General features: G+C 22.7%; 323 protein-coding genes across 323 annotated transcripts; 156 read left to right on the forward strand and 167 right to left on the reverse strand.

The window, feature by feature from the left end:
• Positions 1-422: 422 nt before the first annotated feature.
• Positions 423-8850, forward strand: SRAE_1000254800 (E3 ubiquitin-protein ligase UBR5; the record flags this gene model as incomplete). The annotated part of the gene is made up of 4 exons (XM_024649637.1): positions 423-496; positions 546-2044; positions 2250-2404; positions 2455-8850. 4 exons carry the CDS (start codon positions 423-425, stop codon positions 8848-8850), a joined length of 8124 nt encoding a protein of 2707 aa, XP_024503494.1.
• Positions 8851-10220: 1370 nt separating this feature from the next.
• Positions 10221-10660, forward strand: SRAE_1000254900 (Hypothetical protein; the record flags this gene model as incomplete). The annotated part of the gene is made up of 2 exons (XM_024649638.1): positions 10221-10348; positions 10402-10660. 2 exons carry the CDS (start codon positions 10221-10223, stop codon positions 10658-10660), a joined length of 387 nt encoding a protein of 128 aa, XP_024503495.1.
• An 869-nt stretch (positions 10661-11529) lies between these two features.
• On the forward strand, positions 11530-12626 carry SRAE_1000255000 (EB domain and Cysteine-rich repeat-containing protein; the record flags this gene model as incomplete). Its single annotated transcript, XM_024649639.1, has 2 exons — positions 11530-11713; positions 11767-12626. 2 exons carry the CDS (start codon positions 11530-11532, stop codon positions 12624-12626), a joined length of 1044 nt encoding a protein of 347 aa, XP_024503496.1.
• Positions 12627-14064: 1438 nt separating this feature from the next.
• Positions 14065-14697, forward strand: SRAE_1000255100 (Hypothetical protein; the record flags this gene model as incomplete). Its single annotated transcript, XM_024649640.1, has 2 exons — positions 14065-14249; positions 14292-14697. The coding sequence occupies 2 exons, from the start codon at positions 14065-14067 to the stop codon at positions 14695-14697; spliced, it is 591 nt and encodes a 196-aa protein (XP_024503497.1).
• A 770-nt stretch (positions 14698-15467) lies between these two features.
• On the forward strand, positions 15468-16220 carry SRAE_1000255200 (tRNA-splicing endonuclease subunit Sen2; the record flags this gene model as incomplete). Its single annotated transcript, XM_024649642.1, has 3 exons — positions 15468-15698; positions 15738-15930; positions 15970-16220. 3 exons carry the CDS (start codon positions 15468-15470, stop codon positions 16218-16220), a joined length of 675 nt encoding a protein of 224 aa, XP_024503498.1.
• A 1226-nt stretch (positions 16221-17446) lies between these two features.
• Positions 17447-19577, reverse strand: SRAE_1000255300 (Hypothetical protein; the record flags this gene model as incomplete). Its single annotated transcript, XM_024649643.1, has 2 exons — positions 17447-19444; positions 19485-19577. 2 exons carry the CDS (start codon positions 19575-19577, stop codon positions 17447-17449), a joined length of 2091 nt encoding a protein of 696 aa, XP_024503499.1.
• Positions 19578-23923: 4346 nt separating this feature from the next.
• On the forward strand, positions 23924-25744 carry SRAE_1000255400 (FMRFamide receptor; the record flags this gene model as incomplete). Its single annotated transcript, XM_024649644.1, has 5 exons — positions 23924-24110; positions 24159-24215; positions 24271-24373; positions 24434-24874; positions 24970-25744. 5 exons carry the CDS (start codon positions 23924-23926, stop codon positions 25742-25744), a joined length of 1563 nt encoding a protein of 520 aa, XP_024503500.1.
• Positions 25745-25938: 194 nt separating this feature from the next.
• On the forward strand, positions 25939-27045 carry SRAE_1000255500 (Collagen triple helix repeat-containing protein; the record flags this gene model as incomplete). Its single annotated transcript, XM_024649645.1, has 4 exons — positions 25939-26466; positions 26510-26554; positions 26631-26964; positions 27014-27045. 4 exons carry the CDS (start codon positions 25939-25941, stop codon positions 27043-27045), a joined length of 939 nt encoding a protein of 312 aa, XP_024503501.1.
• A 149-nt stretch (positions 27046-27194) lies between these two features.
• On the reverse strand, positions 27195-28528 carry SRAE_1000255600 (Proteasome component (PCI) domain and Winged helix-turn-helix DNA-binding domain and 26S proteasome, regulatory subunit Rpn7 family-containing protein; the record flags this gene model as incomplete). The annotated part of the gene is made up of 2 exons (XM_024649646.1): positions 27195-28370; positions 28418-28528. 2 exons carry the CDS (start codon positions 28526-28528, stop codon positions 27195-27197), a joined length of 1287 nt encoding a protein of 428 aa, XP_024503502.1.
• Positions 28529-29326: 798 nt separating this feature from the next.
• SRAE_1000255700 (ATP synthase subunit gamma, mitochondrial) lies at positions 29327-30268 on the forward strand (the record flags this gene model as incomplete). Its single annotated transcript, XM_024649647.1, has 2 exons — positions 29327-29671; positions 29714-30268. The coding sequence occupies 2 exons, from the start codon at positions 29327-29329 to the stop codon at positions 30266-30268; spliced, it is 900 nt and encodes a 299-aa protein (XP_024503503.1).
• A 999-nt stretch (positions 30269-31267) lies between these two features.
• On the reverse strand, positions 31268-32200 carry SRAE_1000255800 (Hypothetical protein; the record flags this gene model as incomplete). Its single annotated transcript, XM_024649648.1, has 1 exon — positions 31268-32200. The coding sequence occupies one exon, from the start codon at positions 32198-32200 to the stop codon at positions 31268-31270; it is 933 nt and encodes a 310-aa protein (XP_024503504.1).
• Positions 32201-32533: 333 nt separating this feature from the next.
• On the reverse strand, positions 32534-33332 carry SRAE_1000255900 (UBX domain containing protein TUG/UBX4 family-containing protein; the record flags this gene model as incomplete). Its single annotated transcript, XM_024649649.1, has 2 exons — positions 32534-33211; positions 33255-33332. The coding sequence occupies 2 exons, from the start codon at positions 33330-33332 to the stop codon at positions 32534-32536; spliced, it is 756 nt and encodes a 251-aa protein (XP_024503505.1).
• A 900-nt stretch (positions 33333-34232) lies between these two features.
• Positions 34233-34599, forward strand: SRAE_1000256000 (Hypothetical protein; the record flags this gene model as incomplete). The annotated part of the gene is made up of 2 exons (XM_024649650.1): positions 34233-34364; positions 34405-34599. The coding sequence occupies 2 exons, from the start codon at positions 34233-34235 to the stop codon at positions 34597-34599; spliced, it is 327 nt and encodes a 108-aa protein (XP_024503506.1).
• A 1172-nt stretch (positions 34600-35771) lies between these two features.
• Positions 35772-36011, forward strand: SRAE_1000256100 (Hypothetical protein; the record flags this gene model as incomplete). The annotated part of the gene is made up of 1 exon (XM_024649651.1): positions 35772-36011. One exon carries the CDS (start codon positions 35772-35774, stop codon positions 36009-36011), a length of 240 nt encoding a protein of 79 aa, XP_024503507.1.
• A 251-nt stretch (positions 36012-36262) lies between these two features.
• Positions 36263-37087, forward strand: SRAE_1000256200 (Protein-cysteine N-palmitoyltransferase porcupine; the record flags this gene model as incomplete). The annotated part of the gene is made up of 3 exons (XM_024649653.1): positions 36263-36707; positions 36746-36993; positions 37046-37087. The coding sequence occupies 3 exons, from the start codon at positions 36263-36265 to the stop codon at positions 37085-37087; spliced, it is 735 nt and encodes a 244-aa protein (XP_024503508.1).
• A 1004-nt stretch (positions 37088-38091) lies between these two features.
• On the reverse strand, positions 38092-41636 carry SRAE_1000256300 (Protein-tyrosine phosphatase, receptor/non-receptor type domain and Protein-tyrosine/Dual specificity phosphatase domain and Protein-tyrosine phosphatase, catalytic domain-containing protein; the record flags this gene model as incomplete). The annotated part of the gene is made up of 3 exons (XM_024649654.1): positions 38092-38453; positions 38501-38789; positions 38838-41636. 3 exons carry the CDS (start codon positions 41634-41636, stop codon positions 38092-38094), a joined length of 3450 nt encoding a protein of 1149 aa, XP_024503509.1.
• Positions 41637-44889: 3253 nt separating this feature from the next.
• Positions 44890-46551, reverse strand: SRAE_1000256400 (Hypothetical protein; the record flags this gene model as incomplete). Its single annotated transcript, XM_024649655.1, has 1 exon — positions 44890-46551. One exon carries the CDS (start codon positions 46549-46551, stop codon positions 44890-44892), a length of 1662 nt encoding a protein of 553 aa, XP_024503510.1.
• Positions 46552-47175: 624 nt separating this feature from the next.
• SRAE_1000256500 (Peroxisomal acyl-coenzyme A oxidase 2) lies at positions 47176-49209 on the reverse strand (the record flags this gene model as incomplete). Its single annotated transcript, XM_024649656.1, has 2 exons — positions 47176-48942; positions 48982-49209. The coding sequence occupies 2 exons, from the start codon at positions 49207-49209 to the stop codon at positions 47176-47178; spliced, it is 1995 nt and encodes a 664-aa protein (XP_024503511.1).
• Positions 49210-50239: 1030 nt separating this feature from the next.
• Positions 50240-50931, reverse strand: SRAE_1000256600 (ER lumen protein-retaining receptor; the record flags this gene model as incomplete). The annotated part of the gene is made up of 2 exons (XM_024649657.1): positions 50240-50689; positions 50740-50931. The coding sequence occupies 2 exons, from the start codon at positions 50929-50931 to the stop codon at positions 50240-50242; spliced, it is 642 nt and encodes a 213-aa protein (XP_024503512.1).
• A 1549-nt stretch (positions 50932-52480) lies between these two features.
• SRAE_1000256700 (Amidinotransferase family-containing protein) lies at positions 52481-53431 on the forward strand (the record flags this gene model as incomplete). The annotated part of the gene is made up of 4 exons (XM_024649658.1): positions 52481-52591; positions 52634-52771; positions 52830-53246; positions 53297-53431. The coding sequence occupies 4 exons, from the start codon at positions 52481-52483 to the stop codon at positions 53429-53431; spliced, it is 801 nt and encodes a 266-aa protein (XP_024503513.1).
• A 106-nt stretch (positions 53432-53537) lies between these two features.
• Positions 53538-54524, reverse strand: SRAE_1000256800 (GPCR, rhodopsin-like, 7TM domain and 7TM GPCR, serpentine receptor class x (Srx) family-containing protein; the record flags this gene model as incomplete). Its single annotated transcript, XM_024649659.1, has 1 exon — positions 53538-54524. One exon carries the CDS (start codon positions 54522-54524, stop codon positions 53538-53540), a length of 987 nt encoding a protein of 328 aa, XP_024503514.1.
• A 3106-nt stretch (positions 54525-57630) lies between these two features.
• On the reverse strand, positions 57631-60846 carry SRAE_1000256900 (von Willebrand factor, type A domain and Zinc finger, Sec23/Sec24-type domain and Sec23/Sec24, trunk domain and Sec23/Sec24, helical domain and Sec23/Sec24 beta-sandwich domain-containing protein; the record flags this gene model as incomplete). Its single annotated transcript, XM_024649660.1, has 5 exons — positions 57631-57745; positions 57800-57944; positions 57999-60506; positions 60548-60618; positions 60761-60846. The coding sequence occupies 5 exons, from the start codon at positions 60844-60846 to the stop codon at positions 57631-57633; spliced, it is 2925 nt and encodes a 974-aa protein (XP_024503515.1).
• Positions 60847-60919: 73 nt separating this feature from the next.
• On the reverse strand, positions 60920-61678 carry SRAE_1000257000 (AT07979p1; the record flags this gene model as incomplete). Its single annotated transcript, XM_024649661.1, has 2 exons — positions 60920-61149; positions 61189-61678. 2 exons carry the CDS (start codon positions 61676-61678, stop codon positions 60920-60922), a joined length of 720 nt encoding a protein of 239 aa, XP_024503516.1.
• A 735-nt stretch (positions 61679-62413) lies between these two features.
• Positions 62414-63794, reverse strand: SRAE_1000257100 (Tyrosine-protein kinase Fps85D; the record flags this gene model as incomplete). Its single annotated transcript, XM_024649662.1, has 2 exons — positions 62414-63292; positions 63342-63794. 2 exons carry the CDS (start codon positions 63792-63794, stop codon positions 62414-62416), a joined length of 1332 nt encoding a protein of 443 aa, XP_024503517.1.
• Positions 63795-63975: 181 nt separating this feature from the next.
• On the reverse strand, positions 63976-67037 carry SRAE_1000257200 (Malate synthase family and Malate synthase A family and Isocitrate lyase family and Malate synthase-like domain and Pyruvate/Phosphoenolpyruvate kinase-like domain-containing protein; the record flags this gene model as incomplete). The annotated part of the gene is made up of 3 exons (XM_024649664.1): positions 63976-65547; positions 65668-66966; positions 67005-67037. 3 exons carry the CDS (start codon positions 67035-67037, stop codon positions 63976-63978), a joined length of 2904 nt encoding a protein of 967 aa, XP_024503518.1.
• Positions 67038-69486: 2449 nt separating this feature from the next.
• Positions 69487-70647, reverse strand: SRAE_1000257300 (LD29830p; the record flags this gene model as incomplete). The annotated part of the gene is made up of 3 exons (XM_024649665.1): positions 69487-69541; positions 69594-70477; positions 70531-70647. 3 exons carry the CDS (start codon positions 70645-70647, stop codon positions 69487-69489), a joined length of 1056 nt encoding a protein of 351 aa, XP_024503519.1.
• Positions 70648-71695: 1048 nt separating this feature from the next.
• Positions 71696-72365, forward strand: SRAE_1000257400 (Calycin-like domain and Domain of unknown function DUF1794 domain-containing protein; the record flags this gene model as incomplete). The annotated part of the gene is made up of 2 exons (XM_024649666.1): positions 71696-71771; positions 71842-72365. The coding sequence occupies 2 exons, from the start codon at positions 71696-71698 to the stop codon at positions 72363-72365; spliced, it is 600 nt and encodes a 199-aa protein (XP_024503520.1).
• Positions 72366-72884: 519 nt separating this feature from the next.
• Positions 72885-84857, reverse strand: SRAE_1000257500 (Transformation/transcription domain-associated protein; the record flags this gene model as incomplete). Its single annotated transcript, XM_024649667.1, has 3 exons — positions 72885-83729; positions 83773-84636; positions 84684-84857. 3 exons carry the CDS (start codon positions 84855-84857, stop codon positions 72885-72887), a joined length of 11883 nt encoding a protein of 3960 aa, XP_024503521.1.
• A 560-nt stretch (positions 84858-85417) lies between these two features.
• SRAE_1000257600 (Inner nuclear membrane protein Man1) lies at positions 85418-86974 on the reverse strand (the record flags this gene model as incomplete). The annotated part of the gene is made up of 1 exon (XM_024649668.1): positions 85418-86974. One exon carries the CDS (start codon positions 86972-86974, stop codon positions 85418-85420), a length of 1557 nt encoding a protein of 518 aa, XP_024503522.1.
• Positions 86975-88228: 1254 nt separating this feature from the next.
• On the forward strand, positions 88229-89295 carry SRAE_1000257700 (TRAF-like domain and SIAH-type domain-containing protein; the record flags this gene model as incomplete). Its single annotated transcript, XM_024649669.1, has 3 exons — positions 88229-88373; positions 88424-89034; positions 89281-89295. 3 exons carry the CDS (start codon positions 88229-88231, stop codon positions 89293-89295), a joined length of 771 nt encoding a protein of 256 aa, XP_024503523.1.
• Positions 89296-90006: 711 nt separating this feature from the next.
• Positions 90007-91074, reverse strand: SRAE_1000257800 (Histone RNA hairpin-binding protein; the record flags this gene model as incomplete). The annotated part of the gene is made up of 1 exon (XM_024649670.1): positions 90007-91074. The coding sequence occupies one exon, from the start codon at positions 91072-91074 to the stop codon at positions 90007-90009; it is 1068 nt and encodes a 355-aa protein (XP_024503524.1).
• A 167-nt stretch (positions 91075-91241) lies between these two features.
• SRAE_1000257900 (Hypothetical protein) lies at positions 91242-92862 on the forward strand (the record flags this gene model as incomplete). The annotated part of the gene is made up of 3 exons (XM_024649671.1): positions 91242-91250; positions 92112-92645; positions 92692-92862. The coding sequence occupies 3 exons, from the start codon at positions 91242-91244 to the stop codon at positions 92860-92862; spliced, it is 714 nt and encodes a 237-aa protein (XP_024503525.1).
• A 1452-nt stretch (positions 92863-94314) lies between these two features.
• SRAE_1000258000 (Hypothetical protein) lies at positions 94315-95562 on the forward strand (the record flags this gene model as incomplete). The annotated part of the gene is made up of 2 exons (XM_024649672.1): positions 94315-94629; positions 94672-95562. The coding sequence occupies 2 exons, from the start codon at positions 94315-94317 to the stop codon at positions 95560-95562; spliced, it is 1206 nt and encodes a 401-aa protein (XP_024503526.1).
• A 7344-nt stretch (positions 95563-102906) lies between these two features.
• On the forward strand, positions 102907-103663 carry SRAE_1000258100 (Transmembrane protein 41A; the record flags this gene model as incomplete). Its single annotated transcript, XM_024649673.1, has 2 exons — positions 102907-103092; positions 103142-103663. The coding sequence occupies 2 exons, from the start codon at positions 102907-102909 to the stop codon at positions 103661-103663; spliced, it is 708 nt and encodes a 235-aa protein (XP_024503527.1).
• Positions 103664-106085: 2422 nt separating this feature from the next.
• On the forward strand, positions 106086-106685 carry SRAE_1000258200 (Hypothetical protein; the record flags this gene model as incomplete). Its single annotated transcript, XM_024649675.1, has 1 exon — positions 106086-106685. The coding sequence occupies one exon, from the start codon at positions 106086-106088 to the stop codon at positions 106683-106685; it is 600 nt and encodes a 199-aa protein (XP_024503528.1).
• Positions 106686-108997: 2312 nt separating this feature from the next.
• SRAE_1000258300 (Hypothetical protein) lies at positions 108998-110354 on the forward strand (the record flags this gene model as incomplete). The annotated part of the gene is made up of 3 exons (XM_024649676.1): positions 108998-109036; positions 109080-110072; positions 110124-110354. 3 exons carry the CDS (start codon positions 108998-109000, stop codon positions 110352-110354), a joined length of 1263 nt encoding a protein of 420 aa, XP_024503529.1.
• An 807-nt stretch (positions 110355-111161) lies between these two features.
• On the reverse strand, positions 111162-113298 carry SRAE_1000258400 (Acyl-CoA synthetase family member 2, mitochondrial; the record flags this gene model as incomplete). Its single annotated transcript, XM_024649677.1, has 5 exons — positions 111162-112011; positions 112087-112449; positions 112548-112909; positions 112967-113038; positions 113116-113298. 5 exons carry the CDS (start codon positions 113296-113298, stop codon positions 111162-111164), a joined length of 1830 nt encoding a protein of 609 aa, XP_024503530.1.
• Positions 113299-115906: 2608 nt separating this feature from the next.
• SRAE_1000258500 (SLC41 divalent cation transporters, integral membrane domain-containing protein) lies at positions 115907-117689 on the reverse strand (the record flags this gene model as incomplete). Its single annotated transcript, XM_024649678.1, has 8 exons — positions 115907-116128; positions 116185-116333; positions 116439-116462; positions 116508-116545; positions 116604-117042; positions 117094-117204; positions 117250-117322; positions 117381-117689. 8 exons carry the CDS (start codon positions 117687-117689, stop codon positions 115907-115909), a joined length of 1365 nt encoding a protein of 454 aa, XP_024503531.1.
• A 474-nt stretch (positions 117690-118163) lies between these two features.
• SRAE_1000258600 (Splicing factor 3B subunit 3) lies at positions 118164-121828 on the forward strand (the record flags this gene model as incomplete). The annotated part of the gene is made up of 2 exons (XM_024649679.1): positions 118164-118250; positions 118298-121828. 2 exons carry the CDS (start codon positions 118164-118166, stop codon positions 121826-121828), a joined length of 3618 nt encoding a protein of 1205 aa, XP_024503532.1.
• Positions 121829-122093: 265 nt separating this feature from the next.
• SRAE_1000258700 (Hypothetical protein) lies at positions 122094-123016 on the reverse strand (the record flags this gene model as incomplete). The annotated part of the gene is made up of 2 exons (XM_024649680.1): positions 122094-122894; positions 122942-123016. The coding sequence occupies 2 exons, from the start codon at positions 123014-123016 to the stop codon at positions 122094-122096; spliced, it is 876 nt and encodes a 291-aa protein (XP_024503533.1).
• A 188-nt stretch (positions 123017-123204) lies between these two features.
• SRAE_1000258800 (Hypothetical protein) lies at positions 123205-124621 on the forward strand (the record flags this gene model as incomplete). The annotated part of the gene is made up of 4 exons (XM_024649681.1): positions 123205-123390; positions 123434-124138; positions 124182-124540; positions 124588-124621. The coding sequence occupies 4 exons, from the start codon at positions 123205-123207 to the stop codon at positions 124619-124621; spliced, it is 1284 nt and encodes a 427-aa protein (XP_024503534.1).
• A 9-nt stretch (positions 124622-124630) lies between these two features.
• Positions 124631-125689, reverse strand: SRAE_1000258900 (3-hydroxymethyl-3-methylglutaryl-CoA lyase, cytoplasmic; the record flags this gene model as incomplete). The annotated part of the gene is made up of 3 exons (XM_024649682.1): positions 124631-125210; positions 125253-125584; positions 125630-125689. The coding sequence occupies 3 exons, from the start codon at positions 125687-125689 to the stop codon at positions 124631-124633; spliced, it is 972 nt and encodes a 323-aa protein (XP_024503535.1).
• A 1087-nt stretch (positions 125690-126776) lies between these two features.
• Positions 126777-127786, forward strand: SRAE_1000259000 (60S ribosomal protein L11; the record flags this gene model as incomplete). The annotated part of the gene is made up of 4 exons (XM_024649683.1): positions 126777-126797; positions 127092-127235; positions 127279-127674; positions 127724-127786. The coding sequence occupies 4 exons, from the start codon at positions 126777-126779 to the stop codon at positions 127784-127786; spliced, it is 624 nt and encodes a 207-aa protein (XP_024503536.1).
• A 503-nt stretch (positions 127787-128289) lies between these two features.
• On the forward strand, positions 128290-129801 carry SRAE_1000259100 (V-type proton ATPase subunit H; the record flags this gene model as incomplete). The annotated part of the gene is made up of 3 exons (XM_024649684.1): positions 128290-128701; positions 128741-129575; positions 129630-129801. 3 exons carry the CDS (start codon positions 128290-128292, stop codon positions 129799-129801), a joined length of 1419 nt encoding a protein of 472 aa, XP_024503537.1.
• A 965-nt stretch (positions 129802-130766) lies between these two features.
• Positions 130767-131655, reverse strand: SRAE_1000259200 (Ras-like GTP-binding protein Rho1; the record flags this gene model as incomplete). Its single annotated transcript, XM_024649686.1, has 5 exons — positions 130767-130850; positions 130914-131249; positions 131306-131470; positions 131514-131558; positions 131605-131655. 5 exons carry the CDS (start codon positions 131653-131655, stop codon positions 130767-130769), a joined length of 681 nt encoding a protein of 226 aa, XP_024503538.1.
• A 916-nt stretch (positions 131656-132571) lies between these two features.
• Positions 132572-136459, reverse strand: SRAE_1000259300 (Insulin-degrading enzyme; the record flags this gene model as incomplete). Its single annotated transcript, XM_024649687.1, has 7 exons — positions 132572-133167; positions 133210-134418; positions 134467-135430; positions 135479-135602; positions 135773-135874; positions 135918-135928; positions 136424-136459. The coding sequence occupies 7 exons, from the start codon at positions 136457-136459 to the stop codon at positions 132572-132574; spliced, it is 3042 nt and encodes a 1013-aa protein (XP_024503539.1).
• Positions 136460-137674: 1215 nt separating this feature from the next.
• Positions 137675-139555, reverse strand: SRAE_1000259350 (Hypothetical protein; the record flags this gene model as incomplete). Its single annotated transcript, XM_024649688.1, has 3 exons — positions 137675-137816; positions 139256-139359; positions 139412-139555. The coding sequence occupies 3 exons, from the start codon at positions 139553-139555 to the stop codon at positions 137675-137677; spliced, it is 390 nt and encodes a 129-aa protein (XP_024503540.1).
• A 459-nt stretch (positions 139556-140014) lies between these two features.
• On the forward strand, positions 140015-141667 carry SRAE_1000259400 (Zinc finger, C2H2 domain and Zinc finger C2H2-type/integrase DNA-binding domain and Zinc finger, C2H2-like domain-containing protein; the record flags this gene model as incomplete). The annotated part of the gene is made up of 1 exon (XM_024649689.1): positions 140015-141667. One exon carries the CDS (start codon positions 140015-140017, stop codon positions 141665-141667), a length of 1653 nt encoding a protein of 550 aa, XP_024503541.1.
• Positions 141668-141861: 194 nt separating this feature from the next.
• SRAE_1000259500 (Zinc finger, C2H2 domain and Zinc finger C2H2-type/integrase DNA-binding domain and Zinc finger, C2H2-like domain-containing protein) lies at positions 141862-144210 on the reverse strand (the record flags this gene model as incomplete). Its single annotated transcript, XM_024649690.1, has 1 exon — positions 141862-144210. One exon carries the CDS (start codon positions 144208-144210, stop codon positions 141862-141864), a length of 2349 nt encoding a protein of 782 aa, XP_024503542.1.
• Positions 144211-146562: 2352 nt separating this feature from the next.
• On the reverse strand, positions 146563-147231 carry SRAE_1000259600 (Ground-like domain-containing protein; the record flags this gene model as incomplete). The annotated part of the gene is made up of 2 exons (XM_024649691.1): positions 146563-146991; positions 147037-147231. 2 exons carry the CDS (start codon positions 147229-147231, stop codon positions 146563-146565), a joined length of 624 nt encoding a protein of 207 aa, XP_024503543.1.
• Positions 147232-150291: 3060 nt separating this feature from the next.
• SRAE_1000259700 (GPCR, rhodopsin-like, 7TM domain-containing protein) lies at positions 150292-152122 on the forward strand (the record flags this gene model as incomplete). Its single annotated transcript, XM_024649692.1, has 3 exons — positions 150292-150588; positions 150629-151021; positions 151610-152122. 3 exons carry the CDS (start codon positions 150292-150294, stop codon positions 152120-152122), a joined length of 1203 nt encoding a protein of 400 aa, XP_024503544.1.
• Positions 152123-152862: 740 nt separating this feature from the next.
• SRAE_1000259800 (BTB/POZ-like domain and Coagulation factor 5/8 C-terminal type domain and Galactose-binding domain-like and BTB/POZ fold domain and BTB/Kelch-associated domain and BTB/POZ domain-containing protein) lies at positions 152863-154802 on the reverse strand (the record flags this gene model as incomplete). The annotated part of the gene is made up of 3 exons (XM_024649693.1): positions 152863-153475; positions 153538-154660; positions 154709-154802. The coding sequence occupies 3 exons, from the start codon at positions 154800-154802 to the stop codon at positions 152863-152865; spliced, it is 1830 nt and encodes a 609-aa protein (XP_024503545.1).
• An 836-nt stretch (positions 154803-155638) lies between these two features.
• On the forward strand, positions 155639-156946 carry SRAE_1000259900 (Annexin family and Annexin repeat-containing protein; the record flags this gene model as incomplete). Its single annotated transcript, XM_024649694.1, has 2 exons — positions 155639-155873; positions 155985-156946. The coding sequence occupies 2 exons, from the start codon at positions 155639-155641 to the stop codon at positions 156944-156946; spliced, it is 1197 nt and encodes a 398-aa protein (XP_024503546.1).
• An 825-nt stretch (positions 156947-157771) lies between these two features.
• On the forward strand, positions 157772-158160 carry SRAE_1000260000 (Hypothetical protein; the record flags this gene model as incomplete). The annotated part of the gene is made up of 2 exons (XM_024649695.1): positions 157772-157860; positions 157902-158160. 2 exons carry the CDS (start codon positions 157772-157774, stop codon positions 158158-158160), a joined length of 348 nt encoding a protein of 115 aa, XP_024503547.1.
• A 970-nt stretch (positions 158161-159130) lies between these two features.
• Positions 159131-159750, forward strand: SRAE_1000260100 (Hypothetical protein; the record flags this gene model as incomplete). Its single annotated transcript, XM_024649698.1, has 2 exons — positions 159131-159269; positions 159311-159750. 2 exons carry the CDS (start codon positions 159131-159133, stop codon positions 159748-159750), a joined length of 579 nt encoding a protein of 192 aa, XP_024503548.1.
• A 1963-nt stretch (positions 159751-161713) lies between these two features.
• SRAE_1000260200 (Trypsin Inhibitor-like, cysteine rich domain-containing protein) lies at positions 161714-162660 on the reverse strand (the record flags this gene model as incomplete). Its single annotated transcript, XM_024649699.1, has 2 exons — positions 161714-162604; positions 162646-162660. 2 exons carry the CDS (start codon positions 162658-162660, stop codon positions 161714-161716), a joined length of 906 nt encoding a protein of 301 aa, XP_024503549.1.
• Positions 162661-164519: 1859 nt separating this feature from the next.
• On the forward strand, positions 164520-165365 carry SRAE_1000260300 (Trypsin Inhibitor-like, cysteine rich domain-containing protein; the record flags this gene model as incomplete). The annotated part of the gene is made up of 1 exon (XM_024649700.1): positions 164520-165365. The coding sequence occupies one exon, from the start codon at positions 164520-164522 to the stop codon at positions 165363-165365; it is 846 nt and encodes a 281-aa protein (XP_024503550.1).
• A 5717-nt stretch (positions 165366-171082) lies between these two features.
• On the reverse strand, positions 171083-172475 carry SRAE_1000260400 (26S proteasome non-ATPase regulatory subunit 11; the record flags this gene model as incomplete). Its single annotated transcript, XM_024649701.1, has 2 exons — positions 171083-172320; positions 172376-172475. The coding sequence occupies 2 exons, from the start codon at positions 172473-172475 to the stop codon at positions 171083-171085; spliced, it is 1338 nt and encodes a 445-aa protein (XP_024503551.1).
• Positions 172476-172888: 413 nt separating this feature from the next.
• SRAE_1000260500 (U3 small nucleolar RNA-associated protein 6 homolog) lies at positions 172889-174743 on the forward strand (the record flags this gene model as incomplete). The annotated part of the gene is made up of 3 exons (XM_024649702.1): positions 172889-173029; positions 173078-173341; positions 173391-174743. 3 exons carry the CDS (start codon positions 172889-172891, stop codon positions 174741-174743), a joined length of 1758 nt encoding a protein of 585 aa, XP_024503552.1.
• A 1298-nt stretch (positions 174744-176041) lies between these two features.
• SRAE_1000260600 (Heat shock cognate 71 kDa protein) lies at positions 176042-178095 on the forward strand (the record flags this gene model as incomplete). Its single annotated transcript, XM_024649703.1, has 2 exons — positions 176042-176054; positions 176099-178095. The coding sequence occupies 2 exons, from the start codon at positions 176042-176044 to the stop codon at positions 178093-178095; spliced, it is 2010 nt and encodes a 669-aa protein (XP_024503553.1).
• Positions 178096-178672: 577 nt separating this feature from the next.
• SRAE_1000260700 (Hypothetical protein) lies at positions 178673-181963 on the forward strand (the record flags this gene model as incomplete). The annotated part of the gene is made up of 6 exons (XM_024649704.1): positions 178673-178806; positions 179322-179745; positions 179788-179909; positions 180520-180536; positions 181049-181171; positions 181215-181963. The coding sequence occupies 6 exons, from the start codon at positions 178673-178675 to the stop codon at positions 181961-181963; spliced, it is 1569 nt and encodes a 522-aa protein (XP_024503554.1).
• Positions 181964-182150: 187 nt separating this feature from the next.
• On the forward strand, positions 182151-184067 carry SRAE_1000260800 (Dynamin, GTPase domain and P-loop containing nucleoside triphosphate hydrolase domain-containing protein; the record flags this gene model as incomplete). The annotated part of the gene is made up of 1 exon (XM_024649705.1): positions 182151-184067. The coding sequence occupies one exon, from the start codon at positions 182151-182153 to the stop codon at positions 184065-184067; it is 1917 nt and encodes a 638-aa protein (XP_024503555.1).
• A 676-nt stretch (positions 184068-184743) lies between these two features.
• SRAE_1000260900 (MFS-type transporter SLC18B1) lies at positions 184744-186230 on the forward strand (the record flags this gene model as incomplete). The annotated part of the gene is made up of 3 exons (XM_024649706.1): positions 184744-184989; positions 185052-186035; positions 186096-186230. 3 exons carry the CDS (start codon positions 184744-184746, stop codon positions 186228-186230), a joined length of 1365 nt encoding a protein of 454 aa, XP_024503556.1.
• A 498-nt stretch (positions 186231-186728) lies between these two features.
• On the forward strand, positions 186729-187481 carry SRAE_1000261000 (7TM GPCR, serpentine receptor class g (Srg) family-containing protein; the record flags this gene model as incomplete). Its single annotated transcript, XM_024649707.1, has 1 exon — positions 186729-187481. The coding sequence occupies one exon, from the start codon at positions 186729-186731 to the stop codon at positions 187479-187481; it is 753 nt and encodes a 250-aa protein (XP_024503557.1).
• Positions 187482-188935: 1454 nt separating this feature from the next.
• On the reverse strand, positions 188936-194058 carry SRAE_1000261100 (Clathrin heavy chain; the record flags this gene model as incomplete). The annotated part of the gene is made up of 2 exons (XM_024649709.1): positions 188936-193978; positions 194023-194058. The coding sequence occupies 2 exons, from the start codon at positions 194056-194058 to the stop codon at positions 188936-188938; spliced, it is 5079 nt and encodes a 1692-aa protein (XP_024503558.1).
• A 3796-nt stretch (positions 194059-197854) lies between these two features.
• SRAE_1000261200 (Astacin-like metalloendopeptidase) lies at positions 197855-200134 on the reverse strand (the record flags this gene model as incomplete). Its single annotated transcript, XM_024649710.1, has 5 exons — positions 197855-197958; positions 198388-198559; positions 199094-199700; positions 199761-199993; positions 200048-200134. The coding sequence occupies 5 exons, from the start codon at positions 200132-200134 to the stop codon at positions 197855-197857; spliced, it is 1203 nt and encodes a 400-aa protein (XP_024503559.1).
• A 2763-nt stretch (positions 200135-202897) lies between these two features.
• On the forward strand, positions 202898-203735 carry SRAE_1000261300 (OB-fold nucleic acid binding domain, AA-tRNA synthetase-type and Nucleic acid-binding, OB-fold domain-containing protein; the record flags this gene model as incomplete). Its single annotated transcript, XM_024649711.1, has 2 exons — positions 202898-203200; positions 203247-203735. 2 exons carry the CDS (start codon positions 202898-202900, stop codon positions 203733-203735), a joined length of 792 nt encoding a protein of 263 aa, XP_024503560.1.
• Positions 203736-204808: 1073 nt separating this feature from the next.
• On the reverse strand, positions 204809-205558 carry SRAE_1000261400 (BTB/POZ fold domain and BTB/POZ domain-containing protein; the record flags this gene model as incomplete). Its single annotated transcript, XM_024649712.1, has 2 exons — positions 204809-205212; positions 205261-205558. 2 exons carry the CDS (start codon positions 205556-205558, stop codon positions 204809-204811), a joined length of 702 nt encoding a protein of 233 aa, XP_024503561.1.
• Positions 205559-208495: 2937 nt separating this feature from the next.
• SRAE_1000261500 (Neuropeptide F receptor) lies at positions 208496-210154 on the forward strand (the record flags this gene model as incomplete). Its single annotated transcript, XM_024649713.1, has 5 exons — positions 208496-208648; positions 208700-208954; positions 209015-209112; positions 209195-209728; positions 209812-210154. 5 exons carry the CDS (start codon positions 208496-208498, stop codon positions 210152-210154), a joined length of 1383 nt encoding a protein of 460 aa, XP_024503562.1.
• Positions 210155-212343: 2189 nt separating this feature from the next.
• SRAE_1000261600 (Hypothetical protein) lies at positions 212344-213946 on the forward strand (the record flags this gene model as incomplete). Its single annotated transcript, XM_024649714.1, has 2 exons — positions 212344-212817; positions 212885-213946. The coding sequence occupies 2 exons, from the start codon at positions 212344-212346 to the stop codon at positions 213944-213946; spliced, it is 1536 nt and encodes a 511-aa protein (XP_024503563.1).
• A 1453-nt stretch (positions 213947-215399) lies between these two features.
• Positions 215400-218567, forward strand: SRAE_1000261700 (Claret; the record flags this gene model as incomplete). The annotated part of the gene is made up of 3 exons (XM_024649715.1): positions 215400-215655; positions 215707-217156; positions 217205-218567. 3 exons carry the CDS (start codon positions 215400-215402, stop codon positions 218565-218567), a joined length of 3069 nt encoding a protein of 1022 aa, XP_024503564.1.
• Positions 218568-218942: 375 nt separating this feature from the next.
• SRAE_1000261800 (Nucleoside diphosphate kinase 6) lies at positions 218943-221535 on the forward strand (the record flags this gene model as incomplete). The annotated part of the gene is made up of 4 exons (XM_024649716.1): positions 218943-219050; positions 219460-219562; positions 219668-219707; positions 221178-221535. 4 exons carry the CDS (start codon positions 218943-218945, stop codon positions 221533-221535), a joined length of 609 nt encoding a protein of 202 aa, XP_024503565.1.
• A 1075-nt stretch (positions 221536-222610) lies between these two features.
• SRAE_1000261900 (Protein grainyhead) lies at positions 222611-226186 on the reverse strand (the record flags this gene model as incomplete). Its single annotated transcript, XM_024649717.1, has 7 exons — positions 222611-222915; positions 223238-223438; positions 223654-223707; positions 224416-224473; positions 224690-224848; positions 224908-225114; positions 225272-226186. The coding sequence occupies 7 exons, from the start codon at positions 226184-226186 to the stop codon at positions 222611-222613; spliced, it is 1899 nt and encodes a 632-aa protein (XP_024503566.1).
• A 6438-nt stretch (positions 226187-232624) lies between these two features.
• On the reverse strand, positions 232625-234277 carry SRAE_1000262000 (Regulator of G protein signalling domain and Regulator of G protein signalling superfamily domain and Regulator of G-protein signalling, domain 1-containing protein; the record flags this gene model as incomplete). The annotated part of the gene is made up of 4 exons (XM_024649718.1): positions 232625-232977; positions 233032-233093; positions 233713-233778; positions 234225-234277. The coding sequence occupies 4 exons, from the start codon at positions 234275-234277 to the stop codon at positions 232625-232627; spliced, it is 534 nt and encodes a 177-aa protein (XP_024503567.1).
• A 7138-nt stretch (positions 234278-241415) lies between these two features.
• Positions 241416-242211, reverse strand: SRAE_1000262100 (Phospholipase/carboxylesterase/thioesterase domain-containing protein; the record flags this gene model as incomplete). The annotated part of the gene is made up of 2 exons (XM_024649720.1): positions 241416-242021; positions 242062-242211. 2 exons carry the CDS (start codon positions 242209-242211, stop codon positions 241416-241418), a joined length of 756 nt encoding a protein of 251 aa, XP_024503568.1.
• A 1011-nt stretch (positions 242212-243222) lies between these two features.
• On the forward strand, positions 243223-244460 carry SRAE_1000262200 (Histone H3 family and Histone-fold domain-containing protein; the record flags this gene model as incomplete). The annotated part of the gene is made up of 3 exons (XM_024649721.1): positions 243223-243322; positions 243367-244277; positions 244344-244460. 3 exons carry the CDS (start codon positions 243223-243225, stop codon positions 244458-244460), a joined length of 1128 nt encoding a protein of 375 aa, XP_024503569.1.
• Positions 244461-245041: 581 nt separating this feature from the next.
• On the forward strand, positions 245042-245413 carry SRAE_1000262300 (Hypothetical protein; the record flags this gene model as incomplete). Its single annotated transcript, XM_024649722.1, has 1 exon — positions 245042-245413. One exon carries the CDS (start codon positions 245042-245044, stop codon positions 245411-245413), a length of 372 nt encoding a protein of 123 aa, XP_024503570.1.
• Positions 245414-245830: 417 nt separating this feature from the next.
• Positions 245831-247102, forward strand: SRAE_1000262400 (Ancient ubiquitous protein 1; the record flags this gene model as incomplete). The annotated part of the gene is made up of 2 exons (XM_024649723.1): positions 245831-246046; positions 246095-247102. 2 exons carry the CDS (start codon positions 245831-245833, stop codon positions 247100-247102), a joined length of 1224 nt encoding a protein of 407 aa, XP_024503571.1.
• Positions 247103-247293: 191 nt separating this feature from the next.
• Positions 247294-247951, forward strand: SRAE_1000262500 (K homology domain-like, alpha/beta and Ribosome-binding factor A domain-containing protein; the record flags this gene model as incomplete). Its single annotated transcript, XM_024649724.1, has 2 exons — positions 247294-247488; positions 247529-247951. The coding sequence occupies 2 exons, from the start codon at positions 247294-247296 to the stop codon at positions 247949-247951; spliced, it is 618 nt and encodes a 205-aa protein (XP_024503572.1).
• Positions 247952-249333: 1382 nt separating this feature from the next.
• On the reverse strand, positions 249334-249763 carry SRAE_1000262600 (Transthyretin-like family-containing protein; the record flags this gene model as incomplete). The annotated part of the gene is made up of 2 exons (XM_024649725.1): positions 249334-249578; positions 249619-249763. The coding sequence occupies 2 exons, from the start codon at positions 249761-249763 to the stop codon at positions 249334-249336; spliced, it is 390 nt and encodes a 129-aa protein (XP_024503573.1).
• Positions 249764-249938: 175 nt separating this feature from the next.
• On the reverse strand, positions 249939-250274 carry SRAE_1000262700 (Sterile alpha motif domain and Sterile alpha motif, type 2 domain and Sterile alpha motif/pointed domain-containing protein; the record flags this gene model as incomplete). Its single annotated transcript, XM_024649726.1, has 2 exons — positions 249939-250084; positions 250136-250274. 2 exons carry the CDS (start codon positions 250272-250274, stop codon positions 249939-249941), a joined length of 285 nt encoding a protein of 94 aa, XP_024503574.1.
• A 2586-nt stretch (positions 250275-252860) lies between these two features.
• SRAE_1000262800 (Probable ATP-dependent RNA helicase DDX6) lies at positions 252861-254209 on the reverse strand (the record flags this gene model as incomplete). The annotated part of the gene is made up of 2 exons (XM_024649727.1): positions 252861-254075; positions 254123-254209. The coding sequence occupies 2 exons, from the start codon at positions 254207-254209 to the stop codon at positions 252861-252863; spliced, it is 1302 nt and encodes a 433-aa protein (XP_024503575.1).
• A 759-nt stretch (positions 254210-254968) lies between these two features.
• SRAE_1000262900 (Nucleolar protein 14) lies at positions 254969-257456 on the reverse strand (the record flags this gene model as incomplete). Its single annotated transcript, XM_024649728.1, has 2 exons — positions 254969-257317; positions 257355-257456. The coding sequence occupies 2 exons, from the start codon at positions 257454-257456 to the stop codon at positions 254969-254971; spliced, it is 2451 nt and encodes an 816-aa protein (XP_024503576.1).
• Positions 257457-258319: 863 nt separating this feature from the next.
• On the forward strand, positions 258320-258679 carry SRAE_1000263000 (Cytochrome c oxidase subunit 6B1; the record flags this gene model as incomplete). The annotated part of the gene is made up of 1 exon (XM_024649729.1): positions 258320-258679. The coding sequence occupies one exon, from the start codon at positions 258320-258322 to the stop codon at positions 258677-258679; it is 360 nt and encodes a 119-aa protein (XP_024503577.1).
• A 254-nt stretch (positions 258680-258933) lies between these two features.
• SRAE_1000263100 (NADH:ubiquinone oxidoreductase, subunit b14.5b family-containing protein) lies at positions 258934-259395 on the forward strand (the record flags this gene model as incomplete). The annotated part of the gene is made up of 2 exons (XM_024649731.1): positions 258934-259279; positions 259322-259395. The coding sequence occupies 2 exons, from the start codon at positions 258934-258936 to the stop codon at positions 259393-259395; spliced, it is 420 nt and encodes a 139-aa protein (XP_024503578.1).
• A 275-nt stretch (positions 259396-259670) lies between these two features.
• Positions 259671-265399, forward strand: SRAE_1000263200 (Tubulin-specific chaperone C; the record flags this gene model as incomplete). The annotated part of the gene is made up of 5 exons (XM_024649732.1): positions 259671-260231; positions 260284-260662; positions 264717-264971; positions 265020-265177; positions 265235-265399. The coding sequence occupies 5 exons, from the start codon at positions 259671-259673 to the stop codon at positions 265397-265399; spliced, it is 1518 nt and encodes a 505-aa protein (XP_024503579.1).
• Positions 265400-265744: 345 nt separating this feature from the next.
• On the reverse strand, positions 265745-266409 carry SRAE_1000263300 (60S ribosomal protein L6; the record flags this gene model as incomplete). Its single annotated transcript, XM_024649733.1, has 2 exons — positions 265745-266085; positions 266136-266409. The coding sequence occupies 2 exons, from the start codon at positions 266407-266409 to the stop codon at positions 265745-265747; spliced, it is 615 nt and encodes a 204-aa protein (XP_024503580.1).
• A 420-nt stretch (positions 266410-266829) lies between these two features.
• On the forward strand, positions 266830-272431 carry SRAE_1000263400 (Endoribonuclease Dicer; the record flags this gene model as incomplete). Its single annotated transcript, XM_024649734.1, has 4 exons — positions 266830-266886; positions 266930-267092; positions 267145-271958; positions 272006-272431. 4 exons carry the CDS (start codon positions 266830-266832, stop codon positions 272429-272431), a joined length of 5460 nt encoding a protein of 1819 aa, XP_024503581.1.
• A 328-nt stretch (positions 272432-272759) lies between these two features.
• On the forward strand, positions 272760-277016 carry SRAE_1000263500 (Condensin-2 complex subunit D3; the record flags this gene model as incomplete). The annotated part of the gene is made up of 2 exons (XM_024649735.1): positions 272760-272931; positions 272971-277016. 2 exons carry the CDS (start codon positions 272760-272762, stop codon positions 277014-277016), a joined length of 4218 nt encoding a protein of 1405 aa, XP_024503582.1.
• Positions 277017-280843: 3827 nt separating this feature from the next.
• SRAE_1000263600 (Protein-tyrosine phosphatase, receptor/non-receptor type domain and Protein-tyrosine/Dual specificity phosphatase domain and Protein-tyrosine phosphatase, catalytic domain-containing protein) lies at positions 280844-284340 on the reverse strand (the record flags this gene model as incomplete). Its single annotated transcript, XM_024649736.1, has 3 exons — positions 280844-281205; positions 281253-281541; positions 281590-284340. 3 exons carry the CDS (start codon positions 284338-284340, stop codon positions 280844-280846), a joined length of 3402 nt encoding a protein of 1133 aa, XP_024503583.1.
• Positions 284341-286154: 1814 nt separating this feature from the next.
• Positions 286155-289051, reverse strand: SRAE_1000263700 (C901; the record flags this gene model as incomplete). The annotated part of the gene is made up of 5 exons (XM_024649737.1): positions 286155-286972; positions 287031-287295; positions 288380-288404; positions 288462-288831; positions 288895-289051. 5 exons carry the CDS (start codon positions 289049-289051, stop codon positions 286155-286157), a joined length of 1635 nt encoding a protein of 544 aa, XP_024503584.1.
• Positions 289052-289758: 707 nt separating this feature from the next.
• SRAE_1000263800 (Ero1-like protein) lies at positions 289759-291810 on the reverse strand (the record flags this gene model as incomplete). Its single annotated transcript, XM_024649738.1, has 3 exons — positions 289759-291082; positions 291236-291256; positions 291791-291810. 3 exons carry the CDS (start codon positions 291808-291810, stop codon positions 289759-289761), a joined length of 1365 nt encoding a protein of 454 aa, XP_024503585.1.
• A 522-nt stretch (positions 291811-292332) lies between these two features.
• On the forward strand, positions 292333-294296 carry SRAE_1000263900 (RNA recognition motif domain and Nucleotide-binding, alpha-beta plait domain-containing protein; the record flags this gene model as incomplete). The annotated part of the gene is made up of 2 exons (XM_024649739.1): positions 292333-292645; positions 292705-294296. 2 exons carry the CDS (start codon positions 292333-292335, stop codon positions 294294-294296), a joined length of 1905 nt encoding a protein of 634 aa, XP_024503586.1.
• A 1054-nt stretch (positions 294297-295350) lies between these two features.
• Positions 295351-296031, reverse strand: SRAE_1000264000 (Hypothetical protein; the record flags this gene model as incomplete). The annotated part of the gene is made up of 2 exons (XM_024649740.1): positions 295351-295534; positions 295886-296031. 2 exons carry the CDS (start codon positions 296029-296031, stop codon positions 295351-295353), a joined length of 330 nt encoding a protein of 109 aa, XP_024503587.1.
• A 99-nt stretch (positions 296032-296130) lies between these two features.
• Positions 296131-297504, reverse strand: SRAE_1000264100 (Hypothetical protein; the record flags this gene model as incomplete). The annotated part of the gene is made up of 2 exons (XM_024649742.1): positions 296131-296819; positions 296862-297504. 2 exons carry the CDS (start codon positions 297502-297504, stop codon positions 296131-296133), a joined length of 1332 nt encoding a protein of 443 aa, XP_024503588.1.
• Positions 297505-298746: 1242 nt separating this feature from the next.
• Positions 298747-299927, forward strand: SRAE_1000264200 (Hypothetical protein; the record flags this gene model as incomplete). The annotated part of the gene is made up of 2 exons (XM_024649743.1): positions 298747-298908; positions 298971-299927. The coding sequence occupies 2 exons, from the start codon at positions 298747-298749 to the stop codon at positions 299925-299927; spliced, it is 1119 nt and encodes a 372-aa protein (XP_024503589.1).
• A 367-nt stretch (positions 299928-300294) lies between these two features.
• On the forward strand, positions 300295-300906 carry SRAE_1000264300 (Hypothetical protein; the record flags this gene model as incomplete). The annotated part of the gene is made up of 2 exons (XM_024649744.1): positions 300295-300436; positions 300485-300906. The coding sequence occupies 2 exons, from the start codon at positions 300295-300297 to the stop codon at positions 300904-300906; spliced, it is 564 nt and encodes a 187-aa protein (XP_024503590.1).
• Positions 300907-300972: 66 nt separating this feature from the next.
• SRAE_1000264400 (TLDc domain-containing protein) lies at positions 300973-302154 on the reverse strand (the record flags this gene model as incomplete). Its single annotated transcript, XM_024649745.1, has 2 exons — positions 300973-301968; positions 302014-302154. 2 exons carry the CDS (start codon positions 302152-302154, stop codon positions 300973-300975), a joined length of 1137 nt encoding a protein of 378 aa, XP_024503591.1.
• A 689-nt stretch (positions 302155-302843) lies between these two features.
• On the reverse strand, positions 302844-303753 carry SRAE_1000264500 (Rad9/Ddc1 family-containing protein; the record flags this gene model as incomplete). The annotated part of the gene is made up of 2 exons (XM_024649746.1): positions 302844-303607; positions 303654-303753. The coding sequence occupies 2 exons, from the start codon at positions 303751-303753 to the stop codon at positions 302844-302846; spliced, it is 864 nt and encodes a 287-aa protein (XP_024503592.1).
• A 996-nt stretch (positions 303754-304749) lies between these two features.
• On the forward strand, positions 304750-305240 carry SRAE_1000264600 (NADH dehydrogenase [ubiquinone] 1 alpha subcomplex subunit 5; the record flags this gene model as incomplete). The annotated part of the gene is made up of 3 exons (XM_024649747.1): positions 304750-304818; positions 304865-305026; positions 305070-305240. The coding sequence occupies 3 exons, from the start codon at positions 304750-304752 to the stop codon at positions 305238-305240; spliced, it is 402 nt and encodes a 133-aa protein (XP_024503593.1).
• Positions 305241-305482: 242 nt separating this feature from the next.
• On the forward strand, positions 305483-307802 carry SRAE_1000264700 (Anaphase-promoting complex subunit 2; the record flags this gene model as incomplete). Its single annotated transcript, XM_024649748.1, has 3 exons — positions 305483-307420; positions 307467-307571; positions 307617-307802. 3 exons carry the CDS (start codon positions 305483-305485, stop codon positions 307800-307802), a joined length of 2229 nt encoding a protein of 742 aa, XP_024503594.1.
• A 1356-nt stretch (positions 307803-309158) lies between these two features.
• On the forward strand, positions 309159-311251 carry SRAE_1000264800 (Protein phosphatase 2C (PP2C)-like domain and Sedlin family and Longin-like domain-containing protein; the record flags this gene model as incomplete). The annotated part of the gene is made up of 3 exons (XM_024649749.1): positions 309159-309340; positions 309407-310418; positions 310877-311251. The coding sequence occupies 3 exons, from the start codon at positions 309159-309161 to the stop codon at positions 311249-311251; spliced, it is 1569 nt and encodes a 522-aa protein (XP_024503595.1).
• Positions 311252-311322: 71 nt separating this feature from the next.
• Positions 311323-313209, reverse strand: SRAE_1000264900 (Transmembrane protein 209; the record flags this gene model as incomplete). The annotated part of the gene is made up of 3 exons (XM_024649750.1): positions 311323-312887; positions 312933-313081; positions 313124-313209. The coding sequence occupies 3 exons, from the start codon at positions 313207-313209 to the stop codon at positions 311323-311325; spliced, it is 1800 nt and encodes a 599-aa protein (XP_024503596.1).
• Positions 313210-313879: 670 nt separating this feature from the next.
• On the reverse strand, positions 313880-315106 carry SRAE_1000265000 (Glutamine synthetase/guanido kinase, catalytic domain and ATP:guanido phosphotransferase, N-terminal domain and ATP:guanido phosphotransferase, catalytic domain-containing protein; the record flags this gene model as incomplete). Its single annotated transcript, XM_024649751.1, has 1 exon — positions 313880-315106. One exon carries the CDS (start codon positions 315104-315106, stop codon positions 313880-313882), a length of 1227 nt encoding a protein of 408 aa, XP_024503597.1.
• Positions 315107-319140: 4034 nt separating this feature from the next.
• SRAE_1000265100 (Hypothetical protein) lies at positions 319141-319533 on the forward strand (the record flags this gene model as incomplete). The annotated part of the gene is made up of 2 exons (XM_024649753.1): positions 319141-319157; positions 319221-319533. The coding sequence occupies 2 exons, from the start codon at positions 319141-319143 to the stop codon at positions 319531-319533; spliced, it is 330 nt and encodes a 109-aa protein (XP_024503598.1).
• A 1197-nt stretch (positions 319534-320730) lies between these two features.
• Positions 320731-321933, reverse strand: SRAE_1000265200 (Hypothetical protein; the record flags this gene model as incomplete). The annotated part of the gene is made up of 3 exons (XM_024649754.1): positions 320731-320769; positions 320853-320916; positions 321770-321933. 3 exons carry the CDS (start codon positions 321931-321933, stop codon positions 320731-320733), a joined length of 267 nt encoding a protein of 88 aa, XP_024503599.1.
• A 1595-nt stretch (positions 321934-323528) lies between these two features.
• Positions 323529-327679, forward strand: SRAE_1000265300 (Xanthine dehydrogenase; the record flags this gene model as incomplete). The annotated part of the gene is made up of 3 exons (XM_024649755.1): positions 323529-323637; positions 323687-327408; positions 327455-327679. The coding sequence occupies 3 exons, from the start codon at positions 323529-323531 to the stop codon at positions 327677-327679; spliced, it is 4056 nt and encodes a 1351-aa protein (XP_024503600.1).
• Positions 327680-327980: 301 nt separating this feature from the next.
• On the forward strand, positions 327981-333375 carry SRAE_1000265400 (Ran-binding proteins 9/10 homolog; the record flags this gene model as incomplete). Its single annotated transcript, XM_024649756.1, has 3 exons — positions 327981-327994; positions 329298-329363; positions 330702-333375. The coding sequence occupies 3 exons, from the start codon at positions 327981-327983 to the stop codon at positions 333373-333375; spliced, it is 2754 nt and encodes a 917-aa protein (XP_024503601.1).
• Positions 333376-334037: 662 nt separating this feature from the next.
• On the forward strand, positions 334038-335372 carry SRAE_1000265500 (tRNA-dihydrouridine(20) synthase [NAD(P)+]-like; the record flags this gene model as incomplete). Its single annotated transcript, XM_024649757.1, has 2 exons — positions 334038-334929; positions 334975-335372. The coding sequence occupies 2 exons, from the start codon at positions 334038-334040 to the stop codon at positions 335370-335372; spliced, it is 1290 nt and encodes a 429-aa protein (XP_024503602.1).
• Positions 335373-335631: 259 nt separating this feature from the next.
• On the forward strand, positions 335632-336121 carry SRAE_1000265600 (Hypothetical protein; the record flags this gene model as incomplete). The annotated part of the gene is made up of 2 exons (XM_024649758.1): positions 335632-335992; positions 336033-336121. The coding sequence occupies 2 exons, from the start codon at positions 335632-335634 to the stop codon at positions 336119-336121; spliced, it is 450 nt and encodes a 149-aa protein (XP_024503603.1).
• Positions 336122-337434: 1313 nt separating this feature from the next.
• On the reverse strand, positions 337435-338886 carry SRAE_1000265700 (Asator; the record flags this gene model as incomplete). Its single annotated transcript, XM_024649759.1, has 1 exon — positions 337435-338886. The coding sequence occupies one exon, from the start codon at positions 338884-338886 to the stop codon at positions 337435-337437; it is 1452 nt and encodes a 483-aa protein (XP_024503604.1).
• Positions 338887-340961: 2075 nt separating this feature from the next.
• On the forward strand, positions 340962-342341 carry SRAE_1000265800 (SMAD domain, Dwarfin-type and MAD homology 1, Dwarfin-type domain and SMAD/FHA domain and MAD homology, MH1 domain and SMAD domain-like-containing protein; the record flags this gene model as incomplete). Its single annotated transcript, XM_024649760.1, has 2 exons — positions 340962-341508; positions 341557-342341. The coding sequence occupies 2 exons, from the start codon at positions 340962-340964 to the stop codon at positions 342339-342341; spliced, it is 1332 nt and encodes a 443-aa protein (XP_024503605.1).
• A 193-nt stretch (positions 342342-342534) lies between these two features.
• On the reverse strand, positions 342535-342887 carry SRAE_1000265900 (Hypothetical protein; the record flags this gene model as incomplete). Its single annotated transcript, XM_024649761.1, has 2 exons — positions 342535-342609; positions 342663-342887. 2 exons carry the CDS (start codon positions 342885-342887, stop codon positions 342535-342537), a joined length of 300 nt encoding a protein of 99 aa, XP_024503606.1.
• Positions 342888-342999: 112 nt separating this feature from the next.
• On the forward strand, positions 343000-345264 carry SRAE_1000266000 (ZMYND11 protein; the record flags this gene model as incomplete). The annotated part of the gene is made up of 5 exons (XM_024649762.1): positions 343000-343016; positions 344193-344427; positions 344472-344525; positions 344596-344787; positions 344929-345264. 5 exons carry the CDS (start codon positions 343000-343002, stop codon positions 345262-345264), a joined length of 834 nt encoding a protein of 277 aa, XP_024503607.1.
• Positions 345265-345446: 182 nt separating this feature from the next.
• SRAE_1000266100 (Hypothetical protein) lies at positions 345447-346049 on the forward strand (the record flags this gene model as incomplete). The annotated part of the gene is made up of 2 exons (XM_024649764.1): positions 345447-345597; positions 345640-346049. 2 exons carry the CDS (start codon positions 345447-345449, stop codon positions 346047-346049), a joined length of 561 nt encoding a protein of 186 aa, XP_024503608.1.
• A 123-nt stretch (positions 346050-346172) lies between these two features.
• Positions 346173-347556, forward strand: SRAE_1000266200 (Calponin homology domain-containing protein; the record flags this gene model as incomplete). The annotated part of the gene is made up of 2 exons (XM_024649765.1): positions 346173-346340; positions 346390-347556. The coding sequence occupies 2 exons, from the start codon at positions 346173-346175 to the stop codon at positions 347554-347556; spliced, it is 1335 nt and encodes a 444-aa protein (XP_024503609.1).
• A 469-nt stretch (positions 347557-348025) lies between these two features.
• Positions 348026-349673, forward strand: SRAE_1000266300 (NB-ARC domain and Death-like domain and P-loop containing nucleoside triphosphate hydrolase domain-containing protein; the record flags this gene model as incomplete). The annotated part of the gene is made up of 2 exons (XM_024649766.1): positions 348026-348166; positions 348210-349673. The coding sequence occupies 2 exons, from the start codon at positions 348026-348028 to the stop codon at positions 349671-349673; spliced, it is 1605 nt and encodes a 534-aa protein (XP_024503610.1).
• Positions 349674-349915: 242 nt separating this feature from the next.
• Positions 349916-351338, reverse strand: SRAE_1000266400 (Ubiquitin-conjugating enzyme E2-binding protein family-containing protein; the record flags this gene model as incomplete). The annotated part of the gene is made up of 2 exons (XM_024649767.1): positions 349916-350548; positions 350604-351338. The coding sequence occupies 2 exons, from the start codon at positions 351336-351338 to the stop codon at positions 349916-349918; spliced, it is 1368 nt and encodes a 455-aa protein (XP_024503611.1).
• Positions 351339-354416: 3078 nt separating this feature from the next.
• Positions 354417-357337, forward strand: SRAE_1000266500 (Sorting nexin-14; the record flags this gene model as incomplete). Its single annotated transcript, XM_024649768.1, has 2 exons — positions 354417-354499; positions 354559-357337. The coding sequence occupies 2 exons, from the start codon at positions 354417-354419 to the stop codon at positions 357335-357337; spliced, it is 2862 nt and encodes a 953-aa protein (XP_024503612.1).
• Positions 357338-357498: 161 nt separating this feature from the next.
• On the reverse strand, positions 357499-360349 carry SRAE_1000266600 (EF-hand domain and EF-hand domain pair-containing protein; the record flags this gene model as incomplete). Its single annotated transcript, XM_024649769.1, has 4 exons — positions 357499-357536; positions 357625-359286; positions 359471-360133; positions 360259-360349. The coding sequence occupies 4 exons, from the start codon at positions 360347-360349 to the stop codon at positions 357499-357501; spliced, it is 2454 nt and encodes an 817-aa protein (XP_024503613.1).
• Positions 360350-361108: 759 nt separating this feature from the next.
• SRAE_1000266700 (Peroxisomal biogenesis factor 11 family-containing protein) lies at positions 361109-361741 on the reverse strand (the record flags this gene model as incomplete). Its single annotated transcript, XM_024649770.1, has 1 exon — positions 361109-361741. The coding sequence occupies one exon, from the start codon at positions 361739-361741 to the stop codon at positions 361109-361111; it is 633 nt and encodes a 210-aa protein (XP_024503614.1).
• Positions 361742-361988: 247 nt separating this feature from the next.
• On the reverse strand, positions 361989-362772 carry SRAE_1000266800 (Eukaryotic translation initiation factor 6; the record flags this gene model as incomplete). The annotated part of the gene is made up of 3 exons (XM_024649771.1): positions 361989-362619; positions 362666-362693; positions 362733-362772. The coding sequence occupies 3 exons, from the start codon at positions 362770-362772 to the stop codon at positions 361989-361991; spliced, it is 699 nt and encodes a 232-aa protein (XP_024503615.1).
• A 1310-nt stretch (positions 362773-364082) lies between these two features.
• On the forward strand, positions 364083-365233 carry SRAE_1000266900 (Solute carrier family 35 member C2; the record flags this gene model as incomplete). The annotated part of the gene is made up of 3 exons (XM_024649772.1): positions 364083-364163; positions 364225-364932; positions 365021-365233. 3 exons carry the CDS (start codon positions 364083-364085, stop codon positions 365231-365233), a joined length of 1002 nt encoding a protein of 333 aa, XP_024503616.1.
• A 265-nt stretch (positions 365234-365498) lies between these two features.
• On the reverse strand, positions 365499-367006 carry SRAE_1000267000 (RNA recognition motif domain and CID domain and RNA polymerase II-binding domain and ENTH/VHS domain and Nucleotide-binding, alpha-beta plait domain-containing protein; the record flags this gene model as incomplete). Its single annotated transcript, XM_024649773.1, has 3 exons — positions 365499-365990; positions 366045-366896; positions 366956-367006. 3 exons carry the CDS (start codon positions 367004-367006, stop codon positions 365499-365501), a joined length of 1395 nt encoding a protein of 464 aa, XP_024503617.1.
• Positions 367007-367519: 513 nt separating this feature from the next.
• On the forward strand, positions 367520-368293 carry SRAE_1000267100 (Syntaxin-17; the record flags this gene model as incomplete). Its single annotated transcript, XM_024649775.1, has 1 exon — positions 367520-368293. The coding sequence occupies one exon, from the start codon at positions 367520-367522 to the stop codon at positions 368291-368293; it is 774 nt and encodes a 257-aa protein (XP_024503618.1).
• A 685-nt stretch (positions 368294-368978) lies between these two features.
• SRAE_1000267200 (Zinc finger, DHHC-type, palmitoyltransferase domain-containing protein) lies at positions 368979-370223 on the reverse strand (the record flags this gene model as incomplete). The annotated part of the gene is made up of 5 exons (XM_024649776.1): positions 368979-369347; positions 369391-369572; positions 369612-369730; positions 369768-369869; positions 369913-370223. The coding sequence occupies 5 exons, from the start codon at positions 370221-370223 to the stop codon at positions 368979-368981; spliced, it is 1083 nt and encodes a 360-aa protein (XP_024503619.1).
• A 379-nt stretch (positions 370224-370602) lies between these two features.
• SRAE_1000267300 (Hypothetical protein) lies at positions 370603-370888 on the reverse strand (the record flags this gene model as incomplete). The annotated part of the gene is made up of 2 exons (XM_024649777.1): positions 370603-370811; positions 370858-370888. The coding sequence occupies 2 exons, from the start codon at positions 370886-370888 to the stop codon at positions 370603-370605; spliced, it is 240 nt and encodes a 79-aa protein (XP_024503620.1).
• A 5717-nt stretch (positions 370889-376605) lies between these two features.
• Positions 376606-379991, reverse strand: SRAE_1000267400 (Protein-tyrosine phosphatase, receptor/non-receptor type domain and Protein-tyrosine/Dual specificity phosphatase domain and Protein-tyrosine phosphatase, catalytic domain-containing protein; the record flags this gene model as incomplete). Its single annotated transcript, XM_024649778.1, has 3 exons — positions 376606-376967; positions 377015-377303; positions 377352-379991. The coding sequence occupies 3 exons, from the start codon at positions 379989-379991 to the stop codon at positions 376606-376608; spliced, it is 3291 nt and encodes a 1096-aa protein (XP_024503621.1).
• A 1867-nt stretch (positions 379992-381858) lies between these two features.
• On the forward strand, positions 381859-383476 carry SRAE_1000267500 (26S proteasome non-ATPase regulatory subunit 3; the record flags this gene model as incomplete). The annotated part of the gene is made up of 3 exons (XM_024649779.1): positions 381859-381943; positions 381988-383378; positions 383426-383476. The coding sequence occupies 3 exons, from the start codon at positions 381859-381861 to the stop codon at positions 383474-383476; spliced, it is 1527 nt and encodes a 508-aa protein (XP_024503622.1).
• Positions 383477-383647: 171 nt separating this feature from the next.
• Positions 383648-384265, forward strand: SRAE_1000267600 (39S ribosomal protein L32, mitochondrial; the record flags this gene model as incomplete). Its single annotated transcript, XM_024649780.1, has 2 exons — positions 383648-383879; positions 383922-384265. 2 exons carry the CDS (start codon positions 383648-383650, stop codon positions 384263-384265), a joined length of 576 nt encoding a protein of 191 aa, XP_024503623.1.
• Positions 384266-384637: 372 nt separating this feature from the next.
• Positions 384638-385377, reverse strand: SRAE_1000267700 (Tetraspanin/Peripherin family-containing protein; the record flags this gene model as incomplete). The annotated part of the gene is made up of 2 exons (XM_024649781.1): positions 384638-384859; positions 384898-385377. 2 exons carry the CDS (start codon positions 385375-385377, stop codon positions 384638-384640), a joined length of 702 nt encoding a protein of 233 aa, XP_024503624.1.
• A 2792-nt stretch (positions 385378-388169) lies between these two features.
• On the reverse strand, positions 388170-390059 carry SRAE_1000267800 (A-kinase anchor protein 1, mitochondrial; the record flags this gene model as incomplete). The annotated part of the gene is made up of 4 exons (XM_024649782.1): positions 388170-388292; positions 388341-389114; positions 389161-389526; positions 389808-390059. 4 exons carry the CDS (start codon positions 390057-390059, stop codon positions 388170-388172), a joined length of 1515 nt encoding a protein of 504 aa, XP_024503625.1.
• Positions 390060-393716: 3657 nt separating this feature from the next.
• On the reverse strand, positions 393717-394455 carry SRAE_1000267900 (Hypothetical protein; the record flags this gene model as incomplete). The annotated part of the gene is made up of 2 exons (XM_024649783.1): positions 393717-394119; positions 394157-394455. 2 exons carry the CDS (start codon positions 394453-394455, stop codon positions 393717-393719), a joined length of 702 nt encoding a protein of 233 aa, XP_024503626.1.
• A 1534-nt stretch (positions 394456-395989) lies between these two features.
• SRAE_1000268000 (Golgi SNAP receptor complex member 1) lies at positions 395990-397792 on the forward strand (the record flags this gene model as incomplete). Its single annotated transcript, XM_024649784.1, has 7 exons — positions 395990-396017; positions 396181-396199; positions 396238-396245; positions 396305-396495; positions 396608-396750; positions 396837-396980; positions 397582-397792. 7 exons carry the CDS (start codon positions 395990-395992, stop codon positions 397790-397792), a joined length of 744 nt encoding a protein of 247 aa, XP_024503627.1.
• Positions 397793-398288: 496 nt separating this feature from the next.
• On the forward strand, positions 398289-399249 carry SRAE_1000268100 (Nematode cuticle collagen, N-terminal domain and Collagen triple helix repeat-containing protein; the record flags this gene model as incomplete). The annotated part of the gene is made up of 2 exons (XM_024649786.1): positions 398289-399177; positions 399224-399249. The coding sequence occupies 2 exons, from the start codon at positions 398289-398291 to the stop codon at positions 399247-399249; spliced, it is 915 nt and encodes a 304-aa protein (XP_024503628.1).
• A 3125-nt stretch (positions 399250-402374) lies between these two features.
• SRAE_1000268200 (Hypothetical protein) lies at positions 402375-402943 on the forward strand (the record flags this gene model as incomplete). The annotated part of the gene is made up of 2 exons (XM_024649787.1): positions 402375-402598; positions 402649-402943. The coding sequence occupies 2 exons, from the start codon at positions 402375-402377 to the stop codon at positions 402941-402943; spliced, it is 519 nt and encodes a 172-aa protein (XP_024503629.1).
• Positions 402944-403036: 93 nt separating this feature from the next.
• SRAE_1000268300 (Hypothetical protein) lies at positions 403037-404334 on the reverse strand (the record flags this gene model as incomplete). Its single annotated transcript, XM_024649788.1, has 3 exons — positions 403037-403633; positions 403772-404205; positions 404268-404334. 3 exons carry the CDS (start codon positions 404332-404334, stop codon positions 403037-403039), a joined length of 1098 nt encoding a protein of 365 aa, XP_024503630.1.
• A 323-nt stretch (positions 404335-404657) lies between these two features.
• On the forward strand, positions 404658-404915 carry SRAE_1000268400 (Cytochrome c oxidase assembly protein COX19; the record flags this gene model as incomplete). Its single annotated transcript, XM_024649789.1, has 1 exon — positions 404658-404915. One exon carries the CDS (start codon positions 404658-404660, stop codon positions 404913-404915), a length of 258 nt encoding a protein of 85 aa, XP_024503631.1.
• Positions 404916-404961: 46 nt separating this feature from the next.
• Positions 404962-405930, reverse strand: SRAE_1000268500 (Protein prenyltransferase, alpha subunit repeat-containing protein; the record flags this gene model as incomplete). The annotated part of the gene is made up of 2 exons (XM_024649790.1): positions 404962-405788; positions 405828-405930. 2 exons carry the CDS (start codon positions 405928-405930, stop codon positions 404962-404964), a joined length of 930 nt encoding a protein of 309 aa, XP_024503632.1.
• A 180-nt stretch (positions 405931-406110) lies between these two features.
• SRAE_1000268600 (Armadillo-type fold domain-containing protein) lies at positions 406111-409632 on the reverse strand (the record flags this gene model as incomplete). The annotated part of the gene is made up of 2 exons (XM_024649791.1): positions 406111-409465; positions 409508-409632. 2 exons carry the CDS (start codon positions 409630-409632, stop codon positions 406111-406113), a joined length of 3480 nt encoding a protein of 1159 aa, XP_024503633.1.
• A 1666-nt stretch (positions 409633-411298) lies between these two features.
• On the forward strand, positions 411299-412302 carry SRAE_1000268700 (Hypothetical protein; the record flags this gene model as incomplete). Its single annotated transcript, XM_024649792.1, has 2 exons — positions 411299-411398; positions 411449-412302. 2 exons carry the CDS (start codon positions 411299-411301, stop codon positions 412300-412302), a joined length of 954 nt encoding a protein of 317 aa, XP_024503634.1.
• Positions 412303-413071: 769 nt separating this feature from the next.
• SRAE_1000268800 (F-box domain-containing protein) lies at positions 413072-414119 on the forward strand (the record flags this gene model as incomplete). Its single annotated transcript, XM_024649793.1, has 2 exons — positions 413072-413356; positions 413394-414119. 2 exons carry the CDS (start codon positions 413072-413074, stop codon positions 414117-414119), a joined length of 1011 nt encoding a protein of 336 aa, XP_024503635.1.
• A 1075-nt stretch (positions 414120-415194) lies between these two features.
• Positions 415195-416302, forward strand: SRAE_1000268900 (F-box domain-containing protein; the record flags this gene model as incomplete). The annotated part of the gene is made up of 2 exons (XM_024649794.1): positions 415195-415494; positions 415544-416302. The coding sequence occupies 2 exons, from the start codon at positions 415195-415197 to the stop codon at positions 416300-416302; spliced, it is 1059 nt and encodes a 352-aa protein (XP_024503636.1).
• A 939-nt stretch (positions 416303-417241) lies between these two features.
• SRAE_1000269000 (F-box domain-containing protein) lies at positions 417242-418303 on the forward strand (the record flags this gene model as incomplete). The annotated part of the gene is made up of 2 exons (XM_024649795.1): positions 417242-417532; positions 417584-418303. The coding sequence occupies 2 exons, from the start codon at positions 417242-417244 to the stop codon at positions 418301-418303; spliced, it is 1011 nt and encodes a 336-aa protein (XP_024503637.1).
• A 1527-nt stretch (positions 418304-419830) lies between these two features.
• On the forward strand, positions 419831-421705 carry SRAE_1000269100 (Zona pellucida domain-containing protein; the record flags this gene model as incomplete). The annotated part of the gene is made up of 2 exons (XM_024649797.1): positions 419831-419948; positions 420006-421705. The coding sequence occupies 2 exons, from the start codon at positions 419831-419833 to the stop codon at positions 421703-421705; spliced, it is 1818 nt and encodes a 605-aa protein (XP_024503638.1).
• Positions 421706-421899: 194 nt separating this feature from the next.
• Positions 421900-424023, reverse strand: SRAE_1000269200 (Heat shock protein Hsp90 family and Histidine kinase-like ATPase, ATP-binding domain and Ribosomal protein S5 domain 2-type fold and Heat shock protein Hsp90, N-terminal domain-containing protein; the record flags this gene model as incomplete). The annotated part of the gene is made up of 2 exons (XM_024649798.1): positions 421900-423735; positions 423787-424023. The coding sequence occupies 2 exons, from the start codon at positions 424021-424023 to the stop codon at positions 421900-421902; spliced, it is 2073 nt and encodes a 690-aa protein (XP_024503639.1).
• A 2249-nt stretch (positions 424024-426272) lies between these two features.
• Positions 426273-428188, forward strand: SRAE_1000269300 (Hypothetical protein; the record flags this gene model as incomplete). The annotated part of the gene is made up of 4 exons (XM_024649799.1): positions 426273-426522; positions 426578-427321; positions 427377-427534; positions 427580-428188. 4 exons carry the CDS (start codon positions 426273-426275, stop codon positions 428186-428188), a joined length of 1761 nt encoding a protein of 586 aa, XP_024503640.1.
• A 4926-nt stretch (positions 428189-433114) lies between these two features.
• Positions 433115-434569, reverse strand: SRAE_1000269400 (Hypothetical protein; the record flags this gene model as incomplete). The annotated part of the gene is made up of 1 exon (XM_024649800.1): positions 433115-434569. One exon carries the CDS (start codon positions 434567-434569, stop codon positions 433115-433117), a length of 1455 nt encoding a protein of 484 aa, XP_024503641.1.
• A 257-nt stretch (positions 434570-434826) lies between these two features.
• SRAE_1000269500 (Glycerol kinase family and Carbohydrate kinase, FGGY, N-terminal domain and Carbohydrate kinase, FGGY, C-terminal domain-containing protein) lies at positions 434827-436332 on the reverse strand (the record flags this gene model as incomplete). The annotated part of the gene is made up of 1 exon (XM_024649801.1): positions 434827-436332. One exon carries the CDS (start codon positions 436330-436332, stop codon positions 434827-434829), a length of 1506 nt encoding a protein of 501 aa, XP_024503642.1.
• A 3801-nt stretch (positions 436333-440133) lies between these two features.
• Positions 440134-441396, reverse strand: SRAE_1000269600 (Cation efflux protein family and Cation efflux protein transmembrane domain and Cation efflux protein cytoplasmic domain-containing protein; the record flags this gene model as incomplete). Its single annotated transcript, XM_024649802.1, has 3 exons — positions 440134-440417; positions 440472-441180; positions 441241-441396. The coding sequence occupies 3 exons, from the start codon at positions 441394-441396 to the stop codon at positions 440134-440136; spliced, it is 1149 nt and encodes a 382-aa protein (XP_024503643.1).
• Positions 441397-442511: 1115 nt separating this feature from the next.
• On the forward strand, positions 442512-445606 carry SRAE_1000269700 (PHF5-like family and Gamma-tubulin complex component protein family-containing protein; the record flags this gene model as incomplete). The annotated part of the gene is made up of 5 exons (XM_024649803.1): positions 442512-442587; positions 442632-442889; positions 443067-443228; positions 443271-443690; positions 443727-445606. 5 exons carry the CDS (start codon positions 442512-442514, stop codon positions 445604-445606), a joined length of 2796 nt encoding a protein of 931 aa, XP_024503644.1.
• A 90-nt stretch (positions 445607-445696) lies between these two features.
• Positions 445697-450956, reverse strand: SRAE_1000269800 (Hypothetical protein; the record flags this gene model as incomplete). Its single annotated transcript, XM_024649804.1, has 3 exons — positions 445697-448429; positions 448478-450760; positions 450822-450956. 3 exons carry the CDS (start codon positions 450954-450956, stop codon positions 445697-445699), a joined length of 5151 nt encoding a protein of 1716 aa, XP_024503645.1.
• Positions 450957-452470: 1514 nt separating this feature from the next.
• SRAE_1000269900 (Hypothetical protein) lies at positions 452471-452799 on the reverse strand (the record flags this gene model as incomplete). Its single annotated transcript, XM_024649805.1, has 2 exons — positions 452471-452653; positions 452716-452799. The coding sequence occupies 2 exons, from the start codon at positions 452797-452799 to the stop codon at positions 452471-452473; spliced, it is 267 nt and encodes an 88-aa protein (XP_024503646.1).
• A 713-nt stretch (positions 452800-453512) lies between these two features.
• On the reverse strand, positions 453513-455664 carry SRAE_1000270000 (RNA-binding S4 domain-containing protein; the record flags this gene model as incomplete). Its single annotated transcript, XM_024649806.1, has 3 exons — positions 453513-453686; positions 455254-455303; positions 455349-455664. 3 exons carry the CDS (start codon positions 455662-455664, stop codon positions 453513-453515), a joined length of 540 nt encoding a protein of 179 aa, XP_024503647.1.
• A 125-nt stretch (positions 455665-455789) lies between these two features.
• On the reverse strand, positions 455790-457328 carry SRAE_1000270100 (Selenocysteine-specific elongation factor; the record flags this gene model as incomplete). Its single annotated transcript, XM_024649809.1, has 4 exons — positions 455790-456571; positions 456620-456910; positions 456983-457116; positions 457183-457328. The coding sequence occupies 4 exons, from the start codon at positions 457326-457328 to the stop codon at positions 455790-455792; spliced, it is 1353 nt and encodes a 450-aa protein (XP_024503648.1).
• Positions 457329-457469: 141 nt separating this feature from the next.
• On the forward strand, positions 457470-457673 carry SRAE_1000270200 (Hypothetical protein; the record flags this gene model as incomplete). Its single annotated transcript, XM_024649810.1, has 1 exon — positions 457470-457673. The coding sequence occupies one exon, from the start codon at positions 457470-457472 to the stop codon at positions 457671-457673; it is 204 nt and encodes a 67-aa protein (XP_024503649.1).
• Positions 457674-461234: 3561 nt separating this feature from the next.
• On the forward strand, positions 461235-461645 carry SRAE_1000270300 (Histone H3.3; the record flags this gene model as incomplete). The annotated part of the gene is made up of 1 exon (XM_024649811.1): positions 461235-461645. The coding sequence occupies one exon, from the start codon at positions 461235-461237 to the stop codon at positions 461643-461645; it is 411 nt and encodes a 136-aa protein (XP_024503650.1).
• A 1564-nt stretch (positions 461646-463209) lies between these two features.
• On the reverse strand, positions 463210-464037 carry SRAE_1000270400 (Hypothetical protein; the record flags this gene model as incomplete). The annotated part of the gene is made up of 3 exons (XM_024649812.1): positions 463210-463462; positions 463544-463755; positions 463807-464037. 3 exons carry the CDS (start codon positions 464035-464037, stop codon positions 463210-463212), a joined length of 696 nt encoding a protein of 231 aa, XP_024503651.1.
• A 337-nt stretch (positions 464038-464374) lies between these two features.
• SRAE_1000270500 (Hypothetical protein) lies at positions 464375-464775 on the reverse strand (the record flags this gene model as incomplete). Its single annotated transcript, XM_024649813.1, has 2 exons — positions 464375-464483; positions 464612-464775. The coding sequence occupies 2 exons, from the start codon at positions 464773-464775 to the stop codon at positions 464375-464377; spliced, it is 273 nt and encodes a 90-aa protein (XP_024503652.1).
• Positions 464776-465315: 540 nt separating this feature from the next.
• SRAE_1000270600 (Hypothetical protein) lies at positions 465316-467206 on the forward strand (the record flags this gene model as incomplete). The annotated part of the gene is made up of 6 exons (XM_024649814.1): positions 465316-465353; positions 465442-465563; positions 465621-465694; positions 466855-466867; positions 466905-467020; positions 467090-467206. The coding sequence occupies 6 exons, from the start codon at positions 465316-465318 to the stop codon at positions 467204-467206; spliced, it is 480 nt and encodes a 159-aa protein (XP_024503653.1).
• A 2317-nt stretch (positions 467207-469523) lies between these two features.
• SRAE_1000270700 (LD36265p) lies at positions 469524-472621 on the forward strand (the record flags this gene model as incomplete). Its single annotated transcript, XM_024649815.1, has 3 exons — positions 469524-469577; positions 470811-472245; positions 472470-472621. 3 exons carry the CDS (start codon positions 469524-469526, stop codon positions 472619-472621), a joined length of 1641 nt encoding a protein of 546 aa, XP_024503654.1.
• A 258-nt stretch (positions 472622-472879) lies between these two features.
• SRAE_1000270800 (Hypothetical protein) lies at positions 472880-474513 on the reverse strand (the record flags this gene model as incomplete). Its single annotated transcript, XM_024649816.1, has 4 exons — positions 472880-473272; positions 473315-473705; positions 473758-474225; positions 474278-474513. 4 exons carry the CDS (start codon positions 474511-474513, stop codon positions 472880-472882), a joined length of 1488 nt encoding a protein of 495 aa, XP_024503655.1.
• Positions 474514-476215: 1702 nt separating this feature from the next.
• Positions 476216-476758, forward strand: SRAE_1000270900 (Hypothetical protein; the record flags this gene model as incomplete). The annotated part of the gene is made up of 2 exons (XM_024649817.1): positions 476216-476516; positions 476646-476758. The coding sequence occupies 2 exons, from the start codon at positions 476216-476218 to the stop codon at positions 476756-476758; spliced, it is 414 nt and encodes a 137-aa protein (XP_024503656.1).
• Positions 476759-477159: 401 nt separating this feature from the next.
• On the reverse strand, positions 477160-477762 carry SRAE_1000271000 (Hypothetical protein; the record flags this gene model as incomplete). The annotated part of the gene is made up of 2 exons (XM_024649818.1): positions 477160-477601; positions 477641-477762. The coding sequence occupies 2 exons, from the start codon at positions 477760-477762 to the stop codon at positions 477160-477162; spliced, it is 564 nt and encodes a 187-aa protein (XP_024503657.1).
• A 3450-nt stretch (positions 477763-481212) lies between these two features.
• Positions 481213-485719, forward strand: SRAE_1000271100 (Bruno-3; the record flags this gene model as incomplete). Its single annotated transcript, XM_024649820.1, has 5 exons — positions 481213-481536; positions 481596-481784; positions 482033-482458; positions 483232-484040; positions 485467-485719. 5 exons carry the CDS (start codon positions 481213-481215, stop codon positions 485717-485719), a joined length of 2001 nt encoding a protein of 666 aa, XP_024503658.1.
• Positions 485720-486585: 866 nt separating this feature from the next.
• On the reverse strand, positions 486586-486969 carry SRAE_1000271200 (MSP domain and PapD-like domain-containing protein; the record flags this gene model as incomplete). Its single annotated transcript, XM_024649821.1, has 1 exon — positions 486586-486969. The coding sequence occupies one exon, from the start codon at positions 486967-486969 to the stop codon at positions 486586-486588; it is 384 nt and encodes a 127-aa protein (XP_024503659.1).
• Positions 486970-487549: 580 nt separating this feature from the next.
• On the forward strand, positions 487550-488773 carry SRAE_1000271300 (Protein-tyrosine phosphatase, receptor/non-receptor type domain and Protein-tyrosine/Dual specificity phosphatase domain and Protein-tyrosine phosphatase, catalytic domain-containing protein; the record flags this gene model as incomplete). The annotated part of the gene is made up of 1 exon (XM_024649822.1): positions 487550-488773. The coding sequence occupies one exon, from the start codon at positions 487550-487552 to the stop codon at positions 488771-488773; it is 1224 nt and encodes a 407-aa protein (XP_024503660.1).
• A 734-nt stretch (positions 488774-489507) lies between these two features.
• Positions 489508-490263, forward strand: SRAE_1000271400 (Hypothetical protein; the record flags this gene model as incomplete). Its single annotated transcript, XM_024649823.1, has 2 exons — positions 489508-490173; positions 490222-490263. 2 exons carry the CDS (start codon positions 489508-489510, stop codon positions 490261-490263), a joined length of 708 nt encoding a protein of 235 aa, XP_024503661.1.
• Positions 490264-490714: 451 nt separating this feature from the next.
• Positions 490715-492098, reverse strand: SRAE_1000271500 (Protein-tyrosine phosphatase, receptor/non-receptor type domain and Protein-tyrosine/Dual specificity phosphatase domain and Protein-tyrosine phosphatase, catalytic domain-containing protein; the record flags this gene model as incomplete). Its single annotated transcript, XM_024649824.1, has 2 exons — positions 490715-491134; positions 491184-492098. The coding sequence occupies 2 exons, from the start codon at positions 492096-492098 to the stop codon at positions 490715-490717; spliced, it is 1335 nt and encodes a 444-aa protein (XP_024503662.1).
• A 5682-nt stretch (positions 492099-497780) lies between these two features.
• Positions 497781-498657, forward strand: SRAE_1000271600 (GH01721p; the record flags this gene model as incomplete). Its single annotated transcript, XM_024649825.1, has 2 exons — positions 497781-498056; positions 498112-498657. The coding sequence occupies 2 exons, from the start codon at positions 497781-497783 to the stop codon at positions 498655-498657; spliced, it is 822 nt and encodes a 273-aa protein (XP_024503663.1).
• Positions 498658-498867: 210 nt separating this feature from the next.
• On the reverse strand, positions 498868-506052 carry SRAE_1000271700 (DNA polymerase epsilon catalytic subunit A; the record flags this gene model as incomplete). The annotated part of the gene is made up of 4 exons (XM_024649826.1): positions 498868-501648; positions 502273-505423; positions 505480-505977; positions 506018-506052. 4 exons carry the CDS (start codon positions 506050-506052, stop codon positions 498868-498870), a joined length of 6465 nt encoding a protein of 2154 aa, XP_024503664.1.
• On the forward strand, positions 501797-502180 carry SRAE_1000271800 (MSP domain and PapD-like domain-containing protein; the record flags this gene model as incomplete). The annotated part of the gene is made up of 1 exon (XM_024649827.1): positions 501797-502180. The coding sequence occupies one exon, from the start codon at positions 501797-501799 to the stop codon at positions 502178-502180; it is 384 nt and encodes a 127-aa protein (XP_024503665.1).
• Positions 506053-506475: 423 nt separating the features above from the next.
• SRAE_1000271900 (Adrenodoxin, mitochondrial) lies at positions 506476-506934 on the forward strand (the record flags this gene model as incomplete). Its single annotated transcript, XM_024649828.1, has 2 exons — positions 506476-506549; positions 506592-506934. The coding sequence occupies 2 exons, from the start codon at positions 506476-506478 to the stop codon at positions 506932-506934; spliced, it is 417 nt and encodes a 138-aa protein (XP_024503666.1).
• A 563-nt stretch (positions 506935-507497) lies between these two features.
• Positions 507498-508166, reverse strand: SRAE_1000272000 (Potassium channel tetramerisation-type BTB domain and BTB/POZ fold domain-containing protein; the record flags this gene model as incomplete). The annotated part of the gene is made up of 1 exon (XM_024649829.1): positions 507498-508166. One exon carries the CDS (start codon positions 508164-508166, stop codon positions 507498-507500), a length of 669 nt encoding a protein of 222 aa, XP_024503667.1.
• Positions 508167-512633: 4467 nt separating this feature from the next.
• Positions 512634-515255, reverse strand: SRAE_1000272100 (RUN domain-containing protein; the record flags this gene model as incomplete). Its single annotated transcript, XM_024649831.1, has 4 exons — positions 512634-513336; positions 513388-513487; positions 513635-514373; positions 514422-515255. 4 exons carry the CDS (start codon positions 515253-515255, stop codon positions 512634-512636), a joined length of 2376 nt encoding a protein of 791 aa, XP_024503668.1.
• Positions 515256-519716: 4461 nt separating this feature from the next.
• Positions 519717-520103, forward strand: SRAE_1000272200 (DNA-directed RNA polymerases I, II, and III subunit RPABC2; the record flags this gene model as incomplete). Its single annotated transcript, XM_024649832.1, has 1 exon — positions 519717-520103. One exon carries the CDS (start codon positions 519717-519719, stop codon positions 520101-520103), a length of 387 nt encoding a protein of 128 aa, XP_024503669.1.
• Positions 520104-520432: 329 nt separating this feature from the next.
• SRAE_1000272300 (Transcription factor AP-2) lies at positions 520433-521659 on the forward strand (the record flags this gene model as incomplete). The annotated part of the gene is made up of 3 exons (XM_024649833.1): positions 520433-520483; positions 520541-520862; positions 520914-521659. The coding sequence occupies 3 exons, from the start codon at positions 520433-520435 to the stop codon at positions 521657-521659; spliced, it is 1119 nt and encodes a 372-aa protein (XP_024503670.1).
• Positions 521660-521773: 114 nt separating this feature from the next.
• Positions 521774-523380, reverse strand: SRAE_1000272400 (P-loop containing nucleoside triphosphate hydrolase domain-containing protein; the record flags this gene model as incomplete). The annotated part of the gene is made up of 2 exons (XM_024649834.1): positions 521774-522640; positions 522682-523380. 2 exons carry the CDS (start codon positions 523378-523380, stop codon positions 521774-521776), a joined length of 1566 nt encoding a protein of 521 aa, XP_024503671.1.
• Positions 523381-524170: 790 nt separating this feature from the next.
• Positions 524171-525526, reverse strand: SRAE_1000272500 (Serine/arginine repetitive matrix protein 1; the record flags this gene model as incomplete). The annotated part of the gene is made up of 3 exons (XM_024649835.1): positions 524171-525133; positions 525183-525305; positions 525446-525526. The coding sequence occupies 3 exons, from the start codon at positions 525524-525526 to the stop codon at positions 524171-524173; spliced, it is 1167 nt and encodes a 388-aa protein (XP_024503672.1).
• A 2032-nt stretch (positions 525527-527558) lies between these two features.
• On the forward strand, positions 527559-529135 carry SRAE_1000272600 (Transcription initiation factor TFIID subunit 4; the record flags this gene model as incomplete). The annotated part of the gene is made up of 4 exons (XM_024649836.1): positions 527559-527732; positions 527771-528130; positions 528188-528946; positions 529004-529135. The coding sequence occupies 4 exons, from the start codon at positions 527559-527561 to the stop codon at positions 529133-529135; spliced, it is 1425 nt and encodes a 474-aa protein (XP_024503673.1).
• A 1935-nt stretch (positions 529136-531070) lies between these two features.
• Positions 531071-533419, forward strand: SRAE_1000272700 (FAD-dependent glycerol-3-phosphate dehydrogenase family and EF-hand domain and FAD dependent oxidoreductase domain and EF-hand domain pair-containing protein; the record flags this gene model as incomplete). The annotated part of the gene is made up of 3 exons (XM_024649837.1): positions 531071-531208; positions 531314-531878; positions 531924-533419. The coding sequence occupies 3 exons, from the start codon at positions 531071-531073 to the stop codon at positions 533417-533419; spliced, it is 2199 nt and encodes a 732-aa protein (XP_024503674.1).
• A 1691-nt stretch (positions 533420-535110) lies between these two features.
• Positions 535111-536526, forward strand: SRAE_1000272800 (Hypothetical protein; the record flags this gene model as incomplete). The annotated part of the gene is made up of 4 exons (XM_024649838.1): positions 535111-535182; positions 535297-536015; positions 536066-536411; positions 536458-536526. 4 exons carry the CDS (start codon positions 535111-535113, stop codon positions 536524-536526), a joined length of 1206 nt encoding a protein of 401 aa, XP_024503675.1.
• A 102-nt stretch (positions 536527-536628) lies between these two features.
• On the reverse strand, positions 536629-537792 carry SRAE_1000272900 (Diphthamide biosynthesis protein 1; the record flags this gene model as incomplete). Its single annotated transcript, XM_024649839.1, has 1 exon — positions 536629-537792. One exon carries the CDS (start codon positions 537790-537792, stop codon positions 536629-536631), a length of 1164 nt encoding a protein of 387 aa, XP_024503676.1.
• A 221-nt stretch (positions 537793-538013) lies between these two features.
• On the reverse strand, positions 538014-539574 carry SRAE_1000273000 (PRP19/PSO4 homolog; the record flags this gene model as incomplete). Its single annotated transcript, XM_024649840.1, has 3 exons — positions 538014-539369; positions 539422-539468; positions 539511-539574. 3 exons carry the CDS (start codon positions 539572-539574, stop codon positions 538014-538016), a joined length of 1467 nt encoding a protein of 488 aa, XP_024503677.1.
• A 580-nt stretch (positions 539575-540154) lies between these two features.
• SRAE_1000273100 (RNA polymerase-associated protein Ctr9 homolog) lies at positions 540155-543383 on the forward strand (the record flags this gene model as incomplete). The annotated part of the gene is made up of 3 exons (XM_024649842.1): positions 540155-540211; positions 540303-542355; positions 542398-543383. The coding sequence occupies 3 exons, from the start codon at positions 540155-540157 to the stop codon at positions 543381-543383; spliced, it is 3096 nt and encodes a 1031-aa protein (XP_024503678.1).
• A 2044-nt stretch (positions 543384-545427) lies between these two features.
• On the forward strand, positions 545428-548970 carry SRAE_1000273200 (Protein-tyrosine phosphatase, receptor/non-receptor type domain and Protein-tyrosine/Dual specificity phosphatase domain and Protein-tyrosine phosphatase, catalytic domain-containing protein; the record flags this gene model as incomplete). Its single annotated transcript, XM_024649843.1, has 3 exons — positions 545428-548223; positions 548271-548559; positions 548609-548970. The coding sequence occupies 3 exons, from the start codon at positions 545428-545430 to the stop codon at positions 548968-548970; spliced, it is 3447 nt and encodes a 1148-aa protein (XP_024503679.1).
• A 5197-nt stretch (positions 548971-554167) lies between these two features.
• Positions 554168-555561, reverse strand: SRAE_1000273300 (Leucine-rich repeat-containing protein; the record flags this gene model as incomplete). The annotated part of the gene is made up of 2 exons (XM_024649844.1): positions 554168-555349; positions 555394-555561. 2 exons carry the CDS (start codon positions 555559-555561, stop codon positions 554168-554170), a joined length of 1350 nt encoding a protein of 449 aa, XP_024503680.1.
• Positions 555562-556713: 1152 nt separating this feature from the next.
• On the forward strand, positions 556714-557009 carry SRAE_1000273400 (Hypothetical protein; the record flags this gene model as incomplete). The annotated part of the gene is made up of 2 exons (XM_024649845.1): positions 556714-556857; positions 556908-557009. The coding sequence occupies 2 exons, from the start codon at positions 556714-556716 to the stop codon at positions 557007-557009; spliced, it is 246 nt and encodes an 81-aa protein (XP_024503681.1).
• Positions 557010-557374: 365 nt separating this feature from the next.
• Positions 557375-557739, forward strand: SRAE_1000273500 (Hypothetical protein; the record flags this gene model as incomplete). The annotated part of the gene is made up of 2 exons (XM_024649846.1): positions 557375-557480; positions 557525-557739. 2 exons carry the CDS (start codon positions 557375-557377, stop codon positions 557737-557739), a joined length of 321 nt encoding a protein of 106 aa, XP_024503682.1.
• Positions 557740-559481: 1742 nt separating this feature from the next.
• SRAE_1000273600 (Transcription factor, fork head domain and Winged helix-turn-helix DNA-binding domain-containing protein) lies at positions 559482-561417 on the reverse strand (the record flags this gene model as incomplete). The annotated part of the gene is made up of 3 exons (XM_024649847.1): positions 559482-560256; positions 560309-560658; positions 560842-561417. 3 exons carry the CDS (start codon positions 561415-561417, stop codon positions 559482-559484), a joined length of 1701 nt encoding a protein of 566 aa, XP_024503683.1.
• Positions 561418-570455: 9038 nt separating this feature from the next.
• Positions 570456-571698, reverse strand: SRAE_1000273700 (Transcription factor, fork head domain and Winged helix-turn-helix DNA-binding domain-containing protein; the record flags this gene model as incomplete). Its single annotated transcript, XM_024649848.1, has 4 exons — positions 570456-570541; positions 570600-570845; positions 570894-570955; positions 571022-571698. 4 exons carry the CDS (start codon positions 571696-571698, stop codon positions 570456-570458), a joined length of 1071 nt encoding a protein of 356 aa, XP_024503684.1.
• Positions 571699-582663: 10965 nt separating this feature from the next.
• On the reverse strand, positions 582664-583218 carry SRAE_1000273800 (Hypothetical protein; the record flags this gene model as incomplete). Its single annotated transcript, XM_024649849.1, has 3 exons — positions 582664-582670; positions 582844-583060; positions 583107-583218. The coding sequence occupies 3 exons, from the start codon at positions 583216-583218 to the stop codon at positions 582664-582666; spliced, it is 336 nt and encodes a 111-aa protein (XP_024503685.1).
• A 1374-nt stretch (positions 583219-584592) lies between these two features.
• Positions 584593-585918, reverse strand: SRAE_1000273900 (Methylthioribose-1-phosphate isomerase; the record flags this gene model as incomplete). The annotated part of the gene is made up of 1 exon (XM_024649850.1): positions 584593-585918. The coding sequence occupies one exon, from the start codon at positions 585916-585918 to the stop codon at positions 584593-584595; it is 1326 nt and encodes a 441-aa protein (XP_024503686.1).
• Positions 585919-586169: 251 nt separating this feature from the next.
• Positions 586170-586769, reverse strand: SRAE_1000274000 (U3 small nucleolar ribonucleoprotein protein IMP3; the record flags this gene model as incomplete). Its single annotated transcript, XM_024649851.1, has 3 exons — positions 586170-586559; positions 586611-586699; positions 586742-586769. The coding sequence occupies 3 exons, from the start codon at positions 586767-586769 to the stop codon at positions 586170-586172; spliced, it is 507 nt and encodes a 168-aa protein (XP_024503687.1).
• Positions 586770-588632: 1863 nt separating this feature from the next.
• SRAE_1000274100 (Thrombospondin, type 1 repeat and Immunoglobulin subtype 2 domain and Immunoglobulin subtype domain and Immunoglobulin-like domain and PLAC domain and Immunoglobulin I-set domain and Peptidase M12B, ADAM-TS family and Immunoglobulin-like fold domain-containing protein) lies at positions 588633-595630 on the reverse strand (the record flags this gene model as incomplete). The annotated part of the gene is made up of 8 exons (XM_024649853.1): positions 588633-588690; positions 588776-588899; positions 589665-589821; positions 589882-589955; positions 590187-592048; positions 593515-593985; positions 594786-595420; positions 595493-595630. The coding sequence occupies 8 exons, from the start codon at positions 595628-595630 to the stop codon at positions 588633-588635; spliced, it is 3519 nt and encodes a 1172-aa protein (XP_024503688.1).
• A 1987-nt stretch (positions 595631-597617) lies between these two features.
• On the reverse strand, positions 597618-600590 carry SRAE_1000274200 (Epidermal growth factor-like domain and EGF-like calcium-binding domain and Nidogen, extracellular domain and Insulin-like growth factor binding protein, N-terminal domain and Green fluorescent protein-like domain and EGF domain, merozoite surface protein 1-like-containing protein; the record flags this gene model as incomplete). The annotated part of the gene is made up of 3 exons (XM_024649854.1): positions 597618-597826; positions 598012-600103; positions 600549-600590. The coding sequence occupies 3 exons, from the start codon at positions 600588-600590 to the stop codon at positions 597618-597620; spliced, it is 2343 nt and encodes a 780-aa protein (XP_024503689.1).
• An 8-nt stretch (positions 600591-600598) lies between these two features.
• On the forward strand, positions 600599-601442 carry SRAE_1000274300 (7TM GPCR, serpentine receptor class e (Sre) family-containing protein; the record flags this gene model as incomplete). Its single annotated transcript, XM_024649855.1, has 2 exons — positions 600599-600883; positions 600942-601442. 2 exons carry the CDS (start codon positions 600599-600601, stop codon positions 601440-601442), a joined length of 786 nt encoding a protein of 261 aa, XP_024503690.1.
• A 297-nt stretch (positions 601443-601739) lies between these two features.
• On the forward strand, positions 601740-602767 carry SRAE_1000274400 (7TM GPCR, serpentine receptor class e (Sre) family-containing protein; the record flags this gene model as incomplete). Its single annotated transcript, XM_024649856.1, has 2 exons — positions 601740-602219; positions 602267-602767. 2 exons carry the CDS (start codon positions 601740-601742, stop codon positions 602765-602767), a joined length of 981 nt encoding a protein of 326 aa, XP_024503691.1.
• A 52-nt stretch (positions 602768-602819) lies between these two features.
• Positions 602820-604439, reverse strand: SRAE_1000274500 (EGF-like calcium-binding domain and Nidogen, extracellular domain-containing protein; the record flags this gene model as incomplete). Its single annotated transcript, XM_024649857.1, has 3 exons — positions 602820-602822; positions 602941-604076; positions 604343-604439. 3 exons carry the CDS (start codon positions 604437-604439, stop codon positions 602820-602822), a joined length of 1236 nt encoding a protein of 411 aa, XP_024503692.1.
• A 5462-nt stretch (positions 604440-609901) lies between these two features.
• On the reverse strand, positions 609902-610924 carry SRAE_1000274600 (AT24389p; the record flags this gene model as incomplete). The annotated part of the gene is made up of 1 exon (XM_024649858.1): positions 609902-610924. One exon carries the CDS (start codon positions 610922-610924, stop codon positions 609902-609904), a length of 1023 nt encoding a protein of 340 aa, XP_024503693.1.
• Positions 610925-611608: 684 nt separating this feature from the next.
• Positions 611609-612126, reverse strand: SRAE_1000274700 (NEDD8; the record flags this gene model as incomplete). Its single annotated transcript, XM_024649859.1, has 4 exons — positions 611609-611660; positions 611715-611799; positions 611861-611900; positions 611947-612126. 4 exons carry the CDS (start codon positions 612124-612126, stop codon positions 611609-611611), a joined length of 357 nt encoding a protein of 118 aa, XP_024503694.1.
• A 5800-nt stretch (positions 612127-617926) lies between these two features.
• Positions 617927-625148, forward strand: SRAE_1000274800 (Kalirin; the record flags this gene model as incomplete). Its single annotated transcript, XM_024649860.1, has 6 exons — positions 617927-619318; positions 620345-621122; positions 621312-622447; positions 623343-623483; positions 623532-623729; positions 623778-625148. 6 exons carry the CDS (start codon positions 617927-617929, stop codon positions 625146-625148), a joined length of 5016 nt encoding a protein of 1671 aa, XP_024503695.1.
• Positions 625149-625298: 150 nt separating this feature from the next.
• Positions 625299-627014, reverse strand: SRAE_1000274900 (snRNA-activating protein complex subunit 3; the record flags this gene model as incomplete). The annotated part of the gene is made up of 1 exon (XM_024649861.1): positions 625299-627014. One exon carries the CDS (start codon positions 627012-627014, stop codon positions 625299-625301), a length of 1716 nt encoding a protein of 571 aa, XP_024503696.1.
• A 437-nt stretch (positions 627015-627451) lies between these two features.
• On the forward strand, positions 627452-627904 carry SRAE_1000275000 (Mitochondrial import inner membrane translocase subunit TIM16; the record flags this gene model as incomplete). Its single annotated transcript, XM_024649862.1, has 2 exons — positions 627452-627542; positions 627594-627904. 2 exons carry the CDS (start codon positions 627452-627454, stop codon positions 627902-627904), a joined length of 402 nt encoding a protein of 133 aa, XP_024503697.1.
• A 431-nt stretch (positions 627905-628335) lies between these two features.
• On the forward strand, positions 628336-630094 carry SRAE_1000275100 (Protein RFT1 homolog; the record flags this gene model as incomplete). Its single annotated transcript, XM_024649864.1, has 7 exons — positions 628336-628374; positions 628429-628625; positions 628667-628974; positions 629152-629309; positions 629370-629707; positions 629751-629871; positions 629909-630094. 7 exons carry the CDS (start codon positions 628336-628338, stop codon positions 630092-630094), a joined length of 1347 nt encoding a protein of 448 aa, XP_024503698.1.
• A 190-nt stretch (positions 630095-630284) lies between these two features.
• Positions 630285-632517, reverse strand: SRAE_1000275200 (Exocyst complex component 8; the record flags this gene model as incomplete). Its single annotated transcript, XM_024649865.1, has 3 exons — positions 630285-632203; positions 632254-632418; positions 632469-632517. 3 exons carry the CDS (start codon positions 632515-632517, stop codon positions 630285-630287), a joined length of 2133 nt encoding a protein of 710 aa, XP_024503699.1.
• Positions 632518-632836: 319 nt separating this feature from the next.
• SRAE_1000275300 (Domain of unknown function DUF23 domain-containing protein) lies at positions 632837-634363 on the forward strand (the record flags this gene model as incomplete). The annotated part of the gene is made up of 1 exon (XM_024649866.1): positions 632837-634363. The coding sequence occupies one exon, from the start codon at positions 632837-632839 to the stop codon at positions 634361-634363; it is 1527 nt and encodes a 508-aa protein (XP_024503700.1).
• A 22-nt stretch (positions 634364-634385) lies between these two features.
• Positions 634386-635466, reverse strand: SRAE_1000275400 (Casein kinase I; the record flags this gene model as incomplete). Its single annotated transcript, XM_024649867.1, has 3 exons — positions 634386-634928; positions 634976-635033; positions 635075-635466. 3 exons carry the CDS (start codon positions 635464-635466, stop codon positions 634386-634388), a joined length of 993 nt encoding a protein of 330 aa, XP_024503701.1.
• A 144-nt stretch (positions 635467-635610) lies between these two features.
• Positions 635611-637522, reverse strand: SRAE_1000275500 (Gastrulation defective protein 1 homolog; the record flags this gene model as incomplete). Its single annotated transcript, XM_024649868.1, has 3 exons — positions 635611-637157; positions 637232-637426; positions 637471-637522. 3 exons carry the CDS (start codon positions 637520-637522, stop codon positions 635611-635613), a joined length of 1794 nt encoding a protein of 597 aa, XP_024503702.1.
• Positions 637523-638000: 478 nt separating this feature from the next.
• On the reverse strand, positions 638001-640223 carry SRAE_1000275600 (Nicastrin family-containing protein; the record flags this gene model as incomplete). The annotated part of the gene is made up of 3 exons (XM_024649869.1): positions 638001-638257; positions 638302-640146; positions 640199-640223. The coding sequence occupies 3 exons, from the start codon at positions 640221-640223 to the stop codon at positions 638001-638003; spliced, it is 2127 nt and encodes a 708-aa protein (XP_024503703.1).
• Positions 640224-642476: 2253 nt separating this feature from the next.
• On the forward strand, positions 642477-643994 carry SRAE_1000275700 (Peptidase S28 family-containing protein; the record flags this gene model as incomplete). Its single annotated transcript, XM_024649870.1, has 1 exon — positions 642477-643994. One exon carries the CDS (start codon positions 642477-642479, stop codon positions 643992-643994), a length of 1518 nt encoding a protein of 505 aa, XP_024503704.1.
• A 373-nt stretch (positions 643995-644367) lies between these two features.
• SRAE_1000275800 (Peptidase S28 family-containing protein) lies at positions 644368-645897 on the forward strand (the record flags this gene model as incomplete). Its single annotated transcript, XM_024649871.1, has 1 exon — positions 644368-645897. The coding sequence occupies one exon, from the start codon at positions 644368-644370 to the stop codon at positions 645895-645897; it is 1530 nt and encodes a 509-aa protein (XP_024503705.1).
• An 838-nt stretch (positions 645898-646735) lies between these two features.
• Positions 646736-653245, reverse strand: SRAE_1000275900 (E3 ubiquitin-protein ligase UBR2; the record flags this gene model as incomplete). Its single annotated transcript, XM_024649872.1, has 3 exons — positions 646736-647886; positions 647929-652902; positions 653095-653245. 3 exons carry the CDS (start codon positions 653243-653245, stop codon positions 646736-646738), a joined length of 6276 nt encoding a protein of 2091 aa, XP_024503706.1.
• Positions 653246-656826: 3581 nt separating this feature from the next.
• SRAE_1000276000 (Tetraspanin, EC2 domain-containing protein) lies at positions 656827-657549 on the reverse strand (the record flags this gene model as incomplete). The annotated part of the gene is made up of 2 exons (XM_024649873.1): positions 656827-657444; positions 657496-657549. The coding sequence occupies 2 exons, from the start codon at positions 657547-657549 to the stop codon at positions 656827-656829; spliced, it is 672 nt and encodes a 223-aa protein (XP_024503707.1).
• A 962-nt stretch (positions 657550-658511) lies between these two features.
• On the reverse strand, positions 658512-659195 carry SRAE_1000276100 (Domain of unknown function DUF148 domain-containing protein; the record flags this gene model as incomplete). The annotated part of the gene is made up of 1 exon (XM_024649875.1): positions 658512-659195. One exon carries the CDS (start codon positions 659193-659195, stop codon positions 658512-658514), a length of 684 nt encoding a protein of 227 aa, XP_024503708.1.
• Positions 659196-660853: 1658 nt separating this feature from the next.
• On the reverse strand, positions 660854-661549 carry SRAE_1000276200 (Hypothetical protein; the record flags this gene model as incomplete). Its single annotated transcript, XM_024649876.1, has 1 exon — positions 660854-661549. The coding sequence occupies one exon, from the start codon at positions 661547-661549 to the stop codon at positions 660854-660856; it is 696 nt and encodes a 231-aa protein (XP_024503709.1).
• Positions 661550-665433: 3884 nt separating this feature from the next.
• On the reverse strand, positions 665434-667451 carry SRAE_1000276300 (Nucleoporin Nup88 family-containing protein; the record flags this gene model as incomplete). Its single annotated transcript, XM_024649877.1, has 2 exons — positions 665434-667236; positions 667284-667451. 2 exons carry the CDS (start codon positions 667449-667451, stop codon positions 665434-665436), a joined length of 1971 nt encoding a protein of 656 aa, XP_024503710.1.
• Positions 667452-667821: 370 nt separating this feature from the next.
• SRAE_1000276400 (Hypothetical protein) lies at positions 667822-668121 on the forward strand (the record flags this gene model as incomplete). Its single annotated transcript, XM_024649878.1, has 1 exon — positions 667822-668121. One exon carries the CDS (start codon positions 667822-667824, stop codon positions 668119-668121), a length of 300 nt encoding a protein of 99 aa, XP_024503711.1.
• A 702-nt stretch (positions 668122-668823) lies between these two features.
• SRAE_1000276500 (Hypothetical protein) lies at positions 668824-670676 on the reverse strand (the record flags this gene model as incomplete). The annotated part of the gene is made up of 2 exons (XM_024649879.1): positions 668824-669766; positions 669808-670676. 2 exons carry the CDS (start codon positions 670674-670676, stop codon positions 668824-668826), a joined length of 1812 nt encoding a protein of 603 aa, XP_024503712.1.
• A 1946-nt stretch (positions 670677-672622) lies between these two features.
• SRAE_1000276600 (Hypothetical protein) lies at positions 672623-673642 on the forward strand (the record flags this gene model as incomplete). The annotated part of the gene is made up of 1 exon (XM_024649880.1): positions 672623-673642. One exon carries the CDS (start codon positions 672623-672625, stop codon positions 673640-673642), a length of 1020 nt encoding a protein of 339 aa, XP_024503713.1.
• Positions 673643-674019: 377 nt separating this feature from the next.
• SRAE_1000276700 (Ubiquitin-conjugating enzyme, E2 domain and Ubiquitin-conjugating enzyme/RWD-like domain-containing protein) lies at positions 674020-675258 on the reverse strand (the record flags this gene model as incomplete). Its single annotated transcript, XM_024649881.1, has 2 exons — positions 674020-675117; positions 675181-675258. The coding sequence occupies 2 exons, from the start codon at positions 675256-675258 to the stop codon at positions 674020-674022; spliced, it is 1176 nt and encodes a 391-aa protein (XP_024503714.1).
• A 1985-nt stretch (positions 675259-677243) lies between these two features.
• Positions 677244-679770, reverse strand: SRAE_1000276800 (Short transient receptor potential channel 5; the record flags this gene model as incomplete). The annotated part of the gene is made up of 4 exons (XM_024649882.1): positions 677244-677366; positions 677414-677916; positions 677962-679519; positions 679579-679770. The coding sequence occupies 4 exons, from the start codon at positions 679768-679770 to the stop codon at positions 677244-677246; spliced, it is 2376 nt and encodes a 791-aa protein (XP_024503715.1).
• A 4633-nt stretch (positions 679771-684403) lies between these two features.
• Positions 684404-690845, forward strand: SRAE_1000276900 (Hypothetical protein; the record flags this gene model as incomplete). Its single annotated transcript, XM_024649883.1, has 4 exons — positions 684404-684408; positions 685575-686038; positions 686106-686192; positions 690169-690845. The coding sequence occupies 4 exons, from the start codon at positions 684404-684406 to the stop codon at positions 690843-690845; spliced, it is 1233 nt and encodes a 410-aa protein (XP_024503716.1).
• Positions 690846-691400: 555 nt separating this feature from the next.
• Positions 691401-692402, forward strand: SRAE_1000277000 (Hypothetical protein; the record flags this gene model as incomplete). The annotated part of the gene is made up of 1 exon (XM_024649884.1): positions 691401-692402. One exon carries the CDS (start codon positions 691401-691403, stop codon positions 692400-692402), a length of 1002 nt encoding a protein of 333 aa, XP_024503717.1.
• Positions 692403-692778: 376 nt separating this feature from the next.
• Positions 692779-694113, forward strand: SRAE_1000277100 (Aminotransferase class-III family and Pyridoxal phosphate-dependent transferase, major region, subdomain 1 and Pyridoxal phosphate-dependent transferase, major region, subdomain 2 and Pyridoxal phosphate-dependent transferase domain-containing protein; the record flags this gene model as incomplete). Its single annotated transcript, XM_024649886.1, has 1 exon — positions 692779-694113. One exon carries the CDS (start codon positions 692779-692781, stop codon positions 694111-694113), a length of 1335 nt encoding a protein of 444 aa, XP_024503718.1.
• A 148-nt stretch (positions 694114-694261) lies between these two features.
• Positions 694262-695426, reverse strand: SRAE_1000277200 (3-hydroxyisobutyryl-CoA hydrolase, mitochondrial; the record flags this gene model as incomplete). The annotated part of the gene is made up of 2 exons (XM_024649887.1): positions 694262-695347; positions 695388-695426. The coding sequence occupies 2 exons, from the start codon at positions 695424-695426 to the stop codon at positions 694262-694264; spliced, it is 1125 nt and encodes a 374-aa protein (XP_024503719.1).
• A 994-nt stretch (positions 695427-696420) lies between these two features.
• Positions 696421-697761, forward strand: SRAE_1000277300 (RNA polymerase I associated factor, A49-like family-containing protein; the record flags this gene model as incomplete). Its single annotated transcript, XM_024649888.1, has 3 exons — positions 696421-696488; positions 696534-696621; positions 696661-697761. 3 exons carry the CDS (start codon positions 696421-696423, stop codon positions 697759-697761), a joined length of 1257 nt encoding a protein of 418 aa, XP_024503720.1.
• A 762-nt stretch (positions 697762-698523) lies between these two features.
• Positions 698524-699555, reverse strand: SRAE_1000277400 (Hsp90 co-chaperone Cdc37; the record flags this gene model as incomplete). The annotated part of the gene is made up of 1 exon (XM_024649889.1): positions 698524-699555. The coding sequence occupies one exon, from the start codon at positions 699553-699555 to the stop codon at positions 698524-698526; it is 1032 nt and encodes a 343-aa protein (XP_024503721.1).
• Positions 699556-699795: 240 nt separating this feature from the next.
• On the forward strand, positions 699796-701226 carry SRAE_1000277500 (Tyrosine-protein kinase Fps85D; the record flags this gene model as incomplete). Its single annotated transcript, XM_024649890.1, has 1 exon — positions 699796-701226. The coding sequence occupies one exon, from the start codon at positions 699796-699798 to the stop codon at positions 701224-701226; it is 1431 nt and encodes a 476-aa protein (XP_024503722.1).
• A 302-nt stretch (positions 701227-701528) lies between these two features.
• On the reverse strand, positions 701529-707747 carry SRAE_1000277600 (Low-density lipoprotein receptor-related protein 6; the record flags this gene model as incomplete). The annotated part of the gene is made up of 1 exon (XM_024649891.1): positions 701529-707747. The coding sequence occupies one exon, from the start codon at positions 707745-707747 to the stop codon at positions 701529-701531; it is 6219 nt and encodes a 2072-aa protein (XP_024503723.1).
• A 1651-nt stretch (positions 707748-709398) lies between these two features.
• On the forward strand, positions 709399-710159 carry SRAE_1000277700 (Hexaprenyldihydroxybenzoate methyltransferase, mitochondrial; the record flags this gene model as incomplete). The annotated part of the gene is made up of 4 exons (XM_024649892.1): positions 709399-709476; positions 709519-709732; positions 709769-709905; positions 709956-710159. 4 exons carry the CDS (start codon positions 709399-709401, stop codon positions 710157-710159), a joined length of 633 nt encoding a protein of 210 aa, XP_024503724.1.
• Positions 710160-710238: 79 nt separating this feature from the next.
• Positions 710239-711381, reverse strand: SRAE_1000277800 (Kelch repeat type 1 and Kelch-type beta propeller domain-containing protein; the record flags this gene model as incomplete). Its single annotated transcript, XM_024649893.1, has 2 exons — positions 710239-710543; positions 710586-711381. 2 exons carry the CDS (start codon positions 711379-711381, stop codon positions 710239-710241), a joined length of 1101 nt encoding a protein of 366 aa, XP_024503725.1.
• A 639-nt stretch (positions 711382-712020) lies between these two features.
• On the forward strand, positions 712021-712911 carry SRAE_1000277900 (Nematode cuticle collagen, N-terminal domain-containing protein; the record flags this gene model as incomplete). Its single annotated transcript, XM_024649894.1, has 1 exon — positions 712021-712911. The coding sequence occupies one exon, from the start codon at positions 712021-712023 to the stop codon at positions 712909-712911; it is 891 nt and encodes a 296-aa protein (XP_024503726.1).
• Positions 712912-713393: 482 nt separating this feature from the next.
• SRAE_1000278000 (Hypothetical protein) lies at positions 713394-714141 on the reverse strand (the record flags this gene model as incomplete). The annotated part of the gene is made up of 2 exons (XM_024649895.1): positions 713394-713903; positions 713941-714141. 2 exons carry the CDS (start codon positions 714139-714141, stop codon positions 713394-713396), a joined length of 711 nt encoding a protein of 236 aa, XP_024503727.1.
• A 74-nt stretch (positions 714142-714215) lies between these two features.
• Positions 714216-716279, reverse strand: SRAE_1000278100 (Sorting and assembly machinery component 50 homolog; the record flags this gene model as incomplete). Its single annotated transcript, XM_024649897.1, has 3 exons — positions 714216-714799; positions 714974-715160; positions 715203-716279. 3 exons carry the CDS (start codon positions 716277-716279, stop codon positions 714216-714218), a joined length of 1848 nt encoding a protein of 615 aa, XP_024503728.1.
• Positions 716280-716966: 687 nt separating this feature from the next.
• On the forward strand, positions 716967-717521 carry SRAE_1000278200 (Hypothetical protein; the record flags this gene model as incomplete). Its single annotated transcript, XM_024649898.1, has 1 exon — positions 716967-717521. The coding sequence occupies one exon, from the start codon at positions 716967-716969 to the stop codon at positions 717519-717521; it is 555 nt and encodes a 184-aa protein (XP_024503729.1).
• A 144-nt stretch (positions 717522-717665) lies between these two features.
• SRAE_1000278300 (Glycolipid transfer protein) lies at positions 717666-718298 on the reverse strand (the record flags this gene model as incomplete). Its single annotated transcript, XM_024649899.1, has 1 exon — positions 717666-718298. The coding sequence occupies one exon, from the start codon at positions 718296-718298 to the stop codon at positions 717666-717668; it is 633 nt and encodes a 210-aa protein (XP_024503730.1).
• Positions 718299-719062: 764 nt separating this feature from the next.
• SRAE_1000278400 (ATPase, F0 complex, subunit C family and V-ATPase proteolipid subunit C-like domain-containing protein) lies at positions 719063-719456 on the forward strand (the record flags this gene model as incomplete). The annotated part of the gene is made up of 2 exons (XM_024649900.1): positions 719063-719104; positions 719157-719456. 2 exons carry the CDS (start codon positions 719063-719065, stop codon positions 719454-719456), a joined length of 342 nt encoding a protein of 113 aa, XP_024503731.1.
• A 486-nt stretch (positions 719457-719942) lies between these two features.
• Positions 719943-724583, reverse strand: SRAE_1000278500 (CAP Gly-rich domain-containing protein; the record flags this gene model as incomplete). The annotated part of the gene is made up of 8 exons (XM_024649901.1): positions 719943-720728; positions 720892-720947; positions 721510-722007; positions 722370-723236; positions 723290-723527; positions 723810-723887; positions 723942-724145; positions 724227-724583. 8 exons carry the CDS (start codon positions 724581-724583, stop codon positions 719943-719945), a joined length of 3084 nt encoding a protein of 1027 aa, XP_024503732.1.
• An 846-nt stretch (positions 724584-725429) lies between these two features.
• On the reverse strand, positions 725430-730188 carry SRAE_1000278600 (Hypothetical protein; the record flags this gene model as incomplete). The annotated part of the gene is made up of 2 exons (XM_024649902.1): positions 725430-725568; positions 725618-730188. The coding sequence occupies 2 exons, from the start codon at positions 730186-730188 to the stop codon at positions 725430-725432; spliced, it is 4710 nt and encodes a 1569-aa protein (XP_024503733.1).
• Positions 730189-733133: 2945 nt separating this feature from the next.
• SRAE_1000278700 (Nucleoporin FG repeat-containing protein) lies at positions 733134-734570 on the reverse strand (the record flags this gene model as incomplete). Its single annotated transcript, XM_024649903.1, has 1 exon — positions 733134-734570. One exon carries the CDS (start codon positions 734568-734570, stop codon positions 733134-733136), a length of 1437 nt encoding a protein of 478 aa, XP_024503734.1.
• Positions 734571-735562: 992 nt separating this feature from the next.
• Positions 735563-736092, reverse strand: SRAE_1000278800 (Protein PBDC1; the record flags this gene model as incomplete). The annotated part of the gene is made up of 2 exons (XM_024649904.1): positions 735563-735832; positions 735877-736092. The coding sequence occupies 2 exons, from the start codon at positions 736090-736092 to the stop codon at positions 735563-735565; spliced, it is 486 nt and encodes a 161-aa protein (XP_024503735.1).
• A 319-nt stretch (positions 736093-736411) lies between these two features.
• SRAE_1000278900 (Hypothetical protein) lies at positions 736412-736759 on the forward strand (the record flags this gene model as incomplete). Its single annotated transcript, XM_024649905.1, has 2 exons — positions 736412-736505; positions 736545-736759. The coding sequence occupies 2 exons, from the start codon at positions 736412-736414 to the stop codon at positions 736757-736759; spliced, it is 309 nt and encodes a 102-aa protein (XP_024503736.1).
• A 2225-nt stretch (positions 736760-738984) lies between these two features.
• Positions 738985-740832, forward strand: SRAE_1000279000 (Transketolase; the record flags this gene model as incomplete). The annotated part of the gene is made up of 1 exon (XM_024649906.1): positions 738985-740832. The coding sequence occupies one exon, from the start codon at positions 738985-738987 to the stop codon at positions 740830-740832; it is 1848 nt and encodes a 615-aa protein (XP_024503737.1).
• Positions 740833-741550: 718 nt separating this feature from the next.
• SRAE_1000279100 (Uracil-DNA glycosylase) lies at positions 741551-742535 on the reverse strand (the record flags this gene model as incomplete). Its single annotated transcript, XM_024649908.1, has 2 exons — positions 741551-742132; positions 742182-742535. 2 exons carry the CDS (start codon positions 742533-742535, stop codon positions 741551-741553), a joined length of 936 nt encoding a protein of 311 aa, XP_024503738.1.
• Positions 742536-743021: 486 nt separating this feature from the next.
• On the forward strand, positions 743022-744307 carry SRAE_1000279200 (Actin-related protein 6; the record flags this gene model as incomplete). The annotated part of the gene is made up of 3 exons (XM_024649909.1): positions 743022-743127; positions 743188-744022; positions 744103-744307. 3 exons carry the CDS (start codon positions 743022-743024, stop codon positions 744305-744307), a joined length of 1146 nt encoding a protein of 381 aa, XP_024503739.1.
• Positions 744308-753042: 8735 nt separating this feature from the next.
• On the forward strand, positions 753043-754159 carry SRAE_1000279300 (HEXIM family-containing protein; the record flags this gene model as incomplete). Its single annotated transcript, XM_024649910.1, has 2 exons — positions 753043-753341; positions 753592-754159. The coding sequence occupies 2 exons, from the start codon at positions 753043-753045 to the stop codon at positions 754157-754159; spliced, it is 867 nt and encodes a 288-aa protein (XP_024503740.1).
• Positions 754160-756783: 2624 nt separating this feature from the next.
• On the reverse strand, positions 756784-758926 carry SRAE_1000279400 (Hypothetical protein; the record flags this gene model as incomplete). The annotated part of the gene is made up of 7 exons (XM_024649911.1): positions 756784-757749; positions 757794-757804; positions 757857-758511; positions 758561-758596; positions 758640-758726; positions 758777-758814; positions 758851-758926. The coding sequence occupies 7 exons, from the start codon at positions 758924-758926 to the stop codon at positions 756784-756786; spliced, it is 1869 nt and encodes a 622-aa protein (XP_024503741.1).
• Positions 758927-760584: 1658 nt separating this feature from the next.
• Positions 760585-762412, reverse strand: SRAE_1000279500 (Probable phenylalanine--tRNA ligase beta subunit; the record flags this gene model as incomplete). Its single annotated transcript, XM_024649912.1, has 2 exons — positions 760585-762302; positions 762355-762412. 2 exons carry the CDS (start codon positions 762410-762412, stop codon positions 760585-760587), a joined length of 1776 nt encoding a protein of 591 aa, XP_024503742.1.
• A 3056-nt stretch (positions 762413-765468) lies between these two features.
• SRAE_1000279600 (Hypothetical protein) lies at positions 765469-765738 on the reverse strand (the record flags this gene model as incomplete). The annotated part of the gene is made up of 1 exon (XM_024649913.1): positions 765469-765738. The coding sequence occupies one exon, from the start codon at positions 765736-765738 to the stop codon at positions 765469-765471; it is 270 nt and encodes an 89-aa protein (XP_024503743.1).
• A 205-nt stretch (positions 765739-765943) lies between these two features.
• Positions 765944-767446, forward strand: SRAE_1000279700 (Hypothetical protein; the record flags this gene model as incomplete). The annotated part of the gene is made up of 1 exon (XM_024649914.1): positions 765944-767446. One exon carries the CDS (start codon positions 765944-765946, stop codon positions 767444-767446), a length of 1503 nt encoding a protein of 500 aa, XP_024503744.1.
• Positions 767447-767927: 481 nt separating this feature from the next.
• On the reverse strand, positions 767928-770636 carry SRAE_1000279800 (Neurotransmitter-gated ion-channel transmembrane domain and Neurotransmitter-gated ion-channel family and Neurotransmitter-gated ion-channel ligand-binding domain and Nicotinic acetylcholine-gated receptor, transmembrane domain-containing protein; the record flags this gene model as incomplete). The annotated part of the gene is made up of 9 exons (XM_024649915.1): positions 767928-768112; positions 768159-768344; positions 768741-769243; positions 769287-769440; positions 769483-769778; positions 769840-769949; positions 770003-770047; positions 770106-770320; positions 770549-770636. The coding sequence occupies 9 exons, from the start codon at positions 770634-770636 to the stop codon at positions 767928-767930; spliced, it is 1782 nt and encodes a 593-aa protein (XP_024503745.1).
• A 4007-nt stretch (positions 770637-774643) lies between these two features.
• Positions 774644-775585, forward strand: SRAE_1000279900 (7TM GPCR, serpentine receptor class x (Srx) family-containing protein; the record flags this gene model as incomplete). The annotated part of the gene is made up of 3 exons (XM_024649916.1): positions 774644-774698; positions 774769-775447; positions 775501-775585. The coding sequence occupies 3 exons, from the start codon at positions 774644-774646 to the stop codon at positions 775583-775585; spliced, it is 819 nt and encodes a 272-aa protein (XP_024503746.1).
• A 275-nt stretch (positions 775586-775860) lies between these two features.
• Positions 775861-776937, forward strand: SRAE_1000280000 (Hypothetical protein; the record flags this gene model as incomplete). Its single annotated transcript, XM_024649917.1, has 3 exons — positions 775861-776013; positions 776057-776775; positions 776814-776937. 3 exons carry the CDS (start codon positions 775861-775863, stop codon positions 776935-776937), a joined length of 996 nt encoding a protein of 331 aa, XP_024503747.1.
• A 513-nt stretch (positions 776938-777450) lies between these two features.
• On the reverse strand, positions 777451-778519 carry SRAE_1000280100 (Hypothetical protein; the record flags this gene model as incomplete). The annotated part of the gene is made up of 3 exons (XM_024649920.1): positions 777451-777583; positions 777624-778336; positions 778385-778519. The coding sequence occupies 3 exons, from the start codon at positions 778517-778519 to the stop codon at positions 777451-777453; spliced, it is 981 nt and encodes a 326-aa protein (XP_024503748.1).
• Positions 778520-779336: 817 nt separating this feature from the next.
• SRAE_1000280200 (K Homology domain, type 1-containing protein) lies at positions 779337-780006 on the reverse strand (the record flags this gene model as incomplete). The annotated part of the gene is made up of 2 exons (XM_024649921.1): positions 779337-779690; positions 779749-780006. The coding sequence occupies 2 exons, from the start codon at positions 780004-780006 to the stop codon at positions 779337-779339; spliced, it is 612 nt and encodes a 203-aa protein (XP_024503749.1).
• A 759-nt stretch (positions 780007-780765) lies between these two features.
• On the reverse strand, positions 780766-782793 carry SRAE_1000280300 (Acetylcholinesterase; the record flags this gene model as incomplete). The annotated part of the gene is made up of 4 exons (XM_024649922.1): positions 780766-780871; positions 780914-781117; positions 781177-782660; positions 782713-782793. 4 exons carry the CDS (start codon positions 782791-782793, stop codon positions 780766-780768), a joined length of 1875 nt encoding a protein of 624 aa, XP_024503750.1.
• Positions 782794-787942: 5149 nt separating this feature from the next.
• SRAE_1000280400 (LD40707p) lies at positions 787943-789459 on the reverse strand (the record flags this gene model as incomplete). The annotated part of the gene is made up of 2 exons (XM_024649923.1): positions 787943-788733; positions 788790-789459. The coding sequence occupies 2 exons, from the start codon at positions 789457-789459 to the stop codon at positions 787943-787945; spliced, it is 1461 nt and encodes a 486-aa protein (XP_024503751.1).
• Positions 789460-794228: 4769 nt separating this feature from the next.
• Positions 794229-794914, forward strand: SRAE_1000280500 (Protein RER1; the record flags this gene model as incomplete). Its single annotated transcript, XM_024649924.1, has 3 exons — positions 794229-794297; positions 794367-794574; positions 794619-794914. 3 exons carry the CDS (start codon positions 794229-794231, stop codon positions 794912-794914), a joined length of 573 nt encoding a protein of 190 aa, XP_024503752.1.
• A 1418-nt stretch (positions 794915-796332) lies between these two features.
• On the reverse strand, positions 796333-797373 carry SRAE_1000280600 (Hypothetical protein; the record flags this gene model as incomplete). The annotated part of the gene is made up of 2 exons (XM_024649925.1): positions 796333-796947; positions 797353-797373. The coding sequence occupies 2 exons, from the start codon at positions 797371-797373 to the stop codon at positions 796333-796335; spliced, it is 636 nt and encodes a 211-aa protein (XP_024503753.1).
• A 1515-nt stretch (positions 797374-798888) lies between these two features.
• SRAE_1000280700 (Hypothetical protein) lies at positions 798889-801924 on the forward strand (the record flags this gene model as incomplete). The annotated part of the gene is made up of 1 exon (XM_024649926.1): positions 798889-801924. One exon carries the CDS (start codon positions 798889-798891, stop codon positions 801922-801924), a length of 3036 nt encoding a protein of 1011 aa, XP_024503754.1.
• Positions 801925-801969: 45 nt separating this feature from the next.
• SRAE_1000280800 (Tetratricopeptide-like helical domain-containing protein) lies at positions 801970-802450 on the reverse strand (the record flags this gene model as incomplete). The annotated part of the gene is made up of 3 exons (XM_024649927.1): positions 801970-801984; positions 802035-802177; positions 802222-802450. 3 exons carry the CDS (start codon positions 802448-802450, stop codon positions 801970-801972), a joined length of 387 nt encoding a protein of 128 aa, XP_024503755.1.
• Positions 802451-804889: 2439 nt separating this feature from the next.
• Positions 804890-805710, reverse strand: SRAE_1000280900 (Hypothetical protein; the record flags this gene model as incomplete). Its single annotated transcript, XM_024649928.1, has 2 exons — positions 804890-805519; positions 805588-805710. 2 exons carry the CDS (start codon positions 805708-805710, stop codon positions 804890-804892), a joined length of 753 nt encoding a protein of 250 aa, XP_024503756.1.
• A 1140-nt stretch (positions 805711-806850) lies between these two features.
• SRAE_1000281000 (GrpE protein homolog 2, mitochondrial) lies at positions 806851-808117 on the forward strand (the record flags this gene model as incomplete). Its single annotated transcript, XM_024649929.1, has 5 exons — positions 806851-806876; positions 807279-807322; positions 807382-807477; positions 807550-807635; positions 807686-808117. The coding sequence occupies 5 exons, from the start codon at positions 806851-806853 to the stop codon at positions 808115-808117; spliced, it is 684 nt and encodes a 227-aa protein (XP_024503757.1).
• Positions 808118-808359: 242 nt separating this feature from the next.
• On the forward strand, positions 808360-809397 carry SRAE_1000281100 (Serine/threonine-protein phosphatase 6 catalytic subunit; the record flags this gene model as incomplete). The annotated part of the gene is made up of 1 exon (XM_024649931.1): positions 808360-809397. The coding sequence occupies one exon, from the start codon at positions 808360-808362 to the stop codon at positions 809395-809397; it is 1038 nt and encodes a 345-aa protein (XP_024503758.1).
• A 5046-nt stretch (positions 809398-814443) lies between these two features.
• SRAE_1000281200 (DOMON domain and Cellobiose dehydrogenase, cytochrome domain-containing protein) lies at positions 814444-815407 on the forward strand (the record flags this gene model as incomplete). Its single annotated transcript, XM_024649932.1, has 2 exons — positions 814444-815337; positions 815399-815407. The coding sequence occupies 2 exons, from the start codon at positions 814444-814446 to the stop codon at positions 815405-815407; spliced, it is 903 nt and encodes a 300-aa protein (XP_024503759.1).
• Positions 815408-815448: 41 nt separating this feature from the next.
• Positions 815449-815973, reverse strand: SRAE_1000281300 (Proteasome assembly chaperone 3 family-containing protein; the record flags this gene model as incomplete). Its single annotated transcript, XM_024649933.1, has 2 exons — positions 815449-815688; positions 815740-815973. 2 exons carry the CDS (start codon positions 815971-815973, stop codon positions 815449-815451), a joined length of 474 nt encoding a protein of 157 aa, XP_024503760.1.
• Positions 815974-816074: 101 nt separating this feature from the next.
• On the forward strand, positions 816075-817585 carry SRAE_1000281400 (Hypothetical protein; the record flags this gene model as incomplete). Its single annotated transcript, XM_024649934.1, has 2 exons — positions 816075-817299; positions 817341-817585. The coding sequence occupies 2 exons, from the start codon at positions 816075-816077 to the stop codon at positions 817583-817585; spliced, it is 1470 nt and encodes a 489-aa protein (XP_024503761.1).
• Positions 817586-817800: 215 nt separating this feature from the next.
• On the reverse strand, positions 817801-821283 carry SRAE_1000281500 (HEAT repeat and Armadillo-like helical domain and Armadillo-type fold domain and HEAT, type 2 repeat and Tubulin-specific chaperone D, C-terminal domain-containing protein; the record flags this gene model as incomplete). Its single annotated transcript, XM_024649935.1, has 1 exon — positions 817801-821283. One exon carries the CDS (start codon positions 821281-821283, stop codon positions 817801-817803), a length of 3483 nt encoding a protein of 1160 aa, XP_024503762.1.
• Positions 821284-821703: 420 nt separating this feature from the next.
• SRAE_1000281600 (SUMO-activating enzyme subunit 2) lies at positions 821704-823517 on the reverse strand (the record flags this gene model as incomplete). Its single annotated transcript, XM_024649936.1, has 3 exons — positions 821704-822856; positions 822896-823344; positions 823392-823517. 3 exons carry the CDS (start codon positions 823515-823517, stop codon positions 821704-821706), a joined length of 1728 nt encoding a protein of 575 aa, XP_024503763.1.
• A 2315-nt stretch (positions 823518-825832) lies between these two features.
• On the forward strand, positions 825833-829378 carry SRAE_1000281700 (Protein-tyrosine phosphatase, receptor/non-receptor type domain and Protein-tyrosine/Dual specificity phosphatase domain and Protein-tyrosine phosphatase, catalytic domain-containing protein; the record flags this gene model as incomplete). The annotated part of the gene is made up of 3 exons (XM_024649937.1): positions 825833-828631; positions 828681-828969; positions 829017-829378. The coding sequence occupies 3 exons, from the start codon at positions 825833-825835 to the stop codon at positions 829376-829378; spliced, it is 3450 nt and encodes a 1149-aa protein (XP_024503764.1).
• A 559-nt stretch (positions 829379-829937) lies between these two features.
• SRAE_1000281800 (Hypothetical protein) lies at positions 829938-830835 on the reverse strand (the record flags this gene model as incomplete). Its single annotated transcript, XM_024649938.1, has 2 exons — positions 829938-830746; positions 830793-830835. The coding sequence occupies 2 exons, from the start codon at positions 830833-830835 to the stop codon at positions 829938-829940; spliced, it is 852 nt and encodes a 283-aa protein (XP_024503765.1).
• Positions 830836-835389: 4554 nt separating this feature from the next.
• Positions 835390-837663, forward strand: SRAE_1000281900 (Kinesin-like protein KIF23; the record flags this gene model as incomplete). Its single annotated transcript, XM_024649939.1, has 2 exons — positions 835390-835394; positions 835431-837663. 2 exons carry the CDS (start codon positions 835390-835392, stop codon positions 837661-837663), a joined length of 2238 nt encoding a protein of 745 aa, XP_024503766.1.
• A 947-nt stretch (positions 837664-838610) lies between these two features.
• Positions 838611-840038, forward strand: SRAE_1000282000 (Protein kinase domain and Serine-threonine/tyrosine-protein kinase catalytic domain and Protein kinase-like domain-containing protein; the record flags this gene model as incomplete). The annotated part of the gene is made up of 1 exon (XM_024649940.1): positions 838611-840038. The coding sequence occupies one exon, from the start codon at positions 838611-838613 to the stop codon at positions 840036-840038; it is 1428 nt and encodes a 475-aa protein (XP_024503767.1).
• A 33-nt stretch (positions 840039-840071) lies between these two features.
• On the reverse strand, positions 840072-840553 carry SRAE_1000282050 (Hypothetical protein; the record flags this gene model as incomplete). The annotated part of the gene is made up of 3 exons (XM_024649942.1): positions 840072-840098; positions 840303-840368; positions 840404-840553. 3 exons carry the CDS (start codon positions 840551-840553, stop codon positions 840072-840074), a joined length of 243 nt encoding a protein of 80 aa, XP_024503768.1.
• A 1488-nt stretch (positions 840554-842041) lies between these two features.
• SRAE_1000282100 (Aspartyl-tRNA synthetase) lies at positions 842042-843643 on the reverse strand (the record flags this gene model as incomplete). Its single annotated transcript, XM_024649943.1, has 1 exon — positions 842042-843643. One exon carries the CDS (start codon positions 843641-843643, stop codon positions 842042-842044), a length of 1602 nt encoding a protein of 533 aa, XP_024503769.1.
• Positions 843644-843896: 253 nt separating this feature from the next.
• SRAE_1000282200 (Hypothetical protein) lies at positions 843897-844694 on the forward strand (the record flags this gene model as incomplete). The annotated part of the gene is made up of 2 exons (XM_024649944.1): positions 843897-844391; positions 844443-844694. The coding sequence occupies 2 exons, from the start codon at positions 843897-843899 to the stop codon at positions 844692-844694; spliced, it is 747 nt and encodes a 248-aa protein (XP_024503770.1).
• Positions 844695-844859: 165 nt separating this feature from the next.
• SRAE_1000282300 (Hypothetical protein) lies at positions 844860-845646 on the forward strand (the record flags this gene model as incomplete). Its single annotated transcript, XM_024649945.1, has 3 exons — positions 844860-844998; positions 845049-845462; positions 845507-845646. The coding sequence occupies 3 exons, from the start codon at positions 844860-844862 to the stop codon at positions 845644-845646; spliced, it is 693 nt and encodes a 230-aa protein (XP_024503771.1).
• Positions 845647-845791: 145 nt separating this feature from the next.
• Positions 845792-846598, reverse strand: SRAE_1000282400 (Extracellular superoxide dismutase [Cu-Zn]; the record flags this gene model as incomplete). Its single annotated transcript, XM_024649946.1, has 3 exons — positions 845792-845986; positions 846038-846324; positions 846499-846598. 3 exons carry the CDS (start codon positions 846596-846598, stop codon positions 845792-845794), a joined length of 582 nt encoding a protein of 193 aa, XP_024503772.1.
• A 5013-nt stretch (positions 846599-851611) lies between these two features.
• Positions 851612-852712, forward strand: SRAE_1000282500 (Protein-tyrosine phosphatase, receptor/non-receptor type domain and Protein-tyrosine/Dual specificity phosphatase domain and Protein-tyrosine phosphatase, catalytic domain-containing protein; the record flags this gene model as incomplete). Its single annotated transcript, XM_024649947.1, has 2 exons — positions 851612-851677; positions 851726-852712. The coding sequence occupies 2 exons, from the start codon at positions 851612-851614 to the stop codon at positions 852710-852712; spliced, it is 1053 nt and encodes a 350-aa protein (XP_024503773.1).
• Positions 852713-859089: 6377 nt separating this feature from the next.
• Positions 859090-860452, forward strand: SRAE_1000282600 (Protein-tyrosine phosphatase, receptor/non-receptor type domain and Protein-tyrosine/Dual specificity phosphatase domain and Protein-tyrosine phosphatase, catalytic domain-containing protein; the record flags this gene model as incomplete). Its single annotated transcript, XM_024649948.1, has 2 exons — positions 859090-859686; positions 859739-860452. 2 exons carry the CDS (start codon positions 859090-859092, stop codon positions 860450-860452), a joined length of 1311 nt encoding a protein of 436 aa, XP_024503774.1.
• A 536-nt stretch (positions 860453-860988) lies between these two features.
• SRAE_1000282700 (Zinc transporter ZIP2) lies at positions 860989-862681 on the reverse strand (the record flags this gene model as incomplete). Its single annotated transcript, XM_024649949.1, has 3 exons — positions 860989-861652; positions 861810-861915; positions 861991-862681. 3 exons carry the CDS (start codon positions 862679-862681, stop codon positions 860989-860991), a joined length of 1461 nt encoding a protein of 486 aa, XP_024503775.1.
• A 2657-nt stretch (positions 862682-865338) lies between these two features.
• SRAE_1000282800 (Leukocyte receptor cluster member 1) lies at positions 865339-866103 on the reverse strand (the record flags this gene model as incomplete). The annotated part of the gene is made up of 1 exon (XM_024649950.1): positions 865339-866103. One exon carries the CDS (start codon positions 866101-866103, stop codon positions 865339-865341), a length of 765 nt encoding a protein of 254 aa, XP_024503776.1.
• Positions 866104-866516: 413 nt separating this feature from the next.
• SRAE_1000282900 (Probable Rho GTPase-activating protein CG5521) lies at positions 866517-868973 on the reverse strand (the record flags this gene model as incomplete). Its single annotated transcript, XM_024649951.1, has 1 exon — positions 866517-868973. One exon carries the CDS (start codon positions 868971-868973, stop codon positions 866517-866519), a length of 2457 nt encoding a protein of 818 aa, XP_024503777.1.
• Positions 868974-871110: 2137 nt separating this feature from the next.
• On the reverse strand, positions 871111-873029 carry SRAE_1000283000 (Target of rapamycin complex subunit LST8; the record flags this gene model as incomplete). The annotated part of the gene is made up of 3 exons (XM_024649953.1): positions 871111-871329; positions 872100-872405; positions 872445-873029. The coding sequence occupies 3 exons, from the start codon at positions 873027-873029 to the stop codon at positions 871111-871113; spliced, it is 1110 nt and encodes a 369-aa protein (XP_024503778.1).
• Positions 873030-873945: 916 nt separating this feature from the next.
• On the reverse strand, positions 873946-877802 carry SRAE_1000283100 (Rho-associated protein kinase; the record flags this gene model as incomplete). Its single annotated transcript, XM_024649954.1, has 3 exons — positions 873946-874286; positions 874333-877684; positions 877731-877802. 3 exons carry the CDS (start codon positions 877800-877802, stop codon positions 873946-873948), a joined length of 3765 nt encoding a protein of 1254 aa, XP_024503779.1.
• A 400-nt stretch (positions 877803-878202) lies between these two features.
• SRAE_1000283200 (Hypothetical protein) lies at positions 878203-879865 on the reverse strand (the record flags this gene model as incomplete). Its single annotated transcript, XM_024649955.1, has 4 exons — positions 878203-878538; positions 878710-878782; positions 878851-879050; positions 879836-879865. The coding sequence occupies 4 exons, from the start codon at positions 879863-879865 to the stop codon at positions 878203-878205; spliced, it is 639 nt and encodes a 212-aa protein (XP_024503780.1).
• An 8542-nt stretch (positions 879866-888407) lies between these two features.
• On the forward strand, positions 888408-889559 carry SRAE_1000283300 (Villin headpiece domain-containing protein; the record flags this gene model as incomplete). Its single annotated transcript, XM_024649956.1, has 1 exon — positions 888408-889559. The coding sequence occupies one exon, from the start codon at positions 888408-888410 to the stop codon at positions 889557-889559; it is 1152 nt and encodes a 383-aa protein (XP_024503781.1).
• Positions 889560-891110: 1551 nt separating this feature from the next.
• On the reverse strand, positions 891111-894243 carry SRAE_1000283400 (Putative polypeptide N-acetylgalactosaminyltransferase 9; the record flags this gene model as incomplete). Its single annotated transcript, XM_024649957.1, has 6 exons — positions 891111-891335; positions 891378-891446; positions 891909-892025; positions 892084-892179; positions 892528-893973; positions 894121-894243. The coding sequence occupies 6 exons, from the start codon at positions 894241-894243 to the stop codon at positions 891111-891113; spliced, it is 2076 nt and encodes a 691-aa protein (XP_024503782.1).
• Positions 894244-897986: 3743 nt separating this feature from the next.
• SRAE_1000283500 (Pixie) lies at positions 897987-899867 on the reverse strand (the record flags this gene model as incomplete). Its single annotated transcript, XM_024649958.1, has 2 exons — positions 897987-899609; positions 899655-899867. The coding sequence occupies 2 exons, from the start codon at positions 899865-899867 to the stop codon at positions 897987-897989; spliced, it is 1836 nt and encodes a 611-aa protein (XP_024503783.1).
• Positions 899868-901291: 1424 nt separating this feature from the next.
• SRAE_1000283600 (Serine/threonine-protein kinase DCLK3) lies at positions 901292-903946 on the forward strand (the record flags this gene model as incomplete). Its single annotated transcript, XM_024649959.1, has 3 exons — positions 901292-901872; positions 901931-902384; positions 902429-903946. The coding sequence occupies 3 exons, from the start codon at positions 901292-901294 to the stop codon at positions 903944-903946; spliced, it is 2553 nt and encodes an 850-aa protein (XP_024503784.1).
• Positions 903947-904246: 300 nt separating this feature from the next.
• SRAE_1000283700 (RNA recognition motif domain and Nucleotide-binding, alpha-beta plait domain-containing protein) lies at positions 904247-904870 on the reverse strand (the record flags this gene model as incomplete). The annotated part of the gene is made up of 1 exon (XM_024649960.1): positions 904247-904870. The coding sequence occupies one exon, from the start codon at positions 904868-904870 to the stop codon at positions 904247-904249; it is 624 nt and encodes a 207-aa protein (XP_024503785.1).
• Positions 904871-907656: 2786 nt separating this feature from the next.
• On the reverse strand, positions 907657-908277 carry SRAE_1000283800 (RNA recognition motif domain and Nucleotide-binding, alpha-beta plait domain-containing protein; the record flags this gene model as incomplete). The annotated part of the gene is made up of 1 exon (XM_024649961.1): positions 907657-908277. The coding sequence occupies one exon, from the start codon at positions 908275-908277 to the stop codon at positions 907657-907659; it is 621 nt and encodes a 206-aa protein (XP_024503786.1).
• A 2603-nt stretch (positions 908278-910880) lies between these two features.
• Positions 910881-916438, reverse strand: SRAE_1000283900 (ATP-binding cassette sub-family A member 13; the record flags this gene model as incomplete). The annotated part of the gene is made up of 2 exons (XM_024649962.1): positions 910881-916226; positions 916304-916438. 2 exons carry the CDS (start codon positions 916436-916438, stop codon positions 910881-910883), a joined length of 5481 nt encoding a protein of 1826 aa, XP_024503787.1.
• Positions 916439-920231: 3793 nt separating this feature from the next.
• On the forward strand, positions 920232-920688 carry SRAE_1000284000 (Hypothetical protein; the record flags this gene model as incomplete). Its single annotated transcript, XM_024649964.1, has 3 exons — positions 920232-920312; positions 920359-920456; positions 920514-920688. 3 exons carry the CDS (start codon positions 920232-920234, stop codon positions 920686-920688), a joined length of 354 nt encoding a protein of 117 aa, XP_024503788.1.
• Positions 920689-920799: 111 nt separating this feature from the next.
• Positions 920800-921504, reverse strand: SRAE_1000284100 (Programmed cell death protein 10; the record flags this gene model as incomplete). Its single annotated transcript, XM_024649965.1, has 2 exons — positions 920800-921345; positions 921388-921504. 2 exons carry the CDS (start codon positions 921502-921504, stop codon positions 920800-920802), a joined length of 663 nt encoding a protein of 220 aa, XP_024503789.1.
• A 794-nt stretch (positions 921505-922298) lies between these two features.
• On the forward strand, positions 922299-922652 carry SRAE_1000284200 (Hypothetical protein; the record flags this gene model as incomplete). Its single annotated transcript, XM_024649966.1, has 1 exon — positions 922299-922652. One exon carries the CDS (start codon positions 922299-922301, stop codon positions 922650-922652), a length of 354 nt encoding a protein of 117 aa, XP_024503790.1.
• Positions 922653-922914: 262 nt separating this feature from the next.
• On the reverse strand, positions 922915-924255 carry SRAE_1000284300 (Hypothetical protein; the record flags this gene model as incomplete). The annotated part of the gene is made up of 1 exon (XM_024649967.1): positions 922915-924255. One exon carries the CDS (start codon positions 924253-924255, stop codon positions 922915-922917), a length of 1341 nt encoding a protein of 446 aa, XP_024503791.1.
• Positions 924256-927005: 2750 nt separating this feature from the next.
• SRAE_1000284400 (Protein MCM10 homolog) lies at positions 927006-929340 on the reverse strand (the record flags this gene model as incomplete). Its single annotated transcript, XM_024649968.1, has 5 exons — positions 927006-927577; positions 927752-928878; positions 928917-929027; positions 929078-929278; positions 929333-929340. The coding sequence occupies 5 exons, from the start codon at positions 929338-929340 to the stop codon at positions 927006-927008; spliced, it is 2019 nt and encodes a 672-aa protein (XP_024503792.1).
• Positions 929341-929347: 7 nt separating this feature from the next.
• Positions 929348-933016, reverse strand: SRAE_1000284500 (Leishmanolysin-like peptidase; the record flags this gene model as incomplete). Its single annotated transcript, XM_024649969.1, has 5 exons — positions 929348-929356; positions 929415-929426; positions 929466-929495; positions 930948-932271; positions 932325-933016. 5 exons carry the CDS (start codon positions 933014-933016, stop codon positions 929348-929350), a joined length of 2067 nt encoding a protein of 688 aa, XP_024503793.1.
• Positions 933017-935109: 2093 nt separating this feature from the next.
• Positions 935110-936469, forward strand: SRAE_1000284600 (Probable imidazolonepropionase; the record flags this gene model as incomplete). Its single annotated transcript, XM_024649970.1, has 2 exons — positions 935110-935454; positions 935525-936469. 2 exons carry the CDS (start codon positions 935110-935112, stop codon positions 936467-936469), a joined length of 1290 nt encoding a protein of 429 aa, XP_024503794.1.
• Positions 936470-937367: 898 nt separating this feature from the next.
• Positions 937368-937688, forward strand: SRAE_1000284700 (Hypothetical protein; the record flags this gene model as incomplete). Its single annotated transcript, XM_024649971.1, has 1 exon — positions 937368-937688. One exon carries the CDS (start codon positions 937368-937370, stop codon positions 937686-937688), a length of 321 nt encoding a protein of 106 aa, XP_024503795.1.
• Positions 937689-942114: 4426 nt separating this feature from the next.
• Positions 942115-945119, forward strand: SRAE_1000284800 (Autophagy-specific gene 1; the record flags this gene model as incomplete). Its single annotated transcript, XM_024649972.1, has 3 exons — positions 942115-942213; positions 942271-944955; positions 945009-945119. 3 exons carry the CDS (start codon positions 942115-942117, stop codon positions 945117-945119), a joined length of 2895 nt encoding a protein of 964 aa, XP_024503796.1.
• A 455-nt stretch (positions 945120-945574) lies between these two features.
• SRAE_1000284900 (Hypothetical protein) lies at positions 945575-947179 on the reverse strand (the record flags this gene model as incomplete). The annotated part of the gene is made up of 1 exon (XM_024649973.1): positions 945575-947179. The coding sequence occupies one exon, from the start codon at positions 947177-947179 to the stop codon at positions 945575-945577; it is 1605 nt and encodes a 534-aa protein (XP_024503797.1).
• A 5789-nt stretch (positions 947180-952968) lies between these two features.
• Positions 952969-954195, forward strand: SRAE_1000285000 (Polycomb group protein Pc; the record flags this gene model as incomplete). Its single annotated transcript, XM_024649975.1, has 3 exons — positions 952969-953019; positions 953074-954027; positions 954070-954195. 3 exons carry the CDS (start codon positions 952969-952971, stop codon positions 954193-954195), a joined length of 1131 nt encoding a protein of 376 aa, XP_024503798.1.
• A 2336-nt stretch (positions 954196-956531) lies between these two features.
• Positions 956532-959429, forward strand: SRAE_1000285100 (Armadillo-like helical domain and Armadillo-type fold domain and CLASP N-terminal domain-containing protein; the record flags this gene model as incomplete). The annotated part of the gene is made up of 3 exons (XM_024649976.1): positions 956532-956663; positions 956709-958383; positions 958429-959429. The coding sequence occupies 3 exons, from the start codon at positions 956532-956534 to the stop codon at positions 959427-959429; spliced, it is 2808 nt and encodes a 935-aa protein (XP_024503799.1).
• A 3900-nt stretch (positions 959430-963329) lies between these two features.
• Positions 963330-964272, reverse strand: SRAE_1000285200 (SAGA-associated factor 29 homolog; the record flags this gene model as incomplete). The annotated part of the gene is made up of 2 exons (XM_024649977.1): positions 963330-964148; positions 964195-964272. The coding sequence occupies 2 exons, from the start codon at positions 964270-964272 to the stop codon at positions 963330-963332; spliced, it is 897 nt and encodes a 298-aa protein (XP_024503800.1).
• Positions 964273-966124: 1852 nt separating this feature from the next.
• On the reverse strand, positions 966125-968000 carry SRAE_1000285300 (Annexin family and Annexin, type III family and Annexin repeat-containing protein; the record flags this gene model as incomplete). Its single annotated transcript, XM_024649978.1, has 2 exons — positions 966125-967086; positions 967271-968000. 2 exons carry the CDS (start codon positions 967998-968000, stop codon positions 966125-966127), a joined length of 1692 nt encoding a protein of 563 aa, XP_024503801.1.
• A 4720-nt stretch (positions 968001-972720) lies between these two features.
• On the forward strand, positions 972721-974030 carry SRAE_1000285400 (Ground-like domain-containing protein; the record flags this gene model as incomplete). Its single annotated transcript, XM_024649979.1, has 2 exons — positions 972721-972869; positions 972923-974030. 2 exons carry the CDS (start codon positions 972721-972723, stop codon positions 974028-974030), a joined length of 1257 nt encoding a protein of 418 aa, XP_024503802.1.
• Positions 974031-974674: 644 nt separating this feature from the next.
• Positions 974675-976618, reverse strand: SRAE_1000285500 (Forkhead box protein biniou; the record flags this gene model as incomplete). The annotated part of the gene is made up of 3 exons (XM_024649980.1): positions 974675-975313; positions 975719-976385; positions 976605-976618. The coding sequence occupies 3 exons, from the start codon at positions 976616-976618 to the stop codon at positions 974675-974677; spliced, it is 1320 nt and encodes a 439-aa protein (XP_024503803.1).
• A 714-nt stretch (positions 976619-977332) lies between these two features.
• Positions 977333-978381, reverse strand: SRAE_1000285600 (CTD small phosphatase-like protein 2; the record flags this gene model as incomplete). Its single annotated transcript, XM_024649981.1, has 2 exons — positions 977333-977960; positions 978002-978381. The coding sequence occupies 2 exons, from the start codon at positions 978379-978381 to the stop codon at positions 977333-977335; spliced, it is 1008 nt and encodes a 335-aa protein (XP_024503804.1).
• Positions 978382-979274: 893 nt separating this feature from the next.
• On the forward strand, positions 979275-979750 carry SRAE_1000285700 (SOSS complex subunit B homolog; the record flags this gene model as incomplete). The annotated part of the gene is made up of 2 exons (XM_024649982.1): positions 979275-979389; positions 979452-979750. The coding sequence occupies 2 exons, from the start codon at positions 979275-979277 to the stop codon at positions 979748-979750; spliced, it is 414 nt and encodes a 137-aa protein (XP_024503805.1).
• Positions 979751-979815: 65 nt separating this feature from the next.
• On the reverse strand, positions 979816-982512 carry SRAE_1000285800 (Lethal (2) k14710; the record flags this gene model as incomplete). Its single annotated transcript, XM_024649983.1, has 1 exon — positions 979816-982512. One exon carries the CDS (start codon positions 982510-982512, stop codon positions 979816-979818), a length of 2697 nt encoding a protein of 898 aa, XP_024503806.1.
• Positions 982513-983485: 973 nt separating this feature from the next.
• Positions 983486-984180, reverse strand: SRAE_1000285900 (Hypothetical protein; the record flags this gene model as incomplete). The annotated part of the gene is made up of 3 exons (XM_024649984.1): positions 983486-983532; positions 983580-983704; positions 984143-984180. The coding sequence occupies 3 exons, from the start codon at positions 984178-984180 to the stop codon at positions 983486-983488; spliced, it is 210 nt and encodes a 69-aa protein (XP_024503807.1).
• Positions 984181-984634: 454 nt separating this feature from the next.
• SRAE_1000286000 (Protein phosphatase 1 regulatory subunit 11) lies at positions 984635-985025 on the reverse strand (the record flags this gene model as incomplete). The annotated part of the gene is made up of 3 exons (XM_024649986.1): positions 984635-984688; positions 984733-984850; positions 984889-985025. The coding sequence occupies 3 exons, from the start codon at positions 985023-985025 to the stop codon at positions 984635-984637; spliced, it is 309 nt and encodes a 102-aa protein (XP_024503808.1).
• Positions 985026-988019: 2994 nt separating this feature from the next.
• On the forward strand, positions 988020-990433 carry SRAE_1000286100 (FERM domain and Pleckstrin homology-like domain and FERM/acyl-CoA-binding protein, 3-helical bundle domain and FERM, N-terminal domain and FERM, C-terminal PH-like domain and FERM central domain and Band 4.1 domain and Band 4.1 family-containing protein; the record flags this gene model as incomplete). The annotated part of the gene is made up of 3 exons (XM_024649987.1): positions 988020-989765; positions 989809-989928; positions 990422-990433. The coding sequence occupies 3 exons, from the start codon at positions 988020-988022 to the stop codon at positions 990431-990433; spliced, it is 1878 nt and encodes a 625-aa protein (XP_024503809.1).
• Positions 990434-990438: 5 nt separating this feature from the next.
• Positions 990439-991109, forward strand: SRAE_1000286200 (Hypothetical protein; the record flags this gene model as incomplete). The annotated part of the gene is made up of 3 exons (XM_024649988.1): positions 990439-990459; positions 990518-990733; positions 990798-991109. The coding sequence occupies 3 exons, from the start codon at positions 990439-990441 to the stop codon at positions 991107-991109; spliced, it is 549 nt and encodes a 182-aa protein (XP_024503810.1).
• A 240-nt stretch (positions 991110-991349) lies between these two features.
• SRAE_1000286300 (Methyltransferase, NNMT/PNMT/TEMT family and Putative NNMT/PNMT/TEMT methyltransferase, nematoda family-containing protein) lies at positions 991350-992280 on the reverse strand (the record flags this gene model as incomplete). The annotated part of the gene is made up of 2 exons (XM_024649989.1): positions 991350-992088; positions 992135-992280. The coding sequence occupies 2 exons, from the start codon at positions 992278-992280 to the stop codon at positions 991350-991352; spliced, it is 885 nt and encodes a 294-aa protein (XP_024503811.1).
• Positions 992281-994599: 2319 nt separating this feature from the next.
• SRAE_1000286400 (Protein flightless-1 homolog) lies at positions 994600-998460 on the forward strand (the record flags this gene model as incomplete). Its single annotated transcript, XM_024649990.1, has 3 exons — positions 994600-994659; positions 994714-995071; positions 995120-998460. 3 exons carry the CDS (start codon positions 994600-994602, stop codon positions 998458-998460), a joined length of 3759 nt encoding a protein of 1252 aa, XP_024503812.1.
• A 118-nt stretch (positions 998461-998578) lies between these two features.
• SRAE_1000286500 (Proteasomal ubiquitin receptor ADRM1) lies at positions 998579-999732 on the reverse strand (the record flags this gene model as incomplete). The annotated part of the gene is made up of 2 exons (XM_024649991.1): positions 998579-999475; positions 999514-999732. The coding sequence occupies 2 exons, from the start codon at positions 999730-999732 to the stop codon at positions 998579-998581; spliced, it is 1116 nt and encodes a 371-aa protein (XP_024503813.1).
• A 910-nt stretch (positions 999733-1000642) lies between these two features.
• SRAE_1000286600 (Eukaryotic translation initiation factor 5B) lies at positions 1000643-1003899 on the forward strand (the record flags this gene model as incomplete). The annotated part of the gene is made up of 3 exons (XM_024649992.1): positions 1000643-1000686; positions 1000725-1002730; positions 1002776-1003899. 3 exons carry the CDS (start codon positions 1000643-1000645, stop codon positions 1003897-1003899), a joined length of 3174 nt encoding a protein of 1057 aa, XP_024503814.1.
• Positions 1003900-1004113: 214 nt separating this feature from the next.
• On the forward strand, positions 1004114-1005706 carry SRAE_1000286700 (Kinesin-like protein KIF23; the record flags this gene model as incomplete). Its single annotated transcript, XM_024649993.1, has 1 exon — positions 1004114-1005706. The coding sequence occupies one exon, from the start codon at positions 1004114-1004116 to the stop codon at positions 1005704-1005706; it is 1593 nt and encodes a 530-aa protein (XP_024503815.1).
• Positions 1005707-1005837: 131 nt separating this feature from the next.
• On the reverse strand, positions 1005838-1008860 carry SRAE_1000286800 (Isobutyryl-CoA dehydrogenase, mitochondrial; the record flags this gene model as incomplete). Its single annotated transcript, XM_024649994.1, has 6 exons — positions 1005838-1006997; positions 1007048-1007152; positions 1007847-1007963; positions 1008022-1008321; positions 1008427-1008648; positions 1008698-1008860. 6 exons carry the CDS (start codon positions 1008858-1008860, stop codon positions 1005838-1005840), a joined length of 2067 nt encoding a protein of 688 aa, XP_024503816.1.
• Positions 1008861-1010007: the final 1147 nt, after the last annotated feature.

Below are 1010007 nucleotides of genomic sequence, written 5' to 3' on the forward strand. Positions count from 1 at the left end.
CATTTATTTTTCTATATTTTCATCGATAATGAATTTTTATTTATTTTAAAATATATAAAATTCATTTAGTTTTGAGTCTCTATTTATTAGAAAAAAAAAATTTGTATTTTAATAGGAGAAATTTTGATAACATAAGAGTAAATTTTAACAGTTTTTTTATCTTACTGTTTGGGTGGGATTTCTAATGTTTTTAAAAAAAAAGGCCAGGTTGATAGGAAGTTATGACCTTAATAAAAAGTGAAAACGGGTTTATTTTTCTGATGTTGCTACATTATCTTCGACGTTCTACCAATTCCCTTAGCTTTTAGTGTACAACTATTAGATGCTTTTTGCGTTTGCCAATCAATAACGTTCTTTGCGTTTACTGTGTATTAATATTTTAATTTTGAAATTAAATTAAATTAATTTTTTTTTAGTATCAAATGGGGGAGAATCCACAAATATTACTTTTTGGATATCCTTTAAATGGTCCCAATGATCATATTTTAATTGACAGGTTGGTTTTTCTTATATAATTATACATGTATAACTGTTAATTTGTTTAGAATTAAAGAAGTTTTACAGCATAAGAATACAAAAGGTATTGATGCAGCAAAATTTTTAAATGAATATACGATTAATAGTATCAAACAATTTATTGTTGGTCCTAATTATTTAGGATTTCTTTTTAAGGATGGAAATGTTGGTAGAATACCTTATGGTATTGAAAAAGTAAAGATAGAAAATAAAAATAAAAAAGATAATGATGCGGATGGTGGGAATTTGCAGATTTCTTCAGGAAATGGATCATCTAGTAATACAGGTGGGAGTAACAACCCTATGTCATTCAATTCAGATACTGCTAATTCGAGAAATGCTAGACTGCGGCGTGTAATGATGTCAGCAAGAAGAGGAGGTGGTCGTGGTATTTTTATTGAACGAACAAGACCTATGCTTCCAGCTTCTGCTATTCCTGAAGAAATGATTGCTCAAGCTCAAGTTGTTTTACAAGGAAAATCTAGAGAAGTTATTATTAGAGAATTACAACGAACAAATCTTAATGTAAATGAAGCAGTAAATAATTTATTATCTAGAGATGAAGACGAAGATTTTGATGAAATGGCTGATGCGTATCTTCCTGAAGAATTGTTATCTCTTATTGACGCTGGATTTCCTGAAGTACATGCAGCTTTAGAGGGTGATGGTTTGAGCGAAAATGCTTTGGATTATTTTATGGGTGCTACTTTTAATAGGCGTCGTATTGAAAGAGTTGAAAGGAAAGATAATAGAGATTCAGCAACCCCGGAAGTTACACAAGATACATTTACTATTAAATCAAATCTCTCTTTTTGGTGTGGTGAAGTAGGTAAATTTCCTAAGGGAGTTAAAAAATTTTTAAAAATTGTTAGCCTTCAAACACATATGATTGCCTTAGGTGACAACGGGATGATGTACAATTGGAACTGGAAAGAAAATACAATCGGTGATTTAGAACCTTCTTTAATTGGAGAAAAAATTAGAAAAGATGCTAAAGAAAATGCTATAATTGTTGATATTGAATCATGTGCATGGACATGTGTTGTTTGTCTTAGTAATAACAAAGTGGCATCTTATATTGATGAAGAATATAGTGGTAAACGTTTATCTGATAAATTGTATATTCCTCCTTTATCTTTACCTGATGGAGAAACAGTTATAAGTATGCGATGTTCACCTTTATTTTCTGTTATTCAAACAACTAATGGATTATATTGGTTTGGACTTGTACCATTTCAAGATCGTCGAAAGTTATATGAAAAGAACAAAAGTAGAACAAGTAAATGTTCAGATGATTCTAACAAAGATGAAATTAATGTTGGAAGTGAAATTGTTCTTAAGACATCTCCCTTATATGCAGCAGGTTCAATAGGAATAAACTTTTCTTCTGGTTCACCTCAAGTTGGTATTTTACAGGAAGCTGCATGGACTTTAACAGAACATTGTCGTTTTAAGATTGTACCATTTCAAGATTATGATAAGTATAGTGATGAAGAGTTATCTAAAGAGATCACCGGATCTATTGACCGTAAGTTTTAAAACTATGTTAGTTAGGTGCTAGTGCTATCTTAATGATAGATCACTTTCCCAGAAACAAAGTGATAGTAAAATAGGATTTATTTTCGAAATTTTTGTACTTTTTTTTTTTTAAAAAATACCTCTATAACTTGTCGCTTTGTTTTTGACTTAGCACTTTTTTGTTTTCTCTCACAAAAAAGTGTACCCTTTTTAAGTTTCGATTCGAAAACGTGCTGCTCCTTCAGATGAAACAGTTTCTTCCGGAAATCAACCTTCTATAGGATCTACATATAAAGAAATGGCCTGGTCAATTGATGAAACTGTATTTTTAAAAGAAGAAGCTACTAAAATTACAGCTGTTGTTCATATCGTAAGATATACATATTTTAATATATTTTTTTTAATTATTATTTTTTTAAGGTTGATGAAGGACTTATTGGTGTAGTTTTTAATCATTCAGATAATGGTGGAAATAAAAATCCTAAAATGCGTTTGTTAAAGAAAGATGATGTTGTTCTTTACAATCCTGAATCTAATACAAGATCACCACAAGCTTTTCAAAGGCAATTAACAAAAATTCCATTGTCATCATCATATCAAAAAAAGCTTCAAACATTTATGTGTGATTCTCAGAACATAAGAATGCTTATAGAAAAACGAGGAAAAGTTAATTTAATAAGACTTTCTGTTTTTGGAAAGGTACTTTCTGAACATATTTTACCTATTTGTAGTGAAGCATTATCGGCAGGATCTAATAAACAAACATCATTGTTGAATTATGGTGAAGAAGGATGGGTTACATTAACAGATAGTCAGGGTCAACTTGTTCCACTTGTAAGAAATTATGCAAATGGTTTTAAGGAACCTGTATTTTTACCATTTTCTACAGGAACGATAACATCTGTTGGTTGCAAATATGATGTTGATAAAACTTACTCAACAAGAGTCATTCATTCAATTCCAGAAGTTATGAAAGATTCAAAATGGACAGAAAAAAGTTCTGGTGGTACGCGTATGGGAGTTATTGCAATTATTATGTCTAGTTCACCAGACCAGACGCAACCTTCTGTTGAACCTCTTATGGATTCAATTCTTTGTTGTAATCTTGAAAGTGTTAAAAAATCTCTTGATGACTTAAATAATTGTAATGATGATAATATTATTAGAAATGAAATTCTTAAGTCTAGAACTGGTGGAAATAAAAATATCTTTCATGCTGCTGTAATGGGAGCTTTTGCTTTATCAAACAAAGATCAAATGGATAAAGATGTTACTGATCTTCCATCAGCTATGGCTTCCATTGTTGATAAATCTAAAAAACAAGATGATGATTCTATGGATGTAGACGATGGTCCTATTAAAGGATTAAATAAAACTGTATCATGTGTTAGACAAAGACAGTCAAATTCAATTGAGATTGTTAAATTACTTTGTAATGATTCTAATGTTGAAAAATATTTATCTGAGTTATTTTCAATGAAAGATATTAGCGGTATGACTCCATTTATGTCGGCAATTCATCATAAGGCTTATTCAGCAGCTTTAACAATTTGGGAAACTATTGAAAAAAGTTTTCATAAAAATAGTAAAAATTCTTTTATGCCTTATATATTTCCAGCTGGTTCTAAACCAGATGATAACCCTATGTTTATACTTGCCTACAATGACGTTTGTTCTTTTACATGGACGGGTGAGAATCATATCCATCAAGATATATATGAATGTAAAACATGTGGACTTACTAATTCATTGTGTTGTTGTACAGAGTGTGCATATACGTGTCATAGAAATCATGACTGTAAAATTAAACGAACATCTCCAACTGCTTATTGTGATTGTTGGCAAAAAATAAAATGTACATCACTTGTAGGTGGAAATCAAGCCAAACGAAAAACACTTTTTAAAGATCTTCTTAAAAAAACAAATCTTGTTAATTATGTAAATGGAAAAAATGAACATATACTTGTGTTTTTGGCAAAGACAATTGGAAGACAACAAGAGGAACAAGATTTTAATAGTCCAATGACTAATAGAAGACAGAATAATGCTGGTGGTGGTGATAAATCTTCAACACCTGATAGCAATTCTGAACCACCAAAATTTGCTAAACAAGCTATGGCAATGTGTCTTCGTGATTTTAATGCCATAAAATCTCTTTTAACACTAGAAATTATTAAATGTCCAGCTGATTTACCTATTTCTGATGAAACATTTTTCCTTACTTCACAATCAGGTTGTAACCAATTGGATCGTTTTATGTTTGCTTTGTTAGCTAAATGTCCAGAATCTCATCTTGATGATTTAATTACAACATTAATATACCAACATAATAATACAAAAACAAAAGATAATGATATTGAAGATCTTGTTCATAGATTAATAAGATCAGCAGTAAGAATTTTAACATTATTATGTGTTTTATCACCACAAGCTGTTACTTTATGTGTTACTGCAAATTCTACAAATAATTTGACAACCATGACAAGCAGCATTGCTGCCATAACAACAGACAAAAGTGATAGACGTGGAGGACCTTTTCAGGCTATTGCAATTTCAGGAATGCTTTCTTTTGTTCATTCACAGTCATTAAGAACTAATAGTCAAACCAAAAAAGATAGACCTCGTCTTATGATGTCGAATGTAATATTAAAATGTAGAAGAATGTTCCAAGCTTTGTTACCGCAATCAATTTATGAAATAATTAAAGCTGCAGAAGCACTTGTTTTACCACTTAAAAATGGATTAGTAAAAAAGAATCTTATTTTTTCTTCATCATCAAATGATGCAATTGAAAATATTGAAAAATACTTAGATAATGAAATAACTTTTGCACAAACTTTTTTAAATGAAGAATCACAATTTTCTATTGGTCACAGAAAACGCCTTATCAGTAGAAGAGATGGTGGAGAAGAAGCTCCAACCCCATTAAATGAAAATGGTTCACAGGATAATATTAGTTCTGATGATGAAGAAAGTTGGTCTGATGAAGAAATTGATAATGGTGATAGAAATGTTAATGAAGGTGTGATGTCAGATGATGGTGATGCTAATAACGATGAAGGAAGATCTTTTGATAGTACAGGAGAATTAAGTTCACATGGTTCAGATGACGATGATGATGACGACGAGGAAGAAGATGATGATGGAGACAATGAAGTTGGTGATGTCATCGAATTTAATATGAATGATCCTCTAAATGAAACTGTTGATGTAGAGTTAGATGAAGAGGAAGAGTCAGAAAATAATGCTGAAGATGAAAGTGAGGAAGAAGCTGAGGATGATGAAGAAACGATGGTTGATTCAGAACAAGTTAATTTCGATGAACATATGGAAAGAGACAATTATGGTGATGACGAAACTAATGAAGCTCCTGATTCTGTTAATGACAATAATGAACAATCTGCTATGGAAATAGATAGTAATCCACCAGCAATCAGCAATTTAATTGTACATAGTTCATCAACTAATGATACTAATGCAAGAAATAGTAGTAGTAATATACAAACCAATGGAGATTCTAATACTGCCTCTTCTTCAAATAGAGATCCAAGACGAAGAACTGGTCAAACTGCTGCCACTTCTGATACCCCTGCTGAAGGAGGAAATGGAAACAATGAAGCAAATTCTAATAATAGTACACTTTCTAGAACTTTACGTTTTACTGATAATAATCTAACATCTGGAGAGTCTCATAAAGTTTCATACAAAGCAGAGAATCAACTTTCTGTTGCTTTTGCTGCACTTATAAAAATTGTTAATAATCTTATGGTCTTACTAAAAAACTATAATACTTTTAGTTCTGTAGAACATAAAGGTATTCCTGTAATGCAAATTTTAAGTAAGGATCAATTACTTGAATCATATAATTTTATTGAAACTCGTCTTAATCCAATATGGATATGGTTAGATTCTATTATGGATTACTTTGAGGCAAAAATTCGTTATTCAAATGCTGTGTTAAATCATCCAATTGGTAGTAGTGCTTATGGAAGTCACTTTATTGATAATGACAGAACTGGATCTGTTAAGACATTAAAACTTGAAAGACGAAATGCTATTAGAAATAAAAATAGAAAAGTGATTTCACCAAAAGATGATTCAGAAGTTGTTTCACCAAGAAAAGAATTTATGCAATATCTTTTATCAATTTTACGCTCATCTTCAAATGAGAATGGTGATAATTTTAATCCAACAGATGAACAATCAATGTTACCTTACGCTTTTATTGCTGAAGGATACCTTTCATTTGGGCAAGCTGTTGAAAATCTTCTTAGTGAAAAAGTAAAGAAAGATCAAATTGATTTAGATACATCAGAAAGTGATAATAAGATAAAGGAATTTTTCCAAAGAAGTTCAGAATTTCTTTATCCAGGTGCATGTCTTACTGCTCCATTTCATTCAATGAAATATGATGCAAAAGATGCAATGCCTCTTGCAGTTAACCCCGCTTTACTTACTCCAGAATCTGATAAATCTTCTTTATACGGTTTACCCACTTCTGAGAGAACATGTATTGATTATATAAATCTTTATACTGATATTGGCATACAGAAACCTACTCATCAGTCAATTGTTGGATTCATTAATAGATCACCAAAGAAAAATAAACAATCATCTTCATTAGATCAAATGTTAGATACAACTAAGTATATTAAGACTAACAATCGGTCTACATCAGGGCCAACAACAAGACAATCATTAAAGAAACAAAAAACTAAGAATATAGGAGTATCTAAATCAACCTTTAGTTATGTTGATTTATTAACAGAAAATAATTTATCTCAAGAAAATATGCTTCAAGTTAAACTTACAAGATGGGCATCATCTTTACAATTAATGGCTAGGAAATTTAATGATGATTTTTCTCCATTCTTTGGAAGTGAACATTCATACTCTGTATTAATAAATGAACTTTCAACATTTTATGTACGTGAAAGGGAATTTAAGAAAAAAATGGAAAAAACTACTAATATTCAAACAAAAGACTTAACATTTAATGTTCATAGAGATCCTCATGTTCTTATTTATCAAACATTTAATCAACTTAACCAACAATATGCCAAAAGGACCGGGTTTGCAGCTCTTCAAAAATATAACCCAAGTTACAATACTACTGCTAGTGTTGCTTTAACAACACAACAAGTAGCAATATCACTTGATACAAATGCTATTTGTAAAGTTAGAGATGAAAGTGGTGGTGCTTCATCTGTTGGAACATCACATAAAAATGGATCATTAGCTTGTAAATCTGTTAAAGTTACTTTCCATAATGAACCTGGTGAAGGAAGTGGTGTAGCTAGGAGTTTTTATACAGCTCTTGGTGAAGCTTTTACAACTATGAAATTTTTACCAATGAAAGGTATGACTGGTATGATAGATGCACAAGATAAAAAAGATAAATCATCAGGATCAAATAATGAATCTAATAGCCGTAGACGTTCTGCAAATAGAAGTGGAAATCTTGGATTAAATAGAAGAAATAGAATTCCATTTAATCTTCCAATTGTATGTCATCCATTTTATCCTCTTGAAGAAAGAAATAGAAATGATAATGATAGTCAACCATTAAATGATTTTATTTTTGATGATACAATAAATGGAAATGGTATAAGATTACTACCTAAAGTTCGTGAAATATCGTCTGAATTGGCTAACAAAATTACTGGAATGATATTAACTTTACCAACTAGTTCTGTTATGGTTTTATTAGATAATGAAGATTTGTTAAGACAACAAGTAATTGATTGTGTTAATCTTCTTACATCATCTGGAGTTGGTAATAATGATTATGGTCCACCAGAAAGTGCACCAGCGCAAAATATATCTCAACCTGAACCAGAAACAAAAGCACCAACATCACCTGTAAAGAAAAATTCTACTACTGAAGTGTTTGATTATGAAAGTTCAGATATTAAACCACTATTTTATAAAGCATCTAAGAATGGTAATTATACTGTTAACCCTGGTTTGAATAGTCCTGGAAGACTAAATGCTTTCCGTAATGTTGGGCGTCTTATAGGAATTTGTTTACAACAAGGAGAAATTCTTCCTATATTATTTTCTCGTCACATCTTCAAGTACATATTAGATAAACCAATTAATTGGTATGATTTCGCTTTTTATGATCCAGCAATGTTTAATTCTTTGAGATCTCTTGCTTATGATAATAACGAACACTGTGGATTTAGTGATAGTTACTTTAACGATTTAGACATGTCTTTTGTCATTGATTTACCACCAGAAGAAGGAGGATCAACAATTCAACTTAAAGAAGGTGGAATGGATGCTGTTGTTACTAGAGAAAACGTTGCTGAATATATTTACCTTTATGTAAATGCAAGATTACTGGGAAAACATATATTCGCTCTTGAAGCAATAAAACAAGGTGTTTACGATGTGTTGCCAAGAAATGCTCTTAACAATTTTAATCCAGAAGATCTCCGATTAATGCTTTGTGGAACTTACGAAATAAATATGACATTAATGCAATCTTCAACATCATTCTTGAATGAAAGTACTGCTGCTCAAGACGATTTAGATTCATTTAAGGAAATGTTTTGGTCTGTCGTTATGAAATTGTCTCGAGAAGAAATGCAGGATCTTCTTTTCTTCTGGACAGGTACACCTACACTCCCATCAAAAAAAGAAGGCTTTCAACCAGCACCTACAGTTATGATTAGACCACCAGAAAATAGTCGTCTTCCTACGGCTAATACGTGCATTTCTCGTTTATACATGCCATTATATTCTAATAAGAAAATATTAAAGCAACGTCTTTGTCTTGCAATCAAAGCGAAGAATTTTGGTTTTGTTTAATTGTGATAAAACATAAAAAATGTTACAAATCTCTTAAGTAATGTATTAATCACAATCTTTTTAAAAGATTTTTATGGTGCGTGATAAAAGATGTGTACACAAGTTTATTACGACGAGTATTTGATTAAAATTTTTTGTAATTTATTTAAACTGTCAAAAAAAAAGTTAAATCTATTTTAAAATAAAGTTACTGAATTATTAACTAACATTTTTTTTTAAATTTCTTTTAGAAATGATAACATAAATATCCTTATTTAAAAAAAAATTTTTTTTTCTATTAATAAAAAAAATTTTTCTTTTCTTTTTAATACATTAAAGGTCCATTATTGAGAGTAATATACAATAATAGTATAAATTAATGTTTTTTAAATAATCAGAAATTTATTTTTCATCATGTATTTTTTTTTATCTTCATTATATTATGTTTTATTATTATATTATAATATATATAAGAAAAAATAATAGTTTTTTGAAACAAGTAAATATGTAATAACTTTTGAAGCAAAAAATTTTCATCACTAAGATTATATATATTTTTTAAATGAAATTTATTCCAACTTCATTAATTTTTATTTTGTTATAAAAAAAATACTTTTATTAAATAAAAAATTCCTTATAACATACAAAATGTTTCTATATATTTATCATTTTACAGTATATTTTACAATAATTTGGTTATTATAAAGAAAGTATATATGATTAAAAGTTGAAATTAAAAAAAAAAACAATTTTTTTATTAATACGTCACAGCAAATAATACCTATCATTATCTGTTTTCATAGTTAATAAGCATTATACTAATGAGTATCTGTTATCTATGTTATAATGCATCTTTTATAATGTTTTTACCTTATATTATCTTCCCATTTTATTATAGATTTTAAAGTATTTAATAAAAGTGCCATTAGTATTCTTCGAACATAAAATTATATTTTATCCAATTATCCAACATCTATTATAACAATATTTTATGGTAAATATTTTTATTTTAAAATGTTTTTTTATCAAAAAAAATTCATATAAAGTGTCTAATTTTTTTTTGTTTTATAATATTATAAGTATAAATTAAAAGATATAATTTATTTAGTTTTAATTGAACATTACTTAGATAAATACTACTTTAATAATAATGATTGAAGTGATAAAATTTGTTAAAATTAATAATATCCTTTATTTATTTTTTTTTAAAATTATATTCAATAGAAAAAATTTTATCTAATGATGTCATTAGAACTAAGTTGTAATAATTTATCGTAAGAAAGTATAAAATTAAATATTTTAACTTTTTTTTTTTAATTATTTTTATTTTTAACACATTTGTATATGTATATATATATATATATTTAGAAATTGCTTATTATTTTTGTATAATGTCAAAAAATACAATGCAATTTGATACTATCTCAAATGAAACAAATCCTTCATGTCAAAGAAGTTCTTCCGGAAGTGGAAAAATGTTATCATTACCAACATTTTTTGGTATAAATAGAACAAAGAGGTAAAAAATAATTGTAAATTAATTATTTTTAATTATATATTATTTTTTTTTAGTTCAAATGATGTTAGCATAAAAGATTTTAATGATTTATCAAATTTAAATAATAACGATTCAATGAATTTTGTCTTTTCAAGTAATCGTTTATCACCACAATGTTCAATGAGAAAAAAAGATAATAAATATTCTTCTAGTGTAGATGTCTCCAGAGTTGGAAATGATGTCATTCAAAATTGTAATAGAAGTAGTGCAGGAAGTCATGGAAAAAATTCTCCAATTAATAAATCAAATAACAGCATAAATTCAGAAAAATAATTATAAAATAAATGTTAAATTTTATATATATAATATTTAACTTTTTTTTTTATAATATAAAACATTTCATTTAATTATAAGAATTAAAGTTTTTAAAGAAATTATAAAATTTGAATAAATAAAATTGTAATTTATAAATTAAATAATTAAATTTAATGTATAATAAATATTAGAAACATAAATATAATGAATAAATTTATTTAAAATTATATAAACAAAGTTAATTACAAAAACTTAAATACTTATAAATTATAAAACATTAGATATACTAAAAATTAAATTAACTTTTCCTAATTGTTTATTTATTACAACAAGAAACATTGTGACTCATAGCCTATAACTTTTTATTTGTTTAAATTTTATAGTAAAAAAAAAAAAGAGATTTTATCTTATCTCTCTTTAAGATATTAAAATGTCAATATTTTATCATTTTGTTTTATTTACAATTAATAATCCAACATATGTTTTAATAATTTTTAATTTTTATATTATAAAGCATACAATAATGTTAGAACATACTTTTTCCTTTTGAACTTTTATTATCTTATATAAACTTCTTTTATAAAATTATTTTTTTATAAAAATTCCTTTGTATTATATACGTTAAAGAAACAGATAATCTGTTTGCATAATGAACAAGTCTATTTATATCAATATACTTACTTTTGTTATGTGAATACTATGTATATGAAGATTTTTTAAGACGCTTTCTATGGGCTGAGTTTTGCTTGTAACTGGTTCTTAATTCAATATAGATAACGTCAATAAGAACTTTTAAAAATTTATTTAAACGAAATATAATGAGGAAGTTCATCATATTATCAATCTCATAAATTGAGAAAATCTCTAATTAACTAAATTTATCTATAATGATTAATATTTATAAATATTTTTGCTTTATTTTACCTTTAATTCAATATGGTTATGGGCAAAGTTGTGCTAATAATATGATAAAACTTGGTGCAGGTGTTTCATGTCAAAATGATTTAACCTGTAGAAATATGGCTATTGGATTTTTCTGTTACCAAGGAACATGTTGCCAACTTTTAAATGGTAATTAATTTAATTTTTTTTTTATCTTAATTATACAACTTTTTTTTTTCTAGCACCTTCTGGATCATATGGATCATCATGTTCATATAACTCACAATGTACTATTGCTAATTCTGAATGTGTTAATAATATTTGTTATTGTACCTCAGGATATAATTTTAATGGAGTATCATGTCAATATGGATCATCTATAAGTACTCCTATCTATGATGGTAATCAATGTGGATTTAATCAAGTTTCTATTAATAATCAATGTTTCCAAACTGTTCTTTATGGACAATTTTGTACTTACAATCAACAATGTAACTATTATGGTGGTATTTGTACTAGTAGATACTGTAAATGTACTACTGGATTAATTTTTAATGGACAGGCATGTGTTACAGATCCAGATTATCCATTTGATCAGCCATCTGTAATTTGTGGATCAAATCAAGTACAAATTAATGGAAAATGCTATATGAAAGTTAGCCAAGGTGGTGCTTGTCTTTATAATGAACAATGTTATACTTCATCAAATATTGCCATGTTATGTCAATCAGGAAAATGTCAACAATCAAATTTAAATCCAGGAATTGGAGGTGGAGTTTTACCAACTAGTGTATGTCAAGTACCTGGAGCAACTCCAGAAATTGTTAATGGTGCTTACAAAAATTGTCTCTACACAACATGTAGTTCAGGATATAGATGTGAATATAATACAGTTGTCAATGGTGGTCAATATATATGTTGCGGAACTTCATCAACAACACCAGGAAATGGTGCTTACGGAAATGTAAAAATGTACCTTAACTATAATATTCCATTGGATTGTAGAAATTTAAACAGTTGTACATTTGTTGATTACCCATATTGTGTTATGTCAGCACGTTATGGACACAAAGTGTGTTGTAGCACAATGTACTGTCAATAACATTTGTATCTTAGCTGATCTTTATTGCTCAAAAAAATACATACACTATGTTAAATCATGGTCTCATTAAGCATAAACGATTTTTTTTTTATCACTTATATATATATATAATCGTTTAATATAAATAAAAATGTTTCATAAACTTTTTGTAGTTACATAATAATAATAATAATAGTATTTTTTTTTTGCTTGTTTACTTTTTATAAAAAAAATCTATTCTTTGTCAAAAATATTTACAAAATATCTTTTTATAAGTGTTTGATCATAAAATACGATTGAAAATAGTTGTAAAAAAATGTTTATAAATTGTATTTAAAAAATATTCCTTACCGACTTTTGTTTTTTAGTTTGCCTAAAAATATTTGCTAACTTATAATATATTTGCTTGTTTGAATTCGAACTAATATTTAGATATAAGATAGGATTTACAATAAAAAAATAAATAATTTTTTTTATATTGTATTTAATTTATTTTAACTGTTTTTATCTCTTATATATGTTTTTTTTATTAAAAAAAATATAGATATTTATAATAAAATATGAATATGAATAAAATATTTAAAATGAAAAATAAATTTTAAAGTAATTAGAATATAATAAATAATTTTATCCATTAATTTATTAAAAATGATAAAATTTATTACAAATCTTATAATAACAATATATTATTGTCTATTTATTATTGTTTTTACAATTCCAACAAATCAACAAAATGTAGGAAGAGGAAGAAATATATATAAACATAATGGAATATTATCAAATAGTACAGAGGATAATTCAGATGTTGTTTTAAATGATAAAAAAACATGGAAAATATTTTTTTTAGTTCTTTTAATTGGTACAGCATTTTTTTGTATATGTAAAATAATTGTTTGTTGTTTTTTGTGTTATTTTATTTCAAAACATGAGAAGTTAGTTGAAAATAAAAGTCAAAGTTATGATCAAAAAGATTCAAGAAAAAAAGATATAAAGGAAATTTCAACAAATACAAAGACAGCATCTTTTATTGATACTGTTTCATTGTTAAAAACAACTACATTAAATAGTATAAGAACAAAAGTTGAAGATGATGATTAATTGCTTAATAAATTTAAACATCAATGAATAAATAATCTTTTAATTTCATTTTTTTTTCTTATATCAATAATTTAGATATTAAAAATAATAATATAATACAATATTTTAATTATTAAAAATTTTATAATTTGATCATTAAAAAATTTTATTTTATATATTTATTATGAGAAATTTTTTAAATATTTTATTACTAATATTAGAAGTTAGTTTTATTTTTTGTACAGAATATGAAGTATATATCAAAGGATACATTACCATTAATAATAATGATACTAAGTATTGTTCACATAATTCAATTTTAATAACATTAATTTGTACAAATAGTAAAAGTGATGAATTATTTAAAAAATCATCAGAATTTATGGATGTTCAAAAAGATAATGTTAACAATAGTAGATGTTCTTTTGAATTTTTTACACATCTAAAAGATATAAATCATAATTCTTATATTGCTCCTTCTATATTCAAATTTATTGATATAAAACAATTTTTTACAAGTTTAAAAAGTTTTATATCATTTTTACATATTTCAATAAATACAAAATTGTAAGTAAAAGTATTTTTTTAAAACATTTTATATATTTATAGTACAAATGGAAAAAAACGTTTCCAGTCAATTGTTTATCCAAATGGAGAAAAAACTCCAAATTCAAAATTTATACAAGGTAGATCTATGATTAAAGGTTATAAATCAGTTGTCTTTACTGTAAATAAAATTCAAACTATAAAAATGGTATTTCAAGATAAAAAATACAAATCAAAAAAAACTTTTATGGAGGAAAATGAGTTATATAATTTTGTACATTCATTAATTGCAAAGGATAAAGTAACAAAAAATTTTACTACTTTAAAAAAACAAGCTTCAAAATATAGTAAAGATATTAAAAATAGTTTTGTTATTTCTAGAAGATTTAATATTTGGGTGTCATTCATTAATTATATTAGATCAAAAAATGAAGCACTTACAAAACTTTCATTGTCACCATTTTATTGATATGATTATTTTTAATTCTATAAACATTTAACAAAATTAAAAAAAATAATGTTTAAAATGTATTTTAATATACTATCATATTTTTTCATTACTTTTTAATTTTAAGAAAACCATTCTTTAATTTGAATTTTAAAAAACTAACAGTTGGTACACTCAATAATATTTGTATAAATAAATCTTTATCTTTACTTTTCTTTTTTTAAAATTATTATTTTTTAATAATCTTTTTTAGACCTTATTCATAGATTATATCTTAACAACCAAAATTTTTTACATGTAGTTTTTTATTTTAAAAATGATACTTTAAAGTTCTTAAGAATTTGAAAACGAAAAAGTTTTATATCTTGTAACATTTTGTTTAAAAGTTAATTAATTTATTTTTCAAATAGGTAGTTTAAATAATTCCACATCATATACCTTTTTAGTTATTATGTTTCTTTTTTTATCACTTTATATATTTTTTAAATTTCACAGTTAAGATTCTTTGGTATTTTTTTTTAATTATCTTTTTATTCAAAACTTTTACTAGCCTTTTTTCACCATATATTTCATTTTTATTTGAAAAAAACAATTTTTCTTTAAAAAATAATATATTAAAAATAAACGAAAATATATTTACTTATTTTTATCAAAAAAAAAAGCCTTTATTAAAATTTAATAGTAACAAATAAATAATCCTACAACATTTGTATTAACACTTTGGAAATATATGTATTTAAAAACTATAGTATATATAAAAATATTACTATAAAATTTTATTTTAAATTTGAATGTCTAATAAAAAACAAACTTTTAACCCAAAATTTAAACAATGGAAATTTAGACCTACAATGTTATGTTATGGGTATCTTTCAGAAAATGGTATAATAATAACAGATAATTCAATAATTGATCATTTAACATTTAATGGTTCATATGGAAAAGTTATTGGTCAACGTATGAATTTTCAAACATTATCCTGTTTCTCGGATGGAGAATCATTAATAGGATATAACAGAATTGTAAATAATTGTAAAAATTTATATCTTTCATTTGTGGAGGCTTTCTATTTGGCAGAGTGTTTAGAATTATTAACAATTTATTCTTTACAAAATGAAAAATTGACAACTGATGAATTTTGGAGTTTATGTATTAATTGGGATAAAAATTTTTTAATTGACTATGCTGTATATAAATTTTTTAAAGAAAAATATTGGGTTATACGGACTGGACTTAATTTTGGATGTAAATATAGTAAGTTTGATAATAAATTAATTAATAAATAAAAATTAGTTTTATATAAAAATTCACCTGAGATATGTCATGGTAATGCAGCTGTCTATATTATGCCTAAATCTACATTTGAAAAATCTGATTTTGAAACAAATGCAAGTAGGGCACAACAACGTCTACTAAGTAATGTTAAAAAAGATTTAATTTATTGTTATATTACTTTTCTTAAAAATGACTTTAATATAAATGATAAAGAATGTCTTAAATTTATTAAAGTTACTATGAAAGGTATAAAAGCACGAAATTCATGATACATATTTGTACATAGCATTTTTATATATTTATTTTTTTATCATTAATTTTTCTTTTTTTAATAAAAAAAGTTTAATATATTGTAATAATAATTATTTTAAAATTTTAAAACATAATAATTTAAAAATAGTATTATAAATAATAAAAATTTGTAATTCTTTTAAAGATATTTGATTGATTAACAATTGTTTTCATTATAAAGAAAAACAATATATTGTTATTTAGTATATTTATTAATGTTTAGAAATAATAATATAAAAAATGTATTCATAAATAAAATTGGAAATAATTATACGCTGTGAAAATTGTGCTTACATATGTTGTTAAAGAAAAAATTTTACATTGTATTACATTTAATAGAGTTTCCATTATGAATTTTCAGAGTTAAACAATAAATTATATATTTTGGTATGTTCTTTTTAGAAAAGTGTTATAACTATTACATCAAATTGTTAATGGTGATAATTTAAAAGTCATTTTTATAAATTGTTAGTTATTATGGAGTTTGGTAAAATCATGAATAAAATGTTTGGTTTGTATTATGAAAGTTATAATACACAATTAAATCTTTTAAAATGGCTTTTTTTAAATATTCTGTAAAAAATTATTGCCAAGAAAATAGTTAAAAAATTAGAGATTATTTTAAAATATTAGTTAACCAATCAAACTTCATATTTTAAATGTCTTATCTTTTTCTCATTTTAAATAATTTAATAAATTTTATTTAAAATTATTTTATATGTTGATTAATATATATATGTTTGATGAGATGTCATTTGAAAGTAAAAAATTTTGTCAACCAAATTTAATAATATAAATTACTAATTAGTTAAGTTAAAAATGTTATATGTAAATAGGATATAATTTAAAAGAATGAATATATAATGAAATATAGGCTTAGATGATTATTTTTTTACGGTCAATTAATTTATAATATTTGGCTATACTTTCTATTTAAATTTTTGAAGTAAGATGTAATTATCCTTAAAACAAATTTTAAAATAAAAATAGCGCAGAAAAATAAAACAGATACATTGAATATAGCTATTTTGCTAATGATATAATTTCAATAATTCATACTAATTTTTTTTATTTGAAAAATAAAACATAATATTCGGATAAATTTAAGAGTTTATTATATATAAACTTTTTGATATTTATATATATTAACTTGATTAGTTTATTTAAATATAAATTTTAAATGTACAAAAATTATTTTAACTATTTATAAATCATCCAAAGAACTATCAGTAGAACCGTCATCATCTAAGTTAAACATTAACACATTTGATTTTTGACTAAAATTCCATTGGTTAATTTGTTTTGCTTTAGAATCATTAAGCTTAACCATTGGTGTAGATATCTCTGTAGTTAATTTTTCATTCATATTAGAACTAAAATTTTCAAGTTTAGAAGAAGATGATATTTGTGGTTTTTTATTAATATTGTTAACAAACACATTATATTCTTCAGGACCTGTATCAATTGATTTAGTTGAAGAATTGTTTTCTTTAAATCGATTATTCCCCAGAGAAATTTTATTTCTTTTACTTCTGTTTTCTAAGGTTCTTAATTTTGCTGGTGTACCAAATACATGACTTTCATTATTAGGCCGTTTTGGCCTTAATCTTTGTCTATTAGTATTTTTAGAAATTTTTTCATTTATTGAATTTACATTTATTAGGGATTCTTCAATAAGAGTAGGTTCATTGGCTTCTAAACAATACGTTTCACCTTTATCTTCTCTGCCTACTTCTAGTTGACTAGTCTGATTGCATAATTCATTTTCTAAAAAATTTTTTCCATTATTTAATTTCTTCTTTTTATAATCTACATTCTTAAGTACTTTGGAAGGTTTCAATTCTTTAAACTGAGATTCAATGGTTTCTGAACATAATTCAGATGACAGAGGTCCCCTACAGAAAAACCGACTTTTTGTTTTACGATTTCGAGATGTTTTTTTATTATTATTTCTAGTCCTTGTAGTACTTTCTTTGTCAGAACTAAAAGATGATTCAGATTCATTGTCAATATCCAATTGCCTGAGACAGGGTTTGTCAATAGAAGAATTTCGTTTAGACTTTTCATAAATTATTTTTTTCTGTGCTTCTTTAAGTTTTTCATATTCTTCTTCCACACCAGAATGTATGTTTAATTTATCCTTTAAAACTTTATTTGCCTTTACAACATTTTCTATTTCTAATAAAGTCTCGTTCAATCTTTTTAATTTTTTTTCCTCACTATCTATTTTATTCTTTATTCTCTTGGATTTTTCAAACTGAAAATTTTTTAACCTTTCTTCTAGCAAACTTATATCTTTAGTTTGTTTATCTATTTGTTTTGTTAAAACCGATGTATCAAACTTAATTTCATCCTTCTCTTTTAAAATTAGATCTAGTTCCAAGAGTTTCGAACTGATACTTTCTGGAATAGTAGTCATCTCCGAAAAAGAACAAATCTCCGATCCAGACTTTAGCTTATCTAACATATTTTGAAGTGTTATTTTCAGATCGTCCTTCTTATCACTTTTTAAATTTGTATGTTCTTTAGTTTTATAAAACTGCCCTAACTTTATAATTTTATGTGTTTGGTTATTATTAAAACTCAAGGCTTCTTTAATTTTACTTTCTAGCATTACCATCTCTTTTTTAATATTTTCTCTTTCTAATTTTCTTTTCTCTTTTAATTCTATTATATCTTTAGTTCTTTTATTAATGTATTCTTCATCATACATTAATAAATTATCTAATCTAGATAATTGTTCATTCAAACATTTCTCCCTGATTTCTAAAGAGGATAACATCTCTTCATAGTTACCTCCAGAATTTTCAGAAATGATTTTAATATCATTCTCTAAACATTCACTTTTTTTTAAATATTCTTTTATTTTTTCTGATGGATTATTAAAAATAATATTTGAGTAATTATCTCTTCCCCGAAATGATTCATGTGCCTCACGAATGATTTGATAGTTAGAACTTGAAACATCATTCAAATTATCTAGTTTTAATTTTACTTCAGTTAACTGTTCATGTTCTTTACAAACTATTCGACTAACCGCCTCACTTAATGAATTAACCTTCTCCTCAGTAATATCATTCCTTTTTTTTATTGCTTTTTTTGAAGTCATACTAGATAAAAGATCTCTTACTTCATTTTTTAGCAAACCTGTTTTATTAGCTAGTACTTTTGTCTTTGTTTTATAGATAGATTCTCTAATTTTCTAAAAATTAAATAATTTTTTCCCACCTATTAAAACATACATTTTCTAAAAAAATTATTCTTTCTTGAACATGATTTGAAATACCCTTACAATCCATACTAGCAATTCTCCCTTGAATATTACTTTCCATCATTTTTCAAGTATCTTTTTGGTTATTTAAAGAAAAAAATATGAATATATATCAAACCAAAAAGGTATGACAAATTAAGATATATACAAAATTTGATTTCATTTCAAGAGTAAATTTAAGAATTATTGAACATACCAAAAAAAAAACAAAAAAAAAACGCCATCAGCATAATATTAGCGTGATCATATAATATTATATATAATTGTATTGTTAGGATACACTTAAAAAAATATATTACCAAAAAAAAAGTACAAAAAAAAATAATTATCTTTGAACTGGGGAAGGCATTTTGTGTTTTAAACATAATTTGCATATGATAATAAAGTAACTCTAATATTTTTGAATGGAGGGGGGGAATTTAATCTGTTTTTGTTTTTAATGTTTAGAAATAAATTTATTTTTTTAAATGTAAATTAATTAAAAAAAAATATCTGATAGTACTGGAGTTTTTAAATACTTGTAAATCTCAGTAAACTGCTTAAAATAAAATTTAATACAAAGATGTGGTTTATGGCTATAGAAAACATTATTATTTTATGTTAGTCTGTCTTTTTTTTTATGATTCTGTTCCAAATAAAATGTAACTTTTTTATTTTTAATAGTTATTTAGATTAATTGAATTTTTAAATACAACAATTTTATAAATTGTAAACATAGCTAAGACAGTTTATATATCTATATTAAAACTTCTTATATAACTTATCATAATAAAAATAATTTTTAACAACATATAAATTGTACTTCTTAAAAGAACCAAAGGAATATAACATTTATTAAATTTATTCTTTAACCATAATATGATTCTTTTTTTTAAGTTGGAATTTGAGAAATAATCAAAATACATTTAATGTCAAATGTTTCTTTCTTTTTTAATTTTTTTTTTAATAAAATATATTCTATATATTTTTACAATATCTTTTTTCTAGAAAATATTTATATTTAGATATGTAATATTCTGTCTTTAGACATGAAATATAATCATATGTAATATTTTAATAACAATAAAATATATCAGCCTATTGAAAAATATTATTTTTATTTATCATTTATTTCTTTTTTTGATTTTTTTTTACCTAAATTAAAAAAATATATAATTTTTTATATTTTGTTTCACAAGTTTTTTTTTATTTTGTTTCACAAATTTTTTTACACTAGTTTTGTGAATTTACTAAAAAAAATATCAATATGGTTGTTTACTCTTAAAAGTACTAAAAAAAATATTCACCATTATAATCTTACAAAAATTTTGTTTTTAATTAACATTTTTAAATCTTCAGTATTATTATCAAATAAAAAGTCTATTATATTTATATGGAAGATTATTTTATATGTTGGAATCTGTTGCAAAATATTTTTGTTTTAAATGTATAAAGTATGAAGTATGATTATTTAGTTATACATGCTATTAGAAATAATCACAAAATAAATCATTGATAAATATTATTTGGGAAATTTTTTTTTTAATTTGCCATACTATGCTATTCCATGAATACTGTGAATTTTTTTTTTAATAGAAAGGTCAAATAAATAGAAGTTTTTAATTATTTTATTACATTTTTAAATATTTCTATTTAGCTTGGTAATTTGTACAATTTAAAGTAGTTTTAAGGGATTATTTTTAACATGTTACATTTAAATTGTCATATTTGATAATAATTTTTGTGAAATGTCATTAAATGTGAATAAAATTAATGATTTGACAACAGTTAAAATATATTATTATGTTTTATATACTTTTGTTATTTATAAAAATTATTTATTTCAACTATTAAAATATTTTTTTTAAATGTATATAAATTAATTTTTTAAGAAATGTAGATTTATTTTTTAATAATCCAATCTATTTAAATATCATTTTTTTTTAGATAATATCATTCATTAATTACATGTTAATTCTACATCTATTTCTAATTCTAATTTGTAATTGTTTTTAAATTACGTGGTTTTATAATCATAATATTATTTTTCTGTCTACATTTTTTGAAAATTTAATTCTAAGGTGTTTTTTTATGTTTAATACATCAAACAATTTTTATCTTATCTATCTTTAAAAAATATTTAATATTTAAAAACAAATATAACTGTCCTTATTTTGCTAATGTAAAAAAATATTAACTCCAGAAATTTGGTAGCTCCTATTAAACAATGTTACTTAAATTCAAAATATTTTGTTTTAAAAAGTTATTACATTTTTAATTTTGAATTAGTTAACTTAATAAGTCAATTTTTGTTTTTCTAAAGTTAAATTGTTTTATAGTTCAAAGTTATTTTTTTGAGTGTTAGAACTTTTTTTAAGTGACTCTTTTATTTATTTAAAAGAGTATTTCACTTAAACATTTTAAATATTTAAAATTGTCATTTGACTGCCACATGTTTTAAAAAATTCATGGACAAAAATAAAGTGCTTTTAAAATCAAAATTATCTTTTTTTACTCCTCTGATTTGAATAATTTGTTATTTTCTTTTAGTGGGATTTAAATACCATTTAAATATTTTATTTATTAGACCGTTTATTCTTAAATGAAGCGATTTAACTTTTTTTGATAATGATATGCTTGATAATAATAACTTTACTTTAGCATGCTTGCCATTGCTTATCTTTCTTTTTTAAATTGCCCATATTCTTAATAGTCTTTAATTTTCATAAGCAGAAAGAATATATATATATATATAACTTCAATTTTATTAAAAAAAAATTTGTTAATACTTTTGATAATTTTTATTTCAAAATTTCAATCACCAATGTCTTTTAAATTATTTACTCTAGATTTCAAAAACTTATATATGTAAATTTTAAAAACATTTTACAAATATTTTTTATTCATACTTTTTATGTCCTTTTTACTTTTACTTTAATTTTAATTTATTTGATGCTTTGATAAAAAAAAAAAGAAAAATTTTTATTTAAAATTTCATATGGCTTTTATAAAATTTATAGATTATCATTATTTTTTATTTTAAATGTGAATATACTATAAAATTAGTAGTACTAAATTTGGATGAATGAATATTTACGTTGATAATTATTATTAAAAATAACTAATTTTTGTAAAAAGAGAGGTTTTTTTTTTCTACTAAAAATTTTTATAAATAAAAATAAATCTTATAATAAATTATTATTACATCGTAATTTAAAGGAAAATAAAAATGAATAATGAAGACATAAAAATTTTTTTTTGATTGCGTTATTTAAAATTATTTTATACGTGTCTTAATTAATAAGAAATTTGTTATTATTTTTTCTAATAAAGATTATTTTCTTTATGTCTTCATTATTTATAGTAACAAATTATTTTCTTACAATTTTTTAAAAAAAAAAAAATAAAAAAATTTTTATATCCATATTTACAAGTACATTAATGTGTTATTTGTTATTACCATTAAAGAATAAATAATAATGTTTTATAAATAGTTCTTTTAATTTAATGTAATATCATTAACATGGTTATAATTAATCAATTGAAAAAATATTAAAATTATAAACTTTATATTCAATATTTTCAAAGCTTAAAATAATTATTCCTTCCTTTTATTATTTTCAATTGATAATAAAATCTCGTCATCTTTTAAATGAATTCAAACTGTCGACTAAATGTTAAATATGCTATTTTTATAATTATCTTAGGATTTTCTATATTCTACCATATCTTTATATCATTTGCATTTTTTTTTATATAAATATAATTTAAAAAGACTTTAACAAGTAAAATTGTTATATTAAAGACTTAAGATATTCTTTCATTATAACAAGATGTTTGTTCTATTAGAAAAAAAAAAAAAAATTTTTTTTTATTTAAAAATTTATATATTTTTTTAACTTTTTTATAAAATTGTTCTCTCTTTTTTATTAAAAAAAATTATCGTATTTAATAAATGGGTTTTTTTATACTATTCAATTAACTATAATAATCATATTGTTAAATGTGCCTCAAAAGTTAAATTTATTTTTAATCTGTTTTTTTATTTAACATAAAAAAAAACATTCTATAAAATTATTTAATATATATTTAGTTCCTAGAAATAGTTTATTCTCATTGTCGTTAACTAACCATTTTTAAAAGGTTTCAGAAATCATACATTTTTGTACAATTTTAGAAGAAATAACTTCAGGAACTAAAAAAAAAAAAATTTTTAGCATTCATAATCTAGTGTAACTTTATAAATATTTTTTTATTTGAGACGTAATTTGTTTGATTCTATTTGATTCTTATCTATAATTATCTTACTATTATAGATTTAACTACCTAAGCTTTTTTGATTAAAAATTTATATATTTAAAATAATTTCAATTACATATTATTATTATTAGTTTTTTATAAAAACAATATTATTATTTAAAACATTCTACAATGTCATTTAATTCAAATACTTCCATAAAATTTTCTACAATTCCAAATACATTACCAGTCAATGGAATTATAATGAATGAAACTAGTTGCTTTGGCACAGGGATTTATAATGGATTTGAATGTTGCAAAAAACAAGAATTTAATGAATACCATATATCATATAGGCTTCTAGCCAATATGCCTATAAGTGTGCTTGGTGTTATTACAAATATAATAAATATAATTGTTTTTGCAGACTATCAAATGAGAATACAATTAGTTAATCATTTTCTATTAGTATTAAGTATATCAGGTAATATAACTATTAATTAAATAAATATTATAAAAAAAAAAAAAAAATTCTTTAGATTTATTTTTATTAATTTGCAATTTTTTCTTTTTAATATTTCCTGTATGTGCTACAATGATTAATGATCCACTTTTGAATTATACTTATCCATCAATTTTAAGGTAATATAATATTTTAATACTAAAATAAAAAAAAAATAAAATTTTTTTTTTAAATTATAGATATGGATATCCATTAGCATTGACTGCTCAGACTTGTGGAGTGTACATGACTGTACTTGTATCAGTTCATAGATTTATGGGAGTATGTTATCCATTTAGAGCTAAAAGATATGTTAATATAACTCCTGTAAGAATTGCCATTATCTCAGCTATAGCATTTTCATTTGGTGTTAATATACCAACATGGGGTGAACTTTATGTTGATTTTTGTATAGAACCCTTCCAAGAAACTGTATTATTTTCAAGGCAAATAAAATTATCAACATACATGGAAAATCCATATTATAAATTATTTTATAAAGTAATTTGTTATACTCTTACAATGTTTATCTTACCATTTGGTACATTAATATTTGTTAATAGTAAAATAATTATGGCATTAAAAAAAAGTAATAATTTACGTTCAAAACATGGTTTAAAAAATGAAAGTGTTAAAAGCGAGTAAGTTTTAATAAATATATATATATATATACTTTTTAATACTTTATTATTATAATTTATTTCAATATTTATAATATACTTTTTTTTTATTATAGTCCCGCTAAATATCAATCACAATTCAAATTATTAAAAAATATGAAATATAGTGATGTTTTAAATAGTCTTAATATACGATCAAATACCAATGGATTCAAATTACCTAGGTCATTTTTAAAAACACAATTTACAAATTCAGTTAGAGATAGATCAGTTACATTAATGCTTCTTGCAATAGTAGCAATGTTTTTGGGATGTAATGGATTGGCTTTTTGTAATAATTTTGTTGAGATTCTCGTTGACATGTCTGGTGATATGGGAAAAATGAGAGAGGAAACATTTGCAAAAAGTGTTGAAATTTCTAACATTTTAATAAGTCTTAATTCAGCCTCCTCAATTGTAATATACATAATATTTTCAAGCAAATTTCGGCATACCCTTAAAATATATTTTGGATTAGCTAAAAGACCAGAAAGTGTTGCAAAAAGACCAAATGTTGTTGCGATTACAACAGCTCTTGCATGTCAAAGAGCATTGGAACTATCAATTATTCCAAATGAAATTGACAGTAATCATGATGCAAATAAAAATACACAAACTAATAACCCAAAAAATAATAATGAAATTAAACAACAAAAAAAAGAAATAATTAATAAAAAAAATGAATTAAAAAATTGTGAAATAGAGGATGATGAAAAAAAAGCGTTATTAGATGTGGTTAGTGATGAAAATAATTTGTCATATTTAAAAAATTTAAATGATAAAAATAATAAGAGGATGCCTGTAAATTCAATATCCCAATATACAGAAGTTACCAATGCAGAAGCTGATTAATGTATTTATTTTTTTTTTTTAACCATTATCCAATTTTTTTTTTAATTTGACCCTAATTATTATATGAAAATTTAGTTTAATATGTTTTCGTTAAAAATATTTTTATCTCATCCTTTTAAGTAGGTAAATAGGTATACTTAAATGATATAAAATAAAAAATATGACCAATTCCTATATTTTGTTTTTATAAAATAATGAAAAATATTGCATTAGTATCTATTGCATTTAGTTCTATTGTAACTTTGTCCTGTTTAATATCTGTAGTATATATTCATTGTGAAATTCAAAATGCTTCCCAAAAAATATTTAATGATATTAATATTTTTAATGATGTAATTAACAAATCTTTGATAATAATGAATCATTTTAAAATTAAAAAAAGAGAAATAAATTATGAATCAAAAACAAATAATTATATTTTCATTCCAAAGGAACAGACATTAATTAAACCAGAAGATGAGGAGACGAATACTATTAATTTTCCTCCATCATCATCAATGGGTTTACCACCAGGTGGAAATAAACCTCAAGATGAATGTAACTGTAAAACTGGTAGAGATAATAAATGCCCAGCTGGACCACCAGGGTCTAAAGGAGTTCCTGGACCACCTGGTCTTCCAGGATTACCTGGAATTGATGGTAAAAATGGAGTTGATGCTGAAGATATTAATAAAGATAATATTGAAGTAACCTTTTGTATTACATGTCCAACTGGACCACAGGTAAAAAAAAAGTATATTATTTATTAATTTTCTTATTTTTAAGGGACCACCAGGATCAATTGGAAAACCTGGTATTAGAGGAAAAAAAGTATGTTTAATTAATAATTTATTTTTTATAGATATAAAATGTATTATACATATATTGTAACAAAAAAACTTTTTAGGGAAGAGATGGAAATCCTGGTGTTCAGGGACGTGATGGTCATCCTGGAAGACCAGGTGAAATTGGATTACCAGGAATGATGGGAAAAGAAGGACCACCTGGTAGTCCTGGAGAAAAAGGTAATGACAGTCGTCTACTTATAGGTCGTCCAGGTTTACGTGGAAGAAAGGGACCTCAGGGTGCACCAGGACCACAAGGTAAACCAGGAAAAACACCACCACAAGGACCTCCTGGACCTGTTGGTATACGAGGAAAAAAAGGTCCTACTGGTCCACCAGGACCACCTGGAATACCTGGTTTACCGGGAAAAGTAGGAAGACCTGGCAGAGACTTGGGTAAGTTAAAACTTTATTTCTCCACATAATAATAATACAACATTTTTAGAATATTGTCCATGTCCACTAATCAAAACATAAAAGGAAAAAAAAAACATTAGTATAAAAATTTTGATATCTCATTTGTATTCTCATATCTTCTTTATTTCTAATAAAATTTAACTTGAGAATAAAAATATATTTTAAAATACCGTATTTAAATATCAATTAGAGGATATTTTAGTAATAAATTAATTATAGATAGCACTGGATAGTTTTTGTATTCTATTAATAACGGCATCTCCTTCTTTAAGTAAAATTTTAAAAGATGATGTCTTTTTATTAGCAACATGCATAACGACATTTCCTTCAACACTGTCAATACGACAATTTAATAATCCACTAGCAGCCATTTCATGGAGCTCTTTATCAAGAATCTCCTTTGGTATTCCAAAACTATCAGCCATCATCTGAATTTTGATGCTTGCATATGGGCGAAGAAATTGTTCATAAGCAACTAGTCTTATGTGACGAGAATAATAATGAATATGCTCATAAAAATATGGATCAATAATTAAAAACTTATCCTCGAGATCACAAAGAATCTTTAAAAATTTGTCATAATTACAATCATAAAGAGCTCTTAAAAATTTTCCAGCTGTAATAGTATGAGCATTCTTTTCAGTATCTACATAACTAATTTGTTCCTGTATATCATTACAATTTATAACTTTTTCAGCTAATTCTCTCCTTGGCATTGTAGCCATAGTTGTAAGAATTGTATAAAAAACTAAATCTTCATATGACATCAATTCATAAGCTGAAAAAGTAGGTACAGCAGCAACAAACAATTCACCAGCTCTTTCATAATCACGATTTGCTAATTTATAAATAGCTTCGTAAGATCTGAGTCTATTTTTTCTTTCCCAATCCCCACCTTCTTCAATTAATTTTTGAGCTCTTGTTATGTTTTCTTCAATCATAACTGAATCATTGAAAAATAATCCCATACGAACAAGGCAGAAGACAATGTCGATTTTTAAACCAATACCAACTGTCTTAGCAAATGTTGCTTCAAAAGCTTCAACAGCTTTTTCTTTACATCCAATTTGACATAAATATTCAGCCCTTTTTTGTAAAGCTTGTCTAACTTCAGTCTCACCTAAATTAATTTCAGCATCTTCTAATTCTTTTGATATATCAGATAGGCGTTTTTCATTTTTCTCTTTCATCTGTTTAAGAACTTGTTCATCTTTCTTTAAACCATATTCCAGGCAAAGATCTTCATAAAATGGTGCCATGTCATACTTACAGATAAATTCAAATAACTCTTTTAAATAGGCATTCTTTTTCTCTTGAGATATATTTGGATGTGTTGCATAAAATTTTAAACGTGAAATTTCGATTTTTGGAAATTTTGGAGTTTCCTGAAATATTTATAATGAACATATAACTAACAAACAAACAAACATACATCTGGTAAATTATCAGCAGTAGTTTTTTCAAGAGCTGTTCCTTCTTCCATGGGTTCATTATTAGCTTCAGCAAATAACTTAGCAATATTAAGTTGGTTATTCAACGACATCCTTCGAAATATCCCGCACTTTAGTTATGAAAAGTGATGATGATAGAAGCCATGTTCAAACTAGTCCAACAGAAAATCTGTGTGGGACCAGTGATAAGAAAAAATATGTACAAATAAAATGTCTTGTTGAGCATTAAATATATTAAAAATAATTCAAAGTTTTGTATTTATTTATTTAACATTTGATAAATAATTAAAACTATGTTATATCTTAAAAAAATTTTAAAAAATAAAATCGTTGACTTTAAATGTTTATACCAACTTATTGTAAATTTTGTCTGCATTCATTTTACAAAGTGTGATAATAATAATAACATTTTTAAATATTTATGTAAGATTTAATATTTTAATTAATTTGAAATTCAATGTAAAACAAAAAAAATTACTAAGTTTATCATTATTTTATTTTATTCAAAAAATAATGTGTGTTAAAAGTTTTTATTAATATTTAAAAAAGCATGAGAATAAATTATGCTAAATAAAATTTCTTGGTAAGAAGAAACCATTAATTTAGATAAATGATATTTTTTCTTAAAATACTAATTTTTTAAATCATAAATGTTACATAAATAATCAATTATTAAAAAGTCAGTTAAAAGTTTTACCATACAGATTTTTCGGTGTTAGAAGAATTGGGCCGCAATTTAATCATTTATTCATAAAATTAAGTCGCGGCCCACACTTTGAGTTATTACATCGATGATAGGTGTATATTTTTCGTAAAGTTTTTATTTATTTTTTTCAAACAAACACTAAATCTTTGATTTTGTTATTTTATAGGTTCCTAAACAACTTAATATGCTTCAAAACGGAGGACATCTTTTTAAAATTGGTGCTTTGGCTGCTCAAAATGTTGAACAACGCATGGGAATGGCTACATTAAAGGATATTTCAATTCGTTTGAAATCAGTCAAAAATATTCAAAAAATCACTAAATCTATGAAGATGGTAGCAGCTGCTAAATATGCTAAAGCTGAACGTGAATTAAAAGGTGCTCGTTCTTTTGGACAAGGAGCCAAAGCTTTCTATGACAATATCCTATCAGAAAGTACTGGTGATAATGCTGAAGCCAACAAGAGATTACTTGTACTCATGACATCAGACAGAGGTCTATGTGGTGGTGTTCATTCTTCTATTGCTAAGGTAATTATCATATTTTTTTTTATGTTTTACAATTTTTTTTAGGAAGCAAAGAGTATTCTCAACAACAAAAAAGATGGAGTTGATTATAAAATAGTCGCTATTGGAGATAAAGCTAAACTTAGTCTTCAACGTTATTTCTCAGAATATTTCCTTCTTTCAGGTAACGAGATTGGTCGTGCCCCACCAACATTTGAAGATGCTTCTATTGCCGCTGAAGCTATTATGAACTCAGGATATGATTTTGACACTCTTGATATCATTTTCAATCGTTTTAAAACTGTTGTTTCTTACGATACATCAAAGATTCAAGTTCTTCCTTTAGAGTCAATTAAGAAAAATGAAAAATTGAATGCCTATGATTCATTGGATGATGATGTTCTTCAGTGTTATACTGAATACTCTCTTGCTCAAATGATTTATTATGCCATGAAAGAATCTGCTACATCCGAACAATCATCTCGTATGACTGCTATGGATGGTGCTTCTAAGAATGCCGGAGAAATGATTGATAAACTTACACTTCAATTCAACAGAACCCGTCAAGCTGTCATTACAAGAGAACTTATTGAAATTATTTCTGGAGCTGCCTGTGTTTAAATTTGAAAATTTTCCAATTCACATAGTTCTTAGAGATGATTGTCTTGTATTCACCCCATTATATTATCGTTAGGAATTGATAAATGTTTCAGATAAGTAACTGTTACTAGAATAAAAATAATTTTAAGAATATCATATAAAAATTAATATAAACTCTTAAAGAGTTTAATTTAATTATGGTTTTTTATAGAAAAAATTTTTAAATTTTTTAAAGTAGATAATATAAATATAAATTATATCAGTGGAAAGTTTACAGATTAAATTTATTAAATGTTTTTGTAATGGGTACAAAAATTTATTATTTAATGCTGTTTTGATGTAGGTCAATTACATCTTGTACTTTCATATTTTTATTTACAAGTTTCAACAAAGATTCTTGATTGAGTTTTCATAAAGGGTGTTAAATAATTAAAACAAAACATTCAATATATATTTTTTTGAAAACAAGTTGAATTTTCTATATGCTTCATTCATATTTTGTAATCATTTTGTTTCCCATTTTCCTAATATGTTGTTGTTGATTCTTTTACTTTATCTTTTCAATTCATCATATGCTAGTGAGTCTTCGTTTTATTGATACCTAAAAAATCTACTAATATTTAGAAAATTTTCTATCAAAAAAATGATAAAATACCCTGTGACAAAAGTCGACTGTTATTTGCAATAACTTTATGTAAAAGAGTTAATTTTTATTTTTCCAATAAAAAATAAAAAAAAAACTTTTGTATTCAGCACTTCTAAAAAAAATCTCCCCTAGATCAAATTTTACTTTAAAAGATTATTTGCAGCAAATGTTAAATTTCCTTTTTTTCCAACATCTAAATAAATATAATTATTTGTAAAAATAACTGCTCTTTCCGTTACCAGTGCAGTTTGTATTTTATAAAAATTTACTAAAAATTTAAAAATCAAAAAAAAATTGTTTATAATTTATTTTTTATATATATATAAGATAAAGATATTTGCTGTCATTGCTTATATAATATTATCAAGTTATGTTTATTTCTTTCCCAAGAACTTTAAGAATCGACCGGTTACTGATTTATTGTTTGATTGTGTACTTGGTCTAGAACTACCAGAAGAAGCTTGTTCTCTGTTTCCTATATTTATTGGTCCACTTGGTCTTGGGTTAATAGTTGGAGCAAATGGTGTAAATATTGTATTTCCTTTAAGCCAATCATTACAAATATTAGTAGCTTCTTCATCGGATACTAGAGAAACCAAATCTTCTTTAAAATGTGTCATAATATTATTGGTGAAAGTAAAATTTTTATGTTTTAAACGTAAAGTACTTGCTGGGGCAATATCAACATCAATTAAATCTTTTGTCGCACTTCTTTCAATAACACTGGTGATTACTAGTGAAAGATCAAATTTTGATTGTGGATCTTTTAATAGTGATTTAAATTCATCATAAACAACATTAGATTTTTCTTTGGATAAAAAACAGAGCTGAAGTACATAATCCGAATTTAATTCAAAACGCACTACGGTATGTGCATAAGCATTCAGTTTAAGTGTTTTATTTTTACCAGAAACATAAGACTTGAAGACAAATGCTCTATTTGCATCTTTATTTGCAGCTTCTGTTAATTCCATTTGAAATCTTTTAGCATCTTGTGAAGTCATTTCAAAATCAACTTCAGATGCATCAATATCTACTGGTGGGATATGTTTTTTTTTGAATATAACTGGTCTTCGTTCACAAGTTCCTTTGTTATTCAATTCCTCATCTCTTAGTTTTTGTAACCTGGAAGAATCATCATTAGTTTTTTTTTCTAAATCTGTATCTAAACGAATTTTTCCAGTACTATCCATAATATTTTCAACTAATAGATCATTTTGACCAGAAGCCAATGAAGCATCAACACTGTTGAGTAGTGAATTCAATTTATCCAAACGGGAAGAACCAGAATTTGAAATATTCGACATAGAGGAATTACTGTCAGTAGAATTGGACAGTCTCAAATTGGTTATGTAATGGTAGTGTCAACATCCCAACATTTTTTGTCTTACAACATTAAAAGTTTTACATTTTCAATGATAAATAAAAGTAATTTTTTTTCTAACATAAAATTTTGTAAATATAAATATGTTTATTTTAAAACCAAATACTTCATATTAGAAATCTAATGGAAAAAAAAATTGTTTTTAAAACGTTTATTTTGACAATTTTACATTAGTAATACTATATCACGTGGAAATTATTATTACCAAATAAAATAATTCAATTTATAATTTACATATTTTTTTTACTCATTACAACTATTCTTCATTTTTTAATTCTTCACTTTTCAATTCTTCTTTTTTTAGTTCTTCAAGATATTCTTTTTTCAATTTTTCTAGTTCAATTTCTCTTTGTCTATTTTTTGCTTCATAGAATTCATTTCTCAATTTACTTTCTTGTTCCATTTTAACTTTCAATAGTTCTCGCTCCTCATTTTCCTTTTTTTTCAAAAGAAAAATTTCTTCCATTTTTTTTCTTTGTTTAGTCTCTTCATTCAATCTTTTCTTAAGTTCAAGTTTTTCTTCTTCACTCAATACTCGAAAGTCATATTTAATTAATACGCGATCATTTTTTATACCAATTGATTTTAATGTTTTTGATTTTAATTCCTCAACACCAATAAAGTTTTTATTCATAAACATAACAACAGGATGTTTTTCTTCTGATGTTAATTCAACTGAAAAATTTTCTAATACCTCCAATAGTGTTAAAGTATTTGATAAAACTTTTTGTTCTCGTGAACCAGAAGGACCTTGTAGAGCAATCGTGCATTGAAAATTATCAGAGGATGACACAAAGTATTGTAAATTTAATGTTGTACCATTGCTTAATCCAGATAAACGAAAGGGCAAAGATAAATCAATGACTTTTTTTTGATATACCAATTTATAATTTTCCGGAACTAAACCTTGCTTTAGACACGCTTCTTCTAAAATCTATTTTAAAATAATTTTTGTAAATTATGTTATAGGAACAAACCTCTTGTAAAATTTTATTGGGAGTAACTTTAACAGTAGTTCTATGTGCAGTTGGTGATAAAATAATCAACGATGACATTATTTTAATATCTTATTAAAAATAAATCTTTTCCTTATCAGTTGTAAAGGATATTTAAAAAAAGTTGATAGTTGTATAGATGTTTATTTTTTCGTTGTAGGATTTTTAATTTATTTGTTTTGCCTTTAATTAAAAAACATCATATTTTTTTCGTAAGTTATTTATATTGTTGATCCTCAAAATAATTAACATATCAAACTTTAAAAATAAAATTTTTTTTGTACACATATTAATTTAATTTTTGTGTCTTTTGTAGTTTAAATATAATATGAACCAAATATTTTATCTATTTCTACACTTTAATTTTACTGTTACTTAACATAATTCTTAAAAATGATCATGGTATTACAAATTTTGAAATAAGTTTTAATAATTATTTGATCAAATACATAAAAACAACAATGGTTTCTAATCAAATATTACTTTAACAAAAAAATAGTGAATACATTTAAAGAGAATATTCTTAATAATAAAAAAAATTTTAGATTCATTAAAATATAGTATATTAATTTAATTATTTTTAACCCAAAAGAAATTTTTTAAATGAATATTTTTACAAAAACAAACTTTTGTTACGTTAAATAATATAAATTGTTACATCACCAATTAAACATTTACTTTGTACTTTTACAGCTGATAGTATTAAAGAAGAAGTTGTGTTTTAAATTCAAATGGACTATGTATTTCAATATTTTTGTACGTTAAAGTTTGTTCTCGATAAGTTAAATTAAATTGACATGATATAAAGTCAAAATTACATTTGTGCAAATTACTTTTTAACTTTCTTTTTAAATTATGACTTTGCGAAAAGGTAATTTAGGGTTAATTTACTATGAGGATGCAATAATTTTATCAAAAATAAAAAAGTTGAAGAAATTATTAATACGAAAACAATTGATTATGACATCATATTTAATGCAATTTGAAATATCATTAGAGGAAGTTAAAGAATTTCATAATAACTTGATAAAAATGAATAATGAAGACAATAACAATTCTTTGATTTATATGAAAGTGGAATCAGCCTACGAAGTAAGTTTTTCAAAATTTGAATAGATAATAATATGTCTAGGAAAGTATTGAATATCATAGATCACTTTATGAACGGATTATACAATTGAAAAAATACTTACATTGTGAGATTCGGAAATACAAAGAATATTGTAGAATGGTTGATATATATGTTTGTCCAAATTCTCAAATAGTTATAGATTCTATTAAAGAAGTTTTGATAAAATTCAATAACATTAATGTTGATTTTTTGTAATTTCTAGTGAAACTTTTTATTTACAAAATTTATTTTTTTTTAAATATTTAATATTAAATTTTAAAAATTATTATAATATTAATATTATTAGATTGTTGTTTCACGTATTTTGTTTTAATAAAAAAATTAAAATTATAAAAAAAAACATTTATATTTTCTTATAACAATTAATTATTAAAATTGACAAGATCACAAAGTTTAACCTTTGATGTTTAATAATGATATAGTATAAGCTATTTTAATTAATTTCAGAATTTTTACAAAAATATATATTTTAATTTACACTTGAATATCATTTTTAGATGATGACTTCTAAAAAATTTTTGTCAATTTTAAATAACACTAACGTTTTTCCAAAAAAAATGTTTTTTTAAATATGTACTTTTTATATTTATTATGAATAAATTTATTTTTTTTATTTGCAGTGATATTTACTTTTTCTTCATATTTGTAATGATGTTAGTTGAAATCAAAAGGTTTTGTTGTTGTCTTTTTATAAAATTATGTAGATAATTATTTTGGGGTTATTTATTTTTGTTGATATTTTGTAAAAATTTTTTTAATGTAATTTATGATAAAGTTTACCTTTATTATTAAGTGTTAAATATTATCAAAAATATAAAAAATTAAACATCATATGTTGTGTAGAAATATTTATTTTTTAAAAATTAAAAAGACCTAGAAAATTTGAATATGTTGATGTTTAAGTTGAAGTTTTTTTTAATAATTTTAGTATGTGTACCAAAAATTCAAATGATATTTTTTTGAAAATTTTTTAGAATTAGTTTAAAAAAATTTTTTTAATAAAAGTGCAAATAATTTGTTTCATTTAAAATGATATATTTCTTCAATATATTATTAAACATTACTTTTATTTAATTATAACTCATAAATTGCTTTTATTGATTTTTATGACATTATTCTTTAGACATTAAAATTGTAAATTTAAAATATAAAAGATGTTTCAATTGAACGATTGATTTTAACAAGTGTTTTTAATTTTTTTTTAATTTTTAAATTAATATTGTACACATTAATAATGTAAAAATATATTTCTCATTTATACATTTTACTTCTTCAGGTGTATGTAAATAATATATTATTGTTTGAAAGATAAATGTTTTTTTTTCTAGAAATAATATAAATTAAAAAATTTTGTGAATTATAAGATTATGTCTTTTGTTAGGTTACCAGGTGAAGATATGCATAACTTCATTAATATGCTAACTGGAGAGGAGCGCCTTGAATTAGAAAATATATATTCAGAAATGAATAAAAGTTATCCTGAAAGGATATATGAACTGATTTTTAGTATTTATCCTCAATTTAGGCTTCTCTTTTTAGTATGCTTATTTCAAAGAATCTTAATTTCATATGGTAAGAAAGTACTTTTAGATATAATTTATTTTTAGGTTCATTAATAAGTAGGAATTTTTTTCATCTTATATTTGGGATTATTGGACTTTACATTCTTTCTGATAGAAATAATTCTGTTCCAACGGTAACAATTCACTTATCCTATTTCTTTTGTTTATTTTTAACTATTAAAAATTTAAAATCATTTCCACTCTTACCATTTATTATTACTCTAATATGCAATTTTTCTTTACAACATTATCTACAAGACAAAACTTATTCTTCTATTCATGGATCATTAATGATAATGTCAATGAAAATGATTTCATTAACATTTGAAAAGAACATCAAATTAACAGAAGTTTTTGGCTACATATTTTCACCAGGAACTTTGATATTTGGTCCATTTATAACATTAAGAATGTACAGATTATCATTTCAAACAAAATTTTTTTCAAACTTATACATTCCCATTTTATCATTAATTTTATCTTCATTGTTTTTATTTTTGTCACACTATATCGTTACTGATGTTGATATTTTAAATCATAATTCACTATTTATTAACTACAAAACAGCAGCCTCTTTTCGTTACTCTCATTATTTTGTTTCTTATATTTCATTAGCATTGGCATCTTTATCTGGAATTCCAATAGATCAAGTTACCTCGTGGTTTAGTGTAGAAGTTCCGCGTTCTATGATGAATGTTGCTTGTTACTGGAATATTCCAATGCATATATTTTTTCACAAATGTAAGTTTCATTCTTCATCAACAAAGATTACTTTTTAGATGTTTTTCAAAAGTTAAAAGAAAATGGTAGATTTACAGCTATCCTCCTTACTTTTGTTTTCTCGGCAATGTTACATGGTTTCAATTTTCAGTTAACAGCCGTCTTAATAAGTATTGGAATTAATGCTTCTGTTGAATCAAAACTAAGAAACAGACTTTCTGTTATGTTAAATAGTTGCTGCAAATCTCGTGAATGTTTAGAAGGTTGTAATCATTATTATAGAAGATATCACCTTCGAACACTTATTGTAAATTTTATATTTTTAATCATCAATATTTATCATTTAATATATCTTGGAGCTCCATTTGATGATAATACCGATGATGGTAGATACTCGATGAAACATACTCTCAAAATATGGTCTCAGGAATTTTATTTTATCTCACCAATTATAACATTTTTTACCTGTATATTATCTTCCATAATTTAAACTAGTGTAGACTTAGCATGTGCTAGTTGAAAGTATATAAACTTCAATTAGCTATAAACTTATTTTATGTAGTTTTTTTTGTAATTTAAAAAATAAAATGTATATTTATAAATATTAAATACTTTATTTAGTTCAATGTTGATAGAAATAATAAAAATTAATAATCATTTATCAAAAAAGATTCTATCGACTTTCAAAAGATGTATGATATTTTAATCAAGAAGAAAGTATATCCAGAAAAACTTATTGAAGTTTTAAAAAAAAAACAAAAAGTAATAAATATAACAGTTTACACACAAATATTAAAAAAAAGATTTCTTTTGCTCAATGATAGCTATATAAATATAATTTTTGGTGCTTTATAATTAGAACCCCGTCATTTTCAAAGAGCCATAACTTTCCTCAAATTTTTTTTTTATAAAATTTTGAGGCATGAGATTCCTTTACAATCTCTCTTTGTAATTAAAGAAAAAATTAAAAAAAAAAAATTATTCAGTACAAATCAAAGGTCAATTACCTTTTTTTCTTTATTTTTCACCAAAAAATTCCAATTTTGTTGTTTATAAAATTATTTATTAAAATTAAATATCAATTACATCTTTTCAGACATTTTTATACATTTTTCATTTTAAAAATTGACATCAAACTTTTTTTTTCATTTTAAATAAATTTTAAATGGAGGGTAACTAACAGAAAAGAACCAGAAAAAAATTAAATAAAAAAAATTTTATAATGTTATAATTGTTTTTGGTTTCATAGATTTTTTTCAAATGTATGTTTATATTTTAAATGAAAACAAATTATATTTAAAAATTTATTAATCATAAATGGTTATAAAATGATATTATGATTAAATATTGGTGACAAAACAGAATGTCATCATAATATTTTTAATTATTAAACATTTATAAATTATTATTTTCTATAGTTTCCATCTTGGCGGTAGATATCTTCTGCTAACTTCGTGAAGTTTTTATAAGCATCTTCATCCATATCATTTATCTCATCTTTAAAATGCTCATAAAGAATGGACAAAGAGAAGATAAATTGACTCTTTGTTTGCACTGCCTTATAACGATGCATTCGTAGAGTCTCCAAAAATTTGACTGGATCAAAAGCTTTGCCATAATTGATCATATCGATCATATAAATGACTAATGCTAATGTTCCAGTTCTTCCTATTCCTGCACTACAATGAATCGCTATATAACGATCATTGTAAAGATTTATAATCTTTTTGTACAGTTCATGAATAGGTTTACTTTCATTAGGTATGCCTAAAAAAAACAATCAACATAAATTTTTTTAATCAAAATAAACTTACTTTTATCAGGCCAATTAATGTAATGAAGTAATTTAAAATTACTTGCTACATTTTTATTATTATAAATTGTGTAATCATATTCAATAATATGATTTACTTCATCAACTTTCTTATCAATATACAAGACAGTATATCTGCTTGTTTTCATATCTTTAACATCAGCAGGAAAATAAGGATAGCACTTATTTTGCACCTTAATTTCATTAACATTGACAAGTACGACAATGATTCCGATCTTGTATCTAAAAATCATGTCATACATATCATCAACTGTTGTTTGTATTGGTGCCTAAAAAAATATACATTAAATAAAGTTTAATTATTATTAATATCTTACCTGACACATAATAATTTTTCTTTCCTTTTCATCACCATACTTATAGACCATTTGATTAGCATGTATATAACCACGAATATCTTTAGAATCATATCCATTAATGTTGATTGAATATTTGTCAAGACATACTATGTCATTGTAACGATTCTTCTTTAGAAGCTTGCTTTTAATCATATTAAAACGTTGACATTTTTTCAAAAGATCACCATTACTCATCATTCCAACGCTATCAAATTGGACACAAAGATCATTTAATTTTCCAGAATCAATTACATTAACATATTTTAAGAAATTTTTAAATTTTTCTTTCATCTTATTTTCACGTTTTTCCAAATTATAAAGATAGTGTTCGTACTCCTTGGCAAAATTTATTCTTCCATTATTTCCACCAATTAACATATTGTTGTCAAAGAAGTATGTGACAAGAGCTTTCAATAAATAAGCATATTCCATAGAAGAGATGTTTCCACCATAACGTTTTTCACGAACTTCTTTTATAATCTCCATTGGATTATAAACTGAGGTATCAGTTTCCATTGCTTCCAAAATACAGCAGAAATATGTGAACATGAATACACGTGATCCAGCACTACGTGAAGCATGAACAAGAACATTCCTATTTCCAGCACATTCAGAAACCTCTGAGTACAAATTGGTGAAGTGTAGATCCGTACTTGGTATTGCATGTTCTTTCCAATAACTAACATGAAATAGTGACAGTTCCTTTGATTCTCCTCCTTTCATAGTCATGCTAAATTTTAAAACTTTAACATATGAAAGATTTGTTGGGACCTCGTTCAGAAATTTAACAGCAACATTTCCATAAGTCTGGTTTTTCTTTGACCAATATAATTGTTTCTCATCTTTTACTGGTCCATCGCTCTTTTCTTGATGAATTATTGAAATAACAACTGCGACATCCTCTTTATAGAGTAACTCCCAAAAATATTTTACTCTTTCAGGTGTTGGTCCATCAGAGATGATATACTTTCTTTCTGGTGAGACATCATTAATGTAATGAGCTCTTATTTCCCCAAAGATTGATTTAAAACATTTGACCAAAGAAGAATTAAAAAGAGTCGTTGTATCGAAGTCGACCTCTTCATCACCTTCTATTTTCTTTATAAAAGTTTTTTTCTTCAATATATCCGGAATATATTTTTTATGTTGAACTATTTCACAATATTTTTCCAAATTGGCATTTGATAATTCCTTCCACAATTTAAATATATTGGGATATTTAGATGCTAGTTTTTTTCTTCTAATATGTAATTTTATTTGTTTAAGAAATATTAGTGCACAGAAACCAGTTAAAATTAAAATACCACCAAAAACACTTCCAACAATAATAGAAATTGCACCAATAAGTCCAACTTTTTCCTTAAGCTTTGCAAACGCTGATTTTTCTGAATCTCTTACATTTATACCATCACTATCTACTTTTAAATATTTATTTCCATTTTTATCTGTTTCGAATCTTGCTTTGTCATTGTGTAAAAAGGAGTTAATAAAAATAATTTCTCCGTTTGGTGTTTTGTAGTGACAGTCTAGAGTTGTGTTGAATTTTGTAGTATCTGATGTAAAAACAAAAGAACCAGAGCGATATAGACCATATTTTGCTACTCCATTAGCATTCAGCTCAGTTAGATTAACTATCTTTTCATTGTAACCAACTGCATGAAGATATCCAAAATTGAATCCATTGATAGAACAGTTTGGCTTGACCACCGTTTCATTTGATGCATATAGAAAGTATTCCAATGGATATATATATTTATCATTTGGTGGTGCGAAGTAAAATATCTTCGTTATCATTTCATTATCTTCAAGTGTAGGACAGTTATAAGTAAAATTTAAAAGTTCATATCCATTTATCGAAAAGGCTCCCTTAGTGATTTTGTTGGAGTTCGGCACTTCTTTAATACCATCCTTTGTATATACAACCTTGTTTATTAAAATTTCTTCGTTTTTGTAAAAATCTTGTAATAATGGTAGATTTTTTAGAAGAAGTTGAATTGCAAGAAATTCTACCAAATAGTCAAATTTAATCACATCAATTTTTGTATTTTTCAGAGATATTTCAGTTGAATTATATCCCTTTATAACCATTAGTGGTTTATTGTTGATAGCTCTAAAGATCATACAAGGTTCTGCAAACTCCTTTTCATAACTATCTTGAGGTATTGTGAAGAAATAATAAAGCTTGTTTGCATGTGGCAAATCATCCGACGTTATCAACTCCTCATTAACTAAGTTGAGTTTAAATAATTTTCCATTCTTATCCTTTGTAAATTTTAAAATTTTTTCTTGATTATTACCACATTTGCTTGGAGAAGGGAGTTGATTAGATATTGTAACTTTTTTTGCCATCAAAAAAGGTTTTGGAGGGAGCTGCCAGTTTAAATTAAACTTCCAATCGTAGCTACTGCGTCTTCCGTCACTGTGCATTATTCCAATTTCTCCACAATGAATATGATGAGGTCCAGAGAGACTATATGCCAGAGGTATCCAAAAAAATGTTGCATTTTCATTTCGAAATTTTGATGGATTTTCAATAAAACTCCTGGTTGCAATAAATTTATCTCCAGTATGTCCATGTTTGTAATCGTAACCAGGAAGTTTCAATAAGATTACATCCGATGAAGTGTTTGCCTTGATGGCAACTGGAAATGTGGTTGCATTTATTACCTCAGGAACCGATCGAAAGAAGGTTCCATGAGTACTTCCTTCACAATGTGTGAAGGTTTTCAGAAGTAGCAGCAGGCAGATTGTTTGAAACTGGTAAATATCCAGAAACATAGTAAATTGTTTTTTGTTAAAAAACACGAGAATTTAATAACTTTTCGAATGATAGAAAATTGAATATTTTTCTCTCTTTATTCAGATTTTTAACAAAATTATTATTTTCTTTAAATAATATTCATATTTTATCAAATTATTGGAAAAAAAAGCTCTAATGTAAATGACTCTCTTTAAAATTAACTGATGTTACTATGCTATATATCTAATGAATGTACTTTGTACTAACAAAGAAACTTAGATAAATTCAAAAAGAAATAAAATTTTAATTAGTATGATTATGATTGAATATATCTATTTTATTTTTTTATTATACATATTTTTCTATGACTTCAATTGATCAACTAAATGATATGTTTTAAATGTTAAATAAATGAAGGTTTTTTTTTAGTAAAATTGAAATAGAATTTCACTAAATTTTATAACGTTCTAGAAACTTCTAATTATAAAAAAATTTTTAAATAATCTTTTTATTCAAAAAAATAAGCAATAATTGAATAAATGTGATAACACTTAATTATTTAAATTTTATATTAAATATTTTTGAAACCAATTTTTTGTGAACATTATACAATTTCATAATATTATGATTTTTAATAGATAAAGAATAAATTTACAAAAGTTTAAAACTGTTTTTTGAATTAACTAACAATTTAAAAATTTTTTTATCAAAAAAAACCACGTATCAAATTTTGCTTTACATAGATGCATTTATTTAACAGTTTTTATACTCTATATTAAATTAATAAGACATGTAATTTTTTATTGTAGGGTATTGTAACATATATATTAATATTTATAATTATAACTGTAAAATTTTCAGTCTCAGTTTTTTATATTGATATAATATATTCTTTGCATATTTTAGTACAAATTATCTTTTAATACCAGCTAATGATATTCTTAAATTTATAGTAGCAGTGCAAAAAACTGTTTGATTATTAAAAATTTGGAGAACAACAGTTAATGTTGAAACTTTTGTTGTGATATTTTAAATTGTAGTAACTTCAATAATTAATTAAAAAAATGTAACAAAATTATAAAGCCTACATTATTCTAATTAATTAAAAATAAATATAACAAGAAAATTACCGAATTTTTAAAATTTTGAAAAATTTAAAATGATAAAAATGTTTCTTTTAAAAAAATTATGTTTTAACAAATTGGTGGTATTGATAAAAAGTAGCATTAAATTTTTTCAGTACAATGATTAAAAATGTTTATTTTAAATTTTCTTAAGTTCGTTTGGTACAAAAAAAAATTATTATAAATTCTTATTTTTTTATAAGTAATCATATTTTTGAATATAAAATTTTATATTTAAAAAAAATGTTGCTCTTATATTAAAATGTATGATATTTTCGTAAATGTTAATATAAAAAAGGTATCATTCAAAAATAGTATTTTATATTTTTTAATAATAAAATAAACAGTTATTTTTCATAAAATTACAGAATTCATTTTTTAGTATTTTGTTAATAATTTAAAATTGTGAAAAAAATTTCTTGGTTTTTTTTTGTTTACACTAAAATTATTAAAAAGATTCAAAATGAGTTTTTTTCGCACTGGATAAAAAATTCTTTTTTTAAATTTAAGAATTTAGTTGATATCTTCAGAATCATTTAAAAAAAGTCTATATTTTTTGATTTTGAATATTTAGTTGATTTAAGATGTAATGTAAAAATTGTTATATAAATATCAAAGAATATTAGATTTAGAAAATTTGATTTATAAGAGTTTTTTAGTAAAATCAAAGTTATCAAATTCATTTATAATAAAAAATCTATTGAATTTGTCTGTAGAAAGTCAAACATCAACATGGAATAAATTGTAAAATGTTTTCAATAATCTTAAGTTTATACATTTACATTTTTTTTACAAAATATTAAATATTAGATCAAATATTGTTTAATTTTAAGGAAAGAATACATAACAGTTTCAAGTGATGTATTAATTTAAAAGCAAAAAGCATTTCAAGTACAATTACAAACTGTTCAAAAACAATTTTTATCTTGTCTAATTAAAGTGATTTCAATTTCATTAACAACATCTCCAGTATGCTTTTTCTTTTTAAATTTTTTACTCTATTAATTTCAAAAAAAAACATTTCCTCATTAAATTTTTTAAACTATTGAAGTCAAAATTGTTAGATGAAATAATTTTTAACTTAATACTATATCATTATAATAATAAAAAATTTTTTGTTAACACAGTTTAACATATATAATATTAGTCTAAAATAATTTTAAAAGAAAAATACATATTTTATAATATAAATAATGTTAATATTTCTTGTTTGTTGTAATAAAAATTTATTAAAAAAAGATTAAAATATTATTTATTAAAAAAAGGGACTTACGCCACTAACGGTTCCCAGGAGGTCTCCCATCCAAGTACTAAGATAGCTCGCAGCTGATTCACTTCGGAGATCGGACGGGATCCGGTGCATTCAGCAGGATATGAGCGTAAGACACTACCACAACTTTCTATCTTTCTCTTTCAAATTATTTTTATCACTTTACACTGCAATGTATGGGATGATAATTTTATTGCAAATTTAAACACACATATTTTGATAATAATATTTACATAATGTAATATTAATATAAATTATCATTTCCAAAATCTTTTAAATTAAAATTAGTTTTATAATTTTATTAAACTATTATTCATATTATAAAAAACAAAATATATTATTAATTAAAAATTTAATGATATTTAATTTGTTAATTAATTTTTAACATTTTTTTTTTATCATTTGATGAAAGAAATGTTATACCACTAGAAAAAACAAAAAAAGTTTAAAAAGGTTTAATAATTTTTTTTGTTACATAACACAAAATCCAACAATTAACATAATTAATTAATTATTATATTTGGTAAGTTTTCTTTTTTTTTGAAACATCGATAATATACTGTGATTTTATTCTAAATAGATAATTTTTAAAATTTTATTAATGTATTTTTTTCATAGTAATCTTGTAAAAATTTTACTTTATCAATTTCTATTTTTTTTATATTTATGCTTCTCTAAAAAAAAATTGTAACATAAATCTTTTGATATAAATTTTTTAGTAATACTTTTATAAATATTTTTCTGATAACTTTTTCAAAAACAACAATATATTAGAATATTTCGAGATAAATAGAAAACTTTACAACCATTTGTCACTCATAAAAAAATTCAATTCTTTTAACAGACTTTAATAAAATTTTTACTCATGGTTAAAAATTCATTGTATACAATTATATATTACTTGCTATCTTTTTGTGTTTCTAATATATTTTCACTACGAGAAAAATTACTTTTCTTTTTTATCCTTTTTGCTAATTCTTTTTCCTTCGATAACTTTAAAAAGCATTGTACAGTAGCAATAATTATAGTTGCAAGTACAACAAAAATAATTCCTCCTAAAATTGTATATATCCAAGTATTTTCAATTATTTTTTTAAGTTTTTCATACCATGTTTTATCTGATTTTTTTGATTCTTCATTAAAATATTCATCAGAATCATTTCTATAAATCATTTTTTTTCTATTTTTATTAATATCATTTCTATCAAAAATTTTTTTCCAACTTTGATCTAAGTTATTAATTATTTTGCGTATAGCGATAAAGGATTTAACGATAATAACTTGTCCATTTAATGTTTTATAAGTACATCTTAATGTTGTATTGAATTGCTCAATTTTTGATGTGAAGATGTACTCTCCGGAACGAATTAAACCATGTTTTTCTACTCCATTAATATTCAACTCATCTATTAGAACCGTTTTTCCATTCAAATTAACTGAATAAAAATATCCATAGTCAATTTGATTGATGGAACAATTTGGTTTGAAGGCCGGCTTATTTATTGGGAAAAATGATTGTTCTAATGGGAATTCATAATTTTCTTTTGGTGGTGCAAAATAGTATGTTTTTATTATTTTATTTGTATTATTAGGTGTCGGACAATTATAGGTGAAATTGACTAGCTGATATCCTTGTAATGAGGAGAAACTTTTAAAAGTTTTACTGGAGCTTAGGATTTCTTCAACTTTTTCCTTTGTAAATTTAACTTTATTAATAAAAATTTCATCGTTTTTGTAAAAGTCTTTTAATTCTGGTTTGTTTCTTATAACAAGCTGAATATTAAAAAATTTTTTCATATGATCCAGTTTAATAATACCAATTTCTAAATTGTTAAACTTTACTATATTAGGGTTGTATCCTTCAATTATTATTTCTGGTATATCATTGTAAGCTCTAAAAATCATACAGGGTTCTTTAGTTTCGTTTCTATCATTATCATCAGGTCTGATGAAGAAATAATATAGTTTATTCACATATGGAATGGCATCTGGAGTTTTTAATCTATTATCAATTAAATTGAGTTGAATCATTCTATCTTCTTTGTTTTTTGTAAATATTAAAATTTTTTGTTGATTATTACTACAATTATGGGGATACGGAAGGTGAGTTGATATATTCTTCCATTTTGCGACCATGAATGGGTTTGGTTGGGATTGCCATTTGAGTTTGTATTTCCAGAAATAACGATCGTGCATTTCAATATTAGATTTTGTAGTAATAATTCCACAATCAATCCAGCCAGGTTCATACTTTTTATATACCCATATTATCCAATTGAATAGAAATCTGTCGCCATGAGTTACCAAGTCTGATTCTTTCAGTACGTTATTCACAAGGAAAACATCCATAACATGGTTATGTTTGTATCCTATAGTTGGGCATCTTACAATAACGACGTCTGATATGGATGCAGACGTTAGCTTGACTGGAAAGGTGTTTTGATTGATGTTCTTAGGAACCAAAGGAAATAAATTTTCATAAGTACTTTCTTTACAGTATGTGAAAATTTGAAATAGCAAAAACCAAAAAGTTGTGAACTGTTTTGAATCCAGAAACATAGTTAGTTGTTTTTTTTTGTTAAAAAACAAGAGATTTAAATAATTTTCTCAATGAAAAAAAAATTGAACATTTTATTTTCTTTATTCAAAAATTTTTTTATCACAATTCATGTTTTTTTTTTAAATAATATTCATATTTTACTAAATTTTAGACAAGAAACGTTATAAAGTAAAAAGTTCTTACTAAAGTTAACTTATATTGCAATGCTATTGTACCTAAAGGGTGTATTTGGTACTCGTATAGAAAGTGTAATAACATAGAAAAAGAATCGAATTTGAAAAACCTCCGTTATGAATGAATATATCTATTTTATTTTATATTTTATATATTTTTTTTACTACAATTTATCAAAAAATTGATATGTTTTTAATTTTAAATAAATAAATTGTTTTAATGAAATTTAAATAGAAATTTATAATTTTTTTAAAGAATATCAGATAAGTATACTTTTATCGTAATAATTAAAAGAAAATTATTTTTATATGGTAAAATTTAAAAAAACATTAAATTTAACTATTCAAAATAAAATATACTTTCTCATATATTATTATATTATATGATTTTACTTTTTAATCAAATTATCATCGTTTAATATAAAAATCTTTTTTAAGAACAGAAACTTTCTAAAGTTTGCTCTTTTTATTATCATTGGTCATAGGTAACAAGTATTTTGTGTGAGATGGTAAAACTTCATATTGGTTTAACTCACTTTCTTGAGCCCATTTTAATAAATTTTCATAGACATTTCCATCGCGTCTTCCCAAAACAGAAATTAAATCACGATCAGAAAAGTCAAATGAATCGACAATAGAAACAGCATGAGGTCTAATCTTCTTCAAAATGTTATACATTTCAATTTTGATTTCATCAAGTTTTTCACCTGAAATTAAATTGTATTTCAAAGCAGCAGCAGAAATTTGATTTAATTCATATGTCTCCCATAATTCTTTCAATAAATTTAATGTATTTTTTATATGAAGATCATCAATTTTTTTGATAAATTCATTATAAACAAAACATAAAAAAACTCTAATATGAGCTTTAGCTGCTTGACAAAGATCAACAGCACATTCATTCCATGCTATTTCATGTTTAATACCAGATTCCTTTAATTTATTTAATCTATTTTTTACTTCTATTGCTGTGTAGTAAGATATTTTTTCAAAAATATTTTGAATATTATTATGTTTTTGATTATTATAATTTTTAAAAAAATATCCAAATAATTTATTATTTTTTAATGTACTTTCATTATTCTCAGTGGTGTCAATAATTTTCATAATATATCTTGCACATTGTTGAAGCATAACCATATTTTCACCTTCATATGTACATCCACCAATTTGTGTAGCATAAATATTTGGAAGACCACTTGCATGAGAATATCCATGACCTCCACAACTCATTCGACATTGTTCAATTCCTAAACCAACCTGATAAGAAATAACAGCTTTAAGACCTGATGTAAGACAATGAAGTTGAGGTAAAAGATCAGTATTTCCAGATGACATTTCTTGGTTTACTTTATTATATAAATCAAGAATATATTTTCCACCACATATAAATGCCCAAGTTTTGGCTAACTGAGGAAATAGTCTATATTGTTGTGTCTGATAGTCTAAAACTTTAACTTCTTTAGTTTTATCATCTAATTCTCCTTGTCTTCTAATACAACTATATCTTATAGCTATGGTACATGCCATAGCTAAGTATTGTGCCTGTTGATGTATCATTACTGATCTCACAAATACCATTGATCCATATGCTGCTTTTTCATGAATTGGTTTAATGTATTTACCACCTTTTTCAACTTGAGCATACTTCATAAACATAAATTTTCGGGGAATTTTAACATTATTAAATCTTATAAATCCATTATCAATACTTGAAAAAGCAAATTTGGGTCCAATATCACCAACTGTTATCCCTGGTAAAGGCATATGAGTATTAAAATCTCTTATTTGTACCATAAAAGAGTGTGGTCCATAACATTTACCATCAATATACAATTGTGCAACAACAATCGTAACATTACAAGTTTTTCCCAAATTTCCTGGCCACCATTTAGTTGATGTTGTCGTTGGACTATTAATTATAAATGTATCACTCTCTTTATCATAAGTGGCTGTTGTTTCTAGTTTTCTTAGATTAGTCCCATGCCCCATTTCAGTTTGAGCATATGTTCCAATAATTTTTTTTTGCATAACAAGATTTAACCAATACTCTTGTTGTTTTCCTTCCATTGAATTAAGAATATTTGGTAAAAAAACAAAAAAATGTAGTGACAATGGTGATCCTTCATATGAAAAAAATTTTTCATAAAACATTGCAGCTTCATTAGGATTGGAGGTTTCGACTTCATTAAAAAAATGTTCAAGAAATGCAACACACTATAAAAATAAAATAATTTGTAAAAAAAAATGACATACTTTTTTAGAGTTAACTTCAAATCTTTCCAGTCTACTCATAAAAATAATAGGTTTTTCATTTTGAAACTCAGGTAAATTTTCAATAAACTTTTCAAAATCTCTTTTTTTTTTTAATTTATCAACACCACCATAGTATAGGGTAGCCAAAGTTTGAGTATCAAAAGAACATTTTTTTCTTTCCTCTATCAATTCAAAATTATCATTTGATTGAATATAATAATTGGCCATTTTAGTAAATGTATATATTATTTTAAAAACAAATGATTATCTACAATGTCAACAGACAATTTTCATTCTTTATATATTTTTATTTATACTCTCTTATACTATCATTTTCTTCTTGATTAGAAAATTGTGGTTAATTTATACATGTGATTCAATTGATGTGACCTTTATTATTTCTAATTATTGATAAGAAACTATTTAATTGGTTCATACTACAATATACAATAATATAAATAAATAAGAGAGATAACTTGAATATATCATTTTTTTTTATATTTTATATAAATTACAATTTTTATTTTAATGTATTAATTATTAAAAAAATATATTTTTTTTTATCTAAAGTAAATTATTCTAAATGTAAAAATGTTACATATACTTTATAAATTGTACTTTATGTATCCCATATAATTTATTATTATTTTTATATTTATATATTTTTTAAATGTGTTATTTTATACTTTATAATAAAAATTTCCTACATTTTATTCATATATAAAAATAAAAATTTATAAATATCAATTTAATTATTGTTTTATAAAATATCATTAAACAAAAATCAATTTTGTTAAATAAAAATTTTTATATAAGAATAAAATGACATGCATAAGATATTAAGAAATAATAATATCTTTTTTTTTTACCTTTTTAACAATTCTATTAGCTATTATTTCTATTAATAATTATTAAATAATATACAACATTTATTTCAATAAAATTATGTCGTGGCCTAAATGTTAAATTCAAAATGAAAAACAAAACAATCCCAAATGTTTATTAAATTGTTTACAAAGGCAGAAATACAACTATTAAACTTAATATGGATACAATTATTATATAAAGAAAAAAAATTTTTTTTATCAATATTAATTTATAGTAAAAAAAAAATTGTTTTAAAAGCGCTATATAAAGAGCACAAACAAAAATATAAGACACCAAAATCAGCCAAGTACTGATTGAAATTTTTTTTTGAAAAGCTATTTTTAAATAATTTAATTCTATAAAAATATAATATTTCTATTATAAAAATAAGTTAAATTGGTAAAGCCATTTTAGCTTTTTCCTTTATAACTTTGTTAAAGTAAATATAAAAGAAATCAGCATACAAGACCGTTTGAACAACACCAGCAACAATAGCTATTGGATCATAAAATTGTTCTGTTTGATATCTGTAGACCCAATTTAAAATATAAAGACCTCTGTATAAACCAAGGCAAAATAGATAATGAGCTGTGATAGTTTCAGCTTCTCCTCTCTGTTGTAACATAAACATTTGTGGTAAAATAGCTACAGCTTCAAGATAAATGGAGAATGTCCAGAGAACCTCTAATGGTGTAAATTGAGCATTAATAACACATGCTAAAATTGCAGCTGGAATAATTAAAATTTCAACACGGAAATTGTCTTGTTCCGAGTTTGCTGTATGTTTAAACATATGATAAAAGAACACAACAGTGGCATAAGAACTAATTATAAAGAAAATCTAAAAATAATTGTTAAAATCAATATAAAAAATTTTAAAAAAAATTTTACCTTCATTATTGTATTATACAATGAAATGTATGTTGTGAAAAGATCCAAGTATCTTGTTGTGAAAACCAATGCAAAAAGTACTAACGATTTACCTGAAAGTCCAGAAACTGATTTTGTTTTCCATATTTTGAATAGTAAAATTATAATAGCAAATAAATGACATAAATCACCAGCTAATCTAAAAACATTCATTTTTTTCTGAAAAAATAAATAATTAACTATATAATACAAATTAATTTTTAAATATTCCAGGACAATATAATATAAAAAAAAAAAAAAATACTTTCTAGGTCAAAGACACGACCTTCATATTATGAGAGGCAAAATATCTGTATTGCGGCCATCACTAAAGATTCTGGCCACGTCACTTAATAATAAAACATATAATATCTAATCAATTAATTAACAAATATAAACTTATTTGCAAAATAAAATATTTTTACATAAGTGTTAACTAAAATTTTTTTTTTTCAATTAAATAAATTTAAATTTTTCTATATTTAAAAAATCAATTATAATAATAATTTATACTAAAATTATTTGATTGATTTAACAGAGTTAAATTTTTTCATTTACACAATCAATTAATCAAACAATAAAAATTTTTAATTATTAATCATAAAATTCCCGAAATACTATTATTAATAATTGAAAAATAAAAATTATTATTTAAAAAAATATATGATTTGATTAAAGTAAATATGGGTAAATTAAAAAGAAAATTATATTTGAATAATATGAGTTGGAGAATAAAAAATTATAAACACAGATAAATAAATAAATAGATATCAGATAGTTCATTGAAAGTTTAATTTTACCTGTGAAAAAAAAATAAATAAGAAAAAAAAATATGAGAGAATATAATATTTGTTGGAAGTAAATTTGAAAACTCCTGCCAAGAAGATTTGGAAATTTGTTGTTATGTGGTATAATAATTTTTAAAAATAATATGTTTAGTAATAAATTAAAAAGATTTTCATTTATTATTATTATATAAATAAATATATTTGTATTAGAGTGAATTATGTATTTTACAATTTGAATTACCATAAAAACTTGATAATTTTAATAACATATAAAGTATCTTTTAATAAAACTTGATAAATTGTATCAATAATAAAATTTCGTTGAATAAAAAGAAAATAAATGTACACAATCATGGTTAACACATGGTATATTTTTAAATAATTATTCTATATTTATTATATATTTTTAATAAAATAATTTTCATATACTTAAAATTTTTTTAATTATATTTATTGTAAAAAAAAATATTGTTTTTTTTTTTAATTTTTTTTTTAAAATAAAATACTTTGTTAAAATGTGAAGTTACATAAAATTTTTGTTATCATCTGACTTTACAATTTGTTTGCCATACGACCTATATGTATAAATAAATATATGTATATATATATGGTATTTTATTATTCCACATTTTGACTAGCTTATATTTAACTGGATTGTTGTAAAATGGTACATTTATATAAGCTCTGAAAGGGGGATGATGAGGTCAATCCTCTTTGTTAATGATTCTGGCTAGTTTATAGGGGTAGGAAGAAATACTGAGTGATGGTTAATGTTAGTTTAAAATTTGTTCAAAATATGAACGTATATTATTTATATTTATATTGTATTAATAATATTTATTTTTAGGTGTTGGTTAAAAACAACATATCACATATTTATATAAATAATTTTTTTTTAAACATTTTTCACAAAAATGAAATTTAGTCATGCAATAATGATTAGGCTCCCAGAAAAAATTAAATATGATGATAAAAAAGTGGGATCAAAAGTAGATTTAGCCTTAGCTAAACAGCAGCTGGAAACATTAACAGAAATACTGAAAGAGGTACACTTTATAATGGATTTTTTTTTTTTGATATTGTTTTAGGCTGGGATAAATGTTATTGAATTAGCACCAGAAAAAAAAGGACATTATTTAAGTTTGTTTCCAGATGATGCTGCTATAGTTATACATGGGACAGCTTTATTAACAAGACCCAAAAAACAGGAAGGACGTTTTGATGAAGTAATAAATTATAAAAAAATATTTCTTTTTTTTTTAAGATAATTAATTATATTTTTAGATAGCACAAATTCTTAAAGAATTAACATGGAATGTTGTTAGGTGTGAAGAAAAAGAAAATGGACATTCAATTATACTTGAAGGTTCTGATGTATTATTTACAGGAAAAGAAATTTTTGTTGGAATTAGGAAAGATGGAACAAATATGGAGGGTGCTTCAATTGTAGCAAAAACATTTCCAGATATTCCAGTAATGCCTATATATTTACCAAATAAATTACCACTTAAGCATTATTTTTGTATGGTTAAAGAAGGAGTATTAAGTTATTTTAAATGTAAAGATTCTGATATAATCTTAGAAAGATTAAATAGAGAAGCAACTTATAAATATCAAATATTATCATTAGATCAGGATACATCATCAAATTGTTTAAATGTAAATGACCATTTAATATATCGAGGTGATATAAATGAAACTGTAAGTGGATTAAATAATAATACATTTTTAATAGGATTATTTATTTTTAGAAATTTAATGCTTTAAAATTACCCATTGAATTGTGGGGTATTAATGTTAGTGAATTGATAAAAATTGGAGGTTCATTGACAAGATTTTGTTTACTAATAAACAAAATAAATAGTAAAAAAGGAATTTTATTATAAATATATTACAAATAAATATCTTACTTAATTATTTACATTTTTAATTATTAAAAATGTTATAGATATCTTTATTTTTTTTGAGAACTTTTCATACAAAACAAAATAATTATTTATAACAAAATTTACATCTAATTACAGTTTTTCTTATTTCTTTATTAAATATCATTAAGCATAAACCATCTAACATATGACATAATTCCCATGCGCAACTTGTAAAGGCCATTACACTTAATTTTGTTGTAAAATATGTTGAAAAAACATAGAAAGACAATATTTCTATTAAAAAAATAAAATTTTGACAAAATGCTTGAATGAAAAATTTGGTTTTCATTGTTGGTTTATATTTTGTACCTCCTGTAGTTACAGTATCCCTTCCCTGTGATTTATGAATCACTTTTCTAGGATTTCCGTATTTACAAATACTTTTATTAAAATTAAAACGAAATAATGTTGTTTTTTTATTTATTGTTTTTATTTCAGTACTATTTAAAATTTTTTTGAATCTATATACTAATTTGATACAAATTAAAAAATCTATAAATATAGTTATTATAACATATATAGTTGTAAGTCTGAAATCAATTATATTTCCCAATATATGACTACAATTAGAATCTGAGAAAGAAAATAAATATAATTCAGCATCAAAATAATAATCACATGTTGGAAAAAAATATGGAATAATATGAATAAAAGCAATAATCCAAAGTGCACATATAAATATTTTAGTTCTTAGATCATTAAAAAATGTATTATATTTTAGAGGTAAATAAATAGCAATAAATCTATTTATACAAACAAGAACATGACAATAAATTGATAAATACCACCAAAACATTCCCAATTGGCCAATTTTAGTATTAAAATAATAAATAAAATCATTTTTAGGTAATATTAATATTATTAATGGTACCCATAAAACATATATTATTGAAACAGAAAAATTAGCTATACAATGTGTAAGGCAGATGTATCCAAATATATTTTGCATTTCCATCATTTTAAAAAGTTTAACAATACAAATAACATTTATTATTACAGCAATTATACCTATTGAGGCAAACATTATACATACAAAAATATCTTCTAACATCTTTTTTTAATTAAATTAATAATTATAATAATATAATTTAAAAAAAAAATTTGCAATTATTAATATTTGTGTTATTATTTTTATAATAATATCTATAAAAAAAATTAAAATTATTTATTTTATAAATATATTTGTGATAAAAAAAATTTTTATTAATATTTTATTAAATAAATTTTATGAATCTCAAAAATTTATACTTTCAATATAGTATAAATTTTTCAAATATATATTATTATAAAAAAAATACAATTTCTGTATTATTAATAAGAAAAAAAATTAATCAGCTTTATGTTACAAAAAATTAAATACTTTTTAAGTAAAAAAAGATAAACAAGAAAACTTTTTAAAATTTAATATTAAATATATTAGCTTATTAACAAAAAAATATTTACAAAAAGTATATTGTTTAGTGGTGGTAATATAAATTATAAAAAGATTTAATTATGCTAATAATTTTTTTTTAATTAAAAGACATTGCAATAAAAATCCTTTGACATAATGACGTTGTGAAGAAATACTGTTTACCAGGAGGTTTATTAAATACATGTATTAAAAATAAATAAATTATTCAATTATATTTATCAATATTTAAAATCAGTTGTATATATTAATTTTATGGTTAGGTAATGGTAAATTTTAATGTTTCATCATTTAAGATTCTATAAAAAAAATGTTTAAATACTTATAATGGGTAAATTAAGAATTTACAAGATATATAATTATTATAAGATATTTATGATTAATATATATATTAATGGTTATTAAAATTAAATTATTATATATATTACATAATTATTAATATAAAAATGTTATAATTAAATTTAAAAAAAAAATGACTTATTGCCAAAGAATTTTTAGAATTATATTTATAACTTGAAATATAATGTTGCAATGTAACTTTTACCACACTTATTTTTAAACTTTATTAACGTAAAAATGTAAATTTATGAAAAAAAAGATAAACTTTTTAATTAATTTTTATAACATCAACCTCAAAAAATAATAAATATATAAAATAATTTATCAAAAAAAAAATTAACTTAATCTATCATCAAATTTAAGGCATTCCAATTTACAAACATTATTCTAATTCTAAAAAATCTTAAAAAATATAATACTTGAAACCAAATATTAGTCTGCATTTATACCTAAATCTCATGTAAATTTTTATCAATATTCATGAGATTTTCCTACTTTACGTGTTTTTAATTTTAAATTATTACTTCTTAATATGTGAAAAACAAATTGTTTTCCCTAACTTTATAATTAAAAATTAAAAAAAAAAGCATTGATATAATTACAGAATAAAAAATTATGAAAGAAAAAAAGTTTGAATGATAAAATAAATATAAATTTACAAGTAACTTTCCAAGTAAAAAGTTTTTAATTAACAAGAATTATATTGGACATTGGCTAGTGTTTTTATAGTTAGTTGGTTAAGTAATGTAATTAAAATATAAAGTTAATTAGGTAAATTTGCAGGTTGATAAAAGTTTAAAAATATGTTTCTTAAAACTTTAGGTAAAGAATATGTTTTGAAAAAAATAATCTAATCAAATTGTCTATAATTATGAAACAAAAAATTTCCTGTAAAAAAAAAAATGTTTTGCATTTTCACACATATAATTTAAAAACATTTCCTTGTTTAAAGTTTCTCAATGAATTTATGGTATTTTTGAAGTTGAAAAGTTATTTACAATATTTAAATTTAATATATTAAAACATTATATTGACTAATCCAGATTATTCAATTATTCTGTATGTCATAATAATTTAATTTTGTTTATTTGTAAATAAAATAATTTTTTTTAATAATTCTAAGAAAAAAATATATTTATAATTAATAAACTTAATAAGTTTTGATTTAATTATAATTTAATGTATTCATATCAAAGTACTTGATAGGGAAACAATTGTTAAAACTTTTTTCTATCATTAATAAAAATAATTTTCTAAACTTAGTAATTATATTTAAAGTAATCTAATGAAAATACATGAGTAAATCTTTTTTTCTTCATCATTTTTATGGTATAGGTTGTTTTTCTATATTTTGTTTGATTAAGTTTTGTTTTTTAAATTATAAAGTTGTAAAAAATAAATTTATTTATTTTTATGTTGTTGATAATTTCTTTTTATCAATTGCTTCTAATTTATGTTAATAAAAGTTATTTACTATTTCAATAAAAAAACTTTTTTAAAAATAAATACAAAGAAATTGTTGAAAATATTTTATTGTTACTACTTTCAGAATTCTAATTTTTCACTTAATCAGAAAATTTTTTACTACAATAAACTTTGGTTGTAGAATTAGTAAGTCCAATTTTTTTTTGGTTCTACCTTTTTTTTATTTTTACTTAAAAATCTTCAAACCTAAAAAATTTTATTTTTTAAAATTTTTTATGAAAATGATTCATTGATTATATTTAAACATAAATCTTAAAGCAGAATCTTAATATCACTATTTAAAAAAATATTATTCAGATTTTTTAACATAAGTGTGACTTTGTTAGTGTAGATATTTAAATATTTTATAAACTTCTTACTTTTTTTGAATTTTTTATAACTATCTTCAGATATTGAATTATATTCTTGAATCCTTTAATATCATTTGCTACAAATTTTTCTTCATCTTCCTAAAAAATCAAATTGCCTACATCTTTATTAAAACAAAAATATTAATTTTTAAAATTTTCCTTTCAGTATCAAAATTTTTTTTAATTAACCTTAATAAAGTTTCTAAAACTTTGGTTACAAAATAACTTCTTACAGGATAACTTTAAGAGTTTAAAATTTAATTTTTTTTTTATTTTTATCATTTTAAATTGTGTACCATTTTAGTGATTGTAAATATCATATATTATGTTACTTATGTTATTTTACATTTTTTTTAAAATGATATTTATTATCATATTATTAATTATTTTAATATTTAAAATATTACATAAAAATTGTTTTCTTTTAAAAACTTAAAATCAACACATTTAAAATAGATAGAAATTTATTTACTCATTTTCTTTTAAAAAAAACGGCTCTACCAAAATTGAACAGTACCGTAAAATTATATCAGTGGTTAATCACTATAAGTAAAAAGGAGTTTTTCAAGTTATTATTTTTTTATTGTTTGAACAATATGTCTGAGAAATTCCATATAAGAATGTGAACTTTCATTTTTGTCTTCTATTAAACGGCTAACAAATACATGTCTGTTGGGACTATCTTCTCTGAAAAAAATAAATATTAAAAGTATTATTTACTATTAGAGTAATAAAACTTACTTTACAATAATTGGTAGAGAATAACGACCTCGTTTAGACATTAATTTGTTTATAAATTTAAAGAGTTTTTTAGAAGTTTGATTATCTTGTTCTTCTAAAATAAACCCATCATTAACGTCATAATAAGTATCAGCGTCAAATAATTCTTTAAGAATAACATTATTAGAACATGAACCAACGATTATATATATATATGTACCAGCATCAAGTAAATAAACCTCATTTCTATGAATTCTACCGTAACTTAATGGTAAAATTTCAGGAAGTATCGGTCTTTCACCAATATCAGGAATATCGTGATCTAAATTAAGAATACTATTTATATTATACAATACAGGGTGTACTTCTGCGTTAATAATTTCAATAGGAGCTGTTGAAAAAAGTTGCATAGCTGCAATACGTTTATCATATTTAATAGAACGGCCAGCACCAAAGAAAGCATCATGTTTTAAACAACCAAGAATAAATAAAGGTAAAAACTTTAATTCTGTTGTTGGTGATAAAAGTGCATTAGGATGCATTCCATTTGCTCTATTAAAAGCACCTAATCCATCAATAGCAGAATATAAAAGGGCTTCCCTACAATCAGAAATAGGAACACCATGTGTTGCACGCTCTGAACCCATTTTAGTTAAAAGTGATATTGAAGCACTTATATCAAAATTTCTATAAACATCTAACATATCACTTGTTAAAGGAAGGCACATTGTATGAACACGTATTCTACGATCTCCTTTTGATGAAGTATATAATAAAGCTGCTTGAATAGTAATTTTATCAAGACCTTTAAGATCATCTTCTAATTCTAACTGAGCTGCCATACCAATATCAGGTGAAACAATTGGCATATTTATTAAATCAGTTGATCGAACAAAATGATTACCATAAAATGAATGTAATGTTACATTTTCAGTACATCTTATTCTTAAAACAGCCTCCCATCCTATTTTACGTGTTAAGTATCTATCTAATATTTTACGGAATCTTGGATCATCCATATAAATATTACTATTTTCTAACAATGGAATGTAATATGTCTCTCCACTTGAATATTTAGGTAAATCTGTCAATGTTGCTAAATCAACATATTCATTTCCCATTACAAATAAATCAATTCCTATTTGAACAGCACTAGAATTTAATGAAAATTGCTTATAATAATCAATTGCTGGAGCTAATAAATCATTTTCTTTGGGTGTTTTATTTGTGGCATCATTCCTATTTTCTAGAGAACCTAATCCAACATTTGGTAAAGAACATTGAAAAACTGTAATTCTACCACCAACATCTTTTATTAATTGATGTGCAACATTTAAAGCACTTCCTAAACAATTTGATGTTGTTGTATTATCCTTAAACATATTTGGAAGATCTTCTAAAAATTTCTTGATTTTATTCAAATAGTAATGTAATGAAACAACAAAACCATCTGCAGCGGGAACAAATGGATCATCAATATCTGATTCAACAAATACTTTTGGCTCATCAACAGATTTATCAAATCTAAATGTATGAATAAAAGCATCAACAGCGACAAAACCAATCAAAACATTTTTTTCTTTATATCCAGGTAAAAATTCTAATTTTTCTTTAAGTTTTTCACAAAATTCATTTAAGTATCCTTGCTTTTGTGCAGTGACACTAACGTCAATTACAAAAATATAACAACATGGTTGGGGTGATCTTGCCATATACTCAGATGGAGCAATAAATTCAACAGTAGAACATTTAATTTCTGGTCTTTCGGTAGGCTCTCCTCTTGTTTTAGTTGTTGGATTCCAAAGAAATTCTTCTGGAACTTCATTGTTTCTAAAACAAATATTACATCTCCAATGCCTTAAATCAGTAAACATAACATATGGATTTATATAAGCTCTACAATAACGACATCTTACAATATGTGTTTGAAGAATATTTAAATTTGTCATATCCCTAAATGGTTGTAATGTAACACCAAATGGTAATCTAGACTTTTTTAAAAGTTCACGTGTTTGAGGAACAACTCTTAATGTTGATCTCATAATACGACTATCTACATTAATATTTTGATTTGCTACAGTTAATGGAAGCTGTGGTGGATCAGATTGAAAACCAAGTTGCCATAAATTGTTAGTTGTAAGTAGATCAATTCTTCTATCTGTAGTTGATGGTGCATTGCTACTAAAATTTCCAATATTATTGAAATTTGTATTATTTTGCTGATATTGTTGATTGTAATTTTGAAAATGATAATTTTCATGTTGAGTAAGTGGTGGTTGTCCTCCAATTCCAGGAGGAAGTTGTTCAAGGTTTGGTGGTTGTTGAGGAAAACCAAATTGCATATTTCCTGGTTGCGGAACAGTTGGATTTGGTAAAGATGGTTGACTTGAGTGTGGTTGAATCAAAGGTGGACCATCAGAAAATGGTGCTGGTGCACCAAATGATGGAGGTTGATATGCTTGAACTGGAGGGTTTGCATTAAAATTTGTTGGTGGAACAGGTGGAAATGATTGGCCAATAGGATTATATTGAGGAGCACTATTTTGCCGATCTGCTGTTACTGGAGGAACAATAGCTTGAGGAATGGATTTTTGAGGACAAAAGTTATTAACCATTGTTGTTCTAGGTGCTTGTTGAAATGGAAAATTATTTGGCAAAGGTTGATTTGTACTTTGAGCAGGATATTGTCCCATTGTCCCATTTGAAAAAGGTGGATTTATAGAACCGTCTACAATAATACGATACGTGTCAAAATAAAAATGAACCTACTATTTCTAATTTGTTGTGATTCTGGTCTTAAAGAACCAGGAAATGATGGAGAACCATACATTGTATATACCCTAAAACAACAATCTGGTTAATATAAATCCAATAAATATTAAATTAATAAAATTAACATATTATGTTTATATATTTGCATCATGCTTGCTTAACAACAAAAAATTTAAAAGAAGAAACACTATCCCAAAATGATATACATACAGTCGTCGCGTTGGAGCATAAGCTTCCTTGTTGCGGACCTGCAGATCTAGTATACATGGAATTAACATAATATAATAATCACGCATAAATTTTTATTCTTTACAATAAATTAAACTGTGTATAAATTTAAAAAAAAAAAAACTATTAAAATTAAAATTTTTATTTACTAGCAAATTTCCATTCTTGTCTACATAATGGACAATGAGGTTTTGCAGATTGAGCTCGATCCTCTGTCCATTTTACAATACAATGCATATGAAATGGATGTTTACAGGCACCTAAAACAATAGGGCACTCATCTCCAGGAGTTTTACAATCCACGCAACATGCTTCAAAAGGCATTCGACAAATTCCACATGAATCATCTCCTCCTTCAATCCATTTCCATTCTGCAAAAGTGACAAATTTTTTTATTATTACCTGCAAACCTGTATTTGACGGAATTTTATATTCTAACGACAATTTAGGATTATCTGTGTCCATCGGTTGAATTTCACGTTTATCTTTCAAAGATTTCAAACTATCATCGTCTTCATCATCATCATCATCACTACTAGTAAAACTTAATGATTTACTATGTCGACTATTCTTTAACCTGTTTAATTTTTTCAATATACTTGACCGTTTTGTTCCTACAGACCTTCCTTTTGCTCCAGCTTCTCTGGGAAAAGTTTCAAAAAGATTTTGTCTACGACCACCACTTAAACTTTTACACCAATTTGTAGATCGTCCTTGATGATAACTTAGTTTAAATAAATCTTCAAACCAAGGTGAATTCTTTGTATCTTCATCGTCGTCACTTTCTGATAAATTTAAATTTTCAACTGAAGGATGAATAATTTCTAGTTTTTTTATAAGATCTTGGTGTTTTGCATGAAATTTAATAGAAGACTTCTCATTAAAATTTAAATTGCTCATTTTTTTAGATAATATAAAGCAATTATATAAAAATCTAATACATTTGCCAGAAAAGTTTGTTTTACCCTTCTTCTGGTTGGGACTCTATAAATTGGACAACTGTGACTCTGAAACTATATAATAATACATTAGAAAGTTAATAGTTGATAAATTTTGTGTTAAGTTCATAGATGATTATATTTGACAAATTTTATGGTGTTAATTTTTTCGTTAATGATGATCAGAGGAACCTGATTAAAAATAATCTAAATTATTTTTATATTAATTTCCCCTAGTTTAGTTGTAGTATGTATTTCAAATCTAAAACTAGTTTATAATTATTATAAAATAATAAAAATGGATCATTTTTGAAAATACATGATGCCTTCTCAATTTAAAGGATATATTTTAAACATAAAAATATTAAATTTTTTTTGCAAATATTATAGTGAAAAAATTTTTAAAAATATCATAGATTAAAAAAAAGCAGAAAAGTTATTCTTAACATTGTTCTTTGATTTTAAATAAAATTAAAAAATATCATTGTGAAAGTTTATGGAAAAAAATTTGATTCATATTTTAAAGTTAGAAATGTAACAACTTTACTGAGATATATCTATTATATTTTCTAAATACACTATAAAAATACATTTAATTATGTTAATTTGTCTTTTTTTTTGATATATTATCATTGTAAGTATAAATGAAAGTATTATTTTGTCAAAATATTAGCTTATTAAAAACAATATATTATTTTTAATTTTTTTCTTGAACAGTTTTTGCAACTTCATTTAATGATTTGGGTTCGATTTCATCGTTTTGTTGCTCTCTTTGTGCTTCATAACGGCAAATTCCAGTTTCTCGTTGCAAACATTCAACTACCTCAGTCATCGTTGCACGTAGTTTATGATTTCTTTCCCAACATTTTTTCAAAATGCATTCTTTAAAATTTTTAGGTATTTCATCAGGTAAAGTCATTCTATAATCTTCTTTTATAAATTTTATAACAAATTCATGATTAGATAATGAAGGATATGGTTCTTTACCATTATTAAATATCTCCCAAACCATTATACCATATGCAAATACATTACTTTTTGTGTAATAAGTTTTTGAAGTAATTGTTTCAGGACTACACCATTTAATTGGTACTCTACCTTTTGTATCTATTTTGTAAGAAGTACCTATAACACTCATACCAAAATCTGATATTTTTACTTGTCCATCTCCTCCATATAAACAATTTCTTGCAGCAATATCACGATGAATAATTTTTAGTGAATGAAGATATTCAATTCCAAATGCAGCTCCACAACACATATTCATTTTTCTATCAGTATCTAAATTATTTTTTTGTAAATAACTGTCAAGAGCACCTTTAGCACAAAGTTCCATAACTAACATTAATGGTTCTTGGCCTGCTGCAACACCAAGTAATCTAACGACATTTGGATGGAAAAAAGTTCTCATTAATCTGGCTTCTTTCATTATTTCTTTTACCTGTTCTTTTGTTAATTTTTCTAATTTAGCTAGTTTAATTGCAACGTCTGTAATTTTTCCAGTTTCATTGTTCTCATATGTTCCAAGATGAACTTCAGCAAATGCACCTTCTCCTAATTTTTTAGTTGTTTTAATCTAAAATTATATGATTCTTTAATTTGAAAACATTAAAATTATTTTTTACCTGAGAATGACAGAATTCCCATGATTGTTTTCCTACAGCATTTTTTAAAATAATATCATTACCACATGAGACTGATGCTTTTGTTTCAGTATGATGACTTATCAATTCCACAACTGAATTAAAAGCTGCTTTTGAAATTTTATATTTATTGTTTGGAGTTTTTTTGATAACAAAATGATTCAAACATTTGTTTATTGTTACACTTCCTTTTTGTGGTTTTATTCGTACAGATAAAATGTAGGCACGTTCTTTACCAGCTACAGGTTCAGAGAGGCGTACCAGAAAATCACCATCTTTTTTGAGCATTTTATTGATATCTTCTCTTGGTAAAAATCCATGATAATATGGTTGTTTTAAAAGTTCTTTTATTGGTGTATCCTCAATTGATGTTACATTTAAAAAATTAATAACTTTGCTATCAGTTGACACACTTGTCTTATTTGCTTTATCCATCAAATATTATAACATTTTTATTATTTTGGTAATTTATATTCAAATTATTTGAATATTTAGAAAAATTATATTCTAATAATGAAGAATAAAGTTGTTTATTGTATTTATTAAAAAATTCACCTATTATTAAAAAAAATTTTTTTTTTATATTTTATTTACATTGTAAAAAGATTTTTTTTTTTTATCTTCCTTCAGATACGAGTTTATCGTAAGCGTCATTTGTAAGAAATTCACTTAATTCAGGCTCAAGAACAAATTTTTCTAACATTTCTGCAGCTTCAGAAATTCTATTTGATGTACTTCCTGATCTAATTAAGAGAGGTTCCATTTCTGTAGCAATAACATTTTGAATCATTTCAGGTGTTATATGTTTTCCATTTTCAATTTTAGCTCCATGTTTTACCCATTGCCAAAGTTGCGCTCTAGAAATTTCTGCTGTAGCTGCATCTTCCATCATATTATATAATGGTACACAACCAATTCCTCTTAACCATGCTTCTAAATATTGTAATACTACACTTATATTTCTTTTAAGACCTGCTGAAGTAATTGTTCCTTTAGGTATAGCAATTAAATCATTTGGAGATGCATATCTTGGTAATAATCTATCTATTTGATTATCTCCAACAATAATTTGATCAAAAACATCTCTTGCAATATCAACAAGACCAGGATGAGCTACCCATGTACCATCATGTCCATTTGTTGCTTCTCTATGTTTATCATTAAATACTGCTGTAATTGCAGTATTATTAGCATCAGGATTATTTTTAATTGGTATGTAAGCAGCCATTCCTCCCATTGCATGAATTTTTCTTTTATGGCATGTTCTAATAACTTGTTCACTATAAGCTGCCAAAAATGGTGTTGTCATAGTTATTTGAAATCTATCTGGAAGTAAATATTTTGAATGATTTCTAAAAACTTTAATGTATGAAAATATATAATCCCATCTTCCACAGTTAAGTCCAATTATATAATCTTTTAAATTATACATAATTTCTTCCATTTCAAATGATGCTAAAAGATGTTCAATTAAAACTGTACATTTGATTGTTCCTTTTGGTAAATTCAATTTATCTTCTGTATATGAAAAAACATCTGCCCACCATTTTGCTTCATCAGCATTTTGTAATTTTGGAAGATAAAAATATGGACCACTATTCTTATCAATTAATTCTTTAGCATTATTAAATATAAACAGACCAAAATCAAATAAACTTCCACTTATTGGTTTATTGTGAATCAAAACATGTTTTTCATGTAAATGTAAACCTCTTGGTCTCACATTTAATACTGCATGTTTTTCATCTAGTTTGTAAGATTTTCCTGTTAATGGATGACTTAATGCTATTGTTCCTCGAACAGCTTCATACAAATTAAATTGCCCATCCATCTGATTTCTCCATGTTGGTGTATTTGAATCTTCAAAATCAGCCATAAAGACTTTTGCCCCACTATTTAAAGCATTTATTACCATTTTTCTATCTGTAGGTCCTGTAATTTCAACTTTTCTATTTAACATATCATGAGGAATCGTTGCCCCTGACCATGATTCATCTCGACGAATGTCTTCTGTTTCTTTTGGAAAACATAAAATTAATTCATCATTATTAATTTTATCTTGAATAATTTTACGATTCTCAAGTAAAGAAAGACGTCTCCTATCAAAATTATTATGAAGATCTCTCAAGAACCTTAATGCATCAGGTGTTAAAATTTTTTCATCATTCGATAACATTTCAGAAGTCAACTAAATACACAATAATTATACTTTATTTTTTTATATATTTTAAAATTTTTGTTAAATTATTTAATAAATAAAGACGAAAATAGTCATTAACTAACGTTAGACAGCAGCATTTTTACTTACCGTCATAACTTCGTCATCTTCAACAGTGGATGTTTTAAATTGAGCTTCTTCTGTACTTCCGGTAAGAGCAGTTGTAGAGCTGGATCCACCAGCACAGGCATTTGCTAAAACATCAAAATATCCAGTTCCAACTTCACGTTGATGTTTTACAGCAGTATATCCAGATTTTTCTGCATCAAATTCAGCTTTTTGAAGTTCAGCATATGCAGCCATACCACGTTCACGATAATTTTTAGCTAAATCAAATATTGAAAAACTATTTGTATGAAAACCAGCAAGTGTAATAAATTGATATTTGAATCCCATAGCTCCAAGTTCTCTTTGATATTTTTCCATATCACTTTTTTTTAAATGTTTACTCCAATTAAATGATGGTGAACAATTATAGGCAAATAATTTATCTGGAAATTCTTTTTTAACACCTTCAGCAAATTCTTTAGCTTGTGATAATGAAGGATATGATGTTTCCATCCATATCATATCACAATATGGTGCATATGCTATACCTCTTTGAATACATGCTTCCATTGATGTAGAATCTTTAAGTCTATAAAAACCTTCAGATGTTCTACCAGCTTTTCTATCAATAAATGGATGATCTCTTTCATCAACATCACTTGTTAAAAGTCTAGCACTTTCAGCATCAGTTCTTGCTACAATAATTGTTGGTGTATCACAAACATCAGCAGCTAAACGAGCAGCATTTAGATGACGAATATGTTCAGATATTGGAATTAAAACTTTTCCACCCATATGACCACATTTTTTTTCAGATCCTAATTGATCTTCAAAATGAACACCAGCAACTCCAGATTCAATGTATGCTTTTGTAATTTCAAAACAATTTAAACTACCTCCAAAACCGGCTTCACAATCAGCAACAATAGGTGCATAATAATCTCTATATGGTTTCATATCATCAGCCTCTGCACATTCAATTTGATCAGCCCTCCTTAATGATTTATTAATACGTTTAGCTAATTCAGGACCAGAATTTGATGGATATAATGATTGATCAGGATACATTTCACCAGCACTATTACCATCAGCAGCAACTTGCCATCCAGAAAGATATATTGCTTTTAATCCAGCTTTAATCATTTGAACAGCTTGATTACCTGTCTGAGCACCTAATGCAGCAACATATGGTTCTGTATGTATAAGATGCCAAAGTTTATTTGATGTTTTATTAGCAATTGTATATTCAATATTTACAGAACCACGTAATTTTAAAACATCTTTAACATCATAATTACGTTTAATTCCTTGCCATCTTCCTTTTGGAGAATTTTTTACAATCTTAATAAAATAATATTATAAAATTAAATGCTACTTACATGATAGAAGTTACTAGCTTTTAACTGTGACATTATTAAAATATAATTTGTAATTTTGTATATGTTACTAGTAATTTAATATCTTTATATACTTACCATATAACCCTCTTTTATTTACCATATCAAAAGAGGGATGGACTTTATATAATCATAAAAATAATTATTATTAATGTACATGATCTTCTACTAAATGATTTTTGTTTACATCTTTGTCATGCCCTTTTTAAATTACATTGATAATAATGCTGTTATTTTTAATTTTGTATTTTGTAGTTAAAGGCAAACATTATTTTCACTGATATAAATAATATTAGAAGATCATAATATCAAAAGACAAATATATTTTATAAAAACGGAATATGACTTTATTGGCGATATGAAGATAACATTCAATGATCACAAATCTTAGGATGACCATTCACGTTTTAAGTTTCCTTATATTTGATAAGATAAGAAAATTCGTAAACAAAAAAATATTAAATTTATCATGTACATTTTAATAGTAAAATTTTTTTTATTTGTATTTTTAATTGTAAGTTCAAATCTTTATTTAACAAATATAATGATTAAGGTATTTTCTGGAAATTGAAAATAAACTTTATTTATTAACATAATCACTACTATTTTTATTTTTTTAAATTGATTTATAGTTAAATAAATGATAATAAACCAATTTATTTTTATATTTATAAATTTTTTTTTGTTGATATAATAATAAATTTTACAAAAATAACAACTAAAAATTTATAATATAAATATTTTTTTTTAGTTACTTTACATATTAAATTTAATTTATTGGCACATAAAATTGTATCGTTCATCTTTTTTTTTTCTAAAATGATTAAGAAACAGAAAAACAATAATGATTTGTTTATTTTAAATCAATAATACAATTATAATAACAAAAATTTACCAAAACAAAATGGCTGTATATCAAAAACCAAGTTATTTTAATTTTTAATTTACTAAATTACCATGATTTAGATAAATAAAATGTATAAAAATAACTTTTTTATTAAAAATAGTTTTAACTATTTTTCAAAAAAAAAGGTAAATTCAATCTTTTTACATCTAAATATTTTATCAATTCATAATTTTATTTTTATCAATTATATTTAAAAATAGTTGAGATATACATGAAAACTTTTTTATTAATCACATAAAGTCATTAAACTTATTTACATAATAATTTTTATAATGTTAAGATAGTAAATTAACTAAAAATGAAAAATAATCTATAAAGATTATTAATAGCTATTTTTATTTTGTCTATAAAATGTCTTATCTCTATAAATAAAACACTTTAATTGTAAATCATTAATTACAATTAAATTTGGAGGCAAACTAAATATTTTAATTGACTTTCAATTATGTGTAAAATTAAAAGTATATTATGATAAATTAAATTGTAATTAGAAATTTTTTCAAATAAACAATGCATTTCGATAATCAGAAAGAATTACTTACAACATAATAGTATTATTTATAATATTTTAAATTACAAATACAAAAAATCCTGTCCAAATAAAGATATAAAAGTTTTTAAAAAAAAAAATTATTAATATTAAATTAAGTATTTCAAAAATTGCCACAATAATTCTTCTATTATTCTATTTCTTGAAATTACAAATAACTATTTTATTTTGGTACCTCTATCTTTAAATTATATATTTTTATACAGCTATAAAGTTTAGTGTTTCATTAATTTTATTACAACTAAATACTATAAACAAAAATTATTTCCTAGAATATAAAAGTATAATTTGTCATTATTTATTATTATTAATAAAATTGTAGTAAAACTGATTTAATCTTTTTTATATTATCATTTATTAGTATATCTATCACTCTTATCATATAAAAAATTTGAAATTTTACTGATAAAGTGTGAACGAAATGTTATCTATATAATATAAATTAGTTAATTTACTAAAATCAACAAAGTTTTCGTTAAATATTAAAAAATATTATTAACAATATCAAATATAATGATAAACAAAACCATCTTAACATAATAAAATCAACAGAATTAATATTTTCAACTAAATATAATTATTTACTTTTTAATTGCATTGAAAATCTCCATTTTTTTTTTAATTGATGAAAAAAAATTATTTTTAAGAAAAGCGCGATCAAATGTTTTGATGATAAACAAAGTAACCAATATTATAATATAATGTGTAACATAAATTATATCTTTTTATTTTTAATTAATTACTTTAATAACATTTTTTAAAAAAAAATTAAATTATTATATTTATAAATCTTATTTAGGAAGAAAATTACAGACACATCAAAAAACTAATTAAGCAAACAAAAAATATAAATATTTCCATTCAAAAAATTATACTTTGAGCTATAAAATTTAATCAAAATTGATGACACAAAATAAATATTAAAAAAAAAAATAATCACATAAAAAGTTATCTGTTATTAAATCGTTCTTTAGAGTGTCAAAATACAGACTACGAAAGTATCATATTTAGCGATGACGATCACGAGAACGACTACGTTTTCTAACTTTCTTATCACGAGATCTGTAATAATATTATTTTTAAAATTTAAAAATTTAGCTATTTGAAAACTTACCGACTTCTTCTTCTTCTCTCCCTCGACTTTGACCTCTCCCGTCTTTTTCTTTCTTTATAATCTTTTGATGTTGATCTTGATCTCCTTCGTTTTTCTCTTGATCTTGATCGTCTTCTTTTCTCCTTAACAGGACTTCTTTTAGATTCTTTACGTTCTATTGATCTTGATCGTGGTCTTTTAACAAGTACACTTATTGTAGCTGTTTCATCTTTATCATTCTGATTTTTAGAAGCTTCTTTTATCTCTTCTAAAACTTGTTCATTTGTCTTCTTTTGAGGTTTAACAATACGAACTCTTGAATGAGTTATTCTTAAAGCATTTCCTTTAAATTCAATTCCAGAATTTTGTAATGCTATTGGTACACTTATTTGATTAGAAAATTCTAAATATCCATAATTACATTTATCTGTTCCATTAATTTGACACATCCTAAAATACATAACTTCTCCAAATGCATCATTAAAAAATTCAACAACCTCCTGTCCATCAATATCTAAAGGTATATTTGATATATATATTGTTCGACGAATTTCTTCAACAATATCTAATTCTGTATTTGCTGGTAATGGTGGATATGATGGTAAACCTAATGCCTCCATATCAGGATCAATTGTATATAACATTTCTGTACCATCATCAAGAGTTTTTATTGTATTTGTTACATGTGATGGTAAACAACGTTTACCTATAACTGCAGGTCCACTATTATTCATTGCATCTTCCTCTTTTGGTATATCAGGAAATGGAAAAGGTACACAACATAAAGCTTTATCCAAAAATACGGTATTTGTTAAATGTTGAGCAGTCTCTAAACTTTTTCTTTTTTCATATTTTATAAATGCCATTTTTGGATTTTCTTCTGATGTTGATAATCTTGGATATACCTAAAAAAAAATATTTATAATAAAAATAAATATACAATATTATATATACTTACCACAAAATCATCTATTCTTCCGGCAATTTTAAAAAAACTTCTTATTTGATCAGCTGTAGCATAGCCAGAAATATTCATAACATGAAGAATTCTAAGATTCTCAACATCTGAAACCATTATACATGGAAAAAATTTTTAAAAAGTAGTAAACTTTAAGAATGTTTTTTATAATGAAAAAATAATACAAACAAGCAATTGGAAAAATGTTTCTCTTTTATAGAGTCTTAAAATTTTTTCTTTTTAATATTATTATTAATTTAATAAATTATTTAAATTAAAAATAAATGAAAAAGAAAAAGAAAAAAAACTTTTTAATAAAAATATTTATAATATAATTAATAAATAAATATTTGGTGTTCTTAAATAAAAACTTGATTTTAATTTATATACTTTTATTATTATATTCTTTTATTCCTGACTGGGATATGTATCTTTGTTACAATATAATAATTATTTTTAAGTTACTATTTAAAAGTTGTCATTTCATTATTCAATGATTTAATATACAATATAATTAACTATTTTCATAAAATGTGTAATGAAATAAATGTATTACTATAAAAATAAAATTAAGGCAGAAAAGTTTCAACTAAATATGTATATTTTAATATAAACAACTATACTATACATTAAATAAAAAAAAATATATATATGTACTAACTTTAGGTTATAATTGATCAAATTTAAAGGTTAAAATTTAAAGGTATTATCTTGGTTAGCATATTTTAAAAAAAAAAACCTTATATAACATTATTTCTAGTTTTATTTTTATATAATTACAAAATTTATTCTTGTATAATTTTGTTATTCATTATAAATCTAGCTATTTCTTAATTTGGTAATATCATTTTCTTCATTCTAAAACAAGATGATAGCAATTTAATTTAATATTAAAGTATTTTTTAAAATAAATAGTTGCCTTTAGGCAAATAAATACTATAAAAGAAACATGTTTTCACGATAAGTTCAGATGTTACAAATTATAGATTGTTGTAAGATATGGTAAAAAGTTGATAAGTATTAATTTAATAAATATAATATAAAAGAGAAAGGTATCAATGTTAGCGATTTTACAAATAATATACGACCTATTTTGATTATAATTATCTTATTTGTTACAGAAAATATTATTAATCTATTATTATTATTATTATTAATATAAATTATGTTTAAAAGAAATATTTATGGTATTATTTTAAGCATTATATTTGTGACAATTGTCATTTGTACATATAGAGATAGTATGTTTATTTATTTATTTTTTTAATTAAATTAATTATAATAAAAAAAAAATTTATAAATTTATTTTAGGATATGATTATAGTAGAATGCCTATTGATCTTACACCAGTCCAATCATTTATTGGACTTTGGGAAAAAGAACGTTCTGAAGGAATATATAAACAATTACCTCCACCAGATATGATTGATTATGCCATTCATCCATTACCAAAATTTGGTGCAAGATGTTTAAATATTACACATACATATTATGATAAATTAGGACATGTTTTAAGATCAGATTATGGTTTTATGCCGGTAAAAAATGCCACAAGAAGAGATCCAAGAGTACATGTTGCTTATCTAACAACTAGTTCTGAGGGATTTTCTATGATGGAACAAGGTTTTGTAAAAGGAAATACAATTTTGTTTCACTTTAAATCATTCCTACCCAGATCATTTGATGTTGAAAATAATGGTTTATTACTTGATATCAGAGAGTATGAAAGAAAACTTGAATTGGTTGATGGAAGGCATATGAAAATGTATGTTAGAGCAGAAACAGCATATAGTACGGAGGAGTACACTTCTTGGTATGTAAAAATAATGCCATAAATGACTTATATTATATTTTTATTATATGTAAGTAGTTAAAGTAATTATTGTATAACAAATTTATTAAATAATAAAAAAAATTATTTATTTTTTTTTATCAGTTATCTTTTTGAAATTGATTCTATAAAGTTTTTGCCTAAAAAATGCCTTGTTATCTTGTGACTTCATGAGTTTAAATTTTGTTTTTTTTTAAAGCTTTTCAGAGTTAAGAATCATTTAAAAAATCTTAATATTATGCTTTGTGGTACTTGATTTCAGATATCCTTTTTTTTCAAAAATGTAACTAACGTTTTTTCAATACACATCTCATTGTTATAATCTTTTCTTGTTATATAAAACTTATTAAGAATTATTTTATATTTCCAAAAATAATTTTTTCTCATCATTATACTATTTACATTGATATTTAAAAAAGTATTTATCTTCAAAAATTAAGAAAAATTTATTTACATATTTTCATAGACAAAAATTGAAATTAAGAAACAGAATAATACCAAAAAGTAAGATAAACAAAATTTTTTAATACCAAGGATGATCAGAGATCGAAATAGTAGCAACTCGCTCCATAGAAATGGCCTTAGTAATTACTTCCCACAAAATAGGTTTTTCTGTATCTATTTGAGAGTATTCTTTAAAGAAATTATCTAAATCTTGCATTGTTTCATTGACATTTTCAAATAAAGATAATTCTCTAAGACTGTGTGTTAATAAATGATCAAGAAATATAAGTTTTAAATATTTAGTCATACTTCGATTACTAAAGCATTTGGTAAATGCAATAAATGTACCATAAAAATGCCCTTCCAGAGAATGATGGAAGTATGATTCAATGTTAGGTGTTAATCTTATGTGATTTAAAAATGTTTGTTCATATTTAGGACATTTGTTATGATAGTCAATTTCATAATTATTTGAAAATAATTGCATACTTGTTCCATCTATACAAATATCTTTTAATGTTGAAGTTCTCATATGAAGAATGTGTTCTGCAATTGAAGTTAAAGCATACTGCCTAACAATTCTTTTTCTTCCTAAATAATAGAAATTTGCATCAATTTGTTTAATTTCAATAAATTTTGTAAACATATTAAGGCTTATCATAGCTTGCTTATTTGAAGATCCACTTATTATTTCACTTATAATTTTTGAAGCTTTATCAATAGAATAAGGTAATTTTTTAAACATTTTTTCAATAAATGTAAAAATAGGTTGGAGAATTTTTCTTCGATTGTCAAAAGACATTTCAAGTGTATCATAAAATGAGAAAACGCGTATGGCAGAAAATTCATCAGGTATTTGGCGGAGAATTGTAGAATCAAATAAACAAACACCAATAGCAATTGGAATAAATCTGTTCTCAGAAAATTGAAGATTTCTAGAACGAGTACCATGATCTTTAGACATTACATAATTTAAATGTTTATAAAAAATAGAAATTCTATTTTTGATATCAACATTATCTTGTTTTTCAATAGTATAACTGAATCGCTTTCCACTATTACCAATGACATAAAATTCTTTAGTTATTTTTCCATTTCTAAAAGCAACTTTATAAAATGGTATAAATTCAGATATTGTATATCTGAAAACTTCCTCTTGATTATTAACACTTTGAATCAAATGTCCATATAATGCAAATGAAAATATTTCAATATTACAAACTTTTGGATTGTAATGTCCAACATAATCATACATAAAAGGTTTCTGTGTTGATCTTCCACCTTCCAGTATAAAAGAAACAACAATAGAGACCCAATCAATTATTTGAGTTAGATAACTTTTAAAATTATCTAATGGTGTTCCATTATCATTAAACATATTATTTGTAATTGATATTAATTTATTAATTCTTTTCTCAGATTGTGTCTCATCTGTCTCCAATTTTTTTAAAACATAACATTTCCATTCATTGACTTCATTTGTTATTGAAGTTATCCATCCCTCTTTGTTATTAATTTTTAAAGAATTTTCAACTAATTTAATACATTTATCAATAGTTTTATAACTATATTTGATAAGTTCTTCCAATGGTGATTCACTTAATTCAGATAATTCTTTACAAATATGATAAAGACTTAATAATTCAGTTGGTTTTGATTGAAGAGCACAAAATATTAATTCATTGATATCAGCACGTGCACGATTCTCACCTAAGTTACATTGAATTTCATTAGTATATAAATGTACAGTTTTAGCATTTGAAATAAAATCACTATAAACAGTATTATCTTTAAAATGATTAAAAAGATGCCTAATATCGTCTTCAGATATATGAGATCTTAAAGCATAATATATTCTTTGAGGAAATTTTCTAGCATAATTGAGTAAAATTAATTTTATAGCATTTGAAGGTCTTTCCTTGAGTTCAAATACAAGATCATTAATTACAAAACCAAAAGTACAAATAGTTACTGTTGGAAGCATCTTTGCAATAATTTCTTCAGCCTTTATATTATACTCTCCTCCTAATACACTCATCATTTTTAATAACCATAAAAGATCAATTAAATTTTTTCGATTTTTCCATAGATTTTTACTTGATAAAGATCTCATGAATGCAACAATTGCTGATTCACATAACTCTAAACTTGGTTTAGTAGTAATTTCTAGTTGTGTTTGGAAAAATCTTGTCATTTTTAACCATACATTTGCCAAATGACTATTATTATTGGCTGATTGTAATGCAAGAATAAATGACTCTTCAGCATGGTGGTATTTACCTTGTAATGAAAAAGCTTTAGCCCGTTCAACTAGTAGTCTTGACAAAATATCTAAATTATTAAATGATACTGTATTTTCAACACAATCATATGTATGAATAATAACACTATTAAGAGTTTTTTCACGTTCTTCAGGAGAAGTTTTATAATATTTTGCTTTTTTATTTAACATACATGCTAAATAAACAGATGTTTGTAATCCAATATTACCATCAGTTTCAGGTGTTGAAAATAATGTCAACAATTCATCTATTGCTCTATCAAATTGTTGGTGATCTCTTAACAAGTTTGCAAATGATCTAGTTGTATGATTAAAAATTGTGACAACATATTTTGTTATATCCTTATGGAATGATGCATCATAATAATGTTGTTCTACTTTATCTTTTATTGTATTATTAATTTGAGCTAACATAAGTCTTCTCCAACATGCAAATAAATCATAATTTTTAATTTTACATACTTTTGGGACAGACATAACTTTATTACACCATCTATTCATTCTTATTCTAAAATCATTAATAACATGTTGATTATTACGAGTAGTCTGAGCAACAAATCCTAACCATTCCACAATTTCTGAAATATCTGTATATATTGTTGTTTTTTCAAGCATATCTAAATGAATATCAGTTAACTCTTGAGGAAGACGTCTATATGCACTTATGAATGTTGTATGACTAAATGCAACTTTAGATTTGGTTGTTCTTATAATCTCTGAATTTGATTTAAAATCTTCTTCAACAGGACTAATAGATTTGAAAGCTTCCAGGACACTTATAATACTATCAAATAATGCAGTTGAAGCAATTTTATTAAATGGTACATTGATTGCCATTTGACCTAACAAATCTTTGACTGCCTCAATATTTTTTAAATGGAAACAAGATTCACAAAGAGTAAATACATCTTGGACAGCTTCATTAGATGCATAATCCTGAATTTTTTCCCATTGTCCTAGTTCTTTTAATGATTCAAGCCAAACAGTTTTTTGTTGATTAACTTCAATCGACATTTCTGGTGTTAGGTGAGTAACAAACGGAAAGTTTTTGCCTTGAGAATAATTTTCTAAAATTTTTTCTGTAAATTTAATACAATTTTCATAATCTCCATGTGCATATGATAAAAGTGCCCTTGATGTTTCATTATGATATCCTCTTTTACTCCAAATAGCAAATACTTGATCTTTATCACCTAATACATTGTAAACATCACTTAAAGCATCAAGTAACTCTAAATTGTATAATTGATTTGACTCTAATTGAAACAAAATTGGTTGTTTATTAAAGGTCACTGGCATATCAGTTGCGCAACCATGTAATCTTTCAAGATATGTTAAAACAACATGATGATTATTAGCATATTCCATTACATATCTTAATGTATCAGGACTAATCTTTGGTAGTGGATCACATTCAAGTAATACTTGTAAAACAAATTTAATTTGAGTATGAATTTGTGAAAGTGATGAAGCCATTTGATTAAAATTTTTTAAATATCTATCTATATAAGCTTCAAGAAGGATATGTTCAACATTTGATAATGATTTCCAGGCAGAAACAAAGATATCTCTAAACATTGATGTTGTACATTCAATATTCATACCAGATAATACAATAATTGATAATGTTTCTTTTTGTATGTTATTACCTTTTAAACATGAATAAAAGTTATAAAGATTTGTAAGATAATCATCAATTGTCATATTATTACCTTGTGTTTCAGATGATGGTGTACTTGTATCTTCCTGTAAATCAAAAATATTACAATTACTAAATGAATCAGTAACTTCCATTTTCATAGATTCATCATCCTGAATAGCAAAACATGTTTTTGTCAATAAATTATAATATGATGGTATGTTAGAAAAACTTCCATTAGGTAAAACAGTATGATTATAAACACTTTCTTCATAATTATTTTTAATTTTTTCAATTACTTCTTCCAAATTAATTGATCCCTGATACATAAATAATTGTATAAAGGATTTAAGAACTTTTTGAAAATTTTGTGTAAAATGATAACATGAATGATCAAAGAAATGAATAAATTTTGATATTAAGTCTGGTTGCATTCGTGCATATATATATTGAGAACTATTATTTTTTGAAACAACAATATCTTCATATTGTGCAGCTAGAAATATTAATTCTCTAATTTGCCTTGATCCTTCACTATTAATTATTGCTTCATTATTAAAAATTAAATTTATACATTCCATATAATTTCTTAATGCTTCAGATTTTAATATTTTATATTCTATTTTTATTCTTATATTAGATATCATCTTAACACCAAGTGTTTCATTACCTTGTGTTTGTAAAAATGATTTAGCAATTTTTGTATACAATACAAGTAATTTGGGATATTTTAATAAATATTCAGATAAAGGATGAAAAACTTGACTAAGAACATCATTCTTTTCAGCTTGACCCCAGTAAGGAAATCTATTAGAACATATTTCTAGAAAAACTTCTAACATCTCCATATATGATTTCTCTATATTTATAACTTTTGATGGTTCATGAGTTTGTTTTAAAATTCGAAGCTGTTTAAGAAAACTTGAAAAAATGTCTATAATTGGTTTTTGACAAACTGTTTCTATATATTTATCATTAATTTCCATTAAAATTTTTAAAAATCCAATTGTAACTTTAATATCAGCTCTTTGTGAACCTTTATTACTAGTGTCTGAAATTCTTAACATTCTATCTTTTAAGTAATTATTTAATTCTGGTAACTCAACTATCCCATCTGTCTGAAATTTTGTCAAAGTACAAATAGCATGAAGTAAGGAATAGGAGGTTGTAGCACAATGAGGATGTGATATCTTAAAACTTTCAATTATATATGGTTGTAATTGTTTCAATAAGTCTAAAACTTTATTTCTTGGAATAGTTTTAATAACTTGTATTATAACTTCAAAACATGTTGATAATAATGTCATACCACTATTTTTACTTTCTGTAGTAGAGGCAGGATTTCTAATTGTTGCAAGTGATTTTTTTATTGGATCAAAAATTTCATTAGTCAATTTAAACAATTTTCCAAAATATTGTGGTTGAAAAAGTACTTTAAATAATGCATAACATTTTTTGGTAATAATTTCATGTATTGGTGTTGATGAGTTAACAGTAGCTGCATGTATAGGAAATCTAACAATTTGATTAAGAGCAATATTTAATAAAAAGTGATTAATATTTTCATCTACTTTTGGTCCACGTGGTATATCATAATCAAATCTATCTGGTAAAATACCATCTGAGGTGGCAATTGTATGTCTCATATCTTCCCATTTCCCAACAACTTCCATAAAATCACAAAATTCTTTCTTAACTTCAGGTGATTTAGCAAATAAATTACCCTTTAAGATAGATAACATTATATGTTTAAATATTGTACTTCTATAAAGATAAAAATTTTCATAATTTTCAGATATAACTCTTAATCCAAAAGTAAAATGTTTTGTTTGAATAATGTCTGATGGAAGGCTGGCTAAGAGCATTTCTAGTGTTGAAGCCACAATCTCAATATTAGGATTTTTTTTTGGCATTAAATTAGCTATTATTAATTTCATTGATTCTAGTGCAACAGGATTTGCCTCATCATGAGCAGTCTGAAGCATCTGCCTAAATAGTGGTTTTATTAATACCGAATGAAGTGAATAATGTTTAACCATATGTGCAAGAAAATACAAAGATTGTCCTTTAACAGTTTCATCAAATCTGGTGTTATTTTTAATAATTTTATAACAAGCATTTGTACATGCATACATAAATTGACTAACTTCTTTTTTGGTTGTACAATTTGCTGGATGAATCAATTCATGATTAGCTTTTAAAGCTACTCTAAGAATAATAAATATTCCAATAAATGATAACTCAGTATATGGTCTTATTATATGTTGATCAACTTTATCTGTAAAACATCTTTGAATAACATTTGCAATAACATTTTCATTAGAATTAGGAACACCAAGAATTAATTCTTTAGGATCAAATCTAGAGATATGCCATATAACAGATGGTGCAACAACATATAACATAAAAATTCCAACTGCATTCCAATCTGTTGGATTAATAATTAAATTTTCATACTGTTCAACAAAATAATTAATTGCTGCTCTCCTCCATTCAACAGTCATTTTAGGATAAATTTCTTCCCTAAAAAATAAAATAACAAATGTCCAATTTGTAAGATATCCACAATCAAGAGCTCCACATAATTTAATAAGTAGTTTAAAATCATACAAATTATGTGTATAGTAAAGAAGCATAATTTTTGCAGCATACTCAGGAACTCTATATACAGGTAATTCAATAGACTTAAATTGATGAGACTTCTGACTAACAGATGATATATTTCTTCTCATACTATATTCTGCCGAAAATTGAGAACTACCAAAATAATTACAAATTTTATGCATTAATTCTTTTTGTGTAGCAAACCATGATTTTAATTTAATAAAAGCATTTAAAAGTATCCCAAAAACAAATAAATCATATTCAGCTCTTGTATATTGATTGTCAAATGTTATTGGTTCCCATGTTATACCATCTTGACCAAGTAATTGACAATCTAATAATTTTTCAAATATATAAGGATTCATTTGTAAATAATCTTTCAATGGTCTTGTTTGATCAGAATAAATAAATTTTTTACATAATTGATAATATGTTCTATCAAATACCTTTTCTTTTACAAAAAAGAAAGAAAAAAATTGTTCAGGATGATCATTAATTAAAGGAAAAATATCTTTTTCAAATAGATGTTTATCATCTAAATAAAAAGTTGCAGATAATTTTGCTATTAAACTTAGTATTACAGGAACAAAACATGGTGATTTAATATCCCTATCACATATAATGAATAAAACTTTTTTTATTGACTGTAGATTATTCATAGTAAGATTTCCAGGAATAGATGTTATTTTTTGTAAAATATCAAAGAATATTGGTTTTACATCTTTAATAATTGTTTCTGATCTGTATAGAGAAGTTAAAGCAATATAAAGATCCAAATGTGGTTCAAATAACAAATTCATTTTAGAAAATTTATCCTGTACACTATTTATTATTTGTTTTCGATCAACAATCTCATCAATATAAATATTTTTATCCTGGAAAACTTTTTTAACTTTTCTTAATTCTTTTTTTAATATTTCACGAGAAATAGGATCAAATTTAAATATAGAATCATGTATGAATGATATTAATTCTCTGGTTTGAGAATTTATTGTATCCTTATTTTTTGGTCCTTTTTTAAATTCATCAATAATAACTAATTCAAGAATTACTGTAAGAAACTGTATTTGCGCTGTCCTTAAAACTATAGCATACGACAAATGACATTCATCAATTTCAGGAAATTCAGCTGTTGTAGCATGTCTTTGAAAAGCTAATTGTAAATCTTCTAATTCAATTGCAAAAGAAAGTCGAATATTATTGAAAGCCATAGATACATCAGTACAATTAAATCCACCAATTTTTTCCCAAATATTATTGAAACGTAACATACCACATAATGCTCTATAACGAGTTACCTGAGTTTGTACAGAACTACAAGCAGAACTTATATTCATTTCCTGTAAAATATTGGTAAATTTTTTTGAACATATTTTTAATAGTTGTTCTGTGTCAAATAACTTATTATCATATACATTTCTAAATATACTAAAACCTAATTGTTGAACTTTTTCAATAGGAGAATAACACCAATCTAAAGAAATATCTATTAGATTTCTACAAACAAATTGACTAGTTGGATCATTGAGATTTTTAGTAAAAATTCTATCATAAATTTCAAAAATTCCAGATTCACAACCAATTTTAATTTCTTTAATTTTATCATAATCAATATGATGAAGTACATATGAATAAAAATTAAGTAATTCTTTATGTTTATCCATCAAATACCATGTTGGACCAGTTTTTACAACATTATTATATAATTCTAAACATCCTCTACTTGTCTTTGTACTGCCATCTCTTATACATTCAAATGCATATGACAAAGTGTAAGTAAATAATGGTAATTTATATCCAAAACCTTTTGGAGCATCTAGTAAAGTATCAACAAATGATACAGCTTTATCAAAGATACCACAAGTTATTGTATTCAGTGAATGTGTATTATCCAGGGTTAATAAAGCTATACCTTCAGCTAGTAACGATGAATCTAGATAATTAGTTTCTTCACATTCATCATCTAACTGTTCCATTAATGCCATATAAACTAAATGTTTTAAAATTACAAACATTAATTTATAATCTTCTTTTCTTCTATCTCTATCTATAGATGCACTGAGAATGACAAAAATTGCATTTCTAAAAGTAAATCTAACTTTAGCATCCATTGTCTTTTTTATCTCTCTTATATCATTTTTATCAAGTTTTTCTTTAATTCTTTCAAAAGCATTACGAGACAATTTTGAAAATGTTTTGATATCAGGTAAACTATTTTCTTTTAATTGAATTGCTACTGTAACAAGTTTTCTACATAAAACTAGTGCATACGGAAGACTTTTTTCAAATAAAATGTGAGGGGCTTTTGATTGCTTATCATCAGATTTATTATATGCTAAATAAGATTTTATCAGTTTACTACAAACATTTACAATTGATTGAAAAGAAATTTGGCATACCACCGGTTCATTGTTTCGAATACTGTTTATAAGTTTATCAGAATTTGAAAGAAGACCCATACTCTCCGCCGCTTCAAGAGTTTTTTTCAATGTTTCTGTATTACGTTGGCATTCAATGTTAAGATAAACATCCTCACAAGTACCATTGAGGCTAGTTGAAAATGAATAATCATCCCAATAACTATTTAATAGCATAATCCCGAGTTTTGTGACTTCTCTAATAGCAAACAAAGCATGTTTTATATTATCATTAGGAGCAAGTGTTGGAGACATTAAATCGTGCATAACCTCAATAAAACTAATTCCATCTTGGAAATCAAAGTTAAACAGGTATGACGTCTTAAAAGCACTGAAATCAACAGTTGGACTATGAGATGGATTTGAGATAATAGAAGTATTTCTTTGTTTCCAACCAGCTTTCATAGCAATAAGCCAAAGATTGTAACATTTAGCATTATTTGTATAATTACAACTAAATGTTGATAAAGTTTCAGCGACTGCTTCCCTTCCTGCTGGTAACTTTTCTGCATTATAAAGTTTTAGAAGAACTAAATAAACAGTATGGAAATAATCTTTTAAAAGTGGACCAACAACATCTGATAAAATAGAGTCAGATGTTTGTCTAGAAACACTTTTCAAGATTGAAAGATAAAAATTATTATCTCCAACAGAAAAAATATTTTCAATAGCAAACTTAACAATTGGCAAGAGGTGGGCAGATAATATCTCTTCATACTTTGCACGTCTTGTTTCAGGATTAATACTTTGATAAACTTTTGATGATGGTCGGAACAACTTTTCAAAACCTTGTAGTATAACAAGGCTTACCAGATCTCTACTTCTTGTTGCGAGATTCAAAATATTTTGATGTAAATATTTAACAATATGACCAGTAACAATAAAAAAAGTTTTTTCATGATCAATAAATTTTAGAATTAAATGTCCAATGTTTCTTTCATGCATCATATTAGAAAGAATTGAATTAAAATTTCTTTGTAAAAGATACTCAATAAAACCACTTCCAATGTTCATTGTAAAAATAGAAACAAACTTCTCGACAGTTGCAGTATCCTCATCTTGCATCTGTTCAGTATAAATTTTTTGAATAGCCAAAATGTATTGTTTTGCTAGTCTAATATACTCCAAACAATTTAATACACGAATAAACAGTTCTTCTATTATTTCATGTTCATTTGTAATACCTTCAGATTCCGTTATTTGCGCTGTTTCAAAAAGTGCTTTCATTAAAGTATAACTACTATCAACAATACTTCTAACAAAAATTCTTATATCAATTATTTGATAATTAAAATATTTTTGATGAAGACAATCTATAGAAATCTCTTCTATTTTAGCATGATTTTCAGGATCTGTTGTTGGTTTCAGTTCTTCTTCATCTAACTTAAGATAACTGTTACTACTATGTTGAAGGTTAACTGGTTGGTACTCGCCATTCCCTTGATGTTTAAGTTTTGTAAGTTCAGTTTTGGCAAATGGAATAATGAAATCTTGTATGTATCCTAACTTATGAACTAAACATTCCAGTAATTCAAAGAAATGTTTTCTAACGGGTTTTTTTTCTTTTTCTTCAATTGATAATCCAGTTTGAACTAGTTTTTCAATGAATGTAATATATCCATTTGAATTTGTGTTGAAGCATCTAACATCATGAATTTGTTTGATTACATGACAACATGCCATATTAAATAATTCATAATTAAAAAGATGCCTAATATTTGTAAGGATATCTAATTGCATACGAATTCCATTATTATATAAACTTTCACGTTCTGTATAACGACATCCAACTATATGACTTTCATAAAATAATTCTGGAAGTAACTTCATCATTGTTTCTACAAAAGTTTTACTAGCAAAAAATACTTTCATATTCTGTATTATATCAATTCTATCTGGTAAAACTTCAAAGAGTGAATTATCAAAAAGATTTCTAAAAGAATATAAAAACCTTCTACCAAGATCAGGTTTATTTGTATAATTCTAAAAAAAATTTAATTGTAAAAAAAGATACCATTTAATTTACCTTAAAAGTTTGTTCAGCAACTCTGCCCAAAAAACAAAGACACCTAATTTGTGCAGAAAAAATTGCATTTATAGTTACATCATCAAATTTATCTTTAATTTCTTTTGATAAATAAACAGTACAAAATGATAATATTGAATCACAAAGATTTATAAAACTTGTAGATGGTTCTCTGTTTTGAGATGATTCTGTTGTAAAATAAATAAGTAATAATGATGGAAGTTCTGCCAATACTTTAATGCTTTTCTCAGCAAGTGGATATAATTTCATAACAACTTTTTTATTATTACCTCCTCCACCTCCTCGTTGATCATTATTTCTATAACGCACTTTATCTTTGTCAAAAGCAACATCTTTTTCAAGATATAAATTACTAATAAGTTCTTTAAGTACTTGTTCATCACTATCATTAAAAAATATTTCTTTTCGCGATAACCTTAAATGAGCATTTTCAAAATCAGTTTTAATTTGTTTAGTCAACAAATCATTTGTGATATTTTGATAGATTAGTGTAAAATCACATACAAGACTATGCATATAATTAGTTGGTTTAACTTTTGGACTTTTTAGGATATCTTTAACAATTGAAATAGCTTGAACTGCCATATGTTCGTTATTTTTTAAAATTATAAATACCAATGCACATTCAATTCCTTGCCAATTAGCAATAAGTCTATCAGAAATTTGAAGTCTTGCAAGAGCTTTCAAACAAATATCATACAATTTGTTTACTGGATTATCAAATTTATGCCGAACATCAGTACATTCTAATTTTTTTAGTATAAATCTAATATATTCACCAATAATTGGATCATTTTGTAAATTTCCCTGATATTGTAAATGATCTATTATGCTAATAACTTCCTAAATAATTATATATAATAAAAAAATATAGATAATACTAAACTTACTTCAAATTTTTTAATAAATGTATGATCATAATCTAAAGAAACATTACAGTAACCATCTATAAATTCCTTAATTACAGTTATTTGCTTATTTTGATTTTGTATAGCATTAGCGGGAACGTGTGAAATAGATTCATCACGCATTGGATGCAATCCCATCATATTTTGACGATGCATCCTGTCAAATTTGTTTATACTAAAAAAAACTATTGAAATAACAATAAGATTGAAATTCTAGTAAAGTATACAGATAAAACTAAATACCGTAAACAAAATTTAATAACATTACAAAGATTAACCTCTTACTTTAGCTTCAAAAATGCGCGAAGTCTCAAAACGATCTGTCTAAGACCACATTTGGGAAGGTGTCCTGAAATAATTTAAATAAATTTTTTTTTTTTTAAATCTAAAATAAATTAAGATTTGATATGACAGCTTTTTTAGGCATACTTTATGTTTCAATATATTTCTTCTAGCATCATGTCAAAAACTTGTTGTGTAAACTATAATTCAACGGTAAATTTGAATACTCAAACAAAAGTAGAAAATACAGTTGTGGTTTGTTTGATATAATTTCTTAAAATAATGGCATAAAAAAATATGTACATATTTAAAATTGTAGAAAAAAATAATCTTTGACGATTAAGTATTTAAAATATAAACAAAATTTAATACAATTATTTATTAATTAAATTTAATGAAAAAAAAGAGTTACAGAGATCTAAAAGGCGCAGAAATTAAATTTTGAATCTTTGATTATATTTTGTTTCTTCAAGAAACTTGCAATTAAGCAAATCACCGTTAAACCAATGTGAGTGAAGCAAGTGAAATATCTTATTGGCTTCATCATTATTTCTTAATTTCATGTATAGTACAACTTCCTTCGTATCTGTCATAATTTGCATGTCTACAATTTTATAAGGTATACATCTTAAACGAATATCCTCCATAATTTCTCGATTCTTTCCATTGACATTTTCTATACTTATACCACGAATTTTAAGACAATTAGCAAGTCCATGACGAGGAAGATTAACCCCATTTGAAGTTCCTACAGCACTTCCTTGCCATTTTTCACGTAAAGGCGTTGTCCAGAAATAAACTTTTGTCTCAACACCATCATAATCATGAATTTCATAACGGATATTAATTTCAGTTTCAAATATGTATTGTAAAGCACCTTCAAAAATCCTCCTATCTTTTTTCGTTCTTATCATTTTAGGAAATATTTCATCAAATAATTCATACTCAGGTACACCAATAGATTTCAAGGAATTTATTGAGGTTAAATAACCAACGATTTTTTCAGCTGTTTCTTTTATTTGTTTAGTTTCTTTTAATTTTTTATTTCTATAAAACTTGACGCTCAAAAACGTCGTAGTCACCAGTACGACAACTAAACCAATCATGAAAACAGGAAATACAGCATAGTTAAAAACAAAAGAAAATGTGTTATAAAATGAAGTAAGTAAAATATCTTTTTGACGATTAACGTTAATATCCAAATTTAAAATAATGATTAAAGCTACTGTAGAAATTAAAAGCCATGGAAGATATTTAAAAAATCTACTAGTACTTTTTATCTTATTACCAACATAGTTAACATTATTTCCATACAAACTGTCAACATATCGCTTTCTTTCAGTTCCAGGATATTCATTATTTAACCTAGATATCCGTGGTGTACTTTTTATATCTGGTTTATACAATGATCTATTGTCAGAAGGATATCTGGAATGTACTTCTGGTTTAAAAGAATTAGTTGAAATGTCATTTTTTTCTCCCCTATATGAATACGAACTTGGTGATTTAAATGATGAATCAGTATATTGTCTATGCGAAGAGTAGGAAATTTCTTTCGGGATAGAAATAGGATCATTTCTTGAAAATTCTTTTAATATTTCAAGCTGTTTCAAAATATCATTTTTTGGTGATGTTCGTGATGGCGACTTTGATTTGTTTCTTAATGTATTTGTTGTATATTTTCCACCAATTTCTCTAGCAATAAGAGGACTAATTGAATTAGTTTTAGTATTATTAAGACTACTTCTAGTTGTATTTGTTATAGATGTGGAAGTTTTCGTACTTGTAGAAATATTTCTTACCGGACTTTTGGATGTATTTGAATTTCTACTATTCCTTTCATTTCCTGGGAAAGTTCGTGATTCTTTTCTAAGTTTAACAAGTTTCTTTTCCAGCACCAATCTGGTTGATGGAGTAATAGGTGTATTAATACCAAAACTAGATAATTCTTTCTTTAAATCTTCTTTGCTTAACGTGGAAGGATCCGCCATGTCTTGATTAACAGTTTGTGAACGGAGACCTAGAAATAAATAATAGGTTACAATAAGGAATAATTCAGGAACAACGATAGAAAAAACAAAATCAATGTTTGATGACGAAAGACAACAAATGTGGTGCTTTCGTTTCGCGCCAGTAATCGTTGTAGGAAATACAAATTGGAAATAAGATTATACTACACTACATAAAATTTACTAACTCCGCCTTGTTTATAATATAACTCACAATTTAATTTTTTTAATCTTTTCAATAAATTAAATTAATGAAATTTTTAATAGGAAGAATTTTTTTTTTTCATTTATATAATTATATAGTTTATGTAAAAGAAATTTTTTAGCAAAAAGAATAAAATTTTAAATACAATATTTTGTTATAATTCTTTTAATTCATAAAAACATTTTAATTAAAAAAAACTAATGGTAATTATAGAATAAATCTTATGAAAATTGTTAATAATATTTAAAAGAATTATTTAACATTTTAAATATTTTGAAATTAAATTTTTTTTTTTTTAAATTCTTTTGCAATAAGATTTAAAATAACAAAAAGTTGTTTTTTTGTTGATACTAATCAAGATGATTATCAATTGATACCAACTCTTGACAGACCTATATAATGCAAGTTGAGCTTTTGAGAGATTGGTGGTCTCTTTTCAATTTGTTCACAAAATTTTACTTTCAATATTTAATCTTCAATATGAATAGTGATATTTTTCACTTTTTAATTGTTTTATTAAGAGTTGTTTTCAATATATAAAATGATTACAGTTAACATTTAATTGATAGTTACTTTTTAAAATAAGTTAAAACATTTCAATTATTTTAAAAAATTTTTTACTTTATTTTTTTAGCATATTTTAGTGAAAATTTTTTGTCAATAGTTTTTGAAATATAAAACAATAAGTTCTTTTAATAGAAAAAAATTTTATTTTTGAATTGATTATTTGTTATTTATTTTTTAAAATAACGCAAAGCTAGTAAATCGTGTGTAAATGGGATAAAAAAAAAGTAACAAACGTGTTGAGAAATAATGATAAATATTATCATATGTCTTTGCAATTAAAGTATTGGTTAACAACAAATAAAATTTGTTCTATCATAATTTATATATGTATGAATCTAAGTATTATTTGCACAATTTTTTGATAAGAGTATTCCAATATTTGAGTTAAAAAAAGTGATTTTCTTTGTCTTTAAATATTGATTTTTTTAATAAATAACAAATTATATATATTTAAGAAAAATAATATGGAGAATTTTATTGATGATAAAGAATATTTTTCTCTTAATTCATGTCTTATTTGTCCTAGTCCTATAAGTAAATGTAAATATTGTAGTATTTCATTAAATGAATGTAAACTTGAAGATCACTACTTAATTTGTCAAAATGTAAGTTATATTTTAATTTAATTGTATAAACTGTTTTATTTTGGTATCCAATAGACTGTATTAATAAAACATCTGGATGTATAAAAAAATTTCCAAGGAGCAAGTTACATAGTCATCTTTCACATTGTCCAGCATTTATTGTTGTTTGTCAGGCACAATGGAATCGGCAAATTTTATCTACTGATGCCAAGAAAGCATTAAAAAGATATGCAAGATATGAGAAAGAGACAAAAAATTGTTTGTCAAATGTTATTGATGTTATCGCAGCCCAGCTGGATCAACAATTAATTGAGGAATACTTTTTAGTACCTAGAAAAGATCGTGTCAATCTGAGAGACTTCTTCAATCCTGTCAACCCCCCTTTACCTTTGAGAGCCAAATTTCAAAACGCAATCATTGATTATAAGGACAAAAACAGCGCCAACAAATTATTAGTTCACGATAGTAGTGATGATGAAAAAGATGAAAAAATAAAATTAAGAAAAAAAAAAAAGACACCTTATGAAAATTGTTATTTATGTAAACTAGATCCAACTGCTCAACACCTTCATGTTCTTGGAAATCAAAATATAACTAACAACGATGGAGAAAATAATGACAACATGAAAGTGGGTAAAATTAGAAAAAAATTACTAGAACCTTTTTATGAATCAAATAATTTATATGTAAGTTTAATATTTCAAAAAACACAGAAAATTTTTTAAAATAATTAAAATACACCAAAAAAAAAGATCTTTCCAATTACGATAATCGTAAATAATCAAGAAAAATAAAATTAATTACAAAATGTCTAAGAATAAACGCATCGTAGACAATTGAAAATTTTGATACTTCCTGTGTGAAGTGATTCACAAAAGTTATTTAATTTGACGAGTTATCAACATTTCCCTAGCATTTTCCAAAATTTTTAGTCAGCTAGTTTTTGAGATTCTCAATTCAGAAGGTAGTTTTTTTGTTGAAAGATTTAGATTATTTTCAATTTTTACTACTGCCTTTATATTGTTGATTAAATTAGTATAACAACTGAAGATTATTAAATATTGAAGTTTGAAACATTTTTTTAAATATTTACTTCAACTGAACCTTTAAAAGCATGTGCCTCAATTTCTTTTCTATTTCTCAGTAAAATCAGATTGTTAGTATTTTCACCATATAATAGATTATTAACTTTTTTCTCTTATCGGTTACTTTTAAAACTTCTCTATAAATAACAACATTTCCAAAGATAACTTTTCTTTCTACAAAAACACTTTTTTTTATCAATGTGTTTATTATTTTTGTTGTTCAATTTTTTTTTTCTATTGTGTAAATTAATATTTAATTTTTCAATCGGATTACTTATATTGTTCCATATCACATACCACTTTAGTGATTGTACTTTATCATTATTTTTAAATACTACTTTTTTTTAAAAATTAATACAGTAGAAAAGATTTATTTATAAAAATTAAAAAACATTACAAGTACAATTAGCCAAAACTTAGATTAAACAATTAAAAAATTGTGAGAATAGTAGTAAAAAAAAAAACGGTTCCTCCAAAAATCAATAGGATCAAAATTGTTTACCTTATTTGTACTATATATATACCATTATAATTCAATTGGAGAATACTCGTAAATCTCCCTTTAAACATTTTCTACAATGCCTTACTAAAATCAGTAGGTCCTTTTGTGTTAGCGTTAGAAGCTTTAAGAGTTGACTCCTCTTCCATTTCACGGAAGCGTTGTCTTGAGTCGATGTCAAATTTAGATAAAAGTGAAGACATCCTATCAGGATCAATTAAATTTACAGGTATCTCAATACTATCTAATTTAGGCACTGTCTCACCAATAAGATTAATACCCTCCTGCATTGATGAAGAAGGTGATGCTTCACGGGAACATTGTGGTGTGGTACGGCAAGATGTGTCTGGTGTCCTTCCAAAGAATTCATATAATGATCTTTTCCATAACTTTACCTGTGCATCCCATGATCTACGTGAAAAATTAATAAATTTATTAGGAGTTTTTGGATGAATTCCCTTAACACGTTCATTTTTTGATATGGCTTGCAAATATTCAGCATAAACTGGTTTCTCTTTAGCTTTTTCTATTTCTTTTGTCCTTCTAATTAATATTTCTGGATCTTTACACCAACCAAGTTTGGGTTCAACCCACCCGTCTTTTTTTTTAATTTCAATTGTTGAAGATATTCCATCAGATTCACTAAATTTGTTACTCCTACTAGGTGTATTAGCTGTAGAGTAAGCCTTTTTTTTAGGTGAAAGGCGTTTTCTGGGAAAATCTGAACAACTTCCATTATCAGAAAAAACTGATGATGAACGAGAGTGATCCATTCGTCTTTTTCTACTATTTTCAGGACCTTTATCTTTTTGAGCACGAGATCTCATATATCTTGGTGTAGTGACGGTAGCTTTTTGTGGTGCAACTTGTTTTCTAGATCTTGAAGAACTTACAGGTACAGGTTCATCTAAAGGTTTCTCATCCTTTATTGAATTATAGTTTTCAGCAGCCTGTTCCTCCTCACAAATCTCGACCCATGATTTCTTTAAAAATAATTCAGATTCTATTTTCATCAATTCAAAAGGATCTTGTGGATCAACTTTTACATTTTCAGATAATGTTTTTGTTGCAGCTTTTCTTGGAGATTTTCTGATAGGTTCATTTAATTCCATAGCTGGAGCGGTTCTCTTTCTGGGACTCATAGCATTTAAAATTATTAAACTTAAAAAAAATTCTAAAAAAAAATTTTTAACACACTTAAATAAAATTATTTATTATCAAAATGATGCGACGTTTTTGTAAATACCGGGAAAAGTTAAATAATAGCGTGACCTTAAAAACTCTTTTTTAGTGTAGTTAATATATATAAATGCCAACTGTTAGCGAATGAACAGATGCTGTTGATTCTAATGTATACACTAAGCACTATGAAAGTATTATCCACCATATAATAAAATGCTAATGAACTTTTCATGTAGAGTGGGACCATTTAACAAATATTTTTACTATTACCAAAAAAGTCATATAAATAGTAATGTAAAAAAAAAAGATAATAACTTATAGAATACCAAAATAAACTAAATAAGTAATAGTAAGTTGTCACATTTCTTCCAAAATACATAAAATTTTTTTCCAAATAAATTAATAAAAATAATTTATTTTTTAAATCGTTATGGCAATTAACACCAATGCCAGGAAATATTTTTGTAACACAACATAAATAAACGCATGTGTGTGATAGGCGTAACCAAATTATTTTATAAATCAGGCGCTACAAATAAACTCATCACCTTCTATTTTTTTTTATTTAAAGGTGAAGATAGACATGGCATTTGATATATGAAATACATTTATTTACAACATAAGAAAGTTTTCTAAGAAACATGTGGTCTTTTTTAGTATCTAGAAAAGTATATGCAAACGGAAGGTAAAAAAAAAGTGTGTATAAACAAAATATGCGACTATTTTTTTTTAACAAATTACGCTATAGTATAGATATAACAGCAAAAAAATATATATAAACTATTTGCTAAAAGACAATAATTTTTAGTGATTTTTAAATTAAATCCTGAAGGTAATGATGGTTGAAATAAACTTTTGTAATCTTGTATTTTTTGTAAAAATAAAAATTAACAATATTTATTTATATATACATTTTAATATTTGAAAATATAATAATCTTTATTATATATTAATAACATTGAGAACGGGCTAAGCCTGTGCTCGTATTTTTTTTTAGATTGATTTGTTTATCAAACCATATCCAACACTTTTTATAAAAGGTGATAACTTAGAATGTGTAAGAGATGGACTTTCAATTTATCCAATTCGTTGTGGTCATGTTTATCATAGACTTGAACATGAAGATCATTGTTTTTATCATAATGAGGTACAAATTCCATTAATGGAGGGAATGATAATAAAAAGATGCATAAATTTTGAAAAAGGATGTAATTTTTATGTCCCATTAAAATATCCACATAAAGGAATTTTTACTTTCAATGATCATCTACAATCTATTGTTTACAAGCCTTTTTCAAATTATAATAATATTAAAGAAGATAGTACAGATAACGATTTGACTAACTATCTTTTAAATACAGTTCCATTATTTATAAAATACCTAGATTCCGCTGATTTAAATTGTTTGTCAGCAACAAATAGAAGCTTACACTATCATTTATCAAGTTATTTTAAAAGTCAGCAAATTATTTACTTAGTCGATAGAAAATGGATTAAAAAAGATAATGGAAAGTGGGAACCTGGTTTATTTGTAAGTTTATAATACCATTTTTGAATATTTTACTTTGATATTTAAGGAAAGAAAATTTTCAAAAGTACAAAAAAAAATTAACTTTTGTTCAGATCCAAAGATAATTGGTTCGTTGACTGATCATTTACAAAAATGTATTTTTAATACTCCAATTAATTATGAGAATCAAAAAGTTTCAACATTAATATCAAAACTTCAAAATAATTTAAACATTTAATTTGTAGGGATAAAATTTTTAAGATATATTTTAATATCTAATTGAATGAAACTTTTAAAATCAAACTTTATTTGATAAATTTCTTTTATAGTAGTTTTATTTTTAAAAGTAATAATTTGTACACTCTAAAAAATATATTTTTTAAAAAATTAATGTTGCAAAATGATATTATATATTATTTTTATAACAATTTTACAATATAATCAACATCTATTGTATATGTTAAATGAGATAAAAATTATTTTGTTACTATGATAACTGTTTTAGTGGTTTACTTTTATTTATTTTCTGATAACATTATGTTAGTCATCAATCGTAAATGTAATAAACAGACCATAAAGTTATAATGAAACCAATAAATTTAAGGTAATTTTTCTTTATATGTTAAAAGCTTACTCTCTCTATATATAACATGCCCATTTCAACAATAATTCGTCATTTCATAAATAAAAAAAAAATATAACTATCTTAATCATTAAAAATTTCAAAAAATTTTTTCTATGTTAATTTATATAATGATAACAAAATAAATATATATGATATTGCAATTTTTTGATAATATTTTTAAAATGCACTTTAACACATTAACATTAAAAATAAGTATATATTTTTTTTAAAATAAATTTGACAAAACATTTCCCATTTCCAAATAATTCTTTATCATTTTTTCTTTTAAAAATAAAGTAATTTGATAATTGTTAATTTTTCAAATTATGAATTTTTTAAATCTATAAGATGATTATATAAAAGTACATTGATAATGAGCGATTTTAAAAAATTTATTTTAAAAATAAAATTTTAGTTAAATTTATTTCTCTATAAAATGGTATTATCATAAAATATGTTTAAATGTATAACTAATAATTATATATAAAAAAAAGATTTTATTTAAAGCAGAAATATAATCTGTCTTTTTATTATTTGTAAATCATTTTTTGAATAAAAATATTTTTAAAATTTTGAGCATATCATACTAAAACCATGCTTTATTTTGATCTTTTAATTTGAATTTAACAAAGTCATAATATTTATTGAAGTATGAAAAAAAAAATTAATCTTCAAGTTTTGAATGAATATTTTATTTAATTGAAAATAGTCAAGAAATTAAATTGATTTAACATTTAATAAAAAAAAATATAAAATAATTTTTTTGTTATTAGTTATAATGAAATAAGAAATTATAACAGTGACAAGAAAGTTTTGTGTAATATACATTTTATTACCTGCTTATGATTCATTTTGATAAACTATTTTTCCTATCAAAAAATATGTTATACAAATAGAATGAAATATTAATCCCAAAGTTTGATTATAAGAGTTTATGATTATACAATTAGTTAGGGGAGTGATAAAACTCAGAAAGATAAATAACAGACTTTTAGAGTGTGTCATTCTGATATAATTTTTTACTATAAAATCACTATGATCTTTATTTAAATGTCATTTTGAAAAATGGAATTTTTATGGTCTTTGTTGTTATTGTATTCATTTATTACATTACTTTTTGCTAACTGTAATGTTCAAAAATATTATACATTACAGGGAGAAGAAACTATATATCCATCCACAAGTAGTAAATGTGGTAATGCCTCAGATAATTGTGCAACATTTATTTCAAATATTCCTGAAGTATTTTCTGGACAATATCAAGACTGTTCATCAAATATTTTTGATTTTATAACAAAATCTTTATACAGTATAAGACCTGATTTAAAGATGAAATTAGAAGAATCTAAATTTATTATTAATGCAATGAATAATTGTAAAGTAAGTTGAAATTTAAATTTTATTTATAATAAAATAATTTAGAACAATTCAATTTCAACAACCTCTGGTTTTCTTTTCCCAGGAAATTATACTATTTATCTATCATGTTCTGCTGATGGGACAAATCCATCTATTGATGGTGCTCCAAATATTCCTCCTCTTTCAGGAACAAAACAATTACAAAGCTGCAGTTTAGGAAATGGAAATAATATTTTATGTAAAGAAGGTTACTGTAGTTTCTTTGAATATTCAATTAATGATACATCGACTGCTTCAACTATAACTGGAAAATATTATGGTTGTCCAAATGGACTTTATAATTCAATGAGTGATTTATTAGAACCAAATTCTAATTCTGGAGTTACTAGTGGTGATCTTAAAAATCTTTCAAACAGTTGTTCAACTAAAAAAAGTCAACTATTATGTGGAAGTAATAATAAGTATCAATATTTCTATTTTATAAATTGTAATGTTGATGGTAAAGAGGTTGTCAAAGATATACCAGATTTACCACCACCAATAGTTTCTAAAGGTGGTAAAACTTGTCCATATGAAGTTTCAGGATACTTTGCCAATAAAACAAGTCAAAATGAAAATAAAACAATTAATTGCTCAGAAAATTACTGTGCCTATGTTGAGGCTAAATTTATTAATTTAAATGGAACCTACTATGGATGTCCAAGTGAAATGAATAATGTTCTTAATGAAATTAATACTGAAACAAAAGGAGCCTTAAATGGAACAATAAATGATTTTCTTCAAAAATGTGAAAAGAAACAATATAAAATGATTAATATTATTAATGTTGTTACAGTATATATGGATTGTTATGTTGGTAAGAAACCAGATATGAGTGGAAACAGTTCTTCAGCTACTAGAATTACTATTTTATCTTTCACAATTTTGATTACATATTTTTTAAGTTTTTTTTAAAAAATATTGTATAGTTAATTTTTTTTTTAAATTACCTAAATAATATTGGTAAATGTTATTTAATGTTAACGAGTAGTAATTAAAATTTGGGATTTTAGTAAATTAAATATATTATCTTATCAAATTAATATTTTTTATAATATTCTTTCACAAATACATTAAAATGACTAATAAAATTTAAAATGTAAATAAATAAAATTCTTTATGATTATTCATGAAAAAGTTTTAAAATTTTAAATACTAAATTAGACTTTTTTATTTATCTTTATTATAAATTTTTATATTTATTATATTATCAATATTTATTACTTATCTTCTTGTATATATAATACTTTAAACCAAAGTATATTTTATATTTAGATAAATTTTGTATAATCAAAAGAAAAAAAATATATTTTATTGCAGTAATAAATACAAAATTACAATAAATTAAAAAGTTATTTTCAATTTATATTTAGAGAGAGACATACCAATTTTGTAGTTATGAAATATTTGTTTATTTAAATAAAAAAAAAAAGTTTATTAAATTTATTTTATATTTTACATTAAATATAATAAATTTTGCATGAAAAAAGAAACCTATTTTATAAATAGAATATGATAAATATAAACACCTGTTTTTTTTCTTTGAGAAAATAAAGCAAATATACTTTGTCAAAAGAAATTGTTTATGACAAAAATAGATTTTCATAAATTATATTTTTAAATAATTAATATCAGATATCACTTTTAATATTTCCTAAATATGATGTTTTCTATCATTGGATATAGTACAAGTGATGATTTTTAAATAATGATCAGTATATTTGATGTTTTCCATAAATATTGAAACATTTTTATTTGTATAAAGATTATAAAGATAAATATATTAAACAATTTTTTTTTTAATTTTTATTATATAATTTATAAAAATCTTGATTTTATACAATAAAAAATAAAATTAACCATTATTTGTCCAAAAAAAAAATAATAAAAACATCAAATTTTATAGAATTTTTTCTTCTCATACCAATTAATTTTTTTTTCACCAAAAACTATAAAAATAATGTTAAACATTTCCAAAAAAAAAAGTTTTATTTATAAAGTATCAAAATACTTTTGTTAAAATTTTCTTAAAATAAGATATTAATATTTACCTTATGTTTTAGAGTATCATATTACAATGGTAATTTTTATGTAAAAGAAAAAAGAATTTATTAGAATTTGGTAATATTTTTATATCTTTATTTGATGATAATATAATAAAATTTTTTTTTTCATAAATTTAATTATTAATTATATTATTAAGATATAAAAGATTTTTTATTATATTACTTTTTATATAAATAGTATGAAAGAAAAAATAATTATATGTTATTAATATCAATATTGAGAAAAAAAATTTCATTGAATTGTGTGTTATCTTCCTTATTAATTATTATAAATACTATTGTTGTTCTTATAAATTTAACAATTTACCAAATTATAAACAAGAATTTTAGGAAAAAATGTAAATAAATGAGATAGATTGTTAAGTTAGGAAATTGTAATAAATATGTAAAAAAAAAAAAAGATATCCCTTATTATAATATAAGGTTAAATAAATATATGTAAAGATTATTTTCTAGAATAAAGTTGGTGTATTGTAGTTTATTTCTATTATTATCAAATTGTATTTAAACAAATTTTATAATTATTTAAACATATGATAATATTTTATAAAATGATAAATATTTATTATAATTTTTATAATTGAATATTTTTAGAGACTGTGTACTTTGATATACTTAGACATATTTTTTTTTTAATAATTTTTAAATTAAAAAATAAATTAATATACATTTATTATTACTAAAATTTAGAAGAATTCTCACAAATATATTTTTACAAAATATTTTAAAAAATAAATTTTAAATATAAAGTTTGTTAAGTTGGAAAGTGATAATGTCATATATTATTTCCCTCATTTTTATTACTCTTTGTACTATAATATATGCCTTATTTCATATGATTTATCATTATATGGAATTCATAATTATCCAAGAATGATGTCATATACTTCAAAAAATAAAAAAGATACAATTAACTTTATCTCTTAAAGTTAACTTATTTTAAATTACATTTTTCAAAACTTGAAGTACCTATTGATTATCATAATAAAGGTAAATGTTTTTACTTAAAATTCATTGATAGTACCTTCTCAACAATTTTATAAACTTTTATCAAATTTTTGTTAAGTAAAAAAAAAATGAATATAATAAAGTGATTTAAAAGAAATAATATTTAAATAATTTCTTTATCTTAAAAATGGTTTTAAAACTTGTCAAATTTCAAAGATCAACCCAAAATACATTACTCCCTCTTTTATGCCTTCTTTTTGTAATAAAAATTCTAGACAACATTATTAAATAACATAGTTTATTAATATAAACAAAAAAACTATGTACAATTTTAAAGTGATAATTTACAAATAAAAGTTGGTCTGATTATTAAATATCAATATTTTTTTTTTTTTACAAATTTTATCTATTTGTGGTATTTTGAAACACTATTGTCCAATGACATTTTAAATATATCTTTCTTTTATGATAACAAATTGAGTTACCTCTAAAAATTTTTCAGTGTATTGAACTTTTTTTTTAAGTTTTTAACTTCTAAAAATAAAAATAATTAAAATTAATCATTTTAAGAATTTTAAAAATTTTGTATGACTCAAAATAATAACAAAAAAGAGTGGTATTAAAAATTTTAATTTGATAGAATATTTAGTCATAACAAATTTTTTTAAAGAAACAATATTATAAAAATTTTTGCACATTTTTTGTGCCTGAAAAATATTCTTAAATTCATCTAATAATCTAACTTATAATATTTAAATGAAAGATTATCTTATATATGTAACATTAAAGTGATTTTCTTTTTGACGTAATTATATAACATCAAAGTAAAAGTAAAAATTGAAAATGTCGATTTGTGATTAAAGTATTTTGTTTAACATTAAGATAATATTAAAGTTAAAAATTATTTTTATTTCTAATAAAAAAAAAAGTGCAACGAAATAATTACAATTTTTTTTATAGTAATTTTACAATATAATTATTAAGATTTATATATATATAACACCTATCTTATCTTTGCATGAATTTATCAAATTTTAAAAAACAAAGTTCTATACTTTTTTTTCACAATTTTTACATGAAAGTTTCGTTAAAAAAAATTTATTAAACAAACGGATGTCAAACAAAAAAAAAATAGATTAATTTTACGTATGTTACTATACAAATATATAATTTATCTTTTTTTTTTATAAAAATTATTTATTTCAAACTTAAATGATCTTTTCTTTAATCTTTCCGGTTTGTTTGTTTAACAATAGACAAGTTATGAGCATCAAATTTTTCATTTCAAAAAAAAAAAAGAAAGTATATTTTAGATGAAAGAAAATAATTATCAAATTATTCAACATTAAAATATTTTAATTTAAATTCTATTATATGAAATATTTTTGTTTCATAAATTTTTCATTTTTAATCTTAAAGTAACTACCAACCAGTACGTGTAAACATTTCTTTAAATAAAGTTTTATAGGAGAAAGACAATTAAATGTAAGATTAACTGTAAAATTGTGTGTTTTTATAGTGCTAATAAGAGTATATTTATATAAAAACTTTATTCTTGCTTTTTAAATTTTAAACATTTAAATGAGGTAAGTTCTTTTTTAAGATTTCTTTTAATATATATTATTTCTTACTAAAAATTATAAACTACTCATGTTATACGTCTTCTTAAATATCAAAGTTTTAAAAAGATTAGATTTGTTCTTGTTTATATATATATATAAAAATTTAAAATAATATAATACTCTATATTTTTAAGTATGCCAAATATCACTGTTATGTTCAAAAATATCTAATAAGTATATTGATATCATTGTGTAACTATAATTAATATTGCAAGAAAATTTCAAAGTAAATTTAAATTTATATAATATACATTAATTTAAAATTATCCCTTCATTCAATTTAATATATATTTTTAATTACTTTTCTATTATATTTATAAATATATATATATATATTTTTTTTAACCATTTAAAATTTAAATCTATTTTCTTATCATTTTTATAATTATAATATCATATAATTTTCTTCCTTAAATTGATAGTATTTTAAAGTAATAAAAATTTTTTTTTAAATATATTTTTAAATAATAAAAAGTTAAAGTTTATCATTATTATTTATAATATATCAATAAATATTTCCTTTAAAAGATAATAATATATACATTTGTCTCTTACTTAATTTTTAAAAATTATTTCTTATATTTTAGTACAATATATTTTAATTAATTTTTTTTTAATATTAATAATATATTTAACATTATAAATGAAATAAATTAAAAGGAGAAAAGTTATATATTATAAAAATTTACTTATTGTAACTTTTTTTTTTGCTGTTGTAAGCAATCATAATTGATTTTTATATATAATTTAAAAAAGTAAGCTGTTATTAAAGGCAATTTTTTTTTGTTGTATCATTTACAAATAAAGTTTATGTTAATTTAAAAAAAAATTAGTTTACACTAAATATAAAAGTAAATATATTATTTTATGTTTAGATATTTACTTTTAACGGAAGTTAAAATACTCCAAAAGGTGGATTTTTTTTTTTTTGGTTAGATAAAATTTTTAGTAAATATAAATGTTTCTAACATATAAAAAATGTGTGAAAATGATACAATAATATCTTTAACATGATTCATTTTTATTAATCTCTTTTTTTTTGAGACAATTTAATATGTAACTAGATGAAAGATTAAGCTTAATAAAAAATATATGAATATAAAAATTTTTTTTTTTTTTTTTTGAAAATGAAAAATTGTTACCCCTGGTATATTGTATAAAAAAGCTTCCATAACAACAAAGATAAAATACATTATATAGAATGATCATATATGTGTGAAGTTTTCTATATTCATACAAATTTTTAACTATAATTTTACAATTAAATTTATACATTTTTTTGATGTCAAAAAATTTTTATTATTATACATATACTAAGTTAGTATTATTTTTTTTTTTCATTGGTAAAAAAAAAAGAATTTAAAAGTTGTAGTGTTTTTAAATCAACATATTCTTAAGAATTATTTTTTTATAATAACTAATTATTTATAGTCTTCTAAAGTACTTTTTAAATGTAAATATTTATAAAATTGTTTTTAATTTGTAATTACCAATTTTTTTCCATAAAGATTTAAAAAAATTTATACTATTTTTATCTTTTTTACAAAAAAAAAAATATAAAACTTTTATTTGAAATATAAAACTATATTATTAAAATCAAATTAAGGTTACAAAATGTTAAAAGTTATAATTTTTTTTTATATTTTAATTATATACATTTTATGTATTATTTTTTTTTTAAAGATATACATTAATAAGAACGATAAATTTTCTGAATATTTAATTATTACTAGATATGTATCTCTCTAATTAATTTTCCTTTATTATATTAATATAAAATTAAAGAAACAAATTAATATATTTTTATTATATCAAAAAAAAAGAAAGAAAGAAAACTATATAATTCTTATGACATTTAAAAATTTATTTTTCTTTATTAATAACATTTACATTTATCAGGTACTCAACTTTATATTGCTACATTTAATTGGCATATAAGTTAATTTTTGAAAGATTTATCATTCTAATATTGTTAGTCGATTAAAGTTATTCTACATACAATATCCTATAGGGTATTTAAAAGTATAACATTTTTATTTGAAGTATTACCACATTTTTACTTGCATAATAATTTTTAAAATAAAATTTTTATTTCGTACTTTATTAATTTGATATATTTTATCTAATCTAATTTTAAGTTAAAAATTTTTAAACAATAATATTTTTTTTTAATTTATAAAAAAAAAGTTATTTTTGTCAATGTTTCTTTTTATTTTTTTTTTAAAATCTATAAAATTTAATAGTAACTTTTTTTAATGTTTCTAATTTCTTAAAATAGTTATCCTAATTATAAATATAACTTTTAATATTTTTACCTTAGATTAACTAGTTTTAGATATAAAATTATGAGAATATCTCAATAAATAATAGATATATATTATTATTATTTTAATAAATATTACTAAATTTGGTTATTATATATTTATATATCTCCATAAAGTTATATTGTTTTCATTTGCTGTTTTCATTTTGAATATTTTGATAATAGAATATGAATAAATATTTTTGTTTCATATCGATATATATATATATATATATGTGTATTGAAATTTCCAAGGATATTTTTTTGATGACTCACATATCAGTTTAGTTAACTATATACTTTATTTTTTTCTTTCCAAATAAACGATTTATTGTATTGATAAAAATTTTCCTTAAAATTACCAGTCATCATAAATATCTTCTATCAAAATATTTTATCTACTTTCTATAAATTGTGGTTTCTTTTATCTAATCCAAAATTAGATTGCCTTGATCTTTTCTATAATATTTTAAAAGAAATTCAATCTCGTTTTAATATCCTTTAGGGATATTTCAAAGAAATCATTTCCTTTTGTTACATACTATAACAATTTTCTTTTTACCACAATTTTAGACATATCTTTTAATTAATTTTAATGCCATATTACTGTTAAAAATTTATTCAATCATTTTAATATATTTTAAAATTTATCTTTTATTATTGTTTATATTTATTATATATGGAATATAACTATATTTACTTCTTAATTTTACTCTATTTTATATGATAGATAATTACATTAGTATATAGGAGTACTTTGACAGATGGTTTTTGAATGGTGTAACACTTTTTTTTTTCTACAATACTACTCTTGAATGTTACTCTTATTATATTATTTCTATATATGCCAATCTCAATATGCAATTAACTTTTTTATACCAATAATATTCTTTTAATCATACTTTAACATCTTTTCATTGTCATTAAGTATATATCACTAGTACTATATATATATATATATATTATATATATAATCATTCCTGTTCATTTGAATGGAAAAAAAAATTAATATTATCATTTTTACGCTTTATAAATTTAAAACTATTATTTAATATATCTAATATATTATTGGGTTAAATTTTTAATTACATTTAAAAATGTCAATTTTTTTTTATATATATAAAAATTAAATAATATATTAATAATTTTTTATTATTATTATTATTTAATGTAATTTATATTAATAATATATACAATATATATTTATTTTTCTTGATTTTTACAGATGTCGCGAATTCTCATTTTACCGGCTATCTTTGGTATAGCAACACTAATATTATATTTAATTATTAAAAATGCTCCAGAATGGGAGTATGATGATATGGATATAAAAAATAATGGTACATCAACAAATACATGGGAATTACCTAAAGAATTTGAAAATTTTACAGCAATAGCAAAAAAATTTAGAATGTATAAAGAGAGACATTTTTTTTATATTAATATATTGTTTTGTTTTACATATTTATATAAACAAACATTTGCCATACCAGGTTCATTTTTTTTGGTAATAACTTTTTATTATAATATTAATAATTTTTCTTTTTTATTTTTAGAATGTTATTGCTGGTGTATTATTTGGATTATGGGATGGATTTATATTAGTATGTATTCTTACAACATTAGGATCTACATTATGTTATTTATTTAGTGATTTATGTGGTAAACAATATGTATATTATCTTTTTGGAAAACCAATAAATTACCTCCAACAACAGGTTGAACATAATTCACATCGAATTTTGCCATTTTTATTATTTGCTAGAATGTTTCCTATTTCACCTAGTTGGCTTCTTAATATAGCAGCACCATTCCTTAATATTCCTCTCCCAATTTTTTCATTCTCTGCATTTGTTGGTTTGGCACCATATAATTTTGTTTGTGTTCAAGCTGGTTATATTATTAAAGATTTACATTCATGGAATGATGTTTTGTCGACAACGACAATGATGAAATTATGTAGTTTTGCATTACTTCCATTGGCTTATGCAATGTTTACAGGTAGAAAAAAAAGACAACGTGTTCATACAGTTATTCCACAAGAAAAATTATTCTTAAAAACTGTAAATATTGTTTAAAAAAAAAAGAAATTCTATATATTTTTTTTTATTAAAAAATTAGAACTTTGAAAATATTTGACTATATGTATATTAATAGGAAAATAGTTAAACAAAAAATTTTTTAATTAAAGAAAAAAAAGAACTACATTCAAAGAAATCCAGTGCAATTTTACAAAAGATATTAATATAAAAATCCCGTACTTTTTTATATCAATTTTAATTTATTCCATATCAACGGGTTTTTGTCAATAAAAAATATACATTATTTTAACTATTAACAAAAATAAAAACGATATTTGTATTTTAACAAATATATAAAATTAAAATAAACTTTTATATTATTATTTTTCTCCTACAAATTTTAATGAATATTTTTTTTTATTATTATTTTAATGGTTAAAAAAAAAAAGTAAACTAATTGTAAAATGATAGCAGAAACTTCTTTATAATAATTATTTTTATTAAATTGAAAATTATTTCAACATTTCAAAATGAGAGTTTACCTAAATTCAAAGGATAATCTAATATTCTTAAAGAGTTTTAAAAATATTTTTATTATATAACTATCTTATTTTTGTAAGCTAGTTAAACTAGTTCAAAGTTTATTCAATATTCAAGATACAAAGTATTCTAGTAATTAGTAATATCATTTGGTATTTGCAAGTTATTTTTATATGAAACAAGGACTTGAAGATCTTACCTATAGTAATATATTTTCTTTTTCAAAATTTTATAAGTTGACTTTATAAAGAGGATTTAAAGAATTTTTAAGAATTTTTAAGCATTATACTTTTCATACCTAGTTTTAAACATCTTGTAAGGATATACATATATATCAAGTTTAAAATTATATCATAATTAATTTTTTCACTTAAAAATTATATAACTAGATACAATTAAAACTTAAGATTAAAAATAAAAAAAAAAAAGATAACAAGATTAAATTAATTTATATTAACTTAAAACTACTTACCTTTACGTTCGAATTTCACGAAGTTTCATTTACCTCATCTAATGAATATATACATTTTAATAAAAGTAAATTTAAAAAAAAAAAGAAAAAGTAAATTTGTTGATATGAACGTGATATGGGTAAATTTTTTCTCAATTTGTTTTGAAGAAAATACACTTGTAAATTTATTATTGAAATATCATTACAAAATATGATTTTTTTTTGTTGTTATTAAAAATAATAGCTATTTATAAATGTCTTATTTGATTGAAATGAAAATACAAATTATTTTTACACAATGATTTGAGTTGATAAAAAAGAAAAAAAAAATTTTATATATTTAAAAGAAGAAAAATATTTGAAATATATGAATAATTAAAAGGAAAAAAAATTTTATTATTATTATATACTCGTGTTCCATTTTTTTCTTAAAGTTATGAAGATAAATGACAAAAATTTTATAAAATATATTTTTAATTACTATTATTTTAAGAATTACCGATTATCTGTTAAGTAATGTAACTTCATCTAAAATGATACGTGACAAGTCAATCATAGTTTAATACTATATCATTAAATTTTGAGGTAATCAAGAATACACATTTTTGTATTATAAGTAGTATATTAGTTAATTAGACAATAATCACCAGACAAACTTCTTTGAGGATACTTTTTTTACCCTGAACCAATAGGTGGAGTCATACGATAAGAGATATTTAAATGATGATAATCTTTTGTCTTTTCATAATAAAAATTGAATATATATATTTGAAAATATTAAAAATTACAATAAATTCTAATAATAAATATATATATATTCTTTAACATTTTATTATTTAATGAAAATAATTTTAATTATACTTTTTGCTACAATACTATCTTAAATTTAATATATTACTAACAACAATTCATTTATCTTTACAATAATCTTTTCTTCATATATATTTATTATTCAAATAAAAATCGCCTTTCAAAAGTTTAATGAAGTAGCCGGTCCTCTTCCATTTTCTTTTATTTCATTCAAATCAAACCCACTTAAAAAGAATATATAACTAAGCTAAATACCACCGAACTATACTAATGAATTGAGAATAGTTTAAATTGTACTTATTATCCTTACCTCATCATACCGTTACAGTTGATTACAGAGTCAACCTTCTTTTGACCAACACTTTATAGACAATTACAACATTTTAATGCTTTATCAGAATGACTTTTTGGTACGACCCATTATAATATAATGATGAAGGTTTTCTATATAACTTATGAAGATAGTCATTTTCTTTGATAACTCACATTTGTAATTTGAGCAAGATTTCAAAAATTCTTTTAATATTATTAAAATATTTATATTTATATATATATATGTATAAATAATATATAACTATATAACTTGATTTTATTATTTACTATATAAATATATATTTAATATTATCATAATTTTTATATATTTTTAGTTTAAACAAAACATATTTTTTGCAAGAAAAAATGTATTCAATTTCCAAAAATCAATTTAGATTTGCCCTCATTTTGGGTACAGTTGCCTGTGCTATCCTTATTCTTCGAGTAAATGCTGATATTGAATCATCTATTGACTTGAATACTGAAACATTTATGGATGATGGTGATATTCAGGTAGATTCAGTTAATGGTACACGCGTTAAACGTCAATTTGGATGTCCAGCTAACTGTTATTCATCATGCCAATCAACATATCAATGTAAGGTTTACTCTCCAACAACACAATGTGTTCGTGGATGTTGTTGTCCAAGTACAGTTGATCTTGATACTGCTTGTGATGGTGGTGTTGCTGTTGCTGCTTGTATTAATAAACTTTGTGGACAAGGATATTTCTGTTCATCTAAAAATTATTGCTGTAGATGTTCTGCTGGAAAAGAAGCTGGTCCATGTCTTTTCAATTCTACTGAAAAATATTGTCCAGCTGGTTATGCTTGTAATACTAACAATTATTGTTGTCCACTTGGTTCAGGATCAGCTCTTACAGCTTGTTCAGGAAATGGTGTATGCCCATCAGGATACATATGTGGAGCTGGTAACCTTTGCTATCCAGTTAGTGGTGGTAAATAAATACATTGTTAAATTATATAATTTATAATTATTATAAATATTATTAAATTATATATTAACTTGATTTTATTAAATCAAGAATTTTTAAATAAGTTATAACTCCCAGTCTTTCCTTTTAAATTACAGAATATATATAATTATTTATACATTTTTTTTCACTTTTTATTAACTTAAAGACGTCATTTGCGGTATAACTGTAGTTGATTTTAATATAATAAAATAAGTGTTATATAATTTACTCCGTTATTGTAAATGAATTTTGTGATTTTTTTTTTTTTAAAATACCGGTTAATTTTAAATAGATATATTCATTTCATTTGTTTTGTTATAATAATGAATATTTAAATTCAATTTAAAAAATTTAAATTTAAAATATGATATCACAAAAAAAAAAATACTTACTACATTATATAATAAAAAAAAATCATATGAATTTCTTAAAGGTTAACTAATATTTTCTCATTGAAATATATATTTTTTTACAAATATTTTTATGTAATAGTTTAACATTGCATTTCTTAATCATTTCATCTAAATTATAAATATCTATCAATAGTTTAACTTATATTTCTTACAAGTAACGTGTTCAAAAACTTTTAAACATTCTTAATATATAGATAACTTAAATAAACAATTTTTAAATAAGAAGATTGTGATCATATAATATTATTCTTTGACTGGTCACTCTTTCTTATTTTCAAGAATGTTTGTGGAAAATGAATATTAAAGTACCTTATTTACATACACATATATATATATATATATTTGAAATTTGCTAATATTTTAGTTGAGGGAACAATCTTGATCATATTCTTAAGATTAAAAAAATTTATTTATTATTTATATATTAAAATATAAATTACTTATCAAATTTTTTTTCAATTGTATACAAAAAAAAAATGAACTAACTTTTTGAAGTATAAGATTAAAAAAAAAAAACAATTTTGTGAATAATTTATCTATTTGTTTTTATCATTATAGTATTAAAATTTTATTTAATGAAATTTAAAAATTTGTCATATTATTTCAGTTGGTCATAATATTCTCAAGATTCAATTTGAAAATGTTGATTGTTTTATTATTTTTTCACTATCATACAACCCATTTTTCTTACATTAAAAATAATCATTGTAAATAATTTTATTCTTATCAAAAATTTGTAAATATAAAATAATAGAGAAGATTCAATTAAAGTTTGGACATCAAAAAATTCATCATTTCTTGTTTTAATATCCTAGACATCAAAATTTTAGTTGTGTTTTAATGACAAAAAATGGAGGGCAAATTTACCCTGAAGAACCATCCATTTTAACCATCTTTTTTTTCAGCATTTAATGTAAACAAATGCCAATTGTTTTTTAATATCAATATGTTTTACTTTTGAAAAGCAAGTTTTTTTTATGTTTAATATAACAATTGGAGTTAGCAGCAATACTTTGTAACAATTTAAAACTAATTTAAATGATATTTAATAAGATTAAAATGTTGAATTACTGTTAGTAATTAAATAGTTTTTTTTTTATTCATGTTATTGTTAATTAATACCTGTAACTTTTAACGCTTTTTTTTGTTATTATGAGATATTACTTTTAGTGTGCTTTAAAACCTTTTAGTACTTTATTTTGATTTCTTTTTTATAATTTACATCATATTAAAAATCATAATGTAATTTTTTTGTATAATTTTATTTACTTTGATCCGTTAAGATTACTTTTTTGCAAATGAGTTTTTGTAAGTCTGATTTTTATTAATATAAAACTGTATTTTTTAAGTTTAATCTCAAAGCCACATCTGATAACCTGTATTCAAAAAGTAAGTATATTATAAATTAAAAATTAGGAATTCAATTAACATAAATTACATTTCTTCTTAAAATCATCTACTAAAAACCAATTAAATCAATTTTAGAAATTTTGTTTTAATATGAAAGGCATCCGTATATTCAAAATTTATAATTTATTGAATCTAACAAAATTTACATTTTTATTGTTAAGAAAAAAAAAAAAGTATCGCAATCATAGCGCGTCTTTTATAATTAGGTGGAAGTTGTTGTATATTTATTCTGTTTTCAATGGTCTAGATGCAAAAATTAGTGACCTTTACATCAGATGTGGTCATATTTTAGTTGAATAGGCTTATTAAGACATATACTTGCATTCAATTCTTTTTGTGCTTTTGAGCCGTTAATTTTATAAGTTTGTATGAATTATTTATTACACAATATCTTGTTTTTTAACTTTTTTTTTATATTTAATCATTTTGTTGACTATTTGTGATTTTACTAATAAAGTCATATTTTAGTAATTTTAAATATGAATAAAAAACATAACCTAAAAAGATTAAATGAAAATGTGAGTTTTTTTATTTTTTAAATTTATTTAAATTTATTTGTAGCATTGTAAAAGTATTCTTGATATTCTTAATATTACAACTAAATCAAGTACTCATAGAAAGTGTAAATCATGTAAAAAGGAATATTTACTTTGTTTTGGACCTGATACTATTTACAAACATTGTATAGTACATGAAGAATTAAGAAGAATAATAAAGTCAAATGTTCCTGGTTCATGTTATGAAAGGTATGTCAGACTTGCAGGCCTTAAGCTTAAAGATACAAATGATGTCCTTCAAAATACTTCAAGTAATATGGGTAACAGTATCGTTAATGAATTTAGTTCTCCAAAGAAAATAAGTACCATTTTTGAGAAATCATATGATTTTAAAAATAATGATACATTAGAAAAAGAAAATATTGTTAGACCTAAGGATACTCCAAATGTAGGAACTGTTTTACAAAATTTCTGTAACACTACTAAACAAAGTGATGTTATATTAGAAAATTCAATCGTAGACGGTTCCCATCTAATAAAAATCAAAACTGAACTTCAAAGTGATAATGAAGATGAATCTGATATGGAGGAAACTAGTAAAACAACAAAACCTTCATTGTCTTCTGATTCAGTTTTGAGAAATTTGAATAACATCCGTTCAGATTTTTCAGAACTATCAAATAAATTTTTTAAACAAACATGTGAATATGGCCTCACAGTACCTACTTTTAATGGACTTCACAAGTGTTCCTGTTGTAAATTTAGATATCCTCCAAGAGTTTTTCTTCTAGATGTTTATTTACACTCTGCACGTCACGACAGATTAATGTGTATTTTGGAGAAAAAACTTGAACCATCAGTGATGGAAATTATTAAAAAAAACATGGAAAAGTCAGATAATACAAGTTTAAAGAAAGAAAATTCTAAGGAAAATAAACCAAAATATATGCTTAGAAATAAGTCAAGAGATATCTCATTGACAAGTCATATTGATAATGAGAAAAAAAAAGTCAGTATGCAACCATGTTTAGCTGTTATTGAAAAGTTACGTCGTAGGGTAAATTTTTGTTTTATATCATAATTAGTATAACTTTTTTTCCCATTATAGCCTTTTGAAACTGATGTAATTAATTTAACACACGTTGAAAATGGTTTTAGAATTTGTAATGAGTGTAAGAAAATGTTTACTCTTAATGATAGACCTTATAATATATACAAACATTGTTTTCATCATAAGAATTTACATAAAATTCTAATTGATAATTTGGAACACAATTTTTTATTAGATATGTTAAGGAAAGCAAAAAGAGAACAAAAGCAACAAACAACAAGAAAATAATTTATATCTGATTTTAAAATTATTACATTGTTTGTTACTAACATATGGTTGTACTATTATTTTAATTTTTTTTTATATGTGTAGATATTAATTTTCTTTAACTAGTAGTTTGAAGCCATTAGTTAGTAAGAAACATTGTTTTCTTAAAATCACAGATATGAAATTTTATTTAAATTAATTTTTATCTTTTATATTTTCTATGAATGTACTTGGTAAAAGTTTATTCTATTATGCTATTATTACTATTATGCTGGTATTAAATAATGTACATATCGTATTTTTAATGTAAACAATATTAATATATATAAAAAATAATAAAAGATAAAATTCTTAAAATTTTATTGTACTTTTAATTTAAAGTAAAAAAAAATTTTGATAAACTTTTTACAGGAAAAAGAATACTTTGGTAAAGAATTAATACATTGTTATATATAAAACAATACAAATATAAATCTATCAAATGATTATTGTAAATGTTTATATGAAAAATCTGGAAGCTTACATTTTAAAAATAAAATCTATAATAATTAATCACTTGGAATAATCTAAATATAATTATAAATATAAGAAAAAATTAATCTAAGTAAGGAAATAGTTAATTGAATTAATATACCTTAGTACTACATAAAATATATAAAAAAAAATTTAATATTTTTAATTACAATTTCTTCGAAATTTATAATATAAAAAATATGGACGAATCTACCTTGTTACCAGAGTTATTAGTTATAATTATTGTAAAATGTTAAGCATATTTTTTGAAATTGAAATATTTTTTTTTTTTAGTTAATAAAATATATGTTAACTTCAGTAATATTCAGTGTAATGATAAGATACATTTTGTAATCCTAATTCAAAAATTGATCTTTCTTTAATTTCAAATTTCTTAACTTTTCCAGTAACTGTTTTTGGAAATTCTTTTTCTTTCTTAAATAATATATATTTAGGAATTTTAAAATGTGCAATTTTTCCACGGCAATACTGTTTAACATCTTCATCTGTTAACTTTTTATCATCTGGTACATTGTCTTTTTGCCTTATCCAAGCACATATAGCTTCTCCCATTCTTTCATCTGGTACACCGACAACTGCAACATTCTCAATTTGTGGATGTCTAAAAAGAAATTGTTCAATTTCTGTTGGATAGATATTTTCTCCACCACGAACAATCATGTCTTTGGAACGACCAACTATTGTTACAGTTCCATTGGCATGCATCACACCAATATCACCCGTATGATACCACCTATCTGGTGTTATTTCTTTTTTAGTTTGTTCCTCAGATCCCCAATATCCAAGCATAACAGAATATCCACGAACTAAAATTTCACCTTTCTCTCCACGTTTAGTTATTTTACCATTATTGTCAACTAACATTGACTCTAAATGATCCATTATATAACCAACCGATTGAATTCTATCTTCTGGTGGATCTCGTAATAATGACATGTATGAAACAGGACTTGTTTCTGTTGTACCATAACAAACTGCTAAATCCTCCATTCCCAATTCAATTACTAATTTTTGACATAAAGCAATTGGACATGGTGCACCTGCTACAATACCAGATTTTATAGTACTGTAATCATAATCTTTAAAATTTGGATGATTTATCATATCTATGTACATTGTTGGTGTTCCATAAACTGCAGTACACCTAAAAATTATAATATTTTATATATATATATATTTTTTTTTTAATTTAATTAAATAATTATTTTTTTAAACTAACCTTTCTTCGTGTATTGCTTGAAGTGCAGCTAATGACTCAAATGAAGGTGAAGGAAATACACATGTTTGTTGGTGAATTAATGCTGCCATAACTCCCATAACACAACCAAAACAATGATAAAGTGGATTTGGTATACATATGATTGATTCTGAATTTTGATATCCAGCTCTTATCCCAACAAAAAGTGCATTATTAATAATATTATGATGACTTAATGTAGCACCTTTAGGTGAACCAGTTGTACCACTTGTATATTGAATATTTGCTGCATCATCTGGACATATATCCATTTCTATAATTGATAGTTTTTTTTTATCCTCAATTGTCCACATCTTGCAAACATCATCATAATTCCATGCACCACTATAATAAAATATTTTATTTATTAAAAAGAATTTATATATATATATATTTGAATAAATAAAAATTTTAATATTTTTTATTTATAAAATAAAACTTACTTTAAACTAATATCTTCATTAGAATAAATAATAAGATGTTCAAACTTTGGGAAATCATGTGTAACAATCTTACCACATCCTTTTGGTAATTCTCTAATTTCTGGAATAATTTCAGAAATAATAAAATAATAATTTGATTTTTTAAAACAAGGTGGAGCAATAATTGCTTTAATCCCTACTTTATCAATCGCATATTTTAATTCTTCAGTTTGATAAAATGGATTGACATTAACAAGTATAAGACCTGATAAAGCAGAAGCAAATTGTGTTACAATCCAAACATAATGATTTGGAGCCCATATACCAATACGATCTCCTTTTTGTAATCCTAAGTGAATCAAGCCTAAAGCTAATTTTTCACTCTAAAAATAATATTGTAAAATAAATAATTTCATTTTTTTTCCTTGATATACACTTACATCATCCAAAACTTCTTTGTATGTCTTTCTGAGGCCTTCTCTTTTAAAGATGACAAATTCTTTGTCAGGGTTCTACAAAAAAAAAAAGATAAATAAAATATAAAAAATTATTTTTTTTTTCCTTAAAACATTAATAACATTTTCCTTACCATTTTAGCAGTTTGTCTTAATAAATTTCCAGTTGTATTAAACATCAATGGTATATTAGAAGCACCATGTGTATAGCTCCAAAATTCAGACATATTATTATTGTTATTAGTATCGTTAGATCTTGTATTAGATATCTTCGATGTACATGAAGAATTTGACAAAACTTGGCAAGATTCACCCATTTTTAACTGGAATAGAAAAGTTTAATAAAATTATAATTAAGTTTAGAGATAAATAAAATTTATAATAAATGAATACTCAATGGACTGATTGTAAAAATAAAATTTTATTTATAAACATTTTAATAGATGATAAAATTTAAAGATTTAGTAAATAATTTTTTTTTTTAATTATCTTACAATATGTCAAAATAGTTAGATAATATTTTGTTTTATTTTAGGATTATATAAAAAAAAATTTAAAAAAATACATAAATTCATTGAAAAGAATTATTTATTTTTAAAACACTATATTATTTTTATTTTTATACAATTTTTATTTAAAAAAGATTTTATGAGATATTCTAAATTTTTACCAATAATTATAAATATATAAAGATATTTAGTGAGGTGTAAGTAATTTTTTTAAGAAAACAAATAATTTTGATAAGTAATACAAAAGAATAAAGTAGTCTTTTTTAAATTAAATTATTAATACTGTACTCTATCTATACATTTATATATATATATAAATAAATATATATTTGATGCATAGATATGAAATGCCTCGGCTTAATATTTATTAAACAAGAAAAAGTCATGTTATATATTAAAACATGATATATATATATATATATTTTAGTACAATACTAAGAAGAATATATGTATATATATGTAATAATATTATATAAACAAATATACATTAAATATTGTTTAATTATAAACATTTATATAACATATGATTATAAAAGTTAAGAATTAAATTTCTAAAAATATTTTCATTAATTTTGAAATCTTATATATACTATAGTCATGATTTATCAAAGTGTAAAAATGATCAAAGCTATCTTTATCATTTTGGTTTCGGGCAATCAAACATTTTGTCTATTAAAAATATGTATATTTAATATATTAGCTAAAAAGATGATGTATAAATGATTTTAAGCTAAGAAAAGAAAAGATATAATGAAAAGAATGAATAATGATTACTGAAGATGTTTTCTTTATATAGATCGTAAAAGATATTTTATTATTTTTACATTTTAAAAAAAAATGTAATTATATAATTTTTTAAATTGATCATATATTTTTAAAGATAAGATTATTTTTAAAAGTACAATTTTAAAAAAGGCTAAATAAATAATGATAATAAAATTAAATTGATAATAAAATAAAAATTCAATGTATTGAAAAAAATAAATGTACATCACGAAAGGGCAATTATTACTGTATAACATTTATTATTTATTTTTTAAATATAAAATTATACTAAAGAGATAAATATACCTTGTTACAATGAAAAATAAAAATATACAAACTATTTTTAAAATGTTCAAATAATAAAATATAAAAAAAAAAGTTAATAGCTGTAATTTACAATGATATATAAATATATACATATTAATTTTTTTATATAATCCTTATATATATATATATCTTCTTAATTAAAAAAAAAAAAAAGATAACAGTAAATGATAAAAATATTCTATTATAAAATTAAAATTTTTTTATTCTATAAAATATTAATAAGGACATTTAATTTTCTTATTGAAAATAAATTTAATAAAATGAAGGAGTATAAAAATATCTTTTGTGGATGGGTGTAGAAAAATAATATGATTGATAAATATCAAAAAGAAATAGTCAAGATATTATTTATATTTTCATCAAAAGCTACATTATATCAATGAAACATATTTGTGGTCTTACAAATATCTTTTATTACAAAAACCTGTTGTCATATAAGCAAATGATTGTTAATAAAACAACGATGTATATTATTTATTTAATTAGGAAGTAAAAAAAAATAAACGATATAATAATAATAGTTATAGTTATATCATAAATCCTTATATAATAAAACAACAATCTCATTCCATAACAAGATCGCTTTGACGAATTTATACTATTAAACTTTTTATCAGATAAGATACAAATCAGTAAAACTTCATTTTAAAAGTAATAATGAATGATTGAAGATTCATTTTACACAATAATAGTTCATACATAATTTTTACGCTAAATTTTTTTTAACGAAATAGAAAAGATCAATTGATATATCAAAATTATATATAGTCTCGACAACGTTATTATAAATAAAAAGTTATTAATGGAAAAGTTTTATTCAATAATTTTTAATTTAATTTAGGATGATAATTTTTGTACAACACTAAAATTGTAGTGACTTTTTATCAATGTCAAAAATAGCTACCATGTAATTTTAAGGAATTTCATTGCCACACAAAAAAGATCATATTAATTTTAGTCATACCTTATATTGAACTTGTAAAATTTTATTTTATATATATATATATAAATAATTATCTATTAAATATATATATATATATATATATAATATATTTATTGGAAAAAAAAACGACTTAAATAAGAGACGTACTTTACATAATAAATCTGACCTAAAAACTTTATTAAGATCATTATATAATTGATATAATGATTCAGTTCAAGGAAATACATAATAAAATGTTATGTTTATTTGATAAACGTATAATTATTCAAGATATAATATGTTTTTGTAAATAAACATTAATATTATTAGTGAATATTATTTTAATATTTTTAATTAAATATAAATTTCTACCTATTTGGTAAATATTAACTTTTACTTAAATTAAGTAGAAATACTGTTTGTTTCATAATGTATATTTTTATTTTTGTCAAAATTTAAATATTCTATTCCTTTACCAATATTTGAAAGAAGTATACATAAACCAGATGTAGCAAGTAAATCTGTTAATGAAGTTAATATTGGTATTGATACTGTGTCTGGATCATATTTAATTTTCCAAATAAAATGTACAAAAACATTACACAAATGCATCAAAATAATCATCTTAAAATTAAAAAAAAAAAAAAAAAAAAACATTAAAATTAATGAAAAAATCTTACCAGAAGAAATGATAACAAACCATAATATAAATAGAAATATTTTGTTACAAAATATGCTTCAGAAATTATAAAACTCAATGAGACAAATAAATATTGTGCTGGTACTGAAGTTATAATTTGACTAATAGCAATTTTTGAATTAAAATCTCCTGTAAAATATGTATTTAATGGATTAAAAAATGAATATAATGATGCATTATTTGGAAAAGCACCATATTCAACTTTTGATTTATGTAGTGATGAACTTAACCTACTACATTGAACAGTAACTCGATTTCCTAAAAGACCACATATTAATGGTTGTAACAACAAAATTCCTTTACTATCAAGTTTACTATCAGTTAAAATTAACCCTGCAATACTAAAATTTAATTATAAAAAAAAAGTATATATATATATATAGTAAATTTATAACATACTTAGAAACAGCTGATGCTATAACAATTGGAAACCATCCATTTTTAAGAACTTTTTTTGATGTTGGTTCATTATAAGCAACATATCCACAATATATACTAAATACTATAAACAATGATACAATAAAAATAGGAATAACTATTCTTATAATAGAATTCACACTATTTCCAATGACAACAAGTAAATATCCAGAAAAAAGAAAAATTATCATTGTTATAAAATCTCCAAGAGATGCTGATAATGGAGTTAAAAAATTATCTGGATTGAGATCCCATTGTTTTGAATATTTCATAATAATATATAAAAAAAATCCAAGTAATAATGAACATAAACATGTTGATGAGATAGCTGCTGCCATAAGAACAAAAATTTGTTCCACAAAATGGATATTAAAAGTTGTCTCTTTTTTTAAAAATAATTTTAATGTGGAAGCACAAATGACTATAAATATAGATACGACAACTGATTGTATCTGAACTAAAGCCATATTACCAAAAAAATATGATTTTTTAGCTTTTCCTTTTGATAATTTTCCACAATGAAATGCTGTTGTTAATCTTGAAGCAAATGTTGTTTCAATATTTCCTTTTAATCCAAGTAAAGCTGGTGATAACATGATTCCAAAAGAATATTTTGATAAAAATATACCTTCTTTATAATTTTCAAATAGTAATCCAGATAATACAAAAGCTAATCCTGTTATAAGATATGTAACACAAGACTTGAAATGAATAAAAATATTATATATATGTATATTTTTTTTTTTAATTTAAACTTACCTGTGTTACAAATTGTGCTGCAGTCTCAACAATCTCCTCACCTACATCTTTTGTATTTTCAATAAAAATATTATTTTCAGGAATATTTTCTGCATAAAATGTTTCTGGTAAAAAATTAATTATTTCACTATGATTAGTTGATTCACATAATTTATCATTTTCATCAGAAGAAATTATTTTTGTTTTCTTATCATTATTATCGTCTTTTTGGTGTTCTCTAAAAGTATCAATATATGGCATAGATGAATCATCATTTTCAATTGAAGATTTTAGTACTAATGGAGAATGCTGGTTACTTTCTTTCTTCATAAAGTCATATATGAAACAAATTAAAAAATTTTAAATGAATAAAATGAACAAAATATTGTATTATATATAAGAATACTTTGAATATAACACCTTTTAACATAATTTCAAATTTTTTTTTATTCTTCATATAAAAATCTTAATAACAATATTCCTTTTTACATAAATATATTATAAACTACTATATGAATCTTCTTAGCTTTTGATAAAATAAGATTTCTTTTTTAATATTAACTTATAATACACATATAATCACATATTTAATTTTAAAAATTTAATATTTTCAAATATTATGTTAACTCCTTTAACTTTATAAAGAATGTATTTATTATAAATACAATTTCATTTATTTATAGAAAGCTTAAATTTATTTTCTTACAAAGAATATATTTTGGAATATAGAACTCGTTTTTGTTAAAAAATTTTTTGAATTACCAATAGGAGGTGTATATATAAAAATATTAAAATAACTTTCTAATGTTTCTATATAATTTAACATTACAACCAAAAACTGTTATAACACATGCTATATCTGGACATTTTTTTGGTAATTCAAAACAACAGGTAATTTTATTATTTTTAATTAATTTTATAAATTAATTTTATTTTAGGAAATATGTATAGCAAGAGGTTCTACTCTTCAATTACTTTTACCAGATCCAAATACTGGAAAATTAGTGACAATATATAGTCAAGAATGTTTTGGTAATATTCGTAATTTAATGGCATTTCGATTAACTGGTGGTAAAAAAGACTATATAATAATAACATCTGATAGTGGAAGAATTGGATTTCTTGAATATATACCAGTAAAAAATATTTTTCAAATTGTTCAAATGGAAACATATGGAAAAACAGGAATTAGAAGGGCTGTTGCCGGAGAATTTATTGCAGTTGATCCAAAAGGTCGTTGTGTTATGATAGCATCGATTGAAAAACAAAAGTTAGTATATATAATGAATCGTGATTCAGAAGCAAAACTAACAATATCTTCACCTTTAGACGCAAGTAGGACACAAACATTATGTTTTGGAGTTGTTGGAATTGATGTTGGTTATGATAACCCAACATTTGCTGCCCTTGAAATTGATATTGAAGAAATTGACAATGATCCTACTGGGGAAAAATTAAAAGAATGTAAGCAAAATTTAGTTTATTATGAACTTGATTTGGGATTAAATCATGTTGTTAAAAAATGTTCTGAACCTCTTGATCAAATTGTTAATTTAGTAGTTTCTGTACCAAGAGGTGTTGATGGTCCTGGTGGAGTTTTATTATGTTGTGAAGGGAAAATAATTTATAAAAATATTATTGAAGGTTTAGAATCATCTATACAAATTCCAAAAAGAAAATTTGCTCTTGATGATGAGTATTCTTCTTCAATGATTGTAAACTGTGTATCTCAATTAAAAACAAAAGGAGCAATGTTTTTCCTTATTCAATTTGAAAATGGTGATCTTTTTAAACTTACAATATCAATGACAAAGAAAAATCCTGTACTGGAATTAACATACTTTGCCACAATGCCACCAGCTTCTGCAATAACTATTCTAAAAACTGGTTATTTTTTTGTTGCTTGTGAAAGTTCAACATCAAGATACTTTCAAATTACTAAACTTGATGATACTGAAGGTGAAAAATTTCTTAGTACAGATGATGATAATGAAAATTTTTATACTCCAAAACAATTATCACACATATACGAAGTTGATCGATTAAATTCATTAAATCCACTAATGAGACTTAAAGTTGCTGATATGATAAATGAAGGATCTCCACAATTTTATGCTTTATGTGGTGCTGGTCCATCATCAAATTTAAAAATTTTAAGAAATGGATTACCAATTAGAGAGGTTGCAGTTTGTCAAATGCCTGGAACACCAACAGGTGTATTTTCAGTAAAAAAATCATTAGATGATATTCATGATGCCTATATTATTGTTTCTTTTGTTAATGCAACATTAGTCCTTAAGATAGGTGAATCTGTAGAAGAGGCTGTTGATACTGGTTTTTTTAATAGTGCTACAACAATTAATGCCTGTCAATTTGGTGAAGATAGTTTTATACAAGTTATACCAACTGGCATTCGACATATAACTGTTAATCAACGTATTAATGAATGGGTTTGTCCAAGCAGGAAAAGTATAACACATGCAGCATTGAGAAATAGACAAGTTGTTATATGTTTGAACACTAATGAATTAATTTATTTTGAACTGGATATGTATAATCAATTAAATGAGTATAATGAAAAAGTACAAGTTGATCATACTGTATTATCAATGGTTCTTTCACCAATTCCATATGGTGAATTTAGATCTAGATTTTTAGCAATTGGTTGTGGTGATTGTACAGTTAGAATTTTTAATTTAGATCCATATGATTGTTTAAAACAAATAACAATGAAATTATTAGATTCACGACCTAGATCATTAATGTTTGTAGAGTATGAAACAGATGAAAGTGACTACAGATCAACTTACTTAAATATTGGTATGGATGATGGTTTTCTTATGAGATGTTCAATTGATTCTGTTACTGGTGATATATCTGATAGTAGAAAACGACACTTAGGAACAAGACCTGTAAAATTATCAAAAATGTACACATCTGGTAAAGATGCATTATTAGCAATCTCAAATAGAATGTATCTTAATTATATGCATCAAAATAGGTTATATATGAATCCTGTTAGTTATGAAGTTTTAGAATTTGCAGATGGTTTTAGTGCTGAAGGTATAAAAGAAGGAATTGTTGGTATTGGAGGTGATAAACTTTACATTTTATGTCCTGAAAAGTTAGGTGAAACATTTAATCAAATTAGTTTTAAATTACAATTTACACCTAGAGATATGGTTTATCATTATGCTGGTACAATGTTTATTGTTGAATCTGACAGTTCAATATTATCACAAAATAAATCTAAAGAACATAAAATAGAAGTTATTAAAAGTATTTTGTCATTAACTGAAATTGATGAAGAAACTTTACCACTTCAATATATTGAATTTTTAAAAGGAAATGATATGCCAACAGAAGAATATGGTTATGAACGTACTTCTGATGGTGAATGGGCTTCATGTTTAAGATTATTAAATGTACGTACAGGTGAAACAATAAAAAGACTTGAATTGGATTCACGGGATGCTGCTTTTTGTTGTACATTTGTAGAATTTCTTCAACATCCTGGAGCTCATTTTGTACTTGTTGGTTGTGCAACTGGCCTAAAATTTAATCCTCATACAAATTCTGGTGGCGCAATTTATACTTTCCATATAACAGATGGAGGTCACAATTTTGAGTTAATTCATGTAACATCAACAGAAGCTCCTGTATATGCAATAACAGAATTTAAAGGTCATGCACTTGTTGGTTGTGGTAAATCTATAAGAATGTATGCTTTTGGTAAAAGAAAATTATTAAAAAAATGTGAAAGTAGAAATATGCCTGTTAATGTTGTTAAAATAGCTACAATTGGACAAAGAATTATTGCATGTGATAGTCAGGAATCAGTTCATTTTATGAGATATATTCAAAAAGATAATAGTATTGTTACATTTTGTGATGAAAATTCACCTAGATACGTTACTGCCATTGCTGTTTTAGATTATGATACAGTTGTTGTTGGAGATCGTTTTGGATCAATTGCTGTTTTAAGACTACCTGAAGGAGTTTTAGATGAAGCTGATGAAGATCCAACTGGAGTTAGAACAATATGGCAACGTGGTGCCATGAATGGAGCATCTCAAAAAGCAAATGTTATTGCACATTTTTATGTTGGAGATGCTGTTACATCTCTTGAACTTGTTCATATTTTAGCAGGAGCAGAAAAATGTATTGTATATGGTACAATTAGTGGTTCCATTGGTATACTAGTACCATTTTTATCAAAAAATGAATTTGATTTCTTCCAAGCATTAGAAATGTATATGAGAAGAGATTTTGTATCTATTTGTGGAAGAGAACATGTATCATATAGATCTTACTATGCTCCAGTAAAGAATATAATTGATGGAGATATGTGTGAACAATTTAATTTATTGGAAAGACTAAAACAATGTGATATTGCAGAAAATCTTCAAAAAACAATTAATGACATATCTAAGAAACTCGACGATATTCGTACACGCTATGCATTTTAAATTATTTTGACATTACCTTTGTTTCTACTGTTTTAAATTTTTAATCAATTAAATTCATTAAATAAAAAAGTGTATATTATCCAATTCCTTTATTTTAAATAAAAAAAATAAACATATCAAATATATTAAAATGAGATAAAAAAATTAGGTAGACTATTTATAATTGTACATTAAAACCAGAAATATTGCACATGGTGTAACAATAGGTACAATTTAATATTGTATATATTAAAAATTATTTAATTAATTATTAAAAATAACAGTACTATGGAAGAAAAAAAGAAGTAGTATTTTTCTTGAGAAGACGTCTATGACGAAGATTACTAGCAACACGAGCAGCATATTCTTCTTGTATTTTTGTATGACTTAAAGGATCAATACGTCCATTATTTACCGGCGTTTTCATTAATTCTTCGTTAACTTTGTTGCTACTAGAATTAATACGAAGTCTCTTCTTAACTTCATCAGGACTTTTAATATTATCCAAGATAGATGATTTTAATGAGATTTGTGATTTTAAATCAGATAAAGTTTCAAAGATGTTGTCTTTTATCTTTCTATCAACTTCAGCTGTCCATTTATTTTCAGGAATACAATTATTATGATCAAATAAAATTTGTTCTTCTGTCGCTCCAGTCTCTTCACATATTTTTTTTGTAACACTTCTTGTTGCAATTTTCTCAGTTAACAAGCATTTGGCACCAACCAAAACGGCATCAGACAAATCTAAATTTATAGCATGGGATGACTCTAAAGCATCCGCATTTTTACATTTACTAAGACATTCCTTCTTTTTATTTTCAAATTCTTCAACAGAAAAAGAAAGATCTTGTTCTGATATACCAACTGCATCAGGAATATCTTTAACATCACCATTTTTTAAATATTCCTTACCAAATTCTTGTAATTTCTGAGTTAATGAATGTGGAGAAATTGATATATTTTGAAGAGATAACTTGCTTTCATTTAATGATTTATCTGCAGATGTCGAAAAACTATTATTCCCAATTGTTTTTAATACTGCACCACAAGACTGTCTCTTTTTTAAACTTTTTTTAAGATGTGTCTAAAATATATATTTATCTATAAAAAGATTTAAATAAATAAAATTACCTTTGTAACACCCCTTAATGGAGTTTCAATAATATATCCAGGAGCAGATAATCTTTTCTTACCAATTTTTGCCATTTAAATTTTAATTAAAAAATAGATAAAAAATAATTAATTGGAGAAACAAGATTTGATTACAACGTATTGACACTATTCCAACATAAATTGGCGGTAAACATGGTTATATTTCAATTAAGTTCAGATAGCCGGCATATACGAACATGTGCATAAACTGAGTATCAAAAAAATCATACTTTTATATATTTATGCCTAATTCACCGGCAACTCCGTCTTTTTCTACACCGTCGACATCAAAGTCATCTTCTGATTCAAATCGAAGGAAATACTCTAAAAATGTAGATTATTTCCAGTCATCAAAATCCTCTTCAAGTACACTATCTAAAAATGAAATCTTGGAACTTAAGTGCCGCTTGGTAAATGTTAAAAAACAGGTAGATATTGATTATGCCGACTATAATATTATTTTTTTAATAGTTAAAAGAAAGAGAGCGCGTTATTGAAGAATTAAATAATAAAACAACAATATCGGATATTATAAAAGATGAAGAAGAAAATAGACCTTATTTGAAACAACAAGTTAAGATTTTAACTGAAATATGTGAGCAATTACTTAAAGCAGTACAGGAGGGAGGTGAAGCTGACAATCAAAGATTGGAATGCATGGAAAATTTGTACTCTGAACATGTAGAAGAGTTAACAAATACAATTATGGAATTAAGAGTAGAAAATAATGAATTGAAAAAGTTAAATACGGAAAATGGAGGGAAAGTAATTAAAATAATACGGGAAAATGAATATTTACGGGAACATACTAAATATCTTGAAGAGAAATTAACAAAATTGACAGAAGATGTTGAAAAAGAAGCTGCTGAAAACAAACGATTAAGATTAGAATTTAAAAAACAGGAGGTTAACCAAAGACAGCTAAATAGTTCTCATGCAAATCGATTAAAGGAGGAGGTTATTGCAGCAAAACATGAATGTAGCATTAAAATGGAAAATGTACGAATATCGGCAGAAGATAAGATTAAAGAGCAAGAACTAGAAATAAAAAAATTAAAATTAAACAGTGAAATGCTCATAAATGAAATATATCGTAAAGAAGATACAATAGAAAAAATGTCTAATTTTATAGAAAATCTTCTAGAGCAAAAGAAAAAATGCTCCCGAGAATTATCTGTACGTTTTATTTTTCATTATAACTTTCTTATCTTTTTCTTAGGAAACAACTGAAATTATAAAAAAAGAGGCGACGCATTTAAAAAATGAAAATTCCCGTTTAAAAAGAAAGCTGCGTGATATAGAACAACAATATAGAGATTTAGAAAATGCATTTATGATAAAGAATAAAGACGATGATGACGAAGGATGTTATAGTCACACTACAATTAAATCACAATTATTACTTTCAGCTAGAGAACAACAACTTGAAAGAGATAAACATACAATTGAAAAACTACAGAATCAAATTGAAGATTTGAAGAAAATTCCTCATGCAACTAAAATTCAAAAATTGTTAGTAGAAAAAAGTATGAAAGTACGTGAACTTGAAGAAAGAATAAAATTGCTAACAGATGAATTGTTACTTGAAAGGGAACAGAGGGAAACAGCTACATGTTTATTGGCAGAAATGACAAAAGATATGAAGGTGTTATGCGGTGAAAAAACTAGTTAGTTTGATATTTTTCCTTTCAAAGCGTTTGAAGCTTTGGATACATTTTCTCTTTTCATTTCATTGCAAATCCAATTACCCGTTTCAACTAATTTATCAATATTTATACCAGTTTTGAAACCAAGATCATGAAGCATGTAAACCAAATCTTCTGTAGCTAAATTTCCTGTTGCTCCTTTAGCATAAGGACAACCTCCAAGTCCAGCTACAGAGCTATCTGCTGTTCTAATTCCTTTTTCAATTGCAACAAGGACATTTGTTAATGCCTGACCGTAAGTGTCATGACAGTGTACAGCTAATTTGGATGCAGGAACTGCTTTCAATACTTCATTCAAAAGATTATCCATTGAACCAGCACTCCCAACACCAATAGTATCACCAAGTGAAACTTCATAACATCCAGCATCAATTAATTGTTCAGTTATATTTGCAACAATCTTTGGATTTATCTTTCCTTCATATGGACATCCAATGATACATGAGACGTATCCTCTAACAGTTAATCCAGAGTCTAAGGCATGTTTAGTTACTTCCTTAAGTCTAACGAGAGACTCATCAATTGTACAATTTGTATTTTTTCTAAACACAATAATTTAATTTAACAATGTATTAACAACTTACTTTGAAAAAGTATTTGAAGCAGCTCCAAAAACTGCAATTTCTTTGACATCCTTATTTTTTAAAGCATTATTTAGTCCAGCCATGTTTGGCACAAGAACAGGATATGAAACACCTTTAGTGTGTTCAATTAATGAAATTACTTCATTATGATCAGCCATTTGTGGTACCCATTTTGGTGAAACATAGCTTGTTGCTTCGACTGTTTTAAGTCCAGTAGTAGTAAGTTTATTAATTAATTCTACCTTTGTTTTCGTAGGAATTATTTGCTTTTCATTTTGCAATCCATCTCTTGGTCCAACTTCAACAACTTTAAAAGATTCTTTTGAGAAATTCTAAACAATGATTATTGTAATTTATCTACATTTATTACGACTCACATGAAATTTAGCTACGTGCAATTTTGCTTTTGATTTATTTAAGATATTTCTTAACATCATTTAATTGAGTATTATGTATGCAGAATATTTTTTTATCAATAAACAAATTAATTTGTTGTATATAAAAAGTAATAACTAGTTTCACTAAAAATATTGTAATTATATTTTTAAACAAGAAAAAAAAAAATATTATATTAATAACTTCTTTACGTATATACTATTTTAGTTGATCTGAACAATGATTACAAATGTATATGAATACTGACGTGTTATCTAATTGCTTATTTTTACATAACATAAAAAAAAAATAAAATGGCCAGATTTTAATAATATACTACTAAACATTTTTTCTGTATGATAAAAGAAAGTAATTTTTAGTATTAAATGTAAATAATCAATCATTTTCTTTTTAAGTAATTTAATAATAAAGTAAACCTCAAAAATTATTTAATGAGAGATAACAAAAAAGTAAATTTTAATTTTTGTGTATTGATTAATATAAAACATTTATGTAAAAAAAATTCTATGAAAATGACAATACTGCAAGCTGATTTAATACAAATATAGTACATTATTTTATAATTGATATATAAAAAAAAACTTTTGTTACATTATATAAAAGTAATTAGAAGTTAATAAAAATTTATCATAGGAACATATTTCCACCGTCTAATATTCTATATAAGAATGATTTTTTAAATTAAGATTATTCAAATTTATTAGCAAATAAATTTAAATATATATTTTTTATTCATTTTTGTTTTGATTTGTTATAAAATAAGTATATCTTTAATTAATTATAGTGATACTATTATGTATTTTAAAAAATGTTACATTTTCTTTGCTAAAAAAATTTAGTGCATATAGAATAAAATTAATTTTTTAAAAATAACAATAAAAGAAAATTATCTTTATAAATCTTTTATTTTTTTTATTTATGTATTTGTTATTCTATCTTAAAATAATATACAATATTTTAAGAAAATACATTTTATCTTATTTAATCATATGTCAAAAGTTATACTATAAATCTTTTCAACGTTCTGGATTTTTTTATTTGTTACCATTGTTTATAAAATCCTACATTTTTGATATTATTTGTAGAAATATCATATGGCTACAAATATTTTTTTATGTAACTAAACTTATGATAGGAAAAATTTTTAAGGTAGACATTTCCCCACACATTTGTTTTAAAACGAAACCTGTTTTCCCAATTGTACTGTGCTGGAAAAGAGACCCTTTTTTTAAATTTATATTTTCTATATGTTGAATCTCCAAAATTGGTACTAAAAAGTGTTATATTACGTTGAACACGAATTTAAAAATTATTCTTTATTTTATGGATTAATTTTTCCTTTCATAAATCATGTTATTTAAATTATTTTTTAATTTAATTTTTAACTTGCCGTTTTGTTACTTAAATTAATTGAAAATAAATTATACTTTTTTTGTGCTATAGGTTGAAACAATGGGTAAGGCTGAACAACTTGCTGAAATCAGAGAAAAGAAGGCTAAGAATCCAATGAGGGATATCAAAATTGCCAAACTCTGCATTGATATTTGTGTTGGAGAATCTGGTGATAGACTTACTCGTGCCGCTAAGGTAAATTTTTTATATTTATAATGAATATAAATAATTTTTTTAGGTCGTTGAACAACTTACTGGTCAAATTCCAGTTCTCTCAAAAGCTCGTTACACAATTCGTTCCTTTGGAATTCGTCGTAATGAAAAAATTGCTGTTCATGCTACAATTCGTGGGTCAAAAGCCGAGGAAATCATTGAACGTGGATTAAAAGTTAAAGAATACGAACTTTACCGTGAGAATTTCTCTGACACTGGTAACTTCGGATTCGGAATTGCTGAGCACATCGATCTTGGACTTAAGTATGATCCATCTATTGGTATCTACGGAATGAACTTCTACGTAGTTCTTGATCGTGCCGGTGGAAAACGTGTAGCCAAGAAGAAACGTTGCACAGCTCGTGTTGGTAAATCACACAGACTTAGTAAAGAGGAAGCTGTTAAATGGTTCCAACAAAAGGTAGTGTTTTTTTTATTATTTATAAATAATAATATTATTTTTTTTTTAGTTTGATGGAGTTATCCTTCCACCAAGACCAAAAGTTGCTCGTTCTAATTACCGCAGACGTTAAATTAAACGAATTAAATTGTTTTTTTGTTATTTTGTTGTCATCAGCAGTTCATAAAGTGTTATATCATATAATTTATTTTATGTTTTTATTATTATAAAGTTACTATAGTGTTCTTTACACGAAAGTCCATTTTATTTTGGATACTCGTGATGTTATCAATTATTAGTGTTAGTCGATATATACATACCAACCATGAATGGTTTTATCATTAAACTTAACTATGTATTATCAACTGACTCCTGAAACGACTTTCGTTCGCGAATTTTGATTATTGGTCTAGGCTGAAACTTTGTCATTTATACATTCGAGTTGTCTTCCTCTAATATAATGGGAAAAATAATATATAATGAGGTTGAAAAAATATTAATCAAGAGAAAACATTTATTTATTTTTTTTATTTCTACTCTTGATATTTATTACCATTTATAATTTTTGTTTATTGTAATTTTATATTTTTCATAATGTTTCTTTTTATTATTTTTTCGTTATATTTATGTTAAAAAATGGGGTGTAGTAGTTCAAAAGATGAGAAATTAAATGTTTTCATTTCAGAGAAAAATATGACTACTTCTGAGGATGTTGTTTCTCAATTTACCCCTGATATGATTAGTGCTACATCACATCTTCAAATTCAAGCTAATGAAGTTCGTAATCGTGATAAACCAAATTGGAGTTCTTATTTAAGAAGTGACATGATTAAACAAGAAGACTATGATTTTGTTATTAATTATGAAAAGTGTACTTCACGAGAAGCTCGTCAACAATTTATTTTGCAAAATCAAATGGCTACTGCCAATACTTTTATTTCACTTATTACAAATATTTCAAAAGTTCCACTTGTAAAATATTCACTTGTTATGCTTGATGATTTATTAAGTGAAGATAAAACACGTGCTGAAGTTTTTAAAGGTGATGGTATTCATGATAAAACTATTTTTTCTTACTTTTTGCCAGTTCTTAATAATCCAGATTTGTTTATTAAAAATCAAATGGCTATTATTATTGCTAAAATAGCATGTAATGGTGGTGTTTTAATGACTGGAACTGATCTTAATGTTTATTTTAGTCTTCTTAAAGAAGAATTAAAAAATAAAGATAATAAATACATTAATACAGCTACCAGATGCCTTCAAATGATGCTTCGTGTTGACAAATATAGATTTGAATTTGTTAAAGGAAATGGTATTATGGATTTAGCTCATGTTTTAAATAACAAAATTAATTTCCAATTACAATATCAAATTATCTTCTGTTTTTGGTGTTTAACTTTCAATGAGAAATTAGCTAAAGCTGTCCAACATGCTGGTGTTATTCCACTTCTTGTTGAAATTTTATCTGAAACAACAAAAGAAAAAGTTATGAGAATCATTCTTGCAACATTTAGAAATATCATTGAAAAAATTGAAGATAGAGAAATCGTCCGTGAATCAGCTCTTCAAATGGTTCAATGTAAAACCATGAAAACTTTAGAATTATTAGAAAATAAAAAACTTGAAGACACAGATATCGTTGAAGATATTGAATTTCTTAACCAAAAACTCCAAGCAAGTGTTCAAGATTTAAGCTCTTTTGATGAATATGTAACAGAACTTCGTAGCGGAAGACTCCAATGGAGTCCAGTACATAAATCTGACAAATTTTGGAAAGAAAATGCTCAAAGATTAAACGAGAAAAACTTTGAATTAGTTAAACTTCTTATTTCAAAATTAGAAGAAGGCGATCCACTTACACAATGTGTTGCTGCCCACGATATTGGTGAATATGTTAGACATTATCCAAGAGGAAAAACGTATGTTTATTTTAAAATTTATACAAATATTTAAAAAAAAAAATTTAATTTTAGAGTTATTGAAAATCAAGATGGAAAAGGAAAAGTTATGAAACTTTTATCTGCTGAAGATCCTAATGTTCGTTATCATGCTTTACTTGCTATTCAAAAACTTATGGTACATAATTGGGAGTACCTTGGAAAACAATTAGATGCTGATAAAGGAAAAGAATCAGTACCTAACTAAAACACAATAAACTTTTATATATATGTACTAAAATTTTTATTTTAACATCCTTCAATTTTTTTTAAAAACAAAATATATTCCAATATTCATTTCTTTCTTTAAATTTTTATATAGCTATTTTTTATATTTAAATTAGAGAAAATTGTTATATTTAGTTAAACTATTTTTATATATTTTTATATTATATGATATAGCAAATAGTTGAGTAGGACACGAACTTTTTTTTAAAACATATATATAAAAACTATTTTACCATAATAAATTATAAAAAAAATTAAATAAATATTGTTACTATTTTTATTTAGTATATAAAAGACATATATATATATATAATTCATAGGAATATTATTATTTTTTTATTTACATAATATAAAATAGAAAAAGAAAATTTATGTAGAATGATATATATATAAATGTATATATATATATATCTATTAGAAAATGTCTTTAGATAAAATTCCTTTAGCAAAATGCTAAAGTCTATTGTTTAAATATCTAAACACCTGGGTGTTTCTAGCTTTTCAATAAATTTTTTGGGACATACACATTTTGTTATTTATATAAATTGAAAAAAAAAACACCACTGAAAAAAAAAAGGAAATGTCATGATAACAAAAAATGGAATATTCATCCTTTCTTTTAAATATATTGAAAATGAAAGGAATCAAAATGAGTTTACAATCTAACATGACAAGATTTTATTCACAGATTGTTCTAACTAAATTGTCTCTGACAAAAATTAGTGTTCAATAGATATGTGAAACTACAATTAGCATTCATCAAATTGTATACAAATAACACTTAAAAATAAATAATTTTTTTTTAAATTTTAATCGTATAATAAAATACCAAATTGCCGTCGATTATTTTAAAACAAATACAGATTATGTTAGAAGAGATGCAAAATATAATTAAATAAAATCTGTCCTTTTTAGTGAAACACACTGTATATGGAATTAAAACGTTTAAAGCAAATCACACTTTCCTTTATTTTTTGGTTTTGTTGCAAGAGCAGCTCTAGTGGCAGTTTCAAAAACGTCACGGACACCCTGGAAAGTAAACAAAATTTTTATTATAAAATGAAAAAAAATATATATATTTTGTAAACATACTTCTTTTGTCTTAGCTGAACATTCAAGGTAAGCATAAGCACCAATTTGCTCTGCCATCGTTTTTCCCATATCTGATTTAACAGTTTCAATTCTATTACGGCTATCAGTACAAGCCTCAGCCTCAGCGCGAATATCCTTTTTATTTCCAACAAGGATAATTGGTACATTAGGACAGAAATGACGAACTTCTGGAGTCCATTTTTCTTGAATATTTGTTAGTGAATCCGGAGAATCTATGCTAAAACACATCAATACAACATCTGTATCTGGATATGAAAGTGGACGAAGACGATCATAATCTTCTTGCCCAGCAGTATCCCATAATGCTAATTCAACCTATAAAAATATATTCACTGTATAAAAAGGCGCCTTTATAAATAAAAAAGACAAACCTGCTTTCCATCAACCTCAATATCGGCGACGTAATTTTCAAAAACAGTTGGAACATAGACGTCCGGGAATTGATCCTTACTAAATACAATCAAAAGGCAAGTTTTACCACAAGCACCATCTCCAACAATAACAAGTTTCTTTCTGATTGTAGTCATTTTTTTTCTCTAAATAAATTTATATAGAAAATTAAACAAAAATTGGAACTACTTCTGATGATGTTCTCGCTTTTCCGCTTAAGATTTTGTTGTCTGCCTTTGGTAAAAGGAGTCCGAAAGGCGTAGCTCTATCAATAAGTTACCTCCTCAATACAACGCAGACATGCAAGAGAATTATTTAGTTGTAAATACATATGAGAATTTCATAAGCTTAGATAACTGGTGTTGGTTTTAAAATTCTTCTCTATGACATGACAGATTTAATTTTTCAGATTTATGTCATGTAGAAAAAAATTCTTTACTAGTTGTAGAAGTTGATTGTTGAAATTGGAAAGTTGAGTGTTTTAGTAATGGATAATGAATGAATTAAAGTCTTTGGTAGAAAAACATCATCAATCTAATTTAACAGTTTTATTTCATTTTTGGTATGTATTGTTTAATGAATGAAAAAATTAAGATATATATTTATAAACTGTTTATATTTAAAATTATTTTATTTTAATAAAATTTCTTTTTAAAAAATAAAATTTGACAAATTGTTTAGAGTATGGGCATAACTTCATTAATTTCTCATTTCAATTACAAAAAAAAAGAAGAATGTTAACAGATACTGTGGTTAAGTTAATATAAATATATACTTAAAAACAATTGAAATATTTAAACTTTATTATATTCATGTACATGTATTTAATGCTTTTTCTATTTCTCATAACATCATTTAAAAATTTTATTGTTATCTTTCAATATACCCTAGAAAATACAAATAACGAGAGAGAAAAATTATATCTTTTTTTGTTAATTTTAAATAAGCTGAATTTTGTACTACTATAAAAGTGTTCTTATTTACAATGAGGGATGTCTTACTAAAAGTATTTTATCGAAAATACATTTAAAGAAAAAAAAATATATATATATAAATAAATATATTTGCGAAATTGCCTAATGATAAAATGATACAAATTTTATTTAAAAAAATGCATAGTAAACAATTATAAAAATCCCATCTTATGGATATCTATAAATAAAAATTATCCTAATATAGAAAAAAAAACTCCTAATAGGTAACTAATAAATTTATATATATATACAAATAAGGATTGAAATTTTTTTTTAATAAGGTAATCCTAATGGTTGAATATCAATAACTGGTTGAGGACTTCCATATAAATCACTTGATGATTTAAATGATTCAGCTGACTTTATCTCTACAATATTCTCATCTGTTGAATGAGTATCAATTGAATCTTTTGTTGCACCTTTTTTATAAACAATTGTCGTTAACTTTTTTCTTCTTGGTGCATTTTTGGCAATAGTCTCATCCCAATATTTAATAATATCTTCTTTTGTTATATTGCGCAATTCAGATATCATATCTTCACGACGATCAAAATGATATGTTCCATCACAAATAACTTCATAATATCTTAATCCTTTCTCATACATAGTTTTAGCTTTTTCAGATATTTTGACAATTTGTGCTGTAATATATTTATCAAATTCTTCTTCAGTCATTGTTTCAAGTTTTGTTCTAAAATTAGCCAAAAATTCTTCAACAGAATCTCTCATAACATCAAAATCTTTATCTCCTTGAATAATAATATGCATACCATAAGAGCCATTAGCAGTTCTTTTACCCAAATGAACAATATAACCCAACTGCTTTTGTGTTCTTAATTCATTATAACAAGGTTCTTCAAGCATTTGTGCTATAACACTTGATTTGACAGAAGAGGAGATATCTAAATTACCGCATTGAAAGACGATGTGCATCCCATTGTTATCGTGAGTATCCTGAAAATGACGATAAATTGCTTCTTTATTTTCAAATAATTTATATTCTTTTGTAGTAACAATTTCATTTGCAAATAATGGTCGACTTCTAGGATATTTAACAGCAATAGTTTTAGATATTGACTCACAAATATCAAGACTTTCTTTCTCTGTTATATTTCCATGATAAAAAAATTCGAGGCAATAATTTTTCCAAAATTGTGGTATAAATTCTATAACATCATTAAATGTGACATCTTCTGAGACAGACAGTAATTGTTTTTTTGACCAATTACTGGTATTTAGTAAATGTGATGTATAATGCATTGCCAAAGCATATGGTTGGTTTTGATAAAAATTTTTAAGAGAACGAATAGTCGATTCATGAACTACTTTAAAATTTTTCTCACTAGGAGTATAATTAATTAATTTTTCAATGGTATCTTTAGCTACTATACCAATTTTCTCATTATATCCTTTAAATTGTGTAAAAAAACCAAAATTTTGTACACTGTGTTTTGTAGTATAACCAGCTAATCCTGAAGCATATAAATCAGCTGCTATATCTATTCCAAAAGATGCCATATAAATGTTAGACAAAATGACATTTGTTGGAGATGCAATTCCAATTGGAGAATGGATACTAAGAACAAGATTACATTTAGGTAGATTAAATTCATTATCCTGTTTAAACCAAATACGTTTAAATTTATCTTCACCAATAATTCTGGGATGTTTAATTTCGGGGGTTTCTCTTTCAACTAAATCAAATTTAGTTGAAATATATCTATTAGGTTCTGGTAAATGTAAAAAGTTAGGTGGATTATTTTCTGCCTTCTTTAATTCTTCAATAAATTCAGATGACAATTTTTCTTTAACATATTCTGTTCCATAAATAATCTCTTTCTCTGCATTTGGTTTACCAGCAAATTTTTGAGCAATAACAGAATATATCATATTTTCTGGTGTTAATCCTAAAAGTACTTGTTTTATTTTAAGTGGATTGAAACTTTCTGACAACCATTTTGCTGTCAATATATCTTCCATTGGTACAGTTTGAAGTTTCAGAGAAAGATTTGTTGCATAAGACATTGGAGATTCACGATCTTTAAAACGAAATCTTGTCCTAGATATTTTTTCATTTTCATCATAAATCCATTCTTGTGGGCCTTCTTTTTTTAAAACACCTATATAATTGAAAAATATTTTTAAAACTTCTTCAGTGTGATTTAAACCTTCATTTGTTAAAGTTATATCAACACAAAACATTTCAGTTCCTTTTGAAATACTTCTAGAACCAGCTGATAAACCAGTGGCCCATCCTCTTTGACGAAGTTCTTGTAAAATTGAACCTTTACCTTCATGTCCAAGTAAATGAGAAATATAATCATTTGGTAAATGTTTGTAATCTGAGGAGAAATCATCTTGTGGGAATTTTAATGAAATTTTTTGAATATCTTTTACAGGAACAATTTCAAACTTAATTCCAGTTTCTGATTTTCCAAAAAATTCTTTTATATTCCATGTTTTACTAGGAACATTTTTATTGACAATCTTTCCAAAATCTTTTTGAAGAACCATTTCTTCCAATTCATCTAAAGTATTTTTACCAACAACACAGAATGTCATCAAATTAGAACTATAGTATTTTTCATGAAATTTCAATAACTCATCACGTAAAGATATGCCATTTTCAAGAGATTTGTCTAGAAGAGTAATTTTATTACCAGTACCAAATCTTGTATAATCTCCACCGGGTTTAGATAATGATCGTTCAATTTGTACAAACCTCCAACTATCAGCCTTAAGATTATTTCTATGTTCAGAATCAACGGCATTAACTTCGCGTTCAGTAGCACTAGGCGTAAATAAAGGAGATAAAAAAAATTGTGAAAATCTATCTAAGGCACCATCTAAATCAGAAGGGCCAACTTCAAAATGATAATTTGTGTGATCAGTATCTGTGTAGGCATTACAATGACCTCCATGTGAACTAATAAATTTTGAGTAATCATTTTCAACAGGATATTTTTCTGTTCCCAAAAATAACATATGTTCACAAAAGTGAGCTATCCCAGGATATTCTCTTGGATCCATGAGATAACCAACATTAACATCTAATGCTGCAGCAGCTTTGTCACATTCCGGATCGTGAACAAGAAGAACTTTTATCTTGTTTTGAAATTCTAAACCACGATACTAAAATTTTTTTTAATTAAAAAATAAAATCAAATAGACAAACTTTACCTCACGTTTATCACCTCCACTTTTTGTAATATTTTCATATCTTTTAACAATTGAATGTTTTTCTGTATTATTTGGAATAGAAGATAGCATCATTCGTTGTGTCACAAAAATAGAAGTCACCCTCCTTAAAATAAAAAATTTTATAAATAAATAATAATAAAAAAAAACTATTATTAAAGTTTTCTTTATTCATATAAATGAATTATAGGTAATTTTAATTATAAATGTTAGTCATAACTAATATACATCTGGAGGGATATATTAAAAATTTAAAAGGCATATAAAAAATATTACCTTTTAGAAAATAAAAGATTCTCTCTTATGATTTCCCCAAAAGATAATCGTTTAACAGTTGATAACAATCCAAATTTTTGCAGCATGAAACCTAAATTAACCCTATTATGATTTTTATCTTTTTTTAAAAAAAAAATTTATTTACAAGAATATATACTTTAAAATAATTATATTTTGGAATAATTTATTTAACTACTTATTTTTTCTAAAACATTTTACAATTTTCTTCAAATATAAAAGAGTTATTTGGAAAAGGGTATCTCGAAAAGTCTAGTCAAATCGCTTTGAGAAAATGTGCTCAAATATATTAAAAAGTTAAAAATGATACATTTTATATATATAGTTAATTATACTAAAATTTTTTGAGAACGGCACAATAACTCTTTCAAATGGAAAATTTTTATCATTTTTCAAATATTTTATCAAGTAAAAAGTACAGTATATATATATACATAATGTTTGGCTTTAACAATATATAAACTATCATCGTTCAAGAATAACATGTGAAAGAAATGACATTATATTTGTCACAACGAATTACTGTATAGAATTAGTCGAATCATAAAATTTCCTATAATTATTCTTTTACTAAATCAGAGAGAAAATAAATTATTTAATGTTGAAAGTAGTCGTATGTTTTAGGTACCTCACTATATAACAATGACACAACCATTGAATTGTAATCATAACATGATGTTAAAAAGGAAAACAACGAAATAGATGTCTGAATAATGAACTTGCATGTTACAGTCATTTTTTTTTTATTGTATTTTTATCATTCATCCAAATAATATTTAGAAGTGTTTTATATTATATTTTTATTGTTACACCAATAATTTGCATGTTCATTTTTTATTATAAATAGAAGTTTCTGACATTTTTATTTCTACTTTTTTTTTATAATTCATAACGATAAAAAAAAAACTTTTTCATCATCGGATAATACGCACAATCTCTGAATGTATTGTGGTATATCAGAAAATATTTTAGTAATGTTATGTACACAATACATATATATATATATATCTAAAATTAATAGAAATATATATAACCTTTTTTTTTTCAAATCATTGTTTAACTCCTAATATGTATGTATTCTCATAATTAATTCAGTTACTCTGAAATGTCTGAAATGATCATATTACATATTCATCACCAGACAACGCATTTTATACACTATTATATTCGTATCCAACGGTAAAATATATATATATATATGTGTATTTATATATTTTCAGCACATCTATCTACATCAATTGAACCATTTTAATTTGATGATACATAAAGAAGCTCCCTATAAAAACATATAGAAATATGCATTTAAATAAAAATGAGTGTTATATTTAGTCATGCACAAGGAACAATTGGATTCTATTTTATTTGTCTCTTGTTGATGGAGAAATATGCGTAATACTTTTACAGTTGAGGATGTTTGGTTTTTTTTTTGTTGAGATTATTCTCATAATATTTTAGTTGTTTAGAATAGTGATAAATGATAAATATAAAAATAACGGCTGTGAGAAATTGAAATTCAGAAGTATGTTTTGTTAACTTTATAATTAATTAGCATGAAAATAATTTATATACATATTATTTATAATTAATATTTTAAGCCAATTTTCTGTCAAAATATTTGTATAAATTTTTTTTTTATTTAATATAGTTAATTATTTAGTTTTCAAAAAAGTTTTTTAAGACATAAATTATTATATTTCCCTGATCTGATATATAAATATAGTATTATATGTGTGTATATATATATAAATATATATATATATTTATTATTAAAATGATTGTATATACTCCTTCGAATAATATATCTTCCAAGATAAATGTCCTTTTAAGTTCCTCCACAAGAATGCCATTAATCTAAAAGTCTCCTTCAAACCAACCAACTTTTCTTTAAAATTTTAGGCAATAACTAACCAAAAGAAGTTGCGCAGTAAGTCTTCTTAAAAGTTGCCTTGTATTCATTTCTTTCTTTCTTCCTTCATATTTCTTCTCTTTGTAGTCTCTTTTATTATTGACAAATTTTTCACATATTCTCAATATATTTCGAAAAGGCAGCCGGCCAGTTAAAATAGTGGATTCTATAGCCTATACACAAAAATTTAGAAATCCGATTTTCAAGATGCTGGAGAGCAACGTTATCTATGACTAGGGTTGTCATAAAGAAATAGGAGCATTGATAAGAATTTAGTAATTCACATTCAATGAGAAAATTTTTACTTCGTCGCATGTCTTTTGAATTGCCTTTCTGGTAATATTTGCAATTTCATGTTGCAGTTAATAGTTTGTGTATTAATATCTTCAATTTTTTTTAAATATTTTTAGAAGGTAATTTACGGGAAAAATTAAATTCTTTGTCATAAGAAAATTTTTTTTTGTATATTATTTTTTAATAATATATATATATACATATATTTATATATATATACTCATTATAATATTTATCTATTTGGCTTCAAAACTTGTGTAATTTATATTATTGATATTTTATTTATGTATTTTAGCGATCTCTCGAATTTTTTCATATACATATATATATGTATATATATATATTTAAATGCTAGTGAAAACCATGTTTATAGCTTCATCTTTGAAGCACTTTATTTCCCCTGACTAACAATATCATCTCAACTCTCACATGGTTGTACTTGAATATTATTAGTGAAACAACATATAAATAAATTGTTGAAAGTAGAAGCTTAAAATGATTGATATTGAGAGTCTTATGAATTCACTCCCCCCTAGTCTCTTTCTGATGATTGTTGAAGACAAATTTCAGTAAAACTTTTATTTAATAATGAATGCTGGTATAGTGTTGATGCCTAGTATCGTGTAATTTTTCTCCTGTTCATTTTATAATGTCTTCTCTTTTATGTATGTCTTCTTCACTATTTTCTGCATAATCTTTTTGTCGGTAACATAGTGATGCAGTCATCCCGCTCCCACTAAGCGATTGGTCCGCTGCGATGAATATTATCGTTTACTTCATTACTTTATGGTGTAGTATAGAAGTAGTTAATGGTAAAACACCTGAATTTCTATTTAACTCATCATATTTTAAATTTATTTTAAAAAATATTATTTAATTTAAATATATGTTTTTTAAAATAAAATTATTATTATTTTTTTTAATTATTTTTTTGATCTTAAAATATTAAAAAAAATTTTTTTTTTTTGAATAAAAAAAAAAAAACTATTACAAATGAAATTAACAGTCCCTCCTTAAACATTATAAGATATTCCATAGAGGCTTACGCATATATACATAGATGTATACTCATATACATCTTAAATTATATACCAGAATCTTGCCGTCTGTTAATGGCTTGTTTCCGCCCTTCTTAAACATAATAATTACGAAGCCTAAAGAATCTATCATTATTTGGTTACGGCTTTTAGTTTCAAACCAACTAGCTTTCTAATTTCACTACTATTTATTTGAAAATATAAAATCTGTTTCTATAAAGACTATACTGCTGCCTCACACCACCAACACTTCTATAGTCTTCTACATTTTGATCTGTTATAGTTGCTTTTAACTCGCACATTGAATTTATAAAGGTCATTGCAGTATCCATCTTCACAAAATGGAGTTATTTAAATCCAACCAGCTTTCTCGGGACAATAAACAGGTCCTCTCTCATAAAATAAGTTATATGTTTCTGTGACCGAGATTGTAAGAGTATAGCCGCGAACTATTAACCCATCAATTGGCATCATTATTTTTACCTGTGAATCCTTACTCCAACCATTTTCTTTTTCTTCCAATACCATTTTTCTAATTAACTGACATCTTTGTGCTGTTGTTAAAAAGTATAGTTGTCTAAGAGGGATGTATTATTATATTACATCTTTTTGTGGAGCCAACCGCTTTTCGTTACACTTACATTTATTTTACCCATTATTATAAGAGAATCTCTCTTTAAATTCTTTTTCTCACTGATAAAACTATTATTATGATTACATTTTTTTTTTCTTTTTCAGATATTTATACCTTTTTAAAAATATATATATATATATTTACATAATATATATATATATATACAATATATAATATACATATATCTTCTATTCATTTTCTAATTCCTATATCAACCATCATCATTTATAGTAAAAAAGGAGAAGAAAAAAAAAAAAAAAAAAGAAAAGATATAATAACGTTTGTAAATATATATAATATTATAATCATTCTGAAAAAGCAAAAGTTTATGTTTTGGGAAAACGAATTCTTTAATGATGACAAATACAAACGATTTTGCCAGTGTTCTTCAAGTATTATCAGCCAATACTACTCCCAAAAATGACCTCAATTCAACATTTCTTGAAAAATTTTTATCATCAAATGATTTATCAGCAGTTTTTTCTCCTTCAATTACAAAATCTGGTACTGGTTCACCAGAAATAAAATTTCCTTCTCCATCAAATGAATTATCTTTAACAAACAAATATTTTGAAATGTGGCAAAAAGCATCTTATGATGTGGATAAAAATAACATGAATGGTTTTACTTTTAATTTATCATATCTTGATAGTGGTGTTAATGGTATACTTGTATCAAATCTTAAATGCTCACAATGTGATGTAGTTAAAACAACAACAGAAAATTTAGAAATTCATATGAAAGTAGAACATTTAAATTGGCTACCATTTGAATGTCCTATGTGTAATGCGATACGTGCTTCTGATAACCAAATGAGAGAACATTTTTATTCCTCACATAAACAGACCGGAGATCGCCTTCGTTTTCATTATAATGACAACCCAGAAGCTAAACGATTATTGCAATTTTTGATGGATCGTTCTTTGTTTGCAGCCTCAAAAATGCACCATTACTCAATGAAAAGCCCTACCTCTAGTATGTTGAAAGAGTCTTTAGTTTCTTATGGCGCTGCTATTGAGGGAACCACCACCAGCATTGCCAATAATTTAACTAGTACTACTCCATCTACCAATATACTATCATCCAATGGAAAAAAGGAGAAGAAGAGGAAGTGCGCGGTGAATAATTTATTAATGAACAAAATGAGTAAAATGGCAGGAGGAGGAACTACAGATTCTGTTGATGGTTGTAGTAATAATGAATTGCCTTCCAGAAAAAAACCAGCTGCAAGTGATATTGGTATTCTTTCTCAAGAATTTATATTGGCACAAATTGCTAATGGCCCAGTTTTATCTAGTGGTGATAGTAACAGTGTGAAGTTAGAAGAAGAAGGGGATAAAGAGAAAAGTGGAGATAAAGGAGAGGATGATTATGTTGTGTTAAATGACCAAACTAATGGGTTTGCTGAAGAAATTGCACAATACAACATAAGTAACTTTTTGAATGGAAGTAGTAAAAAAATAAAGACTGAAAATGAATCAGATATCTTCTCTAGTGACATCTTTTCCTCTATGACCTCTATTTTTAAGAAAAACCATACTAATGTAGATGATGAGAAAGATGAGTCATCAAAAAGTGCATCTAGTAAATTTATGGCTAAGAAAAGAGTTATCGGATTATGCAGTAGGTGTAAAAAACCCGTAACAGCTGGATCTCGTCAAACACATATATTTTATCATCTAAGTAAAGATTTTGGTCAAAATCGTTTCCAATGCCGGTATGAAGGATGTGATGCTGCTAATTATAGAAAAGATCAATTGGAAGCACATTTACAAAAAAAACATAATACAAGTAATCCAGATATGATACTTGATAGAAGTCAAGAATTAAATAGTGCTTTAATTGATTTATCTATAGAATTACTTGGTACATCAAATAATACACCAGGTCCAACTGCAAGTGAAGGACAAAAGTTATATGATTTACAAAGATTAGAAGTTGGAAATGTAGGTAAAGGAAAAAAATCTAAGAAGAATGGGGATATACTTCAACTTTTTAGTAGTTAACATTTTAAGATCTTCTATCGGTGTGGAAATCTCAAAATAATTTTTTTTTGTTTGTTTCTTGTATTTATTTTTACAATTTATGATTGTGTAAAAAAAAAAATTTCTTTTTAATTTTTGGTAAATATTTTTTATTTACTTTTATACCCGAAATTATTCGAATAGTTATATATATATTATTAAAGCTTTACTGATATTTACTCTTCTACCTCATCACTATTTCCACCATTGTCAAAATCTTCTTCCTCCTTAGTATCCTCATCCTGCTGTTCATCTTCTGTCACTTCATCATCTTTTACTTCCAAATCATCAATACCAGATATGAATGGTTCTGTGATATTTAAAGTAGTTTTAAGGCGTTCTATATCAACAACTGTTGGAATTGGTACATCAACAAAATGTTGTGGATAACATTCTTTTATAATGTTTTTAATTTCTTTTCCAAATTTCAATCGATTATCAATTGGATTCTCACCTGAATTATGTTCTGTTTTCATATGATTTACCATTCCTTTTCTACATTGGTGACCAAAATCACACATTGGGCATGAAAATAAATCTACATCTAAATGTGTATAAGCATGATCAGAAACTCTTGCAGGTATTATTTTGTCACATTTTTGACATATTAAAGTATCATTATTTTTCTTTTTAAAATATAATGCACCACCAAGTTTCATTGATATTTCTCTTAATTTTGTCATTGCAATTTTTTTTTCTTTTGATGGAGTTTTACGATAACCAAATTTTCGATTAGAAAATGATCGCCTTGGTGGTTTGGTTGGTGAACCAATAGTACTATCAGCATTACTTTTATCATCGATATGATCATCTTCCTCTGACTCAGCACTACCTGATGGAGATGAAACTTTTGTTAAATTTAATGTTGAAATTTCTCTTGTTATAATTTCAGACATTTTACTGTCAACAACTTCATTAAAACAAGTATCTAAAATTTCTTTTAATTTATTTTTATGTTTATCACCAACATCCATACAACAATTTGCATCAGAATGTTTTGATGCACCATGTGCACTCATTTCAATTCTACCATCACACGTAAATGAACAAAATTTACAACAAAATTTAGATAATTCAAAATCATTTTTTAAATGTTCTAGTATATGTAATGTTTTTTGTGTTATTAAAAGATTCTTGTTACAAGAATTACATTTTATAGATTCAATTTTTGTTTTTTCATCATCATTTGTTGTAGGAATATTTTTAAATTTATCCAAATTAATTAGTGTCGGTAAATCATCATCGATTTTTCTTTTTTTACCTCTTTTGCCATTCATTTCTTGTTCTTTATTGTATGCCTCAACTAATGCAGCCTGAGCAGCACTAGGACCAGGTGTATTATTAATTGTACCTAGTAATTCATAAGATAATGCCTGACATTGGTCAAATAATTCTTGTGTTCTATCTTCCATCATTTCTGGTTGAAATGAACCATGAATTTTTGTTTGATGAGCCTCCATTTGATCTTTTCTATAATATTCTACCGTACATCCTTCATATTTACATCTAAAACGAAATTCACCTTCATCTTTACCTAAATGAAAATACATATGCATTTGCCTTGCACCTGCAGTTACTGGTTTTTGACATCTAGAACAAAGACCTAGTACTCTTTTTTTTGATAACATTTTTTGACTTTTTGAACTGTTATCTTTATCATCACTCTTTGTCTCATTTGGAAGATTAAAAAATGAAGAAATGTCATTTAAAAATGATGATGCATCAGTTGAATCTGTATTAAATAATTTTGAAAATGATGTTTCCTCATTATTTTGAGGGATTGTCTTTTTTGACATTGTTGTTAAAAGTAGACTATTGATTAGCTCTTCATGATTATCTTGTGTAATAGTAGTAGTAGTTGTTGTTAAATTTTCATTGTCAACACGATCGTCATCAATTTGTTCATCATCATCACTACCACCATCAGTTTTACCATTAACTGTGCGTTGTAAACTTTTAAGAAAATTTATTGTTTCGTCATCTTTTGTTGTACCAATTGTATTATTTGTTGTTCCCTCATCTTCATCACAATTATTTGAAACATTAAGATTTCTAAAAAATATATCAGTAATTGAAGTTTTTTTATCCTCTTTACTTCCATTATTATTATTATTTTTTCCAATAGCTGTCATCCAAGCTTTATCTAACATTATCTGTAACGCTCTTTTTGCTCCACCGTTGTCTTGGTATTGAAAAATAGAAATATTTTTCCTATGACATGAATGTATATGTTCTCTCATCTGATTGTCGCTGGCTCTTGTTGTCCCACATAACGGACATTTATATGGAAGCCAATTTAGATGTTCTACTTTAATATGAATTTCTAGATCTTCACTTGTTGTCTTGACAATACCACACTCTGTACATTTTAAATTTATAGAAATACCATTTACCCCACTAGATAAGTAGGCAGCTTTTAATGGTTCATTGGCTGGAGAATCAGAATAACCATTTAAAGCACGTTCTAAAAAACCTTGAAAATTTGGTAATAATGTATTTTCTACTGTTATTGAACTTCCACTCATATTCTAAAAATAAAAAAAAAAACAATAATAATAATAATAATAATAATATATAGTAATAATTAATATATAGTAAAAAATTAAATTATATTAAAATGTATAAAAATTATAAAGAAAAATATATAAATAGAGAAGAGCGCGAATTATATAATGTGTCTTTATATTTTAAAATAAAAAAAAAAGGGAATATAGGTAAAATAAAATGGAAGAAAAGAAGGATCGTTCTGAAAAGTACATATAATTCTATGTATAACTAGGGACAAATAATTTATGGACAAGTAAATATTAGAGTATAAAGTGTTCATGTTGGTGAGCTGTATAAGGTAGTGGTTGTAGTAATAATACATATATCATAGCCAAAGCTCCTAATAATGCGCGTTGATAGGTAGATTTCCCTACTCTACAACATCATCATCATCATCATCATCATCAGACATACAACAAAACCACGACCACATTGACGAGCTCCAAATAACTACTTTGAGCATCTCATTCAATTGCGAATAAAAAGTGTATTTCATTTTAACAGTTCTTCTATCTTCGACACACTCTTCACAACCTCCCAACTAGTCAGTGGTAACAATAATCTCATAACTTGAGCAATGTTGAATCTTATCATCATATAGTTACACTGTCTCCGCGTTATAGTCAATGAAGACCTTCTCATTCAATAAACATCGTTTGTTGGTAGGCATCAGATTTGTATATGTTGTTGAGTCAACTCTACTAACTGCAAATGCAGCCGCAGCTGTATGTTATGTATATTCTAGGAGATGAAAAATATGATGAGAGAAATAATATTGAAGGCTAAAATGCAAAGAGAAAAATTTTCTAAGGATGAATGAGGAAAATAATATGGAGAAAATTCATAGAAAATAGGAATTTGAATGGTTAGAAATAGAAAGACAAAAAAAAAAAATCTCTTTATCACGATCAATGGTTCTTGTGATGTGTGTGACTATCATTACCTCATCTGATATATATATATATATAATATAATATTGAAGAAATATATTTATATAGATATATGCATAAAATATAATTAAGTTTCTAAAGTAATATAACTATATTTAAGGTATGAATCGGAATATGATAAAAGAAGAAAAAAAAAAAAATAAAAATATTATTAATTATATAATTATAGTGAATTATAAATAAAATAAATAAAAGTGTAACATTCATATATTAATATAATTATATTACCCAACTCCCATGTTACTCTTTAATATTCCATTATTTTACAAACTCTTTGGAAGTATCAACAACCCACTTGTAAGGAGTATTTTTCAAACATAGAAATTTTTGTTACCATGCAAAAGATAAGACTTCTATATGAGCCATCCAAAAGATGGGTGCATTAAAAATGTGAAATAGACGTCAATACATGCATCTAAATTTTAATATTCACTTGGGGCGCTGGGGTAGTTTGATAATAGTGGTTGTCTACACAGGCAGTTGCTTGTTGAAGTTCTTTACGAAGAACATATATATATATATATGTGTGTTTATATATATATATATATATATATATATATATAAAAGAAAGTATTGTTTGTGAGGGATGGGTAGAATGACAGTGGATTCATGCTTATTTTAATATAAGAGATTAAAAAGAAAATTATAATGAAATATAAAATGAATTTAATTATAGTTACCTTAAAATAAAAAAAAAATATATGCATAGATATTTATATATTAAATTTTATAGGTAGTATATTGAGTAATACATTCCAACATATATATTTACATATGTATAAATATTTTTTATCATTATAAATTGGCTTCAAAGTGTAGGTAACAAGGCTAATTTCTATATTAAAATATACCTTAAATTATTTTAAATAATACTTTTTTTATAGTTTAAATATATTATATTGATGATTCGGAAAATATTTAAAAAAAAAAAATATATATATATATATATATATATTTATTTATGTATATAAAATAATACAAGAAAAATTAACAGATTTCAGTGTGCTTTTAGTAAAATAGTTATGTGTGCATATGAAGCTTGATAACATGATACTGAAATGACATGCATTCATATGTTGTCTTTCTTTACATTTTATTGTCTCACATATATGTATACACTTTTGTGGGGATGCTGATGACAAAAGTGATAGTTTGCATTCAGAATGGTTTCAGATTAATATCGACAAAAATTTAGATTTTAATAGTTTTGTGTATTGAAATAGATTGAATATAATGTTTATTTAAAATGTATCATAAATATATATATATATATATAAAAATTAAGATAATAAAATAGTTATTTTATATTATTAAAATTTATAAAAAAAAATAATTTTTTTAAAAAAAATGTACAAAAATTAGAGAAAAAATAATTATTAATTATGAGTGATCATTTAAAAGTGGAAATTGTTGAAAGGCAATACATGTCATAGGTCCTTTAGAAACTTCACAAAATACATCAGAAGAAAAGATATATGAGTAGTGGCCACGTCTTGAACATATAACAGCCACGTTTTGTTTAAAAAAACTTTCTGCCTCTTTATTAATGGATCTTTTTGATTCTTTGGCATCATCAGACATATTTTGTAACATTATTCTTTTTAAATCATCACTATTACATTTACTATCATCATCCTGAAGTTCAATTACCTTTTCCTCATCCTTTGAAGGTATTTTTGGGGAACGGCGAACATTTTGTTGATCAACTAAATCAATGTCTGGTATAAGATCTTTATTAAAATCATATGTTGATGGAGTATTTGATGATGTCAATGGATTATTAAGATCTAATCCTAATAATTGTGCTCTCTAAAATATATAAATATAAAAAGTATATTGTTAAAATTTTTATACCATTTCTAGTTCATTAGGTACTTGATAATTTCCAACACCAAATGATTTAGAATGTGATGGGGTATTATATGTTGGTAGAGTGGGACATGGATTTGAACAGGATGGTGTTGAACATCCACAACCATTATTTCCAAGGAAAAATGTTGAAGCTATTGATGTCAATAAAATTAATATTATAGTAATAATATTGAACATAATTTTTAAAAATTTTAGATAGATTTTAACAAATAATTTTCTTCTTTAATAAAGAGGTAAACGGACCAATCATTATTAAATTTTTGTTTTTTCAAACCATCCTTTTTACATAAATGACCTAAATTTCTGTCAATTCCCTTTTATCGGTATCTATATCAGTATTACAATATATCCCAAAAACCTGTTAATTGTATTTGATGTTGCAAAACAATAAATAGAAGATTTATAAATAATTAAAATTTAAGTAACCGGAATTCTTAAGAAAACAGAATGTTTCATGAGTAGGAAACAGATAGAATAAAGTTCATTCATATAAATTAAAAATAACTTCTTATGCAAGATTGTATAATACATTTTTAATTAGGTTTTCAAACATAAATACAATTCAAGTTTATTTTGTATAATAAATGTAATTTTAAATTTAACAAAGTGAAAATATTATATATAAAATATATTAAAAATTTTAAATTGACATAAATAATTTAATTTTTATGATAGAAATTATATTTTTAATTTATATAGAAAAGAAAGTTAAAGTTTTTATTCATAATTAGTAAAAAAATATTAATAAAATATTATTATATTTAAAGTAATTCAAATAGAAAATAAAATTGTATAGTTGTTAAAATATTTCAACAATTACATTATCTACTTTTTAAAAAACATTAAAAATTAACAAAAGTTGTTAGTACTTAAAACTTTTTTTGATTTTAAAAAAATATCTTCATTTTCCTGTATCATTAAATAAAGCACCAAAACTGTAACTTATATTCTTAAGAATATAAACCATAACAAATATTTTATGAACATATTATTTAAAGTAACAAAATATACTCTTTTATTATTAAAGAAAGCTTTTCATTACTTATTTTTAAAGAAAAAATTTTCAACTTTCTATTTTATCTTTTAAAATAAAAGAAGTTGTTTGACATTTAATTAAAGACAATAATAGTAAAAATAATATAGTTTTTAGTGTATTCATAGAATAACATTTATTATGAAATAAATTTTTGTGTTGAAAAAAAAAAAAAATTATAGATTATTAAATAATAGTTGAAAAAAATTTATTATGTTGATTTTGAGACATAAAATATTATTCACATTTTTTTTTATTTCATCATATTTAAATAAATTTATGTTACTAATAGTTAGGATTTGTAATAATATAAAATTATCCTATGTTTTGTGTTTTTAATCTTCTTTAGTATTTAATTATTCAATATTAAATCAAAATATATAGTGTTTTTTAAATTTCAATTTATTAACAATGAAACTTGTACAATAAAAAAAGATACTAATATCATATTAGCAATTTTTTTTCCATTTATTATTTTTTTTTAAATATTTGCATTTAAAAACATTTTCTCGTACAAAAAAATAACTTCATCAGATAGTGTGAATTTTTTTAAAGTGTAATTAAAAAACAAATTATATACATTTTTAATAATTTTTTTTTCCAGATATTTATGTAAATTTAAGATGTTCAGAAATACTAAATAGCTAATGCCAATTTTTATTTTTTTTTGTTTGAGTAATTTATGATCTTTAGAAAGGAATTTTTTTTATCTACTAAAAATATCATTATTCTTATGAAAAGTTGATATATTTATATATAAATATAATTAAATCTTTTCTTAAATAAACGTCATAATTATATAGTTTTAAAAATATTTAAATTGTTTTTACCTCTATATTTAAAACCTTACATTTTTTTATGCTAGTTTTTTTTAAGCTACTTTTTAATATATATATATATTTTTTTAATTTTCATTTATTCAAAATATTTTTTTATTAACACATTATATGTAAATGTTTTTTAAAAAAAAAAAACCTTTTTTTTTACGTATACTTTACAAAATTTTTACAAAATTAGATTAGAAAACAAAAACAATCACATAAAAATTTAATCTTTTTTTATCTTTAGTATAGGCATTTTATTGCCTTAAAAAATTTTAATTTAATGCTTAAAATTTCTTTTTTCGCCATAATATCAATCATAAAATTGTTAAAGTTGATTACTTCTAAAAAAAAAAATAAATACACAAGTTTTATTCACTTTTGTTCACATAAATTTTATGCATTGACAATGAAATAAATATCTTTAATATTAAATAAAATTATCATTTTAAAAATATTTTGGTTTTATTAAAAAAAAAAATTTATAATATATCTATATAAATATAATCTTATAATAAATACTAAATTAAAATATTTCTATAAACGATTTATTTCATATATTATGATAATGTCACAGTTAGAAGGTAATTATTTTTAAATATCCATTATTATATGACTTTTTATTAATCTTTTCATGCTAATAATAAATTTTAATATATCTCTTTCATAAAGAGTTAAATGACATCCATTCAGTTTGATTTTTAATTAGAATAGTTAGTAATTAATCCTCCAACTAACTTTAATTTTATTTTTATAAAAACTCTTTAAACTTCAATAAATATCTCTCTTTGAAAATAACTCAGAAGCACATATAATATTGTAATAAAAATAAAAAGTATTTTTCTTATTAAACATTTCAAATAAATATTTTAATTATTTTAAAATATAAAGTTTTGTAATTTAGAGATTGAAAATAAAAATAATTTCTCTTATAAAAAAATTTATTTTCAAAGAATCACTTAACTTAACGATAAAAAGGTAATAGAAATCTTGGATGATACTACTCAACCAAAACATATATACTAATTTTTTAAAAATTTCCAAATAGTAACATTGTCCTTAAAATTTTTAATTTAATATATTTTTCTGTATTATTTATACCACGCCTATTAATTTTATTATGGTAACTTGTAAAAGTTTTTATAAACTAACAATTACTTTAAAATACTTATTCTAACCATTGCTAGATTTAATTAAGATTTCATTTATTGAAACATTACCAAATAAATAAAATTAGATATTTGTTTTATTTTTTCTTATTGTATCATATATTTTTACTACTTATTCTACAAAATTTTTTATAAAATATTTCTTAGATTTTTATGAAAAAGTTATACTTTTTATTTAAAAAGTTGTAGTATACTTTTTTTTAATATCTTAAATATGAATATTACTAAAGATTATAATTTAAATTCTGGTAATGAGAGTGATGATTATGTTTGTGGTGCTGCAGAGTATTATAGTGATACAAGATTTACTTTTTTACTTATATCATCATTTATTGCTACATGTGGAACAATAGGAAATATTATTCTTTTTTATGTTTTAACAAAAAAAAAAGATAACACACAAAAACCAACTTTGTATCCCTCAGTATTGGCAATTCTTGATTGCCTTTTATGCATTGTTTATATTTTAATATTTGGAATTGATGCAATAATACATTATCTACATATTTATGTAAGCATTTATAAATAATTTTTATTTAATTCACGTTTAGCCATTATTTATCATATATTTTCAATATGTAATTCCAATATTTGCAATCTCAAAAATTGTCCAAATTTCAATGCCTTATATGTTAATATTTGCCACCATCGAAAGGTTAATATGGACATTTGGACAATTAGAAAATTGGTTATTAAGAAAAACACAAACAGAAAAGGGAAGGATATGGACAATTTTTTTGACAATGTTTATTTGTATTGTTTCAAGAAGTGTCTACTTTTTTAATGGAAAATTAGAATTATTTCCAAATTGTCCTGATATTTTTAGAACAAAAGCAGTTGGTGGGGTTGAATGGTGGAGTGAAGATTTGATTCATCTTGATTTGATTACATTTACAATTCTTCAAGTTTTTATTCCATTCTTTATTTTGATTATATTGAATTGTGTAAGTTTTAAAAAAAAAATTATATATATCTACATACTAAATTATGTCTTTAAAATAAAAAAAAAATAATATTATGATTATTATTAATAAAAATTCTGGAATTATAAAAAATATTTTATGATTTCATAGATATTTTTAAATGATTTTAATCTTTATCTTCTCATTAAACATTTTAAATACTTTTAAAATAACTTAATATTTAAATTTTATATTATAAAAAAAAATTATTTTTTATATTTATTAACTAATTGTTACTATTTTTATCTTTCAATTTGATATGTCTTTTTTTTGATAATATTAAAAAAAAAAAATTAATTAGAATAACCAAGTCAGTGAATGATATATTTATTATTTGTTTAATATAAGTACTATTTTTACTTTGTTTAAATAAAATGTTTTATAATTTATTAACGCATACATAAGTTATTCTGTTTAATGTTATATTATTATTATATATTCAAAAATTAAATAGAATTATATAACAAAATAAATATTTAAAAGCATTTAATTTAAAAAAAAATTAAGTTTATTAAAAAATAATAAAATTATTTTCTTTTTATTTATCAATTTAATTTTTCAATTTTAAAGATTATCATAAAACGGATGGCGGATAATGTTAGGAAATTAACTAATGAACCGAATATGGTATCATGTAAAAAATTATTATTTGAACAAGAAGCTACAAAAATGCCAAAGAAAATTTCACTAATATCTAATCATTCAAAAATAAAATTGGCAATAAGTAGAAATAACTCGTTAACATCCTCCATTAGAGTTGATAAAAAAATGAGGAGTGCTGTGTTAACGATGACAGCCATTGTGGCTTCATATCTTATAAGTAACACTTTAAGTCTCATTTTGACAATTTTAGAAAGAACAGATTCAGACTTGTTAAAAGATAGTAATGATGAAACATTAGCATCAACTTTTCATTCAACATTTTCAGATATTGTGTCATTTACTTATATGTTTACAAGTGCTGTCAGAATAATAATTTATTACATATGTAATCCTTCAATACGTACTGACCTAAATGAATACTTTAATATATTTTTTAAAAAAAATTATAAAAGTGAAAAGAATTTACCAATTGCATTATAAAAAAATTGACTTTTATTTATGAAAATAATTATGTATTAACTAATAAATTATTTATTTTTAAATATGTTTATTAAAAACAAATAATATTCTTACAATTCGTTTCTCCACATCATTGAAAGTTCATACACCACCTCGGAATAATTATATGTTTTTAAAATTTAAGTATGATGTGTTCCAAATTCTTTTCTATCTCTCATCAAAAATAATATGTTAACAAGTTCATGTAAAAGAAAATTATTAAAAATTTCGTGAAATTATTTCATGTTTCAAAATTCATGTCCGAATCCAATTTTTAAAGATAAAATTTTTTTTTTAAATATTTACTAATATGGTTTACCATCTTTCGTGTTACACTACTATGTTGTAACTTTAAATAACTGACTAAATCACATATTTAAATTTTTCATGCGCTAATGATAATATAATCAAAAGATTAAAATTTTTTTCACTATGAATCTGATATTAAACAATATTAATGACTAGCCATAGTAATATATTCTTTGGTCTGTATTTCAAAACAGGATATATAACATATCAAAATTATATATAAATATGAACTCATAATATTAAAATTATTATTAATACATTAATCAGTTATCTTTATATAAATATATGTATATATATATATTAAAAGATTCAATAGATTTTTTTTAATACAAATAATTTTGTAACTATTAACAATTTATAATACATGTTTGTCTAATTAATTGAAAAATTGTAACAAAAATTAAATAATGAATTTATAAATTACTGATATCATTTTTTTCTTCCAAAAGAGATACAGAATCTTCCATAGTTTCTGTTTCAATACTTTTAACTTTTAAATTTGATGGACATTCAAAATGAACACAATGAAAAACTTCATTGGCAGAGTTGTGTGTTCCAACAATTCTAACATAACTAATAATTTCAGACTCAAATTCTAAATTTTGCCAACTACGACATTCCTCATTTGTTTTATCAACAATCCGTTTCCATGTCTTTCCATTAACAGAACTTTCAATATAATAAGAATAATATCTATCATCACGATCCCATAATAATAATCTCATTGTACTAACTAAATATGGTTGAGGAAAAGATATTGTAATAGAACCTGATCCTAATTGATGACATGTATATCCGTTATCCCAGTCATAATCATCATAATTACCATTTAATAATGCATTTCTAGTTCTAGAAACTCCTTCAATAACTAAAGCATTTTCTTTAGTTGTTGCAATACTCCTTTCCGGTATAACAATATTTGTAATTGAGTCAACTTTTCTTGGATTACAAGTATATAAAGCATGAAAAGTAAGTATTTGAAATAAGTTTAATATTGATGAACTAGTACCACGAACACGAACTAATCTATAAAATAAAAAAAAAAAAAACAATGTATATAAATTATAAATATAAAAAATTAAACTTACTTTACAGGCCTTTCTTTAAAAAATAAATTTTGTACTCCTCTACAATTATATTTGTCATAGTCAATTAATCTTACCCAATCTTTACCATCAATACTTATTTCAATATGATAAGAAAAATAACGTTGATCAAAATCTAACAAACGAAAAGTTATATTATTAATAAGATATTTATTTGAAAATTCAATTACTACCCCTTCTGAATCATTTCCTATTACATGTCCAGTTGCCTTATTTTCACATTCCATTTTATGAGAATATGAGGGTAGTAAAGTTAACTTAGAAGGATTATCACCAGATATAATTTGATATCTATTTAACATAACATCATACTCTTTCTTTACAAAACACCTATGATTTAAATTTGTATAACTTTTTTCATACTTTTCTTTTATTGCATCAAGTATATCATTTGCATCAAATAATTTAGAATCTCTTATAGGACCAAAAAGACATTCTATTGAAAGTAATGGTAAACGAATATGTTTAGTTAAACATTCTTTAAATGATTCTCTTTCTTTACTTACAGATAACCATTTTTGAATTGTAATAAAAATATTTTCTTCATCAGCTAGAAAAGAATTTCTTGATATTATATTTTCAACACAATGTCCAGGGATATCTAAAAATTCTGGTAAATTTAATATATCATTTCCATGTTTATCAATATAACGTAAAACTAAATTTTCAACTTCTTTTAAATCATACGCCAAACAAACCATCAACAATGAACAAATATTTTTTTCCTCAATATTCAATTTAAAATATTTTGTACATAATTCTTCTAAATCTTCAAATGCATACTTATTTGATATAATAAAAATATCTATAGCCATATCAATGGACATTGAATGAAAGTCAATTTTTCCTGTATACAAATATTTTAAACATATTTTCAAAGCCTGTATATTATTTTCATGTAATACTACCTCACTAGATACGGTTTCTTTCATACCAGAATTAAATAAACTTTTAAAATAATCTGATCTAGATGCAAGAACCATTTTATGAGCTGGTAATTTAGTTCCACTAATAGATAAAGTTACATCACTTAAACTTTCAGAGAAACATAAATGTGATAATTTTTCAATTACTTTATCGCTATGATCTATTTCTGTTTCAAAGGCTTAAAAAAAATAAAATCGATTATATTTTATTATATTAGAATGCTTACAAAATGTAGAGTCAACTGAATTAGAACAACAGCTTCCACCACGTTCTACATAAAATTCTTTATCAATTGGTCGAAGTATATGATTGTCACTCATTTTGGCATTATTTATTAATATTCAAAAGTAATGTACTCTGGATAAAAAAAAAAAAAAACTAGAAAAAAAAAATAAAAATAAATATGTTTTTTGTTTATGGTTATATATTTTATATCAATAAAATGTTATTAATATTGTTAAATTCATCAATCCTAATATTTTATCATTAAAATAATACATACTAAAACAGTATAAGCATTATTCCAACTATAAAAAAATAGCATCTTTAAAAATCATAAATACTTTTATATTTTCACTTTCAATTAATTAACATATAATATTATGCGAGTGTATAAACATTTGTAAGAAAATTAAAATTAATTGATATAAATATATATATTAATATTTAGAAAATAAAAATGTTTTTGATTGCAATTTTAAAAGTTGTCAAAATTAGGGAATGTTAATTATAAAATTTAATTAAAATTTTTTTTTAATTTCATATGTAAATAATACATGATTTTATGGTAACAGGTCAAAACATAAATTACAATAAGAAGTTCCTTAAATTAATTTATGGTACATCTATCAATTTAAATTATTATAATTTGAAATTATTAATGAACCGTTAATAATTATTTAAATTATCTTATTTTTTTTATCAAAATAAATTTGAAAAATGACAACAAAAAATGTTATACTTTATTATCAAATTAGTAAAATAAAATAATGTCAATTAATTAATATGGAAATTTTTAAAAATTAACAATATTTAAATTTATTAAAAGTTGATATTCATTTAATATAATACATGATTTTGTGTATTAAGATATTTTTTTTTAAACTTCTTTTTACAATTATAACCAAAGAACAAATTTTTTTAAGTAATTTAAAAAATGTGTTTTAATTATAATGGTTATTCGCCTCAATGGATTGGAACTTATTCATTTGATGGATTTTCGTCGGGTATGAATGGAATGGGTAATGTAGGAAATCAGGGAATAAATATGGGAATATGTAATCCAACAGCACCACCTATGTATCAGACGCCTCCAAGTCAATATTGTAATCAAGCAATACCTCAATCAACTCTTGGAACTTCTCAATATGTTGAAAATTCTACAGTAGCAGGTAATATTTAAATTTTAACAAAAAAAAAGATAATATTTACTAAAACAAAAGTTTTATAAAAGTATAATTATTAATATTTTTTTATTTTATATAATCACACATGTATTTTAGTGAAATATTTATTTGGAACACCATCAATTAAAACAAATCCAAATTTTAATCCAATGGCGGATGCAAATACTTTAAGAAACGCGATGAAAGGATTTGGTTGTGATAAAAACAGAATATTAAAAGTTTTATGTACATGTGCTAATTGGCAAAGACAACAAATATATAATTCATTTTTACAAATGTTTGGGAAAGATTTAATACGCGAATTAAAATCAGAATTAAGTGGAGATTTTGAAGATTTGATTGTTGCTTTAATGACAAGACCAGCTGAGTACGACGCTAAAGAGCTCCATCGTTCAATGAAAGGATTAGGAACAAGAGAAAATATTTTAATTGAAATTATGTGTTCTAGATCAAATTCTGAAATTCATCAAATAAAAAGTGTTTACCAACAATTATATGGAAGAAATTTAGAAAATGACATATGTGGAGATACTTCTGGATATTTCAAAAATTTTCTTTTATGTTTATGTGCAGGAAATAGAAATGAAAGTGGATTAGTTGATCAGATGAGCGCACAACAAACTGCAAATACTCTTTATCAAGCTGGTGAAGGTAGACTTGGAACAGATGAGTCCACATTTTTGAATATTCTTTGTTCACAAAATTTTGCTCAGCTTAAATTTATTTTTTCTGAATATCATAGATTGACCGGACATACGATGGGATATGCCATTGAAGCAGAATTTTCAGGAGACATAAAAAATGGTCTTTTGGGATTATATGAAATTACTATGAATAGACCTGCATTTTTTGCAACACAATTTGAAAATAGTATGAAAGGTTTGGGTACCAAGGACAAAGATTTAATTAGATTAACTGTTACAAGAAGTGAAATAGATATGATTGATATAAGAAATGAATATTTTAGAATGTATGGAAGAACATTGCAAGAAAGAATTATTGGTGATACAAGTGGAAAATACAGACAATCACTTTTAACTTTAGTTGAAGGAAATTAAGTAATAAAGTTAAATTATAAAAAAAGTAAAATATTTATACTATATCAAAGTATACAATTATTATTTAAGAACAAACATTTCCTCCATACTATATCAAATATAATAACAATATGTTTAATTTAAAAAAATCTATAAAAAAAATTAAAATTGCTATCAAGCATAAATAATAATAAATTTTTTAATTTACATAAATCTTTTTTACTAGAAACTTAATTTTTTTTGCTTTACAAGTTATTTATTCTAAAAATAATTACATTTATAAAATTAAAAAAAAGTAATTTTTAAATTTTTGATACATCAACCTTACGATAGATTCTTTTTGTGAACTTTCTAAGTTTAAAAAACATATAAATTGTTTAGACACATTTTTCAATTTTTATTATATGTATTATTATTCAATAATTCACTACTCCAAAATTTTAATCAAAACACAATTTGTATATAAAATAAAAATTTTTAATTCTCCCCATTTTCTTTATCAATAATTATATAAACTGATGCCATATAACAAAATTTGTTTAAATATTTGCTTTTATATGTTAAAAAAAATTTTTAGTAGAACCATTTAAAATTAATTTCTATTGTTAGATAGAAATATTTTTTTTATAGTTTAATATTTAAGGTAAAATGCGCGGTTTTTCTTGTTGTACTAAAAGTGCATGTATCATATATGTTTTAAATTTCTCATATACCTATCTTTTAAAATATTTCTTAGAAAATTTTGCATTTTTTTTTACATAATTTAATTCATACAATAAAAGATATTTTTAAAACTTTTTCTTATATTTATAGACTAACTATTATATTTAAAAAAAACTAATTAATATGGATGCATGGGAAATAAAAACTATTCTTGAAAAAGTTCCATTAACTAAGAAAGGAAAAAAACAATATTTGTATAGAGTTCGTTGGGCGTGAGTTTATAAAATATTAAATTAATCTTTTTTTTTTTAAGTGATTCTTTGGTTAATGCTGATGATTTCCCCAATAAATCAGTATTACAAGCATTTGAAAACGGTTCTTTTGACTGTGAAATAATTGGACCAGTTAAGCAAAGTAGAGGAAAATCATTAATTGATATAACAAATGTAAATTGGTTAGTACGATGTAAACGAACTGGTCAAGAAAAAGAAATGAGTTATAAAGATATTAGGGAAAGTTTTCCTGAGCAACTAATAAAGTTTTATGAAATTAACTTGGCTCAGCTTATTTAAATTGATAATTTTTTAATTATTCATATTTTGGTTAATTGTATCTGTTATGAATTTTCATTTTTGTAAATAAATTTACTTCGTTTTTAATTGTAATATTTCTTTAATTTTTTTTCAAAAGGAGAATTATCATAAATAAATTTTGTGTTGTGGATTTGTTTTCATATGAAGAATTTTAAAATACTACTTTTAATATCATTTTTTAAAATAATTATTTCTCCAAATTTTTCTTTATAACGGAAAAAAGTAAGATGCATACTAAATAAAGGTTAATGATATTATCATAATAAATGTAAAACTGATAAAATAAAACGGAATTATAACAAAAAAAAAGTCTACAGGAACAACATATTAAAATTTCACAAGAAAATTTTAACACTGAAATTTTCTATCAGAAAAATAAAAGCATTAAAATGTAAGAAGAAAATATAATAAATGATAAAATAGTTCTTTTTTTAATGATAACTATAATCACTAAAATATTATGCAATATAGTGTAATATAAATAACCTATCTAAAAAAATAAAAAAAAAAAACTGTATTTGAAGCACATGATAAATTTTATTTTTGTAGCCAGAATCTTAAAACATGTATAATATGTTTATTAAAAAAATGATTTTTTAAACTTTTAGCTATAGTAATAATAAATTAAACTATTGAGGAAAACAACTTTATAAAAAAATTTGATCATTGAAGTTTTTCTCTAACAAATAAAATTGAAGAATGGTAAGGTCAATGCAGAAAATTCCCTTTCAAAATTGAGAAATACTTTTATTTTTTACTTAACTTATATGTTATGTGATAACAGTAATATGTTATCTAACATATAGTTAGTATTATCATATTTTAATTAATTTACTTATGATAATAAAATGTAATGATAAAGGCCTTATCTTTCTAAAACTATATGATATAGTTAAGAGAAAAACACTATATAAACAGCTGGTAAAAAATTATAGTTATCGAATTAAATATGAAAGTTTTTATTATTATTTTTATCACTATATCAATTGTATATTCAGCAGTATTGCCAAAATTGCCAGCATCAAGAAAAATTTGCCCATTTCCTAATGGAACAGATACAAATATTCATTTATTTAACTGTGATTCAAGTAAGTTTTACACTATGAGATTAAATAATAAAACCACTTAGAAATGGCTTTAAAGATAATTAGTGGAAAAATTTTAACAAAATCTGGTAAAGAAATGTATCCAGTTAATCCTAGGCAACCAATTAAAATTCAACTGACTGCTCAAAACGATGGTATTCAGATAGATGATAATCATGTAAAAGTTTATATTTATGAATATACAACAAATTGGCTTACTGGAAACTGTTCATGGGTTGAAATTCCAACATTTGGTTTATTAAGTAATATTGATGGCTGTGATTATGCTCATAATTGTCCATTAAAAAAAGGACCTTTAACGCTGGATCTTCCACTAGATTTATCATCGTTTAGTTCTATTATTGAATTGATAGCAGGAAAAAACCCATATCAATTGGTAATTAAAATGTACAATTACAATAAAGGAGATAAACAGCATGAAGAATTTTCCTGTGTATCATGCCAACTTCGTTTTTCACAGTAAATTTATTACAATATTGCAAATTAATATATAATAAATTATGCACTTTTACTTTTGATTTGTTTAATTTAAATTTATATTAAATGATAAAAATATTTCCTAACCTATGATTATCTTTAAAAAGAATTATATTGTTTTTTATCTCTTTTCTATATAACAGTTTTGGACAAGATATTGAAAAGTCTGGAAATTTGAATATTTCAGTAAATTTTTCACCATTAGTTGAATCTTTGTTTTACAATAAAGATAAATGCAAGAAATTTCTAGGACAGACTTTTTAATAATTTTCCATCTAAATTTTACCTTTAGAATGTTTTCTAAATGTTAAATACACTATAGATATAAAAAAACGATGACAAAAGAAAAGGCGCGCAAAAAGGTGTCATGTCATATTTTCAATACCGTTGGAAATCAAAAAAACTTTTCAACGTGAGCTATATCTAAAAAGTTAAAAGAAGCTCAGCGCATCTAGTTTCAAGCTTATATGACGTTATTGGACCAAGTTATGAGTTCATGCTTGAAAATTTTTCTAACAGCATTTTTTCATTATATCTCAAGAATGAAAGATTCCACGGTAATGAGACTAACTTTAATGAATTTGTCATGAAAAACTGATCTAGAATCGATGGATTAATTTCAAAATTTTCAGTTACAACACAAAAAGCTTGTTTTTAAAAAAAATATTCCCCACTTTCGCCTTCAAACTTCAGATGGCTGTAACTTTTTAACCATTAATTCTACCATATCCATGATTGTATGCAAAATTCATGATTTTGAAAGGGCTATCGAATGAGTATACTTTCATGTTCCAGTTACAAAAAAAAATTTTTTTTGGCACTTCCTTTTATTAAAAAACCAACAGTAAAATTTATTTTCAAGTTTTAGGCAAAAAAAGTTTATAATATATAATTTTTGTACAAGAAATCAATTATGAAAATATTTAGCTACAAGATGAAAAAAAAATTAACATTTTTCGTTGTTACTAAAAATAGTATTCATAAAATTATATTAAATTGTAAAAAGTATAATCATAAATCGTACCATAATGAGTAAGAACAATTTTTTTCTATCCAACTACTATAAATATTTAGTTTTTAATATTTATAATATTAAAAAAAATAAATGAAAAAAAAAGTATAATTTAATGTGCCAATTTTTTTTATATGTGACATTTTTTAGTGTAGTCTAATTTTGTTAATTTACAGCTGATGAAACTTTAATAATCTGTTATATTGTTAAACATATGACTATATTATTATGATTATCTCATTTTATTAATTTTATATAGATAAAGAAACAATATACTAGAATGATATAAATTTTTATATAGATGTCAATTTCAAAAAAAAAAAATGAAATTATATCAATAAGATGAAACTATAAATTCTTTTAAAAATATATAATTTATTTATTATCAGTAAAAAAAAAAAATCTTTTTTAATGATAATTTTTTTATAAAACAAACAATTTACAAAATTATTTTACAAAATCTTTTAATTTTAACATAATTTATTAACATCGGAATAACACATTAAAATATTTTTAAGTACAATTTTTAAGAAATTTATAGGTGTTTGTTAATTTATAATTCGGTATTAGTTTTAATAACAAAAAAACAACACTTAATACTATTAAAATTGTATGAAAAATATGGGGAAATTAATTAAATCAATGAAACTAATTCTTAATTGTAGCTTTAGATACATAATAGATGTATTAATAGAAATATACTCTTTATACTTTGTTATAAAATTGAATGCTTTAAAATTTAGTATCTTAAATATTGAATGTTTAATTTTCATAATGATATAATACTTATCTTCAATTTTAATTTCATCATAATAATTATAGTTAAAATATATATTACCAATTTTTGAAAGAATACCAAATTTTTTTTTGGAAATTATTTTTAAATACAGTAGGATAAGTTATGCTCATATAAGAATTGATTGATTATATATAATATTTAGCATTGACTTTCATGAACACATTGATTATTTTTATTAAGTGCAAATGGATACCTACATTCACAAGTTGATCCTCTACTCACTTTCATACATGTTGAATAATTTGCTGGTACACCACATTTTCTTTCACAACTATCTTTTCCTGACACATATTCCATATTTTCTGGACATTCTGCATTTTTAACGATATCTTTTTCTTTACTTATATTATTACTTTCTCTTGGACATTCACTTCTTCGGACACATTCTCCTTTACTAGTTAAAGCATATGGATCAACACATGCACATCCTTTAGGAAGACAAAATCTTAAACAATCACTTTGTCTACTTTCAGAACATGTTGGTGGACAGGCTGATCTACATTCAACCAACAACCAAGGTGCTTTACATGGATTTGGTGGTGTAGGAGTAGTTGTTGGATAACTTCTAAGTGGACAATCAGTTCTTAATATACAATTACCTTCAGCATTTGTAGCATATGGGGGTATACATGCACAACCTGGAGGTAGAATATCTGTTGTACATAAATCTTTTGGAAGTCCAGGACATTTTGGTGTACATGTAGGCATATTAGCAACTAAAGTTTTATTACCAAAACATTCTTTAGGAATAGGTATAGTAGTAGTAGTTATAATATTTAATTTTGTTGTTCTTACTACATTAGGGCAATCATCTTTTAAAACACAATTAGTCTTATCTTTAACAACATACGAATTTTTGCACACACATCCAGGTTTATTACAATCCTTTTGGCATACTCTATTTGGTTTTTCACAAGTTTTGTAACATTTTGGTGTACAATCTGACCAAGTTGCATTCTGTGGACATACTTTATTCATCATTCTTGCCTGATAAGATAAATTAACAAATAATATAATCAAATAAATTATCTAAGAAAAAAAATAAAAAAATAAACTTTTTTCTAACTTACATGATTAAGTTTCATTTTATTAGAAAAATAAAATTTATTCTTTGTCATTTTGCTAAATTGCTTAAAATATATAAAATATATATGAGCTTTGTTTTATATTATAAAAACTATCTTTAATTTAATTTACTTCAATATTTATAATCAAATTTCAATAAAATTGTTTAAAAAATGTACTTTGTATTTGAAATTAAATATAACTTTTGCAAAATCTATATATTATATAATTAGTAATATATTTTTAAAATTTTTTAAATATTAACTATAATGTTTAAGCTTTATTAGTTAATTAGATTTTTATTATTTTATTTTTATGTCAAACAAAACAAAAAAAAATATAGAAAATAAATGGAAATACTATAAAAATTCATTTTAAATTAATTTTATTTGGTAAAATAAATTTACATTCATTAAGTGATAAAGTTCAGGATAATCGACATCTTAGTACTACAAATCACGATTTATTTATTTGTACTTTTATGAATCATTATATATTAATTAAAAAGTTATATTAATTTTTTAAAATTAATTATTATTAATGATAAAAAAATTTATATTTAAGTAGAAGATGTTAATAAAATGATTTAAAAAAAAGTGTTAAATGCTTTTATATATTTTTTATTTACTTTATAAATAACAATAAATGAGTTACTTTTTTTTGTTCATTTATAATACAATAGTATTTGTATTAAACACATTTTTGTAAAAAAAATACAAATATTTGTCATGAAAACTACTTTACCATATTTAAAGTTTGGTTATAAAGGTATAATATATTAAAAAAAATTATTTAGAATCATTATTATAAATTATCATTTAAAACTATAGAATCTAAAACTTAAAATATTTTCAAAATTATTTTTTCTACCATTATTAAAATGATTAATTAAAAAAATGAAAAACTACATTATACATAAAGTTTTTTTATTATTATTTTAATATAAATAATAAGTTTTTAAAAGTTTATTTCTACATAATTTTTGAATTTTAAATTTAATTATATCAATATTATATATATATTAATTTTTCCTATCTATACGTTACATAAAAAAGTAACAAAATTGATAACCTTTGTTAAACCAATAATTATCAGCAAAAAAAAAATAAATAAAGAAATAATATTAATATATCTTTATAAAAAAAATTTAATTAATATAATAAAATTTTCACATTTTATATTACTTTTTTTTACTATTTATATCTGTACTTAAATATTTTTAAAGTTCAATAATATTTTTACATGGATAACACTTTTGTTTGCCAATCTTTTTTTTTTACCTTCATTTTGATTTAAATTATATTTAACAATATGGTAATAAAAAAAAAAAACAAATAAATTTATTTAATTTATATATATTATTTATTTTTTTAAAAAATATTCCCAATAGTTGTATTTAATGGTACTAAATTTATATGGCATTTAAAAAATTAGAAAAAAATAATTTAATTCTAATTTTTTTAAAAATATTTTATCAACTAAATATATAATATATATTATAGTAAAATAATAAAATTGTTAATTGAAAATTTTAGATTTATTATTATCATTATCAAAGTATGTAAATATTATAGATATAAATTATTTGACACTATTTTTAACAAATTTTTATCTTTATTAAGGATGTTTGATCATATTTAACTGTCCTTTAAATATTTAAAAAATTTTTTAATTTTATTAATATAAAATAAATATAAATGATTTTTATATTTTAATGGATAATAAAAATTATTAAAACCAGTGTATATTATTAATGTTTTATTTTAAATACACTAAGATGTATTTATTTCTTACATCTTTATTATTTTTTAATTTAAATTTTATCAATGGTCATTTTAAAAAAATTTGTACAGAATGTGGAAGAAATTTATCATTTTCTATGAATTGTGTATCACCATGTCCACCTAGATGTTCAGAAAGTATAGGTACCACTTGTTTTACAAAATGTACACATGGAGGTTGTGAATGTAGACATCCATTTGCTTTAGATGATAACAATAATTGTATATTAAGAAGAGATTGCCCTACAAAAACTATTACTACTATTATTCCTAGACCAACACCTACAAAAAAACCAACGTGTAGTGGTAATTTGGTGTACTCTAAATGTAGGCAACGATGTGAAACTAAATGTAGTGATAAATCTCAAAGAAAATGTGGTGTTAATTGTAAATCACCTGGATGTGAATGTAAATATCCATTTGTCCGTGATAGTAAAAACAATTGTATTCATAAATCAAAATGTCCATCAAAACCAAAGCCAAAACCAACTACAACAACATCAACAACAACAACAACGGTAACTACTACTACTACTACTACTGAAATGACAACCCCAAAACCAACTACAAAGCCAACTAAAAAACCAACTACAAAAAGAACAACTACAAAAAAACCAACAACTAAAAAACCTACAACTAAAAAACCAACAACTACAAAAAAAACAACAACTAAAAAACCAACAACTACAACAAAAACAACAACAAAAAAACCATCAGGTAAACAATGTCCCACAAATATGGAATACTCAGAATGCCCCTCAAAATGTGTAAGAAAATGTTTATGTGAAGAAGATAGATGTAATTGTAAAAAATCAGGTTGTGGTAAAGCTGGATGTATATGTAAAAAAGGTTATATTTTATATCTTGGTAAATGTATAACTGAAGAAAAATGCAAAACATTGGAAGAAAATTTTGACATTTATTCAAATGATCTTTTTTATTAATGATGAAAAATAAATTAATTTATATTTGATAGATGAATGAAAAAAACCTTTTTTATAAAAATTAATGAATGTTTTTTTTTTTTAAATAATGATTCAATATTAAAATACATGATGTTATAACTATTAAAAATGATTAAATATAGAATTAAAATAATGTTTATTTTTTATTATGTACAAATATATTATTGAGTTAGAAAAAATAATTATTTTTTAATTTATCTAATTATTAATTTGTAAGCATATTAAATAGTTTTGAAAATTTTTACTTAAAAAAAAGTTCATTTTTGATGATTTTAATTTATATAAATATCATAAATTAAAAAGTAATTTAGTAATTATTATTAAAATTTTTAATCAGAAGTTTTTAGCATGATGAAAAATTTAAATATTAATGTATACAAATAGAAAATGATAGAGTATAGAAAAAACTAAAATAGAATATGTTATTAGAAAATATTCTTTATTTTTCTGACGATATTAAATTTTAAAATTATATATTCATAAGGATAACATACATTTTTGATTCTAAAAGTTATTAAAATTAATTAACAAATGACAGGATAACTAATGAGAAAATTTGTATTTTTGTTGATTTCTTAAAGTTTAAAATTTTTTGTTTGACAGCTGTTATAATAATAAAAATTTTTCATTTATTTCTTCATACATGCCTCTGTTATCATTTTATAAACTTTAAATAAGTTTGTTTTGTCTAATTATATTGACAAATATCTTTTTCCACAGTTATTTTTTTTTCCCTGGTTAATAAAATGAATACTTAGATAAATAAAATTGCACAAATAAATGGTATTTTGATGAGAAGATTTTTTTTTATCCAAAATAAACAAAAATCTAATTTAAAGAAATCCACTTTTGATAATAATAATATTATTATATTACTTTTGAAAAATGTTGGTAAAGTAATTAAAAAAATATCATAATATTAAAAATATATTTAGAAGACATTAAAATATAATATGAAAATATTTTTACTTCTATAATATAATACTTTACAAAGTACAGATGAAGGATAATTTTTTTAAACTTTTTCAGATTCGATTTTGTTGCTATTTAAAAGTTACCTCTATTAACATTAATAAAAAAAAATATAACCTTATATCAATTGTAATTAAAACTGTTATTTAAAAAAAATATAATTTTAGAAAATACTTATATTTTTGATATCTATTTATTTGTAATATTATGGTAATAACTTATAGTAACAATACATGACATCACGATTAATTTGTAGAAAGAAAAATAAGTAATTCTAAACTTTGTTATTTGACTTTTTAGATTTTTAACGTTTGTTCTTTTTTCTTGATTACCAATTCTTTGCTCATTAAACATTTTAAATGTATTTTATGTTTTATAAATAGAAGTGTTTTTATAATTTACATTATGAGGTAATAAAAGATTTTCTTCTATGTTTTTAAAACCATTTATAAAATGCTTTAATTTTTGAAACATCTATCTTGTACGTAATTTATTTTTTAAAAAACATTTAATTACATTAAAATGACAAAAAAAAAAGTACATTTAGTAATAATTTAGTATTCATTTAAATTAAAAGATATCATTTGTTTTATAAAGTTTTCTAATTATAATATATTTTTATGATAAGTTCTGGTAATCAGGTTAACTAAGAAAAGATTAACATTATAATTTTTAATGTAACATTAAATAAATTATTTATCTTTAAGTTTAATAATAACTCAAATAAAGTTGTGACATATTTTATTTTAAAAAGAAAGCTTTTTTTTTAAGAATTGATGGTTTGATTATTCTTATCAATATGTACCTTCTTAATATTTTGTTATTTAAAATCATCCTCTTTAAAAAAAAAAGTTGTACATAATTAAAAATGTAAAATTTAGAAATACTACATATTTAATTTTTGGTCAAATTTAACGTCACAATAAAATTTTTATTAAAAATAAACTGAGCACAATTCTTTAAAATGGGCAATTAAACAGATAGATACAATACTACTTTAATTAATTTAAAATTAAAGGTATTTGAAAAATGATTATTTTATTTATATATATATATATATATATATAATTTAGTTGTATTTATATTCCTGAACTTTACTTTCATTAAAACATCGTTTTGAACCACCAAATAACTTATTTCATTTTTAAATATTTAGATTTGAATAACTTTTTTAATAAAACTACTACATAACATTCTAAGTTAAAGATCAATGTTTGATTTTTTAAAAATTATTTAGTTTTAAGTAAATGACATTATCCAAAACATTTTATTGTTTGAATCTTCATTTTTTTCAATAAAAATTAATTCAAATATAAATTTGATATTCTGAGAAGAAGAAGATAATCTAGAAACAAGAAGATACTTGGAAAAAGTTTTATATATACTTTTTCAATAAAAATGAAAAATTTTTTTATAAATCATACTAAAGAAAGAAAATATTATTATTAAATATGTTTATAGAAATTTTTAAGTATTCTTTATTGGTATATATATGTTCATGGTTACATATTGTTTTCTGGATAATAAAAGATTTGTTCATGCACATTAAAAAGAAAAAAAATTAATTTTTTTTTGAAATTTTAACACTAAAAATGAAATATAGTTATGTGACTATTTCGTGTTGTTGAATTTTTTTTTTTTTTTCTGTTTTATATGGAATATGATAATTTTTTTATAAAAAACTTTTTATATACATATATGTATCAATTAACATAATATGTAACTGTTACTAAAAAAAAATTTTTTAAACTTTCCATAAAGTTTATTTATTACACCGTAATAATAGTTTATTTTCCAACATTTATATAAAATATATTTATTACATTGTTATGTAAACTTGAACTATTTTGTTTCAAATTTATTATTTTAATGTTAATTATTACCTTTAAACTTAAAAGATAATATAATTATAACTAAAAAATACATAAATATATTTAATTAAAACAAGATATATCTAATTAAAAGTTTCATAATAAAAATTCTTTATATAATTTTATTTCTTGATAAAAATTCTTTTATATAATAAACCTAATAAAAAAAAATTTAATCTTCAATAAAAATTTAATTTGTATCATAATAAAATAAAAGTACAATAATTAAATTATCACGTATTACATTTTTACATGACAAAAAAAAATATATATATCATTAAATTATACTAAACGGCATAAATATTTTATTATTTATTAAAAATGTTAAAAATAAAAAATGACTTCTATAATATTTTTTTTATATATATAAAATAATTATATTTGTAAAGAAACAAGATGTTTTTAACTTCTATTTTTAACAAAAAAAATTTTTTTATATATTTAAAATGTATGCTATTATTATTTTATACTAAATTATTCAAAGAAAATTAATTTTTAAAAATCTGTAGATATATTTTATTTAAATATCATACTTTTGTTTTATATTTCCATTTTTTTTTTTTTTCAATACTGCAATCTGAAATGGCAAACTAAGTAAATGTTTGCTGATGTATTCATGATAACTAATAAAGTGTTTCAACTTTTAAAATAAAAATAAATAGCAGATATGTAAAACTAAGTTATTGAAAAAAAAAATTATATTAATTCTATAACGATTAAAAATTACTTTTAATATATTTTTAAAAATAAAATGCATATAATTTAACTTAATAATATAATAAAATATATAATCCTTTTTCCTTATAAAGTATATTATTTCTAAAAAATAAATTATTTCTTTTATTTTATCTTTCTTGGAAGAAATATATATATAATAAATTAAACAAATAAATATCAGGGGAAATTAAAAGATTAAAAAGATATACATATCTTTATACATGTACTTTCATTTCTACAAATATTATGAATAATATATAATTTTTAACAATATTTGTCAAATTGTTAAAAAAATATATATAATATTATGAAAGTTATTTTAATATGAAATCATATTTAAATATATTTCTTTTAATAATTAAAAAAAAATGAAATAATAATAAATTGTATAACAAATTATCAAATTAACTGTGTTTAAAAAAAATTTTTTTACTCATCAAAACAAACTTAAATAATGAGATAATTATTTTAGAAATTCATTTAAATAATTTAAAGTTTTATTTTATGTTTTAAAAATTGAATTTTAGATAATGTTTGCTGTTGTAAATATTTTTACAACTGATTATTTATACAAATTGCAATTAATATTTTCTCATACATCATCATATGGTAGATGTTTCAAGATAAATGTAACTGAAAATAATACAATAATTAATATTTTAGATAGTAAATAACTATACATATGAAAATTAATGACAATACAGAATACAAATATACTATCATTATAAATATAAAAAAAAATAGTAATAATAACAAAAATTAGACAATTAATATTAAATAGTATAAATTTAATAAAATATCAAAAAAAAAATTTCTTACCATCAAAGATTATTTTTGTCATAAAATTAGCTATATATTTCTTTTTGTTTAATATTAAATATTATAAGACCCTCTTAATACTATCCATTCTTTCTTAAGTTTCAAATAAATAAAAGATTTTTTATATTGAATTTCAAATATTAAATGTTATAAAAAACAAATTTTTTTTTTCTCACAAAATAGAATTAGATTTCATAGTTTTCTAAAATAAAAATATTTAATTTATAAAAAAAAAAATATACATTATTCTACCTTTTTATTTATATACATATATATATATAAAAGAAAAAATATAATTTTCAAACTTACGTTTATAAAACAACTATTATTATGAAAAACAAGAATAAATACAAAATTTTTTTTAATAAAACTAGGAATTATAACATTTTATTTAAAGAAATAAATAATTGTTTTATGTGAAACATGAGATATCTCTAGATGTATTTAATATAAAAAAAAACATCTAGAATTATTTTAAGAAATATAAAGGAGTACATAGAAAGTTTAAAAGAAAAATAAAACAAGATTATGATCGTTGAACCTCAAAATTTAAATTAAATAAAAACATATGGAAATATATTTTTAAAATTAGAATTTTAAAAATTTACTATAAAGTTACTTATTAAGTTATTTCAAGAAATATTAATTTTACTCTTTTTTTTTATAAATTGTTCTTTGTTACTTCATAATATTTTTATCATACTCTTTTTTAAACTTTATTTTTAATATTCTTTAATGTAGGTTATTATAATCTAAAATGTATACATCGTATTATCTATTTTGCAGACATATAAATTATTTTATTTTTGTAAAACACACGATAATAGTTTAATAAGAAATAAAAAATAATTTAAGCTCATGAATAATATCTTATTGTATAAAAAATATAATTTCAATTTTTTTTTTCTATAGTAATAGAATATTTTCTATATATTACATTTGTAAATATTTATAAATTTAAAAAAAAAAAAAATAGACAAACTGTAGTATAGAATTATTTTAACTTTTGATGTAAAATAAAACAATATTTTAGGACAAAATTTGTTAGTTTTTAAAAATATTTAGTAAATTTAATGTGCAATATTTATTATTTAAAAAAAAAATAATTTAATTTTACTTGACTATATTAAATATAACTAATAATTAATTAAATGTGAAAAATTAACTTTTTTTTTCTAATAAATATATTTGTAGTAAGATTACGTATATCATTTGAACATCTCTAATAATTATAATATGTTTTTTTTTTCTTTTCTTATTTTAAAAGGTTAATTAAACTTTATTTTTACTTTATTTTTAATACATACCTCAAGTACATTATCTTATTTTTTTCTTTATTACTTTTGGTAATGTCTTTTTTTTAATTTTAAATCTATCCATTGAAGATATATGTACCTGAGAAATAGTAGTTATTAAATCAACTTTTTTTATAAGTGTATGAGATAAATCTAGTATTTCTGTATCTTTTTCATATTTTGTTGTAGGAATTATTTCTAAAGAACGGTTGTCATGATTTATTTTACCCTCAATTTGTCCATCAATTATCATTGTACATAATCTTTGCTCAATTTTATTTGAAGCCAAACCAATTTTTGTGGCAATGAAGTCAATCTCTACAAATGAGTATGGTTTAATAATTCTTAAAATATCTTGATCGAACATAAAATTGTATAAATGTTTTAATGAACTTTTCATAACAACATCATCTTGAAAGGAGGGATAATTTTTAGCAGCTGTATCAAATAATTTAACACATTTTTTTGCTACTGCGTTTGCCATTTGTTCCATACAATAAAGCTCCTCCCCATAATATTTAATTCCAAATTTAGATGATATAAAATTTTTTACCTCATCAGGTTTATTTATCATTAATTTTGTCAAACATAAATATTGAATAGCTTGTATTGCTTCTTTTTTTTTATTGTTACCATCATAACTTTCTAGAGCTTCATAAAAATATGAAAATGCTGTATGATACTCTTTTTCAATAAGAAATATAGCTCCACTATGCATATCTAATTTTGACTGTATAACAGGTTCTAAGTTACTAGCGTTTGATAAAGTTTTAGCATTCATTAAAGCAGCTTTAGCTTTCATATAATTTTTTAAGCAATAATATGCAATACTTTCTTCAAGGTAAATTTCAATTAAAATATCATTTACTGACATAATTTTAAGCGTATGAATAATTCTTTTAGCACTCCTAACAACATTTCTATACATTTTATTATTGTTACAATGTTTTAAATATTTTAATAATAAATTGTAACCAAGATAGTGACGATTAATGTCAAATACAACAATTATTAATGTCTGAAGAACATTTGCTCTTTTTAAATAATTACTTTTTGAGGAAGATACAACATCAGCTATTTTTGTTAAAAATTTTTCCAATCTTCTTGATGATAAAATTCTTAAAACTGGTTTTAGTTCTTGTAATATTTCTCCTAATTTACTAAAATCATTAGGAGTAACAACATTCGTACATAAATTTAATAATTGTAATTCTAGCTCATTAAATAATTGCTCATTAGTTTCTTTTTTTAAATTATGTACTAAAAAAATATTTTATTTTATATAAAATATTATTATGTAATTTAAAAAACTTACTTAAACATAATAATGTAGCTTTTCTTATACTAGAGGAATCTGATATTTGAGATTTCTTTTTTATAATTTCTGATTCGTTTTCTTTAACTATACTAGACATATTGTGTTATTTTTTTAAATGTAGAATTAAATTCTTATGTTATTTTTCTATATTTAAAAAACAACTCATTATGAATAATATTAACATATTATTAAAATTTGTTTATAATAAAAAAAATTTTTTTTTTTAAAATCATCATCGTTGAACTTTGGTGCTTTCGTTTAATTTTTGAATTACTATGATAATATATACATACTGAAAACATACATATACATATTTTGAGTTTTCTTACTTACACTTTTATTATATATCCTACTCAACAAATGTCAAAGATTATGCATTTTATAAGACTAAGTCTCATGTTTTATCTAAATTGGAGTGTAGTTTCTTTATTTATCGTTACAAGAGTCACAACATATTTCCATTAACCGGAATATTATTTTTAAAATTATCATATTTTATTATTTTTAAGAATGGCAGAAGTCGTTCAAACTCGACTTGAAGAATTGCTTCCTGTTTTTGAATTATTAAAATATTGTAAATTAGTTGAACCTGAAGAATTGGCTATACTAATTAATAGATGTAAACGTTATGAATATAGACTTCAAAAAACCGTTAGTTTTTTAATGAAATTTTATTTTTTTAATATTAAAATGATTTAGAAAAAAGAAGCTGATGATTATATTTCATACATAGAATTTCTTAATGAATTTATAACATTAATTGGACTTCGTAGAAAAGCAGCGGCTTATGAATTTAAAAAGAATGAAATTGAAGGTCAATTAATAAAGAAAATAAATTTTGTTTATAATAATTTGACTGAAAGATTTAAAGGAGATACAGAATATTTTTATAAACAAATAAGATTTTTAAAGGAGAACAAATTATTTGGAGAATTAAGCAAGACATATTCAAAATTATTAAGAGTAACTTTTTTATTTTTTTTATTTTATATAAAATTATGATTTTTTTAAGTTTCATGGTGACAATGCTAAACATCACATTGAGGCTGGTGAATGGGAATTTTATGAAAATGGGAGTGTAGTAAATGGAAGAAATATTTTTCAAATTGCAGCAAGAAAGTTTCCAAAAAATATTGATATGTGGGAAGCATTTTTTAAATTAGAAGTTGAATACGTCAAAAACATTATAAAAAGGAAGGAATTTTTATTAAAGAAGGATAAGAATGATGAAAGTATTTCCACAGAACAGATTATGGAAGCTGAAAGAGCAACTGATGAGGTACTTCAATTTAAACTAGCAGAGATTGTTGTTGAAGAAGGGATAAACAATTTAGAGGAGGAATTACCCATTTCTGAATTTGTTTTCAAATGCTGGATATATTTATTTAATAAACCTGATGAAATAACAAAGCCAATACAACAATTTGTTTATAATAATTTAAAAGGAGAATACCGTGTTATTGCTGATGAAAAAATAAATAAATCTACTTCATCATTATTAGAGTTATTTGATGATGTTATTGTAAAAAATGACTCTGAAGCAATGTGTCGAATTTTTATTAAAATTGCAGACAAAGATTTTGAAAAAGGTGATGTATATGCTTTATTAAAAATTGGAGATATATTGAAATTTATGTACACTAAAGGGTATTGTAAAGCACAAGACTTTGTCAGTATTGTTGAGGTTGCTGAACACCCTCAATTACCTTTAGAGTTTGAATGGACAAATACTTTAGTTAAAGATACAATAAGACATGTTCAAAATTCAAAATTAGTTTGGAAGAAATTTTTAGAAGTTATAGTCAATGAAATGGGTGATAAAGACATTGCCCAGCTGAATGACGAAATTATACAATATTTTCAAAAAATGGATCTATTTGATTTTGAAGATATATGTCGTGTCTACTATGATTTTCTTATGAAAATCTGCAAAGAAAACTTTGATCAACAACTTATTAATTTTTCAAAAAAACTTAACTCAAAATTAAGCGGCTATTTTAAATACTTTTATATTGAATCTTTAGTTGAAGTCAAACCACTCTCTGAACTTGAATGTATCATTATTGAAATGATCAACGCAAAACCAAATTCACCAGAATTTTATGTTAAAATTGCTGATTCAATTTTTACATCTTATGGAAAAGAATCAATTTCTTTACTGGAAAAAATTTATACCAATGGTATATTAGAACATGGAAAAATATCAGATGATTTGTGGATTGGTTACTTACGTTATTGTTATGAATACAAACCACAAGATGTTGCTACAATATATAATCGTGCTGTTGCGTCTCTTGAATCATGTTTCATGCCTGTGTTTACAAGCAAATGGACAAAGTTACAACAGGTTTATATGTCTGCTTAAGTATCTGTTATTTTAATACATTTTATACTTTAATTATGTTTTTTTTACTTTTTGTAATAAGTGAGAAATTATTATTTGATCCTATGAAATAAAATTTTTTAATTTAAAATATATTTACAAATTTTGTACTGTTTAAAATATATAACTTTTTTATAAAATGTCAAAAATTTTATTGTAATAACATAATACTAGATTTTTAGTAATATTAATTTTCTTTTTATTGAGATATGTTATGATAATAATAAGTGATTAAATATTTTAAATATTTATAATCTTGAATAATGTATTACATAGATGATTACGTAAGCACTTTAACCATAAAAATGTTATTGAAAGTTAAGAATTTGTTAAGTATCTTAATTTATTTCAAAAAAATATATTACTATACTAAAAATATCTACATATTTTATCATTTATTTTCCAGCTATTAAAGATAAATTTATGAAAGTTTACTATCCATAAATGAAATTTAAAAAAATGTACTTTTATTTACTTTTTTCATATTTAAATTTTTTTAATATCATTTATCATATTAAGAATAATTAATCTAATAATATAATAAAATTTCAAATTTCAAAAATTGTTTATTTAAATTTTATAGTTGAATTGTAATAAATAAACTTTTATATATGAAATATCATAATAAATATTTATTTTTTTTTCAAATAATTAAAACATATTTAATAATAGTGTAAAATTTTCTAAAAACTTCATAAACTCTTACATGTCATTTGGTATCATTTTAAGAAATATAAATTATATTAAATTTGCACTTTTTTAATACTTTAAATCTATTATTCTTACTAAAATAATTATTTGCTGTAAAATGAATTGCCTTAGGTAATATTTTGAAAAATACCATGCATCAAAATATGTTTTGTATTAATTTAAAAAATTATTTTATCAATGTACTTTTATTTTTAATAATAAGAATATAATTCTACGAAGTTTTTTATAAACTATTTTTCTATTGATAAATTGATTATTTAATACATATTAGGAAAGTAATTTATTACTTCAAAATGTATTGTCTTTTAATTTTATAATTTATGCATAAAATAAATAAAAAATTTCCTACCGAAACCCTTTAGATAATGACACGTTATCATAATGGCCAGAGTGCTTTATGTGCTGACACGTATATGTTGGAACCACGCCTCTGTCTATACATTAGGTCGAATTTACATATTTAATCATGACGTGGCATTATTGAGCTTTACAACGACACATGTATAATTATACATCTTGGGTTGTATATAAGATTGGACTGTTGTTTTGGTAGTCATATTCTAATAAAAATGTTTTTTCGAAGTATTAATCCTAAGAATTTATTTATTAATTTTTTTGTTTTTTAGTAACGACAATGAAGCTCAAGTCTTCTATTACTACTGGATTACTTTGTCTTTTAGCTATAGGATCTGTCATTGCTGAAGAAGAGGCAAATGATAAGAAATATGGAACTATTATTGGTATTGATTTAGGTACTACTTACTCTTGTGTTGGTGTTTATAAAAATGGACGTGTTGAAATTATTGCCAATGACCAAGGTAATCGTATCACACCATCATATGTTGCTTTTGCTCAAGATAGTGGTGAACGTCTTATTGGAGATGCTGCTAAAAATCAACTTACTTCAAATCCATCTAATACAGTTTTTGATGCTAAACGTTTGATTGGAAGAGATTTTACTGATAAATCTGTTCAAGCTGACATGAAATTATGGCCATTCAAATTAGAAAATAAGAATAATAAACCACATGTTGCTGTTACAGTTAAGGATGAAAAGAAAACATTTACTCCTGAAGAAATTTCTGCTATGGTATTGACTAAGATGAAAGATATTGCTGAAACATATCTTGGAAAAGAAGTTAAGAATGCTGTCATTACTGTACCAGCCTATTTCAATGATGCTCAAAGACAAGCTACTAAAGATGCTGGAACTATTGCTGGATTAAATGTTGTTAGAATTATTAATGAACCAACTGCTGCAGCAATTGCATATGGAATGGACAAAAAAGAAGGTGAAAAAAATATTCTTGTTTTCGATCTTGGTGGTGGTACTTTTGATGTATCACTTCTTACTATTGACAACGGAGTTTTTGAAGTATTAGCAACTAATGGAGATACCCATTTAGGTGGAGAAGACTTTGATCAAAGAGTTATGGAATATTTTATTAAATTATACAAAAAGAAAACTGGAAAAGATATTAGATCTGACAACAGAGCTGTTCAAAAGCTTCGTAGAGAAGTTGAGAAAGCTAAAAGAACTCTTTCTAATACTCACCAAGTTACTGTCGAAGTTGAATCTCTCTTTGATGGAGCTGATTTCTCCGAAACTCTTACTCGTTCCAAATTTGAAGAACTTAATATGGATCTCTTCCGTGCTACTATGAAGCCAGTTCAAAAGGTTCTCGATGATGCTGGTTTAAAGAAAGATGATGTTCATGAAATTGTTCTTGTTGGTGGTTCAACACGTATACCAAAAGTTCAACAACTTATCAAAGAATTCTTTAATGGAAAAGAACCATCAAGAGGTATCAATCCAGATGAGGCTGTTGCTTATGGAGCTGCTGTTCAAGGTGGTGTCATTTCTGGTGAAGATAAAAATTCTGGAATTGTTCTTCTTGATGTTAATCCACTTACTCTTGGAATTGAAACCGTTGGAGGAGTTATGAGCAAAATTATCCCAAGAAATACTGTTATCCCAACCAAAAAATCTCAAGTTTTCTCTACTGCTGCTGATAATCAACCAGCTGTTACTATTAATGTTTATGAAGGTGAACGTCCAATGACTAAAGATAACCATAATCTTGGAAAGTTTGATTTAACCGGTATTGCCCCAGCTCCACGTGGAGTTCCCCAAATTGAAGTCACATTTGAAATTGATGTTAATGGTATTCTTCATGTATCTGCAGAGGATAAGGGAACAGGATCTAAGAATAAAATTACTATTACTAATGACCAAAATAGACTTTCCCCAGAAGATATTGAACGTATGATTAATGATGCTGAGAAATTCGCCGATGATGATAAGAAGTTGAAGGAAGCTGTTGAGGCTCGTAATGAATTAGAAGGATACGCTTATTCACTTAAAAACCAAGTAGGAGATAAAGAAAAACTTGGTGGAAAACTTTCAGATGAAGAAAAAACATCTATTGAAGAGGCTGTCAACAGAGCTATTGAATTCTTAGACAATAACAAGGAAGCTACTGTTGATGAGTTGAAACAAGCTAAGAAAGATTTAGAGGAAGTTGCCCAACCAATTGTTACTAAGATATATCAACAAGCTGGTGGTGCTGGACCAGAAGGTGCCGCTCCAGAAGGTGATGAATCTGAGAAGGATGAACTTTAAACTAGATCAATCGACGGGTTTTGATGCAATTATTTGTCTTTGTTATTTTAAATTAATAAATTTTTTTTAAATCAATTGTTACTAAAATTAATCTTTTTTTTTTTTTTTTGCTTATTATTGGAATAGTAAGATAACGCGATCGAAATAGAATTGTAAATTTACGTCACTTGTCTAATAATTATTCTCTTGTATTCATATACTGTTTCTCATCTAGAACTAAAAGGAAGATTAAATATACACTAATGACTGAACGTCCAATCATGAATATAAAATATATTAACGTTGACCTGTGTAAAATAATATCCCAACGAATTGTTTTCTCTTTAAGCGCCATTGATAGTTCAAGGAACACATGCTATGTATCATATTAGTATTTGTAACGTTTACCACTATGTGTCTAGACGGCATTGGTAGATATATATATTATTAGAAATAAATGGGATTTTTATATCACTATTTTGTCTAAACATTTTCTTTGATTTGCTTTATCATTTTATTTTTTTTTTTATGATCATGAAATTTAATTAAAAAAAGTTTATTTTTTTTAGGAAACTCATATATATTTTATTGTAATAAAATGAATTACAACCAGCAATATTTTACCAATTTTGAGGGTGATTGGAACTTTATCTCTGTTAGCAATACACAAGAAATCAACGATGATTATTACTGTGATTTTCCAAATGAATACTTTTCAAGTGATTTTCAAAGGTATTAGAAAAATATTATATTAATATATTTTTATTCAAATATTTAAACTATATAGAATATTATTCTACTACTGATATGTTTGAAACTGTTTTCTATCAAATTACCAAGGAAACTATTTTCTTCTACCAATATATATTTTAGCAGTTTAACAAATGGAAAAATTTTTTAATCATGGTAGAGTTAGATGCATGATTTTTCTTAGCTTCTAAAAAAAAATTATCTATTTCTAGTTATTTGTTTTAATTAATATTTTTAGTTTTTTACAAGCTTAATTTAATTGCTTATGCTACATTTTAATTTTCACCTTAATTTAGTAATTTTGATAATGCATAGCTTGTGATTTGCTGTGATTTTTGTTTTAGTAGATTTTTTTTTGCTTTGAAGTTTTTTTTTAAAAAAACACTTGTGCTTTAGTATATAATAATAATTTGTATATGGAGGATAACATTTTTGATGGAAGTCTTTGTTTTTTTTTGTTTTGAAATTTTGATTAATAATAATTTTTATATTTGTAGCTGTTTAAAAGAAAAGGAAGAAATTAATCTTGAGGAACTTGATGATTTCAATAGAGTACTTTATAATACATTTTTTGGATACGAAGATGTTAACAACAATAATGGTAGTACAGAGGAAGATTGTAAAGAATATGTTTTTCCTTATAATGGAGCACTTTATTCTCAGGATGGATTGCTTGTTGAACCAGTATTTGATTCTTTCTCTAGTCTTGGTGAATTTTGTGGGTATTCTCCTCTTCCAGAAGAACCAAATGAGTCTTTTTCAGAACAAATAGAATGTTTAAGTTCACATAGAGATAAAATTTTATATTATAGAAGAGATGAAAATATACCATTTTTTTTAAATTATGATAGTAAAATTGAAAGTTTGAATTTAGATTGCGTGGATTGTCCAACTTTTTCTAATGGAAATAATAATAGAGATGTATGATTATTTATTATTAATTAATTTTTATATAAATTTTAGGTTGTTGGTTATGATAGTTGTTACATAAGAAGTATATCTCCACGTAGTATGGAAATGGATTTACCAGCTTTTTTAGATGAACAAAGGAGAATCAGAAAAAGAAAAATGAGAATGAGGAGAAGGTTTGAGGGCAGGCGTAATGGTTCTAATAATTTTTAATACATTTTTTTTAAAATATCATATTCAATATCGTATTTTTAGCCATATTATAAGTATTTTAATATAATTAATCTCTTGTTTTTATTTAAAATCATTAAAGAAGATATAAAATTTATTAATCATAAGTTGTATTTTTTTTACTAATATTTATGTTAACGTCAATTTTATTCTATAAAACTTTAAAAAAATAATGTAAGAATTATCTTTTTTTATTTTTTTTAACATACTAAAATAGTTTAGTAGGAAAAAAAAAAGTGTATGAATGTACTTATGTTTAAAGTAAAATTGATGAATAATGCACTTAAATTGTGACATTTTTACAAAACATTAAGTATACATATTTTTTTTTTATTTTCTCATCATTATTGCTGATAGGAAAAAAGATATGCATCCAACTGTTATTTTGATTAAAAATATGACATTTTTACAAAATTCAGAAGTAATATTATAATGTTTCTAGAATAGTTATCTTAATATATGTCACATGAATCAAGTTTTACGGTGTTAAATATCAATCAAATTTTAAAATATTAATATTCTTGTTGTTTGTTTGAATAATAATATCACTCCAAGATTTATTAAACACTTCCGTAAGTATAAAGCTGCATTTGATAGACATCTATAATTCTTATCTTCACTACTACATTATGTAGCTTGAAGCTTTTAACTAAACTTCCAAAAAGTGACTAGAGAACCACCTCTTTTGACAAGTAGTCTATATAAATATAAGTAAGAATACATTGGCAAATTTAAAACCTTTCGATCATCTTGTTAAGAAGACAAAGCATCTTCTTCTGACAACTTAAACCATTTATCAAAATAGATAGTGTGTTAAATAGAACTATTCTTTTGACATTCAAATTTATAGCTTCACATAAAGACATTTATTTAAAATATTTACTTCTAAAATTGCAATTATTATTGATAATATTATTTATTGAACCATTAAAAAAATTTTTTATTATAATTTTAAATATGGTCAAGGAGATTATTATTGATATTGAATCCTTGAAAAGTTATAAAAAAATAAATTATCAAAAAAAAGATAATTTTTTAGATAAAATAAAAATTATTATTTTGATATTTTTTTTTACATTTATAGTATTTAGTTGTCTGATTTATGGGCATTATAATTTTTTTATAAAACATGAAGATATTTTTCATAGTATACTTAATAAAAATATACATCTTGTTGATGATGAATGGAGATTTTCATATTTAAATGGTAAGTTTTTTTTTTTTTTAATTTAAAAATTTTTATATTTAAGATAATATTATTGGAAATTGTGATTATCTTGATAATTTATCCATTGAAAATAAAATTATTGGTTCAGGATGGAATAAAAAAGTTGTTGCAATTGACTCTAACAGAGTTTTAAAGAAAATAAATTTAGAGGGGAAAACATTTTCAGAATGTTTTTCAAATTATCCCGGAAATACCATACGTCAAAAGAATTGTATCAAAAATTTAGCTAAAAGTTTTATAAATGAAATAGGAAATGTAATGAATTATCAAAATATTGATAACGTACCGAGGGTGTATGCTTATTGCATTCCAAAAGATTATGCAGACTCTATTGACAAGCTATTTATTGTTGAAGAACGAGGGGATAAACTTGACATGATAAAATTAGGACAAAGTACTATTAAAGAAAGACTACAAATTTTTGAAAATTTATTTAATTTTTTATTGACAATATTTCCATTAAGGATAAATGATTTTAGAAGGCAGCAATTTATCATTGTTAAAAATACACCTAAACTAATTGACTGGGATGATGTTAATATTGCTGGTAAAGAAGAATGGAATAAGTACACAGGATGTAAATTTTTTGATACATTTATCAAACTTCATTTAGTATATGAGAATGAAGATAAAATTATCGGAAAAGACAATTATTTAAATATTTTAAATAAAATGAAATTACTTTCAAATATATGTTCTCAAAAAGATATCAATGGAACTGTTATAAATAATATTTTTGAAATATTAAGTATAACAAAAATGTCATTATAGTTTGTCTTTTTTTTTTCAAAATTTTTTTTCAATAGTATGGTCAGATTTTTAAGTTATTTTTTAATTAACCGGTTAATATTTTTTTTTAATAAAAATAAAATTTTATATTTAGAAGAGATTAAAATTTACATAATATAAATATTATTTAACAATTGTTAATAACAAAATAATCACTATTTTGTTTTTTATGTGTGGTAATAATAATAAAATTAGTGAATCTGCCGCCTCTAAACGTGGCAAATCAGTAAGCAAATGTTTAAACAAGAAAGTTAGTATATCAAAACCGGAAAGTGTATCAATAAAGAGAAAAATATCATCAATTAAACAAGAAGTAGTAGATATTAATATTAACCCAAAAGTGATTGGAGCATTAAAATCAGTTCCAATTTTTTATCAAAAATGTATTCATCCATTGGAGAAATTTTATCCAATAAATTCTGTAACAGGTACATTACCATGGACTGATACAGAAATTACCGGTAAACCAACAATTATTGTTGTTGGATCAAGTGGAACTGGTAAAACTTCATTAGTAAATTTTCTTCTTGATTCAGATTATAAAGGTTCAAGTAATAAAGATGGTACAAATAAAATAACAATAATTCAATTTGGTAGTGAAAATGCTGAAGTTTTAAATAAAAGTATATATAAAACTAATTCAAATTTTCAATTTAAACAACTTGATTTATTTGAAAGTGATATAAAAGAAAATGTAGAAGAAAAAGTTACAACAGTAAATTCAACATCAAATTGTTTAAAATATATAAATTTAATTGATACACCTGGTTATAGGGCAAATGAATTAAATTTACATACTAATGAAAAGTTCGATGAAATTTATAAATATCTATTTCAGCGGGTAGAAGGAATAATTGTTACATTTGATCATGAAAGATTAAATGATTCAATAAAAAAACTTTTAAAACTTTTATCTATTCATTTACATAAAACAATTTTTATATTAAATAAGTCAGAAGAAGTTAAAAAAACAGATGAACTTATTAAAGCACGAGAAAAACTTTTATGGTTTATATCAAATGAATGTAAAAATAAAAAACCACCTCAATTATTTTTTGGTAGTTATAAAAATACACCAATTAAATTAAATTCTTTTAATGAACTTTTTTTAAAAGATATGGATGAAATTAATGAAAATATTAAAAAAATATATAGTCAATATATAGTGACACGCCTTCATTGTATTGAAGATCATTGTATAACTGTTTATGCATATTCAATATTCTTTACAACATTTTATAAAGTTATTAAAAAGCATTACTCAACAGATACATGTACAGCTGTCTATCAAATAGAAAATGGTATAAAATTGGCATTACAATCATTGCCAAAATGTAATATTGTTGAAAAAAAAATTACTGAATTTGATATATATTTAGAAAACAAATCAAAAATATTAAATCGACAATTAAAAAGTTGTGATAATTATATATTAGATGAGTTACGAGAATTTTTAAATACTAGTTTTAAAAATATTTTAAAGGCAGGAAAAGATGAAAGTAAAAAGTTAAAGAAAACATCAGATTTTGTTCTTCCAAGACGAAAGATAATTGATAATAAATCTCAAGAAAAAAATTCAACAAAGACAAAAACAAAAATAATAACAATACACTGTTCAAAGGATAATAAAAAAGATAATGAAATTATTAAAAAATTGGAGGCTGAAAAGAATGCACTTGAAATGGAGAAGAAGAAACGTGAAGAAGAGATAAAAATAAGAAATGAGCTGGAGGCTAAACAGAAGAATGAAAAAAATTTAAAGGATAAAATTGAAGCAGAATTAAGATTGAAACTTGAATTAGAAATGCAACAAAAAAATGAAATTGAAAAAATTAAAAAAGCTGAGGAAGAAAAAAGGTTGGCTGATCAGGAAAAGATTAGAAAGTTGGAGGAAGAAAAACATCTACGTAATTTGAAGGACCAAAAAGAAGAAAGTAAAGAAAAACATAGTAAACCTGTTATTGTTGTAGTTAAAGGAAATGATAATAAGAATAATACTTCAAAATCACGATCACAAAAATCAAATACTTCTAGATCAGAAAAATCTGGAAAGTCAGATAAAGGATTTAACATAACATTAGTCTAATGATAAATATATAATTCAAGACTTATAACTTAGAATGTTGATAATAAAAATTACTTAATTTTTTTATAATTTAAACAAAAAATAATATTTATTTTTCACATTAATATATTTGATAATTAAAATTAGCATAAATTAACTTTAAATTTTCCATATTTTTTATTCAATTTCGAAATATTGTTTACCATTGTAGTACTTAAATAAGAATTATAAATAAATTATGTTATATTGTTAAAAAGCTTATCAATAAAAAGAATCTTTTAAAAGTATGATTTTATAAGATAATCTTTATAATATATAATTATAAGATAACAATAAAAAACTTTATTAAGTGTTTTATACTTTTAAAAATTTCAAATAATCATAATTTTTAATTGACCTTTAATATTTTTTTAAACTATTTATATTTAGGTGAATTTTAATTTTAAATATATTGTATATATTTATTTTTATATACTTAACATTTTAAACAATCATATTATTATAAATATTATGTTGGAATTATGTTAAAATCTCTTCATAAGATTATTAATTCAACTAATTTATGGAAGTTTATTTAAATTAAAAGCTTCTTTTTAACAATATAATATATGATTTTTCATAAAAGAATTTAAAATTTTTATTTTTACAGTAATAGTAGTACTATAATTTTTCTAAATTATTTATTTTTCTAATAAAAATGTCAATAAAAGATTGTAATACAGATAAAAAAAATGCTTCATTTCGTTCATTACATGTTAGTGATTGGATATTACTTACTGTATTAATGTTGAGTAATGCCTCAGCTCCAATGGCTTTTAGTTGTATTGCACCATTTTATAATCATGTAGCTTTTGATAAAGGAATGTCATTAAATGAAAGTGGTATTGTTTTTGGAGTATTTAATTTATTAAGTTGTATTGCATCACCTTTTATTGGTAAATTTGTAAGTTTTTTTTTTATTTATATATATTTATTATAAATCTATACATTTATATATATATTTAGATTCCTATATTTGGAACAAAAAAATTATTTTCATTTGGTTTATTATTCTCTACAATAGGAACATTTGCATTTGCTTTTACAATTGAAATCAATGATTCTGATATATTTTTTTATACATCTGTTCTTTTACGTCTACTTCAATCACTTGGAAATGCAATGTATTTTACATGTACTTTTGCTATAGTAACAAAAAAATTTCCTGAATTATCATCATCAATGCTTGGATTAACAGAAACATGTGCAGGAATTGGTTTTACATTAGGTCCATTATTTGGTGGAATATTATATGATGTTGGTGGATATAAATTACCATTTTTTATTATTGGATTATTATTAGCATGTAATGTTATTGTATCATATTTTTATATAATAGATGAAGATACAGGTGAATGTGAAGAAAATACTTCATTTGGATTTAAAGAATTATTTAGTATTAGAGATATATGGTTTATGTTTATATCAGTATTTTTAGTTGGTGTATTATTAGCTGTTCATGATCCAACACTTCCTGTTGCAGTTGAAAGTTTTAATTATACACATTCACAAATAGGTTTAATATTTCTTATTATTGGTGGATCATATTCATGTTTTGCACCACTACTTGGAACACTTATTGATAAATATATGTTAACAAATTATTTATTAATTATTGGAAATATAGGATTAATTATATCATGTATTATACTTGCACCAGCACCATTTTTACCATTTGAATTAAATATATATTCCATATCAATATCATTATTTTTACAAGGTGTTTCAGCTGCAGCATTATTTGTACCATGTTTTAAACAATGTATATATATTGTTGTTAAAGAACATAACTATCCAGATGATATGAATACAAGTGGTGTTGTATCAGGAACATTTGCCGGTTCATTTTATCTTGGAGCATTTCTAGGACCAACAATTGGAGCATTCTTAGTTGAAACATTTGGTTACTCAACAGCAATAATGATATTTGGAACATTTAGTACTATATATGTAAGTTTAAAAAAAAATAATAATATTTTTTTATATAAATATTAATAATAAATTTTATAGTATATACTATTTATTATTTTATATCTAATTCCACGATATATAAAAAGCAAACAAACTGGGCAGGTTAATATTTCTGAATATGAGAAAAAAAATGATGTCTCAATAAATATAAATGATATAAAAAATATTAAATAATTATATTTACGTATAAAAGTTTTTATGCATAAGTTATCCATTTATATGACTTTTTAATATTTTATTTATATCAAATTATTTAATTTTAGTTTCATTTATTACCATATTTTATTTTTATATATTAAATAAAAATAAAAAAGTTAAAATATAATAAAATTATAATTTTAAGATTTAAACTATTTAATTTATTAAAAGTTTATTATTTTGTTATTATTTTGTTATTTAATTGTAGAAATAATATTTTATTTTAAAAAATATATATAAAAAGAATTTCTAAAATAAATAAATTTTTCCTGGAAAATATTTTATAATATGGCATTTCCAGTTGAAGAGATACTTTTACTTTCTTTTGAAATATTTAGTTTTCTTTTATATTTCATCATTATTATTTATTTAAATTTACATTATAAGAAAAATAATGATTTTTTTTCTCCATCCTTCATAATTCAATTTACTTTTAATGGAATATGTGACTTTATTTCCGCATTATCAGTAATTATGTATAGAAAAATTGCTATATGGGGATGGTTAAGAGATTATTATAATGAAAATAAATGGGTTACCTGGGCTTATTCAATAATGTTTTATCAATTTACATCACTTACAATAACTGGTAATTTTATAATAACATTAAATAGATATTTAACAATGGCAAATCCTGTTTTTTATAAAAATAAATGGACATGTAAAGTGGCAATATTTGTTATAATAATTCAAATTATTGTATGTTTTGGTACATATACTCATTTATATTTTGTTGGAGCAGTTTTTATTTATGATCCAAAAACACCAATATGGTATTTTACAAAATCAAGTTGGACTTATTCACTTTATGATAGTATTGGTCTTGTAACAATTTGTTGGTTTTCTGCAATTGCCACAGGAATACTTAATTTTCAAATATGTTTAAGATATAATAGAATTTTTAAATCAGCAACTGGTGTCAAAAAAAAAAATAGAACATCATTGTTTATTTTTATGTTATTAACAAGTACATTTCTTTTTATAACATCAATCCAACAAACAGTCCGCCTAAAATCAGCAATTAAGCATGAAAGATTTTTAAGAAATCTTATGAATTATTATTTCTTTTACATATTACCATTATTAAGTTGTATTCATGCATATTTAATGATATTTTTAAGTAAACAAATCAGAAATGATTTTTATTTTTACTTTTCAAAATATGTATTACGGCGTAAAGTACAAAAAGTGACTTCAATTGTCCAGACAACAAGATGGAAAGTATAAAGCATTTATATAATAATTATTTTATATATAAAAATAAATTTTTATATCATAATTATTTACTAGGTAATTTTATTTACCTCATAAACTTAATTAATTTTGTAATTTATTTATATATTTAAAAAAAAGTAAATAAATTCTAAAATTGTAATTTTTTGATAATAAAATTTTTATGCTGATTAACATATTACTATAGTAAATATGTTAAATTACCTTATATATAATAACTAACTTTTTTAACTTTACATTCTAAATTACATTTTTTTTTATTAAAATTATATCTAGTTCATTAATATTTAAAAATATAAGAATATCAAAAATTTTCTTTACTCCTCTTCACAATCATTTTAGCAGAATATTTTTTATAAAAATAATAAAATACAATTCCATATTAAGTTTCATAAACATGTATTGTAGCAAAAAGTACATTGCGGGGACTATTTATATTTGTACGATTATTAACTAAATAATATTAAATTGAACATACTTTGATACAGATTAGTACCTCAACATAAATTAACATAACTTTTTTAAAAAAATAATTTATAAAATACAATCTCTTCAATTATTTTTCACAAACAAAAAAGAAAATATTGTTAAAAAAAAAGTTTATAACATATATGAAAATAAAAGTATTGAAAGAAAAAACAGTGAAATTGAATAAAAAAAATACTTTAAAACAACATTTTTAGATTTTCATAAAGTAATCTTAGATCTTAAATATTTTATAAGAAAAACAAAAACATAAAAGTACAGAAATAAAACTATAAAAATAATACAAAAAATGTTTTAATTAGTGATAACTACAATTATTAAAGTTGTACATAACATAGAATTAATAAATAACCTTTGTGAAAAATAAAGAAACTACATTTTAAAACTTGAAATTACAAGGTAACAGACCCCAATATAGATAGAATATTAAAAAATGTAAAGGATTTTTTTAAAAAAAAAATATTATCAATATAATTTTTAATTTTAATAATGATAAACATATTGATAAAAAAAAATTAATCATTGAAAATTATCTTATACTATTAAATAATCTTTAAACTTTACTACTTTAGTTTTGTGATATAGAACAAGTATTCATTTATTTATCTTTCAACTATATATATATTAATTTTTTTATCTTTTATTGATAAAAAAAAAACTTTATGATACAACAAAATTAATATTGTTATATTAAAATAATAGTATTTATATGAAAATAGATTACTATAATATTTTGTATTATTTTAAAATAATTTGTTAAATATAAATTAAAACTTTTTAAAATTAATAAATAAATATATCCTATAGAATTTATTTTACACAAAAAAGAAACAGTTACGATAAATATTTTAAAGAGTTCCAAAAAATGATGATTAAAAATTAATAAATATATTTCTTATTTTTTTTTATCTTCTTGTTAAAAAAATTATTTATAAAGGTCACAGATAATTTTATTCCTTATTTTACATTCCTCCATTAAAAAAATTAGGAGTTGAATTACCAAAAGGCATACCTTGTGTTGTTGCTCCAGGGAATGTATTCATACCAAATGGTGTACCACCCATTTGAACACCACCTCCAAGTCCTGCCATATTTGGTGTTGAGTTATTATATGTTAACATTAATTGTGGTTCCATTGATCCAGTTCTTTGATTTTCATTAACTTCTTCTTTACGTTCCTTTTCTGATAATTCTAACTTAGCAATCCTATTTTGCATATCTCTCATTGTTTGTATCATATATGGCATAGCATAATCATTTAATTTATGTTTCCATGCTAATTCCATTACAATATCAGGTTTTAAAAGATCATAACATTGATGAAGTGCTGCAGCAAAAGAGTCATATAATTTTTCCTCAACAAAGAATCTTATCAATGCTTCAGCTGTTTCTGGATTTTTACTTTCAGCAGCATACTCCATTGCATCTTTATACAAATTATCTTTCTTACATAATTCAATTGATTGAGCCCATCTATTATTTCTTTTAAATAGGTATGCTGAAATACGCCTAAATTCAACTAATTCATGATTTTCAAGTTTTTGTGCTAAAGCAATATTATCAAAGTTGTCATATGCATCAATACTAGACTTTAAACTTTCAAAATCTTCCTCCTCAATATAAAGATTGTTGAGACTTTCGTTGATAGATTTATTATTTAATGTTTGAACTTGTTTAAGATATGGTTTGACAAGTGGTAATTGATTAAGTTTTGTAAAGAAAGAAACTGCACGTGAATGATCAAGTCTTGGTGTAAGTACATTAAGAAGATCATTCAAAAGATTTGGCTTATAATCTAAGTAGAAACTCATAGCTTTGTAAAATAATTCAACATTAGCAACTTTTTGTATCATTTCTTTAAAGTGTTGTTCTCTCCATGCTTCTGTTGGATGATTAATAACAGTTATTACAGCATTATCATACTCCTCATATTTATCATATAAAAATACCAAATCTGACCATAAATGAGCTGCTTCACAAGCTTTAAGAACTTTAGGAATATTAACACGAGACCAGAATAATTCTAAGTGTTCTCTAAGTTTTTCAGGTTTAAATTTACTATATAAAATAGCTAATTCTGTAAACATTCCCATATGAGCACGTTCCAAACCAAGTGCAGCCTCTAAAAGTGAAATTAATTCTTCAAAATATCCATAATTTGTATAATAATTAATCAAATCACTTAATTCATCAGCATGTACAACGATATTAAGCCCACAAATTTGAGCTAATCTAAATTCTTTATTATCTACACATGCAAAACAAACTTGTTTCCATGTCTTTGTACTATTAGCTTTTCTTGCAGCATCAACAGCAGCTTGGAAATCATTTAATTTAACTAAAGTACAAGCAAGTTTAGCATTATTGCTAATATTATTATATAAAAGTTTAGCTGCTTCATATAATTCTTGATCAAAACATCTATCACCAACTTGTTGAATACTAGCATGATTTGGACTATTAATAAATGCATCCAAATCAGATAATCTGTTTGTTTTAGCATAAGCAAAACATAATTCTGTTTCAATAAAAGCTTCACGTGATTTCTTATGAGCCATTTGAAGATATTTAACCATATCATCCCAATGATCTGTTTCAGTACAAACTTTAACTACTTCTATGAAAGAAGATGGATCATCAGCTTTAATAAATGAATCAACTGCTTCTTTGACCATATTTTGTTTCAATTGTGCTTTAGCAAGAGCGCCCCAAACACCTGGTTCATTACAACGTTCGGCATATTCATAAGCACGATCTAAATTTCCAACGTTTTCAATTAAAACATTAATAGCCGATGTATTAACATCAAATTTCTTAAAAATAGCAAAGGCTTCCTCATAAAGGTTACTATTAATAGCAACATTAGCAATTTCTGGTGCATCATAAGAATCGAGTTTTTGAATATACTCCATGACACGAGAAGCATCTGCTCTGATAGCAGTTAAAATTAAAAGATTTTGAAGATTTCTGTGATCTGCAAATGCAGCATTATCAAGAACAATTTTTTCAAGTAATTCAATAAGTTCATTTGGCAAATCAGCTGCCATAAAAGCTTTAACAGTTTGTGAGATATCCTCAGAATCTTGGGTTTCTGATAAAGCAGTCTGAACAACTTGATCAATCAATTGTCTACGATATGGATTTTCCTCAATTAATACGGTAGCCCAAAGATCCATGTCACGTCTTCTAACTAAATAACGAGCAAGATTTTTGAATAAAGAATTTTCATTACATACAGCAATTAATTCTTCATCACATTTACCACGTTCATAAGCAACAAAAGCATAATGAGGATCTCTTTTTTCACAATATTTTCCAACAACTTTTGAATCATAGTATGGGTTTTCTTTAAGGAATCTATCAGGATTATTATTTGAATCAATATAAATTTTAGCAAGTGCATTATGAGTAGCTGAATCAGTAGCACCTTCATGAACACGAGACTCAAGCCATGGAACAAGAAGTTTAAGACGATTTCTTTTTTCTACTTCTCCAACTAATTCATCAATATCAAATTTACCACGAGTATTAATTATAAGTTGCTTAATAGCATCTTCAGAACAATCAACATCAAGAAGAGCTCCAACAACAATTGGAAGACGTGTTGGGTTAACTTTAGCAACAAATATTTCAATATACTTTTGAAGACTATTCTTGTAAAGATAAAGAATCAAATCATGTACCATATCATGACGATCACAAACAATAATTAATGGAAGTTGATCTTGTAATTTAGATTCCTTTAAAAATGTTTTAACTCTTTCTGGATCGTAACAATTCGATTCACGACAAATTCTTTCAACCTCTTTAATTTGCCCAGTACGTGTGGCAGCTTCAATATACTTGAAATGAACATCTGGATCCTGTGAAAAATTAACAATTGAACCAAGGAAATAGAAAAGTCCTTCGTAACTTTTAAAAGATTCAAATATACTAATAATCTTATCAACTCCCAATTGTTCATGATATTTTGATGCAATTTGTACAACAATTTGAAGATTTTGTCTTATATTAGTTTGAAGCATTGCCTTTAAACATTCAAGAGAATCATCAACAGAAAGTGTTCCAAAATAATTAATTAACCAATCAGGTTTAAGAAGATGAGTATTGACAACAGATCTTTTTATGTCATAAATATCATTATAATGTTCAAGTGCTCTTTGGTATAAACCATATTTTTCACATAATGTTCCAATGTAATTTCTATCATAATGAGAAAACATTTCATTAGCAAAAATTGCATCTGCTACTTGAGGAGCATATTGAAGATTCATCTCTAATAATTTCGTTTGAAGATGTCCCTCCTCAGGTTTGTTATCCTTTAAAACTTCTAAAAGAAAAGAGGTACAAGGTTGAACAGCATTAACTTCAGAGAAACAATCAACAATTTGGTTAACATCAACTAATGGTTCTCCATTTTCTCCCTCAGATACAAGCATCTTAGCAAATTTCCCAGCCATTTCTTGATTTGTTCTTAATACTTGACGAAGCTGAAAAAGATAATCTGGTGTAAATCCAATTTTTTTGGCATACAAAATAATCTTATCAAATTGTCCGGTTTCAGCAAAACATTGAACAACCTTATGAGGTACACCACCTCTTAAATAAATTGAAAGAGCCAAATTTGTATCTAAAGGTCTAATTAAATCACCAAGTTCTTCACAACATTCAAGTTTATTTTCTCCTAACCATTTTTCAACTAATGGTTTTCTGTTTTGCTTTACAACTGGTTTTACCAACTCTAATGTTTCATATTTATTAAGACTTCCTTTCTCAAGTAAGATACTGAAATATGTTAAGAATGGATTTTGATTACCCTGTCCAGCTGGAACAGAAGCTAATTTTTGAATTGTTTGTGGTGTTCTTAAAATTTCTTTTGGTGCTGTTGCAGCAACCTTAGCAGCTTCCATGTAATTTCCATTAGAGAAAAGAAGATTAAATTTCTTTACAAACAACTCCTCTGCATGAGGATAATCACAACGTGTAGATAAACGTAACGCCAAATCAGGATTTTGAAGAGTGTTACTAACATATGGTACCATAACATCTTTGTCCAAATAAATTGACATTACCTGACCGCGACGATTAATACCAATAATTCCATTTGTCGTTTCATTTAGTGTCGAGATAAAGAAAGTTTCTGTTGAAGCACGTGTAGCTGAAATCAACAATCCACTTTCAGCTTCATGAACATAAACGTAACCATGTTTGGTTATTGTATAAACAAAACCTTCTTTTGATGAACATTGCATAGAGATTGGAAAATCTCCAGCTATGCCAGCATCTGTTGGGAATTGTATTTCAACAGTTTTCTTTTGAAATGGTTGATTACCAGATGCAGGATTTCCAAGTTCAAGAATATGTAGTCTTCCACCACTGGCATTTCGACAAGAGAAAGCAACCAAATTAGAAAAATCAGGATTTCCTTCCATCTTATATTTCATAAAAGCACCAGCATGACCTTCAATTGCCTGTGAAACTTTTCTTTCAATACTATATAATTGCATCTGCCCTGTTACTCTATTTTCTTTAGCAGCAATACCAACTAACAACAAAAATTTTTCATCAGGGTTTTGAGCATAATTAATAATTTGATGTCCATTTAATGTTGTATGTCTATCAAACATCTTAACAGGATTAGCTGTGCCTTCTAAACTCCAATGATAGACTGTTGTCTCTGTTACCATACCAATAGTATTAGGACTTATCCATTTCCAATAAATAACCTCATCAGGAGCTTGGTATGTTTTAAGTTTTGCCTTATTTTCCATATCAAAAATCTGAAGAGTCTTTCCACACTTTAATGCCAAAACTTTTTTTTCTGGGTTCATAATAGCAGATTCAGCTTTAATTGGTCTTCTAAAATTTTTACTTGGATCTCCTGTTTCAAAAATTATAACTTGATGTTCATTGTTAATTGAATCTCTACATACAATAAATTTGTCCGATTCCATAGTAACATTTGTAAATGATATGGTACCAGGAGAAACTCCATAGTTAGTAAGCTAAAATAAAATTAATAAATAATATATATAAACAAAAAACTTACTGAAAAAAGTTCTGAGCACTTAAGTGGTTGTGCCATTTTTTTTTTTGTAAATTAGATTAAAATACACAAAATAAATAGATATGCGTAAGTATATTTAATTTTTAGACAAGACTGGCAACCTATCCCTGTCTCTAAAATACATATAATAAATGAAAAAATTTTAGTATAAATTACAAAATTTGATACAATTTTATAATATATATAAAAAGTTAATAAACAAAACGATTAAAATATAATAAACAATAACGAAATGGTACTAATTAATAAAAGTATATATATATATTTGTTTACTGAAACGGAAACAAAAAGACCATTTGATTAATTTAATATTCTATATCTAAATAATTTGAATCTATACCTTAACATGTAAATTTTATATATAAATTTAAAAATTGATGATTTTTTTTTAAAAAAGTAATGTGTTTCAATTATTTGGTGTTTCTTAAAAGAATATATTAGTTAAAAAAATATTTGATGATCAAGAAAAGTTTTTATTTAGGAAAAAAAAATATTGATAGAAAAAATTTAAACATAAAATGTTAAATAAAAGTAGATTTTAAAAAAATATGTATATTAAAATTATGTCAATTTTAAATGTAGTATTTTATGTAGTAAATAAATTTATCAACACAGTATTCTAATTTAGTTTTATGCAATGAAGTAAAAGTAAAATAATAAAAATAATTTAAGAAAAGTGAAACTTCATGTATATATATATATATACAATTCAATAGAAGTTCAAATCTATATTAAAAAAAAATTAATAACTATTAAAACAAAGTGTTAATTACATTTAACAAACATTGTCATTGAATTCCTCAAATTTCAATAAACTTTCATAGTTAAAAAAATATTTTCAAGTATAACAAAGACATTTTAAAAATTAAACTATTCTAGGTTATTGGAAAATAATCGATTTGAAGAAGGAAAAGAGAATATACATATAGCCACGTGGGCATAATGGACATGAGAGAGATATTCAAATAAACAAGAGCAAACTCTTTGTCTTTTTATTCATGATACTTCATTAATTTAGATTGCGAAAAAAAGTGAAGACATAAACAATAAATCAACTGAAAAAAGAATAATTAGATAGGCAAATTAAATTTTAAAAAGTTTTTCAATGATTGTTATTATCTAATTATAATAAGTACTTAAAATTATTATTATAAAAAATTTTTTTTGTATAATTAAAGATGAAAATAAAATAAAATAAAATATATACAACATAAAAAGAATAATTGTTAAAATTGATTAAGAACAACTTTTATCACTTATACTTTTTATAGGTACATAAAAAGAAAATGAAACATATAGTACGCCTATCTTTTTACGACATATGTATAAGAAAATAAGATGTATACTGACCAACAGTTCAGGGATAAAATTTACCTGAACAACTAATTAATACAATATACTAAAAAAAGTCATATATATATATGTATATATATAAACACACATATATACACTGTACACACCGAACTACAAATATAATATCTCTCTCTTTCCTTTTTCTAAGATATTTTCTTTTATATACACATAAGTATATAAACAAATTTTTAAAAAAAAAAAGATCTTAAAAGTAATAACTTCCTTTTTAACTATCTTTAAAAAGTAAAGCTTTTGGTTATAAACTTTATATAAACTAAATAAATTATTTTAATAATTATTTTTAAAATGTGTAATATAATAATTTTACAATCAAAATAAAATACATAAATTTTATTAAAAAAAAAGTTATTTCTTTTACTAAAGATAGTACACAGAAGAGGAAAGAAAAATTATAATAATAAATATAAAAATTTTTACAAATATATATCAATATAATGACATTGTCCCCACTTTAATTTAAAACATTTATCAAAAAAAAATAAAATAAAATAAAATAAAAGAAATAAGTATTGTGAACGCTAAATATTCTACATACTTTCAACAATACTTATAAACTTTGTAATTATTTCATGTTAAAAATAAAATAAATTATATAAGAAGAGTCTATACAATTCTTTTTTTTTTTGTTTACAAAAAAAATAATTTTTATTATTAAAACTAAAACTTCAAAATATATACTATTTCATAGAGTTAATGGTTAATTGAAATGTCTATTTAAAATTTGTAAGAAGAAAAATTACACTTTTTCTTACTATAATCGATATCTTTATATAATTGAAAAGGTTTAGATACCTTTTAATTTTAAACTGTAGAAATTTTATACTCTAATTTTATATATATAAATATATATCCATTTTAACAACTTTTTTATGAATTCATTTAGACAGATACATTATCTAAGTACAACTAAACATTTGTTACATATTTGTGATGTCATCATTAACTGGTAAAAAAAAAATAAATATACTGTACTTAAAAATAATATAATTCATAATTCGATGACTAATTGTATACATTTAAACAATATGATTTAATACAAGAACACTTTATATAATATACGTAAAAAATGAAATTTAAAAACATAATAAATTCTAGTATAAAAGATCAAATGAATAATTTTGAGAAAAAAAAACATTTTGATGGTAAAAGTCAATAATGCATCATTTTTCAACAATACTATTAGAATAAAAATATAAATTATAGAGACAAAAATTTCTACTGCAATAAAATATAGTTTCTTTCTCTCTTAACTTTAATATTGTTAAATATAGAATCTCTAATAACACATATATGAAAATATACAAGAGTCTTTTAGTCTAAAAATTTTTAACTTTTACAAATATATTTTAAATAGTTAAAGAAGTACATATCTTACTATCTATTATTATCATTCAAAGAAACTAAGAATTTATAGACTTATTTGTGATTGAATATAAAAATAACAAGTAAATTCTATACATATCCATTCTCCCAAATCCGTCAATATACATACATGGGGATATAAGTTGTCTCGACCAGAATATTATATGTTTTATGTGACGTGGAGCTAAGTGGAAAATGTGGAAAATTAATATTTTAAAATAAATATAAAAAAAATATTTTTTTTTTATTACAATATTAATTAGAAAAAAAATAATACTAATATTTAACTTATAAATATAAAGAATATATATTTTTTTTATCAATATATAAAATAAAATAATTATTAAATATAATATTTTTGTATATGATATAATAAAAAATTACATAAATTATTAAAAGGAATATAATAACCTAACACATAATATAAAATATATAAAAAAAAAATATTAAATAATACCAATAAATGAAAGAACACAGGACAATTGTGTATTGATATTATGTCATATATTTTCAGTGTACATATAGAAATATACACTACCAGAAAATGAAATATTATGACATACCAGGACGACCCAACAACAACAAATGAAGATGACTGGTCATTGAAAACTTCTCTTTTGTACATAATATTATATTAATTAAAAATTATTCTTTCTCTATTGATGACTCATTCAATTTTGAAAATGCTCTTTTAAGTTTATTATATACCTTTAAGGTGAAAATAATAAAAGAAATATATCAAAGTAATAATATTATTACCAGTTTAGAGATAAAAGGTAGAATTAGAGAATAACTATCAATCTTTTCTATCGATATATCATATCATTGAGCAAATATCTTTTATTAAAAAGAAATTTTAAAGATTATAAAAAGATTATTTTTAAAAAAAATATATATATATATGTGTTTGTTGAATCAATAGAAAGATTTAATTTTTAAATTTATTACATGTAAAATATTAACAATATTACTTCAAATGAGATCTATTTTTTTTTTCGGTAAACCAAAGTACTCTTTTTGGTAGTAAAAATTATTGGAACGTATTAATTGTAATTATTTAAACAAAGACAATTTCCTTTTAACATAGCCGACATCTTACAGGACATTTGGTTGCTAATTTTGGTATTCTACAATGAAATGATGGAGTAATATTTCTACAAAAGGAAACTCTATCAAAGCATCCTGAAAATGATGTTAATTAAGCAATAAAATTTACTAGTGACGTCATTAATCTGAATTATTATTTTTTTAGGTTTACTTTATAACTTATAAAAAAGTATAAATAAATGAAAAGTTCATTTATACTTTGTGTTTTTTTTAAAAAGTATATTTAACTTAATTTAAAATTGAATATTTTGTTAGTAAATGTTAATTGAAAGGTAGAAGAAAAAAAATTTCTATCTTTTTTTTGTATTAAATAATTATTAAACAATAATTAATACAATTTCATTTACAAAAAAAATATTTTACTATTATAACAATTTTTTTGCTAGTTAAAAAAAATACTTTTCTTAATTCAAAAATAAAGATAAAATATAAAAAATTATTATATTATCTTTTTTTATACACATTAATTAGTCACCAGTAATAATTAAATTATTAAAAGCAAACCTTCATTGATATCTTCATTTAATATATTTCTTCCACCAAATGTTTCAAAATTTATTTTACAAGTACCACAAGAAAATCGACATATTACATTTCTCACTTCTTCATATCTATCACAGTAATTAAATAAACCAATTGACCAAAAGTTACATCTCCAATTAAGGTCTTCACAAGCCTATAAATATTATTTATATTTTATAAAATGAAATGAAGCCATTTAGAAAAAAACAAAAAAATAGTTTAAAAAATTAATTAAAACCACAAAAACTGTTTTTTATTATAATTTTTCTTTTTAACCTGTATTATGTAACGTTAAAATGATAATAAAAAAAAAGACAAAAAAAAGCATAACATAATTTGAACATAAATAAATAAATAATCAAATAAATTAAAACATCTTTTTTGGTAAATAAATAAAGAATAATCCATTTTGTAGTTCATATTTGACCATTACTGAAAAAAAAAGACAAGAAAATAGATGCAAAAATAAAATTATTAAAATTAAAGCAATATGTAAAAAAAAAATAAAGCGATAAAAAGTTTAGTTATTAAAATTATACTAGTATTAGTATAAACTTTAAAATAACTACTAAACTCCGATAGACAAAAATTTTTTTATTTTTGATTTGCTTTTCTTAATCAAAACTCCTATTCGTGAGAAAGGGGTTTGGGTGCTTTGTGCATTTGTAATATGTGTAGATGATCTCACCTGATTTATTGAATTATCAATATTTCCATTACTACCATAATTATTACATTCATATAATTTTTTGATCTTTCTTAAATCAGTTGGACTAAATTCAATTCTTTGTCCCATTTTATCTGAATTAGCCTGATAAGGACTTATTGTTCTTTTTCCATTAGCACTAAAAGCATATGGTCCATAATGCATAATACTATTATAATCATATGGTTCATTTAAATTATCAATTACATTAATCCCATATTTTTCAAATTGATCATCAGCACCATTCATAACATTTTCCCAAATAATTTTAATATAATTATCACGATCATTACGTGATTGTTCATGGAAAAATCCAACAGTGTGCATTAATTCATGAACTATTGTTCCTGTTTGAATACAACCAGAATCTAATGATAATGGTTGTCTTCCACCAACTTTACCAACTAAACTATAACATCCATCATCAGGATGAATATAAATATAATCTACATGCCTCATTGGATCTCTTGGAACAAATCTTATACATGTTTTTTTATGATACTCATCCATTGCTTTAGCTATAATTGATTTTGCGTAACTTCCATATTTTGATGATAATGCATATGGAATTTCTCCATTTGGCCATCTTCTATAAAAGAAAAAAAATATTTTGAAAATATTTTTTTATAATTTAATAAATTTTTCTTACCTATATTTTTGTCTAATTGCATTTCTCGCTAAACCATTTGAATTTTGAACAAATAATTTCATATTTTTTATTGCAATATCACCTTCAGTTTTTTTACCCATTGTTGGATCATTTGGTACATTAATTCCAATAGATTTTAAATCAATTTCTTTAATTTTACTTGCTCCTTCAAAATCACTTTCAGATAAAGTTACTTCAATTTCATTTTTTGAACTTATACTATCATCAATAATCTAAAAAAATAATTAATTTTTAATTAAATATTGAAAAAAATAAATGAAACTTACATCTCTTTTAGTAATAATTTTAACTTGATAAGATAATTGATGATAGATAAAAAAAATTATTATACTAATAAAATACTTCCCAAACATAATTAAAACTAATAATGAATATTAAATGAGTTTTTAAATAAGTTTTCCTCGTATTTCAATACCAAAAATAATTTTTTTTTACCTTTAAAAATAAATCTGAAAATTAAACAAAAATAATATCCGTAGTCTATACTTTTTATAATTTATAATAAACCATCTTTTTGACAAAAAAAAAAGACCAAGAAAGAAGACAATAGAGATCATTAAAAGTATTAAAAGAAAATGAAGTTATAAGTCTAAACTAAGAATCACGTTTATCTATTACACATCATAATATTCAAATCATTTCCTATATATTTATATCCTTTATTGTTTAGAAAGAATATTATTACACAATAAACCAACAATAAAAATTTTAAAATTAACTAAACTTTTGAGGAAAAAAAAAAACAAAACTGGTAAAGCTTAAAATGAAAATTGTACTACTATAATATTTTACTATAATCATACTTAAAACATCGAATCAAATAATTAACTGATACATCTACTTTTTCAGAATTTATTGTTAAAATCAAAACAAAATACATTTAAAAAAAATAATAACAAATAGATAAAGCTAATAATAATAACTTTTACATATAAATATATATGTAGAAACATAAAAATAAACCATATTTTTCATAAAATTCTATGAAGGTGAAGTGTCAATGATATGAAGAGATATGTGTAACAACTAGTTATATGTACCTCTTTTTTCTTCTTTTATGGAGCAATTTTATTTATGATTCACAAAAAAAAAAAATTACATATGTTACTGTGACTATACATTGTGATATAAAATATTTCCAGCTCGTCCTTGAAGTTTAAACTAAAAGGTTAAAAGAATTCTCCTCCATTGAAGATACCTTTATAAGTGTACTCTTTTCAAGTAGATTTTTATAAATAAATTGTAATAACATAATACATGTCTATTTTTTTTTTTGAGGTTATATGGTTAATATCATTTATTCTCCTGCTTATCATTGTTGTAAAATTTCATAAAGATAAATAACTTTTTAAGGTCAATTGTAATGTCCTAAAAAAAGCATAATTTTTAAGTTCTTCATTGTTCGTTATATTATCATTAATACATAGTTGATAATGATTTGGATATCAAAAAGTAAATGATAACTTTTTTTGTTTTTTATTACAATAAATACATGTAACAATTTAAAAGTATTTGTATCATTTTGTTATTGTTGCTACTTTATATTGTTGTAATCAACATATCCTACATAAATTATTATATTTTAATATTTAGAAAGAAAAAAAATAGAAAAAACACAAGTATTTATTTTTTTAAAAACTAGAGATTTTTGTTTTCACGAATATTTTAATAACCAATGGACATAATTTAATGGAAATATATAGTTATTCTAAAGAAATTTTTAATACTCACGAATGTTTTTAATTTTAGTCAAAAAGTTAATATCTCCAACTTTTTTTTTTAAAAAAAACAAATTTTTTGCCTTCACATAATTAGCATTGGATCTAAAATTAATTTCTGAACATTTAGCATCATGTGGTCCAAATCCTTTCTTTATTCCTCTGTAAATTAAATCATAGTATCTTCATTGTAAAAAAGTTATTAATTTTCCTTTTTATAAAATACCTTTTTAAAATTTTCTTTTAAAAAATCATTTTTTCCATTAATATGCTTGTTACTAGTGTAAATTTAAATTCTATAAATAGCTTCTTTCAAAAATAGCCTTTTAAATTATTTAATATTCTGGCCACAAAAAAAATTGTTATCACACGATTTTAAATAACTTATAAAAAGATTCACATCACAAGCCATTTTAGTGATTATTTTTTATGTTTTTTAAAAATTATTTCTCTGCAAAAGTAAAAAAATATCACGATCAGAAATTAACATATTAAAATAAACAAAAACTTATTTTCAGATATTAAAAAAGTAATATTGAAATCGTGGGACTAATGAGGAAAATTGTCTTCAAAAAAATTTGTTGCATCAAAATGTCTTATTATGTTTGAACTACACCATATCCACCATTTTGGTCCAATAAGAAAAAATTTACAAATTATACTGTATATCTACTTGAGGATGAATTTATTTTCGTAACATCGCAATATTCTTTTCCGGAAAAGTTTTTTTTTAAGAAATTAAAAGTTGAAGAAAACATTTTACTCCTTCAAATTTTGCTTATGTCATATAAATGTGTTCAAATTAACAGCATATGTAAATTCAATTTGTCACTAAATAGATAAAACACTTCAGCTAACATTTTCAACAGGATATAGAACATAAACTTATGTAACTTAAGAGGATAATTTTGGAAAAGTGTTTTCTTAAGTTAAGTTACCGCTAAAATTGAAGACAGTTTTTGTGTTGAGTATACAATTTCAACTATATTATTCCAGAGTATTCTAGAAAATAATGCTCAATGTAAAAGGCATTATTTTTTTTTATTATTGCTTAATAACACAGTTATGAAAAGTGGTGACAATAAAAATTGGTAAAATAATTGAGCAAATGTATAATTGCTTTTATATAATCAAATTTTGATTTTTTAGGAAAAAATTTTTTTTGTAGTTTTTTATATGTCATTCTGCTTTTTTTTTGACGGAAATATCATAATGTATTGAATTTAATTAAGTAAAAGGTCACTTTATCCTAGGATTCAATATAATTTGTGTTCAAATGCCATCGCGATTCCAATGTCTTTGTCTTATTATGCGTTTTTTTATTATTATTGTATTTTCATTTTGTTTAACACTTGTATATTTTCAGGCTACTTTTTTTTTTACTAATTTTTTTACAAGATGAATGCTACATTTGGTGGAGATGATTGGAATACTACTATGGATACTTCTACATTAGGAGATACTCAAGATACAAGAATTAAAAATTTTGATCCATCTCAACAGCCTCTCTCTGTAGAAATAAAAGATCTTTGTGCAATTCCCGATGGTAGGGATAAAATTACCTATGGGACATACAATTTCTCTAAAATATCTTTTTGTGGTAAAGTAATTAACGTGGAGAATGAAGATGGATCTCTTATTTATGTTGTTGCTGATATGGATGATAGTTCTCAAACTATAAAGTGCTACTCTTACAACACAGTAAGTTTTACTTTTAAAATATTATAACCATAATTTTTATTTCTAGAATAACTCATATAATCAAAAGTATGTTGAGGGATCAATTATTGGTTTATGTGGAAAATTGCACTATAGAAATAGTCAATTGGATGTTATCACTCTTTCAGTGTATGAAATTAGTGATTTAACTGAAATTGATGTTTTTAAATTGTGGGCGCGTTTAGCAAAATTTGAATTTGAACGTGGTTTTCTCAATATGATGTACAGTGGACTTTTTGAATTTGATAATGTCAAAGGATATGGTTTGCCTATTAGAGGAGATAAAAAGAAGATGGCCGTTGGTGCTGCCGCTTCTGTTTCTGGAGAAAGTGTTCAAGCTCTTGGTCAACTTATTATAAGACATCTCAAAGAAAGTGGTCGAGATAAATTTAATGTTGTTGATATGGCACTAGCTCTCAATGTATCAGCTGAGCGGGTTTACCGTGCTGTTGAGGCACTTGAAGCCGAAGGAAATGTTTTTATGGATGGTGAAGGGTCTTATGGATTAGGTTGTTAGATTTGACAACTGATTTTGCTTTTATTTTTTTTTTATTTGTGGTAAATTTTGTATATGATTTATTTGTTAATAAAGAACAACTAACATTTTTGTTTATCCTTATATTTCAAAGGTAAGATTTAAAGTGACGGAGGTTTTTGAAGTGTTAAAGAAAGTCGAAATGATTGGGGTTGGTGGAATCTAGAAGAAAAGAATCATTTTCATTTAGGTGAAAAGTGCATTCAGTAAAATTAATTATGTTTGAGTTGAAATTTATAAATGATTGAAAATGGCCAAACAATTTGTTTTTAAAGCAAAAATGTTTATAGACCTTAAATTTTAATAATAGGTATATTAGTACAGAAAATGATTTTCTAAAGAAAGTTTAAAAAATTTATTTATGAGAAGATAAGCTTAATAATTTTTTTTTCAATGTAAATATTTACAACCTAATTTTAAAAGATGGTAAAGGAGGATTTAGACCATATAATAATAAAAATTAATCAAAATTTTAAAATGTTTATACTTCCGTAATGCTGCCTTTGTCAGAAACGAAAAAGTTTGGAATTAACTATAATTATGTATATGACTTTAATTCTCTAGTTAATTATTTATACAATTTATTCTTAGAAAGTATTATTTTCAAGTATTTATTTAAAAATTTAGACTGACCGGATGTAATTATTTTCTATAGTTTAAAAAAAAAACTATAATACAACACTTGATTATTTCCTATGAGTATAATTTGTAAAATTAAAATAAAACATTTTATTGACAAATTAGAATTTTATTTGTTGTTTTATATAAATTACAAACAATTAATAAATAATTTATTCCAATAATATTTTAGTTTACTTTATTTTTTATCATTACAGACATAATCATTTTTTGTTAGTAGTTTTAAATTAATGATTTTCAGGAAAAAACGTTCTACTCTTTCAAAAAAATGTTGTTTTTCAACAGATAATTCAACTATCCAAATGAAATATTACTTGATCAAAATATTTCATAACAATAAGATGGTAATTCACACCATATATACAGAAACTTTATATATGTACAAACAATTAGGTTTACAGATAAAGGAAATAAAGTTATTTCAAATTAAAACTATTTTTCTTAAACATGTTAATAATCGGCTTTGCAAATTTAATTGAATTCCTCCTAAAACTTTCTTTTCTTGAACTACATTTGATAAGTTTTAAATTTGCCTGACTACCCCTAATTTCTATAAGATCACTATAACCACCATCACCAAGAGATGTTGATGATGAAATCTTGTCATATTCAGGTGTTGGAAGTTGAGCAAGATAATTCAACAAAACTCCATAAGAATCATATGCTTGCAACTCAAGAATAGACATTGTTTTAATAATATCTCCAACCAATAACAATGGCATTGTAGTATGATTTTTTGTTATAAAATATTCAATCTCATGAATAAGTTGATCAATTTCTAAGGATGATGCTAATTTAATTAACAATGTAACATTATCATCTAAAAAAAAATTAAGAACAAATATATTATGAGATAAAAAAAACATACTGGTTATAGGTTTTTGAACAGGACATGGTGTAACAACTCTAAGAAGTTCCAAAATTTCAGATGGAGTATATTTGTGAATTTCTAAAATATCTTTACCAGCCTTATTCATCTCTTCATAGGCATTCTGGAAAACAGAAGATAATTCACCAAAATATCCTGGATTGATATAAAAAACTGTATCTTCAACAACTAATTTAAAAGTTCTTAAACCTTTGGATGTAGAAAAATTTGAATAAAATGATTCAACACCACCCACCCATATACAATCATAATCAGATTTACCTCTGTATGATGACATGACTTTTCTTTTCTATGAAGAAAATGAAAATGTATGTATTTTTAAAAAATTAAGTAATTAGTTATGAATAAGAAATATATATAAATCTCTAAAAAATTAGTTAAAAAAGTAAAAAATAATTATTTGAGTAAAATAAAAATATTTATAGGTAGAAAATATATATAAAAAAAAGAAAAATTTTCTTAAAAACAATAGCTGATGAAAATATATATTGAAAAAACAATATAAAAATTACATTAACAAGGTTAAGGTGTCAATATACCAAATCCCATCTATATCAAAAAATAGGTAGGAGAGAGTAAAGTAAATTTTAAAACTTTTTTTAATATAAAAACAATGCATATTTAATTAAAAGAGAATATATTAACAATTTATTTTTTTTTTCATAGTTGTAATGAGCTTTGGGATATAATTTAATCAAAGTTTCAATAAAGTACAAAAGAAACCTCATAATATAAAAGATAATTGCATTTTCAAATTTTTATAAAAAAAATAAAACATTTATTTAAAGAGTTTAATGTATATATTTTTGTAAAACATAGAATATTATTTATTCATTTTGCTACAAAAAAATTTTATGTCTTGAACTTTATGTTATTGTTATTTAAAATTAATCTATTTTTTAACATTTTCATTATTGTTAACCTTTATCATTATTATTATTTTCTATTATTTCTGAAACTTTAATTATTAAATGAGTGTTATACTTTTAATTAATTAAAAAAGGATTTGTGGATATTAAATTCATGAATCATTAATTAAAATAAAAAGTAAATATCTTGATGTTTTTTAGGGGGATGTCTTTAATCAATTATTTACATTAATTTTAAAAATAACGTTATATTTTAAAATGATGTGATAATAATGACATGTTTTATATTATATAATAGAATTAGTTCTTTTTTAAAAATTAAACATAAAAAATTAATGTTTTTATTTAAATATATTAAAATATATTTCAAAATTAATTTATTAAAATTATTTATGTATCCTTTTATATTATGTAAGTGAAATGTTGTTATTTTTTTATACATAAATTAAACTTTGAAAGAAATAATTTTGAGTGATAAAATTAAATGACAATTGGTTTGTATTTTCAATAGATTAAAAAATAAATAAATATAAATTGTAACAAAATAGAGAAGGGTGGACTGTTTATTAAATTATTATTTAAAACTTTATATTAAATAATATTAAAAAGACTTTTATCAATTAACACATGAAAGAATTTTTTTTTTTTTTAATAAATCTTTTGTTAGTTTTCTATTTAATAGTTTAATTTTCCATAAGTGTAAAGAAATTTATAACTATTATTGGAGGGAAGAAAAAGAATTATTATCCATGAAATTCAAATGATAAAGAGGGAACATTAAAAGAAAAATTGAACAGCTGATGAAAGTAAAAAAAAGGATTTTTTTTTTGATAGTAAGAGATTGCATTTTATTGGAATAGAATTAGAATTTTTAATATAAATTTTATGTTAGCTATTTGTAATATTATTACAATGTTTTTTTTTTTGAGTAATTGTATTGTTTAAAATAAGCTGTAATTATTTATTATGTGTTTTGTCTTAATTTTTTTTTTCTATTTGTTATTTTTAATTAAAAAAAAAATACTTTTGCAAAAAAAAAACAAAACTTCTAATAATTTTTAAATTCAAAAAAAAAAGTAAAAATTATGTATATATACATTAAATAATTGGCATTGTTTATTAATATATAAAAAAAATTCATTAAATTTATTATTACTTAGTGTTTAGTTTATATTACAAAATTAAGAAAATATTAAGAATAGAAAAAAAAAAAAAGTGGGATGTCTATAAAGACATATGCTACAAGTAGAATGTTATTACTATTAAATAACAGTGTTATGTTTATATTTGTTGAATTTTAAAATCATATATTAATAAGCAAAAAGTGCCCTTTATTTTATATTCAATTACTATTAAGTAAGAAAAAGAGAAGGAGGAAAGGGGATAGTTGGGTGTTTTAGCATTAAATTGCCTTACTCTATTGGTATTTACTACACAATCATGGGCGATGATATTATAAGTACTTCATTTAAAGTTTATTATACCAATTAAGGTTGCCATATACTATTTTATTAAAGTCATTCTCAAAAGAACATGGTCATTAGTTTTTGTATTATATTTTTCAATTGCTAATTTTGATAAATGACATTTTGTTTATTTTAAATTATAATATTATTTATAAAAAATTTTTGTCTATCATTATAACAATACTGTTAATGAGTAAATATCTATATATTTTTTTTATATTTTTTAATTTATTAAATAATATATAAAACTTTATATTTTTATATAATATTAGCTATTATTATATTTTATAAAAATTAAAGTTAAAGACTTTAACTTTGTATCTAATGATATATAATATGACTAAGAAGTTATTATTTTCATGAAATCACACGTTAACATAAGGTTTTTTTGTATAAAGATTAAAGGAAGCAAAGAAAAAAAAAATTAAAAAAAAAACTATGGGTATATATAATTAGCTAAATTATTAAATTAATATGGTCGTGGAAAAAGTAGCTATTTTAATAAAAGAACAGAAATGAAGTTAATAGTGTATTATTTTTAAGTCGTTTCATAACTTTTGAAATAATTTATGTATTTGACATATATACATGGTGGCAGTGTTGTTTAAATGATTAACGAATTCTGTTACGTTTCCCAAGATTTTTTTCTTTAATGTAAAAAGGCACAGTTGTTGTCTTTTATATATAAAGGGGCATTTATTAATTTTTTAATATATATATAAGTTATGTTATTTACTGTCTTAATGTTTTATTATAATTATTATATTTTATTAATTCTTTTTTCATTACAAAAATCACAAACAATCTTTATTTATTTTTTACTAAAATATATTTGTTTTATTTTTTTTTATAGAAATATTTATTTTTACTTTAACTAAAATGGAATATACTACTAATGTAGTTGAATCTTTTGATATAGTTAATGATAATTTTTCAAAACATAATACAATAACCAATGATAAAATATACAATAATAGAACAGATTTATCAGTTGAAATATGTAATGAATATCAAAATATCTACAATATTTTTGTAAATTTTTTATTTTATTTATATAAAAAAAAATAACTTTTAATTTTTTAGAATACAATGATGTGGGAGACTCGTGGAATCAAATTTTTACCTTACTTATATACAGTTACATGTATTATAGGATTCCTGGCAAATTCAATTATAATAATTGTATTTTTAAAAACAAAAAAATTAAGAAATTTAAGAAATTTTTATATAATAAATTTGGCTATATCAGATTTAACTATATGTACAGTTTCGGCACCTTTTACAATCTACCAATCAATGAATTTTTATTTTCCTTTTAATGAAAGTGCTTGTAAATTTGTATGTTTTAAAATAATTAAACTATTATATAAAAATAAAACATTTTTTTTTTCTTTTTAGATTGCCTCATTTCAAGCTATAAATATGTTTGTTTCATGTTTTACACTTGTCTTAATTGCAATTGATAGATTTTTTTTAACTCATTCTCCTATTTCTTGGTATGTTTTTTTTTAAAGAAAAAAAAGATTTAAATTAATAATATATAATAATTAAAATAAAAAAAAAATTTTTTTTTTGTAGGCCACAAAAAACATCATGTCATATTTTATCATATGTAAGTATATGGATATTTGCTTTTATTATTACAACACCATATATATCAATGATAAAATTATATACAGACGAGGCATTTTTTCCATCAAGTAGAGCATTTACTAATTTATCTCTTGAACTTTGCCCTAATGCTTTACCACCAAATGTCTGTGGTGAAGATCCAGATGTCTCAATAATATTACCATCAAAAGAAAATAACGATGGAAGATGGTTTTATATGTATAAACAACAAATATATACATTAACAATTTTAGCAATTCAAGTATTACTTCCATTGATAATATTAATTTATTCATATACACAAATAGGTTTTGTAATTAAGCATCGAGCCTCCATACCAATGACAATGGATGCTAATAGAAGACATGAAAGACAAAAAAAATTAACAAGGAGTATATTATTGTTGACAGCTTTGGTTTTAGTATATGCATTAATATGGTTTCCAATGAATTTATATCATATATTAACAGTTTTAGGGCTAATTAAATATTCCCAGAATCAGTAAGTTATTAAAAAAAAGAAATAAAAAAAAAGTTTAAAGATTATTTAAATATGAGAATTATTTTTATTTATTTTTATTTTAGATATATAACATTACATTTTATTGGAGTAACATCAGTTATAATAAATCCACTTTTATATGGTATTATAAATGATCAATTTAAGAATGCAATAAAAGAAACAACAAGTCAAATTTTAAACTCATTATGTGGTATATTTACTTGTAATTTAAAAAAAAAAATATTTAAACCAATTGAGTATGATAAAAGTAGTATGTTATGTGATTACAAAAGTAGTAAATATAAAAGAGATGATGAAAAAAAATTTAAAGAAGTTATTTCTACTAATGAAAGACCATTCTTGTCACCATCATATAATAATAATATTGTTGATGATATAAATGTTCATTCTTCAATATCAATTTAAATTATCATTTGAAAAAAAAAAAACTTTAAATTATTTTAATATATGATCTCATATAAGGATAGTTAAAATGTTTTACTGTTATTTATAATATATTTCATTAACAAATAAAGAATTTTGTTTACATTTTTATTGTTAAAATTTATTTTAAAACGTTTTTGGTATCATTTATTAATAAAGATATTTATTTATTGACAGTATATTATATACATATATATAAATATAAAAGTTTTTGTATTATATGAAAAATTTTATTTAAATTCAATCACCTTCGATAGAATAGAGGGATATTTATATTATTTTGTAAAATAGAAAGAGGAAAATGATTAAAATAGTGAGTATAACTGTGTAGAATAGTGAAAAATAATTTTATAACATTTGATACATAAATGTTAATTGAATAGAGGGAGAAAAATGTTGGATATTATTACAATGTAATGTTATTATAAAGAACCCAAGATACATGTTTTAAAATAAAAACTTTTATAATCATTAATGTTAAATAAAAATAAATTACCTTTAGTTCTTCTAAATTTTTTTTTTTTTATCTAAATTATTATTTTTTTTTATTCTATTTTACAAATTTAATAATAAGTTTTATTTAAAAAAATAAGGATAAAAGTATGTTCTTTAGTTTTATTTTTATAATATTCAGAGAGAGAATACACTTTATAGTTATATATTTTGACAATAGTTTTTATTATCTATTTATTGTCAAAAAAATATTTCATGATAATTAGAGGTAATTATCATATATAATTAGATGGATGCATTTATACAGTTATTAGAAATAATAAGCTTAAGCGTTTTCAAGCATGATATATTATTAAATATAAAGTAAATAAGATTGAAGACCATCTTTTTTATTATTAAAAATTGTCCATTATTGATTTTTATAAAATATAATAATTATAAATAAACTTTTAGTATCAAAGCATTAATAAATATCTCTAGTAATATTGATTTTGCCATCCCAATCTTAATATATTCTTAAGTATTTTATGATCGATCCACAATAGTAACCTATTATATTTCTTCATTTAAAATTATTTTTTAATAAAACTATACATAACTTTTTTTTTATATTTAAAATTGAAGCATTATTTTATATTATTAAATATCATAAAACATAATCAATGTGTAAACAATGCATTTACAATGTATAATAAATGATAATCTTTATTATTATTTAACAATAAAATTACAAATATTTTTTTTTTGTTAAAAAAGTATCTTAAAATATTAATATACTTTTTATTTAACATCTTAAAAATATATATTTATTATACTTAAACTTTTAATCAGGTTTAAATTTTATAAAAATATTTTATATTTATTTCTGATATATTTTAGTGGATAAGAAATTTTTTGTTTTATCTTTTAGGCTTTATGACATTCAATAAAAGTATTGGAGGATGATAGTAAAAATGGTGTTTCTTAATCCTTTTATGTTTTCATTTATTTTATCTATTTTAATTTATCATTCTCTCTATATATATATATTTTACACTTAACAATTTTCAATATATAGATTTTTAAATTTTTAATAACTTTTATAAAGACCATAAACTTATATAAAATTTTGAAAATAAATTTATAAATGTCAAAATATATATATATTTTAATTTTGATAACCACTATCAAATGATAATATTTCTATATATCTTTTATTCAATATAAGATAAGATTGTAACTTTATTGAAAATAATTATAAAACATGCTTACTTATAGAAAATATATTGTACTTTTAAATTTTAAAAATATATATATTAGATAATTTTTATTTTATAATGAATCATCTATAGGTTATCATTATCAAATAAATATAATTACTTTTGTCTATTTATGTGTGCCTTCTTTTTGTTATTAATATATATTTAAATGTATACCATTTAGTTTGGTATTTAATTTAATACGGAAATGGCTTGTTCTTTTTACATCTTTATGGTTTCGAATTACATGATGAATGCTAAACAATATTACTTTTTAAATCATTAGGAGAAATATATATATATATATATGTATAACCTCTGTTAATTTTATATTTTATATATAACAATATTTTTGTTTTTAAAAAATTTCGATTTAATACAAAATTATTTAACTATTGTTTTATTATTATTTATTTCTAATAATAATAATATTATTATTATTTTTAGTATAAACATTTTTTTCTTTTAATAAAAAAAAAAATGGATAATTTACGTTATAAAGAAGAACAACCATTTCTTGGGGAATATATAAAAAATCCAGATATTCCACCTCATGGTACCTCTATAACACCACCACCAACTCCTGAAAGAGTTATTGATGGTATATCAATAGAATTTTTAAATTCAAGAACAAGAGTTCAAAGACGTGGTGAAGATGTTGTATATTTTTTTGATTATCGTGAAGATATTAATAATCCAAGATGTACTAAAGAAATTTTAGATAGACATAAGTTAAAAAATCTTGTTAAATCAAAAGAATGGGGTTTAATAAAACATCCCATGGTTTTAAATTTTATTAATGAAAAATTGATTAATAGTGCAATGGTTTATGCTTTCCATTGTTTAATCTATTTTTTTTTTCTATTTCTTCTTTATTCATTTGTTATGACGCAAACAAATTATTATAGAAGTATTTTAGTATCATTTTTTCTTATATTTTTCCTATTTTTTATGGTAAGATTTTTTTTTAAAAAAAAAAAAGAAAAATATATATAATTATTATAATTAATATTTTTTTTAGTTTTTAAAATTTATGTTAAAACAAACAGAGAAAGAAAAATTTACAATATGGTTTATTTTATCATATAGTTTTAATATATTAACATACCTTACAACAGCAATGTATGTATGGCATGAATATATATTTTCATTTGATGATTATTATGAAGATACAAAAATGGTAATATCATGGATTTTACCAATTATTTCAGTTATCTCAGCATGGATAAATTGTCTGTATATTTTAAGAAAATCACCATTTGGAGTATATATATTAATGATAAAAAAAATATTAACAACATTTTTTAAAATTTCCATTATCTTTGTAACAACTCACCTTGCCTTTTCTTTTGCCTTTCAATTGATAATGAAGGATACTGGAACAGAACCATGGGATGATAAAGATTCTTTTAATGGTACAGTACCATTGATGGCTGTATTAACATCATTAGCTAAGACATCCTCAATGATGATTGGTGAGTTAGATGCTAATGATTTTTTGGGAAGAAAACAATGGTTGGTACATATACTTTTGATGCTTTTTAATGTTTTTACGGTAGTATTACTAATGAATCTTCTTATTGCTTTGACTATTGGTGATGTTCAGGAGTTAAGATATAATGCTGAAGATACATTACTTAAAATTAAATTAAATTATTGTCTTGAGTCATTACAAATGTCTGAATTATGTACATGTTTAAGTAGTATTAGTAATATGTTAAATAATACCAAAACAAATAATATTTTAATTATAAATTCTGAAGATGGTTCTTCATATACTTTATATAATTCATCAATAAAAATAGATCCTAATGAAAAAAATCAAATAAGTAATACAAAACATTTTAATTGGTATATGTGTATGGAGGAGAAAGGTTTACATATTTTACAAAAATCATTTAATAATCAAAATAGACTTTATAAATTAAACAGAGGATCAATAATAATGAATGAAACTTTTGGTTCAGGAATATTAGAATATAGGAATGAAGTTACTGATTCTATGTTAAATGATGAAGAAACATATCTTAGAAAATTTAAAAGATGGTTAATTGGTATTAATTGGAGTGCATTTCAAATGTAAAGAGAAAAATTTAAATTAAAAAATTTATGAGCTTTAAATTTGTGTACTTCAATAAGTGAAATATAATAATTTCCAATTATTTATAGACGAAAAGTATAAGTATTAATGATTAAAAATATTCTTGTTAAAAATTTTATATAATGAAATTTTAATTGTATATTAAATAATATAATTTTTTCCTGCCAGTTTGTTTAACTTTTTTTTAAAATAAATATTAAATTTAGTTAATGATTTTTAGGCAATATGTTAATACTTATTTATTATTATCTCGTTTTAATATAAAAAAAAATTTATTTCATACTTAATTCTTACCTTTAGAAATTAATTTATGTTTTTGGAAAAATTTTAATTAACAAAAACTTTTTTATGAAAAGTGCCAAAAAAGTTATAATAAATTACATAAATTTCTTATCATAAAACTTTACAAAGAAATTATATACATTATCATTATCAGTTTTTTTTTATCCTGTAACGAAAAATGCTAATCCTACTCTTATCAGTGATAGAAAATTAAACATTTCTACTATGTTTTTTTTATTTCTTTCTATTGATTATTAAATACTTCTTATTAATCATCAACATATCAAAGAAAATAAAAACTTAAGAAAATAGTGCTACACTTTAAATATATTTTTTTTTTCATAAAATAAATGCCTAAGATTTTTCAACAAGTAATATGAAGAAAAAAGTAATGATAACTAGAAAAATTTACTAATATACACATTCAAAATTAAATTTTTTTACAAACTAATGATACTTTTAAAAATAACTGTTTAAAATATTTTCTATATCAAATATAAATTTATAAAATTAAATGTTTAACATTTCAAATAACAGGCGTTTTTTTGTCCTATCATATAAATATTTACGTTAATCATTTTCTTGTACCAAATTTTTGACAAATTTTATTTATAATAGATTTTTAATTTTTAAATATCTATATAAATAAATTTAAAAAACAAAAAATATAAAAAATTTTTTTATTTCATAAATCCTTTTTTGCCCTTTATTTGAATTAAAGGAGGGGGGGGGAAAAATTGGGTAGATAAAAGTACCGTGAAAAAATCTTTTTAAAATGTACCAAAAACATTAGAAAGTAAAGGACACATGTAAACATTTTTATTTTAATATATCACTTTATTTTTATTTGAAAATGTTAAGTAAAAAGCAGAAATAAAAAAACCCATAACTTATCAATATTTTGTTATTGTTATTTATTACACAATATTGATGAACATATATTTAATGTTATTTTGTATGATTATTTGTTATCAAAACTCACCATAAGACGACATTTTTTCGTTTAAAGATACACATATGTATACCTCGTGTTCTAATTTATATTTTCTATATTAAATATTTAATCATTAATTGCTACAGGAAAATAGTTGGAATTCATCAAAATTTTAAAATATTTTTAGAGAATATCATTGAAGATATAACTAACTATATAATGTCATATAGAAGGAAAAGTTTGTATGCTTTTGGTAATGGAAATTGTGGACAATTTGGTGTAAAAATACGTGATGATTCAGAATGTTTTGTTGAACCTACTCGGGTTATTGGGATTCCTGTTGATGAACATGGTGTTAAGGTAGTTTCAATTGCCTGTGGTTTAAGTCATACACTTTTTCTCTGTCATGATGGAACAGTTTGGAGTGTTGGTTCTAATGGTTTTGGTCAATTGGGAAGAGAATGTTGTGAGGAAGGTTGTGAAATTTTATAGAAAATAGTATAAATTGTGATGACTTTTTTTTTAGGTTCATATTCAATATATCCTGTAAATTTGGGAGTTGGAGCTAAAATAATACAAATATCAGTTGGATGTAATCATAATTTAGCTGTTGTTGAGGATGGTAGACTTTTAGGATGGGGTGATAATTCAAAAGGACAAATTTTGTCTAATTTTCCAAGTGAAAAGATAATCTTACCTAGAAAATTGTGTACTTTTACAGAAGTTGTTCAAGTTTCATGTGGTGCAGCTTCCTCTATGGCATTATCTGAAGCTGGAACTATATGGATATGGGGAGAATATATGTCAAAAGTTTTAAGAGAACCTATTATAGTTGACTTGATTGGGTTTTTACCTATTGTTCAAATTGCTGCAGGTGATTATTATTATGTTGCTTTAACAGCTAGTGGTGGTGTTTATACATGGGGTACAAATGATTGTGGACAATTAGGACATAAAGATTACGTGTGTCGAAATTTACCTAAAAGAGTTAAACATTTAGATTCAATGAATATTGTTTATGTAGCCTGTGGTTCTAATCATACATTGGCACTATCTAAAGATGGTAAAGTTTTTGCATTTGGTAGTGACTCTTCAGGACAATGTGGTTTAGGAAGAAAAAAAGATCGCGAAGATGTACCAGTATCAATACCTGAATTTTTAGGATCACATGTTTCAGCTATTGCCTGTGGAAGAAGGCACTCATTGGCATTGGTAAATGGGCAAGCTTGGTCATTTGGAACTAATAACAATGGGCAACTGGGTTTAAATAGTTTTAATACACAAATAACTCCAAGAAAATTAAAAAATTACCATAATATAGCATCAATATTTGCTGGATCTGATCAAAGTTTTATGATTGAAGATCCATTATATCAAAGTACAATTGTTGATTCAGCGACAAATTGTCTTAAAGTTCCGAGATTTTTAAATATTGTTACTGTTAGAGAGTTAATTAAAAAAAATGATAACATAGAATTAATTGGTGTTCTTGAAAATATCTTTACATCAATATCAGCAATGAATGGTAGTTTTCTTTTTAGTGATGATAGAAGATTCAACTGTTCAGCTAAAAATCATGGAATAAATTTAGATGAAGCTATGGAAAGTTTTGATTTAATAACAAAACTTCGAGATGCCAACCATAGTGTTGTCGATGCCATTGTCAGTAGTTTATGTCAAATAGAATTTTGGGAATCAGAAAGAATTTATAGTTTTAATGGTCATATTCCAGCTGAAAGTTTACGATTATTCTTATATCTTCCCTGGTTTCATGTGATGGTTGATAAAGATCATGAACTTTTTGCTACAGTTACATTACCATTTTTAAGGGCTCTATTTCAGTATACTGAAGAACAGGAATCAAAAGAAATTTTAATGTCTTGGTGGTCTCAAATTCAGGCACGACATTTCAGAAGAATAATTCATGTTATTCTTAGTGCAATAGGATTTTGCTTAGTTTGCAAAGATGATAAAAAGTACGTTCACTCAATTCCACAAATGTTAGGTGTTTTAAATATTTTGAGGCAAGTTAATGAAAAAACTTCTAAGGTTCCTATAGAGAAATTTTATATTGACAACTTGGCTGAACATGTTGATATAAAGAGAGACTTTTTTAATTTTATTTCTGGTACTGGTCAACCAGTTAATGGACATTTTTATTGGACACAATTTCCATTTGTCATGAATGCTTTAGCCAAGTCAGAATTATTACAATTAGAATCTGAATTTTTAAGAATCCAGGCTGCCAGTGCAGCTGGACCAACAATTCATTATATTTTTAATCCTTTAGTTGGAACATTACCAGTTCTCATTGAAGATGATCGTTTTCTGGAAATGAAAATAAGGAGAACACATATATTGGAGGATGCTTTAAATTTTATTGCTGGGAAAACGAGGGCACAATTAGTTAAAGGTCTTCGTGTAACATTTGAAGGTGAACCAGGAGAGGATGCTGGTGGTCTTAAGAAAGAATTTTTTATTTTAGTTTTCAAAGAACTTTTTCAACAACATTTTGGAATGTTTAAAGAAGATAGTGAAAGTCATTTAGTATGGTTTTCAGGATATCCAACAGATCTTGTTAATTTTAAACTTTGTGGAATTCTTTGTGCATTAGCAATTTATAATCAAGTATTGGTTGATTTTCCATTTCCATTAGCTTTATATAAATTAATTCTTGGTAAAGAAGTTAATTTAGAAGACTTATTACAATTATATCCATCAGAGGGAAGAGCAATGCAATCAATGTTAGAATATGAAGGAGATGATTTTGAAGAAACATTTGGAGTATATTTTGTAGTAAACTTTGAGATTTTTGATGAGATAATTGAAGTTGAATTAAAACCTGACGGAGCCAAGACACCTGTAACACAATTAAATAAAAATGAATTTGTTAATCTTTATGTTAAAAGAAAGCTAACTATTGGTGGTAAAGATGAAATGATAAGAAAACAATTTGAAGAATTTTTATCTGGATTTAAAACAGTTATGTCATCAAGTTTACTACCATTTTTCCAACCAAAAGAGTTACATGAATTGGTTGTTGGTAATGAAAGTTATGATTGGCAAGTTTTCAAAGATACAACTATTTATAAAGATGTTTTTCATCCTAATCACCCTACAATCAAAGCATTTTGGGAGGCATTTTTTGAATTTAATTTAGAACAACGAAAAAAATTCCTCCAATTTCTTATGGGATCAACAAGAATTCCTATTCAAGGTATAGGATCAATTAAAATGACAATTCAACCAATTCCTGAAAATTTATTACCTGTAGCACATACGTGTTTTAATATATTAGATTTACCAAAAATTGAGGATACTCAAGAAATGTATAAAAGATTACTCATTAGTATGGAACATGGACAAGAAGGTTTTAATTTAGTATAATAATTTAAAAATAAAAAAAAGTATTATTTTTTTTTCAATTATTTTTTTTGATAAAATCCTTATAATATTATTATTAATTTTTTCTATATAATTATTACTCCTGATAAACACTGTACCAATATTAAAAAAAAAAGAGACTATTATCATTTTCCATTTGATAAAATTATATTTTAATTTTTATCAGAAAAAAAAAAGAAATATTAATAATATATATATTTATCTTAAAGAAAAAGTCCCTCTACTGTTATTATTTATGTTGAATAAGAAATTTCTTACATAAGAAGTTTATGTCTTTCTTCATAAAAAGTTATATTATAAAAATATTTCTAAAATCATTTTCTTTTTTCTTGAATAGAGAAAGACATACAACAAATAATGCATTTTGGAGTAATATTATTAATGGTGTCTCGACAGCTGCCTAATCGTGGTCACACGTTTGCACTTTTAAAACCCGACATCACATCAAATCCTATTATTTTAAAGGTAAGTATTATTACTTTTGATTTTATAATAAAAATAGTAGTTAATGGGTATATTGAATAGCCATATAATGGTATTTTCTTTGTTAAGTTTTAAAAAGTTTTTGATTGAAAAGAGAGATAATATTTTTAATTGAGTTTATAGAGAGAGAGAAGAAGTTAAGAATTTGAGTGAGATAGATAAAAGAATAAGTATTTTAATGGACAAAAGAAGATAAATGATTATTTATATATTTTATAAGAGATTAAATAAAAGAACTTTTTAAGATTTTAAAAGTTGTTAAGTTTTTGTGCATTTGAAAGAAGATATTGTATGACTTTTTTTTTTTTTTTTGATCACTTTTACAGTTATATATATATAAATACTTTTTTATTTTACAAAAAAAAATAATTTTCATTTTTTTTTTTGTTAGAAAGTTATTGAAAGGATTGTAGATGAAGGACTTTTAATTGTTGGTGGAAAAAGATTAACATTAACAAAAGAGATAGCTGGAGAGTTATACAAAGAACATGAGGGTAAGAAAATAAAAGAATATAAAAGTTTTTTTTCATTATTAATATAATAAAAGAAAAAAAAAAATAACAACAATAATAATAAGAATTATTTTATTTATCTTTTAGGTAAATTTTTTTACAACCGTCTAATTACTCATGTATGCAGGTAAGTGTATAATAATAAATATTTAAAAAAAAATTCATTGAAAATTTTTGTTGTTGTTGATGATGATGATGATCCCTATCTAATGAAGGAAAAGAAGAAAAAAGAATAAAAGAGAGAGGAAAAGAAGAAGAAAATATTTATTACCTTTTAACAAAAATAAAAAGTATATGTATTATTTTCTTTTAACAACAAGTAGAACATTAAAAATCCTTTGATTGTTATCAAAGTGACGTCAAGGAAAATGTATATGATGAATAGATGGTATAATTTTGTGAAAGAGTAATTAAACATTTTAATTTTTCTTTCTTACTTCAATATTTCTCTCTCTCTCTTTTGTTTTTGAAGTTTTCCTTTTTAAAAGTTAATTTTGATAGTCAAGATATAAAAAATTACTAAGTAAAAGTGATAGTTTTAGTTATTTTTATACTTTTGTTTGTGTAGAAATATATATATTTGAATGGAAGTATTTCTTTTTCTAACTGTAAATACCTTTTAAGTAATTACTTCCTGAATGGTAAATGATAAATAAAATAAAAATTTTCTTTTTTGTTAAATTTATATATATGATTAAAAGATATGGTATTACTTTTTTTTTTGTTAGAATATGTAATTGAATTTAAAATTTATTTCTTATGAATAATAATTATTTCTGTTTGATGTAGTAAAAAAAAGAAGTATGTAACTAATAAATTAAACACATAAAAAAGAAATATAAGAAAAAGTAATTATTTTAAATGTACTAATATATTCAATTTTTTTTTATTATAATTTACCAAATAACAAAAAAAAAACATTAAGGCATGTGGAAAATTTTGATATCTATTTGATGAGTCATTAATTTTTATTTAAAAATTATCAAATGATTAGTCATATGAAATAATTTCACGAAATATTTTTATTTATGTTAAGTAATTTTAATATTACAAAAAGAGATAGACAAAAGTTTTTAATTGATAAATACATTCTTTAGGATATGCCTCAATAGATATATTAGTATAGTTTATGGAGTGAAATTAATGTAAAAAGTTTCATCATTGTAATCCTCTTTGCCTTTTGTCATTTATTTAGAAATTAAAAATAGTTCAGAGGAGATAAATTGTTATCTGAGATTAAAATTGTATGTACAATAATTATTATTTGAATTTATAATAGGTCTTTTAATACTAAAAATTAATTTTATTTATTTTAAAATATGAAGTATTAGGATATGTATCCATCAAATATACCACTCAATTCTTTGATGGAGAAAAGATTTAGGACATTACAGTATCTTATAAAAGATAACATAAAGATTTTTAAAGATTTTATAAATTAAGGAATGCTAAAAATTTCTTTTGATATTTAATCATTTAATTATTTTATATTAATATTATTATAAAATTAATTTTATAATATTATAAATAAAATGATTAATTTATTTATATATAAATTATTTAAAAGAAAAAATAATTATATATTTATATATTTTAGTGGACCAGTAATTGCTTTAAAATTGACAACAGTTCCTGAATCAAAAAATGATCCTGTTAAATTATGGAGAAATTTATTAGGTCCCTCAAAATTATTTAAAAATTGGATGGAAAACGATAATAGTGAAAGTTTACGAAATTCTTTTTCATTATCGGATACGAGAAATGTAGGTCATGGCAGTGATACTATTCTTTCAACTGAAAGGGAGCTCAAAATATTTGAGCCATTTGATTTGATAAATGGTGAGTTGATTGAAAAAGAAAGCTTGATAAATAGGTTAATTCCTGATTTAAAAAAAATGGAAAGTGATATAATAAATGATGGTGATAATAATAATAACGATGAATTAGTGGATTGAATTTATGGAAGAGAAAATATATTGTTCATTTTTTTTTTTCAATGTATTAAAATGATATTTTGTCAATCCCTTATTATTGTGGATAAAATTACGTAAAGATATTTATGTGTTTTTGTTTTGAAATGACCATTAATAGAGACTAATTTTATTATTAAATTTTTATATAAACCAGTTTATTAAAGCTTAAAAATTCATCATGATCATCTAAATCCTGTTTGTGATGGATTATAGGAGACAACAAAAAAAAAATAAATTATATAAATACATCTTATATTTATCTGTAATATATAACAACTTCAATTTTTATTCGCCAAAGCTGAGGATAAATACATTTCAAAAATCATATGATATGATTATATATACATAATAAAAAAATTTACAAAAATAGAAATTTACTTTTAAAATAAATCTAGTTAAAACATATGATAAAGATAATAATAAAAAATAATAATAAGAGAGAGACTATAATTTATAATTAATTGATTAATTTTTTTTTTTCAAAGCACAACTATTTACAACAATAATAATAAAACATTTAATGCAAAGACATAATAAAACTATAAAATTTTTCGTTTTAATTATTTTTTATCAATTAATAATTAGAAAAATAAATAAAATGATAATTTCTTTATATATAGAGTTAAATTTGTTATTATTCACAGGGTGGCGATTCTTCACCAAGTTTGTATTTATATATAATGTGTATTCCAAATATGTATATGTAAAATATTAATTTTGTTTTTGATTAAAGAAATAGGTAATTTAATATATATATAAGAATAATTGTAATTTGAAATTTTAAAAAAAATACAAAGCTTCTTGGTTTCACTAAAAAATTTTATAAAAAAAAATCCTGAAGGGCCATTTTGCGACCCGTCTTCTAATAGTAATGAAGTACTTTCTTATATATATATTTTTTTTTAATATTTTGATACAACTTCTATTATAATTAAAAACTTTTTTCTGAAGCCAGGAGAAAGACACTGAGAGATTATTTTTTTCACAAAAAAAAAAAAAAAACGATTAGTAACATTAAAAATTATTAAAATAAAAATATAAACATATGTATATACTTCTACGATTGATTAACAAACTGATTATTTGTTTGAATTTCTGTTAACGTTACAGCATAATAATTATGATCTTCTTGGGTATTTTCAATATCAATAACAAAAGTGTCTTCATTACAATAATGTTTTAACATATCATCATCCATTTTAACAGTAACACCTTTGAGGCATTGTTTATAAAGAGCAGTCACTTTATCTCCATCAACACCGAATTTTTCACCTATTGCTCTAACTAAACCAACTAATGATGGTGGGACAATATGTAAGGGTGTATATATTGCTTCATCACGTTTCCGAACATATATCATAACTAAAAATAAAATAATAAAAAAATGAGGATAATTTGTTAATGATAATGTTAACTTTTTTTTTTTTTTGTTATTATAAATAATGTTTTTTTTTTTTAAATATAATTGAAGTAACATTAACTGTTTTATTTATTTCTATTTAAAATGTGAAATTTTATACAATTATATTTGACGAAGAAGAGACAAACAGATATATATATTATGTATGTTTGTTAAATGAAGTATTTACAAAAAAAAAAAAAAAATGATATTGGGATACGGTAATTGTGAGAAGAGAAAGAAAATAAAAATATTATAGTAGTAGTGATAGATGTATAAACATACCTCGTTCAGCTGTCCGCGGCCTTTTTGCCATTGGTTCCATGTCTGAGAGGCCATCATAATTAAGAGAGCTAGTATCCAAGTATGAGGCATCAAAATCATCTGACGCCACAAAAAGTGCTGCAGGTTTTTCTAAATCACTCATATGATAAAATTCACTTCGATCACATGGTTCATGATATTCACCGTCAGATTTTTTTCTTCCTAGAAAATCAAAAAATAAGGCGATAAGATTTTTATTTAAAGGAATTTATTTTTTTAATAGTATATATACAAATATTATGTATATATACTTTATATATTTTTTTTTTACAATAATAATTATTTTAACGGTTTAAATAATAGTATAACATGAAATGTTAATTAGTTGTGTAAATATACATAAAGTATTAGTAGTATAAGACGTTTAATAAACAAACCTTGCATTCTCCGTTTTTCATCTCTTCTAGTTTCATGTAACATTTTTCTATTAGCTCCCTAAATAAAACATATAATGTTAGTAATTAATATCATAAAAATATCATATAAATAATTAAAATGATATGGTGAATAAAAAAAAAAAAGTAAAATTAATAAGACAAGACAAGGTTTTTTTTTTATATTTAACCTTTAAAAATATTGTGGACAGGATGTGATGATGGAGGTCAAACAAGCATTCTTCTTCTTCTTCTTTATTATGTAATAACATAATATTGAAGATACAGGTTGCAAAAAAGATAGGTTATATGTGTTTTACCTAAACATGTTCCAATGCTATTGATGGAGAATCTAGTTACGGAATTGAAAACTTGATAAAAGCAAATATTAGACTAGTTTAGTTGACATGAAGGTGTAAAAAGGGACAGGAAATGGGAAAAAATTAACCAGTTCAAAGGTTGGATTGTACAAAAAGCTGGGTTAATTGAATTAATATACTCTTTTTATTTGATTCTTATCACATTTATTATTATATTAAATTCTTCATGTTATTTATTTATTTTCTATATTATTGATTTAATTTTTCCCTTCCTCTATATATACAAATTGTAACATTTTGTGTTTTAAAAAGTTATTATATTATTAATTATATTATATAATATATTGGACATAAATTAGTAATATATATATATATATAGACAAGACATATCTTAACCGTTTTATAATAAAAGGTATTTAATAAAAATTTTTAAACTCTTAACTACCTGTAATTTTGCGCTTTTGCGCTCTTTTATCTTCATCACGAAGTTTTCTTTCAGCTCCCTAAATATATATATTATATTTATATCAATTTAAATAGTATATATAGATTGTCAAAATACATTATATATATATTTACTCCCTTTTTAAAATTTGATAGAAAATAAAAGAAATAGATGAAGAAATTTTTGTTTTGATATAACAAATTAAAAAAAAAAAATGGTGTGCAAAATGGTAAAGAAAAAAAAAAAGAGAGATTACAGTAAAATTTAAACTAACCTTATCACAAAAAACTTTAATTTGACAAAATCCCCTATGAAAAGGTATTTTACCATCATCACCTTCATCATATGTATCAACTTGTATATGTAAAGGTAATCCTTTGACTCCTTTTTGATTAGAAAAGTCAGTTGAAAGGCATTGTACAGCAATACTTATCTATAAAAAAAAAATAATAATAATTAATTTTTTTTTTTAATTATATATAAATATCATACTTTTACGGATGTCTCTGATGGATTCCAATAAAATTGAACAGCATTATGAGCAACTTCCTCTATCTGTCCAATGATACCAGATGAATTTTTTGAATCAACTTCCATTATTCTTTGTTTTGAGGAATGTTGACGTCCATGCCAAAATTGCCATGTTTTAATTTCTTCTTCATATGTCTTATCTTCTCTAAAGACAACCATCAATATACTCTATAAAAGATAAAATTTTATATAATTTATAATAAAATTAGAACAACAATAAAAAAAAAAAAAGAGATGAATAGTTTTTGACAATTAAAATATATAGGATAATAGATATATAATAAAATAGAAAAAAAAAAAAAGAAGAAGATATAAATTGACTTACTTTGACTGTTGAACTTTTTAATGGTTTAGATGGATCATGAAGATAGTCTAAAGAGATAGTATAAAATTGTCCCTTATTAACATAAGTCATTCTATCGTCCTCTTTTCTTATTGAAGTACTAATGGGTGCCTCTAAAACATATTGAAATCCTAATGTATTATGTAATTTAGGAATATTAACAGGACTTTCACGATGTGACATTAAACGATCTGAGGTTCTATCAACACCATTTTGTTGATGGCAATCTGATGTTTGTACATTTGTTTGTTGTATTACATGTTGAATTTGTGGTTGTGATGTTATATAAAAATCATCTTTTGGACATAATAATGATAAATCTGTACCAATACCAGAATCAACAGGTGATGGTAATTCTTGTTTAAAAATACGATCTTGTTGATTGAGATCCTGAGTTTGATGGTGATATTGTATTGTTGATGTTCTTGGATAGACAACATTTGTTGTATATTGATCAACCATAGTTGGACCTGTAACTCTTTGCCAGTCCTGTTGACCACCACCAAGTCCTCCACTAACAACTGCTGCAGCATTTGATGGAAAGACTGCTGCTGGATAATAAATAGTATTATGGCCTTGATTTGGATTTGACCCTTGGAGAACAGTATTTTGTTGTTGACCAGTGGCAAGACCAGCAATAGCATAATCAGTATATACACGAGAATAATTTGGCATTTGATAATAATGTTCAATAGGTTGCATTTTTGATAGATCAGAAAGATTTTGATTAGATAATTGTGTTAATTCAAATCCATCACCCTTACCAGACATCAAATCAAGGTGCCTTGAACCTGGTGGTGCTGTTTTAATAACAGAAGATGGTTCTAATTGAAATTGTGAAGACATTGTTGATGTTGGTGCAAGTACCGTAGATGATTCGTAAGCACCAAACTTCATTATTTTATATGTTGGCTTAATGATTGCCAACAGATTTCTTTGGTTAAGAGAATCAGTAGACAAATAATTTTAGTATATTATAATAGATTAATAAATATATTTGATTGAATATTGTATAGAAGATACAAAAAAATAATATTAAAAAATTATGTTTATAGATTTGTATATATATTTTTTTTATTGAATGCTGCAATTAATAGGAAAATAATAAATAAATAATAATTGTATTTGATAAAAAAAATTTAATTTCATTCAACATTTTTGTTTAACAATAAAATATTAGTTTGATTTTTAGTTTATATATATATAATATTGGCAAAAAAAAAGATAAATAAATAATATTGTAGCACCATAATATATTAATTAATAATAGAGTAAATTTGATTGGAATGATAAGAATATTTTAATAGAATATGAAGTAATAAAAAAAATTATTGTGTTATGATGTGAAGTAGTAGAATATTCAGTAGAATGAAAAGGGCATTAGTATTATTAAAATATAGAAATAATAAATAGATAGATAGATCAATCTAAGTATGGCAAGGACAGGTAATGATAATAAAAAAAAAAAAAAAAGAAAAAAGAATAGTTAAAGGTCAGATGGAAAGGTTCATGTATCATGAAGAGTGGGGAGGCAAAACAGGCTTATAGAAACTACTATTACTAGATGATCCGGTCCTTTTGGTGCCGAAGGAGAGAACCGTGTAGACAGTTGATGGTGGTAGAAAAGAGACTAAACTCGAAAAACCAGTAGAGTAAGTGTATGTTCTTCTTCTCCTTCTGTTGTCATACTATATTATTTGTGCGAAGTTTTATATATATTAGAAGAGAGAGTGGTTTGATCATTCCTCTATTTTTATATTTTATATTTTTAAAGGTGTGTATTTTGTGCGCAGAGATATTATATATATATATATATAATAATATTTAGATGTGGTATGTATAGGTATATATTTATTTCTGCGCACACATACATATAAATATATTGGGATGTTTGAAGAAAGAAGAAAAAGAGGAGAGTAAATTTTCTTCAAAAATCCTTCACAACACTCTATATTATATGAAAATTATTGGTATGTATATATGTGTGTACGTATGAATATATATATATATATATATATAATATATATGTATGTATGTATGTGATAATATTATTGTAAAAAGTTGTACAGAGAAAAGACTTATAAAAGTTTGCGAAAATATATTATATAATTTTATTATATTTTTATTATCAAGGAGCGATGGTTTGGCAGGTGGACAATAGATAGAAGAAAAAGAAGGAGAAATAAAAACTACGACGCAGGAGCAAATCAACGCATCAGAAGACCGGTTTTCATTGGGCAGAACAGATGAAGGGTGGGTACACACGAAAAAGCGATAAAAAAGTGATCACGATTTTGAAAGAAGAAGACAATCAGACAAACGTGTCTATAAGTAAAAGGGCTTCTATTAAATAAAAATTTTATTTTATTATTACTTATGGTCTTTGGGAGATCGGGAGAGATGGATGGGTAGGCGGAGCTAATAACTGTATAAAAAAACACTCTTACTATTTTCAGGAGGACATATTACATACTGATGACAGTTCATATCTGACTTCATTTATGATAATATATGATATATAATAACTAAATAGTATTATACAACATAAATTGTTTTGTAGTAATGGAAAAAGAAAAAAAAAAAAGAACTTTTTATTTAAAAAGTTAATAAGATATTGGTATGGTATTATTTTTTTTTGTTTGTGTTTTATAAATATTATATTGTATTTTGAGGGAAGAATAATTAAAAATAAAAATATTTAAGATTATTTTTTTTAGATGTTTTTAAAAAAAAACTTTCATTTATTAAAAGATTAGTATATGGTAAGAATTATATAAAAAAAAAAGGTATTTTTTTTAAAAAAAAAAAGTAATTCAAAAATTCGACCAATGAATGTTATTTTTGTAATGAGAAAATAAAATATATAGAATATATTTTTAGTATATTTAATGATCATTGACAAAATTTTAAAGTTGAAATTAATTTTGCTTTATGTTTTTATTTTTCATGATAATTGAAGCGTTTGGTAATAAAGTTTATAAAGGGGGAATAAAATAATTGTTATAGAAGGGCCTAAGGGTATAATTTGTATATAAAAGAAAATATCTTAAAATTAAAGATATTTTATAATATTTTAATAGAAAATATTTTAACAAAATAAAGGTATGTGTAGATAGAAAGTTTACCATCACAAATAAATAAGATGTTTGTAATGTTATGAAAAATTTACATCTGATTATACATAGAAAAATTACAGTCACATGTAAGAAAAGTATATATTTTAACTTATTATTAATATTGTTACTATTTAATATACAATAAGTTTTTTAAATTATCATTTATTGTAATTCTTTTTTACAAAAAAGCAATTTAAAGGTGATCAAATAAATTACACTTATTTTATAATGATATAAAAAAATGAAATATATACTTTAAAATGGTTAATTAAAATACTTTTAGACAATAAATATTTAATAACTATTTTAATGAGAAAATATGTCCCTTTTTTAACAATATTATCATTATTTAACTAAATTAAATATCTTGTCATAATAAAAGATTAATATATATTATAATTATTATCAAATGTATATTTTTAAATGTTAATAAAGTTAATAAAAATAGTGACTGAATAGAATGTATAAAATTTGTCTTAACAATTCAAAACATGGTAATAATCAATGAAAGATAGTTATCATAAATAATAATATACAATATGATGAAAAATCATATAATATATTTTTTTAAGATTTATATCAAAAAAAAACATATAACAATATTTTCCAATAAACAAATTGAATTGGTATCTTTTTTTTAAAAAAAAAAGACATTTATTGGAATTATAATAAATAATTTGATGAAAAATAAAAACAACCAGAAATGATGGGTTATGAATGAGATAGAAATATCAAAAAAAAAAAAATTGTGATTGTAAAATATTTGTATTTTTTGGTATATATATATATATATTAATAATGAATTAGAAATAATGTTTCATTTAAATATAAAATAAATTATAATAAAAAAAAATGTATTAAACAATGATTTAATAAATATTATATCTAATAATATAGATAAATATATATAAAATAAAATAATAACTAATAAATAAAAAAAAAAGAGGAAATAAAAAAGAATTATATTACTTAATTTAAGGTATATATATAATTATAGAAAGTGTAAACAATTATTATCTATGTTTATGGCAAAGAAGAGTAATATAATGTAAATGAATAATATAAAAGTATTAATATATATAGATCAATTGAAAAATATAGGTAAGAATATGTAATTTTGAAAGAAACACTTTCAAAATAGTTAATAAGAGTATTATAATTGTGGGATTGGATATGAGAATGGTAAAAAGAAATAAAAAGGAGATAGTAATATTTTTATATGTATGAATAGGAGATGAATATATAAATATATATAGCCAGGATACCATGAAAATATTGTTATATTAAAGATTGCTCCACTTCCTATTTGATGAAGAGAATATCATCATCTATATTTGGTGATTGCAATTATTATTAAAAAGTTTATGAAAAAGTTAATGTGAGGATGACAAAATTTTTGTAAAAATACAATAAATTTCAAAATATATATGATTATAATTACTTTCAATTTTTGTTAAAATTACACTTTAATATAATAAATGTTTATAAAGAAAATTTTAGGAAGAATTTAATTTAAAATATATAATAAACAAATCACCTGCCATCATTTCCTTTTTTGATCGTAATATATATATATTTTTTTCTTATTATAATTAGCATATTACGGTAAAGAAATGAAATGAAAAGTTTTTAAAATAAAATTATTTTTATAATATAATAATAGTTATGATAAAAAAAAAGTTTCAAATTAAAAAAAAAAAATGTAATGTGAAATAATTAATGTTATAATATTTAATTCATCTTTATTTTGTAAAAATAAAATTAATATCAAAAAAAAAAAAATCAATTACTTTTGCAAAAAGAAGTAATAATAATAATAGGATCATGGTGGTAATAAATCGTGCATAACGAGTCACTTGACCAAAAGAATTTTTGATATAAATAGAACTTAAAATGTATGTATAAAAGTTTAAAAATAATAATAAAGAAAAGAGACATAAATATTTAAAGATAAAAATACTTTAAAAGAATATATATACAGTTGAGGACAAAATTTTTGAATATAATAAGTCAAAAGAAAAATAGATCCGATTAACACAAAGACACAGAACCATATAATTGATTTTGAAGGAGATTTGGTATATAAAATTTGAAGAAAAGGTATTTACTTAAAATATGTTTATATATACATATATAAATATAATTATATGAATAAAAGATTACGCAACAATCAACTTTAATCAGTTATCTTTAGAAAAAGATTTTCAAGTATATATATATATATAAAATATTATATATTATTGAAAGATATATACTCATACTTATCATATATATTTTTCATCTACCATCATCATCATTCTTCTCTCTCTCTCCATTTTCTTTTTTATAATATTATCATTTTCTCCAATGGTCAGAAAATGTAATATTATTATTGTATTGACATTATAGAAAATGGTTAATAAAAAAGAACATTTTTATATTATTGTGATTCCTCAAACTAGTTTATTATTTTTTTTTTTTTGTTACCTACTCGTCATCTTTTCTTTTTCTTCTACCTTCTTATTTTTCTTGTACAAAGGTGAATGAAAAATATAGAGAAAGTTCAGACACTTCTATGAAAATCTACAGTTTATGTCATAACATTTAAAATAAGTATTTTTATTTTAAAAAGTTATTATATATATATATAATGACTGATGGGGGGATTTAATATAAAATTGTACATAATTTTTGAACACAAAACTTTTTAGTTTAAAAAGGGGGGAGGGGGTAATTAATGTTTATTGGAGAAAAATAGAGGATAAATGTAAGTTCAAATTGAAACGGTATATATTTTTGATTTGGAGGGATTTTCTTTTTAGATTACATATAATAAATTAAAAGTAAATGGTTAGAGATTTTGTAATAATGAAATTGTTTTGATCATATATAATATTATATATATAAATATATTTATGTTCAATATCTTTTCCTGGACTTAAAGATATTGTTTTTGATTTTTCACATTAAAATAGAGAATTTGAATGTGTCGTGATTGCCTTATTAAATGTTTAATTATAACAACAATAAAAATTTCCCATTCAAAATGATTATAGTAATAGTAGCGATTTTGTGTCTTTTGGGTTGTCCTATATATTTAAAAATATATTATCAAATTTTGCAATAATCATGTCAATAAAAAGTTTTGTGGAAATACATAAAACCAAAATATTCATTCATCTTTGACAAATTGTTTGATATATCATATCACCTTTTGATGTAAAATTTTGTTTATCTCCAAATAAAAATTCATAGGCAAAAGAAGGGAAATCATTTTGATGATAGGGGATATATATTTTTAATATATATTTATATATTATATTGATATCTAAGATTTCTTCAGGTCAAATTATTTATATTTATTAGATTTTGAGAGGAATTGACTAATGAAATTGATATATATTATATCATTAATAATAAAAAGAATATCTTAAATCACAAAATTGTAAGGATATGTAAAATGTGAAATTTAATAAATAAATATTATAGTATTCATTTGGAGATACATATAATTTGAACATATATTTATAAGAAAACTAGTTCATGTATGTGATATTAGACAAATCAAGAGAAAATTAAATAAGAATTGAAAAAGTTTTTGATAGATAATTTGGCCAGGGAACTATTATAGGAATAAATATATATATATAATATAATATAATAGAAATAATAAAAAAAGTGAAAAATTAATTTATGTATTTATAAATTTTTTTTTAAAAGATTTATTTATTTAGAGAAAACTTTAATAGTTTAAATAAAACTAGTATTTATAAAAATAAAAAATTGTTAAAAAATTAAAAAAAGTTTAAATTAATTAGTAATACTTGAAATTGTATTTGAAAATTATTTTTCAATATTTGAAATTTTTTCTTTTAATTATTATATATTATTGATATATATATAAACATTTTTTCTTGTAAAATAGATTTAATTTGACAACAGTGGTAAAAAAAAAACAAGAGATCCAAGTGATATAATTTTTTTTTTGAATGATGAAGCATCATAAATTAAGAAGATAAGACGTTACACTTAAATGATATAGATTTTTTTAAATGGATAAAAAGTGTTGTGTTATTTTTTGAGATACTTCATTTTTTTGTAAATAAAAAAAAAACAAAAAAAAATGTTTGGTTAATATATGATATCATACCAAATATAAATATTGATAAATTTTCTTTACAATTATTATAATTTTAAAAATGCCAATATATTTACCAAAGTTAAATTCTTATATATACATTTAAAGCTCTTCCATATGTCCGTAACTACTAATAAGACTTTTATAAACAGGTCCAGCAATAAATCTTGGGTATGAATCTCTTTGCATTAATGTAAAAATCTGTGCCTGTGCTTCATCAAAAGTACGCGCTGTTGGATGAACCATATTGTTATTAATGATCTCTCTAACCCGTGAATCTAGTGAAACTTCTTTTGGTGATAAAATTGAAATAAAATCTTCATAAATAATACGAGCTTTTTCTTCAATTTTTTCATGATTTTTTTCACGTTTTAATTCTTCACATGCCTGATAAAAGAGAATATTTTCATCAGAAAATTCAGATTTTAAAAATTCAGCAAAATATTTCTGTCCAACTAAAGCAAAAAAAAAAGAAATTCAAATATTTTTATTTTAAAAAAAAAACTTACTTTTGTTATTCATCAATCTTTCAAAAGATTGTCCCCATGCTTGTACTTCATCATAAGACATCCTAAAAAATTTTAATAATGACTGTTGACTTAGTATTAGTTTAATATTTTTCAATAAGCAGTTTATGAATTTGTTTGTAAAATATTTAATTAACCTCATTAGACTTTACAAAATAATATTTCTTATATTAAAACTTTTAAATTTAAAAGACATTGAAATCTACTTTTTATAATTTTTATAATAGAACATTTTCCGTTTCGGTACATAAATTGTTTTTGTAGTAAAAATGTTAATTATATAAATTTAACCTTTTAAAAATGTTTATGGTATAAAGAAAGTTTTAAAAACTTATATCAAAACTTTCTTTTTATAACATAAAAATTTTTAATATACAAAATGTATTATTTAAAAGTTATTTGAGATAATAAAATATTTAATTATTAAAATTTTTTGTAAAATATAAAGATACTTTATTACAGTCAGGTGTATGAAAAATGTTTAAAAAAATTTTTTTTTTAATTAAAAATAATTTACTTTGATAAGTAATAAATTTTTAAAAATTTAAAAAAAAAAAAAATTAATAATATAAAGTGATTTGAATATTATTAATAATTAAAGAAATTAAAATAAAATTATTTAGAATTTTTTTTTTTATAATTATATATTAAAATTAAACAAACCTGTCAGTAGATTTATCTATAGTTGTAGGACCTTGATTCATACCTTCATTTTTATGAGAAGCCAATCTGAAACGAGCGAGACACATTATGTAAAAATAAATAATACAAATGTTTGTTTTTAAAGTTTTATATATAAATTGATAAAATATTTTTAATCTTATAAAGTGCATTCATTAACTTAAAAAAAAATAAGCTAAAGAAACGCATTTCCATGAGGATAGAGGAAAGTTAATGAACTCTAATGCTCTAACTATGAAAGGTTCTGCCATTAGTATTAGCTTAAGAAGCCTCATTAAAGCACAACATAGTGTGCTTCTAATCTTTTTTTTGATTTTATCTATTGGTATATTTTATTTATATATACCAAATAACTACCAAATGTGTGTTATTTTATTAATATATATATATATTAATGTACTAATCATATCTATTTTTTTTTCATATGATTTTTCATTATTTTTTTTTTTTATTAATAAAATATTATATCTATTAAAATGATTAATTTAACATACGTTTGGCTTTCACTAATTGAGGAACAGTTACATGGAAGAAGCTTTAATAACATCTGTATAAATTTAGATTTGGTCAGCTTGAATAATATGATTTAGCTCCTTTCTAAAAAAGGAGCAGGCACATTGGCTTTTTTTCAAAAAAATAAAGAAATAATATAATATGTATTATATATAAATAAATATATATATAAAATCTAAAAAAAAAAATATTTAATATTAAAAATAATAAAATCAAAATCTTCTTTTTTTTAATATATAAAAGATAAAAATAATTGAAATAACAAAATTAAATATAATATAAAAGAAATAAAAAAAAATAACATATTAATAGTTAATCTTTTAAAAATATAAGATTTTGAAAAATATATTAATATTACCTTTAATCTATTTTTAAAATATATGCATATCAAAGTGGGAAAAAAATGTGAGATATAAAGCAATTCCAATAAAAATGTATTAACTAAATTGAGGATAAATGTATAAAGAGAGTCTTAGACGTGATATATAGAATTATTCTTTTTTTTTAAAAAAAACTAGATAAAAAAATCTTTCTTTTTTTTAAAATTATTCATGGTAAAATAAAAGAAAATAAATAATTATAATTAGTTAAGTATTTTGGATTATATGAGAATATTTTGTTAAAAAAAAATATATAAAAATATTATAAATTATTTGTACTTAAAACATTATTTCAAAACAACTGGTGTTTTTTTTTTGACAACATGTAAAAAAAAAAATAAAAAAGAATTGTTGGTAATGATAATGTAAGAAAGAAAAAAAGAAAGAAAATTAATTTTTGATAATAAATTAATTTAAAAAAATTTTTTTTTTTCATTTCTAGTAAAAAAAATATAAATGTATTAAAAATGTAAAAATATATTTTTTTTTATAAGAAAATATAGTTTCATATAAAAAAAAAATAACAAAAAAAAACAAGAACTTAAATATTTATTTTTGTTTATTATTACTAAACATATATATTTAATAGATAATATTGTTAATGGTAAAGAAAAAAAGCTACTGATTTTTTGGATACAAATTAAATACATATATATTATAAATATATTTATATAAATATAATGGAGTGTTCTTGTCTAAAGATTTGTATTTATTTCAAAAAATATGATTAAAAATAATATATTTTTTTATTATTTAAAGTCAAGAAGATGGAATGTTTTTTTTACATAAAATTTAAGTTAATTTTTATCTTTAGAATTATTATATAAAAAAAAAGTACATAAATGAATGTTTATTGATATAAAAAAATTAAAGGTAAAAATATACGTAATTATTAAAAGTAAAATTATTAATAATGTTTTATATAAATAAGGTATGTAGATAAAACAATTCCAAGAAACATTATAAGAATCACAAAAAGGTAAAAAAAATTAAGAAAATAAATAAAATAATAATAATAATAAATAGATAAAGGTATAATTATATTTTAAAGTTTTATCACATGATAAAGATTTTTTTGTATAAATTTTTCCTAACAACAATAAAAAAAAAAGGGGAGTCGTAGGAGAGAAGAGAGAAAGATATATGCTAATATATAAAGAGAAGAAAAAAAAAATTTTTTTTTTTTAACTGTTACATAAGGGTAAATATATATAAATATATATTTTAACGAACTAAATAGATATATGATGGTTTTGTTGGTACTCTCTATCAATTATTTGTATTAAAAAAATAAGTTTACAATAAATTATGCCATAATAAAAAGAAGAGATAAAAATTAATAAAAGAGAAAAGAAGATTAAATAAAATAATTATTATAATTCTTATAAAATAAGGTAAAATTAAAAAATTATTAATAAATAATAACTAGAATAGTAAATGTTTTTTGATATTTTAATGGAAATAATTAGGATAAAAATGGTTTTGAAAAGTTTATAGGAAAAAAGAATGATAAGTTAATTAGACAGAACTTGAATAGAGAAAAATTATATAATTATTATAATATTTATAAGAAAAAAAAGATTTTTATTTGTTGTTTAGTATTGAAGAAAAATAAAAGTTATTAAGTTAAATATTAATAATATAAAGATATATATATATATGTAAAAGTTTGTTTGGTAGCTGCATGATGTTTGAAGTTATTAATAAAATTTTGTGACGTTATTAATAGAAATAAATTATTAGTTAATATAAAAATATTTCATCTTTATTAGTAAGGAAGAAAAATTTATATTATATTATGCTGTTCTAGAAAAATGAAATACATTAGATTGTGTGTATATATTTGATATTTAATATAAAGTTAAAAATTTTATAGAGACATAAATAACTATGATACCAAAAATATACATTTATAATAAATGACATCTTTTTAAATTTTTATTTTAATAAAATAAAATATTTTTTTTTAATAACATAAAAAAATAGCTTTTTTTTAAATAAAATATATGTTGTATTAATAGAATAAAAAAAAAACCATATCAAATTTTGATAAAAAAAAAAGATTTAGTAATTAAGAATATTTTTTAAATTATTATATAAAGATTATTTAGAAAATTAAATGAATATTTAACTATAATATATAATAATAGTCTGTTTTTATTTGAGAATAAAGAATTTTTTTTTAATGTCCTTTAAATGTTCATTAATTAGATATTTTTAAAGTTTAATATTATTATTAAATTTCACTAATAATTTCAATAAAAATTATATACCTTCAATAGAAATAAATAAAAATAAGAAGGAAAATATATTTTTTTGAAGGAGTAAAAGATTATATGTGAAGAAAAATAAAATAAAAAAAAAAAAGGCAATCTGTTATGAGACACATTTAAAATATGTTCTTGAGCGAAGATTATCGTTTTCATGATGCTATAGTTTCAGAAGGAGTAATTTAAAATTATATAGATGTATATTACATTTTTACAAATTTATATATATATAACATTTTCATTTAAATAAAACTATGGTTTATTTTATTTTAATAATTTATAATTAATAAAATATAATTTTTGTACAAAAAAAATAATTATCATTATACAAGTCAAGATACTTCTTTTAAAGAGCAAAACATTTATATTTTTAGTTTGCAAAATTTTATCATTAATTAAAGGAGTCTTTTAGATATCATTATAATGATAATTAAAAATTATCATTATTTTATAATAATTTTTTTTTTTTGCAATAATTTTGTATATTTAATTTTTAAAACTGTTCTTTTAAAAATATAGCACCTTTTAATGTAGATTAAAATAAAAATAATAAGTGATAACCTTTTTTTTGTATAAATTAATGATTCATTATGCTGATAGTGAAAAAAATTTTGTTTTCCTTTTATTTTTTCTTTTTGTAAAGAAAATAAAATTTTTGTTTTAAATGAAATAGTGTTAGTAATATAGAACAAAAAAAAAAAAAAATTTTTGACATAAAATTGAGAATATCTATGTAGAAAATAAAGTATAGAAAATAATGATGAAAATTTAAAGAAGTGTCAAGAAGAATTTTTGGTAAAAATATTGTAAAGATATAGTTATAAAATTTAATTTAACCAATAAAGTATAATAAAAAAGAAAAATGAATATTTTGTAATGAATATTTGTATAATAAATTAGAATTTAAAGAAAGTGTATAAAAATGATTAGAAAGTATGCTTTTTCTCAAAAATATATAAAAAGATAAATTTAAGAAAAAGAGGATGCTTTTAATAAGAAATTTAGGTGAAAGAATAAAAATGGTAATTATACATATAATAAATTTTAACTAGATATTCAAAGAAGAGATTATTTACTGAATGGCATTTGAAAAATAATTATACATTGAAGTAGTTAATGTGGTTAAGCTTCTATGAAATATAATTTGACTTTATTAAAATAGATCATTTTTCATGCATATTGTATTAATTTTATAAAAAAAAATATTAATTGAGATATATATTTGAAAAAAAAAAATTATAACTAAAAAATGTTAATAATTGTTTTTTGTGTTGTATATCAAAAAGAAAAAAAAAATATTTAGTAAATATATTTAATAAAATAAAACAATACAAAGTTTTAAAACAATGTTTTCAAATGTTTTGAGATAAAAAAGAGGAGTAATTAAATATTTGACTTCTTGAAAATTTCATATAATTTGTTTTTTTTTTTTTAAAATAAATATAAATTTTATCATCTTGAGGATAAAAAAATAAAACTATAATATGAAAGAGAAAAATTTAGTTTTTGAAAAAGTATAACTTTATAATAATATGAGTTAGAGAAGGCTTTTAAATGTAACAGTTATATAAATTACCATTGATAAACTTCATTAGAAAATGGTTTGACGTAGAGAATGTCTATTAAGAGTAAAGAAGGGTGAAATTAAAAAAAATAAGGCTGTCTTAAAACAATAAGAAAGAATTAGAAATAGGTAGATAGTAAGTAGAAATATTAATGAAGAAAATATAAACGTATTAAAAAAAATTTTTTTTTTAATTGTACTTCTTCCAATAGAACCTTAATATTTATTTAATTTAAAATTAATAATGAAATATATAGCTGCTTAAGATAGAAGAAGTTAAATATAAAGAAGAAGATATAGGTTTTTGATGCTTAAAAACATTTAATTATTACTTCTTTAAGAGATGTAAACATGTTATTAAAGATGGTAGATTAATATAGACAGTTAAATGCTTAAATATTATATTTTAATAATTCTTAAATTAACAAAAAAATTTTATTTTTATATCGATAAAGATAACTTTTTATCTTCAATATCTTTCAAATTAAAAAAAATTTTTTTATATATTAAATTAAAGTAATTTTTTTTGTATAAATTATCAATAAAAATATGTCTAGAAAATTAGATACATTTTTTTATTGTTATAATAATAATTTACAATTACTTTTTATATTATTTTATTTCATTATAAATTAATATACTAAATTTGTACTTTAAAATATGATAAAAAAATTAATTAATTATCGAGTACGATATTTTATAATTTATATTATTAACATATTTGATAGAATAACTTATTTATTATTCTTAAGTATAAGTTATAAATAAATAATTTATTCAATATAATAGTTATAAAAGAATATCAACAAAAAAAAAATATGTGTAAATCTTAATAAAAAAAAGGTATAAATTTTCAAATTTCAACAAACTATTTTTGACTCGATATAAAACGTACATTGAAATGTTTAATTATATACATACATTTATCATTGAAAATCAAATAATATATGTTATGGGAATAATTAATTAAAATGTAAAATAATATTTTCTCTAAAGATATATATGAAAAATATTTATCAAAAATTTATAATTATATAAGAATAAATTTAAGAATTTGTTAAAAGAATTGTTAAAAGAAATGGTTGAATAAAAAAATAGTGCAATTGATAAAAAAAAATAGTAGTTCTTTAAAAAAACTTTATTATCAATTCATCACCTTTGTGTTGTCAACAATTTTGAGTACATCAAAATATCAAATATTTGGTAGCTAGTTTTTGAATATGAGAAGAATTTTATGAAAAATATGCTTTACTTGTCAGAAATATGTGAATTAATCGCACTCTTGTTTTTAAATTAGAATAAATTCTAATACCACAAATTATTGATAAAAGAGCTATGTTTTAAATAAATTTTAAAAGATTGCCTGAAAATAAATAATAAAAAAAAAATGATAACAAAGAATGGTAAATTCATTGTCATTTATTGTAGTTAAATTAAATAAAAAAAAAACATGAAATATTAAATAAACTTTTATGAAGCCATCAAAATTTTAATAGAATGCTATTGAAAACAAAACACATGTTTATTGACTTTTATTACAATATCTTATTTTAAATTAAAATTGCCTTATGATAAAAAGATCATTTTATAGATAAAGAAAAACTAGATGCCATTCTTCAATTCTATTTCTTTTACCATATACGCTAGTTATGGTTTCATCATCTCTCTTGCCCCAAATAAAGTTTCATTTGGTGGCTTTGTGTACATACTCTCTTTTTAAAAAAAAAAAATGTCATGGTCCAACAGACCAACAACACCATCTTTTTCAATTTAAAAAAGACTTCTGAAATGAATAAAAAATAAGTTGATTAAATATATTTTTAATCCTTCTACTTTGTCTAAAAATGACTAGTAATACAAAATGCAAAATGAATGATAAGAATAATTTATTAACTTAAAATTTACAATATTATAATAAACAGTTTTTATAATATATAAATAATTTCATATTGCATATCATTAATTTTTGCTATATAATCATTTCTTTTTTTTTTAAATTTTAAATAAAATAATATTTCTTTATCATTAGGTAAAGATATCATGTATTCACAAGTAATGTTTATACTAATTAAATTTTAAGTTTACCTTACCATCATTAACAGAAAAATTTTGAAATGTCACTGAGGATTTTATATATATATGTATAATTAACTTTTTAATTTTTGGTTTTCAGTTTAGAAATTTTAAAATTATTCTTTTTGGAGAACATTTTTAAAAGTTATATAAAGATTATATCTTAATATGAATCTTTAATCATAATAATAATATTTTAAACAAACTTTTTAGTTGGATTATTAACGAATTATTTTCAATTTATTTTGTTTCTTCAAATCCCCACATCACTATTAGTATTTTGATTAATTTTTAATCTTTAGTATATATTGCATTCAAAAAGTTTTTTCTTTTTATTTTCTGCAAAATATTCCTGTTAATAACTTTATTATTAAGTAAAATATTAACTTGTTTTTGAAAAAAAAATAAACTACCTTTTTAAAAACTTCAAAAATAAGTTATTTTTTAAATTTATTTTTCTTATTACTTTATGTAATTTTATTTTTTTTATAAATTTTCTAAACAGTGTTTTGAAAGTTCTCAAATGGTAATTTTTGATATTCTGTAGATTTAACAATTTCAAAGTTAAATTTATTCATTTTTATTTTTCTAATTTCTTCATTAGATTATCTTACATGACATAGTTTTTGTACCTGTCAATTTTTAAAATCATTTTCTTACTTTTTTATTTGAAAAGTTTATTTCAAAATTCAAATTTTTATTCATTTTTAATAGTATCACAACGACCTTCAGATATAAGATTATTTTATAAAAATTTTAAATTAAAAAAAAAACCACATCAATTCAAATTTTGCCTACACTATTATTATACTTAAAAAGATTAATGATAAAAAAAAGTTTATTTTACAATAAATCATTTTATAACTATGAGAAAATAAAAAAAAATTATGGTAAAACTTTTTTAATAAAGGCTTGAACATCTACCATTTCTTGTTGACATGAAGAATGCTGCATTCCTTCATATGACTTGAATTCAACATTAGGATTAGAAGATTTCAATTTTTCAGCAGTCATTTTACCTATAGCAAAAGGTAGTAAAAAATCTGCAGTTCCATGCCCTAAGAATATTGGAACATTATTGTTGGCTGTTACTTTACTTTGATATTGGTTTCTTTGACATAAAAATGTTGATAAACCGATTATACCTCCAAGAGGTTTGTCATATGTCAAACCGGCATAAATAGCTAGAGCACCACCCATAGAGAAACCTCCAACAATAATTTGTTTTGATGGAATTCCACTATTAATTTCTTGTTCTATAAGATTATGAACATACTTTGTTGCAGTACTAATTCCAGCCTCATCTTCTGGATCAGTTGGAGAAAGACCTTTTAAGTCAAACCAAGCCGGCATTACCATTCCCATATTTAGTGTTACTGGTCTTTCAGCAGCATGAGGACAAATCACTTTAGTTCCTTTAGGTTTCATAGGTGGTTGAAAAGAATCAGCCCATCCATAACCTTGGTCACCAAGTCCATGTAAAAATATTAACTTAAAAAAAAAATAAAAATAAATATTAATATAAACTTACTGTAGATGTATGTTCACCTTCTGGGGGAATAATAACGGGATTTGGTTTAGCAGTCATATTATTACTTTTATCTGATAAAGAACGACAGTTATTATTTAATTGTGTGGCAGTCTGACGTCGAAAAATTTTTGACAAGACACTGAAACACATGGAAAAGAACCACAAGTTTGGATATAACTAAAATATGGACAAAAAAAATATATAAAAAATAATGCTCTCAATCTAATCTAAGACAAATATTTTTCGAAAAATAAAGTTAAAAAAATATATGCATATATATATGCATAATGAGAATAATAAAGCAAGAAAGATAAATGATGTATAAAAAAACTTTGTATATATTTTATAAATTTATGTAAAGATAGAAAAAATTATAACATCATATACGTTATAATAAAAAATAATCTGATAAGCTATTTTCATGGTGAAAGGAAGTAGAAAAAAAATATTTTACGTCTTCATGTTAAAAGTAACGCGTCCATATTATTTATAATTGTAATTTTTATTGTTATAATAAAAGCATGATTAAAAGTTGTGTGATAAATAAAATATTTCAAAACGAAAAGACTTGAACATATATTTAATAAAAGCTCTTACCATATATAATTTTTCCAAAAAATGATAAAAAACATACAAATAAAATTATATTTCCTATGTTAATATAGTTTCTAGTAAAATATATAATAAATTTTAACATTTACTTAGTAAAAAGAAAAAAAATTTACTATAAAATATAATTTAGAAAAAAAAATTATTCCAAGAAATAAGGTAAAATTTTATAAAATATTTTAAATCATAATTTTATTGTGATAAAAAAATATATTTAATAATGTTGATATTTTAAATATACATTTGAAAATTTAATAATAAAAATTTTTTTTAAAAATAATATTAAGGAAATTAAAAAGTATAACAAATAAAAATTTGATTAATTTAGTTATAAAAAATTATTATTATAAAAAAAAGTAGGTTGGACTAATAAATAAAGAAAAATATGGTTGACTCATATAAAACCCCCCCCGTTATTAACATTTTAAATGATTACCGTTATACTCATTGGTTTAAGTAAACATGATTGGAATAGTATGTACTTAGATGTCTTCGCATTATTCTCGTGTAAACACACTTCATTACCCTTCCAATTAATTTTGTATTTTTATCATGAGAAAAGGTAGATTTACAGCTCGGCCGAAAGAACAATATCAGATTTATGGAGAAACTTATGCTTCCGCTAATACTATTGGAAATTGGTTTAATTTTGGTATGCCTTTTTTTATAATTATACTTTGTAAATATATTTTATAGGAAACAATAAAGAAAATGATAGAAATATTAATAATAGGTTGTCTCCTTCATCACAATTTGCCATCCAAGCCCCCCCAAATTCAGGACCAATTATTGAGGAAGTAAATAGTGGTGATGAAGTGGATGATGTAGAAAAATTATCCTCAACTATGCATGATACAACTCTTGATGATCATCAAAGTGAATTATTGGAAGGAGAAACATATGATGTATTTGATTATGACAATGGTCCACTTACTTCAACTGTTCAAAGAGGGAGAAATGATCGGAATATTGTACATGATTTTTTTGATGGTGAACCTGATATTTCTATAATTTTACAAGAAAGTTCCACTGGATCACAATTATCTTCAGCTCCAAATAGGGGAGTAATTCATTTTGATGAGGTACTTTCAACAAAAAATAGTCGTGGATCAAAAAGGAGTTCTCAAAATTCTAAAGGAGTGTCATTTATTGTTCCTGATGTTACCTCGAAACGAAGATATACACCACCATTGGAAATTAACGATCAAACACCACGATTTTTTAGGAAAAGTAGAAGTAATAGTCTTGGAGATATTTCTAATCACAAACTCTTGCATGGGAAAGCAAGTAATTTAAATCTAGAGAACTCACCAGAATCAGAAGATTTAGATTATTCTTCTGATGAGGAGGATAATTTTTCAGAAGCAGAGGATGTTGAAGTTGTTTATAGTGAAAACGACTTGTCAGATATTGACGATGATGAATTGGAGAGTGTTCGAGAAGATGTTAGAAAACACCATAAAGATGTCATTGCAAAAAATATAAAGTTTATTGATAAATTACACAGACAAAAAAATTCACAAATTTCAGAAAAGTTTTCGTCTAAAATGGCATTTAATATTCCACGCGCACCGTTTAACCGTTTAGTAAGGGAAATTTATCAGGACGTCACAGGAAATGAATGTAGGCTTGGAAAAGATGTTATTGAAATTTTACAGACCGTTTCAGAACAGTATTTGGTTGATTGTTTTAAAATGGCTAATGTTGTAACGGGTGCAAGGGAAAAGGCAACCTTATATCCCAGAGATATGAGAGCTGCGAGAAAAATAATGTCAATTGGTGGATCATAATCAGAAGTTTATTTGTTATTTTTTTAATAATTGCTATTAGCATTCTATTCCTAAACGTTTTTTTTACCTGTATTGTAGTTGTATATAATTTTGTAAAGAATAGATATTGTATATCTTTATGATTTATTTATTAGATTTTTGTTTTTCTTTTAATAATTTTTGGTGGTGATAAATTTATTTCTTGAGTGTTGTATTTAAAATAATGGACGCTTTTTTATTTCATTACAAGAATATTTATTCCACCAATAAATTTATCTTTCTGTAAATATTTATGATAATCTTTATTTCTTATCATGTGGTTGCCGGATCTATATTATCAGTAAAACATCATGTATTAACATATAATTTTGATACTAAGTAAAGTAAATAAATACTTTTTTTATTATTTTTCCCGCTTAAAATGTCAACTTTTTATTTTTATGATAATTTAATTAAAGTTTGACTAATTTTATTTGTAATAAACTTTTAATTTTCTATGAAAAATATTATACAAATTTTTATCCATTTTTTTATATATAATATGTTAAATTTAATAAAATATCAGCACACTGTTTGACAACACCTAGTTACAATATATTAAAATGGCAAGAAAAAAATCAAATAAGTTAACAGAACATCACAAGAATAATATTAATAATAACAACTCTAAAAAAAAGATACTAGGATATAAAATACAAAAAGATGAGAAAAACAAATTTGATATTCCGGAAGATATTTTCAAGCAGAATGTTAAAGAAACTTTACAAAATGTAACAAAAGGACAAATTAAAGAAATTGAAGATTTAGCTGTTGATATTCTTCATTCAGCTACCAAAAAGTATATGATAAAAAAATTAGAAATTTTTAAAAAAGCTAGTGATTTTAGAGGTAGTGAAGTTTTAAAAGAAAAAGACATTAAATTGATTGATGAAATTTTAAAAATAAATAAAAAGGATATCTTTGAATCTATTTGAAAAGATTTTTTATAAACAATTAACTGAAATGTTTAACTAACGGTTAAAATATTACTAATTAAATTAGTTAAATAAATTTAAACATTAATAATTGCGAGTAAAATTTATTTAATATATATATTATCATTGATTAATATTTTAATTTTTACTTTTTAAAAGTGTAAATAATTAAATTGATTCCTAAGACGAAATATTTTATCATGAGTCACATTTTTCCAACTAGACAGAAATATAGTAGTTTCAGATGATTGTTTATCATTTATACTAAGACCATATGACATCTGGTGAAGATAAATTTTTTTACTAATGTAATAAGGTTAATTTTTTTTTGACTATTAATAAAATAGTCATAATATTTTATTATCCATAAATTTTTGTAATATTTATTCATCAGTTTTAAGTATCATTTTAGAAGGAATGAGTCTTCGGATAAATGATTTATTTGATAAAGAACGTATACCATCAGCACATTATCAAAAGTGGTTATTTTATATTTATTTACCCATTGGATTTATAATATTTTTTCTGAGATTGGGTCTTGGAATTCAAATGTTTCTTATTGCTTGTATATTAAGAAAAAATTATGTTATTCGTTCAGCCATTCTTAGAATATATGCTATGCTAATGGGGATTGTAAGTTAATAATATAATAAAGGAAATTTTTTATAAATTTATGTATAGGTTATTGTAAATAAGGGGCCTGTAGAACATTGGGACAATAAAACAAGATTGATGGTTGCTAATCATATAACAGCAATAGATCATTTTGCAATTGAATTATCTCAATCATGTACTTTACCTTCAATATGGGATATTCCAAACTTTTTAAGGTGGACATTAGGATATGTTGATCTTGGAGCAAAAAAAGGAAGAGAAGAATTTGTAAAACAAGTTAAAGCATATTTGGCACATAAACATGAAGAATGTAATGCTTCAGATACATCATTACCATTGTTATCCTTTCCAGAAGGATGTATTACAAATGGAAATAAGGGATTATTAAAATTTAGTTCATGGCCATTTGAAGTAGCAGAAACAATTCAACCTATTGCTTTAACTATGCATCGACCAATTTTTTCTGAATTAAAGTCAACTGTTATTGGATCTCCATGGTGGGAGGATGTATTATTTTTTATGTTATTACCAGTTTCTATAATTCATATAAATTGGTTGTCACCCATGCATAAGAAACCTGACGAAACTAGTGAGGAGTTTGCAGATAGGTGCTCTTCTGTTTTATCAGCTTATCTTGAGATAGAAAAAACATCATTTACATCATCTGATGTTAATGAAGCTTTACGTAGAATATTTAGAGAATCAAGAAACAACAAAGCAATGGCATCAGGAAAAATAGCAAAAAATAATGTTACAGAGGCTAATTTAAATAGTTGGGCACTTAAGATCAAACAAGCTCATCCTAAAATTCATTTATCAGTTTTGAAAGATAATTTGCGTGTGACTAAAGATCCAGGTGAAACAATTAATATTATTATGAAGGGTGGCTTAATTTCTGAATCAAAGGAGGCATATGCTAACAGTAAAACATTGTCAGAGAAACTATTGAAAATGCCAAAAGATGTTAGGAGATTATTAGAAGATCGTAAATGGGATTTAATTGAAAGAAATAGAAAAAGTTATCTTGATAAGTCAAGGAAATTGATTAATAATCTTAAGCAACAACTTGAATAGTCTTTTTTTTTTAATTAAATTTTTATTGGGAAGAAAAGGAGTATTAATAATGTACAATTAATTTTATTTAAAATATTGTATAGATAAATATATATACTAATTTATTAAAATACTTTTTTTTGGGTTTTTTCCTATTTACTTACTCAAAAATTATTAAAAAAATGTTTATTTTGTTTATTTAGAGGGGTATAATGTTAGGAGGTATAGGAGTACAATGGTTACGAAATTTTTCAAAAATGGCAAGAAAATCATTTCCAAAAACAGGAAGAGGAAAATTTAACGTAGTCTCATTTAAGGATGCTCCTAGATTAGATGTTACTATGCAGCGAGTATTTACAAGACAACACATGTTAAGATTTGGAGCTGGTGCTGCATTAGATAATACGGTATATATATGTTATTTTACATATCAATAGTATATTTTAGATCTTGATGTTGGAAGCTCTAAAATATTCTAAAACAAGGAGATTAGATTCAAAAAAGAAAAAGCAACTTGAGGCTTTAATAAAGGAACATTTTGAAATGGTTTTAAGTGAGGATTCTACACTTGCTTCATTCGATATTGTATTTTTAAAAGCTGAAATTCCACTTGTTTTTAACAACATTAAAATTTATTGGCAATGTAAGGGAGATAAGACGGATGAGTTAACACAAGAAGTGTTAGACTCATCTGCTTATAATATATGGAAGAAATTATCAGAAAGTTTACATAATCCAGCACTACCAAGGATAACTTTTGTTCCAAATAGAGACCATTTGTGGGTACAAGAATTTGAAAGTATTCTTAAAAAAGCAGATTATGGTATTAATTATGTTAACAAGGATAAATTATCAAAAGATAAATCATAAAACTTTTTTTTAATAATAAAAATTGAAAGAAAATCAATATATTTTCTAAACATTAAAAAAAACATCAAATATTTCGAGTATGGAAATGTTTTTCATATAGTTTATGAACAATAAAATTATAATTAAAAAATAATCAAGGATTTATAAAAAGTATCATACCAATATTTTTATCTTTTAGTGGTATAACAAACTTTTTCAAGATTTATGATTCATTATATGGAACTAAAGTTTTATGGTGAATTAAAGTATTAAATAAATACATATTATCCACCAAGTTCTGTTATTTTTTTTAATAATTATCAAATATTCCGTAATAATTAAATGTGCTGAATATAGATTATCATATTTGATTTTAAAAATATACAATTATACATAAATTGAATGCAATCATGATTTTTATTAATTTTATTTATTGCTCTAAAAAATTAACTATTTTTACAGTATCTTAAATTCAATTTCTGCTTATTAAAGTATTTTTTTTATAGATAAATTTTTTTAAACTAAAATTGTGATAAAATTTACACATTTTTAAAATTGTGTCTTAATCAAAAAAAAGTCTTTTTTTTATATTTTAATATCTTTAAAAATAACAATTTTAAATTCAACATATGATAGAAATAAATAATAAAAAGAATATTTTATTTTTCTTCAATTTAAAATTACGATAAAAAAATAATTTAAAAAGGCATATTTTTTTAAATTAAAAATATAGTTATCTTTTGTGGTAAGATTCATACACATAATTCAGGAATAAAAAAAGAGGAAGATATTGTGATTAATATTGATATATTTAAATTTGATTTTTTAACTGTGATTGTATGAAAAAATTCCTTTCTTGGTCCAAAAGATTAAAGCATAAAAGTAGACAGAATAAATTGAAATGACAAAAATAGCTAAAGCAATACCAAATTTTTGTTTAAGAGTTAATTTTAGATGACATCTAAGACAATTTCTTATAATATTTTTTGTTATTGTTATAGTTGATGATGAGTCCATTTTAGAAGAAAAAAAATATATAATTTATTTATCTTTTTTAATGTATAAAGAAATAAATACTTGCCGGAACAAATATTAAAAAGACCATTAAATGTAAAGGTTAATATTAATGTTTCTTAACACTGCTAGAAAATGGGCATATGTATGTGTGTTTGTCAGACATCGATTTTTATGATAAAAGATATATGCTATATGGCTGTAGTTTAGCTTTACATAAAAACAGATTAAATTTATATCAAATGTTTGAGAAAGTATCAATTTAAACAGATATAATAATAAGTTATAAAAAAAAATATGTTTATTAAACTTAAATTTACAAGAATATATATGATAAGATGAAGTGAAAAATATTTTTTATGTAAAAATAAAATAGAAAAAGAAAATTATTATTCATAATCTTCATTATCTAAAATAATTTTACCAATATTTTGTCTTCTAGGTTTGAAGATAGGTAAAAGACCAATATATGTTTTTCCCATTTTTCCATTATCAGTACAATAATGTTTTATGAGTAAATAAGGATCAGGTTGATTATTTTCACCAGAATCTTCACCACATCCAGATATATTAAAATATCCAGTACCATTGGTCAATGTTTTTCCCATCTTATCATCAAAATCAAAAATAAAAGCTAAAATATAATTTTTATATATTTAAATAATAAAACATACGATCATAATCATATAAATATACTTGAATTTCATTAACAATTTGAGGTTTTTTATTACATAATAATTTTCCCTCAACAATTACACAATTATATTTAGATTGTAATGAATGAAAAAGTAAAATAAAAAAATTAAATAAAAAAAACATAATATATATATTTTTATATATAAGCATTATAGATAAATATAAAAAGAAAGTTTTTAGTATCTAATCATATTTTATCAAGAATGCGCCATTATTAATCTATTATTCGTTAATATAAAATTGATAAAAAAAAATATACAAAAGAAAAAGAAAATAAATAAAAATCTTCACAAACAAGTTAGATATCTTTTAACTTCATCATTTCATCAAGATCACTTGTTAGTCGTCCTTTTTTAATTTCTACAAGAAGTTCTTGTCTTTCCTCATGATTATTAATACCAATCTCAGCTAAATCAGCTTCTGTCATATCAACTAAAACACGTCCTATATAAAAAAAAAATTTGAATTTTAGATAATAAAAAAAAAAAGTATTACCTGTAACATAATTATTTATAAATATCCCTGAATATCGTAAAGCTAATTTTGGTTTTTTAATTTTCAACCATGCTTCAACGTCATTAGCATACCAAAAACACATAGGACGAGGAAAATTTATTTTATATTGTCTTGACATAACGATGATGACGAGTGAGAAGGAGTAATAGTAAAATGTAATGGAAAAAGAAACAACCTCCCTGATGATAAATGTATACTACATTCATATGTATATATATATATATCTTGTCTCTATGTTTGCGTTTAATATATTATATTGGTATCATTGATAAAGAAAAAAAAGAAAAAAACTTTGACAAAAGAATAGAAAACTTTTGTATGTATATATATTCTTTTTCTTTTTTCATTAAAATGCATTTTAATTATTAATAATTTTTTAAAAATAAAAAAAAATACACATTTTTGTTGTTTACATTATATTATTTTATTATTTTTAAATATTTAATAATAAAAAAAATAATATTTATAGCAATATTTCTTTTAATGGACAATATCATAAAGTTATAATAATATAATAAAAATTAGTTTATTTTATCTTATATTTCCTCTACATATTAGAAATGATAAGTGTTTATGGAGCTGCTCCTTCTCTTTAACACTTTTATAAATGTTTTAAAACTTCTGCCTGGAATCGGTTTCACAAATCATTCTTTAATTTTTCTACAAATTCCGCCGAAGTATCATTGTTGCCTCAAAATCTTTCTTTAGTGAATCTTTCTCCCAACAAAGTAACTTTCATTCATTCATAATAAAAAATCATTTTCATTATATCTTTTTTAAAAAATATCTGTTTTAATAATATTCAATGATCAATTACCTTATAACTTTTATAATCTTTTAATATACTTTTTTTTATATGTAAAAAATCTACTTATTTATTGTAAAATAAACATTAACGAATCAATCTTACCATTATATCACTTGTTTAAAAATATTTAAAAAGTAAATAAAAAAGTAACAATAACAATAGCTGTTTTTTAAATCATTTATCACAAACTTGTTTATATCAAAATATGTAAATTTAAACAAAAAAATCAAAGTATTTTTTTTACTATGAAATTAAAATAAAAATTTTAAAGTTAACAAAGAAGTTGTAAATATTTATTTATTTTAAAAATTATTAATAATATAAATGTTTAAAACAATATTATTTTAAAAATTAATTTAATTATGAATCGTAACAATTGTTTCTTTTTTGTCAAAAATTGGTCCTTGAAATTGGTGATTTAGTAAGGAAATAAAATTTTCATTCTCTGAATAACAGCAATTTTTGAAAAAGAATCTATTATTGACAACTGTTATGAAGTTTCACGTTGGATTACAAACAGTTTGAATACAAAAAAAAATTATAAAAAAAACCTTATTCAAAAGTTCTAGACATTAATTCAAAATCTAACTTAATCTATACTTGTCCAGTGTTACATTCTTTGGAAAATAATTAAATTGATTATTTTAAAAAAAACTTCAACTTTTTTTTATGTATTAAATATTTATTTAATATATTTTTATTAAAAAAAATTGTTAGCAGTATTTTAACAGTATAGTTTATATAATAAATATATTGGTTAAACCCTGTACGTTAACTTTTACTGGGTAACCGGGTATTGAAGAAAAAAATTTTTTGTTTTAAAATTCTTTTATATCATTTTTTCAATTAACAATTTATTATCAATCCCCTTTGATTGCTCAAAAATGTGGGGGATAAAAACAATAAGTACCGAATGATTACATAAAAAGTGAATTGTTTTAAGCATATATGAAGATCACAATTCTATCATTTTTAATGTAAATGTTGTAAAACATTTAACTAAAATTACTAGAATTTTAGTTTGACTTATGATATTACAATAAAAAAAATAGAGAAAGATATTGGAAATCTCTATGATAAATTGATTTATAGTGCACAATTTTGTTACATAATAAAATCATCCAATATGTTAATTACAAGATATAACACGTACATCAAAAAAAGTTATTAATGGGATGATATAAATTACATAAAATAATGACACATCAGGCACACACTTAAAGTTAAAGTATGTATAATCTGGAAAAGAGATAACAAAACAGTTTTTAATACAATATAATAGAGGTGTTAAGAAGTAATATAAATCACGATTGCAATTAATTAAAACCGGATGTTTTCCAATGATAAAATACAAAGAAATTTGTGGTTAATGATTAAAGAACATGATTAATATTATCTATCGTTCTTTAACATTAAATTATATATTGACTCATGACTTAGACGATATTACAAAAAAAAAGAAGAGAATCTCAATAGTTAAAAACTATTAACAAGTATAGCAAAATATTTATATTCTAATAACAAGTGATATTACAGGATGATATGTATAAAAACATCTTGTAATACACACTAAATATTGAAATTCTCTTAAGACAAGTAGAGAGGAAAGGGTTAAAAAATATATATATAAAGTTAATTAGAGAATATTATATAATATAACTAAAGTAGAAAATCTTCAGTATACAAGTAAAGAAATAACATAATGTATAACGACAAAATTAATACGTAATAATGCCAGAAAATATATAGTAGTAAATATTAAACATGTGAAGCACGGAAATACACACCAGAGATCAAAATAAACACACCAGTAAATGCGCACTATGCAAATGAGAGTTGTAGTTGTATTGAGAGAAACCTGGAGAGAGAACCGTGCTGAGCTACCATAAAAGAATCTTAGTTATTATCTTGATCATCATCCTTATTGACATCTATATTAGATAGATCGTTGACAAGTTGATACTCAGCGACATAGAGTTTTGGATCAATGCTCTTAGGAACAGGGTCAATAGTTGTTTGCAATTCGCGTTCAATCCGACGTAAGTTATAACGATCCTCATAAGTAATAAGATTAATAGCAACTCCTAAATGACCATAACGTCCAGAACGTCCGATTCTATGAAGGTATGTCTCAGCATTCCTTGGGAAGTCGAAATTAATAACAACATTGACAGCTTGGATATCAATACCACGAGTAAAGAGATCCGAACAAACAAGATTACGACAATTTCCTTGACGGAAATCATGGAAGATTCTGTTACGGTGTTGTTGGGCCATCTTAGAATGAATATAGTAACATGAATAACCAAGTTCAGTAATCTTTTTAGCCAAAAGTTCAACACGTTGAGTAGAGTTACAGAAGATAATTGATTGGTTGATACGGAGTTTTCTAAAAAGTGTGTTCAAACAATGAACCTTTTGTTTCTCCTGAACATAAGCGTAGTATTGAGTAACTCCAAGAAGTGTTAACTCATCCATGAGATTAATTTCATATGGTCTCTTCATATGTTGTTTCATAAATTGTTCAACAGTCAATGGGAAGGTGGCTGAATACAACATAATTTGACGACCTTTTGGAAGGGATTCAATAAGTCTATCAAGAATTCCTTGAAAGTCCTGGGAAAGAAGTTTGTCGGCTTCATCAAGAACAATAGTATTGCATTTATCAACTTTAGCAATTTTCTTCTCAATTAAATCAAGGACCCTTCCAGGAGTTGCAACAACAAGATGAACAGTACCATTAAGTCTCATAATATCGTCAGATAAGACAGTCCCACCAGTAGTAACCATAACCTTGATTGGTAAATGTTTGCACAATTCAACACAAATTTGGGATGTTTGGAGGGCCAATTCTCTTGTTGGTACGACAATGATAGCCTGGATTGAGTCAACAGTTGGATCGATCTTTTCAACACATGGTATACAATAAGCACCAGTTTTTCCAGTTCCATTTTTAGCACGAGCAAGGATATCTTGTCCAGATAAAGCAACAGCAATAGAAGCTTCCTGAATTGGTGAAGGTTTTTCCCATCCTTTTTCAAAAATTCCTTTAAGTAATTCTCTCTTCAAACAAAAATCTTCAAACTCGATACCCTTAGTTTCGGTTACATCCTTAAAAATAATCAATATAATGTCATCAAAAAAAAAATACCACCTACTTTAGTTCTATAACGGAGATCCTTTGCTGGTAATTTGAGGTCCTTTTTCCACTCATCATTTTGGTTATCGCTTTTGACTACAGACATGTTTCTTTCTTCTTTACCAACAATAGTTGTGTTTTTTTGACAGTAGACTTTTTTCTTTTTTTTTATTAAATATTATAATTTTATTACCACTTTATATAGTAGCACTTCTTCTTTTGCAATAAAAGAGGGGCAAATGCTTTCCTGGAAAAAAAAAGACATTTATTTAAAATATTATATTTATACTTATATTTAAAAAAAAAATGGCGATATGTATTAAATTAAAGTAGTAATGATATATTAATTGTTAAAATGATGATAAAAAAAAAAGGTTGAGATATTGAAAAGAATAAAGTGCACGAAGGATGACGTTGTAAAAACATACTAACGGTAGTTATAATAAAAAAATTGCTTGAATGACAACGTAGAGAACTATGGGATATTATATATGGGTGTTAAAAGAAAATCACTGACAGAATGCTATACCTAAGGGATATTTTATCAAGCCCTTTATCAGATATTTCTATACCAATATTTTTTAAACAATTAAATTACAAAAAAGGTCATGAAAAAGTTTACACTAAACATATAGAGTACATCGATGATAAATGCGTGTAGAATTAAAAATTGGCAAGATAGATAGATTGGGATAGTGAACCCTTGGCAAAGCAAAGAAAATGACATAACTTTTCCAGATAGGAATCATAAAATATATTGGGAGTTTTTTTAAAATATTGTCAACAAAAGGTATTTTTAGATAAAGTAAAAAAAAAAATAACATAAAAAAATGATACAAATAAAAAAATAACAAAACAACAATTATTATTTATTGTAGAAACGCTGCCTGCCTTCTGACTCCTGTCCTTGAAGTTGGCGAATGATTGTAGCAGTCTTTTGAATTCTTTCTTGATTGATAGCATCAAGATCGGCACGTCTTTTTTGTGCAATAAATTGAGCATCCTTCCTAAGTTCCTTTATAGCACCCTTAGTCTCTTTACGGAGCTTTTGCTTAAGTTGTTTATTTTGACTAGCGGCATCCTTCTTAATCTTCTTACGCTCAGGGTTGAAATCTTCATCAAAATCAGGCTCTAACATCTTAAGCATTTTTATTTCTGTTTGTGGTTTGCTTAATCTCTTAACAGAAGAATTTTTTATAATTTCATTTTCTATTAATTGTATAGTATCTCTACAAAGTTTTTCTAAAGATTCAGGATAATTTTCAAGAGGCATTTTTTTCAATAATTTTAAGAAAGGTTCAAATGTAGCAACAAATGAACAGGAATATTTTGTGTAAGCAGTAGTAAAAAATTGAAGATTTTTAATGATAGCTGTTATTGTAGATAAAGTTACTCCAACATCATCTTCATTATAAATGTTTCCAAATAACTTACTTATACTTAAAGGTTTAATATTAGCATCTTTATATGACTTAGATATATATAATGCTGTTCTGTATGGATAAATTAAAGGGAATTGAAGTGTTGGAAATGTTTCATTTTCCTTGTTTTGAACACACATCATAAGGAGACCTTTTAAATGAGCAATAATTTCGGGACAGAAAAAGTCGTTCCTTTCAAATGACGTTACATAAAGAGTGATAAAGAATGATGTTTTAGCAGCATCAATTGAATTCTTTATATGACATGTATTTAAAATATCCATAAATACCAAAGTTGCTGGTGTTGAAATTAGATGTAAATATGAATCTGTCCTAAATATACATGGAATTAATTTGTAGAAAGCAATTATATCAAAAGTAATTGGACCAGTCAAATCTTTTTGATGACGTGTTTTGAATTTCTGTTTTAGAAGAGATCTAACACAATGTAAAGCAAAGTCAGGATCAAATTTAACCAATTTATATAAGGCACGAATGTGAATAGAAAGAGAGTTAATAGTAGATTCATCTTCTATTTCTTTGAATGTTTTGTCAAAATGTCTAAGAAGAAAAACAAATAATTTTCCAAGTTTTTCTTTGTTCCCTTGTTTTTTGGATGGATGATATGTTTCACAAAGTTCTTCAATATATTCTAATACTGTTTTGGTAGAAGAAACTTTTTCAAGTTCATTCACTAATTCTTCGTAAGAACTGACAATATCTTTATCATTAATGGTTTCTTCTTCATCTGATTCATCTACTTCACTTGATGTATTTTCTTCATCTTCGATTTCTTCTTCATCTGTAATATTTTCCTCTTCATCAAGTTGATCATCGTTAATCTCAGTATCGTCGTTATCTTCATTCTCTGAATTTAAAATATCATCAATGTCATCGTCATCGCAGTCGTCACTATCTTCACTTTCGGTATCTGAACCAGTACGTATTTTTGTAATTGAATATTTTTCATCTTTTGGAAGATTTACAACTTTTCCATGCTCATCAAATCTCAATTCAAATTCATCGTCCTTTTTCTTCTTCAAATCCTCATCATCTTCAACCACAACACTTACTTTCCTCTTTCTTTCGGGATTTAACTTTATTCCTTTCTCTGCAACAGCCATCTTACCACAATCAAGTTTAAGAGATTTAAACAAATAATCGTATTCTGAATCTTCAATACTTTGTTTTGGTTGTTCTTCATCTGTTGACTTTCTCATAACAAGACCCTTCAGTTGACCCGCATTTCGTAAATCATTCAACATACTATCTAATTTTTTTGTCTCATCAGCCCATGCTTCTTTTTCCTTTTGTTTTTCATATTTCAACTGTTTACTTTTTGCAATAACTTCATTTAAAATTTCTCGTCTAGTTTTGACTCTCTCTCCTAATGGAATTTCATTGACATTCTCAAAAGCACTTCCACCAAAATTGGAATCAGCAAGAAGAGTAGGATCAAGATCTCCTTCTTCATCACTCATATCCATTTTTTCAAATTTCTGAATATTCGTTAACTTGGCCCCTTTGTGAGTCAAATCTTCATGTATGCCTTCTTCAAGATTATATTTTGAAGCTTTTTTTTTGAAAAATTTTTCTTTTTGTACTTTAAATCTTAATTCTGCCTTTTGTTCTTCTGTGAGTGTTAAGTCTCTCTCACCAAGACGTTTGTCCCTAATTACATTTGATTTTCCAAAACGATTAAGTTCTGCACCAAGATTTTGCTTTCTTATATCCATTGCACGTTTCTTAGAAAGTCCTGGAGTCCCTGCAATAGATTTTTTAGCTCCAAGTACCTGAGAAATAATAAGTTAATATTTATAATGAACTTACATTTTGTTTATTTCTATTGTACTTCAAATCAAATGGATTGATTTTTTTTGGTTTGGACGATGCTTGAGGTGCAGGAGTTTTTACTTTTGATTTTTTTCCCATTTTTTTGATGGTAAATAATCTTGGGGAAAATATTAAAAAATAAATTTAAATGAACATTATTCCAATGACTATATTCTTGAGAGGATTTCGGGGCAACAGGATTGTCGTTTGAAAAGGACGAATTAAGAAGAAAAATTGAGTTTTCTCTGTCTGTAAGAAGGTTAGAGAAATAATCGTTTTTAAATTTTTCCTTTTGTCAATACAACCGGCTTCAAGCTAATTTTAATTCATTTATATAGCTACATTTTTTTGTCTTTTAAATTCTGAAATACTTGAGCTTAATAATTTTTAATTGATACGAAGCAGGTAATATAAAGTTGTTTTATTATTTAAAAAGTTAGCTTTAAAAGGATGTAAAAAGTAGTAGGTACGAGTTACAGAAAAATTAATTAAAGTTTAACATTTAAAAATAATTTACAATACAGAAAAATTCTTGATTTTTTTCAAAAAACCGTTCATTACAATATTATTAATATATCTGGTATTAGTAAATGTTTTTTAAATTTGACGGAAGATATTACCAAACCATATTAAAGCCTAAGTTTGTCTTAACTTTGAACACGTTTCCTCTTGTTAGAATTAGTAACTACTTCTACAATCAATTTCCATTATCTCATATTCCATACATATATTTATCAATTAAAAAATATTTAAAACCAAGATAAACAGTAGTCCAGGAGAAATCTTGACTAGATTTGTTTGACAAAGAAAATATTAATTGGAATATAGTAACCGTTGACTATAGGGAAGCATGTTCTTATATCCTATATTGAATCAACTATTGTGATTGTTATTTTTAATCGTAGTTTTATTTATTTTTTAAAGAAAAACTTTTTAAAATGTTTTATTTATAGAAAAGAACGATGGCTTCAAAATTTCCCATACCTAAAACAATTGGAGAGAAGTGTAATGAAATTAAGGATGATCATGTTCTTCCAGATCTAGAATCTAATGTATGGTACAACAAGGAACACGATGAAAAATTGAAGAAAGACTTCTTTTGGTCTACTCCATATGACGCACGTTTTCCACAAATTCGTAAACAACGTCAATGTTTTACCTACTACGTTGATTTTTTCCGTTGTCAAAATTTGATGGGTGAAGATTACGAGCCATGCAAATTTTTCCAAAATGTTTATAAAGATTTTTGTCCTAATTTCTGGGTCGAAAAGTGGGATGAACTCCGTGAGGAAGGTCGTTTTCCAGCTAAATTTGATCGTTAAAGGAAGAATTATAGATATTTTCTTAATGTATTTCGTTTAGGAGTAAACATTTTAGTCAACTTTGGTTTAATTTGAAAATTTGACAAGAATGTTATTTGTAACCCTTTGTAATTGAATTTGGGCTTTTATGTTTTTCATAAAATAAAGTAATGACGAAAGTGTTATTCTCGTTTTATTTTTTTTTTATTGGTTATTTTCCATTTACTTTTTTTTAATTTTCACGTGGTGGTTTTTAGTAAAATAATTATTTTAGGATGGCAGAGGTCACCAAGGTGGATGAAGCAGAGATTGATCGCCGAGAATCTTATGTTCGAGAAAACAATAGACCTAGAGTTCCTATTGATCCATTTACACATACTTATCCTTTTAAAGCTGCCTATGCAGCTATTGGATTAGCTGCTTATGGAGCTTACCAACATAATAGATTTTTTAGAAAGCCATGGAATCATCAGTTGATTCCCCGATTATTTATTTTTGCTGCAATCGGATTTTGTGGTTACGGTTTAGGGGCTATTAGGGAACATCATTATAAAACTAGGGATGCTATTTTGGAACATTACCAGCAATTGCATTCTGACGAGTTCTTAAATGTTAATGATAGTGAGTTAATATTTTATTAATGATAAAACTTTTTTGTTATAGGATATGGACGGCCTTATGCTGATATTATTCTTCCATGGTATCCAAGACGTGCTCAATACAGAAGTGTGGATTAATTTTTAATTTGACTATTTGTTTTTACTTTATCAATATTTAGTAGTCTATTGTTGGTTGAACTAAAAACTCCAAACTTTACAAGAACGTTAGGAAATAAAATTTTGTAAATTACTTCTAATGGTTTTAAATTTAAACAAATTAATATGTATACGTTTTTTGATGTTTTTTTTTTAAGTTAAAATTATCGGTTATTTCCAATTATATATTTCTTCTTGTCATTTATTTTTTTTTAAATATTTATTTTTTTTTTGTATAGTATTAAATTTATATAAAAATGGGAAATGAAAATGAAGAAGTAGTACCACCAACATCTGAAGAAGGAACAGATGATTTGGTGAATGGTGATGGTTCATCAATTAATAGTAATGGAACTGAGAAGATATCAGGAGAAAGTCTATCATCATCTCCAGAGGAACAAGTTGAAGAAAGAAAAGATGAACCTACTACGTCAAAAAGTACATCAAAAGGAGCTACCTCAACATCTGTTAAAGGTGAAGAAGATCCAGTAGCAGTATTGGAAAAAATGCTTAAGCAAGCTAATGATGCATCTCTTCATGGAACACCAAATGATCGTCTTCTTAGTTCTCTTCAATTACAAATGTTTAAATCAAATGTTGAGTTACCGTCATATTGGATAAAAAAAATAGATACAGTGGTTCAAAAACTTTGTCCAATGCCACCAAAAACTAGTAAAGGATTTTCCTTCACAAAAAAAAATATAGTTCCTCAGACAAAGAACGTTGGTTCAGCTGAAGGCAGAAAAAGTAATAAAGATTTTTTAAATAGTCAAGGAGATTTATCTAGTAAAAATAAAGTTATTACTATTAGTAATGAGGTAATAAATAAGTTTTTAATAATATTTGTTATAAACTTTCTTTTTTTTTTAGAAAGATGGTGATCGCCAAGTTTCTGGTGATGATGGTTCTGATGTTCGTATATCAAATATAAAAGATTGCTCGTTTGGATTTACATTTCATCCATCATCAGTTATTATTAAAGATATTGATAATTGTACATTACTATTTCCATCATGTAAATCATCTATTCTTATTCAAAATTGTAGTAGAAGTAATATTGGTATTATAGCACAACAGATACGTATTCATAATACTCAAAATACATCAATTTTATCAAATAATAGTAGTATAATTATTGAAGATTGTCATGGTATTAAAATTGGTGATTACCCAAAAACAGGACTAGAAAAAGAAAAAATTTATGATATTGAGCAGGCTAAAGTTCAAGATTTTAATTGGCTTGTTAATGGTGAGGAATCACCTAATTGGAATTATATTTAAAAACAAAAATAAATTATAATATTTATTATTTGGTAATTATGTATAATAGTGTATTATATTAATTTTATTAGAACATTTCATTTAACTTTATATATATAAAATATATTGTTATAACTTTCCATTTTATTACCCAATAAACAAGGAATATATATTAATAAGTTTTTAAATACAATGTAATATAACATTAAAAACATCAAGTTTATTGGTTTTCAGATCACATATTTTTCCACTACTTATATATTTTTTTCACACTTTCTTTATTTATCTTGAGGATATAACATTGCTTTTGAAAGTTACTCTTTTTTTTTATCAATCAAATTTTCTGCCCTATAGGAGATATAAAAATTGAAGATATTTAAATTGTTATCGTAAAAAAAAGGTACCAACTAATAAATCTATATATTTATATAAATTAGTCAAAAAATAATTTTTTGTTAAAATTTTTTCACGCATCATCATATTTGCGTGTCTAATGTTCTTATTATTTTTTTTTTTATTTTATTTTTTTTCATTATTTTACATATTATATTTCATAGAAAATATACATTACATTAAAAATTTATTTTTGAACAGATATAATATATAAATAAGTATAAAAAAGTAATTATGGACATTGAAAATTATATGTATTTTTTATTAAAAATAAAATATATATTTTATTTATATATATATATATATTTTTGGTTATCTTTTAATTTTATTAATGTTGTAAGCACATATATTTATAGTTAATATTAATGTCACTTTAATAATATAGATATAGTTTTAAATATTAAATTAAGTAGTTCGTGTTTTATTTGAATTTAGTTACCATAATAAATATGTTATTTAATATTTGACTTTCAATCTCAGGAAATATATTGGCAATTTCTTAAAATTAAAGTGAGAGGAACTTAAAAATATAGAGGTAATATTATGTTGAGCTCACGAAGATTAAAATGGTATAAGAAATAAAATTTAAGCTCTTAACATATGAGAATATTTATTATAATTTGTTAAAGAAATAAAAAAGGGCGAGAATAATTTTTACAATTAATTAATTTTTTTTTTCTTTTTTATTTAATTTTAATTCATTGGGTTTATTATATAGTGATTTTGTAGAATTAATTGAAAAATGCCATATATATAATATTAATGATAAGAAATTATTTTTGGGAGATAAAAATGTAGTAATATATATGGTAGAAATATTTTAAGATTTATATTTTGATTATTATTAACTATAAATATTCATTATAATAAATTTTTATTAAATATGTATTAGAAAAAATTTATAATTACATTACTTGGTTCTTCTTTAATGTTATTATTTCATTGATGTTTTTAAAAATTGGATTTTATTAATGTTGTTATTGGATATATAATTTAAAATTTTAACGCTCTTCGCTTTTTCCGATTTTATATCTATTTCTATATATATATATTTTATCATAGAAAGTGTAATTTTAAAAGAGTGAAAATAAAAAAATAGTTTAGGAATTTTAAAAGTAAAAGATTTTTATAGTTTTTGCGCACCAAAAACTTTAGGTGGTTTTGATAATAAAAGATGAAATGAATTTTTGAATAAATATGTGCTATGAGGCAAGATAAATTAGAGAGATTCTCTCATTTGTAATAAATTAGCACTAACAATAAAAAAAATTTATTATCATTAATAGAATTAATAGAAAATATATCATTACATTATTTATATTAAAAAAGTTATAATATCTAATTAAAAGATAATATTATGTATATTATTATTAAGTTTTAATGCTTATTTAACAATCATTGTCTTTATTATTTTTTTTTTTTTTTTTGATTTTAATCTTATCATGCGTAAATAAATATTTTAAAAAATTTTAGTATTCTTTTGCCTTTTTTTTTACGGTTTTTAAAGAGAGGGATTTTAATTACGCATACACCAAAACAAATTATACCATCTTTGAATGATTCAATTTTAGTAGTCTTGTCAAGTTTAAAGTGAATGTATAAAATACAAAATTATTTTTGAGAATGTAAGTTATTTCACTTGAAAGTAAACTTATATTATTTAAAATTCAAAGTGCATTTATATTATACATGAATAATTTTACTTTTTTTTTAATAATATAAAAATATTTTAAACACACCTAATAGTAAATCTTATCTTGGTATTATATTTACCAAAGAAACAATTCAAAAATATTTTACATATAAATTTTTTTTTTAACTTCATATTTAAGAAAAGAAATGAAATAAAGAATTTATATATTTAATTATAAAAAGTATAAAATGTACTTGAATAATTAAAGTAGGAGGGTTAACATATAATATAATGCCAAAATATTATCTTACACTTTATGGTAGTCAAGATACTTTAACAATATTTGCTTAATCATTATTTTTAAATAATTTTAAACTTTTATTAATTAGTTATAAATATTTATAGGGTCTGCAGATGTTTTAAAATTTTATAAATTTAATAAAAAAAAAAATATATACATTCTTGTAGTAACATTAAAAATTTCTAACATTTAATAGTTAATTTAATAAAAATTATTATTAAAAATAGCATTTATCGTTTTGGTAAAAATTTATTTACACATATTTTTATTACAAAAAGTAACATTTTTCTTATATACATGAACTGAAAAATATATAAGGAAGTATCATATATATTAATCTTATCATATATCAACAGTTCTACCAAATAATTATTTTTGTTTGTTAATATGTTCTATGTAGATATATTAAATATACCTTGTTAATATTTATTTAATTTAATTTATAGCAACAACTTATCATTTATATGAAAAAAAAAAATAATAACATAAGCAGTATATCATTTTCTAAAAATATTTTTCCCCTATTTTTTTTTAAAATTTGTATTTTTTATTTATTTTTTGTTTAACTTTATAATTCAGTAGAAATAGTCTTTTATCTAAAACAAAAAAAAAAAGTCCCAATAGCAAGTGTATGTCATTTTTATGAATATTTAATGTTTTTGGCATAGTATAGTACCAGCTAATAATCGTTTCTTAAAATTATTCTTATCGTTTTCCTAAAGGCATATGTAAAAATTCACAACAATTTTTATTTGATTCTTAACTTTTCACAATTTTATATGTCAAATAATATATAATATATATATATATATATTTCAGTAATTATCTCGACTAAGGAAATATAAAAATGATAAAGGTGTTTAAGATAGACAAAATAGTATAAAATTGTTTGAAAGCATTTAATCATTATAAAAAAAAAAAAATACTATTTTTAAACATTTTTTTTTCACACAAAAAGTTCAGAATATGTCATTAGATTTGTTTATAAAAATATTTAACTACCTTAAAATAAAGTTTTATCAATAAGTTTATGGTAAAAGTATAAGGTGTACTTAATAATCAGTATTAAAAGAGTAACTTTTAATTTTTCTTTAATATATTTGAATAGTTGAGTAAAAGCAACTTGTTAAAGCAATCTAACCTTTTCTTAATTTAATGTTACTTGATATATTTAATATTATACTTTAGCATGGTATAAAAATATACCAATAGGTACCTTCTTTATTACAAGGTTCTCTACATAATAATATTCTTTAAGAACTATTTGATGTGGTATGAAAAATTTGTTAAAATATGACTTTTAAGAGATTTTTGATATATTAAATTCAACTTTGTTTTATAAATATATATATATATTTTTGAAAAATAATATGTAAAAAGTATATGTGTCGTAATTGAAGATAGCATCTTTTTTAACTTTTTATATATCTATATCTTTAAGTTATATATTGCAATAAATCTTTATTTTAACAAATTCATTTCCTTTTTTAGAGTTTCACTCAATGTTAAGGAAATGGTGGATGGGAAGTATTATGATGGATCAAGTATATTGTTCTCTAAAGAATTTTAATTTTATTTCATTGCTTATGGATTTTTTCAATATTATAAAAAGGATAAATAAAATATCTTTTTTAAAGATATTATTTTTATTTATATGTTTTCAAAATAATGTTCATTCTTTAAAACATAAAAAAAGGCATTCAAATAATTTAATAGAAGGGAAAAATACATCAGAATCATTTTATTTATCTAAAACTTCTACATTTAAACAACATAATGAAGAAGAGTATTCTATTTCACATTGTTATTCATGTGCTTCAGATATCTATCGACTATACTGGTCACAATTAATGCATCATTATTTTCCACCAAAAAATTTTACTGATAATTGTTGGATTCCAGATAATTCTGTTGGACAAATTCCATGTAGAACTGCTTGTTTTACACTTGTTGAAGATACAGAAGATGAATGTATGTTTATTTAATATTTTTAATTATTATATTTTATTTTTTTTTTAGTTTCACCAAAAGCAATATTACGTGGATGTGTAGATAGATTATTACTATTTGGAATGGATGATGATGTTAAAAATGCCATAATAATACATCATAAAAATTGTAGATCTACTGATCGTCATCTTTTACAATTAATAAGTCTATCTAAAGATTCTCAATATGTAAGTTTTTTTTTTCTTTATTATTTTTTTTTAATTATTCTTATATCTTTATGTAAGGTTTTAATGTGTACGTGTGAAGGAAAAATATGTAATGATGAAGATATGCGCCCAACATTAGAAACATCCTCAACATCAAAAGTTATGGTATTGTCAATAATTAAATATATTTTCCTATATGCTTCAACAATGAAAATTATTAAATTAATATTTCCTTTACTTTAAAAAGACTGGTAAAAGTACATATATTAATTATCTACAATAATATAATTTTTATAAATAGTTATTTCCTTCATAATTTTTATTCCCATCTGTCATATTCCTTTAATTATCTTTATGTAAAATTTTAATAATTTTTTAAAACTAATAAATAGTTCTTTATACTCATTTATCATTATATTTTTATGGTATACCTTAAAGTTAAACGTATCAATTATACAGGAAATAGGGAGAAAAAAAAAATGTCATTCGAATATAAGAAAAAAAAAATTCAATAATAGTACAACAAAATTTATAGGATTTTCTTTGTAAATGATAACTTCAACAAAAAACAAGAAATTTGACAAATACTTAGAAGACCATATTATGTGGATATTGTCTTTTACTAAGTCCAAAGTTGGTTCTCAAATATCCAGCAAGGAATTTACCTTCTGGATTTTTCTTGATACTTCCAAGGACTGCAGTGTCAATAGTTTTTTGGTCAGCCTTGCGGGCCTCTGTAAGAGTGTATTCTTGTTTACCTTGTTCAAAGATATCCTTCTTTTCTTTTCCAAAATATTTGGTTCTTTTAAAGTAATCATCAGTCATATTATCTGGAACTTTAACTCCGGAGACATCAATTTTAGTTGATGTTGGGAGGACAAATTTTTGAGCAATACGACGTACTGGAACACCATTGATGGAGAATGGACCTACAAGAGAAGAAAAAATAAAAATATGTCATAATAATATAAAAACATACCAGTAACAAGAAGAAGTCCAGATTTTTCCATTTGTTTCAAGAAAACAACACGTTTTCCGGCATATCTTCCAGCAAGGATAACAACAACAGTTCCTGGTGTAATTTTAGAGCTAAGTTTAGGAACCTTAAGAGATCTCTTTGTTTTTGGAGTTCTCTTTTTTGGGTTTTTTCCCTTCTTGACAATAGCATTACACTTAGCCAAATGAGCTAAACTAAAACGCATGAGTCCAGTAGCATAATTAGCGCTCTTTGGCATTGAAATTTTTTTTGCCATCTTAATAAATATCTACCCTTAAAAATTGTTATAAAATAGTAATGTAAAAAAAGTTATAATAAAGTAAAAAAGAAATAAATTACAAAAAAATAATGAAACAATATAACAAAAACAACAGAAAAATTTAGCAAATAAATTTATATATCAAAAGATAAAAAAAAACAAAAGTAAATTGCCAATTTTACCACTATTTTTGTAAAAAATGTACTAAAATTAAAATTGCAAGTGGGAAATCGTACCTTAATGTTAATATCATAATATCTTTTCAGGAAACATTTCTCGATTCTTAAATAGAAAACTCATTGGAGCAGAGTATATTGAAATCAATCTACAGTTGTTGGAGTAAGGAAAATTATCTTTTTTGTTGAAATTATCATTCATTATTTGAAGTTTATACTTCTAATGTGAAGCAATTGAATAATGACAAACAGAAGCTTTGAAGTTTCTGACGAAGTATTTACACCGCGTCCATATCAGGTAAGTAAATAAAAAACATTGGATTTACAAAGCTTTTTTAAAGCTGGAAATTCTTGAAAAAGCAAAAAAAAGAAATGTAATTGTTCAACTTCCAACAGGTTCTGGTAAAACATACATTGGAATTTTAATGATAAAAGAAGTTCAATACACAGTTAGAAAGAGTATATCAGAAGGCGGGAAAAGAATTTTTTTTGTTGTTAATAATGGTATCGATAGTTATAATTTGATATATATTAATTAACATTTATTTTTTTTTAGTTTGTTTAGTTGAACAACAAGCTAGACATATAAAGAATGAATGTGAATTAGTAGTTGGAGAATTACATGGTGAATCATCAATCACAGTTCATGACACTGACAAAATAAAAACATTTCTAGAACAACATCAAGTTATTGTTCTTACAGCTCAAATATTACTTGATTTAATTTGTTTTTCGAGAATAAGTATGGAAGATATATCATTACTTATTTTTGACGAATGTCATCATTCAATGGGCAAAGCTCACCCATATTCAAATATTTTATCTAGATATGATAAGGTGCCAAATGAGAAAAAACCAGTAATTCTTGGATTAACAGCAAGTTTGTTTAATCAACGTTTAAAAAAAAATCAAATTGAAAACTTACTTTTGAAGTTAGAATATAAAATGCATGCTGAGGTTGTTACAGCTGATGATTTTTCTCAAGTATTAAAATATTCTGCTATACCAAATATAAAATTAATTGAATGTTCTGATTTTAATGCAGAAAAATTTGATATTGCACAAAAGACATTAAGTTTTGTAGATAAACTTAATGAACTTGTTAGAGAAATGGAAAAATTGTTGAAAGATTCAAGAGATTTTGATCCTAGTCAATTTATAAAAACTGATATAAATTCTACGATTGCGAATTCAATTTATGAAAAATTTATTGACACTTCATCTAAAGATATTAGGAAGAAAATAAGCGAATTTGTATACATTACTAATAATTTGGGTCCTTTTACTGTTTACAAAATCTGTGATTTTTGGACTGGAGATTTAAAAAATTATAAAAATGATCAAACAATTTCTGTTAAAGCTAATTATGTAGTGGAAGCAGCATTTGATGTATTTGATAGTATTAAAAAAGAGTATACAAAGAAATTTTCTACAATGGTGACGTTTGAAGAAATTGAACCATATCTTTCTAATAAACTTAAAAAAGTTATAGAAATTTTAGAAACATTTAACAAAAAATGTATTGAAGATCCAAGTGTTTTTCAAAGTATGTCTTGTATAATTTTTGTTGAACGAAGATCTGCAGCTTATGCTATTTTTGAAGTATTAAAAGAATTAAAGAAATTAGATAAAGCGAGATTTGGATTTATTAAAGCTGATTATATAGTTGGATATAATAACAATAAATCAGTAGAAGAAACAACTATAAGTAGTAAAATACAAGATAAGAAACTCCAAAGTTTTCGTCAAGGTTCTTTGAATGTTCTTGTATCAACAGACGTTTTGGAAGAAGGATTTGATGTAAGACAATGTAATTTGGTTATAAGATATAAATTTCCTAAAAATTTCCGGTCTTATGTTCAAGGAAGAGGTCGTGTAAGACATAAACAGGGTTTATATATATTGTTATCAGATTCTAAATCACTTGAAGATGATAAAGCTGAATTAAAAAATTTTGAGGAATGTGAAACATTATTAATTCAAAGATTTAGAACACCAAATAATTTTGTTGATAATAAGAAGAGTATAAATTGTCCAGATTTTTATGTTGATTCTCTTTATGATTCATATGTAGTTGAAAGTACTGGTGCCACAGCAGTTCTATCCAATGCTATAACTATTATAAATAGATATTGTCAAAAGTTACCATGTGATAATTTTACAGTTCTATCACCATCTCCGGATATAATTGAAAATGAGGATGGTACATATGAATGTTCTTTACTACTTCCTGCAAATTGCCCATATCGTAATATAATTCGTTCAAAAAAACCGCTTCCTTCTGCTAAACTTTCTAAAATGGCAGCTGCAGTTGAAGCATGTAAAATTTTACATCAAATTAAAGAATTAAATGATAACTTATTACCAAATGGTAGAGAAAAATTAAAACTTATTGAAACGAAATTCGATGATTATGAGGATGAAGTTGATATAAAAGAAGTAATAGTTGGTAGTGCTCAAAGAAAACAATTATATGACAAAAAGTCATCTATTTATTTGTATGATATATTGCCTTTAGAAAATGAAGAATCATATTTATATATTTTTGATATTGATCTTAAACAACCAATTCATAGTTATATGAATTTAAAAAATAGAAAAATTGATAATCCTCAAGATTATGAATGTGCATTTGGATTTCTATCAAAAAAAGTTATTCCAGACATGCCTTCATTTCCAATATTTTTAAGATATGGATGTGCTGAGGTTACTGTAAAAAAACATCCTAAAAAATACTTAATATCTCTGGAGAATTGGGATAAAGCAATTAAATTTCATGAATATATTTTTTCTGATATTCTTAGAGTTACTGATGTAGCTACTTTTTCAGCTGCTCAGGCTATTGTTAAAATTGTAACTTTACCGTTAAAAAAGATCAAATTAGAAAGTGACAATGAATTTGATTATGAGATTGACTTTAATTACATGGATTATATATTAGAAACACTGGAGGGTATGTTTAAACCTCCACTTGAAGAAGATAGGAAAAAATATGTATTCAACGAAAGTCTATATGAAAATGCAATTGTCTATCCATGGTATCGTTCTGAAGAAAATAGAAATTATTATATAATTGGTGAAATAATGCATGATGTCAAGCCAAGTAGTGATTTTCCTGATAATAATTTTAAAACATTTGAAGAGTATTTTTTAGAAAAATATAAAATTACTATTTATAATAAGGACCAACCACTTTTAGATGTTGATTATACAAGTAATAGGTTAAATTTACTTGTTCCAAAGTATCCTTCTAAATCGTCAAGACCACTTAAAAATTCAAGGAGTTCTCAACGTCAAATATTAGTTCCAGAATTAGTTTCAATACATCCTATTAAGTCAACTCATTGGTCTATTATTGGGGCACTTCCTTCAATATTTTATCGATATAATTGTCTTTTAATGGCAAATGAATTGAGAGAAACTATTGTTAAGAATGCTTTAGGAAAAACCAATGTATATAGAGGACCATTTGAACCATTATCATATAAAACATGTTTAGAAAAAGATTTAAAAGATGAAAAAAATTTAAATGAAATTATTGAAGAGGAAACTGATCAAGTTGAAGAAGATATAACAGATTTTGAAATTGGTGTTTGGGATCCTCAATATATTGATACATTTGATATTTTAAAACCGGTTAAAGAGATACCAGATCAATTAAATAATGATGTACAGTGTCTTAAAGCATCATATCCTGATGATGAAAAAATGGAATCAGATATTGATGATATAGATGAAGAAAAAATGGGAACATTTAAATTTTTATCAGTAGATGAACGTCCTGAAATCAAACCAGTAACTGAATCATCTTTTACTTTACAAAAATTGGAAAGTTTAAGTGGATGGGATGATCCATGTATAGATAATCAAGAAATTAAAAGTGTTCTACATATTTCAGATGTAGATGCAAGTATTGATAAGAAGGCTCTTGTAAGAGATATGAATGATGTAAATGAATTAGAAGAAACAGAATATCTTGATGAAAAATTTTCAACATATCCTATAAAAAAGAAGCATCTTGTTGATATTGAAAAAAAATTTGTTGACTTAAGAGAATATGAACAATCTGAATCTCCACCACCAATTACCAAAGATGACTTTAATATTCATATGAAATTAGATGAATTTGAAGATTTAGGACAAAATTGGAAAACAATAGTTAGAGATAATTATGAACTTTTAATTGAACAACCAGTTATGCCATATAAATTAGACGATGAGGGTATTGATACTGATGATCTTTATTCTAAAGGAGTTAATCCAGCGATCCTACTTTGCGCTTTGACATCACGTGGAGCAAATGATGGTATAGATTTGGAACGATTAGAAACAATTGGTGATTCTTTCCTTAAATTTGCCACAACCGATTATTTATATCATAAGCATGTAAATGCACATGAAGGGTGTTTGAGTCTTTTAAGAAGTAAAGAAGTATCAAATATGAAACTTTATTTTCTTGGAAAAAAAAGAAATATTCATAATATAATAATTAATGATAAGTTTGAACCACATACAAATTGGATTCCTCCAGGTTATGTTGTATCTAGTGAATTTAAACCTAATTATGTCCAACAAAATGCTGATAAAGAAGATAAAGATGCTGAAGCTATTCTAAATTGTGATTTCGAATCTGATGATAAATTATCTGAACTTTGTAGTGAAATGGAAGAAGGAAAAAATTTAAAAAAAAGTAATTCTGAATTTAAATTTAAAAAAGTTCGTCAGTTTAATGAGCTATCAAATATTGTTTACAATCCTTATCTCCAACAACAAATATGTGATAAGACAATAGCAGATGTTGTTGAAGCTTTAATTGGTTGTCATCTAATTCATATTGGTTTTGATGGAACTCTTAAATTTATGCAGTGGATGGGAATTAGTGTCTTTTCACATCATTATGAGGCTGTAGAGATTGATCCGATGATAAAAATATTAGATTTTCCACAAAATCCCAACAAATCGATGCAATGTTTGTACGGTTTTTACAAAAAAAATTTATTTGATATTTTTGAACAAAAAATTGGGTACATTTTTAAGAATAAAGCATATCTTATTCAAGCTTTTTCACATGCTAGTTATTATATCAATAGAGTAACAAGTTGTTATCAAAGGCTTGAATTTTTAGGTGATGCTGTTTTAGATTTCGTCATCACAAGATATTTATTTTCTCATGAAGCCAGTTTTAATCCAGGAACATTGACAGATTTAAGAAGTGCCTTAGTTAATAATACAATGTTAGCTTCTGTTGCAGTTGATCATGATTTTCATAAATACCTTATGGAATTTAGTCCTAAATTACATGAAGTTGTTAGAAAATTTGTTACATTTATTAAAAGTCACGAAAATGAATTGATAAATCTTGATTCAGATGTAAGCTATTTGATGTTAATAATTTTATTTTTTCTTTTCTTTTCTAGCTTTTTATGGTTAATGAAGATGAAGAAGATTGTGATGGTACTGAGGATGTAGAGGTTCCAAAGGCTCTTGGAGATATATTCGAGTCATTTGTTGGAGCTGTCTATTTAGATTCAGGAAGAAATCTTAATGTAGTTTGGGCTTTGATTTACAAAATGATGAAACCACACTTAGAAAGATATACTAAAGAACCTCCAATTAGTCCAATTCGTGAGTTAACTGAAAGTTATCCAGACAAAGTGCAATTCTCTAAGGTGGAAAGAGATCCCAATACTCAAAGAGTTAAAGTTTATGTTGAAGTTTCAGGAACTAAGATAACAGGAGGTGGTAGAAATTTTAAAATTGCTAAGTGCAATGCTGCTAAACGTGCTCTTAAGTACATTAAACAGTTAGAAAAAGAACGTGCTAAAAATCAAAATATTTTATAAATATTATTATAATTTTAAAAAAATGATTTCTACTAATTCAATTGTTTCTATTTTTATTTATGCTAACTTTAACAAATTACTTAAAAAAACTTATTATATTGTAAGCCTTTTCATTATTATTTAAAAAAATCTAGACATGATAGTGCAAATTAATTTTTATACTTTTGAATGTCTTCAAATCTAGTCATTACTTTTACTGATTATATTCCAAAAATCCTATTCTTTTGTCTTTAAACGAAAAATAAAAATTATCTTATAAATATTAGTTTTTTTTATGTGTCTTAATAAGCTATAAAAACTACTATTAACATATTAAACTATAAAAAATATGGATTTATTATTAGAATTTTTAAATAATGAACTTTCATTTATTCATGAAATTCCACATGAAATTGCATCAAATTTTTTTGATGAACTATGTTTTGCCTTTAATTTTGCCGGAATTACTGATGATTTACATTTTTTTTACAAAGATCAAAGTATAATAAAACTTTCTGAACGTATGTTTTTTTCTTTTTTTACATAACTTTTTCATTCAGTTAGTAGTATAATATCTGATAAAGTTTTACACTTATGTAGAAAAGATGAAGTAATTTTGAATGCTGATGAAATTTTACTAGAAAAAAAATTATGTATATTACTTTGTTATGGAATAAATTATGCTTTAAAAAATAAAAATACTTTTAAAGCATTGAAGAATGGACTTCTTTCTACTAGATGTTATTTATTATTGGCATCTATCAATGGAAATGTTAAATACAATATTTATCAAGAAAATATTGTTAGAGAATGTTTGAATATATATATTAAAGTATTAAATATTATTATAACAAAGTTTTCTGAAATAAAAAATAAATCAAATAAATCTAGAAAAAATATGAATATAACAAATGATTATTCAAATAATAATATTGATTTTTCTAAAGAAGAATTTGTGGAACTTGAAAAGGAATTAAGAATATCTTTAGATGGATTATTTTTTTTAATTGAAAAAGAGTCATTAGTTAATTCAGAAGACAATTTGCAACTTGTTTGTAACATAATAAATAATCTTTTTAAAATAGATATATCACGAGATACTAATATTTATATGTGTGGAAATATCAATGAATTCAGGAGCATTACAAATTTTTCTCATATTGGATTTTCTTTGCTTCATTACCTTTGTCATCTACATCATAATGCTTTAGAAGTATTATATCCAGCAATTATAATGCCTCGTATAATGTATGCTTCAATTGTCAATAACCAATTCCTTCCAAGTAATTGTCATATTAATATGGAAATGACAAATATTTGTGAAACTTTTATAAAATTTTTAAAAGAACGTATTAAAATAAATGAAGCTGAACAGGAGGTAATATACTGTATGTTAATATCTTCTTGTTTAAAATGTCCAGAAAGAGCTGAATATCGAACAAAAATTATAAAAAGTGTAATTGATGTTGTTAGTTATATGTCATTAGATTATAAAAAACGTTTTGTTGATGATATATTAATTATTGGACAAAATATTCGTGGTGGTTTACGTTCTTTTGCCATTGAAGCAATTCCTTTAATTTACACAAATTTTGATTTCATTGAACTTGGTAGTCAAACTACCATTAATAATAATATTAACTTTAGTCAAGATATTATAATTAAAAAGGAAGTTAATAGTTCATTTACAGAAATTACTTCTCAAGAATCTTTAATAGAATACGAAAATCTTGAATTAAAATTTTTAAAACTTGTTGTTTATGGTATTGAGGATAAATTAAGTTGTGTTAGGCAACGTGCTTTGTCTGTCATTCCAATATTTTTGAAAAATAAGATTTTAATAAATCAATGTAATAATTTATTTGTCGATTTATTCAAGGAACTACATAAAATTGAATTAAAGAAATATAATAATAGAAGGAAAGATTATCAATCTTCAGTTGTAGACAAAAAAAGAAAAAAGTTTCAAAAACCTACCGAGAATAATAATAATAATGATACTAATGGTGAAAATAATAATTCTTCAAACGAAATAATTGAATTATCAAATTTTCAAAGTAATAATGAAGAAGTAAACAATATAAATGATACAAGTGATAATTTACAAAATGATACTAATGAATATAATATGGTTATGTCACCTAATATCAATTCAATGGGAATAGATATGAATAGTACTCAGATAAATGTACAAATTATTAGTGATGTAGATGGTATTTTTGAGAGAAAACGTGTTTTTAAAGTTCATGATTATCCTCTTTTAAATAGACTTTTAGTAAGATGTGACGATTATTTTGCTGCTTGTAGAAAAAGTGCTATTATAGCTTTGGAACAACTTTTTCATTTTTTAACTAAACCAAATCATATTGATGCAGTAATTTCCCAATTTTGTCGGCTAGCTCGTAGTAAAAGTGTATCAATAAGAAAACAAATTGCTGAAACAATCTACAATATTCTTTTTTGTCTCGATGAAAATGATATATCATTTAAAAAATTAATTTTTGCTTCTATGGAGTGTATATTTCTTCAAGTAACTGATCGTGAAATATCAGTACAATTAAATGCAGCTAAATTGGTTAAACATATGATATTCTTACCTTTGATTAATATGAATATCAAGGATAAACTTGCTTGGAATATTTTGTCTATTAGTGAGGAAAATTTAACATATCAAAAAATTTTAAAACAAACTATACCATTTCTAGTAAAAGAGAAACTTATTGATGGGGATTTAATTAAGTCATTAGATGGACTTATTGAAGATCTTCAAGATGAAAATCATAGACAAAACATTTGGATGTTATATTCAATTTTAAGTATTTTTTTTAATGTTGATCCTAATAATGCTTCAAAAGAATTTTTAAAAATTGAAAATTATCATATTGAAAATGATACTAGATTATGCAACTATCTTACAAATATTATTTCAAATGGTGCTAAAAAGTTACTTGATGTGACAAGAAAAAAATTAATTGACAAAATTGAAAATTATATTTCATTATTTAGCATAAATAATAGTAATGTTTCATCACTTTATTACTGTTATGGTGTTCTACTTTATGGTGTAGGTGATTGTAGTGAGGAGGGAAAAACTTTGTTTGCTCAAAAAAATAAAGATATATTTGCTGAAGCTCAAAAAAATATGAAATTATTGATGTTTGAAAAATATCATGATGATGCAAATGCTTCTAATTTTTCTACATCTTTGTATTTACCTAATGATATTGAAAAAGAGAGAGAGGATATCAAATTAGCTATGATTATTGGTATTATAGGAGAAATAATAGATTATGAACAGTCACTTATAAATAAAGATCTTTTTGAAATGATTCAAATTATAATGTCTTCTAAAACCTGTATAAAAGCATTACGAATATTTCAAGAACAAACTTTAAATGGTACAATTTTATCGTCAACTTGTCGCCAAAATACACAAATGTCACAATTTTCACAACGTAATCATATAAAACCACTATCAATAATGGAAACTTTTAAAACTCATCACATTAAATATGCTAATATAACGTCAATTGTTCGGGCACATTGTATCATATTAATGGGTAAAATATGTCTTGTTAATGAAATATTTGCTAAAGATGTAATTCCTGTTTTTATGAAAGAACTTGTCATTTGTAAAGATTATATTATTAGAAATAATATTATAATTGTAACACATGATCTCTGCAAAAGACACACTTCTCTCGTTGGATCTTATTTAAATATTTTTGGAGCATGTCTTAGTGATGATTCTGTAGCTGTTAGAATTCATACATTACATTGCCTTACAAAACTTTTAAAAGAAAAATATTTATTATGGAAAGGTGGTATTATGTTTAGATTTGTTTGTACACTTCTTGATAAAGTAGAAAAAGTTAGAGATTATGCTGAATTTTGTCTTATTGAAACATTATTACCTGTAACACCTGATATGTTTTTTTCAAATTTTATAGATTGTATTTATTATTTTAATGGAGTTGAGCATCCATCTTGGATTGTACATAATCAAGTTAAAGATGAAACTTCTTTAGGAATATTTTATAAACATCGATCATTACAGGGTAATTATTATCAAGATGATCGTCTTAAACTTTACCGTTTTATGCTTAAAAATATGACAACTATTCAAAAGGCTGCTATAACTCAAAAAATTTGTATTGAAATTTTTGAAAAAATAAGTCATAACTTATTAGACTTATTTGATATCAATGTACAAAATCTTCTTATGGATTCATTTAAACTTTTATCCTCTGAAGAAGGTAAAATACGATTTAATGTTCGAAAAGATGGAGAGGAAGAAGACTATAATGAGGAAAGTGAATTAAGAAGAGAATTTATTACTATGGCTGCAGAAAAAGTTTCTAAAAAAGCTTTAGAAGAAATTTTTATTAGAGAAATTATGAAATATTTATTAGAATTAAAAGATACTTTATATAATTCAAGGAATTCAGTTTGTTCACTTGGATTTCTTAAATATTTACTTCATCTAAGTAATGAGTATAACTATGAATTTAATAAAATAATTGATGAAAACAAACATTTAGCTGCAAATGTTCGCCATGATATTTTACGATTTAAAAATAAATTAAGTCAAGAAAATAATATCTAATTACTAAATTTTTTTTATTACCTAAATTTAAAGTTATATATTATAAATATATATAAAAGTTTAGTTATTTTTTTATACTACGTAATAAACACTTTTAAATTAAATATTTCATTTTTTTAATTTTTGTTAAATAGTTATATTATAAAATACTACCAAAGTTAAACAATGACAAAAAAGTTATTACCAATATATGTATAATTTTTTTAAAGTTACAATATTGATTTAATAAAAATTTTTTATATTAAAACAGAAAATAAATAAAGAAAAATAAGTAATTTAAAAAAAAACAACTTTTTTGGAATTTGATAATGCTACTATAGTCATTCGATAGCCCTTGAAATGGGATGAATTTTGAATATAATCAACACTATCTTAAAATTGAAACTTCAGAAGTTATAAGGATTCAAAGTTGAAGGGCGAAAATGTGGAATATTTTTTTTAAATCTTGATTTCTATGATAATATTGTAAATTTTAAAAATAAATATTTTTTTCTAGATCATTTTTTTACGAGAAATTCATTAAGTCTATTCACATTTTTATAGGACTTCTAAAAATGAAGATATGATAAGAAATGTGTTTAAAAAAAAGTTTTAAGAATTTAGTGATAACTCAAGTTAATGAAGTCACAGGTCCATGAAATTTGATGCGCTGGGCTTCTTTTATAATTTAAGATGTACCGTACGTTGAAAACATTTTTTTATTTTCAATGATTCTTGAGATATGAAACATGGTACTTTTTCGCGCGTAATCCATTGTCATCATTTTTTTATATCTCGCAAGTACTTAAAGATATAAAAAAATTTTGAAGGTAGACCATATTTAAAAACTCATTAGAAAACGATTGCAGAAATCTGATTTCATTTATTTTGATTTTAAAGCGAGATATGAACAAAGGCGGAAATTTTTCTAAAATATTCATTGTTCCCGACTTTTCAGTATCTCAAGAAATACTTATCCTATGAAGATGGGACTACTTTCATTCGATTTCTATTCAAAAGTAGGTCTAGATAAATGATTTTCATAGCCATAACTTTATTATTTTCAAAAATATAAAAATTGGCTGAAAATTTTCTAGATTTCCGATTTTTCCTCTAAAAATATAACAAAAAAAAGACAACTTTTTTTGGAAATTGAAAATGACACTATAGTCATTCGATAGCCCTTGAAACGGGATGAATTTTGAATATAATCAACAATATTTGAAAATTAAAATTTCAGGAGTTATAAGGATTCAAAGTTGAAGGGCGAAATTGTGGAATATTTTTTTTAAATCTCGACTTCCATGATAATAATGTAAATTTTAAAAATAAATATTTTTTTCTAGATCATTTTTTTACGAGAAATTCATTGAGCTTATTCACATCTTCATAGGACTTCTAAAAATAAAGATATGATAAGAAATATGTTGAAAAAAAAGTGTTAAGAAACTAGCGTTAACTCAGGTTTATAAAGTCACAGAAGCATGAAATCAGATGCGCTGAGCTTCTTTCGTAATTTAAGACTTACCCTACGTTGAAAAGATTTTTAAATTTTCAACCGTTCTTGAGATATTGTGCTTGGTACTTTTTCGCGCGTAATCCATTGTCACCATTTTTTTATATCTCGAAAGTGGTTCAAGGTATAAAAAAATTTTGAAGGTAGACCCTATTTAAAAACTCATTAGAAAACGATTGCAGAAATCTGATTTCATTTATCTTGATTTTAAAGTGAGATATGAATAAAGGCGAAAATTTTTCTAAAATATTCATTGTTCCAGACTTTTCAGTATCTCATGAAATACTTATCCTATGAAGATGGGACTACTTTCATTCGATTTCTATTCAAAAGTAAGTCTAGAATATTTATTTTCACAGCTATAACATAATTATTTTCATAGATATAAAAATTGGCTGAAAATTTTCTAGATTTCTGATTTTACCTCTAAAACAGTGACCAAAAATGAACAACTTTTTTTTGAATTTGAAAATGCCACTATAGTCATTCGATAGCCCTTGAAATGAGATAAATTTTGAATATAATCAACAATATTCTAAAATTTAAATTTCATGAGTTATAAGCTATCAAAGTTGAGAGCGAAATTGGGGAATATTTTTTTGCAAATTTCGACTTCTATGATACAATGAGATATTTTACAAATAAACATTTGTTTCTAGATCAATTTTTTACGAGAAATTCATTAAGCCTATTCACATCTTTATAGGACTTCTAAAAATGAAGATATGATAAGAATTATATTTAAAAATAGAGTTTTGAGAATGTAGTGATAACTCAAGTTATTGAAGTCACAGGTCTATGAAATTGGATGCGCTGTGCTTCATTCGTGATTTTAAATATACCCTACATTGAAAAATTTTTTAAATTTTCAACCGTTCTTGAGATATGAAACTTGGTATTTTTTCGCGCGTAATCTATTGTCACCATTTTTTATATCTCAAAAATGGTTAAAGGTATAAAAATATTTTGAAGGTAGACCCTATATGAAAACTTATTAGAAGTCGATTGCAGAAATCTGCTTGAATTTGTCATGATTTTAAAGCGAGATATGAACAAAGGCGGAAATTTTTCTAAAATATTCATTGTTCCAGACTTTTCAGTATCTCAGCAAATAATGACCCTATGAAGATGTGAGTAGTTTTATTCGATTTCTATTCAAATGTTACTCTAGAATATTAATTTTCATAGCTGTAACACTATTATTTTCATAGATATAAAAATTGGCTGAAAATTTTCTAGATTTCTGATTCTACCTCTAAAAAAATGAACAAAGAAAAACATCTTTTTTGGAATTTGAATATGCTATTGTATTCATTCAATAGTTTCTAAGATGAGATGAATTTTTAAAATAATTAACAATGGCTTAATTTTAGAGTCACGTATATATTAAAAATTTTTTTTGAAAATTCGAATAATAAGTATATGTATAATTTTGTTTTAAAAATACAATAATGATTTTATATAAATTTTAATCTAACATATTAAATAAACGAATAAAAATAAATAGTTTTAAAATTTATTTTTTAACAAAAATTTTATTGAAAAATCCACTACTAATTTTCGTCAATTTATTTTAAAATTTTATTTTAATTTATATGATAATTTTCGTTATTTATGAAAAAAAATTTCTAAGATTTTTTTTACTGTTTATCAACTTTCAAATACTCAAATTGTTATATATTTAATTAAATTTTTAAAACATTTTTTAATACTTTTTTTATTTTATTTTTTATCGATCCAGCACGTCAGTGAATCTAAAAAAGATTTTAATTTTAATGCTTCAAAAAATAACATTCCAACACTAAATTTCTATTAATATACTTTCTATCAAATACATATTTATCTTTCAAAAACTTCTTGATAGTTTTTAAATGATTTCTTTGTAATTAAACAACAAGCTCTCCAGAACATATTGTTTTTCTTTCTGTATTCTAGAAGAAGATGTATAAAAATGTTTGAAATATGAAACAAAAAGTATCATTAAACAAATCATTTAAAAATTCTTTTGAATGAAAAAAACCATAAATATTTTTTAAAATTTTAAAAAATGATCTATTAGTCTTGTATTTAAAATTATTATGAATTTATAGTAAAAAAAAGAAAACATATAAAATAGAAAACTATAAAATTAAATAAATTTTATAATGTTAAAACTGTTTTTAACTTCATAAATTTTTTTAAATGTATGTTATTATTTTAAATGAAAACAAATTATATTTTTAAAGTTTATTAATTATAAATGGTTATAAAATGATGTTTTGATTATACATCTGTGACAAAACATAATGTCAATAAGACATTTTTTAATATTTAAAATTAATTTTTTTAATTATTATCCTTTATATTCTTTATTTTGACGCAAGATTTTTTTTGACATTGTTGTAAAATTTTTGTAAGCATCAGGATCCATTTCATCTATCTTATTTTTAAAATGTTCATAAACAATTGAAAGAGAAAAGATAAATTGCATCTTAGTCTGAACTGCTTTATAACGATATGACCTAAGAGTTTCCAAAAATTTTATTGGATCAAAAGCTATATATGAATTGATCATATCAATCATATAAATAGCTAATGCTAATGATCCAGTTCTTCCTATTCCTGTACTACAATGAATTGCTATTTGACAATTATTGTCAAGATTTATAATCTTTTTGTACAGTTCATGAATAGTTTTACTTTCTGTAGGTATGCCTAAAAAAAACAAATAACATAAATTTTTTTTATTAAAATAAACTTACTTTTATCAGGCCAATTGATGTATTGAAGAATTTTAAAATTATTTGATACATTTTGATCATTAAAAATTGTGTAGTCATATTCAATAATATGATTTTCATTATCAAATTTTTTATTAATATACAAGATAGTAAATCTACTTGTTTTTATTTCTTTAGCATCTGTTGGGAAATAAGGAAAACATTTATTTTGTTCCTTTATTTCTTTTTCATTGAGAAGTATGACAATGATTCCGATCTTGTATCTAAAAATCATGTCATACATATCATCAACTGTTGTTAATAATGGTGCCTAAAAAAATATACATTAAATAAAGTTAAATTATTTTTAATATCTTACCTGACACATAATAATTTTTCTTTCCTTTTCATCACCATACTTATAGATCATTTGATTAGCATGTATATAACCAAGTACATTTTTAGAATCATATCCATTAATATTTACTGATGTTTTATCAAGACATGATATATCATTGTAACGATTTTTTTGTTTAGCATCATAGAAACGTTTACATTTTATTTTAAGACCATTATCACTTATAATTCCTACTTTATCAAATTGTACACAAAGTTCATCCAATTTTACATCATCAAGAATACTAATAAATTGTAAAAAACGCTTGATTCTTTTATCCATATTGTCTTTAGGAGCATTCAACTTGTAAAGATAATTGTCATATTGGTTGGTAAAATTTATTCTTTTATTATTTGTGTCCAATAACATCATATTATCAAAAAAATATGTAATAAGAGTTTTTAATAAGTAAGCATATTCTATAGAAGAAATGTTACCACCATAACGTTTTTCACGAATTTCTTTTATAATCTCCATTGGATTAAAAATTGAGACATCAGCTTTAATTATTTCCAAAATACAACAAAAATATGTAAAAATAAATACACTTGATCCAGCACTACGTGAAGCATGGACAAGAATATTCTTATTTCCAGCACATTCAGAAACCTCTGAGTGTAATTTGGTGAAATCCAGATCCGTATTTGGTATTGTATATTCCTTCCAATCCTTGACATGAAAAATTGTCAGTTCCTTTGACTTTTCTCCCTTCATAGTCATGTTAAACTTTAAAATTTTAACAGATATAAGATTCGTTGGCAGTTCTTCCAAAAATTTAACAGTAACATTTCCATAAGTTTGGTTTTTTTCAGGCCAATATAACAATTTATTATTTGTTTCTGGGTTATCTTCATTATCGTGATAAATCATTGCAACAACAACTGTAGCATCTTCTTTGTAAAGTAACTCCCAAAAATATTGTATTTTTTCAGGTGTTGGTCCATCAGAAATGATATAATTTCTTTCTGGTGAGACATCATTAATGTAATGAGCTCTTATTTCTTCAGAGATTGATTTAAAACATTTGACCAAAGATGAATCAAAACGAGTACTTGTATCGTAATCAACCTCTTCATCACCTTCTATTTTCTTTAAAAACGATTGCCTCATTAATATATCCGGAATATAGTTTTCATCTTGAACTATCTTACAGTACTTTTCCAAATTTGCATTTGATACTTCTTTCCACAATGCAAATATATTAGGATATTTAGATGCTAATTTCCTTCTTCTAATATATAACTTTATTTGTTTAAGAAATATTAGTGCACAGAAACCAATAAAAATTAAAATACCAATAATGACACTTCCAACAATAATAGAAATTGCACCAAAAAATCCAAATTTTTCCTTAAATTTTTCAAATCCTGATTTTTGTGTATTCTTATTAGTTGATTCAGCTTTTTCAGAACTTGGTTTGTCATTACGTAAAAACGAGTGAATTAAAGTGACTTTTCCATTAGGTGTTTTGTAAAGGCATTTTAATGTTGTATTGAAATTTTTTACTTCTGATGTAAAGACAAAATCACCAGAGCGATACAAACCATCTTTTGCTACTCCATTAGCATTCAACTCAGTTAGATTAACTATATTTTTGTTAATGTAATCAACTGAATAAAGGTATCCAAAACTGAATCTATTGATGGAACAATTTGGTCTGACCACCGTCTCATTTGATGAGTAAAAAATGTACTCCAATGGATATGTAAAGTTTTCTTGTGGTGGTGCGAAATAGAAGATCTTTGTTATCATACGGTTTCTTCCAATCGACGGGCAATCATAGGAGAATTTTAAAAGTTCATATCCATTCAATGAGAAGGTACCATTAGTAGTTTTGTTGGAGTTTGGCACTTCTTTAACTCCATTCTTTGTAAAAATAACTTTGGTTATTAAAATTTCTTCGTTCTTATAAAAATCTTTTAAATTTGGTTGATTTTTTAAAAGGAGTTGAATTTCAAGAAACTTTTCCAAATAGTCAAATTTTATAACTTCAACTTGTGTACCATTCAGCATTACTTGAGTTGAATTGTATCCTTTAACTAAAATTTCTGGTCTGTCATTGATAGCTCTAAAGATCATACAAGGCTCTGCAATCTCCTTTTTAGAATTATCTTCAGGCATTGTAAACAAATAATAAATCTTATTTACATGTGGCAGTTCATCCGATGTTTTCAATTCATCATTAACTAATCTGAGTTGAAATATCTTCCCTGTTTTGTCCTTTGTGAATTTTAAAACTTTTTTTTCATCATTGCCGCATTCGTCAGGATGAAGTAGTTGGTTATTTATTGTAATTCGTTTTGCCACCATATAAGGATTTGGTGCGAGTTCCCAGTTAAAATTAAACTTCCATTTATAGAGCTTGTGGTTTTCGTCACTTAATGCTTTTCCAAAAACTCCACAATGAACTAGGTGAGGTCCAAACAGGTTATATCCCAACAGTGTCCATGCAAAAGTTTTACTTTCAGTGCGTATCGTTAGTTTTCTAAAGTCTGACGAATCGTTCAAGTTAAAAGTGTCATTAACAGTTAAATGCCTGTATTTCTTGTCTGGACATTTCAATAAAATTACATCCGATGAAGAGTTTGAATTGATGTTGACTGGAAATGTTGTTTTGTTGATTTCCTTAGGAACCGAAGGAAAAAATGTCCAATGAATACTTCCTTCACATTGTGTGAAGGTTATCAGAAGTAGCAGCCAGAGAGTTTTGAATTGGTTAAAAACCAGAAACATAGTAAATTGTTTTTTGTTAAAAAACACGAGGATTTAATAACTTTTTGAATGATAAAAAATTGAATATTTTTCTCTCTTTATTCAGATTTTTTAACAAAATTAACATTTTCTTTAAATAATATTCATATTTTATCAAATTATAGGCAAAAAACGTTCTAATGTAAATTACTCTTTTAAAAGTTAATTAATGTTACTATGCTATTATATCTAATAGATGTACTTTGTACTAACAAAGAAATTTAGATAAATTCAAAAAGAAATATAATTTTAATTAGTATGATTATGATTGAATATATCTATTTTAATTTTTTTATACATATTTTTCTATGATTTCAATTGATCAACTAAATGATATATTTTAAATGTTAAATAAATGAAGGTTTTTTTTTAGTAAAATTGAAATAGAATTTCACTAAACTTTATAACGTTCTAGAAACTTCTAATCATAAAGAATTTTTTAAATAATCTTCTTATTCAAAAAATATACAATAATTGAATAAATATGGCAACACTTAATTATTTAAATTTTATATTAAATATTTTTGAAACCAATTTTTTGTGATTATTATACAATTTCATAATATTATGATTTTTAATAGATAAAGAATAAATTTACAAGAGTTTGAAACAGTTTTTTGAATTAACTAAAAATAAACTATTCAAAATTCTTTTTTATCAAATAAAATTACGCATCAAATTTTGCTTAACATAAATGTATTTATTTAACAGTTTTCTATACTCTACGTTTAATTAATTAAACATGTTTTTTTTATAGTAGTATATTGTAAAAAATTTATTGAATTAATTTTAGAGTAAAAAACGTACTAGAAATTTTTTTTTTGAATATTTGAATATTATCATATGTATAATTTTTTAAAAGTTACAATGTTGATATAATAAAAAATTTTTATACTAAAACAACAAATAAATAAAGAAAAATAAGTAATTTAAAAAAGAAAAAACTTTTTTTTGGGATTTGAATATGCTATTGTAGTCATTCGATAGCTTCTGAAATGAGATGAATTTTTAAAATAATTAACAATGGCTTAATTTTAGAGTCATGTATGTATTAGAAACTTTTTTTGAAAATTCGAATAATAAGTATATGTATAATTTTGTTTTAAAAATACAATAATAATTTTATACAAATTTTAATCTAACATATTAAATAAATAGATAAAAGTAACTGATTTAAAAATTTTATTGAAAAATCTACTACCAATTTTCTTAATTTTATTTTAATTTGAATATGATAAAAAATTTTTTTCTATGATTTTTTTTTACTGTTTGTTAACTATCAAATACTCAAATTACTTGTTATTAAACTAAAATTTTAAAAACTTTTTAAATACTTTATTTATTTATTTTTTATTAATTCACTACCTCAGTGATTCTAAAATAATTCCACAACTATAAAATAATAATTTTAAAAAATGAATATAAATTTTATCTTAATTTTTTAATGACACCTATTAAAAAAAAAGCATATAAAATATTTTCTTTTATCTTTAATTTATATATATAACATTCAAATGATAATTTCAAATGACTGATCGTTTATTTTTTTCTTTTTGTATATATAAATTTTCTTTTTTAATACTAATTGTCAAATAAATATTTTTTTTATATTATTTATATAAAGAAATATATTACATAGTATATATTATTTGTATCATTAAACATATTTTTATTAACAAATATTTATTATTAAAAAATTAAATACTAACAATATACAAGAAAAAAAAACTATAAAACTATAGAAATCTACTACTACTTAGGACCCAGTAATGATATTTGTAGAAATGAAATTATAATTATTCATAAGAAATTGTATAATAAATACTATTGAAAGGTTTCAAATATGTTAAAGATGTATTTTTGGATAACATTTCTTTTGCAACAGCCTCCAATTGAGGTGTCGTTGTTGAAAAGTCGATATTTTCTTTAAATTTTAAATTGTAAGGTTCTGATGTGTATATATTTTCAGTTTTTGAAATATTTATATTTTCTTTTTTATAATCACCATCTTCAATAGGAATAATTTTAGATCTTCTTTTAAAAATTAATATTGATACCAGTAGAATCATTATTAATAGTAACATTATTAAAGCAATAATAAAAAGAATCATATTGATATTTGCAAAATTGATATTCTGATGATGGTTACTTTTAATTTCAACATTCATTTTATTTTTTTTTATTATTTTTGTTTGACAATAAGTACCAATAAAATTATTAACGCATTTACATTTTGGAGTTCCATCACTATGTATATAACATGAACCATTATTTAAGCAAATGTGTTCATTACATGTTCTTTTTTTCTTTTGACAATATTTACCATAATATCCATTCTGACATTCACAATTAATTGCCCCATCTTTTTCTGATTTACAGATCCCTCCATTTTTACAAATGTTTTCTATTTGACATGGATCTAATTTAATATTACAAAATTCTCCACCCCATCCATCTTTACATGTACATCTATTTGTTATAGAACAATAACCATTTTGACATCCTGGTAACAGAATACATTCTTCACAACTTTCTTGAACCATTAAATTAGAACATTGACATTTATTTGGTCCTATACATTTTCCATTTTTACCACAACCTTTTGTACAAATTGCTAAAAAGAAAAAAATAAATTTCCTTCTTATTAATTATAAATTTAATAATTAACTTACGTTTATCACATTTTTTACCACTCCAACCATCAATACATTGTATTGTACCTTCATCTGTACATATAAAGTGTTCATTTTCATGGATGGGGGGATTACAAAATCTTGAACATTCATTACCATAATAATTTAAAGAACAAGCAATACGATATTGAATTTCAAAAAATTTATTTGTTGTTACCTGAAGCCAACTTGTTTTTCCTGAAAGTAACTGACTGTCTTTGAATATGTTGTTTACACCAAAATTAATAATTAATGAATGAGAACCCTAAAAAAAATAAATAATTTTATCAATAAACTTACAGGCCATATCTGAGAAAATGGAAATGAAATAATAAAAGTTTCATTTATTGAAGGGGATATTGAAATTTTTTTGACCCCATACCTACAGTTACCATCATCCTGTACAATAGTTTGATATTCTTTTATACAAACTGTAATATTAAATATTTCTCCTTTAACTTCTAATAATGATTTGAATTTAACTTCAAAAATACCATTTGGTGATACAACAGAAAGAGAAAACAATATATACAATACTATCGTTAAAAACATTTTTTTTATTATAAGTAATCTTTCTAACTAATTTTTATTTATATATATATACATGTAAAAAAAAATTCACAATAAACATAACAAATTGTTTGTGTACTATCAAAAGATATCAAAACAAAAGCCCGATATCTTTTAAGTTATTTCATTTCAACGCTACCATTTCGGCTTTCTTTTTTTAATTATTAAACTTTTATTTTGTTTTTTAACAAATTGTTTTCCGATAACTAATTTAATTAAACATAACAAAAATCAAAAAGCATATTAAATTTCCTTTTATTAATCTCCGAAATAACTTTAAACTACAATATGTTGTTTGTATGAAAAGTGCATGAAATAAAATGACCATACAAGAAAATCATTATACTTAACATTAAACATAATATTTCTTTCAATTTTATAAAAATATTTCTATTAAAATTTATTTAAGTGGAAAAAAAATGTTTTAAAGTTATAGTAGATCTTTCTTACTTTTTTTTTTACCAAATCAATCACAAACAATGTTGTTTAACATGTCATTTGTACTTTTTTTTATGATTTTAAAATAATAAAAAGAAATACAAAGATTACTTTGGTGAATGTTTTAATTGAGTATGACTAAATTATTATGCAATATTGTAATTTCAATCAACTTTTTTTTATTTATTTATTTTTAATGATTAGGTGATAAAAAAAACTTTATATTTATAAATATAAACAAAAAAGAGTACTTTTTTTTTATTAATGTAGAATTTATTTTATATATAATTTATACAATTTTTATTGCATTAATGAAGAGAAATGATTGACATGTACAATACCGTAAGTAATACCGGAGAATGTGTGCTACAGAAATTATAAAATAATTAATCATCTTTAAGTTTAAATTGTTTTTTTCCTAACCGATTTCCTTGTCTATCAAACATTGCCATTCTTCTTGGAACGACTTTACATTGTCTTATACCATATTTTTCTCTTAAAAATTTAACGACACCATTCTCAGCTTTTAATTTTTTTAGTGCATTAGAAATTGGAAATTGAAAACACATAAGAAGTACACGAATTGCTTCCATATCATCATCTGGGCAAGGGGGATTACATTTACAGCAGTCATCTGCCATATGTTTATCTAACTGTACATCTAATCTAATTAATATTTTTTTTATTTTTTTTATCCAATCATTAACTTCATCTTCAAATTTGGGATATTTCCCTATTGTTAAAACAATTTTTAAATTTACATGATTATTACGTCTTAGTATAAATGTCATCTCTTTATAGTACAGTTTGTTGTCATATGGACCAATCAACTTACATTTGAATAGTCTTAGATCACGTAAAAATTTTTTTACAAGGGAATCAAATTTTTTTCTACCATTTATATCATCATCATTCTCTTCTGAAATGTCATATGTTTTACGTTTTGCAACTTCAATGTATCTGGCTTTTAAAATATTTTTTGTTTCTTCCGGTACTGGTGTTAAATTTCCCATTATTAAATTTACAAAATAAGTAATAAATAAATAAAATATACTCTATAATATTAAATAATATATAATAGATAATTTTAAAATATAAAAATATATTTAAAAAAAAAAATAAATAAAGTGTTATATCTATTACTTGTATATTATTTAAATTATTAACCTATTGATTATCTATTGAAAAAAATTTCTTTCTTGTACACAGGATAATACTATAAATACTATTAAGAAGAGGCAAAGCTTAACCTTTATAATGTCCACTATTATATATTAAAAAAAAATATGATCAATAATAATATATTATTATAAATTATACATTTATATATAATAAATAATTGAAAAAGTCTACTTAAATATATTAAATTTCAATATACGTGTCATTGAAACAAATAAAGATTCTAAATATGACATATTCTTTTATATATTGATTCATAAAAATAATAAGAATCCTCAATTTATATATTATATCCAAAGACAGAAAAAAAAAAACCATTTTTTTTTAATAAAAAATATATTAAATAATTGTTATACATATATATATTAATATATAAAATTATAAATAAATATATATAACAACATATCATAAAATGGTACTTTAAATAAAGATTAGGAAAGATAATGACTAATGACTTAACGTACATATTTTAAAATTTAACATCTCTTTAAACGAAAATTTTATTATTTATTTTTTTTTAATAATTTTAAATAAATTATATTTATTTATACAAATATAGCTTTCTAAATTCTTCTACTTCTCTGATACTTGATGCATATCTACCAAAGCTTTGGAAAAGTGCTACAATATCATTCCTCGTCAACCAGTATGGTATTTTATTTGCCATACTCGTTAAATCCATAAATAGTATTTTTAAAGCTGTACCCATCCCATGTGTCTGGAGTTTTCCCCATAGTCTGCACTTGTCGCACGCAACACAATCCATTATACGTGAGATATTATGAAAATGTATACGAAATTCCTCTCGCAAACTAGGGGCATATGGTCCCGTAAACATACCTTGCTCATCAAAGCTATTTGGACTTTGTTCTATTTCTGACATTAATTTTTCTAACACTAATTTTGTTTCATCATCCTCTTTCTTATTTCCAGTATAAAATAATTCATTATTTAGATATGGAACCAATTTTGATAAAGCTTTCATTTCTAATAGATAAACAAAATAAACATTTTTTAATCTTTCTGGTCCTTCCCAACTCCATTTTGTTCCAAATCTTCCTTTAAACATTTCATCATTTCTAAACCATGTTCCTTGTCCAAATGGACCTGGTTTATAGTTATGTGAGGCTATTGAAATAGTTATAGCTGAATGTAAACCACTAATTAATCTATAAAATACCCGTTTTTCTAGGCATAATCCTTTATTACTTGGGTTAAGTAAAAAATTTTTATCAAATTTTGGATCGGGTTTAAAACAATTTTCTTGATATATTGTCATCCATACTTTTTGTGCACTATTTCCTTTATATCCAGTATATCTTTCAGGATTTTTATATAAATTTACATAATGCATTCCATCTTCAGATTCATCCTCCATAGCACAAAAAGAAAATGTTGATTCTTCAAAAGATTCTATATATGCTTTGTCAATTTCTGTTAATGATCTATCAAGTGGATCAAATGAATTACTATTTTCTCCACAACTAGAACCAATATGTAATGTTAATGGTGTTTTTAATATTTCAGGAACTTCATCATCACAATTTTCAATACCACATTCCTTACTTCCACATTCTCTGTCATCAGCCCAAAAGGGGCATGTCTTTTCCATGTTAACTTTATAAAACTTAAATGAATCTTTTTCCAAAAGATTTTGTATTAAAGGAAATATCTTACGATTATTATAATCATCTATAGAATCATAGTTACATGGACAAACCTCAACTGAATCATCATGTCCAGCACAAAAACATTCATTGTCTTTTACAAACTGTAATTTACTTATCTTTGAAAATAATATAACATTTAATAATATTGATATAATTAAATTTTTCTTTTTCATCCTATAAATAGCATGGATCTTTCTAAAATATACATTTGTTTATTAAATAATAATAACATTAACGATAAAATTAAAAGATGAATATTTTATAAGTAAAAACATTAAAATATTATTAACGGGGGAGGTTAATTACATAATAATTTTAGAATATATTAAATTATAGATTAATATTTACCTCACGATGACCTTTTCAATACTATTTACATAAAATTATGGTAAATAGTTATCAGTAAAGATTATAATTGTTAATACTGACGTATTATATTAAAACACAAGCTGGTTGGACACGTTTTTAACCCTCCCAACGTCGATGAAACTCCAAAGCTTTCTTCTTAAGATGTTTGGCTTGTGTTTTTTTTATTAATTTTATTTGAAAAAATTAAGTTTATCGCATTTGACATATATATATAAATGATTCAGATACATATATGTATATTAATTTTTTATGCATATAATATCCCCGTTTCCATTTGAATTTGATAATTAATACAATGACTTGTTTTTAAATATATTTTAATAATTTATGTTGGTTTTTTTTTATTTTTATTAAAATACAATATCTTGTAAAAAAAAAAAATTGAATTATTTAGTTATTATAATTAAAAAAAAAAAGTAATAATAAAAAAACTACTGCCATTGATCGTAATTCTACCCTCCGTCTCTGTATGTCTGTCTTTTAAATGTTATGTATGTATGTATGTATATTTATATCTTTTTCTTAAAAGTTTACTCATCAAGATAAATTGTCATCTTGTATATATTTTCTTTTTTATAATACATACAACCACTACGGGATAGAGAAAAATTACATTCTTTGTCAGCATTTTTATACTAGGTTAACTAATAGGACAATTGTCATCGATTTAACTGCGTGTTATACTCATTTTTGCATTTTATCCTATCTCAATATTATAAATATTATTATTTTATATATATTTTTGTTTCCTGTCTTCATTCAATTCATATAATATATATGTATATATATATATATATAAAGCAATCAGATCATAATTGATTTCAGAGAATATCTATATTTTATATATAATATCTACTACTTGGAAAGGGTCAAAACTTTTTTTTTTTAATTTCAAGGGAATTTGAGGAAAATACATCTTTTTTTTTTTGATATACCTTTTTTTTTGTATAAGAGAGTGATAGAATAAGACAAATCAATACATATAAAAAAAGAGAGATCGATTTTTTTATATAAAAATAAGTATTTGAAATAAGAGAGAGATTATTATATTTTACTTTATTTGTGTATAATTTATAATGCCATCAAATATTGTATTGAGATTATCAAATGTACCATTTACGGCAAAGGCAAGTGATATTAGAGGATTGTTTGAAGGAATAACGATACCAATCGGTTTTATTATCATTGTCGGAGGTCCGAGTAACGATGCCTTTGTTAAATTTTCCTCTGATGAGGATGCTGAAAGAGCAAAAAATATGAATTTTACTATTCATGGTGTTCCTGTTACTAAAGAAGTAACTGATACCAAAACTATGGCATCGATTGTCAATTTTGTTAAAGATATGGCTATTAAAGTAGAACAAGCAAAGGGTAATGTGATTCCAAATGGTATGTGATCAAAAAAATTGATATATATATATTTATTATACATCTATTTTAATTATTAGGTATTGTTGATTGTCCTGAAAAAAGAAATGGATTACCTGTAAAGAGAAAAACTCTTTTTGGTGATGGTGAAGGTGCTCCACCACCTAAAAAAGCTACACCACCTAGAGAACCTTGTAAATATATTGAAATGACTCGTCTTCCAAATGAAATAATTAAAAGAGAGGAATTAATATCATTTTTAAATACTAGTGATTCATTAAAAATGAATGATATTAAAATTGTATTTGATTCAATGACAGGAATACATTTGAATACACTTATAAGATGTAGCACATCTGCTGATTTTGACAAAATTCTTAGTAAAGATGGTGAAAATGGTATACGTATTAAAGAAAGTACCGATGAAGTTTTTATTAAAGCTGAAGATGATACATTACAACAATATCTTCCACAACCATCTAAAGAAATAATTATTGGTGCAAAAAAAGTTTTACAAGAACTTCCACCTGTCAATAATAGTATTAGTAGTGGAATGAATCAATTACAACAACAAAATACTGATGAAGGAGATGTTAATAGAGTTTTTGTTGAAATTACTAATGTTCCATTTAGAGTTACTGTTAAAGAGTTGCAAGGTTTGTGTAAACGTGTTCGAATATTTTACCGTGAACTTTATCGGTGTTATAATGCCGATGATAGACCATCTGATCGTTGGTTAATGGAATTTGTTGATGAAAAAGATGCTGATAAATTGACTACTCTTCGAGAAGTTATTGGTGGAAGAGAGGTTATTATTAGAAAAATTAGTAATGTTGAAGCTGAAGAGTACCTTTCAATACCACCACCACCAGATGCTTATCCAAGAAAAAATCCTTTTCCACCAAGGCCAAATAAGGTGGAAGAACCTTTACCACCGGTGAAAAAAGAACATGATATGATGTATGATGAAAGAAATAGAAGTGAAAATGGAAGATATAGTCCAAGAAGAGAAGAGATGCGTTATGAAAGTGGTGGTAGATCAAGAGAACCAAAACCAAAAAGGCAACCATTATTAGGTGATAGAAAAGAACCACCAAAAAGGTATGATAAAGAAGATTATAGTAAGGATAGCACTAATTATCGTGAACGTGATAGAAATTATGGTAGAGATGAGTATAGACGTGTTGAATCAAGACCTTCTCGTGATTATTCAAATGATCGTTCTTATTCTTCTACATCATCTTCTAGACGTCTACCTGATGATAGAGCTTCTTCTTCTTCTAATTATAGTTCGAATCATTCTTCAGGTCATAGTTCTTCTTCAAATCATAAACCTTCAGGTAAAGAATGTTACCATCAAAAACTTAATACTACAACTCCAGAAGAATTAGATATAGATATTTCAATATTAAATGCCATTGGTAACAGTGGTTGTGTTGTGATAACAAAAGGAATGCCAACAACGATAACATTGGATAGTGTGGTAGATTTTTTTAAAGGATATCCCGTTAAACGTGAAACAGCCCTAATGAAGTTAGATGATAGTGGTAGACCAACTGGTGAATGTCTTTTGGCATTTACGGATTCTAATTACGCCAAAGAAGCAGTAACACATTTAAATGGAAAAAGAATGGATAGACAACCTATATCGGTAGCATTAATTAAATATTGAATCTCGCATCATTATCATCCCGTTTACACAACATCCCGTCACTTTCCTTAATTTATATTGAAAAGAAAATAAAATGTGAACAATTTTTTTTTGATTTTTTTAATTTTTAATAAACTTTTTTAAAATGAAATAATGTTTTTTTTTAACGAAATGTACAGTAATTTTTTTAAAAAGTTATCTCTTTATAAATGGTGCAGAAAAATGTATGACATAATATCTTGTTGTAAAATTATTATTTTAAATGGAATTTGATCAGAGGATTTAAAGATGTTGAAAAAAAAAAATTGTGATATTAAATTTTTATAATCGAATTATTACAAATGAACAAACTTCAGATAAACATTAACAACTTTCTTAAAAATAAAACTATTAGTATGCAGTTTTTGATGAAAGATAGAGAAGACTGTGGAGCACATAATATTAACGATTCAGAAATAAATTAAAATTCTAAAGATATTTATAAATGTTTAAATAAAATTAAAAATTCAAATATTCTTTATAATAAAAAATTTCATTTGATTTTAATAAATTTAAATAATCATTTTTTTTAAAATTACAATATTCAAATTTTAATTAAGATTCATATTGAGGCAAACACTAAAAAATAACTTTTAAAATAAATATTCAAAAATAATATGTTTGGATTTTTTAAACTTACAAAAATCAATCAAAAAATTAATTTTTAAGTAAGCTGCAAATCACTGTCAACATGTATAATTTCATGAATAAAGTATTTGTGACTTTACTAGAGAAAAACAAAATTCTAGGCAAATTAAAGTACCTGGAAAAATAATGATAATCGTACAAATCCAGTATTTTTGAAATTGAAATATTCACATATTCCATGTTGAATCAAAAGTACTATTTTTTGCATCCTGAATTTTAAATTTAAATTCAACCAATAAAAAAAATATAGAATTACTTGTTTATTTTTAATTATAAAGTATAATTATTTTTTTTGTTAATTATTATTTATTATTATTGTTAAGTATACTTTTAAAAAATGACACCTGAGCACAATTTTTATTAAAGCATGAATAGTAATAAATTAAACTTATGTTAAATTAATTTCATTTTTATATTTCTTAACATTCCATCCCATATTCCATGTTTGGATAGCTGTTGTAATGTAAATTATTGATATACATAAATATTCACCAATACTTTCTTCAAATTTAATCCACTCCTCACAACCACTATTTTTTTTATATCTTTTAATAGCTTCATAATATAAACCACTAGAAATGATAAATAATAGTACTAAAATAATATTAATAAAAGTAATAATAATTGTTTTTTTGTTATTTAAATATTCACAGGAAAATGTAAATAAAATAATTGCTTCATTGATTAAACATTCTTGTATAATAGATATAAAAAATATTTCAAATGTATCATTAAAAATATTTAAATTATATATTTGTAAAAATATTGATACCAGTTGAATTGTTATTATACTAAATAATATAGGAAAAACTATATAAATAACTATTTTTTGGCAATCATTATCATGAACTAAAATTGTATATTGGTGATGTAATGTATGATATTTAGATATGAATAATAAAATTATTGCAACTATTGCATACATCTTTAATTTATCAGAATTTTTAATTTTAATTATGACACTTTGATAATTGTATTCTTCAAAATTTGTATTATTATCATTTTGAAGATTTTCCAAAAATTTTGTACAATTTCCTAAATCTTTTTGATATATTTTTTCTTTTAACATTATTTTTTTTTCATTTTGTGAGACAATTAATATTAAAATAAATGTTATAATAGAAAATAAAAGAAATAGGTAGGAAAATTTTAACATTATTTTAAATATCTAATTTTGATTGTCTATCTTTCTATTATTAAAACCTAATTCAAATTGTTCAGAAACACTACGAGCCATCTTAAAACCTGTTGTAGGGGGATTAATAAAATTACTATTAGTATATGATTCCATTGTTGCAATTGAATCAATTGTTTTACTTCCGGTAGTAAGACTTTCAGAAACTTCATCTATTCTAGGAAGTTGATAGGTACCATCAATATGATTATTTTCACATACCTCTTCATTTTCAATAAAACTTTCTTCACTTACACTACTACATGTATCATCAACTATTGAATTTGAACCTCCAACACTACTAGTAGGTGTTGATAAATTTGAAATACCTGATTTTTTAGTTGGTGATTCTGGTTTAATAAATTTTTCTAAATCTAACTTCCTTCTATCTGGAGGTGTTGGTGGTGGATAACTTGGTGGTGGTGGTGATTGTGTATTACATGGTCTTGGAATACTACCATATATACTTAAATTATATTTATTAGTATATTTAATATAATTATTTTGATTATTAGCATTTGAAATAACTGTTCTATCAATACTAACTAAATCATCACCATAAATTGATTCTCCTTCTTCATCATCTTCTGGTATTGTAGCACATGATTTTGATGTAGTGTAGTCAAATGTAGTTACACGACTTTCTGGTGTTAATAATATACTAGTTGATGGTTGTATTCTTACTATAAATAAAAATTAATTAAATACAATCATAAATTACTTACGCATAACATTTTTATTAAAATTTGTTAATGGAGCAATTAATGTTTCACCATAAGTTGTTCTTTTAATAGGTGGTGGACTATTACTTGATGTATGTGTTGTTAAAAATTCTGCCACCATTGCCTGTTTAATTTCTTCTGGTGCCATATTAATTTTACCATCTTCACTTGACTGTGTTGAAGATGAATTTTTATGTGTCACTGAACTTCCACTACATGAACGGCTTAAAATATTTCTTAAAGCAGCTGGTGAAGATACAATCTTTTGAAATAAATTATTCTTTAATGAATTGTCATCCATCATCAAAATCCCTTGTTCTGTTATAGCTGTAGCTAAAGAATTATTATTATTACTACCTTCTGGGGATAGTATTAATGGTGTCAAACTATCAAATTCATCTAATTTAGCAAACATTAATGATAATAATCCTCTTTTACTATTTCCAGATATATGTAAACTATCTTTATCACATCTACCATACCTTCGATCATTATCTTTTAATAAGATTGATGGGCAAAAGATACAGAAACATGCCAAAAAAAATGTTCCAACAACAATTAATATTGTTATAATAGTTAAACTACCAATGTTAAGTGTTTCCTCAGAATATGATAAAAAATTATTTAAAACTGTTGATGAATTCATTTTAATATAATATAATACCAAACCATAATATATATATATATAATATAATATATATATATAGATAACTAAAAGTATTTCTCGTTAAATTAGATATCCAAAAACTTTATAGTATAACTCAAAACAATAGTATTATAAAGAAAACGAAAATAAATTAGTAATAAACTATCTTTTCACTATATAAAATTAGAAAGAAAATTTTTATATTAAATTACATTTATCTTAAATTTTTAAAAATATTTAGATAAAGTAGTGATATATAATTCAACCAACAAATAAAAAAAATAGTTCTAAAAATTATATACAATAAAAATATAAATAAATATTAAAGAAAAAGACTTTTAAAAAAAAATGTTGAAGAAAGACAATATATTTCATACACATATAATCTTAGTTAAAAAAAAAAAAGTTTAAAACAAAAATTGTTAATCTCCAGAGTATATTGAAAATATTAAATATAAAGTATAAATATAGTTATTGTCAAAAATTTAAACATTATCCTTTGGATACTTAAGAAGTAACAAGGAAAATATTTAAGGAAATGTTAAATAAAAGATGGTAATCTACAAAATTAGGCAGACTTAAACATTAAGCGCCTCATTAAAGTGTATCTCGAAGAAGTTTATGGTACATCTGTTCTTTTAAAATTCTTCATCATCCTCCTTTTTTATAAAATATTTTGATAAACATTCCTTTTCTCATGAAAACTTTTTACTCTATCTTCTTTTTACTTTATATTGTTTTCTAAATGTGATAATGAAAAATTGAATCATTAAAATATACTTTTCATATAATTTTATCCATTAGTAATGTATATATTTAGAAAGTATCAAAATTTCATTAAATGCATTATTAGATGACGAGGAATGAAAATAGTTGGTATGGGTAAACAAGAAAATAAAGGTAATTTGAAATAAGTAATTAATCATGATTAAAATTTTTTTTTTTATTATTTATCAATATATATATATATAAACATTACATCATATAATATAACATTTTTATACATAAAACAAAATAATATATTTTGATATATCTTCAATTTTTTATTATTTTTTTCTAAATAAAGTATTTAAAAATATGTTCTTGCCTTTTTTATCACCATTTACTACTATCACCAACATTTTTTATTTTTTTATTTTTCTATTATTTATTGGATATGGGAAAACAACAACATTAGATACATACGTTTATGCAACATTCACCGACAATGCCATTCTTTCTGGATTTATTAGTTTTTATGATATGATTAGAGAAGTGGCAGATTCCAGTGCCACAATAAATGCTGATTTTCAGGAAGATAAAGGTCCATTAACATTTATTGCCAAAAAAATAGAGATAATTGATGTTGATTTGTCATCTAATCCAACTATTAATTTTAATGATAAAAATTCTATACATATAAATGTAAGAAATAAAAAAAAATATTTTTTTATATTTTTTTTAAATTTCTAATATATATTCTTTAGATTAAAAATTTAAAACTTAAAGTACGTGTACACATGCTTTTGTCATTACATTTTGGTATAGTAAATACTGATAATAGTGATGTGACAATAACTGCAACAATAAATAAAGGGTCAATAAATCTTATCACTAACATTATAAAACCCGATATTATGCCTTTTGTAAAGTTAACAAAGACCATTGTAAAGGCAGATGAATTTGATTTTGATGTTGAGGGAAATATTTTAATCTCAGCATTGGGTAAAGTTTTAAAATTATTTAAGAGTAAATTTCAAAAATTAATTGAAAATAGAGCTAAGGAAGAATTTAAAATATATTTTGAAAAACAAATTAATAATAAGTTTAAAACAGTTAATACAAATAGAATATTTGGTGATGATTATATGATAAAATATAATATAACTGGAAATGGATTTATAAATAAAAAACAAAAAATGAATCTTTATACAATACCATTACATGGTGGTATGTGGATAAAAAATTCAATTATACCATTAACAGGTACTGTTAATGATAAAACTTTAACATATAATGAATTAAAAAATATTGTTAATAAAACAATGTATGAAAAAATTAATGAAAATCCACTAAACTTTCATCTTCAACATCCATCATCTGTATGTTACTATTTTAACAATAATCTTTTATGGAGATATATAACATTTTATACAAAAGTATCTATAAATGAAAAATTGACTTTCAATAAATCATCAACTTTTGATAATACTGGTATTATTCATACAACAATCAATCATCAACAATCCAAACTTCTACTCACTCACCCAACACTATTAATTGATAATGACAAAAACCTCAATTTATCATTACCATTTACACAACTTCTTTTGCCGTCAACAAAAATTCTTAAACATTCTAATGTTAAAATTTTTTTTACCCCAAATATTACAACTTTATGTAGTGATGTATCCATTCAACTTGACTGTCTAGGTCTTGATTAATTATTTCTATGGTATATATATATATAGATGAAACATCAAATATTTAATCAGTTAAAATTGTTAAATTAAAAAAAAAAATTTATTTTTTTAAGTTTTTTTTTTTACCATGATATATATTTATTTTAAAGAGATGTTATAAAAAAAATTCAATAATCTTTAAAAGATGAAAAATATTTTACGAAAATTATTTTAAAAACTATTAATAAATAAAATTTAACAATGTATGTAATTTAATAATTTTGTTACATAAAAGTTTTCAAAATTAGGTCAAGCCCTATATATCTTAGATAAATTTTTATATTCATAAAAATCAATTTTGGATAATGTATATTTATTGTATATAAATAATATATACACTATTATTAATATGATTCAAAAGAAATTTGATAAAAATGATTCTTTTTACTATGCCCCAGCAGCTTTTGGATTATTTCATTATAAAGATGCTGCTATTATTGGAGCTATTCTTGGAATAAGTACTCTTGCAATTACTGGTTTAACATTTTATTGTATGTTTAATTTTTTTTTTTACATTAAAAAGTTTTTTTTTAATATAGTTTTACAAAATACTTATCATATAACTGGAATTTTAACAACTATCACAGCTTTTGTGGTAATTGTATCATTTATTATAACAACTATACTTATGGTTATTGGTATTGTAAAAGAAAAGCCTAGCTTAATGTGGCCACAAATGACAATATTACAATTTGAAAATATTTCACTCTTTATACTTGGAACTTTTTCAATCATTTCTATGGCATGTGGAACCACAGCAACAAAATTTCTTTTTGGATTTCTTGTTAATGTACCTGAAATAGAAAATCATTTAGGACCAATATGGCCTTTTAACATAGCAGCAGCATCTTTTGTAGGATGTTTACTTTGTATTTGGTTTCAGGTTCTCCTACGTGGAGCATATGATTATCTTTTGGATAAAGAATTTTTTGAAGGTATTGAAAAGATAGAATTAAAATAATTTTAATATATAATTGTATTATATTAATTTAATATTAAATAAAAAAAAAATTATTAACTTTTTTTTTTAAAATTTTCTTGCTATAGTATCATCAGGGCGATCAAAATCACGGCGTTCATTGTTTAATTTTATTCCACCCATTTCAAGAATTGTTTTATCTGGATTTTCATCCCATGCTCCTGGTAAAGGAACTTTACTTCTTTTTTCAGCTTCTTTTTTGTACCAAACTTTTTGTTTCATTTGTGCTGTCAAGTCATCCTCAGCACCACATCCCCAAACTTCAATATCATTAACATTACTAAAATCTTTTTCTATTTTAAGATATCTTCCAAATTGTATACCCATTGGTGCACTTTTTAATTTTAAATTACATCTAAATGATCCACTTTTATCTTCTCTTTCAAATTTTGGTTTTATTTGTATTACTGAAGTATTATTACCACCATAACAATTTACACTATTTTTCCATTCTTCATCTAAAGCAATAACAATTAATTGACCATTAGTTAATTTAAATATTGTGACTGTTGGTTTTTTATAGTCATATACATTATTTTCAAAACGATTCAAACTAACACCATGAACTGAAGAATCATATAACTTTGTCCACCTATTACTATTATTTTTTCCCTCTTTATTAAAATATATTACAGGATTAAGTGATGCTTTAATAAATAACATTTGAAAAGGAGTTAAAATACTTGAAGAGTAATCTTGTAAATTTTTTTTCTTATCTGTTAATAAAGAAATTACATGTTCCCGAATTCCATCACATAATCTTGGACATTCATTTTGTATAAACTTAGAAATTCCATCTTTCTTCATATTACATATAATACTTTCTTTAAAATCTTTATCATCATTTGCCTCTTCAATATCACTTGTTAAAAGGCAAGCTTTTATAATGTCTTCTGGTTCATTAAAAATTTCTTCCCAAATTTTGTGATCAGTTTCAAATAAAGGTTCACTTTTACTTATAAATTTATTTAATGATATTGAATCATCTGAATTTGAGGAATAATAATTCCATAAAGGATGATATAACTCTTCACCAAACAATTTCTATATATACAAATTTATTAATCATTAACAAGAAATTTAACTTACAATAAAACTTTCCTTATCTAATTTACTATATTTTCGTATTAATTCATTATAATAACAAGTAAACTGAGTTTCAATAAATTGTCTTTTGGGATCTACTGATGATTTCTTATTATGTTTATGTTCACTTGTAGTATTTCCCATTTTATATGTTAATTATTGATAAAATAAAAATATAAAATAATAGTAACTATAAAAATACTCAATAAATTTTTATTATTTGTATGATAGAAATTAAAAATTTTTATGTTCTGATAAGATTACTATTAAATAGGGAATTAAACGTTTATAAATAAAATTAATCTTTTTGTACAAATTAAATCAATACTTTTTTACTACTATATATTAATAATTATAAAAATATTATTTGATTTATAAAAAAAAAATGGTTTAAAAATAAATATTTTTAATTTTTACTTAACAAAAAAATAATGAGACGTAATTAAATATTTATATTATATAGTAATATTAGATAAACGTCATACCAAATATGTAAAAAAAAAAAATAGAATTTAGAAGTTTTGTATTTTGTTAATGCATTATTACAAAAAAAGAAAGTAGCGAAGAAATTAAATATTTACAAAAAAAATTTTTTTTTTATTAATATGTTATTTTCTTCTAATTTATTCAAATTTCACTTTGACTGTAGAGATTCATTAGTAAAAGTTTAAACAAAAATAAAAAGTACATTATTTAAAATTAAAAAAATATAATATTAGTAATTTTATACATGATAATAAATGAAAGATGTACATTATAGACAACAATAAATAATAAAACAATAATAAATAATATAAAAAAATATGTATCATTATATATAATGATTAGTGTTTTTATTCAATATTGCATGGAAAAAATATTTCAAAATCAACAAGCTCAGATTGATATCCTGTCATTTTTAAGGGAGCCTCTCCACTAACATATTCTAAGGCAAATACTCTACTTAATTTTGATATAATTTTACATGCTTTAGCAAATTCACCATAACTAAAAGATATAGTAGATTCTTTTTCTTTATTATACTGAATAAAATTATTGGTATTAATTTCCATACAAAAGTTTGATATTTTACCAGTATTTTGTTCTCTTAATTTAATAACAATAACTTCATTCTTCAAACTAAGTATTACTTGAGAAAAAGCATGATGTTGTCTTTTAAATAAATTTTCCCAAATATCTAAACTACTAACAATAAAAAATTCTCCCCTATCATGACAAGATAAATAATTATCTATTGGATTAATGAAAGTAATTTGATCAATTTTAATAGCTTCAATAACTTGACTAGGTCCAAAAAACATAATATCTATAAAATCTTTAGATGAATCAATATCAATTCTAAGATAATTGATATCATCAAGAGTCTCTCGAGGAATTTTAAATACTAAATTTGCTGATTCACTACTAATACAACATTGAGAATCTTCATCAGGTAAAAATGTAGTATCTATTAAAGTAAAAAATTTTCTTTGTAAAGTTGTTTTACTAAACAATGATGATGAAGGATTATATGTACATAATAAAAATTGATCTCCCTTAGCAATAAATATAATACTTGAACTGAAATATGACAAATCTTGAATAATTCTACATAAATCTATAAAATATATCAATTTTTTTTTAAGTTATTAAAATTAACTTACATTCAAGATTTTGTGACACAATATATTTTCCATTTTTATCAGTTGAAATTTTTTTTTCTTCTGATGAATTGCTTATCATAGGAGTAGATGATGTATCCATTTTTTTTGATAATACATCACTTGACAATTCCTCTGTGGATTTTATTTTATTTCCTACATAAGAATTATTTGAATTTATTTCATTGATAAAGTTTGAAAACATTTTCATATATAAATAATCTGTCGAACTGAAAATTAGATGTCATTTTGTACAAAAATTTAATAATTCATAAAATTTAGCGTAAAATTTTAAGAAAAATAACTAGTTAATTGTATGATGACATTTTAAACATCTACCATAACATAACAAATTAATACTTTCTAAACAAACATCATCTATAATATTTATTGGAAGAAAATACCTTTTTTTTAAAAAAGAATCATAACTAACAAAATCAAAGTTCTTTGACTTTATAAATACTAAAAAAAAATTGTTAATAGAGTAGAAATTTAGAAAAAAAAAAAGTTGTTTGTTATTCCAATAGAGTTTTTTAAACATTGGTCAAATGATAAAATATTTCATAATCAACAACACTACCTAATTAATTTGTGTTTTTGAAAGGGAATATAACTTTGTAATTATTTGAAACAAAAATTTTTAACCATGGTTTGTACAAAAAAAAAAATAAATATTCATACATATTTTAGGTTAACTTAATTATATTTTACTATGCTTAATAACGCTTTTGATTGACTTCATTCAAATAATATGGTTCCTCTCCTGTTCACTATTTCAAGAAAAATATTCTTTTTAATTAATTTTTGAAAATCTACTTAAAAATATTTTATTAAATTTATTTTTAATTATTACTGTTAAAGTATTTGTCAGATGAAGAAGGAAAAATTCTCATATCGATACTTTTTGGTATGTCGTCTACCAAGAGATAACAGTGTAGTATAGAAAAAAAATAACAATCTCCCTTTTAAAAAGGGAAGTAGTAATATAACTTTTTTAAAATTATCATTTAAAAATATTTTTTTCTATTATAGGATGAGATCTTTGACTAAACTGTACCAACTTTCTCGTCCATTTGAAAGAATAATTCAACAACGTTCTATGTACGAGAATCCATACCTAAATAGATTTAAACAAAAAAGTAAAGTTTCTCCAAATCATTTTAAACAAGTAAGTAATTTTTAGATATTTGTTATAATATTCATATTTTTTATAGACTACCGGACTAACAGGTCTTTTTGTTGTTGAATATCCACATAGAAATTTGAAAATCATTTATGACCGTATTCTTCGTACAATTGAAAAAATTCCAATGGAAAGTGTTTATAGAAAGTCTACAGAACATATTGTTAAAAGTAGATTGGCACTCGTTAATGAAGTATGTATTATTTTAATATATTAAATTAAATTAATTTTTTAAGGTATCAGATATTCAAGAATTGGAAAAAAAAATAGGAATGGGTCAAATTGAAGAAGTCATCGAACAAGCTGAATATGAACTTCAAACTGCAAGAGCTATTTTAGAATCAAAAGCCTGGGAGCCATTGGTAGAAAAACCAGCTGAAGAACAATGGAGATGGCCTGTTGTTTAGAATAGGAATCATATATATAATTATTGAAATAAAATTTGTAGTTCAATAAAGTATAAGATAAATTTTTTATGCCTTTTTTTTATATGCTAGAAATAGAAATTCTTCATTTATATATTAATTGTTTCCTTCTACCACCTTACTTTCTTATTTGGAGTAAAGTTTATGTACTATCTTAGCGCGAACAGAAAAAAGTATTTGTTTTTTTCTACTGGTATTCCATTTCTCGCTTAATTTTTTGTATAATGGAGATGGATTGTAGTTCTGGAGATGACAATAACGTCAATTGTCAAAATAAGCTAAATTATGATTTACAGGATTTATTCAATTATTACATTTCATGTTTATTATGTTTTCCACCAACAATTACATCAGATGAGGCAAAAAATTTGTTATCAGGTGCCAATACTGAATTAATTTCTGAAAGATTGGCAAATTATTTACATTCCTTGATTGATAAGGAACCATTGATAATATTGGAAAGATTTATGATTTTATTAGATGCAATGGAATATTGTGTAAAAGAAGTTTGTCATTTGGTAACAGAAAATAAAACAGCTGAAAAAGATATGTGGAGTGTTATAAGAGGAGCATTGAAATCATTTCCATGTTGTAGTGCTTTATCAACTCTTTTAGAAAAAATATTAACTTTAAGTTTTTATGCCAGAAGTCAAATGAAAGATAAAAAATCAATTTCAAGTGAAATTTATCATGATATTTACAAATTAACACTTAATTTTTTAAACTTATTTTCAAATAAAGATACCTTAAAAATGGAAGACACTATTTCTAAAATCATTATTAATTGTGCTGATGATTTTATTAGAATGTCAAATAGTCACAAAAAAATGAATCTTTTAAAAAAACATATTATAAGGCAATTAGCTAGAAAGACGGGACCTGTATTTTCATGGTTAGGTGAATTAGAATTAAGTAATGAAAAGGAAGTTAAATTATTTTATCAAGTTAGGGCTGAATATTTTTTATTGACAAATATTTCTGATTCTATCTTTGATGCTATTATTGCTTATCCTGAAACAGGAAACAATATAAAAATTATTGGAAAATTTATGAGTAAATTTGGTGTTCAAGGAAGAGAAATGATTTCAAAATGTATAATAGAATCTATCAATAAGCAATTGTTACATGTTGGTGTTAGTACAGATGTGATATTAAGAGTATATGCTTCATGTGTTGAGTCAATAAAAATTCTTGATAATACATGTGTTATGATGCACAAAATATGTAAAATTATAAAAGATTATATTAAAAAAAGACCGGATACAGTTAGAAGTATAGTTAATTATTTAATTAATGATTCTGGAAGTGATTGGCATACAAAAACTCAACAAAATTCTGCAATGATTGTTGATGAAGAAGATATGGCTCAAGTTAATGATGAATTTTTACCTTCTATTGAAGAGAATACAATTAAACATTGGCAAGAATGGAATCCTGATCCACCAGATGCTCCACCTGGTGATAGTAGATTTTATAGACAAAGTGCAGACTTGTTTAATATGCTTGTGTCAATTTATGGAAGTAAAGAACTTTTTGTCAAAGAGTATAGGCAATTATTGGCAGAGAGGTTGATTGAAGAAGAATTTGCAGATATTGATGCAGAAAAAGGATATCTTGAACTTATGAAAAGAAGATTTACTGATGGTGAATTACAGAATTGCGAAGTTATGTTAAAGGATATCAAAGATTCCAGGCATACAGATTCAAAACTTATTGAGAAAGATAATGTTAAGTTTGCAACTCAAGTTCGTGTAATTTCAAAACATTTTTGGCCAAAAATTGAGTATACAAACTTTGAAATGCCAGAAATTTTTAAAGATGCTATTGATAAATATAAAAATTCATTTGAAGAGTTTCGTGCTTCCAGAACACTTACCTATTACAATACTTCTGGTATGGTTGTTATGAATGTTGAGTTGAATGGTGTAAATATTGACATGTCAGTAACAATTATTCAGGCTTGTGTTTTGTTAGTTTTTCTTGAAAAAGAAAATTACAAGGTATCAGAGATAGTTGATTTATTAAAGTTACCTAGAAATATGGTAAAAAAAGCTTGTGATTATTGGACATGTCTAGGATATTTAGTACCATCAGAAGTAAATGATGATGATGATTATAACATCGTTAAAACACCTATTAATTCAGAAAAAGTTAAGAAAATTGTATGTTTTATCTTAATTTTTTAATTAAAAACAAATTTTTTTTTAGTTATCAAATCAAGATCAAGAAAGTGATGAGGAGGAAACTAATACAGATGACTGTACAATAATTGATAGTTTAGAACAATACTGGAATTATACAAGAAATCTAATTGTATGTTATTTTTATAGTTAATTTTTTATTCTTTATTTTTTTTAGGCTAATAGTAGTGAAGGCATTAAACCGGAACGTCTTCTTCAATTATATAAAATGTTTAATTCTCCAAGTAAACGTGGACCTTCCCTGGATCATGTTGTAATGCTCCTTCAAAGAAAAGTTAAACAAAATATTCTTTCTGTAGAAAATGGTGTTTATTTTGTAGTTAAAGATAATAATCAAACATAACTATTTTTGTTACTTATTATTTTTATCCCTACATTTTTTAAACAGACAAAAAGAATTGATAATAAATTTTTTTGCCTTTGAAAAAATAAATTATTAATTAAAAATAATATAAAAGAATTTTAAATAAAGGATTTTTTTTTCAATACCTGGGTATTAGTTAAAGTTAGCATAAAGGGTATAATCCATATATTTATTATATAAACTATACGGTTAAAATACTGATAACAATTTTTTTATAAATATATATATATATAAATATTTAATAAATAAAAAAAAGTTTAAATATTTTTTTAAAATAATTAATTTAATTGTGTTTCAAAGAATGTAACATTAAATAAATATAGGTTAAACTATATTTTGATTTAATAAACAAAACTTTTTAATATGTTTTTTTTTTTAAAAAAGTTGTTGTTATTCAGAGAATGAAACTGTTCTTTCTATATCAAATTACCTATTTTAAGGACCATGTTTTTGATAGTAAAAAAATTATGCTAGCAAAAGAAAACAGTTATTATGATTTATAATTTAATTAATTTTTATATAATGTTTAAAATGAAAAAAAATTCTTACAACTTCTTTATTTATTTTCTATTTTAATAATGAAAACAAAGAATTTGAATGTGAATCTTTTGATAGTTTTTCAAGAATAATCACAAGAAATCTTTAATTACCAAAAGATATAATGAAAATAATTTTATATCATCAATGAATGAAATTGATGATACTCACTTTGCTGAAAGAAAGAATCACTATAGAAGGATGTTGGAGCAACAATAGTACTTCGGCGGAATCTGTAAGAAAGACAAAAAATACTTTGTATAACCGGTTCCAGACAGGAATTCTGAGACATTAGTGAAAGTGTTGAAGAGAAGAAAAGTTAAAAGGATATATTATAAAGTTGATCAATGATAATTATTATAAGATATTTATAGAATGACTGTATTATAATTATAAATAACATCTTGTTAAATGATTATAATACAACTGTATTTAGTTTACACACAGATACATTTCTCCACATACTCAGATGATAATGACTATAGGATTAGAGGAAAATTATTTTTAAATTCAATTTTTTTATAAGAAGATTGTTTTTTTATCATTAAAGAGATGGTTGATGATAAAATTATTTTCCAACTAGAAGTAGATTATCTCCTTTACCAATATAATGTATAGTCATTTTATTATGTCACGTAAATCAATTTTACTTCATGATATGAAAAATTGTAGACATATATTGTGAATGTTTAACTACATAATTTCATGACCATTTTGGCATATACTCTCTAATGTCTTATCAAACGTTTGTTCTTTAAAAATTTTATTTACTAATAATATTAATTTATTAATCTTTAGATGGATACTGATAAAAAAGAAAAATCATTAAAAGAACAGATAAATGAAATAATTGGTAATGAAACAAATGATAATTCTCCTCAAAGACTAACTATTCGTTATCGTCCCCCATCCTATCAAACACCAAAACATGATGCTAAAGATGATGCCATTTTTCTTGCAATTGAACAATTTCAACAAAGGTATAAATATATATATTCTTTTTTTTAATATTATTTAATAAAATAATGTTTTTTTTTTTATTATAGAGGCATATCATATGAAGGAGCAACTTGGTTAGGTTATGATTTTATTAAAAAATATGAAGAAGAATTAAATTTAAAAGACAATGTGATTTTTAATAAAGATATTTATGAACCTTTAGATAACTCAATCTGGTATCCTAGTGCCATTAAATGTACAAAAGAATACTTATCAAAAGTAAATTGTGGAGAATATGAGTGTCCAGAAGAACCCTCAAACTGGAGTGGATGGAAATTTTCATATTGTGCTCAAAAAAATAAAAGACAAAAAATGGAAGATAAATTTGTTGCCTTACCAACTCTTAGCTTACTTGATGATAATACTAAAACTTCTTTTTTTGGTGTTTTTGATGGTCACAATGGTTCTGAGATATCATCATATTGTGCTGCTCATTTTCCAAGAATTGTTGTTAATGAAAAAAATGACAATAATGTTGAAAGATTAAAAAAAGCATTTGAAGTTATAGATGAAAGAATTAATATTCGTTGTACAAAAGAATCTATTCGTAGTGGAAGTACAGCTATATGTACCCTAGTTACTGAAAATGATATTTCTATAGCTTGGGTAGGTGATTCAGAAGGTGCTGTTATAAGTAGTAAAGGAATTAAAAGAATAACTCGACTTCATATTCCTTCTGATCCAGATGAGTATGCTAGAATTGAAAAATGTGGAGGAATTATTATACCTATTGCTGGAGAGCTTCGTGTCTGTGGAATTTTAAATTTAACGAGAGCTTTAGGTGATATTCAGGGAAAACCAATGATTTCATCAGAACCAGATACTATTTCTTTAAATATAAATGATGACAAAACAAATTATATGCTTATGCTAGCTTCTGATGGAGTATGGGGAAGCTTATCTGATAAAATGTTAAATCAAATAATTCTTGAATTTATTTCAATGAAACCAATTTCTGAATATAAAAAATTGTCAACTACTATTGTAGAAGCTGCCAGAGATGCAGGAACTACTGATAATCTCACATGTATCATTGTTTTTCTTAAACCTCTTGACGAAGTATGGAAAATGTTTGATTAATAATATAAATAATCTACATTGAAGAAATATTTAATCATTTTGTTTGTTTATTTGCAATGCTAACAAAATTTATTATCTTTCTACAGATATTTTATCTGTAATCAGACAATTTATTTCACATTAACCTTTTAAAAAAGTTTTTTTTTTTTTAGTTTCATAATTGATTTACATCATCTTACTTAGTATATGTATTTAATTTAACAATTTTTTTTTCTTTGTTTTAATTTTAATGTATAATTGATATTACTGTTAAAAAGAAAATTAATTATGGTGTATAATTTATTTTTTTTAATTATACGTATGTAATATCGTATGTTATTATTTCATTGGTTAATATAAATAGATTTTAAAAGTACATATTCTATATTTTATACTCTTTAGAAATGGTTATATGTATAGCTATATTTGACTCAAAAAATATGCCACTTTTTTTTCAGTGTACTGAAAAAGAAAATGCAAATTTTGATGAGATTTCACTTGCTGTATATTGTTCATTAGATGTTATTTGTGAAGACAAAGATAGAACACCAAGTTCATCAAGAACACAAGAATTGTATGTAGGATTATTATTAGAAGATAATAAAAGAAAATTTTATGGATTTTTAACAAATACCAATCATAAAATTATATTTGTTTTTGATCAACCACAAGAACCATCTTTAATTTATAAAGATCATGATATACGTGTTTTATTTAGTAGAGTTCATGCTGCATTATGTTCTGCTTTTATGAATCCTTTCTATCAAATTGGTGAACCTTTAAATAGTAAAATATTAAATAAAGTCACTAATGAAATTTTATTAGCACAATAAACTAAGTAAATTATATGTACAACGTTAAATACAAAATAAAAAAAAAGTAAAAAAAATCGCATATAAAATAGTTACATAATGATATTTTTCCAATTAAGAGATTTATCACTTAATGAGATCCTATCTACCATTCTGTTGTTATATAGATAACAATGTTGTACGAATAAGACAATAGTCCGGAAGAAGTTATTTTGATCTGCACCTAAATCCATTATTTCTTCTCCACCATTTATAACTAATCTCATATGAATTGGATTTTGTTTATCAAGATGAAGATAGAAAGAAGAATGTGCTCTGTGAATTATAGAAGGCTCGTTAGGAGCTCTTAAAAAATAAATTGCAGTAAATGGCATTTCAACATCTTTGTAGGCAGCAAAAGGATTTGACGTCAAAACACTATCCATATATGTTAAAAACATATGAAGAAGAATCTCTGTATCATTAGTTATCTTTGGTGGAGAAAATGTATTTGATTTATTTTTATTTTCTTCTTGTGTTGCAGTTGATTTATTGTTAACTAAAAGCCTAAGAACTTCTCCAGGTGAAGTTTTTTCAATAGCTTTCCAAAGATAACTCTTTAATGAATGATCAGCAGTTAATTCTTTTAATCTTTGAAAAAGATATTCTTGATCTTGACAAACTTTAAGAAATGGAAGTACATAACTAAGTGTAGAATTTTTAAAAATTTCAGGTTTAGTTGCAGCAAAACATTGTAATGTATCAAGATTACTTTCTCCAACCTTTAAATGAAGTCCAGGATAATCTTTTAACAATTGTTTGTTAGCTGATTCAATTTTTTCTAGCAAAGGTTTCAAAATAGTTTGTTTAATCCATACACGTAATTTTCCCTCACATCTACACAAGGTTCCATAGGACATTTTATACATTTGAAGAGTCTCCTCCAATCCATAAATGTTTGGACTTGATCGAGTTCCTCTATTTCTAAGAAGCTTCATTGTTGTCACTACTGAACGACCTGAAGAGGGAGATTTTTTCTTTTGTTTTCCTAGAGCTGATGTAGAAGAATCTTCATGTGTGGAAGAATATCCATCTTCCTTGTTTTCTCTTTGATATTGAAATAACATTTTACTTGCAGCATTAGTATCATTAGTTATAGCAACAAAATTATTTATACCATTAAGCCCATTCTTCTGAATCCCTAAATTTCTTGTTGGATATCCGGCAGAAAATTTGTCATTAAAATCCAACTCACTAATTTTTGGTTTCGGTACTCCGTTTATAAATTCCCCTAACTGATCCATTGTGTAAATTGTTTCAATTGGACGTGTTAACAATGAATGTCTTGGAGCCAAAAAACCTTTATCATCAATACGACGATTAGTTTTTGAAAATCCAATATTATTAAAAGATGTATCATAATCTTGACTTCTATCAAGAAAATTATCTCTCCTTGATATATCATTTTTTCTATATTCACTATCATATCCTGAATTCATTTCAATATTGTATAGATGATTTTGTTCATGATCATCTTCCTCTACAAGTCCAATAGCTGATAACTCTGACAATTTATTTCCTCTTTTCTTTTCATCATTTGTGACATTTTCACCTTCAGAAGATCCATAAAAATTACTATAAATAGTTGTTGATGGAATGACATAAGTAACAATAAGATCTATTAAAATAGATATACTAATAATAAAGGAAACTGTACTGATACTTCCACGAATATAGTATAAAAACCTAGGACAATTTAAAATAAATCTAGGAAGCCATTCATTTGTAAACCAGCCATAATAGTAAAATTCAATAAAAAAGAACATTGACATTACAGACCAAGTAAAAAATCCCAAACATTTTTCTTTAAAACTTAAAATTTTTTAATAAAAAAATTATAAATAAAAAACCTACATTTTTTCATTGAAATTATTTTTATTGAAAGAAATTTTACTTTTTGTTAATGGGGAATAAGAACCTTCCATGGCATAATCTTGCATCATAATTTAAAAAAAAAAGAAACAATGATATTTTAATTGCCACTTTATATTTATTTCCCTACAAGATTATGCACTATATCAATTGGTAAAATCTATATTCAGTAATTTAATACATTATAATTTTTAATAATTATTTGGTATTTTTGGCATTATTAGATATTAGTAAAAAATTTTTTTTTGTTATTTTTATAGTTTAAATAATTTTTTGTTTAATTTTAATTTGGTTAAGTTTAAACAACTTGTACAAACATTTTTACCATTAATTTTTATTGTGTTAAATGTTTATGAATCTAAAGAAAATGTGAAGATTGTAAAAAAGGTAGTTGATTTTTTACAATAATAGTAAAGATTTCATCTCTGCCTTCAGTGAAACATGAATTGTATTATAATATTTCAATATTTATTATTTATGATTAGTAATAGAAAACATTTTAATCTATGAAAACACAAAAAAAAAAGTTTTTAGAATTTGCTTAAACTACATAAACTATAAAGTTTTATGGTAGAACTTTGAAAATTATTAAACTTATGTTTTGATGATTAAAACTTTTAGTTATAAAACTAAATACAAAAGTTACAAAAAAATGAAAAATTAAACTACATGTTTACAAAAACTTTATTACCTAATAATTTCGATCAGTGTAAATAATATTTAATAAGAATAAAATACTTATTTTTCAGCTTCTTCCATCTCAATTAATTTTTTGACTCCATCATACATTTGTTTGACAGCTTCATACTCAGAAATTCCAAGGCGAGCTTTGTTTGAAATGTCATAAACACCACCTTTGCTTTCTGAATGTTCTCCATCAATTCCTCTAATTTGGAGATTAAGTTTTTCACAAATTTGTTTAAAGTCTTTTCTAGCTGAAACTTTTGGTAATTTGATATGAACAGAAGCTCTAACAGAACATCCAATGTTTGTTGGACAGAAAAGAAGTTGTCCAAGTCTTTCATCTCGTTTAAATGGAACAACTTTTTCAATTGCCTGAACACCTCTAATTAAACGACTAAAGACAGCTCCAACATCTGAACCTTTTTCCATAGAAATTAAACGAAGATGATCTTCTTCATTAACCCAAACGAGGAATGTTTTTCCAGAATTATGGAATATACCACGTCCTGTTGGCCAGAAACGACAGGCATTGGCATGTTGAAGGAAACGATCACCTTCTTTAAATAAGAAATGATCTTTAATCAATTGAGTTTGTACTTTTTTAGTCATTCCAGTGAGTGGGTAGTATGTACCTTTAAGTTCAGGATCTTGGACAGATTCCAATGAACTACGTACTTTTTCTTCCATTTCCTTGTAGTTAGCTTCAGTTAAAAGTGGATTAAATGGGAAATTGTTAAGAGTTCTACCACATCGGATTCTTGTTGAAATTACATATTTTCCTTGGGGATCTAATGGCTTAAAATGTTTGCACTTTTCTAAATTCATATCAACTGGAGGTTGTTTTTTCTTGTTTGGATCAACACCATGATAATCTTTAATAATTTTATCAAAAAGTTCAGCAAAAGTATTGTAAGCTTCAGGATCTGGAGCATAAACACCTACACTGGAATCAAGATTTGCAACACCAGATTGGATAACATCAAGAAGTGTACCACCAAGAGGTGTTATTTTATTCTTAAGATTGTCAAAAGTATCTCTTGTTAAATGTTTTTTTAAAAGTGATTTACATTCCTTTCCTTCGGGTCCATTTAATTTAGAATAAGCTTCTTCTAATTTTTTTAAAACTGATGGATCAACACTTCCACCACTTAATGACTTAGAACTTCCCTTATTGATTTTTCCATCTTGATTTAAATACCATACAGCACCAACACCAGCAGAACCTGCAGCAAATGCCTTTACAAAATTATTACGCAAAAAATTTGAGTAAACAGAAGTCATTGAATATTCTAAAGATAATAAACCATTAAAAAAGAAAATAAAAATGTATTTAATATGAATTATAGTAGATAAAATTTGAAAAAAAAAATAGTGTGAGGATATTTAAATTTTAACATAAAATTTTAGAGATATAATTTACATTAATAAATGTTGAAATAAATATATTCTATTGAAATGAGTTTCATCTAGAAATACGTGACTTTTGAAAGCATATATTATATATATACACATGGAAATATTTTATTTATCATTCTCTAAAAATTTGTTGTTTTTTTTTTATCAATTTTGAAAAGTGAACAAAAGATGGTTAAAGAAAAGAGATAGATAGATAGATGGATGATTGGTAATTTAATGATTCATGTGAAGCATACTCGCATGTGATTTTTTTAAAGAAATTATATGACTTACTTGTTTAATAATAAATTCATTGTTAATAAAATAAAAATTATATAAATATATACTTTTATATATATATATATAAATAATTAAAAGAGATGTAAAAAAAAGTGTGTTAATTTGATAATAATAAAGAAGGAAGGTGATAAGGTAAGGGAAAGTAATTTTCAAAGACATACAACATCCTTACATATCCGTTGACATACAAAAATTTTCTGGATAAAGAAGTAGATCAAGTAAATATTATTTTATTTTAAATATGTTGAAAGCAGGAAATAAGAGGTAATACTAATAATAGTGGTTGAACCATGATTCAAGATATTAATTTTTTTTTTTTTGCTTCTCTCCTAATGAAGAAAAATAGTAATTATTCTTGAAGTAGTAATGTTAAGGCAGTTTGTACCAGGTAGGATAACCCTTACCTTTTTTTTTTTGCTTCAAACAAGTTATTTGGAATAAGATATAGATGTTATTTTATCTTGAAATAAACAGCTGACCACAGGGATTATAAGGAAATTTATTATTTGTCAAAATTTTTGTTTCTTTTAATTTATTATTTGTATATGATAAGGAAGTGTTAAATAACTTCATTTGTAGGGTCATCCTTATACATCTAGATTTTTAAAATAAAATATATGAATAAATATGAATTATTACAATGAAACATTTTTTCTTATATAATAAAAAAAATGATAATAATTTATAATTGTTTATGAATTAAATTAATAATGTATTTAATTTATATATATTTTTAAAAAAGTATATTTTTAAATTAATTAATTTGTTATTAAAAATTATATTAAAATCTTCTTCTATTTTTATTTATAATATATATATTTTTTCTGTTGTATTAAATATTTATTTATTTTTCATTTAATTTTTGTTTAAATAAAACATTGTTTATCATAAGGTTACCTTAAAAGCAAGTTCATAAAAAAAAGGCTACCTAAATAATGTAGATTAAAAATAATTTTGGTATATATTTTTAAGAAACTTAAAATTAATGGTAACAAGCTTTAAAATACTAAAAATTAAATTATTCATCTAGTTTGATATAGTAATATAGAAAGAACTCATCTTTTTTCATCTTCAATCTATAATAACAAAAACACACAAAATATATCCTACACTTAAAAATTAAGTGTATTTTTATATGACTTCAATAGCTTTTTATCTTTTTCTTTATTACCGGTTAGTTTTTGTTATATTATATTAGGTTGTGCTTGATTAAAAAGAGGTAGTTATGAAAAATCAAGAAATATTTTAAAAATAATTTTTATCTTAATATTTAAGTTATTAAAATATCTAGTCATTTGTTACAACACTATTTATATGTTTATTATTATGTATAGTTTGGTCTTAATGGTAATAACAACATTTATTTATATATAGTTGTTTATATCTTTAGATATATCAAAAATTTCTTTACCATAATTTATGCTAATAATTGTCTAATTAGTAAATTATTCACCTTGAATTAAAAGAAACAGATTATGTTAATTTATCTCTAATATTTAATGTTTAATAGATAATGTTATTTAAGATTTATTTCTGTAAATGTTAAAAAAAAATTATATGGTATATTTTTTTTTTAAATTTAAAATATATCTAAAAGAATTTATACAAAAATTAATAAATAAAAGAAGATAATAAATCTTTTTTTTTATCTATATTTATATTGATAAAAAAAAAGTGTTACTATGATTTTGAAAGTGAATATTTCTTTACATTGATAGTTGAATTATATTTATGAATTTATTGAAATAAAATTAATTATAATAATATATATGTGAACATAATTATATTTGTAAACATCCATTGTTTCAAGATTTAATAATTTATCATATTATTTCATAAAAATAATTGACCATGAATATTTATTACCTAGTTATAATTATTATTTACATATTTATGATATCTGGATATGATTAAAAATTTTCTTATCATAAAAACATTTCTTTTATATATATTATTACAAAATTAAATTTTTGTAATATCATCCTTTGAGAGATCAAATGATCTCTTTAACTGTATCATTTCAAACTATTTATCAAATTATTCACCTGACCCTATAAATGCCCCAGGGTCGATCTTTTTTGACATTTGCTCCAGATATGATGATTTGTCCTAATGAATATGATAAAACAATTTATTTGAGTACTACACTTATAAATAAATTATAATTTGTAACATTTTAAAGAAATATTATTAATTACCTTTTTTTCACCTACTTACTTATTTAATATATCATATAAACTTTCATCATCAAACAACAATATTTTACCTACTTTCGATGAATACTAAATAATAATAACAAAAAAAAAATTTTTATTTAAAAAGAATTACTACATTTATTCTTTAAAATTTTTTTTTTTTATTTTTATATTATTCTATATCATGATTACCTATTAATTAGATATTTAAATTATCATATATTATTTAAAAAAATAAATTAAATAAATAGTAAAATTGAAAAAATTTTTATATCAATTGAAATTTTTATATTATTTCTCGCTCCATTTCTAATAAATAATAAGATATCTAGAATTATTTTTAAACTATCTTTTTGAACCTACTTTTATTTTTGAAATAGTATCATTTTTTTTTAAAATCTATATATAATTTAGTTTTTGAAATTAATTAATTAAAAATCCTTGATCAAAATAAAGCTCATATATTATGTCTTAATATTTTATATCTTTAATTTACTTGTATTTATCTTTATTAAATAAAATGATCTTATAAAATAAATAATTTCTTGTGTGAATATTATTAGCATTCCTAAAATGGAATTGAGTAGCATAAAATAACATTTTTTACTTTTTATTAGATATACCAGTTACATATTGAAGCTAGGTTAGATAAGCTTAAGCCTTCAGGGTATTTCAATTTCATCCTGTCTGGGAAAATCTAATTATTACCAGCTTTTTGAAGGTTGCTCATATCATCCCTCTTCTCTTACGTAATCATATAATTTTACCTATTATTTTTAACATGTGTCCTTTTAATGTTTCATATATCACACACCCTCAATAAGATTTTTCTAAAAAAAAAAAAAATAATATTAAAATACACCTAAAATATAATATACTTTCTAAGTTAAAATAAATATTAATGAAAATTTTGTTAATAGATAAATAAAACAAATTATTTTATTAAATATTTATTTATAACTACTTTTACTATTAATAGTATATTTCTATAATAAAAAAAAAGAAATTTTTTTTTGTTTTAAAATAATGATACCCATAATTAAAAAATTTTTAGTATATATAGAAAAAAATATATATTTTTATAATTGAATTTTTAAAGGGGGATACTATATATGATTCAAAAAAATTGTCTATTTCTCTTCCATTATATTTAAAGCAAAAAAGGTAAAATATTATGTATTAATTTTAGTTAAAAAAAGTTCATTGTTAGAACAGAGACCGATAACCTTATTTTATATATTATCAACGTTCTAATTTGAAATTTCATCTTTTTTAGATAAAATATAGATATATATATATAATTATTTATAAATATATCACTGATATTTATATAAAGGCTAATTAAATAAATATCCACACATATTATAATTTTTTATTTCTATAATATACTACATTTTTTTTTTATCGATATTATTATTTTAACTAATGAATATCAAATTTTTGTGAGTTAAAAATATTAACAAAAAAAAAATAATTTTTTTTTATTAATTATTATTATATTATAGATTATTATTTTTATTAATATGTTATCAAAAAGTATCCACTACAGTACAAAAAAAAGTATATGGTATAGATAAATTAAAGGCATTGGCAGAGGTTTTGGAGGATAGTGATGATTTAATAGAAATTAAACAAATTGTTTTAAAAAAATTACGATATCAAAGGCATTTGGAGAAGAAGTATAATGGTAAATTACCTCATGAAGGAAAAATTGTAAAAAAACATAAAAGAAGATCATTAAATGATACATATAAAAATGAAAAAGGAAATGGAAAAAATCAAGTTATGTTAACAAAACCATATTGGCCTTGGCCTTAAGAAATAACAAAAAAAAAATTTATATAATAAGTTTTATCTCATAATTTTTTTTTTACATCATTTTCAAGATCTTCAAAAATTGGTTCATCTTTTTTTATATAATTCATATAATTATGGTCTTTCCCAAGAAAAAGTTTTTATATTTACATATTTTTTTTTTTCTACTTTTTATAATATTAATATTTTATGCGGGTTTTTATTATATTTCTATACATATACTTTTTTTTTTTGTATTTAAAAAATTTTTTTTAATATAAAATTTATAATTAAATATATATATATTTAAATAATTAATTAATTAATTATATAATTGTTGCAAATATTGTAACATTTTTCAAGGTTTAACATACACCTTTTTAATATAAAAAAGTAATTTCTCCTTTTTAAGTAATATATATATAATATTGCAGTTAAACGTGATCATCTAATAAGTTTGATTTATTTTACGTATAAGATAGATAAATTATGTAATGATAAAAAAAAAAATTGACAATTGTTAAATATTTGCAAATACAAAGAAAGAAAGAAAGAAAGATATATAAAATGATACAATTTTTTTTATTAATTTCTAAAATATATAATTATTTAAAAATATAATTTGTAGTAATTATATATATTAAGCTATTTCTGTTGATATTAGATAATATTATTAAAGTAATTAGATAATTTATCAATGTTATACGGTCCTTCTAAGACGTGTTCTTAATTCATTTGAATGTAATTATAAAAAAAAAAGAAAGATATTGTTAACATAATAATATTGTTTATTTATAATGTATCTTTGTAATCAAATGATTAAGTATTATATCTAAAAGGGTTTTTCTTATTGATGCTTTTCTTTGATAAAATTTCTACATCACAAAAATTTGAGCATTCCTTTTTTTTTGCCAAATAACAAAATATTTAGTTGTATTAAAAATTATATATCAAATCAAATTTTCGTCAAACAAATATATATATATATATAAAATATTATATAATTAGAGTAATTATATAAACTAAAAAAACCGTCAAACCTTTAAAATATTATTACTTTAAAATGTTATATAGGACATTTAAAATTTTCTTAGAAAGTTTTCATTTATATATAATATATAATAGAATTTTTGTACCATTCTCCAAAATGATATCTTTTACTTATTATCAATAGGTAAAGTTTATTGCGCATTTCATTCAAGAACATACATCATTTTTCACCTATTTATCCATCTTTCCTCTACTGATTAAGTAGATGAACTAAAAATGAATTTTTAAAAATGACGAATTATAATTTTAATTAATTTTTTTATTATTATTATTATTATTTTAACTTTTATTACCTGTTTATTATAATATGGTAAAATAAATATCATTGATATACCTTCTATTGATGGCACTAGCATACTTAAAATATTGTCTAATTTTTTAATCTCCAAAGCAAATTTTATAATTGTTGGTATAAAACTTTCAAAAACATAAAGATAATTATTAATTAAAAAATAAAATCCATTAATAAAAAAGAATGGAAATAAAAATAAAAAAACAATTAAATTATGAATAAGAAGGGTAAATAAAAAGTTAATTTTTTCAAATTTTTTAATAATTCCTTTAAAAAGTGTATTTTTATTACTTGAGGAATCTTGAATACTTGCTGATGAGATAAGACAATTCAAAAAACAATTTTTAATTGACAAAAATAATGTAATTATAAATAGTATTAATAAAGTTGTAAGATAAAAAATTAAAACCAGTAAAATGTAAATATCAAGAGGATCCTTTTGATAGTAATAATTTTTTTCTTCATTTAATATATTTAAAATACAAAGGTTAATTGGTAGTATAATAGAAAATATTAATAATACTATTATCCATATAATATACTTTTTTTTTAAACTTTTTATATTACCATATAATTTAGAGATTAATTGTGATATGTTTAATAATGCCATTGTACTACAGTAATTTATATTAATAACTAAACCTATTTGTCTTTTATATTTAATAATTATATGTATTTTAAAAAAATTGTAAATAAAACTTTTGTTTGATATGTCTGCACAAAATATCTTAAAAATAAGTAAATTAAAAAATTGTAAACATTAAATTTACCGTATAACATATATTAAATAAACATCTACAAGAAAAGACACATTTAAAAGAGGTACTATTAATTTTTTTTCCAAAAATAGTACAAAAAAATAAAAAAATCATTAAAAAAATGTTGGTACAAAAGATTGTGGTATAAAAAATTTTATACCAAAATCCAGTTTTTTCATTACCACCAAGAAAATCATCTAATGTTGAGTACAAAATTCCAGAAATAACATTATCATGATACATAGAACCACCTTTGGAGAGACCTTCAATAGCATAACTTAAAATTATTATAAAATCATTTTTACTTGTACCAATTATTCCCATTACTTGTTTAGCAAATTGAGGTTAAAAATAATTTTTTTTAAATAAATATTTAAAAACAAGCTTATTTAATTTATCATTTATGCCAAAAGCAGTCTTTTTTTATAGTCAATTTTAATTAACAGCTGTTGCGTGTGATATGATAAGAATTAATGTTAACATATATAGTTGACAGGTTGTATTACAAATTATTTGTTCCTTGTTTTTTTTTTCTATATTTAGAATTATTATTTTATATGGGGTAAAAAAAAAGTTTCAAGTAAAATTTTTATTTGTTTTTTTAAACTTCTAAATGATAATATAATAAAAATTTTATTTCAATTAAAAATAATATAAAAATATCATTAGTTTTAAATAAATATATATATATAAATGTAAAAAAAATATTGAAAATTATTAACCCAAAAGATTTAACTAATAAATAATCATGTTTTATCAAAAAAAAACAAACTTTTTTTTTATCAAATATTATTATCATTACTTAATCATTAATATAAAAGTTATTTTTATAAATCCATTAAAAATATGAAGAAATTTTAATAAACAACATTTGTAGTATTGCAATAATAACAAAACTTAATATTATTTTTAATGATAATATTCAAAAATTTTGTTAGTCTCATAAATTAATTAACAATTTTTTTTATATATTATTTAATTTTGATTCATATATAAATAATTAATATATATTTTTAAAAAATAAAAATTATCATTAAAATTAACTTTCTTTAATCTAATTAAACTTTTTTTTTTCTAAAATTTCAAAATGGTAAAGTGCAAATTAAATAATTTTATTGTCTTTTTAAATTAAATTAAGTCATGTCAATTTAAATACATTGATACATAATAAAAGTATTGCATTAAGAAACATGAATTTTAATGAGCAGGTATTTGTAATTTTTTCTTGTTATATATTTGACGAAACATCATTATTATAGTTCATGATTATCTAAACTTTCTTCATTTCCTTATAGTATTACTTTTAAAAAGCAATAAAATATTGAAGTGTGAAATACTTTAATGGTTTCAAAGAATAAAAAAAAAAAAAGTAGTTTGAAAATTTTTAAACAAACATAACTATTAATAATCTCGTGATATTGTCAAAAATTATAAATCAAGGCTAATTTTTTAATAATATTTTATAAATTTAAAAATTATTAATAGTAAAAATATAGTTATTTTGATATCAACCAAATGATACCAGATAATTTATATCATAACCCATCCAGAGATTACAAAGTGTATCTTTAATTTACTATCTTATCATTTATTTTCCTAATCATTTTTTTTTCAATGATGCTTGTTACTTTAAAACTATTAAATAATTCCAATAATATCAAATCATAAGTAAATAAAGACATGTGCATATTTATTAAACTATAAAAAGGAATTCTTAAAGAGTAATTCCATTTAATTAATCATAAAATGTCACATCTTTTTTTTTTAAATTAAAAGTAGTTAATTACATATAATATTTTCAATGTTGTATTATTATTATTAAACTCTAAACATATAAATTATTATCAAAAATTTCAATACTATATTTTGTTATATGTAAAATTTATATTTTTTTTAGTTTTTATCAAAACAAAAAAAAAATGACAAATACAATTTGTAGAAGATTAATTTTTTTTGTAAATGGAAAAAAAATTGAGGTAGATGATGTTGATCCTAAAATGACATTAGCTATTTTTTTAAGAGATAAATGTAGGTTTATTTTATTATAATAATGTATTAAAAAAAACTATTTTTAAAGTATCCCTGACAGGAACTAAAATAGGTTGTAATGAAGGTGGATGTGGCGCTTGTACTGTTATGATATCTGATATGGATCCATTAAATGATATGATAAGACATTATTCTGTTAATTCATGCCTCACACCTATTTGTTCTGTATTTGGAAAAAATGTTACAACAATTGAGGGAATATCAAATCTTGGAAAAGGTAAAATTCATGAAATTCAAGAAAGATTATCAAAATGCCATGGAAGTCAATGTGGATTTTGTACACCTGGTTTTGTTATGGCAATGTATTCATTGTTAAGAAATAATCCTCAACCATCAACAAATGAAATTGATGAAGCTTTACAGGGAAATTTATGTCGTTGTACCGGATATAGACCTATTTTAGAAGCATTTTATTCATTTTCTAAAGATACTAATAATAATCTTCTAATAGAAGAAAATAATTCCTGCCCAATGGGAGATAATTGTTGTAAGAAGGGTGATCAAACAAAAAATTTAAAAAATGATAAAAATGATATTTTTTCATTAGTATCATTTGATTCTTCATTATCATATACTAATGAACAAGAACCAATATTTCCATGTGAATTAAAATTAAAAGAATTTCATAAAAAAGATTTTAAATTTAAGACAAATGATTGTATTTGGTATGCACCAACAAAATTAGAAAAACTTATTGAATTAAAAACAAAATATCCATATAGTAGAATAATATCAGGAAACTCTGAAATTGCCGTAGAAGTAAAATTTCGTTTTATTGAATTACCAATAATAATAAATCCTAAACAAATTCCTGATATGAGAAAATCATATATAGATAATGATAAAGAGGCAGGATATATTGGTACAAATTTATCATTAAATGAAATGAAATCAATTCTTGAGAGATGGATTAAAGAATTACCAGGTGAAAAAACAAAAATATTTAAAGCAATTGTATCAATTCTTCATTATTTTGCCGGTAATCATGTTAGAAATACAGCATCTGTTGCTGGAAATATAGTAACAGCATCACCTATCTCTGATTTAAATCCAATATGGATGGTATCTAATTCAGAGATTGAATTAGTTTCAACAAAATATGGTAAAAGAACATTAAAAATTGATGAGAAGTTTTTTACTGGATATAGGAAAACAATAATTGATAATGATGAAATTGTTACTGGAATATGGATTCCATTTTCAAAAACTAATCAATATTTTCAAGCATTTAAACAGGCCCAAAGAAGAGAAGATGATATTTCAATTGTAACATCAGCCTTCTCTGTTATTATAGATAATTCTTCTAAAGGCAATGATTATACTATTAAAGATATAAAAATTTCTTTTGGTGGTATGGCACCAACAACAAAATTAGCCATGAAAACAATGGAACTTCTTAATGGAAAAATTTGGAATAATTCAATTAAAGAGATAGCTTCTGAATCTTTAATTAAAGAATTTATGTTACCATGTAATGTTCCTGGTGGAATGGCTAGATATAGAATGACACTAGCAATATCATTTTTCTTTAAATTTTATGTTTATGTTTCAACAAAACTAAATAATCATATGTTTAAGGAATATGGAATTGATTCAGCACTTCAAGAACCAAAATTACCATCATTTAAAACTTCGCAAATATTTTATGATGTACCAAAAGATCAGGAGGGTTATGATGGTGTTGGTAGACCATTACAACATATGAGTGGTGAACGTCATACGACTGGTGAGGCAATTTATGTTGGTGATATGAATGCACATGGATGTCTTCATATGGCTTTGTTACTTTCACCAGTTGCTAAAGGTACCATTCAAAGTATTGATCCAACTGAGGCATTTCAAATACCAGGTGTTGTTGGATATTTTGATAAAAATAATGTTAAAGAAGGTACAAGAATTGGACATGGTGATACATTAATTTTTGCCGAAAACGAGGTAACATATCATGGGCAAATTATTTGTGGTATTGTTGCTGAAGATCATGAAACAGCTAGGAGAGCTGTAAATAAAATAAAACTTGATATTCTTCCTTCAAAACCGATATTAACAATAGAAGATGCTTTAAAAGAAGAATCATTCCATCAAAAAAATAAACTTTCACTTCATAGTAGTTTAACATTAAAAAATAAAAAAGAACAATTTGATTATTCTACATGTGAACATGTAATTGAAGGTGAAATTAAAATAGGTGGTCAGGAACATTTTTACCTTGAAACAACACAAGTTTTAGTTATTCCTGGTGAGAGAGATGAAATGGAAATAATTGCTTCAACACAATGTGTTGGTGATACTCAACGTGATGTTTGTGCAGCACTTGGTGTACCAAGACATAAAATAAATGTTAAAGTTAAAAGAATTGGTGGTGGTTTTGGTGGTAAAGAATCAACAACGGGTTTAGTAGCAGCTCCAGCAGCAATTGCTGCAAAAGAATTAAAAAGGCCAATAAAATTAGTTTTAGAAAGATTTGATGATATGGCATTAACTGGTACAAGACATCCATATAGATTTAACTATAAAGTTGGAATTGATAAAAATTTAAAATTAAAAAGTTTTGAAGTAACATGTTATTCAAATTCAGGAGCAACATTAGATTTATCAGGTGGAGTATTAACAAGAGCAATGACACATATTGATAATGTTTACAAATGGGAGAATGCTGACATTTATGGGTATCTTTGTAAAACAAATATTTCTTCAAATACAGCTTTCCGTGGATTTGGTGGACCACAGGGAATGTTTTGTACAGAAACTATAATAGATCATATCTCTGAAACATTAAATGTTGATTGTAATATATTACGTCAAAATAATTTTTACCAAGAGGGTGATAAAACACATTTTGGTATGACATTGAAACAATGTAATATTACACGTTGTTGGGATGAGTGTAAAAATTTATCAAATTATGAAAAAAGAAAAGGGGAAATTAAAAAGTTTAATGAACATAGTAAATATAAAAAACGTGGAATTTATATGATACCAACAAAATTTGGTATTGGATTTGGTTTTAAACAATTAAATCAAGCAGGATGCCTTATTAATATTTATACTGATGGTTCAGTTTTAATATCACATGGTGGTATGGAAATGGGACAAGGTCTTCATACAAAAATAATTCAAATTGCTTCAAGATGCCTTCAAATACCTGTTGAAAAAATAATTATTAATGATACATCAACTGACAAAATTCCAAATGCTTCACCAACAGCTGCTAGTGTTGGTAGTGATATGAATGGATTGGCAGTTAAAAATGGTTGTGATATTTTAATGGAACGTCTAAAACCATTTAAAGAAGCTAATCCAAATGGAAAATGGGAAGATTGGGTTATGGCTGCTTATGTTAATAGAGTTTCATTAAGTACCACAGGATTTGGTATTATTCATAGTGAAACAATTGATTTTATTGATGGAAAAGGTGCTGAAGCATTTGGATATGCTGTATATGGTGTTGCATGTACAGAGGTAGAAATTGACTGTTTAACTGGAGATCATCATATGATAAAAAGTGATATTGTTATGGATATTGGTGATTCATTAAATCCAGCAATAGATATTGGACAAATAGAGGGAGCATTTATTCAAGGATATGGTTTATTTACTATGGAAGAAATTAAAATAAGAAGTGATGGTGTTAGGCATACTAGAGGACCAGGAACATATAAAATTCCATCTGCTGATGATGTTCCAAGACATTTTAATGTTAAATTACTTAAAGGTTCATCAAACAAAATGGCTATATTTTCATCAAAAGTAGGTTAAATAAATTACTTGTTTTAATAAATAATTAATAATTTAGGCTGTTGGAGAACCACCCTTATTTTTAGGTTGTAGTGCATTTTTTGCTATAAAAGAAGCAATAAAAGCATATCGTTTGGAACATAATTTATCAGGATACTTTAGAATGGATTCCCCGGCAACGGCAGAAAATATACGTCTTCATTGTAGTGATAAAATTACATCTCTCATTAATAATGCTACTCCAAATTATGAAAATGAAATTCCTTGGAATGTAACATTATAAAAAAAAAAGAAAATAAATGTATACATTAAACTTATTTTCTACTAACACTTTTTTTTTCTAATTGAAAACAAGCTAACATATCCAACTAACCAATAATTCATTTATCTTTTTTTGATAAATTTCATTCAAAATTTATTTACAAAATTAATTGACATTTTTCTTTTGTTATCAAATGAAAATTTTAACATGATAAGAAATAATTAGATAATATTTTTTATGATATATATATATTTTTTAACTATATTATTAATATAACTTTTTTTTACTATATATTTTTTTAAAATTTTTTAAATAAAAAAAAATGAAGTTGTTAAAGTAAATAAAAGTACATAGTTGTACAATTTAACAAAATATATGCATTTAAAAAAAATTAAAAATTGAAATGCAAATAATGATTGAATATTTATAAATCCTAAATATAACAACCCACAATAATATACCTTTTTTATTTTTTGAAGATTGAAATTGATATGTACACGTAAGACTATAAAGGGTGGTCTATAAAACTATTTTCTCGTGAACTACTTTGTAAGAAGTGTTCCATAAAGTTCTTTCCATTAAATTAATGGTTATAAAATCCATATTTTTTTTTGTCATGCTACTAAAAGAATTTTAACTCTGAAAATATTTTTTTTAAAGTAGTCTTATTGCAAGAAATTAGTTTATTTGGAAATATTTCTTTAAAATAGTTCTTGGATATTTCGTAATCCTTATAATTATAATACTCCAGTATCAAGAATCTTTTTTTTTTTCATGGTAAAGTTGCTTTATTGACAATTTTCTAGATATTCTTTTTAAGAAAAATGTCATATCTTATCAGGTTGTCTATGGCATTATTTTGGTTTGATAGAAGATTTCTGAAGCAAACAAAAAAATTAATTGATTAAAATTTTTTTTTTATCAATATTCTCTGATATTTTAGAATTATGACGTACAGACGTATTATAGGTTTTCAATAAATGAATAATAAAATACGATTTTGTATCTAGAGTATAATGTCATAATTTTGTTTAGATGCTATTATGAATCTTTAAGTTTTTTTAGTAATTTTATTTTATTTTAATATGACTAGTAATAAAAATGCTAAGTTTATGATAAGAATAATTTACCGGGTTACAATTTACAATAATACAACAAATAATTTTTATATTAAAATTATGAATTTACCATATTAATTTTGTTTGTAAATTTAAAGATTTCAAAATGATTATTTTTGAAAAAAGTTTATAGATTATATCTTGACATGAATCTTAATTTTGTTATTCTCATAAAAGTTATTCAAATGTTTATATGAGATTCAATTTTTTATTATTAATATATGAAATATTTTTTTAACTATATTCAGAATTTAGATTAATTTTTAAATATTTAGTAACCTGTGCTATAAACTTGTTTATATTTTCCTGTAAAATCAAGTTGTTAATATCCTCATTGTAAAAGAAATTACTAATTTTTTTTCCTATCAATTAATTTTTTTTTAAATTTTCCTGTCAGGAGGAATATCACGAGAATCAAATTATTTTTTAAAAAATCTTTTTTTTTTTATCAATCTGCTTATTATAGTAGTTTTAAATTTTATAAATAGTTTTTTTTTAAATGGTTTTAAAAAATTTTCTAGATTCCGGCTACAAAAAGATTTCTTATCTTGTGATTTCAAGGATTTTAATTTTTTTTTATTTTTCAGGTGAGTTTTTATATTATTCTACGTCATATAATATTTTAGTTATTGTACTTATTATTATTTAAAATTATTCCTATCATTTTTTGTTTGTTTAAATTTTATTTCTAAACTTTAATGTTTTTATTTTTTTTAATATTAAATTTCAGAGTTAAGATTCTTTTATGAAATCTTAATATGCTGTTCTTGAAGGTCTTTTTTCTATAATTCCATGTTGTGTTTTTTTTAATTATTTCAATCATTTATTTTCGGAAAAGTTATAAATTTTTTTAAACATTTGTTTCATTTTTTCAATATTTCTTTGTTACATTGAAACTTTTAAGAAAGATATTTCTTATCATTGTATTTATTATTTTCATATTAGAAGGTATTATTTAATGATATCTTTTTAAAAACATATTTTTTTGAGATTTTCCAAAAGAACATTTTTTTAATGTAAAGATTTATTAATGTTGATTTTTTTTTTGTTTTTAGAAAATATCTTTCTTCACAAATTGAAATAAAATATCAAATTTTAAAATTAATATATATTCAAAATAAATAAAAATCTATTTATAGAAATTAAAAATCTATTGCAAGTGCAACTAGCCAAAATTTGAATAAATAATTAAAAAATTGACATTGAAATTGTAGAAAAAATATTAAAAAAAAATGGGACTATCAAAAGTGAATAATACTAAAAAATTTTTTTTCTTTATTTGTACTATATATACCACTTTGATTCTATGGAAAGAACTTATTGAATCACTTTTTACTTTATGAAGATAAGTTTTTAAAGTTAGAAGAGAAATAGAGAAATATATAAAGATTGTTTCCTAAAATTGGTTAATCAAAAATCAGATTTTTTAGATTGACTATTAAAAGAATAAAGTTAGTCAATCATTTTTCTAATCGTTTTCTATCTTTCACCTAATCGTTAATAATATTATGTTTATATATTGTTATCAAAGCACTTTTTAACATTAGAAAAGAATAAAAATAGAAGACGTCATACGCTATTAATATATTATATATTCTTTTTCTCCAAAACATAATACTCGTTTTTCCACTTTTCTTCTTACATTGTCATATGGTCATTTTGTTTACCAATACCCCTGTAAACAAAACTCTTCTATACAATTAAAATATATTTTTATATTATATGAAAAATGTTTTTTTAGATAGTCAATGACAGTCTATTCCTTTCTAGTGTTTTTTTTATATTATATGAAATATATTTACTATAAATTATTGACGTAATCTCTACTATATCTGTTTGCGATTGTTAATTTTTCTACCCCCTTTCCTTTGAATCAATAGGAAGGATAGAAGAACATTTATTTTAACAAATTTTTATTTTTTTAGGGATATGCCTAGTATAGAACCAGAAGATAATCTTGTAACCACATCTGGGGAGGCATCAATTAATCACGAAACTCCAGATATGGAAGTTTCACCAAATTTTAAATCAGACTATTCTACTGATGATAAAGAATATGAAGAAAGATTATGTAAGTTATATCCATATGCAGATAGTCCATTAGATTCAATACCTACAAAATGGAATTTTAATGATAAAAGTAATAATTTACAATTATCCATTGATGGATTGAAAGTTGCATATAAAGGACCTGGTAGAAATCATCGTGATGCTGCTTCAATACGAGCCAACAAACCAATAAAATTTAAATGTATTATGTTTTATTTTGAAGTTCATATCATTGATAAGGGAAAAGATGGATATATGGGAGTAGGTGTATGTCATAAAGGTGTCGATTTAAATCGACTTCCTGGTTGGGATGCTAATTCTTTTGGTTATCACGGTGATGATGGTAATTTTTTTGCATCCTCTGGTAACGGCAATCCATACGGGCCAACTTTTACTACTGGTGATGTTATTGGGTGTGGTGTTGATTTTGCAAGAAAGCATTTATTTTATACAAAAAATGGTGAATTTTTAGGTTTTGCTACAGATAAACTTAACATTTCAAAAGATCTTTATCCAGTTATTGGTCTTCAAACGCAAGGAGAAACAATAGATACAAATTTTGGACAAAAACCATTTCGATTTGATTTTGAAGCACATTTAGAAAGAATACGAAAATCTGTTATACATAGTTTTAATACAATAACAGTTCATAGTGATGCACATATTTGGTTAGATAATATGGTTGCTTCTTATCTTGATCATAATAAATTTGAAGAAACATTACCACTATTTATTTGTAATAATGGGGGTGATTATGAGTTGGATGTTGAAGATATTCAATTAAGAAAATGGATTGGACAACTTGTTAGTCAAAATAAAACATTAGAAGCCGTTTTTCGACTTAATCAATTTTATCCTGATATATTAAAATATAATAAGGAATTTGAATTACTTATAAAAATTCAATTATTTGTTGATTTTACAAAAGAACTTAGAAGTAGACAAAATAGTTTATTAAATGAAGCTAGAAAAGATTATAATCGTTTTGAAAGGAATCATGAAAAATTATATGCAGTTTTTAGTAAAGATAGTAAAATTCATAATCATATTAAAAAAAAATTTGAAAAGGATCCATTAAAACGAATTGATTTTCTTAATAATTCAGAGACATTTAAAGCAATTTCATCATCTTCCACAAATGGTGGTTCACTACAGCATTCAAATGGATCTTCATTTACGACAAATGGTAATGGAATTTTAAATGGTAACAGGCAACAATGTCCTTCAACATCCAATGGTTCTTTCACGACAAATCATACAAATCTTTCAAATGGTGCTACATTATCATCTGACGTTTTAGATATTTATACTGAACCATCACGTGCTTTATTTACTCTGTCACAACAACAATCAACAAGTGGTACCTCAAATTTTAGAGTTCCATGCAATCATACAAATACTTCAAATTCTGTATCCTCAAAAGATGGTATTGAAAAGGTAAGAGAACCTTCAAATAAAGATTATCCAGAAAAAGGAAATAATAGTACACTTGAAAAAAATGAGACAAAATTAAATAATATTAATCTCGATGGAGCATTAAATGTTAGACAATCAATATATACTTTAGCAATTGCTCAATCACATGTAGAGGAAAGTGAAAGTGATTCAGAGATTTCTGAAGTTAAAGAAAAAAAAGAAAGGAAAAATGAACCAAATTGGATACATGTGAAGGAAGATATTCCACGTGGTAAAACTTCACTTGCTAATTATGTTAAAATATGTAATGAACAATTAAGTTATTTTGATAAGTTTAATCCACCTGTTCCTGGAGGAAGTACTTTATATAACCCATCAACTAGTATTCATTCTCCTTTATGTCCTTCTTTTCAAGGAAATGATAATAAGGTTGGTATTGATGAAAAAAGAAAAGAAATCCTTCTTAATTCATTTCCTGGTCCCTCTAGTCAAAAAGTAGGTAATAATGACAAAGATTCAATGGAAATTGATTTCTGTTGGAATAATAGTAGTATTAGTAATGGTAAAAATAATAAAGATACAAATACATCATTTAAAAATTATCGAAAACCAGCCGATTGTTGTGAAAAAGAATATGAATATTGGCAAGTGTATGATAAAGTATTAAAACTTGGACGTGAACTTCATTCATTAGCTTCAAAGATACAAAATATTTCACCAGAATTATATGAAAGAATGGATGAGGCATTTGCACTAACAATAGCATCTGATGAAGAATATGAAAATTGTTCTAGATTTAATACACCCAAGGATAATGATTTTTTAGAACATTGTGTATCAGTAGCAATTATGGAATATCATGGTAAAAGAGATTGTCAATTAATACAAAGATATTTTAATTTAACAAAAACAGTTGCTACACAATGTTTAACAAGAAAAATTGCTTCACCATACATAGTCAATCCATTTTCGGCACTCTTTGGTAGTAGGGAAGAATTTTTAAAAAAAAAATATTCTGACATTTTTAGATTAGTTGAAAATAATGATACGGATTCAAATAGTTCACATTCAATATCAAAAGAAGAATTTTCTGATGGTTCATGTACTGATAATGATTATCAACAAAATTTGTAATGCACAGGCATTAAGGGAAGTAGAAAAAAAAGTAGAAGAATAGCAGTTATTCCTCGGAAAGATGAATTATATAACCATTATATGTATTTTTACTTAATTTATCTTATACCTATTTTTGCCGTTAATATTATTTTAATAAAGCTAATTAAATTATTTTAGTTTTTATATTTTAATTAGATGAAAATGTTTGTAATACTTTTTTTTCATAAAGTTATATTTCATAAAGATTTTTACGACAGGAATTGTAAAGTTTTGTGTTTGTTGGAGAAAGGTGATATTGAAATAAATTTAAGCCTAAGGGTAAAATTTGTTTATGATTTTGAATTTATGTAAAAAAATATTTTGAAGGTAGACATGAAATTTTTTAAAATCCATAATTTTCTTAAAAACAAATTCATCAATAATATTAAAAAATCAAACGAAGTAATTCTATTTTTATTTTATCTAATATATCATTTTTCTTTTTATCAATATTTAGATATATTTTTAAGTTTGATACAAATTAAATTCTGTAATTTTCCCTCTTGTAGAAAGATTTCTCGTAAGAAAACAAATCACTAGTCCTAGATGGAAACAATATTGGTGTAAAGTATTTTGATTTATGAAAAAAATTTTTTTTTTAATTTTAAAAGTTTAAAAATTTTAAATAAAATTAATATTAAATGTCTAATAAAGGTTTTGATTTATCTCATTATGCTGGAAAAATATGTTTAGCTCCAATGGTACGAGCAGGAAGGACACCTTTACGTTTATTATCACTTGATTATGGCGCTGATTTAGTTTATACAGAGGAGATTGTTGATAAAAGATTAATAACAGCAAAAAGAATTGAAAATAAATTATTAAATACAATTGATTATGTAAATGATGCAGAATTGGTATTAAGAATTGCTCCAGAAGAGAAAGGAAAATTGGTGCTTCAGATAGGTACAGATTCACCTGAACGTTCCTGTGAAGTTATTAATAAAGTTGTTGATGATATTTCTTCTATTGATATTAATATGGGATGTCCTAAACCATTCTCAATTTTAGGTGGAATGGGTGCAGCATTATTATCTAAACCAGAATTAGCAAAAGAAATTTTAGAAAGCCTTGTAAGTATAAGTAAAGTACCTGTATCAGCAAAAATACGTGTTTTAAATAAAAGAGAGGATACTCTTGAATTTGCCAAAATGGTTCAAAGAACAGGTGTCTCGGCAATTGGTGTACATGGAAGAAGGAGAGATGAAAGACCTAATGATAAAAATAGAATTGATGAAATAAAAGAAGTTGTTGATTATCTTGATATTCCAGTTTTAGCTAATGGAGAATCTGGAGTTATTAAAGAGTATAAAGATATTGAGAGATTTAAAGAAAAAACTGGTGCTTCAGGAGTTCTTCTAGGAAGGATAGCATTATCAAATCCTTCAATTTTTAGAAAAGAAGGATTACATAATATGGAAACAGAAATTATTAATGTTTTAGAAAAATCTTGTATGTATGATGAACCATTTACGCAATGTAAATATGTACTTTCACGTATTTTGGGATCTCAATTAGAATTTGATCCAAGAGGTAAGGCAACCAGTGAAGCTGGTAGTATTTTAGGTATGTGTAAAGCTTGGGGTGTTGAAGATAGATATTATTACTGGAAAAAAATTCACCAAGAACGTGATACACCAAATAGAAAACGAAAACTTGAAGAAGAAAAAGATAGTGATATAACTTTTCATGATATTACTTTTCCTATGAAACGTTTAAGAATGTGTAAAAGTGCATTAACACCAAAATGTTTTATAAGAAATTATTGTTTTAAGGAAGGTTGGCCACAACCTACTTTTACTACATGGAAACGTGAATCAGATGGAAGATGGGAAGCTTTAATTGAAGTTAATAATCAAAAGCATCAATCTCGGATAGCACAAATGAATAGAAGGATGGCTGAACAGGTTTCAGCATTGTGTGCTATAATATCTTTGGGGATTCGTGACGAATTAGAAGGTGAATGGGAAGAATAATTGTATTCAAATTTTATATATATGTAATATTCAGATTTTTATCATTTATAAGTAACTTTTTAATGATCTTATTAAATTTTAATTTATATATCATTTATTTTTATTGTTACACTTATGAATACAAAATAAAATGTTATTAAATAATACACAAGAATATAAAATGAAGGATTATAATTTATTGGTTCTTCAAAGAAATTGGTTTTTAGGATTATTTATTGTAATATTTATATTATCAATTGTAATAATATTATATTTAATTATGCGATATAGATCAAAATTTAAATTATCAAAAGATATAGTTATGCGTGATCAAGCAACAAAATTTGTCAAAATTGTTCGTGAAATTAATGGACAGGAAAAAAAATGTGAAGTTGCAATAGCAAAAGGATATTGTCCTAAAAAAAGTTGTATTGAATGCAATGAGAAGGATGATATTGATGAAGAAGTAGCAAAAACAATTTTAATTTATATACCAAAAGGTGTATCACTTGATGAATCAACAGAAAGAAAATTAAATTTATTAGCAATGTCTGAAGATATGAGGAATTATAATTGTTTTACAAATGTAAATACATGTAAAGAAAAATGTTTAGATGAGACAACGAATAATTCTTTGACCTGTAAGTAAAAATAATAAAATTTTGTTTCAATTTATTTTAGCAATTCAATCTACTATTCTACCATCTAAAACAAAATCACAAAATTCTATTTTACCTTCTTCAAAGAAATCAGATTCTATTAAAATATAATATATAATGTACTTAATACAAAACATTTCACAAGACTCTTTTAATTATAAAAACATTATAACTTCTTTTTTCTTCATCTACATTAGATGAATATTTGTTTTTCTAAAAATAAAACATATGTTAAGAGATTTTTATGTAAAAATTTCTTATAATGAAAATATATTTCGTTATTAATATGCTTTAAGTAAGCTATAATTTGTTTGAATTTATAATTAAAATTAAATGAAAAATAAAACTGTTTTTAATATTTAATTGATTTTTAAATTATACATTTTTAATATTTAAAAGTTAAGTATGCTAAAAATAGCTTTCTAAGTTTTTCTTATTAATTATTAATTTTAAAATTTTTATTTATAAATGAAAATAAAACTTTTGTAAAAAAATTAATATGATTTTAAATAAAAAAAACATTATAAAAAAATATTTATTATTTTTTTAAATTAATACAACTTAAAATGCCAAGATTATTATTGTTGTGATTTATTTTTGAAATTATTTTATTATCTTTTTTTTTTTATTCATAAATAAAAATACTATCATTTATTTAAAATGAAAAGATTATAAATATTAAATAATTTATTTAATATAGTTTACATAATATTACGAACATTTTAATAAAACATGCTATCACTTATCTATATTTATGCACATTTTTTATATTTGTATTGGTAAAAAACTTTTTATATAATAATTATGTATTTGTTATTTTAGTTGTTAAAAAAATTGAAAATATTTATTTTCATGTATAATATAATCTCACAAGTTGGTAAATAAATAATAAAAAAGATACAATTAAAATAATTTTAAAGAAAGTTTTGTTTTTAATCATAGAATGAAATTTTAACCAAGAATAAATTTATTATAAGTTAATAATTGTGATATTAAAAGAATAGATATCTTAAAATTTAGTGCTTTAAAAACTTTAACAAATAGTAAAAAAAAATTTTTTTACACAATGAAATGTGAAACGTTTAATTATAATGCTACAAATGTTATTCTTTTTATTGACAAAATGTTTTATAATTGTTAAGATTAATATTATTTGTTTTAAAGTAGTTGATAAAATTATTAAATGTACTCATCTTCTAACATTATTAAAACATAAAAGTATTCTTGATTTTAAAATAAATAAAAAGTATTTTATTTTCTTAAAAGTTTATTGTAAAGCAATATATCAAAAATTTAGAAATTATTTTTTATAGGGACTATATTAAATAAAAATGTTTGGTGTTTTTATTTACAAACAAAGTTATGTTGTTAATATAAATATTAAATTTGTCAATTGTTATACATAAAAATTATTTTATGTCAAATTATAATCCAATATCATTTTTTCCAAGTTCAATTTCATAATAATTAGTTGGATCTTTATTCTTTTTTTGTTTCTCATTTTCATTATTAAATTCTTCATCTAAATTTTCTATTGTTGATTTAGCTGTAGCAATAATATTTTCATCATTAATAATTTGTTTATCATCACTAAATAAATTTCGTTTTCTTCTAGATTTCTTTAATTTATTTGAAATTTGCATTATGACATCTTTTGGTTTATAGAAACGTCTTCTAGTACCACAATTTTTACTTGTTCCACCTTTTTTATTTCCTAACTTTTTATCTATTGAGTTTTTATTTGTTTTATTATTATTTAAATTTCCCAGTTCATCATTATCTTTTGTTTTATTTCTTTTTGCTATTGCTGCAGCTAGTTGTTCTTGTACATAACGGCAATCTAATTCCCAATCATATGGATCATCAAATGAAGCATTAACTTTATCCATTTCTATTTTAAAATATGAATAAATTTTTTTATAATCTGGTCTACTATAATATGTCAAGGTATCAAGATATCCTCCAAGATTAACCATTTCAGGCATTTCTTTAAATAATAATGGTAAAGGTGTTTCTTTTTTAATTTTTTTAACAATACTTTTATCACTTTCATCAATATCCCATGGTAAACGTCTAAAAAATTCTCCAACACAATATAAAAGACCCCATAAATCATCTTTTCTTCCTTGTTCATTACCTTCTTGTGCAGAGATACTTGCATATTTTAATGTTCCTCTAAAATGACATTTTTCTCTTGCTTTACGTATTTCAAGTTTTCCTTTACTATCAACAAAAAAATATTCTCTAACTAAACCAAAATCTAATAAAAATACAATTCTTTTTTCATTATCTTTACCAATAGCAAGATTTTCTGTTTTAATATCACGATGTATAAAACCAACATCATGTAACTGTTTTAAACCTGTTAATGCTTGAATAGCTGCTCTGGCTGATGTTGATACAGTAAATTCACGATATTGTGATAAAAGATCAAAAAGTGAATTACCAAGAAGTGACATAATCATATATGAATATTTATCATTTTTTCCACTTGCAATTAATTGACAAACATTAGAACCATTTCCTAATCTTTTCATAACTTGAACTTCAAGTTTTAAAACAGAAAATTCACCAACTTTTAATGATTCAGATTTCATGGCATATTTTATATTTGTTATATTATCTTTAACTACATATACAGATCCACAACCACCTTCACCAAGTTTTTCAATTATTTGATATTTTTTTGCAACAATTGATCCAGAAATAAGATTAATTGGACCTTCTTCTTCATTTGTCTCATTAATTAGAGGTTGTTGACATAATGTTAATTGTTGTTGTCCATCTACCTGTTGATTATTAATCGCATCAAGAGAAGGTTTTGATATTTTTGTAATTTTTTGATCAGTTTTTTTAACTCCTATCTCTTCTGGCATTATATAAAAAAAATAAATAAAATATTATTTTAAATAATTTTTTAATATCATTAATTTTAAAGCACAAATTTACATTTACTTTTAAAATTTGTTTAATAAATTATATATTTTAAATTGTTCCAATTAAATGCCGACATAAGTCAATGGATAAGTGTATTAAAAAAGTTTATGATTTTTTATGATCAAAAGATTCTACTACCATAAAAGAAGCCCGCTTATACACTTTAATTTTTACGACTTTCACTGTTCTATATTTTATTTTATTTTTTCTTCAAATTTTATATCATAAAAAAATATATATGTTCATATGATGTCAATAAAATTTATTATTTGAAAATTAATAATAATATAAAAATGTTTTAATAATTTTAAAATTTCATTGAAAAAAATTAAGAATAAAAAAAGTAATCAATTTATTTTAATTATTATTTTAAAGTTAATTGTTTTAATAAAAAAAATACATACATTTATATATATATATATATAATTGGTCCCTCCTAAAAAATCATGGTATTAAATGATAATATAATAACTGTGTTAAAAAATGGCCTTATCATAGTGATATGTTAAATAAAATGTTTCAACAAAAGAAAAGTTTTCAATTATTGTCATTGAAATACTAACTTATTTTATTTTTATTTTGCAATCATTATTATATAAAAATATAATACAAAAAAATTATTGTCTTTTTTTTTCTAGTATTATAAAATTATTTTGAAATAATATTAAATAATATCTAAATATTTAATTATTTTTATTATATTATTATATTTTACTCTTAGAAATAAATATTTATTTTTATATTAATTTAAACTAATAGTATTCTATTTAAGAACTGATCAACACGAAACACATTTTCTCTTTTCATATACGTTTAAAATCTTTTCTTTAAAAATGTATAAATATATCTTCTAGGTGATAGTTTTAAGAAATTTGATGAGATTAGTTCTTCACATCATTATTACCAATGTAAATATACAACTCCTCAATTTTTATTAATTTCTCTTACTAATGAAAATCGTAATATGATATATATATATACATATTATTTTTTTTTTTTTAAAATCTTTTATTAAACATTATTGTATAAAAATTTTTATCATAATATTAATTTATTTTGTTAATCTTAAAAAAATTATAATTAAAAAGAATGATAAAACCATAATGAGATAATTTTTTATTTTCTCGTAAAAATCAATTTTATGAAGGGGATAGATAAAAAATTTTTAAGAAAGATAGTGTTACACAATAATGTAACTCCATTATCACATATAAAAGAGTAAGTTGTAATGGTAGTTTATTTAATGAATAATCATCAAACAAGTACGCTTCACTGGAAGATGCACGTACAGTTTTCAGTGAAAATTTTGTTCATCAGACAAAATGTCTCTAATCACAGCTGTCTATTTAGAACCATGATTTACAATCATAGGAAGATATTTCTTTCTTTTGCCATCTATTATACTATTATTACTTTAAATAATTCAAATTAACAAGAATTTTTATTATATCTTACTATTTTTTAAGTTCAATAAAAATAAATTAACAAAGTATTAAAGTTTTTGTAATTGGTACATATACCTCTGAATTTTAAAAAGATTATAGCGCCTTTCTTTTTAAAAACTTTTTTTTATATTATTACCGTTATTTCTTATTTTAATTTAATAGATATATTTAATTTCACTTGAAACTCATTATTTTTAGGTACTTCCCTTTTTTTTCTTTATATTTTACTTACTGTTTTTTGGAGCGGAAGAAAAGTGATAGACAATTTTGTAACTAATTGTTTAAATATCACTTTAAATCATATGTAATTTTATTTTTATTTGCCCTTCTAGTAACTAAGAATATATTTTATGTTTTCTATTATTTTTTTTTTATCTGGCTCCTTCCTGGTAGACGCCCATATGCCTTTCTTTATATTTTTTTTTATAATTATTTTTTATCCAATTTATATCAAATATATTTTTAAAAAAATGTATTTTAAAAATAAACATTTATATATGATTAATCATATTGTTTAGTTTTATTTTATAATAATATAATTATTAAAAAAAATATTATTTTTCAGGTTTATGAATAATCTTTTTACATTTCACGGACCTGCTGTAAAAAAATTACTAGGATGGAAGCAAGGTGATGAAGAGGAAAAATGGGCTGAAAAAGCTGTTGATTCATTGGTAAAAAAATTAAGAAAGAAAAAAAGTGGTATGGGATCTATAGAAGATCTTGAGTATGCATTAGCTAATCCTGGTTGTGTTTCAAAATGTGTTACAATACCAAAATCACTTGATGGTAGACTTCAAGTTTCTCATAGAAAAGGCCTTCCACATGTAATTTATTGTCGTGTTTGGAGATGGCCAAATTTACAGTCACATCATGAATTAAAACCAATTCAAGGATGTTTATATCCATATGATTCAAATAATAAATCTGATTTTATTTGTATTAATCCTTATCATTATAAAAGAATTGAAAATATACCACAACCTATATTTTCAATAAAAAATCCTATTTCTCAAGAGGTACCTTCAACAATGACAAATTCTCCTGCTAATCAGTATTTCAGTCAGGAACAATATTATAATAATCTACAACAAACCATTCCATTAAATTTTTCAGGTATTATTTTTTTATTACTTTAAGTTAATTATATTATAATAATTATAGATACATCTTATCAACAATATTATAATCCACAATATTATGGGCCATCACCTCAATCTTCAAGAGGTTCTTTCACAGCATGGTCTCCATCGGCACTTAGTGATGATGATGATAATGCTATTAATAATTCAAATAAACAATATCAATTAGCTCAACAAATTATGTATCGTCAACCAACAAATGATGAACCTGATTATTGGTGTTCTATAGTTTACTATGAATTAAATACAAGAGTTGGAACTACATACAAAATAACTTCACAAAAAGTTACAGTAGATGGATTTACAAACCCAATAGATTCATCTGATAGAATATGTTTAGGATTGTTATCTAATGTTAATAGAAATTCAACTATTGACAATACCAGAAGACACATAGGACGTGGAGTAACATTACAATTGATAGAATCAAATGTACTACTAACAAACAATTCACAATTTCCAATTTTTGTACAATCAATTAATAGCAATTATAAAATGAACCTAAAACCAACTACTGCTTGTAGAGTACCTTCAACAGCAACAATGGAAATTTTTAATACTAATTTTTTTTTAGAAATGTTAGAAAGAGCAAAACTCGAAGGGTATTACAATGTATATGATTTACAAAAAATGTGTTATATAAGGATGTCTTTTGCAAAAGGATGGGGTGAATCATATCATAGACAAGATGTTACTTCAACACCCTGTTGGTTAGAAATTCAATTATGTAAACCATTAGCACACCTTGATGATGCTTTATCAATAATGGAACCACCAGATAATGAAAAAATTTCCTCCGTCTCCTAATTTTTTTTCTATTCTTTTTCCAATTAATAATTGTTTTAAATAATAAAAACTATTAAAAATAACAAAAACCATTAAATTAAATATTGTAATTACATAGACATTTAAAAATTTATTGTAACGGTTTACAACATCCTAAAAAAAGTTACAAGAAAAATTAACGTTATCAAATTTTTAAAATCCACATGAATAGACTTTATTGTTTATTACGATTACGATAACTTTCTGGAGTTCTCATTGATTCAAAAATAAAAACATCTTCATAACATCCCTAAAATATAAAAAATTATTGAAAAAAAATGCTACAAATAGAATAAAATTTACATATGCTAATGTTAAAACAAAAAAGGCAAATGAACCGGCCAAATAAGTATTAAACTTTGATTGAAGATCTCTATGAACTTGATGATATGATTGAAATGGAACAGGCATAGAATCCATTGTTACTGGTGGACCTATTGGAGTATGAACTTCATGTCCGTGTCCATTACGACGAAAGATAGTTGTTCCAGAACGACGAGCTGAAGCGACAAGTTTTAAGATATTCATTTTACTGTATGCCTAAAAGTATTGCCAATAATGTTAGAAATTTTTAAAAAATGAAGATTAGAAAAAAGTAAACTTAAAATTGATTTCAGAAAAGGCCAATTCTAAAACATTAATGATAAAGACGAAACGGTATATAATAGACCAACAATGATTCCTGTGTAGAAAATATAACATCATCTCAACATAAATAATTGGTAAAAAGTTTACACTGCAATTCAAAAATTAATATGTATAAAAATTTGTTGATTTGCAACGATAAAAAATTGCAATTAAGTTTTTAAGCATATTTTCTCCAATTAGGTTATGATGTTCTATTTTTGTATAAATTCATAATGGTACTTTTAAAGAAGATCAAAAATTAATTTAATAATTCAAAACATTTTGCAATAAAATTTTAATCTTCAATTACATTTTACATAAATTTTTTATAATATACTAGAAAATTTGCAAAATTAACCTGTTTGAAGAACAAAATATATCTTGTGAAAACTTTGATATATTTTTTTTTAAATATAGTTGAAATTAGAATAAATAAAAAAAAACTAAATATAACTTTTATTTGATCGGAAAGTTAATAATCAAATTTTTTATTGAAATTATATGTTATTAAAATATACAAAAATGAGTACATATGTTATAATTAAACTAAAGATTGAACAAAGAACCATAATGATTCTTACACTTTATGTTTACAAAAATTTTCTTTTACAATTGAAATTGTTATTATATCATTTTGTTAGAAAATATATTTAAATTAAAAATTTTCGATAAATTTTTAAATTAACAATATATGTATTCCATATATTTTATAAACATGTCAATTAGATTTCAAAAATGTACTTCTTAACAATTATTGTTTATTGAAATCTTTTTTAATTCTTGTACTATGTCTTATAAATAGATTATCTAATGAAAGTTTCGATGTATTTTGTAAATATGCAATTTTTCAAACTATAATCAATTTATAGATTTCTCTTAACTTTTTAAGAAAAGCATTTTGACATAATTTTTAACTCTTAAAATATGTTATTTATTTTTAAAGTCAATTAATGTCATATCATCCAAAAAAAGTTTATTCAAATAATATAGTTGTTTTTACTATTTTTTTTTTTGTTTACAATTATAAACACAGTTGTATAAATATTTTACCAACATCTTAATGAAATAAAAAACGTTGTAAAACTACAAAGAAAAAAAAACTTATCTGTATTGCTACTAAATTTCTACTTCGTCAAACAAAAATTTTCATATATTTCCTAAATATTTTCAAAGTTTTGAGAATATATTTGTGCCATTCTTATACAGATCTTCTGTTCACTACCCGGTTGGGAAGTTGTCTCTCTCTCGTGACGAAATTGTTTCCTCTCTCTCTCTGTTATATTCCAAGTTACTCCAAAAAAGAAAAGTTACTGCTTTTGCTCTCCTCCTTTACTGCTTTCAACCTTGTTCTTCATTATCTATTATATTTCAAAACAAATTTCAATTTAATCCTCAGGAAGTCAATTATTTTCATCTTATTTTTATTATCATTAATAATCTCGTAAGTTATAAATACACTATAGTTTAAATTATATAATTTTCAAGTTGTTAGAGAAGCAAAATATCAGAATCTACTTTATCTTTTTTACAAAACTTATCGTTAACCTTGAAAGTGACTACTGTTATAGTCAACACAAATATTAAGTTTTATTTTATTTTATTTATCTAGATGGAGCATGTTAAAAATGATCAAGACATGATGAATAGTCACCAATACGTTGAAGAGGAGAATGGAAGCATGGGAAATGAAAATACATTCATTGATTCAAAAATGAGAGAAGTACTAATTCAACTTCAAAGAACATGGCAAGAAGATTACATGGCTTCAAGGGAAAAAATTAATGTTGAGGTGGCAGGAATTGTAAGTTTATCAACTTCTTAACTGTGTCAAAATTAATATTTGTAATTTACTTATATTTTATGACACATCTATAATTCAAATGACACAGTTAAGTTGTTATATATTAAATTTAGAAATAATAAAGTTTAAAAAAATTTTAAGCTTCACCAACAATTTTTACAAGATCAACAAAAAATTCGTACGGAATTGCTAACACAGTTTAAAGAGGAGCTTGATGCAACAAGGAACGACTTGGATAGAAAATATCAAGATGAACTTCTAAAAAATACGCGTAAGCTAGAAGAAAAATATCAAAAAGAGATCTCTAATAACAAGAAAAAACAATGGTGTTGGCAATGTGAACAAGAAGCTATATATCATTGTTGCTGGAATACGGCATATTGTAGTGTGGAATGTCAACAAGCTCACTGGAATACACATAGAAAATTTTGCAGAAGAAAAAAAGGAACATCTGCAGAGGAACATTCAGAAAAATGAAGTATTATAACATAATTTTTAACTATAAATTTTCTTTTCTTTTTTAATTTTAAGAGTAAAATATTCGTTGGTGGAACGATAGGATATTTTTTTTTCTTACTCTATATCAAAAAATTACTTTTTTCTAGTTAATTTTTTTTTATACTTTTATATATAAATGACAAACTTGTCTAAATCTGATTATGAGCAGTGATGAGACAAAGGAATATAATCAATACTTTCTTTCAGAGGGTATAAATAATGAGGATGAATTTTTTCATAGTACTAATGTTCCTGAAGTTGTTTTTCAAGATGAATTGTATGAAGAATATCAAATATATATTGATGAAACAGGTAAAGAATATATATATATGAATGGTGAACCTGTATTATTAGAGGAAGCTAATGATATAATATATGAAGAAGCAGTTCAAGATTACGATGATGAAAAAGCTTATCAATATTTTAAAGAAACTCAATTTACAGAACCACCAATAGTTATTGGAAAAAATAAACGCAAAAGAAGGAAACAATTTAGAAATCAAAATAAACCAAAAACTCGTGAAACAGCATATGATAATATGAAAGTTGTTGATAAAAAGACATGTGGTCAACAAAGATTAAAAGAACTTATAGATAAAAATTCAAAAAACATACAATGTTTAACATGTAATATGGAATATTTTATTACAAAACAATCATACAACAAATATAAAATTATAATAGAAAAAAATGAAGAAGGTGGAGATATTTACAATTTTGTTTGTCCCGTGTGTGCAATGAGAAGTACATGTACATTAATCTAAATAGTTTTTTTTTTTTGTCCCACTAAGGTGATGATTCACCAAAATTCTATTTAAAATAAAAATTTGCTTGTTAGCGCTTTTCTCTTTGTATTTTTTGATTATAATTTTTTTTTATGATAAAATATGTTTGGAAGCAATTCTAGTCGAGGTAGTTCTGTCAGCAATACCCCTAAAAACTCAAGAGTAAATTCATTATATAAAGGTGGTTCACCTATTTCTACTAAAAGAAGAGTTTTGACAGAAACTAGAAATGGAATTAGTAAAACTCCCAGTTGTACAGAACGAAGAAAGGTATGGTTATTTTTATTTTTCAATAAAATTATATATGTATATATTTTAGCAGTATTCACAAGATCTCCAGAAACGTATTATTCGATCTGTGGTTGTTAAAAAAACAGATAAAGAAAATGAACATAGAGAAGTGCATGAAATTGATAATCTTTGTAATAAATTAAATCTTATAGAAAAATCTCATCGTACAGCAACAGAGGAACTTCAGGCTACAGCTGAAGAGTTACATGATTTAAAAGAAATTATTGGAATATATGAAAAAGAGTTAATTGATCTACAAAATGAAAATGAAAGATTACGGCATGAAGTTAGTGAGAAAGAGGGTAATGAAATGTTAGATGAATCACAATATAATGATGAAAATTTATTTTATTATAAAAATATGTACCAAGAACAGTATGAAGAGAATAAACGATTAAAACAAACTATAAGACATTTAAAAGATTCATTAAAACGTGAGAAAGAGAAAAGTAAACAGTTTGGGGCTGATATGCTTGTAGTTATTAAAGCAGCTGATCGTATGCGTGAAGAAGCTGAGGCAGAATTAGCAAAAGTTCTTAATAGAAAATTATCATTTAATGATAAAAGAAGAAAAAGTGAAATTGAGGAGTCTCGTGATTTTATTGTTGCTTCTCATTTAGCTAAAATAGATGCTTTTAACCGTGATTCTGTTTCTTCATCTATCTCAGATTGTGTATTTGATGAAATTTTACCTGATGGAAAAAGTCTTTCTTTACAACAAAGTTCTGAAAAACTTAGAAAACCAAGATCAAGTTTTACTCCACATAAGGTTGCAGGTGTTATTGTTACCAATCCAGCAGAAGAAAGTATGTGGAATGATTTGTTAAAAAATAAAAAATTAATGAGTAGAAGGAATGCTCTTCTTGCATGTTGTCATGAATTACTATCTGATTATGTAAAAATTGAAGATTTAACAAATTTTTCATCTTGTTGGAGTAGCGGAAAAGCTTTTGCCTACCTTCTCCTTGTTCTTGTTGATGATGGAAGCAAACTTACCTATACTATTAATGATATTAAATTTAAATTAGTTGATAATCTTATTGGTGAAGTATTAAAATCATGTAAAAAACTTGGAATGAATGATGATATGCTTGAGAAGGAGGAAGAATTATCAAAAGATTTTCCAGAATGGAAGAAAGTTATGCGTTTTGTCGTGAATATTATAGTTTTTCTTAAATACTCTCATAATAACTAACATGAAATTTAATTTTTTTTTTATTTTTTGTGTATAGTCTTTGTATAATATTTTATAACATCTTTAAATAAAAGAAACAAAAATTTTTTCTTAATTAATCTTTTTGTACTAAACTACAAACAATTTATCATTTTGATATTATATTCTTATTGTAAATAAAATTTATCACTAAAAACAATAAAAGCATTGTCAATAAAGACCACCATAATTTTGTAATTTTTTCCCCAGTAATACTTTACAAAAAAATGGGCGGATAATTGAGTGACCTTTAATCTAACATTAGTAATTAGTTGCCTTCTGTTCCTAAGATAGAAGATTTTCTTCATCTATAACATATAGTTGAGTGATATATATATATTGTATTACATACTAAAAGTTCAACATAGAAGCGGGAATAATTTTAATGTCAACAATCATACTAATACAATAATATTATTTTTTTTTTTGATATTTAAAAAAAAAATAGATTATGTTAGATCAAAATTCTCAGAGGATATTGGCAAATGCTACAGATATTTTATACCATGATTTTGAACCAAGAGATTGTGTTTGTTTTTTTCAATCTAAAGGAATTTTAACTGATGATGATGTTGAGGAAATTATTAGTTGTGTAAGTAAAAATATTTTTAAAATAAAAGTTTTTTTTTTTATAGAATAGAAGACATGGAAGAGTAGACTTATTTTTAAATAAATATAGAAGAAGATGTTTTAATTTTAATTTATTAAAAGAATATTTTACTAATTATGTTTCTCAGATACATTTAGCAGAATTATTTGATGAAAATAATAGTCATATAGAGGAAAAAATTCAAGAACCAAAAATATTTCTAAGAAAGATGAACTCTGCACAAATCCCAAAATCAATTAGTTATCAAATAAAAAGATTTGAGTTAGAAGAAAGTTTAGAAAAAAATTTAAAACAATTCATTGATGGAAATTTTGATTGGTTTATTATTAATGGTATTAGAGGTTGTGGAAAGACGCTTCTATTAGCACAAGTATTAAGAAATAATTATGAATACTTATCAAAATATATTAATAATATTTATTGGTTTACAGATTCATGTGAAATAACTTCAAAATCAAAACAAATATTTATTAAAATTTTAGTTTCTTTAACAGATACCTCATGTTTACAATCTTCATATCCAGAGGATGAAGATTTATTAATGGGAATAATTGTAGAACAAATACAATCAAAATCTGGTAAAACTCTTTTAATAATAGATGATGTATTACTTGAAGAAAATGTACGATGGTATAGTAAGATGATTTCAATGTTATCAAATATTTGTCAAATAATATCTATTTCCCCTAATGAGGAAATATTTCAAGCATTACCACAAGAAGCAATAAAATTTTCTTTTAAAAATAATTCAGGATTTAATTATACTCAAATTGAAAAATTATTTACTAATGATAAAGATATACCTTCAACATGTTTAATTAATAAAATACTAGATGAGACATGTGGGCTTCCGGCTTTTCTAGGAATTCTTAAATTCCAGTCATCAAATAATATTTCAAGATTAGAAAAATTAGTAGAAAGATTAGAATCATGTAACTCACTAACTCCATTCACCTCAATAACACCATACTTTTATAAAAATATGAATACAGTTTTTGATAAAGATTTTTCAATAATGGATGATTCAGATATTCTTAATTTATGTCATATATGCCTTTTATTTACACCAAATATTTGGTATCATTTTGCCTATACAACTTTAATATTACCCTTAGATTTACCATCATATAATTGTGATATTCCAACATTAGTATATGAATCAATTGAAAAATTATCTAAACTTTCTCTTCTTCAAATTGATGGTGATAAATTTATGATACATCCTATTGTTTTTAAATATTGTGTTGGAAAACAATGTCAGTATCACCAAATTGATAAAGAAAGTTTAGTTTCCCTATTTTTGACACGCCTTAATTCTATTGTCTGTGAAACTGGTAACATTTTTATGTATAAAAATTTTAAAGGAATGTCTAAAGATGATGCAAAAAAAACATATAACCAGTTAAAGGATTATCATTTAAAAAATAATGATTACGAATATTCAAAAAACAAGAATACTTACTCACTATTCAGTTTTTTTAGACAGTAAGAATTTAATAAAATATGTATAAATATATTTATTTTATTTTTTTTTTTTTTGCCTTTCCTAAATATAATTTAATAAATAAAAATTGTTATAAACGATAACGATTCCATTAAAACTTTTATTTTAGAATATATATATAAATAACACAAGCATAGATGTAGACAATTGTTTAACATAAACGAATGAAAATTGTATGCATAAATAATATTAATGATGATATCAAAAGTAAGAAAATGTAATTATTTTTATTGACGGATATTGTTAAGTTTCAAAAAACTAACACAAAACTGTCCTAATAATCTGAAAGATGGTGGGAATGCATGAGAATTTATAAGAAGAAGTTCCATAAATTTAAGACAAGCATTTTGGGGCATCTCAAGTGTCCCAGCTGATGGGTCACATCCTTGTGCTTTTGAATCATAAATTGCCATATCTGAATCAAATATTTTATACATAACTTTAAGAGCAGCAAATGACTTGACATGATCAGACTCATCATCATTTGATGTATCTTCTTTCTTTTTTAAACTTCCTGATGTCATTACAACATATGGTTCATATATCCAAATAAACATATGAGGTTTACCTTCAAGTGACTTTACAACAACCTTACTGGTACCATCATTTTCTGATTGAGATAAAAGAAGATAAGCAAAATATCGTTCAGTTGTTTCAAATTTATATTCTATAAAATTTCTAGGTCTATTAATATTCTTTGTTAACATCATAGATTTACTGGTAAATGTAACAGCTGAGTGATAAAATTTATAGCAATTTTGATATTGTGTCATATTATATCCAATTTCTACTAAACATTTAGAACAACATAATACATTTTGTTTTGTTTCACCAAATGAAATAAACTTTTCATCAATGTCCTTGAAATATTATATAAGTAAATTTTTCTTTATATAAATAATAAAAAAAACTTACATCTTTACAAATTAAAAGATAACTACATGATAAAACAATTTTATTAGATGATGGTAAAAATTCTTTTAACTTTTCTTCATGTTCTTTATAAGCTTTTTCTGTATCAAAAGTATGCCCACCACAAACAGTTCTACAATAAAAGTCAAATGAAGAGGAGGAATCTTCAAGAAATTTATCACTTGGCATAATTGCTATTTGTGTACTTGGTGTAGCTACATATATTTGTGAGTTACATTCATTACAAAATATATACTTTTCTTCATCTTTAAAATCATCAACAAATTCATTAATATCAACAAAACTTAAAATTTCTTTTTCAATACGAGCATTAGTTTTTGGTCTTAAATATTGTCCCTCAGTGACAGCCTTTATTCTACACATAAATAATCTATTTTGGTCCATCCATGTAAAACATGATAAAGTTTTTGGATCAAGTGAAACATCTTCAATAAATGCATAATATCTTGAACATGATTCACAATTACTTGATACACCTGAATCTTTTCTATGAACTGAATCATCATCAACTACCTCTTCCTCTGTCAGCTCAAGATAATGGTCACCAACTCGTACAACTTCTGTTATTTTATCAAAATCAGAATCATTAGTATTATCTGAATTTTGTTCTTGTTTTAACGTTACAGGAGGACAATCAACATACAAAGCAGCCAATTCATTTTTTGGTTTCATTTCAAGCATAAATGAACGTTCACTCCACTCACATAAGGAAGGCATTTTAAAAAAATATATTGAAAGAAATAAAGTTAATTGAAGTTATTTAAATTATAATATAAAAACTTGTATATAGATAAATAATAAAATATCTAAAAAAAAATAAAATATATAAAGTAAAAATTAGAATGAAATAAAATTTATTTTTTTTTAAAAATAACATTTATTCATAAATACATAAACACATCCAACAGACAGTAAAATATTATAGTGATAGTTTTAAAAAAAATATATGTTATAAAAATATAATTAAAGAAGTTAGATTATTCTAGAATAACAGAATATAGTATTAAAAAAGTACCTATAAATAATATTTTTTCAATAAAACAAATTTTAAAAAAAACTTTTTTGATTGAGTAAAGTGGAAAACAAAAAAGAATAGATGGAATACACTTTTTACCAACAACAACACATATCATCCATATAAATATTTTTATTTTTAAATATTTGTTAAAAGAGACAATTGTTTCCTGGTACACTTTTGATACAAATTTAACTTTATAATAGATGGTTGATATGTTTTCAATGCTATTATAAAAAATATGATAAGTAAAAATTAATACTAAAGGTACACCTCAAAAAAGATAGTAGAAAGAAGATGGTAGAAAAAAAAAGTGTAGGACAATGATAAGAAAGAATGAAGTAAAAGCATAAAAAAATTATTAAAGATCATACTTCAGGTTTATTTTATTTTATTCATATTTTTTTTTAGTTATAAATTATTTATTATTACTTCATAAAGTAGTACCACAAACAAATGTTCACGAGGAGGGTAAGAATAAATATATATGATAAGAAGATTTATTTCTACAGTTTAAGCATAACTTTACCACAATAAGAAAAATTAATTTTATCACTCCCAGACAGTTTATGTAATAAAAAAAAAAAAATAATTAAGAGGAAAAGAAAATATAATATGTAAGAAGACAAACATTTTTGTTTACAGGAGAGACATTTTATTAATTCATAAAAAAAATTACTATATACACAAAATAAAGGCGAAAAGAAAAAGAAAGAAGATATATTAACTTAATATGAGGAAGTAATAAATTAATATAAATAGGGGATATCCCATAACAATTATAAAAAGTAAAAAAATAAAACAAATGATTAAAAAAAGATATATTGTTAACAATAAAAATTCTTTTAAATTTTTTAGGATTATTTGTAAAAAAAAATATATATATAAATATAATATATAACGGCATTATAAAAGTGGAAATATATTTGAAGAGAGGTTTAAAGTGGAAAAAGAAAGTTAAAAGACAATTCAATTTATAATATCTATCTTTTAAACCCTATGGGATGCTTAAAGAAAAATAATCCAAAGTGGTATTTAAAGGATAGAGAAATATTCATAAAATAATCAACTATAATATTATTTTTTTTAAAAATTTTAAAATACCTATCATTCAAAAAAAAAGATTGGAAAACAAGCTAAATACAATGTTGTTTTTTTTATAAAACAGACATTAAAACATTTTTAAATTGTAACTTACTAATATATTTCACTACATAATACAAACAAAAATATTTATAATAATAACCTTAGAAATTCGACCACTTTATACATAGTTTTTCTTTTATAAAAAAGGGAAATGACGAATTTAATTGGATGTAGAAAAAAAAAAAAGAAAAATAATGTAGTACTTGTATAATTTTAAATATATAAAAGTTACCATATTAATATCAATAAAAGATAATGATATCACTAAAGAGATTATTTTCCATTTAAGTAGTATAAAAAACTTATGATATGGCGGGTGTTATATAAAAAAAAAGATGTATAGAAAAAATATTGTATATTAAGTACATATTAATATGATAGTACTGTGTTATCAATATTAAAATTAGTAAAAAAAATAGTGATATATAAATCTATGAATGATTTTTACTAAATTTTAAACATAAGTAGAAAACTTATTTTGCATAATTTTTTTTTCATTCAAAATGTATCTATAATAAATAAATATTAAATGAATACCTAATCACGCGATAAATAAAATTTTTTAAGAAAAAAAAATCAAAATATCAATTAGAAGTATAAAAAAATTGTAAATAAAAACAAATTCATTTATAAATATTTTTTTAAATTACTTAAAAAAAAATTAAAACAAAACTGGTATAAAAAAAAATATAATCTAAACAAATAAATATTAATATTTATTAAAAAGTAGATGTTATATTATCTATAAAATATTTACAATTTTTTTTAATATTTTTAATGTGTATCCATTAATAATTTATATTTTCTAGGAAACATATTTTCTAGTAACTATTTAATTTAATTAATAAATCATTGAAACAATAAATAAGTAATATTTACATTAATGTTTTCATCATGTAGAGTAAATATATCAAATAAATATTTATGTTGAGATATACTTTATGTTAAAAATTTTTTTTATCTTCTTTGCATTACTATATTTTTTTTTTTTTTGAAGAAAAACTTTTTTGTGAATTTTTTGATTTTTTCTTTTCCTAAATAATTTTTTATTTCAAAGAATAGGTATTTTTTTTAGTATCTATTTACTATAAATATTTTTGTATAGAAAAAAAAAATAAAAAAAAATAGAATAGTTCTGATAAAATTTAATGTATCGTCAAAAAAAAAATTATAGTTAAAATATAACGTAATATCAAATATGGATAAAATAAAATAAATGAAGAGAATAATAGTTTTAATATTAACATTTGTGAAAGTATTGGAGTAATGTTTACCAAAAAAAAAGTATCATATTATTTTCTCATATGACATTTTGAAGTATTTACTGACATTAATGAGTAAATAATCTATCTAAAAATTTGGTTTACTTGGAAATTTTCCTAAAATTTTATGTTTATAGAAAAGCTAAAATCATACTTAGTAGTGTAATTTTACAATAAAAAGAAAAAATAAAACTTTTGGAATAGTACTATTTATTATTATAGAAAAAATAAGATAAAAAAAAAGAATAAAATAAAGAAATAACAGGAAGGAATATTATTGTTCACTAATTTTGCACTATAAAAGTATTAATTATTATACTAAAAGTGTAAATCTATGAATTTTAAAATAGCATGACTATAATATAATGGATAATGAGGATGCGAGGAGAAAAAATTAAAGTATTGGGAATTATCTTCCTATTAATAATTTGCTTTTGCTACATTTTAAATATAAAGTAAGTAGTAAAAACATTTGTTTAAATATAGATTAATTTGTTTTTAATAAAATTTATAGTACAACAACATTAATATGTTGTTTTGTTAGTTTAATTATTGGAATATCTATTGGGTCAGGAATAATTGCTAATATAGATAAAATTCAAGGAATAATTGATAAAAAATTTGAAAAAAAATACATTATGAATGAAGATATGGTAAATAATAAAAAAGTAGAAGGCATTGAAAGAAATAGGTATAGTGAAAATATGTTGTTTTATGTGGAGGAGGAGTTAAACGGAAAAGTAGAGTTATTTCTTGAAAAAATAATAGAAAGATATATTAATTCATGGTATTTATCAGAATTTGAAAATGATACAGCTTTCATTGGAGAAATACGTCATCATTGTTGTTATGCTGGTAGGAAAATACTAAGTTTGATTAAGAAAACAGATTTTGAAAGTGTAATTATAGAAGAAATTTTTCCACAAATTCTTTTGCACTTTTATAGGATGGGAAATTGTGATAATAAAATAAAAGAAGACAATATTATATTAAGTGACTTTTTTAAAGATGATACTCATTATAGTTTACGAGAAAATTTTAATTGTAAAAAATATTTAAATATTTTAAGTGAAAAAGTATTAAAGAAAATTATTGATGTTAAAAGAATATCAGGTAAAGTTGGTGATAGTAGTAGTTTAAATGGAACATGGCCAAGTAAAAGTGGTCTATATCTTCTTCAAGATTTAATAACAAACTATATTTTTTATCCTATTGTTGAATTTTTAAGTGAACCTGATAATATCAATAAATTATTTCTTCAAATTATTGATGGATCTTCATCAAATGTTTATGAAATTAATGATAATAAAAAAAATGTTATGTTTTTATATGGATTAGAAGAAAATATACATAGTGCATTACAAGATTCATTATTACAAGTAAAATTAAGTACAATAATAAAAAATCCACGTCTCTTACAAACATTTGAAATATTTTTAGAAGATTTTAATGGTCCATTAGCATTATTACAAATATTAAAAAATTTAGATAGTATACATAAAATATTAATAAAAATAGATAAAGTAGATGATAATGAATTAGTATTAAGAGAAATAGAATTTGATCTTCATCAAATATATGCAACATGGAAAGTTTTTGTTATTGAAAATGAGAAAGAAATTATCAAATTAAATACAGCATTTTTTAATGAAAGTATATTTAAAGGATTAAAAAATGATCTAGATAATAAAAATATACAAGCAATTGATAAAGTTATGGAAGAAGCTTATAGAAAGGTTTATGAAATAATATCAAAAAATTTTGTTATACCATTTTCGCAAAGTGAATGTTATTTTGGTTATCTATGTGGTAGTTCTCCTGTTGATGTTGATCAATTTCAATTTTCAAATAATACATTAACAACAAATGGTAATAAAAGTAATAATTGTGAGAAAATTCCAGAAAATTCTTTATCATTTTCAAGTTTTAGAAAAAGAGTATGGAGTGTTATGGTACCTAATACTACTAATTTTAGTAATGATGATAATAATGAGGAAATAATAGATGATTGTTATGAAATGACTCCAAGTGTAGAAACACCATTAGATACAGCAGAATATAATAATCTTGGAATTTTAACAGTATTAAAAAGTAGTACAAAATTAAGTATAAGAATTGAAGATATAGAAATGAGAAGAGATTCAATAACAAGTAGAATGTATTATGTGTATGCTATCGCTGTTATCTCAACAGATATTTCAACACCGGAACCAACATCTGTTGAATGGGTTGTTCTTAGAAAACCAGAAGAATTTTATACACTACAACAAAAATTATTAGAAAAACATGGAAGTGCGTTAGCTCAATTTCAACCATTACCTCCAAAAAAAAGTATTACATCACGTGATAAAATTGCATTATTAGAAAATTTACCTTCATTTGAATGTTTTCTTAATGATATTAATCATCATTCATTGCTACAAAAATCTGATTTATTTTTTAATTTCTTATCATCTCCAGATGAATTTAAGGATTCCCTAACATTATCAGAATTAAATCCTTGGAGAATTGTAAAAAAAGTTCCACAAAAATTAAGTAGAGAAAAGGGTAAAAATTTAAAATCATTTATTTTAAATTCACTAGCTAATCTTCTTGCCTCACCATCATCAACTATTTATGGTTATTATGGAAGAAGTCACTCAAATTTTGATACATTTTCATTTAATGATAATATGTCAAACTCATCAATTTGTGAATCAGGTGATGTAATCTTAAATAATAAATATAAAAATAATATTAGTAATAAGAATAGAAATTACAGTAATACATCAGTATCCAAATGTGATGGAATTAATTGTATTAATGAATGTTTATGTTTGTCTTTAGAAATTGATAAGAAAGAAAAACCAACATTTTATAATACATTATTAACTTTTATACTTAAAATAACTTCACTTCCAAAATGGATTCTTTGTCCATTACTTTTTATAGAATATTTATTTTCAAATGTTATATCAAGTTATATGAAAAATTACCTTTCTAAAGAAATTAATATGTTACTAGTTCCATCTATATTTTCAAATATTATTTCATCACTTCACTCAACTATATTTGATCCAAATTATGAAATAGTAACAACGGAAGAAAAAAATCTTCGAAGACAATTAGCTAGAAGGAAGTTTATAGATCTTTCACTTTCTATTATTCCTTTTTATAGTTATTTTAAAATTCATCTCAAAAAATATGAACATTCCATTGAAAATATTTTCAATTCATCACAATGTCAGGAGTTAAACAAACAGTTGGTTATTGTTGTCCTTGATAAAATAATAGATAATATATTTAACAAGTGAAAGTTAAACTTTATTATGTTTAAAAATTTAATAAAAAAAAAGAATAAATATTAATTAAAACATATTAGTAAGGAGAAAAAAAGTATTAGAGATAGATAGATTGTTGATATTAAAAACCGGATTGTTGAATTATTTATGTTTAGTAATTTGTTTTATTTCTTTTATTCATTTACTTCCTCACTAGATACATATTCATATTCTAAAAATATAAATAAATTATAAATTGACGTACAGAAATAATGTAAAATATTTTTAATATAATTTTTTTTTAAAATATAAATACTTACCTGGTGCTTTAGTTGTAGTAGATGTTGTTGTCTTAATCCTCCTTCTTCTTTTTTTATTTTTTTTTATTGTTGTTTCTGTAGTTTCTGTTGTAACCTCATCAACAAGATCCATATTTTCTTCCAACTTTTCAAGTGGTATTGGGTTTGGTGTTGGTATATTTGTTTCAGAGTTATTTATAATTGATTTAGTTGAGTCATCACTTTTTTTTGAGGAAGATGATAATTTCATAGTTTTATTTTGTGGTATTTTAATAAATTCTGTTGGTTTAATACCACGTTCCTCTGCTAAAAGTCTAGTTTGATGTCTAAAATCAACAATTTCTCCAGGACTTAATTCTTCATTAAAATCACAATCAACACGATCAAATATTTTTTTAATATCTTTAAAACTAAAACCATATTTTGCATGGACAATTGTAGATATCTCATCAACTGTAACTTTATCATCACCATTCTTATCAAATTTTCCCATATTTTCACTGATAATTTTTATTGAACTAGACCTAACCATTCTTAGAAAATCAGCAAACTCAACTTTATCAAGAAGTTGATCTTTATTTTGATCTGCAACAACAAACAATGAGTAACAATCTTTTTCATCTAAATCATCTTCATTTCTTGTTTTATCTTCAGCCTCCTCAAGATCAATCATTCCATTAAGATTTTTGTCCCATTGTCTAATAATTAAATTTGCTGTTTTTATACTTTTATTTCTAATAACACTTCTAAATCCAGCAAATTCAATTTCATCAAGTTGATTATCTTCATTTTCATCAGCCTGCCCAAATATTGGAGCTAATTGCCATTCATCATATCCATAATGATCAAAAGCAATTTTTTTTGCTTCTTCAAGGCTAATTGTATTACTGTTATCAAAGTCAAGTACTTTCATTGCTCTTTTAGATGTGTCAATAGATTTAGCTCTAACAAGACGAAGAAAATCAGCAAACTCAGCTGGATTAAGTTCACCATTTCTATCATCATCACATGAAGCAATCATAACCTCAACTTCTTCATCATTAATTCCTTCCTGTTCATAGGCAACTTTTCTTGTCTCAAATACATTCATACTATAATCATTATTTCCATCATAAAATTTCATGATTTGCCTTGCCAATCTAATACTCATACCACGAAGGCGTCTCCTAAATATGGCAAATTCATTGACATCAAGTTCAATATTTTTATTTGAAACAACTAAAAGCCAAATTCTTTCAACATCACGATATCCAATACCATATTCTTTAAGAACATATTTTTTAGCTTCAGACAAACTTAATTTTCCATTTTTATCAGTATCAACATTAAGAAGATACCTTTGTGCAGCATTTAATGCTTTCTCAATAATTAATGGTTTCATTTCACTAAATTCTTTCCAATCCAGGACACTATTTTTATCTCCATCAACACTATTAAATATATCTTGTACCACTGAACCACTTAAACCATGGTGAACGAATGCAGCATACTCTACCTCATTGAAATCTAAGACACCATCTAAATTAATATCTATTGTTTTATCAAAGGCATGTGTAGATGGAATTTTTTTAAGTGAAGAAGTATGAAAATTATTTGATTCTTTATGATTAATATTTTTTGTTATTATATCTTTTCCAATCACTTCTGATGTAGGAATATTTTTTATGCCTTGTATTGTATTTTCTGAAACAAATAAATGTAATATTATTTATATATATATATGAATGAAAAAAAAGATAATAAGGTCAGTTGGGGATTTATGATAAAGTTTTTTTTTAATTAATAGATTTTGGGAAAACAAATGATTAAAACTAGATAAATAAGATGTGATAGGTGGTGTAACTTTTTTTTTTTGTCTATTAATTACCATAAAAAGAATATTCTTTTTTTGGTTGTATGTTGGTGGTAGATGTTAATGATTGTAATGATGGGGTGAATGATGGTGTTTTGATTGGTGCTCCAGAATTATGTGCATTAAAGTTACTAGATGTCTGGTCATTATATGTTTCAACATATTGTGTTTTTGTATTAGTCGTTTTAATATCTGGGTAAGCTATGTGAAAATTTTTGGGATTTTCTTGGAATGTATTTGTTTGTGGAAAATGATAATCTGTAGGAAATGTTGAAAACATATTTAATGAAGGATTTTGTTGCATCTTTTGAAGGTAATTGAAAAATGGTGACATAGAATAATCTGGAAATCTATTCCATTGAAGATTTTGTTGAATACCCGAAAATGGGAATTGTTGTGATTGTTGTTTAGGATATGGTATTTCAGGAGGAATATTATTAAATCCCATTCTTGTTGCTGGATGACGAGGTATCTCAGGATCTTTTTCATCTCTCTCATTAATAATTTGCCTATTTAATGGTGAAAATTTTGCTGGTATTGTAATAAATCCTGATGGAATTTTAGGAATAGTATACTTTGGTATTTCAGGTTGATTTTCAATATCTCGTATTAACATTGAATCAGGTATATAGACAGCAGACTGGTATGTTTGTGATCTTTTAGCAAGTGTTCGTGGTGCTAATTAAAAGGTTATAAAAAAATATTAAACAATATATTATTATTAAAAAATAAATAATAAAAAGCAAAAAAAAAATTAAGAAAAAGCTCATTTTTAGAAAATAATTTATATTATTAAAACATACCATTGTGATGATTAATTGTATTGGCTGTTAAATTAGATGTCCCAAATAACAGTAATAGGTAAAATAAATTAATTAACGTCGACACAGACATTCTAAAATAAGAAAAATGTTTAAAAATTTAGGGTCATATGTTTAACAAATAAAAGGTGTAAGAGAAGATATCTTATTTGTAACTAATCATGAAATTTTTTGTTAATGTTTTTAATATATTATCTACATCATCATTCTCATCCTTCGAATCCATTTTTTTCTTATCCAATCAACAAATGGGTCAGATGTCATAATTAAGATTGAAAAATATATTTATTATAATGATAAAATATACCAATATATTAAACTTTAGTAATGAAGGATAGTAAAATTTAAGTGATACAAATAAAAGATTCATTACCAACAAATGCAATAGTGACCTGAAGCAATTTGATTTTATATACAGTTAAGTTGCCTGGAATGTGTCTATAACTATTGTAATTTAGCAAAACATAATATTCTTTATTCAAATTTATATATTTAAAAAATAAAAAAAGAAAATAAATAAAGTGAAAATATATCCCCTCCTAAAGAAACCTGCCTCCATATATTTTCTATAATTAGTAAGTATAATAATTAAAATATATTATCCTGCTTATTGAAAACAAGATACTGGATACGAGTATTTTTACACCAAAATGTGATTATATAATTATTTTATCTCTAAACTGTCACTTTTTATGGTATCTTCATTTTTTTTTATTATTAAGTAACTTTTTAATTAAAAACAATAACGGATAAAATCTATTCACACAAACTAATATAAATATATATATATTTAAATAATATTATTCTTTTTTTTTTTTAAAAAATACTTGTATTAAAATACTTTATACAAACCAATTATTGAAGCAATTAATGAAAGTCTTGCAGTTATTTTTGTTGGTAATGATTGACTCCACAAAAAAGGAAATGTCAAAGAATTTATTGCTGGAATAAAATCAGATGTCAAACCAATAGTTGATATAATATCTTCTCTCATTTCATTTATATTACTTCTTTTTAAATATTTTATAATTATTTGTCTTATCCCTCTTATAATTCCTGTAACCAAAGCACAAATCCATAAATATAAACAATATTTATAGTATTTTGCACTATCAACAGCAATTAACTTTGAATCACCAATCCATCCAATTAATTCTACAATACCATACACAGAATAAATACCCGTTATTCCTGCTCCAAGAGAAAAATCAATTTTATCTTTTGCCTCATACATTGATTTTAATGTATCAAGGCAAGCTTTATACATACCAAAATGATTAAATTGTCTAAAAATCATTCTTGCAGCAGATAATTGTTTAGCAAGAATCATAATGTGTTCTGATGTTTTTCCACCAACTTTGTCTGCCAATAATATTAGAGTAAAATAAAGGGATCTAACAAATTTATCCCTTCCTGTATAGGTAGAAAGTGTACGAACAATTCTAGGTAATGTAACTTTTTCCATATTTAAAGTAAAAAAAAATAATAAAAACACAAATGCACCTTTATTAATAAATGATATTTTGTAGTGGCAACATTTATATTATTAGATGGTCTGAATAATCAGAACCTTGATAACCTGTAGTGTACTATGTACATTGTAGTGTATCATAATTTAATCAATATTAACAAAATTTATAAGTATCAAATGAATTAAACAACACAAAACGATAATAGATTAATGTTTTAAAATTAAAAAAAAATTACTATATTTAGAGCATTGATTCAATGAGAGTATCACGTAAGTTAGTAGAAATTTGTGTAGGATTATTATCTCCAATTTTAAATATACTTTCAACAACTGATAATTCTGTAGATGTTGTCTCTGAACCACAAAATGCAATCCAATCATTAACAACCATACCAGCTCCAATTAATTCTGAACCTCGATTGACTGTACCAGCAACAACTGGTACCTGGAGAAGTGAAGAGATTTCTTTTTGAGTTTCTGGTGATGTTTTAGCAGCAACAAGTGCTCCTTGTGATGTAAATGTACAATATGTACCAACAAGAGAATGTTCTCCTAAATTGGTTCGGAATACTTCAACTTTTAATACATCAACAAGTGCCTTTTCTGTCTCTTGAGAAATATCTCCATGAACAAGTGCAACATAGTCATTTGCAGCAATAACATTACCTAAAGCAGACAATCTTTCATCAATTCTTCTTATCTCAACAGAGTCGGGTAAAGAATTTCTAATGTGTTGTAATTCTTGATCTGTTGTGGCATTTGGTACTAAAAGACCATGTCTATTACCAACTGCCATTCTTCCAACAATTCTTGTACCTGCTATTGAAGCATGTATAACGGGAATAGAATCACCAAGTTCATCCTCAAAAATACTGTTAAAAAATTTTATATTTTAAAAAAATATTTTAAAATACTTACCTGAAGAAATTTTGTGAATTACCTATTCCTACAAGACAATAAGTATTTGTTAGAAGTGTAAAAACACCAATATCATTACATCCTTCATAATCACATCTAACAGCCATCTTTTAATAACTAGAATAGTAGTTTTATATAAATAAAATAACTAATTTCTAAATAAAAAAAATAAATTCTATAATGTGGAATAATAAAGTCGTTGCAAGACTACCTGTTGGAGTAGGATGTCTTTAAAAGATAATCTTATCGCGATGAGCTAACAAAAATAAAATATGTACACACATCTAGAACATGTTTATTTACAGCATCCTCCTTATGCTTCGCAATGACTTTTATATTCCAGATAAAAGAATTTAAAACACGTTGTTTGTGATTATATTTTTTTTATTAAAATATTTCTCTTTATTTAATATAATTTAACTTTTTCTTTCTTGTTTATTTATTATTTTTCTTTATGAATACCATTTATACAGTAAAAAATGTTTTATTAGTTTTTGAAAATGATTTTAAAGTTTAAAGATATATATTCATTGAAAAGGGAAATGTAAAGAATTCATCTAGTCACTCTTTTTTTAAATATTGCACTTTGTATTAAAATGTTTGGTTCTTTTTTTTTTTATTCTTTTTCAGCAATGAGGGAAATAATATATAATATTTATATCAATTTAGAGAAAAAGAAAAATATTTTTCTTTTTTTGTATTTAAGAAAAAAAAAATTAGTAGTACTAGTGGAAATATTTTTGGAGTATCTATATATAATGTTGGTTGTTTGTTTAACGATTAAACAATTGAATCTCTAGAACTTTAAATATTTTATTATATATATATAAAATATTTAACTAAAGGTTTTACATACCCATTTATTTGTACTTTATCTTGTATTAAATTTATTATTTTTCTGTACATTGCTCATAACTTTTGTAATATAAATTAATCAATATTAATAACATTTTCTTCCTCCCAAATAATATGTTTAATGCTAATAAAAGCATTAAATAAATAAACGGAACATTCATATTATTGTTTTTGTTATAAACTTTTATTTTTTTTAACATATTTGAAGAATAAATAATATTTTTGGAATAAAAATGACTATTATAAAAGACATCATTATCGATAAGACACATATTTTACTACGATATAAGCATTATGTTATCATTTTAATTACTACTTCCTTTTTAGAAAAGCTTTAGTTAAAATATTGTCATTTTAAAATAAACAGTATTTAATTAATTTTTGTATCGTGTAAACTTGTGTTGATTGTATAAAATAAATTGAATAATAATAAAAATTGTAAATTAATGTAAGATTTTTACTTATATTTAGAAAATATTATTTCAAAGAAATAAAATTTATATTGTGATATTACACATGGTGGAAGAAATAATTTATTAAGTATATTTTATATCTTATAAATATGCTCCAATTACTACTGGTAGCTTTTCTATACTATCCTTTGTCAATTGGTTTGACATTTTTTCAAAAACAATTTATAAAGGTTTGTATGATATAACATATATTTGTTTAATAATTTAATTTTCTCTTACTTTTTTTTTTAGACTTTTCATTTTCCTTTATTTATTGTAACAGGCCATTATTTTACCAAACTTTTAGTTAGTTACATTTCAAGATTTCTACTAGAATGGAAACGTGGTGGTAAAAAAATAAGAGTACCAATTAAAAATCAAATTCGTTATTTATTTCCTGTAGGAGTTTGTGCATCATTTGATATTGGTTTATCTAATTGGGCACTAGAATATGTAACAGTTTCTTTATATACAATGGCTAAATCTTCCTCTATCTTGTTTATATTTATATTCTCCATATTTTTAAATTTAGAAAGATGGAAAACATCCTTAGCAGCAAGTTCCGGTTTAATTGCACTAGGATTGTTTCTTTTTACTTGGAGATCAACACAATTAGATTTATTAGGTCTCATTCTTGTTGAAATGGCTGCATTATGTACAGGTATTCGATGGACTGTGTCTCAATTAATAATGCAGCAAGATGATTCTCCAACAACAATAAAAAATCCAATTAATATGATAGTTCATGTTCAACCATGGATGATTTTAGCAATTATTCCACTAGCATGGGTTTTTGAAGGTGATGACATACAAAATTACAGTCATCCCGATATCACTTTACCTATAATATTTTTAAACATTTTCTTTGGTGGTGTACTGGCTTTTTTAATGGAAGTAACAGAATATGTATTACTTCTTAAGACTTCTGGTATTACATTAAATATTCTTGGAATAATTAAGGTAAGATATCCTAAAAAAAAATATTTATAAAAACTTAAATAATAAAAGAAAATTATAACAGGAATTAATTAATTAATTTTTTTTATAGGAGTTAATAACACTTTTATTAGCACATTATATACATCATGATAAATTGTCAACTATCAATGGAGTTGGGTTGACATTGTGTATAACAGGAATGGTATTACATGCACTAACGAAACAGAAAAAAAATAATCATGTAAATAGAATTGGGCATGCTTCAACGAATGGAGAAGATGAGAAAAGATTGTTAATGTCGGAGGTTGGTGAGACTGCTTGATATTAATAGAGAATTGACGTTTAGAGAGAATAAAGATAAAAAAAAAATAGTACATTATAAAAATTATTGTGTATGAAAAATATAATTTTACATATCAAGCAAAAATAAAAAAATTAAAAAAAATGTTAATATACTATTTCACATTACATGTAAAAAGACTGATTACTTCCAATTATAAATTATTAAATTTTAGTTGTGTTTTTTTTTTACTTACAATAAAAACAAAAATAAATTCACTTTTTAACAACCTTTAAGAATACCACTGTTAATTAAGATTTGAAAAACCATTTCCTTGTTGATTAGCCATATGTGCTAATGCTTGATTTATCATAGGATTATTTCCAAAAAAAAGATGTTGTGTATTCATTGGTATTTGTTGATTACCAAGGGGAAATGGATTAAGAGATTGTGGTAAGACTGTTGGTGGTGGAATAATTGGTGGAGGTATAAAAGTATATGGTGGTACATCTTGTGATCCCATTCTAATAGAAGATCCATGATTAACTGATGGAGGAGGTGGAATATGTGTAATAGGAGGTGGCATCATAGGAGGATCAAAAGGTAACCTTCCACGTTCATCAAAATGGCCTTTTAGATTTCCAGGTAAAGTTGCTGGATCTATTAAATTTCCATCAAATAAAGTATCTATGTCATGAGGTAAAACAGCGTGAGGAATTTCACCATATCCTTTTTCTTTATTCCAATAATTTAATAATTTTGGATCTTTTTGTATTTCTTTACCAACTGCCCACTCAAGCTATAGATAATTAAAATGTTTAAAAAAAAATCTTATCAATATTAAAAAACTTACTGATGCATATTTTTTATCAATTTTAACTTCTCTTCTTTTCCCCAGGCATTGTAATGCCTCTTCTCTACTTTTAAAGGTTACATAGGCACAACCTCTTTTAACAATAAGCATAACCTTTTCCACTGTACCATATGATTTTAATCTTTCTACTATTTGATCTTCTCTTATTGTTTGTGTTAATTTTTTAACAACAACTGTTCTTGAATATATTAATGTATGATTTTTTTTAACTACTTCAGGTAAATCTAAATTTTTTCTTTCCTCTATTTTACGTTCCTCAGATTCTGAACGACCAATTTCCATTGGAGGTGGTGGTACTCCATCCATACTAGTATCCATATTATTATCCTGTTGATTCTCATTATTTGAAGTTGTAGGTTCGTCCTCTATACTCATACTAGAGTTCGATCTTTTTCTATTTCCATTACTACTATTATTCTTTGACTTTATATCAATTGATTCTGGATCAATACCAATATCTTCACAATATTTATAAATAGGAGTTAATACACTTTTTTCAAATATTTTTTTAGCTTCCCATAATTTAACAACACGAATAACTTTCTTTTTATCTGACACATTATTAAGAACATTTTTTATTGTTTTAAATAGATTAACAGCAAATCTAACTCTAAATTTATCTTTTCCTTTATATTTATGTTTTGAGGCACATAATAAAGCATCTAGAATATAAATACCAATAAGTTTATATTTTGATGTAGTTTTCCATATAAATTTTTCAAGGTGCATAACAACATGCTTATAATTTGATACAGCAGCCAATCCAAGTTTGGCAATTTCTTCTATTCTTTGTTTTCCAAATGATGGTTTACTGCTAGTCAATGCATTTAACTAAAAAAAATATATATATTTATTTTTTAATAAATATATTTTATATAAAAAAAAATTACCTGTATTGAAAATGATTCAACATTTTTAAAATCAGCTTCACCAGAATTCATTATTTAGAAATCTGTTGGGTGTTTATTTTATGAAATGTACAGTGACCAATATAAAGAAACACTATACCAATTTTGTGTTGGTAAAGTAAACAGAATAAGACATAGAGTTCAAGAGGGCTAGAAGGACGAAGCTCTTGTTTGATGAGATAGTGGATAAATTTTAAAAATACGGGCTACCTTATTATTAATGTTTATACCCCCTCTTCTTTAAAAGAATACTATACCCTTCTAATTTATTTATCTATAAATGTTATTAATTAAGTGATGAGTAGGAGTAATTTTATTTATTATTATATATTTACTAAAATATATATATATTTTTTTTTTGTAATAATACTTTTATTATTATGAAATAATATTTTATGCATTTTAATATTTTTGTTTATTGATTTTTACTATAAAAGTACATTACTTTAAACGTGGTTTTTTTTTTTTTATCATTGAATAAAAATGAACTTCATTTATTAAGAAATATAAATATTATTGTATTTTGATATTTTTTTTTCAGGTCACATGTTAGATATGATTGAGGTTATAGAAAATTTTGAAAAAGAAACAAGTGAAGTATTCAATAAATTAGGGATATTAAAAGAAGAAATAACTATTGGTGATAGGAGAGGAACAAATATTGGTGATAAAAAAAAAGAATACGATAATTGTCTTGAATATATTATTTCCGAGTATAATGTGTTATTATTTCATAGAAATAATCTTAATTATAAGGAAAAACTAGAATTTGACAGGAAAATACAAAATATTAAAAATAAAATAAATTATTTTAAATTAACAACTGGAAGTTCTTTTGTGGAACAAGAGAATATTCCTTCATATAATCCTTTTGTGGAAGGTGGTGATAGTATTGAAAATGAGGGTAGTCAAATGTATAAAGAAGCTAAATTAAGAGAACTTATGTTAATAGCACAGGAAAAAAAAGCAATTGCAGAGGCACAAAGGCAACTTGAGTCAGATGTTCGTGATTTAAATGATATTATGGAAGATCTACATAAAATAGTCCATAGTCAAAATGATATGGTTGATAGTATTGAACATAATATTGAGCAATCTGTTGCACAGGTAGAAAAAGGAAATGAAGAAATTAGAAAAGCAGTTAAGGCAAAAAATAAAAAAGTTCCACTTATTGCTGCTGCTGTAGGTGGAATTGCCTGTGGTGGACCAGCAGGTATAGCAGTTGGTACGGGGACGGGTATTGTTGCAGCAATTACTGGTGCTGTAACAGGATTAATCGGTGGAAGATGGTTAACAAACAAAGTTACAAAAAATGATTAATTATACAATATATAAGTAGATACAGGGTGTTTTATGAAGGTCTTTCCAAAAAAATAAAGATGAAATATATAATATAAATAAAAAAAAAGCTACTTTTTAATTTTGGTAAGACCATTTTTTTTTAATGGAATGAATAAATATATTTTTATTTATTTTCGCTCTGTTAATTATGATTTTTTTTTAAAAAGAAAACAATTATAAATATTTTTAAAAAACATTTAAAAAAAAAACTTTTAAGCGCTTATAGCATTTTTTTGGGATTTAAAAATGAATAAAATCTCAAAAAACAAAAACACCCCTCAGGATTATAATTGTATATCGATTAGCTATATTTTTTTTTAATTTGAATAATTGATAGGAAAAATTTTGAATTATAATAACAAATAACATAGCAATAAGTAATATATTTTTCTTCAAAAAAAATTTTACTTTTGAAAATTAGATTCTGATATGAATCCTTATTAAATGAGATACTTACAGAATAACTGGATCATCGGAGGCATTTGCAGGAAGATAAATAAATCTTTTCTAAGAATTTTTCCAATTTCAGCATGAAATTAATAGTTAAAGTAAAAATATTAATAAATAATTTATTTTAATTAAATGTCGTTAGTTGATGTTTGATATGTATATATTAAGGAATTTTATTATGTTATAAAATATTAATATAATTACTGGAAGTGTCTTAGGGTACTATAGGTAAAGTATGTCTTTCAGGAAGAATGGTTGATGGTGATTTTTTATGAATGTCTCGTGTTGGAGAAATTCGATGATTATTTAAATATTGTTTATTACCATTGAAAAGTGTTCCAAAATTAGTTCGATAAGGAAATCTTGTCTTTTTTTTATATTGTGTAATTGGTTTTTGAAGAATATCAGGAGTTTTAATTTTAACATTTTCATTAACTATATATTTATTATCATTATTATTATTATTATTTATTGATAAACTATGTACTGATGGAGCTGAATTTTTTGATCTATTTATTTCATTTGATAAAGGTTGCCTTTTAGATGTTACATTTGTAGATATTGTTTTTGTCCCTGTTGTTGTCTATAATTAAATTATAAAATTAATATATTAATCTAAACTTTACTTTTTTTTTAGAATACATAGTTAAATATGCTACAGTAGTTAAATTTCTTTTAATAAGAATAATATGAAATTGAAGAAGGTTAACTGTTACAACAGTAAGAGTAGCATTTATAATTAATACAATTGAAGCAATAAAAAGCCAAATTTGTGGTTTAATAGTAAAAAAAATAATTTTTATATCTCCTAAATATAATTTTAATAAAATTTTAATAATTTACTTACCATTATCATAATTAAATAAACGTTGATAATCAGTAAAATAAATAACTAATAATGAAATGGATATTCCTAATGATAATGATGAGGTTATTGCCATTAATAAAACCAAAATAAAAAAAGCTCTAAAAATATGTTTAAAAAAAAAGAAAATTAATTTACCTATAATTTTTTTTTCCAATACAATTATTTAACCATACACAATGATGATCAAATCCAGCAACACATTTATTACAACTTTTACAATGTTTTGTAGTTTGATCCCTTAAGAAAAATATTTTAATAAATTAAAATTATATAAACATACACATTATGAAAACATATTTGACATTTTAAATTTTCAATAACATGACCATTTTCTCTGTTATATTCTCGTGGGAGATTATTTATTTGTATACCGGGATCAAATATTGATAAATATAATATTAGTATAATAAGTAAAATATGAAACAATAATACAATAGATGGAGTTAAAGGAAATAACGGCATTGGAAATGTAGAGATTGCAGATGGTATTGGTAAAACAAGATATATAACCCATAATAATACTTGTAATGGATGAATAGGATAAGTAAATCCATTCACTCGCCTCCATGTATAATGCCGTTTTTTTACCATATTTTTAAAAAATTTTAAATTATATCCTAATGGTAAACAAATTTAATGTTAAATATTTAATAAATAATTATTATAAATGTATATTAATATTATTATTATGTCTTTTTAATAATAAAATGCTTTTAAATTAAAGTGAGAAACGAAAAAAAAAAAATAGAAGCATATTTATGCATTGAGTGAGAATATTACGTAAATAAAAGTTATAAATATAATAAGTTCTGCCTACTTTTAGGTACTTAAAAAAATTTTACTGTCTCCAAGGTAACATTATTACTTAAATTCAATTATAATAATAAACAATATTTATATAAAAGTACTTTATTTTACCTCAATAATCAAAATAAGATTAAATAAATTTTTTTTTTATTAATATATATAATTAATGTGGAGGAACAAAATGTGAAAGTCCACCCCACCTCATCATTGTTCTAGCATACCATTTTCCCCATTCTTCTGGACCATATAATGAAGCTGTTCCATGAGAGTAAGTAGTTCCAGAATGTGTTTGTGCATATTTTTTCAATTCAGGATCATAATAAAATGTTTGCCTCTTTATAATATATCTTCCATATGTTGAAACAATCAAAACTTAAATTAAAAGTTTAATTAAATTAAAAATAATATTATTTATTACCTATTAGTAAAGTAAAAGAGTAAATATTCATTTTTTAAAAAAGATAATCAATGAAAATTGGATAGTGAAATTATTTTAAGTTTGTTAGAAAAATGTTAAAATATTATTTAGGTCATCTTCTTTTAATATAATAGATGACCCATAAACTGTTTCATTGGAAATGTTACAATAATGTATAATATTTTAAGTCTTTATAAAATAAATTTTTACTAATTAGCTCAACAAATGATTATATTTTATTTTTGAACCTTTACACTTATTTTAATATATGTTTAATAAATATTTTTGCAATTTTAAATTATTACAGTATTTAATCGATATAATTAATTTAGAAAAAAAAAATTTAAAGTGCATGACTTGTACTTGTATAAATAGTAAAAAATAAAATGTTTAATATTATAATTAATTATAATATATACTTTTTTATTTTTTTTAATTTAACTTTTTTAATTATAATAATATTTATACAACAAAAATAAAGTGCATTTTTAAGTTCTCATAAACAATATCAGTATATTATAATAGATTTCATCTTCTCAAAGTTGTACTATTAATTATAATTGAAGAAACTAATAATGTGACCAATAAAATCCATTTACTTTATCATAAGAAAATATATATTTTGAATAAAAAATTGATTAATTAATAAATAATAATAGTGTAACAGTTTATTACATAAACTTTACTTGAATTTGTTAAAAAAATTAACAAGTCTAATGACAATGTGACGTCAAATAAAATATCTCAGGAAATTTTTTAATGCTCCTAATATTACCACACCTGTTTTTTAACATTCTTATTTATTTTTTTTTACCAATTGCTTCTATGACATAATAACTTTAAAACATTAAAATGAAAATAAATAAAACTGTGAGAAGTAACATAAAGTTGACCATGTAAATGGGCACATTCTGTTCTTTGGTGTTTTAAATGAGAAAGTTTAACAATCATTAAACTACATTCCATATTTTCATTTTTGATATTAATGTTTTTACAACAAAAAACATGATATTTAAATTTATAATAGGGAAAAAAATATTAATAAACTAGCATTGTTACTTTAAGTGTTTTTTTATCGCCAATAATAATTATACGTAAACTAAATATGTGTTATTTTTATTTCGAAAAAATAAGAATAATAATAAATTTTAGCTTTAAATCTTCATAACTACTTTTAAAATTTGAAAGTTTTTCTTAACTTTAAATATTATGTGTTTTAAATTTGCCTCAATCATCCTATCAAATCAGATTATGAATAACTTTATTTTCAAATAAGTTACTATTTCGTTCTTCTTATCAGTTACCTAAATGAAATTTTTTGCTAGAAGAAAAATTTGAATATACATTATTATTTTTTAGTTAAAGTATTATATACAATTTTTTTAAATAATTCAATACAGTTTTCAAGATTTTATCTATAAAAAAATTTCTTTCATGTTATTTCAAAAGTTTTAGAAACTAGAAATGTAATTTTTTATTTTTCTGATAGAAGATTTCAGAGTTAAGTTTTTAAATAAAATCTTAACGTGCTATTCATAAAGATATTTTTTTACAATTACATAACATTTGATTTCAATTGCTTTTATTGTCAGAAATATAACCGACTATTTTTAAAAACTAAAAAATATCATAATTAAAAATTAGCATATTAAAAAAACAACTAACAAAAATTTGAATAAATAATTAGAAACTTTACATTGAAAACATAAAAATAATATAAAAATAACTCTACCAAAACTTCAATATTACCCAGAAATGTTTTTTAAATGAAAATGTGCTTTATGAATGTAATAAAAAAAAGTTTGCTAACATATAAGGGATTTTAAAAGTTTTTATCAGCTACAATTACAATCTTAATTCTTGATACAATTGATGTAAGTAGTCGTAATGAAAAATAAATATTGCATGATCTTAAATTAAACTTTGGCATTTTTTTTAATTGCTAAAATATTTATATACATAAAATATCAAAAACCAAACAATTACCGTTTTTTGAAATTAAAATTTATTTTTATTTACGATAAATGGCTAATTTTTAGAGTCAGTGACGTACTAGAAATGTTTTTAAATATTTGAATGTTATACATATGTATAATTTTTTTTTAAATTATAATGTTAATTAAATAAAAATTTTTATACTAAAACAACAAATAAATAAAGAAAAATAAGTAATTTTAAAATTAAAAAAAAAATAAATAAATAAAACAACTTTTTTTGGAATTTAATAATGCCACTATAGTCATTCGATAGCCCTTGAAACGGGATGAATTTTGCATATAATCAACAATATTCGAAAATTGAAACTTCAGGAGTTATAAGGATTCAAAGTTGAAGGGCGAAAATGTGGAATATTTTTTTTAAATCTCGAATTCTAAGATAATGTTGTAATTTTTAAAAATAAATACCTTATTCTAGATCAATTTTTTACGAGAAATTCATTAAGCCTATTTTCATCTTTATAGGACTTCTAAAAATGAAGTTATGATAAGAAATAAGTTTAAAAAAAAGTTTTAAGAATTTAGTGATAACTCAAGTTAACGAAGTCACAGAACTATGAAACTTGATGCGCTGTGCTTTTTTTGTAATTTAAGTTATACCTTACGTTGAAAACTTTTTTAAATTTTCAACCGTTCTTGAGATATGAAACTTGGTATTTTTTCGCGCGTAATCTATTGTCACCATTTTTTTATATCTCCAAAATGGTTAAAGGTATAAAAATATTTTGAAGGTAGACCCTATATGAAAACTCATTAGAAAACGATTGCAGAAATCTGATTTCATTTATCTTCATTATGAAGCGAGATATGACCAAAGGCGGAAATTTTTCAAAAATATTCATTGTTCCCGACTTTTCAGTATCTCAAGAAATACTTATCCTATGAAGATGGGACTACTTTCATTCGATTTCTATTCAAAAGTAGGTCTAGATAAATGATTTTCATAGCCACAACTTTATTATTTTCAAAAATATAAAAATTGGCTGAAAATTTTCTAGATTTCCGATTTTTCCTCTAAAAATATAACAAAAAAAAGACAACTTTTTTTGGAAATTGAAAATGACACTATAGTCATTCGATAGCCCTTGAAACGGGATGAATTTTGAATATAATCAACAATATTTGAAAATTGAAATTTCAGGAGTTATAAGGATTCAAAGTTGAAGGGCGAAATTGTGGAATATTTTTTTTAAATCTCGATTTCTATGATAATAATGTAAATTTTAAAAATAAATATTTTTTTCTAGATCATTTTTTTACGAGAAATTCATTGAGCTTATTCACATCTTCATAGGACTTCTAAAAATGAAGATATGATAAGAAATATGTTGAAAAAAAAGTGTTAAGAAACTAGCGATAACTCAGGTTAATAAAGTCACAGAAGCATGAAATCAGATGCGCTGAGCTTCTTTCGTAATTTAAGACATACCCTACGTTGAAAAGATTTTTAAATTTTCAACCGTTCTTGAGATATTGTGCTTGGTACTTTTTCGCGCGTAATCCATTGTCACCATTTTTTTATATCTCGAAAGTGGTTCAAGGTATAAAAAAATTTTGAAGGTAGACCCTATTTAAAAACTCATTAGAAAACGATTGCAGAAATCTGATTTCATTTATCTTGATTTTAAAGTGAGATATGAATGAAGGCAAAAATTTTTCTAAAATATTCATTGTTCCAGACTTTTCAGTATCTCATGAAATACTTATCCTATGAAGATGGGACTACTTTCATTCGATTTCTATTCAAAAGTAAGTCTAGAATATTTATTTTCACAGCTATAACATAATTATTTTCATAGATATAAAAATTGGCTGAAAATTTTCTAGATTTATGATTTTACCTCTAAAACAGTGACCAAAAATAAACAACTTTTTTTTGAATTTGAAAATGTCACTATAGTCATTCGATAGCCCTTGAAATGAGATGAATTTTGAATATAATCAACAATATTCTAAAATTAAAATTTCATGAGTTATAAGCTATCAAAGTTGAGGGCGAAATTGGGGAATATTTTTTTATAAATTTCAACTTCCATGATACAATGAGATATTTTACAAATAAACATTTGTTTCTAGATCAATTTTTTACGAGAAATTCATTAAGCCTATTCACATCTTCATAGGACTTCTAAAAATGAAGATATGATAAGAATTATATTTAAAAATAGAGTTTTGAGAATGTAGTGATAACTCAAGTTATTGAAGTCACAGGTCTATGAAATTAGATGCGCTGTGCTTCATTCGTGATTTTAGATATACCCTACATTGAAAAGTTTTTTAAATTTTCAACCGTTCTTGAGATATGAAACTTGGTATTTTTTCGCGCGTAATCTATTGTCACCATTTTTTTATATCTCGAAAATGGTTAAAGGTATAAAAATATTTTGAAGGTAGACCCTATATGAAAACTTATTAGAAGTCGATTGCAGAAATCTGCTTGAATTTATCATGATTTTGAAGCAAGATATAACCAAGGGCGGAAATTTTTCTAAAATATTCATTGTTCTCGACTTTTCAGTATCTCAGCAAATAATGACCCTATGAAGATGTGAGTAGTTTTATTCGATTTCTATTCAAATGTTACTCTAGAATATTAATTTTCATAGCTGTAACACTATTATTTTCAGAGATATAAAAATTGGCTGAAAATTTTCTAGATTTCTGATTCTACCTCTAAAAAAATGAACAAAGAAAAACATCTTTTTTGGAATTTGAATATGCTATTGTATTCATTCAATAGTTTCTAAGATGAGATGAATTTTTAAAATAATTAACAATGGCCTAATTTTAGAGTCACGTATATATTAAAAATTTCTTTTGAAAATTCGAATAATAAGTATATGTATAATTTTGTTTTAAAAATACAATAATGATTTTATATAAATTTTAATCTAACATATTAAATAAACGAATAAAAATAAATAGTTTTAAAATTTATTTTTTAACAAAAATTTTATTGAAAAATCCACTACTAATTTTCGTCAATTTATTTTAAAATTTTATTTTAATTTATATGATAATTTTCGTTATTTATGAAAAGAAATTTCTAAGATTTTTTTTTACTGTTTATCAACTTTCAAATACTCAAATTGTTATATATTTAATTAAATTTTTAAAACATTTTTTAATACTTTTTTTATTTTATTTTTTATCGATCCAGCACGTCAGTGAATCTAAAAAATATTTTAATTTTAATGCTTCAAAAAATAACATTCCAACACTAAATTTCTATTAATATACTTTCTATCAAATACATATTTATCTTTCAAAAACTTCTTGATAGTTTTTAAATGATTTCTTTGTAATTAAACAACAAGCTCTCCAGAACATATTCTTTTTCTTTCTGTATTCTAGAAGAAGATGTATAAAAATGTTTGAAATATGAAACAAAAAGTATCATTAAACAAATCATTTAAAAATTCTTTTGAATGAAAAAAACCATAAATATTTTTTAAAATTTTAAAAAATGATCTATTAGTCTTGTATTTAAAATTATTATGAATTTATAGTAAAAAAAAGAAAACATATAAAATAGAAAACTATAAAATTAAATAAATTTTATAATGTTAAAACTGTTTTTAACTTCATAAATTTTTTTAAATGTATGTTATTATTTTAAATGAAAACAAATTATATTTTTAAAGTTTATTAATTATAAATGGTTATAAAATGATATTATGGTTATATATTGATAGCAAAACATAATATCTTATTAACTATTTTTAATATTAAAAATTATTTTTACAAATTATTATCCTTTATATTCTTTATTTTGACGCAAGATATTTTTTGACATTGTTGTAAAATTTTTGTAAGCATCAGGATCCATTTCATCTATCTTATTTTTGAAATGTTCATAAACAATTGAAAGAGAAAAGATAAATTGCATCTTAGTCTGAACTGCTTTATAACGATATGATCTAAGAGTTTCTAAAAATTTTATTGGATCATAAGCTACATATGAATTGATCATATCAATCATATAAATAGCTAATGCTAATGATCCAGTTCTTCCTATTCCTGTACTACAATGAATTGCTATTTGACAATTATTGTCAAGATTTATAATCTTTTTGTACAGTTCATGAATAGTTTTACTTTCTGTAGGTATGCCTAAAAAAAATAAATAACATAAATTTTTTTTATTAAAATAAACTTACTTTTATCAGGCCAATTGATGTATTGAAGAATTTTAAAATTATTTGATACATTTTGATCATTAAAAATTGTGTAGTCATATTCAATAATATGATTTTCATTATCAAATTTTTTATTAATATACAAGATAGTAAATCTACTTGTTTTTATTTCTTTAGCATCTGTTGGGAAATAAGGAAAACATTTATTTTGTTCCTTTATTTCTTTTTCATTAACAAGTATGACAATGATTCCGATCTTGTATCTAAAAATCATGTCATACATATCATCAACTGTTGTTGGTATTGGTGCCTAAAAAAATATACATTAAATAAAGTTAAATTAATTTTAATATCTTACCTGACACATAATAATTTTTCTTTCCTTTTCATCACCATACTTATAGATCATTTGATTAGCATGTATATAACCAAGTACATTTTTAGAATCATATCCATTAATATTTACTGATGTTTTATCAAGACATGGTATATCATTGTAACGATTTTTTTGTTTAGCATCATAGAAACGTTTACATTTTATTTTAAGACCATTATCACTTATAATTCCTACTTTATCAAATTGTACACAAAGTTCATCCAATTTTACATCATCAAGAATACTAATAAATAGTAAAAAACGCTTGATTCTTTTATCCATATTGCCTTTAGGAGCATTCAACTTGTAAAGATAATTGTCATATTGGTTGGTAAAATTTATTCTTTTATTATTTGTGTCCAATAACATCATATTATCAAAAAAATATGTAATAAGAGCTTTTAATAAGTAAGCATATTCTATAGAAGAAATGTTACCACCATAACGCTTTTCACGAATTTCTTTTATAATCTCCATTGGATTAAAAATTGAGACATCAGCTTTAATTATTTCCAAAATACAACAAAAATATGTAAAAATAAATACACTTGATCCAGCATTACGTGAAGCATGGACAAGAATATTCTTATTTCCAGCACATTCAGAAACCTCTGAGTGTAATTTGGTGAAATCCAGATCCGTATTTGGTATTGTATATTCCTTCCAATCCTTGACATGAAAAATTGTCAGTTCCTTTGACTTTTCTCCCTTCATAGTCATGTTAAACTTTAAAATTTTAACAGATATAAGATTCGTTGGCAGTTCTTCCAAAAATTTAACAGTAACATTTCCATAAGTTTGGTTTTTTTCAGGCCAATATAACAATTTATTATTTGTTTCTGGGTTATCTTCATTATCGTGATAAATCATTGCAACAACAACTGTAGCATCTTCTTTGTAAAGTAACTCCCAAAAATATTGTATTTTTTCAGGTGTTGGTCCATCAGAAATGATATAATTTCTTTCTGGTGAGATATCATTAATATAATGAGCTCTTATTTCTTCAGAGATTGATTTAAAACATTTGACCAAAGACGAATCAAAACGAGTACTTGTATCGTAATCAACCTCTTCATCACCTTCTATTTTCTTTAAAAACGATTGCCTCATTAATATATCCGGAATATAGTTTTCATCTTGAACTATCTTACAGTACTTTTCCAAATTTGCATTTGATACTTCTTTCCACAATGCAAATACATTGGGATATTTAGATGCTAATTTCTTTTTTCTAATATATAACTTTATTTGTTTAAGAAATATTAGTGCACAGAAACCAATAAAAATTAAAATACCAATAATGACACTTCCAACAATAATAGAAATTGCACCAAAAAATCCAAATTTTTCCTTAAATTTTTCAAATCCTGATTTTTGTGTATTCTTATTAGTTGATTCAGCTTTTTCAGAACTTGGTTTGTCATTACGTAAAAACGAGTGAATTAAAGTGACTTCTCCATTAGGTGTTTTGTAAAGGCATTTTAATGTTGTATTAAAATTTTTTACTTCTGATGTAAAGACAAAATCACCAGAGCGATACAAACCATCTTTTGCTACTCCATTAACATTCAACTCAGTTAGATTAACTATCTTTTTATTAATGTAATCAACTGAATAAAGGTATCCAAAACTGAATCTATTGATGGAACAATTTGGTCTGACCACCGTCTCATTTGATGAGTAAAGAATGTACTCCAATGGATATGTAAAGTTTTCTTGTGGTGGTGCGAAGTAGAGGATCTTCGTTATCATACGGTTTCTTCCAATCGACGGGCAATCATAGGAGAATTTTAAAAGTTCATATCCATTCAATGAGAAGGTACCCTTAGTAGTTTTGTTGGAGTTTGGCACTTCTTTAACTCCATCCTTTGTGTATAAAAGTTTGCTTATTAAAATTTCTTCGTTTTTGTAGAAATCTTTAAGATTTGGTTGATCTGTTAAAAGCAGTTGAATTTCAAGAAACTTTTCCAAATAGTCAAATTTTATAACATCAATATCTGTACCATTCGGCTTTATTAACGTTGAATTGTATCCTTTGACTATAATTTCTGGGATATCATTGATAGCTCGATATATCAAACAAGGTTCTACAATCTCTTTTTCATAAGTATCTTCAGGTATTGTAAACAAATAATAGAGTTTGTTTACATATGGCAGTTCATCCCGTGTCTTCAATTTATTTCTAACTAATTGGAGTTGAAATATCTTCCCTGTTTTGTCCTTTGTGAATTTTAAAACTTTTTTTTCATCATTGCCACATTCGTCAGGATGAAGTAGTTGGTTATTTATTGTAATTCGTTTTGCCACCATATAAGGATTTGGTGCGAGTTCCCAATTGAAATTGAACTTCCAATTAAAGTTCGTGTGGTTTCCGTCACTGAATGCCTTTCCAAAAACTCCACAATGAACTAGGTGAGGTCCAAACAGGTTATATCCCAACAGTGTCCATGCAAAAGTTTTACTTTCAGTGCGTATCGTTAGTTTTCTAAAGTCTGATGAATCGTCCAAGGTAAAAGTGTCATTAACAGTTAAATGCCTGTATTTGTTGTCTGGACATTTCAATAAAATTACATTCGATGAAGAGTTTGAATTGATGTTGACTGGAAATGTTGTTTTGTTCATTTCCTTAGGAACCGAAGGAAAAAATGTCCAATGAATACTTCCTTCACATTGTGTGAAGGTTATCAGAAGTAGCAGCCAGAGAGTTTTGAATTGGTTAAAAACCAGAAACATAGTAAATTGTTTTTTATTAAAAAACACGAGAATTTAATAACTTTTCGAATGATAGAAAATTGAATATTTTTCTCTCTTTATTCAGATTTTTTACAAAATTATCATTTTCTTTAAATAATATTCATATTTTATCAAATTATTGGAAAAAAAACATTCTAATGTAAATGACTCTCTTAAAAATTAACTGATGTTACTATACTATATATCTAATGGATGTACTTTGTACTAACAAAGAAATTTAGATAAATTCAAAAAGAAATATAATTTTAATTAGTATGATTATGATTGAATATATCTATTTTATTTTTTTTTATACATATTTTTCTATGATTTCAATTGATCAACTAAATGATATATTTTAAATGTTAAATAAATGAAGGTTTATTTTTAGTAAAATTGAAATAGAATTTCACTAAACTTTATAACGTTCTAGAAACTTCTAATCATAAAGAATTTTTTAAATAATCTTCTTATTCAAAAAATATACAATAATTGAATAAATATGGCAACACTTAATTATTTAAATTTTATATTAAATATTTTTGAAACCAATTTTTTGTGAACATTATACAATTTCATAATATTATGAGTTTTAATAGATAAAGAATAAATTTACAAAATTTTAAAACTGTTTTTTAAATTAACTAGAAAATAACTATTAAAAATTTGTTTTATCCAATAAAACTACGTATCAAAGTTTACTTAACACAAACACATTTATTAAACAGTTTTCTATACTCTATTTTTAATTTATTAAACATGTTATTTTTATAGTAGCATATTGTAATATATTTATTGAATTAATTTTAGAGTAAAAAACGTACTAGAAATTTTTTTTTGAATATTTGAATATTATCATATGTATAATTTTTTAAAAGTTACAATGTTGATATAATAAAAAATTTTTATACTAAAACAACAAATAAATAAAGAAAAATAAGTAATTTAAAAAAAAAACAACTTTTTTTGGGATTTGAATATGCTATTGTAGTCATTCGATATCTTCTGAAATGAGATGAATTTTTAAAATAATTAACAATGGCTTAATTTTAGAGTCATGTATGTATTAGAAACTTTTTTTGAAAATTCGAATAATAAGTATATGTATAATTTTGTTTTAAAAATACAATAATAATTTTATACAAATTTTAATCTAACATATTAAATAAATAATTAAAAAGTAAATGATTTTAAAATTTTATTTTTATTTATATGATAATTTTGGTTATTTATGAAAAAAATTTTTTTTTAATTTGAATAAAATAAAAAATTTTTTCCAAAACTTTTTCTAAACTTTTTTTTCCTTTTATCAACTATCAAATGCTCAAATTACTATATATTTATTTATATTTTTAAAGCATTTTAATACTTTTTTTATTTTTTTTAATAATTCAGTGCGTCAATCATTCTATAAAAGACCGTGATAAATACATGCAAATATTTATTATTTGGAATTTAATAATTTACGACTTTTTGTATTATAATTTTTTTTAAATTTATTTGGTCACATTCTTTTTTATAAGTTTTTTTTAATTCAATTGTATCATTTTATTTATAATTTTAAAGATATTTATATGATATTCATTTATTAATAAGCATATTACTTTTTGAAATATTATTATTGGATCTCGTAACGAACATTAACAAATACGAAAACGGTGATTGGTGTATTGTCCCCGGGTTCGGATTTTAATCATTCATTTTAATTTATTGTAAATCTCAGATTTTAACCTTTAGCTGGTATTAATTCTTAAAGATGGTTGAAAAAATGGAGGTAGAAGAGGCTAAGCCTGAAGTAATTGAAGATTCAGCTGAAAAAAAATCAGAGATACTTTTTAACAGTAAGCTTGGTCATTTTTCCAACATATTTTATTTGATTTTATAGATATAAAAGATTGTTGTCTTCTTCTGGAGAAAGGTGAATCATTCATTCTTGGAAGACTTTTACAATCACTAACAAGAACACGTAAAGAACTTAATGCTGGAGTTTTAGGACGTCTTATTAATCAATTTTTACACAATGTGCCACAACAAAAAGAAGCATTATTAGCTTTACTTCCAACAGAATGTAACAATTCTAAAACAGGTGCTCCAATGGAGATTGATGTAAATGTTGATACTGATAGTGGTAAAAAAGAATTGTCCAGTCAAAGTAAAAGTCCTCGTGTTAATCGTAAAGGAGAATCTGTTGTTCCTGAAATTGAATTATACATTCATATACTTTCTGTTCTTTATCTTGTTGATGCTAAAAATAATGACAATGCATTAAAAGCTTGTCAGTCTTTAATTGACAGAGTAGATATTCTTGAGAATAGAAGTTTAGATGCTATTTTAGCTAAGGCTTTTTATTACTATGGTCTTATGCATGAACGTAATGGAAAATTAGAATCAATTATTGGTTATTTTAATGCACGTCTTCGTACAGCTACCTTACGTCATCAAAAAGAATCACAAGCAGTTTTGATTAACTACCTAATTCGTGCTTATATTGTTACCAAACAATATCATACTGCCGCACAATTATTGTCTAAAGTTGTATTCCCAGAACATGTTAACAATAATGAACTTGCTCGTTTCTACTATTATCAAGGAAGAATTCGTGCTCTTCAACTTAAATACAAGGAAGCTTTTGAATTATTTGAAAATGCTTTTAGAAAGGCTCCACAAAATGCTGCTGTTGGATTTAAACAAAATGTACAAAAATGGATGATTGTTTTGTGTCTTCTTCGTGGTGAAGTTCCTGATAAAACTATTTTTAAACAAGAAATTTTCCGTGGCATATTAACACCATACTATCGTCTTGCTAATGCCTGTAGAAAGGGAGATGTTGAAAATTTTGATGAAGTTGTTTCTGAGTGCAGAGATAAGTTTGTCAATGATGAAATATTGTCTTTAGTTGTTCGTCTTCGTCAAAATGTTATTAGGACTGCTGTAAGAAATATTTCATTAGCTTATTCTAAAATTGGTATTAATGAAATTGCTAAAAAACTTGGAATTAAAAATTCAACTGAAGTGGAATATTTAGTAGCAAAGGCAATTAAAGATGGTAATATCAATGCATATATTACATTTGATAAATCAGCAAATGAAAGATTCTTACAATCAAGAGAAATTGAAGATATGTATAAAGGTGAAAAACCTCAATTAGATTTTGATTCAAGAATTAAAACTTGTCTTGAGTTACATAATCATCTTGTAAGAGCATTGAGATTTCCACCAAATAATAAAGGTCTTAATGTTGAAACTATTGAGGAACAACGTAAAAGAGAGCAACAGGTAATGATAATATAGCTTTTTTTTATAGTAAATTAATTTTTTTTCAGGAATTGGATTTTGTTAAAGAATTGGCTGAAGAAGATGATGATGATTTTTAATTTATTGTAAAATCCGGTTGGAAATATTTATATAAATTCAGTATACCAATTTTTTACTTTAAAAAACCTTTTATGTATACATCTATAAATATATTAAGATGGATTTTTACATTTTATTTTATCAGTTTTTATCTTTAAAATATCTTTTTATTTTGTATTAGATGAATAATTATGCATTATTGTTATAGGATGTTGGCTCGTTTTAATAAAAAATGTGAAGATTTAATACGATTAGGATATAATATTATATCTTCTAATTATCCTCCAATTGCACCAGCATTTGCTGCGTCACCCAGTATATCGTTTCCTAGTAGCACGTCATCACCGCAAAGTTATGATGTCAGTCAAATAATTAATGATATGAGGACTTTATTAGGTGTTCCAAAGTACAGAACTTCTAAACGTAAGTAACATTATATAAGTTAAATTTTCATAATTTATATAGCAAAAAAACAAACGAGAAAATTTTCATATTTAAATTTATTAAAACCCGAAGAAAATTTAATTACATGTCAATTTTGTGGAAGTTACCATCAGGCTGATACACTATGTAAGACTTGTTATTCAAAAGTAAGAGAAATTACCAATATGATTAAAAGTAAAATGATGGAATACAATCCATATAAAGGTGAATCACAAGATCGTGGAATTTTTGTTAAATATGCTGATAGTGAGGAAGTAAAACCTGAAGTTGTAAATGGAAAAAGAATTATCGAAATTGAAAAACCAAGAAATTCATGGTTTATTAATATTATTAAAAGTGAAAAGGATGAAAAGAAAAAAAATTAAAATTTGTTCAATTGACCACAAATTGTTCTTTGTTTGTTTATTGTTATAGATGTTAAGACTAGGGAAAATAAAATTATAATTTTTTTTCATAAATATATAAAGTACACAGCCAAAAATGCTTCTTTTTTTTCTAAAGAAAAAAAATATAGTTTTTTTTTTTAAATTTTATAGATTATGACAATTTTAAATTTGTACTTATATGAAATTCTATGGTAAATTAAAATTTTTATTTAGTTTCAAAAATTAAATCATATTACAATTTGTAAATAATTAATTAAAAATATAATAATTACATTTGAAAGATTTTGATACAATAAAGTTAAAGTTAAATGTTATATTTTTAAATTTGAATATAAATTTCATATAGGTATTTTAACTTGCATGTGCAGGAGCTTCAACAAGAGTATTATATTTAGTACCACACATTGGTACACAACTTAATATGGATGTTATAAGTTTTCCAAATGCTTTAATACCAATTATTATTAATCCTACAATAATAACTTCAAAAAGTCTTCCCCAAACAGCATCAACACAATTTAAACTACCCTGTTGACATCCAATTGTATTTTGATCAGAACCACAACAAGAATACTAGAAATAGATATATAAATGATATGAATAAATCTTACCCTCATACGTAAAGCATTATAATCATAATTATTAGATTGAACAGCTAAACGAACATATTTTGTTACTGTACTTAAATAATTATCTTTAGTAACAACTATAAATATAATAACAGCAACTTCAACAAGTAGAAGGATAATTGCAAGGAAAGAATAAAAACCTAAACAACATTTACTATTACATCCATTACTGACCATTCCAAGTAATCCAATAATTGCATCTAGTAACCCATATCCAAGGAAAATCCAAAAAACAACAAGTATACCAAATTGAAGTTGTTGTTTTGTATTTATCATATCATAAGTATTTTGATTAGTGGTAATATTCATTAAATTACTTCTTATTTCATATTCAAAACGGTCATCAAGTCTTATCCATAATGTTAAACCAATAATTGCTAATCCAACTAATAATAATATTAAATTTAATAAAATATTAATAATTCTACTACAACTGGCACAACAAGTACTTATATCAACCATCTCAAAATAAAAAAAAAAATCTTTTTTTTTTTTAAAAAGTAAGACCTAAAAAGTTATTATTAATTATTTAATAATAAAATTATATAAAATAAATTAAATTTTAAAAGAATCTATAAAAAGGATATATAATATAACTTCTTAAAGATATTTTTGCAAATATCTATTATAAATTGAATTGTATGAAATCATAATAAAAATAAAAATATATTTATCCTTTTCTTTTTAACTATTAATGTATAATTTTAATATGGATAATGTAAATATTATAAGATTCAATAAATAATTATATTATATTTCTTTCCGTTAAAATTATTTATTGTTTAAATATTAATTATATTCTTGGCGTTCCTTAGTATTTCTAACTAAAAATTATTACCTTATTGTTATTATGTATGATTAAGAGGATAAAATAAAATATATATATATATTTTATATAGAAGATAACTATAAATTAATGGTACATATAAAAAGAGAAATATGAGTAAGTAATATTTGAGTAAAATTAATAATCTTCTATATTTATATATATATATATATATACATTATATAATAATATTAATATATATTTTACAGGTTGTTTTATATTTTCTCCTACCTATTGAAATAAAAGAAGCATTATGGGATAAGAGAAATAAAGGAAAATTTAAAAAGAATTCATTAATTTTCTGTATTCTAATATGTTTCACATATATACATTACTTTTTATACTTTTAGTTTTATAATTACGTAATAGAAATTAATTACTTATTATCTTTAAAATAACTTTTTTTTTATTTTTGCAATTTATTAAAAATTTTTATCAAACACATTAAGAATTATTTTTTTACAAAAAAAAATATATATATATAGAAATCTATTAAGAATAATAGAAAAAAAAAAACTTTTTAACCAATCAAAAATAATTATAAGTATAAAATATAGAAAAAATATCAAAAAAAAGTATTTGATGTTTTGGATAACTCTTTTTTTTTCATAAAAAATACAAATTTATATTAAATTTAAAAAAATATAATTTATATTGTATTAATTGACAATGTTTTGTCTATATATTTAATACAATATTTTTAAAAAAAAATTACATGTTACATTATTGAGTTAAATAAAATTTAAAACAATTAATTTTTAAAAATTGTTAGTAAAAATAAAAAGTTAATATATCTCATTAAAAGTATCAAATTTTAATTTTTTATCTACCATAAAATTACTTTACTTTTTTTTTGTATTATTATAGTACAAAAAAAAGTATAATTTTAAATCAAATTAATTAAAATGTTTAATTTGTTACAATTTAGTAAAAATTTTGTTTCCTTATTATTTTTTCAAAAATAAAATATTAATAATATAACATAAAAAAGTAATATTATTAGAAATAATTAGTATTTAATTAATTTAAAAATTTCCCAATATAATATATTTATATAGTAATAAAAATTTAGTTTAAATTATATGTACATTTAATGAAAATAACATTTCATTAAAATTTCTTTTTTTATTTTATACCATTTATTATATTTTTGCATCATTTAATTATTTTTATTATTTTTATTTTTACATAAATGTTTTATTTGTTTGTTAGCATTTTTTTTTATATGTTTTGTTAATATAAATATTATTTTTTAAAAAGTTTAATCAGGAAGTTTTTCACATTACCATAAAATAAATGTTTTAATTTATCAAAATATTTTAAAATGTAAAATTAATCATTTTTAAAAACATTAAATATACTGTTAAAAAAAATTCAATTAGCTAAATATATTTTCTTCAAATATATATATATATATAATGATAAATTCAGATTAAAAATTAAAATGTTTATTATTACTTTGTAACATTTTGAATTAAGTAGTAAAATATCTTTTAAACATGTATATTTTATTCCCTAAGTGAAAACCTTTTTAAAATTTTTCATTAATTTATCAATAAATAATAATCTTTGATTCTTTATTATCTTCAAAAAAAAATTTATATCCATCTGTTATATATTAAAACATTTGTATTGTTATTTTTTTTGACTATTTTTTTTTTTTGAAGTATGCATACATTTGTAGACATTTAATAAATGAAATAAGAATTAATAATAAGTACATTTATACATGGAATAATTATAAATAATTAAATATTTATTATATTGAAAAAAAAATTTATCTTTTATTATTTATAATAAAATTAAATTGGTTAAAAAAAATTTTTTTTTTTAGATTTTCATGAAAAATACTAGCTTTATTTCTTATTAATTTTTACTTATTATATTAAATAAAAATTTCAGATTAATTGTTTTTTTTAGAAATAAATAAACACAAATTTATATATAACTTTTATGAACAATAAAAAAATATTAAAACAATTGAAACACTTTATAAATACATAATCAAACTTAAATATGATAATGTAATTTTAAAAAAATCAACATGTAATGACATTATTAAACATTTTTTAAGAGTCATAGAGGAGAATAAAAAGTCAAAACATTCCATTGTTAGAATATCTTATAATAGGCAAAAATATTCATATAGTAATTTCCTAATAATAAAATTATATTTGATACCGATATAAAAGGCAAAACAAAAAAAAAAAACTTTTTTCATATAAAATATTGTCTCTAATTTGTTAATTAGAAAACTATATATAAAAACAATAAAAATGTTCTTAAATAATATTGTAATATCTCTACTTCACATTAATAAAATAATATTCAGTTGCCAGGAAAAAAAAAGAAAGATATAACAAAAAATACAGAAAACATAAGAAGATCATATTTCGTCAGGTGAGTTAGTAAAATAATGAGTAATTTTTTATGGTGCTAAAACTTGTACACCAGTTGGTTTCTCACTCTTTTTTGGTTCCATACGAACTTTTGATGGATCTGATGGTTTAGCTAATTCTTTTCTTAATAATAGTTCATGGAAAAGCATAGTCTAAAAATATATATAACTATTAAGAAAAAATATATATATTAAACTTACATGACCCTGATTATCTGTATATTGAATCTCTACGACTGGAATTTCATCTTTAACATTATATCCTACAACTTTAACTTCAATAACTTTACTTAAACAATTTTCTGTAAATAAGGCATTTGCAAGAGGTGACCATGTAGATGATCCATCAGCTGGTTCAACATGAGCAATATAACATTCACATGATTGGAATGGTAAAGCCATAAAATCAGTTCTAATTTGTTTAAGATCACTACGTGGTACTCTAGCATAACCACCATAATCAACATATCTAACAATAACCTCATCTTCTTCTTCAAAAACAATACATGTAATAGCACGTGCCCATCCATCATGTGCTGGAGCAGCACATAAAAATCCTGATGTCAATGGTTTTGGCAATTCTGGAATACCAGTTTGTTGAGAATAAATAATATTCATATATTTATCCAATGTTGGTAAAGAGGTAAATGTTGGATGAGTTGGTTGTTGAAGGAAGAAATGGCCCGCGTCAATAAGTGAAGAAATGAAAGCTTCGCAACTGACATTGAAAGGTAAAATTAACATGGATGGAGATGCACCTGGAGCATTTGGTGATAAAGGAATAGGAGCTGGTAAGATTGGAGATAAATTCAAATCTGGGAATCTATTTGTAGGAAATCTATGACGTAACATTCTCAAACACTTATTGATATGTTCTCTTTTTCCTTCAACTGTACATACCTGATGAGTTTTTTGTTTTTCTAATGAATGATGTTTTCTTATCAACATTTTAACATTAGCTCTTTCACAAAGTTCCTAAAATATTTAATTATAAAATTTATTAAAAAAAAAAATAATATACCTTTATTGTTTGTCCACGAATTCCAATGATTAAACCAACTAATGAATGTGGAATTTCAAACTCGTACATTGGAAAATTAGGAACTTGAATATAACTTTGTCCAGCTGAATATGTTTCACCAGATGATGCTCTACCACTATCAGCAGATCCTAAATCATCACTATTCTCAGAATTAATTGATGGTGATTTAGCATTTATAAATGTTTCACCGTCTCCAGCTCCCATAACTTGAGTTTGCTCAATTTTTTTTTCAGGCATATTACTATTATCTTCTGTAGTCTCGCAAATAGAAGCCCAATCACCAATAGAAGATATTTTTTTATTTAAATCGTCTTCTAATGTAACCTCAAAAGGTTCTGTGTTTAACTAAAAAATAAATAAATAAAAGTAAATACATAAAAAAAGTAACATCATTAAAAACGATTTTCAATGACGAATAATTTTTGAGAATATATGTATATTTAATAAATGTATAACACTCTACAACAACGCAAAATCATACACAAAAATCGATTATATATTTTATCAATTTTTTTAAAAGTCCACATTGACAAGATTTTTTTGGATTGCTATTACGATAAGATTACAATTAATATTTAATTACAAGTTTTTTTTATTTTTTTTTTTTGATAGAAAATGATACTTACCTGATTCCGATCATCATTTGTACCTTCTTGTGAAGCAAGATACGTTTTAGATGCCTCATCATCATCAAGAGTAGGTGTTGTAGGACATTCAAAAGCAAGAGGAGAATTATGTAATGATATATTTTCTTTTTTTTCATTACAATCTATTTGCCTCCTTTCATTGTTTTTTGGTAATTCTTTAATTGGATTATCTTTGCGCTGACGAAGGTAAAGCCAAATCAATGCCGTTACAGAAATACCACTTAATGCCATAAAAGTTATCAACTTTTTTGTAGAGAGATCTGATAAATTAGACATATTTTCAAAATTTAAATTAAGACCAAAGATAACTTAAATAAAATTTCAATTTTGATGAAGACTATAAATGACAGCACACCTATGGCGTTAATAATATATATAACTTTTTTTGAATCTAATCTAAAAGAAACAAATAACAAACTTAAAAATATATAATAAAACTCTCGTTTATAATATTGATAATTCTATAATCATTTCTCAAATAAAATATCAAATTAAAATTTATATAAATATTAATAAAATATATAATAAAATTAAAAACTATTATACACATCTATCTTACAAATGGGATTTTTAAATTATACATTTTACTCCAAAAACATCGTTGTGTATTACATAAAATCAGTATATATAGTTTAATGTTTCATATGTTTTTAAGATCTTATAATTAAATATACTTTTATTTCTTGAACCATAAGTATATTAAAAAAAAAAGTACTAAATAATTTTAGTGTTTTTTTAAATTTATAAAAAAAATATATATGTTATAATATATCAAATCTAAAATTACAGAAATATATTAAAATAAAACAATAAATATTATATTTTAATCAACTAATGCTACTACTCCTTGCCATTTGAATTAATAAAAAAATTGCAAACAAATATTTGATTGTTTTTTTTATATCTATATACTTTTGAATAGTTTTCAAAATTATCTAGAATGTTATAAATATATTTTTCTATGTTTAAATAAAAAATTAAAACTAAAATAAAGTTTAGTCAAATATTAATTATATAATAGTATAAATTTTATGTCTAGAAGATAATCACATTTTTAAAGAAAATTTAATATAAATAAGTAATTTAATATACATTTTCAATACTAACTATTTTAAAATTCCATGAATATATGTTAAAATTTTTAACTATAGAAAAAAATTTTTTTAATTTCTTTTGATGTAGATAATAATAAAAATGTCATTGATATTTTATATCTTAATATAGTTGAAAGTATAAATGGTACATTAAACTACACTTTTAAAATATATAGTACAAATAAAGTACAAAAAATATTGATTTAGAAAATTTAAACTAGAATTCATAACGTAAAATTTATAACAAAGAACCATAAAACATATCATTTAAATAAAAATAGTTAAAAGATAAAAAGGAGAGAGAGTAATAACTTAGAAGAAGAAAAAATATATTTAAAAAGTTTGTTATAAGTAGAGTATGCAAAAAGCAAATTCAGAAATAAAAGTGTATTAATGATGAAATTTAACTGTGTTATAGATATAATTTTACCTTCAATCATATTACTCTATCTAGCAATAAACAGATGTTAAATATTCTCACAGCTTCATACATTTTATTTTTATATTTGCTGATTCTTTAATTATTAATTAATAAAAATTATTTTATAAATTATATATTAAATTTTAATGCTTTTATTTTTATAAAAGTAATATATATAAAGTATTTAAGGTTTGTTTGATTAAAAACTACAACCTGATTAAAACATAATCCAATAAATTAAATGGAATGGTTCTATTTAAAAATGCGTCGCGGCCGTGAGAATAATTTTTAAATATTTCCTAATTTTCCACTTTAATGCATAATTTAACTATGAAAAAAGTGCATTGAAAAAAGTTAAATTGCTTAGAAAATATTTAAAATTGCTAATGTATATGAAACAAGTCTAGACAATTATGTAGTATTATAAAATAATTATTAAAGATCAAAAATTGATAACTTTAGGCAAAGATTTTTAATTGTACTGAAATGATTTTTTTTTTAACTTTCGTAATAACAATCCATTATATAAAATCAAGGTGAAAAAAAAATTATTTTAAGTATTATAAAAATTATATAAAAAAAAATTTTTAAATTTCAAAGAAAAAAAAAAAAAACATTTTAATAAAAGAGTATAACAATTAGTAGTATGTCACATAGGAAGTGAATGAAATGCTACCAATTTCTTGACACTACAATCAGAGAAGGCTGAGTTTTTATATGAAATAAAGGAGTACCATCTATACGAGAGAGAGAGAAAAAGAAAAGAGTATACATTATGAGTTAACTTTTAATATTTTTAATCTTTTTTCCCATGGAAAAAAATTAATATTATATGCAAAAATATCTACATCAAAAGTCTTAACAATTAATTAATACTATAAATTAAAGTGCAAAAAGAAAAAAGATTATAATATATTTTTATTTCATTGAAAAAGATGGTACAATAAATCTATCTAAAGTAAGAATAATATAAATGTAAATTAGAAATATATATTCTATTTAAATGAAATAAGTTTAAATGATTAATCTTTTCATTAATTTATCAATAATTCAAATATTGTTTATATAAAATTTAGACAGTTTTATAAAATCATGTTAAATATATATTTTAAATGTTATTGTCTATTGGAGATGACAGATTTTAATATTTGATGCTACTTTTATAGAAAATATTTGACATATTAAAATTATGAAAAGATAAAACTTTATTAATATTCATAGAAAGATGGATAAAAATGATATTTGTATAATTTAGACAAAAAAAAAGAAGTTGTAGCTTAATTATTAATAGACAATTTTTAATAAAAACTTTCTTTTTCATTTATATTTTAGTTTATTAATAATTTAAAGGTTAACCTAATAAATTATTTTTAAATTTAACGTATTATTTATTATTACAACAAAATGATGTATTATAAATATTATTTACTTAATTACAACATTTTTTACAATAATCAAAAAGTAAAATTTTAAAGAAAGAATAAAAATTTTTAAACATATATAGAAAGGATACTGTCCTTGAATTATTTACATTAGATTAAAAATAAATATCTAAGTATTGATTGTATCATTATTATAATTAATAAATGATTCATGTAGCATAGATTATAAAGTTACTTTTCTGTTATCTTTATGATAAAAACTGCTTATTTACCTTGTTGTCTAGGTTTATGATTAGTTTTTCATATACTGTATTAAAAGATGGCATTTTTATAAAAAGTTTTTACAAGAAAGTTATACATTAATTTTAGAAAGTTTTTTTTTTTTAAATTAAGCACAAAGAATATATCAAAAAAAAGAAAGTTAAAATAATATATTATCTTATGAAATTTATTTTATTTAAAAGTATTAGTCTGGTTATTATATAAAATCACAAATTTACTATTTAATAACATTCCCAAGATAGTTATTTCTCATTGGTTTCATTTACTTTTAAATGTATGAATAAAATAAACAACAAATCTACTTATAAAATTATCATTTTCTAAAAAAGTTAATATTTGTTTTGGTAACAAAACCACTATTAAATATATTTAACCACTTGTTTTTATTTAATTGGTTATAATTTATCTAAAGACTTATCTTGTTAAATAAAATTTACCTATATTTAAATATTTATATTATAAGTTAGGGTGTAATTATTAATCTTATAATTTTTTTTAAAAAAAAAAGAAAATCTTTATTAAATCTCTATACTAACAAACGTAGAATTTCAAACTTATAAAAAATATAATAATTATTAATAGTTTTTTACCCAATTAAGATTTTATTTTTTTTTTAATATAATGAATAATAAAATATAATGAATATGATAATTGTTTGAATTTGAACTTCATTTATTATGCATTCTAAATAAGAATACTTTAAAAAACTTCACCAGAATTTTTGATGTTGATCTTGTGGGATATTTCCCTGTTGACTATAAATTTCTTGATTATATTCTGGACATGGCAAAAATTGTGATCCATTTCTTACCTCATAATCTACCATAGGTTGTGGATAATTTGGATAAACATTTGATTCAGGATAATTAAAATATACATTTGAATCTGGATAATTATAGTAATTCTGTGATACATTATTTACATTAGTATTTAAAGAATGATTTGGCTGATAATATGAAGGTCCCTGAGAATTGAAAGACATATTAGTATAATAATTACGTTTTTGATTATTCATCCATTTATATTGAGAATTTGAAAGGTTGTTTTTGGAAACATCTTCTGGCCTTATTACTACAAATTCTTGATGTTTCCTAATCATATCTTCCAGGTATCTTTGAAAAAGTTAATAAACTTATAAAAATTACTTACTTATAATGCTGACGTTGAACATCTTTACGACTTTCATTAATATACTGCGCCGCTGCTTCTCTATATTGTTCTTTATGTTCATCGTGTTTTGATCGCCAACGAAGGATAGATTTTTCAATCCTTGAAATAGGATTAATATTATTATTTTCATTAGACATAGAAATTTTTGTATCATTTATTGGAATTGAAGCATAAGATAGTGGTGATGATGAATCAGAAACATTACCAAATGTACTGAATTTACCAGTCATCGAAGGAATACTTTGTGATGGTGAGTTATGATTTATAGTAGCATACATAACTATTCTTTCAATCACATCGATCATACAAAAAATATATTATATAAATATATAGAAAATCTAATATATAAAAATAATAAAGAGATCCTAAATTAACTTTAATAAAAAAAATTACTTTATAATATTTAAATATTAAAAATAGATATATATAATTTTTAAAAATTAATCAATTTATTAAAAAAATAATTGTTTATATAGAGAATGACATTTTTATCATAATGACAAATTATATGAAAGTTAAGCTATCGTGTCATTTTTAATACAACTTTAAAATATAGTTCATATTCTTATATAACATTTAAATGAAAAATAGATCAATTACAAAGATGAAAAATGTCGTTTAAAAATATGGGTTTTTAAATTTTTATAGTTTGTAAGGGGATATAATATATATGTATATATATATATATATATATATATATATAAAATAAAATGTTAAAATATTTTAAGAGGTTTTATCGCAACAAAAACATTTAAATTAAACAGATAAAATGATATTTCCTTAAAAAGATTATAATTGTAACATCTATAAAATAATATTGTAACGGTAAGACAAAAGAAGATTAATAGGATTATAAAATGTAATTCAATAATGAAATCCGCACTTGTAATATAAAAAGGAAATGCCAAACCAGCCGTGTCATAGGTCGTACCGAAGAAGTCTTTAATATAATATATATATTCTCTTATTTTAATGATGGCACTACATATATATATATATATATCATTCATTTGCATAAAAACTTTTTTTTTAACCCATTAACATTTAAACAAATCTTTCTTTAAATAATAAGAAGTCAAATAAATTTTAAATGCTATTACTTTTTAATACATTATGAATAAATAAATATATGTATCAATAATATATTATATATATAATATTATATAAATATAAATATCAAACTAGCATTATTTTTATAAAATTTATCTATTACTAAAATACCTTTTATAGTTACTCATCTTTCTCTACTGGTAGTCTTTATTTCTTTAAAAAGATTTTGCACGAAATAAATAAAATCATGAGGGAGAACAAAAGAATCTCATATATATTACCTGATCTATCAAAATTACAGACAAGGCATCTTATAAATGTCTCTATAGATTAATTAAAATAATATTCAACTAGATTCAAGCGGTAAAAACAAAATAATCAAAAAAAAAACCTATTTTTTTTGTAACTTTAATTATATAGAATATAATATATATTAAATATATTTCATTATGATTAATATATATGTATACATTTTTTTTTATTAAACTTTATTTCAACATCTTTATCATATCAATATAAAATAAAAAATATATATATATATATTTAAACAATCTTATAATATAATGAAAATTAATATATAATATATACAATCATTATTATGATAAGCATATAGATAAAATAATATGTTAAATTATATTATATAATAATGGAATAAAAAAAAAAAAAAAACGTCAAAGACCCAATTTTAAATAATTGTTACTCGATCCAATTTCTTGTGACGAAGTATTTTTGCCTATTGGAGACTTGACATTGTTAATGTCCATGTTCACGTCATTTGACTATTCAAAAAGTAAGATTTATTTTTGTTACCACATTATCTTGTTTTTACAATCTTTTTTTTTTGAAAAAGTCTTTTTAAATTCTTTTATATTAATTAATCAATGTATTACAATAGAATTAATAATAAATCAATCTTTTTTATATTTAAAAGCATTCATTATATTATATTATAGGTATTGTTTACAGAAGCCTGTTTTATATAAAATTAATATTAACACGATGGCCAATAGTTGGGACGGTAACTGAGAATAGATCTGTTGTTTAAAAAGATTATTTTTATTGTTTTCATTTTTATAGGATTGCGTAAGAGAGCAAGAATTTATGAAAATGAGATAGATTCAAAGCTAATGACTTTTAACAAACTTACAGCAAGTGGTTCTTCTTTTGGATCACAAACAATGTCCTTGACAAATAAAAAAGATAATTTTACTTTAATTTGTAATGAAATTGAACAGTTAATTCAAAATCTTACTACAGTAAATGATGAGGTAATTTAAAAAAAATTAGACAAAAAAAATAGTATATTTTTTTATATCATTTAAAAAAAAAAATTCTTAATTGAAAAGAAAATTTTTTTTTAAAAAAAATATACTTTTATAGATGGATGTATTGATGTCAAAAGATATCTCATTAACAAACAATGCCGCTATTACACATACTTTACGACGTCATCATGATATTTTACGTGATTATTGTACAGAATTTACCAGATCAAAAAATAATATCGAATCACAATTAATGAGGTAACTAAAGAATTTTTTTTTTCTTATAACAATTTTAACCAGTAATTTTATTATAATAATATATATATATTATAAATTATTTATAGAGAAGATTTAATTGGAGGAAATTGTACTATTCAAATTGAAGAGTCTAATCTTAATAATAGAGGTAATGGAAGGAATACAGATCTTTATATGAGAGAAAATGAACGTATAAATTCTTGTGATCGTTTAATGGATGAACAATTAAGGTAATTTTTTTTAAAAATAATTTTAAAAAAATTTCTAAAAAAAATTAAAATGATTAATTAAGTGTATAATTTAGGTTCTTTTTTTTATTAGAATTTTTAATGATTACTAATAAAACAAGGAATTTAAATTTTTTGTAACAGTTTGATGAAAACATTCCATTTTTTATCATACTGTTGATGTAAACTTAATTTTCAATAAAAATTATTTTTATCTTTAAGGGTATAATATAACAGGGTATTATTTGGTAAAATTACTCTTTTTTTTTTTAAAAAAAAGTAATATTTGTTAATTGTATTAAAATATTTTTAAAAAGAAATAGTTTTGTTGCGTTGACGTACAATTATGCATTCGTTAAATAATTGCAAGAAATTTTTTTTTTTACTAAATTTATAAATAAAATTGTGCATGTATATGTTGTTGTTATAAACAAAAACTATAAAATTTCTTACAAATTCTTTAATGATGAAAATAATATATTAAAACAAGTAATTATTTATCTGAGCCTTGTTTATTTCAAGGTCTCCTTCAAAGCGCTTTTCAAAAGTGCTGTTACATCATCAACAAAAATTAACATTAATTTTAATTTTTCAAATTTTTTAGCCTTGCAATGTCTGTAAAGGAAAATTTGTATGGACAAAAAAGTATTTTAATTAATGCAAAGAGAAGTCTAAAGCAAATGACACAAAAGTATCCAATGATAAATGATATTTTACAAAAGATTAGAATTAAAAAAAGGAAAGATAAACTTATATTAGCTGGAGTTATTAGTACTTGTATCATTTTAATGTTTTTATACACAAGGAATTCATAGATAATTGTTTTTACATAATATTCTTTTATATTTGTAAATCTCTTTCACAGTTAATGGAATCCAGATTTTTTAAAATAACTTTTTTTTTTACAATTATATACTATTAACTTATATAAATGTCTAAATAACATAAATTATTATTGCCTTCCATGAGATCATGGTTTTCTGTGTAGTAATTAAATTTAATATTACAATTAAACAAAAATAAAAGATTATAATTCATTAAATATATATTTTTCCTTTTAGTCATTGAATATTATCAATTATTTATTGGCGAAGCTCATGTCCTTCAACGAGCCCAACCAAACGAGCTCCTTTAGGTATTCTAATTTATATAAAATATCTTTTAGAAAAAGGGATAGATGAAACTTTTTTGCCCTTAACTGGTTTACTATAGGGGAGGGATTTAATTTGTATGACTGCCTTTCACTTTTAGTATAAAAGTTTCTTATTTTACTTCAATCATATCATCTTTTCTCCCATCTAATATTCAAAAATGGAAGACAAGCAAATCTACATTCAACGTGAACGTGAAGCTGACTCTTTGAGATCATTTGCTTTTGCAGCTGTTGCTATCTCTACTGTAGCAGTACTTATCTCTATTTTCTCAGTACCAATGCTTTACAATCATATGCAACAGATGCAAACTGTTATGCAAAATGAAGTAGATTTCTGTAGATCTCGTTCTGGAAATATCTGGAAAGAAGTAACAAGAACCCAAGTCCTTTCTAAAGTTACTGGAGGAAGATTTGCTCGTCAAGCTGGTTACGGAACCTCAGAAGGTGTTGATGGATCATTCGCTGCTCAACCAACCGGAGGATGTTGTGGATGTGGTGTTTCACCACAAGGACCACCAGGACCACCAGGACCAGATGGTCAAGATGGACAAGATGGAGCACCAGGTCTTCCAGGAAGAGATGGCCCAGATGGTCCAGCCGCCACACCAGCACCAGCATTCGACTTCTGCTTTGACTGCCCAGCCGGACCACCAGGACCAGCCGGTAACCCAGGACCAAAAGGAGCACCAGGAAACGCCGGAGCCCCAGGAAGTGATGGAGCACCAGGACACCCAGGATCAGATGGAGCCCAAGGACCACCAGGACCAGCTGGATCTGATGGTGCACCAGGTAACGCCGGAGCTCCAGGAGCCCCAGGTATTGTTGAAGAAGTTGAAGGACCAGAAGGACCAGCTGGACCAGCCGGAGCCCCAGGAGCACCAGGAGTTGATGGACAACCAGGAGCACCAGGAGAAGCTGGACAACCAGGACCACAAGGACCAGCTGGAGATGCTGGATCAGATGGAGCCCCAGGAGCACCAGGAGCCAATGGAGAACCAGGCCCACAAGGACCACAAGGAGACAAAGGATCATGCAACCACTGTCCACGTAAGTTTCTAATAATCATTATATTTTATACATTTCTTTTATTTAGCACCAAGAACTGCTCCAGGATATTAATTTGCCAATTGTTTTATGTGCCTTTCTTTCATTACGAAAGAGATACAATAAAAATTTTTGATCTTCAAAATATGTGTTTTTTTATCTTTTTTTTTTTTCTTTTTTTTCTTTTTAATATTTTATCTTAATCTAGTAGATCCTCTAAAAGTCAACAATCGACTAAAGATTGTTATTTATAAAATTAAATTGCATCGTAAAAGTTTGAAACAAGTTTTAATATATCAAAATTCATCACATCATTTTAAATTAAATGTATTTTGTAATTATGTTGTTTTATTTAATAGAAGTGACCAATACTTCCTTTGAAGAAAGTTTTAGTTATTTAATATTACAAAAGGTAGTATTTTCAATTATTATGTCAAGTTAAGATTTTATAATTAAAAAGTTATTTAAAAATTTTGTTGATAAAATTTAAATTTATATATTAAAAAGTCCTTCAAAATGTTGTTAAAATTAACTATTAATTATGTACCATTTTTGAATAAACTTTTTATATAAAGAGATACTTATCTAATAAAAATATATATATATATACCGGCAATAATTTCATTATTTTATTACTTGCTAATCTGCAATGATAATAATTAAAAATTTTTTCCATACTTTTTTGATTCCCAAGGACATATTGTAAGTTATATTGATAATCAAGGATTAATATTATTATATGCGTAGATTTTTAATTAATATTAATAAAAAAAAAATTATATAAAATAAAATTAATTTAGTTAAAAATCAAGAAAATTTATAAATACCATTATTTGATAATAGTATCATTTAAAAATTAACTTGTTTAGAATACGGAGTTGGGAAATTTAAACACCAAAGTACTTCATTACTTAATTAATGTTACAATAAATTAATCTGGTGGTATCTTTTTATTTTAAGTAAAAAAATGCCACCAACTGAAGTAAATATTTACAAAATATTTATATAATTAAATTATTTAAAAGTTTAATAAATTACACCAGGTAAAAAATTTTTATTAATAAAAAAAAAACATGTTTAATTTATTATTGTAAAACTATCAAATAGTTTTTTTTATTAGTTATGAGTAAAAAAATAAAAAATAGAACAAATGTTAATAACATGTAGTTGTTATAGATAAAAGTTAAAAAACATTTTAATTGAAATATTTCCTTATTACAACAATAAATTAAAATTGGCTTTCTTCAATTGTAAAGTGTATAAGTAATGTCATAAAAAAATATTTATCTAAAGGTATGTAACTTTACAATCATAAATACAGACAATTGATGTTGAATGATAAAGCTATTAATATCTTTAACGGTTAATTGAGCATTGTTACAATAACCAATTTTTCAATAAATGATGATGTGAACAAAAAAACCAGAGTACTAGAAAATTTTTATAGTTGATTTTATGATTCAAGCATTTTATTAAATTTTTTTATTATTAAAATAAGAGTAATTCATTAAAAATGATTTGAATTTAACAAAAGTTTTTTTTTTAATGATTACTAATACAATAATAAGTACAATTTTTTATTACTCAGAAAATTTTAATTAATGACTGTGTAAATTTATATATAATAAATTTTTATTTTATATAACAAATGTTTTAAATAATAATGTCAAAAATTATTATATTATTTAATATAGTTCAAAGTATCAAAAAAATGTATTTTATTTTCAAAAAGCAATTTCTTTTATAATAAAATGATACTTAACATTTCTGAAAGGTTATTATAATTGTATATAAAAAAAGAGATACACTATGTAATTTTACAAAAATAACTCATAAAGATATAAAAAAAACATTTAAATAAGGTAATTAAAAAAATATTTTTACAAAACATTTATAATAAAAAATAAGCTTTAACATAAAAATATTATTTAAATATTTTATGAATTTAAATGAATATGATAACTTTAATTATTCATAGAATTATTTTTTCTAGAAAAAGATTTATTGTAAACAATTGTTAATTGTTCCAAGTTTTTTATTTGTTTTATATAAATATTATTGTTATATTAAAATGGCAAATGTATAACAAACTTTTATATTATTTTTAAAAGTGCAATTTATTCTTTATCTTATAACAATATAATACATCTTATAACATAAGGCTATTGTTAGAAAAATTTTAACTTGAAATAAAAGTAGTAAATTTTTATTTGATACCATTTGAATGTCGGTTCCTGTTACATTAAAAATTTAACTTATAAAAATTTCTTTAAAATTTTTTTTTAAAAAAAGACAATAAAAATGGATTTGTGGTAAATTAAAAATTTTATACCATTTTTATGAGTGATAATTTCAAAAACAAATTTTTTAATTTTATCCTATATAATTTATAACATTTGTCATTAAGAATTTAGGTTGTCTTATTTTTTGTTAAATGTTTTATCAATGGATTAAATTAAATTAATTTAAAAATTAAATTTCATAAAATGTTAGGTATTATTTTCTAATAATTATGAAAAAAAAAACATGTAGATATATATTAAATAATCACATAAACAGAGAAAAAAAGATCAATGTTTTAAAGAAATGTTCAATAAATTAAAAGTTAGTTGTAATGATAGAATCTTATAATAAAAAAATATATATACAATACCAAAATTCAATTTATTGAAAATAAATTTTTCAAACAACATTTTTTTTTCTCATTAAAATTACTATAATGTATTTCAAAATATTTATAATTAATAATATTTTGAATCTTTTCCTATTATTTTTACTTTAAAAAACAATATCCTTCAATAGTATATAAACAAATATTTAAATAATGCATCAAACATCTGTTTTTTTTATTGTCAGTTGCACTTTAATATGATAACATTTTTCAATATTATAAATTCAACGATAGTTTCATCGATAGACGTTTAATCTTTTTCATTTTATTTTTGTTCTTATTTCTTTTGACTTTTTAAACTTAATTTTGGTTCCCATAAATTTTTTTCTTTAATCATGATTATAATAAATATTTAAGCAGATATATGAAGTATAAACATTTCTGTTTATAAAAAAATAATGAAATTTTTCAAATATGCACGTATATATACTTTTTTATCAATTTTACACGTTTAAGAATATTTTGTTCTATATATCTATATATTTTCAATATATTTCATTGTTTTTTTTTCTAGTTGGTTAATGATAAAATGCTTAGCAAACTTGCTACTAAAGAAAGTTTAATGAAAAAATTTTTTGAAATCAATTTCAAAAGATATTTAGCATCAAAAGTTATTGGGATAACTGGTAGACCAGTATCACCTAAACAATTGTCTGTTTCTCCCACTGAAAGTGGATATTTTAAATATGAAAGAAATATTTCTCGTAATAGTAAATATTCAAATCCACAATTAAAAGGTGATACCCCATTTAGGTAATTTTTTTTTTATTAATTGTATAATAATAAAAAAAAATTATTTTTAGATTTTTGATAAGTCGTTTAGGACATGCCTATGAAGTATATCCTTTACTTTTTCTTTGTAGTGCATGGGTTTGTTGCTTTGTTTTTATAACATGGTGGAGTTTCCAAAAAATAGAAGTATGGATAGATAGAACTCAAGAGGAAGGTCCATGGGCTTGGGAAAGAATTAAAAATAATTATTGGAAACAAAAGAAGGTATTATTTGATTTTGATAAAAAATATTCTCAAAGACTTGAGATAATGGAAGCCCTTCAAGATGAAATGATTGAAGCAGCTAAAAAGAAAGGACTTAGATAAATAATTTTTTTTTTTATCTAAAGCAATGAATTTAGGTAAATAAAATAAATTTGTTGATAAATATATATATAATTATATAATAAATTAAAATTTCTAATGAAAAGGTGATTGAGGCATTTCTGTTGTTTCTTCTATATTTTTTTCTTCACTTGACTCAATATTATAAACTTTTTTCCAATATTTATATGCTCTATTAGGTATAACAGGCATGCCCCAACCATCATAATCATTTAAACTATATTTCCATCCTTGTCTAGGTATTTGGATAATTTCTGGCATACCACCAGCTGAACCACTCTTTCCAAAACCAACACCAAATTGACCACCAACACGAACAGGATCATTTCCAGTGACTGGAACACCAATTCCCCAATTTATATTAACCATATCACCTAAATCTTTTAATAAACCATTTCTTTCCACTACACCTAATCCAGTTGATGGTAATGGAGTAGGTAATTTATTTTTATTAATATTAATATTATTAACAAATTTAGCTTTTTGTTGAAGAAACGATTGGGAGTTTGATTTATCTGTATCAGGTCTAGTTTCAATTTCACTAAACGGATCAAGGTCATTATTTACTTTATTATTTATCTTTTCTTCTCCATTTTCATTTATCAAGGCCAATTTTTTATTATCGCTAATATCTAATGAAGATTCTAAGGATTCTGTTTTAGAATCATAAATCTATGAAAAAAAAATTTGTTTAGTTATAAAACAACTTATTTTTATTAACAAACATATACAAGCATAAAAAAAAAGTATAGGTTAAGCAAAAAAAAAATTGAGAAGAGAAAAAAATTAGAAATGAAGCTATGAATTCACCTTAGGAGAAACTGTCTTTGTAGACTTTTTTTTTTCTTCCTCTATTTTTCTTTTGATAGCTTCTTCACGTGCCATAAAAAAGTTAAATGCTTTTTTTGCCTCAGCTTCATTAAATCCCCAATGATTGGTGTGTTGAAATTGACTATGTTTTACCTGTTTAACTTCTTCTAATTCTTTCAATACTTTTGGATCAATTTTTGGTTGTTGAGTAGTTTTTTTTCTATTATCTAAACCAAATGGAAATGGAACTAAATCATTTTTTTTTCCTCCAACATTTTTAGTAGTAGTAGTGGTAGCTTTAGTAGTACTACTAGTAAAAATTTTTCTCGCTGCTTGTGGAATTCTAGTTGTTGTTGTTGTGGTAGTTGAATGAGTTAAACAATACGATAAATTTGGTTTTCTTTTACAAATAGAAGATAAAAGTTTTTCAGCACCTATATAATTATTATAATAATAAAGTAATATTTAAGAATTAGATATGTTTTTTAAAACATACCACCTGATGAATAAGCATTTAAAATTAAAGAACATAAAAGTGAAAATTGTAAAATAAAATACTTCATCTCTTAATTAATAAACACTAAAGGATGATTATAATATCATTTATAGTTTCTTATTAGCAATCATGCTACATTTTAATTTTAAAAACCGGTTTTTAATTTTACACATATAGTAAACAAAAGTTATCAATGTTATTATGTTGAAACTATATCTTTGAATAAAATTTCCATTTTTTAAATAATTATTATAAATTTATTTTTATTTTTAATGAAGATACATTTATCCATTTTTTAATGAAAAACTTAAATATTATTTCCATTCAAGAAACTTTATATTTTTTATATGAATATATTATTTTTGTCTATTCTAAATTAATTTTAAATAAATGGATTCTGGACCATTTCGTCGGATAGAAAAAGTTTCAGCACCACTTAAAGGATCATTTCCATTGGATTATAAAGGAGATTGTAAACTTGAAATGTTAAAATATATGATATGTCTTAATGAACATAAAAGTAAAAATTCAGAATGTAGGATGGAAGCTAAAAATTACTTTTCTTGTAGAATGGAAAGAGGGCTTATGGATAAAGATGATTGGAAAACACTAGGATACAAAGATACAGAAACACCAAATGATAGTTAAATATTTTATTTTAGTTTTTAATTTAATAAACTTTACAAAAAAAATATTACATCTTTAATGATTGAATTATTTTTTCCCAATAACGAGTATGGGTTAAATCATATTGTATTAACATATTACAACAATTTTTAATTTCTTTTTTCAATTCATCTATTTCCATTAGTTTAGTATCTTTACTATTTAATAATCTTGAGTAAACTTTAATAAAGAATATATATTTCTGGACACGGGAACTTTCTGTATCTAATGTTTTGGTAAAATCTAAATATTTAATTATACTTTCTTTATCTTTTGACAAAGTAAACAACCAAAAATAGTAATTCCAGGCACTTTCGTTATTATCAACAGTTTTAATTGCATCTAATACAAAGTCTACCTCACTTTTGTATAACTCTTCATCATTTTCAAGTTTGCCTGATTCAGAAAAAACAACTTGACGATAATGCCAAGCAGAATTGTTTCTTAAATCTTGTACCAAAAGATAATTTGTAAAAGTAATTTCACTGTTAAACTTTAGTTTTTCGTTTTTTAATAACCATACTCTATATTGCCAGGCATGATAATTCTTATCATCATCTTTTATAATATCAAGGAGAAATGATGTTTCATGTGAGTAGTCATCAAGATGTTGGACAATTTCTTGACGATGACGCCAAACCTGGTAATTTTTAGGATTTTCACGAATTACCTCAGAAATCATTTGCAACTCCTCATTTAAATCTAAATTTAATTTTTTGAGGCAGTCTCTTCTAAATTTCCATATAGAATAATTTCCTGAGTTAAGTTGTATACATTCTGTTGTTAAATCAAAAGATCTTTTTGAATACTCTCCAGCATCTATTAATGCTCGCATATAAGCAAATCTATCAATGACTTTAAAAAATAAAAAATATAGTAATATATTAAACTTACATTCTTCAGAGAGAGCAATTTTAACACAAGCTAACTCCTCTTCAGTTGAATATATAGGTTCCACATCGTTATAGAGAGGATTATCTTTAAGGAGGGAAACCATAATCTTAGTAAAAAAACTTATTTGTTGAAAAAAATTTTACATAAACACTGTTCAAAAACATCGTTATAAGAAACAACTATTTATTTTTAAAAAACTTTTTAGAAGTATTTATCAATTAACAGATAAGGGCTTTGAATATTAACAAAAATTATAACAAAGGGAAAAAAAAAACAGAAATTATTATTTCATTCTTTTCGATGCATTTATCATACGTCTAGCTTTCTTTTTAGATACTGTTAAATTATTTTCTTCCTCCTCTTCATCATCAGAAGCTGATTTCATTTCTGTATCTTCAGCCTGTCTTTTTGAACCGCTTTTACGTTTATTTTCTAATTCAAGATCTTTAATAACAAGTCTACCCTCTTTATCTTTAGAAAACATTAGATTATCTTCTTCCTCAACTTTTTTTATATTTTGTTTTTTCTTTGGTGGAACAATAATATTTTCAGCAACTTTTTCACCATCCAATAAATCAAGTATATCAGTATTTTCATTTTCACGAATACAATATCCAGATTCACGAACTGTTTTAGAATTTACTGTATTATTATTACCTCCAAAAACTGATAACAAATCATCTACATCATCCTCATCACTATCAACTTTCATTCTATTACTTTTAGCAGTTCTATTTGTCATTACAGTCATTTTACTACGAATAGAACCTTCAGAATCATCATCACCACAAATAGATTTTCCTTGTTTTCTTTTCTTATCTTTAACAACATTATGAACAAATGTAGTTAGTGTTTTATTATTAATTGCCTCAAGAATAGCATCTTCCTCACAAATATTTAAATATTCAGAAATCAACATTCTAGCATGTGCTTTAATTGTATTGGATTCCATACTTTTAGTATAACGTGGTAATAATTCTAATAATTTTGCACGATTATCCATATATAATGTTTCTGGAATTGATTTAACTAAATATTTTAAAACTTTCATTTGTAAACATATTATACTTGATGTATCAACTTCAAAAACAACTGTAGTATTAATAAAGTTAACCAATCTTTCCCAAAGTTCAGAACATACGTATTGATAATGATTTGTTAAGAAATTAACCAATTCAATATATGCACCTTCTCTTAAATCATTTGCCTGATATTCTTCTACAATATGATATGAATCATTTATTGCTTCAAGAAGGACACTTATATAATCATCCATACATTTATTTAATTCAATGTTATTATTTTTAGCCATTTTTGATAAGAATAAAAAGATTTCCTTTAAATCATTAGAAGCTCTCTCTTTAAATCTTTTGTTATTTCTTTTGGCTAATGATTTTAACAATGGAATTCTACATAAATAAAACATTTTATAAACTGAAGAATAGTCTGGTTGAGTAGCAATTATTTTGACTAAAATATAATTTCTACAAACTGTTTGTTTATCTTCAAGATTCATAAAATTAGTGTCTGATATTAATTGTTCCGGAGTCCAAGCAACATTGTTGAAAAAATCATTAAAAGCTGGATCAGAATATTTTTCATAAATTTTACCAAAAACTCTCATTACATGAACTTTATCACCACAACCCCTTTTTCCAGTGTATACTAATTTACAAAAATTAAAAACATCTTCAATCAATTTAGGATCACCAAATGTTACAATAAAACGTAGAAGGTTAATATAAATGTTTGCCTCAGTAAAATCTTCAGTAATTTCATCATATCTTTTAACAATTGTATTAAAAATACCATTTGCAGCACGTGGAGATAGGAATGCTGTACATTCCATCATAATATCAAGAACAAAATCTTTTGACAAATTTTCAATGGTATTTGTTGAAGTATTAACTGATTTTGTTGTGTAGGCATGAAGAAGAATTGGTAAAAATAAGCCTGTTGTTTTTTTAAATGCTTCAACAATTTCTTCATTATTAATGTTTGCTTTTACATATCCAATGCCACTTTTTAATACTCTTAGAAATGCTTTTTTCATTTCAATCATTGTAGTGCACCCTTCAACAATCATTTGAACAACTGTTGACCAAGTAGTACTAAAGTCTGTTGGATTATTAACAATATGTTCTAATAATTCAATTATATGGTGAAGCAATTTAAAATATGTTTTAGCATGTTGATTTGATGATTCTGATGCTCTATCATATATACTTTTCATCTGCCCAAGGAATAAATCAATAAATAATTGAATTGAAGCAGGAACTTTTGATGTACAATAAGCTTTAAGTAAATAAGCATTTTTTAAATGAAGAGGTTGGCCTTCATATTGTAAATCAATGTATAATTCCAAATGTTTAGCTAAAACATTAAATCCAGCATGTTCAATACTTGTAAAAAGAAGATCCTGAGACTTTTCAGCAATAACAGTATTTTCTTGTGATGCATGAATAAGCATAGTTTGACAAGCATCAATAAATACTTTTGAATGACTAAGATAACTATTGAAACCAATAACAGCTGCTTTCCAGAAAGCTACAGAAACATCAGATTCATTAATTTGTCCTGATTGTAATGGTATAAATATTTCACCCAAAAGATTATCAATTTCTTTAATGTTTCCTTTAAATATTTGAGCTAAATCAGTAGCATAACCAGTTAATGATTGAATAGTATATCCATCAATTTGAAGCCCCATTTTCCAGAAAGTCTTAAATGTTCCACAAATAAGACTTCCTTTTCCAAGATTTGGAAACAATTTTACAGAAGTTTTTGTTATTCTATGAATGGTTTTAGCAAATGTTAATCTTAAATCTCTACTCATAATATTCAAAGATTTGCTTGTTAAATAAGCAACAAGTTGTTCTAATGACTTTTCTTCAAATTCTTCAACTTTCAATTCTGATATAAAGATTGATTCTAACATCCATAATGCATATTTTTCAACAGCTTCATTTTCTCCTGAGATGATATTTGTTAGTGAACCAACGATACTTGCAACACATCCTGAAGGAGCAAATTTGTATAAGTCATTATAAATTTTTTCTAAAGACATTAATGCTTCAGGACTCCTTGATTCAGATACTTTTTCAATTACAGCTAAAGCAAAGCTAAAAATTTCTGTTAACAACTTTTCAGATGCAGCTTTTTTGGAACTACAAATATTTCTTATCAAATCTTGTAAACAAACACCTGTACATTTACTCATTTTAACATCAGACAAAACAGAAAAAGATAAAATTTTTGAAATATAAACATGTGTAGAACGATCACCCCAGAAATTTGGTGATTGAACTGAATAAATTTTAATTAAACAATCAATGACAAGTCTTGATAAAGGTTTTGATTGAATTACTTGATTATTTTCCATATATCTTATTAAACATCCATTCATTTTATCAAAATTTCTTATTATGGTAGTTGAATTAAGTTGTCTTAATAAGACTAATAAAAGTGTTAAACTAGCACGAAAATGAATAGTATTTTCTGTTGACAGCATGTCTAATGAATTTAAATGGAGATAAAAATAACTTGCTGGTATTATATTTCCTTTCTTTTCCTTTATAATTTCTGTATAAGCATTTGTAATTGAAGCCATTTCCATTTGAACTTCTTCATCAAGATCACTTTTTATTAAAAAATAAATAAATATCAAAAAAATAACTTACTTGTATGATGTAATTCCACTATTTATGGATGCATTGGTGCAACTTGTATACGTTGAATAAACACTTCGTCTTCCAATACTTCTATCATCATCAAGACGTATTTTTGTACCTTTTACTAAAGCCATTTAATGGATTTTTAAATGAAATAAACAAACTACAGAATATTTAGAAGAAAAATTTTAAATTTACTAAGGATGCGATATTCCACAGAAAAGTGTTATAAGACAAAATGTTGGTAGTATACTACCGGTTACTTGTATGTCATAACTGATACAGTAATATCATTTGGTTATAAAGAATAAATAAGAATATCCCAGATATTTAAAAATATTTTTATAGTCACAAGAAAATATAAAATTACACATATTTTATAATGCTGATAAAAATGAAACAGAAAAAAAATTATTAGTAGTAAAAATTATTTACTTTTAACATCAACAATAAAAATACTATAATTATTAGACAAAAAAAATATAAATTACTAGATATCAAGACAAAAATTTAGAAATTATTTGAACTATTTAAAAATCTTTGAAAATATTTAAAATAATTATATTTTTTAAATTTATCTAATTTAAATTATTATAATAATTTCAATGACACTAATCTTATTCTATAATGATAATTTCAAACTAAAATTTTAGAAAAATTAAGAGAATTACTTTTTAGAAAAATTTATATTTTTTGTTACAACTTTTTTTACAATGAAAACAAAATTAAACAACTTTTTGTAATTGATTAATTTTTATTCTTTAATGATGGATTATATATGTTAAAAACATTTTAATATTTTTTTTCATTGTTTATATCTTATGGTAAAATTACGATAATAAAAATTTAAAGACCAAAAAGACATAATATTTAAATTTAGGGAAAATTAAAAATTAGAAAAATCTTCAAACATAGATTACTTTTAAAAAGTTTGAGAAGTTAGTTGAATCATATGTTATGTTAATTTAAGTTTGACTATTCAAATTATAAAACAATCCCTGAAAACATTTACCATTTTCTTTATCTATAAAATTTATTGATAATAATTTTTAACGTTTCAAATTTCTCATCCCCATAATTATACTAAAAGTTGATTGTTTCTTAAAAACAATTTAATGAATACACTTTTAATGCTAATTTGAAAAATGTTTGTGTATTTTATTACTGGAAAAAAAGATAAAAAATTTTACCATAATAACTTTGTCAAAGGTGATGTTCATTTTAAAGTTTTGAATAAAAGTAAAACTGAACAGGTAAAGTTAAACTAGAAATAATAAATCAAATTATTCTTTTTATAAAAATTATATATTACAAAGTTTAAACTTATAATTGGCCAAAAGTTATAAACTTTAAATCTTTTATTTCTTTTTTTTTATCGAAAATTGATGACTTATTCGTTGAAAATAAACCCTAAGTGTTAAATTAAAATCAGCTTTAAGTCTGGCAAGTGTTTTGCCATGAAAACAAATATTAAAAAATATCAGATAATAAAATTGTTGTAAAGAATACATCCCCTTCAATTAAATATTTCTAAATATTAACGTTTTAGAAAAAATTTTAAAAACATAAATATGTAAAGTTTTATCATTTACGATAATGACGCAAAGAAACATACGTCTACAACCCCTTACTATTATACTTAATATTAGTAAAAAAAAACCATGTCAACAAAGTATTAAAATTTGTAATAGAAAATCTACAACTCTAATGATATTTTTTGCCTTAAAGTCATGAAAAGTAATGACATAAATTCTATAAAACAGAAACTTTTTTTCTTACCAGGACATTTGTCGTTTCATCATGGCTCGTGAAACTAGAAAGAGTGTTCGTCATGTATCTCCCACTACAAAGAAAAATAATTTAAAGCGTGTATTTCATGATACTGTTATTGACACAGAAGGTATGTACTTATTTTTTCAAAACCACATTATATTGTTTTTTTAAATTTAGATACAATTAGTGATTCTACAATATTTTCGGATTTAAATAAAATATCAATTAATGATACTGGATATCTCGCAGGGGATTCAAACAATTGTGAGATGACTATAAATGAATCTACACAATCGGCTACCTCTAACAAGTCGACGAGAGCATCTTCAAGACGTACAAAAGAATCAGGAACAAGGCAGTCTGGTAGAAGAAAGACCACCAAAAAGGACAACACTAATGTATCTCTTGAAGGTACTCATTCCTTAACTTTAATAGAAACGACAATTAAAGAAGAACCAGAGGAAGAATATTGTGGAGATAATAATAAAACTGAAGATCCTAGTTTTTCGTTTGAAGATGGGAATGGAGTCAATAAATTAGCTGTCGATTGGGAACCACTAGCTGAATCTACAAGGATTGCTCCTAAACGGTGGAATGGTTCGTCGTCTTCAAGGAGTTTTATTGGTGACTTTACATGCAGTAGTCTATGTGTAGTAGAAGAGGACAGTGATGAAACACTGGAAGCAGAGGAATCGTCTATAAGTTCAAGAGTTAGATCAAAGAATGTGACAGAAGATGTTTCTTCATTAAGCACTATCAGTTATGACTCAGGTCTTTCTGCCACTGTAATTTTGAGTGAAGGAAACCAAGATGTGTCAGAAGATCAAACTAACTTAAGTGATACTCTTGTTTCTACACAAAACTTTGTCGGCACCAATGAGTTATATGAGACGATAAAGATTATGTATCTTAATCTTATGGCAATGGATAAAACAAATGGGCGTCATTTAGATCCAATGGACATAGAGTACTTTGGTGTAAATGTTAAATTGGCAACCAGAGATTTTTTAAAAAAATATTTTAATGCTTAATTCTTTATTTTTTTTTTCTCCTTTATGTATATTTCTTATGTATATATTTCTAAGACATTTATATACTAACCAATAAAATTTTAAGTACATATATATATATTTTTTTATACTATTGTCCTGGGACTTTAAATTGATAAGTACATTTAAATTAGTTAGTAAGAAAAATAAAATTATTAATGTTATATATTTGTACTTTTTTATGTCATCTTAGAATAATTAAAATAACTTTTTTACTTGAAAACATTCTTCAGACATAGTAAAAAAAAAAAATTTTTTTTAACAAGTATAAAATTTTACATCAATGTTTTATTGTTTAAATATTTATGTATATATTTTTCAATTAAGCGTTTATATCTGGGTAGATACATAATATATCTTCAACAACATTTTAATATTATTGAAAAAATGAAAACAAAATATTTCAATTATATAATAATATGAAAATATTTGTATGTTTTAAGTATTTTTAACATATGTTATTGAATTATAAACAATAGAAAGTAAATTTTTACCATAATTTCATTATAATATCATATTTATATTAAAATAATATATTTATTTTTTTATATTTAATTTAGAATGTAAACATTTGTAATTATAAAAATAGAAAAGTATTAAAAAAAATTTTACTATATAATAAAAGCTTGTTATTCATTTTTTGATAAATTAATAAACATTTATTAGTAATATTATTTTTTTTTTAAAGATTTTATAAAACTTTTAATTTATTAACATCTTTATATATATATCATTGTTATATATAAAAAAAATGAATAATAATAAGATAAATAAATCTATCGATATCCAAAATGTATATCCTCTACCAGATGAAATATTCATCCGCATATTTTCTAATCTTTCATTCAAAGATCTTGTAACAACTAAAACTGTAACAAAAAAATTTTGTTTACTTATTGAAAAATATTATTTTCTTATGAATAGAGAAAAACCTTTAATATTATATATTACAAATAAATCTCAACAATCATTACCATCATCATTTTCCATAACTATTAGTCTAGTTGTCCAAAAAAATGAAACTAATTTTTCTAAAGTATGTTTAATAAGATTTCTTTTTATAATATTTGTAGAAAAATATTAGTAATAGAAATGAACTTGTAAGAAGTTTAAGAATGTTTAATATGATAAATCTTAATTCAATAATTATTACAAGTTGTAATAATATTGGAATATATAATGTAATAAATACAATATTTCCTCAAAAATTGTCAATCAAATCATTTTGTATTAATACTTTTACTCATAAAGATATTAAAGATTTTGAAATATTTGTTAAAAAATTAGAAAAAATAGAAGAACTTGAAATTAGACATATATGTTATAATAAAAATTATGATATTAATTATTTATGGATAAATTTATCATGTATTACAAGTTTACAAAAAGTTGTCTTTACAGAATGTAAAAATACAAAATTTTTAAATTTAAAATTTTTATTAGAATTATTTGAAAGAAATATTCAATTAAAATATATTGATATCAGATCACCAAATAAGAATTTTATAAAAGATATTGGAAATAATTTTATTGAAAAAGAAGAATTAATTGAGTATGAAATTTGTAATCATAATGATATACAAATTCATCTTTATACTGAAGGAGAAGTTGGTGATATTTTTGTGAATACAAATAATAATAATTTTGAAAATATAAGAAATTACCAATTTTTAGCAACCCTTCATCATGAAGAAATATCATTTGAAAAACTTTGTAAATTATGCCATCGAAATTGGAGGAAATGGGATATGTCATGTAAGTCTAAAGACTTTTCTTTTCATGATAATTTTTTATCATAAATTGATTATTATATTGGATAACAAAAATTATAGAATAAATCAATATATTAATTTTTATTTATTTTTAATATTTATAAACAAACAAAATAAAATATCAAAAATAAATAACTATAATTTACTTTTTTTTTTCTGATTTTAGATTATTCAATAAAAAAAAATTAAATAAAAATTAAAGTCATTAAAATATTGTGTATGTACAAAAGTTTATAAAGTACATTGAATATTTTCTCTTAATTTTTTGTTAACAAAAACCCATTTCTTAATGGATTTTTATAAAATAAAAAAATAAAATTAATAAAATATTCAATTCTACAATTATTTAATATATTCACAGGCAAAAAAAAAAAACATTAGCCTAAGATCATTTAAATGCCATCAACAAAAATGACATTATTTTAAAAATTCTATTTAACTTTATTTACAATAATTATTTTTTTTTAAAAATATTACATTTTTTTTTTTACTTTTTATACTTTTAACTTTCTTTTTTTTATTACAAAATTATAAATGTATGGATAAAAATAATTAAAATATCTATGACAAAATATTATTCTTTCTAATAATTTAACATCATAAGACATTTATATATTAATGAAAAAAAAAAGATATATTAATATTTTCACAGTTTGTTATTTATATATATATATATATTTCATTTTATAAAAATAATATACATATATGTTAGGTTGCCATTTTTTTTATAAAAAAAATATTACTATTTATAAAAAGGACAGTTGTTAAAGAAATCACGCTCCAACAACATATACATATATACAAATTCTATTTATAAATATTCTTCAAAAAAAAAGTATTTTTTATAAATATATGTATATAAATGTTATACATTAGAAAATAACATTTTATAAAGAATTTTTTTTTTAATAAACCATAGCTTTGTTAGATGAAGACTATATAATACATTTTTATTTTTACCATATAAATGTTTATAATATAAAATTTTTCTATTTTATATAAATTTTATCGTCATTAAAACTTTTTTTTTTTTTTAATTTTTTTTTTTCTTTTTTATAATATTAATTTTTAAGATTATAATTTTTTTTTAATAAACAAAAATATGGAAAATTCAATGTATAATGAAATTACTGAACTGCCATTAGATATTTATCTATTACCAGATGATATATTGGTACATATATTTAGTATGTTATCATTCAAAGACCTTCTTAATATTAGAGAAAGTTGTAAAAAATTTTATAGACTTATCGATAATAATCGTTATCGTGTTAGTATTAAAAATGCTTCTAGAATTGTTATTGAAAGTAACAAAAAATGGGGAAGATCTACTTTTGGTCTTCGTATTGATATCATAAAACCTGATCTTTTTAAAGGTATTAATCTTAAAATGTTTACAAAGGTAAAAATTATTATTTATTCAATATATTTTTATATAAATTTTTTTTTAGAATGATATTGAGAATGGTAATGAACTTTCTAAAAGTTTTAACTTTTTTGATATAAAAAATCTTTTTAGTCTCAATATCATTGACTGTGGTAGTGGTAAAATTTTTAAATCATTAAAAAATTCTTTTAAAAATGTTACACAATTAAATACAGTTTATATTGATAGAGTTGGTATTCATGATTTTGAAGATTTACAAAATCTTATTGAAAATTTAGGAAATATTAAACATCTTGAAATAAGACATATTTGTATAGGTAAACCAAAAGAAGAAGAAAAAGAAAGTGATAAAATGTATCCATCTTTAATGTTACCTTCAACAACAACATTAGAAAGATTAATCTTAACTGAATGTGAAAATACTAAAATTCTTGATAATAATTTAATGAAACAATTAATTTATAATAATAAAAATTTAAGAGTTCTTGAAGTTTCATCAACAAATGATATTTTTACTAAACAACTTATTAATGATTTTCTTAAAGCACAAGAAACTACTACAAAATCTAATCTTTGTGATCATACAGAAGTTACACTTTTTCTTAAATGTACTTATGGTATAGATGAAACTCCAGTGTCAATTTCTCAAAATATAACTCTTTTTGTTCATGGAAAAAATTTATCTAAAGTTAATTTTGGGGATTTAGGTAAACATATTTGTATCTTTAATTTTTGTGGAAATTGCAAACAACTTCATAGTTGGATAAATATTATGTTTGGTAGTGAAGATAAATATCATAATGATGGTTTATCTTATTATTAAAAATAAATAAATACTCATTTATATCAATTAATTTTGTAACAGCTTTTTTTTTTAATAAATTTATAACATATGTTATTAATATTGTTTTTATTTATTCTATAATTTAAAAAGAAATAATTCTATTTAGATTCAATTATTTGTTAATATATTTAACAAATATTTTATAAAAGTTTATTAAAATTTAATAATAACAGTATAATTCTAAAAATATAATGCAAAATAAATTATGTTAATCTTTTTTAAGCGTAATAAAATTAATTTAAATAAAAGTTCAACAGCTTATTTAAATAAAAATAATAAAAAAAAGGCAAAACTTTTTTTTTAATACACAGCACATCAAAATAAAAAAAAAACTTTATTTTATATAATAAAACTAATTAAATCAAAAAAAAAATTATAATCATAAAATGTATATATGAATATTAAATTCATATTTTTATTTTTACGTGATTCTATCTTCTCTCCACATGACAACAAACTATAGGAAAAAAAATTGTCCTTTTTATTGTAAACAATTTTACATTTGAAAGATTCTTTGTTATTTCCTTGCCTTTAAAAGAAGAAATAATTAAAAGTAAATAGCTATGTTAGCGTAAATGTATATCTTTTAAAAAAATACAAGCTTGTTCGTTAAAATGTAAAATATTTTTATAAAAATTATTTTTTTTTTTTTAATATTTAATTATATAAATTGTTTAATTTCTTATAAAAATCATTAGTATATTAGTATTAGATATTTCAATTTTTTTTATAAAATATAAAAAAAAATGAAAAATATTTATATTATATAAATCAACAAATTCATTTTGACCTATCATTGAATTTTTTTTAATTATAACTTGAAGAGACAATATTCATTACATATCAAAAACATATATATATATAAATTATTACGATTTTAGTTATTATTCTTAAAAATTTTTCTCTATTTTTTATAAAATGGATAAGAATCCTAGATTGGAATGTATACCAATATCTATTAATTCACTTCCAAATGAAATATATATAAGAATTTTTCAATTACTTCCATTCAAAGATCTCATCTCAGCAAAAAAAGTTAACAAAAGATTTTATAAAATTATTGATGAAAACCATCATCATTTAAGAAAAAAAAATGCTTTACGTGTTGCTATTGCAAGTAATTGTAGAGGTGATCAACTTATGGTTAATCTTATTATATCATCTTTTAAAAAAAATTGCCAACCTTTTTTTATCAAAAAACATTATAAAGTAACATTAATTTAAATAATTTTTTTTTTTAATTATTATTTTTTTTTATAGAGTTTTATCACTGATAAGAAGGATTTATTAAAATCTTTACAAATGTTTGATGAAAAATATATATCTTTTATTGATATTCATGGTACTGATTCTCCTGATATATTTAAAATATTAGGTAACTGGTGCCGAAAAGGTTCATATTTAGAAACATTATCTATTAGTGATTTTGGTGATGATTATTTAAATACTTTTAATTATTTTATTGATAAAATATCAAATGTTAAAGATATATCTATAAGACATATATGTACAAGAAAAAGATCAGATCAATTTCTTTTAAAACTTGGTCTTCAATTTATGAATAAATTAGAAAAGATATATCTTTGTGAATGTGAACATACATTAATTTTAAATCCAAAATTTATTTTAACATTATACAAAAATAATCCAAAACTTGAAATAATTAAATTATCCTCATGTAATAGAAGTTTTATTGAAGATATCATAATGGATTTTGGTAAAAATTATCACTCTAATACAAATTATCCTTGTAAACATAATATGATAACTCTTTATATAAATACTACTCATAGTATTAATGAATTGATAAAAACTTATAAAGAAATTTTTTATAAACTTGATTATATTTCATCAGTAAATGTTTTGGGAAAAGATAACAATTATGATGAGTTACGGATAAGAAAAAAATGTGAAAGTTGTTTAATAATAAATAAAGAAATTCAAATGAAATTTTCTAATTCTGTTAATACTTTTCATTAAAAAAATTAATGATTATTACGTATATAGACTTTTTTTTTCATTTTCATTATTATGATATTTTATTGTAAAAAATTTTTTAAATTCTTTATTAAATTTTATATAGCTTTTCTATATTTTATACATATATATATTTATAATAATATTAAAAAGTGTAAATATAGAAAAAAAATTAAATTTTATAATATAATCAACAAAATATAAAACATTTATTAGGTGTATTAATGAATAATTGTAAAAATATTAAAGATTTAAAAAATTTAATACATCAATTGTAAATTTGAAATAATTTTTTTTTTTCTTTCAATTAATTTAATAAAATTTAATAATCTACATTAAAATGTATTTTCTAATTTTAAAATTTTTTAAATAAATTTTCAAATTTATTTTTTTTAAATTATATATATATTAAATTTCAGTTTAAGAAGTAAAAAAAAGTACAGTGGTGTTTATAATTTGTAACAACAATTAAAGAAAGACTTGATAAAAAAATAAATAATCACATCAATTATTTTTTTTTAGGTTTATTTTCATAAAAATTTGTTACTATTATAAAATAAAAAATAATAAATAAATTCATTCATAATAGTGTTACTTTTTTTTTTTTTAAAAATCAATCAACCAATGAATAAAAAAAAAAATTGCCATTTACCATCTGTAAATAAAGATTTTTCTCTATTATACATATATAAATATATTTTCAAAAAAAAAAAAAAATATTTTATCATAAAGCATTTATGTAATCTATTATTTATTAACCCCATCCTATTACAAAACATTTTTTAACCTCTACACTCTAATTATTATTATATATTGTTATAGATCCTTGAAACAACTTTAATACAAAAAAAATAAATATAGATATAACTATCCTCCTGCCAAGGTCATTCTTTTATAAACTACCTTATCAAAGGCTTTCTAATATTATAAACATACACCTGCAACGGTATGAATTAAATTTTTATATATTTAAGTTATAATAATAATAATTGATGGCACCCACCTATTCCTGTTATTTGGGGTAGTCTATTATTATTAATACTTTTTATTGTCCAAATCTCTTGTTACCATAATATTATACTCCTCATTAAACATACCCATAAATCCACTATTTTAATTTTCTCAAATCAAAAACTTTTTAAATGAAGGTGAAAAAGATTATGTTTACCTGCTAAAACTTATTATACTTCCAAATATATTATTGTCTTCTTTTTTTTTTATCTATAATTATCAACCAGTAATTAAAAGCTTTTACTTTTTATTGTTATAATAAAAAAAAAAGACACAGACCAGGTTTATGTGGGTGTTTACTAAAAGATTATCAAAATGTTGTTACAAAAATATTTTATATTTATTAATTGCCATATCACTACAAAAAGAATTTCTTTTTTTTTTCTTCATACTTTAAATAATTCAACTCTTTAAATCTATTTTTTTTTCTTAATATTATAGATTATTTCTTTTCTTTTTTTTTAAAATATAAATAAATATTAAAAGTGCAATATATTGAAAAAAAAATTTTACCTTCAAATGATATTGAAAATTTTACTTCTATTTTTTTCATTATTTTATATTGTTATACTTGAAACAATACCTCCTTTGGATCCTATTATTCCTACTTCATATGATGATAGTAATAAAGTAACAGGTAAATAATATAATTAATATTAAAAAAAAAATTGAGTATATTTTTTAATATTTTTAGAAGTTAATGCTATGTGTAGCCAAAATGGTATAACAGCATCAATTAAATTTGAAAAACCATTTACAGGAAAAATATTTTCCATCAATCATTCAAATATCCATGAATGTATATATTATAATGGTGGAACATTTATTGATAGTCCATTACTCTTTACAATACCTGTAAATACCTGTGGAACAAAAATAACCAGGAACACTAGAAATATTATTGATAGTATGGAAAATCAAATATATGTACAAATGAGTATGTATTCTCAAACAATATATGATCATCAATATTCTTTTATCTGTGAATTAGCTCTTGATCCAAAATTAACTGATTCTGATGATGGTTTTAAGGGACTTTCTATTGATAGTGATTCTAATAGTAATATACCAAAACCAGAATATCTTTTAAATTATAGAAATTTACAGTTTCCTTTACCACATAAAGAACCAATGTTACCGAGGCCAATTAAACCTATTATTGTTGATCAAATATCAAAAAGTATTGATGAATTAAATAATGAAAATAATAATCATAATAATGTTAATAGAAAATTAACAAATAATCAATTTAATAATATAGTTAATGAAAATTTAAAAGAATCTAATAATTTTATTTTCAAAAATAAAAATTCTCAAGAATATAGAAAAATTGAGAATGGAGTTTTAGTTAATATAAATAATAATAATTTAACATTAACATCTAAATTACCATTAATATCAACAACTCAAAATCCATGGATTGGTAGTACAAGAGAAGTGAATCTTAAGACAACAATTCATCAATTTAATGATAATAAAATAATAAGACCATTGATGGAGGAAAAGAAAAAAGAAACAACAAATGATTCTTTAATATTTCTTCCAACAACAAATTTAGTGGCAAATCAATCAACAGATACAAACAGTAAATTTACTGATATCCTTCTTGAAATTCAAAAAGGTGAAGGTCCTTATGCTAATACAGTAAATAAACCATTAAAACTAGGTGATATTTTAACATTAGTAATAAAAGGAAAACCACCTAAAACTCCAAATACATATCATATGTTTGTTCATTCATGTTATGCTTCAGGTGACTCTAAAAATGATCCACTTCCATTGATTGATAAATTTGGATGTCCTGTAAATGATCAAATAATAGGAAATCTCCAAAGAACAAAAAATAAATATGGTGAAACTTTATATTATTTTAAAATGAAAACATTCAAATTTCCTGGTTTTAATAATGTATTTTTTTCATGTTCTGTTGAAACAAGTCCTGACACCTATCCTGATATATGTCCAAATAAAGAAGAAAAAATAGGTAGATTAAAAAGAACTTTAGATAAAGGTAATGATGATAATAGAAAAACTTTTGTTCTTTTTAATAATATTCAAATTGAAGATGATAATAATATTACAACTAAAGATGAGTTGTATTATTACAATAATACAAATAGTCTTTCAAAAATTATTTTATCAAATAATTATATACTTATTCCATTAATTATTCTATCTCTATTATTTTTGATATGTTGTTGTATTTGTATGATATGTTATCACAAAAAAATGAACAAATATTCTAACAAACCACCAAGAATAATATCACCACCAGTACAAGATGCCTCCCTAACACAACAATTTACCTCTGAAAGAGGTTCTAATTCACTTCCAGTTTTTTCTTTTGATAAAGTAGGTAAAAGAAAAATGTCTATATTTGCTGAAACATCATAAGTTATTTTTTTTTTATTAAATTAACAATAAAAAAAAGAAGAAAAATCTCCGGTACAAAATTATTTTATTAGCAATCATTATATATATACACAAAATTTATCATAATACGTTTATAAATAAAACATTAAAATATTATATTTTTTTTATAAAAAAAAAAAAGTTATACAAACTAATAAGTGTAAATAAAATAATAATTAAGGAGTAAGAATAGTTGATTTTTCTTGCTCCATTAACCCACTCATAACTTTGTTAATTCTTGATATCATTTGACTTGAATCTCCCATAAGACCAGCAGAAACTAATGCATTATCATAAACCTGTTCCATTACCAAAGCAGCTAATTCTTTGTTTTTCTTTTTTAATTTCATTGCCCCAGCAACAACAGGATGATTCATTGATAATATTAATGTTGGTTGAAGAAAACCAAGATAATCTAAATTTTTAACTTGACCTGTTCTAATTAAATTTCTAACAGCTGTATGATCAACATTTGAAATTGTTAAAATTGCTGGATGTTCTGATTGACGATAAGAAGGTTGAACTTTATCTACTTTTGTTTTTCCTAATGATTCTTTAACAAATGCCAAAAATTCTTCTTTCTCCATATTAGTACTTTGTGATTTACTAGCTTCATCATCCAATTTTGATCCCTCATTTTTTACCCATTGTTCAACTGGTACCAAATTTTTTCTATCATATTGTGGTAAATGTGACATAACAATTTCATCAGCTGGATCATAAATAAATAAAACTTCATAACCATTATTTTTAAACATTTCATAGTAGGGAGAACTTTCAGCTATTTGACGATTAGGTGTATATAAATAATATATTTCTTTTTGATCTTCTTTCATTCTTCCAATATATTCTTTTAATGTTGTTACATCACCTTTTTTTAATCTAGAACTTTCAAATAATAATAAATTTGATATTGATTCTTTGATTGATTGATCTGATTCTAAACAAACACCTTCTTTAAAATACATTGAATATCCATTATAAAAATCAACATATTTAACACGATCTTTCTTTTGTTGACTTATAAAAAATGACATAATTTTTTCAGTTAAAACTTTTTTAAGTTTTAATATTACTTTATCCATTTGAATTAATTCTCTTGATAAATTTAATGGAACATCTTCACTATCAACAACACCAACTAAAAATCTTAAATATCTTGGTAATAATTCTTTAGCATTAGCTTTAATAAGAACATTACGGGCATACAATGAAACTGTACAATCTGATGTTGATGCAGCATACTCAAGTTGGGTAACTTTATGTGTTGGTACATACAATAAAGCACGAATAGATAATGGAACATCTGTCTTATAATGAATTGTATATTGTGGTCTTTCTGGAGATAAATGTTGATGGTGTGTTTTAACTAATTGACGATAAAAATTTTCATTCATCTCATCTGTTACCTCTCTTGGATGTTTAGTCCATAAAGCATTCATTGTATTAATTCTTTCTCCATTTAATATTATTGGTACTGTTATAAAATATGAATATTTACTAATGATATCTTTTATAGTTGATGATTTTGAAAATTTAGAACAATCACCTGGTTTTAAATCAATTTCTATTTTTGTACCATATGAAATACCTTCATTTACTTTTTCTATCATATATCCTGTAGCACCATCCCATGTCCATGTAAATCCTTCATCACTACCCCATTTTCTTGTAGAAACTTTTATTTTATCAGCTACAATAAATGCTGAATAAAAACCAACACCAAATTGTCCTATAATTTGTTCAGCAGATGTTTTTCCTTTATTTATATCTTTAAAATCTTTTGATCCTGATTTTGCTATTGTACCAAGACAATTTATTAATTCTTCTTTATTCATACCTATTCCGGTATCTGTTATAACAAGACGATTATTACCCTCATCAACATCTATTCTTATTTCTAATGGATTATCTTCAACAACTTGTGTAGCATCACCAACTTCAACCATCTCTTTACATCTTCTTTTTTCAATAGCATCACTGGCATTTGATATTAATTCACGTATAAAAACCTAAATTATTTAAAAATAATCTTACATTAAAAAAAAAAATTTATTTATTACCTCTTGATCTGAGTATAAACTTTCAGCAACAATATTAAGAAGATTTTTTACCTCAGCATGAAATTCAAATTTCTCTCCAGATGTAGTATCTTTTGTATCAGTTGCAGTTGTTGAAAGATATGCTTTACTTTGATTCATATTAAAAATCCTACTACCAGATATGGGAAATGCCTGTTTTTCAATAATATTTTTAAGTCTTCCATAATATCTAATTCTAGATAATGATCGTGATAACATTTTAAATAGAATCTTAAAAAAAAATTATTATCATTTTGGGTGTGAAAATAAATGCATATAAATAGGTAAAAATTAGCCTTTAAGAATCATTTAATGTAGACGATTAACCAGAGTAAATGTTTTTTTTTCCAAACACATCAATTTATTATGAATACAATTGATAATGTAAAATTTTTAAATTTATAAAAAATAAAATAATAAAATTGTTTGTTGATTAAAATTAGAAAATAAAAAATAATTGTATTTTTTTTACAATTAAATAATTAACAATTAAATATAAAAATTATTTTTGTTACGACCTCTAAATTTTATAAAATAAATTAGAATAAAAAGAATTCTGTGCAAGAGAAAAGTAAGGGTGATAAGCAGAAAAAATGATAACTTTCAATATAATATTAATACTCTTTTCCAAAAAAAAAAAATACAATAATAATTCTCTAAAATTTATTATTTTTTAAGATATACTAAGAATAATTAAGAAATAATTTGAGATTTCATTTTTTCTTATACTTTATTTAATGAATTTGTTTCTCCAATATCAATAAAAAATTATCATAAAAATTTCAACATCAGAATTGATTTTAAATATTGCACAATTATTTTTAAATTAGAAAAAAAACTTCCTCAATAATTATACCTGATATCCGTATTTTGTTTATAAAATATAAAAAACCAATGTTTCTTAATCAACAAATTTTTTCAAGTTTAGAGTAAAACAAATTCAAAAATTTAAGTAAACTTATTAAAGTGGAATATTTCATTTAAAAAGTACCCATATTGTTATTGTTTAATTATATAAAAAATGTAGTTTTGAGAACTTTACTAATATTTGATAAGTATTTTTTTTTACATAACTGTTAAAGAATTTAGAAAAGAAGAAAAAGATTGTGCTTCCTTGTCTAGTATTGATAATCTTAAGACAACAGTAGACATTAATATTTATAATTTCCTTATAAATCACAAGATTAGATATTTTATGAAAGTAACAAACCAGACAAAATATGACATCATGGAAAAAAATAATTGATAAAAATATTTAAATTGTCTGACTTTAAATAAGCCAAATCTTATTAAAATATGGTGATTGATTTAAATCAACATTTAACTAAAATGATATTAAACTGCAAACAATAGTTAAAGTAACAATATAATGTTTATGGTAAATGCAAATTAATGATCATAAATATAAATGCTATATTCTAATAGTTTCTGATATCCATTTTATATGATATTAAAATGGGACGTTAATGTGATCAAATTTAAACTTTTATAAAATTATTCTTTTAATCACACTTAATAATTAATTTGATAAAGTTATTAATTTTAGAAAATTCATATTTTTTTCACATTATTATTTAGAATTTTTTATAATGTATATTTTTCTTAAATACGCTATTTAAACAAAAACTGTTATAATAATGATAAATCCAAAAGATTGAATTGATATAAAACAAAAAAAATACATCAAAGAGTATAATATTATCGGGAAACTTCACAATTTCAGATCATTAAAAAATATTTTTATTAATAATATTTATTATATTTTCTTAAATGTCTATTAAATTTTTTCTAATCTTCTTTTATTGTTATTATTTTTAAAAAAATTTTTATGCAGATTTTATAAAAAAAAAATAACGATTAATCTTAAGTAAATAAAATTTGTTATTTAAAAAATTGTAACTTTCCGTTATTATAGTAAGGCATTTCCTAGTAAATTAATGATATTGTAACATTTTATTAATACATAAACATATCTTCTTTTAAATTATCATAAAAAGCCGGAACTGAAGCACTTAGTTTTATCTTGTAAAATTATTTTCTAAATAAAATTTTTATTTATTTGATATGTAAAAATTTTATATTTATATTTTGGAAAATTTTATCATTATCATAATTATTTTTTAGTTTATCAACAACCAAATAAATATTATAAATGATGTAACTTTTAATATATTTATCCATGTTTCATAACATATATAAGCAAACAAAATATTTTAATAACATATCATTTGGTAAATAAATAATATTTCTTTAAAATATTCTTTTCTCATTTATTTTCTTAAAAAATACAATTAATTTTACTTATAATTTTAAACTTCTTTATATAATTTATCAATTCTAAAAATTTTACTATTTTTCTCCAAAATTTTAAACATTATTATTATTATAAACCACTTTTTAATTGGTTAACAGATGATTGATTATATAAATTAAAATACATAATATGTTCATGTACCAATATAAAAAGTATGTTCAGTGAACCGACAATTAAATATAACAACAGAAGTGATAAGAAATATTATACAAATAATATTTTACCTAAGATAGAGGCTAACATTTATGTAGAACCATATTATAAAAGCAAATTATTATATAGTCAAAGTACTTATACTACTCCTATTATATCTATTAATGAATATCAAAAAAATTATTTTACTAAAAATATTGTTAGAAAAAGAAATTATAATATATTAAATGATAATTATCTTATAGATAAAGGTTTGTTTGTTATATATACTATAAAAAAATAATATATTTTTATTTATTTTATTAGAAAAATTTTATAATTCACATGGTATTAATGTTAACAGATGGAGTGAAATAAATCAAAGAAAAAAAGCAAGAAAAAGAATCATGGTATACAATGCATATGTTGAAGTTGAAAAACCTTTCAATTTAATGAATGATCCAAGAGTATTTCGTGGATCAGTTATAGCAAAACAAAGAGAATATCAAAAATTTAAACGTGAAGCTGAGGAAAGAAAACAAGAAGAAATTAATTATAAAACAAATATTTTAAGATCAAAATTAGAAAAATCATTTAAAGAACAAAATAATTATTTACAAAATATAAATGGAATTGATAGTTATAGAAAAGATGATTACCAATCACAGTATATTAAATTGAATACTTCAACAAATTTACCTAAAGTTAATGGACCTTTAGGAGTAACAAGAAGATTTTTTAATATTGATGAAAAAATTCCTTACAATGAATTAAATGCAAGAAAAATTTATAGAGAAAATAATGAATATATGCCATCAAATAATATTAAAAGAAGAGAAAATAGAAAGTATAAAAAGTATGAAACAATAAACAATAAATCAAAGTTATTACCTTTAAGAAAAGAGATAGCACAGAGAAGTCTAAGTGCTGAGTATGGAAAAATTCATAAATTAAGAAGAGAAAATTATTCTTTTAGTAAAAATAATCCAAATTTCAGTAATGTACAATTTGTACCAATAGAAAGAAATATGGAATATGAAAATTATAAAAAGTCTGGTGCAAATATTCCAAGTATGTTTTAAACTTAATAATTAAAATATTTTTTAAATGTAAACTTTTTTTTTAGCTAAAGTTATTCCAACACTTATTAATTATGGAAAAATGAGTGACAATGGATTAAATTTAACTAAAGTAAAGAAAACACATGTTATTAAAAAAAAAGTTCCAAATAATTCATTGTCTACACCTATATCTTATGTTGACAGTCAAGTTCAAACACAAGAAGTATGTTTATAAAAATAATTTCTTTAATATATTTATTATTTTTAGGATGCTGAAGAATTTATATTTTCATTAGCTCGTGAATTATCAATGAATGCCATATTAACATCACTTTTTAATCTTAAATCAGAAGAAGAAATACAAAAATTGAAGAAAGAGAAAATACATATAACAAATAATTTAATTAAAAAAAATACAAAAGTAGAAGATTTAGAAAAAGTAATTCATGAAAAGAAGAATAATGAACAAGCATTATTACGTCAAAGAGATGAAATGGCATATATGATAAAACTTTTGGAATCTCGAAAAATGGCATATTTTACAGTAAATGATGTAATAGAAAGTGCAATAACAAATTTATTAGATCAAGATATGATAAAAGAAATCCCAAAATTTAGATCTATAGCTAATGATACCTCTGATCTAGAGAAGCAAAAAAGAAAATATAAGTTAGCTTTCAAAGAAGTTGAGTTTGATTTTATTCCATGGATGTTTAAAAGAGCTGAAAAAGTTGCATTCCAAAATAAAGCAGAAAAAGAATTAAAAAAGGCAATGTTTAGTAAATATGATGTTGTAAGAAAAGAAGCTAAAGTAGCACTAAGAGAATTTATCAAAGATGCTGAAAAATTACATTACAAACCTTATAAATTTAAATAAATCCACTCTTTCTTTATTATTATTTTATCATATTTAAAATAAAAAAATTTTTAGTTACAAATTTCATTAGACATTTATTCCTAAAGTACAATTATTTGCAATGAAAAATAATTTTAATAAAAATCATATATTAATATTTTTATTATATATTGATGCAAAAAAAACTTATTCATTTTAAAAAAAAAATTTTTTTTTGGAATTCGAAAGTTATATTATACTCATTCGATAGCCCTTGAAAAGGGATGAATTTTGAATATAATCAAGGATATGTAAAAATTAAAACTTCAGAAGTTATGAGCCTTCAAAGTTGGAGGCGAAAGTGAAGAATATTTTTTGTAAAAAATCGCCTTTCATGATCCAGTTGAGCATTTTTAAATTAAAAGATATATTCTAAATCAGATTTTTACGGGAAATTCATTGAAGTTGGTCTCATCTTCATAGGACGTCTCAAACTTGAGATATGATGAGAAATGTTGCTTGAGAAATGTTTTCAAGAACGTACTCATAACTCAAGTTCTACAGCTCATAGAAGTATGAAATTTGTTGCGCTAGGCTTCTTTCAACTTTTTAGATGTAGTCCACGTTGAAAACATTTCTTGATTTTCAAAAGTTTTCAAGATATAGTACTTGGCATTTTTTCGCGCTTAATCTTTTGTCATCATTTTTTATATCTCAAAAGTGGTTGGCAATATAAAAAAATTTTGAAGGTGGACCCTACATGAAAACTAAAACGGAGATGATTCCAGAAATCCGCTTGTTTCTAGCTTCATTTTCAAAAAAGTTATAACAAAAGGCGGAAATTTTTTCTAAATATTCATTGTTCATGACTTTTCAGTATCTTGGCTAAAAATTGTCATGTGAAGATAAGCTTAGTGGCAAACGATTTCTCTTAAAAAGTTATTCTAAAATGAATAATTTCTGCAAAAATATCTTAAAAATTTCGAGAGTTTCAATAATTGGCCAAAAAGTTCCCACATAACTTGTCATCATTATTTAAAAAAAATAACTTTTTTTAGAATTTTGGTATAATATGATATTCATTCGATAGCCCTTGAGAAGAGATGAATTTTGAATATAATCAAGGATATGTAAAAATTAAAACTTCAGAAGTTATGAGCCTTCAAAATTGGAGGCGAAAGTGGGGAATATTTTTTGCAAAAAATCGCCTTTCATGATACAGTTGAGCATTTTAAAATTAAAATATATATTCTAGATCAGATTTTTACGGGAAATTCATTAAACCTAGTCCCATCTTCAGAGGACGTCTCAAACTCGAGATATAATGAAAAATGTTGTTTGAAAAAAGTTTTCAAGAACGTACTCATAACTCAAGTTCTACAGCTCATAGAAGTATGAAATTTGTTGCGCTGGGCTTCTTTCAACTTTTTAGATGTAGTCCACGTTGAAAAGTTTTCTTGATATTCAAAAGTTTTCAAGATATAGTACTTGGTATTTTTTCGCGCTTAATCTTTTGTCATCATTTTTTATATCTCAAAAATGGTTGGTTATATAAAAAAATTTTGAAGGTGGACCCTTAATAAAAACTAATATGAAGACGATTCCAGAAATCCGCTTGTTTCTAGCTACATTTTCAGAAGAGTTATAACAAAAGGCGGAAATTTTTTCTAAATATTCATTGTTCATGACTTTTCAGTATCTTGGCTAAAAATTGTCATATGAAGATAGGAATAATGGCAAACAATTTCTTATAAAAAGTTATTCTAAAATGAATAATTTCTGCAAAAATATCTTAAAAATTTCGAGAGTTTCAAAAATTGGCCAAAAAGTTCCCACATAACTTGTCATCATTATTTAAAAAAATTAACTTTTTTTGGAATTTTGGTATAATATGATATTCATTCGATAGCCCTTGAGAAGAGATGAATTTTGAATATAATCAAGGATGTGTAAAAATTAAAACTTCAGAAGTTATGAGCCTTCAAAGTTGAAGGCGAAAGTGGGGAATATTTTTTGCAAAAAATCGCCTTTCATGATTAAGTTGAGCATTTTAAAATTAAAATATATTTTCTAAATCAGATTTTTACGGGAAATTCATTAAACCTAGTCCCATCTTCATAGGACGCCTCAAACTCGAGATATAATGAAAAATGTTGCTTCAAAAACGTTTTCAAGAACGTACTCATAACTCAAGTTACACAGCTCATAGAAGTATGAAATTTGTTGCGCTGGGCTTCTTTCAACTTTTTAGATGTAGTCCACGTTGAAAACATTTCTTGATTTTCAAAATTTTTCAAGATATAGCATTTGGCATTTTTTCGCGCTTAATCTTTTGTCATCATTTTTTATATCTCAAAAGTGGTTAGCAATATAAAAAAATTTTGAAGGTGGACCCTACATGAAAACTAAAACGGAGATGATTCCAGAAATCCGCTTGTTTCTAACTTCATTTTTAAAGGAGATATAGCCAAAGGCAGAAATTTTTTCTAAATATTCATTGTTCATAGCTTTTCAGTATCTTGACTAAAAATTGTCATATGAAAATAAGAATAGTGGCAAATGATTTCTCTTAAAAAGCTTTTCTAAAATAAATAGTTTCTATAATAATATTTTTTTTATTTCCAGATTTCGAAAAATTGTCCAAGAAACTCCAGCTTGACTTGTCATCAGAACTTAAAAAAACAACTTTTTTCAGAATTTTGGCATAATATTATATTCATTCGATAGCCCTTGAGGAGAGATGAATTTTGAATATAATCAAGGATATGTAAAAATTAAAACTTCAGAAGTTATGAGCCTTCAAAGTTGGAGGCGAAAGTGGGGAATATTTTTTGCAAAAAATCGCCTTTCATGATACAGTTAAGCATTTTAAAATTAAAATATATTTTCTAAATCAGATTTTTACGGAAAATTCATTGAACTTAGTCTCATCTTCATAGGATGGCTCAAACTTGAGATATGATAAGAAATTTTATAAAAAATGTTTTCAAGAACGTACTCATAACTCAAGTTACACAGCTCATAGAAGTATGAAATTTGTTGCGCTGGACTTCTTTCAACTTTTTAGATGTAGTCCACGTTGAAAAGTTTTCTTGATATTCAAAAGTTTTCAAGATATAGAATTTGGCATTTTTTCGCGCCTAATAAGTTGTCATCATTTTTTATATCTCAAAAATGGTTGGTGATATAAAAAAGTGTTGAAGGTAGACCCCATATGAAAACTAATATGAAGACGAATTCAGAAAACCGCTTGTTTCTAGCTTCATTTTGAAAGGAGATATAACCAAAGGCGGAAATTTTTTCTAAATATTCATTGTTCATGACTTTTCAGCATTTCAGCTAAAAATTGTCATATGAAAATAAGCTTAGTGTCAAACGATTTCTCTTTATAAGTTATTCTAATATGAATAATTTTTGTAAAAATAACTTCAATATTATGCGAGTTTCAAAAATTGTCCAAGAAACTCCAGCTTGACTTGTCATCAGAACTTAAAAAAACAACTTTTTTTGGAATTTTGGCATAATATGATATTCATTTGATAGCCCTTGAAAAGGCATAAATTTTGAATATAATCAAGGATATGTAAAAATTAAAACTTCAGAAGTTATGAGCCTTCAAAATTGGAGGCGAAAGTGGGGAGTATTTTTTGCAAAAAATCGCCTTTCATGATACAGTTGAGCATTTTTAAATTAAAGTATATATTCTAGATCAGATTTTTACGGGAAATTCATTGAACATAGTCTCATCTTTATAAGACGGCTCAAACTTGAGATATGATAAGAAATTTGATAAAAAAATGTTTTTGAAAATCTGCCCATAACTCAAGTTTGTGAACTCATAGAAAGACGGAAATTGATGCGCTGAATTTCTATTATTTTTTTTAGATATAGTCTAGGTTTTAAATAGCTTTTAATTTTAAGCCGTTCCTGAGTTTTAATTTTAATGATTTCTACGCGCGTAACTCTTTGTTATCATTTCCCCACATATAAAAAGATGGTTATATTACATAAATTTTTTTATACATGTATATATTCATATGGAACTTTGTTTGAGGCTCTAATGGATTTTTTTTAATAAATAGTACTCTAAGTTTGATAAAATATTCATTTAATTCAAACATCGTCATAGAAATAATCAAAATTATATTTTTAAAAAGAGGAAGAAAGTTAACTATTTTTTCTATGATCTTATACATCAAACATTGCTATCCAATAACAATTTCACATAAAAAATAATTAATAGTTGAGTGCAAAAAAAATTGTTCCTATCATTGTTAATAGTTGAGGTATAGTCAAAGTCGAAAATATTTTCTAAATATTTATTTTTCTAAACATTTTATCCACTTTGGGAAAATTTTTGTTTCAACAATCAAACTTCTGTTAAGTTATTTTTAATCAAATTCGTCTATTTTTCTAATTCCCAGAATAACAAAATATCATTCAAAAATTTGCTCTTTTCAACAAATAATTTTAGATTAAAAGTATTATTTTAGTAATTATAAATCTGATTTTATCAAAAGGTAAATAAAATAAAACAAAGAAGTATGACAAAAGTTTAGAAAATATTGTTTCACTAAATTATACTCCTATATTTTATTATTTACATTACTATTTAATATTAAATTATTGATACAATCTAAAATTTCAAACTTTAACTCGAGAAATCTTGTTCAATAATTATATTTAAATTACTAATCATAAGTGTTAAAAAAAAAGATATTCAAATTATTTAAAAATTTTTTTTTAAAAATGAGTTGATAGAAAATTTATTATTTAAATTTATTATGAAGATAAAAATTTTTTATTGTCAAAAAATCTTCTATGATTTTATAAATAGAAAAAATATTATTAATTAGTCTTTGAATGTAGCTTGAAGCGAGTAACCACTTAATAATTATATACTCATCTTATTAAGACTATCTTCTAAAAACTTTTTTTTACGTATTATTATGTTTAGAAGGATGTACTTTAATACAAAACAAAAGCAATAATAATTAACATAGCTTTGATAATTATAGACTTGGAAAAACTAATTGCAGCATTATCAATAGGTTTATCAGATGAGTCTTCAGTTATAGAGTCATCCCTATTTATTACATAAGAATCCTTTCCGTTTTTATCCTTTCCTAATTTTCTTTTTTTACCTCTTATAAATGTTAAAGATGTGATCATTTTTCCATTTGGGTTGATGTAAATACATTTTAATTTTATTAAAGCTTTTTTTGTATTTGTAAAAAAAACATAATTTTCAGAACGCTTAAAATTGCCTTTTTTTGTACCACTACCTTGCAAATCTTTTAGATTAACTTTTTCATTATTATAAGATACTGATTCAAGAATTCCAAAAGTAAAACGATCAATAGTACAGTTTGGTTGATTGATAGAGTCACCTACAACATACAAAATATCTTCATTTGGAAATTCATAGTTTTTATAATCTGGTCCAAAGTAAAAAATTCTTGTAGAAGTTTTTATACCCTCTAGTGTTAAACAATCGTAGGACAATTTTATTATTTGGTATCCTTCAACTGTTATTGAATGTGTCATTTCTTCAGTGGTATTTGGAACTTCAATAATATCATTGTTATGATACTTCATTTTTGTCGCGTTTACTTTTTCAAAATTAAAGGTATGTGATTGTGGTGCATAAAAATCTATTGAATAGATTTCTGGAGTTAATTTTTTTTGAATGAAGTAAATTTTTTTACCAGCGTATGATCTTTCAGTAAGATTATATCCACTAAGTGCTAATTCTGGTACGTCAAATACGGCTTTGACAATTGAACATGGTTCTTTCATTTCTATTTTATCAGTTTCATCAGGTATAACAAAATAGTAATAAGTTGTTCCCACCGCAGGATAAGTATAATCATTTATAAAATGCTTACCTAACATACCCTGTTTACACTTTGAATAAACTATTATTTTTTTTGGATCAGTGTCACAACCTTCTCTATTACTAAGTTTTTCTGGAATTTTTTCCAATTTTAAATTTTGTAATATATTTGGTTTGTTTTCCCATTTAAAATTATATTGCCAATAAATTGATTTTTCATTTTTTGTAGTTATATTTCCACATTCAAGAAAATTATTTACAGAATGTTGTTTTGGTTCTAAATAATTATATGCTACTCCAACCCAAAAAAAATTGGCTTCTGTTGTATTAACACCAATTTCTGAAGAACTTAATTGTCTATCTAAATTAAATACATCTGAATCATGACTATGCTTGTATTTATTAGTAGGACACTTTACAATAATGACATCTGATTTGAAGTTAACTGTCAAATTAATTGGAAAGCTTGTTTTTGTTATTACACCAGGAACTGAAGGAAATCGATCTTTAGAGATAGTAGATTCACTGTAATTCAGATATTGTAACAAAATTAGAATAATAACTGATGAAAAAAAATGGAAAAACATTATAATTGCTATTTTTTAATACATACATTTTTTATAAATTTTTTTTAATTAAAATTTTGAATATATTGTTAAAATATTCATAGAATTTAAATATTTAAAAAAAAATTGCAAACAGGTAAAAAAAAAATTAAAAAATGACTTTTAAAATTTATTTAAACAATATTAATTTGAAAAAAAAAATTTGTTTTAAATTAAGAAATAATATACAAGTTAAAAAAATTATTAAGAAATAAACTATTTATAATGTGATTAATAAATCAAGTCCAATTACGTGCTCTTTTGACGGCTTCTCTCCATTTTTCATTTTCTATTAATCTTTCTTTTTCATCTAATAAAGCCTTGTAATTATTTATAGATGGATGTGTAAATTTTTTATAATCTTCAACATTTATAATATTTGCACCAATACCAGCTGTTATTGCTGCACCAAATCCAGATATTTCAGACATTGATGGGCAAACAATTTCTTTTCCTGAAAGATCAGCTTGCATTTGAACAAATGTTTTGTTAAATGTCATACCACCATCAATACGTAATTTTTTAACATTTAAATTTTTAAAATCTTTTTCTATTGCAGATATCATTTCTTCTGTCTGAAATGCCACACTTTTTAGTGCTGCTCTTGTAATATGAGCTTTTGTTGATGATTGTGTTAATCCACAAATTATTCCTCGTGCTGTAGAATCCCAGTATGGTGTATAAAGACCTGAAAAACATGGTACAAAATAAACACCATCTGTATCAGAAACACTATTTGCTAACTCTTCACATTCTTTTATATTATTAATAAAATTAAGATTATCTCTTAAAAATCTAATTACATTACCACCTATAGAACCAGATCCTTCTAAAGCATAAACTATTGGTGAATTGGAACCAAATTGATATCCAACAGTTGTGATTAATCCAAAATTAGATACAACAGGTTTATAACCAATATTACATAAAAAAAATGTACCTGTACCATATGTACTTTTACAATCACCAATATTTAAACAATTATGTCCTATCATTGCAGCTTGTTGATCACCAACAACACCTGATAATGGTAAATTAATTAATGGACCACTTTTAAAATAACCAAATTTTTCTGCTGATGATTTAATTTCAGGAAGAATTGATTTTTTAATATCAAAAAATGTTGTCAATTCTTCTGACCATTTCCTTTTACCTAAATCTAATAATAATGTTCTAGATGCATTTGTTACATCAGTAGCATGAATACCAGTTAATTTCCATATTAACCATGAATCAACTGTCCCTACAAGAAGGGTATCATTATCATATGCCTTCTTAATTTCATCAATATTATCAATTAACCATCTTAATTTTAATGCAGAAAAATATGGATGAATTGGGAGACCTGTTTTTGATTTAAAAAAATCTTTATCTTTATTAGGTGTTTTATTGATAAATTTTGTTGCCAAATTTGATGTTCTTGTATCTAACCATACAATAGCATTAAATAATGGTTTACCTGTAATTTTATCCCATACAATTGTTGTTTCTCTTTGATTAGCTAAACCAACAGCTTTAATATCATTAATTTTAAAACCATGTTCTTCAAATTTTTGACATCCTTTATTAATACATTCAACTACAGTTGTATAAATTTCATTTGGGCACATTTCAACATATCCTGTTTGTGGTGTTAATTGTTGAACTGGTATTTGATGTTCAACGATTAAATTACCAGTTGATGAATCAAATATAAGAAATCGAGAGCTTGATGTTCCTTGATCAATAGCTGCAAGGAATGGCATCTTTTTGGAAGAAAATAATCTTTTACAATCACTAAAACTTGTCCATATCAAATGGGATGATAATATTTTTTTTAGTAAATTCATAATAAATTGAATTAAATAAAATTATATGTTGCTTTTTTTTTATATAGATATAATAAATATGATTAATAGTATAATGCTCTTAAAACTTTTAATGGATACATATAATATAAAAATGTTATATATTTTATTTGATATTGAAGTAATATATCTTATGAGTTATAATATAAAGAAAAAAAAAAACATCTTGAAAGCAGCTAGTTACAACATAGTTAATTTGTCTGTCGTAATTCTCATCTTTCTTACTTTTTCACAATTAATAATTCAAAAGAGAAATATAGTGGGTGACCTTTACTCTAGGTTGTAACATATCAAATCAATTAATCAAAAAGTAGCGCATGAATTTTTAAACTTTTAAATAATATATTAAAGTAAAAAAAAATATATATATAAATAAAAAATTATTTTTTTTTATTAGAAATCAACTTATTTTTAATAATAAAAAATTTGACTGGTAAATTAAACAATTTTTACAAAAATATTTATTCTTATAAAAAAAAATAACTTTTTTTTTCAATTTTTTTATCAAAAAAAAGAATAAAAAAATTAAGAAAATAACATGATAAAAAATTTATAATTTATTACAAGAAAATTACTAACAAGCACAAATTACTAACAATAAAATTTAAATTACTTTTGATTTTTTACTAAAATTTTAACTATTTATACCAATGATATCAAAGTAACTGGTGATAAAATTTTTAACACGATTTATTTTTAAAAAAAGTAAGATTTGTAAAGTTTATTCCTTATCTCTAAAAATTAATACATAATTTTTTTGTTTAATATTTAAGCAAAATAAATTTTTTTTATTTAAACTTTTTATCTTAAAATTGCTAATTATAATATTTTTATGTGTTAATAGGTTAGTAAAAAATAATATAATTAAAATAGTTTTATTTTTTCTTATTTTAATTAATATTTATTAGTATAAAAGATTTGTCTATTTTTATATCGTAAAAATAGGCAATAATATTTTTAATAAAAAATTTATTCATATACATTTTATTTGAAAAAATTTTCTTTATATATTTTTATTAGTAAATGCATGAATTTTTAAAAATATTATTAGAAGTTGGGTGGTTATCAAAAATGATTTATTATAGCTTTTTAGTTATTTATACTTATATAAATTATCTAAGAAAAATTAACATAAATTTTATAGTTAATTTAATTTTTAATTTTTTTTTTAGTATAAATAAATTTTTATTATAAACTTTTAAATTAAAAAATTATTATATAAAAACATTGATAGGTAAAATTTTTAGTTTATTATATTTAAAAAGTATAAGTTAAAATATATTATGTTAAATGGGTTGTTTAAACAATGACCCTTTTATCTTTTAAATTTAATCAATACAAATCATCAAAATGATTTATCATATTAGATTTATTAAGACAAAATAAATTCATTCATAAAGATAAAAGAATTTTTAAATTAACATATATTTATGTTAATAAAAAAAAGTTAATATTATTAAGAAAAAATAATATATAAAACAAGTTTTATTCAATGAAAAATTTTACATTTTTATTGGTTAAAATAATTTTTCTTAAAATATTTATAGCTATAAATTATAGAAAATTATTTTTATATAATAATAGTTTTATAAAAGAAATGAATTTGAAAAAATATTTAAATTTACTTTATTAAGAATAACATTAAATTGTCAATTGATATTTAATATATTGCAAAAATTAATGTTTTTATTTATGTTTTAACAACTTTATATGTTTAAAACTTTATTATTAAAATGAAAATAAAATTTTGTGATACTTCTCAGATAGATGATTATTTGTACTAATATTTTATAACATATCTTATAATAATATTAAATGATCTTGAGAATTTTTTAAAATATATTACTGTTACTAAGATGTTTTATCTTTTATTTTATCATTTTTATCTTATATAACATTAGTTTTAAAATTTTTTGATAAAAAAATTTATTTCTCTATTTTAATTTTTAAATATTTAAATTATAGTTTATAATTTTTTATCATTAAAAATTATACTAAGAATGATATAAATAAAAATAAATTAATGTTAGATTTTTATATCAAATTTTCTGATAAGAGATGCTATAATTTTTGATAAGGAAGCTTTTTTTTTGTCATAATTACTTTTGTATATTTGCAATAAAAAGATAAAATGATAAATCTGTACTTTAGACAAATATTTGTAGGTATAAAAGTAGAGTATATACAATTTATAGAAATAAATAAAAGTAATTAAAATAGAAAGTGATACATAAAGTACTGGTAAATTTATATTTAGAGAAATCAGGCAATATTTCAACATTTACTTATAACACTTTTAAATAAATTTTTAATTTATCTATTATTTATAAATTTGTAAAGTGATCATTTAATTGGAAAATTTTTATTAATTGAAAAAAAAATGTTTTAATAGTATTAATATGCAATTATTTAGAAATATTTTTGCAAATAAAAAAAAATTATACAATCAAAAAATTGTGTTATAAAATAAAAGCTAAAAAAGAAAAGTGAATTAGTTAACAAGTAAAATATATTTTTATATTTTAATAAGATTTATTTTTGTAATATTAAAAGGATTAAAAATTAACAAAACTTTTCATCTTCTTACTCACAGCTATATTTATATATATAATTAAAATAAATATGAGCTTTTTATAATTATCAAGTAATTTTTTTTTTATATCTCAATGAACAGCTACAAAATATAAATATAAATGTAACATCAAAATTTAATTTAAAAAAAAAAAATTTTACACAGTATATTATCATTTTGCTACCCTTCTACGTGTTATTTAGATAAATATTTTGTGAAAGTTTTACAATGTTTTTAATTGACATTACTGATGGATTTAATGAAAAAAAATTTCAATTTGATAAAATTACTAAAAACACTTTATTTTTACTTCAAAATGTTTTAAAAAAAATAAATTCTAAAAATAATTTACTTTCTTAAAATTATCATACTTTTAATTTTTTTATTGTTATAATTATGATTATATTTATAAAAAAGATATATTTATGTTCATATTTTTTATCTTGAAATATATAGATAATAAAATAAACCATATTAATCATATATATATCATTGTTTTACGTGATTTTCTATCAGAATACAAAAATATTTTAAAATAATTTTTATTTTTCTATAATAAAAATGTCATTTTTTATCAAATAAATATTGAAATTGAATGTAATTTTTTTTTTATTTATAATTAAAAATAAATATTAAATACATTTTTAATTAAAAATATTTCTAAAACAAATATATAAAATAAAATGTAATCTATTGTGTTAATTCATTTTTCTACAAATATTTAAAATTTTGCAGATATATAAATCAATACACAATTGTTTTAATATAATGTTTTAGTATTTTTTAAAAAAATAAATGTAATAACATTTAATAATACAATAATCCTAAATAACTAATTATTGTTGTTAATTAATTTTGATATTATAATTGATATGTTGGAATACCTTCAAATAAAGTTTACTTGAAACTGTATATTTTATAATAAAACCCGGTAATTACGTCATTCTTCAAGATTTTTATATTTCCATTTTTAATACAATAAAAGGATATACAGAAGTATTACTATACTTTTTGATAGTATCACTTTTATTGTAATTTTTCTAGTTTATTTTCCAAGATAAAAAAAAATTTTTTTTTTCAATAAATTAACACATTGCTGTTATCTTACAGAAAGATTAATTTCTGATTTACAATAATGGTGACTCATAACAAAGTTCACAAGTTCTATCAATTCTTTCTAAATCATCTATTTGTATTGTTATATCAGCAATCTTGTGTTTCTCCCGTAATATCTTAAATGCTTCTTTTTGAATTGCAGAGTATGACATTAATTTAGAAGGCACTATATGTACTGTGACAACTGTTCTATTTAATGATAAGTTGTATATACGAAGATCATGAACTGATTCAACATCAGGAATATTTAATAAATCTGATGTAACTTTTGATGTACTTACATCATTTGGTGATGCTATAAAATATAAAAAATAATAATAATAAAAAAAAATAATAATGTAACAACTACCTTGCATAACAATTTTAAAAATATCAAAAATTACAGGAAGACTGGTAAAAAGAACTATTATTGAAAAAGTAAATGTGCATATAGGATCAGCAATTTCCCAACCAGTAAATTTTATAATTAAAGCTGCTATCAAAACACCAACACTTTGTATTAAATCTCCAATTATATGTATAAAAGCTGCTTTTATATTAATATTTGGTTTTTTATGTTCATACCCTTGATTATATTCCTCTTCACTGGAAAAATCTTCAATAGAAGATGAAGAATGACCATGACCATGACCATGATGTGAATGCATATGAGAGTTACCAGAAAAATATAATACCGAACCCATAACTATATTAAATGCAATTCCAATTACAGCAGTTATAATCATTGTTGTTGAATCAACATCATAATTTTTATTAATAATCCTTTGTATGGCCAAAAAAATTAATACAATTGTAAGGCACCATATTATAACAACTGAAGCAAATGCTGATACAGCTTCAGCCCGTATAAAACCAAAAGTATATTTTTTTGTTGGTTTCAAACTAGTTAAACGAATAGCAACAATAGAAATAATAAATGAAAAAAAATCTGATAACATATGACCTGCATCTGTCATTATAGCTAATGAATTAGCAATCACACCACCCGTAAATTCAATACATATAAAAACTATTGATAGAATAGCAATAATTAAAATTGATTTTTCAGCAGCTATATCCTAAAGATAAGAATTAAGTAAAAAAGATTTTAGAAAAAAAAATTTAAAAAAAAAACTAACTTTTCTTATTTCTCTACCAGTATGACAATGATCATTTTTAGCATGATTATTATGATTATTCCTTGATAATGTCATATTTGAATATTCTTCGAAATATGAATCTGAATCACTTAAAAGCCTGACTCTAACGTCACTAGAATCTATGCAAGTGACCATATTGTTCAGCTATTCTCTTTTATAAAACTGTTATCAAAAGCTTCTTATCATTTAAAACTTTTTTTTTGATATTTTATGAATAGAATGCGTGTATTTAATGATATTCAGGGACGTAGTATATTATTGTTAGACAAAAAAGTTATTACTCAAATTAAAAAAAAATATAGAAAAATTAGTAATTATTGTTTGTCATTAATATGAGTAATACCTATAAAAATTTTATGTATTATTTTTCTATGACAAATTAATTAAGTTATTGATAATCTTTTTTTGTTATAAAAAATTTTATCTTTATTTTTAGAAAATAAGCTTATATTAAAAATTATTGGGATAAAAATATTCTATAATGTGTACTTAAAATTTATACCTAATGTTTATACAACTTACAATTTTTTAAATTTTTGAGGACATATTAAAATATGATATTATATTAATTTTTATTACAACTTGATAAATTAAGTTAAATGACTATAACGTTTTGTAAACAAATATTTATTCAACATTCATAATTTAAAGTTAGAAAATTAAGGTAAATAGAAACTTTGACATTCAAAATCAATATAAGAATGTATTATAATCAACGTATTATTTAATAATTATTTAGTCAATCAAAATTATATAATAATTTAATATATCTTTTTCAATAAATATTTATACTGAAAATATTTATTATAAATTTGGATATAAAAATAATTTACAAACATTTAATTTTATTATAACACTTTATATAACAACAATTATAATAAATTATACTTTCTTTATATAAAATGTATTACTGTTAAAATAAAAAATAAAATGTTCAAATATTTAGTCATATTTCTTTAATCAATCATCATAAAATAAAAATGAAAAAAAAAATATATACACAAATAATATATATTTTTTTTTTTGAATTAAATATATGTCAAAGAAAAAAATAATAATAATTGATGAAATCAAAAGTTAAAAAATAAGTTATGATAAATAAATCTATTTTTAATTAATGTAAACGTAGAATCAGTTAATCTTGACAAGAAGTATGGCATTGATAAATGTCCCTCTTGGGATTATGATACCTCATACGAAGATTGTTTTGGCGCTACAAGTATCAAAGCAACTTTTATCAGTATTTTATAATGGCTAAGCATCACCCAGATTTAATATTTTGTAGAAAGATACCAGGAATTAATATTGGTCGTTTATGTGATAAATGTAGGTTTATAACTTTTCTTTTTGTTTTTTGAACGTTTTAATAGGTGATGGTAGATGCGTGATATGTGATTCACATATTATAAGAAACATTTCATCGCCAGTTAGAGTTTGTGAAGATTGTAGTTATGGAATATGTCAAAATAGATGTCTTATTTGTAATGCTCCAGGAACGACAGATGCTTATTATTGCACAGAATGTACCTTACTTGAAAAGGATAGAGATGGTTGTCCAAAAATTTTGAATGTTGGTACGGCTAGGACTGATATATTTTATGAAAGGAAAAAATATGGACCGTCGAATGGTTAGCGGAATAAATTTTTTTTAATAAACATTTTTGGAAATTATATTTTATTCATTTCTTTTTTAATACATTAACTGTTTCTAAAGTTTATTTTATATTATTGGTTATTTGGCCACTTTTATTTTTTGAAAATGTTTATTTATGATAAAATATTACAAATATTTAGGTGCTATTTAGAATCTCATACGATGAGCAATGAAGAAGTCCTTCAAAAACTTAAAAATGCATTTTCAGAATTGGATAATGTACCTGATTCTAAAATACTAGCAAAATTAAATAGTGAACAAGGTGAAGAAAATCTAGAGGATACAAGGATTTTAGAAATGACACTTGCAAAATGTAATTTTAATTTTTAATATTTAAATTTTAATATTTTTATAGATCGTGTAAAAAAACCACAAATAACAAGTGTTTTGGAGGGTGCAATAAAACGTATAGAAGAAAAAGGGGATGTAAAGAATGCCAAGCAAGTTATGGAATTTTTGTTAGCTGTAAAGTTTAATACAAAATTAGATTTTTCTTCCAAAAATAAAAATACTACAGTTTCAAAGTTGTCTGAAGATAAAAAATCTCAAGGAACCAGATACTCAAGTAATTCAAGTATTCATAACATGACAAATCCTTTATTTCCTAGTTTATCACGAATCCAATCAATGTTACCAGAGCAAAAAGAATCTCTTATACTTGATTTTACAGAATTTGAACTTATAAGAAATATTTTGTCTGCTCTTCAAGGAATTGAATCTCTTATGTTTCGTCAAATTGCAATACCACAAGTAACACATAATGATTCTTTAAGTGGTAATCCTTTAAGTGACAATACCCAATTTGTTTTAGCAACTGTTTATCTACACAAAGTTAGACCGGAACATCGTATAATGATAGAAGAAATACTAAAAACAGCTAAATATTATATTAAAATAAGCACATTATTGAGATTTCAAGTTTTGGATACTATAGGACAAGCTCTTTTAAAAAGTGTTCGTCAATGTATAAATGTATATTTTGAGGAAGCTTCAAATATGTATTATAAATTTATGGAGGATAACAGTTGTATAAATTTGTTTTTAATATACAAATTTACTTTAAAATGGAAAGAACCACTTTATATTCTTTTTACTTTAATGTCAAAAACAATCAACAAATGTGGACTTGATATTTTAAATATTGCATATGAAACTTCAAGATTTAGACCAAAAGACACTTTAACTGGGGAATTTTTATCAAAAATTGTTGATGCAATGTTTGCTGAATTTCATTCAACACTTAAATTTTGGTTATTTAGGGGACAGGTACCAGAAGGTGTTAATCATTGGATTATTTCAAAGAATGATGATGTATCAGAGAATAGAAAATGGACTGATTGGGTTGTTTTAAATAAGGATAAACTTCCAGTCAGTCTACTTCCTATAAGTGATATATTTTATAAAATTTTATCAATTGGTAGAACTGTTTTATTTTTAATGGAATCATCAAGTTCTCTATCATATGATTCACAAGAAGAACAAAGGGTTGAATTATTTAATCGTCTTGATCCTTCTTTATCTTATTATGATTTGGGACATAGATCATTATTATCTGGTACAATCTATGAAATGAATCGTTTAGTTTCAGCAGATATGGTACATACTATTTTAAATACACATCATTTTCAAGATCATCTTGAGGCTTTGCGTCGTCATTTTCTTTTAACATGCCCATCATATTTTGAAAATATTCATGATTCTTTTGAAGAATTAAATAATACTTTTTGTGACTTTTCTTCAGACAATTCTCTGCCATTTTTATCACAACGTGTTCACTTACATACTTTATCAGTTGATGAGGCTATCCGTATTTCAAATTCTTGGAGAGGACTAAGAATAGAAAAATATTTTATCATGAAAAGTGCTGAAGGAGAATTTGGTGCATCAAGTCATACACATTCAAGTGGTTCATCAAGTTTAGGTCATAATTCTTATTACAATAGAAAAGTTAATTTAACATATAGAGCACCTCAACCAGTAGGAATAATATTAAATGATAAAAATGTAGCTTTGTATGAAAAAATATTTAATATGGTATTTGAAATACGTGGTGTAGCATTAAAAATTGATAGAATTCATACAAAGTTACGTTCTGTAGTGTTATCTTTACGAATAAATTGCAAAGAAATGTTACCATTAATGTATAAATTTCTTGGAAAGATTCATATTATGAGTTTATTTATAAACAAAGTGTTATACTATATTTATTATGATGTCATACCATTAGCACAAAAAAAATTGGAAGAAGATTTAGCAAATGTAAATGGATTAGAAGATATTATGCAGTATCATTTTATGTATTTAGAAACAATTAAGAAAGGATTGTTTATGTCTAGAAGAAGTTTTTCTGTTTCTGCTGCAATATCTAATTGTATAGGAAAAATTAGTGACTTTTTAGTACTATCACAAAAATTAATTGATTTTTGGTATAATTATGAAAAAGTATTAACACCAGATCCTACTTTTAAACATCCTGCCAATGATACAGTAGTTTTTGAAGCTGAAGAGTACCAATCAAGAAAGTTATCAGTAATTGAAACTTTTGAAAACACTAACAAGAAAGAATTCTTTAATATTAGTATACAATTTAATAAATTTATGGAAGATGTTATACAATATGCAACTGAGGATGTTTCTAATAATTTTATGCCATTGAAAAAACATTTCCTAGTTCTGATAGAAGTTTTTTAAGTACCTAATTTTTGTATATTTTTCTAATTTATTATTAATTACTTATTTTTTTTATAAAAATAAAAGAAATTTTTATGATATGTGTTATTATTAATAAAATACATCACTATGAACTTCAAATGTTCTTTGATTATTTCTTTCCCATAATTCTTTTTCTAAATCTTCTATTTTTTGTCTTTGAATACTGATTAATCTTTCTTTTGCTTCAATCTTATCTTTCAATATTATAACTGAAGCTAACTGATTATCTTGAGTCATCCTATCCTCGTATTTTCTTTTTAATATATTATAATTTTCTTGATACTCTAATAATTCTAGACGCAATTTTGTTACTTGTTCTGTTAGTTCCACGCATTTAATTTCTACCATTCGTAATTCTTTTCTTAACATTTTTTTTTCTTCATTATCAGATGAATGATTTCGATATGTTGTTTCATACCCTGAATCCTCTTGTATTATTATTTCCGGAATTGCATTTTTATTATTTGTATACTTATCATCCACTTCAAATACAACCATTTTATTTTCATTTTCTACAACATCCTTACTTTTTTCAAACATTTCTTTTTGTTCAATTATTTCTTTCTCTAATTTAGAAACTTTCTTTTTTAAATAAATATTTTCATTATGTAACATTGTTAATTTTTCTTTTAATGTATCTATTCTTGCTTGTTGAAGTGTCATTTCATCTCTCAATTTATTTTCTAAAATATTTGCCTCAGATTTAACAATAGCAGTTCGATTCTCAATATTTTTAGCTCTTTTCATTGCAGCTTCTACACGTAATGAACCTTTTTCTTCATGTAACTGTTCTATTAATCTATCTCTTCTTTCTATTCTTTCTTGTAACTCTTTTTGTTCTTTTTTGGATTCTGCTAATTGCCTTTTTAAAATATTTATAGTACTATCAAAAGTTTTCTTTTCTTTCCACCTTTCAACAGAAGTATTTTCACTACGTATTTTTGTTTTATTACTTTTTTCTAATTCAAAAACTTGTTTATTTAAATTTTCTATTCTTTTTCTCATAGTTACTGCTTCTCTTCGTAATTTTGTTATTTCAGTTTTTAATGTTTGATTTTCAACATCAAGATTATTAGATAAATCACATGTTGTTTTTCTTGTATATTTAGATAATTTTTCAGATATTGCAGTATTTTCATTTTCTAATTCTTTATTTCTCCTTTCCATATTTATTACTTTAGTTCTCAATCTTCGTATTTCATTTTTTTGTTGTAATATTAACATATCTTCTCTTGTAGATGTAATACTTTTAACATCTATATTAGAACTTTTGATACTTTGTTTTTCTACTTCATTATTATTACTTAAACTACTAGCACCACTACTTGATGATGATACAACACTACTAGATGAATTACTTCTATTGGTAGTTTTATTATCATCATTTATGGTAATATCTACAGTTTCATTAATTTTATTTGAACTTTCACTATTACTACTACTTTTATCTGACATAATAGTACTATCTTTTTTAAAAGTATTATCATCAATAGAAGTCTGTAATCCAACATCACAAACATTTTTTTCATTATTTTTATATTTATTAGTTAAATCAAGATAAGCTTCCTCTAATTCTTTTAGTTCACTTATATGTTTTACACATTCTTTTTCCTTTAAATTAAGAGTTTCTTGAAGTTTTATATAAAGATTATTTTGACTAATATCAGGTGTTGTTTCTTTTGAAGTTATATTTGATGAATTTTCTACCATTTTTTTATTACTTTCTTTAATTAATTTAATTTTTTCATTAAAATTATTATCCATATTTTGAACTTCAATTATCATTTTTTGTACCAATTCTTTATACTCCTCAATAGATTTATTTTTTTGTTTAACTTGATTTTTGTAACCTTCTATTGCTATATGAGCAGTTTTTTTAATTGATTGTATTTCTCTTTCATAATCATCTGAATTATCTATTATAATTGTTTTAATATTATCATGATTATCTTTATTATTTATATAAATATCTTCACTTTTAATACTTGTTGTATCATCTATATTATCATCTATTTTATCAATTTTTTTTAAATTTTCAGAATTTTTGAATAAATTTTCATAAACTTTAAAATCAATAGTTTGTATTGGTGTAATTTCTAATGGTTTAACAGTCAATAAATATAAATCTTTGTTTAAATTTTCTAAATCTTCATTAATATGTTTAATCTCATTTAATTCTTTTTCTTTTGTTTCTAATTTTCTATTTAAACTTTTTATATTATTATTTAATGTCATATTATTTAATATATGAGCTTGAATAATTTTTTGATAATTTAAAATATTTGAATCTTTTGATGATAATTCTTTTATACTATCTTGCATAGCTTCTAAATTATTTGTTAATAATTTTAATTTATATTTTTCATTTTCAATTTCTTCTAAATTTTTTTTAATTTCATTTTTATTTTCCTCAATTATATCCATTTTTTCTTTTAACATTGCTATTTCATCAACACTTATGCTGTAAAAATTTTTACTTTTTTCTCTTTCTAAAAGTCTTTTTAAGTGCATAATACCATCAACTAATTTTTGTCTATCATTTCTCCACTCTTTTTCAGCTTTTTTAGAATCTATATAAAGTTTTTTTAACTTCCTTTCTAACATCATACGATCATCTTTAGTTTCCTGTTGACTTGTTAAACAATTTACAAATTTTCTTTGAATAGCTCCAATAAAATCTTGTAAATCACTTGCACTTCTAAAAGCTTCTAAAAAATCATTAATCTCATTACATTCTATTTTTAATTTTTCAACTTCCTTTTGCCAATAATCACTTTGATTACTAATAACTTCATTTAAATTCTATAAAAAAATATATATATTATAGATTATTAATATAACACAACATACCCTAAGCATTTTTACTTCAGCATTCAATTGTTCTTTAGTTAAATTGTCATTAATATTATTATTTAATATATCAATTCTTGTAAAAGCAGTTTCATTAATATTTTCTTTATTCTCTCCAGTTATATTAAAAAATTGAAGCATTAAATTTTTATATTTCTCTACAACTCTTTCATACTCAAATTGAGGAACTGAATTTATTAAATTATTTTGTAATCTAGCTATTTCAATAACATTTAATTCATTTTGAAACATTATTTCCTGTATTCTTTCTTCACTATTTTTACCTAAACATTTTATTTTATTTTCTTTTTTTTCAACTAATAATTTATATGTCTCTACTTTGTCTTCTAATATACGTTTTTCTCTTCTAATATTTGCATTTTGTATTTCAACATAAACTAATCTTCTGGATGACTCTGATAACCTTCTTATTTTTTCATCTTCATCTAAATTAATTGATGATAATATTCTTTTTAATTCTTGATTACTTATTTTTTGTTTTTCTAATTCTAGTGAAATATTTTCAACTTTCTCTGAACATTCACGTTTAATAGTATCAATTTCATCTTTAACTAATTTTGTAGAATTTTCAGATTTTTCAATTTTTAAAAGTTTAGTATTCATTTCATCAATTATATTTTCTTGATTTTTATATAATTTATTTAATTTTATCAATTCATTATCTTTATCCTCTAATTCTTCTAGTAATCTTATTATTTCTCCATTTAAACTTGTTATAAGAAGAGCACTTGCTTCTAGTGATGAATAATTTTTTTCATAAGTTTTTTCTTCATAGTAATTTGAAGAGGGAGAAAGAATAATATTTTTATCATCAATAGATTTAGATCTTTGAAGTTTCATCCTTCTTTTGTGTTTTCGCTTTACTCTATTTATATTATTATTATCTATATTATCTATGTTGTCTTCCTGAATTTGTTTATCATTGATTACATTGTCATTTTCTTTATTAACTTCCATTTCACTAAGGTGAATTTCCATTAAACTAATTTTTTGTATTAATTTTGCTATTTGATTATCCCTAAATTTTATTTGTTCCTCTAATCTTTTAACTTCTGAATCCCCATCACCAAATGCTGCTTTTCTTAATCTATCTATTTCTTTATATAATTTTATATTTGCCTCCTCCTTTTCAACTATAAGATCTTCTAAATTCTTTTTTTCTTTTATTAATAATTTATTATCTTCATTACTTTTTTCAAGTTTTTTATCCATTTGTATTAGTCTAACTCTTAATCCAGCTGTAGGATCTTCATCATTATTACCAGTTTTTTCACTACTTCCAAATAATGCTTTAGCTATTTTTGTTGCTGCTATCAATTCTTCTTTTAATACTTCCATCTCTTCTTCATAATCTTTTTTTAAATTTCCGGATTCTGTTATTCTTTTATATTGTTCAATCTCATTTTGAAGAATTTGTATTTCATTATTTAATCTCTCAATCGTTGAATCTTTTTTTTTCACCAAACTATTTAATTCTTTTCCTGTAATTTCATCTTGTGTCAATAATTCTTGTAAGTCATTGTGTTTCTCTTTTAATTGCCTTTGAAGTAAATTATTTTCCTCAACCAAATGACTAATATTTACCTCAGCTTCTGTCATTTGTTTTGTTAAAGTATTATATTTTTCAGTAGTTTCATTTATTAATTCTGTAGCATCTTCTAATGCTGTAGTTACCCGTTCAACTTCTTTTTTTAATTTATTATTTTGTTCCATAACATCTTCTAATTGTGTACTTAATTTTAATGCCTGTTCATTTCTTTGACGTAACTTTTTAACTTCCCATTCATTTTTTTGATTTGAATCATCTTTTCTACTAACTTTTCTATTTAATTCTTTAATTGTATCTTCATATTGTGCTAATTGATAAGTTTTCATATTTTTATCTTTTTCTAAATTAGAAATTTTCATTATTAAATTTTCTTCTTTTTCTCTTTGATCAGCTAACTCTCTATCTCTATCTCTTCCTATTTGTTTTAAATGATTATTTTCCTCTTTTAATGTATTAATTTCATCTCTAAAAGCTTCCGTTAAATCATCATATCCAGCATCATTTGTAATTTTTTCCCTTAAATTACTTAATTCTTCAGCATATATCTGTCTTTCTTGTTCCCAATTTTCCTCTTTTTCTGCCATCTCAACAGCCTCTTTTTCAGAAATTTCTTTTAATTCCTCAGCTACAGTATGCTCATATTGTATTATATATTGCATAGCACGAATAATTATACTTATATTTTCGTATGATTCATTTTCAGATAAATTAAACTAAAATATGAATTATTTATAAAGAATATTTATATATATATATATTAAGGTTATAACATACATTAATAAGTTTTTGATACCAAAAATTATAATTTTCAATATTATCATTTCCTTTAAAAAAAGTTTCATATAGTGCTGTATAATTTATTTTATTTAAATGATCCTCATTATTTTGTATATCCATTACTTCATTCATCTTTAAAGGGATTTTCGGAGAGGGAGAAGATTTAATGAAATTCCAATTATTTGTTTTCTTTTTTTTAAATTTTTTTTTATTTAAAAAAATATATTTCTACAAAAAAAAAGAAGAAGAATAAATAACATTTTTTCTTAAATTAACAAAACTAAAGTTAAAGGACCAAACAACTTTTCATAAGATATTAGTTAAAATGAGTGAATAATAAAGTATTATAATATATATATACTTTTATATTTACTATTAAATATAATTATATATAATGAAAACAAGAAAAAAAAAATAAATTTGAAAACAATAAAGTATATGTGAAAAAAATAGCATCTATGATAAATATATTTATAAAAATGTATTAAATTAATAAAGAAATATATATATATAGAAGTTCAAATAAATTTATTATATAATAATAATATTTTAAATATATTATAATAAATAGAGTATACAGTGTATCATTTTAATGACACAATACCATGAAGACATAATATATTCTATTTATTATTCAAGGATAAAAAGTTTAATATACTGTTACCATAGAAACTACCGATATTTAAATAATAATTTACCTTAAACTTTTATATAATACAAAATTTGAAACTTTTGCTTTTAATATTCTTTCTACAAAATATGAATATTTGATAAATTAGTTGTAGTTTATCATTAAATATATTTATATAAATATTTAAAATAAAAAACAGGTAAAAATTATAGTCATTTCTTTAAAAAAAAGTATGGTAATTTATTGGTACTCTTAAAAAAATAATAATTAAAGTAAATTTTTTTATAGTTACTATTAATTTTTTTTTAAATCTATTTAATATTAAAATTAATAATAATAAAAATTTAAATTTATTCATAAAAGTAAATGAATTTGATATAAAATATTATAACTTACAAAATTTGTATATTAAATTATTAAAATTTAATAATATTTTAAATTTAAAGGCACAGTGAAAAAAAAACTTATATTTAAAAAAAAATGTTTTTCTTAATAAATAAAAAATTTTTTAATATAAAACATATATTTTTTATAAATTAACTTTTTCATATAATAAATGTTAAAAGTATTTTAATATCTTAAAATATTTGTTTGACTTATTGGTATAGATAATGATTATCTGTAAAATAAATACCATTTCTTACTTAAACGTCAGCATAATAATGAATAAATTATAAAAATTGTTATATCTTATATTAATTTATTTTTTTTTTCTATATTTTATATTATTACAACACAATAAATGAAAAAAAAGTAAAAGCAAAAGATAAACTATTTTATATTTTAAAAAGTAATATAAAGAAAATCAGACAAATAAAAAAATAATCAAATTATCATAATTTTCTTTTAAAAAAAAAACATTAACGTTAATAAAAGTTCTATTTAATTCCTTTTTATTTATTTATAATGTTTAATGATTTTTTAAAATCATTTTTGGTTTATTGAAGAAAAAGTTCATAGTAGATTCATTAGTATATATTGTAATTCATATAATTAATTGTTCCTTTTTTTTTATTTATTTTTTTCCACGAAGCATAACATATCTTGGTAGGAGACCTTGAATATTTGATCCTTCATAATCACTCAGCCCATTACCATAATAATCTCCACCACTACGTTTATCAAAAGCACCAAACCCTCCATTGTCTATTGAGTCAAAGGCTCTTTTATAGAAACGATCAAATGATGGTGGATGAGGCTAAAATATAATTATTTTTCATTATAAATAATAATTTATAAAAAAAAAAAAATTACACTTACTTTTTGTTCTTTTCCAAAACATAGAATACATGAAACGAAAAATATAGTAAATACAAAGACAGTCAAAAGTTTCATATTAACCATTGTTATCTTTGACATAAGAATAATTTTAAAATTAACTAAAATGGTTGAAAAAGAAAAATTGATAACATTATATAAGTAAAATAATTTAATAACATTTTAAGTCTGTTAAAAGTACATGAAATATCATGTAAAATATATTTACTGTGACATGAATTATAAAATTTACTTCAAAGTATATCAAACTTTTTTAACTAAGAATATAATAATAATTAAAAAAAATAAAATGTGACTATTTATATTCAAAAGATATAATCATTTGTAATTCTAAAGATAAAGTTAATGGTCTTCATATAATATTAAAAATAAAAATAACAATAGAATGATATAAAGCTGTGAAATTAAAAATATTGTAAATTTAAAAAGTCATTATAAATATTCAAAGAATATTATATGACAAATATATATTATAAATACATGTCCCTTTCTATGATCCAATTATCAGGCTACTTAGATAAAAAAAAAAAATTTTTTTTATCCAAAATTTTTGTTAATATAATATATATTAAGATAAATAATGTAGATAGAAGTAAAAATTTATAAATTATGACAATGAACAAAGATAAATGAGCAAAATTATTAATATTTCTGCCAAAAATAATAAATGAAAAAAAAATTAAAAAGGATTATTTATTAATTAAAAATGAATTTTTGGTTGTGAAAAAAGAAGGAACAAAACTTATAAAATAAAATAGTTTTAATGATAAAGAATTATTTTAAAACTCTTTTTTCCACTTTTCAACTAACATATTTCTCCATAATTTAACTTCAATACAATAACCATTTTCTTCAAGTAAATAGTCTTTTACACAAATTCTACTGATTTGTGCCAATTCACTGTTTTCAGGATACGTTTGCAAAAAAACATCTATTACGTCACCTTTTTCAACCTAAAGTATTATATTATATTTTATTTTTAACTATAATTTTTTTTTAATTTTTAATAAACTCTAACAATATTCACTATAAATAATTACTATTAAGAATAATAATAATTTTATTTATTTCTATTCATAATCACTAATACTTGCCTAATTTGCATCTTAATAATAGATATACTATTATAACAATTATCAAAATATTCTTTTAAAAATATCATACAAAATATTATTTAAAAAAAAAAAAAAGATTATTAAAATAACAAATATTTTAGTGGTATTGGTTAACCCTCTCCCTCATATATAACATATTCATATATTATAAGTAGAAAAAAATTAATAAAATTAAATTATTAAGATTAATAAGAAAAAATAGATTAAATAGATTAAATAAGATATATTCTCACATAAAATATATTTAAAATCATAAAAATAATTAAATCACATAACCATAATTGATAGTTCATATTTTTTTTAAAAAAAAGTAAGGTAAATAACAATAATAATAATAATAATATCAAAAGAAAAATATTTCTTTAAGCTAAAAGTATTAACAATTAAATAAAAACAATTTTTAAATGGTCATAGAAATAAAAATCTTTTAAAAAAAATAGAAAATATTGAAAGTTAGTATTCATTATGATAAATAATTTAAATGTACTCAAGGGATCCCCTTGAAATAATAGTAATATTAATGACAAATTTTAAACTATGATGAATTTTTTTTTGTCAAAATTATATAATAAAAATGTACTTAAAAAGTATTTTTTATCCTATTATTCACTTAAGTAAAAGTATCCAAGTTTAATTGATTAAATTACTTTAAACATTAGAAAACAAAATATTGTAAAAGATCTAATTTTATGAAGTAAACTGTAATAAACAATTTTATTTAAATTAAAAAAAATTTTTTTTCCTTTCAACCCACGTATAAATGTAGAAAATTTTATTTAAAAATAAAATTATTTCTTTATATTTTATAACAATTATAGAAATTTGGTGATATGTAAATCATTTAAGTAAAAAGTACAAAAATAACGGAAAAAATGCGCCCACTTATTTATAATTAACTAAAATACTTTCGATATTATCTTTAAAAGTGTTATTTTCTAAAATTAGACGTCATTACGTAAAGCATATTAAATAACTATAAAAAACAATTTACTAAATATTTTAACAAAAAATTACCATATAAATTAAAAAAAAAATCAAACTGAAGGATAAAAATATTAAAAAAAAATTATCCTTATAAGAAATAAGATATGAGAGGGTTTTTTTTTTGTAGTATAATAAGAAATTTTATCACAACAAAATATTTTGTATGAACAAAATTCAAAATAATAATAAAAAAAATTAATTAAACGAAAATAAAAAAATAATCAAAGATTAAAAATGTAGTCAAAAAAAAAAGACTAAAATAATTAATCTATTTTTTGATGTCGTCACTCATGATACCTTAAAATTTTTCATTTCACTTTAGATAGTAAATAAATAATTTAACTAGAAAAATACTATTTATAGTAAATAAAAGATAAAGTTTGATAAAATATTTTTAAGATAAACAAATTAATCAACTTACATTATATGACTTTTTTTTTAAAAATTCATCGTTAACTTTAACTTTCCCTCCTAAAATCAATTTTTCAGTTTCTGTACTACTTTTTTTAACCATACGATGAATCAAAGTATCAATTCTTCTACTTCCAATATGAACTGATAAATCTTTGTAATCTTTTGGTAATCCATCATCAAACTCAACTCTTTCCTCATCTTCATTCTCTTGTAAATTAGAAATTATTTCTTTAATAGCTTGATTTTCTTTTTCTCTTCTCAATTTTTTAACTTTTCCTTCACACAAAGGTGTCGTAAATAATTTTCTTTCAAAAATATTATCAGAAATAAGTGTTTTTTGAGATGTTTGTCCTAATCCCAAAGAATAAGCTAATTTTAAAGGGTTTTTTAACATATTTAATTTTAATACTCTATTCATTCTTGATAAATTTTATAAAACTAAACTTAACAAAAAAAAAATAACATAAATTATGAAAGATAACAAGATAAAAAGGGAAATAATACCACTAACCACATAAATTAATTTTAAGATAAAAACTTTATTTAATCTTTTTCATCATACTGTTCAATTCTCAATGGAATGTAAGATTTAAGTGATTGATTATGAAGATATTTTTTCATATATAAATAAATTTTTGCTTTTTTCATCTTACCAATATCATCATTTGATAATGGGTTTTTTGAAATAACTTTAAATTTACCCGTTTTACCAAATGTACTCTCTATTTTACCTTCAATACCATTATCAAAAATAACAGACATATTTAAAAATGTTTCAATTTTTGTTTCTTTTTTAAACATATCTTTACAGATAATTGTATTATCATTTTCAATTCTATCAACAGTTCCCTCTTTTTGTTTACACTTGTATAATAGTATATCATTATCTGTATCAAGAATTTTTTCAATATTTCCATAAAAAGCAAATCTACATGCATGAGTATCTTGAATGTCAAGTTTAGCTGTCATGTAAAATAATTTATCTCCAACAAATATTGAATTGTTTAATTTTAAGATTGCATGTGTAGTAGATGATTCCAATTTATCCTGTAACTCATAATCATTTCCATCACTTTTTAAAAATAAACATTCAACCATAACCATTTCAAATCCAACAAACAAATGAATTTTTCCTCTACTATTTATATTACTTTTAAACTGTTCAATTCTTCTAACATTAACAAGTATCTTTGAAACTTTTCTTACAACATTTTTTTCACAAACAATAAATCTTGACAATGATGTTGTGTCAAGAGAAGATACCAATAATGCTACCCTCTCACCAGCTAAACCCTCTTTAACAGGAACTTTCCATGATTGGATTCCTTTAATTTTTTTAGTTTCACTTATTTCAGGAATTATTATTTCATTACCAATTTTTATTACTCCTGAAATTATTGTACCAGTGATTATATCACCTTTGCCTTTGATTGAAAAACAATGATCAGCATACATTAAAAAAGAACTTTTTATGTCACGTATTGGATTATAAATAATTTTTTTTAAACTTTCTATTATAGGTGTAACACCAACATTATTAATATCTTTCAATGACATTCCTATAATTTGAGTACTCTCTGATATACCTAATTTTTTCAATAATAATGGTAATTTTTTAATAGTATTTTTCCATTTCTCTTCCTCAACCAAATCAATTTTATTAACTATAATAATTATATGTTCAGGACATAATACAGAAGCTATTAATAAATGTTCTGCCGTCTGAACTTCAATACCTTTAGTAGCATTTATCACAATAATTGCACCATCAAAAATTGACGCAGCAGAGAGGACTGTTTTAATTAAAGAAGCATGCCCAGGACAATCTAAAAGGCATATCCTATTCTCTGATACAATTAAAGAAGAAAATCTATATAACAAAAATAAAAATGTATATACAGATTAATTATAGGATAAAATAATTTTAACTTACTACCCTAAATCAATAGTATTAGCACGGATATTTGGATTTTTAGCATGTTTATCAAACGCAGCAGTTGATCCTATCTCTGATAACACTTTAGAAAGAGTTGTCTTACCACTATCAACATGACCAAGAATACCAAAGTTTAATGATTTCATGATTAATTTATATAATTTTTTTAAAAATATATATGATAAATCTTTTTCCAAAATGTTTTTATAATTTCCTTTGAAGAAATATGCATATATATTAATCATCATTAAGTTGAACTGTCAACAATTATATTTAGTGTGTGCGATATGAATTACAAAAGTGTTGATGTTGAAACATTTGATGGTCTTGTATCACGTTCTGGTTTTAAAAATCCAATGGACCCATTAGATACTTCATTAGGTGCATTTATATCAAAATCAAAGAACACTCAAATGAAATTATCCAGTTCTGAGAGAAAAAAAATACAAAAGGAACAAAAAAAAGAAAAAAGTTTAGCAAACAAGAAATAATTTTTTTAACAAGGTTTTTGTAAATAAAGGAGCCTTCTATTTATTTATATTTTGTTTGTAATTCAAAAATTTATAAAGTAATTTCAACTTTACCAGTGAATTTTTTTTATATATGTGTCATTAAATTATTCTTTTTATATTTAGTGTAAAATAAATTTGAGAAATTTTATTATCTGATGTTAAAAATAATTCTTCCTTTTTTTTATTTAAAATAAAATAAATTATAGTTATTATAATAAAATTGACATGCTGTTTTGAATCGCATCATTTTTCATACATCTAATAGATAATCTTTATTTGTTTTACTTTTAATAAAATAAATATAATAGGTACTTAATGGTGTAATTTAGCATCAATTATATTTTTATTTCACAGAATATTCTCCCTAATTATTTCACTACATTATTTTAAATGTCAAATTTATTTTTCATATAATTTTTTTTATGAAAAATATTACTTAATCTTACTATGTTAAAGATAAAGTTAACATGTCATGATTTTTTATAAAAAAAAAGACATTCAGTATTTTTTATTTCTTTTATATTATTTATTTATTTATTTAATCATATTTTAAATTTCATTATTTATCTTTATTTTTCTTATCTTATTTTATTTTATCATTTATAAAAATATAAAATGTTATTAATTGTATAGTTTGAAAAACCACAAAAATAAAATCCCTATCATGCTAATTTCTGCATATCTTTCAATAAAAATTTTTTTTTTATCAATTCACGAATTAACTTCTACTTAACTAGATATGTCAAAACATTTTAGTATATTTTATTTAAAAATTTTTCTATCTATCGATTATTCTTTTATTTGATATTCTATCTCTGTTAAAATATACATAAGATCTTCCACGACATTACTCATTTAGTATTAAACTTTAATTTCTTTTTAACTATTTAAAAATATTAAATTTTATCTTTACAAAATAAAAAAATGTTTTCTAGTAAAATAAATGTATTAGTTAATCCTTAAAAATGTATATATTATTATTTATTTTTCTCTATCATTTTTATTTATTAAAAAAAATTTTTTTTATATTAAGTTCTAGTTCCATACATGGACATTTAATTGTTAAACAGAAAATATTTATTAAAACCTCACAATTTGTATATATATTATCTTCATATCGTAAGATACATCACAGAGGAGATGAATAAGAGGAGAAGGAGGAGGAGGAGAAGTTGCCGCACCACCGCAATATAATGAAAAGAATATATAATTACGATGGTGCGGGAAAGGGTTAGAAAATAACGAGAAAAGTATTATTGGAAAAGCTCCTTTGCCTCTATGTACTTATCATTTATTATTAACTTGTTTTGTTTAACTTAAAATAATTGATTGTCTCATTTTTAAAAAAGTTCTATAATTATAAGCTTAAAATGTTTAACAGTTGTTTCCTTTTATTTTTTATATATATATATATTTTCTCCATTATTATTATAAACAATTTATATCATTCTTTTTATTTTTTTATATTAAAAATTATATTTCTCTTATATAACTACAAGGAACAAAGTTTACTTGTATATATCTTTTAGATGTTAAAGATAGAATAATAAAGTTTATTTCTATCAATTTAAGAAAATCTATTAATAGAAAATAAAAATTAAATTCTGATGTATAAACGTTTTATGAATTATTTATATTTCATTAGTTAAGAAAATAAACCAATTTTGTATACATTAATGATATATATTTATTGATATATATATATATGTATTTTGTCAAATTTATTGTGTATAAATATATAATTTTATCTATAAAAATACATTTACATTTTATATTAAAATTTGGTTGTTGTATATAAATCTTTAACCTGTCAAAGTAAAGAAAGTTGTTTCCTTTTTTATTTAGAGTATAAATTTTGTATATATTATTAATAATATATAATGATAGTTATTTTTAATGAGTTAATATATTTAACATAAATATATCTTAAAAGAACCATATTAGTAATATCTTTCTTTATTATTTGATTATATTATTAAAAAAAGCTTAATCAAAGAAGTATCTTTGTACCTAGAGTGTTTATCCCTTTTTATACTTGTTTCTTTTAATCGTCTCATTGTGCTTTTATTCTATATATATAATAATGATATTACTGATACTCTTTTTCATTATCGTAAGTAAAAATGTTGAAATATATGATTATATTGCATATGTCTCTATCTGTTTTCTGTGACGTCCACTCAAAATAATAATAATATATATGTTCCTTTATAATAAATATCATATATAGCACAAGAAAAAAGGGGTAGGACTTATAAGTTTGAATAATATTTTACTATTTTATTTCTCTTCTTCCTCTTTTTCATTATTGTTTTCTATACATTTTTTTTTTTCAGATAATTTTTCTTATTCAGTCAAACTTTTATTTATACTCTTTTTTTTTAAAATTTTGTATACATAGGTTAGTGAAAAAGTCTTCATTTTTTTTATAAAACACACATATCAAAATTTAAATAATTTATGCTGTAAAATGTTGTTTTTTTTTATTATTAAATATCCCTGCAATTATATTATTCTCCTTTTATGACACTAACTAGGATATATATATATGTATATAAAGATTGCCACGGATTTTGCATATATACATACATTCATTTGTCATTTTCTTACTATCGAAGAAGGTTGCTTTTTAATTTCCTCTCACTACATTATATTTTGCATTTTACTGGCCTTTTTATATTTTTATATATATCTACATCCGATTTTACCAGTCCCTTTTTCTTTATACTTTTGATAAAAATTTTTAACTATTATAATATATATATATATGTAGTTTACTTTCTTCATACACATATATATATATATATATGCATACAGACACTTACAAACTTTTATCAACTATCGTCTTCTAATGATTATTAAGTTTTCTCTATTTCTATAATCGTCCTTTTAAAGCTATTCTCCATTAAATTTTACTTCCTATTACCATATGATATATAGATTTTCTCGTTTATATTATTCCTCATCCACGTAGGTATCTTTTACTTATTGATGTTAATAAATAACAAAAGATTCATAGGCGCATTACAAAAAAAAAAAAAATTTTTTTTTTCTTCTAAAACTTTTAGGTCACGTGCTTTTTTTTATAATTCTCCCTGTGTTATATAATATTTATTATTGTCAATCGATTAGTGATGACGCGTACATAGATTGATAAATATTATATTTATTAATACATTTTTTTTTAGTATTTTTTTTCCCTCCTTTTTCCATAAAATTATGAATTAATATTATTAATTGTATGAATATTCTTTTATATCATCATCGATTGTTACATTTGTTAGAGTATTTTTTTTTTGTACATTTACTAGAGGGATATTTTATTAATTTCTTTTGTATATTATTTTGTGTGTTTACCAAAGGATAAAAATTTTTTTCCATGTACTTTGTTGTATACTCTTTCTTTTTTTTATTTTAATCCCTTTCTTATGACGCGAAATGATTAATATATATTGATAGTTTCTTTTTTTTTTTTTATTTTTCATTTATTAAACTATATATATAATTTTAGACTAAGTGTCAAATTTCTAATCAAATACAATGGCTCGTACTAAACAGACAGCTCGTAAGTCAACCGGAGGAAAGGCTCCACGTAAACAATTGGCCACCAAAGCCGCCCGTAAATCAGCCCCATCCACTGGAGGAGTTAAGAAACCACATAGATACCGTCCAGGTACTGTTGCTCTTCGTGAAATTAGAAGATACCAAAAGTCAACTGAACTTTTGATCAGAAAACTTCCATTCCAACGTCTTGTTCGTGAAATTGCTCAAGATTTTAAGACTGATCTTCGTTTCCAATCTGCTGCTATTGGTGCTCTTCAAGAGGCTGCTGAGGCTTATCTTGTTGGATTATTTGAAGATACAAATCTTTGCGCTATTCATGCAAAGCGTGTAACAATTATGCCAAAAGACATCCAATTGGCTAGAAGAATTCGTGGGGAACGTGCTTAAAGGAAAGCATTATAAATGGATACCTAATTATATAATAACTGATAATCATACTTTTTTTTATATTTCAATTTATTATCGATTTCATGGAGGTAGTTATTAATGTATCTTCTCCAAAGCTACCTTTAACACATCCATTTTTTCTATTATTTCCCATCCTATGAGTCCACATATTCGTTTTTGAACATTCAATATCTATAAATGTTTACCCCCCCTTAATATTATATGTTCCCTTTCGATACTGTTCGTTACGAGTATCTGAACAATGGTTATGTTTATTTCCTTCATAATTAAAAAATGCTTAATGAACATAACGAGGAGCGATCTCTTGATGTCGTATCGACCTACAAACAAAAATTTCTTATAATTCTTTTATTTTTTTACTTTATAATGTGGACTTTTTATCTCTTCTTTTATATAATTGTAATCAACTTTTTTATTTTTTTATAATAAAAGTTTTACTAGAAAAGTTCTTTAATAGTATTTTATAAAAAGAAATCAAGTTGGTTGAAATTTTTTTTTTCTGTATTATATGACTCCAGGAATGCAATGTGTATCATTTTTTAAAAATGATGTTTGATTGTAAATTAAAAAAATATTTATGAAGATCATAACTATCTGTTGACTGACATTATAATTGTTAAATTGTATCCATTAAAACTTGTGATAATTATATGAAACAATTGTTTTTAAATGTTTAAGAATAAATATTTCTGTTTTCTTTTCTTTATATTTTATGATAGTGATAATTGATATAAGTTTCATTGATTATAATTACTCAAACAAATTGTATAATTTAAAAAATGTATAAAAATAATAAAATAGATTTTTAAATGATGATAACTAAAATCATAAAAAGTGATATATGATGTTGAATGATATAAATAACTCATTTGAAAAATAAAAAGATTAAATTTTAGATCCTTGAAGATACAATATAAAAAAAAAACTTGTTGTAGTTAGAATCTTTAGAATTTTATGAAGTTAATTTTATAAACTTTTTACTATAATAATTAAATCATATTGATAATAGCATTGATTACTTCAAAAAAAAAACTTGTTTCTCTAGATTTTGATCTTGACAAGAAAATTTCAAAGTAATGACTGATAAGAAAAAGAAAAAAAAAGTTAATAACTTCCTTCTACAAACAGATACTTACAATCTGTTTTTATGGAAAGATAGAATAGAGTTTATACCACATGATATTAAATTGACAGGAAAAATATTAATTTTCATGTTTCCCCATCATTAAAAAGGTGATTAAAAAAAAAATTTGCAACCAAATATAAAACATTTATTAAAAATAATAATAACATTAAATAATGATAATAATTATCAACAAGTAATATCTAGCTGAAAGCAATTTTTAAATTATGTTATTTATAAAATTTTTGATTATAATTTTTTTTAAATAGTATTTTAAGCTGAAGAAATAAAATTCTAAAGCTTTATGGTTAGCGAAAAGAAAGTGACAGTAAACCCAATTATAATAATAGTTATTTTTGAAGATAAAACAGTGTGGAATAGAAAATCATAATGATAGTTATTGAAAATTATTTGTTATTATTATGAAAAATATCTCAATAGATATTTTAATTCTCTTTTTTGACGGCGAATCTTTGATATTGGTTTTTTAAATTCATCTTCATCAATTGTATCTATACCAGAAAATGGATCTACGGTTGTTGTTACTGCAGGTGTTGTATCTGGTTCTGGAACCCTTGGAGTCATGTATGCCGCTCTGACAGCAAATGGTAAATCATGAAGGATTGTTGGGAGAGGTGTTTGTTGAAGGTAAATATTAACAATGTTATCTGCTCTAAAAATTTAATGGAATATATTAAAACATTGAAAAATAAATATCTTTTTTATTTATTTTTAAAATTTTTGTTTATTTTACCTGCTATATGGGTGGTGGGCTCCACGTGTCCAGGCAATTTCATTTTGTAGTCTTCTTGCAGAACTTAGACCACCATCAAAACCAGAAAGATAAGTATTTGGATAGTAATTGGGATAATACCAATTTCCATATTGACCATAATCACGAACTGTTGTTAAATCTTGATACATGTATCTATTTAAAATATTAGGACGATTGGCACCATAAACTCTCTATAAAAAAACATATATATATATAAATTAAAAAAATATATAAAATTTTACCTGATAATATTCTTCTCTAAGATCTTTATTAGAAGTTGGAAGAACACTATCACCATTACTAGATTCAAGATTTGCACCAAAATTACAATCAGCAACAAATTTTTCAATTTCTAAACAAGTCATGTCTTTTGGTCTAGGTTGAATTTTATCACAATTATCTTTTGTCCATGACAATAAAGTTTCTGGTAATGGATTCCATTTTGAGGCAAATTTCATGAATGCTGCACACATTTCAGGTGTTGGTTTTCCATTTACATTACATTTGTATGATATAAAAAATAGTAAAATTAAGGTATAATATTTGTTGAATAGTATCATATTTAAATGAAATTGATAATTAAAATAACTATCTCTTGTATAAGAAAGACATTATTTCTTAAATTAACCTTCAATAAATAATTTAAAGCCAGTTATTATTTTAGATTTAATTTTTATCAAAATATGACTATGCTCCATATTTAACTTTTATTTGATGTTTTAACCCGTTTCCATTAATTTTATTATAAACACATAACAAACATAAATAGTCAGAATTTTGACATATTATAATTATTTTATTAGTTATGTTCTACTGGTTTCTTTTTAATTTTCCTTGTTCAAATAAGCAATAGATAAGATCATGAAGACATGTAGGAATCCATGTTTGAATTAATTGACGATTAACAACATTATCACCACTAAAAAAAGTTTTAAAAGATAATAATAATTAAAAAAAAAAGAATCTAGTTTGTAAAAGATAACATTAAAATAAAAAAAAAGTTTTTAATAAAATAAATTAAGAAAAAAAATAAATAAAATTATATACCTAGCGTAACGTGCATGATTTTTTGATGACCAAGAGAATTCATTCATTAACTGTCTACGTGAAGAAGTCCTACCATCCCAACCATTATAAAGAACACGAGGATAATAATTTGGAAAATTAACATTTTGATTATAATTATTACTAGAAATTTTATTCCATCTCATATATAAAGGTAAAACTTTTGCTTCATAACATACAACTAGATGAAAAATGTGAAAAATAAATAAAATGAAAAATATTTTATTTGTCATAATAGTTTTTAAAATAAAACTTCAAATTCAAGTTTGTCATTGAACTTATATACCAGATTATTTTAGTATAATAGTATGATCGATTAATACTTTTTTGTTACACAATTACTTTTATTGTTACAAAAAAAAATAGTTTTATTTAATTGTTTTGATAAAAAAAAACCTTTTTTTTTTGTTTTTTAATCAAAACAATATGTTTTTTTTTGTAATAAGTAAAAGAATTTAATATAAAGAAGAATAGTATTACCAAAAAAAAAATTTCGATAGATAAAAAAAAATATTTTTATACATACTTTTTCCTATTAATCATCACTATTCATTTTAAAATCATATTACTCAATATTTATTATCATTTTTTATATGACATATTATTTTAATACATTTAGATTTATTTTATTACTAAAGATAAATATTATTTATTTTGAAAAATAAAAAAGATTATTTAATTTGAAGATGTCCAAAGTTATACCACCACCTGTACCAGCAATAAAGTAAGCTAACATAAATAATATAATATTATTTATATTTTAAAAAACTTATATATAAATATATAAATGATTAAAATATTTTTTTTTAAAGACCAAAATTGGAAAGTTTTAATTCATTTTATACAACATTACCAGATGGTACAAGACAAAAACCTATACCTTTTCCTCGTACCTCATTTTATGAACCATTAAATAATAAAAAAATATTGAAAAGTAAAAATAATATGGATGAAGTTATAAAAAAATTGGCTAAATTTAATATTTTTATAGAATTTGAAGATATAACAGAAATGGAATATACAAGGGGAACAAAAGATTATTCAAATAATGTTTTTGATAAAAAAGTAAGTTTTTATTTTATATTTATAAATGGTGTGTAAATATAAGTATATACATATATAGTCATTCACCTGTTTCATTATTATTATTTTTAAAAATTTATTATGCTATCCAGATAGTATAATTATAATAAAAGTTCATAATAAAGTCAATTCAAATTATTTATTATAATTAATATATTATATTAAATTAATTTATTATTATTATTATTATTATAAATTTATTTCTACATAAATAATGATTTTTATAATGAAATATTTTTAAAATATAAAAAAATTCTTATAAATTTTAACATAAATGATATTTTATTAAATTAGAATTAAAAAATATTTGATGAGGTAGAAAAATTCTTACATTTAAAAGATAATTTTTTTTTTTTTATTTACATAACATAAAAATTAATATTACTTTGACATGAGCAAACAATATATATTCCTCCTCATTAACATATTCACCTTTTTCTCTAATATTTTATTAATAAAATTGAGAAAAAAACTTTTTATAAATTATTTGTTTATCATTTTTATTTAATACCTTATCTCAATAATCAATAATTGTTAAGAGTAAAAAAGATATGTATATGGATACATATCAATATACTTTTTACCTTTTTAAATGATAAGAAGGAAAGACTTTATTTTATAAATTTTTTTACCTTTAAATAAATATTTTTTTTTCAATTATATTCACTCATATGTATATATATATACATATAGAATAATTCTATACTTTTTATTGTTTCATTAATAATATATATTATCAAAATTTAACTAACCAAAGAATAAAATTATAAATTATTAACAAAAAATTATTATTTTTATAAAATTTTATATTAAAATAAGTAAAAAAAAGTTTAAAAATAAAATAAATAGTTTTTATAAAAATTAAATTTTAACTTTTAAAAAGAGTACTTTTGAAAATTATCTTATCTTTTTAGTTTTATAAATAGTTGTACGAAATGTTAACAAAAATATCTTTTATGTGATGAATTATACTCTTGTTAAAGAATAAATATATCACTTTTTTTTATAGATTTTCTTTTTATAAAAAATTTATTTTTATGACCTCTCAGTTATATTCCATTTTTAAAATATATAATAAAAATAGTCTAAAAGTTTATCTTATCACTTTAACATATATAATAATTTTTTTTTTTTAATTTTAGGATAATTTAATACGTGTTAAAACAAATTATTTAAAAGATAATGGGTACAGAAATTTGTGAAAAAAACTTTAATTCTGATCATTTAAAAAGATGTTCAATATCATCTACCCCAACAACACCAAATTTACATAGTCCAACGGCTTTTGTTTTAGATCCAGCAAATTTAGTTAGTTTATTTTTTTTTAAAAATAAAATAATACCATAATAATATTTAATAATTAATTTTTTTTTTAAGATTTATGTTGTACCAAATCCAGTAAATTCAAAGTTAGCTGATGTGCTGAAACCAATGACAAAAAATTATAAAGCAATTGCAAACAAAGAGAAGCATTTTAATGGAAATTTAATTTAATTACAGATTGATGAGAAATAATCAAATTGATTTTATTATTTTTTTGTTAATATATTCAATAAAATATCACAAAAAAAAGTGAGTAATAATATTTGTCAAATCAAATATATGTTCTAATTTTGAGGAATATTTTTTTTTATTGCAAAAGTTAACAATTAAATATTTTTCATTTAGAAAAAAAAAAGAATTTAAATATAATACAAATGTATTATATTTTTTTTAAATAATGTATATATTTATTTTTTATTGTTATAAATTTATGATAAAAATTTTGTTTCATTAATAAGTTATAATATTTTAAAATTATAATTAAGTTTTAAAACAATGCATTTAAATTTATAAATATAAGACAATATTGATTATTAAAATTATATATAATATATATATATATGACTATCACTAATAATTTTTTTTGCTAATATTTACAATTTAATAGATATATAATAGAAATTCTAATAATGGATATGAATTACTTTACAATAAAATGGTTTTGTATGATATTTATAACATAAATGAAATCTGTTATATAATTTTGAATTATTTTCTCATTATATTTATAGTTAATTTATTTTATTTTTATTTTATATAAATTTTATTCTCTATTAATAATTGTTTAAAATTTTTATAAAGAGTTATTATTGACATCTACAGATAAAATGTTAAAACAAAATGTGAAATCTATTACAAATATATTAACAAAAATTATTATTAAAGATCACAACAAATATTTAAACTTTTACATTTTAAAATATATTGTTTCCACCTTTTTTTTTATCAATTAACAGTAAAATATGTTATACTCTTATCATTATAATTGTTTAAAAATGCCAACCTACTGATTTTATTAAGATTTTATTTTATCTACATATGATGAGAAGATGTCTTTTAGTAGAATTGAACATTAGCATTTCTTTTTTCTATTATATTGATTGATATAACTTTTCTTATAAATATTATGCTACATTTATTTGATGTTCTTACTTTTTTTTTCTTTCTTATTCTAATGCCTTTTTTTTCAATTTGAATAACATTGTTTATTGAATCTTTAAAATCTTAAGTATGTAAAAAAAAGAAAAGTAAATTAATTACTTAATATATAAATATGAATTTTAAAAAATATAAATTATTTTAAAAGAATTATTATAACATATCATTATTATATATCACAACAATCATAATTTTTATATTTTATCTTGATTACAAATTATTATATGTTTATATAATATTATTTTTAGAACCCTACTTGGTAAAACTTTTTCTTTTTTATATAAAAGATAAATAATTAGTAATAGATGCATTTAAAATATACTTATTAAATTGATAAGAAAATTATATTTACATACATATATGTATATATATATATCATACATATATATTATAAAACTTGTTTATAAATTTATGAACACAAATAATGTATCATTTTTACTGTATACAACATTTTATTATATTAAAAGCATATCATTAAAAAAATTTAAAATAAAATAATTACTTAAAGAAAAATAACAATTTCTAAACATTAAAATATTTTTACCTATCAAATGTTTTAACATAAATTATTTTTACTTTTGAGATATGATTACTAAAAAAGTGTTTAAAAAAAAACATTCTTTGTTTTTTTTTTATTAATATACACATATATTGCACTGTAAAGAAAAAAAGTATATTTTCCTATAAATATATTGGTAAATGTCAAGCTAAGTGTTTTAATTTATTTACATTATATATATATATTATTGATATTATATTTATTCAACAACCTTTGGTAGAACTTTAATTTTAACATTTTAAAATATTTGATTTTTTTGTTTTTGTTACCTATATTTAGTATCTATTGTGATGTTTATTCATAGTAATGATAGAAATAAATTGTATGATTATGAATGAATAAGATTAAGAGTATGAATTATAACGTTACAACTAATAATTTATACATATATTATAGATAATATTAAAAACTATTTAATTAAGAATGTAAATAAAATTAAAACTTTTTCCAATAAAAGAAAATAACTTTTGTTTTTGGTATTTTAATTGAATCTTGAGATATAAGTTTTAATATACTAATTTTCTTTTTTTTTTTTTTTGTCTTTTTCTTTGTAACATTTTTAATTTCAATGAAATATGTTTTAAATAATTTTATTAATTTTGTCAAGTCTTATAATTGATGTTAAATGAAATTTGATTATATTAAATAATTTAAAATATTACTCTTAAAATGTATATCTTTTTTTTTATTAACTTTATTAGAAGATGTATTATGTAATTAATTAAAATAATTTTAGATTTTTTAATAAGGCATATTATAAAAAGAATACAAATGGATCATGATGAGAAAAAACGCCGTCAAGAAAGACTTATATCAGTAAGCGAAGTAAGTTTATTATTTAATGAATATCATACAAAAATAAAAACCCTATAAAATTTTTTTTTTTGTTAATTACTGGAATTTGAGTAAATAATTTATATTAAAAACACGTTAGATTATTATTAAACAACTTTTGTTACAAAACGGTATATATACATATTCCTTTAGCCAATTAGGAATATCAGAAAATAATTAACTTTTATTACAAATATATATATATATATAAATTATTCTTTTATTAATATTTAGAAATATTCTAATTGATCAACATTTCTTTTATTGTAACGATTTATTGACCTTATATTATTAAAATCATTTAAAAGAATGATACTATTAATTAAGAAAGTCTATGAAATAAAATTACCTTTCAAAAGTTTAATTATACCCCAAAGAATGTAATTTTTAATTTTTTGATCATATTTTTAATAGTTTCATTTTTTTTTAATATAATTAATCACTTTAAAATATTTGAAAATTTTATTCTAATAAATTAAAAATTATAACAAAATGTAGTTAATTAATAAATTTTGGTACTATAGAACGCTCATGTTTATGATTTTAAAAAGTAGCACATTTTATATTCATATTTTAAGTCATATTTTATTATTTAAAGTTTCACAACATACCGTAAAAAAATGTACAATCATATTACATACCATTTTCTACATCATAGTTCATTAAAATATTATAAAAGCAGAACATATACACAAATTTATTTCTAAATCAGCCCATCAATCTTATGATATTGTGATTTCTTTATAACCTCCACAAACATAATATTTATAAATACATAATATTTTTACACATTATTATAATCTTATTTGATAGTGTACATCTTAAGATTATGATATATTATCTTATCTGTAACTATTTATTATTAAAATTTTTTAAAAAATACATTTAGATATTTAGAAATTTTATTTTTTAATAATATAATATAAAAGGAAAATTGTTTAATTTTGTGCTATTAAAATATTAAAAAAAAAATTATTAAAACATTTTTAAATTATTTTATGATAAAGTTATTAATATATTAGATTTTTATTATATTTGATATTTATTATAAATACCAAATTTATTTCAATTTAAAATATTATGGTATCATCTACAATTAATATTAAACCTATTGATATGAATAATAATAAAAAGTTTGAAAAAACCACTCCAGGAGATAGTACTAATAAAAATGTTAATTTTTTAAATTAAATTAATTATTATATAATTTTTTTTTCTTTATAGAGTTCTGAAGCATGGAAATCATCAACCAAAATGGAGACATATGGAGCACTTCAACAAGAATTAGAAAAACTTTTAGAAACAGCTCCATCAAAAGATATGGGAAAATGGAAAAAAGAGTTGGATGCATTTCAAAGATTGTTTGGAAGATTTCTTAAGGCTAAAGCAACAATTAATTGGAACAAAATTCAACCATTACCGGAAAATTCAATTATCAAATACAAGACATTGGAACAATCTTGTAAAGAAGAAATTTCTTCAATGTTAAATAAACTTGTTGTAGTCAAGTTAAATGGTGGACTTGGAACTTCTATGGGATGTAAAGGTCCAAAATCAGTAATTTCAGTAAGACATGACTTAACATTCCTTGATCTTTTGATGCAACAAATTCAACATCTTAACAAAACTTTTGATGTTAATGTTCCACTTGTATTAATGAATTCATTTAATACCGATGATGATACAAAAAAGCTTCTAAAAAAATATGCCACTGTACGCTGTGAAGTTCATTCTTTTTGTCAATCAAAATATCCAAGAATTGACAAAGAAACTTTAATGCCTATAGGAAAAAATTTATCAGAAAATGATAATGAAGTTTATTACCCACCAGGCCATGGAAATTTCTATGAATCTTTTTACAACTCAGGGCTTCTTGAAAAGTTTATTGCAGAAAAGAAGGAGTATGTCTTTTTATCAAATATTGATAATCTTGGAGCAACAGTTGATTTAAATATTTTGAATTTTCTTACAAAACAACCAGAAAGAGATTTTGTAATGGAGGTAACTGATAAGACACGTGCTGATGTTAAGGGAGGTACTCTTATTCAATATGACAATAGATTGATGCTCTTAGAAATAGCTCAGGTACCAAAAGATTATGTTGATGAATTCAAATCTGTTAGTAAATTTAGAATCTTCAACACAAATAATCTTTGGGTTAAATTAAGTGCCATTAAAAACTTAATTGACAAAAATTCATTAGAGATGGAAGTTATTGTTAATCCAAAACATTTGGATAGAGGAATTGATGTTATTCAATTGGAGACAGCTGCTGGAGCAGCTATTAAAAACTTCCATGGTGCTTGTGGAATTAATGTTCCACGATCACGTTTCCTTCCAGTTAAGAAGACATCTGATCTTTTGCTTTTGATGTCAAATCTTTACGAAATTGGTGATGGAAACTTGACACTCAGTGATTTAAGATCATTCAAAACTACACCAATTGTAAAATTAGGTTCAAGTTTTGATAAAGTAAATGACTTTATGAAACGTTTTCAAGGTATTCCTGATCTTTTAGAATTAGATCACTTGACAGTTTCTGGTGATGTATGGTTTGGTAAAGATGTCACTTTGAAAGGAACTGTCATTATTATTGCTAATCATGGTGATAGAATTGATATTCCACCAGGCACTGTACTTGAAAACAAAATTGTTTCAGGTAATCTCCGTATTTTGGATCATTAAATATTTTATATGATACAACGTAGAATTTTATGACAATTATTTAATAAAATTTATATTTTAATTTATATATTTTGTTTTGATTATATGAAATATTATCATTTACCCAAAAATGTACAATTACATTTTTTTATTCAAAAATTTGAATAATTACAAAATTAATTTTTGTATGTAAATTTTATAAATAAAATATTTTTTTAGAAAAAACATTAGTAACTTTTTTTCAAGTAAAGTTATTAAAAAGCGGTTTTAAACAGAAAATAAAAGAAACTCTGGAGCATAACATATTAGAAATTCACAGACAAATCACTTTTATAAATTATTGTATGAAATTGCAAAGAAATTTTTATTAAAATACTAAATAGTCTAGTTTTTTATTATTTTTTTTTGTTGTTTATTAATTCTAACTTTTTAATTAAATTAAATTATTCCTTATCTTGTGGACTAAAATTGTCAAAAAATAAACATTTTATATTTTGCCAAAAAAGGAAAAAAAACATTTTATTTGTCTGTATAATTAATAAAATGAAATTATAAATGTTTTTATTGAAAATTATTGTTAAATAAGCACCATTAAATTTTATTCCTGTTAAAAAAAAAGTTATATATTTTTAAAAATGACAGCCATCATTAAAAGTTGTAAAAGATTGATTAAATGGCAAATATAAATTGGTAATATTAAGTAAATTATTAAATGATAAATTTGAAACAATACATGGCATATTATCAAAAAGTAATGACAAGATACATTTTTTTTCCTCATTAATATATTGGGTAGATTGAAAGTATCGTAAAACATTATTAAATGTTTGTGCTACTTTATTATTATTTTGTTCTAAATTATTTTCTACTGATGATTGATCTTGAAAAAGAAGTGAACATTTATTTACAAGCATTGTTTCAAAATATTCTGTCTCGATAAGATCAAAATCATTCATTGATATTAATTTGTCATTAATTTTATTTTCCTTTTTGTTGGGATTTTTAACATTAATAATGATTATCTATAAAAAAAAAAGTTACTATAAATATTTTTTTTTGCTTACATTTTCAGAGTTAAATTTACCACAAACATCACTACATTCATTAATACAAAAACATTCACCAGTTTCAATTATTTTTAAGTAATTATTCTTACTATCTGTATTATTATTTTGTTGTAAATTAAAATTAATATTTTTTAATATTTGTGAACTATCATTTTCAGTTATATTTTTATTACTTGATTTTAATATTACTGGTGAAACAAATATTTCATTAATATATGAATAATTAGTTCCCATAGGAAAATAATTATTAAGATTCAAAAATATTATTTCACTTGATATATCTTTATACCTAAAATAGCAATCAAAAATGGCAGATTTCATTGATTCAATAACATTATTCTTTGTAAATGAAATAGTATGAAAATTTCTTATCACATTTAATGTTTCCCTAAAAAATAACAAATATTAAATTATAGAAAGAAAAAAAAATAAAAACATACTTTGTGTTAAAAATAAACCATGGATGATTTTTAACAAAATCATACTTATAGTCAAGAATATTATTTGTATCATTTTTTAAACTTATTCCATAAATATCAATATTAGTATACAAATTTGTTTTATAATATTCAACAACATTTTTAAGATAATCTGTATTACTAAATAATAATAAAGGCAAAATACAAACACTTTTATCTTTTACTTTCAATGGGACATGAATAATTTCAGTTGCCTCCTCAATTTCAATAGTTTTTTTATTAATTTCAATAAAGAATGAAATATAATTTGTTAAAATTTTACAACTTCCTTCATATAAATAGGTTTCCTTTGTTAAAAGGTCAAGAAGAGAAAAATTTAATTTTGATTTCAAAATCTCTCCATTTTTATTTTTTGAAATACATAAAAATACTTTTGTTTGTTCTTTTTGTTTTGATAAAAATAATAAATTTAAAGTATTAAGATTTTTTCTAAAAATTTTAATATTAAAAATAAGTTTGTTTTATTATTATATTTTTTTACCTTTTTTCAATATTTGATGTTTCATTATAAATATATAGAAATTTACTTATTAAATATAATTCATTAATATTTTCATTTTGTTTTAATGATCTTCTATTATATTCATTTGTTGTTGAATGAATTTTTGATATTAAATAAAAGACACTTATAAAACAACATGAAAAAATAAATAATATTGCTATTTTATTACGTATACTTGTTTTTAGTTTTAATTTTCTTAATAATTTTGAAACCATTTAATAATTTATTATAGAATATTATATATATATGTATGTATAATTAGATAGAAATTTTTAAAATTAGATATTTTAATGAATTTAAACAATATCCTTATTTAAAAATTAATATAACTACATGTTCTATATATTTTTGAGGATGTTTAATTTAATTCACTATAGGTCATCTTCTAATACCTATGTGTATTGTTGAATTTTTAAATTACATAATAAAAATTTTATCAAGATAAAGTTACTTTTATATTTATCTTCATTTTTAATGTATTTCATTTTGTAAATAGATGGTATTTGATTTTTATCAAAGACAATTTATCTACAATAAATTAATGAAAAAAAAAATAAGAAAAGAAAATTAAATTATGATTAACCTTTTGTATAAATAAAATAATTTAATTAATTATAACATTTGACATTATTTATTTAAAGATACTGTAATAAGCTATTTTATAGATTATGTCATTTTTAAATAAAAAAAATGAAAGAGAAATGTATTTTGATAAATAATTTTTAAAAAGATGTTTCATTTTATCATTTATATAAACATTACAACATTTATTGAGAAAAAAAAATATCAAAATCATATATAAATAAATGATAATTTGAAAATTTGTTAGGAAAAAAAAGATTAATCTACATAGATTATCTTAAGTAACATTTTTTTTCTAAATAATTATTATAAAAAAAAAGTTTATATGAACTATAAAAATTTATTTCCTCTCATTAAAATTCTTTATTAATTTTAAATATAAATTTTAATAATAGTGGTACTCTAACAAATATACTATTCTTTTTTAATAAAAATTTTATAAGTGTTTATCAAAATACCTTAAAGTTTATTTTCAAGTTTTATTTTTAGATATTTAAATGTTTCTTAGAAATAAAAGAATATTTATATTTATTTTTAAAATTTTATAAAACATTGTTTTTATTTTTATACTGTAACATTATTACGTAATTATTTTATCAATTTTAAATTGTTAACATATTTAGAAATGATGTTATAATTGCACAACATTTCTTAAATAACACATTTACCATTATTTAATATAGTTATCTATTTAATCACTTTTATTTAAAAATTAAACCAAATAATATAATCTATGAAAAAAAAAAAAGATGTTAATTTTATAACCAAAAACCATTCTTCATCAGTCACAAAACGATTAGTCATTCCTTAAAAAAGATAAGACACCTAAAAATTCTTTAATAAAATAAATTATTTTTTAGTTATTATAATAAATTTTAATAGTAAATTTGTTATCTTTTCCTAAGACAAATTTTTTTTTACACTATTTCAGTCTTTTTTGTCATAAATTTCCCACCATGTTTTTATTAGAAAAAATTTTATTTAACTAATAATTTTGTTTTTTTTTATTGTTACATTTTGAAGTAAAATTTATTATTCATTTTTCATGATATATATATTTATTTTTTTTTTTTTGATGGTCCATCTTTATGACATGATGAGCTTTATTATCAAAATTCTTTTATTTCTAAACATAATTTTTATTTTATAAAGCATCAATTTATCTTACATTTTAATATTTCTTTATTTAATACTCCTTAATCGTTTTCTTATCAAAATTAATAATATAAAATTTTTTGGTATATTTATATTAAGGTCCCTCTTTTGTATTCACATTTTATAGACTGTGACGTTTTTTTACCATAAAAATATTATTCAGTAAAGTTAATAATAATTATGACATCTTATTTTAAATCTACATTGGTATGGATTTATTGTTTTATTCTTATTGTTTATGGAGCACCAAATTATCTTTTGAAGGAAGAGTTGTCTCTTCTTCGTCAACAATTAGATCAAATTGAAAATCAAATAGGAATGGAGTCTGAGATAGATAATGTACCATTAGTTATTCAAAAACCAATGAGATCAGGAGATAAAGTTAGAAGACAACTAGCTTGGCAACCAATGAAACGAAGTCTTGCCTGGCAACCAATGAAAAAAAAATCTATTGACAATTATTATGATTCCAAAGAAGACGGTAAGTAAAAATATTTTGATATAAATCTCTTTCATTATCATAAACTTTATGATCAATAAAAAATCACATTAAAAATGTCAATATAATTTAATATAATAAATATATTCATAAAATGTTATCATCTTTCAGTTGTTAACATTCTTGAAAATAGATTAATGGAAGTTTTATCAGCCGGAGAAAGATTAGGAGTATCAGCAGGAGATGTCATAGACCATTTAAGAAGATCACGTAACACAATGTAATATTTCTCACATATTTTCAGTACTTAAAAAAATGATTTATAAACATTTATACTGAGAAGAAAAAAATTTCTATAATTATATTTAAATTTTAAAAATGTTGTTAAAAAAATTGGAATGTGGTAAAATCAAATTGATTTCAAAATATAAAACGGCTTTATATTAAAAAAAAATAGTTGATTGAAATTGATATATTAATATTTTACTTTTTGTCAAAAAAAAAATATTGTGGTAATATTTTTGAAAATATACAAAAATAAAAAATCTAAATTACCAAATATAAACAATCTTTGATTATCTTAAATTTATTTTATTCAACTAATAAAAGTAGTTTTTTTTATTATTATTTAAAAAAAAAAATAATATATAATAACATTAATATTTTTAAAATGATTTTATTTTTTCTAAATTTTTTTATCACCATTAGAAGAGATACCTTTTGGATTATGAGATATAGTAGAAGTTGAGGATAAAGAATTAACAGAAAGTCTACTACCACACCTGGAATTAATCATTCGAGCTTGACTACCTTGACTCATTCTTGAAGCTATTATTTTTTCTCTTCTTTTTATAGCATTTTTCATTGGTGCTTCTCTAACTTTTTGATAAATTTTACCAAAACAATTTCCACAGACAAATTCAGATATCCACATACAACTACCCATTGTAAATAATATTATACCAATACCCATTAAAGTATATCCCAATGGATGAATTGTTGGTTCTTGATCCCAAAATATTAAAATACATATTCCTGTGGTAAATAAAATCATACCAAAACAAAATGCTATTAATGCAGCAACTGAACTTATACATACACATTTTGGTGCTCCAAATTTACCAATTCTATAAATAGTATAAAATTATATAATAAAATAAACTTACTTTGGGGTAAAATTAATTTCAGTTGATGTAACAGTAAGAGTATCAAAATTTTTTCCAGATAAATTATCATCCTCATCAATGGTATACATTTCAAGAATATCATGATTTTTTCTTGAACTCATATTTTGTATAAAATAAAATTTTTATTATAACTTTTAAATATACTTGTTATTGGAAAATTAAAGTATAAAATTATTGGTTGATGATAATGATAATGAATATGTACTGTTATATATATTAATATATATAACTCAAAACAACCTTATTATCAATAAATGAATATATTAAAGCCATGACAATTAAATGAAGTATTAATTATTTGGTAGATTTAGGGTAACAAGTCTTTTAATTTTATTGTTGTCCATGACGACAATATATGTACATAAATGTTGAGACCAGAAAATCATTGATAACTAAAATAGGTCTTTCACGTATCAACAATAGTAATGTTAAAAATTATTAATATCTTTTATATGTAACTTTTTTAAAGAAAATATGTTTAAATTATTAATTGATAAAAACAAAAATTCAACTTAATAAAATTATAAAATATTAAAAATATAAAAAGTTAATAAAATTACTATGTTAATAAAAATAATTTTTTTTTCTCATATAAACATAATTGAAATAATTTAAATTTAATTTTTAAACATTAAAAAAAAATTATAAATACTGTTATTACAAAATAGTTTCATTTATTTTTCCAATTTTTCAATTACTTCCTTATTGATACTTTGATGATGGAAAAAGAAATTTAATTATTAATTTTGTATTATATATATCAAATTAAATTATACCAGTTAACTTTTTTTTAAAGAAAATTATCATTTTAAGAAAAATTAGAAATTTCCTTTTAAAAACGTCATTTTAAAGTATTTATTTTGATTGTTGAAAAAATTTTGTTATATAATTTTAAATGTTATGATAAAAAAATGAATAAAATTTTTTAAAATATATGTACTTAATATACTTTTTTAAATCATAAAATATATCAAAAAAATATATATATTATAATGGCAAGTGAAGTTAAAAAGATGTAGATGTTATTTCATTATGGTTATATGTTAAAGCAAACACAAGAAATTTTAACTCATTTTATCATTTTTATCTTTTTTTCCATTATCATGTGAAATTGATGCATTTTTCTCAAAATATATATTCATTATCATTTTGATGTATATTACGCTATTACAAGCTTTGAATTACTTTTTATTAAGCCTTATTCTATTTATTTCTCCAATTTGGTTCATTTATTTTAAATCATACATTTATCATTACTTTAATATTATTCTCGAAGACAGATGTTAGTTATACATATATATATATATGCCATGGCACCACTCTATGTCTCATATTATACATTCCTTTTACATATACCATCTGCCATATACTATGAATATTTTCTTTCATTATTATTTCTACTAAATATATACATACATATTCCCTTCAATGACGAAAAAGCTTTAGTAAAATTAAAAAGTTGAAATACTATATTTTATTTCATACTTTACTTTAGTATTATTTATTTAGCTTTTGTAAAATTTAATATCATTTTTATTTAGATATTTTTATCTTTTTACTATATTTAAATATATCTTATATACTTACTCATGCAAATATATATAAAGACTAAAATTTACTTTCTTTTATAAATATACCATGAATAAGTTTATAGAAAATAATTTTTTTTTTAAAATAATATAAAAAAAAGAAGTTTAATTTTACATATATATATATATTTCTTTTAGTTTAAAAATTGATCTTAGATATTAAAATAAAACGATTAAAAAAAATATAAATATATATATTTAAAATAAATAATTCATAATTGTCATAATATTACTTAAAAATTTTTTGAAAAATTAATAAAAAAAAATTATAATATATTAAAATATTTATATAAATAGTTATGGTAAAAAGTTTTTATATAAAAAAAAAAGAATAGTACAAGTAAGAAAAGATAAAATATTAAGAAAGATTCTGTTCTTTTAAACAAAAATGGTTTATTTATAATATATATGTTTTGTTTATTTTATACCAAAAATAGTTTAGTGTTTTTTTTTTTATTAAATGTTTTTCTGTTTTCTTGTTACTTTTTTATTAAACATATAATTATATACATATATATGTTTTAATTATAAATAGAAAATTAATTATTATTATTCTTCTTTTATTTTTTTTTTAAATATTTATCAATAAACATTTGTTTTGATAGAAATGAATAATTTAATAATTATTAAATTTTTAATGTTATTTAAATGTATGAAAATTGGATAAAGGAAATAATTATTTAATAATATTTTTTTTTATTAATTGATGTTTAGTCAATGAGACATTTATTGTTTTTAATTTAAGTAATAATTTTTTTTTAATCTGTATTAATATAAATCTTTTCCTTTTTAAATGATAAACATTATCTTATGGTATTTAAGGATTATTTTAATAATATATAAATATTATATTTCTTTGTCATTTTTGAATCCCTATTCCATGCTTTTTAATTTATTTTTACCGTTTATTTTAAAAATGTTAAATTAGGGAAAAAGTTTTTGGCAAAGCCCGTAAATATATATAATAATAAATATATTTGTATATAATGGAGTTATAAAATGGTAGGCATATATATATATATGATAATAAGAATGACAAGGGGTAGATAGAAATAGATGGAGCTTAAGTGGTGTTCTTCTTTTCTACTCATAGAAGTAGCAGACGCCACTACCACCAGTAAAATAATGTATGGTTGCCATTCTTTGTATGATGTAAAAAAGAATATATATATATATGTGATTAATGGGGTGTGGTCGAGAATCTTAAGACACATGGCAAGTTAAAACTCAAATGACATTAATTTCATATACATATTCTTCTCATCCTACTATAGTATATCTCTTATGTTATTATATAATTTTTTAACGTTATTGAAAATCTTTACTTTCAATTTTTTTTTTAGTTACTTATCAATAAATTCTAATACTTAAAATTTAATACAAAAAGATAAAAGAAGTATTTGAAAATAGAAATATCTTAAAATATTGGAAAAATACTTTTAAGAGTTTTAAGCAAATATTTTTTTTTTTTTTTAAATTTTAACTAACTTCTTTTTTTCTCTATATACTTATATTATAATAATATATTTTATAAAAACATAAATTATTTGTTGTTTACAACTTTTTTCATTCATCTAACTCCCTCCAACCATACATATTTTATTTTTTATTTTTTTTAACATTATTTAATTGATAAATTTTTTTTCAAATATTTTCTTTATCATTTATTCAATTATAATCATTTCATCTTATTGATATTCCTTATTAAAAAGAAAAAATAAATTTTTAAAAATTTTTATTAATAAAAATATTTTTAATTAAATTTTACGCTAATTTAATAAAAAAAATTTACATGATGAAAGAAAAATTATTTATAATATATTAGATTTTAGTTTGTTTTTTTCTCTCTTTTGTTAATGAAAAGATAAAAAGTTTTGTTGATGTTTGTGTAAATTATATTTTACATTAATACTATCATTAAAGAAAAATTCAACATTACTTTTTTTTTATTTATTCTTTGCCATGGTTCAAAATTGTAATGAAGATAGTCAGGTTGTAATTGCATCTAAAGCTGAAGGAATTCATAATGATCTTTTAAATGAAAATGGTTGTAATACAAAAGAAAAAGTAGAAAAAGGTACTGTTAATAATAATAATAATAATAAGTGCAATGATAATCTACAAATTGGTGAAGATAAAAAAAATGATGATAAAATAACATTTAAGAATGAGATTAATGGTAATGTTAAAGAGAATGAGATTAAAGAACATGAAAGACCATCATCAACAGATTCTAATGGTTTTCCCGTAAAAGATTCAGATGCAATTAAATTATTTGTTGGACAGGTATCATTTTTTTTTTTATTAAAATATTAATTTTATATTAATATAAAATATATTTATAGATTCCAAGGAATTTAGAAGAAAAAGATTTAAGAGGCATGTTTGAATCTTATGGTAAAATATATGAATTTACTATATTAAAAGACAAATTTACGGGTATGCATAAAGGATGCGCCTTCCTAACTTATTGTCATAGAGAAAGTGCCATAAAATGTCAAAGTTCTTTACATGATCAGAAAACATTACCAGGAGTAAGTTTTTCTTTATCCTCATTAAATATAAAATTTAATTATTTTTCTTGCATTATTATTAACTATAAATAGAAAAAGATTTATTTTACTTAATAATTATAAAAGAAATTATCTATACCACTATTAGTGTTAAATTACCATGTATGATAATTTAATTTTACTAGTAATTGTTACAAATAAACTATAAACATTTTTATTTATCATTTAAAATATAATATTATATACTTTTATTTGACAATATTTTATAGATGAATCGTCCTATGCAAGTTAAACCAGCTGATTCTGAATCTCGTACTGAGTCACCTAAAGGTGCTGAAGAAAAAAAATTATTTGTTGGAATGTTATCAAAACAACAAAATGAAGATGATGTTTTGGGGATGTTTTCACCTTTTGGAAAAATTGAAGAAGTAACAGTTCTTCGAGATTCAGAAGGAGCCTCAAAAGGATGTGCATTTGTTAAATTTTCCTCAGCAAATGATGCACAAAGAGCTATAACAGCTTTACATGGTTCACGAACAATGTCAGGAGCTTCAAGTTCATTGGTTGTTAAGTTAGCTGATACTGAAAAAGAAAGACAAGTTAGAAGAATGCAACAAATGGCTTCTCAAATTAGTATTTTAAATCCATTAATAACGAGTCAAATGAGTGTATTTAATCAGGCAGCATATGGACAGGTTCGTTTTTATTTATAATATTTTTATTTTTTTTTAATTAACATCTCATAATTAAAAATATGAATAGGAATTAACACCTGGTAAGGAATAAGTTAGGATTAATAATTATTTTATTAATTTTTTTTAATGAAATTTAAGATTTAAATCTAAGGGTTATACTTAAATTATATCTCATCAAAAAAAAGAAAAACCATCTGCCTTTTTTCTTGTTATACTATTGTAAAACTAATCATATACACATATATTATCCATTATAAAAAGATAAAAGAATAAGAAAAAAGAAAACATTTAAATAGGCATATGTGTATGATAGAAAATCAATTTAATATATAATATATTCTTAATTTCTTTAATAAGATATATACACATCAAAATTTTTTTTAACTACAGCTGCCATATTATAAGTTGTTAGAGGAAATAAGACAAAAAAGAGTGTTTATAAATGTTTTATTAACAATAGATAAAATGAATTATATTTCTTTTACCCTTCCACCTGACACTTCTAATTGTCATAATACCCCCTAATTTAACAAATTTATAATATAAATAATATTATCTATCTCTTTTTCTTTAACTATTTTTATTTTTTAATTTGTTCTCAGTTTTACTAATTGCGCAACAATAACTATTATTATAAATAAGTATTTTATAAAACTATTTTATTTAACAAAATTTTGTATTATTATTATTTTATAAAATATATATATATTTTTATTTCTAATAATATTTTTATTATCAAATATATATATTTTATTTTCTTTTACCTATTATAGTTTGTTAATCAACAACAAATAACTCCACAACTTAATATAACAACTCAACCACAAACAACAGCAGCATATTTCCCATTAGCTGTCGCTTCAACAGCCACTCCTGGTTCATCAACAACACAATTTACATTAGGAAATGGTTTACAACCTACAGGAGGTACTTTGGCGACAGCTGCACAACTCTTATCTACACAAGGAGCCCATTCACATACTTTAAAAGCATCTCAACATCCATCTATTATCACAAATTCATCAACAAATCCAACTGGCCATATGACTAACTTAGGAGTTATCTCAGTCAATGCACAAACACCAACTGGAACAATTGGTAATACAATACAAACACAACAAAATAATCAAAATAATTTGGTTCATGGAAATGATGCTCAGGCATTTGCATCACTACAACATGGAGTTGGTGGATATCCATCAAATCCATTATTAACAGTTGATCCTAATCAATTTAATTCATATAATCAAGCATTACAACAAGCATTAGCACTTCAACAATCAACAACATTACTTCATACACCAGTAGTAACAACAAAAGAAGGTCCAGAAGGTTGTAATTTATTTATCTATCATTTACCACAAGAATTTGGTGATTCAGAGTTAATGCAAATGTTTATGTCATTTGGTAATATAATTTCAGCAAAAGTTTTCATAGACCGTGCAACAAATCAATCAAAATGTTTTGGTTTTGTATCATATGACAATCCAACATCGGCAATGGCAGCAATTCAAGCTATGAATGGTTTTCAAATAGGAATGAAACGTTTGAAAGTTCAAATCAAAAGACCCCGTGATAAGCCGTATTGATTGTTCCGATTTTATTAATGAAGACATGTAAAGGGAAAATTTTTTTTTTTTTATGATAGTAACGATTTATTATTTACTTATTTTTTTGATTCTAACATCTACCATTATTTACAAACAGATACCTGATATATTAATTCAAAATATATACTAGTTAAGATGTATTAATTACTAGTATTAAAAAAGATATCGAAATCTTTATGCTGCTAATTAAGATTTCAATATACTTTTACTATATTGTGATGTATATTTTAAAAAAAAGTAACAAAAAGGTTTTTTTAATCTAGTCATTTTTAAAAATTAAGTTTTAAAAAGCATAGTTTTTTTTTTTTTTGCTTTACAATATATTGATAGCTATTTCACTTCTTTTTAAATAATATACAATTTATTATTTTACTAAAAATACTTTTTTTTTTATTTCCTTGCGGTTGTCTTGTCGTTATTTTGTGCTAATTTAAAAATATATATATACATATATTTATATGTACTTATGATATATTTATTACAAGCATTTAATTTTATAATTATTCTATCTAATTAGCAATATATGTTAATTTTTCTAATTTGTTTATAACTACCATTTCTATATTATATATCTTTAAATGTTTCATATTATTCTAACTTTTTATTTTTTCTTATGTTATTATATATATATATTTATGCTATTGGTATATATTATATATATCAAAATTTTTTTTGTCATTAATTATATTATTATTTGAACTCGTTTGTTTTTCTCTATATATACATTTACAAGTCGATGAGGTCATTTTACGTTACCGTATGATATTTATTATATGCCATGGTTACTGTAAGTTTAAAGGTAAAGCTAATTTTTATGGAAATTTTTTTTTCTTTTGTAATATTTTATTATATATTTACATATCAGTAGTTGTATTTGGGATAGATTAAATGTGAATATATATTTTTTTTACCGTAGTTTATGTATAGAAAAGAAAAATAAATAAAAAAAAAAGTTGATTATATTAATCAAATTTTTAAATTATAATGTTATATATATTAATATGTTGTCGTTTTTTGTTTAAGTTTATAGTCGTAGTTTGATTGTGCGCTAAAACAAGATAAATATTATTTTTGTTTAAAGTAAAATTAATACTGTCATGAAACTTATTATAAATAAGTTATTTTAAACATTTATATAATAAAAATTATAAGTACACTTTATGTGCTTCCTGTTTTTGTTCTTTTTTTTTCAAACTATTACATATTTTATTACTATAACTTTTAATCAAATTTTTTATTAAAAATTTAAAAAAAAAAAAGAATGAAAAATATTTAATAATTCTTGTTTATAGCGCAATACTTAACTGCAAAAAAATTTTCTACAAATTCCAGTTGATTAATAAAAAATATATAAAAATGAATACTTTTAAAATAAATATAAATTCTTTATTTTTACAGATCTTCACAAGATTCATTCATAAATGAAAAAACAATATCAAATAGAGATATGAAATTTAAATCACAAAATTGCCATACATCAAATATAGATAGTACCAATAATTATAATTTTAATAACAATACGGAGAATAAAAATAACTCAAAACTTGGAATTCAAGTGAGTATAGCTTTACCAAAAAAATACAATATATATAGAAAAAAAAGTTATCCTATACAATCATTAATGGAAATTAATGAAATAAAAATTAGTTGAATTTAAGAAATATATTCTTTCTACAATTAAATAATAAGATTACTTTATTTTTTTTATACTGGTACATCAAATACTTCACATCTATTATTAATGTATATATATTTAATTTTAGAGATAATCATTTAACGAGATTATTTATTGTATATATTTTTTTTAAAATTTTATCTTATTACTTTTTTATGCCGTCATTACTGTATTACTGTGTATATAGTGAAAACAATTTTTGATTTTTTTTGTATATATATTTTTTTTGTGCTATTTTAATTGCATTTATTATGTATAATCATGTATATAGATTTTTTTTTAAAAAACAACACTAAAAATGATACCACGATTGGTTAATGATCTCATTTGTACATAGAAAAAATTTTTATAATTATTTTTTTTTTCTCTATCTTATTTATATTCGTTTAACTAAGCTTTAATTGTACATAGATATTCAATTAATAATTTTTTTTTATTTAACAAAAAATATTTTCCTAATTATTGTAATTTTGTCTTTTCATTGTATTTAATGACAATATTAATTTTGCATAGTCAAGAAATATATTATATGAAACATTATTGTTATATAATATGATAAGAAATAATATTTAAAAAAATTAACATACATTTTATCAATTAATTACCATCATAATATGATAACGACAACCAACTTCAACAAGGTAATAATATAATTTTTGATTATTAAACATTTAATTCAAATAATAAATATTGTTTAAATAAATTATCTTAGTTTTTTTTTTTTGTTAGATGAAAAGAAAATAAAAAAAAAAAAATTATATTTAAAATTTATTAAAAGTGAATTTTGTACATATAAAAAATATGAAAAAATGCACAAATAAAAAAAAATTATAAAAAAGTACTCAAGGGTTGTACTCGATTGGGAGGTTCTTTCTGCGGACCATACCATCTCCTTGGAACCATTCACGTCTGAAGGTCTTGGCAGCACCATCTGGTGTGTTGGTCCATTCAATAGTGATACGATCATTATTGGTATCTTCTTGTCCGTAGGCGAAGGCATCACAGGAGACAGCCATAAGAACATTTTCTTTTGGGTCAAGAACTCCACTTGGTGGGTCAACTCCGAGTCTCTTCATGTTGGTGGTCTTGATAGCCCATCCGATACGGCGTCCTCCAGAGTTGGTGATTTTGATGTGATAAGTGTGCTTATCATCATATGGAGCGTTGAAGACGATCTTGGTTCCTGGTTGGGTTTGGATGTCACCTGGTGGTACTGATTGAGCCATTGCTAAAGAATTTAAAATTGACGATGTCGTGATTTTTCTAAAAATTTCTATCTTTATATAATATTTTTTTAATTCATAATTTGCATGTAAATGTTATAACATTAAAATTTAGTAATTTTTATTCAAATTATTTTTAATATTCTATTCAAAATTTTATTCAAATTTTTAAAAAAAAATCAACGACATTTTGTAAGATACTTTTTTTTATCAATAAATAAACATTTTCAAAAGCATTATTATTATTAAAAGTTTCCTTTAATAGTTTAAAAATAAATCCATTATTATTACTTTACTTATCAATTTGTTTATTATAAGTTTTTTAAATTTATTTATTTTAAATCATATCAATCTTTACATCATTAGCAATCACATAGTTTAAAATTAATTTGTTTAAAATTTTTTTGTTTCTACTCTTATAATTGTATTAACATAAACTTTTGGATAAATTTTTAAAAAATTTTGTTATTTTACACTATATTAAAATTTCTATTATTTTCTTTTAAAATATCAAAATTCAAATATTTCTAATGATAATGAAGTTAAAAAAAAAACAGAACAGATATTATAATAATTCATAATAATGAAACCTTTTAACAATCCACCACTGGAAAATCAAGGTAAAGATGTTTTACAACAAGTTATTGGACGTAGTCCTTCGGTTGATCAACCAATAAAAGAAAAAAACCAAAAAAATGTGAAAAAACATGGTAATAATAACACAAATAAAAGGAATAAGAAAAAATCTGTAGAAATTAAAAAAAATGATACCGGTAAACAACGTTCACAACTTTTGGATACATTTTCATGGGCAGTTCTTGAAAAAGAATTAAATGGATTAAAGAAAGAATATAATGAAGAGGTTGCAAAAGTTATACCAAAAAAAGAAGAATGTGTTGCATTTTATTCACGTGAAGCAATAGATAAAAACAGAAATCCATATATTCCATGCTTAGATATATCAAGATGTACTATTACTTCAGCTCCACCATCTGAATCTTATATACATGCAAATTTTGTCTCCAGTCTTACTACACCAAAAAGATTTATAGCAACACAAGCTCCTTTAGATAATACTATACTTGATTTTTGGAGATTAGTTCTTCAAGAGAAAGTAGAACATATAGTTATGCTTTGTAATTTTAAAGAAAAGAATGTTATAAAATCTGCCGAATATTTTCCTTTAGAAGTTAATGAACATAAAAATTTTGGTGATATAAAAATTATGCTTATGAAAAAATTTCCACTTCGTGCAGATGATAGTATTATGAGTTATAATCTTAACATTTCTTACTCTAAACAAGATCATGCTGTAAAAATTTACCATTGGAAAAACTGGCCTGAAACTGGTCATCCACCTATTTCAGATACTTCGTTAACATTATATGCTGGTGTCTACACATCAAATTATCCTGTTATAGTTCATTGTTCTTCTGGAGTTCGAAGAACTGGAATTTGGATTATGTTTGCTTTATTCATGGATATTATAAATGAAGGTAATATTGAAAATGAATCAGCGTTAAAGTTGTCAAAAAAATTTAGAAAACAACGTGCTGGAGCAATTGTTAGTGATGTAGATTATGTTTATATTCATAGACTTATATTTCAACAGCTTTTAAATAAACGTATCATTTTATCAAGTCAAAGACTCTTAGAATTCTTTGATGATTATGAGACAGCAGCCAAAAAATCAGAAAAACTTGAGAAAGCCAATAAGCAAAATTATACAATTGGAAATGATGAAATGAATGCTCAACTTTCTCCTATGCCAAATCCTGCCCCAAGTACACCACTAAATCCTTCATAAAAAATCAGACTTTTTTTAATAATAATTTTAACTATTAATTTAACACAACTTTCAAAAAATGAATTTGTCTTAATTTTTTTTATTCTAAATAATATGTATATTAAAATATAAATTTTTAAAACTTAAAATAAAAATTTAGTAACTTAATAATTTTTTAAGAAATTTATTAATAACAATGTAAATATAAAACCAAATATGAAATATATGTACTGGTGCTAAAAAAAAAAGAAGAGGGAATCTACTTTGTTTAAATATGTTCAAAGAACTTATGCTTTAACTTTTTTTAAATTCTTCATCGTTTATTTCAAAATGATTAAATTCCATTAGTTATTTTGAATTACATTGTACATTGTATTGTTTACTATAATTTTCATCTACCAAAACATTTTATTTTCATTTTTATAGTACTTTTATTATAAATTATTTACGTTATTTGGAAACATGTATTTTTAGCTGATATTTCATGGGATAAAATTGTAATGTAATGCTATTCCAAAAACTCATCAATTAACTCTGCTAATTTTGTCATGTAGGTATATTCAAATTTCCATTATTTTATTGTGTAATTTGAATCTTTTAAAAATAAACTGAATCAAATTAAGTATGATACATTATTAATGAAATTTATTAGATCATTTCTTCATTTTTTCTTAACGTGTATTGTATTATTATTTAAGATGATAATTTTTGTCATATTTTATAAAATTAAGATGAATTTTGTTTTCTAGTTAATTATGGGGTCAGACGATAAAAGTTATCGTAGAAGATCAGATTCATACTTTAATAGAGAAAGAAAATATTCTCGTTCCAGAGATGATTATTTTGATAGAGAACGTTATAGAGGATTCAGAAGAAACTTTCATAGTGATTATAACTCTGATTATAGGCACTTTAGATCAAGAATATTTGACAGAAATACTGATCAACATAGAAGGGAAAGAGATTATGACTATAAGCACGATGACAAATATTATGATAGAAGGAGAACAAAGGATAATGACAAATATTCTCGAGATTCAAGATATCGTGACTCCAGAAGCCCAGACAAATACATGTATAGAAGAACACCAGAAAGATTATTCAGTTTAAGAAGATATGTAATTAATAATGATGGGAAATCTTCTCATGGAACTTCACGAAAACATATTATTCCTAGAGGTCGACTTAATAGAGCTGGTTGCCGTGGAGGTGCTGTGATACTACATAGCCTTTTTTTAGAAAATTTAAGTGATGATTGTAGTGCTGTTGATTTAATGCGTTATGCTATAAAAAAAGTCGGTATGCCTGATTTTACTGATGTTTCTGGAGAGGGTAAAGGAATTATTGGATACCATGATCAAAATAAATTAGAAAAAATTAAATCTATCCTTGAAAAAGAAAATGAAATACCATTACAATTTGTAAGTTTATACTTATGTAAATATAATAATATATAAAAAATTTTTTAGGGCGGGTTTACATCTTTAACTTTAAGAAAAGAAAAACCATAAAATCTGTTAACAAATATATGATGTATTTATATAATCTTATTCTTTTTTTTCTTTTATTTTTTATAATGTATATTGCTGTATTATAAATGTATTATAATAAGCTTTACGATTCAAAATTTTGCTGTTTTTTATAATTAAATACACTAACACACTTTGTCACATTTTTGAAATTATAATAAAATAAATTTTTACCATTCTAATGTTATATATATTTAAATCATTGTGTTTTTGTGAAAAACTTATATAACAAAAAATAATAATTTTTTTATTTAATATTATAAAATTTTATTTGTATTTTATTAGATTTCTTATTATTTAGAAGTTAAAGTTTTTTTTTAATTATATAAAATACTTTTACAGTAGTAGTAATTATGTTAGATGACAACATTCCTTAAAACTATCTTAGTGATTACGAATAAAATTATGTTAAAATATAATTTTATTTAACAATTCATGTAGTCGCAATGGTTGTATCAGAATTTGTGTCTGTTTTGACAATTTTCTTTTTTTCCTTCTTCTTTTTTTGAGTAATATAAGTTTTTAAATATTCATTACGTCTAATAAGTTCATCACCTTGAGTTTTATCAATAGGTTTTGAAAATGTCTCTAAAGAAATTTGTGTCTTTGTCAATGAATCATTTTCTATTTTTTTTGTCTCTCCTAATTTTAATTTTAATAACCCATGTTGTTTTATATTTGCTTTCTTAGTTACTTCTTCTTCTTGTTCAATTTTTTTGATAGGTAATGGATCAATTATTTTATTTAAAACTGCATCATATTGTTGAATAAATTGAGCAACTTCTTCTTCAGAAATAATTTTTTTGTCTAAAGCTAATGAAATTAAAACTCTATGTAAAAATAAATATTGAATCTAAGAAAATATTATTAATAATTTATTTTTTTTTTCCTATTACACTTACTTCTGTCTGTACAATTCCATACCTAAATTCTCTTTTTTCAAGTAAAATATGCTTTATACGTAAACATTTTTCTGATGTGGATAATTTTGATATCATATCATCTAAACAAACAATTGTTCCTGTTCTACCAATACCAGCACTACAATGAATAACAACAGGACGAGTTTTTGTTGCCAATCTTATTAAATTTAAACATAGAAGATAATTTGAAGGTACGCCACGATCTGGCCAATCCAAATATTGATAATGAAAAATAATTCTTTCTTTTCCATCTATTATAATTCGAAGGTAAGTTTTTACAATATTTTTATAAACAAAATGTTTTCCTAAAAAAACAATAGTTAAATTGTTAATTTTAATATTTTCATTTGAATTTAATGGCCAATATTGTTCACACTTTTTTTTTCCACATTCAAAAATTTCACATAACATTATAATTGAACGAGATTTTAGTTGCCAAATCATTATCCAAAAATCATAAATAGTATTTTGTAATGGTCCCTGAGTACATACACAAGAAAGATTTTCTTTTTTAGAATTCATATAATTTGCATGTATAAAATCATTTTCTACAAAACGATTTGATTTACATTGTAATATAACACGTGAATCATCATAACATAAAATATCTTTATATCTACATTTACTACTATTTGAATCAAAAGCTTTGTGATTTTTTATATGTTTCTTTTCATATAATTGAAGTTCATGAAATTCTTTTATAATATTTACAACCCCAATTTCACAAGTATTTTTTACAAAAGCAATTAAGTTATTATTAAAAGTTTCTGTCAAAGGATTATTACCATTTATATTATCTTTTAAATCAATAACATTAGGAATTTGGGTACGTTTTCCTTTTATTTTTAAAGATCTTTTTATTTTCTTTGATAGATTAGTTTTTAAGTTTTCCATTAAATAATACTATAAAATAATAATCATAAAAATAACAAAAAAATTATTTAATGAATTTAAATTTAAATAATAATTATTAATAGTAATATTTTATTTTTTGGGGATACTTCTATTAAATTATAGGTAAATTTTAATGTACTTCAATTTATTCATTTAATGATGAAATTTTTAGTTAAAAAAATGATTTTATTAAAGTGTTTATAATAGCAAATGTATGTAATAAGTTTCAAATCTATGCTTAAGATATATATATAATATTATTAAATTAAAACCTTGTAATATAATTTTTTTTAACCAGAGTAATCATAGTTAACTACTCATTATTTTTAAATGTTTAACAAACTTAAAAATAATAAACTTATATCATAAATAAATTATACTTTAATCGGAGGCTTTTTTTTGTATAATTTTATTGGTTTATCAGTGAAATTCTACACTATTTTAATGTACAAAATAAATATATTTTATCATTAGTACGTATAAAAATTAAAAAATAAACTTCAAACTTTGTTTTATGTATAGTAAATGAATTAAGAATTATGTTATTATGTATAATTTTTTTATAATCCTTTTGATAATTTTTTATCTTTCATTATAAAAATTTATTCCCTTTTTTTTAATATTCTTTTGTCTTCATTGAATGTAATATTTTGTTTAACTTTTTCCTTTTCTCATGATAGCGATAATCGGTAATCAAAAATCAACTAAAAGAACATAATCGATTTATAGCTATAAAAATAAGCTGGAATCATTAAAACCAACTAAAAAAACAACATGGTAACTTTTTTATATTAATTTATAAATTTATAAAAATGAAAAAAAATGATTTTTTAACATTCATCTATGCTAGATAAATTTTTTAGAATAACACATTTGAAAAAAGTATCAATACTATGTGATTAAATTGAGCTGATTAGTCAAAACTTAAAAATAATTTCAAAATTTGAATTTAACTAAAGTAAAATTAATGATTAAATTTTTTACCAATAAATTTCTAATTAAATTTAAAACAATGTCACCCTTCAAAAAAAATTTATATCTTTAGGCATTTTTATTGTATGAACAATGATGACAATAAGTTGCGCGCGCAAAAGTTTCAATTAAAATATCTAAGGAACGATTGAAAATTAGAAAATTTTTTTGACGTAAACTATATTTTAAAAGTAATTAGAAGTTCAACGCATCATGATTTGCGTTTCTACGAGTCTGTTAACCCAAGTTATCAATACATTCTTGAAACTTTTTTAAAAAAAGTTTTCTTATCATATCTTGTGTTGTAGATGTTCTATGAAGATGGGACTAGCTTCAATGAATTTCTAGTATAAAACTTACCCAGAATTAACATTTTATTTTAAAAATTTACCATTACATCATGAAAAGCGGTTTTTTTCAAAAAATATTTCTCATTTTCGCCTTTAACTTCAAGTGCTTACAACTTTTTGTGTTCCAATTATTTTGTATTGATGATTATATTAGAAATTCGTTATTTTTCAAGGGCTATCGAATGTGTCTATTTTTATTTTAAAATTCGAAAAAAAAATTTTTTTTAGGTCTTCTATTTACCAATTGAAATAATTACTTACCAAAGTACCAGTAAAAACTACAATTGAATATTATTTTGATATTTTATACTTTTTATTATATATTATGTTAAGTAAATTGAAAAATAATAATTACTAATAATAACTGACAATAAAAAGTAATATTTTCTTATTTTTACTCATTTCTTTTTATTAACAAGTTTGATTTCAAAAAAAATATTGTAATCTATCATTTTCCGATTTAAATTATATTTATAATATCAGAATTATAAAATATTTATAATTATATTTAATTTATTCCAAATAAATAGATATTCAATGAACCAGAAAACGAAAATATATATCATTGTGATTAATGAAATGCACTAAAAAAATACCAAATATCTTTTATTCATTTATATAGAAATGTGAGAGAAAAAGTAAAGCAACTAAATGCATATTAAGCTTTCGATTAATATATCATTTTAAATAATATGAATCTCATAAATACAAGAGAAATTTGAAATTATAACTAGTTATAAAAATTTTTTATCTCTTTTTTATTTATTTAATTCTTTTTTTTGATAATGTTTAACGTAACAAAATATTTTTAATATTATTACTTTTTTATTTTTATTTTTATCTATTTATATGTTCACTTTGATCCCAATAATTTATTTACAAATTGTATATTATCATAATATAGTTTTATAATATTTATTGTAATTGATACACAAGGTCAAGTTTTAGATATCTCTTTTAAATTATAATCTATGTTTTTATGCTATAAATTATGCTATAAATTTTTAACACTACTTCCTCTAAATATTTTAACTTTATTTTATGGACAGTTAATGATTTTAATAGGTAATTGAATACTTAATTTAAGTTTAATAACATTTTATATCACTTTTCTTTTTTCTATTTAAATAATTTTTAGACCATACTTACAATGTTATATTCTTTTAATCTTCACTTATTTATTAATATACCAATCTTATTTTCTATTAATTTGACCTCTTTGAAGAGTACAATTTCAAAAAGATTTTTAACTTATTTTTATTAATTACTTATAATTTGACAATTCTTTTTTTTTTTTTTGGAAACAAAGTATTTCATTAATTATGTAAAGTATAAAAATTTCTTGTAAAAAATTACATCATTGTCCTTCACTATACATTTTTATTTATTGTACAAAAATTTATGTTTAATTATCTTATTTGTGTAAATAATTAAGTTTTTGTTAGTAGAATAGTTTTTATTACAACATTATCACTTCAAAAGTAATTTTATTTTATAATTTCTTTTATTATTTCATCAAAATTATTATTGAAAATAATGACATTTTTAATGACGCTATTTTTAGGGTACTCAAAAAAAGACATAACAATATATTATTAATTATAATTGTCAATAATTTTTGTATTTTTTAACAAAATGAACATCTAAAAAAGTTGACATTTCTATTAAAAACATTCTTTTTTCCTTATAATACATTTTTGTATATATTATTTTAAATTATATTTTTTATAAAAACTAGACTTTACCTAAACTATTTCCTTTTAATAATAAACTATATGTTTCTTGAAATTGAGTAATCTATTATTGAAAATAATATCAATTACAAAATCTTTAAACACTTAGCACCAGTAAAAATTATTTATTATTATTATAACACTATTGTATCAAATAAACATAAGCTATTGTATACTAATAAATTTTATTATAAGATACCTTTCTAGATTACCTTCTTATTTAAAAGATATTTAAACAAAATAATATTATATTTATTTACTTTTATTAATACAGTAATATACTTTTTACTTTGGTAGTTTAATCTTTTATTAATCTTAAATGTCATTCATCTATCAATCCTCCTGTCTCTTATGTATTCTTTATTAAAAATTTTTATAAATAAAATAGAAATATTATCAAAAAAAAAAAAAATATGTTCAAATTAAAATTTTTCCAACATTTGGGGGCTTTATTATATCTAGTAATCATTCATTATTTAATTAATATTACTTTAATGTTACAACATCTGTATGATTTTATAAATAAAAATACTTAACAGAACTAAAAAAAAAAAATAAATTAAAATGTTATAAATTTAATAATGGTTTATTTAGTTTTAATTATATATCCACATATAAAAATAGTTTTTAAAGTAAATTATTACAATAATTTTATTTTAACATTTCCTTTTATCAATTTTATACAACTTTGATTAGTTAAAATTTATTACTCTTTCATCTTTAAAATTACCGTTAGTCCAGTTAATGCATTTTAAGATCATTATTAATTTAAATTTTTATTATTATATATATTTTACTAGAAATTTTTAAATAATATTATTTATACTACTTTTTTTTTAAAGTTAACATCATCCATTTAGTAAATAAAAAGAAGAAAAAAAATATATACAATAAACATATGTCTTTTAGATACATTATTAATATTAATCATATGTTTTATTACTTTTATCAATGTTTCTAAATATATATATAGTTGGCAGAAGTTTGATAGGATAAATTTTGAATACCTGACATTTAATTTAACTTTAGCAAGGTAAAGATAATGGTCAGTGAAGGATTATAATAAATTAAAATAACGCTTAAAATTAAAAGTAATAATAAGAAAACTTGATAAAGAAATTATAAATTTAAAAACTTTTTGATATCTTTTAATATATTATTATTATTTCTAGTTGTAGTTTTATTATAATTAATAAAGATATCAAGTTTTGAGGGTATAACTTTAATAAAATTTTTACTTATTTTATTAAAATAAAATACTATGTTATATTTTGATAAAAAAAAAACTTTCTTATCCATTTAAAAAAATGTATTTATTACTGTTATTTTTTAATGGCATTTTTAGGTAACCTTGAAAATTTATACCAATCTTTCTTTGATTTAATTATTCTTTATTATAATTGAAACATATATATATATATATATATTACAATCAACAGGTGATGGTCATGCCTATACAATATAATTATATGAATGATACATACAATAGAACAGATTATTATTATTAACTCATCTATTATTTTTTTTTTGTTGATAAATTACTACTTCATTCTAATTCTAAAATTGGTTTCCTCTTCTAATAAATAATAATTCATTTTAGGTTATCTATAAATAAAATACTAACATTATTTAATGTAAATATTTATATTATAAAGTTAAAAAAAAATATATACTTCAAAAAAGTTATGTTAATGCCTCATCAATCATCTTGAGCATGCATCATTACCTAATCAGAGACAAACAACGGCATTTTTATTATACTATCGGTTTTTTCTTTTAACATTATACTACCACAATGACATTTTCTCTTATTTACAATTTTTGAAGCTATTTATGGAGGGGTCAAACAAAGTATCATAAATAAATTATATCTATCATTCTCAGCATGACATAATTCTCTGATTCTCACTACTTCAGGATAATTTAGAACCTCAATAAACAACTTTACTTCTTTTGAAAACTTTTTTATTCATATATATATACATATAAATACAAAAATATATTTATTTCGTTATCTATAATCATAGTTAAAATATACTTAATCATCTTTTAGAAAAATGAATCATTATTACTAACTATATCTATTTATTATTTTATCATTTAAAACTACTTTTTCTTTTTGATTAAATAATATTTTTTTTTTCCTATATATAAAAAATAAATACTTCTAAAAAAAAAAAACAAATAAATTCTATGGGAAATTGTCATTACAGAAGTAAAAAAAAAAAAAAAATCAAACACAATATATAACATTAAACCATTTTTTATAACTTATAACTAAATAAAAATGTAAATCAAACATTTAATAAAATATTTTTACTACATCTTAACCCTTCAAACTATATTTTTACAATATTGATATAAAACTATTTTATAATTTGTTTAAAAACGGAAATGATTTATACTTTTTTAATTTTATTTTTTACAATATTTATATGTTACAATTATTATATTAATTTTATTAACTTTTTTTTTAATATAAAAATATTTTATTTTAATTAATATTATAACTTTGATTGTTTTTTTTTTAGATATCTAGAAAAAATATATATTTATTAAATTAAAAGTAATAAATATTTACTATTATATATATATATCAAAAAATAGTATAATATTTTTAAGAAAAAATGTTAAAATTTCAAGTTAGACCTAAACAAACTATTACATATACTGGAACAGATACCTCAATAAGTAATGATAATACTCTTCATAAAACTATTATATCAATAAATCCAGAACCAAAATATTATTCTGATAACAAATCTGTACACTCATTTAACTCTACAAATAGTTCTAATTTTTCATCCTCTTCTGGAAGAGTTTCTGATCTTATTAATCAACATACCAGAACAACATCACTTTCCTCACTTAGTTCAATTGACAGTTCTGATACAGGAGAATGGGTTAGTTATTATTTTAATTTTTATTAATTTCTTTTTTTTATATTATATTTTTAAGGGTCATTTAAAAATATTTACACGTAATATTAAATCAGACACAGATTACAAGACAATTAAAATATCAACACATACAACAACAAGACAAGTTATAAATACAATATTATCTAAATTTAGATTAACTTCAAAAGATCCAAATTTGTATTGTTTAATAATGGAAATAAAGACACCACAATATGGTACAATTATAACAACACCATTAATATTAGAAGATAATTCAAAACCATTAACTTTACAACGCCTTCAAACACCTGAAATGTGTTCATTTTATATTAAAATAGAAAATAACGGTATTCCAGTTAAAATATTTGATTATGAAATTAATAATGAAAGTAATTATAAATCTATATTACTTTCTAGAAAAACAACATGTAATGAAACATTAATATTATTATTACAATTACTACACATTGATCATAATACTGCTTCATACAAATTACTCATTGTTGATAGAGCTGAAGAAGCAGAAATTCCTGGCGATATTGGTATAGCACATTTGTATACAAAATTACAACCAAATCAAAAGATTATTATTCGTAGATATTAGATTTAAAAAAAAAAATATACACATATATTTTAATGTTAATGCTTTATTGTGCAAAATATATAATGTAATTGTATATGATATTGTTATTATTTTTTTTTTGTCATTATCACTTTCATTATATAAATAAAATAATTCTTGTAAATAGTACAAATAATTGTTAAAAAAAAATTTTTATTTTACAAAATAATTTTATGAAAAAAAAAAATTTAATTACAAATCCAAACAACTTTCAACAATATCTTTTAAAAAATTAAAATTATTAGTAATAGCTACACAATAGAGTATTCTAAGATTACTCATAATTTCAGATCTTTTATTAATAAATTCATACTTATTACTACACCCACATTTACTGCTAAAATTATTATTTCTTATTTCTTTACATTTAACACATTGTAAGTCTTGCATTGAATAAGCTATTATCATTTTATGAGCTCTTTGTAATAACATTTGTTCAAGAATATTTTTATCAAATGCTTTTTTACAACTTGAACAAATAAATTCACCAACACCATTATTTTTTGTATCAATCATACATACATCTATCTCACTATGGTTATTACAATGTTGACATATTAAATGATCAAGTACACATGAATATGTAATTGGTTTCCAAAAAGATTTTTCACTATATTTATCTATTTTCATTAAATCCATTGCTTTACAACGAACAATTTCTATTTCTTCCTCAATACTTGAATCTAATGATAAAATTTTTATAAAACAATTTACCATTTCAAGTGGTATATTATATGTAAATTCTTCTGCCATATATATTGGTGGTAAATCATCTGGAATCTCTGCATTACGATATTTTTTAATATTTCTTTCTGTTAATTTACACATTTTTTCACATACATCTTTTAGTATTTTTTCTTTCTTAAATTTAATAAATTCTTTGTTATTTTTTTTGTTGTTAGAACGATAAAAATCACCTAACATTGTCATATAACCACCAATAAAATTATTAAATATTGCTCTACTAGCCTCATCAGGAAAGTAAGAACTCATTGCCCAATTAAATATTAATTCATCATCATCACTTGTATCACCAACTTTCATAGCAGCATAATTTGATGGATCTATCCAACTAAAAATATCCCAATAATTTTGTACTGTAAATGTTAAAACAGAAAATAAAGGATTTCGTGACAATGCATCAATCATACTTCTAACAAAGTTTGTTCCTGTATAAATAGAATCTTTTTCTGTACTAATAATTAATCTTGTATATGAACAATGTATAACCTCACCACCAACTCTTGTAATTTCAGTTACCAATAAAAAACATAACTTTTTCATTAATACTGTTACAGCTTTAGAAATAGCTGGATCATACATCAATGATCTTGGAGATCTTAACCATCTATGAATATTTGAAATAACTTCATCAGCTAACATAGCTCCATCACTGTTTATATCTTTTACACATTCAACAACAACTTGTCGTAATACTTCAACAGATTTATTTGCAGCAGCAGCTTCATCCATAATTGAAAACCATATTTCTTTTCCAAAAATTTTATCTTTTGCTAATTCAACTCCAGATGCAAAACCTAATGAATAATTTGTACCTTCAGCTTCAGCAATCTTATTTGCTTGAAGTAACGCACAAACAGCTAAGCATCCTAAGTTAATATCAACAACTATTTTACCACATTTATAAGCTTCTTTATTAATAATAAAAGAATGATGAGTTCTAAATGATACAGAATCCCAATCATTTGTAACTCTGTAATCTTGTATATCTTTTCCACCCAAATCTGGCTCTGGAGCAGTTGTAGCCCATAATAAATAACCTTCTCTGTTAAGACAACGTGCATATATAATATCTGCTGCAAATGTGGCAAAATCTTCTTTAATATTTCCAATGGGTATATTCAAATATCTTCCTTGTGTAATTAACTCATCCAATAAAACATGTGAAAAAAGGAAATTCTTACAAATTCTACTAACAATTTTATTTTGCCATCCAAGTGTTGTTAGAAGATCTGAAGGTTCAGCTACATATATTCTAACATGAGGAAAATATGATAATACAGGATATGTATCAGTAAGATATTTTCTTGTATTCGGAGATTGTACTAATAATATGTAAAGTTGTGACTCATTAATACCAAATTGTTTATACATATTTTTCATAGCTAAAGCTACATTCCTAACATCCCGACACTGTTGAATTTCAATATCTAATTTTGAATATGCTTCTCTATCAAAATATTCCTCTTTGTGTTTTTTTAAAAAACGTTCCAACTCATCTTTGTAAATACTCTTATTTCCCATTATATCTAAATTTCTATTATGTACAACAAAAATTTTTCCTAAATTATGAGTAGGGGAAAAAAAGGCAACAATATGCAAATTCCCAGAAGAATAATTGTAGAAGAAAAGTTTTTTTAATTCTTTATCATATAAATAATTTTTTTCTATTGATGGTAATATTTGTAGTTCATTCATGTTATAAGTATTAGTATTTGAAGCCCTCATACTCACAATCTTTGCAACAGCCCCAATTGATATCATACTTCTAAAATCTAAAGGTACCTGAGTTTCATATATACCTTCAATTTTTTTTTCACACAATTGCATATATAAATCACGAAGGCTAGAAGAAAAATTAGTTTCATCAATAGAATATTCATACAAATTAAGTAATGGTTTACAACGCGGTAAAATTTTTTTTACATGCTTTACATCATTTTTTGGATGATATTGATTAACATAAAAGATTCTTGGCACATTTACATTAAATTTCTTCATTGTGTTGCCAACAATTGCATATACTACAAATAAACCAGGTGTATCAGTTTGTGAAATTTCTACAATTTCCCAATTTTTTTTTAAAAATTCATTCTTACTACAAAGTACCATTTTTTCTAAAGTTGTAAGCGGTCTGTTTACTAAACTATTACTATCATTATTACTAAGATTCTTCTTTCTTTCAGCAATATTGTTACGAATTTCTCTCCATCTACATTTGTTGTAATTTATCTGAAAAAAAATTAAAAAATTACAAATATGCAAAATTTATAAAATTTGTTTAATAATTAAATAAATTTCAAATTTATATATGTTTAATTTCTATAAATACAACCAATTTTTAATTCTAAATCACATTTAAAAATAATTTTATTTTATTATGGCTCAATCAGTACCACCAGGTGACATCCAAACCCAACCAGGAACCAAGATCGTCTTCAACGCTCCATATGATGATAAGCACACTTATCACATCAAAATCACCAACTCTGGAGGACGCCGTATCGGATGGGCTATCAAGACCACCAACATGAAGAGACTCGGAGTTGACCCACCAAGTGGAGTTCTTGACCCAAAAGAAAATGTTCTTATGGCTGTCTCCTGTGACTCCTTCGCCTACGGACAAGAAGATACCAATAATGATCGTATCACTATTGAATGGACCAACACACCAGATGGTGCTGCCAAGACCTTCAGACGTGAATGGTTCCAAGGAGATGGTATGGTCCGCAGAAAGAACCTCCCAATCGAGTACAACCCTTGAGTACTTTTTTATTACTTATTTAAAACTTTTGTTATTTAATTTTTAAATTAAATAAAATTTAGTAATAATTTTTTGATCTTTTTTAAACTTACCCATTCGATGAATCCATCTTTTTTTATTGTCTTCCTTTCATTGATTGTTTTTATTTTTTTATTTGTTGGAGAATCTTCTACTGTTTTTGAATCATTGTTAAGTACAATACTTCTTCCTCTCTTCCTATTACAATTTCCTTCGTTTTCTTTGTCAAAGTATACTCCGCTACCAATAACCTCGATGTCTTTAACAGGGTTTGGAATTTTTTTAAATATGCTTGTAATTTTAGGTTGATTTCTTTGAAATTGTTTTTCTTTCTTTATATTATCTAACCATTCTGGATGTGGTAGTCTTGGAACAGGATTTGGTACACCTTGTAATGCTGCTGGTATAGTTATAATTTTTTGCATAGTATTACCAACCCTCTCAATATAATATGCCCAGTCAATAATATTACGAATATCAACATTTTCCTCAGTAATTGCAGAATCTTTGGTCCATTGTCTTAAGAATCTTGCTTGAGTTGAACGATTTGTCTGAAATATTGCAAGTGGAATTGCTCTTTCTGCAACTGGAGCATCCAAAGGTTTTTGTGATATAATAAATTTACAAGCTAGTCCAGCATCTCTGACCATTTCATCACCTAAAAATTGTGCCATTCTCCTAGCTGTCGTAATAGAAGTACTTTTTTGTCCTTCATATTCAGAAAGTTTCCTTGACATACTACGATTTTCGGAAATAAGATCAAATAACTGTTTATCTGTCATATCAACACCTTTTGAATATAACACATCTAACCAGTAATCAGCTTCTTTAGCCACGTATTTATAGCATTCTTCCAAAGTTGTACCTTTTAAAAATAATTTAAAGACATTTTCCTGAAATAATTTGATCATGTTTAATTCTCCTCTTCTTTTTAATTCAAAACCTTTCAATTCAGATAATGAACCATCAAAATTAAATACGGCATATCTTTTTTTTAACTTTTTACCTTCTTCTTTAGAAGCAGGTAAAATCATTGCTAAGTATGGTCCATCAACTTCAAAGAAAATCGAATTTTCACTTTTTATTTCGCAATTTCCGTCTTGTCCTGTGACATGGTATTGGTGATTTGTAAATTTATCTTTAACTAATGCATTTAACATAGAACCAGCATAACTTATCGTTACCTTGTCCTTCTTTAATCCTTGTAATTTAAATGTTAAATTTTCTGGCAAACTTGAAGGTAGCATACACCATATACCGTCTGTATCTAATTCAAGAGGTCTTCCAATTTGCTCAACTAACTTCCTGGCCTCTTGAATAATATTTGCACCAGTATGGCAAACAATACCAGCCATTTCCATTGAAAACCAACGTGAACCCCTTCTCATAGCATAACCATAAAAAGAATTCAAAATACATTTATGAGCCATTTGTAATGATTCGTATAAAATAACTCTGGATTGACCTATTCTTATACCATTTAAATCATCTGGAGGTGTTTTTGCAAGTTCACCTTTTGCTTTCTTTAATTTTTCTTTATAATCATAACGACGATCACGAAAAGCTTTAACTGTATCAACAAAGAATCCATGTTCCCTTTCACAAACTCTTGTTGTTCTTGTTTCTATTCTAGTTACATGATTTTTTCCATATGCTCTTCTACAAAAATCTTGCACTCTTTTTTTTTCCAATTTCATACGTTCTTCTTTTGGTAATTCATGAAAAGGAACTGGAGGTTTGCCAAAAGACTCTGTTTCAAGTTGTTGAATTATTCTATCGTATTCTGTTCTTGTACAAGGCATCAATTCACCTCTCCATACCCAATTCATATCTCTTTTACATTTAGCATCAGGAGTATTATAAATACAAGCCATACAATCTTCTTCTGAAACAATAGCAGGAGGTTGAAGACGGTTAGTTAAAATAATATTTGGATACATAGCACCAACATCTAAATGATAAACTTTAGGATATTCAAATAGATTAGGTGTGTTTTTTAATTGATCTAATTTTTCTTCTGTTTCTTTACATACTTCATCAAAATTGATAACATTTTCTAGGTCAATTCCATTTTCAACATTCAAAGCAAACTTCATCGTATCTCTTACCTGTTCTTTTAACATTTCTAATGCTTCCGGAACGATACAAAATCTTGTCTTAATATCAGCACGAAATACTCCTGACTCCAAAGCTTCTACTCTACCACCAACATAAGTTTCACTTTCAATAACACGATTATCAGAAGTGATTTTTCTATCACCATCAATTAATTTATTGGGAAATACAATATTATTGTGAAAAGCTTCAACCATCAATAATGATTCACAAAGAGTACCGGATCCTTTCCTTAAAACATCATCACCACCAAGAGGAATAATTGTACATAAGGCAAAAATGAATGGATGTACATATTTCATGTATAGATAATATGTCGCAACAGCATCAGAAACTGAATAATTAGCTAATATTTGTGGTTTTTCTATAGCCATAGTAACCATTAATTCTGGATCTAATTCAACAGGTTCATAACCTAATTTGGCTTTTGTGCATGCTTTCAAATTTTGTGAACCCATTGGTAAATAAGAATCTCTCTGTACCCAACGAAATGCATCCATATGAATACAATTATCTGATTTGTATTCTCCTTGACTATCTTTAGAAAAGCCTATTATTTCCCTCATATTTAATTGATAATGTCTTGCACGTGCATCTACAAAAGGCCAATCAAAAAAGTCACCATTGTATGTTACAATAATTGAAGGTCTTGATACAATAATATGATCAAAAAATCTTATTAATAATGCTTTTTCATCTTCTTCATTAAATACTGTAAATTCACCGGGATACTCAGGTTTTGGAGTATACTCAAAGTTATGTATATCTGCACTAACAACAGTCCTATTAATAATTAAATACCCAAGTCCATCAATCATATAAGAAATCATCATTATTTGATCAAATTCAGAATCTGGAAATTTTAAAGGCATTTTTGTTGTTTCAATATCAAAAGCTAAAACAACAGGTTCTGCAGGTTCAATAATATCATAATTTCTTTTAAGAGAAGGCAATCTATTTTCATCTCTTCCTACTACAGTGTACCATAAACCAACAAAAATTTTCATATCTATAGATACCCTCATATGATAAGGTACATCATATTCTCTAATCTCAATAATTTTATCTATAGCATCCCCAATTTCATGAGTATTAATATTACCAAGATGCCTAAAAATTGACATAAATGTTAAAAAAAAATTAAATAATGTAGATTTATTTCTTACTTTGCAAGAAGTGATTTATATTCTGTTTCAGAAGCAATTCTCTTTTTATTCTTTTCAATAACTGGCATTAATTCTTTTTTAACTTTTTGAAGTTCAGTAACACTGGGAAAACTTAATTTTAAATATTTGCTTTTAACACCACTTAAATGATTCTTCAAATCTAAATTTTCTTTCTCTATAATTTCAATTTTAATAAATTCAACATACTTCTTTTCTAAAAAACTTGCAACACCACATTCAAAACCGCTGACAGTTGCAAGAAGAAAGTATGGTCGAAATGGATAACATATCTTGAATCTTTCACCACTTTCTTCGAGAAAATAATAATCAACACATGCAATAATATCTTTATTATGTTCATCAATTAATTCTGATGATTGAACATTAACAAGCCAGGCAATCTTTGGTTTTGAATCTGTATAAATACTATAACCATATTTTGCATCAGTGTCATTTTTAAATTGAATTCTCTCTTTACGTTGAAGATAATTTTTATCACTAAAAGTATACTATAATAATAATGAAAAATATTACTTACTTTTCACGATTATCAACCTCTGCTGATCCATCCATTTCTAAGCTAGTGATTTTAGTAATTATTTATGATAATAAAGAAAAAATTAGTAAGAACCAATTAGAAAATGGAAAAAAATCTTAAATTATTATTCCAATAAAAGAAATGATACTTCGTTTTTTGGGCAGCCGCCATAAAAGAATTCTCAAAGCGAAAAGTTTCTCATTATTTTCAATGTACATAGTTATAGGGAATGATTGTATAAAACACGTTTTTTTTTATTTATAAAAAAAATATGTAATTTTGATTTCAAATTATCTTTACTACAAAAAAAAGTAACTTTCAAATATTTTTATGATAAGAAATCAACTTTATAATTAGGTTATTTTATTAACATTCTTAAGTATTCTTCAACAAGATTTCCATTGGTGAAACGTCACATTTTATTTTATTTTTAAGGCAAATTTTTTAAATACTTGATAATGCTTCAACGGGTTATTGGAAATTCTATTAGAAATTTTAATGTATTGACATTACGTATGCTTTCAGCAAAAAGGTAATTTTCAAATTTATTATTTATATTTTTGTTTATTTTTAGTGAAGGAATAAATGTGGTATTTAAAACTAAAGATAATGAATACACAGGAAAAGGGAAATTGGGAGAATCTTTATTGGATGTTGTCATTAATAATGATATTCCATTAGATGGCTTTGGTGCCTGTGAAGGTACCATAGCATGTTGTTCTTGTCATGTAATTTTGGAACAAGAACATTATAATAGACTACAAAAACCAAATGATGATGAATTGGATATGTTGGATTTAGCTCCAAGTCTCGAAGATACATCTCGACTTGGTTGTCAAGTAATTTTAGATAAAAATGATAAACCAGAAATTCGTGTTATGGTACCAGACATGACTATAGATGTTAGAACACTTTAAATTTTTATAGGAAAAAAAAGATATTTTCAATTAACTTTTTGATGTATCCTTTTGTATATATAGGCTAAATTCTAAGTAATAAAATTTTTCTCTATTTTCATATTTTTGAAAACTTTCCTTAGAGAAAATATTGTATTGACTGAGAAAGAAAAGATTTTTTTAAAGACATTAACATACTTGAAAATTAAGTTATTGACAAGGGGATTTTACCAAACGATAGAATAAATTTTGGATAATAATATAGCAAAGATTCAGATATAAATTGTAATTTTAAATTTCCCACGATAACTTAATTTCTCGATTAAAAATAGAGTTTTAACATAAAATTAAAAACATTTATTTAGAATAAAAGTAACATATATAAAAAAATATCAAAACTGAATTTTACAATTATTTCTTTTTGCTATTATTATTATTATTATTTTCCAGTAAAAGTTTACCTTTTAATTGAAATAAAGAATATATAAAGAAAAAAAAATAGATGAGTCTTTAGAAGGTGATTGAAAAGCTCATACCAAGTGGTTTTGGATTGAAAAAAAATTTAACTTATGAAAAATAAAGATTTATCTTTTTCTTTGAAATACAAATTGGTTATAGTGCATAAATCGGTGATCATCATGGTATCTAGCATCTGGCATTCCTTGAGGTGTCATGGTAGATGCTGAAACAAATTTAAATCCATTAAACATAAGACAATCGAATGCTTGCTCAAGATAAGTATGTTTTAAATAAAATCTTGATGTATAATTTTCTTCAACCATCCCACAACCGTATCTTGTTTCATTCAAGGTATCACCAAAAACTTCTCTACATATATTAGTTTTCCCACAAATGAGAATTCTCATTATTTTTCTAAAATTGACATCACATGACAAACCTTGTTTACCAAACATTAATGTACCATGATATGCAACGGTAATTGTATTCATTTGTGGATTTTGTTTTAATACATTTTCAGTAATATTTTCTAATTTCCAATAAATTGTTTCTTCTTTTAATTTGTTCCAATTATCAAAGTTATCAGGTGCAATAATTCTAAGTTGTGGATGACGTAATGCATTAATTATTAATAACATTATATTCGGATCACGATCTATAAATATTTTTTCACTTCCTGTCTGTTTTACCATTTCTAATAACAAAGATTTTGGTTCTCTTTCAAATATTCGCCTCATGCAGGTAACTTCACGGCCTGATATATCCATAGTAATTGTTGGGCTTCGTCCTGTCATGTTTTGGTAAATTTATTTTTAATATCTTTCATTGAAATAGTATTACAAATAGTAGAAATATAATATTTTCAGTTAGGATAAATAAATTTCTTTTTATTTTTTGGTTAAAATATTCTATAAGCTTGAAAGATATTTATATATAAAAAATACTTTAATATTTCATAAACACTTGTTAAATCTCTAAATAGTAGTGGAAATTTTAAACTGATAAATAGTCATTTTAAGATAAAATAATTTAAAAAAAAAAAATAATAAAGAAGTACAGTGTTTTAGTTTTTTAAATTTAATAGTTTAAAAATTTTAATATATGTGTATTAAAAAGAAAATTCTATGAACTTTAAATGTTATATAATCATATAAACATAATGCCTGAAAGCATTGCAAATATAAACTCTTTATTTTTAATATTTTATTCCTCCATAGGGTGAAGTGTAAATGACACAAATTATCATATAAAATTAGAATTAAACTAAATAAATAGAAAAAAGGTGCGTCCTTATACGTTTGAATAAAATAAAATATTCCTCATTTGTACTTAATGAAGAGTAAGAAAAGAAAAGATAAAAATGTACATTTGTATGAAAATCAAATTGAATTTTTTATTAAATATAAGCATTATATAATAGGAATATTTGTTTTTTTTATTTTTTTTAAAAGATTCAAATAATAGAATGATGTAAAATTTTTTAGCAAAAGAATAAAAAAATTTTTTAACAATAGTGATTATATTATATTAATAAAATAAAATGTACATTATTTAAAATTAACGTTTATTGTGATTTATATTAAATAATATTAAAAATTTTTCTACAGAAATAGGAAGTACATTAATTAAGGTTTAAAATTGCTTGTATCTTCTTTTTTTTCTATTTTAAAATATGTCATTTTATGGTTATAAAAAGATATATTTTGAGGAAAATAAAAATATATGATAAGATAAATATATATATTTATATTTTAAAAATTTTCTTTTAGTATAAGAAATAATATTTGTATTACCAGCTCTTCCATAATAACGTTTAAATGACAAATTTTGAAAATATCTCAATTCGGGTTATCAACAAGCATAAAAAGATTGTTCATTTTATTTATAAATGTCAAAATCATTGGAGGTCTTTTTTTTTCTAAATATATTAAAAATTATATTAAAAGCATCCTAATTTAAATAAAATGAAACTTTATAAGACATATTATTTTATGGATGATTAACTATGTTTTCCTATTTTACATATTGAATATTAAATATTTTTATATATACTTAAAATAAGAAAAAAAAAAAACAACATTATAATATATTAAAAATTTAAAATAAAATTAATTTGATATTCATAACCAATGCTACTTCTTTGTATTATATTTAACCATTTATATGATGAAACTATAGTGTATTATTTTTTTTTACCAAAGATTTGTAAAAAGATATAATTTGATTGATGGTATAGTAGTAATTTTAACAAATAAATGTTTTGATAACAATAGACATTTGTTAAAGACAATTGTTAAAATATAACTAAAATTGGTAGATAATTTTTTTTTAATATAAAATATATAAAAATATGAATAAATTTTAATATAAATTTATAATATTATAATAATTTAATGTTGAAACTTAAATAAAAAGTTTTATTAGAATAAAAAGCAATAAGAAAAATTAGATATAAAATAATTTTACAAACATCCTTTCTTGTTCCTCCTTATAATTTTACATATAGGGACCTTTTAATTACATTTTACTATTTCTAATTTTTACAACCAAAAATGTCTAAAGTAAAGTTTTTAACAAAAATTATTTATTCTTCTTTAAATAATTTATTACTTTTTTTTTAATATAATAAAAATTTAACAATATATTTCTATAAAATAAAAAATTATTTTTAAATATTTAAAAATACTAAAAATATTATATAAATTATATCCAATTATTTTGAAAATACATATATACTTATAATAAAATATATTATTAAAAAAATATTATCATTTATTGCCATCATATTTTATATGTCATTGTACAATATAACAATAATATTTATTTTTTATCCATACCATTTTTCAACATATATTTAAAGAATTCTCAAGATAATAAATATTCTTTATAATAATAAAAAAAAAGACAAACTAATAAACGGTACAAAAAAAGTAATAATATTTTATCAATAAATTTAGAAGTTCTCTAAAATGATACAAACTTTCTCTTAAAATAACCATTCAAAAAATCATTATATTTATAATTATATAAAAATAAATCTTTTAAGAAATAAAAATACTGCAAAGCTTTTGAAATTAGAGACACAGGAAAAAGATATTATATTTTATTATTAATAGGTTTATAATCTTTTCCAAAAACACAAATGTTCTAATTATTTTAGATAAAAAAAATAATATACATTTTTATAATATCTAATTTATATAATAAAAAAATAAAAATTTATTTTCTTAGACTTCTATAACAAAAATAATAAAAAATTTCAACTGTCATAAAACCTAATCATTTTATAATAAAGTTGAAAAGAAAAAAAATAAAATTTATTTATTTATTTATTTTTTTTTATATTTATTCATTAGTAACTAAGGAATACATTTTGATATTCCCTTAGAGTGAAAAGAGGAAAAAAACAATATTTTCTAACACTTGTTTATTAATTTGATTCTTTTTTTTAATATTAGATGATTCTTAATATTTATTTCAATGTAATTTACTTTTTTTACAAATGTTTTGTTCAAATAACATTTAAATAACAACTTATTTTAATTATTGTGTATATCTAAAAATAAATTCCTTCTTTGTGTAATATACTGTTGTAATTATTAAAAGTAAATTTCTAGATAAATAACAATTAGATGATAATTTTTAACCATCTATTAATTTCAAACAGCTATCAAAATCTAAAACACTTCACTTTCAATAAATGAATTTTATTGCAATGCACTTTATCTTAAGAAAACATATTTTTTAATAACACTACAATTGTTTTATTGCCTTGTATATTCTTTGTGTCATTAATATTACATATTTTTATTTTAAAATCAAAAAAATTTTTTTTTATCATCTTTCTATATAATATAAAATAAATTTGAGGTAATAAAATATTTTTTTAATTAAAAAAAAAATTAAGTTGATTGAAGAAGATATTTCTTTTTGATGTCATCTTATAAAAGTGAAATATAACCAGAATATTAATTTCATATAAAGGTTTAAAAAAAAGTCAATTTTATAGTTTAAATTAAAATCAAAAAAAATTTTAGACAATTATAATTTTTTTTTTCTAAAAACATAATTGGCTCAATAACCAAAAAAGCACTTCTAGAGATCATGTTTATTTATTAAATGATACTATTGTCATTAAATTATATCCATTGGTTTCTCTAATAATTATAAAAACAAATGTTTTAAAATTTTTCAAGAACAATAAAATTGGTTTAAACTTTTGTTTTCTCCATTTTTTTTCCTAAATATATTAACATAATGATAATTAATGAAAATTCCTTTGATTATAATTATTTTCACAAATTATATAATTATGTAAAAAAAACGATACAATTAATTGAAAAGTATTACATATATTTATCGTAAATAAAAATAAGAAAACAAATATTTTTAGAAAACAATTATTGTTTGTTCCTTTTTTTTAATATCCAATTCATATTAATACTCAAAAAATGTGAAAAAAAATCAAATTTTAAAGCAATAAATTTTAAACTACTTTTATATTATTTTATTTATTTCAATAAAAGATTTCATAAAGGAATTTTAACTATGAAAATTTTTTATTAAAAAAATAAAACTATTAAAGTAAGGGAAAATAATTTAAAGAATATATAATATGAGTAAAAAAAATTACTTGATAATTTTATGATAAATAAGACGATAAAAGTTAATTATATTCAGGTCAGTTTTTTTTTATAATTATTATTTCTTCACTAAAACCCTACTTATAAATAGAAATAAAAAAATATTTAAAAAAAGGGAAGTTAAAATAATGTAATCTTTATAAAATGGCAAAAAGATTCAACTTAAATGGTTTTAAAAAAAAAATAATCTAGTTTTTTTTACTTTTATTTATGATTATGTACAATGAAAATTAAAGGATAAATAAAATAATACTCTGGATAAATTATTATAATCGAATCTATATTGTAATTTTCTAAATATATAGTTTTTTTCCCATAAAGATCAAAACATCACTCGTTTTTTGTACAAAAATTATTGGAAATACACATTTAAACAGTTTTCATTTTTTAAATATTCCATGTTTTGCCTTTAAAAATTATTAAATAAACTACTTATTTTGATGTATATAATTTTTTTCAATCAAATGTGTAAACAAATATTATATTTTTATATGTACAAATTTTTTTCTTTTTCTTAACTGGCTTCACTTTTCATTACATACTATTATTTGTTTTCATTGTGTAATTGGTTATCAATACAGATAAACCTAATTACTTTACAACAGTTTATTTTATATTTTAACATAGATTTAAATTTCTTGTTAAGACGATACCATTCATTATTCTTCCATGAGCTGGTCTTATTAAACAACATCGAGAAAACATTCCTCTTGTAGAAAGAACACGAACTCTTTCGCCATTAAAAACTGGTAACATACCATCTTCATTTACATCTTCTAATACGTATGCTGTTTGTTGGTTATTATATATTGTACCATAATTATCCATATTATGGTCACTAATCATTTTTGCTGCACATGATAATGTACGACGTGGTCGAGGCAATAAAATAGGAATTCTTGTTCTTTTTAATATAGTACTTCCATCATTTTCCTCATTTGTACGTATAACATGTGTAGCTGTCATTGATGCATTATCAAAATTATTATCTTCCTCTTTATTTTTTTCCTCAATAATTTCAATATTTTCAACAATTAAACGTGAGGGAACTGATGAACTTTTTGGTACTCTACTATCAGAAGGAAGTTTTGAAGGTCCAGTTTTATTGATAAAAGAATCAGAACAAAAACTAGTAGAAAATTTTCTACTTTCTTGTTTAGCATCAATGACAGATAACCATTCGACAGATTCAATTAATCTCCAAAATAAAGATCTATATGCTGTGTTAGCTTTAACCAAAAATGCATTATTATTATAAAGTTTTGTTAAGACATTATCTTTCAAAACAATATAACTAAGCCATCCATCAAGAGATCTCAAACTATAATAAATAATAATAAAATTTTATGTTTTGATGATTATAATAACTTACGATATCAAGGCACAAACAAAATCTTTCACTTTTGATTCTATAGATCTAGGAGAATTGTTTAATTCAATCATTACATCGTATATCTTATTCGTTGCTCGCCCTAAAATAAAAGAAAAAAAAATTATAACTTATAAATAACTTTTCTTAAAACATGTGATCATAAAAATTTAATTAAAATAATATATATATTAAAATATAACTATTTTAAAGTAACATAAAATAATTGATAAAAAGAAAAAAAACATACCTGAAGCTGTTAGTTTAGTTATAATTCGCCATACATCATTTCCATTTTCGATACCATCATTTAAAAGATCAATTATTGCCTTACAAAGTAATTCTTTTGAATTATTTCTAACAATTTCAGCAACACCCTCAACAACATTTTCCACCAGTTTTCTTTTTATATCATATATTGGAAGACCAATAATTGATATTTCATGAGCATGTAACTTCATTTTATGAGTAGATGCCATTAATTTTTTCTCTTTATTAATCATATTTTCATCCAAAATGTATTCTGAAGTTGTGTTAATATCTTTACACTCACAAATTATATTACAGTTTTTAAAACATTTACTCCATTGATGTGGATGAAGACGTAATTTTGATCCTACAAATAAAGGATTTCCTTCATTCATATGACTTCCTATTCTTTGAACTTTCTTTGCTTCAATATTATTTTGTTGACAATTGAGACCGGATGAATTGGATGATGATGGAGATCCTGTTAATAAAGAAGTGTTTGATTTGAAAAATGAACATGCATCAACAACATGCTTTGGTAGAAGCACTGCTAATGATGGCCAATCTTCAATATGTGTTGGACCGGTAGAAGTTCCTAACCCAGAATCTGGTGTCTTTTTATTATCATAAATATTTAAATCCGAATATTCTAGCTTGTCCTCACAATCATAGAGGATTCCTGCTTTCGCTTTTTTTAATATCTCACCAAATGATATTGAGGTCTGACAAAAATTTGGAACCTAAAAAAAAATCAATAATATATATTACTCATCAATTTTAAAACTTACTTCATGATGGAGAGCAAGAAATTTTAATTCTGGTGCAATGGAATCTTTACATATTGATGTTTCATTTTTACTACTTAAATCAGCAAAAGTTCTTTTAGGTTTAGATGGAGCAATAACATTAGAAATACGAGCACCATTACCCGAATTAATAATTTGCCTATTTTGCCATCTATCATTACCATTATCAATTATAGTTCCATTATGTTTTGTTCCATTAAAAGTGACTTCATTATCATTAACATCAAAAAATCGACCTGGACCCATAAAAAGAGGTTGATGATAGTCAAAGTCACTTTTACTCTGTGAACCTTTATCACTTCGTTCCACAAAATTAGCTAATAAACTGGTTGGCCTTTGTTGTTGATTAATAGTGATACCACCACAAGGCGATAATGTTACATCTCTTTGTTGAGTAGTTAGAGTTGGCATACTACTAGTTTTTTCTCCATATACCTTATCACAGCCACCACTTCTATCATCTTCATTGGGATCTCTTAATCTACCCCATGTTGTCATTACATTATTGCTATTAGTTGAACCACTTGTGCCGGTTGTATTTTTACTTGGTGATGAAAATAATCCTGATTGCGTCCATTGTCCACTATCTTCAAATGTCAATTTGTAATCATTTTTATTCGTCTCACATCTGGCACGTAATTGTTCCATATCTAATGAATCTGTACTAATAAGAGATGGATCAACATTCATTGATGAAAATAAAGACTGCTCATCTAAGGTACTCCTTTCAAAAGCTAAATTAGCAATATGTTGATCCATGTCAGGAGGCCATTCCATATCATGGTGCATTAATTTTAATTCACATAACTCAACCATTTTGTTTTTTAATAAAAATTTTTTTTGTTGATTCTTTTTATTAAAAGACAAAAACTCTTGTTTTTTCCCCTCTATTTTTAATGAATTAATTTTTCTTTTTGGTAATACAATAAAATTAAATTTTTAAAATTTTTAATAAAATTGTTTTTTTTTGTTGTAGGGAAAAATTAACTGTAGTAGTTTAATTAGTAATTAGTAGTTAATAAGATATGAAAATATCAAATGAAATTTGTAAAAATGATGTCAGTAAAATTAAAATGATGAAAGCTCCAGCCTAATTCTTCATCTAATATCTTTTTGTTAAATTTCGTTTGAGAGATAATTAGAATTCTGAAATGCTAAAAATAAAAAAAAGTAAAAAAAATATTTTTCAATAAATAAAAACAATATACATTTTCGATTCTCATTGTAAAAAAATGTGAAAATATGATATATTGGTTTGGCTTGGCAGTGATAAAGACACAAAGTTACTCATATATTAATATGCATAGAATGATTAATGGAATGATTGACAGAAAAACGAATATTTTAAATTTTATTGCAACAGATACATATATATATATATATATATATATATATATGGAATATTAAAGAACATTTAAAAAAAAAAGTAGAAAGAAATACTAAAAAAAAACTTGAAATAACAAAATTATACACATCATTTTTATATCATTTTAACACACACGTATATTAAAAATTATACAAAATAATAAATAGAAACAAAAAAAAAACAATATTATTAACTTTTATTATAATTGATTGCTTTTTTTTTACTAAATACAATTTAAAATTCAAAAAACTTCTTAAAGTTAAAAATTATGTGTAATATGAAAAAAAAAGCAAAACACAAACAACATTTAGATAAATTTATTATAATATTTATAACGACATAATCAATTAAAAAAAATTTCACTTAGTATTTTTATAAGATAAATAAAATAAAACAAACACATGGTCAGATTGTACATTTTATATGTAAATAATGTGAATACCAAAAATTTTAATTTTGAAGTAAAATTTATTTAATTTATGGTATTTAATGAATATACACTATAGCACAATATATTAGTTACTGTTTATATAAAAATTACAAATATTAAAAATTGTCATGCTTATATAAATATAAAAATGAAAAAAAAAAAGTAGTAGTAGTAGAAGTTTTAAAATAGATTAGGATTGTAGAATAATTTATAATAAATCAAGTATTTATAATTAGTGAGGAAAATTTTTGTATTAAATTCACAACTAATCAAAATTTTCTATTATATTAATTTATCAAAGAAAATTAATGAGGGAAAATGATAGATAAGTAGGATTAATTATGATTATCTTGTTATTAAACATTCAAATTATTTAATATTACGAAATTTTATGTAGGATTCATTGAAATAGAATCAATACCATATAGAATTTATGTATGTGTTAGAGTATTTACAAAATAAAGTCTATTAAAAGTATGACGATGAAAGAAAAAGAATATGACAAGTATTCAGAAAAACTATAAAGTCAGCTGCTGATATGTTAAAATATGTGTGTGTGTGTATGTATGTATATGTTAATATAATAAGTTCTCTTTGTCTGTCATCTTTTCTCTCGCTATCTTATTTTCTATTTTATTTATATATATATAAATACTGCCTTTCAAAGATATATATATATATATAATAATAATGGGTATAGAATGAGGGGGGGTACAAATAAAGTTGCCTGATAATATATACATGTGTGGTAAGTTTTTAGTCATCTCTGGAATATTATATAGTAGTGAAGATGAGAAACAAGTCTCATTATATATCTCTAACATTAATAAAAAGATGATGTTATTCGTTTTCTCGAAAATTTTATATAATAGAATAAGATGTTGTCAAAAGAAAGTTGGAGTTTAGAAAAGTGAAAAGCGATACTAAAATTCAATAATACATCATTTTAATTTAAGTTAAAGCTGGCAACAATGGGAAAAGAGGTAATGATAAACAGCTGCCAGTTTAGATGCTATGCGCAGTAAGCAAATGATGGAGAAAATAGGAAATTTTAAATGATATTAAAACATTTTGTAAATATATTCTTTTGCCATATTTTAAAGATAAAACCAGCAATGGCATAGTCATAAGATTTCTTTCCATTAAATATTTTAACAATTGTTTGGGGTTTGTAGTAAATTTAAAAATAAGATATATATATTTAACAAAATATTTAGTAAAATACGTAAATTTAAACTTTATAAAAATTTCTAATATAAAGTTATAAACACCTCTTAACAAGAGAATTGAGTTAGCTAAATTAACTGCAAATATTACTTGAAACGTTATTAAATGCTTCAAATAATATGAGGGATAAACAAATGAATGTCTTATTTAAATAATAAATAAAGTCTAATAATAAAGTGTGAACAAATTATTATAATTTCAATAAAGTAATAATATTTTAAAGTTCCATTATAAGAAATAAAAATAATAAATAATAATGAGTAAAATTAAAATTATATTTAATTAATAAAAGAAAAATGTTAAGATGATTCTCTTAATGTATAAAAAGTAAAAATGATAAATCTTGACAATAATACATATGTCATTAGTAACACTTTAACGTTAAAATTCATATTATCAGTAATTGTCAAAAATAATTGACATGTGAACATATAAATATTCTTCATAAAATAAGACAATTAAAACTATACCAATAAAAAAGTCAATTTAGCTAGATTACCCATCAGATAAATATCTATTTTTATTTAAACTAGATACATATGGATAAGGATTAGAATCTATAATTTTAAAAACATTTATATTACATATGCTTTACTAAAAATTATTTATGAATAAAACAAAAATTTCAATTGGTACGACTAAGCAAACTAATATGAGTATATATGTATTTTAAGGATTTATCCTTTAAAAAAAACATTACATTTCGTAAAACTAATTGAAATATAGCAAAATTTCTAATATAAAAAAAAACCAACAAGAAAAATGCGTAATTGTCTTCTTTTTTTTATAACTATGAATAGAAAATACTTACTTACAAAATACTTAATCTATTTTCTTATAAACTAACACAAAATGATGGTTAAAAAATGCGTTGTAATTAAAAATAAATTTAAAAATTTACTATTTAATGATTGACAAAAATTTAAAATAAAATAAAGTTGTCCCTCCAACTAAAAGGGCACATTCATAGAAGTGTAATTGACTTTTTCTACAATATAAAGAATTTCAATATCACATTACAAATAACTATATGATAACTAAAGAAAAGAATAAAACCTTTAAATATTTTGCTAAAATATATCATTAATAAAATAATTTTGTTTCTTAATGTGTTAGATGGCATGCGAATCTTTTAACATTATAGGAAAGAAAACTTTATACTACATATAATATATAAATAAAAGTGATAAAATATTATAATATTTGTAAATGTAATTTTAACCTTTTAAAAAAGTATTTTGCCAGAAAATAGCTAAAGAAAGCCAATAATATATCATCTCATCAGTCAACATAATATATTACAAAAATTAGAACTTTTCCAGTAATAATTACTGAAACCTAAATATAAATAGATATTTTAATCTTATCTTAAATAAACAATCAAACTATTTTTCTAACCCATTTTAAATATAAATGATTAAAAATATATAACTAAAAGAATATAATTAATACACAGAGAAAAGGTTTAATATTAAATATCAAGGAAAATAATATAATTAAATAAGAATTATATTTCAAAAAGTTATTTCTTCTTTCTATACATTTTCTGAAATATACTATTATATTAAACATCAATAACAGCACATGATGATTCAAAGTAAAATATTTTTTTTTATAATGCATTTATAATAATATAAGATACGAAAAATGTTAAAAAATTATTTTAAAGGATATTTATTAATAAAAAATTGCAGTTACATATATATATATATATTAAATGCAAACAAGATTTTTAAATTATAAAAAACTATATGCTTAAATTATTGACATTTATGAAGACAAACAGATAATTTTTTCTAATGTGTTTTAAAAAAATTATTGTTTATTTGTGAAATTCTTTAATAAATGAGAATAATATTTCTTAAGATTGTCTACAACAAAACGTTACTAAATTATGAATAAATAAATATATTTAAAAAATTATCACACAATTTAAAGGGGGGTAGCAGGTAATGATTAAGTAAAATATGATGAAAAATATAATCAAAATTTATTTTTGATAAGTCTGCATTTATATCAATCATATGAGATCATTAATCCCATGTAATCATTTAAACTCCTCCCATGAATAATATGTCTCAAAAGGAAAAGCGGAAAATTATTATTTTTGGAATAGTGTTTTTTATTTTGAAGTTTTAGTTTTAGTACAATTAACTTAAAATTTCTCTTACCTTTTTTTGAATATTTTTTTGTTTTTCATTTTTTTACTTAAATATTATATAAAAGCTATTTTTAATATTAATAAACTATAAAAATGTCTGACGAGGAAGATTATCAGGATATGGGCCATGATGATTATGGCGGAGATGAGGACATGGATGATCTTGATGTAAATCAATTAGGAGATGACGAAGTAGAAAATCTTGCTATTCTAAGTTCGGATCAGAAGACAGCGTCAACTGAAAAGATAACAACTCCTTTTATGACAAAGTATGAACGTGCTAGGATTCTCGGTACCAGAGCATTACAAATAGCTCTGGGAGCTCCTGTGATGGTAGAATTAGAAGGTGAGACAGATCCTCTTGAAATTGCTAGAAAAGAATTGAAAGAACAAAAAATTCCAATTATCATTAGACGATATTTACCAGATGGAAGTTTCGAAGATTGGGGTGTTGATGAATTGTTTATAAACTATTTCTAAAAAGTGTTTTTTAGCGCTTCATTTTATTGTATATTATTAAATTTTTTGAATAAAATTACTTATTAGATAATGTATTTATTTTCTTCTTTTTTTTTGAATAATTCTATGTAGGAAAAAAGAAAAATTTAAGAGATACCTTTGTTTGACTTAATTTGGTCTTTGGTATAACTTACAAGTAATTATTTACAATCTATCAAACGTTTTGTTTTTTATTATTACATATTTTTGCTATATAATAAGATTTATAAGTGTAAATTTTATCTTTTTAAAATTGTTTGTTGTCGCTTATTTTTTGCTTTTATCGTAATTTATTTTGTGGTAGTGTTATCATGGTTGGAAGTAAGGATATCCAGAAACCTTGTGGTAATATAAAGGAAACGGTTAGTACAGGTTTTGAATTAAATTTGCTAGTTTTTTTTTCTTTTTATACATTTTAGTCATCTTTAAACTTTTCAAATAATTTTTTGTCAGACGTAAGTAAGAAAACTATAGATATAGGAACAAGCATAACTTCTATGGATGAAGGAATTAAACCATTTAACGAAAAAATCTTTTCAACTAATTATTCTTCTAAATTTTTGAATGAAAACCATTTAAACAACAATCTTTCAAAAAAGAATTTACAAAGTTTATCTCTTAATGCACCTCACATTGATTTGAGGGATTATTTCCCTACCAAATCTGTTTTTGGTTCATTCGACAATTTAAAACCTATTTTATCTAATAGTAATTCTGCACTTCATTCATCTATGTCATTTGGTAATCAAGAAATTAATAAAAATACATATTTTTTTTTACCTCCAAAAACAGTTACTACATATCCTATTCCTGTAGAATCGAATTCAATTTTTTGCTGTGTACCTGGAAGATTAACATTATTAGGATTAACAACACGTTATAAGATAACCGTGGGAGAGATACTACGTCGTTTAAGTCATCCAGAATTCTTGAATACCTCTTTACTTGGAGCAATCTTAAGAAAGTCTAAAAATAAAAATGGTGGTACTAAGCTTCGTGAATCACTAAGTCGTATAAAAATTAAACTACCGATTGGAAGAAGAAAAGCATATGGTACTACATCATTTACTTCATTTACTGAAAGTGAATCTTTAAAATTAGCAAATGATTTTAAAGATATATCTAGGGAAACTTTTCCTTGCTCACTTTTTGGTAAGGCAATCGTAGATAGTGAAATAAATCAAAATAGAAATCCTAAGATTATAGAAGAAATTTTGAAAAATTCAATAATGTTAATAAAAATAATAAAAAATATTTTATTAAAAGATCGTTCCCCAATTACAACAACCAATGAATCACCAATACTGAAGGAATTCCTTCAAGAGCCACTGAAAAGATTTTCTTTATTAACTCATGGTTTCGGTACTATGACTTTAATAACTTCTTTAAATATTTTAGAAAAAATCTTTACTGAAGGGCTTCACTATTTAGAATTCAAATATCAACATTTAAATTTACAAAATCTTCCAATTTGTAATTTTCAAAATAATAATTTATCAAATTTATCGAGTCAAATATTTAAGAACAATCATTTTTAATAATTTTAATTTATACAAAAATGGTATAATTGTTACTTCTTCTTTTTTTTAATAAAATTATTTTTTTTAAGAATATATAATATACCACTTAAAAGTTTTAGATAATAAGAACTATTATTTGTTAAGTTGATCAATAACAGCCTGATTTAGTTTAATTTGTTTAATTTTTTTTTGTTTACCTTTTGTTTCTTTTTTATCACTGCTGCCTTCTCCTTCTTTACTTCCTATTTTGCTTGCTTCTTCTCCATCTTCATCATCTTCATTTTCATCATCCTGTGGAATATCAATTTTAATTTCTTTAATAACTTTCTTTTTGGTTGGTGCTACAACAATTGAAGGTTTATCGTTATCATTCTTTGAAATTCCTGGTAGAGCGTATTTTATAGTAACTTCAGGTTCATCAGAAGCACAAGTTAAAAGATATGGAATATCTTTTGTTATAAATTTCTTAATTTCTTCATTTTTATTAGGTAAGAAAGCATTCCATTTGGTTCTTTCTAAAAGAGTATAACTTTTGGCAATAAGATCCTTATTTTCAGCAAAAAATTTTTCACCTCCATTAATTTCCAAAAATTCTTGACCAAATTGCAAAAATTCATTAGGCTTAATAGCTATATGAGCAAATTGACGTATTGATCTTTTATTTAATTCATTTTGAATAACACTAATAAAGAAAACAGACATTGCATTTTGCATTATTGTTGTTATTCTAGTGATTTTATATGTTATTGGTAATTTACTTATTCTTTCAGTAATTATATTCATATCAGCTTGAATAAGATCTTGAATACTTTTATCACTGTGAGTTTTTTTATCCAAACATGTTTGAAAGATTGATAAATTTCCATCTTTTATAGATTTTTTTAAAAAATTCTTATACGCTTCTTTAGCTTTTTTAAAATCTTTTTCATTTTTATTTTCATCCGATTTATTTAGAAGGAAAATAGTTTTATATGATACTTTATTTAATTCATCTAATATCTAAAAATAAAAAAAATTAAAAAACTTAAATTTTATCTTACCTTTCCAATAGGTTCTTTTAATGTTTGTGGAGTACCAATAAAAAAGATAAGATCTACTCTATCAAATAAACAATTCAATATACGAATATATCCAATTTCATCCTTACTAGTTTCACCTAAATTTTTTGGAATATTAGGACTATCTATAAAATTTATTTCACTTAAAAGTGGATGTTGTAGTGTAACTAATTGTATTTGTCCACCTTCATTTTCCTTGCAAAGGCTCATTGTATTATTAAATTGCCACATTGGATTATTGGAAGCTCCAGCTGGTGGAGTAAAAAAGTTTGAAAGACCATTAGTAAGATGAGTAAAATTTTGTAAATTTGATTTTAATGCTTCACATTTTTTAATATATCCTTCATCGTCATTTAAGAAATAATTTATAAGACTTGTCTTTCCAGAACCATTAGTTCCAAGAACAAGTATTGTAGGTTTACTTATAATACAATTAGGAAGAATTGGAACTGTATTTGTTATAATGTTATAATTGTGATGTTCAATAATTGGTTTGACAATATCTTGATAACTCAGTGATAAACTTGTTATTGCTCCTACTATTCTTGGATCCAGACACGTTTTTATTTCATATTTAGGTTCTTCTTTTTTAACTTCTATTCTTTTTGAAGTACTTTCTTTATTAGGTAAACCTTTTTTCTTTTCAGACTTTTTTTTGGATATCTTTTTCTTCTCGCCCATGATTGTTAAAAAGTTATTAGTCAGACAAAAAAATGAATACAATCTCACTTTATGAATATATGATCATAAAAATTATTATTATATTTGTATATTATATATATTGAAAATTTATTTTAATGATAAATATTCAAAAATTTCATTCTATATATAAAAATTATCGCTTTCAACTCTTTTTTTAATTTATACTTTTTTCAAATATGGTCATTTACAGTTTTTAAGATTCCACATAAAGTGATGTGTCTTATTTTGGAGTTTCATGTTTAATCCTTGAAATAGGTTGTTTATTTATATTGTATTATATATAGAATTTTAATTTAGAAGTTATTATTATTTTAAAATTTTAGTATAATATTGTTGAAACTTTTTTATTAAATACTGCAATACTTGATTTCAATTAATTTTTATTGTCAGAAATGTTACCAACTTTTTTTTAAGCATATATCTTTCATTTTGATTTTTTTCTTGTTACAATGAAGTCGTGTAAAACCACTTTATATTTTTTAAAATGATGTTTCTTATTATAAAACTAATTATTTTGATATTTTAACTTCATATAAAAATTTCTTTTAAATATATTTTTTTTGCAACTTTTTGGTAAATAAAGATATTTTTACTATGAAAAAACATTAATGGTGATTTTTTTATTGTATTAAAAAAAATTTTTTTTCTTCAAAAAGTTAAAAAAAAACATTATAATTAAAAATAAACACATTAAAAATAAACAAAAATTTATTTACATATTTTTATCCAAAAAAACGGCCCCACCAAAATTGAATAGTATCTATTGTACTTATCTTCTTCTCCATTCACCCTTAGAATTAACAGAACTTGATGATGAATATGAGCGTTTTCTGTATCTTCTAGATCTATGCCTTGGACTATATGGAGATCTACGAGAGCGTTTGTATTCTGGTGAAAAAGAGTCTCTCCTTTTTGGACTGGAAGATACACTACGTGAAGTTGATCTTCTAGAGGTAGACGATTGTTGTTGCGGGGGTGATTTTTTGTTAGATGCTGGAGATATGCTCAATGAAGATGACCTTCTTCTATTTGTAGAAACATGTTTCTTCGATGATTTTTTTTCAGTACTTCGAGAACGTCTATGTGAATGTGATCTTTTTCTTCTTGGACTAGCAGAGTACTTTCTTGAATATTTTCTTTTAGGACTGCTAGAATGTTTCCTTGATTTTCTTCTAGGACTGACTGATCGTCTGTAAGAAGAAGATCTTCTTTTTGGACTACGAGAATCCCGACGACGACGATGATCTTTACGCCTATGTTCTCTTCTATCCGGTGATTTTGAAACATCTTTATGTCTTTTATCATCTCTTCTATCATATGAACGTGACCGTCTTCTTCTGGTACTTTTTTTTTCCCGATCACGTTTAAAACCTGACATACTTTCATAGCGTTTATTCCAATCACTATTCTCCTCACTTCGTCTATTTTCTTTTTTGTTCTCCTTTTCTTTTACCTCAGAAAGTTTAAGATCAATTAATGCTTGTGGTATACCATCTTTGGAATTACTTGCTTCAATTAATAAGTTCCAAAATTCACCCATAAAAATTCGAGCATTTCGGGCATTAAAAAATCCAGCAAGATTCATTTGGAGAAGTTTAGGATCTGTACCACTTTGTAATGATGTAACAATTAAATTTTCAACAATGTCATCTTCAACACCAATCATTTCAATAATCTTTTTTGAAATCCAAGGTCTCAATAAATCAAAATCTATTTTTGACAAATTTTCAATCTAAAATTGTTAGTTTAAATAATATAAATAAACATTTTTTACAACAAACCTTAGTATCAAGAACTTTTTCAAATTTAATTTTGTTTAACATTTTCTTTTCTTTATCAGTAAATTTGGCATCAGTACCACCTTCTCGCCGAAATGATGTACCATTCATCTTAAAAAAGTTTACCTATAAAGATTTTAAAATTAATAAAATATTCAAAAAAAATCAATTCTTCTAAAACGGGTAGAGATTAAATTTAAAGACGAGTCGTATTTTTTTTTTTACTAATATGTAAAAAAACCACATTTTTTTTACATTATAAATACCTTTGCTAGAAAGTTTGTATAAAAAAAATCATCGGGAATATAAAAATATATTAATATTACATAACTAATTGCCTTCAACATTACATTGATATTTTTATAAATTAATCTTCCATATTAGAGTGCTCCCGAAATTTGAAGACATAAATGAAATTTTACTATCTAACAACATAATATTTTCTTTTTCCATCCATTCTCCCTTTATCTGCAATAAATAACAATAAATATGACAAAGGTATAAAATAGTATATAAATTATATTTTTAACAAACCATAAATAACTAGTATAAAAATAAAAATAATCTTTTTTTTATTTTATGTTAAATATGATATCATTATTTGATAATAATTAATCCACCTTTAAAATAAAAAAAATTAAAATATTAGATATTTATGATAGATATATTTTGTTCACTAATGACACATATATATATGTTATATGAAAGTTCAATAACTAGCAACAACGTTTCTCCAAAAAAGTAATAAGAGAACATTTATAAAACACATATCAATATTACTTATTAAAATTTATCAGATGATGCTCTCACTTGGTTTATTGTATGTGGAAGTTCTTCAATAAAAATATACTTTTTGAAGAAAGAATAATAGATTATGAAAAAAAAAAAAATAAAACCAAATATGAAGAATTAATAATATTATTAAATGATAGGATGAAGACATATTTATCTAGTAGACACATTACCAATATTTAACGATGTGGTTCACAAGCGCGATTTCTCAAGTAAAGCGCAATTTTTGTCCTCAATTCTGCCGAAGGTAATAAACTTTTTCTGAGTAAGGATTGTTTATTAGTTTATTATTTACTATTTTTCATGGATTTTATATGCTAAAAGTTTTGGTAAAGACCTTTTTTCTGGTATCTGAAATCATCCTATAAAATATGTTTTTTGTTTTAATACTTTATTGGTGGTCTTTATAATCGACGGAATTTGCATATACCTTTATATTTTTAGATTGTTTGTTCTTAGAATTTATATTAATTCTTATAAAATAGCTTATTTATTGTTATTCTATATTTCTTTTATTAAGTTACTATATTACAATATATATATATTTTTTTAAGCTTACCAAGGATATTAATTTCACCTGTTATCAATGGAAATGCTTATATTTTGTAATTTCTTTGCAACGTCAATATAACTAAATAGAAGTATTAGTTTAAATTTTTAATTAGTAATAATTTTACAAATGTCAAATATATATAGACAAAACGTAACATATAATATTAATAATAAAAATTATAATATATTTTGATATATAAGTATAAGAAAAAGCTTACTTTAAAGAAATTTCTACGTCTTTTAAATAATATATAAAAGCTAAGTAATAGGCGTAGCAATTTTTTTCATGTAGTTTTAGATGTATAAATAATTATTTTCTTTATTTGTGGGGAAATTTAAATTACCCTACAAATATAAACTTTTTGACATGCTTAAAAATAAAGCTCTAACATTTGCATAACTTTTAATTAATTAATTATACATCTACTTCCTTATTACTTAAAGTTATATATATGTATTTAATTAAGAAAACATTGTGTAAAAAAAAACAGAGATTAAAGTTTTGTATTTAAAACAATTAAAACAAATAATAAAACAAGTTCCGTTATCTTTTAACCACTTATGTTATTCAATATGTGTAATTTATAAGACTATCATTAATATACTTCATTATAATCTAATTGTTGTCCATTAACCTTTGAACTTTGTCTATAAACATTACAAATTTACACGTTCAAAATATTTAATACTGTATTTTTTTTTTTTGCTTTATATGTATACCTTATGTGATGATTATACATGTATATTCATCAAGAAAACTTATTGGAATAGTATCAACTCTTTGATTATTATTTTTATACTATTTGCCATTAATAATAGGAAATATACTTATATAAGTTTTTTTTTTTTGTAAATAATGTTGTTATTTTTTTGCATAACTTGATCAATCATAAGGAGAGATAAATAAATTATTTGTTAAATATCATTTGTGTTTTTAAATGTATAGTGTAATTTCTTAATAAATCAAAATGTTAACTATGATATATTGTTATAGAGTTTTTACATCACCATTCATTTTCAATATCACATAATATTATGAATGGAGCTGTTGCTATTGCCCAACAAAATCAGTCTCCAGAAAATCCTACTGTTATGGAAAATAACGATGATGTTGTCAAATGTTTAAAATTTCTTAAAACTCTCATCTCACTTCCAGTACAAAGAAAAAGTGGAAAAGATGTTGAGATGAAAGTTCAGAAACTTGTTAAGGTAAAATTTTAATTTGAAAATTCATATCCTTCTTTTAGGATATAATATTTGAAGAGATTTCAATTGAAGAATTTGCAACAAACTTACAGAGTGTTTTGAATTCTCAAGCACAACCAAATTTACTGCCATTTTTAATAAATGCTATGCCACCATTACGAAGTGCTGTTCTTTCTGGAAGAGTTAGGATTGAGGGATTAGATTTAGATGGTGGTTTTAGTAATCAAAGAAATATCTATCAAAGACCAACAACTTCTAATGCATATTATCAAAATTCTATTGGTCAAAATAGTTATACACATGATCAACGGGTAAATGTATACACTGATAATCAGTCTGTGGTTAATAATCAAGGAATTTCTGTTAATAATGGACAATATCGACAGATACCTCAGGAAAATGTAATTTTTGTTTTAAATATTAATAATATTTTTAAATAAATATATATTTTTTTTTAGAATATATTACATGTTGAGCAACAACAGCAACCGTACACAACGTCAACTCCGGTGAATTATGTAAATGAAGAGTCTCTGGATAATACTCCTAGAACTTCATATGGTGGTCATTCTTTATCAAGACCTTCCTCTGTTCAAGGAATTCCCCAACAATCATCTTCACAAATACCAATACAAGCACAACAGCAAGTAATTCAAGGACAGTCAGTAGTTCAGGTACAACAAGAAAATCTCACAACTAGAAATTTATCTACATATCGTCAACATAGCAAGTTACTTAACCCACATGCTATAGCAAATAGAATCGCACGGAAATTTCCAGAAGGTTTGAAACCTGATGATCAAGCTGTTTATATGTTGTCTCATGCACTTGAACATCGTATGAAATCTATACTAACAAGTCTCTCTGTTGCTGCTGAGCATCGTTTAGAAAAATCTCATTTAAATCCATTTTATACACAAAGTAGTGATTGCAAGAAACAGATAAAATTTCTAGAAGAAATTTCTAAAAAAGAACAAGAAAGGCGAGAAAATCGTGAACGTGAAAGTATATTAAGAGCTAAAAAAAGTAAAAATAGTGATAATGCAGAAAGGCAGAAGGCTAAAGAAATTCAGGAAGCTGATGCTAGGGCAGCACAAAATAAAGAAGCTAATGCTGCTGCAATAGCTGCTCTTGGAGGTGGTAGGACATTTAAAAGATCATGGGCAGATCCTAATCCTCATGATTCAAATATGACTTCTGGTTATGCATCAGTTATTGTAAGTTACTTACATCTTATAAATATCATTATAATAAAAAAAATATATTTTTTTTAGAATCATAGACCAAGAAAGAAACGTATAACAGTTCGTGATTTACAATTTGTTTATTCAATAGATCCATTTTTGAAGAAGAGTAAATTGAGACATAAATTGATACTGTCAACAACACCAACTGATACATTGTAAAAAAAAAATAACGTCAAAAAATTAATAAGCTTCCTATTTTTTTTTCTGGGTACATGTAATTATAAAGTTCATCATATATTTTTATACACAGATGTCCTTCTCATCGTCTTTCAACTGCACGTCGAGTACCGCACACAGATGATTCGTACGTATTATAGGAATACACGCATCCTTTATATTACTATTATAGACAAAAAAAAATTTTTTAATCATTTTTTAATTACAAAAAAATTAAAAGAAAAATTATGTTTTTTTTTTTTAAAATCGTATGCACTCCCTATATTTGATTTCTCTTGTTTACATCTTCTTTTTAATATTATTATTTTCTTTTTTATTATTTTTTTTTTAATTGTGTAAAATATAAAGAATTATTTATTGTTTATGATATTAACCACCTATATTTCTGCTTTTTCTTCTTCTTCAAAATAGTTTATTTTTAAGGTGGAATAGTTTTTATTATTTTATTGTAATATTATGTTTTTTTTTTTATTTTATATATTACATTATTAGAAATTGTAGTTCTAAGGATACATAAATGTAGGACATACATAAATGTACCTTTAATGTTAATTGATAAATGTCTTTAAAAGAACAAAAAAAAAAGTGTAAAATGTATATATTTTATAGGTAAAAAGGGTTTTTTTTTTATTTTGTCTACTTCTAAAATTCATTTCTTTTTGAAACTTTTGTGTATGTATTGAATTTATTTGTTCATAAACTTATAATTCAAGTGATATTTTTTTATTTAAAGTCATATGAAAAGTGTTATATATTTCACTATGGAGTTTATTTTTAATCAAAAAATATTTAGTTAGAAAGACAAGAGAGAAGGAAAAAAAAAAGATGAATAATTATAACAGAAAACGGATGTTATTATCATTTAAAATTTTTATCTTTATTAATTATGATACATGAATTTTAAAGGCAACTTAGTGATCTTGAGATTGTGGCAGTTTATCTAATAATGTTACGTACAATTATATATTCTCTAGTATCATCTAAAAAATTTTTTTATCAATATTGAGGAAACGAATGATTTTTTTTCTACTAATTTTTAATATTATTATTTTAAATAACTAAAGTTATGTTGACTTGTCTTATCATTGAACAAATTTTCTATAAATAAATATATAAAATTGCTTCTCACATAACTATTCCACAACATATTTCAAAATATATATATATAATTTTTGGTACATTTATAATTTTTTAGTACATAATATAACTACAAACAACTTTTATTTTATTATTTTTCTTATCGATTATTTTTAAAATTTTTCTTTTATAAAATTTATTATTTTTTTTTGTATTTTTTAGTGTCATTAGTATTAATAAACATAAATATATTTTTTTTATTTTTTTTTTTATATTTAAATTATAATAAAAAAAAAATCTATTAAAAAGAAAGCATTTTTTTTGTATTATATAACTTAAAGCAACTAGCAATTTTACTTGTGGTTTTTTTTATCAAATATACATTATTCTATCTTTGACACGCTTTAAAAGAATTAAAAAAGATTTTAAATACATATATATATATTTTTCTTAAAAGTTGCACGTTTAAATTTTTTATTTTTTTTTTCATTTCTTCTACAATTACTACATGGGATTCTTTTTTTTTTTTTAAAAATAGATTAAATGTTGTTATTTTATGACGATTACATTTATAGTGTGAAAATTTTTCTTCCTAAAAATCATTTCTTTTTTTTTTTTAACTACTCTATTTAGACTTTTTAAACATTTTATTATTTGTCATTTGTATATAATACTTTAAAAAGGTGACTAACAACAAAGGTACAAATTTTTAAAACTACTTATACTAAAAAAGAAGTATATTTGTGTAATTAAAAGTTAAAAATAATTTTAAAAGAAAAATTTAAAGAAATATAAGATAACAACTAGTATTTTAAGATATATTACTAAATATTTTTTATCATGTCTTCATCGATATTACGTTTTGGTAGTAATATACTAAAGTCTAAGTCTTTTCTCGGTATTTCTTTAGTATCTTTAGGACTTGGTTCAATTTATTATTTGGATGAAACTAATGAGTCAAGATTTTGTAATGAAAAGGTAATTTTTTTTTATTATATTTTAATTTTATTTAGTTAATTTTTTTTTTTTATTATATAATTTATTTCTATATATGTATATATATATATTTTTTTTTATTTATAGAATCAATACTTTCGTACAGCTTATTCTGATAGATTGAAAGAGTTAAATAAACGACCATCCGGTAATTTACCAACAAGAGATGATATTTTAAATTCATTAAAAAATGATTCATTTGATGTTTTAATTATTGGTGGTGGAGCTACTGGTGCTGGTGTTGCTTTAGATTCTACAACAAGAGGTTTAAAAACGGCACTTGTTGAGTTGGATGACTTCTCTTCAGGTACCAGTTCAAGATCTACAAAATTAATTCATGGTGGGGTACGATACCTACAAGCAGCTATTTTTGGACTTGATCTTGAACAATATAGAATGGTTAAAGAGGCTCTCTTTGAAAGAGCTAATTTATTAGATATTGCTCCACATTTAAGTAAACCATTACCAATAATGATTCCAATATATAAATGGTGGCAGGTACCTTATTTTTGGGCTGGTATAAAAATGTATGACTTTGTTAGTGGTAAAAGAGTTCTTAAAAATTCTTATTATATTTCAAAAGAAAAAGCATTAGAAAGATTTCCTTTAATAAAAAGTGAAGATTTAAAAGGAGCTTTAATATATTTCGATGGTAAATTAAAAAAAAAAATTTAATAATATATAAATAAACTTTAAGGACAACATGATGATGCAAGAATGAATCTTGCTATCATATTAACTGCCATAAGACATGGTGCTAGTGCTGCTAATCATGTTAAGGTAGAAAAACTTTTAAAAGATGATAATGGAAAATTATATGGAGCAACAGTTAAAGATATGATTACTGGTGCTGAATGGGATATTAAAGCTAAAGCTATTATTAATGCTACTGGTCCTTTTACTGATTCTATTAGAATGATGGCTGATTCAGATTCTAAACCTATATGTCAACCATCTGTTGGTGTACATATAGTTTTACCTGGTTATTATGCTCCATCTGGAACTGGTTTACTTGATCCACAAACAAGTGATGGTAGGGTTATTTTCTTTTTACCATGGGAAAAAATGACTGTTGCTGGGACAACTGATTCACAACATGAAGTATCTTTTTCTCCATGTCCTACAAATAATGATGTTGAATTTATTCTTGAAGAAATTCGTAGATATCTTAGTTCTAATGTTGTTGTACGTAGGGGAGATGTTATGAGTGCATGGGCAGGATTAAGACCACTTGTTAAAGATCCAAATAAAAAAGATACAAAAAGTTTGGCAAGAAATCATATTATTGAAATAGGTAAAAGTGGTTTAATTACTATTGCTGGTGGTAAATGGACAACATACCGTCATATGGCTGAAGAAACAGTAAATGCTGCAGTAAAAGAACATAATTTAAAACCAGTAAGTGGTTGTATAACAGCAGGTTTAATGTTAGAAGGTGCTCATAATTATGATCCATTAATGTACGTAAATTTGGTACAAGATTATGGTATGGATGCTGATGTAGCAAGTCATTTAACACAATCATATGGTGATAGAGCTTTTGTTGTTGCTAGAATGTGTAAAATGACAGGAAAAAGATGGCCTATAGTTGGTCATCGTTTACATGAAGAATATCCATATTTAGAAGCAGAAGTTAGATATGCATGTAAAGAATATGCTATGACAGCAAAAGATGTTATAGCAAGAAGGTTACGTATAGCATTTTTAAATACATATGCAGCACATGAAGTTTTAGAAAAAGTAGTATCAATAATGGCAGAAGAATTAAAATGGAGTAGATGTGAACAAAAAGCACAATTATTAGAGGCTAGAAAATTTATTGATACAGAAATGGGTGTTGATGCAAAAACACAATCATTAAGTAATGTACCATTAAATTTAACAACAGATGAAATGAGAGCAGCAAAAGCAAAGTTTGATTTACTTGATAAAGACAGAAAAGGACATATTACAGTTAATGATTTAAGAAGACATTTCCGTGCAGTTGATGAAAAGATTGATGAGAGATTACTACATGAATTATTAAATGAAGTTGATTTAAATAAAAATGGTGAAATTGAACTTCCAGAATTTTTCTTATTATATAGTGGATTAAAGGGTGGTCAAATTTCTGCAAATAGATTGGTAAAATACCTTGAAGCACATGATAATAAATCTAAAATGGACATCTCAAGATCAGGTGGTGGACTTTAAAATTATTTATAAAGTTTATTTGTTGTATATCTATTTTTAAATAAAACTAAAACCACTAGTAAATATTAAAAATAAACAGTAATATTTTTTACTAAAAAAATACTAAGACTTTAATCATTCTACAACATACAAATACTCTATAATTTTTTGTATTGTTTATTTACAAACACAAAAATTATTATTTTTGTTCACATAAATTTATTTTTTCTAATCTTTAAAAGTATTATAACAAATTTTTTTTTTTTTTTTTTTTTTGTAAAATTGAATCTAGCTTATTTTAAAATGTTTTTGTATAACAATATATATACATAACTTTAAAGTCTATATAATAAAACGTTATTTTAGAAATAAAGAATTTTTTTAACAACATTATACTATTGTCATTTTATGATAAATTAGTGATATATATGTTTAATGCCTCTCTAGTTCCGTTGACTTTTATTTTAGTTGATTTTACCAATTGTTAAAAAATTTTTTTGCCATTAAAAATTATAGTAAAAAAAACAACTAACAATTATCTTTTTAATTTTTTTTAAAGATATTACAATTTTTATTTAAAAAAAATTTTTTATGCATTAAAAAAATTGAATTTATTATTAAAATATATTTTTATTTAAAAAAGGATAAAAAATTTTGTTAATTAATTTTTTTTTAATCATTTTAATTAATTTAAAATAAAAAAGTTAACTGATATAAATTTTTTTTGTTCAACTTTTGATAATAAATGATTGAAAAAAATTCTATTAAATATGTGTGGTCCTCCTCCTCATTCTTCTGGGTGTGTCTATATATAAATATATCTATATTTTTCATTGAAAAATGATAAATAGAATATATTTCTTCTTCAAAACATAGATTTATTATAAAGTCTATATATAAATGTCTTTGAGAGTGTAAATCTTTGTAAACATGATTCTTTATGAAGAATATATGTATAAATGTAGCAATAAATTTTGTAGGATAAGTGGTTATTCTTTTTTACACTATCAAAATAAAAATGTAAGAATTTTGTTTAAATGTATATTATAATTTATAACTTTTTCTTTACCATACTTCATCTTTTTTAAAAGATTACTACTTTAAAAATTATCAATGCATTTTTTTTAATTTTTTTTTTTAAGTTTTCATTATTTTATATATTTTAAGTATTCTATTGTTAATTTTGATAAAAAAATGTATTATTATTTTATTAATATGACAAAAAAAAATGGACATTATTTTGAATTGGGAAAAAAAAAAAATTAAGTATTTTATTATATGAATTGTTGAAAGAAAATATGAAAATTAAATGGTTCCTTATTTTTATGCTTTGAAGAAGTAGAAATAGCACCATTACATTTTGCCATTTGGTGATTCTATTAAAATTATCCAATTGAATGACTTGAAATATAACTAAGATACCAATAAAATTATTTAGAAATATTATCTTTTTTTTCATTTTTTTATTTTTCTCTTTCTATGTATTTAAAAAAATAGTAATAATAATAGAACTTGATTTTATGAGACATCATAATTACAAATGGGACAATAAAATTATATTTTTATTTTTTTTTTATTTACTATTCTCAATTACTTACAAATTGTTTTTTTTTTTTAATGATACAATAAATGTGTTTTATTATATATAAATATTTTATATCTTTAGAATTTCATGATAATAGTGTATCAAGACTTTTTATTTATTTGGCAAAATGCCCTTTTTTCCTATTGAATTTTCTACAAGTGAGATTTCAGTTAGTATTCATAGAAAAGTTAATCTACAGGCAAGTTTTATTAATGTATTCCCTTTAATCATTTGATTATATTAACAATATTTATTTTAAAAAAAAATTTTAATAAAATAATTTGTACTTTTTATTAAATTTTATAAATTATAGTTAGAATCATTGAAATTTCCTAGAAAAATACTGGGTTTAATGTTGGGAGTAGAAATATCATATCCACGCCCAAATAATTCTTGTCTTCGTTGTCTAATGAAATTTCATAAAGGACTCCTTATTTTGGTATCATTGGCATTATTAATTGTTATCATTTACCAAACAACTGTTCATGTAGCAACATACAACTATCTAGTAAATTGTGGTAGAGCATTATTAGTAATCCAAAAATGTATGGGCTTTGTTGATTTAATACTTATTATCAGTTGGCAATGGTTTAATAAGGAAGAGAAATTTAATAAAAAACTTCATAAATCTTCGAATGGAATAGGATTATTGAAAAGTAGAAGAGATATATCAAAAATACATAGTATTATTTTTATATATGCACTTTTACGTGGTGTTTTACTTTTTGGTTTTGATGTTATAATAGTTTTAGATAGAGAATTAAAATCTAAAAAATTAACAACCTATTTTCCAGCAGAATTTGAAAATGTTTCATATTTTCTTTTACCAACAACATTTTTTCTTTTTATGTGTACACCAATTGTATATTCAATTTTAGGATCGTACTTATTAATTATTGTTGCTGAGTATGAAAAATTAAGTAATGATTTAACTACAGATGGTAATATATATCAATTACCTGTAATAAGACATTATATTGGAGCACATATGAAATTAGGTTCATTATTTGCTCCATTAAAACAAATATTAAGGTATGTAAAGTTAAATTATTTATAAAAATTTATTATTATTAATATTATAGTATAAGACTTGATGCACAAATACCATTAAATATTTGCGTTATCATAACTCTTATTTTTTCATTTATTTTTTCAAATATTTCAAGAACACCTCTTGATAATGCTATAGATATATTTTTACTTCTTGATTCGGCCATACATATTATAACTATATTAGGATTATCAACTATTGTATGGAGTAAAGTAACAAGAATACGTGAACAAATTGTTTCATTGGTTGCCTCAGAACGTGTCCTTAATGAACAGTCTTTTGCAGTTATTGGGACTTACATAACCTACCTTCAACGTGATTCTAGACCAATTTCAATATTTCAATTTTCTTATTATAATAGAACATTTTTAATGCTGGTAAGATATTATAAAAATTATTAAAAATTATTTTTTTTTCTTTTAGATTTTAACAGTAGGATGTATAGTTTACCTTTTTTATCATCTTCAGAATCAAACAATCTTATTACATTAATCTTTTTTATTCTTTAAAAATTAATCCAACAAATAACAAAGATATTTATAGAAAAAACAACAATATAAATTTTTAACAAAATAATAATAACGATAAATATTTTTACTCTTCTGCAACAATTTTTATTGCTGTTCTCTTAACTTTTCTTGGCCTATGTTTTTCATGATTATTAGTCCATGGTCCAAGAGAATCAAATGAGTAAAAATCTTGTGGATAACGATCTCTTTTAAAATCAACATATTTTAAAGCACTACATAATTCATATGGTGTTAATAATGGTACTTTAAAAGATTCACCCCAATCTATACTTAATCTTGGGCATGCAACTTGAGCAAAACATTTTATATTTTTAAATAATTCTAGTTTATGAACAAAAATTTCAGATATAAGAATCCTCATATATTTTTTGTTTTTTTCTTTTAATTTTTCTTCTAAATCTTCAAAAATTTTTAAATTTCCTTGTCTACCATATGTTCCTTGTATTAATCCAAACATCTCAACACTTTCAGCAATTGTAATAGCTTTACTTCTATTATTTATCATTTTATCAAACTCAAATTCTTCTTTACTTAAAATTCTACTGTAAGGATTATATTGATAAGCTGGTAGAGTAGGATTATGCATCATAGCTGATTCAAGATGAAATCTTCCATCACCAAGATATATTAAAATATCGGCATTTTCAATAATTGGACTAGTACAACCAAGTATTTCACCAGGACTTAATGGAGAACATTGTGGTACTAAAATAGAATACCCAGCATCAATCAACTCTTTCTTTACAGCATGAAGAGAGGCGATAAATTGTACAGTACTAACTAAAGCCATTCTTTGACTTTTATCAAAGTTTGCTTTAAGTATCTCCAAAAAATGAGTAAGATTTATGTCTATACTAACAAATACATACAATAATTGAATACCACTAGTATCTTGAATAGGAACAAGGCAACTATGTCCATAATGAATAAGTAAATCACATCCCAGAGCTCGAGCTGTATAATCATCAACACAACAAGCTCCATATGTTACATCTCCAAGAATTATTATTTCACAAGATGTATGTTTAACAAGAATATCAGAAATAACACAAGCATACATTAAAAGACCTTCAGGAAATTGAAGTCCTACACATTTTGATTTCATATCTTTAATTTTCCAAATACTTTTTGCTATTTCAAAATTATAATTTGATGGTAAAATTTCCATATCTTTTTTTAATATTGGATCTTCTGATATTCTAGATATCTCCTCCCTTATTTTCAACATTTTATTTCTATGATAAAATATAAAGTTAACATTTTAATTAAATAAACATAATAATACTTCATTGGTAATAACCATACAATAAAAAATATTTATCTGTAAAAAAGTACTATTTTTGTTAATTCAAACAATTCGTGAAGAAAATAAAGTTAAACAAATGTGAATAAAAAACAATACTTATAAAAAATTAAAATGACAAAAAAAATGATTTAAAAAAGAGAATGTTAATTTCCATAAATTTTTAAATTTCTATCCATACCAACGGAATAAATATTTTTAGCTAATTCTCCAAATGCAACAGCAGTAACAGTAGAAGAGTGATTTTTAAATTTGTTAACTATATTCCACGGTTTGACTGTTAGTACATGAACATCACTACTTGCAATTGCAAGATATGTTCCAGTGTTATCAAAAACTAAGTGGTTAATAGGAGTATCACCATTATTAATTTCAATTGAATCGCGTAATTTAAGTTTTCTTAAATCCCACATTTTAACTATACCATCATCAGCACCAGATGCAAGAAGATAACCATTTTCACTGAAATTGATAGTTCTTATACAACCTGTATGACCAGGTAAATCAGAAGCTTTCTCCTGACTTCTAATATCCCAGATATTTATTATTGAATCTGTACCACCAGTTGCAAGTAATACACCATCAGGATGGAATTGTCCACATGCCAATCTTACACTTGTATCAGATCCCTGAGAACATTTAACAAGAGTTTTACCAACATTTATATCAGTAAATGCCCAAGTTGAATCATTTGAGACAGACAACAGATGTTGTTTTGTTGGATGAAGAGAAATATCAGTAACTCCATCAGTATGTTTTTTTATAGTCATTGTAGCATTTTCATCGTTTTTATTCCATAAACGTACAGTTGAGTCAAGAGATGAGGTTATAAATGTTGTAGTATCAGGCATTATAATAACTTGTGTAACTTTTTTGTTATGGCCTTTAAAAGTTTGCTCAATTGTTTCATTTTTCATATTAAAAAGGACAGCCGTTTTGTCAGTGCCTCCAGTTAATGATAAATCATTACTGATATCAAGACATGTTATACCAGGATTTGAAGTACTATGAAATCCTGATAATGAAGCAATTTCTTTAAAATCTTTTATTTCGTCAACTGTAGTCAATTCTTTAGGTATATTTTTAGATTGTTTCTTTCTATTTTTATTCAGTTCATCATGAACTTCCTTTAATTTTTCAACTAATTCTTCATCGATACCAGGGAATGTTTCTGTACTAATCTCCATTCTATCATCCCCATCGCCATCGACACCTTCATTACCATTAATTGTATATTGAGGTTGTAGTGTTGATAATGCTTCCCTAGCAGCATTAAGTTCATTTGATAATCTTGCAATTACCCTACATGAAGCATCATGCTGATATAAAGAATGTGACAATTCTTGTCTTGCTTTTTTTAGTTGTTTTCTTAAATTAAATGTATTCAACATACATGCATCCCACTCTTCTTGAAGAACTTTTAAAATTGTTGGAATTGAGGTCATATTAAAATTTCTTGGTGTTCCTATTACTTCACTATCATTAAGTTTGAGATCTATTAGCTAAAAAAAATTTTAAAATTATATTTATATCTATAAAGTTTCTAAAAATTACCTGTTCTTTTGTAAGTTTTTCACCATTTATTGGATCTACACCATTTTCTTCAATAAATTTTATAACAAGTCTTTTTTCAAAGATATTACCAGAGACCTGTGAAACTACTGGTTCCTGTGGAACTTCTCCAGAAATAGAGCAACGAATAGACATATTTTCTATGTTACTATCTGCAGTAAGTAAAAGACAAAGATGCCTTTTTTATAAGTATTCTTGTTAGGATATAGCAACTAAAATTTGGGATAGTGTTCGTATAAAACTAGAACTTTTAAAATAAAAATAATAATATATTTTTTATTAAATTAAATAAATAAAAATTAATGAATACATACTTTATTTGAATTACTATTTATTTTTAAAGTCGTCAACTTTTATTGTTTTTATATGTTAAGATTTTCAAGAATTGTAGTAAGGAATAAAAGAAAATATAATTTTTCTAATTACCACATAAATATGAAAAATACATCTTTATCCATTTTTATTTAAAATAATTTTTAATTTGAAAAAATTATTAAAGTTAAAGTATAAGAAATTAAAAGAATTTTCAAATTTTATCACGTCATATTTTTATTTATAACAAAATTTACTATAAAAATATTTATCTCCAAATAAACTTTACTCCAAAATTGTATGAGTAGAAATAAAGCGAACTTTTTTAATTAAAAATATAATTTTTTTATCTCATCATAATTTTACTAATCAAAATATAACTAATTACTAATATTTTTTGACAATGACAGAAACAGTTTTAAATGGAAGTGGTTTAGTAATTCCTAAACGTTATGGTGGTGTAAGTTTTTTTTAGTTTTATTTATAAAATTTTTTTTTATATTTATTTAAATATATTTTTAATTTTATAATAAAAATTATTATTTTTTTAGGGTGTTATTGAATATACTACTTCAACATTACCTGAAGTAGATATTATCATTTCTGAATTATTAGGAGAACATTGTAGAATATCTCTTTGGTATGATTTTGCACTAGCATATTATCGTCAAAAAAGGTTTGATGATTTCCAAGCAATTCTTGAGAAAGGTATAGAATATGGACAGAAGGAACACGACGGTACAAGTACCGATATATTAAAATTATATGATGCACTTGCTTCTTATCAAATTTTATGTGGTTGTAAAGAAACAGAAAAAGTAAAGAAAGCACAACATTTTTCAAAAGCTACTACTTATTTCAATGCCGGAGATAAAATTCTTATGTTTGATCAGGATCATTTACTTGGACGTGCTTATTTTTGTTTGTATGAAGGTCTTAAAATGGATCAAGCTGAAGCACAGTTCAAATTTGTAATTAATACAAATGAGAAGAATGTTCCTGCTATTTTAGGATATGCTTGTGTACTTTATAATAAAAAAGAGTATAAAAAATCTCTTGAAATGTATAAAAAAGTACTTAAAATGTGTCCTAATTCTCCACCATATGTACGTTTGGGTATTGGTTATTGTTTACATAAATTAGGATATATTGAGAAAGCGAGAGTTGCTTTTGAAAGAGTGTTAGAACTTGAAGAAAATAATAGTTATGCACTAACTGCTTTAGCTGTACTTGATTTTAATAAAAACACTCTTGAATCAACAAGTGCTGCTGCTAAAAGACTAGTTAGATCATGGAAAGAAGATAGTAAAAATTCTGTTACTGCACTAGAAATGGCAAACTTTTTATTTTTAAGAACTGATTATGCAAAAAGTGAAAAATATGCTAATATAGCATTACATTTAATAGAATCTCCACGTTTAAAGGCTGAAGGTCACTACATGGTTGGAAGATGCTTACACCAAAAAGGTGAAACTGATCTTGCTATTCGACACTACAATATTGCTATAAATTCATGTGGTTCAAAATATTTACAACCATTATTTGGTTTAGGACAATTATTTGTAAAAAATAAAGAATTTGAAAAAGCAATAGATTGTTTTGAAAAAGTTTTAGTTGATGCACCAAATGATATTAATACAAAAAAAGCTTTAATTATGATGTATATAAGGTGTCCAGGAAAAAACTTTGATATGAAAAATAAACGTACATCTTCAGCTAAAAAATTTTTTTCTGAATTATTAACAGGTGATAATCTTTTTGATGCTACATTAGTTGCTGAACATGCACGATTTCTCGAGAAAACAAATATTAGTCTTGCATTAAAAGAAATTGCTAGAATAGTTGACATGTATAAGGAAAATGGAAATGGAGTTATACCAATTGAATTATACAACAATTTAGGTGTATATTTATACATGAATAAAATATACATTGAAGCTAATTCTGTCTTTTCTGAGTGTCTAAATAGACTTGATAAGGAACGATCGAAAGATACATACTATGCTAACAATTTAGAATTAACATTAACTTTTAATTTAGCAAGAACAAAAGAAGAATTAGGATATTGTAATGATGCTATTGAATTGTATAAATGTTTATTAAAATGGAAACCAAATTATTATGAAGCTACTTTAAGGTTAGGTAGAATTGCTCAAAAAAGAGGTGATTCTAGAATTGCATCTAAATATTATGAAGAAGTCATTAGTAGAGATTCTAAAAATGTCGAAGCATTGACTTTATTAGGATGTCTTTATATGGAAAGAAAAGACTATAAACAAGCACAAAAAAAATTTGAAGATATTATTAAATTACCAGAACATAAATCTAATGCTTTTGCATGTTTTGCTCTTGGAAATATTTGGTTAGAACAACTTTGTATTCCAAATAGGAATAAAGAAAAAGATGAACAACATGTTATGAGAGCATTTGAGATGTATTCTAAAGTTTTACGATATCATCCAAAGAATGTTTATGCAGCTAATTGTATAGCTATTTTGCTTGCTTTTAATGGTAATTATGAAGAAGCAAGAGAATGTTTTGCAGAAGTTCGTGAAAATTTATTTGATAAAAAAGATGCTTGGTTAAATTTAGCACATGTTTATGGTATGCTTAAAAATTATTTAAATTCAACACAAATGTTTAAAGCTGCTATTGAAAAATTTGGCCTCAATAACGATTGTGATGTCTTGATGTCTCTTGCTCGTATTTTTTGGAAAAATGATGATTATAATAATGCTAAAGAGTACATGATTCAAGCAGTTAATGCTGATTGTTGTAATTTTTATGCTAGATATAATTTAGCTAAAATTTATATGAAAATTGGTTTAAAAATAATGGAATCTACAAAATCATCACTAACTGATTTAGATAATGCAATTGGTTATTTTACTGAAGCTAGAGATGTTTATAATGTAATATACCAATTATTAAATAATAATGAAATGAAATATAAATGGAGATATATAAATAGAGATATGGCAAAAGAAGAATCTTCAAAGTGTGAAGATTATTTAATTCAAGCAAATTTGTCAAGAACAAAAGCTATTGAATTTGAAAGAGAAAAAGAGGAATGTAAAATAAAACAAAAAGAGATGATGCTAAAATTGGAGGAAGAAAGAATAGCTGAGAAAAAAAATAAAGAAGAAAAGGACCTTGAAAGACTTAAAAGACTAAGGGAACTTCGTAATGAATATCTTAATATGACAAAGGATGCTCTCAAAATTCCAACTGTAGAAGAAAAGAGAAAATCTAGTAGTAAAAAGGAAGGAGGTAGTAGAAGGAAGAAGAGTGATGTTAACGATGGATTTATTGTTTCTGAAGAAGAATTTGAGGAAGAGAATAGGCGACGAAAACAGAAAAGAAAAGGTAAGAAAAACCGTAGGGAACAAGAATCTCAAATTGAAAATAGTGAAAGTGATAATGAAGAAAAGAAACAGGAAGATGAAGAAGATATAAATAATAAACAAAAAGGGAAATACAAAAGTAAAGCTTACATTTCGTCAGACTCAGACTCTTCAGAAAACGAGAAAAAAGAGGAAGAGGGTAAGAGAGAATCTCTTTCACCTCCTGTACCAACATATACTGGAATAAGTTCTGATTCTGATGATTCAACTAATTCATCATCCAATTAATTTACTTACCAATTTTGTTATTCATATAAAAATTGTAAATATTATGTATTTTTTGGTATTCTTTAATACAAAATAAAATTTTTAACTTTAATTGTACTAAGAAAAATTATAATCAATGTTTTTTAATTATGTAACAAAACGTTTACATATCAGAACCAATAATATGGAAATTTTACGTGATGGTTAATAAAAATTTATTCTTATGAACTATTTTGTAAATGATACTACATAAAATAATTCCACTAAATAAATTAACATTGAATCCATTTCTATTTATACGATGTTAAAGAATTTAATTTGGTATTTGTCTAATTCATAAATAAACTTTTTTAAACTAAAAAAAAGTAATCTACTATTGCACCACTAAAATAAAATTCGCTTTTACGGAATCATTGTAACAAAGATTATCAGATTAAATTAAAAAATATAGTTTTTTAAATCTTTAAAAATTTAGTTTTCAAACTTTTATAAATCTATTAACTTTCATTTCATATTAAATATAATTAAAAAATGGTGTTTTATATCTTATAAAAAGAATAAAAAGATTATAAAATAATTATTTTAAACATAAATTTATTTTTAATTATATGTAAATTAATGATAATTGTTGATAGTGTAACAAGCTACTAAAAAATAAAACTGCCAAAAACTGAAAAGATAATAAAAAATAAAAATTTGATATATAAACCGGGAAGATAATTAAAGAAATTTTAAATAGATGATTATTAATATAAGTTTGTCAAATGTATAAAAAAATATAAAAATAAAGCTTATTATAAATATAACAGAATAATACATTCATCAACGAAATACATATTTATGATATAAAACAAAACTTTTACACTATTTAAAATTCTAAGTATTTTTTTCAAAATTTTGAATTACCTGTATATATTAAGAAGTTTTTAACTAAAAAAAATACTTTTGTCATTCCAAAGATTCTAGCTAGATGTAAAAGATATTTTAAACAATTATTTTTAAAATTATCATTATTTTAAAAAAATTTACATTTTTTTAAATTTTGCATAATTATAAAATCTGATTTTATTCTAATGATTTTAAATATTAATCATAGAAAATTCTAGAAATTTTTTGTATGAAAAACAATTTCTAGACATTATAATAAAAGTAAAGTATTATGAATTTCTAAAAGGTAAAAATAACTTATTAGACAAAAAATATTTCTATTTTTTTATTACTTATAAAATTCAAATTAGGATTTTTTCGGATAGCAAAATAAAGTAGAAGGTTAGAATATATTAATGAAAGTTGTTAAAATATTTTTTATTAGAAATAATAAACAATTGTAGGAAAATTTGTAAGTGTACCAAAAAATCATATGGAATAGGAATGTAAAAAACAGAGAACCATCTTTTTTAAAGTTTTTTTTTGACATTCTTTCAATTTATTTTAACAATTTTTTTACCAATGTTTTATCACAAAGCAACATAGTTTTGTCACATTAATTTTTTATTTGCAAAATTAAAATAAATTTGTCATTGAATTTAATTTTAATAATTTTATTTTAACATTTCTTGAAAAAAAATTTTATTACAAATTTTAAAAATTATTATTCATAGAAGACTTAATTTTAAAATTAAAAATATAAATATTTTGTAAATTTTATAGAAAATGATAATATCAAAAAAAACATTTATACCAATATAAGTTTTATGATATCAAAATGTTACTTTGCACAATATTAATCATTTGTTCTAATTATAACAAATTATGTATAATAAAATAGATATATTCAATCATAATCATACTAATTAAAATTATATTTCTTTTTGAATTTATCTAAGTTTCTTTGTTAGTACAAAGTACATCTATTAGATATAATAGCATTGTAATATCAATTAACTTCAAAGAGAGTTATTTACATTAGAACGTTTTTTTGCCTATAATTTGATAAAATATGAATATTATTTAAAGAAAATGATAATTTTGTTAAAAAATCTGAATAAAGAGAGAAAAATATTCAATTTTTTATCATTCGAAAAGTTATTAAATCCTCGTGTTTTTTAACAAAAAACAATTTACTATGTTTCTGGTTTTTAACCAATTCAAAACTCTCTGGCTGCCACTTCTGATAACCTTCACACAATGTGAAGGAAGTACTTATGGAACCTTCTTTCCATCGGTTCCTAAGGAAATAAATGCAACCACATTTCCAGTCAACATCAATTCAAACTCTTCATCGGATGTAATTTTATTGAAACTTCCAAGTTACGATTACAAACATGGAAATGAAAGAGATAAATTTGCTGTAAACGCAGATATAGCTAGACTTCCATCAATATTTTATAATGAAAACAGTACATTTTCTTGGATATCTTTGGTATATACTGCATCTGGATTTCACTTAATTAATTGTGGAGATCTTACAATGATACACAGTAACGGAACGTTAGGGCTCTATGATTGGAAGTTCAATTTTAACTGGCAGCTTGCTCCAAAACCTTATATGATGGCAAAACGAGAGAAGATATTTAACCAAATTCCCCATCCGGACGAATGTGGCAATGATGAAAAAAAAGTTTTAAAATTCACAAAGGACAAAACAGGGAAGATATTTAAACTCAAATCAGATGATAATAAATTGAAAACATCGGACGAGCTTCCACATGTAAACAAACTCTATTATTTGTTTACAATACCTGAAGATACTTATGAAAAGGAGATTGTAGAACCTTGTTTGATATATCGAGCTGTCAATGATATCCCAGAAATTATAGTTAAAGGATACAATTCAACTCAAATAAAGGCGAATGGTACCAATGTTGATGTTATAAAATTTGACTATTTGGAAAGGTTTCTTTCAATTCAACTCCTTTTAACAGATCAACCAATATTACAAGATTTCTACAAAAACGAAGAAATTTTAATAACCAAAGTTTTATACACAAAGGATGGAGTTAAAGAAGTGCCAAACTCAAATAAAACTACTAGGGGTTCATTCTCACTAAATGGATATGAACTTTTAAAATTTTCCTATGATTACCCGTCAACTACAAAAAACCGTATGATAACGAAGATCTTCTATTTTGCTCCACCACAAAAACACTATAAATTTCCATTAGAGTACATTCTCTACGCATCAAATGAGACGGTGGTCAGGCCAAATTGCTCACTCAATGGATTCAGTTATGGTTATCTTAACTCAGTTAATTATAATAATAAATTAGTGAACCTAGATAAGCTAAATGCTAATGGAGTAGCAATAAATGGTTTGTATCGCTCTGGTGATTTTGTCTTCACATCAGATGTTACAAATTTCAATACAACTTTAGAATGTCTTTACAATACGCCTAATGGAGATATCACCTTAATTCACTCGTTTTTACATAATGACAAAGCAAGTTTTGAAGTAGACAAAGATGGAAAAAGATATTTAAATGTGGATGAAGATAAAGTAACTATAAATAAAGTTAAAAAATCACGATTTGAAGAATTTAAGGAAAAATTTGGATTGGCTGGTATAATTTTTATTTTTGTTGGAATCGTTATTATTGTTATCTTAATTATTATTGGTATCATTGGTCTGATTATGCTGAAAAAAATAAAATTGTATATTAGAAGAAGGAAAATGACATCTAAATATCCTAATATATTTGCATTGTGGAAAGAAGTATCAAATGCAAATTTGGAAGAGTACTGTAAAATAGTTCAAGACAAAGAATATATTCCGGATAAATTAAAAAATCAATCGTCTACAATGAAAATAGAAGGTGATGAAGAGATCGATTTCGATACAGGTTCTATTTTCGATTCTTCCTTGGTCAAATGTTTTAAATCAATCTTTGGAGAAATAAGAGCTCATTACATTGATGATGTCTCACCGGAAAGAAATTATATTATCTCTGATGGACCTACACCTGAAAGTGTAAAATATTTTTGGGAGTTACTTTACAAAGAGGATGTCGCAGTTGTTATTTCAATGATTTATCAAGATAATGATGAAGACCCAGAAACAAGTAATAAATTGTTATATTGGCCAGAAACAAACCAGACTTATGGAAATGTTACTGTTAAATTTTTGGAAAAACTCCCAACAAATCTTATAAATGTTAAAGTTTTAAAATTTAGCATGACTATGAAAGGAGAAAAACCAAAGGAACTAACACTTTTTCATGTTAGTTATTGGAAAGAACATACAATACCGAATACCGATTTGCATTTAACTAACTTACACTTTGAGGTTTCTGAATGTGCTGGAAATGGGAATGTTCTCGTTCATGCTTCACGTAGTGCTGGATCACGTGTATTCATATTTACATATTTTTGTTGTATTTTGGAAACAATGCAAGCTGATTCTTCAATTTATAATCCAATGGACATTATAAAAGAAATTCGTGAAAAGCGTTATGGTGGAAACATCTCCTCTATGGAATATGCTTACTTATTGAAAGCACTACTAGCATATTTCTTTGAGAACAAAATGTTAATTGATGAAAATAATCTGAGGATAAAATTTACTGATGAATATGACCGTTATCTTTACAAGTTAGATGTTCATAAAGGTAACATGGATAGAAGATTCAAGCGTTTTTTACAATTTATTAGTGTTCTTGATGATGGAAAATTAAGAGAACTTTGTGTTCAATTTGATAAAATTGGAATGATGAATAATAAAGCACTTCTTGAAAACTGTAAAAATTTCTATAATGCTAATAAAGATGCTGATGATAAAAATCGTTACAATAACATAGAATGTCTTGATAAAACAGCAGTAAATATTAATGGATATGATTCTAAAGATATTCGTGGTTATATACATGCTAATCAAATGATTTATAAGTATGGTGATGAAAAGGAAAGAAAAATTATTATGTGTCAGGTAAGATATTAATAATAATTTAACTTTATTAATGTATATTTTTTTAGGCACCACTACAGACAACAGTTGATGATATGTATGACATGATTTTTAGATACAAGATCGGAATCATTGTCGTACTTGTCAGTGTAAAGGAAATAACGAAGAAAGATAAATGTTATGCATATTTCCCAACAAATGTTAAAGAAAAAAAATTAAGTAGATACACTGTCATGTTTATTGGTAAAAAAATTGATAATGAAAATCATATTATTGAATATGATTACACAATTTTGAATAAAGAAAAAATTTCACATAATTTTAAAATTCTTCAATACGTTAATTGGCCTGATAAAAGTAAGTTTATTTTAATAAAAAAAATTTTATTTTAATTATTTTTTTTTAGTCATACCTAATGAAAGTAAAACTATTCATGAACTGTACAAAAAGATTATAAATCTTGACAATAATTGTTATATAGCAATTCATTGTAGTGCAGGAATAGGAAGAACCGGAACATTAGCATTAGCTATTTATATGATCGATATGATCATTTCTGGTAAATCTTTCGATCCAATAAAATGTTTGGAAACACTTAGATCACACCGCTATAAAGCAGTTCAAAATAAGATGCAATTTATCTTTTCATTATCAATTGTTTATGAACATTTTAAAAATAAGATAGATGAAATGGATCCTGAAGCTTACAAAAATTTTACAACAATGTCAAAAAAAATCTTTCGCGAACATAAACAATATAAAGGATAATAGTTTATAAAAATAATTTTAAATATTAAAAAATGTCTTATTGACATTATGTTTTGTCACAGATGTATAATCATAACATCATTTTATAACCATTTATTATTAATAAATTTTAAAATATAATTTGTTTTCATTTAAAATAATCACATACATTTGAAAAAATATATGAAACCAATAACAGTTTTAACATTATAAAATTTATTTAATTTTATAGTTTTCTATTTTATATATTTTCTTTTTTTAAACTATAAATTCATAATTATTTTTTAATATAAGACTAATAGATAATTTTTTAAAATTTTAAAAAATATTTATGGTTTTTTTCATTAAAAAGAATTTTTTTCTGATTTGTTTAATGATACTTTTGTTTTATCTTTCGAAACTTTTTTATGCCTCTTCTGCTGGAATACAGAAAAAAAAGATTTTCTGGAGAGATTGTTGTTTAATTACAAAGGAATCATTTGAAAACTATCAAGAAGTTTTTTGAAAGAAAAATATAGAATAGGTAGAAAGTATATTAATACATAAAAATAAATCAAAGTTTGATTAAAAATTAGTGATTAAAGTTGCTTATCTTTTTGTCATTTAATACATTTTAACTAAGTTTTATAATATAATTTGTTTAAAAATAATTAAAAAATATGTTTTTTTTGATAAATTTAATTTTTTGTATATGTTAATATCTATTATTGTTATCTTTACACATTCTTTATTTATTTGATTTTTAATTAATAATATTAATAAAAATTTAGTGTTATGATATTTTTTAAAGTTTTAAAATTTTTTATAATTTTAAAAACATTGTATTGTTTTCATACACAATAGATAAATAGTCTATAAAGATATAAAACAAGAAAACTTATTAGTCTGTTGCAACAATATTCTAAAAATCTTCGGTTTTTAAATTTTCTAATTTTTTTTATAGTTTATGATTTTGAAAGACATTAATTTGACATTATCAAATTACTAAAATATATGTTTATTATCATTCTCCATATAAAGCTGAACATAATGATTTCTTGTAATACAGAATAGTTTCGTTTTTAATATTAACATATTAATTATCATAAGAAAAAGTATAAACTTTGAACTCTTATTTTTTTAAATAAGTTATAAGAAAAAACATTAAAAATGATATTTAGTTAAATAATATTAGTCATGTTACATTATTTCTTATCTATAAGATGTTATATATCAATCTTAAAAAATGTGTAATATTAAAAAATATTGTTAAGTATCATCTTGTTAAAAATATTCCTTAGAAAATATTTGTCTTTCTTATGCTTTTAAAAATTAGCATAATTTACTTAAAAAAATATTTCTAAAATCACATCATTGAAACATTCTATATAAGTTAATTCTGATAAAACTAACTCTAAGAATTTTTATTGTTGCTACTTAATTAAATGAAATTAATAATATTATTTCAAGTTATAGTTATACTATTTCTCAGTTATGTACAAATGGGTTAGAAATCTATGATGATAATATTTCTCAATTAAGTAAATTTTAATATTTATCAAAAGAATTTTTTTTACATGCAATAAATTTTTGGAAATTTTAATTTACATGACAATTAAGAAAAAAAACTTTTTTCAAAGCAACATTTACCGTTATAAAATGAAAAATGATATATAAGTACATATATTTTCATCGCTCTAAAGATTCTGGCTTTGATTTTATCACTATGTTTCATGAGCCAAAAAATGAATTTTCGTTTCATGTATATAATATTATTTAACGACTTTTGAATTATTCCATTTTCCTTTAAAATATAATTCATAAGGTATATTTTTTAATTAATAAAAAAAGATAAGGAAGTTACTAAAAAAAGAAAATAATTTATATTCTGATAAGTATTTTATGTATAAATGATTTTTTTCCTTACGAATAAGTTTTTTTTTTTTGAAAATTTAAATATAATACATATGTATAATATCTTCAAAAATTACAATGTTGATTTAATAAAAATTTTTATACTAAAACAACAAATAAATAAAGAAAAATAAGTAATTAAAAAATTTTTTTAAATAAAAATGAAAAAAAAACTTTTTTTTGGAAATTGAATATGTTACTATATTCATTCGATAGCTCATGAAACGGGATGAATTTTGAATATAATCAACAATATTCGAAAATTGAAACTTCAGGAGTTATAGGGATTCAAAGTTGAAGGGGGAAATTGTGGAATATTTTTTTTAAATCTCGATTTTTATGATAATATTGTAAATTTTAAAAATAAATACTTTTTTCTAGATCAATTTTTTACGAGAAATTCATTAAGTCTATTTATATCTTTATAGGACTTTTAAAAATGAAGATATGATAAGAAATATGTATAAAAAATGGTTTTAAGAATCTATCGATAACTCAAGTAAATGAGGTCCTAGGATCATGAAATTTGATGCGCTGGGTTTCTTTCATAATTTAAGCTATACCCTACGTTGAAAAGTTTTTTAAATTTTCAACCGTTCTTGAAATATTATGTTTGGTACTTTTTCGCGCGTAATCCATTGTCATCATTTTTTTATATCTCGAAAGTGGTTAAAGGTATAAAAATATTTTGAAGGTAGACCCTATTTGAAAACTCATAAGAAGACGATTTTAGAAATCTGATTGTATTTATCTTGATTTTGAAGCGAGATATAAACAAGGGCGGAAATTTTTCTAAAATATTCATTGTTCTCGACTTTTCAGTATCTCAGCAAATAATGGGCCTATGAATATGAAACTAATTTCCTTCAATTTCTTTTCAAAAGATGGTCTACATTTATAATTTTCATAGCTATAACATCATTATTTTCAAAGATTCAGAAATTGGCAGAAAATTTTCTAGATTTTTGATTCTACTTCTAAAATTATGATAAAACTGAAAACAATTTTTTCTAATAAAAATTGTATTAAAAAATCTACTACTAGTTTTCGTAATTTTGTTTTTATTTATTAATATGCTAATTATAGTTATTTATGCAAAAAAAAATTTTTTTTTAACTTTTTTTACTGTTTATCAACTATCAAATATTTAAATCACTATATGATTATTCCAATTTTTAAAAACATTTCAAATACTTTTTTATTTTATTTTTTATTATTTCAGTACGTCAGTTATTTTAAAAGAGATCCCAACTTTATTTTTAGATTAAACCAGTTAAAAGCTTTCTAGCTGCTGCTACTTCTACCAGTTTTTACACAATGTGAAGGAAATACTCATGGAACCTTCTTTTTTTTGGTTCCTGAGGAAATCTATTAAAGCATCTTTCTGTTTAATATTCAATCCAACTTAAACTAATGTAATCTTGTTGAAATATTCAAGTTTCAATTATAAACGCAGAAATATCAAGAATAAATTCTCAATTACTAGGTTGTTAGCACAATCAACAAAAAATTTTTAAATTGAAAGAAATATCTTTGTTTGGACATTGTTGACATATAGTTTTTTTGAATCTTTCTTTTTATTGACTGTGGATTTGTTGGTGTTAAGCATAATGATGGAAATCATATGAACTATAATTGATAGTTTAACTTTATTGGCAATTAAGTCCAAATTAATTGGCAATGAAAAAGCGGATTTTTTTTTAAATCAACTTTCTTTTTCTAATAATTGTGTTTATTGGAACAAAATATTAATAATTACAAATCTTAAACAAAGCAGAATAATACAGCTAAAATTAGAAGACAATAAATTGAAAAATTGGTTGAACTACTATTCGTCAATAAATTTTACTATTTCTTGAAAACTGTCTGTAGCTATTGATAAGATGGAATATTAATATCTTTGTTGAATTTACAAAACTATCAATGAAGTACCAAAAAAAATATTTTGAAAAGTTTAATTTTTCTTTGACATCGGCAAATAATAATGAGATCAATGTTATTAAATTGGTTCATATGGAAATATTATTATCTATAAAACTTTATCTAAATGGCCAAACAAACATACTATATTTTTATTAAAATGTGATAATTTTTATGAAAAAAGTCATCTTTATAAGGAATATGATCAAAGATGCATTAAGCAATAGAAAAAATATCACAAGATTCTTCTTTCTACAAGGATTTCAATCAAAATTTTATTGTGATGTACCAATAGCTAATAATATCTATAAGATAACAAAAATATTTTTTTTAAATCAAAAAAAGAAAATTTTGAATTACTGTTGAAGGTTAAACTATATCTACCAAATGAGAATATTATTGAAACAATATTTTCAATTATTCGAATCAATCTTGAATACATAGTTTTGATTAATTTTGATGGAAAAACTGTTGAACTTGATAGATTGGTTGCTGGTAGGGGACAAAACTAATAATTTTGTTCGTTTAGAAAGTTATATTTTTACAAAAAAAAATTGAAACAACTAAAATAAGGATAAGGTATATTAATAAGACACCAAATGAAGAAGTTATTTTCTTTTAATTTTCTAAAAAAAGAAAAGAATATTTTAAAAAATATAAAAAAAGAAAAAAAGTCTTGTAAACTAAAAGATTCTGCCAACAAAAATAATACAAACTGTTAAAGAAATTACAAAAGTTATAGTGTGAAAAAATTAGAAACAAAGCTGAACTTATTTGCTCTTATGAAATTTTTTAAGGAATTGCTTTTGTTATAATTACAATTATAGTTATAGTTGCTGTACTATGTTATCAAAAATTACTAAAGTCAAAAGTTAGAAAAAAGAAGACTAAAAAAAAGGAATGGAAAATAAGCAAATTTTTTTGTAGTGCGAATCATCCAGAAATACAAGATAATAAAAAATAATATATAATATTAAATAATTAATTTGACATCATTAATAAATTTTATTATAGACTAGCATTTTTTATATTATTGAAAGAATTAAATTTTTTTGATAACTTAAAATTTTATGTAAACATATTTTTATTGCTAATCTTTATTTATGGTAATTCATTTTTTTGTGTTTTAAAAAACTAAAAAAAATCGCTATATAAAGTTAATACATTTAAAATATACAAAAAAGTTTATTTATATAATATAAAAATTCATTACATAATACAATTAGTCAAAGTATGTATAAATAGTATTAAATTGATATTGAAATTGTGATAAAAAAATTTAAAAAAAAAATTGGTCTTAGTAAAACTGAAAAGTACCAAAATTTTAATTTATCTGTATTATATATATATTTATATATTATGACTTAATATAATATTTTTCGTAAACCATTCTGTAAGTCTTTTATTATCGACCAACAATTAATACTTCTCCAAAACCTTGGATTGGTTCATTATCATCAACAAGAAATGGAGTTGGATTGGAAGCATAACAATATTTGCATAATTTTGTACGACAAAATATACTAAGATCAACATTACCCATATGTGGCATTATGAATTGCCTTCCAAATGCCATAATTCTCCTGGAAAATTGACAATGATGTCCATCATTATATCTTAATTTAAAACATAAATCACAATAGAAAGCTGTTGAAAGATCAGTCTTAATATTGTATGGTAAAGGAAAAGGTATACGATTTATATTACCATTGCCAATACATATCTCAGTTAAACTACAAACTTCTTTAAATTTAGGTGGTGAATGAACATGGCAATAACATGACTCTGTAATTTCTCTAATTATTTCTTCATGAGGTCTTCTAACAATATCATTACTACTTCTAGCACCAAAAGTAACATCTGTTTGTGGAAATGAATTCCAACATCTTAATGGTAAGTATAAAAGTAAAACATTTTTAGTTGTAATATCCAATGCAATTAAGTTGTTTAAGAATGTCAATGAACATGGTATAGTTTTGATACAATTATTTCCAAGATTTAGTACTTTTAATTTTTGAAATTTTTCAAATTTATCAGGAAATTCTGTTACTCCATTATCCTCTAAACTTAAATTTACAAGTTCACATGATAATGAATCCAATAAACTTGCGACTTCATCAGTTTCCATTGAAAAATTTTCAGCAAAAGTAAAATTTTGTAATTTTTTTAAATTTAATAAAGCATAAAAAAACATTTTTGGGAGAATAACTTTACTTGTTTCAAAAGCTTTTTTAATACTAAGTACTTCCAATTTTTCACATCCTCTTAATATTTGACAAAACATCTTATCATATTTTATATTGAGTGTGAGTGATGTAACAAACTCTGAATATTGAGCAGATTTTAATTTTGAAAAAGTATCTAAAACAAGTTTTGTTGGCATACGTGTTGATGATGTAAAATTTTTAATATTTATCTTGTCTATATCTCCATTTTGTAAATAAGTTAAATTGAGTACTAGTAACTTAAGGTAATCTTTATTTCCATGTTTTATATACATAATTTTTTTTGGTTCATTAAAAATTATTGTTATCATTCCACCATTTATGTTGTGTGTTAACATTTTGCCAATACTATTTTCAAATAACTAATAAAAATATATTAAAAAGATTATTAAAATTAAAAACTTACAGGTATAACTATAGTTGGCTCCGAAGATTTTTTTATTTCAATGCCTAATGGTGATTGAGGAACATGTTTAATTGTTTTGGGTGGATTATTTGTTAAGGTTAAAAGTACATTAGAATATCTAACTCTTTGACTTGAGTTAGATTTAACAATTGCCAATTGGCATTCCATAATTAAAAAAAAATTGTTTTTTTGTTTATACTTTGTTACTAAATAGATATTTACTAGAAGATGTTAGTCCAACCAATTTTTCGTTTCAAGATTAAACACTTTTTTTTGAAACTTTCTCTATAAACTTTTTAATTTTATAAGTTGTTAATTTTTTTATTTATTTATCTTATATTGAAATCTTTTATTAATCTTTCAAATATTATTGTTTTATTAATAATTAAACTTTTTTAGTATATTTTCAAACAAAAAAAAACAATCTATATATTATATAGATAAAATTAAAATATATAAACTTTTTTTTTTGATTTTTAAGTATTAAAAATATTTTATTAAAAAAACATTTAAATTAAGAAAAAAAATTTTATTTTTCAGGAAGATATGAAAGTTTTTAGAGCACATAGAACTAAATATTCATAATTAAATTCAAATTTTGATGGTAGATTTAGAGATTGAAAAGAAAGTCAAAAGGTTATTTTTCTTTTAATGAAAAAAATTATGATTGAAAAGTGAAATGTGGTTTAGTAATCTGAAATTGAATTTATGACTTCAATACGTTTTATGGACTGTTGAAGGAGAAAAATATTTACCATAAAATTCTGTGAGATTGATTTGAAAAAAATCACAACACCATCATAATATAATTTTATGAAAGTGGTGTGCATTGATTCATTGAAACAAAGTATTTTGGAATTATTGTTAAATTTTTGTTGTTGAAAAAAAATAATAAGTTGGAAATTTCTAAACCATAAATAATAAAATTAACCTCTTTACTTTTAATTTATCATTGAGCCTTTTTATTTTATAAAGATCAAAACATAAAATTTTTATTAATTATATGAAGAAATAATATACAAGATACCCATTTACAATTAAACAATTTTTAATTTTTTCTTGATAAAGTACATAATTCAATGTTTATAATACTTTTAATAAACATAAAACTAGTAAATAAATTGTGATTGATATTTAAATGAAATATCAAGTACCAAAATTTATCATAAAAATGATTTTTAACATTATTAAAAAGTTTCTTTATTGGTTGTTAAATTTTTATTTTACTATTTAGAGGATTGATATTACTCTATAGAAATAAAGATATATAAAGATGAAATAATATTTTTAGTAGTAGCATTTTATATTTTTTTTTTAAAAATGCCTTTTCAATCTCTTACGTACATTGATTTAACTGGTGTAGTATTATGTTTTACCATATTTTTGTTATTTCTTTATATACTTTCTCTTATTATTAATTATACATTGGTATTGGATGACGATGAAGCAACTGAATTTGAGAAAGTAAGTATTTTATAATTTTGTAATTTTTTTTTAAAAATAATATGTTATAGTTTGGAGCTAATAATAATTTCAAATTTGGAAGACGCCCACTTTCAGTAGTAAAATACAAAGTTCACAGATATAATAAAATGTTAGCTGAAAAAGGATACTAATTTTTTTAATGTATATCATATAGCTATGACTTAAATAAAATAATTAATATAATAAATTAATTTGTGTTTTTTATATTGTCTAGACATTATTTAATTATTTTAATATCTTTTAATTTTTCTCTATTTCCATATAAAAATATTTTATTTTTTTTTACAAAAATTTAAAAACATATTAATAATAGGTAATTTGTTTTTATACTTTAAAACTTTTATGTAATATCTTTTTTTATCTTTTGAAAATTATATTTAAAGAAATTTTTGAATAATAAATCTTGTAATATTAAAATATTCAAAATAAAATTTTTACAATAAAGAAAAATGCAAATTCAGAATGTGATATATTTATTATTTTAATTTATATAGTTATGGATAAAAATGATACATTTCTAGTATTAGATAAACCAGATATAAAAATTGAACCATTAACAAATTGTCAACTGAAAAGATACATTTCTGGTGATGGATATAAATGTATGTTTTTTTTTTAACAAGATTAAAAAAATTTTTTTATTAAGTACATATAATGTGGAAAAGTTTAACAAATCCAAATGATTCTATACATAATGATGAATCATTCTGGAATGACATTGATTTGAAGAGAGGACTTAGAGCAGAATTAAGAAAAGGTTACAAAATTCTACTTTCTATTTTGATAACACTTGTTATATGTCTTATTGGATTACTTTTTGCTTTGATAACTGCAGATCTTATTTTAAAGAAAAATTCTTAACAAAAAATTATATTTATGAATAGTTTATAATTTTAATATTTTTTTTTATATTATTACAATTAAATCAATAAAAATACAATTATTCAATGATTTAGTTTTTTCTTATTATTATTATATATATATGTAGCCAACCTTCTACGGGTTTTTTGTCTAAAAAAAAATGATAACAATAATAAAAGAAATGAAATATTTTTATTGATAAAATGATATATATTTTCTTATATTGAAATGGTCATAAATATGAAAGTCCTAGATATAAGTCATAGAAAGTTAATAGAAAAAAAATAGAGGTATTAATTCATACACATCTATACAACAAAATGAATAATTTTATTAAATGTATTTTAAAGAAAAAAAAAACAAAAATTTTTTTGTCTATATCCTTTATATGTATATCATTAGAAATATAAATTTATAAAGAGATTATAAAAAATGAATTGTACTATTTATATCAAATAATCTTAATGTATATTTTGCCCTTTTTATGTATATATATATGAAAAAATCACCGTACAAAGAAAAAAAAAGATATTTAAACATTTCTATAATCACTTCATTTATTTTATTTACTTTCTATAAATAGATAAACTAGTTAAAAGATAAATAGAGGTAGTAGTATATATAAGTATTATAAAAAGTTTATCTTAAAATTCACCATTCTAAAAAACTTTCTCTCTTTTTTTTATTTATTATTTTATTTTGCCTTATAATCTAAATTTGTATAAATATTATGTTATATATACAATTTAGTAACAGAATATCTCTAACAATAATCATAAAATCTAATAATTAATTTTATGAAAAAGTTTAAAATAATAATTATATTAATACATTAAAAGAAAAATAAGTTTTTTTTTGTTTTACTAAAAAAAAGAGAGAAAGAATATCTACTAAACTTTTTGAAGAAGATGTTTGACAAGTAAATAATATACCTGTAGAAGGATGAGGATGATTGATTAAAGAAAGTTTTAATTAGAGAATGTATTAATCATAATAATATATATGTCATTTTTTTAAATTTAATAACTTTATACAGAGTAATGTAATGTGAATAAAAAAAAAGTATCATTTAAAAAAAAATATAACATTATATGAATCTAATAACAGTAATTGGAAGTTCTAATTACAAATTGAATGAAAAAAAAAAATATTAAAAGAGACAAAAATATAATTTTCTCGTATACCTGCTACCATCAAAAATAATTATTAATAAAAAAAACAAAATTAAAATAAATTTATATATAAAAATGAACTATCAGAAATTTTAAAAATTGAGGTGGAAACTTTTTTGCCTTACATCATTTTTACGTATAAAAGAAAAAAATATAGTTATATTTTAATGATATGATGGTAGCAATATGGTATTATCCAAAATATATTTATGATTGGATGATATATATTAATAAAAATAAGAAATCTATAAAAATGTTGATACAAATAGTATTTATATAGGAGACCGGCAGGTTGGTGGAAAGAATGATATACGCCAGGAAAGATGGAGATTTTTCTTGATTAATATGATCAATTGACGATTATATGTATAACTTTTTTTTTTTTACCAAATATTTATACAATAATAATACGTCTTTATCATCGGGAATGGATAAATAATTATTACAACTTTCTTGATTGTGTAAATTTACAAAATATTGGCTTTTCACAACTTTTAGGAATCATATCAATTAAAATATGTATATATATAAACAAATATATATATTATATTTTGTGATATTATAACATATCTACAGATCAAAGTTGATTGGAGCATTACTATTTATAGAAATTTCATGGCGCATTAATGACTCAAAATCCATTTCCGTCATTTGAGTTGTTTCAATCATATTTAAATTTTGAAGATCTTGTGGCAACTCATTACCAGATTGAGCTCCACAACTTAACATATTATTTCCCTGCATCTGATTCATTTGCTGCATTTGATGGTGAGAAAGTTGATTCATAGTATTATGTTGCATAATGTGTCCTTGTAAATGTGCTGGTGGTGGTTGTGCCATTGGTGATGACATCCACATTTGTTGATGAACCATTTGACCACTATATGATGGATTATAATAACCTCCATTAGGTGACATTGGATTATTTCCATTAGGTTGAATTGAAGATGGTGAATTTTTATCCATTGGTCCATTTAATTGAGTACGTAACAGTGGGGATTGTTGTATTGATGTACCATTACGTACACTATTTAATTCATGGTATGATGGAGGTGGCTGGGGTGCCATATCACCGGGTTTAATAATTTCTTTAATAGATTTCATTGGATTATTTATCATCCCAGTACCCATATTCATACGATATCCATTTGGATCCATACCACCATCACCTAATTGCATTTGATTTGTACGATCAAGAATATCACCAACTTGAGATCCATTGTTGGCTGAGGACATATCATAACACGGATAAGTATCATATTCATCAAATGCATCTAATGTCGGAGATACTCCATTAACATTTCCCTGGACACTTAAATTAGATTCGGCACGTTGACGAAAACCACTGAAAAAAAAAGAGATAAATAAAATTTTGTTATAAAAAAAAATTAACATACGTGAAAGAATCAAATGTATTGGCACTCATTAAATCATCTTGATCCTGATTGAAAGTTTCATGAGACAAACTTGGTGTATTTGAACCATATATAGAATTATTCAATCCACTTTGAACAGATGTTCGTAGACCCATAACATTTAAATGCTCAGTCTTCTTTTTAGCTCCACGTCTTTTCTTATCAATGGCTGATTTAGAAGTATCAATAGTATTACTTCTATCACGTTGCCTGCGTTGACTTCTTCCATTCTTGGCATCAGGATTAATTACCCACCATGAAGATTTTCCTGCACCTTCATTTTGAATACGCATAAAACGATTGTGAAGAGATAAATTATGTCTTATTGAATTCTGAAAAAAAATAAAAGATAAATATATTTATCCTAAAGATTAAAAAAATTTTGTTTTTTAATTTTAAATATTATTATATAAAAGTCACAATTCTCAAAAAAAAAAAGAATGTCTAAAAGTTTTTGTTTGATGATTGTAAAGAGAATAAATAGTGAAAAAATACTAAATGAATAAATAAAGTACCTTCCATCCGGCAGCTTCTTCCTGTGAAGATCTATCATTAAAATAAGGTATATTTTCCGAGAACCATTGATATATTTCATTCAATTTCATTCTTTTCTCTGGAGCACATTCTAATGCTTTTGCAATAAGATCAGAGTAACTTTCTTCACCCCATGGATTAGGTTTTTTTTGTGATACAGCATCAGGATTCCTTTTTCTAATTCTTTTTTTCTTCATTGGCATTTGATGGTGTTCTGAGAGTGTTGTATGTTGATTATTATTTCCAATATTTAGGTTAGTATTAATACCATCAATTGAATTAGAACTACCATTGTGAATTGAACATGATGTTGCTATACTATGATTACTACCATAATTACTTATCATATCACCAGATAAATTATATCCTGTCATTGGTGTATCTGGTGTTTGATGATGAAGATAGGTTACGGAACTTGTAATTGATGATGGGCAATCATCAATTTCAGGATCCATTTCATTAATAGGTGAAATTACATGTGGCATAGGCCAAGTGTAACAACGCCCTCGAAGCTCTGGCTCCAGGGAAAAGTCATCCGATACAATGGATGTATTCATTTTTCAAAAAATAATATTCTTTAATTTATATATTTCTATAGTAATATTATATATATAATAAAAGATATCTCGGTAACTATTTTTTTGAATATCCAATAATAGATAATAAAAAAAAAAAGAAAGATTTATGATAATGTGAAGGTAGAAATTACTTCTATATTTAATAAAAACTTTCTTTAAATATGTTATATATCTATTATATTAGAATAGATAATTATGATATTTAATATCTTATCACAAATATAATATATCTATTTCTTATTCTATTAACAATTTTATCCTGTTCACTTTCTAAATTTTAATTTCTTTTTTTTCTAAGTGTAAATTAAGTTAAATAATTAGACAATTTTCTGGTGAATAATTGAGGTATTAACTAAAGATTAGTTAATTCAAAAATTGGCAATTTAAAGATCAAAATTTATATTTTTGAGGTATTAATGTGTTAGAAAGATTCACTGATCACTTATATTAACATCAAAGTTTTATACTAATAATTCTCTTCCAGATATACACACATACACACAGACAGAAAGTACAAAACTTTTTTTTCCTTTAAAACAATATAGTTGATTGATTAAATTAATATATGATTAAAAAAAATATTAAAATTCATATATAATAAATCTTCAATTAAATTTTGTGATTTAAGGAAAGATTATTTTTTTATTTTTGATAATTGAAAAATTTCAATTAATAAATATAATCTTTTTTTTTACTCCAAGTGTAGAAATTAAATAAAAAAAAATACCTTCTTTGAATATTAAATGTTTGTTTATATAGATATTAAAATATTTTTTTTAATAGTTATAGCACTTAAGATTTTAAGGTATAATAGCTTTTTGAAATTACTTTAAGAATATTATTAATAATAACAGTTGAAGTATTTGTAAAATAATGAGGTAGAAGTTTTCCAACAATATATTTGAGGTAGTAGAGCAATAAATAGTTGGTACTTTAATGAACAAAAAAAAGTATTAATAATTATGTTTTGTTAAAAAAAAAAATGTCGTATATTTCGTTTTCATAAAAGGAAAATTAAACAATTGTTGTAAAAAAAAATCATTTGATTGTTTAATATTAAAAAAAAATGAGAAAGAAAATAAGTATTAAAAAAAAAAAAGAGATAAAGAGGTGAATTGTTAGAGTGTATTTATGTATGTATGTGTTTGTGATATGTAATATAATGACAGTTAGTAGGGTTAAAAAATCATATGTTTAAAATAAAAATGATAAAAAGGAACATATAACTCTTTTTGCGCATCATCCTATATTAAGATACAGGAGAAAATATATAGAAATAGAATGAAAGAAAATTGATATTAAATATCATATATTTTGTAAAGAAAAATGTTATAAGTTAGGAGAGAAAAGTTGTTTAGAGAGGTTTTGGTGTATCTTTTTTATTTTACATATACTGAAGAATTATAAAAGAGCAAACTGAAGGCTATTGATAAATAAATGATGTAAGATGATTAGTTGAAAGAGTAACATGTGATAAGAATAAATGTATATAACGAAATGTCTTGGCAATGTTAAAATATTATTTATTTTTTTATTTAAATGTATGTATGTATTATATTTTGTATAAAAGAGAGAGTGATAAATAAAATCATTTTTTTTTTACATAAAAAAAAAGACAACGTTAAACTATTTTTTAAAATTTATTACGTTTCCTTTTTTAAAAAAAAAGAGACAACTATGTAATAAAAAGATAGGAAATGAGAGTTTTGGGACCATGATAAATGAATAAGAAAAAGTATAACAAAAAAAAAGAAATAAAAAATTTAAATTACTTTTCATAGTTCTTTCAAAACATAATTTTATAAAAAGAAAAGAGTTTTTTTTTTTTTTGACTGTTTGGTAATAATTAATGAGAAAAAAAATAAAATATACTAAAAAAAAGGAGGTGGAGAAAATAAGAAAAAAAAAAGAAAGAAATTTGATTAAAAGACTGAAGATAAGAAAAAAAAAATAAGAATTTAAGAGTTAGTCTAAAAAAACAAGAATATGTTTTTTACACTAAAAGACGCTTATCAAACTAAGTTTTCTTTGCGCAACTCAAAAAAAAATCTTAAGATAGAGAATATATTTTTTTTTGTTTATAAATGAAAGTAGTTGTCCTGACTATATATTTATATGGTACATTTATACAATAAATATATATAAAATAAAAATAAATACTTTACACATATTATTAATAAAAAAAAAGAAACTGATGGAATGAGAAAAATATTGCCTTTTTGTTTATTAATTTAATCATTGATGCAAATTAAATGTTTATTAGTATAAATTAAAAATTAATAAAGTAAAATTATTAGGTGATAAAATAAAAGGACATATTTGTCTTAAGAACATCTATTATACTTAGAAATAAAGACAAATGAACTTTTGAAAATAAGATAATTACATTGAAAAATTGACAAAAAAAAAAAATTGAGGTGAGCTTAAAAACATGTTATATTAATAGATTTAAAAACATTTTTTATCACCTCATATAGGTACATATATAAAGGTAACCTGTATGGATATAAAATAAAATATTCTTTATTTTTCTACCCCAAGAAAAAAGAGAAAAATTGAGGTAGTTAAAGACTAGTTGTATTTATATATTATTATTAAAACTACATTTTTTACAATAGTTGGAGATAATTTTATATATAAAAAAAGCTAGTACCAATAATTGTTGATATAGAAATAACTATTAAAAAAAAATGTTTAATGTATTGGAAAAAAAAAGATCTTTTACAAACCATTATAATATATTTTTAACTACAAAAAAAAAAATGTATATAAAAATATCTCTAAAATACATTTTAAACAATTTTTAAATTATAAAAAAAAAATTCATTCTCTCTGTCATCACTTAATTTCATTTTTTTTTTATCATCATTCTGTCTACTTTTATGAATATGTTTTCAATTTTTATTTTTCCTAAAATTTATACATCTACATTTTAACTTTCACTATTAAATATAAAAGTATTCTCATATTAAGTTAAAAAAAAAAAAAGTGAAGAGTTCTTATTACATTAAAATGGACAATATAAAATATTCAACTCTTTTGGCCAACTTATATATATCTTTATCACATTCTCATACATTATATTTAATATTAAAAATATATAAAAATTTTTATACATTCTTTCAACGTTTTATAATATATAAATAGTCATATTATATCACAAAACCCCTAAAGAGAGAAATGACAAACGTCCATCTTTTTTTTTTTTTTAATTTAGTTGTGGTGATAATCACCATCACAACAAAAAGGTTAGTTTGAAAAAAAAAGAACTAAAGAGTGGGGGAAAGTATTTATCAATTGAATAATTTAAAAAAAAAGAAAAAAAAATCTTAAAAGAGAGAAAAAAAAAATACTCAACACACTAAGATAAAAAATGTATTTAGTTGTGGTATGAGACTTTTTTATTTTTTTTTTTTTTTAAATATGTATATGAAATATATATATATATACGTATATATAAAAATATAATATATATAACATATGTAAAAAAAAAAAGAAGGAGCGTCCTGAAAAATGGTGTGTTATTTTACATACACACAAAAGAGAGATAGAAGGCATTTCGTAAAAAAAAAAAGCCAAAAAAAAAAAAAACTCCGACGGTCAGATGATTGGATGAAAGGAGAAGAAGAGTATAAAAAATTAAATCTGTATGTTGGTCTCTTTTCATACACATATTTATATATTTTTCCTTTCTCTTCTATGGTGGATAAAAATAATTTTTCATCTCATTCCTACTTCTCAACATCTATATGTATAATGTAATATTTATTTTTAAGCGAACGGCCGCCTTTTGATAAAACTATAGCATTACTTTGATGTTTTGAAAAAAAAAAAGAGAGAGAAAGAAAAATTTTTGATAGAAAATAATTTTAATTATCAGTTAGTGTGGATAATTTGAATGAAAAAAAAGGAAAAAAAAAAAAGAATAAAAGAGAGAGAGAGAGAAAGACATAGGTCCATTAACAGGACAGGAGAAGGATATCACAAGTTTTGACAAACCTTTACATTTCAGGATGAACATGAAAAGGAGATATATAAAAGATAAAAAAAAAAAAAAAAACTTTTAAATATAATATAATATGGAGTATAGAAGGGAGAGAATAAATATGATGAAAAGAGAAATTTATTATGGGTAAAAGAATGTGGATGACATCAAAAAAAAAGTGTTAAGGAGAATTTTTTTCCCCTTACCAAACATCAGACTATCACGGCTATCTAATTTTTTTTTTTTTTTATATTCTGTCTTCCTCTTTTAAAGGATAAAAATATATATATATATATTTATAAATATATTTATAAGTGGGATGGAGATAAATGGAGAACTCTGTTGGTAGTGAGAAAAAAAAAAGTTAAAAAAGGGATATGTGTATGATTAAAGCTGAAGATTCTTTTTTTATTCTTTATATCATTAATAAAACGACTTTCTAAAATACCATAACATTTTGATAAGAGGGCTCACATGTATATTAAAAAGTTTACATATATTTTACATTTGACAATATAATAAAAATATATTTTTGTTGTTTTTTTTTTATGTATCATTATGGATGATAGAAGAAAATGATAAGAATATGATAAGAAGATACATCTATTTTTGTCTATATAAAGTAAACAACAAATTTTTATGCCTTTAAAAGTTTTATTCTTTATTATACAGATAATAATGAACTTTGTATTTGTGTAAACATTTAAAGAACATAAATAAATGACCGAGGAATGTTATGTTTATAATAAAAAAAATTAAAAATAAAGTCTAGAAAAATTTGGAAATTACAAAATGTTTATAAATGATTGTATATAATTTGGTTGAAGTTACTTTTTCTATATACAAAAAAAAAAAGTATTATGTATTTAATTACTTCTTTGTTATAAATAAAATAAAAAAAAAAAAAAAAAAATAGAGAAGAGGTTAATCTATCCTTTTACAAAAGCCTGCGCGAACCTTTATTTTGTATAAATGTTTATTTGTGAGGAAATAAAAAAAAAAAGAATGAATAAATGAATATATCTATACATATGTATATATATGTGGGTTGAAAAAATATAAAACTGATAAAAGAGTAAAAAGAATTCTTTAATTAAATTTTGTATAAAAAAAAAATATGGTAAATGGATAGTTAATATATCTGGTCTGAAGAGATAAGGTAATTAAATTAGTAAATCATAGACAGAAAGAAGAAGGTTAAAAATGTATTATAAGAAAATATAAAGTAAGTTCCTAAAGTTATGAACGATATAGACATAATAAATTACAAAAAAAAAAAAATAATATAAATATATATTTTTGAAGATAAATATATTTTAGGAAAAAAGTCAAACAACGTAATATAATCTAGGATCCTTTTTGTAAACTCTTTTAGTAATAAAATAAAATGAAAATTATATTTTTCAAATAATGAGAATGGTACATATCAACTATTTTATTGTTCATGGGGTTAAAAGAAAGTAAAAGGTTTCATTTGTGGTAAACAATTAAAAAAGATAAGGATAGTTCTTTTGATAGTTATATACATACATCTATAAACACTTTAAAAGCTTTCTTATCTTTGGTCCTCAATCAAACAATTAATGATAGAAAAAAGATGTATTTTTTTTTTAAAAGATGTATGTTTTTAACTAATAAAAAATATATATATATATAGAAGTACAAGGATATTTGGATAGTTATAATACAAAAAAAAAACATATAAAAATAAAATATATAAGGTATTGGGGGGTGGTATAAAATAAGTTATTAAAGAGAGAGAGAGAAACAAATTAATATAAAGAGTTCTTTCTTTTTTTTGTTATCATTCTTTCACACTATCAAAACATTAAAAATATGGCATCAGAGACTCTTTACTACTTTCTACAATGTCCATTATTTTGAAAAGGCTTAAAAATGTCTTTGGTAGGAGAAAAATGAATTAAAACATGTGATGGTAAAGGGACCAAAATATTTAAAAAAAAAATTATATATGTATTTTATGTGACTTTATTTTAATAAATGCCAAAAAAAAAAAAAAAATTTTTAAAATTATAAGTAAATAATAACGGTAGTCTAAAAATTACTATTGGTTATAATATAATATAACTAATATTTAGAGGAAGTGCATTACTAATAATAGTGAATATTTAAATATATTTTTTAATAAAAATGAAACTTGCTTTTAGTATAATAAAAGAAAAAAAAATGATAGATTGGTGAGTTAAAAAATTGCAATACTACTTAATTAATAATAAAAAGTAATTAAGTAAAAATAAGAGAAAATAAGTAATAATTAATTAAACTATACTCTTATTGAAAAAAAAAAATTTTTTTTATATTTTACTTGTAATGAAAAATGAATATATATTTTAAAATAATGACAATTAAGAAATATTTGATAATAAAAGAGATGGGTTAAAAATAATCCTCAAAGGTAATTAACTTCACAATCTCATTTTCACTAATACTATTAGTGGTTGATGAAGTGAAAGATAAAAGATTTTTTTTTTTATTTAAAATAAAAATAATAGAGTTTAAAAAAGGTTATGATATAATAATATTAATATATTTATATATATATTAAATAAAATCTTCACATGCTTTTTTTTTTCTTTCATACTATTAAAAATGAAAGTGACTGGTATTATATCAACTTTATTTACTTTTTTAATAACCATCTTTTTCAATATAATAAAAAAAAGAATTTATATTAGTTCATATTGTATATCAATTGTATAGTTATATATACATATATATATTCAAGCTATACATAAAAAAAAACATCTTTTTACAATAAAAAAATATAGAGAACATATAAAGATAAAAAAAAAAAAATTTCTTACATAAAAAATTAGTGAGAAATACATCTTTCTTTTAAAATATATATTTTTTTTAAGTTTTATATTATTCTTATTCCTTGCAACAAAACAGAATGATAAGTATTTTTTTTTTCTTTGACAAAAATAAAATATAGTATTTCTCAAATTTCAATATTTATATATATAAAAAAAAGAGCATCTACATGTATAGGTGTGGGTAGATATAAATGTATAGATATAATTCATGAAGAATTAACATTATAAACACAATTTAAATTGTAAAGTAGCTGATAAAGCAAATATTTCTCACTAACTCTAAACCTTTTTTACCGTTACCTTATTCAATTTTTTTTTTCCCTTTTCTCTCCGTTTATCTAAAAATATAACAAGATACCTAACACTTGACCACACCAATATATGGAATATGAGAAAATAAGAAATAGTATCTATTTATGTGAAAAAAAAAACTTTTAAATAAAGTATATATATTTATTAATTGGAAGACAAAATAAAATGAAAAAAAATTACATTTTAATATTAAAAATCTACTATTATATTTTTTTTTTCTTTTATTAAGATTGATAAAATATTTTTAGAATGGTAATAAAAAAAAAAGATATATTAATACTTATTTGATAAAATAAAGCAATGAATTTGGATATCATTTTATATCTAATAATATGATATATATATATATATAAATTATAGCTCTCTATCATTTTCAATGTGTTGATATAATAAAAAAAAAGACGATTGTTGGTTTTAAATAAAACTAAAAAATTGAATAACGTTTAAATTACTCTATTTTTTTTTGACAATAAGTAAAAAGGGAGAAGAATAGTATTTAACAAATCAGTAGTGTTTGAATTTTTTTTTTTTTTTTGATTGTCTAACTATTATTAAAAACACACTTGCGTACATTCTTGCTTTTAATATCTTAAAATCACGAGGCTTAAGAAATATATACATATACATATGATATATGTATATTATATATCGCAAAAGATATTTAAAAAATCATAAAAAATATTGAGAGTAAGATTTTTTTTTTTTCAAAAGATAAAATTATGTGACAGTTTGATGTTTGGTAGTGGAAAAAAAACAAATAAATAAAGATAAATTATTTAAAATAAGTGAAAATTATAAAAAAAAAAAATTTTTTTTTATACCAAAAGGTATCCAATTACTAAGAGAGAGAGAGAGAAAGAAAAATTGTGTGTGGTTGATTACAGTAATATTAAAAACAATTCTTAAGTTTTGAAAATATAAATATATATATCCATAAATAATTTGATATTTTTTATAATGAAAATTTATTTGTCTTTGAAATGTCAAAGTATAATTTTTCAATTAAAAATAGAAAATAAGAATTTCTTCAAAATGGTAAGGTCAAAAGAAGTAAAAAAAATAAATTTTAATAACAAGAATATATATATATTTTTATTTTTATTGTGTGCCATCCACATATATCTTATATATGGATAAATATATATATATATATACTAATACAACAAGTGTCATGGAACAGATAAAAAAAAAGATGAATGAAAAGTATCATGTGTAATAAATTAATAAGAAACGATTTAAAATTCTTAGTGAAAAATGATAAAAAAAAAAAATATGACATAAAAATGTAAGAAAAAAATTGTAACAATATCATAAATTTAATAACAATCTTAATAGTAAGCACTAAAAATGAATATATTTATTAAGTGATTTGGGAGAAATAAATTTTTAAATAAAAATTGTTCCTTAATATTCATTAAAAAAATGTATTTTTGTTTAAAAAAAAAAAAGAGCGAGAGATCTACATGTGTGTATCTTTAAAATAGTAAAATAAAAACAATTCACTGGTTATTATTATTAAATTAATAAATTAATATAACAATACAACTTATGTTTAGAAATAAAAATACGTCATTCTTCTTTTTTTTTTTTTTACTAATTAATAAAAAAATAATAAATGACTTTAGTATATTAATTAAGTGGAATAAGAAATTTTAATACTATTGAGTAAAATTTTATAATAAAATAGTATTTTACACATTAATTAATTAATTCAACCATATAATTAATTTTTGATTAAACAATATTAATAATCTTTAATTAAACAATAATTATGATATAATATATAGAAATATAAATTAAAAATATTTTAAAATTTATATAGAAAATTGTGACTTTTATATAAATATTTTTTTATCATAAGATAAAATAAAAATTTTTAAAATTTAAAAACCTACTTTCCAGCCGGCAGAACTATTACTATCTCCTTTATCACGAAAAAAAGGAACATTTGTAACCATCCATTCATACACTAGAAGAAAAAAAAAGATAATAATTAAGAAAGAAAATATATATATATTATAGATTACCTTGCGATAATGTTAATCTTTGTTCTGGACTAGACTGGATTGCCTGTGTAATTAAATCAGCATAACTATGACTACCCCAAGCATTCCTTCTTGTTGTTGTCTTTTTAGGTGTCGTTGATGGATCAAAACCATTCATATGATCAATTTCTTCTTTAATCCCAGATGAATTATTTAAATCGGTAAATGAATTAGTTTCATGCCTATTACCAAGAAGTGAATTATTAAGAGAAGATGTTCTGGAGTAATCTGTAGATGAATTGATATTTGAAGATAAAGGTGATTGATGTAAATTACTATTAATATTAAGTTCATGTTTTGAATTATCTAATGGAAGATTTTCAGAACTATCACAAAAACTAAAAAAAATTATTAAAAAATAAAAGATATATTAGATTAAATTTTTAAAGGGATATTAAAATTACTCTGACTCTTCAGGTATCTTATCATATACAGTTGGAGAATTACTATTTTGATCAAAAGCAGCTCTTCTTAATGGCCATGTATTACAACGATCTCTTTCTATTGGTTCAAGATCTTCTGTATTATTAGATGTCCTAATAACACCATGAACAAATGAATCTTCATTTCTGACATGATGTGAAAATGTTGTAGTATGATCAGTTTGTTCAAAATGAGACAAATTATGTGATGAACCAACCCCTGAATCATCTCCATTAGAGGTTAATCTTGTATGTGAGGAGGATGCAGAAGAGGCACCAGAACCTGTTTCATAGGAAGGAATACCGGAAGTATCTGATTGAAGGTTTGGCTGTCGATTAATAACACAATTATTACCAGTATTGTGAATAGATGAATTACCACCACCACCACCATTACCACTTCCCATAAAATGTGAACTTCTGGAGGAGGATGGTGATGATGATATTGAATTCATTACAACATCCTCACTCCTTGATGAATTATGAATAGAGGTTGAAACTGATGCTGGTGATGATGATGTTGGTAATTGATTATTTCCAGAATTATTAGTTGATGGTGATGATGTTGAAGGAAAACCATTTGTAGAAGGTAAGTGACCACTTTGTTGATAATGCGAACTTATAGAAGTATATTGTTGTGAGTATGGATGTCCACTCATTTTAATTCTTTAAATTACCTAATCTACACCAGGATGAGAAAAAAAATAAATATATATATAATATTTATATATATTTATAAAAAAAAAATATAAATTTTAATTAGATGGTAAAATTTTTATATATCTGTCTTCAGTTTAAAACTTTATTATTTAATATATATTTGAAATATAGTCAAATATAAATTCTTTTTTTTTTTTAAAAAGTTATAATTAATAAATCTGTAAAAAAGAAAAATTTTGCTATAATAAGTTCAGAGTGATAAGAAAATTTAAAATAAAGAATTAAATAATCAACGATCACGATTAAAAAAAAAGTTCTTTTTAATAATTATGATAAAAAAAAATATATTTCATTAATTAAAATTTTTTACTAACAAATTTTTATAACTAATTTTTTTTTTTTAAATATAATATAAAAATCGGGAGGTTTCTTCAAGAGATAATTTTATTTGAAATAATATTATAATGATGGGCTTTTGTTATAATATATATTTATATATATATATATAAGAAAAATATGAAAGTCGAATAGTTAAAGGTATCTATTTTATATGGTAGAAAAGAGATGTAATGACAGAATATGTGAATGATAACAACTTTTCAATATAAAAATATTAACATTGAGATGAAGAAGCGTTACCATTTGTCTTAGATGGACAAAAATATGTACTAACATTTACCTTTTTGTATATTAATCATCCAAGTCATCCATCTTATTTCTTGTCTTATTCCTCCAATTTCATAGAAGGTACACGTATAATGGACAAGTATGAAATAAGAATACATGTATATAAAAATATGAATGTATTATATATATACAACATTTTTACGAATACATATGAAAATTTTATATATACGTATGTAGATATGTAAATATGAATGCAATTTTAAATCATAAGTGGAGATACTTCTTTTTTTTTCCAGAAGGATGATATGAAGTAACAGAAAATAGAAAGAGGAAAACAAAGAAAAAGAGGAGAACATTTATAAAAAAAAAGGAGAGCATATGATTCAGAGAAGGATATTTTCAAGAATGAAGAAAAAGAACAGGCTTCTATAATATTTATATGATAAATTTTCTTAATATAAAAGATGTTTGATTGAATATAATACATTTTAAATATTATATCAAAAGAATAAAAAATTATAAAAAAGGTAACAAAAGTTTTAATATATAAAATATAATATATATACATATATATAATTTTTTTTTTGTATAAAATATAAATAAAAATGAATATTTGAAATTGAAAAATTTTTTTCTCATTTAATATAAAAAATAATACACTATTATTTTATCTTAATGACCAGTAAAGTATTCTATCAATTTGAATGATAAAAAAAAAAATTACAAATTAAGAAAAAGTTTGATTATAAGAGTAGAAGGTAATTAATGTAATAATTGTTTAAGAAAAAAAAAAAAGGATACCTGCGTGTATATGTTTAAAATTAGTAACAAACTATTATTATAGGTGGATGATATGAAGATATGTCGTGATAAGAAGACAACAAAAATCATTATCAGCTTGTGTCAATGGGGGAGAGTGTCAAAGTAAAAATATATATATATAAATATATAATAATAATTTAGGGGGAGAAGAAAAAAGAAAGATGTAGTTTTGATTGAGAAGGTAGTTTAAAATATTTAACAGCTTCATAATGATAATCATGGTAAATAATAATTGTTATTATTTAACAAAAAAAATTTTTTTAATTTTTCCATCTCAAAAAAAAAGAAGGGAAAGATTGAAATATACTTTTCTATCCACTGATATATATATATTTATAATTTCTAAATAAATAATAATATTTAAGTTTTTTTTTTTTTACAAGTTTTAATATTGAGGGGGGATAATATATTGAAAAAGATACATATTTTAACATTTATATATATATATATTTAATGTTAAACAATAAAAAAAATTTTATTTAATTTTATTTTAATATAAAATAATCAAAATAATACTTTATTTTTTTTTTTTACTTTCTTAAAGAATTTAAAATAAAAAAAAAAAAAAGAAAATTTTGTACGGAAGATAAATAAGTTACTAGGTTAGTTAATGGTATACCTCGAAAGAGGGTAGTTAATAAAAATTATGTGTGTATATAGAAATGAAAGAGATTTTAAAAAGTTAAAAAAGACATGAATATTTAAATGTCCTTCCTACGTCACAATTTTTCTTCATACATAAAAGTTGATACACCATTAATGTCCGTTTGAGAAAAGGGTTTTAAAGAAAAATAGAAAAAAAAAAAAAAAAGATTCTTCATATATATAAAATGTATATTTTTTAAGTATTTACTTTTTAAAAAAATATATAATATAAATATAGATATATCTAAAGAATAATGAATAAAAAAAAAAAATAATAAGGATGAAAGACATTGATTATATCAATGATGAATAAATGTCTTTATACTTCAATAAAAAATTTAATATAGAAACTTTTGATATTTTAATATCTTATCAGTAGTCAAAGTTGTAATTAAACTTGTGATTTGAAGGTATTTCCTATCTTTATAAAAATGAATATATATATGTATATATACATATATACGTTGCTGCTACACTAAATACATAATTGAAGGTGATGAAAGTGAAAAACAAAAAGTATAAAAAAAAAAATGAAAAAGGACAGGATGAGGTGATAGAGAGAGTCGTGTGTTTGCTGATTTTTCTTTTCTAAGCTGTTTTATTAAAAAATGAAATATTTATTAAAAAAAAAAGGTATTCTTTTATTAAATAATTCATAGGTTATTTTATATAATTATATATTAGTCCAATTTAAAAAGATAAAAATTTTTTTTTTATTTAATTACTAAAAAAGATTTATTTTTTATACTTTTTATAAAAAAAAAATACTTTTTCGATTACCATTTAAAATATCAGGGCCATCATATAATTTTTCTATAATATTATTATTACTACCACCATCATCATCATCATTAGTAGTGGTTGTTGTAGTAGTAATAGTAGTAGCAGCAGCAATAATGACACAGCCATCACAATCTACCATTCCATCAAAAGATAGATGAAGTGAAGAGGGGGACGATAAAATAAAAGGGTAGGGGGAGGTAATAATATATATTTTTAAAAAAAAAAAAAATTGGTATCTACATATTTCATTTTTTTTTTAAAATGTTTTGCTGCTATTGAAAATAAATGTATTAATTTTTTTAATAAGAGTAGATAAAAAATTAAATTATTAAACTTTTGTTAAATAAATTACCTAAGAAAGATAATTAATAATGACATATTTTTAATATAAATAGTAAAATATAATGGCATTTGTTTTAAACGTTAATATTATAGATGTCTCTTGACATTTAATCAATGTTAAGTAGTAATATATCATCTCACTAATATGATAAATGAAGAGAAATAGTTTGATTGATATAAATTGTATAATTTTTGTTTTTCAAAACTTTTAACTGTAGTAATAAGAAAGTTTCATTTTTTATTTTTTTTTTTTTTTTTGAATTGAAATAAGATAAAAAAAAAAGAAAAGTTTCATGTTATTTAGGAGATGATACACGACAAAAATAGTCTGTAAGAGGAAATATTAAATTGGTTTATAATATATAACATGTTTCAAAAAGTAAAGAAGAAAAGTGGTAAAAATGGTGATTTAAAATTGGAACAATAGATAGAAGTGTAAAGTTAGTGCATTTTTTGGCGCTGATAACGATAAGTTAAGAGGGAAGGAAAGAGAAGGTTAGTCTAGAAAGAAAAATGTATAAGGAGAATTTAATAGATGTATGATATTTTGGTAAAACATTTTGAAGACGCCTAAAAATATCTTCTACTTGAAAAAAAGAGGAAAAATAAAGAAAGAACTTATAGTGATTCTTTCTCCACCTCTCTTCTTTTTTTTTTAGATGCGATGGGAAATATACATATATTTATCAATCACTGATTTTTTGTATCATGTTATTAAAAACGTCAATGAAGAAAAATGCTTTATAATATAATAACAAATTTTTTGATCAAATAAAATGTCGCAGGTTGGGGGAAAGACTAAATTAAATAATCAAATTTACAACTTAAATTAATAGTAGTTTTAAAAAATTTGTATGCAACTAAATATATATATATATATATATAATTAAGACATTTATTTATTTTTTTTTTCTTTAAACTTTATAATAATAATAAAAAAAAAAGGAACATAAATTTCTATTTATAAAAGTATATTTATATAAAATTAACATATTTAAAAATGTTTTAAAATTTTCAAAGATTATATAATAAAAAGATATCAATATAATGATCATTTTAAATAATTTAAACAACTTCATTGTTTATTAAACTTATATAAAAGAGTGATTAAAATTAGTATAAAAAGTTAAAAAAAAATTTTTAAATTCTCTAGTCAATTTTTATTTAAATATTATATATGTATATGTATATGTGAATATCAACAGATAGCTACACAATATAACCAGAAACTTTATTTTATCTTTATATAAGTGAAATATATTATATACATGAAAATGTACATACAACCCACCCCGTGTAGAATGTTTTAGAAGACCAAAAATTTTAAAAGTGCACTTTTATATATAGATAAAATAAAATGATTTTGGCCTTGAAAGGTTACGTTATTGGAGATTTTTTTTTTAAAGTTAATAGAAAATTTAAGATGAAAATGATATAGAAATGTTAATATATATATATGTGTTAGTAATAATTTTTAAAGAATTGAGAAAATAAAAGTAACCTCCAACAAGTTATGTTAGTTTTATAAGTGAAATGTAATGATAAGAAAATGATAATATAATGTAAAATAAAATATATATTAAAAAAAAAAAGAAGTATAAAATAGTTTAATGATTGTCAATTGGTTTGGGTGTTCAAATGTATAGAAGAAAATTAGACATAGACTTTTATGACATGTTTTTCGCTCCATAGTATGATCACTAACTTCTTGTCTGAAGAGTATAAATTGAATTACTTAAATGCAAGAAGTCTTTGATATTAATAAAGTAATGTATAAAAGAAATAGTACAATTTAAGTATGATTATAATATAAAGAAGAGTAATAAAAGACGGTGATAGTAGTAGTCAGTATAGTAATGATCTTTAAATCAGATGTACACGCAACATTAAGGGGCTTCTCCACAATGGTTAATTCAAATACTTTTAAAAGAATAATAATGAAAAAATTTGGTATAAATGTTTAAGCAAAAAATTTTTATATAATAATTATTACATTTTTTTTTTCTCATTTAATATACTACTTTTTTTTTTTAAAAAAAAAAAATAATAATAAAAGAAAATAAAGTAATATTATAAAAAAAAAAAATATTCTAATATGATATCTTAATATCTTGATGCAAATACATATCTAAATATTTTTTAAATAAAATTAAATAGTTTTCTTGAAATAGTAAAAAAAATATTTAAAAAAAATAAATAAATAAAAATTTTAAGAAACTTTCTTATGTTACTCTCTCTTTTATACATAACTCAATTTCCTTTTTATTGAAATATTATTCTTTTTTTTTCATCACTTTATGGCATCTCAATACTTAAAAAAAATATTTGCACTTTTAAACTACATTAGCAAGGGAGAGTCGAGAAAGGGAATATATAGAAACTTCCGTAGTCATTTAAAACCTATCTAAAAATTAAACAAACTTTTTTAGAAAACAAAAGTGCAATTCTACAAACAATTTTCTTCACTTAATTTAATAGTCAGTTGTGACATTGGAGGATGAATAGTTGAATTTCAATGTACAATACAAAATAGTGAATGATTGTATAGGAATGATTTTGAGATGTGTGATAGTAAAAGTGTAATAGGTTATTATGTAAATTTAAAAAAAAAAAATGTGCTAAAGTTAAAAAAAAAGAGTGAATTATAAAAGATGGTAGTGAATTATAGAAAGATGTTGAATTTTATCCCATCAATAAATATAATTTTATTTTTTTAAAGTTTATATTTCTTTATTTTTCTTCTTTTTTTTTCTTTTTTAAAAAAAAAAAGACCAATTTAAAAAGTCTGTTCATGGGTAAATAGAAAATTATTAAGAATTAGTTGTGTATTGGTTTAATGGTAAGAGTATACTATTACTCTATTCAGTTCTACAATCTATATACAATGATGTATTTGATAATTTTTGGTAACTAAAAACCACTGATATATGTATATGATAATAAGTTTTACAAAATTAACTCTTCCAAAAGATATATACATATATATATTATCTTAGCTTTATTTAATACATCTTAAGATAATTGTGTCTAGATTGTTAAATGTTTGTAAAAATTGATTATGTAGTAATTTGACTTATAAGTTTTACCTTTTTAACTACATATTTATTTTGATCAAGGGAGCTTCACAAGGTATTATTATATTTGAAGTATTAATGTATATATTATTATTATATAATATGTAGATATATATATATTTTAACTAAAAGGGTAAAAAGAAGTATATAATTGAAAATATAACAAATTTTTACTTAATATATTTTCTCTTTTAATAATGAAAATAGATTTTAAATGTTAAAATAAATGAAATCATTTAACTATTATAACTTGTATATATAGATAAGAGAAAAGACTTTTCATAAAATTTGTGTTTTGATATACATGTAGTTTTTAAATGATAAGTTTATTTCCAGTCGCCTATACATATATATATATATATAATATTGTTTCTATTTTATTAAAAATAGAAAGAGAGAGAATATTAATAATTTAGGAAAGAAAAATTTTAATATAAAAGAATTAATATATTATATAGATATATGTGTTATAGTAATGAAAAATTGAAAAGAGGTAAATTAAATAATAAGTGTGATCAAAATGTGATAACAATAATATAATTACAAATAATCATTCTTATTGTCTTTCAATTTAATTGTCCTTGGCTTAGTTATATTAAAAATATATATATATATATATAGAAAAGGTCTTAAAAAGCTTTCGCTACAGTGAAAATATAGATTAAATGAATGTTAAATTAGACAAAAGTAAACTAATACTCCCTTCAATGGTTTTAAATTTAAATATTATAACATTTTTTTTTATGCATAACAATGATCATTGGATAATATACTTTTTAAAATGAGGTAAGAAGTTAGTGTGTAAAATAAGTGTTGAAAAATAGATAGAAAGAAAGAAATAATAAAAAAAAGTTTCTTTATTTTTGGTTTGTAAGATTATGGTATAGAAGTATAGGAAAAAATATTAAATTATTATTCAAGTTAACTTGCCACATAAACAACTTTAAAATTAAAATGTTTCATTTTTAAAAATGATCTATGAATCTTTAAAAAGAAAGACCTCCATACATAAATCAGTAGTATATTAAAGGTTTATAAGTTGATATACGACTTTAAAATTAATTTAAAAAAAAAATTGATATATTAAACAATTTTTACGCCTTTCAACATTACTAAAATAGTTAATTAATTTGATTTTATATATTTATTAAAATAATTCATCTATTATAAAATTAAAAATATACAATATATATATATATATATATATTACATAAAAAGTATGGAATTTTTATTAAAAAAAAATCTTTTTATATAACTTTTTATTATCATTTATATTACTTTCAATTTAGTTAATCAATCAAACTTATCTTTAATACATTCTCTATCATTAAAAATAAAAAATGCTGATCTAGAGTACTTTATTTTAATAAAATTATTCTAACATAATAAATAAATAAAAAAAAAAAGAATAATAATATATCAATTGATTGAACATTTAATAAAATCAAAATGTTAATAAATATCAAACAAAATAATTTAAGTTATAAAAATCATTTTTATTACATTTTTTTTTAATATAAAAAAAGAAAAAATATAAAAAAAAAGGCATAGCAACTAAAAACGCTTTGTATATATGATATATATAGTATCAATAAAAACTACCCCATTCTTCAATATCTCTCTTTTGTTTAATATACAAAATAATAGTAGTAAAAAATATCTTTTTCTCATCTAACCAGCTGTTTTTTTTATGTTGTTATATTTAACTATCCATATAAAATGTTTGTATGTATTTATTTTTTTTTTTTTTACTATTATACTTCTACATATACATTTTTAGTTGATAGGGAAAGTGGGAGAATTTGAAGGTTGAATGACAATTGCGACATATTATGTAAGAGATAACAGCTTATTGCTTGGAAAGTCAAGTGAGCTTTGGTGATAGCGAATTTAGAGAAACATTATATATAAAAAAAAAAAATGGAGAAAATCAGTGCACCATTTTTTTTTATGTCTCATTGTCTTATGTCTTATTGCATGTGCACATGATAAAAGTATCCTCCTGTTGGAGTGAGAGAAAATAATAAAAATAATAAAAAAAAAAATGTTAAAAAAAATGATAAATAATTGATGATATCTAAATTTACATAATGCTCCCGTAGTACGTGTTTTGTTCTAACTATATAATAATGTGAGTCCCCCCTCCCCCAGTTTAAATAGACCACCTAAGTGTTTCATATTATATTTTTTTTTACTTTTTGTAGACAATTAATAGTTAATATTTAGATGTCTGATATAATATATATATATATATATTAATAAATTATTATATTATATATATATATATATGAGAATATGGATATGTTTTTATGTATCCACCTGTAGACATTTGATCTTCAAAAATTAAACATTTTACATATAATGATATATATTTATTAATATAGACACCAAATATTTAGAAATAAATAATATATATTAAAAAAATTACGTTAAAAAATTGTTTATAATAATAAGTCCATTAAGCTAAATAAATGAAAATAATCGTCAATTAAATCTATCCTTAGTCATGAAAAAAAAGTAAAAGTGTAAACAAGAAAAAAAAAAAAAAAGAAGCAAATTATTGAGGTTAAACAATCACATTCCTCCGTCTCTCCTTTTATATATTATATATATATATTTCTATAAATATATATATATATATATCTTAACGCCTATTAATTCAAAAAGTTTTCCTACAAAAAAAATTTAACTCTTCCTTTTATATTTCAATGTGCCTTATTTCTTTCTATCAACCTTCTACAACAGTCAGCTGATAACATTTTTTTTTTTTTTCCTATTCAAGAAGCTATTAAAAAAACGACTACCATGTTGTTGCTATCAAAGACATACTTTGCCGCTAATGTCTAAGCTTTGGTCGCAACTAACCTCTTCATTATAAATTTATCATATTATACTATATGTCGCAGGCATTTTTTACATTTAGATATAAAAATATAATAGTAGAAAGTGTATAGTAGTGTGAGAATGAAGGAAAAGCATAAAAAATGAAATAGGGGAGATAAAAAAAAAAAGGGAATGCAAAAAATGGATTGAGACGTATTAAATGACAATGAGCTGCTGTTGTTGTTTTGCACAGTGAGGAAAAATGATTTTTGATAATTAAGTTAAAAATCATCTAAAGTCTAATAATAAAAGGGTGAAGAAAAAAAAAAAAATTTTTTTTTATGCATTTTAAAATATTATTATTTTCTTTTTTTTTACCATAATAAAAAAATGAATAAATTAAAAAAAAATAAAAAAAAAAAAGATTTAAATAAAGGATATGAAAGCTCTACTTTTTGACACAATTTTTATATTATTTATTTAAATATACATTATCAGTTAATACAATTCTTATTCTTTAATATAAAATTTCTCAAAATACACAAAGGACAAGTAATAAAAAAAAATTTAATAAACACTCTTTTTAAAGATTTTTAAAATTAAAAATAATAAAGAGCTATATGTTAAGGCTAAATTTTGTGTGAAACCATAAGAGATTAAATGAATAGATGAATTTTTTTTTTATTTTGTAAAAATGTCTAGGAGGAAGTATATAAAAAAAATATATATATATATAAATGAAAAAAAAGTATTTAAAAAATACGATTAATTATTTTTCATTAAAAGATATGTTAATAATTAAAAAAAAATGTTATAGTATATCTAAAAGGTGATTAAAAATATCATTTGAAACATAAAATGATTGTGAAAATTTTTTTTTTTTTCTTCCATCCATTAAACGATGGTACTGGGAATATTTTTAAAAGTACACCCCAAAAAAAACAAAATTTATTATTAATTTATTAATGACGAAAACATGAAGTTAAGAATTTAAAAAGACAAAAGGAAAATGATACTAAATTTAAGCAAGAAAAAAAAAATAAAATAAAAATTGAAGGACGATAGTTTGAATTGTCAACAAAAGGCGACTTCTTCTTATTCTAATCTTACCATTCATACCTATATTAAATTTCATTACTCAACAACTATTTATGCATTTATATGTTAAAAATATTCCATCATAAGGAAAACATAAAATATTTCATATCAGCATAATTATAGTCATAATAATCGTATCTATAAATTATAATAAAACGCTAATATATTTAACATTAAAAAAAAACACCTAAATGAACATTATCAAGGATATAATTTTTATAAGTTGACTTAAAATAATAATATTTCAATATTATTTTTTTATGCAATTGCGCCCCCTCAACTACATAATAAAGATATATTATACTTATTTTGTAGTGCTTATCCAAGTAAGCTATATATTTTAACAAATATATTATTATAAAAACTGTTTCATTTATATAGACTAATGATGGTAAAGCATTAATTACAAAATTGAGACATTAACTTAACGTAAAAAAAAAGAAATGTACTTAAAAAATAAAAAAAAAAAAAGTCTTCATATAAATAGAGTAATAACATTAATGGAAAATATTAGAAAGATAAAATGAACATTAAAGGATAAAATTTTTTTTAATAAATTAAAAAACGAAATCCAGTATATACTAAGAAATATGAGGTAAGAAGTGATTAAAAATATTATATATAAGTACCATATAAGATTTCCTACGATTAATTTATTATTTAAGGCAAATTCTTATCTTAACTAGTCATACTAAAAGTGCATCCACTTAAAAACAATATTTAATTGCTTTTAATGAAAAAAAAAATTTTTCATCCCCTAAACATTAATGGACATCAAATTTTATTTATAGGAAAATTTTATTTCATCTTTTTAAATTAAATGTATCTTTTTAAAAAAGAAAAAAAAAAAGATTGATTTGATAGATAAGAAGAATCAGAGTAACAAGAATGATACAATAGGGACACTGAAAATTTATAAAATAAGCTAACCTGTCTGGAAAAGGTACAACATTTTCCAATGACATATATGTTTCACCAAAATTTCCTCCATAAAAATCTATAAATATATCTTCATCATCATCATCATCATAGACTTGATTGGTTAACATATAATCAGTGTCGCTAAATCTTCTTGATCTATTTTCAGGGGAAAGAAACAGGTCTTCTTCCAGTATTCCTTCTAACATATCTAATTCAGGTAATGAAACTATAAAAAAAAATATTTTATAAGTAACTTTTATTTCAAATATTACAAGATTGTGTTTCATTACTTTCACTGCTTAATGAAAATGAATTAATTAAATCATCCCCAAAAATGTTATCCATTTTTGAATACTCTCCAAATAATTTTTTATCATTTTCCATGATTTTTAACTTATTATCTATAATAAAAAATTTTTTTTATAACTTTATAATTAAACTAATAAAATAATAATATATTAAAAATTCGACATCATATATAATAAAAAAAAGATATAAGTAAACTTTTAAGTATATAAAAATGTATTTTATTATTGGTATATTTCAAAATTTTATCATAAAATAAGATTGATAATATAAAAAAAAATATATAATCTTTTTGTTGAAAGTAATTTTCAATAATCAAATATTGTAGATACATCTGTACAAAAAAATTTTTTTTTTTTTGCCAAATGATATAATACAAATGAAGTTTTTCTATACAAGCAAATGTGTACTTTGATTTATTTTTCTATTTTGTATATATTAAATTGGATTGTTAACAACTTTTAGAACATTAAATAAAAAAATCATTCATTTATTGGTTGTGGATGATATAATATATTTGTTGTAATAACAGTGGCCTAAGTAAAAATATTAGTTTTATATTATTGGTAAATTAACTATTACCTTTGTATTCTGTTTTTTTTTATTTTTCTTTCTTTTTAACAAATAAAGTTATCTCATCTATTTTTTTTTTTTAATAGTAGAATACAAGGAAACAAAAGAAATTATTGTCACATCTGCCTCCGATTTCTTTGTTACAAAATACAAACAACAATTAAAACATAGTGTCATGAATTGAGTATTGTAAAAAGAAAAGGCTAAAATATCTTCTCATTTTATTTATCATCATCTTAAAAACATTTTGATTAAAGTTTTAGTATTTTACCCATACATGGCAATAGAGAAATTTTTGTGTTATTTTATTCATTAATTTAATCAAATTCAAATCATTTTTTTTTTAAATAAAAATATACTGATAAATAATCAAAAATCATTTTAAAATTTTAACAAAACATCAATATTTTTGTTTGAAATATATTTTAAAAATTTAAAAGAATAAAGTAAACATCTACTAATTAAGATTCATTTTTATAATATACATCAACTATTATGATCAAGTTGCATTAGGTTATAAAATTTTAATAGACGAATAAAATCGAGATACCAGTAAATAACATTATTGTTAACTATCACATATTATTTGTTAAGTAATGAAAAAAAGTGAAAAATTTTATAAAAAATTATTAATTTATCAAAAAAAAAAAAAGTCATTCTTCATTGATCCTTTATTTTGTTTATAATGTTTTTAGATTAATAAATTATACTCTATCTTTAATTAATTAAAAACAATGTAATGGATTAGGTATGAAAGCACTTTATTTAAAAGTAATATGATATTCTGGGATGTTATTTTTAAGTGAAATGTTAATTTTAGAAATACAAAAATATATATATGTTTCTTATTCTATAGAATTTTTCTTATCACAGGAAATATTACAATTTCAAGATAGACCTTTTTAATTCATTGGGTCTAAAACAACCTTTTTCTGTTAAAATGCCTGTTATAAATTTTGCTGGTGTAACATCAAAAGCAGGATTCCAGACATTTGTTGTAGTTGGTGCTGTTAAAAGACCATTAAATGACAACATCTCAATTGCCGGTCTTTCTTCTATTTTAATTTTCCTTCCTGTTTCAATATCTTTATTGATAGATGAAATAGGAACAACAACATAAAATGGAATATTATGTGATGCTGCAAGAATTGATAACATATATGTACCAATTTTATTGGCAGTATCACCATTTAAGGCAACCTGATCTGCACCAACAAGTATAACATCAATCTTTTTTGTTCTCATAGCCCAGGCAGCCATACTATCTGTGATAAGAGTAAATGGGATATTTTCTTGTGTTAATTCAAATGCTGTTAATCGACTACCTTGATTATAAGGTCTTGTTTCAAGACAATAAACCATTTCAAGGTGTTCTCTTTGATGAAGTTTTCTAATTACACCTAAAGCTGTTCCAAGACTACTTGTAGCAAGAGCTCCAGTATTACAAATTGTCATAACAGTAAATTTATGTCCTGGTTCTTTATTACCTTCAACACATGTTGTTGCTTGTTTCAATAATTCGTCATTTTCTTCAAATTCACGTGTATAAAAATTATATGCTGCTAGTTGAATTTTATGTCTCATTTCATCAACATTAACCTCTCCATTCTCAAGGCACTTGTCAACTAATTCAACAATTTCTCTAAGTCCATTTCTAAGATTAATAGCTGTTGGTCTTGAATTAAGAAGATAGGCACAACTTTCTTTTATAAATAAAACAAATTCTTCCATATTCAATGAATCATGATCAGGATTTTCTAATTCAACAGCTAAAGATAATATAGCAACAGTTGCTATTAATGGTGCACCACGAACATTCATATTTTTAATAACTCTAAAAGCATCTTTTACACCATTTATTTTAATATAAGAGACAGCATGAGGTATTAAAAGTTGATCAAGAATTTTAAGTGTAACCTCATCAACATCATAAATTAATGATTTAAGGGAAGATGAATTTTCTAAATAACTTTTTTCCCAAAAATCTTTACTTGGATCAAAACTTTTAACAATACCAGAGGATACATTTTCATCTTCATCATCATCAAATTCATCACTTACTTCATTTTTTTTTTCTACTTCAGAATCAGGACATGAATCAGTTTCTTTACCTTCATCAACAGATATTGCATCAATTTTCCTGTCCGATGATATAGAAAGAGTATCCATTGAGGGATCCTTTGTATCTTTACCAATATCTGCCATCTATAAGAAAAAAAAAGTTTTAAAATTTAAAAATAAAATATTCTCCTTCTAAGATAACTGTAAGCGCATAGTATAATGCTTTTAAAAAACAATAAAATATAATTAATTAAAATAATATTATAATAACAAATAAAAAAATAAGATTGAAACAAAAACATAACAAAATTAATTATTGTCTTTTCCTTTTTGTCGGTGACTATAAATAATTGTCTGGTTAATAAAAAACAGTATATATTAAAAAAATAGAAACTCTAAGCATCTTCAAAGTCATCTCTTTCATTATTATAAGTATCAATATGTTTTTTAATTTTACTTCCACGACTCCATGTAATGTAGTCAGAAAGATCTCTATTGACAAGAAATGCAGGATCAGTAACAAGTTCAGTACCAACTCTGATATGGCCCTGTTCAACGTAGTCTGTTGCCAATTTTATTGTCTCTGTCATATTAGATAATTTCATAAGAACTGGAAGTCTTCTTCTAGCAAATGAGGATGCAGTAACTTTATTGGCGCGTTCCAATGAATCAGCAGCTGGTATAAGACCACAATTATATAATTTTCCAAGAAATTTACGTATCATTGTACGTTTTGCTGGATTTGAATCAGGCATCTCCTTCAATTTATTGGCAAATTCACGAATCTTAAAAAAAAAAGTAGTTAAAAACAAGTTTTTTAAAAAGAAAAATCTTACGTTTTTTGACAATTTATTGTATAAAAGATAATGAGCTCTTTTTTGGATTCCAAATTTAGCCATAACTTGATTTTCATGTAAATTATTATCTAACTCCCAATCAATAAAATCAACCTTTTTAAGGAGCTTACGCTCATGAAACTTAAGTTTTCTAACCATTGTTTAGAAAATTTTTGTAAAATAAGAATAAAAATATCCACTGAAGTTAGATGTTTACAGATTTTCAAAAGAAAAGTGCTTAACTCCAATCCTCAAGTATTAATACAAAACTATCGTTGTAAGAAAACATCAAATTTAGAAGGCATCTTTCTTATAGTATATTACATTTTCAATATACATATAAATATGAATAATGAAAATAAAATTCCTTAACTATTATTATAATAAATATTATATTTTTAATTTAAAAAGAGAACTATATATATGTAAATGTAATTAAAAGAAAAAAAAAATGACTGATTAAAAATAAAATTATTACTTTTTTAGGGTGAAAGAAAAAATTTATAAAAATATTATAATAATCGTATACATCTTATCAATTTGTAAATAATATTATACTAATTAAATTTATACCTTAATGATATTAATATAGAAAAATATATATTTTTAAAAATTAAATAAAGTGCATGGTGAAGGGGAGATCTCTTTAAAACACAATAAGTTTTGTATTTTTTAAGTGGTAGTAAGTTGTTGATAAACAAAAATCTTTTCAATTTAACTAATTATAACTTTTTGATTTTGGATAGTATGACTGAAAAGATAAGAAGTTTGCCTTTCTTAAGAGATAATAATAAGTGGTTGGTTTTTGATAAAATAAATTGACGAAAAGTTAAGATAATTGTAAATGTATATGTAGAAATTATAATTGTGTGTTAGTTTATGAAACTTTAAAATGTATCTTAACTTATTAATTATATCGTAATCACTCTATTTAAAAGTTGCATACTTGTAAAGGCAAAAAAAAAACTTATTATCAATATAGATACGGTTAGTGAAAAAAATTAAAAATTAAAAAATCAAGTTAATTTATCTTTAGTTATTAGATAATAATAATGATAAATTTATTTTTGTTAGGATATATATATATATAATTTAGATAAACTTTAAGTAATTAGTATGATTAAAAAAGTTAATGAACTAGAAAATAAATTGAAATAATTAAACTTATATATATGATTTTTTTGTTGTTGAAATATTATAACTATGTATATCCAGTTATTTAATAATTTATCTCTCCCAAAAGTATATATTTCTACTATCAGAAAACTTATTTTTTAGTTAAATTTCTTATAATTTTTGAATCTAAAGTTACACATTAATTTAAATGAAGTGAATTGAAGAATGTAATTGCAAAAGTTTTGTAGAAAATAAAAGTTTGATAGAATTAATTTGTTAGATAAAATATACCAAGAAACAAAAAGTTTGACGAGGCATCAGTTTACAAAATATCGTATAAAATTAAACAAGGTGTGAATTATTATTTAGAAATATGATCTTTAATTTAACTGTGTTTTGTTGAGATATGTGAAATTTATATCTATTTATAATTTTTTATTGTTACATATACTAATATTTGATATCTAGATTGTCATATTTTTACAATAGTTCTTTTTTTAGTAAAATGATGGAATAAGATAATAAAGAAAAGAACAATTATAAAAGATTTATACCAGTAGGAGGAGATAAAACAATTAGAAAATAAAAATTATATAGAAAAATTTAGTATAATATAAATAAATTATTAAAACATGTGTTATAAATAACATAGAAAATGATATATTTTTATAGAATAAGAAGATGTTATCAAAATGGGGTTAAAAAAAATTGTAGATAAAAATGGAAATATTTATATTAATAAACTTGACAGGGTAATAAAAATATTAAAAATAATAATGAAATTATTATCATTCATTACAATTATATAAATTAAAATTTTATCATTTAAAAAAGTTATTTTATCAGTTTGTATATATTTTTTTTCTATTTATAATTTTTTCCTTTTTTAATGATTTATTCAATTTATCAGGAATGGAAAGCACAAGTTAAACAACATTTTTCTCTTACTTCATTGTCATGACATCTAAAATGTAAGTAAATTAAAAATACCAAAAAAAAAAATTTTTATATTATTGTAATAAAAATATAATATAAAAAATAAAACATACGATTGAAATATTTTGAAAATATCACAATATCTTGATGAATCTTGACATTTTCCTTTTTTATCTTTATTCTCCTCAACAATATTATTGTTAATATCCATTTTTCTATATTTGTTAAAAAATCTACCTGTAAAAAACAAAATTTTAACATTTTTATATTATAAAGTTGTTTTAATAAAGTTACGTAAGCAAATATGGCCTGTATAAAGATAAACTTTTTAAAAAGCAACAAACAAAAAATTGATAACAAAAGAAAAAATTTATATATTATTGATAAATTTTTCTATATAGTATTACAGTAAATTATTCTTTTTTTTTTTAAAAAAATATTATTATTTAGTTAGAAATAAAAGGTTAAATTGGTCTTAAAAAAATGATAAAATTAAAGAATATGTTTTACTTTCCTTGCTATTTTTTTTTATTTTATCAATGTTATATTTTTTTAAATAATCTAAAAATTTAAAATGTCTGTTAAAATAGGTTAATAATTTTAAAGTAAAGGGAATACCTTTTAAAAAATAAAACATTACTTATTCATTTTCTTATACTATATAAAACTAAATATTTTCTCGTTTTGTTTTAAATAAAATATGTAATAGAGTTAAGAAAATATATCAAAAATAAATTAAAAGAAGCAAATAAAATGTTATTTATAAAAGCTTTATATATATTTAAAAAAAAAAGCAAAGGTTAGTATGAATAAAAGAGGTAAAAAAATACTACATTTTTACAGAAAACACATTTACGAAAATTAAGAAAAAAAAAATACATAAATGAAAATATTTAAAAAAAAAAAAAAAAAAGTATATATAACAAAAGGGTTAGATACGCTTTTTATTTAAAGCATCTGGATCCCACTTATACAAATGCCAACCACGCCATTTTTGCCAACCTTTGAATGGTTCAGAAGTTTTTTCTTCTCCTTGTTTTTTTACTGGACATAATATATTTTTATTACAATTTCTAACAGCTGAAGGTCTTTCAATATTGGTACACTGTCTTCCAGCAGGTTTTTTTGTTCCATGCCAAACACATTTTAATGTTCTCATCTATAAAATGAAAAATAATAAGAAAAATATTTTTATTTAATAATGTTAATTTAATATTACCTGTATACCATCATTTCCACATGACTTACTGCAACTTCCCCACTCAGATGGTTTCCATTCTGCAACACATTTTTCTAGAAAAAAAAATATATATATAAATAAATATAATTAATATATATAAATTTTACTATATATAGAAGTTAAAAATTATATAAAAAAGATTTTATAAAAGGATATTTTATCATCATTCTAATCATTCTTTTTATAACTAACATTATTTATTGTTTAAAGATGAAAAGATAAAAATTTAAAAGAGACATTAATCATATTAAAATAATTTATTTTTTTTTTTATCTAAAACTTACTATTAACACACTCTCTTTTAACTTTTGGTCTTCCACTTCTATCACAATATTTAGTATCAGCTATTGTTAAATTAGCAAATAAACAACGAACATTTCTTTTTTGTATAGCTGTTCCTTGATGAATACATCTTGAATCAGAACATTCTGACCATTCTTCACTATCCCAAAATGGACATTCTTCAGGTTTACAACTTCTACTTGATGGTACCTTAACAACACCAAATTGTTCACAAACAATATCATCAACATATGTTGTTAAATCTTTATATGAAATTTGACATTTAACAGCTCTAACTTGTGTACCTTCTTCATTAATACTACATTCAGTTAAACTACAACTACTCCAATTACCAATTATAAAATCAGCCTTTATTCTACCAGGTTCACGTAAATTTGAAATTTTTTTATAAAATACATTATCACCAGTTTTTTTTAAATTTGTTCGTACTATTTGTAGTAATTGTTTATCACTATCAATATTATCATTTTCACCACCACCACTACTATGATGTCCACCACCTCTACTTTTTCTTCCTTCTGATTTATGTTTAAATGCTAGTGTTACATTACCTTGTATACCATTACCTATACATGAATATACTCCAGCATCAGACATTTTAGCATGAAATATACGTAATGCACCATTACTTGAAACTTTTATATGATTAGTATTAATAATATTTTTACCATTTTTTTTCCAAATAATTCGTGATTTATCAAAATTTTTAACAGGACATTTAATTTTTAATGATGTTCCTTCATATAAATTAGCATAGCCACCAACATTTAATGTTAATTTTTTATGATGATCCTCCCGAGCATCATATGATGGTCCAACAGATTTTTGATTAAAATGTTGTGGAAATATTGTATCTTCATTTAATATATTATTACATGGTCCATAATTACATAATTGTATTGTTGGTGGTTTAGTTAAACTATCACATGGTGAAAATGAATCAAATATTCTTAATTTTCCTTGAGAAGTTATTTGTTGGCAGACGACGAATCTTCTTTGTTCACCAGGACCACATGTTGTTGAACAGTCAGACCATGGTTCAATTTTCCATTTTGCTTCACAATCAATATTACCACATACCTCTTCAGTTGATGGTTTTATACTACTACATTTATTATCATCAAGAATTACCTTCTCCTCAATAATATCATTATTTTCAATTTTTTTAATACATCTTACTTTTCTTGTTTTAAATCCACCACCACAATATGATGAACATTCACCCCATGGTAATATTTCCCATTCTCCAATTTCTTCTTCATCTATTTTAATATTATCAATATTTTGACATGGTCTTGTTCTATCAATTGGTCTTTGTTTTGGATCACAATACCTCCATGATACAGGAACTTTTCTTATCATATCAATACATTTTAAATTTGATTTTTCTTTTCCATCAACACAATTTGACCATTCACCATAATCCCAACGATAAGTTGTTAAAAAATTATTTGATAATAATTGTATTGAAGATGAATTATTATATGTAGTAAATGGTACTGATTCATCTTTTAATGGACATGGTACTTCTTCACAATTCTCAAATTCATCAGGTTTTTTTTGTCCCTCACATTCATAGTCACGTAATTTTATTGTACCTCTTCCTAAACCACGTGAAGAGACACATTCAACTGTTCTTATTTTAATACCAGAACCACATGTTACAGAACATGAATTCCACTCACCAGCCTGATAATGTGGTTCTTCATAATTTGTCAAATAATGTATATAATTTTCATTAGTTTCATCCTTATTATTATCTCTAGAAAATGAGGAAGAATCATCATTTTGATATCCATATTTATTAATTTTCCATGGAAGTTGTGTATCTTCATGAGGAAGACTACAAAAAAAATAAAAATTATTTTAAAATGTTATAATGTTATACAATATTAAATAGAGAGAGTAACTTAGTTTTTTTTTTTAAAAATCTTAACTCACAAATTTAATGCCTTTATCTTTTTTGGCATATTACCAAAATAAAAAACTGTACAAAGGATAAATTTATTAATCCATATCATCTTAGAAAATAATAGATTTTTAAGTGATTAAAAGATTTAGTTTTAATCAAGTTTTTTTTTTCTTAAATTTAGATTGACAAAAATATGGCAAATAAGAGAAGTGTACTAAAGATTAGAAATTATAATATTTTTATAAAAAATAACATAAGAATGTTTCAAAAAAAAATATTATAAAAGTAGGAAGATTAAAAAAAGAAAAAGGAATATTAAGAATATGACTCTTTTGAGAGTTAAAGTTCATTTTGATAGAAGATAAACGAGAATAAAAATACATATGTCTTGAAAGAATAAAGTTTACTAAATCCTTCAAATAAATATTGGTACTCTTTTTGTTATTTTTAAGAGATTTGAATGATTGTGAAAAATCTTTTTTTTATAAAGAAGTATTTAGTTAAAGGAAAAATATATATGTAATATTTTATCATAGTACTTAATAACAATACCAAAACTTAAAACATGATAATTTTTACAATCTTTCATGTTCTTCACTCTAATTCTTCCCACCCATTAATTTTTAGCTTTAGAAGGAAAAGATTGACAGATGAAGAGATAAATATATAGTATAAAAAAGATTAACATTTTACATTTCTTCTTAATAAGCAAAGTTTTAATTGTTTTAAAGGATAAATGATAATAAATAATGAGGAATTAATTGATAATCTTATTATAATTTTAAATTTATGGTCTATCTTTTATAATAAAAACATTATTACAATATATAATTTATAAACAAATTTAACATTAATTAATGCCTACTTTAATGATAATAATTTTAAAAAAATATATAAACTTTTTCAATATTATCATTATATTGTAAAAAGAGAAATAAAATAAAATTTAATGTTATTTAAAGTTTCATAATAGTACTATATTTTTAAAAATAATTCATTATAAATGAATACAATATATATATAAAAATATGATTGATTACAAATTGTATTGGAATCAAAAGATTACCATATAAACAGGATGATAAATGATTTATAGCTAGATTAAAGTTTTCATAAATTAACCTATCACATTAATATACATTTTTGTTTCTTTAAATTAAAATATAAATTTCTACAAAAAGATGTCTTTTTTTTAGATGCTGTCAATATATGACATGAAGAAGGGATTAAATAGATTAATGAGGTTACAAAAACCTTTCATAAAAGCTTTTAAATATTTTGACTTCTTTATTGTTTCTTATTTATTATTTTGTTACTATAAAATGGCATATGCTAATATATAATAAATGAAGGGTCAAGAAAAAGTTTTTTTTTTTCAAAAATAGAAACAATTTTACCTTAATTTGGATGGCAATATAATTGAAGATAATTTTGTTATATTATTGTTTATACATTTTAATCCAGTATAACATGCTACAATTTGTCTTGGTTTATCATTCTTACAATAATAATCATCAAGTTGTTTAGTTTCACTGAAACAGTTAACATTCCTTGATTTATAACCATCACCACATGTAACAGAACAAACTCCCCAATCTCCAACTTTCCATTTTGGACATTCACCATAATTACAACTTTTTATATTTGTTGGTTTCATTGTTTCCCAACAAAATTTATCTTCAACTTTTCTATTAGTCATCTCTAATTCATTATACTCATTATCATTATTATTATTTCTTTTAAATCTAAATATTGGAGGTATATTTGGTGTTAATGTTTCATTATGTGTTTCAACACAAAAAACATTTCTACTTTGAATACCATCACCACAGGAGGTTGTACAGGGACTCCATTTACTTTTCATCCACCTACCAATTAAACAATAATTTTATATATATATTTAAAATTGATTATTAAAATTATAATATTTGTTAAAGCAAACTTAATAGATTTCAAAAAGACAAAAGAAAAAAGTTGTTGTGGTATAAATATATTAATAAAAGACAAGAAAACATACAAGACACAGCAAAATTAGTGATTATGTGAATGTGAATTGATAAAATTATCATGCAAGATGTTATAAATTATAACTAACTAATTTTAATTACATTTCAAGTGATATTAAGAATAATTAATGATAAAAAAGAATACACGGCACACGTATTAAACACGCTATCAAATCTTCTATGAAGTGGTGTTCAAAATATACGAGTACCTGCAACTGGAAGAGAAAAAAATTTTAAATATAGTATTGTAAATATTTTTTTTTAATTTTATACAGTATCTTTTTATTTTTCTTACCCATATTCTGGATCATTAGAACGTAGAAAGACAACTTCATCAGTAAAAATATCATTATAGCCATATATTATATAATTAATTTGTATAATTATAAAAATGTATTTTAATATCATTATAGTTATATTTATATTTTTAAAATTATTCAATATTTAAAGACAATAAAATGATATACTTTAAAGAAAATGTTATCATTATCATGATAATCCTATATTTTGACAAATGATATATGGCATTTTAAACTATCTTTTCTTTTTCCATCAATTCCCTTAAATATTATTATTATTTATTTTGGTTAAAAACTATTTACTCTCTCTTTAACCAGATTTTTTTATTTTTATTATTATTGTTTAAAAAAAAAAAAACTTACTTATCTGGACAGACTACATAACTACATTTCTCAATAATAGGTTCTGGTTTTGGGATGTTAGCACAAAATCTTTCAGGAACAGTTTTACCATTTTTTTTATTAATACAAATAGAAATAGATATTCTATATCTTTCTGGTCCACATGATTTATCACAACTTGAAAATTGTTGACTTCCACTCCATTCAAATATTCCTGAAGTTAAATTTTTATTACATGGTGTTTCATGACCAGATGTTACACATCTTCCACATTCATCAATTTTTGCTGTTGAATTAATAATATTATCACAACCAACTATATGACATGCACCATCAATACAAACACCCTTCTTTTTTAGATAACCATAATAACATAATGTTCCATCTATTTTAGTTTGATTTGTCATAACTTTTTTACCACTTAAAATACTTTTACATTTTATTTCACAATCATTTTCTATTTCATCAATTCCAATATATTCATATCTACCATCTTTTTGATTAATAAATTCACATGTTTCTATTTCTTTTAATTTTTCCCTTGATCGACATCTTTTTTCTTGGTTATTTTCATTACAAAGGCGATATCTTTTATGGGGACCAGAACAATGTATATCAAGACATCGACGTAATTGATATTGTAAACCGGGTCCACACTACAAAAAATAAAATGAGTAATTAAAATTTTAGTAGAAAAAAAACATATATATATGTATATAAAGACAAACCTCTGTGGAACAGGAAGAGAAATCGGACCACCTAGCCCAACCATAAGAAAATGGTAGTGAAAAAATACTGTTAGTAAAAGTTTTCCTTACAAGGAAAAAAAAATATGTAAAAAAAAATATCCGTAAAATAAATGACATAAGGAAAATCAAATTTAATTATGTCAATTTTTTTTTTTATTTTTTTTAATAGGTAAACATTTGTAAATATTTTTTTAAATATATCTTTAAAAAAAAATTATAATATTTATTAGAAAATGAATTGTTATTATAAATTAAATTTTAAATAAGAAAAGAATTTTTAAAATTTATTATTCAAAAAAGGTACTTGATAAAGTGATACATCAAATGAATGTTATATTTTTATTGAAATATTTGTCATACCACCATCGAAGGCCTTTTTATTCCAATATTTATTATTTTATAATAAATAATATTTATAAGACAGTTTCTATTTTAACAATAATATGTAACAATTGTTTTATATTTTGATAACAGGAAGGGACATATTTTTAAGGAAACTAATAAATCATAATGCGCAAAGATTTACTATACAAGAATTGATAAAATAATATCAAAGAATAAATGTTAAAAAATATTTTAAATTGATAATGGTAAAAAATTTTTTTGTATATAAGATTAATGAAGATTAATAGAATTATTTAAAAGATGTACCTCAAAAAATATAACTATATACTTTAAAAATTTAACTTAAATATTTAAGAATGGTTTGAAAAGATTAAAGAATAAATGGATAATTTATGTGCTTAAAAAAAAAGAAAATTATAACTTGTTAAAGTTTCAAATAAAATAAAAATTTATCTATCCCGGGGTGTAAGATAAATGCTATATAAATAAGGTTTTTGTTAAATTAGAAGAACGTATTATTTAGTTCATTGCTTTAAAAAAAAAAATTATATCTGTTGATATTTAAGAAAAAAAAAAAGTTTTTGATAGTAACAGGGAATTTTATCAGTTTAAATAGCTATAATATAACAATCTAATTAGAGATTCTAAACTTATTTTATTTAATTTTGAATTTTTAGTACAAAACAAAAAAGAATAACTATTCTTAGATTTTAATTTAATAAAACAGAATTATAAAAAAAAATATAATCATTTTTTAAATGTGAAAATATTTGTATTTTTATTCATTTTAACAGTAATATAAAAAGAATATCAAATTTTTTTTAATATAATATAAATGAAAATTTAACATTATTAGATAAAAAAAAATATATAAAACTTTTCACTTTTTTTTCAAACTTTGATAATGGCATTTAATTAACAAAATCTTTTAACGATTTAAAGGTACTTGAAAAGTAAAAATAATTTTTAAACAAAAACACATCAAATATTTAAAACTCAAGAAGAACCTTTACTACTTCTTCACCAATCTTTTTTAACCAATTTGATGGTCTTTTCCTCCTTCTTCTATGTAACAACAGCTAAATTGATGTTTACATATTTATAAAATATATATGGTACATCTTTTTGATAAATATTAACCAAGTTTAAGGGTAAATGTTGTGAAAAAAAAATTTTTTTTGATAACATTAAATATTTAAAATAAAGATTTTTTGGTAACAAAAAGACATTTAAAATAATATGTAAAGAATATCATTCTTTTTTATCAATAGTTTGTATAGTTATCCTTATATAAAATTTTGCATTCTTTGAATATTGTAACTTAATGTATCTCTTGAATGAATAAGTTAAATAATACAATCCTCATGAGAAGGAGTAAATACATTTAAAGAAAGTTAAATGTTTAAAAAAACCTTTTTTTTATAACTTATCATTTTTGATTTAAAAAAGAAGATTAAGTAAAAAAGATATATAAAGGAAATTCCCAACTATATCTGTTAATATGAAGGTGGAAAAAAAAATGTTGAAAACTTCAATCAAAATTATCTAATATAATTTTTTTTAAAATTTATCATGACAATTACCTTAATATAAAAAATTGTTTGTTACTTAAAATACTTTTTGTACTTTTAAAATTTTTATAGTATTAATAAAAAAAATAATTTTTTTATTTTCTAAAAATTTCAATAATTACTTTAATTATTATATTAATAATCATTTTTTTTTTCTACATAAATTGAGTTAAATATTACAAATATATTTAAGTATAAGCAAAATTAGAGTAATTATTATTTCTGGGACTTGTATAAGCAGCTTGTGTTGCTGTAGTAGCAGACCAGTTATGCATAATTGTTGTATCATATTTTTGACGATGAGATCTGGAATGTCGTTGGCAACAAGTAGCAATAACAGCAATAGCAACTATTATCCAGATAACAGCAAAGACAACAGTAGATATAAATAGAAGAACTAAAAAAAAAGTATATTATTATTATTTCAATGAAGTAATACTTTGTTGTTTTTTGCCCCCGGACATGGTTTCGTGGTGTAGTCGGTTATCACATCTGTCTTACACACAGAAGGTCGGCGGTTCGAATCCGCCCGGAACCATCCTTTTTTTATCATAATTAATTATTTATCTTAAAAAAACTTACCATTAAATGTTCCCTCAATTTCTGATGCTTTAGCTCCCGATAATAAAACTTTAGCTTCCTCTTCACTTATTTTTGGTTTAAATGTACTTGTAATAATAATTCTTGGATTAATAGGAGTATTTTCTTTTATAGAAACAATTGTTGGTATTGCAAGAGGTTCCAATGTTTGTAATTTACCATTATTACTAGTTGGAACACCATTTGTAACTAAATTACTTTTTAATTGTACTTCATTTGGATCTACAACATTTAATGGTAATGTTGCGTTAACAGAAAGTGTAATTTTAGGAGGGGGTGTTAATTTTTTTGTTAATGTACCTTGTAAAATTGTTGTGTTTTTTGGTTTACTAGTTGTTATAAGTATAGAAGATGTTAAAGATGTTATTGGTAGACATTCAAAACCATTACCAGTAAAACCTTGTAAACAATTACATATTGGTTTTTCATTTTTAAAAGTAAGACATATACCATTACTTGAACAATTTTTACCATAAGTTTCTATACATGGATTAATAGGTTCACAAGAAATACCATCTCCAATCATATCTAATGGACAATGACATTGATATGATCCAATTTTATTAGTACAATATGCAGCTTTATGACATGAATGTTCTCCAGTTTCACATTCATCAATATCAATTTGACAATCTGGACCCATAAATCCTTTATTACATTTTAAATTACTACAATATCCTGTAATATAATCACATGGTATATCATCTGCACAGTTACATTTTTTGAGACAATTTATACCAAAGAAACCAGGTTTACATGTAGATGTACAAAATGGTGTTTCATCTGAACCTATAGGACATGGTATTATAATAGATTCATCAATTCTAAAAATCCATTTTCCAGGTTGTTTAATATTACTTTTTAATATTAATAAATTAGTAGTTAATTGATAAAAATTGCCTTTATTAAATATTCCAGCTTTAGCTTGGTTATTGGAATTATCTAATGTTCCTATTTCTTCATATAACATTGTAAGATATGTTTTATTATTACCTGATGCAATTATAACTTGAAAAGTAAATGGTTGTGTTTTGAGTTGGTTAATAACATTATCAAAAGTAATAATATACATAGAATCAGTATGAAAATTATGATCATTAAAACGTTGGTAAATATTATAATTACTACGTGAAATAAAAGATTTAGAAGATGATTCATTAGATGTAAGATGTTTTACATAAATATTACCAGAATTTTTAAGATTAAAAATTTGATATAATGGTATAATAGCAATTGAATTTTTATCCAACTCTTGAAATGATATTTTTTTATTACCAAAACTTATAATACCATTAGAGGAAATATATGCTTTATCATAATTATTTCCAAATATTATTAAATTAGGTATTAATGTAATTTCTTTAGTATCATTTTCTATATGCTCAATTTGTAATATATTTTCAATATTATTAGGTGAATAGAGAATAGTTTCTTTACAATCTACTCCATTACCAATAAAACCTTCATTACATTCACAGTTAAATGTCCCTGGTAAGTTAGTACATTTAGCTGCTGGATGGCATGGATTATGAAGACATTCATTCATATCTATACATGATGTAGAATTGGACATTATTTTTTCATATCCTTCGTCACATTCACAATTAAAACCACCTGCTTTATTAATACATGTTGAATGTTGTCCACATACATTTTCAATACTTGTACATTCATTAATATCAACACAACCTTCTAAAGTTCCAGGATTTCCAAAATAACCATTTTTACATTTACATTCATAACTACCAATAATATTAATACAATCAGTTGTCTCATTTTTTAATGAATATTTTCCACATAATGCAGTTTCTTTTTCACATTCATTATCATCTACACATCCATCTTCAGTTGCTAGAAAACCAGGATCACATACACATTGATAGGCACCAAAAATATTTTTACATTTTGAATGTTCACCACATATATGTTCACCACTTTCACATTCATCTTTATCTTCACATTCCATTCCATTACCTATAAATCCTTCTATACAAATACAAGAACCTTCTTCACATACTGCATTTTGTGAGCAAACACCACCACAATTAACTACACTTTGGTTATTTTTTTTATCCTATAAATATAAATAATTAATTTATTTGTATTAAACAATTTTATAGTCTTAATATAAAATAAATTTTTATTATATATAATAAAATGTTTTTTTTTTTTTTCTTTTTTGATAATATCATATTTATAAAAATTATATCATAAATATTAAAAGTAACTTTTTTTTTGGTATATTTCTATGAAAAATATAATATTAAAGTTTTCAATATATTAATTATTATTTATTTTTCAGATAAAATATATAATTTTTTAAAGAAATAGTATAATTATATCTTAAAAATATAAAATTTCTTTTTTTATTTATATAAAAATGGATTGGTCAAATATAGTTGAATTGGGTTGTCTAATGCCAATAACAATGACATTTAGTTTGTTTACTTTATATATTTTTTATAAAGTTAAAATATATCACAAAAATTTTAGATTATTAATAATTATTTATCCTACACTAAATATAATGATATGTTTTTGTAAAATTTTTTCAAAAACATTAGGAATAATGGGTAAAAAAGGTTTTATTAGAGATATTTTTTCTGATACTATATCATCTTTATTATTTACATTAACATTTGTTAATGTGGCATTTTTAATTGAAAGATTGTTTGCTGTTAAATATTATGAAAGTTATGAAAATTTTAATAAAAATATTCCATGGATGGGATGTTGTTTAATTTTTGTATCATTAATATTAGGAACAATATTAAGAATATTAGGAAGAAGAAAACTTTATGAATTTAATACATCTATTATTGTAACATTAATTGTCCAAATAATATTATTAATGGTTTGTTTTAGAAAAAAAAAATTTATTTTTTTTAAATAATAATATTATATTTTTTTAGATTATTTGTGGTGTTATGAAAATTGTTAAAAAACAATATAAATTAAATGAACGTATAGATGATAGATTACGATATAAAAAATCTATGGTTGCTTCAACTACCTCTATACGATATCAAACAATAGAAAATAGGAATGTTATAAAATTAATGACATATTTTAGTATATCATGTTCAACAATGTCTATATTAAATGTTATTGTACTTTTAATTAGGCCAAAAATTGCTATAGATTTAAAATGGGTATATTTTGGAAATTTATTAAATAATATTACACCATACTTCACAGCGATTTTTGTTCCTTTAACTATAATATTAACAGAAAAAAAGTATCATAAAAAAGGAGCATACGTTATTAATACAATTATACCAATTTCTAAAATAAAAAAATTACCTAATACTTTAGAGAATGTTGGAAATAAAAAAATACATGATGAATTAAAAATGGATGATGAGACAAAGAAAAAGATATATTTTTCAAATTACAATGATCAATGGAGATAATTATAAAAGGATTACTCTAAAAATAATAATTATTATATAACCTTTTTTAAATATAAATAAAAAAAATTAATATATATATATATATATGTGTCGTAAACATATATTTAAAGAAATTATTATAATTTTACATCTGTATTTTACTTAAGAATTAAAGCATTCCGCATCGAATATTCTTTAAAAAAATAAAAAAAATAAAAGTTTTATATAATTTAAATTCCTTAAAGATATATATATATATATATTCTTTATTTAAATATATATTTAATATAATACCTTAATATTTTTTTTTTCCTAATAATGGTCCTCAATTGGTCAACTGGTGTAGAATTATTTTTTGAGGTACCAGTAGCACTTATTGTCAGTATTATTATGTGTAGAACATTTTATCATGCCAAATTTTATCACAATAATTTTCGTGTTCTATTAATTAATTATCCAGGAGCATTTATATTTATATGTTTTATTAAAATGATAACAAAAACTATGACAATATGTTCATACAGAGGTCCTGTTAGAAGTTATTTTACTGATTTAATATCTGTAGCATTATTTTCAACAACTTTTACAACAATTGGTTTTATATTAGAACGATCAGTTGCATTAATTTATTACTATAAATATGAATATTTTTGTAATAATGTACCATATATTGGTATTACATTAATTGTAATATCATGGATAATTGGTGCTACATTACGTATAGTAAGTCGTTTATATAAATTAAATGTTCTTTTATTTGTATATTCATCTGGTATCATACAAATAACATCACAGATTGTAAGTTTTTATATATATTTATATATATATTTTTTTTTATCTTAAAGGTTTGTTTTTGTATTATAAAAGCATCAAAAAGACAATATACTTTAAATGAATCAATTAAATCACGTTTAGAAAATAGAAAATGTACCACTTCATCAGTTATATCAATAAAATATCAAACTATTGAAAATAAAAAAATTATAAAAATGATGAGTTATTTTATTGCAACAACAACAATAACAACAACACTTGACATGGTAGCATTAGGTATTGAAAATGGATTTTTTTTACATATACCTGATAAAATATTAGTAGGATTTATAGGAAATGTTGTACCATATTTAAAAGCATGTACCGTACCATTAACTGTTGTGTTTGTTGATGATAGATGTAAAAAAATTTTAATATGTTTATTGGGAAATTTTATTGGAAAACTTATTAATAGAGGATCTGTAGAACCTCATCATGTAGTTAAAGATTCTAAACTTAAAAATGAAATTAATATGTCTACTGATAAATTAAATGAAATTTATTTTACCAATTATGCTAATCAATGGAAATGAATAGTTTTAACTTAAAATATTTAAAAATAATATTTTAATTATAAGTTAATAACTACTAAATGTATAGTAAATTTATACAAATTATAATTTAAAAAACTACCTATTATTGTTATTAATTATTAAAAAAAAAGTTTTTTTAAATATTTTGTCTTTATATTTATGAGTAAAATTACCTGTGATATCATACTAGTAGTATCAACAAATTCTTCATTTAATTTATTTATTCCTTTTTCAGGAATTGACAAATGTGAAGAAGATTTATCATCAAATTGTTTCATTACTTTTTCTATAGGTGGATTACATGATTTTGTTGAATTATTATAATCAAGACATAAACAAATATATGCTCCAGGTGTATTAATACAATCAGGAGTTTCAGTTGAACATATATGTTTATTTTCAAAACATTCATCAATATCACGATCACATATAGGTGCACCACGCCATCCTTTATTACATCTACCTGCTGGGCAATGACCATCATTTGAATCACATGAAACATTTGATTCACAATGGCATTCTCTGGTACAATCCATATACCATTGACTTGGTGAACATGCCTCAACACATTCTATACCTTTTGAACCAGCACCACAAAGATAAATTTGATCATCAGCATCAATTCTAAAAAGCCATTCACCAGGTATTCCTATATCACTTTTGTCACCCAATAAAATGGCATCTTCTGTACCACTACCAGGAAGAGTTAAATAATGAAGACCAGGTTCACCATGAAAACCAATAATAGCATCTTTATTAGTAGAAAGTTTACTATAAACAATATGTGCAAATGTTCCATATTTTTCAGATAATATTAATGCTATCTGAAAAAGATTTCCTTCATCATTATTAGTATTAATTTCTTGAGTATTTTCCCATGTAATTATAACAACAGAATCAGGTTTATAATCTTTTCCATATTTATATTGTATATTAACTTCATTACGTGTAGATTCAAGAATATTAGGATCTCTTGTTTCACGAAACCATACTTTACCACCTTTTGATTTCATCCAATATATAGCAATTAATGGATTTTCAAGAGGAAAACTTCTTGGTTCACCAATAGGATTACTATTAAATGATATAGCACCATCTCTTGATATATAAATTTTATCATATTGTATACCTAATAAATATAATGGTGTTGATAAAAATAAATCCTCTACATTTTTTGTCATTTCATAATCATTATGTTCTATTCCATATTGATATAAACGTGCAGAAAATATATAGGGTACTGATACATTTAAATCTAATCCTGATTCTCTTTTTTGTGATGATAATGTTCTTTTATACCTTTGATGTGCTAAAAAAATAATAATTAATAATGTATATAATATAAATTTATTAAAAGATTTATTTGTACTTTTTTTTTTTCATATATAATTATATGAAATAAGAAATAAGTTAATAAATTAGTATAAAAGACATTTTAATAAAATTAATATTAAAATAGTTTTTGAGGTTAATTGTTGACGTAAAAATGTGTAAAAATTGTCGGTGTCTTTTTTTTAAAAGTTATAAAATAAATTAAAAAATCTTTTTTATATATAATAAAAGTATAAAACATACCTGCATATTTAAAATTTACGTGATTGAAGATATCTTCTTCTATGGCATATGTTGATATAATTAATAAAATAAATATAAAAAATTCTTTTGGTTTCATTTTAAAACAATATTATATATAATAATAATATAAAAATAGATAGTAAAAAATAGATAAATAATATAATATTAATAAAAATAAAAATCAACTAAATAAAAAAAAAAAATTACAATAAAATACCATTGATTCGTGAAAGTATAAGGATGATTTGATTATTATAAAAACTTTTAATATATAAATATATTAATTAAACAAACTTTTGTATCTTACTCCCTCTTACTATTTAGAGATAATAATAATATTGTTATATTAAATAGTAAATTGGTACATGATATAAAGAAAATAAACTTTAAATTTTGTCTTTTATTAACATAAATATATGTTCATAATCTTTTTATTGGTATCTAATAAAATTTCTCCTCAAATTGTTTCCCCGATGATCCGAGGTTTTTGTAATTCTAATAAATGACCCAGGAGGAGATTGAAATATTTATTTGAAGAAATAGATTTATGTAACAAAAAGTTTTATAAAATTTATTGTAGATTAGAAATGCCTATTAAACAGTAGATTTATATTGTTGTGTGTCAATTTAACAATACCAATTTATTATTAAAACAAAAAAAAGGACATCTTAATAAAGAATAAAATGTTTTAGAAAATAGAGTAATTATATTATTAAAAAAAAATTAATAAAAATACTAGTTTTTAATAAAAAAAAATATATATAAGTATAAAATGGCATTAAAAATGTTATTTTTAAAGGTAAAATTTTTACCATAAAATTAAAAGAATGTTATAAGTATAGATAAGATATTGTCTCATGTGTACTTGTAATATCGTGTTATCAAAAATTGCCATCTATAATTGTTAAAAAGAAAGATTATTCTTTTTGGTATGTGTACAGTTAATCATAATATATATTATTATAAATTATATATATAGAAGATATATTAATAACAAAAGAAGAAAAACTCCAGGTATATCTAATTTTATTAAACTTTCTCAACCACCCGCCATTAAAAAGATACAATTTTGGATATTAATTAAAACTTGATAATTATTTTAACAAGGAAATAGATTGTTGTATGATAACAATTATTAATTGTTAATATATTAAATTTTATATAAATTTTATGAAATTAATATTTAACAAATAAATACAGGAATTAGATGTATAGATAATTTAAGGTAATAGATTAAAAATAATTAAAATAAGTGAAAATAATTTTTAAAAATAGTGGAATTTTTATAATATAATATCATATTTTTACTAAACTAAAAAAGATAAAAAAAAAACGAAAATAATAAATTTTTTTTTCTATAATATATCTATTATTTTTTATAATAATTATAAAATAGAATAATACAGAAATGAAAAGATGATTATTGTAAAAGAAACCTCAATTAAAAAATAATCATAACACTTATTACTAATATTACAAAATGTAAATAGAACAAAATAATTTGAATTTTAAAAGTTATCCATGATATTTTGTTATAGATAAAAAGGGAAAAAAAGAATAGTTATTAAATAAGTAAAAAAAAAGTTTTTGAAAGAATATAATGATTTTAATATTTGTAAATTATCAGGTGAAAAATTTACATTGCCGTGGTGATTGGATATGTCTTAATTAATTTGCCATTCCCTGATGCCACACCTTGACCCATATTATTGATACGAATAAATATATATATATTTATTATAATTCAAGATTTTGATAAAATGATTGAATTAAACCGTTCACCTTTTTCAAAATATTCTACTAAAAATAAAGAATTCAAATGATAATTGGTAACTTCTATCTTCAACAAAGATATAATAAAGTAATTGAAGAATGTTTGATTAGGTAAGATATTTATACCTATATCAATTGTATTATATATATATAATTGTACATCTATTTTTACTGATATATAATTAATAAAAACATTCTAACTTATCTATTTTAAAAGATTAATTATAAATTAAAAAGAAAAACAAACCTAAATATAGTACAAAATACTAATAAAAATATCTATGTAACAAAAATTAAATAAGTAAACAAAGAAACTGGAGACATAAATTAATTTAATTTAAACTTTTTTTTTTTAAAATTAAAATAATTATCTTTATTTAATTTAATAAAATAGTTTCAAAAGATGATATGGTTCACCTTCAATTATAATAAATTATACAATACAATAAAAATAGAAAAGATAATAAAAATATTATGGGGTGAAACTAATAAAAAAGTTTAATTTTTAATAACTATTTGATGCACTATTATAACAAGAGAATATTTGAATTATTATAATATTAGTTTTTAAATGAAACCTTATTGTATTTTATTTCATAATAAGTTTATTTGAAAATATAAAAAGAGGATATTTACATAAAATAAAAATATTTTACATCATATTTCTAGTAACAAAAAAAAAAGTTTTTTTTTTCAAAGTATTTTAAAGTGAAAATAACATGTTATACATATAATTTATAATTAATAAAACATATTTTAGGATAATTTAGGGATAAAATTAGGTAAAAATATTACTTAGTCAAAGTTTTCATGGATGACATGACAAATAAGTAAGAAAAAACTCATCAACATCAAAAAACAACAAAAGTAGTTTATTATTATTATATTCTAAATAAAATCTTTTCAAATGATTAAACAAATAAGTTATTAGAATTTTTTTTTATATCTAAACAGTAATCATGGTCATTTTCAATATTTTAATGATGAATAATACAGCCTATTTTTTAAGGATCTCCTTATTTTATTGATAAAAAAAATTTTTAATCTATTTACACCAAAATTTCTGGTTGCTTCAAAATTCAATTAATTTTTATTACGCATTTTATAATTTATAATATTAGTTTTTTATCTTAATCATCATTTAGTTGTTTTTCATAAAGCAAACATTTTCTGCTTTTAATTATGGAAATTTTTTATATTAATCTATATCTATTTTAAAGACAACATAACGATAATTAAAATTTCTTATATTTCTATAAAAATGTTAATAGTATAAAAAATTATTACAATTATGTGTTTTTGTTATTTTGATAGTAAACTTTTAGAATAAATTGTTGATATTTAAAGGCATGGTAAAGTGTGAAATTATAAAAGTTAACAAAATATAAAAATATACACTTTAGCCAAATTTTTTGTTGATAATTTTTTTATACTTAAACTTGACAATTGACAAAAACTTTTTTTTAGAATTTTGGCATAATATGATATTCATTTGATAGCCCTTGAAAAGGGATGAATTTTGAATATAATCAAGGATATGTAAAAATTAAAACTCCAAAAGTTATGAGTCTTCAAAGTTGGAGGCGAAAGTGGGGAATATTTTTTACATAAAATCGCCTTTCATGATTAAGTTGAGCATTTTTAAATTAAAATATATATTCTAGATCAGATTTTTACGGAAAATTCATTAAACTTAGTCTCATCTTCATAGGACGGCTCAAACTCGAGATATAATGAAAAATGTTGTTTGAAAAATGTTTTCAAGAACGTACTCATAACTCAAGTTACAATGCTCGTATAAGCGTGAAATTTGTTGCGCTGGACTTTTTTTAACTTTTTAGATGTCGTCTACGTTGAAAAGTTTTCTTGATTTTCAAAAGTTTCCAAGATATAGTACTTGGCATTTTTTCGCGCTTAATCTTTTGTCATCATTTTTTATAACTCAAAAGTGGTTGGTGATATAAAAAAATTTTGAAGGTAGACCCTACATGAAAACTAATATGAAGACGATTCCAGAAATCTGCTTGTTTCTAGCTTCATTTTCAGAAGAGTTATAACAAAAGGCGGAAATTTTTTCTAAATATTCATTGTTCATAGCTTTTCAGTATCTTGACTAAAAATTGTCATATGAAGATAAGAATATGGCAAATGATTTTTCTTCAAAAGTTATTCTAGAATAAATAATTTCTACAAAAATATCTTAAAAATTTCGAGAGTTTCAAAAATTGGCCAAAAAGTTCCAACATGACTTGTCATCAATACTTAAAAAAATTAACTTTTTTTAGAATTTTGGCAAAATATAATATTCATTCGATAGCCCTTGAAAAGGGATGAATTTTGAATATAATCAAGGATATGTAAAAATTAAAACTCCAAAAGTTATGAGCCTTCAAAGTTGGAGGCGAAAGTGGGGAATATTTTTTGCAAAAAATCGCCTTTTATGATACAGTTGAGCATTTTTAAATTAAAGTATATATTCTAGATCAGAATTTTACAAGAAATTCATTGAACCTAGTCCCATCTTCATAGAACGTCTCAAACTCGAGATATAATGAAAAATGTGCTTGAGAAATGTTTTCAAGAACGTACTCATAACTCAAGTTCTACAGCTCATAGAAGTATGGAATTTGTTGCGCTGGACTTCTTTTGACTTTTGAGATGTAGTCCACGTTGAAAAGTTTTATTGATTTCCAAAAGTTTTCAAGATATAGTACTTGGTATTTTTTCGCGCTTAATCTTTTGTCATCATTTTTTATATTTCAAAAATGGTTGATGATATAAAAAAATTTTGAAGGTGGACCCTTAATGAAAACTAATATGAAGACGATTCCAGAAATCCGCTTGTTTCTAGCTTCATTTTCAGAAGAGTTATAACAAAAGGCGGAAATTTTTTCTAAATATTTATTGTTCATGACTTTTCAGCATTTCAGCTAAAAATTGTCATATGAAAATAAGCTTAGTGTCAAACGATTTCTCTTTAAAAGTTATTCTAATATGAATAATTTTTGTAAAAATAACTTCAATATTTCGAGAGTTTCAAAAATTGTTCAAGAAGCTCTAACTTAACTTGTCATCAATATTTAAAAAATTTAACTTTTTTTAGAATTTTGGTATAATATGATATTCATTCGATAGCCCTTGAAAAGAGATGAATTTTGAATATAATCAAGGATATGTAAAAATTAAAACTTCAGAAGTTATGAGCACTCAAAGTTTGAGGCGAAAGTGGGGAATATTTTTTGCAAAAAATCGCCTTTCATGATTCAGTTGAGCATTTTTAAATTAAAGTATATATTCTAGATCAGATTTTTACGGAAAATTCATTGAACCTAGTCTCATCTTCATAGGACGGCTCAAACTTGAGATATGATAAGAAATTTGATTAAAAAATGTTTTCGAGAATGTACTCATAACTCAAGTTTGTGAACTCATAGAAAGATGGAAATTGATGCGCTGGACTTCTATTACATTTTTAGATATAGTCTAGGTTCAAAATATTTTTAAATTTCAAGTCGTTCTTGAGTTATAATTTTGGTGACATCTACGCGCGTAACTCTTTGTCATTATTTTTTTATATCCCGACAATGACTACAGATATAAAAATGTATTGAAAGCAGATTCCTTATGAAAACTGAGTAGATTTTGTTTAAAAAAAACATTTTTTATCATTATTTTCCGTTAAGATAAAACAAAGGCTAGAAAAGTTTTTAAAATATTTATTGAATAATTTATAATTAGTTTAAAGTTAACATTGTATTTAAAAAATTTTTTATCAATTATTTTACTTAAAGACCTTTATTATAATATACAACTGAAGGTGGTTTAGACATTTTTGAAATTTTTTCTTGTAATTCTGGTTCTAATGCTGATACATCAATTGATCCCTTTTGTGGGAATATACTACATCCAATTGGTGCTGAGAAGGATAAGATTACAAATGTTAGAAAACATTGAAATGGTCCTGAAATCCATTTACGAGAATTATAAAAGTTTGTCTTCGAAAACCTGTCTATAATTATTGGTGATAATAACATATACGGTGCTGCCATTAAAATACGACATAAAGCTACTGTTGCTACAGCCCATCTAGCTGCAATAGTTGATCTTCCCACTATAACATCATTTTCATCCTTTACAGCAATACCTTCAATAAATTCTCGTTGCCTCATAATTGGTATGTTAGTGCTCATTGCTAAAGATGAAGCAATAAATGGAACAAACCTATTAATTAACGGTGGTAATTTCATACTACCAACGACTTTATTTAATGTTAGTGCTGTTCCAACACCAACAGTTGTAGCACAACCAAAAGCAGTAAGTAAACGAGCATTATCACCACTACCTGCTTTTCCTGATCTATTACAATAATTTAACATAGCACCATGTGCCTGGTTAATGTAATGCCAGAAGAAGACAGCATAAGGATTTTTATAGAAGGTTAACATTCCACCTTTTATTATTGCATTACATGGTGCCTGGGCACTCATGCGTCCAAGAACAAATGTTTTTTCTCCTGTTTCAGGATGGTATGCAGAATCATAATGACGTTTAGCTGTCCATAACTCATCAACAGTCATATTAGGATCAAATATACCTTCTTTATAATCTTTTACTGTTTTTTTACATTTATCTAAGTAACTATTAGAAAATAGTAAAAAGAATGGATTGATAATTCCAAAGAATCTTTTTAATCTACCATCAAAAGTTGATTGATCGAAGCGTGGTTGTGTAATGTCAATTGGTGTAGATAATTGATTAAGTTTTAAATCACCTTGACTATCAGTTAAAAATTTGGTTATTATTGGCATTGTGTTAATAAAAATGTTACAAGAATTGATTTGTTGGTTGATTAGATATTTAAAAAATTTTTATTTGACTTTTTTTTTTCTTATAATCTTTAATTTTGAATAAAATTATAATTTTTTAAAATATTTTAGGTAAATTTTATTTTTTTTTATTTGCAAATTATTAGCAAAAAAAGAGATGTGGAAAAATGGTATGAAAAAAATAACAAACTTTGAAGTTATTAGTACACATAATCTTTTTATTAGACAAAAAGATACCATCTTCATTTCTTTATATTAAATCCACTTATTAATAATTTCATTTTTTTTTTAAATTTATTAACCTTTTTATTTTATCATTTTTCTACAATTTCTCTAACACTAACAAAATTTCAAAATTCAGTTTTTTTTAAAAGAATCATTTCTCCTTTGCGTATGTTTTATTACTTCAATAGTTATAATTTATTTTTATCTTTGAAAAATGATATTTCTCACTATCAAATTAATCAGTTTGATATTTAAAAGTATTGTATAAAGATATTTCAAAATATATTATTTAAAATTCTTATAAAATTTAATCTTATTATCAATATTTTTCTAATGTGACTCCTTTTATTATATTTAAAAAAAAAACATCCTTCTAAATTTAAAAAAAAGCATTATTAAAAACCAACTCATAAAATTTAAACAAAAATTTATTTAAAAAAATCAAAAATCCATTATAAATACAATTAGCCAAAATCTGAATAAATGATAATAACTAAAATGAATAATTAAAAAATTAACATAGAAACAGTGAAAATAATAGTCCTACCAGAACCGAATAGCACCAAAAAATTTTCCCTTATTTGTATATACATACCATTTTAGTTCAATGGAAATAAATTTCACGAACCATCCTGTATACATATACAAAGTTGTAATAAATAAGTTGCCATATAAACTATTAACAGCCTCCACGTAATGCTAGGACCAGATGAAGTACAGAACCACCGACAATCTATAAATGGAAACAATAAAAATTAGAATTTTGTACTAAATATTACCTTGTACTCTGCAGCAGTTTTATCTTCAGCCATCTGCTTACCAGAAAAAATTAATCGTTGTTGAGCAGGTGGGATTCCTTCTTTTTCTTCAACTTTTTCTTTGATACGATCCACCTTGTCAGTAGGTTCAATATCAAGTTCAATTTCTTTACCAGTTAATGTTTTTACTTTTATAAGCATAATGTAGTACCGAAAAAAGAAAAAGTATTATTAGAAAATAAATTGAAAGAAAACAATAAAAGAATGAAAAATGTTGGAATTATGTTTCAATTGATCATCTAAAAAAAGGAAAACTGAATGAATATTAAGAAACTATCCATCAAATACCAACGGCTATTTCCTATTTCTTTTATCTGTGTGGGATTCTAATAGCTGTGGAAAGAGGTTTACTTTGTATATTTAGAATTTAATCTAAAAAAAGTTTATTTTTTTTTCAAATAAACAGAAAAATATAGGTTGATTCATTAAAATATCCCCTTTGGATTTAACATATGATTATTATATATTTTTTATCATTAAACAAAAAAGAACTTTTTTTAGTAATATGCATATAAAAGTTTATATTTGCTTTCACTGATAACCTAGCTGTCAGAAATTATAAACACTTTTTTATAAAACATTTTTGCAGAACCAATTATATTTTTTTATAAAATTTTTATTAATAATAAAATTTAATAGATAAATATTATTTTTATTTTTACGATATAAAAACGATTAATAAAAAAAATTAAAATCTTAATTAACTTTAATTATAATTAGTTATAAAAAAAATAAATAAAACAATATATTATAAAGTAGTTTTATACCTAAAAAAATAAGAAGTAAATTATAAAAACAATAGGTTTTTTAAAAACTTACTTAACAACATTTAAGTATGTTAAAAATATTTTATATAAGTAGAAAATTATACCTGAGATTACAAGTATTTAAGTATTTTTTTTTTTAATATTTACTATGAGATTAATAATAATATCCCTTACCATAGATAGATATATTCAATCATATGAATAAACATAAAAATTAAAAGAAAAATTACGAAAATCAAATATAAATTTGGATTGAAAGTAAAGATATAAATATTTGGGTTTTTAAAGTATATAACAAAAAAGTTTAAAATAACAGAAATATAAGCTTTGCTTTACAATCACTTTTTCATATGGGTTGTTAGTGTTATATGAAGTGTGAGAAAAACATTTAGGATTACAAAAAAATTAAAATGTATAGATGATAAGAATAAAGATATATTTTTTTTAGTTACAAAAATTTTTCTTTTATTTTATATTGAAATTTATTTTTCTACAATTATTATTATTAATTTAATTTATATAATTTTTTTATAATAAATATTTATGTTATTTTATGAGAATTTACTAATTACAATTATGTTATAATATAATAGATGTTTTTGATAAAAAAAAGATACCATTTTAGATATAATAATTTTTATCACATTTAACAATTGTAAGGTAATATTGTAATATTATAAAATATTTTTAAGCTATATGTTAAAAAGTATAACAATTATTAGTAGTCTGATAACATTAAAAATAGTTCAAAAAATGTAAAATAATATAAAGTCATCAGATACTTTTTAAAGATATAATATTTGAATCATTTATGTAAATAAATTGTATATGATAATGTTATTTAATAAAAAATTCTTAAATTGTACTATTATAAATGCACAATATTTTGAACACATTGAAAAATTAATCTGTAAACAAAGTATTGTTTGATATAAATTAAAAATATTACTTGTAATTCTATTTGTAAAAAATTTTTTATTTTTTTCTTATTATAAAATTAAACTTGTGTGATATTTTTTATTATTTAATTAAATTATAAGATTGATAAATAATTATCAATATATATATATTTTTTTTTATAATAAATACTATTGTAAATAAAAAAGTATTAATAATTATATTTTAGCTTTAATTTATTCTCAATTTTTATTTGTTATACACAATTTTTATTAGACTGTATCAATTTATAATAACATTAGGTAAATAGAAGTGTTTAACGTTTTGTTAAACTGTTTTAAATGATTATTGATTTTGTTGTACTTTAAAATTACATATAAATTTTTCTGATTATTCATAATATATATATATTTTTTTCTTTCAAAAATCAATTTTACAATTTATATCTAAAAGTATAATACATATTATTTTTTATAAAATAAATTTAAGTAATAGTTTTTTTTCTTTTAATTGATAAAAAAAAACAGTATATTTTTGATACACTTTACCTCAATTGTTTTATTGTTAATTTTGATAGACAGCTGGTAATGATGTTTTGTTGTAAAGTAAGTGTGGTTCTTGTAAATCGGCAAACAAAGTCTTTTATATTAAGCTACCATAAGTGCCGCTTAAATTTGCTTCTTAAAATTAAAGAATAATGGTATATTTTTATATGGTTTATATGTGTATAGTTGCCTGGACCGGGTGGTTTTGTGCCGTTGTTAAGATACTTTATGTGTACTTGAATAATTCTATGACCGCATGACTCTGTAAATAATTGATAATAAAGAATAGTTAAAATTGATTTGACCTCCTATTATTTTTAATTTATTAAGGAAATTATTAAAAAGTTACAATTTTTATACTTAATATTTTGTTTAATGGAATTCTAGTTATTTGTTATTATATATTAGTTACGTAATTTTGATATATAGACAATGTGATTTTATCATTTCTAATTAGTAATATATATATATACATCAAAAGAATATATGTTTATTATTAAAAGTAAATGATTGCACTTACTTATTAATCATTTAGTTATATTTATTATTAATTTTTAGCATATTTAACTAATAATCTTTTGTGTATTATTAAAGATTTATTATCCTTCTTAAATCCATATGATAATAAAATATTTTAATATAAATAAAACTAATTTAAAAAAGTGATTTTTTTTAAAAAATATTAAATTTCTTAATTATGTGTAATTTTTAAAACTTTAGACTAGCTGTAATTTCATTTGTTATGTGGTAATTTCTATCAAATATCTAGACTTTTGACAATAATATATTTTAATGCTCTTAATTTAGTTTATTTCTTATTTAACCAAAAATCAAGTTGTATATAAATTATATAGGTATAAATAATTAAAATCTGGAATTGAAATTTTTATAAATTAATTGTTATGAAAAACCATATTTTTGATATAAATTATTTTGTTTGTTAGTAAAAGATTACTTTCAAGGTTTATTATAACGTTACTATTTAATATAATTTTTGATTTATTAATGTGTTACAATTACACTGATTATTATATATCTTTTTTACAGTTGGTTAATCATGAATATGAGCATATTAATAAGTTATCTATTATCTTCATGAATGTTTACATTTTATATTTTTTTTTTTTTCTTGTATCTGACACCATCTGTATCATCTTTTAGATACATATATGTATAGATTTATATATAGTTCATTAAATACAACTAAAAATGTATACCATTTATCCTTCAGTTAGCCTTATTTGTTACTTCATGCCGACAATCTTAAATTTTTATAACATATATATTTATATATATATATATATATCTTTGTCTCATCATTTTTATACTTTTTAACTTTTTACTTTTTTTGTTAAATGGTACTTTTTTATTTAAACTCTATTTAAAATATGTTTCATTTTCATATGCCACCTCTTTGGACAACTGTTTATTAAAAGTATTAGGACAAAGAGGAATGCTTATTTATTAATAATCAGATCAATACTATCTTTATTAGGTTTCTATTATAAAAATTTTCTATTAATTTATTTTTATTTTAAAAATACTTAAAACATTAATTTTTTTACACAAAAAGTGTTAAAATATCTTTTGTTTAATATAATTTATACCTTTTAACATGAAAGATTATTATTTATTTGTCAAGGTCATTTTTTTTTTCTATTATAATATATAGAAAAAAAAAAGAAGAAGAGAAGATACTAGATCTATGGGTGGTTTGTGGATTGCTACTAGAAGACTGTTAAAATATTTTCTATATACGACCTCGTATTTAAAAATCACCATATGTAAAGAAACATTAGAAGTAGAGTAGAAACAAATAAATATAACTTTTGTTTTCATTGACCGGTCATTTTCTATATATATTATTATTAATAATAATAATAATAATAACTTATTTTTATATAGAAATATTTATATTTTAAGTAGTATTAGTAATTTATATGTATTAAAAATATTAATTTTTTCATAAATTATTTAATAAGATATCTTAAATAAAGTTTATCATTTAATCAGTTTATTTTTTTTAGTAATCAATTTTGTTGTCTAATTTAATTTCCCTTAAAATAATGAATATTTTTATTATAATTTTATTTTTTATTTTTCTAAATTATGATAATAATAATAATAATATAATGCTAATATATTTTTAGTTAAAAAAAAGTTAAAATAATTTTATTATTAATAATTAAGATTTGAAATGATTTTTTAATTTTCGTCCATATTATTATGTAAATTATATTACTTCTAGATGTCTACATTTTAATATTTAATATATTATATTTTAAATAGTATTTCAAAATTTACTAAACTTAATTTTATTTTCAGTCCATCTAACTTTTTTTATTTTTCTTTATTGTTTATTTTAAAAAAAAAAATTCTTTTTCCTTTTTTTTATTATATATTTTTCTATAAACAAGGAATATTTATACTAATTAACTTTTTTTTTCTATAATTATTTATTATCTAACAAAAATGTATTTATTGCAGCATTTTTCTACTTATTGTTTAATAATAGTATAAAAATTGAAGAAAGAAAACTTATTAAATAATATTTCTATGTACATTTAATATTTATATTAGGAAATTTAGTTTTTGAAAAGAAAATGAATAACTTTATATTTAATAGTATTTTTGAGTTACTCAAAAACCTTATAAATAATAATATTCATAAAGATAGATTTGTTTAATATTTATGGTATATATTTCATTTGTATATACTATATTCATTCTATAAAGTTTTATTTATTATACTATGTCCATCCAAATATAGATATATTTAAAAAAAAAATTGAGTTATTTAAAAAAAAATATTATCAACAAAGGATAAAATATTGTTATATAGAGAAATATTCTGTTTCAATTTATGAGCCTCTTGTTAAAATATATTATTCTCATTTTAATCTTTGTTCATTTTTTTTTTTTTTGACCAACTCTTCCTTTAATATTTTAGAATCAAAAATATTTTTGTTCATAACTCTTAGACATTTTAATGTTATCTTTTTATTAAATTATTCAGTTTGCAATTTCTCACAAATTATCTACGCAATAAAATATATGTATATAATATATATCTATCTTTAAGATATTAATAATCCTACCTATGCTTATATTTAATTATTTTAACTCTTTTAATTAAAATTATAAAGTATTAAATTAATATTTTAAAGTATTCATAACTTGACTTTTAAAGTGTTCCACTTTTTAAAATAATTATAGTAATTATATACAGTCTTTTATCTTTTTATTTTTAGAAAAAAATATTGTATTTATCGTTATATATATATATATAAATAATTTTTAAATATATAATTAAATTTTTATTTATTTTTAGAAAATTATTGTTAACTATAGTAAAAAGATAATTTTAAAGTCTTTTTATCAAGAATTTTAAAACAATTTTTATTTTTATTTATAAGAAAAAAAAAAGGAGAGATACAGAAAAATTTTTAGAGAGAAAGTTAGGAGCATAATACCAAAAAGAATACTTTTTTTCTACCTATTTTTACAAAACAACTGTTAAAACATCAAAGTGAAATTTAACAAAAAAAAAACAAACTTTTATATTTCAATTATCATATCTCATCAAAGTAATTTTTTTTATTTTTTTTGTTTTGTTTATCTTCTTTCAAATTATTAGATCTTATGTTTCAACTAATCATTTTGTTGAATGTTATATATTCTTTCTTGTGAAATATTTTTAAAATTACTTAATAAGAATTTTTTACTTTATTAATGTCTCCATCTGCACTAGAACAGTCAAATGCAACTTCATTAGTTCGAAGGGCAACAGATATTTTACATGTTTTGAGGGATAAGATAGCACTACTACCTGGATCTAGAGATCGTCATGATCATCCAATTATTATAATTCCAAGTAAAGATGCATCATATATTTTAAATGGAGATGATGTTAGAAATGTTTTATTTTATTTACATTCAGTTACTTCAGCTTCATCAAAAAATAATGGTTTTATATTTATTATCGATACAAGGAAAGGAGTGAAATCTGAGAATGTAAAATTAGTATTAAAAGTTATTCAAGATCATTTTCCAGGACTGGTATATGAAGTATTTATTATAAGATCAGATAGTTTTTGGGAAAAACAAAAATCAACGGGAAAGTATAAATTTAAAGTACAAAAATTATCAGTAGAAGAGTTAACTAAATATATTGATGCATCACAATTACCAACAGAAATTGGAGGTTTTATGAAATATGATCATGAAGAATGGATAGAAAATCGTTTAGAAATTGAAACTGTTATATGGAAAATTTGTGATATTATGTCAGCATTTGATAAATTTAAAAAAGAAATGAATAAAGCAGAGTTTCCTTTTGATGTTAATTCAGCTGAACAGGCAATTGTCCAACATTCATCAGTTTCTAAATTTATACAAGATGCCTCAATGGAACAAATTGATAATGAAATTAAAAAAATTTCACATAAAATAACTGGTGGTATTATAAATTCACCAGATGACGGGTATAATTCATCTCTTTCAATATCAGCTATAAATCCAGATCTTGCAGCTGTTATTCCACATCTAGGAAAATTATTAGAAACTTTAAGACAAAATAAAGATGAAATTTTTAAAGAATGGGAACATAGAAGGAAAAGTTTAGATCATTGTTATCAATTAAAATTATTTGAACAGGATGCTGAAAAATTATTTGAATGGATACGTAGTCATTACAATTTAACAGTCCAAAGAATGACTGATCTTGGAGAAAATGAAGAATTAGCAACAATATATCTTCAAGATCATACAGATTTTAAGAAAGCAGCTGAAAATACATATGTTAGTGTAACTCATATTATAACAGTAGCAAAAAGATTAAAAGAACAAGGGCATGTTAATAAAAATAAAATTGAAAATATTGCCAAAAGATTAGAGGAAGAGTGGAAATTATTTGAACAAAGAATTGAACAACGCCTAACATTACTACAATTATCTGTTTCATTTCATAAACGCGCAAATTTTTATTTATCTAATTCTAATTCTTGGAAAAGTAATATAGGTGTTGATCCATCTAATTTTATTGATGCTCCATCAGATAAACTAGAAATTGCAATTGCTGAGCATGAAAAATTTGGTGACAAAATTAATCAGGCATATGCAGAGGTAAGTGAAAAAAATATATACGTAAATTTTTTTTTAACAAACAAATATGTTTAATATTTATTTTATGGATTATTTAACTATTTTAAGTATTATTTATATTTGATTAGAAAGTAAAAGATAATATGAATTGTATATAAAATGAGTGATTTCATTTAAAATCCCTCTAAAAATATTATACATTTTTTTTTAAAAATAATTTTGTTAATCTGTTATATAACTTTAATATCTTATTTTTTTTTTAAGTTATTTTTATATCTAAATAAAATTAAAAAAAAAGTTATATATTTAATAGTGGTATATAAAGTTATGAATTAAACAATTACATTCAGATTTTTTTTTTAATCTTCAATTACGCATTGTAAATTGAAATTTATATGACTTATTTTGTTTACAAAAATTTATTTTAATAATTATTATCGTTATTTGGAGAATCACTCATTTTATAAAACAAAGAAAGTAATCACATAATAGTATATATATATATATTTATAGTATACATAAATTTTCAGATATTTACTGTATCTTGTTAAGTGATGCTAGAAATATCCAGTAATAAACATACGAGTATACCTAAGTTGATTTACACTAACCAATAATTATTAATTTGTAAAAATGTTATTAAATATGATTAGTTAATTTATACTCTTTAGTCAAAAAGCGCATTTTTTTTAAATATCTTTTAATGATTTTTTTTTCTAATAAATAATATTTAAACAAATATTATATTTTAAAGTTAGTTGATATACTGTCTTTTTTTTAACTATAATATTTATTATTAATATTATAAAAAATTATTATATTATTATTTATTTAAAGACAACAAAAGTTAAAATATATAATAACGATTATTTTCTCATAATATTTTATGAATACAATTTTATAGTAATTTCCTTCATTAAATATTATATTAAAAGTTTTAAATTTTATTACGGCATCTTTTCCTCTCACTATAATATTTATTTAAAATAATATACTATAAATTTATATGTAAAAGTTTATTTATTTAATTTTTTTTCTAAATTTTAGGCTATTGCTGACGGTCGGTCATTGTCAAATCAGTTAAAAGCTACTTGTAGATCATCTCCAGAACTTTCAGGACAACTAGGATCTTCTCAATTAATTGAAGAAATGAATCAACAAATAACAAAAGTACACAAAGAAATTCATTTAACATGGCATAAAAGAAAAGTTAAACTTCATGCTCGACTTGCTATGTTAGCATTTAAAAATGATATTCAATTGGTTATTTCATGGCTTGAACAACATGGAGAACCATATTTAGGAAAAAATATAGCTATTGGAGAAAATTTACAAGCATCTAAATCATTATTAAAAAATCATCAACATTTTAAGACTGTTGCCAGTAATACATATTCTAATGCACAAAAAATATTTAAGGCTAGTCAAACATTGATGGAGAATGGTGAATGTGATATTAAAGAGATGAATAATGTTGTTGAAAATTTAAGGAAACGTTTAGATAAATTTAGTGAAAGAATTGAAGCAAGGACAATTCTTTTAAATAAAGCAATTCTTTTTTATACACATTTTATGGAATTAATGCAATGGTATGATAAACAAGATCTTAAATCATCTTCATATGAAATTGTTGATATAGATGTTGAAAAGTGTGAAAAAAGGAGAGATGAATGGATCAGAGAGACAGAAGCTACGGGTCAGGCTTGTGCAACAACCATAACAGAAGGCCAACAGTTAATAAATTGTTTGTATGATCAAGCACAATCTATGAATATTGAGAACAAAGATGTGATTAAATATATTGAAGTGTTAATAGGACAAATAAGTAAGTTTGATAAATATAATATTATTCTACAAATATTAAATATACTTTCACTTTAAACTATAAAATTTTCTATTTATTCTTTCAACAACCATAAATTTATATGAATAATTAATTGTTCTGTTTTATACATGACAATTAATAATTATCTTTTTTATTTTTATTATTATATTTTAAATTGTTTATTTGTAGAACAAAGACAAAATTTGTTATCAGAAAGATTTGGTAGACAAAGAACTTGCCTTCAAATAGCATTACGTAACGCAGTATTAATATTAGATTGTGAGCAAATTCAAGTACAATTGATAAATTGGAAAAAAGATATGTCTAATTTGATAACCTGTGAACCTGATAAGGCTGAAAATGTTTTACCATTTCATAATGAAAATACTTATAAGGTAAAGAAGGCTGTTGCGGAGGTTAAAGCAACAGCAAATGGATTATTACAGGTTATTGATAGTAATGGTATTAATCTTCGTAATGAAGTAAATGAACCTATTAGAGATTTAATTATTAATGCTGTTAAAAAAGTTAAATTGTTAGAAGATGAAGTTATGCAAGCTAGTGCAAATGTCTGTCAACGTATGGAAAATGCTATTCAAATTAATAGAATTCGTATTGATGCTAGTAGGACAATACAAATAATGCAAAGAGAAGAAACTCAATTATTACGTATGAATAGGATTCCTCAAAATTTTGAAGAAGCTGAAGCATTCCAAGAACAACATGATAATTTTCAAAGAGTAGTTGAAGAAAAGGTAAGACCTTCTACTATTAATTTTTGTCAAAGAGCACAAGGACTTCGTTCAAATTTTATATCTGCTGATGAGAATGAACTTATAAATGCAATGATAATGAATGTAACAAGAAAATGGAGTAGATTAGTATGTTTAATTGAAGAAAGATCAAAATTACTTAAAAGTGCTGATGCTTGTTATAAATCTCTCCATCAAAATGTACTTCCAATACTTGAACAACTTGAACATGATTATAAATCAGATCAAAAAGATTTTTGTTCACTTAAACCTTATGATAAAAGGACAGAATTAGCAAAATTGATTAGTGAAAAACTAGAAAAACATGAACAATGGAAGGAACGTTTTGTAAAAGGTAGTGCATATGCACAAAAAACATCTGAAAATTTTTTAAAATATATTCGACGATGTGGAGCACCTGAAGATCATATTAAACAAAGAGAAGAAGAAATAAAGAATGTTAAAGAAAATTTAAGAGAAAGACAAAGTCGTATTTTGAAGATGTGGAGTAATAGAAAAAAGGCATATGAACAATGTCAACAAGCAGTTCTTATTCAAGCAACAGAACAAAGGGTATGTCTATTTTTTTTTAATTATGTATTCCTTTTTATTTCCACCTTTATGTCTTTTGGTACATATATTATACATATATATATTTTGATAGATAGAATTATTTTAAGAATATCAAATTTAGTTTAGAATAATTATTTGTTAAGCTTTTTAAAACTAATTTTAATACAAATTTATTGATAAGAAACCGGAGATGTACCTTTTTTTTTATCCCACCAGTTTAGAAAGATTATATTTTTATTTTAAATATTAATCTTTCTTGTCTTTGTATATTAAATGGGCAGTTTTTTTTTTCAATGAGTTGATGATATTTTAAACTGCTTATATAAATTTTTGTTTTTCTACTTCAAATTAACAAATAATTTATTATTTTTATATTTTTTACATACAAAAATTCTTTATTTTTATTAGTAGGAAAATTAAATTTTTAGTTAAAACTTGTATATATAAATATTTTGTTTATTATCTTAAACTTTATATGACATTAGTAATTCGTGATAAGATTTTTTAATAAACATAGAATTTTCTAATACTTTTTGACACTGTTAGATACTTATTAAAGAAAAATAATATTACACAATAAAAATCATACTTTTTTTTTGTTGATATTTATTACATAACAATAAATAAATCTAAGGAATTTTTTTATGTAACCTAATTTTTGTTATTAATTTTTAAAAATAATATTTTGTTATTGTTTTCTTTATATAATAATAATAATATATTAGATTTATTTATTAGTAGGTAATGTTTATATCAAATTTCTTTTTATTAATCTTATTACATAAATTAAATATTAATTTACTTTTGAATATTATTTTATGTATATTTCATTTTTTTTTCTTTGTTTTCTTTTTTTATTTATAGAAACAAAATTTTAATATTAATTTATTTTTAGATCAGTCAATGGTTACAAGACGAAGGGGAAACATTTATGGCTCAGTTACCTACTGTTATTGCTTTGAAAAATTCTCCACATACTAAAGAACAATTAGAAGCATGGAAAGGTAAACTTTCTGAATTTAAAAAAATTCTTAAAGTAAGTTTTAATATAATGTTTAATAAATTAATATTTTTATTATTTTAGAATGAACGTGAACAAGTTAAAACATTTTTATCAGCAGCGGAAGGATATCTTAAAAATGGAATTAATGATATTCATTCATCAACAACTGAAAGAGCAATTCAAAAAGTTAAGGAAAATTTTAGTTCCTTCTGCCAACGAATGCAGGAAATTGAATTACAAATTTTGACATCATTAGGAAATCAAAGAAATTCAGGAACCGTAAGTTTTTTTTTTTATTATTCCTAAATATATTTTTTATATATTTAGAAAAATGAATTTTCATTAGATAGAGTATCTGACTCAAGTTTAGATGAAAAAATTCAAAAACGTACTTCAAGTGGTATTGTTGATGCTAAACTTATGGAACCAATGAAAGAATTATTAAAATCTGAACGTGATTATGTAGTAGATTTAGAAACTTGTTTCAATGTTTATATTAAAACTTACCGTGCTTCTACATCAAGTTTACCTGGATCATTAAAAGGAAAAGAAAAAGAAATATTTGGAAATATTGAGGCATTGAAAGTTTTTCATTCAGAAATATTTATGAAAGAACTTGAAAAATATGAAGAAAATCCAGAAGAAGTAGGTAACAGTTTTATAACATGGATGGATAAATTAAATGAATTATATACAACTTATTGTGTTAATAAAGAACAAAATAATCACATAATAAGTATGCAAGAATGCCTACTATTCTTTAATGAAGTACGACAACGTCATTCACTTGAACATAATAAAGATCTTCAAAGCATGGTTATTAAACCTGTTCAAAGAATTACAAGATATAGACTTATGTTAGAACAATTATTAAGAAATGCTAAATCTAATATTGATGAAATTAAAGAAGCATATGATGTTGTTGTTGATGTACCAAGAAAGGCAAATGATATGATACATTTAAAAAGACTGGAAGGATATGATGAAGATGATGTTACAATGGGTGAATTTGTTATGCAAGAAACTTTCCTTGTTTCTGATAATAAACATCTATTTAAAAAAGCCAGAGAACGTCAAGTTTTTCTATTTGAATTATGTATTATTTTTGCAAAGAAAATAGAAGTTACTCCAAAAATTCATAAATATGTTACTAAAGATAAATTGATGTTAGCGGATGTTTCAATACGTGAACATGTTGAGGGTGATATATGTAAATTTTCACTTAGAATGGGTAATTTACCAAACTCAGATATGTCAATTGATTTAAAATCAAAGACAGAAAAATCAAAAATGATTTGGATAAAAAGGATACGTGATTTGATGCAAGGACTTCTTCAATATAATATAGGTCTTTCAACTATGAATAATGATTCAGATTCAAAACGAAGTAGTAGAACAAGTGCTGTATCTAAAGATTCTGCCGAACTTGCACTGCCACCAACTGATACAATTACAGAAGGTAATCATAAAACAATTTCTGAAAGATTACAAGTTAAACAAATTGGTAATTTTGAGGAATACAAACAAAATGAAGAAAATAATACAACGACATCTGATCTCAATAACACATTAACAAATGATAATATATTATCACCAACTAAAAAAGTATTAGAAAATGTTGTTACAACAGAAGATGTTGAAAAAGCAGTGCCAAAATTGTATGATATCTTGTCTACAGTAAGCTTTAATGATGAATAGTAATTGTTGAACAATTTTTTAAAATAGAAAATCATTTTTAAATTTCCATGTATTTAATTAATTGTAAATATATTTGAAGATAATAAATAAATAAATTTATCAAATAATAAATATAATTAACAAAATAAAAATTGTAACAATAATATAAAGCTAACATTGATGATTTATTTTATCAACATAGTGATAAGCAATAACATTTTTTTTTAAAACGCCTTGTTTATCGGCAAAAAGATAATCAAAACAAACTTGACAACATAATGCAGGTAATTTAGGTGTAATGTTATCTTCCACAATAATAAAACAAGGTGGTGATTTTTTACAATAGTTACAACGTCGATGTTTAACTAATTCAAATCGAATGATAGGATATATCTCCAAATCTAAGTAATCATTGGATGACATAATTTTTAAGTCATTGAAACTAAATGTATGTTCACAATTACCTCCCATATGAACGAATACATTAGGGCAATTTAGGCGAAAAGTGAGATCTTTTATCTTCGTGTCTAACATACTTTTAATTTTTAATGGTTCTGATAAACACTGGGGCCTTTTATCATAAAATTGTTTTACTCGTTCAGCTAAATTTTGTGCATTTGGTCTACACATATCTACGTAAAATGTATCATGAATAAATATAAATGACGATGGTATTAAAAATCCAAAACAATCATCCATTTGTAAAAAATCATTTGAGGCCAATTTTGTAGTTACCAAGTCCCATGAACATAAAATAGTATCTCTAAGATCTAAAATAGTATTTTCACCTCTAAATAAATATTTTTTTTCTTCTACAAAATGAACTGTTCTCCTAGGATAATTAGGTCTTTTCCATTTATTCATCATTGGTCTGTAAAATGTTACAGTAACAATAAAATCATCTGGAACATTAGTCTTAATTTCAGGATAAGTTTTTTGTAAAAATTCTTCCTGGAAATTATAATACTTTAATTTTTTTCTGTACTCTGACAGAATAAGATTATTAGAAAGATATATATCTCTTTGCAAATAAGTATCAATATATCGCTTATTTAAAACTTTATCCTTATCTGTAAATACAGTACCATAATTTGGAGTTTTTGGATATTTATTAAAATATTCTTCCCTAATATTTTCTACATTATTTATGGCAATTCTAGCCATATTTGTATCACCTTCTAATTGCGTAACAAAATTAATGAAATTTCTATCCATATCGGTTGTATCCATTATAGACAAAACTGCCTCAATACCATTTTCATAAAATTTATGCCATTTTCTTTCAGTTTTACTTTCATCAGCAAAATCTTGATACGTTAATTCTTGACATAGTAAAATATTAATACACCATTTTTCTTTCCATCTCAAAAAACTTTTAAGATATCGTTCATTCATCTCAAGTTCAATTTCAGAACTAATTATTTTAGATTCTTTTCTTTTTCTTACTGAAGGTAAATCATCATCAGTGTTATCACGATGAAACTCTAAAGTAACATCATCTAAACCTTTTAAAGCAAATCTCTTGTTATTTCTTATTCTTTTTGCTTTATGTGCTTCAAAATCTGATTCACCAGTAGATGATTGTATTGGTAAATGTGTTAAATCCATTACTGAAGATCTTGGATGTTCTTGTTTCTCAGGAATATATTCTTTATCAATTAAATTATTTACTAAAATATCTTCTGTAATTGGTTTAGTTTTTGATATATGTAATTTTTTTTTAAATTTCTTAGAAATTAAATCCTTTGGTTTTATATTTTCTCCATTATCTAGAAAATGTTTCAAAATTTTTTTTTGTTGAATAGCAAGATCTAGGAATTCTGAAGCGATTATTGGCAAAGAAAATGATCCAGGACTTGTACGATAAAAATTTTTATCAAAACTCATATTTACATGAAAAAAAATAGTAACAATAAAAATATATTGTTAATTTTTAAAAAATAAAAGTTTTATATTAAAAAGGAATATATTTTTAGACACATAAATCCACCAAAATGTTATTTTTCCACACAGGAATTTACATAAAGTGGATAGAAAAAAGTTTTTAATTTATATGCACTGTATAAATATATATGAATAAAGATTATTTTTAATAAATTATTGGTTTCTACTATAAAAAGTAGTAAAAATATTTATCATGAATAAAGGAAAAAATAAAAATATATTGTCTTTTGTGATTTGAAAATTTTTTAAGAGTAAAAGCAAATTGGACTCTTTTAACGATTTTGTTGGTATCACGTTTATTTTAAAATAATATTGTCTTCTAATGTTCTAATAAATTTTTGAAATTATTATTATTTTATTATATTTTAATAAACTCAATAATGGTATTTAAAAGTTTGATAAAAGTTATAGTGGCATCAGCAGGTGCTGTTAGCAAAGCACTAGGAAGAGCTGTAAAAGAAGAAATAAAATGTATGTTATTATTATTGTTTTTATTAAATATTAATTATGATAATATTTTAGATACTCAACAAGCATCAGAAAGAATTCGTCAATCACAAAATACATCTAGTAATAAGAATGAAAATACTACTTCAAAATTAGGTATATCTTTACATGAATCTTGCCAAATATTAAATGTAAAAGAACCTTTTGATCCAAAAGTTATAGAAGAAAGATATAAAAAATTATTTGAAGTTAATGATAAATCAAATGGAGGATCATTGTATTTACAGTCTAAAGTTTTCAGGGCTAAAGAACGTATAGATGAAGAGCTAGCTATGAGAGCTGAACGGGAGTCAAATAATGAAAAAAATAAAAAGGAAGATTTATAAATATTTAAAATAAAAAACAGGAAAATTATTATTTAGATGTAGATAGGAATTTTAGTATCCTAGGAATATTATTTAGTTGTTTTTAAATTGAATAAAAAGTTAGAATGCATATTTTCTGGATATTTTATGGAAAAAAATATTACCAAGAATACTAAATTGTTTTTAAAAATCATATGGTTTTTTTCTTATGATACAAGTTTATCAATTTTTGACAACATAATTTTTATTAGCAATTAAACTTTTATTTATAAAAATATTTTTTTCAATTATCAGTTCTTTTTAAAAGTTAACTGAATAGTAATAAATCGTGTATTTTCATTTATTTAAGAATTGTAGCTTAAATTTTTTTAAAATTTAAATATATGAGAAAGTTAATAATTTGGTACAAAGTATACATATAAAGTGATAAATTATATTTAAAAGATAATAAAATGTTTAGAAAACTATTATTATACAATTTTGGAAGTCAAGTATGTTTATCAAAAACTTATCTAATTTTCCATAAACAAAAAAATAAATTTTAGCTTTTTGCCAGAGTAATATCATTCATTATTAATCTTAACTTCTATCGAATCATTGATGGTGATTTGTTAGGTCTTATCAATGTTCAGCTAACTTTAATGTATAATACTGCTTTATTTTTGTCCAGAGAACCTGTTCGGAGGACTGTATTAGCTAATAATGGAAAATTTAAAGAACTTATTGCAACAATGTGGATAAGGTACTTTTTTTAAATGGTAAAATGTTATCATTTTTATTTAGTTTTGGGTTGTCTATAATATTTGGAATCATTTTATCAGTAGTATGGATGGTTACATTAATGAATGTCTCCAGTAATTATCAGGATAAATATTTTTTCATGATTTTTATGTTTTTTTTAAGTATCATTGTTGAAGGTTTCAGTGAACCTTTTGCAATGTCATGCATGAAACTTGGTGAATCAGAAAGATTTTTAATTGCTCAAGGAGTGCTGGTATTTTTACAAAAAGTTTCATCAGCTTTTTTGATATTTATTTTTAAATTTGATCATGTTAATGGTTTGTGTTATGGTCAATTAATAGGATCCATAGGTTATCTTTTATACTTTATTTATTTTTGGTATAATAATAATATTTTATATAAAAACAGTGAAAATATAACTTTAAAAAGTTTATTTCAAATAAATACAAAAATATTCTGGTACTCTGAAAATAAAAAAATGTTATTATCATATCTTTTTCATTCATTGATAAAACAAATTATAACAGATACTTCAGGATATGTTATGACATTTACCAAATCTTTATCATTAAAAGAACAGGCTACTTATGATGCTATTGAAAAGATTGGTTCATTAGCTGTAAGAATTATTTTGAAACCTCTTGAAGAAGCTGCTCAAATATTTTATAATTCAAAATCAACTGATGCAAGTAAAGAAGAAGAAAATGAGAATAATATTTTTAAAAATTTTAAAACTTATTTAAAGGGTATTGGAATAGTAGGACTTGTGATAGCAATTTTTTCATCTCCTTATTCAGGAATAGCTGTTAGAATATTGTTAGGTGAAAATTTATTAAAATATGCTAATGGAGCTTTATTGTTATCAGCATATGCTAAAGTTTTAGTTATTATGGCTATTAATGGATTGACAGAATGTTTGGCTATGTCACTTATGAATGAAATTCAAATTTCTAAACATGGAATTTTTTTATTTGGATTAGGTATTTCTAATATAGCTGTTAGTATTATTTTATCAAAAAACATTGGTTCAATTGGATTTATTATTTCAAATGGTATTCATATGGTTATTAGAATTTTATATAAGTAAGTTTTGTTTAGTATATTTATAATTATATTATTTTTTTAGTTGTATTTTTATTGATAAAATAAAGTATACAAAATTCAGACCCTTTTCTGATTATTACCTTAAAAAAAGAACATTATTTATACTTTTCTTATCCATAATTTTCACACAATTATCTTATTATGTAAGTTGATAATTGTATTATTTACTTTTTTTTTCAGATTTTTGAAGTAAACAATATGGATAAAAATTTAAATATACTTGGTATTGTCAATTTTTCATTTTATGATTTAATTCATATTGCAATTGGCTTTTTAATTTTAATAGTATTATCATTATCAATATTAAAATTAGAATATTCAAACTTTAAAATATCTTCATCTCTATTGCATCGTAAATTAAATTAATTTTTTTTCTACCTATAATTGTTATTATAAAACTATCAATTTATAAAAAAATTATGTTGTTCTTAAAAGTATTGACTTTATAAAAAAAATTGTGCTTCAAAAAACAAAGTATAAAAAATTTGTTTATTTTTAAGTGATTTCAAAAGCTTAAAAAATTTATAAAAAATTATATAAATATAAATAACTTTATTTAAATATCAACAACATCATCACTATTATTGCAATCAAAGTTATCTTCATAATCAATTGTTGATTCATTATCAGATCTAGGAATTTCTAGCTCCGGAAGATAACTTATTAAAGAAGGGTAGTTGTTTTTAACTAATAAATATAACATACCTTGTCCATTAGGTAACTGATAACTAAATATATTTTCACATAAAGGTAAAACTTGTGAAACAATAAATTGACATGTTGTTTTATGAACAATTTTTGATGTATCATTATCAGGTATATTTTGTGAAGAAAGAAGATTGAGAAAAACTTTCCATAATGTTAAAATACAATTAACACCTAACTTATGTATATGTGGTGAATCCAATAATCCAAAATCTCTACTTACTATGTATGCAGATTTGGCAAAGTGACAGGCATTCTGGGTAACATTTATACATGCTGGATGAGTTGGAGAAACTGACCAATCTATACTCATTTCAAGATCTGTCATTTCTTCAAGAAATCGGTTTAAATTTGTATCACTTTCAAGTGAATACATTTTCCATTTTTCTTCTGATATTCTTAATTTAATAGACTCCAGAATATTTCCAAAATTTGATGTTAAAGCTTCTTTTAAAGATGGTATCAAAAGTCTGTTTATTTCAAAAGATAAATCTAAACCAATGTTAACAAGTTTATCACATTGATTTATTAAAATTCTCCATGTATGAGCACATACAGCCATTGTTGGGGCTACTTCTATGACATGCCTTCTTATTAATGATAATAATAAAGATAATTCACCCGAACACCATTGAAGAACAAGAGCGTATTGAGGTTGATTAAAAGATTCATTGGCAACTGACATAATATCTGTTATAAATAAAGAACATAACTTCTTGACATAACTTAGTGGCTCTTCACTAACTTGAAGATCACGAGCATTCCCACGTAATATTCCACTTCTTCTTTTTAAATACAAATCAACAGCTTGAGTTTTTCTACCTAAACTTGTTAAAAGATTTATGTTTTTTCTTACTGCTTTAGGACCACCGTGTAAAGCACCAGAACGAATATCATTACTTAATATTTGAACTAATTTTCTTTCACAAGCTTGTAATTGAGAATTTATTTCTGGATCACGACATTTTGTATTTTTCCATTCTAAAATCATTTCAACAGCTTGTTCAAAATTTCTTTGACCTATAATTACTTCCAATTCATTTGGTAATTCTGATAGCCATACTTGATCATCGTCATCCAACAAATTAATACTATCGTCTTCAGGAACAAGACTTAATTTGCCATTTCTTTCATTCATCTTATTTTCTAATCTTGCTGCCAATTCAGCTGTTGATGCTCTCCTACCTCTTATGGTATTTTGTCTTATAAGATTAGATTCATGTAACTTTTCTTTTTTTGCTGAATCAATTTTTTCTAACCATTCTTTTTTTAATCTTACTGTATTACACATAATATAATATTGGTCTGGAAAGACAAGTAATTTAAACATTCGATCTTTCTGTGAAGCATCAGCATTCTCTGGTTCACCTCTATTCTTGACATTGACTGCTGCTAAACCTGACAATTGATATGATGCATGAAGTTGATATTTATATTTTCCTCCATGTGAAGGAAAACCAACTAAAAGTTTATCTGTTAAAAGAACTAACATTATCGAATGTATTTGATTATGAGTATCAGGATCTATAAGAGTTCCCTCTCCATGAAGAATAATTTTTATTGATTCATTTTGACTATTTAAAATTCTTGCTACTCCATCCATCTTCTGAAGAATAACTTGAACAAGACTATTTTGGTTTCCAGAAAGAGTGTTCATAGACACAGATCTTGTACTCATCTTATCTTGATCATTATGTTCCATCAAATTTTCAATCAATTTTTTTTGTTCATTTAAAAGATTTGTCAAATTATACGTTTCTCTCTCCAAAACTATAGTGAATATTATTTTTTAAGAAGTGAAATTACTATAATTTACTTACTTGCAATTTCTTTAGAAGTAGCAATAAATTCTTTATAATTTGAAAAAACTATTTTTCTTATGGCTTCAGCACTTTCATTATCAATAGTTTGTAATTGTTGTCTAAATTGTTGAAGTTTTTTTGTTCCTTGACTTATATTAATATCCCTTAATTGATTACTTATATCTGAATAAATTTTTAAAATGTTTTATATCATATTTTTTTTTAAAACATACAATTAGCTGCATTAAAATTTTCTGATGTAAATATATCATCATCATCCATTTTATCTGTTATGATAAAAAAAAAATAAAATATGTATATATTAATATGACATTAAAGTGATATAACAACGTAGAAGTATATCATTTAAAATGTTTATATTCATAAAATGTTTATTAAACAGGGAAAAAACAAATTGGTGATATGTTACTTCAAAAAAAAAAAAAAGTAAATAGTTCAATTAAGAATGCTTGCTACTGTATGAAATTTATAATGACCTTCAATATTGTTGTAGATTTCGATAGGTCAAAAGTAAAAAGAAATGTATTATATATTCAACATTTAGTAATAAATTTCTACATTTTAGAAATTTTTATTTAAAATGAGAGTAATATTTAGGATATTTATTAAAATACTTAGTTCTAAATTAGCTTTAAGTTTGTTAATTACTTTGTTTTTAATATTAAAATTAAATATATATCTATTTAATAAAGCACCTGTTATTAATCTTACAAGTCCAGATAATAAAAGTATTGGTGAATACTTATCTGATTTCTATAAAAGTATTGAAGATGCTTTCAAACCAATAAAATATTTATGGAATATGAGAAATGGAACATTATCAAAAGATATGAATAAAAATTATAATGAAATTACTTCATTTAGTTATTATTATTTTTGTCCCTACAAATATTATAGTGAAAATATTACAACAGATGATCAATGGATTGTAAATCCACCTTTTTATATTTTTTCATCATACTATGATGATAGAGATTCAGATTATTTTATGAAAAATCCAGTACTTCAAATTATTAGTAGTGGATATAATATGAGTTATATTAATGAGAATGAATATTTTTGTCATTACTTTGATTCTACTACAAAAATATATCTATATTCATCTCCTATAATGGTTAGAACATTATGGAATAAAGCTTGGGATCCTCGTGAATCATTTTATACATCTTTTTTACTTACATGTCCTATTAAAAGTAATAATAATAATGTACTTTTTAATGTTGGAGGTTCTTATTGTCCAGATAAAAAGTTACCATTAAATTCTTTTGTTATTCCTACAAAAAATAATGATGAAAATTCTGATACTAGAATAACAACATGTGTTAAGGGATTAGATTTTAATCAAGATTTATCAATTAAACTTTTAGAATGGATAGAATGGCAAAAATATTTTGGTATTAATCATATAACACTATATACTTATACAATTCATGAAAATATGGAAAAAGTTTTAAAATATTATTCTGATATTGGTTATATAACAGTTGTTCCAATAACATTACCCGGAATTGAACCTAATTATCCAAAAGAAAGAAGTTTATTTATCAAAAGAAATAAACAACAAAAAAGGAGAAATGAATTGATACCATATAATGATTGTTTATATAGACATATCAAAGATTCAAAATATATTTTAGTTATAGATATTGATGAAATAATAGTACCAATAGAAGATATAAAATATCAAGAATTTTTAAAATTAATACCAGATTATAAATATTCAAGTATTATGGTACAAAATGTCTTTAAATTTTATAATGATAATGTGACAATTGATAAAAATTTACCATTAGCAAGTCATAATTTAAGATGTAAAAATTCTCAAGGTAAAGAAGCATATGCAAAATCTTTTATCAATACAAAATATACTTCAAGTGTATTTACACATTTTGCTTTACATAAACAAATAAATGGTACAATGAAATTTTACTTACCTAAAGAAGTTGGAATTAAATTACATTTTAAGAATAGATGTCCAGAGGAATCTATGTATGAATGTGATAAATTAATGAACTCAATGATTAAAGATGATCTTTTAATTTCAAGATCGAAAATAATAAAAAAAAATATTATTGATATAGGATTATCATTAAAATTAATAAATTAATATTTACAACAAATTTCTTCATCTAGAAATCAATAAAAATATTGGTATTTACAGTAGAGTCAGATTTTTTTAGATACTTCGATGATTCAGCTATTAAATCATCACCTCTTTTCTCAGTATTATGTTTTACTATTAGTGACCAATCATAATTTGTACAAGGATAATTTCTTTTTCTATACTCTTCTCTAAAAAGAGAACGAAGATAGTAGTAGTCTGGTGTTTCTTCAAATTTCATACTTCGTGCATACTCCATATATTTTATGAATATTTGATTATGATTACAAAGATCTTTTAATGTATAATTACATTTGGCATTAAAAATTTTTTCATATTTTTGATTTTTTGTAGAAGCTGCTATTCCTTGCCAAGGAAGAGATCCACGCATAAAGTATATTAGAACGTAACCAAGAGCTTCAATGTCATCACGACGACTTTGCTCAATTCCACGATGAGTGTTTAAAGAGGCATATCTTGCTGTTCCTGTTAAATGTTTATTTTCTTTATAACTTATATGAGTAAATGTTTCTGAACAACGATATCTTTTTGCTAAACCAAAATCAATGATCTATAAAATATTTAATAATAAATTAATTTTTAATAATCTTATCTTACATGTAAAAGATTTTTTTTTTCATTGAGACCAATTAAAAAATTATCAGGTTTTAAATCTCTGAAAAAATTTTTAGTAAAAAAATTAATAAAAAAAACTACCTATGAATATAATTAGCTTCATGAAGATACTGTAACCTATCCAGCATCTGATCTGCTAATAAAATAATAGTTTTTAAAGAAAATTGTCTACTACAAAAATTAAATAAATCCTCTAATGAAGGTCCCAATAATTCCATAACCATAACATTATAATCACATTCAACTCCCATCCAATAAATTTTAGGAAAACCAACACCATCTTGTAATTTTTGGTATAATTTTGCTTCAATATGTAATTGAGGATGTTTTGTAGTTCTTAATTCAAGCTTAATAGCTACTTTTTCACTAGTTAATAATTGAGTTCCCTGATATATTTCACCAAAAGTTCCTGAACCAATCTTTCCTTCAAGACGATATTTTTTGTTTATTAAAAGTTCATGTTTAATATTCATCTAAATAAATATTATTAAATAAAAGTATTATAGATAATTTTTTAACTGAAAAAAACAGTTGTAGTTATCTTTTTGACATAATTAGATTAATTCTTAATAGAGAATATAATACAAAAAAAAATATACAATTAAAAAAAAAACAATTTATTCACCATATTTTTTAACTTTTGTTGGAACAACATGATCATCTTCCTCTTCATGAGATCTTTGTAATATAGTTTTAGGTTGAGTTTTTGAGTATGCAGGACCTGTAAAAATAGGATTTTTGGCAGCAGCTTCAGCATGCTTAAGAATGGAACCTCTAATATCATCATTTTGTCTTAATTCTTTATTCCTATCCATTCCCATGTTACGTGCTAAATATGAATGAAGAGTACCACCAGTTTTATTTGATACTGATTGTGGATCATAATTTGCCGTTATAAATGTTGGTTTCTTCATATTTGTACCTAATTTTAAGGCTTTCTTAATTCTCCATTCAGTTAATTCTTTTTCTTCATCATCCTCATTTCGAGGTTGGAAGTAATCTAAAGTTAATGGAGCTAAAATTACATCGCTCTGAACAACAGCATTTTTACTTGGTTTTTTAGCTTTTCTTGTTAATGATTCAAGAACACCCTTAATACTAATGTTGATATCATAATAAATTGTTAAAGAACCATCTGTAAAACCTATCAATATTTGATTTATTTTTGGATGCCATTGAGCTCTGGTTGGATCTTTAGATAATTGTTTAGTAACTAATAAGTTAAGTGATGTATCAAATATTTTCAAAGATCCTCCTTTACCTTTTTGAGATTCAGAACATAAAGTAAAAATATAATTTCCATGAGGACTAAAACCACAATCAATATATTGTTGGTCATTTTGAAGATCCTCAACAACATATTCAGGTTTTGCTAATTTATTAATAGACCATAATTTAAGAGTACCATCCTTAGATCTAGTTACTAATTTAGTACTATCAGGAGAAAAGTCCAATGATGTTATACAATCAGAATGAGCAGATTTGTTTGAATAATTTGGTGCAACAAAAACTTTTCCATTTTTCCATATGAAAATACTACCATCCTCACAACCAGCTACAATCAATTTTCCATTTTTTGAGTATCCACAAACATTAGGAATTATTTTGCTATTAGAAGCTGTTTTTATTTTTATAACATGTCTTTGTTTATTTATACATTTAGATAATTCTTTCCAATCTTCTATACTCCAGATTCTTAAAGTTCCATCACCTGAACATGTTAAAAATTCTTCTTTAACTAGTGGATTCCAACAACAATAGTTAACAGATGTTGTGTGAGCTTTTGTTTGTTTAATGTCAACTAGATACATATCTCCTCGAGCTGTCTCTCCAAACATGGAACCATTTCTGTCAATAATATAAATGACAGGATTTGTACTACAAATCAAAGTATATTCTCCATTGTTTGAAGTTGAAACACTATTTATTATATGTCTTTCACAAGGATTTATAGTTCTTTCTGAATGAAAATGTGTATCCATTTTTGTAAAATCATACATTTTTACTTCACAATTAAGATCACCTGTACAGAATTTTGTCCCGTGATTATCAAAGGCAATTGTTGTTATGGCATGGGAACCATTCTTTATTGTTGCTTCCATTGATAAAGGTATATCTGATGGGTAATTGCTTTTAAAATTTTCTTCTACATTGTTTTCGTCATCTAAATATTAAAATTAATAATAGAAATTTAATACTTTTAAAAAGATTTATTCTTTTTTTTAGTAAATTACATACCTAATGATAATGTTCCATGTTCTTCATTTTTTTCTAATTCATTTCCTTTATTGTAATCATCGTCTTCTTCATCAGGTATTAAATTACAAATATCATTGGCTAATTTACTAGACCTAAATTCTTCTTTAGCTTCATTAATTATTCCACCAACTAAATCATTGAAATTATATGTTGTTGTTTGTTTAAGTCTATTTTCTAAAATAAAATAAAAATATAATTTAAAATATTTATCAACTTACTTGCTTTTCTATCATCAGTATCTTCAATCCTAGTAGGATCACTAGAATCCATAGTTTAAAAAATTTGTATTAAAACTTTTAAAAAAAAACAAATTGGAGAAATGTTTATTGTGATAGGTCTTTGATACAAATGATGTTCTCAAGTACATAGTCTAGACAAAATAAAACTTTAAAAAAAAAATTTATAAAATTTGTAGATTTATTTTTCAAAAGTTTTTAATTGATAAAAAATCATTATTTTTAAAGAAACTTGTCATTGGATCAAATTCATTGATTAAAAAAAATAAAAATTAATTTATTTTAATTTTTTAAAATTACAATATTATTTATATACAAATTAATACAATTATTTAAGAAAATTCAATATTTTAATTCATCATCAACAATAGTATAATAAAGATTATTACGATCAAATAATTAACCAAAAAATAACTTTTGCTCATTATTATTTTATCATCAAAGTATGTTATTTATGATAAATTTCACCATCATTTTTTTTACTAATCATATAAGAAAGCATTTATTTTTATTTATAGATTAACCCGATTTGAGGAATTTTGATTTGTATTGGTAGCTTCAATAGTTGTTAAATCTCCTCTTTGTTTTCTTTTTGAAAGAAATTTTGAAACAACATAACTCATCATTGTGTTGATTATAAGCAAGAATATGGAACTAGCTACTAAGCAGAGATCATATGTTTTTCCATAATCTAAATATACTTTAATAAAGGGATCTTTTCGAACACTCTCAGCCCAAGTAGAATAATTTGTTGACATAAAATCATATTCTAAAAGATAGATATTAAAAAGAAATTAAATAATTAAAAATTACCATTAATATCGAAAGCTGGAGATTGAGCTGTTGAGGCAAAGACAGGAGACTTAAAACAATGATAATTACCAATTTCATGAGAGTATTGCCAAGAATATGTATAAGGATCATCAGGATTTGAATTTTTTTCTGAACAATTACTTTTGACAACTGAATATGGAGTGTGAACAGATACTTCTCTTAATAAAATTAACCAAATAATATCTCTAAGATTGGAGTTAGAATTTGGGTAGATAAATGGTGAAATAACTTCATAAAAATGTTTATATTCAACACCATCTTGACGAAGAAACTCATCAAAATATGGGCATATATTCTTAGAGGAGTAAAAGAAACAGTCCACAAGAGTTGAAATGTATGTATCATTTATTTTTATTGTTTCATTGTATTTTGTTGCTTCACTAAATTCTAATACCATTGCTAAGAGAGATTTCGAGACAGCCCTCAAAGTTTCAATTGTTTTGTTTCTTAAATTTTCATTTGTTCTAATATTAACATCAGATATAGTATTAAGTTTATTATTGTAATATGAAACTTCTGCTGGAAGAATAACAAAACCAGGAACAGATGAATTTTCTTTTAAGAAAGAATAATAACTAGATGGTGGAATTTTTGGTGAAGCCCCAGTATTTTTTACTTCAAAACCTTCATTTTTCATTGTTGTTTTATAGATATTAGCAAACTTATTTATTTTTGTTCCATGTGCCTCAAGAACATTTTTATCATAATAAATTTTTTGCATATGATTAATGTAGGTATTTTCATCATAAGGAAGTAACATATTTGTTTCAACATACATACTTATATCTTTAATATAAATTTTTCTGGCATTTTTTCCATTACGTAAATTGTTATTTTTTATGTCATAGATGAATCTACTAGAACCAATATATCCAAATGATTCACCATGGAAAAAGGTAAATAAAATTTGCTTTTGTTTTTCCATTAACAATTTCTCTATAAACTCAATATTTTTACCTAATGCTTCAGCAACAGCTATATTAGCTATCAAAGATGTTAAGACAGAAGTATCACCAAATGAAGTATTAGGAAATGTTGAGAAAGAATCCATTCTAGTTGAAAGAATAAATGTTTCAATATTTTTAGTTTCATCATTAAAAAATGGCAGTGAAACAAAAATATTATAATCAATAAGGGGTTCACAGATACCAGGTGATCCATAACCCCAAAAATTTTGAAAATATGAATCAGCAAGTTTTTTGCATTGATTGGTATTTTTAACATTTTCTGTAGGTAAACCTAAATTCATGAAAGCCAATGGTTTCCATACTTGTTCTAAATTTAAAATTGGATTATTAAATTTTTTATAAATTTTATATAAAATATCCAATTCTGTTTGATTTGTTAAAAAAAATACAGGTTTTTTCCAATCTAAAAATCTTAAACCATCAGGATGGAGAGCTGAATTACTGTTCCAGTGGCAACCATGTTCTATATCTGATTGATAGTATGAAAATTCTTTATTAGGACATTCAGAATCTTCAGAAAATGAAAAATCTTGAATATTTTTAGAATAAAAAACAACACCAGTAATAACATCACTAGAAATAAGTTTTTGAACAAAACTTTTAGTTAAATATTTCATGTCAATTACAGGAATATATGATTCACTGGTAACTTTTTTATTATATGATAATTTTTCAAGTTTATTAATTTCTTTTTCATCATTAAAAAATAATATTACTCCATTATTACCATCTTTTCCTGTTCTACAACCAATACGATGAGTACCATTAATTAAAGTATAACATGGAGATGCAATATCTGTTAACTGAACTTCAGATCGTGCATGAATTATTGTAATTAACGAAAATAAAATAAATACTAAAAATAAATGTAAATTTTATTATTTAAAAAAAAAATGATAAAAACTTACAAGTGATTAAATTTTTTATCACCATTTGACAATTATATAATAATAATGTTCTATTATAGTTTAAAGAAATAATCATGTAAATTAGTTGTTATTAATCATATATCAAAAAAATATATGTAAGAAATATATGTATATTTATATATACTTGATGTATTTTAACTTGGTAGAATGTCTATCAAGAAAAGTTGTTTGAGGAATATAATAATATTTAGTTTATATATGCACAAGGGCAAATATGTATTATATAAAATTGTTAAGTGATATGAGGTTAATAATATAAAAAATATATTGATAAAATTTTAATTTAATTTTAACATAAAGAAAATTTATTTCTTTATATAATATTATATTTTAGTAAAAAAAAAATTTGTTTTTTATAAAATATTAAAAATTTAAAGTATAAAAAAAATAAAAAAAATAATATTAAGATAGACAGGGATGCTTAGACTTTAATGAAAAATGAGGATAAAAGTTTTATCAACACTAAATAACAAAAATAATGTTAGCACATTATTAAATAGTCATTAAAAATTGTATAAAAAATATCATTGAAATTGTTTATGTTAAAAAATAAATTTAATGTTTTGACCAGATAATTTGCACTTTTTGTTAACACAAATTCTACTATTTTATTACTTATCTATTTTCAGATAGATACAAAAAAATACTATATAATATAGAAAACTATTGTGTAAAATATAATTTTGTTAGTACATATAAAAAGTTATAAATTTACTTTTCATAATGATTTCTGAAGTTATTCAATTGTTTTTTCTATTTAACAATATAAATTATTTATTTTAAAATTTAAATATTGTAAAAAAAAGTTTTTTATACATTTAATATATTAATCAACAAAATTTATCTATTTTTTTTTTATCATTTATATATATTTTAGCTTTAATAATATTTAGTAAATTTGAATAGAAATTTATGAAAAATAATTAATTTTAAAAGAAACAAAACCATGAAAAATATTTTATGTTTTACATTAAATATTTAATGAACCATATTTTTTTTTGAAATAATAATTTCAATAAGCATATTAATTTAAAAGATTTTATTTAAACAAGCACAAGAAATTACACTAGAATAATGTTAATATTTTTTTATCACTGTAAAAAAAGTTAACTTATGTTAGTATTGTGTTAGTGATATTCATGTAATTATGTGGTTTCTCAAAAATATTAAAAAATATACTAAAAATGAAGTTTAAAATTCTTTTTATAATGCATAATATATATATATGCAATTTTAGAAAGTACTATTTCTAAAAAAAGGATTTAAATGTTAACGTTCATTGATATAATCATTCCTATCTTTTTCTTTATCTGATAATCTTTAATCATCCTTATATTCCAAAAAGGAATCATAATTATCGTATTTAATTATCTTTTCTTTATGCTTATTTATTAAGTAACATAATAATTTGTTATTTGGTTTCAAGAATGTTTTACAAGAAAATGTTGGGCTCATGACATTATAACAATTTTTTTTATTCCAACATGTATCGTTATCATTATAAAGGTCACAAATACTTTTTTGTCTATGGAACATTTACCAATATCCTCTTTTAAAATAAGTTTTTCTTGAATTATTTGTTGAATGATACCTTGAGTGATAAGCTTATAAACAAATGTAAGTTTTTCCTGTCCTATAAGATAAACGTAATGAAAAGCTTGAAGATTTTCAAGAGAATTGAATCCTAATTCAAAAAGAACAATTCTATTAGCACCAATAAAATTAGTCTCAATAAGTGATCTTTCTTTAGGAGAAGTTTCATCTGTTATAATAAAATAATCTTTATACAATTGCCATGTTCTTTTATGAAGTTTATTTTTATCTATAATAAGAAATTCATTATACAACGAAACGTTTTCAGCAAAATATTTGAATAATTCTTTAATATAACTAATGGTTTCTTGATAATTGCCTTCTTTTTTTATTGAACTGTTTAATAAAAAATGAAAAATCAGGATTACTATTATCCGTACATTGAATTACAATATTTTTTATTATCCAAATTTAATTTTTTAAAATTTACATCATCTTTTTTACCTTTATTATATTAATTTTTTTAAATTAACATAATTTGAATATTATTATTGTTAAATATGATAAATTAAAAGACATGAAAAGTTGAATATTTTTTTAAAAAGTATGTGCTTAAAAATATTAAATGATAAGAAAAAAAATTTCAACAATTCTTATCAAATGATTGGCAACTGATAAATATTAAAATATTAATTAACAAACTATAATATTTTATAACATTGTAATGATTAAATTATTATTTATTATTTTATTATTGATTCACCTAAATGTAAATGAAATATTTGGAAAATTTAATAGAAAAAAAATTTTAATTAATGGTAGATCATTGTATGGTTTAAGGTATTTAAAAAATAATAATAAAAATGAATTTAATAATAAGAAAATAACAAGAAATAGTATTGAAAATTTATTTGATCAGAAGATAAATCATTTTAATTCAAATGATAAGAATACTTTTAAGCAAAGATTTTGGTATAGTAATAAATGGTATGTTGATGGTGGACCAATTTTTTTAATGATTGGTGATTCAACATCTGATTCAAATGAATGGATAGAAAATGAAGATTCAGAATGGATGAAATTAGCTAAAGAAAATCATGCTATGGTATTTTTACTTGAACATAGATATTATGGTGCTAGTCTTCCTGTTAAAAATATGAGTACTGATAATATGATTCTACTATCCTCCAGACAAGCTATAGAAGATGTTGGATATTTTATTAAGTCAATAAATCAAATTAATAATTATTCTAATAATACAAAATGGATTGTTTTTGGTGGTAGTTATTCAGGAGCTTTAGCTGCATGGGCCAGACAATTACATCCAGAATTAATTTATGGTGCTATTTCATCATCAGGAACAATACAAGCTGTAGTTGATTTTTATCAATATCTTGATGTTGTAAAGAATAGTTTATCATCTTACTCATCTGAGTGTGCTAATGATTTAAAAAAAGGTCTTTATGAAGTTAGAGAACTTCTTAAAACACCTTCAGGTCAAGATAAAATAACTAAACTTTTTAATTTATGTGATAAATGGTCAACATTGTCAGATGATGATAAAGGATACTTTTGGCAATCTATTTTTATTAATTATATGGAAGTTGTTCAATATAATTTAAATAATTTTGGATCATATAGAGATAGTTTAACAATAAAAAATTTATGTTCATATCATTTAGATAATTCTTCAACATCTTTAGAACATTTAGGAAATGTATACAATTGGTTTGAACAACAATTTGGAGATTTTTGTACAGAAACAAGTTATGAAATGTATATAGATTTTTTAAAAGAAATAAATTTTGGTGAAGATTATTCTGATACTCGTGCCTGGGTTTGGCAAACTTGTACTGAATTTGGATTTTTTCAAAGTACTGATAATGATGCTAAAAATTTTTGGGGTAATGTTATAGATATAAATTGGTATGTCAAACAATGTACTGATATTTTTGGTGATAAACTAACTAATTCAACAGTTTATCTTGGTATTCATGGAACTAATACTTTTTATGGAGGTATAAATAATTTTAAAGGTACAAGAGTAATCTTATTAAATGGTTCCATTGATCCATGGCATGTACTTGGAATATTAAAAAAAACAAATTCACAAATTTATCCTATTTTAATGAATGGAACTGCTCATTGTGCTGATATGTATCCAGAAGCTGATGATGATTTACCTTCATTAATTAATGGTAGAAAACAAATAAAAGAAATACTAAATAATTGGTTACAATAATTTACAACTTAAATATATCTTTTTTTTATAAGTATTAAATTTTAGTTTATATAAATTAAAAAATATTTTATATATATTGATAACGTTTAAAATTTTAATTTTTGATTTCTTTCATATAAATGAAATTTTTTTTAATAAAAAAGATTTAATTACTTAAAGAAGTAACATTATGATAAAGTATCAATCATAAAGATTATCTTATTACAATAAAAAAAAGAGTCCATTTTTAAAATAATGATTGACAAATTTTATTATATTATCTTTACATCATATTGCATTCAATGTAATGTAAACATATGCTCCTGATAACAGTTTATCATGTAATATAAAGTTCTGAAATCTACAAAATTTTATATATTATTAGTTTTTAAAAATGACAAGTAAAAAATTTAATAATATAATTATATTACTTTTTTCCTTGTCTGTATTTTTGGTTTTTTCAACACCATTAGATAGAAAAAAATTTAATCGAAAAAATATTCTAATTAATGGAAGACCATGGCATGGATTTAAACCTATTTTAAATTTAGAAAAAGAAGATTATCCAAATAAAGGAATAGCTACAAAAGGATTTTTTATAAATAAAATAGATCATTTTGATAGTAAAAATACTGCAACATACAAACAACGTTATTGGTACAATAAACAATGGTATCGTGCTGGAGGTCCAGTTTTCTTAATGTTAGGAGGAGAGGCTGCAGAAAGCCCTGCATGGGTTGAGAGAGGAGATTTTGAATGGACAAAATTGGCTCAACATCATAAAGCTATGGTATTTTTATTAGAACATAGATATTATGGTAACAGTAGACCAACATCTGATATGTCAACAGAAAATATGAAGTATTTATCATCAAGACAAGCTATTGAAGATGCTGCTTCTTTTATTAGAGGAATGAATGAAAGATTTGATTATACAAATAATACAAAATGGGTTGTCTTTGGTGGTAGTTATTCAGGAGCTTTAGCTGCATGGGCCAGACAATTACATCCAGAATTAATTTTTGCTGCTGTTGGTTCTTCAGGACCTGTTCAAGCTGAAGTTGATTTTTATCAATATCTTGATGTTGTAAAGAATAGTTTATTAACCTACTCATCTGGGTGTGGTAATGACTTAGAAAGTGGTTTACAACAATTAGAAAAACTTGTTGCAACTACAAGTGGACAAGAACAAATTGGTAGTATGTTTAATCTTTGTAAAAAATGGGATCAATTATCAAATGAAGATATTAAATATTTTTGGTTAACTATTATTGGAACTTATATGGGTGTTGTTCAGTATTCTGGTGATAATGTTGGTGATTATAGAGGTTTTTATTCAATTAAAAATCTTTGCAAATATCATCTTGACAAATCATCCAATCCTCTTGATCATATTAAAAATGTTTATAATGATTATGGTGGTTATTCTCAATCATGTTTAGATCCTAATTATAATGAATATATTAGATATCTAAGACTAACTGATTGGAATTCAGAAATATCTGATGATAGAGCATGGACATATCAAACATGTACAGAATTTGGTTATTATCAAAGTACTGATAATGATGCTTCAACTTATTGGGGTAATATAATTGATTCTAATTGGTATGTTAAACAATGTACCGATATTTTTGGAAGTTCTATTACAAATTCAACAGTTTACTTGTCTGTTGCTGGTACTAATAGTTTCTATGGTGGAGCTAATGGATTCAAAGCAACAAATGTAATTCTTCCAAATGGTATTGTTGATCCATGGCATGCTCTTGGTGTATTAACTAGAACAAACAATTTTAATTATCCAGTTATAATTAATGGAACTGCACATTGTGCTGATATGTATCCCTCTTCTCCAGATGATTTACAAAGTTTATCTCTTGCTAGACAAACTATTGCTACTACTTTAGCTAAAATATTATCTTAATTTTAATTTTTTTTTTGTATTAAAATGATAAAAATTATATTTTTATTTTAAGATAAAAATTTTTAATTTAATTGTAAGTACTTATAATTAAAAAAAATTGAAATATAAAATCAAATGTCTTATCATTATCCATTATTTTTTTTATCAAAAACTACCTTGTCTGAATTTTATCAATGATAAAAAGTTTAGAAAATTCTTCATTTTATAAGTCATTTGTATCTTTTATCAAATATTTTTATTATCTATCAATACATTAAGGTAAAAAAAATTATTAAAATTTGAATAAGTAAACAAACTTTGTTTCATCACAAAATTTAAATTTATTATTTTTTAAAATTCTAATAATTACTTTCAAAATTTGAATTGAATTTTGAATCTTTAATATCATGTGTTTCAAATTCTTTTTTATGTTTCTGTAAAATTAGATTGTCAATATTATTACTGTAAAAATAAATTATTAATCTTTGTTCTCTTATCAATTATATTCTTTTCTAAGAAAGAACATATTAAAGAATTAAATTACTTTTTTTAAGAAATCTATTTTTTTTATTTATAAACTTATTATTAAATTATATAATCTTGTTATAAATAATTTTTTTAATTTTATTTTTTCTTTAAAATAATTTCTTTTACATTTTAAGTAATTATATTTCCGATTACTATATTAATTAAATTGATATTTAAAAGTATTAAACAAAAAATTTTTATGTTAAAAAAAAATTATAATTAAAAATCAACACAATTTAAAAAAAAACAAAAATATATTTACTTAATTTTATTAAAAAAAAATGGCCCTACCAGAATTAAATAGTACCGTACAATTACTAATAATAATATTTTAAAATTGTCGCCATTCGTAAATAGACAACCTATGATTAACTTCATTTTCATTTATAATCATTTCAACAACATCCTGATGAAGCCATGCTTTTTTAAATTTAGAATATAAATGTTCACTGAAAAATAACATGTTACCACGTTTATTGCCACCATCCTGTTCACCATACTTATCAACATACGGTCCACTATAATGAGCTCCACGATTTTTTGTTGTCACAGCTTCAATTATACATTCTCTCATTCGAAGGAAAAGGCCATTCTGACCAGTACATGTTTGCATATGTAAATTACCAGCACCTATCTCTTCATTTTTGTTTATCTTTGTTTGACAACAAATTGATTGTGTACAAAGAATTTTTCCACAAACAAGGCATAATGAAGGATTCGAAGAGACATTATCAATTCTTAATGATGAAGGACACCTAAATTTAGAAGCTTCAACAATAATTTCAATGAAATTTTTTGGTAAATCTATTAATTTATTTATTGTTATTGGTTGTTTAACATAAATTTGATTATTTAATCCATTTGTTTTATTTGGTAATTGTTTTCCCCACATTTCATAAAGAGGTAATATATCTTCAACAGAAAATAATTCTTCAAGTGATGATGGTAAACCCATATATCTTAATAATGGTGATAATTGATCAAAACCAGGATCTTTTAAAACTTCTGGTGGTGGTATTAATGTTAATGTACGATAAAATATTGCTAAAGGCCTAAGATATCCTAAAATTCCTTTGATAATATTTTCTTTAACTTTTGAAAAATTTCTTTCAATATTTTTAACAAATTGTTTATCATCTTTTCCTATAGCATTAACAATATCCATTATTTTAAAATATGTTTCATCTTGTATAGGCATATCTATATCATCACTTTCATTATTTTCAAATGTAGCTAATATCTGGAAAATATGAGCATACAAAACTAATTGAATAACATTTAATTCATCTTGACTACCATCAACAACTAAATTAAAAGAAGCTTCATTATATCTATCATGAAGATAAACTTCTCCATTAATTGATGTATGTCCAATTACCATAATAAGATCAAATGCCAATGTAAGACAATCTATATTTAATATACTATCTTGTTTCTTAATTCTATTAGCAACTTTTGTTGATAATGTTTCTTGTCCCATATCTTTAAAGAAGGAAGTTGTGATATTACTAAAAAGTTTATTACCATGTTCAGGAGATTTAACTTCACGATTCCTTTGATTATTACTATCTTCTGATGATATAGAGTTAGCTCGTTGCATTAAAGATACATGAAATTTAGACAAAACAGGAAATGGTGATGTTGTCTTGTCTTCTTTGCTACTTTTACCTCCATCATTAGCATTTAATGGATATAATAATGGTTGAAGAAGAATTGTAGTTAAACTTCTACTATTAATACTTGAAATAAAATTGGAACTTGCTGTTGCCATTCTAGTCAAACATTTCAAGGATTCTCTTTGCCTAAAATTTAATGCACCAAACAAAGGTTTATTTTCTTCTTCCAAAATACCAGCTACCTGCCTTAAAATAAAGACACATGTATGCCATATATTACAAACTTTTAAATATTTTTGATTTTGATCTTTAGATGTAAATGATTCTTTCCTAAATTCAGCCATTTCATTAATAAAATTGTATATCATATCTGTATCTCTCATTATCCTTGGTATAGAATCTTTTCTACTTTTATAAAGGTATGCCTTCTTTTTCATATGTTTAAAATTTGAGAGAAGATTTTTTGGTGATACTGTATCAAAAAATGATGAATCAATGGAACCAATATTTGTTGATGAACGAAAAGCTTCACTATTTGGTGTATTTGTTGCTGAATCACCAACATCTGCATTTATTGATAAAGAAGCTTCAGAAACAAATTTAGGTGCTGGTGTTGATGAAAGATTATTATCAATAAATGGTTTATCACCTTGTTTAGCTAAATCTAATAAACTTCTCTCAGAGTGGGATCTTTTTCTTGAATGTCCTTTATATGGTTGTTTATCATCAGTAGGTCGAATTTTTTTTGAAGGTCCTTTAACAGCTGTTCTATATTTAAGTAACCATGTACTAAAATCTTCATCTTTAGTTGATAAAGTATGTAATGATAATTTGGTAATACCACTAAAATCTTGATGAGGAATATATGGTATAGCACAGTTACTTATTCTTTTACACAAAGGACATAAATATTCTCCACCATCAATATCAATGATCCTGGTATTATGAGTATTTGTTGTTCTTGAATTATTCCTTGATTTATATGCTTCTTGGAAATTTTTGAAACATTGATAATGTATTGTATGTCCACATGTCATAATAGCTAAAGATTCTGGTACATAAGCATCAACAAATACATCTAAATTATTATTACTTTTTGAGTTAATGTAATCTTTTTGAGTAAAAAGATAACTTTTATAAGCAAATGCACAACATACAAAACCAGTTTTTCCAAATTTCAAATCTCCTGTATCTTGACATAAAATACAAAGACTTTGTTTTTTTTCAATAGGTAATATTTCTGATTTATGAGCTCCTAAACAAACTGGGAATCCTTTGTCATTTACTATTTCTCCTGTCTCTTCATCATCATCCATTACAGATAAAAGTCTTGGTGATTGAGATGTAGTTGCTGTTATACCTTCTTTAGGACTTTCATTCATTGTAGAATTTTTCATAAAATTAGAAGCCTTATTCATCATTTTTTTCATTGCCTGTTCCCTAAGTCTTTTAGCTTTTTCAGCTCTTTTGTTTGCTTTATCAATTTCATCCTGTAAATCTTTAGTTTCACTAATCTTTTCTTTAACAATTTCTTTACCAGAACACCATGCAAGAACTTCTTCATATTTTTGTATGGTATATGTTATCATATCACAACAATTTGATGATGGTGATGCTGTTAAAGTTCCTTCTAATAATTTTAATATTCCATAATTTTCTCCAATACTTATATAATCATATGTATCAGGTTTATTATGCCTTCTTTGTTCATTTAATGCTAGACATATAGTATAACATACACGATTAACTAAACCTTCAGAACTAAAACGACTTTTACGTATAAATCTTTCTAAAATAGCTTTCTGAAGGCAAACAAAAATTGTACATTTAAGAATATTTGGTACATTTTTATAAAAATCATCAAATTCAGGTAATTCATGAGGTGGACAACATCTCAATTCAAGATCTAAATTTCTTCTACTTTCCTTTTGTGTTTGTTCTGCTCTGGAAGATTCTGTTTTATTGTAATGATAAAAATATTGTGAAAAATATGGTTTAATTTCCTCTTTCAAAGTAAATATTCCTGGAACAGATTTTTCTGGATGTGAATATGTAGCAACATTTTGTAAACAACTTTGAAGTAACTCCTCTGTAAAATCTCCCCAATTAGTAATTTTTTCAATTCTTGAATATGGTAAAGAAGTTATTGATAACATATGAATTATCTCTCTTTCCAAAATATCTTGTAAAGTTACCTTTCCGACTCCTTTTACATATCGTTCACAAACAAGATAAATTACTAAATTTAACATTTCTTCAGCAAGACCAGTTAAATGTTTTGATGAATCTTCCAATAATGGAGATTGATTAGGTGGTGTTTGATTATTATGACCAAATACAGTATCCATTCTAAAATCTGTACCAACAATAGTTGTTCTTAAAAATCTTGTCCTATTATTGGGTATACGTGTAATTGCATCTTCATTATTACTATTATTGGTAGCAGCATCATTAGCTAAAGAAGCTTCATGGTTAGCTTTTAATAAATCATAATCAAAATCTAAATTAGCCCAATTGTTAAGACCATATCTATGAATTATTCTAATAAGAAATTGATCAGAATCAGTTAGAGCAGCTGTTGCTTGAAGTAAAATTATATCTCTATCAAACATTTCACCACGACAATTAGCTGAATTGTAATTATGGCATTGATTAACAACACCAAAACCATTTTTTCTCCACATTCCTAATGTTACCTGATTATAAAATACAATACATCTTAATGCTGGTTCAGACATAATGGCTAAATCTAAATGCATACGATATGGTGTTGGTTCCCATTCAAGTCTAATACCAGAAGCATTTGTTGTAATATCTTTTAAAAATGTTTTATTATTAGCTGTAAAAAGTGCAGCAAATATTCTCCATATAGGTTGATGAATTGATATTGGTCTCCAGTTAATATTGAAATCAATACAAGATGCAGTAATTCCATTTATTGTAATTTCTTTTTTTGAAGCTGACATTTCTGGATGTTTACTAATTAAATCCTTTATTTTATCATATACTCTTTTGAAAACTTCTTTGTAAACTTCAAAATCAGATATTGCCCAATCAACAACAAGTGGAATAACATTTTGAAGAAACAATTGAAGATAAAATGCTGTTTCCCATTCCATTTCCCATACTTGATGTTCACCATAGTGTTTAACTGTCTGATTCATATCTTGAATATATCCAAGAAATCGAAGTAAATCATCAACACCATGAAGAAAACCCGCCCTTAATTCAGATGTCCATTCATCCTGAGAAGGAACAGATTGTAATAAATATTGTACATCAACAAGAATAGTTGATAATCTTTTAACATAAAAAGGATGTTTTCCATAAGCACCATCTTGAAAATCATATACATCTAATGCCTGATTATATTTAGCTTTTTTTAGATAAGAATTCATTAACTTTATAATTGTTTGCATACATACACCAAAAGCATTATCACCAGCTATAATTGCTTTAGCAACAGTTGGTACAGTGAAATATTGAACAGTTAAAGATAAGACAGATGCTGACTGATGATGATCATCTAAACAATAATCTTTCAGTAACTTTTTGTAATGTGCTATAAATAATCTTGAAAATTGGATTTTGTAGTCAAGACGCCGTACCAGTGCCGTCATAATAAAAGATTGTGTTGTAAGGCGTACAGATTTCCACCATTTAATATTAGCCTTTATCATAAGTGCTATAATTATATCACCATTATCTTTTTTTCTTCCACTACATCTTTCACGAGCTAATTCTGCATCAGATTTAGGTATTTGTTCACGTGGTTTTGTTAAAGTATCAAAAAATGTTTGAACATCATCAGTAATAGAATCAATTATTCTTAAACTTTCAACTTTTTCAGTACCAACATCCATTGCTTGTACATCATCGTCATCATCAGATTTATCATTTATCTCTTTAGTTATTGTTGGTGCTGAACATAAATTATCAATAGTACTATCAGGATTACAATATCTATTTAGACAAATATCTGCAACAATACTTTGAAGTGGTGTAAAAATTGTCATTTGTTTATTTAACCATTTCAATAAAAAGAAGGCAAAATCTTGAACAGCTACAGTCACTGAACTAAGAACTTTAACTTCTAATGGCCCTTCTTTTTTGCTTTTATTTGTTGGATTTTCTCTACTAGTCTTTTTTGTTATTATTTGCCTAACTTTTTCACAATCACTTTTTGCCCCAATTTTGACAGCTGCACGGCCTTCCTTATCAATTATTGTTGCTATCTTACAAGCTGTTTCATCAGAAACATTTATAGCATTAACTAAAGCCTTTATAACAGCATCATAAGTATGTGTCTCATCATTGTATAATATAGCTTGAAAGTTATTCTGTACTTTAGATTTACTAGATAAATTTAAAAGATTAGATAATTTTTCATCACCATCAGATACTAATACAGATATTGAATATAAAATAACACTAAGTGTAAGCTGTTTAAGACGTGATTCTATTTGCGGCGGTATCTGAATTATAAGTGATTGTGTTTCCATACCATCTTCTGTTTCAATTGGTTTATGGTCATCACAGGCAAAGTCATTTTTCCATGCTTCTGGATCACCACAATCACAATAACCTCCTCCAATAGAAACAGTAACTTTATGATTATGATTACGGTGTTCAGATCTTTCAAAACATTCTTTACATAAAACACACGTACCATCAGCTTCACAATCTTTACAATGGTATGTTAATTCACCATTTTCAAAACGTTTTCCACAAATTTGTCCTTTACCATCATTCTCAACACTACAACCATACTCATTAGCAAGACGTTGTAAAGAACATCCACGATCCTCATCATCTTCAAAATCAGCTGGTTTTATTTCTTCTCCTATATACAATGAGGCTATTGGCCTAATTAATTCATCATCTTAAATAATAATAATAATTTTATATAAATAATAATAATAATATAAAAAAAATTTATATTTATTATTAAATCATAAACCATATCAAATGAATATTTAAAAAATATAAATCTCATATGACTGGTCTTTGGCAAAATGTATAATCTTATTACAACCAAAAATTTTTTTTATAAAAAAATAAAAGAAAAACATACAAACTCTAGCTTCATTTATATTAGATAACCATGGATTTTCAGTTTTTTCAACAAAAACTTTAGGACAATTTTCTGTCCAATGTTCATAGAGTAATTTTGTTGCCAAAATCCAATCTTCATCTCTACCCGCTTTTAAGATACGGTCAATCATTTTAATGGAAAAAAAAAATTATAACAAAGAAATTAACTAATCTTTTTTTTTTTCTAAAAAAATAAATATATATTATATTGAAAAATAAAGTATTAATATTTAAAAAAATTTATCTTACGTAAAATATAATAGTGTAAAATAGTAATATGAGGGGAAATAAAATATATTTATATATCAATCGAAAAAATCAATCAAATATTGATAATATTTATATATTATATAAATTGAAGATATATATATGAGTAAGAGAAGGAGAAAGGTCAAGCTTTCATAAAATATTCTATTTCCAGAATTAGTAATTTTAAACAATATATTTACATATAATAATAAAAATTTAAATATAAATCGATAGTTAAAAATTGATAAAAAATAAAAAAAAATAAATATATATATAAATAAAAATTATGCTATAGTAGATAGAAAATTGCTACCATTCAAAGAAGAAAGTGTAACTTTGTTTGGGTTAAAGTTAAATTAAATGATAAAAAGTGAAATAAAATAAACATAGGTATAAAGATAAAAAATAAAAATATTTTTAGTTTGATAAGCTAAAAGAAAATAAAAAAGATTTTTCGTTAAGATGAATTTGAATGTTCACTTTCTTTTGTATTATCATTATAAGAATATATATATATATATATATTTATATATATACATATAAATTAGACTTTTTATAGAATATTTTTAGATTATTATTTAGATTAATAATAAATATATACAAAATATATTATTAAAGAGGAAGTTATAAAGAGATATAATATAAAAGAATTAAAAGGATTTATAAATATAAATAAAATTAAAAATTATTTGAAAAGTATAATGATGAGTGTTAGATTGTTTTGTCACAAGGAGTGTTGTATTTTGATAGTAGAATGACAGAATTCCAAATCTACACAATCAAGATGAGAAATATTTAATACTAATAGTGATAAGGATAAAGATAAAAATGGCTTTATTCAATAACTAGGTTAATAATGTGATTTATCATAAGAATAATGGTGGTTTTTGGTAAGATAATGTGTAAAATAAAGAAATAATTGTTAATGATACTTTGCTTTTATGTCATATCATTTATAAAATTTTGAAATAGTATCTTAAAATTGGCTATATTTATAATTTTATAATATATTGAATCTAATCTATTGTGTTTTCCATAAAAGTAATTAGAAATATTATAATAAGAAATATATTAAGTAGTTTTAAATGTATATTTATAATTAAAATTTATAATATATAAAATTTAGTAAAACTTATAATATACTATACATAAGATATCAGGTATAAAAGATAAGATGTATATTTAGAAACGTGATTATTTTTTTATTTGACTTAATAGCTTTAATTAAATGTATATATAAATTGTCAACAAAACTATTGAACAAAGTAATAATTGAATTTTCTTAACAATTGAAGTATTTGACAATGTTTTTTTTAGTAATCATCTTTAGTAAATGACCTTGTTTTTTAATAATAAAAAGTTTAAATGGTTTATTATTGTCTTATATAAATAAAAAAAAATGAATAATAAAATTAAGTAAAGAAAAGATCTTAATTAATATTTTTTAATAACCAAAAAAATATAGAAAAATCAATATGACGACATTAAAAAAAAAAGACAATTAATGTAAAGTAATTGAATAATAAATATGATTTTTTTTTCTGTATATGTTCTAAAATTTCTTTCATAAAGTAAAAATAAATATGATTAAAATAAACAAAAGAGAGAAGTAACTTGTGATCATAATAAATGTCAAAGAAGTGTTAAAAATTTTTTTTTAAATATTATTATTTAAATGTTAATAGTGTTACATCAACATATATCATGTAAAAATAATAAAATAGTATTAAATAAAAAGTTTTTTTTGTTCATATAAATGAAGAAAGATATTAGGAAGAAAGAACTCTTAAAAATATATATTGTTCTGAAAAAAAAAATTCTTTTTTTGTTATAAAATCATAAATAATATAATCAATATAAAAAAAAAATAATTATGGGTATATTTTCTTAAGTATAATTATTCATTCAATGATATATAAAAATAATTTTTCAAATTATTTTTTTTTAAAATAGAAAATTATTTATTTAAATCATATGATTAATATTATTTGCTTTAGAAAAATTTTTCTAACTACTAAAATGAAAAGTGTACAATTTTGGAAAATCTTTTTGTTTGTTAATACAATTTTTATTATATCCTTTCAATTAAATATAAAAAATATCTTCAAATAATTAGTAGTATTTAATGAAAAAAAAGATATTTAAAATATATAAAAAAGAAAACTATTAAAATAATTACATTATAATCATAAAATTAATTTTAAAAAGGATAATTTTTACACAACTTAATAGTTTAATTTATTAATATCCATTAATTGTAATTAAATATTAATATTAAATTCTATAAAATAAATTACCTTTTAATGATCATTGGTAATTTTCTTTAAAAAACTTTCTTTTTTTTTAAATTATATTTTTTAAAAAAAAATTAGTTATTCTATTTAACATATATTTTTTATTGAATATAAATTATTTTTTTTAAAAATATTAAATCTCAGTCATCTGGAATTTTTTAAAATCATTATAAAAAAAAAATAAAATTGCCAAGAAATAGTTATACTTAAAGAATAAATTTTATTATTTCAACATTTATGGGAAAATAGTTTAAAATATAAAAAATATTAACATGTTTTATGTAGATAAAAAAAATAGTTATACTTTTATTTTAGTGAAAAAATAGATTTTAGTTGAAGACGTATGATCAAATAAAATGAAGATATTATATAAATGCGGTGTTTCATTTCTAAATGATTATTTTAAAAATTAAATATAGAAAGAGAAAGTTTTAAGTAGAAGATTAAACTATTTCTATTTAAAAGATATTAAAAAAATGAAATGTATACTATTATCTTTACTTTTTGAATAAATTTTACAAAAGTAATTATATAAATGTAACAACAAAAAAAATAAATAAATATTTCATTGAAAGAAATTATTTTAAAAGTTATTTTTTAAAATTTATAAATATCTTAAAAATTTTTAGATATTTAATATATCTAATAAAAATAATTTTAATCGAAATTTAAAAAGGCGTACCATTGTTTGGAGTGGAAATAGAAGCAAACAAAGAATTAAAAAAAGATATTTATATAAAATTAATAATTTATTTTTTTTAAGAAATACGAATATATTATATATTTTAATAAAATTAAAAAAAAAATTAACTGTATTTCTTTACTTAATTAAAATGACAAATATTCATCTGGTTTAAAATCTTAAAAAAATAACAAAAATATAAAATTATAAATAATAAAAAAAAATATAACAAAATTAAAACGCTATTATATTTAAATTGTTTTTTTTTCTATATCTTGAAAAGTCAATATTTTCATAGTTCTATTTTAAAAGTTAGGTTTTGGCAAAATGTTCAATTCTAGAAAAAATTACCAAAAAAAAAAAATAGTTAATTTTATTTTAAGAAAACATAATTATTTTTATTTACAAATATGTGGAAAAAAAAAAGTTGACTAGAAGAGAGAAATAAAATAATACAATTTATAAAATTTTATTACTAATTTTTTTATCATGAGTCAAGCAAGATAGTTGAGTAAGCATGTTTAATGAAAACTCTTTGATATATAAAAAGTACAAGGGAAGCATTTATAGCATTAAGGATAGAATAAAACCATGATACAATAGTAAATTTTTCAACTATTTTTTTATCCTTTTCATGTATAACATTTAGGCATCCATTGGTGTGGAGTAAAAAAGATACCGGAACTCCAGGAGGGATTGGTACGTTTCCATGACACATATCATTAGAGAAAGGATAAGTTGAATTAAAAGAACATATATTAAGGATAGTTAAGCATTCTTCAGTATATAATTGATTATCATCAATAAATTGTTGGGAGAAAGTTGGTTGTTTTGTGAGTATTTGTGGAATTATTTTTAAGCAATGAATTGAAAATAGTTGTTCACATGAAGGACAACAAGATAATGGTCTTCTTTTCCTGTGGAAAAATGAATGCTGTTTTTTGAACCATTGTGTTAAAATATAATCCATCTCTGATGTTATACCACAACATGAATATTGTTGTTGATAAGCATTCCAAGCATCTGTTATTGACTTATATCTTTCATCACCAAATTTTAAGGTTAAAGTTTTTAATAGTTTATTTTTGGTATTTTCCAATGACAACTAAAAATATAATACATTTTAAGTACTTTATTATAAAAATTTAAAACATACATTAATGTTTGTTAAAAAGCAATAACAACCAATACATCCACTAGTAAGAGACATAGATAAACTGGCACAAATATATATTTGTAAAAGTTTTTTATCTAATGTTATTACAGAAAAAAAACCAAAAACAACAAAAATGAAGATGGAAAATGCTAATGTGATAAAGATAATAGATGTTAAAATTATGGTATTATCATTTTTCATAACACTTGTTGGATACTCATTAACAAAATAATCAATTGAAAATCCTATTAAAAATAAACTTGATAAAAGTATAAAAAAATTAAATGTTGTAAAAATAAATTTAAGTCTATTTAATTTCTTGTTCCTTGTTTCAAAACCATTCATAATTACAAAATAATAATATTTAAAGTTATGAATATAGATAAGTTAAATAAAAAAAGAGAATATCAGAGATTAAGATTGATTTAATATCTAGCCTCATAATCAAAATTATATGTATATATATTGATCAAGATGCTTGTGGTAAAAATGTAAAAAGATAAAGTAACAAGAAAAGTTAAAATGTAGATATAAATATATCTTACGCTTTTGTTAATAACTTAATATAATTTTAAGTATATGCGTGTAATTTCATAAGTAAATACGGAAAATAAAATTTCAATCATTTTTAAGTTTCTTATTATATTTTAAATTGTAAAGAAACTTAATATATATATATATATATATATATTTCGGTTTTATATATTTTTTAATTTATTTACTTATATTTTTCAAGGACAAATACTAATTTTTTTATTTATTATTCTTTTTTTTTATTTTACATTGGATGATAATCAAAAAAAAGATTTTTATGATGATATTTTATCAAACAGGAAATATTACTCATAATTATATGATAAATTTTTGTTAAATAAAATAGTATATTGAAAAATATATATTTAATAATTCAAACATTTTTAATAAAATAATCAGTCATTATTATATGAAAATTGTTATTATTGTAGGGACAATAGTAATTAAGTTTTTTTTTTAAGTTTGTTATTATAAATAATTACTTATTCTTCGCTAAGTGATCCATATTGTTGATTATCTTCATTTTCTAAAGTTTGTTCTCCGTCTGGACCTTCTGGACCTTCTGGACCCCCTGGACCTCTTGGACCTCCACGGCCTCCTGGACCACCACGACCTCCTGGACCTCCACGACCTCTTGGACCTCCGTGACCTCCACGACCACCTGGACCTCTTGGATGACGTGGTAAAATTTTTCTAATTTCATCTCTAATTTCTTGTGTTGTACCATCTAAAATGGCTTTAATTTGTTGATGTTCTTCTCTATAACTAATATTTTGATCATCTTTAACAGCTTCCAATTTCTCAAAAACAACTTTAGCATCAGTAGACAAATTAGCAGCAGCCTTTGTAATGTTAGCCTTAATTTCTGCTTCAAATTTAGTACGATTAACCTTAAATTCATTATAAATTTCTTGAATTGTAGAATTATGTTTAGATGCCCAGGCATCTTCTTCTTTTCCAACCTCAGCTTTTGTTAAATTTTCATTTCTTCTAATATCCAAGAATTCTTTAACATCAGTTTTATTGAGACCTTTAAGGAAAGGCAATGGTGGTGGTCTATGGTGTTTTTTTCCTCCATGACGATCACCACCTCCTCTTCCAAAGACTTCAGATTGAGAAATAAGAACAGCAGCAACAATAAAAATAAGTTTAAAAGTAAAGTTCATTATTTAAAAAAATATGTATTCTTTAAATAGTAATATTTGTATACAGAAAACTGATAACTATAACAAAAATTGTCTTTAAATAGTAGAAAAATTGTCGTTGATCTATATGTAATATACCTTTGTTGGGGGGCGTTATTATTGCGTTAGGTCTTTAACAAATTAAATATCCAATTTAATTTAAAATGATTATTGTTTATATGGTTTTGTTAATCATATCTTTGACGCTTAGTTTACTTTTTTAAATATATACTAAAGAAATAAATTCTGAAAATGAAAACAGGTGTGCTAATATATTTTAAAAAATATTACCCGTGATAAAAAAGATAAATTTTAAATGATTTTTCCTCGTTAAAGTTAAATTTTTTTTTTTACCCAGAAAGTGATAAAATATTGAATTAATAATTTTTATTTTTATATGAGTCATAGATTAATCAAGATTTTTTTTATTATTGCATGTTAATATAATCTTTTTTGCAATAGGATTATGTATTTTGTAATTTGATGTAGATTATGGTAGTGATGATGAAGACCATTTGTTGTCTAATCTGTTAATGGTACAATATTGGTTGGTTTTTTAATTTGTCTAAGAAAAAAAAATTAAAATGTTTGTCTAAGCATTATATATTTATTCAGACAATCAAAATCAAAATAATACCATTATTTAAAATTTTCTTTTATTCATTTAAATTTTTTTAACGCATTATCATAAATAAAATTTTTATTTTTTAATAATGTAAGAAATTTGTTGCTGATGTTTTAATGAAATATGAGATGAATAAGAGTCTTCTTTTTTTATCAATTTAATTATGTAAACATTGTTTAAAGTTAGTTTATGGAACTTTAGATTATAATTAATAATTTTTGAAAAAGTATTTATTTTCAGTTTAATAATATAATAATACTATCATTTTAATATATGTAAAATGAAACATAATCTTCTTTTTGATATTTTTCATGGTTACTTATGTTTACTTGTTAATAACTCATATTGTTTCTTTTGAAGTTTTTTAGGGAAGTTATTTGTTGATAAAAAAAATTATCTATGAAAGGTTAAATAGTACATAATTTTTGTAAAAAAATACACTTTTTTTTGATCTATAATTTATAATGTACAAACTTTATTTTAACTAAGACATCTGATAAATAATGCAACATTATAATGAATTCAATTCATACTTCTATTTTCCTATATTGTATAAATATTCGTCATCAAACCTCTACAATTTATTTTTACTTTTATAAAATTTATTATTTACCTTTAATATTTATTATTATTGTGTTACCTATCACAAAAATATAATGACCACAATATAAATGAATAAACGGAAGAGATTTAAAAAAAAAAATTTTTTTTAAATGGAGATTTAAACAGTAGTTGTATATTAAAAATTATTTTGTATTAAGTTTATTAAAATTCTAAAATAAATAATATACAGACATAGTAGGTAAAATATTTTAAAGTATATTTACTTTTTGTGTTATTAAAAAGTTTGTATTTATGATGAGTGAATTAATTAAATATTTATAATAAAAAAAATCAATTATATTATTGAATAATTATTACTAATATAAAATTTATTTTCTAATAAATAATAAAATGAAAAAAAAATTGCATATATATTTTGAATTTTAAAGAAAATTTTTTTAAATATTATTTTTTAAATGTTTTTCATTAGTATATAATCAATAGGATCTCTTATTGATATTGAATCATGGATGACTTCATTAGATTTTAATTTAAAAATATTCAAAACATCAATCATACTATAAAATTCAGAATAATTAATTGATATATTGAATATATTTAATTTAATGTCGTCAAAAGTTTCAGTTTTATTCATCATTTTTTTATTAACATTAGAACTTTTTTTCAAATTTATAAAAACATTTATACTTAAATTTTCAACACCATATTTTAATTTTTTTGTTAGTCCAGTTGCAAAAAGTGCCACAAAAGATGGAGGACCATCACAGTCCTTTATGCCACTAAAAAAACTAATATGCGTATTACAATCAGGATGAACATAGATACTTCTTTTAATGGTTTGATTCAAATTGAACGATGTTCCTTCATGTTGAAATACATAATCATTTTTAGAGTCATTTAATTTTATCCCATAAAGATAAGAAATATTTGTCCTTGCATGAAATGGAACTGATGAAAAATTAGAATGTTTGTATTTTTTTCCAATGAAACAATATACTTTTAAATTTGATGCACTTACAATGTCTCCTTTTATATTTAGTTTTACTTCATATATATTATCACGAAAGAAAAATCCATATTTTTCTAAATTACTTCCAATGGTAAAAATAAAAATAAGAATGAGAATGGAAATAATATTATTATGCATTTTAAATATAAAAAAATAAAAAATTTTCTTTGATTTATAAAATTATAATATTAAAAAGTTAATATTTATATTTATCTTAAAAAATATTATAAACTAATATAGATATCAAAAAAAGATAAATTATTAAATTATTAAGAATATAAAAAAACTTTTTGAAGGTCAGACAATAATATTATAAACTTTATTGACCAATTTTTAAATCATTAAAAAAAAGTATTATAATGAAATTTTTTTAGAAGGTAAGTATAGATAAAAATATTAAAAAAAAGCTTTTATTAAAATATAATAAACTTTACTAAATTTAATAAAAAGTTTTGAACAATAAATTTTTTAGAAACTTTTCTAGTTTTTGTTCTATCTCAACGGAAAATAATGATAAAAGATGTATTTTTTAATCAACTTCTACTCAGTTTTTATAAGGCATTTAGTTTCAATACATTTCTATATCTGTAGTCATTGTCGGGATATAAAAAAATAATGACAAAGAGTTACGCGCGTAGATGTCACCAAAATTATAACTCAAGAACGACTTGAAATTTAAAAATATTTTGAACCTAGACTATATCTAAAAATGTAATAGAAGTCCAGCGCATCAATTTTCATCTTTCTATGAGTTCACAAACTTGAGTTATGAGTTCATTCTTGAAAATGTTTTTCAAGCAACATTTCTCATCATATCTCAAGTTTGAGACATCCTATGAAGATGGGACTAGGTTCAATGAATTTCCCGTAAAAATCTGATCTAGAAAATATATTTTAATTTTAAAATGCTCAACTGTATCATGAAAGGCGATTTTTTGCAAAAAATATTCCCCACTTTCGCCTTCAACTTTGAAGGCTCATAACTTCTGAAGTTTTAATTTTTACATATCCTTGATTATATTCAAAATTCATCTCTCCTCAAGGGCTATCGAATGAATATAATATTATGCCAAAATTCTGAAAAAAGTTGTTTTTTTAAGTTCTGATGACAAGTCAAGCTGGAGCTTCTTGGACAATTTTTCGAAATCTGGAAATAAAAAAAATATTATTACAGAAACTATTTATTTTAGAAAAGCTTTTTAAGAGAAATCATTTGCCACTATTCTTATCTTCATATGACAATTTTTAGTCAAGATACTGAAAAGCTATGAACAATGAATATTTAGAAAAAATTTCCGCCTTTGGCTATATCTCCTTTAAAAATGAAGCTAGAAACAAGCGGATTTCTGGAATCGTCTTCATATTAGTTTTCATGTAGGGTCTACCTTCAAAATTTTTTTATATCACCAACCATTTTTGAGATATAAAAAATGATGACAAAAGATTAAGCGCGAAAAAATACCAAGTATTATATCTTGAAAACTTTTGAAAATCAAGTAAACTTTTCAACGTGGACTACATCTAAAAAGTCAAAAGAAGTCCAGCGCAACAAATTTCATACTTCTACGAGCTGTTTAACTCAAGTTATGAGTTCATTCTTGAAAATGTTTTTCAAGCAACATTTCTCATCATATCTCAAGTTTGAGACGTCCTATGAAGATGAGACTAGGTTCAATGAATTTCCCGTAAAAATCTGATCTAGAATATATACTTTAATTTAAAAATGCTCAACTGTATCATGAAAGGCGATTTTTTGCAAAAAATATTCCCCACTTTCGCCTCCAACTTTGAAGGCTCATAACTTCTGAAGTTTTAATTTTTACATATCCTTGATTATATTCAAAATTCATCTCTCCTCAAGGGCTATCGAATGAATATAATATTATGCCAAAATTCTGAAAAAAGTTGTTTTTTTAAGTTTTGATGACAAATCAAGTTGGAGCTTCTTGGACAATTTTTGAAACTCGCAAAATATTGAAGTTATTTTTTTACAAAAATTATTCATATTAGAATTACTTTTAAAGAGAAATCGTTTGCCACTAAGCTTATCTTCATATGACAATTTTTAGCCATGATACTGAAAAGTCATGAACAATGAATATTTAGAAAAAATTTCCGCCTTTGGTTGTAACTCTTCTGAAAATGAAGTTAGAAACAAGCGGATTTCTGGAATCATCTTCTTTTTAGTTTTTATTTAGGGTCTACCTTCAAAAATTTTTTATATGATCAGCCATTTTTGAGATATAAAAAATGATGACAAAAGATTAAGCGCGAAAAAATACCAAATGCTATATCTTGAAAACTTTTGAATATCAAGAAAACTTTTCAACGTGGACTACATCTAAAAAGTTGAAAAAAGCCCAGCGCAACAAATTTTATACTTCTATGAGCCGTGTAACTTGAGTTATGAGTACGTTCTTGAAAACGTTTTTGAAACAATGTTTTTCATCATATCTCAAATTTGAGACGTCCTATTAAGATGGGACTAGGTTCAATGAATTTCCCGTAAAAATCTGATCTAGAATGTATACTTTAACTTCAAAACAGTCAACTGAATCTTAAAAGGCAATTTTTTGCAAAAAATATTCCCCACTTTCGCCTCAAACTTTGAAGGCTCATAACTTTTGAAGTTTTAATTTTTACATATCCTTGATTATATTCAAAATTCATCTCTTTTCAAGGGCTGTCGAATGAATATCATATAATGCCAAAATTGAAAAAAAAAGTTTTTTTTAAATACTGATGACAAGTCATGTTGAAACTTTTTGGCCAATTTTTGAAATTTTCGAAATTTTTAAAATATTTTTGCAGAAATTATTTATTTTAGAATAACTTTTGAAGAAAATTCGTTTGTCACTAATTTTATTTTCATATGACAAGTTTTAGTCAAGATGCTGAAGAATCGTTAACAATAAATATTTAGAAAAAATTTCCTCTTTTGATTTTACCTCTTTTAAAAACGAATATGGAGACAAATGGATTTCTGAATTCGTCATAGTATAAGTTTTCATATAGAGTCAACCTTTGAAAAATTTTTATTTTTTTAGTCTTTTTTGAAATATAAAAATTTATGGCAAATTAGTGCTCGCGAAAAAGTACCAAATTACATTTCTTGAAAATTGTAAAAATAAAAAAAAGGTTTCAATGTAGACTACATCAAAAAATTGAAAATAAGCTTAACTCATCAAGTTCCATATTTATAATAATTGTGTAATCCGAATTATAAATACATTCTTAATAACTTTTTTAAAAATTATTTTTCATCATATCTCAAGATTGAGAAGTGTTATGTTGATAGAACTAGATTTTTTTAATTTTTATTAATAATTGATCTAGAATAATTTATTAAATTTTAAACTGAATTTTAAAAGCGATGATTTTCAAAAAATATTTTCTACATTTGCCACTAACTTTGAGATGCTACAACTTCTGAAGTTTAAATTTCTGTGTGTATACTTGATTATATTTAAAAATAATTATTTTTAAAGGGTAATCGGATGCATAAATTGTTGTTTCTAAATTAAAAATATGCGATCAAATTTACTTTCAATATTTTATTAAAAGTGCTTTTCTTTTCTCTCTATTATTTAAGTAAGTTTTAAAATTGTACTATTATGAAACATTTTCTTTATTCTTTAAAAATTTAAATGTTAATTTAATGAACTGGTAAAACAGAAAATTGATTTTAAAACTTATTAAGTTAAAAGTTAAACAAATCACGTAATTATTGTTAACAATTTTTGTTGACATTCAGTCTGAACAATATGCATTATAGATCAGAAATATTATGGTTTGTATATGCTTTATTAAAATATCACAATGATATTTTTTTAGTGACTAATAAAGTTGTATTTATAGTATTCATTATTTATATTATTTAAAATTGTTAATGTTTAATAATACAAAAAAAAATTTACTTGTCAAAAATTGTTAAATAGCATTAAATTTCAAATATACGGTAAAGAAAAATTAAAATAAAATCATATTTATTTTCACTTCTGTGCAAACACTTTTTTATACATTTAGAAAAACTCATCTACACTACTTTGTAACTTCTTAGTCCACTTCTGAAGATCCTCAATATCTTTTGTATTTTTCATTAACATAAACTTTTGACCCGATGCAGATGATTGGAAACTTTTTGTTGTTCCATAAAGAATACTTTTTTTATTGTTTACATCTTCTAAGATATTAAAAGTTGCCTTGCTCATAGATTCACACAAATTTTCAATTTCTTCGAGTTTTCCATAAATTTTTATTTCATTCTCAATCAATGGTACATCATCTGATGGAATTACATAATCCATTATTTTATCAGTCCTTTTAATTAATCCTTTTATTGAATCTCTGCATATTTTTATAGTCTCTTTGAGTCGCATAAGATCATCAAAATATTCAGATAATCTATCCAACTCTTTATCAACAAAGGTACAATTTTCTTTATGGAGTGTAGACATTTTTTCTATAGTCGTATCAACTTTTTCAATTCCTTGATGTAAAATTTCATTATTAGCAAGAATAATTTTAAGTGCATCAATCATACATTCTAATTGAACTTTTTCACTAGGTTTTTCGGAAATTTTAAAAGCTGGAAATACTTGTCTTTTCGACATAATTGTAAGAATTTCTGAAATAAGATTAGATTCAGTAGGTTTTGGAGCAATTTCTGTTATCTTATTTTCTACATTTTCTGGTATCTTTAATTTCCTCATAAGTTCGCGATAAATACAATGATATAAAATATTTCCATCAGAACATACACATAAAAATAAAACTGATTGTAGTGGCATTTTTTTGAGTTCACTATCATCTAAACACACAACAGAACCAGTGTTAGGAATTATTGATCCAGAACATCCAAAAATTTGGTGGAATTTTAATGGTTCTGTCTGATCAGAAAAAGGTTTATTTATCATTTGACTTATTAAGCCATTTAAAGACGTTGTATAATCAACCGAATACAAACTATACAAATCCTGAATCATATAATTATTTGGAGTTGTTGAATCATTACTAATAGTAATTGAATTTCCTGCTTCAACTTTTACAGTTGGCAATTGATAGTTTTCAACAACATACAACTCAAAATCAGGAATACCATTTTTCCAATCAACGTCACTTTTTATTAAAGACGTAAGATGCATCACAGTTCCAGAGTATGTTACAACAGAAAATATCGGAATTTTGTCTCTACATGAATTATTTAACAATAAAATGTCACAAATGTTGTTTATTGAATGTCTATTATCATTACCAAAAATATAAATTCCTTTAGTAGGAGAAAAGATTTTTAAAACTTTGCCTTTGTCAACAATAAATGATATTGTATAAAATTGTCCCTCATTATCAACTGCAAATATTGTATAATATTGATCATCTGTTATTTCACTTTTAAATTTTGGTCCAAAAGAAAAATTCTCTAACATTGTTGATAGTCCAAATGTATTAGAATCATTTGGAAGTAATAAACCAAAGTTTGCTATCGCAATAGGTTTTTTTACATCTAATACACTATACAATTCTACAGAATTATTAGATAAAAGTACACCAACTGTAGATGAATTAAAAACTTCGTCATCATCAGACCATTTTACTTCATTTATTTTGATTTTCTTTCCATATTTTCCTTTTATTAGTGGTAAAGATTCACAAAAATAAGTATCCTTTATTCTTTCTAATTTAAAAGCAAAACATGATAAGTCATATGGTAGTGATATTAAAAATACTTCATTATTCCCAACAAGAGCAACATGATGTTTACTTGAAGAGGTAACTAATTTTTTACACTCAAAATTTTGAGGAAGTTCTGGTTTTAAATTAAGACTCTAAAAATTTAGTTTAATTAAAAGAGAAATTAAAAAAAAAAACATACAACATTTTGGGAATAACTTAATTCACCGGTTTCAAAATTTGGTTGTATACCAAATATAACTTGTAATTTTCCATTAGCAAATACAATAATTGAACTTTTATGAAATCCTGTAATAATAGGATGGCATTCTTTACCAAATAATACATGAAACAGTTTAGAAACAACCATTCCTAAAAATTCTAGAAATAAAATAATTATAATTTAAAAAATATCATAATTATATTTTAGCAACTAATAAAATATAAATAGTTAAAGATTGCGTACTTCTAACTTTTTAATTAATATATATTAAAGTTTTATTCTTTATAAATATTAAATTATTAAAAAATTACAAAAAATAAAGGAATTTTTTAATATGTTGTAATCATTCTATATAATTTTGTATTCATGAATTTTCCACACATTTGTGTTATAAAAACTTTCAATTTAAGACCCCTATATTGGAGAAAAGCTTCTATTAGTTTTTTATTCTTTTTTGAACATACTAAAATAAATTTTTAATACAGTAATTTTTTTTTACATAACTTATTTAATTACAATGGCTTTTATGTATCCACAGAATTATCCCGAATGTCCTTTGTTATTGACAGAACCTGCTTGGTATTCAGATGATTATCCCGAAAAAGAAGAATTACATACATTATTTGAACAATTTAAAAATGATAGAAATACATCCTTAAATATTGTTTCTGGAACATCAAGTACTGATGTTGGAAATGATACAGATGATGCTATCCCATTGTCATCTGGACCATTTCCAGCTGCTAATTTAAGAACTGATGGTAATGATGAAGATGAAGACAATGATGGTCCTCCAGCATCAGATGAGGATGAATGAATATTTAAATTATTACTTAAATAGTTACTATTTAATTTTATTAGTACTATTTTTTTGAATAAAAATATGTATATAAATTTCTGTTTATTTTTATTTTTTTAATCACAAAAAAAAGTAATAAACATAAATAGTTTTTCAAAGTTTCATTTTGACAAAAAATAATTGATTAAATGAAATATATATTGAATCAAATTAGTAACACTTCTGAACATAAAAAATAATTGAAATCAAATATAATAAAATTGAAGAAAATATCTCCTATAATTTTATTAAAATTTTACAAAAAAAAAATTAATTTTTGTGACTTTGTTCTTGACATTGAAATTTGAAAAAGAGAACTAATAAAATAAAGAATTTTATAGTTTTATTTAAAATGAAAATATTTACATTCTAATTTGCCAATAATATGTTTAACATTCATCTTGCTGTATTCAAATGGATGGAGAATAATAATGATAAATAATTACTTTTATAGATTTCAAGAATATAAAACTTCTTTGATTTTTTTGAAATCCATACTGAAGAAAGTTATGATCATCAAAGAAATAGTTCTATCAAAACTCAAAATTATCTTTAAATATTTTTAATTTAAAATATTTCTTGATACTTATTGAAGTATAAATTTCTGAATAAATTATATATCTTTGTAATACTTAAACTATTTATTTTTTTAAATAGTAATCGTAAACAACAGAACAATTTTTAAGATGAAAATTTTTTAGGCACTCTTTGAATTCTCATTTTTTGTTCTCTAAATTTTTTAATTTCATCAATTAATTCTGGTAAATTTCTTTCACTCATTGATCGTATTCTTTTATCAATTTCTTGATATTCCTCAAGTTTCATTAATGCTTCTACATCTCTGATTTCTTTATATCTTTCAGTACTTTCACAAAGTGTCATACTCTTCATAACAGGTAACTGGAAAACCATAGAAAGAAAAAGAAAATCTAATATTATACTTGTTTTAATATCTTTTTTTGTTATTAATTCAGTACATAAATATCTTTCACAAGCTTTTTTAAGAACAGGTAAATCATTTATTTCTGCATCAATAAGAAAATCAGCGAAATCTTCTATAAATTCCATTAATGGTAATGCAACTTTTGTAAAATACATATTTGCCATTGCATCATGAATTTCTATTTGACTTTCTTCACAACATTCAAAAGGACCTGAAGAGTCATCAAGTTCATCATCTTCTTCACCATCAATATCACTTAAACTTTTTTTCTCAGCATTTTCCATATTATCTTTCTCATTTTCTTCAACTCCATCATCATAATGTTGAACGGATATAGATGCTCTTCTTTCACATGACTCACAACAGGCTATTAAAAGTTTTTTAAATAAAACTGAATGTTCACTAGCTACTTCATCATTTCCACATTGATAATTTTTTTCAATTTCATCTTCTGAATCATTTCTAGCAAAGTTTATCGAAACTTTATTTACTTTTTCTGTTTTAGTATTATTTATATCTTCTTCACTAGAATCATTTTTTTGATTTTGTAAAGCAGCTTTCTCTCGAAGTTCTCTTTCTTTTGTCATTACTTGATTAAAAATTTTTTCATAATCTAATTTATTCCAACATGATGAATTTGTAGATTTATTTCTTCCTCTATGTGTTCGAAAACTATAATAACTTTTTTTTAATATTATTATTAAAAAAAAAATATATTTTACCTTCTAGAACTTGTTGATTTTTTTTTCTTGTATAGAAAAGAACTTGCTCTTGCTCTATAATTAGCTGTAAGAAAACTTGAGAATGGTGTTGGTGAAGTCATATTTAAATATGTATTTTTATCAAAAACATCTTCATATATTTCCATAAGTAAAGCAAGTTTAATTTCTTTTCCAACATTATCTTTTATATATCTTGAAATTGATGCTCTATCACTTTGTGTTAATTCTGTTTCAACACCTTTAGATGCTTTTACACAACATTTTTCTTCAATAACTGCTTCATCTCCAGAGTCATCATTACCATCTGTTAATATTCTTACACGTGCACGTAATGTAATATCATTAGATGGTCCATCTAAATAATATATAGCAACTGCTACATAATCTTCTTCACCTTCTAAATCTTCATTCTCTTCTTCATCATTACCTAAATTTGCTTTACCATGTATTTTTAATGTCCATTGAAATGATATTCTTTCATATACAGTGGCAAATTTAGGTGAAATATGAAATATAGCATATTCATAAGAACTTAATCTTCTTAGTGAAACATGAACAGGCCAAATATAACGAAATTTTAATGTACCTTTTTTTAATTCAACTTTTGGGCTACTAGGTGTAGATGAAACTGTTCTTCCATTAAATAAATCACTACTACCACTTACAGAAGAAATAGTTATATTTTCTGGTAAAGTATTAATAGTTGGTGATGGTGGAAAATGTTGTAAAGACATTTTTCCTCTAACTTTTTGTATTAATAAACTATTAGATAAACTTATTTTTTGTTGTTGTGATTCAGTTATTGGAGAAACAGAAATTGAATGATTATCACTTTGATAAAAACGAGACATTTTTCCTTGATTTTTCATAAACTATAATTTGTAGAATTGCTAGAAGATCTGTAAACATTCGTTTAACTTTTCTATAAAATATATTTAATTGTAAAAAAAAAAATATTAATATATGTAACTATTATAATAAAAAAAAATATAGAAATTTTATTTCATCAAATGACATATAACGTAAAAATTTAAAATAAAAACATATAATAGGGTCTAATAGAATTATTGTCGATTTAATATTCTACATATTGTTTATAAAATAATAATCATTTGGTAGGCTTAATATGAAAACATTAACTTTTATTTCTGACTCTATTGTCAAATAGAATAAATCTTAATAATTAGTACAAAAAATAATGTATGTTTTCATTGGTTTAAGTTTCGTTTAATCTTTATACATATGACAAATTAATATATAACTATATAAAATTATATTTATCATTCAATAAATAAGTACTTAAAAAAATATTTATGTTAATCAAACTATTTTATATAAAATATTATTTTTAATATTTAAGTATATAATTTTGTTTTACAAGTATGATATATATATTTTTTTTTATAAAATAATTTAAAAACAACAACAATATATATATATAATAAAAGAATTAGTGTTAATTATATTCGATCTATTAATTCTTTCATTTTTATTCATCATTATTTGCTTACTTATTTATACAATTTATAATAATTTCCAAAACAATTTTTGATAAAGAAAACTAATTAAAATTATGATTGATGAAAAAATGATGTTTTAATTAAAATTTTCTTATCATTTTAGTACAATTTTATAAAAAGCATACAATTTGACAAGGCAAATAAAAATGAACAATAAAAAAACATTAATTTTTAACAATAAATATGGCAAATAATATAAAATATTTTAAATTACTAAAATAAAAATAGGTTTATATATAGTAAGTAAATATAAAAATTATAATTGTATAATATTAACTTTTAACAAATTATTTTAAGAATAAACTCAATAGATGAATTAAGTACATTTTCCATTCTTCAATCTTAATATACACAATTTTTAGGTAAACCGATTTATTTACGTTCCCACAAATACACCTCATAAAGGTTCTTTTAAATAAACTGCTTAAAAACTTTTATTTTTATATTAACTTATTCATAAAATAATATATATAAAAATATATGATAAAATTTTTGATAATATTATTAATATAAAGTATAACTTTTAACTAATTTATTTAATAAGAAAGTAATTAAAAATAGTTTATATAATAATAAAATAATTATAATTAAAGTAACTAAATGTATAAATGTTTATAAATTTTAAAGATGATATAATTTAATGTTAAAACTTATTACTTTTTAGTTAAATATTCTAAAAATAATTTTGGTACAAAATATTAAAATATTAATATTTACACGTAGACGATATAATAATTTTTGTTTAACTAAAAATGTTTCATTTGTTTATATAAATAATATATAAAGAATATAGTTGAGTCTTTTTTTACAATTGAAACTAACTTATAAAAAAAATTATTATTAATAATCTTCAAAAAAAAAAAATTTTTATTTGTAGAACTTTTAAATTTATCAATCCATTTTTTGTATATTTTGTTTAATAATGTAATTTTATTCAAATTTTCACACATAAATCATTGTGATTATTTGCATTAATCTTTAATTATAATGTAAATAATTTTATTCTTTATATAGCAAAACTTTTAAAAACAAATTTTAAATTTATTATTAATATTATCCTTTTTTTTTATATAAACATTAAAAAAAAGTTATTTTTTTATAAAAAAAAATATATATTTTTAATCTTATTTCTTTTTTTTATAGTCACGAGATATTTAAAAAATGTCTATTATTAATGTATTGAAATTTGAATGTTTTCATTAAATATTTAACAAATTTATCAATATCATTTAAATATTTATCTATTATATTCTTTTTGATATTTTTTTTTCAAATCAAATATTTTTTGTTGTAGAATGGATGAAATATCAACATTAACTGCACTATCAATTAATTTAGATGATGAATTATCTGAATCTTCTTCATTGAAAACGGCTATAAAAGAAATATCCACTGATAATTCTAATCTTCATTCATATTTACAAACAGCTACTGAAGATCCATCAACAGCAACTTCTAATTTATGTTCTTCTATTTTACAAACAGCTAAAAATGAATATTCTGATGTTCTTCAAAATTTAGAAAGTTACTTGCAAACTGCTACAGAAGAACCAATTACTGGAACTCAAGGTGTCAGTTCTTATCTACAAACAGCCACAATTGAACCAAATACAGCTATAGATAATATTAATACATATTTACAAACTGCTACATTTGATCCATCAACTGCTGTATCTAATTCTTCAATTTTAACAGCTGTAAATGAACCTTCCACAATTATTAAACAAAATTGTACTTCAAAATCATTATCACCTATGTCAAAAACATCTAATTATACATATTCAAAATATTCAGCTTCACCAGCTGAAATTTCTGTTAATATAAATAGTGAACCAACTTCAGAGGTAAATTCTGTTGCAGCAACATCAACTAATTTTGAATATTCTAAATATTCTGCTTCACCAGCAGAAATATCTGTAAACTTTAATAATGGATTAAAATCTGAGACTGGTTCAATTGCTTCAACAACCAGTAATTTTAAATATTCAAAATACTCTGCATCTCCAATTGAAATAAGTGTTGAACTTAAAGACAAACTATATTCAACTAACACTAATTCAGAATTTTCATCAACTCAACTTTCAGAAATGTCTGTTACAATGAATGGAGAAAGTTTCTATTCTATTGGTATAAATGATACTAAAGAGATTAGTGTTGAACTTGATGAAGAAGATTCACCATTGATAAAAGAAATGTTCTCATTTTTCAAAACATATCATAAACATCAGAATGATCCCTTCTATGATCCAAGTTATGATTTCTTAGAAAACGATGAAGATTTAGATGGACAAAATTTAGTTTTTTATCCTTATTAACAATCATGTGATTTTTTAAAAAAAAAATTATTTAAAATAGAAAAAAATAACATTTCGTGTGATTTTGATATATATCGTAATTTATGTAATATGATAAAGTTAATGTATTGTATTTTATATTCCATAATGAACATTATAAATACTTTATATCTTATATTTTTAAAGATAACTAAAATCTTTACTATATTTTTTATATATAAACTTAATGAAAAAAAAAGAAAAACTAAATGTTTATTTTAAAAATAATTTTTATAGATGAACCTTACTTTTAATATCTATTGATTACAAGATCACTAAAGATATCAAAGAAAAAAGTTGCATAAATAAAAAATACACGTTACCAGTATAATGTTAAAAAGAAAAGTTTAGTGAATTATTTATCCATCAGCTTTTGGTGGTGTATACCATCCAGTATTTTTATGAAATCTCGATAAATGTTCATGGTAAGCTTTTGCTTTTGCATGATTATAGGGAGAAAGATTAGCAAAGTTTATCCTAGCTTTACCTTTGACGAATGTTGCTGCAATTTGAAGAATAACCGATTCCATATTATAAGCTGATGACCATCCTTGAGTAGTTAAAAGTTCCATACATATAGCACCACCTCCCAAAACATATCCACCGTTTATTTGTGGAGTATGAACATAAATAAATGGAGGACTCATTGGATAGTCATCCTTAAATGTTACTTTAAGAACAATACCTTCTTCTCCTCTTGTTTCTTTTAATTTTTTTAAATCATCATACAATGGAGATTCATTATCAACACATCTAAGAATAATCTTCCATTTATAAATATTTTCATCCTCTAATTCAATAGAAAAAATACCATTTTTGTAGCTATTACATTTATAAACATCTTTTAATTCTTTCATTATCCTATCAGTAGCTGTTGTACTACCAATCATTGGCACATTTCGAATACGATCTTCCCTTGCTTTAACTTTTAATTTAACCAAAGTTTCTTTGTCCTTTTCATTCATATCATTTGCATCATTTTCCACAGATGACGATGGTTCTTCTGTATCATCATACTCCATTTCATCAAACATTCCAAAATCATCTTCATCATCAGCATCTTCGTCCTCATCCTCATCATCATCATCTACCCCTTCTTCCATATCTGAATCACTTATAGCTCCCTCTTCAACACTAAGTTCACTTCCCTGTCCTTCATCACTTTCTTCAAAAGAAACAGGTGGAGATATTAACTGAGAAAGTTCAAGAGGTGCTTCTAAATTTTTTAACACACAATATTGTGTAATTAAATGATTAATTTGTGGAAGTAATGTAAAATTATTAGTAGCTTCAGATAATTGAGCTAAAATTGAAAAAACAATTTGATCTTCATGTTCAGTACACCAAATAGAAGGTGTTTTTGGGTAATTTTCAAGAATATTACATTGAACATCAAAAGTTGCTTCACCAGGAAAATGAAAATTAATTTGTACCAAATCTAAAGTTGCATCGGTAACCTTAAATTAAAAAAAAAATTGATTAGAAATATAATCAAAAAAAAAATATTTGATAAAACATACACTAATACAAGTATGACTAAGTGGAAATAAATTTTTAATATGGATAATATCTTCCTTCAATTTTTTCATACAAGCCATTTTAAAGTAAAATATTGATAATACTTATATGAATAATCACAAGGAAATGAGATGAATCTAAAAAAAAAAGACATTGTTAAAAAAAAAAAGATTTAAAATCAAAAATCACAACAAAATGATGAAATATACTCTGTAAAATATTATTCCACACAATATAACGTAAATATTATACGAATAAAACATAAAATGACTGCTGTAGATTAAATTAGAAAATAGACCGTTTGTAAAAGTCTGTCATCTTTTACAGACATATAATGTGTATTATATTCATCAATAACCAATAGTTATTAAAAGTTACTACAATATATATATCATATAAATAATAATGTAAAAATTGTATCATTTAACCTTATATGGAAAAATATAACAAAAGATAATAGGTATATATAAATGACATAAAAATTACAAAGAAAAAAAAAAGCCAACTTTATGGGTGATATATATTTTAAAATAAAAAAAAAAATGATAGAAAAAATCCACTACAATTTTAAAATAAATTGGAAAGATAAAATACTATAGTTGTTATCTCTCTTAATAATTAACTTTAAACTTTAGATATATAAATTAGATTAAAAAGATAAAATATAGTAAAATTTTAATCCATCCTATTTTATGTATGTATATATATAGTCCTATTTAGTTTTAATATTTCAAAAATAATTTTACCAGACTCAGAATATATAAAAATGCAGTCCCATTCGTCAACAATATAATCAATAATGGACGATTTAAAAGACTCTAATATAAAATAAATGCACTTTAGCTTAGTGTTTATATTTAATAATGATTCATTAATGAATGCTTTAAACATTTAAATAAATAAAGTTAACCGCTTTTAAGACACGTATCAATATTTTTTTTTTTACATTGATTAATTCTAGTATTTATTTTTTGTTTTTTTATAAATTATACTTTATAAAAATTGTTTTTAGTTGATATATTTAAATTAATTTAATATATGTGAAATATTTTTCCTACATAAATCTGTATGTTTTTAATAAATCTAGATAAATATTAAAAATAAAAAAAAAAATTAATTTAATAAAACCCTTAGTCTTCATACTAATAAATAACTTAGGGACCTAATTATAAAATATCATTTAATCTTTTAAATAAAAAAAAATTTATGTATTATTATAATTATAATTGAAAAAATGTAATTTTTTTCGAGTTATTTTAATACTAATGAATGAGATTTTTTTTTTAAATTTTGAGATATAGTATAAAAATTAATTTATATTAGTTGTTATGAAACTTTTTAAAAAAAGATTAAAGAAATATTTATAAGATAATGTCAAATAAATATTTAAAGATAAATAAATTATCTTGTCATTATTATTTTAGTTAAATATTCAAATTTTAAATATTTTGAAAAAGGGAAAAACTATAAAATTTAAATAAAAAGCAAATAGGGATATGAAAATTGATTTTTTTTTCAATGTTTTTGTTATATATTTCTTATAAATAAAAAAATTTTCAACCTGAATTGTCAACAACCAAAATACATTCGGTATTAAGTTGACTTACAAGTTGTAAAAAAAATTTATTCAAAATTCTAATATTTAAAAAAAATAATAAAACAAAGTGCTATAATTATATATTAATCATTATAATAAGAATGTTAAAAAGTAAAAAATAAAAAAAAAACAATTCAAAAAAAAAACAACGCGTCTACTAATCTAAGGATTAACCAGAGAAATATTTTCAACTGAAAGTATTCTATTTAATGTATATATATATATATATTGATCCAAAAATTGTATATAAAATTTGTACATATATAAAAACGTACTACGCACATATACAAAGTTATACTAATATTCTTTGCATCAAAAAAAAAAAAAGTTGAATGTTGCTACTAAGAATCGATGTTAAATAAACCACATCACGATATATGTCTTTATACATAATTACTACTGCTAATCAAATAGACTTTGAATGATTATTATAAAATATACAATATATAGTTATTCTTATGAATAATTCTACTTTAAATCTTTTTTCTCTTTGAACATGTAGTATAAAGGTTTATTTTTATATATAAATGAAGAAAATTTTATATCTCCACTTGAAAATATTATTCTTTGGTAAAGGGCTTTTAAGGTAAACTAAAAAAAAAAAAAAATTAATACCCAAATTTTTTTTTATAACTTACTACATAAAGTAAATGTCGACCTAAATATTCTTCAATTTCTTTATCTGGATTATCATTATCCAATGGTATATTAAAATATGGCTTATCCAAAAATCTACTTTTTAAATATATTTTCTTTAAATTAGTAAACATTTTGAATACTTTTGGAGTTAATTCATTTCTTATTTGATGAAGACTTTTTTCTTTTGAATTTAAATCGTTATCTCCTTCAATCAATTCATTTTCTTCATCACTAGAACTATTTTCCAATTTAATATACTCTTGTTCAGCTACTTTATATCGAAATTTATAAATTTCTGGATCATAAATACCATCAAATAGATTAGAATTATTATGATATTTAACTGTTATTAAAATCCATGAAATAAAAGACACAATAAAATATAATATATTATATGGTGGTGGCACAGCTGTTCCAAGATAAAAGGCATCAAATTTTATAATTGAATCTTCGTACTTGAACTCGTCGGCCGCCTCAATTATAGCTTGTTCAGCTGTCCTAACTAACATTGAAACAATAAGATTTAGTAAAGATAAAATAAGAATACCATAAAATACAGCAATAACACATTCACCAACATTTTGTGTTAATTTATGTTCAACAGTGGGTGGATCTATTGTTGAGGGACCTGCTTCACCAACAACAATTGACATTTCCCATGGAGCAAGATATCCATATATAGACCAATATAACATTTTTTGTGTAGTCCATACATCTTCATAATAACTCATTTGTGATATTTCACCCTCATTAATATTTCCATTTTTAAAAGATTTATTATAACTATAAGGTCTAAATATAAGTTGAATACCAGCATTAAATGATATAATAATAATAAAAGCAATAAAACTATATTGAATAATAACTTTAGCACATTTTGCTACACTAATAACAATTAAACCAATACATTTAAATTTCATTAAAATATAAAATAATCTCCAAATTAATATTATACAACCAATTGCAAAAGTTAATTCACATATAATAGATACTCCAAAAGGATCCCAATGTCTTCTATTAATTTCATATATACCATCATTTGTTAATTCACCAACAGTTGCACAATAATGATAAGCAGAAATAATATAAAATTGACTTATTATAAAATCAAACCATGTCCACCATTTTATCATAGCAACTTTAAAACCTAATCTCCAACATTTATAAATTATTCTAACAAATAATCCTAATCCATATAAATAAAAAAGAAATGGAATACCAATATCAAATCTTCCACTGGGAATTCTTGAATATTTTTCATTATTAAAAGCTGTTCCACGAAAATTTACTTCAAATAAAATTAACATTAATATATATATAAAATTATCAATTATAACATATGCACGTGGATTAGCCATCCTTGTAAATAATGTTCTACTATCAATAAATTTTTTTTGAAGTACATTTACTACATTAGGATCACTAAATATATCTTTAACATTTGCCTCAAAATATGTTCCTATAATAGGAAAAACAGATTTTATATATGATAATTCACAACCATTTATAGATGATAATAAATTTTTAGCCTCTTCTGGTGTTTTTGTTGCTGTAAATAATTTTTTAATAAATTTTCTAACATTAATAGCTAAATTTTGATATGTTACTTCATTAGCTGGATCTAAAGATGATGTTTTATCTAATTCTTTTAATAATTTTAATGCTGAAAGTAATGGATCATTTGTACCATACCATAAAAAAGCATCACTTGAAATTGCTCTATAAAAATCTAATCTTAATACATTAATTAAGGCTGGATAAATTTCATAAGTACAATTAGAACAAGTACAATCTAAACGATGAATTTTAGGTAAAGAATGTCTTAATTTTAAAAATAATTCTACCAGCCTATAATTATTTACCAAACACGCTTGAAACAATGGAGTTATATATGGTGGGAAAAATTGTGAATTTTCAATAGTAAAATTAAGGTCAATATCTGGATAGTGCGATTTCAATATTGTCAATAAACATTTTACTACTGAAATTTGATTATAAAAAATACCCAATAAAATACATTCTTTTATCCCTTCTTTAACATTCCTATAATTACCGGAACCATGAAAAAAAACTGCAGTACATTTATCTACAAATTCTTCACAATCCTATGAAATAAAATTTTTATAATTAAAAAAAAAATTTTTGATAAAAACAAAAAACTTACAGGGCATAGAATTTTTAATGATTTATAAAATTCTGATGCAAATGGAGAAATGTAATCACCATCATTTTCTTGTACATAATCATTTCTATAATCCGTTGATTGTATAATATGTTTTCCTATTTCCTCTTTAAATGAAGTTTTTTTTCCTATTGAAAATGCTATAAGACGTGCACCAACTTGACCACGTAACATTTAATTATATTATTAAAGCTATTTTAAAATAATTTAAAGAACAATAAAATAAACCATATTTTTAAATGTACATATTTAGTTAAATTTAGGACAAAAATTTTAATATTATTTCATTGTTTACCATAATTAACATTAATTGTTCTATTAAAATGCCCTCTTTCTATAAATGTTTTCCTTTCTAAAAATATTAACATTAACCAGGGCAATTGATGACATTATCTAAAAATTGTACATACTCCATACTTTATCAGATATAAAATAAAAAAAAAAAAAACACGAGTTTCGAATGATGGTTAAAGAAAAATAAATTTAATTTTGTCTCATAAAAAATCGATTGAAAATTTAAATAACTATAGTCTCAATATATTTGATAAATAATTGACTGTCAAAAGTTTGAAAATACCAAAAAAAAATGATGTTGAAAAATAAATTTAATTTGAAATTTTTTACAATCTGAAAATATAAAATTTTTCCTGTCTAAATGATAAAATAAAATTTATAATACTTGTCATGCTAAGTAATAACAGGAAAAGCAAAATAATCAAATAATAAATTATTTTTTTCTTAATTTTAAAGTTGGTTTTTTCTTTACTATATATATCTTTTTTATCAATTTTAATTAATTCAAATATTCATAAAAAACTTATTTTTATCTTTTTTTATAACTTTAAAAACTTTTCAGGTTTTGCTTAATTATTTTTAATATAATCAAATTACTATAAAAAGTTTTAAATAAAAAATTTATTTAAAAAAGGTAAAAAAAAATGAGGAGGGATTAATTTTAAAAATTATATAAACATTTTATTATAAAAATTCATATACATATAAATATAATTAGATGAAATTTGTATGTCAAATTAGTAATTTAAAATATTAATCGTGTTAATGTCTGAAGATATTTCTTTGAATGACAAATGATTAAAATTTTAAAATTTTTAGAAATTATACTATAAATCATTTATATTTGAGATTGATTGATTAAAAAAAAAAAGTTTACTAAATACAATTAATCGTATTATAAAATTGTAATATTTATCAACCTAAAATAAAGAAATATTATTTAAGTAACTTTTTCTTATACTATAATAAACTTTTATCAATTATAAAGAAAGGAAATATCTAAAATATTTAGAAAAATCAACAAGTTTATGTTGTTCTTATTTAATAATATAATATAAAATTATAATTATAGTAATATAATTACATTTGATATATATATACCTTAGATTACATTCTTGTAATATAATATTATCTTAAAATTTTTATTAGTTTATTTTAAAAAAAATGTATAAATCATTAAATATTAATTAAAATTTAATATAAATTGATAAACAAACTTTATTCATTTAATTTACAATGTTAATTGGCAATAACAATTAAAAAAAAGTTAATTGTTTTAAACAAAAAATTGATAAACAAATGATAGATTCTTTTTGTCAACCACTACATTGAATGAATCAGATAAATTCACCATAAAATTTAATATAAATTTAAAAAGAAAAAGTTTCTTCTCCAATTATGGCATAAAATAATTTTCACTTTACTTTATTTATCAAATTCTTTAAACATGTATAATATTGTATACAGTATTTATTTTTGAGTCATTCTATATAATAAAAATTTTACCATATCAAATACAAATACAATTCAAAAAAAAAAAAATTGTTTTAATACATTTCTCATCATAATTTTATTATTCATATTCAAAATTTTTATATCAATTGAAGTATATTTTTTAAAAGTTATTATCGTTACATAACTTTATATTGATGAGACATTATCATACAATCAACAAAATATCAATAATAGTATAAGAATAAATGAAAGGGAATACTATTAAAAATTAAGATATAACGCAAATGTGATTTTTATTTCCAGATAATAAATAGTCTGTTTTTTTTTCTTTATTTTTAAAAATAAATTATCTTTTAGCAAAAAAAAAAAATTTGTTAAAAAATTATATCATGAAAGATGAAAAAAATCAAAAAGCAAAAGATTCTTTTAAATAAGTTTTCATAAATATATTTGCAAGTTATATTTTATTTCACCTATTAAATAACATTTAATTTTTCTACACTTTTTTACATCTAAAAAGATATTTATTTTTTTTTCTAAAATCATTTTCTGATATTATTTAATAAATAATAAAAAAAAAATTAATAATAATGACATTTTCTAGTTTTAATATTTTAAAATTTTATTTCACATAAAATAATGTATTAATAAAAAAAAATTATTATCATTATATTTTTAAATATCAATACTCTTAATATCATATAAATTTAAAAACTTTAAATATTTTAATATTAAGAAAATTGTATTATGTTACCTTAAACGTAATGTGAGGTATATAGATAGATCTTATCATAAAACAAGAAATAAATATGATTGATAATAAAATTCTTATAATTTTAACAATAATGGTTAGTTTTAAAATTAACATAATTTATGAAAAGAGAAAATCAAACAATAAATAAAAATATATTTTAAGATTTTCATCAAATAGTTATTTTAAAAATAATATTGACATCTATACAATCAACAGTAATATTAAACACATTAAAAAGTTTAAAGTATATAATATATTTATAATTAAACAAAAGATATAAATCTGAATTATTAATTAGAATTAAAAAAAAATGTTTAGTACTTGGATTCAAAATAATGTTTATAAACATTACTTATATAATGTTTTTTTTTTTTCTAATGTTTTAGGTCAAAATATCAATTACCAAGTAGTATATAACTTATAAAATTAATTAAAGTAATATGATATTATCTTCTTTAAGTATATTGAATTATTTTAGTAATAACTTTAAGTTTCTATATGAATCATATTAAAAAAAAAAGTGTTAAAACATTCTATCTAATATTTCTATTCATCAACAAAAAATTAACATTATTTAGATATTTACCGACAATACTTTGTATTGTTCTTTAAAGTTATCCGCTATGTTTATATTTATTATTATATAATTAAATATTTTAAATAATAATTGTATATTATAATAATAATGATTTAATTAAATTGTACTGTAATAATTAATATATATTTATAATAATTATTAATATATTCTTTTATATTTTTTTTCTTAAAAAAAACCATCTTCATTATAAGAAATATCTTCAAATAAAAATTAACAATATAAAATGTATAGAAATTTTAAATTTTTTATTGTTTTTAACTTAACAATGATTTATAAAAGTTAACAATAGTAATATATTTGAATTTTCTTTCATTGTTTCGGGTTGCCTTTTTAAAAAATATTATTAAAGTTTCATTTTATATAAAAATGAATGATATTTTTCATTTAAAGTACCATTTATATTAAATTAGTTAAAAAGAAAATACTTGTCAAATTATATAATAAAAAAAATAATATTTTTAATTGATAATTGGTTTGTTAGAAGGAGAACAAAATTTTTCATTTATATTTATATAACATTTCTTTTTATTATAAAGTTAAAAAGTCTGGAAACAATTTATAATTTTATTTAATTGGTTATATATATATTTTTTTTTTGAGGTATATATAATATATTAAAATGTTGATATACTTTTAATCTAGATAAGATAATTTTATATTGTTTAGAAATCAAAGAAGTAAAAATTTTTTAGATAAATTAATACCATCTTTTGATGTAAATAATTGAAAATAAATTTCATGGTCCTTATTATCTTTTAGTATTTTCTCTATTAAACCACTAAAATTTTAAAGATACAATTAAGTATTAAATTTTATATTATCCTTTTTCAAAAGTTATTTTGATTAAATACCATAAAATGTGTTAATACAAATAAATACAAAAGTTAATTGTTATTTATCATCTTTGTCATTATTCATATCATATAATTTAATTTATACTTTAAGGATATAATAGTTAAAACTTTTAGTTGTGGTGGGTTGACGATATGATGTTGTTTTATTTGTCAACTAAAAAGGTTTATTACATTCAATAATACACATATATAATCTCATGTATGAAAAGATGAAAAAAAAAAAAAATAAAAAAAAGTTTTTGTTAAAGGTGATGATATTATATGGAGTTGACAAATGATTATGCTAAAGAAATTAAATTTTTATAGTTATATATTTTGAAGGATGTTTAAGTATTACAAAAAAAAAAAAAGTTTATAAATGGTATTTATTAAATATTTGTTAATAGTTGTGTCGGCAATTTTAAAAAGTCATAAGATGATTTATTATTAAATCTCTAGAAAATTGATAATTTCTATTAATATTTTAAAATATATATATATTTTTTTCTCTTTACTTTATTTTTATTAATCATTTTTGCATGTATCTTTAATTTAATGATTTCTTACTATTTAATTACCCACATCTATTTTACTTACTTTCTAAAGTAGTCATGGTAATTTGTCAATTTTCCATAATTTTTATTTAATCACTTCTTTTTAGAAATCACATAATTTTACTCTTTTTTATTGTATCTTACCATCATTAATTATATCACTCATTTTTATTATCAGGAATGTGTCACCAGGTATCTGTAGTTACTTCTTTGTATACCATTAACTTTTTATTTACATTATTTATAAAAATGATATATATATATAGATAGATAGATAGATATTAATTAGTTGGCAAATAAGGTAAAATTTATTTGAAGGATGAGGTAAAGATTCTTCTAAAGTTATATTTTTAACAATACTTTATTGTTTAGTTTAAATTTAATTTCTATTTACATGCAAATCAGAGCGAGAAGTTTGTAACTTTTTAATTAGATATATAATTATTATTATGATAGTAAGAATAAGAAGTTATAACTTATATATGGCATTAAAAATTATAAAATGTTATATAGAAGTATTGTTTCAAATAGTTAATGAATACCGTTGTACTATTTTTTTTTTTTTTATTTATATATAAAAATTAATTTCTTTTTTTTTATTTGTCACTTTAATAATATTGAAAAATGGCATTTATTATATGAAGGAGATGGCATATTTCAATTACATTTGATTGTTACTTAAAAAAGAAGTAACTGTTTCTTGTAACAGAAGTAAATTTATCTTCCTCCTTCATCAACACTCTCTTCCACCCATTCCTCATTTTATTAACTCCGCCCATAAATTTTCTGTTAAAATTTTTAGTAAAGACAAATAGAAGTATATATGTATACATTTAAACTTAAGGTGGAGTTCATATAATATCTTTTCATAGTTAAATAACAATTTTACTCATTTTGTATAAAATATTTTAACAATTAACTTAAATAATACTACCTTTTGTAATATTTTCTCAAATTACTAACTATAATCCATTATTTATATTAATATTATTATAGAAGCACTCTTTATGATTCATAAGAAGTTTTTTTTATAACATTCCTCAATCAAAATATCATTTTTGACTTCTTTTCTCCCACATTCTATGATTATAGTTAATAAACAAAACAAATATTCAAATAAAATATGATTCTTCATGACCAGTTAAATGCCTCTCCCCAAAAAAAAAAAAAAGTTTTTTTTTTTTCATTTTTCTGTCTCATAACTAAAATATTTATAATGTTAGTTTAGTATAGAATCTTACCATTTATTTAAACAGTAAAAAATATTAAGATGTATATATATATAAAGGTGGAGAATTTTTTTACTTTCTTTTGACTAACTGTATTTCTTGTAACTTTCTTTATGACAAAAAAAAAATAATAATAAATTTTCAAAGTTTATTTTTAAAATTTTTTTTTTCTTTTATAACTTCTAGACATCAATTAATCATTCGTTTATATTTTAACATATATATTTTTTAACTTCTCTCTAACTTATATTTATATTTTAGATCTTTGTCAGGTATTCTTGTAATGTTTACATCATCCCCACCATTAAATCCATCCTCATTCAATTTAAATAACTTTTTTAAAAGTGTTTCTCAAACTACAATGAGCTCTGGTTCTCCATCTGGATCACCTTCAAACTCACAAATTTCACCTATCAATCAACAAAGTCCTCAGGACCAAAATAATACTAATCAATTTATGGCTGCTTTAGCATCATTATCTAATATTAATAGTAATCAAAATTGTGTAAATACTAAAGATATTAATATGAATCCATTGATAAATGGTTTTAATATAGGATTAAATCAACAACCATCTCCTATGATATTAAATAATCAGGCATTTTTTGCTCAAATTCTCCAAAATAGTATGGGTAATCCAATGGCTATGAATTTTTTTCAGCAAATGCTTATGAATAATAATAATAGTAATAATGATAATAAAAGTTCATCACCCTTCAATCAATGTAAGTTTTTCTATTTTTTTTTATACCTATAATAAGAAAAAAAATAACAACAACAATTTCTTTTCAGCCCATGGTGTAAAAAGATCATTTGATAATATTTCTAAATCACCTTCCAGTCCACCACAAAATGTAGAATTATTAAATTATATGAAAGGTTAGTTTTTTTTTTTATCTTAAAAAAAAATATAATATGTAGTTATTTACATACTAAAGTATTTTATCATTTCTTAAACACTTCAATTAATTTTCCTTGACAACAAAAAAAAAAAAATAAATTGAAAAAAAAAAGTATATCATGAATTTTAGTAATTTCTTTCCCATCATTCATATTAACATCTTTAAACAACATTAGATAAACTAATTGTATAAAATTATCTTCATCAAATACCAATAAATTTCACATAGTTAATTCTATAAATTAGCACTTTAAAAAGTAATACTACTGTTATTTATTTTATGTTTGATATTAAATTTATACAGAAAGTTATATATCAATTAGTAAGTGTGTACCGGTAGAAATAGTAATAGAATGAGTAACTTTTGAATTGATTAAATGTTATTTTTTTTTTCTTCCTCTTTATATATAAATATATATATATATATATATATTTCATACTCTCCAACAGAGTGAGGGGTTGAAAAATTATTTGTATATATTTAAAAATGATACTTTTAAATATGTATAAAAGATATATCTATCATCTTATTGTTTTTCAAAAAAAAAAAAAAAAATTTTTTTTTGTAGTGTCATGAATACATTTTAATGGTTGTGATGCAACTATTAAAAAGAAAAAAAAAAGATACTATTACTATATGAAACACTTTTAATCAATTAATTAATAAGATTAATTAGCGGTACTCTTTATAAATTAAATAATTTCCTTAATCTTTCAAATGACATTTCTTTTTTTTTTCCAAAGTACTTAAAATTTTATTACACCTTGTTTGGTTAATTACAAAAACAGATTATTAACATAGAGATTTGTAAAGTTTATGATGATGTATGAATCTTAATTTTTTTTTAGAAGTGGTTACATTATCTTTCTTTAAATAAAACCGCGATAAGAGAGAGATTAAAGGATAGTTAGCGTTGCGTAAACTTATTGAGAGATGGCAAAACAGATGGAAAAGATTTTGACATGATATGATGAATTGTTAATGGAAGTTCGATTTATTAAGTGAGAACAAGTTGTAAAAAAGTCAAAATATTATTCTTCATCACAAGATATATGTATATCATTCATTAAAAGACATTATGTTTTATTTAAATTAACATTTGTCCTTATAAGTTATAAGTTAATTATTTTAACAAAAACAGTTATTGTTTAAAAAAGATATAATTTACAATATAGCATCTGTCTTATTTATAATGATAAACAACATTATTTTATATATATATTTAAAGTTTATATTTAAAAATAATATATAATAATAAGTAATATATTTAAAATAAGATATGTTTATTATTAATAAATTTAAAAAATATTAAATATTTAGTATTAAAAAATAATTTTTTGAGAAAAATTTTAATCATCCATTGAATCACATTTTAATAAATAAAAATTGTCTGTTGAATCATGTTAATTTTATATGTCATTTTTAATAATTTAATCTCAATACCATATAAAATATTTTTCCATGTGACAAGACAACATAAAAAAAAAAGATATAAAGTTAGGGATACTGTAGTTTTTGTATTATATTATATAGAAAATAATGGAGACAATATGTGTTATTAGTATATCATTCTCTTTCTCTTCTCTTCATAATGTCTTTTAATATTTGTCAAAATTGTATTTTATTTTATTTTTTTTTTTGTATTGTAATGGGTTGTTAAAATGATAATAAATAGATATAATATTTTATTTATATTTGGAAAGAAGAATAGGTAAGGTGACAGATTTTATGTATATAATATTATTACTTCATTATATTTCAACTATTTCCGGTGACAGGAAATGATTATACTCTTTATATTATAAAATTTTATTTCAAAGAAAAAAGTTGTCAATAATTAATAGAACTTTTTTTTTTTTTGAATCATTCTTATTCATGTAACTTACTAATATTAAGAAATTATTTTTTTTTTTTTTGGATTAAAAAGAGACACCGACAAAGAAGAAGTGTAAGGCAATTGTTGTTAATATAATAAATATTATCAAGTTTTATGTTTTATTCATCCTATACAAAATTGTTTGACAAACTTTGTTAGAAAAATTTTTGTTTAATACAAATTTTATTATAAAAGTTATGATGTGTAAAATAATAATATATATATATGTATATATATATTAAAGATTTATAGATGTTATATAGAGATATTTAAAAATATATAAATAATTGTTTAAGATGATATAAAATATTATATAAATATATATAAATTTTAATTAAAAAAAAATGCCTAATGAACCATACTTCCTTGGAACTTTTTTTTTTTTTATAATACAGTATATTTTAAAAACTTTAAAGGTTAACCTTTTGTTGATTAATTTTAATATGGCAACTTCAATTAATTAGAACCATTATTTTTATACTAACATCCGTTAAATATTTAAACAAAATGCAATGAGACATTTTATAATGACATTACTGAAAAGTAGTTAAATATTGTGAAACATATTAACCTTACTTTTTTAAAAATATATAATAAAAATGATTAAGTAATGAAAAAATATGTCACAATTATGATGTTGCTTTACTTTACTTAATGATCCATTTTAATGAGACAATATATCTATCTATCTATATAATATTAAAATATTATTATTATTATTTTTTTATGTTTTAAAAAATTAAAATAAATAATACAAACTAGTTATTTAAAAAATATATATCATAAATTTTAGTTGATAAAAATAACAAATAACAAGATCATATATAAAGTAAAAAATTTTTATATAACATGATTTATAAAGAGATAATAAATTGTAATATTGATAAAAAATTGGACCCCAAATTCATTTTAGTTGTTATTTATGACTTAAGTTATATATTCTTAAATTGAATAAACTTCTTAACATATATTCTGTTAAAATTTGTTATAATTTATGAGCTACCAAAAATTCAATTTTGACATTTTATTTTCTTTATTTATGGATACCTAAAAAGAGTATATTTATTAAAAGGACTCATGGGTTCAATAAACTGTTTTAGTGATTGTTGCCGGCAACCTTCAAACATTTAAAAAGTTGATGGTGTGGAAATATGATTAAGATGTCTCAAAGGGTACCAATTTTAGTTGATAGATATTTTGTTATGACAAAACTTTTTATATTATTTTACTTTTTGGAGTGCAATCTTTTTTTTTTTTTTATTATTATTTAACATACATATATATATAGATATATATGTATCTTTATTTATTTAGTATAAAGATAACAATGAAAAAAAAAAAAAAGAAATAGTTAAAGAATAAAGAAGATTAATTATGTATATCTAATGATAGTTAATTATCATATTTAAACAATATTAAAATTCATTTAGAATTTATTATTATTATTATTATTTGTTATGAATATCTTTTTTTCTTAAGATATATATATAAGATAATTTCTATCAACATAAAGAGGATATAAATACATTAACATAAATAAACAAAACACCTTCACAGTAGTTAATTGAGATAATTCATCATTCTTCGGCATACTCTAAACAATTTATAATATTAATTTTGACCCTTTCTCAACCTATATTAATAACACTTTAATAATATAAAGCATAATTAATGCTATAGTAATAAAAATATCAATACACTTATGATATCTTTTAATATCCTACCGACTTTTTAAATCATATGGTAATAGTTTAATACTTAACATTATTAGCTTTCTATTGGATATAATGATTAATAAAAGAATAGGGATAATATCCTGTTATCTTTTTACATACATTTTGTAGCGGGTTTTATTTTGATGAGGATTAACTTCATTATACTTTTATCTTGACTTCATTTAAAAAGGGAAATTATACTATAATATTTTGATATATTTAATGTTATATTTTATAATTATTAAACAGATTGGAAAGGATTAATGACATAATTTTTGACATATTGTCATTTAATGTATAAAAGTTTAAAATTTATCTCTTTTTTTTTTAACAATTGTGAGTAATAAAAATAAAATTTTTAGAAATAACTTTTACAAAACCAAATGGAATGATTCAATGTAACATTTGCCATGCTGAATATGGTAATATAAAAGATATATATAAACATATTCTGGAAGAAAAAAGTAAAATGAATAATTTGTATAAATCTTTTTCAACAACTAAACAAATTATAGGAAATGTTATTGAAAATAATAGTCATTCACCAATAGATCTTCAACAAGAATCTAGATTTAAAAGATATGAAAATTCTATTGATAGTATTAAAAAGAATCAAAAAAATAGGTATAAACAGAGGGGTATTTTGAAGTCACAACCCCTTGTACCAAGATCTCCATCAACAACTATTTCAAGTCCATATCATAATGGTAGAATTTCAGAGGGTGGATGTAGTGATTCACCAAGTCGATCATCAACATCAAGTACTGGAGATGTATCAAAAGAAAGTCATGATGAGAATAGTATTAAAAAATTTAGAATAACTGATAATTGTTGTAAAAAATGTAACAAAATAACAGAATATCTTTGTATTAATATGAATCTTCGTCATCCAATATGTAAAGAATGTTTTGATACTTATAATAAAGAAAAAAATATAAAGGATAATGAAGGAGATAGTGAGAATTTTGATGTTGGTATAAGTTCAGAGATTACTGAAAATGGTAAAGAATTTGTTTTGATAGGTAACAAAGTACAATGATTCTAAAAAAACAATGGAAATAAATTTCACAATAAAGTGAAAAATTATATATATATATATATATTTCTGTTTAAAATATAATGATAGTGCAATATATAATTTTTATTATTTTTAAAATCACATTAATGAGAATGTGATATTTTCCTATTCATAATTATTCGTATTTTTTTTTTTTTTTTTGAAAAATTCTTAATATTAATCTTTATTTTCATTGTATATATATTATTATTAAGTCTTTATTTTCTAGTAAATTGTGAAAAAAAAGAAATTTTTTTTTTAACGTCATTATATTTTTGTAATTTTTTTAATTATATATATTGTTAAAATAATCTTAAAATTATTAATGTATTAAATAAAATTAACAAATTAAACAGTATTTTATTATATTATTCTAAGTTTATTTTAATAATTAATTAATATAATTTTACATCACTTTTTAATATAAAAAATATTTCATGAAAAATTAGTATTTTTAAATATTTTTTCACATAAACAAACTATTTTTTTCATATATTTTTTTTGTATTTATTAAACAAATTTTTAGTTTTCGTAGTTATGAATTCTAATTTTACATTATTTGTGACAGCTGAAGTTTCATGGATTTACTCAGCATACATTTATCTTTCTATACCAATAATTTTTTACATTATTAATGGTATTATAATTATATTATCCTGTTACAATAAAGCATTAAAAGAAAAGATGGATCTCAGACTTATTTTAATTGTTAGCGCTTCAATAAACATTTTTTCAATGATTATTTATGTTTTATTTTCATATCTTTGGTGGTATTGTTATTTAACTAATTCATATATTAACATTAAAATAACATCATTAGTTGCTGAGATAAGATTATTTGGAATGGGAATACTTTTTATATCACCACTTATTTTATCATTATGGAGATTTTTTTTAATTGTTAAAAATTGGAATATAAGTATATGGAAATGTTCAATTTGTTATCTTATTATTTTATCATTTCATACATATACATTTTGTGATAAAATTTTTATTTCAACAAGAATATCAAAAAATGATATTTTTACATATTCTATTGTATATTCGACAAAATTTTTAATTTTCTTATTTTTAATAACTGATATCGTTGCACCAATTATTGCTATCATTTTATTGTGTATTATACTAATATATGTTAGAAAACATCAAGAAAATCTTAAAAATGTTGTTGTATCAAAAGTTCGTCTAAGTATAGCACGTCAACAACGTGTTATAGTTTATTCCTTAATATTAATGTCTGCTGTCCCTTTACTTGGAGCTATTCCACACTATTTCATGAGAATATTTTTTATTTACGATTATAAAATACCACGAATTGGTTGGAATATTGCTGAATTTATCATACTTTCTGTTGGTGGTTCAGCACCCTTATCAATGATACTTATACTTCCAACATTAAAAAAAGCATTTTTAAGTCAATTAAATTTAAGACAGACATCCTCAATTGAAACAACAATTAAAAAAAGTGATAATGATATAACAAAAAATGTTAATTCTAATGATCATCGTCATTCATTAAAAATGAAAATATTAAAATAAGAAATATATATATATAAAATAAAAATTTTTTCTATTCATTTAAAATTGATCACTATCATTATGTCTATTATGTTTATTTTGTTTAATGATAATAAAGAAATCTTAAATAAAATTGATGATTTCTTTTTAAATTGACAATTGTTTTAATATACATCTTCTTTTTAATTATTTCTATTAATTTGTACTCTATAACATTTGCTAAAGTTTAATAAATAATTAAAAAAGTTTCAAAATGAAAAGTGTAATAATTTGATATTTTATTTAGATAATATAATTATTTATCCTTTATTTTATAATTTCCTTTTCTTTTCTTCTTTTCATTATAATTTTATATAATATCTAACTTTTATTTTTTTTTCTCTTTTTAGTTTAAACAATGAATAAAATTAAAAGTTTACGTCCATTACTTCCACCATCAATGGTAACATATTATAAAAATCAACTTCTTATAACAAGAGGTGAAATGCAATATTTGTATGATTCAAATAATAAAAAATATCTTGATATGTTTGGGGGAATTGTTACAGTTTCAGTGGGACATTGTCATCCAAAAGTTAATGAAGCATTAATTAAACAATCACAAAAACTTTGGCATACAACATCTATCTATCATACAGAACCTATCTATGAATATGCTCAAAAATTATTATCTAAAATGCCTAAACATTTAAATTGTGTATTTTTTACAAATTCTGGTTCAGAATCTAATGATTTAGCAATTGAATTGGCAAGATTATATACGGGAAGATTTGATATGTTAACAATGAGAAATGGTTATCATGGTATGACACAAACTGTTATTGGTTGTACAAATCTTGGTACATGGAAACAACCACTTCCTTCAGGTTTTGGAATTTATAAATGTATGAATCCTGATCCATATACAGGACCATGGGGTGGTAAAAATTGTCGTGATTCTGTTATTCAACCAAATAGAAACTGTGACTGTTCAAAGGATCACTGTAAAGCTGGAGATAAATATTTTAGACAATTTAAAGAAACCATTGAATATGATTTTCCATCTTCAACAGGACCAGCAGGTTTTTTAATTGAATCTGTTCAAGGTGTTGGTGGAACAGTTCAATATCCTAAAGGATGGTTAAAAAATGCATTTGATTTAGTTAAATCAAAAGGTGGTTTATGTATATCTGATGAAGTTCAGACAGGATTTGGGCGTATGGGAAGTCATTTCTGGGGTTTTGAAACTCAAGATGCCAAACCTGACATTGTTACAATGGCAAAAGGTATTGGAAATGGTTTTCCAATGGGAGCTGTTGTTACAACAAAAGAAATTGCTTCATCTCTTGGAAAAGCATTATATTTTAATACATTTGGAGGTAATCCATTAGCCTCAACTGTAGGTAAAGCTGTTCTAGAAGTAATTGAAGAAGAGAAATTACAAGAAAATTGTGAAATTGTTGGAGAATATTTCTTAAAACAACTTAATTCTATTGATAGTAAATTAGTTGGAGACGTCAGAGGAAAAGGTTTAATGATTGGTTTAGAAATGATTGATGAAGATGGTAATCCAATTTCTGGTGATAGAAGTGCAGAAATCTTTGAAAATATCAAAGACCAAGGTGTCCTTGTTGGAAAAGGTGGATTTAGAGGAAATGTTTTAAGAATCAAACCACCAATGTGTATAAATAAATCAGATGTTGACCGGTGCGTTGAAGCAATCAGTAAAGCAATCAAGAGTAATGAAAAATAAATAATTTTAATAGTTATTTTAAAAGTTAATAAATATATTTATTTATTTTTCATAAAGATACTACAACAAACCTACAAATTTTTTGTTACCTTATTTTTATTAAATCAAGAAAAATAAAAAACGAATACTTTATAAAACTATTTATGTTTTAAAATTCCATTTTTAATTCATCTTTTTCGGGTAATGGTGAGAAATACCTTTCAACAGTTTCATCAGAAACCTCATTAACATTACTAGGTTTCCATTTTGGATTACGATCTTTATCAATAAGTATAGCACGACATCCTTCATGAAAGTCATGATCTAACATACATCTTTGAGACAGACGATATTCCATTGGAAATACCTCAGAATGTTCCATTTTCTTACCCCGTTTAAGTTGTTCAAATGTAATTCTTAATGATGTTGGAGACATTTTAGAAAGGATTTCTAACTGAGATTTACTCCAATCACTATTATCATTTTCTAAATTTTTTATTATTCCATTATATGTATCGGCACCAAATATTGATTCAATTTTTTTAATAACAGGTGCAAGTGTAAAATTTTCCTCTACAGATGCTTCTTTTGGCATAAATTTTTTAAGAAGTTTATCTACAGTTGAATCATTACATTCATCATCTTTTAAATTTAATAATTCATTTTCAACAGTTTCAAGATTCTTTGATTCAATATGATGAGTTGCCATTCCACTAAAGAAGACATCCATCCCTTTTAATCTATAACCAGTAAGAGCAAGATACATTCCTAGATTATGTGGTAAACGTGTAAGAAAATAACTTCCACCGACATCAGGAAAAAGTCCAAGAGCTGTTTCAGGCATTGAAAGAACTGTCTTTTCTGATGAAACTCTAAATTTACCATTTATTGATAAACCACATCCACCTCCCATAGTTATTCCATTAATTAATGCAACGAATGGCATTTTACATTTTCCAATTAAATTATTAAGTTGATATTCTTCTTTAAAAAATAATTTATGAATTTCACCACCAGATTTGGCAGAGGTTGTCACTGAAATAACATCTCCACCGGCACAAAAAGCTTTATCACCTCCACCTTTAATTAATATAAGTGAACAAGGAGATTTAGTATTCCATTCTTTCATTTGTGGATAAATTTCTCTAACCATATCAAGATTAAGAGCATTTAAAACTTTTGGTCTATTAAGTGTAATAACTTTTTTCAATCCAACACTTTTAATATCAACACCATTTGAGCAGTTACGAATAATCTATATATTTTAACAATATTATATTTAAAAGTAAACTTACATTGTTAATATTTAAAGTTGATTTTAAAAAATTCTGCATCTTCAAAAATTATAATGATATAAAAATCAAAAACATATTGGAAAAATGTATTATGTTTAAACATTTATCATAGAATAACCAATTAAACAAAGATAAAGAATAATATTTTTTATTGAAATAAAAAGAAAAAATTTTATTTGACATAAAAAAGTTTATTAAAAATGAAATAATATTTTAAAAAATGGTTTTTTTCTATCAAAAAAATCTGTATAAATGTTTTTCAACCATTATTTTTTTACTTAGATATGTAAAAATTCAATAAGTTTTTTTTTTCAAAATAATTATCAATTTTCTGAGGACATTGTTTCAAACTTAATAATTAAAACCATTTCGCTACGAATAATAATTTCAAAAATATAACAATTAAGTATTTACATTGTTAAAGTTGACCAAATAATATAATTAATATTTATTTAGTATTTTGAAGCAATTAATAATGTAATGATAATAATAAAAAAAACTCCATTATAGCTTCAGATATTTTCCATGTACTGTTCTGTGATATAGTTACCAAAAAAACTATTTTACTTAGTATTGTCTTATCAAGTAAGAAATTTATCTCTAAAAGGATATAAAAATTGAAATTTCAATAATTATGATTTCTTAAACTTTGAAGATTTATTTAGGAAAGAATCTAAATATAAACATGTATGCATCCTCAGCATAATTAAACAATACTTTTCAAACGTTGGAATTTTAATGAAAACTTGATTTCAAAAAAATTTTTAAAATTCTAAATTATATTAATAATTGTTCTTTATAAAAGTATACCTCATTTAATTTGTATAAAATTAATCTTTTAAATATAACGAGATATATAACTTTACTCATAATTATCAAATATAACATCTTTTATATTAATTTTATTTTTAAAGACTATCAAATAAATATTATTCCAATAACAACATTTCGTCCTATAACGATTTTCATAATTTAATATTTTAACTTTATATTCCACTATCTTTTTATAAACTAAAAAAATTTACACTTTTCTATGACTAAAATAGAACATATTCCTGTGTCGGATTCTGATTTAGAATCTTCTAAACATGTCCCAATAAAGTATGTTGATGAAAGTTCTCCAAAAGATGTTGCTATATTATTAAGTGGACATCGTCTTAAAAGTCCTACTTCAGCAACATACAAAAAAATTAATTTTGACAATGGTGCCATTTCATATGTTTTAAATGATGAGGTTCGTTTTCAATTTTATTTTTTTAAATTTATTTTTTAGGATAATGAATCTAATATTATTAATTATGGAAATGTTTCAAAAAATGATTCTAATGACTATTTTGTAGCTTACGTAAATAAAAGAACTAAAGATGTTTTATATAAGCCAGTTTCTCTTGTTAAATTGCAGTCACGATTAGTCAAAAATAAAAATAAATTTTTTAGTGGAAAAATTTTGAAAGAAAATACCAAAGCTGACTATAAAAATAGTAGTGGATTTAAGAAAGAGCAATTTTTAGAAAAAAGAAATGCTTTGACAACAGATTTTGGTTCAATCAAAAAGAGAAAGATGTTAGATGATGTTGTTAGGCGTAATGTTGATCAAGATACAATGACTGCATTAGCGGATACTGCATTCGCTTCAACTACAAATGTTGATGAAAAACCAAATCTTAATCAATCTGGAATTGAAGCATTAAATGCAATTGGTGGAACAATACAAGGTGATGTTTTACCTAAATATAATCCAAATGGAAAGAAACCATTAGAAATATGGCCTATTGAACAATTTATTGATGATTCTACATATGATTTGGTATCTGAAAACTGTTTAGAATTTTTCCAAAATAAAAGTTGCAATGATTTAGAAAACTTAGGTTTCCCTAAACTTATTATTGATTTAGTTCAACAGAATGTTAAGTGTGAAGGCGCTACAAAAACACTTTATCTTCTTATGAAACTACACTATATGGTATCATTATATGTAATTTGTAAAGGTGCAAAAACTGTTGATCCTAAAAAAGTTTCTTGTTCAGGTGTTCCTGAAATATTGGTAAATCAAGTTAACTCAGAGTTTCTAGATGTTAGTAAGATGAGTAAATTTGGAAACATACCACATGATACCACAACAAAAGACAAAATTGCTTCACGTATTATAATTCTTTATATGATTCTTAATGCACCATCACATTCAATTTATATCAACATTGCTTCTAAACAATTTCATATTAGTGAACAACAAATGATTAAATATCTTAATAAACTTGGATGTGTTATTAATAAAGCTACTAGTGATGAACAACTTAATTATGGAGCTATAAGAGTTGGAGTATTAAAAAATCCTCCTGGATCAAGAATCTTTTCGTCAAAAAGGAAACGTTGAGAAATTTGTTTGTACAATTTTTGTTATGTTATTTTTTTGTTATTATTAAAGTTATGTCTAAAAGAGGATGTTTTTTTTATAATTACATATGTATATTTGTTTTTTTTTAGTTCAAGTTAGAAATTACATCAAATTTTTTAATTATTTTATTCACCTTTTTTTATAAATTATACCAATTTTATTTTTTTTTAAATTGCTAGTGTATGCTGGTATATTTATATTGTTATGTTTTGTTTTTATATTGTACATTTTTTTTGTTAATTATTAAATAAAATTTATATTAAAGATTGAGGTATAATTATATAATAAGTTAATACGTGGAATTACTTTGTTATTCATCTGTGTAATTTTTTTAATAAATTACAAAGAATTATGTTTTTAAAATATTTATACATCATATAATGAATTCTTTTTTCATGAAAAAGTATTTTTATCATAAATATTATAAGCATATATTATTAAATATTTTTTTTAAATTTTAATATTATTAATATAATTTATTTATCTAATAATTTGAATAATTAAGTGAAACATTTTTTATATTGTACAAATTCGTTTAACTTTATTGTCCTAAAATTAATTTTATTAAAAGTTTTTTAAAAAAATATTTATATTTTTAAAGTAGAAAATCTTTCAAAATTAATTATTATGTTTTATTCTTTTTATTTTTTATGCAATGAAATAAACAAATATTTAAAAATTATTTTTTTTTATTTTTCTTCTTTTTAATTTATTTTGATATCATCATCTCTTATCAAAATTTTATTCTTGAGTATTCCATAAGCCAGCTTTAATGCAACGATCTAAATGATAAGCAAAGACATCTTGAGGCATTGTTGAAGCTACTTTAATAAGTTGTTCCTTATCTCTGTTAACAAAGCAATCTGCTAATTCTTGTGGCATTGAATTGATGACTTCAACAGGATCCATTCCACCTGGTGATTCAGAAATTCTCTTTTCTCTAGCTTCTTTATCAGCTTCCATATTTTTTTCAATTGCACGTTTTTTAATACGATCTTCCATGTCTTGAATATTTGAAGTATATACTTGTTGTACCTCTGGTACATTACGACGTTTTTTGGCAAATATTTCATTTATGACACGAGGATCACTTGGTTTCTCATTCAAGTATTGTCCACCCTCAAGAATATATTGAATAATAACACATTTTTCAATACAATTTTTCATTTTATCAAACTCTTCAACTCGAGCATAATTAAGTGCTTCTAAAGTAAGCCATGATGTAGCATCTTCATCAACAAGATTTGGATTATCGAGTAAAAATTTTTGCAAAGGATAATCACCAACAACAGCTTCTAATTTTTTAAGATCAAGACTATACTTTTCAAAATATTCAACCATCTCTTCACCGGTTTGATTTTTTTTTGATACATCTATTCGTTTGTTACTTGCCTTATTAATACGAGAAGCATTTGTTGTTACTTTTCCAATTGTATCAATATTCCAAGCTTCATTAAGATTATTTTTTATTAATTCTTCTTCTTTTTTTTTATATTCCTCTTCTTGTTTTTTTATTTCTTCAGAAATTTTGGCATATTCATCATTATTTTCAATATCTACATTTTTAAATTTCTGTTCAAGTTCTTGTTTTTGTTTCTCAACTTCTTCTTTTTCTTTTTTAAGTTTCAATTCTTGTTCTTTTTTTTGAGCCATTTTTTCTAATCTAGCTTGATGTCTCCAACGAAAAAGTGATGGTGTATCAATATTTGGATGAACATCATCTTCATCATCAGAAACTTCAATTTTTTTCCAATGTGAATAATCAATAGGCATTTTTAAGAGAATAAAATAATAAAATAAAAATAATGCGAATATGTTATCTAAATTTGATTTAAATAATGTATAAATTTTAATATTTAATATTTAAATTTTGTTAATTAATTGTAATAATTTGCCAATATAATTGTATATTAAAATTATTATAATTTATATTAATATAGCTAAAGAAAAAAATCTAAAAAAATTTTTTCTAAATATTTGTTATTTTTACATCACTGAAAAAAAGATATTTTAATGCCAACTCAAGAGAGAAATGTTGTTAAATCTTTTTCTGTTGAAAAAGAAAAATCATTGATAGCACGGAAATTACCAGATGATGATATTGAATATTTGGATCCAATCTGGTTGTATGATACAAATAAAGGTAAACCATATTTTCGTTCTATAGAAGAACAACCATGGTTTCATGGATATAGAGCAAAATGTGAATTACAACTATTATTAAAACAAGAAGGTGATTGGCTTGTTAGTATTCCAGAACCCACTCAAATACATATACCTGTTATTACAATTCGTGTTACTAAAAAAGTTATAGCAAAATTTACATTAACCTCAAGTGATGAAAAATTTTGGTTTCTTCAAGCATCTAAAAGAGATAAATGTTTAAGATATTTTTTAAATCCTGTTGATTTAATTGAATTTTTTACTATGAGAACTTTACCACATGGTTATAGAATGAAAAATTTTATTTATAAACCAAATTATATTATTAAAAGTTGTCAAATTCAATATAATAGTGATGATGATTTAATTGATCAAGGAACTTTTTCTTCTCTTTACACTGGTATTTACCGTTTACAAAATAATAAATGTAAAGATATTGCTATTAAAATATCAAGAAATTCTAAAATTGATGAAAAAATTTATACTGAAAAATATAATGAGATTGTTAAAGAAGTTAAGTCATTATCATATCTTATTCATACCAATTTAGTATTATTTTATGGAATTATTGAAAAAGATCCTAAAATTAGAATACTAGAATATTGTGGTGGTGGTTCATTATCAAAACATTTAAAAAAACAAAAAGGAAAAATTAGTGTTCAGGAGGCATTTCTTTATTGTTATGAAATATGTAGAGGAATGGAATATTTACATTCTAAAAATAATATTCATAAAAATTTAAAATCAAAAAATGTATTTATATCTATTAATGGAAGTTTAAAAGTTGGAGATTTTGAATTTAATTGCCTTCCTTATAGAAATTTTACCAAAATATCTGCATTTATGGCTCCAGAACTTTTTCTAAAAGCTCCTATATACTCAACAAAATCTGATATTTGGGCTATGGCTGTTGTAATATATGAAATATTTTCAAATGGTGAAATTCCTTTTGAATCTGAAAAAGAAGAAGAAATAATAAATAAAATAACAAATAAAAATCTTTGGAATATGCCTCTAAAAGTACCAAAAACTTTATTAGATTATACAGTTTTGATGCTTAATGATATACCAACTAAAAGACCAACATTTAAATGTTTAAAACATTTTTTTATGGAAAATGTTTCTGTATCAAAGAATTTATTTCCAATTAATAAAATGACATTAAATAAATTACCTGGAGTTAATAGAAATAAATTTTATATGAAACATTCTTATAAAGAAACTTCTGAAGCTGGTAAATCATCTTCAAGTAGTGATGATTTATTTAGAAAAGATTTATAAATGTATTACAACTTAAAAATAACTAACAAATTTTTATGGTATTTTTTACAAATAAAAATATAAAAAAAATTTATTTTTCCTAAAAGTAATCTATGACATATAAAATTATAAAAAAAAAGTTTTATTAAATTTTAATGTTTATCTAATTTTTGTTTTTTAATTAATATAACATATTATAATAATAATAATTATAATATTATTAATATATTTATAAATATCATAATGATAATATAAATTTATTAAAAGTTTAATGAACAAATTCAACAACAATACATATGTACACAAGAATATTTTGCTAAATTTTATTTAAAAATTTTTTCATCATTGGTATTTTGTTCCATATTTTGATGTAACAATTCTTCTGCTTCAGGTTTCGACGTCATATTTTGCCTGCTTAATCGCATATCGAGATCACTCATTATAAATACTGTATTATTGTAAACATTACCATTGATTGTATTTGAATAATTTATTCTATCATCTTCAGAAGGTATTTCAACAGCTTCTTCACCTAACATAAAAGCTTCATTGTTAAATTCTTCCATTTCACAACCAATATTTAATGGATTATGAAGACGATGATGATTAAATAATTTTGTTATTGATATTTTTTTATAAAAATAGGAAAATAAAATAAGTAATATTCCTATAATAAAAATACCAAATAAAAAATATGTAAATAAGTATAACCATTTATTAAATTTAATTTCATTATCTTCATCAAAATTGAAAGAACCTTTATTTTTATTTTCAGGATTTAATGCTAAATTTGATGTACAATGTACACCAAACCAACCATTTTTACATTTACAATAAGGTGTACTTTCAAATCCATTATCAAATATATGACATTCACCTTTATTTTGACAATAATCATGACATGATGGTAATGTACAATCAAAACCATTCCATCCTAATTGACAATAACATTCAACATTTTTATTAAATGATAAACCACAAACACCACCATTTTTACATTCTATATCAGAACAATTTTTTGCTGTTATTATTTCACATTGTGGTCCAGCAGTTCCTTTAACACATTTGCATATACGTTTACCTGTTTCATAATCATAATTACATTTTCCATTATTTTTACAATAATTTATACATAATTCTGGTATTTCACAACGTGATCCTGTATATCCTGGTAGACATTCACACTCCACCTCATCTGGATTATCTAAAATTGGTAAAATATTTATTGAATTTATACAATATTCATGAACACCAATTTTTTTACTACAATTTTCACCTTCATATCTAGAATTACATAGACATGTATAATTTTTTTTTGATATAATATTTGGTATTGGAAGACAAAGACCATTTCCATTACATGGATCAATTTCTGAATCACAAATACTATTTTCACATCTATCTCCATAATATGATGGAAGACATTCACATAAAGGTTTTCCATTTTCATCAGTACTACATTTTCCATCATTAAAACAATGAAATTGACATATATTAACTTCACAATTTAATCCATTAAAACCATTAGTACATTTACAATAACTTCTATCAACACAATGTCCACCATTTTTACATTCTAATGGTAAATTATCTTTTGTAATACAATTTTCACATTGAAGACCATTATAATTTCTTGGACAATTACAATATGGTAAATTATTATGTGCCTCTAAACAATGTCCATTATTAAAACAAAAATCTTTACAAACAGATTCTGATATTTCACAATTTTCTCCACTCCATCCTATATTACAATGACATAATGGAAGTCCAGTAATTTCATCAACTATACATATACCATTTTTATTACATCTTCCAGCACATTTTAATTTTTCACATCTTTCACCATGATATTCAATTGGACAATCACAATGTGGTGATGGAGAACCTTTTGTTGACATTGTACATATACCTTTATTAAGACATCTATTATAACATGGATCATTTTCACAACTTTTTCCACTTATACCACCAGGACATAAACATATATTTTTTTTCTTATCACAAATTCCACCATTTAAACATGTAATATTTCCACATTTTTCTTTTCTCCTATAATCTATACGTATTAAGGCACATAATCTTTCTTTTTGATCAAAAATATATCCAGGATCACATTTACAATCATTTCCATTAAAAAAATTACCTTCACATTGAAATATTTTATCACATTGAGATGGATCATCTACACAACGTCCATTACCACATGAATAATATCCATCACGACATACTCTTTCTGTACAAAATTCAACAACTTCATCTTCACCATTTTGGCAATCTTTAATACCATCACAAACATTAATATATGGTATACATGTTAATGTTGATGAACATGTAAATTGATCTTTAGAACATTTATTAAAATAATCATCAGTACATGTTTTATTATCAGGAAGGAGAACTCTTTCACCATTACAAGAACAATGTGGTATTCCTGAAGCTGTAAGTCTACAAACATCTTGACAACCAAGATTATTATTAATTGTACATGCATCAATACCACAATCATTAATTTCTTTAGCAACAACTGTCAATCCAAATGGTTGTAAATAAAAATTTTTTGCTATAATATGTGATCTACCACCTGTTATTTTATCAATCATAATAACTGAACGTTGTTTCCAATCAGTTACATAAATATAATCACCATATACTGCTATACCAAATGGATGAATACCTTTATCTTCTTTTTTTTCATCTTTTTCATTTTTTATTTCATCATCTGATAATAAAATATTTTCTCTATGTTTACCATCATAATCTATTCTTTCAATTTTATTTAATTGTCCATCAACCCAATAAAGTTTAGTTGATTTATAATCAATTGCCATAAATGTTGGTGATAAAATATTATTTTTAATAATTTTTTCTCTTTTATATCCACTAAATGTTACTTTTTCAATACTTGGTAAATCTTCACGATAATTACAATAAAATATTATTTTTCTACATCCATCAATAGCAATACCACGAAGTTTATCACGTTTACCTAGTTTTAATATTATTTCACTTTCTACAGGATAATGAGTAATATTTGTTGATAAAAATGAAACTTTTTGTATAGTATTTCTTGATGTAAAATAAATATTTCTTTCTATTGGATCAAATGCTACACCTTCAACTGGACCAATATACTCAGAAATTATATAATTATCCATTCCATCAAAAGTAACAGCAGCTATTCTATGTGCACCATTATCAGCAATAATATATTGTTTTTCATCCATATCAACAGTTAATGTATATGCATTATTTATTGAATCTGTTGCTTCAATAGTTTTTAAGGCTTTTTTCATTGAACCTGCCTCAAGAAATGCTTCATTTGACAATCTAAATGTTTCAATATCTCCAAATATTGGAGCAAAATCAATTTGAATACCAAGTGAATATGCAAGATATGCAGGATAAGTTTCACAAGTTTTGTTATGTTGATCAAGTTTTGAAAAAACACAGGCACAAAATATTTTATTATAATTTTTATGAAAACAAATCTCTTCACAACCACCATTATTTTCTTCACATTTATTTATTTTAATCCATTTATTTGTTACTGGTACAGAGGCATAATCTATATCAATAAAATCACCTTTTTTTATTCTTGAAATTAAATGTTTTTGAAGTGTTAAATCTGTAAATTTTTCATCTCTATATACTTTTAATGTTTTATAATCAAATGATTCCCATTTATTATTATCATTTAATCCAATAATACTTGATTTTGTTGTTAAAAAAAATATATTTTTTGGTGGAGTTTTAAATTTATATCCACCATATAAAAATTTTAAGTTTGAGCCATCTAAATCACTTGTCCATACATAAAATTTATATTTTGTCATATTCAATGTTATAATAATTAATATACCATTTTTATAGTCAATGAATAAATCATATATAGTATCATTTTTTATTTTTAATATAACATTTCTTAAATCTATTCGTTTTGGATCAAGATACTCAACTATATTATATTTCTCTTCTTCATCATGTAATATTGAAGAAATATAAATTAATCCATTAATAGGATTAGCAGCAACAGCCTTCATTTGTGCATGTGGAGAGTTAACTAAAAGTTTGGTAGCTGAATTATTATATAAATCAAACATCCAAAGACTTAATGTCTTATTATCAATAAAATATAAAATAGATTGTTTTAGGTCAAAAGAAATTGAGGTAGGAATTAAATGATGTGCTTCACCAGGTAATTTTATGACAACATCCATATCTGAAGAATTTTTTCCATTAACTAAAACAACTTGACTATTATTATTAATACCAATAAAAGTATCATTTTTTAAGTAACATTTATTTTCTTCAACCATAAAACCATCTCCACATAAACATTTTCTATCAGATAAATTATTATTAATTCTAATACAAATTTGACTACAATTTAATTTTTCACAATTTATATCTTTTTCATTAACTATATCATTTGGAGTTTTATCAATAATTCTAACTAAATTATGATTTTCTAAACTATCATTTTCTATTTCAATTATTTGATCAATATTAGTAACAATAAAATTATTATTCATACGCATCATAACTAACTTTTTTTCATTTATATTATAACATAAAAAACTATTTTTACTTTCTAAAAAAGAAACTGATGATATTTTTCCATAGTTATAATTATTAAAATTAATTTTTTTTAAAGAACCATCTTTTAATATTATAACATAACTTTCGGTTGTATCATTTGAATAAATTATATAATCATTATTAGGATCAATTGATGCAGAAGAAATAATTTTTCCTCTATTATTATCCATTATTTTTATTTCTTCAATATTTCCACCATCTAAAGAGGCTTTAAAAATTTTAAAATTGTCATATCCAGTATCAAACCATAGTATGAATCCTTTTTTATAAGCAACAATCAATTTTTCTGGATTTTTAATAAAATTATACATATTATTGTTAAATAATAATTTGTCAAATCCATTTACTGGATTGATAACATTAAATGATATATAATTTAATGTTTTAGTTATGTAATAAATTAAACCTGTAACTATATCAACATTTAATGATAAATATTTTTCATTATATTTAAAATCTCTTAATCCACCAATAATTTTTGATGTTGGATGTGATTGTACATAATTTACTCCCTGAATATTATTACTTTTACTTCCAATCCAATATGTTATATTTCTAATTGTATCAATAGTAAAATCAATTATTTTTTCATCATATAAATTTAAAAATGGATATCGTATTGAAGTATTATATTCTAAATCATACATATATAAATCATCACCTTTTACCATTAATATACTTAAATTAGCCATTTTACAATTTATTCCTGATTCATCAATTACCATCATATGAGGACATCCACATGTTCGTGAATTTTTTGTTTTAATAAGACATATATGTGAACATCCACCATTATCTTTACATGGATTTTTCATTATTTTATTTTGTCTTGATGGATGAATAATACGAATACCTAATGGAATACCAAATGGTCTTATATCAACAACTTCAATATGTGAACCATTCCATTTACTGGCACGATAAATTGAAAATGTTTTCCAATCACCCCAATATACATGATTTTCAAATACCTCTACACCAAAAGGATGTTCAATAAACATTGAATCATTAAATATTTCTTTCATATCATTTCCATCATAATCTGTTGATAATATTTTATCACTTTTTGCATCAACCCAATATACCCTTTTTGCTATATAATCTAATGAAATAGAATTTATCCAACCATCCTCAGAAGATACATTAGATTTATAAATTACTTTTCTATCACTACCATCCATATTTGATCGTTCAATACGTGGATTTTTTATATCCCAATCACTCCAAAATAAATATCCTAAACTTGGATCTACTGCTATTCCACGTGGATTTGTTATATTTACACTTAATATTGTTGTAACATATTTACCATTAAAATCTGAAACAAATATTTGATCTAATTTTGAATCCACCCAATATATATTTTTAACAATCCAATCTACAACAATACCTTCAGGTGTATGTATACCAAAAGTAATAATAGGCTTAACATCAACAAGTAAACCTTTTTTAAGACGACCACTATTAATACTACTACGTTTAATATCAACCCAAAATATTGTTATATTATTAGGATCTTCATAATAATAATCTAATGCTACTGTATTTCTAACATTTGATAATAATGAGACACTTGATGCCATATGATGTGGAACAACTGCAGTTCTTGGAATTGGAGACATTTTTTCAAGATTAACAAGTCTTATTTCAAAACTTGCTGCATAAACTAATAATGGATGATTAAGTGATACACTTTTACATGTAAAATTATCTTTTAATAAATAATATCCACCTTCACATGAACATGATATACTATTTTCATTTTTACTACATATTTGACTACATGCTCCAAAATAACATGATGTTACATTATTGCAATTACTTGAACTTTCACAATTTTCATTAGAAAAAGAATAACAAAATTTTATAAGTAAAAATAGTAGTATTAGTAAATTTGATTGCCAATTATAACTTTTATTCTTTTTAAATATTCTTATCATTATTAGAAATTATAATATTAGTATGCGATTATAGAATTAAAACACAAAATATACATTTGATGCGAGATACCCTTTAAATGAACTTAAAAAAAATTTTATTAATAGTGATAATTAATTAAGATCAACTATTTAAAAAGTGAAAAAAAAAGAGCATTTGTATATTAAACTTTTTAAATGTAAGAAATATAAATTAATCAGTGATATTATTAGATAGGTAATTGACAAAAAAAAATTAATAATAAATAAATGCATAGAAATAATGTATTGAAAAAAAAATATATGATTATTATTTTGGTAATTAAATATATCATTCATTAATTAGTAATTCAACTAAACAGTGTAATATATTATAAAAAAAAATATATATAAATAAATATATATATATATTTTTTTAAACATTAATAGCCTTATTATAATTGAAAATTTAATAATTTATTAACCTTTTATATAAATAATGTCAAAGATTATAACTAATAAAACAGAATTACATCAAGATCTTCACGGTCATTCCCCTCTTGTAATATGATGCCACTATAAAACTTTAATACTAATAAAAATATTTTATCTGGTCAAAATGATAATAAAATGTTACATTATTATATGCCATAATGATGAGAGGCAATTATGTTTATATCACAATACAATTTTTGGACAAAATTTTTTTTTTTTATCATACTTTTAGATATACATAAACATAATAGATGTCTTACAACGAGTTACTGATATAAAATGTACCATATTTAAGAAAAATAAATCTATGGTTCTATATTTGACAACTATAATTATTTTCCATCTTAACTATTCCTTTTATTTTTTCATTGTAAATATTTAAAAATATACCATTCTCTGTCTTTTAAATAAAAATGACAATAAAAAGAAATTTTAAATGAATGTATTATCAATATAAAAGAAGAAGGTTAATTTATCTTTTGACAAACATTTTTTAATTTATTTTAACTATCTCTCAAATTGGTTTTATTATTTAGTTTGATATTTAAATATACTGTATTACATTAAAATAAAAAAAGATAGTATATAATAAAAGTTTTAACACACAAACATTTTAAATATAAAAAAAAATATAACTTCACAAAAGTTTGAAAGGAAATATTATAACTAAATAATATCAACAAAAAAAAATATGATAAATATAAAGTGATAAAATATACATTATATGCAATTTCATTTTCTAATCAATAATCATTCACAAAAATTTCACGTTTATTTTATGAAATAATAAACTAAAATGAATAGTTATATATATCAATTTGAACTTTTTATTTATTCTTGGTGATTGTTAATGGTAAAAACCTTCTAAAATCTTAATTGTATCAAGAGTTGTTTTTAATTTTGTGTAAAAAAAAGATCATTTGATTGATGTGTAAAAATATTTTTATTAGACATTAGAAAATGTTAGTGATACCGATAAAAAAAAATTTATATAAATACTTTTAATTATCTTTACAATTATGGGTAATATTTTATTTTATTTTTAAATAATTATATATCTTGAACAGATTTAATGGAGAGGTGATATTTTATTTTATTAATATGAAACTTAATAATGCATAGAATTTTAGGTGTAAGAAATTTTTCAAAATATGTTGATAAAAATGAAGTTGAAAATTTTGCTAAACTAGGAAATGTTTGGATGGATGAAAATAAAGAGTTTAAAGCACTTCACTCATTGAATAGGCTTCGTGTTCCAACTATACTTAAAATTGCTAATGTAAGAATAAATAATAAGCTATTTATTAATTATACTTTTTAGTCACAAAATTTGAATGGTAAAAATATTCTTGAAGTTGGAAGTGGTGGTGGTATTTTATCTTTTTCTTTGGCAAGACTTGGTGCTTCTGTTACAGGTGTAGATGCTTGTAAAGAAAGTGTCACTTCTGCAACAAATTCTGCCCAAAAAATATTAAATGATAACATTAGAAAGCGTGTAAATTTTATACATAACACAATTGAAGAATTTTCAAAAGGTAAAGATAATAGTTATGATATTGTTATTGCTTCAGAAGTAATTGAACATGTACCAAATGTAGAAGATTTTGTTACCAAATGTTCTGGTCTCTTAAAAAATAATGGGTCAATATTTTTTTCAACAATTAACAAAACATTTTTATCAAAAATTTTAGCTATAGAAATGGCTGAGGTAATATATATATAAATAATTTTTTTTTATATTAATTTAATATTTTTAAGAATATTATTGGAATTGTTCCAGAAGGTGTTCATGATTGGGAAAAATTTGTTGATCCTAATTATTTAACAGATATTTTATATAAAAATAATATTAAAACAACTTTATGTAATGGTGTTGCTTATAATCCATTAACAAATGATTGGTTTTGGATTAATAATACTAATATAAATTATTTTTTAATTGGAAAAAAAGCTTTAGCGTAAATAAATTTAATTTTATTTGTACCTAATTTTTTTTTTCTACAAAATATCTATCAAATTTTATTAGTTATATAATAATATATTATTTATATATTAGATCTATTTTATATTCATTGTTGTTGTTACAATAACATGCATATATTCCATCATTATCTGAAAAAATATTTTTTATATCTTTGTTATTATATTTAATAATTTTCCATTCTCCTAATAATGGATTATAAGATTCAATAGATTTATCATGAATAACAATAATTTTTCCATCATATGCAAGTGTTGTACTTTTAGATGAGGGATGATTTGTTGGTGAAACCGGTTTCCACTTATCATTTCTAATGTCATACACCTGAACAACATTAACTTTTTCGTTAATTACCCCACCAATAACTATAATTACAATTTAAAATTACAAAAGACATTAAACTCTACCATAAATAAAGTCATTGAGTACCACAACTGAAGCATCCATAACAGCAATTGGCATACTAGAAAGAAGTTTTCTTTTTTTTGTTATTAAATTATAACTCTCAACAGAAAATGAACGAATATTATTAAAAATACCACCAAAAGTATAAATATTATCTTTATAAATAAGTGTTGAATAATGTATTCGTGGTGCCAAGTGTGGTGGTAATTTTAAAACTTTATTTTTTTCATTTATAATAAAACCTTGTGTAATAAAATTTTCAATTTGATTATTATAAACAAAAATTGAATTTTCATTATATTGAATAACAGATGATGGAATAAATTCATTTAAAATATACTCTTGTGATGTAAAAAATTGTAAAGTTTTTGTTGAAATTGTTATTTTTTTTATTATATTTTTATTAATAATATAATAGGAAAAATATTTTGTTTTTGGTAATGTTGTATACAATAAAAGATTAATATTACATTGATTCTTTGACAACCATTGATCAATTAAATTTGTAATAGTATCAATTGGGGGATTAAAAAAATGACTTGATAGGAGTGTAGAGAAATTTCTTTCATCCATCATTTCAATAGGTAGTTCCTTTAACTTTTTATAATTTTTAACCAAAAGATAAAATAATTTTGGTGAATTTTGTTGAAAAGAAAATAAAATACTAAAAATTTGAAAATCCTGAATTATATTGATATTATTATTAAGTAATATCCTTTCAATACATTTCTCTAGAATAATGTCGCATTGCAAAAAATCAGCAGCAACTATTATGTCAGGCATCATATCATTATACATTATAATATCATTTTGAATTATTTTTACCAATTCATCAAAAATAGTACCATCGATATTGTTTAAATTTATAAATGAATTTTTTAGGCCATAAAAATGATAGTATGCAGTAAAATAATTAAAATAACTAGTAAGAAATGAGGTAGAAACTTGTTTAATACAATTATCCTTAAAAATTAATGATACCAGCATGGTATAAAGTTATGGACAAAGAAGTTAAACACTACTATCATCATTTAAATTTTTATGTATTGTTTTAATGTTTTGATAAAGAAATGTTTTGTTTTATAATACGTTGTTAAAAGAGTTCATTTCTTTTGTATAATATTTTTATCTTATCAATATTGCTGACAAAGTTATAATTAGTACAAATGTTTCTATCTTTACAAATTTTATTAATATATATTTGTATTATTTTATTTGTTATGTAAACAACATAAAAAAAAACATTTAAATTTTAATAAGAAGTTTTTTTCAAGGACGTTCCTTGTAAATAAATAATTTGGTAATTATTCTTTTAAAGATATCTCAATATAACAGGTTTTTTCATACACGCCCAAAAAAATCTTTAATAAAATTGTTACTATAAAAGTCAAAATTTTATATAACAAATATATCAGTTATTTTAATTAATAATAAAAAATGTTTGAGGCAAAATTAGCCGTTGGTATTGCAACTGCATGTTCTACAGTTGCTATTTTAGCTGTCATTACTACTATTCCTTCACTTTATAATGAAATTTCTGAACTTCAAGAAGTTGTAAATGATGGTATTCATGCTTTCCGTCTTGAAACTGATGCTGCTTGGACTGAATTAATGGGTATACAAATTTCTGTTACACCACCATCAAAACCAAAAATAAATCCATTTAACAGTATCTTCCGTCAAAAACGTCAAGACTTTAGTGGTCTTCCAGCATGGTGTCAATGTGAACCAACTAAGCCTACTTGCCCTCCAGGACCTCCAGGACCACCAGGTCCACCAGGTGAAAATGGTACTCCAGGATCTCCAGGACCAAAAGGAGAAGATAATCTTACAACTCATGCTCCAATTGTATGTCCATCAGTATCAAAGGATTGTATTAAATGCCCACAAGGACCTCCAGGACCAAATGGACCTGATGGAGAACAAGGACCACCAGGACCAGATGGACATCCAGGATCACCAGGTGCTCCAGGTAATGACGGAAAACCAGGAGCTCCAGGACCACAAGGAGATGCTGGTGCACCAGGTGCTCCAGGTAAAGATGGACAACCAGGACCACCAGGAGCTAATGGAACAAGAGCAAAAGGAAAACCAGGTCCAAAAGGTCCTTCCGGAAAACCAGGAAGTCCAGGTAAAAAAGGAGAAGATGGTCCACCAGGTGCTCCTGGACAACCAGGATCAGAAGGTCCAGCAGGAACATCCGGAAATCCAGGTACTCCAGGAACTGATGGAAAACCTGGAGCCCCAGGAGGTCCAGGAATTCCAGGTACTGATGCAGCATATTGTCCATGTCCACCACGTAGTGCCGTTTTCCTTACGAAACATTAAAATGTTTCATTTTATTATGATTAGATATAATTATAATCTAATTGATCAAATAAAAATTTTTCATCCAATTTGTGTTTATTTTTAAAAAAAAGGAAGAGATTATAAGTTACATTTCTAAATATTTATACTACTTTCTTTCCTTATCTTTATTAGTTGTAAAATAATTTACAAAGGTAGCATTCTGATAAGGCATATTTATTTTATCCAAAAATTACTTAACATTTTTACCATGTCTGTTCAATCATTATCATATCATAATGAATTTATAGTCATTTGACAACTACAAAATGTCTGAAAGACTAATGAAGTTATCATTAAATAAAATTAAAATATATAATTCTTAGTTGTTAAAGATATAATTAAATTAACATTCTCTTTTTTATATAAAAATTTACTTGATAATACATTTAATTAGAAAAAAATGAACAAAATTAATTTATTCATAACAAAAATAACAATATAAAAAAGCACATCTAGATATCCTATTTCTCAGTACTTATTTCTGCTAATGTGTTAGCTAAAGAATTTGAATGATGAGAAATATTGTTGACTAAATCATTAGAAATTCTGCTAATAATTTGTGCAGTCTCTCCTTTCACGCAATCTAATGATGGTAATTTTGCTAATGCTTCACATTCACTATAAGATAAAATTCTATCGTCAACTGAAAAAGCTAATGGTTGTAACCAATTAAGTTTTTTTGCCTGATTAAATAAAAGACCCAACTTATCTATGTCTTTTGCAAACATAATACAGTTGGAACCATGTAGTAAACAATTTACTGTTTCAAGTGGTGTATTTTCAAAAACTTTTTTCATTACTTTATTTGAATAAGATTTCAAATCTAGTTCTTGTAACCTAAGTTGATTAACTGCAAGGCGTCTAGTACGTCCTTGTATCGGAAGTAATTGGCAATATGCCATTACTCTAAATTCATTTTCAATAATCCAATCTTTTACCTTTTTAGCTAAAGCCAATTCAATTTCCATATACTAAAAAACAATTAATTAAAAGCAATTTTAAGCTTACTTCTTCTTTTTCTAATTTTGCCTGTTCCATTAAAAAAGTTTTAGAAACACACTTTTTTTTTTCTTCTGGAAGTACTGGAGCAACAGCTTCCTCAAACAATCTTCTTTTGTAATGTCTAGGATGAGGACGAACATATTTAGAAGACACATTACGAATCTGTGTCACAGATTGTAATGAATTTTGAAAAAAACGTTGATACATTAGAAAAATATAACAATTTAAGATTATAGAAGAAGGTAAACAATTGGTAAAACGTTTATTAAAAAATATTTAAGCTAACTATTATTAATTATTTTGTTATTTAAATATTCACAAAGACTTTTTAAGGCACATGATCGGTGGCTAATTTTATTCTTAATTTCACTATCAATTTCAGCATATGTTTGATTATAACCTTCTGGTTCAAAAATTGGATCCCATCCAAAATTTGTTGATCCTCTTGGGAAAACTATTTTTCCATTATTTTTTCCTTTAAATAATTTTACAGGACAACCTTTACCTTCACAGTAAGCAAAAATACACAAACTATAAGCACTTTTATCTTCAAATCCATGAAGCATTTTAAATAAACCCTCTGGTTTCAATTCTTTTAAAAACCATTTGATGTATGGTCCAGGTAATCCACCCATAGCATTAAAACATAAGGATGTATCTTCAACAATAACGGGTCCATCAACTTGTTCAATAGCAATACGACATTTCTTTTCTGCTATTTCTTCAGGCGTTCCTTGAAATTCGGGAAGATCCAAATTTATGGCTTCAACATCATAATAAGGATTTGTAGAGATAATTTGTCGAACCTCCCTTAATTTGTTAGAGTTTCCAGTAACAAACTTTAAAATTGACTTTTTTGCCATTCCTAAAAATAATATTTCAAGAAATAAATACTCAATTCTTTTTAAATATATTTGGTAAAGTGCATCTTTTAAAATAAAAAAAAAACAAATTAAAAAGCATATATTTATTCTAAAAAAATCCTATAACTGAATATTTTACAAAAAGTCTATTCCAACACCAAACTGGATTCCGGTACTACATGCATCACCAGGTACATAGCGAATTGGCAGGACATAATTTACTTCTAATTTAAAAATATTATTAAAAATATAAGATATCCCAAATCCTGTGGAAATTCTTGGTACATCCAATAATTCCCTAAACTTTGCCTTTGATTGAGCTCTAGCAACAGATCCACATGTTAGAAAACTATGTAAAAATAACTAAAAATATTCAATTATAAAAATTTTAAAAAATAAACTTACTGAATTTTTAAAAAATATGGGCCTATAAATATGTAAAGCACCAACAAGAGCTGTTCCACCTCCAAGACAAGCATTATCAGCTCTAGTACCAATAGATCTTCTTTGAAAACCTCTTATATCATATGGTCCACCTAGGTATGCACTATCTAATAAATGTAATTTTTTATTAGCTAAAGAATGTACATATATTCCACGAAGTGAGGCACTTAAAATTGTTCCAAAAAATAATGGTGTTGAAGCTTGAAGGTCTAATTGTTGTCTTGCGAAAGCTACATCACCAATTAAATTGGCAACTTCAATAGAATATCTAAATAATGTTCCTTTTGAAGCGAGTAATGGTCTATCCCGATTATCTATAGATATACCAGTTTCTGCAGAAAATTTCATTGTATGACCAGATTGATCTCTGATTGGGAATGGTGTATCATCATTTGGAAGTAATTTTCTCCATGAGGAATTCAATTGAAAATTGAAATCAATGTTTTTATTTAAAAATCGTCTTTTTGTGTAATAACATGAACCTAATAACTCTGATAAATCAGCACAATTCCAATCAAGATGATAAAGTGGATTTTTTATTGTAATTCCTAAATTTTCATATCGTTGCCAACCAAGAAGAGGCTTATCAAAATCAAGACCATATGAATGACCTCCTTTTAAGTTTTTTGTAAACGATGCTTTAAGGGATTCTCCTCTTCCATTAAAATTGCTTGTCTCACAAGATAATGAAGCATCAAGTTGACCATTAAATTCCATATCTGTTTTGGCACCTAAATTTAATATACTATGTTCCTCTGATTTTAAATGAAGAACATATCCTTTAGGATTATCTGGTGACACATTTATAAACGGTGTACATTCTTTTAATAATCCAACTTCTTCTAAATGCCTAGCACAAATTCCAGCATTTTTTATTAATTCATCTAAATTAGAACTTTCAAGTAGTTTAGAGCATTCCTTTTCAAGGGCATCCGATTTAGTTCTTTCAACTCCATGAATATATATTTTATCAAGAACTGCTTCTGTTTTATCAGCCTTACCAAAAATAGAATCAGCTGAAAAATATCCCCGAGACATATGAAAGAGATAAGCCACAATAAAGAAAAACTATAAAAATATACAGGGTATTTTTAGATATAATATTGAAATGCATTATTCCAATATTCTTCTAAAGAGTTTATTAAAAATAAAGTAAAATGTTCTGATATTTTTGTGCTATTTGTAAATAAATTAGATCAATTTATTTTCTTAATAAATAGGAACTTTAATTATAATGTAAATACAAGTGATCTTTAAAATAATTCTTTAATGTTATGTAATATTTTTATTTATTAAAAATAGAGGAGAATAAATAAATGTGAATATAGTATATTAATTTTAAGTTCTTTAAAAATAGTTAAAAAATTTATATACATTTTTTAAAATACTACTAGAAATACTAAAGGAAACAATTTTAAATAAAAAAAATTATGTTAAATCGTTTTTAAGACTATTTTAAACTTACTATTTTTCTAAATAATTGAAAAGATAAACTTTAGTTAAAGAATTTTTACACTTATTGCAATAATATAATGTATAAATATTATATCTTTAATGTCATGTATAATGTTAATAACAAATATATTAACTTCTTGATAAGACTATTTGTTTTTGGTGATATGTGAAGTAATCTGAAATTAACATATAAAATTTATATAAAAAATCAAAAAAATAATTAAAATGTTATTTTCTAACATTTTATAGATATAAATATAAAATTACAGTATGGAATTAACAGGAGGTTCTGAAACTCAATCTTTTTTTTTAACTGACCGTTCTGGTTGTTCTAGTTACTTTGAAACAGAACTTACACCATCATATGAAGAATATTTTTACAATGATGGTATATTACAAAAAAATCAAATTTCAACTGAAAAAACTGCTTCGTTGTATTCTTCTGTAGATGATGATTCTTGTTACTCAAATTGTGATACAGCAACTCCATTTAATGATGATGATTTTTTGTTAATGAAGAAGATAGAAAATGACTCAAAGACATCAAAACTCCACATATGTCTTTATGATGGATCTAAATATGTATTAAATCTTAATGAAAAGAAAAAAGATGTTAAACAAACTATTGAAGAACCACAAAGTTCATATTGTTTTGGAAATAATTACTATTGTGGTATGACAAAAAATTCTTTAAAAAGAAACGTAAACTCCCAATATCAACTAAAAGATTTGGTTAATTATAATTTAATGAAAGAAGAACAAAAGGTATCTCTTCAACTTGGTTGTGTTGAGTCACAATATGTTTTAGATACTAAAAAAAATTAATTTACAATAACACATGAGTAACAAATAAAAGAAATTTTTATTGGCATTCAGTTTTTAAGAAATAAATAAATAATATGCATATTATAATTTAGATCTACAAATATTTTTTTTTAAAAACAAATAAACAATAAACACAATGACTTTTCATGGTCTAGTTTCTAGTTTTTTTAAATAATAATAATTAACTAATGAGGCAACATTTTCTCTAAAATTTTCAAGATGTGATGTTATATGTTCAATACATATATCATCACAACCTTCTTTTCCTAAAGCTACATGCTTTAAAATTGTCCTTCTATAAGGTGCTGCATGAATAACTAACTTAAAAAGATTTTTAGCTAAAAAATTATGATGCCTTTTAAGTGTAATTTCATATGCTTTATTAATAACATTTTTTAAATTTTCTGTTTCCTCTTTGTTTGGATTTACATTATACTCTTCTACCATATAAATTATCATTTGAAGCATAAATTCAAGACCTCTTTTTAACCATAACAATCCTTCTGTTGCTATACCTAATTTCCCATTGTTATCAATAAGATCAGTATCAATTAAATCTTGTATTGTTGGCATACGTTCTGTATTACTTTCATATTTTGTTCTTACTTTGATTACATTCCCCATTATATCATTTTTAACTGGAGAAAAAGCTGCACCAAAAAATCCAACAAATTCAGCAATTCCTTGACATGCTGATAAAAATTGTTCAGTTGGAATTTTTTCATCTTCTAATAAAGGAAACATTTTATCTTTGAATGAAAAATATGTATCAGTCATTGTATATTAGTCTGTAAAAAGTGTATTGATGTAGTATTAGTAAATATAAATAAATGTGGTTAACGTTTAAGAAATATAGATGATTATAGAGTATGAAAAATTATACTCATAAAATTTTGCATTCTTCATTTAAAAACCTGTTTCTTAATAATCATTTACTAAGTATCATAAAGTAAATGACTCAGTCTGAAGTAATAATAAATATTTCAAAAAAATGACAAACTTTGTAATCAATTCGTCACTAAAATGAATAAAAATTAGCAATTCAAAATTCTCTTTTTCTTAGAACGTATGTTTCTGTTTACCAATAGTAAAATATGTATTGTATTTTTTTTCTTTTAATTTATATTTTAATATTTTGTTTTTTATTCACATATTACAGTATTTATTTGATTAAATAACTTTTAAATCATTATATAAAAAGTTTTTTATCAATCATATCTTATCTAGAAACTTATATATTTTAAAGTGTTTGTATATTACACGTGTTTAGATGAACGAAAAACCACAAATTCAAATATTACAGTATAGTTCTTCGTCATAAGAGTTTTCCACTAAAGAGAGCTTTTTAAAAGATGTGTAGGATGGAATGGCTTTTGCAGACACTCTCTTCTTTATACTATCGCACCAACGTGTTTTAAATATATTGATGTCTTTTCGTTCCTGCATTACCAATATATTTTCGTAGATTTTAATTTTTTATAATAGATTTTTTTTTCTTATGAATAATAATTATTTAATAGTTTTTTTCAGATTTAGACACCATGTACGCTCAAAGACTTGTTGTTCCACTTTCCCGTGCTATTGTAAGTTTCATAGATTCTTTTTTAATTTTTATATAAAAATATTTTTTTTAAGGTTGCCCGTTCTGCTTTCCGTGCTGAATCTATGTTAGCTGCCCGTGCTCTTCACACCACAGTTGCTCGCAAAGATATTGACTCAGCAGCTAAATACATTGGAGCTGGAGCCGCCACCGTCGGAGTAGCTGGATCTGGAGCTGGTATTGGAAACGTTTTTGGAGCTCTCGTCATCGGATATGCCCGTAACCCATCTCTTAAACAACAACTTTTCTCATACGCTATTCTTGGATTTGCCCTCTCAGAGGCTATGGGTCTTTTCTGTCTCTCCATGGGTTTCATGATCCTCTTTGCTCTTTAAATGAAATAACTTTAAGAAAATGAAGATTAGAAGTAGGGCTTTGTCATTGGCAGTGTTTATTGTTACGTTATAATATTGTAAAATGACAATTGACATAAATAAAACTTAGATGCTTTCTTATAATAAATTTGTAGTTTTTTTTTACTAAACTAATTTACCAAAATTTTAATTAAATTTATTCAATTATATTAGTAGTTTAAAAGAAAGAGTTATTTAAAAAAAATATTAATACATATTTACGAGAAGCTTTTTATTCGTAAAATATAAAGCAGTCAAAGCTAGCTTTAACTATAAATTTTAATATACACATATAAATTACAAATCTAAAAGAAGTATATATTAACTCATTTTAGAGTATAGAAATATAAGGGAAAAAAAATAATATTTTTGCCTATATAAAGGAGATCGTAAAAAAACTATACAAATATCTTATAAGATAAAAAATCAATGATTATGGTAATTTAGAAATATATTTTTATATACAATTTAGAATGGTTCTTCACCGTCATCGAATGTATCTTCTCCTGTTATAAATGCTCCTTCTGGGGCATAAATTATATCAGCATTTGAATTTTTGAGCATTGAATTTCTTTTTCTTCCAGATTCTTGGTAAATTGAAAGAGTTGATGTTTGCATAGGATCAACATCATTGTTACTCTTTCTTGGTGTTGATGAAGCAACTGGCCGTGGGCTATTTAATTTTGAATAATTAGATATACGAAGACGTGGTGATAAAGTGTCATCTGTACTATGTGTTGTCTCTGTTTCATAAAAAGAATTTTGAAGTTCTTCAATTTTATATTTAAGCAACTCATTTTCTTTACATACTTCTTCATTAGAACTTCTATTAACATATGCCTCTCTTTGAAGTTCTTCAAATTGTTTTGTTAAGGCTTTTTCAGTATTTTTTCGTAACTCTAATTCTGATTGAATATCAGCTAATTTAACTTTTAATTTTCTTATTTCAATATCTTTACTTGGGATTGTGTCATTTTCAAGTTGTAATCTTTCATTTTCTCTTCTTAATTTATTATTTTCTTGACCTTTAATCTCTAAAGCAGTATTTAAACTACTAACTTCATCACAAAGAGTTTTAATTTTTTCATCATTACTTTTTGATAATGTTCCTTGTAACTCTTTTTTATCCAATAAAAGTTGTTTAACCTGCTTCTCACTCTCCGCTAATCTTCCATCAAGATCAGAAATCTTTGCCTGATACTGAATATGGGCAGAGTTTAATTGTTCATTAAATTCTACACGAGTTCTTTCTAACTAAAATATAAATAATATGAAATGTCATTTTATATGATAAATGTGTAATAAATAAAAGATAATAATCAAGAAACTATTAATGCTTCTTAACATTTCTTTTGTTTTAAAAGGTAGAATGACCTAATTTTTTTTTTTCAAATATTTATTATAAAATTAAACTTACCTCATTATAATTTTTAGTTTTTTCCTCCTCAAGAGAATTATTGAAACGTGTTGTAACTAAAAAAAAAGAAATCATAAATATAAATTGTCCACATATATATAAAATTAATTTAATTAAAGGCCAATGATAAACAAAATATAATTCTTTGATTATTCCTATTGATGATACTAAGAAAGATGAAAGTCCAACAATTAATGGTAAAACAATCCAATTATTATGATAAGATGATATAGTATTTTTATTTCCTGTTATCTCTCTTTGTGGTAATAATAAACTTTCTGTTATATTTGTTGTATCAAGTAACAAATGATTGTTATTATTTGTATCTTTATGGAAAACCATTTTAGAAAAAAAAAAATAGTAACAAATTTCAATAAATACTAAGAATGAAAATTACCTTTTCTGGTGGAAACTTATATAGCAATGTGATTGTGATCAACATTTTGTTAATATAAATTTGTAATAAAAAGGATAAATGATATTAAAGAGAGATAAGATTTTCACAAAAGACTTCGGTAATGGTTAAAGGGAAAATAGATGAGGCGGTTTTGATAACATAATTTTGTATTAAGTATTATTAAATTTTTATAAATTTTCTTCATCATTAAATATACCTACCTTTAATTAATTCATCATTTATCTCAGAAACTTTCTCTTCTAAGTTTCTTTCTAATTTCTTTTTTTCTTTTATTTCAATATTCAATAATTCTTTGTATCTATCACTTTGAGTCATAAGTTTATTTGATACAACAGCTAATGCTAATGCTACATTTGCATTATATTGGAGTTTTACTAATTTTTCTTCAATATTTTTTATATCTTTACCTTTAGTAGTATTACTTGTAGACACTCTTTTTATAGTATTTAATTTATTTTGAAGTTTTGAAACAGATGGTGGAGCAAAAGATGAAGTATGTTTTGATGTTGTAGTTAATGGTTTTTTTGTTATGGTTGTTTTTGTTACTCCAGTTTTAGAATTAATAGAAGCAGCAACTTTACTTTGAACTTTTGATAAATCTATAGGCTTTGATACTACAGTATTTTTAGAAGATTCATTAGTTTGTTTTAATGGAACTCTATGGAGAGTAGAAGTAGTTTTTATGTGTTTATTCATGTCTGAAATTAAAATAAAATTAAAATATATAGACAAAATATTATCAATAAAATTGAAACTATATATATTGATATGGATGGAACATGATACTATAATGGAGGAGTAAAAAAAAAAAAAATTTATATACATGATAGATGAGACATGTAATAAACAAGTTTTTTTTTTAACAAATAAAATCACAACATGAGATAAGTCTATTCATGTGAGAATTATTAAATATGTATATATATATATATATACTTATATTTTTTAAGATGAATAACTTGAACTAATAAATATATGGAGGAAAATTGTTTGTAGTGTATGCATTTAAAAGTATATAAATAATATAAAAGGAAATATGTATTTGGTTCAATAAACATACCCTCAATAGAACTATGAGAAGTTATTGTTTCTCTACTACCACCATTTTCAGAAGATATAACAGCAGCCAGTTTTGATTTAATTTCCTTTTTCGGTTTATTTTTTTCTGCCTCAATTGAGGCTTTTATACGTTCTTCAATTTCTTGAATTCTAGATTTTTTAGTTTGTGTTTTATGAATTTTAGGTTTAGATGGAGAACTTTTTATTATTTCCATTACTGAAACTCTTTGTTTCTTTTTAGGTACCTCAGCATTTTTTAATTGTTCCTTTTCAGCAGCTTTTGCTTTAGCTGCAGCCAATGCAGCAGCTGCCTTTTCTGCTTTAAGTCTCCTTGCAATTGCACTTTTAGATTCTTTTGGTGGTGTTTGTGTTACCTCAACTTTAGAACCCAAAATATTACCTTTAGTACCATTTTTTCGGGATTCTTTTGTAGGTGTTCTTGAGTTTGGTGTATGATTATGAGATGTATATTTATTTCCATTCATATTTAAATCATTATCATTTTTTTCATTGTTATTACCTTCAATATATTCTGTTGTTTTATCTGTTTCAACACCAAATGAAGTTTCTCTACTACTTAATTCAAATAACATTTCATTATCATCCTCTTTTTCCATTTCTTCTTTAATTTTGTCAAGATCAAAATCATCATAGTCATATGTTGTATTTGGAACATCAAATGTTGTATTTTCTACAATTGGTGTTTCTAAATCATCTTCTACTGGTGTTGGAAGTTCTGATGATTGAGGTAAATTAGAATTATAATAATCAACAGTCATATAATTAGCAGAAATAATATTATTTTCGTTAATAGTTGGTAATAAAGAAGGATCTATAGTAGGAGCCTCCAAAATACAAGAAACAGACACTAAAATAAATAGATTAAAATTTAGGTTGTTATTTATTAGTAAATAAACATACTTTCTTCATCTTCATCATTATTTATATATTCATTATTTGTTAAAAATATATTATCATTAAAATCATTTGTTCTTGTAGACAATATATTTTCTTTTAAAAGCATATTACGAGAAGTATTTGCTGTACTTCTACCACTATCAAGAGAAGAATTATTCATCAATGACATTCGTTGTGTTAACATGTTAATATCTGTAGTCGAGCCTCCACCTGAACACTCTAATAATCCCCAGTTAGGTATCTATAAAAGTTAAATACTTATAAACATATAAAATAATTATTATTTTAATGTCAATAAATGTAATTTTAATATTTATTAAAATTATATTATTGATATATACTTCTCTACTACCCATTATGTTTTTATCATCTTAAAATGTCTCTTGTGTAATATATGCATCGATAAATTATACCACTATCAATGTACGTAATACTACTGATAAGATATAACAAAAACAATAATAAAATATATATTAAAATAAAATAGTAAAATTATTTTTGAGGTTAAAAAAAATATACTTACCGGTTTTTTATCAATAGTATATGTAGAATATGAATTACACATATTATAATCAGATGTGAGCAGTTCCTGTTGATATAACTAAACATGTTTTATTTAATTTATTCATAAAAAAAAATAAAATTGATGACTTACTTTTGATTGTGTCATTTGGGAGGAGGTTGTTGAAGATATCATTGAAATATCCATATCATTTGTACTACCACAATCATCATCACCAAGAGGTAAAGTATATTCTCCTGTTGAATTATCCATAAGAAAATTATTACTCTCATTAATTCCCCTATATTTTTCTTGATAATCTCTTCCTAATGATGGCATTGCAGAACGTATCAATGTCTAAAATAATTTTAATTAAAATTTTAATTAAAAAAAAATATATATATATATGTGATAATAAATATAATTATATTATCTTACATTAGGACGTTTTATTTTTGTTAAATGATTACCAAAATTATCATCTTTTTTTCTATCAAAGTTGTAAAATTTTTTTGGTGACAAATGTGAGGAGGATAGGCGAACACGATGAGCTGGAGCAAAAAGACCATGACTAGGTTTAGCATCAAAATATCTTATACCTTCAAAAACACCATCATGTTTACCTTTTGGTTCATAAACTTCTATACCCGCATACATTCCTTCCTTACCACGTACAGAACCTAAATATTTGAGGATACCTTTTAAACCATCTGGAAGGATAACCTCTTTATTTAATGAATCACATGTTATTAGTTGTGAATTATCAGTTATAGATCTATTCATAGATTTATTCATTATATCATCTAAAATTTATATAATATAATTATATTATAATAATTTTAAATATTATAATTATTATAAATAATAAATAGATAAAAAGATAAAAAAAAAAAGAAAAAGAAAATTAATCTATTTGATAGTTGAAACGTTGCATAATGTGAATATTATATATAAAAGTCCATGTCTATTTAACCATTAAAATAATAACTTTTATCTTACATATTTTGTTAAAATAAAAATACTATATAATGTATATATGTTTTATTTTGTTAGATAAAATAAAATGAGTGATATATATGGAAAAGTCTAAATTTATTGGGAACTACAATGTTTGTGTTATCATTATTAGATACAAGAAGGGCAATATATAACTGTGGATATATATATAAATATATATATATATATATTTGGTATATATATAAACTAATAGTAGCTGTAAAGTAACTAACTTATTTAATAATATAAAATTAAAAAGGGAGGTAATTAAAATAAATATAAAATAAAATTAAAAATAATTTTTACCATAAAAATAATATTAAAAATATATAAAATTAAAAATTAATGAATAAATAAATTTTAAAAATGTTATATAAATCATTTTAATCTATAAAAGATAAAAGCTTACAAATAAAGCATCGATTTTTTTTTGATAATATTATTTTTTATCTTCATCAATTATCTAAAATGGAAAATTGTACTAAAAATATAGGGGGATATATATATATATGTATAGAAAAGAATGGCATAGTAAAAAATTTATTTTAAAACTCTCTATTCTCTATATTGATAATAGTTAATTTTTTTTATTTTATATATGTCTATGAGTATATGTTTAAAAAAAAAGTATACAAATAATATATATTATTCTATATTAAGTAGTTCCATAGAATATTTTATAAATCTTGAGTGTGGTGTTTTTGTTAAAATATTATTTGAGGTAGATGTATTGAGATAATACCATTTATATGCGTCATTCTCTTTTAATTCATTATAATGATCACTTAAAAAAATATAAAAATTATTAAAGTTTAAAAATAAATAATAGTTACCTTATATTAAGAGCCCAAACATCAGCTTCTGTCCATGCATTATCAGTATCAATATCTTGAGGTGATGGTTCTGTTAAAACATGTGCTGTTTTATTTTCAACATGACCAACCATTAAATGTGATTTGGAGCACATAATTTGTATATATCTTACAGGAACATTTAATTGTGTTAATATTTTAACAAGAAAAACATCACTCTTTGAAATTGTGTCATATCTATCTGAATTTGGTAATTGATAAAGACTACCTTCTCTCATTGGAGTTTCAAAAAGTATGTAAACTTTACCATCATCTGGATTTATTTTAAAAATACAATAAAATGCCTTATAATTTATACCAAATTTTGGATGGAATCCTCTACCACTTATTCCTGTTCTTCCTGATGGATTTAATGGTATTCCTATACTTGAAAAATAATATTTCCATTCTTTATTTTTATTATTAAATTTTGTTGATGAATAAATAAATGATGGTGTTAATGAAAATATATCATTAATTCTTTGATTTTTAAGATTTCTCCCAATTTCTATTAAATTTGCCCCTGTTGGTGAGTCAACAAATGACTGTAACTCTGCCGGAAACATTTCTCTTGGTTTTGAATAATTTGGTGGATGATAATGTGGCATCAAATATAACCATGATTTATATTTTTGTTGTATTTTAAATTTTTTAATATTATTTTCTTTAGAGTAATAGACAAACTCCTCCAAACCAGATTCACTATCACCAGTCCCCTGAGATATTGGAGTAAATGTCCATTGTGAAAGGAGAATTTTAATTTTTTCATTTAATGTTGATGGTGAGAGGCGTTTAGATGCCCTTGATGATGGATAATTTTTAGATTTCCAATATTTTATTGATAGTCTTGAAACGGCATTTGATAAATAATTACCTGTTTCTGGTTGTGATATTGTTATTCCTTGTATTAATGGATTAATTAAAATTGATTCTTTTCTTTTTACATCAATTTCAGTAACATTTGTTGGAGATGCAATATATGTTACATCAGCATGATTTGCAAAAGTACATGATGTTGATTTTGAAAGATTTTTAGGTTTTTTATTAAATATATTATCAATAATATATAATATAAAATAATAAAAATTAATTATGAGATTAAATATAGTAAATGGTGGGGGAATTTTAAAAAGTGTTTGAAGATCAAGAAGTGATTTAAATAATATTGATGGATATGTATGATGAAGATAATTCAATTTAACATATATATAAATAAGAAGTGGTAATGCTATAAAAAATGATAAAAAAAATAAAAATGGATGTGGTAGTTGTGTTGGGCAGGAGGCAGAACGATTTTCATTAACAAACATACAAAATGGTCGCCTACTAAGTTCTTTAGATGGCATAATAATTTTTTTACAAAATTCTGATAATGTAAAAATTTCATGAAATTGAAAAGTTGCTAAACTTTTAAGATGTTTGAAAGCTGTTATCAGTGATAAACTGAGATCTGGATATATTAAAATTTGAAGACAATACAAAAATATTGAGAGATATATTGACATACCAAGTATTCCTAAAAATACTTTTTGATATAATTTTAATTTATATAATCTTAAAAATATACTATTTGTAAGAATATTAAATATAAAATGTACAAGAACAAGTATTAACCAAAAAAATCGAATATTATATGGTGTAATAATTTTTGTTCTCCATTTTGGATAAATATAATGTATACCTTCAAATGTAGTAATAGATGTAAGAATTATAAGTAATAATAATGTACTTAATAATCTAAATGTATTACCACTTTGAAGTAAGTATGTTTTTCTCATTGTTAATAAATAAATATTTTCAAAAATATAAGAAAAAGACCATATACCTAGGATAAATTTTAAAATATACTTTCCACAATTTGGTAAACCTATAGAATAAAATGCTAATAGATAAAAAAGAAAATCAAAAAGTAGACGTATTTCAAGTTTAACAATAGGTGTTGAATAAAATTCTTCTAATTTTAATGGTCTTAATTCTTTTATTAAAAATTCATCCCCATTTCCATGAGATTCAGGAGTGATAAAAGCTTCACCTTCATCAATATCACGATTATTTTTATCATTAAAATTTCTTCTTCTACTACCACCAATACTTCTTATTGTTCTAGTTGATCTTCTAGAAACATTAGATTCTGTTGAATGTTTTCTATCTCTCATTTTTCTATCAATTTCTGGAGGAAAATAAATTCCTGGATTATTAATATTTGGTGTTTCAGGTGCAGAAATATTAGCATTATACTCATCAAGTAAATATTCCTCCAATGAATATTTTTTTATTGGTTGTGTTGTATTTCTTTTAATAAAAAGTGATGATGATCTTTGTGATGAATTACTATGCATTGAATGTGGTCTAAGAACAGTAGCAACACTATGTTTAGATGCTAATGATAATCTATCAGAATCTAATAATCCAACAGTTGGTGATGTTACATTATTATTTGATGAATTATTTGGTAATGAAATAATATTATCATGATTTAAATTTAAATTTGGTTCAAAAAATATTGGTATTGTTGGGGGTGAAAAAAAAGAGGTAAGAATTTTTAGGTAACTTGGAAGCCATGTAAATATAGGTTTTGTAGAAAATGAACCATTAAAAAATCTTTTAATCCATAATTTTGAAAGTGGATTTGTTAGGAATTTATTTGATTGACAGGAAAGAGCAATTTCACAAAGTGTCAAATCTCCATATCTTGATATTGTTTCACAAAGACATTTATATGCATCTTCTCTTGATGTTTCAATTAACTTTTCAAGAAGTGAACATGAAAGTTTTTCAAGATCTTCTGATAAAGTTAATAAATTTGAATAATGTAATGGAAATCTTTCAGAACATTGTTTTGTCAACATTCTAGCAATCTTTGATATAATTAATGATAAATGAATTGGATAAGTGGAGTATGAGACAAGTGTAATAACAACTTCTGGTTTATTTAATAAAACCATCAATAATGAAATATTTTGTAATGAAGTTGATATAGTTGTATTACTATCAATATTAATGTTAAATAATTTTGTAAAATGATTTGATGATAATGCTTGAAATAACATATTCATTGATGATGCAAAATTATTTGTAAATGTATGAGGTTTTAATCTACTTCTAAATAATTTTTTAATAATTATTTGTTGAAAAAATAAACTTTCTTGTGTATTAGAATTTAAATCTAAAAGTTTAAATAATAGAGATGGTGTACCAATTGGAAATATTCCTTGATCCATTAAACAACTAAGTACAGTTGTTTTATTTGGATTTGTTAATATTTCATAAAATACTTGTTCATTATAATCTCTTAAATAACTTGGATCTAAATGTAATGATTCTAAAGTTGATATTGAATCTAATTTAATTGCAAGAAGGACAACTTTTTGAACATCTTCAAAATTAACAGCACTTTGAAGGAGTGATTCAAGAATTTTTGTAGAAAAGTCTGTACTTAAAGAATTTATTGTAATAAATGATAAAATTGAATTTTCTCCTGAAGAAAATGCTAAAAGTTTAAATATTATTATTTTTGCTTTCTTAATATCTAAATCATTATATGGTTTATATGATAAAAGTGAATGAAGTTCATTAATAATCCATTTTTCAAATTGTTCAAAATTAAATGTACTTGAATGGTACATTAACCATGCTGTATGAATTATAGCACATAATTCAGATGAATCCTGAACAACCAAACAACATATACCATATTCAGCATAAATTTCAAGTTCTTCAAGTGATGATAAAGATGCTCCAGCAAATATAACAACTTCTGTTGGACTTACTTCATTACATCCTTTTTGTTGTTGATGAAGTAATACACCACCGGTATGACCTGGTATATCTGGAACGCTAATTAAAATTGCCGGAGGGGGTTTTGATAATTTAACACCAGCAAGTGCTCGAAAATGTGAAATTTCTTGTTTTTTTGTTGTGAGTAATAAATATAATGTGTTAAATTTTGAATCAATCATACGTTTATCATTATTAGATAAAGTTGACTCATTAATATAATTAGAGGTTGATAAAGATCTTCCATGTATAATAGAGGTACTTTGAACAATAATAGTTAAAATTTCTTGAATTTTATCAGCATTGCGTAATTTATCTTGAATACTTTTACTTGTAACTAATGAAAGTGGATCACTTTGTTCTCCAGAAAGAATAAACCATAAAGGACATTTATTAATAACTTGATTAAAACCATTTTTTAATTTATTTAAAAATTCATTTGATAAATGATTACCTGTACTTATCATTGAAAAAATAATATTTGGTATACCATCATCTAATTCTTTAGCTGATTGTGCTAGTTTACTATAAATATGTTTAACGGCATTTGGTAATTGATCATCTGATTTTAAAATAAGTGCAGGACATAATTGTACAAGAGTATTATTGCCACCACCCAAATAATCACTATTAATAGTTGTTAAACTACTACCACTAAATCCACTACTTTCAACTTCAACAGCAATTGTTTCTAAATTTAAAGACTTTCTTTTAGAAGATGTAGTAATGATATTATTAGTTATACCATGATGTACATCAATATTATAATCATCCATTATATTATATTTATATATATATATATAAATAGGAGAAAAAAAATATCAATTTAACACTATTATTAAGAATGTATCTATAAATGCGAAATACATTATTTATATATATAAATTGGTATTTTTATAAATGCTTACTGAAAAATTAGAGTAATTTTCTAGTGAAGGTTATTAATTAAATAATTGTTCTGGTATACATGTATATGATATGTTAATAAAAAGATGTCTCTTCGTTTTAATTATAATTAATGACAACATTTTGATCATGAAATATAACTTATTATTAAAATTAATCAACAAAAAAATTTTTAATGATGATTAAAATTAATATATATGAATAATTAATTTTTATAATGGTAAATTAATAAGAAAATTATTTATTTTTATAAGTATTATTTATTGCACAAGAATGTAACCAAAATTGATTTAATTTATATTATATAAAAAAAAAATATAAATGATAAACTTTATAATTTTTTAATAATAAGAATAATATAAATAATATGTCAATTATGAAAATATTTATATAATTAATTAACATAGAAAATGTTTTTAAACTACTTTCTTCTATTTTTATACATCTTATGTCATATTTTATTTATAATTTACATTCATATAACTAATTAATTAATATATATTATAATAATAAAAAATATATAATTAACTAATATACACACTAATCATTTATTCTTGTAATTAAAATATTTTATTTTCTTATTTTATGAAAACATTAAAAAAAATCAATTTTGAATTTGAGAATTAATAAATTTTTTATGACATATTTTAACAATTGAAAATGTATTTAAAAAATTTACAAAGGTCAAGTAACAAATTAAAAATTTTTTTAGTGATTTTTGAATCTCTATAAATAATAAAACTTTTTTTCTCCAAGTCTTTATATTCTAAGTTAATATTAAAAAAGAAATCAAATGACTTTAATCATATTGTTTTGTCATAATTTTAAGTCAAAATATTTAAAAAATTTAGAAACAATGAATATTTAAAAAAAAAAAATTTTTCGATTCTCGTTATATCATGCTTTAAAATTACGATAAAAATAAATAGATTTTTTTATAATTGACTTTTTTTTTCAAGTTTTATGTATGGTATACCTTCAAAAAAAATTTATATCTCCAGGCATTTTTATTGTATGGAAAATGATAACAAATACTTCCGCGCGTAAAAATATCAATTATCATATCTAAGAAATGATTAAAAATTAGAAAAACTTTTTAATGTAGATTATACTTAAAAAGTAAATAGAAGCTCAGCGCATTAAAGTTTGTGTTCCTACGACTTCGTTAACTTTAGTTATGAATATATTTTTAAATATAGTTTTTCTATCATATCTTGTGTTTTGATGTCATATGAAGATGAAACTATATTTAATAAATTTTTTTTACTAATTTTTTTGTCTAGAATCGTTTTTTTATTTTTAAAATTTTACTATTACAGCATGAAAAGCAATTTTTTTCAAAAAATATTTCCTACTTTCGCCTTTAAATTTAATTGCTTACAACTCTTTAAGTTCCAATTATTTTATATTAATGATAATATTCAAAAGTTGTTATTTTTCAAAGGCTATCAATTGAGTATAATATTGTATTAAAATTATAAAAAACATTTTTTTTTTAATTATCAATTAAAAAATTTTAATATTAGCATATAAGTAAACCTGTGCTTTTTTTAATGTTATTTTAATCTTTTCTATTATAAAAATAATGTTTATAATTAAATTGTAACAATTACCACTATTTTAAAACTACGATATCAAGTAAATAATTTAAACTTAAAGTTTAGAATTAAAATTAATTGTATGGTATTAAAACAATGTTTTTAATTCATTTTTTATTGTAGTCACACAAGTAAATGATTTTTTTTATCATTTGAAATTGCACTTCCTATTTATATATTTGCAATAAATGGTAATTTTAAGACAATGAACATTCATTTGATCACATACTATTGTTATAGAAAATATAAACACACAAAATATTAAAATTCAAACATTTTACTATATTATGTTTTGTATGAAAATTCTATAATGTCACTAGTTTATTAAATATGATAAATTATTACATATAATTTTTTTTAAGAAATCACAAATACAAAGTACAAAGTATGAATAAGAAAAAAAATTATTTTTTGTCATCTGAAAGTTTAATTTATAATGGATAGTTTCTATGAATCCTACTAAAAATATATATGAAATAACTATTTAGCTAAATTTTCAAATAAATTAATTTATTTAACTGTTAATAATCAGTTATTTTTTTAATTTAATGAATTATTATTTTGAAATCATTTAAGGTATTCTAATTTATATAAACATTTTTGGAAAATAATTTTTATTTCAAAATAAATAATTAATATAATTGTCTTATGAATCATTCCTCAACATAAGAAAAGAAAATTTATTTCCTTCAAACTATTTTTACAGACAACTTGCAAAAATTATTTCTACCTGTTAAGTAAACAAATAAACAACAATATCACTTCCACAAAATAATTTTATATACCGTGTTATAAGTATAACATTTTACAGCATGGGAATTATCTCCTATATCAACAACAATATAAATAACAAATTTTTTTATCAAACTTCATCACAAGAAAATTTTTTAGAAAATTTGTTTGTAATTTTAGAAATTATGCAAAAATTCTTAATCTTTATAGCAAAAGGATATTGATTTGTGTAGAAATTTTTTAATTCAGATTCATGATCATCTCTAACAATAAAACTTCTAATGATAATACCTAAACTATTGGTGATCATATAGGGAATTCATTGAAAAAAAATGTAATACCAGATAAACATTAATCTTAATCTAGAAAAACTAAATCAAAGCCCTATTTTTAAATAAACCAAGTTACAAAACATTAGAAACAAGTAAAATGAAAAAAAAATCAATTTTTTTTATAGATAATTACTTTATCGTTTATTCAAAAAATTAAAAATCAAAAGGATTTTGGACAAATCTACCATACTTTTGTTTCTGATTATCCATAAAAAGTATCTTTATAGATTGCATATCATCTTCCATTTGTGATATTTGAAATGCCAGTGACTTCATATGTTGATCAAATTTATTAAGATTCTCATACAACTCATCTTCTGTAATCCTCCTTTCTTTGTTATTACTTAATTCATCTTCTATCAAACGATAAATTTCATCTATTCTTTCATTGTACTTATGAATACATTGACTATATTCATTTACCAAAGACATTATATAATTTCTACATTCTTGCGCACCAGATGTAGTACCATTGTCTAATGATGCTTGTAATTTGTGAACCATTTCTGCCATAAGATAATCTTTATGACTTGATTCTTTTAATGTTGTAAATTTGTTTTTAAACTCTCCTACATTTTTTCTCTCTTCATCCATCATTATTCTTAGCGATTCAAGTTTTCCATCAATTTGAAGACATTTTTCGGCTGAATTTAAAGAATACTCTGTAATGAGATTTTGATTCTCTTTTAATTTCTTAGATAACATTTCAAATTGATCTACCAAAGGTTTTGGTACCTCTCCCTCAAGTGGATTTTCATCTTTTGGTCTTTCTACTTTTGTATCTGTTGTTGGTAAAACAGCAGTAGAACCACTGAATAAACTATTCGTCGTTCCAGGAGTTGTTCCAAAAAGTGATGTATTACCAGTTGATCCAAATAAACTACCACTTGCCGGCTTTGCTGATGATCCAAAAAGTGTTCCTGTACTTGTTGTATTAGATGCACCAAAAAGAGAACCACCAGTACCTGGTGTAGAACCAAATAAAGAACCTCCAGTAGCAGGTGTTCCTGTAGTTGTTCCAAATAAAGAACTTCCTGCGGCTGGCGTTACTGTAGTACTACCAAATAAAGAACTACCAGCGGTAGATGTTGTTGTAGCACTACCGAATAAAGAACTTCCAGCTGTAGATGCTGTTGCTGTACTTCCAAATAAAGAACTACCAGCGGTAGATGTTGTTGTAGCACTTCCAAATAAGGAACCTCCAGCAGTAGATGTTGTTGTAGCACTTCCAAATAAAGAACCTCCACCAGTTGATGTTGTACCTGCTGATCCAAATAAAGAAGTTCCAGAAGCAGGGGTAGAAGTACTTCCAAACAATGACCCACCACTATTTGCAACTGGTGGAGTTCCAAATAATGAAGTACCAGTTTTAGCAGCTGGAGTTCCAAATAAAGATCCACTATTTGCTGTTGGTGTTGCACTTCCAAATAAAGAACCTGTAGCTGGTGCTGGACTTCCAAATAATGATCCTCCTGTAACATTTGATGTAGAACTACCAAATAAAGAACCCGTAGTTGGTGTTGATGAAGTACCAAAAAGAGAACTAGTAGCTCCTGTAGCTGGTTTCTGACCAGAACCAAAAAAAGACATCGTGTAAAAAAAATAACAAATTTAATTAAAAAAAAATAAAAAAAATTAAAAACTAGTGATAAATGAAATTATTTATTTTTCTATTTAAAACAATTCCCGGCAAACAGTAGATGTCTTTTCCCCAAATTCATAAAAATTTGTTTTAATAAGAAAATATTTAAAATAATTGGAATGATGTGTTATTTTAAAATTATTCTTTGAAATGTTAAAGAATTTAAATAAGTTCACAGTAATTTGGAGGAAAAAAAAGTTGATTTTTCGTGTAAAAAATTAGTGTTGTTTTGCCAGGACAAATTATTTTAGAATTTTATTTAAATTTTTTCAATGAATAAAAAATTTTGTAAAAAGAACCAAAAATTTCTGTTAGAAATTCTCTAAAGTCAATGGTGATGCTGCCATAGATGCAATAGTAACCAACAAATAAAAAACCAGTGTTGTGGATAAAGAGAAAAGAGATTCTGATTATAGTGTTACAGAAAATTTTCACAACAATTTTACTCAGTTACCAATTTGTCCAATTGCTTTATCAATTAAAATTTCTGTAGATGAATTTTTATCTTTTAAATAAAGTTCAATTATCAATTTTATACCATCGTTTTCTTTCATTAATATTACTTGAACTTGTACTTCTAGTTAAATCTGCAATAATATTATTTGAATCATGTTATTTGCTTAAAGATTTCTTTGTAATTATGAAATGAAATCACTTTTTTTGAAGCGAATATTAAATTAATTTTTAATAAAAGTTAATTTCTTCCCATATTTAATATTAAGGTACGCTTTGACAATATTAATTTAATCAATACAATTTGAAAATCATTTGATAGAAATAAATTTGCCATTTAATTTTTTTATTGAAATCATTCTAATCCTATCATTAATTTCATTTCTTTATATTTTCTTATTATTAATTTAAGAAGAAATAAATTTTTATTAAAACAATATTTTTTAATGAAATAACAGAAGATATTTTTTAGATAGTTATAGATTTGTCAAATAGCCAAAGTTCCATCATTTGAGGCCTTTTGATAGTCACGGGAAATTGATTCTTTGTATTTTTCATTAACTCCTTCAACATTTCTAGCACCTTCGATGGCCAAAAATTGTATCCTTGGAACAATAATAGTATTATCTGGTGTGTATATTGTCTTTACATCCATTCTCATTAAAGCTCCCATATTATAGTCATCAACTTCTTTGAATGACTCACAAAAATCATGCCATTTTTTTTTGTTATCACCTTTTAATTGTTCCTCAGTTACCTATAATTATATTTTTCTTTATTTTTAATTAAATTAAAACACACCAGTTCTATATTTAAATCTGGAAAAGTTTCTCTAAATGCTTTATATATTTCATCTTGGTATTTATTTAATTTTAATGTTTTGGTATCACAATTAAGAAGTAAATTTTGATGAATGCTTGCTCTTTCACTGGCTTTCATTGCCCAAGCAAATTCTATTGATGGATCATTAATGTAATCCTCTGCTGGAGCTGTAAGTTGTGTTTCCAAATTTGCCATATTTAAATATAAATTAAATAATTTAAAAAATATTTACTAAGACTAATTTTAAATTATTACTTTGGTAAAAAGTATTTGTTTCGTTACAGGAGATGATACGTTTCATGAAGAAAATAAAGATTTAAGACGATTTAAATATATTTTTTTCAATAAAAAGAAAAGAAGAGATTTTTAAAGGTGTATTTGAAATCTGTATATTTTATTATGTACTTTATATTTTAAATAATTTTTATATTCAAATTAGATGTGTATATTAATGTAAAAAAAATGAGTTTTTCCATATCCTTTATTTTCTTGAGTTTATTATTTTTATCTTAACATGCTTTCAAATGGCAATTCAAAATTTATACTAACAGCAGCTGCATCTTTAGCAGTGGGAATTTTTATCTGTAAAAAATCTAATATTTTTAAATGTAAGTTTTTATATAACAAGTATAGTATTTTTTTTCAAGCATTTAATAAACCAACAACATTAAATAAAACAATTGATGAAGAATGTGGTGAAATAAGTTCAGGAGTGACTACTTCTACAGATAGTACTTTAAAAACAATAACATTAGAAAAACAAGGAAAAAGTTTAGGAGATCGATCAAAACAATTACGAAATGAAAGAGATCATGATAATAAAAAGATAGAAAAGTTTATGTCATCTTCTAAATCTCTATAAAAAATATTACAAATAATTTTAAAAACTAACATTATTAACAGAAACGATTTTAACCTTAAAGTAAATATTTATATTTAACTTTTATAATATATTATTCCTTTTCTAATTTCGAAGGCCTTTTTTATTCTCGTTGTTTTACTTATATCAATCTTCTAAAACATTAAAATTACTAAGTTTTATAATAATTTTTGATTCTAGTATTGTTTTTTTTTTATCAAATTTGGAACGTTTCATTTCTTAAATTAATCATTATATTTAAATGTGAACTTTCTTCTTTTACAATAGTGTGATCGTAAAATTATAATTACATTCTGTATATGTATATAAAAGCCTGGCAATTATAATGATAATGACTTCTTTGTACAGGTCACGATTTTATGATTAATTTAGGGAAATTGTTAAGTGATTCTTTTTAAATATAAACTATCATTCTCATGGTTGCCTATTTCTTTTTTATATAATAAGTTATTGGCTCCGCTACGCTGTCATTTTTCGTTGCAAGCTACTAAAGTATACACATAGTTTATCTATTTTTAAGATAAAAATGTTATACAAAAATATTTTACATTAATATTTCAATGATTTTTTTATTAAATTTTATTACAACCCTTCTTATACTAATTTAAAGTTAGTAATTTTTATATGATTGAAGGTAAAATGTATCATTTATGATAAGAATTAATTTCTATTTTATATATTTTTCTTATTTTTATACTGATTATTTGAAGTAGTAACTTCAGAGTACTTATTATTTTCTATTTATAAAATAATCTTTAGTTATATAATTTTATTAATTAATATATAAAATTGTAAGATTTTTAATTTTATTTAAAGTTATTGCTATAAATTACACATCAAATTTTTTTTACACATTATTTTTTCTTAATTATATAAATTATTATTTTCATTAAGATTTCATATTTTACTTTTTATTAGTTATTGTATTTTACTTTTATTTCTATTTTTAATTTTACTTTTAGTCATTGAAATTATTATTAGTCTATATGCAGTTTTTTTTTTATCTTTTTTTTACCAATTACAATACCATTAAAATAGTTTTAATTAAAAAAATATTTTTAAAAAAGTAGTTTTTTTTTTATCTTATCTAAGTTTTATAATTGTGTTTACATATATATACTTTATCATAATAATGTTTGAATTTTTTTCAACAAGTAAGAATTTATTACCAAGATTAATATTTAGATTTTTGTTCAATAATAATTTTAATATTAGAAAGTGTATACATTTTTAATCGAACCATATTTTTTTATATTATTAAAAAAAACTTCTATTAATTTTGCAGTAGTTAAAAATTAATAATTCTGTAAGCTATAGCAAAAAAATTTTAACCATACATTATATACTTTTAATAATTTGAATTTAAATAAAAATTATAAAGTAATTATAAATTGGTAATTTTTTTTTAAAAGTAATTCAAAATAAAAAAAAATTGTCTATTTTTTTTAAAAATATTATTTAAAATACAAATATAATCATTTTAAAGGCAAAAATATTCACTAAAATCATGTATGCACTTTTATTTTAATCTTTATGCATATACATTTAATAAAAAAAATTGTTTTTTTGAAATCTTATTTGTGTTAGAGAGCTATAATTTGAATTTATTTATACAATACATGATTTAATAAAATTTTTCACAAATTCTACATCTTTATTTCTATTAAATTTTTGATCTTGATAAAATTGTTGATAAAACAATTTTACTTAAAAGTATAACAAATTGGATATCAAAGTTTTCCTCTTTTTATACTGATTTTGAATTTAATATTTATTCAACATTTTAAAATAACTTTATGCATGTTTTGTTCTTGCGAAAAAAAAACGCATTATTTATAACAAAATTTTTTTAAAAATATTTATTGGAGACGCGGCCAATGCATTTAGCAGGTTGTTAATTATAAATATTCTTTAAATTTCATGATTTACAATTCTTTTTTTATTTTTACTTAGAATATTCAAAAAAAATCTTTCTTTTTATTAAACTTTTAAATTATAAATGTAATTTATTTTATTATTTTTCATTTGATAATACTTCCATATATTTTAATGTTTTATCACGAAAAAAAAATTTATTTTTAAAAATTTCTATAGGTAAAAATATTGATTTTTTTAGATAATCTTTCGTAAATTTCATTCATTTTTTATACTTTTGATTGATTTATTTTGTTATATTTTCATTTTTTTTAGGATATCTTCAAAACACCATGACAGCCAATATTGGAGCATTAAAAGATGTTGCTAATAGACTTCGTATAGCATCTATTGAAATGACTTCTGTAGCCAAGTCTGGACATCCAACTTCATCAACATCTGCTGCTGAAATTGTGGCTACACTTTTCTTTAATGAAATGAAATATGAAGTTTCTTCACCAAAAGCTCCTTATTCTGATCGTTTTGTTCTCTCAAAAGGCCATGCCTGTCCAGTTCTTTATGCTGCTTGGGAAGAAGCTGGTCTCCTTTCTCATGAACAAATTCTTTCACTTAGAAAAATTGATTCTGATATTGAAGGCCACCCAACACCAAGACTTAATTTCATTGATGTTGCTACAGGATCACTTGGACAGGGTCTTTCTATTGCTGCTGGTATGGCTTGGGTTGGTAAATATAAAGATAAAGCTTCTTACCGTGTTTATGCTTTACTTGGTGATGGAGAAACTGCTGAAGGTTCCATTTGGGAAGCTGCTTCTTTTGCTAGCACATACAAATTAGACAATTTAGTTACAATTGTCGATGTTAACAGACTTGGACAATCTCAAGAAACTCAATTGGGACATGATGTTGAAACGTATGCTGCTAGATTTAGAGCTTTTGGACATAATGCAATCATTGTTAATGGTAATGATGTTGAAGAACTTCTTAAAGCTTATGCTATTGCTAGAAATACTAAAGATAAACCAACAGCAATTATTGCAAAAACATTTAAAGGTGCTGGTATTGAAGGTGTTGAAAATTTAGATAATTGGCATGGAAAACCAGTACCAATAGAAAAAATTGAAGCTATTAAAGCAAAATTAACATCTACACAAAAAGGAACTCTTCCAATAGCTGCACCAATAAAAGATACACCAGAATTTGATTTAAATCTTGGAAATATTAAAATTGCCACACCATCATACAAATTAGGTGATAAAGTTGCTACTCGTGCTGCCTATGGAACAGCTCTTGTTAAACTTGGTGATGCTTCCCCACATATTATTGGTCTTGATGGTGATACTAAAAATTCAACTTTTTCTGATAAACTTTTAGCTAAATATCCAGAACGATTTGTTGAGTGTTTTATTGCTGAACAAAATCTTGTTGGAGTTGGTATTGGTGTAGGATGCCGTGGACGTGCTATTCCATTTTGTTCTACATTTGCAGCTTTCTTTACCCGTGCTGCTGATCAACTTCGTATGGGAGCTATTTCTTTTGCTAATCTTAAATGTGCTGGTTCACATGCTGGTATTTCTATTGGTGAAGATGGTCCTTCACAAATGGCTCTTGAAGATTTATCTCTCTTTAGATCTGTTGCCAATTCTGTTGTTTTATATCCAACTGATGCTGTTGCAGCTGAACGTGCCGCTGAATTAGCTGCAAATATTCATGGAATTGTTTTTATTAGAACAGGAAGACCAGCACTTCCAGTTATATATAATAATGATGAACCATTTGCTATTGGAAAAGCTAAAGTTGTTCGTAAATCAGACAAAGATAACATTGTACTTGTTGGTGCTGGAGTTACTCTTTATGAATGTATTAAAGCTGCTGATCAACTTGCTACTTCTGGAATCAATGCTTGTATCATTGATATTTTCTCTGTTAAACCAATTGATCAAAACACATTGATTACAGAAGCAAAACGTTGTGGTGGAAAAGTTATTACTGTTGAAGATCATTATCAAAGTGGAGGTATTGGTGAAGCTGTATCTTCAGCACTTGCAGATACTGAAAATGTTAGAGTTCGTTCAATATTTGTTAAAGATATCCCACGTTCTGGTTCACCAGATGGGCTTTTAGATTTATTTGGAATTTCTGCTCCACATATTGTTAAAGCTGTTAAAAATTTTAACTAAATCTTATATTTTTATGTTACTTTTTTCTATGTCAAACATTATGAAATAAATTTTATATGAATAAAAATTTATTTCTGTTTTATATAACACTTCACTTTGATATTTCTAAAAACTTTGATTTTTTTAAAAATATATTAAACTTTATAAAAAAAAATTTTCGCTTTTTAAAATAATTTTCTCTTTACTTTGTACAAATTCTTTATTACATCTTTATGCTATGTGCGTTTATTTATTTTAAAACTAATTGGCGAGATGTTATTTTTATCAAAAATTAGTACGAACTTTTATACATATATACACAAGAGTCCCTTTAACGTACCAGGAAGTTGGTCCAATTCATTTTTATGCTTTTAAAAAAAATATTATAATCTTTGTAAAACTCCGTGGTTATCGTAGTAGAATTGATGTAATTTTTTTAACGTTTTCATTCTATTACTCACAAACATAAATCAACATTTTTAATTCTAAATAATAGTTGTCAAGATTCTGATTATAATTAAGTTGTTGATTTTGTAATTTCACAGATTTTAATGTAATTTTTGTTTGTTTTTCATATAAATTATTAATGTTAAAAATAACTATTTATACTTATTTTAAAAAAAAAACTTTACTGACTTTTAATTTACAATAAAAAAAGATACCGGCTCTAAAATAGATCCATATTTGTAATAATAAAGTTTAAAAAAAATTATAATATTTTTTTAATCAAATTCTTGCATTAGTCATCAGTTAAACAATTCCAATTAAATGGTGTTCTTCCTAATTCAACTAAAGCATCATCAACTTTCTTGAAACATTTACATCCTTTGAAGAGACGTGCACTTAATGGACTTGGATGAGCACTTTTTACAACTTTATGCTTTTTTAAATCAATAAGAGATTCTTTTTTACCAGCAAATCCACCCCATAATAAGAAGACAATTCCTTTTTTACTTTCTTTGTTAATAATTTTGATAACATTATCAGTAAACGTCTGCCAACCAAAAGATGCATGAGAGTTAGCTTTATGTGCTTCAACAGTCAATGTTGCATTAAGCATAAACATTCCATTTTTTGCCCATTTTTCTAAAAACCCATGATTAGGAATAACAAAATCTGGATAATTTTCTTTTAATTCTGTATAAATATTTTTCAAAGATGGTGGTGGCGGTGTTGTTTTTGGGACAGAAAAACATAATCCATGTGCTTGATTATCATTATGATAGGGATCTTGTCCTATAAGAACAACCTTAATATCATCAAAATCTGTCTGAGCAAAGGCATTAAAAGTCAACGGTAATGGTGGAAATATTTTTGTGGACTAAAAATATAATCAACTTTACTTATAAAAAAGATTAAAGTTTACTAACCTTCTCAACCTCTTTGTTAAGTTTAACTAAAATTTCAGTAAAGTACTTTTTTTTCATTTCATCCCCTAATAACATTCTCCACTTTACATGTTGTACTGGGGCAAGCAAACTATTGATACTATAAACATTACTTTTTGTAGAAACAAATTCATCAAGATTTATTTTTTTTGCCACAACATTTTCCTTATCTCCACTCTCAATCTTTTTTTTTATTGGATTTTCAGATGAAGTCTCACTATCCATATCAACCTTTCTTTTAACTCCTGTAGTAAGATTTGGTCTATTGTTTGGGGATGCAGTTGTGCTAGGAAGAACTTTAAATAAATCTGTCAATTTCGTTTGTCTACCACTCATATCTAAAAAAAAAAAAAATTATGTCATTGTCAATGATAAAAGATATATAATAAAAATCTTTTTTAAAAAAAAAGAAACTGGAAAATAATGGAATACAAATGTATTCTATATAATAATGAATACTAAAATTAATCAATGATAAATAAAAACCATGTTTCTTATATATTTCATTTAAAAAAATTTTTATTAAAAATATACAAAACACTTTATTTAAATTGAAATAAAAATGATTTCAAATGTTTTTAAATTTTTATTACTATTATTAAAAGTAAATTCCCGCATACTATTGTATTAATTCTCTTGGAAAAATGATACTTCAATAAGAAATAACTAATGTATACGAATCGTAGTTTATTGTCTTGTTTATATAACTATTGTATTTCTTATTATTTTTTAAATAATTATTTTATTAATTAATAAATAATTAATAATAATTACAATTTATAATTTATTTTTATCTATTTATGTAACAATATATTAATAGTAATGGAAGAAAATCCACTTTTTATTCTTGACAATGGTGGATATCAATACAAAGCAGGATTTTCCATTAAAGATAAACCAATAATTTTTCCCAATGGGCTTGTGAAATGTAAAAATGATAGGAAAAGAGTATATATAGGTTCAGAATTTGCAGAACTTCAGGATAAAGTTGGTCTTTATTATCAAATGGCTTTTGAAAAAGGATATCTTGTAAATTGGGATGTTGAATTTCAAGTATGGGAACAAATGTTTTCTGGAAATTGTTGTAATTTATCTATTTCTGAGACAGACTTAATTTTAACAGATCCTAATTGTAACATACCAGCAGTTAAGGATTGTAGTTATGAAGTTGTATACGAGTATTTTGGTTTTAATGGTTTATATAAAACAAGCTCTTCCGGCTTAGTGGCAATAGATTCATTGCAAAGAGAAAATAAAAAATTATGCTTAATTGTTGATTCTGGTTATTCTTTCACACATATCCTTCCATATGTTGATGGAAAATTAGTTGCTGATAATGTTGTAAGAATAGATGTTGGTGGTAAATTATTAACTAATCAACTTAAAGATTGGATTACATATAGACAATTAAATGTTCTTGAAGAAACTTTTATAATTAATCAAGTTAAAGAAGATTGTTGCTTTATAAGTTTATCAACAAAATTAGACTTTGAGATTGCTAAGAGAAGTCTACCAATTAATACTATAAAGTGTGAATATGTATTACCAGATTATGTGACTTTATCAAAAGGCCAAAAACTTAAACCAGGCCAATTTTCAATTGAAAAATATCCTGATAATCAAATGATAATACTTAATACAGAAAGATTCGTTATCCCAGAAATTTTATTTAACCCTTCTGGTATTGAAATTAATCAAATGGGTATTAGTGAAGCTGTTAATTATGTTATTGAAAAATTTAATGAACCTTTTCAAGGTGGATTATTTTCTAATATTAAACCAATTGGTGGTAATGTTTTGTTTGATGGTTTTAAAGAAAGATTGTAAGTTTTAATTGTTAGTAATATACCATTGATGTTTACTAACAAAAAAAATATTGTTATTTTAATGGTATTATTTTTAGATACTCTGACGTCAGATCAAACTGTGATGCTTCCTTTGATGTTAATGTAAATATGTCACCAAACCCCCTTGAAGAGGCATGGTTTTGCGGAAAGAGAAATGAAGAATATTTAAGAAAACTAATAATTAGTAAGAAAGACTATGATGAACATGGTATGAATTATTGTAAAAGAAAATTTCTTAATTTTTATCATCTTAATGATTAAATTATTTTAAAGTGAGAAAATAAAAGTAATAAATTTTAATAGTATGATGTTTTTTTATTAAAAGTACGAGGAAATAATTAATAAAATGCCTTGATTTTTAATTCATTATATTAAATATTATTAATGAAAAAAAAAGCATAAATATTGTAATATGTTTCCATATTAACAATTTTTTAATTGTTTACAATGTAGAATATTTCTATTTTAAGTAAAATAAATATGATAATTAATTTTTTATAAACCCCAATAACTTATGTAACTGGAAAAAAAATTTTTTAAATTAAAGACTAATTGAGCCTAAAATGATGTCATCTTTGGACCTAAAGTTTTACATTTTAATAGATATTTGATGCTATTTTTTTTTTAAAATAAATAATACTGCACAATTAATTTATGTGATAGTATTTATGAAATATGAATTCAATGAAATTATTTAATTGCAAATTTGATTTTTACTTTCTTTAAAACTTCATGACATTGAATCTTAAATAAAATAATTATATAACATTTTAGCTTATTTGGACTTACCTTGAAATTTTAATATTCCACCTCTGCACACGCATAACACTAACGTAAAATGTTTGGATATTTATTAAAAATTTGAGATGTATATTTATTTAAAAATTTTTTAAATATACTTCCAATTAAGTATAAAAACAATTTTTAATTGGATAAAAATTATTTTTGTTAATTTATAATAGATAAAATTAACAAGTATAAAAGTTTTTTTAAATGTTAAAATTTTAAAAAGTTAATAAACACAACATTTGTATTAAAAAATAACAATGAACAAAATGCAAAAATCTTGTTTATAATTTTTCATTATCAATATTATCAATTACCATTTAATATAATTTTTTTTTTGCAATATTTTTTTAAAATAAATACATTAATAAGTTTTAAGTTATTATTATGTTGGAAAAGTGCATTAAATTGAATAAACTATTGATAATCATTTAAAAACATTTGATGAAAATTTCTTTTTTTCTAAATATATATGATATTAAGTATATCATTTACTATGTTTATTATCATTCCATTTTCATTTTTCATTGTTTCTAATCCAATGGTTATATTTGTCTTCAATTTAATGACATGTTAACTTTTTCAATTTTATCATATATATGTATATGCACAAATATAATCATTCTGTAATATTGAAAAATGTATATCAATTAAACTTATCATTTTCGCACAATCCCATACAACTATAAAAAGTATATCAATTAAATTTATCCTTTCATACAATCCCATTAAATTATATTTAAAAGCTTGTGTACATTTTGATGTTTTCTTTTTTTAATTACTTTTTTTTTTATAAAATAAAAATATTAAACTTATATTTATCATTATTTTTTAACATTATTTTTAGAAAAACTTAAATATAAAAAATTAAAAATGTTTTAAATATTAAAATAAGAATTGTTAGGTGAATAAGTTTTTTTTTTTATAAAAAATTTTATGGTAAAATTTTTTTAAAATAAAATATTTAAAAAAAAAAAATTCAATACCTAAAAGTCTTTTTAGAGAGAAAGGAAATCAGGAAATAAAGTTAATGAAACTACCACTCGTATATCTACTTTTAGATAGCTTTTTTTTCAGAAAAATTAATTTGAAATATGGAACCTGTCCAATGAAAATAATATCTTCCACGTGATTTATTATTAATATCTGTTACCTTGAAGTATGATTTCATTTATATAGTAATTCTAACTCGTTCCTTTTAAAAATATTATTTCTTTTAAAATAAATACTAAGCACTATAAATATATCTCTACTACACATGTATCATAAAATGACTGGACTTTATTGTAAATATAAATTTATTAATACATCAATAATCATTAGTTGGAATAGCCCTCCTTTTAGTATTGTTAAATAAAATCAAAGAGACCTACTTTTTCAAACAAACAAATTTCAAGTCTCTTTTAAACTGTTAATATAACATTTTATTATATTAAAACTCAAAAAAAAAAAATTTTAAATGGAAGTACCAATAGATTTTGTGTCTAACAGACACATCAATAATCAAAGAATCATATAAAATAACAAATTTATACGACATTTATTTAAATATACAGCTAATTGTTAATTGAAATAAAATTATACCATTCAATAAAATTAAAAGTTGTAGTTGAATAATATTTTTTTTTTTTGAAGTTTTAATCTTTTAATTATTAAAAAGTTAATTAATTATTAATAAAATATAATATTAAATATTATATTATTGTAATATATTAACAAAAATAATTGAAAAGTAATTATCCCTAATTAAAAAAGAAGATGTTTTCAGGAAATGAGTATGATAATATGGAGTAACATTATTACTAAAAGAAGAACTGAAAAAAATAATTATATTGTAAAATCTTGCTTTTAGCCCCCGTTAATAGTAAAGTTTATACAGAATATAGTAATATACATATAAATATACATACTGGTACTATCTTTTCCATACCCAGTATTTCCAAATTAAAAATACAAAATATTATACCATAATAAAAAGATAACTTGTAATGTTATTCTTATTTGTATACAAAATAAAAACAAAACACACCTTTTATAATTATAATTTAGTCTTTTAACCTTTATACATATTACAAGTAAAAATTTAAACTACATTTATGTTTAACTTTTATAAAATATTTTCTTTTATAATTAAAAAGATATTTATCATGAAGTAATACTATTAAAACATTTAAAATAAAATTTTACACAAATGAAACAAAAATAATTACTTCTTTTTTTTTTACCTCTATACAGTTTCATAAAAATGTTCAATAATTTTTTATTACTTTTTTTTTACCACTAAAACAAAATATTTTTTTGGACATAAATATACATCAACCATATGTTATGGTAATAATTTTTGTGTTGCATTAACATATTTAAAAAGTTTAAATTAAAATAAAAAAAAAAATTAATAAGTATACATTAAAAATATTTTTACATAAAAAAGATTTTTTTTTTTATTTTAATTGTATATATAAAATTAAATTTAATATAAAATATTCTAACGTTAAAATATATTCAAATATTTAAAATATTGTTGATTAATATTTTATCTTTGAGAGTAGTAATCAACTATATCAATATAAAAAAGTTTGTAAACAACATTTCATTTCAATAGATGGTTTATTATGATAATAGGTAAAAAAAAAAATAATTGAAAAAGTGGCATTTTAATGGAATTTGATATCGGTTTTATTTTAAAATGTATTAATTTTTAATGTATATAAAGATTAATAAAAAATGCATTAACATAATAGTGTATCCGAAATAAAACCTTTTTTTTTTTTTTTGTTTATTTATTATTAAATTTTATAAAATAAATTTTTATCATCTACCTTTATATTCATTAAAAAATAAGAAAAAATGAAATACTATATATATAAAAAAAAAAATTTGCATCCATAAATTATTTTTATGGCAGTTTTAATAAATTAATGTTAAAATAATGTAAATATACATTTGCAATAAAAGTGAATATAATTTTTTTAAATTATAACTGTTAATAAACTTATTTTGTCTTAATTATATATAAAAAAAAATTAAAAAACTATTTAATCATAATAAATTATTTAACTACCACTACCAAAATTGAAAAAAAAAAAATTATTTTTTTTTTAATATATTTTATATATGTATATATATAAATGAAAAATTCTTGCTGCTTTTGCGATAAAGAAAATTTTATTTTAACCAATATTTAAAAGTGCCTTTTAAACTTTACACTTGGAAATTAATATATTTCCTACTTAATAAAAGAAAATGGATAAAACATAGGGTAAAGTTAAAGTATATGTTAATAACTTGAAACCTCAAAATCATTCTTTTGTTGATGTAAGAGATAAAGAAGAGAGTAATAAATAAAAATAAATAATTTATATAAGTGACATATGAATGCATGTAGTTAAAATCATATGATTCTACTTTCTCTTTACATTTTTATCATCTTTTAAAAGTGTGAACATGACTTTTTTTTTTTTAAGGCAAAGGAAATAAAAATAAATGGTTATATTGACCTTTTTGAGAAAAAAAAATATATATATATATATTTACAAACATTTTAATTTTTTTATTAATTTTTTTATCAAAACAATATATATCCAGTTATTGTGGAATGATGAAAAATAATATAAAGAAGTTTTTTTTTTTAATAGTAAAAATATTATGATTTTCACACTATTTTTCTTTTGATTATGTCTCGTCAACTATAGTTTTATTTTTTTTTTCTCTTATTTTTTTCTTTGTTTAATACACACTACTATAAAACAACAAGCAGTTAGTGAAAATTAAAAAGTTAAGCTTTTAATAAAAATGTATATTTTCTTTCATAATTTTCTATTTATATATAATTATTTTGAGGTATGAAAAACAAAATATATGTTTTTTTCAAAATTATACTAAAGAAAAAAAAATCATAATAAAATGATTCTTCAAAAAAAAATAATATATTTTATATATATTAAGTTAAACCATAAAAGAAATGTATATGCCTTCAATTCATATAAAATATTTTTTCTCATATTCATTTTGAAAACTATTATATTTATATTGAAATATGAAACTTATAAGAGGTTCTTTGAGATTTTAAACATTAACATATATCTATAGGAAAAATGTAATGTAATAGTTTGTTCCCTAATAATTATGAGTATGATGAAAATATAAATGTTATATTAATGATAAAGAATAGATAATATTATCTTTAATTAGAAATTACTCTTTTTACTTTAAAGTACTTAAATATACAACAATCATCTGTTATTTAATGTTTTTATTTTTATTCAATTACACAGGTGATGATGTAGTGGATTGTTTAATATTTTAAATCAAAGATGATGAAAACGATAAATAGGAATATAATAAAAAAAAAAAATTTAAAAATATAATGATAAATTGTAAAATAAATTATAAAATATTTTTAATTATTATTTTTACTTGTATAAATATATTCTTTCATTTATGTCAAATAATTAATATATGATCAATAACTTATTTAATAATTTGATACATAATATTATAATGAAATAATAACTATCTTTTATTAAAAATTATTATTATTATTATAACCATCCTCTTTTCATATATTCCTTAATATTTTTACACTTTCTGTCTTTTAAATACTTCTTTCTTCTTTACCCCTTTATAAAATTATAACTTCAGATTGTTTGTATGTTAAATAATTTTCTAACTTAACAAACACAATACACTTCTCCTCCATCAAAGAAGAAACACATTTGGGATGTTCTATTTAGAAAAAGAGGTCTATAATATATATATATATATATTTGTAGTTTTGTTATTTATCAGATGTGTGTAAAATGATAAAAAATCCAAAAAAGAAATATTTGTATACAAACTTTATGATACAAATATATATATATATAGTAATATGCAATAATTTTTGTTATATAATTTATGAAAATGTTATCAATAAATAAGATTAAATCTCAACTTTATTTTTAAAAATAACTTTTTTTTAATATGAGATTTTTAAAATACTACACAATTAAATATATCAAGATAATTTTATAAAATATTCTTTTTTCTAATTAACATAGTAATAAAATGATAAATATATTTTATAAAAGGATATTAAAAATAAAATTTTTTTACATTAATATAAACATTTTTAAATGATAAATAAATAAATTATGTTTCAACAATACAATTACCTTTTAATTTTATATATATAACTTTATGGAGAGATTTATGGTACAGTAAACATATTTAATAGAGAAAATATTGTATTTGTATAATTTCTCAATATAACATTATCAAAAAGGCTTTGTTATGAAGCAATATTATCTATATTATACATGTATATAAATGAATATATGAGTAAAAAATGAAATAAAATACACATAAATTTTCTGATGCTCATTGAAGCGAATGAACTTAAATGATATAAATATTTTTAAATTTTATACAATTTATTATCAATCATTCTTTTTTTTCATTCATATATTTTTACTTAAACTAAATTTTTTTATTATTATTATTTATATATAAAATTATGATAAAAGATTATACATTTTCGTAGTTTATTTCTAATAAATAATTATTCATACATTTTATATATATCATATATACACGTATGTAAAGAATATTTTTTAAAAAAAATAATAAATTAAGTCTATGACTTCATTTTTAACAATTATATTTATATATATCAAATGGTAATAGTTGATAAAATAATTTTAAACAAAATACGTGAAAAATTGTAATTCAATTTATGAATATAAATATATACATTACTAATTTGTCATATATATTAAAATTACAATTAATATCTATATAAACTCAAATATATTTTTCTTAAAAATATTTTTTATTTGGAACACTAAAAAAGAAATATTTTGATAAATAAATTATTTTTTTTTTTCAAAAGTATAAAAAAAAAAAAACAATATAAATAAATAAAACAAGAATAGTGTTAAAATTACAGTTATTTGGTTTATCAAAAACAAAGTAGATAAAATCTCTTTTAAAATTATAATTAATACTTTGAGTTTGTCAATTTTATCATCCAAAATATATTTCATATACCAGTACAAAAAAAAAAGTCAATTATCTCATTTTTTTTAATAAAAATTTTTTTTTTTGCCTTTTATTTTATAAATCTCAAAAATGATAAATATTATTTATCATGTATAAAACTTAATTTAAATAATAAAATAAACTAATATTACTTTAAACTAATGGTAACTAATTTTTTTCTGTTCTCTTTAAAAATCACTATTTCCATCTATAAATATTAAAAAAATCTGTTGAAAAATTTTGCAAAAAAAAATTAATATTTATATTTTTAAAAATTCAAAAAGAGATAAAAAAAATGAATACATCTATTTCAAAATGACATTCCTCTCAATGTAAACGAGAAAACATAAGCAAAATTCTGATGTTTTTCTTTACTAAAACATTCTTCCAATATTTTAATCGATGACATTTCAATATTTCTTTTTGCCGACTGAATTTTCTTATTCAACCATCATCTTCTTTTTTCTTCTTATAACTGGGTAATCATAGTAAAGTCTGTTTATCTATAAACACGACAAAAGTGAATCTATCTTTAAAGTTACCTTCAGCTGCTCACTGGCCGCCAACGACAATCACACATATGATTATATATATATATATATATATATAAATATATTGTTTATATCTCTCTTCTTTTAAAATTATATTTCTTTCTTTATTTTTATTTCTATGATTTTCTTCATTTACACTACATGTATGTTATCTTTTATCATTAATAACCAAGGACCATGCTCATTCAAAACCTTATTATTATTTTCTTTTCTCTCTCTCTTCTATTTTATGTTCCATCTATCATAAAGAATATATATTAATATGAAAATTTCATAGTGACAATTATTTCCCCCACCAACATACATATAGAATAGAAGTGCAAGAAGTACATAGACATACTCCTATATTTTTGTTCTCTTCTATCTCTGCCTTTTCCTTTACTTATTAATTCCTCAAAACGTCCATAAAAAAAAATTTCATCCACCCGTCTTCTTTTATTGGTTATTTTACATCTGTGGGTGGAGCTTCCTTCTATATAAACCCTCTGAAATAGTTATTATTTCAGTTTCGGTTGACGAGATATAACACACACATACGTGAACATACGTACCTATGTATATGTCTTTTGACTCGTTAGTGTTTTTCTCATCATCGGCCATTTTTTTTTTGTTGGTTAATCACTTTTATATATGAGATAAAACTTTTAAATTACAAGGGCATCACTCTATACATATATCCTTTTTCTTATCAGTCATTTCCCTTAATATTAAGTAGTAGGGTCTTGAATTCTTTTACTAAGTAAAAGATGTATGAAACCTAAAAAGACTGGTTTAATCATACAACTAAAAAAAGTTTTCAAAACAATATTTGATCTTCAGATGAAGGAAATGATCCGGAGATTACAACTTTCAATATTACATAAAGAAATATGAATCTCTGTATCAACTTCATCCAATGATCATGATAAAATCTTCTTAGAAGATATTTTTTTCTTTATTATATCCAAATTTTAGGAAAAATATTTGACTATATTTATATTTTTTGTCTATCATTTATTATATAAAAATCACTAGTAAAAGAAACCCTTTAATTTTAGATATAATTTCATCTTTTTGTAATGAAATTAGTATTAATTATTCTTCAGAATGAATATTCTTTTATATTATTATTTATTGTCTTTTCGTAAAGATTTGCATATTTATTTTTAGTATACGGTTTTTTTTTTATACAATAAAAATAGTTTCCTTTATGTAAACTAATGCCTTTCTATTGACCATAATAATATTTCTTACACTTTTTTTGATTCACTTTATCTGACAATTACTTTTTATGTTCCTATCTTACTTCCTATCAATCTTTTCTTTACATAATGTATATATATATCATTTTTATATTATTAGTTATGCCATTTACTTACACAACTCATAATATTAATTTTTCATATTTTAGTTTTTAAAGATACTTCAAGTTATTAAAAAGAAGTGTAATTAATAAAGAAAAAATTATTACAACATTTATTAATAGAATATTATCGAGCTCTCAATAGAAAAAAAAGAACTTCGATAATAAAGGAAAACTTTAATAATCATTATTGTAATAGAAAGTTTTTTCCTGTTATTTTAAATCGTACCGAAGAAAGATTATCATCTTTCTCCGTTAAATGTTCTGTACTACCAATCAGTTCATCAGAAAAACAAAAAATGCCAAAGAAAATGAAGTCACATGAGGAAGCGGTTCCTTTTAAGGTAGGGTCATCATCTGCCTCATATGGAAGTTTGTCAGAGAATGACGCTGATGAAATGGATGCTGTATATCGTGAAAGAAGAATAGCTGAGTCTTCAAGTAGAAAAAGAAGTGGCCATCCTTTAAATAGCAGAATTATTACTAAGAATGGTGTAGCTATTATGAGAAAGAGAAGGAATATTGTTTTTAAAAGAAACAATAGAAGTAGAGGTGGTAGGAGAAGTAATCAAGATGGAATATATGAATCACATCAAATGTAAGTTATTTTTACACTCACACATACATACAAACATAAGTTATTTTAATATACTTTTCCATACTACATATAAATATATTTTATAAGAACAATATATATTATATAACAATTAACTAAGAGTTTTTGTTTTTTTTTTATTATTATTTTTGTATGTATATTACTATTTTTGACTATTGAAAAAAAATTATAGCACTATTTCTTGTTTATACATATACAAGTTATCTAATTATATTTATTTTTTTATTTTTAGTTTAACACCACGAAATGATGTAACATTGGTTGTTCCAAGAGCACCATATAATACCAATTCATTCTTAGCTGATGATATTGAACATAGAGAAAAAACAAAATCTCATGGTACATTTTTTATTAATTCAAATTATCGTCTTCGATGTTACTCAATGGGATCTGTTAATTTATCTGCAACTATTGAAAATCATGAATCTGATGATACTTCTGTATCATCTGATTATGAGGATCTAACTGAATTCAATCGTGAATATGATAATATTTTTATGGATCGTTTAAATTCATTGTCAAAAACACAACTAGCAAGTGAATATATAACATTAGAAGCTCGAAACTCTGAACTTAATGCTGAAATGACAAATTATTATAATGAAAATATGTTTTTAAAAAGAAAGTTAAAGGAACAAGGTATTCAATATGAAGATTTGATGGAAGAAACAATACCAAGGAAAAGAACGTTTAGTGGCAACAGTGATACAACTGACTCAACTTTGCCGAAAACCAATGACAGTGATGAAGGACCATTTTATGATTGCAAATTTGCTTCTCAATCACCAGTTGCTGTTTAACATTGAAAAAGAGAACAATTACCAACTACAAATTCATCTCAGTCTATAGGATCTTAAAAATTACTACATGCAGTAAAAACCATCACCTGCAATATTTATATATAATAGATAAGCAAGGTAAATATTTATATATACATATATATATACCTTGTACTACAAAGTTTTCCTAAAAAAAAAACCAACGAAAAAAAAGTAATGAAAAAAAATTTTTTTTGTAACAAATTATTTGCATTGGTGGTTTTTTTTAATTACTACGGGTGATTATTATTTTATTGTGTGAAGTTAATTTTATCAAATTTTAATTATGTTAATTTTTACATCATTCTTATTTTTTTATAATTTTTTATAGTTACATAGATTGAATATTTGTAGATGTTTTTTAGATAGTTAATTAGCAATTAAATGATTAAAAATAATGTTAACCTATTATTTATATATTTATCTTTAAAATTACATAGGTGAAATTTTAGCTAGTAAAGTGTTTTGTGATTTTAAAACATTTGGAAAACTTTTTTGTGTGAAAAAATTGCGCTAATTTTGAAAAACAAAAATTTTATCATCATATAAATATAGCTCCAGGACCGCAAAAATTATTTTTTTTTAAAGTAAATGGTATTTTAATAGAATTTTACATATGGGTAAAAAATAGCGTTATAAACTAATTTTTCCAAAAAAAAAGTTTAAAAAATCAACTTTTTAGCTTATACTTGTACAAAAAAAATTTTACTTAAATGAAAAAACATTCCTTGGTATTAAAAATATTTATTGAATGATTATAATTTAATTTGATTATATTTCTTGCTTTATGATATAGCGGTAAAAAAATTGTTTTATAATTTAAAAAAAATAAATATTTTTGTTTTAAATTTTTTCATCTTTGTTTTTTTTTATATGTTCAGATAGTATACAATTAATTGTAAATTATAATTTTTTAAATAATAAATAAAAATAAATACTTCTAAAAACAATTATTGTTTACTTTTGACATCAAATTTTATTAATATTTTTTAAGATAAAAAAATTCAAATGTCAGGTAAGGTTTAAAAAAATAATGTTTAAACAATTTTTTTTCATTTTACTGTTGTTTATATCAGCTATATCATAGCTCATTATTTTAATTTTAAATCACAAAAACTTTAACTAAACTGTAAATGTTAGCGAAATCTTTTTAATATATTCATAAAACATTTTATAATTTAAAATAACTTAATGATGTTTTTTTTTGATTTTACTAATGTATTTGTATGCAAAAAAAAAGTTAATCATCTTAAGAATGTTTCTAAATAATTTTTTCTGTCTATTTTCATTCATATAATTTTTAATTTAAAAATGGGCGATTTATAAATATCTTTTTCATTAAAATAAAATGGTATATATAATTTGAACATAGGAAAACACTTTTATATAGCTATTTTTTAAAATTATTTTTATGATTTAAATATTTTATTTGTAATTATCTATTCAGATTTTCGTTTACTGTATTTCTATAAATTTTTTATTTTTTCTAAAAGAAATCTTGTTGATTTTTTTATTTTTTTTTTAATTTTCAAAGAACAATAATTTTTTGAGTCACAAAAAATAGTTATTGCAATAAAAATGTGTTTCTCCAAAAAATTTTAAAAAATATATTTAGAAACAAAATGTTTTTATAGTATTCTTAAATATTAAACTAGTTATTATAATAATGAAAAAAATCATATTTAAAGTTTCGTTGTAACAGAAAAATAATGAGAAAATAAAGTATAGTTAAAAATAAAGTTAATGACATTTATTAAAAAAAGGTAATTGAAATTAAATAACATTAAATTGCAAAAAAAGTCTTTGTGAAAAGCATATTAAGGTTTTATAAAGAAATCTTAATTCTGAAACTTTCTAAAAGAAAAATAACAATATTTAAGTATAGTAATAAAATTTAAAAAAAGTATAAAATGAACATAAAGATTTTGAAAAAATTAAAACATATAACAATAATTAAAATAATTTAATTAATCCAAATGAAAAAAGAAAAGATTAGAACAATTATTTTTGAATCTATGTAATGGTAAGATGAGTAACCTCGTCTTAATAAGATTCTTGAAAAGTTTATAAAATCAGTCTTTAAATAACAAAACTAGGTATATAATTTTAATTGTAATTATAATAAAATGTATTGATAAGAAAGATAAATTTTTAAAAAAATTAATATATAAGATTTTGATTTTATTAAAAAACTTAAAAAAGATAATTGATTTAAAAAAATTAATAAGTTTTTTTAAATTAAAGATGACAAAAATTTAATTAAACAGAAAAACAGAGAAAATTTGGAAGTATACGATATCAAAAATTCAGAAATTAATACAAATTTGAAACAAAGAAATGAAGATTTAAAAATTATTTTTTAATATTTTATCCTATTTATACAATAATAAAAATTTTAAAATGAAGAATTAGACCTGAAACTTAATTTTTTTTTAACTCTAGTACACTTTTTTGTACTGCTAGAGCAAAAAGATAGTTTTAATAAAATTTTTGAAAAAAGAATTTAAATCGAATTAGAGTATCTCTTTCAATTAGTATATATAAAGAGTATTTATAAAAACATTAATTAACTTAACATTTACGTACAATGATAAAAAATAAACATATTATTTGTTTGTCAAACAGTACCAGTCTTCATGCGGAAAAAGGTGATTTGTTCTTCTTTCAAAATAGACTGGAATATGTATTTTATAAGATTCCAAATTTTTAAAATTTCCTTGAGGTATTCTTAAATATTTTGGTGGTAGTTTTAAAGAACCAGAGCGAAGTGACCATCTAATATTTCGGGTATCTAACCATCTTCTAAATAATACTTTGTCTTCATATGTAGGCATTATTCCTCGTTCACTATCTCTATATAAATCGTTACTTATAATATATGCATCTTTACCCAATAATAATCCTGTAGTGATTATAAATAGATCATCATTAGAATCTTTGGGCAGATTTAAATATATGACACCTAATTTTTTCAAAGTTAAATAAACATTTTGATTTCCTAAATGACGGGTAATAAAAACAACATTAGAAAAATGTTTTTTTAGTGAACTACAAATTTCAAAAAGCAAAGTTGAATTATCTTCATTATGAACAAAATTTAATCCATCAATTACAGCAGCGTAACGTTTAGACCTATCATTTGTAAAATAGTTCTTTTTGTATTCTAAAAGTTTTTCAAAATAATTAATTAGTGTTGTTTTAGTATATCCATTTCTAAAACTTGATTCAATTTTTTTTAGAAAATTATTAAAAATTTTTAGTAAATGATAAACATCTTCGTCACTAAGTGAAGGGTAAGGAAGTAGTTTTTCACCACATTGTGTAAAACCTTCGTTACTAACTTTTTCTTTAGTTATATTACATGTATCCTTTAGTAGCGATTTTAGATGTTTTGGTACAAAAAATTCATATCTAGAAAGAGGTCTATTCAAATATAAAAGAGATTTTAAAAGAAATCCAGGTCCATCTTTTTTATTTGGATTACGAAAAATATATTCTAATAAATGACGGTCATTCCAAACATTTAATTTAAATTTTTCCTTTATCTCATCTCCCATATCACATAATAATCCCTGAGATAAGGCTTCTTTAACAAAAACTTGGAAAAAAAACTTGCTTGGTATAAAGCTTTGATCAAAATCAAAAGATAATTTGTCAAAATATAAACAATTCATTATACCTTGTAGATCCTGTTTAGTTTCTTTTATAGGTGCTAACTGAACTTTTTTTTCCAAAAAATCATAAAATTTTTCAAATTTTTCTTTTGACATTTGAAAGTTGTATTTCATATAACTTATACCTTTTAAAAAATTATATAACATGCCTCCATTCCAATGAATTGAAGGACAAGAAAACAAACTGTCTAAAATATTTTCAATGTCTTTTGGACAATTTATTTCCATGAAAAAATCTAAGGAAGGAGAAACGAATTGACCGTTTTTGCTTAAAACATTCTCGATATAATTATCAGTATTAAAAGTTCCATCAACATGATCTTTTGTTATTTTATAAAAATTAGTAAAATTTTCAAAATCTTCATATGGATCATGGCAAAAAAGTAATGAACTTTTATTAATTTCATTTTCGACTCGAGAACAAAAGCTATGAAGTTTAATGATATAGCTATCCTCAAAATCCACCATTTTTTTTGTTTTTTCTTTTATATCATGTTTTTCAAAATGATTTTGATTACTATAGTTTCTATTAAAAACAAATTGAGTAAATTGTTTTTTGCTGTCATTCTTCCAGAAATCAATATTATTTCTTTGAAGGCTTTGTAAAAGTAAATTATTTTTTATTATAGAAGTATGATAATAATACTTAAAGATTGGCATCTAAAAAAATTTATTTTTAGATATTTTATTAATAAAATTATAAAATTACATTAATCACATTTTTGTTAAGTATTTTGTTTTTTTTCTGCCAAACAATGCGTTTTAATTGTCTATTCAGACTTTGAAACATTTTTTTCATCAGCTATCTCAAATCCCTCTTTTACCAATTCTTCTTTGTATTTTTCAAACTTATATTTTCTTATAAAATGATCAACCTACAAAATATATATTATTATTGAAGTTTTATTTTTTTTATTAAACAAACCCAAGAAACAGGACAGTTTTTTTCAAAATTTTTATATTCTAAGCGGCACTTATTAATATTTTCTTGATTTTTACCAAAACACTCCAAAAATATATCTCTCGCTTCGTAACACTTTTTCCTACTATCTTTTAAACCTACTTCAGAGGCCATAAAAATAATTTTTAATAATAAAAATTAATAAAAAATGTTATAATAAAAATTATTACTCCAATTTTATTTCTCTTCAGGACAATGCTCTTTTTTTTAAGTGTTTTATAAATCAATCAACAAATAATATTTTTTTAAATGAAATTTTATAAAACTATATAAAAAAAATATTTGTATTACTATTATTATATGTTAATAAATAATTTAAAAAAAAATTACATTAAAAAAAGATATAAAAATCTGACAAATGATATTCTTTAATAAATTATTTTCAAAAAATTATAACATTCAAGTGTAAGTATAAAGGGTATTTAAAAAATGACAGTACTAGTATAAAACTTAAAACGTATAAATATTTCTAATATAAAAATAAAAAAAAAAACGCTTTATTCAACTTAAACATTGGTTTTTTTTGGTAGTAAGTCAAATAAAAAGTGTTTTTTAATAGTTATAATTAAAAAAAACTTGTTATAAAATTAGTATTTCAAATTGATAAGATTAAATAACTTCAAAGTGCTAAATATTTTTTAATAGTAGTTTTTTATCTTTTTCTTATATTTAATGTATTAGAAATTTTAGAAAAAATAAAAAGATTTATATAAAATGTTTTTTTTACTGTTTGAGTATTGTTAATATATTTCTAAATATATTTTTTTAAATTTTTTAATGATTAATATAATAACATATAATGTTGTAATTTTTTTTATCATTACTTTACTTGTTAAGTCATATCTTTTTTCAGTTTTTTTTATTTAAAAAAATTAATTTTGTTTTTAGTTATAAAGTAATTAACTTCTTAATTTAAATAATACACGTGTTTTAAAAAAAATATTTATACATCAAATTATTGTTTTTAAAAAAATAAACTAAAATTATGTTAAATGACTGAATGTCAAAATTTATACAATATTTTTGATTATATGACAATAAACATTTTTTACATTATTATTGACAATGAAATATAATATTGAAAAAAATTATAATTATTTTTCTAATTTTATAAAAATATACAACTCAAAATAAAAAAATAATTTTAAGTTATGCATTGTTATTTATAATAATTTTTTTAGCTGAGTAAATGATTAAAAAATATTTGCTAATTTTTTTTTATAAATATTAAGTAAATAATATTAACATAAGTAATGAATAATGAATCTTATCACTTTCCTAAACATCTGTATTTAGAAAATTAAATATTTTTTTTAATAAATATAATATTTTAATTGGGGAAAATAATTTTTTAAACAAATAAAAATTATTTATACATTTAAAAATTATTTAAATATTAATATTATGTAATATTATAATATAGTTATTAAAAATTTTTAACCTTTTTTTTCTACTTCGTTAATTTTGACTGATTATGTGTTAAGTTAAACAGATAAAGATAATCTCTTTGTTTACATATTTTACCGTAATAAACAACTTTATTTTATAATAATAATCTCATAATTGAAATTTCAATAATATTGATGCAATATGTTAACTTCATTTATTTATTGTTAAGCTAAAATATATATTATTTTTCAAAAAATACATTTGTGAATTTAATCTTAATACATAAGAATAAAATTTATTTATTGATAAATTATTTTTAACAATAAAACAACTGATATTAAGATAAAACAATAAACATCTTTTATTTTAAATTGATATATAATTTAAAGAAGCATTTCAAGAGTCAATTCAAATCCACAAACAGGCATTCCTAGAGAAAATTGTTTTAGGACAAGTGGATGAAGACATCCAATATTACCAATAATAGAATTATCTGGTCCAACTAACTGACAACAACGATCTGGGAAAAATATTGGATTATCACCAGGCACAAATTTATAGCCATTTGAGGATGTTGTTATATTTAATGATATTAAAAGTTGATCTACAACTCCTCTAGCAATTTCAAAACCAGCAGTTGTATTACAATAAATACCAGCAATTTTTCGAATATTTTTAGCTCCCGTTTCTGCATCTTCATCTCTAACAACAACATCTTGAATTTCAAAAAGTTTAATTGGCATTGGAACAGTCTTATTATTTGAAAGCGTTTTCAAAAGGCCAGCAATAAGGTTTGTTCTGACAGCTTGGCAATCTCTAGTTTTTGGATTAGAAATAATAACCATGGATTCATCAAATTTTCCTGGTAATAAACTAATGTCATCTTTGGACATTAATGCAAATGTTAATGCCTCAGTATATCCCATACTCGACATAACAATTCTTAGTCTTTCTGTAATAGCACTCATGTTCAAAGGCAAACCATAAGTGACATCTTTAGGATTAGTTCTTATAATATTATCATAACCATATCCAATTCCAACATCTTCAATAATATCACATTCAGCTAAGACATCTGTTCTTGTAGCAACAGCAGAAACAACCAAACCACCGTCCTTCTTTTTAGATATGGTATGACCCATTTTACTTAAAACTTTAATAACATCATCATCATTTAAATTAACTCCTAATTTCTTATTAATAGTTTGAGTACATGTTTCAACAGTTAAATCCTTGTAATCAGGTGTTGAGATAATTTTTTTATCGGAGTCAGTATGCGTATAGTCAATGTATACCATTTCGGTAACATTCTTTTTCTCACAATACTCTGAAAAAAGTGCTGCAATTGTTTTGACAGTGGCTTGACATTTTTCAAAATCTGTTCCAGTACATTCAATAAAAATATTTTTTGTTTTTGCAGTTATTTTTGAATGATCACCATTGATAATTGGTGGTAATGAACATATAATTCGATTTTTATCATAAATAACTGGATAATAATCTTGTCCTTCAAGTATATGAAGATACTCCTTTAAATGAGAGTCAACAGAAAATTTAGCAAACATTTCTGGTGCTGTCATTGATACAGTATCATTTAATGGAATAAATTTTATCTCTTCAGGTTTTTTAAATTCATAAGTAAAAGGTCCTTCAAGTGTATCTAAATCATGAGTACCTATTGCTACTAATGTCCGCCTTCTACAAAGATTTTGATGAAGTTTTTCTTGAAGGTCAATAAGATTTTTAACTATAAAATCATTTAAAGTGACATTTTTTAAAACAGCTCCAACAACATATGGACGAATGGAAGATTGTCCTTTAAAATCTTCTTTAACAGTTATCTTATACTTTTCATTTTTTGTATCAATAACTTTATAAACAACACGTTCACTTTTTTCAAGAAACATTTTTAATGCTGTTACAAGTCCTTCATGACATAATAAATCATATCTGTTAGCTGGAATATCAATTTTATAAATATCAACTTCTACATCATTGCCTGTTTTTAATAAATTTTCATCCAATTCATCAACAGATTCTCTAACAATTTCATCTAGTTCTAATCCAAATCTGTCCAACAAATCTGACATTTCCTCATTGTCTTTAAAAGAAAACATTGATAAATTAATAAAAAAAAAATTTCATCAACTTACCGTAAACTTTTCCTAGAGCTTTGTCTAAAAATTCTTTTCTTAATGAAATTGTAGGCATCTTTTTTTTTAAAAAATTTCCTCAATAAAATTTAACAGGCTTTTTTCTACAGGACAAGTAAAATTTCTATCCCTTTGTTGGAAGCAAAGTGTAAAATTTCTATATCTTGAAGCTATCTTTCTGTTGACAGGTTTTCGTTGTAAGATATTAGTGCAAATATTTTCAAAATATGAGTGAATTATTTCATTTTTTTTTGTAAATATAAATAATAATGATAACATGTATTTTTTTTAAAACCATTTTTTGAATGAAAATAAACGAATATATTTTTGTTAACTTTTAATGTGTAAATTTTTATATAATACTTTCAAAAATAATAAGAGTTATAATTATTAAAATGGTATATAATATAAATAAATATAACTCATTTGTTTAAAAAATTAATCTAATTTGAAAAACTTAAAATAATAAGATAAAATTTTTTTTATACTTAAAATCTCGAAAACTATGAAAGATTACTTTCAAACAAAAACAACATATAAAATTCCTAACTATAATAATAGAATCTATTGTTAGAAAAAATGGATCTTTTTTAGAGTCAGTGACATACTGACGTGCTAAATTAATGAATAAAGTATTAAAAATTTTAATAACATATAGTAGTTAGAGCATTTGATAGTTGATAAGCAGTAAAAAAAGTTTTAGAAAAAAATTTTTTTTATATTTAAATTAAAAAAAAAAATCTTTTACATAAATAATCAAAACTATCATATAAATAAATTCTAAGATCACTTACTTTTATTTATTTAATATATTAGTTCAAAATTTTTATAAAATCATAATTGTATTTTTTTTTAAAATTGCACATATATTTAATATTCAAATTTAAAAAAAAATTTCTAATATATACATGAATCTAAAATTAAGCTATTGTTAATTTTTTTTTAAATTTATCTCATTTCAAAAGCTATTGAATGACTACAATGGCATTTTCAAATTTCAAAGAAATTTTTTTTTAATCACAATTTTAGATGTAGAATCAGAAATCTAGAATATTTTCAGCAAATTTCTGAATCTCTAAGATAAATAATTTTAAAACTATAAAAAATAAAATTTTAGATCCACTTTTTAATAGAAATCGAATGAAACTAATCCCATCTTCATAGGTTAAGTATTTACTGAGATACTGAAAAGTCGAGAACAATGAATATTTTAGAAAAATCTTCGCCCTTGGTCATATCTTGCTTCAGAATGAAGATAAATACAAGCAGATTTCTGCAATCGTTTTCAAATGAGTTTTCAAGTGGGGTCTACCTTCAAAATATTTTTATATCTTTAACGACTTTCGAGATATAAAAAATGGTGACAATGGATTACGCGCGAAAAAGTACCAAGCATAGTATTTCAAAAACGGTTGAAAATTTTAAAATGTTTTCAACGTAGGGTATACCTTAAATTATGAAAGAAGGCCAGCGCATCTGGTTTCATGGTTCTGTGACGTCATAAACTTGAGTTATCACTAAGTTCTTAAAACTTTTTTTTGAACATATTTCTTATCATATCTTCATTTTTAGAAGTCCTATAAAGATGTGAATAGGTTAAATGAATTTCTCGTAAAAAAATGATCTAGAATATTTTTTTTTTTTCAAATATCTCATTGTATCATGGAAGTCGAAATTTAGAAAAAAATATTCCCCAATTTCGCCCCTCAACTTTGAATCCTTATAACTCCTGAAGTTTCAATTTTCGAATATTGTTGATTATATGCAAAATTCATCCCGTTTCAAGGGCTATCGAATGACTATAATAGCATATTCAAATTCCAAAAAAAGTTGTTTTTCTTTGTTCACATTTTTAGAGGTAAAGTTGGAAATCTAGAAAATTTTCAGCAAATTTCTATATTTCTAGAAATAATGATGTTATAGCTATGAAAATTAATATTCTAGACCTATTTTTGAATAGAAATCGAATGAAACTGGTTTTAGCTTCATAGGATAAGTATTTGCTGAGATACTGAAAAGTCGAGAACAATGAATATTTTAGAAAAATTTCCGCCTTTGTTCATATTTCGCTTCAAAATAAAAATAAATGGAATCAGATTTCTGCAATCGTCTTCAATCAACTTTTCATATGGGGTCTACCTTCAAAATATTTTTATAACTTAAACCACTTTCGAGATATAAAAAAATGGTGACAATGGATTACGCGCGAAAAAGTACCAAGCATTGTATTTCAAAAACGGTTGAAAATTTTGAAATGTTTTCAACGTAGGGTATATCTTAAATTATAAAAGAAGCCCAGCGCATCAAGTTTCATTGTTCTGTGACTTCATTAACCTGAGTTATCGCTAGTTTCTTAAAACAATTTTTTAATCATATTTCTTATTATAACTTTATTTTTAGAAGTCCTATAAAGATGTGAATAGGCTAAATGAATTTCTAGTAAAAAAATGATCTAGAATAATATATTTATTTTTTAAATATCTCATTGTATCATGGAAGTCGAAATTTAGAAAAAAATATTCCCTAATTTCGCCCCTCAACTTTGAATCCTTATAACTCCTTAAGTTTCAATTTTCGAATATTGTTGATTATATTCAAAATTCATCCCATTTCAAGGGCTATCGAATGACTATAGTTGTATATTCAAATTCCAAAAAAAGTTGTTTTTTTAATTTTTATTAAAAAATAATTTTTAAATTACTTATTTTTGCTTAAGTATAAAAAATTTTTTTAAATCTACATTGTAATTTTAAAGAAAGTTATACATATGCATAATTTTCAAATACTTAAAGAAAAAATTTCTACTATGTCAGTGACTCAAAAATTAAACCGAAAAAATAAGTTTTTGAAAAAAATTTGGCTTTTAAAATTTTGAATTTTACAATTTGCTAGTTTTCTTAAAATTTGATTTTAAAAAAGTAGCCTCAACAATGAAATAGTTTCAAAAAAAACTAAAAATTATAAATAACAACTTTTATTATATTTCAATAAAAAATGCTAAAATTCAAAGATAATGATATATTTATTTTTATAACATATGTCAATATAAAATAATGTTCAGCTAATAATTAGGAATGATAATACTTTTAATTTATTGTTTTAAATTTATTTTTTTTATTGGTCTGTATCTGAGGTAAAATCTTCAGTTGCTTTTTTGTATGTCTTTGGAATAGATATTTGATCTACAGGAGCATAGTGTTTTCCAACTACTTCATCCCCGTTTTCACGTTTTGAATATAAAGATATATATCTTTCTTTTTCCTCTTCTTTATTCTTTCTCCATTGTTTTAATTTAAAATATCCATAAATTAATCCTGAAATTAGAATTATTCCAATAATAATTCCAATTATTAAAATATAAATATATGATGATCCTAGATCCATTGAAGTTATTATGTATGATTGTTAAAAAATATTCGGAATTTTTAAATCAAATTAAATATTAAAATATTTCTTTTATTACAAAAAATTTAATTATATTAATTTAAATATAAGCAATAAAAACATTTGCATATTAGTTTATTAATATTATTCAATTTAACAAATTTTTTGTTAAAACATTTAAAACATCATATTTCTTTATGTTTAAATGTTTTCAATTTCACCAATTATTGAAGAATCAACAACGAGCTCCACTTCATCATTAAGTGATTCAAAGAAAAAAACAAAAAAAATGAGAGCATCAGAGAAAGAAACAGAAGTAAAAAATGAATTAAATAGAATTAAAAAGATAATAGATGAAAAAATAACACCTAAAAGAGGATTAAAATTTAACAATAGTTGTAAACATCAAGTAAAAAATATTTTTTCTCAAAAAGATACAAATAATTTATCATTGGAAGATAAAAAACATAATGATGAAACACTAATAAGAGCTGCTGTTGAATTGGACAAAGATAATGAAATTTTAACTCCAGATACAGGAATTGTAACAGATTTTAGTATATCTGAAAAAATTATTCCATATAAGAATGATAAAAATGCAAGATTTTTTAGTTATGATGATATAAAAAAAATTGATAATTCTTTTGAGATTCCACAATCTAGTTACATTAATACAACTAGTCCAAAAGTGTACATTAATTCAATAGACACAGTTGATTCAACAATTGATGATAATAATGATATTTTTAATACGACAATGCTCGATGATGTTTCTGAAGCTATTCATGGTGTAATAGACGAAGTGGAACACAATGTAGATGAAAAAAAAGTTACATTTGCCGAGGAACTTGTCAAAGTCGATGATATTAAAGATAGAGAAGAAGTTTCTGCAGTTCATGATTATTATTATTACAGTGACGATGAACAAACTGTTTTTCATAATGATATTAATGATAATAGTGAAATTGATTTAGATGACAACTGTGAAACTATTGTTTCTTTATCTGAAGAATCAAGTAAAAGTATCAAAAAAAAATTAGATGATTCTTTGTCACAAGATTCAACCGGTACTTATGATCCTCTTGATTTGTTAGAAAATCCTGATCATTTTAATTTAAGTTTGTCTTCAACTAAGACAGCTTTTGAAATTGGTATACCAAAAAGTTCAAGAAAAGAAACATCTGCTTATTTGCCGATTTCTTCAATATCTAATGAAAATTATAATAATTTGAAAGATGAAATAATTAATTTAAAAAAAAATCAAGAAATATTACTAAATATGATGGAGAATATAATAGTAAATAATGAAAAAATGTTAGAAGAAGTAACAAGAAGTAGAGAAGAAATAAATGGAATGTTAAATAACAAAATATTTGAATTAGAAACAGAACTTGAAGCAGCAGATAAAGAAGTAATTGACTGTTGCAATCGTGCTACACACTATCGTAGAGTATATCTAGAGTTAGCAGTAGAAGGAAACAAAATAACTGTAGAAGATGCCGTTGGTCAAATGAATGATCCTTCTTATAATGAGGAATATTTTGAGAGATTTAAAAAAATTCCAGAAAATGAAATTAAAAGAAATTTATCATCTATTGACATGACTAATAAAAGGATTACAATTGAGAAATTAGATAAACCTTCAAGTAGTAATTCAACATTAAAAAGAATAAGTAGTTTTCTTAGTCCAAGAAAAAGTAATAATTAATATATATTTTTTTCGTTTAATAATTACATTCTAAATAATAAAAGTGTGAAAGAAATATGTAAATAGATTCAATTGTTTATCAATTTTTTTAAAATAATACTTTATAATATAATTATGAGTATAAAATAACTAAAACATGCAAAAGTAAGATAAGATTAAGATAATCTTAAAAATGGGAAATATCTTTGAAAACAAATTTTTTTTTATATAGACTATATTCTTAAAATAAATTTAATATTCCAAAAATAATTTTCTACTTAAACTTCATAAAACCTTTTCTCACAATTTTTAAAAATTTATAGAATATTAGATTAAATAAATTTTTATGTTATATTTTAAAAATGATTGTGAAATAAAAAAAAAATGTAAAAAAAAATCATTTTATTATTTGTGCAAATATCTTATCATTTGAATAATAATATTAATAATAAATGATTTTTCGAGATCAATTGAAAATTAAAAATAATAAACTTAAGAAAAATTATTTTTTTACAAGTTGTTCTCTAGTATCTAACCAATGATATAAACCAATAAAATTGATTCCAACTCCAAGCATTATAAATAAAAGGATAAATGTTAATAGGAAAAATCTTTCTACGACTGCTGCAAGCCAATCATATTCTATTTCTGCTAAATTTCTTGTTTGTTTTATTACACCTTGAAAATCTTTAAAAAAATTTTATTATTATTTTATAATATAAAAAAAACAAACCTTTTCCTCCATCATTTGCAATATATTTATATAATGAATCATCCTCCAAACTTCCTAATAAATTAAGTTTATTTTTCTCATTTTTACCAACAGAAAATGTATCATATTCAGAGACAGAAGGATTTCCAACACTAACATCATCATTAGTAATAATAGAAGATTTAAAATCAAATGTTGTATCGTCATCTAAAATAGATTTAGAAATAATATTATTACAATTACTACATAATGAGGGTTCTTCACATATAGGAGTTGCATTTTCATTACAAAAACATGTACATGCAATATTATTATTTGAAATATTCATAGAATCTCTAGATTTAGAAATTTTTTTTTCCATTGAAGAAGCCTGATCTTCCAACAATAGATTTAAAGGTAAATTATTAAAAACGGGTTCAGATTTTTTACGATAATAATATTTTAGATGTTTGTTAGGCATTTGCATGCGATGATAAATTTGTTTAATTCGTGTCCCTATATGATAATAAAAATTTTTAAAAAAAGTTAATTATAATTAGTAATATTTTGTAAGCTAACAAAAAAGGAAACAAAGAATTAACCAAACGATCACTTTTTTTTTACCTGTTTTTGTCGTTTGATTATTTATTAATGATGATAACATATTACTATTATCAATAATATTTGATGAATTTAACATACTAGAACTTTTTTTCATTTTTTTAACATCTTTTGATAAACTTTGCCATTTCTGCCATACACTCATCTTTTTTTGATTTGCTTTTTTTAATTTTTCAAGCCTAGCTTTTTCAGCATATGCCTGTTTCATTAATAATGGTATTTCTAACCATAAAAGTTTTCCCAAAATAACAAAGATCTTCATAACTCTTCCTTCTGGTCTTTTTCCAATGATTCCTTTTTTTTGTACATATATAACATATGATGCTGCTAATGTACCTAATGATATTAAAAGTATCATTGAATTATAAAACCATCCAATTAATGGAATGAAAGCAGAAGTTGAAGGCATCTTATCTGATACAGCTAATATTATAAATGTCATTGAAAGTAATGTTGTTATACCGAGACTAATTTTTTCTTCTCTTACATCATTTAATGTTGATGAACTATTAAAAAAAATATATATATTTATAATTAATTAAAATTTACCTAAAAAATCCAATTATAGCTATTAGTGAAATTATTCCTGTTGGTGCAACTAAATTAACAATATAATAAAGGGGTTTCCTTTGAATGTATAGACTATATTCAAGAAGTGTATAATTATTTACACAACAAGCATATTTCATTACTTTTCTTTCAACTAAAAATATATTAATATTTATATAAATAAAAAAAATCTTACCATATGTTGAAAGAATATCAAAACCTTCATTTGGAAGACAATGTTTTGTACCAATAGCTTGACTAATTGATTCATTTGACTCATGAAAATAATCTATAGCTTTATTATCATATATCCAACTTCCAAAAGTTAATATACAACGTGTATAATCAAAAGGAAAATATCTAAGATCAATGATACAGGATGACTTATAAATTGCTGGATATAACATTTCAACTGTTGTTGTTTTAGTGATATTATTTGTATTTAATTTAACATGTTGCAATCTTTTACTTGCACTATCTTCCATAACTAATCTAAAATGTTGTAAAATATTTAAAATTTAAAAAATAATTTTTGATTGAAAATGATATTTACGAGTTATAAAGTGTAGTATCAGGTTTCCATACATTATGTTCAGGTAAAACTATTTCATCAATTCCTTCAAAATCATTAGGATCCCAATATAACATTGGATCTTCCCATCTCTAAAAAAAAATTTTTTTTTTAAATTATAATATTTTATTAAATATTTTATTACCTCAACAACCCAACAGTTAATCTTTATATATTGTTGAAGTTCATTCTAAAAAATAAATTCATTTTTATAGAAAGTAAAATGTTATCATAAAAAAAAAACTTACAATTTCAATAATCTGGTATAAATTAATTGTAAATAAAACATTTACACTATTATCTCTTTTTCTTTGTGGTATAATATTGGGATTATAATTATTTAATAAATAACTTTCTAACTTATAAAAAGATGAGATACCGCTATTTTCTTCTAAAGTATAATAAGGAATTTTTTGATAAGAAAAAAATAAACCATCATTCACACTAATGTTCAACTTGCCAACTTTAGAATAATGAAACAAAAAAAAATGGAAGAAGGTAAATAAATTTAACAAAACTTTTACACTTATACATTTAATAGTAACACATATTTTTATATTTTCATTATATACAAATACAATTAACATAACATTAAACTAAAAAGTTTCCAAAAAAAAAAAGATAAAAATAAATTTTACTTTCAAAGCACAATCAAAGAAAAAAAATACACATTAAAAAGACAAAAATTTACCTGTGTCATCATCAAAAGTTTGAGTAAATGTTGATTTGAAAGATGTAAAATAAATTATAATAAAAATATAAATTAATATTAATTTCATCTTTAAATAAAAATAAAAATATATTAATTACTTAATATTTATTGATAACACCTATAAAAAAATTATTACAATGATTATTTTTTAATAAATAATAATTATTTTTTTTTATTGCAACCTCGAAAATATATAATATTGATAATAAATTGACAAATTGTTACTCATAAAAATCTTGCAAACACATCTATAAAAATTTATTTTTAAGATAAAAAAAGATGCTTCAAATAATAATAAAATTTAAAGATATTTATTGATAAATTTGATGTAATGAAATGATTTATTAAATTTATATATATATATATATACAAATAATTTTAATAGGATTGTCGGTTCTTATAAATAAAAAGATGTAAGTACTTTAGATATAACTAATGTAAAAAAAAAAGAAAGATATATTTTAATAAAAATTACAAATAATAAATAATAATCATTCAAAATAATAATTAAAGTTTTTAATATATATATTATTAATAAAATTTTAGATATAAACGAAAAAAAAAAAATAAATAATTTTTTTTAATTTTTATATATATATTACTTTCTGCATATATATATATATTTAAAATTATATTATATATGGTTGATATAAAAAAAAATTAATCAACCTCATAATAAAAATTTCATTTTTTGTTTACATTAATAGTTTATAAATAAAGTTATTGTGTGATAAGAATAATATATTAAATGTTAACTTTGATAAATTTTTATATTTTTTTTATTTATATTTTTGTCACATAACAATAAAAATATATTCATTAATTTATTAAAAATGCCATTTTTCATTAAATAAGTTAAAATAAAAATTTATATCAAATGTAAAGTTTTAAAATATTATATATAAAATTTTTTGTTTAAAATCAACCAAAATATATACCTTTGTAACACCCTTTAAAAATTGATGTTTGTCAACCATATTTTATGATTTAAATATCTTTAGAAAATTTGATGAAATAATTAAGTGGTGATTAGCTTATTATAATAAAAGTATATCTCATTTCTGGATATACAAAGTATCGCCAACCTGATAAGATAGCTTTTATCAAAGAAAAGCGTAAGTGATACATAAAAATACACTGTTTCTTTCTATTAATATTATTTTTAAACTAAAAATTTTATAAAAACAAATGAAAAAATTGTTATTAATCACTTGCAAATCTCTACAGTCTGGAATTTTTTTTTCTTAAAATGACACAAATATATCGTTTAAATAATTTTTCTTATCATAATCCTACTTTTTTTTTTATTAAAAAATCCTTTCTTATTTTTAGTTCACCAAATATATTAGTATATAAGAGGGAGTTTCACTTTTTGTTATTATACTTTTCAATCAAAAATTGAGACATAAACTTGTATACAATCTATATAATATAAATATTTTCTTTTGAAACTCTTCTTTTAAAAATATCATTTTTAGAGAAGATTAAAGTTTTATGTAATACTTGAAAATGTTAATAGATTAACATCATTCATTTTCTTGTCTTTTTATTCAAGTGCTACAAATTTATAATGGCAATATAATTTTTTGTTCCATGAAAAATTGAACATTTCTCAATTTTAAATGACAAATGAAGAAGTATAAAGAAAATAAAAACAAATCAAATGGTGCCTTTTGTTTTAGATACATAATATATATTTATCTTTGTATTTTAAAATTGAAACAAAAAAAAAAATTTAAGTATTTCATTTAAAGTTTTTGACATCTAATTAATTTTATTTTTAAAAGAATGGAAATATTATCAGATATAGTGGAAATGCACTAAAATCATTTAAAAGCAAAACTTTTAAAATAATAAATTTTGCAATAAAAAACGATATAAAAATTATTTGTTTATAAAAAAAAGAGTATTTTACTTTAATAACTTTAAAAAAAAATTATTAATGTGATATGAAAAGAACAAAGATAAAAGAGCTTATTATTTGGATACTATCAAAATGTAACTTTAGTAAATAACAATAAAGAATCAATCAAAACTAGTTTAAAGTAATAATATTAACAATATGATTAGTTATTTAAACATCAGATGTCACTAATTTATTATTAAAATTTTCACTTTTAAAAAAAATTATTATTTAGTTTGAAATTGTAGCAAATAAATGTTGAAATATTTTAAATAAATTAAATGATAGATTAAATTGTTAAGAACAAATAATGAAAAATTAAAATTTTTTTTAAATTAACATAACTAAATGAGTATACTATTTGATCATTACTAGAATAAAAAAAAAAAAATAATTTCTTATTCCCAAGATAATTTTTTTCTATCATAAAGTTGCATCTTAGAAATTACACTGTCAAAAAAAAAAAATTCAAAATTAAATAGTGTTTTTGTTAATAAAACAATTTTTGATATTGTATTTTATAAATACGGGGGAAGATAAGCAAAGTATTAAGGAAATTAAAGTTTTTTGCTTTTTATGGAACTTTAGTTAATTAACTGTATGCATTTAAATAGCATTTTACAACAAAATTATATATTAATTAGTTGGTAAAATAAGGAAATATATATAATTCTTTTTTCATTATGTTTCTTTAAATGTTCATAAATTAACTATTTATTAACAAAGTGATGTGTGTTTTTTAAAACAATTTAATCATCATAAATATGATAGTATATTATTAATCTAAATATTAATAAAAAAATGAATTAATATTAAAAAAAAAATTTATATTTTAAGTATAAATATATGTTTTAGTAAAATAATAATTGATAAAAACATATTTATTAAAATATTTCCTATTTTATATATGTAACCTAAAATAAAATTTTTATAATTTACTTCCAATAATCATTTTGAAATATATTATAATCTTCAAATTAAATTTTTTTTAAATTTAATTATATTTAACATTTAACCAATTTTTAAAATTCCTCTTTGCCATATATTTTAAAGTCATTAATTTATATTTGAAATTGTTTTGTTAAAAAGACATAAAGTTAATTAAATATCATTCCAATAAACAATAGAAACAAAATTTTAATAATTTTTATTTTTAATTTGTATGCATTGTATTATTAATTATGTTGACAAAATATTCATAATTTAATGTATAAATAATAACTTTTAATAAAAAAAAAAAGATATTTTTATTTATGATAATAACAATATACCTTTAAAAACAAATTTGTACAATTTTTTTTTATGTATATTATGAATTATAAATTGTATTTCTTTTTATTTAATTTTAAAAAATAATATCAATTTTATTGAAACATCATATGGTAATGATAATATAAAATATTTATTACGGTTTTATTTTCTTACTGATTAACTATAAAATAAATTTGTTTAAATAATAAAGGATGTTAAGAATTTTAATTTAATTTTGACTACTTTATTTTATTGGTATATATAACTTTAATTTATTAAAACAACTTTCTTTAAGAATACTTTTAAAACATGATAAAGATTTCTTAAAATTACTTATCAAAATTGTTTTTTTTTTAAATAATGAATAAATTTTAGTATTTTTTAAATATTGCACGTTATAATACGAGACAGGAAGTAAAATTATTTATTTATAATAATAAAAAGTTACTTGTTAAAATAACTTTTTGTACCAAATTTTTTTTTCAATTAATTGTTAAAAAATGTTGACATAAAATTTTGTAATGTTACAACAAAACACCTTAAATAAAACAAAAGTTTGTTTTTCAACTAATTATTAATTAACAAAGAAATTTTTAATAAGTTTTTATCAGTTATTTCATATTGTTTTTTTTTTGTTCAATAACAAAAATAACTACATTTATAATAATTTAATAAATTAATAACTTTTAATAATATTTTTTTAATAAAAACATTTTTTGTATTTTTAATGGTACAATTTTTTAAAAAATAACAGGTAAAACATTAATAAAAAAAACTTTTTATCTGTTATTTTTTTCTTATTAAGATTTAAAAAAATAATTTTTTTAAAAAAAATATTGAAAAAAGTTATTTATTAAATATACATTAATGAATAGTAAAGATAATTTTAATATTCAAGAATATTCTACTTATATTGGTATATGTTATTTTTTTCTCAGTTCCTTTTTACTTCTTCTACAAACATTAATTTTTATTGTAAGTTAGTAATAAATATTTTTTAATAAAAAGACATTCTATAAAAATCCAATATTATTGAAAAACACAGTATACAAGATAATAAAATTATGGGGTACTTTTGCTGTCATACAACAGATTAATCATTTTATCTCCTCAATATATACAATTTCATTTTCTTTACCACCAGAAATAATTCTTAGATTTTTTGGTTCAACACTTCAATGTGGTTACCTTACATCTGTATTATGTGCTTTTATTTTAACACTAAATCGTTTTGATGCAATATATAGAAATCAATTTTTTCCCACAATTGATAGAGAAAAAGTTTTTAATTATTTTATATATTTTTGTTATTTTTATGCTTTTATTATTTTATGTGTTTATAATATTCCTGATTTTGGATATTATTTTTACCTTCAAACATTATCTTTTCAATATTCAGTTGATCAAAATAGATGGAGATATATTTGGGAGTATGAAAATAAATCAACTTTTAGTATATTAATATTTTGTTTATTCATTTATTTGAATATATTTTTTAAAATTTTATTACTTCGTACAAATGCACCTGGAAAACATTATAAATGTAGTGATATAAAATTACTTGTACCAGCTTTATTTGAAATAATCTTAACATTAATTCTTGAAATTTTGTGGGAATATTGGCTTGAACCAAATTCAGAATCTAGATATAAATTTGTAATTCTTAATTTTTTATATATTTTAGTTAGTGGAACAAATACTATTACAAGTTTTTTAATACTTAAGTAAGTTTTTTATATATTAAATTTTAGCAATAAAAAAAAAATATTTTTTTTAGAGAAGTTCAAAATACAGCAAAAACGATTTTTAATTGTAAAAAAAAATTAACATGTAATCGTATTTCAAGTGTTGCTCATTATTAGAAAAAATAATTATCAATTTTCTAGAAAAAAAAATATTAAAAATTTTATTTTTTAAATAATTATATATTAAACTTGTATTATAATTAGTTTTTGTATGAAATATATTTTAAAAAAAAATAAAAAAGAAATAAATTTTAATGTTATATTAATAAAAATACTAATTTTTGTTAATTGTTAAGTTTGTTATCAAAAAAATAAATAATATATCTTTTACTGTAAGAATTAAAAAATTTTATTAATATATTTGATTTATTAATTTTTAACATTTTTATATTATGTTAAAGTTATATAATAGTTCTTTAGATCCTATAAATAATTGGACAAATGTTGAAGTTATTATATCACCTGGACCATATAATATTTTAATTGGCTGTACATATTTAGGAATAAGTTGTTGTTTTATTTTTATACAAATAATGACATTTATTGTAAGAGTTATAAAATATAATATTTAATTTTTAATTTTTAAAGACATTTTATAAAAAAACTAATTTAATGTTTCATATACCACTTAAATTAATGATAAATATTGGAGTAACAGAAATCATCCAACAAACAATTCATTTAATAGCATCATTTTATACAATATTTTTATTATCAACAGAATCATTTTTAATAAATTGTTTGGCATCTATTTTACAATCATCATATATAACATCAATTGCATTTGTTACATTATTAACATTAAATCGTTTTACTGTTTTTTATCAACAAAAATTTCTTCCTATTCTTAATAATGATAATATATTTACCTGTGGAATTATATTTTGTTATATTTTTTATATTTTACTTATAATATTTTATATGATTCCATCATATCGTTTAACATTTACTCTTGTTAATTATGGATGGTTATATTCAAGTAAAAAAGATAAATGGGTATTAGCATGGGAACTTGAAAATAAAACATCAACAATACTTTTATTATTTAGTTTTATTTTATATGTATTAATTTTTTGTAAAGTTGTCTATATGAGAAATACAATTTCTAATACATTTGGTATTCAATTTTCAGATATAAGAATACTTGCACAAGGTATATTTAATTTTGTATCAATTGTATTTCTTGAATGGGGTTGGAGATATTTACCAAATATTGTTCAAGATCAATTTACATGTGCTATCATTCTTAATTATTTATTTTTAATTGTTAGTGGAAATAATACTATATCAGGATTAATATTAATTAAGTAAGTTAATAAAAATATTTATTAATATTTTTTTTAAGAGAATTAAGGAAAGAAATATACAATTTTATTTTTTATTGCTTTAATAAATCTAAAACAACTACATCAATGGTAAAAGTTAAAAGACTAATTTTTGTAAATAAAGTTTCTAGATGTAAACCTTAAGTTCAATTTTTACAAAAAAAAATGAATGATTTTAACAAAAATAAATAATACTTTAAATTTGTAAATAGAATTTTTTTTACAATTTTAAATAAATAAAATAATTATGTATTTTTAATTAATACAATTACTAATAACTTTTTTTTTCTAATAAATTTAATGTTATACAAAAGTAAAACATTAAAAATTAGAAATTTAATACATTATTGAAATGTATAAGATGACTAAAAAAAAGGTAGACTTTATTTACAATAATAAACATTTCAGTGTTAAAAATAATAATAAAAAAATTACTATTAATTTAATATAATGTAATTTTTTTTAAAATAACATATTCTACTTGAGTTAATATAAATCCATATCAAAGTTAGTAAAGCTAACTTTTTTTTATCTATTTTAAATAAAGTAAAACATTGCAATAAATAGAAAAATGTAAAATAATAGTATAATGAAAAATTATTAATTTCTAAAATTTATTTCATAAATTTAAACAATTATTAATAATGTATCTGATTATTAGTCTGTCAATATTTTTGCCTTCAAACCAGTATTGTTATTTTTTTTTTCAAGAACCATTCTTCGAACTTTAATATTTTTATCTTTTTTAGTATAACAGGTCCAAAAATTAGTAATCTCTCTTCTAACTTCTCTATTAAAATTATATTATGAACTTTTATTTTTAAACTTACTTTATAAAAAGTACATTCAATATAGTATTACCTCCACTTATAAAAATAAACAAATAACTAATTGCCATTAATGACATTCCGGCATTAGTTATAATACCACTAATATTAGCCCAACAAATTTCAAGAAGTGTTATTGAACAAAAATTTAACATTGCTTGAAATAAAATTTTCATATCTGATAATGTTATCACTAGACGTGCTGAAGTTAATCCTCTCATATATATAATTTTACCAATAATACAAAGATAACATATAAATGAAATTATTAACATTATTAAAACTGATTTATTTTCAAGTTGAAAACCAAGAGTTATATTACCAACATAATTCCAGCTATAGTTTATTGGAACAAATTCAAGTCTGTTAGATGGAAACATATAAAAAATAAGTAATGCAATACCCCATGTATAACAAATACATATACCAATAATAAATGTTTTTTTTTTATTAAAAACAGGTATTATTTTAAAGTCAAAAAATACATCCAAACGATTTATTGAAAGTAGTAATATAAAAGAAACAGAAGTCATATATGAACATTGAAGTATTGAAGCTATTCCATAACTTAAAATATTTGTTGGAAAATAATAAAATATAACATAGAATCCTGAGATAAAATGACAAATTTGTTGAATAAAATCTACAAATCCTAAATTACTCATTATTATGTATGGCATATTAACCATTAAACTATTTCGATTTCTATAAAATGCCTAAAAAAATTTTTTTATTTAATTTAAATATTTTATCAAATAACTTACAACAAAAGTCATTATTTGAATAAACATAAAAATTAATGTTATTATAACATAACTTAATCCAATATAAATATTATTATTATCTTCATTAATTTGACCAATAGTAACATCATCATCATATGTTAAATTAAAAACCATTTTTATAATTAATAATTAAAGTATTTTTATTAAAGTTTTAAAAAAAAAATGGTTAAAAGTTTTTAAACTATAATATAATTCAACTGTATATATTTACAATGGTAAAGTAATTATTTGTTATGTGATATATTTTTTATAATAAAAAAAAATGAATTTAAATTTAATGAACTTATATATTACTTAAATTAATTATATTTTTTATTACTTTTTAAATTAATCTTTCATCTTTCAAAAACTTTTTATTGTTCAAATTTATTTAATGATATATTATTTATAATTTAAAATAATGATATTATTAAAGATCTACCCAAAAAAAGTTGTCAAAATTTTAACATTTTTTAAAAATTATGTTTATTTAAATTTTATTAATATTTTTTGTTTTAATTTTTTATTAAAATAATTAAAAATAAAATAGAATACATTTGAATATATAAATAATTTGTTTTCTGTATGCCTTTATTATTAATTAAATAACTATAAATGAATTTACCTGAACATAAATAGTTTAGTAAAATTATTTTAAAAATAAAATTATTACTTAAAATATTATAATGGCAAATAAAATTTTGTCATAAAAAAAGTGTTCTTGTAAGTAATATCTTAAAAATATACTATAATAATGTCAAAGTTCTCAAGATTAATTATTATTAGAACAAAGATATTAAAAATTTTTTTTTTTGTTTACAAATTTAATATGTGAATAAAATATTATTTTGTATAACACATTATTATTTATAAATAAAAATTAATAATTATAATATATATGAATTAAGAGATAAATTTAAAAAACAAAATAATTATTTTTTAAATCTATATTCTATCTTTGATGAGTATTTTTTTTTTGACAAAGTATAGAAATAATTTTTTTTTTGACTAATTCTAATTTTTCTAAACACCCATCTTCAGATGAAGTACGAGTAGTGACAAGAATATGTAAAGGTTCAATGAGATGATAACAGATTCCCTGTTGAATTAGATACTTCTCCAAACCATCATTTCTCATTGATCCTTTTCCTCTTATTATTATTTTTGATTGTGTTGATTTTTCAAGATTTTTTATTGTATTTCCACGTAAACCAATTAATTTTCCTATAACATTAACATTAGAATAATTTTTAATATTTATCTTTTTAACGATTTCTACTTGCATTTTTCCTGTTTTATGACATTTCTAAAAAAATAAATATTTTAATAAATATTAAAATATATATGTATAGTATGAATCTTACAACATTTCGATTAACTAAAAAAGTTTTATCATCAGATATAAAAACTGGTTCTGATAATAAATTGTTAAAATATTTTGATTGTAATTTTGTAGTATCTGTTAAAATTTTTGTTGATTCTTTTTCAACTTCTTTGGTTGTTGTTGAAGTAGTAGACAATCCAAAATCTTTAGCCATATTCATTGTAATTTTTTCAATTTTCTGTAATTGTGTATCAATAATTCTTAATGTTTCTAAATCATTATAAGGAGTATAACACATTTTTTGAATAATTTTATTAGTATTTTGAATAAGGCCTATTCTAGTTAAATTAAACTTTGATCCAACATGATTATTTGTTATTAATTTTATTGTACATGCAATTTTATAAAATCTTTCTATTAATAGTTGATGAATTTTTGATAAAAAAAAATTTTTATTTATTGATGTATTTTGATAATTGAAATCAGTATGTTTATGATATTTTTCAGTTTTTTTAATATTATTATCATAAAATTTTGAATAATATTTGTTATTATATTCATCATTTTCATCTAATAAATTTTTTTTTATAAAAAATTGGTTGTAGTATTTTTTTATTTCATTATCAGTTGTTGAATTTAAAGATGATAAAGAAATGTTTATAGCCATTAATGAATAAAATATTTTTTTGTAAAATAATAATTTATGTTGTCAAATAATATTATTAAAAATTATTTTTATATTTTAATAATATAATATTATAATTATTTGATAAATTAAACATATTCATAAAATTTTATTTTTTTTTATAAAGTGATAATAATAATTAAAAAAATGTATCATTTAATATAAGAAAAAGTTATCTAAAAATCATATATTCAAGGGCAGTTTTTAATTTGATTAAAACTATATATTATTTACATAGAATATTTTACAAAAATAAAAAATGCTTGTGAATTATATAACTAAATATGAAAGATACAAAAAAAAATGATATGTTTAATTATTGGTTATTTTTATAAGTGACATAATATTGATAGAAATGAAAAATAAGCATCATCAGAAGATGAATTGTTGAGAAGATTTTAGTATTATTCCAATTATCAATAATAATACTGAAGGTAGAAGTTTTGATGTAGATGAAGATATTTCATTGAATTTTTGCCTTAAAATAATTATACATATAAAATTGTAATCAGTAACTTACCTTATTTTATAATCAGCTGTAGCTAAATAAGGATTTCTTTTCATTGTTGACATTGATAAAACTTTTGCTTCATCAATTAATTTACAAAAATGACCATGAATATCTCTTATTTTTTTTGGACTCCTATTTTGTGATATAAAGTCATCAAGAACAATTGCTTCTCTGGTAACTTTATTATATCTTGACCAACTATCATAAACTTTTCTATAATAAAAAAAAATTAAAAAAAAAATGATTTTTTTTTAGTTAAAAAACAAATTTACCCATCATTAGCAAAAGTACTCCATAATTTCATTATTTGTAGTGAAAATTTTTGTTCCATATCTAAAGCATCCTTCTTATACAATTCAGGTCTCCTAAAAGGCATTCCAAAAATATATTCAATTTCATAACCATGCATAGCACCCATCCATTTTGGCCATGGATTGGCAGTAGATCTTTTGGTAAAATAATACATAAAAATAGGTCCATAAATATTATCAGATAATTTATCAGCAAAATCAATTAATGAACAGGTAAAGAAAAAATCACCAACAAATCTAGCAATACCATCTCTTTTTCTTTCTTTATCATTATTTGATGTTGAAGCAAAAGAGTAAGCATCAATTAAGGCATGATTAATAAGTGGTGAATCACCAAAATATGGTGAAAATTCTTTAAATGAATTTCTATATTGATCATCACTTATTAATGCTTGATTTTCTATATCATCTGAACTAATTGTATGATTAAATTTTAAACCATGTTTTTCATGATAAAGAAAATATGGTAACCAATATGTTCCTTCATCTTTAACTGATCCAATAATAACACTTACATTTTTTTTAAAATCATTTTTAGCTAATTTTTCATGAATATTACCTTTGAAAAAATTTACATCCTCTTCAACAGGTGTAAATGGAAATGTCATTGGTACTGGCATACCAAGTGTTATTATATCACTTTCTTGTTGAATAATGTATGGTGATGCCATATAAAGACATTGTATGACATTATTAATATTATTTAATATTATTTCTGATTCAGATAATCCTAAACCATCTGTACAATTCATTCTAATGGCTAATTGTAATGATATTTTAAGACTAATTTCTTTAGATTTAGTTGCCCAAGAATTTGTTATAGTACCTGAATTAACAATAATTTTATTAAAATATTTTTCACTATCAGGAGCAAATAAATGTGATGTAGCACTTGCAGCACCAGCACTTTCACCAAGTAATGTTATTTTATTTGGATTTCCACCAAAATCACCAATATTTTCATATACCCATTTTAATGCCATTTGTTGATCAAGAAGACCCATATTTCCAGGTACTTTTGTATTTGGACCAAAATACAAAAAACCAAATGGACCAAGGCGATAATTAATATTAACAATAATTGCTTTTTCTTTTTCAGCTAAAACTCTTCCATCATATAAATCTAATGATGGTGATCCAGAAAAAAAACCACCACCATAAATCCAAACCATAACTTTACCATCATGATTTTGTGGTATCCAAATATTTAAAGCTAAACATTTTTCATCTAATGAATTAGTTGGATTCCACATTTCTGCTCCAGGAAATTGTGGAAACATTTTATCTGGTGTTAATATACATGTACTAGTATGTTTATCAGCAATTAAAATTCCATCCCAACCTGGTATTGGTAATGGTTTTGGAATTCCAAAACGTAATTTTCCTACTGGTTGTTGGGCAAATGGAACACCAAGATAAACATTAATTTTTGTTTTATTAAATATCTATAAATTATATATTTTTTAAAAAAAAATATAGTAAAAAAAAAAAATTTACCTGCCTAATACCAATAATTGTACCATACTTAGTTTTAACAGTAACATCATCAAAATTATTTTCTTCAATAATTGGTTTCATATTAACTTTTGTTATAATATTAAAAAAAAATATTAAACTTCCACATATCCTAATCCATTTAAATTTCATTAATTTATCAATTTTCATTTTATATATAGACAAGAAAAAAAACAATAAGACAATTGAAAATTTTAATGAAAATGGAAAAAAAAAATAATAAAATAAAAGCAAATATAATAGAAAAATCTTTTTTCGTTTTTTTTATAAAGTTGATTATAAAATGAATAAGAAAATACAAATATTTTTCTAAAAAAAAAACTGTTTATTATTTTTTATTATTAAATATTTAAAAAAAAATCAAATAAATGAAAAGAAAAAAATGATTATTTTTAATAAATAAAAAGTAATGCAGGTTTAATAAAATATTATTTTGAAAGTGTGAAAAATTATTATTAGAAGTTAAAGATAAAGATATATTGTTTATCGTTAAAATAAATAAATTATTTAATATGATTGTTTTTGGGTATTTATTGTATCCATAAAAGAAGACTACTGGAACACTTAATAGAATGTGAAACAAAAGTAAGAGTTAAGAGAGTTATCTTTATTGAAAAATATAAATTAAATATATGTATATAAATATAAAATTAATGGACTTGAAAAAGAGTTTTGGGGTAAAATTTTATTTTATAATTTATTATTTTTTAAAAAGTCTTTAAAGTACTATTTCCTTAGTGGATAATAAATAGAATGAGATGATTGGATAGAACGGATAGATGGGGTGGATAAAAAAATATACATGAAACAATTGGATATTATCATTTTATTGTTTTATGTTTATCTATGTTTATTTTTATTTTTAGAAAAAAGAGAGAGAGAGAAAATTTAGTTTTAAAATAATGAATGATTGTTTCAAAATAAAAAAAAAAGAAGAAAATTTTGAAAACTATAAGGTTTTTATTCATCTTCAATTTTCCCTTCTATTTTTATATAATGATATAAGGAGAAATATGGAAATTTAAAATATGTGGGGAATAATAATTTTTATACTCCATTATAATTATTTTTGGTATTCAATGATAATAAATAAAAACTGTAGAATGATAAATAAATAAAGTTATTCATTAGTATTAATTATGACAACTTTTAAGTAAAGGAAAATGAATAACTTTTTAAAATTAAAATTTATTAAAAACATTTTTAAGAAGTAAGAATATTATAAAATATTGAAGAAGATATATATTTAGTCTTAATTAATTTAATATAAATAGACAAAAATTCTGATAAGAATTTAAACAATTTTTGTGATTATTTTTGATTATTATTAGAATTTTTAAAGTTACAAATTTTAGTTCATTTTAAATGACTTTTTTTTTTAATAATTTTAACTTTTTATTCTAAATAAGGAACTTGTTATGTAGAATATAGTCAAATAAAAGAACTAAGAAGTATATTGATAAAATTTAACATATTAAACTTTAATTAAAATACAAATAACTTGAAAAGACGATATTACAAGATTTTCTTTTACTTTTTTTTTTCAAAACAAAAATGTGATATTCAATGTTTTTCAAGAACTATTCATAAAAATTTTTTTTTTCTTACAATTCTACTTATCAGAAAAGATGATAATAAAAAACCAGAAACGATAACTTTTTTAATAATATGATGAAAAAAAAAAGTGATTATACTAGAAGAATAATTATCTAGGAAAAGTTACAATAAAATAATATTTTTCTCTACAGTTCATGTTTCCATTTGAAATATATTTATATATATATAATATGTGGTAAAGAAAAAAAAATGAAAAGTGATAAAAATGTTTCTACAAAGTACATGTCATTAACAGAGATGTGCCTTTTAATTATCACTAGATTTAAATATGTTCCATATATAAAAATATTTTATATATAAATATATTATCTTTTTCTCCACCAACACCCCAATACCAAAAAATATAAAAAGAGAGTAGAGTTTTAAGAAAGAGAGAAAACATTAAAAGTTTTATCTATTTTTAAGAATGATAAAAATATATGGAGAAAATGAAATAAACATTTTTAACAGATATATGTTAAATTATATTATATATTAAAAAAAAAGAAGAGGTACGGAAGGAAGTTTTTTAAAATATATGTTAAGTTATTATAAATGTAGTTTTTTTTTTAATGATGTTTAAAAAAGATATAAAAAAGATGGATCGAAAAAATTTTGCCTTCTAATGCTTTTGATGAAAAGTTTTGTTAGTTAAAAATAGAAAGCGACAAAAAAAAAATGAAAGATATTATAACAATGTTTTTTTTTTTTTATAATGTTATAATGAGATAAATAATTAATCATGACGTGATTTTATGACATAATTAAAAACATATCACCTTTTACTATATTTTTAAATGAGTATAATTTAATCAAAATCATATGTTTTTGATGATAAATATGAAGATATCATTATGTCTTGTAGTAACCATAATTATTGATGTTTAATGTTAATTAAAAAAATATATGATTATTTAGGAGCATGACTTATTTATTTAATGAAAAATTTCATGGCTACCTATTATTCTTATCAATGAAAATCACACAATTTTAAAGCATCAAAATAAAAAGTAAAAAGAATTATGTATAATGTGTTCCCTTAAAATATATTGTAGGAGGATATCAACAAAAAAAAAATAAATAAGAAATATAAAAAAATAAGAAGTATAAAAATAAAATTTTTAAACGGATTTTTTTTAATCTTTTTCTCTTATAAGTATATTATAGTGTCATTGGTGTTAAGAAGATAGATTTTTACTAAGAATGATTTGATTAACACCACTACAATTTTTAACTTACCAACATAGATTTTGTTATTCCACTCTTTGTAGTATATTTGAAGAATAAAGATATGTAAAAATATATATTTATATAAATATAACTACATATAACTTTATATAAATTATTCTTCTAATTTAGAAATTTTAAAATAAAGAAAATATATAAATATATATATATTTAGTGAATAAGAGTATTTATTTTAAAAATAGCTTTTTTTTTTTTGAATTATTTTTTTAATAAAGTTTTTTTTTTTTATTTAACTTTCTAAGTACGGTAGATTATAGCAAATAGTAATAAAAAAAATTAATTGTAAAAGTCTTTTAATGATAATGTTTCAAAGAATGAGATATAGATTTGATAAAAAATTTCCTATCTTTCTCTATTTTTTTTTATTATCATTTTTATTTGTTTCTATAAAATGAAAGGAGGTAATAACTAGAAAAAATATAAATTATGTATATAATGGCATACACAAAGATGGAGATTAAAATAGAAGGTCAATATAGATAAGGTATAAAAATTTAAATAATCACAAAAATAAGATAGAAAGTTTATCTTTTTATAAGTTTTATTTATTATAATAAAATAAATATTATTTGTTTATTTTTATTATTATTTATAAGAAAAATAGATACCTGAATTTAATAATATCAGTTTAAATAAAATACAAACTGGGAAATTCAATTATAGATATCATAATCTAAACATAACTTTTTAGTTATAATAAGGTAAATTGATAAGAGATATATTTGGAGTCATTTATTAAATAATATAAAATTAGATGACTAATATTTGTTTGGTAAAAATATACTAAGAAAGCTTCATGTGAAAAATGAAAAAAAAAAATGTCAAATGTTAAATTGTTTATGTAACAAAACCTGTTATACAATAAGTAATATTATTATTTTTTAATTTTAAACTATTACATAACAAGTAATACTTTATTAAAAACATATTTATGAAATTATGATATTTTAACCACAAAATTTGATTTATATTTTTTAATACTACTCATATATTTTATTTTGATAAAAAATAATAAGAAGGAGGATGATCCTTTCCGATGGAAGGATAACTTTAGAATATAATAAAAGAAAAATATAACTTATTTTTGATTAATTTTTGTCCTTTATATTTTTACATGATTAAAATGTGATAAAAAAAAAGAGTATTCATGCAATAAAAGTACTAAAAATAAATAGTTTTAACCAAATAGTTTTAAAAATATTTTACAAAAAAATAAATAAATAAATAAATTTGTTATTTTTAAAATTATAACCATTAAAAATAGGCTATACAAATTTAAAATTTGATAAATAAATAATTTAAAAAGTGATTTTTTATTTTTAAATAAACCAATATATATTAAATGTAGTATAATAAATAAAATAAAAATGTTACTTGATTGGCTTTTTTACAAATCAAAAATGTATCTTCTTGGCTTTTGGAAGAGATAATGATGGAACAAAAAAAAAAACCTTTTAACATAACATTTATCAAAGGTAATGTTGTTTTAAATTACTTTTAAACAAACAATATAATATAGACATGCACATTATCATTATTCAAAGATTAACATTTATTAGAGATGTCGTCTTTTGATGATATAATATATTTTTTTTATGTAAAAAAAAAAACATATATATATATTAAAATTTAGCTTATATAAGAAAAGTATATGAAGGTAGATGTTAAAAATTTAAACTTTAGCTTAAGTTTTAAAAAGTTAAAGTAACTATTTTGATTAATAATTGTATATAATAAATTTTTAATGTTCTAATAATTGACTTTTTTTTTTTTTAAAATATAATTCACATTATCATTTTCAAAAGAAATAAAGATAAAATATTTTATTTTACCATTAAAAATATTCATAAAAAAAATATTAATAAATTTTCAAAATAGATAAATCAAATGTATTTCCTCCAAATATAAACTACTTCTGAACCATTTAAATTAAAATTTATTTTTCATTTTTTATTAAAATTTATTATTTTGGTTATTAAAATAATATTAAAAAAGACATTTAAGAGAAAAAAAAAAGATAAAGAGTTTTTATTTGTATAATATTTTATTAGTTTTTTTAACAAAAAGGTAAAATAACCAGGATAAAGATAATTAGGATTATTAAATAATAATTGTCTCCTGGTGACAAGCCTTTTTTGCTTTGTAGAAAGAGGTTTTTTTTTGTTACTACAAACTTTGCTATAAAAGTATAGCACCCGAATGAGTCTTAGAGTTAATAAGACACTAAAAAGTTTTTTTTTTAATATTCTTTTTTTTTTTTAATAATAAATTGTTGAGTGGTTTGATTCCTTGGTTGTTAAAAAATATATGTACTTCTCGATTTCTTGGTTATTTTTATGGTATTATATTTTAAATTATAAAGTTAACTTTATGTATGAAGGGATGCACTATAACGGACATGACTTGTTGGAATACGCCACTGGGAGAAACGATATTTGATAAGAAATTGACCTGATGGTGTTGATGGATTATAGTAAGCATAAGCAACCCAACAAGCAACAAATATTATAAGAAGTACAAATATGGCTAATAAATAAGAAAAATGTCTTCCATTTTTAGTTCCATCAATATTATCACTAACTACACTATCTTTATTGGTATTTTTAGAATCATTAGTAGTATTACTTTTTTTAGATTCATCATTTTCAGTAACTGTTTTAACAGTTGTTGTAGTTGTTGAGTTAATATTTTTACAATATTCAATATTATCAAGTTTTTTTTCATGACAATGATTTTGTATCCAATCTTGCCTTCTTCTATGTAAACCATTTTGATCAGAACAAAAACCTGTATTAGTAGTTTCATCATTACACCAAGAACATTCAAAATGTTGAAGATTTGATGAGTAACATTCTTCACAATTTTCTATCTGTATACAATTTGGTTTAGCCATAATATAAACAACAGTTTTATTTGTAATTTGTTCTAATGGAACAGAAATTTTATGATATTCATAAATAACTCTTTTTGTAGAATTTGATCTTCTTGGTGATCCAAGTATTGAACCAAAAGGTTCCTCTGATGTATATGCATCACTAATACCAATCTTTCTTGGATGATTTTCTTCAGTAATATTTTGTGGATTAAGTGGTATTTTATCATAAACAAAAACTATATCACCATTAGCATATAATGACATTTGAAAAATAAATGGTCCAGCTGTAATAATAAATAATTATTATAATTTATAAAATATTAATATATATCAAACAAACCTTCAACATGATCTCTAACAAAAACATTTCTCCATTCAACAACAAGTTTTTTACCATCATCAGCATATAAAATTGATGAATCCATATTTTCTGTACCAAAATTTGCCATTAATGGTGCAATATATTGTGTAGCAGCTAACCATGAATGTACCTGATCACCAACATAACAAAAACCACCTGTTGCAATAGTTACTTGTTGAAGTGTATGTCCATAAAACCGATAAGTATTATTTAAATGAATACCAACAGCTTTACGATATGAATTAACTAATTGTGGATGATCAATACTACCCTCTGTACCAGGTTCTTTTAACATTTCCTCAACATCAATATAATATTTTTTAAAAATAGTCTCATTATTTGAGTATATTTTCATTTCATAATAAAGATGATCAGTACCATTATCATCATGAACCTCAACATCTGAAGGTATATTCCAACTATTTTGATCAAAATCACCACTTTCATTATCATTATCATCTATTCCTTTTTCAATATCTCTACGTTTACGAGAATTTGAAAGTGTATTAATGGCAACATTTATATTTTGTGTATTTCCATTATATCCACTAACAGAATAAGGATTGGCATTTATTGATAAAAAAATATTAAAAGAAATAAATGATATAATTAGGAAAAATATTAAGTCAAGATATTTTTTCTTATACATGGCAATAGAAAGAAATAGGAATATTAGTAAAAAGAAAAAAAGTTAATACTTAGTTAAGAAATATATTTTATCTTAATAATATCTGAAAAAAAAGAGAGATTTATATTAGTAATAGAGTAAATGGTAAAAAAAATTATCACTAAAAATCAATGAATAAAGATAAGATGAAGAAAGTTGTAAAAAATATGATTAATCATTTGTTTTAAGAACGAAATAATAAAAATAAAGTAAAACATTAAAGTATATCATTATAATTAGTAATTTAAAAATAAAGTTATATAGTAAAAGAAAAGAAATTAACTATAAAAAAAAACTTATATTTTAGAAATTTGTATAATAAAATAATTTATTGAAACATATTATTTAATAAATAATTACAATTTATTTTTATAAAAAATTTTTTAATGTTATAAAAATTAAAAATAAATAAATTTTTAATAATATCAATTTGTTTTTGGAAAAAAAAATTTTATTTTTCTTGTAAAGAATTAGTGCGTAGCGAAAAAAATAGTGTGGTGAAATGATTAAAAAAAATATTTTATTTAGTTAAAATAACTTTTTAATAAAATATTTTGTTAATTTTTTTTATTTATAATAATAATTTTAATATTATTTAAAATAAAATTAAAAAAAAATTTTTATTATAAAATTAATAAATATAATTTAAATACTTTACATGTTACAAATTTATAACTTATATTATATATGACTATTAAAATGGGTTATTTAAATGAAACAGAAGGTAACATATTTTCATGGTCAATATTAACATTATATAGATAGATATTTATTGAAAAAAAAAAAGATACAATAGTAATTCTGTTAATTATCCTCATATAAGAAGAAAAAATGATTAATTATAAAATGATGATAAATATATATTTAAAATAAATATAGATAAAAAAAAAGAATGATAAGTGGTAAAGTTAGAAGATATTAGAAATACTTTAATAATTGTTTGTGGATAATTATAGAAGTATATGAAATGATTGTAAATAAAAATGTATTATATATTATATTTACGTTAATATTATCATTGAAATATATTATACACATATCAAAAATAAGAGATAAAATCTTTTTAATAACTATTTAATTTTTAGAATCCTATAATATTTATAAAAGTATTTATAGAAAAGAAAAATTTTTAGTAAAAATGTTGTTAAGTTTTATGGAAATATTCAATTATAAAAAGTTTAATGAAAAGAAATGTAAAAGAGAAAAGTATTGTCAAAAAGTACCACAAATATAACTTCTCTATAGGGACAATAAAATTAACAATGACAATAGAGATATATTGTATATATAAATGTTTAATAATAAAGAATAGATGTAGACAAAATTTAAAATTATTCAAATATATACAAATATATATATATATATATAGCTATCTATCTACTTTTATAAGATGCTTAGTAAAAAGAAGGTTATTAAATAGATTTTAACATAGTTTATTACATTCTTAAATAAATTATTAAAAATAAGTTTTTAACAAAGTTTATTTTAATATCAAATTATTTTTACTCCATCAAAATAAAAAAAAAATAAATTTTGTAGTATTTTAATGTTTATTATATAAAATTTTAAAATAAATGATTAGAAGGATTCATCACTTTTTTTAAGAAAATAATTAAAATAAAATGGTATTAAAAAAAAATAATAAAAATAGAAAGTCTATTAATAAATGATGTAAATAAAACCTGTTCAAATCAATTAAATAAATTGTTACCCTGTCTTATGTGAAAAAAGAAATTTACTGGAAAATTTAGAAAAAAAAAAGAAAAAAAAAAATAGAAAGTTTGTTATAAAAATTCAAGGTTGTTTCTTTTTAAAATTCTTACTCCATCATCTATGTATAATAATATAACTAACATATAGATGAAGGTCGAGGTTGTTTTAAAAACATTTTATATAGTTTTGTATTATAATAAAATTAAATTTAAAAAAAAAAAATGAAATTTTAGAAGACTATTATAAAAATGATTGAACTTATTGTAGAAATAAAAAGTTGATTAGTCATTTATAAGAAAGTAAAACATTTGATGAATTATATTTTATTATAATAAAGCTTTATTTCAAATAAAACAGATGCTTAGAAAAAAAAAATTGATGAAGAAGGTACTTAAGATACTTAATAAAACTAACAATCTTATAATGGCAGATCTTTATATATATATATCTCCTTTTCTTTTTGGTTATTTGTGTCAGTATATATGTAATATATTAATTAGGAGAAACACGTGAAAGTGAAAGTTTATATGACAATAAACTATATTTTGGCACATTTCGTCGTAAGATATTTTTGATAAAAGATTAAAATTAAAAAAGAATAACTTATAAAATTATTGAATTATATACTGTTTTTTCTAATATATTTTTAAAATTAAAAATTTTTATTCTAATTAAATATTTATTAATTATTTAGTTATTACAATAAACACTATCAAATAAAATAACAAGATACAAAGATTAAATGTAAATATATTTTCAACAACTTTTTTTTACTCATAAACTTTATATAAAAAAAGATAAAAACATTTTTAATGTTAAATAGAAAACATTTATAATATTTTTTTACAATCAAATAAAGTACATACATAAATATACAATAAGATAATAAATATTAAAAAAAACTTATTTTATTGGTGTAAATTATTTTAATATTAAATAGTCAATTTAAAAAAGGGAAGACAAATAACAAGAAATATTTTTAAAATAACAGAAAAAAAAGTGAGCATTATTTGAGTAAAAAAAATATATAGAAAATAAGAATGAAAAAAAAATAAACTTTTAATAGCTAACAAATGAAAAGTTTGTGACAAATTGCATATCAACATAATAAAAGAAATATTTGAAGTTAATGTATATATAAAATAATTAGAAGAAAATGTTAAAAATTTTGTTTAAAATAATATTTTGCTATTGTCTTTATGTAGGATGTCATTTCATTGACAAGAGATTTTTAAGAAAGAAGAAGATTCTAATGATAATATAAAGAGAATCTTTTGTTAATAAAGAGGAAATTCAATAACTTGTTATTTTGAAATATGTCTTCTTTTATCATTGTTTCTATCTATCAATATATATTACCTTTTTTTACCTAGTCGAAAACACAAAAAAAAAAATTATTGAAAACAATTTTTTTTTTATTTTCCTCATGATAGAAAAATATTACTAGTATAAATATTAAAAAAAATGTTAAACATTAAAAATTTGATTGTTAAATATATTTTAAATAAAAATGAACATTAATAATGCATGTATAGTTTAATTTGATAGTAATACAAATTTGGGTATATAAAGAAAATAGGAGGAGATAAAATAAAATTTCGATGGAAAGGAATGTTATAAAATATAGAACAATGTCATGTTGATAACGATGAAATTTAAAAAAATAAATGTATCTAATTATTTAATTTTTAAAGTTATTATTTAATGATAAAGTAATAACAAAAAAATATAATTAAAATTTTTTGATTGATAGAATTAAAAATTAAAAATATTTTTTCTTGAATTTTAAATATTATTTTATATATTCTATTAGTTATCTAGTTATTTTTTAAGTTTAAACTTTCACAAAGATATTTAAAAATTTATTAAAAAAATGCATATGTTATATAAAAAATAAAAAAACTTTAGAAAGTTCATTGCAAAAGTTGTGTATCACTTTTTTAATATGCTTATTTCAATTTTTTATATCATTTATTTGAAAAAAATATTCATAAAAAATATGAAAAAAATATATAATAATATAGACATCATATTATTTAATTTCATAGATATAAACTTCCATGACTTGCCTATCTTATTAGATTGAATTCCTACTTAATTTATAAAATAAATAGTTATATTAAAAAAAAAAGAAAACAAGATCGCTTTCATAGATAAATGAAATTTACAAATTCCCAGAAGACATTTAGAAGTTTAAGTCATCATTAAAAAACATACAAACATTGTCAAGTTAGGAGATAATAAGTTATAAATAGATATACACAAGGCACTTTATAATAAATTTTATTATCATTATATCATTGTTAAAAATAATAATATTTCGAATGATTAATATTTCAAGTAATTTTTTTTTCATAGTCCTTTTTTTTCCTATTTCTTTTTTTTTCTAATCATTACATTTACTATAAAAATTAAATTTAAATATTTTAAAAACAAATTTAAAAAAAATATATAAAGGTTTCTACAGTCATTTTCTTGTTTTTAAAGTAACTAAGACTAACTAGGGTAAGACTATTAAAAATAAAAAACCTCAATTAACCAATCTCATGGAAAAACATTAACAGAATGTGATTAATTAATTGCAATTAATGTGTAATGGTAATTTTTTTTAAAAATTTACAATCTTTAAAATTTAAATAGTCATCAATGAAAAAAAATTTATTTCCGAGTTACAATTATTTAGTATATATAATTGCAATAACAAAACTGAATTTTTTTTATTAATATTAAATATTCTTAACCTTTCATTTTTTTTATTTTTTTTAGAATTAAAATAAAGTAGAATTAAGTAAAAAAAAAGAATGTTTAATTGCATTTTTTTCATTTTAGTTTTGCTGTTTAATCTTAAACAGATATTTGTTATAAAAAGTTGGTAGACTATATACCATTTTAAGGAATGACGTTATACTCTCTGTATATTTCAATTTGTACTGCCAGTTACACGCAATATTACTATAATAAGATATCTTGAACTTTTTAAATAATCCAATTTTTTTTATTTTTAGATTTGTTTGAGGTTGATTTTAATAATTTAAAAAATGCAATTTGAAGATGATATTCGAGATCAACCAAGTTTTTTTGAAAAACTAACTCATAGCTTGGGGATGGTAAGAAATTAATTATAGATTAATTTTTTTTACAATATAAACAATTTAATAATTTTTTTTTAATTTCAGAAGTATCAGTATTATTTAGATCGGGCTACGCCACATCATTTCCCAAGATGGATAGTTGCCTTTTTGTTATTATTTATCTTTGTATATAGGATTCTCACGGTTCAAGGATTTTACATAGTTTGTTATGCTTTGTTTATCCATTATTTAGCTATGTTTTTGGCCTTTCTTACACCACAAATTGATCCCGCACTTGATCTTGATGACGAAGGTTTGTTTTATAGTTAATATTATTACTATTTATTTATTTTTAAGATGATGGACCAGCTTTACCAAATAAAAATAGTGATGAATTTCGTCCATTTATGCGTCGATTACCTGAATTTAAATTTTGGATATCTTTTATGAGAGCAACAATGATTGCAATAGGATGTACATTTTTTGAATTCTTTGACATTCCCGTTTTTTGGCCAATTCTCGTAGCATATTTTATTATGTTGACTGTATTAACTATGAAAAGACAAATTATGCATATGATCAAGTATAAATATATACCATTTAATTTTGGAAAACCAAGACATACTGCAGAAGGTGGTAATATTCTTCAATAGAACGAACACAAAAATTTTTTTTAACAATTAAATATATTATTTCATTGTATAATTATTATATTGTTTTTCATGGCTAAAAGGATAGTTTAATAAACTTGTAATTTTTATGTAAATCATCATATTTTTTTAAGTAGCATAATATATTTAAAAAAAGAATTATTCATATGTAAAAGTAATATGATTAAATAATTTATTTTATTATCATAACTTGATAAAATGTTAAATTTTAAAAATAAAGTAGAAATATATAAAATTTTATAATGCTAAAAATATTTTTTTAATAAATATCAATGATAAGAATTTATAATTTCTCTATTTTTCATAAAAATTATTTTGTTTCCAAAATTCAAAAAAGTGTTAAAAATTATGTTGAAAAGTTAGTTTTAATAGTTTAATTAAAAAAATTATATTAATTTTAACAGACACATGTATATATGATTCTACCAAATGATATAAAATAAAAAAAAGACTGCATAAAGCAACATATGTACAAATTTATGCTTTAGAAATAATATGTTCCTATTTTGAAATTTTTAATACAAATTAAAACAATTTTTTTTAGAACTTAACAATAAAAGTATACTCAATCTGATAGCTCTTGAAAATTTATAAATTTTGAATATAATCATAAGCATATAAATCTCTAAAGTTATAGCGTTATGAACAATTTTAAAAATGTGCAAAAATGGAGAATATTTAAAAAAAATGATTTTAGATAAAATACATGTGAGAAACTTATTAAACATAATTTCATCTTCATATGACATCTTGAAGACAAGATATGTTTATAAATGTGGCTTAAAAAATTTGAAGAATGTACTCATAACTTAGAGCAAGAAGTGTATATGAACATACAACTTGATGCGCTAGACTTCTATTAACTTTTTAAGTATATAGTCTACGTTAAAATATTTTTCAAATTTCTAACGATTCTTGAAAATAACATATATCATAACTTTATCCGCATAATCTACTATTATCATTTTTTATATCTCAAAAACAGTCAAGAATATAAAAAAGTTTTGAAGGTATACCCCATCATAAGACTGATAAAAAGTTTACTTTAAAAAACTTTTTGATTTTATAACTATTTTTTAGATGAGTTATAATCAAAGTTAAAAAGTTTTCTAAATTTATTCATTATTCTCGACATTTTTTTTTAATTTAATGGTAATTTATTACACAATAATGATGTATTGTGTAAACCAACTTTCATTAAAATTTAACTTAAAAAAAAAAGATTTAGTTATATATTGCTTCTTTGCTTTTTATTTATATTTTTAAAAAAGTTAACATTTAGAAAATTAATTGTCAATGTGATACATAGAGTAGTAGAATAAAGGTAATAATAATTTGTATGAAGAAATTAAAAAAAAATAACATGATAATTAATAAAAAAGAATTCCATCAATTATTTTTTAAAATAACTTATCAATAGCATCATTCATTTCATCAATTTCTTTTAATTCTTTCTCCAAATCAAAATTTTGATTTTGTTTTACATTTGAGGCACAAATTTGGAATCCATCATTATTAAAGCTGGAATTATTATATCTTGTAGATTTTGATACCACTGTTTGTGGTAACACTGGCTGTCTATAATATGGTTTTGCTGAGGTTAATCTTGATAAAGAAGTTGGTGATTGAGGTTGGTGGATATTGGAAGGACGTTTAGAAGGATTTGAGCGTTTTCTGTTAACATTTTCAGTATTAAATTTGACGTATTTTTGATTCGAAGTACTCATAATTGATGAGGGTACAACTTGGAAATATTGATTTCTTGTATCTGTTGGATATATTTGATTATTTACAGTTTCCATAGGATAATCTTCAAAATCATCAGCATCTAAATCCTCATTATTCTTTTTGCAGTTTTCAAATATTGAATTTGGTGAATTATATACAGGGTTTTGATTCACATTGTTTCTATTAATTTTATTTTCAACCTTATTAGAATCTCTAAATAAGGAATTTTCTGTAGTAAAATTTAAATTTTTAGATATATTATCTTCCAAAGGTATTTCATCAACAATCTAAAAAAAACTGATAATAGATGTTTTATGTTTTGAAATCAATTTGTAATAAAGGAAATCAAAACAATTATTTTATTATAATAAATATGGTTTAATGATGACATTTGAACGAAATTAAAAGGTAATAAATTTATTTTAATTACTTTGTGTTTTTATTATTTAACTGGCAATATTTATTATTATTTGAAACATAAGTTTTGTTCAATTAATAACATTAAGAAGAAAATTATTAGCAAAATAAAATTACAACTTCTTTTTAATATATTTTAATGATAGTATATAAAATTACTATAATAATCTGGTAGATTAATAATTTACATTTGAAATAAAAATTATTTTAAAAATTTTGAAGATATAAGATATTACATGTTTATTTGATTGAAATTCAATACATTTTTACCTTACATTTTGAAATATTTTAAACATTTAAGATAGGTAAAATCATATTTATAAATTTTTATTTCTGACTTTACATATCACTATATAGATACTTAATATTTTACTTAAAAATATTTACAATTTAAATTTTAATAGTTTTTATATTAGAAAAACATAATATATCGTTGTATCAGAACATCGCCTATAATTAACATTGTAAGCTGATAAAAAAAAACTAACTATTTTTTTTATCTATTGATCTATATTCTTTGTAATGCCAAAATACAACATATTATTGAGTTGTTAACTATTTGACAAAAAGTTACACAAAGGAGGTAGAGGGAAGATAAAATATATATTAGATTTATTATACATATCAATATAAAACACACATTTAAGATTTTTTAAATACACAATAACATCTCATTCTTGAATTTTTCATTTTATCTATCATACGAAGAAATATCTTTTATTTCTCAATAATAATAATAATAATATATAACGAAAGAAAAAGAAGAGATAATTTTTTTTTTAGAATACTAAGGGAAGGAAAAGTTAACTTCGAAAGTGAAAAAGAATATTATAAATGTGTTAGTTGGTCATACTTCGAGACTTACATTATCTCATATCAACTTTTCATAAATATTTTACGTAAAAATAAAGGAAACTTCAAGAAAGTTAAAAATTGTAATTTTTATATACTTATCTTTCTCCATAAATTTAGTAGAAAGAAGTGTAAATTTTTCTTTTTTTTTTGTAAATTATACATTAATCTCCTTGGTAAGTTTAATTAAGTTTTATTTATTAAATATATTAATTTATATAACCTGATATTTGTGTGTAGGTAATTTTATAAAAATTTTCCACATAATTTTTAATATTAATAGAAATTATATTTACTTTACAATTTCTCAACTATTTTGTACACCTTTTTTAATTATATCTTGTACTTAAAATTTTTTTTAGATTTATAAACTATTCATCTTTCTTGTGATAATTATACTTTTTTTATGTTTTCAATATAAATATCTTAAAATTTCACGGAAAATTGTCTGTTTCTCTACATAATAATATATTGTTCCAACGATTAAATATATTTTTCTAAAACATATTTCTACTATAAATGAGGAACAATGTTGTCGATAAGAATTTTCAAACTCTTTATTTTACTAATTTTCATTTCAATAATCTATTCTTATGAAAAAAGTAAGTTAAAATAAAAATATATATTTATTGATAAAAAAAAAACAACAAATTATAGAAAAAAAAGAGGAAACAATTGTCATTGTTGGAAATTCAAAATATAACTTAATTAAAAAATCACTTATTTCCCAACTTAATGTTCCATTAGTTAAAGGTAAATTATTTAAAATATATATTTTAACTTTTTTATCTTAAAAATTTTAAGAACCATCAATTTACAAACTTTTTTCAATCTTTACTAATAGAAAGTTGATTGATGGCAAAAGTAGTGAAAATATATTTAATAGTGATAATATTGAAATTATTCCAAATTATCCTTTAAATATTAGTATTATTACATCATGGAAAGGAATCGATGAGATGTCATTAGATGAAATTGCTTTTTTTTCTCAATTGATTTATCAAATAGATGGAGGTGTAGGAGTTATCGAGATTGGTGATGAAACCAAACAGCTTAGTGCAATATTAGCACATACAACAATTTGTTGGGGAAAAGGTTATATAAAAATTGATATAATTAATAGAATATTTTTTTGCAATAACTTTGAATATAAAAAATTTCCCCTTCTAGATTATTTAAAACCTATAGTTAATAATGATTTGAAATACAAAGAATCATTAAATACTAAAAGTTGGAGTTTTAATATACTAGGGGCAACATATGCTCATGAAATAAATAATAACAATAAAAATTTAGAAACTCCTGTAAAAAATATCATTCATGCAGATGTAGAAAAGTTAAAATTAATTAGAAGACATAACTATGCAAATAAAAAAAAAGTTAGAAGACATCGTCATAGAAAAGTTATTGGAAGTAAAGTTGTAATTGATATGTCTAAACTAAGATCAGATCAAAAAAAACATGAATGTAAATATAGAAAGTCATGTTATACTACAGGAGAATTAAATTTAAATATTTTTTATAAAGATCCAATACAAAAAGAATCATCAGAAATAATACCGTTAACTGTAGATCAATTAAAATTAATTTGTAAATATCGAAAGAGTTGCTATGATAATGCTGGTATACCAAAAGAACAAAAAATATTTTTAGAGGATAATGATGACGACAAGAAAATAGGATTATTTACAAAAGGTGGCAAACAAGTTATAAAAGCTACAAAGAAAAACAAAAAAACTTTAAAAAATATTGCAGCAAAGACACTTAGAAATGCTCAAAAAAAAATAGCTTCTAAAGTAGAAAAATTAGAAGAAAATCCTAATTATGCCTTTGAAAAGTATCTTGAAGAAAATGAAGAAATAAATAAAAAAAAACAAAATTGTAAATACAGAAAAAGTTGTTATGAAACAGGAATCGTACCCTTTGAAACTGATAAATCAGAATCAATTGAAGAAACAATTCAAAAATATTGGAATTGGATAGAAGAAAAGTTAAATTTTGATGTCAACTTTAATATAGTTAAAGAAGAAATACCATTTGATGATCTTAATGATGAAGACAAAAAGTTAAGATGTTTATATAGAAAATCATGCTATAAAACAGGAATAAAACCAATCATATCTGATAAAATATTTTCACCTCCAGCTAACATAGAAGTAACAATAGATCCTATTATTAATCACAATGAAGAAAATAAAAAATTAGCATGTAAATATAGGAAAAGTTGCTATGAAAGTGGTATAATACCTCAATTTTCAACTAATGTACCAGAAGTAAAAGAAAAAGTAGTTCCATTAAATGAAGATGACTTTAAAGTCTATTGCAAATTTAGAAAAAGCTGTTATGCTAAAGAGGCTAAATTGGAAAAAGATGAAAATATTGAGAATAATGATATTGAAAAAGTCAAAGATACAAATATTGAAGAAGAAACCAAAGAAGAAAAAGAAGTTATAGAAGATAAAGAAACTATAAATGTAGAAGAAGAAATAGTTGAAGTTCAAAAAGATGTTAAGAATAAAGAGAAGAAGCAAAAAAAGATTAAAAAAATTAATACTCAAGAGGTTCCTGCAGAAATAATTTCTGATGAAATAAAACCATTAAGTAAAAAAAAGGATTCTAAAAAAGAGAATACAGTAGATGATAAACAACCTAAAGGAAAAAAATCTAAAAAGAATAAAAAAGATCAAACAATTGATAAGGAATCTATTAGTGTAGAAGCTTCTGAACTTAAAGAAGCATTAAAGAAAACTAAAGTAGATGAAGTAAACGAAAAAGAGTCTGATAATGTAGAACCTTCCAAATCTAAGGAAACTTCAAAGAAAACCAAAAAAACTAAAAACAAAAAAGAAGGAAAGATTGTTAATGAAAATGTAGAAGAAATCAAAAATGTAAAAGAATCTCCAACAAATGTTGAAAATTCTAAGGAAAAAAAAGTTACTGAAAAAACAAATACCCATGAAACCAGTCAGACAGATGAATCTAAGAAACCTAAAAAAATAAAACAAAAAAAAGAACCAGAAATTTCTGAAAGCCAAGAAAAGAAAAATGATAAAAAAGAATGGTATAAAAATATGGATTTTGACAAATATATAAATTACGCTTACGACATAGCAAAAGTCATTCAAAATATTGACTATGTATCGTATTTCAAAATCCAAGAAAAACTACCAAAAGAACACATAGAACATAATTTTGATCCTGAAGAAGAAGCTAAAAAAATAAAATGTCATTACAGAAAATCATGCTATGAGACAGGAGAAATTCCAAATATAACTCATCATGTTTTTGAAACTTCGCCTATTAAACTTAATACTGACAATCTTATAGTTAATATGGAACTTGAAAACAAAAAAATAGCTTGTAAATATAGAAAAAGTTGTTATGAAAACGGAGAAATTCCAGTAATAACTTATGAAACAAAAATTTTTGAACCTACTTTAAAAACAGAAATTCCAGATGATGAGGAAAATTTTAAAATTTTTTGTAAGTACAGGAAAAGTTGTTACGAAACAAAAATTCCTCCAAATTTAACTGAAATAGAAGAAGAAATTTATATACCATTGGATGAATATGATATGAAAACAAGATGTAAATTTAGAAAAAGTTGTTATAAAAAAATTGATGAAGACGAATCTACGAAAAATGAAGAAGTAAAACAAACCAATAAAGAAATAAAAGTAAAAAAAAGTAAAAAGTCAAACTTAGATGATAATATGATAGAAAAATCAGTTAAAGATTCTAAAAAACATGTAATCATTGATAAGACTAATGGAACAAAATCTATCTCTGATGATGAGATTAAAATAGCTAATAATAAAATAGATAAAGTACTACAAATTAAAGAAGATGTTAAAAGTAGTACAAATAAACCAATTAGCTGTAATCCTTTTAGAATATCATGCAAACAATTACTAGGCATACCTATACCAGAAAAACCTCCAAGAGCAAAGAATGGTAAAAAATTATGTAGAAAAAAGAAAACACCTACATCCTAAGTAATAAATATAAAATATTGATAGAATTTGTAATAAAAAAAAGTATTATTTCCATTTTTTCTTTTTTTACGACAGATATATAGTTTAATGATAAAAATAAAAAAACTTACATTACTGATGTCCTCAACTGATGATGGAACGTACTCTGAAGTCATTTGTTGATAGGCACTTAGTTTTGCCTCATCAAAATATCTAACATTACTTGCTAATTGTGAAGCATTAGTAAATGCATCTATTGCATCTGTATATTTTCCTAAAAAAGTAATTATTCAATTGTTAAATTTAAAAAAAAATTACCTTGTCGGAGAAAAAAATTACCATAACTACAAGCTTCAAGTGCATCAAAAAGTTCACTTCTATCTAATTCTTCCTGTTCTCCTGTTGTAGTTAAAAGAAACGTCTCATCAGCCCCCATAGCAACAAGAAAATCTCTAAAAAATTTTAATCTCCTATCCATCAAAATATGGGGATCAGACATAAGAACTTCTGTAAAGTCTTGAAGTCTGGTAAGGAAATCCAATACCATTACCTAAAATTTTAATAAAATTTTATTTTAAAATATAAATATTAAAAATAATACACAAAAAAGAAGATTTTAAGTTTAATTATCTTATCAAATCGATTTGTTAAACGTTATTGAAGGAAAAATAATAAAAATATTTAAAAATGAAGTCATCATCTTAAAGTGCTATTGTGATTAAAAAATCAAAAATAACTTATTCAATAAAAAGTAGCAAAAAGATAAATTAGTATTTAAACTATAAATTATTAAATTATAAATAGAAAAATATCAATAAAATTTTTTCTAAAATATTATAAAAGTTGAGTTTTTGTTAAAAAAAATTACATAGATAACAACAATAAACTAAAAGGTACATTAATTCATAATTGTCTCCTTAGGTAACCAGATTCAAATAACGTATAACCAATTCTTCGCTGTAGGATGTTATTCTAGATTGGTGCCATCAGAATATTTCACATGACTTGTATAGAAGTAAACACATATTTTGTAATATGTATTTTAAAATTCAAAATATAAGATAATTCTTTTAGATTATATTTTGATACATATTTATATACAGGGTGGTCCGTGAATGTCTTATCATTTTATTAAAAATATATTTTTAGTACTAATAAGAAAAAACGTTTGGGTACAATTTGATTTTAATAGGACTATTACTCTTGTATTATTCACATAGTTTCAATGTCAATTTTTTTAATAATATATTCAAATTTTTGCTAATTTCTATTTGTAATATATTTATAGTTTTTGTAGATAAATTTCCTTTTTTTTAATATATTAATTATAGTATTCTTCTCATTTTTTGTAAAACATAATCACCATAAATAAATTTTCACAATAAGAATAGGAGGAAATTTGAATAACAAACGCATGTAAAAAATTTTTTTTATGTTTTCAAAACTTATGAAAAAGTTTCACCATCGTTTTTCAAATGTCAAATTATTATAAAAGTTTTTAGAAAAAACTTTATTTACATATAGATAGGGGACACTGATTTTGCAATATACTCATAATATTATATTAATAATACCAAATTGTGTTCGTTGTAAGACGTAATTAATTAATTTTGCTATATCATTTCGTCACTATTTCAAATGTTAATCTAAGAATATGTTTTTCAGTTAATCTCAAAAAAAAATTTTAATGAAATTTCTTTATAATAGTAATTTAAAAAATCAAAATAAAATAAACTAGTACAACAGTTAGAAATATAACTTTTTAAAATTTCATTAGAACAAAAAAATATCACAAAAATGAGATATATGTTAACTAAATTAGTAACATTTGTGAAACTAAATATAATCGGAATCAAAAAAGTTTTAAAAAACAACATTTAAAGATTTCTTAAAAGAATTATAAACAAATTTTTCTATTAAAAAAATAAAATTTAAAACGATTAAAATTACAATATAAGAAATCTTTTTTTTCAAAATTTTGAAAGCCATAAAAAAAACAATATATTAAGTTTTCAGTAATATAAATAATAATCATATCAATAGTAAAATTGATCTTTTTGAAAAAAAATTTGAATCTTAAATTTTATTCCTGACAAGAAAATTTTAAAAAAGTAACTGAAAAGAGAAAAAGTTTTTTTTTTCTGAAATAAATATAGTTATAAACTGATTCCACAGGTAAATAGAGAAGGGTTTCAAAAACACGATGCTCGAGTTTCAACAGTAAACCATATTTTTAAAGTAATTATAAAAATGCAAAAAAAAATATTGAAGTTTAGAAATATCTTATATGTAAATAAAAAAAAATTAATTATCATAGTAGAAATTTGAATAATTTCTTTTAAAAATGATCTTTTATCATTTCCAATTGTCTGAGTACAAAAAGGTTTCTTATTTTGTGATTTCAAAGGTTTCAAATTTTATTTTTTAAATGAAATATTTGTATAATTTACGTCATATACCATTTGAAATATTGTAGTTGATATTATTTAAAAAATTTTTAGTTTTTCTCATGAAATCTTAATATGATATTATCCATTGTCTTTTCAGCAATTTTCTGGTATTTGATTCCAATTACTTCTATTTTTATGAATGTTATCTCTTATCAATAAACTATCTAGTTTGATATTCAAAAATATTGAACAAAACAAATATTTTTTCGAGATATTTAAAAAAACATATTCTTATTGAAAGATTTATTCATTGTATTTTATTTTTTATTTAATTAATTACTTTTTTTCAAAAACAAAAATTTACTTGCAAAAATTAAAAATCTACTGCAAATGCAATGAGTAGAAATCTGAATAAATAATGAAAAATTTGACATTTAAATGATAAAAATAATACAAAAGAAGGTGTCGTACTATAAATGAATAGTAAAAAAATATATTCATGAACCACTATTTATCTATACATATTTGTATACATAATTTAAAATAACACCATTTAAATAGAATGCTTTTGTTTCATTCGGTAGAAATAATACAATTTAACTCCTGCTACCAGCAATATTTTTTAACATTGATATAAGAACACCTTTATTAGGTTTATTTCTATCAACATTAGAAGCCTGTGCAATAATAGCAAAATCATCCATTAATTCATCAAAAGAATGAAAGGATGCAACACGACTTCTTGAAAACTCAACTTTATCTCCTGGATATGATACATAATCATCTGGTGAATCATTTTTAATCATTTCATTGACACATTCAAGTAAAGTTGGGCCTTTTACCTTAGAAAATGATATTGATAAAAAATTATGTAAAGAAACAAGTAAAATTTCATGCCATTGTTTAGTAAAATATTTTTTAAAAATCTCAGATTCAGTAGGATTTCCTATGTATGGTAATGAAAACCATTCATTCCACTGACTATTATTTCTTAAAAAGTCCATATTTTTTTCAAAAAATTCAACTGCTTTTGATTGTTTTCTGTTTTGAATTGTATTCACCAGATATAATCTATAAATATCATTTTCTAACTGTCTTGCTATTGTTATTTGTTCTGATGATAGTGATGTAAAGACACGAATATTTAGGTACTCCCATATTCCACGAAGTGAAATGATATCATATTTTTCGATACATGATACTATGTCTTCTACTATAGCGTCTACCTAGAAAAATTTAAAAAATTGATATTGAAAATATTATTTTTGTTTTAAAATAATAAAAAAAAACATACTTTAAATTTTTTATCTTTTGATGTATTTGAATCAGTTTCAAAAGTCTTTAAAGATGCTGTAAAGCCACGAAAATGGAGATAGTCTTTAATAAGTGAATCGACTACATTATATGGATCAGACATTATTTATGATTATGTAAATAAATTGAAAGAGAAATTATAATTGTTTTAACCAACTGTACCCGTAACTAGCAATATAATATGATTTAAAAGTTCTAAATAGTCTTGAATTTTAAATGCTATTTTGTTTACAAGCACAACATTATTCTAATGGCGATTCGTTGTGAGAAAATGACGTGGAAATGTCGTGAAGTCTTGGTTATATCATACCTAATATAAACAGTATTATTTTGTATAACTTTTTCTTTAAAATTTATAAATAATTGTTTGATAAATATATTTTTTTTTTATTTTTATAACTAGTTATTTACATATATTATTTTTAATTAGATTAAACTAACATAAAAACATTTTAAAAAAAATTATATGTTTATGTTTGCATATTATTTTAAATCAAGTACAAATTTAAATTTATTATTTGATGTAAACATCTTTACACAATTGAACTATATATTGCAAGCAATTAAAAAATCAACGTTTGTTTACTTAATCATTGATTAGAAATTTATAAAATAATATTTTTGAACGTTATCACAACATTTTCCGTTATAATTAAATAAAGTTTGTCTTTTAAAAAAATTTAAATATTACTACATTTTGAAAAAATCTTCTATATGTGATATATATATATATAAGTAATCTTAAAATTTTTACTAAAAGTGAATCCATTATTTCTTTTACTTTCAGTCTTTATAGTAAAATATATTTTTGAATCTAAAACTTTTAGAAAGTTTATGCTTACTTTTTTGAAAATAAAAAATATATTATTAATAATTTAAATATACATTGAATATTTTATTTTAAAATGTATAAACAAATTTTTCTACGTAATTATAAATGAAGAAAAATTTAAAATCTTCATGTTATTATAACAAAAATTTTAGGTTTACATTATATTTATTCTTTTCAAATTGTAAGAATGTTAATATAATTTTTCAAGATTATCCTTCAAGAAATATTATATATAGCCTTAATATTTTTCATATCTATATATTGATAGAGAAGAAAAATTCTATATTTGATAAATTTTCAACCTTTAATGTATTTTAAATGAATTCAATTTTAGAATATAGAAACTAGAGAGGTGAAAATTTTGATGAACTAAAAGTTTTCAAAAAGAAAATAAGAAAAAAAATTGAAGTTATGTCAAAAAATTCGTTGACTGCAAGGTAATGTTGATAATTTTGATAAAAAATGAAGTAGTATAAAATATATTTTAAATTTATTTAAGATAATTTATTAAAAGTAACATGATTAAAAATTTAATTAATAGTTATTATTTTACTATGATTTAAAAAAGTTTTTAAATAAAGCTACATAATTAGAAAAAGAAAAAATTTAAAAATTTGTTTCTACCCAGAAATTGGAAAAGCGTGACTTTCCGCCTTTTAGATATAGAATACCAATTTTGAAAGACAAAATATTTCATAAACGGTTCCCTTTTTTGATGTTAATTTAAAAAAATAAACAAATTGATAAACTTAATTTTAATACTAATATAAATTAATTTCTGTTAAGAATTTTTTAAAATTGTTTTTTATCTTATAATTAATGTAAAAATTTATTTTTAGAAATATAAATTATAAAATCAATTGTAAAATATGTATCGTTGTGGGTGTCAAGGAGTATCGAAAATTGTCAAATTATCTAAATTTATTGGTAGTACCACTAAAGTAGTTAGATTACACAGTTCGGTAAATTTATTTTCAACATCACCAAATGAAGATAATGGTAGTGAAGCAACGAAAGAATTAAAATTCTCTATTAAATGTAAAGATGATAAGAGATTACCTTTTGATAAGTATTTAGAACATGTAAAAAATACTCTAGCTATTAAAGAAGGTGAAGAGTTGAAAGCTCCAGAAAGTGCTTTAAAAACTATTGGAGAAGAATATGATACTCTTATGAATGAGGTTTCAGATTTGAAGGTATGTATTTAATGTTATTAATTTTGAATAATTTTATAAAAAATATTTAGAATAAATATTTAAGAAGTGTTGCAGAGACAGAAAATGTAAGAAAGCGTGGTATAAGATTAGTTGATGATGCAAAAGTTTTTGCAATTCAAGGATTTTGTAAAGACTTATTAGAAGTTGCAGATATTTTAAATTTAGCTATTGATGCTGTACCTAAAGAAGAAATTAAAAATGATAAAAAGTTAAAGGATTTGTATGACGGTGTTGTAATGACTAAAGAAGTTTTATTGAAGACATTCAATAAACATGGATTAGTGCCAGTTAATCCAGAAGGTCAGAAATTTGATCCAAATTTACATGAAGCTGTTTTTCAAGTACCAAAAGAACAAGCAACTGTTCCAGCAGAACATATTGCTCATGTAGCCAAAATTGGTTACTATCTTCATGGTCGCCCTATTCGTCCAGCTCAAGTTGGTGTTGTAAAATCTGATTAAAATAATAGTTTGCTTCTTTGTTTAACCTATTAATTTGTTGAGTTGCGTCTAAATTTTTTGGATAGAAAATATTATATATTTGTTGTTATTTAGATAATTCTTTAAAATTAGTTTTTTTTTTATATTGAATTAATAACTCAGTGTTTATACTACTTTTTTTATATAATTTTATGTTATTCACATTTTTATATTTTTTAACTTTAATTGTTAAATTAAAATATATAAAATCTTTTAGATTTGTAATGTCCAAAGAAATGGCTCAGGAAGTTGTAAGCCAAGAATCTTCAAATAATGTAGGAGAGGTTTCATCAGAAAATAAGGGAATTGATAAAGTTCCAATGGCAAAAGTTACTTCCATAGGAAATGTAGATCTTGATAAATGGATTGAAAAAGTAGAAGAATGTAAATATTTAATTGAGGAAGATATGAAATCTTTATGTAATCTTGTTGTAACACGTCTAGAACGCCTTCCAAATATATTAACATTATCATCACCAGCAACAATATGTGGTGATATACATGGACAATTTTATGACTTAATTAGATTATTTGAGACAGGTGGACATGTAAAAGATGAGAAATATATTTTTTTGGGAGATTATGTTGATAGAGGATATTATTCACTAGAAACATTAACATTGCTTTTATTATACTTTGCAAGATATCCTGATAATATTATTCTTTTACGAGGTAATCATGAATCATCAAGAATTTCTCAACAATATGGATTTTATGATGAATGTCAAAGAAAGTATGGAAATTCTTATGTATGGAGACATTGTGTTGATGTTTTTAATCTTCTTCCAATTGGAGCATTAATTGAAGATGATATATTTTGTATTCATGGTGGTTTGTCACCAGAAGTTCAGTATATTGATCAATTACTTACAATTAATCGTAATGAGGATGTTCCAATGAATGGACCATTATGTGATTTATTATGGTCAGATCCGGAGGAAGATTTACATAATGATTATAGTTTTAGTCCTCGTGGTGCAGGATGGTTATTTGGTGAAAAAGTTGTAGATAGATTTTGTTTTAACAATGATGTCACATTAATATGCAGATCTCATCAACTGGTGAATGAAGGTTTCAAATTATATTTTAATGATCAATTATGTACGGTGTGGTCAGCTCCAAATTATTGTTATAGATGTGGAAATAAAGCAAGTATTTTACAAGTAAATACAACTAATGATTTAGATGTTATGTACTTTGACGCTGTTGAAAATGAACTTAGAGTTGTTCCTGAAAAATTTGTAGCTCCTTATTTTTTGTAATCTCATACTTATAATATTTTCACTTCCTTATTTTTTTTATTTATCACTTTATGTTATCTATATATAGGATGGTTCACAAGGGTCTTCCTATTGAACTAAAATACTATATACAATACTAATAAAGGAAAAAATTTTTAAATTGTAAAAAATCATAATATGTTAATTTTTTTTTAAGATAAAATAAATTAATATTCATTTTTTTTTTAAATAATATGAACAAAATAAGTTTTTTTTTAAAAAGTATTTAATAATATGATTTTAAATAAAAAAGACAGCAAACATTTTAATGATATTTATTTTTTGCTGTAACCTGTCAAAAATTAATTTATACAAAAAAAAATTATATTTTTTTTATCAACACTATCACTATCTATTTTAATTTATATAATCACAACAATTATAAATCTTTATTTCTAATAATAACTAACTTATGATAATATTATTTTAAAATATTTTTTATATTTTATTTAAAATTTTCCTTTGTTCTTTTTTTTTACAATTATATAAGTATTTGACTTAGAAATATTTCATTGAAAGAATTAATAATGTGTATTATTAATAGTTATTGCAAGAAGGGTAATTAAATAAAACAAAAAATATATATATATATATATAAATTGTATATTATGAAGAGACTTGTTATTATCTAAAAAGACGGATGTTATTTTATCGGGAGGTGCATCAAATATAGATCATAATAAAAAATTTATAAAATAATCATTTGAAACTATGAATATATATATTTTTTTGTTAAATAAACAATAAGTATAGTTTATAATTATTAATAGAAAACACCTATGATTAAAATTTTTGGAAATTATTATATTTTTAATAATATAATAACCCCAATAATGATTTACTCTTGATTGTAATATTATATTTTATGTATTATACAAATTGTACGTTTTAATGGAATAATTAATGAAAATTAGTTGGTAGGCAAAATTTTGTAAAATTCAATAACAATGATCAAATAACTTTACTATTAAAGAAAATATTTTAAAAATAAAAAAAAAATTTCAAAAAAGAAATAAACTTTTAAAAAAAGATATTATTAAAGTAAAAGAAATCTCATGAAATATTAACTTTAAATAAAAATCATTGTAAGCTAACTTCTTAATAACCAGAATTGAAGACAATTTAATAAAAAAGGAATAGACAAAATTTATGGTATCCTGAAAATAACACAAAAAAATGATACTTTTTAACAAAGAGAAAAATTGGCAAATAATTATTATAATAAAATTAATTAGTCAAGAAATTTTTTTGATTAATTAGAATTTTCTTATTTTTAATAGACTAGTAATTGTATAATTATATATCTTTTTTTTTTTGATGCCATAATATTAATTATCTTTTAATGATTATAACTACTTTTTGTAGGAAAATTATTCTATTATTAAAATAATGTTATTATAAAATTTTGATAAATAAAAACTTGTCTATAAATAAAAAAAGAAAAGAAAATTAAATATTAAGTGGGGGATTGTAAAATAGAAGTTTGATTAATAAGAATAATGTATGTGGCAAAAAAAAAAGTGGATATATTTATATTTATATGTTATAGTACTAATTAAAGTGATATAAAAAAATTTTTTTATTGTAAAAATTAGAATACGTTTTGGATTTTGTCCTTGAAATTTTTTTTAATATTATAATTATCTCATTTATAAAGGAATTTGTAACATGTAAAGCAATGCTAAATAGTAATTTTTATTGTTATTTCTTTTTAAAGAAATAAAAATACAAAAGTGTATATTAATAATCTTTTTTAATAGTTTGATAACATTTATGAGGATTACTTTTTTGATGGTAGAATTGAAATGGTATTTTAAATTATATTTGAATAAAGTATTAGTCATAAATCTCTAAAACTATAATAATATTTATATCAAGCTAGATTTTTTATTTTTATACAAGATATATTTGGTATAATATTATTAGTGATTTGATAATTATATTCACATAGTTAAACTACACGAAAAATTTAGGTTGATTTATTGAAAATATTTGGAAAACAAAATTTTTATTAATGTTGATTTATGTCTATTTCGAGATTTAATAATTAATCGTATTTAATAAAGTTCTTTTTAATAGTTTATTATTTTATTTATTATTTAATTTTTTTTTTATTTATCTATATATAAATTAATTATTTCTAATTTTAAGAAAAAACTATTAATCTATAAAATTTGAATTTAACTTTAGATTTCAATTAATTAAATTAATACATTAAAATAAAGTAGTTTAACGTAGTAAAAAAAAAATTGTTTAATAATGTAAATAACTATCTTTGTATATATATATCTATTATTAATGAATTAATAGTTTAAAACAACAAAATAAAATTAATATTTTGTTCTAATTACTTTTAAATCTAGTTTAAAAGCAATAAAGTAGAATAATAGCTATTATTATCGGTCATGAGATAAATGTAAAAAATACAAAAAAAAAAGTTTCTTTATGATAAGAAATATTTTATATATGAAATAAAATAATGTATCAATATAAATATTTGTATAGAAACCTCATTTTTGTTAAACTACTAATATTACAAAAGTAATACAAAAGATTGAAGATAAAAAAAGTTATAGTTTAGATTTTATTTAAAAAATAGAAGATTAAAATATTAAAATTTTTTTTTACAATACATTTTTGTTATCATTAAAATATATATTCCCTGAAACATTTGATGCTCTACTTTTTTCTTTTTTATTTTTTTGAAAAAATATATTTTTGTTTAATGTTTATTTATTAAAATACAACAATTTATCTTAGTATTCCACCATCTATTTTTACTTTTTTTATTATTTTTTATTTTCTATATTACACGTTGTGTCAATCCTGTCTTTAATTTTCTAATATTTTTTATCCATTTTTATAATATTCAGGTATTAGTTTAAAATGATTAAATGATTTGGTAAACACTTTACTTATAAAATATTAGAAAAAAAAATCACAAAAACATGCTTGTAAAAAAAAATTAACTTTAAAATTTGGATATTTTTTTCTATTCTGATAGTAAATAAAATAAACAAAATATTACAGGTTCTGATAATTAACTTAACATAATATCTATTTACCTAACTATTTATATTAATTAAATATAAATTTTTAAAATCTATTAATTATTAAGATTTTAAATTATCCAAATTACATCTGATATTGATGGTTGAAGAATCAACTTTCTTGTATATATTTTGATAATAAAAAATTTTTTTTATATAAAAGAACATGTTATATAGTTAGATTAGTATAAAACCTGTGCCTACTAGTCTTCAAATATCTTTATCTTCTTTAAATATTTTTATCATTTTTTTTTTATTTGATACAATATAATACATTTATTGTATTTCCAAGGATTTTTCATACTTATAAACTTTTTATACTTTACAAGATTGGTAAATAAAAAAAAAATTGTTTTTAAATATATGCAAATTTACTTTTTTTATTATTTAAAATTTTTTTTTTACTTTAAAAATGTTTGAAGAACTTTTTATAGATATATAAAATTCATGATTCCACTTTAAAATCAAAAAATTTTTTTTTCTAATTCATTATTTTTGTCAAATGATATTTATCTTTAATAATAATTCAATCTATAAAATCTCTCTCTTTATTTTTATAAGAATAATACTATATTTTATAAATAAAACCACTATAAAGGATAAAAATTTTTAACATGATTAACTATATTTTCACGTTTATCCACTTATTATAGAAGATGAGGTATAAGAAATATAGAAAAGTGATTATCTCTTCTTTTAATACTATTAACAAAAATTCAAGTTAAAGTAAAAAAAAAAATATATATATATATAAAATAATTTATATATATATTTAATATTATTAATCAAAATAAAATTATTATTTTATTTCTAATAAAAAAAAAACATATTTTTTTAAGAAAAAATTATTATAAAAAGTAATATTTGTATTTACAAAAACTGGTACAAAAATATTTATACATTTTTTACATATATTTTGTAGTAAATTTTAAAATTTTAACACCACCTTTTCAAATAATTTGAAGGTTAAATATGGTGAAAAAAAATATTTTAAACACCCATTGTCAGGAATGATTTTATTATTTAAAATGTCAAAGGTATAGTTAATTTTAATTATCCTTATCATTTTTATTTTAACTATATTTTATTATTTATTTTATGGAATTTGTATATAAATTTCTTTAAATAGTTAAAAAAAAAATTTAATCTTTAAAAAAAAAAATTATTTTTATTTATATAAAATAACCTTTGAAGTAAGTGGTATGGCATAATATAAGTAATAATATTCTATTGTTAATTGATGTAATATTAAGAAGTATCCTATTAATTATGGAACATTAACTGTATTATCTATAAAATTATATATTTTGGTTGTTGAAGTAGTATAAAATAAAACAACTTCAAAAACTACCCTTAACAACTTTTTTTTTCCTCACAGTTTGTGTTCATTAAAATAATAATTACAATTGCTTTGTCCATGATCTAATAATTTAGTCTTTTTTCACATTTATTTTAAGAATATTAAAATTTGAAGGAAAAATAGTTTTTTTTTTTTTCAATGATTATAAAATAATTAGTTTTATGATTTGGACATATGAAGATCGTTTTTATTATAAATAAAATACGTATTATTGTTCTTTTAGAAGGTTACCAAAAATTCATTTGAGGTAGGATTACTTAAGGAATTAATATATACTTAAATATCAGGAGGAGAGAAAGTTTTATTTATTTGAAATATAAAGAATTTAAGAAAATTTTTTAATGACTCTACCAAAAATGATTTAATTTTTTTTTTTCATTTTTAAATGGAGGTTAAAAGCAAGTATATTTTATTTTTTATTTTATTTAACTGTTCACTTTAAAATTTATTTCTTTTTTATTTATTTTTTACGATTAACATAAGGAGATTACAAAATTTCTATGTAAAGATATTAATATTAATTTAACTCTTTATTATATTTTTTTAAGGTCTTAATTTAAAAACAAAATGACATATTTATTGAAAATATTTTATATATTTTTTCTACTGCCATACCTAATGAAATCAGCTCCACCAAATCCAGGAATATCAAGTACTGTAGATGTCTCTGGAAAAGGTGATCCATGTTCATTTAAAGGAAAAGATTATTCTATATCATGGTATTATGATAAAAGCACAACAAATGTCTTCTTTGAATATGATTCACCTATAAAATCAGGTAAATGGTGGTCAGCTATTGGTATTGGTGATAATATGTCAGATATGGACATAGCTGTTGTCTATTTGGATGATGGAAATGTTGTTGATATTGTAGATCATTACTCTAGTAGTTATGCACCACCAATTAAAGATGAAAATCAAGATTGGAAATTAATTAATACATCTTTTGGAATAACTAATGGAAGAACAAAGTATGTTGTAGCAAGAAAAATGTATACTGGTGATGATAAAAAAGATAAAAATATGGATAATTGTGTTTTATTCCAATTTGGTGTTAATCTTGCTGAATATGGTGTTAAAAATGGAGAACTTAAAATTAAAAAACATGAAAATTGGCCAGATCTTTATAAAGCATGTGAAATCAAAGATAAATGTATCAAAGAAACTCCCATAATTGAGAAGGCTGCAGATGCTGCTGTTATCTCAATACCACAAGAAACAATAATTAATTCAAATAAAAAATCTTCCCTTATAACTTCAGGACCATCAAAATGTAAATCTGCTGGTTTAAAATATACAAGTCATTGGAATTACATTAAAGCTAATGATTCAATAGAATTTGTTCTTAATTTTGAAACTTCCCCAGAAAAATCATGGTCAGCAATTACATTTGGTACTAATCCAAAAAGAGATGCATTTATATTATTCACCAATAACAGAAAAATAGTTGATGGTGGAGATTATGTCCTTAAAAATTTTAGTGAACTTAAGAAAGACCGTCAACAAGATTGGGTAATAATTTATTCAAAAACTGATGAAGACACAAATTTTGCAAAAATAAAAATGTCAAGAGCACTCATAACATCAGATAAAAAAAGAGTAAGTGATAAAAAAAAATTTTTATTAATTATTATCAAAAGACAAGTCTTGTAATTGTTTTGTCATATTTTTATGATATGAATTAGGTTGGATGTAACGTTGATTAGGGCGTATTGATTCTAAGTATTGAGTAAAAATTTCAACAACTTTCTTACAAAATTCAATGTCGAATTGTTGTAAACCTAGATAAAGGATAATATTATCATCAAAACCATACTCATGATAAACCATAGCCATTCTTTTGATCATTAAATCAAAATCTGACTAAAAATATTTTATAAGTTAATATAAAAAAAAATATATATATAAACATACACAATCAGTTCCAAGAATAAGTTTACATTCATAATCACATCTCAAATTTGATCTTTGTTCCAACATCCCAATCATTTTTGGAAAGAATACCTCAATAATATGACCTATTTTACCTAAATTTGACAAGACAATTAATTTTCTTCCTTGAAAATTTGTAATTCTAAAAATTGTATCAATTCCATTATAGTTAAAAGACAAATCAATTGTCTTTGTCATTGGTGGTAACTCAGACATTAAAAATTTTTATATAATCTAAAATAAAAAAATATATAATTTAATAAAATTTTTAGGATAGACCATTTGACAATTGTGTCAATATACAATTTGGAATAAATATGGGTTCATATGAGGTAGCTGAAAATGGAATTTATAAAATAACAAAAAATAATGAACCATCTGAAGCTATAATGATGTGTAATATGAGAGAAATATGTGTAGCAGATAATGGAAATGAAATTGCTAAAGATGCAGCACCAGAGGGGATTAAAATAAATGAAAATGAAATTACTAATGTATTACCGGAAAAAAATCCAAACTCCCAAATACCAGAAAGTGAGGAAGAAATAATTCAAGTAAATAAAAGAGTTGATGAAGCACTAAATAATAATAATTTAACAACTACAACACAAGTATCAGCTGTAGATACAACTACTGTATCAGTACAAACAACATCAGAGATATTAACAGAAAATTCATCAGTTGTTAAAAGTTCTTCAAATATACCAGAATCAGAGAATGAAGATACATCCTCTCAATCACCATTAACTTCTTTACAAACTCTTTCAACACCATTAGTAGATACTTTAACAGAGACAGGATCTGGGGTAGAAATTACAACAAAAAATAATGAAATTCAAACGACACTTCTCCAAACTGTTTCTGATATAACTACGAGTTCTGGAGATTTAAGAAAAGAAGAAATAAATATTACAACTACAGATATTCCATCAAATATAACAATCCCAGAAAATTTAACAGGAAGTACTCCAACATTTAACATCTCATTAGTTGATACAACAACATCTTCAATAATTAATCAGGAAACGACAACACTTATAAATTTATCTTCTACAAAAAGTGCCGAACTCAACCCACTTACAGAAACTGTTAATAATCCAATAACAACCAATTCATCATTAGGGACTCAAGGAAATGAATCAAAAGAATTTGATAATTCTAATGAGTCCGGAGATTTAACAACAAAATTACAAGAGACAACTCAAACACCATTAATAATTACGACATCTAATCCAATTATTATTCAAGAACAACAAACTACAATAATTAATAATAATAATAATAATGTCCCACAGGAATTAAATGCAACAACAGAATCTTTAATTGTAAATGTTACAAATACAACAACATTAAATATTGATACTACAACAACTTCTCAAACAACAACATTAATAAATACTGAAATGATATCTAATCAAAATATTACAAATACCTCAACACCTGAAACAATAAATAAATTCCTTGAATCTCATGAATCAGATAATTCTAAAGAAAATAAAGAAATTATAGATCAAATAAACAATGATAATGGTAAAAATAATAGTAAGTTAAAGTTACAAAAAATAAAATTAATTTTTTTTTAGCATGTGGTGATAGTCATAAAGATTTATCAATATGTGAAAATTACATGAATGAATATCTTAATAGAGTAGATACATGGGCACGTCAAAGAAATGATACATTAGATAATCAGTTATGGAAAGCATGTTCATTACTTAAAAAAGTACCTCATGTACCAACATTATGTTGTCATATATTTAGTTTTAAATGTGGTTCTCATGTCACTAGACCTCCAACAGCTACCACAACTATTTCAAGTCTTGTATAAAAAAAAACGTTTCAATTTTTTTTTATAATTAATTGTTTTAAGTATCATTATATATATTTTATATTAAGAACGAAAAAAAAAAAACATTTTTACTTATGGTTATCCATTGAACATTAAAAAAGAAAAAAAAAACAAAACCATCTTAACTCTTGACTTTTTCTGTAATACATATACAATTTACTTAAATTTTAAATATAATAAAAAAAAACTAATATTTAAGATATTTTAAAAATATTTCGTAATGTTTCTATTGTTGTTTTTATTGCACTTGAATTTCCATCCCAAACAGTATTTGAGAGTAAATTTATAGCTGTTTCTTTTTCATCTTCATTTATTATATTTTCATCAACAATAACTAGATATTCAGTAATTTTTTTGGCAACTTCAAAACAAGCTACTTCATTTGTTCCTTCAAGTAATTTACATAAAGCCTTTAAAGATTTTTTTCTTATTACACTATCTTCATTGCATAAAATTGTAAAAGATAAAACTTTTCCAGAGTACTCTTTCAATGTTGAAGATTTTGATGTTAAAGATTTTTGTTTCAAATTTATTAAAAAGATACAATATTTAAAAATTTCACAAATATCTTTAAATGAATCTAAATCTTCTTGAAGAAATTCAAAACATTCAACCATGTATGTATCTAAGAAATCAAGAATACTTTTTATAACTCTACTGGAAATATTCTTTTTTAATATTTCATTTTTTAATTCAGTTATAATACTTAATTTTTTTTCAACAGTTGAATTTTCTAAATAATCAACAATAATCTTAGTTATTTTTTCTTTTTCACATCCATTATGATATCCTGAACTCATAACTAATCCATATCTTATATAACAACCATATGTATTATTATCAAGTAATTGTGACATAACATCAAAAACATTAGCATAAACAAAACCTTCACAAATATTTATATCTTTTAGTATAAATATTTTTTTTAAAACATCAATATCTTTAATAGGTAATTGAGGTTCAATTATTAATATGTCATGAATAGCCTGAGCTGCAACTTTTCTCAAGTTAATATTTTTACCACAAACTTGTATTAAAATATTTCCAATAATATTACATACGATGTCAGATGATATTTGATTATTTATGATTGGTTGATTAAGAAAACAAATTATTGTTTTGATAGCTTTTTCTCTAATAAAACGTGCTACATCTCCTTTAGCTGGATCACAAGTAAAGTCATTAATACAAAAATTAAGGCAATCTACTATTTTAGTAAAAGAAAGTATTTTTAAAAGTTCGGAGTTAATAAATCGTTCTTTTAAACAATCTAAAGCATAAACTCTTGGATCCATTAAATGAAGACGTGTTTTGTCTTGAATAAATGTAATCAATTCATTTGCAATATCTTCTGTTAGAAAATTATTTGGTAATGATGAGATCATAAGAACAGCCATATTGAGAGTTAAATCAAATTTATTTACTTTAATATAATATAAATATTTTTCTTGAATTTTTTTATGAATTTCTTCTACAGAAATTTGAGATATTATTTTCATTAAATATTTACTAGCTATTGAAGCAGCATCCCTTAATTCAATATTATTTTCTTCTGTAAAATTTTCTAACAAGTTAAGCCATTTAAAATAAATTTCCTCTGACAAAGGCATTCCACATTCACAGCAAATTTTAATAAAATAACATAACGATAACTTAGCAAAAGTAGATCTTTTATTTCTAGATGTTGTGTCAGCCTCTTTTGATAATTTTTTATTCATTTCAAGAACTTTTTCACGTGTAAATGAAATATCTTTATTTGTTATATCAAAAGAATTCTCTTCTAACAATGATCTAACAACACTTTCAATACTTTTTAATATTTTGTATTGTAAACAACAATTAATAGTATCACATTTCTTTAAAAGTTTATCCAAGATAACAACTTTTGAATAGTTAACATCAAGTTTAACTAAATGATATAAACCTTCACAGGCACGCTCATTCATCTTCATTAATTGATGTCCAACTTTATAATCAACTAAATGATTAAGCATAGGTATGAGATACCCTTCAAATTTAGCTACTTTAATACATAAATCATTGTAACAAACTGAAAGACGTGAGATAGATGAATAGTCAATTATATGAATAATATCAATCCCACTAGGAAAGTATCCTTGCCTTCCAACATTTTCTTGAAAAGCTGCACTTGCTGCACGACGAATATTTAACTCTTTATCAAAAAGAGATACTGTAACAAGATGAGTAGCTAAACGTTGAACATAAGGTTTCAAAAGATTTGGTGAATATGTTCTTGCAATAGCCCAGGAAATAAATGTTGCCGCATCACGAACAGCTTCACTTTGTTTAATAATACCATCAGCTTCTTCCCATATAATTGCTTTTTCTAAAATATCAACCATATCACCTAATCTTTCTGGTAATAAAAACCCCCTGTATGTCATTTCAGCTAATGCTAAACATCCCCCATGCCAAGAAACAGTATCATAATCTTTAAAACATCCTTCAAAAATTCCATTAACAATATCTTCGGCAAAATCTTTTGTTAAACGTGATGTTATACGACCAAGTCCTTTAGCTGCACCATTTCTAACATTTGAATTGGGATCTCTTAATCCATTAAGTAATGTTGCCAGTATTGCTTCTAATTTTTCAATTTGTTCATCTGTACAATCCAAAGAATTATCTTCATCGTCTTCATCATTATCAAATTTATTTTCATTAGTAATAGTTTCATTATTTTCTCGACATTTTAAAGTATTTTCTAAACTTCTATAACCCCTACAATATCTCCATTTTATCTTTCTAGGTTTTAAAAATGATAACCCAATTCTTTGAACTAATTTTGTTATATAAACTTTTGTTAAACTATTGTCTTCTCGAATTTCTAAATCCATTAATGTTCCTAACATATCAATAACTTCTACACCAATACTTGATAATTCTACTCTTGGCCCTTCTTTAAAAATACCAGCTAATAATCCTAAGTATCCATTAATTTCATTTATATTATATGAATCATTAAAATACATAGATATTTTATCTAAACAAAAATATATTGTTTTTCTCATTCTTGTTTCAATTTGATCAACTCTTGTAACTAATTGAGACCATATTTTATTAATAATTTTAGAACAAATAGAATCACAACACATATTCATTGAACAAACTTCAAGAATCCGATTAGCTATTGTTTCTTTGGATTGAATAGAATCAAATCTGTCAAGAGAAAATGGATTTTTTGCAACAATATACAACCATGCAAATAGTGATCGGTTTACTAATGATTTGGCTAAACGTTCATACTTGTCAAATCCACGTAAATCCATTGTACTTAAAATTTCAATAAAACAAAGAATTTTATCCAAATAGATTACCTCATGAGGTAAATATTTTGTTACATTTTTGTAAGAACACATATCAATTAATAGTGATAAATTGTAAAGAGCTACCAATGATTTATTATCTATATCAATATTTTCTTTATTTGTAGGAATTTTTATATGGCTTAAAATTATTGAAACCCATTTTGGTAGTATTGGATCTAGTAAAAAACTTTTCTCTTTATATCCATATAAACGAGTGAAAAATTGTTGGTAACGATGATAATCTTCATAAGATTCAGGTAAATCTTCAAAATATTTCTTAAATAATTCTTCATGCTCTGGAATTAGAATGTCTGAAGAAAGACCAATAGCTTCACTGAAATCTGTCATCTAGAAAAAAGAACAAATGAAGTCATTTTAAAAAAAATAAAAATATTAATAACAATATTCTAACTATAGATTTTACTTAAAACAATTTAAAATAATATTAATGCAATGGATTTTCTTAATTTTCCATCGTCAAAAATAATTAAAAGGAAAATTTAAAGTCTAAATAAAGAAAAATGTTTATTTTTCGCTGTGGGAAAATCGCAATGAATGACACATTGATATAACTCCATTTTTAGTATTTTCTAAGAATAATATTAATTATAATTTGCCGTATAGGCAATATTTCTGTTTCTATATACATCTTACCAGTATATTAAAACACAATAGAAAAGGTTTTTTTTTGAACTTTTTTTTTTAAAAATTGAGAAAATAAGTATGCAATAATTATATACAAGAAATAATAAAAAAAATAAACAAAAATTAATTAACACGAAGTCTTTTAGCATCTTTCTCAACTTCATCAATATTATCTACTGCTGTTCTTTTTCCAAGTAACACTTTAGAATCTTCTCCATATGAAGTAGTTATGTCTTCAAAATCCGTATCACCAAAATCATCTGAGTGATGAAGGCATAATACCAAATTAAATTGTTGGAAGAAATCGTCAATATCAAGAAAGCTTCCAGAAGTTATACCAACATCTTTTAAACACTTCTTCATAGTATCCTCGTTTATTGAATTTTCATCGCAAATAATAATTTTTCCTGTTTTGTTACAGCATACGCTTGGAGAAGTTAAAGACATATCTTTTTTAAGAATTTCATCTCTCAAATTAATTACTGTCATTTTATTGAGATTGACTTTGTAATGACATCTTTTAACTTTTGAACAAGCTATACATTCTTCAGAAGGTCCAAAAGGTTCACAAGATGTAATAAGATCTCCTTTGTGGTATGGTTCTTCCACAAGATAGGAGACACGAAGGTTGTTATTCATTCCTCTTAACAATTTTACTCCTTCGTTCATAGCACATGCAGCAATGATAGCATTTGTAGAAGCAATAGCTGTTATTATTTTTCCAGCCATTGATTTGACTTCAAATGGTTTGGTTTGTGATATACCAAATATATATGCACGAATATTCCCACAAGCAGAAACAAAATTCATTGAGTTTTGTTCATCTTTATCCCAGTAAAGGTATTGACCTTTTTTTTCTTTCTCAAGTGCCATTTTTCTTAATTTTTTAAGACAGTCTTCAAAAACAAGAAGATTTTCTTCCATAGTTAAAATTTTATGTTGGTCGATGTTCTCTTGACTAAACTCAGTATTAAGTTGGGAATCTTTAAAATTATAAGATAGTGTTTCCCATAAAATTGGTTTTGGAGCTGGACGCTTTTCCCAAAGATGAGAATGTTCTAACAATTTTTTTGGTCCTTCGTAAAAAATCTTATTGAATAGTTGAGATGGACAAAATGAGATTCGTTCGGCAAACATCCTGAGATTTTCAATCGGTTGTTCATCGTTAGCTACATCCTTACCAACGCCTTTCTCTTCTTCATTTTCTACAACATCAGTTGTAACCTTTTGATTTGGTGTAACATCTTCATGTTCATTATATTCAGAAAATAGTTGACTAAAAAAAGTAATAGAACGGAACAACATTTAAACTTACTTAAACAAATATTTTGCCCAAACAATACAATGAATCGGTTCAGATGGTGTATTACGTATTGTACAACCGGGATATGTTCTTTCTTTTCCATTATTTTGTCCCATACACTCAAAACATTCTGTTTTAAATGGGATGATAGGTCGACAACTACCAATATATCCAGATGTTCCTGCATCAATAAGAGGTATTTCAGCAGCTAAACACATCCTATTAACAAAATTTCTTGCAGCAAAATTATCCAAGGCATTAAATATTACGGCAAATCTTTTAAAAAATTGAAAACCATACTTTTCACTCATTATGCTGTCATAATAGTACTTGATAGAGATTGATGGAAATTTTTTTAAGATTGCTTTTGTCGCAACTTCAGCTTTTGGTTTTCCGACATGTTCCTTGTGGAAGAGAAATTGACGATTAAGATTGCTAACGTCAATTGTATCGAGATCAAACTAAATAATATTAGTAATATAGTAAAAAGATAGCGTGAAAAACTTACAACTTCAATATTACTAAAGCCTGCAAGAGAAAGACTTTTTAATAGTTCACAACCAATACCTCCTGCTCCAACAACAAGAACAGGCTTAGAGAGATCACCAATAAAATCTTCGTCATACCAAGACATGCTTTAAAATGTAGAAATATATTTAAAATATGATTTAGTTTTTAGTAAATATTCCTTTCTTTCTAAATAATTCGCTCCACCAAAATTTAATTTTCCAGTAATACAAATTGAAACACTAAAAAAAATTTCTGAAATACTATAACCAACTCTATATATTTACTGGTAAAACAATAATGAAGAATATTTTTCCAAAGCCAAATCGCGTCGAGTTACAATTGTTGCCGGTAACTAACAAAAGTTGGGAAACTTGGAAAAGGTTACTTAGTTATGACATTAAGTCAAAAATATATTTTTAACTGTTGTGATACCAAGAGATGATAACTTTTATAATAAAAACATGATTGAAAATTAATGAATTTGTTGAATGGTTAAAATGCTAATAATTATTAAAATCATTACCCAAGTGAAAATATTTGAGCTTTTAATTATATATTAAAAAAAACAAAATGAATTTTTTCTTCTATCTCACTACCATATAGATAAACATGGAAAGCAATAATAACACTTTGGAGTAAATCAAGTTTTGAATCTAACATCTTTGTTTTTTTTTATTTCCTCTACATCGAAAAAAAAGCATTGATTCTAGAGAAAAATCAATGATGGCAATACTAGAATATTTTTGCTTATTACTTTATGCGAAATTAGAAAAAAATATCGTATTCATAACTTTTTGGTACTATTCTTTTTATCTCCTTTTAAATATAATAAATGATGGGTTTTAATAGCAATAAAGAGGTTAATAAATAAAAAAGTTAATGTTTTGAATAATATTTTATATGCAAAAAAATTTTTCCTAGCTGATAAAAACAATAATTTTTAATTATATGTAAATTGATGAAAATTGTTGAAAGTGTAACAAACTATTACAAATTAAACCCGCCAAAAACTGAATAGATAATAAAAAATAGCATAAAAAATTTTAAAATTTGATTTTAAAACCAAAAAGATAATTAAAGAAATTTTAACAAGATGATTATTATTACAAATTTGTCAAAAATATAAAAAAATAAAGCTTATTATAAATATAACAGAATAATACATTTATCAATGAAATAGATATTTTTGTTATAAAACAAAATTTTTACACTATTTAAAATTCTAAGTATTTTTTCTAAAATTTTGAATAACCTGTATATATTAAGAAGTTTTTAACTAAAAAAAATACTTTTGTCATTCCAAAGATTCTAGCTAGATGTAAAAGATATTTTAAACAATTATTTCTAAAACTATCATTATTTTAAAAAAATTTACATTTTTTTAAATTTTGCATAATTATAAAATCTGATTTTATTCTAATGATTTTAAATATTAATCATAGAAAATTCTAGAAATTTTTTGTATGATAAACAATTTCTAGACATTATAATAAAAGTAAAGTATTATGAACTTCTAAAAGGTAGAAATAACTTATTAGACTAAAAATATTTCTATTTTTTTATTACTTATAAAATTCAAATTAGGATTTTTTCGGATAGCAAAATAAAGTAGAAGGTTAGAATATATTAATGAAAGTTGATGAAATATTTTTTATTAAAAACAATAAACGATAATAGAAAAATTTTGGTCAAGAAATAGCATTTTTGAAAAATTTGTATGTGTACCAAAAAATCATATGTAATAGGAATGTAAAAAACAGAGAACCATCTTTTTTAAAGTTTTTTTTTGACATTCTTTCAATTTATTTTAACAATTTTTTTACCAATGTTTTATCACAAAGCAACAAGTTTTGTCACATTAATTTTTTATTCGCAAAATTTAAATAAATTTGTCATTGAATTTAATTTTAATAATTTTTTTTTATCATTTCTTGAAAAAAAATTTTATTGCAAATTTTAAAAATTATTATTCATAGAAGACTTAATTTTAAAATTAAAAATATAAATATTTTGTAAATTTTATAGAAAATGATAATATCAAAAAAAACATTTATACCAATATAAGTTTTATGATATTAAAATGTTACTTTGCACAATATTAATCATTTGTTCTAATTATAACAAATTATGTATAATGAAATAGATATATTCAATCATAATCATACTATTTCAAATTATATTTCTTTTTGAATTTATCTAAATTTCTATGTTAGTACAAAGTACATCTATTAGATATAATAGCATAGTAATATCAGTTAACTTTAAAGAGAGTCATTTACATTATATCGTTTTTTTGCCTATGATTTGATAAAATATGAATATTATTTAAAGAAAATGATAATTTTGTTAAAAATTTTGAATAAAAGGAAAAAATATTCAATTTTTTATCATTCGAAAAGTTATTAAATCTTCGTGTTTTTTAACAAAAAACAATTTACTATGTTTCTGGTTTTTAACCAATTCAAAACTCTCTGGCTGCCACTTCTGATAACCTTCACACAATGTGAAGGAAGTACTTATGGAACCTTCTTTCCTTCGGTTCCTAAGGAAATCAACAAAACAACATTTCCAGTCAACATCAATTCAAACTCTTCATCGGATGTAATTTTATTGAAATGTCCAGACAATGAATACAGGCATTTAACTGTTAATGACACTTTTAACTTGAACTATTCGTCAGACTTTAGAAAACTAACGATAAGCACTGAAAGTAACACTTTTGCATGGACACTGTTGGGATATAACCTGTTTGGACCTCACCTAGTTTATTGTGGAGTTTTTGGAAAAGCATTGAGTGACGGAAACCACACGAACTTTAATTGGAAGTTCAATTTCAACTGGGAGCTTGCTCCAAAATCTTATATGATGGCAAAACGGGTTACAATAAATAACAAACTTCCAATTACCGAGCAATGTGGCGATGATCAAGAAAAAATTTTAATATTTACAAAGGACAAGGAAGGCAAATTATTTCAACTCAATTTAGTTGATAATAAATTGAAAACATCGGACGAGCTTCCACATGTAAACAAACTTTATTATTTGTTTACAATACCTGAAGATATTTATGAAAAGGAGATTGTAGAACCTTGTTTGATATATCGAGCTGTCAATGATATCCCAGAAATTATAGTTAAAGGATACAATTCAACGTTAATAAAGCCGAATGGTACAAAAGTTAATGTTATAAAATTTGACTATTTGGAAAAGTTTCTTGAAATTCAACTGTTTTTAACAGATCAACCAAATCTTAAAGATTTCTACAAAAACGAAAAAATTTTAATAAGCAAAGTTAAATTCACAAAGAATGGAGTTAAAGAAGTACCAAATTCCAACAAAACTACCAAGGGAACCTTCTCATTAAATGGATATGAGCTTTTAAAATTCTCCTATGATTACCCGTCGACTGAAAGAAACCGTATGATAAAGAAGATCTTCTACTTCGCACCATCACAAAAACATTATAAATTTCCATTGGAATATGTTCTCTATTCATCAAATGAGACGGTGGTCAGACCAAATTGCTCAATCAATAGATTCAGTTTTGGATACCTTTATTCAGTTAATTACGTTAATAAAAAGATAGTTAACCTAGATGACTTGAATGTTAATGGAGTAGCAAAAGATGGTTTGTATCGCTCTGGTGATTTTGTCTTCACATCAGATCTTAAAGATTTCAATACAACTTTAAAATGCCTTTACAATACGCCTAATGGAGATATCACCTTAAGTCACTCATTTTTGCATAGTGACAAAGCAAGTTTTGAAGTAGACAAAGATGGAAAAAGATATTTAAATGTGGATGAAGATAAAGTAACTATAAATAAAGTTAAAAAATCACGATTTGAAGAATTTAAGGAAAAATTTGGATTGGCTGGTATAATTTTTATTTTTGTTGGAATCGTTATTATTGTTATCTTAATTATTATTGGTATCATTGGTCTGATTATGCTGAAAAAAATAAAATTGTATATTAGAAGAAGGAAAATGACATCTAAATATCCTAATATATTTGCATTGTGGAAAGAAGTATCAAATGCAAATTTGGAAGAGTATTGTAAAATAGTTCAAGACAAAGAATATATTCCGGATATATTGAATAAACAAAATTTTCAAAAAAAAATAGAAGGTGATGAAGAGATTGATTTTGACATAACCACTCTTTTTGATTCTTCTTTGGTTAAATGTTATAAATCAATCTTTGGAGAAATAAGAGCTCATTACATTAATGATGTCTCACCGGAAAGAAAGTATATTATCTCTGATGGACCAACACCTGAAAGAGTAAAATATTTTTGGGAGTTACTCTTCAAAGAGAATGTCGCAGTTGTTATTTCAATAATTTATCAAGAAAAGACCGATGGACTAGTAATAGATGACAAGCGATTATATTGGCCCAAGGAAGACCAAACTTATGGAAATGTCAGAGTTGAATTTCTGGATGTGCTACCTACGAATCTCCCATGCGTCAATGTATTAAAGTTTAAAATGACTATGAAAGGAGGAGAATCAAAGGAACTGTCACTATTTCATGTTACTTATTGGAAAGAACATGCAATACCAAGTACGGATCTACACTTCACCAATTTGTACTCAGAAGTTTCTGAATGTGCTGGAAATAGGAATGTTCTCGTTCATGCTTCACGTAGTGCTGGATCACGTGTATTCATGTTCACATATTTCTGCTGTATTTTGGAAGCAATGCAAGCTGATTCTTCAATTTATAATCCAATGGAGATTATAAAAGAAATTCGTGAAAAGCGTTATGGTGGTAATATTTCTTCTATGGAGTATGCCTACTTATTAAAAGCACTAATAGGATATTTCTTTGATAACAATATGTTAATTGAAAAAAATAATGAAAGAATGACGTTTGCCAAGAATTATGACAATTATCTCTACAAGTTGGATGCTCGTGAAAATTTGATGGTTGGAAAAGTTAAAAATTTCCTAAAATATGTTAATATAAATGATGCTGGAAAATTGAATGAACTTTGTGTTCAATTTAATAAAGTAGGAATGATGAGTAAAGATGCTCTTATAAAAAGCTGCCAACGTTATTATACTGCTAAAGAAAGTCATCCAAAAAGAAATCGCTACAATGACATAGAATGTCTTGATAAAACATCAGTAAATGTTAATGGATATGATTCTAAAAATATCCTTGGTTATATCCACGCTAATGAAATGATTTATAAATATGATGAAGGAAATGAAAGAAAAATTATTATGTGTCAGGTAAGATATTAATAATAATTTAACTTTATTTAATGTATATTTTTTTTAGGCACCAATACAAACAACACTTGATGATATGTATGACATGATTTTTAGATACAAGATCGGAATGATTGTCGTACTTGTCAATGAAAAAGAAATAAAGGTCCAAAATAAGTGTTATCCTTATTTCCCTACAGATGGTAGTGAAATAAAAACAAGTAAATACACTGTCATGTATATTGATAAGAGAATTGATAATGTAAATCATATAATTGAATATGATTATACAATTTACAATAATAAAAATATACCGAATAATTTTAAATTACTTCACTACATTAATTGGCCTGATAAAAGTAAGTTTATTTTAATAAAAAAATTTTATGTTGATTGTTTTTTTTAGGCATTCCTATTGAAAGTGGTTCTATTCACGAACTGTACAAAAAGATTATAAATCTTTGCAATGATCGTTATATTGCGATTCATTGTAGTGCAGGAATAGGAAGAACTGGAACATTAGCTTTAGCTATGTTTATGATCGATATGATCAATTCCGGTAAAGCTTTTGATCCAGTAAAATTTTTGGAGACTCTTAGGTCACACCGCTATAAAGCAGTTCAAACTAAGAGTCAATTTATCTTCTCTCTATCAATTCTATATGAACATTTTAGAGATGATATAATAAAAATGGATCCAGATGCTTACTCGAATTTTAAGGAGTTGGCAGAAAACATCTACCGTCAAGATGTAAACTATAAAAAATAATAATTTATAAATGCTTAATATTTTAAAATGTCATTAAGACATTATGTTTTGTCACCGATGTATAATTAAAACATCATTTTATAACTATTTTTAATTAATAAATATTAAATATAATTTGTTTTCATTTAAAATAGAAACATACATTTGAAAAAATATATGAAACCAAAAACAGTTATAACATTATAAAAATTTTTTAATTTAATAGTTTTATATTTTATGTTTTTATTTTCTTAACCATAAATTCATAATAGTTTTAAATATATAGCTTAGAAATAATTTAATTTTTTTAAATTATTAAGAAATATTTTGTATATATATTATCTTAGACATTTGAAACTAAGGTGTAATTTCAGACGACAATTCTTTTTAATAATTTGTTTGAATCTTACGCTTAAATTTATTTTGTTGTAAAAAAAAATATTTATTTAATTTATTATTTTTAAAATAAAAAAAACCTTTTTTTATGGATTTTTGTATTATTTTTACGATATTGAAAAAAAAAATTAACTGAACATTTATTTTAAAAAAAATATTTTTACTTAAAACAAATTCAATTATTTCAGGTTCTTAAGATTTCATAAACAATCTCATAAGAATTTCCTTTATCCAAAAATAAAAATTTAAGACTATTAATGCCTCCATAAAGTTTAGTATTGTTTTGTTTTGTTATTCCAATTCTTTTAATCAAAGAACTTTTCGAAACATCTATATCTTGTAAACATGGTAACTTGAAAAAATTTTGACTGACTAATGAAATATTTCTGTAACAATCAATCGTTCCAACAAATGTATCTAGCTCTTTTTTAACTAGTTCATTTAAACTCACATTTACTATTGGTTTTTCAGTTGCTAGATATTGAGACAATTCATCAATTTTCGTTTTTTTATCTTTTTCGCTTCCACTACCAAATATTATTTGATCCGTTTTTCTAGCTACATTGATTTGTTTACCATTGGAATATTGCATTATTGTTACTTCTTTCCCACTGAATACTTTTACACTATTATTTTTCGAAAAACCTGGTAACTTATCGGAATCAGATTCATTAATCATTGGTAGTTTGGTACTTTTACGAATCATTGAACTCATTATGTTATCTTTAAAATCAATAGATGATGCTATATCAGTCAAATTTGATAAGGGAGTTTTATATATAGCATCTTTTGTGGTATTACTTTTATGTATATCTGAAATTAATGTTGTAGACTTTATGCTCCCATCAGTACTTGTTTTGATATAATTTGTATCCTGAAGAGTTGAATTGTCTAATTTTGTTACATTAAGTTTAATTATTCCATTATTTAATTTTTCTTTATTATTTTCAGCAAATTTATTAAAATTTTTTGTGATTTCTCCACTACATAAAACTGGGAATTGAAGGATACATTTAATAGTACAACTATAAAAACATACCTACTAAAATAAATATAATAAAAAATTTAAAAATAACATTCATGTTGTTGATAAAAGAAATAAAATAAAATATTTACACAAATGGCAACAAAAGATTTAGAAACGGTTTATTTATATATACTGTTAAATAAAGATAATCTTTCAATTTCTCAAATTAAAATTGGGTTCATTAAAGTTTTTTCTATATCACATCATACGATAACATCATAAATGTTTCAGTATTTCTAAACGTAAACATTTTTTTTTGTAATATTAAATCTAGGGCATCTTCTAATAATGAATTCCTTCAACTTTTATAGCATGTAAAAAATTAATTTTTACCCATTAATTTCTTCACAGGGTCATTTTTATCAAAGCATATTTACATTTTAAAAATACAAAAAAATGTCCTATTATAATGAGCTATTTTTTAAAAGAATTCTCAAAACAAGGATGACATGATTGTGAAATAATTATTGAAATTATAACACATTGATTATGCATTCTTACTGCCATAACACCAGAAAAATTGTTCTTTATTTAAATCAAACATGAATACATAATCTTAATAAATAATATAATGAGACAAAATTTTCCAAATAACATTCATTTGATTGAAAAAGTTCGATTAGAAAAAAAATTATCATTATGTTTCATCAATTTCCACGACGATGCCTTCTCCGCCGATAACAGAATCTTCGGTTTCAATAGCATCCGCCGCATGTAGGAATTTGCATTTCCTTTTTAATTATTTTAGATTAGTTGGGCTTAATTTTAAAGTCACTGACGTTCTAGAAATTATTTTTAAATATTTAAATAATATAATTATGTATTTTTTTTTAAATTACAATGTTGATTTAATAAAAACTTTTTATACTAAAATCAAAAAGAAATAAAGAAAAATAAGTAATTAAAAAAAACAACTTTTTTTGGAATTTGAATATGCTACTATAGTCATTCGGTAGCCCTTGAAACGGGATGAATTTTGAATATAATCAACAATATACTAAAATTAAAACTTCAGGAGTTATAAGGATTCAAAGTTGAGGGGCGATGTTGTGAAATATTTTTTTTAAATCATGATTTTTATGATAATATTGTAAATTTTAAAAATAAATACTTTATTCTAGATCATTTTTTTACGAGAAATTCATTACGCCTATTCTCATCTTTATAGGACTTCTAAAAATGAAGTTATGATAAGAAATATGTGTAAAAAAAAGTTTTAAGAATTTAGTGATAACTCAAGTTAATGAGGTCACAGGCCCATGAAATTTGATGCACTGGGTTTCTTTCATAATTTAAGGTATACCATACGTTAAAAAGTTTTTCAAATTTTCAACCGTTCTTGAAATATTATGCTTGGTACTTTTTCGCGCGTAATCCATTGTCATCATTTTTTTATATCTCGAAAGTGCTTTAAGAGATAAAAAAATTTTGAAGGTAGACCCTATTTAAAAACTCATTAGAAACCGATTGCAGAAATCTGATTTCATTTATCTTGATTTTGAAGCAAGATATGACCAAGGGCGGAAATTTTTCTAAAATATTCATTGTTTCTGACTTTTCAGTATCTCAGCAAATAATTAAGCTTTGAAGATGGGACTAGCTTCATTCGATTTCTATTCAAAAGTAGGTCTAGAATATTAATTTTCATAGCTATAGCATTATTATTTTCAGAGATTCAGAAATTGGCTGAAAATATTATAAATTTCTGATTTTACCTCTAAAAATGTGAACAAAGAAAAACAACTTTTTTTGAAATTTGAATATGCTACTATAGTTATTCGATAGCCCTTGAAACGGGATGAATTTTGAATATAATCAACAATATTCGAAAATTGAAACTTCAGGAGTTATAAGGATTCAAAGTTGAGGGGCGAAGTTGTGGAATATTTTTTCTAAATTTCGACTTCCATGATACAATGAGATATTTTAAAAATAAATATATTATTCTAGATCATTTTTTTACGAGAAATTCATTTAGCCTATTCACATCTTTATAGGACTTCTAGAAATAAAGTTATGATAAGAAATATGATTAACAAATTGTTTTAAGAAACAAGCGATAACTCAGGTTAATGAAGTCACAGAACAATGAAACTTAATGCGCTGGGCTTCTTTTATAATTTAAGATATACCCTACGTTGAAAACATTTTAAAATTTTCAACCGTTTTTGAAATACAATGCTTGGTACTTTTTCGCGCGTAATCCATTGTCACCATTTTTTTATATCTCGAAAGTGGTTTAAGGTATAAAAATATTTTGAAGGTAGACCCCATATGAAAAGTTGATTGAAGACGATTGTAGAAATCTGATTGCATTTATCTTGATTTTGAAGCGAGATATGAACAAAGGCGGAAATTTTTCTAAAATATTCATTGTACCCGACTTTTCAGTATCTCAGCAAATACTTATCCTATGAAGCTAAAACCAGTTTCATTCGATTTCTATTCAAAAGTAGGTCTAGAATATTAATTTTCATAGCTATAACATTATTATTTCTAGAAATATAGAAATTTGCTGAAAATTTTCTAGATTTCCGACTTTACCTCTAAAAATGTGAACAAAGAAAAACAACTTTTTTTGGAATTTGAATATGCTATTATAGTCATTCGATAGCCCTTGAAACGGGATGAATTTTGCATATAATCAACAATATTCGAAAATTGAAACTTCAGGAGTTATAAGGATTCAAAGTTGAGGGGCGAAATTGGGGAATATTTTTTTTAAATCATGATTTTTATGATAATATTGTAAATTTTAAAAATAAATACTTTATTCTAGATCATTTTTTTACGAAAAATTCATTACGCCTATTCTCATCTTTATAGGACAATTACAAATTAAGATATGATAAGAAATATGTTTAAAAAAAGGATTTAATAATTTAGTGATAACTCAAGTTAATGAGGTCACAGGTCCATGAAATTTGATGCGCTGGGCTTCTTTCGTAATTTAAGGTGTACCATACGTTGAAAAGATTTTTAAATTTTCAACCGTTCTTGAGATATGAAACTTGGTATTTTTTCGCGCGTAATCCATTGTAATCATTTTTTATAACTCGAAAGTGGTTAAAGGTATAAAAATATTTTGAAGGCAGACTCCATATGAAAAGTTATTAGAAGACGATTGTAGAAATCTGTTTGCATTTATCTTGATTCTGAAGCAAGATATGACCAAGGGCGGAAATTTTTCTAAAATATTCTTTGTTCCCGACTTTCCACTATCTCCGGAAATACTTGTCCTATGAATATGGGACTAATTTCGTTCGAATTCTTTTCAACAATTGGTCTAGATTAATAATTTTCATAGCTATAACATCATTATTTTCAGATATTCAGAAATTGGCAGAAAATTTTCTAGATTTCTGATCCCCCATTGTTTTTTATGTTAGAAAAAGTTAAAAAAATTTCATTTTAAAAAGTTATTAGAGGGGTCTCTAACTTTAAAATAGATCCATTTTTTATATATAGAAAATTGGATTCCTAAATTTGAGAGATAAAATAATAATTATTATCAAATTTCTAGCCATTATATATAATAATTACAAAGAAAAAACAAAGTATTTTAACTAAAGAGATTATAGATCCCAAGAGTTCATTTGACACAATTAAATGATAACAGCAATATAATATAACAAGATTATATTATTATAAAATAGAATAGAAAAGAGATTAAAAAAGTGATTAAAAGCTAAAAAATATTTAACTATATTATGAAATTAATTAGTACAAATCAAATATTAATTACCTTTTTTGCTTTATTTTTTACCGAAAAATTCAAGTTTTTTTGTTTATAAAATTATTTATTAAAATTAAATATCATTTACCTTTTTTTCATTCATTTTTACTTATTTTTCATTTTAAAAATTGACACCAAACTTTTTTTTCATTAATTTATAATAATTTTTAGAAATTATCATATAATATTTTAATGTTCAAAAAAAAGAATTTTTTAAATATTCATTTTAAACAAATTTTAAATGGAAAAGAACCAGTTTTATTTTTGTGATAAAAATTTTTTTTTTGCTTGTTATTTTCTTTTTCCTCTTTTTTCCCATTTTTTTCTTAGAAATTTTTGCTTTTTAATGTAGAAAAAAAAATTTATTTAAAAATGTTATTTTAGGGGACACCGGATCTAAAAGAAATCCAATTGATCATTTTTTTTAATTGTCTAAATAACTTGACTAAGCATAAAAATTAGACAAGAAAACAAGTTTAAATTTTATACTGGTTCAAAACTTAAATCAAAAGAAACATTCATGTACAAAAACACAATTTCAATGCCGTTGATCAAAAATACGACGCTTTTCCAATTCTATATAGCGGGATTTTTGTTACTATAAAGTGACCTTTTGTATTCATAATTTATATCCAAAACCAACATTTATTTCTACCCCTTATTGATTTAGTCTAAATAGATTGATTGTATCCTGTATTTGTTGCACTTTAATGTTGCTTTATACTTACAATTAAGTAACGTTTCCACAACATATTCTTACTTAACAACATTTTTCGTTATTGTTCCTTAAATTACTGTTATAAAAATTTGAACCATTATCTTTTTTATCATTTAAATATTGTTGATACCATTAACAACTAATTTTGTCTTATAATGAGGTAAGTTTAATAAAAATCATATTCAATGTGTTTTAGTGATGTTCTGGAAGTGTTTTGCCGTTTAAAGCCATGCCCACAATCAGAGTCATGTGTGCATGCAGTAGATGATACATATGTAAAAATTGTACCACCAATTGGATATGACAAAAGGGGGAACATACCCTCTGAAATTGTATATAAATTTGCTGAGGTTTTTGATGAATCATGCAGACAACGTGATGTATTTAGTCGTACATCTTTAGATTTAATTCGTGGAGTTCTTAATGGTGTTGATGGATTGTTATTCACATATGGTATAACTGGCTCTGGAAAAACACATACTATTACTGGAGATCCAAGAAATGCTGGAATTCTCCCACGTGCAATTGATGTTATTTTCAATTCGTTACCTAATCTTACTGAGAGGTGTGTATTTTATCCAACAAATCTCAATAGATTTGGAGTCAGATCAGAGACAGAGGCTGCTTATGCTCGCCGTGAACTTCAATTACCAGATATAAGATCTTCTGCCAGAGAATTTGAATCACTGTCTATAAAAAATGTTCCTATGTCAATGGCTAGTTCCGTTTTTGTGTCGTATGTTGAAATTTACAATGAGTATTGTTACGATTTATTTGATGAAGCTATCACTGCTTCCGGTAATCGTCTTAATAAAACAAAAGAAATTCGTGCTGGACCTAGAGATGCTGCATATGTTGAAGGTCTTGTTGAAATAGAAGTTACTTCTACAGATGAAGTTATGTGGCATTATGAAAAAGCTCAGGAAAGAAGAAGAATTGCTGAAACTAAACTTAATGCTCAAAGTTCTAGATCACATTCAATATTTCAAATCAAAATTGTGATGGCACCATTTCAAGACAATTTAGATCATCCAGATATGGATCCAAATAAAATTATTATTAGCCAACTAGTTTTAGTTGATCTTGCCGGATCTGAAAGAGCCAATAGAACTGGGAATATGGGTGAAAGACTTATTGAAGCTTCAAAAATTAATAATAGTTTGATGTGCCTTCGTCAATGTTTCGAAAGATATCGTGCCAATCAAAGAAGCCCTAAACAAGCTAACGTTGTACCATATAGGGACTCAAAGATTACACATCTTTTTAAGAAATATTTTCTTGGAGGGGGAACTATACGGATGATTGTCTGTGTTGATCCAAAAATCGATAATTATGCAGAGAATATGAATGTGTTTAGTTTTGCAGAGTTGTCTCAAGATATTAAGATTGAATTGACTGATGTTCCCGATATTCCATCTAGTAACTTTCTTCCATTTCCAAGGCGTGATATTCTCAATTGGTATAGGTACGTTGAGAAGAATGTTGACATGGACCCACTTAAATTGGATCTTTTTCCACCACCACCTAAAAGAATTTGCTTAGATGATAGCAATGATACAAATATATCACGAATAGAAGAAAATCTTTTATACTATAAAAATAGGATGGCAAGAAAAGCTCAACTTATGGATGTTTTTGCTGATAAAAGAAGACAATTTGGTAGTGATCTAAAAACTGTTCTTTGCGAAAGAGATTTATCTAAAATTAGAGTTCAAAATCTTGAACAAGAAAACAATGAACTGAATCATCGATTAGAAGTTCTTCATAAACAAGTACTTCATATTAATAGGGAGAATGCCGCTTTGAAAAGGAGACTTTTTGAGTATGAGGAAGTTGATGAAAAGCGCTACATGGCTGAAATGGAGTTAAGGAAAAAGAATGCTTTGATTGAAAAAGATTTGGAAAGAAAAAATCGTGATTTCAGAGTTGTTAGACAAATTTGCGATGATATCTCAATAACTGGTGATACGGGACCTTCTGTGGCTGCCTTAGCTTCTAAATTTGATTCTGGTAATAGTGAACCAAAAGTTCTTCGTCCACCTATTCAACAAAAAGTTACTACATTTGCTCCAGATGTTATTTCAACTTCAAAACAAGGAAAAAGAAATGGATACGTTAATCCTAGATATCATAGACGTTCCCGTAGTGCTGCCGGTCGTATTTTAGATCATCAACCAACTAATAGAGTACCAACAGGATCTGTTCTTCAACCACAACTTCCAAGACTTGGTGTTAAGACAACATTTGCACCATCACCACGTGATTTAAAAAAATCTGATGCTTATATATTGACACATCAAGAAGTCGACAACAAAGGAAATATTTCAACAAATATTGTTAAAGGAGAGTGTATTCCAACAAGCGGAGGGGGTCGTTATGTTGAATTTACTGATATAGAAAATCTTCAACACCAATCTCCAAATGTATAGGGTGGTTCATGAAAGTTTCTCGTTAAACCAATAACGTAGATAATAATAGAGATAAAAGAAAAAATTTTGGTGCTATTCATTTTGGTAGAACCATTTTTTTTTATTTTTACCATTTCAATGTCAATTTTGTAATTATTTTTTAAATATTTCAACTAATTGAATTTTTAAACTGTATAAATAAATTTTTGTTTTTTTCAATGTGTTGATTTTTGATTGTGAAATTACAAATATAAGAACTTTTTAGGTAGTCAAGAATTTCTTCTAAAGAACGTTTTCAGATGGACTAATTTTCTTGCTACAGAAATATTTTTAAAATTATCAAAAAATACAAGTTCTTAAGCAATGCAAAAAACAATATAAATTTTACGTATATTTATTTTATAAAAATAATTTTGTGGAGTACTTTTTAGTTCTTTTTTTATAAAAGTGATATTTTCTAATATAAAAAAGTAGAAAAAAATTTTTATATCATTTATAAAAATGAAAATTGAATATACAATAATAAGAAATATATCAGTTAATGTAATGGTGTAGAATATTTTTTTTTAAAGTTAAGGCTTCAGATTATATAAAAAGTATTTCAGAAGAAATGATATTTCAGTTTAAACATTTTATTTTGTTTTTTTTTTTTGTGCATATTTTACTTAAATACTTTTTTTTATATATCTATTGTATTTATGTATAGCTGTGTAAATTAAAATGTGTTTTAACAAAAAGTTAAAATTTTTTTAATACAAAAATATTTGTATGAATTTTTAGTATTTAAATACTTGTAATATTTTTTAAAAACATAGATTATCTTTAAATTGTTCATATATAATTTTATTTATATAACTTTTTATGTACTTTTTATAAAATGGTAAATTTTTGTTTTATTACTATCATTCGAAGAATTTTTGTTTTTTTAAATTTATATATATTTATATAATAAATACTATATTAATAAGATGGCAAAGTTTACAAATTTTGTTTGTAATCTATTACATATTAATTATAAAAATGAAAATCAAGATAATGTTGGAAAATTTTTTTATCCAAAGACAATATCATTATCACCATTAGAACATATTTATGGATTAGTATGGATGCCAAAAAATGTTAATTGTTATGAAAGAGAATTATTATATTCTATACATTCATTACCATTTTATTTTGGTTCATTATTAGAGGATGATGATGTACAGGTACAACTTCTTATAAATTGTGGTGATTGTTTTTTAACAAATCCCCCACAAACAACATATAATAATTCATCATCAACATCATTACTATCACGTATAAAAATATTTAATTCAAAAAAATGTTGTCATACTTTTTCACATTATATTTTAACAGCACTTGGAACAAATGATACTATAGTAAAAGCTAATGTTATATTTAAACGAAACACTTTTGTACTTGAAAAATTACCAGATATTGATATACATACATTTATAGCAGAAAATAATCTTAATATGATGTCAAGACCATGGTTTATTGAAAAAAAACAAATTATCAGTGGAAAAGGAATAAAACAAGCACAACCATTTGTATTGTCAATTGAAGAAAGAAAACAATATTTTAGAATTGGTATACTTGAAAGAAGAATTCTTAATTTAGATAATTATAGAAAAATTCCTGTATCTGTTTTGTCATTAGAAGGATATGATAGAGAATTACAAAAAAAATTAATTGGTGAAGCAAATTGGTTAAGAAATTTTGGTAATATTCATATTGAAAAATTATGGGGTTTATGTTCTGATGATGGTGAATGTATGATAATATTAGAAGAAATTGTATATGGATCATTGGTTCCTTATCTAAGAGCCGGAAATAGAAATGAAGGACAATTAATAAATTTTTGTTATCAAATCTCGAAAGGATTGCGTTATTTGGAAGATCATGATTTTATACTTTATCATTTTAATATTTATTATCTTTATTTGACATATAATTATACGATAAAGATATGTTTAATCGGTAGTTCAAAAGAAGAATTGATAATGAGTAGCCCAAAAAAATTGTACGATTATGAGGAAGCAATAGTTTGGTTACCACCAGAATGTTTTGAAAAAAATGGTACTTTTAATTTTTCATCACTTTCTTATATTTTTGGTAATGTTGTATGGTCAATATTTAATAATGGTAAAAATCCTATTTTTGATATGAGTAAAGAAAACCGGAAAAGTACAAATAGTTTAAATAGTGGTAAAAACTTTACTTTTTCTGATAAAAGTTGTATAAAGAAGAATCATTTAAAGAAATTAAGAATGTTTCAAAATTGTATACCTAAAAGTATCATTAAAAATGTTTTATTAAAATGTTGGGATGTAAACATTAAAAATAGACCAAATTTTACTACATTATGTAAAGAAATAAAAAAGCTTCAAATATAATATTAAATTGTACAAATATTTTATCTTATCATTTTAATTTGGTTTACTACTTTTAGTTATCTAATAAATGATAATAATAATAAAAATAGTATAGTAAAATTTTTAGATAAAAAAAATAAAAATGTCTAGGTTTAAAAAAAAAAAATTTTTTTTTTGTATAGTTTTATCACTAATTATTAAAAAAAATAAACAAAAAAAAATGTTATTAAAAGACATTTAATAATGTTAGTCTGAATTAATGAGTCCTGAACGTTTATTCTTTACAGAATCATCAATGAAAATTTTGGTATGTGGTCCAAGTTTTGATCCAAGATTATGTTTGTATCCCCACTAAAAATATAAATTAATTTTTAAAAATAAATTACCTCTTCAAATTTAGTGACATCATCTCCTTTCAAAATACAACAGTAATTAAGAATAAAGAATGAAAATATAAATAAGAATAGTGCAAAGATAGCAGCACATACTACAGGTCCCAAAAGATCAAATAAATGAAATTCTTGTTTCAAATCCATTACCATTATAGATCTAAATCAAGGCAAAAAAAAAATAAAAAATTTATGAGTAAAGAAATTTAACAAAGAAATAAATGAAAAGAGATAACAAATTGTAAAGATGGTGTAAAAAAATAATGAAGTTATATATGTGCTAAAACTAAAAAAAATACATTAAAATGAGATTGATGATAATTTGAAATTAAAAATATAAGAAAAAAAAATAAAACAATTGAAAGTTTGTTCTAACAAATGTTACTTATTTGAAAAGTTTATAATTAGTTTGTCAAAGTTTGTTTATACTAAATAAAACAATTAAATAGAAAATTAAATTTTTGTCATTTGATAAAGTTAACAAAAAATTTTAACACAAAAGAAAGTAATAAAAATATTATCATATTTAAAGTATATTATTATTCAAGTTTCTAAAGAAGAAATATTAAAAGATTAAAAGCATGAAGTATAATATTTCAATTTTAAATAATTTCTATTTATAAAAGTAGAAAGATAAAATGCATCTTATATAATAAAGAGTTAAAATTATTACCATTTATTGAAGAAGATTACTTTTAAAAAATTTCATATATGTAGTAAAAAAATTTTTATAATTATAAGTATATACATTATTAAATAGTTATAATATTAAAAAAAAAAAAAGATAAACAATTGTCGGTTTATATAAAATAAAAATTAGTAGCTTGTATATAATTTTAAGATGCTATAGTATTCTCCAACTATAAACATTTATTGATACATAAATGATAGCACTGTTTGTACAATTTCTTCTTTATCATTTATCTATTATAAGCAAAAAAATTTTAGTACCATATTAATAATTTGTATCTAATAATGATACTATATTCTTTGATAAATTCTCGAGAAAAAAGAAAAATGAATATAGGTAAAAAGTTATTTGAAAAATGATAATACTTTACCAGTATCATAGGTTATTATAATTAATCTGAAATTAATATTTTATTTTTAGTGTCATAGAAATAAGAATTTCTCAAATAGGTATAATTAAATTTTTATTTAAAAAATATTTCATAAACAAAAACTTTTTTTTTATTAATTAATAATTTAATTTAAATGTTTTCAAGGTAAAAATAAATAAGTTAAAAATTGTTAGTTACTAATTTAATTTTATTTCTTTTTATAAAATTATTTTTATATAAAAATAGTTTTATAAAAATAAAAGATTTATATATAATTGAGACAATTACAAATTTATTTTTGTTGGAAAAAAAAACTTTTTTTTAATTGTTTACAATATTGTAGTATGAATTCAATTGTTTTATGTACTTTCAAATATAAAAAAGGATTAAATTTGCACTTTATCTATCCAAACAATAAAGAATAGGATTATTAGTAAAAACTTAAATAGATGTATAATAATAAATTATATACATATTGCCAAAATTTATAGGATTAGAAAAATATATATACAACATTTATTAAACTTAAATATATAATAATATAGGGATATTATAATTAAAGTTTATAATTATTTTAAGGTGAAACTCTTTTAGGATCTCTTGGGAACATTGAAGCAAGTCTTATATTATGAAGACCCAAGAATAACATAGCTACACGTTCTAATCCAATACCACCACCACCATGAGGTGGACATCCATACTTAAAAGCATCAATATAAGCTTGAATTTTTGTTATATCAATTTCATGATGTTTTGCTCTTTCTGTTAAAAGTGTTGGATCATGAATTCTTTGAGCTCCAGATAAAATTTCTTCTCCTCTCATAAACATGTCATAACTATTTGATATTGATGGATTGGTTGCAGAAGGCATTGTATAGAAAGGACGAATAGCTAAAGGAAATTTATCAAGAATGTAGAAATCAGTATCATATTTTTCTTTGACAAGACGACCAAGAAGTTTTTCATTTGGTGTTGAAAGATCTTCTTCATCTCCAATTTCTACACCAGCTTCACGAAGCATAGCAACTCCTTCACTATATTCTAAGATAAGAGGTTTTTCAGAAAATTTGAATGGTGCTGCAGGATATTGTTTGTTGACTGTCTCTATTTCAGAAGCAAAATTATTTTGAAGATCTTTAAAAATAGATGTTAATGTCTGTCCAATAACTTCTAAAACTTCATGATAATCAAATTTAAATGCCATTTCTAAGTCAAGACCAATAAATTCTGTCATATGTCTATGTGTATTAGAATCTTCAGCTCTAAATACAGGTCCAATTGTAAAAACTTTATCAAAATCAGCAGCAATAGCCATTTGTTTGTATAATTGTGGAGATTGAGCAAGATATGCTGATCCTTTAAAATAAGAAACAGTAAAAACATTAGCACCACCTTCACTTGCTGCAGGTATAATTTTTGGTACCTGAATTTCAACAAATCCCTTCTCTGTCAATATATTTCTAAATGAATTCACAATAGCAGCTTGAATTGTAAAAATAGCTTGACTTGTTGCAGTTCTAAGATCAATAACTCTATTATCAAGTCTTGTATCTAAATTAACAGTCGATAATTCATTGTTATCATCTTGTTTTCTTGAAGCATCATCAATTTGAAGAGGTAATCTTGGTTCAGCTAAAGAAACAACAAAAAATTGTTTAATATTTATTTCAACATCCTTTTGTGTACAGGATTGAATTTCTTGAGGTACAGTTGAAACTTCTCCAAATATATCAATAATAGATTCTTTTGGTACTGAATCAACAAATTTAATCATTTGTTTTGAAATTTTTTCACCAACAAACATTAAAGCTTGAATAGAGTGTATACGTTGGCGAATAACAAGAAAAGCAGTTTTTCCTTTAACACGTGAATTGTGAAGACGACCACGAATCCAAACATTTTGTTTATCAAGGCTTGAATTAATGTTTTTAACTTCTGTAAAAGTAATATCTTTTTTATCACCAGATTGAATTAATCCATATGATCCATATAAACCTTCAGATACATCAATAGTCAAATCTTTATTTTCATTTCCTTCTTGTTGATTTTCATTACCAGAATTTTTATTTTTAGCTTCAGCTTTTTTTGCTGCACGTGCCAACTTATTAAGTTCTTTTTTTGACAATTTCTTTTCACCTTCCTGTCCTTCTATAGGTTGTTGATTATCATTAGTCATTTTTTATGTTTCTAAAAAATATAAATAAAATATTAAATGATAATAATTATTTCAAAATAATAAAAATATATAATCTATTATGGAAAATAATTGGGAATGATAATAATTAAAAAAGCATTGTAAATAAAGCTGCGGCCTTAGAATTAAGTGTACATTGTTGATTTAAAAAAAACAAACTACTATTATTATTTTTTTAAAATTATTGTATCTTTATTTATTTAATTAAAGTTTAAAAGAAAAAAAAATTAAAAAAATGGAACAGACACCATTTATGGAGATATCTGATTTTGATTGGAGTACCATTGATTTATCAAAACCAGCTCATACTGCTGAAGAATACCTTAAGCAAGGAATTGTAATAAGAGAAAGCATTCCAAAAGTTGTTAAAGCAGAACTAAATGAAGATATGATTGAAAAAGTAGATATTCCATTATTTAGACTTGGAAATAATCTTCCAAAATTTGATTTTTTACCAACATGTAAATGGGTTTCAGCTCAGTTAAGAATGTTCATGAGTCAACGTATCAAATATTTAACATTTTGTAAAGATGATAAAATAACATATTTTAATGAAAATATTATATTTCCAAAGGAAGTCAAAGATTGGATATATTTTTGTATTGGTGAAAAAATTAATAATATTGATGTAGATGAAACTTTACAATTAAAATCTGTAAATCCATCTCCAAGTCTATTAAAAGATATGGATACAAAAGATAAAAATTTATGCATTTATTCATTAACTGAAGTAAGTTAAAATATATTTAAAAAAAAATTTTTATTTTGTCTTAATTTTTAGTATTTACAGTCAACAGATAAACCAGTAGAAAAAGTTTTTTTATGGATTTATTGTTTACTTTTGTCATTAGCTTTACCATTATCTCCAAATACCACATCAACATTAAGGATATTATCTAAAAGATGTCACTATCTTCGATCAAAATTGACACCATCTACTGGTAGAAAATTAATATCTACTTACTCCATGATTATTGCAATAATTGGAAATTGCTATAGTCAAAAAGATTTGGCTGATTATAAATTACAATAAAATTTTGTATGTTATCTTTATCTTTTATTAGGTCATCATTGAAATCTTCCTTTAATTGAATAAAATAATTTTTCCGCTCAGAAAGACTTAAACATATAAATATATTTTAAGTTGTCATATATTACTGTATATATTTGTATAAATTTTAAAATAAAATTATTATAGATGACTTCTTTTTGTTATTTTTTTAAATTATCTTACATTTTTATACTATTATCATTTGTATGGTGTGATATAAATGTTATCTATCAGACAGATCCTAGGACTGGAATGATTTTTGAAGTTCCATTACCAGCTACATATAGTAAGTAATTTTATTTTAATAAATAATAAAATAATTAATTATTAATTTAGTTACACCAGTGAAAGGATTAGCAACATTTTATAACTCATCAACTCCAGGTTTTCATAATGGTAATATTCAAGGAGTGGTAGCATTTTTTCAGGCAAATTTTCCAAATAATCAAGCTGTAGTTGTTGATTGTCAATTAGATTTTCCAGATTATATGAATAGTAAAGCATTTTCATTAGAAATACTTTTGAATGGTGATTTAGATTCAGAGTATTGTAAAAATGGAATGCGTTTTGCTGATCCATTAGTAATTAAAATACCAAGAGGTGAAAAATATTATGTTGGTGCTAGAAAAAGAAATGATATTTCAATAATAAATCATAATGATAGTATTATTGGAAGAGTCTTAAGAATAACATGTGTTGGTTGTGAAGAAAGTCAAAGAATTTTAGGATGTGCTTTAATTGGACGTGTTGGTAAGTTATATTTATTATTAATACTTATAATATATTTTTTTAAGATGATGAAGTATATATAGAAAAAGATCCACAATTTATTGATAATCAAGTACATTTACAACAACAACTTTTAAGAACACAAAAACAACTACCACATAAGATGATTAGAAAGAACCATCGTAAATTGCTTGTCTTAGCTTAATCTAACATTATCTCTAAATCTTTTTTCTATTTAATAATATTGTATTTAATTATTTTAATAAATAAAAGTTTGTTTGTTTATTTTTTTTTTTATTTATTATATACATTTTTATTACAATATAAATAAAATATTATTATTATTATTATTAAAAGTCATTAAGAAATTTAGCTGCATACCTTCCTATAATACCACAAGCAATAGGTCTTCCAACATTACCATCTTTTGAACTATTTGGAGATGAAATCATTCCACCATCATCAGGATTTTCAAAGATAACTAATCCTCTACCAAATACATTATTTCTATCAAAAAGTGTTACTTTATCATTCCATTGATCAAACTAAAATATTAATAAAAAAAAAAATTAATTATATATACTATTTTAGATTACCTTTCCATCAATAATGTTACCTAGTGTTCCTACTTTATGTGCTGGAAATCGAATACCAATATGAGTTTGTATATTATCAGGATTAAATTCATTACCCATACTATCACAACCTCTTGTTAAATTACCCCACTCTCTAATTTGAATACCAAAACTTTTACCACTTGGAAGACCATTTATCTTAACTTTAATATGTGTCTGAGCATCAGCACTATACTCCTGGGAAAAAGTACCAAATCCATAGATTGAACCATCAGGACTGGTTACTTTAGCAACAGCTTTTAATAATTCTATAATATTTACAAAGATTAAATCTTTATTTTTATAAAAAAAAAAAAATTTTGATGTGTGTATATAGAAAAAATATATATATTATAAAAATAAGTATAGTGGTTAATGGTGAAATATACAATAATATAATATTGTGTTATTGTGTATGCTTTTTTTTTTTTATTTTTTTTTACCTCTTTGTCGTCCATTTTCGAAAGCATCTAATAAATAAAGATTTCCAATTATTGATGATAATAATAAGAAAGAGGAAAATGGAAAATATATTTTCATCATTAATAAATATATATATTATTTTTTTATTTAAGATAATATTAATTATATCTAATACTACTATATAAAATGATGGTAGAATATAGTAGAAGAAATGACAATATGATAAAAGAAATATTTTTAAAAACAATTTTTAACCTTATTGTCAAAAGTTAATGTTTTAAAAATGTTATATTAAATGTTATATTTTTAGTAGAATATAATGTATATTTAATATTAAAATAATTAGGTTACCAAAAGGTAAAATTATTACTTTGATGATTGTTATCTTAAAATTGGATAAATATATAATATATATATTTAGTTTATATATAAGTATTTAATTTCTAAAATCATTCAGCCTCATTAAAATGTAAAATATATATCAAAAGATAGTAATTATATTTTAAGTAGTTTTAATATAAAAAAAAATAATAAAAAGGGTCAGAAAAATATTTTTTTTTAAAGAAACTCTCTTTTTTTTTTGAATATAGAAATTAAAAATTAATAGAAATATTTTATTTTAATATTTATAAAGAAAAATAATGTTATAAATAAGTTATTACTATTATTATTATTTATATTATATACAATAATAATTTATAATGTTTTTATAAAATATTAAATAAAAAAAAAAATCCTTGAAATTAGAAAATTTTATTTTTTATTAATAAACTTTTAATAAGTGATTATTTTAGTTAAAAAAAAATTAGGTAAACATTTTATAATATAATGTGAATAGTGATGAATATATCATTTTAGTTTAAATATTTGTCAATTTAAATATTATATATATATATATATTATTTGTGTGTGTCTATTATATTTTCATTCAATTTGGTATGGGTTTTTTTTTTATATGTTGAATATTATTTGTGTATATTAAAAATTAACTATAAAAAAAGAAGATATTTTTAGTATATAAAGTTCTTTATATATATTTCTTTTTGTTAATGTTTATCTATAGTTTATTATTCGATAAGAATCATATATTATTTTTTTTTACTATAAAAAAAAATAGATTGCTACATTTTAATTTTTAAAAATTGTTTTTATTATAAATGGGTTTATGGGAGAGAGAGAGAGTATGTGTCTTGTAACGGAAGAAATACTTTAGACATAAATTAAGTTAATTAGAAATAAATTTTAACTATTTATTGTTTAAGTCAATAAAAAATTTTATTCCAATATATATATATATTCCATACTATATGTTATCATTTACCATTATTTATATTTAAATGTTTTTTAATTTTAATATATATATACTTAATTTTTTAAAATTAATTATATTTATTTTTTTTTTTTTGACTATATTGTTTTAATAGAAATTTAGTTAAAATTTTTCTCTAATAAATATTAAATTTAATTTATTTATCTACATGTTATGTAATATATATATTATTATAAATAAAAAAAAAAATAGTATTCATTGCTTTTATAAATATAAAAATGAAAGTGCTCTAAAGTATTATATCACAATTCTTGATAATAATCTTTTTTATATACCTTGATTTATATCTATATTATTAAAATAAAATATATATTTAAAATGTTTAATATATTTTTGAAATGATGCGTGAGCTAAAAACTATTAAAACTCTTGATTTTTATAAAAGAATATATCTTTGAAGGGGCATTAAAAATGTATATATATATATAAATAAAATTGATAGGTATTTTGTAGTGGTTAAGATGAGGGGTAACAAAAGAAAAATATTTAAGAAAAAGAGTATAATATGAATGATAAAGATTAAAAGAATAATGAAAAAGAAAAGTAAAAGAGAGAGAGAGAGAGAAAAATTTTAATATATATATATTTTATACCTCCATTAATCATCCACCTCCAATCAACCTGCAATATACTTAGAAATTTTGAAAGAAAAGAGTGATAGATAGTATATTGATATGAACAATTATTTTTGATTTTTAAATTTTTATCAATTTTCATTTTAGTTTAAGAATATTATATATATACCTGATAAAATATATACATCATTTTCTTTTCTCTTAATCCATATTATTTCCTTCTTCTTAAACATTCAATTTCTTCCTCTTTTTTTTTTTTTTTTTTTTCTTATCTCTTGACACCATTTTTTTTTTTGTGCCTTCTCATCATTCTAATTGGTTTTTGGTTAAAAATTAAAAATTATACTTTTATAAAGATAGTAGTAAATTTGATAGATATTTTCTTAAATTAATTTTACTTTTTTCCCTTATCTTTTCTTTTTTCCATGTCATTGATATAGGGTAATTATCTCTTCTCTTTCTATATATTATTTTTCTTCTCATTAACTGGTAAAAATGGCTTGGTTAATCATTTTAAGTAAAAAGTTATCAGTAAAATAATAATAAAAACGCCTTCATAAAATTTTTGGTTCTCTTATTAGGATGGAAAAATGTTACAATATTTATGGAAAAGACATGATAAAGAGTAACATTTTTAAGAATGTATATTATATTAAAATATTTAGTGATAACTTATCAAAAGATTATACATTATTCTTTATCACCTAAAATGTAAGAGAGAGATAGATAGATAGATAATTCTAGAAAAAGGAATAACCATTTGGATTTCTTTTTTCTATACTCTCTTTAAATTTTTTAGTTTCATACTTTTATTTTAAAATAGATTCTTTTATTTTGTATAGTATAAAAGTACAGATAATATAGCATAAATTTACAGTTCAAAGATCAAGTTCCCCTTTGTATGAATAATAATTTTTAATATCATGTATTAAGGAAAAATCCATAAAAAAAAATCTTCATTTTTTTTTTATTTTGATAAATCTTTAACATTATCAGGAAACGGTTCCTAAAAATGATTATAATATACATTTTCATCATTGAATAAATTCATACTATTATAAAATTTTATGATACTTGTTAACAACTTACAACAAGTTAATAATACATAATTTTTTGTTATATTTACCATCTAAATATATATACTAAAGAGTTAATTTGTTTATTTAAAAATGTTTCTTTTACTAAACAAACTTTAACTACTTTTTTTTTTATTTTTGAGTTGTATTTCATTAACAAAAAAAAAATTTTTTTTAAATATACTTTCCTTTTTGATAATTCTTTTCTTTAGTTGTTAAATAAAAAAAATACACCATATTATTTTAAATTTACATTTAGTAAGTATATAGTTTGTTTTATAAAGTAAAGGATAATTAAGTTATTTTTTTAGTTTATTAGTGATATTAAAAATTATATATATGCATATATATATATTTATACATATGTAATTTGTATATAAAAATTTATTAGATGAAATATGAATATTTTAAGTGTTTTGCACTTTTTTTTTTTATAATTAATCCATCCTAGATATAAGTACATGAGGGGAATTTATAAATATTTAAAAACCGATTTCTTAATGTATAATCACAAAAATCATATAATAATATGGTAAAATTTTAATTTACAACATTAGTTTCATTTTTTTTTTTCCACAAAAATATTTCCCCCACTGATTGTATTTTAATGAAGGTGGAAAAGAATATAATTTTTACTATTAAATTTTTGTGTACTTTTATACTCAAATATATATTTATTGTCTCTCTCTCTCTTTATCATTTAACTATTTTTATAAAAATTTAATGTACTTTTATAGAAATAAATCTTAAAAAGGTTTTTTTTTTTAAAAAAAAAAAGTACATTTTTAAAAATTATCTCTCTTCCTATTGTATTGATGAAGAGATGGGGGAAAAAAGAAATATGTATAAAATAAGATAGATTGATGTAATGTATGATAAAAATATTTGATTCAAATTTATTTTTACATATTTGACATATTCAAGTTATAAAAAATTAAAATTTTATCACAACTATTAATATTACGCTTTTTTTTTTAAGGTTAAAAAAAAATGTAAAGCATTTTGTGGTAATTTAAAATTATGATTAATGGAATATAATGATGTTTAATATTACTTTAAAATACTATATTTTAATATTTAGTTTGTAGTATATAATTTTTAGAATTGATAAAGATTTTAGTTATTATTTCTTGTTCTCTCTATCTCCTTTTTTGACATTTATAATAAAAGAGAGAGAGTACTTATTATAATATATATATATAATTCGGTGATAAATTTATCCACTAACAAATATATATTATTATTATATATATATATATAATCATTTTATGTTTGAAATGTTAATTTTTAACATATAACATTTCCTCAATTGGAAGAAAAAATTATATAATATTATAATAAAATTGAAGTTTAAAAAAAAAAAAAAACTTATATGAGGAAAGTTGTTAAATATATCTTAATTTTTTTTTTCTTTCTAAATATAATTCTTAAAAACTAATCTTCTATTTTATCTTTAAATATAATTATATTTTTCTTTTTAATAAGTATAGTTTAGTTTAGATTTTTAAATCATCTTTTTTGTTAAAAAAAAAAGAAAGTATAGAGAAGAAAAATTTGTATATATTTATAAATTTAGAAAAATAAATATATAATATCTATATTTGTTTAAAGAAATAGTTTTTATTAATATTCTTACTCAAGTTACAGGGAGTAAATTTATAGAAAGTATAAAATGTCCGTAGTAAATTGAAGTCCAAAAATACCTATTGATAAGTGGGGATTGTTGTTTAACACAAATTTAGTTGATATTTAAAAAAAAAAAAAAGATGATTGTTGAGTAATTGTATTACATTCTTCTTTTTTTAACATCTTTAACACTAAAAATTATTCATTTGTAATTTTATTTAAAAGAAGGGGAAAGGTTGGTGTGTGTATGTGTGGGGTCAAAATACAATAATAATATGTTTATTTTTGTTTTAAAAATATACAATCAATCGTCTTTTATTATAATTTGTTAAGATTTTTTATTTTTATCATTATTAAAATAATTAAATTTTAGATTTTCTTTATTCAATTTTTTTTTTTTTACTATTTCTTTTTTTTTTATTTATTTTATTTTAATTTGTTGAATTAATAATTGGGTAACTTTATTTTGATTTGAAGGAGAAGAGTATAGTGAATGTATTAAAAAAAAAAAGAGAAATAAGTAAGAATGGGAAATCAAAATACAACTCCACAAAAAGAGGAAATAGCTAATGGAAGAAGTGTTAAAATAAAAGTAAGTTATTGATCATTGATTATTAATTAAATATTTTTTTTTTGTTAGAAAACAGAAAAAAATAGCAATAATTGGGCAAAGAAAACAACAAAAAAAAGTTATGAAGATTTAATTAATGAGTATAAATTAATAAAAGGATATAACTCGCCTGACATGGGATTGAATACTCATAAAGGGCAGTCAACTGGAAATAGATATAGAGATATACCATTACTAGAAAGTACAAGAGTTATTTTAAAAAATAGAAAAGAGGAAGAAAATTATATTCATGCAAATTGGATAGAAATTGATGAGAATCAAAAATTTATTTGTACACAAGGACCAATGTCATCAACAGTTGATGATTTTTGGGAGATGATATTTGAAGAAAAAGCATTTTCAATATTAATGTTATGTGGTATATGTGAGGAAGGTTATGTTAAATGTAGTGAATATTGGCCGCAAGAAGTTAATACTTCTAAAGTAATTGGTCCATTTAAAATTGAAAATTTAAGTGTTTCACTTAGTGCTAAACCAAAAATGACAACAACACTTCTTAGGGTAACTAAAAATGGAGAAAGTCACACATTGAAACATTATCAATATTTGGAATGGCCAGATGTTGGTACACCAAGAAATGATCTCATATTTCCATTTAAACTTCTTGACATGGCTACAGATATTCAGTTAAATCATAATAATAATCATCATCAAAAATTATTATCATCAAATGATCTTACAAAATTACCAGGTCCAGTTGTGATACATTGTTCAGCTGGAATTGGAAGAACAGGAACACTAATTGGTTTATACTTAGCTAGGCATCATCTTCAAACAAAAAATACTGAATTAAAGATGATTGATTTAGTTAAAAATTTAAGAAATCAACGTGCTTTTTGTATACAAAATGCACAACAATATATTTATATGCATGCTTCTTTATTAAAATACCTTTTGGATCAAGGGTGGATTGAAGAAAATACGAGTTACACAAAATGGTTAGAAGTAATTGAAAAAGAAATGGAAGTAGAACAAACAAGAAAAGAATGTTATTGATAATGATATAATTATTTTAAGTAAACAAATAAAATATTTATCAAATATTATTTATCTATATAATATTTTTCCATTTAAAATTTAATTTTTTTTTTATTTTTAAATAAGAAGGGTATATTAAAAAATATATATATATTAAATAGAAATGATTTATAAAAAAAAAATGATATTAATATATTATAAAAATTTATGATTTAATATATAAAAAAACTTTGATTATAATAAATATCAATCATTATTATAATTATTTTATTTTTTTAAATTCCATACATTATAATGATTAAAAAATAGTTATTTTTAATACTATTAACAAAGTGTTTTTGTAAAATGAGGAAATTTCTAATGAAAAAAAAAATTTTTTTTATTGTTTGTTAAATTAGTAGAAATGATAAACCCACGCAAATTTAGATTACACTTGTCTTATTGCATAAATAATTTTTGTCTCAACTTTCTGTTATCATATATATTTTTTTAAGAAATAAAATAAGTATCTTTTTAAAAAAAAAGAATTTTAAAATATATACATTTTGATTGAAAAGATAATTTTTATTTTTAATAATATGGCAAAGTATTATTTTGTAATGATAAATGAAAAGATGAGATGATATCAAAATTTGTAGAACAATTTAAATTAAGAGGAAAAGTTTAATTTTTTTTTTATTATTATAAGGTGAACAGTCATATTATTTTTATATAATTTATCTGATTTAAATTTCTTCTTTATTTTTTTTTCTTTAATATATATTAGTTGAAAAATATTAATAGATTGATTATTATATATAAAATTACTAACAATTTTATTAACAAGAAAAGAAGTATTATTTATATAATATATTTTAAGTAAATTATATAAATAAAAGATAAGTTTACCTCTGCAAAAATAAGTATATATATATTAACATATAATTTTGTTATATATATATATATATATATATATAAAATAATGATAAAATGAATAAGGAGAGTAAGAGAAAAACGTTAAACAAATTATTATTGATAAATAAAATAAATTTTAAATGATGAAAGTGGAGAAGGAGATATGTTAAAGTATATAGTCTGATCTTGTAAAAATAGAGTAACATTTAAGATTATAAGAAACAGTTAACTCATTTACTCCTACTCTTCATCATGTCATATGGAGATTATATATATATATACATAAATTTTTGATATACTTTTAAACATTTTTCTTTTTCACCATTTTTTTGATTAAAAAAAAAAAATAATATCTTTATATTATATTTTTAAAAATATGTTTGTTAAAAGACATTTTGAAGTAATATGTAGGATAAAAATTTTGTTACGTAAAAAAGTTATAATAAAAATAGTTATCTTCTAACATTGGGATAATTTATTTTTCTTATAATATAACATTTGATTGAAAATTATGTTTATGTAAGAGATTTTATAGAAAGGCGATGTATAATATTGATAATAATTATTTCAATCTTTATTACTCTTTTTTTTTTCTGAAAATAAGATTTTTCAAAATTAATTAGATATATTTTTTAATACACCCATTTTTCATTTAGAAGATATCTGTTTTTTTTTTCTACTATTATCCTACCAAGTATCCATCATAAATATTTTAATTTTGTATAAATAGGAAAGATGAATGTATAAATGATATAATATATTTATTTTCACTTACTCAATATTTACATTTTATTTTTGGAAGATATTTTGTGTTAATTAAAACAGAAACTCTTTAAAAAGACAATTTATATTTATTTTTACTATATTAAAACAATATATATTTAATATTTTTTTTTAATGTTTCTTTTTTATATTAATAATTTATTTTACTAACAATATAAAAAAAAAATATAGTAACTATATTATATATTTAAAAAAAAAAAAGAAAAATGACTATATAATTAAGTAAAAATAGTTCTAAAAATGAATTTATCTATTCTTTGTTTATTTAAATAGTTTCTTTTGTAATTTTTCTATTATATTAAGTTAGTATTTATACAGTTGGCTATAGTATATGTATATGGTTTTGTCTATATTTAAATAAAAGATATTTCTTAAGTTACTCTAAATCACTTTTAATATGTTTAAATATTCAACAACTTTTAGTTTGCTAAGTTTAAAATGATTAAATAAATGAATGTATAGAATTTTAAGAAGTTGGTAAAAAGTAAAAAGGAATGTATAAATATAATATTATGAGTATTAATTATAGAAATAATATCATTAATGATTTTAGGTGATCATTGATCATAAACGAAAAATAGTTTTATTGTGTTAAAAGTTTATTATCTTTGAAACTATGTAAAGTTTTAGAATGGGGTATTTTAACTATTAAAAGAAGAGTAATAATATAATTTCTAAATTCTAAAGTATTCCTATTTTGACGTATTTATTAGAAAACTTTTAATAATAAGAACAATTGAAGTTTTATACTTATATATTTATATATATATATATAAGAACAAATTAGAAAAGTATTATGCAAGTTACATCGACTAAAGTTATACTTTTAGACTATACTATTTAAAAATTGTTCTTATTTTATATGCTTTCTATATATTTTAAAAAATAGAAACTATAATACTTAAAAGTGTCTCATAAATTAAAATTCGTTAAGTTTTTTTTTTACCACAATCCATTATTAGTAACAGTCTTTTATATTTTATTAAAATTTTTATTTAAAAATATCCCTTTTCTATGAATATATTTTATTTTTATTAAAAAAAAAATCATTCTTATTATAATATTCTAAAATTACAAAAATATTTTGATAAATAATACTAGTAGGAAATTATATTCATAAGATATTGATAAAAAAAAAATATATATTGTGAATATTTATACCATAAAACAATTTTTTTTATCCATATCTTTAACATCTTTTTAATATTTTATTTCATTATTTTCTAAAGTAATAAAAAAAAAGTTGAATATATTTCTTAAACATTTTTAATTAAATCTATTAAATATATAACCATAATAATATTCTAAAACTTTAATATTATAATGAGAATTTTAAAAAAAAACTTTTTTTTTAAATATCACATAATTTTTATATTTACTTATTGAATATTACATTTTACTTGATATATAAAACAGAATAATTGTTTATGACAATGAAAAAAAAATAAAATAGATAAGTATATTCGTTTTATTTTAAATTATTTTTTTTAACCAAAATTGAATTTTATATTTATTCTTAAATTTTTGCCTCTTCTTATTTAAAAAAAAAATAGAATTTCTTAGTAATAAAACATAATAATTCTATTTTTTTAACCAATTTTTATTATGTACATTTTGATGTGAAGAATAATTTTTTATAACCAAAAAAAAAAATCATTATTAGTACCATGGTAATATTTATTAAAACATTTTTCTAAATAAATAATCTTTATACTCTATTAATTATGAAATTAAATTATCTTAACATTAAAGATAAAAAAAATTTTATTATAACTTTTTATATAAACCCATTATTTTTAATCTTTTATAAATCCTACTTTAAAATATATTATCAAATGTTATATTTTATTATAATCTAATAATATTATATTTTAAGTAGAATTATGATAAAATGTTTTATTATTATTTTAGTGAAAAAAAAAAAATATTATAGTTAACACAGTGATTTCTTTTATAGATGAACTTAAAAATATATTAATGTTGTAGTACAAAAAAAGTGTAATATATTTAATGGTAATTTTTAATAACTTTTTAAAATATAGATGTATCTCTATATCTATTCCTACATTTAGAGAAACAAAAATTGACAAAAAAAAAAAGAAGTATAGATAATAAAAATTATATTTTTCTAAAAAGGATATATAAAGTATTTTGAATTAAATATATGTTAACTTTACTCACAAGGATGAAAGAAAAATAATATATATAAAATTTGTTATACTTATATTTAATGATATATAAGTAATTATATATCTATATCCATCTTTAGTCTATAAAAGAATAGAAAATATTTAAAATCTATATAACCTATTAAATATAATAATATTTAATAATATAATGATGTCATTTTTTTTTTAAAAATAAAATAAAAATAAGTAAATTTATTTTAAAACATTTATTTTATTTATTTATTTATTAATATATATATTTTTATTTAAAATAACATAATTTACTTATTAATTTTATACTTTTTTGACAAAAAAAAAGATTAATTTTGTTTTTATTTTATAATGAAAAAAAAAAAGACAAATTTTGTAATAAATTTAATAAATTAAACTTTTAATATATTTTTCTTTATAAAATTAGGAAAGAGAAAATAATTTATTGATGCGTGAATTTTATTAAAAATTTAACTTTTTCTCATAAAATTAGTCTTAATTTTTTAAAAAGGCAACTGTAAAAATTTTCTTTAAATTAAATTAAAAAATATATATTATTATTTTATATATTTTCTTCATTAAATTATAAGTATATATTTTAAAATAAATAAATAAATATACATATATATATATATATAGATGTATCTAATATTATTCTTCTGGAATGTGTATGTTTGTTGTTAAATCATCATCATCATCATCATCACATCTAGTCGACAAATATAGGAGTAAAAAAAAAAAAAAAAATTAGGGATGTAAAAGTAGGAGAGATAGATAAGTATAAAAAGAAATAATATTAAAAGGAAAGTAGTGAAATCATGTTTTTAAAGTAAACCACTTATTTATTTCCTAATATTTTAAATGATCCTGTCATATTTTTGAATGCCTACTTTTTTTTTTTTTTTTTTTGTCCATCTATCTATAAATAAAATATTTCTTTTGCAAAAATTTTATCTTTATTATTAATATATTACTCTACTTTATTAAATATCTTAAATATTTTTATGTCTATACAATAAATTATATAATTTTTTCAATTGATGGTAAAAATAACAAAAATATTCATTCTTTTTTTTTTATTTTTTTAAATTTTATAATATTATATATAGATTTTATATTTAAAATATATATAATAATATTTTATATCCTTTTTTTTATATGAAAATATTAAAAAAAATTATCTTATTTCTAATAATTATTTATCGATAAAAGTTAGAAAAAATTTTATATCATATATATATATATATATTTTTTTGTTAAAATTATATATTATAAAATTATCTATTAATTATAAAGGAAATGATAACATTATTATATAGTTATAAAGTTAAAAAAAGTTGCCATTTTTTTTTTTATTCTTTAAACTTTGATCATCAAATGTCAACAAATTTTATGTTATTATATATTATCATAACCATCTTTTTTAAGATAGTTAAGAGAGTAGATAAAAAGAAACTAGAATTACATTTATTCTTCTATTTTGACATAAAATAAAAGTTCTTATAAAAAAAGAGGTATAAATGTTTCATAGAAGTTATAGAGGTGTATTCATAATTTGTTTTCTTTTTATCCTCTCATAATATATTTATATTATTTAAACTTGAAATACTAAAATCTTTTGATAAATGGAGAAAGATATGAGTAGTAAAGTATTTGAAAAGAAGATAGTTATAATTAAAGAAAGAAGAATAAGATCAACCTTCTTCATATTTTATTTTATTTTTTTATTTTTAAACTTATTTAAGCGAGAAAGAAAAGAAATATAGGGGAGTTACTTTTATTATAACATAATAATATATAATATTACCCCTCTGATGAAAGGTTTTATAGTGATAAAATAATAAAAGTCGATTGTCTTTAACTCGTTACTAAGTGGTATTTTACTGTCTATCTTTATTAATAATATGTAATTTCTAAAAATTTCTCTTAACATATATTTAATTTATTATATTATTTTTAAATGATAATAATATATAAATAAAAAGAGTACCAAACAAATTAAACTATAACAAATTTATTTTCATCTATCTTTTATTATTATTTTTTATTATATATTTATATTTGTATACAAATTTTTATATTTACATTAATAAATATATATATATCTATTTTATTTATTCTATAAATGGATTCAAGAATTTTTTTTATATATTATTATTTTCTAAACTATCAAAAAAAAAAAGAAAATATTATTTCATAACGCTTTAATCTTCATGCTTCTTTATAGTGCCATATAGCAAGAGAACTTATGGAATGTAAAGAAGTATGCAGATTTTAGTATTTATATAAATAGTATTTAAATTTATAAATTTTTATATATATATGTATATACATAAATATATATATTATAATGATAATTAAAATATAAATAATATTCAAATTTTTTAAATATAAAAATATTTTAAAAATTTTTAAAATATCAATACTAAAGAATTTTGTTTATTTTTTTTTAAATCTTATTGTAAGTTTATTCTTTTATTTAACTTTAACAGATTGTAAAGATTGGAGAAAAAAAAAAACTTATTCAATAATTATTAAAAAAAAAATAATAATAAAATAATGAAGAAACAAAAACGAAGAAGTAAAACAATTGTTTCTGTTGAGGGTAAAAATTTAGATAGTAAAGAGTCACCTTCTAATTTAAAAAAAACATCTAAAGATAATAAATTATCAAAAAAAATTAAAACTGATACTAAATCAATAAGTTCACAAGCTAAATTTACAAATAATAAAAATACAAAATTGTCAAATAGAAATGTTGGTAAATCTGGACCAGTTAGTATTGAATCACAAAAATCAACATTAATATCTGATCAAGGTAGTAATTTTAAATCAAATGAAAAAGATATATCAGAAAAAAAAAGTAACATAATTGAATGGTATGATAATTTTGCTCGTTCTGACTTGAAAGAGTATGCTAAAATATTAAAATCACAAAAATATCTTAGTGAAAAAGATCCTAGTATTGAGGCACAAAATGAGGAGGCTAATGATAAAAAATCAAGATATGATGATGTCTTGGCAATTGATAAAACAAGAGTTATTTTAAAAAGAACTTATTATAAAGATCAGGAGGGTGAAAATAAAAAAACAGATTTTATACATGCTAACTGGGTAACACAAGATAAGATGAAAAATAAATTTATTCTTTGTCAGGTTTGTTTATTAATTATAATTAAAAAAATTTTATTCAATTAAATATCTTAAGGGTCCAACATCAGATAGTGTAGAAGATATGTGGGAGATGATATTTCAGGAGAATGTTGGTGTTGTCGTTCAATTATGTAATTTTATTGAACTTGGTGAAACAAAATGTAATAATTATCTTCCAAAAAAAGAAGAAACTTTTGGTGTATTTAAGGTAACATTTATTCAAGATGTTGATTCTGATCTTGAAAATACAATTATTCGTGAATATGAAATAACTGCTCCAGATGGTAAAAAAATTAAAACAACACATTTTCTTGTTCAATGTTGGCCAGATCATTTAGTACCAAAATGTCATTTATTTTTAGTTCAATTATTACAAGAAACTAAAAGAGTAGCTGGAGATAAAGTTATAACAACACATTGTTCAGCAGGAATTGGAAGATCAGGTACTTATGGAGCATTAGAATATCTTTATGTTGGGATGACTGAAAGAAAAATAACAGAACCAATGATACTTATAAAAGAGATGCGTTATCAAAGACATGGATCTGTTCAAAGTTATATTCAATATTTATATTGTTTAATATCTTTAGTTGAAATATTTATTTTAAATGGTTATCTTAAGAAAGATGAAAGATATAATAAATTATTAGATAAATATAAATCATATTATAGAAAGATGTGTATTATAATTGAAAGAAAAACAAAAGCTAAAGTTGATAAAAATAAAAGAGATAAAAAAAGAACACCTCCAAGGAATAATGAAGAATAAATATAAATAACATTTTTTTTTTCTAATTTTAATAAAATAAACCCTGTTTGACTGATATGTTCAAAAAAAGGATCTAATAATTTTGTAATGATTTTTATAATAATAAATTTAACTAAAGTTTTTTGAATAACTTTTTACATATAAAATTTAATATTACAATTTAACTAAAAAATAAATAAAAAAATATTAATTTACTTGTATAAAAATATATTTTTTAAAGAAAAAATTAATTTAATTAAATAAAAAATTTTTTATTTTAAAAACAATCGTAAAGCTGTTTAAATGTAGTAAATATAATCATTTTTGTATTAAAATTTTTTAATTAGTATGTACAAAAATTTGTTTAAAATAATATTATTATAAAATACATTTATATTGTGCCACAATTTAACACCTCCCGTTTTAAAAAAGATAGAGTGTTGTTTATTTTTTGTTGTTAAGTAGTGGACGTAATAGAAAGTTTTTAGTTTTGATGGAAATATTTTTGAATAAAAAAAATACATATAAACAGGAATTTTTTTTTTTCTATATATATATTATTCTTCATGTGAATGATCTTCATGTGAAGAGCCAGAATGAACTTCATTTAAATGATGTGATTGATGTGAATGATTCCAACGATGGCTTCCTTCATGTTCATGAGAATGTGCTCCAAGTGTTTGTTCTAACATTTGAACAAGTGATATCATTAAAAATCCAATGAATATAGCTAATAATTGTTTTAATGTATTAAATTTATTTGCTTTTTCTTGAGATAATATTTCAAAAAATGTTACATATAAAAATGTTCCAGCTGCTAATGATTCAAATACAAATATAAGACCATCTTTTAATACAATATTAAAATTTGCAGAACGTAAAATAATTCCAAGTAATGCTCCTAATGGTGTTGTTAATGAATATATCATAATACTAAATATTACAAAACGTTTTCTTTTTAAATTTGTTTTTGCTACCTGTAGACCAACACTAAATGCTTCAACACCTTTATGAAGAACTAAACTTGCGAATAATGTATACATAGAAATTTTTTTGTTTTGTACACCAAGTGCAAAACCTTCTAGTACAGAATGAACTGATATTATCATTGTAAATGTGATACTTTTTAATACATTTCCAACAGCATGTATATGTTCTTCATAATGTGGAGGTATTTCTTCAACATACTCTTCATCATATTGGCTACTTCCATAAATACTTCTAAAAAAAATATTTTTTAATGATCAAATGTAATAAATCAAATAAAAATAATTGTTTTTTTTTCTATAAAAATAACTTATTAATTAAAATTAATACTAATCATTTTCAAATGTTTAAAATATAAAAATAATAAATATTAAAAAAAAAAATAACATACTCGCTCCTATGTGTTGATAAAGAATAACTTGATCTTTTGCTACTTTTTCTCGATGCTTCAAGTTCACCATTAACATTTAATATTGTAGGTGAATCATTTATTATATCTAAAATTAAATTTATATTTTTAAAATTAAAAAAACAAAATATATATATATATAAGTTAAAAATAGATATATTACCTTTAGATTGTTGAAATTTAACTGAATCTAATGTATTAATAGAAAGTTTATCAACCATAGAATCAGGATCATGACAGACAATTGATATATGCTTTTTACCTTGTGACTGATCAATGTTTGACGAAACATTTTTATCATTAGTAGATGTATCTTTAACTTCTTCTTCTTTCTCAGGAGTTTCAACACTACTAGCTGTGGTTTCTTCAGTTAACCGTGAAACATTATTAGTTCCATGTGGTGGGGTATTTGTAACATGACTATCTTCATCATCATAACACATCTCATCATCACTATTATAATCATCATAATGAGCATGCCCATGAGGTGAATCCATATTTTTAAAAACTTTTATCGTTATTTCTTCAATAAAAAATATAATAAAAAATCCTAAACAGGCAATAAATTCAGGCATAGGATAATGAAAATCCCAATTAGCATTTTTTTTAAAACTATTAAAATTTTCATTAATATGAGGAAATATATCAAGAAGGCATGTTGCTAAAAAAACACCACCTGCAAAACAACTTAATAAACTTAATATCCATGCATGTTTTTTATCCATTTGACCTGTTTCTTTACCATCTTTTACTTTCATAAAACTTGAAACAATTTTAAGAGGTATTATACTTATAATAAGAGTTATCATAAATAATGATAAAGCCAGTAGAGCTTGTATTATAATATCATTCATCTTTTTCTATAATAATAATGGTAAAAAAAAAACATATATACATATCATGATAGTTAAAGTGATAAAATTGATTATGATTAATAATAAAATAGTAATAAAAAAAAAAAAGATATTAAAATGAAAAATAATATATAATTAGAATGAAAAATTGGTAAAACTAAATAATTAATGGTAAAAAAGAAGGAAAAACGACACATCCCAATCTAGAAGTATAATAGTATTATTATTTCGTTAAACTATCTTAATATATAATAGTGTATAATGATAAATATTTAATCATAAATTAGTTAAAGTATTTTTAATTAATATGTATTTATCATAGTATGACTTTTTATACATTAATATAATATATTACATCTATCTATGAATGGAAATATTTTGTGATATATATAACTAACATCGTTTATTAATTGAGTAGAAGTAAAAAGTGTAGAGATGTAATAATATTTTTGTTAGAATTAAAGGTATATATTGATATCAAACCTTTTTAAAATATATATATTTATATTATATCAAATTTGATAAATATAGAAAAAAAGGATCAGTGCTAAGATTGTCTACAAAAATTGTTATATTTTGATTGATATAAGAAAAAAATTTAAAAAAATATTTTTTATGTCTAATTATTGGTACTATTTTTTAATTGATTAAAGACAAAGCATCTGAAATAATATAATTAAAAAATTAATGTTTAATTCTCGTATTTTTGATAATGTTTTAAATGTTTCATGAAATGAAGTTATATTTGATACAAAAAAAACAATATTTTATTTATTAACAATTTAATTTAATGTTAATTAATATTAAAGAGTATTAAAAAAAATATTTTTTTTTTGTTTATAAAAAATTATTTAACTTTTAAAAAAAAAAAAATTCTTAAAAGTTTACAATATTTTATGTGTATATATATTATATATAAATATGTATATTAAAATATATTTGATGTTAACTAAAATGGCCTTCCAAGGACATTGATTGGTGATAATTTTAAAGTGTATGATCATTTCTTGAAGTGAAAAATGATGTCCATGAAAAGGAGGAATTTCATTTGATGATAATTTTTAAATGTGATATTTAAATGAAAAATGTCAGATATAGTTTCAATTATATTTTAACAAAACATCCTTATTTACCAATCACTGAATATATACTACTTGATAATAATATATTTTGTGTTGTGGGTTAATTAAATTAAAAAATTATATCATATTTCAAAATTGATATTTTTTTTATTGTAGACAATTATAAATGAATATTTAATTGATATTTTAAAGATATTTAAATTTGTTTTTGGTGTAATAAAAAATTATAATAAATTTTATTTGTCTGGTTATTAATATATAATAAATATCATAAAAAAAAGGGATGTCAATTTTTGGAAGGTTAAAATATGATACTATTAAAAATTCAAATGATATCATTATATTACAATAAAAACTTTTGATTGAAGGCATTAAAGTTTGCATTAAATGTGTTTAAATATTTTATTTATAAATTAACAAAAGATAATAAAAATGATTGTGACAAAATATATTAAAGTAAATTTTTTGACTATTATTTATTATCATCAATCTAACAAGTGTTAAAAAAGGTTAAAATAACCATTGACACAAAAATATGTTAAAAATTATTTTTTTATTTGAGGGTACTTTATATAATAAGAAAAATTATTATTCTTTAACTTCTTTCTATCATCATTTAAATAATGTAATAGAAATTACTGAAAGAATATAACAAAATATTTTGTGATAAAATTTGTAATTTAAGCTTATTAAAAAATATTTTTATTCTCTCTATTCAACTTTTTTTTTCTATCAAAGCCATTAATAGTTTACTAACAATGTAGCGTAATAATACATGTTTTTCTGTTAATTTCAAATATAAATTTTATTATCAAAAAAACTATGAATGATCTAAAGTTTAAAAATAATTTATATTAACGATTATAATTTTTATAAAATGGTTGTTAAAGTTAACTATAAATTTATTAAATAAATTTTTTTAAAAATGACTTTATAAAAAATATTTATATTAAATTATTTTATAAAAAAAAATGATTAATTTGAAATATTTATCAAGCGAGAAACATTTTGACAAAAAAATTGTCTGAATCCATTTTATGATAATTATAATAAATATATAATTAAACAAAATAGTAATAGAAAAATTAATTTAAAAATTTAGAAATAAATATGAAAAAAACTTACACAACATATACTCAAAATATTATATACTTGATCATCTTCTTTTTCTTACTTCTTATCATATTCAAAATTGCCTTGTCCCAACTAGTTATATTATTTTTATTAACATTAAAAATTATATATCATAATAAAAAATAACTTTACCAGAATATAAAAATAGAATGGAAATAAAAAAGTTTAATACTATTATTTGATCAAAAAAATAATATATTTTAAAAAAAATAAGATATATATTGTAAAAAATTTTTATTATGTAGAAAAACAAAAATCAGAATGTATTTAGATACAAAAAAAAAGTTAATGATTTTTTTTTAAAATATAAATACCTTTTAAAAGAAAGAAACATTTTTAGGAATAACAATGAGAAGGTGGGATTTGTGTTTTGATGCAAAAAAAATATATTAACCGTGATCATTGGAAATTTTATGTCTAATTGAATTTGAATTTTTTTTTTTATCGTTTTCTGGCTAATTCGGGATGATACATACTATTATATATTGGTTTATCACTTTTTTTATCTATTTCATCCTCTTTTTCAATTTCATCTTTGATACCAAATAAAACATTAATACGTTTTTTTTCCTCTTTTTCACGATTTATTCTTTCTTCACGAAGCTTTTTTAATATTTCTTTTTTATCCTTTTTTTTAAATAAATCTTTATCCTTTCTACTTTTTTTCTTATCTCTTTTTTCTTTTTTTCTTTGTATTTTTATTTCATCCATTAATGCTTCCTTAAATGCTTCAACATCCTTATCACATCTTTCTTTAAGCATATCTCTCCAACTTTGTTTTTGACCTTCTGTTGATGAATCATTAAAATCATCATAATGACGTATGGGTTTTTTTTCATACCAACTTTTCTTTTTATTTAATTCATTTGTCCCCTCTGCAAACATTTTTTTAATTCCTAATTGTGATTCAAGTTTATCTATCTTTTCTTTCTTTTCTTTTTCATATTCATAATTTCTTTCTCTACTTCCTTCAATTTCTTCCTCTTCAAATAAATTTAAATGTTTTATTCTAGGAACAGATGTATTACTTGAACCAGGTTCTTCTCTTTTTTTACGTAATTCTTCTAATTTAATTTCATGTTCAGCTTTATGAATTCTTTCAATTCTCCTTCTTTCCTCCTCCTCTGCTTTTTTTTCATCTTCTTTAACTTTTTTTATATTTTCTCTTCTTAATACATGCCAATTTTTTTTTGGTAAAATATTCATGATTTCTTATTTTAAATGGTGAATTAAAAAAAAAAATAGGGTATATTAACCTTATTCTGTAAACACAAAGTTTACCTACAAAAAAGAAAATTTCAATATCAAAAATTATATTTTAATTTATGGTTATTTTTCACGATAACAAATCATAAAACATTTAATAATAAAGAGTAAATATTTTGTATATAGCAAAAATTAACTAATTATTTAAAATTTAAAATAAACAACCTTGAAATAAAAATATTATTATTAGTCACAATAACAATAAAAAAAAAATTTTTTTTTTTAAATTAAAAGAAAAATGTAAAACCCTTAAAATTAATAATTAAATAGTATTTTATTGTTGTGGTAAGTTTGTTTTGTTTTTTTTTTCTGTTGTTGTTGTTATTAATATAATTAATAATAAATAAATAACTTTAATTTTTTAATTGAGGTATGTAAATATTGGTTATTGCATCAGCCATCTTTGCATACCCAACTTTATCAAGGCATTCTTTATATACATTTTCTCTATGTTTTAATGGACGATCACAATTAATTCTATCAACTTTATAAGCTCTTGAGGCATTTAAAGCAGTTTCTCTGACCATAGGACCTATTTCACAAATACTAACAAATGATCCATCAAATAATGGACCAAATGATAAAGGTTTTTGTGTTTCAATAGATACTCTTATCATTGCTGGAGATATTGGTGTAAGAACAATAAGAATATCACAAAATTTTGTTGCAATAGTATCTCTTTTATAATTTTTATAATTTTCATTCCATACAACATGAACTTCATCATTACCAAGATGTTTAGTTTTTTGTGTAACATCACCAGTCAAAAATGTACTAATATGAAAGATAACTTCAGTAGATCCATCAGCATAATATGGAGCTTTATGACCTATTGATAAACCACCACCATAACCATAATGATTTTCACCAATAACAACAATTCTACCAAGTGAATTAATAAGTTCCATAAATTCTTCACTACTATCAGAAATTGTATTAGATAATATTGTAGTTTTATCTTCCTGCCCCTTTCCAACATAAATAACAGCAATTTTGTGAACTTCACGTGAAAGTGTTGTATCAAGGTGTCGAAGTTCTCTAGGAAAATTAGATTTAATTTCACATGTTTGATGTATTAGTTGAATGTCATTTACAAACTGCCTCCAGGTACCTAATTCTTCTTTATTATCAGCAACTAAACAACAATCATCTGATGGTGTTGTTTTGTTAATGTCACTAGTTGATGGCCTTGATAACGGACGCCTTTTACTTTTTTTTATAAAGTCAAGCATTGGTTTAAATTCAATAGGATCTTTGTAATTTTTTGGGAATGTTGGAAGTTTATCAAAAAAATTATCATCAATTTCATGAGTTGTTTTTTCTTCAATTTTTATTGTCCTTTTTTCTTGTTCCATTTTTTCATTAGATAAATTTTTTAACCATCCTTTTATATGAGGATGATATTTTCCATTAATATCAATTTCATCAACATTCTTAATACTCCAAACATGTTTCCCAACAACTGTTCTTATAACAATTTCTGAAGGTACATTTCTGTCTACATTTATTAATACACCTCTATTTTTAATAAAAACCTGATTTTCATAGTCTTTATCAATATTTTTATTTGGAATTTTTCCAGGTATAGGTGTAGTACTGTCAATGGAATTCCATTGTGATAATGAAAATCCAGGTAATGGATAAAAAACTGTATTTGTTAAAAGTAAACCTTCTAAAAATGAATTTTTAATACTTTTATCATGATTGTTTAATAATGAAAGAATTTTTTCAAAACTTCCTTTTCCATTATTTTCATCTAATGGTAATCTTTTACCATCACAAATTAAAGTTATTAACATCCATAAAAGTTCATTTTTAATAATATTTTCATCTTTTACTTTTAACATATTAATTATTTGTTCTAATGATTGCCTTAAAAAGTTTCTTTTTCCTCTTTTTTTTAATTCATCTAAATTTCTTATTAGTAGATATGTTAATGGTATTGATAAAGATTGATTTTTTAATAAAATTTTATATAAATTCATTCCTAATGTTACATCACCTCTTTCTAAAATTAATATTGATAATGAATTAACAAGTAATGTTAATGTTGATAAATCCATTTCCATATAATGTTGTTGGGTAAGAATTGTTAATAATAATTTTTCAGCATCTGTCTGCTCTAAACTTAATAAACTTGTTACACGTACAATCTTTGATGATATTTCACCATTTTTTATAATTATTTGTAATGCTTCAATAATTGGTTTATGAAGTATGAAAATATCTTCTAATTTCATACTAGGAACCTGTTCTAATACAATCGGTGCAATGTCAGTTGTTAGGCAATCTTCCAATTTAATCAAAATATGTGCTCTTAATAATGGTGGAGGTGATGATGTTACAAGAACTGAACATAATGATGGTATTGCGTGTGGTTGAGCTTTTATATCAACCATTAGAAGGCGTTGTGCAATATGATGTACTAAGGTATTTGCACAATTTATTGGTATTAACATTTGAATAATTTGTGATAATACTTGAACAGCAACTTGACTAAAAGCAGCTTTTGATGGATCTACCATATTAATAATACGAACCCAAAGTTTTAACCATTTTTCTGGATTTCCTGTTGATCTAATTAATGATTGCATTTCTTTATTATTTGATGAATCAAAACTATTCTGACAATCATCTATCTCATCGGCTTCTGAACGTGGAAAATCAGGATTACTTCCAGTATCACTTTTTTCACTTCTATCACTTTTTGTATAACTTTTTTTTGATGTACTTTTATCACTATCATCATTATTAGAGGTATTTGTTGGATCAATACCAAAAACATTTAAAATAATACTTTTTGTTAACATTTCAACAAATTTAGACCATTGATCAAGTGTACCACTCCATACTGTAGTTTTAAATAATATCCAAATATCATCAAAAAGTGAATCATCAATATCAATTTCACGAACACAATAAACAAAAGTTGTTACAACTAATAATGCTTGTGTAAAGGCACTTGAAGTTGAATGTGAAAATGAATCATTTAATTTACAAACATTTATAGTAATATTTGTTAATTGTTTAATTAATTCATTCCAAACTCCTTTTGGTAATGTTCTTGGTAAAATATTTGAAGAATTAGCCATATCTCTAAATATTTGTATAGCAAAATTTGATATTGTAATTGCTGTATTAATTTTTTCTGGAGATGCATAAATATATGGAGAATTAAAAAATGATGAAAAAACATGAATAAGAAGAAGTGAAAAAGATTGTAATGAAACATTACCAGTTTCAAGAAATGGTGGTATTTCTTTTTGTGTTAGCCAATGTTTAACAAGTGTCATACAACGTAATGTTACAGTTGAACATGCTAAAGGTAAACACATAGATTCTTTAAGCAATGATAACATTATATTAATAGCACGTGGATTAGAAAAAAGAGCTGATCTAAAAAGTAATAAACTTGTAGAAGGATTAGAAACAGTTTTAGCTGAAGCAATATTTAAAATCCATCTTATTAACCAATATCTTACAATAACAATTGGATCAGCTGTATCAAGAATATCAGTAGTATTAGGTTCACCTTCCCATCCACCAAATATATCAACACCATTACTTTCAAGATCAGGATATACTTCTAATATATATAAATTAATCATTCGATCAAGAAGAAATTTTGCACAATCAAATCTTTTACTTTGATCACCCCATTCAATTTTTTGAGTTTCTCTACATATATATTCTAAAAATTTATCTATCCATGTTTGAAGTTGTTTGGCACGTTCTTTTGTATTAGTTTGTAAAAGATGTTGAATTTCTGTCATATTAGCTGGTACAAAAAGTGGTAATAATTTTCTTGATAATACAATATTAGGTGGAAGATTATTAGAATTATCAATAGGTTTCTCACAATAATTTAATAAAATTTGTTCAGTATTTTCACCATTTTTTAAAGGAAAATATGGTAATAATGATTGAAATACTTTATCTAATTCAGGTGTTACATTATTATTTACAGCTAATATTTGATACCACATAATAAATAATCTTACAGCAACACGTTTTAAACTACTACCATTTTGTGGAAGTAAACATCTTTTAATAATTGTTGATATTGCATTCCATTGCCATCCTTTACCAACAATTTCAGGTCCATAACATAATATTTGTTCTAATGTCCATAATGCTGATTCTGCATCATTAGCAGCCTGAATATCTGATGATATTTCTTGATGAAGTACAAGACTATCTACAAGGTGGATTGCTTCAAAATGATAATCTTCAATTATTTGCCTTTTCTCCTAAAATAATTTATTTTTTTTATATAAAAAATTGATAAAATAAATTTACAGATATTGGTAAACCTTCAAAAGCAATCTTAAAATGTTTAGCTCTGGAGGATGGTTCCCTTTGCGCATCGGCAAATCTTTGTAATGAACTAATAATATCAGCAGTTTTAGGTTTCCTAAACATAGTTAGAAGAAAAAAAAATGTGTATTCAAAAAAATCTCTTTTTTTATCTTCAAAAATGAATAATACTTTTTATATTTGTTGTACACACATATATAGAATAATTCTAACAACCAAATATCATTGATATATATTATTTTCCTAAATAGGATGATATCAATAATAAAAAAAAATTTAATATTATTTAAAAAAAAAAAGATAAATAGCGATAAAATTATATATTAATAATAGTAATGGTAATACGTAAAAAAAAAATGATACAAGGAAATAAACCTTTTTATATCTTAGTAATATTTTAACGACATAAAAGTTATTCAAAAAAATACAAATCATTAAATAATATTATAACTTTTGTATTATTAATAGTTAAATAATTATATTAAAATAGATAATGTTAATTAATATAAAATTAAGATGTAAATATTAATAATATAAAATTATTTCTAATAATGTAACATTAAAAATTGCCACTAATTATTATCAATCTATTAGTAATGAATATATACAAAAAAAAATAGTTTTTTTTTTTTACATCAATGATGGATTAGAATCATAAATAGCTAGTCCTGTTACAGTTCCAGAATGCCCAGAAAATTTAATTATATTTTGTTCTTCTTCAATATTCCATACACGGAAAGTATGATCACCACCAGATGTAAATAAATATTTTCCATCATTAGAAAATTCTAATCCCCATATCCATTTTAAATCAGGAACACTTTCATTGTTAGTGTATTTCTTTGGATTCTAAAAAATATTTTTTGTTTTTATTTAACTCATATATTTATATACTATTAATAACAATAAGCAAAGCCATTTTATATTAAAATATTTAATAAAATTTTAATTTTAATAAGTGATCAAGAAGTGATTTAGTATACTTTTATAGATACATATTTACTATAGAAAGAGGATATATTGATAATATTATATATATATATATATATATATATGCAGATATATAAATAAATTTTATTTGTAGTGAAGGTAGTGTTGTTGGAAAACTATACAGAAGAAAATGGTATTATTATTGGTGACTGAAAATGTATGTGTGGATGGGTGATGTCGTTATTGTCGTCGTTGTCGTCGTCGTCGTTTGTCCTCTTTCTACTTTACTAATTCTTTTTGCTAGTATTATATTCAAAGATAGATATTTTATTGTAGGGCTAGAGTTGACAACGTTGTTGTTCACAACTGACAAAATTCAAAATCAGTCTCATAAATGTTTTTGTTCTCTAACTAAATACAATATTTTTCTAAGTTGATAGCAATGATTAAATTTCTATTTATATTAATAAATATAGCATTTGTAAATAAAGTTGAAACATTCATTATAAATACATTAAAAACTATACTAAATGTAATGCAAAAGTTTGTAAATAATACCTATGATTGATTTTCAATATTATTAATAATCAATGGCATTAAAAATAAAATGAATAATAAAATGGCCTTGCTTTTTACAAAAAAAAAAATAAATAAATAAAAAAATAATAAATATTTTAATAAAAACTTACAGGAATTTGACGATATGGTTGGTAATTTTTATCTTTAAATTCTTGATATTTATATATATTAACTTTTCCATCAGCACCAGATGTTCCTAAAAATCTTCCACATTTAGAATATCGACATTTTAGTACATAATCACGATGTGCTTTAAAGAAATGTTCAAATTTATAAGAGGAAGCCTGAACACAATAACCTTCATTTGGATTAACTGGAACTTCTTCAACTATTGTTGAAATTTCACTTGTCATAAGTAATGATAATGTTGATTTATCATGTTTAACATTATTAATATTAGGAATACTATTAATATCCTGAAAACGTCCATCCATTGATTTTTTACGTTTAATTACCTCGTTAGTTCTACCAATAATATATACTTTTCCTCTATTAGAAACAGCACATACTTGATCACCAGTTATATCAACATGAACATGATTAAAAAATTCTGTTATATCAAGTTCTTGTATTGGAACAGTAGAATCAACATCTTGACTAAGATCCCATATATAAATAATTCCCTGAGCATCAGCAACAATTAAATCATTTTGATTTGGATGTAATGATAAACCATTTAATGGTGATGGCATTTGATAAGCTTTTTCACATGAATATTTATTAGCTCTAATATCCCATATTTTTGCAATACCATCCTCACCACCTGTAAACATTTCATAACCATTTTTAAAAAATCCTATAGTTTGAACATTTTTTGTATGTGCTTCATTATTAGACCATATAATATCAAGATTATTTGTATCATATAATTTTAATGTACAATATCCACCAGTACCTAATATTTTACCATCATCATTAACAACCATACTATTGATTTGAGCATCTTTAGGTTTAATTTGTACAATTTCAGTACCAGTTTCAAAACTCCATTTTCTAAGTGTTTTATCATGAGATGCAGTAAATAATAAATATTCAGCCATATTTATCTTATTTTAAATTATATTTCTTAAATTAAATTTTTTTAAATAATATACCTTCAATTGTTATTTTTATGTAATAAAATATTATTGATTATCTTTTTTTTTGATATAAAAAAAAAGATTTATATCATAAATATAAATGTAATTTTTTTTGGATAAAATACCATTAATTTAAAAAGAATTTAAAAAAAAAAAATAAATAAACACAAATATTTGTTATAATAAAATTAATTATTATTATCTATACACATTTAATATACAATAATAAAAAAATTATGACATTAAATAAACAAAAATATTGATATGAAATACAATCCCCAAGAAAAATATAATTTTTTTTTTTTTTGGAAACAATTTTAATTTTTTATATAAATAAAACTATTTTGTACATACATTAAAAGCATGAGAAATAAATATGTATAATAATATGTTACAATGTTATGTTATAAGTAATAATATAGAAGTATTATTTTTTTTAAATATACAATTTTTAAAATAAATGATAAACAATAAAGTTTAATATATATATATATAATTTTGATCTGGCATCAATAAAAAAGAGGAAAAGTAGTATATAATTGGAATAATGCCGTCTCAATAAATAAATATATATTCTGTACTTTATATACATTTAAAATACAGATAAGTGAAAAAAAAAGAGATAAGAAAATACGGAATGTAAGAAGCTCAAAAGCTATTAAAAAATAGACTTTTTTTCTCAACATTTGAGAAGAATGATGATTTTTGTAAATACCTATAAATATACTAAATATCCATAGTGCAAAAAAATGTTTTATACATTATTTGCACTATTGGAATTTATTTTAGTAAAATATACATATATAAATAAAAAAAATAAATATTTAAGATATGATATTATAATTATAAAAAAAAAGAAGAATAGAAAATTTCCCCCTTAATTACAATAATGATCTGGATGAGAAGGAAATGAGTGTGTAGAACCAAAAGAAGTTGTTGTCTCATTATGTGACACTCTAGAAAAACTTCGTGAACCATTTATACCATTATTTCTTGAATTATTAAACCTAATGATACCAGAAAGCCGACCATGTGATGAATTGGATTCTTTTGATTCATTTTTATAATATTGAATTATTTTATTTAAAATTTGTGTAAATTCATCAGCTGCTTTAGCAGATTCACTTAATATTAATAATTGTTCAGCATTTGATGAAACCTTACAAGGTGGTATTTCATTTTGTGTACGATGATGTGAATGATATTTAGCCATACACTCTGAAAAAGAAAAAATTAATAAATATAAATAAAAAATTAAACATACTTTTACATTGAATAGCAACATCTCCTTTAGGAAGACCATGTAAAGATCTTGCACATTTATCACATGGTATATTAGTTTTAAAGGCAAGTTCAACAAATTCATGATTTTTATATAAAGAAGAATCTTTACTTTTTGTTGTTTTCTTATCTTCAACAGCATAGAAAAAGATTTGGAATATCATTGGAAGATATTTAACTTCATCATCTTTAACATCAGCAGATGTACAACATCTACGAAGATGGCAAATATTTGTAATATCTAAAGATAAAGCAGAAGTTGTTGATGTTTTTGATTTGTCAATAAGGAAAAATTGTAAATGTTCTGAAGTTAATTGAGCTCTTAATTTAACCCAATTAACTCTTCTTTTTCCAATAAATCTTCCTCTTATAGAAACAAAAGCAGTATAATTGATGTCATGTATAGAGAAAAATGGATATTCAATTTGCATACCACCACCAGAATCATGACTTGCAACAGATTGATCATCCATTTCACGAGTTCTATGTAACTCTTCTAATACTCCTTTACATTGATCTAATTCAATTTGTAATTCATAAGCATGTGCTTGTTCACTGGATAAGTCAGATTTTAATAATTCAATTTCTTTAGAATGTTCACATTGTAAAAATTCAAGTCTTTCCTTAAGTCTTATATTTTCCATTTCTAATGCATTGTTTTTAGGATAATTTTTCTTATCCTTCTTACCAGTTGGTGGTAAAATACTAGGATGTGATTTAGAAATTTCTTCAAGTTTTTTAATAGTAGCTTCTTTCATAAGTGTTTCTTTTTTCAATTTATTAATAAGTTGTTCCTTTGACAATGATTCTAAATCTTCACCAGTTCTACTAAGATTTAATAATCTTGAATCTGATCTACCATAACTATCATATCCACTACCAGTTGATCCTTGTCTACGATGATTATTTGAATGTTGAATTTTACTCATTTCATCCTTCAATTTTTGTATTTCCATTGAATAATCATTCTCCTTTTGTGACATTAAATTCATAATCTTTTCTTTACTCTCTCTTTCTTTATCAAAACGTTGCATTGTTTGTCTCAATTCAAGATTAACCATTGTTTTTTCTTTTTCTAATTGAGCTAATTGTTCTTCAGCAATACGACGATTCAATTGTTCAACCTCTAATTGACTTTTAATATTATTGAATTCAACTTCAAGACCAGAATAAACTTCTAATTTACGTTGTTTATCTGATAAATCATGTCTTGCAGTATGTATTTCATTTTTAAATGCTGTTACAAATTGTTGTTCCATTTCTAATTGCTCCATTAATTCATTAACTCTATACTCAAGACTCTTTTTTTCATTTGATAAAAGTAACAAATTAGTTTCTAAACGATCTTTTTCTATTTTTACTTTCTCATACTCAAGTTTATTATATTCTTCATCAGCTGTTCTTCTAGCCAATTCATTGGCAATATCAGATAATTCATTTTCAGCTTTACGTTTTCTCTCCTGTTCATAAATAATATCTTTTTTCAAAATATCAATATTTCTTTTTGCTGCATCAAGATCACCTTTTAATCTTTCAATATCATTATTATCATTGTCATTTTTAACACTTAACACTTTGTCTTTCTTTAAGTCAGACAACTGTTTAATTAAAGCAGCTTCACGAGTCACAGTTTCTTGCAATTCATTTTTAGTTTGAATAAATTGCATTTCTAAATCATGAATTTTGTTTTGATAACGACGAGAATTTTCCTTTTCAACAGCTATCTCTTTTTTGACCTCAATTAATTCTCCTTGAATTGATGATTCTTTGTCTCTTGATGAAGACAATTTTTCATTTAACTTCTCAATCGTTCCAGAATGGGTTTGTATTTCAGATTTGAGTTCACTGATTTGTTTCCTCAATTTTCCTTCCTCTTCAGTAATTTCGTTGTTTCTTTTCATTTCATTATTTAACTTTGATTGTAAATCACGTATTGTATCATCCATTGAAGTAACATTTTGGAGTTGTTTTTCTAAACGCCTAAGCTCTCCTTCTTTCTGTGTGACAACTTCTTTTTCTAAATCTAATTTTCTCTGTTGTTCTTTGACTTCAAATTTAGTTTCTGTTAACTGTTTTTCTAATGATTGTTTATCACCTTCCAATTGCGATATATTTTCCTTTAATGTATCTATATAAGAAATCATATTTTGATCTGCAGATGCACTGTTTACATTTTCATCGATGTTATCAGAGATCTTTAATTTTCTTATAGGTCCCAAATCATTACTATAAGTAAATCCAACAAAAGGAAGTTGATTACCAGTAAAAAGTTTTGTCGACTGGAAATTATCCGCAGGATTTCCCGTTTTTTCTTCAACGTCATCAAAATTACTTGTATCAATGTCACTTTTTAATACAGGAACATGTGGAGCTATTGTAGAACATATTGTATCAAATGTCCATTCATCATTTTGGAAAAATGAATGACTTCTTATTTCTTCAATACCATTTTTCCCCAGTCTATTTTGTGAATCTGTTAAAAATTTTCTTATTAAATCTTTAGCTTTATCTGTCACAAATACATCTGGAGGAAATTTCAATTCAGTTTTATAATTTAAAATTCTTGCATAAGTTTGAACAAGTGCATCAGCATAGAACGGTGTCTCACCAATAAGAAGTTCATAGAAGAAAACTCCTACAGACCAAAAATCAACTTCTCTACCATACTCTGTTTCATTACCATTACTACTAAGAATTTCCGGTGAAATGTAGTCAGGTGTTCCAACAGCAGTTGAACTTCGTACCGTTCCATCTGGTCTCATCTTTACACATGTTCCAAAGTCTGCTAATTTGATATGCCCTGTAGCAGATATTAACATATTATCAGGTTTCACATCTCTGTGTATATATCCCATTTCATGAATAGCATTTAATGCTAAACAAACTTCAGCAAGATAAAATCTTGCCCATTTTTCACTAATTTCAAAATTTTGCATCAAACTAACTAAATCACCACCAGGCATAAATTCCATAGCCATATATAAATGCTTTGCATCTTGAAATGCATAATGTAATCTAACAATCCAATCACTTTTACAATGAGCCATTATATGTCGTTCCTCCCAAAAAAAGGCACTATCTGCTCTCCGTAACATCTCATTTTTATCTAAGCATTTCAATGCATAAACTTTCCTTGTTTTAGAATGCCTCACAAGTTGAACTTCACCAAATGCTCCTCTTCCAATCACTTTAATAAGATCAAAATCACTATGATTTACACGAGCTTGAGCAAGCTCTTTTGAAGCATGTTCATACTTATTTAGAAAGTTATCAATCTGCTTACTTCTACGAAGGACAGGAAAATTACAGTCATGAACAATTGCTAACAAAGTATCCTAAATAAAAATAAAATAATTACTATTAATTAAAATGTTAACTTACAATTAATCCATCTACATTAACAGGGGATTGTTCGTCTAATAAATTGCTAACTATAGATGTTGAATGCTCCATTGAGAAATGGTACACTAAAAAATTGTTATTTAGGAAATATAAAAATAATATAAAAAAGTATAAAAGTGAAAGTAACACCCATAACAATTACCAAAAAAAATCTAGTATAAAATTAGTATTCTTTTTAAAAGAGATCAAAAAATTAGAGAAAACAATATACAAAATATAATACAATTAAATACAAAACTAAAAATAGTGTACAAACACAAATAAAATTATTTTGATTGGAGAAGATAGAATCCTAAAAAAAAAAACATAATAAATGAAATTATAAAGAGATGTTCCAAAAAGTATAATTAAAAATTATTTAATTAACAACATATTAAATATACTGTATTTGTCACTTCTAATCTGAAACCTCCCTATATGTATCTAAAGTGTTTAAATGTAACTGAGCAAACTACAATTCATCATCTAATTCAGGGTAACCAAACTGTTTGACAATTGTTTTTTGATGTTCAGGAAATGGATCCTCAGTACATAGAAGACCAGCAGCATAATAAGTGTACTGTGAATTTAAAATATCATTGTGATAAGCCTTCTGCATACGCCTGCGTTTCTTATGGATTTTAAGAAGATGACGAATATCTTCTTTTGTAAAACAACATTCACCATCAGAGTCAGAATCTGATTCTTCTATCAGTATCCTTTTTAACCATTGACGTTCACCAGCTTGTGATGTATTATAAAGTTTAGAAACATTTGCTTTATGTTCTTCATCATTTTTCCAAACACCCTACAATTTTTCAATATAATTACATAATAAAATTATACAATAGAAAAGTAAATGGTGATAAAAATAAATGTACGAAAAAAAATAGTAAATTTTTTTCAATAAACATGCAATCTTCATCATTTAAATATGTTAAATAATTATAGATAAATATTTCTAATTATATAAACTTACTTTAACAGAAAAGATTGAATGTTTAACTTTATTTGCAGTTGGACCACTTCCAGTGGTAGATATACCAGGGATTCTAGAAAAATTATTCGAAATAAAAAGAAAATGAAAATTAAAAATTTCGAAAATAAAATTAAAACTAACTTTATTGGTTGTTGAAGAAGTTTTTCAACTTGATGTAAAAATTTACCCATATCCAACATCTTTTCTAGTTCCTTTACCTTGGTTGATGATGCAGCAAATATATCAAAGCCATTATCTAACACTTTTACAGTGTTAGTACTTTGTTTGCCTTCAGTCATAACTCCTATATTCTTTAAATTATGTATAAATATAATAATTGTCTATAAGAAGGGTAAATAGTTATCAGAATAGAAAAAAAAAGATTTAATAAAACTAATATCAAAAATCGATTTTTGTATATATAAATAAATAAATAAAAAATATAATATATTTAGGTTGATGCTTTTTTCGACAAAATACAAATTTTATAGTGACTCAATTATAGAAAAATAATACATATCTTTCTACGGTAATTATTTATAATATAGAATTATCATTTACTTTATTCTGTTATTGAAATATACTCTTAAATATCTAATTAAATAATAATAGTAGTATTTTGTATATTCTTGATATGTAATAAATTTATCTACAAAAATTTTTGAATATATATACATATATTAGAATAATAGATAAAGAATGTGAAATTTTATAATTTAAATATTTATCAAATTAATATTAATATGTAAAGAAATTTAATAACAACATTGTTAGTAAAATGTTATAGAAAAATTTTTTTTTGTAATGAGTGATATTAAAAGAAAAGTTTGTAATTATATAAATAGAAGTAATTATAAAGAATTATTTATATTTTAAAATATTATTTCAAATGAATTATGATGAACAAAATGATAAGGGGCACATAAAACAATTGTTATTAGTATTGAAAAAATAATTAATTTCTATAAAAATGTTTCCCAGTGATAAGAAGTGATGAAATAAATATATTGTATTGTATTTTAAAACCTATTAAATTATAATTAAGATGCTAAAAAGTGATTAGTGTAAATCAGTAAATATAATCTATATAGAATAACAATATATTTAACTATCAAAAATTACTGACCTTTAATCCTAATGAATCCAAAAACCACATTCCAATGACAAATCATTTGAATCCAGCTAAAATGATAATCAAAATTATCAAAAAAAGAAACATTAAATAGTTTACCAAATGATGATTACTAAAGATTTTTGATGAAAAAAAATGGGTCAGATACAGTAAAAAAAGAACTTTGATAATATTATATAAGATATTCAAACAAAAAGAAATTTAATCTATCTTCTCACATCGTTTCGGGACATATTATTTTACTTGTTATAAATAATTATATTTTAAATTAAAAAAAAAATGTTTGTATTATGATGAGAAATACCCCATATAAAAAATTATAATTTTAATCAAACAAAGTGGGAAATCATATATAAAAAAGTTATGGCAGAAAATATTTGTATACACTTTCACATGATAAGAATATATTTCAGTATCATTTTTAGAAGGCAAACAAGAAAAGAACACATTGTCACAGAAAAAAAAAAATAGTACCAGTAATATCAAAAGTTGAAAATGTTGATATATTAAAAATAAATACCATTAACAAAGTAGCTATTTTCAACTGAAAAAAAAAGTAATAAATTTTGTTTATAATAAATTAAGTTAACTAAAAGTACAAGTTACATGGTATTGGTAACATTAAAAACGGAGAAGTAGAAAGTCATAAAAAAGCAGATTGAACAGAATTAGTAAGAGAAAGTTTAAAAATATTATTAATGGATCAGAGAAATATTAGTTTTTTCTTTTCAAAAGAGGATTAGCCATAAAATTAATAAAAATGATCGTTATTTTAAGATAAACATACTACTATAAAAAAATACCAATTGTAATAAATGCTATATATTATCCTTGGGTCAAATAACATATATAATCAAATCTATCTAAAAAGTTAACAAATACAATTTTAAAATGCATCACAAATACAAAATTTTAAAAAAAGTACATGTGTACAATACATATATTTTTCATAAATAATAAATTAAAAATTGTTTGGTAGCATATTGTTAGACAAAATAAAAAATTTTCAAACAAAGAATAAATATATATGGAGAAAATTTTGAATCATAGTCAAAATTAAAAATAGAAAACTTAAAAATTAAGTAAATATAGGTATGGTATTCCAAAAAAAAAATTATAGAAAAATTTCTACTATTTTATGATTGACATACTTTTTGAATTGTACTAAAGCTACAAAAGAATGATTCATTTTTCGAAAAATTGATGTATAATACCACTTTTTGACTATTATCGGTTGGTATCTTTTTATTTATAGTATAACTAAATATGTCAGTTATTTCCTCATCTATTAATCTATATAAATTGAAATAGAAAAGTAATTGACTCTATAGTGTGCTAGTATTAATGATAAATATCAAAAAAAAAAGATAGAGAATTGTAATTTAATATAAAAAATTTAACACGGAAACTTCAATATTAGTTTGTTGAATTTAAACATTTATCCTTTTATCAAAGAATAAGAGTATAAGAGTATACAAAATGATTACTAAGATAAATACAAAGAAAAATATTAATAAATAAAATATAAAAAAATTATTAGATTAATATATAAAAAAAAATTAAATATTTCTATTTGAAATACAAAAAAAAAATTATATTAAAAAAAAATTAATTAAAATAAAAAAGAATAAAAATGTGCCAAAACATTAGATGCAAAAGTGGAGTAGTCTCGAAACGAAATGTTTACAATAGAGTCTCATTTACCTTCAATGCCATGGCAATCATCCATCACAAAACACAATTGGCGGTTTAATTAAGTTTATTCTTAAATCACATTTTTTTTTTGTTCTTAATTGGCCTTCTTATTGTCATATAATAGAAATATACTTTTATAACAAAAAAGTATCCATCATTAGGGTAAGTGTATGTAATAAAATTTGAGGCATATCAATACATCCTGAAAAAATTATTTTTTTTATAATAAAAATAATTTAAACAGAATCAATGAAATTATTAGATGAATGGTTGATTTAGAAATTTGAGAAAAAATTTAACCAATAAATTTCATTATTGGTAAAATAACAATAAATGAAAGATAATATTTCTTTATACTTTAGTTAAGATGGAGAAAAAAAAAATGATGCAGAGAAGTTTCAAATACTAATAAGAATGAGGTATAAAAAATTATTAATAGTATGTTTATTAAGTATATATTAAATGAAGAATATATAATCGTAGTGATAATATTTTGTTATACAATACTCTTTAAAGAAAAGTAATTGAATTTTTATACCTCTACTTTAAAATTTAAAAATCAACGATACATACTTAAAGAATATATAAATATATATATATATATATAGAAGAATATAAATTCTCGTTCAATTATAATAAGAAAGTATTCTGTGAAAAGAATGGTTTTTGATAGAATTTTATCTAAAATAAAATAAAAGTTTAAATAAGAAAGAATAAAGATACAACATTTAAAGAAAGAGAAGAAGATGTATTAAAGTTTTGTGACCTTTTTCGTAGATTGATTTTTATAATAATATTATGATTTTGAAAAGGGTGAGGAGTAACATTTTTGAAGAAAAATGATTAATCGTATTTCTAATATATTTTTCCTTTTTTTAAGAGGATTATTAATAAAGATAAAAATTGTTTTTTTTTTGTTATTGGTTACAGATACATTCAATTTATAATGAAAATGTTTAATATAAATTAAAATGGTAGAATTTGAAAATAATTAAATGTATTTTATTTTTATGGTAAGATTAGATTTTTATACAATGATAATATAAAACATTTTATAAAATAAAATAAAATTAAGTTCAACATGTTTTATTGAATAATTAAAATAAATAATTGATTTTTCTAATTTGAAGTACAAAATTATGAAAGAATGAAAAAATATTTTTAAAAGTATATTTGACTGGAGGAATAATAAATGTCTCGCGCTTTCTTTGACCTTAAAGAAAAAAACACTTAATGTATTCATTGTAAAGGAAATATTGTGTTATGTGTTGATTTTATATATATAATTCTAAATTAGAAGCATACCGAAGTTTACTTTTTATTAATATTAACACATTTTATATTGTTTATTTAATTTATATTATATTTAATTCTTATTGATAAGTATTATGATTTATTTCTTTGTAATAGAATAATAAGAATCAACTGTTAAAATGTACAATAGATATTAACATTATTACTTTTAGTTAAATACAATGTAAAGAAAAAAAAAATAATCTTCTATCTTACAATATATAATTTTTTTGTAAAGAGGTTTTTGTTTAAAACAACTTTTTTCTTCTCTTTTCTATATATTTTGTTATTGCTCAAAAGAGGTTTTATCCTATTTTTATTATTTTAAATAAATAATTTTTAATATATCTAATTTAGAAATTATTATATTTTTATAGTATTTTAATTAAAATATGGATAAACAAAGAAAATTAATTTTTTTTTGTAAGTAACTATAATAATATACCATTGATCTATTTTATTTTTAACTAATATTTATAAATGTTAAAAAATATTTTTTTATTTTTCAATTTAGATAGTTAAAAATTATTGCCTGAGATAATATGAAAAAATAAATATAAATATTTTTTTGTAAAAATAATTTATATAATATTGAACTTGTTTTAATCTTTGATTAATTTATAATATTCTATTGAAACAAATGCTTTTATATGATATTGTCAATTTTTGTCTTCAAAATATATTAAAATTTCTACTTAATCTATTATTATTATTATTATTATTATTTGATAAATATGATAAACAAAATAATAATAATAATATAAATGTCAAAATATTTTAATTATATTTATCTTTTGTTATAATAATTATTTTTATATTGAGACTAATTTTATACTTTATTCTTTTATAAATATTAGCTATATCTATAACAAAATTTGCACTATTTTTGATAGGTTTTCATGACTATTAAAGTTATATTGTCATATATACAAAAGAGAGGTAACGTTATAAATTTAGTTAGTAAATAGAATTTTCTCATTAAATATAGTTTAGTAAATATAAAATTTTATCTTTATTTTTAAATATAATATATATTATCAATATTCATGAGATTGATTATTTATTAATAGGATGAATATATAGGCAAATGTCTAAATAACTTTTGTAAATCAATTGTATAATATAATAATTTTGTCTTTTTTATCTATCGTTAATTTATATTATAAAAAAAAAGAAAGAAAGATGTTTTTTTTTTGATGAAACTGATAGTCTAATTATTTTTATAATTACTTTTGTCATTCTAAAATGTTTCATTTAACTTTTTATGTCATTTATTTATATTAATTAAATCGTACTTTTAAATTATATATTTTTTTGTTTTGTTTAAAAAAAAACTTACATATTTTTAAACTAGCTTTTCAGAAATCAGGTTACATCTAATTATTTTAGGATAATAAAAAAAAAATATTTAAAACTTTTTAAAATAATAGTAAATATATGAAATGTTTTTAATTGATAGTAACTATGTATAGAATAATAAGAAATATACTATATTTCCTAAAAATATTCTTTGATTACATTAAGTAAAAATATAGTATGATAATATATATAATTTTTATAGTATCTTTACTTTGAAGTAGAATTTTTATGAAAGCTTGTTAGTGTTATTAAGTATATATGTTTGCTAATATTATGATTATACAAATATAAAAGTTATATATTTAAGATGATACAAAATATTTTTTAAAAAAATTTATGATACGATGAAATGTTTTGTAATAAATGATTATATTTATTGATAATATAATGATATATTTTTTTTATAATATGTTTCTATTTGTTGTTGTTTTTTTTTGATATCATAACTAATTTTTATCCTCCTTCAAATAAAAATTTTGTTTAATGTTTTATTAAAATGTAAAAATTAAAAAAAAAAAAATAATATTTTATAAATTAGTTATAAAATTATAAAATAATATTATATATAAAAAGTTTAAATAAGATTATATATATATATATTAATAAAATATAAAAAAGAATGTAATAAGTAAAATGAAAGAATTTTAAAATGATATATAAAAGAAAAATTAATAGTATACAAATAATATAATAATAGTTATTATAATATTTATAATATTTTCTAAGCCTATAAGGAAATTATGTATTAGATAGTATAAAATTGTAAGAATATCTGAAGATACTTCAAATTATCATTCATTTTATTGTCCTACATTATTATATATATTGATAAAACTTAAAATTTTATAATATAAATTAAGGCGAGAATCTTTATAATATTGTAGATATACATATATGTATATTATATATATATACTCGATAAAATATTATTAATTTATTAAGAAGATATATCTATTGAGAAGTGAAGAATTTTTCAATATATTATTACTGATTGAAGATTCTTTTTGAACCATCTTTCACTTTATACATATGAACTTTTATGGTAATAAAAAGTCCAAAAATGTAGAATAAGAATTATTCTTAGAAAAAGATAGAAATATGACCTTGGCTATAATAGATAAAAACAATGTGTTTGTTGATTATTTTTAGACTACAATTACTTGATAACATAACAGTTCTCGAAAATTTAAAAATGACGACAATCTGCCAACATTCATTTCTATACATATTGTATGTATACTTATATCTGACAATTGTTATGTGTTAAGAAGAAGGATGACGATATGTTTTGATGAAACATCCTTCTCTCATCAAATCATTTAATAATAATAATATTATAATGATAAGTTTACTTTAACATTGAAGAATATAGTTATGATAGGTATTGAAAAAAGCCTCATTTAACTGTCAAAAAGTTGAATTAGTTATGATTAAAAAGAACAACAAATAATGAGTAACTATTTTTTTGATTTTGATTAGAAAAAAAAAATTTTTTTTAATGATATAAATATAAATATTATTTTTTGATAAAACTGTATTTGAAATTACGAAGAATATGAAAAGACAAAAATTGAATAATATATAAAAAAAATTTTTTTCATAAAAACAATTATTTAGTTAAATTTTTTTATTTATATAGAAAAAAAAAGTTGATTATATTTTTATTTTGTCATATGATTCATAAAATTTTATTTTACTTAAGGGTTATAATAATTCGGCCATGATAAGATTATATAAAATTGTATTAATAATTTATATCTTATACATTTAATCTACTTTTCCAGATTTAAATTATAAAATTTGATTCATTTATTATTGTATAAAATTACTGATTATTATCTTTGATAAAGTATTGAGAATACAAAAATACAGTAAAGGATAATTCATCACCTGCAGGTAAATTGAAATTTATTTTATGAGTTTATATAAATGGGTGTTTTTAAGTACACACAAAAGTATGAAATATAATACTTTTGAAGATAGAACATCATCTCCAATAAGTAGTAGTAGTAGTAATTATCAACATAAAAATAAGGTATCTAATACTAATATATTGGAAAAGAGGAGGTTCAATGATCATTTATGGTTAAAACATACTTCATATCAAAATATTGAAAATTTGAAGGATATTAATAATATTAAAAATATTAAATCATCTACTTCAACAAATTTTATTGAAGAAAAAGTAAGTTAATTTAATTAATTTAATTTATATGTTTCAATTTTGTAGGTTTTTAATACATCACCATCTGAAAATTCTCCACCAAAAAAGAAGACATTTAAAATGTTATCTGAAAGAATTAATCTTCTTAATAATTGTCAAAATAAATGGAACTCAAGAATTGATAATAATAAAAATAATGAACTTTCACAATTAAAAAATATGGGGTCCATTATTAGTCATAGACGGGAAGCTTTATTACAGGTTAGTTTAAAAATATATATTATTGAATTTATTAATCTTTTTTCTCTGACATTAATAGTATTATGTTTATTTCTTTATGACAATTTAATGTTAAAATATAATATATATATATTATTTGTTATAGGCTTCCGATGATTGGAAAAATAGGGTAAATAAGGACGTCAATTCAAAAGCTGTATTTAGTATGTCTAAAACTAATATTACAACTAAACCAAATGTTATAACAAGTAACAACAAAATGTATGGTGGACAAAAATCTTATATTTTAAGTGAAAGTGTTAAAGAAAAAGTTAATAATAGAGATGATGGAAAAGAGGAAGACAAAAATAGAAGTATTGTTAATATAAATGGAACTCAGAGTCATACTACTAAGTCTAAAGTTACTTCTTCCAATCAACCAATGCAGTATAAATTGCCTATTATGGATAGAAATATTAGTAATGAGATAAAAATTTTAGATGTTCCTGAAAAAATAATATTTGATGAAAATAATATTAACAATAGAAAATTATTAGGCCGTTGTCCTATACCAAAAGGGCCTCCAAGAAGAAAACCTACTGCAATTGGTGGACGAGTTATTCCTTCACAAAGTATTGATAAAAAAAGTCAACAAAATATTTTAAATGAGGAAAAAATTAATTCATCAATTAATAATCTACTAACACTTCTTAATACTGATAAAGAAATATGTGAAGAGATTGAATATTGTAGGGAAAATGAGAAACAAAAATCTAAATTACCTTTAGTTACTTCAAAATATGATGTACCAGAAGATTTTGATATAATGGCTGCTGGTGCAGCAATAAAATTAAAAAAAACTACAAAAAAATCATCTTTTCCTGATGTTATGTTAATAAAAATTCAAGGAACAAAATATATTACTGCTCGCCTTGTACCACCACACTATTCAGAGATTCATAAATCTGCAACCTTTCTCCTTATTACAGAAAATCGTTTATTTTTATTTAAAGGTTCTAATAGTAATGTTCTTGAACGTACTAAGGTAAGTTTTAAGATAAATGATATGTTAATTATGTTATTTTTAAATAATAGGCAGCACAAATGATATCAGATATCATTGCAAATAATGAACTTAATTGTAATATTTCACAAATTGATATTGCTGAAGAACATGAAAATTCATTTTGGAGTTTATTAAAAGGAAAAGGTGATTTTAAAAAAGAACCCCCTATTGAAATAGAAAATGATGAAGAAATAGTAAAAAAAAATATTTTTTATGAAATAACTGATACCGGTAAAATAATCCTGCTTTCAGAAAATATTATTCCTAAAAAATGTTTATTAGATAATAACAAATTAATTATATGTGACTTTGATAATGAATTATACTTATGGATAGGAAAAAATAATAGTAAAATATATGTAAAAAGTGCTATGAAAATGTTAAATAAGATAAAAAATTATAAAATTGCTTCTGACTTATTTTTTGAAAGACCTGATTGGATGATAATTCGTAAAGTTACATCAGGATTGCAAGATTGTTTATTTAATGGAAAATTTATTGATTTCAAGGAACCTTCTTTACAAATAAAAAAAACAAATCAAATATTTAAAGAGGAAAAGAAAAAAATTAAACCAAAAATATTTTTACTACCATCAAATGAAAGAAAACCTAATGAGGATGATGAGACATTAGCTGAAAGAATAGGAAAAAATTTAACAGAATATCCTTTAAAAGAACATGTTTTAATATTAGAAGATACAGAATTAAAATGGAATGATAAAAATTTATTTACAGAAAGTTTACGTTTTTTTAAATTAAAAGGTGATAAAATGAAAGAAATTGAAAAAGAAAATGAGAAATATATTTTTGAAGATAATCAATGTTATATTATTCAATGGAAATATCGAATTCAAAGAGAAGGAATTAGAAAATTAAATGGTAATGAGTGTGAAGATAAAGAAACCGGTAGACAAAGACAGGTTTATTTTTATTGGATTGGTAGATATTGTAAAAAGAAGGAACAAGGATTATGTGCATTAGCTTTAAGAAAAATTGATAATGAAAGAATTGCTCATGTTAGAATAGAACAAGGTAAAGAAATACCAATGTTTAGAAGTTTATTTTGTGGAAGGTTAATGATTGTATCGGGAAATGAGGAGAAAGATGAAAATTGTCCTAAGGGTGGTAAAACTTTGTATATTGTTAGAGGTGGACCAGAACCTGAGACAATGGTTGGAGAACAAATATATTCACCATTTATTTTGAATCATCAAACATGTTACTTAGAAAAAGATAATCAATCAGTAAGAATATTGAAAGGTCAATTAGCTTCAAAAACTATAGTTAATGGGGCAGAAAATTTAGCAAAAACTTTAGGATCAGAAAAAACTTCTATATGTTCTATAAATTCAACAACTTTTGATAGTCGTTCACCGGAACTATTTGAAGAAGCACCAAGAATGTTTAGAATATTTGATAAAGATGCTGAAGAATGTTATTCTGTTCATACAAAAAAAGGAAATAATTTATTTACTTTTGAACAAGATGATTTATGTGATACAATGTTAATAGATCAAGGAAAAACATTATGGGTTTGGAGTTTTACTTATATTACAACATTTGCATTACAAGTAGCTAAATCATATTGGAAAAATCGTGAAGGAAAAATAATTGTTCTCCATAGAGGTAAAGAAACAGAATCATTTAAAGCCTTATTTCCTGTATGGAAAGACTATGAAGATTGTAATGAACAATTACCAAATGAAAATGAATTATCAATTTTGTTAATGGAAAGGACAAGTAAAAGAAGTTTAAAAGAAATTCAAGAACGTCAATTACCCCAAGGATGTGATTTATCTTGCTTAGAAAAATATTTGTCAGATTGTGATTTTGAAAAAGTTTTCAAAATGTCAAGAGAGAAGTTTAATTCTCTACAAAGATGGAAACAAATTGAGTTAAAAAAATCAGTCAATTTGTTTTAAAAAAAAAATAAATATTTTAATTATAATTTAAAATTTTTGTATAAATGTATTATAAAAATGTGTTATCTTAAATAAAGTATATTTATATAGTAATTAATTTTTTTAATTATTATGATAATAATTTTTTTTGAAATTTACGAGATTTGTAGAAAAACAAACTAGTCTTAAAAATAGAATAAAATATATATAATAGCTTATGATATGATAAAAGTTTCAAAAATTGTGGCACCTTTGCAACTGATATACGTATATAGTCATCATATTTCTAAAAAAAAACTTTTTTTTTGAATTAAAGAATAAAAGTATACTCATTCGATAGCCCTTGAAAAAAGATGAATTTTGAATATAATCAAGGCTATATAGAAATTGAAACTTCAGGAGTTGTGAGCAATCAAAGTTTGAGGCGAAAGTGGGGAATATTTTTTGCAAAAAATCGCCTTTCGCGAATAAAACAAGATTTTTAAAATTAATTTAACAATTCTAGATCAATTTTTTGCGAGAAATTCATTGAAAGTACTTCCAACTTCATAAATCTTTTCTATCTCGAGATATGATAAGAAATGTAATCAAAAAAAGTTTTTAAAAATTTTTTCATAACTTATGTAAATGAGCTCGTAGAAACATGAAACTTGATGCGCTGGACTTCTATCATGATTTTAGATATAGTCTACCTTCAACAAATTTCTAACTGTTCTTGAGATATCATTTGGGATATTTTTGGGCGCGAGACCTTTTGTCATCATTTTTTTTTTACCGCAAAAAGTGGTTAAATATATAAAAAAATTTTTAAAGGTAAACCTTAATATGTAAAACTGAATAAAAGTCGATTACAAAAAACTATTTTTTTTATCTTTATTTGAAGTTGATATGTAATAAAAAGTAAAAATTTTCTAAAATAATTATTGTTCTTTTATTTTCTAACAAATTAGCCAAAACTTATTACTCTCAAATGATACTAGTGTCAATATAGTTCTTTTCAAAGGTTAATTTAGAGTTTTTTTTTAAATTTTCTAACATCATTTTAACATTTTTTTCAGAGTTTAAAAATTGATAAAGAATGTTTACACTTCCAAATTGTTTTTAACACTTTTACATATGTATTTATCTAAAAATTATAAAACATATTAACATGTTATTTAATCTTTTAATTTTATATCCTTTGTTTATTTTATTCTGTAATTTTGAAACTTTTATTATGACAGACAAAAATTTGATAAGAATATGTCAATTTTAATGTTTTTTATACAAAGAGTTTCTAAGTTGTTTAATTGTCATATTATTATATAATTATAAATTGACACAAAAGTAACACAATCATTTACTTGACTTGATATTTTTGTTTTCATAAAATTTATCATATTCATTAAGTAAAATTAAAAAAAAAAAAAGTGTATTATTAGATAAAACGATAAAATTTGAAACATGTACAAAAAAAATATATAAATAGCTTATCTATAAATAATAACACAATAAATAAAAGTATCGTTATGGTCAAATAAAATATACTTAACATATTTTTTTACATGCTTTATTAGTTGTAAAAAGCATTAATTAAATTTTAATGTATCCCGATTCTATGGCTTTTGTGTGATTATAATTTTGGAATCTCCATTGTTGATAAACATCTTTAGTATCACATTTTGCCATGAAAAGTTTTATAGTATCCTTTTTCATTGAAAGACATTTTTTTGATACAAAATGTTTCAGTTGTTTTAACTGAGAACTATATACCCATTGTTGATTACCTTTCGATCCATGGCAAGGATATATCATTATCTTAAATAATTGATTAAATATTATCTTACATGTAAAAATTACCTGTTTTCCATCATAATCTATACAACTTTCATCACGTCGTATTTCACCAGTATTTGATAACATCCAATACTAAAATTAAAGTTATAAAAAAGAATTAAAATATTATTTTTTTATTAAAGCTATTCTGTAATAATAGCTTTTCATTATAATGAATGGATGATAACAAATCTTCAAACCTGTTTTCTGTGTAGTTTTTTGCATTTAGATAATAACAATTTTTTTGCTTTTCGCCTAAGGACTGTTAAACATTTTTTGGTTTTTTTAGTTTTTTCTTTTTGAAAGATAAAAATCTAGTAAATAAAAAAAAGTATTATCTTATCATTTGTGAAAAGAAAATATTTGATTAAAAAATTATACCAATAAAATATGCTATAGATAGGTTAAATTTTTAAAAAAAGAACAAAATAAAACTTTGCTAAAATTGTTAATTTTTTTTTTAGAATTTGCGAAATAAAAAAATACAGTCCCCATTGCGAAAGCCAAAAAATAAACAAATGCCCGAATTAAACTATTTAAAAATTTTTTATGCACCTGATTTCCTCCTTGTAAATGACATCTATATGGTTTAACTTCTTCTCCAGAGACTTCATCCCCGACAGAAGCATCAACACACATATTGTAATCATCCAAAGTAGCCAAATTACGAATCTGAAATAAATATAAATTAAATATACAGTACCTGATTTCCTCCTTGTTTATGGCATACATACAAAGAAACTGGCTTTTTTTTCTCTCTTTTTTTAAATGCACAATCGATACAATATTGAGAATAACTATCAAATGGATTAGCTAAGTTTCGAATCTAAGAAAGCGAAGTAAATATCAAACAAGTTTAAATTTAAATATCAATAAGTATATAAGTATATTTAATTAAAAGTTAGATTCAAAAAAAAAAAACTAATTTTTAAAACAAAGAAAGTTATTAAAATACCCTTTAAATTAATAATATATTAATAGTTATTTTTTGATTAAATAATTAATATTAATATAATAAAAAAAATTATTGTCATTGAGACATTAAAATAAAGCTTTCAGTAATTTGTAAGTACCATTAAATTAAAGTAGGATATTTTGTAGGGAAAAAAATGTTAAAAAAAAAGTAAGGGTAAAAAAATTCATAAAATGTAAAAAAATGAAAGATTAAATTTACCTCTCCTTTAGCAATAGCATCTCCAGGAATAAATAATTCAGGAAAAATGTTAGTAAGATACCATTTGAACGATTTACAGTTAAGACGTTTACGAAGAGCTATACGATCAGAAATATCACCAAACTCTCCTAATTTATGATTAATACGTTCATAGTAATATTCTTTATACTCATCTAACCATACTTCAGCAAGGCGTACAGAATTTTTTTTAAGAACATTAACACCTGTTCTCCATTTGTATGGCGATTTCTTTCTAAAAATATGACCTACATGTGAACAACTCACAATTAGTAATTCACCACCACACATCCAAATTTTAAATGATATTTCAAGATTTTCACCACCCCAAATATCAAAACCAGGATCATAAGCACCAAGATATTCAAAATATGATTTGTCAATTGAAAACAAACCACCAGCCATGGTAGGTGAACGAACTGGATCAGTTGGTTTTCTACCTACTTTATCTCTTGCTGGAATTGGATGCCAATTAAATTGAAGACCCCAATCAAAACCACCAACATTAGTATGAGCTGCTTTAGAATAATGATAGGTAAAATCTTCATCATCAATTACATCAATAACAGGACAAACAACAGTTGATTTATTTTTAGCAATTAATGTAAGAAGTGGCTCCAACCATCTTTCCATACATTCAATATGTGAATCAAGGAATGTTAAAACTTTTCCTGTTGCAATTTTGGCACCCTCTAATCTTGCACGAATAAGCCCAACACGATCTGGAAGTCTAAGAATTTTAACTTTAGGATATTGACTCATATAATCATCTAGTTGTTTTTTTAGATGTTGCATATTTGAAAAATCATCAACTAATATAATTTCTTTTATTAAATGTTCTGGTGACCTGTCCAAAATTGAATGAACAGAACGTAATAATACAGACCATGCTTCATTATGGAAACACATAATTATAGAAGTTTCAGGGAGATCCGGTTCAAATACTGCTGTCTTACACTCTTCATCAATATCAGTTGGTAAAGATCTATGAATAGAAATCATATCAGAAGCATACTGATTAAAGGCATTATTTTTAAAACCAGTTTCAAATAGTACTAATTCATCTTTACTTAATAAAGTTTTATTAATTTTGACACCTTTCCCGTTTTCACCAGCCTGATTAGGATCACCTTTCTTATAAATTGGTGAATCTGGATCGGGTACTAAGCTTTTTGGAGGTGGTATAAAACCATCATTTTTATGTTGCTCTTCTTCTGTTTCTTCTTTATCATCACCACTATCTTTTTTTTCAGTTTTTTCATCTTTATCATAAATTTTCTCTTCCTCTAATTCATCTTCTTTAATTTTTTTTTTTTGCTTTAATTTTTTTTCTTCCAATTCCTCAGTTTCTTCCTTATCAACATGATCTTTTAGTTCTTTGTCAACTGCTGCTTTTAAAATAGCACCACGGGGACCTAATGCATCAATCTATCAAAAAAAAAATATATATATAAATATTATGAATTAAAAATATTTAAATGTCATTATAAAATAAGCTATAAAAATATTTTTTTATTATATTATAAAAATTATGTTAAAAAAAAATGATAATTTTTTTTTTCGTTAAAAACATACCTTATCTTGTAGACTACCCGTTGAACTAGTACTATTATTATAGATATATAAAGTTGCTAACCAAAAAATACCAACAAAAATAAATAATTTAACTAAATATGACCTCCGCCTGAGTAACCACATAATTTGGAGAGGTTTACCTAAAAAAAAATAAAAAATAAAAAATTATAATATAAAATCAGGTTAAGACAAAATTTTAATATTATTAAAATAAACATATTATAATGATAGGAAAAATAAAAAATTATTAAAACCAAATGTTTTCAATAAAAGTAACATTGTTACCTTTTATAACAAAGAAGAATATAAGAAAAATGAGAATAAGCAAATGAATAAAAATTGTGGTTTTAAATGTTTCCTAAACATTTATTGAAATGCATAAAATATTTTAGAAAATACAATTAGATAACATATGGCATAAATTAAAGTAAAAAATATTGTATTTATAAAGATAGATTAGTAAAAATTATATAGTTCATTTTTTTTTAAATTATAAAAAAAAAATTATACATATCAGGATAGGAGAATATTTAATTAATGAAAAAAAAAATGAAATAAAAATATTTTTTTTTATTATTATGCATATATATATAATAATAAAACAAGAATATAAAATTATATTAAGTATTATTTAAATTGAGGTCAAGTAATAGTGATTAAAATTAGTTTTTAAATATATTAAATCATCTTCTCATTAATTTTTTTTTTTTTTATTATTTAATTGTTATTGAAAAGAAAAAATTTTAAAAAAAAAAGATAACTAATTTAGTATTGGTAATTGGTATATTAATTAATTGTAAAAAAAAAAGTGGTATTATTTGAAAATAGAATTATTTACTATAATTGAAGAAGCAAAATCACATATTCCAATTTTTATAAACTTTATCATAAAATAATCATTTTTAAAATATATATTTGAGAGTAATGAATAAAATATTAATTTATATAATCAAGAACGGCTGAATAAATAAAAAATGACTAAATTGAATATAGCTAGGTAAATATAGTGTTAGTGAGATTATTTAAAACAAAATATTATATACAAATACAATAGGCATTGAATATAAATTTGAAGTTAAATAAAAAAGCTATAAATATTAAAGGTAGGAAGCTTTTAAAACATGTTATTATATAATTGTTTTTTGTTTAAAAACATATATCATTAGATAAATTTATGGTTGAGTATTTATTTCAGGATAGAATAAAATGACATTGAAAAAAAAATTAAAAAAGATGTTAGTATAGTTAATATTTTATAAAAGAATTAACAAAAAAGATATTTCTAGGATAAAAGGAAATAATTATTATTTTTTTTTTTAAATTATTAGTATTTGCATTTTTAAAATTTAAATAAAAAGTACTATGCTGTATGAGCATGTGTATGAAAATAAAAGTAAAAACAAACTTGACAATAAAATGTATCCAAAAAATGCAACGTGGCCATTGTTTCTTATAATTTATTATTATTCTTTAAATATAAAATAAACAAAGAGTATTGTATTTGATGGGAACAAAGTTGAAAACGATTTATTTTAGATGTTTCTACAAATGTTTCATCACCGTACATTTTAATAATAAATGGCTATTTCGTAATATAACAAGTGTTAAAACATTTAAAAGGCCAATGTAGATGACTAGTTTTGATAAACATTCTTTTGTTTATTGCTATATAAAAGATTGGTAAAATTTTATATTCACTAATAATAAAAAAGTGAAACAATTATAATGGACTTTTTGTATATGTATTAGTATATATCTTGTAATAAATAAATAAATGGTATCAGATTTTTATTATTATATACAATAACCAAATGTTGATATATATATTTATAATCATTAATAAATGAGAAAAGCTACAAAAAGTTTGTTTAATGAAATTGTTAACACTATCGTGTAACAAAATCTAAAATAAATTATATTTAATTATAACAAATTTTAATAAACTTTAATAAATGATAACATAAATATTTTATCAGTCCTATATATATATATATATATATAAAATTTTTAATTATAACAGTAAAAAAATTTATATTTTTCCAAGTATAATTAAAATGACTACTTTTAAATTTTAATTTAATAATAAGAAAAGTTAAAAATAGTATTTAAATAAGTTGAAAAAATTACTTTCATCGATTTGTTAATTTAATCACAATGGGGCACCTATATATATATATTGTAGATATTTATTAACTATATAAAAAGACCTCTTCATAAGGAAAAGATTAAGTCTATTGACAAATATTATTTATATATACAATAGTCTACCTTACTATACAAAAGAAAATGATAAGTAGTAATTAAACAAAAAACCAAAATGAAGTAAATTGTTTTATTGAATAGTTAGTTTTAATATTTATATATGTATATTAATAATATTTCATTTGTATTATTACTTTTAAAAAAAAATTATATAAAAAGATTATGATCTACATTAATTATTAAAAATATTAAAAATAAATAAAAATACTTATTGAATATAATTTATTGAGAGAAAAATAATAAATTTAATATTTTTAAAAGTTAATAGAAAATATAATAATTTAACTAAAAAAAAATGTACCATTTTCTACACATACCTTAGAAATATTAAAATACCATTTTATTTCAATGAAAATCAGACTAAAAGGTAATGAAGTGGAAGAGATAGTATAAAAAAAAATTGAATAAAAATTTATATTGAATTTTAAGTACTTTTAGAGGTAAATGAAAGATACTGCAATAAATATTTACTATTAAAATGTCAATCTTAAAATAATGTTTAGATATAACAAATAAAAATATTATATTTTAAATTCCACAACAAAAATTACCATCTGTATATTTTAAATCATGTTTTTTTATTTATAAATAAAATTATATGTTAAAGAAAAATACACATGCTAATATATTAATAAAATATATACTAATTAAAATTTTCTGTGGAAAAAAAAAATTTATAGATTAACTAAATAAAATAATATAAAATGTTACAAAATAATTAATATTGGATCATTATAGAGTAATTTTAAAAAGATAGTAAAATAATGAAGGTTAATCGAAATGATATTGAATTAATAGTATAATAATATCATGAAATGATATCATTGTAAATAATCATAAATATATTATATAGACTGTTAATTAATTTTAGATCTAAAAAAATTATATAAATATAGTATTTTATCAAAGAATAATTTACTCAAAACTTAATCATATCAAATAATATTAATGTATAATTTTGATAATTAAAATATAAATGTTAATCTTTTTTAATCAAATTTTATTATTATTATTACTTTTACTTTAAAAGGCCACAGTATGAAACATTCTTCCAAAAAAAACCCAATGTACTTATACCTATGATAAAAACTACATATTTTTAATAATAAATAGAAAGTCAAACTACATTAACTTAAATTATTAATAATTCTTCCTTTTTTTTTATTATATCCTATTATATTATATTTTTTTTATAAATAAATAGGCTTCCAAAATACTTTGAATATAATACTATAAAAGTTATAATATTTATCTTTAATATATGTTAATAGTATTATCATAAATTTATATTTTTAACAAGAAAAAATTATGATTATAAAATTATGATAATATTTGTTTGATAAAATATATACATTAGTCATAGATAATATATTTAAAAAAAAAAACAACATACTATTAAAATAAAAATAATTTTTAGGCGTGATAATATAATTTTATTATTTATCAATATCATTAATGACTGTAATTATATTTTAAAACACAAAAAAAACAGATAAAATTATATAGAACAACATTTACTCCTATAACAAAATTAAATGTTTAAGCTTTAATAAATTTCTTTTTTTTTTTTGTAAACAACAACGGTATCATACCAATAAATTAATTTAATCATCAAGGAAGAAAAAGTTTCCTGCCCTTTTTTGTTCAACATCTTTAACAGAATCTTTCTTATTGATTCTAGGTCTATATGTTTCTTTATCACGACGGAAAGAAATATCAAGAATTCTTAAGAATTTATTCATTCCTTCAACCAAACTAACAGGTTTATTGGCAAAACTTTGTTTTCCTGGTAAACCATCAAAAACAATAACACGATCTGCTAAATAAGTAGACATTATAAAGTCATGTTCTACAATAAATGCCGTCTTCTTGGCATGAAGAATATGCCTTTTAATAACTTTGGCAGCTTGAAGACGCTGTTCTGCATCTAAATAAGCTGATGGTTCATCAATAAGATATACATCTGCTGGTTTTCCAAGACATAAACATAAAGCAACTCTTTGTAACTCTCCACCTGATAAATTTTGAACTTGGAGATCAAGAAGTGGTTCAATTTGAAGAGGATTCATAACATCAGTTTTGAAAGTTGGATGATTAATCATATCAGGAATTTTTTCAGCCAACATATATCTGACTAGTGTTTGTGATTTTGGAGCAATTTTTTGTGGTTTGTATGATATATTAAGAGTTGGTATTTCAACAGAATCATCATCAAGTTTCAAAGAACCAGCTAAAAGTCTAATAAATGTTGTTTTTCCTGTACCATTTTCACCAAGCATAACAATAATTTCTGAATCAGTAAAGTCACCAGCAGTAGCATTCAATTCAAAGTTGCCTAATTTCTTTTGAAATGATGGATACTGATAAAGGCAATCTCTTTTAGTTGCATCTCTTTCTAATTGATCGGTAACTTTAAATGACAAAGCAGTATCACGGAATCTCATATTTTCAGTTGGCAAAAAACCATCTAAGAAATGATTAATACCTTCTCTTACAGATGAAGGTAATGTTACAACACCATAGGCTCCTGGTGCTCCATATAAACAACAAACAAAATCAGAGAGATAATCAAGAACGGCAAGATCATGCTCAACAACTAAAACATATTTATTTCCAGCTATGCATTCACGTATTCCTTTAGCTGCTTCAAGTCTTTGTTTAATATCAAGATATGATGAAGGTTCATCAAACATAAAGACATCAGCGTTTTGAATAAGACACATTGCAATGGCAAAGCGTTGTAATTCTCCACCAGAAAGAATATCAATATTACGATCCATTAAATTAACCAACTCCATTTTCTCTACAATTTCCTTTAACTTCTCTGGTGGTGGTTCATTTCTCGTTAATAATTGTTCAACTGTCATCATTTTCTTTAATGATTTTGGGATTTGATCAACATATTGTGGTTTAACTAGTGCTTTAAATTTATCTTCCAAAATTTTTGTAAAATAATTTTGTAATTCTGAACCACGAAAATAGTTAAGAATAGCTGTCCATTCTGGTGGTTGGTCAAATTTACCAAGATTTGGTTTCAATTTTCCAGCTAATATTTTTAATGCTGTTGATTTTCCAATACCATTAGTACCAACTAAACCTAATACCTCACCGGGTCTTGGTGTTGGAAGACGATGAAGTTTAAATGAATTAGCAGAGTACCGATGTGTTGTGTCTTTCTCCAAATTTGAAGGTAAATTAATAATACTAATAGCACCATAAGGACATTTCTATAAAATTTTAAATAAAATAATTTTTTTTAAAATAAAATTTACCTTAACACAAATACCACAACCAATACACAAAACTTCAGATAATTGAGCAATTTTTGAAGTTGGTTCTACAACTATACATTGTTTTCCTAATTTAACAACAGGACATGATTTTTTACAAGCTTGTCCACAATTTTTTGGCTTACATCTATCATTATTCACAATAGCAATTCTTTGCATCTGTGAAACAACTTGTTTGTCATTTTTTTTCATCATGATGTTTTCTATAAATATAAAAAAAAATTTGTTTTTTTTATTTAAAATTTAGGTAAAAAATTTTTAGTTATCAAATTATGTAAAAAAAGTAAAAATTCTTTAGGGTAACAAATATTTTTCAATTAATTTTTCAATTAAATTTCGTTAACGTCACAATTGACGTGATCCCAAAATGATTCGTTGAAAGAAGTAGAATGTTAAGAAAAAAATTTTTGAAAATCATAAAGAATGTTTTTTATTTTGAAAATTATTTTTTTATTTTTATGCAATAACATTTTTTTGATATATATAAATATTTAAAATGTTTATTAAAAGTATGTTTTAATTGATAAAATTATTGAATATATTGGTAAATATATAAATTAAATAAATGAATAACACAAAAGGTGTTTATAGTGAATTCTTTAAATTTATTATATATTTACTTTTTGATTCAATTAACATTTTTTCTTAATTATTAATTTTAGTTAAAACATATAATAATTATTTCTTTTTCGAAATACTAGATTATAGTGTATACTATAGCTCATTAAATCCAATATTAACATAATTAAAGATATTTATGTATATATTTTATGTTGATAGGATCTTGATTGAAAATGTAGTGATTTTAACACATTTCAATGTATTGTAATATTTTTCATAGAAACATTTTTTTTATTAAAAATTGATTTTTAGTGTTATTCTTTTTTCTTATTATAGATAATATTATCTGTTACCTGATTTTTTTTTAGTTTAATTTTAACATTTGTCAAAGAAGTAAATTTTAATGTTTTTATTTACTTACTATATTATATTATTAATTTATAAAAATATATAACTTATTAACATACGCTTTAAATGATCTGTTTTCTTTTAGGCTAAAGGTATATTTGATATAAGTTGCTACAAAAACAATAAGTAAAATATGTATAAAATGATCTTACACTGTTGTTTCTAAGAACAGTTGATTATTATATATGTGTTGAGGAAAGAATTATTTCAATAAAACATTTGAAATAGTTTATTATTTTATATGTGGTTTAGTATATACATCACTTTGATATATAAATTTTTATTATACATAGTCTACTTTTGTTTCTATTAATAACTTATATTATATATGTATTAAAATATTTTTATTATATAAAAAAATAATAATTGAAAGTAAAATATTAAAAACTATATTTATTGTTTACAATTTTATGTTATAATTTTTACCTATATTTATTATTTTAATCGATTACAAATAAAAATATTGTATATTCAAAAAAAAGAAAAAATAACTAATATTATTAATATTTTAGATAAATAACGCGTATATAAATTTGTTATCATTCCTCATAATACAACTTTTGAAGATTATCATTTTATATAAAATACACGAGTTTGGTTAAGAATAAATCGGGTAAAATACACAAAATTTTGTCTATATATTTTAAAGTATGGTCCGTTCCAAAGAACAAAATGATAAAGCTGCGCCATCACACGCGGCGTCAGTTGCATTATCTTCAACCAATCCTATCAAAAAAGTAACTATAAAGAAAACTTTAAAAGATTTTATTGTTTCTGATAATAATATTTCTATTATGGATGGTGGAAATATAGAATCAGGAGATATTAAATTTTCAACATTAAAAAAAAGTATAAAAGGAGATAATATAAATGGAAGAAAAAAAGTAAAATCATTATTAGAAGAATCAGAAATTACAAAAAGAAAAAATATTAATATTGATAATGGTAACTGTACCAACATTAACGACCAATCCAATGTTGTTATCGTGTCCGCAGCAGGCGCATCTGCTATTCCAACAACATCAATTTATGCAATTAATACAACTACAACTACTCACAATCCATCCACTCTTAACCGCAAAAGGACAACAAGAAAAATGGATGGACAAACGACAACTGGGTCAAATTCAAGTAGATCCACTACTGGTTTGTCAGGAGAAGAGTCAAGAAATAGTGAAAATAAACAAAATATCATAACTGAATTTGGTATGGTTTCTATTGAAGATAAATGGTATGTTTATATATATATTTTTTTTAATAATTATTTAATAATTTTTTTCTTCTTAAAGTGATGACAATTCTCCAACATCGTCAAATAATCCATTAAATACAACTAATAATACAATTAATGATTGCCATCGTCAATTTCGTTGTGTGGCATATTCAAAAGCAAAAAGAGTTCGATTTTATCGTAATGGAGATCCATTTTTTAATGGTGTCGTCCTAGCAATATCTTGTGAAAGATTTCGTTCATTAACAGTTTTAATTGAAGAACTTAATCGTATTTTATCAACTTCGGCATCATTACCAGCTGGTGTTAGAAATATCTTTACAACTGATGGTACTTTAAAGATAACAGATGTCGAAGAATTAGAAGATGGTTGTTCATATGTATGTAGTAGTGTTGACTCTATAAAACTACTAGATTATCAAAATGCTAAACAACCACAATGGTTGTCGGCTCATTCTACACGTTTAAGAGATGGAATGAGATTATCTACTCATAGGCATTATTATATAAGGGTATGTTTTTGGCATTTTAATCTTTTTTATTTTCAAATATTTAGGAAGAGAATAATTTTGTTTATCCAAGAATTATAACAATAATTCGTAATGGTGTCAAGCCAAGAAAAGTTTTTCGACATTTATTAAATAAAAAGACAGCTTTATCATTTGAACAAGTTACAGCAGAACTAACAAGACTTGTAAAATTAGATAGTGGCCTCATTAGAAGAATTTTTACAATCAATGGAAAATTAGTAAGATGCTTAAAAGATTTTTTTGATACTGAAGAGGATGTCTTTTTATGTTGTGGAAATGAAAAAGTAATTTGCGATGATTTCGTTCTAGTACAAGAAGAAACAAGATTATTATTTAATAGAAATGCTCGTGGTTCTATAAGAAGAAGAAGATTACAAAGTGTTAATCCTGAAATGCCAACTAGAAATGATAGATTATCTGTAAAATCTGGTAGAATAGGAAGACAAGAAGATACAATAGAAAAAAATGATAGTGGGTTACCAGGAGAATTAGGATGTCAAATGCAAATTATAAGGCTTTTGGGAGATGGTAACACAGCTAATGTATTTGAAGTTAGATTAAAAGAAAATGGTGAGGAACAAGCTTTAAAAATTGTAAAACCAGCAGATATACCAAATTTAGATAAATTAATTGAAAGTGAATTATCAATTATGTCTAAAATTGATAATGATTTTATTGTAAAAATGTTTAATCACTGGTACATTGATGACCAATGGTTTATTTCATTAGAATTAATTCCTGAAGGTGATTTATTTGAACATCTAAGAAAAGTTAAATCATTTGATGAAAGGAGTGCTTCATCATTAATTAATTGTTTATCATCAGCATTATGTTATCTTCATTCATTAGGTATTGTTCATAGAGATGTCAAACCTGAAAATCTTTTAATTTTTTATGACTACACTGGAGAGTATAATTTACCATATCTAAAATTGGCAGATTTTGGTTTAGCCTGTGAATTAAATGACAATGAATTGTTGCTTGATATTTGTGGAACACCTACTTATGTTGCTCCAGAAATACTAGCAGAACTAGGTTATCGAGAAAAAGTTGATTGTTGGTCTACAGGAGTAATTCTATATATTTTGCTATGTGGTTTTCCACCATTTCAATCTCAAAATAATGATCAAGAACAGTTGTTTGAACAAATACTTCAAGGAAGTTTCACATTTCCATCTCAAATGTGGAATAAAATATCTTATTCTGCTAAAAATTTAGTTTGTAATATGTTAACAATAGATGTTGATGAAAGATATTCAGCTGAGGCAATATTTAACGATGAATGGGTAACTTCACTATCACATGTATCTCCGGAATTTGAGGATGCTCAAGAATTTGAATTCCATGACCGAATGGCAAGAAGAGCTTCAATTCATCAAATGACATTTGATGACATGTCTGATGTAAGTGAAGACGATGGTTTCTATTTTAAAAGGCAACGATCTATGGATGAGATGTCTGCTAGTAGTATATGCAATAGAAATGAATCGCCATTACTAGAAAGAAAAAGAAGTGATTCATTTTTTGTCACCAATAAAAGATAACTTTATTATATAAATGTAATTTAAATGTATATATATTTTGTATATTTATTAAAAAAAACACACATTAATTAGAATAAAACAGTAACTTTAATTATATTAAAAGAGAAATAATTAAAAACAATTGTAATGACAAAAAAGTTCTTAGAACATACAATTGATACTAGTACAGAATAGACCACCATCGACTATTTCTACCAAAAATAACTCCATTTATTAAGGTAGCAAAATACAAGACTTATGGTTACTATATCTTTTTTTTAAATAAAGGTAAAAGAGCATACTACAGTAAAATCAATTAATTTAACTGCGTGACCTTGAGCGTCTGCTTTTTCTTGGAAGAGGAGATCGTTCTCTTCTATCACGATAACCGCCACCATCTCTGCGATCATCTCTTTTGTAACCATTTCTATCATCATGTTTCCGATATCCATCACGATCATCCCTTCTATATCCTCTTCTATCATTATCCTTACGATAATCATCTCTATCGTAATCTCTCCGGTAACCATTTCTTCTGTCATCATCACGTCTATAGGTACCTCTTCTGTCATCTCTATCATATCTTCTATCATAATTTCTTTTTGGTCTATCTCCAGCTGCCCTTCTTGGTAAAGCAATTGTTGTTTTGATACGGCATCCACAAATATATCCACTTCTCATTTCTTCACATGCATTTTCAGCATCTTTCAAACTATCATATGTTATGAATGCATAGAAAGGAGCATAACTGGCTAACCACAAATCAACAATTTTTCCAAATTTACCAAAAGATTCTTCAAGATCTTTCTTTCTAACATTTTCATCAAGATTTGCAATATGAAGCCTCTTACTAGGCTCCTCTTTTGTAGAACATTCAGGTGAACGACTACGTTTTCTTGAACGATCATTAGAATCGTCGTAACTCCTTGAACGTGATCTAGCCATTATGAAACGATAATCGATATAGGTAAGTGATAAATATCCCTAAAAAATACCATATTTTGTATAAAGATAACAACAACAAAATCCAACAATAAAAACCAAATAAAATCCAACAATAAAAGCCAAAAATAAAATCCAATAATAAAACAAAAAAAAATTCCAACAACAAAATCCAATAACAATCCAATTATTGCATTTTTGTCCACGAACAACGCATAAAAATTACAATTAATTACCAGTCAGCTATACAAAATGTAATCAATTTATATTTACATGTCGCATCTCTGCTTGTTGGAACAATGTATATACCTAATATGCTATGACTTATAACAAAGCGCGTTGGAATAGTATATACCTTAAAATATAAGGTAATAACAGCTATCTGGCATTTAAATAAGATCCATTAATCAATGTGCATGCATCGATTTCTTATCACCTAAAATTTTGATAGTAAAAAAAATCTAATACGACCTAATATTTATGAGACAGAACATTCGAGAAAAAAACCACATCTATTTGTGAATAGTAGATATTTCGGTACTATTATTAATTTTTAGTAAGACTATTTTTCTTTGAATAAAAAAAATATTTATATAAATTTTTATTTAATTTTAATATGTAAATTTTTAATTATGATATTTCTATTTGTTTATAAAAGAAAATAATCTTTTAAAATACAAATGAAGGAATATCGCTTAACATATTTTTTTGAAAAAATTAAAAAAAACCAAATTTTAAATAAAATTTTTTTATAAGAATTTTAAATACCAAAATTATAAGTATAATGATAAGAAATATCATTCTTAAAAATACAAAAAAATTTTCAATGGTTTCACTTTAATATGAAACTGTCGAAAAAACGAAGCATATGCTAAAAAAAAATTAATAACTTTTCTATAAATAAATGTACTTTTAATCGAAAAAAACACGGAATAACATAAAAGGCCTCTAAGAAGAGTATATTAACAATTTACAAAAGAATCTTAATTTTAAAATCTTCTAAAATATAAATAAAACTAATAAAGTCATGGAATAAAATTTAAAAATATATAAAAAGATAAAAAGTATAATCATTAAAATGCTTTATGATGTAGAATAATATAAATGACTTATCCGAAAAATAAAAAAAAGCAAATTTAAAATTACAAAATAAAAAAATCCCTTTATAGTTAAAATCTTTAGAAAGTTATAAAAGAATTTGGAAAAAAAAATTACTTATAAAATTTTTGTAATAATTATAAGCATATTGATAACGAAATTGATTCTTTGAAAAAAATTTGATTCCTGAGATTTTGCTCCTGACAGGAAAATTTTAAAAAGGTAACTGATAAGAGAAAAAAATTAATAGCTCTATTTAAAATAATGATAATAATAATATAAATTTATAACATGACAGAGAAGATTTTGGAGCACATAATATTAAAAATTCAGAGAAGAATTCGAATTATCAAGATACTTTTAAAGATGTAAATATAACTAAAAAAATTATTTTATACATAAAAAAATAAATCTTATAATAATAATTTTTTATAACTGATTATTAAAATGAAAATACCAAAATTCATGTTTACATATAATGCATAAATCATTTCAAAAAAAAGCTTCTAGAAATATCATTTTTAAAGTTTTTAAATTTAAAAATAAAAAAATTAAATTAACCTTGTAATAAAAAGTTATTCAACTCAAAAGACTCTATTAAACAAAAAGAAACTATTGAAAGCTTGACAAAACATAGTATTTTAAAAAAAAAAAGAATAATACTATTGAAAACTGCCGATGAAAAAACAAAAAACAGTTTGTTTAGATTAAAATATGTTTAATATCTATCTTGATTTATTCACTAGAAGAGAGAAAGAATAAAAAATGAAAATTTAAAATATTCTAAAAATGTGGAACATCATTAGTTGCCTGAGATTTAAATTAAAAAAAAATCAAATCAACAGAATAACGTTCCCATCAAAATGAAAAGTGCATGCATTTTTTATTAAACCAAAAATAAATGAATAGAAGTGAGAAAATAATTAAATAATTGAATTTATAAATAATGATTAATATTTCTCATCAGTTAGAATTTCTAGATATACATGAAATAAATGAAAAAAATTATGTAATAAGTACTACTTTCAAATTGCTATATCAAGTAAAATGTAGTTTTATGTTAGTAAAAAGATATCTCAAAGCACTACATTAGAAATTGAAGTTTATTGGAGATATTTAATAATAAAAAAATAATTATAGCAAACAATTACAAAGCTAACATTAAACTTTTCTTTGATAGTTTGATGGAAAATAAACGTTTATCATAAAAAGTGTAAAATTAGTTGTTGTACTTTCGTTTGGAATATTTGATTGTAAAGCAATTATTAAATGTATTTTTTTTTATTGTTATTATTTTAAAACTGATAAGAGCAGGATGCACAGAAATGTTAGCAGCATTCCAAGTATGCAGAAACTTTACAAATTTTTTTGTACTAGTTACATATTGAAACATTTTTAACTACTAATATATGTTAAGAAATTTTTTTTAGATAAAAATTCAATATTTGTGATATATTATAATATACTTAGCACATAAATTTTTTTTTATTAACCATAGTATTTTCTTTATATTAATTTTGTGATTCAAGACGTCAATTTTTCTTTTATACATTAAACTTGAAAATATATAACACATATTTAAAACAATACAAACATAGAAAATGATAAAAGATTTGTCCATTTATATTATATATGAATAAAATATTACACAAACATACAAAATTAAAAAAAAAAGATTATACATATGTTGTTTAACTGCGTGATCTTGAACGCCTAGTCTTTCTTGAAATAGGAGAACGTTCTTTTCTATCACGGTAGTTATCTCTTCTATCATCTGCTCTTTTAAAAGTATTTCTGTTGTCATACTTACGGTATCCATCACGATCATCTCTCTTATAATTCATTTTATCATCTCTACGATAATTGTTTCTATCAAAGTCTCTTCTGTAATTTGTTTTTCTGTCACCATCACGTCTGTAGTCTCCTCTTCTATCATTTCTATCGTATCTTCTGTCAAAGTTTCTTTTTGGTCTATCAGAATGACTTCTTCTTGGTAAAGCAATTGTTGTTTTGATACGGCATCCACCAATATATGCACTTCTCATTTCTGCACAAGCTTCTTCAGCATCTTTACAAGAATCATATGTTACAAAAGCGTAAAATGGAGCATAACTTGCTAACCATAAATCAACAATTTTACCAAATTTTCCAAAAGATTCTTCTAAATCCTTCTTTCTAACATTTTCATCAAGATTTGCTATATGAAGTCTCTTACTAGGTTCCTCTTTTATTGAAGAATAAGATGGTGAACGACTACGTTTTCTTGAACGATCATTTGAATCATTAAAACTTTTTGAACGTGATCTAGGCATATTATTTATTCTTTAAAAAGAAAAAAAAATTTCTATTACAGTCAATATCCCTAAAAATACCATAGTTTGTATATAATAAGATTTACAATAACAAAATCCAATAACAATCCAATGATTATTGTTCTCGCATACATTACACGCATAAAATAAACATTATTAATCATATTTTATCCAAAAAATATTTCGTCAAATATGGAATAGAAATTGTACATTTTTACCTTATAAATTTTCCATTAATCACTGAACAATTCTATTAATTTCCATATTCAAGTACATATAAAAAATTATCTCTCTAGTAATATGGATTGATAGCAACAGAGAGACAGAAAAAAAACCATAATAAAATATTTAAAACCAAAATTTTTTTTTTAACAAATAAAACAGCAATTAAGAAAAATTAAATAATTAATATGTAACTGTTAGAATCAAAAAAATTAAAGTACCAAAAATTTGAAAAATGAATTATCATACATATAAAAATTTACATTTCCAATACATATTGAGATTGTAATATAATATATAAAAAAATAGTATAAGGGGATAATAGTTGATATAAAGTTTTACTTTTGATAATTATATTCTAATTTCAATATATTTTAATATAATTACACTCTTTTTATCCTTATTTTTTTTTTGTATATATCTCAACATTAAAATAACATCCCATATTGTTATAAAAGATAAAGCCATTAAAAAAGTATAATATTACTGGAATTGAGTGTTAGAAACAAGTATAACTGATAATGAAATAAATATTGGTTGAAGAAATACCATTTTGAAAATACCATAGTGATAGATATTATATAATATCTATAAATCCACCTAAGTATATGTGTATTATTTTCACCATAAATTATATACATTAATATATTTTATTATTATAGAGAAAATAATATATAGATATCATTCTAGAGTAGACATTTTGTGCCCATATAAAGAAACATAGATAGAGAATAGGGAAGTAATGTGGTAGAATATGAAGATAATAAAGCCAATGCAGGATATTTGTTTATTTTTTAATGATATTATCAAGTCCATGGTAATATTATTGAAATGCCATGTATTACTATCCATATACATATATTATCCATTAATAATATATTATATTACAACATCATTTAAAAATTATAAATATAATTTCTTATTTTTTAACCTAACAGATATTTTAAGATTACACCAAATGAAAAAAATAATTTTTAACACTAACAACATAAATTAAGAAATATGTACTTTATTTTTCTTAACCATATTCTTGAAATTCTATAATTTGAATAAATATTCATTTACATAATTTTATATTAATGCTGAAAAATATTAATTAAATAGAATAGAAATAAAATTAGTAAATATAATTTTTAATCTACAGTTTTTATTTAAAAATCGATTCTATTTAAAAAAATTAACTTAATTATTCTCTATGTAATAGTATGAAAAAAGTATAAAATATATGATGAAAAATAAAAAAACTGATTTAAAATAAAAAAATTTAAAAAAAATATTATAAATATTCATTTGATATTTAATAAAATAAAAATATACTAAATAATAAATATATATTATTTATAAATTAGGAAAAAAAATATAAAATTTAGATTGATTTTATGATGCTAATAAATATATAATAAATGTGGCATTTATAAAATGATGCAAACATACAAGTGTATAGTTGTTTACGATGGTTTTCCCGTTAAATTTAACATAGTACATAGGGTCTTTGACAAAGGCCTTTCCAATATCTATCTAACATAGTATATAGTATAACATTTAAAAAAAAAAAAGTTTATTTTTTAAATAAAATAATTTCAATTAATAAATTGATTTAAAAAAAATATATATTATTAATATATGGTTATATATATATATATTAATTTTATGTAATTTTTAGGAGAATTTTTTTTTTTATAAAATTATAATTTTAATCATGTCATACGCAAGATATGTAAATGTACTCATCTAGTAGGAAAACTATCGTGAACCAGCCAGTAAAATTAGCATTTTAAAACGTTATTTCAACTAAGATAGAATCACTAAGTTTTTATCAATATTTTTAATATAGTGTCATTATATTATAAAATTTTTAAATATAAACCACACATATACATAGAGTGGCTGTTAAATAAAACATCAAAATTTTTAAGAGTTATAGCGTCTTCTATTCATTACAAAGACTTATGATATTATATGGAAATTGTAAAAAAGAAAATGCGCTTTTTTCAAATTTATACATTTTTAGAAATTTTTTTTTTCTTTTTATAACTGCATAAATTTTTAATAAAAATATATTTATATAATAGTATAGTCATCCAAGAGCAATGAAATAAAATTAAAATAAAAATATTAAAATTTTTATATTGATAAGATAATAATATTATAAAATAAAAAATTTTAAAAAAATTAAAAAAATATATTTAATAATTTATTATAATTATTAATAATGTATAAAAAATGTTATAAAATTTATTTTCCTACTTAGCTTACACTATATATTATAAATTTTTTTTAAAATAACTATTTAAGTGAAAATAAATAAAAAAAAATTTATGAAATTAAATGAAATGAAAATTTAATGAGGAATAAACACAATATGTATAAAAACAATTTTTTCATTCCGTACTCGCGTTATCATTATACCCAATCATAGAAGCATCTCTTGAAAATTCTAAAAATACTTGTTCCAATGTTGTTTGTGATAAGGAATAATCCTGAATCTGTAATGGTTCTACTAAATCTTCTAGTTGTTTAAATAAATTACTCCATGTTGTATTTTTAGTTTTTCTTAATTCAAAATTTAATTGTAATGCATGTTGTTCTTTTAATATAGAGCCAGGGAATTTTTGTAAAATTGTATTAATTGTTGATGGTATATCATTTGATGTTTCTAGACGAATTAGAAGTGTATATCCAGAACCATATTTTGATTTGATATGTTGTGGTGAACCAAAACATTTAAATTTACCATGTACCATAATTGATAATGATGTACAAAGTGCTTCACATTCTTCCATTGAATGTGATGTTAATACTATTGCTGTACCAACTTCTCGAACACGTGCTAAAATTTCCCAAACAATTCTTCTAGCTTTAGGATCAACACCAGATGTTGGTTCATCTAATAAAAGTACATCAGGCATACCAACTAAAGCTATACCAAGAGATAATCTTCTTTTATTACCACCAGAATATGTTTTTATTTGCCTTTTAGCATACATACCAATACCAATAGCTTGTATTATTGTTGTTACTGTTTTTGGAATATCACTTGGTATAATACCACGTATTCTTGCAAACATATATAATGTTTCTTCACCAGTCATTTCTTTAATAATAGCATCATACTGTGGACAATAACCAATATTTTCACCTGCTTTTCTCCAATTATTTTTAACACTATATCCTTTAATATAAGCATCACCCTCAGAAATATCATTTTCACCTGTTAACATTTGAAATGTTGATGTTTTTCCAGCACCATTAACACCAAGTAAACCAAAACAATCACTTTTTCTTACTGTAAAATTAATTCCTTTTACTGCCTGAAAATTACCATACCATTTTTTAACATTTTTAACAATAATTGTATGATTTAATGGTGATGATTCAAGAACATTTTCTCTTTCTTTTATAACATCATCATCTTCCTCACTATTAGAAGTTATTGATAAATTTCTTCTTTTACCAATTTCTAACATATTAACAGTAAGTTTTGGATCAGTACATTCCCAATTAAATGAATTATTATCATATCCATTTTTTTTTGGTTCATTTTTTTTTCCAAATTTTTTTATCCATTGTTTTTCTATAGCAATTGTTGTAAACCAATATAAAAATCCTTGTAAACCTAAAAATAGAAGACCCCATGCTATACCCATTCTACCAAATTCATTGATAACATTATCAACATATGCCTTACTTTCAATACTTCCACAACATTGTGGTACATTACCACTAAATAAAGGATTTCCACAATCAATATCTTCACATGCAATTCTGGCATATTCATTATTATATAAAATTGAAAAACAATTAGAAAGATTATATGTTGGAAATAGGAATGATAAAATTATTGACCAGGTAAATGATACATCAACATTAACAGTTTGTGCAATAATATTTGTAGCAATAGATGATGCTATTGCTGTAATAATATTATACATAACAATTAATGTATATCCTTTTGGTGCTGATTTAAATGCAAATTGAAATGTATAAACAAATGGTATAATTGTCCATCCATATAATAACATAATAAATAATAATGTTAAAACTGTATTAACAGAATTAGTAAATGGTGGAATATCAAATATAAAATATATTCCTATAAAACATCCTACTGGTAATAAATAACATACAGCATCCCATATAAAATTTGTTAACCAATAAACCCATGGTCTTATACCAGACATCATTTGCATATGTTTTGATTTTTTTGATCTTTCTCTTATAATAAATGAAGCATAAATTGAGACAGCCATTGACATTGATACAATAATTGTATAACCAATCATAAATGATGCTGATGCTGTTGTACTTGATGATTTCATTGAATCTGCTATAACAGGTGGTAATGGATGATTAATAACATTAATTATTAAATTTGAATTATTTGTTTGTTTTCTTAATAAAAATATATCAATAATATTTAATGCTAATGGTGGTGAATGAAGTGCAAAATTATTAAAAAGTCCATTAATAAGTGATAAATGTAATTTTCCTATTAATGGTATTGTTATATCATCAAACCAATCACCAAATGCTACTGGAGTTTTTAAACTAAAAACTCTATATCCTTGATTTTTAATTTCTTTTTTAATATATGAATATTCATCAAAAGATTGATTTGTATAAATTGGATGAATTTTTGTTGATGGATTAATTTTTTGTACCAAATTATATAAATCTGTAGCAAATGTTAAATTATCAAAAGTATCATTAGATTTTTGTATTATAATATCAGCAGGTATATTTTTTTGTGAATAATAATTATAATTAATTTCTAATGGTGGTTGAGGTTTTGCAGCAGGAATAATTTTTAATGTCCATGTTAATAATGATAAATATATTATTGGTATTATTAATGATGGTATAAATTGTGTCCATTTTCTACAAAAATAAATAATTCTTTTTAAAAACATTGCTTTAATATGTTGAAAATAATAATTTATACCAGATATTTTTTTTATTGTTTTTAAATCATTAAATTTTTGTATTAAATCTTCTCTTTCATTTGCTGAATTATCATTATAAATACCTAATTTTATATCTCTATTCATATTTGCTATATCATTAACTTTTAAAAATACTTCTTCCATTGTTGTTATTGAAACACCAAATGATTCAATATTAAATTTCTCCTGTCCATCTTCTAAATCTTTAAAAATTGTTGAAAATTTTGATCTATGTGATTGATTTATTAAATATGTTGCTTCATTACCAACAGCTGAATGCATCTCTGCATCTTCACAATATGTTCTTAAAAATAATAAAACATTTTTATATTGTTTATGAATTTCAGATAATGGTATTCCTTTTTTAAATACTACTGTTAAATGATAACCAGCACCATAAAGTTTCTTTAAAAACATACTTGAACCAGAACATTGTAAATTTCCATGTGCCATAATTGCTATTCTATCACCTAATAAATCAGCTTCTTCCATAAAATGTGTCGTTAAAAGCATTGTTCTTTTAGCTTTTTCTTCTAATAATAAAGTCCATGTTTCATGTCTTGCACCAGGATCCATACCTGATGTTGGTTCATCAAGCATAACTATTTCAGAACCACCTATTAATGCTATAGCTAATGATAATTTTCTTTTTTGACCACCAGATAAATTTCCAGCTCTAAAATTTGCCTTAAAATCAATTTTTAATCTTTTTAATATACTCATAGCCTCCTCTTCATCATACTCTCTTCCTTTAAGTTTACAAAAAAATTCAAGATGTTCGATTACAGTTAATGTACTAAATAATGTATTATATTGTGGACATAATCCTAATTTTTTTCTAATTAATGATAAACTTGATTTGATATCAAAACCATCAATATATGCTGTACCAGATGTTGATGATATGACACCTGTTAACATTGAAAATGTTGTACTTTTACCAGCACCATTATGTCCAAGGAGTGCCGTAATTTGACCAGGATATATACGTAAATTTAAATCTTCAACAGCAACTTTTTGTCCACTTTGACCAAATTTACAATTAAATAATCTTGAAATAAAATTTTTACCATAAGTTTTTGATAAATTTACTATATTTATCATTGGAGTAACATCAGGTTCATTTTCACTTTTATCACCAAGTGTACATACTTTTGAATTAATATTAAATAATGATGTTTTATTTTTAAAGATTGATGGAAACCAATATTTTGGTAGTAAGAAAAAGTATGATGGTTGTGGTACACCATCACCACTTGGATTGACAGCTTCAACATATCCAGTAAATATGATAAGTAAAATACCATCAACAATTAACATTAATAAATAATGATAAAAACATATTTCTTGATCTGGTGTTGGTGGTGTCCAAATTGAATTCCATGTTACACCACTAGCTTGTGTTTCATATCTACCAATTGAAACAACTGCATATGTTAAAATTACATTAGGATTAATAAAATTAAGCATTTTTGTTACAAAAGAATAATTAGCTTGTGAATCAAGTGTTTGAAATAATACACTCCAAAAATATAGAAGCATCCACCCAAGTACAGCAAATAATGTTCCAGTAGTTGCTGATTGTAAAAATGTTGAAATAAAAAATGCAAAATAAACAACATTAAATGTATAGAGAATAAAAAATATTAAAACTAATGATGGATCCGTATTTTGTGCTACAAATATCATAAAAATTGTTATAAGAATGGCAGGAAGTAACATTTTAGTATAATTAATAATTAAATATGCAATCCAATTAACCCATTGTTTTAATCCCATAACTTTCATATATTCTTTTAATTGACTTTCTTTCTCTGATACTAATGTTCTAACAATATATATAACACTAGTCATTAATGAAAATACTATAACAATTGGTAAAAAATATGATCCAACTTCAATAATTTTTGTTTGATATGCTGGAAATGGAAATCTTTGTAATGTTGTTAATGAATGACTTGATATAATATCTTCAATAACTGAAATATTTGATTCTGTATAATTATTTATTATATATGAACCAATAGATGAATCTATTGCTTTTTGAATCATTAAAAATCCTTCTCTCCAATATCCTGGTTCACCACCATCATATTGTGTTGGTGCTATTGGTCCAGAAAGGTATTGTGTGGCAAATTTTGTTACAGTATTCCATGGTCCAAAATCATTTTTAGCAAAAGTTTTAGCAAGTCTTCTATGGGTATTTGAAAGGCGTATTGTATATGTAATATTATTATTATCTTTTGGATCATTAGAAAAATGATCATCAAATATTATACCACCAATTATTGAATTATTACATTGATTAGCAAAAGTATTTTCTAAATCTTTTAATAATGCAGCTTCATTTTTATATCCTCTACTATTTCCATGAATATTTAATGTGGTAGAATTTAATGAACTAATAATATTTTTAATATAATCAGGTAAAGTTATATTTAACACTGTAGGAATACTAAAAATTGGTAAAGGATTATGAAAAACATCATTTTGTGTAAATCTTTTAACTATTTGATTCATAATTGCTGTTGTTACAGTTGTTTTTGGTGCATAAACAAATTCAATATTTATATCAATTAATTTATTAACTTCTGAAATATTTCTTGTTGTTACTTGAAGAAATTGACAGGAAGAAGATTTTGTATTCATAAAAATAGAATAATCTATAAGAGTTTCATCCATTGTTGTAATTTCAGCTGGCATTAATAAATCTATATAACTACCCGTTATTGGCCATAATGTGTAACTAGTTGCATCATATTTTTTTTCAAATGTATCTCTTAACTAAAAAAATGATAATAAAAATTTATATAATATTAAAAAAAAAAAAAAAAAATTAATAATAAAATATGAAAGCTTACCCCTATCATTAAACCAAATGATAATGAAATAAGAAAAAGAGGTACAACAATTTCAAATAATGTAAATATTGGTGCTCTAATTTGTTGTAAAATATTTTTCCATAGCAACAACCGTAACTGTTTATATGAATCCATTTTTTTATAACCTATAATAGAAAAAATAATATTTAATAATTTAATAGGTAAAAATTTTCTACCATAATATTTTATAGTTAATAATGATGATGTGTTAAATAAAAATTTTTACTGATAAAAAGTTTTATTCAATATAACTGATAAAAATTTATTATTTAAAAGTAATAAAAAATCACACAATAAGCATAAGATGCTTGAAAACTTACCAAACAAAACAAAAAATTTTTCTTGAAATTGTTAACTTAATACGTTATAGTATGACTAATTGGTTAAGATATGAGAATAAGATAATTTTTATTAGATTAAAAGTTAGTTATAGATATCTAAAAAAAAAAAACTGATTTTAAATAGAAATAATTAATTTATATATTTGATTAATAGTATGACCATAAGGTGTGGTCATAAAATAACTATTTGATAAAAGTTAATATTTAAATTGAAAGTTTTTATATAATAAATATAGGATAAAAATATGGTTGTTTTTCTTTTTAATTTTTGTTTTTTTTTTTAATAAATAACAATTTAGCAGATGTTAACGCTTTATTTTTAAAAAGTATACAAATAGATAAAGTGTTATGCAACTATTCAACATTATTGTTATACGTTTAAAAAAAAATAATTGAGGAAGTAGTATGTTAATTGATAAATATTATTATACTACTTTATTTAGAGTAATTCAAAAAAAAAAACAAATTTTTTTTAATAAATTAAATTTACACTTAGAAAATATAAATGAATAAAAATATTATAGTTATTAATAAAAATAAAAAAAAATAAGTATATAAAATTTTTTGCATGTATAATAAATTTATATGTATATATATGATATAACTATTTAGTTATAATTAATAGTTGTCATAATGATTAATAAAGATTATAAATTTTTTTTTAATACACTTAATATTCAATAAAATAATGTATGAGCATAAAATAACGAAGATATATGTAATATAATCATTTAAATTTATCAAAAAGTTATTTACAGTTTATAATATTTATATTGTGAGTAAAAAGAAATTTAAACAATATGAGGTATGGAAAAATTGTAAAAGTTTTTTGCTAAAATATTTTTATTTATGATGCATAAAAAAAATTTATAGGTGCGTAAATATAAGAATTATTATTTATTTAAAAGTTTCAAATACAATCTTTCAAGTTCAAATTTTATTAGTTTATTTAATTAAAAATGTTATTCACGATTAAAAATTTTTTTTTAAATATTTGAAATTTTACTATATAATTGATGGAAGTATGTACAATTTTAATTGTTAGAAATTATTTCTTGAAATTTTATCATAAAATATTATAAAGTTATTATTTTATCAAAATTGTATAATAAAACAGTATTGTTAAGATAAAACTTTAATACAAATATATAATAGATAAAAGAAAAGTACTTTTTTTTTAGCAAAATATAATATTTAAGATGTTTAAAAATAATAAACGGAAAAAAAATATGATAATTGAAAAGAATTAATTTACTCAATTTCTCAATATATTTAAGTATATTTTATCAATAAAAAAGTCTATAGAATAATGTTACTATATAAATAATAGAAATAACGTCATGAGTCAATTTTTATCTTAATATCATTCTAAGATTATTGTTTATATCATTAGATAAAAATTGTAAATTACTATTATACATATTGATAATTGCAAGTTTTAAATTTTTTTTTATCATATTAATTTACATCATACATATAAATTTTGTTGTTTTTTTTTTATTTCAAAATGCAATTTAACAAAATAAAAATTTCATTTAATCTTCAATCAATTACTTAAGTAACTATTGATAACTTAACGCAATATCATGTTGAATTTTTATTGAAATAAAAAATGGAAAGGCATTTAATTTTTTGATTTAACATCTTTATCATTAGATGAAATTTTATGTGTATGTCAAATTATTTTAAAATTTAGTAACCATTAATTGTATTAAATAAAATTTTTTTTAAATATCATTGGTTTCATACATTTAAAATATAAATTCTTTAAAAAAATTTATTATTATTTGCCGGATAATCTTTGAATTATTATAAGAGACCATTTGAAAAATCTGTTCAAATATGTTTTGATGTTTAATGTATAATAAGTTTTACCTAAACAATACTTATTTACTATCATATTGAATAGCTGATAAAATAACAGCAAAATATTAAATCACATATTTAACTATGAATCATTTCTAAAAAAAAAGAAATTCATCAACTATAATTATCTTTAAAAGCTGAATAAAATTTTTTTAATTAAAAATATATTTATTATTTTATATAATTTTCAATTTTTTTGTTGAATGTAAAAATAATTTCCATTGGTTAATTAAATATAATACTAATTTTCTTCAAGTTTCATTTAAATTTAAACAATAACTTTACATTTTAAAATATTTGACTGTTGTAATATATTAAATGGTAATGATACAATTGATATCTTAAGTATATTTAAATAAGTGATAAAATTGTAGATAAATTATAATGTATATTTGTTAATATTGGTAATTAATAATTATAAATTTCTATAATGATATCATTAAAAAATTATATATAATAAACACAGTAATTTATTGACCAATATCTTTTAATGATTTACTTAATATATATATTTTAGTAAAAAAAAACTATTAAATTATATTTTTTTTAGTAATCAACTTAAATTAGATATTCATTTTATAGACATAAATTCTAATTTTTTCTACAATTTTTGTTTATATAAAATGCCATTATGTGTCATTTCAAGTAATATTAATAGTAGTATAATTAAATAAATTATATATCTCTAATAAGTACTATAATTTTATAAATTTGCTTTTCTACTTCCGGTCAATCAACATTGGAATATGGTAGTTAAAATCAAGTATTATAATATTTAATATTAAATAACAAAAAAAAAGTTAAAAATAATTTATTTTGAAAAAAATTTTATCTCACCATCATTATATTAAAATAAATTATTTTTAAAGAAAAAATTTTACCTTAATATTTTGTTTATTTTTAGAATTAAAAATTGAACTAATTATATATTAATTTATGTTTTAACATCTTGAAATTTCTTTAAATATTGAGAAAAGTTAAACTAAATAAAAATTGTTACTATGTTTTATAACTAATATCAGTTTATAACATTAAGTAAATTTAAATGTTAATGAAAAAAAATTTTGAAATATGTTATGTTATATCCATTGGTGTAACATTTTTCTCATCTCCACATATCTTTTTAAATTGAAAATTTAAATAAAAAATATTAATATTTTGTTTTTTTAAAAATTAATCATTAGTTAGTTTAGATTTTTACTCATAATAAAATTAATAATAAAAACAAATAATATGCTTATTTGCTTATAACCTTATTTTAAATATTATCAACCATTTTTGTACTTAAAAACAAATTATAAATTATTATCTTTTTCTTTATGTAATAGATATATTATTTGTTAGTATATTTAGTTTTATGATATATCAGAAAAATATTTATTATTTTATTTATTTTTAAAAATTAAAACAATAGTATAACAAATCAGTAAAGTAAAGCACAATCTTAAGACGATTTGCTATTATTAAATAAGATATCATGTGATATTAATAAAAATGTCTGATAATTAATTTCAACTATCTTTAATATTTTAATATAAATTAATTAAATGTTTAATAAGATTTTATATAAAATGGGATCACAAATAAGATATTTAATAGTTATCATATTGTATATAATCTAGTTTTTAATAATGCTTGACCTAATATTAAAATATAAATGTTTTCTTGAGATTTAATATATCATTTTTAAAATACTAATAATGAAAGTTAATTGTTTATGTTGTCAATTATTATTTATATTTATTCAGTTAATTAATGTGAATGGAGAATTAACAAGAGAAGTAAGAAAAAAACTTCTTGATATATTTTTGACATCAATTGTTTCAGGAATTAATTGATTATTTACGTTATAAACAACAAACAAGATCAACTTTTGATGGCCGTATTGATCCACAAGTTAAACCTATAGGATATATTGATGGAAAGTAAGTTTTTGATAATAAAATTTTTTTTTTTATTATTTTTTCTTATCAAATATTCAGACCTATATGGCCTAGATCAATAGAAGATACCAAGTCTTTAAATAGACTTTTTTTTGATGATAGCAATACAGCAATACTAACAAATGAAAGAAATGTTGTTGATGTTGTTCATAGAATGGATCGTGAGGACAACTATCGAAGAGTTCTTCAATTTTTAAACAAATTTGAAAAATAAGAAAAAAAAATAATATTTATTTTACAAATTTTTTATTTAAAAAAAAAGCATCAAAGTATTTTAATGCTAATATATACTTAATAAATTATACAATTTAGGTATAAAATAGTATTAATGAACATGACTATGATACTTAAGAACTTTATCATGAACAGTTCTGACGATTTGATTAGTTTGATATATTAGTTGATTAGCAGCTACAGACACTTGTTGAGCATTTTGATCCCTAAAATAATCTTTCAATGTATTACTAAATCTCTTAGAATAATGAACAAATTCTCGTTTTCTTTTTTCAATAGGTTGTTGACAGGGAGTTGGTGCAAATTGAATAACACTATTAGTTGCTTCTAGTAAATTTTTTATAGCTGCAGCTATTTCTTTTATAGTATCAAGGAATGCTCTTCTATCCATCATTTGATCTGGTATTTTACTTAAAGTTTTCCTTAATTCAATTGCACGATCACTTAAATTTTGAAATTCAGGTATATGTTTAAGATTTTCAAGTTCAAAATTAAATGTTGGAGCAGAACCATGCATACGAAGGTATGTTTCTTGTAAATTAACATTTAACTTTGCTTCATTAAGTAAAACAAGAGATAAATCAAAAAGAACTGAGGGACTATTTTGTTCAGCATTAATAAAACTTCTTTTTAGTAACTATAATTAACAAATTTACCTATATTATTATAGTAAACATACTTTAATAGCATTCATAGCACTTCCATTACCAGCAAGTTCCTCCTCTAATTTATGTAATGTTGGATAAAAAATACATGGATATGTCATAGCATCCAAATGACCACCCTCTTCATTCATTTTAATATTATTATTAGGTAAAAAATTATCTTTATTGATAGAAAATGATAATTGCTTAGATAGAAAAGGTATCTTTGTTTGTTCTAATAAACATCTCTCCACATCTGTATTATTATACTTGACATTTTCCATTTAAAAGATAATGTAAATTTTAAGAATCTTTTTTTTTTTTAATCTTATATACAAAATGAAAAAAAGATTAATCAAATATAGATATATACAATTGAAAACAAAATAAAAAATGATTTTATCAGTAAAATCAAGTTGTAAAAAATTTTAATATAGTATATTGATTAAAGAACCAAAAAAAAAATAAATTATAAAAATGGTGAAAAATACCAGTCATTTATTTTTATATAATTTATATGTTTGAATGTTAAATAATAACAACAATAATTTTATTGTTCTTATTTATTAATTTTTTTGTTAATATATGTTAAAAAAATTAAGAATGTGTCTTGGTTATTATGTCAAATATTTTGGCCTTGAACTACAAATTTTAAAGACGCTTCATTTAATTTAAAATTTATATATTTATAAACGGTAATATATAGTTTATTATATAATTTTTATATATATAACATTATATTGAATTTAAAACTTTTTTTTTTTGAATATATTATTTTGTTATTTATTTTGTTTATTTATTTATCTATCAATAAATAAAAAATATTATTAACTTTATAGTGAATATAGGTGGAAAAAATATGTTTATTTATCTATTATTTATTTTATCAGTTGTATATATTCCTTCTTATCAAGTATCTATTATTACCAGAGAACAAATCTTAGGAATGAAAGAAACATTTACAAAAAATAATGAATTAATTGAGGAGGACAATGTAAAAGATATTGGAAGAAGAAATAATTTGATTTATGAAGTTAATAGAAAAAGTATGCCAATGATTCCATTAACTGATTTTGAAAGTTTATCACATGTTTTTGAGAATCATAATAATTTTAATGGAAAAGGAAAAAGAGAGACAGATACAAGTGAAAGTTTATATCTTGGACAAAAAGAAGAAATTCCAGATGATAATCAGTTACCATTAACAACATTTTTTCCTGAGGATATTGAAGGTTCCGCAACTATTGAGCCACGTTTTAAAAAAATAATTTTATCTCCAAATTGTGGTTTAACATGTTAAATTATATAATCATTTGTTATATTTATAAATAAAAGCTTTAAAAATAATATATATTTATTTTTTTTTGTTAAGAGATCAAATAATGTATAAGATTATAAAATTATAATAATAAGGTAAAAATCTATACTAAACTACTAAGTAGGTAATTAAAAATAAAGTGTTATATTGAGAAGACAAATTTGTTAAGTGAAAGTAAAGAATCTATATATAATACATAATTGAATTTGATTTGTTTTTAAGTGAATTATATAGATTATTTTTTTTATCCTCCAGCAACTGTATCATAACTGGAACGCATAAGTTTTTTGTGTAGTTCTAGTTTCCAAACAGCTCCACTTAATAGGATTAAAAGAATAACAAGGACAAATACGGTAATTAATGTAACATTTGAATCATCTTCTGGTGGGGGTTTTGTTACACGTTCAAATATATAATGTGGTGTTGACATTTCTTTTTCATCATCATTTGAATTATCATTCTTTTCATCTTCTTCTTCATTCTCTTCTTCTTCTTCTTCTCCTTCTTTTTCAACATCTTCATTTTCCTCTTTTTTATTTTCTTCTTCATTTTTTTCAATTTCTTCTTCCTTTTTATCTTCATCAATTTCTTCTTTATTATTTTTATTTTTATCTTTTTCTTTACCTCTTTCTCTAACAGGTTTTTTTTCTTCAATTTCTTCACCACCATTATCATCACTACTATCATCAAATTCTTCCTCAATTTCCATTTTTAATGGTTTTTTTCCATATTTTCCTTTAGAACCTTTTCTATATACTTGTTCAGCATTAGCTTTAGCTCTTTGAATAGCTTTTTTATCATTAGTTTTAAAACAAGCTTCAACTTTTAAATTTTCACTTTCAAATTTAGCACATCCAACAGGATTAACTTCTTCAGCTAATTCAGCACCTTCAATAAAACTTACACATCCATAAGTATCATAATATGTCATATGTCCAAGTTCACTACGAATTCTAACTTTATAACAATATTCACCAGTACATGAAACATTTCTACTAGTCATTTTTGTTCCCATAACTTCAGCTTTAACACTAGTAGGACATTTCATATTTTCTTTAGTTGTTATTTCTGGTTTTTCACTATTACAAAAATCTGTTCCACATACACATGATTCTGTTGTTAATAAATCTTCAGCTGTCTTAGCAACTGTATGATGCATAGCACCTGTAATTGGTGGCATCATACACGAACCAGCTGTTCGTCGTTCTATTAAAGGTATAGAAGCATTAACACAACCTTGTTCAACTTTTTTTGTCTTATGATTTATAACATAAGAACATAATTCTCCTAAACAAGTTTTACCTTTACAATGTGAACCTTTACAAGCACATTGAAGTAAAGGAATAGGTTCTTCATCTAATTTTCTTTGTGCCATACCACCATTACAATTAGATTTTTTATTACAAAAACATGCAAATAATTTATCACCATCTTCAGCAACCTCACAATGATCAGTTAATTTTTTATTTATCATTGTACCAGAAAGACAACCTTTAACAATTTGTGGTTTTCCCCATTCAAGTGTTCCCCATCTTGGGGCATAATTGCCTATCATACAATAATCCCCATTGCAAAAAGCACCCATACAATCATTTCCTACACAATCTAAGCATTTTATTGTTAAAATAGTAGGAAGGAAAGTGGATATTAATAAAAAGACTCCATATAAATAGAGTTTAACATTCTTACTATAATATTTATCCATTTAATCTATAAAATAAAAATAAATTTTATTTTTAAAAAAAAAATAAGTATAGTATAATAATATTAAATAAAAAAAAAAGTTAAATATATGATTTATCAAATATTTATATATTAAATATAAGATAAAAAAAATTTTTTATATATATTTTATATATACATATATCCATATATATATATATATCCGTTAATATATTTTTACAATAAATAATGTATAAAATAAAATTTATATGAAAGATTAAATTGTCTGAGGTTTAATTTATTCTTTAATTATAACATACTCTTTTGATTTAATCATTTAATTTTAAAGAAAAGAAGGTTATTACAAATAATATTACAAAACTGTTAAATAAAATAAAGAATAAGAAGATAAAATTAAATAAAAAAAAATATAAGATAAATATATGTATTTATATGAAATAGTATAAAAATATTATGAGGCAATAATGATAACTGAAAGAAAAGAATATATATATGTATATTAAAGAAAAAAAAAATTTTTTTATACATAATTTGTAATGTGATATACAAATTAGTTATTCAGAAGAAATAAGAGATGAGAAAATTTATAATAAATTATATTAATACTATTTAATTTATAGTAAGTTAAATGTTTCCTGTTATTTTAAAATATTATATATATATAATTATATTAAATAAAGAAAAAAAACTTATATTTTTTTTAACAATATATTAAAAAATATTATCAAATTATAAAATATATTTTTATTTTTAATAAAAAGGTTGATGATAAACATTTTAGGAAGTTAAAAAGTTTCATAAAATTCAATTATCTTTTCCTGTTCTTAAGTGCTCTCTGAGGTTTTAAAATTAAAAGAAGAAATGAAAAAGAAATTTGAAATTTATTGCCAATTTTTAATAAAATATTCATCCTTAAAAGTTTTAGTTTTACAAAAATTCATTGTTTAAGAAAAAAAAAAGAAAAATCTTTTTTGAAAAGATATGTCAATGTATTGTGGTATTTTATAAAAAGCATAGAATTTAAAAAAAAAAAATTATTTATTACATATTATTATGTAGTGTTAGAAGAGTAGTAATGGTAGATTTTTAAAGAAAAGGGGAGTTTTATGTGCACATTTAGATATACATAGATAAATATATATAAATAGATATCTTTTAATACACATTTTATCAGAAACTTCACTCAATGAATAAATATATATATATATATAAAAGAAAATGGTATATGGTATTTGTAAGTCTTAACTTTCAAAGTATATATTATATGTATATATATTTTAACTTTTTTTTTTTTCACAATATAGATATACATGGTCTATCCATGATAAAAAGAGGGGAATAAAACATTTATAATGTTAGAAATATGGAAAATAAGATGTTAAGGAAAAATTTGTTAGCATTTTCTTATAATTTAACATATCAGAAAATATATATATAGATTGTACCCTGTATATTTCATTTAACAAAAATAATATATAACTTTCCTAATATATGTTTAAAAGTAATATACCATTACTTTAAAATATTAAATAACATTTACAATATATGTATACTAAAATGCCATCATTTTAATTTGAAAATATTTAAAAATAAAAAGCCACAGAAAATTAATATTAGAAAAAGAAATTAAAAAATTTTCTCATTTAATTTTTCATTTTTTTTTTGTTTCTAAAATTTGTTATAATAAAATATTACGGTTGACAAAATTTTTTGAATTATTTATTAAATCTCAATGTATGAAAATAATTATAAGAAATATATGCTAGAAAGAATAGTATTATTTGGTAAATACTTTATTAAATTTTTTTTATAGCTTAACTACCTATATAAAAGTTAGGAAATATTTAATGGTTTAATGATAAATACATATTAATTCAGCATAAAAAAAAATTTTTTTTTTAAATATATGTATATATATTATGTTCTTTATTTTATGGAGAATAATACATTAAAAATGTATATTTTCTTTTCAATAATAAAACTAGAAAAATTATCAATAACCTAACAACAGACTTATTTGAAAGAAACTTTTTGTTTCTATCATAAAATAGGCTTAAAAATATTTTTTTTTTATCTAAACTAAAGTGTTAATTATATGTTTAAGACAAAAAAAAAATTATTACTAATAAATGTTTATTTATAACATCTGTTAGTTACAGTAATAACCAATCATTTTATCCTATGAAAGTTGATATTTATTATACAACAAATATTTACTTTAAAAATATGTATATATAATATATATACCATTTAGACACATTAAAAACAAAGATATACTTGAAACACTATTTCAAGAATGAAACCGCTCCTTTATTATAATAAATAGTATATATTAAATGATTAACTATTGTCTTTTCTTTTTAAAGAATTGTCTTCTACTAATAAATATATATATATTTTTGATTTCAAATTATAAACTTATAAATATATCTATTTATATATAATTTAAAATTTTTGTTTATTTTAAATTAATATAATATAAAGGACAATATCAATAATGAGTTTGAATGAAAAATAAAACCTATTTTTTAAGAAAAATGCATAATAAATTAAAGTTAAGATTTTTTTTATTAAAAAAGAAAAATACATAAATTAAAGTGCAGAAAAAAAATGATAAAAAAAAAAACAAAATATAAAAAAGAGAAAGTATAATTACCTATTGATAAATTTTTCCTCTTTACCACGTACAAGTAACTCCTCCCTATCTTTTACAACCCTTTCATCTTTCATACCAACTCTGACAAAATTTCTACCTTTACAATTGGCACAAAATGTTCTTGGATAGACAAAATATGTTATGCAACGTCTACAACAATCATTACATTTAAAAAATCTTCTTGTACCCATTTCTTCTTTTATAAAATGTTTTTTTTCAATACAAATGGGATTTTTTTTATGATATTTTATTTTACAAATAGTACATGTAAATATTCTGACATTTTTAATCTCCATCAATGAAGTTGCTGCTTCTTCAATTTTTTCTCTTGACTCCATAATACTGAAATATCTCTCTTCCTTTTCTTTTTCAATAGCCTTTACTTCATCCTCATGTAGTAATTTTTTATTAAGCATAAGGCGTATTTCATCATTTGAAAAATCTTTTCCACTTAATAATGTTGGACGTGAAGTTTTTGGTTTTGAAGTACTTATGTTAGTTGTAGAAGGCCTTTTTCTACTTTCTTTTTCTTTTTCTTTATCAGCATTCATTAATGCTATTAATTGAGCTGGAGTTAATGGTTTTTTTGACATATTATTTTTTCTAAAAAAGTAAAAAGATAATATTATTAATATCTTTATAATTAAAAGTAATAAATTGAATATGACAATTAATATAATTTAAAAAAAAAATTAAGAATAAAAAAAATTAATTTTATTTTATAAGATAATTTCATTTTTACCCTTAAAAGAACGCCCTATCATTGGTCTATTCATAGCTTCATTTTTTCTTTTTGTTTCATCTTCACGTAATTTTGAAATAAAAATTTCTACATTATCTTTTTTCTTTTTACCCGTAGCATTAATTCCTCCCTCTTCTTTTTCTTTTTGTTTCTTAAGTATAGCTCTAGCATTAAGACTACAAGAGGCAGACTTTAAAGCATTCTTAAGTATGTCTTGTTTTTGGTGTTCTTTTAATAAATGTATATTATCTTTATTTGGTAATTGACCATTAATTTTTCGAACAGGGCATATAGAGGTAGAAAATGTACTTGAAATTTTTTTTATCGGTGATGCATGACAATTATTCAATTTTTGTTTTTGAATCTTAACATTAGGTTGTGAATACATTGAATTAAATGTACCCCTTCTTGAAGCAATTGTTTGTGCATTTTTTTCTAAATGATAGGCACAAAAAAGTGAATTCATGGTATTTACAACATTTGAACATGGTTTACCATCTGTTCTCATAGATTTACAAATACCAAAATCAATACAAAAACCTAATTCAATAACTTGAGTATCTTTTGTTAACATTAATGTTGTCAAATTATCTTTTCCTTTATCATCATTACCAAGAGTTGGTTTGACAATTGCAACCGTCATACCTTGTTGTAATTTCCAATGACTTTTAAAACAATCTCCAAATAACAAAACTTTTACTGATGATTCATGAAGATGTCGAAAACCATTAATTTTCCACATTACATAATTTTTACCCTGACCACTTACTTTACACTCACTTTTTTCAATTATTACTCCCATTGTTACATAATCCTCATTACAATGTCCATTTGTTTTTTTGATGTCCTTAACTAATACCTTATGCATATCTTTTGCTATAACTTCAAAAATTGAATTTTCTATTTTGGGAGATTTTATACGAATACCAAAAAATGGATCATAAGATGGAAAGTCTGGTTCTGAAGCTTTCTTCATATTTCGAACCATTTCTTTTTTCTTTTCTTCTAATGTTTTTTTGTTTTCAACTTTATTATTCACCTTACTATCACAAAAATTTGGTGCTTCTTTTTTTTTACCTTCTAAATCTTCAGCAAATGTAGACATTAAATCTTCAAATGCTTCATCACTAAAAAAAATATAACACTAAATCAATTTAAAACATACGTATTTGGTTTGATTTTCTTATTTTCATCAACAGTTTCCAATGGTAAATCCTTGTCATCATCAGTAAAATCATCGGCAAAAGTCGTCATTAAATCTTCAAACGCTTCATTACTAAAAAATCAATAAAAAAATAATTTATAATTTATAAGAAAAAAATATACGTATTAGGCTTGACTTCTTTTTCTTGTTCCTCTACTTGTTTCTTTCTTATTTTTTTTATTGTACTATTATCACATGAAGAATGTCTCCTTTTCCTAGATAACTTTTCATTTTCTTTTTTTATTGGAGTAAGAATTTTAGTTTCCTGTATATTAGTATCTTGATTTTCAATTCCTCTACATTCACCATTTGAACTATTTACTCTAAAAAAATTTAATAAAAAAAGGTATAATTTAAAAATAAAAAAAAAAACATACCCATCCATGATAATTCTAAATAACCTTCAAATTGATAAAAGGTAACAAAAAAAAAGTGGGAAAAAGGGAACAGTTTACCTACTTTTATTGAAAACTAAAATATTTTTAAATGGCAAGGAATATTTTAATTTACTTTTTCTTTTCGAAACCAAGATTTAAAAGACTACAAAAATTTGATTATTAATACTATTTTTAAAGGATACTCCAATTGAAAATGCATTTACTTAAAAAGTTTGGCTTTTATTTTGTTTTTCTAAATGTTTTATCTATTGCTGCTTTTTCTTTACTAGAGTTCAAGGTTTATTAGTTTTTCCTGAAATTCAAATATAATTTTGAAAATGTATAGTTTTTTATTTTGTTAAAAAATCATAAATTAACTTTATTTTAATAATTTATTTTAACATTACAAAAAAAAAGATTATTGTTTGTGAGTTAATGAGTAACGAAAAAGTGAGGCAAAAATATACCTCCTGAGAAGATGTCAATTGGGAGGAAGTATCTTAAGAAAAGTTGTTTCATATGGACTTGTAATCTATCATCTTCTCATAGTATACTGTAATACATAAAAAAAATATCCTGAAATAATTTTTTTTTAATTTACATATATTTATTTGATTATGTAAATAAAAAGTATATTTGATAAGAAAAATTAATAAAAACAGGAAATTCAAATTTTGCTAAAATATTTTTTTTATAAATAAATAAGATGAAAGATTAATAATTTGTTACTTAAATTGATAATTAATGTCATCATTAGATAAAGAAATTTCTCAATTAACCAAAGAACTTTTTGATACTGCAAATGATGTATGTCAGGGAATTTATCAAAATGAAGAAATAAAACTTCAAAATATGATTGATGAAATTTTGAATGAATCTCAATCACATTAAGTTATAATTTTTGAAGGTGTTTTTGCTATAATTATTTATGATAAAATATACTGAATTTACTTTTTTAATATTTTAAATTGAAAATATTTTATTATTTTAATATAAAAGCATTTTATATTAAATAATTTATAATGTTTAACGAAGTAAAAATTGTGTTTTCAACTAAATTTTATATAAACAATTTTATTCATTTTCAAATATATTCAGTTTCATTGTTATAATTATATTATAACACAAAATATGTATTAAAAGTAATTTATAAAAAAATAATTTATTACCATTGACAGTATACTTTTACAATTTAAATAAAAATAATTATAATTAAATAAATAATTTCATTATAATATTATTTACTTGATATTTAATTTTTTAAATAAAATATAATTAATTAATGGCATACATTTTTTTTTAATTTTATTTTGTTTTATACATTTAAAAAAAATTTCTTTTTAATTTATAAATTAAATATTTCTCATTCTTCTTCTAGTAAGTTTTAATCTTAATACTGTAATCATTATCAAATTGCACATATAATTATTAGTTTAATGTATTTAAAAATTATTAAAAATTAACATTAATTTTATAAAATTTTATTAATTTACCGGGAACAAATGACATAATAAATGATATAAAAATATATAAAAGTGGAAAGACTAAAAAATAATATTTTAGATGTAGAACATGGAATATCTAAAAATGGATCACCAATAAAAGTACTAGGTACTTCTTCATTATCTTTACAAGTTAATAGAATTTCATCATTATTATTATCGGTATTGTTATTAAACATATTATTTGCTGATTTGATAAAATCATTTTCAGTACACGTTTCATTACATGAAGGACATTTAATTGTACCTTCTAGTAACCATCCATCAACAATTTTATTGATATATATTATTTGATTTTCATGATAACATGGATAGAAGATTGTTGAGTTAAATACTGATATATATAAACGACCATTTTGACATTTATACTCATAACAACCAGCCATATTTTGGTAGTATGGTAATTTATCATTACAACGTTTACGGACCCAATGATATTTAAAGTCAAAACATTGTGATTGATGACCATAAATTTCAAATAATGTATTATATGGTGGTGGTGGGGCATTAGAATGAATTTCACATCTTGAATCTCTTCTTACTTTATTACCATCATCATATAAATTATCCCTCCATTCAAATTCTTGAGTATATGGACAAAAATCTGCCAACTCAACAGAACCCCCAAAATATGATAAATCATCATTATTAATATTTTTTAATTTTTTAAAATTTTTATACATTTGTGGTAATTTTTCTTTATATGGAACTAAATTACATAATGCAATTGAATCTCTTTGAGCTGTACATCTTGTCTGTGCATGACTTATTTTACCATCATGTTTAATTTCTGTACAAAATGGTGCTACTGATTGTTTATTTTCTAACTTATCATGAATCCATTTACCACAACTTTGCATTGTAAAATTACATCCTAATTTGTGACCCCAATGTAGGTGTTCAGCAACATCATAATTAGCTTTATACCATCCTGTATCTTCCATTAAAGCTAATGTTATTCTACTATATACAGGATTTTGTGTATGTGTTCCAGTCATAGCTTCATTTTCAAATAATCTTTTTTCCCAATGTGTTAATGATGTCCCAAGACCACCTTGATCTTCTAATTCAGCACCCTCAAGTATATTACAATCAAAATGTCTTCGTACTTCATTTTTAACCCGTTCTGTTACAACCATATGTACATATTTAGTTATTGGTCCATCTGGTGTCCACCAATTGGTACGTGTTATTATTTTAACAGTATTTTCATCCCAATCATAATAACCTTTTTCTTTATTTAATGATAATGGTCTATTATGCCTATTTCTAGGTGTCCTTGGAGTACCATCATCATATCTATAAAATGCAAATAATCCATGAGCAAATCCTAAAGCATGTAAAATTTCATGTTTTATAGTTGATATTAAAATTTCTTGATCATTTAAATGTGTTGATAAAGCTTTTGGACATATATTAACATGACCAGCAATAGGTCTTAAAAAAATAATAATAGTTAAAAAGAAAAAAAAAGAATTTTTAATATTTACCTATCATAGTCAAATTCTTGTTGACAATGTGCAGCATATGCAATAGTATCATTATTTTCACATTTACTTGAATTAACAACAGAAACATATAATAAAAAATCACCATCATTAATACCAGGACCTTCAATACCAGAAATTTTATTACATGTTTTAGGATTTTTTGATACACAAAGATGACATTTTAATAAATGTTCTGGTGGTATGATAACTTCACCACATTTAGTTTGATTTTTACAACCACCAACACATAATTGTGTACCATCTTTATGAAGATAATAATATGGAGATTCACATTTTCTTGTTAAACGTATAGGATATCGTTGTTGTTTAACAAGAAGAGCCTCCTCCCAATAATTTGTTGCAGATGGAAGAAGTGTTGAATTGATATATAATTGCATATTAGAAGATAATTTACCAACACTATCTTTATCATAATGTAAATGAATTTTTAATGGATGTGGTGTTAAATTATTAGAATTATTATTATTTAAAAATGTATTTCTTCTTGTTTTTCTATGATGATATACTTTTCTTGTAAATAATGGTACACCTAATTGTATGTCATCAGGTGATGGTATTGTATAGGAACATGGTGTTAGATGGCAAAATTTTGGTAATTGTAAAAAAATTAGGAATAAATATATATAAATAAATCCATACTTATAAAATGTGAAATAAATTAAATATTTCATAAAAAAAAGATTGTTTATTTTTTTATATTAATTTTTATTTATTTATATATATATAAATAATAGTTAATAAATTTAAAATATTAGATATTTACAAAATAGAATATATATTTCTAAAAAAAAAAAAAAAAATTATGTCATTTAAAAGTTAATGTTATGTTTGTGAGAAAAGCATTTATTCATTTACATACATAATGGAAGTTAGAAAAGAATCAATATGATAAAAATTTAAGTACATATATATATATACATTAAAATTATATTTATTTTAGTAAGAATATTTATTATAACAAAAATAAGATTAAAAAAAATAAAACTTTTTAAAATTAAATATTTTTATAAGATATTTTAATTATATAATTATATAACTTTTTTTTTTTCATAGATATTATTATTATTATTATAATACTAACTATATTTACCAATAAGTGAGTTTGATTGGTAAAGTTATAAAGACAGAAAAGTTATACAAGAAATAAAATGTTAAGCTTAGTATGGGTTGAGTAAAATATATTTTACTAAAATATTAAGTTTTTATTTCAGTTAATAGAAATTATTATTATTGAAGCATATAAGATTATTATTGATGTGTATAATTTATACCAATAATAGAAATTTATTTTCATATGAAAGATTTTAAACATTTATTATTTGAGGAAAAAATTATTTTAGAAAAAGAAAATAATAAACAAATTATATATATATATCTATCTATATATATTGTTGATTAAAACATTAAAAAAAAATTGACAAAGTTTAAAAGATTATATTGATATATAAATTTAAATAAATATATTAATATATTATATAAAATATATAACACCAAAGTGTAAAGGCATTCATAATTTTTAAGAGAAAGAGTAACAATTATGTAAAAGAGATAGGCTATTTAGACATGGTATTATACTGATATGACCTATATTAAATTTTTGTAAAGGTTGTTAATTAATTATAAGATAATTAAAAATAAAAAGGTGGTAGAAAGATTAATTAGATATATTAATATTAAGAGTAATCTTTACAATGTGTCAATAATTATTTTTTTTTCATTTATCAAAATATTCTTCTATAAAATATATATACATACATTTTAGTATTAAAAAAAAAATATATTCATTGGAAAAATAGTATCATGAATATAAAATGATAAATTAAAATAAAATGTAAAATAAATTTAAACTTAAAAATATTTGAAAAAAGAGGAAATAAAAAAAAATAGTTATTTTATATCAGATACAATATATAATAATTAAAAGATTTCATATAAATATTTAATAACAAAAATTTTAAAAATATTATTTATAAAATATTAAAATGTAATATAAAAGAAAAATTTTTCATTAAACATTAGTATAATGACTAAAACAACATTTATATAAATAGATATATATATATTTAAAAAAAAATAATATATGTATATATTTTTCTATTTATTATTTGTAATTCTAATAAATAGTATTGATAAAACAGAATTTCTAAGAAATATCAGTGATTGTTATTCAGAATATTTGATTAAATTAGAAATTGAATGATACTTTAAATTAAATTTTACCATATATCCATATCATTTCAAAAAGGAAAAGTTTACTTTTTAAAAGAAGACAATAGAAACTTTATAATAATTATAATTGTAAACATATTTAAAATTTCAGAATCACTAACTACTTTAACTCTATAAATAGTCTTTTACCTATTATTATAGTCTTTGTTCAAGTTGTCTTTTCAAGTATTGGTACTTAAAAGAATTCATATAGTTTTAAAAATAAAATGAAAACAAATTATAATTTATGATGTTTAAAAAAAAAAAAGTTATTGTATTAATTAATTAAGTTTTATATTATAACCATAAAAAATTTTTGCAAATATATTTATCTAAATAAATAGAATAACCTTTATAATAAAAGAAAGAAAAAGAAACAAGTTTCATATAGATATAATAAATTAAGAATTAAAAAAACCTTGTATTATGTTTACTATTTAATTATATGGTAATAAAAAGTTTATTATTAAAGAAATTGATATATATATATAAGATGTTCAAAATAATATACTTTTATTATTATTAATTTCTATATTGATATATCTATTATATTAAAATGTCTTTAAAGAATAGGCTTCTTTTAATTAATTTTAAACAAATTGTACAGATTGTTGATGATAATACAACACAATATTTATGTGGTAAAGAAAAATGTAATAATATTAAAATATTGAATGATGAAAAAAAGAAGCTTTGTATTTCATGTGATAATAATGGAATAATTAATTATGTTGGTGATATATCATCAAATCCTTTTGATTTATCTTCTTATGATAATATTTATAATTGTAATGGTGGTATTGGTATACCAGGTTTTGTTGATGCTCATACTCATCCTGTATTTGCTGGAGATCGTGTTCATGAATTTGCAATGAAAATTGGTGGTGCTTCATATATGGAGGTAAGATAATTTAAAAATTATTTTATTTATTTATTATTATTATAATATTATATTATATATGTATATATAGGTTCAAGCAGCAGGAGGCGGTATTCATTTTACAACAACTAAAACTAATGAAGCATGTAAAGAATCTTTATTAAATGATTTTAAAATAATTTGTGATCAAATGATGAAAAGTGGTACAACAACAATTGAAGCAAAAAGTGGATATGGTTTAAATACTGAATGTGAAATAAAAATGTTAGAGGTACTGGAGGAGGCTTCAAAAGAATTACCAATTGAAATATCATCTACATTTTGTGGTGGTCATGCTGTTCCTAAAGGATATAATGAAGAGGAACAAACTAATATTATTATTAAAGATATGTTACCAAAAATTTTAGAATTGAAAAAAAATGGTAAATTAAAATGTCTTGAAAATATTGATGTTTTTTGTGAAAAGAATGTTTTTGAAATTGAGAATAGTAAGAAAATTTTAATTGCTGGAAAAAAAGGAGGTTTAAATGTCAATTTTCATGGTGATGAATTGACACCACTAGGTGGAGCTGAGATGGGAGCATTGATAAATGCTAAAGCAATCAGTCATCTGGAGGAGGTTAGTGAAAAAGGAATACATGATATGGCTATATCCGGAAGTGTAGCAGTCTTATTACCAACAACTGCAGTAACCTTAAAACTTCCTCCTCCTCCAGCTAGAAAGATGATTGAGGAAAATGTTATTGTTGCATTAGGGTCAGATTTCAATCCAAATGCATATTGTTATGCAATGCCAACTGTCATGCATCTTGCATGTATTACCTTTAGAATGTCATTGGCAGAATCCTTAGTAGCAGCAACTATAAATTCTGCTCATTCTATTAATCGTGGCTCCACACATGGAGCTATTGCTATTGGAAGAGTTTGTGATATTGTTGTCCTTGATGCAAATAGTTGGGAACATATTATATATAGATTAAGTGGACATCAACATATTATTAAAAATGTTATTAAAAAAGGTCAATTACTTTTATAATTAATATTTTTTTTATACCTTTTAACCTTATTTATTTGAAATAAAATATTTTTTTTAAAAAAAAAGTTTATTATTTGAAATAAGGTAAAAAAAAAATTACTTTATTATTTTTAAAATAGAAATAAACAAAAATTTAAAAACATACTATGAAATTGATATAAGGTAACTTTATCTATAAAATTGTCCTATAAAAGTTTTTGGCCTTTTCCGAAAAATATATCAAGCATACTTCCACCCATTTATGGTATATGAAATATAAACTATAGTATTATTTTTATTTTTAGCAATTTTCAATTCTAAAAATAACTATTTTTTTTTTATTCATATATTAAATACGTCATAAATTTTATATATAATTTACAAAATAGTCCTTATTATAGAAGTAGAATTTTTTACCTTAAAAATAGTAATGTGATTGCATGTTAAATAAAAACTAAAAAATATATAGATAATTTTGTGGTTATATATTTTTTTTAAAAATGTTTTTTACGTAGTATTTTAATTATAAGGTAGTATGAAATTAATTAAATAAATCCTTTTAATAATATAAGTTCAATATTTCTTTTCATGAATATAGATATATATTTAATTTTTATTTTTAGATCATATGTTTAAATTTTAATTATATGTGTAGAATATTAAAGCAATCCTTTTTGAAATGAGATTATCCTCCGCAAAATTTGACAATATTCTTTAGACATAATATTATTGTATAAATATAAAGCTTTATTTATATTAACATATGAATGAAAACGAATTTGCCATTATACATTTTTCTTTTTTATAAATTTTATGTAAATTATTTATTTTATATTAAATTAAGAAATTTTTTACTTTAACATATCAAGAATATATTAATATATTTATATATATTTATTATATTTATTAAAATTTCAGTATGCCACAAAAAAATATGAATGGTATAATTTTTATTTTATTACTAATTTTTGCTATAAATGGTAATATTTTATCATTTGAGTATGATGTTGAATCACAACATAATCAACGATTTTTAGATGATACCTATAAACCACCACATATGAAAGAAAATATTTTTAGAAATGAATTATTTTTACAAAATATTGAAAAAAATATTCCAGATGTAATACCAACTTATACAAGAAAAGTTTTACAACCACCACCATTAAAAAGATCAATTTGGAGATTTAGAAAATCATTAATCATACCAAAAGACAATGATGATATTTTTTATTATTGATAAGGTATTTTTTTTAACTAAGGATAATATTGTGAAAAATAAAAAATTAACTAATTTGCTTGAGAGAAAAGATGGATATATTTAATTCTATTATAAAAAAAATATTGTTTTATTAAATGCTTTGACAAAAAAAAAAAAATCCTTCCATCATATATAAATTTTTTTTTTTACAATAAATGATTCTTTTTATTATTATTATTATGATTATGATATATATTTTATAAAGTTAATTAATAATATAAAAAAAAAGAATTAATTAATAAAAGAATAATACACTATATTTATTAATTTTAAAATGATAAGATTTTGACAGAAGAATATATTATAAAGAAGCTATATATATGTATATTATTTTCATTGTTTGGTTTAATAAAATATATATATATATATAAGGAAGTAATTTAATCATAACAATATGGCGTTTTAATTGACAATGATAGTTTAAGAATATTATTATTAAGAAAACATATATTTTATATATTAAATTTACTAAAAATTTTCTTTCAATACTTATATCAAATTACATATATATTTTATATAATGTATTTTGAGACATATAAATATTAGAAACTTTAACTTTATCTTATAGACTTATTATTTTTAAATTTACTTTATAAATGATTGATAAGAATATCTTATCAATATATAGATATGATAATGTAATATAATTTATAGAACATTATAATGACAAAATTTATTATTTTGATCTTTGTCATATAACAATTAGTTTACTTTATCACAAGTTTATTATCACAAGTTTAAAGAAGTATCATTAAAAAACATCTTTTTATTATTGATAAATAATCATTAATCAGTTGAAGTTTAAACTACTTTGTCATTAATTATATTGAATTAATTTCTACTAATTTTTAAATGTCCTTTTATGAATATAATATTTTATGATAAAAAAAAAAAACTATTACTCCCTAATTTTAATTAATTTTATCTAAAATCTTATAAAAAATTTTCTTTTTTTTTATTATCATTTTACTTTTTAGTGTAATTTGATGACATCAATAATATAAATTTAGTTAAATTTAAAAATATATCATTTTATTTAACATTATATAAAATGATGATGTAATTATAAAGAAAAGAGAAACATTACTAGAAAGTGCCATGTGTTCTTTTATTATTAAATGATTTATAAAAAAAAGGGTATCATTAATAGTTAATGAAAACATTTGTTATTATTATCATGATGGATTTGAGGTTTTCTTCGATTGTTTATTAAGATGACACAACTGTTTCAGGACCACACTCTTTGCAAACTGCCTCTCTTTTATAATTTATAAATTAAAAGTTGACATTTTATTTTAAGAATATTATTCTATTATAATAGCTTATTATATCAATTGATTACTTTATAAATACATATATTTCTTATTTAATTGAATTAATTAATTTATTTTTTTTTTTTTTGATTTTAAATATATTAACTTTTTTTATATTTTTAATTTTCTTTTTAACAATTTATTGTTTTATGTTATCATTTATAAAATATAGTACATGTATTATAAAGACTCATTTTAAAGAGTACAAATAGATATGTATATCATATCAATATATATATATAAATTTTTCTCTTTATAAATATTAAAATCATAAATGTTGTAATAGTTCTTTTTAACTTGTTAGAAAAGATTTTATTAAATTTATTAAATGTTTCATTTTATTTCTCAATATATAGAAAAATAATGAATGAAGGAAGCTTATATTTTGTGTAAAAATACATTAATTCTAACAATTTTATGTTCAATATATAAAATTACAAATATCTATTAACAACAATAAAATGTTAAATTAAATACATTTTAATAATATATATATATATTAAAATATCCTATATGTGGAATTTTATAAATATTTTCATATAGTTGGTATATTATCATAAAAAAAAAATTTTTTTATACCCAAAAATAATGTTTATTTATTTTTAAATGATAATGTTTAAATAAAATGTAATGTTTAATATTAAAAACGACTGACAGAAGTGTTGTTTGTTTTTTTCTTTATGTTAAAGTATTTAAAACACAGACTAATCTTTAATTTTGTACTTCTTAGATCATTTTTTTTTTGTATATATTTTAATTTTTATATTTATTAAAAATTTTTAAAAAAAAGTTTAATATAATTGTTTTTATTGTATAATATTTAAAATAAAAATTTAATATTTAAATTGTATTATTTTTAATAATATACATATGGACTTTTATATTTGTTTTATTTATTTATATACATGTACACATCATTCCCATAATTTTCGTTTTCCTATTATTATTAAAAGTAAAACTTTTTTTTTTTTTCTATTTTAAATATATTTTTTTTTTGTCTAATATAATAACCAATATTTATCTCTTCTTATATTCTTTTTTCTATGTATAAGAATAATATTTTTAAAAACCTTTGAACTGGTGCCATTTTTCAATATTTCCATCTGGTGATGTGATATTTATATTTTATTTTTCTTCAACAGATAATAAAATATATATAGATAAAGAGGAGTTAGTAGTAGTTACAGAGGCACACACATCACAAAATTCTTTACTATAAATATAAAAATTGATAAATATTATGTATGTATGTATAGATAACAGTTAAGAGAAGTAGTAAAAATACATATTATGTGGGAAAGAGAACAACAAACTAGTCTCAAGAGTTAGAAAAGAAGAAACTTACTGGCATCGGCTCTTTTTCAATATGTATTTTAAGATATATACATATGTAGAGATTATAAATTTTAAGGCTTTTTCTTTAAAATTTATGCTATCACATCAATGTCCTCAATATTCTATAAATATACAATTATTTAAATCTGTATACTGAACTTTACAGAAACAATTCTTTATCTTTTTTTTTTTATTTCTTTTTCATTTTAATGTGTACTTCATCCTATAACATATATAAAAAGTTAAATATTTTCTTTTATAATTAATGACATTAGATATATATTAATATATACTAGAAATATACTGACATTTTTTTTAACCCTCTACCTATCAATCTTTTTTATTTTTTCCATTTCCGGTTTTGATTTGTAAAAAAGATAAACAAGAATAATATTTGTATATAAAAGTTGTAAAAAGAATTGCTATATATTTATGAGAAAATTATTATTTATTTCAACAGTATCATTTTTATAATCAATATAATATATTAAATTGTTAAATATTATAACTTAATTATTATTTATTTTTCTATAAATATTATATATTAGTCTTCTTAAATTAAATGCTTATAATAATTATTTTGTCACGAGACTAATCATAATAATTTATTTTATTTTATACTAATTATTTAATCATTTTTATTCAATAATATCAAGAATAATTATAAAAGAGTAAAGAAAAAAATTTTTTGTCATTTTTTTTTCTATTACTTCTTCTTTTTTTTTTTTTTATTTATTACTATTATATAAAATATCTATATATATATATATATATATATTTTAAAGAAAAATATTTCCTTCTTTTCTAACACATTTTAAAAAGACAAGTAGTATACTTTTATTTCTATTTTTGTTGTTTAAAATAACTTTCTTTTATATTTTATAAGAAGAACAATGGTTAAAAATTTTTTAGTATGATATAAATGTTTAACTATGATATTAAAAGTATTACATAGCATAGTTATAAAATAGAGGATGTTACCTTTTTTAGAAAATATTATATAATATATATATATATATATATATATAGATGAAATATAATAATATATTATATAATGTTAAAAAAAAAAATTTATATGTTTGCATCGATATCCCAATCACATGAATTTTTTTTCTTCCCTTATTATTTTTGACGTCACATCATCATTATAAAATAAACACATTTTTATGATTATTACTATTTTTACAAATCTATTTATTTCTTTATTTTAATAAAAATTTTATCATAAAGATTATTAGTAATTTTTTAATTTAAACTTTACTCTTATATTATTATAATAAAGTAAAGTATTTATTTATTAAATTTCTATCAGTAGTATATATTTTAATATCATTCTTTAAATATTTCACTATACAAATTATAATTTTTTTTCTTTGTTTTTATTAATAAGTGTGATATAAATTTTTCTTATCTTTTAATAGTACAATTATGTTATTAAAAAGTTTAAAAAAATATTTAAATACATATATCAAATTTTGTTAAACTTTTCTTATTTCTTATCCAAATATCATTTTTCTTTTCTTAATACAATGTCTCATTTTTCATATTTTTAAAAAGAGATTCTAATGAAATGACAATTTATTTTGATTTATATATTTTATTATAACATTTATTATAATTCTTTATTATATTTTTAGATGTTAGATATATACTAATTTTATATCTAAATATATTAATCTGTATATTAATTTTGACAACATTTTACAAAAAAATTAAATATCTATTCATAATAATTAATTTTATTATATATAAAAAAAATGGAAAAATTAGAACGTTTCGATGATTTTGAATATAATAGAGGTGATCTAATTGGACGTGGTGCATTTGCTTTAGTTTTTAAAGGACGTAATTGGAAGGTATATAAATTTTAATTTTTTTTTTATTATTATTAAATAAATAATTGTTTTTTTAAGAATAAAGAAACTGTAGCTATAAAAGCTATTGAAAAAAAAAATTTAACAAAATCTCATAATTTATTAAAAAAAGAAATACGAATATTAAAAGAACTTAGTACATTAAAACATGAAAATTTAGTAGGATTAATAAAATGTTTAGAAACAGCAAGTTATGTATATTTAGTTATGGAATTTTGTAATGGTGGAGATTTAGCAGATTATTTACATACACATAGAAAACTTGATGAAAGAACAATTCAACATTTTTTAGTACAAATTGCTAAAGCTTTAGAAGCAATGAATGGTAAAGAAATTGTTCATAGAGATTTAAAACCACAAAATATTTTATTATGTAAACCACCAGGAATTAAAAATCCTAAAGTTAAAGATATAACAATAAAACTTGCTGATTTTGGATTTGCAAGATTTTTAACAAGTGATGGTATGACAACAACATTATGTGGTTCACCAATGTACATGGCACCAGAAGTAATAATGTCATTAAATTATGGTGCAAAGGCAGATTTATGGTCTATTGGTACAATTGTTTTTCAATGTCTTACTGGGCAAGCACCATTTCATGCTACAACACCACAACAATTAAAAACTAAATATGAAAGAGCAACTGAATTGATACCACCTATACCTGATAATTGTTCTAATTATTTACGTGATTTATTAATAAGAATGTTAAAAAAAAATCCAAAAGATAGAATAGAATTTGAAGATTTTTTTAATCATCCATTTTTAACAATGTTACCATGCCCTACATCTCGATCAGATAGTCATTTAACAAAAAATCCTCTTTCAGTAACAAATTTCCGTTCACCTCATAATATTATATCTGGACAAAGAGGTGCCATAATACAACCACATCATTCACCTCAATTACCATACAATAATTCACCATCACCCAGTAGGAGACCTTTACCATCAACACCATCAAAAATTCATGGTACAGGGGCACCCAAAATAATACCTTCACAGCAAGGTATTCATTATCCATCATCTCGTCATTCAGCTCTTTATTCACCATCACCAATACCATCAACAATAGTTCATCAACAGGATAATAATCGTATGGCTGATTCATCTGATTTTGTTATTGTTTCATCTGTTCAACAATCACCTAGAAATTCTAGTAATAATATACGTACACCAAATTATGACTATTCAAATCCTGTAAAACAAGTTCAAGTACATGCTTCATCAATAAAAGCAGTTCCTGTACCTTCACAAAGATTATCATACCAAAAAATTGAAGAACATCGTAGATTAACAAAAACACCTTCAGGTACATCACCACAATCATCACACTCACCATCATCACTTGATCATACAATGAAATTAACAACATCTAGAAATACTTATTATTCATATGGTAATGGTAGTGGATCACCATCTTATCAATGTGTTGATAATATAAATGTACCATCAACAAAGTTTATTGTTAATGAACCTAAAAAGATATCTAATTCAATTGAACATTCTAGAAGGTTTACATTAGGAAATATTGAAGAACAAACTAAAGGTATTCCTGTAACATCACGTGGAAATATTATTAAATGTAATAATAATAGTTCAAAAATTCCAACATCAACACAAATTCCTAGAAGTGTCACTGCACAAACACCATTAACATCAATTTGTAATGAAAATCAAAGCCCAAAGAGTGATTCATTAATTGAAAGTGTTAAACTTTTTAAAGAATCACCACCATCTTTAGAAAATATAAAAAATACCTCAACAAAAGAAAGTGATAAGATGGATGAAAGTCAAGATGAGGAGATGAATAATGATAATTCAATTAACTATACATCAGTTATAGAAGAAAATCCATCAAAAGATAATAGTAATGATAGATCAAGAAATAGTGGGTCATCACAAATAATAGAATCAATGTCAATTGATGAAGCTTCTACATCAAATACTAATAGTGTTACATACCAAGGAATATCATGTAATAAAAAAAGAAATAACAATGAAATGGGTAAAAGTGAAAATTCTGTTGATGAGACAAATGATAATAATAAAAAAGTTGCTTTATCATCTACAATTAATAATAAAAAAGAGGCAAGTTGTAAAGAAAATCTTCCAACAATTGATGATACTGAGGGTGGTGTTGTAATTGATGGTGATGAAGAAGAAGAAAATATATTACCTGGATTAGAGGAAGAAACAATTATGAGTGATGAACATAAACAAATATTAAATAAATTAAAATTTATTCTTGAATTAGTTGATACATTAATATCTGTTGCTGATTCAAAAGGTAATAATATATTTCAAATAATGGAAGAAGAACAAAAATTACGATCTAGTTCACAATCTTCAGATGCCTATAGAAGAGCAGAACAATTAGTTGTTTATGTTAGAGCACTTCATATGTTATCTTCAGCATTATTAATGGCACAAAAACAAGTTGATACTGAAAGGCTACATCCATCAGAGGCTGTGCAGAATGTTTTAAATCAATTAAATGAAAGATATCATCAATGTTTATTAAAATCTCAAGAACTTGCTTCTCTTGGTATACCTGGTGCTGATCCTTCATTAGCTATTGTTTCTGCTGAAAAAATTATGTATAAACATGCTATTGATTTATGTCAAAGAGCTGCTCTTGATGAATTATTTGGTAATGCTCATTTATGTCCTAAAAGATATCAGACGGCTTATATGATGCTCCATACCTTATCAGAACAAGTAAGTTTTTAATCTATTTTTAATGAAACAAAAAAATAATTTTTTTTTTCTAGACACAAAATGAACAAGATAAAATGGTCTTATCAAAATACAAAAATGCCGTTGAAAAAAGATTACGAATATTGGAAAAACAGGGATTTGTTACAGCTGTAGCCAATAGCTAGAATCATAAATTTTCTTCAAATCTCATTTAGACGACAACATAACAAAATAAATATTTATGAAAAAGAAAAAATGTAAATATTAAATAAAAAAAAAAAATTAAAAAAACTAATCAATTATAATTATACATAATATTGTATGTAAATTTTAAAAATAAACGAGGTAGCAATTAAATTCTTTTATTTTATAAAAAAAAAAGATCAAATATAATTATTAAAGCATTTTTCTTTTATTATTTATTATAAAGAAAAAAAAAAAGATTTATTTTGAGTAATTTATTTTTTATACAATGATATTTAATTGCAAGTATAAATAAAATATGTTATTTATAAAGAAAAGGAAAAGATCTATCTACTTTTTTTATCACCCGTTTGTAGGAATATATATAATAATTGATAAACAAGAAAAAAAAATGATATCAATAAATTGATAATAATAATAATAAGAAGTATGCAATTTATGCCTTAGTTACCTTTCCAACAGAAGGATTATTTATTTTTGGTGCTAGTGTAGGAAGAACCTTAATTTGTTGAGGTTGTGGATGAATACCGGTTGTAGCAAGGAGATTTGATGATTGATGGAGAATCATTATATTATTACCATTAGAACCTATTATTTGTCCAGCATCATTTTGCAAAAAAACTGGCCTATTATTTCCTTGTCCATTAAAGATAGAAGAAATAAATTGTTGTTGAGCAAGTTGTTGGGACATAATATTATTAGGTATTGATTCAGCACTCCTTCTACCTTTTTTTGGTTTAGGTTCATTATGTGTTGTTGCTAATGGTGTTCCAATTTGTTTATTAGGAGTTGATAATTTATTACAATTCATCATATTATATGGTGTTTGAATAAATGGTGTATTAAATACTTGATTTGGTATACCATTAGTTATGGCATAAACATAATTTGGAGGTAATGAATTTCTTGGCTGGCCTCCTGGACCTGGTGAAACAAATTGATTAAATGCTGCAACATTATTTTGCATAGTAAAATTTGTTGGCATTGATATTTTATTATTAGGTAAAATATTATTTGGGGTTTGTTGAGTACCTGTTGATGGTATGCCATTACATTGTAATGTTGGCATAATACTACTACCATTTACATTAAATTTTTGATTTCTATTAGGATTATTATCAATAGCTTCTTTAATTAATGCAGGTGGTGATACTGGTGGTGATGAGATAACAGTTGACTTCCGTTTAACACCATGATTTTGTTTGCCATTTTGACTTGGTAATATATTATTTCCTTGATTTTTATTTGGTATATGTTGACCATTAATAAGTTGTGTTGAAAAATTGGCAGTGACATCTGGAATTGATGGATTAACTTTTTCAAGTTTTGGTGGTTCATCAGCAAGAGGAATTGTATCCATCTTTTCAAGACGTGGCATATCTTTAGGTGCGGCAGCTTCATCTTCTTTATCTAACTCAACAATTTCAATAGAACCTTCTTTTGGTTTTCTTAATATAGTAAAATACATATGTAATGGATTTTGCCTATCAAAATATGACATATAAATTACATCTTTAATTGTAAGTTCAGGATTAAGTACAAATGGATGAGTAATAAGAGTAAAAACAATTTCATATTCAGTTTTTTTAAGATCAAACTTTAATTCCATTAATTCAACAAGACTTGATATTTTTGTTTTTGCTTTAACCAAAAAATATCTTTTAAATGCCTTAGAAGAATCTTCTTTTTTTAATTTACCTTCAGGAATATTAATTGTAAGATTTGCAATTTTTTCATTTTTTAATGAATGAATTAAACTAGTTTGAATATTAGCAAGATCACTTAAGTATTCTAAAGTAACAGATATTTTATCATTCTCATCAACTAATTGATCAGCAAATTGAACCAAATCTTTTTCAATTATTAATTCTTGTTCCTCCTCTGATAACAATTTTTTAGCCAAAAATTCACCTTTTGATTCAAGTTGTTCCCAGTATGTTTCTGGTGAGACAAGATATACTATACTTTGAATAGATTTATCCCTTCTAAAAGCCTCCTGTATATTAGTAAATGGTTTATTTGGACATTTTGGACATGACATATTTTTTTCTATATGTTTAAAGAAACACCTTCGACAAAAAGAATGAATACATTCTGTTGTTGTTATAACATCCACAAAATAATTTTTACATAATGAACATATTAAAGTGTCTGTTGCAGACAACATTTTCATTTTATATATATATATATAAATATATATAACTGATATTTTTATTAGGCTAATTTTTCTAAAAACAATTATTTTAATATAATGATCAATTAAAAATGTATATAGTTTAAAAAAAAATAATAAACGATAAAAGAAGAAAAAAAAAAGTAATGTAATGCCGAAGATAGAAGTAACACGATCAATATAAAATAGAAGGAAAATCTATCATGAATGATGAAGTAATAGTAATATTTATATTGATATATATATATATATATACATAAAGACTGTCCATCAAATATATAAAAAAAAAAAAATATTGTGAATGTACAATAATGATAAAGAAAGAAACTTCTTCTAGTATAATAGTCTATGTATATATGTATCAATAGCAAAAAATCTAGAGAAATCTTAGGTCAAAATGTATGTATGTTATAAAAATGTGAAAGAATTAGTTAAAAGGTTTTAATGTTTATATTTTGAAGAATAATAATAATATTATATAATATATATAAAAAAAACAAACTTTTTTTTTTAGTATTATACTATTTCTGTACAGTATGATTCCTTTCAGGATGACTGAATAATATAAAAATTTAATACTCTTCTTTATTATAGATAAAAAAAAAATATACATACAGAAAAATATTATAAAAGTGAGATAAAGTAAAAAAGTGGGTTTGTAATAGAACAAAAGACATAAAATTTGTCCTTTGATGATTAATTTATCAAATTTTTTTTTTTCCATTTATATAAATGGTAGAATTATATTTAATTTTGATTTTTGAAAATTAAAAAAAATATTAAAATATATAAAATAATAATAAATATATATAAAATTCAATAGTATAAAAAGATATGTATATATATGTATGTTTAGATATTAATATAATATTATAAAGAAGGACAGTGATGTTCAACTGATTGGACAAAACTACTCTTCAACACCAATAAATTTCTTTTATTCTCCACCATCATTATATGTATGTTTGAAAACACATACACATCGAATGCGACGAGGCTGGCCGTACTACAACAACCATCTAACACTATCGGAAAATTATAATATGAAATGAATATTAACTATACAGCCATCACTTTTAACTGTTAGACAAAGTTTTATTAAGAAGAGTCTAACCATTGTAGAGAAAGAAAAATGTATATATTATAGATATATATACATATATATATATAATATATATGTATAAATATATATATGTATGTATATATTCATTTAGAAGTGGGTAGAAAAAAAAAAAATTTCCACGCCTCTTTATTTTATAAAATGTTTTCTTTTATTATAATTTTACCCTTTTCCCTGATTAAAATGTTTTAGTTACTGTGGTTAGGGAGTAAGAGAAAGTTATAAAATAATAATAATGAGTAAGTGAAAGATTCTTGTTATATATATTTAGATATAGAAGTTAGTTAACTGGGGTTTTGAAACGCAACTTGCCACTGCGCCAAAATATATTTATATATTATAGTGTTTTAGAAAAAAAGACAACAGAAGATAGTTATTAATATTATATATTTTTAGATGAGATTAAGAGATATATAGATAGAGAGTAAATGAAAAAGTAATAGAGAGTATGGAGGATTGCTTAATATTAAATGTTAATATATGGGATACATAAATTTAAAGTGTAAGGGGCTGGGTAGATAGTTAAATGGAGTCTTATTGGAGGGTAAAAAGAAAAGAAAACAGCCTACTTTTGAAATACTTTAAATACATATATAAATATATATATATATGTATTTCGGACATCTACACACACTCTATCTTTATACTTTATCTTAATAATAGTTTTTCAATTACCTTTAAATAATGTATATAGTGATAAAAGAATTAAAAAAATATGTTAGACAGTAATATAAAATAATTTTTCTCATAAAACATTTTAAAAAATGGGCGTAGAAAATTTTTTAAAATATATAGTTTAAAGATAATAAAATAACTATTACAAATCAAAGAAAAAGTTAATTAATTATCACATAAAATAATATAAAAATTAAAAAAAAGAAATCTAATTAATTAATTGGTTAAATATATAATGATATTTTATTATATAAGTTTTTGATACCTTATTTAATGATTATTGTAAAAGATAACCCAACAAATCAAAAAATAGTAAAAAAAATGATTCATAGTAAGATCAAAAAATTGAATGTATAATTAATTGATTATTAATATGGGATAATCTTATTTTACTTATAAATAAATAAAGAAAAAAGTTTTGATTGAATTAAAAGATTGTGATTTTTTTAAATATAAAAAAGAAATAAAAAAGATGAATTGTTTTAAAAAAAGATGTCTTTAAATGTATCTACTGTAATGAATGACATATTAAGATTAATTAGTAATTCGTTTCGACAAGTAACTTTAATTGTTAAGTTAAAATGATGCCAATATAATAAAGGAGAGTCATATATATGCATATATATATTTAAAGGGTATATTTTATGATCTCTTTGTGATAAAATGCCGATTACCTTTTATTACTAATGTTGTTTTTTTTTGTTCAAATTTGATATGATGTTTTAAAGATGTGGAAATGTTGTCATTAAAATTTAATTGGTTAATTGCATAGATAAATAATACTGTAATTTGATTTAATTAAAATTTATTAAAATTTATTAAAAGATGTTTTTTTTATTTGCTTTTTTATTTTTAATAAATTATAATTGTTTAAAAGATGTGAAAAGAAAAGATTATTCTTATATGAAAAGAGTCTTTTTTAAAAGATCATCCGATTAAAAGTGATATATAATGCCACTTTTTAATTACTTATAAAATATATATATTTTTTTTAAATTTAAAAGCTTTCCATAAAATTTGCCTCAATATAATAATTTCATAAATTTGTCATGTTATTATTTTCAAAAACTTTTATTAAAAAGGATTTTGAAGATTAAAGTAAGAAAGTTATAATAAGTCAATTATAAAATTATTCTTTCATGGTAAAATTGTAATATTAAATAGAGATTATTATAAGGAAGGATACTATAGGGACCTTATGTCACATTAGAATTAACAGACCAAAAATAAATAATACACATATATCATTTATTGCATCTATCTTTTTTATATACTCTTCTGGTCAGTTGCTTTTAACACTTACTAACTTGATATAGGCAATGACCACACATTAAATATCCATATATCTTTTTAAAAATGATTATTTATTATGACAAAAGTATATGTATGAAAAGAATTATTATTTTTTTTTTAAAAAAATTATATTTAAAAATTAATTAAAAAGATATTTTAAATAATTAAAGATGGATAATTTTTATTAATTAGAATTTTCTTTAAACAAACACACATATATATATATATATAATGTATATATATAGCGTGTTGTTAATATTTTTGCAACTTCTAATTAGATGTTAAGCATATCATATTCTCTCTCATTAATACATCATTTTGTTAAATATGTGTATTTATGATAAATAATCTTTTATATACTAATTCTAAATTATAAGAAAAAATAAAATTATGTTTTTATATATAATATAGAAAATTAATAATCAGTTAAAGGATATATATATATATATATTAAAGAATTAAACAAAGATAAGAATAATGTTTTAGTGATAATTAAAACTTTAGTAAAACATACAAAAGATATCTATAAAGTGTAAGGGAAATTTGATTAAGCATGAAATTAGTATTATTTATTGTTTAATTTTTGATTTAAACATTAACCTTGGTATATAGTAAATGATATGTTTATTAATTTAAGAAAGATAAAAAGATCCTTTTTTTTATATTTTAAAAAGGTAATTATTTACGCTTCTAATAATAGAGGATAAAGTTAAGTACATACACACCTTACTCATTATTAATATACATTACATTCTTATTTTATTACACATAATCTATAGATGAGCTGATGAAAAGGTATTCTTAGTTAATGAAACAGAAATTAATTAACCTATACAATAAATACCGTAATTTTATGTTTTAATAATTAAATAAAGTTAAAATTTTTTTAGTTATTAATTTTTGAATTAACTTTTTTTATTTTATTTAATATTTAAATATTTATATCAAAATTTTTTTTAAATATTAATAATTAAAATTTAAAGAGGTTATTTAAATAATTTTAATAATATTTTTAGTAATAATCATATTTTACAATATAAAGTATAAATAAATAAAAAAAAAAGAAAGATAAGAATTATCATAAATAAAGAAACTGATAACATTATATAAAACTTTTTTATAAAATATTATTTTTAATTTATAATATTATATAAATAGATGTACATTATATTAAGAAAGATATTTATTATAAATCATTGGAAATTAAAATGAGTAATAATTGTAAAATATATTGGTATATATCATTACATTATATACATCATCTTCTACACTTTTTATTCATATAATGATTTATTGAAAATAAATTTTAAGAAATTTCATGACATTTTAACTATTGAAGACTCAAATAAGGATTAATTGATATATTATAGGTATATATATATACATAAATATATATATTTTTTTTTTAAAAATATGATTGACATTTATTTAATGAGCCTATCAATTACCTGTTATCTTATTTAGCAAAACAAAAAGACCAATTTCTTTTATAGTATGTATATATGGATGTGTCAAAGAAATATTATATATATAAATATATATATATATATTATTTGAGGATACTTTAATTTTATACTATTTATAAGTATGTAAGTAAACAAATTAATTGAGCTTTTTAATAATTGTAACTTTTCTATTTTATCTTTAATACAGTAAGCGCCAATAAATTATTATTATAATAAGGCATGACCTTTTATGGTAAAAGAGAAGTTTTAAGTATATGCTTACTTTTCATTGCAGGAAGTCTCTTTTAATGACACTAACTATTATTTATTTGAATGCCGAAAAGATTTTTTTTTTTTTCCCATTTTTTTTTCTTACAAAATAATTAAGAGTTAATGATGCAATAGAAATTTTTTTTTATACATTAAATTTATATATATATTTAATTTTTATATTCATTTATAATTTATCTTTTTCCTTCTTTTTTTTTTTTAAAACTTATAAAGTAACTCTTATTATAAACTATTATATTAATATTATTTAATTAATAATAATAAAAAAAATTTTTAACAATAATTTTACACATGTATATATAACAAAGATCATTAATTAATTTACATCATATATTTTATATATTATTTTATCACATGACAATTTTAATAATTATACATTGTATTAATTTTTACAGTAAAAATTGAAAAATATATATAAACTATTAACTTAAAATTATTTCAAAATAAGTATAAAAAAAAGGAATGAAAATGTATCTGATGATAAGATGTTGTCTTAAAAACAATTTAAAAAAATAATAAGTTATTTTAAATACATCATTATCAATGGAAAAAAGTTATTACCAGTCATCTACATATAAAAATGATTACAACCCGCCATTTTATATATATATATATGTGTGTTAAGGAAGATAAATGAATGTATGTATGTATGTATATACACTTTTATATTTCTTTTCTATTGATTGAGCGCGGGGTTAAGAATTACAACACACACACCGCAAAGGCTTCATTTGTGTTTTTGGAAAAATAAGAATTAAGTGTTTTTTTTTTTGCCAAATTTGTTTTATTATATATATATATATTTTTTTTTTTGGTAGATACACTATATTATTATGGGGGATATCTATATTGTTGAAAAATTGTTAAATTCTAGAATAAGAAAGGTATGTTATAAATAATTGATATTTTTTTTAAATAAAAATAATAATTAATTAAAGAATAAAAAAGAATATCTTGTTAAATGGAAAGAATGGGGATCTAAACATAATACATGGGAACCCGAAGATAATATTTTAGATGAAAGGTTAATACAAGAATATGAAGATAGTAAAAGAAATAAAAAAAAACATAAAGAAAATACTAGTACAGTTAAAAGGCACTCTTCTGGTGTACCTGCATGTACACCAATTCCACCAAGAAAAATTACACGTCGTAGTTGTATTAACATTAAAGATGATGGAAATGAAGAGATAATAGGTAATCGTAAAAGTAGTCGAAAAAGTGCTGTTGAAGCAAGTGCAAAAATAACTAATGTTGTAAAAGAAGAAAAAAAGAAAATTAAAGAAATTGAAAGTAGTGATAATGAAAGTGATTTTACTGATAAATCAGAATCTACAACAACATGTACTAGTAATACAACTGATGAAGCAAGTATTGATGATGATAATAATGAAAGTAGTGTTTCATGTGCTGATGATGAAGATACAATGGATGAAACATTAATTGAAGAAACATGTAATAAAAGTATACAAAGTGAATTAGAGGATATGCCTATATTACAAAAAGAAACATCAATAGTTAATGAAACAATGGATACAAGAGATGATGAAGAAACATCAGAATCAAAAAAAGAATCAAGTTTTGGAAGTAATGAATTAACAATTGATGAAGATAGTAGTAGTAGTAATGAACCAATTATTATACCACCTATATGTACTAATCGTCATAGTAAGGTAATAAGATCCCGTAATTTATCACATTCTTCATCCGGTACCAATAATGATATAGTTAAAAAAATAGTCAAAGAAACAAATAAAAGAAATGGTAATGAATATGAGTATGAAATTAAACATGATAAGGAAAAAAAAGCAAATAAAAATATAACAACATATGATGATAGTTCGTCATCCCCAACAACATCAGAAAGTAACATTGATGATGGATCCACAACAGTAAGTCATGATATGGAGTCCTCAGGTAATTTATCCTTTCAGTCAATCATAACACAAAAATTTTCAAAAGATGAAGAACCTCATATATTTAGATATAATCCTGGTGAAATAACACAATTTAGAAATGAGGATGGTGAATTGACAGAAGCTATTGTTCTGAATCCCTGATATAAATTAAAAAAAATTGTCTATATGAATCAAATTATTGTTATCTTTTTTTTGTAAATGGATGTTAAATTATCTCTTTTTGTCCTGTATATCATAGAAAAAAGATGTAGCAGTGTTACTGTTTTTTTTTATCTGGATAACCAAAATATCTTAGTTCTAAATTGTGGCCTTTTTTAAACAAAAAAATATATATATATTTAAAAGAAATATTTTTTTTTTTGTTTAATATACATCTGTTGTGTTACTATTATTCATACACAATATTTGTCATTTTTTAAAAATAAAAACAACATCTTTAGATAATTAATATATTCATTAATAAAACAAAAAAGTTTACAACATTTTTATAAATAAAAGTATCAATTTTTTTTGGTAACAAATTAAAGATACAATAGATGTCTTTTTTTTATAAAAAAGGGGTTTAAAAAAGATATATCCCTTTAAAATATCTTTTTGAAATTATTATTTTGTGTAATATAAAATATGTAAAGATGATGTTTCATTGACATATGTCCTTTAAATGTTAAAAGATAAAATAACAAAAAGACAAAGTTAACCAAATTAGTATAAAAAATTTTAAGAAAAATATGACAAAAATTTCATATTTTTATCGGCTTTCTTTTAATATATAATGAATCATTATATAATCGTGTTAAATTGACCATAAAAAATGTGTGGATTAAATTCTAAAAGAACTTTTGATCTGTCAATTCATTGATCATAAATAGAAATGAATTGTGTCGATAATATCTTTTTTGATTTCTTTAAAATCTCCTATAAAAGTTTTAAAGATCAAAAAAAAAAAGTTGGTATTAATTGGATTGTAATGTCGTTTTAGAATTGTGAGTAACAATAAATAAAATAAAATCTAAATTTTTCAAATACTATTCATTTAACTGTCAATGTATTCTGGTGGCAGGTGGTAAATTTAAAATAATGATTTGTGTAAAAAAAAACTACACCTTCTAACCATTATTAGTATGATGGCATTTAAGGGCCAACCTAAAAATATATATATATATTTCGTCTCCTACAACCAACTCCTTAAAAAATAATTTGGAAATATGTACCTCAAGCTTTTTACTATTTGCGTGGAGGCATTCAAACATAGAAAGTTTGTAAATGGCTAAAAATTGGTTATCGAAACAGTCTTAATGTTATCTTTTGTAATTACTAACAACGACATAAAATTTACATTTAATTAAGAATAAGCTTTAAAAAATTATCTTTTAAGTTAGTGTTGAAATTCCTATTTTAAATTTTTTCAATTGTGTACCAATATTGTTTTGTATGAAACCTTTTAATAAATTATTTTTATAATACCATAAAGTTATTTATAATATTCTTACTATTAGTACATTTTTGATTTCTATATTTTATACGACTTTTAATTTTTGCAAAATAAAATAAAATAAAATTATGTTTAATTTGATATTAAATTAATTATACTTTTTTTATTTAATAAAAGATTATTTTATACTTTTTTTAAGTAGATGATTTATTATAAAATAGTTTTGCTACAATGTCGTAAAGTAATTTATTTCAATTTTTTTTATATATATAATATTTTAATTTTCTATCTAGTATATATTAATGATTAAATGGTTCATAAAGTTAAACTACAAATGACAGGAGATTTTTCTTATTACTACTTTTTTTAATATATAAACTTATAATTATACTATTTTATAATATATTTTTTTATTTGCATATGTAATTGATATTAATAATTTTCGATACATTTCTATGATATGCAATATCCATCAATGGTGAAGTGTAGTATTATTCTATGTGTGTTTTTATTTAACATGAACGATATCATTTGTATATATGTTTTAGTTATTTTGTTAGAGTTTTATAATAAATTGTATAAAATGATGGATGAAATATTGTTAGATAATAGAAATTTAATTATTTTTACCATCTTTTTTTTATGCGACTATTATTAGTTTTTATATTTTTTTTTATCAAAGTTGGTTTTTATTCAAAAAAGTTTTACATCAATATGGTAGTAAATAATATGTCTTTTTTTACTTTATCATCGATTAAAATGTTAAATTTTCAAACAATTATGGTGAATATTTAATTTTGAATAGTAGTTTGTTTTATCGGCATAGTCAAAAAATTTTAATTTTAAGTATAAGAAAAAATTAAAAAAAAACTTTTTATTAACTATTGATTATTGGTTAATTGTAATCATTTCTAATAAATTTACGTGTTTAACAAATATTTGAATTGAACATTCATATTTACATATCTATTTGATATTTTAATTTCAGATTATCCCTTTGATTGTCTTCATATACAAAAACAAGTATATTGAAAATTTATTAGAAATGTCAAGTAAAGGTTCTAGAGGGCCTTCAGCGCCAAGAGTTGTTAGCGTTAGTGCTAGAAATCCTGGAACAGCCGGAGCTTGTACAGTAGATGATTTTGAAAATAATTTTTACAATGTTCCAAAAATTTCCGTTAGTTTTTTTTTTATATAATAATTAATTTTATTTGTAATTTAGATTACTAATGGATCAGAATTAATGTCATTTTTTAATGAAAAAATATGTCCTGGATTAAATGCTTCGGATATAGATTGGGAGAAACGTGTACTTGCACTAAAACATCTTCGATCAATTGTTTTATGTGAAGCTTATTTGCTACCAGAATTTTTGGATAAAATATTACCAAATTTAGAGTTACCATTAGAAAAAGCAATAAAAGATCTTCGCTCACAAGTTGTTCGTGAAGCTGCATATACAATAGCATTATATTGTAAAGAAATGGGTGCTAAAATGTTTAGAATTGTTGATTTGATGTTTCAGCCTGCTATTAGTGTTGTTCAATCTTCAGCGAAAGTTATGTCATCTTCTGCAACTATATTGTTTACATATGTTACTAAATATGTTCGTAACCACAAACTTATACAAAAAGTTTCTTTAACAATGACACACAAATCTCGAGAAATTAGGAGATCTGGTGCTGTGATGACTAAGACAATTTTAGAGAATTGGGACGATTCTGAAGTTTTTAAAGAGATAGGATCTATTTGTGATGCTGTATTTAAAGCAATTAATGATGCTGATCCTGAAGTTAGAGAACAGGGTCGTAGTTGTTTTTATGTATTAGAAGAGAAGTACAAAGATGAGGCAGAAAAAATTTTCAAAATGTTAGATCCTTCAAAGAAACGATCATTAAATGGAGGACTTGCGACATCATCATCCTCACGTTCGATTGTGGATGCAATTTCAGCTTCCAAACCTAATACAGCTTCATCTATTCGTAGTAACGCATATGCTCGTGCTACCAGTGAAATTGACACAACATCTGCAAGACGAGCAATGATAACAAGCAAATATGGTAGTAGTACAAGACCACCACTTCTTGGAAAATCTTCTTTAACTCAAAGAAATAGTGCAGGGACTCTTGCATCGCGTAAAAATAATATTAATACATTAACAAAGACTTCTCAAGGATTACCATCAACATCCCAACCTAATAGTAGGTCTGGATCTCCAAAAAGTCTAATGAGAAACTTTAATCGTATGAAGGTATCTGAAACTCCAAAAGTAGCATTATCATCTAAAGTAACAAAGATTTCTTCAAGACCAGGAGTTGGATTGAGTGCAGTACCTTTTGAATTAGATAATGATGCTCGAATGGAATCTGCAGCATTCATGGATGCTATAAATAAATGTAATACTTTAAGTGATAAACGTGAAGCACTTACAGCTTTACGTCAAATTCTTGAACATGGAAGACCTTTGGTTAATCTTGATATTGATAAAGCATTTCAATGCTTATGGAAATTATATAAAGAAAGTCAAAATCGTCCAACCAGTGAATTGATGGGTGCTCTTGATGTATTGTTCAAAAAATATAATGATTATTTGGTGACTCATCTTAATGAAATATATCCAAGAATTTTAATGAAGATGGCTAATGATACACAACCAATGTTGCGAAGTGCTCATTTAAAACTTTTAGAACAAGTTAAAAAACTATTTTCTGCTAAAGATCGTTTTGCATCATTAACAGCTTATCTTCAAAATCCACTTCATAGTCCTCATGTTAAAGCGAAACAACTTTTATTAAAAGAATATGCTGAAATTATTCCATATTTGGATTCTCAAACGCTCCGTGGTACCGCAGCATTTGTACCATCATTTTTGAAAATACTTCATATTCTTGAATCTAGTAAGAATGATCAATTTACCGGTGATGTTGAACTTATTTGTAAAGAACTTTTAAATTTAGATGCTGCGGCACTTTCCGAATTAATAAATATTCATTTAACACCTCAACAACGTCAAAGAGTATTAAATTTTATTAACAAAACAAAAGTTTCAATGAGTCCATTAAAAACACGTCAAGAAAATGTTATAGGACAGGTGAAAGATTATGTTAATTCAACAAGTAATTATAATTCTCCATATACAAATGGTAGAGAAAGAAGCTATGATAATAACGCTCCAACAAGTACCTCATCAACATGTTCCAATTTAGATTATGATACATCTAAATTTTTCTACAATAATGCTATTGAATTTAAACATGATGTTGAGGAACAGAATAGAATAATAACTATTATTCAAGCTGAATTGATGCCAGATAATGATTCTATTCACAAAAGCCATGCAGCAAAAGCTTTAGAAGTTTTAACAAAAGATAAATGTTTTACTTTATGGGATACTCATTTTGGTTCTACATTAATGCTTCTTATTCAAAATTTGTCAGCTGACGATGATAATTTAGTAACTAATGTTGCTTGTGCTTTAAAAGAACTTATTTCTAAAGAACATAATCGTTTAGGAGAATATTACGCTTATTTGATAAAAAGTTTTATAAGTGTTAAAAGAAGAAGTGATAGAATACATAAGGCACTTGATAATTGTTCAGATGCAATGGCAAAATTTTTACCTGCACCAACATTAATTGAAACATTAATACCACATTTAAAAGTTGATGATCCTGAACAGTTGACAAATGCTTTGAAACTTCTTGGTAAGGTATTTGAATATATTCCGTTGTCTGAAGCGATTCCTTATCTTTCAAGAGTTTGTCCATATGTTGTTGAATGTATTGGACACACAACAAGTTCAGTTAGAAGAGGAACAATTATTTGTATGGTGTCCATTATCAATAAATGTGGTAGAAGCAAAGTTGACCAATATCTTGTAAAATTCGACAGATCCCAGATAAGACTCTTGGAAGTTTATTTAGAAAAAAGTCAACCAAAATAAGAATATTTTGATAAGTGATTTTTTTTTTGTAAAATATATGTATTATAATTTGTACATACCTCATTATTAACATTATTTGAAATAAAGATATTGTGTTTTGTAATTAATTGAACAATTAACTTGTTAATGAAAATAAAAAAAAGTATTTATAAAGAATGCTATAAAACATATAAATTTTTGATTTTTATTGTACGTGAAAATAAGTTTTTCTTTTGATAAAATGAATATTTCTGAATATAATCAAACTTGTATTACTACTGCAGTTAAAGTAGAACTTTTTTTCTAAATTTAGAAACAAAAATGTATGTTTTCGCTGGCCCTTGTAAAAATAATAAGTTTAAAATATAATCATGGATATATAATAATAAAAATTTAAGAAATCGTGAGCAGTCAAAGTTACAGGAGAAGTGGAGGATATTTTTTTAAAAAAATCGTTTCTCCTAATGTAGTTAAAAAATTTTAAATTTAATGAACTCTTCTGACTTAAATTTTTGTAAGAAATTCATTTAACAAAGTTTTTTTTTTCATAGGACTTCTAAATATCCATATAATAAAAATGTTTTTTTTTAAAATGATTTCAAGAACGCTTATATAATTCGAGTTACACAAATAGTAGAAGTATGAAATTTGATTCGATGGTTTTATTTTAGCTTTTATAATGTAGCCCCGTAAGAACTTTGTTTTTATTTTTAACAGTTATCAAGATATAGTATTTGGTGTTTCTTTAAGAATAAAAGCAGATAATAAATGACAAGAAGTTTTTTCAATTTTAATGATTTCAAAAATGGTTGGAGATATAAAATACATTTTAAGATAGACCACCTGTCAAAACTAATATGAAAACGATTCCAGGAATCCGCTTTTTTTTATCTTTATTTACAAAAGAGTTACAACCAAAGGCGGAAATTTTTTCTAAATTTTTCTTATTCATAACTTTTCAGTATCTCAGCTAAAACTTGTTGTATGAAAAAATGATTAGTGGCAAACGATTTCTCTTAAAAAGTTAATCTAGAATAAAAAGTTTCTGTAAAAATAACTTCAATATTTCCTGAGTTTCAAAAATTGTCCAAAAAGTTTCAACTTGATTTGTCATCAATACTTAAAAAAATACCTTTTTTTAGAATTTTGGCATAATATGATATTCATTCGATAGCCCTTAAAAAGGGATGAATTTTGAATATAATCAAGGATATGTAAAAATTAAAACTTCAGAAGTTATGAGCCTTCAAAGTTGGAGGCGAAAGTGGGGAATATTTTTTGCAAAAAATCGCCTTTCATGATCCATTTGAGCATTTTAAAATTAAAAGATAAATTCTAGATCAGATTTTTACGGGGAATTCATTGAACCTAGTCCCATCTTCATAGGACGTCTCAAACTTGAGATATGATGAAAAATGTAGCTTGAGAAACGCTTTCAAAAACGTACTCATAACTCAAGTTCCACAGCTCATAGAAGTATGAAATTTGTTGCGCTGGACTTCTTTTGACTTTTTAGATGTAGCCCACGTTAAAAAGTTTTCTTGATTTTCAATATTTTCCAAGATAAAGTACTTGGCATTTTTTCGCGCTTAATCTTTTGTCATCATTTTTTATATCTCAAAAGTGGTTGGTGATATAAAAAATTTTGAAGGTAGACTCTATATAAAAACTAAAAAGAAGATGATTCTAGAAATCTGCTTGTTTCTAGCTTCATTTTCAAAAGAGTTATAACAAAAGGCGGAAATTTTTTCTAAATATTCATTGTTCATGACTTTTCAGCATTTCAGCTAAAAATTGTCAAATGAAAATAAGCTTAGTGGTAAACGATTTCTCTTTAAAAGTTATTCTAATATGAATAATTTTTGTAAAAATAACTTCAATATTTCGCGAGTTTTAAAAATTGTCCAAGAAGCTCCAGCTTGACTTGTCATCAGAACTTAAAAAAACAACTTTTTTTAGAATTTTGGCATAATATTATATTTATTCGATAGCCCTTGAGGAGAGATGAATTTTGAATATAATCAAAGATATGTAAAAATTAAAACTTCAGAAGTTATGAGCCTTCAAAGTTGGAGGCGAATGTGGGGAATATTTTTTGCAAAAAATCGCCTTTCATGATCCATTTGAGCATTTTAAAATTAAAAGATAAATTCTAGGTCAGATTTTTACGGGGAATTCATTGGACCTAGTCTCATCTTCATAGGACGTCTCAAACTTGAGATATGATGAAAAATGTAGCTTGAGAAACGTTTTCAAGAACGTACTCATAACTCAAGTTACACAGCTCGTAGAAGTATGAAATTTGTTGCGCTAGGCTTCTTTCGACTTTTTAGATGTAGTCTACATTGAAAAGTTTTCTTAATTTTTAAAAGTTTTCAAGATATAGTACTTGGTATTTTTTCGCGCTTAATCTTTTGTCATCATTTTTTATATCTCAAAAATGGTTGGTGATATAAAAAAATTTTGAAGGTAGACTCTATATGAAAACTAAAATGAAGTTGATTCCAGAAATCCGCTTGTTTCTAGCTTCATTTTCAGAAGAGTTATAACAAAAGGCGGAAATTTTTTCTAAATATTCATTGTTCATGACTTTTCAGTATCATGGCTAAAAATTGTCATATGAAGATAAGCTTAGTGGCAAACGTTTTCTCTTAAAAAGTTATTCTAGAATAAATAGTTTCTGTAAAAATAACTTCAATATTTCCTGAGCTTCAAAAATTGTCCAAAAAGTTTCAACTTGATTTGTCATCAATACTTAAAAAAATAACTTTTTTTAGAATTTTGGCATAATATGATATTCATTCGATAGCCCTTAAAAAGGGATGAAATTTGAATATAATCAAGGATATGTAAAAATTAAAACTTCAGAAGTTATGAGCCTTCAAAGTTGGAGGCGAAAGTGGGGAATATTTTTTGCAAAAAATCGCCTTTCATGATCCATTTGAGCATTTTAAAATTAAAAGATAAATTCTAGATCAGATTTTTACGGGGAATTCATTTAACATAATCCCATCTTCATAGGACGTCTCAAACTTGAGATATGATGAAAAATGTTGCTTGAGAAACGTTTTCAAGAACGTACTCATAACTTGAGTTAATCAGCTCGTAGAAGTATGAAATTTGTTGCGCTGGACTTCCTTTAACTTTTTAGATGTAGTCCACGTTGAAAAGTTTTCTTGATTTTCAATATTTTCCAAGATATAGTACTTGGCATTTTTTCGCGCTTAATTTTTTGTCATCATTTTTTATATACCAAGAATGACAATAGATATAAAAATGTTTTGAAAGTAAATCTTATTTTCAGGTCACTTGAAAGCTGATTACAAAAATGTTTCTATTTTTCAATTATTTTCAGCTGAGTTATAAACTAGTCATAACAGTTTTTAAATTGTTTCTTTACTCTTAATTTTTTAAGACTTTTCAAATTTATCCTATTTTAATGTTACTAATTTCATTTATTTTTTAAAATTACTTTTGAGGAAATAAATATGTAGTAAAAATAAAAGCTTTTATCAAAGATTCAGAAATAAATCAGAAAATACTAAAAGTATTTAGAATAAATTTAAATTTTAATCTAATAATATGTTTTTAAAATAAGCTTATATTTGCAAGCTCATTAATCTTGAACTTCATCTTTCACACTGTTTTTATTAAAAAAAGTAAAAATGATATAATTTTAATTATTATACATTATTATAAGTAAGTTTATTAATGATTGAAGAAAATATTTCATTTTTAAAGATTCATGCCAAATATTTATTTTGAGAAAAATTCTAAATATCATTTTTTTCTTTTACAATCCAACAATAAAAAAAGAAAATTTTTCTTTTAAATAAAGATTTTATTTTTTATCTCATAATTATTATCATAAAATATACACAGGAAATTTAATTAAAATTAAAAAAAAAGCAAGTGCAATAATTATGATTCAATCCTCCGATCGCCATGACGGATGGATTTCTTCGGTGTATAAGATATTTTGTCATCATAAGCGAGAACGAAAGCTTGAGGTATTATCATTTGTTCCGACCATTCATTTTTTGAAGCATCATTTTCAAATGTTAAGACATATTTATCTTTAGATCTTGTTGGTTTTTCAAGAACTATAGCTTTGAAAAAACATGTCGTTTGTGGGTACATTGCTATAACAATAGTATTTCTATCAAATAATGCATGACTATGACAAATAGGATCAGCTTTATATTTTGGTAGTGGTGTTAATTTATCTCTTAAATGCCAAGAACCAGGTCGTTCACGATCTTCTACATCAACAACAAAATACGTTGAAAGTTCCGAATTTTGTGTATTAATTTTACATTGTTTAACCATACCTAGACACCACATATTATTTATATATGCTACAACAAAATCGTCTTCTGCTAAAATTGAATCTTTAGAATAAGGAATACCACCAACTCCCTCAATTACTTGAGCATGATCTTTAGGTATGTATGGTGGTAATAATTCACCATATAAATTTAATGAACGTAAAAAATCGGCCGTTTTAATATCAGGATCTTCAAAAGCTGAATATTTAAATGTTTTTAAAGCACCAGCAGACATTTCATTAATTAATTGTGTAGTAATTTCGTATGTTTCATCAAAGTATCTTGTAAACTCTTCAACATCATCACTATCAGGTTTATCATCACTTTCATTATCAAGATTTTTTTTAATTTTTTCACCAATTTCATTTCTTTTTTCTTTAAAACATTTTAAAAATGTTATAAGTTTATCAACCTACAATTACTTGTATTGAAAAATGATAATAAATAAAAAGACATACCATTTCATAAATCTCTTCATCAACTTCCTCACTAGAAACATTGGATTGATTGTCATCACTTGATTTACTACTTTTCATTATCAATAAATGGATATTTTTTAAAAAAAAGGTTATTAAAAATACAATAATATTGTGGTTTTTTTGTTAGCAATCAGTAATTAATTAATAAAGAAAAAACAACTATATTTATCTTTCTGTGTAAAATGCATATAAAACAATTGTGTCTTGGAAAAAAGTCTCTTTGAATAAAATTTAAAAACTTTTTTTGTATGTTAAATAGATAGTGCAAATTTTTTTTTAAAAAAAATTGTTTTTAAATTTAAGTAAATATATCTTTTAAGTGATAGAGAAAATTATGGTATTTTTCTTAAAAGATTATTTATTTTCTTGGACCGCCCATTTTTATAATATTGTATGGTAATAATATATAAACATATATTAATTTTCTTTGAAATAATATAATGTTATAATTGCAATTAAAATAAAAGTTTGATAAAAAAGTATTAGTATAATAAGAAAATTCCAATTTTCAATGAAAATACATAGTTAATAGAATATTATTTAGTTATCATTAAAATTAACATTAATTATTGTTGAATGTTATATAATAAGTTTGTAGGTTTAACAAAAAAAAGATTTTATCAATTTTTTATGTTCATTACTTTGAAAAGATAAATTATATAATTAAAAAAAAAACTTACTTTGTTAAAACAAGTACATAAAAAGGAACAAAAGTAGAAAAATCAAAAACCCATTTTGAAAAGTACATTGTCAATTTAATAAAAAGCATATCATTAGTGTAATAACCTATTAATCTTAAAAAAAAGTAGCATTCAATAAAAAATAAACCAAGCCATGTAATAAAAACATATAATAAGTTTGTAAAATTAGTATGACATTCATAACTTGTGCGTTGTTTTATTTTCCAAAATGTTTTAAAGTTATAAATATTAATAAAAAAAGTTGTAATTATTATAATACCAAAAAAAAAAATTTGAAAAACTATTTGGAAGATCATAAAATCATTTGAAAATGTAGGTATAATATATCCAAATCTTGAATCGTATTTATATGAAAAAATAAAGTAAAATACACCAAGTGATATTAAGTTAGTTATTCCTGTTGTTATTGAACATAAAATAATTATGTTTTTTGTTGTAAAAATTTTTTGATACTTTAATGAATATGATTGATAAATATATCTATTTGCAGTAAGCATAAAACAAATAATATACATTCCAATACTTTGTTGAATGAATAAAAAATAATAAACTATACCAAATAAATTATTGCCAACTATAAGATGTTCAAAATAATTCCATTTTGGTAACTTATAAAAAAAGTAATTTAAAAATTGATTTTGAACATCAATTAATGTTTTAAAAAGAAACAATAAATAAAATGATTTATTAAATTTTAAATATCTTGATTCAATTTTGCAAGTTAATATTAATATATACAATATCATTAATATTATTGTCGGTATACTGTATATAATTTGAATCTTTTCATGTGTAGTTATTGTATAATTTTTCATACTAATTTTTTAAATGTTTTAACATACATAAAATAGAAAAGATATAAAATATTATCCAACAAAAATAACAAAAATAATAATAATTATAAAATTTTATGTTTATAATAATTGGTCATTATATAAATAACTATATATTTCTAAGTAACATTATTAAATATAAATCTTTAGCATTATTAATTGGATGTTATATTATTGTCATTTTATGTTTAACAAACTAATTAGAAAACTTCTATATATAACAAAAGTTTAGTTTTTGCAAAAAAAAATTTATCATTTAATAATAAATTATTTTTTTTTAGCAAAATAAATATTTATTTTTAACAAAAAATTTAAAAGATAAAAAAAAAATTACAATTAAAGAAAAATTAAATTACAAATTAAAAAAAAAAAAATTTAATTACCTTTAACAAGAGTAATAAGAGCGTTTTTATAACTTCCACTAGTATCACCTTCAATTGTTTGCTCCAAAGACCTTCCATACATTCTTTGGAACTCATTTCTTATATCAATCATATCAATTTCACATCTTGATACAACAAGTCTTATTAAATCTTTATCTCTTGTACCAAAACCTTTCATACTATTTTCAAGTTGTGATGCAAAATATCCTGGCCTATTGACAATTATTTGATATAATGCCAAAAGACCATCTTTTATGTCTCCAGAAAATTCATTTTTAATAGCTATATCTATTGTCCTTCCAGTTAATTTATGATACTCTTCAAAGACAGCATTTAATTGGGCAAAATTTTGTGAACATAAAACACCTAAAAAGGTTGACTCATCTGTTCCAAGTCTTCCTTCACCTGCACTATATAATGATTTAGCAGATTGTTGAGCATTATTTATATCTACATAATTACTTTCATCCCTAAATCCTGTACTTAAAGCAATAAGAAGTCGTTTAAAGTATCCTGATGTATCTCCTTTAATATCAGATTCTAAATCAGTATTATATAAATAGTTATAGGCATTTTTAATATCTCTAATCTGAGAATTTGTTCTTGAAGTCATAATTTCAATAAGAATGTTTTCATTTGTTCCAAGACCATCAACTGCACGATGAAGTTCAGTAGCATCATATTCAGCAGAAGGTTTCATTAAAGCTATAATTAAATCTTCAAAATCACCATATAATTCAGATTTTAATTCATTAATTAAATCTTTTCCATACATTTGTTGGAATGATCTACAAATTTGTTGTCTTTGTAAATTTGTACGTTTACATATAATTTCAACTACACGAGTATTATTACAGCCAAAACCTTTCATAGCTTTTCTAAGTGATTCTGCATCATTAGATGGATTAAAACCAGGATATTCTTTTACTGATGGATTACCTAATATCATTCCACCTAAAAAAATACATAATATAAATAGATTAAAAAGTTATTTTTTATATTAATTAGGAATAGAAAAATTATTATAATAGATAATTAAGAGGTAAAAATATTGGTTACATAAAACGTTTGGGACCAAATGGCATAGGGAAGTTACCTGCCATAGGATTATTATACACATAGTTAGAATCTTTCATACCTTGTTGAGGTGGCATTTGATTAACATAATTACTTGGATTGTATCCACCATATCCATTCATTCCTCCATCCATCATATTTCCTGAACCATTAAATGGCATATTAGATCCTGGAAAACCATATCCTCCAAAACCTTGACCAAATTGGGGATTATTTCCATAATTTGGTTGATTTGGAATTCCATTACCATATCCTCCCATTACCTGAGGATTTATACCATAAGGTTGTGGTCCACCATATGGAGGTTGTGGAAATCCTTGTTGTCCTGGACCACCTGAATATGGTTGTTGTCCTGGTCCACCTGAATATGGTTGTTGTCCTGGCCCACCTGAATATGGTTGTTGTCCTACATTACCTGAATACGGTTGTTGTCCTGGTCCACCTGAATATGGTTGTTGTCCTGGACCACCTGAATATGGTTGCTGTCCTGGACCACCTGAATATGGTTGTTGTCCTGGAACACCTGAATATGGTTGTTGTCCTGGCCCACCTAAATATGGTTGTTGTTGTGGTGGTTGTTGTGGTAATTGTTGTGGTGATTGTGGTTGTTTTGATCCTTGTAAACCTCCATAAGGTGGTTGTTGTCCTGGTTGTGTAGGATTATTTTTTGGTTGAGGCATATTGTTAGTGTCGTTTTTATTTTCACCTTTAAAACTAGATAACTTATTTTTAACTAAATCTTCTGCAGCCTCTTTTAGTGATTTAGTCAAAAAATTACCAAATCCAGACATTATTTATCTTTAAATAAAGAAATATTATGCATAAATTTAAATATAAATAATAAAATTTTTAAATTTTAGATTAACAAAATATAAAAAGTTAATATAAAATTTCTTAAAAATGATATAAATATTTATAAAGAGAAAAGTTAAATTCTTTAAATATATATATATATTAATATATCAGTAAATATTAAAAAGTATTGTATGAATATTGATGATGAAATATTTGAGAGGTTAAATTTTAGTAAAGAGCTTTAATAAATATATAATAGAGTAGTTATAAAATTTAATAAAGATAACAATTACTAAAGTTTATTTAATTTTTACCTATACAATTCTTTTTTTTTTCTGTACTATAGATAGATAAAACTAAAAGGCTAATGATAAGAATCAAAAGAGTATGTGAATATATTTTTGTTATAATGTCAAAAATTATTTTAAAATAATTCTATTTCAAAAATAGTTATTTTTAATAACTATCACGTGTCGTTAGAGAAAAATAATTTGTAAACTATGAATCACTTTTTGTTCAAAATTTTGTTAGTAATAATTTGAGTAATGGTAAAATAAAAAATTATTTTTTTTTTTATTTTCATTAAATGATTTTATAAAAATTGAATGAGTCATAGATTTTTTTATTGTTATATATTAAAAATTATTTTTAAAATATTGAGTATTTTTGATATTTAACGATTGAAAAGAAGATTTATAAATATTTTAATATCTAATACCTCTTTTCAAAAAAATATAAATTGTGTTTTCTATACAAATATTAATATAAAAATGTTTGAATTTTTTGATCATGATAGAGTATAATTTATTATAATGGTATTGAAATCATAAAAAAAAAGAAAAGAATGTGTTTTTTAATTTATTTTTATGATCTTTTATTGATAATGTGAAAAGACTGTAAAAGTTAATTTAAAATCATAAATAAAATAGCGGCATAATATATTTATTATATATATATTTTGGTTTTTATGGAAATTAATCAGATAATAAATTTTTTGTTTCAAGGCCTTCTATCAATTATCAAATCTTATTTTGTTTACTTCCTTTTAATACTTTTCAAATTTTTAACTGATCGGAAGTTTTATAATATATATATTAATATGTGAATAAGTTATAATTTAAGAGTATCCTGATAATTAAAAGTCTATTTTAATTAATATATTATTATTAATAATAAATATACATATACATATATATATATTAAAATATAATAAATATTTAAAAAAAAATTTTTTATATAATATTAAATATTAATTTTTTTTTATTAATTAGAGAAAAAAAGTATTAACCTTGAATGTTAAAGTTATTTGTAATAGGTCAAATGATTTCTTTTTATCTTCATAATAAAAAGAACAGTTAAGCTTGAATAATTAATATCTTATATCAATCATAAGATAATATCTATCTATCAATTTATCTAACTTTTTTAATAATAGTTCTAATATATATACAAATATGTAGGATAAAAATTTCTGAGATATCAAGATTTATTTTATAATCTTTCAATGAAGGTAAATCGTAACTTGAGAATATAGTCTTTTTAATTAGGTAACTAATATGAACTAATTAATAATAAAAAGGATGTATGCCACTTTAAACAATTATCATTCCGCCTTCTTTTTATTAAATGTCATTATATATTTTGAAAATGATTATAAAGAAAAAAGAAAAGTAAGTATAAATGTCATTCTTGAAAATTTTTTATACTTTCTTCTTCTAAACATTAATATTTGTAATTGCCCTACATTTTTTTTTTTTTTTCTAATAATATCAAAAAGTTTGGATATTATTAAATGGTATATTATACTAAAATAACTAGGTCTTTAAGAGGTTGGAATTTTAAATTGTTTCTAATTTCTTATTTTATATATGTATAATTTATATATTATTTTTAATATACTTAACATAATAATTATTTTGAAAAATAAAATGATATTTTTAATTTGTTAAAAGTATTATAATATAATTAACTATTTGTTATTATAGAAAATTTTACTTTTTATTTTTTTTAATCTCAGTTAAGACATTATATGTTTAAATAAAAAACAATAAATTAATTTACCAAAAAAATTATCTTTTATTTAAAATTAACTATTTAAAAATTAAAGTTTTTGTATATACATATATATATATATGTCTATATATCATCTGAAATATAGTTGTTTTTTTAAATAAATTTTATAGTTAAATGTTAATTTAAATACATGATAAATATAAGATACTGTGACATTTAAAAATATTATTTACATTTTACCTATCATTATCATCAAAAAATAATTCACTTTTTGATTAATTTTCTTATTTTTATAAATTTAACAATTTATTATATATAAATTATATAATAATATATATATGTATATATTATTTTGATCAATGAATTTATAAATAGATATTTTATTAAAATTTTTAATATTAATATTAAAAAGTTTTCTATTAAATATATTAAGATAATTATTTATATAAAAAAAATGTCTATATTTATTTGTCAGTAAGTTTAACAAAATTTTTTAAAACAAAATAAAGAAAAGAGAGAAAGAAAGATATGTTAATAATATATTTTTATTATAGAATATTAAATTTTACATCTTAAGCTTAACATTTTTAACTATGTACTAATTATATATTCTTAAAAATTTTTTTTTTTTTTCTTATCATTATTACCTATGTTTCTTCAAGAGAAAAAGTAAATAACTTTTTTTAAAATAATAAATGTACTATAGAGAACTTTTTTTTAAATTTTTTTAAATATATATCTTTAAATGATAATTTAAAATAAGATAAATGTATATTTATTTCTAATAGAAAAAAAAAATATATATATATATAACTAAATGATATTTTATAACTTTTGACATTATTTTTATTTATTATATTATAAATGTATCACATTTATTTTCATTGTTTAGTTTAATAAAATTGACTTTTATTATTTTGATAATGATGATATACTTTTTTTTTTAAAAAATTTAATTGATGATATCAAAATAACTTTTATATATACCAATCATAATTTATAGAAAAAAATTTTTTTTGGTAAATATTATATATAATATACTTTTATTTATTATCAATATCCAGATGTCAGATGATTGTATAAAAGGTTTTTATTCATATTTTTATAATATATGTATATTAATAAAAGGTCTACCTTTGGTGATTTAGCCGTAATGAGCATTTTTGGAACTCATAAAGCTAGGTTACCAAAGCTAGAATTTTTATTACAAACATATATATATATTTTTTTTTATTTTATTTATTATAAATGACAAAAATATATATCTATCTATCTATTTATTTATATATTATTGGTACAATAAATTTATAAAATATGGAAACAACTTTTTTAAGTTATATTTTAGAAACTAGAAATTAAATTCTTTACAATTAAATAAGTTTACCTTTCAAGATCAAATAGAAAGTGATTGGTTGATGTACTAATACCTGTTCTTTTTTTTTTTTATTTTAGTTAACAAAATGCCGACAATTCTAATAGATATATATTAAAATTTTATACAATACATTTTTATACAATTACTGATTGAAGATAGTGTCAAAAGAGAAAAATGCTGTAAAAAAAAATTTTAATAAATAGTATTCAGAATATAGTGAAAGTAATAACAAGTGTATATAACATATTTTTTTTCTTACTTTTATTATTATTAAAAATAGTAATAAAATTCACGGATATTAAAAAGGTCAATATAAGTAATAACTCTTGTTTAAACAATAAATTTATAATATAAAATATTTATTTTTTTTTAATATATATTTAATATAAATTTTTAAATATTCTCTTAATAATTTTTTTTTTTATTTTAAATTTTTTAAAATAATTTAATATTTAAAGTACTATAATAAATATTTCAAAATATCATAATTGGTTAATGACAATTCAAAAGTTTTCCTTTTTCAGTATTCCGGATGCTTTAAATTAAAATTCAAGGTTATTTTAAATAAAAGAAGAATGAATTTAATTATAAATAATTAATGCATTTTAAGTAACATTACCTGCAGGAAATTTTTGATTATTATAATGTTTAAAGTAAAATGATATATCCTTATTTTTAACAAATACATTATATCTTTTTAACTTTATATATCAATAAAATAAAAAGAATTAACAAAAAAAAAAGTATAATTTGAGTAAAAGCTATGTTATGCTTCAAGTTAAAAACAAGTTTATAAACTCTTCCTGAATATTTTTATCTTTCAAAACTTGAATATGATCTTGATTTATATAGATATATCTCAATATCCGCTATCAATAATCAAAATATTTCCTTCCTAAGTTTAATAATATTTTTTTTTCTTATTTATTTCTTTTATGTATTCACTAATAAATATCTTTTTATGTTGCATTTTAATACTTTAATACAATTTATCTATTATTTAACTAGATAAAAAGTATTTGTGAATAGAACTTTAATTTTTACTTTTCACTCTCCTTTAATATATATTATATATATATTTATGTTTTTATATATATGTATATGAATGTTGTTAAAGATGCCCCTTCAGGATAATGTAATAGATATAAATAAAATATAAAAGAAAAGGAGGAGGTTCTTAAAATTATGAATATCTTCTAAATTCTGTAACCGGCTCAATCAAAAGATTGCCTATTTAATATCTTTGAAACATTCATTTAACCATCCTATTACTTGCTTCTATAAGAATTGAGTTATCCTTATTAATATAGTAATAATATATATTAAATATGGTTAAATTTTTTGTTTCTACTGCTATTTTAGCATTACTTGCTCAATCTGGTAATGCATGTTTTGGTGGTTTAGGTGGAAGTAATGCATGTTGTCCACCAACATCTACTACATGTGCACCTAGTGTACCAAGATGTCAAACAACAAGGTATGTTTATTTTATTATTAAAAATATATTTTTTTTTATAATAATATTTATAGTTATGCTGCACCACCAATTCAACAATCATCATATGCAGCAGCACCACCACTTCCATCACAAGGATATGGTGCACCATCTGGATATGTTCAACCTTCATATCCAAGACCATTTGGTGTTCAAGAACCAACACAATATCAAGGACCAGTTCAAGGTGGATATGCAAGTAATGTTGGTGGAGGTGGTTATGCTTCAAGTATTGATAGTGGAGCAGCTTCAACATATGTTCAACAAAAAATTCCATCAGGAGGAAGTTATCAACAAGGTCCTGGACCAATAGCACCACAACCTGTAGGACCAGGACCAATTGAACCTGGTCCAATAGCACCACAACCTGTAGGACCTGGACCAGTTGGACCAGGACCTGTTGGACCAACACCTGTAGAACCAGCACCACAACAACCAGAAGCTGTTCAAGAACCAGGATATGAAAGTACACAAACTCCAGGATATAGTGGTGAAACTGTAACACAACCAGCATCTGTTATTGTTAGTACTGAATATGGTAAAGAAGAAATTATTACTCCAGTTGAAGTTCCATCATCATATGGTGGTAGTCAAGCAACACAAGCTCCATCATATGGAGGTTCTCAAACAACTGTTGGTGGAGGATATGGTGGTGAAGTTGTAACTAGTGCAAGTGCTGTTGTAACTGAAGGAGGATATGGAAAAGAATCTGCTACATCATCACCTTCTGTATCTGTAAGTGAATCATCTTCATATGGTGAACAACTTCCTTCAACAGCTGCTCCATCAAAAAGTGGATATGGTGAAGAAAGTTCTAAAGGGAAAAGTGGATATGAACATGCTTCAGAAAATTCAATTACTCCATCACAAATAGGTACTGTAGATTATGGTGAGGAAACAAATACCTCAGGTGATGGTAATTGTGAAGATCCAGAACTTCGTGCTATTGTTGAAGCAGCAGTAAATGCTTATGGAGATAATTTAGAGGCAGCAAGAAAGATAGAAGCTGATGCAGGATCTAAATTTGGTGGACGTTTCAATTCAATTGTCTCTAATTCAGAATTTGCCTATGTCAATTGGTATGGTAAAAGAAATTGTCAACTCCGTGTCAAGGAACGCCATACATTAACATGGGAAGACTAAAAAGGGAAATTGTATAAATTTATCTATACAATATCACTATTAACTACTGCTGCAATATAATATTGACTTTTTTTTTTAAATATTTATTATGACAAAATAACTTTTTTTATAGGTTTCATTTATAAATGTAATCATTTTAAAAAATTTTTGTACAAATTGTTTCATCTTGCTTTTCATAAATGAAATTTTGTAAAAAAAAAAATAAATTAAATGTTATAAAAAAAAACAATTTCTAGTATTTTTGTTTATTTTCATTAAAAAGAATAGTTACAAAAAATATTAATTTATAATAAAGATTCTTTTTAATATTAAAAGTATATATATATAATTAATAGGTAAAAATATAAATTAAAAGATATTTTATTAGATTTGATTATATTATTTTTATAATATAATTAAACTTGATTATTTTTCAGGTTAATTTATGGTACTTAATTGTTATAAATGATAACAGGTTTCTGGAGGATAAATTGTATTTTTATTGTATATATATGATTCTATAAAGATTATATATTTAATACATTTATAAAGAGTATCAAAAATAATGTAAAAATTTATATTTAAAGGCAATATAATGTGTCATTTTAAAATTTTTTAAATCATATTTTTTTTATTTTTTTTTTTGGACCGTCATTTAATTTATTTTAATTTTCAATAATAACAGATTGTGAAAAATTTGTTATTGTTGAGTCAAGAGTAGAAGAAATGGATGTTGATGGTGGTTGATTTAATGAATCTCCAACATTAGGTGTATATTGAAGAGAATTTTCATAATTAATTCCACCATCTATTAAATATGATGATGTTGATGGTGTTTCTTGTATAGAAAAATGTTTATCAATATTTTTTTCATTAATTGGTGATATATCTTCTAATGGATGTTGATAATTAATAGATTGTTGTTGATCATTTCTTTGATATATATTAAAAAGAGATGATGATGAGTATGATAAAGTTGAGTATGATGATGGGTATGTTGGTGTAGGATAAGTTGGAGTTGTATATGGTGTATGACCTGGAGTATTAAAAATATTTGTTGTATTATTACTAAAAACATCATAATTTGATGGATAATTTTGAATCCAATTTTGTGAAGTATATGGGACACTTGATTGTGGATAAAATGGTGAATCTTGCCATAATGGTGCTGTTGGTTGTTGCCAAGTAGAAAACGATTGAGGATATGTTGATGCAACAGTATTATGTTGATCAACATTATTGTATAATTGTGATGTTGTTATGTCATTATCAGGAAATTCATAGTTACATCCATCTTCCTGATTCTAAAATAAAAAATAATTAATTTAAATGATATATAAAAAGTTATTTGATATGAGGTTAAAATGAAATGATTGACGTAATAATTATACTCTGTTATAGAAGTATTATATAGGATTGTCCTGTTATACAAAGTTTAACTATCTTTAAAAAAAAATACTTCTGGTGAAAGATTAGAAGTTTAAGTATTGTATATATACAATCACTTTACAAGTACTCATTTATATTTTTTTTAAGTAAGTGTCAAATGATATGTCTATTTAATGGTTATTATTTAATCTTTCTGTCTTTAAATTTTAACTATTAAAAATGTTAAGTGGTTGTTTTAAGAATAAGAACAATAATAAGATAGCAAAAATTGTAACTTTGATTAATAATGCCTTTGTACTTTAAATTAAACATTTACTTACCAATGAAAAATTATCCTTTATTGTATGTGTTGGTATTAGTAATGATGACTCTTCTGATCTTGATATATTTAATGAATTTAAATGAGAATTATCTTGTTGAGTATTAATGGTAACTTCTGGATTACTTTCATCACAATTTTCATTAGATTGTACAGTACGTGGAGTTGTATGTCTTGGTCTTCTACGATATATTCCAGCTTCATAACAAAAATCAACAGAATCATCAATTGTCCATTGGTGACCTTTACCAATTTTTTCACCATCAGTTTTTGGAAGTTTAATAAAACATTCATTTAATGATAAATTATGTCTTATACTATTTTTCCAACCATTATATTCACCTCTAAAAAATTCATAATTACCTTGAAGATATTTATAAATTTCAGCTAATGTAGCTTTTCTTGATGGTTGTGCTTTGATGGCAAGTGATATTAAAGCAATATAACTAATAGCAGGTTTTTCTGGTTTTTTTCCTCTACGAATTTTGATAGAAGAATGTGTCTTATTATTTTTAATAGAAGAAGAAATATCATCCTTAGAATTTTGTGAAGAATTTGATAAATCTTCATCTAATGAAGTTCTTTCATTATCATTTTTATCAGTTATTAAAGATGAATAATGTGAAGTATTGAAAGTACTGTAACCATGAAGATGTCCATTTGAAGAACTATAAATTAATAAATATATATTTATAAATTATTAAAGAATAAACTAGAAATTTTTAATAAATATTTATGTTTTTCTTTTTATAAACAACATTTCTTAAAATATTTATATAAATATATACAGTTTATATTTATCATAATATAAATTTTTTAAAAAATTTTAGTTTAATAAATATAAATTATTTAAATTTTTTGATACAAAAAAAAAAATGAAAACATACCTGTTTTGAAGCATTTTTAAAAATGTTAAAAATTTAAGTATTTTAAAAATTTAGTATATAACTAATTTGGATTAGTAATTGTGAAAAATAAACTTTGTCCTAAAAGACTTGATATGGTTTATAATTCTATAATATATATATATATATGATTATTATTTAAAGTTGAGGACATAAAAGAAGAAGAGAGACATACACTATAGTTTACAGTAATTTAGGAAAGAAAGATAAGCATTTAATATAAACAATATTAATTTTTACTCACTTTTGTTATAAACAATATAATGGTATTAATGAATCCTGGATTGACTTTTGTTTATATGGCAAATGTGGTAGTTAGTTATTATTAAAACAAATTTATTTCAATCGTTTTATAAAAAAAAAAAAAATTTTTTTAGGGTGGAGTGTTTATCTCATCATTTCAATTTAAAAAGAGAGATCACTTTTCTGGATAATATATAATAATATTTGTAACTTGAGATGATGATACAACATTATTATATCAATGATTTTAAATTAAATATAAATCATGTCATTAATATAAATTTTTTATTTATTTGTTTTTATTTTATAAAAATTATATATATATATATATTATATATAATTAATTATTTCATAATAATAATTCTATATACATCTTTGTTAATGGAATAAATTTTGAGGATCAATAGAAATATAATTCATAATTTTTTTTTTTTACACTAATATATTCAAATATACTCATTTCACCGTTAATTATTGAGGTAGTCATGAATTCTAAATTTTTCTCTTATCATTGGCCTAACATCAGCATCACGTTGAATGATTTCTTCTAAAAATGGTATTAGATTCAAGAGTTCACAATCATTTTTTTGTTCATACCAACTTTTAATAGGAATACCATTATCAATTTGATAAGCAAATGATAAAAGTGAATTATCAACAATGACAGTTCTTGATAAATCTCTTCCAAGAATATTAAGATCTTTAATATATACATTTTCAGCATACACACAATGTTCTCTAAATAATCGATGACGAATGTATTTTTTTTCTGGATCTAATATATCACATAATGCATCAGCATATATTTTTTTACTAGCTGTAAATAAAATTATTTCAAATGTTTGGGATAGGCGTTCAAGGAATTCTTTAAAATATGGACGAATACGTACATAAACTTTATATGTTAAACCATCAATTTCAATTGAAAATGTCAAAGCCGCTTCAGAAAGTGGAATAAGACTACAATGGACTAATGTTTCATCAAGATCCAATACTAATGTATATTTAGGTGTTGATCGTGTTTGTAATGGTAAAGCTGGTGATCTAAATTGCCATTCTTTAGTTAATGGTGGAGGATTTTGTAAAAGTTTTATACTAAAAATAAATTAATTAAAATAATAATTAATTCTACGTACGCTGTCTCATCAAGCATTTCAAAATGTTCAGAAGGGCAAAAAATCATTTTTCTATCACTATTATCATCAATTAAATCTTCAAAATCTTCTATATTTAAATCTCCATCATTTACCTCACATTTTTCTCTATATACTTCATTTAATGTATCTTCAAATTCCATTATTTGAAGATCTGCTGTCATGGATTGTGAAGAACAAACACTCCATATCACTTGATTATTTACATCATCATTTACAATACCACTATCTTCGTGTAAATTATGCAATTCATGTATTATAGGAGGAGATTCAAGAAATATTTCATCAATGTTAGTATTATTATTATTTATATTGTTATTATTATTCAAACTATTTACATTTTCTATAGTTGAAATTTCCATATTTTAATTATAACAACAAAAAAAAAAAAGGAAAATCTATAAATATATATCTTCTTAAAAATTCCACACAAAAAAATATATATATAAAATGATTATAAAAATGCATCTAATTATTATTATTTAAAGAATAGTAGGAAAACGCAACTAATCAATAAATATTTTAAAATGATAAAAAAATTATCTTTCATTTAAAACTTTTAATATTTCAAATATAAACAACTATAAAAAAAAATTTGCACCCTATGACTAGTAGTGAGTATAAATAATATTTATATGTAAATGTTTATTTTTAAACATAAATGTAATTTATATATATATATATATATATATATATATATATTTATAGCCTTTGGTATTTCCACCACCCGGCTGTCTTCCGATGCAATAAAAATAATATATTCAATACTCTTGTCATTAAGTTTTATCACCAAGTATGCGCACTATATTTTGTTGTTTCTATGTATATATTGATACAAAGTATGTATATTTAATATAAAAAAATAAGAATAAAATCACATTAAAATTTTTATCAAATAAATCTAATTTCATATAATTAATTTAATTATAAAAATATTTTTTTTTTATTAAATTATTTTAAAAGAGATTAAAAAAAAAATTGATAACAAGATTTATCAATAAAGGTAAAATGTGTAAAAAAATTTTTACTTAGATAGAAAATGTGTAATATCTATTATCAAAATGTTAAGAAAGTACAAAAGAAAACGTGGGATGTCTTTTAATATTTGACATCTATTTGAATTATAACATTTCTAGTGATAAAGAGATGTAAATATCTATAGTATGAATATACGTGATTCCAAAAAGTTAAATAAACAATAAAGTTTTTAATCTTTGAAATTTGTGTAGTAATAACTAATTAAAGTTTATTTATTATGGTAAATGGTGATAATAAAGTTGCATCTTTACATTCCATGAAAATTATCCCTATAGCCAGTTTGGTACCACAGATGCCAGCAGTTAATTTAGAATTTATGGTTCTTGAAAAAGGTTTTTTTTTAACAAAATAATTTATTTCATGTGTAAAAAAACTTATTTACTGTTTTTTTAAGGGGAAATACAAACAGCAGCAAATAGAAGAATATTTGTAGTTGTTAAAATAGCTGATAAGACAGGATCTTGTCAATTAACAATATGGAATGAATTTGCAGAATTTGTACGTATTGGTGATATATGTCGATTAGCTGATGGAATTGTACAAGTATACAAAGGAAAATTAGGTGTTGTTTGTGGAAAGAATAGTAAAATAATGAAATTTGGAGAATTCTTTTTAAATATTTCTGAAGTTCCAGATGTTTCAACATACAAAGAAGAGTATAGACAATACGGCAAAGAAATCAGTAATTTATAAGTTAATATTTATTATTTTTCATATTATACAATTAATATTACAATTAAAAAAAGTACAATTTTTTTTTACATATCACAACGTATAGTTTTTGGAATAACTGAAAATGGAATTACAGGAGTACTTTTATCTAAAGCACCACTAGTTTCAAAACATTCTAAAGCTTGAATATGCCTTCCTTGTTCAGATAAAATTTTTCCTAATTCATACCAATATATATGATTCATTGGATCTATTGTAATTGCATCTCTATATAATTTTTCTGCCATTTCATACATTTCTTGTTCTTCATATAACTTTGAAAGATTTGTTAAACTTGGTATATGTGAAGGTGAAATACTTAAAGCTCCAAGGAAACAACTTTTTGCTTCTGTTTTCATTTTTAGTTTAATCTCATAATCTTCAATACTTTCAGCTTTTTTTGCTAATAATTTTCCTTTTAAATATATACATTGATGAGAATTTGGAAATAAATTACATGCTTCTTCAATACATGAAGATACCTCTGAAAGCTTACCATATTCTATAAACATTTCTGCTAATTCAACCCAAATATTTGCCTGTAAACGCCATGTTGTTAGTAGATCTATACTTCTATTAGAAGGACACTTGACACCAACAGATTCTGTTATTGTTGATGCAACAGCTCCAAATTCACTTGGAGCTGTACCAAAAATACTTGTTACAATAGAAGATTTTTCAAAAACATCCGAAGATGAAGGTACTCTTGGTATAGAAACATGGGATTGATTTGAAAGTAATGTTATTGGATTTGTTATTAATGGTGTAAATGAATATCCATTATCTCGAGGTAAAGGTGTTTTGTTAATAGTTCCAGATGTTTTCCCAGTTAAAGAATAATTTGTAGGTCTTATAGTTGTATTTCCATTCTCCTCACCAGAAAAATTGGAAGGTCCATAAGAATTAAAACATGGTTTATGGGCATTCTTCCAAAATTTTAATAAATTCTTTGATGTTTCAATAGCCTCAGAAACTTTACCACATTTCATTTCAATTTTTAATCTTAATACCATCAAACCATAATGTGATGGATACTCTTCTAATGCTTCTAATACACAAATAGAAGCAGCTTCATAATTTTTTCTTGCAGTTAATATTAAAGCTAAAAGCATTAAATTCCATGGATTTTCTGGATTCAATTCAACTGCTTTGTTACATCTTTTTTGTGCCATGTCAAGATCTCTTGCAATTGAATAATTAAGAGCTGATAAAAAATATGCCATATCATCTAATGGATCAAGTTTAATTGCTTCTTCAAATAATGCAATACTTTTAGCCAATACCAATTTTCTTTCGTCAAATGACAATGTTGTTTGAAGTTTAGATGAATAAGCTATTGCATGTAAAAGGGTTGCCCGACCTTCCATCCATGTTCCTTGAGTTTTTTTTAATGCCATTAATGCAGCATTAATAGAAGCATCTACTTGAAGTGAAGAATCTAACTCTAATTTTGATAAAAACATATATTCTTGTGATAAATTTTTAAGATTTGTTGAATTTGTTTCTGAAACATCTAAAATTAATTCTCTAAGTACTTTCGTAGCATGAATTAAATCTCCTGATCCAATTAATGAATATATAAAAAATTTCCATAATTGATAATCATCAACAGCATATGTCATGGAACGTCTAAAAATATTTGTAAGTAATTCATATTGTCCAAGAGATGATAATACCAAAGTCATAAAAGATTGTATCACTTTAAGATTAGCACGACTTTTTCCAATTGTATTTGAAACATCTGAAGCTTTACTACATATCATATCTTTTGATGTTAATGCTTCAGCAATAAAAAGTAGTAATAATATTTCTTCGATGTTATTATTAGGACAAAAATAACCATGATTTGATCCAGAATAAAATATTAAGCTTTGATTTTTAGCACCCATAGTTCTAGAAGTATGTTCATTGTTTTTTTCAAAACGATGTTTAACTAAAATTTCTGCAAGATACTTTGAAAATTTTTCTACTGCTTTAGAACATATTTGTTTATCTCCTAATTTTATTAAAATTTTTCTATACCATTCAATACCTTCAATATCCCATTTAATTATTTTATTTGCTGATGATCCTTTCATTGATAAAATTGGAAGTTTACGTAAAACTGATCCAAGAATATGACCAATAACATCACCTTTTATATTATTAATTGGTCTATTAGTATGATTAATATTTTTTTCTAATTCAGATACATAGCTGATTCCTAATTCAACAGCCATCTTCATACATTCAAAACATTTTATCCTTGTATCTTCATCTAATTTTTCTGCCCCACCTTTTAATGCTTCAGATTCTATAGCAAGCCCTTTTATAGCATAACCTTCAGCAACCATTTTAAGTGATCTTAATGTGACAAATTGTGATGTTAAAGCATCCATTCTACTTCTTTCAATATCATGAAGTGCTTGATAATTCTCACCACAAAAATAATGAAGTTTTGCAAGTAAAAGATATGCCTCCATCCTAGTATTTTGTTCATTTTTTTCACTTAATTTTTTAACAACTCTTAGACATGTTCCTTCAATAATTTTTAACATTTCATTATATATTAAGACTCCAGGTTTATGAAGGCTTTCAATAAACATCTCTAAATCACACTCAGCCTGAAGATATTCAACCTCTGCAGTAGAGATATTTTTTGATTTTAAATTAGGTAATAATTCTTTAATTTTTGCCCAATTACATTCAGAACGTAAATTATTAATTTCAGTTTCCAAACGACTTCCTTTCCATTTTGAAGTCATCTATAAAATATTATTTGAATAAATAATTTTATTTAAAATGTATAAAAAAAACTCGAAATAAATAAGTATAATAAATTAAAATTTTAAGAAAAATGAATGTATTATGGTATTTGAAAAATAATTATATAAAAATTTAACAAAAAAACTCCAACAAGGCAAAGCTACCACATAGAATAGAATAATCTCGGCATGAGAAATATAATTTGGAACTACGTATAACTAGAATTGATAAAGATAGAGTAGTATTCTTCTTGAAGTATAGTAAACAAAGCTGAGAAAAGCGATATTACATTTTGTAAGAAAATTTCTAGAAAAAAATATATACAAATAGAATATTTAGCAAAAATAAAATTAACATTGAATTTAAAGTTTTAATTAAAATTTTAAACATTGCTTATAAAAATTTATTAAAAAAAACAACCATATTTTGAAATTAATTTAAAATGTATCAATATTTATTTAAAATAAGCTTTAAGTTTTTTCGTATCACAGTTTAAAAAAATTATAAAGTAAACAAATATAACGTTATTTATCAATCTAACAATGTCCAATTTCATTATTTTTCTCTGTGGGACCATCTGATAAATAGTCTAGAATATGTTTTATTTATTTAACATAACAATATTTAAAAGGAAAAATGTATTTTAAAATAAATAGAAATAAGTAATTGTAATATTGTTTTTATTTTTTTTAATTTTATAGATTAATTAATAAAGCTATTTTATTTTTAAATGAATTGCTTAGTAGTAATAAAAAAAAAGAGAAAAACGGTAGATTAATTTTTTAGAAAAGTAGTTTTTTGAAACATGATAAAAAAATTTGATAATTAAATATTATGAATAAATCTTACATCTATATGTAAGAAAAGAAAATCTTTTAAACAGATAAAAAAAGTTTATTTAACTAGTTCTAATTTTAAAATTTAGTCTAACAAAAAACAAATTTAGGTACATAATATATGTTAATTGAGTGTTTAATTCATTAAGCAGTCATATCCAAATTTTGTTCCAAAAAATGCAGCTATAAAAAAACGTTTTAATTAATTTACTTAAAACTTATAAACTTACCACATTCAAGAAGAACACCAACACTTAAAAATTGGTAGAAAGATTTTAAACATTCATTTCTGGCTAATTCTTTTTCATTAGCAAGTTCTTTAGGTGACTTTTTAATACCATTAAACATAATTTCTCTATAATAAATATTTATATAAAAATTTTTTAATTAATTAATTAGTTGATTTTATTTAAAATTTAATAATTGTTTTTAAAATTAAAAAATATACATCTATATGAAATTCTATCAATCCATTCAGAAGCACCCATTTTTTTTCCATACGAGAAAAAAAAATTATATGGAATAATGTTCATTCTCATTTTATATAGTATTAAAAAAAAGTATAAAAAATCAAATTGATCTTATGTAAATGACCGTTTTATTTTTTAAAAATTTTTTATTAATTGTTAAGAAAACTATTTGATACGATTCTTATACTTCTATGTTTTTTTTCTTTTTTTTTATCATATTACAAAAAATATAAATAACACTATAACAATTTATATGTTTATTCTGTTCATGGATCGCTTATTTTATATTATAAATAAAAAAAAAATTATGATAAATACTTTACATTTTGTAATAAATTATTAATTTGTTGTAAAGATACATTATTTTTAGTATAAATATTAGTAATAATATTTATTTTTATTACGTATGCTTTTTTAAAATAAAATTAATTTCTTTCAAATTTATTCAAATTCACATTATTTCAAAATTGTAATTGATACTATGATATCAAAAAAGTTTTAAAATAGAAAACTTTTAAATATTTATTAGTATTAAAAGTAAAATTAACTATGCTAAATAACGATAAATAAATTACTAATGACAATTAAGATTTCACACAAATGAAGAAAGTATAGGGATTGAAAGTATAAAAAATTGTGTTATACATGAAAATAAATCCATCATACAAATTGTATTCATTAAATAAAAAAATATTGGTAAAAACTCTATTATTTCTTCCTACATAAGAATCACATGACCAATATTGTTATTCTTACCACCTCAAATGTTTTCAAAGTATTTACACTAAGATGGTTAATCTTGTTTTGAAGATTACTTAATGGTTACATTTCTTTTCAACATGTCCACGGCAATGTTCAGTTTCCATTTCCTAAATTTAACAATAACTTAAAAATTTTATCTTTTTAAACATACTTCATCAGAACCAGAAGAATCTTCATCCCATCGACGTTGCTTTTTATAAATACAGCAACATTTACTTTTCTTCTTATTCATATGCTCATTATCAACAGTATTTGTGGACCAGTGTACTCTAGAAATCAAATTAATTAAAATATAATTGTTACAAACCTTGCACCATTATTTGTTTCTTGTCCTGATAATCTAAGTATCAATGTTTCACCACCAGAATCTGGTCTTGAATTAGTTTCTGAAGTCTCAGTAATTGTTGTTGAGGGACTATCATTAGAAATTCTAATATTAGACATCTTTAGAATATAATACTTTTGCTACTTTTACAAAAAAGAGTACTTTGTTTCCAATTGTTCATAAATTTTTCCTTTCAAGATATGTAGTTTTAATAACTTTTTGTAGATGATAATTGAAAAATGATGTAAACACGTAATATTTTTGTTTTTATGATACTTTATAAATTATGTAAATCCAGATATTTTTGGCATATATAAATGTAAGAATATCTACAAATATCATTATTTTGAAAAACAATGTTTTCTAAATATATTTTTGTAATTATTTTAATTTTTGTAATTACTTCTATCTATTGTAAAAGTGATTTTTGCCAATATATTAAATGCCGTTTTGCTGTATTTACAAGAAAATGTCTTCTTACATGCAGAAAAAATCTCAAGAAACTTTGAATATTAAAAATAATTTTTTTTTTAATTTTTAAATATATTTCTCATCATTTATGACAATTATACTTTCATCAGATCCATATTTTTTTTTTCCTAATCCACAATCAAATAAATAAAATTTTAAAAATGACAAAAAAGAACAAAGAATATTACTTCAAATTAATCTGGTATTCAATCTTAAAGAATCATTGTGCTCTTTAAATTTCAAGAGTATTTTATTTTATAAAAATTTCTATAAACATTTCAATTTAATATACTACTATTAGAAAAAATACCAAGACAAAATGATGTTTGAATAGTATAGTTTTTCAATTTTTTTTTTATATAATTAAATTCCTAGACAAGAATTTATATTCCATTCAAAAAAAATTGTTTATTAAATAAATATCATACTATAAAAATTAAACAAAAAATCATAAATTATTTTTATAATTTTTTTTAATTTGAGAAAACAAATGTTAAGACGGTAAATGTTTTTGTTTTGTTTTTAAAATTCAACAGTAAAAAATTTGTCGTTTTCTACAAAATGTACATATATGTTTTTTTTTTAAAAATAATGAATATTTTTAATGAAATCATGAAATACATTTTTTTATATAAAATAAATTTTATATGTATTTTTTTAAGGATATGATACAATACTACATTATCAAAAGAGTAGTATTGAAATGACAGGTTAAAATATTTTGTGTTTGTATAAGAAAAGATGATACTATATCTTTTTGTTAAAAAAAAGATTCTCTCTCGCTGTTAAATGGTATAATTTGTATATCTACTCTTTATTTTAAAAACTTTTCTTAGATGATATGAATCATAAATTTTATCGATACGACCTCTCTCCCTCTTTTCTCATACTTGAATGATTAAGGAGAAATTATTTTATTTATTAAAATAAAAAAAAATGTCTTTGGTGACATTTTAAATAAAAATTATATAATAAATTTATTATGACTTTTCTATTTAATAATTATTGCCATTGACAAAAAGAATTATAATAATAATTATATTACTTTAAATATACCAAACTACCTATAACTGTAAACATATACATTTATTATTCTCACTATTATTTTTTTAACATTTCAAAACATTCGTCAAACATTTTTTTATTTTAATGTCACAATTATTTTCTTATACCATAATATAAAAACTATTTTTTTTTTATCTAAGTATAGATAAACAATATTATTATTTATTATTTTAAGTATCTATATAAAACATTTGACAATATACTTTATGATTATAAAAATATCATTTACAATTTTATTAATTTTATACATTATTTAAAGTAATCTTATCACAAACAAAAAATCATACGATTACGAATTGTATTTTCTTTTAAGAAACCGATTTTACTTCTTCTCATATTCCTATTAACAATATTATTTAAAATAAGCGTATTATAATGTTTTGGTAATTCTGAGATAGATACACAAATACTTTGTCTTTTTGTCATTTTATATAAATATGTTTATAAAATGTCTATTCTAAAATATATATATTAAGTATTCAGGGTAAAGTTTTATCTTTATTTGGATAGAGTAGCTTTAAATAGTATAAAGTTAATAGAATAAAAATAATATAACATTAGGCTTTAACTTAATGTACTTTCATGATAACCCACATATATACACTATTGCAATATATATATTCTTTCAATTAATTTTTTATATTTTATTTTCAATGAATTTATAAAAATATTATGTATTATAGAAATTTTTTTTTTTAATACTTTAATCTATTTTTCGTATTCTAAATTTTTCCTAGTCAATGAATTTATTTTTTTATATCTTGGAATTTTTCAATTAAATTCTTAATTAGGATCATAATAATTTTCTTATCATTTAGAAAACTTTTTATCTTAAATAGATAAGTTGTTTATGAGTTAACATTATAAAATGAATCATTAAAAAATTATTTTTTTAATAATTAATTTTTAATTAAAATAATGTAGAATTTATTGTTTTTTTTTTAATTAAAACATTGTATTATATAACAATTAATATAAACATGAAATATGTTTTACTATAAACAATAAATTATTATTTATGCTTTTACTATTTATATTGCAATAAAAAAATACTAGTATAAAGTATCTCTTAATACAATAAATACTATTACTATCTATTAGATAAATAATTTGAAAATAATTATAGAATTTTTAAACTTTAATAACTACCAAAATACAATTTTAATTCAATCCAAGATACGTTTTTCCAAATAATTTTCATGTAGTGGCGTGCATTTCTAGCTTTAATGTATTTTTAGGTCATACCAAATTTTTAATCTAATTTATTTATCAAATTTTTTTTTTTTTTTTTTTAATTTATCTATTTTAAATAATTGTTTATTTAAAATTTATAATTGGGATAGTCATATATCTATCTATCTTCTCATATTTTAAACAAATTTTGTTATGAGAAAAGTAAAAACTTTACACAGCATGTCATTACGCATATAAATTTTATCATTGTCATTGTGTTAAATTTATAATAGCTTTCATTTTTCAATTATAGTAGTAAATATATTTAGATATATATATTATTTTTTTGATATAATAATATTATGTAATAATGTGTTTTTGTCAAATAATTGTCTTCTTTATAGATGAAAGAGAAAAATTCAACAAATCAAGGTGAAGAATTTTATAATACATCTGGTGAAGTAATACTTCATTCTAACACTCAACCAGGTGTCAAGGAGAAAGATCTTCATTCTGCTATAGTTCATTTTCTTGATGGAACAAAATCAACATATTTTTTACATAAAAATTCAGAAGGAATTGTTTTACTTGATTTAGTTTCAAAAAGTTTAAATTTAATTGAAAGAGACTACTTTGCTCTTAGTTATCTTGATAATGGAATAAAATATTGGATATATAATGATAAGAAAATTAGTAAAAAAGTAAAAGGAGAATGGGAATTTAAATTTGAAGTTAAATTTTTCCCTCCAGATCCAGATATGTTAAATGATGATGTTGCAAGATATCTTTTATTTTTACAAATACGTGAAGATGTCTACAAAGGATCTATTCCTTTATCTATGCCTTTCGCAGCTTCTTTGGCTGGTTTTGTTATGCAATCATTACATGGCGATTTTGTTGATTCTCCTAATTATGGAGAAAAAATTGATAAAGCACTCATTTTACCTAATACAATTACATCAGAATTTGTTGATAAAGTTAAGGAAGCTCATCAACAACAAAAAGGATTAACACCATCAGACATGGAACGATGTTATTTAGAATTAGCTAAACAATTAAGTTTATATGGTGTTGTTATGTTTCCATTAAAAGAATTAAAAGACAAACCAACTCATGTTGGTGTTTCTGCTTCATCAGTTAACATTTATAGAAATCAAGTTAGGGAACATCGTTTTATTTGGCAAGATATTATAAAAGTTGCATATAGAAGAAATAATTTTGAAGTAAAAGTTAAACCAGGTGTATTGAAAGAAAAAAAAGAAGCTCTTTGGCATGGTAAGACAGATGATTATAAAAGTGCTAAAAGAATATGGAAATGTTGTGTGGAATATCATACATTTTTCAGGCTTATTCAAGCTGAAGACGATAAAAAAGGTTTCTTCAAATTTGGTTCTAAACGTTTTAGTTACAAAGGAAGGACACAATTTCAAAGTAAAATTAATGCTTCAATTCATAATAATGGTGATGAAGTACAATCAAAAGATAGTCAACATTTAAATGATGCATCAACATTGTCAGAAGTTAATACAAGTGAATTTATAAATAGTCCTGGTAAAAGTTATACAATTAGTGAAACAACTCCTAAGAAAAAAACAAGAAAATCTTCAACATCTACTTCCTCTTCTGATTCAGATGATGCTGTTATTGTTGACAAGCGCCATATTAATTCTCCATCAAAAATTCCTAATAATATTTCATGTTATGAAGAAAAAGAATATCCTTTAGAAAAGAAAAATGATTTACCATTTATACCTGTAGAAAAGGTAAATGATTCTTTAAATGATGAAAGGACTACTAAACATTCAAGTAATTGTAATAATACAATTCCTGTTGTTGAGATTACTGAAAATCAGTCTACTAATAAATTTGTACCAACAACTCATGTCTCAACATGGAAAGAAGTTGAAGATGGTCCAGAAACTGTTACTGAGGATTACGATGAAGATGGTAATAAAATAATGACGATAACTAAAAGGCAACATGTCAAAACAGTTGTACAGAAAGAAATTTATAAAACTGTTGAAGTTCCATTAAATCAATTGGATGAATACATTGAACAACAACATAAAGAAAATGTTGAAAATATTGATAATGAAATTCTTTCTAATCAAAGTTATACTGTAGGTAATTGTACAGTTGACACTATAAAGGTAACTTTAAAATTTCATATTTAATAATTAAATATTTTTATAGTACAAAGGAAATCGTGATGGTGTATATGGAACTCATACTCTTCATAAAATTTTCTATAAAAATGACAGTACTATTGATCATGATGATCTTCTTGATAGTGCTATACTTCAAACGACAGAGGTAAATTCCAAGATAGCCGTTGATAAAATTGATATTTCCAATTGCAAGTAGAAAATAAAAAATAAAAAAACAAAATAAAAATTTAAATACTTTTTTTTTTAATCGTTTTAATTTAATTTCCTTTGTATTTTATATGATATACTTTAAAAAATAAATTAGTTTTTTAAAATATTTCTTAAAATTAATATATATGTTTTAATTAATTTTAAAAATATATTCTTAAAGAGAGTATTATTGGTAAACAAAATGTATGATAAAGCGTCATATGCTTGTTTCTTTATTTTATACCAACCATATATCTACAAAAAAAAAAAATAAAAAAGAAAAAGGGCGGTGATTAGGGAGGTAAAATGATAGTTTATATATATTAACTTTAGTTTGTCTGGTAAGGTTATTTTGAAATTCTCACATGATTGTTGATTTTAATAAATATATAGAGAAATATTATTTTTTATTTTTTAAACATTTTTTTTTTATTTTTTTAATATTTTAGAAAAGAAAATAATAATAATGTATGGAAAAATATATACAGTAAGTTTTTTTAAATATAAAATTAATTAAATTGTAATTGTATATTAAATTTTTGCAGATATTATTTGGACTTTGTTGTTTGGTAAATTTAATTATATGCGGCTTGCTAATATTTATTATTACTAAAACTATAAATGGTAATCAAAAGCTTGACTGGGCTTTAATTCTTTCTTTTTCTATATTTATTATTTTAACAATTCTTTTAACAATAACATTTATTCTTTGGAGAAAATTTAGAAAAGAAGTTTTACTCATTTTATGTATCACATTTACGGTAATATTTTTTTTTTTCAAAATACATTTTAAAAGAAATTTTTTTTATCATTTTCTATTTTTAGATTGGACAATGCTTATGTATTATTGTGACTGGTGTTGCTTTTTATGTCAATGAAACACACACTTCAAAATATGTATCATTCGTCAAAAATCCATACACATGGCTAGAGTTTCATCGGTTTGTTTCTTTATTAATTGTTATCTTGTTAATTCCAATATATATTTGCCAACTGTTTGTCATTAATCGGCATGGTGGTAGAGAATATATATCTATGCCTACAACAGAAATTAGTGGAAAAGATTTAATTGTTAGAAAAGATACTCCTTACAATAATAGCCAAAAGAATTTTAAAAATTTACTTATTAAAAAATAAATAATAATAAATAAAACAGATATTATTTATTAAAAATGATATAACATAAATATTGTTTTTTATAAAAATTTATAAATATCTATTGAAAAGATAATATTATTTTGATATTAGAAGTTATATACGATTAATATTAATTTTAAATAGTATATATATACATTTTTTTTCTATTAATAAAAATTTTTATTCTTTTTTATGACATATATATTTATAATATTATAAAAAAAAAACTAAATAAACCCTTCAAATTTTTTTACTAACCATTAAAAATAAAACACCTTCATTACCAAGTAAATATTCTTTATAAGTATTCATATTCATACCAACTTCTTCTAAACATTCTTTAATAAATTTTTCTGTTAAATGAAGTAGTGTAAATATTGTTGATTTACCACTTTTTGAGTTTACACCGCTGTTATAAGTATCATCTTCTACTACAGATCCTAATATCAATTTTCCACCGGGTTTGATAATATTTGATAATCTTTTTAGGGATTTTTTATATTCATCATAATTTGAACATGCTGATTCAAGACAAAAAACAGAAACTAATATATCGAATTCTTTCTCTTCAATACCACATTCATCCCAATCACATATTTCATCACTATGAACATCAGATTTAAATATTCCACCTTTTTTAACACATTCTCTTGCTTTCTCTTCAAAATCTTCAAATTGTTTTCCTACTAAAGGTAAACCACCTTCAGTTCTTTTAATAATTTTGATAACATATTTCCAATCAAAATCTAAAGTTCTATTTTGCCAACTTTTTAAAATATTTAAACTTTGATCAACATAATCTGTAAGATATATTTTTTCAACAACTTCCCTAAAACATAATGCTGAATAAACGGTTGGCCCTGCACCAATATCAATTAAAGTACACTTTTTATTTGAATCTGGAATTGAATTTTTAATTATATGTGCAAACATTGGCAAAGCAAAAAGTGATAGTCTTGTACCAGTTTCCATAGCTTCTCTATATAAAAAAAAATATCTATAAATTTTTTGAAGTAAATACTTACTTGGAATAATAAAAATTTAGATATGCTTTAGCATCAAACTCTGTCTTATAATCATTAGCAGTAAATATAATAACATCTTCATCATTTTCTTCATTAACAACATCTTTTGTTCCTGATTTAGAATTTAATATTTTTGTAAATGCCATATTTAAATAAATAATAAAAAAAAAAAGATGTTGTGATATGGAGTAAAATAAGTACTATAAATATTTTTGATTGATGTTAACAGATGTTAAAATATATTGTTAAAAAGACAATTATTTTCATCTTTTATATATCAGAAGATTATTATTGATAGTATATATAAATAAAAGGCGGGTCATAATATCAAAATGAGTGTTCAATTTTGACTGTTTATTCATATCAAATGTCTGGACTTTATTATTACTCGATTTATCTTTTAAAAAAAATCTTCATTATAATTTGAACTAAATTTCTAGTTTAAAAATTAAATATGTACACATATTTCTAACTAATATTAACACAACTATATGACGTCAAAAAATTAATAAAATTTGAAGTTATAGAAAAAAAAAATTAACTTTTTTTCTTCTATTATATTAAAATTATCTTTAGTTATATTACCTCATAATCTTTGGTATAACTCTTCCTTGTATCTATTTAGTAAACTTTATAGCACATCTTAAAAACATTTTTAAATAAATGTTATTACTTTTACATAGTATATCTAGATTAAAATGAAATAATAGTATTAATATATTTTTCGTTAATCAAAAAAAAAAAGAGTAAAATATATTTCTGAAAAATTCATTAAGAATATTCTTTTATAATTAACTTTCTTAGATATAAAAATCACTTTTCGTTACAAAAAAATACTAGATAATTTTTTCTAGACAACAAATATATGACAAATCTTTCAAGTACCTTTTTGAAATTGGTGATAAAAAATGACAGTTAACTATACTTTAAAAAAAATTTTTATCCCATTCATTAATTTTCTAACTATATAAAAGTTCAATTTCACTTTCTATTGATCTATTTTAAATTGTCAAATACATAATATTACTATGAGAAGAGAACCACTTTAGTAGTTAGTTAAACAATGTATTAAATGAAAAATTTTATATATATGTTTATTTATTTCATTTTTTAAATTATTAATATACAAAACAAAAAAAAAAATAAAACAGTCTTAAGAATTATATATTTTTTTTCAATAAACACTTAGAAATATCAAATATACATATCATATTTTATTTATGCAGTTATTAAAAACATTCAATTTAATAAATAATTATTATTACCCTCAATTATATTATTCATATAAAAATTAATTACAAAATAAATATTTTTGATAAATTATGCTTGTTAATATTACTTTTATCATCATTTGAAATTAATTCAAATTATCCAACTTTTGCATCTTTTCTTATCTTAAAACCGAACTCTTGTTATAAGATTTTACTTTTGAAGGACAAATAAAACTACACAAAATATTAATTTATCTTTGCTTAATAATAAGAAATAAATCATTCCTTCATCCATCTTTTAATACCATCTCATTTCTTCTTCTATCACAAAACCGAAGATAATTGATATGACAAAGAGATTTTAAGTGATATATACTATTATTGTATAAATCTCTCTATCCAATACTTTTTCTTTAGAACAATATGAAACATATTTATTCTCAGACATTTTTATATATCAAAAAATAGTTTTATTTTAAATACTCCCACATTTATTATAATAGAGTTTTCTTTATTTTTTTTTAAGTCATATTTTAAAATAAATATTACATTTATTTATAATATTTATTTGTCTCATTGAATAAATAAAAATTTTGACCTTCTAACATATTTTCTATTATAATTATACATCTTTATTATATTTTTTTTTCATTGGAATATGATAAAATTATGATAAACTTTTTGGTAAAATTATAAAAAAAAAGCAAAGATAAAATATTATGTAAACTGTTTAACTTTGAACTAAATTTTTTAAACAAATATAACTATTATTATTTATTATAGTTAATGTTTATCTAAAATATTTTATAATTTAATAAACATTTTTTTTTATAAATATCAAGTTAAAAAAAAATTAATATATTTTTATTTTATGCTTAAAATATTTAAAATTTTTATTAAAATAAATCCTAAGAATGAAAAATGTTTGTTTACAAAAAACTCTTAAATGGAATTTTTTGGTGGAATGTTATTCTATTAGAAATGTGCGCTTTCACTAGTGATTTTTTTTTAATTAAATTAAACTAATTTTTTAGTATTTTTTTAACTATTTAAATTACGTAGTAAATTTTTAGTTTCTTATCATTGATACACATTTTACATATACACATCTTTTATTTGATCAATACTTACATACATTTTCTCATATATTAGTTACATTTTTAGCACTAATGATCCTATGATAAGGAATTATTTATTTATTAAAAAAAGTTAATATATTTTTCTGTCTATTTATTTATTGTTTAAAAAGTAATTATGTCAACAGGAGTACTTCAGTTTGTTAAAGGTTTCGATTTATCAAGAAACGATTTTTCTGTAAGTTTTTTTTTTTTTTTTTAATAAAAATCATTCTTTTAATTATTTTTTAAGAGTGATAAATTTCCTCCGGAACTTGAACAAATGACACAAGCAACATGGTTAAAATTAAATCGTACCAAATTAGAACGTGTTCCAGATGAGTTATCACGTATGCCAAATTTACAACATCTTCAGATGTCAAGAAATAATCTTACAAATGTTCATGGCGAATTAAGTGATTTACCACGTCTTCGTAGTGTAATTGTTCATCATAATAACATTAAAGTCTCAGGAATCCCATCAGATATCTTTCGTATGAAAGATCTTACAATAATAGATTTTTCCCATAATCAATTAAAAGAAGTTCCAGCAAATTTAGAATATGCTAAATGTGCTATTGTATTGAATCTTTCACACAATAATATAACGAGTATTCCACCAATGATTTTTAACAATATGATTGATCTAATTCATTTAGATATTTCCAATAATAAATTAGATCAAATACCTTCACAAATGAGAAGACTTCAATTATTACAAATTCTTAATTTATCAAACAATCCTCTCAAAAGTTTTCATTTTAAGCTTAATAGTTCAATGAAAAATCTTAGAATATTATCTTTGAAAAATACAAATAGAACTCATAATAATTTATCATTAATTTCTGATGAATTGTATAATATTACAGATCTAGATTTATCTTATAATTCATTAACTATACCTCCAGATGGATTATATGAATTAAAAAAACTTCGAAAATTAGATCTCAGTTACAACAATTTTGAAGCATTTTCAATACCAGAAAATACCTTAGAACATTTAGAAGTTATTAATATTAGTGGTAATGGAATGATATCACTACCAGATAATATAACAAAATTATCAAAACTTCAAAGAATATATGCCAGTTTTAATAAATTAACTTTTAGTGGTCTACCACCAAGTATAGGAAAACTTTTACAATTAAAAATATTATTCCTCAGTTATAATAAATTGGAATTAATACCAGAAGGTCTTTGTAGATGTGTAAAATTAATGAAATTAAAATTAGATAATAATAATTTAATTACCCTTCCTGATACAATATATCTTTTACCAGATTTAAAAGAATTAGATTTACATAATAATGATAATCTTGTTATGCCACCAAAACCAAGTGAAAGATCAAAAATTCAATATTATAATGTTGATTTTACTGCTGCTGCAGCTCAGGCAAATACTGAAAATAATACAGTTGCTGCATCATCATTAAATTCTATAATGACTGGAACATCATCAATACAAAATAAAGATCCTATTGCAAGAAAAAAAGATTTTATTAAACGAAGACGTTATCAGGCTGATGCTAAAGATGCTTCTAAAGTTATTCAAGGAATGTCAAAAATTGCTGGAAAAAGAAATGATTCTGTTGATGATTCAGAGGATATGCCACTTGGAGGTAGTTGTGGAATTAAAACAATGTCATGGAAAGAAAAAATTGAACAACAAAAACCAAAAATAGATTATTCAGATGTTTTTGATGAAGATATTGGTAATTATGAAGATTTATGGATATGGGAAATTGAAAATTTTTATCCTGTTCTTATTGATCCTTCTTTTTATGGTCAATTTTATGAGGCAGATAGTTATCTTATTTTAAAAACAAACAAAGAAGTTTCTGGACAATTAACACATCAAATATTTTATTGGATTGGTGAAAAAACTTCATTAGATAAAGGTATGTGTGCAGCTGTACATGCAGTAAATCTTAGAAATTATCTTGGAGCATCATGTCGTACCATAAGAGAAGATATGAATGATGAAAGTGAAGAATTTTTAAATATTTTTAGTGATGAAATTGTTTATATTGAAGGTGCCAGAACAGCATCTGGTTTTTATAATGTAGAAAAACCTACTTGGGTAAATAGATTATATCGTGGAACTGTTAATGGAATTAATGTTAATTTAGAACCTGTACCATGCTCTCCTGAAAGTCTTGATCCAAGATTTGTTTACCTTCTTGATGCATATAAAACTATTTGGATATGGAGTGGATATAAATCAAGGACAACTGTTTCAAACAAAGTTAGATTATTTGCAGTAACAATTAATAGTAGAGAACGAAAAGGTGAAGCTGAAATTGAAACATGTAGTCAATTTAAAACACCAGAAGAATTTTGGAAAGATTTATATGGTTCAACTGAACCTCCTGAAGAACCTATTGTTGAGAATGTTCTTGTAGATCAAGAAGAAACAAGAAAAAAATTATACCATATTCAATTAGGAATGGGTTTTCTTGAAATACCACAAGTAGAATTAAAAGATAACATTTGTGAACAAAATATGCTTGAAACAAAAGGTGTATATGTTCTTGATACATATTCAGAAGTTTTCTTATGGATTGGAAAAAAAGCTAATCGCCTTACAAAAATGGCTGGTCATAAAATAATTAAAGAAATTCATTCAATATTTGAAAGACCTGAATATGCTCAAATAACAAAAGAATTAGAAGGTGAGGAAAGTTGTGTATTTAGAAGTAAATTTAAAGGATGGAATGATATTGTTCCATCTGATTTTACAAGAACCGCTGAATCTATGCAAAGAAGGGGAGCTGATTTAAAAATTATTATGGAGAGAGATAAAATAAAAACAGATCTTAATGCATTCTTTGCACCACGTGCCTCAGAAGTTCCACATGAAGAGGCTGATGCTGTTATTGAAGAATGTAATGAAGATCTTGAATTTATTGAATCATTTGTATTAGAAAATAGAAAATTTGTTAAACTTCCACCATCAGAATTTGGAACATTTTATACATGCGATTGTTATGTTTTTCTATGCCGATATTTTGTCTCTAATGAAGATGATGAAGAAACTGAATATGAGGATGAAGAAAGTGAAAATAATAGTGTTTGTTCTTCACATGCTTCTAATCAACAAAATGATTTTAAATGTGTTGTATATTTTTGGCAAGGTAGAGATGCTGGAAACATGGGTTGGCTTCATTTTACTTTTTCATTACAAAAAAAATTTGAAAGTTTATTTAAAGATAAACTTGAAGTAATAAGAATGTATCAACAACAAGAAAATGCTAAATTTTTATCACATTTTCATAGGAAATTTTTAATACGTCGTGGTAGACGTAATCTTTCACAAAATCTTGGTGGTAAGTGGCCAGAACTTTTTAGTATGCGGGCTAATGGATCTGCTGTTTGTACAAGAACTATACAAATTGATTGCCTGGCAAAAAATCTTAATTCAGGTTTTTGTTTTATTTTACGAGCACCATTTAGTGTACCTGATGAGGATGGAAATTGTGGTAAACTTTTTGTATGGAGAGGTTCAAAATCTGATCCATATTTTCATCAATATATTGAACAAGTAGCAAGAGAATTAATTAATACAAATAATCTTTTTCCTGTTGAAATAGTTGATGAAGGTAATGAAACATTGGAATTTTGGAAAGCACTTGGAGGAAAGAAAAAATATGAAAAAGATGCATCATTTGTTAATTTTACTCGCCTATTTCGATGTTCAAATGACAAAGGATATTTTGCTGTTTCTGAAAAAACAATGGACTTTTGTCAAGATGATTTAGATGATGAAGATATAATGGTTCTTGATAATGGTGAAATTGTTTATTTATGGATTGGAAGAAATGCTTCACAGGTTGAGACAAAATTAGCCTATGGTGCTGTAGGTGTATATATAGCTCAAGCACAAATGAGAAATCCTGAAAGGCCTAGAAAATTAATGGCTGCTATAAAAGGCTTAGAAAGTAAAAGATTTACAAAGTGTTTCCACGCTTGGGGTAAGCATAAAGTTCCTGCTGGAGATTAATATACATTTTTATTAATTATTATACATAGACTCCTTTCTCTTGTTAATAAAAGATTTATCTTATAAGTAAAAGTTAATCTATAAACATTTAAAATACAAACCAAAATAATAAAATTATTTAATCAATATCCATATTATCAATGTCAGGTTTATTTTTTTTAGGTTCTGGCTCTTTTACTGTTTCTTGTTCTTCATTTTTCGATGAATCTTCGCTAACAGAAATTGTAGAGTCTACATTACTTTCACTTACTTTGCTATCAGGAGATTCTTTTGATAGTGATTTAGCAAAACCAATAAGATTTCCCTTATTTGCCTCATCAATACCCTCTTTTGAAAAGCCAAACTGTTCGAGTATTGGTCCAGCTTGTCCTGTTTTAATTGCATGTCCAACTGTTACAACAGCATCTTTAAAAGATGGGCACGCTAAAGAGGTTTTCAACTCTTCAATATCTTGTTTTACAGGTGGTTCATTAGGTAGAAGTGGTGTTAATTTATCAGCATTTGCTTTTGCAGTTTCAATAACATTAGATGAAGTAATTACATTGGACAAATCTGGTTGATTCTTCGAAGAAATTGTTTGAGAACCACTTTTACGTGATGATCCAGAATCGGTTGAAACAAATGCTTCTAACCCGCTACCGTTAATCGAACCACTATCATTACCAGTTGCTCCACCATTCATTAAAGTTAAAAGTTGCATTAATTGATTCTGATCCAAAGCTCCTAGTAATTCAGTACCATCACCTTTTGAATCACCAAAACTTCGAATATTTAAACTAGAATCACGTGGACCCCCTCCACCAGACTTTCCTCCTCCAACAGAACGCTCGGGTTGAGGACTATCAAGTAACTCCTTAACCTTTTCGACAATTTCATCACCTTTAGATTTATCAGCTTCTTGAAGCCAATACAGTCTTCTGTCATTGTTAGACTTAAATTTCAACATAAAAACACGGCCATCAGGGCACTCAACAATTTCTTTAAATTCTGTATCTCCTGGAAATATTATGAAATCCTATTATATTGGTAAGAATGTAATAATATTCAACCTACATCTACAACAGTATTGCATTCACGATTCTTCCAACAAAAATGAGTCAATTGATCAGAGGATCTTTTGATAATAATAAGACCTTTTGTCTTCTCAGCAACAACTTTTTTCGTATTATCACTGCTTCCAGGTTCAAGAAAAGACCTACCAGCCTTAAATTCATAAAGAACTCCTCTTGTAGTTTCAGATGAGGAACGAGAACCAGCAAACATCACAGCCATTGCAGAAATAAATATAATTTACTAGTATTTGGTAAACTACTTTATCCAAAATGATGATTTCGTATACACTCTTCCATTTCCATTAACAAGCAGTCTTTGTAGGATATCTTATGACAAACAAAAATTTTTGTATAATTTAGAGATAACGCTTCAACGCTAATGTAACGAGAGAAAATTTGAAATTATTACTGTAATTCAAAAAAAAAAAATTGTTTTTGTTTGACATTCTAACTTTATTAGTTTTTCAAAAAAAAATTTTATAAAAAATAATAAGAAAATTTTATTCAAATAGATTTGGTTAAAAAAAAAGCTAGTACACCAATAAAGTTTTTAAAAATAACTGACATACATAAAACATTTCTCTAAAGTTTCTAAAAACTCTTAAAAACTTCATTTTTGTTTTTCAAATATCAAATTACCATAAAGTTCTAACTAAAAAACTTCATTTACATATGGAAAGAGACATTGACTAGAAAATACATCCATAATTATTCTATTAATAAAACCAAAGAGTTTTCGTCGCAAGATATAAGTAAAAAAAATTTGTTGTAGCAATAACTGCTTCTACTATAATTTTAAATCTCAATCAAAATATTTGCTACAAAAAAAAATTTATTAAACAACCTTTGTTGCAAAAGATTTTTTTTTGTGTTTTTTTTCTTCAAAGTCAATTCGCCCCAACACGAAAAATTTCATATTATTGGTGAAATACTTATTTTAAAATTGAGATTGACGTTTGGAAGTCAGTACTATATATCATTTTAACCTGTCACTAAAAATCGTAGAATAATTTGAATTCTTATTTTATATTAACGTGGTATTTATTAATATTGATGTATTTTTATTATATATATTAAAAATTTAATTTTTAGCCAAAATTAGGTCGTTTAATTAAGAAATATTTTAAAAAATGCCTCCAAAAAAGAGTAAAGGAAAAAAGAAGGATGATGATTGGTAAGTTTTTTTTTAACAATTTTTTAAAAATGTTTTAGGGGCGATGATGAGGCAATTGAGGCTAAAATTGCATCTTTGGCAATAGAAGTAGATGAGGAAATTTCTGCTCCAATTATTAATAAAAACAAAAAGAAAAAGAAGGGTTTTGCATTGATAGTTGAGGATATTGAGGATGAGATTGAAATTGAGGATAAAAAAAGCGACGAAAGTGAGGTAGATGAAAGTACAGAAGCACAAATGGAGAGAGCAAAAGAATTTTTTAAAAAACAAAAGACTAAGAAGAAGGAAAAAGGAAAGAAAGCCAAAAAAGCTGCTAAAGAGGAGGAAGAAGCTGATTTTGATTCAATTATTGCTACATTAAAAGATTCAAAAGATAAACCAAAAAAGAAAAAAGAAGTTGATTCACTAGAAATTGAAAAAGTAGATGAAATTAAAAAGGAGGATGATGTTAATGTTAAGAAGACTGTTGATAAAAAAGATTCAGAACCTATAAAGAAAGAAGCAGACGTTGAGGGAGAACCTCAAAAAGTTTCTAAAAAAAAAAAGAAAGCTGGTAAAGACAAGAAAAAGGGTGATGATGATAAGGGTGAGGAGAAAGTTTCTCAAATTAAAGAAGATAGCACTATAAAGGAGGAGGAACCAGTTGGCGAAAAAGAGGATGATAAAGACTCTGGTAAGAAACAAAAAAAAGTTAACAAAAAGATGGCTGCTTTGAAATTATTATTGGAAGCACAAGAAAAAGCTAAAGAAGAAGCTGAGAAAAAGGCTAAAGAAGCGGAAGCACTTTGGGAGGCACGAGAAAAAGAGCGTGAAGAAAAAGCACGACTAGAGGAGGAAAGAAGAGCTAAAATTAAAGCTGAAAAAAAAGAACGTGAAGCTCAGTTAAAAAAAGAAGGAAAATGGTTGACACCAGCTCAAAGACTTGCACAACAACGAGCTAAAGAACTTTTAGAAGCTCGTGGTATAAAATTGCCTGTTACTGATGAAAAGAAAGATGTTCCTGTTGATGGAAAACGTAAGGCATTTTTATATGATACTAAAAAGAAAAAGCAACAACAAAATCAACAACACAAAAAAAAAGAGGAAATGAAAAAAATTGAGGAAGAAAAAATTGCAGCTGAGAAAATGAAAGCAGAAAGTGAGGAGAAAAATAAACAAGAAGAGATTCTTGATGATTGGGAAATGGCAGATGATATTGAAAAGGAAAAGAAACCTGAAATTTCCAAACATTCCAGTAAGGATGAAGAAAGTGAAGAAGAGTCAGAATCAGACGAAGATGAAGATGATGAAGAGGAAAGTGATGAGGAATCATCAGAAGAGTCTGAGGATGAGACACATTTGAACAAAATGACAAAAGAAGAAATTGATAATATGGTTCGTGCTCGATTTAAAAAGCGTAAAACTTTAAACGATAGTAAGAAATCAACTGATAATCTTAGATCACCAGTTATATGTGTTCTTGGTCATGTAGATACAGGTAAAACAAAAATGTTAGATACTATCAGAAGGACAAATGTTCAACTAGGTGAAGCTGGTGGTATAACACAGCAAATTGGTGCTACATTTGTTCCAGGTGATGCTATTAAGGAAAGATGTAAAATGGTTAAAACATTTAATAAAGACAAAATGAAAATACCAGGTTTCCTCATTATAGATACACCAGGTCACGAATCTTTTGCTAATCTTCGTACCAGAGGATCTTCATTATGTGATATTGCTATTCTTGTTGTTGATATTATGCATGGTTTAGAACCTCAAACAATTGAATCAATCAAATTACTTCTTAAAAGAAATACACCATTTGTCGTTGCTCTTAATAAGATCGATCGTCTTTATGGTTATGAATCTAATCCTAGAAGAGATATATGGGAACATCTTGACAGTCAACCATCAAATACTCAATTAGAATTTAAAGAAAGATTCCAAAGTATTTTTGCACAATTTGCTGAACAAGGCTTAAATATTGCTTTAGCTAAAGATAATGATGATGTTGAAGAATATATTTCTGTTATTCCAACATCTGCTTTTCTTGGTGATGGTATTGGTAATATAATGGGATATGTTTCTGATTATACACAAAATTATTTAGCTAAAAAAATTGCTTTTAGTAATGAATTAGAATGTTTTGTTATGGAAGTTCGTGCTATACCTGGCCTTGGTACAACTATTGATGTTATTCTTTTAAATGGTACTTTAAAATCTGGAGATATTATAGTACTAACAGGTACTGATGGTGCCATTATTACCCAAGTTAGAGATCTTCTTATGCCATCTCCATTAAAAGAAATTAGAGTTAAGAATGAATATCAAAGATTCAAAAGTATTAAAGGAGCACAAGGTGTTAAGATTTTAGCAAAAAATTTGGAAAAAGCTGTTGCCGGTTTACCATTATTTGTGGCTAATCGTGAAGATGAAATTGAAATATTAAAGGAAGATGCTGAGACACAACTTGAAAAAGCTTTAACTGCTATAAAAAGGAAACCTGAAGGTGTTTATGTACAGGCATCTACACTTGGTTCATTAGAAGCATTATTAGAATTTTTAAAGAGTCAAAAAATTCCATATTCTAATGTTAATATTGGTCCAGTTCATAAAAAAGATGTTCAAAAGGCTGCAGTTATGTTAGAACATAATCCAGAATTTGCTTGTATTCTTGCATTTGATGTTAAAGTTGAAAGAGATGCACAACTTTTTGCTGATAAAGAAAATGTTAAAATATTCCAGGCTGATATTATTTATCATCTTGAGGATGCTTTCTTAAAATATCGTGAAGATTTAAGAGAAAAGAAACGTAAGGAAAATGAACATCTTGCTATATTTCCATGTAAACTTAGAATTCTCCCTCAAAATATATTTAATGCAAGAAATCCAATTATCTGTGGTGTTTATGTTGAAGCAGGTCAATTAAAAAAAGGAACTCCAATTTGTGTACCATCAAAAGATAACATTATTTTAGGAACAGTTTCATCTATTGAAAAAAATCATGAAGATATAAATATTGCTAAACAAGGTGATGAAGTATGCATTAAGATAGAAAATACTACCGGTGATGCTCCAAAATTATATGGAAGACATTTTACTCATGAAGATACTTTAATTAGTAAAATTACTCGTGAAACAATCGATGTTTGTAAGGCTTATTATCGTGAAGATCTTACAAAATCTGATTGGCAACTTATTGTTCAATTGAAGAAAATTCTTGATATTTATTAATCTTTATTTATAACTGTCAAGGTTTTAGGTTTATATTCCTAAATTTCTAATTCTTGTTTAAATAAGATATATTTAAAATATGTTATTTTTTTTTATTACAATAAATATACATATTTTGTTTTTATTCAAAAAAAATTTTTTTTCATTTGTTTATATATTAAATAATTTTATAATTTTTTTTTATTTTTTATTTATAGAATTTGTCATTACAAAAATGGATATTTTAAATAATAATAATTCTCTTGAAGTTGTCTGTAGACTTAGACCTTCAAATACAATACAAATTAATTCAAAAGACAGTGTTATTTATGTTGATGAAGAACATGTTCAATTAAATTCTCCTTCTAATGTTAAATGTCAAAAAATTATTAATGATATATATAAATTTGGTTATGTTTTTGATCCATATGAAGAACAACAAATTGTTTTTAATAGAACATGTAAAGATTTAATTTTAAAATTACTTCAAGGTGAAAATGGATTATTATTTACATATGGTGTTACTGGAAGTGGTAAAACTCACACAATAATTGGAACTCCTGAAGATCCTGGAATTTTACCACGCCTCTCTGATGTATTATTTAATTCAATACAAAATATAGCACAAAAATGTATTTTTAAATGTGAAGGAAAAAATAAGGTTTCTATTCAAAAATATGAAGATTCTATAAAAGATTTTAAACTTCTTCAAGAAACAACAAATTATAAAATAATGATTAAAGATTCAGAAATGTGTAGTAATAGAATAATAGATATTACAAAATTAAATGTACTTGAAGATGATAAAATAGCTACAGTTTTTGTTTCATATGTTGAAATTTATAATCAATATGTTTATGATTTATTGGATAATGATTCTACTATTAAAAAAGAAATAAAATTAGGTATTAATGGAAATACATACATTAATAATATTGTTGAAGTGGAAGTATCTAGTTCAGAAGAATTAATGGCTATTTTTAAAAAAGCAAAAATAAAAAGAAAGACTGCTGAAACATCAATGAATAGTAATAGTAGTAGAAGTCATTCACTTTTTATGATACGACTTGTTGTTAGTGATATAAATAAGTCAGAATATTATCCAATTGTTAATGATGCTAATATAACTCAATCACAAATTTTTTTAGTAGATTTAGCTGGTTCAGAACGTACAAAAAAAACTAATGCAGAGGGTGAAAGATTAATTGAAGCTAATGCTATTAATAATAGTTTATTAACACTAAGAAAATGTTTTGAAGGAATAAAAATTAATCAAAAAAGAAAACAAAAAATTGTTGTTCCATATAGAGAAAACAAATTAACAATATTTCTTAAAAACTTTTTTGAAGGTTCAGGATACATTAGAATGATAGTTTGTATCAATCCAAAAGCTGAAGATTATGATGAAAATGTTCATGTTCTATCATTTGGTCAATCATGTCAAGAAGTTAATCTAAATATTCATATAAATAAATTAGAAGAATCTTATAATTTAACTGGAAATAAGTTTCATTTTCCCAAAAGATTATTTTGTAAGTGGTTTAAAGAAGTAAATGAAATTTTCAATAATAAAGAATATGGTTTAATAGATTCATTTGGATCAAAACTAAATAAGAATATATGGGAACTTTGTATAAATATAAGAAATGATATACTAAATATAAATTGTTATAGAGATTTACTACTAAAAAAATTAGATGAATGTAAAAATGATTTGGATAAAATAAAGCAAGCAAATATTGAAACTGATAATAGAATTATTTTTTTAATTCAAAAAAAAGAAACACTTGAAAATGAAATTAAAGATTCATCAGATTGTAATATATAAATAATAATTTTTTACTATATTTTTTCTTATGTAATATGTATATATATATTAAAACTTTTTGAAATAAATAACATTTTTACTAAATTTTTTAAAATAACATAAAAATATCAACTTAATTTAATATTAATAAATTAAACGTTGTAATATTTGGTATTAGAAAGTAAATTTCTTGCAACAATAAGTCTCATAATTTCATTAGTTCCTTCAATAATTTGATGAACACGACAATCTCTTAGATATCTCTCAATTGGATAATCTTTTAAAATACCATATCCTCCAAACATTTGAAGTGCTTGATTTACAATTTCAAAACAAGAATCAGTTGCATATAATTTAGCCATAGCACATAATTCAGCTTTATGTTCTGAATTATTTTGTAAATGTATTGCTGCATCACGTACAACTAATCTTGAGGTATGTAACTTTGTTGCCATTTCAGCTAACTTAAATTGATTCCATTGAAAATCAGCTAATGGTTTTTTAAATTGTTTTCTTACTTGTAAATGAGATATAGCATTATCTAAAGCCATATGACCTGCACCTAATGAACATGATGCAATATTAACTCTTCCACCATTTATTCCTGCCATAGCAATACTAAATCCCTCATTTTCACCTCCCAATCTATTTGAGATTGGTACTTTACAATTGTCAAATGAAATAATTCTTGTTGGATGTGTACACCAACCAAGTTTTGATTCATTTTTACCTAATTCAAATCCAGGAGTATCTTTTTCAATAATCAATGAAAATATTCCTTTTGGTCCTGGTTGTCCTTCATGTCTCATCATAACAATATAAACATCACTAGCACCAGCTCCACTGATAAATGCTTTTGATCCATTAACTATATAATAATCACCTTCTCTTTTAGCTGATGTTGTTAAGGAGGAAGCATCAGAACCAGAACCAGGTTCTGTTAAACAGTATGATGATAAACATTCAAATGATGCCAATTTTGGAAGATATTTTTCTTTTTGTTCTTTTGTTCCATATGTATCAATCATCCATGAACACATATTATGAATACTAATATATGCTGCAGTAGAACTACATCCACTTGCTAATTGTTCAAAAATAACAGAAGCATCAAGACGTGAGAGGCCTGTTCCACCAAATTCAGAATTACAATATATTGCTCCAAATCCTATTTCTCCAGCCTCCCTCAATACATCCATAGGTAATTCTTTTTTTTCATTTTGTATTCCACTAAATGGATAAAGTTTTTCTTGTGAAAATTGTTTAGCAAGTTTTTGAATCTCAATAGTTTCAGGATTTAATCCTATTGAAGCTAAAATAATAAATTTTGATAAAATATTATTTTTAAAAAAAAATTATTACCATCAATACAATAATTACTAAAAGTTCTCCCAAAAACTTTTAAATTTCTTTGTGAATTTACTATATTTTTCAATGTTAATAAAACTTTCATAATTAACAAAATATCTAGAAAATATTGTGTTAGTAGAGATAATTAAATACAAACACAAAATTATAACACTTGTAATTTTACATAGTTTCAATTTTTTGGAGTTTTGTAACTATAATTATATTAAACATTTTCTTTGATCTTAACAATCATTAATAGTTATAAAATAATATAAATATATTGTTATAAAATATACTTTTTGATAAAACTATTAAAACAATTACTTTTTGATTGTTATCATCACTTGTTCACTAACTTCTTTCTTGTTGTTGTAATATTATATTAAAAAATATAGAAATTTATCAAAATACTTTTAAATTTATTATATAATATATTTATTTAATATTATATTTCTTAATAATAAAAAAAATTTTATAATAAAAGTATTATTTTATTAAAAAAAATTTTTAAATAAGTTTTATTAAAAAATAAAAAGTAATGAAAAAAAAAAAAATAATTAAATTTATGTATATATATATTCTCGGGATAGATTTGTAAATTTAATATCATTTAACATTTCTATTGATAAGAGATCAGAAATATAAAAAATAAAAAAAAATATTTTTACAAATCATTTCAGATATCTTATAAAATAATAGATATCAATTAGTTAGAAATATTTTTTATAAATGATATAAAAAAATGTAAAGATAAAAGTTTTGGTCATTCCATAGATAAAATTATTTTTATTTGAAGAGTCATTTGTAATACGAATGGCATAATTACGTTTTTTAACCATCATCCATCCATCGTCATCATCTTTGTTGGTGTTATCATTACCTTGTAAATAGTAATTTATTGGACCAGGTGTTGTTTTAACATTATCAACTATAAAAAAAAGAGTCATAATAATAATGTTTATTTAAATTAAAAGTTTTTTTTTTACCTTTAGGTTTTATATGTATTGGTGTAGGATGATGATCATTTATTGTAGTTGTTTCCATAATAGGTATGTTTCTAAATCTACTATCTTTAGAATCTTCATGAAGTTCATATATCTCAGTTGAGGAGGAATCTTCGTTTTGATCAAAGTGGGGTAAATGTTTTTCTTCTGTATAATCATCATCTTCTTCTTCCTCATCATGAAGGTCATTTTCATCTTGTTTAATTTCATTATCATTTTCAATGGAAGAATCATCATCAAATGTTCCATTTTCTTGTTGATGTCTTGTGATGTCGTCATTATCTAAAATATATATTTATTTTAAATGAGGTATAAATAAATATCAATGAAATAATCGTAATATGTTTTTTTTATGTATATAAAAAATAATTATATTAATAAACATACTATTTGATTGGTATTGTTGTTGAAGGTAATTAATTTCATTTTCTTGTTTATTGATATTTTCTTCCAAATTTCCATTTGCATTCCATTCATTTTCTTCAACAGACTCATTTCCTCCTTCTTCGTTTTTAGGAATTGTATATTCATGTGACTTAGTAATAGATGAAGAAGATATAGTAGTAGACAAAATATCAGATTGATCTTTAAAAGTATCTGAAGATTTGACTAAAAAATAAAATAATATTATTGATAATAATAATAATTATAAACTTACTATTTTTTTCACAATAAGTTCCTTCAAAGTATCCTTCCATACATATACAAATATGTTCTCTTGGAGATTTAATTTTGTATGCACATACACCACCATTTAAACATCTAATTCTACATTTAGATTGTGGATTTACAAAAGCAACTCTATCAATATGTAATGCCATTATTCCTATCCATTGTGATATGATAAAAATATAGATAAACCAATAGAATAAGTAACTTTTAAAGTACATATTTTATCTGTAAAAGATAAGATTTATAATGATAAATAGGCAAAATTTTATTTTAAAAACAATTTATAAGTTTGAACAATTTTTAAATTATATATTATAAAAATATATAATAAAAATATATGTGTTGTTTTATATTATTTTAACTAACAAAAACATTTTTTAAAAAAATAGTAAAATTTATAAAGTTATTATTTATGTAATATAACATTTTGATTAGTAAATATACTAATAAAAATTTTTTATTGTTTTTTTTTTAATAAATATATTATAATATAAAATCTTTATGTTTATTTAAAATTTAAATAATAAAGATTAATAATTATTTTAAAAAAAAGTTTACTTTTTAAAATTAATGTATTATATGGATGGATAAACTATATAAATACTTTTTAAGATTATAAATGATCAACAATTATATGAGTTGTTTGTATTTAATTCAACGACATTTTTATAACAAAAGAAATGTATTATAATTCAAAAAAAAAAATTATATCAAAAAATATATATATTCATGTATCATGATCTAAAACATCAAAAAAAAAATATTAATAAAAAAAAAAACAAAAATGATTAATTCATTATATAATTATTCTAGGAATGTTAATGAGTTAAATGTCATCAAACTTATATTATGATAAATAAATATTACTACAAACTTAATAATATTATTAATTTAGGTATCATTTCTAATATTTAAAATAGTTATCTCTTTCTGACATAGTTTGATATTGATATTAACAGATTAAATATAGCTCTTAATGAGGTATTAAATAATTATTATTATTTCTTAACACTTTTAAGATATTTTAATAATAACTTATCATTTTAAATTATTTATTAATAAATTAAATAGTCAAAAAATCAACCATTTAATAATATTTGACAAGTATAGAAAGTTAAAAATCTGGATCAATTATATTTTAAATGATAAAGTAAAAGTAGTTCTATTAAAATTGTAATAAAAATGATAAATATTGTATAGATAAAGGCTATCAAAATTAAAGATAAATGAAAAATGTGGTAGATATAAAAAAAAATTATATAAGTTAGATTATTCTTATACTTTTTAAAAATCATT

The sequence above is a fragment of the Strongyloides ratti genome (assembly GCF_001040885.1).
Source record: "Strongyloides ratti genome assembly S_ratti_ED321, chromosome : 1".
Classification (NCBI taxonomy): Eukaryota; Metazoa; Nematoda; class Chromadorea; order Rhabditida; family Strongyloididae; genus Strongyloides; species Strongyloides ratti.